Source organism: Heterodontus francisci, chromosome 23 (assembly GCF_036365525.1).
Source record: "Heterodontus francisci isolate sHetFra1 chromosome 23, sHetFra1.hap1, whole genome shotgun sequence".
NCBI classification, from domain to species: domain Eukaryota; kingdom Metazoa; phylum Chordata; class Chondrichthyes; order Heterodontiformes; family Heterodontidae; genus Heterodontus; species Heterodontus francisci.
Window position 1 is genome coordinate 23,233,155 of NC_090393.1, and position 1,025,076 is coordinate 24,258,230.

General features: G+C 42.8%; 1 protein-coding gene across 4 annotated transcripts; it reads left to right on the forward strand.

Annotated features, from left to right (window-relative positions):
* Positions 1–1,533: 1,533 nt before the first annotated feature.
* ttc28 (tetratricopeptide repeat domain 28) lies at positions 1,534–826,549 on the forward strand. 4 transcript variants are annotated; one of them, XR_010977250.1, is made up of 23 exons: positions 1,534–1,804; positions 64,883–65,167; positions 477,544–477,691; positions 479,363–479,635; positions 493,801–493,931; positions 552,768–553,275; positions 628,853–630,194; positions 635,480–636,003; positions 637,064–637,173; positions 638,659–638,788; positions 642,699–642,917; positions 655,359–655,524; positions 699,913–700,056; positions 728,151–728,295; positions 762,302–762,481; positions 764,441–765,161; positions 772,492–772,616; positions 782,330–782,561; positions 788,926–789,002; positions 804,854–804,983; positions 813,187–813,294; positions 816,595–821,404; positions 826,318–826,549. XR_010977250.1 is itself a non-coding variant. In XM_068054870.1 (22 exons), the coding sequence occupies exons 1-22, from the start codon at positions 1,775–1,777 to the stop codon at positions 818,256–818,258; spliced, it is 7,392 nt and encodes a 2,463-aa protein (XP_067910971.1). In that variant the 5' UTR covers positions 1,534–1,774; the 3' UTR covers positions 818,259–826,175. The 4 variants fall into 4 exon arrangements, 1 of the variants encoding a protein (XP_067910971.1); XR_010977251.1 differs by having other exon boundaries at positions 699,916–700,056; XM_068054870.1 differs by lacking the exon at positions 826,318–826,549 and having other exon boundaries at positions 816,595–826,175.
* The last annotated feature ends 198,527 nt before the right edge of the window (positions 826,550–1,025,076 follow it).

Consider the following 1,025,076-nt stretch of genomic DNA (forward strand, 5'->3'; position numbering starts at 1 on the left):
GCAGGGGCTCTCAGTGTCAACTTTTTACAGGGGGTCTCAGGACTGTCACTATTTGCAGGGGGTCTTGGGGTAGTGTGTCACTATATTTGCAAGGGTTCTTGGAAGTTTGTCGCTATTTGCAGGGGGTCTTGGGGAAGTATTTCATTGTTTGCAAGGGGTCTCATGGAGTGTCAATATTTGCAGGGGGTTTCGGGTGGAATGTGCCACTGTTTTGCGGTGGTTCTCGGGAGTGTGTCAACAGTTGGAAGATTGAAAGCAATTGAACATAAAATGCTTTTACTGTAAACAGTAGTACTTTGCAAAGTGGTTTTGCTTGACACCAACGATAGAGTTTCTTACTGCACCTAGCTCTGCATTCATACTACAACTTTAATGTTGAGAGGAGGCACAACTGCTTTGCACCAGTGCTCCTGATGTGTAAATTACCCTAAAAGGAATATCAGCATTCGATGTGGGTGGAGTCTCTCCTGGGGCATCCAAATGGGGGTTGGAAGAAATTAACAGGGACCTAAAAATAAGAATCTAAAAACCCATAATAAAATATTAGGGTTGTGACTCAGTATTTCTTGAATCTAGGCATCTAACTCAGTAAATTGTGGGGGTGGGGAGGGGGTGTCTGAGGAGATCTAAGATTTTGATATGACTTCAAGGTCTGGTAGAAGAGTTTAATAGGGGTGTGGATGTTGATGTGAGGCATTTGGATGGGCTGGGATATTTGATTGGGGGTTGTGGCTGTGCTTGGGAGTGGGATGGGATTAATGGGGGTGTGGGTGTTGATCTGGGGCATTTGGTTTAAGTATTTGAGGCTTGGCGCTGCACACGAGGGGGATAATGGGAGTGTGGAGATTGATGTGGGGTATTTGGCGGTTGGGGTTGTGTCTTGGGGGTTGTGGAGGTTGATTTGGGGGTTGGAATTTGGGGGGTTGGGGCTGTGTCTGGGGGTTTTAGTGGGGCAGTGGAGGTTGATGTGGGGTATTTGGGATTTGGGGTTGTGGCTGTATTGGGGAGGGGGAATTAATGGGGTTGTGGAGGTTGATGTGGGGTATTTGAGGGGTTATGGCTGTGTCTGGGGGTTTTAGTGGGGCAGTGGAGGTTGATGTGGGGTATTTGGGGTTGTGGCTGTATTGGGGAGGGGGAATTAATGGGGTTGTGGAGGTTGATGTGGGGTATTTGAGGGGTTATGGCTGTGTCTGGGGGTTTTAGTGGGGCAGTGGAGGTAGATGTGGGGTATTTGGGATTGTGGCTGTATCGGAGGGAGGGGGAATTAATGGGGCAGTGGAGGTAGATGTGGGGTATTTGATTCGGGCTTGGGGTATTTAGGGGGCTGTGGCCGTGTCTGGGAGGGATTAATGGGGGTTGTGGATGTTGTTGTGGGGTATCTGATTGGGGGTTGTGGTTGTATTTTGGGGTACTAATGGGGCTGTGCATGTGAGAGGGGTATTTGATGAAGGCGGGGTTGATTGGATTAGGATGTGTTGGCTGGGGGTCGGCTCGACAGTCTGGCAGCGCTGAGCGCTGGTAACTCGGGATCTCGCAGCCATATCCGTTAGATCGCAGCGCTCCAGAAGGAAAGGACGGATCCTTGGTGCCAAGGGGAAAAGTATGTGGAACAACATGGCGAACTTTTAATAAAGGGAGAAAGGATCAGAGAGAGAGAGAGGGGAGCGGGAGTCCGGCTCGCTGAGCCCAGCCTCAGAAGCTTTTGTCGGAGTGGATGGCGATATTCGCCTGTGCTGGGACCGGCCAGTGAGCCCGAACAGAGAACAGCAACACCATGGAAGCAGACAGCAAGAGGAGAGAGAAGGTAAGCACCCCCACAAACTCTTTCCTTAACTCATTATTGTTTTAAGGAGCTAATTCTCTCTCCCTTATTTTTCCTTTTGAATGATGATAAATGCTGACAGAGGGGCGGAGGCGATGAAATCTCAACTTTTGTCCCGACTTTTAACTTTTCAAAGTGTGGTTAATGTGCTTTTTAAAAAAAAAATCAGCTCGATTCTACATCAGTAATTTATCCATGAGATTTAAATTAAAATAAACCGCATCAACAAGGCGCATTTAATCTCCAGTTAATTTCTATATAACAGACCACGGAGAGATTTCTCTTTCAGAACCAAGTACCCCCCCCCCCCCCCCCCCCACTCTTGCTAAGAGTTGGAAGGAGTTTGGGGCCTGTGAACAGTGAGCGCAGGATTCGCCATCTAACATTCCCTAACTAATTCAAGTCCTGAAGTCATTTAGTTTTATCCCATCATGGAGCTGGTAACCCCGCTTCCTTCAGTGTGTGCGGGAACCCCGAATCCCACCAGATGTTCCAGTGAAGAAAGTTTTTTTTTAAGAGAAGGAACGTCAAGGGGCAATTTTCTAACGGTTCCTTGTTTTTGAAGGCAGGAATGTTGTGCGCTTTCAAAAGTGGGGGGAAAAAAAGAGAGGAAATGATCAAATCCGCGCATTCAAATCCACCTTCACTTCAATAACTGGCGTTATAGTTATCACTTTACACATGTAACCTCTCTGCCTCGGAGTTTGCTTTGTTTTTACAAACCAGTGACCAAAGAAGCGAGAAAAACAAGGGTGGATAATCAACCAATCCAGGGGCCTCAGTTGTACTGGTGTCTGTTTGCTGTGTGTAAAATTTATACAAACTTTTATAACCATCATCTGGTCCTCGAGATCATTCTGTTCAAATCACCATTGTGCATCTTGTTTTTTTAAAATTTGTTTTTACTTCATGTTTATTTCTTTGTGATGGGTAGTAGTGATCAGGATGTTTCATGTAGTTGACACATGATGGTGTATGATCATTTAAAGGATGTGGGCTAGTGTTGACCATGGAGTGAGAAGGTGCAGTTTCAAACCCTTGCTGTGCTCCGTTCATCATCTGAGCTGGATTGAGCAGGCAAGCATTGATATTATTGCAGGCCGTGCAGCAAGAATGGAGATCCGAGTATAGCCCAGGCTGTGCTGTACCTTAAGACTTCCATCATTGGTTCAACTCTGGAAACAGGTTACTGGCTCTCCACAGTAAATAATGTTGAGGCTGGGTAGACTGAAAAATAGGGATAGCTTAGCTGGAAGGGGGAAAATTACCAATAAAAATGATGCAGTCACCACAAGATTACAGGAAATAACTTAGCTATCATGTGTTATACATAAAAAAAACCTCCTCTTAACCAGATGTTGAGGATCTTGGAAAAATAAAACAAGCCTTTGCATCAGTTGGAATTGGTGTCTAAGCAGATGAAGCATGTAATCTGTTTAAAGGCTGCATTTATACCTTGTGCACGTTTTAAAAAAAAATATGAAGTGTTGAACTACAACTTGATTCTCAAATCCACACCTCACCATCGTATAGTTTAATTTCCACATGTAGGCAGAGCCTCATCAGGAGTCCTGTCTTTTGCTATGGTTATGTTTTAAAGCTGTGTTCCTGACCTTTCGCAGGTCAGTCATTTGACTACATTGATTGACATTGTTTCATTGCATATGGGGGTTCCTTTACACGGAGACCCACGACCGAATGTCCTTGACAATGCATATCAGTACTGATATATTTTATGAAAACCTACTTAAACTAATATAATTTAATAAAAGCAAGATTTAATGTCTTGTGATGTCCTTAATTCATCAGCTCAAGTTGCTTCCACCAACAGGGCAGACCTGTAACCACCAGTATCTCACCCTAGTATTTTACAGCTTAACATCTACTTTCCAGATACAGCCCAAGTTTGTAAACAGATTCTCAACTGCTGAATGTTTTTTCACAGTCCAAGTGTAGACAATACAAAGGTGTCATCCTCTTTCATTCCACCTATCTTGTTGGGTTTCTTCTCATGCCAACACCACTTTCAATACCTTGACTGAGAGGTTAGTGGACACAAAACCTGTTTTCTGATCTCTGTTGCTAAAAAGCTGGTGAGACCAGATTTCTGAGAGCAGGAACTTGCCACATCGGGCATTGATGATGGCAGTTGCTCTAATTACCTTGCAACCTAGTGTGGGCACACTGCATGGGGTACCACTAAACCTGAGACTGTTTAAAAACTTGTGCATATTGAAATTATGCCTAGTTGAGAATTTTATTTGTCTGCGGATATATCTCCTGTATGTATTGTATAAACATGAGAAGGGAGGCTGTATTACAGACTATCATGTAACCTGAGGGATTCAGGTGACCTTCACCCTTAGTTTATGCTGGTATTTCACTCCATTTATTAATAACACAACTGCATACTCTTTGTACCCAATTTATGTCACTTTTGTTTCATGTTTTCAATTTTCGCAGTAAACAGAATTGTGACACTTCCTGAAGGATGTTCAACTCATTTGTAATATTATTACTGCTTGCTATAGTTACATTATTTTTGGCTGAATGGGGTGATTGTGTTCCTTTTTTGTATAATAGAGAGAATATTTTATAAATGACAAACTTTCATTTGCAGTTGAGAGGTTTAAGGTTAAATTGCTGCTATCCTGCTTTAGGCATCAAAGCCAACGCGGGGGGCGGGGGGTGGGGGGAGTCCCTGAGAGTTGAAGGGCATTTGTTTAACACTTGTACCTTTCAGACAGTGGTTAGTAATTAGCTTTGATTGATGACCCTTTTTATCATTTTTATTGGAGGTGCGTGATGTCAGCAGCAGATGATCAGAAATCTGATGTCCTTGGATGTCTTTAGGATGTCACTCGCTGTAGACAGACTCTTTCCTGACGTCTTTGAGCCAAAGTTCAAATTTTGACCTTTGCTCTTTTCACAGTGATGGGGGGAGGAAAAAAAAGCTCCAGCTCTACAGTTTTTGATTTTAGAGTATTACTGAGATTTATATAGCATCTGATCACATCAAAGTACTTTGTATAATGAAGTGCTTTTGAAGTGTAGTAACTGCTGTTGTGGGCAAACACTGCAAGCATTTTGCACCATGCAAACAGCATGATTTGAATTGAGACTGTTCAAGAACTGTATGTGAAATCTGTGCAATTGGACTTTGCCACTAACGTCTTGTTGATACGTTCCAGGATTCAATTTATTCCATATGTTTGGAGTTAATTTCACAGTTAAATGGGTGAAGATGCCCTGTGTTGTAACTGTTCTGGGTGGTCTGTGATTGCCTTTCACTTTGCTGCAGTTTCTCACGTTTTTCATTTGAAGCACTTCTGGGAAGAAATCATTGGTGGGTTGGGATTTAGATGATTGTATATTTCCTTTTGCACCATTTTGTTCTGAGTTAGCACACAATGTGGCAAGTATTGCTCTTTGCTGATTATAGGGAAGTTACAGCATGCAAAATGAAATTTTCAACTGCTTTATTGGCAATCTTGCCTGTCGGACTATTAGCTGAAAAGCAAAGGAATTCCAATCTGAACACTCGAGGTTCAATTTTTACTAAACAATTTTCACATTATTTTTAATTTACACTGTAGGCATAGAGGCTGTACTTATGTGTTTTAGTGGCTGCTTCCTGTTTCTCGAGCAGCACTGTATTGATCCCTCGCTCAGCAGTTGCTTCAGTTGTAACGTTGCTACACCTCAAGGACCAGTTGTTTTTGTTGCTCTGTGTTAGCATTATTGTCGTGTTAGAAGATGTGTAACTAAGATGGAAACCAGGTGTGGCTTCTGTATGATGTTCCCTGTGATTTTCAAAGTGCGGCAAAAACACAATCTTTTGTGTGTTACAGATTTAGCCATGTGTCATTCCCAATCCAATTCATGATTGGGCTTTGAGCTTTATTAGCATGTACCTTTCTAGGAATTCTCTAAGTGCATCCCCTAACCCAACATCCATCAATTCTCTTAAATAACTGATGGGTCAGTGTGTCTATTCAGTGAGGAGCTATGGCATACAGACCAGTGCCATATGAGGTGAGTTAGTTGATGTCAGCTGGGTTGTCATAGAGGTGTAAAGCTATGCCTCGGCACCTTTGGATTAGTAAAGCAAAAATTAGCAGGAGTTCCTGATCGCTATTCCCTGCTAGAAATGCCCATGTATGGTCACAAATCACATTAGTCATAGTGTGTTTCTGCTAATTCTTATTGTCTATTTTAGCACGTGGACAGTAATCAGTGGGCAAGGTTGCAGTGGGTGCTCATGAAATTGTATCCCGATGAGGTCAGAATATTTGGGAGAGGATGGGAAGGCAGAAAATGGGCATGAAAGGGGGAAAGGAGAAACTGCAGACTTCAGCCGTTATCTCCTGCTCATGGTTTTTTTCTTACTGCTCCCTACCTCCTCCCCTAGATCTGCCAGTGACACTTCAGCTCATTCTGCTCAATCATGATCGAACTTTGTCCAGTTTCCTCCAATGCTGTCTCATTTTTACTCTACCCTATCGCCCAGCTGTCATTGTCTAAGCCTTTTCGGCCTGCATGTACCTCTGCTCTGTTGCTGCATCATTCTAGATGTTTTTGGGATTATTTCTTATTCTCCACCTGCCTGCCCCACCCCAGCCTGACCTGACCACGTCTGCCCTTCGTAGATTGTCAGAATTTGCGAAGATATATATTAGTTTTCATTTTTTTTCTTATACAGTGTGTAAGGCTTTTTCAAAGAGACTTATAACCCTGTTTTCAGTTAATTTGTCTCTCACCTGCTCTTCCTTCTTTCCTCGAGACCAAGGGCAGATCACCAAGTAGTAGAACTTCTCTAGTATTGGCACTACAACAACAACTTGAACTTCTTAGTCTCTTTTAACATAGTAAAATGTTCCAATACGCTTCACAGGAGCCTCATCAAACAAAACTTGACACCGATCCACGTAAGGGGATGTTAGCACAGATGACCAAAAGGCAATTAAGGATAGGCAACAAATGCTGGCCTTGCCAGTGAGGCTCACATCCCATGAAAGAATTAAAAAAGAGGCAGAGAGGTAGAGAGACGTAGAGGTTTAAGGAGGGAATTCTAGAGCCTACGGCCTAGCCAGCTGAAGACACAGCCGCCAATGATAGAGCAGTTAAAATTTGGGATGCACAAGAGGTCAGAATTTCGAGCAGCGCAGAGATCTCAGAGGATTATAGAGCTAGAGGAGGTTATGGAGAGAGGAAGGGGTGAAGCATGGAGGGATTTGAAAACGAGGATGTGAGTTTTAAAATCGAGTCGCCAGTAGGTATATAAGCTCTTTTGTATCAGCACTGGTGGAGTTCTGTTCCTTGCTACTACAATGCACCCACATTCCTTATAACTGCTGAAATTAGGAGCTCAGTCGAGTGCAGAACATTAGATCAGTACACTACCAGGTGCAGGTGCTATAATCACAATTGCCAGCAATATTTTTAGATCACCCTGTTTCTAAGTATCTGTACTACCTCTACTTTAACCATATGTTCATCCTGGAATTCAGATAGTCTGAACAAGATGGTTCTGAAGGTGTGATTTCATCCGAGTTGTGAATGTTAATGGTCAAGCAAGTGATGCATAAAAACATGGTAATTCTAGTCATTAGTTATTTTGAAACTAATGATTGGTGAAGCTACTGATTACTCACCAAGATATATCCCCACCGTTCTTCTCCCTTTACCACCCGCACCCTAATCCCCCAACCCTGACCACCCCTAGTCTTTTGGGACTCAAAACATTTACACTGCATTCTGAGATCTGCAGTTTGGGTCTGAAATGACCAGATGCTAGGGGAATTGACAGTTGAGTCTGCAGATCAATTCAGTCAGCGAGTGACCCTGATTGCATACCATCATTAGTGTTGCAGCGATGTTTTAGTGTGTGACTGTGCCCTTAAACACTTGTGAGGAATAAAATTAAGAAGGGTCAACAATGGAGCCAACATTTTAAATTATGTGGATGTTAGTTTTCTTCCAAAACATGTCCCAAGTGACAAGCAATTAAAGTAACACAACCGTGCAAATGATCAGCAAATCAGAGGGAGTGAGAGTGTATTGAAATAATCAGGATTTGAGTGAAAAGGAGTGTGATGCGATACTTTTTGACAGGTTCATTACAGTGAAAGGGATAGGAAAGGGAGATGGAAAGAAGCCAGGAGGAGCAGGAGTGGGGGGAGGTGGTGAAGACGGCAAGAGAGAAAAGAGGCGACGGAGGGGGAGGCTGCACCCACCCCTCATGGTTAGAAATCCTGATTTTATCCGAAAACAGTAAACGAGTTGTGGAGCTTTGAAAGCTCCAATGTTTCCATGGTAATTAAGTGGAAGGACATCCTGCAGTGCTGCGCTAATCAAAGGGTATGAACTATTAAACCTACCGAGAAAGTAATTGCTGAAATCGCCCTTGCAAAAGGACAATATTCAGCTTCAATAAAAATAATTCTAACTATTTTTGCCTGTAATGTATTAAGTATTTTGTACTGAATGTGACAAAAGCTCAAATTCTATAGAAAAATGGCAGTGAAACCCTCCTGTTATAAAATCCCAGACACCTCAAGGTTGGAGTCCTGCTTGGCTTTCCCGTCTTGTACCTCGCCAGCTGGATATTTCATTTCTGTCCTTTTCTCTTTGTCGATTATGCCTGTGCTGCTCTCTAACTGAGAGCACAGGCTTTTGGCCTACCTGAGTAAGGTTGCCACCTGTACATATTTTGGCTGGGCAATCTTTTTTTTTAATAAGTGGCTATCTAATTTTGTTTTAAATTTTAAAACTGTCAGGCAAAGTCTATTTTTGGGGTGTGTGAGCTGCGTTTCTTTGAGACACATGCAATCTCAGATGCAGGATACATTTCTTTTAGTACAGAGAATCGCAGACTCTTGAGTTTACTATGCTTGAGGTCCTTCGCACATTTGGGCGACAGTTTGTAGCAGGCAGCTTCCTACCATTTCTCCAGTAAACCTGCAATGTCACTCGAGTCCGAAACTCTTAATTACAGCTCGGTAAGGTTTATTTTTGAGAAGAGATTCTCATGTATCTTTTTATACTGAGGTTTGTTTTCAGCGTGACTGCTGCAGTTCTCTGTAATAAAGGTGCGTACCTGCTGTCTCTGACAAGACTTAAATGAATCCAATGACTTTGACGAACACAATGAGAAGCCCCAGTTATGGCTCATGATTCTGCTGTTGTTCAGGTTTGGTGATGAGCCAAGGACATGACATTGACACTAGTATTGTCACTGAACTGCCTTCTTTCAGCTAACTACCAGATTTATATTCATTGGGCTGGATATTTCAGATACCAACACCTTGCATGTGAATATCGAGTTCTTATTACAGGCTTTTAATGGCTACAAACTGTCTGTCCCTTGAAGGGTAGAAAGCAGCTGGTATTTGTTGTGCCTGGGTGGGGGTGGGTGGGATATCAGAAATCAGTGATCCATAATATAAATAAATGACTTGGTTTCAGAAACAGTGGAATCTGGTCAAATTTGCAGATGATACCAAACTGTTGGTTGTGGGGAGGTGGCCCTGGAACGACAAAATATGTAACTGAATGGAATAATAGAAGAAATTTAACATGAACAAATGTAAAGTACTACACATGAATACATATCAACTTGGAAAAGCTAAACAATGTCTCTAAAAAAGCCAACACATCCCCCAAAAAGCTGACAATTCAGAAAGAAGTAATTAAATTGAAAGCACAGTGAGGCATTGGTTTGTAACATAAGCTGTAGTATGCCCAACATTCCTTCAAAGAAACATGAATACATAAAAGATTGGGGGAAGGGGAGGGTGGTGTGGCGGTAGAGATAAAATTATTGAAGGCACAAAGTTTATTTACTTGGTGGGAAGATGTCTGACGCGCATCCACACCTTGGGTGAGGGGAGGAGGCTGGGGGGCATGCTCCCCAACAAAATGTTCTATTTTTTGCATTGGAAATGCTGCATTGAAAGTAATTTAAAGCTTTTCATTCCTTGCAACTGAATGTTTTGATCTCTTTAAATAAAAAAGGAAAAGTAAGAGTTTTCAGACCAACTAAGGCTGACGATTACTTATTGAAAAATTATTCATCAGTCACTCTTTCCTCCAACCACATCCAGTTAGCAGAAACACTTCATCCTCTCCAACCTCTCAATCACACTCTGTCCTTCTGAAAGCCCCACAGTTCATGCCTGCCTTCTCTTTTCCGCCACCCTCCCCCCCCACTCCTCAGTTCAAGTTAGCACTCTTCCTCAAGTCTCCTGTCCACACCCTGCTTCAGTCTACCCTGCACTCCTTCCACTTCCCCAGTCCGTGCAGACCCTTTTCTCTCTGTCCCCACACCTCTGCCATCTCTGTCTCTGCTTGACTCTTCCTTCCCCAGACAGCACTGGCACATTCTATCCCCAGTCTGAGTTGGTGCTCTTCTTTGGCGTCCCCAACCTAGTTTATGCTGACTCTGTTCTTCTGCCCTCCTATCTCTGTGATGCTCCAAGGCTCTCCACCCAAAGTGCACTCTGGGCTCCTACCTCAGCCCTGTTGCTACTGTAAGTGATTGGATATGTCTGTGTGTTGTGTGTTTCTGATTTTCTGAGAATTCCCACCCATGGTACATGACCACGTTCAATCACTTTGGCTTAGATCGAGACCTAGTTAGGAGCCCTACAATGTCAATGAGGTGGAAGCGAGTGGATAATTCAGAAGCAGCACTGAGGGGAGAGCGATCTAATCTATGCTGATTTAATCTGTAAGTGAGGCTACATGGACGCCCCAGAATGTTGACTGCATCAAATTTGGACAATTGGCATGTATGCATATAGGAAGAAAAATAGGTATCGTACACCCTTGAGGAATGGCATAGGAAATGTTTGGATGAAATCGAAAGATCTCTGGGTCATTGTAGATTCAACGTCCGACATGTCCAAAACCTGCCACGCATCAGTCAACAAAGCAAATAGTTCGGTACTATCGAGCCAAAACAGTAGAATGTCAGAAGAGTACATGCTTAAGCTGTATAATTCTGTGGTCAGACCACACTATTAGTCTGTTATAGGTCAGGTCACAAGGGAGGGAATTCAGAGAAGAGTGTCAAGTTGATCTCCCGTATTGGAGGTCTGAGGTAGTTAAAAAGGATCTTTTCAATTTTGAAATGAGGTAACTGAGAGGTGACTGAGCAGAGGTTTATACAATAGAAAATGGTGCAGAAAAGATAAAAGTGGGAAATTACTTCTAACTAAATTCAGTTGTGAGGATAGATTGGTGAAGCTGGAACTGTTCTTAGAGAAGATTGAGAGGGGATTTGATGTGGTATTCAAAATTGTGAGGGCCTGGACAGAGTAGGGAGAAACTGTAACCATTGGCAGAAGGGTCAAGAACCAGAGGACACAGATTTAAGGTGAATGAGAAAAGAACCAACGGCAACTAAAGAAAAAACTATTTTACGCAGTTAACGGTTAGGATCTGGAGTGCACTGCCTGAGAGTGTGGTAGAGGCAGATTCAATCATGGCTTTCAGAAGGGAATTGGATAAATATTTGAGGAGAATATTTACAGGACCATGGGATTGGCTGAGTAGATTTTACGGAGAGCCGACATGCAGATGACAGACCGAATGACCTCTTGTGCTGAAACAATTTTATGATTCTAATCTATGATTCTGTACATTATGATAGTTGGGTGAGGGGACATGATTTAAAACTAGTTAAAAGTAAATGTAGGACAGATTCGTTAAAGTTTTTTGGTATCAAATGGAATGGACTTCTTTATAGAGCAAGCTGAAGAACTGGAGTAATTTAATAAACATTGAGATGCTGCAAGGGGGGTCCTTCTGGATGGATGATCTAGATGAAGCTAATGCCTTTTCACTCTTTATCCCATGAAGTTGCAGCACCAAACCACTTGAATTTCCTTCCAATTCCTTTTTTTAAAAATAATTGTCGTCTTTATCTGCATGCAAAAAGGTTCATGATTTGAAACCATGTTCCTAACATTCAGTCATTACTCACCCCTGCCTAGTTTGGCAAATATTAGCAACCCTAAACTTCGGTGAAGAGCTAATGTGCATAGTGCAACCCGAAGACCAAGGTTGAAAAGAATAAGTGAGAAGATTAGATAAATCGGGAAGTAGTGATTTGGTAATGGTTTTTAAATTCTGTAGATTCTATGAGGCACCAAAGAAAAGCTGAGGTCCTGGGAAGCAACGAGTTTGAGCAGAAAACTAGGTGAAAAGTCTTAATTACAACACATTGAGGAGCAAGAACATGTAGGATGGTGTATTTGAAGCTTAGAAGGAACAAAAGGGGAAAGTTCAGAGCATCACTGACATATGGTTCAATGTAGGTTGCTTTGAGCTGTTTGGTTTGTGCATGGACTTCTATCCACTATAAACAGCTGCCTGATTTATCCTAGGATTATGGTGATTGTATGGAACATGCCAGCGGAAAACTAGCATTATGAGACTATTGGGGAAAAAAAATTAAAATCTGCTGTTGCTATCCGATTCGTTTGATAAATCTTGCCTTTTAAGATAGTAGGAATTTAAACTGGAGTGGCAGGATAAAGCAGCTGAAATTGCAGCATGTTATATGACGGGAGTGCAGATACAGTTGGCCCAGGCACTACAGTTTATGTTTGCAATGCTCTCACCCAGCTAAATCTAGCAAATCCTTGAACTCCGAACCAAGTTAGTCACTTGCACTGAATGCTCATTGTCTTGACAAGGCAGCTGGTTCCCTCTCCCTCAGAGCACTGAGTTAGCAATCTTTGTTCATTTTCCAATATTTCCAAAGCTTCGCAGCACTCGAAGCGGGAAGTTTCCACCACTCATGTCCTGGTTGACACCCTCCATTCCTCTCACTCTATTATTGTTGACCCCACATCATTTTTGGAGACACTTCATTCTGTTACTATATCCTGTTCTTCAGCACTCTCTCCTATAACTGCTTCATCTTGTTGCCCCGTGCCTTGACTACTTCAAAAGTCCCATTTTAAAAAAAAACGCATATTTTTGAGCGTACTTTCAGTCTTCTGCCTCCTTCCCCCTTAATTTTCCAATTTTTGCTTGAAATTCCTTTTGTAGAGTGCTCTGGAACATTGTACGGAGAAGGGATGCTTTGTACGTACATTTTACTGTTGAACTCTATGGGTTTGGTTTGGTATTCAAAGTTTGTCCAGTGTAAACAGTTGTCTACGATAGCCATGTCTGATATAAATAGAACAACTTACATAGTATTGCATAGTAATTACAGCACACTTGGCCCAACAGATCCATGCCGGTATTTATGCTCCAAGTGAGCCTCAACCACCCTTCTTCTAACCTCATCAACATTTCCTTCTATTCCTTTCTTCCTTATGCATTTATTTATCTTCCCCTAAGTGCATCTATGCTACTGAAATATTGATAAAGCAGGGAAAGACAAAGATTGTAATTGGGAGCGAAGGATTGTTTGTCAGTTGGAGAATTTTACTGTTTCCTGACCTGGAACGCAAGAGAAGTGATAGATAAATTACCCTGGTATAGGAGCAATATTCAAGTCTTGGATGGACGTAAGCTATATAAAGACTTCATGGTTGAGGGGAAATAAAGTATTTGCTATGAAAGAGAAACTGAGTTTCTTGGAAGCAGTTTTAGCAAAGGAGGAATTGTCGGATTTGAGCTCAAAGGTGAGACTGAAATCCAAAATGTCAGTGGAGGAATAAGGACTAAAGGTGGAGCTATTTTAAAGCAGCCTTCAAGAACAGGATCAGCAAAGCATATTGTGGACAGTGGCAAAGCAACAGCGTTCACCGCTGACCTCGAAGGAAATTGGTGTAGAGGTCTAGCGATCTCTGTGGTGCAGACTTCTCCTTTCCCAAAGGCAGTTTAAATCTGGCACCGAGTCGAGGGCTCTCCAGAAGTGCAGCAGTAGTGATGTCAACAAGCAGCCAATCACATTACGGTATTCTCACAGACAGCAAATCAGGAAGTTGAAAGCACTTTATCCTCCACTTTTAAATTGTATTTTTCAGATAGCGAAATAAATGATTATGATTTGGATTTAGATAGAAAGTAAAATATCAATATACCAATTTTTAAAAATTGATTTTCTTCTTATAATGGATAAATTTGACATTCCACAAATATAAAATTAGCTTTTCAAGGAGAGTGAGGGTGTTTTGCAGTAAATATGAACTGAGTCCACTGTTTTAAAAACACAGCTGCACCTCATTCAACACGGTGTAACCTTTTCAAGGGTTTTTCAAGACTAACAACATAAAAGTGGAAGTTTTCTTAAATTCACTGATTGCTTCGGGTTTGCAGACTGGGGAATCCGCAACACCAGAGGAGTGTAAAGTCACTGACGGCAACTTCTGGTCTTGCGCGTTGTGCATATGCAGACTCCAGAAGTTGCTGTCAGTTTCGTCGTCGTTCTCACTGAAAAATCTGGGCCATTCTTTCACCTGGAGCAATTGGCCCGAGAGTGAATCAATTCTTGGGTTCCATATTCCTGGCAATAAGATATTTCACATTCTTAAAAAGAAAAAGCTGGAATGAATTAACATCAATTTTAAAATGCATGTTTGTGTTTTAATTGCATTGAAGCAGTGAGTTCCTCAGTGTAGTAACGATGCCACCTGATGGCATAAGTGAGCTTGTACCATCCGATGGCTCAGATTAGCCTGCAGCAGCTAGAAAAGGTCTCATGGGAATCTTCACTTTATGCACAGAGGGTGCAGTGACATGGTGGACAACGTAATTATATTACTGTTTAATGCATGTAATGTCATGATTTTGTCTGACGTGGTAAAATTACAGCAGATTTTCCAAGATTATACTGTGTTGCCCATTTCAGAAACTGTCCCTGCTCTTTCCTGCACATGACGGCACTGCCCCTTGTAATCCAAGAATGCTCAGTTAGTGTCATTTTAGATTGTATGGGCCTGAAATTTCACACAGCTTCAGACAGGTGCACTTTGTGCTACTTCAACTTGGTTGTATGAAGAGGAGGAAGAGGTGGAGCAGGAGCACAAGGAGCAACAGTTGGGCATCAAGTGAGGAGGGCTGCTCAAAGAGGGCCGGGCCCAGCCCATAGAGTCTCAAGTGCATTTTCTGAATCTGTCTGAGGTGCGCTCAGTGAAAAGGCTGCGATTTTCCAGGTCGGCTGTTGTAGACTTCTGCAACCTCTTACAATAGGACCTACTGCCTGCTGACCCAGGTGGCCTTGCTTTTCCTGTGGCAGTCAAAGTCACCACAGCTCTCAACCTCTTTGCCTCAGAATTTTCTCATGGTCATTTCCCTCATTTTGAAGCCTGTACTTCCTAATTGCATCAAGCACGTCACCTGTACCCTTTTTGCCAGGGCCAATGACTACATCTCCTTCCCAGTAGACACCGGCAGCCAAAATGTAGGGGCTGTGGTATGCTGAAGTGGCTGGCTTCCTTCATGTGCAAGGCATCACAGACTGCACATACATGACCATCAGAGTACCAGAAAACCAGTCTGGAGCATTCATCAAGAGGAAGGGGTTTCATTCCAGTAATGTTCAGCTTGTCTGTGATCACCGCCAACAAATCATCTAGGTGTGTGCCTAGCTTCAGGACAACTTTTAGAATTAGAACATTACAGCGCAGTACAGACCCTTCGGCCCTCGATGTTGCGCCGACCTGTGCAACCATCTGACCTACACTATTCCATTTTCATCCATATGTCTATCCAATGACCACTTAAATGCCCTTAAAGTTGGCGAGTCTACTACTGTTGCAGGCAGGGCGTTCCACGCCCCTACTACTCTGAGTAAAGAAACTACCTCTGCGATCTGTCCTATATCTATCACCCCTCAACTTAAAGCTATGTCCCCTCGTGTTTGCCATCACCATCCGAGGAAAAAGACTCTCACTATCCACCCTATCTAGCCCTCTGATTATCTTATATGTCTCTATTAAGTCACCTCTCCTCCTCCTCCTCTCCAACGAAAACAACCTCAAGTCCCTCAGCCTTTCCTCGTAAGACCTTCCCTCCATACCAGGCAACATCCTAGTAAATCTCCTCTGCACCCTTTCCAAAGCTTCCACATCCTTCCTATAATGCGGTGACCAGAACTGCACGCAATACTCCAGGTGCGGTCTCACCAGAGTTTTGTACAGCTGCAGCATGACCTCGTGGCTCCGAAACTCGATTCCCCCTACTAATAAAAGCTAACACACCATATGCCTTCTTAACAGCCCTACTAACCTGGGTAGCAACCTTCAGGGATTTATGCACCTGGACATCAAGATCTCTCTGTTCATCTACACTACCAAGAATCTTCCCATTAGCCCAGTACTCTGCATTCCTGTTACTCCTCCCAAAGTGAATCACCTTGCACTTTTCTGCATTAAACTCCATTTGCCATCTCTCAGCCCAGCTCTGCAGCCTATCTATGTCCCTCTGTACCCTACAACATCCTTCGGCACTATCCACAACTCCACCGACCTCAGTGTCATCCGCAAATTTACTAACCCACCCTTCTACACCCTCTTCCAGGTCATTTATAAAAATGACAAACAGCAGTGGCCCCAAAACAGATCCTTGCGGTACCAGGATGAACATTTGCCATCAACCACCACCAACTGTCACGATGCCTTCATCCTGCGCTAGTCAATCATTGCCCTCCCCTTTTCCATTATTCCACCCATCCAGAAATTTTAGAGGATGGTTGCTCTGGGGACATGGGTTCGAATCCCACCACAGCAGAAGGTGGAATTTGAATTAAAAGCTAGTCTAATGATGGCCATTGTGAATTGTTGTAAAAACCCATCTGGTTCACTAATGTCCTTTTCGGGAAGGAAATCTGCTGTCCTTACCTGGCCTACATGTGACTCCAGACCCACAGCAATGTGGTTGACTCTTACATGCCCTCTGAAATGGCCGAGCAAGCCACTCAGTTGTATCTAACCGCTAGGAAGTCAATAAAGAATGAAACCGGACGGACCACTCGGCATCGACCTAGGCACCGGAAATGACAACGGCAAACCCAGCCCTGTCGACCCTGCAAAGTCCTCCTTACGAACATCTGGGGGCTTGTGCCAAAGTTGGGAGAGCTGTCCCACAGACTAGTCAAGCAACAGCCTGACATAGTCATACTCACGGAATCATACCTTACAATGTCCCAGACACTGCCATTATCATCCCCGGGTATGTCCTGTCCCACCAGCAGGACAGACCCAGCAGACGTGGCGGCGCACTGGTACACAGTAGGGAGGGAGTTGCCCTGGGAGTCCTCAACATCGACTCCAGATCCTATGAAGTCTCATGGCATCAGGTCAAACGTGGACAAGGAAACCTCCTGCTGATTACCACCGACCGCCCTCACTCAGCTGATGAAGCAGTACTCCTCCATGTTGAACATCACTTGGAGGAAACACTGAGGGTGGCAAGGGTGCAGAATGTACTCTGGGTGGGGGACTTCAATGTCCATCACCAAGAGTGGCTCAGTAGCACCACTACTGACTGAGCTGGCCAAGTCCTAAAGGGCATAGCTGCTACACTGGGTCTGCAGCAGGTGATGACGGAACCAACAAGAGGGAAAAACATACTTGACCTCACCAATCTGTTTGCCACAGATGCATCTGTCCACGACAGTATTGGTAGGAGTGACCCACTGCACAGTCCTTGTGGAGACGAAGCCCCGCCTTCACATTGAGGATACCCTCCATTGTGTTGTGTGGCACTACCCCTCTGCTGAATGGGATAGATTGTGAACAGATGCAAAAAAAAACAATGCAAAACTGGGCATCTGTGAGGCGTTGTGGGCCATCAGCAGCAGCAGAATTGTACTCGACCATAATCTGTAACCTCATGGCCTGGCATATTCCCCACTCTACCATTACCATCAAGCGGGGAGACCAACCCTGGTTCAATGAAACGTGCAGGAGGGCATGCCAGGAGCATCACCAGGCATACCTCAAAATGAGGCGTCAACACAGGACTATCTGCGTGCCAAACTGCGTAAGCAGCATGCAATAGACAGAGGTAAGCGATCCTATAACCAACAGATCAGATCCAAGCTCTGCAGTCCTGCCACACAAGAGGTGGTAGAGGCAGGAACCCTCACAACATTTAAGAAGTATTTAGATGTGCACTTGAAATGCCATAGCATACATAGCTACGGGCCAAGTGTTGGAAAATGGGATTAGAATAGATAGGTACTTGATGGCCGGCACGGAAACGAGGGGCCGAAAGTCCTGTTTCTGTGCTGTATGACTCTATGACATCCAATCGTGAATGGTGGTGGACAATTAAACAACTGACTGGAGGAGGTGGCTCCACAAATATCCCCATCCTTAATGATGGGGGAGCCCAGCACATCAGTGCATAAGATAAGGCTGAAACATTTGCAACAATCTTCAGCCAGAAGTGCCGAATTGATGATCCATCTCGGCCGCCTCTTGAAGTCACCAGCCTCACAGATGCCAGTCTTCAGCCAATTCGATTCATTCCGCGTGATATCAAGAAATGACTGAAGGCATTGGATGCTGCAAAGGCTATGGGCCCTGACAGCATTCCAGCAATAGTACTGAAGACTTGTGCTCCAGAACTAGCTGCGCCCCTAGCCAAGCTGTTCCAGTACAGCTACAACACTGGCATCTACCCTGCAAGGTGGAAAATTGTCCAGGTGTGTCCTGTACACAAAAAGCAGGACAAGTGCAACCAGGCCAATTACCGCCCTGTCAGTCTACTCTCAATCATCAGTAAAATGATGGAAGGTGTCATTGACAGTGCTATCAAGCAGCACTTGCTTAGCAATAACCTGCTCAGTGACGCTTCAGTTTGGGTTCTGTCAGGGCCACTCAGCTCCTGACTTTATTACAGACTTGGTTCAAACATGGACAAAAGAGTTGAACTCGAGGTGAGGTGAGAGTGACTGCCCTTAACATCAAGGCAGCATTTGACCAAGCATAGCATCAAGGAGCCCTAGCAAAACCGAAGTCAGTGGGAATTGGGTGAAAATCTTCCGCTGGTTGGAGTCATACCTAGCACAAAGGAAGATGGTTATGGTTGTTGGAGGTCAATCGTCTCAGCTCCAGGACATCACTGCAGGAGTTCCTCAGGGCAGTGTCCTCGGCCCAACCATCTTCAGCTGCTTCATCAATGACCTTCCTTCAGTCATAAGGTCAGAAGTGGGATGTTCACTGATGATTGCACAATGTTCAGCACCACTCGTGACTCCTCAGATACTGAAGCAGTCCGTGTAGAAATGCAGCAAGACTTGGGCAATATCCAGGCTTGGGCTAATAAGTGGCAAGTAACATTTGCGCCACACAAGTGCCAGGCAATGACCATCTCCAACAAGAGAGAATCTAACCATCTCCCCTTGACATTCAATGGCATAACGATTGCTGAATCCCCCAATCTCAACATCCTGGGGGTTACCATTGACCAGAAACTGAACTGGAGTAGCCATATAAATAGCGTGGCTACAAGAGCAGGTCAGAGGCTAGGAATCCTGCGGCGAGTAACTTGCCTCCCGACTCCCCAAACCCTGTCCACCATCTACAAGGCACAAGTCAGGAATGTGATGGAATACAGTCCACTTTCCTGGATGGGTGCAGCTCCAACAACACTCAAGAAGCTCAACAGCATCCAGGACAAAGCAGCCCGCTTGATTGGTATCCCGTCCACTACACTCCCTCCACCACCGATGCACAGTGGCAACAGTGTGTACCATCTACAAGATGCACTGTAGCAATGCACCAAGGCTCCTTAGACAGCACCTTCCAAACCCTCGACCTCTGCCACCTAGAAGGACAAGTGCAGCAGATGCATGGGAACACCACCACTTGCAAGTTCCCCTCCAAGTCACACACCATCCTGACTTGCAACTATATCACCATTCCTTCACTGTCGCTGGGTCAAAATCCTGGAACTCCCTTCCTAACAACACTGTGGGTGTACCTACCCCCACATGGACTGCAGTGGTTCAAGAAGGTACCTCACCACCACCTTCTCAAAGGCAATTAGGGATGGGCAATAACTGCTGGCCTAGCCAGCAACACCCACATCCCATGAATGAATAAAAAAAAAGGGCTGCCTCCTTCACACCTGGTGATACCTCTCCACAATCTCACCATGCCTGAACAGCTGAGGCATAACTAGAGCCATGGGATCACTGGATGTTCATTGAGTGCACTATAGGGCCCCTGAACAACCAGTTAGCTGCCTGGATAGGTCTAGGGGCTCGTTTCAAAAAAGCCCACAGTCATGTTGGTGTGTCGCATGTTGTGCAGCCTCTCAATACAAAGAGAACTGCATGTGGCGGAGGAACAGCGAGATGAACACTTGTCATTCACGATGAAGATGTTTGAAAGTGAGGAAGGAGCAGAAGAGAGAGGGCTTTAATAACACCTTGTCGTCAGAGATGCTGTGAATTACTTGATTGTTTGTTTATTGTTTTGGCTTACCTCATTTTCTCAAAGTTACACAATTGCACCCCTGCATTAACAATCCTTTGCCACTCTCCACTCCCTCAACCCTATAATAAAGAATATTTGAAACATTCAATAAACTATCACGTCTGTGACCTCCTGACATTGACTTATAAACTGATATGAAACCACACTGCAAAGGGTTAAGGTAGTTCTTTTAATGTCAAAAACAGTTACTACCCTGAACAAATGTTTCACCCAAGTATCAATCTTTTATCCAAGTGCCTTTCTTTAATCATGGTTTCTTAACCCTATTCCTATGAGATGCTTCTCCTAGTGGCTTCAGCATAACTGGTGGAAGGCTGGTGTTGCTCATGTGAGGATTTTTGAGCTGCTCATGGTGGGTGTCCTCCATGAACTTGGGCCTGAGAGGGCTGGGCTGCAGGCTGTCGCATTTAGGCTGGGACCGGGGTGTTTTTGGCTAGCTAATTTACCGGCGGGTGTTGGTTGAGAGGGTTACGAGGGAGCAGATGTACGGACATTGTTAGGCACGTTCGGGGGAAAGGCTTTATTAACAAATCCATTCTGTTCAGAATTCCATTTGTAATGAAAAGGCAGTTTGGCAGACTCTGTTGGAACAGGGGATAAGTAGAATCAACAAATTCTCTCAAATCTCTAAGGCTGCACTGATTGATATAATACAAGATCGGCTTGCATACTTCAAGATTCTGAGCCTGTAATTAAGGTTCTGTGTGCAAAGGCAACAGCTCTGAGCTGCTTTTTCTAATGGTAGAGGGAGGGTGTCATGTGTCTCTCCCATTGCATCACTAATTCCAGTAATTCGAATTCCAATAAGGCTGTGCCTCATCACCTCCAAGTCTCTGCTTCTGCGGATCAGTGGCGATCAGAGATGCCTTTATCAATATGGTCCACTGGTCCCCAAGGTGGAGCATGTGTTGGAGCTCAGAGTCTGGATGGCAGAAGTTTGAGCTCGATGCCAAACTCCTGGTGTGAGGCCCTAGCTGTTTCACCCATCGAGATTTCTACATGGGAGACAAAGAGCACCTGTTGGCTCAGATTAACCAAATGCTTTCTTTAGACCCAACTTGGGTATGAGGAGCAGCCCCTTTCCAGGCCTAAACACTCCTCCTTGGATTAAAGCTTTCAGTTTGTTTCTTGTTCATGATGGACTGTGCTGCGGCTTTCAGCAGAGGGTCGTGCATCACAAGCAAGTCTTTGAAACGTTTAGGAATCTGGCGTAAGCTTGACTATAATTCTAGCACTTGCCGGAAATGGAAACTTGAACCCGGACCTACTGCTCCGCTCCTTCACCCGTCTCCAATACAACTTGTTTTATGCTTGGAAATAAGACCTTATCATTAGCCATGACAAATTTAGGAATATCTGATTGGAAATGAAGCCCTTAAAAAAAAAAACCTCTCTATGGTTTAAAATCCAAAAAGAAAGTTGATATCATGTTTCCTAGACCACGTTACGAATTGACTGGTATACTGTTGTTGCTGGAGTTATTTTTTGTGAAACGGAGTTACGTCTGGCTGGTCAAAACCTTTAGGTAAAGTTAGTCCCAAAACATACTCGTCACATTCATGATTGCTTCTGGCTTTGTTCTCTGCAGGTTGCTGGCTGCTACTCTTGTTCTGCTCGATTGTCCTGTTTGAATTTTGTGGGTCTGTTTGTAGCCCTGATTCTTCTTCATTTCCCAACCCGTAGGACCCACAAAATTCAAATGGGATAAAAAAAATTTTATTCATTCGTGGGATGTGGGCATCGCTGGCTTTGCCAGCATTTATTGCCCATCCCTAATTGTGCTTCAGAAGTTCAGTGAAAATCAGTGAAGCAAGAATATAAACACATAATGCAACCCTCCTTCCACACTAAAAATTCACACAAAATTGCAAATGGGCTGAGCCATGTTGTAACTCATGGTAAAATGACCAGATGTCGTCTTGTCAGACTGAGGCCAGGTTGGACAGCTATAGATGAGCTGGAGTTTGGCAGGCAAAGTATGTGGGTGGTTTCTGATTTTTTTTTTTATCTTTACTTTTGAAAGTTTCAAGTTTTTCTGCACCAGGCTGCCAGTGCCCCCTGTAGCTAAGTGCCACTAGGCACCAAAGATCACGTGAGCACAATTAACCCTCCCAGTTCGGGCAGAAACTTGCTGTCTTTGCTGGTATCTCTCCTCTCAGTGCAGCTCCAAGTGGGGGAAATGCAAGACTTTAAACACCCAGTCTTGTCAGTGCTGCTTGAATTTATGATTTTTTCAGCCCTTCGGAGGTGGGTTTGTAGTTTGAATGAGATGTTAAGTTAAGGCTCCAGTTGTCTGTTCAGACGGCATTAAGGATACCATAGCCAAAATTTCCTCCCTCAACCAATGTAACTAGAAACAGTTGAACTTTTTGCTGCTATTAACATATTCTTGTGGAATATTAATCTGTAAAAATGGCAGCTACATTTGCTAACATAGTTGCTGTACTTAAAATAGTTCACTGTGTGAAGACATTTCTGGGAGATTGTATAAGACACCTATTGCAAATTTTGTTTTCTGTCTTCATTTTCGTGAATCTGATAGGTTGGGAACTTGGAATAGCAGAGACTTGAATGTATGTCCTTGTGCTCTGTCATGTCACACAATGGGAACAAGTCACTGATCCTTTTGGTTATAAATGGTGTATGTTGTTAAGACTGACATTTATGATCAACAGGAGTGAAACAGGTTGCAAGTCCGTTTAGATGCACAGCACTATGAGTGATGTAAATCAAAATGCACGATTCTTCCTCGTGGCATGTCTGCAGGAGGAGATGGACAGAAAAGGGAGAAATATTTTTGCATTTTTTTTTTTTTACTCAGTTTTCTCCCCTGCTGTCATAAAGGTGCTGATCCTTGCTTGAATACAGTCCCATGGGCATTACCAAACTGCCAGCACCTCATGCTGTGGCCATTCTTTGTGTATCAGCTTAGACGATGAGTGTTGTTGTTCAGCTATCCAGCAGTGGAGAGCTTTGGAATTGAGCCCAATACTGTCCTTGCTCAATGTCCACACAGCAACACTTTCCAGCTAGAGATCAGGAGCAAGAAAATCTGTCTCTTTCTCCCCTCCTTAACTGGGGGAGGATGTTGATACAATTGTAATACTGCTGTTACAACTGTTGCCCTTGCTGGTTTCTGCTGAAATGTCTTTTTACTGCTGTTAATGAAAACAGTGTATTGCAAGTACTGATTCAAGACTTGCTTATATGTATGTGTGGGCCTTCGCCTGTTTTAAGGTTGAACTGAACTACAGACCAGATGTTGTTTTGTGAGACATGAGTGGATCTTCTTCTTACTGTTGATCTCTGTCTGACTAATCTGATTTGGAGCTCTGAGCATTAAGGACAGCGCTGTCCAAAACGCACTTGTTGCACTGCAGCAATCAGACAAAGAGCTTTCTTACCAACTTTGCTGCCTGCAAGTCATTGCTCAGCTTGCCTAATTAATTAAACATTGATCCAGCATTTTTATTCAATATCGAATGCTTGGCTTCTCACTTTATCCCAGTCAGGGCTGAATACAATGGCAAAAGGCTCCGTGCGGGCCAACAGAAAGGGATAAAAGCGTGCGGGTGTGTGTGAGAAAAGTCAAGAGTGGCAGACAGTTAAACCCTGCCAAACTTGCACTCCCAGGCTCCAGTCAAGCTTTTCAGAGCGAGCTCTTGATGTTAAATTAAGCCTGAGAAAGGCAGGAGGATTTTGTTGCAGGGCCTGATTGCTGACAGTTTTCTAAGTCGATAATTATGGCTCCAAGAGATAGCAAATGGAGGCCTGGTTTGTGATTATTCTTGAAACACAAGAGGGCTTTACTTCTTCACTCAATCCCTCAAAACCTCACTCTTTCCGATTTGGACAAATACAAGATCATTAAAGTTAGGAAAAGAAACTAAGGGCAGGATTTTCCCCACTGGCTTCAGGACCCTGACATCGGGGAAATGGAGGTCAGAAGCCTGCAGTGCGTGGGCACTAGTCACCTGGCTGTGATTTTATCTGAATTGGTCAATTAATTGCCAGAGGGCGGACTTGCCGCCCAATTAAGGACCGCGGGTCGGCTCTCTATGCTGGAGGGCCAATAGGAGGCTCTCTGGCACTGAAGAAGCAGCAAGCTGCCTTTTTATGTAAGTGAGAGAGTGGGTGCCCCAAGATGGAGGCCCCTCTCTCCAAATTTTTGAACTTTAAAATAAAAAATGCCCTTAGCAGCCGGGCCACCATTGTGGGGGTTGGGGTGGATCCTCTCCACACGGTGGCCTGCGGCTACAGCTGAAGCCAGGCAGGTGGGGAGACCCTCAAAGCCTGCCTGGAGTGCTGGCCACCCAGATCTGCTGCTGGGAGGCTGCCTCCAGGCAGCTGGATTGTTCCCCGATGCCTCTGGGGGCCTGGAGTCCGAGTGGAAAATTCCAGCCTTTGACAATGAGCCTTAATAAGTGTTTAAACAGCCTTAATTGGCTACCTGTTGCTTGAGGGTGGGTAGCCCTGCTGTCACCGCTCCCCACCAAATTCCGTCTCTGGGAAAGTGGCTCGGGTGAGATGGTGCCGGGAAACTGGCATGCCAAGCGGTGGCGTGAAATTCTGCGCCTGCCCACCTATGTGCTTGCCCCCACTGGGGCCTACAGAGTTAACCCTAACAATCAGATGAGGGTTTTTATTCAGTATGCCTTGTTTCTGGTCATGAAGCCCGAGCAGGACAGAGTTATGGCATTCCACCTCTGGTTACCATAGCAACCAACTCTGTGGCTGCATTTAAAGTGCTGCAAGTGCCCTGGATGATGCATGAGCTTGATACTGAGCTCCGTGTTGATTTCTCAGACATGTCGGAATCCCTCCTTACCTGGACATCGCTGTAACGCCAAAAGTCAGAAAAAGATTTTTACAGTTTAGATCCAGAAATATAAAAATGGGGCTCATTCCTGCTATGTATCCCACAGCTGCTTCCTCAAATTAGAATCTCATTTGATTTAATCTTTTTTCCCCTCAAAATGAACTCTTAACCTCTTCTCCATCAATAGAGGCCAACCTTTCAGTCACAATTCATTCCAAAATCACTTTGCCTGGTTAGGTCCCTTCCTGTCCTCTCAAAAGGAGACATTTTATAGAGGTGCTTGTTGTTACTTCTCACCTCACTGAGCAGAATTATTCCGATTAGATTGAATGCTGTTAAATTAATTGTAGAAGAGCAGGTAATTTACACACCGGCTTGAAATTTTGGGAGTTTGGAAAGCAGAAAGTAAACGAGACATAAATGCTTGAATTACTTAGCCGGTTTGCTTGGTTTCACTAATAATTGCTGCTGTTTCCCACTGCTTTCATTTTGTTCTTTATGCTTAAATTCTGAGGCCACATGATGATTCACAAAGATTTTTCCCTGAGTGTCAACTGATGGTTTAGTCAGCAGTGATGTTCCCATTCTAATATGCAATGTTTCAAATAATGGCCTTCTCTCTTGAGAGCCGATATTGCATCTGGTTTGTGTGGAAACCATTGTCCAAAGCAAAAATGACACATGGCAAAGACTGATTAGGAAAAAAGCCATCGTTTAGGGCCCTCTTACCATTGTGCACGGAGGGGCAGGAGCCAGTATAAAATCCTTCGGGCCATACATTCAGAAAATGTTCAGCTACAAAGTAAATGTAGATGCAATCTACAAAAATGCCGAGACCTAAAGGACATAGCTGCTAGACTGAGGTGGTCAGGGAACCAACCAGAAGGTAAAACTAACTTGACCTCGTCCTTACCAATCTACCTGTTGCAGATGCACTTGTCCATGACAGTATTGGTAGGAGTGACCACCGCACAGCCCTTGTGGAGACAAAGTCCCATCTTCACACCGAGGGTACCCACCATCATATTGTGTGACACTACCACTGTGCTGGATGGAATAGATTTTGAACTAATCTAGCAACTCAAAGCTGGGCGTCCATGAGACACTGTGGGCCATCAGCAGCAGCAGAATTGTATTCAACCACAATCTGTAATTTTGTGGCTTGGCATATCCTGCATTTTACCATTACCATCAAGCCAGGAGACCAACCCTGGTTCAATGAAGAGTGTAGGAGGGCATACCAGGAGCAACACCAGGCATACCTAAAAATGTGTTATCAGTCTGGTGAAGCTACAACAGGCCTACTTGCATGCCAAACAGCGGAAGCAGCGTGAAATAGACAGGGCTAAGCGATCCCACAACCAACGGATCAGATCTAAGCTCTACAGGCCTGCCACACCCAGTCGTGAATGGTGGTGGACAATTAAACAACTGACGGAGGAGGAGGATCCACAGATATTCCCATCCTCAATCATGGGGGAGCCCAGAAGTGCAGGAAGTGTATCCATCTGCAGCTACTGACTACCCGCATTACAGAGCTAGAACTGTGGGTGGAGTCACTGTGGAGCATCCGCGATGCTGAGGACGTCGTGGATAGCACATTTAGAGAGGTGGTCACACAGCAGGTACGGCAGCACAGGCAGAAAAGGGATGGGTGACCACCAGGGGGAGTAGCGGGGGGGGAGGGGGGGGGGATGGCCTCCCAGGGGAAAGCAGCAACAGCCAGGTCCGTGGCACCAAGGATGGCTCTGCTGCACAGCAGAGGGGGAGAAAGGAGTGGAAGATCTATAGTGATAGGGGATTCTATCGTAAGGGGTACAGATAGGCGTTTCTGGGGCTGCAAACGTGACTCCAGGATGGTATGTTGCCTCCCTGGTGCTAGGGCAAGGATGTCACGGAGTGGCTGCAGGACATTCTGAAGGGGAAGGGTCAGCAGCTAGAGGTCGTGGTACACATTGGCACCAACGACATAGGTAGAAAAAGGGATGAGGTCCTGCAACAAGAATTTGGGGAGCTATGTAGCAGATTAAAAAGCAGGACCTCGAAGGTTGTAATCTCCGGATTACTCCCGGTGCCACATGCGAGTGAGTATAGAAATAGGAGGATAGAGCAGATGACTGTGTGGCTGAGGAGATGGTGCAGGAGGGAGGGCTTTAGTTTCCTGGATCACTGGGTCTGTTTCTGGCAAAGGTGGGACCTGTGCAAGTTGGACAGGTTGCACCTGAACCGGAATGAGACAAGCATCCTTGCTGGGAGATTTGCTAGTTCTGTTGTGGGGGGGGGGGAGAGGTGGTTCAACTAATTTGGCAGGGGGATGGGATACAGAGTGGAGGTACAGTAGGGGGTATTATAGAACAGAAAGTGAGTCTGCCTGGAAGGCAGAGCAAATATAGACCTGGTAAGGCACAAGGGAAAAATGCAATGTTGAATTGCATCTATTTCAATGCAAGGAGTCTTACTAGTAAGGCAGATGAATTGAGGGTGCTGATTAGCACATGGGATTATGATATTATTGCTATCAAAGAGACATGGTTGAGGGAGGGGCAGGACTGGCAGCTCAATATTCCAGGGTAGAGAATTTATTTATTTATTTAGAGATACAGCACTGAAACAGGCCCTTCGGCCCACCGAGTCTGTGCTGACTAACAACCATCCATTTATACTAATCCTACATTAATCCCATATTCCCTACCACATCCCCACCATTCGCCAAGCGGAAATTTACAGTGGCCAATTTACCTATCAACCTGCAAGTCTTTGGCTGTAGGAGGAAACCTGAGCACCCAGCGGAAACCCACGAGGTCACAGGGAGAACTTGCAAACTCCGCACAGGCAGTACCCAGAACTGAACCCGGGTCGCTCGAGCTATGAGGCTGTGGTGCTAACCGCCCAGAATCTTCAGCTACGACAGGGCAGGGGATAAAAGAGGAGGTGGCATTGCACTGTTGATCGAGGAGTCAATTACTGCAGTAAGGAGGGATGATACCTTAGAAGGCTCCTCAAATGAGGCCATTTGGGTAGAACTTAAAAACAAAAAGGGGGTAATCACTTGGCTGGATGTGTACTACAGGCCTCCAAACAGTCAGGAAGAGATAGAGGAGATATGCAGGCAAATCTCTGACAGGTGTAAAAATAATAGGGTAATAATAGTACGGGATTTCAACTTCCCCAATATTAACTGGGATAGTCTTAGTGCAAAAGGCTTAAAAGCGGCAGAATTTTTAATATGCATACAGGAGAGCTTTTTGAGCCAGTATGTAGAAAGTCCTACAAGAGAAGGGGCAGTACTGGATCTAATCCTAGGGAATGAAGCCGGTCAAGTGGTAGAAGTGTCAGTGGGGGAGCATCTCGGGGATAGTGATCATAACTCTGTAAGATTTAAGGTAGTTATGGAAAAGGATAAAGATGGACCAAAAATAAAGGTACTGAATTGGGGGAAGGCCGATTTCAATATGATAAAACAGAATCTGGCCAAAGTGGACTGGGAGCAGCTACTTGTAGGAAAGTCGACATCACATCGGTGGGAGTCATTCAAAGAGGAAATAGTGAGAGTTCAGAGCCAACATGTACCTGTTATGGTGAAGGGTAGGACTAACACGTCCAGGGAACCCTGGATGTCAAGGGATATAGAGGATTGGTTAAGGAAAAAAAGGAGGCTTCTGGCAGATTCAGAGCACTGAAAACAGCGGATGCTCTGGAGGAGTGTAGAAGGTGTAGGGGGGTACTTAAAAAAGTAATTAGGAGAGCGAAGAGGGAACATGAAAAAACACTGGCGGGCAAGATAAAGGAAAATCCCAAGGTATATTAAGTATATTAAGGGCAAGAGGATAACCAGGGAAAGAGTAGGGCCCATTACGGACCAAAGTGGCAATCTGTGTGTGGAGTTGGAGAACATAGTTGAGGTTTTAAATGATTACTTTTCATCTGTGTTCACTATGGAGAAGCACGATGTTGGTGTAGAGATCAGGGAGGGGGATTGTGATATACTTGAACATATTAGCTGTTTTAGTGGGCTTAAAAGTGGATAAATCCTCAGGCCCAGATGAGATGTATCCCGGGCTGTTATGCGAGGCAAGGGAGGAGATAGCAGGGGTTTTGATGCAACTTTTCAAATCCTCTCTGGCCACAGGAGAGGTACCAGAGGACTGGAGGACAGCGAATGTGGTACCATTATTCAAGAAGGGTAATAGGGATAAACCAGGTAATTACAGGCTGGTGAGGCTAACATCAGTGGTTGGGAAAATATTGGAAAAAATTCTGAGGGACAGGATTAATCTCCACTTGGAGAGGCAGGGATTAATCAGGGATAGTCAGCATGGCTTTGTCAAGGGGAGATCGTGTCTAACTAATTTGATTGAATTTTTCGAGGAGGTGACTAGAAGTGTCGATGAGGGTAAAGCTATTGCTGTAGTCTATGTGGATTTCAGTAAGGCTTTTGATAAGGTCCTGCATGGGAGATTGATTAAGAAGGTAAGAGCCCATGGGATCCAGGGCAATTTGGCAAATTGGATCCAAAATTGGCTTTGTGGCAGGAGGCAGAGGGTAATGGTCGAGGGCTGTTTGTGCGAGTGGAAGCCTGTGACCAGTGGTGTACCACGGGGATCGGTGCTGGTACCCTTGCTGTTTGTAGTGTACATTAATGATTTAGAAGTGAATATAGGAGGTATGATCAGTAAGTTCGCAGATGACACGGAAATTGGTGGTGTAAATAGTGAGGAGGAAAGCCTTAGATTGCAGGGAGATATAGATGGGCTGGTAAGATGGGCAAAGCAGTGGCAAATGGAATTTAATCCTGAAAAGTGTGAGGCAATGCATTTTGGGAGGACTAACAAGGCAAGGGAATACACAATGGATGGTAGGACCCTAGGAAGTACAGAAAGTCAGAAGGACCTTGGTGTACTTGCCCATAGATCATTGAAGGCAGCAGCACAGGTTGATAAAGTGGTTAGGAAGGCTTATGGGATACTTGCCTTTATTAGCCGAGGCATAGAATATAAGAGCAGGGAGGTTGTGATGGAGCTGTATAAAATGCTAGTTAGGCCAAAGCTGGAGTACAGTTCTGGTCACCACACTATAGGAAGGATGTGATTACACTGGAGAGGATGCAGAGGAGATTCACCAGGATGTTGCGTGGGCTGGAGCATTTCAGCTATGAAGAGAGACTGAAAAGGCTAGGGCTGTTTTCCTTGGAGCAGAGAAGGCTGAGGGGGGACCTGATTGAGGTGTACAAGATTATGAGGGGCATTGATAGGTTAGATAGGAGGAAACTTTTTCCCTTCGCGGAGGGGTCAATAACCAGGGGGCATAGATTTAAGGCAAGGGGCGGGAGGTTTAGGGGAGATTTGAGGAAACATTTTTTCACCCAGAGGGTGGTTGTAATCTGGAACGCGCTGCCTGAAGAGGTGGTGGAGGCAGGAACCCTCACAACATTTAAGAAGTATTTAGATGAGCACTTGAAACGCCATAGCATACAAGACTACGGGCCAAGTGCAGGAATATGGGATTAGAATAGTTGGGTGCTGTATCACTGGCACAGACACGATGGGCCAAAGGGCATGTTTCTGTGCTGCGTAACTCTATGACTCTGTCAGTGCAAAAGACAAGGCTGAAGCACTTGCATCCATCTTCAGCCAGAAGTGCTGTATGGATGATCTATCTCAGCCTCCTCCTGAGGTCCCCAGCATCACAGATGCCAGTCTTCAGCCAATCCGATTCACTCTACGTGATATCAAGAAACGGCTGAAGGCACTGCAAAGGCTCTGGGCCCTGCCAACATTCCGACAATAGTACTGAAGACATGCTCCGGAACTAGCCGCGCCCCTAGCCAAGCTGTTACAGTACAGCTACAACACTGGCATCTACCCGGCAATGTGGAAAATTGCCCAAGCAGAACAAATCCAACCCAGCCAATTTTTGCCCTATTGGTCTATTCCCGATCATCAGCAAAGTGATGGAAGTGGTTGTCGACAGTGCTATCATGCAGCACTAGCTTAATAACCTGCTCACTGATGCTCAGTTTGGGTTCCGCCAGGGCCACTCAGCTCCTGACCTCATACAGCCCTGCTCCAAACATAGACAAAAGAATTGAACTCGAGGTGAGGTGAGAGTGACTGCCCTTAACATCAAGGCTGCAATTGACTGAGTATGGTATCAAGGAGCCCTAGTAAAACTGGAGTCAATGGGAATTGCGGGAAAACTCTCCACTGGTTGGCATTATACCTAGCACAAAGGAAGATGGTTGTGGTTGTTGGAGGTCAATCATCTCAATCCGAGGACATCACTGCAGAAGTTCCTCAGGGTAGTGTCGTGGGCCTAACCATCTTCAGCTGCTTCATCAATGACCTTCCCTCCATCATAAGGTCAGAAGTGGGGATGTTTGCTGATGATTGCACAATGTTCTGCATCATTCGCGACTCTTCAGATACTGATGCAGTTATGTCCATATATAGCATGACCTGGACAACATCCAGGCTTGGCTGATAGTGGCAAGTAACATTTGCGCCACACAAGTGCCAGGTGATGACCATCTCCAACAAGAGGCAATCTAACTATCTCCCCATGACGTTTAATGGCATTACCATCACTGAATCCCCCACCATCAACATCCTGGGGGTCACCATTGACCAGAAACGTAACTGGATCAGCCACGTAAATGCTGTGGCTACAAGAGCAGGTCAGAGGCTGGAAATTCTGTGGCAAGTAACACATCTCCTGACTCTCCAATGCCTGTCCACCATCTACAAGACACAAGTCAGGAGTGTGATGGAATACTTTCCACTTACTTGGCTGAGTGCAGCTCCAACAACACTCGAGGACCGTCCAGGACAAAGCAGCCTACACGACTGGCACCCCATCCACCATCATTGGGCGGCACAATGGCGCAGTGGTTAGCACCGCAACCTCACAGCTCCAGGGACCCGGGTTCGATTCTGGGTACTGCCTGTGCGGAGTTTGCAAGTTCTCCCTGTGACCGCGTGGGTTTTCGCCGGGTGCTCCAGTTTCCTCCCACTGCCAAAGACTTGCAGGTGATAGGTAAATTGGCAGTTGTAAATTGCCTCTAGTGTAGGTAGGTAGTACGGAATATGGGATTACTGAAGGGTTAGTATAAATGGGTGGTTGTTGGTCGGCACAGACTCGGTGGGCCGAAGGGCCTGTTTCAGTGCTGTATCTCTAAATAAAAAAAAATCAATAAATAAATGTAAAAAAAATAAAAATCTTCAACATTCACTCGCTCCAGCACTGACGCACAGCAACAGCAGTGTGTACCATGTACAAGATGCACTGCAGCAACTCAGCAGGCTCCTTCAATAGCATCTTCCAAACCTGCAATCTCTACCACCTAAAAGGACAAGGGCAACAGATGCATGGGAACATCACCATCTGGAAGTTCCCCTCCAAGTCACGTGCCATCCTGACCACGCCGTTCATTCGCTGTTGCTGTGTCAAAATCCTGGAACTCTCTTCCTAACAGCACTGTGGGTGTACCTACACCCCAAGGACTGTAGTGGTTCAAGAAGGCAGTTCACCACCACCTTCTCAAGGACAATTAGGGATGGGCAATAAATGTGGCCTAGCCAGCAACGCCCACATCCCCCGAACAAATAAAACAAAAAACTGCATTGTAATTGGAGTGAGAAACCCTGGAGTACCAATTACTAGGGCTCAAAGGAAGGCGGTGGCGTAGTGGTGTTGTCACTGGACTAGTAACCCAGAGACCCAGGGTATTGCTCTGGGGACATGGGTTCAAATCCCACCACAGCAGAAGATGGAATTTGAATTCAATTAATAAATCTGGAATTAAAAAGCTAGTCTAACGATGGCCATGAAATGATTGTCGATTGTTGTAAAAACCCATCTGGTTCACTAATGTCCTTTAGGGAAGGAAATCTGCTGTCCTTACCTGATCTGGTCTACATGTGACTCCAGACCCACAGTAATGTGCTTGACTCTTCCATGCCCTCTGAAATGGCCTAGCAAGCCACTCAGTTGTATCTAACTGCTACGAAGTCAATAAAAAAAGCACTGTGGGTGTACCTACCCCACATGGACTGCAGCGGTTCAAGAAGGCAGCTCACCACCACCTTCTCAAGGGCAATTAGGGATGGGCAATAAATGCTGGCCTGGCCAGCGATGCCTACATCCCATGAATAAATTAAAAAAAAAGTAACCAAATTGATTTGGAATGCAAAATCAAAAAAATTGCTAAACAAACTGCCACACTTCCATTGTATTATAATGTGTCTTTACAAATTTTAGGAATAAAGTATATCAAACAAAAATTATTTACCCTGATTAAAAATGCTCTTGACTTTCTAGCACATTCAGACAATATATATTTAAACTTTAAAAAACTGTGAAAAGTTTGGATTTATAATGTTGACATTACGGCACTATTAATTTTAATGTTAGCGAATTTTAGCAGTGGTATAAAGAAACTGAGGACAAGAAAGTTGATGGCCAATCTGTATAATTTATTATTTAGATAACTTACAAATTGTTGTGCTGCATTTTAGTTTGAAATTACTGGTAAAAGGGAGATTCTGAAGTGATTCTTGGGCTCAGGAACACCAGTGTAGACCTTTGATTTCTGGATTTCTTTTTTCCATGTAAACTAAATTAAGAACCCCGTCACCTCGAGATAATGTCGATGACTTCAGCTGTGAATGCAAAGAATTTATTATGCATTCGGATACCAGCAATCCTGCTCTGCCACTTATACTATATCCTAATTATCCTGCTGTACATTTTGGTGAGAAGTGACATCAATATGCAAACATTTTCAACCTCACTGTTTGCTTTAACGTGACTTATGGGCGACTCTACTAAACCCTTGATGGGTTTTAACATTTCCCTCTCTCCTGCAAAATTTCTTTCTCTATCCTGAAGGCATTGACTTTTGCTGGGGTAACTTGCTGTCAAATCTGTGTAGTCCGCCCAATGTGCTGGAGGATTTTGAAGTCAATGTGACAGAGAAATGTAGGAACTGAAGATTAATGAACCTCCTGGGCCAGAGTTCAAGGAGGACATTTTGTGGAGTACTGGCTATCATCATGGAGGAACAATTGAGTGTTAGTGAGGTTCCGCAGGACTAAAGCAGGCAACTTTAGTACCCATGTTTAAGAAGGGTGACAGTCTGTGTGACAGTCTGACCCAGACATTGAAAGACCCGTCAGCTAACATCAGTAACAGGTAATGTAATGTGCTGTAAGGGACAAACTGGAGCAGCACAATTATAGCAGTTCAATACGAAGTAGCCAGCATGAATTTAGAGGAAAGTAGATCCTATCTAACAAATTTTCTCAAGTTCTTTGGGAACATTGCACGTTAGATAGACACTTAATGTGATGTAGTTTATTTGGACTTTGAAAAAACTTTTGACATAGTTCCTCCTTAATGATTTATAATCTAAATAAAAGCAAGTGTGAAACATGGAGCTGAATAAGAGGTTGCATTTTAAAAAAACAAGAGTATGGGATATTAAACGGGTTCAAGCCAAATGGTGAAGAATGAAGCTAGACACAGATCCTTTTCTTGATAGCCAGTTTATTCACAGGATGCAGCATTACATATCTCTGCATCCTGCTTTTCCCCCTGTGTCCCAACAGACTCTCTCTCTATATCTGCTCTAAGTCCTTAATTAAACAATGCCCTTCACCTGTGTGTCTTCAGCAACATAATTAACCTACCATTAACATGGAATGTACTTCTGAGAGGTGTAGGATTGGACTGGGAGGCAGTGAAGAAGCCTGGTGTAGGGATCAGCGGAGCTCCGTAGTTTCTGATGTCCATAAATTGGAATGGTGAAAGCAATTACAAGCTTGTCAAATACGCAGATAGTAATATAAATTTATTACCATCCTGAATCATCAAAGTACTGAAACATCCACATAAGAAATTCTGTTTGCCTGATACAGGATGCATACTCTGTTTCCTCCAACTGACACAACCCACTTCCCTAAACTCCGAAAAATTTTCGGGGACCATGTGTACAAAGATGCTGCAGTAGTTTAGAAAGCTGAAACTGCTCAGCTTACCAGCACAGGTCAGTGGTTAACTGGGCAACTATCTACGTTAATTGAATATTTCAAAACTGATATTGATAGATTTTTGTTAGACAAGGTTATTAAGGGTTAAAGAATTGAGGGGGGTAGATGGAGTTAAGATACAGTTCAGACATGATCTAATTCAATGGTGGAACAGGCTCGAGGGGCTGAATGGCCTACTGTTGTTCCTATGCAACTTCCAATCTGTTAGCTCATTGCTTGCAGAGTTGCTTAGAACCAAGTAAAAAGAATCTCAGTATCCTGTACCATGTCCACCTGTCAATAAATCAGGCTGGCTGGTCAATTATCAATGATATCTGGATCAGGTATCAAAAAAAGGAACAGGACTTCTCATTTTCCTTTACCATATCCTACAATAACCTGTTCCTTTTATATTTGGCTACTTTTTTCCGCTGCTTCTCATTCTGCTCAGATTTTGTATTTCTTTAAAACTGCTCCCTTCAGTGGCTTAGTAGAGGATAAATCATGCTGGTGGCTAGATAAATGGTAAATAATATCTAATATTGACATGCTAAGGGTTGTATGGGGATGGGGGAGACTTGCAACATAGTTTTACAATGGGCAGAGTAGAATTAGACTTGGAAAGGGACTCGGGGGTGATTAGTGGACTTGTTGCTTTCAGTGGGACAACATGTGGAGGTAAGTAATAAAGTGTTAGAATAGAAACAACAGATCAGTAGAATGTAAGACAACAGGAGTATAACTGAACTTTATAATGCATGGGTCAGGCCACACAGCATATGAGGGTAAGGATTCCAGTCACAATGTGTAGCAACATTATAAATGTATTTCAGCAAAATCATAAATATATTCGAAAATGACACCCATAAGATTTCACTGAAAATATCAGACACAAGGAAATAGTCACAAGCACATTTCCAGTGATATTACATCTAGCAACGGAGGGCTTCCTGCCTCAATATGCTCATTACTGAGCAGCCTGGCACACTAATGCCATCTGACTACCGAAGAGGGTGCAGAGAACAATAGGATTGATCACATGTAAATGAACTGAGTTAAGAGGGAAGATTAGAGAAGCTCAAGTTCTAGGTCTAAAGAAAATGTTGCGGAAAGAACCCTGACACAGCATAAAAACATGTCAAACAGTTAAAAGTTAGCCTGAAATATTACTTCAAAGGAAGTCGAACTAATGGGGTCAGAGGAAATAAATTTAAATTAGTAGAAAGGAAATTTAAAACTGATTCAGAAGAAGTTCTTTACTCAAAGGATGATGATAAATGTTTGGGATAATATGTTAGCCGGGGTAATGGAGACAAAGATATTAGGGAATTCAAAACACAGCTGGATTTTATTGTTACAATTTCAGTCCTCATTAAACACACTTATTTCATATAAAAAGTAAAAGAGAGTTTCCTAAGCAAGCACATGTCTCCAACGATCAGCAACTCTGAGCTACATGCATGACATGAAGGGGTAGCGTGATGTCGAACTAACAGTTAATCTCTTGCCACAGTGTTAAGTACTGGCAACTCAGGTGAGTTGCCCAACTTATGCTTCTGTTCACTCTGAAAGGTTATCAGGTCATATTATTCAGGCTAAAGGTGGTAGTGGCATTTATTTACAAGAAATGTAATTACAACGAAGCTAAACAAAACACAAATATTTATGTACATAATTAAATGTTTCAAAAACAACATAATAGAGCCTGGGATCTTAGCAGTTTAGTGCAGAATCTTTTAGCCATGAATTTGAGCGTAACATGGGCACTTGACTCCCTTGAGGCCCTCTCACTGCTCGCGGGAATTTAGTAGAATTCCTTATAATGCTTAACTACTTTTTGAATTCTTCCATGATTCCAAAGGCTAGTTTCAACACTTGAAGTTCCTTCCCACTAGGGAAGCAATCACGTTAATAATAATTTCAACTATTCAATTAGATTGGATGTCAATGGCAGTTTTCTGGCCATTGTAGTCATTTTGTTTGCTATTGAAATGCTGGCTTGTTACTTGCACCCCTGAGCTTGGCCCACTTGTCCAGAATCAGGGGGCTGAATTTTATGAGCGCACCGGTGTGCTCTGATCTTGGCGGTCCACGCGCGCAGATGCGCCTTCGCTGAGCCCCCACGATATTTCATGCGGGAGCTCACTTAAATGGAGGGGGCAGAGCGGCCACCCCCGATGACATAGAGGGGGCAGAGCGACCACCACTAATGATATAGAGGAGGCGGCAGCTCCTTCCCTGGCAACAGCTCCTTCCCTGGCGCCGGTGCCATTTTTAAAGGAAAAGATTTTAATTTTTAAAGTTATATTACTGTGCATTTTATTTTTTAAAATAAATAAAAGCTGGAGGCCCTTTTCCAACCTTCCCCCCCCCCCCCCCCACCACCCCAAAACATTTTTTTTTCGTGCCTATATCGCGGAAATAAACTTTATTCCCAACCCGAACTTGCCCCTCACCCCCCCAAACTCGTAACATTTGCCCTGCAACCCCTTCCCACCATCCCCACAGCTAATAAAAGTGTTTTTCCTGCCCCCCACCCCCTACCCGCCATGCTTTCATAATTCCTCTCCTTCCCCCTCCGACCAGTGTCACATTCCGAAGACGAGGGAGTTCTGGCTGGCGGCCGGAATATCGGTGTGGGATGGTCGCCGGGACAAGGTGAGTTCATTTGCATGGTTAAAACTTAATTTTAATTTTAAAATGAAGGCCCCGCCGCTGAGCGGTGGGTGGCCACACCGAGGCCTCGCCACCACCGGTAAAATACGGCAGGCTTTCTCGGCGTCGGAGGTCAAGTGGGCTTCTCCTGGAAGAATTTTCCAGGCCCTCCCCCACCATGACCCCCCGTGCCGGAGGGCTCATAAAATTCAGCCTAGGGTATTTATATATTTGGGTAGATGCCTAGGCCATTTGTGGTGCAGTTGAGGCACTGCATCTGTCTCAAATTGGAGGAGCAAAGAGGGGAAGGAATTCAGTGCAACCTGGTCACAGAGTAAGTGACCTTGGGAAGAGGTGAAAAACAATGGAAAAGTTTTTTTTAATAGGCAAGTTTCAATACTGCAACTGATCACTCTGCATTTGATTGTAGTTCAGACTTTTAAACCCTGGCAGAAAGAATTTAATGGCTCGAAATGTGACATGATGTGTTTACTTCATTGGTATGGTTTTATAATATGCCTACTGAAATGTGGGCAGATGTACTATGCAGCCGTTGCCAAAAATGCAGAAATTCTGACTGATAGAGAAAGAGATGGGCATCTGCCATAACCACATCCCTGCCCAAATTCCACCACAGATTGCGGTATTTAAACATTTATTTTAATGTGGAATTTCAGCCCCATGGCATATTAAAAAAAAAAATTCACTGCTCTCCTGTAGTTGGCCCGTTGAATAATCTCTTCAGTGAGTTTCCAGGCTTGTTGCATGAATGTTTTAAAAACATGAGGGATTTTCTGAAGTGATTAACTTGTGAATGCATGCAACACCATCTCTCCAGGAAACCAATGGATTAGATAGTCTCTGTAGAAATGTAGACATTCACTAGAACTTGTTTATGTCTCACATGCACTCACTCCACAGACAAACAAAGAAATCGTTTTCAGGATGCAAGTAATTGAAATCCATTGTATGTTCACAATATTTTGCCAGTGCTAGATCATGTGAAATAAACACACTAGAAGTGCTCCTGTTTGAGGCATGAATAAACTCTATTTACATCAGAACTGTGACACTATGACAGAAAAGTCAACGTATTAAGAAAGTTGAGCTTTGTTGACCAAATAGCTTTTTCTTATCCTTGAATGTTTTAAAAATGAAACTCACTGTAAATGCCAGTTAACAAAGTTTTTCTTTTGAAAAATGCGCCTCCTAATTACACTCAGTGCTGTGGGCAAAATTCTTCCCATTTGACTGCTGGCTCCAATCCATAACTAACAGAAACGCCTGGAAATGAATGTCGGGTTGTCTGACAGACCCCACCAGTTACTGTGCACATCAAAGAATTCATTGTTCCAATGACATGGTCTTAAAACAGAAACAAATATTCAGCATTAAATTATCGCAGCGTGGTAACCGAGCTCAAGATATCGCTGAATTTATATGCTCTTGAGAAAATCGGAGTCTGTGGGTGGTGGTGCATCCTATTTCAGCTGCACGGCTCATAGGAGAGCAAGTGGATTCTTCAATGTGCAAGGAATTAAGATGCAGTTATGGGATTGGATCGCTGGGCTACAGCTGTACAGCCACAACCCCTCAGCTTATGTACTCTCAAGTTGGATCTTCTGGTAAGGCACTGGCCAACTTATCAATCTGGTTGTAGCTCACTTGATGGCCCGGTTGATTAATATACTAACTAATGTTTTGGAGTGCATGAGTGTAAATGTACAAAGTGTGTTTAATAAAGTTGGTGAACAGCAGGCACAAATAGCCAGGTCGGAATATGATGTAGTGATGATAACTGAGACCATGCTGAAAAAAGCAGAGGATCGGATGCTCAATATTCCTGAGTACAAAGTATTCAGGAAAAATATGGAACGAAGGTAAAGGAGGAGGGGTAACGGGTTGGATTAAGGAAAATATTCAAGTACCAGAAAGAAAGAATGTCTTTGAGGGGTCAAAGACAGAGGGCTGGATTTTACCTTAGGCGGACGGGAATTTGCCGCCGACGTAAAAGTCGGTGGCGAACCCGCTTCTGCCTAGCTCGGGGATCCGTCCCGCATTTTACGGGTTCCCGGGCTTTAATTGTCCCGAGGCGGAACTGAGTGTTCTGATGAAGGGTCACTGACCTGAAAGATTAACTCTGCTTCTCTCTCCAGAGATGCTGCCAGACCTGCTGAGTATTTCCAGCTTTTCTTGTTTGTGTTTCAGATTTCCAGCATCTGCAGTATTTTGCTTTTATTTCAGTTAATAAAGCATCTGGGATCCTCGGGTTTATAAATAGAGGCATACAGTACAAAATCCAGGAAGTAACATTAAACCTATATAAAAAACTAGTTTGGCTACTGCATGTATATTGTGTCCAATGCTAGGCCCCACACTTTAGGAAGGACATTAAAGCTTTGGAGTGGGCACAGTAGAGATTTTCTTGAATGGTTCCATGGATGAGGGTTACAGTTACATGGAGAAGTGGGGCTTGTTCTGATTAGATTAGATTAGATTAGATTAGAGATACAGCACTGAAACAGGCCCTTCGGCCCACCGAGTCTGTGCCGAACATCAACCACCCATTTATACTAATCCTACACTAATCCCATATTCTCAACAAACATCCCCACCTGTCCCTATATTTCCCTACCACCTACCTATACTAGTGACAATTTTTTATAATGGCCAATTTACCTATCAACCTGCAAGTCTTTTGGCTTGTGGGAGGAAACCGGAGCACCCGGAGAAAACCCACGCAGACACAGGGAGAACTTGCAAACTCCACACAGGCAGTACCCGGAATCGAACTCAGGTCCCTGGAGCTGTGAGGCTGCGGTGCTAACCACTGCGCCACTGTTGGCAAGCAGGAAATTTGATAGCGGTGTTCTCGTCAAGAAAAACCCATCCGTGGCTCACTCAGGAAGTTAAGGAGAGTATTAGACTAAAAGAAGAGGCTTACAATGTTGCATCAAAAAGTAGCAAGTCTGAGGATTGGAAGTGTTTTAGAAACCAGCAAAGGGCCACCAAGAAGATGATAAGGGAAAAAATAGAATATGAGAGTAAACTAGCCAACAATATAAAAACAGATTGTAAGAGCTTTTATAAGTACATAAAAAGGAAGAGAGTAGCTAAAGTAGATGTTAGTCCCTTAGAGGCAGAGACAAGAGAAATCATCATGGGAAATGAGGAAATGGCAGAGGCATTGAACAAATATTTTGTGTCTGTCTTCACAGTAGAAGACACTAGTTCCATACCAGAAACAGGCAGTAACCTAGGGGCTAAAAAGAGTGAGGAAATTAAGGATATTGCAATCAGCTGAGAAAAAGTATTAGAGAAACTTGAAGGACTAAAATCTGACAAGTCCCTGGGATCAGATGGCCTACATCCTAGGGTTCTAAAAGAGAAAGCTGCAGAGATAGTGGATGCGCTGGCTATGATTTTCCAGAATTCCTTAGATTCAGGAATGGTCCTGTCAGATTGGAAGTTGGCAAATGTTACACTGCTTTTCAAGAAAGGAGGTAGAGAGAAAACAGGGAACCACAGGCCAGTTAGCATAATATCAGTCATTGGGAAGATGCTGGAAGCTGTTATTAAAGAAGTCTTGACATTGCACTTGGAAAAGCATAGTGTAATTAGAACAAGTCAGTATGGTTTTACTAAAGGAATATCCTGTTAGACAAATTTATTAAGAGTTTTTTGAGGATGTAACTAGTAGGGTAGATAAAGGGGAACCAGTAGATGTAGTATACATGGATTTTCAAAGGCATTTGATAAGGTGCAACAAAGAAGATTATTAGGCAAAATAAGGGCTTATGGTGGTGGGGATGATATATTAGCGTGGATAGAGGAATGATTAACAGGCAGGAAGCAAAGAGTGGGCATAAGTGAGGCATTTTCAAGTTGGCAGGCAGTCAATAGTGGGATGTCGCAAGGATCAGTGCTGGCGCCTCAGCTATTTACACGCGATATTAATGACTTGGATGAAGAGACAGAGAGTAATGTATCGAAGTTTGCTGTTGATACAAATCTCGGTGGAAAAGCCAGCTGCGGGGAGGATGTAGAGAGGCTGCAAAGAGATATAGACAGGTTAAGTGAGTGGGCAACGAGATGGCAAATGGAGTATAAATGGAGTGTGAGGTTGTTCACTTTGGTCATAAAATTAGAAAAGCAGAATATTTTTTAAAAGGTGTGAAACTGCTAGGTGCTGATGTTCAGAGAGACTTGGGAGTACTCGTACAAGGAATGCACAAAGCTAACATGCAGGTGCAGCAGGCTATTAGGAAGGCAAATGGCATGATGACCTTCACTGCAAGGGGATTGGAGTACAGGAATAAAGAAGTCTCACTAAACTGTACAGGACTTTGGTGAGACAGTTTTGGTCTCCACATTTAAGAAAGGATATACTTGCACTGGAGGCAGTGCAGCAAAGATTTATTAAATTGGTTCCTGGAAAGAGGGGGTTGACCTATGATGAGAGGCTGAGTAAATTGGGCCTACATTCTCTGCAGTTCAGAAGAATGAGAGGCGATCTAATTGAGACATGCAAGATTCTGAAAGGGCTTGATAGGGTAGAAGCTGAGAGATTGTTTTCACTGGTCGGGGAATCTAGACAGTCTCCGCGGAGATAAGGGGCCTCACTCAGGACTGAGATGAGGAAAAATTACTTCACTCAAAAGGTTGTGAATCTTTGGAATTCTCTACCCCAGAGGGTTGTGGATGCTCCATCATTGAATACATTTAAGGCTGGGATAGATAGATTTTTGGTCTCGCAGAGATTCAAGGAATATGGGGAGCGGACAGGAAAGTGGAGTTGAAGCCCAAGAACAGCCGTGATCGTATTGAATGGCGGAGCAGGCTCGATGGGCCATGTGGTCTACTTCTGTTCCTATTTCTTGTGTTCAAATGCATGTAGTGCATTTAGATGGAGTAAACAAAGAGAAACTGTTTCCAATGACTGAAGAGTTGATAACCAGAGGGCACAGACTTAAGATGACGGGCAAAAGAACCAGAGGCAATATGAGGAAAAACATTTTTTAGGCAATGAGTGGTTAGGATTTGGAATGCACTCCTTATATACCTCAGGGCTAGGGGAGAGACTGTGGGGGGAGGGTGGGGGAGCTGCGGTGCAGGGTGCAGTGGAGGGGAGAAAGCCAGGATTCGGTACTTGTGGTCATTATTTAGTGTCCCAATGTCTGTGCTTACACAATAAAAATGGCTATTGTGGACAGGTACAGGAAGTCTACTGATGCTTGTGGAACTGGAGAGGTGTCACTGTCACAGTGATCACAGTTCTTTGCCAAAGTCCTTCATTTAAGGATCATTAAGTTGTGAATGAACATCAAAGTGGGTGGCATGTTGCAAGCTGCCCTTTGCAGGCCCTTCCTCCATACTGAAAGCAGATGTCCATCATACAGCTTACAGGGAAAGTGGAAATTTGGGCTCAAGTTGTTGGGATGTTGCACATGGACTGGAACATGTACTGAAATGCATGTATTTGGTGCCTATTGCAATTGTATTGCAGTGAGGCAAGCCGCTTCTGCTGAAGCCCCACCCTTACAGCTTGTGAAGCCACCAATGGGATATGGAGTGGGTAAGTTGACTGTGTTCCTGCTAGGAACAAGTATGGATTCCATGGGCTGAATTTTCACCACGGAGACAGGAAACAGGAGCTGGGTTTGTTTTCAGCTCAGAAACTGGCCTCTGGTGGGAAACTGATAAAAGTTAAGTTTTTCACAGGGGTGATCCCTTAATTGATATGCAGACAGGTTTCCTGCCCACTTAGAGCCAGTGAAGGCAGGAAGGGAGGCAGGTCAGATAAATTGTGGGACTCGGGTAGACACCCCACGGCAACCATCATTGAGACTGCTGGCTGTCCAGAGGGAGAGATCTGTGGTTTGTGCCAAAGCCTTTCACAGCACCAGAGGGAAGTGAAATGGCACAGGGGAGCCAAGGCAGGGCTCCCAGGGCAAGGCAGCCCCCCACTTCATTGATGCTGACCTAGATCTAATGCTGGAGGCCGTTAGGGAGAGGAGGGAGGTCCTCTTCCCAGAGGGTGGCAGGTGGAGGCCCCTCATTGTGCAGCAGGGGTACTTCTCTGTTCAGCGTTGTCTGCCATCGCCTCCATCTCCTCCTCCTCTCTCACCTCCTGCTCCTACTTTTCCCCTGATGCGCTGCCTCCTTCCAGGGTCTCACCGTCCTCAAGGTCCACATATCTCTGAGGGCCATGTTATGGACAGTGCAGCAGACCACCACAATGACAGAGACCCTTGCAGGAGTATATTGGAGGGCACCACCTGACCAGTCCAAGCACCGTAATCGCATCTTCAGAAGCCCGATGGCCTTGGCAGTGGTTGTTCTAGTGAGCAGGTGGCATTGGTTGTATTGCCTCTGTCTGGGGCTCCCATACAGGAGTGAGTATCCATCTCTTCAAGGGATTTCCCTTGTCCCCAAGATGCATCCACGCACTTTGGGGGCTGGAGTGGAGATCTGAGGCAACCAGGACTGGTGAAGGATGAAGGAGTCATGGCAGCTGCCTGGAAAGCGAGCGCACACATGGAGGAAGCTTGTGTTGTGGTCACAGACCAGCTGGACTTTGAGGGAATGGAAGCCCTTCCTGGTGATGGATCTCACTAGCCAGTCACTGGGTGTCTTGATGACCTCATGGGTGTAATGAAACCTGGAAGAATCCAGCGATGGAGGTGAAACCCAATGCTCTCTGTTCTCGTGAGGCCGCATCTGTCATTAAATGAATGTGCTGTCCAGCTTTGGCAAAGAGGGTATCAGTGACCTGTAAGATGCAGTGGCGTGCAGCCGTTTTTGAGATGCCACTAAGATCCGCAGCTGATCCTTGGAAGGAGCCAGAAGCGAAAAAGTTCAAGTCCACAGTGACTTTGATGGCCACTGGCAGGGCATGGCAACCAGTGCTGAAAGGTGCGTGATCTTCAGTGACAAGGGCACAGATGTCTGTGACCTTCTGCCTGGAGAGTCGCAGTCTCCTGCGGCAGTGCTTCTTGGTCATTTCCAGGTGGCTCCATCTTTGGCAGTAGATCTGTTTTGAGGATTTGGCATCCGTGGCCTTCCTACCCCTCTTTCTTCTCATGATGCCCAGGTTTCTGCCCTTCCTGGAAAGGATGTTACCCCTCATCGCCTCTGGGCCCAAAAACTGAGAGCAGTGCCTCCATTTTGGGCAAGTTGCTGCCCAGTTGTCCTTGGCAGCCTTGCCCTGCTCTTCTGCCCCAACAATGCTAGGGGATGCCAACCACATTCAAATCCAGGGTTCTGAGTGCCCAACCTCCCTGCCACCTGCGCAGTGCCAAGGGCACCCCCTTACCAAGTGCCTCGTCCAACTTTTCCCCACTGACCCTTTTATGGGGCAGGGTTAATGCCCGATGGCTGCTATGGCTGGCTCCTCACTTTGTACCTGGCTCCACTCAGATGATCTATTTCTGAAGGCATGGGTGACCTCTCTGGGCATTAAAAATTAGAACTTGAAACCCGTTCAAGCTCTTAGTGCAGTGAAGTGTCAAGCTTGCAGCCTGAGGTGTGGCTCAGTTGGTAGCACTCTCACCTCTGAGTTATAAGTTTTTTGGGTTCAAGTCCCATTCCAGGGCTTGAGCACAAAAATCAAGGCTGATATTCCAGTGCAGTACTGAGGGAGTGCTGCACTGTCAAAGGTGCTGTCTTTTGGATGAGATGTTAAAGCGAGGCCCCATCTGCTTGCTTGGGTGGATGTAAAAGATCCCATGTTGCTGTTTTGAAGAAGAGCAAGGGAGTTATCTCTGGTGTCCTGGCCAATATTTATCCCTCAATAAACATTTTTTTTAAATCAGATTATCTGGTCATTATTAGATTGCTGTTTGTGGGGGTTTGTTGTGCACAAATTGGCTGCCCTGTTTCTTGCATTACAGCAGCGACTATATTTCAAAAAGTATGTCATTGGCTGTAAAGCACTTTAAGATGTCCCGTGGTCGTGAAAGGTGCTAAATAAATTTGTGTTTTTAACGAGCTTTTAAACTGTCTTAATTAGCACAATTGGGAAGAGAGCCCTCCCCCTGATTATTGCTGCCGCTTTGAAATTGACATTTCGCCTGGTGCCGGTAATTCAGCCCCATATTGGGCAAACAGAAATTTTATTTATGTAAATTTCTTAGTGGCTTACTTTGGAGACTGAAACTTGACTACCACACATTTGAATGACTGATCCCCACTGCCCTGCCATAATTAAAGGGGAACTGTATCATGGCTAGAATCAGCCCTTTCAAGAGTGAAGGAAGAAAGTGGACAGTGAAAATGCTTTTGTTTTTGAGAAAGAGGAGGAGCGCCCATGAAGTTAATGGCTCAGATATTCCTGGCTGATGCCAAGAGAGGATAACCAGGGGAGAAGAGAGAAATCATGCCAATGAGACGAAAGCAAATCCAAGCTTCTCTAAAGCAATGCTCGCTTTCACTATAATTTCCACAAATACTGTAATTCTTTTGCTACATTCTCATTAGACTGGAAAGTGCAACATGCTCCAAACCACCTGACTGCACAATTATATTCTTAGAACTATTTTTAAAACCAGACTGCATTTGGTGGAATACAAACCCTACCCCCCGGCCAGAGTAATCTTGCATGTTCATTCAGCGTCCCTATCGGAGCCAGTTAAGCCAAGGTTACATCAGCATGCTGAGGAGTCAATGCCGTGTAAACACGACACCTTGGCCTGTGGGTGGTAGCGAGCAGAAGATGCAAGGACATGGAGGGGAGACAGTTATAGATGGAGATAAGGACCTCCAGTGAATGGCCGGGCCTTCACAGAATCATATAAGGTTGCTACACAACATTGGTGAATCTAAGCTGTACCTTTTTTTTATTGTTTTTATATCCTTCTGATAATGGGATTTAATGTGCACAGAACTCAACTGCAGCCAAAGGTAAGATATTGTACAAGTTCAACAATACTTCCTGGTCTTTATATTCTATGCTTCTACATAAGAATCTGTTTCCTGCTTTCCTAATTGATGTATCTGTTCTGCACTCTATCTATAGCATTTTTAAACATTGTTCTCTATTTCTGCACATTTCATGGCATTTTCCCCATCACTATGAATGGCAGAAGCTAAATAATATTGGTGGAACAGCCTTACTGTAATCTTAACTTGTACAGGGAGAATACGCCTAACAAACCATGACTCTTGCCAGGTGACAAAAACATCATCTGATTTGTTGCTTGATAGGGGACTGCTTCACATCAGGACCTGGCCAGTGTTGATCCAGGGCAGGATCAGTTCAGTCTTTTATTTGTTATGTACATAGGAATTAGGAATAGGAGTAGGCCACTCGGCCCCTCGAGCCTGCTCCGCCATTCAACAAGATCATGACTGATCTGATAGTAACCTCAACTCCACATTCCCGCCTACCCCCGATAACCTTCCACCCCCTTGCTTACCAAGAAACTATACCACTGCCTTAAAAATATTCAAAGATGCTGCTTGTACCGCCTTTTGAGGAAGAGAGTTCCAAAGACTCACGACCCTCTGAGAGAAATCATTTCTCCTCATCTCTGTCTTAAATGGGTGACCCCCTTATTTTTAAACTGTGAGCCCCAGTTCTAACTTCTCCCACAAGAGGAAACATCCTTTCCACATCCACCCTGTCAAGACCCTTCAGGGATCTTTATTGAAAACATATGGAAGACATACAGGATCTAGAACCATTCCAGTGTATTTTCCATACCTACCTCCCAGTAGACTCTTCAGTCTCTCCTGCTTAGACAAGCAGATAGGGTGAATTTTACTTTCGGGTGGAAAACAGGGTGTGGTAGATGGCGTATATTATATACCCTGCCCGGTTTTTGTTTCCATTGACTATCACCTGTTTTCTGCTCTGCAGTAAAAGCAGAAATTCATCTCCCGTATTTCCAGGTGTTCTTCTCTCCCCGATGCTATTTGCTGCACATTTGTGGACTGTTTAAATAATGTCTACCATTGTAGAACAAAGAACAGTACAGCACAGGAACAGGCCATTTGGCCCTCCAAGCCTGCGCCGATCTTGATGCCTGTCTAAACTAAAACCTTCTGCACTTCCGGGGACCATATCCCTCTATTCCCATCCTATTCATGTATTTGTCAAGATGCCTCTTAAACGTCGCTATTGTACCAGCTTCCACCACCTCCCCCAGCAGCAAGTTGCAGGCACTCACCACCCTCTATGTAAAGAACTTGCCTCGCACATCCCCTCTAAACTTTGCCCCTCTCACCTTAAACCTATGCCCCCTAGTAACTGACTCTTCCACCCTGGGAAAAAGCTTCTGACTATCCACTCGGTCCATGCCACTCATAACTTTGTAAACCTCTATCATGTCGCCCCTCCACCTCCGTCGTTCCAGTGAAAACAATCCGAGTTTATCCAACCTCTCCTCATAGCTAATGCCCTCCAGACCAGGCAACATCCTGGTAAACCTCTTCTGTACCCTCTCCAAAGCCTCCACGTCCTTCTCGTAGTGTGGCGACCAGAATTGCACGCAATATTCTAAGTGTGGCCTAATTAAAGTTCTGTACAGCTGCAGCATGACTTGCCAATTTTTATATTCTTTGCCCAGACCGATGAAGGCAAGCATGCCATATGCCTTCTTGACTACCTTATCCACCTGCGTTGCCACTTTCAGTGACCTGTGGACCTGTATGCCCAGATCTCTCTGTCAATACTGCTAAGGGGTCTGCCATTTACTGTATACTTCCCACCTGTGTTAGATCTTCCAAAATGCATTACCTCACATTTGTCTGGATTAAACTCCATCTGCCATTTCTCCGCCCAAGTCTCCAACCGCTCTGTATCCTCTGACAATCCTCATCACTATCCGCAACTCCACCAACCTTTGTGTCATCCGCAAACTTACCAATCAGACCGGCTACATTTTCCTCCAAATCATTTATATATACTACAAACAGCAAATCCTAGATCCTGCACTGTATCTTATAGACTAATGACATTTAGTTTGTAGTCCTAATGTATATCCTTATTCCCTAGAATAGCTCTGCACTTGTCGACAATGAATTTCAATTGCCATTTCTCACTCCAGTTTCCCAAATTATCTTAATCCCTCTGCACCTGATCAATCTGCTTTTAATAATGTGCAACTACACCCCGCCCCAAGTCCCCACCTTGATGTCCATCTTTTGGCGTATTTTGGCAGATTGATCCCTACCCCTACTTCCAATCATTGATATAAAATGCCAATAGCAAAGGGCCCAGCACTGATCAATGGGGCATCCCATTAGTCATTTCCAGCTACTTCCAATAAGGTTGCAAGCATGACTACCCTCTGTCTCCTTTGCTGCAGCCAGTTGGCATAACTGTCCTATTCCATGCTTTTCTACTTTATGAATGAATCTCTTATGTGGTATTCTATCAGAGGTTTTCCTAAGGTCTAGGTAAACAGTGTCCCTGGTTTTCCCTTATTCCCAAACTCCAATACCTCATCAAAGAATTCTGTCAGTCAGGGTTCTCACTGTCAATTGCTCTCAATGATCCTGTTAGGAAGTGCACATGTTCATAAGCATAGATCTTTGAAGGTGGCAGGACATGTTGAGAGAGTGGTTAGCAAAGCATTTGGGATCTTGGGTTCCATAAATAGAATTATTGAGTACAAAAGCAGGGAAGATTGCGCTGAACCTTTATAAAGCTTTGGTTGGGCAACACTGGAGTATTGCGTCCAGTTCTGGTCACCACTCTTTAGCTACAAGAGCTGGGGTTGTTCTCCTTGGAGCAGAGGAGGTTGAGGGGAGATCTGATACAGGTGTACAAAATTATGACAGGTTTAGAAAAGGTGGACAAAGAAATGCTGTTCCCATTAGCTGATGGTACAAGGATGAGGGAACACAGATTTAAGGATTTAACAAGAGATACATGGGGAAATGTGAGGAAGAACATTTTTGCGCAGTGAATGGTAATGACCTGCAAGGGTGATGGAAGCAGAAATGATCAAAGATTTCAAAAGAAAGTTGAATGGGCACTTGAGGGAAATAAACTTGCAGGGCTATGGGATAGAGCAGGGGAATGGGACTGACTGAATAGCTCTACAGCGAGCCAACATGGACTTGATGGGCCGAATAGCCTCCTTCTGTGCCGTTATGACTCTATGGGCTTAATTTTATTCTCCCACCACCGTTCCCAGCGGCGGGTGAAAAAAATGGCAGCCCGCTTGTGCGGGCCACGGGTTGCCATGCCGCTGCGATCAATTGCACAGTGGCTCATCTGCATACGTTGGGTGGTCTGCCGCCACCCAATCACGTGGTGGGGGCGGGCTCTGTGATGCCAGCAATGGAGTCAGCTGCCTCTGCGCAGGAGCTGGTGCCATTTTTAAAGGGCTGCCAGACCGGCACATTTGAAACCTGTACCCCACCCCACCCCCACCATCCCACAAACACTGCAAATTGATTTTTGGCCCATACTCCCCGCCCCCCCCAATACAAAGGAAATAAATGGCTGCCCCATTCCCCCCCACCCAAAACACTTGCATTTAATATGTGACCTTCCCCCCACGACTGTGCAAAGTGCAGAGGTCACCCCTTCCCCCCTCTCCTACACTACACATGCAGATTTGACCCCCACCCCCTCACTACACTAAAAATCCTAAATTGCCCCCTTCCCCACCTTGGTGGCGCCAGCTTTCCCTGAACAGGAAAGTGAGGGGGCGTGAGTGCCAGCCGCTGCAAGCAAGATCGTGGAAAGCGGGCAAGATTGCAGTGAAAGGTCTGTTAACTTATCCATGTCCTTTATTTAAATATTTAAAGTTGGGTCCTGTCATCGAGCAGCTATGGGGGCCGCCACGGAGCCTCGCTGCCACCGGAAAGATCGGGCCCGGCAATCCTAGTGTCGGGCTCCATGGCAGGCCACTGCCAGTGCAACCTTCCGGCACCCCTCCCCCCCCCCACCACAGAGCCTGACGTCAGGAGCTGAACAAAATGCAGGCCTATGTGTGGCTGTGGGGTGAAGATGAAATCAGGCTCTGCTGTGTTGCTCTATACAGTCGGTTGACACTGAAGAATCAACACTTGTACGCGATAATGGAGGGCACCAAATGCTTGCGGAGCTGTATCCTGGTGATAATCAGTGCTTTCAGGACAGGAGAGTAGAGCAAAATGTTAAAATAAAGATGACTATTAGTAATAAGCGGAGCTGTGCTGAATCTTGGCTCACATTAGTTGGTGAGCCTAATGCACAAAATAAGTGCAGGTTTCCTTGTGCAGCTGGAAGTATTTATAGCAGATGGAATTTTCAGAATCCAGTGATGGCTCTTGCTCCTGTGCTGGAGATGAGGTTGGTGTGGAGAAAGAACCTGCTCTTTTTTCTAACACTTCTTTTGCAAAGTTGAGTAAACTAGTAAGATGGGGGATTGGGGGGCGGGGGGGGGGGGGGATTCGCAAGAAACGTAAGCAGCCTGGATGTAAACAAAACAGGGAAGGAGAGCATAGGAAAGAATAAATTAATCGAGGGCATTGAAGGCAAGCAATAAATAGTGTTATAGAACAGGAGTCTAAAAAGATGGTTAAACATAAAGTGAGAGGAAATCCTATTAAAAATGAGTTAAAATGTCTGTACAGCAATGCACACAGTGGCAGTAATAAAACAGGGGAGCTGGAGGCAATCATGTGTTGTGAGGAACCAGACATAGCATAGGAATTACTAAGACATGGCTACAGAAAAATCAAGACTTGGAATTAAACATTACAGGGGATAACATGTTTAGAAAAGTTAGAGAGGTGGATTAGCTGTAGTTATTAGGGATAACATAATGGCAGTAGAAAAAAGGAACACAGCTAGCAGCAAGTCAAAGATAGAATCCATATGGAAAGAGGTAAAAGAATATAAAGGATCAATCACACTAATAGATGTAATCCACAGCTCATCTAATAATGGAAGAGAGGTGGAGGAAGAAATATGCATACTAATTAGGGAATTGAGTAAAAATAAATCATGAGGAATGTCAATTAATCTGATATTAATTGGACAGAAGAGGTAGGTAAAGGGGATAGGGAATGGAGTTCCTACAATGTATACAGGACTCCTTTCTAACCCAATATATAAAAAGCCCAACAAAGGAAGATTTGCTATTAGATCTAGTAATTGGGAATGAACCAGAGCGGATAAGAGAAGTAAAAGTATGGGAACATCTAGGCAATAGTGACCATAATTTAATATGCTTTAAGATGATGGAGAAGGACATAACCTGGTTTTCATCATACTTAATAGATTGTAGAAAAGCTGATTTTGAGGGGCTGAGAAGAGAACTTGGGAAAATGGAATGGGCAATACTATTGGCAAAGAACAATGTAGAACAAAAATGGGAAACATTTAAAACAATGTTCAACAAACTGGAGGAAAAATGTATTCTGCTAAAAAGAAAGAACAATCTAAACACTAGCGAGACTCCATGGATGAATAAAGACGTAAGAGAACAACTGAAGGTTAGGAAAGAGGCATACATTAAGTACATAGACAGCAGAGGCGAGCATGATAAAGAATATGAAGAGATTAGGAGAGAAGTCAAAAAACAATTAGCAAGGCAAAGAGGAACTATGAAATCAAATTATCAAGGAACACAAAACAAAACAGTAAAATGTTTATCAATAAAAAAAGTAAGGCTGGGTTGGGATTAGGACCATTAAGGGATAGACAGGATAATACCACAGGTAATGATTGAGAGATGGCAGAAAGTGACAGAAGGTGGGACGTGTTGTTCCACAAGGAACAGTGCTGGGACCACTGCTGTTCACAATTTACACTAATGATTTGGACTTTGGAATCAAAAACACAATTTCTGCATTTGCGGATGAGACCAAATTTTTTTGGGGGGGGTGGTGGTGGGGAGGGGAGATAGTCATTACAGAGGAGGACTGCAACAAATTACTGGAAGACATTAATAAACTTGCAGAATGGGTAAATTATTGGCAAATGAAATTTAACACATAAATGTGAGGTAGTACATTTTGGCAGGAAGAATAAGGTAACCTATTACTTGGATGGTGGGAGTCTAGGTGGAATAGTGGAACAGAGGAATCTTGGTGTACAAATACACCAAGCACCAAAAGTTGTGCCACAGGTTAGCAAGGCCATAAAAAAGCAAACCAAGCACTAGGCTTTATTTCCAAAGGGATAGAATTGAAAAGTAGGGAAGTTATGCTAAACTTGCCTCAAACCTTGGTTAGACCACACTTAGAGTATTGAGTGCAGTTCTAGTTGCTATATTATAAAAAGGCTATAGAGGTACTGGAGAGGGTGCAGAGAAGATTTGCAAGGATGATACCAGAAATGCTTGGGTATATGTATCAGGAAAGGATGAACAGGCTGGGTCTCTTCTCTAGGGTGACCTAATAGAGATCTTTAAAATTATGAAAGGTTTTGATAGAGTGGATACTGAGAGAATGTTTCCACTTGTGGGGAAGAACATAACTAGAGGCCATCAATATAAGATAGTCACCAAGAAATCCAGTGGGAATTTCGAAGAAGCTTCTTTACCCAAAGAGTGGTGAGAATATGTAACTCGCTACCACAGGGAGTGGTTGAAGCAAATAGTATAGATGCATTTAACAGAAAGTAGGACAAGCAGTTGAGGGAGTAGGGAATAGAGGGTTATGATAGATTTGGATGAAAAAGGTGAGAGGAGGTTCAAGTGGAACATAAAAGCCGGCATGGACTGGCTGGGCCGAAAGGCCTGTTTCTGTGGCATAAATCCTATGTAATGCTATATATGTAATAACTGTATTGAGCGAAGCTTAATCCACTGCAGTTTGCGTAATCAGCCACTGAAGAAACTCCTTGGTTGATTCAGTGTTGACTGGAATTTAATGGAATGTTTTCTTTGCAATAAATGGTGTGCATGTCTTTGCTGGAGTCTCCATATCAAATTTTTGAGTGGAGTATGGAATTAAACTACTGAATGTAACATCCATACCAGACTACTCATGATAGAACCACAGTGTTATCCATAGCTTCACCATGATCGAAATAATCTAGGCTGACACTGTAGTGCAGTATTGAGGGAGTGCAGTACTGAGGGAGTGCTGCACTGTCAGAGGTGCTGCACTGTGGAGGTGCTGTCAGTTGGATAAGATGTTAAACCAAGGCCCTGTCTTCTCTCTCAGATGGACTTAAGACATCCCATTTTGCTATTCACAGAAGAGCTGGGGAGTTCTGGTCAACATTTATCCTTCAACCAACACCTGAAACATTTATTAATCATTTATTTCATTGCTGTTTGTGGGACCTTGCTTTGTGCATATTGGCTGCAGCATTCCTACATTACAACAATGACTACATCTCATCGTCATACAGTTATACAGCACAGAAACAGGCCCTTCAGCCCATCGTGTCTGTGCCGGCCATCAAGCCTATCTATTCTAATCCCATTTTCCAGCACTTGGCCCATAGCCTTGTATGCTATGGCGTTTCAAGTACTCATCTAAATACTTTTTAAATATTGTGATGGTTCCTGCCTCTACCACCTCTTCATCCAAAATAGTTCATTGGTTAGAAAGTGTTTAGGATGTCCTGGAGTCATGAAAAGGCTATATAAATGTAAATTTTTCTTCCAGTTATATTTGGCAAAGATTAGATAAGTTGTTACTTGTCCCTATTTAATTTAAAAGTCCTAGGATACAGCAATTGAAAAGTCAGTACTCTGAAAATTCAAATAAGTTCAGCAGTCAGCCACAATAGTTGGTTTCAGCAAACACTCGCTGGGAGGGACAGAAGTCAGTCAGGGTTTCTGCTTCTCGTGTAGAATTCATGTGTGAATTCAGGTAAAGACAGCCTCTGGTCAAGCAGCCTGCTGACATTCCTTTCCCTCCCCAGCTGCTCACTCAGATTGAACTTGACAGAATATAACCTCTGTGTCCTTTCTGACTGTGCGCTAGACTTCAACTCCCATCTCCTGCCCATCGTCAAGACATCTTTATCCACGTCTGTAACGTTGTCCTCCTCCATTGATACCTCAAACCACCCCCACGCCCAAACCATCACTGATCTATGAACACCTACAAGCACACTTCTCCAACACTCTGCTAGCTGGCCTGCATCCTGCATAAACTCTGCTGCCTTTATCCTAACCTATGTTAAAGCCAGCTCATCTATTGTCCCTGTTCTGGCCAACCCCCACAGTCTCCCCATCCCCCAAATGTATTGATTTTAAAATCACCATGCTTGTTTAAAAATGCCTGCATGGCCTCACCTCGCCCAGTCTTTATAACCCGCTCCTGCCTGCAGTTTGTTCCTCCAGCGCTGGTCTCTGATTTTGGGTGGTTTGTCGGAGAGAATTCCCCCTTCGTTGTCTTGACTCATGCTTGAGGGATGGCCACTTGAGTGAGATACTGGAGGACTGTTAGCTGCTGTGGCAATGTAGCCCCACAAAGAGTTAGTCCTTAAAAGGAGAATAAAATAGTAAATAAAAGCCTGACGGGTGAATGAAGTCTCACTGACAGCTGTTTGGAAAGTGTGCTGCATCATCTCATCCCTTCACTGTAGTAGTTTCCTTTATCAGTCTGAACAGAAGATGTTTCCAGATATGAATGTTGGTGTATGGATCCAATGTGACCCAGCTTGGGAGAATTCTGTAAGTGCACAGGTGGCAGGTTGTGTGTGTTGTATTTAGAGTTTTGATAATGACTTTGTCCTGAGTTCAGTAGCTCCATCTAGCCTCTTGGTCATTGTTATTTATGAAACAAGTAGATCTCCTGCAGCATTGCTGTCTGGAGTATAGTTCTGATGTTCAGCTGCAAAGATGGAGCTATATTTAACCTGGCCTGTTCCTGTATGGACACAATTCTGGATACTCCATGTGGGGGAAGTGGTTTAAATAAGTATGCCCTGAATGCAGCTGGAGGTAAATTGTTGACGGAAGTTATTGCAGATGGGAAGTTGTTTGCTGATCCATGGCACTTGCCCTTGGAGATAAGTTAAGATTGAATGTCCAAAAATCAACAGGAAAGGATTTAAAACAAAAATCTATTTTGATGCTTTAAAATGTAGCGCTGGATTTTGTGCTGATGCCGGGCCAAAAAGATGAGGGAAACCCCACTTTGGCCTTATCATGCCCCCCTGGAGCAATCCTCCAATCTTTTTCAAAGTTGCTTGAATCGGGATCCCTGTTCCTTTCAAGATGGGGATCCTGCCTCCGAACTGCTGGCCAATCAGAGGGCCAGCATCTCAGCAGTATCGGCAGCACCACCGGGAGAGGTGGCCACTGCTGGTACTGCAGAGGCCTCGGACCCAGGCCCAGTGCTGGAACCCCAGACAAGAGGTAGCTGAGGCCAGTCTGGAAGGCCCTGGCGAGGGGGAGCAGTGGTGTGGTCATTTAGTCCAGGGGGAGGGGGTCCGGGGAGTAAACTGGTTCTCAGTGGGGGTCCTCTGTGGGCCTCAAATTGCCCACGAAGGAGGACACCCGCCCCCCAAACCCTGCAGGGAGGGCACCTCGTGTTGCAAGGCATCCTCCCCGTGCAGTGGAGGCACCTTCCGCCGCTGGTAAGATCCCAGCGTCGGCAGGAAGAGGCTTTAATTGGCCATTAATAGGCCTCAATTGACCTCTGGGCAGGAAAGCCATTGTTGGTCTATCCCGCCCCCAGGGAAGATCACTTGGCGAAGGGGAGGCGACGGGCCCTGCTCCCCTCACCCATCGCAATATTCCGTCCCCCGCGCCTTAGGGGGCCACATAAAATCCCGGCCATAGTGTGTAATGTGCGATAGATGTGCTCCAGGCAGAAGTCTTAGGGCTAGATTTCGTGCAGGAGGCAGGGCTCCTGACGCTGGGCCGTAAAGGGGGGGATCCTCTGCCTTTTCCTGTCCCCTATGGAACGATCCTCTGGTCTTTTTCCTTCAAAGCTTCATGAGCCCTCCGCTCGCCCTCCCCTGCCACCCGTTGCAATTCTCCATGCCCCCCCGCCCCCGCCGCCTCAGATTGGCCCATAAAATTCAGCCCTTAGTGTGCATCGATAGACTTACTGTGTAGATCGAATGGTGTCCTACATAACAGGAGAATTCTAGCTTTGCATCATAGTTAGGGATCACATGAAATGGTGGCAAATGATGTGAATGAGGATGGCCTCATCATTCGGATCATATTAACAGAGGGAGCCTCAGGGTACTGTGAAGTTGTGGGGCTGAATTTTATGGCTTTACTTCCTCAACTCACAATTCTGATTTTGATTTTGCAGCTGGGACAGTGGGAATGAGCATTGCCTCGCTCTCTGTCTCTGTCTTCCAGCACTCGCTGCCCCCCGCACTGCCCCCACCCCAGGAGATGGCTGATTCAGCTTCGACTTCTCTCATTCCTCTCCGAGTGACGATTAACAGATTCAGGTTGTCTGCAAAAAATGACTCGAGTAAAAGGAAAAAGTTGCAAATGTTAACAAATAGCTGAAATGTTGGGACTGGTGGTTATTTAAATTCAATTCATTCATTTAAATTTAGGTGTTTGGATTAGAAGATTTTTCATTAAAGCAGATCAGAAGTTTTCGATTTAATGTTGTCCCCATTTTCTATTTCCAGGGAGGAGTAGGAACATAGGAGCAGGAGTAGGCATTTAGCCCATCGAGCCTGCCCCACCATTCAATATGATCATAGCTAGTCATCCATTTCAATGCCTTTTTCCCATACTATCCTCATATCTCCTTTATGTCATTTGTATTTAGAAATCTGTCAATCTCTACTTTAAACACACTCAATGACTGAGCTTCTATAGCCCTCTGGGGTAGAGAATTCCAAAGATTCACAACCCTTTGAGTAAATAAATTTCTCCTCATCTCTGTCCTAAGTGGCTTCCCCCTTATATTAAAATTGTGTGCCCTGGTTCTAGATTCCCCAACCAAGGGAAACATCTTACCTGCATCTACCCTGTCTATCCTTTTAAGTATTTTGTAGGTTTCAAAAGTCTAGAGAATACAGGCCCAGTTTCCCCAATCTCTCTTCATAGGACAATCCCGCCATCCCGGGAACAAGTCTGGTGAACCTTCGTTGCACTCCATCTGTGGCAATAATATCCTTCCTAAGGTAAGGGGACCAAAACTGCACACAGTACTCCAAGTGCGGTCTAACCAAGTTTCTATACAATTGAATCAAGACTTCACTACTCTTGTACTCAAATCCTCTTGCGATAAAGGCTAACATACCATTAGCCTTCCTAATTACTTGCTGCACCTGCATTTAGCTTACAGTGACTTATTGACAAGGACACCCAGGTCCCTTTGTACATCTACACTTTCTAATCTCTTAACATTTAAGAAATACTCTGCACATCTGTTCCTCCTACCAAAGTGGATAACCTCACATTTTTCTGCATTATATTCCATCTGCCATGTTCTTGCCCACTCACTAAGTCTGTCCAAATCCCCTTGAAGCTGCTTTGCATCTTCCTCACACACACACTCCCACTTAGTTTTGTGTCATCCGCAAACTTGGAAATATTACATTTGGTCCCCAAATCCAAATCATTGATATATGTTGTAAACAGCTGGGGCCCAAGCATTGATCCCTGTGGTACCCCACTAGTCACAGCCTGCCAATGTGAGAATGACCCAGTTATTCCTACTCTCTGTTTTCTGCCTGTTAACCAAATCTTAATCCATGCCAGTATATTACCTCCTATCCCACATGCTTTAATTTTGCTAACCAATCTCCTGTGGGAAACTTTATCAAAAGCCTTCTGAAAATCCACCAACTCCTCTTTATCAATTCTGTTAGTAACATCCTCAAAAAGCTCCAATGGGTTCGTCAAACACAATTTCCCATTCATAAATCCATGTTGACTATGTCCGATCAGATCATTATTATCCAAATGTCCATTTATCACATCCTTTAGAATAGATTCTAGCATTTTCCCAACGACTGATGTAAGGCTAACAGGTCTGTAATTCCCTGTTTTCTCTCTCCCTCCTTTCTTAAATAGTAGGGTGACATTTGCGACTTTCCAATCTGCAAGAACCGCTCCAGAATCTGTAGAATTTTGGAAGATGATCACCAATGCATCCACTATCTCCATAGCCACCTCTTTCAACACACTGGGATGTAGAATATCAGGTCCTGGGGACTTATCAACCTTCAACCCCATTAATTTCTCCAATACAACCTTCTTACTAATACTAATTTTCTTCAATTCCTCATTCTCCCTAATTCCGGGAGATTTCTTGTATTTTCCTCAGTGAAGACAGACACAAAGTAATCATTTAGCTTCTCTGCCATTTCTCTATTCCCCATTATAAATTCTCCTGATTCTGCCTGTAATAGACACACATTTGTCTTAGCCCAACTTTTCGTTTTTACGTATCTGTCGAAGCTTTTACAGGCCGTTATAATATTTTTTGCTAGCTTACATTCATATTCTATTCTCCCTTTCTTTATCAGTTTCTTGGTTCTCCTTTGCTGTATTCTAAAATCCTTCCAATCCTCAGGTTTGCTACTATTTCTGGAAACTTTATAGGCCTTTTCTTTTAATCTTATACAATCCTTAACTTCCTTTGTTAACCACGGTTGATTGCCTTTACTTTTGGGGTTTTTGTGCCTTGAAGGAATGTATAGTTGCTGTAAACTATGTAATATTTATTTAAAGACTATCCATTGCTTGTGTACTGTCATACCTTTTAATGTATTTTCCCAATCCACCTCAGCCAATTTTCCCCTCATACCTTCATAATTTCCTTTGTTCAAATTTAACACCCTGGCTTCAGATTGAACTACCTCACTTTTGAACACAATGTACAATTCTATCATATTATGGTCACTCATCCCTAAAGATTCTTTTACAACAAGATTATTAATTAGCCCTTTTTCATTGCATAATACTAGATCTACAATTGCCTGTTCTCTAGTCGGTTCCTCAACATACTGCATCTGTACAGAATCTGTTTACAGTGTACTCTCTCCATCTCACATATATCTGAATAATTTCACTTCAAAAACTTAGACATTTTATTGGAATTTCATCTGATTTCGCCAGTGACTTTGAGCATTAGATTCGGAGAGTTATGACATCTTGCAGATCGTTCACACTGCTGCCACTGTGCGTCGGTGGTGGAGGGAGTGAATGTTTGTGGATGGGGTGCCAGTCAAGTAGGCTGCTTTGTCCTGGATGGTGTCAAGCTTCTTGAATGTTGTTGGAGCTGCACCCATCCAGGCAAGTGGAGAGTATTCCATCACACTCCTGTCTTGTGCCTTGTAGATGGTGGACAGGCAATGGGGAGACAAGAGGTGCGTTACTCGCTGCAGCATCCCCAGCCTCTGACCTGCTCTTGTAGCCACAGCATTTATGTGGCTGATCCAGTTCAATTTCTGGTCAGTGGTAACCCCCAGGATGTTGATAGTGGTTAGCCTTAGGTCTGATACCTAAAATATTGCTCTTTGGTCCAAGAGGATGTGGTCTTCAGCTTCCTGGTAGCTGCTCACCTGCTGGCCATTCTTAATGTATGAGCCCAGGTGAAGAGTATCAACAGGCTGTTTGAGAGTCTGGGTGCACCCATTGTGAGGAACATGTGCCAGTATCAGTATACACCCTCGAGAAGGGTGTGAGGAAAATACAAATGGACTGACTGCACAGAGACTTGTATTCCTATTTTAATTTTATCTCACCTTGCCCCCACCACAGGATTCTCAAAAGCATAGCATTGTCACTAGGCATCACCTACATTCCCAACAAATTTATCTAAGAACCTTTGTCCTTTTTAAAAAATTATTTAACAGTCTAATTTCCCTATATCTGTGCAATCTTCAAGTGCTCATCCTGACATGCACCCTTTGCTCCTCCAACAATAGATTATTGCTGCACCATCAGTAGCCAGTCTTTGAGTCACTCTCCTGCTGCTGTTTGAAATTCTCTTTCGATATCTCATCATCTTGTTTTCAGTCTCACTGCCTTCAGACACTACTTTAGAAATCCTCCAACTGAATCTTCAGCCTCTTTCTCCCACCTTTTCTGTTCCTCTTTCTTCCCACTTGGTGCACTGATTCATGACTGATGTAGAAAAGTGATTTGTTGCTATAAGTTTGTTTTCAGTGCAGATGTGGTAACTGTTTGAAACGATTGATCAAACAGAATAATAGTAACAAGGACATTAGGAGCAACAAATGCAGGCTGGAAGGGTTTGAGTAATGGAGGGAGGAGCTTTAATGGCTTGTTTAAACCTTTTTTTCCTCATCCTTAATGTTCTGTGTAGTTTCTGTGCAAACAAGTTATGTTTTCATCAAGACCGTCAAGCTTGTTTGTAACATCCACAGGTAAATTAGGAAAATAAGCAGTTGTGCAAAGTGGAAATTACTAACACAAGAATACCCAGTGTTGGGAACGAGAAGTGGATCTTGGACTTATATAGATGAGCATCTCCAGAAGGAAATTCAGTCTGCTGTCCTTAAAAAAAAAAGTTGCAATGTTGAATAGGCCCTATCTAGCACAGAAGGCAAGTACATTTATGTGAGAATTAAACAGAAACTTACATTGATGGAGGTGTGAACCTGTGTGGTAGATTTTAAATTGTGCTGGGCAGTAGAGCATTAGGTCAGATATCTATAATATTGCTCTTTGGCCCAATAGGATATGATCTTCAGCTTCCTGGTAGCTACTCACCTGCTAGCCATTCTTAATGTATGAGCCCAGGTGAAGAATGTCAACAGGCTGTTTAATCACAGAGGCCATCATTAAGTCCAGTCCTGTCTAGACTTTGTAGCAGGAGCCATTGGCTACCATGATCAGGAGTGGGGAAACTTGGCTTTTCTTCCTCCCCAGCTCAGAGGTGTTTCAGCAAAATATCTTCCTCCGCTTCACGAATACAAGAAATTTGGTGGGATTGCTGTTTGCTTACATCATCTTTCATCAAGGTAACATCGCCCTGAGACCATCAGCACCATGGGTTTGATGATAGACATGCATGTATTATAGAATCATAGAATAGTACAGCGCAGAAGGAGGACATTTGATCCATCAAGTCTGTGCTGGCTCTTCGGAAGAGCAATCCAGTCAGTCCCACTCCTCCCACTCTTTCCTCATATCCTTGCAATTTTTTCCCTCTCAACTATTAATCCAATTTCCTTTTGAAACCTACTGTTGAATATGTTTCCACCACACTATCAAGCAGTCCATTCCAAACCCTAAGTACTCATTGTGTAAAAAAGATTTTTCCTAATGTCGCCTCTGCTTCTTTTGACAATCACCTTAAATCTGTGCCCTCTGGTTATCAACCCTTCAGCCACTGGAAACTTTATTTTTATCTTTATTTACACTATTTAAAGTAAACACTTTTATCATATCTGCTCTTTGCCTCCTCTGCACTAAGGAGAATAACCCTGGCTTCTCCAGGATGAATGTCATTTGTTGAATAATGTCAGGAAGAGGCATTTCCCAGTAGGAGGGTGAGGAGGCCCAGGCTGAGATCATCTACCTCCAGTGGTGTTGATGGGTTTAGGGGCAGGTGACTTTCCATCTTGACAACTGGCAGACAGTGTATGGAAACAAGAAAAGGTGTGGAGAATATTAAAGCCAGTTTTATTTAACATTTAATTTAAAATTGGCATGATTTAATGGGGGACAGTGATTTGCAAAAAAAAGAAACCCTGGAAAACCGAAGACAAACATTCTAAAAATCATTGCTCTAAGTATAATAAATCCTTAACTTTATCCAGTCCATATGTGGACACACCTACATCAGTATTACAAGGAAATGAAAGCAGTATTGCCTACTGTTAAATAGATCATTTGTAAAACATGCATAATCAGTTTCTGTCTCTGGGATGTTGCCTGCACAAAATGGTGGTTGTTTTTGTCTACATAACAATCACTGCATTTCGAAAGTGCAGTAATTGGATGAGTGCTTTGAAGTGTTTCAACACGATGTGCTATTTATGTGCGTTTAAAAAAAAAATGTTTGGAAGCGTGCTGTTTTGCAGACATGTGCATTTATGCAATTTTGCATTGTGACACTGAATTCAGTGTAAAAATGAAATAATTCTGTGCAATTACCATCAATTGTCCTCTTGATTTTCTCAAGTGGGAGGGTGAGAACAAGAGTACATCAAAGCAAAGGAATCGGCTGTATCTGAAGAGGTGAAAGGTCAATGATTATCAACACTCCAGCATGTTCCCTGTCTCAGCTTAAAGTGGGACCACCTGGTGTTGCTGGGAGTGTGGCTTTGTTGCTACGGTGTAGACATTTGGTTGCTATAGAATTTCCACAATGTGATTGGTAATGCTACACATCTTTTAAGTTAATGAGGGGAATAATTTATCTGTGTCTGGCCTTAATGTACTCTCAACTATTGAGAGGTTGTCACTGACTGTTTTAGCGATGTCTGATTTTGTGGTTTCAGAAAGCTATGAAGCCAAAATCCAATCTGATCTCCAAAAATAGCCTGTAGATTGTGATCTTGTGCCAGTTCCTTCTTTCTGAAGCTCTGTGTCACCGTGTCTGTGTCTGAAATAAATGTACAACAGTCTGTTTAATATTGGCAGAAAAAGCTGGAACTGAATAAAGGGATGTACAGTATCTTATTGTGAATAGCGAGTTTCAACAAAACAAGCTAACTTAAAAGGACATTGGTTCAAGTCTGCGGTTCCTTACAAGATCAGATCTTGGTTATTGAGAGGAGCTAGGCAGAGTCGAGGGCTGGAGGGAAAATTGGGGCAAAAAGGCAATTCGGAGCAGGTTCACACACCTCTGTGTAGTCAGCATCAGGGTGGATGGACACCAGAAAGTCATCTAACTTTTCAGTGGAACACGTGATGTCGGCTAGGAGCAACCGCAAAGAGGAGGAAAAGAAATTGTATTGCAAAACTTAGGTGTAGTGACAAGCCCTTTATTGGAGGAGGTGAGCCATGCGTGCCAGCCTGGAAAACCCAACTAAGGCTGACCAAACACTTCAAAACCTGACTACTCAAAAATGGCCCTGTAAACCTAGGCCCATGACATGAGTGACCAAGCAGTTGCACTGAGTGTGCAGTGGAACCCAAGCATGCAGAGATACCCAACAATCCAGCACGCTTGCTTCCATTTTGAATGTGGGAGTACTGCAGAGAAAGTGCTCAGAAGGGGATGTCTGTGCTCCAAGCTTGTGGTTTGTTTTCGACGGGGGTCTGACATTTTTATTTGCTGCATTTTCCAGAATTTTGAATCCTTCTCCAGTTCTGACTTTCAAGCTTAAAAATATGATCTTGGAAGAGCTGAGGTATTTTAAATAGGCACATAAATTAGAACTTAGTGGGATCCAGTTAACCTCAGATTATTATTGATGCTTAATTTTTGCATTGATTCTTAATTCTGCTCAGCTCCATGATAGGCTTTAACATGGGTTTAGATTCATAATTCACACAAATAATCATCAACATTCACCCATACCAAGTTATTGTCTGAAATCTAGAGGAATGAGATGATTACATTTGGCACTGCCTGAGGTGAAGGAGTTTAAATTCTAGGAAATTGAAGTTTGATTCAGCTGTAGATTTTTGATTAAAACCGAGATATTGGACTGAAAATGGAACGTTTACATTCCACTTTATGTTTTATTGTTCTAATATGGAATATGTCTTTTGAGCTGATTTAAAAGCCATTATTAACCGCTGCCTCCTTTGTCATAGGTGAAGGATGGCTGGAAGAAAATTTTAGCTGAGAGGCTGATAATGCGGGAGTGGTGTCTATGTGTGTAAATGTATATTTGTATAGATTCACTCCCCTAGTGGCTCAGTTGGTGAAGCTGCCACAACCAGGTGCTGTATAAACTGGTGAAGGTCCCTGGTTCGATTCCTGGTACCTGCTCAGTTAGCTGATGTTGTCTGAGCTTCACTGGTCATGGATGTGTGAGTAGGGAAAAATCAACAACAACAGCTGGCATTTATTTAGTGCCTGTTAATGTTGCAAAAGGTCCCAAAGTGCTTCATAGGAGTGTTGTCAATACAAAAATCAACCTGGTCTTGTACTTCTGATCATTGTCCTGTATCCTCTACTAGAAAACACATTCGTGGACTCTGGGTGAGGATAGGGTAGAGCTTGTTAGTAATATTCTCCCCAATCCTTCCTGTCTGTGCTCACCTATAGCCACTGGGCAAGGGACTGGAGCATGACTGTGTTGTACCTCAACAAGAGGTGACACCCTAGGAAAGGAAAGGAAACATTCTTATTTAAAAATAAAATGTTAAATTTTGTTTCATTGCAGAGTTCCGTCTTCGAAGAAAGCTTAATGCGCAGAATCTCCGGTAGCAGCAGCGGGCACACACTGAGCAAAGCAGCTTTCATTGAGAAGGTCCGAGAAAGCAACGCAGCATGTCAGAGCGGAGATTTCACTACAGGTGTCCAGCTCTACACTGAAGCCATTGCAGCTGACCCACAGAACTGTATCCTGTATAGCAACCGATCGGCTGTTCTGGTGAAACTGAACGAGTATGAGAAGGCCCTGGACGATGCAGTTAAAGCACGGCTCTTAAACCCCAAGTGGTCAAAGGTAGGACAGTTTCTTTGATTTTTGAAAAAGTTGGAGTCACCCATACCTAAGCGGACGAGCCCATTCTGTTGTTATAAGATTTTTCTTTTCAGATCCTTTTACTGATGCTGCAGCCCTGTCACTTTGTGACTGACGCCTGTTACTGTGTGACTAACCGATCCCTCTGCTACACCAAACCTGTTGATCTAAAGAACAATAAATTTTTTTGCCATATTTATATCAAGATGTTGGTGGATGACTGAATATAATTAATGTGCCATTATAAGTGTGTGTTGTGACCTTTATATGTAATTCACCACTTGTGGTGTGGAGAGAAAACTAGAGGGGCTGCAATGTTTGGTGGTGACACTTGGGACAACGTGAACGGTGGAAGCAATCAGGAAATTTGACATGTATAATGCTAAGTCACATAAATATCAGGCCAGGAGAACAAGCTACTGGTGTTCCTAATGACTGATATTCTGAAATCTGTACCTGATGGTTATCCAAGACCAATGTGACAGTTTTTAGGGAAGGGATATTGGGAAGGAACCAGGAGTTACTGTGCTTGGGATAAATACTCCCAATTGAGCAATTGAAAAATCCCTTTGAAATGAGAGACTGTTGCACATCGCTGGGTCATTGTGCTTGCGTTTGATTCATTTAAGAATGCAGGTTCAGAAATATGGAGGCTGTTGGGGAGTTTTAATACCACAGTTCATTACTAGGCATAGAGAGTGGGTTAATGCACAAGGGAAGAGGCATGCTTGTGGCCCCCATATGTTTGACTGTCCCAGAGTGGAGGTAGAATTGAGTATATATGACATATCTAACTCCTAAATTAAAAGCCCTACTTAAGTCTGCTCAGCATGTGTAAAATTCAGATTTTATCTGCATGTGCACTTAATCAATTGTTATATTTATTTTACCTCTCTGATATTTTCTGAGTGTTCATATAAACACTGTGAAAATTCTGTTCCTATAGTATATACGACCTGTGATTTTTGGCTGTCTCCACAGTTTGAAGTATGACATTTATGCACGCTGAGCACCGTGAATGTGGAGTGATCCGATGGACGATTAGGTCAGCTGCATATTTCCAGCAGCAGGGCATTGCACACAATTCAATTGAGGGAGGCTTCAACTATCAAAGTGCAAATGAGCCGTCAAGAGGTTGACAAGTGGTTTAAAATGTGTGATTGAACACACATGGGCTTATCCTAGTGTTCTGATCCGTCCACAAGGGAATTCTTTGTCTCTCAAGTCAGCATGGGATTCTGTCTCAGAACAAGGTTCATAAATACGACAAGGACACAAGTGTGCAAGGACACAAGTTGTTACTGCTTGTACTCCTTCGTGCTCTCCCCTCACCCCTCCCCGAAAAAATCAGGAAAGCATAAGTCTGATTTTCTTGGGCAGAAGTTATGTGATGCTTTGGAAAGGCTGCTTCTTGAAGTTCATGTTCAGTTCTGGTCAACAATGCACAAGAGAAACATTAAAGCCCTTTCTGGTGATGGTGCAGAGAAGGCCCACGAGGTTAATTCCGAGTGTCAGAAGACTTGAGTTAAGAGGAAAGATTACAAAAAGTTGGACTCTTCAACACTGAAAGGAGGTGACTAAAAAGAGATTTTTTGGTGGAATAGTATGTAGAGTAAAATAGATTAAACCTCAGCACTGGTGCAAATTAAAACATCACTGCAGCACAAACAGGTAAAAGGCAAGTTTAGGTCTAATGTCAGGAAGCACGTCTTCATTCAAAACAGCATAAATACTGGGAATGGTGTGGTTAGAGAATTAGAGGTAAGTGCTCTGGAATCGCAGAAGAGCCAAGTTGGAAGCTGGGATGGCGGAATTGTAGGTTTCTATTGAAGGCTGAGCTGGGTACAAGTGGCTTCCACCACCTATACTTAACTTCATGTGCCTAACTGTCGTACTCAAAATATAATATATTGACACTTTCTGAATGAAGGGTACATCTGTGAGTGCTCTGGTTATATCATTACATCAAACATATTGTCAACTTACTCTCATCATAGTTGGTTCCCTTAAAATTTTTCAGTTATAAATAAAAACAGAAAATAATAGAAATGCTCAGCAGGTCTGGCAGCATCTGCAGTGGGAGAAACAGAGTTAATGTTTCAGGTTGATGACCTTTTGTCAGAACTGGAAACATTTAGAGATGTAACAGGTTTGAAGCAAGGCAGGGAAAGGGGAGAGGGAAAAGAACAAAAGGGAAGGTCTGTGATAGAGTGGAAGGCAGGGGAGATTACGTGACAACGGGGATGATGATGGTGCAAGGCAAAAGGAGATGGTAAAGAAACAAAAGATGGGTCTAGAGTAGGTGTAAATGGGAATGGCAGTATCATTGCCAACAGCCACTGTCTGAAAAATGGGGGCAGAATTTAACTATATGTTGAGTCTGGAGGACTGTTAAATGCCTAATCAAAAGTTGAGTCACTGTTCCCCAAGCTTACATTGAGCTTTATTGTAGGAGGCTGAGGACAGAGAGTTGAGAGTACAGTACAGGATTAGAATGACAAGGCTACTGGAAGCTCGGGGTCAGACTTGCGGGCTGGACAGTGGTGTTCTGCAAAGTAATCATCCAATCAACCTTTGGTCTCTCTAATGTAGAGGAGACAACATTGTGAGCAGTGAATAGAGTATACTAAAATGAAAACAATACAAGTAAATCGCTGTTTCACCTGGAAGGAGTCTTTGGGATCTTGGAAGCTGGGAAAGGTGGAAGTAAAAGGGCAGATGTTGCATCTTCTGCACTTGCATGGGAAGTGTTATGGGTGATAGAGGAGTGGACCAGGGTGTTGCAGAGGGATCAGTCCACTCTGGATGCTGAAAGGGAATCGGCGGTGCAGCTGTGTTTGGTGGTGGTATCACACTGGAAGTGGTGGAATCGGCGGAGGATGATCTGTTCAATGTGAAGGATGGTGGGGTGGAAGATGAGGAATCCTATCGTGATTCTGGGAGGAAGGGGAAGGGATCGGAGTAGAAGTGCAAGAAATGGGATGGACAGGGTCGAGGGCCCTGTCAACCATGGTGGAAGGGAATCCTCCATTCAGCAAAAAGGAAGACACTTGGAAGCATTGGTGTGGAAGGTGGCACTGGCAAAACAGATGATACGGAAATGGAGAAATTGGAAAATGGAATAGAGTCTTTATAGGAAGTGGAGTAGGAGGAAGTGCTGCCAAGGTAGCTGTGGGAACCACTGGGCTTATAGTGGATATTGGGCAATAACCTATCCCCAGAAATAGAGACAGAGAAGTCAAGGAAGGCAAGAGTTGTAGATGAACCAAGAGTAGAAGTAGGAAGCAAAGTTGATGAAATTTTCCAGTTCAGGATGAGAGCAGGAAACAGCACCTATACAGTCATCAAGGTACTGGAACAAGACTTGAGGGAGGAGATCGGAATAGAATTGGAACAAAGAATGTTCCACATATCTCGCAAAAAGGCAGGCATGGCTAGGACCCATATTTGGAGAAAGTGATTAGAGTCAAAGGAGGAGTTGGTCAATGTGAGAACAAGCTCAGCCAAGCAGAGGAGCCTGGTGGTGGATGGGGACTGGTTGGGCCTCCATTCAAGGATGAAGCAGAGAACCTGCAGACTGTCTTGGTGGAGGACGAAGGTGTAGAGGGATTGGACATCCATGGTGAAAAAGAGATGGCTGGGGCCCGGAAACTGGAAACTGTTAAAGTGGCTAAGGGCATCAGAAGAGACGCAAATGTAGATGGGAAGAGCTTGGGCAAAGGGAGAAAAGATAGAGTCAAGAGAGGAAGCGATCAGATCAGTGGGGTAGGAACAGACTGAAACGATGGGTGTACCAGCGCAATCCTGTTTGGGGATGTTGGGAAGGAGATAGAAGCGAGCTGTGTGTGTTTGGGAAGTATGAGATTGGAGGCCGTGGAGGGAAGATCTCCAGAGGAAATGAGGTCAGCGACAGTCTTGGAAACAAGGGCTTGGTGTTCCATGGTAGGGTCATGGTCTAGGGGGAGGTAGGAGAAAGTGTCAGAGAATTGAGATTCAGTCTCTGCTAGGTAGTGGTTGGTTCACCAATCAACACCCTTGCCAGCAGGTCATCAGGTTTAATGACAATGTTATGGTTGGACCTGAGAGAACAGAGTGCTGCAAGTTCAGAGGGAAACCGGTTAGAGTGAATCAGGGGAGCAGAGAAATTGAGACAGCTGATGCAATGCCAGCAGTTTCCAATGTCGAGATCTAGAGAGAGTAAGAGGCCAGAGGGAGGAGTCCAGGTGGAGGGAGAATACTGGAGATGGGAGAAAGGGTCCACTGAGTGGGGGTTGGGGGGGGGGTGGGGAAGACCCCTGGCCAAAGAAGTGGCCTCGGGTGAAAGCGAAGGAAGAGCTCAGTGTCAAACCCAGCTTGAAATTCATTGAGGTGGGGGTGTAAGGGGATGAAGCTGAGGCCTTTGCTAAGGACAGATCATTCAGGGTCAGTGAGGGGTAAGTCAGAGGGGATAGTGAAAACATGGAATCATTGAATTGTTACAGCTTAGAAGGAGGCCATTTGACCTGTCATGTCTGCACTGGCTCTCTGAAAGAGCAGTTTACCTCGTGCCGCTCCCTGGCCTTCTCCCGCGGCCCTGCACATTCATTCTTTTCAGATAACAATCCACTTCCCTCATGAATGCCTTGATTAAACCTGCCGCCACAACACTCTCAGCAGTGCATTCCAGATCCGAACCACTCACTGCATGGAAAAGTTTTTTCTTATGTCGCTGTTGCTTCTTTTGCCAATTACCTTAAATCTGTGCCCTCTTGTTCTTGATCCCTCCACCAATGGCAGCAGTTTTTCCCTATCTACCCTGTCCAGCCCCCTCACGATTTTGAATACCTCTATCAAATCTTCTCTCAACCTTCTTTTCTCCAAGGAAAACATTCCCAACTTCTCCAATCTACCCACATAACTGAAGTTCCTCATCCCTGGAATCATTCTCGTGAACCTTTTCTGCATTCTCTCCAATGCCTTTACATCTTTCCTGAAGTGTGTGCCCAGAACTGGACACAATACTCCAGTTGAGGCCAAACCAGTATTCTGTACAAGTTTAACATAACTTCCTTGCTTTTGTACTCTGTGCCGTATTAATGAAGACGAGGATGCTGTATGTTCTATTAACCGCTCTCTCAACCTGTCCTGCCACCTTTAATGATTTATGAACATATACACCCAGGTTCCTATGCTCCTGCAGCCACTTTAGAATTGCACCCTTTATTTTATACTGTCTCTTCCCATTCTTCCTACCAAAATGAATCACTTTACACTTAACTGCATTAAATTTCATTTGCCACTTGTCTGCCCATTCCACCAACCTGTCTGTGATCTTTTAAAGTTCTACACCATCCACCTCACAGTTCACAATGTTTCCAAGTTTTGTATCATCAGCAAATTTTGAAATTGTCCCCTGCACACCAAGGTCTGGGTCATTAATATATATCAGGAACAGCAAGGGACCTAACACTGACCCTTGGAGAATTCCACTACGAACCTTTCTCCAGTCTGAAAACATCCATTAACCACTACTCTCTGTTTACTGTCACTCAGCCAATTTCATATCATGCTGCTACTGTCCCTTTTATTCAATGAACTATAACATCGCTCACAAGTCTGTTGTGTGGCACTTTATCAAATGCTTTTTGGAAGTCCATGTACACCAAATCAGCAGCATTGTCCTGATCAACCTTCTATGTTGCCTCATCCAAAAACTCCAGCGAGTTAGTCAAACACAATTTTCCCTTCACAAATTGGTGCTGGCTTTTCTTAACTAATCTACATTTGCCCAAGTGACTATTAATTTTGTCCCAAATTATCGTTTCTAGAAGCTTCCCCACCACCAAGGTTAAACTGACTGGCCTATAGTTGCTGGCTTATCTTTACACCCTTTTTTGAATGAGGGTGTAACATTTGCAATTCTCCAGTCCTCTGGCACCACCCCTGATTCTAAGGAAAACTGGAAAATTATGGCCAGTGCCTCTGCAATTTCCACTTTCTGATCCCTCAGTATCCTTGGATGCATCTCATCCTGTCCTGGTGCCTTATCAACTTTACAGCTAACCTATCCAATACCTCCTCATTTTCAATTTTGAACCCTTCAAGTGTCTGAATTCCCTTCTCTTTCACCAAGACCTGCACAGCATCTTCTTCCTTGGTAAAGACAGATGCAAAGTATTCATTTAATACCCCAGTCATGCCCCCTGCCTCCATATGTAAATCCCCTTTTCAGTCCCTAATTGGCCCACTCCTCCTTTCGCCACTCTTTTACTATTAATATACCCACAGAAAAACTTTTGGATTCCCTTTTATATTAGCTGCCAGTCTCTTTTCATACTCTCTCTTTGCTTCTCCTATTTGCTTTTTCACTTCCCATGTGAGCCTTCTGTATTCCACCTGGTTCTTGTTTGTGTTATCCACCTGACATCTGTCATAAGCACATTTTTTTCTTCTTTATCTTAATCTCTATATCTTTTGTCATCCAGGGGAGCTCTGGATTTGTTTGCCCTACCTTTCCCCTTCATGGAAATATACCTTAATTGTGCCCAAACTATCTCTTCTTTAAAGGCAGCCGTTCAGTTACCGTTTTGCCTGCCAACCTTTGATTCCAATTTATTTGGATCAGATCCATTCTTACCCTATTGAAGTTGACTTTCCCCCAGCTCATTATTCTTACTCCAGATGTTCCTTGTTCTTTTCCATAGCTAACCTAAACCTTTTGATACAATTTCACTGTCCCCTAAATGTTTCCCCACTGACACTTGATCCACTTGGCCCACCTCATTCCCAAGAACTAGGTCTAGCAATGCCTTCTTACTCATTGGACTGGAAAATATTCCTGAAGACAGTCTAGAAACTCTTGCCCCTCTCTTACCTTTACAATACTACTATCTCAGTCTATTTGGCGGCACAGTGGCGCAGTGGTTAGCACTGCAGCCTCACAGCTCCAGGGACCCGGGTTCGATTCCGGGTACTGCCTGTGTGGAGTTTGCAAGTTCTCCCTGTGTCTGCGTGGGTTTTCTCCGGGTGCTCTGGTTTCCTCCCACAAGCCAAAAGACTTGCAGGTTGATAGGTAAAATTGGCCATTATAAATTGTCACTAGTATAGGTAGGTGGTAGGGAAATATAGGGACAGGTGGGGATGTTTGGTAGGAATATGGGATTAGTGTAGGATTAGTATAAATGGGTGGTTGATGTTCGGCACAGACTCGGTGGGCCGAAGGGCCTGTTTCAGTGCTGTATCTCTAATCTAATCTAATCTATTCTCGGATAATTAAAGTCCCCCATCATAACCACTCTATAATTCTTGTATCTCTCTGTAATTTCCTTGCAAATTTGTTCCTCTACATCTTTCCCGCTGGTTAGTGGCCTATATACTACACCGAGCAAAGTAATTGCACCTTTTTTGTTCATCAGCCCCAGTTAAATAGATTCTGTCCTTGACCCTTCTGGGACATCCTCTCTGTCTAGCACTGCAATGTTCTCTTTAATCAAAACTGTCACCCCTCCCCCTTTCCTTCCCTATCTTTCTTGAACACCTTGTATCCAGGAATATTTAGTATCCAGTCCTGCCCTTCTTTCAGCCAGGTCTCCATTATCACCACAACGTCGTACTTCCACGTGGCTGTCTGTGCCTGCAGCTCAGCATCCTTATTTATCACACTCTGCGCACTCACATACATGCAAAGCAAATCTAATTTAGACTTTATTACTTTCCCTGTACTCTGACCCCACCTAATACCTTACTATTTCCTACTCTAGCACAAACTGTCTCTCCCAATTGTCTGTGAACCTTGGTGTTCCTCTCTTGAATTATCTCCTAGTTCCCAAATCCCTGCCAAGTTACTTTAAATGCTCCCCATTCGCATTAGCAAATCACCACGCAAGGAAATTTGCCCCAGCTCTGTTCAGCTGCAATCTGTTGGGCTTGTACAGGCCCCATCTTCTCCAGGATTGGTCTCAGTGTCCCAAGAATCTAAAGCCGTCCCTCCTGCACCATCTTTCCAGCCACACATTCATCTATTCTATTCTTAAGACATCTATCTGCCTTTGGCCAAGAGGAAAAACTTCTTCATGGTTAGGATCTGGAATGCACTGCCTAAGAGTGTGATGGAGGCAGGTTCAATCGAGGCATTTGAAAGGGAATTAGACTGATTCCTGAAAAGGAAGAATGTGCAGTGATATAGGGAGAAGGCAATGGAATGGCATTAGGTGAATTGCTCATTCAAAGAGCTGGTGCACAAACGATGGGCTGAATGGCCTCCTTCTGTGCTGTAACAATTCTGTGATTCCTATTTCTATACTCACTTGCATGTGGTGCCGGGAGTAATCCGGAGATTACTACTTTTGATGTCCTGCTTGTTCATTTCTTACCTAGCTCCCTGCAGGACCACATCTCTCTTTCTACCTATGTCGTTGGTACCAATGTGGACCAGTACTGCTGGCTGTTCACCCTCCCCCCTCAATGCTCTTCAGCCGTTCAGTAACAACCCTGGCCCTGGCACCAGGGAGGCAACACACCATCCTGGATTCACATCTGCTGCCGCAGAAACGCCTGTCTATTCCCCTAACTATCGCGTCTCCTATCACTATTGCTCTTCCAGTCTTCTTTGTGCCCCCCCTGTGCAGCTGAGTCAGCCCTGGTGCCATGGACTTGGCTCTGGCTATACTCCCCAGGTGAACCATCACTTTCCTCAGTATTCAGAACTGAATACCAGTTGGAGAGCGAGACACACTCAGGGGACTCCTGCACTGTCTGCCTGTTTCTTCTTGGCTGCCTGGTGGTCACCGATTCCCTCTGTCCCTGCATACACTTAAGCTGTGGGGTGACCACAACTATAAACGTGCTATCCATGAAGCTCTCAACCTCCTGAATGCACTGCAGTGATGCTAGCTGTTGCTCAAGTTCCGAAACCCAGAGCTCGAACTACTGCAACTGACGACACTTACTGCACAAATGGCTATCTAGGTCATGGGAAGTGTCCTGGAGTTCCCACATAGCATAGGATGTGCACTCCAGAGATTGAAGCAGCCCTGCCATTCCTCTACGTGTTATATAATAAACCTTGCTACTATGAATAAACCTTGATACATGGCAAGGGATGAGATAGGAAGAAGGGATGGGATCAGGAAAGAGAAACGGTAGAAGGATTGGGAGGAGCATTGATATTGAGGAGTTCTTGAACCTTGTGATCCTTGACATTTGAAAGGAAGAAAAACAGATTTTAGTTAAAATGCCAGATGAGGCGAGTGATGAAATGGAACTGCAGACCAGGACAGCTTTGAGATGGTGTGGATTGGTGCTGCTGAAGCACGGCCATGGGGTGTGCATAGTGCTGTGCTTGGCATTGAGCGTGGATCTCAGAGTGCAGTGAGTGTGACGGTTCGAAGAATATCTTGGAGATATCTCTAATTGTGAGTGGATCTGAAATGTGAAGGGTGGAATTTCATTTGGAATCTACATGGAATAGGTTGGAGCTGGGGTCTGCTCCTGAGGAATGAGATGTGGCTGTGAAGCTGAGTTTTGGTAGATATCTGCTGCAACACGAGAAGGGAAACAGCAATGAAGGTGAACAAGGTAAAAGAGACAAATCGAAACACCATCAGAGAGAAGAGAAATTCTTCAAGGTGAGCATTCCTGGATGAGAAGTGGCAGTGAATTAAACAATGATACAAAAGCATCTGGATACTGGCAATCTGAAATAAAAACAAAAAATGCTGGAAATACTCAGCAGGTCTGGCAGCATCTGTGGGGAGAGAGACAGTTAACGTTTCAGACTGATGACCTTTCGTCAGAAAAGGAAAAAGTTATTATCAGTTATATCCATTCTTAGGGAACCTGTAATATCGACTCAGGCTTGAAACCAGTAATGATCTGTGTATAATTACTTTCAGAACTTTAGATTTTATATGTGTCTAAGTGTTTCTGAACATTTAATCTCAGATTTTCTTGCAGTAATTTTATTTGGTGATTGATCTGAATCTTGCATTTAAGCAGTTTGAACAATTCTGTGAACAGGATTGTGATTTGTTCTGGACCAACACATTGCCTCCACTTATTTCATGTGGATTCCAACTGAAATTCGCTACATTTCTCTATGATCATTTAACCCGGATAAATCTTTTGCAACGTGAATTTGTGTAAATCGTTGAAAATTACAATCTTACTCCCTTTTGTGCAGTGTTTCATCTACTAATTTTTCTTCCCCTCCACAATTCCAATGCAGTTGTATTTCTGGAGACTGCTGTCTTGGTTTTCCATTTAGACATCCCATCATTGCAGTTTATATGAGGATGCCAAAGCTGCCTCCTTTTCTGCTTCAGTTCTGAGTAACCCCATCTCCAGGGTAGATTCTGTCACAGCCACAATAACCTTACCATTGTATGCTTTAATATCTCAGCATCATTGTCATTCTGGAGCAATGCTCTTGCATCAAGCATTGTGTCTGGTAGTCTCATCATCATTCTTTATTTTCATAATGTAGGACAATTTCACAAATGATACCTATGGTCAGTTTCAGCACCAACAGTACACACTGAGTTTTTAACTTTCACAAGCAAGCGTAATGCTTCATCTGTGTTTATTGCGGCTCTGCATCGGTCTATGAGCTTGATGCCATACATAACACGTTATTACCATATATTGTACTTCTGCTACAGCACAGCCCTAATGCAGCTGTGATGCATCAGGTGAATTATTTATTTGTCTTTTAGGATCAAGGAACTTTAGTCCTTGAAACAACAGTCGACGTTCCTCATGTTTCTTCCCGTGTATGAGCCCAACACTATTTCATAGATTTTTTTTTAAACACTTTCGCAGAGCCGCCACTTTTCCTAATTGATGTGGTTGTATCCAGATAATGTATTCCAGTGTATCTTTGCACACCCTTCCAGCACTGTAAATGTGGCATATACACAAATGCTGAGACTTTCATCCTGTTTAGTTTAATGTCGCTGGCAAATGTTAATTCAACATCTTCAAATGCAGATTTATCTTTATGAAGATTCAGTTTGACTTCTCTGGTAATTCCAAGTACTCAAGAAGTGACCAGAATCGAGTAAGTGGAAAGCTGTTTTAGCTGATTGGAATTTGAATATGTTGGTGTAAATGTACTGAATGAAAGACAGATGGACTTGCTTTTATATTAGCATCCTTTAACATCTCGGAAAAATCCCAAAGTACTTCACACATGCTCAATTATCTTGAAGTGCAGTGGCTGTTAGCATGAAGGAAATGTATCAACACTATGGCTGGGAAGGGGTAATCTTCAGTGCAAGGCACTATCACGTCATCTCTGGGTGGGAGAGGAGAGATCATTGAACAGTACTGTCAATGACTAGAAATCTGGTATTTCCCTCCCTCTCTGGAAGGCTGTTAGAAATTGACAAGTCTGATCTCAGAACCAGAATTATGATGCCCAGAGCGTGCACACAATGTCTTTAGATGTGGTGTTGTAGATCTGAATCCTTTAGGTCCTGGATTGAACAAGCAAATACTCACATTTTTCTAGTACCTTATCACATCACTAAAATGTCTCGAAGCACTAGTGCAGCAAATTACTTTTGGAGTGCAGTGATTGTTCTGTAGAATTGAGAACTGTCAAAGTTCTGTCAGGCTGAGCTTAAACCCAGCTCCAAGTTTCTGCTTAACCTGTTGTCTTGCCTGTGTTAAATTTCAGTTGCTGTTTGCTGCAACGCCAGGTTTCATTCAGTCTTCTGAGTGTATAAGAGCTTCAGACCAGGACTTTTCTCAGTTTATTTTCTCATTTCTCCAGGGCTTTGTAAAAGTTGCATATTAAGACATTGACACCTTCCCTTCGGACATAGTTTATCAAATACCCTTTGTTGTATTGTCTCTTTCTAGACTAATATCAGCAAAGCTGAAGGGCAGGCATGAAGGTTTGAACGCAGAACGTTCATGGAGACTTGTTGCTTCAGTCTACACGTGCTGACTGCACAAGAAAACTGAATCACATGATATTGTGTCACTTCCTATGATGACATACATATTTAGCATAAACATATATTTAACTGGTTATATTTAACATACTAACTATCACAACACCCTACAATACCACTAGATGTCTTCAGTGTGTGCTGTTAATCCTCTGCAGTACAGTGTTTGAGGCTGTGGGTATCCTCCAGTGGTAGGAACTCAGTATTGCATAGATATTTTATAATCATTCATTCCCTTCAAATCAAATGCTTCATGTCATATTTTTCTTTCTCTTCCCTCCCCACCCATGACAAATGCAAATTGATTTTAAGGGTGGCTCATGTGTTGACAGTTGAAATCTGTAATTTAAATCCTCCAACCTTATTAGGTTGAGAAGGTCCAGACCAGTCTTCGGGCAGCTGAGTTTGTCAGGGTCTTTGTCTGCCCTTGTTACATGTGAGGAGTGTGCAGGAGCTTACTCCTGATAGCTTTTATGTTTAATTTTCATACTTCTGTTTTTAAACAGCTGATCTCCCATGTTGTTGCTCACAGATAAATATGAAATGTAAAGAGTTTGGTGCTGAGGGATGAGCCATTTTTGCAAGCCTTTCTCTCCTGAAGGCATTTGTCCTTTGCACTTGTGATATGTTGAAGTATGCAATGAATATATTTTCTCTCTTTTGTCACTGTTCACTCTCCCATCTGATGACCTGACAAATTGGTGAGTTGCTTCTCTGTACCCACAATTGCCAGTATCCTGACAAGGGAGCAGAAACTCCTCGGAGCAGCTTCTCCTAGGAGAAGAGCAGTTACCATCCTCTTGGTGAGGGAGTGCTGAGCCGTGTTGGAGAGATCTAAAGGAGGCATTAATAGGATACCTTGTTATGAAAGTGCTTCTTTTAGTGTTTTTTTTTGAGGACTCGAATTTTAGAATTATGGACATTGTTACATGTTGGAAAACCACCTAATTGAACTCAGTCAAAGCAGCTGGAGTGCCCCAGTGGTGTTTGTGCCTAAATCTGATGGTTCAACTAGATTCTGCATAGGCTACAGAAAGGTTAATGCATTAACAAAGGCAGACTCCTACCCAGTTCCTCACTTGGAAGACTGTATTGACACAGTGGGCAATGCCATGTTTCTTACAAAAATAGATTTGTTAAAGGGATACTGGCAGGTTCCTTTAACACCCAGAGCTAAAGAAATATCAGCCTTTGTCACACCAGGCGGTATTTTCAGTGATGCCATTCAGGCTAAAAATGCCCCAGGCACATTTCAGAGACTAATGAACCAAGTGGTAGCCAGTGTTCCTAACTCTGTGGTTTTCCTTGATGTGCTGGTCTAGAGTGACATTTGGAAGGAGCACTTGGAACAACTAGAAGCTCTGTTTAGAAAATTACAATTGGCTTATTTAGTGATAAACCTTGCCAAAAGTGAATTTGCAAAATTGAGGGTAACCTAACCTCGGGCATATAGTAGGGCAAAGACAAGTGTTTCCAAGAACAGCAAAAGTACAAGCATCAGTGGAGTTCCCTACCCCGAAGACTAAGCGAGAAATCATGAGGTTTTTGAGGATGTATGGTTTCTACCGCAGGTTTGTACCAAATTTTAGCTCCACTGATGGACTTGCTTCAAAAAAAGAAAACCAAGGTAGTGTGGTCAGGGGAGTGCCAAGCATCTTTTGAGAGGCTGAAAGCCATTTTGATTAATGAACCAGTGTTGGCTGCCCCAAATTTCACTTAGCCCTTCAAGGTAGCAATTGATGCTAGTGATCTGGGGGATCGGTGCTGTCCTGTTACAAGATGACGAATCGGGCATAGAAAGCACAGTGGGATACTTTCCAAAAAGCTAAATTGACACAAAAAGAGATAAACAGTGGAAAAAGAAACCCTGGGCTTATTACCAGCTGTTAAGCATTTTGAAGTGTATTGCGCCACGACTACAGAGACACTGATATATACTGATCATAACCCCTGAGTGTTTGTGAAAATATTCAAAAATCAGAATGGTAGACTATTTTGATTAACTTTACTATTGCAACATTAGCACTTAAAGATTATCCACATTGCGGGGAAAAACAATATAATTGCCGATGCTTTGTCTAGAATGTTATCTGTGTGCAAAGATGGTATAAAGCGGAACTGTAGTAGTTACAGGTAGTGAATGAGAATGCGTGTGTAAATGTGTTTTAATATTTTTCATCTTCTGTTTTTTCCACACTTTGTAATAAAACACATTTAAAAATGTCATGAAAGTGCTTTTAAAAAATTTTTTTTTGAGGACTCATATTTAAAATTATGGACATTGGTTCATTTGGTAAAAGGAAAAGATTCCATGGATGTTTTTCTTTTTTACAAGGGTCACTGAGAGGTCTTCTTTGAAAACAAACCTTTACTGGATGTCATATGCCTTAAGCTCAATAAACAGAAACCTTGGTGACTTGGGGGAGATGTTTACAGAGAAGTGACATACCAGGATTTAGGGTGGTCAGGAGGTTTCGCTTTCGGGATATTGTTTTGGTTCAATTGGGGTGTGGACTGTGGTGAAAGCTGTTGGATTTGTAGTCTGCTGAAAAATGCCCAGATCCTCTTGCCCTACCTCTTTGAAAAAAACCCTTTGAATCCAGTGTGTGAGGGTTAAAACACCTGAATCCGCATTTCTCCTGAGAAGCACCTGGAAAGCCTGCCAGATTACGTATCGATGCCGCCTGAAAAGAACTGCTCCAGAAAAGATCTCAGTGACCTGTCTACCTGTACTTGGACGCCAGACTGTATGCCATTTTGGGACATGACATATCTCATCCTTTTTCTTCAAGAATTAACAAGTATTTGGCCAAAGTTGTTCTTTGGTTTCTGTTTGTAAAAACCTCTGCAGAGAATTTCTTTATTTTTTTTCTTTAACCAGTGTGTGTCAGTGTGTGCATGTTGGGTATTTAAAAAGGGAACTTTCATATTTCAATCTGTGTGTTAATGCTTTGCTTCTTTACTGGATAAGTCTTGTTTTATAATAAACTGATAATTTTTACTTTGTTCATTAACGAAACCTGGTTGGTGTATTTTATTGTGGGAATAGAGTAGAGTAGAGATGATTGACTTTCGGTAATTGGGTAAACATTTAAATATATGTTGTGACCAGTGGAGAAGTGGAACTAGAAAAGACACTCATCCCGCCTCGCTCGTAACAATCTCAATAAAGGGGTGGGAGAAACTAGAAACCTGTATGTTAAGTGAGGGTTTAGATCATTCAAGGGACATGTTGGAGCTATTAATTGGAATGTACTGAGCCATGGGAACAGGAACACGAGTAGGCCATTCAGCCCCTCAAGCCTGATGTGTCATTCAGTGAAATCATGACTGATCTGTATCCTAACTCCATCCACCCCCCAACCCCACCCCTCCATAACATAAAGGGAGGGTCATCTCTGGGTCGCTTTTAATGTATCTTCTGGTATGTGGCAGACTCAGGATGTTGCAGTTTGGGCTTTTAAACTATTCTTTTGCTGGTTGTACCAAATGAATGAACCATGTCTCTTGTGGGAATGTACATCTTAGGTTGTTAACCACAGGGCAGACAATCACCCTATTTTGCAGTAACTGCACACTGTAATTTACATAAGATCCCTATTATGTCTAGCAATTTAAATGCAGAACATTGTCTGCCAGACCAGACTTGTATAGGCTACAATTATGATGGTTTATGTACAGATTAAACAATGGAACCTCAGAACTAAGTATTACAGTAACACTGCATAGAGCAATATTGTTGAAGTCCATCATAATGTCAGTCTGCTTTGACCACTTTCTCCTTCAAAAAAACCGTTTTCTGTAGTTCTTCATGTTTCTTCAAAATACCCTTCTCCATCAAATTCAATTTTCTAGGAGTTTTCCAAAACTCTCCAGAGAAGCTAAAGGACCAGGTGATCCTCCTCCACAGCCCTCCAGCTCAGAAAGCCACATTTACTTTGAAGGTGGAACTGCTAATCAATCATAAATTGAGCCCATGTTACTAGTGTTAACACGTGACAAAGTGCAGGTTCTCCACTTGTTGCTAAGATTAATAAACAATATTACAAGAGCTATCCGCAGTAGACGGCTGAAATAAACCCTTTTAAAATACACTGATGCTAAATACCAGTGCTGAGTTTTAACTTGTCACAAGTTTGCTCAATGCCGACACCTTGCAATCGTTATTTGAATTTTAAGGACATCAGCCCTGATCTGGTTCTGCGCAGCACTGGGAACAGGGGATTGGGACCAATAACGTGTACGAAACCCATAAGTAGGTGCAGCATATCATGTTGTAAGACCACCTTAAGACGCTGTAAGTGAAGGTCACCAGAGGGAATGATGTCGCATCACGCATGACCAGAGAGTTGTGGGTGTAGCCCAACAAAATAAGATGTGTGTAGATGTGCTAGTGTAGTAGCTGTATATGTTCCAGTTAAGTTATAATAAAACCCACGTATTTGTTGCATATTACTTGGAATCCTGTGAATCTTACAATAGTGTGCATACCAAAGGAACAAGTAATATTACGTGTTCAGTAGTGGCTTATTAACTCAGCCTCCTCATTCATTGAATCATAGATTTTTTTCAATACAGAAGGAGGCCATTTGACCCATCGTGTCTGTTTAATTTTACTTCCAGTTTTCCCGTCCAATCAGTGGCAGGGGACGCGATGTAGACCCTCATGATGCAATCTCAACTCCAGTGTTTAAAAGGGAATTCCTAACATGCAACTTGAAGGATTTTGGAGTTGGGAGAACAAAAGAGAAGCAAGTGGAAGAATGGAGTCAGACGGGCAAAGGCTGCTGCTCATTTCGGTGACACCTCCCTGGAAGGGCTGCTGAGTCCATCCACACCATCAGCACCACTGTGCAGACTCTGGATGCCAACATGTCTGTCACCTTAAATAGGTTGACAGACACCTTAGCCTTAAAGGGTCACAATGGTCTGCAGCAAAGCGTTCTCTAGCAGAGTGATAGCAGGGGACTGCTGCTGGGTTATGAGAGGGTGATGGTGAAAGAGGACATGGAAGTGGGGACTTCACTCAAAATGCTTCCACTTCTCACCTACAGCCCAACTCTCAGTCAGCACCACCACTCAGTCACACCCCATATACAGCCTCACCTCCTGATGCCCGAGTCATTATCTAATGAAGTCTTAGTCAACAGAACCTTCTTGAACCTCTATTTCAAAAATTGGGAAAAGAAAATCATCCATTTTATTCTGACTTAACCATCGGTTAAAATAACTTATTTCACAACAAAATCTCTATTATTGTCACTATAGACACCCCACTCATTCCCGCACACATTCTCACTCTCTCTTTCAAACAGATAGATCTTTCTCTCTGTTTCTGTCTCTTACATAATAATGCATTGAAGAGGTGAAGATGGAAAATAAATGTTGAAGATAGCAAGTTCTCTAAGCAGCAAAAATGAATTGTTGATTTTTAGTGGTAATTTCTGGTGGGGACAGGGCAATTGAATAGATTGTCTTCTTTGGGCACTGATTCAACACAATTGCCCGTAACTCCCCATCTCCCTCCTTCCAGGAGCAAGCAAGTGAAGCCTTCAGCAGTGACGAGACACGAGAGACTCAGGTGGTTTTGAACTAACAACAATGACAGCTTATATTAATATAGCGTTTTCAACGTAATAAAACATTTCAAGGCACTTCACAAGAGTGTTATCAAGCAAATTTGACCCGAGCCACATAAGGCGATATTGGGGCAGATGACCAAAAGCTTGGTCAAAGAGGTAGGTTTTAAAGGAGAGTCTTAAAAAAAGCAGGAGAGGTCGAGAGGCAGAGAGGTTTAGGGAGAGAATTCCAGGCTGAAGGTCTGGCTACCAATGGTGGAACAATTAAAATTGGGATGCTCAAGAGGTCAGATGACCGAAGATGTCTCGGAAGGTTATAGGGCTGGGGAAGATTACAGAGATAGGGAGGGGCAAGGCTGTAGATGGATTTGAAAACAAGGAGGAGAATTTTGAAATCAAGGTGTTGCTTGGCTGATGGCAATGTAGATTAGCGAGCACGGGTGAAAGGTGAGCAGGACTTGGTGTGAGTAAGGACATGGGCAGCAGAGTTTTGGATGATCTCAAATTTACAGAGGGTAAGAATGTGGGGCCCAGCCAGGAAGATTGGAATATTCAAGTCTAAAGATAACAAAGGCATGAATGAGGGTTTCAGCAGCAGATGAGTTGAGGCAGGGGCAAAGTTGAAATGATAAAATCAAAGAGTCAGTCAGCGGGCAGCCCTCACTGAATGACAAGCACTCAAGAAAGGAAGAGCTGTGGAAAATGCAGGCGGTCTCTGCAGCCGCACTCAGGAGAGATCAGCCTCTTGGATCCAGGACTGCTGACAACTCTTGGTGGGAAGTTTACTGTGTTGCCTCTAAAGAGAAGTCTGTCACCTCAGGGCTGCAACCAAGATGAAAATGTGGCCCCGTGCAATCTCCCAAAAAAAATGCCCCTTGTTTTCTGTTTATTTTCTTCTTTTCGTATAAAATGTCTTGATTGAGAGAACACTCACTTTGATTGACTGTTCCAGCAGTGTTTGGATTTGCCAAGGTCACTGAACTGATTCATTAATCTCCAACACTCAAGTTTTTTTTTTCAGTGTCAGCACCATGAGCTTCTCCAGCTTTTTCATCTGACATGCACACTGCAGGGGGATGCAGTATTAAAAGAACATTATTTTCAGTCTCTGCTAACTGCACACAAGAATCCAATTAGATTTTTGTATTCCTCGTGGAGTCGAGCTTGGAATGCAAATTAACACATGCCTCATTTAGGAAGAAAATAAATCGGATCTTAAAATAATGTATCACTCCCATTTTCTGTCCCACACCCCTAACCCTCCCTCCATCAGGGAGAAGACCAGTTTCTGGTAGTTGTGGTTGGGGGAGGAATGTTGGCCAGGACACTAGAACTCGCTGCTTCCCTTTGAATTGTGCCATACGACCTTTAATATCCACAGGACAGGCAGAAAGGGCCTATAGTTAAGCTAAATTCGATCAGCCTTCTTCCAGCTGGATGTCTCGGAGCTATTTAGTGAATGATCAGTTTTTAAAGTTGTTTCCTTGTTGCTGATTGAGTTGAAAGGTTACTGTGGTGTATTAATGCTAATATTTTTAGGGCCTAACACACTGAGTGGCTCTTATATAAAAGCAAAATACTGCGGATGCTGGAAATCTGATGAAGGGTCACTGACCCGAAACGTTAACTCTGCTTCTCTTTCCACAGATGCTGCCAGACCTGCTGAGTGGCTCTTAGTCTGATTAACAGTCAATTATCGTGCAGCCAGCATTCTGAAGAGTGATGCTCTTCACTCTCAGGCGACTGATGTGCTTGCAACCCAAACTGCGGATTTGGTCCAAAATCGCAGTGCTGCCTATGGACAGGGAGGAGCGCTTTGACATGTCTGTGTATAGACTGACAGCTCAGGTATTGCATGAAAACCTGGCATCCACAGTAAATAAATGCCGAGCCAACAGGAACTGGTTTCCTCCTGGACCTTTCAGCTCTTGGTACCTAAATTCAATTCGAGCCTCAATTCCGACTGTACTGGTCATATGCCAACTGAACAAAATGATCCCTAATTCAGCAATATCAGCAATTGCCGCTCAGACTAGGGAGTGGGCTGTGTGGTAAGTGGAAAATACCACACTAGTACAATAGTGGACTTGAACTGGAGCGGAGACAGATTGTTTGGATAATGTACAGGGGAGTTATGTTACATTTAATCCGTGTTGTATGTGACTTAAGTGTTCTTGCTCAAGAGTTCCTCAAGAGTTCTTTCCATTGGCTTGGTGTATTTAGAGTCAGCCGTTACTCACGTGGTAGCACTCCCATCGATTGAATCGGAAGGTTGTGGGTTCAGTCCCACTCCAGGACTTGAGCACAAAAATCTGGGCTGACACTCCAGTGCAGTACTGAGAGAGTGCTGCACATTTGGATGTGGCATCTTTTGGAAGAAATGTTAAATGGAGGCCCCCTCTGATCTCTTAGGTAGATATAAAAGGTCCCATGGAACTACTACAAAGAAGGGCAGGGGAGTTATCCGCAGTGTCCTGGCCAATCTTTATCCCTCAATCAACATCACTACAGACAGATTATTTGGTCATTGTCACATTGCTGTTTGTGAGACATTGTATGCAAAAATTGGCTGCTGTGTTTTCTAAATTGTAACAGTGACTGCAGTTCAAATGTACTTCCTTGGTTGTCAAGCACTTTGAGACGTCCTGAGGTTGTGACAGTCATAGCTCCCGGTTATCTACAGTTCTAGGGTCTTAAGTCCAAAGTGTCAAGGGTTGAGAGCAGAACTGCATTGTCCCCTTCAACAGGGACACCAAGGAGCAGCTGCTTTCTCTCTGTGTCTCCCCCAAAATGTGAGTATAAGCAAAGCCAGCTTGAGATGTAGAGAGAAAGAGTGTAACATCAAGTGTGCGACAGAGAAAACAGGTACAACAGGGAAGACAGCATACGACAGAGACAGACAGGAGTTTAGTGTCGGTGAGTCCTTCTCCTTTTAAAGAGGGTATAATTTTCAAGGATTGAGAGAAGCTTAGGGTGGAATATCACCTCTGTTCAATGATGCATTATGATGATGATTTTCTACATCACAACAGTGACTAAACTTCTCAAGTACTTCATTGGCTCGAAAGGGCTTTGAGATGTCCGGTGGACATGAAAGGCACTATATAAATGCAAGTCTTTTTTTTAACTTTTATGCATCCAGCCACAGTTGGGACTGTGATCTTTGAGATTCTGCTACCCTAGGAATGATCTGTAATTTTGCTAAGTCTTATTTTCCTAAAGGTGCGGTGTACAGAATTGCTTCCACACCAAGGGTTCAACCTTTTCAAAATTAACTGGGAGAAAAATAGATGTAGGGGATGGAATTTCTTTTCTGTGAAGTATGTCTCTCTCTGTTTCTCTCTTCCCCTTGAGGGGAATTGTGAGGTATGTGAACCTGCACTTCTAATCTCCCCCAGATCCCCTGTTCATCCTTTGGGGAGAGGATCAGCATAGTCAGTATGAGGAGCTAGGCATCAAATTAAGAAGCATAACCTCAAAGGTAATAATCTCTGAATTATTGCCTGAGCCATGTGAAAATTGGAGTAGGACAAATAAGATTAGATAAATTAATGCGTGGCTGAAAGACTGGTGTGGTAGAAGTGGGTTCTGGTTCGTGGGGCACTGGCACCAGTACTGGGAAAAGTGGGGGCTGTATCGTTGTGATGGTCTACATCTGAACCATGCTGGGACCAGTGGTCTAGCGAGTTGCAGAACTAGGGAAGTAGAGAGGGTTTTAAACTAAATAGTGGGGGCAAGGGATCAAATTGGGAAGATGTGGTAAATCAAAGAGTAGAGACAAGGCAAGAGAGAAAGGTATTACTATGGGAAACAATAAACAGACCGTGACAGGAAGGGACTGTGATTACAAATCCAAGAGTAAATCAGCAGGTAAGTCTAGAGGTTTCAAAAATAATAAAATGACAAAATTAAAGGGTCTGTATCTGAATGCACATAGCATTTGAAACAAAACAGATGAACTGATAGCTCAAATAGAAATAAATATGATCTGATAGCCGTTATAGAGACATGGCTGCAGGGTGACATAGATTGGAACCTGAATATTGAATGGTACATGACATTTAGGAAGGACAGGACGCTACAAAAAGGTAGAGGCATGGCTCTGTTAATTAATGATGGTATTAGCACAATAGAGACGGATGATCTAAGTTCAGGAAACCAGGATGTAGAAGCGGTTTGGGTCGAGATAAGAAATGATACAGGCAAGAAGTCACCTGTGGGCGTGGTGTACAAGCCCCCTAACAGTAACCACCCGGTAGGATGGGATATAAAGGAAGAAATAACGGGTGCGTGTCAAAAAAAGTACAGCAATAATTAAGGGGGATTTTAATCTGCATATAGATTGAAAAAATCAGATGGGCCAAGGTAGACTAAATGAGGAGTTCATAGAATGTTTTTGGGATAGTTTCTTAGAACAGAACGTTCTGGAGCCAACCAGAGCAGGCTATCCTAGAGCTGGTATTGTGCAATGAGATCGGATTAATTGATGACCTCATAGAGAAGGCGCCCCTACATAGCAGGGATCATAATATGATTGAATTTTACTTCAGTTTGAGGGAGAGAAGAGTGGGCCTACAAGTAGTATTTTAAATTTAAATAAGGGCAATTATGAGGACATGAAAGCGGAGCTAGCAAAAGTGAATTGGCAAAATAGGTTAAGGGATAGGTCAATAGAGATGCAGTGGCAGACATTTAAGGGGATATTTCAGAATACACAGAATAGATGCATTCCAACGAGAAAGAAAAATTCCAAGGGGAGGACCCACCATCCGTGGTTAACTAAAAAGTTAAAGATAGTATCAGACTTAAAGAAAAAGCATATAATTGCGCAAAGGTGGGAGGCAGGTCAGAAGATTGGACAGAATATAAAAAGCAGCAAAGAATGACTAAAAGATTGATGAGGGAAAAATTAGAGTATGAGAGAAAGCTGGCGAGAAATATAAAGACAGATAATAGATATAGATATTTTAAAAAGAGTTAACAAAGTTAACAAACATAAGCATTGGTCCTATAGAAAGTGAGTCTAGGGAATTAACAAGGGAAAATAAGGAGATGGCAGATGAATTGAACAGGTATTTTGTATCAATCTTCACTATTGAGGATATAAGTAGCATCCCAGTATTAGCTGTAAATCAGGAAATGGAAGGGAGGGAGGAACTCAAGAAAATTACAATCACCAGGGAAGTGGTACTGAACAAATTGTTGGAGCTGCGGGCTGACAAGTCCGTGGGTCCTGTTGGACTTCATCCTAGGGTCTTAAAAGAAGTGGCTAGTGAGATAGTTGATGAGTTAGTTTCAATTTTCCAAAATTCCCTAGATTCGGGGAAGGTTACATTAGATTGGAAAATAGCCAATGTAACTCCTTTATTCAAAAAGGGAGGGAGATGGAAAGCAGGAAACTACAGCTCAGTTAGCTTAACATCTGTCTTAGGGAAAATGTTAGAAGCTATTATTAAAGACGTTATAGCAGGGCACTTAGAAAAATTCAAGGTAATCAGGCAGAGTCAACATGGTTTTGTGACAGGGAAATCATGTTTAACCTATTGTAGTTTTTTGAGGAAGTAACGTGCTGTGGATAAAGGGGAACCGATGGATGTATTGTACTTAGATTTTCGGAAGGCAATTGACAAGGTGCTACATCCAAGGTTATTGTGGAAAATAAAAGCTCATGGTGTAGGGGGTAACATCTTGGCATGGATAGAAGATTGGCTAGTTAACAGGGCATAAATGGGTCTTTCTGGTTGGCAAGATGGAAAGAATGGTGTGCCACAGGGATCAGTGCTGGGCCCACAACTTTTTACAATTTATATAAATGACTTGGATGAAGGGACTGAAGGTATGGTTGCTAAATTTGCCAATGACCTAAAGATAGGTCAGAAAGTAAGTTGTCAAGAGGAAATAAGGAGGCTACAAAGGGATGTCGACATGTTAAGTGAGTGGGAAAAAATCTGGCAAATGGAGTATAATGTGGGAAAATGTGTAATTGTTAATTTTGGCAGGAAGAATAAAAAAGAAGGATATTATCTAAATGGTGAGAGATTGTAGAACTCTAAGATGCAGAGGGATCTGGGGTCCTAGTTCATGAATTCCAAAAGGTTAGTATGCAGGTACAGCAAATAGTTAGGAAAGCTAATAGAATGTTATCCGGCATATCCCCCACTCTACCATTACCATCAAGCCAGAAGACCAACTCTGGTTCAAAGAAGAGTGCAGGAGGGCATGCCAGGAGCAGCACCAGGCATACCTCAAAATGAGGTGTCAACCTGGTGAATGCAACACAGGAGTACTTGCATACCAAACTGCGTAAGCAGCATGCAATAGTCAGAGCTAAGCGATCCCATAACCAATGGATCAGATCTAAGCTCTGCAGTCCTGCCACATCTAATCGTGAATGGTGGTGGACAATTAAACAACTAACTGGAGGAGGTGGCTCCACAAATATCCCCATCCTCAGTGATGGGGGAGCCCAACACATCAGTGTGAAAGAAAAGGCAGAAGCATTTGCAACAATCTTCAGCCAGCAGTGCCGAGTTGATGATCCATCTCGGCCTCCTCCTGAAGTCCCCAGCATCTCAGATGCCAGACTTCAGCCAATTCGATTCACTCCACGTGATATCAAGAAACGACTGAAGGCATTGGATACTGCAAAGGCTGTGGGTCCTGACAATATTCCGGCAATAGTACTGAAGACCTGTACTCCAGAACTTGCCGCGCCCCTAGCCAAGCTGTTCCAGTACAGCTACAACACTGGCATCAACCCAGCAATGTGGAAAATTGCCCAGGTATGTCCTGTACACAAAAAGCAGGACAAGTCCAACCCGGCCAATTACCGCCCCATCAGTCTACTCTCAATCATCAGTAAAGTGATGGAAGGTGTCATCAACAGTGCCAACAAGCAGCACTTGCTTAGCAATAACCTGCTCAGTGATGCTCAGTTTGGGTCCTGCCAGGGCCACTCAGCTCCTGACCTCATTACAGCCTTGGTTTAAACATGGACAAAAGAGCTGAACTCAAGAGGTGAGGTGAGAGTGACTGCCCTTGACATCAAGGCAGCATTTGACCGAGTATGGCATCAAGGAGCCCGAGCAAAATTGGAGTCAATGGGAATCGGGGAAAACTCTCTGCTGGTTGGAGTCATACCTAGCGCAAAGGAAGATGGCTGTGGTTGTTGGAGGTCAATCATCTGAGCTCCAGGACATCACTGCAGGAGTTCGTCAGGGTAGTGTCCTAGGCCCAACCATCTTCAGCTGCTTCATCAATGACCTTCCTTCAATCATAAGGTTAGAAGTGGGGATGTTCGCTGATGATTGCACAATGTTCAGCACCATTTGCAACTCCTCAAATACTGAAGGAGTCCGTGTAGAAATGCAGCAAGACCTGGACAATATCCAGGCTTGGGCTGCTAAGTGGCAAGTAACATTTGTGCCACACAAGTGCCAGGCAATGACCATCTCCAACAAGAGAGAATCTAACCATCTCCCCTTGACATTCAATGGCATTACGATTGCTGAATCCCCCACTATCAACATCCTAGGGGCTACCATTGACCAGAAACTGAACTGGAGTAGTCATATAAATAGCGTGGCTACAAGAGCAGGTCAGAGGCTAGGAATCCTGCGGCGAGTAACTCACCTCCTGACTCCCCAAAACCTGTCCACCATCTACAAGGCACAAGTCAGGAATCTGATGGAATACTCTCCACTTGCCTGGATGGGTGCAGCTCCAATAACACTCAGGAAGCTCGACACCATCCAGAACAAAGCAGCCCGCTTGATTGGCACACCATCCACAAACATTCACTCCCTCCACCACCGACACACAGTGGCAGCAGTGTGTACCATCTACAAGATGCACTGCAGCAACGCACCAAGGCTCATTCGACAGCACCTTCCAAACCCACGACCTCTACCACCTCGAAGGACAAGGGCAGCAGATGCATGGGAACATCACCACCTGAAAGTTCCCCTCCATATCACACACCATTCTGACTTGGAACTATATCGCCGTTCCTTCACTGTCGCTGGGTCAAAATCCTGGAACTCCCTTCCTAACAGCACTGTGGGTGCACCTACCTCACGTGGACTGCAGCGGTTCAAGAAGGCAGCTCACCACCAGCTTCTCAAGGGCAATTAGGGATGGACAATAAATGCTGGCATAGCCAGTGACGCCCACATCCCATGAATGAATAAAAAGAAAACATTTATTGCAAGGAGAATTGAATACAAAAGTAGGGACGTTATGCTTGAGCGATACAGGGTATTGGTGAGACCACATCTGGAGTACAGTATTGGTCTCCTTTAAGGAAGGATGTAAATGCATTGGAAGCAGTTCAGAGAAAGTTTACTAGGCTAATACCTGGGATAGGCGGGTTGTCTTATGAGGAAAGATTGGACAGGCTCAGCTTGTATCTGCTGGAGTTTAGAAGAGTAAGAGGGGACTTGATTGAAACGTATAAGATTCTGAGGGGTCTTGACAGGGTGGATGTGGAAAGGATGTTTCCCCTTGTGGGAGAATCTAGAACTAGGGGTCACTGTTTAAAAATAAGGGGTCGTCCATTTAAGACAGAGATGAGGAGAAATTCTTTCAGAGGGTCGTGAGTCTTTGGAACTCTCTTCCTCAAAAGGCAGTGGAAGCAGAGTCTCTGAATATTTTTAAGGCAAAGGTAGATAGATTCTTGATAAGCAAAGGGGTGAAAGGTTATTGGGTATAGGCGGGAATGATCTTATTGAATGGCGGAGCAGGCTCGAGTGGCCTATTCCTGCTCCTAATTCGTATGTTCGTATCAAACTCAGGAGTAGAATATGTTCACGAACTGTGGAGGAAATATTTATGAGTCCCCAATCTTCATTAGAAACTGAGCCATAATCCGCAGGAGGATGTACGCTCCAGACACAATTACATTTCTTTAAAACTTTCAGATTCTCATGGTGGCACCTCATTGTAATCTCAGCCTTTTCTTCTGTCAGCTGTGGCTCAGCTGGTAACGCTTTGCTTTTGAGTCAGAATTGTGAATAAAATGGTGGTTGACATTTCAGGGCAGTACTGAGGGAGTCCTACACTGTCAGCAGTGCTGTCTATGGGATGAGATGTTAAACTGAGGCCTCCCAGGTGGATGTAAAAGATCCCATGGCATAATTCGAAGAAGAACCAGGGAGATTTCCCCAGTGCCCTGGCCAACATGTATCCCTCATCCAACATGACTAAAAACAGATTATCTTGTCCTTTATCATATTGCTGTTTGTTGGACCTTACTATGTGCAAATTGGTTGCTGTGTTTCCTACATTGCAACAGTGACTGCACTTTAAATGTAATTCATTGGCTGCAGATGGCTTTGGGATCTCTTAAGGTCATGAAAGGTGATATATAGATGCAAGTTTTTTCTTTCCTATTTAAATCATTAATAAAGTATATGTTGACAGTCATTTATGCTGCTTTTGCCCAATTAGATTAGATTAGATTAGAGATACAGCACTGAAACAGGCCCTTCGGCCCACCGAGTCTGTGCCGACCGTCAACCACCCATTGAGACTAATCCTACACTAATCCCATATTCCCACCAAACATCCCCACCTGTCCCTATATTACCCTACCACCTACCTATACTAGTGACAATTTATAATGGCCACTTTACCTATCAACCTGCAAGTCTTTTTGGCTTGTGGGAGGAAACCGGAGCACCCGGAGAAAACCCACGCAGACTCAGGGAGAACTTGCAAACTCCACACAGGCAGTACCCAGAATTGAACCTGGGTTGCTGGAGCTGTGAGGCTGCAGTGCTAACCACTGCGCCACTGTGCCGCCCTTAATTGGTGGTACTCTTGTTACTGAGTGAGAATGTTGTGCTTTCCAGCCTATATCAGAGTTTGAGCCTGTAAAAGTAAGTTGATTGTTGAATTTATTGTGCTTTTAATAAAACATTGAGCCTGGCTCTCCAAATGTTTCACGTTCAGGTTGACAAAGTGTCTTCTAATTTCCGCATCAATATTCCTCCCTCAGCTGGAACCACAAAAGAAATACCTTTTTGTTGTTTCTGGGATCTTGCTGTGTGAAAACATTTATGCCATGTTTGTCCACAATATTGCGTCACTGTATTTCAAAGCAAATCTATTAAGTGTGGAGCAATCTGAGACGCGACTGTGAGAGATGTTCATAGAAATACAAACCTGCCCTTTCCTTCCCCTGTGTTTACAGGCTGTCTGTGGTTGGAAGGTTTTCCTGTTCTATCGGGGATCAGTGCTGTTTCTCCACATCTGCTCTGCAGCAGTATTCCTGGTGCCTCATTGCAGATTTTTGCTGCAGTTCCCTGTGTGAATAACGTGGTGGGATCACAGTGTCTTGCTGCAGCCTGGCCAGGAATCCAGCGGCGAATGTAATAGTCTCAGTGGAGTGGGAGTGGCTGTGTTATACCAAAGCTAACCTTTAAAAAGAGAACCCCTTCCCCATCTTCCCACTACCCCCGCCCCCCCCCCCCCCCCCCCCACCAACCGTCTCAAACTCACCACCACACCAGTGCAAGCGTTTCCATTTTCCACACTATCTCAATCCTGTGACCCCTGAGACTGTCTTGGCCCAAACTTACGATCAGTTTTTTGTGCTATGGACTTTCACCTGTAGCTCTGGCTCGTGTATTAGTGAGAAACCTATGGAAGGCGAGTCTTGGCAAGCTGGGCTGTGAATGAAACTGAAAGCAGATGGGGCCCTGCTGCCTGCAATATTACTGCATTCTTTAGGAACTGGCTAAGTCCAATCCATATTCATAGCCATTAGAGAGAAAGAAGCTCTGATCCAGTCAGTCTGGGATGAATTTAAAACCACATCCTGGAGGTGAAAGGACAGGACAGTGACTGACTCACTTTGTGCCCAGTTCCTGCTTCCAGTCACATTCTGTCTACTTCAGGTTTAGTTTGCTAGTTGGGTTTTTCTGGACTAGCCAATATTTGGAGTGTAAATTGAGTCCCTACAGTTCTCCCTAAATATGATGGTCATTTCCTAAAATTTCACTGTTTCTGTTTGCTGAGTGTTGTGTATTTTGTTTTTACACTGAGCCAGGATTATTAACTGTACAGCTGTCTGATCTCGGCAGTTGACATTTACTTTTTTCATTAATATTTTCCATACATTTCCCAGAGTGAACATTCCATCCTCTGCTTGTGTGTGTGTCTGTGTATGTGTGTGCGTGTATGTGTATGCGGGTGTGTCTGTCTCTGTGTGTGTCTGTGTATGTGTGTGCGTGTGTGTCTGTCTCTGTGTGTGTCTGTGTATGTGTATGCGTGTGTGTCTGTCTCTGTGTGTGTCTGTGTATGTGTGTGCGTGTGTGTCTGTCTCTGTGTGTGTCTGTGTATGTGTATGCGTGTGTGTCTGTCTCTGTGTGTGTCTGTGTATGTGTATGCGTGTGTGTCTGTCTCTGTGTGTGTGTATGTGTATGCATGTGTGTCTGTCTCTGTGTGTGTCTGTGTATGTGTGTGCGTGTATGTGTATGCGTGTGTGTCTGTTTCTGTGTGTGTCTGTGTATGTGTGTCTGTGTATGTGTGTGCGTGTGTGTCTGTCTCTGTGTGTCTGTGTATGTGTGTGCGTGTGTGTCTGTTTCTGTGTGTGTGTGTGTGTATGTGTATGCATGTGTGTCTGTCTCTGTGTGTGTCTGTGTATGTGTGTGCGTGTGTGTCTGTTTCTGTGTGTGTGTGTGTGTATGTGTATGCATGTGTGTCTGTCTCTGTGTGTATCTGTGTATGTGTATGCATGTGTGTCTGTCTCTGTGTGTGTCTGTGTATGTGTGTGCGTGTGTGTCTGTTTCTGTGTGTGTGTGTGTGTATGTGTATGCATGTGTGTCTGTCTCTGTGTGTGTCTGTGTATGTGTGTGCGTGTATGTGTATGCGTGTGTGTCTGTTTCTGTGTGTGTCTGTGTATGTGTGTCTGTGTATGTGTGTGTATGTGTGTGCGTGTGTGTCTGTGTATGTGTGTGCGTGTATGTGTATGCATGTGTGTCTGTCTCTGTGTGTGTCTGTGTATGTGTATGCGTGTGTGTCAGTCTCTGTGTGTGTCTGTGTATGTGTATGCGTGTGTGTCTGTCTCTGTGTGTGTCTGTGTATGTGTGTGCGTGTGTGTCTGTCTCTGTGGGTGTCTGTGTATGTGTGTGCGTGTATGTGTATGCATGTGTGTCTGTCTCTGTGTGTGTCTGTGTATGTGTATGCGTGTGTGTCTGTCTCTGTGTGTGTCTGTGTATGTGTATGCGTGTGTGTCTGTCTCTGTTTGTGCGTGTATGTGTATGCATGTGTGTCTGTCTCTGTGTGTGCGTGTATGTGTATGCATGTGTGTCTGTCTCTGTGTGTGTCTGTGTATGTGTATGCGTGTGTGTCTGTCTCTGTGTGTGTCTGTGTATGTGTATGCGTGTGTGTCTGTCTCTGTGTGTGTCTGTGTATGTGTGTGCGTGTGTGTCTGTCTCTGTGGGTGTCTGTGTATGTGTGTGCGTGTATGTGTATGCATGTGTGTCTGTCTCTGTGTGTGTCTGTGTATGTGTATGCGTGTGTGTCTGTCTCTGTGTGTGTATGCGTCTGTGTATGTGTATGCATGTGTGTCTGTCTCTGTGTGTGTGTGTATCTGTGTATGTGATTTTCTTCCTCTCTGTTTGCTTTTCTTATTCTTTATCTGTTTCACTCTCGAAATATACAGGGGCTTTTTCACAGACAAATGAAATGTTTGGTATTTTGTTCTCTGACTGAGGGCGTGTGTTTCATCACCACTCCCTCTGATGGCAGGAATTGTGGTAAAACGTTGTTATTCTGTCAGATAATGTCTTGTTTTCTCCTCTCCTAAAGATTCTAATTTTACTGGGGTATTATTCCATGGCTGTTTGCTGCCCTTTGTCCTATCGAGCCTGTTGTACTCAGTTTCATTTTCAGGGCTCACTCTCTGTTTGCCCAAGCGTATGTAACAGTGTTGGCGTCAGCTGCAGACTGAGTGGTCATAAGATGGTGAATCCATGGCACAACATGCAGCGTTGTTAGAGGAGGGTCCTTAACTTCAGAGGATTAAACACTCATGAAATGTCCCCTGCGATCAGGTGACTCCATCAGTTATCTTGCTCCATTGCTCAGAGATATGCTCTGCAATGCTCCAACTGTCCATTTCCCCCTCACTCCCTATTGGCTCCTTGGACACTTCTGTTTAGCTTCCCAACCTCTAATGTGGATGTGTTTTGTCAAATCCTTTTCCACTTCTTCCAGCCAGCAGACTTTTGTTCTGAGCCCCTTTTTATTCTGGAATGTCCGGGCTTAAGTGGTAGCTAGTGGATTGGGAGGGCTGATGTTGGGGCCTCACACTGACAGCCGGATTCACGCTAATTAAATTTGAGTGATTTATCTGCAGTACAGACATCACAAACATCTGTAATCCTCTTCCGTGACTATTACACTGACTTGCCAGGTTTTCTCACAGACCCATAACTGATTGAAAAATTGCCCGTCTGTCAAAAACTGTGCAAGAGTAATTTCAAGGTTCTTGTTCAGACTTGGAATTTGGTCTCTCATTTGGATTCAGACCCTCATAATTTGGGCACGTGTTAACTCTACATATAATATGGCCAGGCAGGCCTGGGCTGGACAGGACCTCGGACAAACCTCTGATTTGAATGAGAAGGACAGGTGCACTTCAATAGGAGTCAATGCTTATAACTGTATGGTTATTCTTAGAGAGACATGAGAAGCATTTCCTCCTGTGGACGTCTAAAGCCACATCCAACAGTGCATCGCTGACCCTGACTGTCAGTCTGTCTGGGGTGGCTCGCAGTCCTGTTGTGCACAGCAGATGGTCTGAACGAGGGTCAGAGGTTTTCTGCAGAACAAGAGTCATGGAAAGTTGTTTTGTGAAAGCCTGTTGGCAATAGAACAGAGTCAGAAGCCTTTGTCTCTTTGTTTCTGCTGTTGGAGAGATGAGCCCTAGTGTACGTCATTGGGCAAGACTTGACTGACAGCTGCCATCATTTTCCAGAACTGAAATTAGATTGACCCGAGTGTGATGGCTCTCTCCCTACTGTCCCTCCCCAACCCTGGTGAGGTGATGTTACTGTGTCCATGGAGATGATTTACAAAGTGGACACTAAGTGATGGTTTTAAGAAAGGCACTGAATTGAGGAGGCATGCTCGGCTAAACACTTTCTAAGGTGTGGTCTGTTAGGGTTCAGTGTTCCTGTACATGGCCAAGCCTTTAGTACACATAGCACTGGAGAATTGGGAATTCAGGAAACGTTTATATTCGTGGGTCAGACTCCCCATCCTACCTGGCCAAGAAGTCATGTTGCCGCTCAGCTTGAGGCTCCTCGGTGTGTCGTAATTTGAGCTCTGAGATCACTGCTGATCTCTCTATCCTGCCCTGGGAGAACCTGCTGCAGGAGCCCAAATGAACAAAGGTTGGACATTTGGAAACATGTTTGACTAGTCCTGAACCAGATGAGGCCTGGAGCCCACCAACTACTGTAAAAACAGAGCCTGATGTGACACCGAATAAAACGATAATTCCAGTCTGAGAACAGAGCCCTTTTCCCAAATGGCCTCACTGTCCTTCATATAAGAACATAAAGCACAGAATGAGGAAAGGAGATTTGATTAATCTAATCCAATCCTCTACAATAGAATCTCCCCACTCATTTAATCTCCAGAGTGAAGTTCTTCAAAAATACACTTTGAGTATCAAAGGCAAAACAGCAAACCATTAGATTATTCATCCATCCTTGCATGTCTTATCAATCAATCCACCCCATCCCTAACCAGGCGTACAAGAATTTAATCTCAGCCCCCCCCCCCCGGTTTTAGCTGGAAATCCCTTTGCCCTGTGTATCCTTAGGGAGTATGTGCGTGTGAGAGACTGGCGATGTACGTTATTGTTCCCTGGCTGTGAAGAATTTGTAAAAGGGCCATTCATGTTTTTCATTAAACACTTTAAACGCCTTAAATAAACTCCAGGAAAGAGAGTGTGAGAGAGGCCAGCAACAGCTTTAACAGCCTCCACTTCATACAGTGCTTCATACTCTCGGTCACCGCTGACTGGGAAATGCAGACAACTAAAAATTGTTTTAACGTGGCCTAATAACCGGAGTGCCTGGAAGTTGGATACCAGTCTCTGCTCTCGGAAAAGTGGATTCAAATTCCAGAACATCATGGAGACAGACTGGCTAGCAAGGCTCTTAAATCGTTGATGAACAACACAGTTTCATTGTTAGCTTCTCTTATTCTGTATAACATCCCCCAACTCCGCCCCATCTCATCTCATCTGCTGCTGAACACATCCTCCATGTCTTTGTTACTCCAGACTTGACCACTCTGGCTGGCTTCCTACAGTCTACCCTCCATAAACTTGAGGTCATTGAAAACTCTGCTGCTCATCTCCTTACTCACACCAATTCCCGTTCACCTATCACCCCTGTGCTCGCTGACCTACATTGGCTCCCAGTCAAGCAATGTCTTGATTTTAAAATTCTCATCCTTGTTTTCAAATCCCTCCATGGCCTCGTCCCTCCCTATCTCTATAATCTCCTCCAGCCCCACAACCGTCCAAGATATCTGTGCTCCTCTAATTCTGGCCATTTAAGCATCCCTGATTTTAGTTGCTCCACCATTGGTGGCCGTGCATTCTGCTGCCAAGGCCCAGCACTCTGGAATACCCTCCCTAAACCTCTCCTCCTCTCTTTTTAAGACATCCTTAGAACCTACCTCTTTAACCAAGCTTTTGGCCATGTGCCCTAATAGCTCCTTATGTGGCTCAGTGTCACATTTTGCTTTATAATGTAAAGTACCTTGGATGTTTTATTACATTAAAAGTGCTAACCAAATGCAAGTTGGTGTTGTTTTCAGCTGTGCCTCACTTGGGAGCATTCTCATCACTGCTTCAGGAGATTGTGAGTTCAAGTCCCATTTCAGAAACTCAGGCACAAAATTTAGGCTGACATTCCAATGTAGTACTGAGGGCGTGCTGCACTGCCGGAGGTGCTGTCCTTTGGATAAGATATTAAATTGAGGCCCTGTCTGCCCTCTCAGCTGAATGCAAATGATCGCATGGCGCTATCCTGAAGAAGAACAGGGGAGTTATTCCCGGTGTCCTGGCCAATATTTATCACACAATGTTTTACACTGCGCTTATCCTGCATTCTGTCACCATCATGTTGGGCCTCAACATCACAATTAAGAAAATAAATTCCTGTTGCTCCTGGATGTTTTTATATGGAAACGGGACTGAAAATGTAGCAAGGATTGAACAATGAGAGTCACGTTTCCTGATTTTATAATCAGTCTGTACTCAATAATCTCTACAATCAATCTGAGCTGTCAGTGCAGCTCATAACAGCTGTCATGTGATGGATATTGTAGCCCCTATTTGCTCCTCTGTGTAACAGAGCACAAGGATGGTAAAACAGGTGACCAGTTTCCCCCCATTCAGCAGGTATTACACGTGTAACATCACAATTTTCTGTCCTCTCACCTCAGGATTATGATCCCCTTCCTATAATGTGCTGGTCATTCCAAGATGTTTCTCTGATAAATCACTATGAAGGCTGGGCCCCCCCTTGTCTTCTTCTTTGACCTCCTTGTCTCGAGAGACAATGGGTAAGCACCTGGAGGTGGTCAGTGGTTTGTGACGCAGCACCTGGAGTGGCTATAAAGGCCAATTCTAGAGTGACAGACTCTTCCACAGGCGCTGCAGATAAAATTGGTTGTCGGGGCTGTTACACAGTTGGCTCTCCCCTTGCGCTTCTGTCTTTTTTCCTGCCAACTGCTAAGTCTCTTCGACTTGCCACATTTTAGCCCCGCCTTTACGGCTGCCCGCCAGCTCTGGCGATCACTGGCAACTGACTCCCACAACTTGTGATCAATGTCACAGGACTTCGTGTCGCGTTTGCAGACGTCATCATTAAAGCGGAGACATGGACGGCCGGTGGGTCTGATACCAGTGACGAGCTCGCTGTACAATGTGTCCTTGGGGATCCTGCTATCTTCCATGCGGCTCACCTGGCCAAGCCATCTCAAGCGCCGCTGGCTCAGTTGGGTGTATATGCTGGGGATGTTGGCTGCCTCGAGGATTTCTGCGTTGGAGATACGGTCCTGCCACCTGATGCCAAGGATTCTCCGGAGGCAGTGAAGATGGAATGAATTGAGCCGTCACTCTTGGCTGATGTACGTTGTCCAGGCCTCACTGCCGTAGAGCAAGGTACTGAGGACACAGGCCTGATACACTCGGACTTTTGTGTTCCGTGTCAGTGCGCTATTTTCCCACACTCTGTTGGCCAGTCTGGACATAGCAACAGACGCCTTTCCCATGTGCTTGTTGATTTCTGCATCGAGAGACAGGCTACTGGTGTTAGTTGAGCCTAGGTAGGTGAACTCTTGAACCACTTCCAGAGCGTGGTCGCCGATATTGATGGATGGAGCATTTCTGACGTCCTGTCCCATGATGTTCGTTTTCTTGAGGCTGATAGTTAGGCCAAATTCATTGCAGGCAGCCGCAAACCTGTCGATGAGTCTCTGCAGACGCTCTTCTATGTGGGATGTTAATGCAGCATCGTCAGCAAAGAGGAGTTACCTGATGAGGAACTCATCCTTGTATTTACAGCAATTGGGAAAGCACGTTATTGAATCTTGAGAACTATGTAGCTTTAATAGGTGGCTTTCACTACCACTATGAATATTGGGGCACCCGTCCTTTCATCATCTCGCATCCATAAGGAACCTGTCTAGATTGTAAAGTTGGGTGAGCTGTGAGGGGGAAGTGGGGTAAAGGGAAGGTGATATGAGAAAAAAGAAAGGCAGGAAAAAGGTGGGGGACGGGAAGGAAGTAGCCCTTGTGACAAACACAGCTTGCTGCTTTTAACCTTGTTTATGGTACATTTGGACAGTGAGTGTATATAACCCACAACTGAAAATCTTGCACCTTAGAGGTTATTTGATTTTGGCAGCTCTGGGTGTCACTGCTGGGCACTGATCTCAATGCAGAACCCAGTTAACATCAGAGTAGGCATGAATTTTGACAGGACTGTGTTTCAAATAATATCAGATATAGTGTCTGTGTGAGTGATTATCTTTGCAGCAGTCAGTCACCATTGGGTTTATTTTGCTGGCAGTAGTGTTGCTGTGGAAATTGATAGCATTTTACCATCCAATGGAGACCACCAGATAGCTGGCACAAAGCAGTTATTAACCTGTCACTGGGCTAGGATTACGCCTGCACCTTGTAACACCTACATTGTAACAGCACAACATACAAACACACAACCCACACACTGATGCAACCAAATTGGTGAAAATAAGGCATTTGTCCAATGTTCTCTCATGTTTCTATTTCCCCCTTGGGTATGTGGACATATTGGTCTCAGGCTTGTGCCATAAGCTCTGTATCTGGCTGCAGGGATGTGGATGGGAACGATCAGAAGAGGCACTCTCCCTGTGTTCCCCTCACCATCAGCCCACCTCCTCCCCATCTCCTCCTCTCTGCCTGAGTGAAGGTTCCTCCCTTCCTTTTGTTGCCTCTCAGTCCATTCGGTGAGATGGGTGACTTATCCGGTAGAGAGTTGCAGTCGGGAAGACTCCTGCTCCTTGGGATCGTCACTGCACTGTCCCACCATGCTTCCCACTGCACTGCATTTTGGTCAGTTAACACTGTTGTGACAATGGAATGTTGCGTTGGTGCTCACCCGCGCTGCATTGGTGCTCACCCGCGCTGCATTGGTGCTCACCCAAGTCGCATTGGCACTCACCCGCGCTGCGTTGGTGCTCACCCATGTTGCACGGGTGCTCAACCCCCACTGCATTGGTGCTCACCCGTGCTGCATTGGTGCTCACCCACGCTGCGTTGGTGCTCACCCGTGCTGCATTGCCCCCACCCGCGCTGCGTTGGTGCTCACCCTGTGTTGGCGCCTTTAACATCTGTTCTTGCAATGTGAGCTCTGCTGACCTGTGTTGTAGGGCCCTCTGCTGTTAGGTTTGAGAATGACTCATTGCTTCCAGGCCACTTGATGATGTGCCAGTTGAGTTTGGCTTGTTACACTTCAGATTCTTGTGGGCGAGATCAGGAGACCTACAATTAACTGTGTACAGAAAGCCATTTCAGATTGTGATACCCTTTAAAGCCCTGAGAAAATCCTAGGGATCAGCCAGTAAATCCTAGGGATTTTGCAGACGGGAAAAATAATCCAATAAATGCAGATAAAAGAAAACATCCGAGTCTGACATAAAACCTGGAAATGCACAGCAGGTTAATGAACATGAGAAAGTCAGTGTTTTGAATAGTCCTTTCATAAGAACACTTAAGTAAATGGTCTTAACCTAAATTGAGATCAATAAACCAGGCAGAGTCATCGATGTAGATACTCTGCCTACTCGGCAAAGCTCAACACTGCAGATGACTTAACTGCTGCTGTATGAGGAGATCTGTTGGTGTGATTAGTGCGCTGAATCCTGTGACTGAAGACTGCTTGGTTGATCGGCTGAGTATTTAGCTGGTGGGAGGGAGGGGGATCAGGATTACTTGATAATTTATTAGGAATTGTCTGATTTTCCCCTCCAGTCACTAACTCCCCTCCCCCACCCCATCCCCTCAGAAGTTTATGTTGCATGTTTCAAGAATTTAAAAAAAATGTATTCCTGTTCATCTAACCCACTTGAAATAATTCCCTTCCCAGGAATATGTTGATCTGAGACCTTCACTGATGTGGTGTAGGCGTCGGAGCAGATGTCTTTGCAAAAGACACCGGCAGGTTACAGAATTCACAGCAATATTGGTTAATGTGGATTTGTTCACAATTTCTACACGGATCTGTTTCCACCTAAGATGAACCTTTCCAAATATTGATTGTTTGCTCAGTTGTACATGTAAACATTCTACATTTTTAGTTGCTGCTCAGTCTGCATCGTGTTCAACCAGAGCCATTGCTAATTGAGTCTCAGGCTGAAGGGCCTACTCCTATTCCTGTAACCATGTAACATCACGATGACATCCACATTTCTGCTTCAGGTATCCCAGAGCAATATACAGGCTCTTCCGCATGGGGAAGAAGGGGTCATTAACGTGTGTGTCTCATGTGTTTCCTCCAAATAACAGGCTGAAGGGTTGAATAGTTGGAGTTCAGGCAATGATGAGCTGATTGTTTGCTTCTTAGCGCTGATTGGTACTGACCCTCAGAGAACAGCTGATTTCATATCCAGGTCTGTTCCGTTAGCTTATTTCCTGGTGTGCATCACAATTATCACGTTATTTTGTATAAATTTCTTTGTCACACTTTCTGTTCTTTGGCCCATATTTCAAATTTGTCAAGGTGGTGACTGGTCAGCATTCTAACTATGACCAGTGAGAAAAGCTGACATCAAATCAATCAAATCACTTTAAAAAAAAATTAAAACCTAAATAACCAAAATGTTTAATGTTGCATGTAAAGTTTATAACATAATAGACATAAAATATAATTCACAATAACACAACTAAGCCCTTTTGGTAAAGTTTGTCAGGCAAACTATTTTTAGTTTTCAGTCCACCGCGACAAGAGTCTGGCTGAGAGCACGGGAAATGTGGGGCATTTTTTTCACTTTATTCTGATAATTTGAGAATTACCATTAGTGGAATGATTTATTTAGCACAGTCACTTACGCAAATGTTTATGCCGAACATGAGCTGTCTTTGGAAAAAAAGGCAGTTGTGGTAGTCATTGCTGCACTGGATAAGGAAAACACTCATTTATTTTCTCTGAATACATTAAAAACATTTGCTTCACTATCTGTGGGCCGAATTCTTAGTGACTCCCTTCTAAATTCTCCCATTGAAGATGTACACCCTTCTCCCAATTACGTCCAAATATTTTTATGATCACAAACCTGGATTCTCTATCAGGCTAATCTGGACACAGGTTTTGTAACACAATGCATACATGAAAAATTGACGACATTTGCAAGAGAATGATTAAGCTTACCTACACAACTGCATTTTTTTTCAGCGTGACAGAATATTGTGTGCAGTTCTGATCTCCAAATTACCGAAGATATGTAGAAGCAAAAAAAAGATTTACAAGGATGATACCAGAACTGAGAGGGTACGACTATCAGGGAGACTAAACAGACTGGGATTTTCCCCCTAGAAAAGGGAAGTTGAGCAGTAACCTAGGAACATAGGAAATAGGAGCGGGCGTAGGCCATTTGGCCCCTCGAGCCTGCTCCTTCATTCAACTAGATCATGGCTGATCTACCACAACACCATTTTCCTGCACTATCCCTATACCCCTTGATATCTTTAATATCTCGACATCTATCGATTTCTGTCTTGAACATAATAACTGAGCCTCCACAGCCCTTTGGGGTAGAGAATTCCACCGATTCACCACCCTCCGAGTGAAGAACTTCCTCCTCATCTCAGTCCTACCTCTTATTCTGAGACTGGTCTGAGGGGGTCTTTAAAATTATGAAGGAGTTCAGTAGCGTAGATGTTGAGAAGATGTTTCCATTTGAGGAGTTCAAAACTAGGGGCCATCAATATAAGATGGTCATTAATGTCATATTTTTATATTATTATCATTTTGGGGCTAAAATTTACCTTCAATTAATTAATTTTTAAAAATCTGGAATTGAAAGCTAGTCTCAGTAATGTTGCCATGAAACTATCATCGATTGTCGTAAAAAAACAATCTGCCATCCTTACCTGGTGTGGTCTACATGTGACTCTGGACCACTGAAATGACCAAACAAGCCAGTCAGTTCAAGGGCAATTAGGGATGGACAACAAATGCTGGCGTTGCCAGCAACGGCCACATCCCATGAAAGAATGTTTAAAAGCTGACACGGCTTCCTGTTATTCTGCAATATGGCTACTGTGGAACCATTGAGAAAGCAATACAGATATAAAAATTTATGAAAGAAAGACTTGCATTTATATAGTGCCGTCCATTGTTGGTGTCTAATAAGTTTTGTTGATGGATGTTAAATACCTAGTAGTTGAAGGTAATAGGGTGAACAGGTGTTGGGTATTGATTAGTTAATCGTACTCAGATGTATATATAAAGAAGAGCCAGTTAGCACTGGCTGCAGATTGTTAGGAGTGGAGTAGTGAGCTTTGTGGCAAGCAATAAACAATCTTCACCAAAGCATCCTAGTCTTAGTGTCTTCTTCACAAACAAGCTTGGACGTTTCTCTCACATTGGTCGCAGGGAATAGTTGCCTAAAAGTGAAGGTTGGAGATTAAGATTTCAGTGTGGGGCCCAGACGTCAGTACGAAAGAAGAATCACAAACAAAATGAAAGAGGATAAAGACCCTTTTGGTAGCTATAACAGATGGCAGGAATTGTGCAATTATGGCAGAAGGATGAACCCTAGGAATAACCAAGGGGTGGTCAACAGGTGTTTCCGATATGACTCAAAGTATCACTATACGTTGCATTGACCAAACAGGAATAACAGGGTTTTTGAGATGACACATGACGTGGAAGGTTCGGTAAGCGAGGATGACGATACTGATCAATCGGAAGGAATCGTACTGGCCACGAGAAGCTTCAGTCCGGTAATGACTGTCCAAGTTGCAGATTTGTTCAATTGCGTAGTACTAGATAGTGGGTGCTCATCCACGTTATGTGGAGTGGACTGGTTACAGAATTACATGGATTCTTTAAGTAAAGAAGACTGATGTAAGTCAAAGAATTTGACAGTTCTACCTGTTTTAGGTTTGAGGATGACAACACGTTGAAATCACTAAAAAGAGTGGTAATTCTGTGTAAAATAGCAGGGGTAAACCACTTCATTAGTACAGATGTAATATCTGGTGAAATACCTTTGCTGTTAAGTAAACTGTCTATGAAGAAGGCTCAGGCGAAATTGGATATGGAACATAAGGCAGTTGTCTTTGGGAAATCTGTAGATTTGCAGTTTACACAGTTGGGGCATTCTTGTATTCCTTTAACAAGACCTAACATCTTGAAGCAGAATGTTAGAGATATTAATGGCATCTGGGGGTAAGGATTTAAAGAAGAAAAGACAAATTATTTCAAAACTATATCGACAGTTTGCACATCATAGCAAGCATCCGATCTGGCTTGTGTGCACAACCAGTTTAATTGCCCGATTAAGCTCCTGAACTGGTCTGCTTCTTCCTTGGTTGCAGAGTCTTCCTTTTTGTGAGGATCTGACCTGATTTATTGTCTCTAGGTAAGACTGTTGATTTAGGGTTACCCCCAACTTAGTCTGCCTAATATTCAATCCTATATATTTAAAAGCTCCGGAAGCCCGACTTCCAATTTTAAATTCCTGTAGAACTTTACCACAAATTTCTCAAATGCCTCAGATCCTTCCCACAAAAAATCGTCCACATGCATCAAGAAAATGCCTGCTAGTTTTTCTTCATTGTACCAATAAAACATTGGCGGATCGACCCTTTAGTTGAATACAGCCAGCTTTTAGTAGGATGGACCTAACTGAAAAATACCACACCCTGGATGCATCATTTAGTCCATAAACACTTGTTTAGCTTCCATAATTTCCCTTCTATATCTCCAGCTTCTTTTGGCGGCTTTAAAAATACTTCCCTTTGAAATTTCTCCCCTTACAAAAATGCTGCTTTGACGTCAACGGACTTACATGTCCATGAGTGTGTCACTAAAAGGGCTGGGAAAATCCTCAAACTTGTTTTTCCTGCTGTTGGGGTGAGGGAGCAGTACCTCTGGTCACCTAGTCGTTCCTCAAATCCCCGAGCTACAAGTCTGGCCTTCGCTTTATATATAGCATCGGGAATGAATTTCTCTGTACAGATCCATCTCTGGGACAAGAAAGCCCCAAGCGAGTTAACATCCGTAGCACTTAAAGCTGCCAGAAGCGCTGCACAAAGAACAGCCAGGCGCTGCGCAAATGACTACTGACGACACCTATGCAGTCATATTCAGCTGGCCTCTGACACAGGAAATATCAGAGGAATGTATGATGGCATTAAGAGAGCTTTTGGGCCAACCGTCAAGAAGATTGCCCCCCTCAAATTTAAATCAGGGGACACAATCACTGACCAACGCAAGCAAATGGACCGCTGGGTGGAACACTACCTAGAACTGTACTTCAGGGAAAATGTTGTCACTGAGACCGCCCTCAATGCAACCCTGTCTCTGCCAGTCATGGATGAGCTGGACGTACAGTCAACAAAATCGGAACTCAGTGATGCCATTGATTCTCTAGCCAGCGGAAAAGCCCGTAGAAAGGACGGCATTACCCCTGAAATCATCAAGAGTGCCAAGCCTGGTATACTTTCAGCTCTGCATGAACTGCTTTGCCCGTGCTGGGACGAGGGAGCAGTACCTCAGGACATGCGCGATGCCAATATCATCACCCTCTATAAGAACAAGAGTGACCGCGGTGACTGCAACAACTACTGTGGAATCTCCCTGCTCAGCATGGTGGGGAAAGTCTTCGCACGTGTCGCTTTAAACAGACACCAGAAGCTGGCTGAGCGTGTCTACCCTGAGGCACAGTGTGGCTTTTGAGCAGAGAGATCCACCATTGATATGCTGTTCTCCCTTCGCCAGCTACAGGAGAAATGCCGTGAACAACAGATGCCCCTCTACATTGCTTTCATTGATCTCACCAAAGCCTTTGACCTCGTCAGCAGACGTGGTCTCTTCAGACTATTAGAAATGATTGGATGCCCACCAAAGCTACTAAGTATCATCACCTCATTCCATGACAATATGAAAGGCACAATTCAGCATAGCGGTACCTGATCAGACCCCTTTCCTATCCTGAGTGGTGTGAAACAGGGCAGTGTTCTCGCACCTACACTGTTTGGGATTTTCTTCTCCCTGCTGCTCTCACATGTGTTAAAGTCTTCAGAAGAAGGAATTTTCCTCCACACAAGATCAGGGGGCAGGTTGTTCAGTCTTGCCCGTCTAAAGGCGAAGACCAAAGTACGGAAAGTCCTCATCAGGGAACTCCTCTTTGCTGATGATGCTGCTTTAACATCTCATACGAAAGAGTGTCTGCAGAGACTCATCGACAGGATTGCGGCTGCCTGCAATGAATTTGGCCTAACCATCAGCCTCAAGAAAACGAACATCATGGGATAGGACGTCAGAAATGCTCCATCTATCAATATCGGCGACCACGCTCTGGAAGTGGTTCAAGAGTTCACCTACCTAGGCTCAACTATCACCAGTAACCTGTCTCTCGATGCAGAAATCAACAAGCACATGGGAAAGGCTTCCACTGCTATGTCCAGACTGGCCAAGAGAGTGTGGGAAAATGGCGCACTGACACGGAACACAAAAGTCCAAGTGTATCAAGCCTGTGTCCTCAGTACCTTGCTCTACGGCAGCGAGGCCTGCACAACGTATGTCAGCCAAGAGCGACGTCTCAATTCATTCCATCTTCACTGCCTCTGGAGAATCCTTGGCATCAGGTGGCAGGACCGTATCTCCAACACACATGTCCTCGAGGTGGCCAACATCCCCAGCATATACACCCTACTAAGCCAGCGGCGCCTGAGATGGCTTGGCCATGTGAGCCGCATGGAAGATGGCAGGATCCCCAAGGACACATTGTACAGCAAACCCGTCACTGGTACCAGACCCACCGGCCGTCCATGTCTCCGCTTTAATGACGTCTGCAAACGCGACATGAAGTCCTGTGACATTGATCATAAGTCGTGGGAGTCAGTTGCCAGCGATCGCCAGAGCTGGCGGGCAACCATAAAGGCGGGGCTAAAGCGTGGCGAGTCAAAGAGACTTAGCAGTTGGCAGGAAAAAAGACAGAAGCGCAAGGAGAGAGCCAACTGTGTAACAGCCCCGACAACCAATTTTATCTGCAGCACCTGTGGAAGAGTCTGTCACTCTAGAATTGGCCTTTATAAACACTCCAGCCGCGGCTCCACCAACCACTGACCACCTCCAGGCACTTACCCATTGTCTCTCGAGACAAGGAGGCCAAAGAAGAAGAAGACAGATCCATCTATGGGACAATGCTGGTTGTCCTCTATCTGGCAGCTCCGTGTATATGTCAAACTCTCTCCCACTGTCAAGCTCCTTTTGCTTGGCATCCTTTATCAATTTACCATCTAACTTGTTGGTAGCCATGAGAGCTTCTCTGTAGTATTGGCTCCTACTTCCTGTGGCGCCCCTCGCCTGCTCTCTGGTCCTTGGTCTTCTTAAACCACGTCCCCAACTTGAGTTCCTATCCATTTCTGGACTACTACGGCTCAACCTGTCCCTCCTACGACTAGACTTCCTTTCATGAGTTTGTGACCTTTTCCTTGGATTATGATCATCTTCAGGCCCACTGTCTGAACTTACACTACATTTTCTGGCCTTCTACATTTTCACTTCCTTCTGCTAATCTATAGGTCTGATATCCTGTCCCTTGTCCACACACTCAGCCAATGTTTGTATTTCCCTGTGACCTTTCCTGCCCTTCATATAATGGTGGCTTCCCTCCATTCACTAGTCCCTTCTGGCATACACGTCACTCCAGTCCCAACTTTCAGCAGTTGACCTTTGGGATAAATGGCCTTATCTTGATCTTCACTATCACTTGGTCCACTCTCAGTCAGCCCATTATCTGCCACAATCTGTTGCTCACAAAGGTCCGACATACATGTATGTGAAGTACATGGTGCATCATCACCATCAGTGTCCATCATTTGTTCATATTTTGTCAATGTATAATAAGTGCCAATAAGCCGTGAGGAATGTACGTAACGGTTTGGTTGCCATGTTGCAAAATCACGGTTTTGCCATCAGTGCCTATAACTTTTCCTGGGCCTCTCTGTTCTTTCTGCCCTTCTCTTTTGTAATACACCATATCCCCAGTATTAAAATTCTTTTCTGATGGCCGGATCTGATACCTCAAAGCTCTCCAGATTTTTTCTGAAACCTCTGCCTTAATAAATGCTCTTCTCCCTGCATGCATGACATTCAAATGTTCCGCAAAAATGGAACTAATTGTAGTCCCCGCTAAAGCCGGGGGAATGATCCCACATTACCAAAGGTATTTTTGGATTCCTGCCATAAACTAATTGATATGGGCTGTCGCCCCCAACCATTTGAAGTGTGTTTTTTGCATGTACTGCCCACGCCAGAGCAGTAGTCAATTTACAGTTTGGTTGGTCTGTGAAAATGTTTCGCAGCATTTCATCGATCATGGTGTGATTTCTGACACAAATCCCATTATTAACAGAACGTTTTGCTGCCGTGTGCATTGTTACAATAGTCGTATTTTCACACATACTCCTGAACTCATCATTGACAAACTCTCCTCCATTGTCAGTTAGAAACCTAGCCGCTGCTCCCAGTCCTGTTCCTATCCACCTTTCCATTATCTTGCCCACTATTACTTTTATGTCTATACTATAAATTACCATCGACAGACTGAATCTAGTCGCCACGTCTATAAAGTGTAGAATAAGAATGTTTTTCAATTTATCCCACACCTTCAAATCCATCGCTACGGTTTCATTAAAGTCGCTTGCTCAGGGGAGATTCAATATGATCTGTGGTGTCTTCTGCAAAGCTTTAAATAATTTACTTTTACTGTGTTTTTTTAATTATGTAAATTATCAGGTGGCCAAACTGATACAAAACCACGTTGGCAAGCACCTTAATAGAGAGGAAAAAATGTATTTGACCAGTTTAGCTAATTAAAAGGAAACTGAGCTTTTGGGTCGTTTAACTATAGATAAACGGCAGTATAGAATGCTACTGTATTAATCAATCAGCAAAGTATGCCTCCCTCTCCTTTATTCGGGTAGAGTAGAAAGAGCAGTAACAATGCATAACAGCAGAGGGAGCCAGAGTCCACTCAGTTTCCAATTTAGCGCTCACTGTGTTCGTTTCTGTGAGCTTGTTTTTTTTTACTGTCAATTGGTGTTGTGTGTGGGTCGATGGAAATGGATCTCAACAAGCATTCTCACAAGGCAGTCACATCATTGGATGGCAGCAGATCATAGTTCCAATGCTCTACCAGAAATATCTGAATTTACTGGGAATAAATGAAAAGAGGAGGCATGGATGGGAGAGAGAGTGAAACCTTTTGAAGAGATAAAAGCAGAGACAGAAAGGAATAGAGAGAAGCAGAACGGGAATAGATGAAGAGAAGCAGAGAGGCACAGAGGGAAGCAGAGAGAGGGACGGAGAGAAGCAGAGTGGGAGTAGGTGAAGAAAAAGAGAGGGAGAGAGACAGATACAGAGCGGCTGGGAGTGGTAAAGAGAAACAGGAAGTAAAAGGAAGTAGAGAATATTTGTGAGTCTGACCATTAATTCCTTGTTTACATTTCCAGTTTTTTTTAAACTATGAGGCTGCAGTTATTGTGAGGCTCAAGTAAATAGGCTGACATTTTATGCCAGGGAAGTCTAGTTTTCTGAATATTTTCAACTATCTTCCGATCCCTTTTAACTGTAAAACCAGGAATTACCTATTGTGCCTCTTTCCACATGTTTCATGTACAATTTCTCTTCCTCCAAGCTTCTCCAAGCACTGTGACCACTGTTTCCAGGTGTCAGGTGTCCTCGGACCAGAGACTTCAGTTGGAAATGCAAAGTGAGGCAGAGAGAGGCATGTTGTTGTCCGTCAGATATTAAGCCCCAGCTCCCAGCTCGGGAGAGGAATGTGAAACATAGAGCTCACAACTTTATTATTGGGTGGGGATTACACAAAAGGCTGACCGCCTTGGAGGAAGAGAAAGGGGAAAAACTGCTAGGTAGAGTCCTCTGCTGTAATGAGGCATCTCTGAATACCTGTCATCTGCACTGTCACATAGCTTGTTGGCACTTAGTGCCTGGAATTGTAGGTATAGATTGGTTATCTGTGCAACTGTACGCAGCAAGAAGCAGTGCCTTCAGGACAGGAGTGAACAGAAATGAAACAGTGGCTATGTATGTGAGGGAGGAGAGTGAGGAGGAGTGGGAGTGCGTTCATGGAAGTGGGAATGAATAGGAGATTGGAGAGAGGAGCTTGGGGAGGAGTAGGAGTGTGATTATGTGAGGGTTGGCGGGGGGGGGGAGGGGAGGAATAGCAGTGTTTGAACATGGGGTGGGGTGGTGGTGGCAGTGAAGGATGTGTATTGGGAGGAGGGGAGAGTGTATGAAGGGAGGCTAGGGTCCGAGTTTTTTATTTCCTTTTTCGTTAATCTTACTTTTCCAGACACTGCGGACTGTAAATATTGGAGGATTTTATGGACGTTTGAAACGTGTCTCTTGTTTTAGTTTGTTCTTTCCACTTGCTTCACTCTTGTCCTATCCTGTGATAAAATTGTGCTTCTGTCTGTAGATTAAGACTGTCGGCTTGTTTTGGGTGGGATTGATGACTGAGCAGTATTTCATGCTGATGGTACTTTGACCCTTCCTCCCACAATGAGGTTAAAACATTGACTGCATCAAACCCACTCTTCACTTACCTTCTGAGTGATATTTGCAACATATGTTTCCTACATTACAACAGTAGCTATGCTTCAAATATGCTTCATTGGCTATGAAGTGCTCTGGAATGTCCTGAGATCATGAAAGGTGCTATGTAAATGCAAGTCTTGTTTTTTCTGACATTGCTGTCCCTTACAAAGAATGAAATCTCACATTGAATCTATTGCATTTACACTAATTGTTAACAGGTGTTCTGAAAGCACATTTACTTTCCCAAGTAATGGAAAGAGAAACTGAAGCAAAACACTGCAGATGCTGGAAATCTGAAATAAAAACAGAAAATACATGAAATACTCAGCAGTTCAGGCAGCATCAATGGAGAGAGAAACAGAGTTACTGTTTCAGGTCAATGGCCTTTCTCTGCTGATTAATTAAAAGGAGTTCCCTGGGCAGTGTGCGCTCTCTCTCTCTGGACAGTGTGTGCTCTCCCTCTCTCTCTCTCTCCCTCTCTGGACAGTATGCTCCCTCTCTCTCTCACTGGGCAGTGTGCTCCCTCTCTCTGGACAGTGTACGCTCTCTCTCTGTCTGGACAATGTGCTCTCTCTCTCTGGACAGTGTGCACTCTCCCTCTCTCTCTCTCTGGACAGTGTACGCTCTCTCTCTGTCTGGACAATGTGCTCTCTCTCTCTGGACTGTGTGCTCTCTCTCTGGACTGTGTGCTCTCTCTCTGGACTGTGCGCTCTCTCTCTGGACTGTGCGCTCTCTCTCTGGACTGTGCGCTCTCTCTCTGGACTGTGCGCTCTCTCTCTGGACTGTGCGCTCTCTCTCTGGACTGTGCGCTCTCTCTCTGGACTGTGCGCTCTCTCTCTGGACTGTGCGCTCTCTCTCTGGACTGTGCGCTCTCTCTCTGGACTGTGCGCTCTCTCTCTGGACTGTGCGCTCTCTCTCTGGACTGTGCGCTCTCTCTCTGGACTGTGCGCTCTCTCTCTGGACTGTGCGCTCTCTCTCTGGACTGTGCGCGCTCTCTCTGGACTGTGCGCGCTCTCTCTGGACTGTGCGCTCTCTCTGGACTGTGCGCTCTCTCTGGACTGTGTTCTCTGTCTGGACTGTGTGCTCTCTCTCTCTTCCTGGACTGTGTGCTCTCTCTCTCTGGACTCTGTGCTCTCTATGGACTGTATGCTCTCTCTCTCTCTCTCCCTGGACTCTGTGCTCACTCTCTTGCTGGACTGTGTTCTCTCTCTGGACTGTGTTCTCTCTCTGGACTGTGTTCTCTCTCTGGACTGTGTGCTCTCTCTCTCTCTCTTCCTGGACTGTGTGCTCTCTCTCTCTGGACTCTGTGCTCTCTATGGACTGTATGCTCTCTCTCTCTCTCTCCCTGGACTCTGTGCTCTCTCTCTTCCTGGACTGTGTGCTCTCTCTCTCTCTTCCTGGACTATGTGCATTCTCTCTCTGGACTCTGTGCTCTCTATGGACTGTATACTCTCTCTCTCTCCCTGGACTCTGTGCTCTCTCTCTTCCTGGACTGTGTGCTCTCTCTCTCTCTTCCTGGACTATGTGCTCTCTCTCTCTGGACTCTATGCTCTCTATGGACTGTATGCTCTCTCTCTCTCCCTGGACTCTGTGCTCACTCTCTTGCTGGACTGTGTGCTATCTCTGGACTGTGTGTTCTCTCTCTCTCTCCCTGGACTGTGTGCTCTCTCTGGACTGTGCGTTCTCTCTCTCCCTGGACTGTGTGTTCTCTCTCTCGCTCTCTCTCTCTGGACTGTGTGTGTTCTCTGTGTCTGGACAGTGTGCTCTCTCCGTCTCTGGACTGTGCTGTCTCTCTCTGGACAGTGTGCTTTCTCTGGACTGTGTTTTCTCTCTCTCTCTCTGGACTGTGCTCTCTCTCTCTCTTTCTGGACAGTTTGCTCTCTCTCTCTGGACTGTGCTTTCTCTGTACTGTGTGCTGTCTCTCTCTCTGGACAGTGTGCTCTCTCTCTCTCGGAACTCTGCTCTCTCTCTCTCTGGACGCTGTGCTCTCTCTGGACTATGTGCTCTCTCTCTCTCTCTCTCTCTCCCCCTGGACTGTGTGCTCTCTCTCTCTATCCCTGGACTTTGTGCTCTCTCTCTGCGACAGGTTTGCTGATGTCACGCGATCGTGCTTACAATTGAAAAGTATGACTCAGTCAGGATTCCAGGGGAAATACGAGGAAATTGAAAAGAGATAAAAATTCAAAGCGAAAAAGGATCAGATGTCACATGAACCGAAGGATGTGTTTGAAATGCTTGAGTGGACCAGCTTGCATTGATGCTCTCAGCACTGAGTACAGAACTAGATGGCACAATTTCTCAATGAACAAATGATAGATTGAAAGACTTTGTCACTTCCACCCTTTCCAAAGCACTGGCTCTAGAACATAATCCCAGCTCAAGCTGTCCACGCTGAGATGATTAATTGCTTCAAAAAAGGAGCTGGATAAATACTGAGGTGGGAATATGAGGTGTTGGGAGTAGACTGAGATAATTCTTGAGTTTTGCTCTGTCGTCTTTGGGATTCGGGATTCCTCAGGAGATCAAATGGATGGGATCAGATCCGTGTTGGTATAGTTGTATGTGCTCTGTGAAATCAGTGGATGTGATGGGCTGAATGACCTTTCCTCATACTGTATGTTCTTGTGAATCTTTCTATTTGCAAACTCCTATAAAAGTTGATTTGTGTTCAAGATTTTAGTATTTTGCTTCGTATAATTATATCTGACTCTTTCAACTTTCATGTTTTTGAAAATGTTGTTTACATTAGTGGTAGATACAATTAGTGACATCAGGGGTGCAGCCCTCCGTTTGCAGACTGATGAGGTTTCTTGTAAGTTGCTCCCTGGATATTGAGACTTCTTTCCAACAGTTGTGCAGGGACATTGAAGGAGTAAGTATAGTCGTCAGACAGTAGTGATTGTTCATGCAATGGAAGACGACAGCACTGATGTCCGTTTGCTGGGATTGCTTTAGTTTAGTGATATCTCTGCAGAGGCCTGCTTTTCACTTTATATTTAGATCACATTTGGAAATGTTTAAATTGTGGCGCTCCTGCATTTCTGCCACTCTGTTCAGTAATGCAAGCCAGGCCAATTGTTCATGCCGAGGACTCACTGCCTTTAACAGGGGAGCGCCAGTTCTAAGGAAGTACTTTGAGCAGCAGGTCAGTGTGACTGAAGGGCTTCCTCGGGAGTCCCGCCAAGAACAGCCCCAAGAGTCTGTTGGGGTTTCACTGATGGGACTGGAAGATGGGCATTTGACCACAACAACAGCTTGCATTTATATGGCAACCTTAACTTGGTAAAATGGCCCAAGGTGCTTCACAGGAATGTCATCAAACAAAATTTGACACCAAGTCACATAAGGGAATATTAGGGCAGATGATCAAAAGCTTGGTCAAAGTGGTAGTTTTTAAGGAATCTGTTGAAGGAGGAGAGAGAAGCGGAGAGGGGTGGGGAGGGATTTCCACAGCTTAGGGCCTAGGCAGCTGAAAGGACCAATGGTGGAGCGATTAAAATCGGGCATGAGCAAGAGGCCAGAATTGGAGGCACGCAGAGATCTCAGAGGATTATAGGGCTGGAGGAGGTCACAAAGATAGCGAGGGGTGAGGCCAGGGAGGGATTTGGAAACAAGCATGAGAATTTTAAAATCGAGATGTTGCTGGACCGGGAGCCAATATAGGTCAACAAGCACAGAGGTGATGGTGAATGTGACTTGGTGTGAGTTAGGATACGGGCAGCAGAGTTTTGGATGAGCTCGGGTTTACGGAGGGTGAAAGGTGGGAGACCAGTCAGGACAGTGTTGGAGCAGTCAATCCAGGCCCACTGGAGAGTTCCTCAGAGCAACAACAGGTTGACTGGGGGAGGATGGGAAAGAGGGATGAGAGATAGCAATGTTTGAACGCAAGAACACAAGAAATTGGAGCAGGAGTAGGCCACTCAGCCCTTCGACCACACTCTGCCAATCAGTGAGGTCATGGCTGATCTTCTACTTGCTGTAAATCAGAGCCCGACAGCACAAACTCCATCATAATCCCAGACAACCACATCTGCAGTAAGTGTCTGTATCTCAAGGAACTTCAGCTCAGAGTCATTGAGCTGCAGATATTGTGGAGCATCAGGAAAGGGGGAGAGTTACCTGGACACTTTGATCCCGTTGGGTTAGGTAGTGTTACAGGTCTTGTTAGTGGTTAGGTGCAGGAGGGTGTGACTGAATCAGGTAGGTAAGGGGATGCCAGGTGCAGTGCTGGAGGAGCCTCGGCCTTTGCCCTTGTCCAACAGGTACAAGGTTCCTACTGCCTGTGTGGATGAGCAAAATGACCATGGTAAAGGAACCCATTCAAGTGGGAGAAGTGAAAAGGAATGTGGTAGTGGTAAGATACAGCATAGTCAGGGAGATAAATACTGATCTCTGCAGCCATGACCAGGAGTTCCAAAGGTTGTGTTGCCTGCCCAGTGCCAGGGTTAAAGACATCTCCTCACAGCTGGAGAAGAATTTGGAGGGGGAGGATACAGTTCTTGTGGTCCATGTTGGGACCAACAACATTGAGAAGCCGAGGCAAGCGGTCCTGTTTGGAGAGTACCAGGAATCGGGAGCTAAATTAAAGAGCAGCACTTCAAAGGTTAGAATCTCTGGATTATTACCTGAACCATTTGCAAATTGGCATAGGGATAAGAAGGTTAAGGAGGTGAACATGTGGCTTCAGCAGTGGTGTGGGAAAGAGGGGTTCCATTTCAAGGGACGCTTGCATTGGTACTGGGACAGGAAGGAACTGTCCTCTGGGACGAGCTCTACCTGAACTGGGCTGGGATCAGGGTCCTCATGGAAAGGATAAACAAAATGGTCAAAGGGACTTTAAACCAGTAGGTGGGGGGTGGTTGGCGTGGGGAGCTCACAGGTGAAAAAGATACTATCGATAATAGTTCAAAAACAGAGAGGGAAGAGAGTAGAGTCACAGTCCAAAATTGCCCTTTAGGTACCAGGGGTAAGGTGAAAACTAAAAGATGTAAAGAAATTAAATGAAGGGAGAGAAATAAGAAATGTGTGAGTAAAACATTAGAGCAGAAGTATAGGTTAGGGAGTGTGGCCCAAATAAGCATTCTTTATACAAATGTATCAGGTACAAATTGTAGTATTACTGAGATGTGGATGTAAGACGTTTAGGACTGGGAATTAAATGTACCATGTTATAAGATCTACAGGAAAGATAGGGAAAATGGTAGAGGGGAGGAGTAGCCTCAGTGATTAAGGGTAAAATCACTTTAGTGGTAAGAAAGGATATAATGAGAGGTAAGCAGGCAGTGGGTAGAATAAAGAAATAGAAAGGATTGAAGACTGTATTGGGAGTTGTGTATAGGCCCCCTGGTAGCTGCTGTGCAGTTGTAGATTGTATAACTGCAGATGTAGTAAAGTCAGATTAGTTTTACTGGGGGATTTTAACTTTCATATAGATTAGCACAAGCAGGCTAGCACATGTCAGAAAGGCAGTTTTCTGAAACAATATGTCCTAGAGCCAGCAAGGGGGAAGGTCATATTAGATTTTGTAATGAGTAATGAGCCAGATATCGATAACAACCTAAATTTATCTACTAGTGATCATATTATGATCGTGTTCAATGTTGTGTTTGAAAGGGAGAAATGCAAAACAGTTACTAAGATTCTAGATTCTAGGTAAGGCTGACTTCAATACGATGAGACAGAGACTGTCCACAGTAAACTGGGTAAACCTGTTATGGGGCGGCACAGTGGCGCAGTGGTTAGCACCGCAGCCTCACAGCTCCAGCGACCCGGGTTCAATTCTGGGTACTGCCTGTGTGGAGTTTGCAAGTTCTCCCTGTGTCTGCGTGGGTTTCCTCCGGGTGCTCCGGTTTCCTCCCACATGCCAAAGACTTGCAGGTTGATAGGTTAATTGGCCATTATAAATTGCCCCTAGTATAGGTAGGTGGTAGGGAAATATAGGGACAGGTGGGGATGTGGTAGGAATATGGGATTAGTGGAGGATTAGTATAAAGGGGTGGTTGATGGTCGGCACAGACTCGGTGGGCCGAAGGGCCTGTTTCAGTGCTGTATCTCTACAGTAAACAGTACAGTTAATGGGTAAAATGACAGGAAATCAGTGGGAGGTGTTCAAAAAAGAATTTGTGATACAGAACCAGTTTATACCCCTCAGGTGCAAGTATTCTACTTGCCAAAAAAAACATCCATGAACAACTGAAGAGATAAGAGCCAACATAAAACTAAAAGTAAAAGCGTACAAAAATGCAAGAAAAAAGCACAATCCTGGTGAATGGGAAAGCTACGAAGAACAGCAGAGGGTGACAAAACAGCTATAAAAAGGGTGTATGAAAGGAAACTTGCAATGGATGTCAAAATCAACACAATTTTTACAATTGCATTAGGAAAGAGAGGGTGATCAGGAGCAGTGTGGGCCCTTGATAACTTATAACAGTGAAGATGTCAATGGAACATGGTGAAAATGCTGAACAATTACTTTGCATCAGTATTTACAGTTGAGAAAGAGGTCAGCATGCCAGAAATCTCATGGAAACTGACATTGAATCAGCAGCACCAAAATTAATGTAAACAAAATGATAATAATGAATAAAATATAAAGAGTGACAAATCCCCAAGACCAGATGGTTTCCATCCCAGGGTTTTAAAGGAAGTAGGTGAGAACATTGCAGATGCCCTAACTATAATCTTCCAAAATTCTCTTTTATTTAAGAAAGGTGACAGAGGGAAACCAGGGAAATATAAACCAGTTAGCATAATATCTGTTGTCAGGAAATTGCTAGAGCCTATAATTAAGGATAGTGTTATGACCAGATGAGAAGGGGTCTAGAGGTTCAACCATACTGGTTTAACCGCAACAAGGTTTAATTTTAAAACACTGTTTTTAGCTCCGCTCAGTGAATCTTTGTTCACTGCTCCAATTGTAAGGCAAATAAATCAGACAGGTTTCCTTATATTTAAACAAGAAAGGTGGAAGTTTATTAATCTTAAACTCTAATCCGGTTAACGACTACGAATATGTGATGCTACCACGCTACCATGCATACACAATAAACACACATGTAGATAGAGACAGAAAAAGTAGAAAAGAATAAAGGGGAAAAGTTTGAGGCAATCTCTGTTAGTTATTTACTGTCCTTTGAGTTCAGTGTGGAGTCTTTGGTTCCTGGTAAGTCCTGCTATTCATTGGGGCTCAGTTCACACTTCAACTTGTTTCGATATAGGAGTCTTTTCTCTCTTGAGGTTTACATGTCTTCCGTGGGTCCAGTGGCTTGAGAGAGAGCCAGCCAGGAGAGAGGCTTGCTTGTTCCAGCTTCATTTGCAAAACTGCCTTCTGAGTTCAAACTGACCTGTGGCTAGTTCAAAAAACCTGGACCAGCCAGTTAGTCATATGACCAGCTGGTTTAACCAGTCCTGGCTTTGTGGATTGTATCACCTTAGCAGGCGCTGGAATGCGCTTCCTTGCATCCTCAATGTCTGGTGATCATAATCCATTTGGGTTAATTGGGGCAGGGAATAGTCATTTGTCTCCACAAGCAGCGTTTCTTAGTATGCAAATGTCCTTCCAGCCCAGTGTCTGGTGATCTTCAAACAAGTCATTTCTTCACTCCAGCAACAGCTTAAAATCAATGTTCATATGACAAAACTAATATGCCTCATTTTTGGCAGGTGGGAGTCTGCATGACAATAGTGTGATGAGGACCTTGAAAATTTTCAGTTGTCCAGAGGATTTGGAAAGCCCGATGAACCTGATCAAACTTTGTGAAGAGCTGATGAAAGTTGTGGACAGCGGAATGTCTATTGATATTTATGTGGACCTCCAGAAGGCATTTGATAAAGTCCCTTAGCTAAAGTGGAAACACATGGAATTGCAGTCCCGTTATTGACCTGCTTAGGTAATTGTTTGCGTGATGAAAGGCAGAGAGTTGGAATAATGGGCAGGTGCTCTAATTGGCAGGATGTTTTCAACAAGGATCTGTGTTGGGACCTCAGCTGTTCATTTTATTTATTAATGATTTAGATGATGGGGTGGAAAGCCACGTATCCGAATTTGCTGATGACAATGATAGGCGGCATTGTAAGCAGTGTAGATGGAAGTATAAAATTACAAAGGGAAATTGATAGATTAAGTGAATGGGCAAAACTGTGGTAAATGGATTTCAGTGTAGGCAAATGTGAGGTCATCCAGTTTGGACCTAAAGAGGATAGAACAGGGTATCTCCTAAATGGAGAAAAGATAGAAACAGTGAAGGTCCAAAGAGACTTGTGGGTTCAGGTACACAGATCATTAAAATGTCATGAACAGGTACAGAAAATGATCAAAAAGGCTGATGGAATGCTGCCCTTTAGAAGGGTTGGAAGTTATGCTGCAGCTATACAAAACTCTGGTTAGACCACACGTCTAATACTGTGAGTAATTCTGAGCATCATACCTCAGGAAGAGTATATTGGCCTTGGAGAGGGTGCAGCGTAGGTTTATCAGAATGACACCTGGACTCCAAGGGTTAAATTATAAGGGGAGATTACATAAACTAGGATTGTGTTCCCTGGAATTTAGACGATTAAGGGATGATTTGATCAAAGTTTTCAAGATATTAAGGTGAACAGATAGGGTAGACAGAGAGAAACTATTTCCACTGACTGGGGAGGTTAGGACTAGTCATAGTCTAAAAATTAGAGCCAGACCTTTCAGCAGTGAAATTAGAAAACACTTCTTCACACAAAGAATGGTAAAAGTTTGGAACACTCTTCCACAAATGGGAGTTGATGCTAGATCAATTATTAATTTTAAATCTGATATTGATACATTTTTGTTATCCGAAGGTATTGAGGTATATGGGGCAAATGCGGATATATGGAGTTTGGTCGCAGATCAGCCATGATCTCCTTGAATGGTGGAACCAACTGGAGCCTCCTGTTCCTATGTGTCGTAAAACAAATTCTCTGCATTAAGTGAGGGTTAACTTTAAATTAAGTAGTGTTCCAAGCACCAATGATAATCCCTGCAGATCAACCTCAGATCTGGGTCTTAAATTTCGTGTTTGAAAAGCTCAGCTGATCCAAAGTGCTTCTCCTCCACTGTTTTGATGAATTTCTCCTTCCTATGGTGGTGAGGCAATGGCTCTGTTATATACTGAAATATTCACTACAACAGGCCAGCTTTCAGCCTGCTTTCACAATGTGCCATTTTATTTATTTCCTTTATTTGGTTCCAGACAGGTCGTATTCGCCTTCTCCAGGTTCAGCTTTGTTCATTGTTGATGCTTGATGCATGTAGAAAATCAGATGGCAATCTAAATAGGGTCTGGTCTCTGGTGGTTGGTTTTTGATGACTGACCTGTGATGATCTTGGTCCGGGTGCTCCAATGACACCCAAACCCTGGGCCAAGGTGGGGGGGGGGGGGGGTGGGGAATCCAGGGTTCCTCCTCCCGAGCATTGTCCTGTGCGATCTGCAAAGCGCATGTGTGTAAACGTTGAAGAGAACAGAGTTTTGCTTAGTCGCGATGTCTCCCCCACCCCCGTCTGTTAATGTCTTGGTGCACACATGAAAAATGGCATTTGGATTGAAGTACATTTGGATCATTCCATGGCCCCTACGTAGTGATGGAACTGCCCCCAGCAAGAGTTAGCACCTGAAAGAGAAGGGGAGGGAAAGACGGTGCAGGTGGGAATTTTACAATTGAGTGTTTTGCTTTCCAACCTTTTTATTGGGAAAGGTTTTTTGTGGCTTATAAGCAGGAAATCAGTGCATAGGTAGTGGGTCAGGTCCTGTGTGATAAGCCAGTGTGACTGAAGCTGATTGTCTGCCTGGTGCTGGCTGCATTATCACCGTGTGATCTCTCTATCCCTTAAAATCCCTTTCACCAGCTGGAAAAACACTCTCGGAACAATCACAGTGTTCCTGTTTGTGCAGGAAAGAAAAACAAGCCAAGAGGGATGACTGCCATTGGCACTTGTGTTTTCTTTCCTTCCCCTGAATAATTTAGCTGAATTTCCATCTCGGGAAGCAGTATGTGTCTCTGCTGGGGCACTTGCCAGGTTCTAAAATTCCCAAACTTCCTTTGCCAGTAAAGATCAGACTGGAGACTTCCTGACAGAATAATGAGGACTGAAATCTGAAGGTTGAACAGGAGGCATGTTCAAATGTACTCGATTGAGAGGCCTACCCAGCCCCCTCACTACACTCCTGCCAATGAGTTGACTTCCTGTCAGATAAGAGGTCACTTCCTGTTGTGGCACTGCATGCTCCTGTGAAAATCGAGGTTCCCACATAACTGATGTGAGAACCTGAATGATTGCCTGTAGTAATAGCGACATGAACTCACCCACTGCATCCCCTTCGCTTTGTTGAGAAATAAACAACCAACATATTGATAACCTTCATAATCTCTGGAGGCCGAAACCTGCTTTTCTTGTAGAAACTGCCTTCGCCCTCCATCCCCCATTTTTTTAGTGATGAAATTAAAAGTTCCATCAAATTGCCGTCGTAAAACGTTTGGAAATACAAAGGCAAAATACTGCAGTGCTGGAAATCTGAAATAAAATTAGAAAATGCTGGAATGACTCAGCAAGTCAGGCAGCATCTGTGAAGAGAGAAACCGAGTTAACATTGCAGGTTGATGAACTTTCATCAAAGTAAACATTTTTAAAAACAATAAGTATTATTGATCAGTTTGAGGGCTGGCTTCTCCGGGATCTGTGAAGGTACTAGCCTGACCTTATTGGAAATTTCAGGATTCGATGTACAAGCCTGCTTCTGACAGCTGTAGCAGAAGGGATAGAAGCTTGGCCCTGAATTGGGATGCAGCTAAACTCCAATATAATATCCCTTTAAATAAACATTAATGTACTGTGTCTTTTGATGACTAAACAGTAATGAGCTTAACATAACTCCTCTCTCTGTGCAGGGATGATGTTGGTTGAAAATATCCATTGATCTGTCTGGGTTTCTTCAGTGAAGAAACAAAGTGGCCTAAATCTTCAGGCATCACAAAGAACTTTCCTTTGGAAAAGTTTATTGTAACATCTAGCACTGATACATCACCCTCAGGACAGGAAACCCCTCACAACCTCTCCTAACAAAGACCTGATGTAACTGATGTGACAAGGTGCATTAACAGTTTTCTGTCTAGAATCATAGAATGGTTACAGCACAGAAGGAGGCCATTCGGTCTGTTGTGACCATGCTGGCTGTCTATAAGAGCAACTCGACTAGTCCCACTCACCTGCCTTTTTCCCTACAAATTTTTTCTGTTCAGATAATTATCCAATTCTCTTTTGAAGGTCTCGACTGAATCTGCCTCCACCAAACTCTTAGGCAGTACATTCCAGATCCTAACCACCCGCTGAGTAAAAAAAGGATTTTCCTCATGTCGCTTCTGGTTCATTTGCTAATCACCTTAAATCAGTGTCTTCTCGTTCTCGACTCTTCCATAAATGGGAACAGTTTCTCCCTATCTACTCTGTCCAGACCCCTCATGATTTTGAAAACCTCTATCAAATCTCCTCACAATCTTCTCTAAGGAGAACAGCCCCAGCTTTGCCAATCTAGCCACGTAACTGAAGTCTCTCATCCCTGGAAACATTCTTATAAGTCTTTTATCCACCTTCCCCAAAGCCTTCAGATCCTTTCTAAAGTGTGGTGCCCAGAATTGGAGGGGCCGAATGGCCTATTTCTGCTCCTAATTCAAATGTACTCCAGTTGAGGCTGAACCAGTGTTTTATAAAGGTTCACCATAACTTCCTTGCTTTTGTACTCTATGCCTCTATTTATAAAGCCGAGGATCCCATATGCCTTATTAACCACTTTCTCAACTTGCCCTGCCACCTTCAATGATTTGTGCACATACCTCCAAGCCCCTCTGCTCCTGCGCTCCCTTTAGAATTATATCCTTGATTTTATATTGCCTTTCCTCGTTCTTCCTACCAAAATGTATCACTTCACACCTCTCTGCATTAAATTTCATCTGCCACATGTCTCCCCATTCCACCAGCCTATGTCCTCTTGAAGTCCATCACTATCCTCACAGTTCACAATGCTCCCAAGTTTTGTGTTATCTGCAATTTTTGAAATTTTGCCCTGCACACCCAAGTCTAGGTCATTAATAAAGATCAAGAAAAGCAGTGGTCCTTTCTCCAGTCCAAAAAACAACCGTTCACCACTACTGTTTCAACTTTGCTGACAAGCCTGCTATGTGGCACTTTATCAGACGCCTTTTGGAAGCCCATGTACACCACATCAACCACATTACCCTCATCAATTCTCTCTGTTACCTGAACAAAAAACTCAATCAAATTAGTTAAACACGATTTGTCGTTAACAAATCTGTGCTGGCTTTCCTTAATTCATATAAATTTGTCCAAGTGACTGTTAATTTTGTCCAGGATTATCATTTCTAAAAGCTTTCCCACCACTGAGGTTAAACTGACTGGGCTTATCCTTACACTCTTCCTTGAACAAGGGCGTAACATTTGCAATTCTCCAGTCCTTTGGCACCATCCCTGTGTCTGGGGAGGATTGGAAGATTATGGCCAGTGCCTCTGCAATTTCTGCTCTTATTTCCCTTATTTCATCTTTCTGCCATCTGGAGGTTGTCTATCTGTTCCTCCTCATCCAGGAGATCTGCTGACCCTTATGTGACCTCTGTTTCTTTTGTGCTTCTTGAACGCCTAAATGATGGTCAGTAATGGTCTCCAAGAGCCTTGTTTGATTGCATTAAAGGGTTGGAGAGGAGCTTTCTCGAATTTTTCCTAAATGGCTGCAGTTTTTTTATTTTCTTTGTATGTGTCCCAGGTGATTGTTTAGATAAGGTGGGTAAATGCTGTCTGAATCTGGCTAGTGGACTTGAAATGCATGACTGTCTTTCCCTGACCTTTTTCGTGTTTTGTTGAACCTAGTGAATAAGAAAAGGCCATTTGGCCCATCAAGCCCACTGACCATTAGCATTACTTGCATTATTTTATCCCTTTGAATGTAACATGCCCTATGGTGGAGGAGGGGAAATGATGGTCACTGAGAGCAGAAGTGGAGAGAAATTAGGGGAGGTGACTGAATGCAAGGAGGTAAATTTGGAGGAGCTTTTTGAAGATAGAGAGAATACAAGGCAGGGATTGTGGAGTGTAGGTGGTGTGCAGACTGAACTGTCTGCCAGCTGTGGTGAGCGGAGTGAGGCAGGAATGTACTATAAGAATGAAGATTATAGGTGGGACATAGACTGGAGGAGCTCACCGAGGAGGGAAGGAGCAAGCTTAATTTACTCCATATATTTAATCGTCTGAGGGAAAAATCCTTATAAATATTCCATCCTTCCTAACAAATCCACCATTCAGTGCTGCACTCCAGAGACATTCCCCTGTCATCAGCTTAGGCACCATTACCTCCTGGGCAGTTGTTTGATCTTCTCAGACCCCACCCGCCTCCAGACCTATTCCCAACCAAATGTTAATCCAAATGTATGTTTTTTTTCCTTCTCTCTTGAATTGACCCATCATCAACAACTCTAGCTGGGAATCTGTTCCATATAACCACTGCTGCAGAGTTTCCAGTGAAAACCAGTTAAGCTCTGTGACTTGTTTGCAACTCTGCTCTCAGCCCTGGAATTGCCCCTGTCGATCTTCTCTGAACCCCTGGACAGTGCAGCTTTTGTGAATGTAGGGTGCCCAAACCAGCACCCAGAATTCCCAGTGTATTTTCACTAGTGATCTATACAAGGCTGCAATTACTTGTTTAACTAAAAGCCAAGTATCCTTGAAATGCATCCGAGTATTTGATGAGATCTGTTGAAAAAGGCTTCACTTTGACTGAATGCTGTGACTGAATGCACCTTTTGACATACAGTGACTAGCACCTGCCTTATACTTAATGTGTCTGTTAATAACAATGTGCATTTATATAGTGCCTTTAACATAGCAAAATGTCCCACGGTGCTTCACAGGAGTATTATCAAACAAAATTTGACACATACCACGTAAGGAGATATTAGGGCAGATGACCAAAAAACTTGGTCAAAGTCTTATAGGAGGAACGAGAGGTTTAGGGAGGGAATTCCAGAGTGACTAGCACCTAGTTTACACTTAATGTGCCTGTTGAAGTACAGTGACGAGTGCCTGGTTTAAACTGATGGTGATGTGCAGACAAGCTCTTCAGTGGCACTCAGTGACCACTGGTGGTATCGAATGTGCCAGTTTTTTGTTGCAAGATTGTGTGCTCGAAATTGCATTGAGTATTTTGTTGCATGATTATGATTGTGACAAATGGACGGTACCCAGGCTGGAAACACAAATGCCTCACTGTATTGCATATCAGTATGATTGTGAGGGTTGATTATGAACAGACTGGGGTTGCAATCTGACTGGATTTATTCGACATCTTCCTGCTTTGAGATCAGAGTGTGCCTTTATAGGGTTATACCAACCAAGATCAATACCTCACTTGTCGTACTGCAAGTGTGAGAATGTTTTAATTAGCTCCCAGCACTGTGAATTTACACACTAACACTTGTAGCCATCATTGATTGCTTATGATGGGTGTAGCCTCTGATTAAATTAAAAAGTGTACTGAATGCAAGTACAGGTCATTTAATAAAAATAATGGCAAAAGAATACTTTTCACAACAAGACCTGCAGAAGGAGCTGTGCTGCTGTAATGAGTATGTATTGAATGGAGAGGGAAGAAATGTTCTGTAATTGGAAGGTTAGTCCCAAGGGTCAGCCAGCCCCATATTGGATTGATAATCATGTCATCTGAACTGAGACTGGGGCGGAAGGCAGCAGAAAAGAGCTGACAGTCAACACAGTGGCTACAGATTTAGAGAGTGTGTGTGTTTGTGTCTGTGTGCGCCATGCGTGCATGCACCTGACAGAGATCGAGGCGGGTGAATGCTTGAGAGGGATGTTGTGTCAGGGTAACATCAAGACAGACATACAAATGTCTGACAGAAATGTACCAGAGATTGAGATGTGTTGGGAGAGATCAATGCACATGTGAAAATCTGCAACGTGTGTGAGAGTCCCATACATGCATCAGAGAGCAATATGTATATGTGTCAGAGTGACCCATGTACACATGCTGGAGAGCATAACACGTGCATTTCAGAATAACCTGTGTGTCAGAATGCTTGTGACCCATGATAGCGACCTGTGTATAAGAACTTAGGAAAGAAAGTACGAGTATGTGTCATGCAGAATGTATGTGAGAGAGAGAAACCAGTATGCAGCATTAAGATGGGCTCAAGACATGTTTATGCTTCTGAGAGAGACGTGTGCACATCAGAGAGCGTGGGAGAGGTATGTGAAAATCTGTCGGATGGAGAGAGAGCTGTGTGTGCATCCCTGAGAGAAACGCATATGGGTCTGAAGTGGCAAGTGCATGTATAAGAATGAGACGCGCCCATGTCTGTGTGTATATGTCCATGTGCGAGTGCATGTGAGTGTACCTGAGGGAGAGCTCGAGCTGATGTGCCTGTCAGAGGGAGAGACTTATGAAAATGTTTGTGTTTGTCTGAAACAGATAGTAAAATATTGACTGTGGAGCTAAGTTGCCCCATTTCTAACATGACCTCTTTTTGCTTTCCAAGATGATACAAGAGACTAGGAGAATTTTTGGGATGAAAGTAACTCTCACATGGAGTGGCTGGGGGATAGAACAATTCTGACTTAATTGGACATGTGAGAGATAGTTGCAATTGGATCCTCATGCGAAGTGTATCCTTTGACTCACCTTGAAGCCCATCACAAAAAATCCCCTGCTGTGTGTACAATATTTCTTGCATTTATGCAGCTCTGACCTGTTATTCTTAAAGATTGTTTGGAGAGATGGTACCAGTCTCCAAAAGTAAAATCACTAACTTAATCCAATTCAGCCTCAGTTCTGCGTTCTCCCTCCAATATCTCGTCTCCTACATGTTCCTTTTAATAAGGAGCTCCTTCAGTTTAGTTTCCAAAATCTTTCCTCTGTTGCACTGCAGCAAACGGCCAAGGAGCCCTTCCCTGAGCCATTTTACTGCTGGGTTACTGTTCACATTGTTCCAGCTCCATCGTCACTCTTGATTATTCAGTGAGCAACGAGCACTGAAGATATGACGTGTATGATTCATGATTAGGCTAATATTACATAGTAGAGTTAAGTGCGAATGATAATCAGTCTGACTTTCTACAATGTAGTCTGATTTGACTACTTTTGGATATAACCTGGAGTCTTTGGACACCCATATTATTGTGAGGTATATCGGACGGTGTTAGAGTGAGGTGAGTTTTTTATGGGAGTGTTATGGTGCGAAGTTTGTTTTTTTATTGAAAAGTGTTACAGTGAAGCATGTGGGTATAACAGTGTTATTGTGAGGGGTGTGGGGTATTTCACGGTGTGTTATATATGCTGCAGTACTGGTTGATGTCTTCAGGATAGTGGGGGATTATTGGTGTGTGTGAGGCTGTCTGGGTTTGCTCTGCACAGTTGAGCAATTGGAACACCACAAGGCCTTGTCGCTGTAAACTGGCACTCTATTGCTGTTTCTGGACAAAATAGCAGCCTTCAAAATCCAACCTCAGCTCCAGGATTATGAAGTTTGCCAGCTGTAATTCATACTTGGTTTTATAATTTACATAACGTATGATTTTGGCTTTCAATTGCAGTAAAGATGGTGTATTTCTTTCCAGGCAGGCTGTGCCCTGTAAAGATTATTGCGGTTACAGTCGTTCATAGTTCCCAAAGAAGACTCGACAGCGAACCTCAGGATTGTAACGATGCTGCACTTTAAAAGAATGTGTCTCTGGACTGCAGGAAGGAAAAAGTGAGAAGAGAGTGATAGTGCGGTGCTTGCAGTGGGTTCTGATGTCCATTGTTCATGATTGTTGAATATCTCCTAGGTGTCCTGACTCCTGAAATTCTAGTCATTTTTAATTCAAATCAATTTTTGATTGGCCAATAAGGGGGCTATAGTTATCAATGTGATCATAGACACTGCCACCTTCAATTGGGTAACAGTGGTCTTTTCTGATCCTGCACATTCTTGTGTTCCTTTAAACGTGAGAGTAAAATAACAAACAGATGGCACATTCAATTAGAATTTGAGATTCCACTTGTCCGAGTCTTCAAATGTATTTCCACCATGTGAGAGGAATGAATACCTTTCTGAACATCAATTAAGGAAGTTGGAATATGGACCACCATGTCACCCCTCTTTCTTTCCCCGAGCCCAGACCATATCATCGCCCCCTCAATAAAAGTGGTTTGGTGAATCTGACAGGCTACCATCCTTTCTTTGCCTCCTTTCCCCAAAAAGAAAATCCAGCCCAATCTTTCCCTCCTACATATTGCGGCTAACAGATAAAAATTTATGTACTAAAACAAGCAAAAATTGTTTGGCTCTGCAGTAGCGTGAAGACTACAAACATGCATCAACAAGCAGTATATCTATAAATAGATTTGTGCCTCTTTGCTGTAGAATGTCCTCCTTAATGTGGCACTGAGTCAATGAGAAACACATGAGGCAGATGGAGTTCATCAGTGCTGGGGAAAAGTAAAATGACAACAGCCCACCAGAAAGGATCAGAAAGAATAGCAGCAGCCGAAAAGAAGCCCAAATGCACCAGGATCCTCAACCTAATCCTTATCCTGCCCCACATTCTCCTGCCTGATATCGTCACCTTGACTTTATGGCAATGCAGTGTTCCATTGTGACCATGTGCCTTGCCACGCAGCAAGTCAGCAGAAATCAGAGTGCTGTGTGTGGGCTTATAGATGGAGCCAGACTACCTCTGGGAAGAATTAAGAGAGGAGGTTAAGGAGGGTGAGTCACTCCACAATGAAATACCATAAAGTTTCAGCAACTATTTCAATTGCATCAGGGAAAAGTTTTCACAGACACAATTGAGTATTTGCCTGAGTAACTCTCCCTCTGATTTGACCTCTTCTCCTGTAGTTCAGTGCCAGGTCCCATCTGACTCCCATTCCCCAATCTTGGCTTACTCAATTCCCCCTACCCTCCCCCTCCTCCTCCTCCCCAATCAGCCTTGGCCCCTGTTCAATGTCTCCCTAAAGTGGAAATCCTGCGATCATTACATTTAAGTTCTTGGGGATCATGGAGACTGGAGACCAACCACTGGCTCCACTAGTTGCCTCCAGTTTGCCAAAATGCCTTCATATCTATCAAGTGAGTAGGATTATAACATACACCTAACTAATGAGTTTAGCTTTAGGTTGTTTGTCTGAATTGTATTTTATTTGTTTTCCAATTTAAATTATTTGTTTATTTTCTGGCTTTTTACAGTCATATCTACACCTTACACCGTTCTCTGCCCAAAGGGAGGACAATCACAGAAACTGCTGCCACGTCTCTGCTAAAATTATTCTGTAATCGGTCACGAAGGAGATCTACGAGAGTGACCAGAAGTGATTTTTTGATCAACTTTAACTCTGTGCCTGGCTTCCCCATTATAGCTGTTGAGGTATTGAGGCCAAGTTTGTGGTTGCTCAGACATTGAGCCCTTCCCTTTTAGCTGCAAGCATGTTGGGTATTTTCTTTATCATTGCTAGTGCCTTCCCTGTGCCTGTTAGTCTTGAGGACTTCCCTTTATGCCTACTGATGCTTCTTCACACAAGAGGTATGGCCACTTGGCCAAGGTGTGGGAGAATTGACTCTACACATTGAACCATACTCCAATACCTTCAGGACCTATGGGCAGATAGGAACATAGGAGCAGGAGTAGGCCATTCAGCCCATTGAGCATGCTGCACCATTCAATAAGATCATGGCTGATCATCTACTTCAATGCTTTTTTCCCACACCATCCCACACTATCCTCATATTTCTTTATATCATTGGTATTTAGAAATCTGTCAATCTCTGCTTTAAATATATTCAGTGACTGAGCTTCCACAGCCCTCTGGGGTAGAGAATTCCAAAGATTCACAACCCTGAGTAAAGAGATTTCTCCTCATCTCTGTCCTGAGTGGCTTTCCCCTTATTTTAAAATTGTGTCCCTTGGTTCTAGACTCCCCAACCAGGGGAAACATCTTACCTGTATCTACCCTGTTTATCCCTTTTAAGTATTTTGTAGGTTTCAATGAGATCACCTCTCATTCTCTGAAACTCTGGAGAATGCAGGCACAGTTTCCCCAATCTCTCTTCGTAAGACAGTCACGCCATCCCGAGAACAAGTCTGGTGAACCTTTGTTGCACTCCCTCTATGGCAATAATATCTTCCTTAAGGTAAGGGGACCAAAACTGCACACTGTACTCCAGGTGTGGTCTAATCGAAGTGCTATACAATTGAAGCAAGACTTGACTACTCTTGTATCACAAATGAGAGACTCTGCTAGATCTTGTTAATATGACCCAAGAATTGCTGAAACATCTTCAGTGGAAGCAGGCAGAACCTAATGGCAATGTATGAACACAATCCTGGGACTATCACTGTCTGGGTGAGAAGTTTGTAGACAGCCAATTTGCAAATTCCCACTAACAGCAATAAGATGAACAATCAGTTAGCCTGTTTTGGTGATGGTGCTTAAGGAGTGAATGACGGCCAGGACACCAGAAGGACTCCTGCTGTTCTTTGATAGAGTGCCATGGAATCCTTTACATTTATCAGTACAGACAAGCCACTGCAGTATTGTGCTACTTCTTATGAGTGAGCCTGGGTAGCCACTTGAAGGCTGACGTTGGTGAAGGCCTGATTTTAATGCCTATGGTAGGTGAGCGTGGATGGGGGAGTGTTAAAAAATCAAATAAGGGGAAGAGGGCAGAAAATTACTGTCAGATTGGCATCTGGTATCTATAATGAAAAGGTGTGGCATCATTAAGACCAATTGAAAAGGAGACAGTTCACCGAGGAAATGACACCAATTATTTTTATGATTGAATGATCATAAAAGCTGAAATCTAACACAGCTCTGGTTCACGAGTGATTGATTAATTAACAAATCATTTAACCTCTGCTCCTGGGAGCACTGTGATTTCTGAAGCCAATATTAAACTACACAAGTAATCAATTATTTTTACTTGAATTACTGCTGCTAATTAACCCTGACAAAAGAGATCCATCTTGTTCAACAGTCACTGTATCAAATCTTCTTTTGCTTCCCTGGGCACTGGCAGGGCTCAGGGCTCCAGTACCTTGTTTAGTTCATGTGTGAAGCTCGATGGTGAAGTCTAGATTTTCCAGTTGGTGTTGGGGTTACCTTGAAGTATGGGCGGGCTATTAAATTGATTAGGTCAATACCAGGACTTGATTCTGCCCTCATCCAGCATTCACTTTATGGCAGTGATCAGGAACAGGAACCCAGGCTGATGTTTTTTTTTCTCTTTCTCTTTTTCCTTTTCACCTCCCCTGCTGCCTGGAGCACTGAGGCTCATTTGCGGTCCTCCCACTGTTGCTGCAATCTGAGATCAGCTGACTCAGCAAAAACCAGCAATCAAGCCAGAGATCTCCCTGCTTTTTATAACTCAGGCCATCAGCCATTTTCCAGTGCAATTCTTGGCACGTTGCTCATTTTTGGCTGTTCATGGCCTGGTTGAGCAGAACATCATGGAGAGCACGCTCAGATAGAAATTTAAACTAAAAAAAGGACTGAACAAGTTTGAGGCCATTTTCTTCAGCTTTTCGGCATTGCTTTGCTCGTCAGTTTGTGTAACAGAATTCAAGACTCTTTCGAAATACCAGACAGGTTCATTAAGCTGCATACAGACAGATTTCATTACAGTGCTCTGTTGAACCTGCAGTGCCCCGTCAGTGTGAAATTTAAAACAGGAAAAATGTTCAAAGTACTTAGACTGATATTTCATACAAGCAGCAGAGCATGTCTACATCAGCTCCTTTAAAGAACAAAAGGAGGAAACAAAAATTGTGATCCATTGAAACTTTTGTTTGAATAGATTCAGTCAGATAGCCTCTGACCTCTCTCTTTCTCTCACTCTGTCATGGTTTTCTGCCTTACATTATATTCATGCTGTTATAGTTCCTCGTGAACGTCCCTCTCTTGTTATTCTTACACTCCAAATGGGCCGTCGGATACTTTTGCTCCTCTTCACATTCTCACTGTGTTGAAATCTGGACTCTCCCACTGTAACCAGAATGTCAGAATTATAAAACTCCTTCCCTTGATCATCCATCCTGCTACAATATGCGGGCTTTTGAAACCAAAGTTAACACCACCTAACTCTATTTTCTGACTTATCTCATCATACTCTTTTTACCTTTGGTGATGTCCATTGCTATGGCCATACATCGAGGTTTCCCAGTGCAACATTGAACAACCTAATCACAGTAAACGACCGTAAAAAGCTGCGAAGGGGTCTAGGAGGGATAATGTTCATGGTCACCGTCACAGAGAATGTCATTTGAATTTGTTTTAGAGCCATTTCAGCGCTATGGGAAGGGCAGAAATCTAACTGGAGAGATTCCAAATGGGAGTTTCAAGAGAGATGGGCACAGATTTCGGAGCCAATAAGACAAGCAAGGCCGTTGGTGACGGGATGATAATTTGTAAGGAGAGAAGAGTCAGTGGCTTTTTGAGGGGATGTCATAAAGTCATTTACAGCATTCAGCCCATTGACCCCATCCCGGCTCTCCGCAGAGCAGTCCAGTCAGTCCCACACTCTGCTTGATCCCCGTAACCCTGCAAGTTTATTTCCTTCAAGTGCCCATCCAATTTTCTTTTGAAATCATTGATTGTCTCCCCTTCCACCACCATCATGGGCTGTGAGTTCCAGGTCATTACCACTCGCTATGTAAAAAAATTTCTTCCTCATATTCCCTCTGCATCTCTTGCCCAAAACCTTCAATCTGTGTCCCATAGTCCTTGTACCATCAATTTTTCCTTGTCTAACATATCTAAGCCTATCATAATCTTGAACACCTCTATCAAATCTCCCCTCAATCTCCTTTGCTCCAGGGAGAACAACCGCAGCCTTTCCAACCTAACCTAGTAACTAAAATCCCCCATCCCTGGAACCATTCTGGTAAATCTCCTCTGCACCCTGCTACGATCAGGTGAGCAAGGGGGTCTAGGGCTCCCTTCTTGGCCTTTTCCTGGTTTGGCCATAACAGGGTTTAACCTTTAAAACACCGTGTTTTAGCTTCCCCTCAGTGAGTCTCACTGCTCTCTAATTGTAAATGCAAAGAAATCAACCAGACAGGTTTTCTCAGATTTAAACAGGAAAGCTGTAAGTTTATTAACCATAAAATTCTAACTCACATAAAACTACTAAGAATACGCGCGCGACCACACTAGCATGCTTACGCGCTAAACATACACACAAATAGGGACAGAGGAAGAGAAAGAATTAGAAGTGGGGGGGGGGGAAGGTTTGAAGTAGTAGATGGAAATTTGGTTACTGGTTTTGGGTTTGATGTAAAGTCTTTGATTGAAGTTAAGTCTTGCAGTTCTTGTTGGGTCCCAGTGCACACTTTCAGACTTGTTTCGCTGGTCTTCTGTCTTGAGACTGAAGTTACTTCCATGGATCCCTGGAACTTTGTGTGAGAGACACAGAGAAAGAGAGAGACAGAGGTACTCTCTTCTTGCAGTTCAATTCCAGTCTCTTTCAAAACTGTTCTGTGTCAGGCATAATTCAGAAAAACCCAGGTTGGCCAGCAGGTTAGTCATATGACTAGCTCCTTGTTTGTAGCATCTCTCCTACGTGATTTGTGGATTCCTGCAAGCTTACCAGACACACTCAGTGTGTTGGGTTGGAGTGGGGTGGGGTGGGGGGGGGGGGTGGGGGTGGTTTGTTGCTGGCGAGGGGTGTGGAATGCTGGCTCAGTGACTCAATATCTCTATTGATAAAACCCATCTGGCTAATTGAATCAGGGAATACTCTCTCCATGCAACTGTCTTCTAGAATGCAAATGTGCAGCCATGTTTTCAGCCACTGTTTTGTGGTCTTTTTAAGCAAGTTTGTTCAATCTCCAGTAACAGTTCAAAAATAATGCTCCTTGTGATGAAATTAATATGTTACGTCTTTCCTAAAGTGTGGTGACCAGAACTGGATGCAGTACTTTAGTTGGGGCCGCACCAGAGCTTTATAAAGGTTCAACATAACTTTCCTGCTTTTGGACACAATTTATGAAGCCCAAGATCCCAGATGCTTTGCTAACCACTCTCTCAATATGCCCTGACACCTTCAAAGATCAATACACATGCACCCCCAGCTCTCTGTGTTCCAGTACACTCTTCAGAACTGTGCCATTAAATCTATATTGCTTCGTCCTATCCCTTCTGATTACAGCAATTTTGAAAGAGAGGATGCAGTACCTGATAAAGGAAGTAGCATTTACAATGTAGGGTAACATAGGGGCCAGGAAGGGAAGTTGGGTGGTCAGGAGTTTAGTGGGAATAGGGTTAAGGGGGCAGGCGGTATGAGATGAGCTGGGAAAGGTGTTGGGAGGAGACGTACGAGGAACTAAACAGAGTTGGCAGATTATAGCTAGGATGGCAGACTCTGGGGGGGGGGGAAGTTTGGCATTGTGAGAGAGGAGAAATAGGTGAAGTAGCAAAAGCAACTGAATGTATGATCTTTGTGACAAAAAAGGCCATGAGTTCCTCACATGTTGTGAGGTGTGAGGGTAGATAGGATGGTGACAGGGTTTTAAGGAGATGCTTCATAGTAGAAAAAAGAAATGGGGGCTTATCTTTGCTCTCAGAATGCTTTCAAAGTTGTGGACAGTTTTGGAGAGGACATTGAAGACCAGTGGAGCTTGATGTGGCCCATCAATGGATGGCTAGCATGGTGTGTGTCAGATACACTCAAATATGCGCCCCCTTGGACTTGGAGCAAAGATGACCATTCCGGGGAAAGACCTGGAATGGGAAATAATTAAAGATTAGCTGTCATAAAGTGGTAGAGATGTTTGAGAAAATTGATGGCTGCAGAGGTACCATGGTGAGAGTGGAGGCCAAAGGCTAGTCAATGGGAGCTTGAAAGTGCAGTTATAAATGATTTGGGGAGCATTTCTCCAGGGGTGGAAGTGAAACAAAGGGTTTGGAGAGTGTGGTTGATGAGGGGTACATGGATGTGGTCAGAAATGGCCTTGCCAGTGATTGAGGTCACCAAAGTCGAGGTCATGGGTGATGATAAGGTGAAGGGGATGGCCATGAATATGGGTAAGAGAGTTTATATGGAGGGAGAGGTTTACTGAGTTCAGAGGGGAGAGGGCAAGGGGAGCTGAGATGGAGATTGTTATCACCCAGGGTGAGAAGAGATGGCAGAATATTGAGGAGAAACTCTTGAGTGGGGCTGGGGGTAAAGTAGACTGTGAAGATTTTGAAGGCGAGGTGAGAGGTTGGTACACGGTGACATGAAGGAGGACAAGGTACCAGAGGAGTAGGGCTGTGACTTGGCAATATGGGTGGGATAGGTGATGGAAGGTTTAGCCAGGTGTGGAGGATTCTATAAGGGACAAGTTACTGCCTCAAGTATGCGAGGTTTCAGTCAAAGTCAGATGCCAGTGCAATCATCCACAATAAGGTCATGGATGGCAAGGGTCTTATGAATGAACAGACATTCTGGGTAGAATCCAGAGGGTTGGGATAGGATGGGAAAGAGGCTGGTTAGGTTAGGTACCAGCGAGCATGCTGGCTGGGAAAGAGAATAGGGCAGTTGGATTTGCTGCTCATAAGGAGGCAACAGTGGGTGTTTCAGTCTGCTCTTTGGAGAATGCAAAAAGGGGCACAGAGAATAGCTGTGACTTTATTCATGGGTGAATTTAAGCCTGGGACAAAGGTAGGGAGCAGTAGTGAATTAGGTAGGGATTGGGGAGGGGCAGAGAGGTAAGAGATGAAAGGTGATATGGTTGGGTGACAGGAAGGGGAAGAAAGCGAGGCAAAGAGGCTGAGAAAAAAAGAGAGAAGTAACGAGCTCAGTGTGGCAACTGAAAGATACGTGTGAATGAACACCTAAATCATGATTGTAAACAGAAGAGATGACATTGAACAGTCCCAACCTAAAGGTTGGAGCCTGTGGTGGGATGAAGTGTACTTGTGGACAGTCAGCTTGGAGCAACATGAACCCAGGCTCCGATTTAGTTCTGGAAATGGAGTGGATCCAGAAGCTATTTGAGAGTGTAAAATCAGCATACGATCGAATAGAGATTTTCCAGTTGAATCCAGTTGGGAGTGCTGAGGGGCAGTGGAGATCAAAGGTTGTCAACTGGTTTGGTGAGTGCCTGGAGATTTGATGATGTGACATTTGATCACATGGCAATTGTTCAAGTAATGTTCATGTGATACTTAAATCACATGACATTTGATCATATGACATTTGGCCACTGTTTGCAAATGTTATTGCATTTAACTTAATTGGGCAGCCAGGGTGCTGCACATGCATGAACTGTACGTGGACTATTTCTCTGAAGTCGCCAGCAGTAACTTTTAGGAGACCAATCGCCCATTCCGGTAGAGTTAGGAATCCTTGATGGATCTGGTGCACCAGCAGTGGAGGGAGGAGCAGTGGGGTTGAGATCCAAGAGCAGTGAAGGCCAGGGAAGGATGGATGGTGAATCCATAGGATTAGTGCGGAAGATGGAGCTAGATCAAGTTACACCTGCAGGGCTGCAGGGAATACAGAGCAAGAGTTTGAGGGAGCACTCCAGCAAAGGGTGATGGAAGAGTTCTGAAGAATGAGTGGAGCCTCTCGCTGGATTGATAGTGAAAAACATTGTTGCTTGTGTCTGTTAGGACTGCCTACGCTGATCTCTTAATCGAGGAGACTACAAAGGCAGGGGTGGAATTAAAAAGCAGCCATTTAGAAATACTTGCAAAACTAAAGCAAGGACAGTGTATAAATGAGAACAGATGTCTAAGAAGGAAGTTATTCTGGTGTAGAATGCAGGTTTCTTGTGGTTTGTGTCTAAGTACAGTAGCCAAAATCCAGCTTAGGTGTGCAGGTACCTTATACCTCTCTTTCAAACATTCTGCTGTCCATATTTAGGTGTATTTTGTTTCTGTTTCTGGTTTAAAAATAAGATATTACTTAGCAACCTGTGCTGCTTATTCATGTGATGCGATGCCGGTTCTTGCTTTGCAGTCCATCCCTCGCACTCACGAGCTACCCTTGAATGTAAATGCCTGCTGCACCTTACTTGCAGCCTACAATGCATCACCTCCGGCTTGTTTTTTTGTGCTGTTTAATGTGAGTTCATTCTAGGACAGGTTGTCTTAAGATGCCAATGAAAAGAAACTTGAGAAATGAATTGTTTAACCAGTCACTACTTTAAAGACTGTTTCTTCCATATATTGTCTGTCATATCCCCTCGTTATTTTATGAAGTGCTGCAGCACTCTGTACAGTGTGATCACTGATGCCAAGTCAGATGTCAGCCAAATGGTCCTGTTGTTGTAGAATAGAACCCGCTAAATATTACAGTCCTTCTTCTGACGAGTTGTGGTTACTCTGGGGTACTACACAAGTGTGATAGCTGTGAGTCACATTACAGATGTGGGAACTCTGCAGTTCATTGTAGGTGTTTGAAGAATTTGTGCTGATGTGTCTACAAATGTTTATAATTATTAAATCACAAATTTCAAATGCTACTTTTTCTTTCCTCAACACTCTACCTTTATTTGAGATAAGAACTGAAAATGCTGGAAATGCGCAGGTCAGGCAGCATCTGTGGAGAGAGAAACCGAGTTTTTACCGACCACCCTGACGTCGGGTTTTGTATTGGTGAGGTGGGGCGGAAAATGCCTCCGAAGAGGGCTGCCGCGCACCCCGACACCGGGAGGGCCCAGCCCGTGTTAGAGAAATCTCCAAGCCTGTTTGTGATGAAAACACTGAGACTAGGATGCTTTGGTGTAGATTGTTTATTGCTTGTCACAGAGCTTACTTCTGCTTTCTAAACAACACCCCCCAGCTAGTGCTGGCTGGCTCTTTATATATACACACTTGAATATAATTAACTAATTACCACCCAACACCTGTTCACTCTATTATCTTGAACTACCAGGTATTTATCATCCATTAACAGAACTTCAGACCCGAACAGATTCCCCCTTTTTTCTTTAAATTAAATACATATATGTAAGAAAAAGAAATAAAAAACAAATAATGACACATTTTTCTTTACATTATTTATCATTAACTTTCAACAACATCAGCCATTAACATGGTGTATATTCTCCTTTTAAAAGAAAAGTATTTAAAGAAAAAGCGATCTTACCGTAAAACATTTTTTTCCACGTTTTCCTAACTTATCATAACACAAGACGGCCCTCTTCGAGGACATCCAACAATTTTTTTGAACAAGCACCTCTCCTAGGAAAACAACCTGACAAAGAACAAAAGAACAAAGAAAATTACAGCACAGAAACAGGCCCTTCGGCCCTCCAAGCCTGCGCCGATCCAGATCCTCTATCTAAACATGTCGCCTATTTTCTAAGGGTCTGTATCTCTTTGCTTCCTGCCCATTCATGTATCTGTCTAGATACATCTTAAACGCTATCGTGCCCGCGTCTACCACCTCCGCTGGCAACGCGTTCCAGGCACCCACCACCCTCTGCGTAAAGAACTTTCCACGCATATCCCCCCTAAACTTTTCCCCTCTCACTTTGAACTCGTGACCCCTAGTAATTGAATCCCCCACTCTGGGAAAAAGCTTCTTGCTATCCACCCTGTCTATACCTCTCATGATTTTGTACACCTCAATCAGGACCCCCTCAACCTCCGTCTTTCTAATGAAAATAATCCTAATCTACTCAACCTCTCTTCATAGCCAGCGCCCTCCATACCAGGCAACATCCTGGTGAACCTCCTCTGCACCCTCTCCAAAGCATCTACATCCTTTTGGTAATGTGGCGACCAGACAACTAATGACTTGTGTCAGCCCATTTTATTTTGGAAATTTCTTTTCTTTCCAACGTTTCTTTTGTACTCCCGAAATCAATCCTCAATCTCTTTTCCATGACACTCTTTGTCGAATAGACATTGTCCCAGAGAGAATGGTTATCTGTATAGCATTCTATAGGAAAACTCTTCTCCGATTGCCCCTTATATAAGAGTTCCTTTAAAATACTCGATAAATACATACCCATATCTATCGCTTCTATCAGTGCAAGTGTCTCAGCAGCTAAGGTGCTTTTAACTATCCTCTTTATTTTCTTCGATTCCCATTTCTTCCCACCAAAAAGATAATGATCTCTGCTGCGCTCGAATAACCATTGGGAAGATTAGATGTGAGGCATCACTAAAAATGACTAATTTCATCTCTTCTGGGTCACCCAATGCTGGAAACTTGAGTGTACATTTATCAAAACTCAATCTCTTCAATGTCTTATTTGCTTTCAGCACTTCCCCAACAGGAGCATGTTTCAGCATGGTGCTCAATTCTAATACAGCATTGCAAACATCCGTCCTAGTTTGTGTGCACAACCAGTTCAACTGCCCAATTAAGTTCCTTAACCAGTCTACTTCTTCCTTGGTTGCAGAGCCTTCCTTTTTGTGAGGATCTGGCCCAATTTATTGGGATCCTATTAACATTCTCTAGGTAAGACTGTTGATTTAGGGTTACCCCCAATTTAGTCTGCCTAATATTCAATCCTATATATTTAAAAGTTCCGGAAGCCTGACTTCCAATTTTAAATTCCTGCAGAACTTCATCTACACAAAATTTCTCAAATGCCTCAGATCCTCCCCACAGAAAATCGTCCACATGCATCAAGAAAATGCCTGCTAGTTTTTCTTTACTGTACCAATAAAACATTGCCGGTTCCACTTTTAGTTGAATACAACCAGCTTTTAGTAGGACGCACCTAACTGAAAAATACCACACCCTGGATGCATCATTTAGCTCATAAACACACCGGTTTCGCTTCCATAATTTCCCTTCTATATCTCCAGCTTTTGGTAGTTTTAAAAATACTTCTCTTTGAAATTTCTCCTCTTGCAAAAATGCTGCTTTGACGTCAATGGACTTGCATTCCCATGAGTGTGTCGCTAAAAGGGCTAGGAAAATCCTCACACTTGCTTTTCCTGCTGTTGGGGATTCCACTCTAACTTCCTGGTTGCCTAGTCATCCCTCAAATCCCCGAGCTACAAGTCTGGCCTTTGCTTTATATATAGCATCGGGAATTAATTTCTCTGTATAGATCCATCTATGGGACAATGCTGGTTGTCCTATATCTGGCAGCTCCATGTATATGTCAAACTCTCTCCAACTGTCAAGCTCTTTTTGCTTGGCATCCTTTATCAATTTACCATCTAACTTGTTAGTAGCCACAAGAGCTTCTCTATCGTAAGGGCTCCTACTTCCTGTGGCGCCCCTCGCCTGCTCTCTGGTCCTTGGTCTAGTGAAACCATGTCCCCTACTAGAGTACCTATCCCTTTCTGGACTGCTACTATTTGACCTGTCCCTCCGACAACCAGACTTTCTTTCACAAGTTTGTGACCTTTTCCTTGGATTATGATCATCTTCAGGCCCACTGTCTGCACTTACACTACATTTTCTGGCCTTCTACATTTTCACTTCCTTCTGCTAATCTATAGGTCTGATATCCTGTCCCTTGTCCACACACTCAGCCAATGTTTGTATTTCCCTGTGACCTTTCCTGCCCTTCATATAATGGTGGCTTCCCTCCATTCACTAGTCCCTTCTGGCATACACGTCACTCCAGTCCCAACTTTCAGCAGTTGACCTTTGGGATAAATGGCCTTATCTTGATCTTCACTATCACTTGGTCCACTCTCAGTCAGCCCATTATCTGCCACAATCTGTTGCTCACAAAGGTCCGACATACATACATGTGAAGTACATGGTGCATCATCACCATCAGTGTCCATCATTTGTTCAGATTTTGTCAATGTATAATAAGTGCCAATAAGCCGTGAGGAATGTACTTAACGGTTTGGTTGCCATGTTGCAAAATCACGGTTTTTCCATCAGTGCCTATAACTTTTCCTGGGCCTCTCCGTTCTTTCTGCCCTTCTCTTTTGTAATACACCATATCCCCGGTATTAAAATTCTTTTCTGATGGCCTGATCCGATACCTGAAAACTCTCCTGAGTTTTTTCTGAAACCTCTGCCTTAATAAATGTTCTTCTCCCTGCATGCATGACATTCAAATGTTCCGCAAAAATGGAACTAATTGTAGTCCCCGCTAAAGCCGGGGGAATGATCCCACATTACCAAAGGTATTTTTGGATTCCTGCCATAAACTAATTGATATGGGCTGTAGCCCCCAACCATTTGAAGTGTGTTTTTTGCATGTACTGCCCACGCCAGAGCAGTAGTCAATTTACAATTTGGTTGGTCTGTGAAAATTTTTCGCAGCATTTTTTCAATCATGGTGTGATTTCTGACACAAATCCCATTAACAGAACATTCTGCTGCCTTGCGCATTGTTACAATATTCGTATTTTCACACATACTCCTGAACTCATCATTGGCAAACTCTCCTCCATTGTCAGTTAGAAACCTAGTCGCTGCTCCCAGTCCTGTTCCTATCCACCTTTCCATTATCTTGCCCACTATTACTTTTATGTCTATACTATAAATTACCGTTGACAGACTGAATCTAGTCGCCACGTCTATAAAGTGTAGAAGAAAAATGTTTTTTTCTTTATCCCATACCTTCAACACCATCGCCACAGTTTCATTAAAGTTCCTTGCTAATGGGTCGCGATGGCTTCCTCCTGTATTTTTTACACATATCACATTTTCCACTGATATCTTCGATGAGTTTAGTGTAGTCATTATCTGTAGTCTGCATCTTTTAACGGAATCTTCAACCTATGACAAAATGGATGTGCAAACTGTTGATGTAGTTTTGAAATAATTTGCCTTTTCTCCTTTAAATCCCTACCCCTGAATGCCATTAATAGTTCTTTAATATCCTGCTTAGAGATGTTAGGTCTTGCTTAAGGAATACAATAATGTCCTGACTGTGTAAACCACAAAGCGACAGATTTCCCAAAGACTTATCATGTTCCATATCCAATTTCATCTGAGCCTTTTTCATATGTGATTTACTTAACAGCAAAGGTATTTCACTGGATACTACATCCATACTAACAAAATGGTTCACCCCTGCTATTTTACACGGAATTACCACTTTTATTTAGTGATTTCAACATGTTGTCATCCTCAAACCTGAAACAGGTAGAACTGTCATATTCTTTGACTTTATTTCGGTCTTCCTTACTTAAAGAATCCATGTAACACCTTAACCAGTCCACTCCACATACTGTGGACATACACCCATTGTCTAGTGCTGTGCAATTGAACGAATCTGCGACTGGGACACTCATTAACAGACTGAAGCTTCTCGTGACCAGTACATTTCCTTCTGATTGATCAGTATCGTCATCCTCGCCTTCCGAACCTTCCATGTCATGTGTCATCTCAAAAACCCTGTTATTCCTTTTTGGATAATGCAACACATAGTGATACTTTGAGTCATATCGGAATCACCTGTTGACCACCCCTTGGTTACTCCTGGGGTTCATCTTTCTGCCATAATTGCCCAATTCCTGCTGTCTGTTTTAGCTACGAAAAGGGTCTTTATCCTCATTTGTTTTGTATGTGTTTCTCCTTTCACACTGATGTCTCGGCCCCATACTTGAACCGCCTCGAAATGCTGCTAGCATTGTACCTTTGGTGTCATCTTTGGTGCACCGCTAAAGAGACCATCTGCGCCATGAAAGCGGCTGTAACGGAATGTTTTCCCAAAAATTCTTTTAGGGTGTCAGACATCTGATCAAACGGAGTATCTTTTTCTTTGAATCTAACTCCGGTTACTATCAAGAGCCTATCCATGTTCGATATCCTAGCACAATCCAACAATTTGAAGGCATGTACTGATTTAGGAATTTCCAAGCAGAATCGCTGCAACCTTGCATATAGTCAGTTAAACTCCATTATATATTCTTCTATGGAAGAACCATCCATTTTATCAAAGTCCAACCACACCTCATAGGCATTCAAGTCAGCTTTCATATAAATGTTATCAATAAATTTCAAGAGTTTGTCGACACCTTCCTCATCGTCGCAATGGTGAGCCTCTAGGTCCAAGAACACTTTTCCCCGAATCGTGCCTCTGGCGGGAAGTGAAAGTGCAAGGGCCATTCCTTGTTTTGTTTTAGGTAAAGATGTAACCCATGTCCATATATCATTCTTCCATTGATCGTAAGGTTCGGCTCACAAAACAGCAGTGGAAAATCATATCCCAAAACCTTACACTTGGTTTCAGTCATCTTTCTTCAAAAAAAACCTCCAAATACAGTGTTCTCAAAAAAAAAAAGTCCAATTCTAATCTCCTGTCTGAAAACATAGAGTCATAGAGTTATACAGCACAGAAACAGGCCCTTCGGCCCATCGTGTCTGTGCCGGCCATCAAGCACCTAACTATTCTAATCCCATTTTCCAGCACAAATCTTAGTCTCCTATCTTCACTTTCAGGCAGCCATTCTCTGCTTCCAATGTTAGAGAAATCTCCAAGCCTGTTTGTGAAGAAGACACTGAGACTAGGATGCTTTGGTGGATATTGTTTATTGCTTGTCACAGAGCTTACTTCTGCTCTCCACACAATACCCCTAGCCTGTGCTGGCTGACTCTTTATATATACACAGTTGAATGCAATTAACTAATTAACACCAACACCTGTTCTTCCTATTATCTTGAACTACCAGGTATTTATCATCCATTAACAGAACATCAGACCCCAACAGCCCGATATTCCCAGCGGTGGTGAGGCCTGGTGGCAGCCCCCGCCCCTTGTCGACAGGCCCCCAATTTGAATATTTAAGTAAATTAAAATGATTGATTTAATTAAGCTCACGACGCCTCCTGATGTCCGCAGCCATCTCGGCCTAGCTGGCCATGGCATCTGCATTCGGACCCCACTCCCGGCAAGGCCGCCCCCACTGATAAACTTAGCTCCTCCGGAGGAGCTAAGTTTATCAGTGGGGGGGGGGTGCGGGGAGTGGGGTCAAATTAATGCCATGGCTGTAGGGGATGGTGGGAAGGGTTGTAGTTGAAAGTTTGTGCAGTTAAGGGGTGGAAGGTGAGGTGGTAAAGGTAAGTGTTTTGGGGGACAAGGGCAAATAATTAATTTAATTGTTATGGAGGGGTGGGAGAGGGGCAAAAGAAATGTATTATTTATTTTCATTCAATTTACCTATAAATATTTCAATTAGCCAGTAGGGTTGACAGCCCTTTAAAAATGGCGTCAGCGCCTCCGCACAGGCAGCTGATGCCATTGCTGGGGTGGACATCCCACCCCCTCCGCGTGATCGTGAGGAGAGGGGGGGCGTCCCACCCCGGGAATGCAAATGAAGCTTCGCACAGAAGATTGTGGCGGCTATCCCATATTTTCAGCTGTGAGATTATAAAATCCAGCCCTCAATGTTTCAGGTCTGTGACCTTTCATCAGAACCTTAATTTGAGTGTTAGCTTGGCTCATCGGGGGGTCAGGAGGTTGTGTTTTCAAGCCCCACACCAGGAATTGAGTTCATAACGTAAGCTGTAACTTCAGTGTAGCGTCAAGGGAGCACGCCACTTCTTCCAGTCCTTCAGAAAAGACATTAGTTTTTCATCAGTGTACATTTTGGGAACATGGTTATAACAAAAGCAAAATACTGCGGATGGTGGAAGTATGAAATAAAAATGAAAAATGGTGGAAACCCTCAGCAGGTCTGGCAACATCTGTGCAGAACCTGAGTGCTGTACCGAACCTTAGTTAGGCAACACTTAGAATATTGCGTGCAATTCTGGTCGCTACACTACCAGAAGGAGGTGGAGGCTTTGGAAAGGGTACAGAGGAGGTTTATCAGGATGTTGCCTGGTCTGGAGGGCATTAGCTATGAGGAGAGGTTGGAAAAACTCGGATTGTTTTCACTGAAACGACGGAGGTGGAGGGGCGACATGATAGAGGTTTACAAAGTTATGAGCGGCATGGACAGAGTGGATAGTCAGAAGCTTTTTCCCAGGGCGTAAGAGTCAGTTACTAGGGGACGTAGGTTTAAGGTGCGAGGGGCAAAGTTTAGAGGGGATGTGCGAGGCAAGTTTTTTACACAGAGGGTGGTGAGTGCCTGGAACCTGCTGCCGGGGGAGGTGGTGGAAGCAGATACAATAGCGACGTTTAAGAGGCATCTTGACAAATATATGAATAGGAATGGAATAGAGGGACATGGGCCCCGGAAGTGCTGAAGGTGTTAGTTTCAGCAAGCATCAAGATTGGCGCAGGCTTGGAGGGCCGAATGGCCTGTTCCTGTGCTGTACTGTTCTTTGTTCTTTGTTCCTTGTTTGAGTGAGAAACAGAGTTAACATTTCAGGTCAATGACATTTCATCAGAACTGGAATCAGAACATCATTATAACTGGTTTGTACATTGCAATTGTTACAAAATCTCAAAGACAAATTCTAAGGTGAAAAAACAAAATTGTCAGTGGTTCTGTTGATTAATCAAAACTCTCTGGGAAAATGTAATCTTTTATGAGATGCTAGAATGCACTGCCAGTTGAAGGAGCCATGATGTTGCCATGGCAGTGAAAATTTGCAATGGTAGAGGCTGAATTTCTTTACAGCTGAGCATCTTATGTTTCAAAACACTTGACAGAAGATACTTTTTCTAACTAAACAATTGGAAATTTGAGATAAAATGGTCATCTTTTAATTTTTTTTGAGGAATAACAAATTAAAGTTTCATTAGTTTTAAAGCGATTGCATTATCTTTTTGGGATGTTTTGCTGCAATGCCCAGTTATAGGAACAACTTGTTCACATACTTTCCGGACTCTGAGGTGCAGAGGGATCTGGGTGTCCCAGTGCATGAATCGTAAAAGATTGGTATGCAGGTACAGCACATTATTAGGAAAGCGAATAGAATGTTATTGTTTATCGCGAGGGGAGTTGAATACAAAAGTAGGGAGGTTATGCTTCAGCTATACAGGGCATTGGTGAGACCACATCTGGAGTACTGTGTACAGTACTGGTCTCCTTATTTAAGAAAGGATGTAAATGTGTTGGAGGCAGTACAGAGAAAGTTTACTAGACTGATACCTGGAATGGGTGGGTAGTCTTAAGAGGAAAGATTGGACAGGCTAGGCCTGTATCCGCTGGAATTTAGAAGAGTAAGAGGCGACTTGATTGAAACATATAAGATCCTGAGGGGTCTTGACAGGGTGGATGTGGAAAGGATGTTTCCCCTTGTGGGAGAATCTAGAACTAGGGGTCACTGCTTAAAAATAAGGGGTCGCCCATTTAAGACAGAAATGAGCAGAAATTTCTTCTCTCAGAGGGTCATGAGTCTTTGGAATTCTCTTCCTCAAAAGACAGTGGAAGCAGTGTCCTTGAATTTTTTAAGGCAGAGGTAGATAGATTCTTGATAACCTCCACCCCCCCCCCCCCCCCCGCCCCTTGTTTATCAGGGGCAGGTGGAAATGTGGAGTAATCAGTTCAGCCATGAACTTAATCAATGGCAAAGCAGGCTCGAGGGGCCGAATGGCCTAATCCTGCTCCTAATTCATATGTTCGTAAATAACAAAGGGCTTTCTGTAGTAAGATCCTTTTCCTCTAGCCACTTTAAAACTAATTTTGATTAATTTAACTGTGATTGTTGCCTAGTTGCATGCACTCAGCATTGCTGAGACATTATGGAGATGATGTGTGCTCCTGACTAAGTTATCTTGGGAAGATTTTAGATTAGTGGGATGTTATCCCTTTAAATGTTCCTGAATTCCAGACAATGGGACATTAATAGCCATTTACTGCCAACTGCACCTGATTTCTCTGGGGATTTATTGTATGGACTCTGTGGAGTCTATATGTCAAAAATAAACCAATAAGGAATGGAGTCTTGCTAGTTCTGCTGTACTAGTGTTATCCAAGGACTGTCAGAACTATTAAGACAGCCATGTGTTGGTGTGTAGGGACAGAATGCTGTATCGCCCATTCAAGCTGTAATGTTCTAAAAAAAAACTGTTAGGTGATAAATGGCTCTATCGTGAACTGTAACACCTTGATTTTAACCAAGGCTAATATGGGTCACACTAATCCTTCAAAGTCATGTATGAGAAATGTTCATCTATTAAGTGTACAATAGCAAGCTCTCCATAGCCATTGTTTTTCTGCACTTAGTAAAGCAGACAGGCATTTTGGCCACACACAGCGTTGGTCTGGGGCAGTTTTAGGGTTTGGCTATCTAAAATTACATCAAGTTCAAAGATGTGTTGTTACCAGGGACTTCTGTCAGACAAAGTTACCTCACAATGCTGTGACTTCTATTACTGAAAACGGCGAGAACAGTAACTCCATGGAAACACTGCCACTTCCAAATCATATGCCATCCTGATTTTGACAGCTATTGCTGTTCCTTTATTGTTGCTGGGGCAAAATCCTAGAATTTCAAACCTAACACCATCGTTGGAGCACCACAAGATCGTGCAACAGTTCAACAAGAGCCACCACCTCCTCGAGTCGATAAGGATGGACAATATTCCAAGCATGCCAGCGCTCACATTAAGAACATTTTTAAAAGGAAACACACAGAGGTTTACCCAAATTGCAACATAAACTGCTAAGGTGAGGCTGGGGGTGAGGGGAAAGGTGCCCTGTTTGGAATGTAAGGCCATTTTAATTCCAGGATCCTTCCAAACCGAAATAGAAATAAGACTTAAATTCATGCTTATTTTAAACAAATGCTGTATCTAGGAACCTTGAGCGACAAGCAGATTTACTTGATCAAGGCATATGTTAGTGACATGTTTTCTGCTGTATCTTTTGAATTTTCATCCTTAAGTCTCCACTTTCTCAAAGATTCTGAATTGTTTTGGTCCTTCCAACATATTTTCTGGAAGAGGTGGCAGACAGAATTTAACCTTTTCATTTTCTTACACATCCAATGCAGCTCTAAAGCAATAGCCATCTGTTTCACAATATGTTGCTGTTTATTGGAGCTGATGTGATGTTATTTTACTCCACCCTGCCCCCCACCTCTCCTTTCGCCTTGAATACTAGCTCGATCTTTTGCTGGTCAACATGAATCGCTGAATTGCCATGTATTGCTGAACACTGTGGTTGCTCTGATTTCTGTGGCACTTGAAGCATTCTATAGCATTTATCTGTAAATAAATCAAAGCAGCTAGCTTTGCAAACCTATTATAGGAACAATGGACTGCTTTGCAGTCTTAAAAGGGCATTCCTCAAGACTTCATCTTTAACACCTAAGAGTGCCATTTCAGAACATACCCTGGTAGTGTTCATTTACTGAACATTTTTCCCTTTCTCTGAATGTTTGAATCCCCCCTTCCCACTTCCTCCACCCCCCACCACCTCCCCACTTCCTCCACCCAACCCCCGTCACACAATTTCATCTCTCGGTCTTGGTATACTATCTGCAGCCCACATATACAATTGGTGATCTTTCCTGCACTGACACTGGTTTCTAGGAGCTGTGTAAGAGTTGCCCAGTACAGAAGAGTTTGTATTTTGTGTCCTCTGTTTTAAGTCATTGCTCCTTTAAATAATGTTGATTATTTTTTCATGACATCGTATTTCTTCAATTAATTTACAAGCATATTGATATGCATTGCCTGGTGTGATACTGAGCAAAACACACCAGGATGGGCTGAGGCTCCATCCCTATTCATTGCTGAGTTTGCTGATCTCAGTTGAGCAAGGAGTTACAATTACCTTCCTGAACTAGGGAGGGGAAGATCGTAAACCAAACAAGGTTCCTGCTTCTGATTGCTGTCCAGTGATCTCTGCTGCTATGTACACTTCTGTATATGGATATTGGGTGAAAATAGGATGGCCTGTGATGTTTCCCCAGTCTCCATATTAAAGTTCACACATGGAAAATGGTCACTTAGATGAGGTATTCGAGCTCTGCCAGCTTCTGTGGAACTGTATCCCTGCCCCAGCAACTGCGTTCAGTAAAGGAGAGAAGAGTCGATCTAAAAAAAAGTGATAGCCGATGATGCTTAAGGGAAACTAGATAAGTACATTAGTGAGAAAGGAATAGAATATATTGATGACTGCGTTTGCTGGCAATGTAACCACTAGATGGTGTGGTACTGGCACATGTGCAAATGCAGCCTCGTCCACTGAAATGTCATTATCTGCGACATCTCAGGTAGCTGCCTGTAATAAAGATGGCACTGCTTAATTTGTCATAAAAAAAATTAAACCCAAACCCCCTCAATGGCTGCGATCGCCACCTCCATCCCATCCCCAGCAGTACTCCACTACCTCCTGCCATCTTGCTTCTCCTAGTTGCTCCCTCCCGTGCCCATCTGCTCGCCGCTCACTCCCCGTCTCACCACTGCCTCCCCTCAGCCACTCGCTCCCTTCCTCACCGCTGCCTCCTCTCAGCCACTCGCTCCTGCCCTCACCACTGCCTCCTCTCAGCCACTCGCTCCCTGCCTCGCCACTGCCTCCCCTCAGCCACTCACTCCTGCCCTCACCACTGCCTCCTCTCAGCCACTCGCTGTTGCCCTCGACACTGCCTCCTCTCAGCCACTCACTCCCTGCCTCACCACTGCCTTCCCTCAGCCATTCGCTCCCTGCCTTGCCACCTCCCCCCTCTCTGCTGCTCGCTCCCCGCATTACTCTGTCACCCCTCGGCCACCCGCTTCACCCTAGGTGGTCCGTTCCCTGCTGCTTCTGTGGGCAGTGTAGCTGGGAGCGATCAGCTGAGGAGGGGAAGCGGCAAGCGAGTGGCTGTGAGGGGGAAGCGGAGAGGCGGGAAGTGAAGGTCCCAAGTGGGGTACTGTTGGGGGGAAATGGAAGCGGTGATGGCAGTCATTGAGGGAGGAGCGCACATGGCGTCCTTGCGTGGTGACATCGGTGTGCACATGCACAGATTCATGCTGGCAAACTGGCAAATGTTCACATACGCTGATGACGTTGGCGATCACTTTGCGCATGCTCTGCGTTGTCAGGAGACACTCCATATATTGATCAGGTGAACTAAGGTGAGAGGCGACTCAATGGAGCTTAAACATTGGCATAAACCTGTTGTGCCAAATGCCCTGTTTCTGTGTTGTAATATAAAGGTAAATTTATTCTCAATCCCAATAGAATTGCAGAGAATGTACAGGAAAAAAACAGGCCATTCAGCCCAACTGGTTTATACCATGTGAGTCTCATCCGACTCTAATTACCTCTCCCCACATTCCCCCATATCCCTCTGGTCCCTTTTCCCTCATGTACGCATTGAGCCTCCCCCTAATTGCATCAGTGTTATCAGCTTCAGCCACTCTGTGGCAGCGGTTCCATATTATCACCACTCTGTGCAAAGGAGTTCCTCCTAAATTCTTTATTTGATTTGTTAATAGCTATCTTACATTTATGTCCCCTTGTCCGAGACCATTTACAAGTGGAAACATTTTCTCCACAACCATCCTCTTTGAACCCCTTCATGATTTGAAAGAACCTTTATCAGGTCTCCCCTTTTCCAAAGAACCCCAGGCAGTTTAATCATTCCTGATGGTTGCATCCTCTCAATTTAAGTCACATCCTGGTAAATCTTTTCTGTGCTTTCTTCAGTGCTTCATTACCCTCTCTGTAGTAAAAACTGTCTATCATTTATGAAATTACAGCTGCCACATGTCAATCAAAATTCTCCCCCCCCCCCCCCCCCCACCTTCCAGGGGTTATTTGCTAAGTCACAAATGAAGTAAAAAGCCGATTACTTTCAACTGGTGTCGTCGGTTCCTTGCTCGAACCAGAGCTCAGTCTGATATGTCCAGTACTTAATTGTCTAGCTTCTTATATTTACTCACAGCATAGAGCAGATTCATAGATCAGATAAAGTGAGTCTAAACTGACTTTTCCAGGAATAACAAATTAAATCCGTATGTTGGATAAATGAACAGTTGGTGAAGTATGGAATAACGTCTCTAGAAATATTGAACAATATTAACAGGTGATATAATCACAAATAATAGGGTAAATTTTGGATGATTTCTGACTTTTTGATCAGTTGTGCTAGTTGGAGTGATATTTAAATAAGTTGCTCCTGACCACTCTGCACATAACAGTGAGGATCATTGGGCCAACTGTTCTTACTGTGAGTTTTTCCATCCCTGCTTTAGTGAACGTTTACACTAGTCATAATTGCCGGATTTGTTGTTGGATAACATATCTGCAACTTTATCCACCTTTATTCACAAGTTGGTTCTGAGGATTGTTGTATTACCTTAGAATCAACTTGAAATCAGAAATCTGTGATTTTTTGTTGGTTGGAACATTATCATTCTAGTTTAACTTGCTGAATAGTAAGTTAATAATTGCAGTCTTCCATGTACACTTCATATCAAGTCTGCAATACGTAGGCTTTCCATTTTGCTTTTGGGACAGGAGTTTCCCCTGGGGCTTTGGAACTCTGCCGTCATGGTCAAATGGGGGTCAGAAGCCTGCACTATGTGGGGAATAGTCACCCAGCTGTGATTTTCCCCGAATTGGCCAACTTATGGCCAGAGGGCGGGTTCACCGTCCAATTAAGGATGACAGGCAAGCCTGAAGCTTGAGGGCCAGTAGAAGGCCCTCCAGCACTGAAGAAGCAGCAGGCTGCCTTTTCAGGTAAGTAAGAGAGAGGGGGCCTCAGGATGGAGGCACTGTCTGTCTCCAACTTTTATAAATGAAAAACACTGGCCTCAGCGGCCTGGCCACTATTGTGGAGGGGGATCCCCTCCAGAGGGCAGCCTATAGGGCTGCAGCTGAGGCTAGGCAGGCAGGCAGAGGCCCCTCAGCCTGCCTGGAGCACTGGACCCGTGGCCTGCCACTGGGAGGCTGTCTCCAGGCAGCAGGCCTGTTTCCCGTGCCTCAGGGGACTTGGAGGCTGACTGGAAAATAGGCCTTTAATGAGATAATTTGTCTTGTGGGCGGCTAGCCCTGTCACCTCCACCCCATCTTGCCTTGGGGAAAATGGCCCGGGGGTGGTATGGAGCCACCGGCATGCCGGCAAGTGGTGCAAAATTATGCACCCGCCTGCCTCTGTACTCACCCCCCATCGGGGCCTAAAAATTCAACGCTTGGTGTTTGTGGATTTGTCCTGTGCTTTACCCAGTAATCTGTCCTCTGTCAAAGAAAGCTGAAAGCTGTAGCTGCACAAGTACAAGAAAGCCTGTGGAAGTCTTGTCTGTTATGGGGGCTCTAAAGGTTATGGGTCTAGTTGTTGTAGTCAAACCACAGCTACCATGGATGTCCCTTTGTCTTTCCAGTGGATGTCCAAAGCGTGAGCCCCCTACCACTGCTATGAATTGCAGGGCCACAGTTGGGTATATTTACCTTTGTGATTCTCCCCATCAATTCTACCTTCGCCCAGCTCCCTTACCCTATTTAATAACATCATAAAGTGGGAGAATGACCGTTTTGCCATGTCTTTGGAGTGGGGGTTCTACACAAAGTGGGTAATTTTAACCCACAAAGCTAGGTTGGTTTTGGTCAGGTGGGAAGTTAAAATTTCTAAAATTTCAAACCCGAACCCAATACACGCACTTCTGGTTTTAACGGAGGCGGTACAGCAGATGACCAGTCCGTTCTCAGGAGGTGGGTCAGTCATCGAAAGCATTGAAGGAGGCTGCGTGCCACCATTTTAACATGCTTTCTATTTTTAACTGATGTCTGGCTAGTTTCCTTGACCACAGGGAAACCTGGCAGGTAAAAGGTGGTGAGGAAAGCTGGATTCATAAGGTCAGTGTCTTTACAGCACTGTTTGTGAGCCAGGAGGAGCAGAAGCTTCCTGTAAACCCACCTGCAATCTGTCCGACCCACACTCCGCCTCACTTCTATGATCTCCAAACTATTATCACCCCTCCCCACCCACGATCACTGCCAGCAACCTCGCGAGCTCCCCCCACCAACCACCATCTCGCTTCCCAACAGTGTTCTAACCAGCCGTTCCCTTCCCACCACCTCTGGACCTATCTGCTGCTCCACTGTGTCCTTCTGCTGCAGGATTTTATACCTAATAGCAGCCAGAAATTTGGTTAGCTGCCAGGCAGGAAACCTGGAATAAAAATTTAAAATGGTTAAAATCTGCAGAACCCGTACTTCCAGGTTTCTCGTCGATAATACCTCGCACCCACTCAGAACATGCAAATCAGAAAGTGTCGGGACCAAAATGTCTGCTTCTAGGCTGTTTCTGCCCAGCAATATGAAAGTGTAAAACACAGGGAGTAATGATGACTTGAGTGTTATGATTAAATGTACAAGTACATGTTATAACGCTGGGATAAAAACAGAAATTGTAGGAGATACTCAGCAGGTCAGGCAGCATCTGTGGACAGACAAGCAAAGATATTATTCCAGGTCAATGACCTTTTATTAGAATTGTAAAAGTTCTGATGGAAGCTTGCGAACCTGAAATGTTAATTCTGTTTCACTGTCCACCGATGCTGCCTGACCTGCTGAGCAGTTCCAGCATTTTCTGTTTTTGTTTCAGATTTATGGCACCCGCTGTTCTTTTCCAGGAAGTCAGGCAGTGAAGGCTAGTACTGGAGCCCAATCTTTACACAAGTTATAAGCTTTTATTTACAGAGATACACATTACAAGCATGCACCACCAAATCCAACCTCCACAGTTTCTGTTCGCCCCTATAAGTAGGAGCGCAAGTGAATCCTCAGTTAATACCCACCACCTGAAAACAATTAAATACTCAATTACTATACAATTAACATCTCCAGTATTTTGCTTTAGGTATAAAATCTGGAGTTTTGTGGCAACTGTGCACAACAAGCTTGCCATCAAAATTATTTACAGGAGCAACTCACTGCATGAATTACATATTCAACAGAGACTTCCCACTGGCTCCACAAATATATGAATGCAGATGCTTTAACCTGATTTACATTAAATTAGTTGGCATTGCATCAGTTAGATTTCAACTATTTGGTTTGATTTTAGCCACATTTCCTCACCACACCTTTGAGAGGCGATAGTTGTTTTCTGACAAAGCTAGAACCCCTTTGTGAAATGTAACCAGTTTTCTTTTCAACTTGAAAGGCTAATGATTTCCTACCCTGTTGCCAAGAAATAGATGTTTGAACATAGTATGGTTTGAAGTGTTAACTTTGGCCACATAACAATGATTGTTGGTTCTTCTTGCATTGTGTTCTAAGAAGCTCATCCTTGGTCTTGATAACAGGGTAAGTGACAAGACTTAGCATCTGTACGTACCAAAGTGAGGGATGTGTTTTTTAAAGGGAAACATAACTCAGCCTGACACCCACTACTGTCGAAAAAATAAATTATCGGGGTCCAGGGTTGCTGAACATCTCCAATGGTGTTGCTGAGTATCTTGTGATAATCTTTCTAAACCTGATGACGATAAGAAATAAACAAAAGTACTCTGTTCTGCTGATGGATTACAGTTCGATGCAAGGAGCAGCCATTTGGATCACAGTGTTTGTAGAGGGCCTGAATATATAGTTGCTAATCAAAATGAGAGGTCCCAAACGCTATTGCATTGCTAATCTGAGCTAGGCCAATGGTGCGAGTGCTACAGTTGTACTCAATAGCTTGAAACTGGGAGGGAGTGGAGGTTTAGCAAAATCTGTGAGGGTTCCTGCTCCTAATAGGTTTCTAGTGACCCATGTTGGAAAGTGAACATTGGGCGAAGACAGGATCAGGGTCCGTGCGATTCTTCGCGTGATTAAACAGCCAGCTGGTATTGTATACTGTGGGCGGCACAGTGGCGCAGTGGTTAGCACCGCAGCCTCACAGCTCCAGCGACCTGTGTTCCATTCTGGGTACTGTCTGTGCGGAGTTTGCGAGTTCTCCCTGTGACCGCGTGGGTTTTTGGCGGGTGCTCCGCTTTCCTCCCACAGCCAAAGACTTGCAGGTTGATAGGTAAATTGGCCATTATAAATTGCCCCTAGTATAGGTAGGTGGTAGGGGACTTGTGGGGATGTGGTAGGAATATGGGATTAATGTAGGATTAGTATAAATGGGTGGTTTGTATAAATATTAGTAAAAATGGCTTGGCCATGTGAGCCGCATGGAAGATGGCAGGATCCCCAAGGACACATTGTACAGCGAGCTCGCCACTGGTATTAGACCTACAGGCTGTCCATGCTTTAAAGACGTCTGCAAACGCGACATGAAGTCCTGTAACATTGATCACAAGTCATGGGAGTCAGTTGCCAGCGATCGCCAGAGCTGGCAGGCAGCCATAAAGGCAGGCTAAAGTGTGGCGAGTCGAAGAGACTTAGCAGTTGGCAGGAAAAAAGACAGAAGCGCAAGGGGAGAACCAACCGTGTAACAGCCCCGACAAACACATTTTTCTGCAGCACCTGTGGAAGAGTCTGTCACTCTAGTATTGGCCTTTATAGCCACTCCAGGCGCTGCTCCACAAACCACTGACCACCTCCAGGCGCTTACCCATTGTCTCCTGAGACAAGGAGTCCAAAGAAGAAGAAGAAAAAGTATAAATGGGTGGTTGATGGTCGGCACAGACTCGGTGGGCTGAATGGCCTGTTTCAGTGCTGTATCTCTAAATAAAAAAAAAATAAAATATTAATTTTATGGCCATGTGGGTGAAATACCAGAGAGCTGCTGATGTTTGTGGAATCGTACTGCAGCAACGGTCCACGTCTTCAGGGGAGAAGGAAGAAAATTTAAAAAGTGATAAAAATAGGAAATGGTAGCCATAACCTGATAGAGCCTAGGCTGAACAAAACATTTATTTGACATACATTTAGATATTAGTCTAGTGAAGCAGAAATTATGTGGAGGACTTGGTGGGTAAGCTGAGAGTCAGCAGGTTGAGGCACAGCCTACGTTGAAATTTAGAATGTATTTCTAAACTTAGGTCCCGTTCTGTGGTAAGTATGCAGTGTTGTTGGGATTCTCACATCTTAGATCATGTTGAGGACATCATCCATATGCAAAGTGGTTTGCACATTGACCAGACCACTTCTGTTTGAATGTTGACTCTGCAATAAATGCAAAGTAGCTACTCTATTACTTCAAAAAAAGAGATGCAGATCAATAAGTTATTGAGAAAGAAACTTCCTGTCAGGAAGCTTACTAGCAAGATGCCACAGATAGGTAGGATGTGAGTTTTTTTCAGTGTGAAATTTCACATGATCTGAACTCCTAGTTTTAAGCTGATGAGTTGCTTTCCTGGAGGAAGGAAAATTTGGCACCAGGACAGTGTGAGCCATTTTCCCAGCAGCTGGTTCAACATTGGCGTTAGAAAAACTGCAGACCAGCCTGCAGTTTAGGGAACAGGAACTGACAAGGATAGGTGGACATTAGCCTTGTGCAAAAATACCAGTCACGAAGACACCAAGCACCCATTGTGTGCCTTCCTTGTAATAAGGCTGTAGTCTATTCTATTGCACTAGAGGTCAGCCACATGCACTAATCTAATTTTTTGACCTGCTGTAGCCTGCTGAGTTCACTGAAATTCAAGTAACTGAGCTTTCGAGGAGGCTACACTGGTTCACACAATGCTGTCAGTAAATCTCATACAATTAATTTTCTCCATTTGAATTGCTTACATAAACTGCCTGTACTGTTGAAATTCAATCTGGCCTGCAAACCATTTGATTTTATCTGCCAATAACAGATTGGGAAGTGCTATCTGCATAGTTTCAATTGATGGCGTGGAACAGCTGTTTTCCGATTGATTGATGCAGCTCTACCACCAGACCTTGTAGGTCTCATTGTAATTAATGGTGAAGCATGGAAGAATTGAGTTTTAACCCTTCAGCTCCTGGTTGTACAGACAGAGCTGTATTGCACTGTGTTTTTTTTCCCACTGATATTCCAGACTTGTCCACTCTTTGCAGATACTGTAATGTGAAAGAATTGTCTGAGAGATTGTACAATGTGAATCTATCAAATCTCACTCATTTTAGTTAAAAGGTGTTGCCTATTTAATGTGCTCCACGCATGAAAATAAACACTAAATTCAAAGCCTAGAAATGACCTTTGCCGATATTAACTTCTGAATGCTCACATTCATATGACATTTCATCAACTGCTACTTTAATGTAGGTAATAGTCCATTTAAAAAAAAATAGATTAAGTCTCTGCTTATTTGGCATGTAATGTTAATCATTTGAGCACTAATATCACGAATAATAATTTCTAGTCTTCTGTGCTTGAACGGGTTTGCAATTGTTCTCACTCCTTTTGATCATATAAATCTCATTCCTAACATTTGCCCTATATTGACAGCTCTGGTTTGGGGATTAAGTACGCCTGAAATCCTTCAGCTCTAATGGGATAAAATTACACTGCACGGTAGAAGCACATGAACACTTAATGCAGTTGTGTGAAATTCCTTTTCCTGCTTTTTTTTTTAACAGACATTAACCCATGAAAATAAACATCCTGTTAAATTGGTGGATAAAGGGATCCCTTTCAAATTTTGGGGTATTCATATGTTAATATCACATAATGTAACTTGATCCTGCAAGTCCTGTTTTTGAAATTTTAATTTATACACTCTTTAATTTTTTTAAATATTATAAACTACCTTAAATTATTTTTTCTCTCAGGAGTCTTGCTGTACTGACCCTCGTCTATCAAATAATCAGCATTTTTGAAGTAAATTATTTTTCAGTTGTTGATGGAGACTTGTTTGGAACAATAATTTGCTATATTATATAGATTTCTTTCATTTAGAAAGAAGGAACAGTGCTGGTAACTAGTACAGGGAAGGCATCTTCCATGCCTTTCCAGTCGAATGCTGCCATTCAATAATAGTTGTTCTGCTGCTGAAACCCTCTTCCATGCCTTTGTTACCTTTAGACTTGACTATTTCAATGTACACCTGGGCAGCCTTCCTAGTGCTACCCTCCCCAAACTCAAGGTCATTCAAAACTCTGCAGTTCATGTACTAACTCCCACTAAGTCCTGCTGAGCCATCTCTCCTGTACTCAGTGATCTACATTGGCTCCCAGTTAAGCGACGCCTTCATTTTAAAATTCTCATCCTTGTTTTTAAATGCATCCATGGCCTCACCTCTCCTCTCCCTATCTCTGTAATATCCTCCAGCCCTACAACCTCCTGAAATCTCTGTGCTCTGCTAATTCTGCCCATGTGAGCATTCCTGATTTTAATTGCTCCGCTATTGACAGCCGAGCCTTCAGCTGCCGAGGTCTTGAGCTCCTGAATTCTCTCCCTAAATCTCCCCACCTCTCTTTCCTCCTTTAAGATGCTCCTTAAAACCTATCTCTTTGACCAAGATGTTGATCATCTTGCCTAATATCTCTATATGTGGCTTGGAGTCAAATATTGTTTGATAACACTTCTGTAAAGCACCTTGGGATGCTTTATGACGTGAAAGGCGTAGTAAATGAAAGTTGTTATTGAAACTTGCCTTTTTGGGTCCTTTTTAATTCCCTTATCCTACATTATATTGGCTCTCTTACATCAATTTTCCCAACTGCTTATCTTTTCGACTGTCTCTCTTTACATTGAGTTTTCAGTTATGTGCCCCAGAACAAGAACCTAGCTATTGAATATGTCTTACTAGATTTCACTCTGGTCTTCAACAATGGTACAAATATCAAGCGAATGTATTTTTTTTACCAAAGATTCACAAAACAAAGTCATATTGTTATAGTTACAGTCACTTCTTGAATAACTAGAGTCAACTTATTGTCCAGACAGAAAACTGTCATTGCAAATGGGCCGCCTGTTATCGAAACTGATCTATGCTTCGATTGATTACAATTACTTTGGGGGATACATTTTAATCAATGGCTATTCTTTTTAAAAGTACAGAGAATGAATGAAAGAAGAAGCTATATCTATGGCCCTGCTCTTTCCTGTATAGTTGCTTAGATTATTCTGCTGTTTCCTATTTAACAACCGGCGAATGTGGGGTTTTATCCATTCCATTCCTTTCTGAAATTGCCTTGTATGTTTTGGGAGAAAAATCCAATTTAATTGAGTTGAATCCTAACAGAATCTGCCCTGAATTATTGTGAATGTAAGTCTATTGATTGCTGCTGCAGGATTACACAATCAAAGTCAATTTGATTTGGAACTATTGATGTCCATTTTCAATATAGCTCTGCCTTATTCCTTTGTCTGTTACACGCAACATAATGCTCTTTGCATTAGAAGCCCTGGGTGGAGAAATGTTTCAACTCGATCAACATCGACCTCAAGATTTCCTGATGCTATCCCGTTGCAGTAGACAGAGGTCAGAGGTCAAAGGGCAGGAGGTCACAATGTTTCGATTCTGGGTCAGAGATATATTTTCTAATAAAGAAAGCAGAATGTGGACTGCGGCAGCAGCACAGAAATGGTCCTTTAGCATGCTCAATATTACAGCTCGTAGCCCCACTGGGCCCAGTCCGAGGTCCTCAAATTAACAGGGTGACAAAAGGCAGTGGAAGCTTCAGTTGCCGGAGCAACCTTGGGGTTCAAAAGGTCTAACAGTCCAGGTCGATGAAGGCAGCGTTTCAAAAAGTTAATTATATTCTTTAAAAAGAGGGGAAAATGATTTAATAGAACTTGATTCACGGAAGAATGACCAGGCTTTAAATCACAATCCTGGTGGGAAATAAAATAACCAAGTTGAGGTAATGAAGGTCGGACAGAGCTGATAGATGTGAGAAACTCTATTTTGGTCTTATTGTGGCAGATATGAGGGAGCAGTGTCAAAAGCCTGGCAGCTACAATATTAAACAGTATTGATTATTGTCAATGTATGCAGCAGAAATTAGCTTCAATTCGGAACCTTTGACTCATTGACTGTTTTTATATTTGTCTCTTTCTTTCAATATGTTCTCAATGAAATCAGTCAGTTCCTCCTGTTCTTGGCTTTTTGGGACTCAACAATGCAATATCATAGGATTTGTTTCAGGCTTGTATAGTCCCTAACAAATTATTTAGTCTCAGAAAAGATTTACCTGAATGTAAACTGTTTCTCCCCCTCCCCTTCCCCCTTTATTCAGTTTCTCATTGGACTTTCTTGGCTCATTTCCTGAAGGTGGATGCTAAACTACAGATCCATGGCCGTTCTTAAATACCTCAGCCAAGTGACCATTTTCATATGTGAAACTAGGGGCTAAATTTTGTTCTGCCCTTGGAGGCAGGCACGGCAGTTGGGGAGGGGGGTGCAAATAAAATGGCATGGAGCTCCATTCCCGATGTCTCCTGAGCCCCCTGCCATTTGCTCAGAGCGGAGAAGGCCAAGGATGGCCTTCATACCTCCACCTCAATTTTCTGGAAGGCGAAGGGACCCAGTGCTGTGGGGAGATGCTGCCTAGTGGGGTCAGGAGGTGTCCCTCCTTTGGGGGCAATCCAGGGCCCCCTGAGGGCCTTCACAGCATCAATCACTTCCCTGCTTGCACCCACCCATGCCCCCTCCCTCCATCGGGAGGGCACCTCATCAGGTTGCCAGGGCTTGCCTCACTTACCGGTCCCGGGGTCTTCTCCAGCAGTCGCCACTCTCCTGATTGGTCGCAGGCTCTGGAGGCAGGGGCTTGTCCCTTAAAGGGATAGTGACCCTTTTTCTCTGTAGGGTATCAACTGATGTGACAGACAAAGATACACTAAAACCAAAATCTCGTATAACTTCACTTTATTAGTACTAAAATCACTTAAAGCATACAAACGCTTACAACAGTTTTATTTAGACACCAATTAAGTACAAGTCCCACTTCTTGTACAAGATACTACCCATCAACACAGAGGTGATCAGTCTCTTGTGCCGATTGATCACTGAGCCTCCAGACTCAGGGTCCTGCCAAGAATACCCTCGAGTGTTAACCCTTATATATTCTTTGAAGGTTCTTTGCTCAACCCATGACTCACATGATCTGGTTTTGCACAAATCTTCAAGCATTATCTCATCTTTGGCAAGCATTAGCCATTTAGTCACCTGGACAGAAGTCCAGACTTGTTTACAATAACCACCGTTCGTTCCCCTATATCTGTTCCTCTTTTATCTATTCTTGTTCAACACTGTAGTCTAACGGTCACATATCCCTAACCACAAGCTTTGACATGTCTGTTAGCTTACTTCAGCAAGTTCTGCGCTTATCTTTAGCTGCCATAGAGCATGCTGGGTATAAAGCGTTACTTGACCAACTTTTCAGGGCCTACAGGGATGATGTCCCTGACTGCGGGCAGTTAATTCGCTGCCCGCTGTGAAATGGCTTTGGGGATCTGACGGAAGGCCGAGGCGGGGCCTCCCTGCCTTCCAGCCCGCCACTGCGACCCCCGATGCCATAATAAAATGCAGCCCGAGATGTTGAGTATTAACTAGCTATTTAATCATTAGGGGCTTTATAGCCAAGCCCAATCCTGTCCTCAGCTGTAGTCTACACATGTGCTTTCCAGTTCGAGGTAACTGGATGTCATCAGGAGCAGGAACCCTGGATAATTGCTTTAATTTGTAGCCCAGGGCACTGAGGCTAAATATAGTACCCTCATTACTCACTACGTTAGGTTGAGATTAGCTGTCTCAGCGCCGAGCTATGGACTTTGCTGGTTCATCCCACACCAAGCAGAGCTTCTGAATAGTCAAGGATGAATTAAAAATGAAGCTTGACCCTACGATATTCTTTAACTTTAACTTGAACTCCCCTAACAGCTTTGATTCTGCTACCTTGGTAAATCAATCTACAAGTTTATCACTCTTTGAATAACATTTTTTGATGTTTGTTTTGAATTTACTTTTCATTAATTTCAATTCATGGCCTGTTCTATTAGCATTGCAGTGAGGTAAAACTCTGGGTTCACCTTAGCTATGCAATTGAAAACTTGAATATTCCTCAATGAAGCTCCCCATTAACCTTCTCCTTAGACCACAAAGCTTAAGTAACATGTAATTTTTCCTCATAGCTCACTGCCTTTACACCAGAATCATTCTTGTTATAAAGTTGTTGTTATTGCTTTTCTCTGCACCTTCCTCAATGCACAATTATTCCATGAAGCATGGCAACAAAAATTACACACACAGTATTTAAGTGTGGTTGGAATACAACAAAAACTTTCATGTATGTAGTCCCTTTAATGTTGAAAAATATCCCAGGACATTTCGTAAAAGCATAATCAAGGAAATAGACGGCAAGCTAAAGAGGAGGCATGAACAAAAGCTTGATCAGAAGTGGGTTATAAAGAGGACATTAAAGGTAGGTAGAGAGATGGAGGTATTTAGGGGGTAGGGAATTGCAGAGCCTGGGTCCCAGGTGGCTGAATGTACAGCCATCAATGGTGGGGCAAAGGAGGGTGGAAATGCCCAAGAACTCCGGGTCGGAGGAAGGGAGAGTTTGGGGTGTGGGGATGTTGCAGAGCTGAAGGTGGTTACAGAGGTAGGGCTGGGTGAGGACATGATGATGAAAATGGGTGGTTGAGATTTGTTGCAGGAGAGGATATGGGAAGCAGAGTTTTGGGTGAGCTGAAGTTTGCAGTGGGTGGAAGATGTGTGGCGGACAGGAAAACATTGGAATTTTTGAGCCTAAAAATGACACAGGCAGCAGGTGGGCTATGATGGGGTTGATTGTGGATGATATTTGGTGACCTTTGTGATGGAGGGGATATGAGGTTAGAAGCTTAGTTTGGAGTTGAAGAAGGAAACCACGGGGTTGTGCACAGTCTGGTCCAGACTGAAACAGTGGCCAGGGAGGAGATGGCATTGGTGACAAGGGTACTGCGTTTGTGGTCGGGGGTGGGGCAAAGGGGACGGCTGAAGACAATGATGGAATGATGCATTCTAAAGCCTCAACACAACCTCTGTAAAATTATACTCCCAAATATGAGTCCCAGCATTCAATTTTCTTTTTGAAATTGCTTCTTCCCGTACTTTTGATGTTGAAAATAATACGTTTACTGCTTCCTTTTGAAGTCTTCCTGTGCTAGTTCTATTCTTTCATTGTACACTTATATTGATTAATCTTTCTTCCAAATGGAATACTTTACATTTGAGAGTGTAAAAAACGTAATTTGTCATTTCATTGCCCACTGTTTTCTTAACCTTAATATTGTTAATTTACTGAGCTTAAAATATGCAACCATTTGTATAGATAAAAAACATATGAGGATGGAATTCCCTCTTCAGTGCCCCTGGTAAATCAACATGACCTAAACATAATGAAGATGAGAAAGGGGTGAAGATCTGTAACAAGAGGTCTCTGCCCCGACTGCGTTGCCCTGAGATTTTGCTGGGTCTCCCTGAAGGTCTCACTGATCCTGTACCTGTAGTAGTGTTAATGAGGTAGAAAGGAGTGTTTCTGGCTTTCTGTTTCCAGTGTATTGGGCATCTGAAGAAATCTGCAAAGGCAATGCCCGTTGACTCTGTTACTTATTAGGTTGTTACTATACAAGTATTTTTTTCAGGCTGCATCTTTGTCTGGTTCTCTTTAGCTTGCCTGGTATTGGTGCAAGGTTAACGTAGTTATCTGGATCAAACTCTTTCTTTCCCCCCGCCAACATCCCTGTTTTAATTTTAGGCCATATATTTGTACACTTTCATTCCTATGGAAGCTCTTCCATAATCTCTCATAACTGTACTTGCTGTCTCGGAAATTTACTTCCAATTCTCTGCAGCACCCTAGGCCAAGTATCTCCTTCTCGTTGATTTTAAAAATACTTAGATGTTTGTTGTAATTGGATTGTACACCAGCATTTTCTTCACCAGATAACACTTCTGGAAAATCATGACGACAGGTTCAAGCAACTATTTCCCTTCATCTTCAGTTTTTCCACTACTTTTATCTTTGCAAGATCTAATTTTCTCCCTAACTAATCTCTGACTCATATGATACTGAAAATTTTATTTTAATACTTATCATCCTTCGCTATATTCCTCTCACGCTTATTTGCATCTTTTTAATAAAACCATTTTAACATTTTCTTATACTGTTTCTGCATTTCTTCCCTTCCTTTTTGCTTCATATGTTTTTCTTTCTCATCTATATTTCAGTTTCTCTGTTCATCCCTGAATACTTATTTAACTTGCACTTATTTATCTTCAGTATATATGCCCCACATTCTAAAGTTTGCCATTTTTCCTTGCCTGAGTCCTTCTCAACAGTGGATCCCACTTAATTTCTCTTTAGTCTCCCTTCATTCCATCCATGTTTTCTTCTTGAAATTATACACTTCTTGCCTTGCTGGCCAAAATAATCTCATATTTTGATCATTTTATAGTCACTTGTCCCCATAGGTTCCAGCACATCTAAATTGTGGGAATACTTTTGAGTTGGGTTGGCCTTGTGAAAACAGCTCCTCCTCCAAAGCAATTCTACATCTGACAAATCACGACTGCTACGCAGAAGAATTATGAATGAATCACTCCATTGTTTGTATAACTAGCCATTCAGTTGTCTGCAGTTTCCACCAGGTGTGTTTTATTGTTGACTGCTCAAGAGTGACTTTGTAGATGTGGACCCTGAACATAGTTGGGATGCAATTACAAGTTGCTAGGATGGCAGACATTTTAAGCACATTTTGCCAAATGGTGGGTTTAATGACGGAAGTCATGTTGGTTATGACTTGAACATGGCTTATATTTTTCGTAGCAAAAAGGCAATTTCGAGACTTGGGGGAAGCAGAACTGAAACACAATGTGCATTCAATTTCTCGCAATTCCTTCAGGTTTAAAAAAAAAGTGATTTCCTACTTTTTGGGTTTCTCTCCCAACGTCATGATTTCCTTGGCTTTGTTTGGGGTCGGAATCTTGCCAGAATTGTGGCAGCAGCAGTGGGAAAAATCCGAAGAGGAGAGAATAATGTTTTTTTAAATTAAAGAAGCAAATAAAATTAGGTATTTTTATAGTTTTTCATAGAACAAAACAGTTGTTTGTTCATAAGACTCTGCTTTTGCAGTTAGATCAGGGAATTCAAATTTTCTGAGAGCCAAGGAGGCCTCCCAGAGTTTGCTGCCTCCCTGCAGATGGTGGGAAACTTGAATCTCTGGTTTAACCAGCTGCAAACATGAACAAGCAGCTGCTGCTGGTATTTTCTGGCAGTGAGACAACTTCAAGCAAGGCGAAGTACACCCAGCTCTTACTGGGGGCATAGGAGTGCTAATATTGATGTTTGGGAAGCTGTTGACGATGCCTGTGTAAACATATGGCTTGGCATCCATGAGCATCACTGCTGAGGTTGCCATTTGATATAAATACAGTAAGTCATAGAATCATAGAATAATACAACACAGCACACCATTCAGTCCATCAAGTCTAGACTGGCTGTTTCAAAGAAAAATCCATTTGGACCCACTGCTCCAAACTTTCCCCATTTCCATACAATTTTTTTCTCCTTCAAGTATTTATCCTATTCCCTACTGAAGACTACTATTGAATCTTTATCCACTAGGTTATCAGGTAGTGCATTTCACATCCCAACCACTTGTTGCATAAAAAAGCTCTTCCTCATGTCATCTTAAATCTGAGCCCTCTGGTTGTTGGCTGTTCAGCCATTGGAAACAGTTTCTCTTTACTTACTCAACACTTAATGATTTTAAACACCTCTATCAAATCTTCTCTTGGCCTGCTCTGCTCTAAGGAGAACAACACTAGTTTATCCAGTCTATCAAATAACTTGGAACCATTCTAGTAAATCTCTTCTGTACCCTCTCCAAAGCCTTCATGCTGTTTCTAAAGTGTGGTGCCCAGAGTTGGACACAGTACGCCAACTGGGGCCAAACTAGTACTTTATATAGGTTTAGCATAACTTCCTGGACTTTGTACTCCATGCCTCTATTTATAAAGTCCAGGATCCTATATGCTTCATTTACTTCTTTGTTAACCTGTCCTGCCACTTTCAAAGCCTTGTGCACAAGCACTCCCAGGTGTCTCTCTCCTTGCACTCCTTTTAAAATTGTATCATTTAGCATGTATTGTCTCTCCTCATTCTTCCTTCCAAAATGTATCACCTCACACTTCAAATTGAATTTCATCTGCCAAGTGTTCACCCATTCTACCAGCCTGTTTATGTCCTCTTAAAGTCTGTTACTATCTTCCCCAGTGTTTAATACACTTCCAAATTTCGTGTCATTTGCAAATTTCCAATTTATGGCCCTGTACCCCTAAGTCCAAGCTATTATCATCATTTGCAAGAGGTGGCAATCTGTTCACTTCCACTCATCCTCTCAAGCGGGAATGCAAGTGAGGCTGCTGGTGCCAAAGTTGTGTCTTCTGACATGAGGCTGTCTACGTCCAGGCTCCTTTCACTTTTGCCAACTTACTCCTAATGGGATTTGAGTTCACTACCTGTTGGTGTTCTCTGTCCACATTTATCTCTTCAAAATAAATGTTGGTATTGCCTTGACAGTGGCATAATTATTCACAGGCCACAATGTGCGGAGCAGACATATGCTCTCACTTAGGCTTCATCTGTCACTTTTGTTTCTTCCATTCTGTACAGATCAAAAATGTTTAAACATTGTTTTGAACAAAATGTAATTTTGCCTAGACGCAACAGTTAATGAATTTATTGGACTCTTCTAATGATTTTATCGACTATAGGGAATGTTGTCTGTTTGCGCACTGTCACGCAAAGTAGTTTAAGGTGGTGGGGGAAGGGGAGAGAAGAGAAACCTGTTTCATTTGCAGTATGATTTGCTGTTGTAAGACACTCCAAAGGTGGCCTGATCAGAGACTGGGTCAGAGGAATGGTGCACAGAAAGAACTCTATCACTTCTCTTGTCTGAATACAGTTTGAAAGGTTCCAGCCACAGAACTATTATCTCGCAAAAGATGGTCAGCACACGGTACCAGAAGTTTAAATCACTTTCATCAACTGTATGCACCATCATTTATATCCAGCTGCATCTAGACAACCCCAATTCATAATGTTAGGGTTCATTTCATTACAGCACAGCCTGTCCTACTCTGTTATCAGTCCCTCTGCCATAGTAACTGTTTTACAAAGTTTGCAGGACACATATGCAGTTGTGTGCATGAGACCATTCAATACTAGGTGTGAGTGAACTGAAGGGTTTGGAGAATGGAACATGTGACTTTCTAAAACACTTCCTGTTTCTCCTCCTCTCCACAATGTAGTGACTCTTGCTGGATGCAGTTCCACATGTGCTGACCCTAATCCCCACTGCCTCTGTCCAGTGACCAGCTTTTGGGTGAAGGTGAATATTAGTGAGCTAGATAATGTGACCAGACTAGTTCACCATTGTGGTCACCACAGCAGAGCCTTATTGTTTCTTCACAGAGCATCCTTGGCTCCCAGTATACCAGATGCTTTATGTGTATACAGGAAAACTCTGCACAGGGAGAACACCATCACCAGTTTAAGTCAGTCTCCTCTGTGTGCCAAGGTATCCAGTGGGCTGCAACATTAGAGTTTAGAAGAATGAGGGGTGATCTTATTGAAACATACAAAATTCTGAGGGGCTTGACAGGGTAGATGTTGAGAAGATGTTTCCACTAGTGGGGGAATCTCGAACTAGGGGACATAGTTACAGAATAAGGGGACACACATTTAAAACTGAGATGCGAAGGAATTTCTTCTGAGGGTAGTGAATGTCTGGAATTCTCTACCCCGGAGAGTTGTGGAGGCTAGATCACTGAAAGTATTTAAAGAGGAGGTAGATAGACTTTTAAAATATCGGGGAGTTGAGGGCTATGAGGAGCTGGCACGAAAGAGGAGTTGAGGTCTTGGGCAGATCAGCCATGATCTTATTGAATGACGGGGCAGACTTGAGGGGCCGAATGGCCTACTCCTGCTCCTATTTCTTATGTTCTTATGGTATGTAGGGTTGTGTTTTTCCAGCATAAATTTAACTGTGAAAAATCATGAAGCGGTACTCAGATGTGTATAAAACCATGTTACAATAGCATTATAGCTACGATATTTCTCTGCATGTTTTGCACTAAGTTTAGTTTTTGACATGACAACGTAAAACTGTTCAAACCCCAACGTGAATATTCTGTGAAGGCCCGAACAGCAACTATTGTCCTGCTGGGGTGACTGAAGTCTCTGTCAGGAATACATGTTCAAGTCTCAGTTTGGGTCTCTGTTATGTTTCAGGGTTTTGATTATCTGACCTCTGAAGAATGAGTGTAACTGACCTTAGTGTTACTATTAAATTAAGTTTAGCTTACAACGGATTAAGTCCACAGAGCAATGACATTCTGGGAATGCAAACTGAATGTAGACGAACTGGCTGGTGAAGCAGTGTAAACCACTTCACCTTGAAACAATGGAAGTTTGTTTCTGCATTCCTGTAAATATTCACAAATTATATTGGGATGGTTCCAATCATTTAAGCCAAGAGGGAGAGCTGCCAGTTAGCTGTCACCGAAGAGGGCAATAGCCAGTTTGATTGGCAGCTGAACTGATCAAACCCTGGATACTGAGAGATAAGGTGGGTCAAGGGTTAAGCCGTTGGCTTCCTGCTCTTCTTTAAAAAATAAAGACAGTCTGAGACAGTCTGTGAGATCTGTTAAGGAAGCCAGACCTAAAGATAGAAAGCTCTCCCCATAAGTGCAGGGTTGACAAGGTTCAGTTGAGGATGTATGTCTGAAAAGTTGGATTTAGTTCACTAACGGGGACAGTTTGGATGAAAGCTGATGGAGCTGAAACGTTGAGCTGGATTTTGTGGTGCTAGTGGGGCTCCCGGTGCTGGGCTGAAAAGGCAAGGAGATCCCCTGCCTCGGCCTTGTTGAGCCCACTGCGATCCTACCTTGTTCCGGAACTGAAGTGGCCAGTGCCAGGATCCCGTCCCTTTAAAGCCTGAGAAACCGCCTCCAAGAGCTGCCAGCCAATCACAGGGCCGGCAGCTCAGCAGTATCAGCAGCATCACCGGGAGTGGTGACTACTGCAGAAGCCCTGAGCCCTGGGCCCAGGCCCAGTCTTGGAACCCCGGACCTCAGATAAGTGAGGTGGGGTCGCTGGGGCCAATTTGGAAGGCCCTGGTGAGGTTGGGGGGGCTTGGGGTTGGGAGGGTGGTTGTGATGTGCGGGGAGAGGGGGGTAACAGGGAGATGCAGGTTTTGCCAGCGGAGGTCCTCCATGGGCCACCCATGACGGACAGAACCCCCACCCCCCACTCCAAGCCTACAGGGAGGGCCCTCTGCCCACCACCTCCCGTCACAATTCTAAGGGCTCTGCCGTCTCCGACACCATCTCAGGGGGGCTATAAAATCCAGCCCATTAACGCTGTTTCTTTCTTCACAGTTGCTGCCCCAGCATTTTCTTTTTTTTATCTCAGATTTCCAGCATTCGCTGCATTTTGCCTTTATTTTACAATTCTTGGTCGTTCTCTTGTACTCTGTCAAACTCGAATTCCCCACTTTCTATAGTCAAAGTGATAAATAGCTGCGACAATGACTTCAACATCCTCTTGACTTTCTTTCTAAATCTATTTGCAGAGAAAAGACACGTGCTTCTTCAGATATTTGCTTGGAACATTCAGAGGTTATATGCAGCTGGACCCAAATTATTTCACTTGTCATTATCATGCAGTCAGACTGGGTCAACAGCACACAGAGTAGCTTTAAGTGATTGGCTTCAACAACTCTGCAATATAATTCTCTCAAATTTCAAAGCCTTGATGTTTCGTGATTGGATGAAAATTCAGTCACTAGCTTCTGAAGGATTGGATACATGCTTTATCATTAGATCTCCAGGGATTGGATACAAAGACTTCCCCCTGCCCACCCCACCCCTATAGATCCCAAGGCATTTGACACATGCATCCTTGGTACGTTGTTGGTGATTGGACACATAGAAGCCCAGAGATTGGGTGTGTGCTGTCCATGAGCTGGAACTGGATACCAGCTTTGTTGATAGACCCCGAGTGATTGGGCATTAGCTTTGACAGCATTACAGAAAGAAAAAAAGACTTGCATCTATATAGCGCCTTTCATTCCCACCTGATGTCTCAAAGCACTTTACAGTCAATGAAGTACTTTTGAAGTGTAGTCACTGATGCAATGTAAGAAACAAAGCAGCCAGTTTGTGCACAGCAAGATAATGACCAGATAATCTGCTTTTTGTGATGTTGATTGAGGGAGTAAATATTGGCCAGGACACTGGGATAACTCCTCTACTCTTCTTCAAAATCGTGCCATGGTATCTTTTATGTCTACCTGAGAGAGCAGACAGTACCTCCGTTAAACATCTCATTGGAAAAACACACCTCCAACAGTGCAGCATTCCCTCAGTAGTACACTGAAGTGTCAATCTGGATTTTTGTACTCCAGCCGCAGAGTGGAATTCGACCCCACAACTTTCTGATTTAAGGCAAGGGTGCAACCAACTGAGCCACGGCTAACACTGTTAACTTGGGATTGGACTTTTGCTGTTGCATTAGGTAGCCAAATATTGGACAAATGCTCTACCAATAGGACACTTTGAATTGGAAACAGGCTATGGTAGTTAATTGCTGGGGATTGAACAAAGACTCGAGCAGTGGAACAGAAAATGGCAATCCACCTAAACAAACTAATTGTTGTTTGTCGGGAAGAAGGCATCTTCTTTCTGTAGTGCCTTGACTTTAGCCACTGGCCATTGTGAGCTCAAGTATGGTGATGGGAATGATAGTTTAAACACATGGAGGTAAGGTTTTACTGCTTTTTAAAAAGTAAAATAAAAGCACAGGCTCATTAATACGCCATTACTCACGCTGATCCAAATTCAGCTCTTCATGAGGAAAAAGTAAGATGATCCAATTCAGGGAACATGGAGCACAGATTGCGTTTGGTATATACATCAAGTAGAAAGCAAGGATATTATGGTTTCTCCTCATTTTGTAGCACCATCGATGACAGAGCCTTTAGCCATCGTGGCCCTGAACTCTAATTCCCTTCCTAAGCTTTAGCTTGCTTGCCACTCTTCCACTTTCAAAGCCTATCATTTCAACAGTGTTTTGTCACTTCCAACTCTATTCACAACCCTTGCTTACTGTCCACACCCCCTGTGGACCACTAAAATAGGCAGACAGGCCCTCACTTAAACATCCAACCCATGGATGACACTCCTCAATGTAGCACTGAAGTGTCAGCCTAAGTTATGTGATTTCTTTTTGTATTACGCTTTGGTTTTCAGCTGGAAGTTGTTTCATGATGCTCTACCTGCTACAAAAGAAGGTAGTTAAGCAGAGAGTTTACTAAACTGTATGAAACATCTATATCTTGTTTGGCTGCAAAATGCCAGATGTCAGTTTTATCATGATAATTATCAAAGTATCAGGGTTCAAAGGGCAGGAGAAAGTTATCATCTACTGCGTTCACTTGTATACAACAAATGTCACAGTAGCTGGGGTGAAAATGCCGCAAGCACAGAACAGACAAGTCTCTAGCTTTCTGTTAATGATGTTAGCGATCTATCCTTAAAATATTTGTTTGACATTTCTTTGCCCAATATTTTAGTGGATGGGTTAACCTGGTTTAAGTCTCTGTTTAAAATAACAGGCAGAGGGTCCAAACAGGTTAAGTGCTAATACAGCCTACAGTAATTTTTAGGTTATGTTTTCCCGCAGCCCAGCAGCACATGAACTGAGTTGTTTGTGGGACTAATTTAATCTGTAAGCTCCACAATGAAGTAAGACTATTCCTTCAATCAAAGAGACAAACCCAGCTTCAAATACAAAAATTTCACCACTTCAATTGCTTCTATTTCAGTACCCTGGTTGGATAGTACTAATTTTCAAGGGTGTTAGTCAGTTGTGTGTGTCTGATTAGTCTTCTACATTGGAGTATGTGGTCCTAAAGTTCTATCCATGTGGTTGGATGGCTGCTTTAACTGGAAAGAGCAAACTAGGCATGGTTATGTCTTAATCGAGCCTGAATTCCATGGATTGATTGATTTAGTTCAGTTTTTGTCATTTAAAAAAAATGTTATTTTAAGAACAGTGGGCTGAGCAGGCTGCATTAAATAAGTCAAGGCCTATCTGGGCCCTGTAAAGATGAACAGAAGGCAGAAGTCAAAGGTCTGTGAACTCTGCTCAGTGAGCAGTCAAACCTGAAGGCTTTATTTACTGTATTTACTCTCTAGGTTCCTGGCAGAATGTCACTTATAATGAAAACGTAGTGGTTGGATTTCCTCAATCTTGATCAAATACTTGTGTCCCAGTTGTGTTAGCCATTCTATATGCAAGGAAGCCTTCCGCTTATGAGTTATGTGAGAGTGAAGGCCTCAGGCTTGAAATATTTTATAACAGCCTGTGTAATGTGGGCAGTACATGATACGATTCTTTATAACATTATGGATTTTCATGGCGTAATCGGTACTGTCCTGAAATGTAAAGTATAGATTACTGTGAAATCTGTTCCTGTCTCAGAGGTAAAACCTCCATGTGAACAGAATATATTTTACAACAGAGGTTTCGAAAAAAAATTGTTTGCCTCCTTGAGTTGCTATGACATTTTAAAAGCCATGCATCTGTCAGGGGAGTAATGCGTATGATACTGTGTAGATCATTAATCCTAACAGCACTATTTCTCATTCAAACCAGTCTTTAGGAAATATTACTCATATTTGGAGGCCTACACAGGTTGAATTTTAATTAATCAGAAATCACTACGCTTTTTTTTTCTCCAGTTAATGAAATTTTAAAATAGCTTTCTTTTAGCTGAATTTGTTGCTCTTTGAGGTGAGTGCTGACTGTGCCAGGGAATGAAATAATGTTCCATTTTTGTACCCGGGTCAACCTCAGGCTAGGCTTAACCTCCCCCTCCTCCACTCCCCCACTAACTCCAGCACAGAGGATTTCCCCTGCCGTACCAGCATGACATTTCCATTCTCTCCCCTACTCCCCTCCTCCGGGCGACTCTTGATATTAAATAAGGTAAAGCTATATATTGTGCAAAGTTTTGTCCTGTGGGTTATGGTCCTTTAGGTAATAGACTAGCTATCACTCAAACAGAGTTTAAAAATCCCTGGCCTAATTACTAATAGCAGTTAAACCTCGGTGAAATGAAGTAATGGATCGCTTATTCAAATTCAATTATTGAAAGGTTTAAAATATTCAACTATGCAATTCATTTTTATTGCCAAATATTCTCATTTCCCATTCTTGATGCTTTTTCCACTGTTGGTGCCATGGGTTGATTCACTTCTCCAATTACTTGCTCAACCCATGACAATGTTCAGGAAACGGATTAATTTTGAACTAATATTTAATGTTTGGATTCCGAACTGTGTCATCTTAAATGCCAATTTATTTTTTTAAACTAAGCGACCCATACACTGCCAGAAACCTGACTGTGCTGGTAGATTAATTTATAACCACCATCAAGGAGAGGAGACTTTTTTTGCCTCTGCCTTAGCTGCATTTGAACCTAGGTGAAAGAATCAGTGCTGTCATGGCCAGTCCCTTTCATTCCATCTGTCCCTGTGTCCCAAAACCATCTAACCTGTTATTGTACATGGAAGCATTTGACTGTATTTTCGTTATTCTTCAATGGATCGGAATATGGCACAGCATGTTTATGCGATTTACCAAGAACAAGGAAAATGTCCTGACTGGCATTTATACCTTCCTGATTTTTTTTTTTATTCGGGATAAAGTCATCATTAGCAAGCCTGACATTTATTGTCCATCCCTGGTTGGCCTGGGAAGCTGGTGATGGGCTGCCTTTTTGAACCGTTGCAGCACTTTGCAACAGTTTGATACAACTAAATGGCTTGCTAGGCCACTTCAGAGGGCAGTCAAGAGTCAACTACATTGCTCTGGGACTGCAGTCACATATAGGCCAGATTGTGTAAGGACAGCAGATTTCCTTCCCTAAAGGAAGTTAGCACCATCACTAAGACTGCCTATTTCCACTTCTGTAACACCAACCGACTCTGCCCCTGCCTCAGCGCATCTGTTGCTGAGACTCTTATCCATACCTTTGTTACCTCGAGACTTGACTCTTCCTGTGCTTTGGCTGGCCTGCCATCTTCCAGCCTACATAAACTTAAGGTCATACCAAAACCCAGCTGCCCATATCCTAAGTTGCACCTAGTCCTGTTCACCCATCAGTCCAGTTCTCACTGACCTGCATTGGGTTGTGGTTAAGCAATTCCCTCAATTTTAAAATTCTCATCCTTGTATTAAAATCCCTCCATGGCTTCACCCCTCTAGCTCTGTAACCACCCCCCGGTGATGGTGGCAAAGTGGTAATGTCAGTGGGCTAGTAATCCAGAGGCCTGGGCTAATGCTCTGCGAACACAGATTCAAATCCCACCATGGCAGCTGGTGGAATTTAAATTCAATTAATTAAAATCTGGAATTGAAAGCTAGTCCCAGTAATAGTGCCATGAAGCTATCATTGATTGTTGTAAGAACCCATCTGGTTCACTAATGTCCTTTAGGGAAGGAAATCTGCCATCCTTACCTGGTCTGGCCTACATGTGACTCCAGACCCACAGCAATGTGGTTGGCTCTTAACTGCCCTCTGTAATGGCTGGCAAGCCAATTAGGTCGAGGGCAGTTAGGGATGGGCAACAAATGCTGGCCTTGCCAGCAATGCCCACATCCCAAAAAGAAAAAGAGATCCTCCAGTTCTGGCCTTTTGAACAACCCTACTTTAGTTGTTGGCAGTCGTACCTTCAGCTGCCTAGGCCTTAAGCTCTGAAATTCCCTCCTTACACCTCTCAGCCTTTCTATCTCTCTTTCCTCCTTTAAGACCCTCCATAAAACCTGCCTGCCCCAATATCATCTTATGTGGCTCTGTGACAAATTTTGTTTGATAACACTCCGGCAAACTGCTTTGGAATGTTTTGCTATGGTAAAGGTGCTATTCAAATGCAAATTGTTGTTGTAGTGAACCAATTGCATTGTTATAACAATCCAATTCATTGTCACTTTTAGTTCCATACATTTTTTAAAAATTGCATTTACATTCTTCAGTTGCCATGATGTGATTTGAACTTGTGTTCTCTTGATTATTAATACTGGTTTCAGCATTATTAGTCAAGTACGGTAACCCCTGTTTGACTCAGTCACTGACTGGATAAACTTACTGAGTCATTGGGGGACCATTGTTAGATATTGTCAGTCTAAGTACAAATCTCTCACTAAAAGGTTAAAAGACTCAATTGAACCTAGGTCTCCAGCAGCCGGAGGGACAATTAAATCTCCAATACCACTCAATTGTCTGTGTATAGGATCCGTTTTCAATCTTTCCACAAATGTACAAATGAGACATTGGTGCCAGAGAAGTTGTATGTACTGCCTGAATGGAAGGAAAGAAATATGAGCTAAAGGAGCACTGGGATCCTGCAGTGTATCATTATGTAACTGCATAGTCGGGAGAAAAAGCCAATTTGTATGTCTGTGCCAACTGCTGAAATAGTCTATGATTAAACTGGTGGAAAGGGCAGGAAGGAGCCGTAGCACAAATTGGAGTCTGAATGACCCACAAATCAATCGGTTGGAGATGTATGTTTTAGTTGTAGAGCTGAAACCTCAAAGATACTTTAAAGCAGACAGTTCTCTTGGTATCGTGGCTAGCATTCCGCCCTCAGCCAAACCTCTAAATGACAGATTATCGAGTCATCCTCTTCATTGTTGTTTGTGGAAACTTGGCGGCCACATTTGCCTGCATAATACTTAGGTAGGCAAGCAAGCAGCAAGTATTATTCAAGCTATAGAAGTGCTGGGCAGTGATAATTTCCAACAAGGAAAAACCAAACCACTTTTTCCTCACCTTCAATGCCACCACCATCACTAAATTCCTGTTATCATTATCTTGAGATCACCATTGAGTAGAAGATGAACTGGACCAGCCATGTCATCACAATGGTTACAAGAGCAGTGCAGAGAGTGGTTACTCTGTGGTTTACCTTCTGGATCTTCAAAGCTGCTCCATCATCCACAAAGTTCAAATCAGCATCTGTTTCCTTGGATGGGTGCAGTCGCAACAACACTCAAAGCTCAGCAGCATCATGGAGAGAGTAGTCTGCTTGTTCCTTAGCACTGGACTCAGTATTTACCCCCTCCAGCTTCATTGCACTATGGCTGTTGTATGGACTCCATAGGATGCACTTAAAGTCACCAAGCTTTATTTCAATTGGACCTCCATCCCTGCAACCACTACCACTGAGAAGGAGAAGAGCAGTAATGTCATACAAGCACCAACACTTCCGCGTTCCGCCCCAAGTCCCACCATCCTGACTTGGACATAGGTCGCCATTCCTTTATTTTCACTGGCTCACAATTTTGGAAGTTCCTACTTAAAAGAGAGAAATGAATGGACACACAAAGAGGGAGGTAGACACATAATGTGAGCACAAAAGATGTGTGAGAGAATGCCACAATGTAAATGCAGCCTGCAGAAATAGTTGGCCAGCGACTGGTCCCCACTTGCTCACTGCTGAGTAAACGTAAATGGGTTCCACAGGAAGGGCGTCACCACAGATTGCCACTGGTCCAGTTTGTTGGAAGTACTGTCAGTGCGTTACAACTGCGGCTTGATAAACATGTGGCTGCTTTCTGCTAAAAGTAGAAAATAAGTCTGTTGTACCAATGTGATTGTGTTAGGTGTTTATTATTATTTGGGGGAGGGAATTTGCATGCACGTACACATACACACACAGCTCAATCTGGTCAATTCCAAATTCTGCTTCAGTCTGCAGCTCATCCTCGCTGTGATGGGTTTCCTGGAGCAGAGCTCTGCCAGCAATATTTCCTACCATTACCCTGCATGGGTAATTTAAATCATATCAGAGGCTGCAGCATAAAGTAATAATCTTTTATGTCTGAAACCCTACTGGGGCCTGGATGTTGGAGCACTGTGGAGGTTAGAAATCCAAATGCATAGCTAGTCATTGCAAAATATTTAATAGGAACAGTACTTAGCACTAATACACTTTTTCAGGGAAATGGAGGCTGGGGTTGAAGTTCATAACAGTTTGATACCCCAGGGCCGTGAATATATGTTTCATGCCACAACAGCTTTAATGATTAAAAGCCTAGTTGGGCAACTCATTTTGTTCCCTGGCTGGGGAAGATAGATAAATGATAGTCTGAGCAAAACACTGGATTTGCTGTCACCGTTTTTTTTTTACTGAAGTATGATTGTGATTTTTCAAATTTGGCAACAGTATTTCATGGGTGGTAGCTTGACTGGCCGGCGATTTGAAAAAATAAATTGTGATCACTACAGCTCTCTTAAGAACACAGACATGGCATCAAATCTATTCCCTGTAGCTACCCATAACGCTAAAAGTTCATCCAGATTGGCAGGAATGCATCCTGTAAATCACCAAGAATTATTAAATCAGTAATCTTGCTTTGATAGGTCTCAGTTTTATGCAACAAATATGTCTCACTGAACTCCTCAGGACTGGATGTGAGAGGCAGCACAATGATCCCATGGAACTCCTTTGGAAATCTACACTGCATGCAATTAAGGAAACTAAATTTCATGTGGTCACCAGACAAAAGCAATAGTCAAAGCTTCATTGTGATGAAAATGCTGTTAATTGTTAAATCCATCATTGTCTAATAAGGTTTATATTTTCTGACATGATAAGTCGCGAAATAATGCCTCTTGCCATGTCACCTCCCCCATCCAGGGGTGGCATGGCTACCCTTCTAGCCACACACTGTGTTCACTTGATGATGAACAGCACTGGTATTGTGCTCTGCTTCTATCCGCTGTAGGAGAGAGATAGGAAAGTGGAAGATCGATTTGGCTGGCACTGAGCTGGAAGAAACAGATCTTGCTGGCAGAACCTCTCGGGGGTTGTTGGCTTCATTTCTCCCAGTTGTAATGCAAACACACACAGCTTGCGCTTTGCATACCTGCTCTTCACTGCCATTATCGTGAACATTTTCTTAATTGGTGTGTTCATCAAATAAAATAGAATATGCACTTGCCATAAGATTGTTATCTTCGAGCTCTCTGCAAGTCAGCTGCTTTGAAATGTCTGCATATTAATAAGACATTTTAAATAAATAATTGCAAGTAGAGGTTGTTATAAATATGATGGGATTTAAGTGTCCTTTGAGAGAGTCGGTGACTGTGTGTGTAATATTCATATGTTTGTATAAATTAATCAGCTTTCATTAGTTAGCATTGCAGTATAAATGAAGGAATGGTTCACATTTTACAGTTTAATAGCAAGCCGCAGCACTAATGCACATCTAAGAGATCAGCAGTTAACCCTTTCGGTGTTGATTCAGAATATGCCCATAGATTGGAGTGCTGTATGTTTCCACATGTTTCTTAATGAACACTTTTTGTGTCCTGTGGGCCACATTGCTACATGTTTGTGTTGGGTTCTTTGATTTGGGTTATGAATTAGTTACAAAGTTCCACTGATGACTCAGCAGGTTTATTCAGTGAGTAGCTGAGCTGTGCAACCAGGAAGTTCTGAGTTTCAGTCCCAGCATGTTATGGCTAATGTCAGTCAGGATTGACTCTTGCTGGAAAATGCATTTCTATGGCCATCAGATGAGAGCAGGATCAGGTTGACTGCAATGCCATCTGTCATTGATAGCCTGCTAACACATACTGTTAAGGGTCGCACATGAATAATGGCGAACTCAAACAAGCTGCTAATGACCATACCCCAGCAAACCTTTGACGAAGGAGGGGAAGGAATATAATTTGATACAATGATCTGAGCAATATAAGGTATTGCAGTCAGCAGGAAAGGAAGCTAGGATTATATTTTTAAATGAGAAGTAAAAAGGGCAGAGCTCATGTAATTTATAGTGAGGGCAAGTAGGGAGTGTATTTAAGACAGGGCTTTCATGTCTTCCATAAAGGGAAATGAGATCAAATTTGGAACCATAAAAAATACTTATTACTTAATGGGGGCAATAATAAAAAGCAAGTCAACAAAAATAGTAATATAGGAAAGCTACAAAATGAGATTTAGGGAGAGTATGGAAGAAAATCAGCAAAACATAAGAGCATTTAAAAAGGCTTTCTTTAGGCCCATGAGTATTAAGAGTTTAATTAATTTCGCAGCAGGGAAATGAGAAATGAAGAAGACTAGCTTGCAGTGGAAAGTGAAGGACAAATAAGCACTTCACTTCAATTTTTATAAAGGATGTGGATATTTGTGTTGTAGAACCACCAAAGATGGTTATGGAATTGTTAGTGAAGACTATTATTCAAGGAAAATTGGTACTAATGAAGTTACTCAATGTTAAGGCAGACAAATTGCTGGGACTTTCTGAGGATCTTGAGGAAGCTATGTAAGCAGTAGCGGAGGCTCTGCCTATCATTTTCCAGAATCCTGTGGAATGGAAATTTGTGCCAGAATACTGGAAGGTATCAAATCTGACTCCACCCCCACTTCAGAAAAGGAGACTGGAACAAGTCTGGCAAGGGTTATGATGAGGTAAATAGTGATAAATTGCATCCATTGGTCAGTGACACAGTAATGAGAGGACACAAATTTCAAAAAGAATTCTTTACACAGGAGGGTGGTTAGATTGTGGGATTTTCTGCAACAAACCATGTTGCAGCAGATTCCATAAATTCTTTTCAAAGGGCACTAGATATTTGCTTGAAAAAGAGAAATATTAAATAGCATTGGGAGTAAGCAGGAAAGTGAGAGTAGACTAGGTGACTCATATTGAGTACTGAGAAAAGAATTAATGTAGACTTGTTGGGCCAGCTTGTTTCTAAAGTGTAACATTCAATGATTTTTCTTTCTATATAATATATATAGTGTGTGTGTGGAAGAGAGAGAGCGAGCCAGTGGGGGTAATTGTGAACTAACCCATCCAAAGGAACCTGACAGGATCAGGTCAACTGCTGGTTTTACATCTTCAGTTTTACCCTACATTAACTTCAGTGGACCTGGTGCCATCAGCTGTGATGGTGCAAACAAAATCAGATTTCTGAAGAACTTGTCATGCTAGGCCCCCACCTGCCAAGAATGAGGCGCATTAAATTTGTCATGAACATCGGTTTTAAACTGTTACTGGAGTGAGGGGAGGACTTGTTAAACAGATCAGCCGTGACTGGAAAATACATTTGCATATTAATAGACAGTGTTTGGAAGGACAAAGCAGCAATTCCCTGACATTGAACCCATAATGGACTTTTGATCACCAGGAGTTGAAGGTGGGGGAGCTTGCATTCCAAGTTGACTGCTAAGATGGCCGAATACACTAACGGACATGGTCAAACCAGCTAGTCACATGACTAACCTGCTGGGCAACATGAGTTTTGTGAATTTGTGCAAACTATTTGGTCAAAAAGTCTGTTTGCTCCTTGACTGAGAAGATCTCTCCTTTCTGCTCCCATCTCTTTCTCACAAGCTTCTGAATCCACTGAAGACATATGAACCCCAAGAGAAAAAAGTCTCCTACAGCAAACAAGGTTTAAGAAAAGTACTGGGCCTGAATGAAAAGCAAAATCTACCGACAATCAAGGACTCTACAGTGAGCTCGAAGAACCGTAACATCAACTCTTCAGATATTGCCTCAAACTTTTCCACTTTATTTTTCTTCTGCTCTTTTCTGTCTCTAGTTGCATGTGTGTATTGCGTATCCATGCTAGCGTGGGCACGTCGTGTATCCATAGGTGTTAACCGAATTATAGTTTAACTTAAAGTTTAATAAATTTCAACTTTTCTTCTTTAAACTTGAGAAAGCCTGTTTGTGCTGGTTTCTTTGCCTTATAATTGGAAAGCAGTGAACAAGGATTCACCAAGGGGGAGTTCAAAACATGGTGTGTTTAAAATTAAACCCTGTTACAGTAAGACCAGGTGAAGGCTGAAAGGAAACCCTAGACCACGCCGTGGAAGTGGTTCAAGAGTTCACCTACCTAGGCTCAACTATCACCAGTAACCTGTCTCTAGATGCAGAAATCAACATGCGCATGGGAAAGGCTTCCACTGCTATGTCCAGACTGGCCAAGGGAGTGTGGGAAAATGGCGCACTGACACGGAACACAAAAGTCCGAGTGTGAAGGCTGAAAGGAAACCCTAGACCTCTTTCTCACCTGGTTGTAACAAACTGTATAAGCCAATGTACGTCTCCAGTGTCAGAATGTGTAATTCACTGAAGTGTATGCCGGCATGCGGCTATCCTGAAAGGACTGATGTTTGCTGATGATTGCAGTGTTCAGTACCATTCACGGTTCCTCAGATACTGAAACAGTTTTTGCCTGGATGCAGCAAGACTGCACAACATTCAGGCTTGGGCTGAGAAGTTGCAAGTAACATTCTGCCACAAAAGATCCAGGCAATGACCATCTCCGACAACAGAGAATCTAATCATCTCCCCTGGACATTCAATGGCATTACCATTGCTGAATCCCCACCATCAATATCCTGTGTGTTACTATTAACCAGAAACTGAACTGGACATGCCATATAAATACTGTGGTTCCAAAAGCAGGTTAGAGGTTGGGAATTCTGCAGCGAGTAACTCATTTCCTCACTCCCCAAAGCCTGTCCACCATCTACAAGGCACAAGTCAGGAGTGTGATGCAATGTCTCTACTTGCCTGGATGAGTGCAACTCCAACAACATTAAACAGCTCAACACCATTCAGGACAAAGCAGCCCACTTGATCGGCACCCCACCAATATTTTAAACATTCACTCCCATCACTACAAGTATGCGGTGGCAGCAGTGTGTACCATGCAAAAGATGCACTGCAGCAACTTGCCAAGACTGCTTCAACAGCACCTTTCAAACCCGTGACCTCTACCACCTAGAAGGACAAGGGCAGCAGACATGTGGCAACACCACCATTCTGATTTGGAACTATATCACCGTTTCTTCATTGTCGCTGGGTCAAAAAACTGGAACTCCCTCCCTAACAACACATTGGGTGTACCTACACCAATGGACTGCAGCGGTTCAAGAAGGCTGCTCACCACCACCTTCTCAAGGGCAATTAGGGATGGGCAACACCTTGGCAGCGACACTCACATCCCAGGAACAAATAATAAAAAAACTCCGTTCACAATCGCAGCTGATGAAATGATTCATGAAGTCTGATAATCATGCTTCTTATCAATACAGTAGTACTCTATTTGTAGGAGGATTTGAAGCTGCATTCCTTTTGTGGCAATTTTAAATTATTTTATCAACCCACAACAACTGGGGAAGAGTTAATCCAATGATATCTGATGCTGACACACAGGAATTATATTTGAGGAGTTTTCTTATTTATGGTTTCTTCATAGACATGAACGCCAAATGGCATCTATTAAATGGTGAGCCACTGAAAGAGAGACTAATCAATCAGGTAGAAGCAATAAATCTTTGTAGCTTTTGCTGTGATGCATTCAGACAGATCAGGAGTTCTTCACAGTTCAGTATTTTAACTCTTATGCATTAACTAATTTGTACAAAGTTGCTGCCTGTTCAGCAGGGTAATGATTAGTTACTTTGTAACTACTGAGTTCCTGTTCAGCAGCTAAGGGTTACTCACCCTCGTATAGTAATACTGCCGGAATAATCAAAGACTGCTGTGGAACAAAACACTTTTATTTCGTAACTTCAACACACAGCACCCCCATACATGTGAAAACAACCATTGTGGAACTGTACTTTCACTGTACAAGTCATCATTACATGCTCGTTCCTGCAGTACTGTACAGAACTTCACACTCACTATATAGCAACAACAACTGGTATTTATATAGCACCTTAAACATGGTCAAATGTCCCAAGGCATTTCACAAGTGCATTGTCAAACAAAATTTGACGCTGAGTTGCATAAGGAAACGTTAGGCCAGATGGCCAGAAGTTTGGTCAAAGAGGAATGTTTTAGAGAGTGTCTTAAAGAAGGAAAGAGAGGTAGAGGGATGGAGAGATTTAGGTTCTTGGCAGTTAAAGGCACGGCCACCAATGGTGGAGCAATTAAAATTGTGGATGCTCAAGAGGCCAGAATTAGAGGAGTGCTGATATCTCAGAGTTGTCGGGCTGGAGGAGATTTCCAAGATAGGGAAGGGGGAGACCATGAAAGCAATTGAAAATATGGATGAGAGTTCTAAAATTGTGGTGTTGCTTACTGGGGAGCCAATGTAGACCGACGGGTGATAGGTGAAGGGGACTAGGTGTGAGTTCGGATGCAGGCAGCAGAGTTTTGGATGTAGTCGCGCTTATTTAGGGTGGAAGATGGAAAGCCAGCCAGAGCATTAAAATAATCAGTTTTAGAAGTTAAAAAATGCATAGATGAGGGTTTCAGCAGCAGATAAGCTGAGGCAAGGGCGGAGTCAGTCGATGCTACAGAGGTGGAAATAGGCACTTTCAGCGATGGCACAGATAAGTGGTCGGAATCTCAACTTGGGGTCATATACGACACCAAGGTTACGAACAGTTTTGTTCAGTCTTAAGACAGTTGATAGGGAGAGGGAGGGAGTCGGTGGTGAGGGAATGGCGGGGACAGAAGACTAAGGGCCCAGTTTGGACTCTCTGTAAGTGAACGATTTTAGCTCACTCAAAGTCCAGACTCAATGGCCTTAGTCTTCCCAATATGTAATGGGTGATATTTCTGCTGGATGCTGGATAAGCGGTCTGGCAATTTAGAGATGATGACGGATCCAGAGAGGTGGTGGTGAGGTAGACCTGGGTATTGTCATGTACACTTGATACATCACAAAACGCTGCACAAATTGCTCTATCATTATTTCTTTGTAGTCAACCTGACATTGTGTTTTCAGGTGATTGTAGCTGAGGGGCAACATATAAATGAGAAATAGAAGGGGGCCAAGGGTAGATCCTTGGGGGACACCAGAGCTAATGGTATTTGTTTTGAGTTGTGGGGTTTTTGGGCAGACGACTGGCAGAGTATGCCACTAGCTGTCCATTCTGGCAAAGTGGCTAGAGTCATTGTGAGGCCTAGGGTGTCATTTAAATAAAACCAGCGAGCTGTCCATTCCAAATGGGTGTCCTGATGCAGCTTACTGGATTCACGCTGGTGCAATATTGTGTTCCTCCTGTCCCCGCAAATCTAAATTAAAACCTAACTATTTAGTGTTCTTTTGAGCTGTATCAACAACAACAACTTCCATTTATATAGTTCCTTTAATGTAGTGAAATGTCCCAATGTGCTCCACAGGAACCTTATCAAAAAAACATTTACACCACATCACATAAGATATTAGGACAGGCGACTAAGTCAAAGAGGTAGGTTTTAAGTGGCATCTTGCAAGAGGAGAGAGGTGTAGAGATTTAGGGAGCAAATTTCGGGTCAAGGCAGCTGTAAGCATGGCTGCCAATGATGGAGCAATTGAAATAGGGTATGCGCAAGAGGCCAGTAAAACTGGTTGGAGCTATCTTAAAATGGTAACCGTGATCCTATGCATGTCATGTATGTCAAATTAAAAGGGGCTTACTAACTGCAACTTTTTTATTAATTTGTGGGATGTGAGCATCGTTAACAAGGCCAGCATTTATTGCCCATCCCTAATTGCCCTTGAGAAGGTGGTGGTGAGCCGGCTTCTTGAACCGCCGCAGTCCATCTGGTGTAGGTACACCCTCAGTGTTGTTAGGGAGAGAGTTCCAGGATTTTGGCGCAGTGGCAGTGAAGGAACTGCGATATAGTTCCAAATTGGGATGGTGTGTGGCTTGGAGGGGAACTTGCAGATGGTGGTGTTCCTGTGTATCTGCTGCCGTTGTCCAGTTTGCAAGCTGCTGTCAAAGGAGCCTTGGTGCATTGGTGCAGTGCATCTTGTATATGGTACACACTGCTGCCACTATGGGCGGTGGGAGTTAATGTTTAAGGTGGTGTATGGGATGCCGATCAAGTGGGCTGCTTTGTCCTGGATGGTGTCGAGCTTCTTGAGTGTTATGGGAGTTGCACTCATCCAGGCAAGTGGAGACCATTCCATCATACTCCTGACTTGTGCCTTGTAAATGGTAGATAGGCTTTGGGGAGTCAGGAGATGAGTTACTTGCTGCAGATTCCAAGCCTCTGACCTGCTTCTGTAGCCACAGTATTTATATGGCTACTCCAGTTCAGTTTCTGGTTAATGATGACCCCAATGATGATGGTGGGGGATTCAGCGATGGTAATGCCATTGAATGTTAAGTGGAGATGGTGAGATTCTCTCTTATTGGAGATGGTCATTACCTGGCATTTGTGGGACACGAATGTTATTTGCCACCTATCAGCCAAGCCTGACTGTTTTCCAGGTCTTGCTGCATGCAGGCATAGACTGCTTCAGTATCTGAGAATTTGCAAATAGCACTGAACACTGTGCAATCATCAGCGAGCCTCAGCTGCCCAGTTGTAAGCCCATGCAAAAATGGTGGCAGGCAGACTGTCGGCATTATGTAAGTCTGCCAACCTCATTTTGAGGCTGTTACTACTCCAGTATTGTTAATTTTGGCACGTTAAGAACAGCCTGTGTCTTTTCAGCAGGATGAAAGTGAGTTCCTGATTTTGCAGCATACTTAATAAATTCTGACAGCTGACATATCCCTCATTAAAATTCAGTATTCAAAAGCTAAAAATTGTAATTATAGTTCTAATATTTTCAGTTTGAGAATTATTTTAGTGCTCATGTCAAAAATATATTTCAATAAGCAGACTGAATCTCCTTTAGACTGGAAAAATCAGATGGGCAAAGGTGATGAGGAGCCTAGATGAGGAATTCATAGAATGTTTTCGGGATAGTTTCTCAGAACAGCATGTTCTGGAGCCAACCAGAGAGCAGGCTATACTAGAGCTGGTATTGTGCAGTGAGATCGGACTAATTGATGACCTCATAGTGAAGGTGCCCCTACATAGCAGGGATCATAATATGATTGAATTTTACATTCAGTTTGAGGGAGAGAAGAATGGGTCCAAGACTAGTATTTTAAACTCAAATAAGGGCAATTATGAGGGCATGAAAGTAGAACCAGCTAAAGTGAACTGGCAAATTAGGTTAGGGAATAGGTCAATAGAGATGCAGTGGCAGACATTTAAGAGGATATTTCACAATACACAGAATAGATACATTCCAATGAAAAGAAAATTCCAAGGGGAGGAACCACCATCTGTGGTTAACTAAAAAGTTAAAGATAGTATCAAACTTAAAGAAAAAGCATATAATTGCACAAAGGTGGGTGGCAGGTCAGACTATTGGACAGAATATAAAGAACAGTAAAGAATGACTAAAAGATTGATAAGGAGGGAAAATTAGAGTATGAGAGAAAGCTAGCTAGAAATATAATACAGATGGTAAGAGTTTCTATAGATATTTAAAAAAGAAAAGAGTTAACAAAGTGAGCATTGGTCCTATAGTAAGTAAGTCTGGGGAATTACTAAGGGAAAATAAGGAGATGGCAGATGAATTGAACAGATATTTTGCATTGGTCTTCACCAGAGAGGATATAAGTAATATCCCAGAAGTAGCTGTAAGTCAGGAAATGGAAGGGAGGGAGGAACTCAACAAAGTTACAATCACCAGGGAAGTGGTACTGAACAAATTGTTGGAGCTGCGGGCTGACAATTCCCTGGGTCCTGATGGACTTCATCCTAGGGTCCTAAAAGAAGTGGCTAGTGAGATAGTTGAGGCGTTAGTTTTAATTTTCCAAAATTTCCTAGATTCAGGGAAGGTTCCATTAGTTTGGGAAATAGCGAGTGTAACTCCTTTATTCAAAAAGGGAGGGAGACAGAAAGCAGGAAACTACAGGTCAGTTAGCTTAACATCTGTCTAAGGGAAAATGTTAGAAGTTATTATTAAAGACGTTATAGCAGGGCAGTTAGAAAAATTCAAGGTAATCAGGCAGAGTCAACATGGTTTTGTGAAAGGGAAATCATATTTAACCAATTTATTGGAGTACTTTGAAAAAGTAACATGTGCCGTGGATAAAAGGGAACCTGTGGATGTACTGTACATAGATTTCCAGAAGGCATTTGATAAGGTGCCACATTCAAGGTTATTGCGGAAAATGAAAGCTCATGGTATAGTGGGTAACATATTGGCATGGATAGAAGATTGGCTAGCTAACAGGAAACAGAGAGTAGACATAAATGGGTAATTTTCTGGTTGGCAAGATGTAACGAGTGGTGTGCCGCAGAGTTCAGTGCCGGGGCCTTAAGGTTTTACAGTTTATATAACTGATTTGGATGAAGGAACCGAAGGTATGGTTGCTACATTTGCTGATGACACAAAGATAAGCAGGAAAGTAAGTTGTGAAGAGGACATAAAGAGGCTATAAAGGGATATAGATAGGTTAAGTGAGTGGGAAAAGATCTGGCAAATGGAGTATAATGTGGGCAAATGGAGTATAATGTGGGAAAATGTGAAATTGACAATTTTGGCAGGAAGAATAAAAAAGAAGCATATTATCTAAATGGTGAGAGATTGCAGAGCTCTCAGTGCTCTAGGGTGCCCTAGTGCATGAAATGCAATTTCAGCAAGTAATTAGGAAGACTAATAGAATGTTATCATTTATTGCAAGGGGAATTGAATACAAAAGTAGGGAGGTTATGCTTCAGTTATAAAGGGCGTTGGTGAGACCACATCTGGAGTATTGTGTACAGTATTGATCTCCTTATTTAAGGAAGTTTAGTTTAGTTTAGTTTAGAGATACAGCACTGAAACAGGCCCTTCGGCCCACCGAGTCTGTGCCGACCATCAACCACCCATTTTATACTAATCCTACACTAATCCCATATTCCTACCACATCCCCACCTATCCCTATATTTCCCTACCACCTACCTATACTCGGGGCAATTTATAATGGCCAATTAACCTATCAACCTGCAAGTCTTTGGCATGTGGGAGGAAACCAGAGCACCCGGAGGAAACCCACGCAGACACAGGGAGAACTTGCAAACTCCACACAGGCAGTACCCAGAATTGAACCCGGGTCGCTGGAGCTGTGAGGCTGCAGTGCTAACCACTGCGCCACTGTAAGGATGTAAATGCGTTGGAGGCAGTTCAGAGAAGGGTATTAGACTATTTCAACATTTTTTTTTAAGTAACCTATTTTATTTATTTCATTGTACTTCCCGCCGCCCTCCCCCCTCAGTGTCTTACAGTTCCTCTAACTGAAAGGACAAGATGGAGAAGTTGGCTGTACCTTATACTTCAGCTCAAAATAAATGCCCAATTGGAGTCCCAGTATAAAGTACATGATAATGCTTCTGAGTGAGTGGGTGTTACGATCTATGTAGAATGTGTGTGACTGTACATCTTAATTATCTTCATTGTAAAGTTCTCAGCTTTTGTATAGCAGCAGAGGTAGGTTTTAAAGAGGGTCTTAAAGGAGGAGAGAGTTGGACAGGTTCAAGATGGGAATTCCAGAGCTTAAGACCTAGTCGGCTAAAGGCATGGCCGCCAGTGATGGTTAAAGGAGAGGGGAATGCTTATGAAGCCAGAGTAGGAGGAATACATTCTCAGAGGGATGTAAAGCTGGAGGAGATTGGAGGTAGGGAGGGATGAGGCCAAGGAGGGATTTGAACATGATAAGAATTTTAAAACTGAGGCATTGGTGGACCAGGAGCCAATGTAGGTCAGCAAGCACAGGGGTGATGGGACTTAGCGTGGCTTAGAATACGGGCTGCAGAGTTTTGGATGAGCTGCAGTTTATGGAGAGTGGGCGGGTGGGAAGCCAAGCAACCGTTGGAATAGTTGAGTGTGAATATAGCAAAAGCATGCATGGCAGTTTCAGCAGCAGGCGGGTGGGAAGTAAAGTTGGAGATGGACAGTGATACAGAGGTTAGAAATAGGTGGTCTTTACGATGGAGAGGATAGAGGGTCAGAAGCTCAGCTTGGGGTCAAATTAGAGAGGCAAGAGGGGTGGAAAAAGATGGGGTGATCAAAGGATGGGAACATTGCAGAGAATGTCACTGGGTAGTGGGTGCACAGTTCATACAACCTTGCCTCCAGTATTAAAATACAGGCTGCACCGCAGGGATGGATGTCTCCTTGGACTGCAGTGCTATTCAGATGAGGGAAGTGAATTGGGAGGGGTCAGTCCAGTTCTCATGGGGATTCTCATGTACTGATTGGAACTAAATTTTGCAATCTGTCCTGGAACACATAAAATGTCTGGAGAATCAAAGATGTCAATTGGTTGTATGTGCTCTTGCAGTATCAGATACAGGTCCTTATACATTGACAGAGTCAGATAGAAGGAGCTGACCGTTCTGTCTGAGGCTTTCTGCATTTTATGTGCAAATATTTGATGGTATTGAGTGTTATTGGCCATCTAAAAATTGGTGATCATCTTTACATTATGCCATCAAATCCAGACAACTATTTTCTAATTGACAAAATCTGTTTGTGACTGACATTTGTTGGGACATTTCTGGATTCTGGGATTTGTCATCAACTTAACGTTGACATAGAATTAGTTGCCAGATTTTGAATTCATGTAAATAGGCATAATTTATCCAAATACGGTCGAACTGCTGCAAGTATTATGTGTACATACAAGTGTGTATTCTCTGTATACTGTCAGCTAAGTTTAATGAAATTTAGCCTATTAGCTCAATAAGACCCTCTTGTGCCAGCTTCCTCTCAGTTTATAAAAATGATGCTGAACTGGATAGTATGCTGTTGGGGGAAAAATAATGGTGTGGCTATGTTATATTGTAATAACCTTTGTGGCTGAGTGTTGCATTTTGCTCGGGTGATATCTACAGTTGGAATGGATGAATAATTAAAATCCTTAATCCAAATAATTTAACTTCCATTTTTCCTGCCATTTGTAAGCAAGCTATATTTTTCAAGTCATGTACCTCAGTGATTCTGATATTGTTACTGTTAACAAACTTTAAGCAGCTTTTAATGTAGGCACCTTCACCACTGGGGATTAATAGAGCAGCCAGGATTTTTTTTTCTGGTGCCTTTGATTAATGCTTAGCCACAGGGGGACTGATAACAGCTCGTGTCATGATATAGCCTTGCTGGTTCTGTCAGGAAATTGTAAATCTTTGAATTTGTAGATTCAGCCGCAATGCCTCCGTTTGGAAAAAAAAGCCTTGTTATTTTTAGTTTGTTTAAAAAATTAAGCTTGTGTTTAAAGGGGGCAAAGGGCTGAAAATCCCATAGGACATATGTAAGAGAAGATCCTGGGGCAACATAATGAGGCTGCTTTTCAACCCTGTCCTGTCAGCACAGTATACAGCAGTGAGAGCAGTGTGTGCATTTAAATACCCTCCGGGAGCATTTATATGGAACTTGGCGATGTCCACACACAAATACAAAATACTCCAGTTGTGGATGAGTAAGTGTCCTCACAATACTTTCCCAAGAAGCTGTTATCTTCCTACCGGCACCTCACAGGTTAGGTATGGGGAAGCTTGTCTATAATGATAAGAAGAGAATATTTTCATTTTCTTGCTGACTCAACAGATTTATTCAGTGCAGAGCCGAGTCAGCAAGGTCCCAGGCTTGATTCCTGGCTCTGTGCTGAGCTATTAATCTCATCCAAGACAATGGACTATAATTGGCCCCAGCACTGGTGGGCTAGAGAGGAGAAAATCAGCCATTGTTCCTGCCCTTGATTTCTATCCAGCAACTACTGCAGGCATATGTGCATGAAGGCAGAATCAGATTTGGTTGTAATGAACTGCTGCTCCCTGTTAGTGCTTACTGTCTAGGCTGACTCATGGAGAATAGGTACTTGAACAAGGTATTAGAGGAGATATGGTTCCCATGGGGTTGTACTCTAGCATAAGTCATCACCTTCAGGAGAGATGAGAGCATTGGTTAAGGAAATAACGGATATACATTGGCCTTGTTACAAGGCCATAAGCTGCAACACTCTAACATGTTTCACTGCAGTTACAAGGCTCCTAGTTGTAACATTCTCTCTGTTGCCACATCTGCTACTATTAGATTCCCACATCCAATTCAGCTTACTTCAGCCTCCAAAATATCACTGTCACACACCACCTCACTCGCACACTCACTGAGACCCTCATTCAAAACTTTTCCACCTCCATATTTGACTTTGCCAGTCCTTTTCTCAGTGCATCCTGAGTTCCACACTACAGCAGCTGATCCAGAACATCTTTTCCCAATATAAGCCCTGGTCAATTTCATCCCTATCCTCAACAGCCTTTGTTGGTTTCCCATCTCCTAATACAATGATTTTGAAATACTTTCCCTCATTTACATTCTATCTATTGTTTTTCTTCATACTATCTTTGTTATCTTCTCCAACTCTACCTCCACCCTTCATTCTTCTGAGTCTGGATACTGTCCTACTCCTTTGACTTTGGTTATTCTCCCCAATTCCTGCTGGGCCATCTTGCAACTTTAAAGGCACTGTATAAGTATAAAATTTTGCATAAGGCTGCCAATTGTAGAGTGATCTGTGGTACATCCTGCCCTCATTATAGGGTTCTCCGTTATAACACTTGTTTTTGCTATATTTAAATTACTAGGATCTTGGAGTACAGAGTAGAAATTCAAAATTTGCCAATGATACCAAAGTTGGAGGAGTGGCTAACAGTGAGGATGATAACAGGACATAGATAGGCTAGCAGAAAGAACAGAAAGGTGGCAGATGGAATTTAATACTGTCAAGTGTGAGGTGATGCATTTTGGCAGAAAGAATAGGGAGAGGCAATATATACTGAATGGCACAGTTCTAAATAGTGTGCAGGCACAGAGTGACCTGCGGGGTGCATGTGCATTGACCTTTGAAGGTGGCAGGACATGTGGAGAAAGTGGTTAGTAAAGCATTTGGATCTTGCATTTCATAAATAGAGGCATTGAGTACAAAAGTAGGGAAGTTATGCTGAACCTTTATAAAGCTCAGCTTAGGCCCCAACTAGATTATTGCATCCAGTTTTGGTCCCCACACTTTAGGAAGGATGTGAGGGTCCTTGAGAGGGTGCAGAGGGGATTTACCAGAATGACTGCAGGGATGGGGGATTTTAGTTACAAGGTTAGGTTGGAAAAACTGGTGTTGTTCTCCTTGGAGCAAAGGAGATTGAGGGGAGATTTAAAAGCAGTGTACAAGATTATGACAGGCTTAGATAAGTTAGAGAAGGTAAAACTGTTCCTATTAACTGATGGTACAAGGACTAGGGGACACAAATTGAAGATTGTAGGCAAGAGATGCAGGGAGAATGTGGGGAAGAATATTTTTATGCAACGAGTGGTAATGGCCTGAAACTCGCTGCCCACAATGGTGATGGAAGCAGAGACAATAATTTCAAAAGGAAATTGGATGGGCACTTGAAGGAAGTACACTTGCAGGGCCACGGGGATCGAGCGGGGAAGTGGGACTGACTGGATTGCTCCGCAGGGAGCCGGGATGGTCTCGATAGGCCAGATGGCCTCCTTCTGTGCCGTAAATGACTCTATGTTCCACCACTCTTGTTGTCAGGCTCCCAGGTGTAGCACTCACTCTCTGTTGTAAACCACCCTTATCATTATTCCCCACTGTGCATTAGTGTGACATCAATTTTAGCACGGTTGGGCTTTGCTTGCCACTTCTTGATGTTTCGTTTTATGCAATAATGTGATAATTACAGTACAATCAAGCAATTGCTCTCACACCTATCCTTCACCTTAAAATGGCAGCTAATGAGACCATTGGGAGACAACCATCCGAAGTATTTGATCCCATACAACCTCTAGTGGAGCATCCAATTGCCTGATGTTCTCCCTCCATCTTTTCTGTTGTCTTCCACCATTTTATACGGCAATAACTTGTCCTCAGTGCTATGTAATTCAAATTTCTTGGCTCCCAAGATTTCTAATAACACAGGCAAGATATGCTGACCATTTTTGATTGCTTGGCGTTTTGAGTTGCCAATGGGCACCTATCCATACATGTTCTTTTGCTGTGTGACTTAGAGAGGAGCTTAGTACTTTGAGCTATTTACTTCCACTTCTGGTTGGCTTATTTCTTGAAGCTCACAGTATGTAAAATACAGCAGTTCTCTCCCCTGTGGTATTACGTGGTTTGTGTGTGTCTCTCACTGTTACTCTTGTACATATACACTGCAAACTAGGTAAACTATATGCCCCCTATTGCAGAGGGGCTAACTTCCCTCAGCAGTACAAGCTGTATTGACAGTGAACAATTAGCATCCGCAATAAATACAGGGGTGTTAAAAAAAAACAAATCTGTTGTACCTTCTTTGGGCCTCCTTATCTCGAGAGACTGGAGGTGGTCAGTGGTTTGTGAAGCAGCGCCTGGAGTGGCTATAAAGGCCAATTCTGGAGTGACAGGCTCTTCCACAGGTGCTGCAGAGAAATTTGTTTGTCGGGGCTGTTGCACAGTTGGCTCTCCCCTTGCGCCTCTGTCTTTTTTCCTGCCAACTACTAAGTCTCTTCGACTCGCCACAATTTAGCCCTGTCTTTATGGCTGCCCGCCAGCTCTGGCGAATGCTGGCAACTGACTCCCACGACTTGTGATCAATGTCACACGATTTCATGTCGCGTTTGCAGACGTCTTTATAGCGGAGACATGGACGGCCGGTGGGTCTGATACCAGTGGCGAGCTCGCTGTACAATGTGTCTTTGGGGATCCTGCCATCTTTCATGCGGCTCACATGGCCAAGCCATCTCAAGCGCCGCTGACTCAGTAGTGTGTATAAGCTTGGGGTGTTGGCCGCTTCAAGGACTTCTGTGTTGGAGATATAGTCCTGCCACCTGATGCCAAGTATTCTCCGAAGGCAGCGAAGATGGAATGAATTGAGACGTCGCTCTTGGCTGGCATACGTTGTCCAGGCCTCGCTGCCGTAGAGCAAGGTACTGAGGACACAGGCCTGATTCACTCGGACTTTTGTGTTCCGTGTCAGTGCGCCACTTCTGTGCAAATGGCATTCCTCTTCTGTGTGATGTATGTGCAGTCCCATGTACTGCTATGCATAGAATGCAGAGAATGGCTTTGTTTGCAGACCTGCAGTGAATGAGCTTGTCACTGTTCATTTGCTGTGCTGTTTTCTTGCACCTGTAGAAAGAGAGATAATAGGACTCTAGGACTCTCGTGCAAGTCGGGGCCTCTTGTGAAATACTGTTCACAATACAATCTTGTCTATTTTCTCCCTACATTGTTTGATACCTTGTAATGTGCTGGCTCACTGCCCTGCTACAATTAGCTCCCAGTGGAGCCAGGTGCTGTGAAATGATTACTTGGCAGGGGATGAAATGAACTTATCTCGCGTCTTTGACGCACTTAGTAATTTAGTAATCATTGTATTCAGAGGAATTTTACAAGACCAAGCAGAAAAGTAACATTTTGCTAACAATAGAAGCCACAGTCACTGTTTATATATTAAAAAAGGATAACAGCCATTGGGAAATAGTCCTCACAACACCCCATCAAATAATGTGGAACTTGAGGCAAGCAGAGCTCCTAAACTTCTGTTATAGTGACATAAGGACAGCACTATTACATTTCATACAGGAAACTTCAAGGAAGTGATGTAATGTCCCAGACAGATGGGTAGCTATTGTATTAGATTTGGGTTTTCTTTTGGACATGCCCATTAAATAGTGAAAGTTTGGTTTGCAGGTGCAGCCACATCTGTGAAGCAGATTTTTGTAGGTAGCAGTAAACAGGGAGCCTCAAAGTCAGGACTCCATTTTGACCAGTGCAAACAGAATTCTTCCAGAAAATGTTAACACAAAAATTGTATGTGTTGAAAGGAATAGCACAACAAAACTCATTAGAGCACTAAAACATAAGGGGGAGTTTGAGCTGCCATGTCCGGTGCAAACCAGATTTGGGGTGGGGGCAGTTGAAATGGAGCTGGCGGCCTGCCTCAGACCCACCAAGTGAAATTTTAAATTGCAGGCACCAACGATACCTACCCATAGCTGGCGGGGTCCTTCTTTAAATATGCAAATCAGATCACAATGATGTCATCAGGACCCAGAGGGTGGTGGGGGTTTGGAAGTCATTGCCTGAAAGGGTGGCTGAGGCAGGAACTCTCAATTGCTTCAAAAGGAGTCTGGGTATGCACCTCAAGTGCCGTAATCTGCAGGGCTATGGACCAAATGCTGGAAGGTGGGATTAGAATAGGTGGATCGTTTTTCGGCCGGCACAGACACGATGGGCCAAGTGGCCTCTTTCTGTGCCTTAAACTTTCTATGATTCTATTCTATGACCCCACTGCAATTTTAAGGTCAACCTCAATGGGGAGCTGGCTGTGACTTTCCTGCCAGGCTGAAATAGACTGAAGGCTAATCATCAGGTGAGGAGGTCCATTAAAGCAAGTATATTTTCATCCTTTTTGGGACCAGGAAGCGGAAGAGTGTCCTCTAGGTGACCTTATGACCATTTTGGTTGGGAAGTCAGCCAGTGGCGTGTCAATGTTGCCTAGACATTAAAATCACCTGGGCCTCCCAGGCACTCGTTGGACCAATTTCGCTCTTGGGAGTAAAATTCTGACCATAGTGTCACAGAATTGCAGGACTTTATTTTTTTTGCTAGATCTCAGCTGTGTAGTGTGAGGAAATGCTGCATGTGGAGCTGAGGCATTTCCCAAAAGGGGGAAGGGAAAAGTTGTCAACGTAATGTTGGCAGGGCTTTAAATTAAACTCCTAGGGCAGGATTTTGCATTTTGTGTTGGGGCCCTGACGTTGGTGTCAAATGCAGGTCCTGACCCCGCACAGTGTCGTGAGCAGCAACTTGACATGGATTTTGCCTTGCTTGACCAATTAGTGGCCAGAGGGTATGCTCACCGTCTAATTATGGATAGCAGGCAGGCTCACAAAGCTGAAGGGCCAATAGGAGACCATCCAGCATGGAAGGAGCTGCAGCCTTCCATTGCAGATAAGGGAGAGAGAGGCCACCGCCATATTGAGGCGCTCTCTCAGCACCTTTAAAACTTTTGGGGGAAAAATTGCCCACAGCTACTGGGCCACCTCCACAGGACGGCCTGCAGCCACAGCTGTGGCCAGGTAGGTGACAGAGTGGGGGTCCTTAAAGGTATGTTGGAGTGTTGCTCCCCCCCCCAGTCTGCCACCAGGAGGCCACCTCCAAGCAGCTGCCTTTCTGCCAATGCTGTGGGGGGCCTGTAGGCTGACTGGGAAATTCCAGTTGACCTCTGATTAATGGTCTTAATTGGCCTTTAATTATCTGAACTAATTGCCCAGTGCTTGCAGGCGGGTAGCTGTTCCGCCTCAATTTGGCCTTCCCAAAAATGGCTTGGGGGCGGGATTGTGCCGGACCAGCACACCAGCTGTTGGGGCAAAATTACGCACCTACCCACCTCAGTTGTTACCCCCATATTGGGATGAAAATTCTGCACCTAGCCCCTGGTCAGTTGACAGCAGGGAAAAGTGGCCTGTTTTTACAGTAATAAAGCCGTTACAGTCTCCTACAAAGCAGAAAGGCTACTGATTATACATTGTAAACCTAAACATCCCAACCTGCTTGCTTTTGCCCCCATCCACCACACGAGGTTGGTAGGTAAATTGGCCATTATAAATTGCCCCTAGTATAGGTAGGTGGTAGGGAAATATAGGGACAGGTGGGGATGTGGTAGGAATATGGGATTAGTGTAGGATTAGTATAAATGGGTGGTTAATGGTCAGCACAGACTCGGTGGGCCGAAGGGCCTGTTTCAGTACTGTATCTCTAAACTAAACTGAACTATGAGATGTGAGAGTCTGCATTTCCAATGACTGCCAGTAAAGCTCTCCCTTCCTATGTTCACATTCTTTGGTAGCAGTTTCACACATACTATTGGCAAACACCATTTGTTTGCACGTAATAAATAATGCAACTATCCATTAACCTTTAAAAACCTTCTATCAAATTTTTACCATAATTGCTGAAAGAAGAGTGAAAAATGACACCTGTCACTTTTATAAACAACAAGCATTTGATTAAACAAAGCAATGGCTAACAGTGGGAGTGAGGGAAGGAGATTGGGACAGGGAACTGAAATCTTAGAATGATCAGAGAAGCCCATTTTCCTGTGCCAAAACAGCAATACATTTTTACACTCCCATTTTTTATAATTTCAAAGGATTTATTAATTGCTGGAATGCTCAAGGATAAGATCATTGATGGGGCCTTATCACAGAATATCAATTAAATGTTTGACTGAAGCCTGATTTCTAATATGGTTGCAATCTACCAATGGTCGAGAATGCTACATCGTATTTAATATCAGGCTACCTCTTAGTTCCTTACACCGGCATATGTGGGCTAGAATATTTGTTAGTATTGTAGTTAACAATAACACATGAAACAGGCATACAGACTTATTATCTGCCAGATGCATGTATCCTTAACTGGCTTAACTACAGTCACTTTCTGAATTGTTTAAAATAGCCAAATAAATCAGGGTAATATGGTTAAATGGCAGAAATTTAAAAGGGTTTGACCCCATTTTGTGTAAGTGGGAGATTTATTTACGTATATAGTTTATCCATTAGTTCTGTAAAAAGAGAGACACACACACGTGCAGAATGCTTGCTTTTTGATCTCAAAATTAAAACGAATGAGGTTTCAAATTTTAAGCTGCCACTGACCTCGCAGATTGAATGCAGCTTTTGGCAGCAAAGTTGAGAAATCTTATTAAACTCACCCTTCATATACCTTCAGGAAAAAAAATGATTAATGATTCTGTTTAAAAAAAAAAGGAGCTACTTGAAAAAAAAACTCAGCTCCAGTAGGCACACTGACTTGTTCAGTCATGGAAAAATGTAATACCAGTTGGGGTTTTTTTATGAAAAAATTGCTCAATCTGTCAGCTTGCATGACCAGAAGTATATGATAAACAGACTGACTTCACATGAGTCGGAAATAAAGCAAATAACTTTCAGCTTGTCAGGATGAAATGTGCATTTAAAGCTGCAGTCTTCTTTCAATTGGTTTTATTGATTTTACACTGTCTCAGAACTGCCATTCTTCTCTGTAACATGAGTGAGTTTTCTACATATTTTTTGCATTATAAAATCACATTTACAATCCCCTTTCTCATAATTCTGCCCAATAAAATGTTAATGGTATTAAAATACATAATACCAATGTTGAAACAAAGCAGTTTGATGCATTGGTTGAGAACATAGTTTTATACATTTTTTCCTTCTGGGTTTCTTGTTTTAGTTGTTGTAGATGTTGGAATGCCTGCATTTAGCAGTGTGAAACATCCTCTGATGGGTACCTGATATTTTGATGTTTCGTGGACGTTAAAATAAGACAAGTCCTGCATTTATACATTGCCTTATCACATCCCCTCAGCAACACCTTAAGGTGCTTCGCATCTAATAAATAACTGGAAAATACAACAACTGTTGTTGTGTAAGCAAATACAGCAGCCATTTTGTGCACAGCAAGATTCCACTAATAGAAATGAGTTGAATCACCAGATAATCAGTTTAAATGGTGTTGCATGGGAGAAGAATATCGGCCAGGGCCAAGGGATTGCTCCCTACTGCTCTTCATATAGCCATGGGATCTTTAAAGTCACCCTGAACCAACAGAACAGGCAAGTGTTACCTCAGTTTAATTTCTTAGCTGAAGGATGGTGCCAGCATCACTGCAGTACTCCCTTAGTACTGTACTGGGATGTCAGTTTTAATTATGTGTTCAAGTTCTATAGTGGGACTTGAACCCATAGCATCCTGACATTAACATGTTAAATGCAAACAGTACTCTGAGTGCATTTCATGGGGTTTAAGTTTTTTCTGTTCGCACACTGGACTGTTATAAACAGTTACATCATTTTGTGAGGCTTGTTTGTTCCTTGATATCATCTCGTGCAAATGGCAGAAAAATCTTGCAGTTTGAAGGCCAAAATATTTCTGTGGTTATGCATGGTTTGCATTTCACATTTTGGATTATTTCAGTCCAGCTGCAGGCTAGTTGGTTCCTAGATTTATTCTTACTGTCAGTCCAAGTTGGCTGACTGTGAAGAGTTGGAGTGAATTTTTCTTTCTCTTTTGTTTGTGAGTCTTGAAATGCATCCCAACTGAGCTTCCTTCTGAGCTTCTATCTCCGCCTCATTATTTTTGTAATAGTAAGGCCTTCATGGAAATCTATTGAGCTGCCCCTGTCTGTTTATTTGTGCAACACTGCCTGTAACAGTAAACCTTCACTGGATTGCCTCTGTACAGCACTGCGATCTGTTTCAAATAATCTATTAAATAAGCAACTCTCTTTAAAACTATACACAAAGGAGCCTGATGACCAGAGTGCTTCAACATGATTTGTTAGGATGTAAATAATTCTAACACGGTGCATCCCTCAGCTTGGTTTGTTATTCTCTGGAGACTCGGAAGTGATACTTTCCTTCCCTGCCTGTGGGGAAAGGTACCATTTATCACAGGGGTCATGCCACCTTTTAATGGCTGGTTGCAGAGCAGGATTGACAGAAGTAAAGGTGGCAGTCAACCCTCAAGGGTGGGGTATATTGTGAAGCACTTGATGGATCTAAAAAGGAGGGAAAATAGCAGAATTTCTTTTTAACCTCTGTATAACAAATAGAAAATAAAAATGCAGGAGAGAGAGATTGCGACTGGCACACATTTCAATGCAAAACACCATGTTTGCAGCAGGGATAAATAGTGCAGTGCAGCACTGTTTTGAAAAAGAAACATTGGTTATTCATTATTTTACATTTTGTAAAGGATTACAAAGTCGAAATAAGAGGACTGTTCATGAAACACAGCCTGATGAAAGGTTCGTGTATTCAAGCCATGATGTTACTCGCACTATCAGGGTTCAAACAGCACAGCAGAAAAGAAGCCAATACATGGTGTATTGACAAGAATCAAGCTGAGCTCGCACTAGTGCTTTGACTGGCTTTTAAAATCATTAGAATTCTCCTAGCCCCTGAACGCTTGTAGCTTTTAAATATAATCATGTTTTCTACAGAATATCATCTGTGCTAATCATTCCCTGTACTCTGTAAAACTCTAATTCTGAAATGAGAAAGGACAAAAGGGCAGTATTTACCCCGTCAGTTTTCATTAGGTGTTAACGGAAAGAAAATAAATTCTGTTGTTGTCTCCAAAGTGCTAATGCTGGTCTAATGTTCAACTCTGGTTTAAGTAATGATCTATTTCATGAAAGAGTAAATGAGTGGCAAGGCAAAGCTGTGGTTAAATATCAAAGCTGCTTGGAGACAGAGGCGATGGAAGTTGTCAGTGATTGAATCTCTGATTAAAAGCAATGACTGTGCTTAGTTTGAAATCAGATTTCATTTGCTTAGTGCCAACTATTTTTATTTTTGCTTCCACATTTCATCTCCTTCCAACTCATTCAAAGTTAAAAATCTTGTATTTACATCTCACTTTTTCCAGGCTTCTTGAACATGTCCTTCCCTTGAGTGATGTCACAAACTGGAGATAATATGAGGTTGGCTGAGATTCTATCTATGACATCATAATGTAACAGTCCATTTATTGTATTAATTAAAGATTACCATCTTAAGGGAACTATATCAGTTTTCTTATTAAAATGCTGTTAGTACATTGAGGTAAAGGTCCAGATTTTGCTGGAGCATGCCCTGATAGCTGAATTTTGTTCCCTCACTGTGGGCATTGGTGAACAACGGGCCCAATGAGATTTAAGGATTGAGAAAGAAACATGATAGAGAATTAAATGTTCTGTTCTAGAAAGCCAGATGGTGAAGGATAGAACTGGAGGCAATCTTTACACACTTTTAGAAGGTTTATTAACAAGAGATATGCATGACAACATGCACCAGTTTCAGTCTGCTCCTATTTACAGGAGCGTAAGTGAACCCCAGTTAATGCCCACCACCTGCATACAATTAAACACAATTAATATACAATTAACATGAAATGGGTTGAATTTGAATCAGTCAGGTACGGAAATAGAAATAAAGAGAGGAAAAGAAAGATTGAATTAAGAGTGAGAGAAAAAATGAGCAGAAAGGAAAAGTACGCAAAGAATGTAAAAATTTAAATTTTATAAACATGTGACACCAAACAATTACCTGTTGGAATGAGACTCCACAGTTTCAATTGCTCCCTTTCTTGGCCGGAGCAGTTGAGTGGCACTGCAGGAACACAAATCTCCTCATTAAAAAGGTACTTATGCTGTTAAATACCAGCCCTAACTTTCAGTGGGGAGTTTAATGGGCAGTTAATGCATAAATGCAGCAATTTCTTGAAAAGCACAGAGGTTGAGGGCAAGCTGTCGTTTACATGAGGCTAACTGTGCTGATTCGTAATTCATGCGGTATCTCTTCCTCACCGCAAGCTGTTGGAGGATTTACACAATAATGGCGAGCACCGTTAAACTCGCTGTTATTTTGGCAGCAACATCTGGTCCATTAAGTTTTTCAGGAGAATTTCTGTGCTCATCAAGGTGGAAGGTGCTCGTGCTGGACAGCTGAAGTCCTTTGCCTCTGTAATGTTCAGCAGAACTGGGAGAGGATCTCACTGTCAGTTGAGCTGTCTCCACCAATATCAGCTGCTGCTTACTGTTGCTGGGCGTTTCACCAGTGCAGCCTCTCCAAGCTCACTGCCTAACCCGTATGGAGTGCCAATGCCTGCGTTGGTGCTTTAGAGGGCTGGAGTGCGTGATGGTGCATCCTTGGGAGGAATGTTATGTTTCAGAGGTGTCTTCTTCAGCAGAGTCTAAGTCTAGAGGAAGGAGAAAAGGGATACCGCTGAGAGGCTGGACATTAGCAGATGATGGTATTCAGCATACGACTTTAAGTTATAAAACTTGCTAAATATGTGTTCAGGTGAATCACGGTTTACAGATAATATGAGGGCACCCTACTTGAATAAACTGCCAGTCTCACCTCCCTGAGGCTCATGCTGAACCCGGACCATTAATCTCCAGGGCTCCATGCTCCAGGGTTTGGGTGAGGGCCATATTGTCGTGTGCTTTTTCCCTGCTCTTGCCCTTGTCACTCTTTTTATGCAAGTCTTGTCCGACAGTTTAAGAGTGAGTGTTAGTGAGGAGCAGTTGAAACGGAATGTGGTGTTGTATAGGGTTTGTGCATTTAGTGCATATGTTGAGAGCTGGAGAAGAAGCAAGATGGAACAAGCATGGGAAGGTAATAAATGGAAAGCTAAGTGTATGGACTGTGAAGTGAGGACGGAGCACAGCTCTCTCGTTCTGGGATGCCATTGATTTCCGGTTGACCCATCACTCCTGTGCTTGCTGATCCACCTGGTCTGGCAATGCCTCAATTTTTAAATTCTCATCCTTGTTTTCAAATCTCTACGTGCCTCGTCCCTCCCTATCTCTGTAACTTCCTCTGTAACCTACTACCCTTAGAGATCTCTGCATTTCTCCAATTCTGGTTTCTTTTGCATCCCCCATTTTATTCGCTCCATCATTGGCTTTCAGCCGTCTAAGCCCTAAGATCTGGAATACCCTCCCTAACCCCTCTACCTCTCTCTCCTTTAAGATGCTCCTTAAAACCCACCTCTTTGACCACCCTTTGGCCACCTGTTCTTCTATCTTCTTATGTGGCTCAGGTTTCAATTTTGTTTGCTAATGCTCCTGGGTTATTTTACTACATTAAAGGTGCTATGTACATGCAAGTTGTTGTTACATATAAAAATGTCTATATATAGATATTGAGATAATGGGCTGAATTTTACCGGCCCCTCAACGCCATGGGTCGCGGCACGGGGGCTGATAAAATTTTGCGGGGAGAGCCCCGTCTCGACCCGCAACGTCGAGAAGGGCCTGCTGCATATTGCCGGTGGCAGGGGGACCTCGGTGCAGCCCCCCGCCGCCTGGCAGCGGATCCTGCATCTAAATATTCAAATGAACCTAAATTAGATGCTAATTGACTTACCTGCAGGCGGTGGACGTCCCATGGTGATTTTACTGACTCTGAACACAGCCCGCATGCCTTTGGAACCGAGGCGAGAACATGGTGAGGAGTGGGGAGGAATAACATTTTCAAGGTGGGAGGGATGGAGGAACGGGGAAGACATTTTTCATTAGCTGTGGGGATGGTGGGAAGGGGTTGAAGGGTAAAGAGTGCAAAGTTTGGGGTTTAAAGTTCGGGACTGTCAAGAATGGTTTTTGGGTGGGGTGGGGAGAGGGAAATAAATCTATTGTGTGATCATTGGCGGGGGTGGGTGGAAGTGGTGCTTTTATGTAAAATTTACTGTTTTTATTAATTAAATTCCTGGATCCTTTAAAAATTAAAATTTCTGCTCAGGGCTTAAAGCCCTTTAAAAATGGCGCCGGAGCCTGCGAAGTGACACTGGACACCGTTGCTGGGGACACGGCGGCCACCCCCTCTATGTTATCGGGGGTGGCTGCTCCGCACCCCCCCCCCCCCCCCCACCACCGTTTTAAATGAGTCCTCGCGCGTAATATTGCGGGAGCTCCTTGGTGGCACTTCTGTGTCGGAAGGCCGAGTTGAAAGTGCGCCACCGAGTAGCGTGGCGCGTGAATAAAATTCAGGCCTATGACTGTCTTGGAAAAGTTAATCTTGGAAAACTCTCATCTGGGCTGCTTTTAATAGCAATGACAAAACACACAGCTTCAAGTAACACTGAATCCTATTTTCTGGCTTCCAAGCAAGAAAGTAAAAACCCAGAAAAGAGATGAAAGTGGGTAGTTTAGATTTTTTTAGTTTTTAGTTCTTCAGCACTGAAACAGGCCCTTCGGCCCACCGAGTCTGTGCCGAACATCAGCCACCCATTTATACTAATCCTACACTAATCCCATATCCCTACCACATCCCCACCTGTCCCTATATTTCCCTACCACCTACCTATACTAGGGGCAATTTATAATGGCCAATTTACCTATCAACCTGCAAGTCTTTAGCATGCGGGAGGAAACCGGAGCACCCGGAGGAAACCCACACAGACACAGGGAGAACTTGCAAAGTCCACACAGGCAGTACCCAGAATTGAACCCGGGTCGCTGGAGCTGTGAGGCTGTGGTGCTAACCACTGCGCCACTGTGCTGCCTTTAGCTTGAAATCTCATTCCAGCCTTGTATTGTGACTGCCTGGTGGAACTGTACATTGTTATATTACAGGACATGAAGAGAATAGAAAGCAAATTTTACAAGTTTAGAAGCAATTAACTATTATCATTTTCTATTGCTTGAAATTACAGCATGGCAATGATTTGTCAATCAGTCTGATCTGATAATTCTTTGTGAAGTTCCAGCTCTTCAATGTTATCTGTTTGACTCTTTTAAAAGAAGAAAAGTGATATTTCATTCTTGACATGAAATATTCATTGAACATGGCAGTGGAGATCCATCTTTACTTAAAAGCCCTGGTGGCCAGGCTTCAGGAGGGGCTCAAAGCTTAATATCTAATTAAACATCACGTTCAGAAGATTAGGATGATACCCGGCTGACATTTATCACTGTGCAGTTGTTTTTGTGATGCTGTATGTGTTAGGGGATCACTGAAGGGGCTGTATCCAATTTGCACAACAGTAATTGTGCAGATCAGGGAAAGCAGCCCTAGGTTATAAATTAAACTCCTGTGAAATAAATTTAAATCTTTTACATAAATATCTTTTTGATTTTGTGGTTTTTACTGATGAATTCCAGGACCTTGTTCCAGTCAGTCTTTACTGATAAACTAGAATTTAATATCATCTCTTGGGTTAACAACTTATCCAAAGGATGACACCTCCATTAATGCAGCACTCCCTCATTACTGCACTGGAATGCCAGCTTAGATTATGTGCTTGAGTCCTGGAGTCGGTTTTGAACTCACAACCTTCTGACTCAGAGCCAAGAGTGTTTATAACTGAGCCACGCTCACACAAAAAAAAACAGTTTGTATTTGGAATATATATTTCTCATTCCTCTGTAGTTTTAATTATTTAGTTAAAGATGATTAAGTGCACAATTTAGCATGCAGCTGACCGTAACTCACTGGTACTGTTGCTTATAAGTTATCAGTGAGCCTGTTCTTGGGATCTAAATTGTACTCCCGCACTCTTCCTGTGTATCCTCTCTGTTTGTTGAGGCTTCCTTTTGGAGCCCAGTTGAAATATAAATCCCAGAATTATAAATAGATTTCGTGGACTCCTCAATTCGCAACAATTTATTGCAATATACTGAGTGAATGAAAGTTGCGTGTGCAAGTTCTTTCATTTCAGCGGATACGTTAATTGAGTCAGGTAGAATATCAACCAAAGTGATGGAGAATTAAGCTCCAGCAAAATTCACCATAACAACAAAAACAAGATTGAAATCTAAATATTTTTAGAATTGATCATGAAGATCTTAAAAAAATGAATTAGAAAAACAATGTATGGTCTTAAATTACACATGGATATGAGTCTAATGAGCACTTAACAAATTGGTCTCATTTTCCTTTCTAAGGTGTTAACGTTAACTCATTTAACACTGTCAAAATAGCAAAGGAAGGAATTTCATATGAATGTATTACACATTATGTAATTTCAAAGCTTGTGACGACACAGTAAAAAAGAGGGAAACGGGGGGAAATATCTACCTAAAAGTTACATTTCTATTACAAAAAACTTTTCAATACTTTCACTATTGTTCGAAATGCACATAATCTGCTGTTTAATGACAGTGCCACCATTCACAACATAAGCATCTCCCAGAAAAATGTTATTTGAAAAATTCTGTTATTGGATCAATTATTAACTTACGAAACCAATTATTTTTAGATCAGTAACCAGTTGCAGAATTGTTTTACCCAAGTTGTTGATTAGAAGATTTCCAATATGATGGAACATATTCTCTAAAGAGAAATTTTAATGCTATTTTTTAAAGCAAAATGAAATAAGTTGTTTAAATACAACAGTTAGTAAATCTTGAATAATTTCATTTCGCTTGTGAGTTTGATCTTTGCAACTCATTTCTGTTTTCTCACTCAAGTGACATTGTACAACTACAGCTGAAGATTCTCTATACCGGGACTGATTACTCACCAGTGCAATCTCACAGAATGTGGAAGCAAATCAGACGTGGATGCCAGTGGTGTTGACTGTTGTTAATGACACAGCAGTTAATGAGTAGATGAAATATCCAATAACATAATCTTTATGCAGCCATGAAATTTCATTAGATCAACCCATTGTATGGAATGTCAAAAAAAACAAACCAATTGCAACAGTTGATATTTATATAGTGTCCCTCACATAGATGAACAATTCTGAGATTTTTACAATAATAAGATGCCACCAAATTGGAAACAAGAAATATTAAGTTGGGGGATCCAAATGAACATCAAGGATTTACATTTTTAAGACTGTTTTGTAGGACTGACCAGAGATAACAAGGTGAAGTGATGTATGGAGAGTTCCAATGAGCAGGACCATAGTGACTGAAAGACTGTTTTCCGAAAGCGGATGGGGTTTGGGAGAGCGGCAGTCCACGGATTGGAGTTGGAAGAGGAGAGGCTGCGTAATAATAGGAAACATTGCTCAGATAGAATGAGATGAGAGCATGAGGAATTTGAGAAGTAAGACCTTCAAGTTCGTGTAGTGGGGATGTGGTGTAATGGGGATTAGCAAGAATAGTGGGTGTTGGGAATCAATCGAGTGCACCTCCTCTGAACTGCCTCCAATGCAACTACATCCTTTCTCAAGTAAGGGGACCAAAACTGTACGCAATACTCCAGGTGTGGTCTCACCAATGCCTTGTACAGTTGCAGCAACACTTCCCTACTTTTAAACTCTATTCCTTTAGCAATAAATGCCAAAATTCCATTTGCCTTCCTTATCACCTGCTGTACCTGCAAACTAGTTTTCTGCGATTCATGCACGTGGGCACCCAGATCCCTCGACACCGAAGCACTCTGAAGTTTCTCTCCATTTAGATAATAATTTGTCTTTCTATTCTTCCGACCAAAATGGATAACCTCACACTTATCCACGTTAAAAGCCATCTGCCAAATTTTGGCCCATTTATCTAATCTATCCATATCCATCTGTAGATTTCTTATTTCTTTATTGCGACTTACTGTCCCACCTATTTTAGTGTCATCTTCAAATTTGGCTATAGTACCTTCTATCCCTGCATCTAAGTCATTTATATAGATTGTAAATAGTTAGGGCCCGAGGACCGAACCCTGTGGCACCCTACTAGTTACATCTTGCCAACCAGAAAAAGACCCACTTATCCCGACTCTCTGTTTTCTGTTGGTTAGCCAATCCTCTATCCAAGCTAATAAATTGCCCCTAACCCCATGTGAACTTACCTTGTGTATTACCCTTTGTGCGGCACCTTATCAAATGCCTTCTGGAAGTCCAGATAAACTACATCTACAGGATCCCCATTATCCACTTTGCTTGTTACATCTTCGAAGAACACTAGCAAATTAGTGAAACACGATTTACCCTTCATAAAACCATGCTGACTCTGATGGATTGTGTTTTGACTTTCTAAATGTCCGGTTATTACTTCCTTAATAATGGATTCTAACAATTTCCTAACGACAGATGTTAAACTAACTGGTCTATAGTTTCCTACTTACTGCCTCCCTCCCTTTTTGAATGAGGGCGTTACATTAGCTTTTTTCCAATCCACTGGAACCTTTCCCTTATCCAGAGAATTTTGGAATATTATAACCAATGGATCCACTATTTCCACTGCCACTTCCTTTAAGACCCTAGGATGTAGGCCATCAGGCCCTGGGGACTTGTCTGCCTTCAATCCCAATAGTTTACTCAATACTTTTTCCCTAGTGATGATGATTGTTCTAAGTTCCTCCCTTTCTATAACCTCTGCATTACCTGGTACTATTGGGATGGTACTAGTGTCCTCCACTGTGAAAACTGAAGCAAAATACTGATTTAGTGTCTCTGCCATTTCTGTGTTCTCTTCTATTAACTCCCCAGTCTCATCCTCCAATGGACCAACATTCACTTTAGCTACTCTCTTCCCTTTTATATACTTATAGAAGCTTTTGCTATCCATTTTTATATTTTGCGCTAGTTTTCTTACATAATTTACCTTTGCTCTTTTTATTACTTTTTTAGTAACCCTTTGTTGATCTTTAAAAGTTTCCAAATCTTCCAGCCTGCCACTGGCCTTTGCAATATGGTATGCCTTAGTTTTTGTCTTTATGTTATCCTTAACTTCCTTGCTTAGCCATGGAAGAACAGCGGAGTTCTGGATTAACTGGAGATTGTGAAGGTCAGAGGATGGGACTTGAGAAATCAATTCTCAAGTAATGAACTCATGGTTTAGGGTTTCAGCAGCACAATGAGAGAGGCATGGGCTCAAGCAGTCAATGTGCCAGCAGTGGAGGAATGTCATTTTGGGAAGTTACTGAATGGGGGTGGGGGGGGGGGCGGTGAGAAGGACATCTTGGGGTCGAGCAAAACGTTTAAGTTTTACAACACTTGGTTCAGTCAGATAGCGTGGAAGGTTGATAGAGCTGGAATTGGATATGTGGGTGCTGGCAGGAACCAAAAAGGAAAACTTTGATTTTGCCAACATAGAATATAAAGAAATTGTGCCTCATTCATTCTCCATTGTACAGAATTCTAGTGAGCCAAACTATTTTCATTGTACAAGAATATAATGGACCCAAAGCACTAGTATAAAATTCCTGATGCAAGCGTAACATGTGCTCCAATTACGAGTTTTAATGCTGAGCACTGTAAATGTAGTCAGCTGCTGCTAAATGTCACAAACACATTTTCAAAGCCCTGTTAGTTATTATGTAATAAAATACATGTTTCTGAGAATTGATTTGTATTGGTTTTGTATAGATGGAGTTGCTGAATGCATAATTTAATAGATTGTAGTACAAAGAATTTTAAATAGTCTACTTTTATCTGCAATTTAAAGAACCCTGATCCCCTCAGTACTTGCAAACTAGTTATGTTATTTGTCAGGGCTAAGTCATTCTTTATTTCATTGGGGTGTTCCAATTGGTTTGAAGAGCCCAGCCCACTTTAGTGTGTATTCTGCATTGTACTTAGCAACCTGTATTCAGCCCTTCCCCAGCCAATTCATTTTGGCAGGCCATTCTGAATTTATAACAGCCTGAATTTTCATGTGAACAGATGACCAGTTCCACTGCCGCCTAACCACTCCCCCCCCAACCCCCGTTTCCTTATTCACTGGTGCAGATGCAAACCTGTTCAGAATCAACATGAATGCTTCACGTTAACATAAACTGAACAAGCTTGAAATTAAATTTTAAAATGACCTATATCTGTTGAAAAGCGAGTTAAAGAATTTTGGGATGTTTGGGCATGAGTAGGAAAGGAAATTACAGTGTTGACTTACACTGTCTGGCCTCATCCCATCTTTCCCAGGTACATGCCAAGCTAGTTCGGGGAAGTGTCAACGGGAAATGAGAGATGTAATCTGCTTTTCGTTTCTAACTTATTGGTGACATTCAACTGGAATGCAGCCAACGAAATGTGACACGTTGGCATTGTAATGCATCATTACTTACTAAGTATTAGAGCCCTGCCAGTTTACATTCCATACTTGGCATGCTTGCCTTCATTGGCCGAGGCATTGAGTACAAGAGTTGGGACGTCATGTTACAGTTGTACATAAAGTTGGTTAGGCCGTATTTGGAGTACTGTGTGCAGTTCTGGTCGCCGCACTACAGGAAAGATATGATTAAGCTACAGAGGGTGCAGAAAAGATTCACAAGGATGTTGCCAGGTTTGGAAGGCTTGAGTTATAAAGAGAGATTGGATAGGCTGGGTCTGTTTTCCCTGGCGTGAAGGAGGCTGAGAGGGGACAATTATAGAAGTATATAAAATTATGAGAGGCATAGATAGGATAGATAGCCAGAGTCTGTTTCCCATGGTAGGGGTGACTAAAACTAGAGCGTTTAAGGTGAGAGGGAGGAGGTTTAAAGGGGATCAAAGGGGTAAATTTTTCACACAAAGAATAGTGGGTATCTGGAATGAGCTGCCTGAGGAGGTGGTGGAGGCAGGAACAGTAGCAACATTTAAGAGGCATCTGGACAGATACTTGAATGAGCAAGGCATAGAGGGATATAGAATTAATGCAGGCAGGTGGGATTAGTATAGATAGGCATTATGGTCGGCATGGACGCGGTGGGCCGAAGGGCTTGTTTCTATGCTGTACGACTCTATGACTTGTAACTTTAAGGTGAACTAAACTGTCATATTATTGTAAATATAAAATGATAGACATGACATTCACAAGTTAGTCTATGTCCTTTCAAGGGTCATATTGTTTAAGTTCAGAATGTCGAAATGTGTGAAATTCGAATTCTGTCCATTCCATGTGAATGGGCAAGTCTTGCAGAAGAATTATATTCCAGCCCAGATATGAGATTTGAGGATTCTGAAGTGCATTAAGAATGCTTAAATATATTCTAAAAATGGAAAGGCAGTTTTTAAATTAGCTGTTACCGTGAGCTGATGTTCTATCCAGAAATTCCAAATTATTATTTGCATCAGGTGTAAGATGCTCCTTAAGTTGGGGTACTTAGTTATCCCAGCAGAAGGAAGTCATGTGAAGTCAACCCAGACAGGAGAGGGATAGGCATGAGCAGGGAGATAATGGAAAAGGTAAGTACATTAAACATGCAGAGTATGTTGCAGAATATGATCACTGTAAAAGGACAAGGACCTCACAGAAAACTTATGTAGTGAAATTGTGCTGAGATATTTTAAATGGGTTTATAATTCTGTTAAAATAACAAAGAAATTGCAGACGATATTCAGTATTCATATGCTCATCTCACAGAATACAATTTCACCCATTTATGTCTGGAAGAATGAATAAAGGAGATATATTGATTTGTCACGTAATAATATTTACGAAGCAATACATTTCCTGTAAACTGGTGGTACTGAAAGTCCTACATGGCCAGAACTTCAATATTCTTTCAGCCTCTGCCTTTTAAGTATTCTTCTGCCATCTGTGGTGTCCTTGAATGCCCACAAAGCACAACACCACAATGGTAAAAATAAAACATTGTAAAGAAAACTCCCAATGGCATTAGTACAATTTATGACAGGACCTCTCAAGTGAATTGACGACAGTAATCTAATCTCAAGAGGAGCTCACCTCGCGATTTACGAGATCAGAACCTCTCAGTTGGATTTAGTGAGTTGTAATTCATTGAAATGTATTCCCTGCCCCCTCTACAATCATTTTAAAATGACTTTCTTATTCCCCCCTCCCTCCTCATTTGCCTGCATAGACTGTTGATGGCAGCCTCAGAAGATGGAGGGCAGGATGGGCTGGGCATACAGACTGTTCCACTGAGTTGCATCAATATCAAACAGAAGCAGTGATGGCTGACCGTGCCAATTTGAAATCTCCCACCCACTGCCCAGCATCTAGCAGCCCAATTGGATTTTTTTATTGTAAAGAAAAATGCCCTAATCTTTTAAATGGAATTTACTGTATTTTGGAATTCAGTTATTATTCCTCTCTAATTGAATATTAGAATATATGTTCTCTTTCTAATCTGTGCTGTGTGTAAAGCATAGTTGTAAGCATAAGGGTTATTTTGTACAACAATGTGATTAACCCTAATCCTGTATTAACCTATTTGATCAAAGTGTAGCACAAAGGAAGGCTTTGTAATTAGGGCTAAGCACCTGCAGTCCTGAGATAATCCTCAGGGTATGACTGGCTTCTACACATCCTTAGATCTGGTGGATCTTTGTAAATGACAAATGTATTAGGTATTTAGGTTATCTCTGATTTGGGTCACTCTGTCATTCTTTGAAGCCAACGGCAATACAACTCCCTAATTAGTGTTAAGAGATAAGTTATTCTCTGCCCGTTGCTGTCAACTGCAGAATTTTCTAGATAAGGCTATCAGTGTTTCCTCCCATCCTCCTTTTCTTTTAAATAGAGGCTTCAGGTCGAAGCCCAGGGAACTGGCTTTCTCTGCATGAGTGAGCTTCCTAAAAAAGTAATTTCTTTTTTTTAACCAGCGACCGCGTGTCTGATCATGAAGGTATACTGATTATATGGCACAGTAAGACACAGTATATGGCATCGTAAACAATATTGTATAGCAAATAAAGCATCAAAATTTGACTCGTATACATTTCATATTCATATTTAATGCAGGCCAAATGCCCTATTTCTGTGTTGTAGATTCTGTGCAATTCAATTGATATAAGAGTCATGGCATCCTTACTACAGGATGCTAAACAAATTCACACTGACTTGTCAGCAGCACAGCTTGTCTGCTCTCAAATACTCAGCTGGTTTGCTTTAGGAGAGATTCAGTTCACCCAATTTACACCATATGGGTACAGCAGGTTTCACAGAGATACACATCAACTATACAGTAGCAGAATTCCTTGTCTGCTTTTACCTTGTGTGTAATGTATAATTTACAGATATCATTCCTATCATTGCTCTTTCTGAAAGCTCTCAACAGTGGCTTCATGTATAAAAATGAAAAATTAACTATTATTGACTGCCTTATCATCATCGCTAAACTGATGTATTCTCCACTCATTCAGTGTGCAAGCAGCTAGAATATGTTCCATGCCTGTACATAATTTGAATGTGTAATAGTTAGATTTAGATCAGGCCAGCTGAATTGCAAACATGATGTCCGATGTTGCACACTTAACCCTAGTTGAATCCCAGGTAGTTTTTTTTGCTAAAAGGAGATTTATAGAGCTTCTCCATGGAGTCCAGTCCAGTTTCTAAGCATAGCTGGGGTAACCTAAACTGAGGTGTCACCTGGTGTACCTTTTATTTACTGCTCGCCCTTTGTAAAAAAAAATGAGGCCAAAGGAGAGCAAATGGCATGTGATCTGGGGAATTCACATCTGGGAAAACATCACAATGGGTATTTGGTGTAAAATTACAGGAAATAATTTACATTTTAACATTAAACACACTATAGGTATATATTAAAAAATTATATGGATATACACTGGCTGTAGAATGTCCTTATGGAGTGTAAGTTGTTAGTTCTTGAAACACATTTTTTGATGGATCAACCCACCTGCTGACATTCTCACCACATCCCCCAATCCTTTTCTCTCGCCAGTGATCATGTTGTATTTACAGCCATTCAATGTGTCAGCATGAGCTAGGTGGAGAACAATGCATATCTGCATCAGCACAGATTATCAAGTTCAGTTCAAAAGCAAAGATGCAAATAAAAATTCATGTTTTAAAAGAACACCATTTAATCCCTGGTTCAGAAAGAGGACAGACAATTTGATATTCACTCTTATTATGTACAGTATCATTTGAACCCCTTAATTATATCAATGTTTTGCAGCCAAACTCAAATTTAGATTAGAATAAATCACCTGCTGAAGGATGCATCACAGGCACAAGAAGATATAATAAAGATTTCCAAAAGTAATGTGATCACATTACATTAAATTTACATTACAGGACTGCCCAAGACATTTTACCAACAATAGGTAAGTCCAGCTCTCAGGACCAAATGCAGATCCTGAGCCCGTAGGGGCAGGTTGCGGGACCAGAGTGGCAATGTTCACAGCGTCAGCCTGGAAATAGGCCGCCACTGGGGGCGGGCTGGCTGTCTGTGCTGCTGGCCCAATCAGAGGACCGGTAACTCTGCAGCCTCGATAGCGTCTCCCAGAGAGGTGGCCACTGCTGAGGCTGCAAGGAGAACAAGAGGGCACCTCCATCTCTTGTTTTCATAAACCACAAGGCATGGTAACAAATTTGTTAGATTCTTTGTATTAGTGTCTTTTCTTAAAGGTGGTTCATATTAATCTCTAAGAATTTAATGTAGAGGTTTTAAAATATGAGCAACTGGTAAAATTGTTTTTTGTTTTGCTGTAATTTCAAATTGTTGAATACAATGTACAGAACCACAAAGCATTTCTCATTCAAACTATTCTTGAAATACATATCATTTTTATTGTTTCAATTTTTTTTTAGTTTGGAGAACATTAAAATTGTTATTTTTTGGCATATCTTTGTAGTGCTGGCTTATTTAAAACTCTGTGTGTTGTGCATTACTTGTTTTGGTAACTGCTAAAACTTAATCAATTTAACTTCCTCAGTTGTGATTTCCTACATAGTGATAATTTGAAAATACCAAATCTAATTTGTAGTTGTTAAATCTATGATTAGAAAAGGCTAATTGAAGTATATGAAAAACTAGGAAACATTGTGTAAGGTTGGATTACAATATGATATTGTCTGGATTCCTAAAGGATACCTTAATGTGGCTGTAGACCAACAGAAAGCTGTGCAAACCATGCTGTATTGGAATGGACACATTATTATGCTGAAATGTTAATACCTGTTCCTCTTATTCACTGCAGAGCAAAGATGTGCACAACAATGGAACGTCCTTCATTTAAAGTCAAGAGTAATCAGTGGAATAATCTAGAGATTCTGCACACTTGAATGCTTGCAGTTTCAGATGGTCAATGAAAGAGATAATAGTATTAGCTGTCTAAGACTTTTGCTACCTTGCATCTCGACTGTAGCTAATATACATGATTGCTGTTAAAGTGAAAAAACCACATTTCATTCAGTTGACATGAGCTGATATTGAAATATCAATAACATGGGGGCGATCCATTTAGCTTGAAGCTCAGGAGCTTATTCCTCATTCCCAATATTGTGTTTTTATAAACAGAATTTGTAACTGATCTGGCAAGCTGTGATAACTGTATCTGGTAAGCTGGTGAGATTTTAGTTGTACTTGCCTAAGTGGATGTTGGAGCAAATCAGTGCTGCTTTTCAATGCAACTGGGCTCATAGTGGCCAGAAGAACGTACCAGTGAATGAAAATGTTATGCGAGTGTAGTGGGAACACTTTGGGTTGAACTTGCATTGCACATAGTTGAATATGAGCAATGTTAGTAATGAATGTGCTAACACATTTCTATGAAATTCCTCCGGCCACTATTTAAAAAAGGTATAAGCCCATTAATTTTAAATGGCACTAATGTGTTTATTATGATTATTGCACAGCGCAGTTTCATCCCATTTGCTTAAGAACATTTAAGCAGGACATATGTTTGGGTTAAACATTGTTTGAGGCCTTAGTAGTGGCACAGACAAAAATGCAGTAAAGGGCTAATTTTCCAAGTATGTGTGGCTATGAGCAGTCTCTTACTGCCAACACATATTAGAAAACTGTGGGCCCATTGCCCATGACTCTGCAACACGCATGGCGCCAGGCAAATTTCTTGAATGTAAAATATTTAAACTCTAAAATAACACCAGTTTCATGAAGATCAATGCTTACATTTGGAAATATAAACCTGTTATAGGAGTCTTTACCCACTCTTGTAGAACTCCATTACCCATGGCAACCTATGTCACATGACATCAGCTAGAAAAGGACAGGATGTTCGAGCTCTGGTTGAGAAATTGTTAGTGCGATGCATCATGGAAATTGTAAATTTTACCCTGCTCCTAAGGAATGACAATACCAGAATGTTTGTGAAAGTAGACACAAAATTTATAAATTTTAAGCCATGAAATAAAATATAAAAATCGAAAGTCTTTAGCATTCAGACACTTCCTTAAACGGTGACATTTACTTCCAGAAAAACTTTTCTTGTCATATTATTTCTATCATGCTAATGTAGTCCTGCTGACTTTACTTACCTCAACTGAATCCGACTTGCTTGGTCTCAAAGCTAGGTAGCACTGTTGGCTACTTCCTAGGCCCTAGGTGGCACTGTGGGCACCTGCTTGAAGTTTTCACAGTTCAGTTTTTTTATTTTTATTTTTAAATTTTTAGTATCTAAAAGCTCATCTTTAACTTTTGAATGCTCTCCTACCTAGTCCTTCTGTCTACTCGCTATTCTTGTTGCACCTGTTCCCACTACCACTGTTATTTGCCTCCCCCCTCCATTTCTGGCTGTAGCTGTGGATCTGCCCCATTTGGGACTTTCTTATCTCCTCTTGGTCCATTTCCCAGTGCTAAACTGAAAAACTAGCTGTTTGTTTTCAAAGTGCTTACTTAGCTCACAATTCTGCCAGAAATTCTGATTTCTTACTAATTTGATCTTGAATTATGGCTTCAAAGATTATGTCCGTACTGCCGTTAGATTAACTGGTCTATAGCTTGCTGATTTATCCTTATTTGCTTTGTTGGACAAGAATTTTACGTTGGCTATTTTTCAGCCCCTGGAATAATTAATTACCTTTGAAAAAAAATTGTGGCTAGACCCTTAGCTGTCTCTTCTGACCTTTTCAACACCTGAGGGTAAATGTCAACATGTGACTTATATACTAGAGCTGTTTAATTTTTTAAATTCTTTTCAGAACCAATTCCTGTTCTATAGCTATCTCCATCCTCTAGTCATAGAGTCATTATTGCACAGAAGGAGGCATATTGGCCCATTGAGTCCATGTCAACTCTCTATAGAGCAGTCCAGTCAGCCCCATTCCCCTGCTCTATCCCCATAGCTGTGCAAGTTTATTTCCCTCAAGTGCCCAGCCAATTTCCTTTCAAAATCTGATCATCTCCGCTTCCGTCATCCTCGTGGGCAGTGAGTTCCTGGTCATTACCATTCACTGCATAAAAAAGGTTCTTCCCCACATCCCCCCTGCATTTCTTGCCCAAAACCTTAAATCTATGTCCCCTAGTCCTTATAACATTAGCTAATGGGAACAGGTTTTCTTAGTCTACTTTATCTAAACCTGTCATAATCTTGTACACCTCTATCAAATCTCCTCTCAATCTCTTTTGCTCTAAGGAGAACAGCGCAGCTTCTCCAATTTAACTTTGTAACTAAAATCCCTCAACCTGGAACCATTCTTGTAAATCTCTTCTGCACCCTGTCAAAAATCCTCAAATCCTTCCTAAAGTGTGACCAGAACTGGATGTTGCACTCTAGTTGTGGCCTAACCAGAGCTTTATAATTTTACAACTTCCCTGCTTTTGTACTGAATAGCTGGAATTTTACGCCGCCCCAGCGGGTTGGATGGTGGGGGGGGGGAGGGGGGTGGCGTAAAATTGAGCGGCAGGCTCCGGGAGGCCTACCCACCTCCGCCTCTGGACAAATTTACGGTGGTCAGGTGGTGTGGGGGGGTGGGGGAGGGGGGGGGGTGGGTGGTGGGAAATGGTCCGCCTGCCCGAGGCCAATCAGGACCTTTAAACGGCCACTTAAGGGCCCTCGCCTGCCTCCACGGGTATTTTAGCCGTAGCAAGCGGGTGTGCTGGGGATGTGAAAGGCCACCCAGCGATAGCTGCCGGCCTTTCTGTGCCCCCAGGGGGGGCATGGCAGTTGAGCATAGGGTGCCCGCGCCTCCCAACCCACTCCCGGGACCCAAGACACCCCCCGCCCCCCGCCCCCAAACGACCACTCCAGCCTCACCAGGGAAGACCGATCCCACTGGTGAGGTATGCCCCTACTTACCTTCCCTCCTCGATCCATGGCGTTGGCTGGGCTGCAGTCCCAGCAGTAGCCACTACTCCCGGTGGCGCTGCTGGGACTAAGGGCTGCCGGCCCGCTGATTGGCTGGCAGCTCACTGAGGCGGGACCTCCTCCCTCAAGTGGGTGGAAGTTCCGCCTCAGGACAATTAAAGCCCAGGGACCTTCAAAATACGGGACGGATCTCCTAGGTCCCTTTGTCCCTGCACACACTCTTTAGAATTGTGCCATGAAATCTCTATTGCCTCTCTCTACATTTGGGTCATAGATTTAGAAATGTTGAGACTTATGACAGAAAGAAGAGACAGAAACAGTTAGGCATAGCTATGAAATTTTGTTATTTTCTGGTACAGTTCCCAGTGATCTATTATGTTAAGTTTACTTCCTCTGGAATTCCCTCTCGAAACATTTCCGTCTCTTTATCTTTCCCTCCTGCTTTAAGGCCCTCTATAAAACCTACCTCTTTGACCAAATAGTCTTAATATCACCTTATGGTGGCTGTGTCCATTAGTTTTTATTCATTCATGTGATGTGGGCACCACTGGTTAGGCTAGCAATTATTGCCCATCCCTAATTGCCCTTGAGAAGGTGAAGCACCTTGGGATGTTTTACTGTGTTAGAGGTGCTATGCTAGTGCAAATTATTATTGTCGATCAGAGTAAAACTCTGAATCTTACTTTGCCATCATAGTTTTCAGCTATAACCCCATATGTTGCGTATGGGTGAAAATGGAAATGAGGTTTGGTTGGCAAAGTTTTGAAAAAATGCAAAATGCCAAGTAGTCAACATATTGATTGGAGGGAGCAGATGCTTCCCTCCAGGGGAGGGAAATAATATCTGCACATCAACAGCCAGCTTCAGAGAATATAACCTACCTCTCCAATGAAAAGGAGGGGAAGATATTTCAGAGAACAGGTATCATCCTCAGCAAAGGAAATAAATGATTCTGATTGCAATACACTGGAGTGTAGAGATGACATGTGCAGGAGAGAAAGAGGTAAGTAGACAGATGGAGGCTCCCAGTGCACGTTAGGCCTCACTATAGCCTGACTGTGCTCCAGATTATAATCAATTAATTATAATTATGAAAGGAAATATTCTGCTGTGAACTTGTGCCCATTGGGAGCTGAATTAAGACTGCCCAAAATCATTTCACTTAGGAAAAATTACCAGCCATCAAAGAGAAAGGGCACTTTCATCTTATCTCCACTCGATTTCAAGCTTTGGTCCCATAGGTGAAAGGTCAGAATTCTAATAGACTGTGCCACCTAATCCCTGGCGAAAATGATTTAATTCTGAAGTCTATTCTGTGGAGAACTGAATATTAACGCTGATGGACATAGAAATAAAGAATATAATATATAAAATTCAAAAATGTCAGTGTAGTAGGCTCAAAGTTTAAAAAAAGATGACACAGAAATTCTAGATTGACACCAGTCTTCCTTGTATGTATAGGGGATGCAAAATAATGTAAATTTATCAATCGAAAGAAAATGCAAATTTTGTTTGCAATTACCTCTGACCTTTCAAAAAAAAGTCTTTGTCCTTGAATAAAAGCAATGGTGACCCTTGAAGATGAGATTTGACCTATGACCTTTGTAGAGAAGATCCAAAGTTGATGACAGGCAAAGACAATTTAGATTGAATAGTTAAATGAGAACACCATCTAGATACCTATGATCTAAGGCGTGACTAACGCTTTTGTTGTCTGAAGGTAGGTAAATCAAACAGATTTCTTGACATTTTCCACCTAAGGATTTTTCTACAAACTGAATAGAACTTAAGATGCTATCTGCAGCCAGTATCATCCATAAATATTTAATTTTTGGAATGATGGTGGAATTTTCATTTCATCACATATTGTGTTAGCATAGATTCTCTCGTGCCAGAGCATTGAATTTTTGACAGTAATAGCATTTGGAAATAGCCCTGGGAATTGAATTTAAACTCACAGAGATGGTGTATGGTAATGTGCAATTTTGAAATATTGTGTTACTATGCTCAGCAGCACATGTTGTGCTGGTCTGAGATTAAACTTACCAAACAGACTTCAAATTCCTTTCTCTTTTATTCTTTGGATTAAATGAGTTGGGTCTGAGTTCCATGAATATCACAATTTGCACTTGTTTTCAAATCATAAATTCTTGAATATACTGCCCATTTTATTCTACAATGGATTGGCCAGTTACAGAAATACAATTTCTATTTTTTTTTAAATTGCTGCATAAGAAATGACTTGTGTAGCCCATTGTCATTCCACGAAAGATACTCTTTTGAGTGAGATGAAGGGTCAAATCATGAAAACTCTCAATTTTATCCACAAAGAAAATGTCCATATATATTTTCCTATTGTGTGTTTTGAACTTGGTTATTGCTGTGTGGGAAAGTACAGCTTAGAAGATGCTTGGTCATCAGTCCCCTGTTCAGCCATGGTCTGCTAACATTCACACTTCAAGAACTCAGGTTGCAAAGTGTTCCCAACCTGTACAGCAGCCCCACCTGTAGGATACTTCTGTAAATTTGATGAATTCTCCACTGCAACAAATATTTTGAATACCTTGCAGAAGACACCGTACGGAGATGGTAGTGGTAATGTCACTGAACTAGTAATCCAGAGACCTGGGCTAATGCCCTGGGGATATGGATTCAAATCCCACCAGTATTTTAAATTCAATTAATTAAAAAAATTGAAAGCTAGTATCAGTAATGGTGCCATGAAGCTATCATCAATTGTTGTAAAAATCCATCTGGTTCACTAATGTCCTTTAGAGAAGGAAATCTGCTGTCCTTACCTGGTCTGGCCTACATGTGACTCCAGCTCCACACCAGCAATGTGGTTGGCTCATAACTGCCCTCTGAAATGGCCTAGCAAGCCATTCAGTTGTCAAGGGCAATTAGGGATGGGCAACAAATGCTGACCTTGTTAGTGATGCCCACATCCCATGAAAGAATAAAAAAAACACAACATTAAGTGGACTGTCCTTCTTTGAAGTATGAACATCTGCAAATACAAATGAGAAAAAACAGCAATTCCACTTTTCTTGCATTCCAACATCTATTGGGTTATTATTAAAATCCAGAGCTCAAAGATCTAAATCCTTAATTTACACCTTGCACTTCGTTGCCAACATTATGCTGCATTCTCTCATTAGGTGATTTTTTTTCTGTGATCATTGTCAGAGGTTGAACAAATTCAACAAATTCCATCATTAATGCAATTCATTTAGGGCTAAGAACGTTGCAGTTTTGACAATGAAACTGATCATAGGCATTCACAGTTTTAAGTCCTTGGACATTAATAAAGGATGCATTAAGCCTTGAATTTATGAAGTTTGTTGTTACTAGTTTAGATACCTGTGGTAAAATATGATATGGGCAATTTCTTTGATAATATGGATTTCATTTGGAGAACTCACTTTCTCTCTCCCTGTAGTTAATTTAACTTTGGACGGAAACTGGAACTAGATGAATTCAGGCAGTCGAAGTGCTTTCAGCTTGTAATATGACTATCACTAAAAATATTACATTGTCCCCCTGATTAACCAGTCCAAGTCCTTGCTAATTCACAGTTGTAACTACTGAAAAGCAATGAGTATGTCAAACTTTCAAGTCCTACACACTTGTGCACCTAGTATGATTGATATGCAGGATATCAATTGTGAATGTAAGTAACACACTACATTTTAATGGTAGGTTGTTTGTTTGATTGTTACAACTTAGCAAAGGTTTATATTAACAACAAGTACAATTGGCCTCCATGCCCAGGATGTGGAGGGAAAAAACTTAGCAGATTCCTGGTCCTGATAGCTATCCATTGACCCTTGCTCAAAGTGCAGTTGTACAATATCAGTTAAGGACAGGATGTTTATACCAAAGGTACTGCAAAATCTTATTTTGAACATGATTATTTTCAATGAGAAAAAAACAAGCATCCTAAATGACTATTGGGCTTTACAAATTTTCTTTTTAGTTTTCTCGCCTTAGTTTTGTTCCCTCTGGTGAAGGCAATGATTTATTCTGCATTAGGTTCTTAAGGTTTTGGCAGCATTTGATACTTCAAGCGTAAGCATAGAATATGTCAGCAAGCTTCTTTGCCCATGGAGGAATCACAACGAAGCTCAGTTCTGTTCTCTGACATCCATGCATATATGTCAGATGAAGACGATTGGATTGGGTTCCCAATGATGCTCCCAAAATCAAATATCAGCACTCACTGAATAGAGATCCGGAATGGGAACCATGACCACATTTTCACCTCCTAGCTCAAACATCAGCTTAGTTAAGTAAGGACAAACTAAGGATTATACTTGTAAGCTTATTGGATTTTATGATTCAGTATTGTAATCCACTACAGTGTGTACTTACTACCTGAACCATTGTGGATGCAGATTTTATCATTTCTGTAACTGTGTGAGACTTCCAAATTTGTAGGTTTGACAGAATGATTCCCCTTTGGACTGTGAATTGTACTATAGACCAAGTGTCAGCAAGCTAATTGACTGTGTGTCATCATAGCCAGCACATCACAACTGTTCAATGAGTGAGTGTCATTGAACTGTTTTAGTGTAGACACATCACAACCAAACTCAATCTCATCTACAACTAGATGTCAGATGAGGATCAAAACTTTCTTGGTTGCGATTGCTCCACAAACAGCAAGTTTGCCTGGATATTTTTTAAAAGAGTGCGAAGGCTGTGTGTGTTTTCATTTTTCAACATACTAGCTTTACCAGAGTTAGTTATTTTCCAGTTCATCTCATACTTGAAGCTCACCATTAACAATGTCTTTGCTTCTTGGTTACTGAAAAAATGACATCTAATTAAATAGTGTAACTCGAAAATCTTAACAGTGAAGAGCGATGTATGTACTAAACAATTGCTATCATCCTGATCTTCCAATCTGGCCTGCTATGTGCAGCCTTATGGTTGACTGGCTCTCAGAAATTGCCAAAATCAATTGGAGTTTGCTCAGTAGAATACTGCAGTCAAACCTGATTACCTACAATTTTTCAAAGGTGCACAAAGAAAATCACTAGCATTTATCTACTTGACTTCTACATGTTTGTGCAACTTTATGATTTATTTAAATTTAATAATTTTAGCTAAGACACTTCCCCTTAGTGTCCCAATGTTGGGACAGAGCTGAGTACTTAATGAAACAATCTCCATTGAAACAAATGGAGAATAAACCAAATATTGCAATCTTTCAGTGCTAATCTTACTAATTTTTAAATTCAGGCTGTTATTTCTAAAGAATTTCATGCAAACAATTCACACATTGAAACAAGTGATTTAATTTTCAAGTGATTTTACTGTCCAACTTTTCTCATTGTTAATTAGAATGCTGGTTAGATCTGAGAAACAGTGATGAACTATTAAAATAAGGAATAGAAACATCATCTGAAGGCCAAAGTTTTAGACCAGTAAGCAGTTATGTAAGTAAATGTGTTCAATTAAATGTGTTATATTGACAGAGGAAATAATGTATTAAGTGGGAGCTACAGTCCTCCCTATCACTATTTTGAAAGAAAACGAGTCTCCTCCTATTTGGCTCTCTTTTCCTGCTTCATTAGAGATCAATGGCCCTCTTAATATTGGTTGATGGAAGGCTTGCAGGAATAAGTAAAGGTGTCTTTTCAGTAGCACCAGAAGAAGCATGTTGCAAAAGCTGGAGGAGTGGTTATAGCCTTTGGGGGATATGTTGTTTTATAGTTAGACCTTGCTTTAATAATGATGCATCAAATCTGAGTTGTTTACTGCCAGCATTCCTCTGCTTCCATTCCTCTACTTCCTTCAAATCACTGCAAGAGGAAATGATGATTTCACCCAGCGTGTATGCATTTGTTAGTGGCCTGGGGTGGTTTGTACAAATGGTTATATGCTATTGTTGCTTTGAATTTTTTTCTTAGTAAAAACCAGGGTATTTTGTTTTTTCAAAAAAATTAAGATAAGGACAGAGTGTGCAATCATTTGAGGCCCTCAGTTCTGTTACAAAAACATTGAGTTGCTTCTTGGCCCCCATGCTTACCAGAATAGAATTTGTTTTGGGAGGTATCAGTTTCAATTACAAGAAAAGTATTTTTCTCTTTCCCTGTGTTTGAATGTATCATTCATGATTGCGAAGAGCAGGTGATTAGGTCCTACGTGTTTGCCTTGTTCCCAAGCCTTTGCCAATGCTGGTCTGAAGCCAGCTTCCAGGAGATACATACGAACATACGAATTAGGAGCAGGAGTAGGCACTCAGCCCCTTGAGCCTGCTCCGCCATTCAGTAAGTTCATGGCTGAACTGATTTCTCCACATTATTACCACCTACCCCCGATAACCTTTCACTCTCTTGCTTATCAAGAATCTGTCTACCTCTGCCTTAAGCATATTTAAAGACTCTGCTTCCACCGCCTTTTGAGGGAAAGAGTTCCAAAGATTCACGAGCTTCTGAGAGAAAAAGATTCTTCTCATCTCTGGCTTAAATGGGCGACCCCTTATTTTTAAACAGTGACCCCTAGTTCTATATTCGCCCACAAGGGGAAACATCCTTTCCGCATCCACCTGTCAAGATCCCTCAGGATCTTATATGTTTCAATCAAGTCACCTGTTACTTTTCTAAATTCCAGCGGATACAAGCCTAGCCTGTCCAATCCTTCCTCATAAGATAGCCCACCCATTCCAGGTATCAGTCTAGTAAACCTTCTTTGAACTGCTTCCAATGCATTTACATCCTTCCTTAAATATGGAGACCAATACTGTACACAGTACTCCAGATGTGGTCTCACCAATGCCCTGTACAGCTGAAGCATAACCTCACTACTGTTGTAATAAAAGTAAAATACTGCGGGTGCTGGAAATCTGAAATAAAAACAAGAAATGCTGGAAATACTCAGCAGGTCTGGCAGCATCTGTGGAGAGAGAAGCAGAGTTAACATTTCATGTCAGTGACCCTTCTTCAGAACAAGCAGAAATATGAAAGGGTTTAAGCAAATAAAGCAGGGGTGGGGCAAGAGATAACGAAGGAGAAGGTGTACTTAGGACAAGGTCACAGAGAATAACTGACCAGAAGGTCATGGAGCAAAGGCAAACAATATGTTAATGGTGTGTTGAAAGACAAAGCATTAGTACAGATAGGGTGTAAATGGACTGAAAACTGAACAGCCTGAACAAGCACAAAACTGAAAATGAAAACTGAACAAGCACAAACATGAAAAAAACAGTGGGTAGGTAAACTGAACAAACTAAGATAAAATAAAATAAACAAAAAAATAGTAAAAAAGAAAAAAGAAGAAATAACTAAAAATATAAGTAAAATGGGGGGCCTGTCATGCTCTGAAATTATTGAACTCAATGTTCAGTCCGGCAGGCTGTAGTGTGCCTAATCGGTAAATGAGATGCTGTTCCTCGAGCCTGCGTTGATGTTCACTGGAACACTGCAGCAATCCCAGGACAGAGATGTGAGCATGAGAGCAGGGGTGAGTGTTGAAATGGCAAGCAACCGGAAGCTCGGGGTCATGCTTTCGGATTGAGCGGAGGTATTCCGCAAAGCGGTCACCCAGTCTGTGTTTGGTCTCCCCAGTGTAGAGGAGTCCACATTGTGAGCAGTGAATACAGTATACTACATTGAAAGAAGTACAAGTAAATCGCTGCTTCACCTGAAAGGAGTGTTTGGGGCCTGGGATAGTGAGGAGAGAGGAGGGAAATGGGCAGGTATTACACCTCCTGCGATTGCAGGAGAAGGTGCCATGGGAAGGGGACGAGGTGGAGGAGTGGACCAGGGTCTCGCGGAGGGAACGATCCCTTCGGAATGCTGACAAGGGAAGGGATGGGAAGATGCGTTTGGTAGTGGCATCACGCTGGAGGTGGCGGAAGTGGCTACTTTTGTATTCAATTCCCCTCGCGATAAACAATAACATTCTATTAGCTTTCCTAATTATGTGCTACCTGCATACTAACCTTTTGCGATTCAAGCACTAGGACACCCAGGTCCCTCTGTATCTCAGAGCTCTGCAATCTCTCACCATTTAGGTAATGTGCTTCTTTGTTATTCTTCCTGCCAAAATGGACAACTTTGCATTTTCCCACATTATACTCCATCTGCCAGATTTTTGCCCACTCACACAACCTATCTATATCCCTTTGCTGCTGCCTTATGTCCTCTTCACAACCTACTTGAGATGTATGCAAATGGTTGAAGGATGGCTCTCTTTTACTGATTTTTCCATCTTTCTTTGTGATGAAGATACTGGTATCTTTCCATTGTATGTTTATGTGTATGAGATTGGGAACTTAGCATGTGAAGTATTGTGAGTGCATATTAATATTAGACTACTTCATTTTATTGCACACTAGTACACCAATATCTTCCACCAATATTATTTTAAAATAAAATTACAATGCTCCTTTAATAGTCTCATAATTCATTGCATATCAATATCAAAAAGTACACCAGCTGTTGGTATCCATTGTGATGACCACATAAAATGGGCTTAAAAAAATGATGGAAAAAAATTGCCTTGGAGTGACTTCAAAGCAATTATCTAATCCTGGAATTCAGATGACAGCTTTAAGTAACACGAGCTTAGTTTTTATGGTTGATGATGTCATCCAAACACCTTTATTAAATTATTGTATTGTAATCACTCCCAGGAATCTATTATTCTATAAGGAATTGATATTGTTGTACATATATATTGTCAGTAAAATCTATCCAGTATTATTTCAATGTAGCTGAAATGTCTTTTATTGTTTTGAATTTTGTTCCAATGCATTGTCATGCTAGGCCCCCACCTGCCAAGAATGAGGCACATTAATTTTGTCATGAACATTGATCTTAAACTGTTACTGGAGTGAGGGGAGGACTTGTTGAACAGATCAGCCGTGGCTGGAAAAGACATTTGCATATTAACAGACGGTGTTTGGAAGGACAAAGCAGCAATTCCTGACACATTCAACCCATAATGGACTTTTAATCACCAGACGTTGAAGGTGGGGGAGCTTGCATTCCAGGTTGACTGCTAAGATGGCCGAATACACAAACAGACATGGTCAAACCAGCTAGTCACATGACTAACCTGCTGGGCAATCTCTGAGTTTATCTGAATTTGTACAACCAGTTTGGGCAGAAAGCAGAATGCTTCTGGACTGAGAAGTTCTCTCTCCTGTCTGCTCCCATCTCTTTCTCATAAGCCTCTGAATCCCCTGAAGAACCCCAAGAGAGAAAAGTCTCCTACAGCGAACAAGGTTTAAGAAGAATACTGGGCCCCAATGAAAAGCAAGATCTACCTACAATCAAGGACTCTACAGTGAGCTTGAAGAACCGTAACAACAACTCTTCAGATATTGCCTCAGATTTTTCCACTTTATTTTTCTTCTCTTTTCTGTCTCTATTTGCTTGTGTGTATTGCGTATGCATGCTAGCATGGGGCGCATCGTGTATCCGTAGGTATTAACCAAATTAGAGTTTAAGTTTAATGGTCTTCAACTTTTCTTCTTTAAACCGAAGAAAGCCTGATTGTGCTGGTTTCTTTGCCTTATAATTGGAAATCAATGAACAAGGAGTCACCAAGGGGGAGCTAAAAACATGGTGTGTTTAAAATTGAACCCTGATACAGTAAGACCAGGTGAAGGCTGAAAGGAAACCCTAGACCTCTTTCTCACCTGTTGTAACAGTATTCATTTATTTAACAATGTCCTGTTGTCAAGTATTTTGTAAGAAATGTTATTCTTCATTACTATTGGCATCCACAGGCATGGCAACTACTGAGTGGGGAAAATGAAAAAAATGCCTTCCCTGCAATGCCCTGCAGCTGTGAATTATAGAAAGAAATTTTAAAAAGGCAATAAGTATGCTCCATTAATAATACAACTACAATAAAGTTCCACTTTAACTGGTCAGTGCAGAGGAATTTTGCCACGGGTAATTTTGGTACTTTTCCAAGAACTGAATTTACCTACAAAACTCCCAAAACTATTGAGATTATTTCTTTTAAAAGCTATTGGCTTTACAAATACTTTGTTACCTATTGAGCAGGATACTTTTTTAATGCAGCCAACCATTGGATAGAAGATTTATATTTAAACAAGTTTTTGGAAAAAAAAACTTTACTTCATTATGTGAAAATCGATGAAGGTATCAAGTACATGATGCCAACAACCTGAGAAAATAGTATTGTTTAGCAAAGGTATTTCATTGTTAATCAGCATTCATTTATTTGTAAATATGGCAGCACTGTGAGATTGAATATCTTATTTTCATTGGGGCACTTGAGAGACAACAGTTGTCTCATTCATACTTCTTAGAACCATGGAACCACAGAAACGTTACGGCACAGAAGGAGGCAATTCAGCCCATCATGTCTGCACGGCTGAAAAAACTAGCCGCCCAATCTAATCCCACCTTCCAGCACCTGGTTCGTAGCCTTGCAGGATACAACACTTCAGGTGCATGTCCAGGTACCTTTTAAAAGAGTTGAGAGTTGCTGCCTCCATCACCGATCAGGGCAGTGAATTCCAGACACCCACCATTCTCTGGGTCAAAAATCTTTTCCTCGTGTCCTCTCTAATCCTTCTACCAATTACCTTAAATCTGTGGCCCCTGGTAATAGAACCATAGAAAAGTTTTTATGATTAGTTCCATAACATATTTACCATCAGAAGACTAGGGCAATTATCCCTCCAGCACCATAGAAACATAGAAAATAGGAGCAGGAGTAGGGCATTCGGCCCTTCGAGCCTGCTCCGCCATTCATTATGATCATGGCTGATCATCCAACTCAGTAACCTGTTCCTGCTTTCGCCCCATACCCTTTGATCCCTTTAGACCCAAGAGCTATATCTAACTCTTTCTTGAAAACATGCAATGTTTTGGCCTCAACTGCTTTCTGTGGTAGCGAATTCCACAGGCTCACCACTCTCTGGGTGAAGAAATTTCTCCTCATCTCAGTCCTGAAAGGTTTACCCCGTATCCTGAGACTATGATCCCTGGTTCTGGACTCCCCCACCATTGGGAACATCCTTCCTGCATCTACCCTGTCAAGTCCTGTTAGAATTTTATAGGTTTCTATGAGCTCCCCCCTCACTCTTCTGAACTCCAGCGAATATAATCCTAACCGACTCAATCTCTCCTCATATGTCAGTCCCGCCATCCCAGGAATCAGTCTGGTAAACTTTCACTGCACTCCCTCTATAGCAAGAACATCCTTCCTCAGATAAGGAGACCAGAACTGCACACAATATTTCAGGTGTGGCCTCACCAAGGCCCTGCATCGTTGCAGCAAGACATCCCTGCTCCTATTCCTCTTGCAATGAAGGCCAACGTACCATTTGCCTTTTTTACTGCCTTTTGCACCTGCATGCTTACCTTCAGCGACTGGTGTACGAGAACACCCAGGTCTCGCTGCATATTCCCCTCTTTCAGTTTATAGCCATTCAGATAATAATCTGCCTTCCTGTTTTTGCTACCAAAGTGGATAACCTCACATTTATCCACATTATACTGCATCTGCCATGCATTAGCCCACTCACTCAACTTGTCCAAATCACCCTGAAGCCTCTTTGCATCCTCCTCACAACTCATCCTCCCACCCAGTTTTGTGTCACCTGCAAATTTGGAGATATTACATTTAGTTCCCTCATGTAAATTATTAATCTATATTGTGAATAGCTGGGGTCCTAGCACCGATCCCTGCAGTACCTCACCAGTCACTTTGCCTGCCATTTGAAAAAAGACCCATTTATCCCTACTCTTTGTTTCCTGTTTGCCAACCAATTTTCTATCCATCGTAATACACTACCCCCAATCCCATGTGCTTTAATTTTACATGCGAATCTCTTATGTGGGACTTTGTCGAAAGCCTTCTGAAAGTCCAAATAAACCACATCCACTGGTTCCCCCTCATCAACTCTACTAGTTACATCCTTGAAGAATTCTACTAGATTTGTCAAGCATGATTTCCCCTTCGTAAATCCATGCTGACTGCCCAATTCTACCGCTGTTCTCTAAGTGCTCTGCTATAAAATCTTTGATAATGGACCTTAGAATGTTCCCCACTACTGACGTCAGGCTGACTGATCTATAATTTCCTGCTTTCTCTCTACCTCCCTTTTTAAATAGTGGGGTTACATTAGCTACCCTCCAATCTGTAGGAACTGTTCCAGAGTCTAGAGAATCTTGGAAGATGACCACCAATGCATCCACTAACTAGGGCCACTTCCTTAAGTATTCTGGGATGCATACCATCAGGCCCTGGGGATTTATCGGCCTTCAATCCCATCAATTTCCCCAACACCATTTTTCTACTAATACTGATTTCTTTCAGTTCCTCTCTCTCACTGAGCCCTGTGTTCCGCAACATTTCTGGTATGATATTTTTTTCCTCCTTTGTGAAGACAGAACCAAAGTATGCATTTAGTTGGTCAGCCATTTCTTTGTTCCGCATAATAAATTCCCCTGTTAATGACTGTAAGGGACCTAAATTTGTCTTCACCAATCTTTTTCTCTTCACATACCGATAGAAACTTTAACAGTCAGTTTTTATTTTACCCCCAAGCTTGCTCTCGTACTCTGTTTTCCCCTTCTTAATCAATCCCTTAGTCCTCCTTTGCTGAATTCTAAACTGTTCCCAATCGTCAGGTCTGTTGTTTTTCTGGCAAATTTATATGCCTCTTCCTTGGATCTAATGCTATCTCTAATTTCCCTTGTAAGCCATGGTTTGGCTACCTTTCCCGTTTTACTTTTGCAGACAGGGATAAACAATTGTTGCAGTTCATCCATGCGCTCTTTAAATGTTCGCCATTGCCTATCCACCGTTATCCCTGTAAGTAACGTTTCCCAATCTGTCATAGCCGACTCACGCCTCATACCTTCGTAGTTTCCTTTACTAAGATTCAGGACCCTAGTCTCAGAATCAACTACGTCACTCTCCATCTTGATGAAGAATTCTATCATATTATGGTCGCTCATCCCCGAGCGGTCTCGCACCACTAGATTGTCAATTATTCCTCTCTCATTACACAATACCCAGTCTAGGATGGCCTGTTCTCTCGTTGGTTCCTCAATGTATTGGTCCAGAAAACCATCCTGTATACACTCCAAGAATTCCTCCTCTATGGTATTGTGACTAATTTGATTTGCCCAATCTATATGTAGGTAGATACCCTAGCTATCTGATTATTATTCATGGATGAGACTGGCTGGTGAGAGTTAGTTAGCTGCAGGGAGCATCACAGCCAGGCTCAAATCTATCCTGCCTCGATGCCCTATCTCACGCTTCCCTCTCCCAAACAAAAATCACTGAAATCAATTTTAGTGCTTCTATCCCAGCTCAGGGTGAGATGAGCTAATTCAGCATAAGCTAGGAATCAAACCTGGGACTTGCTTGTATGTAGCGTGGCTCAGCTACAAACGCACGGATCCATCTGGGGAAACCTACCAAGACAAGTTAATGCCACTACAAAGAATAATCTTTATATCTTGATTGCAGATCATCTTTTTTAACCTCAATTAAACTTTATATGGAAAAGACTTCTGCCAAACAGTAGTTTTCAAGCTTTTCTCTGTGTCTTAGCAATAACAATTTTTAGATTTTGATTGATAAAGAGTGTTAAAAACTAAAAAAAAACTAACGTACTCAAGTTCTGCAGTGGCACAGATGGTGGAGTGCCTTCTTTCCAACCAAACAGATGGTTTCAGGACTGAATCCCAGGCCTGTCTGTCACTGGGAGCCTTCCTGCAACTACTTGGAAGAGAGTGTCACTGTCAACAGTGATGCTGATAGATGCACCAATTCGATCCAACAAAAACACACTTACTTTGAAGTGATCACCCATTGATGGTTGCTGTGGAGAAAACTGAGCCAGACCATCCCTCCTTCCCAGCTGAAGGAAGATGCGTAACAATATCTGGCAGCATTAAATAAGTATATGTTTTATATTATCTAAAAATGGCAGTCATGGAAGCAATGAGTTTTGCCTGTGGTCAGTAACCATTGCTCCCACCTGATAACAGGGGAATAAAATCTTTTGGGCCAAAATTTCTGTCTTCCAATTTTAGCAATAAGTAATTCTTGAGTAAAATTTGGTGGACTAATATAGAAAGAACTATTTGTTAAGCACTTTTGAGGCTCACTGGTAGTGCATATAGTAGAGTTCCTTGCTTCAAATCAAACAGATGGTCTTGGGACAGACTCCCTGGATTGCCCATCACTGGAGCCTCCCTGCAGCTGCTTGGAAGTGGTGGTGGCTATTTGTCTATGTTCAGTGGTGCTTTGACCATTATGATCATCCAAAATTAGATTAATAAACATTACTGAATGTTGTTGATTTATTTCTTCAGTGGGGCTTGTTAAGGGCATTAATGGATAGCATTCTGCAAATGCAAAATTGAGGTGAAAAGTGAGCATTTTACTCCAGATCATCCCAATGATAGTGAGCAAGCTGAGGAAGATATCGAAGTATTATCACAGAGATAGTAGCAACTCATAGATCCACTTAATTGCTTCGATACAGAACATCGTGCAGATTCTAAGGGAAGAGGAGAAAAACAAAACAAAAATGAAAAGCAATGGCCTGGAGTTTCCACGAGTTTGCACTGTATTTTTTTTCAGTGCAACTCGCCCGAAATCAGTAGACCACTGCAAAGAATTGCTGAATTTTTAAGCCCATATTTACATCCAGCACAAATTGAGTTTCTGGGATCTTTTGTGCTGGTTCAGAAAAAAAGTGCAAGAAGCTGGCCCCGCCCAGAAAACTGTCCTGACCCCAGATCAAATTAATCACCTCTGAGAGTTTGCACTATATCTGCTAGTTTGCAGACCAAGACCATTGACGAGGCCCTTAAGTTCAATAATTTTTATTGGAGAAAGTACACTGATAGGCACATTTTAAAACTTTTGATTTTTCTTAATTTACTAAGTAACTGATTACTTTACACCAATATAAATAGTAAATAGTAGTTATTTAAAATTGGGTTACTCACAGGTAGTGGATTAGACACTCCAACTAAAATTGCTTTTTTTTGTGAAAACCCATTTTCAGTTGCATTAATTTTTCTTTATTTTCTCATGGGGTGTGAGCATTACTGGCAAGGCCGGCATTTATTGCCCATCCATAATTGCCCTTGAGAAGGTGATGGTGAACCGCCTTCTTGAACCACTGCAGTTGTTGTGGTGTAGGTACACCCACAGTGCTGTTAAGGAGGGAGTTCCAGGATTTTGTCCCAGCGACAGTGAAGGAATGGTGATATAGTTCCAGGTTAGGATGGTGTGTCATTTGGAGGGAGACTTGCAGATGGTGGTGTTCCCATGCATCTGCTGCCCTTGATTTTCCAGGTGGCAGAGGTCACGGGTTTGGAAGGTGCTGTCAAAGGAGCTTTGGTGAGTTGCTGCAGTGCATCTTGTGAATAGTACAGACTCCTTTCACCTTGTCTCTGTGGTGGAGGGAGTGAATGTTTAAGGCGGTGGATGGGCGGCCAGTCAAGCAGGCTGCTTTGTCCTGGATGGTGTCGAGCTTCTTGAGTGTTGTTGGACCTGCACTCATCCAGGCAAGTGGAGTGTATTCCATCACACTCCTGCTTGTGCCTTGTAGATTGTGGACAGGCTTTGGGGACTCAGGAGATGAGTTGCTCTTGTAGCCACAGTATTTATATGGCCGGTCCGGTTAAGTTTCTGGTCAATGGTAACCCCCAGGATGTTGATAGTGTTGGATTCAGTGATGGTAATGTTGTTGAATGTCAAGGGGATTTGATTAGATTCTCTCTTGTTGGAGTTGGTCATCGCCTGGCAATTGTGTGGCATGAATTATTTGCCACTTATCAGACCAGACCTGAATATTATCCAGGTCTTGCCAGGAATGTAGTTAAGGACTACTTCAGTCTCTGAGGAGTTGCGAATGGTACTGAACACTGTGCAATCATCAGCGAACATCCCCACTTCTGACATGATGGAGGGAAGGTCATTGATGAAACAGCTGAAGATGGTTGAGCCTAGGACATTGCCCTGAAGAACTCCTGCAGTGATGTCCTGAAGCTCAGATGATTGGCCTCCAACAACCACAATCATCTTCCTTTGAGCTAGATATGACTCCAACCAGTGTCGAATTTTCCCCCAATTCCCATTGCCTTCAGTTTTATTAGGGCTCCTTAATGCTACACACAGTCAAATGCTGCCTTGGTGTCAAGGGCAGTCACTCTCACCTCACCTCTGGAATTCAGCTCTTTGGTGCACGTTTAGACCAAGGCTGTAATGAGGTCTGGAACTGAGTAGCGCTGTGTTCATAAAACAGCACCAGGTTACCACTCTTATATACCAATGACTATGATTTTTTTTAAAGCAAAATTCCTCAAAAAGATTTCCTGGAATTTGCAGAATAGTGAAACTGGCAGCACTCGATCTTGTTGCTGGTTAAAACTGACAGCAACTTCTGATGTCCACACATGTGTAGTTAAAAGTGGACGTCGGAAGTTGCTGTCAGTGATACCCTGCTCCTCCACAGGGTGCTGTTGAAGTCTTTGCAAAAACAGAATCAGTGATGTGACGAGAACTTTAACTTTTTACGCACTATTTTTGATGTATAAACCAATGTGTTGAATGAGATGTGATTGCATTTTTAATGACATGCTATGTCATAATTACTGCTGAACAACCTCTCTGACCCCGAAAAAATAATTTTACATGTGTGGAGTGTCATTCCCTTAGAAGAACTTCTTAAAATCCATGATTTTTAAAATAAAGAATAATATAAAAAATTCATCCACAAACATTCACTCCCTCCATTACTGATGGACAATGGCAGCAGTGTGTATCATCTCCAAGATGCACTGCAGCAACGCACCAAGGTTCCTTCGACAGCACCTTCCAAACCCGCAACTTCAACCACCTAGAAAGACAAGGGTAGCAAATGCTTGGGAACACCACCACCTGCAAATCCCCCTCCAAGTTACACAACATCCTGACCTGGAACTATATCACTGTTCCTTCACTGCCACTGGGCCAATATCCTGGAACTCCCTTCCTAACAGCACTGTGGGTGTACCTACCCCACATGGACTGCAGCGGTTTACCATCACCTTCTCGAGGGCAATTTGGGATGGGCAATAAATGCTGGCTTAGCCATCAATGCCCACATCCCGTGAACGAATAAAAAAAAATTATTTTATTTTCAGCTTCGACCTGAATCCCATGCATACATTCAAAGCTTTATTTTGCTTTCTGTAAAATGATTAAAAAGTGAAACATAATCCATATTTTTTACTTCCTGGTTTGCGGTCGGTGAGAATTCTTCAATCTGATTGGCTGCTCAGGTTGCTTGCTGACTTCATTTTTCCTGGATGCCACAGATCCCCTACAGATGGCGCCAAATTGACTGTCATGCCAGAATAGGGGAAAATCAATGGTCCAGAGCCTATTATATCCTTGTGGGCAGCTTTTTTCAAGGTCAGCAGTAAGCATTGTCCTTTCACCACTGATTCCAAAATCCAGGACAATATATTCTCAAATGCTGCCCGATTGCACTGGTTTGGCGATATGCAAAAGCAAAACAGCTTCTCAAAACTAGTGCAATTTTGCGTGCAGTTTGCTTCTGGATTGCCAATTGCGCTTAAGGTCAAAACTCTACCCCATAAGCTAATTAGCAAATTGATAATTTTATTGTACCTTGGAGAAAAGCACAGCTAGCACTAAAATGGTTTGAATGTTCTAAACCAGGATGCCAACACAGACTATATGGGATTTATTTTCTTGGGACAGTTTGGAATGTCTTTTCCCCCCCCAACCCACCCCATAATTGTTTTTGTGTACGCTCATCAAGGTATGTTAGATCTGGGGAATTACTCATTACTCAGAGGCTAGGAATCCTGCTGTGAGTAACTCATCTACTGACTCCCCAAAGTCTGTCCACCATCTACAAGGCACAAGTCAAGAGTGTGATGGAATACACTCCACTTGCCTGGATGGCTGCATCTCCAACAACACTCAAGAAACTCGGCACCATCCAGGACAAAGCTGCCTGCTTGACTGGCACCCCATCCACAAATATTCACTCCCTCCACCACGGACGCACAGTGGCAGCAGTGTGTACCATCTACAAGATGCACTGTAGCTGTGCACAAAGGCTCCTTAGACAGCACCTTCCAAGCCTGTGACTTCTACCAACTAGAAGGACGAGGGCAGCAAATGCATGGGAGCACCATCACCTGCAAGTTCCCCTCCAAGTCACACACCATCCTGACTTGGAACTATATCACCGTTCCTTCACTGTCGTTGGGTCAAAATCCTGGAACTCCCTTCCTAATAGCACTGTGGGTGTACCTACCTCACGTGGACTGCAGCAGTTCAAGAATGCAACTCACCACCACCTTCTCAAGGGCAATTAGGGATGGCCATAAATGCTAGTTTAGCCAGCGAAGCCCACATACCACGAATGAATAAAAAAAAAATCAAGTACCTTATGTTTTCATTCTGGGTGACCCAGATTGACCCCCACGTGTAAAGCTTCTTTAGGGGGGCATAAGATTTGTTTTATTAGATTCCTGATGATGATCAGCTGGTTTGAATGCCATCAACTAGGATTCAATCCCGTAATCTTATTCCTGCAAGGGTTGGGCAGGGTGGGGAAGGAAATAAACCTCATATGCTTGTACTGATACAACACTAATTTCATACCTTTTTCCATTTTTATTTGCAAAATACCTGTTAAGTGGAAATTAGTTGGAAAACAAACCATCTGTCTGCCGAATGTGCTGTTTTCTTTTCCTGCACATAATGCCATGACTGGAGTTAAGTAGGTGCCAGGTCTAAACTATTCAACCAACAAGCAGTTTTTGCAACCAGTTGGTAATACTGTTTGGCTCTATTTTCTTAAGATTTATACAACTTTGTAGTCCTAATGGTGTGTGACATCCTGTTCAGAAATATACCGATCTGGGGAGTTTGTTACAGTAATTCCTTTGTCATAATTATATTTTGCAGCCACACGAAAACAACAATTAAAAGCACTTTGGACAGTCTGGGATATGTTTAATGATATACTTTTTTTAACAACATTTTAGAAAGGAAGATAATACCTACTGAATTCACCAAGCAAGCTACACAATACTAGCTGAACTTTCATGGCCTTAGATTAATAGTGCTGTAGCTTCTGGGTCATAAGTTTGTAGGTTAATTACAAATTCAGGCTGACACTTTAAAGCAGCATAGAATGTTTAAGGCACAGAAAGAGGCCACTTGGCCCATTGAACACTTATAGAGATTTAAACCAGCGTGGCTTAGAATGTATAATTGTAATATTATATTTATATTTAATCTTTTTGTTCACATTCAAGTTTTCATGCTTTGCAAACAGTATAAAAACAATATAAATAGAAAGACTTACATTTATATAGTGCCTTTCACAACCACAGAACATCCCAAAGTGTTTTACAACCAATGTAGTACTTTTGGAGTGTGGCCACTGTTGTAATTTAGGAAACATGGCAGCTAATGTGTGCACAGCAAGCTCCCACAAACAGCAATGTGATAATGACCAGATAATCTGTTTTTGTGATGTTCATTGAGGGTTAAAAATTGGTCAGAATACTGGGAATAATTCCCCTGCTCTTCTTCAAAATAGTACCACAATATCTTTTATGTCTATCTCGGAGGGAGGACAGAGCCTCCGTTTAATGTCTCACCCAATAGGTGGCACCTCCAACAGTGAACTGTTGAACTGGAGTGTCAGCCTTGATTTTTATGCTTGAGCCTTGGAGTGGGACTTGAACCCACAATTTTCCTGACCCAGAGTCAAGAGTGCTCCCAACGGAGCCATAACTGACACACGCATGTGTTTATTAATGTTTCTACAATTTATCTTCATTTATCCATGCTGATATTGCATGAACACTTACTGCATTTGCATCTAAATTCCACTGTTCACTATTTTAACTGAGATACTGACATGTTTTCAAATGGTGCTTGTCTGTTAAAATAACAAAAAAAATAGAAATATATTAAACATTTGTACAATTTCCAAGTCATTTGTTACAACATCTAGAAAGGAATTTTATCCAGTAATTTCTTCCAGACCTGCTATGTGCCTAGTTTGTCAGAATGAGGTAGCAATCAGGTATAGTTTCCTGTTGCTTCCACTGTAAACCCAAGAGTTTAAGTTTTAGGCAGAGTAATACTCTCAAACCTTTGCCTTAAAAACTTAAAAAAATTCCTTTGCCTTTACATATTAGCGGATTTACGGACAAAAGGATTTTGTTTAAATTCTAGGAGGCCAAAATGTACCTGGTGACATTAGAGTTGCAGCAGATGAGTTGCACCCAACCATTTCATGATGCCAAAGGAACTGAAAAGCCTCCAGAGCACCAGATTGAATTTAGTCAACACCTCCACTGTTTCTGATTTGTCACACTACTGGATGAGCAGCAATGTCCTCCAACTAAATATTGGGAAGACCTTTGTCTTTGTTCTCTACCACTAACTCTGTTCCCTAGCCAACGACTCTATCCCACTCCCTGGCTATTGTCTTGGGCTGATCCAGTTTGTTTGCAATCATTTGGTGTCGTATTTGATCCCAAGATGATCTTCCGACCACTTATCCGCCCCATTACCATCTTTTTGCACCTCTGTAACATCACCCCACTCTGCGCCTGCCTTAACTCATCTACTGATGAAACCCTCATCCATACTTTTGTTACCTCTAAACTTGGCTATTCCAATGCTCTTCTGGATGGCCTCCCATCCTCCACCACTCAAAAACCTGAGCTCATCCAAAAGTCTGCCACCCATTTCCTACCTCGCACCAGTCCTGTTCATCCATCATTCATCTGCTCGTTGACCTACATTGGCTCCCAGAGTGGCCATGCCTCAATTTTAAAATTCTCACCCTCATCTTCAAATCTCTGTATGGCCTCATACCTCCCATCTCTGTAACTTCCTTCTGCCCTACAATCTCTTGAAATCTCTGCACTCCTTTAATTCTGGCCTCTTGCACAACCACAGTTTTAATTGCTGTACCATTGGTGGCCGTGCCTTCAGCTGCCAAGGCCTTACGCTCTGGAATACCCTCCCTAAACTTCTCTGCCTTATTATCTCTCTTCCTTTAAGACTCTCCTCAAAAACATAACTCTTTGCCCAAGATTTTGGTGATCTGTCCTAATATCTCCTTATGTGGCTAAGTGTCAAAACTTTGTTTGATAACATTTCTGTGACGTTTTGCTACATTAAAGGCACTATATAAATGCAAGTTGTTATCAATATAGCGTGACAGTATGTCCGGGAGAGTTGAATTCAGGGGCAAGACCGAATTAGATTGGTCTGAGAGGTGAATGATTATTCGTTCTGGGATGTGAGCAGCACTGGCAAGGCCAGCATTTATTACCCATCCCTAATTGCCCTTGAACAGATAGTAGTGAGCTGCCTACAAATGACGCCATTTCAGAGTGGGTCTGGAATCACATGTAGGCCAGACCAGGTAAGGACAGCAGATTTCTTCCCCTGAAGGGCAGTAGTAAACCAGATGGGTTTTTAATGACAATCCGGTAGTTTATTAATAAGACTAGCATTTTATTCCAGATTTATTATTAATGGAATTTAAATTCCCCCAATTATCATGGTGGGATTTGAACTCCCATCTCCAGAGTATGGCTCTAGGTCTTGGTATTACTAATTCAGTAATGTTATCACTATGCTATCATCCCCTTATAACTTTTCTCATTTGACCAAAGACATTAGTTGGAGGGCTTTGACTTTGTAGGTAGGTTGCATTACCATGTTCAAGTCGAAGATGACAACAAAATCTAAAAAAGGTTTATCGTGCGGTTGAGTTGTTTTAAAATAATTGCTTCTGATTTTTTCTGGGAGTCTTTAGGACCAGATGACGTTGATGCACTTTATTGTTGGGCCGCTGTGCTATCCAGACTTGAGTGAACTCTTAATTTTAAGGAGTGATATTTAAACTGCAACTTGTAAGTCATCTTTGTGGTCATTTAGACCATCTCATTCCCCATGTTAGATGTATCTAAGACATGGCTTGTAAGCTCCTACTTATCGGATCTTTGAAGCCCTGACACCAATATTTCCTCCTTGCATGCTTAAGTATGCAAGTTTTTTGTGCTTTTTGCTTTGTTTTTTGTCAGCTTTCATGGCCTGGAGCAATGGTGAAGACTCTTGCCTCAGTGGATTTAGAGCAACAAGGAAGGAGCCTTTTTCCACCAATTAAGAAAAACTTGACAAATCCTCCAGGCCTATGAGGTTTAAAAAGCTTCTTCATCCCTTTGAAACTTTGGCAGGCAGACATCCATATATAAGAATGTGGAGGCAAATGCAAAAGTGATGCCAATCACAGACCTGCTAGGAAGTGAAGAGAGGTAATGTAAAGCTGTGAGACAGAAAGTAGAGAAGGCCAACAGCAAAAAGGTGAGCAAAAAGTTGGTATCCAGCCTAGTTTTGTATGGAAGTTTCAAATTTTGTGTGTAATGGGTTGCAGTTTTGTGGATCAGAGTTTGATTTTTGTCACACATACTTGTTTCATTTTTGTTCAGATATAGATGTCTGATTTGAATGTCAATGGGAAGTAGTACACATGGTATTGCCAAATCAAATCCTGTATTCTGTTTACATGTTTATGAGTCACAGTCCAATAAATGTGGAACTGTTTTATTCAAAGAGAGTGGCTGCATTGGAGATGGTGTTTAATCCTGATTCTGTCTGACTCAAAAGCACGCATGGGGATCTTCAATCCTAAATTCCAGTAGTCAGTTATCCAAGGGAAGTGATGCCATCTTTGTAGAAAACATTTTGTTACTGTACAGCAACACTGATACTCGTAAATCAAGAAATACAGACAAAATATAGAATTGTAGAGGCAGTGAACACAATGCGCAGTGTACACAATGCAGAGGGACAGATATCTGACAGCTTTATGATGGATCCAAGGATCATTCCACCAGCGCCTTGGGGTTTGTGGACACCAGTTTGAAAACCATGTACCATACAGGAGTTGCCTAGCAGCAGAAGAGGAATGGCTTGAATAATATGTTCTTATTTGTCCTCATGACAAGATATCTAGGCATTTCAAAGCCTCCTAGTAATTAAAATTAGGGCATGTTAGGAAGGTTTCATTTTTTTATTTGTTCTGACTGGGTGAATGATGTGGCAGGGCTTCATTTGTTGCCCATTCCTAGTTGTCCAGAGAAGGTGATGGATTTTCTCAGTGAACAGTGTGATGTTGGATATTGAGTCTAGTAATAGGGGCACAGATCAAGTGGACTGCTCTTGAATGTTCAAATCTATCCAGGATACAGCCAGATGAATGGTAAGTATCCCATCACACTCCTGACTTAAGCCTTGTAGCTTATGACAAGGCTTTGAAGGATTAAGAGATGACCACTTGTTGCAGAGTACCCAGTCTCTGCTCTGATCTTGTAGCCACATAGTTGATGTAACCAGTTGAGGCCTTGCCACATTATTCACACAGTGAGAACAAATAAAAAATAAGCCTTCCTAACATTCCCCAAGATGTTTATGGTGCTGTTGAAGGTCAGAGGAAGATGTGTTAGCCTTTTTCTTGTTGGAGACGGTCATTACCTGCCATTTACGTGGTATGAATGTTGTACCCCAAACTTTTATGTTGCCCAGTTCCTGATGTATGTTGGCACCAAAGGTCATCTTAATGTCTGCCACCCTCTATTGGACAAAGCTGAAGGCTTACTTTAAGTGCAAATTCAGTTATTTCCCATTTGCTTTCTAAATGAAAAGATGTTTGTCATTTTGGGGAACAAAAATCTATTAAGTCAAATACCATTTTTGCCTTTGTGCCAAATTTTGTGATATTATGAACTTTTGTAATGAAAGTGATTTTCCACTCTGTGCTAATAAACAGAATGGGAAAGGGGTAAAACTAACCCTTTTGATCTGGGCGATACACACTAAAATTTGTTATTTGATTGTTCACTAATCCTGGAGTGTGCAATAAGTTCTCTTTGATTAATGGTCACCTGATAAGTCTATGTATCCATTGGGGATATTGAATACTTTCTATTGAACTCATCCGAATTACAGGCATAAGTGATGGTGGACCATCCATCGGGTGTTTATGTTTAGAGATACAGCACTGAAACAGGCCCTTTGGCCCACCGAGTCTGTGCCGACCATCAACCACCCTTTTATACTAATCCTACACTAATCCCATATTCCTACCACATCCCCACCCGCCCCTATATGTCCCTACCAACTACCTATACTATGGGTAATTTATAATGGCCAATTCACCTACCAACCTGCAAGTCTTTTGGCTTGTGGGAGGAAACCGGAGCACCCGGAGAAAACCCACGCAGACACAGGGAGAACTTGCAAACTCCACACAGGCAGTACCCAGAATTGAACCCGGGTCGCTGGAGCTGTGAGGCTGCGGTGCTAACCACTGTGCCGCCCTAAAACATGAATGATTGAAGAAGCAATTTGCTCAGGCTGCCATTTACTGAGTAGCTTGTGATAGTAGTCTGTCTTTTGTTATAAAACTCCAAAGCACGTATGGATGATAGAGGTGGACATTCTAAAGTGACTCGTACCTGTGGCAAGGATGAAGGAAATCTTTTTTTTCAGAAGAGCTGAGCTCAACAGCTGTATTTGAAGTAGGATTTCAACAACTCTAATTTTGGATTTATAACCGTAATCATCAAGTGCTTCAGATGCCACTGAGATCAAAATCATTAATACAAAAGCAAAATACTGTGGATGCTGGAAATCTGAAATAAAAACAGAAAATGCTGGAAATACTCAGCAGGTCAGGCAGCATCTGTGGAGAGAGAAACCGTGTTAACGTTTCAGGTCTGTGACCTTTCATTAGAATGCATCAGAAAACAGTTCACTCAGTTCTGATGAAAGGTCACAGACCTGAAGCATTAGTGCTGTTTCTCTCACCAGTGGTGCTGCCAGACCTGCTGAGTATTTCCAGCATTTTCTGAGATCAAAATCATGTCTGGGTGAGTGAATTATAATCAGGGATGTGGCGTCAAAATTATGGCATGAATTGGAATTGTAAATGTTAAAGATTTACTATCACGGAGACAAAGTTACTGCAGTTGATTTTAGTTTTAGAGATACAGCACTGAAACAGGCCCTTCGGCCCACCGAGTCTGTGCCGACCATCAAACACCCATTTATACTAATCCTACACTAATTCCATATTCCTACCACATCCCCACCTGTCCCTATATATTTCCCTACCACCTACCTATACTAGTGGCAATTTACAATGGCCAATTTACCTCTCAACCTGCAAGTCTTTGGCATGTGGGAGGAAACCGGAGCAGCCGGAGAAAACCCACGCAGACACAGGAAGAACTTGCAAACTCCACACAGGCAGTACCCAGAATTGAACTTGGGTTGCTGGAGCTGTGAGGCTGCGGTGCTAACCACTGCTGTGATGCTGATATATTGATTGAAGTGTTGATATAACTGCTGTTTTAGAATAACCACTTATCCTATTCCATGGCGCTTCAACAATTGATCAAGTCCCACAACTATATGGCTTATATTCAGTAAATGAGGCCCAAATTAGACTGGGTTAAAGGATCTATTTATCTTTACATTAAATTGGAGAATTCTTGAGTTTACATCAGCTCCAAGTCATAGAATTACATGGAATTTACAACACACAAACAGGTCATTCAGCCCAAGGGACTATACTGTTGCTAATGCTCCACTATTTATTGAATGTCATCCTGCCTATATATCCTTCTATTTGTTCATCCAAATATTGATCATCAAACAATATTAAGGTAGCTGCTCAGGCCACCAAGTGTTATGTGTACTTTGTGTATGTGTGTGTTAAAGAGTTATGGGATGGCTTGCTGCAGCTTTTTCTGTAAAAATATTGCTTTACAAGCCCCTGAATTAAGCTTTTTTGCCTCTCCCACAATAATAACTACAGCTAGTAATTGTCTTGGCATGTTGCTTGTACCACTGGATTCCGTTGAGTCTCCAGCAGACCTGATTGAGGTGTACAAAATCATGAGAGGTATGGACAGGGTGGATAGCAAGAGGCTTTTTCCCAGAGTGGGGGATTCAATTACTAGAGGACACGAGTTCAAAGTGAAAGGGGAAAAGTTTAGGGGGGATATGCGTGGAAAGTTCTTTACGCAGAGGGTGGTGGGTGCCTGGAACGCGTTGCCAGCGGAGGTGGTAGATGCAGGCACGATGGCGTCTTTTAAGATGTATCTAGACAGATACATGAATGGGCAGGAAGAAAAGAGATACAGACCCTTAGAAAATAGGCGACATGTTTAGATAGAGGATCTGGATCGGCGCAGGCTTGGAGGGCCGAAGGGCCTGTTCCTGTGCTGTAATTTTCTTTGTTCTTTGTATATCTCACTCTGAGTACCTAATATTCCTGAGGAGGGGTGCGGGTGGGGGGGGGGGGTGGGGGTAGGAGGTGGGGGGGGGGGGAGAGAAGGGAAGGGAGGGGTGGGGGGTGTAAGGGAGGGGTGGTGGTGTGGGAGGGCAAGGGATGGGTGGGGGTGTAGGTGGGGAGAAGGGGCGTGGGGGGTGTAGGAGGGAGGTGTGGGGGGGGGGGTGTTGGGAGGGGATGTTGGAGGGAATGGGTGGGAGGTGTGGTGGGTGTAGGAGAGGGGTGGAGGGGAGGGGAGGTGGGAGGTGTAGGAAGGGAGGAGAGGGGTGGGGGGTGCAGGAGGGGCAACGCGTGTAAGAGTGAAGGGGGTGTGGGTCTGGAGGAGGGGAAGGTTTTAATATCACAGCGTTTGCAGACCTTTAATTCTTTTAACACGCTGAATTTCCCCCGCTCCAAGCAGACTAGCTCCCCCCCGCCCACCGCTGTCCCCTATCACTAGGGGAATGTGAAGGGACTGCTCGAACCGGGTAGAGAGGGGGCGCGCGCGGTCTGACTGGGGGGGGGGGGAGGGGCGTCACGCGCGCTGCACGCCCACCAACTGCCAGAGGAGGCTGCGCTTCTCCGGAAAAACCGCCGCCTGCAGTTGAGTTCAGTGAGCGCTGATAGTGAGGAGCTGAGCTGTGGAGCGGCAGCAAAGGAACATCCCCCTCCAGCTTCCCCACAGAAAAAGAGAAAGAGATCCATGTTGTGAACTGCAGCCACAATTATGTGTCACCCTTGGCCCTGCATTGGTTTGAGGACGAGGAGCTGCTGAAGCACCTTTTCTTTTTTCGTTTTCTCTTTCCCTGGGATCTTACTGCTTGCGGGATTGTATTTTTTCCCCTCTCTTGAAATATGCTGTTACTCTGAGAGCAGGCGAGAGGCAGCCTTGTCAGTATGTGCAGCCACTGCTGTAAATCTACACCAGGTTCCCAGCCAACCTCTTGATGCTCTCTACATTTCTGCTTTACAAATATGATGAAATGGCAGCCCCGGAAGAAGGTGAGAGAGACTTTGAGAGAGAGAAAGATAATCATATCAAATTCCAGTTTGCCAAGGCGTGTAACAGTGTCTGTCACTTTTCCCAAAGCAAGGATGCCATTGGAATGTGCTTTGCCTTTTCATTTAATGATGACATGCCACTCTTAATGATTTACAAGTCTGTGATCTGCTGCTGCAGAAAAAAAACTTTACCTTTTTGTTTTTTTCCCCGTGGTGAAAATAACCAGGTGTGCAGCATTTAAACAGCCTTGGCATCGCTGGGTTCATTGCTGTTTGCTGTGCTGTCCCATTCACATACTTAATGTGTGCAAAATCAATATTTGCAATTCCTTCTACTGCACACACACATCCAGCCAGTTGATCGTACTGTACTAATTAATTATTGTGGGATGTGATTTATGTCATATTGATATATATCGAGATGTCATGTTGAGTACGTATAAACTGTACATGCCAAAGTGACTAGAAACACATGTGGGTGGAAAAAAAACTGTGCAGTTGTGCTGAGTGTTGCCATGAGGGTTGTGTGGAAATGTTGTTTCCTGTCTCGCCAAACTACGAATGGGATTGTCGTGTTCTATTTATGTGTAGTTTCTCAAAATTTTCAACCTTTTTAACATCGTACCGTTCTCAGTTTGAAATATTGTAAATGGGTGTGACATGCAATCGGATTGTGAGTCGGGAAGGAGATTTATGTGATAATTTCGTACGATATGTTTTTTCTAAAACGAATTACCATAGAAAATCGACATTTTACAGGACGTTGGAATATCTTGCACATCAGGCTGCGGTGGCGCTTGCCTTTCCAGAAATTGATATATTGCGAGTTATGTACGGGTCCCACTGGGGGGCGTAATGAAGTTTTTAAACCAGGGTCGACAAAAGTACAGCAATCCTTTTTTACATATAAATTTTAAATAGATGTATTATTACTTAAAAGGTTTAATTACAAAGATGTGATCCATTGAAAGATATTGTGTGGGGTGGGGGGAGTGTCAGATGGCCCACATTACATATTCTGTTATTAAATTTTAGCAGTAATTTGCTCTGGATGTTAATGTTTTGGGATGGAAATCTAACAAAATTTGGCAACCATTGTTAAAACAGATGTTAGATAATCCGCAGTGTTTGATTATGGGCACAGTTTGTGTTTGTATTAGTTGTGGTGGTGGTGGGGGGTTAATTGCACAAAAGACATTTTGACTAATTCTATACATTAACAAAAGGTACCAGAAAACAAAGTTATTTCCTTCCCCAATTTGGAAGGCTTTTTCTGTGTTTGTTCATTGAACCATTGGTTTAGCAGATTGTGCCTTCAACAAATGGCACAATGTTTCTCTATGTAATTCTAGAGGATATGATAAAATTTGAACTTGTCAATTAGGGGAAATGAGTATGAATTATGGTGAGAATTGGACAGAGGGTGGAAATGTCCTTCACTCAGTATCCTAAGCATTCAGTAGATTAATAATGATTTGCTGGCCTCTTTCTTTCCATTCTTATCCCAACATTAAAATATCTTGGTAGTAAGGGTTTTATAAATTCTTGGCATGATTTGCAGCTTTCAAGCATCATAACTATGGCATATTGCCCACGGAACGCTGTTGATGCTGTTGTATTGTGTTTTTTTGAAAAAGGAAAGGTGCCCCAAAGAGTTGAGATCAGAAGGTTAAAGTGTGACATATTTAATAGAGATCAGCTGTTTAGAAAGGTCTGCTATGTTTACTATGGGGGAATTGTTCAGTGGGAAATGGCTGGATGCTCAAGTATTCAGGTTCAGACCATGTTATTGAAAAGGGCTCCTGGGAGTGAGGAGGTGCTGAGCTGAAATTTACGATGCCACATTAAAAGCGAGGCAAGAATGGCGAGCTGTGAATAGACTTCACTGCTATCAAAACAAAAGATTGATGATGCCTCTCCTTCCTGTGGAAAAGGTGCTGTAATTTAAATTTTAAAATGTACACACAATCTTTGGTTAATTTATCAATAAGTTCAGTGTCACAACACATTTTGAGCCAAAAAATAGCAACTTGCCTTGATAAAGTGTCTGTAATGTAGAAACTTTTTCCAGACACTTCACAGAGATGTAAGGAAAACAGATGCAGAACTGAAGAAAGAGAGACATAAAGATTGGTTATAGAGATGGGTTTTAAAGAGGAAAGGGAACGGGAAAGGTTGCTGGGTTTAGGAAGGGAGCTGCCTATGATGGGGTGAAAGGCGATGATGCACGAGGCCAATATCAGAGGAATGAAGAGCTTTGGGGATAGACGTTTGCAGGTTACCGAGGTAAGAAAGGATAAGGTCAATTAGGAATAGAAAGACAAATTTAAGATGGTGATTCATCTGGAACCAATGTAAGTTAGTGAAAATGGGGGTGATGGTTGAATGGGATTTGGTGCAAGACTGGCAGCAAAGTTTTTGGATGAGTTTTGTTTTACATTTTCCTACAAGTTAAACTAAAGTTTAAACTTTTGTTTGTAATAAATGCCACAGGGAGAAGATTATTAGGGTTTTATTTATCATTCTGTTTCCTTATATTGAAAACTTAATTTATTAAAAATGAACAAAAGGGTAGATTATGCAGTATTGTCACACAGCCACTAGATGTCACTAATGCAGTTATGAGCTGTATTCCCCACATGGGGGGCTGGATTTTATGCAGGAGGCAGGGATCCCAGCGCTGGGCGGACAGGCAGGGGGAACCCCGCCTTTGCATTTTTTCTGACATTCAAAGCGATCCTATGGTCTTTTGGAGTCAAAGTTGAAGGAGGCTGGCTCCTTGTCCCTTTAAACACTTAATAAGAACGGGGATCCTGCCCCCAAGAGCTGCTGGCCAATTTGCATTAATCTTCTCAGGACATCTCTAATTGCTTCATGGCCAATATATCACTTTTAAATTGCGGTCATTGTTATGAGGGTAATACAGCAGTCAGTTTGCACAAACAGGATGCACCCCAAAAAGTAAGCGAGATGAGTGACTGGTTAACTTGTATTTGTTGTTTAAGGTATTGGTTGAGGCAGGAATTTTGGCTAGGATACCATAAAACTCTCCATTTGTTAGCCTAGATTATGTGCTCAAGTGAAGAATCATTGATAACTCCATTGCTTCCAGAAACAATGTTTCTTGCTGTATTCTGGGAAGGAATTTGTGGATTTTCCCTTTTTTCCTCCTGCTGTGATCTGGGGCTGAATTTTCGAGGCCCTCTGAAGTCAGGAAGGGGGCAGGGGTGGGGCCTCTGAAAATACTGGTGCTGGCCGGCATGTGTGTTCCTGGTGCAGGCCGTTTTGGGGGAGACGAATTAGGGGCCTGGGACGGCTGCCCACCCCCACAAGGCGGGCAGACAATTAGGTTCATTAAGAGCCTTGTTAAAGATAGGTTTAGGAGTCCAATTGGGATATTCCAGTCCACCTTCAGTTTCCTGACTCAACTGCGGGGGGTGGGGGCAGATCAACTGCCTGGAGGTGGACACCCTGTGGTAGGTCTGGGTGTCAGTGCCCCTGGCAGGCATACAGACCTTCCTGCCTGCCTGGGTGGGGATGCAGTCAAAAACCACCCTGTACAGTGGCTCCCCCTTCCCCCCCTGCCACTGTGGTGGCCTGGCTGCTTTTTCTGGAGTTTTTTTTAATGAAAGTTTCTAAAAAGTGGCTGTGAGGGCATCTTCTTGTTGAGGTGTCCTCCCAGTTACTAACCTTGTACTGCAACCAGGTATTTCTCTGAAGTTGGAAGGCCTCTGATTGGCCCTCCAGCTTTGAGAGCCCGCCCGCTGCCCTTAATTGGATAGGAAACTGGTCTCCATGCCAATTAAGAGCTCACGAAAGTGAAAATCTTATCTTCAATCAGTTCACCCCAGAGGCAGGTTTCTGAGCCAAAAACAAACCCGGCTCCTGTTTCCCACCTCCGTAGCGCAAATTCAGCTGCTGACATTTCTTTGTTTTTCATCAGCACACGTGCACACAGAGTCGGTGTATGGAGTATCTGGCCAGCCACTTAATAGCATCATGTCAGAGGTGTGTTGGGATGAGTATAGGTAATCCAGGCTCCTTATTGCAGTTGAATCAGTAAATTCTTTCTTAACTACACTACAGTTTGTTCCTGTTTAATATCAGATAATAGATACCTGAGAATGAGTGAGTGACAAACTATCTTCATCAGATAGTTTATGCAGAGAATTATGGACACCTGGGAGTAATTATAAGAGAACATTGTAATTGAGGAATTTGGATGACATCATAAATTGTGAGCATAAAGCTGGGATCAGCTGAACTTCCAAAATTATCTCAGTGTTTTAATAATATATGCCTTTAACTGTGTGTACGTATTTGTGTGTGTGCGTGTTTCATTCATTCGGTCTTGGATTTGTGTTTATGTCCACAGATGGTGTTTCTGTGGTGATGACCAGTGCAGTCAATCCATGCCATTCTGTCTTGTGATGTTCACATTGGAGGATTAGTGATTAAGATAGATTGGTGCTAAACACTGGGACAGATTCTAAAGAATTTAATGTAGATAAATATTTTAATGCTCAAGATTTACCCAGTCCGCCATATTTTCCTTAGATTGTTTGCTGTGTGTCAAGTTGAGGTGCATTTGATTTAATCATTAGATAGGATACAATGTGGCAGTTTCAATTTGCATAGATCTCATGTCTCTGGCATTAAGATTGGATTTTTAACACTTAATACAATTTAAACATTGACCCAGTAGGACATGTGCTTGTTTTTAGCCTACAACACCTTTTCAGTCACTGGAGGGTCTAAATTTTATGACATAACACTGCATTGTGACTTATGGTAGTCATAGCCAACTGCAGTTTTTAAGCCTATGGTCTTAGAGTCATAGAATCGTACAGCATAGAAACAGGCCCTTCGGCCCACCCGTCCCATGCCGACCATAATACCTATCTATACTAATCCCACCTGCCTGGATTAATTCCATATCCCTCAATGCCTTGCTCATTCAAGTACCTGTCCAGATGCCTCTTAAATGTGGCTACTGTTCCTGCCTCCACCACCTCCTCAGGCAGCTCAGTCCAGATACCTACTATTCTTTGTGTGAAAAATTTACCCCTTTGATCCCCTTTAAACCTCCTCCCACTCACCTTAAATCTATGCCCTCTAGTTTTAGTCACACCTACCATGGGAAACAGACTCTAGCTATCTACCCTATCTATGCCTCTCATAATTTTATATACCTCTATCATGTCCCCTCTCAGCCTCCTTCGTTCCAGGGAAAACAGACCCAGCCTATCCAATCTCTCTTTATAACTCAAGCCCTCCAAACCAGGCAACATCCTTGTGAATCTTTTCTGCACCCTCTCTAGCTTAATCACATCTTTTCTGTAGTGTGGCAACCAGAACTGCACACAGTACTCCAAATGTGGCCTAACCAACGTTATGTACAACTGTAACATGACGTCCCAACTCTTGTATTCAATGCCTCGGCCGATGAAGACAAGCATGTCATATGCCTTCTTCACCCAGTCTACCTGTGTTGCCACTTTCAGGGAACTATGTACTTGCACCCCAAGGTCTCTGTGCTCAACAACACTCCCCAGGGCCCTGCCATTCACTGTATATGTCCTGCCCTGGTTTAACTTCCCAAAATGCATCACTTCGCACTTGTCTGCGTTAAATTTCATTTGCCAATCCCTTGCCCAATTTCCCAGCTTATCTATATCCTGTTGTAACCTTAGACAACTTTCTTCACTGTCCATTATACCACTAACTTTGGTATCATCTGCAAACTTACTAATCATGCCCCCTACATTCACATCCAAGTCACTAATATATATGACAAACAGAGGGCCCAGCACCAGTCCTTGCGGCACATCACTGTTCACCGGCCTCCAATCTGAAAAAAAGCCCTCCAGTACCACCCTCTGCCTCCTATCACCAAGCCAATTTTGTATCCAATTGGATAGCTCACCCTGGATCCCATGTGTTTGAACCTTCTAGACCAGCCTACCATGCGGGACCTTGTCAAAGGCCTTGCTAAAGTCCATGTAGACAACGTCCATCACCCTGCCCTCGTCAATCCTCTTGATCACCTCCTTGAAAAACTCAATCAAATTCGTGAGACATGATTTCCCACACACAAAGCCATGCTGACTATCCCTAATCAGACCATGCCTTTCCAAATGCATATAAATCCTGGCTCTCAAAATCCCTTCCAATAACTTTCCCACCACTGATGTAAGGCTCACCGACCTGTAGTTCCCTGGCTTATCCCTGCTGCCCTTAAATAAAGGCACAACATTAGCTATCCTCCAGTCTTCCGGTACCTCATCCATGGCTAACGATGATACAAAAATCTCTGCCAGGGCCCCAGCAATCTCCTCCCTTGCTTCCCATAGAATGCTAGGATACACCTGGCCAGGCCCTGGGGATTTATCCACTTTAATGCACTTCAAAATCTCCCAACACCTCCTCCTTTGTAATGTTGATATGCTCCAGGATATCGCTGTTCCCTCCCTTGAACTCACTAGCTTCCATGACCACCTCCACGGTAAATACAGACGAGAAATATTCATTTAAGACCTCATTTTCAGTGGCTCCACACATAGATTGCCACACTGATCCTTAAGGGGACCTACTCTCTCCCTAGCTACCCTTTTACTCTTAATATACTTATAGAATCTTTTAGGATTCTCCTTTATCTTACCTGCCAGGGAAATCTCATGGCCCCTTCTCACCTTCCTAAGTTCCTTCTTAAGTGTAGACCTACATCCGCTATACTCCTCGAGGGACTCGCTTGTTCCCAGCTGCCTATACCTGACATATGCCTCCTTCTTTGTCCTAACCAGACCCTCAATATCCCTCGTCTTCTGTGAGGATTGGTGAGGAGGTGGGCAGGAGTTGGAAGAGGGCAGGAACAACAACAAAAACCATGTAATATTTTTGCATTAAGTTTGAACCAATCCATGTATGAAAAGAACTTCAATATTGGTGAACTCTTGCAAATATAAATGTCATGAATATACAATTGCAGTAACCTATTGGAAGCTCTGTTGTACAGTGCTTTCTTAGTGGACCTTGGATCTGTGATAGACAAGTCGGGTTGAGCAACTATTTTTGGAAGTGCAAAATAGGGTTAAACTAAGCCCCATCTGCCTTCTCAGGCTTACATAAAAGATCCCTTGCCCTGACCTTCAACCAACAACACTAAAGCAGATCATTGGTCATCTTTCTTGTTGCTGTTAGTGGAACCTTGTGTGCAAATTGGCTGCTATGTTTCCTACATTATAATAGGGACTACAATTAAAATGTAATTTTTCAAGTCCATTCAAACATCCTGTGGTCAAGAAAGGAACTCTATGCAAGTTCTTTCCTCTGTGTTCTGTCCCCTCCTCTTACTGTCTTAATGTCATTCCATATTTCCTGATTAAGAAGGGGAAAGGGTGTTCTGATCTTAAACTTCCAACTGTGTAATTCTTGAGCCAGTCACTACAAAATGTCTGAAAGCATAATGAGTCATCCTTAAGATTTTATTATTTGTGGTATAAATTACTTTGAATAATGTAGAATATACAGCACCGAAACAGTCCATTCAGCCCAACCAGTCCATGCCGCTGTTATGCACCACTTGAGCCTCCTCCCATCCTTCGTCACCTAACTCTTATCAGCTTAACCCTCTCCTTCTCCCTCATACACCTACGTATACTTCCCTTAAATCCATCTGTATTATTTGCCTCTTCCTGTGGTAATGAGTTCCACATTCTCACCACTCTCTGGGTAAAGAAATCTCTTCTGAATTCCCTATTTGATTTCTTGGTGACTATCTTATGTTGATGGCCTCTAGTTTTGCTCTTTCCCACAAGCGGAAACACTCTCTGGGCAAAACTTTCCCAGGCCATTGGAGGTAAATTTGGGGGGACCGGGTAGAAAAGTCCCAGAATATTACATCAGGTCGGGATCTTGATGTCATCCTCCCCTTCTCTGGATTTCCCCAGGGTGGCATTGAAGGTGAACAGGGAACCTCCTTGGATCTGTCGGTTAAGTAAGTAAGAGCTTGTTGAGGTTGTTATCAAGCCAATTATGAGGGCCTTTAGCCCTGAATCCTGGATTTCCCAGCCATGGAACCTGTTTCCTGATCTGTACGCAACTCATCCGGGTCACTGAGGCGAGTGCACAGCAGGAAGGGATTCTTCTGTGAAACTGATAATCAGGGGAAGGTTTTGATCAATTACATTGAGGAGCTGCAGCCATGGCGATTGAGAGGCTGTTCAAAGCACTTCTTCTCTCAGAGAGTACTTTAAGTGCTTGACAGGTGATTGCCAACTTTTTGGAAAGCACTTCACCTGTCTAGCACTGCACTCACTTTCAGCTACACTGCCCTGCTGCCTCCCGAGCCCAGCAGCTTATGTAGCTCCACTCTCCACCTCTGCAGAGGGTTAGAGGCAGAGCCCACACCACTGCCAACAGCTCCAGCAGCAGCAGGAGTAACACCAGCAGCAGCACGAGCTGCCTTCTCAGCCGCGTTCTTCTCCACAGGGCAGATGGGATGGACACCAAGATCAAGCTGGAAGGAGACGAGGGATCAACCTGGTTGAATAAAGAGTGCAGGAAAGCATGCCAGGAGCAGCACCAAGCATACCTAAAAATGAGGTGTCAACCTGGTAAAGCTACAACGCAGGATTACTTGCATGCCAAACAGCAGAAGCAGCATGAAATAGAGCTAAGCGATCCCACATCCAGCGGTTCAGATCAAAGCTTTGCAGTCCAGCCACATTCAGTCGTGAGTGATGGTGGAAAATTAAACAAGTAACCAGAGGAGGAGGCTCCAGAAATATCCTCATCCTCAATGATGGAGGAGCCCAGCACATCAGTGCAAAAGAAAAGACAGAAGTATTTGCCATCATCTTCAGCCAGAAGTGCCAAGTGGATGTTCCATCTCGGCCTCCTCCTGAAGTCATCACAGATGCCAGTCTTCAGCCAATTCGATTCAAAGAGAACAAAGAACAAAGAAAATTACAGCACAGGAACAGGCCCTTCGGCCCTCCAAGCCTGCGCCAATCCAGATCCTCTATCTAAACATGTCGCCTATTTTCTAAGGGTCTGTATCTCTTTGCTTCCTGCCCATTCATGTATCTGTCTAGATACATCTTAAAAGACGCTATCGTGCCCGCGTCTACCACCTTCGCCGGCAACGCGTTCCAGGCACCCACCACCCTCTGCGTAAAGAACTTTCCACGCATATCCCCCCTAAACTTTTCCCCTCTTACTGTGAACTCGTGACCCCTAGTAATTGAATCCCCCACTCTGGGGAAAAAGCTTCTTGCTATCCACCCTGTCTATACCTCTCATGATTTTGTACACCTCAATCAGCACCCCCCTCAACCTCCGTCTTTCTAATGAAAATAATCCTAATCTGCTCAACCTCTCTTCATAGCTAGCACCCTCCATACCAGGCAACATCCTGGTGAACCTCCTCTGCACCCTCTCCAAAGCATCTACATCCTTTTGGTAATGTGGCGACCAGAACTGCACGCAGTATTCCAAATGTGGCTGAACCAAAGTCTTATACAACTGTAACATGACCTGCCAACCCTTGTACTCAATACCCTGTCCGATGAAGGAAAGCATGCCGTATGCCTTCTTGACCACTCTATTGACCTGCGTTGCCACCTTCAGGGAACAATGGACCTGAACACCCAAATCTCTCTGCACATCAATTTTCCCCAGGACTTTTCCATTTACTGTATAATTCACTCTTGAATTGGATCTTCCAAAATGCATCACCTCGCATTTGCCCTGATTGAACTCCATCTGCCATTTCTCTGCCCAACTCTCCAATCTATTTATATTCTGCTGTATTCTCTGACAGTCCCCTTCACTATCTGCTACTCCACCAATCTTAGTGTCGTCTGCAAACTTGCTAATCAGACCACCTATACTTTCCTCCAAATAGGATTCGCTCCATATGATATCAAGAAACGCCGAAGGCACTGAATACTGCAAAGGCTATGGGTCCTGACAACAACCCAGCTATACTACTGAAGACTTGTGCTGCAGAACTAGCGCATCCCTAGCCAAGCTGTTCCAGTACAGCTACGACACTGGAACCGACACAGCAGTGGGGAAAATTGCCCAAGTATGTCCTGTTCACAAAAAGTAGGAAAAATCCAATCTGGCCAATTACCGACTCATCAGTCTACTCTCGTTCATCAGCAAAGCGATGGAAGCTGTCGTTGACAGGCAGTGCTATCAAGCGCCATTTAAGCAGCAACAACATGGTCACTGCTGCTCAGCTTAGGATCAACCAGGACCACTCGGCTCATGACCTCATTACAGCCTTGGTCCAAACATGGACAAAAGAGCTGAACTTGAGAGGTGAGGTGAGAGTGATTGATCTTGATATCAAGGCAGCATTTAACGGAGTGTGGCGTCAAGGAGCCCTAGATGAAGTGAAGTCACTGGGAGTTGGGGGAAAGCTCTTCACTGGTTGCAGTCATACCTAGCACAAAGGAAAATGGTTATGGTTGTTGGAGGTCAATCATCTCAGCCTCAGGACATTGCTGCAATAGTTCCTTGGATAGTGTCCTAAGCCCAACTGTCTTCAGCTGCTTCATCAGTGACTTTCCCTCCATCATAAGATCAGAAGTGGGGATGTTCGCTGTTGATTGTATGATGTTCAGTACCATTCGCAACACCTGATACTGAAGCAGCCCATGCTGCATATGCAGCAAGACCTGAACAACATTCAGGCTTGGACTGATAATTGACAAGTTACATTCATGTCACACAAGTGCCAGGCAATGACGATCTCCAACAGGAGAGAATCTAACCATCTCTCCTTGACATTCAACGGCATTACCATTGCTGAATCTCCCAGTGTCAACATCCTGGGGGTTACCATTGACTAGAAACTTAACTGGAGCAGTCACATAAATACTGTAGCTACAAGAGCAGGTCAGAGGCTGGGAATTGTATGACGTTAGTCACCTCTGGACTCCCCAAAGCCTGTCCATCTACAAGGTACAAGTCAGAAGTGTGATGGAACACTTTCCATTTGCCTGAATGAGTGTGGCTCCGACAACACTCGAAGCTCGACACCATCCAGGACAAAGCAGCCCACTTAATCGGCACCCCATCCACCACCTTTAAACATTCACTCCCACCACCACCGATGCACAGTGATAGCAGTGTGTCCTGCAGCAACTCACCATGCCTCCTTCAATAGCACATTCCAAACCTATGACAACTTCTACCTTGAACACCATCTGCAAGTTCCCCTCCAAGCCACGCACCATCCTGACTTGGAAATATATTGCAGTTCCTTCACTGTTGCTGGATCAAAATCCTGGAACTCCCTCCCAACAGCACTGAGGTACCTGCACCAGATGGACTGCAGCGGTTCAAGAAGGAGCCTGGAGGTGAACTATTAATCGGTTTATTCTGGTAAAGAGGCAAGGTTGGGCAAGTTGCGCAGGGAGTCGGGTTCCAAACCCAAAAATGGTCCTGCTGTTGCACTGGGGACTATATTGGTAAGATTCTGCCCTCTGTGTCTCCTCCAACAAAACCTTTCATAACTTTAAAGACCTCTCTTAGGTCACCCCTCAGCCTTCTCTTTTCCAAAGAAAAAAAGACCCAGCCTATTCATCATCATCTTCTGAAAGATATAACCTCGTAGTTCTGGTTTCAACCTTGTAAATTATTTTTGCAACCTCACCAGTGCCTCTGTGTGCTTTTTATAATATGGCGACCAGAACTGTACACAGTACTGCAACTGTGTTCTAACCAAGGTTCGATACAAACTTAGCATAACTTCTCTACTTTTCAGTTGTATTCCTCTAGAAATAAACCCTAGCGCTTTGTTTGCTTTTGTTATGGATTGTTGTTCTGTGTTGCGACTTTTAGTAATTTGTGTATTTGCACTCCCAGATTCCTTTGCTTCTCTCCCCATTTAGATTCTTATTTTCCAAATAATTAGTGACTTTTTTGTATCAAAATGTAATACCTCACATTTATCTATGTTGAAATTAATTTGACAATTATGTACCCATTCTGCAAGTTTATTAATGTTCTGTTGTAATTTGTTGCAGTCCTGCTCAGTGTTGACTATCCCTCCCAATTTAGTGTCGTCTGCGAACTTTTTAAAATTCTAAAATCTAAGTTGTTAATATAAATTGTGAACAACAGTGGACCTCGTGCTGATCCTTTTTGGGCCCCTACTTCCTGCCTTCCCCTCTGAATAGCTACCTTTACCCCTGCTTTCCGTCTTGCAGCCAACTAGCTATCCATTCTTGTGGCCAGGCTTTCTGCCTGTCTGACTGAGCCAAAGTTTTTGGCTTGCATTTTTTTCTCACCTTTTTGCCTCACTTCACAGTGCTGGGATCCTGTTAAATGCCATGGTATGTTGCACTGAACATTGCCAAGTTAACATTGGTGGATAACCTGAAAATGACATAATTCCGTCCTTGCCTCATTCCAATAACTTCTGACATCCAGCAAAAGTGATGATGGCAAGTATGATAGTAGGAATGGGCGAGGATCTGGTGGAATTGGTCCCTATCCAATTCTGTGCCCTGCTGGTGTGAAACAGGCATTGCGCGGGGGTGAAAATTGTCCCTACACTCAAATTTCCTTCTCTAACCCTTCTTGTGGGGAAATGGTTTATTTCTGCTTGCTCTTCCCTGATACTGAACTGGGATTCAAAATTAACTGTGGGGACTTGCTGGTATTAACGAGTTCTCATCAAATTGTGGTGTATTGTAGTAATGTGCATCAGAAGACTGCCTTTCAAACCATTTATTTAAGCAATAGTTCTGAATTTATTGTATTATATTGGTTTGTTAGACTAGTAGTAAAGTTTGAAGGAATGGAACGGGGCAAAGTTACTTCAGAGAAGAGAATAAACCATTTTCTTCATACAGTTTATAATGTTTAGGTAGGGGAAACATTTTATTCTTCTCATTCATCTTTGTTCGCTGCTGCACAATAAAAACCAGCAGAGTTGTCTGTTGCATATGAACCAATTATGTTTTGAGTAAAGGGAACTCAACACACAGTCTGTAAGACAGAACAATGTCATATTTTTGGGGACGAATAAAGTACAGTCTTATTCCCCCTGCCCCCCCCCCCCCCCCATCTCTTGCCTTTTGTAGAAGTGGTGCTAAATGGGATGTAAAAGAATCCTTATTTGGAAGTCTAAAATAGGCCTTCACAGGTTGGGAACGTACTGATCACCAATCGCTCTATCTGGACCGTTTTGTATATTGATCGCCAGTAGTATGAGTTGAAATTGTGCTGTATTTCTATTCCATTTTTGTTTTAAAATGACTGTATAAAATGTTACATATTTGCATTGAAAGAATATTTTTAAAAATGGGAAACATTCAGTTGGAAGGTTCTGATTTTGTTAGCTGGCATCGGACAGATCCTGCTCCACATTCCCAACCACAAAATATTTGGGTAGATACCAACACTGAAGCAGAATTACAAGGTAGAAGTTTTGGTAACAAAATATTGAATTAACCCGAATGTATTTATTAATTTCCAAGGTGTCCAATGACAGGATGTTGGTAGATCCAGGTCTACTATATGCAGGTCTTTGTAAATGCTCTCTTGAGTTCATTGCCATGAAGTATATGGAACTGGCTTGTGCTGATTCCTTTTATCGTATTCACTATGAAGCACCTCTTTCTGATGTTGTGGGAAAATCGGGAACTCATTTTGTGGAGAAATCACAGGCACAAAGCAAGACTTGGTACCACCTTTTCTCCTATTAATTTCTTTACTTCAAGTCTGCGTATATTATTACCACTTACATGCTGATTCAGAGTAGTTTTGAGTAGATATCTGTAACAGTGGCAACATCATGCTGGAGTCAAGAATGCAGTAAGGTCAAGAAGCTGCTCGCACTGCTAGGGTTTGATGCTAGAGTGCAACTCCAGTGTGAAGCAGAAGTTTAAAAAGTGCTCAGGTGGTTAGGTGTCCTGGGCAGTTTATAAACAATTGTTTTTAGGAAGGTCCAGGGCACTGCCATACGCTCCTCTCCAATGGTTTTTTTTAAAAAAAGCATTAGCATAAACTATGACAGAGTCCCTGGTCCACACCTTCCATTTAACAGAGCATCTTCTGCTATTTTGGCCATCTCCAACATGATTCCACCATCAAACACATCTTTCCCTCCTCTTCCCCCCCCCCCCCCCACGAAGGGCAGATCCCTCGGTGATTCTCTGGTTCATTCTTCTATCAGCCACACAATCTATTCTCTTTTCCCCTGGCACCTTCTCTTGTAAGCACAAGAAATGCAACAACTGCCTATTTACTACTTCCCACACCACTTTTTGGGGTCCCAACCACTCCTTCCAAGTGAGACAGCAAATAGCATGTTGTAATTTCTCCAATCCAGTATAGAGTATTCGTTGCTCATGGTGCACCCTCAACTTACAACCCCTTCCGTACCCACCAGACTCTTATGCTACTGGAATCTGCTCCACTTTGAAATTTTTTCATACCATTCTACTTAATAACCCTCTTTATCTCTTGCACCGAATCTTTCACATCCCTTCTATTCCTTCAGTTTCTCTCATTATAACCTCTTTTTGACTTCTGCACAGATCTTTTCTTCTCTGTGACTTATTTGTGTTCCCCACTATAGTATTTTACAGGCTATGCTTTGTTTTTCGTGTGTGTGTGTCTGTGTCTTTCCCTTCTGTTCCTTCTTAAATGTCATTCATCTGTAAATATCTTTCATTGTTGAAGTAATGTCAAGTTATCTTGTGCCGTCTCAATGGATGCGCTCTTGAACTGCTGAGTATCTCCAGCGGTTTCTCTTTTACTTTAAAAAATATTTTGGTTAAGCAGGGCTCTGCATTTGTATGTAGCAAGCATGCACACAGCTTTCTTTCAGCAAGCTATAATAACTTAAGTTTTGCTGTTGAGGTGCGGTATAACTGCAGCCTCAATTTCTGAGGAATGGGCTTTTATTGACCCTTAGAGTACAAAAAACACCTGCAGATTTATTTTTGGGCGGCAATTTGCATTTGATAACTCTGGTGTTACTGTGATTTCAGTAGAATATAAATTGGGGACATGTGAAATTTTTGCACAGTAGTTTTTTTCCCATAATGATTCCAGTAAAATATATAGGTGGGTGGCCTCCTGTAGAAGTGACATAACCACAGCAGGGGTGTCGCTATGTAATATTCTATCACTTGAATTAAATAGGATCTTCAGTAGGTACAGTTTTACAATAGAATTAACATTCATCTATAAATTCACCCAGTAAATCTGCGATTGAAATAAATTTCCTGCATTTATTATAATTGTAGCCTCACTTCAGTGGCAGCAAACCCTCCATATAATGAATGCATATATATTGTTTGTAACAATAGAACTACATTGATCCTATAGATAGCTATAATTTAATATAATCCTGTAATTGAAGTAATTTTATAGATAGCTATCTCCTGAAAAGCGTGGAGTTTGTTTTTCAGAACTGTAGGAAATGACCCTAATATTTGCAGTGTTGTTGAATAAACCGAGTGAGTTGGCCCACGGAAACACAGCACCTGAGTGTTAGCATGAGCCATTGTCACTTGGAAATAGTTTCCATGCTGTAAATGCAGGGATGGAAATTAACCCAATATTTAATTATTACAAAAATTGATATTCAATTCTGAAAATGTCTGGCAGTTAAATGGCTGTGTGTAGTAATTCGCCACGTGCTGTTGAAGCTCTGAGAAGCGGAAATTAAGTAGGATCACTTTTTTGCTGCAGATGTTTAAAATAATGTCATAGTAAGTGGATTTCTATTATTGTATGGGAAATTGCTATGTGATACCAGTCCTGTCTAGTGCTGAAACAGCCATGCAGTTCAATTAAACCACTGCTCCTGGGCACAGTCAAACAAAGCACTTTTGTTTAGGATTCGAGTACTAAATTTTTTTCTACTTGTTTTGAGTGATGGTATCATGAGTAAAGGAGTAATGTGTTGGTATAGAGGGGCATCATTAGAGTAATAGATTCTTAATTTAGTCTTGAACATAGGTCTGAATTAAAAAGTGACAAATGCGACACCTCCCTTATGATTTCAGGACCTGGATTCAACCCATTGATGGTTTGGGAAAATTTCAGCTCCAAGATATAAATGTAACATATGTTTTAACCTCACTCATAGATTATTGTGAACATTAAATTGGTCTCTGGTTTCATATTTTCCCTGAATTCCACTTTAACCATAGTCATAGGGCTGAATTTTACAGCTAGGCCCCAGGTCCTGCCTTCCGGACTGGAAGCGGGAGCCGCTGCTGCTTGGGCGGGGATCAATCACTAAGGCACAGAGGCGAGCAGAGAGGTGGCGTGAGGTCACGCCGCGGCAATTGCTGGTGCCATATTTAAAGGGCTTCCAGCACTCAGTATCTTGGGGACTGTCAGGACGTCTGCAGAAGGAACGGAAATATACAGAGACAGTGGTGGAAGGAAGACTCCAGGTGGCTCCACGGTTCAGCAGTGCCTCCCAGCAGGCTTTCATCCAGGCTATAAGAACAAGGTGGAGGACCTCTTCCTGAGGGACGGGAGGAGGAGACCGATCTGACTTACCAAGCAAGCCTGGACGGAGATTGCAGAGGAGGTTAGCAGCGATGGGGTCACTTCCAGAACCTGGCTGCAATGCCGCAAGCACGTCAGTGACCTTATTTGTTCTGCCAAGATGAGTACTCTATACCTCTTTTCCCTTTGGGATTTGCATGTGGCAATGCAAGTGGGAGAGATGGTGGAGTGACCACCCAGTCAGTGGCAATGGGGTCAGGCAGCAGCATATCCTGTCAGAGGCATGGCTGGATCTCGGTAAGAGGTACCCATCTGTGATTGTTGACCCCAGCGAGGACCCTTGAGAGTGGCTGCATGCAGGAGGCATTCATGTGTTCCCATCCTGGACAGCTGGGCTGACCCCTGCATAGGCGCTGTGCTTGTCTTCATGGGGCAACTAAGAGTGTTCATCTTTGTGTTTGCAGGAGGTCAGCCCATAAAGTTCAGGGAGGGGCCAAGACAGTGGAGGGTTTCCATACCTGACCATCCTAACTCCCATGGAGGAGGACGCATTGGCTGCTCCATTGCAGATGATGAGACAGGAGTGCAGACACAAGAGAGTGAGTGGTTGAGTGAATAGGCACAAGTGAGCCTCTGGTACACAGGAGGCATACTACTCATGTGTCCACCACTGGACACATGGAGCTCCACATTAGGAGTAGTTGGAAGGACTTAATGGGAAGTGCATAACCCTTTCTGTCTTTTCTTTCATGCAGGTTATGTAGAAGAACAGAGCGCTGCAATGACCAGGGGACACCTCTGAGGAGGTGGAGGGGACTTCAGAGGTTGCACCGTCACATCATGCCCCCGCACCTTCCACCAGCACAGATACTTGCACATTGGTGGGTGTTCATTCACGCATTGATTCAGGATCACAGCCAGGTGAGCACAGTACAGATGCGCCTAAAGAGCCTGTGGAGGCTGTGACAGCTGAGGCCACTGACACATGAAGGACTGTGGAGGGGTCCATCAAGGCCTTGAGTGAGGCCATGTCTTTGGGCGCATGCTTGGCAATCCTCACGGAGAGCCAGATCCAGCAGACAACTCAGTGGATGCTGGAGATGCACTCAGACCAGGATGCCAAGCCTCGTCCATGAGCTCTACGCAGCAGTGGCAAGGTGAGAGGAGGACGAAGAGCCTGGAGTGGCTGGCCTCTGCATCTGGGGGTTCCTCTCGGGGTGCTTCTGGTGTGGACAGTGGCTCCTCAGCCCCTCTGCCAGTGACACCAGCGCCTCAAGTAGCCGCAATGACACGAGAGGGTCCTGCACCTGTGCAGGAGCTCCTCAGCATGTCCGGGCCCTCCAGGCCTCAGGCAGCCAGAGAACAATTGCCAATGTCATTCCAAGCTACGGGGCAGCAAGGTCAGTAGCCTGCCTCAAACCCAGCTGACGGCGCAGCGGAGCACCACATAGGATCACGCATAGATTTAAGAAGAGCACCTAGCTGCACTTGTGGTTCACTGGTAAAGAAAATGTTAAAGTATGAAGCCTCGTGTTTCTTTTTTCATTTAATAATGGTATAATGTGGCGGTGCAACATCTCCTTCCATGTCTTTGCGGGCCTCTGGGACTTCTGGTAATCACTGACTCCCTGAAGGGACTGGATTGGAGGGCCATGATGTGTGTGGTTGAAGCTTCACCCTTGCCACTCTGCAATATGCATCTGTGTGCAGGGCGATAAAATGGTAAATGAAGGAGGTGACAGCAGAGCTGCAGGAAGGAGACGTTTTATTGGTTGGATCCAACAATTAGAAGGATGTATTAGCACATCCCAAGCCTCCCTTGCGTGCATCTCATCACTCCTTGCCTCTGGTCCCTGGGGTCCTTCATGTTGCGTTGCCTGGTCAATAGCCTCTTCTACATCTTCATTGGAGGAGGAGGTGTCACGATGCACAATATCCTTGTTGTCCAACGCCTCCCTCCTCTGCTGCACCAGGTTTTGCAGAGTACAGCAGACCACGATGATGTTCTCGACCCTTGTTGAGACATACTGAAGGGCTCCACTAGATTGATCGAGGCACCTGAATCACATCTTCAGGAAACCAATGGCCTGCTTGATGGTTGCTTGAGTTGACCCATGGCAGGTGTTGTACTTCTCCTCCGCATCCGTATGTGGGTTCCTCACAGGCATTAATAGCCATTGCTTCAATGGCTAGCCCTTCTCAGCCAGTACTCATCCGTGAAGGTGCACGGGGGCAGAAAAGCTGTGGCAACTTGGACTGCCGAAGTATGTTTGCATCATGGCTGCTTCCTGGGTATCCTGCACATACCTGAGGGATCCGTATGCGAATGTTGCAAACTAGTTGGATGTTGCTGGAATGGAAGCCCTTCCTGTTGATGAAGACCGCTTGCTAGTCTGTGGGAGCCTTGATGGCTACATGTGTGCAGTTGATGACACCCCGCACGTGGGGAAATCCAGCGATGGCCCCGAACCCAATGGCGCTCTTAGCTTGACTGTTCGAATCAGGGCATTAGTCATGACCTTGATGGATTGATGAGCCACAGACTGGTAGATTCCACACATATTCCCAATGGATTCCTGGAAAGATCTGGAGGCCTAGAAGTTTAGCACCACTGGCATTGGGTGGCCAGCACCTCTCATGGGGCTCAGCTCATCCTGCGACATGGCACACAGATTTGTGAGCCTCCCTGGAGAGGTGTAGTTTTCGGCGATTTTGCCGCGGGGACATTTGAAGGTAGCTAAGCCTCTGACGGTACACCCTTTCTGGAGGCTACCCTCTTCTGCGCACAAGAGACTGGTCGTGTGCTCCTCTACACCCTTCTCCTGCGTCCCCGCCCAGGCAGGCCCTCCTGTTGGCCCTGAGAATGCTGCTCTCCTGCTGCCTGTGGCTGTATCTCCCTCCCTTTCTGCTCCTCCTCACTAGAGGTGCCAAAGTCTTAGTGACTGAGGCCCATGTCAGGTGGCCCCTCTCAATTTCCAGGGCTTCTTATCCAACTGCGCCTCCCCCCCCACCGGTTTATTGAGCACAATTCCAATGCCCAGATGGGACCCTGGCGGTACGCACCCACCCTACCTGCGATTACCAATGCCCACACTGCTCCACCCTCCCTGGCAAGCAACGCTGGCTCTCACAAGCTGAGACCAGCTTGCTTGCGGCCTCCTTCTTCTTGGCGAGGCTCTGAAGCCCCATTGTTCCCATGCACCCTTTGGAAAATCCAAAAATCCCTTAAAATTGCTGTCAGTTAGCTAATTAATTGGCTTTACTATATTTCACCACATTCAGGTCCGATGTCCTCCTGTCTTGCCAGTCAGCGTTTGCAATATCTGGTTGCGGCGTGAAGACATCGGGCTTCTTCACATCCCAATATGCTATCCACTCCCATCTTCAAACCCGTCCCCAAAGAACTCGGAAAATTCAGCCCACAGAGTTCAGTAAAGAGGAAGATAACTTCAGCTAAGTATTATCACTAATTGTTTCTGAATCACAAGATTTCTCTCTGGCAGTAGAAAATGTAAAAGTTTTAAAGAACCTGTTATCATTGTTTACTTTTCCATGCAGTGAACATGCCGGAATCCTGTTGAGCATCCTGTGTATTCGTTTACACTAGATGCTGATCAGGGTGAGTTTTCTATTTTTTCAAATAATCCTATGAGCTTTAGCAAGTTTAGTCTCAGAGGGAATGCTCAACTATTTTTTGCATAACATGTAAGCTAACAAAATAAATAATTGAAAGTAACATTTCAAATCCAGTACAGTGGATACATTCAGTGAATTGTACTGAAGAACTAATCACAATCTGATTTGATCAGTTTAGCCAAATAGCAGCTGAGTCAAACATTCTAGTTTTATGATCATTTCAGAAACATTCAATATGATGGGATAATGGGAAAGTACTGATTGAATAGGAGCTGATATATTGTTCATATATGTTAATCTTGGTTCTGTCTGAAATGCAGATAAATTCTCAACTTTTAGTAAAAAGGGTTTTGGAAATAAATAAAAGCAAAATACTGCGGATGCTGGAAATCTGAAATAAAAACAAAGTGCTGGAAATACTCAGCAGGTCTGGCAGCACCTGTGAAGTGAGAAGCAGAGTTGACGTTTCAGGTCGGTGACCTTTCATCAGAACTGGAAAAGGTTAGAAATGTAATGGTTATAAGCAAATAAAGCGGGGGTAGGGCAAAAGATAACAAAAGGGAAGGTGTTGATAGACAGAGCTGACCAGAAGATCATGGAGGAAAGGCAAAGAATGTGTTAATGGTGTTGTGAATGACAAAGCGTCAGTGCAAAGAGGGTGTTAAATGACAGAATAATGAACAGCCCTGGCCAAAAGCACAAATGTGAGAAAAACAGTGGGCAGGCACATGGTAAAAAAATGAATGATGAAACAAACTAAAATAGTCATGATGGTGCCAAATTGTTGTAAAAGTTCAACTGGCTAACTGGCTCACCAGAGGTGGTCAAAGCAAAGAAATTGTGACTCTCGTACCAAACTGCCGTTTGGAGTAGCCTGGTAGTTGTAAAACAATTTTTGACTAGGATTCGGGCAATAAACATTGCTAGCAATGCCTACATGGTGAAAACAGATGAACAACATATAACATGCAGTGGTAATTTTATGTTTGCTAAGTCATTGTATTGATTATTTTCCTTTCTAACTTTGGCAATATTGCATAGTTAATTTCAGAGAATATTTTTCATGTCAGAGAAGATCTTGCACAATGTGTTTTGAGTTGTGCAAAACTCAAATACTTAACAGGCTATTATGCAAAGAAGACAGTTTGTAGCCAGAAGAGTTGATGGATAAATAAATAACTCTTGTGAACTATGATTGCCATTGAATGGTGCTGAATATCCTGAAGGGGATTTCTGCCAGGTAGTTTGCTTACATCTGTCAGAGCTATCTAAATGTCATAGCTATCTTGTTCTCCGTGCTGTCCACCTTTATTGCATAATTGTCAAACCGTGCAATGTTGTTAACGTGCACTTTTGGATGATGAATTATTCAATTTATTTGTTTATGTTGCTGGTTGTTAAGTACTGCTTCATATGTTGCATGAGTGATGGAAATGTTACAGTTGTTCTCTAAGTGTGAGGAACCTCAAGTTACCTGTTCAGCTGACTCATTACTGGACAGTATTGTAAAAACAAAGTACCTGTACTCAGAATAAGTTACTCCACCTAGCTCTCTTGTTTTTCCACTTCTTAGGACCAGGTGAGACAGGGGTCTAGGGGTTCCCTCTCCGCCTTTGCCTGGTTTAACCGTAACAGGGTTTAATTTTAAAACACCGTGTTTTTAGCTTCCCCTCAGTGAATCCTTGTTCACTGCTTTCCAATTGCAAGGCAAAGAAATCAAATCAGACAGGTTTTCTTAGATTTAAACAAGAAAGGTGGAAGTTTATGAATCTTAAGCTCTAATTAGGTTAACGACTACGAATACACGCGCGACCACGCTAGCATGCCTACGCGATAAACACACATGCAAATAGAGACTGAATAAGTAGAAAGAATAAAGGGGAAAAGTTTGAAGCAATAGCTGGGTTGTAATTACAGTCCTTTGAGTTCAATATGGAGTCTTTGGTTGCCGGTAAGTCTTGTCATATTCGTTGGAGCCCTGTGCACACTTTAACTTGTTTCAATGTCGGAGTCTTTTCTCTCTTGAGGTTTAAACAACTTCAATGGGTCCAGAGATTTGTGAGAAAGCAAAAGCGAGCCAGCCAGGAGAGAGGCTGTCTTGTTCCAGGTTCAGTGGCAATCTGCAGTTTCTGTCTTCAAACTGTCCTGTGAGCACAATTCAAAACTCCAAGTTGGCCAGTAGGTTTGTCATGTGACTTACCTCTTATTTGGGAATAACCGCTGTGGTTTGTAGATTTCAAAGTTCTCGGGGGTGGTGGGGGGCGTTGGTGTAGTGCTGACTCTTACGACAAGATGTGGATCACCATTGCCCAGACCAATCACTGTTAATTGAATCAGTGAGCAATTCTTTTGTCTCTCCAAGCACTGTCTCTTAGTATGGAAATGTCCTCCAGCCAAATATCTGGTGATCTCTTTAAACAAGTAATTTCTTCACTCCAGCAACAAATTAAAATTAATGTTCATATGACAAAATTAATATGCCTCATTCCTGGCAGGTGGGGATCTTCATGACACGCTGAAGATCCCTAATCTCCAATGAGTCACAAATTATTTGGAAAGTAAAAATATAAGGATGAACATTTATGATCATAATTTTATTGGAAATGTTAATTTTGGGGATTTTCTTTTGGTGGAGTGGAAGGATCCAACCTAACTGCATTCTTCTCACCACACCGACCAATGAGATTTCTTACACAGATAGAAAAGTGTGCATCAGAAAAGGACAGATATATAAAAGTTGACGTAAAGTGGTAGAAAAAGCACACTCTCCCTTCAACTCTGGGAACCTAGGACAGCTGCAGGCTTGTTGAAAGAATCTCTTGTGAAGTTTGTTAGGCAGTAATTCACAGAAGAAAGCTACTCATGCTTCAACAACAATTGACAATAACACAGGGCATATGGATGGCTGGTGTGGAAAGGCATCCCTGACATTATAATAGGAATGTTATTTTGAAATCAGTTTAATAAGTTTTATTTCAATCCTATATTGTTGGTGACTGACCTGTAATGTCAATAGTTATATCCTCAGTAATAGGAATGTTAGATCTTTAAGCAATGACACAAACACTATCCAATCTCTGTTAAACATCAGATAAGATGTACTATAATTAACATTTTTTGATATTTTTGAACATATATGTTTGTATATCTATATACAATGTCTAGTGTGTATTGATAATGGGAGAAATGAATCTGTAGAACTTATAATCTGCAGTGGTGCAAGAGAATGTTTCCCAAACAATTTGAAATTAGATAGCCACTGAATTGACCTCAAGGTAATAATTATGGTCAGAATTTTACAAACCTCCCCAACCCCAACCCTGGGAACAGGCTGGAGGGTGCGGGGGGTGGGGGGTGGTTGCCATATCTATTGCTACCTGCCCCGCTGCCATTTTACCAGCGACGGCAAAGGTGGAAAACTGCCTGCCCACCCCAAGCCGATTGAGGCTCTTAAGTGGCCATTAATTGCCACTTAACGACCTCCTCTTGTCGTCACTGGTATATTACCAGCGGCGCCGGGCATTTCACCAGCTTAGGCAGCTTGCTAATAACAGGCGGCCTCCTTGAGGGCTCTGTGTGGGGCCCTCCTGATAGGGTACCTTGTGTCCCACGAAGGGCCTCCACAGTGGCACATGCTGCCCCCCGCTGGACCACCTGTCCCTGTCTTCTCGACCGCGGGGCCAGGGAGGCCTTTCGTTTTGGGCACTCCTTGGCCTCCCAGTGGCAACAATGTCCCTGCCCTCAACTAATTTTTTTTCTTTCTCTTTGGGGGTAGGATGCTGTCCTTAATAGTGACAGCAGCCCTGGCAGCGGCAACTTAATTGGCCGCGGCCGGGAAGATGCCTCTCTGGATCCTGCCGCTGGCCTAAGCAGGATTGTTTCCGGCTTTCCGCCCCGACGGCAGGTCCTCAGACATCCCGGTAAAATTCCTTCCCAACATCTGCAACCAATTACCAGCATTTAATTTGCTTCACTTGTATGCAGCCAGAAAATGCAAGTTTATTATTGATTTTCTCCTCTCCCCACAAAGGTGCTTACAAAGACTGAAAGAGCTGACATGCACAACTTTAATGCACCTTATCAAACTGGTGTCCTCAGTTCTTTAGAGACAATGAAGTACTTTTAACTGCATGTACTGCAAGTAAATATAGCAGCCATTTTAGTCAACACAGGGTCCCACAAACAGCAAGAGGGTATCAAATCACTATAAAAAAGCAAGTTTGTTCATTCTTTGCTTGGTATTATAAATGTATGTCCAGTAGAGTATGGATTTAACAGTGTAAATGCTGGAGGCCAGTTTGTAGTTGTTGGGCTTCTGGTACTTGAATTAAAAGAACAATACAAAAGGCACTTCTGGCTATCTCTCTTGCCATTAGGAACAATCCTTGTGCTAGCAAGGAATGTAGAAACAACTAACTGATAGCACTGCAATATCTGTAATACTCCAGATTTCAGCTGGAACCGAAGTGTTACAGTAAGCATCGAGCTACCATACAAATTCTTCCCTGCCTTTTGTCCCTGGTCTTAACCTTCCCAGTAGTTCTATTTATATTGTATTTCTGATATTTCTTTGTCTTGAAAGTACGGGGAAATGTATCAATAACTGCTTACAATAAAACAAAAAGGATTTCATCCACTGTGCTGGATTGAATGTACCAGCACTGAATTGTTTATTATTGGAAACCGTGCTACAGTCTGCCAGCCATGTGTCAGTGCAGTAACATGTGTAGTTGAATCAAAGATGCTCATTTTATTTTCTCCCTTTCAGTTCTGTGGTTTGCTCAGACCACCCCAGTGCTCTATTCCACTGTGTCAACTGCTTAAAAAAAAAATGACTCAAATAAGCTCCAGCTAATAAACTAGGTAATCCACTAACAAAGCAAAATTTGTGTTAAGAGCTCAGGAAAATGTATAGAATTTGTCAACTAGAATAATACTGACTGTTCATAGAAAATAAAGTTGTAGCAATCAGTACTAAATTAAAGACATAGTATGTGAGGCATTTCAGAAAGACTACTGTTGCTTTAGTGGGAGAAATTACAACTGGATTCAGTGAACCTCTGCTACTAATTAAAATTATCGGGTCATGAACTTGGAACACCAAACAAATCCATTAGCTACAGATATAATGAATCCTCAATGTTGAAAAACAGATTAATGTTAAATTATACATTTATTTTCTGCATTCATTATATGGTAAAAGGAAATTTTGACCACTAGTTTATTTTTATACTGCCTAGAAGGACATGAATGTTTTTTGGTCTGGCTTAAAGCTTATGAGACATTCCATCATACTTTCATGCAGCAGGCATTAGACCTCTCGGGGACCATCAAGATCAAGAGCTGTGTTCCAGGCATCTCTGCCCAAATTGAACTACTTGATCAGAGTGGAATACTGCATAACTGAAACACTAAGAAAAATGACACCCAGAACTGTAAATTGTAGTACAGAACAAGAAAAAAAGGAATATGGTGAATGATTGTGAAATAATGTTTTGGCTAATAAAATTTCTGTCAGTCAAGTAGAAAAATGCATGATACGGTGCGTTACATGACCAAAGTATTATTTCTCTCCCTGTTTACTCCCCAGTATTCGATTTAACTTCTTAATGCACAAGATCCTGAAGCTTTGTTTTATAGCAGAACAGCAGGTTTCTGACTTTTATGCAAGGAGGAAAAAATAGGTTTATACACCTTAATTTTTAAAATGATATTAAACTTAATTATATAATTGAGGTCGAACTTATGTAGGGCAGCTGTACTGCAGAGTAACAGTCTACAGCCAAATGGTAACTCCAGTTAAATGTATACCTAAACCATCTATTAAATCCAGTGTGCTAAACTCCTTCCAACGCATTGTTGTTCTGTAGAATTCCTGATCCAAACAAATCACATGCACAAATACATACTTTTGTACAAGGCATTGATTAGACCACACTTGGAGAACTATGTCTAGTTTAAGGCATCTCATTATAGAAAATACATTAAAGCGATAAAGAGCATAGAGTAACCAGCATAACGCCAGGGACAAGAACCTATATTTAATAAGAGACCTAAGGTAGTGGGACTATTTTCATTGGAGCAGGGAAGGTGAAGAGGAGATTTAGTATATGTTTTATAAATTCCAATGGGTTTTGACAGGTAAATGAGATACTATTTTCACTGGTTGTGGAGTCGGTGATAAAGGGTCATCAATTTTAAATTGTTACTAAGAGAATGAGGAGAGAGGTTAGAACAAATATTAAAATCCATAAATCTGTTAAGTTTAACAGTCAAAAAAAAATTGAAGAAGGGAAAAGAAAACTAAGAGTCTCTTGATATCTACTTTTCTTAATGAATATTATTGAGTTCCAATCGTCTTTATTCTTGAGGCAGTTTTAGATTTTTCCCCAAGTCAAAAATTTCTTTCGTTATCACTAAGTAATACAAGAGTTTGCACTCCTCAAATAATAACAAAATCAAATAATAGAGTACCTCCTGATGTATATATTGAGGGTCCTTTAGAGTCATACACTTAATCCTTGGGCACAATTGCTACTTGGCAGGATCATATGACCAAATCAGGCACTACCTCCCAAACATAGCCATGGTTCCTAAAATGCAACTCAGCATAGACCTCTGACAGGTATGCCTGTCTCTTCTACTCAATGTAGTCCTCCATATGATCAGACGATATAAGTCTACATTACTCCTGTGAACATCACTTACCAATCTCTGTCATGGAAGCAATGGAGGGAGGCATTAAGCTTGCCTGAATTCTCCACTACAGACATCTCGGGCAGGATTTTGGCCCCGATATGGGGATGGGAACAGAGGCGGGCAGGTGTGAAATTTTTCTGCGCTGGCCAGTGTGCTGGTTCCCCACTACGGTCCCAACTTCCAGCCATTTTCCTGTAGGCCGTATCAGGCGAGGAACGGCTACCTGCCTGCAAGCAGTTGATAACTTAAGTCAGTTAAAAGGCCAATTAAGGCCATTGATCAGAGGTCAATTGGAATTTTCCATTGTACATCTTAGTATGTTTAAACTGGTGTTGTTGACGAATACAATGACCAGCAGGCATTACATTCCATAATGTCCACTTAACTCACAAATTTATTAACGAAACTAGGAGATGCAATGCATTATTATAACTTTAAATGAGAAAATCTAGTGTGATGTTCACCATACTAGAAGATGTAAATTTTAAAGAAAATGTAAAAATAAAGTCTGAAAAGCTGTGCTCTGCCACCTTGTTGACACTCTGAGCTGGTTTAATTCTTTAGACTTATTTGTGCTCCGTGTCTTTCAGTATGTTCTGTATCCTAGACCTAAAGCAGTTGACAATGACATAGTGTAAATATAGGTTAAACGTCGTTGGTTATGCCCAACATTCCTCTCCAAATATTTTAACACACTCTTTCCTGGCAGCTGAAGCTGTTTTAAAGGACGTAGCTTGAGATAATAGTTAAGGAATAAATTAATACATTTATTCAACACCCTCAAATTATCCAGCTGAAAAGAATTGTTGGTTGTTTTTAAATGCTTTTACATTTGAAAAAAATACTGACTTTAATTTCAAAGTGCTGTAACTCCAAGCTTCAAATTCCTTTTCACTGCCACCCTTTGTTGGAGGGTGGGACAGTTCAGGCTGCTAACATCCTGACACATATCCTAAATGCTGTTCCTTTCTACACCCCCTAGGAGATGTACTTGACTGCTATGGGAAGATATCCTTTCCTTGCCAAATTTTTTCTCTCCCTGTTGCATGGTGCTCTTTCCTTGTATGCTGTACTTGGAAAGAACAAGACTGAATATCAGTCTGAATTTGGAAGTGAAACTCAAATCCTTTAGGTGTGAGTCCCAACACCTTCAGTATTGTAGCTGGAGGGCTGGAAACTGGTGTGACTTTATTACTGTTGCCACTTGTGCATTTGGATAAAGGTTTTTACAAAGGCCAGAGCTTTTAAATGGCAGTTCTAAGTATTTGATTCATATTGATTTGGTGTAGGCTGCAAAGAAGCTGCTTGTTAATGTAGTGTAGCAGTGGCTATTACTTTCTCCCTGTTCCTATAGAGCAGCAGTCCCTGGAGGCACATCCTTTGCATCCAAACATGTCAGCAAGATGCAATAAAAAATATTCTGTTGGCTTTTTGTGACTGAATGGAACTGATTTTGGAAGCCTGAGTAGCTGAAGTAACTTCTAATGAACCCTTTTCTTTCCTTACTTCTCTTTCCAAGAATGCCGAATTTACCTCAACCCCCTTTCGTGTTCCGAGCAACTGATCTTGCTTCTTATTGGAAGCAGTGACAAGGGCAGTTGTAATTAGGAATTGATAGTGTGTCAGTCTGATTTCAGCAATATTTGGCAGAATTACATAAAGAACAAGGTACTGGTCAGATTTGCTTGAATTACACATGCCATTGAGGTAGGATAAGTTTACACAGCCGTTCTGCCCATCTGTGATTTGCTTTGAACCATTTTCAGTAACTTGAAATAATGTTTTGACAGTTTTAGCTGAACAAAACTCAGCAGGTCAGTTTGATGTTACATGCCAGGAAGTAATACGTGGTCTAAGTGCCTGTCAGTACTGCATGATGGGAGGCTCAGTGCATGTCAGCACTTTATGTGAGCAGCCTCTTCCAAAAAGACATAAGTTGACCAACTTCCTTAAAGAAAAAATCACGAACCTGTCTTATCCATTATTATAATGGAATGCATTGTACTAACAATCTCTTTCAATAAATGGCCTAAGGCCAAGTTACGCAATGTTTAGTTTAAAAAAAAAGGTTCATCAGGGTATGGACAGTTTTCCAGATCTTTATTGCATTTTGATGGGGAAGACAAAGTGGTTGAATATCCTGTGACATTCACCTTCCGAGCTCATAAGAAGAATGGCAACTTGGGGTAAAGTACTGAAGAACTGATGGCACCAGTGAAACAGCAGACGAATGTGGCCATGACCTGCAGGAGAGAGGGGATAAAAGTAAGATGTAAAGCTGGTCTGCTGCTACAGGTTGTCACGTAAAACAGTTATTGCTGCTGGCTCCAATACAGTGGAACAGAAGGGGGTCCTCTTTTATTGCAAAGCCAAAGTGAAGGTCCAAGACCCATAATTAGGACACAACCAAGATTGAAAGGAATAAAGAAGATGACAAAACAAATCTGGAAGGTTTTTAAGTGATGCCCAGTCATGTTTATTAAAGTTTTCAAGAGGAAGGGAAAATTGAAATCGGTGAAATGTTCCATAGTGGTGAAATTCTGGAAAAGAATAAATTGGACCTGTAGACTATGAGTTGAATCTTGAGTTCAACAAAGTGAGCCTGTAAGAAGGTGTTTTGAAGTTGGGAAGGAATAAGAGAGAAAAGCTTGCAGGAACACTGACCATAATCACCCTGATAAAATAGATCTTGCAGTTTGACATGTGGGCTAGGTCACCAAGAGTGAACCACTCTGATGATGTTGGCTGGATTTGGGAAAGCCAAATAAGAATGCACAGTAGGCAGTCTATCAACCAGTGCGGTGATGTCTTGAACATGTTAGACAAAACCAAGCTATATGGATTGAAAAATGTTGCATGTGGGGGCAGTGCTGGCCGATATCTGAGTTTTGTGTTACTAATTCACAAGAACAATAAATTCCCTGCAGTTTTTATGCAGTCTAATTTTGGTGAGCTAGTTATAAAGACAGCTGGGGTTGATGGCTGATGGAACCTTGGAAACAGTGTATAATCAGGGACATTACCTTGGAACTTATTTTACTGTTAATGGTGCTGAAGAATGAAATATTGTTTGATTTTTGTGGCACCTACTGAAAGCACACTGCAATTGACGATACTATTACAAGTTCGTTTCAGGCTGTTTTTCCATGTTAAATGAAAGTTGTTCTTGTAGTGTAGTGCTTATCATGTGTCTGATATCCATGTACTTATTTTCAGCTCAAGGCACCATCCTGGACTCCTTGTGCAAATCGTGTTTGGGGATTTACTGGTATAGTATAGTAGTAAACCTTTTGCTACTAGGTACAACGTAACGTATATACACACATAAATATTTTTTATATGGGCCAATTCAGCAATACCAAGCTAAATGCTGCAAAGACCACTCCATAAGGCCTTAATCACATTATGATAGAACAGTAGCTGGCCTCGTTGGATGCTGGGACAGCAGCTCAGCTTACAAATATCATTATCATACATATCCTGTGCAGCTTCAGCTTTGCATGGGGGGAAAGTTGAATGGAGACACATAGCTCAAAATTAAAAGGATGTCACTTAAAAGATAAAAAATGTTGAAGCCATTATGAATGTTTTACAAAATGAATTTGAGCCAATCAGCTTTTGCAACAGCTGTACGGAGGGCAAGAAATGATGGATTAGGTTGAAAGGACACAAAACTCCATGTGAAGGCATGGAACAAGTCTGTGGGCAAATGGCTTGTTGCACATCATTTGAGGAAAGTGAGTCTGCTGCATGGGTGTGGGGTGGGTTCATCACTTTATAGTTCCAGGGCACCCTCCCAGAGGCCAACAGTGCATCTTACCTGGTAGGAGGTGGCAACAAGGCTCAATGCTGTCCATAATACCTTTAGGACTTTGGAACAAATGGAAGAGAAGATGGAACACTACCAGGTAGATAGCCTGTCAATCTGTTAAAATTTTACTGCTTGTCCATTACTCCCCCCACCCCCAAACCGTCACAGAACGTTATAATTATATCACTCCAAGATATGCATACTCATACCTAAGCATGATGCACAATCAAAATGCAAGTTACTAGTCAAACCTAGGCACACTTGCATTATGAAAAGTATTGAAAATGGTCACTTACTGTCACTTGGATGAACTTAAATTTGAGGACATGGACATTAGTGAGGCTATACTTTGGGAAATGCACCAGTGCAGTAACGTTAAGCAGCTTTATCATTGCTGTTTAGTGGAACAGGAGATGACAGTGCTTGATCCATATGTAGGTTGCACATAAGTTCAGATTGTAGCATTGTGCAAGAATGAGCCACAGACATGAAAATTGAAGGCATGGAATTATATAGCACAGAGGGAGGCCATTCAAGTCTGCCCCGGCTCTTTCGAAGATCAATTCAGTTGGTCATTCTCCCCTGCTCCCCCCAACCACCCCTCCCCAGCACTTTCCCCAAATTCCTGAAAATGTTTCTCCTTCAAGTATTTATCCAATTCCCTTTTGGAAACTACTATTGAATCTGTATCCACTACCCTATCAGGCAGTAAATTCCAAATCCTAAGTACTCGTTGCTTAAGAAAGGTTTTTCCTCATGTCACCTCTGGCTCTTTTGATCTTATATCTGTGCCCTCCGTTTATTGTCCCTTCAGCTTCTCTTACCCCATCTAAATCCTTCAAGATTTTTAAACACCTCTGTCAAATCTCCTCCTAGCCATCCCTGCTGTAAGGGAAACAACCCCAGCTTCTCCAGTCTATCCATGCAACAGTAATCCCACATCCATGGAACAACTTCTTCTTCCTCTTCCTCCTCCTCCTCCTCTCGAGAGACAATGGGTAAACGCCTGGAGGTGGTCAGTGGTTTGTGAAGCAGCGCCTGGAGTGGCTATAAAGGCCAATTCTAGAGTGACAGACTCTTCCACAGGCGCTGCAGATAAAATTGGTTGGCGGGCTGTTACACAGTTGGCTCTCGCCTTGCGCTTCTGTCTTTTTTCCTGCCAACTGCTAAGTCTCTTCGACTTGCCACACTTTAACCTCGCCTTTATGGCTGTCTGCCAGCTCTGGCAATCACTGGCAACTGACTCCCATGACTTGTGATCAATGGCACAGGACTTCATGTCACGTTTGCAGACGTCTTTAAAGCGGAGACATGGACGGCCGGTGGGTCTGATACCAGTGACGAGCTCGCTGTACAATGTGTCCTCAGTACCTTGCTCTACGGCAGCGAGGCCTGGACAATGTATGTCAGCCAAGAGCGACGTCTCAATTCATTCCATCTTCGTTGCCTCAGCATATACGCCCTACTGAGCCAGCGGCGCTTGAGATGGCTTGGCCATGTGTGCCGCATGGAAGATGGCGGAAACCATTCTAGTAAATCTCTAAAGTACCCTCTCCAAAGGCTTTACAATCTTCCTAAAATGTGGTGCCTAGAATTGGATACAATACTCCAGCTGGGGCTGAACTAGTGTTTTATACAGGTTTAGCACAACTTCCTGGATTCTTTTTTACTCCTGTGCCTTGATTTATAAAGCCCACGATCCCATATGCTTTAATAACTGCTTTGTTAACCTACCCTACCACCTTCAAAGCACCTACATGACATTCTCTCTTCTTGCACCCTTTTAAAATTGTACCATTAGCATGTATTGTCTTTCATTCTTTGTACCAAAATATATCACTTTTCAACCATCTGCCATGTGTCCACCCATTCCACAAACCTGTTCATGCCCTCTTTAGTTCTATTACTATCTTCCTCTGTGTTTATTACACTTACAAATTTCAAGTCCATTCCAAATTTTGAAATTGTACCCTGTACTCCAAGTCTAGTTCATGAATTCTTTTTTATTCATTCATGGCATGTGGACGTCACTGGCTAGGCCAGCATTTATTGCCCATCCTTAATTGCCCTTGATAAGGGTGGTGGTGAGCTGCCTTCTTGAACCGCTGCAGTCCATGTGAGGTAGGTACACCCACAGTGCTATTAGGAAGGGAGTTCCAGGATTTTGACCCAGCGACAGTGAAGGAACGGCGATATAGTTCCAAGTCAGGATGGTGTGTGACCTGAAGGGGAACTTGCAGGTGGTGGTGTTCCCATGCATTTGTTGCCCTTGTCCTTCTAGTTGGTAGAGGTCGCGTGTTTGGAAGGTGCTGTCTAAGGAGCCTTGGTGCATTGCTGAAGTGCATCTTGTAGATGGTACGCATGGCTATCACTGTGCATCAGTGGTGGAGGGAATGAATGCTTGTGGATGAGGTGCCAATCAAGCGGGCTGCTTTGTCCTGGATGGTGCTGAGTTTCTTGAGTGTTGTTGGAGCTGCAGCCATCCAAGCAAGTGGAGAGTATTCCATCACACTCCTGACTTGTGCCTTGTAGATGGTTCAATAGGCTTTGGGGAGTCAGGAGGTGAGGTACTGCGTCAAAGGGAGCTGGTTAGATTCTCTCTTGTTGGAGATGGTCATTGCCTGGCACTTGTGTGGCGTGAATATTACTTGCCATTTATCAGCCCAAGCCTGGATAATGTCCAATTCTTGCTGCATTTCTGCATGGACTGCTTCAGTATCTGAGGTGTCACGAATGGCGCTGAACATGGTGCAATCATCAGCAAACATCCCCACTTCTGACCTTATGATTGAAGGAAGGTCATTGATGAAGCAGCTGAAGATGGTTGGGCCTAGGACACTACCCTGAGGAACCCCTGCAGTGATGTCCTGGAGCTCAGATGATTGACCTCCAACAACCACAACCATCTTCCTTTGTGCTAGGTATGACTCCAACCAGCGGAGAGTTTTCCCCCTGATTCCCATTGACCTCAGTTTTGCTAGGGCTCCATGATGCCATACTCGGTCAAATGCTGCCTTGATGTCAAGGGCAGTCACTCTCACCTCACCTCTTGAGTTCAGCTCTTTTGTCCATGTTTGAACCAGGGCTGTACTGAGGTCAGGAGCTGAGTGGCCCTGGTGGAAACCAAACTGAACGTCACTGAGCAGGTTATTGCTAAACAAGTGCCACTTGATGGCACTGTTGATGACACCTTCCATCACTTTACTGATGATTGAGAGTAGACTCATAAGACGGTATTTGGCCGGGATGGACTTGTCCTGCTTTTTGTACAGGGTACAGGACCTGCTTTCCCAATTCTATGTTCCCATTGCTTGAATATCTGTTTTCTGGTACATTTGCTGCCCCAGTGTCCAATACAGCTGCATTTACCCCATTATATCCAGCAGCACCAAGTACAGTATATACTGGCGTATTATCAACAACAGAGTATAATACCATTGCAAATACATTATTGTATATATTTAATACTATCTGATCTCTTGTGACACTGCACACAGTCCTCAGAACAGTTATGATGCTAGATGCTGAGATGGGGAAGTTTTTATCATGGCCTGTCAATTTAGAGGCTAATTGCTGTTTCTGAGGGAAATGTCTCCAGATTGACAACTGCTTATAAATTTATGGCTCTGCCTCTTGAGAAGCAGCCAGGTTATGAAGCTCAGAAGAAACCAATAGGAAATTATTGACTATTGTATACATTTTATTAAAAGTTTATTTGCGTCTGATATTTGTATCATAGATACTGAGTTTTGCAACAGCTCAATGCTGCTTCTTCATTATGTGGCCCTGACAGTTCACCAGTTACTATTCCTGTGCACTGTGATGTGAAAAATCATTCAGCAGCTGCTGCTGTGGGTCATTTTCTGGACACTTTGTATTTAATTTGCTATGGATGTATGATTTTAAACCTTTCAGGATTTTTCTCTGCAGCTAATTACATGGTGGTTTGGGGACTGAATTCCTGATAGATGGAGAGAAGGGGGCTGCAGGCAGGCGGAACTGTGACACATTATGACTATCAGCCATCTGGACAGCTGTAATATGTTGTTAAGGAATCTTAAAAAGGAGTGCCTGCTGGGTCACTACAGTCATGCTGGGCAAAATAGCACATTGGTGCTATTCTACAGTTAATTCAGAGTGCATGTTAAGGTTATTGTTGTGCAAGTTAGAGAGATTTCAATTGGTTTTCTTAAGCAGGTACATGTTATTTTACTGTACAATCCTACATTCAAAAATAGCATTGGGAGAAAAATTATAATTGTAGTTTTGTACATAACAGCACTACTGTAATAGAAGCTTTATTGACATTGGTAAGCTGGTACTGTTTATAAACAGTGGCTAATATACTCATCCTTCATTGATACAAGAATAGCAACAGTTTTAGGAGTAAAGGCCTAACATACTTCTGTGCTGTGTGTGAGGCAGTGTTATTGGGGGTAAATTACTAACATAGACAAGTCACACACCATCCTGACTTGAAAATATATCGCCGTTCTTCGTCATTGGATCAAGATCCTGGATCTCCTTATCTAACAGCACTCTGAGTGTACTTACACCACACTGACTCCAGTGGTTCAAGAAGGTGGCTCACCACCATCTCCTCAAAGATAATTAGGGATAGGCAATACATGCTAGCCTTGCCAGTGACGCCCACATCCTATGAACGTATAATAAACAAAACACCTATTCTGTCCCATTAGATACACCTGGGAAGGTACAGCCTGGGTTGGATATGGGATAAAGCTTTTACACTAGTTAACTGAGCGCTCCAGAACCAAGTATAGCATAGGTTAGATACAGGATAAAGACTCTCCACAATGTTCAGTTAAGTGTCACTGATGATTTTTAGCCTATAACTCTATTTTAAAGGTGCACTAATATCTTCCCGTTGCCATTCGATCTGTAGCTGATAACTCTGCCTTTTAAATTACGTGCAACATGGCATCTGAACTCACATTTCAAAAGTTTTTTTTCCATTTCGCTTCTCAATATTGAACTATGGAGTTAAAATCTTGACTTCGTACCTTGTGGAAAATTGTGGGTGGGAGAAGAATAACTGTGTACGACTACTTGAGCATTGGTACCCTATGGGGGAGGGGGCTGTCTGATTTTTGAAACGTATATTTACTTTTCACTTTTTCTGTTAATCATCTTTCCACTTCTTTCCTTGAAAGCATTCACATGTTGCCAGGCTACAGCTTTGAGGTTGTTGACTGCCCTCCAATACCTCTCCCAAGTGGCAATTATTTGATTGTGAGCCTAGACAGTGAGGGTTTCACTGGAGGGAGTATCAAAGCTGATCTTTGGTGTCCCTTAATGTCCTAACAAGATGTCTATATACATTCACCTCATGTCTCACTCATTCAATTGTGGCAAGGAAGAAGAGGGAAAATTAACCAGGATTCATAGTTTTGGAAACTATCTAAGTTTTTCAACAGATAAAGCTTATTTTATTTTAAACTAGCAAGTGTTTCGCCCAAAACATAGAGCTGTCAATAATATGGATACCACAAACACATAAACAAAGAGTATCAGCTTGTTGATATCCATGAAGTAATGAACAACTTCCAGTCTGTTTCAAGTATTTAGAGCAAAGGAAATGGGTTATACTCTGCAAAAGAATCCAATCCTACTACAATAATAAATGATTACTGGATAAATCAGAGGGGGAAAAATAAAAATAAATTGGAGATGGATGGTGAAACACACCAAAGCGATTGTATCATAAAGAATTCAGTAAAATGTGATAGTATGAAAATTTAATATATCTACGAAAACCCTTCAGAACTATGATGTAAGACTTTGAGTTTATGATTTCTGGCTCAGTTATGAGAATTACGAGAATAATAGAATACACTCGAAATTCAGCGTCAGATACTAAACTTTATTACTTTAATTCAGAGTTAGATATCAAACTTTATTAGGTTAATTCAGATATCAAGCACACTGCTTCTACTCTACTATGGACTACTCATCACTTTTAATTAATTGTTCGAAATAAGAAGGAAGTGAAATACATACAATCACCCCCGAGTAGTCAACTTCACAATGATTGTCGTCTTCCTAGTGACTGACAAGGTCACTGTTACCTTCAGTTGCAACACCAAACTTTCTTTAGCCATTACTTTTATACCTTTAGTTTAAGGAGGGACAGGATATCATACTGACAGAGCCTTATGGTCCAATTGGCATTTGTCTGTCCAAAATGTCCAATGACCTGCTGAGTTTTTTGTTTGAACCATGGAGTTAAACCTGCCCTGACATTGTCCATATTTCTTCAACTTCCTTCAGTAAATTTCCATCATGTGAAGACCACTACAACACTTGAGGGTCATGGATTGGTTGGATAGCTTATGCAGGTCTCAACTGTTGAGTCAGCAAACTTGTAGAGAAAGATTCTTTCCACAGATGTTGCCTGACCTGCTGAGTATTTCCAGCGTTTTCTGTTTTTGTTGTAGCTAAGGATGTTTGCAGGAAGGGTCAGCAGACTGTTGAGTTCTGTGTTGTCTCACTTTTACTGGACCTTCAAGGTCTGTTTCCTCATTATTGCAGATACAGATCTCTCCTTTAACTGCAATATCTTTGTTCCTTCCTGGTTTCATTGCTTTGCCACAGCCCAGTAAGTTTAATTTTAAAAGATTGAAAACAACCTTCAGCACTGTCCACAGTTTTTCTCAGGGCATGATGGTTAGCTTGGTCAAGCCTCAGCGTTAATTCCTGTAGCAGTGCCATTACTGTTCTACAAAGATACACAAGAACACAAGAAGTAGGAGCAGGAATAGGCCATTCAGCCCCTCGTGCCTGCCCTGCCATTCAGTAAGATCATGGCTGATCTGTCCCAGGCCTCAACTCTTCTTTCGGGCCTGCTCCGCATAACCCTCAACTCCCCGATTTCAAAAATCTATCTACCTCCTCCTTAAATACAATTTGTGACCTGGCCTCCACAACTCTGAGGTAGAGAATTCCAGAGATTCACCACCCTCTGAGAGAAGAAATTCCTTCACATCTCAGTTTTAAATGTGTGCCCCCTTATTCTGTAACTATGTCCCCTAGTTCGCGACTCCCCCACCAGTGGAAATGTATTCTCAACATCTACCCTGTCAAGCCCCCTTAGCATCTTATATGTTTCAATAAGATCACCTCTCATTCCTCTAAACTCCAATGAATAGAGGTCTAACCTGTTTTGCCGTTCTTGATGAGACAACCCCTTCATCCCAGGAATCAGCCTAGTTAACCTTTTCTGAACTGCCTCCAATGCTAGTATATCCTTCCTTAAATACGTGCACCAAAACTGTACATAGTACTCCGGGTGTGGTCTCACCAACACCCTGTACAGTTGTAATACGACTTCCCTATTTTTAAACTCTAACCCCTAGCAATAAAGGCCAAAATTCCATTTGCCTTCCTAATTACCTGCTGCACCTGCATGCTAACTTTTTGTGTTTCCTGTATAAGAACACCCAGATCCCTCTGTACTGCAGTATTTTCTAGTCTTTCTCCATCTCAATAATAATCTGCCTTTATATTCTTCCTACCAAAGTGGATTACCTCACACTTTCCCACATGAACTCCATCTGCCAAGTTCTTGCCCACTCACTTAACCTATCTATATCCCTTTGCAGATTCTTTGTGTCCTCATCACAACATGCCTTCCCACCTATTTTTGTGTCGTCAGCAAATTTGGATACTCTACACTCTGCCCCTTCCTCCAAGTCATTAACATAGATAGTAAATAGTTGAGGCCCTAGGACTGATCCTTGTGGCACCCCACTAGTTACGGCTTTCCAACCTGAAAAAGACCCATTGATCCCGCCTCTCTGCCTTCTGTGTATTAGCCAGTCCTCAATCCATGCCAACACATTCCCCCAATACTCTGAGCTCCTGTTTTGTGTAATAACCTTTTATGTGGCACCTTATCGAACGCCTTCTGAAAATCCAAATACACTACATTTACCGGTTCCCCTTTATCCATTCTGCTTGTTATACCCTCAAAGAGCTCTAACAAATTTGTCAAACATGATTTCCCTTTCACAGTATGTCTTTTCGAACGTGAGTATTTTGAGTTCTCACTGACTGATGGGATCAATTTAAGGTGAAGAATTAGAGCGTGTCTCATAATTGAAGTGTACTGGCTTGAGTGTAATTTTTTTACTTATGCATATAAGTGTCACTCTTTTATGTTCCTCGTGACAAATTGAGGCATATGAGCTGGCAAGTTGATTTATCTTCCAGTCTTTTCAAGTAACTTCTTGAAAAACTTGCTTACCAGCAACCTCTTGGTTAACCAGCAAGTGGAATTTCCATCCTTTTATATAGGAGCTATTCCATCTCAGGTCAGGATATTCAGCTGTCTGACTGGTTGTAATGTTGAACCCTGTGGACGCTGTGTGAGCTGTTAAAATCTGATATTGAACAAGTACTCTTTTATCCCTGAGCAGGACAACATTTGCATTCCCTATCCTTTCAACCCAGGTGTTTTATAAATAAAATTGCTTAATTGGAGCAGCACTGTACTGTGGACATGTCTACTCCAGGGATTGGCCTGAGGCTGACAGAACTCATCAAAGATGTGACCCTTAACCAACTGATAGAAATGATCTTTTGAGCCATTATCCCTGAGGATGTGCAAACCCAGTCCCTCTAGAGATAAATGATAGTGATTGAACCTGCTGACTTGTCTCCATTGAGGCATCTAACGTCAAGTAAATGCCTATTAAGGATAATAGTGATTTCTTCCCCACAGCCCCAGACAGTTATCAGCAGTCTGGAATCGTACCTATATTTTCACACAGTTTCAGGATTTGTCTTCTCTAATATTGGTATTTGAAACACAAATATTTAAGTGCATGTATCAGAGAGCATTTAACAAAAAGGTATTAAGTGGCAAGGCTGGCTTGATTTACTACCCCAATTACCAAAGTCTATTAAAATCAACAAACTTGATTGTCAGTGACTTACAGTGTATGATATTACACGGTGACAAATTTGAATGAAAAATCAAAATACTGGTTGTGACTGCAGAGGAATTCGAATAGGTGCTTGATTACTTTCTATTTTATGGTTGAGATATTAAAAACTGCAGGTCTGTGGTCTTTCATACCACAGCTTAGTTAATCACCCATTCAACATTTCAATCAAAAGTTGAAATAACAGGAAGTTCTGTTTAGGCTGTGGCACCATGACACATGGAGTAATTTCTTACAATTCTGTGCTTATGATTTCCTGCATTGCATTAGTTTTCTAAATTATGTTGCTAAGAAAAGGCGTTGAGTGGAAGCTAGCCACCCTCCCTTCAGGGAGGGAGGCAAAATTGACAAGCAAGCCAACACAGACTACTCGCAGTTGTCCTAACTTGGTATAATTAGAGTCCCAGGAGCTGATTGCCAGTACTTTTGGCAGTAGTTCATGGGAAGAAAGAGAATGGGTGTGGGAGCAAAAGTGAGGGAAAAGTAAATTAAGACAAAATGAGCAAAGTAATCATGGTGTCGTCCATTAAGATTAAAAATTATGTACCCACATTATTTTCTGTTTTCACTGACTTAACATAATGTGTTGTTATTTCAGCCTCTTTCCTATACCAGAGCCCTATATTGTTTGGCATTAGATTTGTAGGATTGCTTTAAGAGTTCCTTCCTTCCTTTCCTTTTGACCTCCTTGTCTCGAGAGACAATGGGTAAGCTCCTAGAGGTGGTCAGTGGTTTATGGAGCAGCACCAGGAGTGGCTATAAAGGTTAATTCTAGAGTGACAGACTCTTCCATAGGCACTACAGGTAAAGTTAGTTGTCGGGGCTGTTACACAGTTGGCTCTCTCCTTACACTGCTGTCTCTTTTCCTGCCAACTGCGAGTCTCTTCGACACGCCTCTCTTCAGCCCCGCGTTTATAGTTGTCCGCCAGCTCTGGTGATCACTGGCAACTGGCTCCCATGACTTGTGGTCAGTATCGCAAGACTTCATGTTGCATTTGCAAACTTCTTTAAAGCAGAGACATGGGCAGCCGTTGGGTCTAATACCAGTGACGAGCTCACTGTACAATACGTCCTTGGGGATCCTACCATCTTCCATGTGGCTCACATGGCCAAGCCATCTCAAGCGCCACTGGCTCAGTAGGGCGTACATGTTGGGGATGTTGGCTGCCTTGAGGACTTCTGCTTTGGAGATACGGTCCTGCCACCTGATGCCAAAGATTCTCCGGAGACAGCGAAGATGGAATGCGTTGAGACGTTGCTCTTGGCTGACATATGTTGTCCAGGCCTCGCTGCCGTAGAGCAAGGTATTGAGGACACAGGCTTGAAACACTCGGACTTTTGTGTTCCGTGTCAGTGCGCCATTTTCCCACACCCTCTTGGCCAGTCTGGACATAGCAGTGGATGCCTTTCCCATGCGCTTGTTGATTTCTGCATTGAGAGACAGGTTGCTGGTGATGGTTGAGCCTAGGTAGGTGAACCCTTGAACCACTTCCAGAGTGTGGTCGCTGATATTGATGGGTGGAGCATTTCTGACGTCCTGTTCCATGATGTTTGCTTTAAGAGTGAGGCCCCTTTAAGAACTCAGTATGCTGTGAGCTAAATACCAAGATGTAGTCATGTGACTAGAAGCCGTAGACACTCTGCACTGTAACATCCTGGACAAAGGTTCTGTATATAGTTTACTCTGTATTGTATGTACTAGTTTAGCTGTTAATAAACGTTCTAGAGATCATCAAGGAACTGGAATCCACGTACCGCATTGTGTTGCTTAAGATAACACAAAGAAACTCACGATATGGTGGCAAGAAAAGATGTAAGCTTGAAGACTGTGGGTAAAACGTCAAGCAAAACTTGAAAGCAGTACAGAAAACAGAAGAGAAAATTTGAAGCAACAAGTGAAGGAATTTTAACACAAGTTCTTGAAAAGTGTGAAAGAAAGCTACATAGTTTAGAAGACTGAGAAAAGCTCCATAGAACGGAAGCGTGGCTGAAAAGCAAGCGATCGAGTAAGTCATTGTGCCGACGATAGAGCAATCCCGGTTTTTAAAAAATTACTTTCTAAAGGCTCCGTGTGAGCAAGAGAAAAAAAGGGGAAACCCTGAAAAGTGCACAAACTGAAAAAAAAAAGTCTGATAGTGGAAAAAAGCACAGAACCCCCCGAGTCTCCATTAAAACAGACAAGCTAAAAAAAATTAAACCAGTCAAGCGTGAAGCAGATAAATAAACTCTAGCAAAATAAAGCAAAGGAGAAAATCCTTGACATGCCTATTGAACAGCTGTGTAAACATACAAGCCAAGTGCTGAAAAAGGAAAAAAACAGTGAACACTATCGAGCACCTGTTACAGTCAGTCAAAGCAGCTAGCTTAAAAAAAAGAATTTCTTAAAGGGACATCACTAGATCTACAAGTAGGCAACATGGACATTGAGGTGGAAGATATGATCAAAATCGATTTTATAGCATTTTGGTTAGCACAAATGCGACCAACTGCAATCAAAAACTGCCAATCACCCACAACTGAAGACACTGTGGAGAGTCATCATAGCAGCATAGCCTGATAGAATAAAACAGGTGCCAGAAACCCTCGGATGCTTTTGGCCTTATAAAAGATGAACTCAGTATTTTGAGAGGCATAACCTTGAAAGGAAAACAAGTGATTGTGCCCAAAACTCTTCGACAGGACGTCTTGTCGCAACTTCACCAAGACCATATGGGTGTAGAGCGAACGAGACAAATAGCACAAGACGTTGTTTATTAGCCAGGAATCAACGGCGACATCGAAAGGTTAGTAAGGATGTGTGAGGCATGCCAGAGACACCAGCCGCAACAACATAAAGAACCTCTACACCCTCACAAGATTCCATCAGTCCCTTGGTCCAAAATTGCTATTGATCTATTTACATGAATGGAAACGACTTTATAGAGTCATAGAGAGATACAACACTGAAACAGGCCCTTCGGCCCACCGAGTCTGTGCTGACCAGCAACCACCCATTTATACTAATCCTACATTAATCACATATCCCTACCACATCCCCACCATTCTCCTACCACCTACCTACACTAGGGGCAATTTACAATGGCCAATTTGCCTATCAACCTGCAAGTCTTTGGCTGTGGGAGGAAACCAGCGCACCCGGCGGAAACCTACGCGGTCACAGGGAGAACTTGCAAACTCCGCGCAGGCAGTACCCAGAACCGAACCCGGGTCACTGGAGATGTGAGGCTGCGGTGCTAACCACTGCGCCACTGTGCCGCCCCTATCTTAGTCACCAATTATTTCTCCAAATTTCCAATTGTCAGACAGGTAAAAGACACTTCAAGCACAGTTGTTGCAGGCACATTGAGTGCCATATACAGTCTGTTAGGTGCACCTAAAGAAATTATTTCTGACAATGGGCCACAGTATTTGGGCAACCCTTTCAGGGATATGTGTGCCAGATGGGGCGTAAACCATGTGACATCCTCACCCCGCTACCCTAGATCTAATGGTCTTGCCGAGTGAATGGTTCACACAGTTAAATCGCTTATCCTGAAGTGGAGAACAATGAAACAAGATTTTCATGTTGCCATGTTACACCTCAGAGCTACACCTATGGATATGGGCTTACTGTCACCAGCAGAGATCGTGTTTGGTAGACAAGTGAGAACGATTCTGCCAAGCCATCATCTGGCCAAATTCTCCGAGACGCAGGAGACACTGCTCGAAAAACAAGGGAGAATGAAGATAGTGTATGACCGACATGCAGGGGTGGAAGTACCTCAACTACACGTAGGACAAAAGGTCACGGTCATACACCCCACAGTGAGAACATGGTTACCTGTTGAGGTATCCAAAGTATGCAGTGAGCCCAGGTCTTACGAGGTTACAACATCTAACAGATCAGTGTTGAGGAGAAACTGAAGCCAATTAAGAGAAATGTGTAGTACTCCAATTGTGCACAGTGGACTCGAAAGAACACACTCCGACGATGAGGGCGTGACGGAACAACAGGACAACAACCAACACATTGACAACGTGTCTGCAAGCCAAGAACGGCCAAGGGTGAAATCCACATACCCAGAAGGTTATGCAAGATCTGAAGAGTGGTCAAACCACTGAAACGATATATGGACTCTTAAGCTTGTGCACTTGTACATTTCACAATCCCTATCTTTATAGTTGTAAATTTTATAATTTCTATCCCTGCAAAACTAATTTTGATATTGTCCAATTTTATGTGTTTTTACTTCTAGCGTACAAGACTTATCTTTGGAAAGAAAGGGAATATTGTATGATCGCTTTAAGAGTGATGTCCCTTTTAATAACTCAGTATGCTAATCAGATAAATACCAGGATGTAGTAATGTGGCTAGAAATCATAATAACTCTGCACTGTAACATCCTGGACAAAGGTTCTGTATATAGTTTGCTCTGTATTGTATGTACTAGTTTAGTTGTGAATAAACCTTGTAGCAATCTTCAAGGAACTGGAATCCACGTACCTCATTGTGTTGCTTAAGATAACATAAAGGATCTCATGACAAGATTCAGTTGAGAAACTACATGGACTGAGGCAATTTGTTGTTCAAAATTATTTTTATGAGCATAACATTTCTTGACAAACTGCAGTTGTGTGTTCAAGATTCAGTGGGAATTGTTGTCTCTGAGTAACACCAGGAGTATTTCTCTTCGCAACTAGCTGATCCCCAGTTGCAAAGCTCAAGTTAAGTCTTCCTGCTCAAATTCCAAGAAAGTTTAATTATTTTCTTGAGTTTATTGTATTTTAATGTACTTATTGTGTTTTAGATCTTATTTCTGGTGCTACATTCTTACCATGGTGAGTGTCCACAATAGTGAATGAATATTTTCAAAAATTATTTTGAGCAATTTCATTGGTTCGTCCTCACTTTTTCTAATTCGGGAATTTTGAGAACTGCTCATTTTGATTGCCTCTTTTTGTATCACCCTATTAGTTTCTCAATGGAAGATTGTGACCTCCTTTCTCTATTTGATATATTGCCTACTTCTTCAATGATTTACATATGGCTATCCAATGAATAAAATGATTTTTCTCTTGACTATTACTTGCATTTGAAAGGAATATAAGGAAGACAACAGTGCTGTCAGGAATTTCAACGGTGTTATTATGGAAGGGTCTTATGGGCTATGAGATCCTAGACTTGTTTCAAAATTGATGATGTTTGTCACTAGGAGCCAGATTAATTGTTGGACTCTCAACTTCAAAACAAATAAGAAAAAAATGTGTGTTTTGAGAGTCCAGAGAAAAATAATATAGATGAATGCAGCAATGGACTTGATGTGAAATACTGTCAGTTTGATTTTTGGGAGTTACATTTACCCTCATTTCAAACCTGAACTTAAAATTTTTTTTTCCAGAATATACTTTATTCATAAAAATCTGTAAAAAAAATACATGACAACACAGTTCCAAACAGGCACCAAGTCAAAAAAATACAAACAGTGCAAAGGAGGTCAGTTTCTTTCAATACAGGAGTGAGTTGCCTCACAACCCTTCATTTCATTTTTCATGCCATATAACTTACAGCAAACGAAGATTTTCCCGATACAGTTCGAGGGGTTTTCCGTAGATCCAGCCCCTCCGTTCAGCTTGGTGGGGGGACCTTACACAGTGGTCTTTCCCCATTGAGCCTTTGCTGCGGCTGCCCCAAGCTTTAGTCTGTCCGTCAGCACGTAGTCCTGGACCTTGGAATGTGCCAGTCTGCAACATTCGGTCGTGGACAACTCTTTGCGCTGGAAGACCAGCAAGTTTTGGGCAGAACAAAGGGTGTCTTTCGCCGAATTGATAGTCCTTCTGCAGCAGTTGATGTCTATTTCTGTGTGCGTCCCTGGGAACAGCCCGTAGAGCACAGACTCCTGTGTTACAGAGCTGCTTTGGATAAAACTCAACAAAAACCACAGCATCTCTTTCCACACCTGTTTTGCAAAGACACATTCCAGAAGGAGGTGGGCAACCGTCTCTTCCCCATCACAGCCACCTCGAGGGCATTGTGCGGAGAGGGTGAGACTTTGGGTGTGCAGGAAGGATCTGACGGGGAGGGTTCTTCTCACCACCAGTCAAGCTACATCTTGGTGCTTGTTTGAAGGTTCTGGTGATGAGGCATTCTGCCAAATGACTTTGGCGGTCTGCTCGGGGAACCATCCGACAGGATCCACCATCTCCTTTTCCTGTAGGTCCTTGAGGACATTCCGTGCAGACCACTGCCTGATGGATTGGTGTTCAAAGGTGTTTATCCGCAGAAACTGACCGATCCTTTGTCCCCTTCACCATCAGGTCAGAATACCTGAAGGTGCTGGGGATATGGTTCGGAAGGACCAGGCGTGCACCAAAACCTGGGAGGAGCAAGTAGCCAGGGTACAACACAAGCTGAGCATGTGGGAGCAGCGATCTGTCTCCGCTGTGGGTAAGAACCTGGTCATCAGGTGCGAGGTGCTCACGTTGCTGTACGTGGCACAGGTCTGGCCCATACCCCACTCCTGAGCTGTGGCGGTCACCCGAGCAATTTTCCGCTTCATCTGGGGATCCAAAATGGATCGGGTGCGATGTTCAAACCTCTGGATAAGGGCAGGAAAAATGTACCCAACATCGCCCTCATCCTGAAGACTACCTTCGTGTGCGGCTGCATCAAGCTGTGTGTAGACCGCCAGTGTGCAAACTCCAAGTGTCACTACGTGCTGAGGTTCTATCCGTCCCCGGTATTGTGAAGGATGGGCTGGTCACATTGCCGCGGAACGCTCCATCCAGTTGGACTGTGCCGTACCACCTATCCTTCGTGGAGCAGTTTCTGCGGAAACCTGAACTTTAAATGCAAAAACAATCAAATTGTTTCATGCACCAAACTAAAAGGGTTAAAAGGGGAATTTTATTTCCTTATACACTTGAGTTGCTTTCTAAGTAAATCTGGTTCTGAATTGTAACTGCTTTGGGGCCAGCTTGGAAGTGTTCCCACTGCCTTTGAGGTCAATTCAGCTGTACAGTACCTGCATTAAGTTCATTTGATGTACTGTAACCAGACCTGCTTTCCCTCAGAAAGTATGCCTGAGGGAAGGAAAGAGGAAATGACATAGCTTGGTAACGGATCCCAGACCTGTTACTGAATCAAAAAGTGAACTGGAGCACTTTGTAACTGATTCCAGTGGGAATGTAGAGTTGGCCATTTACAAGTGAGCCAGTTCCAATGGAGACCAGGTCTGTAGAGTCTGCGTGCACAAACGAGTAAAATATGTACATTGCAGCAATAGTTCAATAAGCAAGCATACTTGTAAAGTAAAACATAATTAAAAGCAAATTATTACTTAAAAATTAAGTTTGGAAGCCTGAAGTATAATTCTGTTGAACAGTTTATTTGACTAAATGTAAATACCTAATTGATAGGGGCAGGAATGTCATTTTGAAGAATTTCACCGAAAGGCTCAGTTCTGGAACAGCATGTGCCACGAAGCCACTTTGATTGCTCTTGGAGAGCTGGGAAAGATTACTATCTTAATCTTTAAATGAGACACAACATGGGCAGATGGTGAAAATGTTTCATTGTGCACTAGATGTGGGAGGTGCATGCAAGGCTGCACCTATTTATTGTTCATGCCTAGCTAGCCTGAACATTTAGTGGCGAATCTTCAATCTTCTCCTTAAACTGCTGTTGTCCTTTTGATGATGGGGTGCTGAGTAGGAAATCTAGGAGTTTCGCCAGTAATGATGAATAACAGTGGTAATGTCCAAGTTTAACTTAGAGGCAAACTTGCAAGTCATGGTCTTCTCATAACATTGCTGCTCACTCAGCAGTGAGGGCCATGTGGCTGGGAGCTGGTTTTGAATCAGGTTTGGAAAGTTGCTGCACTGAATCTGTAGATTGTACATAGTGCAACAACAATGCACATGTGGAGAAGATTGATATTGAATTCAATGGTAGAGACACTCTCTCCATCCCTCAAGCTCTGTCCTGGATGGTGTCAGGTTTCTACGTGTGGCAGAAGCACCCATTCAAGGAAGGTAAAGTATTCCATCACACTCCTGCCTTGAACCTTGTAGCTGGTGGAGAAACATGAGGGGGCAGCAGGTGTGGCACGTTTTACAGCATGCCCAACCTTTGCACTGCTCTTGCAGCCATATGTTGATATGGCTAGTCTAGTTAAGATGTGATGCAGAATGCACCGTGTACAGCCATTTCATAAAGGAATTATTTTTTTGTTCAAGCTACTCTCCCACTTGGTAGAGGAAAATAACTGGCTAAGCAAATTGTTTGGAAAGCTTTTTGGTTCCCTGACCCCATTTCCCAATCTCCCTTTCTTTCCACCCACCCCCCCAAGAGCTGAGTGCTCCCCTGCCTCTCCCCCACCTAACCACCCTGACTATAAAGGGAGAAAGTCAGAGTTGGTCACAAAGCCCTTCTTCTCCATCCCATCAGCTGATGAGCAGGATTATCTGAAATCAGGGAGTAAGTGATCTGCGTGTCCTCTGGGGGATTGACGGGGGATCCTGTCGGATGGTTCCCCGAGCAGACCGCCAGAGTCATCTGGCGGAATGCCTCATCACCAGAACTTTCAAACAAGCACCAAGATGTAGCTTGGCTGGTGGTGAGAAGAGCCCTCCCCGTCAGATCCTTCCTGCACGCCCGAAGTCTCACCTCCTCCGCGCAATGCCCCCGTGGTGGGGAAGAGACGGTTGCCCACCTCCTCCTGGAATGTGCCTTTGCAAAGCAGGTGTGGAAAGAGATGCTGTGGTTTTTGTCGAGGTTCATCCCAAGCAGCTCTGTAACACAGGAGTCTGTGCTCTACGGGCTGTTCCCAGGGGCGCACACCGAGACAAACATCAACTGCTGCTGGAGGACTATCAATTCGGTGAAAGACGCCCTTTGGTCTGCCCGAAACTTGCTGGTCTTCCAGCGCTAAGAGTTGTCCACCACCGAATGTTGCAGACTGGCACATTCCAAGGTCCAGGACTACGTGCTGAGGGACGCACTAAAGCTTGGGGCAGCTGCAGCAAAGGCTCAATGGGGAAAGACCACAGTGTAAGGTCCCCCCACCAAGCTGAACTGAGGGGCCTGGATCCATGGGAAACCCCTCGAACTGTATCGGTGAAATTTTGTGTGCTGTAAATGTAAAAATGTATATGGCATGACAATGAAATGGAAGAGTTGTGAGGCAACTCATGATTGTATAGAAGGTAACTGATCACCTTTGCACTGTTTGTATTTTTTGACTTGATGCTGTTTTAAACTGTTTGGGAATGTAATTTTTACAGATTTTTATGAATAAAGTATATTTTGGGAATAAAAAAAAAAGTGATCTGCGTGCCCTCTGGGACAAGAAATTTTTGGTAAAACTTATTTATTTTTAATTTAAAAACTTTCTCTAGTGAAGTTATGGATTGCTTACAAATGCTGTTCAAACATCCTATCTTCATATCAATAAAAAAAGATTGTGAATCATTTGCCAAATTTTTCTAAACTTTGTATGTGCCTTGATCAAACACTAGGCTCCTTTACAGACTTGGTGTTTTGGAACTTATAGTATTCCAGATATAAAGATGTCTTTTCCTAAATAATGACTGTCCATTCTGTATTAGTTGAAAACTAAAGGACTGGATATGGAGGATAAGCATGCAGATTTTTGAAAGCTCGTGAATTGCTTTATTTTTCATCTCTTTCCCCTTCCCCCTTTTTGTTGCATACAGTAGCTTGCCCCTGGTTAGTTGGCAAGTTTTCCTCAGATTGTCTGATCTGCTGCCAAGAGTTTGGATTCATCCAGTGTCCCCTCTAGATGACTTATCTTTTTTCCAACCACATCAATGCAGCAATGTTTCCTGCAACATAATTTTTCGTAGACATTGATATTAACATCCAACTCACAGTTTGAAGTGTGGCAGCCTTGCATGCACCATGACTCTTGATCCTGTAAATACCTGGCCTTTATTGTTGGTGATTTATTCTTTATGTCCTTGGTTTCTTTTTAGATGTCAGAGACACACCCTGTTTTGTTTTAGCAGGAATGGAAATGTAGCCAGACTAAATTATCTTTTTAAAAAAGCACTTGTTGCTGACTTTCCACACAAGGGCAGCACTCTACAATTGATGAGCAGGCCTCGATTTCGGCAGCCAGCATTCCACATGGACCCAGACTAGAGCTTCATTAATCAGCATGCCCCCCACTCGGGGAAGCCTGCCTACGATTCATGGAGAGGGACATAGATCGGAAAATGGTCAGGACCGGCATCACTTAGACAAATGTTCAGTCTCTTAAGGATGAGCTTAACTGCTCTCCCTGCTCTCTCCACCAAATCCTCAGCCTCTTTATTTCTACCCTCTGTCACCAGTCACTGCAATCTGCACAGCCCACCTTTTTAAGGTGCTACTACAGATCTATGCTCTGTGGATTTCTCCACTCTTCCAAAATCTAGAGTTGCTTGTGTGTACAGCTCACCTATAGAATGCAAATGAGGCCTGAACAGCAAAATGGTTCAAGCCTCACTGGTGACACCAAGCAATTGCTGAGGATGAAAATCATACCCATTCAAATTTTAAGGTAGCTGAAGTAATAGTCGGTTCACAAAAACTGATCTAGAAATCATCTCAATTTAGATGTTAATGTTGCAGCGAAGCTTTGCTTCCCCAAGTAAAATTCTGAAATCTACCATCAGATTGATAGTAGATGATGCGTATCTTCCATTGCATTTATATGAATCACTGAATGGTAAACTTAGTTATGACAGCATTTTAAAGCACTGTATATATCATAAATCACTACCAGGAATTGTGTTGCGGTTTTATATCATTATAGTTTTAGGTACCCTTGCAGTTTCCTTGTTCAACTACTTGACCATAGTTCCTGTGAGTGGATTTTTATTTCCCCGCGATATAGAACCTGTGATTTTTCACTTTTTGCATGGATCAGGGGACTAGCAACTATAACATTTAGGTAATCTTCAAATGGATTAATTGTAACCGTGTGCTCAATATTACACTTAGTTTGGACTGGCAGAAAATTAAGTACAAACTGAAAGGTTTACAACCCAAAACTAATAAATTAAATTTAAAAAATCATTTGATAATGTCATGAAGCATGGGAAATAAGGCTAATTACAGAGCGCAAGGCAACTATATTTACTGTACTGACAGTATGAGCAAATTGTTCATTTTTTCATGCAGGCAATTGCCTAATCCATTAAAATTATATTTACAGCAAACATAATTGAAGGTTATGCAGTTTGCTCAGGAAAACTAATTACTACATGCAGAAAACAAGAGTCCCTTTGAAGTGGGTCAATCACAGTTTTAATGTGTGACTGACTGGGAGATGTATGAAGTCCTACAAGAATGTTTTATCTATTTCATGTTAGATTATACTTTATCATATGGATCGCTAATGTGTAGTTTAATCACACTTTCTTTAACACTTCTATGTCATACTTGTATGCAAATTTATTGTATGAAAACATTTGCAGTGCAAATTGGTTGATCAAGTTCATTTATTTCAGCTTGGTGCAAATTTATTCCAGGTGATTGCATAAAATGCAAATGTATACATTATTATTCACTAGTTAGAAAGGAGAGAATTATGTTGAACCAATCAAATCACTCAAAAAATCCAAGCCTCTAGTATTCCACTTTTGCATTAACTGAAATTTCTAATGTCCAAAATTAGGTTTTAAACTTTAAAACATATAAATATACAAAATTCACTAAACTGTACTTATCCGGACAGTTTATTTCCCTCTTTCAGTTCACAAACAGTGCTCTTATGAGCCCTTTGCCTTTTCACTGATATAGCAAATGGAACACCAATGGAGAATAATTATTCTACCCAATTTTTATTCCATACCGTAATTGCCACTGTTTACCTTCAACTCACCAAGAATTTCTGTGCGTTTGCATATGCACCATATTTCAAACACACTCTGCCTTTTGTCAGGGTCTTGTTTTTTTTTCTCTCCTCAAAAAAATTGTGTGCATCTTTAAGACTGTAAAAAGATCAGTGCACCTTTAAGAACTCTCCGGAGGCTCAATGAACCAAAGTGCATCCTGTTTGCCAAGCAACAACCACACAGAGAGAGAGAACAGAGATTCAATGTTGCAGTTTGACTTTTGAAAACTGTATGGCAAAAACTGGTTTGAGCAGAGACAGATTATTCAGCAATTGAAGGGAGAAGGAGAGCTCTCTGAGGCAATTTAAAATGAAGGGAAAAGAGCTGTGTTATTTTTCTCTCAAGAAGATTCTACAAAGTCAAGCCAAATTAATTCCCTAAGAAAAGCTTTTCTTTCTTAACAAAGTATCAGTATTGCTTTGTTTATCACTGAAGGGACAGTTTATACTACAACTGCCGAACTGAACTGATGAATTCCTATCTTTGGAAGGACCCTTTTTTCATCGGAACTTGGAAGACTGCAAGTGAACTTTGACCGTGTTGTATGAGAAGATCATTCGTCAGGAACGTAACTTATGAAGACTTGTTTATTTGTTTTATTTCTGAGAAAAAGCTGCTTATAAAATCTATATTCTTTTTAAAACCCAAGCCACTATTAATTTTTAGTATATGTATGTGAATGTGGAAGTCAGATTTTTAAATAAGAAGTAATAAGATCTTTAGGTATTGGTTTATCTTAGTGTTTAAGATTTTAGTTTTTTTAATAAGTAGTTAATTTGTTGATATCTAAAGTTACCTGGTTTGGTTCACTTCATTCGGGGGTTACTAGATTGTTCAATTTGGCTGTATTTTTTCCGATTTGGAAAGCTTAAAGAAATGTGATGCGACCTGTGGAGTGACGGGACTGAATTGACAGTGCATTGCTCCCACCGCGATCAAAATCATATAATTTGATTGGGGTCTTTGTCCTGAGCGGTTGTAACACTCTCCACTTCTGGCTCCCTTCCTGCAATGAACTTCTTTACTCTCTCAATCAGGTTCTTATCTCAAGCTCTCCACAGTGGACAAAACTGCTGCTGTCCCACTCCCAGTGCTAGGTCTCCTCCTCCAGGCGCGTATCCATTGTCTCTCGAGATAAGGAGGCCCAAAAGAAGAAGAAGAAGAAATTGAATCTTGTATTACCAAAGTAATATCACAAATAAGGATTGAAGAAAAACAAAAAGATTTTAAAAAGCTAATGTTACATGAAAATTAAATTTATTTTGAGAATTGTATTTTGTCTTTTATAAATCTGGGATTGAAATTGATATATTGCCCTGAATCATGACTAAGCTAGTTTAAGGGAGTTACTGCAGTCTGCACATGTATAGGGTACTTAAGTTCCCACCCTACATCAGTAAGATTTTCTCACCACTGTTTGTCCTGTTAGAGTCTGTCTTTTTTTGTTCCTTCCTATTCCAAAACAGTGTGTCCTGAGAGACGCAGAGGAGCAACAGCTGTCCTTTTTCTTACTTGAACTCAAAGGCAAACAATGAATTCATTCATTTTTCTTTCCTGGAAAGTTCCTTCCCACTTCATTATCAGTGTATTTATCTTTTTAGCCAATTGAACACTTGGGGAAAAATAACCTGTAAAATTGTGAAATAATTGAACTTTTAGGATATAAACCTGAAATGACTGTGATCTATTAAGTATGAAACTTGCATCTGAGGCCTCTGATATAAGTTTTAGATTTATTTGACTGATGATAATGGTTTGCATGCGTGTGAGTGAGAGAAAGAAACGGTGTGATCTGTTGGTCAGTTCACAGCCTTGCAGCACCACCCAGTAAAACACATTTCTGGCTTTACGTATTTGTCATGCAGCCTGACCAGTTGTTGGTTGCCGTTAGTAAGAGAGAGATTGAGAGAAAGGCAGACAGCAACAACTTGCATTTATATCGTGCCATTAATGTGGAAAATTGCCTCCAGTTGCTTCGTAGAGGCATAAGGAAAAATGGACATCAAACCAAGGAAAGATTAAGGATGATAACCAAAAGCTTGGCCAACGTGTGTCTTAAAGAAGTAGAAGATGGTGGAGAGGCAGAGAGGTTTAGAGAGGCAATAGGGAGTGTTGGGTCTAATAGCTGGTGGCATAGTCACCAACGGTAGAGTGAAGGGAGAACACAGGCACACCAGGTTGGAATTTGGAATCAGGAGCAGAGTTGTGGGTGGGTGTGAGGAGGTGGTGGTGAGATCACAGAAATAGCGGAAGGTGATGCCATAGTTGGATTAAACACAAGAGTGATAATTTTAAATTTGAAGTTTGTGAGGATGGGAGACAATTTAGGTCAGCGATTGTAAGGGGTAATGGACAATATGGAAATTTTATGATGACTGAAAATTGGAGGTGTTCAAATTATGACAGACAGCAGGAGGACATCTGTAGGCTAGAAGGATGGGAAGGTAGGTGGCAGATGCATTTTATTGTAGGGAGCTATGAAGAAATAGATATTGGAAGCAAAAGTGGAGGATGGAAACATGCCTTAAATGGTAAGAGTTTAAACGAAGTAGAGCAGAGAGACTTCCTTGTGCAGATACACTTGTCGCTAAAGGTGGCAATACAAGTAGATGAGGCCATAAAAAGGTAAATTAAATCCTTAGTTTTTCATCTACAAGCATTGATGACAAAAATAAGGAGACATTGTTGAACATATTTTAGTTAGGCTACAGTGGAGATGCCATGCACATTTATGGCACTCAATAATAGGAAGGATATAAAAGAAATGGAAAAGAAGTAGCTTATCAGTAGGCTTATGATGTGGTAAATAATAGCTTATATCCATTAGTGGTGAGGTCATATAAAAAGTTTACAAATTTAAAGTAATTAGAAGAATTGAAGGGGAAATTCGAAAAATTACTTTAAACAGAGGCTGGTTGGTATAATAAATAGTCTGCTATGAGTTACCAGTGTGCATAAATAAATACTTTTAAAAAGGAATCAAAAAGTTGCTTGAGAAAGAGAACAGTTGAATGAAACGGGGAGTGTGGGATTAGTCTAGGTTTCTGGAAAAAAACACTGGCCAGATTAAATGGCTGAATGGCCTGTCTTGTGCTGTAACATTTTATGATTCTTAGGCATGATTGCTTGACAAGCTTATAACACTCTCTATAAAACTATTATTCTCAGTTTTCCAATGGTAACAGTTCCTCTGTTGTGTACTTAATGTGCAACTTGTACTACAAGGGTATTACTTCTGTACAATTTAACATAAATGGTCCATTGAATAATGTTGTCCGTCTTAAGTTATTTTACTACACTTAAACTATATTTCACAGTCATATTGTAATTGGAATCTCTCCGTCCGATCACTAACTTGATTTATGCTCTTGTATCTTAAAGTCCAGCTTTCGCCACAGCTCACCAGTTGAAATGTACGAGTGATATGTGAAGCATATGTGAGGAGGAGGTTGATGGTCATTGTGTGGCATTGAAAAACACTTGGATTCATTTGTTTTATTATGAATAATCTTATATTTTATGTGTGATTCTGTTTTATGTTGTATAGACCACACAATTTCATAAATATCTCATTGCCCAGCTAAAACCATGTTTATATTTGGGCTGAATGGAGAATTCCTTGACAAAAAGCAAAAATGTTATTGGACTTAACCAGTGGAATACCTATAGGATGTTTGGATCTTACATTCACATTCTCTTGATTAGCATTGATGACTTAATCTGTAAGTGAGCCCTACCTCTCTGCAAACAAGAGGTGCCATTACACAACCAGTATTTGCTAATGTTGTGAACTCGGGGATCCAACAGGAACCTTTACATGGTATTTAGCTAACTGGATCTCTCATGGGCTCTCTTGCAGTTTGATATAGAGGGCTGGATTTTCCCTCTGGGGGCAGGAAACCGAGTTTGTGACTGTTTCTGGGTCCCAAACCCACCCCGGGGGGAAATGGTCATTCATCTGTGATTTTCATGGGGGCGGCCAATTAATGACCAGAGGGCAGATTCACCGTCCCATTAAGGACAATGTGGCGGGCTGCCAAAGCTGGAGGGCCAATCACAGTAGTCTACAGGACAAAATGGCCTCCTTTTGCACTGTAACAGTTCTGTGAAGCATCTGTCTATCTCTGCCTTAAAACATTCAATGACCCTGCCTCCACCACACTCTGGGGAAGAGGGTTCCACAGACTCATGGCCCTCAGAGAAAAAAATTCTCATCTGTGTCTTAAATGGGAGACCCTTTATTTTTAAATTGTGCCCCCTAGTTTTAGTCTCTCCCACAAGGGGAAACATCCTTTCAACATCCACTCTGTCAAGTCCCTTCAGGATCTTATATGTTTCAATAAGATCACCCCTCATCCTCTAAATTCCAATGAATGAACTGCTTCCAATGCAATTATATCCTTTCTTAAATAAGGAGACAAAAACTGTATATAATACTCTAGATGTAGCTTCACCAATGCCCTGTATAACTCTAGCAAAACTTCTCAACTTTTATATTCCATTCCCCTTGCAATACCTCTTCTTGAACAAGGGTGTCACATTTGCCAACCAATTACTTAACAGCCAACCAGAAGGAGCACTAAACTCTTGAAAATATTCTGGTATGCACTACATTATTCCTCCTAGTGAAAAAGTTTGTCATGCAGACCCCCACCTGCCAAGAATGAGGCACATTAATTGTGTCATTGATTTTAAACTGTTGCTGGAGTGAAGAAGTGACTTGTTTGAAGATCACCAGACACTAGGCTGGAAGGACATTTGCATACTAAGAGACGCTACTTGTGGAGACAATGGACTGTTCCCTGCTCCAGTTAACACAAATAGATTTTGATCACCAGGCATTGAAGGAGTCAGGGAGCACATTCCAGGCCCTGCTAAGATGATACAATCCGCAGAGCCAGGACTGGTTAAACTAGCTGATCACATGACTAACTGGCTGGTCCAGGTTTTTTGAACTAGCCACAGGACAGTTTGAATTCAGAAGGCAGTGTACAACTGAAGCTGGAACAAGGAAGCCTCTCTCTCTTTCTCGCTTTCTCCCAAGCCACCAGACTCTAGGAAGACAAGTAAACCTCAAGAAAGAAAACCTCAACATCGGAACAAGTTGAAGCGTGAACTGGGCCCCAACGAATTGCAAGACTTAACGGCAACCAAAGACTCCACATTGAACTTAAAGGACTGTAAATACCAGATATTGCCTCAAACATTTCCCCTTTATTCCTTCTACTTTTTCTGTCTGTATCTGTGTGTGTCTTTGTTGCGTATGCATGCTAGTGTGGTCGCATTGCATATTCATAGTCATTAACCGGATTAGAGTTTAAGATTAATAAACTTCTACCTTTATTGTTTAAATCTGAGGAAACCTGTCTGATTTCCTTGCCTTACAGCTGGAGCAGTGAACAAAGATTCACTAAGGGGGAGCTAAAAACAGTTTTAAAATTAAACCCTGTTACGGTTAAACCAGGCAAAGGCTGAGAGGGAACCCCTAGACCCCTTCTCACCTGGTCATAACAGGTTATTAAAGCAGAATGTGTACAGTACATTTGATTTTTTTGGATTTCTTCTCTTCTTGCCTTGCACCTTCAATGGACTGTTAAAATGATGTAATGGATGAAGCCTTAACTGCGTGTATCATGGTATTTGTTAATTGCCAATTACATTATTCAGTGGAATGTTTCCTGGAGTATGTTTTTGGTGCAGGTGGGGTGCAATTGCTTTTTTCAAATATCAATTCTGATTTTCCAATATCAATGGGCTGTATGTTGTAGGGATTGATCAGCAGGATAGCGTATGGCAGCAGTTCCTTCCTAGTCTTGCAGGTGCTTATTGAGCTGCAAAGCAAAATGAATAAAAAGATGTTCGCTTTAATTACATTAAACCTGTACAATGTTCAGTTTTATATCTGTTGCGAGGTAAGAGGGGAAGGATTATTGTATTAATTGCCTTTGTTTGTCTAGGTGTGTGATTGATGGTACTGAAGAATGCATAACTTTCTACACTTGCAGCTGTTATCTGCTGCATGCATTTATAGGTCAGGTACATTTGGTGGTTAGGTGAAGAGTAACGGTAATCATGCCTTAAGCCCCAACCATATAACAATTTCCCCTGCCTTATTGCTTCACCTGTGCGCTATTTCAGTTATGATAAATGCCAAGATTTCCAAATTAATTTTCAATTGTACAAAATTTTGTGCAGTGAAGTTTGATTCACAGGTGACTTGATTGAAACAGGCCCAGTTTGTTGCTTCCTGAAGCCCGTTAATGGCCTTTTGAGAGAGCAGATGGAGTGTACGAAGTCTCAAATAGTCAGTCCATTTGAATTTCTGTCCTTGCAATGGGAACCAAGCTTTACTCCCCTGAGTTTCTTTGCTTGGAATTATTCTCTGGAGCAGAAGTAACACTGAAAATAACTGCTGAAGAATGTCAGAATTTGATCAAAACCAGGTTTGTAAGAAGTGAAAAACAAGACTATTTCCTCCCACTGCTGTTTGTTTTTAATTAGTAATGTTGTGATATTCTGGGACAAGTAAATTGATAGTTGTAGCCATTATTTTATGTTTGTTAGGGTACTAATCTTGAGTCATGAGAACATATTTTAAAATGAATAGTATTGCCAAATTTGCATTACAGGATACACATAGCAAGTTTTTTAAAGAAACTGGATAGATATTGTTTGGCTCCTGTGGTTAGCATCTCAAGCTTTCACAAACGGAATGCTTTCATAGTGAAACAATTTTGTTCGGGAACTGATGGCTGCTGCTTCATAAATTCACAAAATAGTTTTCTTTATACACTTTTCTGTTATGTCCCAGTGCGAAAGGTATCTAGGGGTCTGTTACTATCTTCACCTAGTCTTATTATAACAGAGTTGAACTTTAAACACATTGGGCTGGATTTTACGTCGGGCGGACGGGAGCTGGCTACCGATGTAAAAGTTGGTGGCGAACCCGCTTCCGCCTAGCCTGGGGATCTGTCCTGCATTTTACGGGTTCCGAGGCGGGACTTACACCCGCTTGAGGGAGGGAGTCCAGCCTCATGGAGCTGCCGGCCAATCATCAGGCCAGCAGCTCTTAGTCCCAGCAGCGCCACCGAGAGCGGTGGCCACTTCTGGGACTGCAGCCCAGCCGAGGACATGGAGTCAGGAGTGCAGGTATGTTTGGGTTGCCTCGCCAGGGATAATCGGTCGGGCCATGGTGAGGCACAGGTGGTCATTTGGGGGGAAGAGGGGCGTCTTGGGTCCTGGGGGTGTTTGGGGAAGCCGGGGTGGCCCTCAATCGGGCACCCTGTGTCCGTTTGTCAGGGCCCACCACCGGGGCACTGAGAGGCCACCAGTTTTCACCGGGCGGCCTTTCCTGGCTCCAGGACGCCCGCTTGCCACAGGTAAAATCCCCGTGGAGGCGGGTGAAGGCCCTTAAGTGGCCATTATTTGGCCACTTAAGGGCTTTGATTGTCCTGGGGCGGGCAGCCCGTTTTTCGCCCCCCCACCCCCCCCCGCCTATATAAAGTGGGGTGGGAGCGGGTCAGAAAGGCCTCCCAGAGCCTCCCGCTCCATTTTATGCCACTCGCCCGCCACTATCCGGCACGCTGGGGTGGCATAAAATTCCGGCCACTTGTTTTGAGCTCCCCCTTTGTAAATCCTTGTTCACAGCTTTCCAATTATAAGGCAAAGAAATGAGCAGAAACAGGCTTTCTTTGTTTTAAAGAAGAAAAATGACATTTTATTGAACATTAAAACTTAAACTCTAATAGGGTTCACGCCTACGGATATATGACACGGCATGAATAGCACCAACAATCAATACACACGTGCAAATAGAGATGGAAAAGAGAAGAAAAGATAAGGTAGAACTGTTTGAGGCAATATCTTGTTACGGTGCTTCGAACTCACAGTAGTCCTTTTGTAAGTAGTCTTGCTTTTTGTTGGGGCCCAGTAGTCGTCTTAAAACTTTGTTCACGTAGGAAACCTTTCTTTGAGTTTCATGCGTTTTCACAAGATTCAGTTCTGTGGGAAAGAGATTAAGGCAGGCATGAGAGAGTTCTGCTTCAGTTCCAACCGGGAGCACACAGCGTTCTGCTTTTAAAATCTGCTTTTCCAGTTTAAAACTCCCCTAGTTGGCCAGCAGGTGGTCACGTGACCGACTGGTTTGACCAGGTCTCATCTATGTATTGGGGGGCAGGTACTGGTTCCCTTTGTTTCTACATTGTCTGGTACTATGCAAATATCTTCCTAGTCAAGGGCTTGCAATTTTTAAGTTTTTCATGTTCATGTGGCAAAATAATGTGTGCCTCAGCCTTGTCAGGTGGGGGGGTTTGCCTGACATTACACATACCTGCAGGAAGTTGTTACTGCCTCAGAACAGAGATCTAATTCTGCCACAAAGCCCTCTTAAGCATTTCTGTGGGGTACCACTCTGTTTAATGGGGCCTGATAGCTAAAAAGTACAGTTTGCAGCAGACTGCCATCCCCATTTACTTTTCATGGTTAAGAGCCCTAAAATTCATAGACCCATATTTTCTGTGATGGAAAAGCCAGTGTTCATCTTTTAGCTTATCAAATATATTACATATAAATTACATATATATCGCATAGATGATGTCAGACTATGGACTTTTCTATGTTTTGTCCTCTTATCCATTTGGTACTCTGGTGGGACTTTCCAAACTTATTTCATGTAGGAAACTTACATCAGTGGAAAGGGAAGAATTTCATCTCTCCGTCAAGAAGAACAACAACTAGCACCTTTTAAAGTAGTGAAACATTTAAAGGTGCTTCACAGGAGTGTAGTCCAACAAAAATTAACACCGCACCAAAAGAAGGCGACATTAGGACAGGTGACAAAATGGTTGGTTGTAGAGGTAGGTTTTCAGCAGTGTCTTAAAAGAGGAGAGTGGGGTTGAGAGACAGAGGTTTGGGAAGGGAATTTTAGAACTTGGAGCCTGGACGACTGAAGGCACGGCCACCAATGATGAGGCAAAGGTAGTGGGGGATGTACCAGAGGTTAGAAAAACTGAGTTCTTTGAGGGTTGGAGAGTTGGAGAAGATTGTAGAGATAGGGAGGGGTGAGACCATGGAGAGATTTAGATATGAGAATGAGAATTTAAAAATCGAGGCAGTGATGTACCAGAAGCCAGTGTAGGTCAACAAACACAGGCATGATGGGTGAATGGAAATGGGTGAACTCTGGCTGGGGTTGAATTGAGAGCTAAAATTTCCACCCTTGTAAATGCAAATGTAAAATGTCATCAATACTTTAGTTAGCTTTAGTTTACTAAATATACTATAATAGGCAGTAGCTTTTTAAAAAAAATCTGTATATCATGCAACTTGATTGTCACTGGTATTTGTTATGTTGCTATTGATTATGTAAAGAAATTATTGCAGTTTACTCTTGAATGTAATTTAGCTTTGGAGAAGGTGGTTTAAGATTTTGAATTGTGTGACGGACCAGTCTAAGGGGTGAGTAATGAAAAGCATAGCCAAGGTAAATGGAAACACTCTGGTTTAGCTGTGTTCCTGCCAGCCTTAATCACTACAATGTCAGGTTAATAGTACTGAATGACAATCATTCCTGAATCAATGTGACTTTTTTTTTATAGAACTTTGCTGAGGTGTGTCTGCCCTAGTAACAATGCCTAGAGTGTTTGTTTTGCTAAAGCTTTCTATCATTTGTACAGCAATTACCTTTGGCAAAAAAAAACAAAATAAAAAGGAGAGCTGCTCTATTACTCACACAGTCTATTTCTGGCCCTGAACTCGGGGATTACCTTGTAGGACAAGACTTTCTAAAAGCACTTAGCAAGCAGCAACTGGATGCTAAGATGTAGGAGGGGCTAGATTATGGGGAATGAAAATAGTTTTCATTGCATTAAGGTCTTTATTTATTTAGAAGGTAGGGTTAAATCTCCTAACCATAACATTTTTTTCACATTTTTGTTTTTAAAAATGGATGAATTCTTTGCTTATCTCACTCTTGAGTGTTAGTACAGGTGAATGAATAAATTTTGCAATTTAAAAAAAAACTCATTTTAAGCATCAAATCGTCTCCGTTCATGTATAACATGATTTAGATACTTTGACCCAACAATGAGCTATGCATAATTTTCATATAGTCCTGAAGTTATTTGCAAGTGACATTGATTTTTGCTGTGTTTATAAATGAAGACGGTTTGTTAAGCGATTTCTTATGCAGATGGCCTCCAGTTAACTCATGAAGGTTGTGGGGTGGGACCCACAGTTCTAGACTCCTCCTCGCATCTACCCTGTCAAGCCCCTTAAGAATTTCATATGCTTCAATGAGATCACTTTTCATTCTTCTAAATGCAAGGGAATATATAGCCTAGTCTACTCAATCACCTCATCTCAGAAATCATTCAAGTGAACCTTCATCGCACTCCCTCTAAGGCAAGTATGTTTGCCCTGGCTGGGAAGTCTGGTCATCGTCTCAGAATAAAGTACTGAGATGAGAAGAAATTTCTTCACTCAAATGGTTGTAAATCTTTGAAATTCTCTACCCCAGTGAGCTGCGGATGCTCAGTTGTCAAGTATATTCAAGACAAAGTTCAGTAGATTTTATGGGGTTACTGCAGGAAGGTGTTGAGGTAAAAGAAAGCCATGATCTTCGTGAATGACTGAGCAGGCTCAAGGGGCCGTATGACCTACTCCTGCTCCTATTTATTATGTTCTTATAGTCCTTCATGTTGTGGAATACCAAAAGATTATCCTGGCAGGACAAGATCACAAATGTGGCAGTCCTCTCAAAGGCAGAGCTCCCAAGTGTGTTGGCACTAATCAAACAGAGGTGGCTTCGGTGGATCGGGCACATCCGCAGGATGGAAGACAGTCGCATACCCAAGGCCCTTCTGTATGGTGAGGTAGTAAAGGTCAGATGACCAGTGGGGCGCCCAAAACTCCACTTCAAGGATGCTTGCAAGTGTTACATGAAGGCCCTCAATGTTGACTGTCGCACGCTGGTGAAAGAGGGAAATGGTGACACATCCTGTGGACTGGTGTGCACTACCATGATAACCAGTCGCTACAGCAGCTTGACAACAGCCGCCAACATTAAAAACAACAACTCACAGCATCACTTGGCAGCTTCACATGCAGCACTTGTGGCAGAACCTCCCTCTCAAGGATTGACCTCCACAGCCATCAACAAAAATGCATCAAGTGAAGACACCCCACTTAAATTTGCTGTGTCCATCATCTTTCATAGATGGAAGGATGCCAACCAAAATGGGATTAGAATGAAATCTAACATTTGTTCAAAGTAGTGTTGCCTCATAATGATTGCTCATTTTTGAAAGTACATTTAAAGGAAGAGATTAGACATTATAGAATGATAGGAATACTAAATGACTCATGTTGAGTTGTTCTCTTTCTACTCTGGCTTGAGCAGTGCTACTGTGCAAGAGCCTGTTGCAATCAACCTTTGAAGCTAAAATGGGTGATTGTGTGCTAATATTAGTTATAAGTACTCATCCACATTTTCTTACCCTCCACTGGTCCTCTGTGCTTTGCATTACCCTTTCATTTGTTCTCGGGCCTCTGTCATTGTCACTTGTAATTAGTCACTAGGAAGTGCATGAGTGATTTGGGTTGTCGCATGCCTGATTTTTCTTTTCACCTCTGTTTGCTTCCTGTTCGACGTAAGAGAGAAAACATTTGTTGCCAAGGTCTGCAAAGCCACCCTGCGTAAATATCTAATATCAGACTTCGCTATTAATCTTGGATAATTATTTCCTTACTCAGTCAATTGTGTGATTAAGTGTCATACCTTTTATGGTTATCATCTAGGTTATATGATTTTTCATGATCACAAATAGTTTAAGAATTGAATGACAGGCTGATGTAAGGTCTTAATGCAAAAATGTACTGAAAGTACCTAAGGATGATTTGGGATCTCTTAAGTTATGAGTTTCATTGGCTTATATTTTTACTTTTGTTCCCTTATTGAAAACTGTGAAAGTGCAAGTCCATGTTCAATGATATAGAATCATAGGAAAATTACGGCACAGAAGGAGGCCATTCAGCCCATCGTGTCTGCACTGGTTGAAAAAGGTAGTCGCCCAAACTAATCCCACCTTCCTGCATCTTGTCCATAGTCTTGCAAGTTACAGCACTTCAGGTGCATGTCCATTTACCTTTTAAAAGAGTTGAGGGTTTCTGCCTCCACCAGCATTCCTGGCAGTGAATTCCAGACACCCACCACCCTCTGGGTGAAAAAGTTTTTCCTCATGTCCCCTCTAATCCTTCTACCAATCACCTTAAATCTGTGCCTCCTGGTAATTGGCATCTCCGCTAGAGAGATGTAAATCTCCTCTCTACTCTCTCCAGAGCAATTATGTCCTTTCTGTAATGTGGTGACCAGAACTGTATGCAGTACTCCAACTGTGGCCTAAATAGCATTTTATACAGTTCCAGCATTACATCCCTGCCTTTGGATTCTATACCTCGGCCAATAAGGGAAAGTATTCCATATGCTTTCTTCACCACTCTACCTGTCCTGCCACCTTCAGGGACCTGTGGACATGCACAGCAAGATCTCTCACTTCTTCTACCCCTCTCAATATCCTCCCATTTATTGTGAATTCCCTTGCTCTGTGTGCCCTCCCCAAATGCATTACCTCACACTTCTCCAGATTGAATTCCATTTGCCACTTACCCGCCCACTCAACCAAACCATTAATATCTTTCTGGAGTCTACAGCTATCCTATTCACTATCAACTACATGGCCAATTTTTGTGTCATCTGCAAATTTCCCGATCATGCCTCCCATAGTTAAGTCTAAGTCAATATATACCACAAACAGCAAGGAACCCAACACTGAGCTGTGTGGAATGCCACTGGAAACCGCTTTCAGTTTGCAAAAACATCCGTCGACTACTACCCTTTGTTTCCTGTCACTGAGCCAATTTTGCATCCAACCTGCCACACTCCCCTGTATCCCATGGGCTTTCATTTTTCTGACCAGTCTGCCATTACGTGAGATGAATTTCTGTCACTGTTTTTTTACTGTCAGTTAATGTGATTGTATGATGGAATATATTAAGAAATGGGATCACATGCATGGTCATGACATGCATGCGTTCACTTATAGCTGCATTTTGCTGTGATCCATCCAGATTATAAATAGTGCAGCTTCGTCAATTGGAAGAATCAAAATTGTAAACTTAGGTGTGTATTACACAGAACAGTAAACATTAAAAGAATAAATTGTGGAGTGAAATAACATTTGACGAGGATTAACTATCCTCATAGTCTTCTGTGGGAAAAAATAGTATTGTAAAGTCTACTATGCAATTCCCATTGATTAACAAGTCACGCCACATATTTAGAGCCAATGGTTGTGTTTGTAATGACAGTGAAACAGTTCGTGTTCGCCATCATCACTTTGTAAAACCGACAGCAACCTCTGACGTCTGCAGATGTGCAGTTAAACGCAGAAATCCGTAAGTTGTTGTCAGTGGTACCCTGCTGGTCCACAGGGTGACCTTTTACAGTCTTCGCACATGCAGTCAGCACAGAATCAGTGATGTGATGTGAACATTGATGCTGTTCTCACTAATAATCATTGATAAAGTTAAGCCTTGTTGTATGAGGTGTAACTGAGTTTTGAAATGATATACAAAGTCATAATTACTGACTAACATCTTCTCTGGCCTGACAAACTGATTTTAGAAGTCTGGAGTGTCATTCCCTTTATTCTATAATAAAAATTTCCATAGATTTTTCAAATTTTATGTTTCAGTTTCTACATTAATACCATGCGTATGTCCCAATCTTTATTTCACTCTCTGTAAAATGATTAAAAGGCGAAAGATAATCAGTGCTTTTTACTTCCTGGCTTGATGCCTGTGAGAATTCTTCAATCTGATTGCTTAGCCAACTTGATGATTTCACTGCTTTTGAATGCTTGGAGATCCCTAAAGATGGCGCCAGAATTAAATTGATGTTGTAATAGAAGAGATTGACGCCACAGAACCTGCTTAATTTCTGTTGACTCTGTTTTGTGAGATCTTCACCACGGACTGCAAAATCTGAGCCCTTATGAAAGCTTGCACAGTGCTTGAAAGTCAGTTCTTGAAGTTGATTGCTTTGAGGATTTTCAAACCTGATTGGGTGGTAAGAACATCTGAGAATGCTTGGTAGAAATAGGCATTTAAATCTTGCCCACAGTGCCCTCAGTATATGGTTATAGCTAAACATATAAGAGGGGGGAAATTTAAATACCTTTCCTACAGCAAATACGGAGCTTTACTAAAGTAGATGCGCTTTGCTATTTGTAATTTTTTTTACTGCTTGCATTAAGAGTTTGAATTTTTTCTGATTTGGAGACTATTTACCATTACCAAGTGTCTTTCAGCAGCCATTTTTCAGCCAACTCACATGTTTGTTTAAAATCATCCTAGGGTGATGTACTGTGAGGAAAATGTATGATAAATTCCTGAAAAAGTTTGAAGAGGGGTGAATTCACATTTTATAACAACAGATTATGAATTTTTAATTACAGTTTTGAGTTTTAGTGAAGTGTTGTTGAAGGATTGTTCACGGGAAATGCAGAGCAGAAGTGTCAATGTCTGAATGCTTGTTAATAGAAACATATGTTCCATTCATTCACAGACTGTTTGCTTCAGAAGGAAAGATCCAATTTATAGAAGTCTGTCAACAACAGCAAAAAAAAAACATTTTACATCCTGTTCTTGTTTTTCTCCCCAACAATTTTGAGATGTTTGTTTAACTCTTGAGTATTTTGAAATGCTAATTCTTCACCAAATAAGCAAAGATACCCTAATACAGAGAAGTTGACTATTTTTGATTGAATTATCTCCAACAGATATTGATAGATTTGATTTTAAGCCCAGCTTAATCGGATAAATATCTTTGGATGTCTGGATCTGACAGAGAAGCTGATGGGCTCACAAAAGGAACATTTGATAAGCCACTTGTTAGGTTGTAGATTAGATTAGATTAGAGATACAGCACTGAAACAGGCCCTTCGGCCCACCGAGTCTGTGCCGAACATCAACCACCCATTTATACTAATCCTACACAAATCCCATATTCCTACCAAACATCCCCACCTGTCCCTACATTTCCCTACCACCTACCTACACTAGTGACAATTTATAATGGCCAATTTACCTATCAACCTGCAAGTCTTTTGGCTTGTGGGAGGAAACCGGAGCACCCGGAGAAAACCCACGCAGACACAGGGAGAACTTGCAAACTCCACACAGGCAGTACCTGGAATCGAACCCGGGTCCCTGGAGCTGTGAGGCTGCGGTGCTAACCACTGCGCCATTGTAGGTAAACAAAATGTAGAGTCAGGCTTGTAGAGTTGATGTGTCAATACTAGATATTTTTCAGCCATATATTGAAATAAAACTTTTATTGCCACAAGAATGTTCATTTGTTTTATTTATCAATTTACACCTATTTCTCTAAAAAGACCCACCCCTTTCCAGAGATGTTGATGAGTCACTTCCTGAGATATGGAGTTATTCCAAAAAAGAAAATTGAGACAGATGGCAAACTGATTTAATCAATTTGATTAAATGGACAAAGAGGCATTGAACTAGAAAATGTTTCCTAGCAAGCCTATTTTCAAAGACCTAAGTGCTGTACAGATGAAGGCTGTGGATATTTTGGAGCAAGGACACTGGTACTTGTGTGCTATTTTAGATGAGCTAATTACAGGTCTTAAAATGATTTTTATTGGAAGTAGAAACATAGAAAAATAGGAGCAGGAGTTGGCCATTCGGCCATTTGGGCCTGCTCCGCCATTCAAAAAAGATCATGGCTGCTCATCTAATTCAGTACCCTGTTCCCGCTTTCTCCCCATATCCCTTGCTCCCTTTGGCATTAAGAAATATTTTTATCTCCTTCTTGAATATATTTAATGACTTGGCCTCCACTGCCTTCTGCGGTGGAGAATTCCACAGGTCCACCACCCTCTGAGTGAAGAAATTTCTCCTCATCTCTGTTCTAAATGGCATACCCCATATCCTGAGACTGTGACCCCTGGTTCTGGACTCCCCAGCCATTGGGAACATCCTCCCTGCATCTAGCCTGTCTAGTCCTGTTAGAATTTTATAGGTTTCTATGAGATCCCCTCTCATTCTTCTAAACTCTAGTGAATATAGGCCTAGTCGACCCAGTCTCTCCTCATATGTCAATCCTGCTATCCCAGGAATCAGCCAAGTAAATCTTCTTTGCACTCCCTCCGTGGCAAGAACATCCTTCCTCAGATAAGGAGACCAAAACTGCGCGCACTACTCCAGATGTGGTCTCACCAAGGCCCTATATAACTTCAGTAAGACCTCCTTGCTCCTGTACTCAAATCCTCTTGCAATGAAGGCCAACATACCATTCGCCTTCCTAACTGCTTGCTGCACCTGAATGCTTGCTTTCAGCGACTGGTGTATAAGGTCACCCAGGTCTCATTGCACCTCCCCCTTTCCCAATCTTATCACCATTCAGATAATCTGCCATTCTATTTTTACAACCAAAGTAATCAGAAGGATACTGTGCCTGGCCTTATCATTATAATATCTGTAGCCAAAGTAATCTGGAAAACTTGAACCAACAAAATTGATTGACATTTTTAAAGTATGTGTTATGACTGAGGCGGAAGGAGTGCACTGTTACAGGTCACAACATATTTTAAATTTTCCCACTTATCAATATGGTCAATCATATACTCTACTTTTCCCAGAATAGAACACACTGACCAGGTTTCTTTAATGAACAACAAAATTGTCAATTTATTATAAAACATGTCTTAACTAGTAATGAAGTAAAGCATAAACATGCAAATTTAAATTTTAAAGTTCCCTTTTTACGTTAATCCCTTCACGCACATACACATTGAAAACTTAAAAGGGATTTTTATAAATTCAGAGCTCTGTTACAGAGAAAAAAAAACACTGGGGCAGATTATTTGCTCATTTTTGAATAAACAGATCAGATATGTTGTTCCAAACCTGGCATACAGTCGAACTTCTGAGCTGTGAGATAACACGTAGATAGGTCACCAGGTCACTGAGATCTTATAGAACAGTTATTTTCAGGCGGCGTTGAAAGGTAATTTAGCAGGCTTTCTTCAAAGACAGTAAATAAGACGAAGCGACACAGTGGACTTTACAGGGTCTTTTATGGAATTGTTGGAAAGTGAGCTGGGTTATAGCCTTCTCTCCTTTTTTGGGAATTCTCCAGCAGACTTGACTTTATCAACTGCTCATTCCAGAAGGTAAAACACACACTGACCCAACAACCAAAAAGCTTGTGAGTTTTCTGTCCATCTGAGGTGTTCTCTGCTGCTACTGCTGGGCTTGTCCAGTCAAGGGACGCTTGACACTTCTCTGCCCCTGTTACCAGGGTTTCTGTTCTATCTTTAACTTGAGTCATGTGACAACCAGTAACATTGTTGCCAATCCTGTTCCCTCAGTGTCCCCTTGATAGCTCTTTTTTTTAAATGGTCCAACATTTATTCAGTTTGACTATGAATTCCTTCAAAAAAAAATGTTCATAACAGAATCACTTTCACAACATATGCAAGACATATATTACAAATATATTATTTTTCCTGTAAAAGAAATAACTTTAATAAAAAAGACAAACTATATCTAACTGTACTTATAGATGTTTGAGTTATCACAGTGATCATTGCAGTCATTAATTCTATCTTTTAGACTGAAAGCAGGGTAAAAGCATCCCACCCTAAACTCCTAATGTTTAGACAAACATTTCTCACGCTGTCACTGTTACAAATACAGGTCTTCATAGATAACTTCACAGATGCAGCGGCTCCATTCACTTCCATAGCTGGTCTGTGCATCTTACTCTTGTGGAAGGTGACTTGTGAGAAAGTGGGTTGTGCCTTTTCCTTGAACAGCTGCAGTCTTGTGGTGGTGCTCCTACAACGCTGTTAGGTAGGGTATTCCAGTGTATTGATCAAGCAGTGATGAAGATGCAGCAAAATATGTCCAAGTCAGGATAGTGTGTGACTTGGGCAACTTGGAGGTGATGTTATTCCCACTGTATTGCTGCTTATATCCTCATTAGTGGTAGAGGTCCACAGGGGTATGATGTGCCATCGAAGTAACCTTTGTGAATTGCTGCAGTACATGTATTGATGCATACTGCAGCCATAATACACTAGTGATAGAGGTGGTGGATATCGGGTCTCTTGAATGGAAGCTAATCAAACTGTCTGTCCTGGATGATGTTGAGCTTCTTGAATGTTGTTGTGGCTGCACCCAGCCAAATACATGGTTATACACTACCGCAATCCTGACATGAGCCTTGTCGTTGGAGGAGAGCCATCGAAAGGCCAGGTGTTACGATCGAGGTGGGAGGAGTGCACTGTTTTTCTAGTTCCATTTCTCCACAGGTCACGACATATATTTAATTTTTTTTTTCCAGTTACAATACGGTCAATTACTCTATTTTTATCCCAGAATAAAATAGACCAACCAGGTTTCATTAATAAGCAACAAAATTATCAGTTTATTATAAAACAAGTCTTAACCAGTAATGATGCAAAGCATTAACATGCAGATCAAAATATAAAAATTCCCTTTTTACCTTAGCCCCCCACCCACATACACCGGTTAACCGAAAAATAGAGATTTACTCTTTCGAGTTCTATTACAAAAAAAAAAGAATACTTTGGCCAAATACTTGCTAATTCTTGAAGAAAAAAGGGAAGATATGGAAAGATGTCAGATGTCCGTTGTTTTGGTTTGGCTTCCCAAATGCGCATAGACGGCTGTCACTGGGATCTTCCTGGAACAGTTCTTGTCAGGCGAAGTTGAAAATCAGTTTGGGCAGGCTTTCCAGGAAAAAAGCAGAAACAGTTTTAGTCTGTTTCTTACACTTGCGTCTCAAAGAGATGGAAAACTGGCAGGCATTTCAAAGAGCTGAGACAAGCTGAGTTGGGGTTTGCTCCCTTGGCAAGTTTTCTCCAACTGTCTTTTTTTTTTAACACTGTCCGTAATACCAACTCACTGTCCAAAGTAAACCGAAAACTATGTCACAAGAGTCAAGCCTCCTGAACCCTTTAAATCTTGACCCATCACATCTTCGTAAACATCTTTCTCCAAGTCAAAAAAGACCCCTGCTGGGTACTTATCTGAAGACAGATGCCTTCTAGTAAGGGCTTGTTTTTAGCACGCCTTGATTTTTCCAATAACTGTTGTTTACAAGCTCAGTCCAAAAGACCTTCTGATGACCTTTTTTAAAAAAGCACAAAGTTCCAGCATCTGTGGAATCTTTTTTCAGTTTTAAAACACAAATCCTCATAATTTAACAAAAAAAAAGGAAGCACTCGTAACACAGGACAAAGTCACTCATTGTAGTGTACCCAGCCTCTTTTAGCTACGGTGTTGATAAGGTTGATCCAATTCAGCTTCACTGCTGACTCCCAAGATAAAGGGACATGGTGATGGTGGTGTCATTGAAGATCAAGGAAAATATCTAGGCTTTCTGTTGTTCATGATTGTCATTACCTGGCACGTACATCATGTACCTGCCTTTAGCCCAAGCCTGAATGTTAGCCAGGTCCTTCTGTAGACTGGCATGGACAGCTTGATTATTGAAGGAGTTGTGAATGTAGGCGAACACCGCAGAATAATCTACAAACACCCTCATTCCTAACATTTTGAAAGATAGAAGGTCATTAACGAAACAGCTGAAGATGACTGAGCTGAGGATGCTCCCCTGAGGAAGCTTTATGGTGATGCCCTGCGGATGCAATGGTTGGACTCCAATTCTGTGAGCTGGGAATATAATAGTGGTACCCACTTGTGACCTGAACCAGATACTCATGCAGTTTAGGCACGTACCTCTTTAATCTCTCTGAAGGCAGACCAAGTGAACCCTTGGTAAAGTGAGGTTTGATGAGAAATGTTAACTTGTTTTATGTCACAGCATATGTGACAGTTCATGACGTGTCTCAATCAATACCACTTGTCTTTGTTTAATAAAAAAAAATGAGTATGCTATGCTTCTCTACATCAGTGAGTTACTTTACTTGACTTGAAAAGAATAAATCCTTTGCTTTCTGTCCTTTCACCCAGGGTTGAAGCTCCTCTTTGGAATCCCCTGTCATTTGTTTCATCAGCCTCACTACATTGTCAGCTTTTATTTAAACTGAATATTACTTATCCGAGAGTGTTTTCTACCAACCTAACTTGACAATGACCCCATCTAAATTCAAATAAATAGAGTCGTTGCAGCAGCAATGAATGTGAATGACAATGGAATGTTAAACTACCTTAAATTTTCATCATCATGTTGGTCCCGATCGAGCATCTGCTTCTTCATCTCTATCTCCAGCCCTATTGTCCTGAATATTTAACTCCTTGAGAGCTAAGGTTAGTTAAGTGGTAGAATTTTTAACATTTATTACATCTGAGAAGGCATGATCAGAAATCCTGAAACTTGGCAGTTCTGAACGTTGACTCTGTCAAGGTTGTTCTATATGTTGTATTCATTGAGCTGTTCGTGTGATTAACTTTGTTACTTCTTTCTAGTTGGCTATTTTCTAATTTTGCTACTCGATCATCGCATTATGAAAATCCTTTCTCCCCAGAAGAAAAACATTTACCCAAACAGCTAACAATAAAGAACATTCTTCCATGATACAGGCATAGGGAATCTTGGGGTTTAAACTGAGAGGTAAACTTGTGACAATAGTGTTGCTTTAAATATTTTTGTCACTTCAGAGGTGAGTCAATTATATCATGTATTCTAAGGTATAAAATGACAGAGATTATCAACAACTACAACCTGTTTTTATGTAGTTCATTTAATGTCCCAAGGTGTATTTGCTATACACTGAGGTGGATACATCTGTGTCAGCACAAACTGCAAATTCTTAAAGCAACCTGGCTGTGTTCCCCTTCCGTACCCAACCTTCTTATTACTTATTTAATTTATTTTTTAAATCAACCCACCTCTCCAGCACCCATCCTCGCCCTAAACCCCTCTACTGGTCTCAATCATCCACCTGGATGCTTTCCCCACACTTGGGGCTGAATTTCACTGGCGCACCACAAATGGATATTTCACCCAGGGGCTTAATTAAATGGAGGGGGTGGAGCGGGTTTAAAGGGCTTCAAGCCCTTCGAAGAAATTTGATTTTCTAAAGTAATATTATGGTGCATTGTCTTAAAAGAAAACCCTTTCTCTCCCCCCCCCCCCCCCCCCCCCCCCATGTTTGTTTTTGGGCCTATATCACCAAAATTAACTTTATTCCCAACCTAAACTCTTCCCCCCCCCCGCCCCACCCCCCAAACTTTATTACATTTGCCCTTCAACCCCTTCCCAAAATCCCCACAGCCAATATAAAATGTTTTCCTTGCTCCCCTCCCGCCCTGATAATTTCACTGCTCCCCACCTGTGTCACGCCTTGGAACTCCAAATGGAGTTCTGAAGGCACGGGAGTTCTGGCCAGCGGCCGGAATATCAGCATGGGACGGCTGCCGGGACAAGTTAATTTAATTTGCATGTTCTTAACTTAATTTTAATATTAAAATAAAGGCCCTGTGGGGTGGGGGGGTGGGGCTGCACCAAGGCTTTGCCATTGCCAGTAAAATGCGGCGGGGCCTTCTCTGTGTCGGGGGTCATGGCAGGCCTCTCCAGGAAAAATCGTCCGGGTCCCACCCACCACGGCCCCCAATGCCAGAGGGCTAATAGTATTCAGTATTCAATCCTGCCAAGTACCCAGCTCCCCATCCTCTGTCTTATTGCACAAGCACTACCACGTGGAATACTATTATGTGCAAGTGTTTGTCTGATTATCTCTTCTTCTCGAAAGAGGTCTGGCCTTTGTTCAGTCTTGTTATGGTGACAAAGTTAAGATTAAGAACTCTCTACAGATTGTACCTTGCGTTCATGATCGGATATTTTATGTCACTTTGCTGCAACTTCTCGTTTAATTTTTGTTGAACCCTCATCAAGTGCCGTACTGCATATTTGTTTTAATCCACAATAGTAAATTGAATATAAGTTGTGCATGTAACCTTTGAATGCAGTAACATTACTGTAGGGTCAGTCAGGTTACTCAAAGCAAATTTTTAAAAAAATGCATTTTGGGCTTTTCTTGGGGGCTATTGTAAATTTTGGAAATTCTATTCCAAACCAATTTAAAACAAAAATAGTACCTGGAAGGCCCAAATACCACAGAAACTTTACTTGTTTTGCTGATGAAAACATAATTGGAATGTGAGTCACTGAAGTGGGACTGCTTGTGTTTTGTTCCTTTCTGCAGACAGCAGCTTAATGTATTGCTGCAGTATACAGGATAGACGGCGTAACATTCAGCTGAAGTTCAGCTGTGATTGGTGTTCAATAAAGTATTGTAAATGAAGATTGGACCTGTCTGTACTAGAACACACTTCCTACCACAGCCACAACTAGAAACATTTGTCTGTTTTTGATCTTCGAAGTTGAAAGCTGAGACATTGGTATATAAAACTTGCAAGGAATTGTTCATACCCATTGGAGGAGGTTTAAAAAGTAAGCTAATGATTTCTGTGCTTCCAGTTTAAATCTTTGTAAGACCCATGACACATGATATTCGAAACAATCATTAAAAATGCAACTTTTTGGGTGGTATTGGTTTGATGTGGTCTATATTGCTCATTGTCTGGTGAATAATGCACGGTAGGCGATTGAGACATTGAGAGGAGTGAGACATAGTAACTAAAATAGCAGGAAGGGAAAGATGAATGGAAATTTACACTATGTAACTACCTTCACTGATTCCCTGTTTATCTTCCACCACACATCCCCCTGCCCATCTTACATCTCGATTTCCCCACCCCCGTCCATCCTCCACCCTGATTTTCCCTCCCATCTGTCCTCTGTCCATGTCCCTGACCATTCTCCACCCATATTCACCTCTGATTTCACCATCCATCTTCCCCGTCCAGTTAATTAACCCCCTCCAACCCTCCCAGATCTATTAGTCCCTTCAATCTCCCAATGAGTGATTAATTTTTCCAATCCTCCCAAACCATTGAAATAATCCTCAAGCCCATAACTGTCTTACTAATTGCTTTTATTATGCCTGTGAGTTGTTTTGGCTAAGGACATCCATCATTTTGTGTCACTTATGCTGACAAGGTTGTGCTTGTCCTGTACACAAGCTCCTCTGGCTTTCTCCAGTTTTCAGAGCACCATTGTTTGAGAGTGGCTGCAGGTTTAAGTTTCAAAGCAATTAAATTCTTATATGTGCAACCAGTAAAATATGTTACTCTGTAACTATTACATACTAATATTTCAAATGTGATGGATTCTGAATGTCCTGACAACTCCTGTGGTTACTAATGAGTCAATATAACGTTACTCTCTCATTGGACATATGTAGATGCCACACAGTTGGAGACGATGAGATTGATCACTATGCACTGGGAGTTTTCAAGACTTGAGATTGATAGACTTTTCTTATGTGAGGATATTGAAATGGAGAACAAAGGCTGGTAAATGCCATTGAGGTACAAATCAGCCTCAATCTAATAGAATGGTGTAACAAATTTGAGGGGCTGAATTGCCTACTGTTTTTATGTTGCTATAATCATTATGCATGAGTACTGGGGAAGCTTCAATGCTGCAGTAACCAGTTAATAAAGTGCTGAAGAAATTGTCAAAGCATTTCACTGAGTTCTCTGTACACACTGGAGTCGATGGTCACTTGAAAAGAACAAAGCACAGAGAATATATGTAGAAGGTTCTGAAGGGACCTCTGCTTGATTAAAGTTATTTTTGATACCAGGGTTATTGTATACTCTGACTTCTGGATAGCATGGTCAACAGTTTTGACTTAGCTTCCACAATAATTTTTCAGATTGTCTCATTCTCATTTTGTCTCCCCTCAAGCACATACTCTTCTCCAAATGAAAGGCCTGCTTTTCAAGCTTATATCAATATCACTCTGAGACTGATATCTGGATATTTGCGGGAAAGTTGTGAATTATCTCCCCCTTTGCCTTGTTCTGCAAGGGAAGTTATTTTTGAGTGGCAACTTTTAGTAATCGGCTGGGATTGTGTTTGGGAGGGAGGCAAATGCACCATACCATTCCAGGTTTGACAAGTTAGTGGCCCAAGCACCCTTTGTTGCCATGCCATCTTTTATGGAGCACACACTCTTTTATTTAAAGCAGAGGTATTGAAGTCTGTGCTAAACACTGTTCGGTACAGAACAGGCTCCCTTGGCTGTTTTTTTTTTGCTGTTCTGTATACCACATGTTCTGGCATTTCATTCTTCATCAGATAAACAGAAATGATTTCCGACATACTTCTACATGTACAGTAATGGTTGGTAATTTGCTAACTGAGCCAAGAATAACAAAAAGAAAGGCAGAACTCTGCATTTGTCACTTGATTGGAAATTAAGGGGAGTCTAAGAGCTAATTGCTCTCAGTTCAGAATTGATGGACCTTCTTTAGGAAAAAGTTAAATTTGGTTCCCATTCAAATTGGGTCTTTAATGCATTGGAATGCTTGTTAACTGCTGCAAGGAATTTCAATGTGAATATCCAGTTTTAGGCTTTTTAAAAATTCTTTCACAAGATGTGGGCGTCGCTGGCTAGGCCAGCGTTTATTGCCCTTGAGAAGGTGGTTGTGAGCTGCCTTCTTGAACCACTGCAGTCCATATGGTGCAGTACTCCCACAGTGCTGTTAGGAAGGGAGTTCCAGGATTTTGACCCAGTGATGGTGAAGGAACGGCAAAATAGTTCCAAGTCAGGATGTTTGGCTTGGAGGGGAAGTTGCAGGTGGTGGTGTTCCCATGTGTCTGCTGCCCTTGTCCTTCTAGCTGGTAGAGGTCGCGGGTTTGGAAGGTGCTGTTGAAGGAGCTTTGGTGATTTGCTGCATCTTGCAGCGCATCTTGTAGATGGTACACGCTGCTGCCACTGTGCGTTGGTGGTGAAGGGAGTGAATATTTGTGGATGGGGTGCCAATCAAGCGGGCTGCTTTGCCCTGGATGATGTTGAGCTTCTTGAGTATTGTTGGAACTCCTGATGGTACCCCTTTGTTAAATGGCAAGGGGGTTCTGGAACCAAGTTTTCCTTCTTGCATTTTGGGCTAAGTGTTTGATTCTAACTCAGCTCCTCTAAAGTATTCAGTAGTCTTTATCTGTCTTGGTTCTCTCCATGCTTTCTGAATAGCATGCACAGATATTGCAGAACAGCAATATGAATAGCACTAAATCGTACTGTACATGTTACATATCGTAGAGACAGTTCATTTCTTTCAGATTGTTTACCGGAATACTAAGAATTTAACTTTCAGTAGGTTTCTTTGGAAATTCTGTGTAGCTGTACTGATACCTTGTTACTTTAAGGTAACATTGACTGTGTACAGGGAGAAATATCCCTGGAATATGTGCACCAGAAGGCAGTCATCCCATAAGTTAAGGGAATAAGGAAGCATGGGAATGGATGACCATCAGTATCTTATTCACGCTCCTCCCTTGAGGCATTGAGAATAGTGAACAGAAACATCACAGATTGCAGATGCACAATATGTTCTCTAGCAATAAATTGTCCATTAGTGCACTATTAGTGAGTTTGCTGACTTATTTAATGTACATAAATTTACTTAAGTAAACCAGCAAGAGCTCAAAAAATGTACAAAAGTTTATTGTGTACAGTTTCCAAGAGTATATTAAAATAATTCCTTCAGGCTCAAAAATGACTCCTAAAAGAGATTTTTAACTGAATTTTAACACCAAGAACAGCAATCTGTGCTTGATAACAAATATCTACTTTTTTTAGCTATCAAATGATGATTACAGGTGCTGCTATTTATTGGTCTTGCCTCTTGCAACTGCTGTCTGTCTGATAGTAGAAAATCGTATTTCTCTGTAGATGTCATAATGTACCTGAAATAAAGCTTTGAAAATTTGATCTCCAATTTATTTGCAATTTTTAAAAAATGAAATGCAGTAAAACTCTCCAATCTTCACAAAATGAGGAGACACAGCCCTTTCAATTTTCAGCTCTTGGTAATGTTCAGTTTACATGCTGGGAAATTCCATAAGCTGCACGTGCTCAGAATGAACAAATGTGGTTGGAAGCCCTTTCTAACTTTTGAGGCAAAAATATCCAGTAGAAGGCCAAACTTTTGAAACAGACTGTGGCCCTGAAGTAAATAAACTTGAATCGAGATATTAAAAGACACAAAAGACAGCTCAGTAAATTTAACCAAATTATTCAAAAATATATTTTAAAACAGTTTAAAACTTTATTATGGGCATTTGAAATTTCTGTTACTGAGATGAAAAAAAAGGCAGAATAATTTTTTTGAAAAGCATTCTGAACTATTTCATAGAATCATAGAATGGTTACAACACAGAAGGAGGCCATTTGGCCCATCCTGTCCATGCCAGCCCTCTGCAAGAGCCACTCAGCTAGTCCCACTCCCCTGACTTTTCCCTGTAGCCCTGCAAATCTTTTCTCTCCAGATAATTATCCAACTCCCTTTTGAAAGCCATGATTGAATCTGCCTCCGCCATACTGTCAGGCAGTGTGTTCCAGATCCTAACCACTTGCTGCAAAAAAAATTTCCTCATGTCACCTTTGGTGGTTCTTCCAATCACTTTAAGTTGGTGTTCTCTGGTTCTCGACCCTTCCACCAATGGGAACAATTTCTCCCTATCTACTGTGTCCAGATCCTCAAGATTTTGAACACCTCTATTAAATCTCCTCTCAACCTTCTCTAAGGAGAACAACCCTAGCTTCTGCAATCTATCCACACAACAAGTTCCTCATCCCCAGAACCATTCTTGTAAATCTTTTCTGGCTTATCAACAGACAATGACAGTGAAGGAAATCCTAGCATTTTGAGATAGGATTTTTGTATTCCAGGTGTTTAGTGATATTTCAATTTTAAATGTTGACAGAAGGATCATTACTCCAGATTGTAACTACAGGAAGTAAGATTTAAGGACAGAAAGTGAGTGCCATACACAGTATTTTTAATATAACATAGATATATAGACGCAGTTTTTAAAAGCTGCACTGCCAAAGGTTGAGTCGGAGTTGGCTTTACCTTGGTGGATCACTGCTGCCTGTGTGAACTTTATGAATAAGTTCTCAGTACTAATGGAGTAAAACCTCAATTATCAGAACCCTGTTTAATTCATTGTAACAAAGCTGGTAATTGGATGGCAACCTATGGTCATTTTGGGGAAATTATTTCTGTTAAGGTAGACTCGGTGGTTGTACCCACGGGACACAGTGGACATAATGTGCATGTGGTTCGAATCAAACGCAAGGAATCTTGCAGACTTCAGTGTCAGTAGTGAGTTCTGGATTGGAATATGTGGTAGATGCCTCCAGGCTCAACATTGATTTCAAACCATAATCACTGCTCCCATTTTTTCAGACAGCAGCCATTAATAATGATTCTGTTATTGTTATTATTTGCACCTCCTCTAGCCCCATCTTTTGTTTCTTGTCGCATTACCGTCCTCTTCTGCCTTGCATAGTCATCCCTTTTGTCATTTCATTGCTCTTGCCTTCCACCGTATCACAGACCTTGTTCTTTCCTCCCCTCACTCCTTTCCCTGCCTCTACTTGCTTAAGACCTGTTACATCTCTAACTTCCAATTCTCATGAAAGGTCATCGACCTGAAACACTAACTTTGTTTTCTCTCCACAGGTGCTGCCTTGAGTATTTCCAGCATTTTCTGTTTTTATTGCAGATTTCCAGCATCTGCAGTATTTTGCTTTTCTTGTAGTAGAATAAAGTGTCCTCTATCCTGATAAATAGTGGGGCTTCTAGAGTACACAAGCAAGGAGGTTATAGTGAACATTTATAAAACATTGGTTTGGCCTCAACTGGATTATTGTGTCCAATTCTGGGCACCACACTTTAGGAAGGGCATGAAGACATTGGAGAGGGTATGGGAAAGATTTACGAGAATGCTTCCGGCAATGAGGGACTTCAGTTATGTGGATTGATTGGAGAAGCTGGGGTTATTCTGCTTAAAGAAGAGAACGTTGACAGGAGATTTGAAAGAGGTGTTCAAAATCATGAGTCTGGGCAGAGTAGATAAGAATGTTTGATCTTAGACAATGGATGATAAGTTTAGTCCAAAGTTTCAGACAATTTGTACATCAAATCAACCAAAAGCAGTCATTCTTTTGGAATGAGACCTTTGGGAGTTGTAGCTGTAATAGTGAAAACTACTTTGGCACTCCACTTTGAGTTCCTAACAATTTTGTATTTTAGTTCGGAGGATTCAACATATGCTTGTATCAGCCTAGAGCCATTTAAATTATATATATGGTGTGCAGTCATTTCTCCGGATTCCTCTCTAGAGAGATAGGAAACCGAGTACTGAGGGCAGACAGCAATGCCTTTCTGGAAATGAGGTACTGGCTTCATCTCCTGAGGGGCTCCTGCTGAAATACTGGCAAGGTGATTTTCAGAGTCACTGGCTAACTAAATAAATTTGTGTGGAAGCTGATTCCAGAAATATCAGTTTGTAGCTGACCCCCAAGAACCCACTCAGTCAGATCTACTGCAATATATGGCCAAGCAAAGACAAGGTGTTTCTATTGTAATTGTGATACTGTGTGAGAATGTCAGAATACCATTGCTTCTATTTGGCACTTCTTATAATTTGGCTCAGGAGTAGCATAGAGAGGCCTTGAAACTGTTCATTTACTCGCACCATTTAACCAGGGAATGCAATATGAGGCCAAGGAAAGTGAAGTCGGAGTCAGCAACATTGGAAGAATAAAAATGCAGTGTTTGCTTTTGAAAAATTGTGCGATTATTTGGCTTAAAGAAAAAGCTGTAAATATTGTAAGTCTGTAAACAATCAAAGATTGCTGAAAACACAGGACAGATCAATCACTATTTGTGGTGATAAAAGATGGGATGACATTTTAGGCAGCATCTTTTTAGACCCTACCTGAAACGTCCTGCTCGTATAAAATAATTACTGAAACTAATGGAAAAACACACCATATAGGTGCTGACTAATGTCTTCCTGTTTCCAGTATTTTCTGTTTTAAAGGATTTTCTTGTAGTTACCTTGACTTCAGTTGTTGAGAATTTGTTACATTTCAACATCCTTTTTTCACATTTCTTTATTCAGAAGCAATCTTGATAGGAATTCCAATTTATAATAATTTCATTGTGAAATACTGAGGAGATACTGCAGAAATCATTTTCCTGTTATTCAGATCAGAGATTGAGTGAAACATACCATTCTGAAAAATTGGTTAAGTGAAATATTCTAGAAAATGCAGCAGAATAAAACATTCTTTTCTGTAATTCAAAACCAATTGAGTGTAGCCCCTCAATGATTTTATGTGAGAAGGGGTTATTGATTCAGGTGCTTGGAATACTTTGAAGCAGTGATTCCTTGGGGAGTTTGCATTGGAGGTCAGGGGGAATCGCTAAAATGTAAACTTGTAGGCTGGACTGATTTTACTGTTTCATTTTTCATTGGTAAGGCTCAGTCACAGTATTTGCTAAAGGTGAGAGATAAGCAACACATCATGAGAATAATAAGATAGTGTCCTCGTATCTTGACTGCAGTCAGTAGAGAGGATGCCATACATTTTCCATTGTGACATTTATAATTTATACATTTATAAAACAAAATGAAACTGTGAATTGGTTAAAACTGCTTGTATAAAAATAGTATTAAATCAAAAGGCATGTGATTTTCATTTATGCAATGGCAAACTAATTTTAATTAATATTTAACATTGCTACAAATGAACTTGCGTAAATTGAGGTCTTGGTTTGTATTTAAACACATGCATGAAAAAATGTAAAGTATGAATATGTCTGTCAGTATAAGTGTCATTGTGCCTCCGAGACAGACGGTCATGTATTCAAATCCTAGTGCAGTACAGGAGTACACAATCTAGACTTACGGAGTGCTGCATAGTCAGAGGTGTCATCTTTAGGATGTGATATTAAGCCACAGCCCCATTTACCCATTCAGTTGCATATAAGGCATTCTATGGCACTATTTAAAAAAACAGCAGGACATTTCCCTCTGCATCCTAACCAAGGCCACCAAAACAGATTAGCTGGTTGTTTATCTTACTCATTTTATGGGATCTTGTTTTGCACAATTTAGCTGCTGTGTTAGTCAATATAACCATAGTGATTTCACTTTAAGAGTAATTCATTTACCTGGGACTTAAAGGTATAATATAAATTCATGTTTTTTCTGTTAAGTTTAATGAATGTTGCTATAGTGTGTTTATGTACATGTACATGTCTTGCATTTCCAGTCAGCTTTTCTCATGATAAATTCCTATGTCCACATTTATGATCGAAACTGCTTTTAGAAACTTATACTGTAATTACATCTTCCTTTCAGCGGTGACACGTTAGTTCCTCGGTTTTGTTCCTAGTCGCTCAGGATATACTGCAGACAAACTTCAGCGTTTCAACCAACTCTTTTTTCCTCTGCTTCCTAAATTGATGCACATTTACTATTTAACTATCAAATCAAGTTTATATATCTTGTTCAAAATTTGCTGTCTGAATGCACTTCTTTTCCATAAAACTGTATATAAATGACATGGATCTTGGAATACAGAATAGCATCTCAAAATTTCTCACTGTCACCAGATTTGGAACTGTGGCAAACAGTGAGGATGATATGAACCGCCTACAACAGGACATAGATAGGCTAGCAGAATGGGCAGACAGGTGGCAGATGGAATTTAATACTGTGAGGTGATGTATTTTGGAAGAAGGAATAGGGAGACGCAGTATATACTTAATGGCACAGTTCGAAAGAGTGTGCAGGAACTGAGGGACCTGGGGGTGCATGTGCATCGATCTTTGAAGGTGGCTGGACATATTGAGAGTGGTTAGCAAAGCATATGGGATCATAAATAGAGGCATTAAGTACAAAAGCAGGGAAGTTATGCTGAACCTTTATAAAGCTCTGGTTAAGCCCCATCTGGAGTATTGCATCCAGTTCTGGTCACCACACTTTAGGAAGGATGTGAAGGTCTTTGAGAGGGTGTCGAGGAGATTTACCAGAATGGTTCCAGGGATGGGGGATTTTAGTTTTACTTTCAAGGTTAGGTTGGAAAAGCTGGGTTTGTTCTCCTTAGAACAAAGGAGATTGAGGGGAGATTTAATAGAAGTGTATATGATTATGACAGGCCTAGATAAGTTAGACAAGGAGAAACTGTTCCCATTAACTAATGGTACAAGGACTAGGGGACACAGATTGAAGGTTTTGGGTGAGAGATGCAGGGGGAATATGAGGAAGAACTGCATTAGATCTAGATTGGCATCGATGAAGTGAGGGTCTGCCATACCACCACTATGACCGACACCCTTACAGGAAGGTATTGGAGGGCACCACCCAACCAGTCCAGGTACCGGAATTGCACCTTCAGAAGCCCGATAGTCTGCACAATCAATGTCCTGCTGAGCTGGTGGCATTGGTTGTATCACTTCTTTGCCTCTGTAGAGGCTCCCGTAGAGGTGTCAGTAACCATCTCTTCATGGGATTTCCATCCATGCAATTTGAGGCTTGGAGTGCAGATCTGAGGCAGCCTGGACTGGCAGAGGATAAAGTAATCATGGTAGCTGCCAGGAAATTGAGCTTCCTGCTCCCCCCACCGAGTCATCTCACTTCCCTCTGGTGCTGTGGAAGGCTTTGGTGCAAACCACAGATCTCTCCCTCATGACAACCAGCAGTCTCTGATGGCTGCTGTGGGGTGTCTAAATGAATTTCACACTTCATCTGACCTGCTTCTGTTCCCAACCCCACTGGCTGTAAGTGGAAAGGAAACCCTTCCCCATATCAATTAAGGGCTCAACCCCTCCCCCCATGAAAATCTGAACTTTAATCAGTTTCCCACTGGTTAAGGCTTTGACCCCAAAACACAGCTGGCTCCTGTTTCCCATTTCTGTGGTGAAAATTCAGCCCTCTGATTGACCACCGAGTTCATTCAATTTACTCAAAATTCCTTCTGAAAATTTTTAATATGACACTTTTTTCTCTGAGTAATTAAAGGGAAGGGAACTGAGCCAAGGACGGAGAATGTGGAAGTGAATGGAGAATTGAGGGTGGGGAGAGTAAAGGGATTGCGCAGTTCAAGAGGAAGAAGTAGAATTATGGTGGTGGAAGGGTGGGTGGTAGGGAGCTGTTGCAATCCACAATTTCCTTGCAACCCTCACCTTGGATGTAGCCATGCAGTCATTGTTGGCTACTCTTCTCATCACACTACACCATGCTACCCTAAATTTCCCACCTGAAAGAAAAAAAGAAAATGACATTTAAGCTGAAACATTAAGAAAAAAAGATAGAAGCAGAATATGAGAGACAGAAACAGCAGCATGGTAACAGCAGAGTCGGGGAAGAGAGAGAGAGAGACCATATTCTGCTACTTACTGTGAGAGATTGACTAGTATTAAGTAAAAATAAAGATAGAATATATGACTAAAATAGTGACTGAATAATGTCAGCATCCTCAAGTCCAATTATCTCCCGCCCTCTATCCCTATTTCACCCAAAGATTACGATAAGTCTTAATTCCCCATGTGTAGCACCATGGGAGATTGATATAAATGTGTTATGTATCAGTTATGTATTAAAATTACTGGGAGGTTCATGTTACATTTCAGAATACATTGAAAACTCCATTATCAAGAAAACTCTATGGGAAAGTCCATTTTAAAAGTGTCTACATGTACCTGCAGTATCAGCTAAGTCTTTAGATGGCGCTGTGTTCGACCCTTACAATGTAATATCAGTACTGGTTTTCTGTAATTGACCAGAGTATTGAGGGCTTATCAGTTAGCAGGAAGTTCCACTGCAAAGTTGTGGCTGTGAACGATTTGTTTTTCTCCTTTGAACCCCAATTAAAATATGCCTTGGCTTTAGCCTGAGAATATAAAATTCAGTCAGGGTTCTTTGTGTCTCCTCAACTGTGTGGTTTATGAACTTTTGCTCTACCTTTCCCTTTCTTCTTGTTGCTCACTCCCAACTTCTATCTGCTTCTTCCCTCTACCCCATTTGGTCCAATTATTCCCCCAGCCCCCTAACCCTACTTGAATAATGCATTTGGTCTTGATTCCAAATGTACATACAAACATACGAACTAGGAGCAGGAGTAGGCTATTCGGCACTCAAGCCTGCTCTACCATTCTATAAGATCATGGCTGATTTGTTTGTGGACACAGCTCCACTTTACTGCCTACCCCCGATTCTCATGGACTCCCTTGTTTGTCAAGAATCTGTCTAGCTCTGCCTTAATAACATTCAGTGACCCTGCCTCCATCGTTCTCCGGGGAAGAATGTTCCACAGATTCATGGCCCTCTGAGAGAAAAAATTCTCCTCATCTCTGTCTTAAATGGGAGACCCCTTAATTTTAAACAGTGCCCCTCTAGTTTTAGTCTCTCCCACAAGGGGAAACACCACAGGATATTGACTATCTCAGGAGATGTACTGTTTTATGACAATTGGCTGTTATCAACAAAATGTGATTGAAAATGTTACAGGAACAAGGTGGGACACTTGTAGCAAAGTGTGTGTCACACGGAAGATTTGTATATCAAATGGCAAAACACTATATCTGGTAACTATACCATACTAATGCCTATATGAGTTATTTAAATGATAGAACGTTGTACTTCTAGTCAGCATTATATCTAAAATGTACAATACACAAAGAAGGCTTACATGAATTGCAGATCCATCTTATTTATGGAAGTAGCTATTCTAATCTAAAGCATATAAGATATTGAATGATAATCTGCATCTCTTTGATCTTAGCAAATGTAATGTAACCCTTCCCTTGTTGATCTCTGTAAAACTGGATGCTTCCACAGTGCTGATTTTAGGAGTAAAATTTGGCAGAGATTTGGGAGCAGGTCCCCAGGGATTGATATATGCGTGTTGAAAAGTGAAAAGAGTTGATCAACCGTATGGATTTCAGACATTGGATCTGGCCAGACTTCATGCGATTTGAATCTGATCTTTGAAAAGTTGAGCTTAAAATTCAAAATTGCCTGAATTCTGAACAGTTCAAACAGGATGAAAAAATCTGATTAGGTCTGAATTGGTTGAATAAGATTTAGAAGCAACAAGTGTGTGAGCAAAATAGAAGCAATGATGCATATAACTGTACTTAGATAAAAATGAACATAGATTGTGAAATTTGGACCTGTATGAACCTCTTAATATTTTTGAATATTTAGGTTTTAGTTTTAAAAAAAAAATGACAGTTTGATTTTTGTATAACAAAAACTGTTATGGGTCAGCGATATGCCAGATTCTATTGAAGTGATGTTTCTCTCGCTTTATTATAAAGTACCAATCTTCATGCAAAGTATTGGAAAACTGTGCCTGGATAGGAGCTAATTCTTCTAAAGCTCTCTCTGCAAAAGTTGATTTAGGTCCTGATATATGTAATAGGTTCAAAGTTTTTCCTGACATTACTGAATAAAATAAAGCAAGGGTTCCTTTTTGTGACATTGTGGCAAATGGCCAGTCGAATAGTTTGGGTCTGTGATGGCAAGTTGATCTGTCTGTATTTTACGGGAAAGCTCATCAAGTTAGTAAACAAAGAATGTGACGGACACTGGGTGGTATAATGAGTTAGTGTTATGAATTTAGGGCGACCACAAAAACCACCTTGAGTTCAGTGGCATCAGTCATTCTCTTAAGTGGCCTGAGCATTTTACTGCTTTGGAATTCAACCAACATTGCTTAATATCCATTTGCACAATAACAAAACCCAGGGATGTAACAACAGCATCCCCTTGAGATCTGGACCACATACGTGTGCCTTTTGCATATAAATTTCTTCCATGACACTGTGGGTGTACCTACAATAGCGGTTCAAGAAGGTGGCTCACCACCACCTTCTCAAGGGCAGTTAGGGATGGGCACCAAATGCTGGCCTTGCCTGCAACACTCACATCCCATGAAAGAAGAAAAAAAAGGTTTTCTGAAGGCAGACCAAGCAAACATGTAGTGAGATGAGACTTGATATAAATTGAAAAACTGCTTTATTTCCTGACAGTGAACTTGTAGAATGTGAATCAGTTTCACTCATTTTACATCAACACAAATTGTCTTAGTGCAATTGTATAAAACTAAAGAATATGCTACACTAACCCTACTTAAGGTGGGTCATCTTGCGTGACTTGAAACTCAATTTTCTTCTCTCCAATACCTTATCTTTTTCAGACCATTTTGCCGCCTGACTGGCTGCACAGAGGGTTATCTCCAAAAGCTAGAGTGTGTCTATCAGTCAGAAAATCCACTTTATTTCCTGACCTTTCATATACTGAAAAAGATCAAAAGCCTTCCAATGTAATGGGCAAAAGAGAAGGCTGAGGGGGTACATGATTGAGGTGTTCAGGATTATGAGGGGCATTGATAGGTTAGATAGGAAGAAACTTTTTCCCTTAGTGGAGGGGTCAAGAACCAGGGGGCATAGATCTAGGATAAGGGGCAGGAGGTTTAGGGGGGATTTGAGGAAACATTTTTTCACCCAGAGGGTGGTTGGAATCTGGAACGCACTGCCTGAAGAGGTGGTGGAGGCAGGAACCCTCACAACATTTAAGAAGTATTTAGATGAGCACTTGAAATGCCATAGCATACAAGGCTACGGGCCAAGTGCAGGAATATGAGATTAGAATAGTTGGGTACTGTATGGCCGGCACAGACACGATGGGCCGAAGGGCCTGTTTCTGTGCTGTATAACTCTATGACTCTAACTTTCATGTTTGGCAGATACGTAAACCGGGCAGTGGCAGATCAGCCCTCCGTTATACACCCCACCTAATTTTCCTGCCTAATTTACATCCTTGCCAAAGCTGAAATTTCGACTCAGTTGATTTTTTTTTAAATTGTCTGCAAGTTCACACTGCTGCAACATGTTGCATAATGGCAGCCGCATCATTCTTCATTGCTGGGTCAAAATCCTGGAACTCCTTACCAATCAGCATTATAGAAGTGTCTTCACCACAAAAACTGCAGCAGTTCAAGAAGGCCTACCATCACCTTCTGAAGGGCAACTAAGGAGAGACAATAAATGCCAATTTTTATCAGTAACATTGTCATCTTGAGAATTAAGTATTAAAAAAAAAACGGAGTTTGAGAACAAAAGTTAGGTGAATCTGTTTAAATGTCTCCTTTAGGCTTTAAAACCAGTTTAACTAAGACTCTTTAGAGGGCAAATCCTTTCTTGTGATTGAATTAATTTGTTGTATTTTGTTTATATAACTTTGAAATTAATATTTTTGCTTATGGTGTATTATACTTCAGGTTGAGTACATGCTGTTGGCAAGAATTTAGAGTAAAAGCTAGCATTAGACATTCTGGGCTGGATTCTATGAGCTCGCCGCCGATCATAAGTGCCGTGGCTCATTTAAATAGCTGGGGTGGTCCGCCCTCCCAATCATGTAGAGGGGGCGGGGTGTTAGTCCCTAGCAATGGTGTCAGCTGCCTGTGCGCAGGCGCTGATGCCAATTTTAAAGGGCAGTCAGACTTGCCGGAATATTTACATTTTTAAAGAGATATCTGTACCCCTCTTCCCCCCCCCACCAGCAATATATAAATAAAGTTCTAATTCCCCTTTCCACCCCCAATAACAATTACATTAACTATTTGCCCTACCTCCCCCCCACAAAAAACACCTTTAACATCTGACCTTCCTCACCACCCCCAAACTGCACAAAGTTTTAAAGTACAACCCTTCCCACCATCTCCGATGCCCATACATTTATTTGACCCTGTTCCCTCCCCATTGCACTGCTAAATTTACCACCTGCCCCCTCCCCAACAATGTCGCGTCTTGTTTCCCCATTCGGGGATCTGAAGGCGTGGGCATGCTGCTCAGGTCACCATGCTGAAGATCGCATCAGGCCCTCAAGATTGTGGGTGAGTATATGTAAGTTAATTCATTTTATTGATTTAAATATTCAAATTGTGGTCCTGTTGCCCAGCGGCCGGGGGTGGGGGGGGGGTTTGGGGGATGCCACAGAGCCTCGCCGCCGCCAGGTGAATTGGGCTGGGCCTTCGCGGCGTCGAGATCTATGGCAGGCCTCATTCGGAGCCATCTTTAGCCCCCCCTCCCCCCGCCACAAATCACAATGTCGAGGGCTGCTTAAAGTCCAGCTGCCTTAGTGATTAGAGACATGACTACATCATTAAATAAATGCGTGGCTCTGTGTTTTTTTTAACAAAGTCAGTCGCACTGAGATTAATTTGACAGTTTGTTAGTGGTAGTAAGTGTATCATTCCTAATTCTTGTCAATTTCTTTCAAAGTTCTTAAGAGTAGGATGCCTCTATTACTGCACCAGAGCTGTAGAATCTGATCAGAATAGCTTGAAGCACATTTCTAGCCACTGCCTCTTACAGAATTTTCAAATGTTTTTGTTTGTGTAAACCCCTGCCAATATTGTTATACTCCACATATTTTTAGGAGCTCTTTGTCCTAAACTCTGAATAAAGAGACAATGAAAGGAAAATAATATTACGAGTGCAGTTTTATTATTTTGGTACAAACCAATGGCGTAGTCCACAGTGAGTCAGAGGATAGATTCTGTCACTCATGTATAACTGATGTCTTGGGGTGAAGATGTAGTTGGTGCCATTGTCTACTTGTGTTGCACCATGGTTGATAGTATTGCCATATAATTCCACTGTGACAGTGACCTCTTGGGTAACAAACTTGAGTATGCTAACCTACTGCTAATAAAATTGCAAAATATTATAAATAATGAAAAGATCTTGATAAATAAGTAAATTAAAAGTTGAATTTATGATCTAGCTTAGTTGGGCTAATCCTATTAATAAAACTACTAAGCATAATTGAAGCTATGCATGCCAGATAGTAAAATATTAAAAATAGTAATGGAACTGAAGGAATTGTTTTAAATTAATTAGATGTAAGCATCTTTTGTATTATATACAGATTTACATTAATGAAAATTTGAAAAGAATGACCTTGATGTGGAGAAGTAACATGAGAGAATTGAAGCCTTAAATAGTGAAAAATTGACATTTATATGAAAAATTGTTCTGATTACAAAATGTACCTGGGGAATGGCCAAGGAAACAGCAGGGAGAGCTCTGGGGGTCTGACCTTGGGAGCTGACTTAACCAGGAACTGTTGCACCAGGTTGGGCCTAGGGAGCAGTAATCAAAATAGGGAGAAAATTGTCTATAATACAATAATATTATGATGTAAATGTGAATCCAACACTGCTCTCTTGTCAAAGATGCTGTACGTTTGGCTGCAACCTGGAGCGGAGAAGGCTCTGAACCTGTACAATAGTGAAATAGCTGTGGGAAACATTTGAAGCTCTTTCTAGTGATAGAAGTATGTAGCTGGGTAACTTCTCATATTGTGTTCGTGTTATCATGGTGGTATTGCCCAAATATGAAATGTACAACATACATTGTAAATGTAATCTATAGATACAACAATAGAAACCAGGTGCTGTTGAATAATAGATGTCTAAAGGTACAAAAACATGGAGAATACTGAACTCTTGATCATCTTTGTCCAGAGTATATGGTTTTTTTTATCATTCCAAACAGAAGAAATCTGTTTATCTTGTCCACAGACCCCTGTTTGAAAATTAGGTCTTGCAGAGATCAATTGACTACTGAACCTCTCATTACTGACGAGGAGGCAGTACTGAGCTCATAAGAAAATAAAAAAAGATACTAAAATACCATTCAAGGCTCACAAATTGTGAGAGTGTGGATAAGATTTGAAAAAGAAAATCTTAAAAAAAAAAATTGGAAAATGGCAAGGGAATGGATAAGTGGATAACCCTTTCACATAGCTGGTACAGGCGCCGTGGGTTGAATGGTCTCCTATGCTGTAAAGTTCGGAATGTTTTGTTTTTGGAAAAATAGGAGTAAATATACAAGAGCTGTTTCATCTCTTAAGAGAGCATTTAGCTATCAGGCTCAATCCTAAATTTGGGGTCGGCTAGGAGTAATAAAGCACGTAAACACAGAATATTATGATAACTGCTTCTGATGGCAGTGGCACAAAAGCCTGTGTAAACAGAAAATTATTTGCTGTGTGGTATATATAAAGGTAAACAATTTAGGAAAATTAAAAAAAATGCGTAGATGGAACTTGCTTGGCAAATGTACACTTGAAGTAATGGATGGTGAGGAAGCTGCTTTTTTTAATTCATTCATGGGATGTGGGCGTCACTGGCTATGCCAGCATTTATTGCCCATCCCTAATTGCCCTTGAGAAGGCAGCTCACCACCACCTTCTCAAGGGCGATTAGGGATGGGCAATAAATGCTTTACTGTATATGTTCTTTACTGTATAATCTGCAACAAACTGCAGTAGCTCTTATTTATTGTATTTTTTTGCTATGAGTTAATGTATTTGTAATGATGGTAAATGAGTTCTGAAAAGCTACATTTATCCAAATATAACTCTGTTAGTGTAGATCGAGATTTATTGAGTGTTGTGCTCTGGAAATTGAGTGTGAAGGTTCACCAGCACACTCTGCTCTGGAATTTGCTGCTTTTGCACTTGTATGGGCTTTTTAAAAATAAATTTTAAATTTGTTAAATGACTGTCTTTTCTGCTTCAAAATGAAATACAACTTAATACATGAAAATGTACAACAGTTTCATATGGAACGTCAGTGAAAACGAAAATGAGCAGCAATATGGGATTGTGTGCATGAACTCCCAAAAGTATGTGTGGGAAGGCACTGAGCAAAGGAGAGACAATTAAGGATTTGGCTGGGAAAAATTGGAAGGAGTTACGACAGTTTGCTTGATTCATCTTTTATTAGTTGGCTTGAGAATGCAGACATTTGTTCTCCTTAGTCAGAGAGGGGAATCAAATTAATGAAACTAGCCCCCCCACCGCCACCAACAAAAGGTAAGAATTCTATTAGTTGCAACGTGTAGTGATATTGTAAAGACATCCTCCTTTGTGTATTTCTGGTGAAATTTTAAATATATTCTTTAAAAATTAAAGGAAAGAAAGACTTGCATTTATATAATGCCTTTCACAACTTCAGGATGTCCCAGAGTACTTTACAGCCAATGAAGTTCTTTTGACGTGTAGTCACTGTTGTAATGTAGGAAACATGGCAGCCAATTTTGCACAATAAGCTCCCACAAACAGCAATGTGATGATGACCAGATAATTTTTTTTTGTGGTATAAAAACAAGAAATGCTGGAAACACTCAGCAGGTCTGGCAGCATCTGTGGAGAGAGAAGCAGAGTTAATGTTTCAGGTCAGTGACCCTTCTTCAGAACTGACAACTATTAGCAATGTATAAGCAAGTAAAGCGGGGGGTGGGGCAAGAGATAACAAAAGAGAAGGTGTAGATAGGACAAGGTCACAGAGAATAACTGACCAGAAGGTCATGGAACAAAGGCAAACGGTATGTTAATGGTGTGCTGAAAGACAACGCATTAGTATAGAGAGGGTGTGAATTGACTGTAAAGCACAAAGCACTCCCAAGCACAAACATTAAAAAAAAATTTCTGATGTTGATTGAGGTATATATATTGGCCAGGACATTGAGGATAACTCCCCTGCTCTTTGAAATAGTGCCGAAGGATCTTTTACGCCCAGCTTAGAGAGCAGATAGCGCCTCAGTTTAACATCCCATTCGAACGACAGATAAGTAACAAAATTAATTCACAATGTTGCCACACATAGCAACGAGATGAGTTCTTACCCCATGGAGATTAAACTGTATTACATATTGAGTATGCAGACACCGGAAACATCAGAGGAATGTATGATGGCATGAAGAGAGCTCTTGGGCCAACCATCAAGAAGATCACCCCCCTCAAATCTAAATCGGGGGACATAATCACTGACCAACGCAAACAGATGGACCGCTGGGTTGAGCACTACCTAGAACTGTACTCCAGGGAGAATGCTGTCACTGAGACTGCCCTCAATGCAGCCCAGCCTCTACCAGTCATGGATGAGCTGGACATACAGCCAACCAAATCGGAACTCAGTGATGCCATTGATTCCCTAGCCAGCGGAAAAGCCCCTGGGAAGGACAGCATTACCCCTGAAATAATCAAGAGTGCCAAGCCTGCTATACTCTCAGCACTACATGAACTGCTATGCCTGTGCTGGGACGAGGGAGCAGTACCCCAGGACATGCGCGATGCCAACATCATCACCCTCTATAAAAACAAAGGTGACCGCGGTGACTGCAACAACTACCGTGGAATCTCCCTGCTCAGCATAGTGGGGAAAGTCTTTGCTCGAGTCGCTCTGAACAGGCTCCAGAAGCTGGCCGAGCGCGTCTACCCTGAGGCACAGTGTGGCTTTCGTGCAGAGAGATCGACTATTGACATGCTGTTCTCCCTTCGTCAGATACAGGAGAAATGCCGTGAACAACAGATGCCCCTCTACATTGCTTTCATTGATCTCACCAAAGCCTTTGACCTCGTCAGCAGACGTGGTCTCTTCAGACTACTAGAAAAGATCGGATGTCCACCAAAGCTACTAAGTATCATCACCTCATTCCATGACAATATGAAAGGCACAATTCAACATGGTGGCTCCTCATCAGAGCCCTTTCCTATCCTGAGTGGTGTGAAACAGGGCTGTGTTCTCGCACCCACACTTTTTGGGATTTTCTTCTCCCTGCTGCTTTCACATGCGTTCAAATCCTCTGAAGAAGGAATTTTCCTCCACACAAGATCAGGGGGCAGGTTGTTCAACCTTGCCCGTCTAAGAGCGAAGTCCAAAGTACGGAAAGTCCTCATCAGAGAACTCCTCTTTGCTGACGATGCTGCTTTAACATCTCACACTGAAGAATGCCTGCAGAGTCTCATCGACAGGTTTGCGTCTGCCTGCAATGAATTTGGCCTAACCATCAGCCTCAAGAAAACTAACATCATGGGGCAGGATGTCAGAAATGCTCCATCCATCAATATTGGCGACCACGCTCTGGAAGTGGTTCAAGAGTTCACCTACCTAGGCTCAACTATCACCAGTAACCTGTCTCTAGATGCAGAAATCAACAAGCGCATGGGTAAGGCTTCCACTGCTATGTCCAGACTGGCCAAGAGAGTGTGGGAAAATGGCGCACTGACACGGAACACAAAAGTCCGAGTGTATCAGGCCTGTGTCCTCAGTACCTTGCTCTACGGCAGCGAGGCCTGGACAACGTATGCCAGCCAAGAGCGACGTCTCAATTCATTCCATCTTCGCTGCCTTCGGAGAATACTTGGCATCAGGTGGCAGGACTATATCTCCAACACAGAAGTCCTTGAAGCGGCCAACACCCCCAGCTTATACACACTACTGAGTCAGCGGCGCTTGAGATGGCTTGGCCATGTGAGCCGCATGGAAGATGGCAGGATCCCCAAAGACACATTGTACAGCGAGCTCGCCACTGGTATCAGACCCACCGGCCGTCCATGTCTCCGTTATAAAGACGTCTGCAAACGTGACATGAAATCGTGTGACATTGATCACAAGTCGTGGGAGTCAGTTGCCAGCATTCGCCAGAGCTGGCGGGCAGCCATAAAGACAGGGCTAAATTGTGGCGAGTCGAAGAGACTTAGTAGTTGGCAGGAAAAAAGACAGAGGCGCAAGGGGAGAGCCAACTGTGCAACAGCCCCAACAAACAAATTTCTCTGCAGCACCTGTGGAAGAGCCTGTCACTCCAGAATTGGCCTTTATAGCCACTCCAGGCGCTGCTTCACAAACCACTGACCACCTCCAGGCGCGTATCCATTGTCTCTCGAGATAAGGAGGCCCAAAAGAAACATATTGAGTACTCCTTGTCTCATTGTGACTTACACTCAACACATTCGCACAACCTGCCTGCTCATCGCCCCCTGTATACGCCTATACATTCACTGATAATCTTCCTGTCTGATCTCACACAAGGACTTGTGTGTTAACTACAGGAAAATTGACATTAGTCTATGTTCTACAGAAAGCCGAAGAAAATAACACAACTGCAGCTGTAAGCCTTCAATTGATGTAGAATGTGATTTTTATTTTTGTCTTGCCCTGTGGGTTAACTTTTGTTTCTAACTATACTGAGGCTATATTTGACATTTTATTTCTGCTGTGTATGCTCTTGGCCTGTTGAATTCTTATACATTTCTAATTTGTCTAGAATGTGCTTGGATGGGTTGTGATTCAGTTGCAACTTACACAGACTGGATATTTTCATTAAAGAAGCTTCTTGTATTTGTACCACAGCCCATTAGTCATTCAACTTAATTTAAATGGAAATTAAAGGAATAAACATCACTGCTGTATTATTGTGATAAATTAACCAGAATAATTTTTTAAAAAGAATTAAGTGAATGAGGTTAGACTTGTGTGCAGCTGGTGGGATGGGTGGTATAGCGTATTTAAATGCAACTTGTCTTTCAGCTCTGGGATTGAGATTGAAATGTTAACTTTGCTTGATGCCTAATATCCAGGTTATCCAGATTCTTAGTGAGTTTGGATGACCTGTCTTGTTCTCAAGTGAGCAACATTCACAGCCAAGAAAACTACCTGTAATTTGACATTTGTTTTGGACAGCAAAAGTCAAAGACCAGCAGGAGATTGAACTCTCAGTCTCTATCCTTGAGTAATGAGGTGTGTTCTGTACTAAAGCTATGTTTCATGTATATTGTGGGGGAGGAGTCTATCTAGAGCAACCTCTGCACTGCATCTAACCTCATGTGTATTTGAGGAAGGAATGCTTGTGCCAAAATACAGGACAAGGAATTTGCCTTTCCTTCAACACACTAACCCTCATCTTGATTAGCTTCCAGTTCCTCAAAATTCACCAATGGATTTTCATTATTCAACACACTGAGCAATGATGTAGAAATGACTGGAGAAATATCAGCTGAGTGATGGAGTAGAATTTCCATGCTGTGGCAAGTTGACCTGTTCTATATAATGGAAGAAAATTGGAAGTAATTTGATCCAGTGTAAGTCTGTACTTGAATCGGATGTGTGTTTTGTCTGGATGTGACTGTAGAGTGCTAAGTCATTATAGAGGGAATTCCCATGAGAATATTGTGGCTGGTGTAAGAATTCTGGGTATTTTAGTGGATTGTTTTTTATTTCAATGGTTTCATAGTTGATCCAGTAAGCAAACCTTGCCCTCTATAATCTGGAAGCAGTACTTTTTCAGTAATCATGCCATGCAGACTTGTGTCACCCCAAGCATTAGCAGTTACTCTACTTGCAATATTAAACTTAGTGTCTTACTATACTGCACTCTTTCTTCAGAAATGGTGGAATTGTACATACATATTGGAATTTGTACAGGTTGACAGAACTAATTATTTCAATTCAATTAAAGAATTAAGCACAAAAGAATACCCCCAAATTATTGAATATAAAAATACCAAGTTCAAAATTAGCTAATTAACTTTTTTGAAAGCTCTCTTTGAATAGTAATTAAGTTTCTTGATTGGTAAAATCAATCTTTGACTCTCGCTTGATGTCGGAGTTAAATTGTGATATGTTTAATATAAGCCTCATGTTTCAGAGTTCTCTTATCTGACGAAACGTCCAAAAATATTGCTGTTGAATTGAAGAACTTTGCTGTTTTTAAGTTGTTAGAGCAATACATCACAAATGTTTCTTTTCCCTGCGGGAGCATATGATATAATCTCAGGCAAACAGAAATGATTAATGATATTACACTTCAAAAATGTGAACAGCTTCCTATATTTAGTTAAACACACAGTCTGATAGAAGCTAAAATACTTTTTAGTTTATCGAGCTTCAGCCAACACAATCGAACCTCCATAATAAAAGCAAAATACTGCGGATGCTGGAAATCTGAAATAAAATCAAAGTGCTGGAAATACTCAGCAGGTCTGGCAACATCTGTGGAGAGAGAAACAGAGGGCTGCATTTTACATTTCTGCCGTCGATTTTGGGCATAAGCAATGGTGATCCGCCCACGCGGACCGCTGTCGTGAAGCTGCCATGGGGACTTATTTAAATGGCCGAGGTGGACCGCCCCCCCTGCCAGATGGCGTGGAGGGGGCAGGCGGTCCATCCTTGACAATGGCGTCAGCAGCCTTCGTGCAGGCGCTGATGGCATTTTTAAAGGGCTTCAAACCCTTCCATTTAATTTCAATTTTTAAAGCTGCAGTGCAATTAAAAAATGAAATAAATTTATCCTGACCCTCTCCCACCCCCTCCAATAACCATGGCAATAATTACCTTCCCTCTCCCACCCCCAAAACACTTAGCTGGTGTACCTGACCTTTCCCCCCACCCTTCCAAACTTCAGAAACTTTAAACTTTATCCCTTCCCACCATCCCCTAGATCAATGAAGTTATTCTAATGCACCTCCCCCACCCCCTCCTGCACTGAAAAACTTAATTGCTCCCCCCTCCCCACCACTGTTCCGCCTCAGATCCCTGGATGGGGATCCGAAGGCGCGGGAGTGCAGGCCACCACGTAGGTAATTTATTTATTCATTTGAATGATTTAACATACATAAATTTGGCTTCTGTCGCTGAGCGGTGGGGGGGGCCGCCACGAAGCCTCACCACCGCCGGCAATATCAGGCCGAGCCTTCCCGCCGTCGAGGCCCGTGGTGGTCCTCTTTCGGAGGTATTTTCCAACTCCCCCTGCCACGTTCCCTGATGTCGGTGGGGGGGTGGTGCAGGGGGGCTGTACATTGAGTCCAGAGTTAATGTTTCAGGGCTGTGACCTCTCATCACAACGTTCTGATGAAAGGTCACAGGCCTGAAATGTTGGGCTGGGTTTTACGTCGGGCTGACGAGAGCTGGCCACCAACGTAAAAGTCAGTGGCAACCCGCTTCCGCCCAGCCCGGGGATCCAACCCGCATTTTACGGGTCCCCAGGCTTTAATTGTTCCGAAGCGGGACTTCCACCCGCTTGAGGGAGGAAGTCCCGCCTCATTGAGCTACCAGCCAAGCATCGGGCCGGGAGCTCTTGGTCCCAGCACCGGCACCAGGAGCGGTGGCCACTACTGGAACTGCAGCCCAGCCGAGGACATGGAGCCAGGACTACAGGTAAGTTAGGGTTGCCTCGTCGGTGTGATCGGTCGCGTCCTGGCGAGGCAAGGGTGGTCGTGTGGGGGCAAGGGGGGGCGTCCCGGGTCTTGGAGGTGGTTGGTGGAAGCGGGGGTGGCCCTCAATTGGGCACCCTGTGCCCGTTTGTCTGCCACCCCCCCCCCCCCCCCCCACTCCCCAGTGCGTTGAGAGGCCGCCAGGTTTCACTGGGAGGCCTTTCACGACTCCCGGACACCCGCATGCCACGAGTAAAATCCCCGTGGAGGCGGACAAAGGCCCTTAAGTGGCCACTTAAGAGCCTTGATTAGCCTGGGGCAGGCGGCCCGTCCGGCTCGCTGGGGTGGCATAAAATTCTGGCCATTAACTCTGCTTCTCTCTCCACAGATGCTATCAGACCTGCTGAGTATTTCCAACACTTTCTGATTTTAATACAATGGAACCTCCATTCACTTGTTAAAAAGTTGGAACTCCTGCTGTTTCGAACAATATAGCCATTAACAATTTAAACTGCTGCTTGCAAATATTAGTGATTTTTTTTTAAATAATGCACCCTGTTTGTACTGAGGAAGATGATATGTGTGAATTTTTTTGTTTTTTTACATTGCCCCATATCACATTATTAGGCTAATAGGCAGTTTGTTTCTAAGTAATCCACCAAGACTAGTCTTGCACTGAATACTAGTGCACAGGAATAGCCGGTGGTAATTTCTGTTTTTTCCGAATTTCTCCTCAGCGCCGCCTCAATATTTAGTTTAGAAATTCATCATTTGAGGAATTTGCATTGTTACCTTGATTCCTTCTCTCAATTCTGATTTTTCTCTTTCCTGTTCTGGAGGCGAGAACCTTTTTAAATCAACTTAGTGATTAGATTACGAACACTATGTTAGTATTTTCTTGTCCCATTTGTTACTCATCCATTGCACCATATGATCTTGTTTATAAAGTAAGATTCCATACTATCTATCATGCTGCTATCTGGCAAAGGATCTTGTGAATGAATGGTAGATTTAGTTGCAGTGTCATTTGTTTCTGTAACTTTCTGGGTTTGAATCCCCTGGGGGATGATTGTATAGACGGGAAGGGTTGAAAGTTTTCTTTATCTGATGATAGACCTTAAGCTCACTTTTAAATCTGGGTTGCTTTCAAATGACAACTGTAATTCAAACAATTAGGGTGGAGTCTTTTTACCTTAGTCCCTGCCGGATCTTCAGGGCTGTTTTCGGGTCAGGGACCCAACTCACTGATTTGCACGCCCGGCCATTGCTCCTTCCTAGATGAAATTAGTTACTGTCCCAGATCCAGGCTCCCCGACCAGTTAGGGAGGGTGGGTGGGATGCCACGTCCGTTCTGTCAAAGGAAGGATTTCTAATTAAAGGACACACCAGCACTTGGATTTTTGAGGCTGCAGCAACCACAGGAAGGGAGAGGAGACCTGGAAAGGCTGCCCCCCACCACCCCCTGCGGGTTTCTCACTCTTGGTTGCAGGTCCTGCTGCAGGATCTGAGGAGCTGTAGTGATGTGAGCTCTCCCAAGGACAGGAGGAAGAGGACAACCTCTCCAACCAAGCAGGCGTGGATGGAAGTGACCGTGGAAGCTTACAGCAGAAGTGTGGTTCCTCCAACTTGGAGGCAGTGCACCAAACGGATCTAGGACCTCAGGAGAGTATGACTGGCATAACACTTTCAGGTGCTAAGCCCCACACTCTGACTTTCCCAGCATTCTCCTGCACGGCACGCCTCGGTTCAATGAAGAGTACAGGAGGGCATGCCAGGAGCAGCACCAGGCATACCTAAAAATGAGGTGTCAGCTTGGTGAAGCTACAACACAGGACTACTTGCATGCCAAACAGCGGAAGAAGCATGCGATAGACAGGGCTAAGCAATTCCACAACCAATGGACCATATCTAAGCTCTGCAGTCCTGCCACATCCAGTTGTGAATGGTGGTGGACAATCAAACAACTGACAGGAGGAGGAGGCTCCACAAACATCCCCATCCTCATTTTGATGTGGGAGCCTTGCACATCAGTGCAAAACACAAGGCTGAAGCATTTGCATCCATCTTCAGCCAGAAGTGCCAATTGGATGATCCATCTCGGCCTCCTCCCGAGGTCCCAAGCATCACAGATGCCAGTCTTCAGCCAAACAGATTCACTCCACATGATATCACGAAACAGCTGAAGGCACTGGATACTGCAAAGGCTATGGGCCCTGACAACATTCCGGCAATAGTACAGAAGATTTGTGCTCCAGAACTAGCCGTGCGCCCTAGCCAAGCTGTTCCAACACAGCTACAACATTGGTATCTACCCAGCAATGTGGAAAATTGCCCAAGTATGCCCTGTACGCGAAAAGCAGGACAAATCCAACCCGGCTAATTACCGCCCTATCAGTCTATTTCTGATCATCAACAAAGTGATGGAAGGAGTAGTTGACAGTGCTCTCAAGTGACACTTGCTCAGCAAGTGAAAGGCGGCGCAGTGGTAAGCACAGCAGCCTCACAGCTCCAGGGACCCGGGTTCGATTCTGTGTACTGCCTGTGTGGAGTTTGCAAGTTCTCCCTGTGACAGCATGGGTTTTCGCCGGGTGCTCCGGTTTCCTCCCACAGCCAAAGACTTGCAGGTGATGGGTAAATTGGCCGTTGTAAATTGCCCCTAGTGTAGGTAGGTGGTAGGGAATATGGGATTACTGGAGGGTTAGTATAAATGGGTGGTTGTTGGTCGGCACAGACTCGTTTGGCCGAAGGGCCTGTTTCAGTGCTGTATCTCTAAAATAAAATAAAAAATAAAATAACCTGTTCACTGATGCTCAGTTTGGGTTCTGTCAGGGCCACTCAGCTCCTTCCCTCATTACAGCCTTGTTGCAAACATGGGTAAAAGCTGAATTCCAGAGGTGAGGTGAGATTGACTGCTCTTGACATCAAGGCAGCATTTGATCAAGTATGGCATCAAGGAGCCCTAGCAAAACTGGAGTCCATGGGAATCAGGGAAAACTCTCCGCTGGTTGGAGTCATACCTAACGCAAAGCAAGATGGTTGCGGTTGTTGGAGTCCAAGGACATTGCTGCAGGAGTTCCTCATGGTAGTGTTCTAGGCCTAACCATCTTCAGCTGCCCCATTGACTTTCCCTCCATCATAAGATCAGATGTGGGGATGTTCGCTGATGATTGCACAATGTTCAGTACTATTCGCGATTCCTCAGATACTGAAGCGGCCCATGTCCATATGCAGCAAGACTTGGACAACATCCAGGCTTGGGCTGATATGTTGTGTGAATGTTACTTGCCACTTAAGTGCCAGGCAATGACCATCTCAAACAAGAGAAAATCTAACCATCTCTCCTTGATGATCAAAGGTATTACGATCACTGAATCCCCAGTATCAACATCCTGGGGGTTACCATTGACCAAAAACTGAACTGGACTAGCCACATAAATACTGTGGCTACAACAGCAGGTCAGAGGCTGGGAATTCTGTGGTGAGTAACTCGCCACCTGACTCCCCAAAGCCTGTCCATCATCTGCAAGGCACAAGTCAGGAGTGTGATGGAATACTCTCCACTTGTCTGGATGGGTGCATCTCTAACAACACTCAAGAAGCTCGACACTATCCAGGACAAAGCAGCCCGCTTGATTGGCACCCCATCTGCCACTTTCAACATTCCCTCTCTTCACCACCGACACACAGTGACAGCAGTGTGTACCATCTACAAGATGCACTGCAGCAACTCACTGAGGCTCCTTCGACAGGACCTTCCAAACCTGTGACCTCTACCACCTAGAAGGACAAGGGCAGAAGGTGCATGGCAACACCACCACCAGCAAGTTCCCCTCCAAATCACACACCATCCTGAATTGGAACTATATTACTATTCCTTCACCATTGCCACATCAAAAGTCTGTAACTCCGTTCCTAACAGCACTGCGGGTGTACCTACCCCACGTGGACTGCAGCGGTTCAAGAAGGCAGCTCCCCAACACCTTCTCCAGGGCAACAAGGGAAGGGCAATAAATGCTCACCTAACCAGCGATGCCCACGTCCCATGAACGAATTTTTTTAAAAATTCAACACAACTTGCAGCTCCACTCATTTCTCTCTCTCCTGGCACCTCACATCCGCATCTGAAAAGCCAACACATTCATCCTTAGCCTATTGCCGTCTCTCATCCACGCCTGACAACCACCCTCCACAAATAGTATCGTTCCCTCCTTTCCATAAAAGCTATTACAGACACTCACACCTCTCTGCTTTCTCTTCTTGCAGGAGAAGAGAGCATACAACTTGGTTAGAGGCAAAGACCTGGGTTGGTGGTGGTGCTGTTGGCAGCCCTCAAGTGACAGTCACCTTGTCAGCCATTGGCATTGCCACCTGCCCCTCTGGGAAAGAGGTCTTGTTCCAGGAGGCTACAGATGTCAGCAGCAATCTGCTGTGAGAGCGTGAGTCTTCTGAAGCACTGGTTCTCGGACATGTCAGGTGAGCTGATCCTCTGCCTGTGTTAGGAGTCTCATTTCCTTCCAGCTGAATCTTGGTGTCCATCCCATCTTCCCTGTGGAGGTATGTGGCTGAGGAGAAGGCAGCTGGTGGTGCTGCTGCTGCTGGAGCTATTGGCGATACTTTGACTCTGCTCTTGCCACTCAGCAGTGGTGGAAGGTGGAGCTGTATGCCTGCTTCCATGCTGTGTTGAAGACTGGCAGCAGGGAAGTGCAGCTAAAGGTGAGTAAAGTGCTAGATAGTTGAAGTGTCTTCCAAGATGTTGGCAATCACCTGTTAAGCATTGAAAGCACTCTTTGAGAGAACATATGCTTTGAACAGCAGCCTCTCAATGGCCATGGCTGAAGCTCTCCATTGCAACTGATCATGAGTCACTAGAAGCTAGTATGCAGGTGCAGCAAGTAATTAGGAAGGCAAATGGTACACTGACCTTCATTGTAAGGGGATTTGAGTATAGGAGTAAAGATGTCTTGCTGCAATTGTCGAAAGCCTTGGTGAGACTGCACCTGGAGTATTGTGTATAGTTTTGGTCTCCTTATCTAAGGAAGGATATACTTGCCGTAGAGGGAGTGCAATGGAGGTTCACCAGACCAATCCTGGCTGGATTGTCTTATGAGGAGAGATTGCAGAAACTGGGCCTGTATTCTCTCGATCTCCGAAGAATGAGAGGTGATCTCATTGAAACTTACTGAATTCTTCCAGGGCGTGACAGGGCAGATATGAATAGGATGTTTCCTCTGGCTGGTGAGTCTTGAACAAGAGGACACAGTCTCAGAATAAGGGGCAGGCCATTTAAGCCTGAGATGAGGAGGAATTTCTTTACTCAGAGGGTGGTGAAACTGTGGAATTCTCTACCCCAGTGGGATGTGGAAGCTCGATCATTGAGCATGATCAAGACAGAAATTGATAGATTTCTGAATACTAATGACATCAAGGGATATGGAGATAGTGGGGAAAAGTGGCGTAGAGGTAGATGATAGCCATGATCTGTTTGGATGGCGGAGCAGCCTCGATGGGCCGAATGGCTTACCCCTACTCCTGTTTTCTATGATCAAAGCCTTCTGAGCTTGTCAGTTTGACGAATCTCTTCCCACTGTGCACTCAGCTCAGTGATCCTGACAATTTGCTGACAAGTCAGGAATAGGTCCCCTGGCTGGGAAATCCAGGATTCAGGGTTAAAACAGTTCTTAATTGCTGCCTTAACCACCTCAACCACTTCCTAATTACTTACCCCAGAGATCCAAGAGCATTTCCTGCTTACCTTTAATCCCACCCCAGGGAAAGCTGGAAGAGGGCAGATGAAGCGGGATCCCAACCTGACATAGGTTTCCGAGACTTTCCCACCCCACATGCACTGGAAGCCGCCTTCACCAGGATGGGAAAATTCTGCACTTGGATTCTCATTTGAATTCAATTGCGAGGGTTTTGTCTTGGTGACGGAGGTCTCAACCACCAGCAAAAGCATCAATTGTCCACTTAAGGTCTTCAATTGTCGGGGGGGGGGGCAGGAAAGACTGTTCACAGGCCTTCCTGCCACGGATATAATTTGGATGGTGGCGGGGTTCCTCCCCACCAACATCCCGCCAGATTATATGCTCTCCCACCTCCAAACCCGACACAGGAGAGCATTAAGTTCCTCCCAATGTGTGTGACTGAACAGGGGCATCGACAGTTTTTATGATCAGTTCTGTTTGAGCTGTCTCAAACAGCATTCTTATGTGATGGATTTACTTTGAGAGAAAGCCAAATTGATGTGAGTTTATTTAGAAGGTGGAGGGCTAAATTGTGGCGAGTCGAAGAGACTTAGTAGTTGGCAGGAAAAAAGACAGAGGCGCAAGGGGAGAGCCAACTGTGCAACAGCCCCAACAAACAAATTTCTCTGCAGCACCTGTGGAAGAGCCTGTCACTCCAGAATTGGCCTTTATAGCCACTCCAGGCGCTGCTTCACAAACCACTGACCACCTCCAGGCGTGTATCCATTGTCTCTCGAGATAAGGAGGCCCAAAAGAAGGAGGGGTAATCTAATCAAGGTAATTAAAATGACAAAAGGATTCATTAGGGTAAAAACAGAGAAATTATTTCCTCTGGTGGGCAAATCCAGAATAGGGGCACAATCTTACAAATGGAGGGAGTAAATACACAAAGCACTTTTCACACAAAGGGTAGTAGAAACCTGGAAATTTTCTGGTAAAAGGCTGTGGATGTTGGGAGAATTCCAATTTCCAAGAATGAGATCAATAGAATTTTAATGGGTAAGGGTATCAAGGGATATAAAGCAAAGGCAGGAAAATGGAGTTGAGTTACCGATCAGCCCTGATATACTTGAAAGGCAAAGAAGTTTCAAGGATCTGAATGGCCTACTTCTGCTTCCAAGATACAATGGAGTGTGATTCAGTAGGTCATAGGTGAATGCGGACATTTGTTCACCTCAGTTAGTTAAGGCATTTTGTTTTCTCACACTCTTATAGAATAATTGTTTACAGCACAAAAGGGGGCCATTCAGCCCGTTGAGTCTGTTTCGGCTCTCTGCAATCCAGCTAGATCCACATCTCCCCCACCCTTTCCCTGCAGCCCTACAATTTTTTCCAATCAAGTATTTATCTAACTCCCTTTTGAAACCCATGATTGAATTTGCCTCTGCCACCCTTTCAGGCAGTACATTCCAGATCATAACTACTCATGTTGTAAAAACGTTTTTCCTCATGTTGCCTCTGGTTTTTTTCTCCAATCACCTGAAATCTGTATCCTCTGGTTCTTGACCCCTCTGCCAATGGGAACAGTTTCTCTCTATCTACTCTGTCTAGACCCCTCATAATTTTGAACACCTCAAACAAGTCTCCTCTCAACCTTGTTTGCTGTAGGAGAACAACCCCATATTCTCCAATCTATCCACGTAACTCAAGTCCCTATCCCTGGAACCATTCTTGTAAATCTTTTCTGCACCCTCTCTAAGGGCTTCACATTCTTCCTAAAATGCAGTGCCCAGAATTGGACACAATACCTTGGTTGTGGCCAAACCAACGTTTTATATAGGTTCATCATAACTTCCTTGCTTTTGTGCTCTTATGGCTCTATTTGCTTTTTTATATCCCCCTCCTTGTACTACTGAGGCTGGAGGTAACCTTTGGCCTCCAACAAAACTTTGCTTCCAATAGCACAGCCAATATTGAGAATTGACATTACGGAATGGTTCATACAAGCTTTTGTCCCATCACTGCTTGGTGCATTTTGTTGTATCACCAGTGTGCTGTTAAACAGTCTGCCAATGATTGAGGCTTGGAAAGCAAAGTCAGCCCTAGACAAATTCAAATTGATCTGAGAAGCCAAGGGAGCAAGAATAACAAGAGGTAAAGAAACAAACTCTGGTGAAATGATTGCTGTGGGCTGAGAAAGATGAAAACAGGCCTGGGAAGGAGGCAGAACAAGGTGTTACGCCAGTGTGCCTTGTTGAATGATAATTTTCTTTAATCCACTGACTGGAGATCTGAATTTATATATTTTTTTTAAAAGACATTTAAAAAAGAAAAGCTTACGATGGTCACCTAGTTTGCAACATTGTATTCGACATTGCAAAGGACTGTGAGGAGGGGGATGAAACGTCTGCTAATTCCCCAGCAAGAACCCAAGACCCAGGAAGTTTAAGGGAACTGTTTGTTCTCTTTTAGCAAGAAGAAGAAATACTGCTAACTATGTTTGAATCACTGAGTGACTGTCATGTGATGAGCTCTCCCCATCTGTGGTTTTAAGCTGGTGTTTTTTCTGCAGCAGAGGAGAAGCAACTGGACTCTGACACATGCAGACCTAAGTGGGGAGCGCTCTCTCTCTCCAGCTTGAAGGCTTTCCAATCCTGCTTGTTGCCTGACCGCCTTTGCGTACTCCGGCTACAATCAGACAACCTGATGGAGGAAATCATCCGCATCGCTGTCGCCAAGAGACTCATCGAACCAGTCAGCTAACTCTTTAAAGTAAAAGCCTTAGGACCACCGAAATCAGCTAAAAGCCAGGTGAATCACCAAACCCCACAGACTCTATACCCTGTTTTATGGACTCTTAACCAATCTACCTTTCCCCACTCTGTAACCTATTTGTGTGTGTGTAAACCTGCAGAGTGTGTGTGAGAGTGAAAGTTGACATGTTGTTTATTAGTTTTATTAGTTCGGTTTAGATACATACAATAAAGTTAACTTTTCCTTTGTTAAATTCAAGAAAACCTGTCCCATTGGCTCTTGATATGATCATAGCAAATAAATAATCAAACACCTACTGAATTGGCCAGTACATCCACTTTAAGAAAGAATTAAACCTGTTGTGGGAAAACAAGGAAGCCCTTTGACCCCTCCTCACTTGACTGTAACAAAGACTTTAAAACTATAATTTTAACAATTTTAGGTGTAATAATCACATTTTCTGTTAATCATATATGTGTATGCCTCAAGATGTAACTGGAATATCCTTGAAAATAATCACTTGCTTCCTTAGGCAAATATTCTCCCTTCACAGTAGGTCTCAATATTATCTTCTTGACCTGCATTTATATAGTGCCTTTCACGACCAATGAACTACTTTTGAAACATAGTCACTGTTATAATGTAAGAAATATGGCAGCCAATTTGCACACAGAAAGATCCCACACACAGCAATGTGATAATGACCAGATAACCTATTTTTGTGCTGTTGATTGAGAGATAAATATTGGCCAAGACACTGGGGATAAATAGTGCCCAGCACTCATCCACCTGAGAGGGCAGACAGCGCCACAGTTTAATATCTCATCTGAAAGATGGCATCTCCAGCAATGCAGCACTCACTCAGTAATGCACTAGCAGGGTTGTCCAACCTTTTCACGTGGTGGGGGGGCCACCTTACAATTTTTGTCTTACATCGGGGGCCGGTGTGACAATTTCGGAAAGATAAAGGCATTAAAAATTTATCTTTCTACCAATCAAAACAACGACAAATGTGCCTTTTGTGAAGAAGCTTTGAATGAGAAGATTAATTTATTGACTTTCTTGTCACTGTGTTGGACACCAATTTTTAGTAAGATACCTGACATTTTATTTGCTTGCACAAGTCATCAATATTTGCCCGCACACTTCTTGTGGAGATGCGGAGTATTCCTGATAGATGTCCATCTGTCAGGAGTGATCTTAATCACTCTCTCTCTCCCACTCTCTTTCTCTCTCTCTCTGTATCCCTGTGCCCCCCTCTCTGTGTTCCCCTCCCCCGTTAGTCCCCTCCCCCTCTCTGTGTTGTCCTCGCTCTCTGTTCCCCCCTCTTTCTCTTTCTGTCCCCCCTCTTTCTCTTTCTGCCCCCCCTCCTTCACTCTCTGTCCCGCCTCCTTCACTCCCTGTCCCACCTCCTTCACACTCTGTCCCACCTCCTTCACACTCTGTCCCGCCTCCTTCACACTCTGTCCCGCCTCCTTCACTCTCTGTCCCGCCTCCTTCACTCTCTGTCCCGCCTCCTTCACTCTCTGTCCCGCCTCCTTCACTCTCTGTCCCGCCTCCTTCACTCTCTGTCCCGCCTCCTTCACTCTCTGTCCCCCCTCTTTCACTCCCTGTCCCACCTCCTTCACTCCCTGTCCCACCTCCTTCACTCCCTGTCCCACCTCCTTCACTCCCTGTCCCACCTCCTTCACTCCCTGTCCCACCTCCTTCACTCCCTGTCCCCCCTCCTTCACTCCCTGTCCCCCCTCCTTCACTCCCTGTCCCCCCTCCTTCTCTCCCTGTCCCCCCCTCCTTCTCTCCCTGTCCCCCCCTCCTTCTCTCCCTGTCCCCCCCTCCTTCTCTCCCTGTCCCCCCCTCCTTCTCTCCCTGTCCCCCCCCCTCCTTCTCTCCCTGTCCCCCCCCCTCCTTCTCTCTCTGTCCCCCCTCTTTCTCTGTTTTTCCTTCACCTCTCTCTCTTTCCACTCAGCACAGCAGTTTAAGAGTACAACTGAAAACACCATCTGGGTTTGTGGTTGCTCCGTTTTTTTAAAAAACATCGCACTGTCATTTTCACAGCTGACATCGGGAACAGCGCTTTCCCAACTTTGGACAGATTGGGGGGTTTACGGCGGGCTTTTAAAAGAAAGTCAGCATCCGCTGGAAAACCCGAATCTGTCCAAAGTTGGGAAAGCGCTGTTCCTGATGTCAGTATTTGTCAGCTGTGAAAGTGACAGAGCGATGTTTTTAAAAGCCAACCTGAAAGAAGAAGGAAATGGGAAATTTCTCATCTCTGAAATACATTGGCGGGCCGCATGGAATCCTTTGGCAGACTGGATTCTGGCCCATGGGCTGTATGTTGGACAACCTTCAGTAGAGTGTCAGCCTTGATTTTTGTGTTCAAGTCCTGAAGTGGGACTTGAACTCACAGTTATCTGACACAGAGACAAGAGTGCTACAACTGAGCCACAGCTGACATTGCAGTCAGATTCTTGTTTACAATGTGAAAAATATAGAGGATGATATCATCAGTAGGTTCGCAGTTTGAGTAGTTCTGCCACTGTCTTCACACAGAAGCTTGATTTCTCATTGGTGAATGTAGCCTCCTATATAGGTCAACAAAAACCCTGCCAAGACTGTCATTATTCACCAAATTAGTGTGAGTTGCGGTAATTGCTTTAAACCAGTATTTTGCCTTTTTTCCCTTTTATAGATCACAGGGGGTTAAGGCCCAAATTTAATTACTCATAGCTGAATACAGCAAATATAATGAATTTTGAAGGACCGAATGGTTATGTATCAGGTTGTCTGCTGCAGTGATACCTTTGTTCAGCATCCACATTCAAAGGATTACAGAAACATTAATATAATGTATGTGTGTGTAGATATACATACATACATACATACATACATGTATACACAATGGGCGGGATTTCCATCCGGGGCACGATGAGTTCCTGAAACGACCTCCTCAATTTTTAAATTGGCAGCCAATTAATGGCCAGGGAGCAGGCTTGCCATCCACTTAAGGATAACAGGCGGGCTCCCGAGGCTGGGGGCACCTCTGAAGAAAAGGTCAGATTTTTAAAAATTTAAATGGCCACAGCTGCCTGGCCATGATCATAGAGGGGCGCCCCCTCCACCAGACTGCCAGAGTCCACAGCTGTGGCACAGTGGCCATGAGGGGGGCAGGTGGGGTGTCCCTGATGGGATTAATCGCAGCCCCCCCCTCCCCTTTCCTGCTGTGAGGCTGCCTTGATGCACTGGCTGTGTTTCGACCCAATGTGCAAAGCCTGCATGCTGATTGGAAATCCCAGTCACCACAGGAAAGGGGCCTGTTCCGACCCTGACCTGGTCTCTAAAACTGGCACAGGGTTGGGCTTGTGCTGCTGAACTGGCACTGTGGCCAGCAATGCAAGATTGCGGGCCAGTCTGTCTACAACGCTGAGCCTAACGCCAACTGAAAATCCCGCCCAATGTGTGAGAAGCAGAGGCCAGCGGCCACCAACCACTGACGTGAGTCTAATTCTCAAGTTTGCAGGTCAGAACACCCTCCTGGAAAATACAACTTATTCATTGTAAATTCAGTTCAATAGACAAGGGAGAAACCTGCTTGACCTTATCCTCACCAACCTACCTGTCGCAGATGCATCTGCCCATGACAGTATTGGTAGGAGTAACCATTGCACAGTCCTTATGTAGGCGAAGTTCCATCTTCATATTGAGGACACCCTCCATTGTGTTGTTTAGCACTACCACTGTGCTAAATGGGTTACAGTCATAATAGATCTAGCAACTCAAAACTCGGCATCCATGAGGCGTTACGGGCTATCAGCAGCAGCAGAATTGTGTTCCACCACAATTTGCAACCTCATGGCCTCGCATATTCCTCACTCTACCATTACCACCAAGCCAGGGGACCAATCCAAGTTCAATGAGGAGAGTAGAATAGCATGCCAGGAGCAGCACCAGGCATACCTAAACATGAGGTGCTAACCCGGTGAAGCTACAACAAGGACTACGTGCATGTTAAACAGCAGAAACAACATGCTATAGACTGAGCTAAGCGCTCCCACAATGGAAGGATCAGATAAAAGCTCTGAAATCTTCCCATATCTGGTTATGAATGATGGTGGACAATTAAGCAATAATGGAAGGAGGAGAATCCATAAACATACCATCCTCAATGATGGCAGAGCTCAGAACATAAGTGAAAAAGACAAAACTGAAGCATTTGCAAGCATCTTTAGCCAGAAGTGCTTTGTGGATGATGCATCTCGACTTTCTTCTGAGGTCCCCACTATCAATCTTCAGCCAATCCAATTCAATACCTATCTTATCAAGAAAAGGCCCGCACTGGGTACAATTAAAGCTATAAGCCCCAACAACATCCTGGCTGTAGTGCTGAAGACTTGTGCTCCACAGCTAGCCGCACCTCTAGCCAAGCAATTCCTGTTCAGCTACACCACTGACATCTACAAAACAAATGAAAAATTGCTCAGGTATGTCCTGTCCACAAAAAGCAGTACAAATCCAATCCTGCCCAATCAGCTGGGGTCGGCAACGTGTCGGACACCAGTGTCCGTGGTAAAAGATTTGGTGCCTGTGACTGGTAATTTCAGGGATGAGAAATTTCCCATTGACCTCTTCCAAACCAGTCCAACTTTTAAAAAAAAAAAATTGCAGCTGTCACTTTCACAGCTGGCAGGTGTTTGAGCAGAAACAGCGCTTCCAATTTGGACAAGTTTGGGCTATTCGGCGGGCTTTTTAAAAAAAAAAACGGAACCCGCCGGAAAAGCCTGAACTTGTCCAAATTGGAAGCGCTGTTTCTGCTCAAACACCTGTCAGTTGTGAAAGTGACAGATGTGATTTTTTTTAAACTTACCAATCACAAAACTGGTCGACTGAGAGTTCCTGTGCTCTGCAACTGTCAGAGACAGACAAGAGAGACAGACACACACAGACAGTCCGACAGACAGACAGACGGAGAGGGAGGGACCTGCACAAAGAGAGAGTGGGGGGGGGGGGTGGCAGGAGGGGGCAGAGAGAGTGGCGACAGAGACAGAGAATGGGGGCAGAGGGAGGGAGAAAGAAGGGCAGAGAGAGGTGGAAATGACACAGAAGGTGGGACAGAGAGAGGGGCAACAGAGAGAGAGAGAAGGGAGAGAGAGCGATCAAGATCACACCTGACAGATGGACATCTATCCGGAATACTCCGCATCAGTACAAGTGTGTGGGCAAACATTGACTATTTGTGCAAGTAAAAAAATGCCAGGTATCTCGCTAAATCTGTGCCCAACACAGTGAAGAGAAAGTAAGTCATAAATTAGTCTTCTCATTTGAAGCTTCTTCACAAAATGCACATTTGTTGTTTTGATTAACAGTAAGATAAAATTTTAATGCCTTTATCTTTCTGAAATTGTCTCACTGGCCCCCAATGGAAGACAAAATTGTAATGTGGCCCCCACACGAAAATGTTGGACACCCCTGCGTCAAGCCTTTAATCTTGTATTTTAAAATAACCTAGCAGCTATGTCACAGCTACCTAGCAGCTAGGTATCTCAAAGATCAGTAACTGCAGTGTGCATCATTTACTATCCAGTTTGAGGACAGATAACCTGAGTGGCCAATGTCATTTGAAAGTTTTCTGTAGCATATAATTACAGTACCTGTTAGCAAAGGTGCACTTTTAACATAATAAATTTGGCTTGGACATAAATTGGTTAGTCTGGAGTACAATCTTGCAGATAGTGACTAAACATTTTGTAACTGAATAATACATACAGTAACAACCACTCAACTTTTTGCAGAAAAGCTTTTTGTTAATTATCTTATAAGAGCTGAATCGGAATTGACAGTGATAGGTTGAGATATAGACATAAGAGAATCACTTTATTGGAAGAATTGAAGGGCACTCTTTATTTGTAATTTTTTAATCTAATTTTGTCATTAGTTTTGGTGAGCAAATGACATTTTGTCCATGAGAGATGCTGCTGTTTCTGTATTTTCGAGTACAGGACCTCATTTCACAGCCTGTCAAGATGAATAAACTAGTCTTGGCTCCCTACTATTAATCTCTCTGTCCCTTCCTGCCCACTCTGCTTTTCTGTCTTACATGACTCTTCTGAAGTACTATCTGCTTAACCCTATAAAATTCTTCTGATTTGGAGATCACTGCCCTTTTGTTGGCTGCCTTGTCTTCAGATACATATTACAAGGGTGGGGAAGTTACACAAACAGACCATTATGAGTTAAATTATCTTGTGACAACAGCAGTGTGAGAAATGGTTCATCTTCCTATTGCTGATTTTTCTACTCCCTTACCTCAATGACTACAATAACAATCCTCTCTTTGAGTTTCATGGTTTATTGGATGTATTTGCACTCCTGACACAGCGTGAATCCACAGAGGTCATCCAATAAGGCCCATCTACCACCCCATGACATGATGTAACGAGCTCCATTCTGTCAGCAAAAGTAATTCGCATTGGCATTGCATAATATTTTGCTTGCTAACTAGCTAATACAGTTGTGATGCTCTCCATTGATGTTTTTATGCTTAGTTACTTTATTTATGGGTAGAAATGTGTTTTGATGGCATCAGATTGGCTATACACTTTATATACAGCTTAATTGCCCGCATGTCCATGGCTGAGTCAATAATTTTGTCAAATGTCCGTGGTGCAACATGTCAGTGCCTATCCCTGCCCATCAGCCTGCTGTCAATCAGCAGCAAAGTGATAGCACTGTTGAAGACACCTTCTGTCAAGCAGCAATTACTCAGCAGTAACCTGCTCACTGAGGCTAAGTTTGGGTTTCACAAGGCAACATGGCTCCAGACCTCATTACAGCCTTGGTTCAAACATGGACAAAAGAGCTGAATTCCATGGGTGAGGTGAGAGTGATTGCCCTTGACATCAAGGCAGCATTTGACAGAGTGTGGCCTCAAGGAACCCTAGCAAAATTGAAGTCAATGGGAATCAAAGGGAAATCTGTCCACTGGTTGGAGTCATACCTAGCACAAAGAAAAATGCTTGTGGAAATTTTTAAAAAAAACTTAATTGTCTGAGCCTCTTCTAGCCACGGCTTCTGTCCCCTCTGACTTCTTCTTTGGCCTCCTTGTCTCGAGAGGCAATGGGTAAGCCCCTGGAGGTGGTCAGTGGTTTGTGGAGCAGCGCCTGTAGTGGCTCTAAAGGCCAATTCTAGAGTGACAGACTCTCCACAGGTGCTGCAGATAACATTGGTTGTCAGGGCAGTTGGCTCTCCTCTTGCGCTTCTGTCTTTTTTCCTGCCAACTGCTAAGTCTCTTCGACTCGCCACACTTTAGCCCCGCCTTTATGGCTGCCCGCCAGCTCTGGCGATCGCTGGCAACTGACTTATGATTAATGTCACAGGACTTTATATCGCGTTTGCAGACGTCTTTAAAGCGGAGACATGGACGGCTGGTGGGTCTGATACCAGTGGCGAGCTCGCTGTACAATGTGTCTTTGGGGATCCTGCCATCTTCCATGCGGCTCACATGGCCAAACCATCTCAAGTGCCGCTGGCTCAGTAGGGTGTATAAGCTGGGGATGTTGGCCGCCTCGATGACTTATGTGTTTGAGATACGGTCCTGCCACCTGATGCCAAGGATTCTCCGGAGGCAGCGAAGATGGAATGAATTGAGACGTCGCTGTTGACTGACATACGTTGTCCAGGCCTCGCTGCCGTAGAGCAAGGTACTGAGGACACAGGCTTGATACACTCGGACTTTTGTGTTCCGTGTCAGTGCGCCATTTTCCCACACTCTCTTGGCCAGTCTGGACATAGCAGTGGAAGCCTTTCCCATGTGCTTGTTGATTTCGGCATTGAGAGACAGGTTACTGGTGATAGTTGAGCCTAGGTAGGTGAACTCTTGAACCACTTCCAGAGCGTGGTCACCGATATTGATGGATGGAGCATTTCTGATGTCCTGTCCCATGATGTTCGTTTTCTTGAGGCTGATGGTTAGGCCAAATTCGTTGCAGATAGCCGCAAACCTGTCGATGAGACTCTGCAGACACTCTTCAGTGTGAGATGTTAATGCATCGTCAGCAAAGAGGAGTTCCCTGATGAGGACTTTCCATACTTTGGTCTTCGCTCTTAGACGGGCAAGGTTGAACAACCTGCCACCTGATCTTGTGTGGAGGAAAATTCCTTCTTCTGAAGACTTGAACGCATGTGAGAGCATCAGGGTGAAGAAGATCCCAAACAGTGTGGGTGCGAGAACACAGCCCTGTTTCACGCCACTCAGGATAGGAAAGGGGTCTGATGAGGCGCCGCTATGCTGAATTGTGCCTTTCATATTGTCATGGAATGAGGTGATGATACTTAGTAGCTTTGGTGGAGATCCGATCTTTTCTAGTAGTCTGAAGAGACTACGTCTGCTGACTAGGTCAAAGGCTTTGGTGAGATCAATGAAAGCAACGTCGAGGGGCATCTGTTGTTCGCGGCATTTCTCCTGTAGCTGACCTGGAGCTAAACCAATATGGCTTCCCCATTCAAGCCACCCAGCTAAAATGATATCATGCTAATGAGAAGAAGTGCCCTACCAATTTTGGGTGGGTGTCCTTGTGCCTGATCAGTGAAGTAGTTTAAAATTTGTACACTGAGTTCTAGTGATTTTCGGGCAGGTAAATAACCTGGGCGATTTTAACAGATTGCCTGCCCGGTTTCTGCCAGGCAGGTAGATTTGAGTCACCTGCTTTGATTCTTCAAGAGGCAACATACACAACAGCTACAAAGGAGATTCTAAGCTATAGCTCGCTCATATCCAGTACCAGGTTTCTACTGTCTCTGACTGATTTGGTTTGCAATTTGCACAACAAATTTCAACAGCATTTGTGGTTTACAGAACAAACTTTGACACAGCGTTGTCACAAATACATGAGGGTAATTTTTGACTTGGATACCTGGGAGTATTACTGGCAATTCCGATTGGCATTAATTAAACTGCCAGATTTTCAAATAAAATAGATTGATTTCTATAATAGTTAGCTAGTTGTAGCAAATGCTAGTTTTATGCCTGGAGCGCAAGTCAAAAATTACCCTCATAGACTTTCCTCTGGAACTTGGAACTCTTATTGTAAGCTAATTAGTTGGTTAGGAATTAATCAGCAGGTGACATCTTTAGCTTGCCTAATACATCTCACCATCTCGTGCTTAATTGTGCAGAGAAAAGTCTGCCTTTGATAGTATAATCTTCTGAAGGCACAGAAACATCAAGAATCATCCACAATGCAGCTACAAAAGTGCTTTAGTTTCCAGAGGGGTTAATTGTTTACAAAAAGCACTTATCTACATTCTGAAGCCTTAACTGCATTAATGTTGCAGGCATTTTCAAATTTTTGTTTTTAAAAAAAGCACAAATGTAAAATTTGCAATGTTAGATGTAGTCAAATGGAATCTGGACTATCAAGATCCCTGCTGCTGCCTCTAATCATCTTCACATGAGAGAGATGAGCATTTTGAAGCAGGCAATCATTTCCCGCAGGTTCTATTTAGCTATCTGTGAATGCACTTTCTCATCAGCCCTCTGAAGAACATACAGCAGCATGTCTGCACTTTGGAACACAATAGGACAGGCTTATCATCTTAATTGATGCTTTTAACTCCTTAATCAGCTCTACTGTGTTTATCCAAAAGCAATAATTACAGGCACAGAAGTCTAGCTTATACATTTTATTTTAAACTTTGCTTTATTGCTTTGTTCATATGCAAGACATGGAAGAACCAATTGGCAGCAGCTTTGGTGGCTGGCATTAGCACCAATGTTTGACAATCATTTAGTTCTATTAAGCAATAGTTACATTTATGGCGAGCTTGCAAATTGATAAATTCAAACAAGGGAAAAATATGAGTCATAAAGATATATCTTACAATGGCAACTTGCCTCACAGAGAAACCCGCTGTTTCAGCTAATATACCAATTATGTTGTCTTCTACGTGCCACCCCTAGGTAGACAAAATGCTTGGAGTTATTGCAGCATTGGGTTGGATTTGTTTTCTGGCTCTAGATCTGCTCTTAATTCCAGAGGCTATTAATATGTTTATCATTTTTAAAAAGTGTGTCATACTGCAATGCTATTCACTCATCCTAAACTGTCAGACCAACCATAGTCAAGCCAAGGGTATTATCTTAACTCCTAAAATACCTTCCAGATGGGGGCTCATACTGTCTAGAAACTGATCACTCCAAACTAGTGTGGGCATGCAAGCATTAGTCTGTATTATCATGAATGCTTTTCTTCTTAGTGAATAGATGTAAACCCTGCACTATACTCAGTGCAATCAATGTCACCACACAGCTCCTGACAATCTCATATCTCACAATAGTACTCAGTTTCCCTACTGCACTTATTTGCATTTATAGCATTTAATGTCCTTAAACGCATCCATCTGCGATTTATACTGCTGTCTGGCATTCTCTCACAAGATATCAGATGATCACTCAATTTGGTGAATCAACCACCAGTTAGCCATTGTGAGTCAACTGACTTCTCATCCACTTGTTGGATCCCAGCGTTTGTGAGACTGCATAATGCTCAGTTCGTTTAGAAATCTGACTTAAGAGCTTGGATTTTCATTTAAATGAAAGGCGGGAATGGAGGCGGGTGGACGATTAAGCCCGCCCCTTGGGTTGGCGTGCTGGTTTCTCGACGCGAAAACAAAACAGTGAAAGTTTATAAGACTCTGAGAAGACCAGGATGAGGAACCTGCCCGAAATGTATAAACAGTAATTAAGGTTGTTAACAAGCTTGTCAGCTTGTTAAGGGCCAGTTTGGACTTTTCTTATTAAGGCATGGGATCCATGCAGGGTCTCAACCAGGACAGGGAGGAGGAGGCGGTAACACAGCGGGGCACGAGTCAGAAAGGTGGGACAGCAGGAAAAGGCATCATTAAGGAGGGAAGAAGTTCTGCTCTTCTCTCCGACGCTTCTCCTTTGTTATCTCTTGCCCCACCCCCACCTCACTTGCATATAATCTGTGACTTTTCTAATATTTGTCAGTTCCGAAGAAGGGTCACTGACCCGAAACGTTAACTCTGCTTCTCTTTCCACAGATGCTGCCAGACCTGCTGAGTGATTCCAGCATTTCTTGTTTTTACTTCAGATTTCCAGCATCCGCAGTATTTTGCTTTTATTAAGGAGGGAAGGCTCAGAGAAGACCCTCATTTACAGGCAACCAGTTGTACAGTGTCAGGAGAGTTATCTGTAATACCTTTTCCCTCTGGACAAGGGCATCTTGTGGGCGGGGTGGGGGGGTGCGGGGTGGCGGCGGCTTTGATGGTTAGACGGGTCCTTAAGTGTACAGACTTCATGAGCTTATGAGAGGGGAGTTCAGGAAGACTCCACATACCAATTGAAAGGAGGAATGGATGTAACCGGAAATGGAATTAAGCTACTCTGAGATGTGATCGACTAGCGATGTGGAGCAGCATCTGCAGGAGCAGAGGCAGGCCCCTGGACAACAGGGGTACAGGGTGAGGAACAAGTGGCAGGAAGGTAATGAACGCGATACCCTCAGCATAGGGTCTGGCCCCAAAGGAAAAGCTACCCGGACATGTCTGTGTGTCAGTGCCGCAGTAGGCTGTGTCTGTTCAGGCAGATGGTTGCTGACGTGTGTGTCCTCATTGAGGGTCATCCGAGGATTCACATAGCTGTAAAAGTCACAGTGGCCTTGGACCTTTTTTGCAACCGGTTCCTTCCAAGGAGCAGCAGCACATCATTGCATCGTGGAGGTGATGGATGCCCTGTTTGAGAAGGCAGGGGATTGCACTGAATTCCAGATGGATAGTGGCACACTAACTCAAAGGGTAATGGGTTTGCCTCCTTTGCTGGATTCCATCAGGTGCAGGGGATCATCGATTGCACGGCATGTACCCATCAAGGAACCGACTGACCAGCCAGGGAGATTCCTTAATAGGGAGGGATTCCACTCACTAAACATTCAAGTAGTATTCGACCACCACAAGTACTTTATACAGGTGCCGCAGCTCTCATGGAGCCATCAGAAATCCCTGGATGGCTGTCAGCGGATAAAGCTTATCCCTTGAAGAGATGGCTGATGACGCCTGTGTGTAACCCTGCTACGGAGGCTGAGACACTACAACTGATGCCACCTGAGCACAAGGGTCATCACTGAGTGGGTTATCGGCCTCATGAAGATGAGGTTCAGGTGCCTTGACCAGTCAGGTTGTGCACTCCAGTACACTCCCTCAAGGGCATCACATATTATGGTGGTCTGCTACGTTCTCCATAACATAGTCCTCCAAAGAGGTGTAGAGCTTGAAGAGAGAGAAGTGCTGGAATGGCACATCTCGGAGGAAGAGGAGGAAGAAGAGAAGGTGAAAGACGAGGAGGAGGAGGCTGAAGGAGAACTGGAGAATGGTTCCCATGCTTTGTAGGGATGTCGCTGTGGTAGGCTCAGGAGGTGGATCGCTCATCAGGATGGCAGGGACGCTAGGGCTACTCTGATCAAGACACATCTGCAGTGCATTATCAGATGAGCGTATCCTTCATCTGAGTGAGAGCAAGCATCCCTTAAGAGCAAAGGTCAGCAACCTTCCAATGGCACAAGCACTGCAAGGCTCCGCTGTCTCTACCTGACACACTATTCCCCAACACACACTTTTGCTTTGCTGTAACCCTTATTTTCCATCCTCCTGTCTTTTGCCATGATGAAATGGAAACACACCAGTCTGCTTTAGTGCAACAACATGCCTAGTGCTTTATCACATAACAGTTTGATATAATTTACAACAGAAACACCCAAGTGACGCACAAAGTGACATCACCGATGTGGTGGCCTCCCCTCACAGCCACTCCTACAAGTTGCTGTCCCTGTGGCTGAAGAGGTGCTGGAGGAGGTCTGCTCGCTAGTGCCAGTCTGAGGCTGAGATGCCTGTGGAGGTCGGCCTCGTCGTGGAGAGCACCTCCAAAGACTGCTGCTCCTGCATCACTGCACAGGGAGCCTCTGTTACAGGGCATAACTCTACAGATGCTTCCTCCATCAGAGGGACCATGGAGACGGATGGAGCCCTGCGAGGCGTGACCCCTTCATTGCCATCTGTCGCCTACTCAGTCCTTTCATGGCGCCCTTGATCACTAGAGGGAACCACCAGCTGGGGGGCAGCTGGCATCCACACCATACTTTTTTGTGCATTTGCGCCACTGATCGGTCAATGCTACACACTGTGGCATCGCTGTTCCTTTTCATTCACATAAGATGTTGTAGTCTTCAGTATAACCTACTGTCCAATAGTGTTAGGGATATGCGCTATGCTTGTGGATCATCAATGCTGCTGTGCACACATCTCTCCAGTCAGGAAAACTCTATACACCCTCAGGATATCTCTTTCTTTCTTTCTTTTGCATTCTGGTGACTGCTGACCAGGAGACATGCTATCTGGATCTATCTTTGGACTCACCTTGCCAGACCTAAGCAGCTCATTGAAATGGTTTCAATATTGGACCCAGTTCCTCCTCACCACCACTCTGCTGCTGATGTCACGAGCCAATTCTAGCCATGCCGCCTTTGTCTGCCTTGTAGGCTTTCTCATGCCTCTGGCAGGGAATAGGATATTTTTCTATAATGTCATATCTTCCAGCAACACCTCAAGTAAGGAGTCTGAGAAATGGTTGGGGCGGGGTGGGGGGGTGGGGTTGGTGGTTGCTCCTCTGGCACGGGGGCCCTCCCTACACACTGCCCTCTGCTCAGCTCCTCCTTCCATCATTGAAACAAACAGCAACCACAGCAATGGCTGCTGCTCACCCTTTAAATCGGGCCCACTGCTTCCTTTGTCTGGCCTCCTTTCCACTCCTGCCTCCGCTAATTGGACGGCAAATGCGACTCTAAGCCAATTAAATGATTTTTCAATTGAAATTGCATCGTGTGTGTGTTGACGCAGGGTGAGGTCAGGACCCAGAAATGAACATGACATCTGGGTCGTGAGCCTGGAAATGAAATCCTGACCATGGTCTTGATTTCTTAATTAAATAATAGTCTGAAATAACCTCCAGAAAACATGAATTCACATTCTTTGTCAAAAGCCATTAACTTCTATCCCTCTAATCATAGTTTTCATCCATCTTTCGTTTCTATTGCCTTGCTCCCCATAACTATAGTAAAAGTTGTTCATATTGTTTGAAATGTACGCTTCTGAGGCAAGATCAAAAGCAGCAAAAATTGCTCATTTTACTATATTATAATCTGCACTGTACGTCTGATCTAGTTGTGAAAATGTAGGAAATGGCTTATTGCTAAGTAAAAATGTCAGACTCGCTATCCATATTTCTTTCACAAGCATATGATGGTTTGTTAATAATTCGAATGCCCTTCAGAATTAACTAGGTCGTTCTCTTATAACATAGGTACAGTTAAATTTAACATTGTGTACAATGTTATGGGTCTGAATCATCAGGATACTCGCTCATCAGTGCGGTAGTTAGCACACCTTTCTCTGTTAATTCGAGTGCATGTGAATGCTGCTTTTCATTTTTGCCAGCCTCCTGCTTGCACTGTCACTTGTTTTCTTCCTAATATTTGCATGCTGCATGTTATATTTGTGCCATTGCTCCATTTCTTCAACCTTGTGTCTGCACAGATTCTTTTACTCCTCCAATGCTAATTATACATTTCAACTTGATGTCATTGCTGGCTCTCCTCCACAGCTCAGTAAATTGGGCCTATAATTCTCTGGCATTTAGAAGAATGAGAGGTGATCTCACTGAAACTTAAAAGATTCTGAAGGAGCTTGACTGGATAGACACTGAAAGGTTGTTTCCACAGGCTGGAGAATCTAAAACACGGGACGATCATATAGGACTGCAATGAGAAAATTCTTTACTCAACAGGGTTGTGAATCTTTGTAATTCTGTACCCCAGAAGATGCTCGATCATTGAATATATTTAAGGCTGGGATAGACAGATGTTTGGTTTCTCAGGGAATTAAGGGATATGGGGAGCGGACGGTAAAGTGGAGTTGAACCCCAAGATTAGCTATGATCATATTGAATGGCGGGGCAGGTTTGATGGGCCATATGGTCTACTTCTGCTCCTATCTCTTATGTTCTTAGATAATTCCAACTCTTTTTCTTGAGTTGTTATATTCATATTACAAATAAGCACAAATTGATCTTCGGTATTTGGATTTAATGTTTAGTGCATCAAATGCAGCCTATCCATAGCAAATTTCTCAGAGATAGACATTGAGTCATTTTGGAGGAAACATATTTTCTGATGGGTTAGGCAGGGTAGTGGACTAATGAGGAGTAAAAGACGTCCCATGTCCCATTTTTAATTTGTAGTTTACCAAAACCCTAATCAGAATAAGAGTGATAAATAATTCAACAATGTAGCGCTATTTGGTTCTTAGACTGACGACTGTACTGTAAAAAATCAAACACTGAATTTGAGTCACCAGCCGGGTTTGCTAATGCCAGTAAATTTATGATGATGTCTCTCCTGAACTGAAGGACTGACATACCAATTTTAAAAAAAAATTAGATTAGTGTGTAATGTTTCCTCATGCCTGTTGAGGTTACCTTTAAATTGTTTAAAGAGTTGTGCAGGTCATATATTTGCCCCTACTAATTGGAAGAAGTGCAGAGGCTTTGAGAGAAGTTACATAGAATATCAACAGGCCAGATGGGGCTTTCCCAGAGCCAACTGCGTAATTCAGTAACCTTGGTTTAGCAGATAACTGGATACAAAGAGCAAAGTTCCAGGTGATGAGAATCGGGGAGGGAGAGTTTTGTGGTCAGAAGAAGTGCACAAAGCTTTGTTGCTGCCATTCTGTGTTAATATTCTGTTGCACCTGTATTCCCAAAATACTGTAAAGGAGCAGCTATTAGTAGAGCAGAGAGCCCAACCAAATCTCTGTTATTAGAGAATACGGGCTCAACATCTTGTCTACAGTTGTGCTTGGCTATGAACTTCATGGAGTCCAATGGGCAAGAGATGTGTTTTCCCTACAATTATAAGACCGCAACACTGGCTGAAAAAATAAAAGTGAAATACTGCAAATGCTGGAAATCAGGTATACAAAATTATGAGGGGCATTGATGGGATAGATGGGAAGAGACTTTTTCCCTTAGCGGAGGGGTCAATAACTAGGGGGCATAGATTTAAGGTAAGGGGCAGGAGGTTTAGAGGGGCTTTGAGGAAACAAATTTTCACCCAGAGGGTGGTTTGAATCTGGAATACACTGCTTGAAGATGTGGTAGAGGCAGGAACCCTCACAACATTTAAGAAGTATATAGATGAGCACTTGAAACGCCATAGCATACAAGGCTACGGGCCAAGTGCTGGAAAATGGGACTAGAATAGTTAGGTGCTTGATGGCCGGCACAGACACGATGGGCCGAAGGGCTTGTTTCTGTGCTGTATGACTCTAAAATAAAAACAGTAAGTGCTGGAAATACTCAGCAGGTCTGGCAGCATCTGTGGAGAGAGACACAGAGTCAGTGTTTCAGATCTGTTGAAAGGTCATTGACTTGAAACATCAACTCTCTTTCTCTCTCCACAGATGCTGCCAGACCTGTTGAGTATTTCCAGCACTTTCTGTTTTTATTATCACTAGCCAATTGTTGGCTTTGTATTGTAGCATAGCGAAGATAATGAAAGTGACAAGTAGGAAAATCAGGTTTTACTTGTGGTGGAGAATTTTAATTTCAAAACACCACTACAAAGATACACTCAGGACTTCCAGTATTTCATCCAGTGTTGGGAACAAGCTCACCTGTACTGATACAATCTTTGTTCATATTCCACTCAGTAAACATAGGTATGCCACACTCATCTACATCTTCTTCTTCTTTGGCCTCCTTGTCTCGAGAGACAATGGGTAAGCACCTGGAGATGGTCAGTGGTTTGTGGAGCAGCGCCTGGAGTGGCTATAAAGGCCAATTCTAGAGTGACAGACTCTTTCACAGATGCTGCAGAAAAATTTGTTTGTTGGGGCTGTTACACAGTTGGCTCCCCCCTTGCGCTTCTGTCTTTTTTCCTGCCAACTGCGAAGTCTCTTCGACTTGCCACACTTTAGCCCCGCCTTTATGGCTGCCCGCCAGCTCTGGCGATCGCTGGCAACTGACTCCCACGACTTGTGATCAATGTCACAGGACTTCATGTCGCGTTTGCAGACGTCTTTAAAGCGGAGATATGGACGGCCAGTGGGTCTGATACCAGTGGTGAGCTCTCTGTACAATGTGTCTTTGGAGATCCTGCCATTTTCCATGCGGCTCACATGGCCAAGCCATCTCAAGCGCCGCTGACTCAGTAGTGTGTATAAGCTGGGGATGTTGGCTGCCTCGAGGACTTCTGTGTTGGAGATATGGTCCTCCCACCTGATGCCAAGTATTCTCCGGAGGCAGCGAAGATGGAATGAATTGAGACGTCGCTCTTGGCTGACATACGTTGTCCAGGCCTCGCTGCCGTAGAGCAAGGTACTGAGGACACAGGCTTGATACACTCGGACTTTTGTGTTCCATGTCAGTGCGCCATTTTCCCACACACTCTTGGCCAGTCTGGACATAGCAGTGGAAGCCTTTCCCATGCGCTTGTTGATTTCTGCATCTAGAGACAGGTTACTGGTGATAGTTGAGCCTAGGTAGGTGAACTCCTGAACCACTTCCGGAGCGTGGTCGCTTATATTGATGAATGGAGCATTTCTGACGTCCTGTCCCATGATGTTCGTTTTCTTGAGGCTGATGATAGTTAGGTTAAGATGGTTCCTGGGCTATAAGCTCCCTAGGAAGCTCCCTTGCTGTGCAACTCTATCCATGGCCATCTGCTCCCATTCTTAGTGCTTTCTCCCCCAATCTACCCTCTTAAACTGTTTAAATTTCCCTGGCTCTTTAATCAGTTCATTTTAGCCCTAACTACAAGCTAACAGCTAGTTTGTTACCTGGGCCCACTGCCCTCCCCCAGCCATACCTGCTCTTTGTTTTCCTCATTGAGCACTAAATGGAATTGAATGTAATCCGGACGAAATTGCAAAGTACAGCTGGTGATACTTTGATCTTCGATCCTGCTGTCTACACCGTCCAGAGTGTCCGCGGCCATGGCGTGCGATAAGTCCATTGTAGAGAAGAAGGAGCAGCGGGACTCTAGGGAAATAAGACTATTACAGCGGGGAAGCCTCGAGAAAAAGGTGCCCCGAACAGGTAAAAAGCCACGAACGGCTCCTCGGCCACAACTTCTCCTCTACCAGTGTGGTGTATAAACACCAGTCGAGACTAGGTGGGCTGAATGGCCTGTTTCTGTGCTGTAAATTCTGTGCATACTCTACAAGTTTATGCACTGGCTTCGCTTGATGGTTCTAGCTGGATAAGATGAAACAGGAAGACCAGCAAACGATGACAGATCATTTGAGCTGCTTCATCCAACTCTGATCCATTATCAGAGTCCAACTGTCATTTCTGTCCATAACACCTCTCGGTAACACATGTACAGTCAGCAACAGTTTATAAACCTCTTGTTTATACTTCACTTAAAACAATGCTGTTCCTTTTCTCAGTTGCTCACCAGTTAAATGGAATATCAGATTTATGATTATATATGGCATGATCCTGGGCATGTCAAACAAATCATCTTAACCTCCAACAAACAGCAAGGGGGATGCAGTGTTTTAGTGTGTAGCTAGGGGCTAAACAAATTGCTTTATGTAACACAAAAAATCTCCTGTGCCCAATCTGTGGTGTGGTCCATCAAAATTTTGCAGTGAAGGTTTATTTAAGCAGGATGTTCTTTGTGTGCTCACACTGCTGACCTCCACTCTGCTCTCAAGTGTTCTGCTTTGTCAGGAACCAAGGGCCATAGCTAAATGTCAGTATATGTGATCACATAAACCATTTCTGAAGTCAACCACCATTACAGCAACTTGAATAGCTTTGTAAATGAGTGCTAGCAACAGAATTTAAAGAAGAAAAACTTAGCTTTTACAACTTCTACATATCAAAAATAGACATGTCACCAACCACTGAGCACTGAAGCATGAAAGGTTTGCTCAAAATAATTTGTAGTATATAGATTTTATCCTCTTATGTTCAATCATATATCTGGTAACACAGCCACAGTAAAAATGTTACACTATAATTAATCTAATTATAAAACTTGTAATTAGTTAGAAAGAGTATTCAACTTTGGCTTTTCTGATATAAAAAGCCGATGATATGTAGCTCTGACAGTTACATCGTATGCTGTTGTTAATTAACAGTATACCCGCTAGCACAAATGAGCTACCCTTTGAAAGTAATTAACTAAAGTGTTCAACTAACAAATGATTAATAACATCAACTGGATTCTGTCAGTGCATCAACAATTCCTCTTATATTTCAGAGAGCAAAATACAACACCTTGTTTATGTCATGTGAAATGTCTCTGCCAAGTAAGCCTGAGAGCAGCTTTTCCTTTTTTCTCATGTACTGCAGGACCATCCATAAAAGGGCAACAATAGAAGTGATGTTCCTTTGCTGTGTCCCTATTCAAATTACAAATTTATATCATATGAAGTTACACGTGCTGTTGATCAGGAACATCATTTTAGATTTACATTCCACTACTGATATTTCAATGTGGACAGCCAGGCACAACACTGCTGGAACCCCAACCACTAACCAGATAGAAATGGAAAAGGAACATTTTTGCTTAGCAACATGAAACTGAACCTTGATTTGCATTTCCCTTCATCTTGATTCAAAAATATGCCCCCCCCCCCCACCAACATCCCAATTGTTCAGTTATTACCCCTCTTGAAGTTCTTCGAACCACACAACGTTCACAGGCTAAAGGAAGATGTGCAAACAATTTGCTTAAAGTTCCACAAACGCTTTACCATTTCATTTTTGCAGTACTGCACGGTCATTAGTTTCTGCCAATAACAGCTGCCAATACTGCAAAAACTAAATTATTGCCTCTTAATCACTGGTTTAGTATTCAGTGATGAATTCCGAGACAAGCGACATTTCCATCAATGCAAAATCTCATCCCAGACATTCTGGCGCATCTTGTGTGCTGTTACTTTGAAGCCTTGGCAAAGGCATGCAACAAGCAAGCTCATCCTGTTGCCTGTCTATGATATATGGTACACAGATATTGTTGTAAAAACAGTAGAACTGCCTCTCCTACATTTGGAGACAAAGCAGTGGTGTATATTCTAGGTTATAAGGTTTATAACAATTTTTGAAATAATAAATGGTTTCTATCAAAACACAAAGGAAAAAAATTCCCATGCAATACATTAAACTTTAAAAGGGAATTAAATTGTTACACCAGGTTAGTGACTCATCACCTATCATAACTAATTGCAGCTGCTTCATCCTTTAAATTGCACAAGAATTGCTGAGAACTCCTTTTCACATTGGCCTGCAGTGTTCCACTGGCTACACCATATTAACCCTGGCATAGGAGTTGTTGTGGAATAACACACTTGTGCGGTAACATCATTCGGCACAGACAAGCAGTCAGTTCCTTTGTATTTCTGAAAAAAATACTGCAACTGATGAAGATCATCCTATAAATGAACAGCCCCCCAGAATGTGAATACTTGCTTTCTTTAGGCAAAGGAATTGCACCACCACCACATTGCATTTATATAGCATTAATGTAGAAAATTATCCTAACACACTTCACAGGGTGCTAAGAATGTGAAACTTGCTACCATAATGAATAGTTGAGGAGAATAGCAAAGCTGTCATTAAGGGTAAGCTGGATAAGCATGAGGCAGAAAGGAATAGGGGATAAACTGTTGGGTTTAGATAAAGAGGGGTTGGAGGAAGTGCATATGGAGCATGTATGCCAGCATAGACCAGTTGGGCTAAATAGCCTGTTTATGTGCGTATATTCTATGCGAGAGGCAGTCTCAGATATGGGGTCAGCTTCCACATGTCTGCTTAAACCTCCTGTTCTACATCCCTACCTCTCCACACCTCCACTGCCTCTGCAATGTCAGACATCCAGTCTTGAAAGTGCTTTAATTTCCTCCAGTTAAACATTATGAAGGCCAAAGCAATTGTCTTCAGCTCCTGCCACAAACCCTGTACCCTTACCACAGATGCCATTCTCCTCATGGGAATGGTAGCATAGTGGTAATGTTAGCGGACTAGTAATCCTGAGGCCTGAACTAATCCTCTGGAGATGTGAGTTCAAATCCCACCATGACAATTACTGTGATTTAAATTCAGTTAATTAGTAAAATCTGGAATTAAAAAGCTAATCTCAGTATTGGTGATCATGAAACTACTATATTATCATTAAAACCCATCTGGTTCATTAATGTCTTTTAAGGAAGGAAATCAGCTGGCCTACATGTGAATCCAGACCCACAGCAATGTGGTTGATTCTTAACTGCCCTCTGAAATGGAATGGCTGCTAGACCTGCTGAGTATTTCCAGCACTTTCTGTTTTTATTACAGATTTCCAGCATCTGCAGTATTTTGCTTTTATTTTATTGATATCTTATGTGCAAAAATGAACGTGCAGTTTTTTTATTTATTTTTAATAATAGAAGCAATCCTGTGTGAAGGTATTGAATTCTCAAAATAATTTGCTCCCAAACATACTGATGAACAGTTTAAATTTCATATACCTAAACATAAAACAGCAGAAATTTACAGGTGATCTGTCAACATCAGAAACAGAAAGGCATGTTCACATGTCTGATGATTTTGGTCTGAAAATGTTAACTTGTTTTCTCTCAGATGCTAACTGATCTTGTGTGTATTTCCAACATGTTCTGTTTTCATTTCAGACTTCCAGTATTTACAGTTTATCTGACCTTTACCAAAGAATTCACAAATGTTACTCTAAACATTCAGCAGTTATAAACATTTTATGTGGGGATGGTTTGCAAATTGCCTGTTCAGAAAACTGCATGTTTCTCAATTGCAGATATTGTTACCTAAGATTAGCCATTCTAAGTGCAAGGATGCAGTCACACATTCGTACAAATGCAGTCTGAATCCATAGGTAAGACCTGACCGGACGCCAGAGAGAAAGGGAGTGGAACTTCATGGTAAATTCATTCCAGTTGACTTCAGAGTCAGTTTGGGTCTTAGCAACCGATTTATACGCAACAACTTTAGCATCAGCATGAACCTGAAACAACTTTGCACAGATGCTAAACTTGTAGTGTGAATATACCAGAACAAGGCTTTCGGAGAAAATATGTGATACTGAACACTTCATGTTTGCTCATGCTGAAGTAGACTTTGCAGAGATGCTGAATGCCCTCTAAGACATTTTACATATGCTTGTCAGGAAGGAGGTTCTAGGAAAGTACTTCTTCACCCTCCTGTGAAATTATGGCAACCTTCTGCATTCTTCCTATTAAGTGACATTCCTGGCTGGGTAAATTATGTAGTGTGACTCTATCATCCTGCTGCCTTTTCTCTGACCTACAGTATCAGGGTTTGTGTAATAATCAAACAAGGCCTCCAACTTTCTTCTCATTTCAGAGATGGCCCTAAACCATTGCAAGTATCATTCCTTGCAAATATAGCAGCTTGTTTGCATATTTTGTCTAGAATTTAACTTCAACCCCACAACAGCTCAAACTAATGAACATTTAATTTACTGTGTCAAGATGCTCATTTGTTCTCTTGTTACACTGAAGGTTTACGGCACAGAAGGAGGCCATTCAGCTCATTGTGTCTGTGCCAGCTGAAAAAGGGGTATCCAGCTTAATCCCACATTTTTGCTAAACTATAAATTTAAGTCATTGTATAATAAAGGACCATATATCACAAGCCATGTATTCCACTGTGCAGAAAAAAAGTTAATAAAAATTATAAATCTGTCAATTTGGGTCATTTTATTTTGCAGGAGAGATTTAAAAGTTAGTGGAGATTGCAAATTGCTGTGCATTTAAAAAAAAAATGTGAAATTTCTCATAGCCAAGCTGCTGAAGACTGAAAGGTACATTTAAATGCAGGTGGAGCAAAAAATGTAGACAAAGAAATTACTTCAAACCAATGAAATATAAATTGGGTTGTGGGTTAGCTGGCACAGCACGTTCGAGTATTAATGCACTGTGCCACTGAGTGGTAAGGACCAAGATCACGAAATGAAATTCTGCTCTGTGGTCAAGGTCTTCATAATGGACTGAGTTTCAAAATCTTCACTCTACCTTGCATGTCACATATCTTCATTAACTATGGCACTCATCTCTTTTATGCCCTTAGTCCAAAGGAAATACAATGCAGTCTTACCATATAATGAAGGTGAGGTGCACTGAATGACACAGTTTTTTGAGGGGAGGAAGGGAGTTCACCCACAAAAGAAGTCAACTCCTGTTACTTGTGCTGCACTGAAACAGATGGTATTGTGTTAAGTCAGTCTGACAGAATTTGCTGCTGCTTCTTAGGCAGTCCCTCGGGAACGAGGATGACTTTCTTCCACTCCAAGATTGTGGATCCTTAGGTGATTGAATAGTCCAATTCTGGATCCGTACATTCTGCCACAGGTGGGACAAGTGGTGCTTGATGAGGCAAGTGGATGGGATGCTCGAATTTCCGAACACTCCTTCCGCTGTTTGTATTTGGTCACTACCTGGGCATGTCAACGTCGTTCGAACTGGCTGGCACCTTCTCAGATGCGTCTTCTCCATTTTGTGTGGTCTCGGGCAAGAAATTCCCATGAATCAGTGGAGATGTCACATTTTGCAGGGAGGCTTTAAGGACATCCTTGTAGCGTTTCCTTTGCCCTCCTGGTAGCCTCTTGCTGTGACGGAGCTCGGAGTAGAAAGCTTGTTTTGGGAGTCTTGTGTCAGACATGTGGACGATTTGAGTCACAATATGTTATGTGTCTGTCCAAACATTTCTGCTGTTATTGTGTGACCAAACATTTCATTTCAATGAAACCATCTAAGAGACCATCTAAGGGGCAAATCAACATAAAAACTGGTTCGAATAGCATGCAGATAAAATATTTAACATTTTATAATAAAAATATTTCCATCAGCATTAACACTGACTACAGCTTTATTGTTCTTTTGCTTGTTATTTAAACTCTGCTGCCCATATCATAATTTGCATCAAACCCTGTTCACCCATCACACCTGTGCTTGCTGTTCGACAGTAGCTCCCAGTCCAAATAAGACTAGAATTTAAAGTCCTCATCATTTTGTTAAGATCCGTCCGTGGCATTACCTCAGCCTATCTTTGTAACTTTCTCCAGCCCTCCGAGAATGCTGTATGCCTCCAATTCTCGCCTCTTGTGCATCCTCAATTTCCTTTGTCCCGCTATCGGCACTATGTCTTTAGCTGTCTAGGCTCCAAGTAATGTAATTCCCTTCCTAAATCTCTCCACCCCTCAACCTCTCTCTGCCTTTAAGACGGTCCCTAAACCTAGCTCTGCACCAATCTGCCACAGGTTGTCTTATGAGGAAAGGTTGAGCAGGTTGGGCCTATAGTCATTGGAGTTTAGAAGAATGAGAGATAATCTTATTAAAACATATAGGATTTTGAGGGGGCTTGACGGAGTAGATGCTGAGAGGATGTTTCGCCTTGTGGGGGAAAAGTAAGGGGTCTAACTTTTAAGATGAGGAGGAGGAATTTCTTCTCTGAGAATCCTTAATCTTTGGAATTCTTTTCCCCAGAGAACAGTGGTGGCTGGGTCATTGAATATATTCAAGGCTGAGTTAGACAGCTTTTTGATCTCCAAGGGAGTCAAGGGTTATGGGGGGCAGGCAAGAAAGTGGAGTTAAGGCCACAATCAAATCAGCAATGATCTGATTGAATGGTGATGCAGGGCTGAGGGGCTGAAGGGCCTACTCCTGATCTTATGTTCTTTTGGTCACTTGCCTTAAAACCTCCATATGTGACTCAGTGTCAGATTTTGTCTAATGGTGCCCCTGTGAAGCACCTTGAGCCTCGTTACTATGTTAACGGCACTATATAAATGCAAAGTCATTGCTGTTTTTATTAGTAGTAATCATGTGAGTGCAAAGCAAAGTTTAGGTGGGTGTAAGTCATATTCCCAGGTTTGGAGGTCAGAAAATCCTCTTTGAAATCAACCAATGTGTTCTGTTCAATTAACTTTATACTTTAATTTTAAAAACAAAAACTGTTTATTTTCCCAATTGCTGCTGGCTATGTATTGCATGTGGTTCATTGTGGAAATCAGCAGCATTTACTGTAAGACCATGTTTAGCAATTTAGTTGATTCAAACATATATGTCCAAATTTCTATCTGCCTCTCTCTCTACCTCTCTTGAACATATTGTTCATTCTCTGCCTCTAAACATAATTGACCATAGTGTACGCAGTTGGGCTACTCAGTGAAAATTTGAGAGAAAAATAAAATGGCTGCGCCACAGTGCTGATTTCTGATACAGCACTATAATATCAGTTACTTTCTTAGAGTCTATGCTGCTGATTTCTACAGTAATACATTTGGGAATATATGTTTCCACATATTAAACAAAGTGTCTTTTTATTAATTCACTGGATGTGGATGTTGCTGGCAAAGTCAGCATTTATTGCCATCCCTAAATGCCCTTGAGAAGGTGGTGGTGAGTCACTTACTTGAAGGGCTGCAGTCCATGTGCTGTTAGGAAGCGAGTTCCAGGCTTTTGACTCAGTGATAATGAAGGAATGGTGATATATTTACAAGTCAGGATGGTGTGTGACTTGGAGGGGATCTTGGAGGTGGTGGTTAGAGTTAGAGAGATACAGCACTGAAACAGGCCCTTCGGCCCACCGAGTCTGTGCCGACCAACAGCCACCCATTTATACTAATCCTACATTAACCCCATATTCCCTACCACATCCCCACCTTCCCCCAATTATCCTCCCACCACTAGAGGCAATTTACAACAGCCAATTTACCTATCAACCTGCAAGTCTTTGGCTGTGGGAGGAAACCGGAGCGCCTGGCGGAAAACCACACGGTCACAGGGAGAACTTGCAAACTCCGCACAGGCAGTACCCAGAACCGAACCCGGGTCGCTGGAGTTGTGAAGCATCTGCTGCCTTTGTCCTTCTAGGTCGTAGAGGCCACAGGCTTAGGCGGTGCTGTTGAAGCATTAGATTGTTGTTCTGCGGGTGGTGACCTACTGTTCTGTGTTTTCTTTGGGCACTGTTACATGCATTGCACAGTTGTGTTAATAGCCTTCTGGTAATGTGGCCAGGTTCAATTGTGAGAGCCTGTTGCGCTATTCCATGACAAGAAGCACAACACAGAGGCCTGACACTGTTCTTATACCTGATATCCAGACATGTGCAGTCATCTCGGCTGGAAAGTATATGACAGGTTAAGCAGAAATCGTATTGATTTTATGCTACTTATCAGAGAACACTGGGTGGGGGGGGTGGAATTTTATCCTGGCAGCAGGGGGCTCGACGTCCGGAGAAACCGATGCCAAGATCCCCGCATCGCCTCTTCTATGGAAGGCCCACCAAATTTAGTGCCAATCAGGCACTTAACTGGACAGCAGCGGGCCTTCCACGGGATCAAGGACCCCGATGCCATAAGTGCCGCCAATCAGAGGTTGGCAGCAGCAGCACCACCACGGAGGCTGTGGTTATTGCTGCAAGTGCATCTGCCAGGGGCCCAGGAGGGTTGCTGCACCCAGGCTTCAGGCAGATCAGGGCGGGGGTGGGTCACAGTGGGGCCCCCACCTTCCCGATGCCGGGTCCCTCGTTCATGGCACTAAGTGCCTTTTAATGAGAGGAACCCTCCCCCCGGCCCCTTGCAGAGCTGGGAAGCAGCTCATAGGGTTTTCCGTGCCGTGCCTTCCCGCCCTGGACTAACTTTTGGTGGAAGTGGGATGGTGGTGGGAACCCCCCACTGCAACCATTGTATCTAATTTTATGCTCTCCCCGCCTCCAAGCCCGCCACGGGGGGAGAACATAAAATTCCCCCCCCCCCACTGACTCCAACTGTGCAGCCTTTGCTGCAGGCCTAATTTAGATTGGGGAAACTCAGCATAAATGGCAATTTGCATTTATATAGCACTTTTAACATTTAAACATCCCAAGCTGCGTCACAGGAGTGCTATCGATGCAGAGGGATCTGGGTGTCCTAGTGCATGAATCGCAGAAGGTTAGTATGCAGGTACAGCACGTAATTAGGAAAGCTAATAGAATGTTATCATTTATCGTGAGGGGAATTGAATACAAAAGTAGGGAGGTTATGCTTTAGCTATACAGGGCATTGGTGAGACCACATCTGGAGTACTGTGTACAATACTGGTCTCCTTATTTAAGGAAGGATGTACGTGCGTTGGAGGCAGTACAGAGAAGGTTTACTTGACTAGTACCTGGAATGGGTGGGCTGTCTGACAAGGAAAGATTGGACAGGCTAGGCTTGTATCCGCTGGAATTTAGAAGAGTAAGAGGCGACTTGGTTGAAACCTATACGATCCTGAGGGGTCTTGACAGGGCGGATGTTGAAAGGATGTCTCTCTCCCCTTGTGGGAGAATCTAGAACTAGGGGGCACTTGTTAAAAATAAAGGGTCACCCATTTAAGATAGAGATGAGGAGTAATTTTTTCTCTGAGGGTCGTGAGTCTTTGGAATGCTCTTCCTCAAAAGGCGGTGGAAGCAGAGTCTTTGAATATGTTTAATGCAGAGGTCGTTAGATTCTTGATAAGCAAGGGGGTGGAAGGTTATCTGGGGTAGGTGGAAATGTGGAGTAATCAGTTCAGTCATGAACTTAATAAATGGCGGAACAGGCTCGAATGGCCGAGTGGCCTACTCCTGCTCCTAATTCATATGTTCGTATGTATGTATCGAACAAAAGTTGACACAAGTTACATAAGGAGATATTACAGCACTTGGTCAAACAGGTAGATTTTAAGGTGTCATAAAGGTGTAGAGGGAGAGAGGTTTAGGAAGGAGATTTCATAGCTTAGGGCCTAAGCAGCTGAAGGCACGGACACCTGTGGTGGACTGATTAAAATTGGAGATGTGCAAGAGGCCTAATTTGGAGCAACACTGAGTTCTTGGAGGGTTGTAAGGCTGGAGTAGGTTACATAGATAGGGAAGGGCTAGGTCATGGAAGGATTTGAAAACAAGGATGAAAATTTTAAAATCAAGGCATTGCCGGACCGGGAGTCACATGTGTAGTGCATATTTATTTATTTACTCCTTGAACCATTGGGCAAAATCATCACAAGTCCTCATCAATTAAAGAAAAACCTGAGTATGCTGCATTTGCAGTACTCCATGGTGGTGCTGCTGCTGCTGGCCCCTAATTGGCAGCAACTTTTCTCACTATTTGTTAATTCTCTTACATGCCAAGTATGTACCCAACTAACTTTTGAACTCCTTAACTGATTCTGCATCTGTCATCCACTGAAGTGGTGCATTTACATAAATGTTTGAGGAACATATTTCTAGATTTGCTGTTAACTGACAATTCTAATTTTAAGATTATGACCAATAATGATACTATGGCAGGGAGAGGATATGAGTACTTTCAATTTTACCTCTGTTTTACTGAACCTTTTTGCCAGTCTTTCTCGCTTTCTAGTTATTTTTTTAGAAAATCATTATTTATGCTTATAGATCAATAAATTTAGTAGAGAAAGGGTGGAGGCTTTATGTTGGAAGTATTTCTCTTTATTCCTCTCCCCCACAGAGAGTATTGCTTCCCTTGTTTAACAAAGGACCTCACACAGATGATTACTGCTCAGTGAATCAAAAAAAACTGCAGTGGTCTATGTGGAATCAAAAGGGGAGTACCATAATTTGTCATTGTTTATAAACTGAGGCACCACATTTGGCACACTGTCCATATCCCCATGTTCTGAGATGAAAAGAAAACCTGGGAATGCTTTAAGTATATTATAAAGCCACAATGGGCCCATTAGTGTCCGGAATAGAAGTTAGAATGGTTTCCTTAATTTGTGCTTTGCTTATTGACTTGGTTACTTGGATGAGGTTGAAGTGAAGGGTGCAGAGCAGAGGCCAGACAGTTTTAGTGTAAGGGAAGGATAATCATTGGAATAAGGCACTCCCGTGTGTTTCCAAGTGACTGAACACAGATTAATATTGGTAGAGTGCTTAACGTAGGTCATTTGCCTGCGACCTTAAATCAGGAAGCAGAGTGTGGTGTAAGGAAGATTAAGTAGAGGAAGGGTGATGATTAAAAAAAAAAACAGGTTGTGGCATTACGAACACAGGAGCAGCAAAACTGGGCAGAAGTTAACATTGAGAACATACTGATCCAACAGAGAGGGTGAAGTAATGAGCTGCTTCATCTGTTTACCCAGCTTGTGTCAACTTCAGATACCAGTAAAGTTTAATTAAGAGCAATTGCTGTCTCATTTGTTGTTTGTAATTGGTGTAAATAGGTTGTAACCCTTATGCGAACAATTGTCAACCTTCTGGCTGTTACTCTGTAGTCTTGTAAACATTTTGAATGTGGAAACATCCCAAAAATGTGTGTGTTGTTACGATCAGGTGAGGAGGGGTCACAAGGCTCCCCTGTTGTTGTCCTTCTCCTTGTTTGACTGCAACAGCGCTTATTCTTTTTAAAACAGTGGATGTGCTTACCACTTCATTGAGTGTTTTACCTTTTACCTTTGGTTCTTTTACGATCATAACGATCAGACAGGTTGTTTGGAGTTTAAACAAGAAAGAGGTGAGTTTATTGTCCTTTAAAAAAAACTAAACCCGATCTAGATAAAATAATAAAACTACACTACACTTTCACACTCAAACGCATACAAGACTTTGACAAATAGAGTACAGAATGATAAGAAATAGGCTGGTTTGGATTAGAGTCCAGATGAGTAAAAATAATATACAGTCTGTGAGGTCGGTAATTCTGTTGTCTTCCGGCTAAAGTTGCGATCTTGAAATCATTGGCTAGTAGAAGTGCACTTTGTGGCTGGCCCACCTGGTTCAGGTTTTTTTTTGGAGACAGAGTTGTAGGTGGCTTTCCTCCCCCCCCCCCCCCCCCGGTCTTTGTCTGTATCAATGGTAGTCTTGGGTATTCCACAGTCACAGACAGGTTTCAAACTTGCAATGTTATCTTGAGAGAGAAAGAGAGACACACACACACAGCCCCGCTGGGGATCTTGTCTGGTTAGCACTCAAAGCTTGTCTGCTTTAAAGTCTCAAGAGCTTGTCCTTTTGCAAAAGACTGCTAGTTTTTCCACAGATGGGGAGGCAGTCACATGATTGTCCAGTGTCCTCGTTTGCAATTTAATTAGATTTGAGTCGAGGTATTTTCAATCTCCTCCAAGTCTCTTGTTTCAATGTTCACTGCCTGGAGGTATGACTCCACTGTTAATATTCCAAGATGGCTTTGAATGTTTGCCATTAGAAGTGAAGCTGTTAGCTGATGCCAAATTCATGAAGCATTGTCCTGGATGCAACCTCGTTAGACATGCGTCTCCAATTCGACGTCCTGAAATGTGAGGTATTTCAATGTAAATTGTGGTGGACAGCTTGGCTGCCAGCTTTTTAAAAGTTAATTGTAGGATCCAGCTCCTTTTTAAAAGTTTAATGTCGGTTTCCAACTGATGAATTAAAAAACCCTCATTTGGTATCACATATTTTCTTGACAGTGTGCATGTGGATTCAAATATATTGTTAAAGAAGAAACTAACTGAAAATGCATTTTTAAAAAGAAAATTCCATGATTTTCCTGGCGGTGTAGTTCAGAATCAGCTCCCAGTCAATGGTTAGGGAAGACTGATGGTTCTTTTGCAGTGTTGATACCTGGTGTTGCAATATATCTGTAGGCTGAGAGACAGCATTGTGATAACCAAGGACTGCCTGAGACTGAAGCCAAATACCCTAGTGTAGCTAGGCCTGTGGACGTCATCAAAAACTGCTCTGGTTATTGAAAAAAAATACCCAAATATTTCACTAAATTGTTTAACAATCATATATGCAGATTAATATGCACATATGTACATCTTTGTGAGTATGTGTGCATATTTATATTCATGTATGTATGCATCCATGTGTTTGTAGTATTTGTTCATGCATATTGCATGTGTAATGTCCGAAGCATACACCTGACTGTGTTTTAAGAGCCCCAGTGGAGCAAAAGGAACATTGCTTTCAGTATGGCAGAAACTTAAAATCAAAACAATGTTACCTTGAGAAGAAAACACATTGAGGATAAACAATGAACAAGAGCTGGCAGAAAAATAACTAATAAGTAAGATTCATCAATTGGAAGAGCCTGCAAGGTACTTAGCCCCTGTCATGTTAGTAATTGCTGTTTTTTGTGTTTGTATTATGCTATACTTTGTATTTTGGGAACTGGGAGAAAGGGTGCAAAACATTTATTCACTTCAAATGGTGACCCACTGCTTCTTACTCCAAAATGGGATTTATCATAGCTTAGAATTGAAAGGGAGGGACGGAGAATGAAGAGGAGGTCTGTACTGTGTTGCACATCTCCAAGTGCTTCCTAAAAAGTACCCTGAGAATTGAAGGGGGAAGACAATGAATTGTATAGGAGGTAGGAAAGGAATGAGAGGGAGGAAGATTGTTGTGGAGATTTGAAAATTGGATTTAAAATATCAATATGAGGAACATCAGTAAGAGAAGCTAGATAGGTACATGAAAGGGAAAGGAATAGAAGCATTTGTTGATGGGGTGAGATGAAATGAGGTGGTTGGAGGCTCATGTGGAGCATAAACAGTGGCATAGACCTTTTGGGCCAAATGGCATGTACCTGTGCTGTAAAATTCTATGTAAAATCTCCATTGTGCACCCTTTTCCTCTGTTTCCAGTTTTTAGTCACCCATGTTAGCTCATTATGTTTGAATACCCAAGGCACATAAGAAACGGGATATCAGCATTTCTAGTCCGATAGTATCATCTTGTTTCATTACTGGGCTGGTGAGCTGCTCTGCTTCGTATGAATTCTTAGATTATCTTCCTCCACTTCTTCACATTGAATTTTCAAAGTCACTTATGTCTGGAAAATTAACAGTAACAAAATGCTTCTGATGAACAGATGAGGATGTTGATTAGTTGCATATCGGATGGTTAAAAAATGTACAGGAACTGTGTTCATGTTCACGTTATGCTATTATGGCTAACAAACTCTGAGCTGCCACATCTGTACTTTATCCCGCTGACCCCACATCACTGCTGATAATAATGACAACTCTAAAGAATCTTCATCACTATTTACTCTGGTACTATGTAAGGATGATGCTCCTCAGCTGAGGTCCAATGTTTCAGGTACCTTCACACCTAAGCAAGATCTATCCAGTTTTCAAAATATGCACCTAGCTTTAGATTTGTAAATTGTCTAAATAAAGAATTCTTGTCTGTTTCAATCTGATTTTTGGTTTCCTATAACATACTGCAATATCAGTTTCCCTGTATCTCTTTAATTAATTTATGCATTAAAAGATGGTAAAATTCTACCATTTGCTGTCTGGAAAAACAAGAGATAACATAGCACGAAAAGTGTTGTGTTTGGGAATGCATCCTCAACCAGAGGATTGCTGCACCGGTAACATTTAAATATGGCAGAAGCCTTCAGTAAAGCTCTTGATGGAACAAGAAATCAGATATGTTTGCCCTGAGGTAGTGGTGGTCCCTTAAGGTTAAGCTGACCTTTAGTCTGAGGCTGTATATAAATTGAGTAAACAGTGGTATGCTAGTAAGGATCTCTAAAATGAAGCATGTAGTGAATAGGCAGCAGCTAATCTCTTTCATTTAACTGTTAAAATACAGGATTTATTTGAATTTTTAAAAATTGAGGTCAAACAAGAGCAACAGTGCTCACGGATGGAGAAATTGGCTAGTTTGGTTAAGGAGCTGGAAGCACAAGAATGGCACTGCAAACCAATCAATCAGCAAATCAATCAAAAAGGATTCACCCCTTCCTCTGGATGGGATGAATTAGAATGGGTTTAGTTCACCAATTTGAAAGCTTTATGCTTCTTGGCAGATTGAAACTGGGAGAAAAATGCAAAATTATTTTTCTTTGTAAAAAAACAAATTGTGCCCAAGTGAGTGTTTTGAATACTGTTTTAAATGTACATGTGTTCAGGGGATTTATTTGGGACATTTAAGACTTTTCTACAAATTAAAAAAATGCATAATTTTAACTGCATAATTATTCAAAACTGATATTTTGATACTTATTCACAATTGAGGCTAAATTCTTCTTTGCTCCAAGTTATCAAAGATCTATCCTTTTTGAAGTGAAACGGTCCTGTCCTATATTTTGAATCTGTACAAATTTGAATTAACAAATTCAATGTGTGTTGCATAGACTTAACACATTCTTGTAATATAACCTCTGTCCACATTAACAGAGGCATTAACTTGTTTATTTTAAATGCGTAATGTCTTAAACACATTAAGTTCCATAGATAAAGACAACGGGTAATTTTACCCTTGTATCTGAGTCATGCTACAGAATGGCATTTCAATCTGCTCATCATTTGAGGCCACATAGGTTTCATAGCCAGGTTACTGGTATCTGCTGTCTTTCAAAAAAAAATGGATGTACAGACACTTACAGCTCATTCTGTAGAATGGATTGATTTTGTAATGTGCTAATCTGTGGAGCAGTAAGAAACAAATTTTAGCTCCTGATTTGCCAATCAGCAGATTCCTGGAGTTATTGAGAAGGAATACTGAGCAGAGATTAAGCACTTCATGATATGGAGATTGAAGGAAAATCTAAAGGCATGAGTCAAAGCACAGCTGCTCTTGAGTGATAAACTCAAAATGTACCTTTGTACTGATGAGTGCCTTGCATTGAATTCTGCAGGGGCATGACTGTTTCACATCCTAAAAATTCAGTTGTAATAAATGTTGAACAAAACTGGATGTATTATATTCGTTACCATGTAAAGGTTTTACAAATTTTGCGTCATGCTTGATCACAAAGGGAATTAAGGGATAATGGGGATAGTGCAAGTAAGTGGAGCTGAGGTAGAAGATCAGGCATGATCTTATTGAATGGTAGAGCAGGTGCAAGGGGCATGTCATGTTTTTATAGATAGTTTTAATTTCTTGATGACTGACAATTGCCATGAGTTAGACTTGTCCTAGCAGTTTAGGTTTTCAAATTTTCTTGAGACGCAAGTTGCTGAAAGTAAGAGCTAATAGCATCTGGACATAGGGAAACTGGACATCTGGGATCTGAGTGAAAAGGGCAAGCATCTCCTTAACTAATCCCAATCAGACTGGAGGATTGTGAAATTAACAGCACAAGGACTGAGAAGGAAGTGTAAATTAGAGGGTAAATTCAATGGTAAATTAGGTACAGAAGGAGAAATGAAGAGAGGGAAAGAAAGATTGAATTTAGAGAGGGACTCCACATTTGTAATTGTTAATTTTCAGTGTCAGTGTCAGAGGAATTGATCAGCAGTAATTAACACTGATCACATTTTTAAAGGGTACCTAGACAGAAATGGATAAGATTTATCCGGCCATGTTAGGCGCTTGAGCTCCAAGTGTAAGCGAAAGATGAGACTAACATGAGTCATAGAGTGATAATGACACAGAAGGAGGCCATTTGGCCCATCGTGTTCATGCCAGCTCTCTCTAGAGCAATCCAATCAGTCCATTCCCTGGCTGGATCCCCATAGCCCTGTAAGTTTATTTCCCTCAAGTGCCCTTCCAATTTCCTTTTGAAATCATTCCTTGTCTCCACTTCCACCACCCTCGTCGGCAGTGAGTTTCAGGTCACTACCACTGGCTGTGGAAAAAAAGTTCTTCCTCACATTCCCCCCTACATCTCCTGCCTAAAACCTTAAATCTGTGTCCCCTAGTCCTTGTACTGTCAGCTAATGGGAACAGTTTTTCTTTGTCTACCTTATCTAAACCTCCCATAATCTTGTACACCTCCATCAGATCTCCCCTCAACCTCCTTTACTCCAAGGAGGACAATCCCAGCTTCTCCAACCTAACCTTGTAGCTAATATTCCTCATCCCTGAACCATTCTGGTAAATCTCCTCTGCAGCCTATAAAGGACCCTCACATCCTTCCTAAAGTGTGGTTCCCAGAACTGGACACAATACTCCAGTTGTGGCTAAACAGAGCTTTATAAAGGTTCAGCATGACTTCCCTGTTTTAGTACTCACTACCTCTATTTATGATCTCATATGCTTTGCTAAGTACTCTCTCAATATGTCTTCCCACCTTCACATGAACCCCGAGGTCCCCCTGTTCCTGCACACTCTTTAGAACTGTACCATTTAGTCTATACTGCCGCTCCCCATCTCTTTTGTTAAAATGCATCTCCTCACATTTCTCTGTATAAATTCCATCTGCTACTTGTCTGCCCATTCTGCTAGCCTATCTATGTCCTGTTGCAGTAGATTGGTATCATCCTCACTGTTTGTTGCACCTCCAAGTTTCATATCATGGGTAAATTTTGAAATTTTACTCTGTATTCCAATATCCAAGTCATTTATGTATATCAAAAAAGCAGTGGTCCTAACACTGAAGCTTGGGGAACACCACTGTCTACCATCCTCCAGTCTGAAAAACAACTATTTACCACAACTCACTGTTTTCTGTCCTTAAGCCAATTTTTTATTCAAGCTGACACTGACCCTTCTATTCCATGAGCCTCAATTTTATTAACCAGCCTTTTATGTGGTACTTTGTCAAACGCTTTCTTAAAATCCATATAAACGACATCCATTGTTTTCTCTTCACCAGCTTTCTCTGTTACTTCATCAAAAAAAATCAATTAGATTAGCCAAGCACAATGTGTCATTTACAAATCCATGCTGGCTCTTCCTAATTAACTCAAACCTCTCCATGTGTCTGTTGATTTTTTTCCTCTGATTATTGTTTCTAAAACCTTATCCACCACAAATGTTAAACTGACCAGCCTGTAGTAACTAGGAATGTCCTTACACCCTTGAATAAGGATGTCACATTTGTCACTCTCCAATCCTATGGCACCTCCCCCATATCTAAGGATAATGGCAAGCCTTTCCGATATCTACACTTACACTCCCTTTAGCAACCTGGGATGCAAGCCATCCGAACCTGGCAACTTATCCACTCTAAGTACAGCCAGCCTTTCCAGTACGTCCTGCGTAACAATTTTCATCCCATCCATTACCTCTACCATCTCCGCTTTTACCGATATTTTATCAGCATCCATTTCCTTAGTAAACACCAATACAAAGTACTCATTAAGTATTCTAGCCTTGCCCTGCGGCTCTAAGCATTTATCACCCTCTTTGTCCCTAATAGGCCCACCTCACCTCTTACTACTCATTTACTATTTACATGCCAGTAGAAAGATTTTTGGGTTCCCTTTTATGTAAACTGTCATTCTATTCTCATATTCTGGCATTGCCAGTTCTAGTTTCCTCTTCACTTCCCCTCTCAATTTATTGTATTTAGCCTGGTTCTCGCTTGATGAATTCACCTGGCATGCATCATATACTCTCATTTTTTGTTTCATCATATTTTTTATCTCCCTCATCATCCAAGGAGCCCTGGCTCTGATTCCCTTACCTCTTGCCCTTGTTGGAATGTACCTAGCTTGTACCTGAAACATCTCCATAAAGGTCACCCATTTTCCTGTCAATCTTTGGTTCCATGAATAGACCTGTTATTGGTCTATCGCACACATGACAATCCAAGGATCACCATGTCAACCATGACTTTTTATCAACTGTATGGCATTTTATCCATAAATCCATAGCTGGTGTGCAACCACAAGAAGTTCATGCAGATATACACCAGATTTCCTGGGAACTGTCATTGATGCTTTCATACCGCAGCAGCCCAACATTCCAGACCTTTTCATTCCAGGAACTAGATTTAAGGGTTGGCTTGCAAGAAACAAGGGATGTACCCCCTTCAAACTTGGCTGATGACACCTGTGAGGAATCCCACCAATGAGGCTCCAGAGCACTACAAGGACAACCACATGGCCACCAGGTCATTAAGCAAGCCATTGACATTGAAGAAGAGCTACAGGTGCCTAGATAGAGTTGGAAGTACCTTCAGTCCTTGCTAGCAAGGGTTTCCGGAATCATAGTGGTGTACTACATCGTGCATAAGATTGCGCAGCAGAGAGGATTACCATTGCACTCAACAAGCAATATCCGATGAGAACATTGAAGGAAGGGATGAGGAGTATCAAGATGGGGCACATCCTCTGAAAGGACCCAACCTGTATTGACATTTATAATGAACCAAGGCACTATAATGGACAAGACGTGGTGCTAATCTATAAATTTTATGTGGCATTATTTAAGAAAAAAAGGGAAACCTAACATATTTTGTTGAACATCCATCTGCATACACTTGGTGCATGACAATTGCTTTAAGCTATGCTACATGGTGCATCCTATGTGCCTGCCTGCGCTGACTACTGAGATGCTTTTGATCTGCAATCTCTGGGTTTTGGAGCATGTGAGGGCCCTGCCAAAGACTGTTCCACCTGTACCTGTGCAGGGGCAGTCTCGGCCATTGTATGTTAAGGTAGCATGTTGGGTACTGGATGACTGGAGAGGAGCTGGGGGGAGAAATGGGTGAAAAGTGGGAAATATCAACAGGAGACGTTGGCAGTACTCAGCAGGTCAGCCAGCATCTATGGAGAGAGAAACAGAATTAATGTTTTTGGTCAGTGACCTTTCATTTGAACTTTCATTAGATGTATGATCCACAGGTTGTATGTGACTCAACAAATGTACTCTATTTTCATGACTTGGTTACGTCATGAAACCTCTTCCTCTACTGCATCCAAGAATGGGGCACCATGCTTCTCTGTTCACCTCCTCAGCAACTCTTAACCATGCCTTTTTGGTGACAGCAACTTGTTTCTTTTTCCCATTGATGGGGAAAGTATGTCCCTCCTGTTCCTGTCTGCAACCAGCAATAATTCAAGTGAAGCATCACTGAATCTTGATTCGGCCCTTGCTGTTCATGAATTCCTCCTAAATGCCACCTGGCTCCTCCAAGTTCCATTTCTGCATTGGCCCTTTAAATAGTGGATTTCAGATCTTGACATGTGCATGTACATCTCATCCTGCGAAACCAGAAGGAAAATTGTTATGATTCAGTCAAGTCAAAATCTGAGAATCTTACTTGCTAACTTTACCTCTGGGTTTCGTGCACGCAATCACTTCCTGTGCTCAAAACCCATGTTTGCATTAATATGCCTCCCACTGGGCTGCATTTTACAAGCTCGCCGCCGATCTTGGCGCAGGTGCCGACATCATTTTTAAAGGGCTACCAGCCTTAAATTTAATTTAAATTTTTAAAGAAACAGGAGTGTAAAAAATTAAATAAAGTTATCCTGACCCTCTCCCACCAGCCCCAATTGCCATCAAATTTATTCCTTGCCCTCCCTCCCAAAAAAAACTTAACTTGTGCTCCCGACCTTCCTCCCCCCCCAAAAAAAAGATTTCATAAACTATGAACTTTACCCCTTCCCACCATCCCCTAGACCAATCAAAAACGTTTGACCCCACTTCTCCCCCTCCCGCCCTGAAAACGTACCTGCTCCTCCCTCCTCACCAGTGTTCCGTCTCGGATCTCTAAATGGAGATCTGAAGGCGCGTGAGTGCTGACCACCGCCACCAATATGGCTTCGGGACCGATGGCAGGAATGGGTAAGTATTTAAGTGATTACTTTAAATACATTTACATGTTTAAATTTTGATGCCGCCACGAGGCCTCACCAGTGCCGGCTCTGTGGGGCTGAGCCTTCCTGGCGCCTGTGGCGGGCCTCTCCCAGAGGCATTTTCCGGGCCCACCCACCACAACCCCCGCATTGGGGGTTGGGCAAAATCCAGTCCAACTGTTTTCCAACAAATTTCCATTTTAAATTCCCTTCCACTCCAAGTGTTTTTTTTACAAAAACAAGGGAGCATGTTTTCCCTTTTCAGCCGTTTGAGTTAATGTTTTCAATTTTGTATATTTCAAAATCAAATTTACACTCTTTTGACAGATGAATTCATACAACTCGAGTCTTTTAGCATAATAAAGGTAAAGTTTCTAGTCAAAGTATCTCAATATTCCAACTGTGTAATGCAGAAAACTTGGAACTTGGGTCAAATTAACCCTTTGCTTTCTCACCTACTTGACATGAAGACTGGACATAGTTATGACTTTCCATGTGCAACATCATGGGAGATCCACAAGTAGTTGTTATTTGTTATCTTATTGTTGAAGGATTCAATTTTTAACATTATCGCTGAAAAATTGCCCAAAAACTATCTGCAATGAATTAGGAACACAATGTTCGGGGATAAGAAATCACTGTTAAGCCTATCCTGGTTAATCGTTAGATTTACATTCCTTGAAACATCTGTTATGACTGAGGCGGGAGGAGCGCACTGTTTATTCTAGTTCCATTTCTCCACAGGTCACAGCATACATTTAAATTTTACCACTTACCGATATAGTCAATCATATACTCTATTGTTCCCCAGAATAAAATGCACCAACCAGGTTTCTTTAATAAACAGCAAAATTATTAGTTTATTATTACCCAATTCTTAATCAATAATGAAGTAAAACATACACACAAATTGAAATATTAAAGCCCCTTATTTATCTTAGCCCCTCTCTCTCTCTCTCACACACACACATGCATACACACTGGTTAACTGGGAAAATAAAAGGGATTTTTGTTTATAGCTGTTACAAAGAAAACAGAAGGGAAAAAACCCACTTAGGCTGAATATGTAATCGGAAGGATGTCGTTTGTTTTGGTTAGGCATCTCAAATGCGTAAAGATGGCTGTCAATGGAATCTTCCTAGAACAGTTCTTCCCAGGCGATGTTGAAGATCAGTTTAGGTAGGCTTTCCAAAGGATGCAGCTACAGAGGCTCCAAATAGGTCTTAGAGCAGGAAGGTAGCAACAAGGTTTCAGTTCCCACACATTCGATGTGCAAGGTTTCTTTAAACATGCAGGGTTTCTTCAAATAAAGGAGGAAATTGAAATCTGACACACTGGATGCAGGATTTGTTTTCAAGAGAGAGAGCTGAGCTGTTCTTCTTCTGGCAGACAAGAAGCAACTGTCTGTTGTAACTGTTCAAACTGAAACAAAAACCTTCCAGAAGTCAAGCCTCCTGACATTTATAAATCTTGGCCTGTCACTTCTTTGTAAACATCACCCCAATTCAAAAATAACCCCTGCTGGGTGATTATCCCCAGACAGGTGCCTTCCAGTAAGACTTCTTTACTCTCCAAATCCAGGAACCTTCTGGTGACTTCTTTAAAAAAAAAAACACAAGGTCAGCAATCTCTTCAAGATTCCAGATGAATCAGTGTCCATAATTCAAATATAAGTCCTTAACACACATTTTACAAAAGAAATAGAAGCAATCTCATAACACATCACAGTAAAAAAAAAACCTGATTAAGAATTAAATTGAATCTGCCATATTTGTAATCATTGTAAAGATTTTGAAATGCTTTACTTTTATATTTTTCCACATCTTGAAAGTGTGCACATTTAACATTTTGATATTCCCTTGTGTATGAGATTTGTTAACTAATATACTAGAATAAATATTAACTGACAGAACTCTCAGTCATACTCTTTCAGTATGTTGTATTATTTCTAAAAATCTTCATAGTGTTTTTAAAAAGTAATTATACCCCTGTTGAACTGCTGTCCAGCTCCATTGAAAAGCGAGAGCTTTTTTCAGAAAGCATAGCCGTTTGCAAGATTGTAAGGATTGGTGAAAGATTAGATTCTGCTCGGTTGAGCTGTGATATTTTATGAATTTAGGCCTAAACATCCTCATACACCCTGTTTTGCAGATGTTTGCCAGATGAAAAACTGGGGTCAGAGGTTGCCATTCTTGGTGCCTCATGGGAGATATGCCTGTTTAACTCTGAAATGGAATTCATTGCGCACAGCTAACTCAAGGAATTGCAAAAGAGGCCATGTAATGTGATGAATAAAAGTTGATGTAAATCCTGACAGCTGATTTTGTTATGCAATACCAGAAGTACAGTCAGGAAATGACCAAAATTTCACACTTATGCTTTTATTAGAAGATTGGTGAGAAACAACTGTTCACTTCTGCACAAAGTGTAAAGTCTTTAAGAAATTGTAGTTATTGCCTAATTACTTCCACTACCTTCTCCATAAATATGTAAATGACTAGAGTTCTTAGAGCCTTAGCATCATTCTAATTTAAAATTCAGTTATAAAGAATCGCCATTAGTTTTGACATTCTTTTCATTATTTCTGTTGGTAACTTCTTGAATAGTTTAGTTCACTAGCAATCATTGATGATAATGAAGACTGGAGGAGTTGGAGAGCTTGACAACAAGGGATTTGTATTGGCATCCTTAGAGATTGTCTGTAACATATACTGGCTTGGAGGAACTACTGAGTTATGGAGCTGGATTGACATCAGATAGTCAGTAAAACAAGGCTTGTTTTCTTTTAGCTTGAACCACCTCCTTTGCCATCAGTGATCTTGTTAATGGTAACATTTTGAAAACAGAAACGTAAGAAAATGTATGCTTTAGTCAATGATCATTCAACTGATTTGTAACAGATTCTAAAGGTACTACTTGTTCACATCGTTCAGTTGCTTTGATGTTGAACATTGGCAGGTTTGCTGATACAAAACGATTGCGTGGTCTGAAGACATCCTCGGGGTGGCATTAACCTACAGTTCAGTTTTACCTACTTTCTTTTGGGAAATTTTTTTTATATGATCCATACGGTTTCACATCTGCAGAATATTCTTCTAATAAAAAACACGCAATGGAAATGTACTTGAATAAAAACACAATTATTTAAAATATTCAGTCAATAACCAGACTTAAGCCGTGACTTTTATATCCGTCAAACAGAAACCTCCTGTAGTGCCGCACAGAGTTTTCTTGTGAGCACAATGTGCTGTTAATGTGTGCATTGATATGACCTGTATAAGAGACCTTGTTGTACATAATATGCTGGGACAGGAAAATACAACAGTTATGTCAGGATCATGTATATTACCGGCATGTCTAATACCAATCCTTATTGCACTAAGTAGAATGTATTTTACGAGTGTGTCCATTAGCACGCTTTAGTGCATCAAATGAAGAACAAATTGGATACAATAAATATTTTCTTAAGTTAGGATTGCATATGTATTCAATTTGTATGTTATATTAAATGGAACTGGGTCTTGAGAACCATTGGTAACAGCAGCACTTTGAGTTGCTTTCAAACAGCTCCACACTGGGGTTTGCCATCCTGGGGAACCCTGGTCAATTGTAAAACACCTAAAATCTAACATAGTTTTATGTATTATCACAACAAAGTTCACCAGACCTATTGGAACAAGGCTCAGCTCTTGGTGAGCTTCCTCATATGACATAGCTGTTATAATTAGGAGCTCACCAAATACTTTTTAATCATGCTCAAGGTGAAGGCCACTTCCACAGACAAACTCAAGCCTCCTCTGAACTGAAATATAAGCTTTTGCACAGTGTAATCTGGGAGTTAATGTGCCCAGGATGAACAATAAACCTGTTTACAGATGGTATGTACACTGGAAATTTACAGAAGTCCGAGCTGATAGAAACCTGACTTACAGGTGGTGACTCGGTTCCCCTTACTGAAGTCTCCCCACCTGGTGACACATTCCTTTACTTACTGTATCCAAGCAGCTGCATCAATGATGTAGTACTTATTGCCAAATCCTACCTCAGCACCTCTAATTCTCTGATATCTTAATTTCCTTCAGTTGCCTCACAGTCTTCCATGCCTTCTCATTTAAATATTCATAGTGTACCACTCTTCTAAGTCCTTTGTGACCTTCCTTACTGAGATCTCCTCTCATCTTTGCACCAAGTGACTCCTCATTGTCAGTGATTTCAAGCTGCACTTAAACTCCCCATCCCCTTCTTAGATTTGCCTGCTTTCCTACCTTCACTTGGTCATGTCCTTCACTTAAACTCTCACATCCACACTTACAGCCTTTCCCTCAACTTTGCTATCTTTCATGAATGTTCCACTTCTGAGGTCTCAGTCACCGACAAGAATATCTCTGACCACTTTCTTATTTCCCATTAACTCTATCCTGGAGGCCGTAGTAACTCTTCAGCTTTTTCCCATTTCTCTCCCAATGTTATCTCTTCCCTAAGACCCACCTTCTATTCCCTGCACTCTACTTAATTCCTGATCCCCATACTTGCATTTCATTCCATTTTTATCTAAAAACAGTTTCATTTTCGATAAATATGAGAAACCACTCATAATGAGATTACAGCAAATGTGCTAGTTAAAAAACAATCTAACAACATAGAAGATCAGTCTGGCAAATGCAATTAATGGGTGACCCATATGAATACAACAGAATGTACATGGTACAACTCTTAACAACTTTACAATCAAAATATTAGCTTGTCAAAATACATTGTTCCTTTCAAAAAAATACTGTGACAGAAAACTAAAGAAGCCTAGTCTAGAGTTCCATTTTTTGACATTATAGAGTCAGAATTTAATTTATAGTCTATTAACTCAGCAGTACAGTAGTGCAGTGCTGGGATTTGTTTGTGTTATTGTACTATGATTTTCCACATGATGAGTTACCAACCTCAACCCTGATTATCTCAAAGTGGGGAGTTATTATCTTCCACCTAATTAGATTTGTTCAACATATAAGAGTTGATGTTTGTTTCTGGACCCTTGCTGGGAACTGACAAGTGCAGAGTTCCAGAAATGCACACTGCATCTGCTGCAGAACTTGTGCCTCTAATTTTCTTGGTCCGCACAGGGCCTTGCATCATGATTGAGAATGTAAATGGCCTGCAGTTGCACCCCTTATCTGTAGCATTATAGGTTTCTGGCTTCTATTGGAGAGGCCCAAAGGTCATTGACTTGCGGTATGCCACCATTGAACTTCAAGGTGCTCAAAAGATTCCTTGCAGACCTTCTGATCTGCAGAGGGTCTCGCCTCATGCAGTCTGACAGTTTTTTTGAGGTACCCTTCCAGTTGGAGATCCTCACAGGGGGTAGTGAGGTGGGATGACAAGAAACGTCCCCTCCCACTTCATTAACCTCTTTACTTTGGGCCTATGATCATTGCAAACACAGATTCAAATATAATTCAGTTCAGGGAAGCCTTGGAAATCCCAGGGCTATATTGAGTGGCTGCAATCTAATGTATCGGACCTCTACCCCATGTCCTCTTCACTCTATTTAGGATCTGAGTATTCCCCAGGTGCAATGAAAAGCAAAATCAGTCCTATGTTTTTTGTGTTCCCAATTTTTGTCATTAAAGGCAGTTGATGAGTGCAGTCCTGATGTTTCATCACTGCAAAAGAGAGAAAATGACATTGTGTGAAGGCAAGTTTTAGAGCAGTATGGTGATGATAGGTGCAAGTGTGAAAATATAATGTAGAAAGAATAAGTATTAGGTATAATTATATGTAAATTGTATTATAGTACTGTGTTTGACAGATTTAGTTTTGTTTAAATTTATGTCCTCACTGCAAAGCTGAATGCTTCCCTGTTGTTTACTTCTCCTTATTTGTGTTTGAATTTTGTTACAGGAGGAGTGGAATACATTTGCATTAAAATATTTTGATGATGCCTAATGAACTTTGAGCCACATCCTGAAATAAGTTCCACAAAAATATATTTTTTTATGCAAATAAAATACTACTGATGGCAGCATGTGATTCACCATTCAGTAGCCTGTGTAAAGCCTGCTTCAGGCCTTTGCTGATGCAGCTGATGCAAGGACAAGAACTGGCAGGCTTGATTTGCCATCTGTTCTTATAGTTTCTAAGGAAGAAGAAGGAAAGTTGACATCAGGAGCTTGTTGTGAAATTACTTTCTTTGTTATGGTATGTAATAAATGCTTTTCCAAAAAAGTTGAAGAATCGTCCAGATAGATTTGGTTTGACAATATCTAGCTGTTTGAAATGAAAATCAGTTACATAGTATTGATCAAAAATGATGGAGCGAACTGGTTGTCAGTGTGCTAGCAACCATGTTAGAAACATAGCTGGCTGGCCAGGTGTCAAAAAAGGTATAGTCCGCAGACCCGGTTAGACTGGGCTTAAAACACTTGAGCTAAGTTTAAAGAAGATGACAGGAAAGCTAAACAAATACTTGAAGAAGGATTATATTCAAATCCAAACTAATGTTCCTGCTTCATATGTAACCTGTGTAATTCTAAAATTGCCCTGGGAGAATTCCAGGAGCTGAATGTTTTAACTGCTAGAATATTCCAATACATGTGAAATTCATTTGGTCTTGCTGTGTGTATATTTTTACAATATAAATAGCGTATGGTTTAAAAGATGAAGATGTGATTAGGCTAGTGACCCAAGGGATTTATTAAATAATATGTGGTGGTAAATTATCCATCCTGACCTCCACACTCTCCTCACCACACCTGTCTCCTCTTCACCTTTCCCTTCTGCTCTTCACTCCTTCCTTCTATGTCCAATTACATTCCTTTCCTTCTACAATAAGTCAGAAGACATATTATAAAGCCAACAAGACAGGATTTGGACAGAAGTTTGCACAACAGGTTGTTCCAGGCTGCAATGTAGTAAGAACTTTCCAACTCTACCCATTATGCTTCCTCCCCAACACATGAAAAAAAATTAAAATCAATAAGTGGGCCACAGCATTCCATTTTAAAATGCACAAATCTGTTATATCTGGCTCTCTGTATAGCAAAATCCAGTTTAGAAGTGTCAACATCTACTTGTAGGTGGTGCACTGATAGGGCTCTGCCATGTTAAAGGCTACGTAGGCTCACATCAAAAAGAAGCTGCTGCAGCTGTATTACAGATTTGTAAGTGACTTTGCCATTCAATTCCCAGACCACTGGGTGACTGTACAGTCGTAAGTTGTCAAAGTTTTCATGCAGACTTAAGTGTGAGGAAATCTCCAAGTCCTTGGTGACTTTCTCATGTCACCCTACCACTACTGTTCCAGCTTGTTACCCCATTTCAGGCCTGTTGTTGCATGATGTATCTCAGGACGATTACATTGGTTAATCTATGGAGCAACCCCGAACATTGGCACAGTAAATAAATTTGTAGGACTACTATTATCGCCTACCCCCTTCAATGAGCTCTGCATACTACTAATCCATTCCCTGACATTAGTTATTTCTGTGGCAATAATCTCTCAAACCCTCTCTAGAGGGTTGGGCTATGAACTGAGCCTTCAGCTGCTTGTCAAATATTTTCAGGTCTTGAACTCTGCTCGATTTATGCATTCCAAATTGAGTGAAGTGACGGCGAAGAATTCGGCAAGGGCTGAAGTCTGGTGATAACACGGAGATGTTGAAATAGAAGGCCAGGAAATCGAGAGTCTTTAGCTGACTATGTTTTTGTCTTGACCAGAATCTCGCTCATGATTAACATTGTTGGCCTTTGCTCCCTGCCACCCATACATTTTTACTTGACATTGAACTTCCCCACACCCCCTGCCCCCAAATCCAAGCTGGGAAAATTGATTGGAGATGACTCTGTCAGCCCAAGAATTTGCCCGTCATGGGCCCTGCTGCTGCTCTCCTACCTGCTGCTTTTCTCCACTACCACTCTACTCAACTCTTTTACACTTCCTCCCCATTTTACTCCTTTCCTCACTCTTCTATTGTTCGCTGCTTTCCCCCTTCCCTCTTCTACCCATTTACCTCCTCTCCACTCTTTTCCACTTCCTTTCCTCTGCCAGGAGAGATTGGATGCATGGATCACAACTCAATTTGCCCCCATCCTTCATCTTTTGCCATGATATTAAGTCTTCATAAATTACTCTTCGATGCAAAAAGAAATAAGATGACTCTCTACAGATGAGCACTATAGAAACACATGTTATTGTTGAATTTGTCCATTAAAATCAATCAATAGAAGGGTCAGGTGTCGATATTAATGTCTTTCATGGGGCTGAATTTTAACAGCGCACCGCGCTCTGTGGCAGAGCATTATGAAGTTGGCAGCCTTCCGACACGGAGGTACCGCCGCAGAGCCCCCATGATATTCTGCGCGGGGACCCATTTAAATGGAGGGGGCAGAGTGGCCGCCCCCGTTAACGTAGAGGAGGCAGCCGCCGGGTTCCCAGCAACAGCATCCGGCGCCACCACGCAGTCACCGGCGCTATTTTTAAAGGGCTTCAAGCCCTTCAGGGTATGTTAACATTTTTGAAGGTGCCAGTGTGATTAAAAAAATTAACCAATGTTTAATTTAACATTGAATCCCTTCTCCCACCCCTCCCACGGAGTCCTCAACACATAAATTGACCTAATGCCCCAAAAATACAGTTTCTAAAATTCTGAACTCCCCCCCCGACCTTCAGTATCTTTGACCCTCAACCCCTTCCCACCATCGCCACAACTAATAGGAATAGTTTTCCCCTCTTCCCCCCCCCGCCCTGATAATTTTATTGCTCTCCCCTCCAATGGAGTTCCGAAGGGGTGCATGTTGCAGCCGGTTGGTCATAAAATCGGTATGGGACAGCTGGCAGCGACAGGTAAGTTCATTTGCATGTTAATGTATCTAATTTCAATATTTTAATGAAGGCCCCACTGGGGGGGGGCGCACATCAAGGCCTCGCCGCCGCCGCCAATATCAGGCAGGGCCTTCTCTGCTCATGGTGGCTCGCTCCCGGTAACATTTTATGTGCCTTCCCGCCACAACCCACGCGTCGAGGGGCTGGTAAAATTGAGACCATGGACTTTATTGTGAAAACATATGATGTAGAATTTTTTGTTGGTGATAACATGGTTGTATTACATCAGGTATTTTAGGATACAGTACTTTGTAGAATTTTCCCAAATAATCATATATCTTCCCTGTAATTTCTTTATGTTTAACTGAAACTGTTTAAAAGTTCAGTTTTTATACTAACTAAGGTCATGGAGTTAACTGGTATTACAATTTATCTATTTAGCCCTACTGGGGACTGATTTCCCATTGCAGCTTTCAACATATACGTAATGTCTACAGGAAATATTTGTCTGTTGATTTCTAACAGTGTTTCAAATTGGTATAGAGTGCTCAGCTAATTGGGACAGTGTTTTTAAGGTGAGAAGATACAGTGCATAGCAATAGAATTACCTGGGATTCTGTGTGCACAGAGGAAGCCCTGTTTCCATAGCAATCAGATCCCAGTACGAATGATTTTAATCAAGTCTCCTCCAGAAATACTGTTGAACCATCTCGATTGCAACTTTCTTAATGAGAAGAGATGAAAGGCTTGGCCCTTTATGAATTGGGAGGTGATCATTTCAGGGGGTAGATTTTCAATGTGCCATCCAAGCATAAAACTGATTGATGGGCAGCCCACCTGCATAGAAACAACTCAAATTTTATTTTCAGCGATATCGTTGTCAGTTAAAGAAATTTCAAAATAGGGGCTACAGTGCATCTCTTCAGCCCCACAGTTCCTTAAATAAATAGTTGTTTTGCAAAGTAGTGTTCCCCTATCAGATGCCAATGTCAACAACCTATGCTGTACCTGACTTGGAGTACTTGATGAGACTTTGTAGTGAGAGCTCCCTTGTCAGGTACAAGATGAATCAGATGCAAGGTACACAGCTTTCACTACATCAGTTCACAAAATACTTAGTCATTGCTTAAATCGTTTTGGATAAATAAGTATTTTAAATAGGTAAAAACAGAATATTTTATTTTTTTCACCCTTATTTCCTACAGGCATTGACTTCTTACTAGGGTATTGTTTGTTGGTTATGGTTGTCCTTTTGTACTACATCTGGGTGACAGTTACTCCTATGAGCCTTGATGATGAGCATCACTTTGTTGTCAACTGCAGAATGAAGGGAGAAAAGGGGAAAAGCTGGTCCGATTCTGTTTTCACTCGATGGCTAAATGTACACCTCCACTAGAGGTGCTGGATTGTGATCAAATACAGGAGGTCAAGAGCATTTTCCCCTCCTTTGCCCAGAGCCAAATCGTAGGGGTCCTGCCACTATCCTAGCTGAAATATTGTTACAGCACCTTATCATGTATCTCAAATATTCCAAAGCACTTCACTTGCAATAAATTACTTTGAAGTGCAATCACCACTTTTATGTAGGGAAATATATCAGACCATGCCCGCATGCAACAAAACTTGGATGAACTCGAGGCTTGGACTGATATGTAGCAAGTAGCCTTTGCACCACACAAGTGTCAGGCAACTACCATCTCCAACAAAAGGGTGTATAACACCTCCGTATGACATTTAATTGCCTTATTATCACAGAGTCCCCCTGGAGGACATCATCGACCATAAACTGAACTGGACCAGCCACATAATTGCCATGACTACTAGAACAAGTCAGAGGCTAGGTATTCTGCAGAGAGTGACTGACTTTTTGACTCCCCAGAATATCTCTCTCTATCACTTACAAGCACAAGTCAAGTATATAATGGAATACTGTCCACAAGCCTGAATATTTATTAATTAAAGTTCAGCTCCAACAACTCTCAGGAAGCTTGACAGTATCCAGAATAAAGCAGTCTGCTGATCAGCATCTCATCCACTGGCTTAAACTTCCACTTCCCCCACCATTGGTAATGTACTATCTACAGGATATACTGCAGCAACTCACCATGGCTTCTTTGTCCGCTCCTGCTAAACACGTAACCTCTACCACTTAGAAGGACAAGAGCAGCAGGTGCGTGGGAACAGCACTTCCTCTCCAAACCACATACCAGCTCGAGTTAGACATATATCACAATTCCTTCATAGTAGCTGGATCAAAATCCTGGAACTCCTCACCTAACAGCATGGTGGGAGTACCTTTACCACATGGCCTGTAACCTTTCAAGTAGAAGGGCCACCGTCATCTTCTCAAGGGCAACTAGAGATGGTTTTGCTAGTGATGCCAACATCCCGAGAACACAGAAATGAAATGAATTATAAGTTAATCTTTGAAGGATCAGTGTTGGTTAGGACACTGGGAGAATGCCCGACCTCTCTTTGAACATCCACCAAAATTTTGGAACAGGCAGATAGAGCCTCAGTTAAATGCCTCACCCAAATGACAGCACCTCTGCCTAAGTAGAAGTCCTGCATTACTGTACGGGTGTGTTAGCTAAGAGTTACTTACCACCTTTTCAGTCAATCAGTCCTAAACCTTTAATTTGTTTTGTAAATTCTTTCTCAGTCTTTCCGCAGTTGCAAATAATCTTCTATTTTCCAAACTATCTGCCATGGTTTGTAAACTATAATAGTTCCATCCATGAACTTCATTATGAATAACATTAGTAATGTTAAAATGGAACAACCAGCATGTATGTTTAAGCCTGGTTAGATGAAACTCTTGCTCGTACTAGAACATCATGGGATGTATTTGAATATTTATAGTTTGCTCACCTGGATATTACTCTGAACACATTTCACTAGTAAATTGCAGAATTTAAAACATTGGTAAAGGTCAGGAAGTTTTCATCCAAGCTGTAATCCGCCTAAGAGATGGTTTTCAGGCAATGTTCTTGAATAAGAATGCACTGGTTATAAACCAGAGTTTTTTGGGGGAAAAATTAGGTTATCACAGTAGATTGCAGGGTATTCCTGACATTGAAATGTCTGTGACTGTTTAAAAGTGGAAGCTCCTGTTCCAGCTTAACAATATCAGAAGAGGAAATCAGTCTTCTTGTCCATTGAGATTGCATTTTGGCTGTAGCTCTGAACATCAGCCTAATATTTCAATTCTTTTTTTCTCTTGGCCCCTCTCAGGCCCTTCTCTCCTGTTTCTATCCCTTTCTATCACCAAGTCGTGCTCATTTCTCCCTCGAATAATTTGCTTCCCTGCCATCTCCACTTCAATTCATTAATACCTCGTGAATAAGCGCAGATTTACCCTCAGTTCTCTTGGCAATCTCAAAGGGCCCAATTAGGCACTTATTGCTGCCTCTATGAAAAGCAATTTCACTTGTCCCATCCTCCTCTCTTGTCTAATTCCACCTAATGTGCCTGCTGGGGGGCTAACATAATTCACATCTGGGCCTGTTTCTGGCGAAGGTAGGATCTGTATAAAATGGACGGATTGCAACTGAACCTGTACAGAACCAGCAACCTTGCTGGGAGGTTTGCTAGTGCTGTTGGGGTGGGGGTGCGGCGTTTAAACTAATTTGGCAGGGGGATGGGATACAGAGTGGAAGCACAGTAGGGGGTGATGTACAATCAAATATAAATGTGAAGCTAAGTCAGTCCGGAGGTCAGAGTAAATGTAGCTCTGTTAAGGCTCAGGCAAATAATGCAAGGCTGGATTGTATCTATTTTAATGCAAGGAGTCTTACTAGTAAGGCAGATGAATTGAGGGCATTGATTAACACATGGGAATATGATATTATTGCTATTACTGAGACATGGTTGAGGGAAGGGCAGGACTGGCAGCTTAATATCCCAGGGTACAGAATCTTCAGACGTGATAGGGGAGGGGGTAAAAGAGGAGGTGGCATTGCACTGTTGATTAAAGAGACAATTACTGCAGTTAGGAGGAATGATATCTTAGAAGGTTCCTCTAATGAGGCCATATGGGTAGAACTTAAAAACAAAAAGGGGGCTATTACTTGGCTGGGAGTGTACTACAGGCCTCCAGTCAGGCAGTGGTAGAGGAGCAGATATGTAGGCAAATCTCAGAGAGGTGCAATAATAATAGGGTAATAATAGTAGGGGATGTCAACTTCCCCTATGTTAGAGGGGGGTAGTATTAGTGCAAAAAGCTTAACGGGGGCTGAATTCTTCAAGTGCATTCAGGAGAGCTTTTTGAGCCAGTACGTAGAGAGTCCTACAAAAGGAGGAGCGGTACTGAACTTAATCCTAGGGAATGAAGCCGGACAAGTGGTAGAAGTGTCAGTGGGGGAGCATTTCGGGGATAGTGACTATAACTGTGTAAGATTTAAGGTTGTTATGGAAAAGGACATAGAAGGTCCGGAAATAAGAGTACTGAATTGGGGGAAGGCAGATTTCAATATGATAAAACAGGATCTGGCCAAAGTGAACTGGGAGCAGCTTCTTATAGGAAAGTCTACATCAGACCAGTGGGAGTCATTTAGAAGGGAAATTGTGAGGGTTCAGGTGCAGCATGTTCCTGTAAATGTGAAGAGTAGGACCAACAGATCAAGGGAACCCTGGATGTCAAGGGATATAGTGGATTGGATAAGGAAAGAAAAGGAGGTGTATGGCAGATTCAGAGTGCTGAAAACAGCGGAGGCCCTAGAGGAGTATAGAAAGTGTAAGGGAGTACTTTAAAAAAAGTAATTAGGAGAGCGAAGAGGGGACATGAAAAATCAGTGGCAGACAAGATAAAGGAAAATCCTAAGGCGTTTTATAAGTATGTTAGGGGCAAGAGGATAACCAGGGAAAAAGTGGGGCCCATTAGGGATGAAAGAGGCAATCTGTGTGTGGAGCCGGAGGATATAGGTGAGGTTTTGAACGATTACTTTTCATCTGTGTTCACTATGAAGAAGGATGATGTAGGTGTAGTGATCAGGGAGAGGGATTGTGATATACTTGATCAAATTAGCATTGAAAAGGAGGAAGTATTAGCGGGCTTTAAAGTGGATAAATCCCCAGGCCCAGATGAGATGTATCCCTGGCTGTTATGTGAGGCAAGGGAGGAGATAGCAGGGGCTCTGACACATATTTTCAGATCCTTTCTGGCCACAGGAGAGGTACCAGAGGACTGGAGGGTAGTGAGTGTGGTACCATTATTCAAGAAGGGTAGCAGGGATAAACCAGGTAATTACAGGCCGGTGGGTCTAACATCAGTGGTAGGGAAATTATTGGAAAAAGTTCTGAGAGACAGGATTAATCTCCACTTGGAGAGGGAGGGATTAATCAGGGATAGTCAGCATGGCTTTGTCAGGCGGAGATCGTGTCTAAATAACTTGATTGAATTTTTCGAGGAGGTGACTAGAGGTGTAGTTGAGAGTAAAGCAGTTGATATAGTCTACATGGACTTCAGTAAGGCTTTTGATAAGGAGATTGGTTAATAAAGTAAAGGCCCATGGGAAATTGGTTAAGAAGGTAAAGGCCCATGGGATCCAGGATAATTTAGCAAATTGGATTCATAATTGGCTTAGTGGCAAGAGGCAGAGGGTGATAATCGAGGGTTGTTTCTGCAAGTGGAAGCCTGTGGCCAGTGGTGTACCGCAGGGATCGGTGCTGGGACCCTTACTGTTTGTAGTGTACATTAATGATTTAGACATGAATATAGGAGGTATGATCAGTAAGTTCGCAGATGACGTGAAAATTGGTGGTGTAAATAGTGAAGAGGAAAGCCTTAGATTACAGGACGATATAGATGGTCTGGTAAGATGGGCGGAGCAGTGGCAAATGGAGTTTAATCCTGAGAAGTGTGAGGTGATGCACTTTGGGTGGTCTAACAAGGCAATGGAATATAAAATTGATGATAGGACCCTAGGGTGTACAGAGGGTCCTTGGGGTGCTTGTCCATAGATCACTGAAGGCAGCAGCAGAGGTAGATAAGGTGGTTAGGAAGGCATATGGGATAGTTACCTTTATTAGCTGAGGCATAGAATATAAGAGCAGGGAGGTTATGATGGAGCTGTATAAAACGCTGGTTAGGCCACAGTTGGAGTACTGTGTACAGTTCTGGTTGCCACACTATAGGAAGGATGTGATTGCAATGGAGAGGGTGCAGAGGAGATTCACCAGGATGTTGCCTGGGCTGGAGCATTTCAGTTATGAAGACAGACTGGATAGGCTGGGGTTGTTTTCCTTGGAGCAGAGAAGGCTGAGGGGGACCTGATTGAGGTATACAAAATTATGAGGGGCATTGATAGGATAGATAGGAAGAAATGTTTTCCCTTAGTGGAGAGGTCAATAACTAGGGGGCATAGATTTAAGGTAAGGAGCAGAAGATTTAGAGGGGAGTTGAGGAGGAATTCTTTCAGCCAGAGGGTGGTTGGAATCTGGAACACACTGCCTGAAGGGGTGGTAGAGGCAGGAACACTCACGACATTCAAGAAATATTTAGATGAGCACTTGAAACGCCATAACATACAAGGCTAGGGGCCAAGTGCGGGGAAATGGGATTAGTTAGGATGGGTGCTTGATGGTTGGCGCAGGCGCGTTGGGCCGAAGAGCCTGTTTCTGTGCTGTAAAACTCTATGACATCCTTTCCATCTCACTCACACCGCCCACTGCTGCCCCCATGGGCACTGCTGGCCACTCAATAATCACTGCTCCTCTCTATGTTTCCCTCTTAAAGTTACCCCTCTGTTTTTTCACATCCGTCTCATCCTTTATAACATTTTTTAAAAGCTACCTCTTTGAAGCTTTTGGTCACCCTTACAATTATTTCTTTATTTGGCTTCGTGCCCAGTTTTGCCTTAGATTTTCGTGAAGGGTGGTGGGACTTTTCCCCTCTACATAAGAGAAGCTATGGAATGAAAAGTTTTATTGTCCTTCTGCTTCACCTTGGTCAACACAGGCAAGAATTATAAAATTCTACCTTAGGAGTGGAACCAAGACACGACTATCGACCATAAGCAGTACTCTAAGTTCAGTATCCAGACTGAGTATCCAGCAGTTAAGATTTGTAGCTGCCATTCTGCTATCTATTAAATATTTCTGTGTTTTAAACATTTTGAACATTCGCATTCTGATATAAGATAATTCCTGAAATATATTTCAATGTGTTATAACTGTTAACAGAACATATTTTAAAAAACACATCATTTCAGGTAGAGGTCCATAGGTCAAGTAAAACATGCTATTAAAAACAGTTTTACAGATTTCAAAAAGGCAGAGGAATGTTTTCAAAATCTGTGGTATGTTGTTGCTGGCAGTGTTTTATGGGTGATATTTTCAGCCTGTCTGCTTTTGAGGGTTCCTCCTGGAATTACACTTGAATATGTTGGTTAGTACAGCCTCTGCTTTTTTAAAAAAATGTTCTTCATCAAACTGAGGGATGTTGTCATGAGGAATAGAACATTTTTCTGTTTCTTGTACTCAGTGTCATCATCGACCCTTGGTAGGTCAGATTCTTTTGGGCCTCCTTATCTCGAGAGACAATGGATATGCGCCTGGAGGTGGTCAGTGGTTTGTGAAGCAGCGCGTGGAGTGGCTATAAAGGCCAATTCTAGAGTGACAGGCTTTTCCACAGGTGCTGCAGAGAAATTTGTTTGTCGGGGCTATTGCACAGTTGGCTCTCCCCTTGCGCCTCTGTCTTTTTTCCTGCCAACTACCAAGTCTCTTCGACTCGCCACATTTTAGCCCCGTCAGATATACAACTAATTAAATATAGTTGGATTTCTTTTATTTTGCCCCAGCAATGTGTTTTAGCCCTTGTCTCAGACAAAAAAACATCCGTACGCTTCCATTGTGTCAATTTTATTTTCCACCCCAATTATTGTGCCCTTTCTGAGTGATATTGACAATTTAGTGTCAATTTGTGTGAAATTACAGATAGTTTTGTGCTTTGGGCCTGCAACCACTGCGTTGTGGCATGAATCAGTCGATTTATTTTGACAAATTGGAATATATCACCATATAAAGTGCTGAATGCCAATGCATTTGAACCATTTTTTGTATTTCTGTAACAACAAGGGTACGTGGATACACAGTGTAGGGAAATGAAAGTGAGGACTCAGATTTTTTTTTCTTTTCATATTTTGAAGTGGTTTCTCCAGGGATTTCACATATTTGAGCTGTTTGACTCAAGTGAATACCACACATCGAGTTGCTGGACCAGTCCTCATCTGTCCCATTATTGTGTAATGGTAACTGCTTTGTCTGACATTCTAGAAACCACAGTAGAAAAATTCTTTTACGAAATGTGTGGCAAAATTGAAAATGTATTTATGATGACCACAGCACAGTCTGTTCCAAACTAATGCGGTGAGGGTCAATTGTCTCATCCCAGGTCATTCGCCATGAAGACTATTCATTTTAGGAACAGCAGATGTTTTTCCCAAGGGGGCAGGATTCAGGCCCAGTGGTGTATTACCAACCAGGGAGGAAGTCCGTGTCACAGTCCTCTCGTTGGCTGCGAAGAGAGAGAGAAAAGGACACAGGGCCCGATGCTGGAAACTAAAATGCAAGTCAGATTTACAGTTATAAATCATATAGCAAGAAAATGAGTGCCTAAAGCAAGGCAGTTGGCCTATGAAAAGGACAGGGCATGTGGTTATTATTTTGCCATATATTTTCCAAGCGAAAGTGAAATTAAATGAAGTGTCATTTGCTTTGCTTATTGCTCTGTATGTTCACTTGCTGTCTGAAATGAAGCAAGTGAATGATTTGCATCTGGCCTCGTCTTACCAAGTGTTTGTTAATCAGCCTCTGAAAGTATGGGAGAAGTACGTGTGAGGGCACATATGAAAAACATGAAATCCAGTTCCGATCACAAGGAGGTCTCATTGTTACCTCTCTAAGTTACACTATCATAATTGGAGTTGAGGTACATATCAGCCATGAAATAGCTGGATGGTGAAATAGTTCATGGGGCTGAATGGCCTATTTCTGTTCCTGCATTAGGTACTAGGACTGCTTAAGGACTGACTTGGATCACTGTACCCGAGAAACAAACCAGAAACTTGTAGTCAATGCCTGTAATACTCTCATCACAGAAGATACGGCAACTGTAGTAACTGCTGACTACATAATGTTCAATCACTTTTTAAAAAAAAGAAAGCAGTTTCTGCGGAGTTAGACAACGTGGTGGTAAGGCCCTAAGGAGAAGAGTGCTCGAATGAGTATATTTGGAACAGTTTATTTTAATAGTGACGATTTGATTTGGATAAGATCACATCATGCTATATTTATCAGATAATGAAGAAAGGTAACAGTGAAGTACAGTGCAAAAGTCTGTTTCATCAACATAACATTTTGCTCAAACTTTAAATCCATGGATTAACTCATTTGAGCATCTACCAGGAAAGACAGGAAAATGGGTATACAAGTTTTATTGCATAGTTGACTGAGGCCATCATTGGGCTTCCTCTAGCAATAGGGCAGTCTTCTGCTAGTGATGGAGTTGGAATTAAATTTGAGGTCAGGATAAAGACATGCAGGACAAAAAGATTAAAAATTATATTTTTAATGGTGTGCTCACTTAAAAAAATTACTTTAAGCTGTAGATATGTAAGGAAGACTGTGGCATTTGGGTTTTGTGATGTTTACAGTATGTGACCTTTGAGTTAATTTTCAAAGTTTTCAATTTTCACTGAGTAAAACACTCTGGAGAAATGGAGATTTCAACTTTAGTGCCATTATCCGGGTAAGAATCTTGATTCTGCAGTTTTCATACTTTGTTGGACTTGGAGCAACTTCATTTGAAAGTCAATACTTTATACATCTTAATGAAGAACAAGAATGTGGAAGTTGCATGTAAGGGGTGGTTAGAAGTATTTTGTAATAAAAAGCTCCTCATCTGAGATATTTGTCTGTGTTACCCTTGAAATTAATTACAAATTCTCTTTTTAATTAAGTGATATTTTAACTGTGCTGGTGTCCTGATATGTTCTGCGCCTTCACCACCCTCTGCATTATATGAAATCCATGTCCTATCACTCTATTGTACAGCAGTTGTTATTCCAGCACGCAGAGCCAGCCTATGTGTAATATTGTTATAGCATTACAGTACATAAACATTCAAAGGAAGCCTTGTTGGAATGAGAGTAAGTTGGAAGCAGCACACATCATCAACAATTAGCATTTATATGGCACATTTAATATAGTGAAATGTCCCAAGGGATTTTACTCAAACTGGTGTTGCAATTAGAAAAAATGTGCAGTGTAGCAAATATCCAAGGTGGTGTGGCAGCTTGTGCAGATGATTGTTAGACTTATCTTTGGAAAGGTCAAGTCCTGGGCTGTCTGGCACACGGACTGATGGAGGGAGGGGATGGAGTGATTAAAGCAGATATTTTGCACAAACTGTGTCTTTGGCTATGTGACAATGAAGTAGCATTGACAGTGCTTGTGGAGGACTCCTAATCCTCAAATACCTTTGCACCTGAATAAGGCTTTGTACAGGGAAGAAAATGCAGAGAAAATAGATTCGTTATTCAGAAGTTTTTTCAAAGCTTTTTTTACCACTGATGTAAATGGTAAAGAGTGTTTTTAATGTCTTTCATAGGAGAAATATAAACTTCCAGTTATTTAAAAAGGAATGGGGTGCTTTAGGCAGTCTTTACTTTTGCACACTTTTGAAAACTGTACTAACATACTACCATGTTGTTGAGTATTAGCTTCACACCTTTGAGTTAAGACGTGGATTCAAATCCTAGTGATTTGAGCAAATAATCTGTGCTTGCAATCCAGTACCATCCTAAGGATGTACCCTATTATTGAAAGTGCTGCCTTTTGAATGAGCCGTTAGTTACAGCCTTTTCTGCTGTTTCAGGTAAATTGCAAAGTACTCATGAAATTTGTTGTTTTTCTCTCATCCAACACTTGTTTTTATTCAGAACGTTGGCATGATTGGGCTGGCATACTGTCCTTCCACAGAAATGTAGCATATGACTTTTCAATTTTCCACACGAGTTCCTCTCTACAGCATTTGCCATTAAGTTCAGTCAGTAACAAACATACTCTTGGTTGCTCAGCCAATTTAACTAATTACATGTAGCCATCAATCACACCAGCATTACCAAATTGATGGGAGCAGACAATGAAGAGCTTGTGCTTGACTACAGATATCTCTCATTAAAAGAAAATACATTTTTCAATGAAAGCACATCATCAATAATATATATCAAATGTAAAGTCCAATTCCAGTAGTTCATATATAGTCACAAATTAGATAAAATCTGATGAAACGTTAACTGTGCTTCTCTCTCTGCCTGACCTGCTGAGTATTTCCAGCACTTTTTGTTTTTATTTCAGATAAAATGAGTGATCTCTTACTTATTAGAGTAGCAGCAGTCTTGCTATGCATAGTATTGATGGGAGCAATTACCATTTGAGTTCCATTTTTGGGATTATAATCACAGTCTTCTGTTGCTTTCTGATGTTGCGACATTGGTTTACTTACTGTTGACTGGCTAGGTAGGTCCACTTGTTACAGAACTAAATTCTCAGGTCTCTCAAAAAAGAATGGTTCTGTTTCCTTCAGGTTTTTCTGGTTCCTTCCAAATGCCTTACCAGCTTCAATTTTTGCACTGATATATCACCTTTAATATTATGAAAGATTAGGATTGTAGGATGAGCTATTCACTTGCTGTTGCATTTATGCTTGTGCCCATTTCCTTTTCACTATTAGCTGTGACAACTTCTATAAGCTTATCAAGTTTCTTGGTACTTTCATTCTGAGGCATAGCATCTCTTCTGTATCACTTATCGACTTTGGTTTCGGAAGTATTGTCTTGGTTTGTCTGCCATGGTTTTGGTTATCATTATCTGATTTGGTGTATAATTTGGGAAAATTGATATAAAGATTTACATATGAGCAATGATAGACAGAAAAGACCCACTAGTCTATCCATACAACTGCAATACCTGTGCATCACAATTTATACACTACACCCGAACCAATAACCATGTAAAAACCAGATTACAAAAAACAGGCCAATTAGGGAAGAAAAATCTGGAAAATTTCTTTCCGACCCTCTTGGGCAATCACATTAGTCCAGGATCACTCTATCATTTATGTTATACAGTCCCGATCATTTGTATGAGTTGAACTGTGGCCCAGCCAGAAATAGGTCCAGCTCTCACTTGAAGGAATTCAGTATTCATTGCACAAGTCAACAGCCTGTTCCACAGGTCCACTGTTCACTGGGAAAAGAACCACCTCTTAACAACTAACCTTGTTCCATCTTTACATAACTTGAGATTGTGACCCCTGGTCCTCCCTAACCTATTTAGTTGAAACAAACTGTCTACACAATCAAATCCCTTCATCTGATAAACCTTGATCAAATCGCCCCTAAAGCTATGCTTCTCTAAAGTGCAGAGTCCCACTTCTTTGAGCCTATCTTGGTAACTAAAACTGGGAATTAATCTTAGGCCCTCCTGTGCACCACCTCCAAAGCCTCAATATCATTCACCATGTGAGGATCCAAAACTGGATACAGTACTCTTACTGAGGTTAACCAAGCTCTTACATAAGGAAAGAACAGACTGCTTTATCTTAGTGAATTGCCCTAGCATACTAGTCGCCCCAGTTATTGCTTCTAAGCAGTGTTCATGAACCTTTAAAGATCTACATACTAGAATGACCAGTTCTCTCTTTTTTAACATGGGTTTCAGTATTTTTCTATGAAGGTGTACATATGCTCAGCATTCACCTTTCCTACATGCATAACACTGCACTTTTCTTAAGTTAAAAATCATTTACCAGTCACGAGCCCAATCCTTAGATCTGCCTGTTGTCGTCGTTTATTATTCGATATTGATACAGGCAGATTACCATCCTATTCTTTGGTGACTAATGAGACTTACCTTTACTCGTAATGGGCATCTGCTGATTGAGCAGTGGTGACAAGTTTGGAATCTTGATTTTTCAAATGAGACTTCCTGAGCTAGTGCTTACATTCCGTATCAGCAGTGTAAAGGGCCTCATAGTACGAGATGCCTTTATGGATTTTTTTTGCTATGCTTTCTTGGGCTTGATTAAGTTTTTTTAAGTTGAAAGCATTGATTCTCGCACATATTTTGGTATCATCTACAAACTTGCATATCATTCCCACAACATCTATATCTAAATCATTAATGAAAATAGTAGACAGCAAAAGCCCTAACCAATCCCTGTGGAACACCACTATTGACTGGTCTTCAGGCAGATCCATATCCATTTACAAGCACTTTCTGCCAACAGGATTTTAGAATGTTCTCCATTCAGCACAGCAGATTGCTGCTAAGCCTGAGGTCTTGATATTGTAGAGAAACATGTAATGCAATACCTTATCAAAAGCTTTTTGGAAGTTTTAGATAGACAATTACGACTAGGTTTTCCTCATCCACGATCTTGTCAATATCTTCAAAGATTACAATCAAATTATTGAGGTAGGACTTCTTATTTAAAGCTGTGTTGGGTGTCCATGATATGTCCTCCTCTGTCTAAGAAGTTTATATTGCATCCCTAATGATTCCATCAAGCATCTTTCCTATTACTGACATCAAACTACTGGACCAATTAGCTGTTCAGCTTGTTTGGATTTCTATAATTTTTTGTGTGTGAGACAGATTTTAATTAAATTCATACAGAGCAGGATTCATCTGATTATTTGTTTATAATTGAAACATGTTTATACAATCATTAAATATGAAAATAGTAAACAGCATCAGTCCGAACACCAACCCTTCTAGGACACCACTATTGACTAGTCTTCAGGCAGATCCAAATCCATCCACTTCCTGCCTACAGGTTTTCAGACTCTTCTCAATCCAGTGCAGCAGCTTGCCAGTAAATCTGGCATTCTTTTCCACTTTGCAGTGGGCAGGATTTTCCTTGTGGGCTTCAGGACCTCGCCATCAGGCGTAAATGGGGGTCAAAAGACTGCGCTATGTGAGGAGCAGTCACTCACCTGCGATTTTCCTTGAATTGGCCAATTATTGGTTAGAGGGTAGGCTCGTCATCCAATTAAGGATGGTGAGCGGGCTCTTGAAGCTGGAGGGCCAATAGGAGGCCCTCCAGCTTGGAAACAGCAGCAGGATGCCATGACAGGAAAGTAAGGGAGAGGGCATCCCAAAATAGAGGTGCCCTCTCTCCAACTTTTGAAATTTAAAATAAAAAAAAGCCTCTAAGCCCGCCTGGTGCGCTGGCCCCCAAGTTTGCTGCTGGGGAGCACCTCCAGGCAGCTGCACTGTCCCCCGCTGCCTGCGAAGACCTGACCAACAATTGGCTTTAAGTGGCTGTTAAAAAGGTGAATTGGTTACCTGCTGTTTGCGGTGGTCAGGTAGCCCTGCTGCACCCCCCCAATTCCGCATCCCCCATTCCACCTCCAAGAAAATGGCCCGGGTGGGATGGAGCCAGGGAACCGGCAATTACGCGCCTGCCCACCTCTGTGCCCGCTCCCATCGGGGCCTAAAAATCCAGCCCAATGTTTCTGGAGTTTTGGGCAGGAAGGGCACAGCAGAATAAAATGGCCAAAGCATTGATTTTATTGCTGACCAAAGAACAACAGGTGATTTGAAATCCTGGCCTGATTTAACGTATATCGAGGGTTAATGGCATTGCCCATACTGCTGAAGTAATGTTGTCAGTCACCCAGTTGCGTAGGTGCCATTTGTTGCCTCAGAGTATTGATTGCCATGCCATGTTGTGATTATTACTCTGCTGTTCAATTTAGCTCCTTCAGCCCCTTACTTTGTCACAACATAACTGCGAGCTACTAACGCATCAAATTACATACCTTATGATAGTAATGTACCACTGAATTATGTATGCCTGCTGATCATGCATTATTTCCACCTGCAGGTGGTAAACTGGGATAAAAATTTAATAAGTTTTACCAATTTGTATTTTGAACCCTTGACAGGAACTAATAAAAACTGACTGTAATCAACAGACAGTGCTTGAAAATGAAACTGGTTTGTATCTGAGGGATCCAAAAAAGCTATTTTCAGCTGCCAATGAGAATTAAGTAATAAGCAGCAAAATTGTCCTAATTGTTTCAGGGTTGAAGAAAAGTCACAGCTCAAGCTATCGGGTTGGAATTAAGAGGGCTAAAAGGGGTCATGAAATATCTTTAGTAAACAGGGTTAAGGAAAATCCCAAAGCCTTTTATTCATACATAAGGAGCAAGAGGGTAATTAGAGAAAGGATTGGCCCACTCAAGGACAAAGGAGGAAAGTTATGCGTGGAGGCAGAGAAAATGGGTGAGATTTTAAACGAGTACTTTGCATCGGTATTCACCGAGGAGAGGGACATGACGGATATTGAGGTTAGGGACAGATGTTTGATTACTCTAGGTCAAGTTGGCATAAGGAGGGAGGAAGTGTTGGGTATTCTAAAAGGCATTAAGGTGGACAAGTCCCCAGGTCCGGATGGGATCTATCCCAGGTTACTGAGGGAAGCGAGAGAAGAAATAGCTGGGGCCTTAACAGATATCTTTGCAGCATCCTTAAACACGGGTGAGGTCCCGGAGGACTGGAGAATTGCTAATGTTATCCCCTTGTTTAAGAAGGGTAGCAGGGATAATCCAGGTAATTATAGACCGGTGAGTCTGACGTCAGTGGTAGGGAAGCTGCTGGAGAAGATACTGAGGGATAGGATCTATTCCCATTTGGAAGAAAATGAGCTTATCAGTGATAGGCAACATGGTTTTGTGCAGGGAAGGTCATGTCTTACCAACTTAATAGAATTCTTTGAGGAAGTGACAAAGTTGATTGATGAGGGAAGGGCTGTAGATGTCATATACATGGACTTCAGTAAGGCGTTTGATAAGGTTCCCCATGGTAGGCTGATGGAGAAAGTGAAGTCGCATGGGGTCCAGGGTGTACTAGCTAGATGGATAAAGAACTGGCTGGGCAACAGGAGACAGAGAGTAGTAGTGGAAGGGAGTTTCTCAAAATGGAGACGTGTGACCAGTGGTGTTCCACAGGGATCCGTGCTGGGACCACTGTTGTTTGTGATATACATAAATGATTTGGAGGAAAGTATAGGTGGTCTGATTAGCAAGTTTGCAGACGACACTAAGATTGGTGGAGTAGCAGATAGTGAAGGGGACTGTCAGAGAATACAGCAGAATATAGATAGACTGGAGAGTTGGGCAGAGAAATGGCAGATGGAGTTCAATCAGGGCAAATGCGAGGTGATGCATTTTGGAAGATCCAATTCAAGAGTGAACTATACAGTAAATGGAAAAGTCCTGGGGAAAATTGATGTACAGAGAGATTTGGGTGTTCAGGTCCATTGTTCCCTGAAGGTGGCAACGCAGGTCAATAGAGTGATCAAGAAGGCATACGGCATGCTTTCCTTCATCGGACGGGGTATTGAGTACAAGAGTTGGCAGGTCATGTTACAGTTGTATAAGACTTTGGTTCGGCCACATTTGGAATACTGCGTGCAGTTCTGGTCGCCACATTACCAAAAGGATGTAGATGCTTTGGAGAGGGTGCAGAGGAGGTTCACCAGGATGTTGCCTGGTATGGAGGGCGCTAGCTATGAAGAGAGGTTGAGTAGATTAGGATTATTTTCATTAGAAAGACGGAGGTTGAGGGGGGACCTGATTGAGGTGTACAAAATCATGAGAGGTATAGACAGGCTGGATAGCAAGAAGCTTTTCCCCAGAGTGGGGTATTCAATTACTAGGGGTCACGAGTTCAAAGTGAGAGGGGAAAAGTTTAGGGGGGATATGCGTGGAAAGTTCTTTACGCAGAGGGTGGTGGGTGCCTGGAATGCGTTGCCAGCGGAGGTGGTAGACGCGGGCATGATAGCATCTTTTAAGATGTATCTAGACAGATACATGAATGGGCAGGAAGCAAGGAGATACAGACCCTCAGAAAATAGGCGACATGTTTAGATAGAGGATCTGGATCGGCGCAGGCTTGGAGGGCCGAAGGGCCTGTTCCTGTGTTGTAATTTTCTTTGTTCTTTGTTCAGGCGACAGGGGTCCCAGTGGTCGGCTCGAAGGCCTTGGCCCTCTGTCAGATACCTGTTGCTATTTCACAGCAGACAGGCAATTACTGTCTACCGTTGGCCAATTGGAGGGTTGGCAGATCTGCAGAACTGGCAGCGCCTCCGGGAGCAGTGGCCACTGCAGTACTGAGGAATGGAGGGGACCCTCGGAGAGGTAAGTGTAGTTAGGGTCTCTGGGGCCATTCAGGCAGGCCCGAGTGGTGGGGTGGGTGTTAGTGAGGGTGGGGTATCTACTGGGGGGAGGGGGGGAGAAGAGGGGGGCGAGCGGCCATTGTTGACAGGGGTTCCTCCGGGAGCCCTGGATTGCCCCCAAAGGAGGGATCCTTCCGACCCTGCTAGGAGACCACTGAGTTCTACCAGAAGGCATCTCCACAAGGCTGGCAGGCCCTTCTGCCTTCAACAAAATTGAGATGAAAGCAGGAAAAGGCCTTTAAGTGGCCAATTAATGGCCATCCTCCACCTTCCCTGCCCCAGACAAAATGGCAGGGGGCCAGGACAATGTCAGGACCAGCACCCTCTGCCATTTTGTTTGTATCCCGCCTCCAAGGGCAGAACAAAATTCTGCCCATAATTTCTGAGCAACAAAGTACATTCCGCAGTTGATTACTTCACTGATTGTCTGACTGTTGTAGTGTTTTGAAATTGCTATTGCATTGTGCATTTGTACTCTAGAGACTGCTGCAGAACACACAAGCTCGCAAAGGGAAAGTGGAAGTAAAACAATAAAGAAAAGGCCTTTGTGTTCAACATCTTGCAGCTTCTGTCTCAATCTCTGCCTCACATATCATACTAAACTTGACTCAAGTCCCAGAAGAAAATAGTGTTGAGAAATTAGATAAATAGAGAGACTTTGGTCTCCATATACACAAATCCTTAAAGGTGGCAGGGCAAGTTGATGAGGTGATTAAAAAAGCATATGGTTCACTTGGTTTATAAATAGAGGAATAGAGTATAAAAGCAGAGAAATCATGCTAGAACTTTATATAAATCACTGGTTAAACCTCAGCTGAAGAATTGTGGGCAATGCTCGGCACAACCTTGCAGGAAAGATCTTAGAAAGAGTATAGAGGAAGTTTACCAGGATGTTACGAGGGTTGAGGGACTTCAGTTATGACATTGGTTGGAAAAGTTAGGACTGGTATCTTTGGTATAAGGAAGATAAAGAAGGAACAGAATCTTTTCAAGATGATAGGTTTTGATAGACTAGGTAGAGAAAAACTATTTCTTCTGGAGAGTGGGTCAAAAACCAGAGGTCATAGATTAAAAATCATTGGCAAAAGATCTAGAGGAGAGATGAGGACAGTTTTTTTTCTCTTGAGTTGTCAGGATCTGAAATGCTGTACCTGTAAAGGTGGTAGAAGCTGATTCCATAATTAATTTTAAAAGGGAGTTAGACTGGTAATTGAAGGTGAGGAACTTAGCGTTATGGAGAAGAAGTGGGGATGTGGAACTAAGTACAACAGCTCTTTCAAAGTGACAGGCATGATGGGCTGAATGGCAGCCTCCTATGTTATAAGTTTCTATGATTCTCTGAAATTTTTGGTGGTAAACATTCTGAATTTCCATTCAGACAGGTAATTTAAATGGCAAATTGGTGTCCTAAACTGTACATTGCCATTTTAGGAAAAAACGAGGTAAAAGTGTTAATCTAGCCAAACTGAAGCTGACGGGCAAGTCTGTGTTTATATTTTGTGGCTGGAAGGAACAGGAGTGCTCCTTCTGGGCTCCGCAAAACCAATTTGAGCCGCTGCTGCTCTGACTCTCCCTGAGCGAGGACACAAACTTAAGTCCTTATGGCCTGTAAGCTAGCCAGGCCTCCCAACATTGCAGTAACCTGTAGCTGTCAGACTTCTGTTGGATGCTTGTTTTCCTACTGCAGCTTGCCGGCTGAAGTTATGTGCCACTCAGGCCTCCCTTCGGCACAATTGGTGGCCAGCACACTCTTCCGGTCAGCTGCCCAATAGCAAAAATCCACCCCAACATGCTATCTTCCCTCTAGTAGTGCAAGTTATTCCGATCCCCCTCATATCTGTCACCAGCCACAGTGACTATGTCGCACAGCATGTTATCTTGAAATGAATGGGACTAAATATTTGACACTGTGGATATAGGTAGCAGTTCACAATGCTCTCCTTTAATGTTGTCATTGTTGGGGAATTTAGTACCATTACTCAAAGACAGTTTCTCAGCAGCAGGTTTGGCACCTGAAACGTGGGAATAGGGAAATACTGAAATCCCAGTAACTATACAGTTGTGTCTCTTTATAGCATTTCTGTTCTTGTGTTAGTGTATAATGCGCTAAGAAACGATAACTGGATGATTTGCATAGTAGTCAGAGCCCTAAGATTGTGTTTCATTGTTGTGCATTTACTGTTAATACATGTGTAACATGTCGTGTCAGCTTGGTTCAGTGGTAGTGCTGTTTCCTCTAAATCAGAAGGCAACTCCAGGAGTCCCACACACTTCAGAGCAGTACAGAGCGAGTGCTGCATTTTTGGAAGAGTCATGATCCGGGTGACACCTGAATGCTTGTTTAAGAGGACGTTACAGATCCCAAGGCATACTTTTAAAAAAAACAGCATGGACTTCTCTGTGTCCTGGGAAACTCAACCAACACCTCCAAAACAAATTAACTGTCATTCATCTCGCTGCAGTTTGAGAGTCCTTATTGGCTGATGTGTTGGTCTTACAAAGCAACAGTGACGACCATCAAAAGTGAATGGCTGTGCAGTGCTTTTTTTTAGAATTAGAACATTACAGCGCAGTACAGGCCTTTCGGCCCTCGATGTTGCGCCGACCTGTGAAACCATCTGACCTACACTATTCCATTTTCATCCATATGTCTATCCAATGACCACTTAAATGCCCTTAAAGTTGGCGAATCTACTACTGCTGCAGGCAGGGTGTTCCACGCCCTTACTACTCTCTGAGTAAAGAAACTACCTCTCACATCTGTCCTATATCTATCACCCCTCAACTTGAAGCCATGTCCCCTCGTGTTTGCCATCACCATCCGAGGAAAAAGACGCTCACTATCCACCCTATCTAACCCTCTGATTATCTTATATGTCTCTATTAAGTCACCTCTCCTCCTCCTTCTCTCCAACGAAAACAACCTCAAGTCCCTCAGCCTTTCCTCGTAAGACCTTCCCTCCATACCAGGCAACATCCTAGTAAATCTCCTCTGCATCCTTTCCATAGCTTCCACATCCTTCCTATAATGCGGTGACCAGAACTGCACGCAATACTCCAGGTGCGGTCTCACCAGAGTTTTGTACAGCTGCAGCATGACCTCGTGGCTCCAAAACTCGATCCCCCTACTAATAAAAGCTAACACACCATATGCCTTCTTAACAGCCCTATTAACCTGGGTAGCAACCTTCAGGGATTTATGCACCTGGACACCAAGATCTCTCTGTTCATCTACACTACCAAGAATCTTCCCATTAGCCCAGTACTCTGCATTCCTGTTACTCCTTCCAAAGTGAATCACCTCGCACTTTTCCGCATTAAACTCCATTTGCCATCTCTCAGCCCAGCTCTGCAGCCTATCTATGTCCCTCTGTACCCTACAACATCCTTCGGCACTATCCACAACTCCACCGACCTTAGTGTCATCTGCAAATTTACTAACCCACCCTTCTACACCCTCTTCCAGGTCATTTATGAAAATGACAAACAGCAGTGGCCCCAAAACAGATCCTTGCGGTACACCACTAGTAACTAAACTCCAGGATGAACATTTGCCATCAACCACCACCCTCTGTCTTCTTTCAGCTAGCCAATTTCTGATCCAAAGCTCTAAATCACCTTCAACCCCATACTTCCGTATTTTCTGCAATAGCCTACCATGGGGAACCTTATCAAACGCCTTACTGAAATCCATATACACCACATCCACGGCTTTACCCTCATCCACCTGTTTGGTCACCTTCTCGAAAAACTCAATAAGGTTTGTGAGGCACGACCTACCCGTCACAAAACCGTGCTGATTATCTCTAATGAACTTATTCTTTTCAAGATGATTATAAATCCTGTCTCTTATAACCTTTTCCAACATTTTACCCACAACCGAAGTAAGGCTCACAGGTCTATAATTACCAGGGCTGTCTCTACTCCCCTTCTTGAACAAGGGGACAACATTTGCTATCCTCCAGTCTTCCGGCACTATTCCTGTCGACAATGACGACATAAAGATCAAGGACAAAGGCTCTGCAATCTCCTCCCTAGCTTCCCAGAGAATCCTAGGGTAAATCCCATCTGGCCCAGGGGACTTATCTATTTTCACACTTTCCAAAATTGATAACACATCCTCCTTGTGAACCTCAATCCCATCTAGCCTAGTAGCCTGAATCTCAGTATTCTCCTCAACAACATTTTCTTTCTCTACTGTAAATACTGATGCAAAATATTCATTTAACACTTCCCCTATCTCCTCTGATTCCACACACAACTTCCCACTACTATCCTTGATTGGCCCTAATCTAACTCTAGGCATTCTTTTATTCCTGATAGACCTATAGAAAGCCTTAGGGTTTTCCTTGATCCTATCCGCCAATGACTTCTCGTGTCCTCTCCTTGCTCTTCTTAGCTCTGCCTTTAGATCCTTCCTGGCTAGCTTGTAGCTCTCAAGCGCCCTAACTGAGCCTTCACGTCTCATCCTAACATAAGCCTTCTTCTTCCTCTTGACAAGCGCTTCAACTTCTTTAGTAAACCACGGCTCCCTCGCTCGACAACTTCCTCCCTGCCTGACAGGTACATACTTATCAAGGACACGCAGTAGCTGCTCCTTGAATAAGCTCCACATTTCGATTGTGCCCATCCCCTGCAGTTTCCTTCCCCATCCTACGCATCCTAAATCTTGCCTAATCGCATCATAATTTCCTTTCCCCCAGCTATAATTTTTGCCCTGCGGTATATACCTGTCCCTGCCCATCGCTAAGGTAAACCTAACCGAATTGTGATCACTATCACCAAAGTGCTCACCTACATCTAAATCTAACACCTGGCCGGGTTCATTTCCCAGTACCAAATCCAATGTGGCATCGCCCCTGGTTGGCCTGTCTACATACTGTCAGAAAACCCTCCTACACACACTGGACAAAAACTGACCCATCTAAAGTACTCGAACTATAGTATTTCCAGTCGATATTTGGAAAGTTAAAGTCCCCCATAACAACTACCCTGTTACTCTCGCCCCTGTCGAGAATCATCTTCGCTATCCTTTCCTCTACATCTCTGGAACTATTTGGAGGTCTATAAAAGACTCCCAACAGGGTAACCTCACCTCTCCTGTTTCTAACCTCGGCCCATACTACCTCAGTAGACGAGTCCTCAAACGTCCTTTCTGTCGCTGTAATACTCTCCTTGATTAACAATGCCACACCCCCCCCTCTTTTACCATCTTCTCTGTTCTTACTGAAACATCTAAATCCCGGAATCTGCAACATCCACTCCTGCCCCTGCTCTACCCATGTCTCCGAAATGGCCACTACATCGAGATCCCAGGTACCAACCCATGCTGCAAACTCACCCACCTTATTCCGGATGCTCCTGGCGTTGAAGTAGACACACTTTAAACCAGGTTCTTGCTTGCCAGTGCCCTCTTGCGTCCTTGTAACCATATCCCTGACCTCACTACTCTCAACATCCTGTACACTGGCACTACAATTTAGGTTCCCATTCCCCTGCTGAATTAGTTTAAACCCCCCTGAAGAGCACTAGCAAATCTCCCCCCCAGGATATTGGTACCCCTCTGGTTCAGGTGAAGACCATCCTGTTTGTAGAGGTCCCACCTACCCCAGAAAGAGCCCCAATTATCCAGGAAACCAAAACCCTCTCTCCTGCACCATCCCTACAGCCACGTGTTCAACTCCTCTCTCTCCCTATTCCTTGCTTCGCTATCACGTGGCACGGGCAACAACCCAGAGATAACAACTCTGTTTGTTCTCGCTCTAAGCTTCCACCCTAGCTCCCTGAATTTCTGTCTTAAATCCCCATCTCTCTTCCTACCTATGTCGTTGGTGCCTATGTGGACCACGACTTGGGACTGCTCCCCCTCCCCCTTAAGGATCCCAAAAACACGATCCGAGACATCATGAACCCTGGCACCTGGGAGGCAACATACCAACCGTGAGTCTCTCTCGTTCCCACAGAACCTCCTATCTGTTCCCCTGACTATGGAGTCCCCAATGACTAATGTTCTGCTCCTCTTCCCCCTTCCCTTCTGAGCAACAGGGACAGACTCTGTGCCAGATACCTGTACCCCATTGCTTACCCCTGGTAAGTCGTCCCCCGCAACAGTATCCAAAACGGTATACCTGTTGTTGAGGGAAACGGCCACAGGGGATCCCTGCACTGCCTGCTGGTTCCCTCTCCTTCCCCTGACGGTAACCCATCTACCTACTTCTTTTACCTGAGGTGTGACTACCTCCCCATAACTCCTCTCAATAACCTCCTCCGCCTCCCGAATGATCCGAAGTTCATCCAGCTCCAGTTCCCTAACGCGGTTCTCGAGGAGCTGGAGTTGGGTGCACTTCTCGCAGATGCAGTCAGCAGGGACACTCTTGTCGACCCTTACCTCCCACATTCTGCAGGAGGAACATACAACTGCCTTAACCTCCATTCCCACTATTCTAAGTTCCCAACAAATATACTGAAAAACCAAAAACAAAAAGTCAAAACTTGTTAGGTTAGCAATCCAACGGACAGAACTTCTTAAATAAAAAGCTTACCCTATCAACACACCAGAGTCCTTTTTTTTGGTTAGAGGAGGAGGGTGGGTGGGAGACACTACACATGTAGTGTCTCGGGTACAGCCACTACCCAAATATATACTTTTTACTTACCCAGCAGTCCCCTGGACCTCCGAAAACAAAAGGGAATTCACTTTTAAACTTACACTGAAATTTGACTTCACAGCTGTAAGCCCGCTCCCGCACCTCCGTTACTATCAAAGCTGCAGTCACCGATACTTGGGATGTCTTGATATTATGAGTGGCACTACATAATTTCAAGTTCATTCATTCTGTCTATTCACCCTTGCCTGTGATTCTCTGTGAGGAATTTGAGGAGTCCTTGAGGGGAGGTGGCAAGCCAAGCTCAAGGCTGCCCTTGTGCACTTCATAGAATCCTGTGTCACTTTGTTACTATGCTGTCTTGAAATGAATTATAGAGCTGGGAAATCACCAGAAGTAACAACGCATGTAATCATTTCACAAGTGGGTTTTTTTGATGCTGTTTTCAAGACCGTCTTTTGCAGTTTTTGTATTTCACAATAGGAAGAATAGCTACACAGCAGTTCCATCAGAAGAGCTCAACAATAGTGACGGAGGAAAGAGATTCCAAGACTGATACTGCAAAGATTTTGTGTGTTGTGTGCAATATAATGAACTGGATCAGGAGCAGCAATTAAATTATTTGAAGAAACAGACTATGGGGATTGATTTTCGCAATCTAGAAGGAGCTTCATGGTAGTTATGAATAAGGTTAAAAGACAAACTGTGTAATCAACACAGGCAGTGTGTTCAGTTATAGATAATAAATTTCTACTGTCTGTTTTATGGTTTGAGGTGATTTGATATCTTTAGTAATTGGAAAATGTACTAAGGGCCCTTTATTTTTATGGGTGTATTATGCTATACATGAGGGCTCTTGAAAGTGGACCTAATGGGGAATCATAGTGAATCTCATTTTATGAGGTATAGGTTAATACCAGAAACGGGTCTGACACCTCATATTTGCTAATGAGACCTTCAATATTTATATAGTAATTTGAAGCATTGGAGAGATCACTGTATGGCTTTTGGTACAAATTAAATCTTTCTACCTTCTCTGTCTGCTCAACTTTCTTGTGATAGGATGTTTGCGTGACAAACTGGTGGTATAGAAAGTACTGTTCTGAGGTTGGGAGTAAGGTAGTGCAGAGGGAACTTTACCTTTTCTCTGTCTATGTTGTAACTGACTTCAAAATGATTAATGCTAACACTGGGTGACAAAAGTGGGATAATGTTCCATTCCCCAGCTCTGAGATCCTTCACTGATGAATAGAGGCATTTATTTTTCTAAACCAGAGTGAAGCTGGGGTTTCTGCAGTTGACATCAAGGTTAGGGGAGAGGAAAGATTGGCTAGGATTCATGTGCTTGATTGCTACCCCCGACACCTAATAGAAGTGTATGTATGTAAATACTAGGTTAAACAGGATCGGACTTAACTATGATGGGCCTTATGGTTGAATGGCCTACAGTTAGGAGAAAATGGGAAAATTGAAAAACAAATGTACCCTTCAGAAAAACAAAATAGATGCTGAACGGCTAAGTAATTTCAAACTGAACGGTGTAAGGCTCAAATATAATACGCACGGCATGGACCATGATGTCAAATTCCTGTGCAAGAATCTCTAGTACCCTAAATGTAATTTCATGAAGGCATGAGAATCCTTTATTTTTCACTCAAATACTTCCAAAAGGCATTTTGACTGAAGTGTGGTTCACCAATTCCAAAACATTGGGACAATAGTTAAATTACAAATAGATTTATTTTGATTTTGAAGCTGACAGGAATTAATTGAATGGGATAAGAGAATGGTTAGAAACATACCAAGGAGTAACAGAATATAAAGACAGATAGCAAAAGTTTCTATAAATATATAAAACGAAAAAGAGTGGCTAAAGTAAACGTTGGTCCTTTAGAGGATGAGAAGGGGAATTTAGTTGTGGGATATGATGAAATGGCCGAGGCATTGAACAGGTATTTTGTATCGGTCTTCACAGTGGAGGACACTAATAACATGCCAGTAATTGACAAAGAGACCAACGTAGGTGAGGACCTGGAAACAATCATTATTACGGAAGAGGTAGTGTTGGGCAAGCTAAGGGAGCTAAGGATTGATAGGTCTCCTGGCCCTGATGGAATGCATCCCAGGGTATTAAAAGAGATGGCGGGAGAAATAGCAGGTGCACTGGCGGTAATTTTCCAAAATTCGCTGGACTCTGGGGTAGTCCCAGCAGATTGGAAAACAGCAGATGTGACGCCACTGTTTAAAAAGGGAGGTAGACAAAAGATGGGGAATTATAGACCGGTTAGCTTAACCTCTGTAGTGGGGAAGATGCTTGACTCTATTATCAAGGAAGAAATAGCAGGGCATCTCGATAGAAATTGTCCCGTTGGGCAGACGCAGCATGGGTTCATGAAGGGCAGGTCATGCTTGACAAATCTTTTGGAATTCTATGATGACATTACGAGCAAGGTGGACAATGGGGACCCAGTGGATGTGGTGTACCTAGATTTCCAAAAGGCCTTCGACAAGGTGCCGCACAAGAGGCTGCTGCATAAGATAAGGATGCATGGCGTTAGGGGTAAAGTATTAGCATGGATAGAGGATTGGTTGACTAACAGTAAGCAGAGAGTGGGGATAAATGAGTGCTATTCTGACTGGCAATCAGTCACTAGTGGTGTGCCTCAGGGATCGGTGTTGGGACTGCAATTATTTACAATTTATATAGATGATTTGGAGTTGGGGACCACGTGTAGGGTGTCAAAGTTTGCAGATGACACTAAGATGAGTGGCAGAGCAAAGTGTGCAGATGACTGTGAAACTTTGCAGAGGAACATAGATACATTGAGTGAGTGGGCAAAGGTCTGGCAGATGGAATACAATGTTAATAAATGTGAAGTCATTCATTTCGGTAGGAGTAACAGTAAAAAGGATTATTACTTGAATGGTAAAAAGTTGCAGCATGCTGCTATGCAGAGGGACCTGGGTGTCCTTGTGCATGAATCGCAGAAGGTTGGTCTGCAGGTACAGCAAGTAATTAGGAAGGCAAATGGAATTTTGTCCTTCATTGCTAAAGGGATTGAGTTTAAAAGCAGAGAGGTTATGTTGCAGCTGTATAAGGTACTGGTGAGGCCGCACCTGGAGTACTGTGTGCAGTTTTGGTCTCCTTATTTGAGAAAGGATGTACGGGCACTGGAGGGGGTGCAGAGGAGGTTCACTAAGTTGATTCCGGAGTTGAGGGGGTTGGCTTATGAGGAGAGACTGAGTAGATTGGGATTATATTCATTGGAATTCAGAAGAATGAGGGGGGATCTTATAGAAACATATAAAATTATGAAGTGAATAGATAAGATACAAGTAGAGAGGATGTTTCCACTGGCAGGTGAAGCTAGGACAAGAGGGCATAGCCTCAAGATTAGAGGGAGCAGATTTAGGACTGAATTGAGAAGGAACTTCTTCACCCAGAGGGTTGTTAATCTATGGAATTCTTTGCCCAGTGAAGTAGTTGACGCTACTTCAGTAAACGTTTTTAAAGCTAAGGTAGATATCTTTTTGAACAATAAAGGAACTAAGGGATACGGTGAGAGCGCGGGTAAGTGGATCTGAGTCCACGAAAAGATCAGCCATGATCTTATTGAATGGCGGAGCAGGCTCGAGGGGCCGGACGGCCTACTCCTGCTCCTAGTACTTATGATCTAGTTCCTGGCAGATTATGTATCAGAATTTCTTTTCCCAAAATACAGATTTTTTTCTGTAAGGATGAAAGGTCACAGACCAGAAACATTAACCCTGCTCCTCTCTCCACAGACGCTGCCTGACTTGCTGAGTAGTTCCAGCACTTTGTTTTTATTACAGATTTATTTCAATGTATTTATACATGGTAGAAATTGTCTAGGAGAGAACTTCAATACTGCAACGTGATCTTTGAGTTCGGATGTGTAAGCCACTGGAACTTCCCCTCTTATGGTTTGTGAAGTTATCTAAATTCTCCATTGTCGCAGGCTTATAAATTTTTCTTTGCTATCCAATATTCTATTTATAATACATATTTAAAGGTTAATATTTATTGAAGCTGCTGATCAGAAATCCTTTGTCAGAAATGTTCCAAATTTTAAAAACACATATCAGGTTAGGCTATCTTCTTCAGATCAGAATTGTGAGGGTTGATGATTAGTGACAAAAACACCCAGCCAGTAATAGCCAACAAATTGGATGTGGTGCCTTTGATAAAGAACAGCTTTGAAACTGGGAGGCACAGGGAATTTTCATTCTGCCTCTCCTAATATGGGCCCTGCAGGCTTCTGAGCTGTGTGGCCTGTCTCAGTGGAACAATAGGTGTTCAGGTTTCTTTCTGTTAAATACTGAATAAGCACTGCAGTGGCAGGTAGAGAAAGATCTCTAGAGAACAGGAGCTAAACTTCTTTAATAGAGCAACATTAAAAAAATATATAAATGTATTTTTCTCTTAGAATCAGAAAAAGCTGCTTCCTTCTTGACCTTCTCCTGACACAGTCTCACTAATTGCTTTTTTAAAGACTTGTCAGCAGGTTGACCTTCACTTGCTAGTTCTAAGATAAGTAGTATTTGATTGGCGAAGCATGAGCAGATACATGTGACTTCCTCCCTGGGGACAGTGTAACTTCAATTGACAGTTCACTGGAGAATCCATATGATGTTTTCCCCAACTGTCCCTAATTTATATTGGATCTTGTGCTTATTGTGGCATCCTAATGGTGTAGTGAATCTAACCTCAGTGTAGATTCTCCTTGTTTACACACAGCTCCATATGGCCAGTCTGTCATCAGGAATAGTATATGTACTAAGGACCTGAAACAGGAATATTGTGCATTAAGTTCATTGTCACATTCAAGATTTTGTTTCACATTTCAGCAGTCTGTGATGTGCAGAAGAAATATTTTGAAGGCATTCTTCATATAAAATGGCATTTTGTAGGTAATTCCGGTGTTTTCAAAATATGTTTATTATTTTCTAAATGTTGTTCATATAATTGGTAACAGTTACAAAATGACATCTCTACTTTTTTAATAAAGCTGCTTAGGTTATTTTATATACAATATACAGTAGTTCCCAGCCCCCACTTTGCCTTCCGCTTTTTATATTCCCCAAACCTTAACCTGCCTGATCACCATACCTATTTGCCAGATATTACCCATAATCTTGCTATGTATCTCAGCTTTCAAAAAAGATAAAAAGTAAAATTTGAGTGCATAGGTAAAGATTCATGTGTGCGAGCTATCAAGGTGCATTGGAAGAGATAATGAAGCGAATGGGAACGCAATGAAGAATAAATTGTATGAGAAATCTTAAGGAAAGGGAGATAAACAGGCCACCACAATAGTACTAAAGACTTGTGTTCCAGAACTAGCCGCACCCCTAGCCAAGCTGTTCCAGTAGAGCTACAACACTGGCATCTACCTGCAATGTCGAAAATTGCTCAGGTATGTCCTACACACAAAAACAGGACAAATCCAGCCTGACCAATTACCGCCCTATCAGTCAACTCCCAGTCTTCAACAAAGTGATGGAAGGCATCGTCGACAATGCTATCAAGTGGCACTTGCTCAGCAATAATCTGCTCACTGACGCTCAGTTTGGGTTCCACCAGGGCCATTCAGCTCCTGACCTCATTACAGCCTTGGTCTAAACATAGACAAAAGAGCTGAACTCCAGAGGTGAGGTGAGAGTGACTGCCTTTGACATCAAGGCAGCATTTGACGAGTATGGCATCAAGGAGCCCGAGCAAACCTTGAGTCAGTGGGAATCAGGGGGAAAACTATCACTGGTTGGAGTCATACCTAGCACAAAGGAAGATGGTTGTGATTGTAGGAGGTCAATCATCTCAGTCCCAGGACATCACTGCAGGAAGTCCTCAGGGCAGTGTCCTCGGCCCAACCATCCTCAGCTGCTTCATCAATGACCTTCCCTCCATCATAAGGTCAGAAGTGGGGATGTTCGCTGATGATTGCACAATGTTCCGCACCATTCGCTACTCCTCAGATACTGAAGCAGCCTATGGGTGTGTATGCAGCAAGATCTGGATGACATCCAGGCTTGGACTAATAAGTGGCAAATAACATTTGCGCCACACAATTGCCAGGCAATGACCATCTCCACCAAGAGAAAATCTAGCCATCTCCCCTTGACATCAATGGCATTACCATCGCTGAATCCCCCACTATCAACATCCTGGGTGTCACCATTGACCAGAAACTGAACTGGACCAGCCACATAAATGCTGCGGCTACAAGAGCAGGTCAGGGGCTGGGAATTCTGTGGTGAATAATTCACCTCCTGTCTCCACAATGTCTGTCCACCATCTACAAGGCACAAGTCAGGATTGTGATGGAATACTCTCCACTTGCCTGGATGGGTACAGCTCCAACAACACTCAAGAAGCTCGACCCCATCCAGGATAAAGCAGCCCGCTTGATTGGCATCCCATCCACCATCTTCAACATTCACTCCCTCCACCACCGACGCACAGTGGCAGCAGTGTGTACCATCTACAAGATGCACTCACCAAAGCTCCTTTGACAGCATCTTCCGTGCAAACCCGTGCAATCCGATAAAAGCCGAATCCGAGAAGTGTGCGCTGGTGGGAAGCACCATTTTCAGTGACGGGCCACCAGATCAGGAGTTCAGGGGAGCTATCACGGCACGGCCAAGAGGGATCATCCGTGTACAGCAACCCCCAGGCATTTGAGAAGGCCAGAAGACCTTCTTAGCTGTTTTACTTCCTCTCCTGAAGGTCTCGGGCGAGTCATTTAAAAAAAAATGTCAGCTCCATTACCGACCTAGTCATCGATCAGGAAAGCCACAAAGTAAAAAAATCTTCAGCTCCATTACCACTGACCTTTTCATCGATCGGGAGAGCCATAAAGAAAAAAAAAATCTTCAGCTTCATTACTGACCTTTTCATCGATCATGGGAGCTAAAAAGTAAAAACAATCACTAACTCTTTGTCCCCACTGCCATTACAGAGCCTTTTCGTGCCAAAATCACTCTTTGTGGGTGGTCTTAAGGAGAGTGCGCAGTCCAGGTGGCAGCTGAGCTTTTATTTTTGCGCTGAAATCACCCTTGGTGGGCGGAGTCTAAGGTAAGCAAGATAGCTCCGTTTTTATCTCACTCAAATCGGCCTTTGTGGCAGGGCCTCGAGAGCATGCGAGCCTGGAGCTGGCACCATACTCGCACTGCATTTCTTCCTCTACCGCTCAATTAGGCTGTGGCAGCCAGTGGTATTGCAGGCAGGGATTTCTTTTTAAATGGCAGGAAGTTATTTATTTTAAACAGCTGCAGTGATTTTATTTCATTCCATTTCAGCAAGGCAGTGTTTTTTTGTCGACAAAGAAAGCCTATATTGCCAGTTAAAGGGCCAGACAGTCACCACAGAACTTAACCCCTCGAGGACTGTCCAAGTTTGAATCTTTATTTCTACCACTGATACTGTTCAACACAAAATGTCAACCAAATTTCCACCCCTGAACTGGAAGGCAGTGGACCTCCTCACTGAATTTAAATTGTTCAGACAGAGAATGGAATTGTGTTTTCTCGACTTGGCCATTTCTGAGCCGGATAGACAAGCACAGGGCGGCACAGTGGCGCAGTGGTTAGCACTGCAGCCTCACAGCTCCAGGGACCCGGGTTCGATTCCGGGTACTGCCTGTGTGGAGTTTGCAAGTTCTCCCTGTGTCTGCGTGGGTTTTCTCCGGGTGCTCCGGTTTCCTCCCACAAGCCAAAAGACTTGCAGGTTGATAGGTAAATTGGCCATTATAAATTGTCACTAGTATAGGTAGGTGGTAGGGAAATATAGGGACAGGTGGGGATGTTTGGTAGGAATATGGGATTAGTGTAGGATTAGTATAAATGGGTGGTTGATGTTCGGCACAGACTCGGTGGGCCGAAGGGCCTGTTTCAGTGCTGTATCTCTAATCTAATCTAATCTAATCAATTAAAGTCAAAATTGCCATTGGAAATGAAGGCCTGAAGGTTGAATACATCCGGTCTTTTGGAGGAAGTCTTAAAGGACCTGAGTAAAATGTGGTCCACATTGGGAGTCCAGTTAAAAGTCGAGCTGAATTTCAGAATGCACCATTTCGAATTTATGTCGTTCCGGCAGCAGCCAAAGGAAGCAATAGACCAATTTGTGAGCCGATGTAGTGATAAGGGGCGTGACTGTGATTTTTCTGAGACTGAGTTCGTTGACAGGATTATGGAGCTTGTGATAGCTTGCACTCCCGTTGAAGCATTCCAAAAAGATCATCTTGACCAACCCAAAGGCTACAATTTAGACGCCTTCCTTAAAAACAGGCCTAAATTCGAAGCCATCCATGTGGGCAGGCAGAGCCTACAAGCCCTCTGCACTTCATCTATTATTGGCACCGTTGCCAGCACAACCAAATGTGGCGAGCCATGGAGGCAATGTGGCCTTATTCATTCGCCAAGAAATTGTCCAGGTTTCCGTGATACTTAAAAAGCGTGTGACAACAGAGGGCACTGGAAGCGCCAATGCAGGAAATCCAAAGCAGAACAAGCCAAGCCACAGTCGGGTGCACTTAAGTATGGCATCCCAACAGACAGAGGGAACAGTCCAAATACCAAAGGTGAAAAATACACGAGATGACCCGCCTAAAAGATTAGAAGGTGAGCGTGACCAAGACGCTGACACACAAACTGAGCACCTGTTTTATCCCGTTAACCTCACAGAGTGTATCGATACAGTGGGACTGTCAGAAGCCTTTTCTACCATCCAGATCATTTGCCCGCAAAAGCCTGGCAAACACACAGTCTGGACCAAGATTGACACAGGTGCAAGTGCCAATATTCTACTGCTCCACGTCCTGAAGAACATGTATCTATGGCAATGGCAAACTATGGCTCAACTGACCACCGCCAAGCTCACTGCATACAATAGTTCAGCGATTCTGTCCTTGGGATCCATTACGCTCAAATGCAGATATAGCAACTCACCCTGGTCACCCCAAATTTTTTGCATCGTGGACACCGCAGATCCATCTATTGCAGGCCTAGCAGCATGTAGAGATCTCACATTGGTGGCAATCCACGGCATTGACACAAATGCTCAGCCTATTAACCAAAAGGACAGGCCAATCACCTGTGTAGCTGACTTAACCTCCCTCTATCCACACAGGTTCGAAAGGATTGGCAGTTTTAAGGGCGATGCAGTTTTGCACCTACGCACCGATGCCACCCATTTGATCAATCCTCCACGCAAGTGCAACATTCATGTTCAAGCCAAGCTAAACGTTGAACTGGATATGATGGAGGAAAAACAGCACCATTCGTAAGGTAGAGCATCACACCAAGTGGTGTAGTTCCATCACATGCATGGTGAAGAAAGATGGATCCGTTCAAGTCTGTCTTGACCCAAAGAGGGGGAGTATTATCCTGGCGGCGGGGGTCCCGTTGTTGGGGGAAACCAATGCCTAGATCCACGGGTCGCTGGAAGGCCCGCTGAATTTAGTGCCAATCTGGCACTTAAGTGGACCACGGCGGGCCTTCCATAGGATTTAGGACCCCATCACTGGACATCCCACACTGGGAGAGCTGCCAGACAGTCAGAGGGCGGCAGCTGCAGTGCCACAGCGGAGGAGGTGGCTGCTGCTGGAGGTGACCAGGCCGGAGGCCAAGGAGCGTCGTTGGAGTCAGGGTGGGAGGAGTCTTGCAGGAGTCGGCGGGGAGGTGGGGTTGGCAGCAAGGGCGGGTTGTGCCTCTCAGCAGGCACCCCCTTCCTGATGCCGGGTCTTCCTGTCCCCGGAGCCGGGAAGCAGCCCACACGGTTTTTCTTCCCATGCTTCCCATGCTGCGAGAGGGCTGCCTGCCAGACGGGTAATTGTGGCTGTGGTGGGAAGAGGCCCTTAATTGGGGTTTAATTGCCCAGTTAAGGGCCTCAATTGGCATCAGGGCGGGAAGACTGTTCACAGGCAGAGACGGGATGGTGGCGGAAACCCCCCTCTGCTACCATCCCACCTGATTTTATGCACTCACCCACCTCCAAACCCGCCATGGGGGAGAGCAGAAAATTCTATCCTAGATATCTAAATGCGGTACTGAGGTGATGCCCACATAAGATCCCAACCATAGGGGAATTAAATCCCACGTTCGCAAACACTAAATTCTTTTCTAAATGGGATGCCAAAAATAGGAACTGGTCAGTTCACTCAGTGAAGTCATCCCAAGAACTCACTATGTTTCACACTCCATTCGCCAGGACCTCTTTCAGCAACATATGGACCGTATCACATGCGAGATCCCAGGATGCATCTGATAAATAATTTTCAAGTTAAAGTTGCAATAACTCATTTTCAAGTTACTGTTGTGTGGGTAAATGCAGTAGCATTTTTGTGAACATCCAGGTCTCATGAACAGCAATGAGATAAATGACTGGTTATTCTGGTGTTGGTATTGTTGATTGAGGGAGGCATATTGATCAGGATCACCGGAGAACCTCCTGCCATGGGATCTTGATATACCCCTGAAGTAATGGAACAGGCCAGCAGAGTCTTGGTTTAATGACTGTGCAGCATCCGACTTTCTCATCTGGGCACAGTTACAGTGAGGTTCTATGCCAGGAATGAAGCCTTGCAAAATCAGCCCTCTTGTGTTTATAGTTTTTTTTTTGTTTCTTATAACTCTAAGAGGAATTGTGTTTGAATTTACTAGTTGATAGCTGTAAGAGTGTATTTACATTACAACTTTAAAGTGCAATGATTTCCATTCTTCGGCGATACTAAACTGGTAGTGTAAATTCAGTGTCAGGGCTTGACTTGGCTCTGAAGCAGTGCATGGACGTGGGATATAGGATACCTAGCTGACTTTGATGTAAATGTTTAACAGCAAGGATTTTCCTGTCCTGGCTTTGTAAATATTTAAATTTCTTGCTTTTCAGAAGACCGTGCATGGATCGACCTGTTGCAGAATTTACATTCTCTTGTTACGAAAATCAGTTTTGAGGTGGTGCAGAATTCTAGGAATCCTTGTCATTACATACTGCTTTAAACAGCTCCTCCGTCACTAACACAGCATGCTTTGCTGCTATATATCTGCAACTGTGTGGACATATGGTGTTCCCAGTTTACAGTGCACACATGCAGGAGCTGAGACTGAGGCATATGCAAGTTGGACAATCGCAGGTATGAGTGAACTGTTTCTTTTCTGTCCTGCATGCACTGTCAGTATGCAGGATCTGACACTGAGACACGTGTCAGCACAGTATTATAAAGGGGTGATGATTTCCTTTTTCACCTGGTGTACAACTGCATGTATGCAAGAATGCATACAGTCATACAGGAACAATAGATTGAAATACTCAAGTGGATGTATTTATTGTACACCGTTGTATGCAAGTGCATTTACAAGATATTGGGATGAAGAAAACAGAAAAATCTGCACATGAAAGTAAACATTGTGACTCTCCCTGTCTTTGAGGCACAGAGTAAAATAAATTGTTTACTACCCTGAAGGGAACTTCGGCCCTCGTGTAATGGAAAGTTAAGTTTCCATTTAGGTTCACATCATTAACAAGTGACGTACATCTGTGCAGGCTACAATTGAATGAAAACATTGGTGTAACTAATATGGTATGAAGGAGATATTTACAGAGATGTAACACCTGTTTTAAATTACTCTAAGCTACATCCATTCATCGTGTAGCTCAAGTTTTTATCTTCACACCATGTTGCAGAGGTCTACATATTGAGCAAAGTTCCCTTTCTTGAGGTGAAACTTGGACACAGTTTCTCGTATGTTCAAAGCAGCTGGTCACTCAGTGAACTGATCCAGTGTTTGGATAGTTGGTTTGTTCATGTCTCCTCTGGCTTTTACGTCCCTGCACTTACTTCGTCCTTCTCTACCATTGCACATCTCTTTTGTCCTTTTGCTTCACCACCAGTAGCAATTCATTCATTCAGCCATTGCATTTCTGCCCCCTAGAACTCTCTCACCAAGTTCTTCTGCAATACCTCTCCCTGCTTTCAGAAACCTGTTCAAGCCCCTTCTCTTAAACAGTGTCTTCAGTTTCCCATCCTAGTCTGATCATTTCTATCCCCTTTCCCGATGCTACATATCCAGCATATTCCTTCCTTTCTTGGAAGTCAACCTTGGCTCTGTGGTAGCACTCTCATCTTTGAGTTAAAAGATTATTGATTTAAGCCCCACTCTGGAAACACATAATCTAGACTGACACTTCAGTGCAGTATAGATGGATTGCGGCATTGTCAGAGATGCAATCTTTCAGATGCGATGTTAAACTGCGGCCCCATCTGCTCTCTCAGGTTGGCGTAGTCGATGTGCAGTGCATCATTTATCCCTCAACCAACATCACAAAAGACAGATTATTTGGTTATTTATTTGATTGCTGTTTGTGGAAGCGTGCTATGTGCAATTTTGCTGCTGTGTTTCCGAATTTACAACAATGACTACGCTTCAAATGTGCTTGGCTGTCTGTAAAGTACTTTTGGATGTCCTGATGTGTTGAAAGATGCGATATAATTGCATGTCTTTCTTTCTTCATTTTTTTTTCTTATTCTAACGGGGTCTGGGATATAATGCATGCAAGGAATGCTGTATATGAAACACTTTATGTACTCAAAATATGAGCGATTGACTGATGGAACTTAATTTTTCTTGTTTCAAGCTAGAACTGGTATGATTTTGGATTTCAGATTTTGATAACCGTAATCAAACATTCAGAAATCCTAATCCATGCCTGTAATGATAATTGGCTGATTAGGAGTTTGATGTCTTGTGTAATATATTCATATCATGCTGAAAATGCCATGTTATTAATAAAGACTTGTTTTTGGTTAACACATACTGTATTGTACGTTATTTACTCAGATAAAGTACTGAACGTCTTCATAAGATTGATGTTTCCATTATATGACTGTGTCTCCATAAGAATGGGAAAGAAAGATCTTGGATTTGTGTAGGGAGTTGTATCATAGGGATGTCCCTGAATTTTTATTTCTGTTAGCTAGACAAACATTGCTGTCAATTTCTTCACAACAAAGTCTCATAAACCACAAATTAATAAATGACCATATAAGCAGTTTTGTTTTTGTACCAATATCTCAAATGGCCATGTGAGCCGCATGGAAGATGGCAGGATCCCCAAAGACACATTGTACAGCGAGCTCGCCACTGGTATCAGACCCACCGGCCGTCCATGTCTCCGCTTTAAAGATGTCTGAAAACGCGACATGAAGTCCTGTGACATTGATCATAAGCCGTGGGAGTCAGTTGCCAGCATTCGCCAGAGCTGGCGGGTAGCCATAAAGGCGGGGCTAAAGTGTGGCGAGTCGAAGAGACTTAGCAGTTGGCAGAAAAAAAGACAGAAGTGCAAGGGGAGAGCCAACTGTGTAACAGCCCCGAAAAACAAATTTTTCTGCAGCACCTGTGGGAGAGCCTGTCACTCTAGAATTGGCCTTTATAGCCACTCCAGGCGCTTACCCATTGTCTCTCGAGATAAGGAGGCCAAAGAAAGATCTCAAAAATGATGTTGGTTAGGACACTGGAAGAACTCCCTACTCCAGTTTAAATAGTGCCATATGATCTTTTACAACCAACTAAACAGGTAGATGGTGCCTCGGTTTTGCGTATCATCAGAAAGATAGCAAGCCCGGTTTTATTACTGTGCTAGTGGATCACCACCCTGCCAACACGAAACTGAAGCATCAGTCTGCAATTATGCTTAATTATGTGCTTAAGTATTGGGGCTTGAAAAACTATTTGCTAGAATTACCAGAAGATTTTACACTGCTACAGTTAAAGGTAATATTTACATTTTAAATTATATACAAAACAAAGCCAATTTGTGCAATATTTTGTAGGACCTTTAACATTTTGTCCATTTTGTGTGTTTTCCAAGCTACACTGCTGTCACTATAGTTATTCTTCTCTGCATTGAGCAAGACAAAGCATGGGTTAAGTCTTCCAATGATCTGTAGCCACAATGGCAGTAATATATTTCCACTGTTAGACCTGAACTATGTGTTATTTGGAGACTCAGTCAAACCTTTACTCAGCAACCAATAACAAGGTTATGAAGCTGGCAGTTTATGAAGGGCACAGAATGTACTCTGGGTGGGGGACTTCAAAGTCCATCACCAAGAGTGGCTCGGTAGCACCACTACTGACCGAGCTGGCCAAGTCCGAAAGGACATATCTGCTAGACTGGGTATGCGGCAGGTGGTGAAGGAACTAACAAAAGGGGAAAAAGTACCTGACCTCGTCCTCACCAATCTGCCTGCCGCAGATGCATCTGTCCATGACAGTATTGGTAGGAGTGACTACCACACAGTCCTTGTGGAGACGAAGTCCCACCTTCACATTGTGGATACCCTCCTTCGTGTTGTGTGGCACTACCACCGTGTTAAATGGCATAGATTTCAAACAGATCTAGCAATGCAAAACTGGGCATCCATGAGGCGCTGTGGGCCATCAGCAGCAGCAGAATTGTACTCAACCACAATCTGTAACCTCATGGCCCGGCATATCCCCCACTCTAACATTACCATCAAGCCAGGAGACCAACCCTGGTTCAATGAAGAGTGCAGGAGGGCATGCCAGGAGCAGCACCAGGCATACCTCAAAATGAGGTGTCAACCTGGTAAAGCTACAACACAGGACTATCTGCGTGCCAAACTGCGTAAGCAGCATGCGATAGACAGAGCTAAGCAATCCCATAACCAATGAATCAGATCTAAGCTCTGCAGTCCTGCCACATCCAACTGTGAATGGTGGTGGACAATTAAACAACTAACTGGAGGAGGTGGCTCCACAAATATCCCCATCCTCAATGATGGGGGAGCCCAGCACATCAGTGCGAAAGATAAGGCTGAAGCATTTGCAACAATCTTCAGCCCGAAGTGCCGAGTTGATGATCCATCTCAGCCGCCTCCTGAGGTCCCCAGCATCACAGATGCCAGACTTCAGCCAATTCGATCCACTCCACGTGATATCAAGAAACGACTGAAGGCATTGGATACTGCAAAGGTTATGGGCCCTGACAATATTCCGGCAATAGCACTGAAGACCTGTACTCCAGAACTTGCCGCGCCCCTAGCCAAGCTGTTCCAGTACAGCTACAACACTGGCATCTACCCTGCAATGTGGAAGATTGCTCAGGTATGTCCTGTACACAAAAAGTAGGACAAGTCCAACCCGGCCAATTACCGCCCCATCAGCCTACTCTCAATCATCAGTGAAGTGATGGAAGGTGTCGTCAACAGTGCCATCAAGCGGCACTTGCTTAGCAATAACCTGCTCAGTGACGCTCAGTTTGGGTTCCGACAGGGCCACTCAGCTCCTGACCTCTTTACAGCCTTGGTTCAAACATGGACAAAAGAGCTGAACTCAAGAGGTGAGGTGAGAGTGACTGTCCTTGACATCAAGGCAGCATTTGACCGAGTATGGCATCAAAGAGCCCGAGCAAAACTGAGGTCAATGGGAATCGGGGAAAACCCTCCGCTGGCTGGAGCCATACCTAGCACAAAGGAAGATGGTTGTGGTTGTTGGAGGTCAATCATCTGAGCTCCAGGAAATCTCTGCAGGAGTTCCTCAGGGTAGTGTCCTAGGCCCAACTATCTTCAGCTGCTTTATCAATGACCTTTCTTCAGTCATAAGGTCAGAAGTTGGGATGTTCAGCACCATTCGCAACTCCTCAGATACTGAAGCAGTCCGTGTAGAAATGCTGCAAGACCTGGACAATATCCAGGCTTGGGCTGATAAGTGACAAGTAACATTCCTGCCACACAAGTGCCAGGCAATGACCATCTCCAACAAGAGAGAATCTAATCATCTCCCCTGGACATTCAATGGCGTTACCCTCGCCGAATCCTCCACTATCGACATCCTCGGGGATACCATTGACCAGAAACTGAACTGGAGTAGCCATATAAATACCGTGGCTACAAGAGCAGGTCAGAGGCTAGGAATCCTGCGGCGAGTAACTCACCTCCTGACTCCCCAAAGCCTGTCCACCATCTACAAGGCACAAGTCAGGAGTGTGATGGAATACTCTCCACTTGCCTGGATGGGTGCAGCTGCAATAACACTCAAGAAACTCGACACCATCCAGGACAAAGCAGCTCGTTTGATTGGCAACCCATCTACAAACATTCACTCCCTCCACCGCTGACACACAGTGGCAGCAGTGTGTACCATCTACAAGATGCACTGCAGCAACGCACCAAGGCACCTTAGCACCTTCCAAACCCGCGACCTCTACCAACTAGAAGGACAAGGGCAGCAAATGCATGGGAGCACCACCACCTACAAGTTCCCCTCCAAGTCACACACCATCCTTACTTGGAACTGTATCGCCGTTCCTTCACTGTCGCTGGGTAAAAATCCTGGAACTCCCTTCCTAACAGCACTGTGGGTGTACCTACCCCACATGGACTGCAGCGGTTCAAGAAGGCAGCTCACCACCACCTTCTCGAGGGCAATTAGGGATGGGCAATAAATGCTGGCTTGGCCAGCGACGCCCACATCCCATGAATGAATTTTTAAAAAAAAGTTTGCTGCACTGTAGACTTAAATACCTTTCAGCAAAGTCTGATTGTAAAATTAGATTCCATTTGCTTTGAAAATGTACTTTAACTTTAATTGGACTGCCTATCTAAATGTCAATGACTTAAAAACACAAACTTTAACAAATCAGTTCATTCCATTCATTGATCAAAACAGAATCAATGCACATTTTAAAGTTACAGGATAAAGAAACAAAGAAAGAGCTTGCATTTAAAAAGCACCTTTCGCAGCTTCAGGTTGTTCCAATGCACATGACAGCCAATATAGTTACTGTTGTAATATAGGAAAACATAACAGTCAATTTGCACACAACAAAACCTTACAAACGCCAATGAGAAAATGACTAGATAATCTGCTTTAGTAATGTGGGTTGAGGAACAAACATTGGTCAGGATTCTCGTTGAAATCCTCTGCTGTTTTTCAAATAGTGTCATGGAATCCTCTATATTCTCCTGAGAGGATGACGATGCCTCAGTTTACATAGGATTACATAGGATATATGGTACAGAAACAGGCTTTCTGGCCCAGCAGTCCATGCTGCTGTTTATGCTGCACTTGAGGCTCCTCCCATCTTTCTTCATCTAAGCCTATCATCATAACTCTCTATTCCCTTCTCCCTCATATGATCTTCTCCGGTTTAACATTCCACCTGAAAGACAGCACCTACTCTGGACTGTAGTGATATGTCAGTCTAGATTATGTGCTCAAGTCTCTCTCGAGTGAGACTTTTCTACTGACTCGGAGATGACAGCACTACTACTTAGTTAATACTCACGCCTACGTATTTACATTAACTGTCTTGTTATCAAGCTGGTTGATATGATCAAGGTGCAGGGAGATGCAGATATTTAATTATTCATGTCATGTTCTCTCTTTTTCAAATTTCCTCCCTTCTCTCTTGAAGATTGTAACTCATGCTGCAGGTCTAGTTGCATAAATACCTGCAATGTTCAGGTACCTCTTACAAATGACTATTCCCTATATGTAAACCTTATCTATGAGTATCAGTAGACTATTCACATTATAGCCAAGCCTTTACTCTGTTTTCATCTCATGTTCTCTGTCTCTTTTATACACGTGTGCACACACGCACAGATATACAGACACATTGCAGCAATGATCGCAAGTTAGCAGTCAAAAATAGCAAGCAGGGTTGATTTTTCCTTGCCAGGCCAAAGGAACTGACACCAATTCTAGTATTAAACTGGGCTAAATCAACACAAACCAGATTGGAACCTGGGACATTCCTGTGCAGTTTGACTCAGTATCACACAGGTTACTGTGCTTAAACATTTAGCTTCAGGGCAGCCTTTTCATTTTAAGTGCCAGCTTGCCTTCGTTGGTAGCACTGTTACTCTGAGTCAGAATATTAATTTACAGTTTACATTCCCTTTGATTGGGTTTGCATTATCTCAAAACAAGAAGATGCATTGCGTTCAGCTGAGATGTTGTAATGTCTTTTCCTGGGTATCTGTCTTTGTGTTATTGATCAAAAAATGAGGAGTGTAAGAATAGCTTGGATGAACAATCTGTTTGGACTCTGCTTGGCTCCTTCCTCTTATGATGCCGTTAAGTTTAAGAACAAGGACATAGGAACAGGATTAGGCCATTTAGACCCTCAAGCATGTTCCACCGCCATTCAATGGATAGTGGCTAATGTGTGACTTAACTCAACGTATCTACCTTTGCCCCATGTCCCTTAATACCTTTCGTAAACAAAAATCTATCAATCTCAGATTTAAAATTAACAATTAATCGAGCACCAATTGTCATTTGTGGAAGAGAGTTCCAAGCTTTTGTCACCCTTTGTGTGTAGATGGGTTTCCTAATTTCTCTCCTGAAAGGTCTGGCTCTAATGTTTAGACTCTGGTTTTAGTCTGAAACTCTCCAACTAGCAGAAATAGTTTCTCTCTATCTGCCCTATCTGATCCCCTTAATATCTTGAAAATTTCAATCAAATCACCCCTTAAGCTTGTAAATTATAGGGAATATAGCTCTATCTTGTGTAATCTCACCTTGTAATTTAACCCCTGGGGTCCAGGTACATTCTAGTAAATCTACACTGCACTCCCTCTAATGCCAGTATATCCTTCCTAAGGTATGGCTCTGAACTGATGATAGCACTGGTGTGGTCCAACCAGGGCTTTGTATAGCTGTAGCATAACATCTACCCCACCTTGTACTCCAGTTCTCAAAATATAAAGGTCAACATTAGTTTCTGTACCTGTTCATGACACTTTAATGATCTGTGTACCTGGGCCCACAAGTCCTTTGGACTGCCACTGTTTCTAGCCTTTCACTATTTACAAAGGACTCTGGTCTATCCTTTTTAGGGCAAAAGTGGATGAACCCACATTTTCCAGCATTGAAATCCATTTGCCAGGGACTTCCCCATTTGCTTAATTTATTAATATCCCTTTTATGCTTCTATTTACTCTGCTTGCAATGCAGCCTATGTTTGTGTTACTGCCAAACATGGATATGAGACTTTCTATCTCATCACCTAAGTCATTAATGAATACAGTGAATAGTTGAGGCCCAACACAGATCCTTGCAGAACACCATTAGGCTCATCCTGCCAATTAGAGTACCTGTCCATTATCACTGCTCTGCCACTCAGCCAATTTCATAACTAGGTCAATAATTTGCCTCCAATTCCATGAGCTTCAACTTTAGCGAACAGTCTCTTATGAGGCACTTAATCAAATGCATTCTGGAAGTCTATATAAATAACATTCCCCTGTCCACTCTTCAAAAAAATTCATCAGGCATAATCTATCTTTTAAAAATTCATGCTGGCCCTCTCTGATCAGCAGAAAATGTTCAAGGTCTTCAGTCATGCTATACCTAATTACAGGGTCTGGTAATTTCCTGACAACAAATGTTAGGCTAACTGGCCTATAATTCCCTGGTTTCCCTCTCTTACCTTTCTTAAATAGTGGAGTAGCATATGCAATTTTCCAATCTAAAGGAACAGTTCCCGAATTGAGAGCACTTTGGAAGATTACATTTAGAGCATCTGCAAAGTTCTCAATAACTTCCTTTAAAACCTTGAGATGGAAACCATTTGGTCCTGGGGATTTGTCATTCTAGTACTATTATTTTCTCATTATTATTATGATAACATTAATTTTGGTGAGTCCCTGACCCTGATTCAATATTAGTTTTCTTGGGATGTCTGGCATGCTGGCCTCTTCCTCGTCTGTAAATACCGACACAAAGTAATTATTCAGCATGTCCATCATTTCCTTATTGAAATTGACAATATCACCTTTATCACTTTTCAAGGGCTGCACATTGCTTCTGACCATCCTCTTTCTCCTAAAATTATTGTAAAAATTTGTGCTGTTGATTCAGGATTATGTTGAGGAGGGATAAAGGTCACAAATCTCTGTCCTACTATTATATGGTGCACCAGATTAGAAATAAATTGCATTTTGAAGTTTTTAAGTTTATAGTGTTTCTATAGAATGGCTTTATTAGCAAAACTGCTGCAGTTCTAGTTCTCTTTGCAGAAGGAGGTGGTGTACTTAGTTTTCAGGACTGTTGGCGTTGAGGTTTAAAGAAAAGCAATTCTTGTATAAAAAAAACTCCACAGAAATCCTGTCTGAGTTGTAATCATGTCCTTTGCTTTCATTTTTGTCACTTTGATATTCTTGAGTGAAGTTTAAAAAAATCAATGTGTCTCGCAAACATGTATTGTCTGTATTGCAACTCTCTAACTGTAGCTGTTTGTCAAGTGCTGTTCTATTGATTGATGTATCATTAGATTTATTTGTCTGCAACGTGTATTTGATGGGTTAACAGAACTTTATAGTCAGCATCAATAGATTACTGCATGTTAATGTTCAGCAATTCCCCCTCACCCCCCAACAGTTTGCATCTGCAGCATCTAATAATGTATCGATAGTATAAATCTGCTCATATGCAGTGTCTGGCTATCCGGAGTCTGTACTTTCTGATCTGGTGCTTTTTATTTTCATATAGTCTTTGAGTTTCTGATGTCTTAATTTGGGAAAAAGGTAATTTCACAGTTGAAACTTCCTATGATAAAGCATTCCAGCATTATAGAGTGTGATGTTGCTGTTGCCTCTGGAGAGTTCTAGACGTGCAGTGCTAAGAGATTTGTTAGACAGCCAAGATCTGTGAAGAGCGATCCATTAGAATTGGGAATAATGAAAATAGTCCTGCCAGCAAACATTAAGATTGTTGACGGGAGTGAACTTTTTACAACATAATTTGTCATCCCCCATGTGGCATTCTTTCCTTTCTCCTTGTGTTCATAAAGATGAAGGATTGTGGTGCTGGAGATTTGTGACTTGATGCACAGTGACAGCAAAAAGAATTCCTGGGTTAGATATGGTGCGTCACAGTAGTAATGTTTCCTTACATTGTTTCAATTTCAACACTAATCTTACAGAAAACAAAGTTCCTCTTTGCTGTCATTATCAGTCACTGCCCTTGGATATGGTTCGTTTTCAATTTGATTCTTAGAGTTTACATGGTTGGGGTAACATAATTAATTTTGCAACAAGCAGATTGCATTGCTAGAGGAAAAAGTGTCAACTTGGCTTCATTGAAGAAAAAGTAAGAAGTGTATTTGTACACATACTGAGTGCAGCAGAGCACAAGGGGGCAACGATGAACATAGATATAAAATTGCCTAATGTTGCAATATTTTCTCATGGCACCAGTGAGTTTGTTATACAGTTTTACACACCCCGTTAATGTGGTTTTGTTTGCCCTGCCTTTGCTCATCTGTCTTATTGGAGGGATTGTCAAGAGGACCACACTTTGTAAGAATCAGTTTGTGCCTAGTCAGGTGCTTTTGGCAATAATACAAGGATGTTGTACAAACATACTCAAGCTTGATCTATTCATGCTGGGCAACATGTAACATGTTTATTCGGATTTCCAACTTTGTGTCTTTTGGTGTATTTGAAAGTATGATCAAATCAAGAAAACAGAAATTAAGAATGGTAACAAAGTTTCAAACCTGATATTTGAACAAAGAATCCCATTAAATAAATTAAACTTCAAATGACAGCTTGTGTGAGGTTTCCCTTGGAGGAGAAGCCTGAAGCTGTCTGAATTTCAGGTTACCAAGCATTAGCTAATCCCTTGAAAAATGTTGTTGTGTGTCACAAAGGCATAAAATAGTTCCCATGTTTTAGTGTGTGGAATTTAATGTCATAATGCTTTGGGAACTGATCAGAGAGCCACTCAAGAGCTGTGCGATTAGAAGTCAAACTATCAGAAGAAAATAAAACTTTTTAGCCCCTGTTATTTACAACACACCTATCACAGGAAACACGGGGATGTTCCTATCCATGATGCCACTCATAAGCCCTAAAGGAGAGAGAGAAATGATTCGAGTCTGTAGATAGATGAGAATTTTTAAAAAGTCTACCAAAGTTCCGCAGCTGAATATAAAAAAAACTCTAGTGACTGCAAGCAGTCTTGACTAATGTGTAGATGTTGCTGTTTATTAAATGTGTTGGTTTAGCTTGCATAAACTGCTATTCTCTTCAGTTAGTCTGACAGTCAATAATGTTGGATAGCTGAGTGATGTGTGGGGCTATATCTCTGGTTGACTGATGCCCTAATCTGAATTTGAGCTTGGAAGACCTAACTCGATGCAGTTGATGCTGGTTATAATTAAGAATTTGTCACTTAATCAATTCTTAGGATCATTGACCTCTCCTGCTTGATTATTGGCACCTAGTACTTATTGATTAGACCGTGTGAAGTCATTTTTTCCCCTTATTTCTGATCCATAATGGTTATTGGTCCCAATTTCTGAAGTCTAAAATACTTTAAGATTTCTGAATCATTGAGATATGATACTTTTAGTGGAGCTTTGGGCATTACAATTTGTATCCGCTTTGAGGATAAAATCACAATTTCACTGTTAATGGAAAATAACTACTTGACCCTGACACAAAAAAGTACCTAAATTAAAAGCCCAAACGGCGCCATTGTGGATCCTCACAACTTGAGTTTCTCTGTATTAAAATAAGACGTCTGAGTTCTGTTCTCACTTCAAATTTTTAGTTCTTGTGGTGTTTCCTCTTAGTATGCTATCAATACTTAATTTACATTGCAGTAATTCCCTAAATTAAAGTAGGTAGGTAGGCTGTATTGCTAATTATTGAATATAGTGTGATACGTCCAAGATGTATGTGTGCACAATAAAATTTTAGCATACCATAGACCAAAATGCATTCAGATAGAACTGAGATCTGTGGTATAGAGGAACTGAAGCAAAGAGCAAAGTGGTAATTGAGTTTGTTGATTTGGATGTGCAAAATGGCCTTTTCTGGTTTGTACATCTTGATGTTTCCATTTTTAGATTGTTAATTTTACAATATTTTTTAATTAAGTAAAATGATTATTTCTAGTTGCTATCACTAATTCTCGTCTTCAGAGTAGTTCCATAACAGTGTTTCTAAGTTGGAACCAAACTAAGAGTTTATTAAAGGCTTTAAAAATTATTCTCCCAAAGCCATGTTTCTGGGATGAACCCTAACATTTCCTGTAATGTGTAGCTGAGTAATTTCTTTTTGATCAAAGGAGTAAGTCTGGGTTCAGTTGTGTTGTTTGTAGCTTGTACTTGTTTATACAGTACTGCAAGAGACTATGACCCCTTTGCTATAGTAAATACTGTACTGGAGGCTGGAATCTAACACTGGCAAATACATGCTGTCTGCCTGTAATAAATTTTGCACTAGTTTAAAATAGTTCAGTCAAGTATGATGACAGTTCTATTGCAGCATTCAACTACCTTATTTATTTTATGTCTATAAAATAATAACTTTGCATGATGCTGTTTAAACATACAGTAGGTTCTTTGGCAAGGTGCTGGAATATGCTTGAAGATATATTAAATGGAATCATTTTGAACTTAATCCTAGGCTGGTCAACAAGAAAGGATACTGTCTTCATAGATAATAATTTATGAACCCTCACGTATGAACGTTCCTTCAGTCATACCAGTTTCATTTGTCTGGTGCAGTTTATTCACACACAACTGTACATGAAAAGGACCATTATAAGCAAGTGTTGGCAATGGGTACTATACCTCAGAGAATATAAAGTTGATTGAGTTTAGGTCTCAGACACAGCTTCCTGCTGTATGCTTACTATTATTATTTTAAATTTTAAAAATGGTCCCCCAAGCTTTTGACTTTTAAAAGGATGTGACCAGATCAAGTTCACGGCAATTTTGGTTAGTCTATTATCCATCATGTTAAAAGTTGGCATTAATCTGGCTTTATAAATGTTTATACAATGGTTGTGGGTGTGAAAAGAATGGAAATGTAACATTAAACAGTCCATTTTTTTCTCTGTCCTTTTTAGCTTCAAATACAGGGCGTGTGTTTATCACTGTTTGGATTCTAACCACGGGCGAGCACAACTCATGTTTGTACAACTGCCATTCTCTTGCTGGAGTTTCAGTTGAACTGGAGTGAACCAGATCCCAAAATTCCACTATTAATGAAAAATTAGAATATGCTTCCTTTTTCATAATTAATCTAATTAAATTATGATGTCAAATAATGGCCAGAATTTTGTCGATGCCGCAGGGGCCCCGACAACAGGCCCAGAATCCAGGAGCAACACCACCTCGGCCATTTGTGGGATCCCTAGCCACATTTCTCGGCTGACCGGCAATGAATTAGTTGCTGTCGGGGCTCCCATTCCTTTAAAGGACGGCTGTCTGCCCCCTGGGGCTGCTGGCCAATTGGAGGGCTGGCAGCTCAGCAGTCTCAGTAGCACCACGGGGAACAGTGGCCACTGCTGGGATTGTGCCTAGAAGAGAGCATGTCATGGGAGCAGGTCACCCTCCCACCCAAGTAAGAAGGGTCTGGGGGTGCTGGGCCAGTCAGGCAGGCATAGTTGGGGAGTGTGTTGCCAAGTAGGGTGGTCGTGCAGGGGCCAGAGGGAGTGGTAATTGGTTAAGATGACAAACCCTTTGGTCATTTAATCTCTCCTGTCTTCCACCCTTTCACAGAACGTCCCTTTTTTTCTTATTCCCACTCTCCCCCATTTCACCTGCTTAAAACCTATTACATTTCTAACTTTTCCCAGTTCTGATTAAAGGTCATCGACCTGAAATGTTAACTCTGTTTCTCTCTCTACAGATGCTGCCAGACCTGCTGAGTATTTCTGGCATTTTCTGTCTTTATTTCAGATTTCTAGCATCCACGGTATTTTGCTGTCACCTCTTCCTTGATCCCTTCACAGCAGTATTCTTTTCTCACATGGTAACCTTTGTAGAATCAGGAACTTCTCTCACAACTCCTTCTTCAGTTCACACTTCAACTCCTTGCATTCCATTCAACATGTTCCTATCTTTCTTGCACCTTGTTTCTTCTGAATCCCTAAATGGGCAGAAAGCAGCAACTACAATAGTACTGAAGACCTGTGCTCCAGAAATAGCTGCACCCCTAGCCAAGCTGTTCCAGTACAGCTACAACACTGGCATCTACCTGGCAATGTAGAAAATTTCCCAGGTATGTCCTGTCCACAAAAAGCAGGGCAAGTCCAACCTGGCAAATTACCATCCTATCAGTCTACTCTCAATCATCAGCAAAGGGGTCATCGACACTGCTGTCAAGTGGCACTTGCTCAGCAATAACCTGCTCACTGACACTCAGTTTGGGTTCCACCAGAGCCACTCTGCTCCTGACCTCAGTATAGCCTTGGTCCAAACATGGATAAAAGAGCTGAACTCCAGAGGTGAGGTGAGAGTGACTGTGTTTGACATTAAGGCAGCATTTGATTGAGTATGGCATCAAGGAGCCCTAGCAAAACTGCAGTCAATGGGAACTGAACCAGCCACATAAATGCTGTGGCTACAAGAGCAGGTCAGAGGTTGGGAATTCTGCAGTGAATAACTCATCTCATGCTTCCCCAATGCCTGGCCACCATCTGCAAGGCACAGTCAGGAGTGTGATGGAATACTCTGCACTTGCCTGGATGGGTGCAGCTCCAACAGCATTCCAGAAGATCGACACTATGCAGGACAAAGCAGCCCGCTTGATTGGCATCCCATCCACCACCTTCAACATTCATTCCATCCACCACCAAAGCACAGTGGCAGCAGTGCGTACCATCTACAAGATGCACTGCAGCAACTCTCCAAGTCTCCTTCAACAGCACCTTTCAAACCCACGACCTCTACTAGGAAAGGGCAGCAGATGCATGGGAACATCACCACCTGTAAGTTGTCCTCAAGTCCACACACCATCCTAACTTGGAACTATATCGGCTTTCCTTCACTGTCGCTGGGTCAAAATCCTGGAATTCCCTTCCTAAAAGTACCATTGGTATACCTACACCCCAAGGACTGCAGTGGTTTAAGAAGGCAGCTCACCGCCACCTTCTCAAGGGCAATTAGGGATGGGCAATAAATGCAAGCCGAGCCAGCAATGCCCACATCCCACAAGCGAATAAGAAAAACCTGGTTGGTGGGCAGGAGTGGATGTTCAGTTGGCCAGAGACCACCAGCTAGTACCAAAGGAATGCTTGCTGGCAAACAGGTAAGTCTTGGAGAGGGTTTTGCAGGGGTGGGGGCCATAGACAGGTGTCTTACCAGAAGGAAGGAGGGAGTACTACTGCAGCAATAAATTTAGGGGGCAAAGTTCTCCTGAGTTGTGTGCAGCAGTGCCTAGGAGATTCATTTCCCATTACGAGGCACTCGAACAATTGGGAAGGTTTGGCAACCCTGGTTCCTGGGCCCCATCGGCACTGTCTCGCCAAACTTTCTTTTCCATTGTATCATGTATCATGTATAAAAACAATTTTATAAATATCTAAATCATCATAAATAATTTTTGAAAAAGTTGCTTTGGTGAGGCACGTATAAGCAGTGCTTGCTGAGGGCCCAGGGAACCGGGGTTAGAATTATGCTGACCCTTCCTGAGTTACATGAGCATAAGGGTACGGTAGCATTGTGGTTATGTTACTGGAGTAGTAATCCAGAGGCTTGGGCTCATGGTCTGGAGGCATAAAGAGCTAGTATGAGTGACCATGAAACTACTAGATTGTTGTTTAGTAGTACAGAACTTGAGTATTGCTGAAAATAGAGACACGTTGTCGGAGCTTTTTGTCGTAGAAACATAGAAAAATAGGAGCAGGAGTAGGCCATTCGGCCCTTCGAGCCTGCTCCACCATTCAATACGATCATGGATGATCATCCAAACTCAGGACCCCGTTACCGTTTTCTCCCCGTATCCCTCGATCCCTTAGCCCTAAGAACTATATCTAACTCTTTCTTGAATATATTTAATGATTTGGCCTCAACTGCTTTCCGTGGTAGAGAATGCCACAGGTTCACCACTCTCTGGGTGAAGAAATCCCTTCTCATCTCAGTCCTAAATGGCTTAGCCCTTATCCTTAGACTGTGACCCCTGGTCCTGGACTCCCCCGCCATCGGGAACATCCTTTCTGCATCTAGTCTGTCCAGTCCTGTTAGAATTTTGTAGGTTTCTATGAGATCCCCTCTCATTCTTTTAAACTCTAGCGAATATAAGCCTAATCAACCCAATATCTCTTCATATGTCAGTCCTGCCATCCCAGGAATCAGTCTGGTGAACCTTTGCTGCACTCCCTCCATAGCAAGAATATCCTTCCTCAGATAAGGAGACCAAAACTGCACATAATACTCCAGGTGTGGTCTCACTAAGGCCTTATATAATTGCAGCAAGACATCCTTGCTCCTATACTCAAATCCTCTCGCTATGAAGGCCAACATACTATTTGCCTTTTTAACTGCCTACTGCACCTCCATGCTTACTCTCAGCGACTGGTGCACAAGGACACCCAGGTCTCGCTGCACCTCCCCCTTTCCCAATCTATCGCCGTTCAGATAATCTGCCTTTCTATTTTTGCCACCAAAGTGGATAACCTCACATTTATTCACATTATACTGCATCTGCCATGAATTTGCCCACTCACTGAACCTGTCCAAATCACACTGGAGCTTCTCTGCATCCTCCTCAAAGCTCACACTCCCACCCAGCTTTGTGGTCATCTGCAAACTTGGGCATATTACATTTAATTCCCTCATCTATATCATTAATATATATTGTGAATAGCTGGGGTCCTAGCACTGATCCCTGCGGTATCCCACCAGTCACTGCCTGCCACTCGGAAAAATACCCGTTTATTCCTACTCTTTGTTTCCTGTCTGCCAACCAGTTCTCTATCCACGTCAGTACCTTACCCCCAATCCCATGTGCTTTAATTTTGCATGCTAATCTCTTATGTGGGACCTTGTCGAAAGCCTTCTGAAAGTCCAAATTCACCACATCCACTGGTTCTCCCTTATCTATTCTACTAGTTACATCCTCAAAATATTCCAGTAGATTTGTCCAGCATGATTTTCCTTTCATAAATCCATGTTGACTTTGTCCGATCCTGTCAATGTTTTCCAAGTGCTCTGCTATTACATCTTTTATAATGGACTCTAGCATTTTCCCCACTACTGATGTCAGGTTATCTGGTCTATAATTCCCTGTTTTCTTTCTACCTTTTTTAAATGGTGGGGTTACATTAGCTAACCGTCCAATCCATTGGAACTGTTCCAGAATCTATAAAATTTTGAAAAATGACTAGCAATGCATCTACTATTTCTAGGGCCACTTCCTTAAGTACTCTGGGATGTAGATTATCAGGCCCTGGGGATTTATCGGCCTTCAATCCTGTCAATTTCTCTAACACCATTTCCCTACTAATACTGATTTCATACAGTTTCTCCTTCTCACTAGTCCCTATGTTCCCCAACATTTCTGGGAAGTAATTTGTGTCCTCCTTTGGGAAGACAGAACCAAAGTATGTATTTAATTGGTCTGCCATTTCTTTGTTCCCCATTATAAATTACCCCATTTCTGACTGTAAGGGACCCACATTTGTCTTCACTCATCTTTTTCTCTTCACATATTTATAGAAGCTTTTACAGTCAGGTTTTATGTTCTCTGCAAGCTTATTGTCGTACTCTATTTTCCCCTTCTTAAACAATCCCTTTGTCCTCCTTTACTGAATTCTAAACTGCTCCCAATCCTCAGGTTTGCTGCTTGTTCTGGCCATTTTATATTTCTCCTCCTTGGATCTAATACTATCCATAATTCCTTTTGTAAGCTACTGTTGAGACACACTTCCTGTTTTATTTTTGCGCCAGACAGGAATGAACAATTGTTGTAATTCATATCCATGCGCTCTTTAAATGCTAGCCATTGCCTATCCACTGTCAACCCTTTAAGTAACATTCCCCAATCTATCATAGCCAACTCACGCCTCATACCTTCATAGTTTCTTTTATTTAGATTCAGGACCCTAGTCTCGGAATCAACTCTCTCACTCTCCACCTTAATGAAGAGTTCTATCACGTTATGGTCGCTCTTCCCCAAGGGACCCCGCACAACAAGATTGTTAACTAATCCTTTCTCATTACACAATACCCAGTCTGGAATGGCCTGTTCTCCAGTTGGTTCCTCAACGTATTAGTCCAAAAAACCATCACGTACGCATTCCAGGAATTCCTCCTGTACAGTATTATTGCTCATTTAGTTTGCCCAATCTATATATAGATTAAAGTCACCCATAATTACAGTTGCACCCTTATTGCATGCGTCACTATTTTCCTGTTTAATGCCATCCTCTACATCACCACTGCTGTTTGGGGGTCTATATACAACCTCCACCAACATTTTCTGCCCCTTGGTGTTTCTTTACTTCACCCATATAGATTCCACATCAGGATTCTCTGAGCTAATATCCTTCCTCACTATTGTATTGATTTCCTCGAGTGGTTAAGGTCTGGAATGCACTGCCTGAGAGTGTAGCAGAGGCAGGTTCAATTGAAGCATTCAAAAGGGAATTAGACTGTTATATGAAAAGGAAGAATGTGCAGGGTTTTGGGGAGAAGTCAGGGGAATGGCACTAAGTGAATTGCTCTTTCGGAGAGCTGGTGTGGACAAGATGGGCCGAATGGCCGCCTTCTACACTGTAACAATTCTGTGATTCTGTGATTCTTCTTTTACTAACAATGCAACTCCACCTCCTTTCCCTTTTTGCCTGTCCTTCCTAAATATTGAATACCCCTGGATGTTCAGTTCCCATCCTTGGTCACCCTGCAGCCATGTCTCCGTAATCGCAACTATATCGTATCCATTTACATCTATTTGCGCAGATAATTCGCCTACCTTATGGCGAATACTCCAGTCATTGAGGCACAATGTCTTTAGGCTTGTCTTTTTAACATTCTTACTCATCTTAGCATTATTTCGCACTATGGCCCTATTTGTTTCTTGCCCTTGATTTCTATGCCTTCCACTTTTGCCTTTTTATTTCCTGTGTTTCGTTTCTATCCTTGCTTCCTCCTCCTCAGTCTCCCCGCTCAGGTTCCCATCCCCCTGCCATTCTAGTTTAAATCCTCCCCAAAAGCACTAGCAAAAGCCCCTGTGAGGACATTGGTTCTGGTCCTGCCTGAGTGTAACCCGTCCCACTTGTACAGGTCCCAATTTCCCCAGAACAGGTCCCGGTGTCCCAGGAATCTAAATCCCTCCTTCCTGCACCATTTCTCCAACCATGTATTCATCTGGTCTATTCTCCTGTTCCTATACTCACTAACACGTGGCACAGGAAGTAATCCCGAGATTACTACCTTTTGAGGTCCTGCTTTTTAATTTAGCTCCTAACTCCTTAAATTCATCTTGTAGGACCTCATCCCTTTTTTCTACCTATGTCATTGGTACCAACATGTACCACGACCACTGGCTGTTCACCCTCCCCCTTCAGAGTATCCTGCAGCCGCTCCGAGACATCCTTGACCCTAGCACCAGGGAGGCAAAATACCATCCTGGAGTCTCGTTTGCGGCCACAGAAATGCCTGTCTGTTCCTCTTACAATTGAATCTCCTATCACTATGGCTCTCCCAGTCTTCCCCCCACCCCCCAACCCCCCGCTGTGCAGCAGAGCCATTCATGGTGCCACAAACTTGACTGTTGCTGCTTTTCCCTGGGAGGCCATTCCCCCCCCCCCCAACAGTATTCAAAGTGGTATATCTGTTTGAGAGGGGGAGTCCTGCACTACCTGCCTGCACCTACTACTCTGCCTGGTGGTCACCCATGCCTTCTCTGCCTGTGCAGCCATTACTTGCGGTGTGACCACCTCGCTAAATGTGTTATCCACCACGTCCTCAGCAACGCGGATGCTCCACAGTGAATCCACCTGCAGCTCCAGCTCCGTAATGCGGGTAGCCAGTACTGCAGATGGATACACTTCCAGCACACATGGTCGTCAGGGACATTGGAAGAGTCCCTGATTTCCCACATAGCGCCGGAGGAGCATATCACGGGTGTGAGCTCTCCTGTCATGACTTACCTTTAGATTACTTAGTTACTCCCTTTAAAAAATACTAATTACAGTAGGGGCCTTGTTCTATTTCAAACTCTACCCACTACAATCTAAAGTCCTTCATAAATTACACTAATTTAAAAAAACACACTTTAGTTGTACTCACCTTATCACTTATACGGTAGGTTGCGAGGTTTTTTCCAAAAAAAGAACTTCCCCCTTTTTTAAGCTATTTAAATGCACTAACAGTTGTTACCGAACCAATCAGCTTACAGCTTTCCCGTGATGTCACTAAGTCTTTTTTTCCTCTTTTGAACCTCAGTGTGCGCCGGCACAGACAGAGACTGCCGCTGCTCCGGTCACCAGATAAGTAAGGGCCTCGAGCCCTGCTCTTTCCTTTCCAGGTCCCGCTCGGGATGCCATTCCTCCCAGGTCCGCCTGCCGCTGCTCCGGTCCTCAGGGAAGTAAGGGCGTCGAGCCCCACTCTTTCCTTTTCAGGTCCCGCTCAGGATGCGATTCAGGATGCAAGAGATAACCCCCGCTTTACTTGCTTATAACCTTTTACATTTCTAATATTTGCCAGTTCTGAAGAAGGGTCGCTGACCTGAAACGTTAACTCTGCTGCTCTCTCCACAGGTGCTGCTAGACCTGCTGAGTATTTCCAGCATTTCTTGTTTCTGTTTTAGTATAAAATTAATATTGACTGAAAACTGCACAGTTCTCAAATATAAGATCTATATATGTGATGGATTCTCAATTTCTAGAATATATCATTATCAAGCGATCCTCTGTCCAGTATATATCCAACTATCCAGTTCTCTAATTTTATCTAATATATGGTGACTGTGCAATGCTTTGTCTAATATACAGTGACAGTGTAACACACGTGACTTTTCCAGCAATGTAATAACATAATAAACTATACAATTTTTGTTACAACTATTATTATATCCCTAATCCAGTCAAGTGATGCAATTATTGGCATTCTGAAGTGCCGTAACCTGCAGGGCTATGGACCAAATGCTGAAAAGTAGGATTGGCTGGGTGGCTCTATTTTTCAGCCAGCGCAGACACGATGGACTAAGTGGCCTCTTTCTGTGTCGTAAACTTTCTATGATTCTATGACCATCAAGAACCAAAAATTAGATATGTTATTTAGAAGATGATGGAACAAGACACTCTGTACTTTGTAGCGGACCAAAGCTGCTTGTTAGGAACTAAAATTATTTATAACTATCTAATTTCAATACTTGCTTAAATACACATTCCTATTTGGTTAGAGATGGTTACATCAGGAACGGTTATGTTAGGCATTGAATTCATGAGATTTCCTGTTTAGTTTATGTTGGCATTACTTTGGAAGCAGGGTCATGGAATAGTTTCTTTGGAATTGGAGTTGCTTTGTCTGGGACATCTGTAAGGATATGAACTATGTTCCTTTTCACTTATCCATGCACATGTACCAATCAAGCGTATTTTAAAATCTTGCTGTCATTTTTTTATGCACCATATTTTTATACGTTAGTATTTCATGCACTCCTGTTATATATATTATATATATATATAGATTGTTATACATCCTAGTCGTCACATGGACTAGCTTTTAGCTTTGTACTAGTTTTGAGATTACGTAATATACTCTCTTACTTTTGTCATGGTTGAAAACATTATTCATCCTTAATAATTTCACTTATAAGACAATATCAGTTGTGCAAACCCTTTCCTGGGAACCATGTGATTTCTCCGCCCCCCACCCCTCCCCCCGAGTTCAGATTCCTGCAAATCATGTGGTTTCCTCAGTTTACAGTAATAAGCAGGACTCCTGGAAATTTTGTGGTCTCCTCAGTTTACAGTGATAACCAGGATTCCTGGAAATCACACAACCCTAATTCCTGTAAAACATGTGACCCCTTATGTTCCAGTCAAGTGAGGAGGGGGTCGAAGGGTTTCCCTCTTTTCCCTCTCCGTATTTGACCACAGCAGGTTTAATTCTTTCTTAAACTGGATGTATTGGCCAATTTAATAGGTGTTTGATTGGTTCTTGTTATGATCATACCAATTAACTAATCAGACAGGTTTTCTTGAGTTTAGCAAAGAACGAGTTTAACTTTATTGTACCTAAATCGAACTAATAAAAAATAACTACATGCTAACTTTCACTTACACATACACTAAAGGTTTACACACACACAAATAGGTTACAGAGTGGGGAAAGTTAATTTGGTTGAGCTAGAGTCCATAAAAAAGGGGTATACAGTCTGTGGCGTTTGGTGATTCAGCTGGCTTCTAGCTGAATTCAGAGGTCCTGAGGCTTTTAGTTTGAAGAGGTAGATGACTGGTTTGGCGAGTCTCTTGGAGACAATGATGCGGTGATTTCTTCCAACGGGGTTTCTGATTGTAGCCGGAGTATGCAAAGGTGATTAGTCAACAGGCAGGTTTTGAAAGCTTTCAAGCTGGAATAGAGAGAGAGAGAGAGAGGGAGGTACTCCCACTTAGGGTCTGCACATGTGCACATGTCAGAGTTGAAAGGGTTCTCCTCTGTCTGCTGCAGAAAGACATAAGCTTAAAACCACAGAAGGGGAGGGGCTTGTCACATGACAGTCACTCAGTGATTCAAAACAGCAGTAAACAGTATTTCTCTCTTGCTAAAAAGAAAAAGCTGCATTTGCTGACTACACAACCACTAGGTGGCACTGTACTGGCACTTGTGCAAATGCAGCCAGTTCCACCTAAATGTCACAGTTTGTGACGTTCAGGCAGCCGCCAGGTCTAAAGATGGCGCTGTTCAAATAATCACAGAAAGGCAACGTAAACCCATGGCAGCACACAATGGCTGGAGAGAGCGGGCAGGGTGGGGGGAAGTGGGGAGTGAGCAAGCGGGTGGGCGGGAAAGCGGGGAGCGAGAGGGTGGGGGGGGTGGAAACGAATGAGTGGGTGCGAGACGCGGGAAGCGAGTGGCCGGGGGGTGGTGGTGGGGAGCCCCCCGCTCTCTCCCCGCTTCCCCCCCCCCCCGCTCTCTCCCCGTCCCCCCCCCCCGCTCTCTCCCCGCTTCCCCGTGTTATGCGATGATGTCATCTGTGCATGCGGCAACCAGTCCTGGCAATGCAAACGCCGCGCATGCACAGAGAGCAATAGCCCGTTTGTGCATATGCGCATCTTGGCGCAGTCTGATGACGTCAGCGGCCGGCGTCGTCGTCAGGAATCACTTTGAAAAGTTTTCAAGCTGTTCCCTTAAACTTCCTGGGTCGTGGGTTCTTGCTGGGAAATGCAGCCATTTTGTCTCCCTCCTCACAGTCCTAAATTCAGTCACAGCGGAGGGTTGCTTGGTGAAGGGTGTAAACCTCCAAGAGACGGTTAAAGACTATGCCCAGTAGCCTTTGGCACACATCTTTACTGAAGAAAGTCTGGCTAGAACTAGCATCAATCTGTGTCCAAGCTCCCGTGGAGTAAAGACCATGTGTGAATTGCAAACTATCGTCTGGTTGTTAAATATAATTTTGTTATTTAATAAATCCTCTCAATTTGTTGCACCAGAACTACTGTCTGCAATTGTTTTGTCCAAGAAATCAAATAAGGTTCAGAACTGCCCAGAACCTTTACAAATCTAGTTAGGACCATGGGATCATCATTGTCAGCGTTATCAGCAGACAGGACCTTGGCCAAAAAGTGTGAAAGATGTGCCTGCATCACTGCAGTGCCCTCTTAACATTGGGTATGCATCAGTATTAGGCCAAATGAGACTTGAATCCATATGCTTTGGTCCATTAAAACACTAACCTGCTTGATCTTCTCTCTCTAAAAACAAATGAGACTGATTCATGACCAATGTCATTCCAGGCCTTTTATTATGGACAGGGATCCAAATGTTATATTTATTACGTTTTTAATGAAATTAAGATAGTTATGACTTGAATGAATGATGCTGGTTTTAATGTATGAAGGGAGATTGGAATTTTTGTTGTAGCAAAGCGAAGAATGTTTGCACCAATGAATGGAACATGGTTTATGTTTGGTTGCCAGTGATAATGTCAAATGTTCTCAGGTCAGATATAAGCCAAGTTTGATGCCAGATAAATCTCCCTTTCACTATATTTCAGTCAGAATAGCCCCACTCCCACCAGTGGGAATATTTTTATTTGCTCTTACAGGTGCCATCTCTAATACCAAGTAATTAGTTTCAAAATGCAGACAGCTTTTTGTTTTGTATTTGTATTCATTTGGAACTCCATTGAGATTGCCTCAGACCTGCCTTGCTTAGCAGTCATAAAGCTGACAGAAAGACAGAGGCAACTTTCATGCTGTTAGGTTGAACCGGATATGAACTCAAAGTCTCACAGGTGAAAAGAAATCATATTCCAAGTGTGCAGTCCATTGGAGCTCTGACAACACACTATGCAATGGTATAGGATCACATGAGTTTGTCCCCATAATCCTGCAGAAAGTGAGTTATGAACCTAAGCCATTTCCTTAAAGGGTGGTGCAGAACAGAGGCCAGATGCTTTACTACAGGAGATGAGGAAAACATTTCGATGGAAAGACCTTGTGTTGCTTTTACACTGTACTGTTATGATACCCCCAGGGAAGCTTGGGCTTTTAAAATATTACACATGTATCCAAGTATACATTTAACAAGAAGAGTATGCAGTGGTAAGTGGATTTAATAATGCTGTTATGAAAGTTCAAATGTTTGTGTTTTCTGCATTATTTTAGACATTTATTTTGTGAACAGGCTGAAAGGCTAGTCTTTGGAAAATGTCCTTATTCATTACTGTAATTGATAGTGCACATGGCATTCTGTGCTGCGTAGCACAAGATGCATTAGCCACTTTCTAGTTATTTTTTTTTAGCTCTCCTTGAAAGCTGGGAGTGAAGTAAGAGACTCTATAGTATTACTGTAATTGTCAGTGTGTATGACACATATACTTTATGGCAGAGGATATATTCATTATACTCCTAAAACTTTTGCATATTTCCTGAGCAGTTTGACTGATTTGTGGAGAGGGCATAATGGGAAGAATCGTACCAACTGTGTGGAGATGGCTTTGATGGTAGGCAATGGGGAAATTTTTGAGCATGGTGTGTTGGGTTGGCCACCCAATGCATTCCCGCCTTCGGCAAGATCAGCCGGAGGTGAGTGAGCAATGGAAGTGGCTACCCGCCTGGCAGCAGCAAGTAATCAATTAGTATCAATTATCTGGTCATTGGGGTCCCTGCCCAGATTGGGGATCTTACCGGCGGGGAATGAGCCCCATGCTGTGGGCAAAGCCTGGTAGGTCCCGAGAGGCAGCCTCCATGCAATAGGCCGGGGGGGTCAGTGAAGTATGTAAATCCATCTCAGGCAGCTTCTGACCCATTTTTGGCCCTGGCCTCTGAAAATCTTTAAAGGTGATAAGATTCCACCCAATCAGTCAGACTGCTCAGGAAACATAATACTTTATACAAGAGAATCTAGATAAACATGAGAAAGACAAAGCACAGAATTCTCATATACTATTTCCATTCCAATTGCACAGAAGTTCTGATCCCAATATTGAATTAATTTACACTGTGCATTAGGATTCAGGTTTAGTACATCACCTCACTTAATAAATATTGTCTGAGGTGTCCATGGTAATTCTCAAGGAGAAGCATACTCTAAAGTCTTTGCTTAAAAGGAAGACCTTATGGGTGAAGAAGTGTGACCTTGTCATAATGTAACACAGTGCAGAAATGGTCTTCACACCTTAATTTATTGATCTCTCCTGGGTTCTCAGTGAAGCATTTAGCTTTGCATGAAACAGATTCAGCTTAGTTTTCTCCTAAGGTATTCTTATGCCAAAAATAAAAGAGAATTAATCCTGTCTGTTGAAAATTCAAATACAGTCGATGCTTTGTTACAAGGTAACTTCAGAGAGCTGCATACCCATATGCAAATAATTCAGTTAGTATACTCTTCTTCCCACAACCTGATAATTTCTAAAACCTCAGCTGTTTTCACACAATGTACTGAGTGTGGCATGAATTATCTTCTGTTCTCCTCCCATGCCCTCCTCTGTTTTCTCTCTTGTAAAGTGATTGTGAAAGATTGTCCTGTGTTTAGAGTGAAAGTGGATCTGCCTGGGAGCTGCTCTGATTGACCAAAAGACAATTATTGCATTCGGGCATAATTGAGTGATTGCCAGATGACTGAAGTGCACTGCATGATTTCCGATTTGAGAGGCCATTTCAACATTTTTAAGATAGGTCACCAATGACGGACTGATTATAGCAGTTGCAGCATTCTTTTTCCTGAAATTTAACATTTAGCATATATTGGCATTTGGAATAGCAGACCTACAACTTTTATTGCACCTCCTGTTTCCTCCCATGTTTTCTGTTCATCTTCCATTTTTCTCCCTGAGGAGCTGCTTTTCTATTTGCTTTATTAGGTCATCTGTGTCAGAGTTAAGCTGCAGATGCATTTGCAACAGTACATTCATTTGTCAAACTTGACTCCATTTGTTAGAAGGACCTTGAAAAAATATACTAGCAATGGGCAAGCCAGGTTTCTCATACCTTATTGCTTGCTTCAGCAAGTGATGTCTTATTCTGCATTTACACTTATTGCATAGCGACAGAATTCCAGATGATAACACTGACCAGGAGAAGTGGTGCGTGGAGCTTCACTGCTGATGCTCTGTCCAGACTTTTACAAAATGTTGACGTGTAACTGCAGTAGTTCTTGTGTTCTTGGTACAAACATGGAAGTTTGGCTTATTCTCTACAACTCTGATTGTTTGGAGCAACCTCACCTGAGATCGGCATCATAATTCTGCTGCTCCGATAGTGGCTAATGGTGGCAAATGGGGTTACATTGAGAGACCACACCACAGGCTAGCAGACAATCCTGATATAATGAGGTGCTCTGTTTAGTGATCCTAGCCAGGAACGGTTAAAACTCGTTCCAGACAGGAGCAGGTGAAGATTTTTTTAACTGGCAGCCCTGAAAGTTGAAAAGTATTGATACCTGTTAGTACTTTTTAATTGCTCATGTGTTGACAGCTGCAGCAACAACAGCAATGACAACCTGCATTTATATGGCACCTTTCACATAGTTAAATGTCTCAAGGCACTTCACAGCAACATTATCAAATGAAACTTTACACTGAGCCATTTAAGATATTGGAACAGTTGGTTGGTCAAAAATGTACGTATTATGGAGTGTCTTAAATAAAGAGGAGGAAGAGAGACAAAGAGGTTTAGGGAGGGAATTTCAGAGCTTAGGACCTAGGCAACTGAAGGCATGGCTGCCAATGGTGGAACAATTAAAATCAGGGACGTGCAAGATTCAGAATTGGAAGAGCACAAAGATCTCAGAGGATTGTCGGGCTGGAGGAGGTTACAGAGATGGGGAGGTGTAAAGACATGGAGGGATTTGAAAACAAGGATGAGAATTTTAAAATGGAGGCATTGCCAGACTTGGAGCCAGTGTAGGTCATAGAGCGCAGGGGTGTTGGTGCAAGTTAGCACATGGGCAGCAGAGTTTTGGATGAGCTCAAGTTTATGGCGAGTGTAAGATGGGAGGCTATCAGGTCTAGTGGTAACAAAGGCATGGATGAGGATTTCAGTAACAGGTGAACTGAGGCAGGGGTGGAGTCAGACGATGTTACGGAGGTGGAAGTAGCCAGTCTTAGTGATGGAACAGATATGGGGTTGGAAGCTCATCTGAGGGTCAAATACAACACCAGGGTTGAAAATGGTCAGCATCAGACAGTTGCCTGGGAGAGGGCTGGAGTCGGTGGATAGAGCTTTAATAGCATATTTTCCTATTGTTATGACCGACCGCTCAAGACAGAGCCCTCAATCAAAATATGTAATTCTGATTGCGTGGGAGAAACGCACTGTTGATTCAGTCCCGTCCCTCCACAGATTGCCTAACCTATCACTTCAAACTTTCCAAATTAAAGAAAGACCCAGCCAAATTGTACCATCTATTAACCCCCGAATGAGGCGAACCAAACCAGGTGTCTTTAGATCAACAAATTAACTGTTTAATTAGAAAAACTAAATCCTTAAACACTACTAAGATATAAACATTTAAAAATAGAAAAATTAGTGTCCTTGCAGATTTACTCTCCTGCCGAAGTGGAATCTTCCGATGTGGAACAGTCCAAGGTTACTTGAAGTCCTCACAGCCGTCCGATGGGGAAAAAAATGGTTCTTCAACAGTCGGACAGTCAGTAGTTTATTTCAGAAGTTGAAGTGATGCTGTTTTTCCAGCGATGAATTTAGCAATCAACAACTTGCAGACACTTTTCAATTAATCAGTTTGGCTTTAGAATTGTTTTGAGGGGTGAAAAAATGATCAGTCTAAAATTCGCCTTTCTTCAATTTAAATGATCAGAGAACTCTGTTAGGTTCATGCTGGTCCACCTGTCTGTCTGTGTTTTAGAACAGTCAGTTTCAACTAAAAGCCAGTTCAAAAAATGTAATTGCAATAATGTATATATTTAACCTCGGTCTCCGAGTGACAGTATCCTACGACAACGAGAATGCATTCTTTGACCCACAGTCCCTGGAACTTGTTGCCTTAAAGCAGTACTGATCCTTTTCCAGTCTCAAAGGCACACCACGTACTTCCCGGAAAAGAAAAAAAAAACTACAGGATCATAACACTATAAAGGAAGTAAACCCAAAAGAGCAGATATCAGATGTGTGGCAAGTATGGACCCCATTTTAAAAAGTAGCTTGTGCACAAACATATAATTAGAAAAGGAAGTATGTTGCTTGGAGATCACAGATCTTTGCGTGAACATTGCTTTCCAGAATATTAGCAGCAGTAGGAAACAACCTTATTCTGAGAAGTATTCTTGCCCCACCTGTGATTCTACATTGCCTCCACTTCCGTATTGCAGTAATAAGGTCATTTTGTTTGAAGTTATTCAAATTAATAACAGTACCATTTTCTGACAACTGCAGAAATCTTTGCTTATATGATTTTGCATGCTTGCACGTGAGATCTCCGAATTCTCTAGCGATGTTAACAATAGGATAAAATTGTATTTTATATTACTGTAATTATTCCAATTTTCAGCAATCCATTCCAGCTTCCCTTAGCAAGAGCAGTTGTTCCCTCTAGACACTAGTTACTGCTTGAGAACGCACCTGCATTACTTGCCCTCCTTTTGTCCCCTTTTCTCTGGGGCACTAACTGCACTCTGCTTAGCACTCCTCCTCCTCTTCCTCTCCACGAGGAATCTTGCTGTGTTAAGGGAATTGCTGCTGTGCCAGGCTGCCCCTATTATTCATTTGCACCTTTTTAATAGACTTCATTCTAAAGGAGTTAGTTTCTGTATGCAATCAGCTTCAAACTTTACTTTTATTTCTAGTTTTTTATAGCAATTTTTGGGAAGGGCATTGTGTTCCAATATGGAATCCTTCGTTATTAGTAAAATATTATAAAGCTCTCTATGTTGTCACTGCATATTATTAATGATATTATGAGGCATTTCCTCCTTTATTTTCCTCTCCTTGCAGACTTTCTTCAGACTACAGAAAGCCTGCTTTTGAGAGTGCATCTAAAGCTCGTCAGTTTGCTTATAGCCTGCTGCACAATTCAATGTGGAAACTCAGCAGTGTGTCTAATAGGACAGTTCACAACATTTATATACAAAGGAGTGTACACGCTGGAATGCAATGACACAATTGTGTCTGAAGCTGCCAGTTTTAATCTTGAAGATCAAAAGAGAACACATGGAAAATAGCTTTCACTTTAGCAGATATAAACTCAGCTGTAGAGTCTAATTTGGGGGCCCTGTAGTGGATGTTTTGGAGGAGATTGTTTCTGGTTCCAGGAATGAAATCTGGCTTGTGTTGTACCTGATTGTACCAAATTGCCTCTTTATTGGGATAGAAAAGATAATTGTGAAATACTTGTTTGCTTATGAAACTGAGTATAATTAGAGTGGAAGGAAAGGTGTTCGGTCCATTAAAATTCTGTGTGATAGCAGTGAAAGAGCTTGACGAATTGGAATTGTATACAGTAGGAATTAATGAGTTGTGATTTGGAATAATGGAATATTTATGTTGTGTTTATCTGGAGTTTCCAGTTGACTAGGAATGAGCATTGCAGTTGCAGAGCCTTCAACCATCACTCCCTGATATATTATAACTCTCTTCCTAAATCCATCCTTTTATATTTCACTGTTCCCACTTTTCTCCCAATTGTTTCTTGGTGTCCGATTCCTCTTTGTAAAGTGCTTTGGAACTCTTGCTTTGTTAAACACATCATGTAAGTACAAATTGTTGTGTTTCAAAATCTTAATCTATGTAAAGGTGTGACACAGTGAGTTGGGGATATTTGTGAAGAATGGCTTGAGGTAACTTGAGACTGAGTTCTGAATCAGAATCACAATCTGATGCAGTATTTTCATGTACTTGATTTGTTCCTGATTTAATTCTGGCATCTGTAGATGTTTAGTAATAAGTAACATTTTCAGTTTGTTTTGTCTGTTCTAATGTATTGTATATCACAAGATTATTTAGATTATTAAAATGCTTTTAAAAATGATTATACCAGTCAAATAAATCCCATCATAATCTGCATGTGCAGACTTTGTAATTTGTATTATTAGCCAGTCACCATTAATAGGAATAAATGCTAAAGGGGGAAAAATTTTTTAAAAGCTTTATTGACCAGAATACACCATTTGTATGAGAAGCATAAATAATTAATTCATGACTTAATCACTAGTAAATGATTGGCCTTGTACTCATGGGAAATGGCTGTCATAATTAGATAATTTGCTTGTACGCTGACGTCCTGTGTTTAACGAAAAGGCTGCAAAAAGCTTTTAGATTGATTTGGTTTGTTGTATGACCCTGACGGTCGTAATGCAGTGAGTGAAATCCTGTCATGCTGGATTAACTTTGCACCAAGCTGTTTATATACATGTTTTCCATTCTTTCCTTTTCTCTCCAGCCATTTGTTTAAAATTTATTTTCTCCCTGTCTGTGGTAAATTGAGGATTTCTATGGTAAATTTCTGTGGAGGTCCAGACCTCCTTTATTTGGATTAAAACTTACAGAAAATGTAAAAAAAAACTGTGGGATTTACTATAGGAAATTAAATAGTGCAGTATCTCTTTCATACCACAGATGGATCTTAGATATCTGTTTGATTCACGAGCTTCTAGAGTGAAACTAGCCTTCTGACATGATACAGACCATTTGGAGTCTTAAGCACAGGCTAAGCTAAGACTTAAAATCTGGAACACAGTGCAAGTAATGCACCAGTTTTTATTTTCATACTGTCCCTTTTTGGGTCCTATCAATTCTGTAAATGACTCCTCTTTATGCTGGGTGGTTTGTTTTCGTCACCTTCCCTCAGTGCAAGCACTAGAATAGAAATTTGAGAGTTCTGTATTATTTTAGACTTAGATATTCTTTTGGCTACTGCCACTCTCCTTACAGTATGTGGGAAGTGCCGGAAGCTGCAGATGAGATGATTTACCAGTCAGTCTGAGTTTTTTGTTTGCTGCTGTTGGTAGAAGGAAAAAAATCAAACTCACTGCTTCTCTTAAAATACTGCTGAAAGTTCTCTTATTGACTTGAACCACTGGAAAAGGCATTTGGGCATTGGTTTAATGCTTCATCTGAAAGAAGGCACATTTCAGCAGTGGAGAACTCTCTTGATACAGCACTGAAGTGTCAGCCGAAATTATGTCTTGAATGGGGACTTAAAACTGCAACCTTCTGACTCAGAGGCGAGAGTGCTAGCATCTGAGTGAATCTGGTACTTAAGACGCAGAATAACCAAATTCCCAATGAGACTGGGGGAATTCAAACAGCTTGCCATGGGTTTGACTCTAGTGTCAGCTTACCTTCCTCCTTTGTGCTCTCTCCCTAGAGTGTGATATCAACAGCAATGTTTTTAAAAGTGTGAGACCATAGAAGGAGCTGTGTTATTTTGACACATTATTCTCATCACTGCATTTATTCTCCATATGGCAAGGATTGCAAATAGGTTGTCTGTGAAGTGCCATTTTTTAGAAGAATCAATTTTTAAAAGCATTTTATGTTTTCTTAAGATGTTTTTGTATTTTGTGACCATCAAATATTAACCAGTCACTACTTGATCAATGAAGTCCATCAATAATGCAGTAAATTCCCTCCACTGCCCACTTAATGCTTGGACAGGGTGTTGTAAATTATACTGATTTTTTTGTACCTCCGTTCTCTGTCTTCCTTTCTTAATTTTTGTATTCTGTCCACTTTATATTGTCGATGTGCAAGTGACCTGTTCCCATTTCAACCTAAGATGAAGGAGAGTAGCATGGTGTTGAGAGTGGGAGGGGGTGAGTTGTGCGCACTCTAAACTAATTTTATATAGATATATATAAGAAATTGTAAGTGATACTGAAAGGCTACTGGTGCCCATGGATTACATCCTAGCATGAGCCCAAGTCTTTAGCATGGAGAGCAGAAATAAATAAGAAAACCTTTTAAGACTGAGGTTGGTATAGTACACTGAGTGCTTTTTTGTAAATTGTACTCGAGTATCAGAAGCACCTTCGTAAAAAAAGAAAATTAAAAACATTTTTTATAATATTCTTAATGGAGTTTCTGATAAAGAAAAATAAAAGCATGGTGTCTTTCGTATATCTGTCTTCTGTCAATTATGTGAAAATTCCATCTCAAATTTAAGAAGAAAAATTCTAATTATCTTGTCTCGATGTCATTCTGCAATTGATTGTTTACTCTTTTATGTAAGACAGTGCTGATTATTCATCATTGCTGTTCTTTAATAGTGCAGATTTGTGTGAAGTCTAATTAACATTAAATAATGTTTTCTGCCACCAAATCCTGTGTGGTTCAGTGAAAGCACATAAAGTCCCAACATTTTAATAAATGGTTTGTAATAAACTGAATTAACAATAGGTTCATAATAAAGATTATCCAATAAAGAAGGGAATTAAATATTCATGTACATTAATTTTCAGTGTCACATTGGGTTTTGCTTATATTGTTTTCTCCATGGCTGATTTACTTATAAGGACCCTGAAAACTCTAATGAGAAACATTGTTGAGTATTAATTACAGCCATATTCCATTTAATTAGAAACTGTTCTGAAAAAATGCTATTAATATGCTTGAATATTAGTTTAGATATAGTCAAGTGCTTTGGCTGGAGATAAGTGGATTTTCATATTTAAAGATCTTGAGTTGGTGAGGGCCAGCACATGATGGAATGAAAAAAAAAATTGGCTCTGTTCTGTGGTGGAACTAAAATTAGACTGGATATGATAGTCTCAGCAGTAAGAGTGGCTGAGTCTTCAGTATATTTAATGAGTCTCTGGGCACTGTGCTGTCAAGTGCGTTTGTGTTTATAGTATGTAGGTTTCAGCATTTTGGTGCCTTTTGAAGCTTTTTAGCTCTAGTATTCTGTGAGGGGAAGAGGTGTTTGTCTTTGTACCTATGTTTCTTTGTGTGTCTTTGTTCCTACTTTGGGTGCACTTTTTGTATGTACCTATGTGCCTCTACATATGATGATATCTCTGGCTAAGAGGGAACAGATTCTAGAAGGTACCATTAACTCTGGTGCTATGTAGGAAGGTTTTGTCCTCTGGTGTCAATATACCTTGGCGGGGGTATGGGGTGGTGGGAGGCTTGGGTAAAACATCTAACATGTTATACACTGCTGCAAGGATTAAAAGCACCATGAAGGAAAAGTAACAGTGGTTTGCTTAAGTAATTCATTCGACGATTAGGCAGTATAAAGTGATAAGGGCTTCTTGTACTGGACTGACGCCAAGGCAGCAGGCTGGGGTGCTTACTCAGTTGTGCGGGGTACTTGATGTTGTATGCAATATTTCATAGTAGACAGTGCGCATCTTTTATTGGAGCAAGAGCACAAATTTCATCCATGGGAACAATTAAATATTATAAAGAAAGGGGAGAAAATTGAAGCTATTATGTAGGTTGTTCTATACGAATGCATCGCCTGACAGGAGTGTTAATTGTACGTATTCCTCTTTGTTAAATTGAGAAATAAACCACAGTAATGATCAGTGGTACTGATCTGACCCTGATCCATTGAACTTCAATTGCGCACTGTGACATTGCTAAGTAATGGCTGGTACAAGAGAATGCCTATTGGCATTCACATTTATTGTGGAGTCAAAGATTATAAACTTTTTTTCTGGAATCTGATCCATGGCCAACTGAATTGAATAAGTTGGGTTGGGTCTGATACAGTTTTAACTCACTCTGCATTGAAACAGTTATAAATATTTTAAAAACAAATTAGAGACAACTCCAGGATTGTTAGTCTGTTACTCAAGATGGTTACACTAGTACCATAACACCATCACATGACAGGTCACATTAACTCAGGTAATAGTGATGTGTTCAAACTTTAGTAAATACTTCAGAATTTTCACTTTTTGGTTTATATTGCACTAATTTTATCATTTTTAATGGATTGACAAAGCATATGACATACAAAGGGGGAAATCCTTTCCTCTGACAGTCAGAATGACTGCTGTTTTCTTGGCAGTTCTGACACAAAGAGAATTAGCTGCATATTGTATTGCATGGTAATTACTGGCAGACTTTATGCGACATTCAAAATGCTTTTATGATAGTCAATCAGGGCACCTTGTTTTTTTCTGTATTTCATACCTATTATGATAAAAAACTCCAGTCTCCATTGAAGGTGGTTAAGGAAGAATTCAACTCATGACAATAAAAGCTTTTACCAGTAATACCTAAATTATAGCGTATCTCTTATTCTAACAAAATTAACCAGATGTGTCTTGCAAGTGAGCAATGATCCCCTTCCGCCGCTCCCTGCCCCCTCAACCCCTGCTCCATTGTGTCTGGCATTGATCAGTAATTAACAGCTGATTCCACATTTCCCAGATGGATCAGTAAAACTTCCAAGAGATCTCTTTACATCTGCTCATCTATAAGATTGTTTTATGTTTTGAAAAAGATGTGATAGTGTCCTGCAGGCAGTTTGCATACAGTTGCTGTACTCTGTAGGGTATTGATAGCTAAAATAAGTAATGGTCTGGTTAATGTTATTCTTTTGGGCCTCCTTATCTCGAGAGACAATGGATACGCGCCTGGAGGTGGTCAGTGGTTTGTGAAGCAGCGCCTGGAGTGGCTATAAAGGCCAATTCTGGAGTGACATGCTCTTCCACAGGTGCTGCAGAGAAATTTGTTTGTCGGGGCTGTTACACAGTTGGCTCTCCCCTTGCGCCTCTGTCTTTTTTCCTGCCAACTACTAAGTCTCTTCGACTCGCCACAATTTAGCCCTGTCTTTATGGCTGCCCGCCAGCTCTGGCGAACGCTGGCAACTGACTCCCACGACTTGTGATCAATGTCACACGATTTCATGTCGCGTTTGCAGACGTCTTTATAACGGAGACATGGACGGCCGGTGGGTCTGATACCAGTGGCGAGCTCGCTGTACAATGTGTCTTTGGGGATCCTGCCATCTTCCATGCGGCTCACATGGCCAAGCCATCTCAAGCGCCGCTGACTCAGTAGTGTGTATAAGCTGGGGGTGTTGGCCGCTTCAAGGACTTCTGTGTTGGAGATATAGTCCTGCCACCTGATGCCAAGTATTCTCCGAAGGCAGCGAAGATGGAATGAATTGAGACGTCGCTCTTGGCTGGCATACGTTGTCCAGGCCTCGCTGCCGTAGAGCAAGGTACTGAGGACACAGTTATTAGGCAATTGTTAAGTGCAGAAACTGTACCTGAATGGGAAGTTACCCCCAGTATTCAAAATGTGAGTGAAACATGAGCCTAGAAATTATGGATCACATCTGTAGTAGGAAAGATAAACAAAAGCATTAGACCAAACAATAATTATGCTTATTCTGTCTGTCTTGATAGAATTACTACAAAATGTGTATGATCAATGGCACCAATGTACAAGTCACAGTGCTGCAATTAGAAAATATTACAACAGATATGGAGAGTTGCCTGTTTAATCAGGTTTTGTTGTCTTTCATGTGCTCGAGGCTAAGGTCCAATTTTGTTCTGTTGGGGTAGCAACATTGATATTTCCCAAGGAAGCATATTAGTGTACGCATATATAGCTGCATATTTCTTACTTTATAACTTAAAAGATACCTTACTAAATTAAATGCTACAAAGTTCTTCTGCCCTCCCAAAACCTATCTCTCCAATGTGAACTCTCCTACACATATTCGCTTCCACCCCTTCAACCTTGCCATCTCCCATGGTCTCTCTCCTCTCATGATATAGATCACAGACAAAGCCATTTCTAGCCACTTCCTTATATCGCTAACCACCTACAGTCCTGACCCCTTAGAACTCGCTCTGAAGTTACATAACCATGCTTTCAAGCTCCCAGCCTTTGGCCCTCAATTTCCCCCAATACTGAATTCGCTCATCTCCACCTTTGATGCCATGGAGTCCTGTAAAATCTTTACTCTTCCTTATTCTGGTCAATCTCCCTAGAATGACTTCCATCTTTGCTCCCACAAATGTAAGGGCTGCAGAACTGAGAACATCTGGCACATTTATCATCAGATTTGGTTGGACCACATCAAGGGCCAGCAGGTGTCACTGCCCTCAGTGCTCCAGGAGTGAAAAGATAACTCCTATTTTCTATTTTCCACTATCAACTATCTCCTTAAGCCCCTACCTTCACCCTTGCCTCCGTCCATAGGTAAATCCCCTGCTCCATTTTAACTGCCCCCTTCCACCGATATGGTGGTGTTGCAGGGTGGGGAGGGGAATGCAATTAAAATCAAGGCCTTTCCTTTGTTTTCACACTTTACAGTCTTACGCCGCTCCTATTCGATGATCCTTGAAAATAGTGACTAGTGATTTGCAATAACGGAGTGTCATCTTACTGAGGAGCAAGAGGGGATTGTTTAAAGGTTTGAAAGCTCACAGAATTTTAAGAATATTTATCTCTTCGCGGACAGTGAAAGAAAGCTTTATTTTTAAAAAATCATAACTACGATGTTTAATTTAAAATACAATCAGGATTATTAGTCTGAATTAATAATTAAGTACTTTAAGTTGTTATGAATTAAGTTGATTGAAGCACTGTGCCTGATGCTGTAGATGCTCAATCAAGCTGCCTTCCTTCTTTTGCAAGTTGCTGTACTGTACTCCTACATATCCATTGCTGTTGAGATATCAAAAACATTGAAATAACCTTATACTGTAAAAGGCACATATCTTTCTCTCTCCAGTAAATCAACAATAAGGGACAATCTTATCACAGAATCACAGAATTGTTACGGCCCATCGTGTCCGCACCAGCTCTCTGAAAGAGCAACTCTCAGTTCCATTCCCCCCACCTTCTCCCCATAACCCTGCACATTCTGGGTATTTTTCAGAATAACTATTAAACAATAAATATTTCCCTTTTCCCTCTTTAGATCACCCGATACCATGTGCAAGGCAGATAAACAGACTGCCCTTAGGTGTCTGCCAATGCAGCTTTGTTATTGGTACAAATAAAACTTACAAGAACAGTCTGGGGTGCCCCCTACTCCGATTTTGCTTTCTCTTTCCTTCCCTCTGGTGGAGAGTGGACCTGTACACTGCTTCCTGTTCCATGCTGCATGGCTGAGAATGTTGAGTTGGTACAAGCTAAACCTATTTCTCTGCGCCACCGCTCAGTCCATCAGCTGACAAATGAAACAGCTTCAGTCTCTTAAAGTGCTGCTGATCCTTTCCCCTAGTTGGTTTTGCCTCATAAACCTTGCTCTCCTCTCTACCTATCCCTCCCTCTATCTCTCCTTTCTTTCTTTCTCTTCCTCTCCCCCCTCCTATCTCCCTCCTGTATCTCCTCTCTCTGACTCCACTCTCTTTTATACTCCCTCCTCTCCCCCGTCCCCTATCCCACTCTCCACATTACCTCTCTGGCTTGTGTCAGTATTGGCTAAGTGGTAGTACTCTTGCCTCTGAGTCAGGAGGCTTTGCATTCAAGTTCCACTCCAGAGACTTAAGCACATAATCTTGACTGACGCTCCAGTGCAGTCCTGAGGAGTGCTGCAGTGCGAGAGTTGCCATCTTTCAGATGAGATATTAAAGTGAGGCTCCGTTTTGATTTTGATCTATCTTCTCTGTCAATATTTTCAGCCTTAGTTGTGTCCTACAATGTGGATCTTGACTCTTCAATTAATACTCTGCTTAGATTGAGCTGGTAAAAACGTTGCGTATTTGCAATTTTCATATTTATGTTTTTTCACAATGCAATAATATCTATTTAGATAAAGCAGTAAATGATGCCCATAGGGTTAACACAAAAGATGTATCCCTTATAACTGCACATTTATATGAATGAACTTGTTTACAAATAAATGAAGGAACTTTTCACACCAGAAGTTACTTATATACTTTATAGAAATGTGTGTTAAATGGGGAATACACACTGTAACCACTAACAAGGGAGCAACAATGTTGTATTAGAACAATATTAATAATTAAAGCTGATGGTTATGGTATACTTATCTTCTCATTTTCACTGGTCACAGTTACTGCCAAATCAGTTCATTAGCAGCCACGGTGCTGAATGTCAGTTTTCGGCTGCACTGCTAGCTAATATTATGTGCTGTTGCTACAGAGGCCAGAAAACATTGTCATATAACACAGACATTTATACTATAATTGTATTCCTGATGAGATGCTGAGATTATATTCTGCACCCAGACATCTTGTTTGAAACAATGCTCAAATGGTACAAGAGGAAGCTTAATTTTCTTTTACAGTTTTCATTGTCCCTTTTAATTACAAAATATATCACACATTTCATGCCTTAGGATGTCCTAAAGTGCTTTACAACCAAAGAAGTACTTTTAAAGTGTAGTCACTGATGTAATATAGGAAAAACAGCAGCCAATTTGCACACAGCAAGCTCTCAAACAGCAATGAAATAAATGATCAGGTCATCTATTTAGATGTTGGTTGAATGATAAATGTTGGCCAGGACACTGGGAAAACTCTCCTGCCCTTTGTCGACTTGTGCCTTAGGATCTTTTACATCCACCTGTGAGGGAAAACGGGGCTTTGGTTTTATTTCTCATCCAAAAGCAGCATCTCCAGTGGTGCATCACTCCCTCAGTACTGCACAGAATTGTCAGCCTAGATAATGTACTCTAGTCTCTCGACTGTGACTCAGAGGTGAAAGTGCTGCCACTGAGCCACAAGTGCACTATGTTATTGTCATTGAGGAGCATGAGGACAGACCAGTTTGAAAACACCTTCATTGAGGAAGTCAGGGTATTCTGTGGTCAGCCTGCCAGGAGATGGTTTTGACTAGTGTGTTAAAGGGTCTCCTTTTTTCCGAATAGAAAGATAAGTACAGATTCAGTTCATTTAACCCTCTTGACACTTCTGTGCAGTACTGAGCGAGTGCCGCACCATTGGAGATGCTGCCTTTCAGAGGAGATATAATTGCCTCTTGCATCAGTCCAGAGTACAGACAGCCTGTATAAAAGGGGGTCTGAATGGATTTAAAGAGTTGGATCCACCAGAAGGGAATACAACCTTTGGCGGTCCTTTTGGGTTTTGTTGGATTATACAGGCAGTTTGCATGTAGCGTGTGTATCTTTCAGGGTCTTCAGAAAATAAATAAGCAAAGCTTTGGTTAATATTTTTTAGAACTTGACAAAAAGAGCAGTTAAATTTGAAATGGAAAATAAACACTTAGTCCCTTGTCATCTATCTTCAGAATGTCTCAAAGTGTCACATATAATTCATGCAAAGAATATTATGCAGGTACACGTCATCTACTTTGCACACAGGAGGATCCACAAACAACAGTGAGGTGAATAACTAGTTATTTTGTTTTTGCTCTTGGTTGACAGAGTAATCTTGGTCAGAACACTAGCAAAATTCCTGCTCTTGTTTGATTGGAACGGTTGGATCTTTGACTTTCACTTACCAGAACAGCTAGATGTGGGTTTGGTTTAATGTATTATCTGAATGATAGCATGCTATTCTGATAGTCATAAAAAGAAAAAGACCTAAGTCTGAAAATCACAGACAACTTAATCCCAACATCGGTAGGGAGGAAAATACTTCACAGTCCAGTATTACTTTCTGTCAATGCTCGTCTCACAAGCACCAACAGTAGAAGGAGTAGCCCATCTGGATTTAGAAGCCACAGGGAACTTTTCTGATTGATAATCCTTTTGTGTGAGCATTTCAGCACATGTGCCAGATTACTGACACCATTATGTTAAGGAAAGCATTAACCTGTTTATTTGTATTCATTGATGAGGAAATTAATGCACTAGGATCTATCCATTGAATGAATGTAATCTATTTTGGTTTTCAGATGACATTTGATTATGTTCCATGGGTGAGACCTTTAAAGAAGATTGAGGCTGATGGAATTAATGGCACATTAGCTGTTGGATTGTAAATTAGCTTGAGCAAAGGAAGCAAAAGGTGATGATAACTGAGGAAAAAAAACTCTAGAGAGCATTATTTTGCGGATTGTAATGACTCTGTTCTTGATCTCCAGCTGCTTATGCTATTCATAACTGATATGGAGGAGAGAGCACTTCTTGTAATAATGTCATAAAATTTGATGATACAAAGCTTATAGCCAGGTAACAAATATAAGGAGGTTGAATAGTTTTCAAAAAGATTTGAACAAGTTGAGCAGATGGGGTAAGGAATAACAGATGTATTCTAATGCAGATAAATGTTAGTTCCTGCTCCACCATGCATCACCTATCAAGCATATAAAAGATGAAGGAGTACCTATTAGCAAAGGATCTGGGTGTAACTAATGGATCAGTAACTGCAAGTTTTCAGCCAATATGAAGCTCAATAATAACAAAAACAATAATTATGGAAACATTTTACAACTAACTCTACCAATAATTAACCTAATTCTCTAACACCCCTCTGACTAGGGATGTAGATATTGGTAAGCGTCTGCCTTGCTGTACTTTTTTCTTCTTCCCTTCTGTGTCTTTCTTCTTGCCTTTCTCGCTTTCTGTTCTTTAGCACTTTCTCACCTGCTTTCCTTCTGTTCTCTCAACTCCATCTCTTTTGTGTGCGTGTCTCTCTCTCTCTCTCTACCTTCTTTAGTGTTATTCCTTGCTTCATCTCTGTACTCTCCCTTCCCTCTATCCGTATCTCTATCTTTGCTCATTCCCTTGCAACTCTCTCACCTTTTGCTGTATCTCTTTCCACTCTGTTCCTTCAGTCTGTCTCTCTGAATATGCTTCTTCCTTCTGTTTCTTACCTCCCATTAGCCTCTCTCTACTCTTTTCTGTTTTTGTGCGTGTGTGTCTCTCTCTCTCTCCTTTGGCTCTCTGGTGTCTCCTCAGTCTCTTTCTTTTTCCCTTCTATCAATACCTCTCCCCTCTGTTCTGTATTTGTTTGTCATTTCACCTGCCCTTCTGTCTATCTCTCTGGCCTTACTTTATGTCCCACTCTTCCTCTTTCTCCTTTGTTCTCTTTTTCCTCCTTCCTTCTGTCTCTTTGTCCTCTTTTCCCTTTCAGCTTTTTCTTTCTCCTCTCTTACAGTAAAAAAGGAGGTGATTCGACCCAGTGTGCCTGCACTGGCTTTTTGCTAGAGCAATCCAAAATTAATCCCATTGCCCTGCTTTTTGCTCACAGCCCAGTATTAAAGACATAGTGAATGGTCTCTCCCTCAACCACTCCTGTAGCAAAGCATTCCATGCTCCAACAATGGTTCATGCTTTCTCAGTTTCAGTGAGAATGTAAGCTGATGACCCCTCTGATCACTGATATTCTAATCTGAAGAAATAATCATCATCTATTCACTCTATCAAATCTCCTTATAATTTAAAAAAGTCAACTTGATTTCCTTTTAACTTTTCCTCCTGCAATACACAAAGTCAGACCTCATGCCCAACATCTGCCTGAACACAAAATAAGATCCTTTCTATTTCTCCCTTTGCATTGCATGCTTGCAGCTGGGTGACCAACCTTTTTGTCAGTTCTGCTTGTACAATGGCCTTTTAGCCACTTGAAGGTGTGAAGGAAGTATTCGTACAAGTGTGTCATGATTGGTTGGTTTTCCATTCCTGCAAATGAAATCAGGTTTCATGAAATCCCCCTCTGGGAAATTCACACTGAACTACTACTTTGTTAGTCTTAATTTCTATTTCAAAATGGTTTTAAATCCAAATAAAAAGAAGGCAGGAATGCATAGCCCAAGTTGAAACAAGTTACTCTAATCTTGCATGAAGCAAATTTGGAGTACTAAGTGTGGATTTGCTCATTGGCTTCAAAGGGATAAGATGCATTGCAGAGCGTTTAGTGAAAAATTACCAATAATTCCTGGAATTATGGCACCAAATCATAAGGTCAGATGTGCAGAATTGAACTGGATTTCACACAAAAATTGAGGATTGGAGCGAATATGCTGAGAGGTGCGTATGCAGAATTAAGGACATATACAGAAGATAAAAGAAGCCAAATGGAGATGGGCTGGGCATGTTGCTCAAAGAAATGATCGGTGGACAAAAAGGCTAATGGAGTGGCAGCCAACAGGAAACAGAAGAAAGGGGAGACAGAGAAGAAGATGGAGAGATGACATAATATCATACCTAGGAACCACATGGGCGAGAACAGCAAGGGAGCGAGATAAATAGAAAAGGCATGAGGAGGGCTGTACCCTACAGTGGATGAACACAGCCTAAATGATGATGATGACATATGCAGATGGAAGTAGGTTACTTAGATTGTGAGCAGAGAACTTGATGGGAAAGATATAAAATTAACAAGCCTCAAATGAAACTAGACATTTCAGGCAGTATTTTTGTGTTGATTACTTTTAGAGAAAAAAATATAGAGATTGCACACTTTATACCTGTCTCTACTTCGGGCTATAATTAGTGACAGTGGAAAATATACCTTTTGAAGAATCTTTTTCCCCAAAAAAGAAATGATATTTACAGTGGACATCCAGCAAAGGCAATTAATACCTTGCCAATATAATCCTTCTAAAGAAAGCTAGATAAAAATAAGACTGGGAACAGGATTCAAGCTTGCTGTGCCAACTAAGATACTCCACAGTTCTAGTGCTAATGGAGGTGGGAAGATGACTAAAGGATAGCCAGCCAGGGTTGCTTTGGGAGGTATTTATGCAGAGGTTTCCATCAGAAGATTGAGCGTTTGGATAGAGTCCATTATGGAATAGATTATACATGGTTTGTGAAAGAGAATGGGTTGATGGCCATATAATCTTTAGTTATCCAATATGTTATGTTATTTATCTTAAGCAATTCAAAATGTTTGCATTTTCTTTTATCAATCATGCATCATCTTTCTGAGCTCTGTGTTTGTGTTTTACAAAACAAAATTGTGAATTAATTTACTCATTTTTTAAGAATGTATTGAATTCAATACTGTACACCAGCTATGGTGCTTGCCCATATATTTTATGGAAGTTGAACCATCCAGGGTTCGGTGGATGATGATTCTGTGAATACCAATGATTGTATCGTTACCTTACATTTGCCCATTCCAGTGGATTATAACAATCCCTGTGTAATCATAGCTGAGGGGAGATCTGATTGAAATGTACAAAATTTTGAGAAGCCTGAATAGAGCGGAGGTGAAGGGCCTATTTATCTTAGCAGAGAGGTCAGTGATTAGGGGGCATACATTTAAAGTGATTGGTAGAAAAATTAGAGGGGAGATGAGGAAAAACTTTTTCACCCAGAGGGTGGTGGGGATCTGGAACTCACTGCCTGAAAGGGTAGTTGAGGCAGAAACCCTCAACTCATTCAAAAGGAGTCTGGATATGCGCCTCAAGTGCCGTAATTTGCAGGGCTACGGACCAAATGCTGGAAGGTAGGATTAGAATAGGTGGATTGTTTTTCAGCCAGCACGGACACGATGGGCCAAGTGCCCTCTTTCTGTGCTTTAAACTTTCTATTTTCTATTTTTTCTATCTTCAGTCCACGAATCATATATGATCTCGGTCAAGATTTTAAAAAAGCCAAACTCAGTAACTCAAACAAAATGGCAGGCAAAATAAAAATCAAGTATGCTTGTGGGTAAAATATAAATTGAGGAGTGAACTCCAGCCCATGGACAAACATCTGTTAATTCTTAACTAATAAATGATGTGTTAATCTCCTGGGAATTGTTTTATAAATAGAGCCTCAGGAACAAAATATGGGGGGAAACTACCACTTACATTATCTCTGTCCTTCTTTGCAGGCATACTTCCGACAGGGTGTTGCTCTCCAGTATCTCGGCCGCCATGCAGATGCGCTGGCTGCATTTGCGTCTGGGCTGGCCCAAGATCCGAAAAGCTTGCAGCTGCTGGTCGGGATGGTGGAAGCCGCCATGAAGTCTCCACTGCGAGGTAAGGTCGTGCAAAATGCTGTTGAAATAATTATTAGATCACTGATCAGACAGTAGGAAGGTTGCATTTGGCTAACCCAGTGCTGTTGAATCCCCCCCATACACTTAAGTAGAAACTTCAATTTGAATTTCAGTTCCACTTTCTGCAGCTCTCTTTCCTGCTCCTGTAATTGTCATTTTTAATCCGAAGGAAGATTTGTTTATTAACTTCTTTGAATAAAATAATAAACGGGAGCTACACCATCTAAAATCAGTAATAGATTCTAGGGCTTCTGGTGCTAAAACAGTCTTTGCCACAGTGAACCGTAGGCATACACTTCTTATGCTGAATCATGGATATATACCCAATTTGGCAAGCTGTAGACAGACATATGGCTTGGTTAACCATATATAAATACCTGCAGTTAATCTATATCCCATTTGGTGAACCATTCAGGCAAACCTGCCGGGAGGACAGTTAGCTCAGTTGCCTAGATGGCTAGTGTGTGATGCAAAAAGATGCCAACAGTGCAGGTTCAATCCCTGTACTGGCTGTGGTAGTTCATGGAGGCCTGCCTCCTTGCCTTGCCCCATGCTTGTGGAGTGGTGACCCTCAAGCTATACATCACCAACTGGCTCTGTCAAATGGGAGAGATGCTTATGGTCCTTTGGGACTATGGCAGCAACAACATGTAAATCTGCCTTTGTGTTCATGTTTGCCATAAGAGAAAATTTAATTTTTTTTGTAATGCTTGACTGATAAACTAGAACAGTTTATGTACAAGATGGCATTCATGCAGTTTTTAACTTTGTTGTTGAGGAGCACGTCTTGCAACACACCAACTTATTGCTTGTGAGCAATGATAGTTTCTCCTCATTTTCCTCTACCAAAATGTGCACCTTTCCAGGATCTTCCTGTAGTGCAAAGATAGTCCTCATTTTCTTTTCTACACTGCCAATTGTCTTTTTAAACCTCTTTTCCCTGTTCTCTCCACCCTCAGCTCCGAGAACGAAGGTGAGGAACTCATAGACTTCTTTGTTACCAGGATTGAGACAATCTGTTCCGCTGCTTTCCCTGCTCAGCAAGCCAGACGGTCCCCCAGGCTCCGCCCTTTATTCTAGTTCTGATCCTGTATCATTCTTCAGTTTCACTTCTATCTCCCCTTATTTATAGCTCAATTTATCTATGAGACCAACCACTTCTTCCCTTGATCACATTCCCACAACTGCTGACCTCTGTGCTAGCTGACATAAATATTCCCTCCTCCTCAGGTACTGTCCCCTCTCATTCCAAACAGGCACCATTACCCCAATGTCAAAAACCCACCCACAACCCCCCTTTATTGTTACAAACTATCACCACATCTCCAACCTTCCTTTTCTCTCCAAAGTCCTTGAATATGTTGTTGCTGCCCAAATCCGTAACTATCTTTCCTGCAGCACCAATCTTGAAACGCTGCAATCAGGTTTGCACCCTGTTCCTCCTGGCTCCATAGCTTTGTTTTTTTTAAAAAACAGTTTTTGTTTAAACATTTCATTGGGCCTTGAGAACCAATCTGTAACTTTCATGATATGGTAGGTTACTGTGATTTGGTGGTACCAGCTAAATATTATACTGATGTAATTAATTGACCATCGGTTTGTGCATCTTTTAACTAAAACTTATTGATTGTAATGTATGGTTTGCTCATAGAATCCCTGGAACCAACCTATCAGAAGCTACAGAAAATGAAGTTGGACAAAAGCCCCTTTGTGGTTGTATCTGTCATTGGCCAGGAGCTTCTGACAGCAGGACACCATGGTGCCTCTGTAGTTGTTCTGGAGGCTGCCTTGAAAATTGGAACATGCAGCTTGAAACTTCGTGGATCAGTGTTCTCTGCCCTAAGCAGTGCTTACTGGGCATTAGGGAATACAGAGAAGAGTATTGGCTATATGCAGCAGGACTTCGATGTAGCCAAGACTTTAGGTAAACACTGCAATTGTCTTACTTATGAATTGTTTGGAATTTCTACAAGGGTTGATTGCTGTAAAACTTCAAACATAATTCAACAACACCAAAGAAAATAAATCCAGACATTCTGAAGATGTTTGGGTTATTATTCATTACATTTGGATAGAAAGATATAAAATTGTTCTTTGTTGAAGATTGAGTTCAAATTAAAAATAAAAGGAAAAGTGTTTTGCCTGCAGATGTGGAACTGTCTCCAAAGTGCCATCAAATATTGGAAATTGTACTTTTAGTGATCACATCATTGACTTACACTTACTTGTTAGGTCTTGGGGATTTATCGGGGGGCGGTGGGGTGGGAGGCTGTGTTGTCTCTGCAGGTGCATCCTATCATATCTCTAAACAGCTGTAATGTAACATAGGGATGCAACAGCACAGCTGTCCCCTTACTTAAAATTTGAAAAAGATGATAGAAAAATGGACTCAGTTGTTTTTGACTTTGCAGATCAGTCACCATAGTGATTGAGCATTTGTTTCTTTTTTCCAAATGTTAAAATCAGACACCAATTTTGCATGGTTGCCGTGGTATAGAATTGTAGACAACTGAGCCAACACTTGAAGTGGATATTTACAATCAGATAACTTGTGTCCAACTGGTAATTATGGTTCCATGTGAATACTGACAGTGTTACTATGAACAGTCTTTCTGAGGTGGGGTGTTTAGGTGCATTTAATCAGAATTTTTAGCTTTCATTTTTTATATCACCTTGTGAGGATTTTCATTCTACAGAACAGAAGTAGTTCAAATTCCATAGCTAAAACCATGTTCTTAGCTTCTCTTCAAACATTACAACTCTTTGGTCACCATATTGATAATTCCTTAGATGGAGACAGAGGTTAAACAATGGAGTCCCAGAGAGGAAAAAATCTTGTAACCAGTCCATACATTTCACTCAATGATTGAATAGTACTGCAAAAATTAAAATAAATTATTGAGTTGGTAGCATAGCGCATTGCATTGATGTAATGTGCAGTGCAATGAAATACTGGGACGTGGGTTGACAGCCACAATTCAGATTGAGCTCCTAGATGCCATTATTCTATATATAAAAGTCCAAAAGCTCCTTGATTAGATTACAGCCTGTAACTCACTGCCAGGGATCTATTATTAAGATTTCGTCTGGCAGCTCTTTCTAGCAATTTTGCAGATGCATTTGTGAAGATTTCCTCTTTTTGTGAAATTGTAACCACTACTTTTCAAACATTTCCAATTTTGCCGGCAATACTGAGCAGAGAAATCTTCAAGAACCCATTTAAAATGTTGTCACACATAGTTATCAAAGGACTTCTGAATATCAATCGTCTGAACTCCTCAATTCAATTCCAGTCCGCAATTCACTGCCAGGTATCCTATATCTAGCTATCTCTATATTATATAAAATTTTCTGTTTAGCACATATTTTGGTCACCACGCTGTGTAACTGAAAAGATTTCTGTGTCGCACATCCACTTGAGTGGTCTAAATTTTTCATTCATAAAACAGCAACAACAATATTAATCAAATATAAGGAAAGCAGGTCAAAGTCCAGATCCTACCAGTGAGGGACTACTAGGAACGTAATGAAATCAATGAATCAAGTATGAACAGTCAGCAAAATATGCCAGTAAAAGAAAGAAGGGGTAAGAATTAAATCACTTCAAATATATTTTGAAAATCCATGTGACTGCCATCGGTGAACTTATTAATGAAAATAAGACTTGAAATTTTCACAAATTTACAAAATTCTCGAGAAAATGGTTACATTTATTTATACAGTTCCCATTTATGAGTTTGAAATGCGTATAACAATATTTCGTATCAAGGCTCTGTCTCTCTTTCAGAATTCTGTGGTTTGAGGTCCTGGTACTTCCCAGAGCTGTCAATCTATCATTTAAATGAGGAAAGTCAACCAAGGAACCAATTTCAACTCCCAGAATGTCCCTCTTTGCAAGGAATCTGTGAACTGCAATTCCCAGAATAAAATTAGAGTTACCTTCCTTTTGAATTTAATAAACAGCACCAAATTTTGGAGCTGGAGAGGAGGACAAATAACACACCAAGATTTTTTTTTGAATATCATGAACAAAATTGGCTATCTAGAGAGCATTTCAGAATTTTCTGTTTATGCGCTTGGTCTCCTCTCCCTTGAGCGATAGAAAAAGACTGAGAAATTGCAGCACCACAAGCTAGGGAACCATTATTTAGACAGTGATAGTGACTGAATTTTTTTCAGTATAAAATCAGCAAAACAAACTGAAGAAAAATTAAGTGATGAATTGTATTCGAGTTGTTTGTTAGTACACGCAGTGATTTATTTGTGGAATTGTATCTAAGGGAAACAAACTCCTTTCTTTCTCTATGTACAATGGGTGAGGAAAGTATGATTTACATATTCAATTTATTTTAAGTGATCAATGATATGGGTGATCATACATATATCAGCTTGTAACTAATGTGTGTTGGTCACAGCAAGGTTGGCTCGCATTTTTCAAGAATCAATCAAAAACATTTACTGCACTGTCTGTGAGTACACTGCTCAGAAGCTGCTTTTCAAAACCTTTCAGAGGCAATATATGAACATTACAGATGGGATTTTCCACTTCACTTTCCAAAAGTGCTTTTCCATTCGTTAAAAGGAATGGGTGGAAAATCGCAGGATGAAAAGGTGCAGAAGCCGAAGATCCTGACCTATAGATTTATATATGGGTGATTTGAGATGTGCTTATCAGAGTGTCACAATTTGCATAAAACATCACAACTGAACATTCTTTTTAAAGAAAATCAGAGAAATAAAGCCAGTTGCTTCCTGTTGGTTTTCTGACATTGAAATAATTGGCCTTTCCCTGGGGAAAGAAATAAACAGCTGTCAATCTGGAAAATGTTTGAACAATAATAATAATTAGCCAGTAATTGACCTCAGGATGTGTCTATTTAAACAGTTTCTTCATCCAGAGTAGCTAACCAGTGGCCCTAAATGGAAAGGCTAGGTTAGCAGCTGAACTTTACAATTGTGCTTGTGAACAACGCCAAGTAAAATTAGTCATTCTGTATATAAACCATCTCGATTAGATTTTGATCTGTAACTCACTTCTGATGATCTATTATTCTCTGTATGTTAGGCTAGTAAAGGCATTTAAATGAAATGAAATGAGCTTTAGCAGTCTCAGAGTCCTTGTTGGAGTGGTTTAAGTGAGCACAGAAAGTTAAGCAAACACAGACTAAACACTGAAGTCTGGATTAATTGAAGTCTGCGAGAATGAATCAAATTAATATAATTAAATTGAAAAGCGATGAAAGTGCTCCTGGCAATGGTACTGTAAAACAGGAAAAAGAGATTTCACAGAAAACAGTGTTTTACTGGGATTGTGTCAATTATACTTGGATTTATTCAGAGCTCTTATTTGTTTCTTTTACTCCTTTTAGCAACAATTTGGTGCCATGAAGTGGTATACTTAGGGCCTTGAAAATGGTTGTTGCCGATTCACAAAGTGCCAGCAGATTATAACATAACTTGCAAAGGCTTCAGTAGAATCCCCATTAATTCATAATGATTTTATGGCTCCAGAAAAATTAAGGTTTGATAAGTGCTTGTGTAAGCAATGCAGAATGGTTTGAGATATTTGCAACAAGTTACATTTCTATAACACCTTTAACTTCGAAAAACATCCCAAAAGGCTTCTCAGAGGAATACATCAAAAAAAAAGAGAGAAGCAAAGAGGCTATAACTGATGACCAATTGAGACTGGAGGCAGCAAAGACATGAGTAGTAACTACTTGCCTCAGATCAGTCCTATTCTATTTTTTGATGTCAAAAAATTACATCTTAAAATAGCACAATGTAGACACCCCATGTCAATGAAGGTGGGTGCACTGGGTTGACTTAAGAGAAAAGCATAGAGCCCTTGTAGGGCAATTGTTCTTGAGCTACAGTTTTAATAAGACCTGCTTGTTCAGAAAAAGGACAAGAGCTATGCTCTTCTCATTCCACTGATCACTTTCCACCCCATCAGCCTCCGCATCGAAAGGATAATCCTCTGCCATTTCTGCACCTCAGCTTGATGCCACCACCAAACATATCTTCCCTTTCCCTCCCCTGTCAGCATTCTGAAGGGATCGTTCCCTCCACAACACCCTGGTCCACTCCTCCATCACCCCTGACACCTCTTCCCCTTCTCATGGCACCTTCCCATGCAATCACAGGAGGTGACCTGCCCTTTTACCTCCTCTCTCCTCACCATCCAAGGCCACAAACACTCCTTCCAGGTGAAGCAGCGATATACTTGTACGTTCTTCAATTTAGTATACTGTATTCGCTGCTCACAATATGGTTGCCGCTACATTGGGGAGACCAAATGCAGATTGAGTGACCACTTTGCAGAACAGCTCCACTCAGTCCACTCACGAAGAAAGCATGACCCCGAGCTTCCAGTTGCTTGCCATTTCAACATACCCCCTGCTCTCATGTCCGCATTTCTGCCTTTGGCCTGCTCCAGTGTTCCAGTGAGCATCAACGCAAGCTCGAGGAGCAGCACCTGATCTTTTGATTAGGCACTCTACACCCTTGCAGACTCAACCTTGAGTTCAACAATTTCAGAGCATGACTGGCCTTTTTTTTATATTTTTATATTTTTTTCATTGTTTTATTTATTTTTTAACCAAGTGCCTGTTTTTCATGTGGGAAGAGCTGCTCATTATTCTGCCACTAACACTCTTTCTGGACTAATGCTTTGTCTTTCACCATAAGCATTAACACACTCTTTGTCTTTGTCCCATGACAGCTTTGTTATTAAATCTCTCCTGCCCTCTTCCCTATCACACACCTTCCCTTTTGTTCTCTTCCCCACCAACCCCCTCCCCCTTCACTTGCTTAAAACCTAATTCTTTTCTAACCTTTGCCAGTTCTGATGAAAGGTCACAGACCTGAAATGTTAACTCTGCTTCTCTCTCCACCAATGCTGCTAAACCTGCTGAGGATTTCCAGCACTTCCTGTTTTTGTTACTGATCTTTTTATTTTTAATTTTTATTTTCTCCAACTCATGTTCTCTGTAAAACTTCTGCCTTGTCATCACAGTTAAGTATTGTAGTTCCATAGGAGCAGGGTGAAAAATGCATCTTGCCTGCTATGTCTTTCGCTCGCACAGAAGTTTTCCACAAGGGGCTATGTGACTTGGCTTATCATGTGCACTCTTGACATTGCAACCATACAACAGAAGAAAACATAATTTCCCACAATACATCTCTCTTTACCTACTCCCCACCCACCCCTACACACTCACGAAGAATTTCTCCATAACAGCTAGAAATCAGAAGCTCCCCAACTGAAATTTAGAATTCAGCTTACAGATACAAAAGCAAGCTTATCTAGGGTGTCAACCAAATGTCAACCGGGAAAACCTGCTGAGATGTTTTAGTATCAGTGGGTAAATGCAGTGCTTACTGCTTTATGACCCGGTATGTCAAAGAAGCAACAAGACTAAGTGCTTATCTTACCTGATATTTGTAAATACCCAAGGTAAAATACAGGAAGTGGATGTTGTAGCATCCCTTGAGTGACAGCAATCACCGAATTATCACGTTTAACAATCTGGCAGTCAGATGTGCCTAATATCAGGAACCTGAGATCTGACATTAAAAGCAATAAATTCAGTGAAATGAGGGAACAAATAAAGCAAATAATTTGACAACACTTCAGTAGAGGAAAGTGGAATACCTTTAAAGGTATAATGCTAAGTACACATGAAAACTGCATATTGTAGATTAACAGTCGTAGGCTAAAAAAGTGACCCAAAATGAGTTAACAAATTATAAATAAAATTAAGAGAAATGCAGGAAGAAAGTGGGAAAGGGTTCACCAGAATGCGCATAAAAACATGCAAAAATACATTACAAGGCTGAGCAGAGGGCAAAGAGAGACCCAGCAAAAAAGCGTAATAATGAAACAGATTTGTTCCAGTAATACAACAGTAAGATGGCTGTCAGAGAAGAAGGTAAATTAATAAAAGTTGCAACCAGTATTAAAACCGAAGATGAGGATATGATGGTTAATAGTTTGAAAGACCACTTCCTCTTAAGTATTTACAAAGGATGTTGTGAATAAGGTGCCTCCCGAAAATAGAGACAATCAAAGTAAAATCAACAATTTTAATATAAATGAGATGGAAATCAGCATCAGTTATTTTGATATAAATGTGATTGTCAATCTAAACAAGCTGGAAGGGTTCAAAAGAAGGAAATCCCCAGGGTGGATATTATTTATCCCAGAATGCTGAACAACACTAGGAAGGAGATTTGTGAGGCAGTGACAACCATTGAAGTGTGATAAAACAGGCACAGGCAACTACAGATTCAATACTTACATTCTGCTTAAATTAATGGAATTGAGTGTCCATTGTAAACATGAAGATGATTATTTGTACAATAATCTCGTAAATATAGCCAACAAGTCTGACCAACCCAAGTCAACTGTGGAAAGGCATATGATATTGTACCTAGACTTCCAAAAAGCATTTCAGACTTGAGAACAAAAATTAAGGCTGACACTCCAGTACAGTACTAAGGGAGTTCGACACTGTTGGAGGTACCGTACTTTGGATGAGACGTTAAACCCTGTCTGCCCTCTCAGGTGGACATAAAAGATCCCATGGCAATATCTTGAAGACGGGCAGGGGAGTTATCCTGTGTCCTGGCCAATATTTATCCCTCAATTCACATCACAAAAACCAATTATCCGGACGTTATCACAGTGCTGTTTATGGGAGCTTGCTGTATGCAAATTGTCTGCTGCATTTCCTACATGGCACCAGTGACCACACTTCAAAAATACTTCATTGGCTGCAAAGTGCTTTGGGATGTCCTGTGGTTGTGAAAGGTGCTATATAAATGCAAGTCTTTTTTCTTTTTTTTGGGCTATCAGTCAAAAACTAAAGCTGTGGATATTCAGGATAACCGTTGGGAATGGATAAGAAACTGGCTGAAGTGTATAAAATAATGAATACTCATTAGAAGAGTTATGTTGAGATGGTGTTGTAAAAGTACTGAAAGATGCCTCAGGCCTCAATGTTGAGACCAGTGCCATTTGTCATTTATATAAATGATCTATACACACTAACTTAAAGCAAAGTGGTCAACTTTGCTGATTTTACTAAACTGGGAGAGGCAATGGAATTGAAGGAAATTACAGAATGATTTGGATAAAATAGGTATGTGGGCAGAACAATGGTAGGTTAAATTTAATGCAGACAACTGCAGCATACCTCACATAGGAAGAAAAAGTAACCATCAGATACTCTGAAAGGCGTTGAAGTAGTTAAGAATGAAGCTGAGAGATTTGAGTCTTATTAGACTTAAACATATCCATCCAATGCAGAGCAGCAATCAACAGTGCCAATAAAATGTTGACAAAACTCAAAAAGTAACATTATAGTCAGCATTATATCCTTTCGATAAACAAATAGACCTAAGGAGCTAAATAGATCCAAGAGGAGAAAACCAACATTAAACGGATCCAATATGCATTAAATAATTACTATCCATAAATAATCAGAGTAATTAATTATTAATTTCAAATCAAACTAATCCAACATCTAATTAATACCAGACCTCTGGTGATTCTATTCTAGATATAAATTACTGCTAATTAATAAATAAAGATTAGAGATGGCAGCACAGGCAATGTGTCAGAATGGGGAAATTTGTGGACAACTAATAGTAGAAGGGAAGTGAAGGAAGAAATATGTGAGCAAATCTATGAAATGAACAAAATAAGTAACAATCATGGAAGATTTCAACTCCCACAAATAAACTGGCAAGAGGAGGTTGGGAAAGGGGAAAAGGGAATGGTTTTTTTTTAAAAAGAGTGTGTACAGGACTCCTTTCTTACCCAGTCCGAAAGAATCCCAAAAAGAGAGGAATTACTACTAGATCTATTCATGGGAAATGAAGCAGAGTAGATAAGAGAAGGAAACATAAGGGAATATCTATGCAATAGTGATCTTAACATAATAAGCTTTAAATTGATGATTGAGAAATAGATAAGTAAAACAAAGACCAAAGTAGTAGATTGGTGGAAAAAATTTTGAGGTGATGACATGGAATTTGGGAAGATAAACTGGAAAAAAAAGTCAGGGAGAGAACAGCAGTAGGAGGTATTTAAAAAGGTGATCAATAGAGTTGAAGAGAAATACATTTCACTCCAAAAACAAGATGAAAACAAGCCAATAATGAAATACCATGGATGAATAAAGAGATAATGGTAAAATTGAATTGAAAGAAAAAGGCATACAGGAAGTACATAGAGAATAAAAGAGAGGATGACAGAAGGAAATATGAAGTGGTTAGGAAAGATGTCAAAAAGAAAACAATTAAGAAAGCAAAAGGAATTACAAAATTAAATTATCGAGGAATGTAAAAAGAATGCCACAGGCACATAAATAACCAAAAAAAGGATGTGAATAGGGCCAGTAAAGGGTCACCATTTAAATTCACAGGTAATGAGAGAGAAATGACAGAAATATTGAGTAGTTGCTTTGTTTCAGTATTTACCAGGGAAACTAACAAGGAGGGTATGACATTAGAAGAAATGATCATAAAATAGATAAAGACATTTAAAATAGCAAGCGGGGAGATAAGTGTTAAACTAATCAGACTGAGAGAGGATAAAACCCCTGCTCCAGATAGATTGTATCTGCGCATGTTAACGGATGTTTGGGAGGAGATTGCAGAGATGCTATTACATGAACATTTCAGTCAAAATATTGTTTTGCATAAAATTCAAAAGGCAAAACATTTTGTGATTTTGTTGCATAACTAATGCAATACTAATAGTATTGCAATGTTTCAAATTGTTTGCTTGGATTTAATTTAATGTGCAAAAACTCGATTTGTTAAATAATTCCCACAATTCTTGAATGTTTTCGAAACAAGGCCTTGGGTCTTTGGGGCAACTGACACCAGACTTTTTTCTTGAAACCTCTTTATAGATATCGTTCTTAGGGCTAAAGGAATCAAGGGATACTGGGAGAAAGCGGGAACAGGGTACTGAGTTTGGATGATCAGCCATGATCGTATTGAATGGTGGTGCAGGCTCGAAGGGCCGAATGGCCTACTCCTGCTCCTATTTTTCTAAGTTTCTATATATGACTGACAGACAGCTAATATTATTCCTGTATTTAAAATGGAAGATAGAACAAGTCCAAGGGACTATAGATCAGTTTGCTGAAGGAACGATAATTGAATCTTTAATCAAAGATGTAATAGAAAACATCTGGAAACCAAAAATACAATAAAGAGCAGTCAGCATGGTTTTCAAAAGGGAAGGTCATACTTGATTCAACATTAATGAATTTTTTAAGGAGGTAGCAGAGAGAGTAGACAGGGTAATGCAGCAGATGTATTATATTTGGATTTCCAAAAGATCTTCGAAAAGGTATTGAACAGTAGATTCATGACTAAGGTAAGAGCATACGGAGTCAGGGGACAGATAGCAGAATTGGCTACAAAATAGAAAACAGAGAGTAGGGATTAAGGGTGGCTATTCAGACTTGCAATTGGTGGGAAGTGGTGTTCCACAGGAATCAGTGCTGGGACCACTGTTGTTCACAATTTATATTAATGATTTGGACTTTGCAATTGGAAGTGCAATTTCAAAATTTGCAGATGACATCAAATTGGGAGGTATAGTTAATACTGAGGAAGAATGCAGGAAGACATTAATAAGCTTACAGAATTAGCATGTAATTGGTAAATGAATTTCAGTATAGATAAGTGTGAGGTGTGCATTCTGGTAGGAAGAATAAAGAGGCTACATACTGCTTAGAGTCTAACTGGGTTGGAGCAAAGGGGTGGATGCACAAATCATTAAAAGTAATGACACAGGTTAATAAGGTCATTAAAAAAGGACAAGTTCATTTCTAGAGGGATAGAATTGAAAAGTTAGAAGATAAACTTGTATCAAACTTTGGTTCAATCACATTTGGAGCACTGTGCACAATTCTGATATCAATATTATAAAAAGAGGCATTGGAGAAGGTGCAAAAAAAATTCTCAAGGATGATGTCAGAATTGAGAGGATATACTTATCAAGAAAGGCTGAACAAGCTGGTGCTCTTTTCTTTAGACAAGAGAAGGTTGAGGGATGACTGATAGAAGTCTTTAAGATAATGAAAAAGTTTGATAGGGTATGCATCGAGAAAATGTTTCCACTTGTGGGGGAGTCCAAAACTAGAGGTCATAAATATAACATAGTCACTAATAAATCAAATAGGGAATTCAGCAGAAACTTCTTTACCCAAAGAGTGGTAAGAATGTGGAATGGGCTACTACGAGGTGTACTTGAGGCAAATAGCATAGGTGCTTTTAAGGAGAAGCTACATAAGTGCCTGAGAGAGAAAAGAATAGAAGGATTATATTGAAGGGGCTAGATGTGGTAGGGTGGGAGGAGGCTCATGTGGAACATAAACATTGGCATAGACTAGTTGGGCTGAATGGCAAGTTTCCTTGCTGTTCCACTCAATGTAACTTGATGTACACAGCTAAATCAGTTGAATATAAGTCACAGGTAGTCATGATCAAATTGTACAGTGCGTTTGTCAGATCATGTACTGAATACTTGCATATTAAGGCACAAGGAGATATTCAAACACTGAATGCAGTGCAGAGAAGAACCATGAGGCTAATCCCTAGTGTTGGCATTATGAGAAAAGGCTGGAGAAACCTGGGCTTGTCAGCCTGGACAGGAGCCATCTTGATAGTTGATATTCCAGCATTGCACTAAATGGTTAAAGGTATGAAAAAGGTGTGATACATTAAATTTTAAGAACAGGATGAAGGAATATAAGTTCAAACTAGTTAAGAAATTAAATTTAGGACTGATGGCAAAAAATTCTTCGTCACACAAAGATAAATACATGGAATAGACTCCCAGGTAGAGCAGAGGAGGCAGCACCCATGGAATCATTTCAGAAACAATTGGCTACTGCTTTGGAGGAAGATTGTGAGGTGCTTCTGCATGGTTGACCTTGTGAAATTTTTTGCAGTAATTTATAATGTTAAATCCATTTTGTTTGATTTTTAGAGTTGTGTTTTTTTTGTTTATTATAAAAGTTGCATAGAGTTATGAGCAAATAAGAAAATTTGCTACTAAAAACTGAAGAAATTATTTGAGCAATTTGGTCAGTTTCGTGGTACTTGCTAGTTTGTGAATGGTACCTAAGTAAAAAAATGATTTGTCACTGTTCCTTGTTGGTCCTCCTTGACTTTTGATTTGTTCACATTTAATCAATTAGCCATTTGATAAATTAATAGATAAGTACTTATTTCAACCAATCATTAATTTCTATCCTACAGACATAGGACATTTTGAGGTGTGACACCCTGAAGAGTGTCACTTCTGAGGTGTGATGCTTTTGAAACGTGTGATGGATGGCACGAGATTTCTAATTAAATAGACCTGCAGGAATCCACCGTTAATTACTTATCATAAATAGTGCTGACCCTTGAGAGTTAACAGTCTGTTCAAGTATATTGTGGACTAACTAAAACTGCATTACCTTTGGTAAATACAGGAGCATCTACTGAATTTCTAATATTCAGAGATTCAAAAATCTTATAAATTTTATTGCCTGGCTTTAATTTATCTGCATTCTCAATAGAACGTTGCAGTAATGATCTTATGGTGTGAATCTCCACCTTGCTCTTTACATTGTGTATTCAAGTTAGTGACATAATTGGTAGCTGAGTTCACTTGACAAGGGCAGCAGCATCAATTTAGCAAATTATGAATTTCTGCTCCCTCAGTGGCTTAGTGGGTGAAGGCACAGCCCAACATAACACTTAGAAATACAGATCAGAAAGTCTCTAGTCCAATTCCGAGCTCCACTTGTGCAATTAAGCAACCATGGCCAATTAATGGGGTAAGAGACAGTATGAAGCTTAAAAGAACATGCTTACACACATGCAATGAGAAGTGTAAATCCAGTAAATTGGGAGAGCTATAAAAAGCAACAGATACAAAGAAAATAATGTGGTACAAAAAGGGAATGTGAAATAAAATTCTTGAAGGGGCTATCTAAGCTAACAGTAAATGCTTTTACAAATATAGTTGAGAAGGAGAATATTGAAGGGAATGTGGGCCCACTAAAGGAGGACGCATGTGAAACTGTAATGGATAATATCAAAACAGCAGACTTGTTACATGTGTACTTTGTACCTGTTTTCACAGTAAAGGGGACAAAATGCCAGTGATACAAGAGAACCTAAAAATAAGTCAAGGAAAGGATTTAGTATAAGTAAAAAAAACCTAATGGACAAAATGAAGGGATTTAAGAGAGAAAAATCTCGAGAACCTGATGGTTGGGAGACGCAGATCTCCCCTCCCTGTGGTGACCAATAATGGACCAGGATGTGGCTACTTCACACCTTCTTTGTTTCAGAAGAACCCATTCAATTCAAAAATGTCTCTTGATGGGTTCAGGATGCGTGTAATTGACACCTCAGCTTGGAATGTGTCTTTTTGTTCTTTACAGGCAGTAAGACAGTTTGAATACACAGGGCTAAGTTTGACCTTTTCCACCTATTTTTGCAGCATGTTGTCCACTTTCTTAAAGGAAAAGTCAATTATTCCAACTCTTCAGTTTGAGTTCTGTATTTTCAATCACTGCACTTAATGTGAGTGTGACAATGAACTGGTCAAAGAGAATTGGCAAAGATTTGTGAAGAGTAGGTTATACCTGATGAATCTAGTTGAATTTTTTGAAGAGGTCACTAACATGGTGGATAGGGGAGTGTCTATGGATGTTTATATGGACTTCCAGAAGGCACTTGATAAGGTACAAAAGATTATTAGCAAAAATAAAAGCTCCTGGAATTGGAGGTAACCTTGTGACATGTATAAAGAGGCAGGCATAAAGAGACTGTACTCTAATTGGCAGGACAACCAGTGTTCCCCAGGGATCTGTACAGGGGCCTCAATTTTTCACCATTTATATCTGTGATTTGGATATAAAACGATATTCCTTTATCCAGTTTATAGATGACACCAAAATATAAGCCACAGCAATTTGTGTAGATGGGAGCAGGAAGTAACAAAGAGGCATAGACAGACTAATTGAGTGGGAAAAATTATGGCAACTGGGGCTCAATGTGGGGAGTGTGAGGCCATTCATTTAGAATCCAAGAAAGACTAATAGGAAAATATTATTAATTGCGAGAGACTATAAACTATAGAAGAGCAAAGATGTTTGGGTGTCCAGGTACACACATCACCAAAAGGTAGTTCATACATACAAAAAGTGATTAAAAAGGCATGTTCACCTTTAACTCAAGGGAGCTAGAATACAAGGGAGAGAAAGAGATGCTTCACTTGTGGAGAGTCTTGGTCAAAGGTCACCGGGAATATTGCATTTACTTTTGGATATCACACCCAAGGAAGGATACGCTGACTTTGGAAGGGGTGCAGTGCAGATTCACCAGAGTATTACTGAGGCTTATGGGTTCAATTATGAGGACAGGTTCCTTAAACCTGGCTTTTGTTCCTTATTCTCTGAAGGCCAACATGCCTTTTTAATTACTTTCTGTACGTATACCTTTTAGTGATGTGTGTACAAATCCCTTTGCTCCTGTACAGTTTTCAGTCTCTCTCAGTCAATAAAATATTCCTATTAGTCTTTCTTGGATTCAAAATGGATGGCCTCACACTCCCCACATTTTTTGCCTACCCAATTAGTATACCTATGTCCCTTTGTTACTTCCTATTGCCATCTACACAACTTAATGTGCCTTGTAATTTAGAAAGTTGAGGGATGATTTAAATGGAATCTTTTAAGATGATAATGGGATTTATATACAGTGAGACAAAATTTCCTGTGCCCACGATAGAATGTGTATGTTGGTAGTTATTAGGCAAGGACAAGAGTTGGCTCAACTGTGATATCCTCCCTGGTCAAATAGTCTGTTAACACTTGCTGTCTAAATTCATCCATTATATCTTCAGGAGGAGAGGATTGAAAATTGTGGCAAGAATTTTTTTTAAAGCATTAATTTCTGTAGTTATTTCTTTATAGTTTAGCTTAAACTAAGTTGATTGAGATGAATTATTCATCAAAAGTTGTATTGAACTAAAATGGAGTTTTCCTCTCCTTTACTCAGGTGACCATACGGGCGAGTGTCGAGCCCATGGTAATCTGGGATCGGCATTCTTCTCCAGTGGCAACTACCGAGAGGCCCTAAACAACCACCGTCTCCAGCTAGTGCTGGCCATGAAGCTAAAAGATCGTGAGGTGGGTAATTCACATAATTAATTTTATTAAGCCAGGCACAGATTCCGGTGAGTGGACATCAATAGAATGCGAAGTCAGTAGGCGATGTAATGGTCTCTCAATCAAGAAGATGCCTGTTTTGACTCTATGTCTGCACTGTTGGTCCCCTCTAACCATACAAAGTACATAATCCACTGAGTAAGATCTGATCATGCATGCTAAAGAGTCTGTTCTCCAAATGCTTGAGTCAACTTTGGGAAGGTTTCTAAAGTTTGAGAAACCTTGGCATCGAATGAAAATGGAGTTTAATAATTTACTAATAGTAGGAAAGCCTATGGGCACAAAATCATGTTTGGTGGTACCCATTGTTTGGGTACTACAAGTACCATTTAGGGTCCAAAGTGGCATCTGATGCGCAGGCGCACACCTCTGCCATGAATAGCATCAACCATCATCGTGGTGAGGGCTCTAGTATGCACACAACTAACATCCATTGGAAGTATGCAGAGCACGCAGATCATGATGTCACTTAGCATGCAGCACTGATCAGATGCCAGTGGTTTAACTTTGGAGCTCGATGCTCTAGCTAGTGCCCTCTCTTAACCTCACACAGTTGAACACATGTTAAGCAGCAGGAAGAACCCACCCACACCTGCACTATTTAATGGATCATCATCTACTTGCAGATCAGCTCCTGGTTGATTTCTTCTGGTTATTGTTATGATTCTGCAAGTTTTTAGTGCGTGCCATAGTTCTTTCACATTGCAAAAGTCTACAGGCACTGGTGTGGCAGGTGCTGATGGACTTCTGCTGACTTCAAGGCTTCTACATAAACCCAAGCATTTGCTCCCAGATACGGGTGCACTAGTAGGAATTCTCCTTGGAATACAGCATGACGGAGGGAATGAGCAGGTGCCACGCAGAGCAGGACAATCTGAGAAGAGGAGGGGCATGAAGGGCTCTCAGCACAGGCATATCCGCTCAGGGTGATCAGAGAGCAATACTCGCACCTAAACTTTAACGAGGAGCAACATGTGAGACGTCTGCACTTCAATAAGGGCATCCTCACTGAAATGTATACTTGCTACTGTCAAAACTGCAACCTCAGAGCAGGGCAAGGACTGCATTGCCAGTAGCTGTGAAGGTGATTGTGGTCATGAACTTTTATGCGTCTGGCTCCATCTAGACTGGAGTTTGATATCTGCTGTGGCAAAATGGAGGTCACTGAGGCTCTCTGTTTAAAGAGGGCTAACTACATTTCATTCTACCTTAGCAGAGACCAGCAGGCAGAGCGAGCACGTGGCTTTGCTAGGATTGCAGGCTTCCCCATGGTGCAGGGTGCCATCGACTGCACCCGCATCGCTTTGCGGGCATATGAAAACTCCATATACAAGAATTGAAAGGAATTCCACTCTCTCAGTGCCCAGCTAGTGTGAGACCAGAGGCAGTGAATCATACAGGTCAATTCCTGATATTCTAGCAGCCATTGTGATACCTTCTTTCTGTGGTGGTCCACTGTGCCAGCTGCATTTGAGCCTGCATGGCAAAGCAAAGGGTGGCTACTGACCCCAAAGGCTATCTGCTGATGACATGGCTTGTGACTCTGGTGGACAAACCACTCATACGTGGGCAGCACGCATACAATGAAAGCCATGCTGCCGCATGAAATGCGATAGATCAGACCATTGACATACTGAAACAATGCTTCCACTGCCTAGAGCGCTCTGGAAAAACCCTGCAGTACTCAGCAGAGCAGGTGTCAAGATATGTGGTGATCTGCTGCATGTTGCACAACCTTGTCATCATGAGGGGACAGCCCTTGCCACCAACTATACAGTGAACAGCTGAGGAGGAGGAAAAAGAGGAAGGAACAGTCCCTTTCTGGCCGGGCTGTCCCGTGAAAAACTCATCTGAATGTGATACCAGTAACCACATTCCCAATTCCCCATTTACCAACTTTCCCCTGCCACTGACTATCACAGTGTCCACTTGGCCACCATGCAAAAATAAAATCCAGCACAAAATAAATGATCCAAGTCAAATCTGTATCTGAAATCATACCATATTGCATACAAATGTAAGCTAACCACACTTGTGCTTTCCTTTAGTGTCTGTCTTCTGTGTGCCTTTGTCTGTCCTCGAGCTGCTACACAGTACAACCCCAGTGGCTGCAGCATGGCTGGTAGAAAGCTGCTGACTTTCAGTGGAATGGACTGCTGGTGACCTTGGAGGATGACCACGAGCAGATCGGGGCCTAGAAGGCCCTGTTTCGGATTGCACTACCTTGGCATGGGCGGCAGCAGTATGGGCAAAGGCACTTATGGGGTGGCAGAGGTGGGAGGACAAATGCTGTAATCCTAAAAGTGGATTGCAGGTCTGTTGGTGGCACCTCAGCAACCTTACTAATCTGTTGGAGGACAGATTGCTGGACTGCTGTGACACTCTGCAAGCTCCTTTGAACAATGTAATTAAGAGCCATGATGACAGCCGTCTGGGCTTGCATGGCAGAAAACGGACCTTGCATTACAGCAGCCTGAGCTCCCAATGCTGTATGCAGACATTGTGTGGCTGCTGCTTGCACTGCACTGGAAGTAGCAACATTGGCCATCAGACACTGCGTTATGGTTGGGTCCACAGAGTTGGCTACCACCTCCATCCTGGAAAGTATGGGCTCCAGGTTCAGCTCAAAGCCTCGTGCCAAGTTGGCTCTGGACTCCTCAGTGCTCCTTGACATTATCTTTCTGGCAAGCTTCCTAGTGCACTAAGCATTTTGTTGTGCCTACCCATCAGCCTTCTTCTGTAGGCTGCCCTAACTTATCTGAGTCCCCTGCAACAGAACTCATATCTGACCTTGCCCTCTGGTGAGCTGGCACCTGTGCTATCCTTGCCACCTGCCCCTGGCTGCAGTACATACATGCCTGGAGCAGCTCCTGCCTCTAATCTATCCTTGAAGATATCTGCAGTGCCAGTATCTGAGCTGGTGGCTGTATGTGTGAAATCAAGTGACTGTGCTGTGTCTTGCTCACTGTCCATGATGTTCCTCCACTGCCTGGCCAAGCTGCTCCTCTTGAATATCTGAAAGGACAAAGGCACATGGGTAAGGTTGTGATGAGAGGAGGGAGAGCAAGTAAGAAGAGATACAAGCTTACATGATCTTAAGCTTGTAAATCAGAAGAGACTGTGGGATGTAAGAAGGAGGTTTACATTTGAGGATATTGTCATCTTTGATGGTTTTAGCCCCACCAGTGACCACAGCCCCAGCAATGGCCCTTCCCATAATAGTCAGCACCATTTCCTGCATGGGAATTAGGACAGTCAGGCATGCCTGTTCCCTCCGGTTAGCTCCTGCTCCTTCTGGTTGTGTGCCACCTTCTCCTGCAAGAGAGAGGGAGGTGTGTCAGCGAGTGTTGTGCAGTCTGTTTGGCTGATGAGGCTGTCATGGTTGAATAGCTGGCAATGAGTGCAAGCTTTGAGATATCGGTGTGACGCTTGCAGCAGTGCTGTGTATGTGAAGGTGAGGTGAAGCATGTGAGTGATAGGTCTGAGGCCTGATTGCTAGGGATTGTTGGTAGGCGAGTGATGGGGATGTGGTGATTTGAGCAGTGGCGGAGGCTACTAATACAGTTGATAGGATATGGCATTTGAAAATGCATTCACTGACCTTGCTCACTCGTGTGAAGTCATTGAACTTCTGTGGCACTGCATCTCGGGGCTTGGCTCTTGGCATTGATCACCACGGCTGCCTGCTCTCACTGCCTTTTGGCTATGTGTCTGGAGGGCCTCCTGACCCTCTGCGAATACAGGAGTCTCTTTTCCACCTTCTCCACCAAGATCTCCAGTGCAGTGTCCAATCTGTCCCATGTTGTGCCATTCCTTACTGTTTCTCAGGATTCACTTCCGGGACAATTCCCAGCACCTGCTCCAACCACAATGCACCTCCCCTTTGAGCAGTGCAGGCAAGCTTTAAGTGGTGCTCGGAAGTTGTGATTTTGGACCCCCTGCTGATGCGTGTAGCCAATGAACAGTGTGGTTAGCATTGGCTGCATGCAGCAATCAATATAATAAGCAGGCAACAAAAGTTTGCATGCTGCCTGCATTTCAATCAAAGGGTGCGGGTTAATTGCATATCACAATCCTCCTGCCTGTTTTGGGGGCGGGGGGGGCAGGAGTTATTCAATTTTAATATCATTGCAGAGCAGTCTGGCTGTCTTCATAAATGTAGCTACTGATGAGCTGTTTCTATCGCCTCCAGAGAATATACACCAACATGTGGTGTGTCACAGGCCGCAATATGCTGATGTTTGTTATCGGCATTTATTTAAAAACACTACAGTAATATGTGTCTGTAGGTTGCTCCAACAGAACTAATCATGGCGTAATATATCAATGCATGAATTAAAGAAGAAGATGATAGATATTCTAATCATGTTACACCCTTTATCCTCAGGTTGTCCCAAAGAAGTGTGGTCACTGTTATGTAGGCAAATGTGGTAGCGAATTTGCACACAACAAACAGCCATGCAAGAAATAATTTGTTCAATGTTTAGAGCAAATTATTTCTCATTAAAGTGAGAAGGAACTTTCATTTCTGTAGCACCTTAGATCATCAGGACATCTCAAAGTGCTTCAGAACCATTGAACTACCTCTTGTGATGTCAGGAAATGGTTGAACTGTTTTTCACAGAATCACAGAATTGTTGCAGTGTGGAAGGAGGCCATTCGGCCCATCGTGTCCACACCGGCTCTCCGAAAGAGCAATTCACTCAGTTCCATTCCCCCACCTTCTCCTCGTAACCCTGCACATTCTTCCTTTTCATTATAACAGTCTAATTTCCTTTTGAATGCATCAATTGAACCTGCCTCCACCACAGTCTCGGGCGGTGCATCACAGACATTAACCACTCTCTGCATGTAAACGTTTTTCCTCATCTCACTTTTGCTTCTCTTTGCAAATACTTTAAATCTATGCCCTCTCATTCTCAATCCTTTCACGAGTGGGAACAGTTTCTCTCTATCTACTCTGTCCAGCCCCCTCATGATTTTGAATACCTCTATCAAATCACCTCTCAACCTTCTGTTCTCCAAGAAAAACAGTCCGAACTTCTCCAGTCTATTTTCATAATGGAAGTTCCTCATCCCTGGAACCATTCTCGTGAATCTTTTCTGTACTCTCTCCAATGCCCTCACGTCTTTCCTAAAGTGCGGCACCCAGAACTGGATGCAATACTCCAGCTGAGGCCGAACTAGTATCTTATACAAGTTCAACATAACTTCCTTGCTCTTGTACTCTGTTCCCCAGTTAATAAAGCTCAGGATACAGTATGCTTTATTAACTGCTCTCTCAACCTGTGCAGCCATCTTCAATGACTTATGCACATATACACCTAGGTCCCTCTGCTCCTGCACCCCCTTTAGAATTGTACCCTTTATTTTATATTGTCTCTCCATGTTCTTCCTACCAAAATGAATCACTTCACATTTCTCTGAATTGAACCTCATCTGCCACCTGTCTGCTCATTCCACCAACTTGTCTATGTCCTTTTGGAGTTCTACACTATCCTTCTCACAGTTCACGATGCTTCCAAGTTTCGTATCATCTGCAAGCTTTGAAATTGTGCCCTGTACACGAAGGTCTAGGTGATTAATATATATCAGGAAAGGCAGGAGTCCCAACACTGATTCCTGGGGAACTCCACTACAAACCTTCCTCCAGCCCAAATAATATCCATTAACCAACTACTCTTTGTTTCCTGTCACTCAGCCAATTCTGTAGCTATGCTGTTACTGTCCCTTTTATTCCATGAGCTAGAAGTTTGCTCACAAGTCTGTTGTGTGGCACTGTATCACAGGCCTTTTGAAAGTCCATGTACACCACATAAACAGCATTTCCCTCATCAACCCTCTCTTACCTCCTCAAAAAACTCCAGCAAGTTAGTTAAACATGATTTTCCCTTAAGAAATCCATGATGGATTAATTAACTCGTATTTGTCCATGCGACTATTAATTTTGTCCAGAATTTTTTTATTAAAGTTTCCCCACCACCAAAGTTAAACTGACTGGCCTGTAGTTGCTGGGATTATCTTTCCACCAGTTTTTGAACAAGGGTGCAACGTTTGCAATTCTCCAGTTATCTGGCACCACTCCTGAGTCTAAGGAAGACTGAAAAATTATGAGCAGTGCCTCTGTGATTTCCACCCTCACTTGCCTCACTATCCTTGGATGCATGTCATCCGGTCCTGGTCTTTTATCCATTTTAAGTATAGGCAGCCTGTCTAATATGGTTTCTTTATCAATATTAAACCCTTCTAGTGTCTGAATTACCTCCTCTTTCACCATTGCCTGAGTTGCATCTTCTTCCTTGGTAAAGACAGAATACTTGGCAAAGTATGAATTTAATCCCTCAACTATGTCCTCTGCCTCCATGTGTGAATCTCCTTTATAGTCCCTAATCGGCCCCACTCCTCCTGTTACCACCCTTTTATTATTTATATGTCTGTAGAAACCTTTGGGATTTTGTTTAATACTAGCTGCCAATCTCTTTTCATGCTTTCTTTGCTTCTCTTATTTGCTTTTTCACTTCCCCTCTGGACCTTCTATATTTAGCCTGGTTCTCAGTGCTATTTTCTACCTGGCATCTGTCATAAGCACACCTTTTCTTCTTTATCTTAATCTCTACATTTTTTGTCATCCGGGGAGCTCTGGATTTGTTTTCCCTACCATTCCCCTTCGAGGAACATACCTTAGCTGTGCCCAACCTATCTCTTCTTTGAAGGCAGCCCATTGTTCAGCTACTGGTTTTCCTGACAACCTTTGACTCCAATTTATTCCCCCCAGCTCCATTCTCACTCCATTTAATTTGGCTTTCCCCCGGTTAATTATTCTTACACTGGATTGTTTTTGCACTTAGCAAGTTCTCATAGACAGAAAATAAGATGAGTGATTAGTCAATCTTGGGTTCTTATTGGTGGTGTTGGTTGAGGGATGAATTATGAATACTGTCACACCTGAATCGGCTGGCGGTGTTTCAGTTTAACATCTCATCCAAAAGGCAGCACCTGACAAGGCATGACTCCCTCAATACTACACTGAAGTGGCAACTTGTATTATTACTCAAATCCTGGAGTGGGACTTGAATTTCCAACCTTGTGACTCAGAGGCAAGAGTGCTACCACTGACACAAGCTGATACCTGGTTTCAAAGGGTACCAGAGATTTCTCTGATGAGAAAAATGACCCATGACCCATATTTTATGGTTGTTATGATGGTGAAACTGTCAGTATCCACTGTTATTGCTCTGTAAAACTAAGAACAACTTCTTCCATTTGCACAAGCACAGTTAAGCATGGAAATCCAGAAGTTGCTGTTAGTGATTCTCCACTCTTCCACAGGGTGCACAGTTGAAGCCCTTGCAGATGAAAATCAAATGGAAGTCACTGAGTTGGTGCAAACTTCCACTTTTTATGCAACTATTTTCACTATAAACCAATTGAAAGGTTACACCTTCTTGAATGAGGTGTAATGGGATTTTTAACGTCGTACTCTCATAATTACTCCTAAACAACCTCTTTGGCCCTGAAAAATTGATTTTATATTTGTGAGTGCCAAATTTCTCTATTTCATGATATTCCCATTGTTACAACCATGTGAGAAAAGGGTCCAGGGCTTCTCTCTCAGCCTTTTCTGGGTTTGGCTGTAACAGGTTTTAACTTTTAAAGCAGTTTTTCTCAGGTTTTCTCAGATTTAAACAAGAAAGGTGTGAGTTTATTAACCTTTAAACTCTAATTCAGTTAAAACTACTAAAAATATGCAATGCAACCATGCTAGCATGCATACACGATAAACACACAGGTAAATAGAGCCAGAGGAGGAGAAAGAATTAAAAGGGAGGGAAGGTTTGAAGTGGTAGATAGAAATTCATAGACTGATTTTGAGTTGGATGTAAAGTCTTTGATTGAAGTTAAGTCTTGCAGTTCTCTTGGGGCCGAGTGCACACTTTCAAACCTGTTTCACTGGTCTTCTGTCTTGAGGCTTAAATTAATTCTGTGGATCCCTGGAACTTTGCATTAGAGAGAGAGAGAGGTGCTCTCTTCTTGAAGTTCACTTGCAGTCTCTTCCAAAACCTGTTCTGTGAGCACAATTCAATTAACTCTAGGTTGGCCAGCAGGTTAGTCATGTGACTAGCTCCCTGTTTGAAACAGCCTCTCCTGTGATACTTGTGGATTCATCCAAGCTTATCAGACACACTCATTGGGGGAGTTGTGGAATGCTGTCTCTTAGACATTCAATGACTCTCAATGTCTCTTGATCATCACTATTGACAAAACCCATCTGGCTAATTGGATCAGAGAGTACTCCCGTTGTCTCTCCATGCAGCTATCTTTTAGAATGCAAATGTGCAACCATGTTTTCAGCTACTGTTCTGTGGTCTTTTTAAACCAGTTCAATGTCCAGTAACAGTTCAAAAATAGTGTTCCATATGACAAAATTAATATGTCTCATTTTGGCAGGTGTGGTTTCTGTTACACCGTAGATTTTTAAAATAAAAACTTTTAAAAGTTTGTTTGATATTTCAGCTTCTACCTTAATCCCATTTATATGCCCCAATCTTTATTTAGCTTTCTGTAAAATTATAAAAAGTGAATGCTAAAACCTGCTTATTGCTTCCTGATTTGCTGTCTGTCTGAATTCTTCAATATGATTGGCTGCTTAGCCTGCTTGACGACTTCATTGTTGCTGGACATTAGATATCCCCTATAGCAGCTGCCAGAATGAAAATAACATTGGGAAAGATGAAATCCACACCAAATATCTTTGTGAGCAGCTTTCTTTGAGGTTAGTGGCAAGCGGCATCACTTCACCACTGACTGCAAAATCTGTGCCATTGTATTTCACGTCCTCTGGATCTTTTTAAAGCATGTGTTTGATTGACAGTTCTCTCTGAGTTAGAGACTCACATATCTTAGCTCCTTGTTCTGGACTATCTTAAAAGGAATTTATAGCAATATCTTGGAATATATTCTAAATCAAAAGTCCTTTGAAGACAATAACCATGGGGTAGGTCAGAAGCTTATTGGTAGCAAATACCCATGTGAGATATAAGAGACTGTTGTACAAATGTTAGGTTTATGTTACATGCCAGTGCAGAAGAATAACTTTTCTTGCTTTTAATATTCTCAAGAGAATAGTGAGAATGGTGGCGTGGTGTTACTGGACTAGTAATCCAGATGCTCCGGAAATATGAGTTGAAATCCCACCACGGCAACTGGTGGAATTTAAATTCAATTAATTAATAAACCTGGAATAAAAAGCTTGTCTCAGTAATTGTGACCATGAAACTATTGGATTACCATTAAAAAAAAACCCCATCTGATTCACTAATGTCCTTTAGGGAAGGAAATCTGCTGTCCTTACCCAATCTGGCCTACATGTGACTCCAGACTCATAGCAATGTGGTTGACTGACTCTGAACTGCCCTCTGAAATGGCTGAGCAAGCCACTCAGTTGTATCAAACCACTGCAGAAAAGTCAAAGAAGAATAAAACTGGACGGACCACCTGGCATCGACCTTGGCACAGGAAGCGACAAAGGCACACCCTGCCCAGTCCAACCTGCACAGTCCTCCTCAGTAAGATCTGGGGTCTTGTGCTAACACTGGAAAAGCTGCTCCACAGATGAGTCAACAACAGCCTGACATAATCATTTTCACCGAATCATACCTTACAGCCAATATCCCACACTCTTCCATCACCATCCAGAGGTAGCGGCACAGTGGTGTACAGTCAAGAAGGAGTGGCTGTGGGAGTCCTCAGCATTGACTGCCGACCCCATGAAGTCTCATGGCATCAGGTCAAACATAAGCAAGGAAACTTCCTGCTGATTACTGCCTACCACCCTCTTTCAACTGATGAATCAGTACTCCTCCATGCTGAACACCACTTAGAAGAAGCACTGAGGGTAGCAAGGTCACAGAATCTACTCTGGGTGGGGAGTCTTCAATGTCCATCACCAAGAGTGGATCGGTCGCGCCACGACTGACTGAGCTGGCCAAGTCCTGAGGACATATCTGCCAGACTGGGCCTGCGGTAGGTGGTGAGAGAACCAACAAGAGGGAAAAACCTACTTGACCTTGCCTTCACCAATCTACCTGTCGCAGATGTATCTGTCTATGATTGTATTGGTAGGAGTGACCACCACACAGTCCTTGTGATGAAAAAGTCCCGTTTACATACTGAGGATGCCCTCCATTATGTTGTGTGGCACTACCACCGTGTTAAATGGGATAGATTCACTACAGTTCTAGAAACTCAAAACGGCATCCATGAGGCGCTGTGGATATTCAGCAGCAGCAGAATTGAATTCAACTCCAATCTGTAACCTCATGGCCTAGCATATCCCCCACTCTATCATTACCATCAAGCCAGGGGACCAGTCCTGGTTCAATGAAGAGTGTGCCAGGAGCAGCACCAGACGTACCAAAAAATGAGGACCCAACTTGGTGAAGCTACAACACAATACTACATGCATGCTAAACAGCAGAAACAATATGTGATAGATAGAGGAAAACGATCCCACAACCAATGGATGAGATCAAAGCTCTGCGTCTATGAGCTCCACCCTCAATGATGGGGGTGCCCAGCACATGAGTGCAAAAGACAAGACTGAAACATTTGCAACCATCTTCAGCCTGAAATGACGAGTGGATGAACCATCTTGACGTCCTCCTGAGGTCCCTAGCAACACAGATGCCAGTCTTCAGCGAATTTGATTCACACCACATGATATCAAGTAACGGCTGAGTACAACAAAGACTAGGGCCTCTGACAACATTTCGGCTGTAGTACTGAAGTCTTGTGCTCCAGAATTAGCCATGTCCATAGCCAAGCTGTTCCAGTACAGCAACAATACTGGCATCTTCCCAATAATGTGGAAATTGCCCAGGCATGTCTTATCCACAAAAAGCAGGACACATCCAATCTGGACAATTACCACCCCATCAGTCTACTCTCAATCATCAGGAAAATGATGGAAGGTGCCGTCAACAGTGCTATCAAGCAGCACATACTCAGAAATAATCTGCTCACCAATGCTCAGTTTGGATTCCACCAGGGGCACTTGGCTCTAAACCTCATTACAGCCTTGCTCCAAACATGGACAAAAGAGCTGAATTCAAGAGGTGAGATTAGAGTGACTGCCCTTGACATCAAGGCAGCATTTGACTGAATGTGGCATCAAGGAGCCCTAGTAAAATTGAAGTCAATGGGAATCGGGGAAAAAATTCTGCACTGGTTGGAGTCGTACCTAGCACAAAGGAAGATGGTTGTGGTTGATTAAGGCCAGTCATCTCAACTCCAGGACATTGCTACAGGAGTTCCTCAGGGTAGTGTCCTAGGCCCAACCATCTTCAGCTGGTTCATCAATGACTTTCCCTCCATCATAAGTTCAGAAGTGGGGATGTTCACTGTTGCACAGCGTTTAGTACTGTTTACGATTCCTTAGATACTGAAGCAGTCCATGCCCACATACAAGAAGACCTGGACAACATTCAGGCTTGGGCTGATAAATGGCAAGTAACATTCTCACCACACACATATCAGGCAATGACCATCTCCAGCAAGAGAGAATCTAACTATCTCCCCTTGACATTCAACAGCATTACCATTGCTAAATCCCTCACTATCAACATCCTGGGGTTACCATTGACCAGGAACTTAACTGGACCAGCCATATAAATACTGTGGCTACAAGAACAGGTCGGACGCTGGGAATTCTGCGGCGAGTAACTCATCCTGATTGTCCGAAGCCTGTCCACCATCTACAAGGCACAAGTCAGAAGTGTGATGGAATACTCTCCCCTTGCCTGGATGAGTACAGCTTGACGCCATCCAGGACAAAGCCGCCCACTTGATTGGCTCCCTATTCAACACCTTAAATATTCATTCCTCTACCACTGATGCACAGTGGCAGCAGTGTGTACCATCTACAAGATGCACTGCAGCAACTTGCCAAGCCTCCTGTGACAGCACCTTCCAAACCCGTGACTTCTACCACCTAGAAGGACAAGGGCAGCAGACACATGGGAACACCAGCAATTGCAAGTTCCCCACCAAGCCACACACCATCCTAACTTGGAACTATATCACCTTTCCTTCTCTATTGCTGGGTCAGAAACCTGGAACTCCCTTTCTAACAGCACTGTGGGTGTACTGGCACCAGATAGACTGCAGTGGTTCAAGAAGGCAGCTAACCACCACCTTCTCGAGGGCAATTAGGGATGGGCAACAAATGCCTTGCCAGCGATGCTCACATCCCATGAATGAATTAAACAAGTCTGTAATTATTATGAATGCACTTGATATGTTTCCTTTATCTGTTTGATGTTCAGTAAATATTCAGTAATTCATGGCATAAGGCATGGTCTGATGGTGTTTATTCTTCTATCATCTGAACGTGAAGAAGTCACATGGTGGCATGTGCAATATGCATGTAACTGAAATGCCTCAGAAATATATTGGTAAGTAAATAAAACATTGCAGGTTGCAGTGAGCATGAACTTGGTCATGGATGGTCTGTAATGTTGAACCTAATGAAAATATCTGGTGTAAAAACTCAAAAATGTAACAACTTTTTAACTTTATCTATGGATTTTAAAATACTTCAGGAATAAATGAAAACAATAGAAAATAGCTTTCCCTTGAAAAAGACAAATCTCTTCTCAATATCCGAATTAACTTAATTAGCTGTAACCAGGGCACATTTTTTGGTTTTCAATTTCTTAAGAAAACATTGATGTTACACAAATCTGAGAGATTTATGAAGATGCATGCTACCAGAAGAGTAACAATTTCTATGTCCTGAATGTTTATCATGATAGCTCAGTGAGATGGCATGTTTCACTCATTTGGGAACCTATGGACCAGTCAGAAGTATATGTGGAGTTGTGAGGGTTCATTCTCACTAACTGCTTTGCATGATCAGAAAGTGGTTTTCATCCTCTGGTCGCCGTACATTACATTCTGGTACATTTATAATTGCTTTGCAGAATTTTCTTCGCACTTTATTTTCAGGCTGTGACTACATTTCATTGACCCCAGAGAGCTGATAGTCTCTACTGAATTCACTAACTGCAGGGAATCTGTGTGGGAGTGACCCAGGGTCATTACTTTTCTCATTTTTCCATCCCTCACCTTTGCAAACCTCCCTGCATTCAGTAAGGAGCTTAGCAAGTTAGAATCCTTGGGATGTGCACTGTCATGCTTATAAATCACTGTGCCATGATTGTGTATACCATCTGCTAAGATTATACATGGGGATTTCATTTGACATTAACATTCTTATTGCAAATGTAATTCACATCCAGGATACCTATGTTTGAGTACTACTCTTAACCAACTAGGCTTCAGGAGGTTGGTTATATCAGCTTGTGTAGGTGGGTAGGGGTGGCCTTTCTGTCTTTTGTAAGCAGCAGTGTTATGATGGGCAATAGTATCTAAATATCCTGACCCAGGAAATGGTGACTGACTTGATACAATTGGAAATAAAACGGAATAAAGTATACAGAGAATTTAGATCAGCAAAATATTTATACATATTAATACCTCAGAAAATATAAAACTTAAAAACAATAAATTTTTATACCAAAATCCTTGGTACTTTTAGGGTGAGGGTGTGAATTAGATCAACCGCAGGAAATGAAATAAGACTTCCCGGTGACATCATCTGTGCACCAGATTTCCCTGACAACACACAGGCCAATGCCAAACTATTATTGTTGGAATCTGTCCTTAGCTGCTTGCAAAGTAGGTTTATGTTGGACAACGCATAAGGATGCAAATACATATTTTGGGCTGAACCTAATACTCCCCAGTGATGAGGTAATACATTTGTAAGGTTGTTCCTGAATAGAATTCTCTTTATTTAGAGGAACATTAAATCTCACAAAGGGAGTATTTGGTTTGTATCACTTGAAACTAATTAAGACACCAGGCTCAGTTGCAATGTTATTGTAAGAAGGGGCTGGGTTATATCTCAGAACATTAGAACTGCCAGTGGAGCATTTTAGCTTAGGTCATAGCCGCTGCTTTTCAGGTCAGGAAGTGAAAAGGTTGTAGCTGCTGATGCTTACTCAGGAAATGTGGCACTTTAGGAAGATCTCAGTCATGTATACTTACAATTGTAATGGAGGGTGTGATGTATTGGTGCAGTTATTGGGTTTAACAGTAGCTGTGAATGTAACGGGGCCACTGGCCATGCAATATAGGTCAGGAATGGTATAGTTAAGATGCAGTGTTGAATACGTCATATTCCATTAACGTTATGCCTCAACTTGGAGTTCAGATAGAAGGCTTATTTCATGCTTTATTTTTGTATTCATCTTGAGAGTAAAATTGGTGAGTTAGTGATGATGGTTTCCGAAATAAACCATTCTGCCTTTGCCCAATAGGTTGCCATGAAGTTTTCTTTACTCTTTCATGGAATTTGGCATCGCTGGCTGGGCCACCGTTTGTTGTCCATCCCTAATTGCCCTTGAGAAGGTGGTGGTGAGCTGCCTTCTTGAACTGCTGCTGTCCATGTGGGGTAGGTGCACCCACAGTGCTGTTAGGAAAGGAGTTCCAGGATTTTGACCCAGCGACAGTGAAGGAACGGTGATATAGTTCCAAGTCAGTGTGTGGCTTGGTGGGGAACTTGCAGCTGGTTGTGTTCCCATGTATCTGCTGCCCTTGTCCTTCTAGGTGGTAGAGGTCACGGGTTTGGAAGGTGCTGTCTCAGTAACTTCGGTGAGTTGCTACAATGCATCTTGTAGATGGTACACACTGCTGCCACTGTGTGTGAGTGGTGGAGGAAGTGATTGTACCTCATCCACAAACAATCAAATGGGCTGCTTTGTCCTGGATGGTGTCGAGCTTCTTGAGTGTTGTTGGAGCAGCACCCATTCAGGCAAGTGGAGAGTATTCCATCACACTCCTGACTTGTGCCTTGTAGATGGTGAACAGGCTTTGGGGAGTCAGGAGGTGAGTTACTCGCCGCAGGATTCCTAGCCTCTGACCTGCTCTTGTAGCCATGGTATTTATATGGCTACTCCAGTTCAGTTTCTGGTCAATGGTAACCCCCAGGATGTTGATAATGGGGGATTTTGTGATGATAATGCCATTGAATGTCAAGGGGCGATGGTTGGATTCTCTCTTGTTGGAGATGGTCATTGCCTGGCACTTGTGTGGCGCGAATGTTACTTGCCACTTATTAGCCCAACCCTGAATGTTGTTCAGGTCTTGCTGCATTTGGACTCAGACTGCTTCACTATCTGAGGAGTCGCGAATGGTGCAAGCATCAGTGAACATCCCCACTTCTGACCTTATGAATGAAGGAAGGTCATTGATGAAGCAGCTGAAGATAGTTGGGCCAAGAACACTACCCTGAGGAAGTCCTGCAGTGATGTCCTGGGACTGTGATGACTGACCTCCCACAACCACAACCATCTGAAAACATCCAAAATGTAATCATCATACCCATGGAATTTAATAGGGCAAGATGCTATACTATCTATTGGTGTCTACAAAATGATTGCAGAGGTTCAAATCATATTTAGTTATCTCCTTGTCTGAGCAGAGCCCTTTCCTATTCCTAAAGAGAGACCATTATTCAGCTTGCATTTCATGGTACAACATAAAGACTGAGTATTCCTCACTTGCAGAGCAAAGTAGAATTGTTAACTGCAAAGTTTCAGTCCTTAATCCAGGAAAATTCATGTATTTGATTACTAGAACTTTGCACAGTAATTCAACTCATTTGTTCCTTGAGGTACAGTAACTCTACCTGGCCAATTCCTCAGATGATTTGGACTCAAATTGGAGGTGTGGTGTTAAATTTTGCAAATTATACCGTTATGACCAAGGCAAGAGGAGTTCACTGTCTTTTCTAGTTCCACATCTCCACAGGTCACATCATATATTTAAATGTTTACCCGGTTACCGATGCAGTGAATCATATGCTCTACTCTTTATTCCAGAATAAAATATACCAACCAAGTTTCTTAAATAACAAAATTATCAATTTATTATCAAACAAGTCTTATCCAGGAAAGAAGCAAAGCATTAATACACAGACTGAAATATTAAAGTTCCTTTTTTAAATAACCCCCCCTCTCCCCCGCCCCCCCCCCCCCCCCCCCACACACACACTCACATTCACTCACACTGGTTAAAGAGAAAAAAAAAGAAATTTTCTATGTAGAGCTCTTTTACAAAAAACAGTCAAAAAAATTCCTTGGCCAAATACTTGTTAATTCTTGAGGAAAACAGATGAGATATGTTGTATCTCAAAATGGCGTACAGTCTGGCATCTGAGAACACGTAGACGGGTCACTGGGATCTTTTCTCAAGTAGGTCTTTTCAGGCGGCGTCAAGGATTAATCCGGCAGGTTTTTCCAGCTTCTCAGGAGAAATGCAGCGTCAGGGGTTGTACCTCTCTCACACACTCATGATGCAGCATTTCACAGAGACAAGAGGCAGGAGGCAAGCTGGATGCTTCTCTCTTGGCAGGTTGCTCTCCAACTGCCTTCAAGCACAGTCCACACCCCAACTGAACCAAAACAATATCTCCGAAGCGAAACCCCAAACAGCAAGTTAGAACCTCCTGACCACTATAAGTCTTGACATGTCACTTTTCTGTAAACATCTCCCCCAAGAGAATGTGAAATTTGCTGCCACAAGAATGGCTGAAGCAGATAGCATTAATATTCAAGAGGATACTTGATACATGAGTGAGACATGAATAGCCAGATATGGGAATAGGATGGGAAGAGGTAACTAGAGTGGGAGTATTGTAAGATCATAGGAAATAGGAACAGGAGTAGGCCATTTAGCCCGTCGAGCCTGCTCCGCCATTCAAACAGATCATGGTTGATCATCTACCTCTACACCATTTTTCCCCACTATCCCATATCCCTTAATGTTAGTATTCAGCAATCTATCAATTTCTGTCTTGAACATACTCAATGATTAAACTTCCACAGCCTTCTGGGGTACAGCATTCCACAGATTCACCACCCTCTGAGTAAAGAAATTCTTCCTCATCTCAGTGTTAAATGGCCTGCCCCTTATTCTGAGACTGTGTCCCCTTGTTCTAGACTCACGGCTGGAGGAAACATCCTATCCACATCCACTCTTACACGCCCTGTAAGAATTTTGTAAGTTTCAATGAGATGACCTCTCTCTCATTCTTCGAAACTCGAGAATACAGACCCAGTTTCCTCAATCTCTCCTCATAAAACAATCCCGCCATCCCAGGGATTAGTCTGGTGAACCTCCGTAGTACTCCCTGCATGGCGAGTATATCCTTCCTCAGATAAGGAGACCAAAACTGTAACACTACTCCAGCTGCGGTCTCACCAAGGCTTTATACAATTGAAGCAATGCATCTTTACTCCTGTTCTCAAATCCTGTTGCAATAAAGGCCAACATTCCATTTGCCTTCTTAATTGCTTGCTGCACCTGCATACTAGCTTTTAGTGATTCATGAACAAGAACACCCAGATCTCTTTGAACATCAACACTTCCCAACCTCTCATCATTTAAGAAATACTCTGCCTTTCTGTTTTGTCGACAAAAGTGGATCACTTCAGACTTATTCACATTATATTCCATCTACCATGTTCTTGCCCATTTTTAAAAATTGGCTGTTGCGAAGAGAAGTGCTGATGGAGAGACTTGCTCTTTATTTGGCTAACTAAGGAAGTTACGGATAGTAACAAATTGAAAGAAAAGGCAGACAATACTGCAAAGATTAATGGTAGGCGAGAAGATTGGGAAAATTTTAGAAAACAGCAGAGGATGACTTAAAAAAAGGAAAAAATTAGAGTATGAGAGGAAACTCGCAAGAAATATAAAAACAGACAGTAAAAGCTTCTACAAATATATAAAAAGGAAAAGAGTAGCTAAACTAAGGGTGTTGGTCCATTAGAATATGAGATTAGAAAATTAATAATGGGAGACAAGGAAATGACAGAGACTTTGAACTAGTATTTTGTATCTGTCTTCACAGAATAGTAGAACATCACAAAGCCAAAGAGAGGTAGGAAACTTAAAACAATCACCAGCAATAGAGAAAAAGTACGAAGCAAACTTATGGGACTAAAGGCGGACAAGTCCCCTGGAACTGATTCGCCTGCATCCTATGGTCTTAAAAGTAGTGGCTGCAGAGATAGTGGATGCATTGGTTGTAATCTTTCAAAATTCCCTACATTCGGGAAAGGTCCCAGTGGATTGAAAAACTGCAAATGTAACATTTCTATTCAGGAGAGGAGGGAGACCGAAAGCAGTAAACTGTAGGCCAGTTAGCCTAACATGTCATTGGGAAAATGCTAGAATCCATTATTAAGGAAGTAGTAGCAGAACATTTAGAAAACCATAATGCAATCAAGGAGAGTCAACATGGTTTTATGGAAGTGAAATCATGTTAGACAAATTTATTAGAGTTTTTTGAGAATGTAACAAGCAGTGTGGATAAAGGAGACCCAGTAGATGTGGTGTATTTGGATTAACAAAAGGCATTCAATAGGGTGACACATAAAAGGTTACTGCACAAGTTAAGACTTCTTCCTACCTCCCTCTGGACCATGACCCCACCACTGAACATCAAGCTACTGTCCACAGGACTGTCACTGACCTCATCTCCTCTGGAGATCTTCCCTCTACAGCTTCCAACCTCATAGTCCCACAACCCCGGACAGCCCACTTCTACCTCCTTCCCAGAATCCACAAACAGGACTGTCCTGACAGACCCATTATGTCAGCCTGCTCCTGCCCCACTGAACTTATTTCTTCCTATCTTGACTCTATCTTTTCTCCCCTGGTCCAGTCTCTTTCCACCTACATCCGTGACTCTTCTGACACCCTACGTCATTTTGACAATTTCCAGTTTCCTGTCCCCCAATCGCATCCTCTTCACTACGGACGTCCAATCTCTGTACACCTCCATCCCCCACCAGGATGGTTTGAGGGCTCTCCGCTTCTTCCTTGAACAGAGGCCCAACCAGTCCCCATCCACCACCACCCTCCCCCGCCTGGCTGAACTTGTTCTCACATTGAACAACTTCTCCTTTATCTCCACTCACTTCCTTCAAGTAAAAGGTGTTGCTATGGGTACCCGCATGGGTCCTAGTTATGCCTGTCTTTTTGTGGGATATGTCGAACATGTCTTGTTCCAGTCCTACTCAGGCCCCCTCCCCCAACTCTTTTTCTGGTACATTGATGACTGTATTGGTACCGTTTCCTGCTCCCGCACCGAACTGGAAAACTTTATCAACTTTTGCTTCTAATTTCCACCATTCTCTCACCTTTACATGGTCCATCTCTGACACTTCCCTTCCCTTCCTCGACTTCTCTATCTCCATCTCCGGGGTTAGGCTGTCTACCAATATCCATTATAAGCCCACCGACTCCCACAGCTACCTCGACTATACTTCTTCACACCCTGCCTCCTGTAAGGATTCCATTCCATTCTCCCAGTTTCGCCGTCTCCGACGCATCTGCTCTGATGATGCTACCTTCCATGACAGCGCTTCTGATATGTCTTCCTTTTTCCTCAACCGAGGATTCCCCCCTGCTGTAGTTGACAGGGCCCTCAACCGTGTCTGGCCCATTTCCCGCACCTGTACCCTCACCCCTTCCCCTCCCTCCCAGAACCGTGACAGGGTTCCCCTTGTCCTCACTTTCCACCCCATCAGCCTCCATATCCAAAGGATCATCCTCCGCCATCTCCAGCGTGATGCCACTACTAAACACATCTTCCCCTCCCTTCCCCTGTCAGCATTCTGAAGGGATCATTCCCTCTGTGACACCCTAGTCCACTCCTCCATGACCCCCACCACCTCGTCCCCTTCCCATGGCGCCTTCCCCTGCAATCGCAGGAGGTGTAATACCTGCCAGTTTACCTCCTCTCGCCTCACTCTCCCAGGCCCCAAATACTCCTTTCAGGTGAAGCAACAATTTACTTGTACTTATAGAGAGAGATAGCACTGAAACAGGCCCTTCGGCCCACCGAGTCTGTGCCGACCATTAACCACCCATTTATACTAATCCTACATTGATCCCATATTTTCTACCACATCCCCACCTTCTCTCAATTCTCCTACCACCTACCTACACTAGGGGCAATTTACAATGGCCAATTTATCTATCAACCTGCAAGTCTTTGGCTGTGGGAGGAAACCGGAGCACCCAGCAGAAACCCATGCAGTCACAGGGAGAACTTGCAAACTCCGCACAGGCAGTACCCTGAATTGAACCCGGGTCGCTGGAGCTGTGAGACTGCGGCGCTAACCACTGTGACGCTGTGCTGCCCAAATAGTTGCCGGTGTGGGGGGGGGTGGTGGGGGCAGGGAATAAACTCCAGACAGGAAAATAAGGCCATGTAAACGGTTATGCTAAACCATTCGTTTAATGTGATATACTGTATTTGCTGCTCACAATGTGGTCTCCTCTACGTAGATCCAACATAGACTGGGTGACCGCTTTGCGGAACACCTCCGCTCAGTCCGAAAGCATGACCCTGAGCTTCCGGTTGCTTGCCATTTCAACACTCTCCCCTGCTCTCATGCTCACATCTCTGTCCTGGGATTGCTGCAGTGTTCCAGTGAACATCAACGCAAGCTCGAGCAACAGCATCTCATTTACCGATTAGGCACACTACAGCCTGCCGGACTGAACATTGCGTTCAATAATTTCAGAGCATGACGGGGCCCCCCCATTTTACTTTTATTTTGAGTTATTTTTTCTTTTTCTTTTTTTAATATATATTTTTTGAGTTTATTTTATTTTATTTCATCTTAGTTTGTTCAGTTTGCTTACCCGCTTTTTTTGTCATGTTTGTACTTACGGCTGTTCAATTTTCAGTCCGTTAACACCCTATCTGTACTAATGCTTTGTCCTTCAATACACTATTAACATATTGTTTGCCATTGCTCCATGACCTTCTGGTCAGCCATTCTGTGACCTTGTCCTATCTACACCTTCTCCTTTGTTATCTCTTGCCCCACCCCCGCTTTACTTGCTTATAACCTTTTACATTTCTAATATTTGCCAGTTCTGAAGAAGGGTCACTGACCTGAAATGTTAACTCTGCTTCTCTCTCCACAGAGGATGCTGTACATGCTGAGTATTTCCAGCATTTCTTGTTTTTATTTCAGATTTCCAGCATCCGCAGTATTTTGCATTCATTAAGACTTCATGGTGTTGGGGGTCGCATAGATAGAGGATTGGCTAACTAACAGGAAACAGAGAGCCTAGATAAAAGGGCCATTTTTGGGTTGACAAACTATAACTAATGGAGTGCCACAGGGATCAGTGCTGGGGCCTCAAGTATTTATGATCTATATTATTGACTTGGATGAAGGGACCGAGATCTAAATTATTGACTTGGATGAAGGGACCGAGATCTAAATTATTGACTTGGATGAAGGGACCGAGTGTAGAGTCGCCAAATTTGCTGATGATACAAAGATAGGTAGGAAAGCTGGTTGTGAAGAGGACAGAGAGTGTCTGCAAAGAGATATAGTTATAGGTATCTTAACTATAGATATAGTTAAGTGAGTGGACAAAAATTTGGCAGATGGAGTATAACGTGGAAAAATGTGAGGATGTCCAGTTTGACGGGAAGAATAGAAAAGCAGAATATTATTTACATGGAGAGAGACTGCAAAATGCTACTGTACAGAGGGATCTGGGTGTCTCCGTACATGATTCACAATAAGTTTGCATGCAGGTACTGCAAGTAATTAGGAAGGGAAATGGAATGTTGGCATTTATTGCAAGGGGGATGGAGTATAACAGTAGGGAAGTCTTGCTAAAATTGTAGAGGGCATTGGTGAGACAGTGAGACTGCACAGTTTTGATCTCCTTACTTAAGAAGGGGTATACTTGCACTGGAAGCAGTTCAGAGGATGTTCACTTGGCTGATTCCTGGGATGAAGGGGTTGTCTTATGAGGAAAGCTTGAACAGACTGGACCTATACTCGTTGGAGTTTAGAAGAATAAAAGGCGATTTTATTGAAACATTTAAGATTCTGAGGAGGCTTGACAGCATAGATGCTGAGAGGATGTTTCCCCTCATGGGGGAATCCAGAACTAGGGACCACAGTTTCTAAATGAGGGTTCTCCCTTTTAAGATGGAGATGAGGAGGAATTTCTTCTCTCAGAGGGTCATTAATCTTTGGAATTCATTTACTCAGGGGGCAGTGGAAGCTGGGTCATTGAATATATTCAAGCCTGTTAGATTTTTGATCTACAAGGGAGCCAAGTGTTATGGGGGGCGTGTAGAGAAGTGGAGTTAAGGCCGCAATCAGATCAGCCATGATATTGAATGGTGGAGCAGGCTTGAGGGGCCGAATGGCTGCCTTCTGCTCCTGTTTCTTATGACCTCATTCAAATTTTCTGCCCTCTTTTACTGAAGGTGATAAGTTATGATCAGTTTCCCTCGTGGCAAGTACCATCCAGTAATCCACCAAGTGGACGATGGGCAGGATTTTCCTGCGGGCTTCAGGACCTCGCTGTTTGGCTTAAATGGAGGTCATAAGCGTGCACTCGTAGGAAACAGTCACTCACCTGTGATTTTCCCCAAATTGGCCAATTAATGGCCAGAGGATTGGCTCGCTGCCTAATTAAGGATGGCGGGCGGGCTCTTGAAGCTGGAGGACCAACAGGAGGCCCTCCAGTTTGAAAGCAGCAGTAAGATGCCATGGCAGGTAAGTGAGGGAGAGGGTGCCCAAAATGGAGGTGCCCTCTCTCCAACTTTTTCAAGCTTACAATAAAAAAGTCCTTTGCAGCCAGGCCACCACAGTGAGTTGGGGGGGCTGGCAGGGGTGGACACGGGAATCCTCTCCACCTGCCTGCGGGGATCTGGAAGCTGACTGGAAAATCCCAGTTGGCCTCCAACAACAGGCTTTAATAGGTCCTTAAGCAGGTCAATTGGCTACTCGCTGCTTGTTGTTGGATAGCTGTGCCGCTCCCCTCCCCCCATTCCATTTATGGCAAAATGGCCTTGGGGTAGGATACAGCCGGGGAACCTGTGCACCGGCCAGCGGTGCAAAATTTTGTGCCCACCCGCCTCCGTTTCTGCCCACAGCAGGGGCTAAAAATTCAGCCCCATGTATATTAACAAATACAGTGGAGTAAATTTTGACTGGGGCAAATTTTGGGTAGCTCATGGGCTCAGTGGGAGACATTATGTATCTTGAGGGCTGAGCCTTATTTACTTAGAGCTGATGGGCTGTGGGAGGAAAACGAGTGCTCCAGGGCAGTTTGCCCACTACAGGCCGGAGAAAGTAGATCCAGGGAAAGGGAGAAGGGAGTTTGGTGCTGCAATGGCCCAGGTTAATTTTGTGGAACACTCCTCCGAGCCCCACAAAAATAAATTAAAATCTATATGCTTTGCTCTTTAACTTGGCTGGAAGCTGATACTGTGTAGAACCTGCATGGCCCACGCTCCACCCAGCACTCTCCTAAAATGGCAGTCAGACCCCGAGTTACATATTATCACAGCTTAGCAGCCACCAGCAGTCAGCCTTGATGAAGATAGGGAGTGCCACGCTGTCAGTGGGAATGGGGTGGCAAATCATTGCCCACTATTTTTAGGGCTCTGCTGCCCTGCTTCCACTGAGTGGGTGGACTCAAAATCTCTCTCAGTAGTTCCAGTATTTTTAGTAGACTATTTGGCTGTGGAGGCATCACATCTAAGTCCTGATGTTACGCTTCTCAGTTTGGCGTGAAAGGATAGTGACCCCTGGAGGGAAGTCTGGCTGATTTTACCTTCACCCTGTCCTTGTCCAGGAGCACCAATATCAAATGGCAATGTCCCTAATGCTGCCTTAACTAAGCTGGCATATTCAGCTCAGGTGGGTGATAGACCTCGGTCAACAGGCCACAGTATCACACCAAGCAATGCATTCATCTACCAGAGAAGCTCAGAACACTTCCTCATTGAAAGCATCTGATAATAAAGCTCTTTTGTAAAAGTCTATGTAAGTTTTATTTGAGGTATTGTTTCTGCTCCTGGTGTCAGTGACAAACTCTGGGAGATTTCATGTACTAGAAGATTAATGATTGTGATATGATCACTTAAAACTTAATCAGTACTTGAATCTGGGGAAATTCTGGTCTGCTTGCAGTGTACGTGACAACTGAGGAATGGGTATGAGTAAAACCAGAGAGGGGCATAGAAGAGCCCTAAATCTGTTAACCTGTCAAAGTATGGCTTGAAAAGGAATATATTTGTGTATGCAGCAGATTAGTGACCATAAATGCAAATTTGAGACTCAGACTGCACTGGGATTCATACAATCTGTGCATCTCTCGCACTTACAGTATGGTGTTAATCACTGCTGATCACAGTACTTTCCAATGTCACTCTCGTGTCGCATTGCTGACTGTGCACCACTGTAGCTCAGAACTGGAAGTCCCGGACTAGCCATTGTTTTTCCTTCTCACTCCAGCCATTAATCATATATGTTTGAAGGTCGAGTAGTGTTGCTGAAAATGTGACTTAAAAAAAGACATAGAATTTTCTCCCTTTCAAAAATTTCTCATAGTTAATAGTGCCTGCTTTTCTGTAATTCTTTCCTGTTAGAATACATTATACAGTAGTGTCTACCAGATGCTATGAATTCTGTCATCAGCAGGCTTTATTATTGGATTCAGTGCCATACTGACAGATGCTGAGGCTGGTGGGGGGTTGATGGAATAATTTCAGCATGTGTTTTTTTTTGGGGAGGGGAGAAAAGTCGCAGCAGAGAGCATGTCTCGACAGTAGTTAGCTTTATGAAAGTTTTGAATCTTTAACTCTGGTCTAAATTATGTAAATTCTTAATTGCACAGTTTTCTCTTGGCTCTAAATTAAAATGCACACCGACTACCCTCTCTGCAAGGTTTGATTTTTCTGTGCCTCCAATATTGCGTGACTGCTGTGGAGTATGACCGTTTTTTGTTGACCCAAGGGTTTTATTTCACAAGTAATTATAGTACGGTTCACAACCACAAGTCCTTATTAAGCTACAAAAATACTCAAGAATTTTTTGAAGGAGAGCAATTTACTTGTTACGACAGTTTCAAGGGATATTCTTAATTTGAAGTATGAAGTTAATGATGTGTGGTTTTATATGCTTAGGCTTTAGTGGCTTAGACATTACAGAGATTAATTTGCCCATGTTTAAGTACAGTGTACAAAATTAAACACAATGCCTTTAATATGTTGTAGAGTAGCATAGAATATATTCTGTGCTTAATCATAGTATTTCTCATGAATGTCAGCTTAAAATGTGAGGATTGGTTGTTTATGTTTTTGTTTTTGTGTTGGAGGGGTGGATAGGGGATGGGCAGAGGGAACAGGTAGGACATAGAATAGGTCTTGTGTATTTTCCAACCAGTAGTCTCTTTGAGCATTGGTAATATAAAAAGTGATATAATGATGCTGACTCTTGCTGAAGTATTGCTCCACATGCAGCAGCTGTCTGTAATACCTCATTCCAATTATGTGAGTCTGTATGGTGAATGGCAGCAGGTTATCTGTCTATGGCCCAGTTAGAACCTGTTCTCATCTGTGCACTTTCCATCTCTTCCTTAAAGCATTGACACTGAAGCATTTTTAAAATGCCAACTGCTGTCTTAGCTGAGATCAACTAAATCAGTACCAAGCAGCTATTAACCCTGGGAAACCATTACGCTGTGTGAACTTTTACTGACTGAGGCATAGTGTGAGCTTAAGCTACATCTTCAAAACTTCTCTTAACTCTCCAAAGATCAGGGAGAAGATTGAATATTATATTAAATCTGGCAGTTAACTTGTGATGCTTTTGATTCAGCCTTTCAATTAATAGATTTGTTGGGCTGGATTTTCAGCCCTCACCGAGGCCAGGATTGGAGGTAGGCAGGTGCTAAAAGTAGCGCCGCTGGCCAGCATACCAGCTCGCCGGCTCCATCCTGGCCCGGACCATTTTTGCGGAGACAGGGTGAGGTTGGGGGTGGGGGGGGGGGGCCGTTGCGGTGGCAGGGCTTTCCGTTCACATGTAGCGGGTAGCTGACATGGCTTGTTAGAAGACAAGGAGGCTGACTGGAATTTTCCAGTTGGCCTCCAAGTCCTCACAGACAGTGGGGGCCAGTTTAGATGCCTGGAGCTAGCATCCCAGCAGCAGACTGGGAGACTGTTGTGCCAGGCAGGCCTAGATTCCTGTCTCCGTGCAGGAGTAGCACAGCACTACAGTGGTGGCTTGGCTGCAAAAGCCATTTTTTAATTTAAGTTTAAAAAAGTTGGAGAGAAGATGCCTCCATTTTGAAGCACCCTTTCCCTTACTTAACCTCTATTACAGCCTGCTGCTCCTTTCAAGCTGGAAGGCGTCTGATCGGCCCTCCAGCTTCAAGAGCCTGCCTGCCATCCTTAATTGGATGGCGTGCCAATCTCCAGGCCAATTAAGGGGATGCCCCCATGAAAATTGGGGTTGGTGACTGTTTCCCCTCGGGGTGTGTCTTGGATCTGGAAATGGCCCCACACTCTGTTTCCCACCTTTTGGGGGGAAAGATCTGCCTGATAAATCTCATTAGTCCATTGATATCCTTGAACACAGGTATTTTATGGTATTAATACATAGGTTTACATTTACCTTGAGTAAATACAAGCGAGTTCATTTACAGAGATTCACCATCAGAATCCTTTTAAAGAGAGTCTGTCATGAAGAGGACCATTTTTAAATCGAGAGTCCTGCCCTCATTGCAAGAAAATGATTTTGAGTGGTACACTCAGCCTACAATAACAAATTGCACTTATTTAGTTCATTTAACAAACATTACAAGGTGCTTCACAACCTGTATGAAGAAAACAGACATTAAACCTGGAAGGCATAGCTTAGGAAGGGTGACTGATAGCTTGACTGGAGTTTTGGTGAGATTTTAAAGGCAAAGAGAAATATGGAGCAGTAGGGAGCTTTCCATGTGAGTTCAAGAATAAGACTCTGATACCAATGGAGCAAATGGAGAGGGGATAGCCAAAAGGTTAAAGTCAAAGGAACAAAGTATTCAGGAGGGGATAAAGGGATGGTTGTAGCACAAATGAAGTACATGAGAGCAGAGTACAGCTTTCTCAGCAATATTGAATCATAAAAACTTGTAGCACAGAAGGAGACCATTTGGCTGCTTGTGCCTGTGCTGGCTCTTTCAAAGAAAGTCATGCTTAGTCCCACATCCCCACTTTTTGGCCATAACCCTGTAAGTATTTCATCCTCGAGTGCCTGTCCAACTCCCTTTTAAAATTATTTATGCAATCAGCCTCCAGTACTTTTCCAGGTAGAGCTTTCTGGATTCTGGCAACTCTGAGTAAAAACAAAATTCTCCTCATCTCTCCTCTAGTTATTTTGCCAATGCATTTGAATCTATGACTTCAAGTTATTGATCCATTCACCAAAGGGAATAATTTCTCTCCATCTGCTTTATCAAAACCTCTCATCATCTTGAAAACCTTTATTAGGTCACCTCTTAACCTGCTCTGTTCCAAGGAGAAAGCCCTAACTTTTCCAACCTCTCCTTATAACAGAAGTCCCTCATCCCTGCTAACATCCTGCTAAACTTCCTGTGTATCCTTTCTAAGGGCTTTACAACCTTCTTGAAGTGTGGTGCTCAGAATTGTCCACAATACTCCAGCTCAAATCTAACCAGTGATTTATAAAGTTTTAGCGTGATCTCTTTGCTTTTATATTCTGTTCCTCTATTTATAAATTCAACCCATAGGCTTGGCCTTATCTATTTGCTCCTGCTCCACGTACCACAAATATAACTTTTTTTAAAAGGTACTCTGCCCCTGATTTAGGCAAACTCGCTTTCACTGTGCCCAAGATAATACACTAACAACTTCTGTTGTAGACTGTGTTTGCACCTAAATGTGGATTCTCTCTGTCCGACTAACACTAATTCTAGAGAGAGAGAGGCCGAGAAATTAGTTTGTTTGGGCACAAATCCAGTGGCAAATACAACCGCCACCCAAAAACTGATGAAGACCACACAAAATTAATTATTTTGCAATATCAGAACACAACTGACATGTGAAGATGCCAGTCATGCAGAGAAGCAGGGATGCTGGCATCAGAGCAATCTGAGTTCAACCAAAGTTTTAATATAGAGTCATAGGTGGCACTCCTATTCCTTCTGGCACTATATTCAGCTAAGTATTTTTTTGTTAACCTTTGTGGTGGCAGCTCCGACCACCCCTTTAAAACACTTGAGAAAACTGATTGCGAAATACTGCAGTTGGGCACCAATCAATTTCAGAAAGGGACTTGAAATAGATGGTGGCTCCCAAATTGCATAGGCAGTGGGCTTAACCACTAGTCCAGGTGAACGCCTTAACCAATATGGCATGTGATGCATACTGGCATGGCATATGCAGGTGACCGCTATATACCATATTGAACTCTTCTGCACCTGTTTTCTGCTTGAAAATGTCTGTTGCGTGATTCAGTTTCTAGGCCAAAGAGAGCGAAGCAAAGATAGCCCTATGGCCTTCTACCTTAATTCCATGTGTCAAGTATTGGCCTACCAAACTGCCAAAGTTACACTTTGAATGAAATATCAATCCCTTGATGGAACCTGTAAGTCTGTTCAACTTCCTGGATGTATTGAATGAAAACTGTTCTATCATAATGATAAGGAATACTCAGGACCAAACCTAACCTTATTGCAGGAGAATGTTAACCCACCCACCCATGTAGTAATTTTAATCTTACCAATTAGTTGCTGTTATCAATTATCTAATCAATCAGGATCGACTGCAACCAATATAGTGGGTATGTTGAGTTTAATCATAATTTAAGATGGGATATAACACACCAGTTACACAGCAAAAACATACCACCGTGACAAGTAGTGGGTACTTTAGCCAAGATGGCTGGCATGTGCGAACAGCTTTTTCTCTTTTCCTCTCAGTGCCTCACATCTTCATGACTTCTCAAATTACCCAAGAGTGTTAGCATGGATCTACTCTTAGGAGTTTCTCTCCACTGCCTACTGCACTGAGGTCTCGCAAAGACTCTTACTTTATACCTTTTTTCAGGGGTGCACCTGGATGGATTATTGACAAGGCCGTATTGCCCTATAAAGATTTACTTAATTTTGAAATACCCAATAAAACGTCGTTCTTTATCTAAACCATGGGGTGAAATCCTGCCTTTAATGTTATCCACTTTCTATTAACTTCTTGAGCCTTTGCACGTATCTTCTGCCTTTGATCAATCAGGCCTTGCATCATTCTTTCCTTATCTCATCTCAATCTCCCTGATCAGTTGCATCCTCCCCAGAAACATTCCATCTCAGCCTTCAAACTAACTCTCAGAAGTTTTGCAATTTGTATCTGTTCCATTACCATTTATTTATGCCCAAAGCTGTTTATAAGGCCTGTTAACAAGCAATTCATAGTGGCATTCAGTCCAACTGTCCTTACTTTTTATCAGTTAAACCATGGTGATTCACTAAAGTACCTCCTATTTCAACATATCAATTAACTTTTACATTCCAGCATTCATCCTAGTTAAGCAAAGTTAACTGAAAAGCCCAACACCATTTTGTGGTATGATTATTTGGTTTAAGTATCTAGCCAGTAGCTCTTCCACTATTGCACAGGCCTCATCTAACCATGGCCCCTTTTCAGGCTAGCTACGGCTGTCATCACCTAAGAATAATCATTGCACTCATTTGTTTCTAAACAAAACCTTAAGTAGTTTCCAGTAAAATGAAACTTGCACCACTAACCTATTCCTTTATCTATTTCTAGCTGATTTTCACTAAGCATATTGCTAATTTCTAACACTTCGCCCCCTCCCCCCCGCCCTACAGGACAGATGGTTTGGGGCAGGAGGGAAGGTAAATATTTTACAATTCTCCAGCCTGACCCCCCAACTTGCCTCCAACCCGCCCACTTCCAGTTTTAAGGGAGAAGCTGGCGAGCTTCCACCAGACCCAACAAACTTACCTCCATGCCACTGGACCCCAGCAATGTCCGACTTTTCCTCACCTCACGATCTTCGATTTTCCCCAATCTTTGTCATGTCCAATTTCCCCCCAACCTACACCCGCTCGTCCACCTGACCTCAGTTACCCCCCACCTCCCATTGCGATGTTGGACTTAGGTGACATCTGCTGTCTGGCTTCTTTTTTGCTGCATTTCCACCTGACAGGCAGCCAGCCTTTCATTCTGACTAGCAGTCATAGAATCGTATAGAATCATAGAGTGGTTACAGCACAGAAGGAGGCTGTTCAGACTGTCGTGTCTGTGCCAGCTCTCTACAAGAGCAACTCAGTTAGTCCTACTCCCTGTATCCCTGCAAATTTTTTCTCTTCAGATGCATAAAAATGTTCTTCCTCATGTTGCCTTTGGTTCTTTTGCCATTCACCTTAAATCGGTGTTCTCTAGTTCTCAACCCTTCCGCCAACAGGAATATTTTCTCCCTATCCACTCTGTCCAAGCCCCTCATGATTTTGGACAGCTCTAACAAATTGCCTCTCAACCTGCTCTTCTGAGAAGAACAGTCCCAACTTCTCCAGTTTATCCGTGTAAATTTATCCATTTAACTGAAGTCCCTCATCCCTGGGTCCATTCTCATAAATCTTTCCTTCACCCTCTCCAGTGCATTCACATCCTTCCTAAAGTGTGGAGTTCAGAATTGGACACGATGGGCTGAATTTTACGCCCGCCCCCCCAAAGAGCGGGAAGGTGGCGGGGGAGTGTGTAAAATAAAGTGGGTGGCTCCGGGGGCCATTCACAACCGGCTCCCGCCTCCACTGCCACTGTACACAGGGCAACAGTGGTGAAAAATGGCCCACCCACCCCAGGCCAATCAAGGCCCTTAATTGGCCACTTAAGGGCCTCTGCCTGCTGCCATGGGGATTTTACCCATAGCTAGTGTCGAGCAGCCCAGGCCTGAGAAAAGCTGCCTGACAAAAGCACGTGACTCTCTGATGGCCTGGAGGTGGGGCGGGGTGGGGTGGCTCTTGAACATGCAGCCCCGATGGCCCAACCACTCGCAACACACCCCCCCCCCCCCGCCCCCCCCAACCATCCAATAGACCACCCTTCCTTGCCTCGCCGGGGCCTGACCAATCGCCCCTGGTGAGGCCCCAAAAACTTACCTTCGTTTCGGGGCTCCCTGACGCCTTCCTTCCGATGGCTGGGTTGCAGTCTCAGCAGTGGCCACCGCTCCCAGTGGCGCTGCTAGGACAGAGAGCTGCTGGCCCGCTGATTGGCTGGCAGCTCCATTAGCAGGGACTTTCTGCCTCAGTGAGGTGGAAGTCACGCCTCAGACCAATTAAAGGCCTGGGGACCATAAAATGCAGGCCAGATCCCCAGGCCAGGTGGAGTTGGGTTCGCTGCTGACTTTTCAGTCAGTGGACAGCTCCCGTCCACCAAGGGTGAAATTCAGCCCGATATGTCAGTTGAGACCGAACGAGTGTTTTATAAAGTTCACCATAACTTCCTTGCTTTTGAACTCTATACCCCTATTTATAAATCAAGGATCCCATATGCTTTATTAACTGCTTTCTCAACCTGTCCTGCCACCTTCACCGAGGTCTCTCTGCTCCTGCACCCACTTTAGAATTGTATCCTTTATTTTATATTGCCTCTCCTCGAGCATCCTACCTAAATGTATCACTTCACACTTCTCTGCATTAAATTTCATCTGTCACGTGTCCACGCATTCCACCAGCCTTTCTGTGTCCTCTTGAAGTCTATTACTATCTTAGTCACAATTCACAATACGTCCATGTTTTGTGTTATCCACAAATTTTGAACTTGTGCCCTGCACACCCAAATCTAGGTCATTAATATAGAAAAACAGTGGTCCTAATCCTGACCCTCAGAGAACTCCACTATATACCTTCAGTGAAGCAAAAAAACCTGTTGAAAACATTTAAATGTATCCTGTGGTTAATTTCTGCAGGATGCATGGAAACCCAAAAATAAGGGACTCCTGTCGGAAAATCCTCCTCTCTTCCTGGGGCTTTTGTCGCCAAACTAACATAATATGCAAATATGCACAATTTGATGGCTGTTCTATCTGGGATCCCAAGCAAGGACACAGTCTAATTAACATTCCAAATGGCCTTAAATTTGCCAAAAATAAGTTGTATCTTTGAGTGTTAACTTTGACCCTTTGCAAACGGAATATAACTGTAGCAATATCATAACATGAATAGGTAAAATTCCCAAAATGCTATTTAAGTGCATTAGTTTCTGAGTCTGTCAGTGTTGTGCAGGTGGAAGTAAGGAACTTTTGTGATGTATCAGAGTTGCAATTTAACGCTCAGTTCAGCGTTGAATGGGTTGGCAAGATTGCAATTATTCTGGCTTAGCCTGAAAGTAGTCAGGGAGCGGGATGGAATCGACAGAAAGAGAATGCAGTTTGTGACGGGGACCACAATCAATGGCAATCTGATAGTACGTAGACAGTCAAGGAGGGGAGAAAAATGGGGGGAGATTGAACTGGCCATCATCTCCATACATATGAAAGCTGACTGTACCTGTGAATGATGATGTTGAGGGTAGCATATAGAGAGTAGCCATTTGGGGTCCTTGAGCTGACGGTACAAGGAAAGGAAAATTAGCTATTTCTGGAGTTGAAGTGATTGCTTTTGGACAGGTAGAAATTGAACCATGGAAGGTAGTCTTACATTGGAGGGACGTTGGAAGAGGAAAGCATGGTTAACCATATGAAATGCTGCAGAAAGATCAAGAAGGGATACTTCACCACAGTCGCCAAGAATGCCATAAAGTGACCTAGAACTGTTTTGCTGCTGTGAGAAGGACTGGAGGGATTTAAACAGGGAGTTTTAGGGGAGATGGACCAGCCTTGACCATTGGAGGCATTGGTCTGAATGTTCTACCTGCAAGTTACTACTTCTTACAGAATCTAGTGTGTATCATCAAGAACTAAAGCATTAATTTACTTTTTTATGTTGTGTTGCCCTTCTCTTTTTTTCTCCACTCCCCCAGTCACACCTAAGAAGATAAGAAATAGTAGCAGGAGTAGTCCATTCGGCCCTTCAAGCCTGCTCAGCAATTCAATATGATCATGGCTGATCTTCTAAGATATTGTGTTTTTGAATAAATTTTTTAAAATGGTTTTTCTTGTTATTAAGGTTGCTGACCCCTGAACTAGACAATGCCCAGTTCCTGTGCAGTCATACTCAGCATGAGTCAGAACTTACAGGAGAGATGGAGGCTGGGGTGGGGGCAGGGGGAACAATTTAGCAAATAAAGGGAAAATAGAAATGAACCTTTTAAATAATCTTCCCTGTTGGTTGTTCCGTTGTTCTGCTTCCTCCTCTTTACTCCCCTTATAGTCTCTACTCTTATACACCGACTCTCTGGCTGTAAAACCTGTGGCAGTCTATAGTTGCTTGTTTATAAGAAGTTTATTTCCTGCTCTGCAGTGTTATTTTTAGACAATTGCACTGGCCATCTACATTACCTAATGATCCACTTTGAAAAATTCTAATGCAAAATGATAACACAGGTTTTTGCTACAATTTCCTTAAAGTGCTGAAAAAGAGGAATATACTGCAGTCATAAATCACAACGAGCACACTTACACCGATGGATCAGCACGAAGAGATGGTTACAATTCTAAGAAAACCTTTTCACAGCACTTAGTCAAGCATTGTTACATGTGTCCAGTGGAGAATAATGTGCCAGGATTCATTACATTTTGTACTATCATGATCAATGCTATCTGTTAACAAATTTTACAAGAGAAAAGGGTACTCCTTATGCAGAGGTTATGTGGGTGTGTACTTAGCTATTCAAATATCAAAAAAAAATTGTACTCAACAAAATTGTCTAGGAAGATTTATATCTTCTCTTTTCAGCGACTTTAAGCAGGTGCTGTAAGGTGATGTCACTCAAGAGCATCCCTTGCAATGTGATCATCAACATCACCTGCTACCTTACTGGGTTGTTTTTTGGTTTTTTCTTTCCTTCTTTTGTGTTGCTTTACCATTCTTGAGTGGGTGGATTAAACAGTGGATAGACATATGAGTGGTGTTTGTATCAATGATGGCAGTGTCCTTCAAGTTGCTGAGCACAGCAAAAAATGCAATAGTAGAGAATAAGCCTGACACCTCTATTGGGGATAATGATTTATTTGCCTCTTGTCCTGTTCAGAAAGCCATCAAAGTCAACCACATAAGTATGGTTTTTCACTTCCTTAAGGCAGCATATCTCCTGTTTGATAAGCAAATTTTGATACATTTAATGCATGCAGACATACTACAGTGTCTCCTCTCAACACCCTTATTACCCAAGGTTGCCTTAAAGGTATGTACAGCACACTTGATGCTGGTGATGGGCTCCTCCATTCTGAGAAGAACACAGCAGAAAAGCAGAGATCTGTAGATCGTTTTCTACATCTTCCTCTGATTACGACTTCCCTGGTTACAACCCCCAAAGCATGCAAGTTACGTAAGCATAGAACTAGGCTATATGTCAGGAGGGTTTTCTTTGTGATTCTGGTATGTAGAATTGTTTATAGTTAATTCTCAATATGTAAGTGTTTTGTACAATAGTAACACTGAAGATCTGTTTTTCTGACACTAAAATGCTGTAAATGGTGGGCCACCCAATTTGTTTATTGCTACAGTTTGCTGTTCGCTTATTCCTGATCAGGCATTCATTTGGTGTGCGACAGCAGACAGAGAACACCACTTACCCCTAGTTTTATGTAAAATTCTAAACTTATGTAAAATAGGTGAGAAACAACATCAGATAGAGCCTTACTTTCATGAAGGATGCCAGTCGGCCCATCGAGTCCATGCCGAGAACTATGAGTTCTTAACTGATCTATTAAATGGTGAAAGCTTTTGCAGTATCATCCCTAAACATGGATAATGCTGAGGGAGGTGGGAGACAGAAAAATAAAGTGTTCAAGTTATCACTGAAATTAAGCATGTTATGACCAAGCAATTAAACTAACCTACACCATAACATCTAGTGTGTTTAAATTGTCTTGAGTGACATTTTTGGTCAGAGGCCTTATCTTTCTGAGAAGCCTATGGCTTGAGTTCATGGGAGTTACACGAGCTTATCACCCTACTGACGCAAGACATTGAAGAAGATAACAGAGGATGGCTCAATATGTATCTGTGCCTACAACTTCCAGAATTTAATTAACAACAGGACTGGCCATTCAAAGAGTGTGCCAGGACTTGATGTCTTAAGGAAACTTTTTAAGAGCAGTGAAAGAGAAACCAGATTGCTTTCTGCAAAAAATGTGAAAGCATAGTGAAGTATGAACTTTTCAACTTTTTGGAATTTAAGTTTCCTGGAAAAAAAGTATAGCTTACAATATTGTTACGACCAGTTGAGAAAGAGGTTTTTAGGGTTCCCTTTCAGTTTTCACCTGGTCTTACCGTAACAGGGTTTAATTTTAAACACACCGTGTTTTTAGCTCCCCCTTGGTGAATCCTTGTTCACTGCTTTCCAATTATAAGGCAAAGAAACCAGCACAAACAGGCTCTCTTAGGATTAAAGAAGAAAATTTGAAATTTATTAAACTTGAACTCTAATTCGGTTGACGCCTACAGATACACGACGCGCCCACGCTAGCATGCATACGTGATACACACATGCAAATAGAGACAGAAAAGAGCAGAAGAAAAATAAAGTGGAAAGGTTTGAGGCAATATCTGAAGAGGAGTTGTTATGGTTCTTCGAGCTCACTGTAGAGTCCTTGATTGTAGGTAGATCTTGCTTTTTGTTGGGGCCCAGTATTCTTCTTAAACCTTGTTCGCTGTAGGAGACTTTTCTCTCTTGGGGTTCATGTGTCTTCAGTGGACTCAGAGGCTTGTGCAAAAGAGATGAGAGCAGACAGGAGAGATCTTCTCAGTCCAGGAGCAAACAGACTTTTTGTCCAAAACTGTCTGTACAAGTTCAAAAAACTCAGGTTGTCAAGCAGGTTAGTCATGTGGCTAGCTGGTTTGACCATGCCCATTTGTGTATTCAGCCATTTTAGCAGTCAACCTGGAATGCGAGCTCCCCCACCTTCAACGTCTGGTGATCAAAAGTCCATTGTGGGTTGACTATGTCAGGGAATGGCTGCTTTGTTCTTCCAAAGACTGTCTGTTAATATGCAGATGTCTTTTCCAGCCACGGCTAATCTGTTTAACAAGTCCTTTCTTCACTCCAGTAACAGATTAAAATCCATGTTCATGATCAAATTAATGTGCCTTATTCTTGGCAGGTGGGGGGCTAGCATGACAATATCCAAGAAATAGTTTACAGGAAACCTTTCACATTGAATTTCGACATTGTTTAAACTTTGTCATGTTTTTAAATGCTTACAACAACTGCATTCCTTTTATTTTTTTGTCAGAATTCATAAACAGAAAAAACAAAATGATTAATATATAAACAGCAGCAATGATGGAAGGACTGTGGCAGTATTGAAGTTTGGTTGGCGCTTCTGAATTGAACTCTTCATTTAAACAGAATTGTCTGGAAACCCTTGAGCACTGTGCCACAGATATTTGGCAAAGAAGGAACACTGCAAAGTGATTAAATCTTCTATAGAAGTTTTATTTATTTATTGCCCTTTGTTACAAAAGATACATCTTAAGCAGATGGACAGTATAGGTGAACAACTGCATATTACATGCAGAGATTTATTTATTTATTTAAGTGTGGAACAAATTGATTTTTCTACCTGTAGTGAATAAGGAAAAAAACCCTGCCCATCTAGCAGGTCCAAGCAGGTTAAAATCATATTTGGGGACTCATTAGACAATGGCACCCTTTGAACACAGAGCTCCTCTGAGCGGTCCTCAAAGGACCTGTGCTCCCTATGGCACTATGGGCTGAATTTTCACTTTGGGGGTGGGGGAACAGGAATGGGGACCGTTTCTGGGTCCCGAACACACCCTGGCGGGGTAATGGTCACTGACCTAGGACTTTTACGAAGGCGTCCCCTTAATTGGCAAGGAGCCAGGTTCCCTGTGCAAGTAAGGGTGGTGGATGGGCTCTCAAAGCTGGAGGGCAAATCAGAGGCCAGTGAGAGGAGCAGCCAGCTGCAGTAAAGGATAAGTAACTGAGAGGGTGCTTCAACGTGGACCAACTTTCTTGAAAATTTAAATAAAAACCAGAAAAAGCAGCTAGGCCACCTCTGTGGGGAGGGGGAATTGAGGGGCTGGGGGCATGGTGAAGGGAGGTGGGGGAATCCCTCTACAGGGTGACCTTTGGCTGTACCCTCACCCAAGCACGTTCTCTTATTCTCCTTTCCTCCATGTGTTACCTCCTTCTCTATATGGATGACATAGCAAAGTGTGCCCACTGGGAATGCCATAGCTTCTCCAGAGTCATTTTGAGTATGTGTGGGTGGGAAGGTGGCAAGTCAAAAAATGTAGGAGTTAGGTACACTGTATCACTCTGTGCAGGTCAGGGAGGAATTATGCAAGTCTCAGTGAGCAAAGCTGAGGGAAATAGGTTGAAAAAAATTAGTCTGTAAAGCCAGAAATCATCAAGCAAAATTTGGAAACGTTTCAAATCTCTCAAACCTCACTTCCACCTAAATCAGTGACTGAGGAGCAAACTGAGCCTATTTTACATTGGTCTAACTTTTCCAGAGTGTAATCATGCGGTAAAAATAGAAAATTCCCAGGAACAGCACCGCCAGATGAATGATGCTCTTGTGTAAATGTACTCCACAGGGAGTGAGTATGGAATGCCAAAGCAGGCAACAAGGTCAGGGAAACTCGTATTAGTGACGTCATAAGCACATAAGAAATAGGAGCAGGACTAGGCAATATGGCCCCTTGAGCTTGCTCTGCAATTCAGTAAGATCATGGCTGATCTGATCTTGGCCTCAACTCCACTTTACTCCCTGTTGCCCGTAACTTTTGACTCCCTTATAGTTCAAGAATCTGTCTACCTCAGCCTTGAATCTTTTCAATGACTCATCGCCCAGAGCTCTCTGAGTAGAGATTAACGAACCTCTGAGAGAAGAAATTCCTCCTCGTCTCCATATTAAAAAGGAAACCCCTTAGTTTGAAACTTGTGCCCGCTAGTTCTAGATTCTCCCACAATGGGAAACATCCACTCTGTATCTACCCTGTCAAGCCCCCTCAAAATCTTATATATTTCAATAAGATCACCTCTCATTCTTCTAAATTCCAATGAGTGTAGGGCAATATGCTCAACATTTCCTCATAAAACAATCCATTCATCCCAGGAATCAGCCTAATGATTCTGAACTGCCCTCCTTAAATAAGGTGACCAAAACTGCACAGAGTACTCTAGAGTACTCACCAATGCCCTGCACAATCAGAGCAAGACTTCCCTACTTGCATACTTGCTGTACCTGCATGCTAACTTCTTGTGTTTCCTGTATGAGGACACCCAGATCCCTCTGTACTGCAGCATTCTGTTGTCTCTCTCCATTAAAATAATATTTTGTTTTTCTATTCCTACCAAAGTGGATAACATCACATTTTCCCACATTATATTCCCTCAGCATATTTTTTGCCCACTCACTTAACCTATCTATAATCCCTTTGCAGACTTTTTGTGTCCTCCTCACAACGTGCTTTCCCATCTATCTTTGTATCGTCAGCAAATTGACTATAATACACCCGATCCCTTTATCCAAGTCATTAAAATAGATTGTAAATAGTTGAGGCCCCAGCACTGATCCCTATGGCACCCCACTAGTTCCAGTTTGCCAGCCTGAAAATGACCCTTTTATCCCACATCTCTGTTTTCTGTTAGTTAGCCAATCCTCTATCCATGCTTGTATATTACCCCCAACACATATGAGCTCTTACTTTGTGCAGTAACCTTTTATGTGGCACCTTATCGAATGCCTTTTGGAAATCCAAATACACTACATCTATCCAATCTGCTCATTACATCCTCAAAGAACTCCAGTATTTTTGCCAAACATGATTTCCCTTTTATAAAACCATGCTTACTGTGTTTGATTATGTTATGATTTTGTAATGTCCTGCTACTACTTCCTTAATAATGGATTCTAACATTTTCCCAATGCCAGATGTTAGGCTAACTGGCCTATAGTTTCCTGCTTTCTGTCTCCCTCCTTTCTTGAATAGGGGCATTACATTTGCAGTTTTGCAATCCACTGGGACCTTCCCAGAATCTAGGGAATTTTGGAAGATTACAACCAATGGATCCAGTATCTCTAGCCATTTATTTTAAGAACCTAGGCTGGTGGCCATCAGGTCCAGGGGACTTGTCAGCCTTTAGTCCCATTAGTTTGCCTAGTAGTGATAATTGTTTTAAGTTCCTCCCTCCCTTTTATGTCCTGATTTTCTACTATTATTAGGATGCTTTGAATGTCTTTTACCGTGAGTATAGGTACAAAATAATTGTTCGGTCTTTGCCATTTTCTTGGTTCCCATTATTAATTCCCCGATCTCATCCTCTAAGGGACCAACGTTTGCTTTAGCTACTGTCTTCCTTAATTATATACTTGTAGAAAATCTTGCTGTCTGTTTTTATATTTCTTGCTAGTTTACTCTCTTTTTTAATGTGCTAGACACAAGTTTCTTGATCGCTTTTAGCTGAATAATGGTTTAGGTTGTGTGGAAGTTGGAACATTCAAGACTAATATCTCCTGTGACTTGCTGTGAGCAATATTGTGGGAAAGCTGCCATTTACTACAAAAATATCAATGGATGTAATTAATTTCCTAGACATAAATTCATCCACCCAGCATGCTGTGCCAATAGCTTACTAGTACATTTACAAGAAGATTGTTTATATTTATTTGGAATCAGTTAGAAAAGGGGAGATGGCGGTGTAATGGTGATATCACTGGACTAGTAATCCAATCCAGAGGCCCAGGTTAATGCCCTGGGGACAAGGGTTTAAATCCCACCATGGCAGCTGGTGGAATTTAAATTCAATTAATTAATAAAAAATCTGGAATTGAAAGCTAGTCTCCATCACGGTGCCATGTTGTAAAATCTCATCTGGTTTACTAATGTCCTTTAAGGAAGGAATTCTGCCATCCTTACCTGTGCTGGCCTACGTGTGACTCCAGACCTATAGCAATGTGGTTGACTCTTAACTGCCCTCTGAAATGGCCGAGCAAGTCACTCAGTTGTCAAGGGCAATTAGGGGTTGGCAACAAATGCTGGCCTTGCCAGCAATGCCCATATCCCATGAAAGAATTTTTTAAATTGTCAACCTAAAAGAAACCCCTGATTTAATTTACTTATAATAAACATTTACAGTTATTACAAGAAATTGAGCCCTGATTTAAATAAGGACTTTTAAAATATTAATATACAGTTTCTGTATTATGCCATGTTGATATTCACTTCCCTCCCCTTACCATTGTCTGTGAAGTGTTCTGCTAATAATGTAATATGTTGAATCTTGACGGTGGTTCATACATGAGTCATTCAGTGGAAAAGTTCACACAAAAATAGGGGTCTTCGTGTTATTTCTCAGTAAATCAGAAGCAGTGAGCAGAATAACCATCAGAAGAAAATCAAAAGTGATTTTAAATTGTTTCTAAACTTTATAGTTTTCAATAAATGAAAGAAATTATTTTACAATTACCCCTCTACCCCATGAATAGCCTCTGATTACCCTTGCAACAAAGCCCTTTTGCATGTTGTTTATGGGCAGCTGCATATAATATATTGGCAACAAGAAAACTGATGGTTCAGTGAAAATAATGAATGAGTCATATTGTTTGAATATAGAGCTAAGTGCTTCTTGTTGTATTGTGTTTGGTACAGAATAATGGATACCCAGGAGCGGGTTATTGGTTGGAATCTAATCAAAGATTTTGGATAATTTATATGTAGAATATTTCTGTTTCAGAATGCATGCAATAATGGTCCAAATTTTGCTGAAGCTGTGCTTCTCACAGCATGCACCATTGCTTTGATATTTTTCTGCGCCCTTTAGCTGAAAATATTTTTGCTGTGTAGCTTGCTGGAAGTGTGAGCTCGTAATGGGGCAACGAGGGTATTGGAGCATCTAGGACCTTAATGAATGATGGGATCAACGCCCTTGGCAGAATTTTACCAGCCCTCTGGCGTGGGAGGCCGGGAAAATTCTTCTGGGAGAGGCCCGCCTCGACCCCCAATGCCGAGAAGGTCCCATCACATTTTGCCGGAAGCGGCGAAGCCTTGGTGCGGCCCCCCCCACCCCCGCCACCCAGCGGTGGAACCTTCATTTGAATAATAAAATTAATTCAAATGCATGTTACTGAACTTACCTAGATCGGCCAGCCATCGCAGACTGATATTTCGGTCTGGGGGAATGTAATTTTCAGGTTTGTGGGGTGGGGGGGGAGGGGAGAAAACTGATTCCATTGGCTGACGGGATGGTGAGAAGGGGTTAAAGGGCAAAGATCATAAAGTTTGGAGGTGAAAGGTTGGGACCAGCAAAAATGATTTTTTGGTGGGGGGAGAGAGAAATAAATTTATTGTCTGATGATTGGGGGGTGTAAGAGGGTCTTTGATGTGAACTTTATTGTTTTAATTTAAATTAAGGGTAACGTTCCCTTTAAACATTCAAATGATCTGTCAGGGCTTGAAGCCCTTTAAAAATGGCACGACACCTGCACAGTGACACCAGATACTGTTGCTGGGGACGGAGCGGCCACCCCCTTTACGTCGTCGGGGGCAGTGGCTCCGTCCCCTTCATTTAAATGAGCCCCTGTGCAAAATATCATGGGATCTCAGCAGCAGCCGCTCCGTGTGGGCGGACCGCCAACTTCAAAGTGCACTGCCGCAATTTGCAACGCGCTATTAAAATTCAGGCCTCTATCTCATAACTAAGGATATTATGGATTAAGAAAGAAACAGAGGAACAACAGTGAAGGAGGGTGAATTAGAGTCAAATCAGGTGCAGGAACAGAAATAAAGAGAGGAAAAGAAAGATTGGATTAAGAGAGAGAACGAAAAGACAGAAAGGAAAAGTTATAAAAACTTTTTTAATTTTAATTTAAAATTTTGAAAATTGCTTAAGAATTTACTACATACAGGAGTGAGACTCAATAGTTTAAAATTGTTCTTTTTCTGGGCCGGCTAGGTTGATTGGCATTCCATTGTTATGGTCAAGTGAGGAGGGGTTGAAGGGCTTCCCTCTTCTCCCTCTCCTTGTTCAACTACAACAGGTTTAATTCTTTCTTAAAGTGGAGGTACTGGCCAATTCATTAGGTGTTTGTATTCTTACTTGCTATAATCATCATAAGAACCAATCGGACAGGTTTTCTTGAGTTAACAAAGAAAGAGGTAAACTTTATTGTACCTAAATCAAACTAATAAAATATTAAACACACCAACTTTCACTCTGTCTCTCACATATACAAACACACACTAGAGGGTTGCACATACACAAATAGGTTACAGAGTGGGGAAAAGTAGATTGGCTGAGTTAGAGTCCATTAAAAAATGCTATGCAGTCTGTGGAGTTTGGTGATTCGGCTGGCTTCTAGCCAAATTCAGTGGTCCTGAGGCTTTTAGTTTGAAGAGGTAGATGACTGGTTCGGTGAATCTCTTGGCGATAGCAATGTGGACGACTTCCTCCAATGGGGTTTCTGATGGTAGCCGGAATATATAAAGGTGGTCAGTCAACAAGCAGGATTTGAAAGATTTCAAGCTGGAATGGAGAGAGAGAGAGAGGGACCCCCACTTAGGGTCTACTCATGGCAGAGTCCAGTTGCTTCTCCTCTGCTACAGAAAAAACACCAGCTTAAAAATCACAGATGGGAGGGGCTTGTCACATGACAGTCACTCAGTGATTCAAACATAGCAGTTAGCAGTATTTCTCTGCTTGCTGAAAAGAACAGGTAGTTCCTTTAAACTTCCTGCGTCTTGGTTCTTGCTGGGAAATGCACAGACATTTTGTCTCCCTCCTCACAGTCCTTTGCAATGTAGGATACAGTGTAGCAAACTAGTTGATCATCTAAAGCTGTAAGCAGTCATCCTGTTTTAAATGTTCTTTTTAAATTTCTTAAAAATATATATAAATTCAGATCTCCAGTCAGTGGACCAGAGAAAATTATCATTCAACAAAACACATTGGCGTATCAGCATTATCAATTATCAGTTCAGTATTTCTGAAAATAGAGACATGTTGTTGAAGCTTTTCGTCTAGCACTCATCAGGACAATCCGCAAGAATACTGATGTAAGAGAAAACAACAACTTTATACTGTATGAAAACAGAGTCCTGATCGGTTGACAAGTGAGCTCTGGTAGAGGCGTTGCCATGGAGAATGCACCAGTTTATGGTGACTGACAGTTAAGTGCCAAGCTTTGTTTGAAATTTAAACCAGGCAGCTTGACTCTGACTGATCAAGGCATTGCCCTGAGGAATGAACCAGCGAATGGATGTCACTTATTTTGTTTAGCTGAAACAGGCGCAATGTTTATACATGTTCATTCTGTCTGCAAAGAATAAGGCCCTGTGTATTAATATACATGGTGTTCACCACTAACAGGATGCTGCTGTCAAGCCAAAAAGATGTCCTGCCTATCACACAAATGAGTAATGTGATTTATGAATTTCAATGCCAGTGTGATGCTAGGTATATAGGCCGTACGTCCCAAAGACTGGCAGATCATATCAAACAATATGTCTCTTCCGCTGTTCGCAACGGGCAAGGTACAGGCCGTACCCAACCAGCCCATGCTTGCAAAACACAGTGTCCAACATTAGATGTGATTCTGCGATTGGACAACATTTGCTAAATAATCCTCAGTGTGCTAAGAATTACGCTGACAACCAATTTAAGATTGTCAGTAGGGCTCGCAGTGTGTTGCATTTGTGTGTACTGGAAGCTACATATATTAATACACAGGGGCCTGTCTCCATTTTCAGCAATACCAAACGACTAATTTGATGGTCAGCACAGACTCGGTGGCCAAAGGGCATGTTTCAGTGCTCTATCTCTAAACTAAACTAAACTAAACTAAAGAGGTACTTAGGCCATTAAGTATGAGCCCTAACTTTCTCCAGTGAATTTAATTTGAGTATAATGTACAAATCCAGCAAGTTCTGAAAAATAGTGGGCAGGTTGAGGGTGAGCTGCCGCTTGTGTGAGGCATATGGCAGAGCAGCGTAAATGGACCAGCAAGTTCTGGCGCTTCACAACTCACGGCTTATCTTTTCATCTGAACTTGCTCGCTGATTTGCACATTAAGAACAGCTGGAGTCATGAACTCACTTTTTTTTCAGGAAAATTTGGACCAATGTTGTTGCTCTGACGTAAAGTCAATGAAAAATGTGGAGTATATTGAGGAGTGTTGCACTGAGGAGCATATCATAGAATGTTAACTGAAGCCCATAATGTATGTCAAAAAGAGTTACAGTGACGGTATGAAGTATATCAGAGAGTGTTACAGTGGAGTGTATGAGACTATGAATAAGAGGCGCAGGAAGTATTAGAAAGTGTGACACAGACAGGTTGGTGTGTACCAGATACTGTTACAGTAACAGGCCTGAGGTATATGAGACAGTTGTTGTGAGGCAGCAGTGTGATTTATATACTTATTGGTGAGGGAAACACATAATATCATAAAGAATACCATAAAGAGGGGAGAGGTGCTGAGGGTTTACAGAACAATCTTTAGTGTGTTGAGGTTAATCTTCTGGTTACAGCACCATATTTAAAGTTATAGAGGAAGTTCAGTCCTTGATAGTCACTGTTCAGTGCCAGCACATGCTGCTGTAATTAAGTGCCCAGTACCTGCCAACCCAACTAATCTGAGGTGAATCTGTTCTTCATTTTGCAACTCCTGTTCAAACCAATTGCATTTGCATTTCTGTATTTTTTTAAACTCTGTTATTGTTTCCAGGTTATACTGTTACATGAATATTTTTTTCCAACATATAAATGTAGGTTTTTTGATGAATGCCAGTAACTGAGGTGCAAAATTGGCACAGGCATCCAGTCCAATTCAGTTTTTTCAGTTCATGATTTTCTGGCTGGTTATATTTTGTGCACTGGAGTACTTGAACACTTCTGATGCTTAAAGCCTCATTAAGGGTGCAGAATGCATATAAAATGTTTAAATGGTTACCTGGCACAATTTCCTAGCTTTTGTTTCCAGATTACACATTTTTCTTTCCAAGGCAATTTTGAATGGGTGCAAGGGAAAACTCTATTGGCAACAAAGCTTTTGGAGGAAATCAAGCTTTCTCTGTTTTCTGTGCTGTCTTTATGTCAGACTATTTCAATATTTCAGATTGTTTTTTATTCATGTGTTTTCGGAATACAAATTACAAGAAGCACAAATAACATTGCAGTAATATTTTTTATAAATGCCTTGGAAAGGTAGCCCATCTCTTTGGTTCTAAGTTGACTTCAGTTTGACCTGCCTGGTGATGGAAGATTAGGAACTCAATCAATTCTCTGTGGCAGACTCAGTAATTATATGTCTGAGCCAGGCAGATACACAGTATTGTAGTAGTCTAGAGCACTGTTGATAGTTGGCTAGTGAGCGAGAGTCTTTAATGGAGCCTGAAGGAGTAGATCTGTAACTATGAGCTGGGATTCTTCCCATACAGCCCTACCTAGACAAGCAGTGAAAAACTTAATATTGTTCTGTACAGTTTTAACTTGTTAAAATCCAGAAAATGGTTTGAGTGTTCTAAACCTTAGCTGTTGCCAACCTGTGCTTGAATCATTTGACTTACGTAAGTGTGGTGTGTCCCTAATGGGAGTGACACTAAACTCCATATGAGCCAAAAAGAAACTGTTTGTGTGGATTTCTCATTTTGTGGTTTGGAGCCTAGGGATGACTTTTGGCTGACCAAAAATATATATTAGAATTGTATAGAAGAATTACATTCAAGTGTTTCTTCAAAGTCTTTGCTAGTATCTGATGGGTGCACAATATTACAAATTTTCAGTATTTATTACACTGATTTTTTGTGGATGAGCTTGTTATGGAGATGATTGGGGTGGGGTGTGCAACCTATTGATCATCAGGCTTGTAATATTCCAATAATGCAATCATGATCACATTATTATCCCGGCCTGCTGATATCCTCTTGCGTCTGTCCTGAAAGGCAGCTGACCTGTTCCAACATCCCCCCGCCCCCACCACCCCTCCGCCACTTCAGTTTTGTAGAAGGTGGAGGGGTCCACTGCCATGTGGAGACTCTACCAGTTAAAGCCTGGTGGCCTCCTAGCGGGGTTGGTGGAACCCTCCTTTGGGGCAGTCCAGGGCCCTTGGAGGACCCTCACCCACCCTCACCTAAACCACCGCCACCCCACCCTGTTGCCGGGGCCTGCCTGAATGGCCCAGGTGACCCTGACCCCACTCACCTGTCCCGGGGGCTTCTCTTTTCTTGATGCTGCAGGGCCTCCTACAATACCGGCAGCGGTCATTGCTCCTAATGGCACTGCTGGTACTGTAGAACAGCCGGCCTTCTGATTATCCGACAGCTGTAGAGGCGGGAGCTTGGCACTTAAAGGGACAATGTCCCTGATGGCAGGCAGTTAAATACCTGCCCGCCATCAGATGGCTTCACGGATCTGACGGAGGGCTGAGGTGGGGTCTCCCTCTGCCTTATGGTCCGCCTCCGGGACCCCTTTCGCCAGAGTAAAATGCAGACCTCCTTTAATTGATTTACTTTCTCCATTTTAAATTTCCTATCTTGTTAATTTCTTCATGTGTGCTCCATTGTAGCGGAAGTGAAAGGGCATGGCTGCTTATCTCTCAATCCCAATGTTTGATCGAATACGCGACGTTGTGCGTGTGGTGGCTCACCTACAGACTTTTCTTTCTGAAAAAGCAGTTTCCCTCCCCAGCCATCAAAAGGATTCCATGAATCTGTTGCAGATTTGGAGTTTGCATTCTTCCACTTTCTTTGTTTTTTAAAAATCATTTTCATATAGTCCTTTTAGGTCAAGTTGTAATACACTCATCCCCCACTACAATTTGTTTTCAGACCTCTGCCTCTCTTAACCAAACTGCTAGGAGGTTGATTCAATCTTTGCCCCATCACTGAGGTGAAAATCTGAAGAAAATGTAATCAGTGCTATCCATTTGTATCCAGTATCCCTGTCCTCTCCCTGTATCGTATAATATTCTTCTTTGTAACAGTAACTTTTATTTTTTGCTTTCCTCAATCCAAGAATGTCCTATTCTGTTTATTCCAAGCTCTCATGTGACCTGATCTCACGGAAATGTGGTAAATAGAATTTACAGCACAGAAACTAGCATTCAGCCCAACTGGTTTCTGCAGGTAATTATGCTCCACACCAGCCTCCTCCCACTCTATTTCATCTAACCTTATCAGCAAATCCTTCTATTCCTTTCACCATTATATGCTTATCTAATTTCCCCTTAAATACATCTGTGCTATTTTCCTCAACCCATGCATGTGATTGCAAGTTCTGCATTCTGAACACTTTCTGGGTAAAGATGTTTCTCCTAAATTTCTTATTAGCGACCAGCTTATATTTACGGTCCCTAGTTCTGGTTGTCTCCGCAAGTGGAAGCATTATCTCAACCTCTACCCTATCAAACCCTTTCATAATGTTAATGACTTCTATCAGGTCACACCTCTGTCTTCTCTTTTCTAGAGAAAAGAGCACCAGTCGGTACAGAAAGTTATTTACATCCTTAGTGAAAGCGTAACCACTTGGTCGGTCTTTGAGTGGTTTCCGCTGTCTTCAGGAACTTGATAACCACTAACAGCATTTACTTTGGGCTAGTATTAACAAAATAGATTCTCCAAAACTTTCATGCTTGTTAACTTAGTTTGCATTTTATCAGCAGACATATATCACGTGGCATATAACACACAACCTGCAACAATCTTTGTCACTACTTTGTCCTTGCTCATCTACATGTACCTTACTATTTTGTGAACACCATTCCTTTAAGAATGCACAGGATAAATAGGAAGTTGTCTTATTTAAGGAAATTGACCAAAAAAAATGAATGGACTTAAGAGTTTAGCCAGAGAGCAGAAATGGCTACAGTGTGCGTTTTCTCTCTACCTCCCTTCCCCAATGATCATTTATAGCACAAATGTCTTACCAATTTTTACGAAAGCTTCGTCTGTCGACAATCTTGCAATTATCTGGTCATCAAAGTTCATGCAGCCTGCTGAAAAGGCACCACATGAGATGACTCTGCATTTAATCAGATGTTGCTTACGGTTGTTTCTGGCAGCTCACCCACATTTTTGGTGGCTAACCGCAGGAGTCAAACCATGGCTTTGCAAATAATTTTATTTTGGCTGTATGTTGTGGAATAATTCTATTTTGGCTGTGTGTTTTAGAATACTGATTTGGTCAAAAACAACTAAAATATTATTTGCTTGGGTAGGGGGAGGAAATTAAAAATAGTTTATCTAGGAATTCCGAGTATCTGAAGATAATTTTGTCTGGTTGCAGTGGGGTTTATAAAATTATATTCTATGAATCAACAATTGATGCTAAGCCATATATGGAGAGTTTTTGGTTATCATGAGTCAATGTGCTGATGGCAAATTTTTGAGGAACTTTTGGTGGCAACTTAAAGGGAAAAGGAAAAGCTGGAAATGGAAGGTTTTATGTATTTCGTTGCCTAATCATTCCAATAATATTTAGAGGGATATCTAGACTTGACTGTTACAAAATATAACAGGCATACCATCATGCAAGATGTTCCATATATATATAATAGTTTGAACACTTAGGATATTCAGTAACTGACTTAAGTATCTTTGTATACAAGTCACACCAAAATATGTCACCGTACTCCTAACTGAATGGAATCTTTCTTCTTTGGCCTCCTTGTCTTGAGAGACAATGGATAAGTGCCTAGAGGTGGTCAGTGGTTTGTGAAGCAGTGCCTGGAGTGGCTATAAAGGCCAATTCTAGAGTGACAGACTCTTCCACAGGCGTTGCAGGTAAAATTGGTTGTCGGGGCTGTTACACTGTTGGCTCGCTCCTTGCGCTTCTGTCTTTTTTCCTGCCAACAGCTAAGTCTCTTCTGAATGGAATAACCCTCCCATATTGCTTTTAGTAGGTGAACACAGCAGCAATGAATATCATACTACACTTACTCCATCCATTCCAAATGTTGCCAACCAGATTCCATGCCCAACAATTTCAGGACCTGGAGAGTTGGATCTCCAGGTTCCTCTGGGCAGATGAGGCCAGAAATACACCTCAAACTTGTTTAGCTCCCAACACACAAAGGGTATCTTATGCTTCCAGACTCTACATGCTATTACTGGGTAGCCCTGCCCCAAGGAATTCTGGCCTCTGCTCCCAGCAAAATTCATAGCTAGAAATGTCAAGCAGTAAGGCCTTTCTGCTAGCTATTTTACCTGGCTAGCCTTCATAGACTATTGGAACAGACAGACAAGGTACAGGACATCCATATTGTTGTTCTAAACCCCTCAACTTGATTGGAAACCTGCACTTCCTTGAAGATTCCTTTGTGTCTTTAAGTCCTCTTCCCAAAGAGAAGCAAAGAAAGATCCCGAGCAACTGTCTCAAGTGGAATCAAAACATGGCATGACAGTGAGGTCACCAGACTAATCCAATGCCTCCATTAGGGCTAATTTGTAGACTTATATCAGCTAGCTGATTCGTTTCAGAGCCACCTCGCACCCCTCGCCTTGCATAAAAAATGCTGTTAGCTCCAGAGCCAAGCAATACTTTTCAAATTTAATTTGAGGCAACTCTTGCTCTGCAGACCCACCTCCAGCCTATGCATATGTTTACCTCTGTGCATTTGGGCCTTGGGCCAGAAATGTCCTTAATGCTGCTTCTGCTCTGCTGCTGTAACTTCATTGGAGGTGCAGTGGAATGAAGCCCTGCTGCACTTCTGGCAAGATTATGGAAAATAGCAGCTCTAAAGATATTCCTGGCCTTAGGCTACCAGGCCATCTTTGATCTCTTCCTTGTATCCACATACCTTACCCCTTCCAACTCCACTTCCTTCTGTGTCTGAAACTGGAATAAACTCTCTCCCAAGTCACTTAGAACCACACTTTGAAACTTCCAGAAAGCTATTTGACACTCTCGAGTAACACAATGATTCATGGATGCTGGCAAGATAGATAGCAAACTGTTAAGCAGGAATGATGTGTGGTTGATAAAGGGTGATACTGTGTGGGCTGAGGGCAGTGTAAAAGTCAGTTGCCAGTAAAATCCTGTAGGGAATCAATGTGGGGTCACTGGGCTGAATTTTATGCCCCCCCCGCCGAGATGGGTTCAGAGGCGGGCCCATAGAATTGCAATGGGAGGCAGGGTGGAGACCTGTCGCAATGTTGTTTTGACGGGGGTGGGATAGGCCGATGACAGCCTTCCTGCCCAGAGGCCAATTGAGGCCATTAAGTGGCCTGTTACCAGACATTTAAAAGTCTCTTCCTGCTGCCGCTGGGATTTACATAAAATGAGGCGCTCTCCCTGCGGGCTTGGAGGGGGTGGCTTCCTCCCTGGGTAATCTCTGGCCCACTGAGGGCCCCTGCTGGAAAAATCTCCACATACCTCAACACCCCCTCCCCCTAAACTAAATGCCCATCCACACCACCCCCACCCCACCCCCCCGCCCCCAACCTATGCCAGGAGTTGCCAGTTTGGCTTTGGCAATGCCGCCTCACTTTGGGTCCGGGCTCCAGCACTGGGCCTGGATCCAAGGCCATTTACAGTACCAGCAGCGGCTACTGCTCCTGGTGGCGCTGCTGATACTACAGAGCTGCTGGCCTGGTGATTGACCGGCAGCTCTTGGAGGCAGGATCCCCGTCTTTAAAAGGACGGGGATCCTGGTGCTGGGCACTTAAGTACCGGAGCGCCGTTAGATCGTGCCGGTGGGGCATCCGATAGGCCGAGGTGGGGAATCCCCGCCTTTTTGGCTTGGCATCAGGAGCCTCACGGGCGTACAAAATTCAGCCCACTGTTTGTAATTTCCATAGAAACAGTGGACAAAATATTACCCAAGGTGTCCAAATTTCTAGATGACATCAAGTTATTAGCTGTTGGCCAATGATGCTAACCAGCTTGTAGTACACCAAAAGGATCTGGACATGTTAGATCATTGGGCAGTGAAATGACAGATAGCATTCAATGCAGGCAAGTATAAAGTCATGAGATCAGGTAAAAGTGAGATTGTGGTTTATATATTCAATGACAAGGTGCTTTAGGTAACAGAGCAGCAAAGAGATCTTGGAGATTTGGTAGATAGATTATTAAAAGTGTTGATTCACTGTTTACAGGCATTGAAGAGATTCAAACTTACATCACAAATATCTTTAAAGACCATTGGAATCTGATAACATGGTTAAGATTGTGACTTGTAAAACTAAGGATGCAAATTTGAAGTTGTGTCTGGCCTTGGTGAAACGGCATCTGGGCTACTGTGTTTAGTTTTGGTTTCTGTATTACAGGTAAGATGTGGACCTATTAGAGGTAGCTCCTAGGAGAGGAACTATGAGGCTGATTTATTTATTCATTCACAGAATGTGGGCATTGCTGGCAAGCCCAACATTTATTGCCCATCCCAAGTTGATCTTCAGAATATGGTGGTGAGTTGCCACCTTGAACTGCTGCAATCTGTCTCTCAGATACTGTTTTATATGGATGCTATTCTCTTCAGGTGTTGTCCCTCTCTCCTTTAAATCTGCCATCATCACTGCTGTCCTCAAAAAAACCAACCCTTGACCCCACCATCCTAGCAAACTACCGCCCCATCTGCAATCTCCCTTTCCTCTCCAAAGCCCTTGAATGTGTGTCGCCTCCCAAATCCGAGCCCATCTTTCCCAGAACTCCATGTTTGAATCCCTGCAATCAGGTTTCCACCCCTACCGCAGTATCAAAGTCAGAAATGGCATCCTATGTAACTGTGACAAAGGTAAATTCCAGGTAAAAACCTGAAACTCTCTCCCTAACAGCACTACACCACATGGACTGCAGCAGTTCAACAAGGTGACTCACCACTACCTTCTCAAGGGCCTTCCTTCCTTGTCCTTCTTAACCTGTCTGTAGCTTTTGACACAGTTGACCACATCATCCTTCTCCAATGCCTTTCCAGTGTCGTACAGCTGGTTTCATTCTTATCTATCTAATCATAGCCAATATTTTAATTGCAATGGCTTCTCTTTCTGCTCCTGTCTGATGTTCCCCAAGAATCTATCCTTGACCCCCTCCTATTTCTCACCTACATACATCACTTGGTGACATCATCCAAAAGCACAGCTTAAGTTTTCACATGTATGCTGATGACACCCAGCTCTACCTCAACACCACCTCCCTCAACTCCTCCACGATTGCTAAATTGTCAGACTGCCTATTCAACATCCAGTACTGGATGAGCAGAAATTTTCTCTAATTAAATATTAGGACGACTGAAGCCATTGTTTTCGGTCCCTGCTCCAAACTCCGTTCCCTCGCTACTGACTCCATCCCTCTCCCTGGCAACAGTCTGAGACTAAACCAGACTGTTTGCAAATTTGGTGTCACATTTGACCCCAAGATGAGCTTCCGACCACAAATTCATGCCATCAATAAGACTGCCTATTTCCACCTCCATAATATCGTCTGACTTCGCCCCCGCCTCAGCTCGTCGGCTGCTGAGACCCTCATTCATATCTTTATTACCTCCAGACTTGACAATTCCTATGAACCCCTGGCCGGTCTCCCATATTCTGCCCTTTGTAAACTTGAGGTCATCCAAAACGCTGCTGCCCATGTCCCATCTTGCACCAAGCCCCATTCACAAACCACTCCTGTGCACCGTGACCTACATTAGTTGCTGATCAAGCAACAGCTTAATTTTAAAATTTTCAATGTTTTTACAACTCTTTCCATGGTCTTGCCCTCCCTATCTCTGTCATCTACTCCAGTCCCACAACCCTCCAAGATATCTGCGCTCATCTAATTCTGGTTTCTTGAGCATCCCCAATTTTAATCACTCTGACATTGGCAGCTGTACCTTCAGGTGCCTGGGCCCTAAGCTCTTGAATTCCATTCCTATACCTCTCCGCCTCTCTACCTCGCTTTCCTACTTTAAGACACTCCTTAAAACCTACTTCTTTGACCGAACTTTTGGTCATCTGACCTAATATTTTGTTGTGTGGCTCGGTGTCATATTTTCTTTTATATTGCTCCTGTGAAGCACCTTGGGACATTTTATTAGGTTAAAGGCGCTGTATAAATATAAGTTGTTGTTGTATTGCTACAGCTTGTAAAACCCACAAAAAGGTGGGAATCCACCACTTCCGCAACAAGCTAAGTCAGGAAGTTTCCCCAAAGCTATGGAATTCTCTCCTTAATCTTCTAAGATTCTCTAACTCTCTCCCCTCCTTTAAGATGCTCCTTAAAACCTATCTTGCTTTTGACCACCTGTCCCAATATCTTCCTTTTATTGCTCAATATCAAATTTTGTCTGATAATGCTCCTCTACAGTGCCTTTGGATGTTATATTATGTTAAAGATGCTATATAAATGCTAGTAACTTGTTGTTGCAGCAGGTAATGACAAAACATATACTACTGGCTGCAATTTTTAAAGATAAAAGCATTTATAGAGTGTCATTGGCAGAGACCTGGAAATAATGTCACTGTGCACTTGCAATCTTGACACAGAACCAAAGGCAACATTATTTTCTTATTTCTGTTATATAATATAGAAAACTTTTGTAATAGGGAATTAAGGATACAAAATGAGGAAAAAATCTTTCATTAATATCATACATTCAAGATACCACACAGCACTTTCATCTGACCCAGCTTCTTATATTAAGTGCGCAAATAGATTTTAGCTATAGTTTATTGGAAGATGAATCTAACAGGATTGGAAATTGGCTAAGACAGAAAGAAAGGACTAACTTTTATATGGCCTCATATACCTCAGGACATCCCAAAGAACTTTACAGCTAATGAAGTACTTCTGAAGTGTAGATGCTTGTAATATAGGACTCACAGCAGCCAGTTTGCACTCAGCAAGCTCCCGCACGTAAAAATGAGATGCATGACCATATAATTTTATAGTGTTGTTTGAGGAATAAGTATTGGCCAGGACATGGGAGGGAGAACTCTTCAAAATCATGCTGCGGGATCTTTTATGCCCATCTGAGAGTGCATATTGGACCTCAGTTTAATGTCTCTTCTGAAAGACATCAACAACAACAGTTTAGACTATATTCTCAAATCTCTGTAGTCGGGGTTGAACGCTCATCCTTTTGACTCAATATAAGAAGCAGAGGCTGGGTAACCAGCTCAGCTGAAATCTTTTAAACTTCGTTGGCCTGGAGGATGAGAAAAGGCTGTTTGTAGATCCAGAGCAATCATTTTGGCATCAATTAGCCCTCCAGCTGAGGAAATTTAAAGACCTGGGTTAACAGTTCACAGTTTTCAAGCTTTGTGGGAAAAGAAGGATGGAAGTGAGAAGGAGGGGGACTGACTTACACTGCATATGGACATCCCTTTTTTAATTTTACGTGGGGTAGAAGTAGCTTTTTTTTGTAGATGGGGGATTTACTTTTGTATGTATGGGAATTTGGCTTTTATGTGTACAGAGATGTGTGATTTTTTTGTGTATTGAATTTCTGCTTAATCAAGTGGCCCACTCTCTTGTTTTGATAGAAATATCCAGTTACTAACTCTGAAGAGTTGGGCATCTCTGTTTTATCTCAAGCTGAGTACATAAGAACATAAGAAATAAGAACAGGAGTAGACAATAATGCCCCTTGAGCCTGCTTTGTTATTCAATAAGATCATGGTTGTTCTTGTACCTCAGTTCCAATTTCCCACCCTATACCCATATCCCCATTTGTAGTGCATTGTTTAAGTGGGTAGCCCCTTTACATTTTTTTACGTGGCTGTGCAGATGTGGTAACTTAAAGGGACCAACTTACGCACGGTCTGTGCGGGAACCTTTGGCTTGCTATGCGGCCAAGCAGCTTAGAGGAAGCATTGCTTTGCATACCAACGTTTACTTGTCTGTCATCATTTAAAAGATATTCTGCGTTTCCATTCTTTCTACTAAAGTGGAAAATTTCACATTTCTCCACATTATACTCAATCTGCCATCCTCTTGCCTACTCAATGAACCTGCCAATGTTGTTGTCGCTCCTTTTCATAGTTTACTTTCCCACCTCGCTTTATATCATAGGCAGAGATGATCTCTGTTTAACAGTTCATCAGAGAGACAGCATCTCCAACAATGTTTACTCCCTCAGTACTGCACAAAGTGCCAGCTTAGATTATTTGTCAAAGTCCATTGTGGGGCTTGAACCCATAACATTCTGATGTAGAGGTGAAACTGCTACCAACTGAGCCAAGCTGGTACTTATACAAAGATGAAAAAAGATTGTAAGAGACCATTAAATATTTTTCTCTTTCTGAGTGGTTGAGAAAGCATGCAGTTGAGCTCTACAGACCGTGAAAAAGAACAAGGTTCAATCTCTGGTCTATGCAAAGTCAGATGGTTTCAGCTGGGACAGTGGTAAAAACACTGCAGTTGGCCAGTGTCTTTGATCTGGGAAGCAAGAAATTATTCAGGGTCCTTATTGCTATTGAGCTATTGAAAATGTTTGTGTGAACACATGCTTGCAATGTGTGTGTGAGGAAATCTGTTGAGGACAGGTTATGGTGCAGCTGTGTTGCTCCCTAAAATTTAACAGCTTGTAGATGCTCACTTTCTAAGCATGTACAAAAAGAATAGTCAATTGGTGAGGCAGAAGTCTGGTAGAACTGTATATCAGCACGAGGCATGACCTTTAGGAGAGGAGAAAGTGAGAGCGAAAAATTAGCAGAGAAAGGACTACTTTTTGAATTTTTTATAAAATTCTAAGTTGCAAGAATTCTTTTCGCTGATACTGATCTATTTTGTGGAGAGTGATTTGTATGCTGCAGTACTCACCTGGTTTCATTTAGTATGATGGATCATGTAATTAAGGGTTGAATCACTACAGCCCCCACCCCCCAGGTAATGTTCACCCTTAGCAGAAAATGTACAGTGTATTCAAGTTCCATGATGCTGTGCCAAATACAACAGGACCAATGCAAATTGAGAAAATTAGGAGCTACAGAATTCCAAATATCCCTGAGAAATGTGTTTAGATCATTCGAAATGCATATATGTCTTGTGGAATTCATCTGTACATGCTAGTTATATATTCATATTGGTTAGAATCCAACGTATTGCCATGTGGCTTGTCACATTGCATCAAATATCTCATCTACAATAACCAACAGTATGATTGTGGCACCATTAGGCTTGCCAGCACTTAAACTGCTGCTCGCTGATTCAAGTTTACTAGCTGGTCCAATTGACAGATATACCTAATTTACTCAGAAATAACCTCAGAAGTCAAAATTTCTGAAAACTACAGGTGTATCAACTCCTTACTATATAGTAAAACAATTATATCTAAACAAAAATGACAAACTTGATATAAACCTACACTGAACAGTAATGTGACTAGAATTCTAAATTGTGCTGCTATTTCTGCAGGCGTTTGGCTGTGTATTAAATATTTTAATATGATAATTGGATGGTGTTTATGCTTGAATCTATATTTTTACAGTTAATTATTAAGGATGGACCAGCAATCCTATTAATTGGGAATGATTAAGAAGTAAGAGTACTTTGCAAATTTATACAGTGGAAGTGCATGAGAATGGACTTTGTTTATTGAATTTCTATACAGTGGAGTGAATTGAAAATGGCTTGAGTCAAAGTTAAATAAGGTACAGATCGTATTTGTCTGGAGACCCCAGTGCTAAAAGAGTTTGTCTTCCATGTGACAATTGTCCTACATATTAGACTTCTTCCCGCGCTCCATGTTACATAGACTGATTCAACTAAGATTGTGGGGCTACCTTGCTATGGACATCTAGGAAGCTATGGTGTTTTGCCGGTTGTCAACAGATGGCATGTGTACAGTAGAGTTCAACTGCCAATATGATCGTTCTCCCTTCCTCATCCTTCACTAGGTGCAACAGTATTTTGAAGGTCTTAAACCTTGCAGCGCAACTTAAAATTAGTTATGTTCTGATCTTGCTGATCATCAATTGGTCAGCCACATTATCGGTGTTGAGAATCAGGCAGAAATATCCCATTATCGGGGGAACATTAAAGGATAGCTCTGGGCCCCAGAGGTATAACGCAGTACTCATCTGCCTTTGTGAATTTTCTTTTAGATCAAGGGACCCTTCAGATGGGGAGGTGGTGGTGTAGTGGTAATGTCACTGGAATAGTAACCTAGAGACCCAGTCTACTGCTCTGGCGACATGGGTTCGAATCCCACCATAGCAGATGGTGAAATTTTAATTCAATTAATCTGGGAATTCTGGGACCATGAAACCATTGTCGATTGTTGTAAAAACCCATCTGGTTCACTAATGTCCTTTAGGGAAGGAAATCTGCTGTCTTTACCTGGTCTGGCCTACATGTGACTCCAGACCCACAGCAATGTGGTGTCTCTTAAAATGACCTCGCAAGCCACTCAGTTCAAGGGAAATTAGGGATGGGCAATAAGTGCTGGTCTAGCCAGTGACTCCCACAAACAAAGAAAATATTAACATGGCCCCCAATACCCCCATCCTAATTTCCAAACGACAATCCAAAGTAAATAATTCTGTCATTGTAGAAATTATTTTTGTTTCTATATAGCAAGATAATTAATGTGCTTAAAAAGTTTTTTTTTTTTAAAAAAGAAATGATATGAAAAAGAAAGTTTATGGACACTGCTCGTGACACTCTGCTCCAAACTGCTGACTTCACAGACACTTGGGCCGGAATTATACACCCCCCCCCTGCCCACCCCCCACCCCGCCCAAAGAGCGGGATGGTGGCGGGGAGGAGAACCTTTTCCTGGGGCCGTCCTTCCTTTTCTTCTTGAAGCTGGGTTGCAGTCCCAGCAGTGTCCACTGCTCCCGTGGCGTTGCTGGGACTAAGAGCTGCTGGCCCGCTGATTGGCTGGCAGCTCCATTAGGCAGGACTTCCTGCCTCAATGAGGTGGAAGTCCCTCCTCAGACAGATTAAGGGCCTGGGGACCATAAAATGCAGACTGGATCCCCAGGCCAGGCGGAGGCGGGGTTGCCACCGACTTTGCGGTCGGTGGACAACCCCTCCGATGAGGGTAAAATTTCGGCCTTGCATCCTGCTGCAAACCTCATAGGCACTGGTGCCCAAACGACTGCCTGTGGTCACTTGCTGCCTCTACCCCTGCAATCTGACCCATGAAACCCAGATAGCTTATATTTGTACTTATATTTCTTATTGGTTTGTTCTGCTTGATTTTGAAGGATTGGAAAGGGCTGTACCTTGCACAATTGATTTATTGGTGGATTAACCCTAAATTTGAACAAGATCTGTCAATATCTGTAACTGAAGATATATACAAATTAAGGGAAACATTTATTTAGACTTTATATGTAAGGCATGAGGCTCCACAATATACTTCTAACGAACCCGCAAAGTCAAAACGTTGGATGCTTCTGCTGTAGAGTATATGGACCCCAGTTTGAAAACCCATTACTTAGATTCTCAGCTTAAGAATGTAAAGAAAAAAATGTTTCCCTCCCTTAGCAATCAGCACTGTCCATAAAGTCTCAGCAGAACCCAATAGGTGTATATTTTTAAAATAGCTATTTGGAATACATCTTGGAGTATGAACTTACCATTCATCATATTTACCCTAGACTTCCTTTCTCAATTAGCTTCAAGCCCTGCATTAAAAACTTGAGAGATTTTATAATATCATCTTAGTAAAACCATTTTTGCATTACCATATACTGACACAAGACTTGGTTGTTTCCTGATATGTATTGGTTGCTTATAGTGCGTAATAAGTTTTTTTTTGATGGACTTGCATGTTTATAAAATAACTTTATTTTCCTACATTTCAGGCAGCCTCTTCAGCATTGAGCAGTCTAGGTCATGTCTACACAGCCATCGGAGACTACCCTAATGCACTGGCCAGTCACAAACAGTGTGTCCTTCTAGCTAAACAATCCAAAGACGAACTCTCGGAAGCCAGAGAACTAGGCAATATGGGAGCTGTTTACATAGCAATGGGCGACTTTGAAAATGCAGTACAGTGCCACGAGCAGCATCTCAGAATTGCTAAGGAACTGGGAAACAAGCGAGAGGAAGCACGGGCCTACAGTAACCTTGGCAGTGCCTATCACTACAGAAGGAACTTTGACAAAGCGATGTCCTACCACAACCACGTGCTGGAGCTAGCGCAGGAACTAGGCGAGAAGGCAATTGAAATGAGAGCATATGCAGGACTGGGTCATGCAGCACGATGTATGCAGGATTTGGAGAGAGCAAAGCAGTACCATGAGCAACAGTTGAGCATAGCAGAGAACCTGAAGGACCGTGCAGCGGAGGGAAGGGCCTCCTCCAATCTTGGTAAGAAAGAACCTCTTCCAGTAGGGGATAGATATCATAGATATATTACAAGTTGCCAACAGTCAAAACTACAACTACTTTGAGGATTAGCAGAGCACACACAACCCAGATTTCTCGTGAGTTTTTAATGTGATGTGCATGTTTTATGGACCTCTGGAAATCAGAGCAATTACAGTCAAACTTCATTATAGCAAGTATTCTTATTACAGACCTTGTGTTTTAAGCATCTTTCTCCCCGATTCTGGCTGAAGATCCATTAAGTAAATAAAGGAACTTCCATAAGCTAAATTCTTACTGAGAGTAATCTGTTGCCCTCTCACTTTTATAATGGAAAGATTTGGACTCCAACTAGGCCGCCTTATCCTAGAGTTGTATAGGTCTTTGTTTTGGTTTTGCTACACTATGTTTCTTATGTGACCCTCTTACATGTTCAGTTAATTCCCCAAGAATTTAAACAGTTTTTAAATTCACAGGTTTTAGATTTTAAACTTCTGGAGGCCTCAAATGTTTCATTCTACACATCCAACAACATGCATTTTCCATAATGTGACTTGAGGGAGGAATTTGGAGGTTGGGGTTTTTTATCCATCGCAGTTAGAGGCAAAACATACAAACAAACATACAAACATACGAATTAGGAGCAGGAGTAGGCCACTCGGCCCCTTGAACCTGCTCCGCCATTCAATAAGTTCATGGCTGAACTGATTTCTCCACATTACCACCTACCCCCGATAACCTTTCACCCCCTTTCTTATTAAGAATCTATCTATCTCTGCCTTAAATATATTCAAACACCCTGCTTCCACTGCCTTTTGAGGAAGAGAGTTCCAAAGGCTCACAACCCTCAGAGAGAAAAAATTTCTCCTCATCTCTGTCTTTTAAATGGACGACCCCTTATTTTTAAACAGTGACCCCTAGTTTGAGATTCTCCCACAAGGGAGGGGAAACATCCTTTCCACGTCCACCCTGTCAAGACCCCTCAGGATCTTATATGTTTCAATCAAGTCACATGTTGAGGCAAAAAACTCTATTCGCCAGTGTGGCTGCACACGACTGAGCCTCATGCCCATCCGCAGGACGTTCCAAAGCAATTCAGCCAACAGATTACTTTTGAAGTGTAGTCAGTGTTGTACTAGAGACAAACATGGGGATTTGCATACAATAAAATCCCACAACAGCAATAAAAATAAATGACGAGATGTGTGATGCCAGTTGAGGTATAAATGTTGGCCAGGACACCAGGGTGGCTCTGCCTGTTCTCCTTCGAATAGTGTAATTGGATTATTTACATCTGTACGGGAGGTCAGACATTCAAACCTCATCCAAAAGATGACACTTCTGTAAGTGCATCACGTCTTCAGTATTGCACTTCAGTTCAAGTCTCTGTAATTGGGCTTGAACCTGAGACCTGTTGACTCAAAGGCAAATGGTACCACTGAGCCAAGGCTAATATCTAATATGAAATAAATGTGTTTGATGTGAAGGATGCAATAAATTATTTTCTGTTGGATAACATCAGGAACCATTTACAATGCATGAATTTAATATACCTACTCAAAATTATACATAGAGGAGACAGAGAAAGATGATAATGTACAACAATTCATTAACTTTTTTGAATCTATCCTACTGTGTGAAAGTGAAGGTCTTTCCTTAATCTTGAAACCTATGTACCCTTCACACTATGGTTGCACATCCATAAAGGTCCTCCATGCTGTGCTTTCAAAGTCATTTCCACAAGTATTCATATTGGCAATTTGTATTTGACCTGAAGGAATAGTAGAGAGATCACTGCCACTCTTTGGTGAAATATCACAGTATGACGTACATTAAACATTTGCAATGGAGGGCAGACTGATTTCAACCAGGTAGCTGAAAAATGTCTGTCTTCCTGTGTATTCACTGTGTCTACTAATGGTTAGGAGTTACTCATTGTTGCCCAATGACTTGGCAGGAATCATTGGCTAGAAGAAAGTCTCTGACTGGGGCATGGATACTACCTTACTGGGCCCCATATTGACCTTCCCTTTCATGGACTTTCAGAAAAGACAAGCAGAAGAATGAAACAAACTGAAGTATAAAGGATACTTAGTGAAGTATTGTTTCTACAGTTTGGTGAATTGGTAACAAGGTTGGCAGAGACTCAATATTGTCATGAGAGGAAAGATGGGGGAAATAAGAATTTGTTGCACTCACAAGGTTATTACAATATGGAATTCTTTATCATAAGTGGCTGCTGAGGCATAGGACTGAATTTTTTTTAAATTTCCAAAATATACTTTATTCATAAAAATCTGTAAAAAAAAAAATACATTACAAAACAGTTCCAAAAAGCACCAAGTCAAACAATACAAAGAGTGCAAAGGAGATCAGTTTCCTTCAATACACAACCTTTCCATTTCATTTTACATGCCATGTACATTTTACAGCAAACAAATATTTTCTGGATACAGTTCGAGGGGTTTTCCATGGATCCAGCCCCTCAGTTCACCTTGGTGGACTTACACAGTGGTCTTTCCCCATTGAGCCTTTGCCACGGCTGCCCCAAGCTTTAGTGCGTCCCTCAGCACGTAGTCCTGGACCTTGGAATGTGCCAGTCTGCAACATTCAGTCATGGAGCAACAGCAACTAGCTACAAAGAATCTTCAAATGTAGCATAGAATGGCACTAAAATGGCAAGCAGTCTACTAGGGCCAGATCATGTGTGATGTGTCAACAGGTTTCCCGTCAAACAACTTGCTTTTTTTATCTCAATATCTGACATGATTTCTAAGACTTTATTGTATTTCCCAAATTCCAGTGCAAACCAACCTCACTAAAACTATTTACAGCACACAGCACACCCACAGGCATTTCTTCTCTCTCGATCCATACTGCCCTCTGTGACAACAGGCAACATTAAAAAAAGCTCGGAGCGAGATATGGCCATTCGAGAAACAAAACTGTATGGGAAATGTTCTATGCCAAATGTACCCTACCCCACGTAAACTCCACAAATTTTACCCTGTCCTCAAAGATGAGTGGAAGCAGAAATGCAGCCGAAAAAGCAAAAAGATATGTTGCATTAGAGAATATCCCTGCCTCTAATGGTTATGAACAAAGGTACTGGAGGCGACTGAAAACATGGCTGGCTTTACTGACTCCCTAGATTTGGCTCCACACCAAGTTAGTTTGTAGCCAACTGCGTAAGAGCCCCTGACTATATGTCCTTGTTTAGTTTGGCTTCTTGTAGTAAGATGTGGCCACACATGTATACAAATATCTTATAGGGGAAGGAACCTGCCACCCTACCTGTAACTGCAGTCCCATGCAATGTGGTTGACTCTTAATGCTCTTGGACATACTAGGAATGGGCAGTAAATACTGCCTTGTCAGTTTCACCCACAGCCCAAGAGCAAATTAAAAAAACATACTTGAGTTGCAGAAGTTTGAATATAAATTGTGCTAATTATGTTAATTCCCCTAATTCCATATGTTTATTAGATACCACTGATTATATGCAAATCGACTTTACAAGCTAATCCAAAGAGCATATTACACAGGGATAGTACCATGTGGCATTGTTCTGCTGAATATTTTGGAATTAAAGTATGTGGATGTCACTCTCCTATAGAAAGGAATATCAGACAGTATGTATGTTCTCCTATACAATGGAATAAAGTGATTTTTTGAATTAAAGGAATTCAAAATCATACAGTATTTTTCAGTTGAATATTTTAATCTCCATATGGTAGGGATCCTATTTTATGCAAGAATCCAATGAAAGCTTTATTCTTTTAAAATCGATGGATCAGTATCTAAGAAATTAATTGTTCTTAGAAAGAAATCATCAACATTTAGCTGCAGGAGTATTAATGCATGTACATTTTTTCATCGATCCAGCAGGTATGTGTCCATTAACAACACTGCAGTCTGCAGAGAAAGGCAGAAACCAATCAATAAAACTACATGTAGTTACAATTGCACTTACTGAGTAAAAAAAAAATTACCTTAGATTTTCCTGTTGGGGGGGAAGAACCCCTAGTATTCCTCCATATTGTATGATGGTATTGGATAACAGTCAAAAAGCTATTAATTCTGGTTTTCTGTTCTAAAATAATAGGTCATGAACAATCCTTCATATTAAAGCATGCACTTATGATATTGTGTTACAGTCCATGGACCTATATTTTACACAGTCTTAGACTCGACTGAAGGGTTCCTAAGTTCCTCCTTATTAAAGTATCCACTGATGATTGCTTTGCATCACAATCTATAGCAGACAAAATATTTCATATTACAAATCATTTCAGCATCTAATACACACATATATATATATATATACATGCATACCTGAATAATTAGAAGATAGTGAGAACATTCTGAGAACTGCAACAGTTCAAAGAAAAGGCCCATCACCACCTTCTCTGTAACTAGAGATGAGCAATAAATGCTATCATGCCAGCATCATCCATAATCCAGAGAACAATTTAAAAAAAAATAAACGTATCACTCAGAAACATCTCAAAGCACTTCACATACAATTAATTACTTTTGGAGTTCAGTGACTGTTATAGAGGCAGATTTGGCAACCATTTTGCACACAGCAGGATCCCATTAATGATGATTAGATGCACAGCAAGTTATTCAATTTTTCTAATGTGGATTGTGGGAAGAATGGTGGCCAGGTGAATCCTCTGCTATTCTATCAATAATTCTGTGGGACCATAACAGTCAACTGAATGAGCAGAATAGACCAGGCCTTGGTTAGTGTTTCATCCAAAGGAGAGTAACTCTGACATAGCAAAGCTATCAGCAAGTGAGTACATCACACACACAAAACATGATAGCAGGAGTCAAATGTTTATAAACACCGTGTCAATCTGAAGCGGGATTGCAGTCTTGGAAATCAGCTCAGGGTATCTGTGATTTAAAAAAAAATAATTAACAGATCTCCCAATGGTGCCACTCATGATGAGCCACTGTTGGAAGGGAGAAAGGGAAGTGAACGCTTTGAGTGAAAGTATTTGAAAATCAATGAAGAGTGTTTTTGATAGTTTGCTTGGAAATAAATATGGTGATTCTTTATCCCCTGCAGGCAGATAAATTTGTTTCACTTGTAGAAGTAAATAAATCTGTGCATGCATTATGGGGAGCAGGGGTAGGATTTTCCCTGCGGGCTTCTGAACCCCACCATCAGGCTGAAATGTGGGTGAGAAGCCCACACTGCGTGCAAAACAGTCACTCATTGTGTTTTTCCCCGGAACGGCCAATTAGTGGCCATAGGGCAGGCTCATTGGACAATTAAGGACAATGGGCAGGCTCCAGAGATTGGAAGGCCAATCAGAGGCCTTCCAGCTTGAAAGCAGCAGCAGGCTGCGATGGCAGGTAAGGGATGTTGAGGGTGCTTCAAAATAGAGGCACCCTTTCAACAACTTTTTAAAATTTAAAGTAAAAAAAATGGCGTTTGCACCCACACCACTACTGTGGAGGGGAGGGGCCCCTCTATGGGGTGGCCTGTGGCTGCTGCTGCACCCAAACAGGCAGGGAGGACATCTCGGCCGGCCTGGAGCGCTGGCCCCCTGGTCTGCCACAGGGAGGCCACCTCCAGGTAGCTAAACTGGTCCCCACCGCCTGCGAGGACCTGGAGGACGACTGGAAAATCCTGGTCACCTTCCTTTAATTCGCCTTAAGTGACCGTTAACAAGCTGGGTTGGCTACCCAACACGTGGTCAGGTGGCCCAGAGTCAGATTCGTGACCTGAAATGATCCCACTGTTCTGTCAGGGACTAAGTCCATAAGATTCTGCCCTTTGAGTCTCTTCAGCTGACATTTTGCAAACTGCATACACCCAAGACTCAAACATCTCATGTAGACTCAGGTCTCCAATTGAAAACCATGTTATGGCCATTTCAGATTTATCATTTTAATCATCACAGGTATGAGAAAAACTGACACCAGACCAGTGGATGAGAGATTAGGAAGAGTGACCAAATACCTGGTTAAAAAGGTTGTGTAGGTTTTAGGGATAGGGAGATGAAGAGCAGAGGGGCTATGGCATGTTAGTTCTGGGAAATGCAACTCTTTATATTTCAGGCATCAAGCTCTCCCAGGTCAGGTATAGCACTGCCAGATGGAGATTACAGCTCCTTTGCTCTGCCTCTGTCACAATAACAGAATAGGATGCAACAGTGGACATGTTTCCATTCTATACATCTGCTAATCTCAGGTGAGTTTGCCAAATTAAGCCCTTACCCACATGTTAATAGCATTGATCCTGTCCTAAAGTTATTTCACATAGAAACTTTCCAGCCAACTAGTTGAGGAAAACCTGCGCTCACATCTCTTTTACATTTTTTTGTTATAGTTGGCTCAAAGTTGGTAGTCATAAACAGCAACAATTCACAACTGATTAAGTCATGATTATACCAAACAAAAGTGAGGAAAGCAGCTACAAAATCTAACAGTCACAATTCATCTAGAATACATAAAAGCAATTAACAAAAAATGAGTCATTCGAAAATCTATCAATAAAAGTAAGAAGAATAATCAACAAAATGACTCAAATATTTTTAGATTTTTTGACAGTCGTTTTGACATCCCAGTAAATGAATAACCTGACTTCTGAAATAATATTTTAGTAGAATAAGCACATTAAATAACTTCATAATTCACATTATTATTAAATTTACTGATAGTGTTTTTTGTGTGTTTGCATTGTATTATAAATATTTTTCTTCAGGGACTTCTCCCTACGTGGGAATCCTGAAAGTTGACTTTTCATTCTGTGCAGCTCAGTAAATTGCCTGGGATTTTTTTTTTGCCTGCTGGTCAGATTTACCTTTGCTACATGATCAGTTCTGTCGTCTAGTGGGCCTTTTTTGTGTTTTAAACTGTTTTTTTACTTTTCATTGTGTTTGTGGCAAGAGTTTTTTCTGTCTTGCAGCCAAAGAATTACTATTTCTTTTTTGATTTTCTAAATCCTTTTGTTTGCTCAAGCGTAACACTCAACCCCATGATTTGAAATTAACCTAATTGTAGTTTTGTTTGTAGCTACAGCGTGATTTGTAGTGTACCTTTTTATAATTTAACTGCTGGATTACACATTTCTGGCCTAAGCATTTACACCTGTGAAATGGAGATTCTAATTTATAGCACCAATGAGATAGGAGGAGTAAGAGAAAGGCAGGCAGGGGAAAAGACACAAATAGAAAGAAAGGAAAATAGTCTGTTTTTCCACATTCTAGTTTGATTTCTTTCTTTAAAAAGCCAGTTGGATTATGAAAGCAAACAGTGCTTCTTTGAGGACAGGAAGGGAGGATAGGTAAGGAATAGGGAAATTAGTTGCAGGTGAGGAGATCTCTGGTCTCTTGGCACCCATCCTTGTCGTTGAGTCAGAGAGAGTAGGGGGCTGCAGATGAAGGGTTAACAGTGAGGTTGACTGACAGTTGATCAAGATGGAGGAGAATACAATGGGGCAAAGAAGAGGACTTGGGCTGGTGTTGGGAATGAGAGGCTGGTAGGAAGGGGACTGCGCTGTGGAAAGGTGAGTGGGTAAGGGACACAATGGGAGTAAGGGGTAGTGGATGGGAGAGGGGATGGATCAAATTCTCTATGTAACTCCCACCCCAAAAGCAGCCTGCATCATATGTGGCTGCTTTCTCCACTATATCCACTACCTCTTACCCAAAAGTAAAGAAGTAAAAGACTGCAAGGGAGACAGAAAAAGAAGCAAAAAGTGTTTGGGGGAGGAAAGCAGCAAAAAAGAGGCAGAAAAGAAAGGGGCATAACAGAGAAACAGCAACATAAGGATATCAGGGACAGGTAATAGAGTGACCATATTTTCTCACTGTATGCAATACTGTTTCTGAGCTGCAGCCTGAAATTAACAGACACATGACAATTTGCAAAGCTTGCATATAAAAGTGTTTATTCTGACATATTATGGCAATGCCATAGGAAACCACTAGTAATTTCTGGAGCAAAAGTAGAATGTGTGGTGCACATAGTCTGTGTGTCACATACCATTTTCAGTGTCAAATTCAGTAATACTTAATTTCAAGTTAAGTTTAGGCAAATGTCTGGAAACTTACATGGAGGGTTGCCGGTGGTTTGGACTGAGTGTTCTGTGCCTTCCAGCCAGCACCCATACATCTGCAGGCAAAGGGAAGATTACGTCTGACAAAGCAGCTACAACAGACCCCTATTGCATCACTAAGATTTGTGAATGCCTGATGAGCTATTATACTGCATAGTTCTGTTGTAGATTGCCTTTAAGATAGATGTCCCTTTAAGATCTTAGTATGCTAATGAGCTAAGTACCAGGTTGCACTCATGTGACTCGAAGATCAGTGGCACTCTGCAACTACAAAACTCAGAGTCAGGTTCTGTAAATAGTTAGTTCTGTACTGTATATAAAGGTTTAGCTGTAATAAACCTGTTTGAGATCTTCAACCAACTGGACTCCACGCATCGCATTTATGTTGCATCAGACAACATAAAAGAACTTAGTATATGGTGGCAGCGGTGGTGAGAGAAAAAAAAGTCTAAGTTGAAGACCACGGGTAAAAAAGCTCTAAAAATGGCTATTCCTACAGCCACTACAGAGAAAGTAAAAAAAAAATGGGCTCAAACAGTCAAAAAAAAGAACTTACCTCAAGCTGTCGAAGACAGAGCTCAGAATGACAGACTGCAAGCAAATCGGGTGAGTCATTGTGCCGACGGTCAAGGGATACTGCTTTTAAAAAAAACAAGCTTTAAAGTGCTTCAAGAAGTGATCTTTTTTGCAAAAGCTCCCTGTAAAAAAAAAAGTGAAGACCTGACTCCCCTCTCAGGCTGATAGAGGTGGGTACCATTACAGGATGTGTCTGTTAGAAAAAGCGCAGGAAAACCCGATCACTGCAGAGCCTTAATCCACGCAGCCAATGTTTTTTTTTAAAACCCATTAAACCACTCAAGCATGAATAAGATCTTCCATTCACAAAACCACAGTAAAAAAACTCATAAAACCATTTGAGCGTAAACAACATAAACAGATCCTAGCAAAAAGAAAGCAATTGAACTTGATGTTGAGCAGCTGTGTAAACAGAACAGGCTTAAGTGTTGGAAGCAAGATAAACACACAGCACGAGCAAACACCTGCTCCTGTCAATCAAAGCAGCTAGTCTAAATAACAGACAATTTCTTAAAGGGGAAACAGTGCAGAGCCAAAGAACAAGTCTTAAAGCTAGTTTTAAGTAAAAGAACAGCAGGAAAATGGATACCAAATTTCCCAGCATGAACTGGAAAGCCTTGGATATCCAATCCGAGCTCCAACTGTTAAAACAAAGAATGCAGTTATACTTCACAGACCAAGCACTGGTAGAACCAGATAAACAGGCTGTAAAAATACTAATAGCAATTGGAAATGAGGGATTACACAGAATCAACATCTCTGGATTATCTGAAGAGGACCAGAACGATCCCGCAAAGATATGGAAAGTGCTAGAAAACCAACTCCGATTAAGACTGAATTTTAGAATTCACCACCAAGAATTGATTTCCTACAGGCAACAGCCACAGGAATCAATAGACCAGTTTGTCAGTAGATGCTGTATTAAGGGCAACGAATGTGACTTCTCAGAAACTGAGCTGTCAGACCGCGTAGTAGACTTGGTGATTGTATCCAACCCATTGAAGCATTTCAGAAAGATTTTTTGGGGAAAAAGAAAGGCCACAGCATTGATGCACTGCTAGAAGATGTCAGGAAATATGCAGCCATTGTAGCTGGATAGCAGCACTTGCTAGCACTAGGTGCAGCCAACAGTATCGGCGCGATAACCAGGTCAAAGCGAGCAAGCAAGCTGTGTGGTAACTTACAGCGATATTATCCTGCATTTTGAGACCTGTGCGGCACTTGCAGTTCAAAAGGACACTGGGCCCACCTATGCAAGAATTCCGGCTCCAAAGAAGAGGCCAGAAGTCACAGTTGGACACAAGTAAACAGACAACAAGGCAACAGCAGCAAGGAAAGTGTCAGAAATCTGCATAAATGCAAACAGTTACACAAAGTCCACAGCCAAACAGACTTCAGACATGACTCAGAGTGAATTAATTCTCAGTCAGAAGACGTTCAGGCAGTCCACATTGTGAACCTTACACATCACGTTGGTGAAGTCAAACAACTGGAAGTTTTCGCCACTATTAACATCATGTGCCCAAAGAAAGCTGGAAAACACACTCAAGGTTAAGATTGACACCAGTGCCTGTGCAAATATCCTGCCAGTCCGAATCCTGAAAGATATGTACTGGACTCATTGGAAATCAATGATACAACTGACAATCTGCATATATTGGGTCACCCATCCCTTGCAGTGGCACACTGACAATGCAATGCAGATATGGCAAGTTAGCATGGAAACCACAAACATTCTACTTGGTAGACACGAGCGGACCAGCAGTGGCAGGACTACCTGTGTAAGGACCGCAACATCATAACCATCCACGAGGTCACCAAGGTACCCATTACAGCAGAAGAGACCAAAGGGAAATCTCCAAGGATGGGAACCCGCTCGCAGACACCAGCCAGGATCAAACGGTGCAGTCTGGAAATCCAGCAACAGCACAACTATGCCGCGCTTTCACCTCTGCTATACGGAGAAGTGCCTGCACTACAACGAGCCAAAATGGACAGGTACTGCCATGAGGCCAAGAACTCATCTCCCCACAAGTGCTCGACCTTGAACCCAAAACCTTCAGACACAGAGGATGAGGAGAGGCGAAGGACACGCAATGTCCTGAAGAGGCAGGAGAGGAATGAGTTGAAGCATTGTCGGTTAGCTTTTCAAGATGAGGTGCCAGAACTTTTCAAGAATGACAAGTCCTCAAAAGTGGCCATCTTGAGAAAAACAGCAGGGTATATTAGCAGGCTGAAGGCAGACCAACAGAAACTCTATGCAGAGAGAGAGCAACCTCAGAAAAAACAGCAGCAGCTGAGATGTAATCTCTCCGAGCAAGAGTTGTCAAACCACCAAAACGATATATGGACTTTTAAGCCTTTGCATGTGTAAAGTTTGGAATATCTATCCCTGTGTAAATAATATTGATATCTAATTTTATGTATTTTTACTTTTAGCATGCAAGACTTATCTTTGGAAAGAAAGGGGATGTATGATTGCCTTTAAGAGTGATGTCCCTTTAAGATCTTAGTATGCTAATGAGCTAAGTATCAGGGTGCTTACGAACATACGGATTAAGAGCAGGAGTAGGCTACTTGACCCCTCGAGCCTGCTCCAGCATTCAACAAGATCATGGCTGATCTGATTGTAACCTCAACTCCACATTCCCGCCTACCCCCAATAACCTTTCACCCCCTTGCTTTATCAAGAATCTATCTACCTCTACCTTAAAGATATTTAAAGATTCTTCTTCCACCACCTTTTGAGGAACAGATCTCCAAAGACTCACGACCCTCAGAGAAAAAAATGTCTCCTCATCTCTTTCTTAAATGGGCGACCCTTTATTTTTAAACAGTGACCCCTAGTTCTAGATTCTCCCACAAGGAGAAACGTGCTTTCCACATCCACCCTGTCAAGACCCCTCAGGATCTTGTATCTTTCTATCAAGTCACCTCTTACTCTTCAAAACTCCAGCGGATACAAGCCTAGCCTGTCCAACCTTTTCTCATAAGGCAACCCACCCATTCCAGGTATTCGTTTAGTAAACCTTCTCTGAACTGCTTCCAATGCATTTACATCCTTAAATAAGGAGACCAATACTGTACACAGTACTCTAGATGTTGTCTTACCAGTGCCCTGTATAACTGAAGCATAACCTCCCTACTTTTATATTCAATTCCCTTCGCAATAAATGATAACATTCTATTAGCTTTTCTAATTACTTTCTGAACCTGCAAATCAACCTTTTGCACTCATGCACTGGGACATCCAGATCCCTCTGCATCTCAGAGCTCTGCAATCTCTCACCACTTAGATAATATGCTTCTTTTTTATTCTTCCTGTCAGAATGGACAATTTCACATTTTCCCACATTATACTCCATTTGCTAGATCTTTGTCCACTTGCTTAACCTATCTATATCCCTTTATGGCCTCCTTCTGTCCTCTTCACAACTTACTTTCCTACCTATCTTTGTGTCAGCAGCAAATTTAGCAACCATACCTTTGGTTCCTTCATCCAAGTCATTTATATAAATTGTAAAAAGTTGAGGCCCCAGCACTGATCCCTGTAGCACACCACTCGTTAATCCTGCCAACCAGAAAATGACTCATTTAAAGCTACTCTCTGTTTCCTGTTAGCTAGCCAATCTTCTATCCATGCCAATCTGTTACCCCCTACACCATGAGCTTTTACTTTCCGCAATAACCTTTGATATGGCACCTTATCAAATGCCTTCTGGAAATCTAAGTACAGTACATCCACTGGATCCCCTTTATCCACAGCACACGTAACTCCCTCAAAGAACTCCAGTAAATTGGTTAAACATGATTTCCCTTCCACTAAACCATGTTGACTCTGCCTGATTACCTTGAATTTTTCTAAGTGCCCTGCTATAACGCCTTTAATAATAGTTTCTAACATTTTCCCTAAGACAGATGTTAAGTTAACTGACCTGTAGTCTCCTGCTTTCTGTCTCCTTCCTTTTTTGAATAAAGGAGTTACATTCACTATTTTCCAATCCAACAAAACCTTCCCCGAATCTAGGGAATTTTGGATAATTAAAACCAAAGCATCAACTATCTCACTGGCCACTTTTAAGACCCTAGGCTGAAGTCCATCAGGACCCAGGGACTTGTCAGCCCACAGCTCCAACAATTTGTTCAGTACCACTTCCCTGGTGATTGTAATTTTCTTGAGTTCCTCCCTGCCTTCCATTTCCTGACTTACAGCTATTTCAGGGATGTTACTTGTATCCTCTATCGTGAAGACCTATGCAAAATACCTGTTCGATTCATCTGCCATCTCCTTATTTTCCCTTATTAATTCCCCAGACTCACTTTCTATAGGACCAACGCTCACTTTGTTAACTCTTTTCTTTTTTAAATATCTATAGAAACTCTTACTATCTGACTTTATATTTCTAGCCAGCTTTCTCTTGTACTCTAATTTTCCCTCCTTATTAATCTTTTAGTCATTCTTTGCTGCTTTTTATATTCTGTCCAATCTTCTGACCTGCCACCCATCTTTGTGCAATTATATGCATTTTCTTTAAGTTTGATACTTTCTTTAACTTTTTTAGTTAACCACGGATGGTGGGTCCTCCCCTTGAAATTTTTCTTTCTCGTTGGAATGTATCTATTCTGTGTATTCTGAAATATCCCCTTAAATATCTGCCTCTGCATCTCTATTGACCTATCCCTTAACCTATTTTGCCAGTTCACTTTTGCTAGCTCTGCTTTCATGCCCTCATAATTGCCCTTATTTGAGTTTAAAATACTAGTCTTAGACCCACTCCTCTCCCTCAAACTGAATGTAAAATTCATTCATATGATCACTGCTGCCTAGGGGTGCTTTCATTATGCTGTCATTAATTAATCCCCTCTCGTTGCATAATGCCAGGTCTAGTATAGCCTGCTCTCTGGTTGGCTCCAGAACGTGCTCTTCTAAGAAACTATCCTGAAAACATTCTATGAACTCCTCATCTAGGCTACCTTTGCCCATCGGATTTTTTCAGTCTGTATGTAGATTAAAATCCCCCATGATTATCACTGTACCTTTCTGACAAGCACCCATTATTTCTTCCTTTATACCCCATCCTACTGTGTGGTTACTGTTAGGGGGCCTGTACACCACTGCCACAAGTGACTTCTTGCCTTTATCATTTCTCATTTCTACCCAAACTGCTTCTACATCCTGGTTTCCTGAACTTAGGTCTTCCCTCTCCATTGTGCTAATACCATTATTAATTAACAGAGCCACCCCTTCACCTTTCCCGTCCTTCCTAAATGTCATGTACCCTTCAATATTCAGGTCTCAATCCATGTCATCCTGCAGCCATGTCTCTGTAATGGCCATCAGACCACAGAATCACAGAATTGTTACAATGTAGAAAGAGACCATTCGGCCCATCGTGCCCACACCAGCTCTCTGAAAGAGCAATTTACTCCATTCCATATCGTACTTATTTATTTCTATTTGCGCTATCAGTTCATATATTTTGTTTTGTAACTTCTAGCCTTGTCTGCTGATTTACTCTTAGCTTTGTATTTACTGTCCCTTCTTGTCTCCCATATTAATACCCTTCTCTCTTGCCTTGTCTCTACTCTTTGATTTTCCACATCTTCCCAAATTTGATCCCTTGCCCCCACTATTTAGTTTAGTCATGTGACTCGGAGATCATAGGCACTCTGCAACTGTAACACCCAGAGTAAGGGTCTGTAAATAGTTAGCTCTGTACTGTAAATACAAGTTTAGCCGTAATAAATCTGTTTGAGATCTTCAACCAACTGGACTCCACGCATCTCATTTATGTTGCATCAGACAGCATAAAATGTGCACGGCATGCCAGAGCCACTAGCCACAACAACGCAAAGAACCTGTACAGCCTCACGAGATTCCGTCAGTCCCTCGGTCCAAAATCACCACTGACCTGTTTTCCGTTAATGGAGACGACTTTATCTTAGTCATTGATTATTTTTCCAAATTTCCAATTGTCCGACTGGTAAATGACACTTCAAGTGCAGTCGTTGCAGACACATTGAGTGCCATATTCAGTGCATCTGAAGCAATCATGTCGGACAAGGGGCCACAGTATACAGGCAAACCTTTCAGGGATATGTGCACCAAATGGGGCATAAACCATTTGATGTCCTCACCACATTACCCTAGATCTAATGGTCTTGCTGAGCAAATGTTCACACAGTCAAATCACTTATTTGATTACGTGTAGGACAATGAAACAAGATTTTTGTGCTGCCATGCTCCACCTCAGAGCTGTTTTTAAGGCAGAGGTAGATAGATTCTTGATAAGCAAGGAGATGGAATGTTGTCGGGGGTAGGTGGAAATGTGCAATAATCAGTTCAGCCATGAACATATTGAATGGCGGAGCAGGCTCGAAGGGCCGAGTGGCCTAATTCATATGTTCGTATGTACACCTATGGATATGGGCCTACCAGCAGAGATCATGTTTGGCAGACAAGTGTGGACGACTCTGCCAAGCCATCATCTGTCCAAATTCTCCAAGATGCAGGAGACACTGCTCGAGAAACAGGGGAGAATGAAGATGGTGAATGACTGACATGCAGCGGTGGAACTACCTCAGCTACACATAGGACAAAAGATCAGGGTCATACACCCCACAGTGAGAACATACGCAGAGGTATCCAAAATTTGCAGTGAGCCTAGGTCCTACGAAATTACAACACCGAATGGAGCGGTGTTGAGAAGGAACTGTAGCCAAATAAGAGAAGTGTACAATACTCCAGTTGCGCACAGCGGACTCGAAAGAACGCATTCTCACTATGAGAGTGTAATGGAACAACAAGACAATAACCAACACAGTGACGACATGTCTGCAAACCCAAAACAGCCAAGAATGACATTCCCAGAAGGTTATACCATAACCAGATCTGGAAGAGTTGTCAAACCACTGAAACAATATGTGAACTATTAAGCTTCTGCAAGTATAAAGTTCATAATCTTTATACCAGTTGTTATAAAAGTGCTTCTTTTTTTGTTAAAAATATTTTTTGTGAAATTCATAGTCAAACTGAAGAAATGTTGGACCAATTTTTTTGCGAGCGTCATCAAGAGGACACTGAAAGAACTAGCTTGACAACAATGCTTAATGGTTGTCACATGACTCCATTTAAAAATAGAACAGAAACTCTGGTAACTGGGGAAGATGTGTGCAGAGAAGTGACAATCACATGCTCTTTGACAGGACAAGCCTGAGAGCAGCAGACTCTAAAGCTTTTGGTCATAGTGTCAGAGTTTACCTTCTGGAATGAGATAGAGTCAAGCCTGCTGAAGAAGTGTCACGATGGAAGAGACCAGATTCTTGCTGAATGTTTAAAGAGTCAAGACTGCAGAAGGAGAAGAGAAGACCACATCCCAGCTCAGCTTTCCAGCACCTCTCTAAAGACCCTGAGAAGTCCACTGTGTCAGCTCATCTTGTCTCCTGTCATTGAAGAAAAGCCTGCTAAATTAATTCTCAACGGCACCTGAAAAGAACTGTTCTAAAAGATCCCAGTGACCCGTCTACGTGTACTCGGAGGCTAGACTGTATGTCAGTTTTGGAACACAACATATCTCATCTGCTGTTTTCTTAAAAAATGAGCAAGTATTCAACCCAAGTGTTGTTTTGTCTGTAACAGAGCTCTGAGCAAAAATCCCTTTTATTTTTCCAGTTAACGTGTGTGTGTGTGTGTGTGTGTGTGTGTGTGTGTGTGTGTGTGTGTGTGTGTGTGTGTGTGTGTGTGTGTTTGTATGTGTGTCAAAGGTAAAAAGGGAACTGTAAAATTTCAATATACGTGTTTATGCTTTACTTCATTACTGGTTAAGACTTGTTTTACATTAAAATTATAATTTTGATGTTCATTAAAGAAACCTGGTTAGTGTATTTTATTCTGGCAAAAATAGAGTATATGATATATTGGTAAGTGGGAAAATTTACAATATATGTTGTGACCTATGGAGGTCACACAGCATTCGCCAGAGCTGGCGGGCAGCCATAAAGACGGCTAAAATGTGGCGAGTCGAAGAGACTTAGTAGTTGGCAGGAAAAAAGACAGAGGCGCAAGGGGAGAGCCAACTGTGCAACAGCCCCGACAAACAAATTTCTCTGCAGCACCTGTGGAAGAGCCTGTCACTCCAGAATTGGCCTTTATAGCCACTCCAGGCGCTGCTTCACAAACTACTGACCACCTCCAGGCGCGTATCCATTGTCTCTCGAGATAAGGAGGCCCAAAAGAAATGTTGTGACCTATGGAGAAGTGGGATTAGAATAAACAGTGCACACCTCCCGCCTTGGTCATAACATAAATAATAAATTATATAAATAATTTTGATGCTGTTTAATGTTATGTGTTTGTACTTTTAGCATATGAGACTTACCTTTGGAAAAAAGGGGGATGTTGTGTCATTGCCTTGAAGAGTGTTGTCCCTTTAAGACCTTAGTATGCTAATGAGCTAATACCAGAACACAGTCATGTGACTTGAAGCCAGAGTCACACTAACTCGAACACCTAGAGGAAGGTTCTTTAAATAATTAACTCTGTACTGTATCATAGTTTTGCTGTAATAAACTTATTTGAGATCTTCAATCAACTGGACTCCATGCATATAAATAAAAGCAAACTACTGCAGATGCTGGAAATCTAAAATAAAAACAAGAAATGCTGGAAATATTCAGCAGGTCCAACAGCATCTGTGGAGAGAGAAGCAGAGTTAACGTTTCAGGTCAGTGACCAGAACTGACAAATATTAAAAATGTAAAAGATTTTAAGCAAGTAAAGCAGGGGGGTGAGGCAAAAGATAACAAAAGAGGTGTTGATAGGACAAGGTCACAGAGAATAACTGACCAGAAGGTCATGGAGCAAAGGCAAACGGTATGTTAATGGTGTGCTGAAAGACAAAACGTTAGTACAGAGAGGGTGTGAATAGACTGTAAAGCACAAAGCACGCCAAGCACAAATATTTTTTAAAAATGTAAAAAACAGAAACAGGGGGTAGGCACAGTAGAAACAAACTACACACACTAAAAAGTCTAAAATAAAATAACCAAATAAAAAAGACCTAAAATAAAATAACCAAATAAAAAAGAAAGAAGAAAAAACACCTAAACATAAAAAGATGGGGGTGGGCCGTCATGCCCTGAAATGATTCAATTCAGTGTTCAGTCCGGCAGGCTGTAGCGTGCCTAATCGGTAAATGAGATGCTGTACCTCGAGCTTGCGTTGATAGCTGGAACACTGCAGCAATCCCAGGACAGAGATGTGAGCATGAGACCAGGGGTGTGTGTTGAAATGGCCAGCAACTGGAAGCTCGGGTCATGCTTACAGACTGAACGGAGGTGTTCCGCAAAGCAGTCGCCTAATCTGCGTTTGGTCTCCCCAGTGTAGAGGAGACCACATTGTGAACAGTGAATACAGTATACTAAATTGAAAGAAGTACAAGTAAATCGCTTCTTTACCTGAAAGGAGTATTTGGGGCCTTGGATAGTGAGGAGACAGGAGGTAAATGGGCAGGTATTACACCTCCTGCGATTGCAGGGGAAGGTGCCGTGGGAAAGGGATGAGGTGGTGGGGGTAATGGAGGAGTGGACCAGGGTGTCGCGGAGGGAACGATCCCTTCGGAATGCTGACAGGAAGGGAGGGGAAGATGTGTTTGGTAATGGCATCACGCTGAATGTAGCGGAAGTGGTGGAGGATGGTCCTTTGGATATGGAGGCTGATGGGGTGGAAAGTGAGGACACGGAGAACCCTGTCACGGTTCTGGGAGGGAGGGGAAGGGGTGAGGGTAGAGGTGCAGGAAATGGGCCAAAAACGGTTGAGGGCCCTGTCAATCACAGTGGGGGGAATCCTCGGTTGAGGAAAAAGGAAGACATATCAGAAGCACTGTTGTGGAAGGTAGCATCAACAGAGCAGATGTATTGGAGACGGAGAAACTGGGAAAATGGAATGGAGTCCTTACAGGAGGCAGGGTGTGAAGAGGTATAGTCGAGGTAGCTGTGGGAGTCGGTGGGCTTATAATGAATATTAGTGGACAGCCTATCCCCGGAGATGGAGACAGAGAAGTCGAGGAAGGGAAGGGAAGTGTTGGAGATGAACCATGTAAAGGTGAGAGAAGGGTGGAAATTAGAAGCAAAGTTGATAAAGTTGTCTAGTTCCGGGTGGGAGCAGGAAATGACATCGATACAGTCATCAATGTACCGGAAAAAGAGTTGGGGGGAGGGGACCTGAGTAGGACTGGAACAAGACATGTTCGACATATCCCACAAAAAGACAGGCATAACTAGGACCATTGCGGATACGCATAGCAACACCTTTTACTTGAAGGAAGTGAGTGAAATTGAAGGAGAAGTTGTTCAATGTGAGAACAAGTTCAGCCAGGCGGAGGAGGGTGGTGGTGGATGGGGACTGGTTGATGGGGATGGGGACTCCATGCATCTCATTTATGTTGCATCAGACGACATACAAGAACTCATTGCAAGTTCTTTAGCAGCACCCCAGCACAGCATGTAATGTTTTATGTGGTACTAAAAGAAAGAATGCCTGCCAGGGTAATTAAGAGCCCATGTTTCCTGATTGCCCACAACTGACAAGATGCCGCAAAGCATTTTTGCAGACACTATTATACTTACCTGCCAATGACTATGTGGATCTGTCTTAGCAGGGCCTGGGCAAATGCCACTATATACCATTTGCTGTAAAGATCCCTGCAACTGCATTGCACCAAAGGGTGGCAAGTACCACTAGCCAGAATATGTTTATTCTCAATAATTTGTGATTAAATGCATACTGAATTATTAATAGTTATGACATAACTACTTCTGGTATATGGAGGACTTGTTTGTACATGTTTAATAAAGGCAACAGTACCAGCTTGTATTATTATGTAATGCTAATGGATCCCAACATGCCAAAAGTTGTCTGAATGAGGTGTCCAAATATATATATCCTAGGAAAAAATGGGCTGTATAAGTAAAATGCTCCTTTCTTGTTTTGTTGAAGGTCAGAATAAAAATGAATTCCATTGAACACTTCCATCCCATTTTTAGCATTCACTCAATGTACACAGCCAGGTGTAGAAAAAAAATTAAAACAGTATGCAAGGAAGAAATGAAACCTCAGAGATGTCAATTCTTTTTTAATATTACAATGGAAGCAATAAATTAACTGTACAGTGCTGCGCAAAAGCCCCTGAGGACATGATGTATAATTTACAAGTGTGCATGCAGCTGGAACTGAGAATTTATGGGCAAACAGTGGCAGTGAACCAAAGGAGATGTGACTGGCTCCGGCAAGCAGCTACGGAATGAGCTGTTTTGTTCAGCTTCAGTGGTATCAGTGGACTATTTTCAGGTGTGTTAGATTTCAGTGGAGGAGTACCACTGCAATGATTGTCACTAAAGAGGAAAACTGGCCTGGATGTCACTTTGTTTTGTTTTTATCTTAAAGAGTGTTATTGTGTAAGAGATGAGTGAAGGTGATTTAAAAATCCCAGAGCTGTGATAAGGGGAACATGTGGCAATTGTCTTCCTTAGAGAAAAAGAACCTTTCTGTAATTTATTGGGGTTTGTCTCCAGTACAGTTAACATATATGCTAATTTTGTGTTTAGGGATAGTAATTTTGTGATTGGACATTAATTAAAGGAACTTCTGTCCACTCTGCTAAATTTACTACTGTGTATGTATTTCGAATGCACCTTAAAGCATAGATCTGATATGAAAACACCTCAACATCATCAGCAGATGTTCCAAATTGCTTGCCACCTGTGAGCCTGAGGTGTCGCCTGAAAATGTCACGTGCTGCTCAATGGCTGTCCACAGAGCAGACAGCTCTTGATGCATGACACTGACCCCAAAAGGGAGGTAAAAATTTCCACTTCTTCAGTGCAGCTTGCATCATCTCATGCAATGAGGCAAGTGACTTGGTACTCAATTCATGCTCATGAAGGATTCTGCATTTTGTGATGAATCTGTAGAATTGAAATCACCATATATATGGCAACATTTTGCCCTTTCTGATTTACCGTTTTGTTTTTCTTTACTTATGAACAGTATCTCATCCTGTGTGGCTTTCTGAAGTCCACTAATCCCCTCAAAAATGTTTTAAAGTGGGCTGACGCCTGCTTCAGTTGGTTGATTGACATAGTGAAGTTGTCACCTCTTGAGTTTGTGCTGTTTTTGCTGAAAAAAGGCCAAAGATGAGTTCATGGACATTGTTCTGCATATTGTTCTGTATTTTTTCTCAATTGTTTCTCAATTGAGCACAGACATTGCTTTCAATATGATGATGTGATGAAAATGAACAATTTTGTCACAGTTAATCTGTGATTATTATTCCATAAACCAGAAGCCCCACGATGTAGGGCTCCGTGGCGGGTTGGTGGGGGGGGGGGGGTGGCAGAAGATGGTTGCAGCAGAGGCCCGCCCAAGAGCTCTATGCCGGGAGGGCCCGGCCCAATCCTCCCAGTGGTGGCGAGGCTCCGTGGCAGCCCCTGGACGACGGGACCTGCATCTACATATTTAAATCAATAAAATAAATACATTAACATAAACTTAACTTCAACCTTCTGGGCCCGCCATGATCCACAGTGCGGCAGCCAGCACCCCTGCACCTCCAATTCCCCATCTGGGGAAGGTCAGCGTGACAGTGGTGGGAAGGGGGGAGGAATTAAGATTTCCGGTGAGGGGAGCGGTGTCAAATGTACTGAGTGTAGGGGATGGTGGGAATGGGTGAACTTTAAACTTTGTGCAGTCTTTGGGGGGGGGGGGTGGCGGGGTGGGGGGAAGGTCAGGTTTGAAAGGTAAGTACTTTGGCGGGGGAAGGACAAGTAGTTAATGTAATTGTTATTGGGGGGTGGGAATGGGGTGTTAGAAATTTATTTGATAAATTTTGCAGGGGGTGGGTTCCCTTTAAAAATTTAAATATGCCGGCAGGGCTGGTAGCCCTTTAAAAAGTGTGTCAGCACCTGCACTCAGCTTACGCCATTGCTGGGCTGGGGACAGACAGCCCACCCCTCTATGTGATTGGGGGCGGGGGTGGCAAGCCACCCCAGTGATTTAAATGAGCTGCAACACGGGAGATTGCGGCGACTCGTTGCCATTTTTTGAGCTCCAGTGGGCTCTTAAAATCCAGCTCCATTGTTTTTTTCACAAACTTTAGTGTCCTTCAAACATTGCAGTTAGCCAACTATTATGTCGACAATGACCTCATCAAAGAGGGTAAATGCTATTGTCTGTTTCGATCCACTGACAGTTCACTCATGGTGTGCATGTTGAAGGCTGTTTTCATCTCCATTGCTTCAGATGTCATTTTATACAGAGGAGCAAAGGTTGTACAACAGTGTATATATTGCCAGCTGAAGATGGAAAAGCAGTGGGTACGTTTGCATAGTCAGTTCAATCTGTTCACAAAGATAATTAGTGAATAATCTTTCTCAACTGCTACTGAGCAAGTCTGCCTTTTCTAGTCCATTGAATAGTTCTGAAATGTTCTCATTACCTCCCTCTTCTGTTTTACTTCAGGCAAGATACTTGTTACATTCTGGTTAACAATATTCTTTTCTGTGAAACTGCTCAAGCAAAACATGGCTGACACCTACAACTTCCTTAGATAGGCATTTTTATGAACATCAGAGAATTGGTACTCATATCCATATTTAGCAGTGTAAGATAATTAGCCATGATCCTCATAATCTCCAAGCATATCAGTTATAGAGATTTAGTTGACCTTCTGCATGATTGCTTCCTAAACTTCTGGACCCTATTCTTTGGGTCGGAAGAGCAAGCCATCACTTAAGAGGACATTTCTTTATTCCTTTTGTAATTCACAATAATCTGATGGGTCTTATTAGTAAAGCGGGCATTCTACAATTTATTCCCTCCATCAGTGGTCCACTTTGCATATTCCACAACTGAATTTTGAACCTTATTTCTGGCGCTTGAATGGCTATTAATGGGGCTAATGGGTGATTTAGCAGCATTATTTCAGTTTGTTTTTGATTTGCTGCTAAGTTGCATACTAGTTGTAATATATTCTAACTTTCAAGAATGAACTACGATTAACCTATGTATTCTTGCATGTGTGCTAAAACTCTCATTTAACACTCTTCGTGCGAAGAGTAATTTAACCTCCAATGTATTTTTCTTTCCCTTTCTTCACTAAAATGGATTCCAATTACATTCTGATTTCTTCCACAAAACCATCAAGTGTAATTTGCTGAGTTAGAGCTGTGTAAGTTTACCACATGGAAGACCATTTAGCTGTCTGTTCTGGCCATTTGTTAGAGCAATCCAAAATGAATCCCACTGTTCTGCGCTCTCCATAGTCCTGTATCTTCTTTTGCTTCAAATACTTCCCTTAAAAAATACAGCCGTATCTGGCTCAACCACTCCTTGTAGCAAAGAATCCAAGGCCGGAATTTAATGCCCCCCCCCACCCCACCCCTTGCAGGAGTGGGCTGGAGGTGGGGGGGCAGGGTGGTCGGTGGGGAGGGGATGCCATTCCTGTCGCCTTCCTGTCCCCGTTGCAATTTTACGAGGGGCAGCAGCGGCGAGAAACTGCCTGCCCGCGCCAGGCCAATTAAGGCACTTATGTAGCCAATTAACTGCCACTTAAGGGCCTCTCCCACCACCGCTGGTATTTTACCAGCAGGTGGCTCAGGCCCCCCCAGAGGCCACCCAGTGAAACCTGGTGGCCTCTTTGTGGGCTGAGAGGGGCCGTCCTGATCGGGCACCCTGTGCCCCATGGAGGGCCCTCCCCCATGGCCCAACTGCCCCCACTAAAATACATTCCCCCCCTCCCCCCCCCCCGTTTGCCTCACCAGGGCCCAGCCAATTGTCCCCGGTGAGGCCCCACAAACTTACCTTTTTCCTGGTGCCGGCATCCCTCTTGCTCCATTCCCTGGCTGCAGTCCCAGCAGTGGCCACCGCCCCAGTGGCGCAGCTGTTACTGATAGCTACTGGCCTGTTGATTGGCTGGCAGCTCTTGGAGGTGGGACTTCTTGCCTCAGAGGGGCGGAAGTCCCACTCGATGCCAACTAAGGACCTGGGCCACGAGAAAGCGTAACATGGCCCAGACCCGGCGGAGACGGGCTAGCCCCTGACTTTCTGGCCAGTGGGTGGGACCTCCCGCCCAATGTAAAATTCCGGCCCATGTTGCAACAACCATTTGCTTCTTACCAGCCCTCAAAAAGAAGTGTGCCCTCCGCAGTTGCGGTGTCACCAAATGCAGCCTTGCACAAATACATTTCTCCTAATCCCTCTCCTCACTCTCTCAGTGACAATTTTAAATGATGACCCATTGTTACTATTCCCCTTAGAAATTTTTTTTGTAATTTGGAAAACCTTTATTTAATCTCTTTTTCTTTTTATCTACATTTTTTCTGATTTCAAGTGTGGATTAATAATATTGTTGAGGAAATATAGATTAGGAAAGATTGTCAGGAAATCAACCAATTCAAACACTGAAATTTGAACTTGCCACATCACTCAATTTATTTTTTCAAAATTTCTCCAGCTGCCGTATTGGATTTTTGTCCTCCTGAACATGGTCCCAATATAAGTAATGTTTATAACATAAGTTGGATCAGTTGGTTGAGGGCCCTTCTGCCTTATTTACATAGCTGTGCCTGCCTGGAGCATAACTTCTTTACCTACCCCTATCCCTTTAAGGGATCGACAGGAAATGTCTGAGTAATGTAAAAGGGATTAAGAATTCATGTAATTTGTCTTTTCCTCTTGTGCTTTGCATTCATGAAGTATTTCTATGATGCAAAGGAAAGAGAAGTCAGTTTCCTTGCCCCTATTGAGCAATTCTTGACACTGCTATGCTTCAGGTCAGTAGCTCAACATATAGAGATAGGCAGGAGAAGGAATGAACATTCAGCACTGGCCCTGCCAAGTATTGCAAGTAAAGAGCAGTTGATATTTGATTAGGAACAAAGTGAAGAGAAGTTTAAAAAAAAAAGCATAGAGCTGTTGGGAAGGAAGGAGTGGGTTGAAATCAGATGTTGCAGTGGACTATAATTAAACTTTTGAGGTGAGACCGAGGTTCAAATAAAGTGAAGATGAAGAGAATGAGGGTCAATTCTGTTTTGTTGCTGATGAGGATGTTTTCCATCTGAATACAGTTCCTTGTGATCTTTACAGCATAGAACAGTTATCAAAGTCATTGTTGACAATGCCACAGGAAAAGAAAATGTATATTGTATATCTGTAGTTGTTGGAACACTTTGTCACTGAATAACTGCAATTATAATTGCACTATCCAAATCCTGAGAAACCCTGGGGGAGATTTTTGCTTCAAGTCCAAAATGGGCACAATATCGGCAGTACATGCCAGTGCCCAACCAAGGGGAAAGTCAGTTATCCTAAATCATTTTTAAGTTTGAGTCTTATTTAAAGTTTAACAACAAGCTGTAGGTGCCAAATGCGCACTCTACTGCAGCTCAATGGTCTGGTGCTGTGGAAATGTGGCCAGCTAAGGCCATTTGGGTAGTTGGGAGCGGGGGCAGGGTTGTGTGGGGTGGAGGGAGCGGGGGTTGTTGGTGAGAACAGGCCAGTACCAGGTGGTAAGGTTTTTGAGAGTTCAGGGATCGTCTCCAAGTCCAACAAAGATTTATTTTTGAAAAAGAAAAACTTAATTTTTTGGTGTGCTCCCTTGAATGATTACTGGTTAGGCCACTGTATGCCAGAAAAAACTGGGACGAGCATGCACTTTGCACACTATAGCCATTTCTCCATGAAAATTATAATCTGGATCCTACAGCTGTCATAGGACCCAATTTGCGTATTTAAATGGACCATTTTACTTGGGAATTCTGGGCACCCAATTAAAAGTCTGCCTGCAAATTGAATCAGGTGGGCAAATGGGTTTCAAAGTTGCCAACCAGATTTTCCTCTGCCAGTCGTCCTTTTATCAAATGAGAAACACACTGCTGGCAGTTGAAAATCCCCGCTCCCCCGTGGTTCACTTTTTCTGCTGGTAACAGAATATTTGTAATTTCAAAATTGTGTGTTTAAATTCCAGCAACTGAGCAAGGATCATCAAAGGGAAGTTTTTTTTTATTCATTCATGGGATGAGGGCGTCGCTGACCAGGCCAGCATTTATTGCCCATCCCTAATTGCCCTTGAGAAGGTGGTGGTGAGCTGCCTTCTTGAACCGCTGCAGTCCATGTGGGGTAGGTATACGCACGGTGCTGTGAGGGAGTTCCAGGATTTTGACCCAGCGACAGTGAAGGAACAGCAAAATAGTTTCAAGTCAGGATGGTGTGTGACTTGGAGGGCAACTTGCAGATGGTTGTGTTCCCATGCATTTGCTGCTCTTGTCCTTCTAGTTGGTAGAGTTTGCGGGTTTGGAAGGCACTGTGTAAGGAGTCTTGATGTGTTGCTGCAGTGCATCTTGTAGATGGTACACACTGCTGCCACTGTGCGTCGGTGGTGGAGGGAGTGAATGTTTGTAGATGGGGTGCCAATCGAGCGGGCTGCTTTGTCCTGGATGGTGTCAAGCTTCTTGAGTGTTGTTGCAGCTGCACCCATCCAGGCAAGTGGAGAGTATTCCATCACACTCCTGACTTGTGCCTTGTAGATGGTGGACAGACTTTGGGGAGTCAGGAAGTGAGTTACGCGCCGCAGGATTCCTAGCCTTTGACCTGCTCTTGTAGCCACAGTATTTATATGGCTACTCCAGTTCAGTTTCTGGTCAATGGTAGCCCCTAGGATGTTGATAGTGGGAGATTCAGCGATGGTATGCCATTGAATGTCAAGGGGAGATGGTTAGATTCTCTCTTGTTGAAAATGGTCATTGCCTGGCACTTGTTTTGGCGGTTTCTTTTTGCAGCGGCGACAGGGAGAGCGAGGTGGCAGCTGGGTAAGTAAGTCCCATATATTTGGGCAGCGGTTGAACCCGAGACACTACACCTGTAGTGTCTCCCACCCACCCTCCTCTAACCAAAAAAAAGGACTCGGTGGTGTGCAGATAAGGTAAGGCTTTTTCTATTTATTTTTTTTCGTGTGATTGGTAAAAACTTTTCGTTCCTTTTTCATTTATCTAAGTTAAGACTAACTTAAGCTTAAGATTGAAAATGGCAGGAGATCTCAGACCCGTGTTATGCTCCTCTTGCTCAATGTGGGAGCTCAGGGACACGGCTGATGTCCCTGACTCCTTCACGTGCGGGAACTGTGTCCAGCTGCAGCTCTTGTTAGACCGCATGACGGCTCTGGAGCTGCGGATGGACTCACTTTGGCGCATCCGCGATGCTGAGGAGGTCGTGGATAGCACGTTTAGCGAATTGGTCACACCGCAGATCAGGATTGCTGAGGGTGAAAGGGAATGGGTGACCAAAAGGCAGAGAAAGAGCAGGAAGGCAGCACAGGTGTTCCCTGCGGTCATCTCCCTCCAAAACAGGTATACCGTTTTGGATACTGTTGAGGGAGATGGCTCACCAGGGGAAGGCAGCAGTAGCCAGGTTCATGGCACCGTCGCTGGCTCTGCTGTTCGGAAGGGCGGGAAAAAGAGTGGAAGGGCTATAGTCATCGGGGATTCGATTGTAAGGGGAGTAGATAGGCGGTTCTGTGGTCGAAAACGAGACTCCCGAATGGTATGTTGCCTCCCAGGTGCACGGGTCAGGGATGTCTCCGATCGGCTGCAGAACATTCTGAAAGGGGAGGGTGAACAGCCAGTTGTCGTTGTGCACATAGGCACCAATGATATAGGTAAAAAACAGGATGAGGTCCTACAAGCAGAATTTAGGGAGTTAGGAGCCAAGATAAAAAGTAGGACCTCAGAGGTAGTAATCTCAGGATTGCTACCAGTGCCACGTGATAGTCAGAGTAGAAATGAAAGAATAGTCAGGATGAATGCGTGGCTTGAGAGATGGTGCAGGAGGGAGGGGTTCAGATTTTTGGGACATTGGGACCGGTTCTGGGGGAGGTGGGACTATTACAAATTGGATGGTCTACACCTGGGCTGGACTGGAACCAATGTCCTTGGGGGTGCTTTTGCTAACGCTGTTGGGGAGGGTTTAAACTAATGTGGCAGGGGGATGGGAACCAAATGAGGTCAGTGGACAGTAAGGAGGTAGTAACTAAAGCCTGTAAGGAACTAGATAATGAAGTCAGCGTGACTAAGGGAAAGAGTAGACAGGGAGCAGATGATGAACGCAAAGGGACTGGTGGTCTGAGGTGCATTTGTTTTAATGCAAGAAGTGTAGTAGGTAAGGCAGATGAACTTAGGGCCTGGATTAGTACCTGGGAGTATGATGTTATTGCTATTACTGAGACTTGGTTGAGGGAAGGGCATGATTGGCAACTAAATATCCCAGGATATCGATGCTTCCGGCAGGATAGAGAGGGAGGTAAAAGGGGTGGAGGAGTTGCAGTACTGGTCAAAGAGGATATCACAGCTGTACTGAAGGAGGGCACTATGGAGGACTCGAGCAGTGAGGCAATATGGGCAGAACTCAGAAATAGGAAGGGTGCGGTAACAATGTTGGGGCTGTACTACAGGCCTCCCAACAGCGAGCGTGAGATAGAGGTACAAATATGTAAACAGATTATGGAAAGATGTAGGAGCAACAGGGTGGTGGTGATAGGAGATTTTAATTTTCCCAACATTGACTGGGATTCACTTAGTGTTAGAGGTCCAGATGGAGCAGAATTTGTAAGGAGCATCCAGGAGGGTTTTCTAGAGCAGTATGTAAATATTCCAACTCGGGAAGGGGCCATACTGGACCTGGTGTTGGGGAATGAGCCCGGCCAGGTGGTTGAAGTTTCAGTAGGGGACTACTTTGGGAATAGTGATCACAATTCCGTAAGTTTTAGAATACTCATGGACAAAGACGAGAGTGGTCCCAAAGGAAGAGTGCTAAATTGGGGGAAGGCCAACTATACCAAAATTCGGCAGGAGCTGGGGAATGTAGATTGGGAGCAGCTGTTTGAAGGTAAATCCACATTTGATATGTGGGAGGCTTTTAAAGAGAGGTTGATTAGCGTGCAGGAGAGACATGTTCCTGTGAAAATGAGGGATAGAAATGGCAAGATTAGGGAACCATGGATGACAGGTGAAATTGTGAGACTAGCTAAGAGGAAAAAGGAAGCATACATAAGGTCTAGGAGGCTGAAGAAAGACGAAGCTTTGAAAGAATATCGGGAATGTAGGACCAATCTGAAACGAGGAATTAAGAGGGCTAAAAGGGGTCATGAAATATCTTTAGTAAACAGGGTTAAGGAAAATCCCAAAGCCTTTCATTCATATATAAGGAGCAAGAGGGTAACTAGAGAAAGGATTGGCCCACTCAAGGACAAAGGAGGAAAGTTATGCGTGGAGTCAGAGAAAATGGGTGAGATTCTAAACGAGTACTTTGCATCGGTATTCACCGAGGAGAGGGACATGACGGATGTTCAGGTTAGGGACAGATGTTTGATTACTCTAGGTCAAGTCGGCATAAGGAGGGAGGAAGTGTTGGGTATTCTAAAAGGCATTAAGGTGGACAAGTCCCCAGGTCTGGATGGGATCTATCCCAGGTTACTGAGGGAAGCGAGAGAGGAAATAGCTGGGGCCTTAACAGATATCTTTGCAGCATCCTTAAGCACGGGTGAGGTCCCGGAGGACTGGAGAATTGCTAATGTTGTCCCCTTGTTTAAGAAGGGTAGCAGGGCAAATCCAGGTAATTATAGACCGGTGAGCCTGACGTCAGTGGTAGGGAAGCTGCTGGAGAAGATACTGAGGGATAGGATCTTTTCCCATTTGGAAGAAAATGGGCATATCAGTGATAGGCAACATGGTTTTGTGCAGGGAAGGTCATGTCTTACCAACTTAATAGAATTCTTTGAGGAAGTGACAAAGTTGATTGATGAGGGAAGGGCTGTAGATGTCATATACATGGACTTCAGTAAGGCGTTTGATAAGGTTCCCCATGGTAGGCTGATGGAGAAAGTGAAGTCGCATGGGGTCCAGGGTGTACTAGCTAGATGGATAAAGAACTGGCTGGGCAACAGGAGACAGAGAATAGTAGTGGAAGGGAGTTTCTCAAAATGGAGACGTGTGACCAGTGGTGTTCCACAGGGATCCGTGCTGGGACCACTGTTGTTTGTGATATACATAAATGATTTGGAGGAAAGTATAGGTGGTCTGATTAGCATGTTTGCAGACGACACTAAGATTGGTGGAGTAGCAGATAGTGAAGGGGACTGTCAGAGAATACAGCAGAATATAGATAGATTGGAGAGTTGCGCAGAGAAATGGCAGATGGAGTTCAATCAGGGCAAATGCGAGGTGATGCATTTTGGAAGATCCAATTCAAGAGTGAACTATACAATAAATGGAAAAGTCCTGGGGAAAATTGATGTACAGAGAGATTTGGGTGTTCAGGTCCATTGTTCCCTGAAGGTGGCAACACAGGTCAATAGAGTGGTCAAGAAGGCATACGGCATGCTTTCCTTCATCGGACGGGGTATTGAGTACAAGAGTTGGCAGGTCATGTTACAGTTGTATAAGACTTTGGTTCGGCCACATTTGGAATACTGCGTGCAGTTCTGGTCGCCACATTACCAAAAGGATGTAAATGCTTTGGAGAGGGTGCAGAGGAGGTTCACCAGGATGTTGCCTGGTATAGAGGGCGCTAGCTATGAAGAGAGGTTGAGCAGGTTAGGATTATTTTCTTTAGAAAGACTGAGGTTGAGGGGGGACCTGATTGAGGTGTACAAAATCATGAGAGGTATAGACAGGGTGGATAGCAAGAAGCTTTTTCCCAGAGTGGGGGATTCAATTACTCGGGGTCACGAGTTCAAACTGAGAGGGGTAAAGTTTAGGGGGGATATGCGTGGAAAGTTCTTTACGCAGAGGGTGGTGGGTGCCTGGAACGCGTTGCCAGCGGAGGTGGTAGACGCGGGCACGATAGCGTCTTTTAAGATGTATCTAGACAGATACATGAATGGGCAGGAAGCAAAGAGATACAGACCCTTAGAAAATAGGCGACATGTTTAGATAGAGGATCTGGATCGGCGCGGGCTTGGAGGGCCGAAGGGCCTGTTCCTGTGCTGTAATTTTCTTTGTTCTTCTTTGTGTGGTACGAATGTTACTTGCCACTTATCAGCCCAAGCCTGGATATTGTCCAAGTCTGCTGCATTTCTACACGGACTGCTTCAGTATCTGAGAAGTCACGAATGGTGCTGAACATTGTGCAATCATCAGCGAACATTCCCACTTCTGACCTTATGATTGAAGGAAGGTCATTGATGAAGCAGCTGAAGATGATTGGGCCGAGTGATGTCCTGGAGCTCAGATAATTGACCTCCTACAACCAGAACCATCTTCCTTTGCGCTAGGTACGACTCCAACCAGCGGAGGGTTTCCCCCCTGATTCTCATTGACTTCAGTTTTGCTCGGGCTCCTTGATGCCATACTCGGTCAAATGCTGCCTTGATGTCAAGGACAGTCACTCTCACCTCACCTCTTGAGTTCAGCTCTTTTGTCCATGTTTGAACCAAGGCTGTAATGAGGTCAGGAGCTGAGCGGCCCTGGCAGAACCCAAACTGAGCATCACTGAGCAGGTTATTGCGAAGCAAGTACCACTTGATGGCACTGTTGATAACACCTTCCATCACTTTATTGGTGATTGAGAGCAGGCTGATGAGGTGGTAATTGACCGGGTTGGACTTGTCCTGCTTTTTGTGTACAGGACATACTTGGGCAATTTTCCACATTGCAGGGTAGATGCCAGTGTTGTCGCTGTACTGGAACAGCTTGGCTAGGGGCACGGCAAATTCTGGAGCACAGGTCTTCAGTACTATTGCTGGAATATTGTCAGGGCCCACAGCCTTTGCAGTATCAGTGCCTTCAGTCATTTCTTGATATCACGCGAAGTGAATCGAATTGGCTGAAGTCTGGCATCTGTGATGCTGGGAACTTCAGGAGGAGGCCGAGATGGATCATCAACTCGGCACTTCTAGCTGAAAATTGTTGCAAATGCAAGTGCATTCATGTATGATGTTCAGGACTTGAAATAAACTAACAAATTTTATTAACTGTTTCTCTTTCCTTGAAGGGATCCACTCCCCTATATTACCTTTGCACTTTGCGGAGTAAAGCGATGCCAGGAAGTGCCATACCACAGCTGCCAGCAGTATTGTATGCAGAGGATTTGCCTTGATTCTTGGCAATTGCCCATCATCTCCTGAAATAAAACTGCCAGTTATCAAAGTCCAAATAAGTAGATAGATTGGCATTAAGCCAGCAGAGCAAAGAACTCTGTTGACATAACAGCTGGTCTTTTAAAATTCCATGACATAATTTCAGTTTCAAGTTAACCCTGAAAGATCTAAATTGCAAATCAGTATGAGTGTTTGGTACATTTATGGAATGATGATAGGAGTGTTTTATTTGCCCTTGTTTTCTATTTTATTTTCCCCTGCATGAGATGTAATCAATAATATTTAGTGCACAGAACTGCACGGTACATGAAGCTTAAAGATGCAAGAGGATTACTATATGTGTGACTATGGTTGCCACCCTTTTGCCAGTCCAAGCTTTGATGGGGGCGGTACCTTTAAAATCCAGTGCAGGCATGTGTGTATTGATCTGATTGTGTTTGCGTGAAACAAGTCCTCTTTGTATATGTGAATGCAAAACTGGTGTTTACACAGCATTTGCTGTCTAATATTTTTTGATAGAATTGTTTGTTATCATTCCAGAAACAGGATTGTACAGCTTAGAACTGCATGTGTGGTCACTAAGGTTGCCAACCCTCCCTGGTGCAAAAGTAAGAGTTTTGCATCTGTGGTTTGCAACTATGTACTTCCATCCCTCTCTTTTGATTTTTTTTTTCTCGTTGAGGATCTGAAAATCATCCTGATAGTGGTCTTGTCCAATTGTATTGCACTCTGTCTGTTGCCTTTTAGATCCCTGAAGTCTGTCCCTTGCTTGATTCAGTTCTGGAACTTACTTGTTTGCTTTTCATAGGAACGGATTGAAGTTGCAAATTGGTTTTGAGCATATATCTTTGGTGGACCAGATGATCAGTTGGAGTTAGCTGCAAACCTGTTGCCTTCCAAATTATGGTTACTGCCACACATCACTCAGTATGGGGACCAAGGAGGAGAGACTGGGAGAGGCAAGTGCTGATGTCAATACTGCTGAGCAGTGGAAACGTTACTGATCTCAGTCAGGCACTTCATTCACTCTATGCCCCTGAAAATTTTAATCAACCCACATTTCAGGTTCTTTTCTTGTTATCACTTACGCAAGCCTTTGACAGTGGGCATTGAAGGTAAAAGCAGTGGATGAATTAGAAATTGGCTGGAGGGAAGAAAGCAGTGGTTCTCAGTGATGAAGTGATGTGAGGTCATGTGCTGAGTGGGTGATCAGGGATCATGGCCTTATTAATAGGGTTCCCACCCCTTCATTTTTCGGGAGTCTCCTAGAATGTAAGATGAATCGTCCGAACACTGATTCCAGCAATCTGGGAGGAAAGTAGAGTTCACTCTTTGCAATTGTAATTTGCACCTGTGCTTTGTGTCTGTGTACTTTCTTCATCTCCTCTGGCCTCCTAGCTTTCTGAACTTCTTGCACAGCAGTTGCCTATGCAAAATCACAACCAAAGATGACTGGGGACCTAACTTTTATAAAGTAAGTGAAATAACATTTGCAAACTGAGGGCAGATGTCATATGATCAAGCATCAGGTAATCAACATTATGTGATGATGATCAACCCTCCAAAAATAGCTCGAACCAGACTAGGAAACCCTAGAGGTTGTTTTCTCAGTAACTAAGTAGTCACCTTGCCAAATGACCACAGTAGAACAAAGGACATGGCAGAGAAAACATAACGGGTCCTCTATTTGGTGCATAACGGAGAAATAAGGAAGGAGATCTTATTAGTTTCTGTTACAGAAGTTTTGAAGAAGCGAATGTCAGGATAATTTTTTTTCCCAGAAGAAAAGAAAGCTTGGTCATTCACAGGAAGGTTTGTGCATTAACATGGGCTTTACGACAGTACTGAATGTACTAGCACAAAGCAAAGCTGAACTATAAAACGAGCACTGTCACGTTTAAAAGCATGGACACATTCAAGTTTTCAAGCTCGCTATAGCCATGAGGCGAAGCTTTTTTTAAACATGGGAAAAAGATTATGTCATACGCTAATGACTGCAAACTAGTGATTTCAATCAGCATATTTTTGCTAGAAAATGCAGAGTGATTTTTTAAGATCAGTGGAAGGCAACGTTACTAACAAGATAATGGTGATTGTGATGTGTTGTTCCGAGTGGTGAAAACTGGTGATTTTAGGGTACTATTAAGGGTCTCTGGTTATATTAGTGGTTATTTCTTGTTCATTCTACAGTTAGCATTACTTATGCTGCCCATTGGCCTGTAATTTCAGGGTGTGAGTGCTGCAACAGTCATAGTTTCAGTATGATACTTAGCATGTAGTCCTGGGAGCCCTGGGAGTCCTCAACATCGACTCTGGACCCCATGCAGTCTCATGGCATCAGATCAAACATGAACAAGGAAACCTCCTGCTGATTACCACCTACCGCCCTCCCACAGCTGTTGAACAGCACTTGGAGGAAGCACTGAGGGTGGCGAGGGCACAGAATGCACTCTGGGTGGGGGATTTCAATGTCCATCACCAAGTGTGGCTCGGTAGCACCACTACTGACTGAGCTGGCCGAGTTTGAAAGGACATAGCTGCTAGACTGGTTATGCGGGAGGTGGTGAGGGAACCAACAAGAGAGGAAAACATACTTGACTTCGTCGTCACCAATCGGCCTGCCGCAGATGCATCTGTCCATGACAGTATTGGTAGGAGTGACCATCGCACAGTCGTTGTGGAGACGAAGTCGCGCTTTCACATTGAGGATATCCTCCATCGTGTTGTGTGGCACTATCAACGTGCGAAATGGGATAGATTTCGAACAGATCTAGCAATGCAAAACTGGGCATCCATGAGGCGCTGTGGGCCATCAGCAGCAGCAGAATTGTACTCAACCACAATCTGTAACCTCATGGCCCGGCATATCCCCACTCTACCATTACCATAAACCCTGGAGACCAACCCTGGTTCAATGAATAGTGCAGGAGGGCATGCCAGGAGCAGCACCAGGCATACCTCAAAATGAGGTGTCAACCTGGTGAAGCTACAACACAGGTCTATCTGCGTGCCAAACTGCGTAAGCAGCATGCGATAGACAGAGCTAAGCGATCCCATAACCAACGAATCAGATCTAAGCTCTGCAGTCCTGCCACATCCAGCCATGAATGGTGGTGGACAATTAAACAACTAATTGGAGGAGGTGGCTCCACAAATATCCCCATCCTCAATGATGGGGGAGCCCAGCACATCAGTGCAAAAGTTAAGGCTGAAGCATTTGCAACAATCTTCAGCCAGAAGTGCCGAGTTGATGATCCATCTCGGCTTCTGAAGTCCCCAGCAACACAGATGCCAGACTTCAGCCAATTCGATTCACTCTGCATGATATCAAGAAATGGCTGAAGGCACTGGATACTGCAAAGGCTATGGACCCTGACAATATTCCGGCAATAGTACTGAAGACCTGTGCTCCAGAACTTGCCGTGCCCCTAGCCAAGCTGTTCCAGTACAGCTACAACACTGGCATCGATCCTGCAATGTGGAAAATTGCCCAGGTATGTCCTGTACGCAAAAAGTAGGACAAGTCCAACCCGGCCAATTACCGCCCCATCAGCCTACTCTCAGTCATCAGTAAAGTGATGGAAGGTGTCATCAACAGTGCTATCAAGCAGCACTTGCTTAGCAATAACCTGCTCAGTGACACTCAGTTTGGGTTCTGTCAGGGCCACTCAGCTCCTGACTTCATTACAGCCTTGGTTCAAACATGGACTAAAGAGCTGAACTCAAGTGGTGAGGTGAGAGTGACTGCCCTTGACATCAAGGCAGCATTTGACTGAGTATGGCATCAAGGAGCCCGAGCAAAACTGAAGTCAATGAGAATCAGGGGGAAAACCCTCTGCTGGTTGGAGTCACACCTAGCACAAAGGAAGATGGTTGTGGTTGTTGGAGGACAATCATCTGAGCTCCAGGACACCACTGAGGAGTTCCTCAGGGTAGTGTCCTCGGCGCAACCATCTTCAGCTGCTTCATCAATGACCTTCCTTCAATCATAAGGTCAGAAGTGGGAATGTTCGCTGATGATTGCACAATGTTCAGCACCATTCGTGACTCCTCAGATACTGAAGCAGTCCGTATAGAAATGCAGCAAGACCTGAACAATATTCAGGCTTGGGCTGATAAGTGGCAAGTAACATTTGCACCACACAAGTGCCAGGCAATGACCATCTCCAACAAGATAGAATCTAACCATCTACCCTTGACATTCAATGGCATTACCATCGCTGAATCCCCCACTATCAACATCCTAGGGGCCACCATTGACCAGAAACTGAACTGGAGTAGCCATATAAATACCGTGGCTACAAGAGCAGGTCAGAGGCTAGGAATCCTGTGGCGAGTAACTTACCTCCTGACTCCCCAAAGCCTGTCTACCATCTACAAGGCACAAGTCAGGAGTGTGATGGAATACTCTGCACTTGCCTGGATGGGTGCAGCTCCAACAACACTCAAGAAGCTCGACACCATCCAGGACAAAGCAGCCCGCCTGATTGGCATCCCATTCACAAACATTCACTCCCTCCACCACTGATGCACAGTGGCAGCAGTATGTACCATCTACAAGATGCACTGCAGCAATGCATCAGGGCTCCTTAGACTTCACCTTCCAACCCTGCGACCTCTACCAACTAGAAGGACAAGGGCAGCAAATGCATGGGAACACCACCACCTGCAAGTTCCCCTCCAAGTCACACACCATCCTGACTTGGAACTATATCGCCGTTCCTTCATTGTCGCTGGGTCAAAATCCCGGAACTCCCTTCCTAAGAGCTTTGTGGGTATACCTACCCCACATGGACTGCAGTGGTTCAAGAAGGCAGCTCACCACCACCTTCTCAAGGGCAATTAGGGATGGACAATAAATGCTGGCCTGGCCAGCGACGCCCTCATCCCATGAATGAATAAAAAAAAGTGAGAAACTATTTTCAGATTGAAGAATTAAAAGACTGCATTTTCTGCAATAGTCTTACTCGGACACAGTTCCGAGTGATGGTAGACCTCAGAATCTCTCCCAAGCAGTACTCTTGCATTTGAGTTGGAAGATTATGTTCAAGCTCCATTCTACTTAAGTACATAATCTGGGCTGAAATTGACCCTGCTGTGCATTACAGAGGGAGTACTGCATTGTTGAAGTTGTTGTCATTAAGATGAGAGTTTAAACAGAGGCTCCATGCATTTGTTCTGGTGCATTTACACTGCAAGTTCATCAGTGCAAAGCAATATCAATATTTACTCTGAAATGAAGGGGAGTTAACAGAGGAGGTAGTCTCACACCACTTGGCTTGACACAGCAAGCTTAATAAATCCAGTGTCAAAGCTTACCTCAAGTTAAATGTTTAGAGAAGTGATTCTCCCTTCCCTGCTGTCAATAAACATTAAAATTGACAACTTTTTGGAAAGAAACCTCTGCATCATTGTATCCAGGCGGTTACAGAGCTCTCCTCTGAACAGGAGAGTTAAAGTTCCAACCAGGCAGAAGACAGTCCATGTAAAAATGGTTCTGCCTGATGGCACCTGAATTCCAACTTAAAGATCCCATCACACTATTTATATAAGAGCAGGGAGTGCTTCCAATGTCTTGGCCACATTCCTCCCTTATCCAATCGCAAAATAACTGATTTTACTGGTCTGTCATTTTATTGCTGTTTGTGGATTGTGTTGGATGCAAAATGGCTGCTGCATTTGTCTATATAATATAGTCACTGCATAGCAAATTAATTATTTGCATTAAGTGCCATATAAATGCAAGCCTTTGTTTCTTTGTTCTTTTTGTGTGAGCAGCTTGGTGCGGGAGTGTTAGCACATTTTGTTTTCAATCATTATGGGGAACCATAGCCAAACTAACCTACACCAGTGCACACTATTTTAACTCAGTGCACTGTATAGAGAGAGACAGGACAATTGGCTAATGTTTCCATCCTGGATCCAGGCACACTGTGGATGACTGTGGATCTCCAAGGCAGACTAATTTGGCACCGACAAGGTGCCTAATCTGCCACCTTTGTAGTCTTTGTGCAGATACCACACTGTTCATTTGCCAGTAAACCACAAGGAGCAATATGTTCTGTGCTTTGCATTAGTCTATTTAGGCAATAATATCAGAAGCAAGTAACTATTTTATTTTCTATCAGCATACTGGTACACATCAAATATTTCTTACCTACATGGTAAGAAATTCTTACCTGCATTTCTTACCTACCTTTGGCTACAGTATCCTAAAACACATCAGGTTCCATATGTACCTGATAACACCCAACTTTACCTCACCGCTACCTCTCTCAACCCCTCCACAGTCTCTGAATTGTTAGACTTTTTATCCAACATCCAATACTGGAGGAGCAGAGAGTTCCTTCAAATAAACATTAGGAAGACTAAAGCCATTGCTTTCAGTCCCTGCCACAAACTCTGTTCACTAGCCACCAACTCCATCTTTCTCTCCGGCAGCTGTCTGAAGCTGAAGCAGACTGTTCATAACTTTGGTGTCATATTTGGGCTCGAGATGGTCTTCAACCATATATCCATGCCATCAGTAAGACCACCTCTGTACCCATCTGACTCCTCCCCTGCCTCAGCTCATCTGCTGCTGAAACCCTCATCCATGCCTTTGTTACCTCTAGACTTGACTATTTCAGTGCACTCCTGGCCAGCATCCCATCTTCCACCCTCCATAAACTTAAGGTCATCCAAAACTCTGCTGCCCTTATCATAACTCACATCAAGTCCTGTTCGCCCATCAAACCTACATTGACTCCCAGTTAAGCAACACCTCAATTGTAAGATTTTCATCCTTGTTTTCAAGCTCTTTCAAAGCCTTGCCCCTCCTCCAACCTAACAACCCTCCAAGAACTCTGCACTCATCCAATTCTGACCTCTTGCGCATCCCCAGTTTTAAGCAGTCCACCATTGGCAGCCATGCCTTCTGGTGTTGAGGTCCTAAGCTCTGGAATTCCCTCTATAAACATCACCGTCCCTCTACCTCCCTTTCCTCCTTTAAGGGCGGTACAGTGGCGCAGTGGTTAGCACCGCAGCCTCACAGCTCCAGGGACCCGAGTTCAATTCTGGGTACTGCCTGTGCGGAGTTTGCAAGTTCTTCCTGTGACCGCGTGGGTTTTCGCCGGGTGCTCCGGTTTCCTCCCACTGCCAAAGACTTGCAGGTGATGGGTAAATTGGCCATTGTAAATTGCCCCTAGTGTAGGTAGGTGGTAGGGAATATGGGATTACTGTAGGGTTAGTATAAATGGGTGGTTCTTGGTCGGCACAGACTCGGTGGGCCGAAGGGCCTGTTTCAGTGCTGTATCTCTGAATAAATAAATAAAAATAATTAAAACCTACCTCTGTCCTAATATCCCTTTATGTTGCTCGGTGTCAGATTTTGTTTAATAATGCTCCTGTGAAGTGCCTTGGGATGTTTTACTATCTTAAAGGTGCTATATAAATGCAAGTTGTTGGTGCAGTGCAGTCAAGGTTAAAGGAATGATGCTCTCAATTCAGTTGAATAACTTCTGGAAATACGTGTGTTCTATACACATTTTCACAGCTAATCATTGTGTGGAACATAAATTTTCAAAGATTGCTGTCAGTGTAGCTGAAAATATTTCAATAATTAGTGAAACACACTTGGAGTCTCTTCATTCAGGTTCCTCTACAGTCGGCAATTGTGTCCAACAGCTCCTTTAGAAAAAAGTTTCCAGACCCAAATCATCATCCTTTCTACAATCTTTTACACATCTATACAAGCGCACTTAAGATTACTAAACCATTGGAATATTGGCAACAGTATAATTGATTCTTTATAGCTTTTTTTTTTACTGTAACCAGTTTCTAGTAAAAGTTGGAAGCATGGTGCCCTGCAGTCCTCGCTGTGTGATTAAAAGAGAGAAACACGCTAGAGCAAGTCACTTTATTCTCCGCCCCCCCCCCCACCCCCATAAATACTATGAAGGAGCAAATTATGTAGAGGTCTCTACCTTAGAGATGTTGCCCATTTTGGCAGTAAGAAAGCAGCCTTCTATCCTGGTTGCCCTGACCAGTGAAGGTTTACCAGGTACTGTATGCAGCACATTTTATCTTTAGCTGGGAATGGTGTTTTTCCTGATCTCAATGCTGATACCAGTTGTGGAACTGCTCTGCTGTTGGTGAAAAGGCCGACTGGCAAGTAGTTTCATTGGAAGTCTTGCAGTGATGCTGAGTTTGTGAAACAATCCCTAATGCTGACCATTGCATTTCCAGTGGAGCGGCTGTCTGTTGTATTGCATAACTGGCACCCAGATTTATTAGAGGCCTGGCGTGGCATACCTTCAGAGGAATGGGAAAAATAAACACAAATACGTCTTTCCAAATAATACTGGTATTTTCTGTTTCTGTTTTAGTAATTGGTTGGGAGTTGGAGACAAATAATGATAAAGCAAATGCATTCTGGTTGGCAAGATGCGACAAGTTGTGTTCCCTGTGAATCTGTACTGGGGCCTTAACTCTTCATATATATCTATGATTTGGTTGAAGGAATAGAGAGTTATATGTCCAACTTTGCAGATTCCACTAAGTTAGAGACGAGTAAGTTGTGTAAATGGGAGTAGGAAGTTACAAAGGGATAGAGACAGAATAAGGGGCTAAGCAAAACTGTGGCAGATGGAGTTCAAGCTGGGGAAGTGAGTAATTATCCGCTTTGAATCCAAGAAAGAAAAATCGGAATATTTTCTTGATGGCGACTGTTAGGACCAAGGCGGGGAGTAATGCACTGTTATTTCAGTCCCACCACTCCACAGGTCATAGCATATTAGTAAAGTTTCCCACCTACTGGAAATTAGCCAAATTAAACACTTTATTAACCCCCAGAATAAAACACACCAAACCAGGTTTCTTTAAACAACACCAAATTAACTATTTATTAATAAACTTATTCTTAAACAGTGTTGAGGTAAATCTATGTCTGAAAAGACTTTATAACTTCCTAATCCTCCTAATGCATGCACACACACATAGATTTAAAAAACAACCGTTAACCATTTTTAAAAAATATGTTTTAAATCATAGCTGTCTCTTAGGAATAATAAAATAACTGGGTTGTAAGTCCTGGTGGGTTGTTTTCCCAGGTTGGTGAGGTGCTCCAGAGGCAAATAATCAGATGCCACTCAAAGTTTGCAGCCGAATTTGATGAACAGTTTGTAATGGATATGTGTTCAAGGCAATTTGGCTGCAGCAGGCATCACACAGATCTTTCAATAAATAGTATAGCAACATGTCTATTTGGATTTTAAATTAGCAGTCTAACAGTGGAAACTTTGCAGAGAATTCCAGAACTCCCAGAAACACAAAAGGCAACAAGAAAGTCACTCCTGAGGCAGAGACTTCTCAGAGACTGTAGTAAAAAAGGAATTTGCTACCTCCAACATTGCAAAGATTCCTTTCAAGGGGTCCTTTTCCTCTTCAGGTGAAACACAGCCTGTAGGCCAATGTAGATTTTCTGATGAGAGGGACAAATCTTCCTTCAGGGAGAGAAGCTCTTCTGGACTACCAGAACAAACCAGTTGCAGCCTGTTTTACACATAGTCAAACTGATGCAAAACAGCATGCGACCTCATCTCTCTTGCAGCTGCCTAGAGAGGAAAAAAATCACCTCTCAGTCTTAAAGGCATACAGACCTCCTTAGTTTTTAACAGAAAAAAAGACTCCATGACACCACCACCCTCAGCGAAATGAAACACCATTCTTGAATGCGTTTCATTATAAACCGAAACAGAAACAGTAAAAAAAACACTCTAAATATATTTTTACATTCATGCCCCCACTATGTGTCCGAGGTAGGTCACTCTTGCTTTTGCAAATTTGCTTTTTGCCAGATTTACCACTACGTCCACTGCTTGCAGTTCCTTTAAACAGAGTTTCCAGCTGGGTTAAGTGTCCTTTCCAAGTGTTACTGTATATTAGTACATCATCAAGATACACTACAGTTGGGAACACCAGTTACCACCTGATTCAATAATCTTTGAAAAGTTGCTGGGGCATTTTTTAGCCCAAATGGCAGCATTCAGCACTGATAAAGACCGTCTGGTGTGACAAAAGCTGATATTTCTTTAGCTCGAGGAGTCAAAGGAACTTGCCAGTATCCCTTTAACAAATCAATCTTTGTAAGAAACCTAGCACTGCCCACTCCGTCAATACAGTCTTCTAAGTGAGGAATTGGGTAGGAGTCTGCCTTCGTTACTGCATTGACTTTTCTTTAGTCTATGCAAAGTCAGGATGACCCGTCAGATTTAGGCAGTAAGACTATTGGTGAACTCCACTTGCTTTGAATGGGTTCAATTAAAAATTTTTCCAGCATGTATTGGATTTTGGCTTTTACTTGGGCCTGTTTGTCTGGACTTAAGCAGTAAGGATGTTGTTTTATAGAAATAGATTCCCTCATGTGTGGCTAAGGTTGTATATCCCAACTTATCCCTACAGATTCTTTTAAATGTTGTGAGAAGTTTGGTTAGGTCCTCACGTTGTTTTGCATCTAAGTACAAAAGCATGTTGTCCAATTTTCCTAGCCATTCTGTATTCACTAACCGGATAGTTGGAGGTTCAATCTGAAAATTGTCAAGGCCTCCTTCTGCCTCATCCTCACTATCCTTTTCCTTCTCAACAGTCCCCATTACCTGACGTACCTGTACTGGCTTATCCTCCTCCCTGCGATAATATTGCTTTATCATATTGATATTGACACAATTGATTCTTCTTCCAGCGATCAGGAGTGTCAATCAAGTAATCTACCTTACCCACTCTTTTGATCACTTTATATGGGCCACTGAACCGTGCTTTTAATGGGTCACCCTGTAACGGTAACAATATGAATACGCCATCCCCTGGTTGAAAATTATGGGTCTTCGCATTCTTTCATATCGGCTTGGGATGCTTTAATGTGTTCCTGAGCCACATTGCAAACTTTCATGAGCCTTTCCTGGAACACGGATACATAGTCCAGTATCGAAGATTCATTCTTTTGTTCCAAGAATCTGTCTTTTATAAGTTTTAGAGGACTGCTTACTTCATGTCCATAAACCAATTCAAAAGGACTACAACCTGTAGACTCATTCAGTGAATCGCTGGTGGTACATAAAAGAAAGTCTAGTCCTTTATCCCAATCATGTGGATATTCATGACAGTATGTTCGAATCACTGTTTTGAGAGTTTGGTGCAATCTCTCTAAAGCTCCCTGTGTCTGTGGGTGATATGCTGAAGATTTCAACTGTCCGATACCCAAATTGCCCATGACTTCTTGAAATATCTTAGACATGAAATTAGAACCTTGAACCGATTGAACTTCAAGTGGCAATCCATATCTTGTAAAGAATTGGGTTAACTTTCCTACTGCTACTTTAGCAGTAATTGTCCTCAAAGGAATGGCCTCTGGAAATCGAGGAGCCATATCCATAATATTGATGTCCTGCTTTTGTTTTTGGCAAAGGTCCTACACAGTCTACCAATACCCTACTAAATGGTTCCTCAATCACTGGTATGCGAATCAGCGGTGCTGGTTTTATAGGTTGCGGTTTTCCTACCATTTGGCATGTATGACATGTCCTACAAAATTGCCTCACATCCCTTGTAAGGCCTGGCCAGTAATAATGTTGACTTATACGTGATTTCGTCTTCTGAATCCCCTATTTCCTGCAAATGGAATGTTATGTGCTAACCTTAATAATTCCTGGTGATATTTAGGTGGTACCACTATCTGTTCAACAACTGTCCAGTCTTCATCCGCAGGTCAATGAGGCGGCCTCCATTTCCTCCACAAAACCCCGTCTTCAGCAGAATAGCTTTTTGGAACTCCTTTCACCTCAGCTTTTGTCAGAGCCGATGGTGCTATTCTGTATAACTCTGGATCAGCTTGCTGTGCTGCAATTATAGAAGATTTGTTAAACATCTCATCTGGATTATCTAAATCCACAAATAAGGTTTCAGATACTCGGCTATCTGTTTGTGGTGCCAATTTTACCTCTGACGATGGAACCTGTTTAGCCATTGCTCGGGTTACTACACACGCAGGAAATATTCCTGGAACGTGTTCCTGTAATTGTTCCATTTTTTAACCTTGGATAACGCGGGATATTGTAAGCCTAGTCAAAAGGAAAAAGGAAGCATTCGTAAGGGCTGGAAGGCGAGGAACAGACAAAGCCCTTGAGGAATATAAAGACAGTAGGAAGGAATTTAAGCAAGGAGTCAGGAGGGCTAAAAGGGGTCATGAAAAGTCATTGGCAAACAGGATTAAGGAAAATCCCAAGGCTTTTTATACATATATAAAGAGCAAGAGGGTAACTAGGGAAAGGGCTGGCCCACTCAAGGACAGAGGAGGGAATCTATGTGTGGAGCCAGAGGAAATGGGCGAGGTACTAAATGAATACTTTGCATCAGTATTCACCAAAGAGAAGGACTTGGTGGATGATGAGCCTAGGGAAGGGAGTGTAGATAGTCTCAGTCATGTCGTTATCAAAAAGGAGGAGGTGTTGGGTGTCGTGCAAAGCATTAAGGTAGATAGGTCCGCAGGGCCTATTGGGATCTACCCCAGAATACTGAGGGAGGCAAGGGAAGAAATTGCTGGGGCCTTGACAGAAATCTTTGCATCCTCATTGGCTACAGGTGAGGTCCCAGAGGACTGGAGAATAGCCAATGTTGTTCCTTTGTTTAAGAAGGGTAGCAAGGATAATCCAGGAAATTATAGGCCGGTGAGCCTTACGTCAGTGGTAGGGAAATTATTAGAGAGGATTCTTCGGGACAGGATTTACTCCCATTTGGAAACAAACAAACTTATTAGCGAGAGGCAGCATGGTTTTGTGAAGGGGAGGTCATGTCTCACTAACTTGATTGAGTTTTTTGAGAAAGTGACGAAGATGATTGATGAAGGAAGGGCAGTGGATGTTATCTATATGGACTTCAGTAAAGCCTTTGACAAGGTCCCTCATGGCAGACTGGTACAAAAGGTGAAGTCACACAGGATCAGAGGTGAGCTGGCAAGATGGATACAGAACTGGCTCTGTCGTAGAAGACAGAGGGTAGAAGTGGAAGGGTGCTTTTCTGAATGGAGGGATGTGACTAGTGGTGTTCCGCAGGGATCAGTGCTGGGACCTTTGCTGTTTGTAGTATATATAAATGATTTGGAGGAAAATGGAGCTGGACTGATTAGTAAGTTTGCGGACAACACAAAGGTTGGTGGAGTTGCGGATAGTGATGAGGATTGTCAGAGAATACAGCAGGATATAGATCGGTTGGAGACTTGGGCGGAGAAATGGCAGATGGAGTTTAATCCGGACAAATGTGAGGTAATGCATTTTGGAAGGTCTATTGCAGGTGGGAAGTATACAGTAAATGGCAGAACCCTTAGGAGTATTGACAGGCAGAGAGATCTGGGCATACAGGTCCACAGGTCACTGAAAGTGGCAACACAGGTGGATAAGATAGTCAAGAAGGCATACGGCATGCTTGCCTTCATCCGTCAGGGCATAGAGTATAAAAATTGGCAAGTCATGCTGCAGCTGTACAGAACTTTAGTTAGGTTACACTTAGAATATTGCGTGCAATTCTGGTCGCCACACTACCAGAAGGACGTGTAGGCTTTGGAGAGGGTACAGAAGAGATTTACCAGGATGTTGCCTGGTCTGGAGGGCATTAGCTATGAGGAGAGGTTGGATAAACTCGGATTGTTTTCACTGGAACGACGGAGGTGGAGGGGTGACATGATGGAGGTTTACAAAGTTATGAGCGGCATGGACAGAGTGGATAGTCAGAAGCTTTTTCCCAGGGTGGAAGAGTCAGTTACTAGGGGACATAGGTTTAAGGTGCGAGGGGCAATGTTTAGAGGGGATGTGCGAGGCAAGTTCTTTACACCAGAGGGTGGTGAGTGCGTGGAACTTGCTACCGGGGGAGGTGGTGGAAGCAGGTACGATAGCGACGTTTAAGAGGCATCTTGACAAATACATAAATAGGATGGGAATAGAGGGATACGGTCCCCGGAAGTGCAGAAGGTTTTAGTCTCGGCAGGCATCAAGATCGGCGCAGGCTTGGAGGGCCGAATGGCCTGTTCCTGTGCTTGACTGTTCTTTGTTCACTTGATTTCTCTGTAATTTGTCACGGAACTGTATTTTTTTTATCCTCTGTTTGAAACAGTGTGCCTTTAAGACTCTGTTAAAAACAGTGTATGTTTAAGACAGCGAGAGAAGTGTTAGATTTCTGAGGCACAGTGTGCCAGCTGGAGGTAGCAAAATTCCTTTTCTTTACTTCCAAGCCAGGAAGTCTTTGCTTCAAGATTGACTCTCTCTTGACTGTTTTTTCTGGAATTTACAGTAAAGTTTCGACTGAGAGACTGTCGGTTTTAAAATTCAAGTAGACCTATTGCTGTACTCAGCATTGAAAGAACTGTGTGATGCCTGCTGCAGCTGAAGTGTTTGAATTACTATCTATTGAAGGACTATTTCATCAAATCCATATGGAGACTTCGAGTGGCATCCGATTATTTTTGCACTTGAATACCTCACCCATCAGGAATGTAACCCACAAAGACTAACAACCCAGTTATTTATTTATTCTTAAGAAACAGCTTAATTTTTAAAACATCATTTTTTAAAAGAAACCGGTTAACTGTGATTTTTGTGTGTATGTGTGTGAATGGGGTAGTAAGGTTAAAATTAGAAGTTATAAGGTCTTTCGACATAAGTTTGTTAATAGTGTTTAAGATTTAGTTTTTTTAATAAATAGTTAATTTGTTGTTGTCCAAAGATACCTGGTTTAGTCTGCTTTATTCTGGGAGTTACTAGAGGGTTTAATTAGGCTGTTTTCCATTGGGTGGGAAAACTTTAATAATGTGCTGCGACCTGTGGAGTGATGGGACTGAATTGACAGTGCATTGCTCCTGCCTCGGTTGTAACAAATTATAGGAGTAACTAATACTTTTAATCCAGCCAAATCATTCCCTAGGAGTAGATCAATTCCCTCTACTGGCAAACTATGGACAACTCCCACAGTTACTATCCCAAATGTTAGGTCACACTCTGGGTTCATTTTACATAAAGGTACAGGTATTTGCTCCCTGCCAATTCCATTAAGTAAAACTTTAGCATTCAGGGTGCTCTTTGGTGGAAACATTATACCTTTCCCCAGCAAAAGATTTTGGGTTGCTCCTGTTTCCCTAAGTATGACGATAGGTTTTCCTGCCTCACTTAAAGGATATGGAGTTACTTTTCCCTTTGACAAGAATTCATGAGAACTTCCGGGTATCTTTTTCTTAACCTCTACACTCACTTTAGTTTTTGTGTCTGGTTTTACAGCTGCCTGGTCTGCTGTACTGTCAGTCAGGGCTCCTCTCTCTGCATTAGCTTTGTGTACCCCAACAAGACCCATGGGTTTACCTGGCAACCTCCAACATTCTGAACAAAGATGACCCATCTTGTGGCAATGATAGCACTTCGGCTTGCAGACCTCTCTTCTATCCTCAGCACCTTCCTTTCCGGCCTGGGGGAGGTGATCCTTGGGCGTTCCCAGCTGTTCCTTCTTGACCCCGGCTACTTGCCTTCCTTTCACTCTTCCACTTTCTATCCTTCTCGGATTTATGGGGAGTGACAGACAAAAGGTTTTGGCTTATTTATAAGCTCAAAATCATCAGCAATTTCTCCTGCTTGCCTAGCTTTTAAAACTTTCAGGTTATCCACTTGAGTTCTTAGTACTGAAGGGATTGAATTTTTTAACTCTTCCAAGAGAATCAATCCTCTAAGGTTCTCATGCATGGTTTCCATCTTTAATGCCCGTTTACAATGATCAAAATTAATTTGCTTCACCTGCTCAAATTCTACATATGTCTGCCCAGCCAATCTCCATAAATTCCGAAACTTCTGACGGTAAGTTTCAGGGACTAACTCATATGCAGTGAAAATAGCCTTTTCTGTCATCTCATAGTATGCAGAAGTCTCTTCAAGAAGCATGGCATAAACGTCATGAGCTCTGCCTACCATCCTGCTTTGCATAAGCAGTGTCCAGCTTTCCTTTGGCCATTTCATTTCAAAAGAAATGAAAACTGCCTCAATGTCCCTTTCCTCAAACTTAGGAAGTGCTTGTATAAATTCAAGCAGCTTTTTGCTGGGTCCTTGGCTGGATTCAGCTTCTTCCTGACCAGGATTTTCCCTGAAGTCGAGACCACCCCTTTGTCTTATTGCACCTCTCTTCAGTTAAATTCCCTCTCTTTCTCCCTTTCCTTTTTTTCAAGTTCAAGTTTTCTTATTGCTATTTCTTTTTCCTGTTCAAGTTTTATCATTTCTAACTGAATCTTAGCCAATTCCACTGCATCACTCTCTGACTTACGCTCTTCCTGTCCCTCCTCCTCCTCCTTCTTCCAATTTTAAATGTTGGACTATTACGTCAAATATCTCTGCTTTTTTAGCACCTGATTTAAACTCTAACCCCAATTTTGCTGCCAAATCTTTTAGTTTATTCTTAGTTAAAGTTGTCAAGTCACTGAGGGACACATTCTCCTTTCCCAGAAACTCTGCAGCAACTGCTAATGCCATTCTGATGATATAGCCTTTACAAGAAATCTGGTCCTTTTATTTTTCAAATTATTACTCCTCTCACAGTTAATGTAATTAGCATTGGAAACTTGACAATTGAGCCCCAATTAATATGATCCCAGACGAGCCCCCAATTAATATGTTACAACTGAGGCGGGAGTAATGCACTGTTATTTCAGTTCCACTTCTCCACAGGTCATAGCATATTAGTAAAGTTTCCCACCTACCGGAAATTAGCCAAATTAAACACTTTATTAACCCCCAGAATAAAACACACCAAACCAGGTTTTTTTAAACAACAACACATTAACTATTTATTAATAAACTAAATCTTCAACAATGTTGAGATAAATCTATGTCTGGAAAGACTTTATAACTTCTTATTTCTCCTAACCCTCATGCGCACACACTTACATTTAAAAACCAATGGTTAACCGTTTTTAAAAATCATGTTTTAAATCAGAGCTGTCTCTCAGGAATAATAAAATAACTGGGTTGTAAGTCTTGGTGGGTTGTTTTCCCAGATCAGTGAGGTGTTTCAGAGGCGAATAATCAGATGCCACTCGAAGTTTGCAGGCGAATTTGATGAACAGTTTGTAATGGATATGTGTTCAAGGCAATTCAGCTGCAGCAGGCGTCACACAGATCTTTCAATAAAGAACATAGCAACGTGTCTATTTGGATTTAAAATTAGCAGTCAAATGGTGGAAACTTTGCAGAGAATTCCAGAACTCCCAGAAACACAAAGGGTAACAGAAAGTCACTCCTGAGGCAGAGACTTCTCAGAGACTGGAAGTGAAAAAGGAATTTTCTACCTCCAACATTGCAAAGATTCCTTTCCAGGGGTCTCTTTCGACGAAATACTGCCTGTAGGCCAATGTAGATTTTCCGATGAGAGGGACAGATCTTCCTTCAGGGAGAGAAGCTCTTCTGGACTACCAGAACAAACCAGTTGCAGCCTGTTTTACGCACAGTCAAACTGATGCAATAGAGCATGTGACTTCATCTCTCTCGCAGCTGCCTCGCCAGGCTTGCAGCTTGCACTCACTGTTCCCAGAGAGAGAGGGAAAAAAACTCCTCTCAGTCTTAAAGGCATACAGACCCCCTTAGTTTTGAACAGAAAAAAAACAACACTCCCGTGATAGTGACAGTCTATAAACCATGGAAGAGCAAAGGGATTTAGGTATCCAGCTTTGCAAATCATTAAAAGTTAGTGCAAGGGTGCAAAAAGTAATTAAAAAGGCTAACGGAATATTGATCTTTATCTCAAGGGGTTAGGGTTTCAGCTTGGAGAGTCTTGGTCACATCTTGTCTGGAGTACTGTGTTCAGCTTTTGACACCACAGTTGAAGAAGAATATAATAGTCTTGAAGGGAGTAGAGCGCAGATTCATCAGAATATTACCAGAGGTTAAAAGGATAAATTCTGAGGATAGGTTGCTTAAACATGGCTTACATTTCCTTGAGTTTAAAGGTTGGGGGGTGAGGCGTTTAAAGTCAGAGCAGAATTCAATAAAGTAAATACAAGGTAACTATTTTTCGCTGGTGGGGAATCCAGAACAAACCTAAAATTAGAGCTAGCCCATTTTGGAGTGAAGTCAGGAAGAACCTTTCACACAAAGCATAATGGAAAAAGGAAGTCTCTCCCCCAAAAGGCAGCAGCTGTCAGATCAATTGTAATTTTCAAGACACAACAATAGATTTTTGTGATGAAAGGGCATTAAGTGATATGGATCAAAGACAGGTAAATGGAGATGAGGTACACATCAGCCGTGATCAAATTAAATGGTGGAACATGCTCAAGGGGCTGAATGCCCTACTTTTTTTCTGTTGTTTAAATACTCCCCCAAAAAGGTAGTTAACTAAAATTGCACCATTTGTTTAAAAACTGAGAGATTTGTCACTATTTAATCTCCCTTTGTTCACAACCAGAGGGGAGGGCCAATGGCAGACAATCCCTGTCAAGTGCCCAGAAAGACCCAATACAATGGATCTGAGGTGTTTATTGACTGGCAACCAAATTACTTACTGTTTTCGGTCTTTTGCAGTAGCATTTTTAAGCACTTTTCATCTCAGTGCTCTAAAAATACTTCTGTGAATACACTTTGCTGTAAAAACCCAACTTTAAAAGTAGTTCTTTTCCAAACAATTTCTGTGCAATAATGCTCAAAAATCCCAAAAGTGACACAATCCAGAGAATCTATCAAGTAGTTTGAGTCTTGGTTCTGACTAATAAAGTAGAGAAATTCTTCAATCAGTTGACCATATTTTTCTACAACTTTTTTCAGCATATCTTTAGGCAAGTGTCCTGATGTGGTTTTCACAGAATATTTAGTTAATTTCATAAACCCAACCTCCTTTTGTGTACAGAATTATATGTTGCAAGGTTATGAATCCTTCCTTCCCATATTAACCCACCTCCTGACCTCTTTATACAGCAATCACAAAGTTGGCAGATCACTGTGTATTATTGTACACACGTGCTCAGGCTGCTCATTCTTTCTTAGAACAGCATGATCATCTGGGGTCAGGGATTTGTATTTCCTGTTGGTGCTGGAGTTGCAAGTCCAAGTTCACCATTCATTAGTTTTTATGCATTTGAATGTATTACAGCTGAAACAATGCCAAGGTTAAAAGGACTGATAAAAAGCTTTTCTTCAGAAGAGGATGGAGTGGTATATAGTGACATGGTTGTTTTAATCTGTACTGAATCATACAATGTGGCTGTCACCTCAGAAGTTTTGCCAGAAGATTCCAGACTGTTGTGAAAACTGATGAAGGAGGAAAAGTGATGAGAACATACAGCAAAGGGAACTGACACATCCTGATGCAGGAAATTATTGGGTGGTGTTAATTGCAGTATTCCTTCACTGTGGCAACCCTGAATCTGATATTTCAATAACACTCAGGCTGCTCATTAAAAAATAATAAAGCAGTGATTTATAAAACCAGTCTGCTGCCAAATATGTGCTGTTCATTTCAGCTTTGGCAGCACAGTCTACATTTGTCGGAACTTGGGGGAGAGGAGATTCAGAAACAAAAAAAATTGTTTTTATGTTTACTGAGCGAGAACATGGCTTTTACAAGGGTACTTAATACTGGGCAGTAACAAAACTAAATATTTACATTGATTTGCAGAGGAACAGAACAGTGCAGAGTTTTAAAATGCTAAGGAAAAGCTGGATGACCTTCATGTCTAGAATGGCATGTTCCTCTTCAAGGATTATATGGTTGCTAAGAGCAACTGCAAAAATACTAAGTGATTTGAGACCAGACATCTAGAACACAGACTAGTAAGTTATTAATGAGGAAAAGAATTAAACTTTTCCTGCTCCATAACAGATTTGCAAAAGACCTCATAGTTTAATTTGCACAGGCCTGGGGACGATTATGGAGTCCCATTGCACTACCAATGGAACGTAGTACGTGCATGGCATGCTAGTCGTGTCAAGAGCTTCCACCATGTCCCCTAAAGTACGTTCATTGTCATATTTAGAATACAATCCCTTTGCATATTGACCAAGAGCAGGGAGCACCCTTAACATGTGTGAGTGGAATATCTAGCAGGACCTAGCAGCTCTTTTAGGTTTGCTGGGGGTATCTACAGAGATGTAGCCACTTAAAGGTAAATGGCTAAAAATGTTTGTTGAATATTTCCAAAAGCAGAGGGGTAAAGAAATGTCAGGTTAAAAAGCAAGCAAAGGCAAATCCAAAGTTGATGCATGAGACAGATTCTGTGAGCACCGAGTGAAGCGATGCAGTATTATCCCATTCCCTGTTTGCTAGCCAACAAATTGAACTGACTTAAAAACAGGAAATGCTGGAAATACTCAGCATGTCTGGCAGCATCTGTGGAGAGAGAAGCAGATTTAACGTTTCAGGTCAACGACCCTCCTTCAGAACTAGCAGATATTAGAAATGTGAAAGGTTTTAAGCAAGTAAAGCGGGGGTGGGGCAAGAGATAACAAAGGAGAAGGTGTAGATAGGACAAGGTCACAGAGAATAACTGACCAGAAGGTCATGGAGCAAAGGCAAACAATATGTTAATGTTGTGTTGAAAGACAAAGCATGAGTACAGATAGGGTGGTAACGGACTGTAAAATGGAACAGCCACAAGTACTAACATGAAAAAAACTGTGGGTAGGTAAACTGAACAAACTAAGATAAAACAAAAAAAAAACACAAAAAAATATTTAAAAAGAAAAAGATGACTAAAACTAAAAGTAAAATGGGGGTCTGTCATGCTCTGAAATTATTGAACTCAATGTTCAGTCTGGCAGGCTATAGTGTGCCTAATCGGTAAATGAGATGCTGTTCCTCGAGCTTGCATTGTCACTGGAATGCTGCAGCAATCCCAGGACAGGGATGTGAGCATGAGAGTAGCGGGGGGAGTGTTGAAATGGCAAGCAACCGGGAGCTCGGGGTCAAGCTTTCGGACTGAGCGGTGTTCCGCAAAGCAGTCATCCAATTTGCGTTTGGTCTCCCCAGTGTCGAGGAAACCATATTGTGAGCAGCGAATACAGTATACCACATTGAAAGAAGTACAAGTAAATCGCTACTTCACCTGAAAGGAGTGTTTGGGGCCTGGGATAGTGAGGAGAGAGGAGGTAAATGGGCAGGTATTACACCTCCTGCAATTGCAGGGGAAAGTGCCATGGGAAGGGGACGAGGTGGTGGTGGTAATGGAGGAGTGACCAGGATGTCGTGGAGGGAACGATCCCTTCAGAATGCTGACAGGGGAAGGGAGGGGAAGATGCGTTTGGCAGTGGCATCACGCTGGAGATGGCGGAGGATGATCCTTTGGATATGGAGGCTGATGGGGTGGAAAGTTAGGACAAGGGGAACCCTGTCGCGGTTCTGGGACGGAGGGGAAGGGGTGAGGGTAGAGGTGCGGGAAATGGGCCAGACACGGTTGAGGGCCCTGTCAGCCACAGTGTGGGGGAATCCTCGGTTGAGGAAAAAGGAAGACATATCAGAAGTGCTGTCATGGAAGGTAGCATCATCAGAGCAGATGTATTGGAGACGGAGAAACTGGGAGAATGGATTGGAGTCCTTACAGGAGGCAGGGTGTGAAGAAGTGTAGTCGAGGTAGCTGTGGATGTCGGTGGGCTTATAATGGATATTGGGAGACAGCCTATCCCCAGAGATGGAGACAGAGAAGTCGAGGAAGGGAAGGGAAGTGTCGGAAATAGACCGTGTAAAGGTGAGAGAAGGGTGGAAATTAGAAGCAAAGTTGATAAAGTTTCCAGTTCGGGGCGGGAGCAGGAAACGGCACCAATACAGTCATCAATGTACCGGGAAAAGAGTTGGGGGATGAGGCCTGAGTACGACTGGAACAAAGAATGCTCGACATATCCCACAAAAAGACAGGCATAAATAGGACCCATGTGGGTACCCATAGCAACACCTTTTACTTGAAGGAAGTGAGTGGAGTTGAAGGAGAAGTTGATCAATGTGAGAACAAGTTCAGCCAGGTGGAGGAGGGTGGTGGTGGGTGGGGACTGGTTGGGCCTCTGTTCAGGGAAGAAGCGGCGAGCTCTCAAACCGTCCTGGTGGGGGATGGAGGTGCAGAGAGATTGGACATCCATAGTGAAGAGGAGGTGGTTGGGGCCAGGAAACTGGAAATTGTCAAAATGATGTAGGGCGTCAGAAGAGTCATGGATGTAGGTGGGAAGAGACTGGTCCAGCGGAGAAAAGAGTCAGGATAGGACGGTTATTCTCTGTGACCTTGTCCTATCTACACCTCCTTTGTTGTCTCTTGCCCCACCCCCGCTTTACTTGCTTAAAACCTTTCACATTTCTAATATCTGCTAGTTCTGAAGAGAGGTCACTGACCTGAAATGTTAACTCTGCTTCTCTCTCCACAGATGCTGCCAGACCTGCTGAGTATTTCCAGCATTTCTTGTTTTTATTTCGAATTTCCAGCATCCGCAGTATTTTGCTTTTATTAAATTGAACTGACTGCTGCATGAGAAGGGTCACTTTTTTTGGATCTCCAGAGCGCCCTTCTCACAAAACAACAGTGAACCTGCCTGGAAAAGTTGTAATGGCCAGGTTCAATACCATGTGCAGTATCTGCAGGAGTATGGAATTTGATTTGGGGGCTGAAGAAAATGGCTTTAGTCTTACCAATGTTTCGTTGGAGAAAATTGTGGCTCATCCAAGTCTGGAAGCAACCTGACGACACAAAGGCAATGCAGGGGACAGAACAGGTGTTAGAGCTGTGCATCATCAGTGTACATGTGGCATTGTACACAATCAGGTGAGATTGGCCCTGGAAGTCCTCAATTTTGACTCAGGACCTCATAAAGTCTCATGGTTTTAGGTTAAATAAGATCAAATAAACTTCCTGGTGATCACCTATCACTCCTTCCCTCAACTGATGAATTGATACTCCTTCATGTTGAATATTACTTGGAGGAAGCTCTAAGGGAAGCAAGGGCATAGAATGTGCTCTGGCTGGTGGCCTTCTACCAAGAGTATCTCAGTACTACAACGACTGACTGAGCTGATGAAGTCCTGTAGAACATAGCTACCAGACTGGATCTGAGTCAGGTGATGAAGGAACCAACATGAGGAAGTAACCTACTTGATCTCATTGTTGCAGAGTCAGATGTCCACAATAGCATTGGTAGAACTAACCACCGCACAGACCTTGTGATCACTAAACTCCCATCTCCACTGTGAGCACATCCTCCAATGTGTAGTGTGGCATTACCACCATGCGAATTGGGACAGTTGAAGGACAGATCCAGAAACACAAAACTGGACATCCACATGACAATGTGGACCATCGGCAATAGTAGAATGTACACCGCCACAATTTGTAATCTTGGAGCTGGGCACATATAGAATAGAATAGAATAGAACATTACAGCGCAGTACAGGCCCTTCGGCCCTCGATGTTGCGCCGACCTGTGAAACCATCTGACCTACACTATTCCATTTTCATCCATATGTCTATCCAATGACCACTTAAATGCCCTTAAAGTTGGCGAGTCTACTACTGTTGCAGGCAGGGCCTTCCACGCCCCTACTACTCTCTCAGTAAAGAAACTACCTCTGACATCTGTCCTATATCTATCACCCCTCAACTTAAAGCTATGTCCCCTCGTGTTTGCCATCACCATCTGAGGAAAAAGACTCTCACTATCCACCCTATCTAACCCTCTGATTATCTTATATGTCTCTATTAAGTCACCTCTCCTCCTCCTTCTCTCTAACGAAAACAACCTCAAGTCCCTCAGCCTTTCCTCATAAGACCTTCCCTCCATATCAGGCAACATCCTAGTAAATCTCCTCTGCACCCTTTCCAAAGCTTCCACATCCTTCCTATAATGCGGTGACCAGAACTGCACGCAATACTCCAGGTGCGGCCGCACCAGAGTTTTGTACAGCTGCAGCATGACCTCGTGGCTCCGAAACTCGATCCCCCTATTAATAAAAGCTAACACACCATATGCCTTCTTAACAGCCCTATTAACCTGGGTGGCAACTTTCAGGGATTTATGTACCTGGACACCAAGATCTCTCTGCTCATCTACACTACCAAGAATCTTCCCATTAGCCCAGTACTCTGCATTCCTGTTACTCCTTCCAAAGTGAATCACCTCACACTTTTCCGCATTAAACTCCATTTGCCATCTCTCAGCCCAGCTCTGCAGCCTATCTATGTCCCTCTGTAACCTACAACATCCTTCGGCACTATCCACAACTCCACCGACCTTCGTGTCATCCGCAAATTTACTAACCCACCCTTCTACACCCTCATCCAGGTCATTTATAAAAATGACAAACAGCAGTGGCCCCAAAACAGATCCTTGTGGTACACCACTAGTAACTAAACTCCAGGATGAACATTTGCCATCAACCACCACCCTCTGTCTTCTTTCAGCTAGCCAATTTCTGATCCAAAGCACTAAATCACCTTCAATCCCATACTTCCGTATTTTCTGCAATAGCCTACCATGGGGAACCTTATCAAATGCCTTACTGAAATCCATATACACCACATCCACGGCTTTACCCTCATCCATCTGTTTGGTCACCTTCTCAAAAAACTCAATAAGGTTTGTGAGGCACGACCTACCCTTCACAAAACCGTGCTGACTATCTCTAATGAACTTATTCTTTTCAAGATGATTATAAATCCTTTCTCTTATAACCTTTTCCAACATTTTACCCACAACCGAAGTAAGGCTCACAGGTCTATAATTACCAGGGCTGTCTCTACTCCCCTTCTTGAACAAGGGGACAACATTTGCTATCCTCCAGTCTTCCGGCACTATTCCTGTCGACAATGACGACATAAAGATCAAGGTCAAAGGCTCTGCAATCTCCTCCCTGGCTTCCCAGAGAATCCTGGGATAAATCCCATCTGGCCCAGGGGACTTATCTATTTTCACACTTTCCAAAATTGCTAACATCTCCTCCTTGTGAACCTCAATCCCATCTAGCCTAGTAGTCTGTATCTCAGTATTCTCCTCGACAACATTTTCTTTCTCTACTGTAAATACTGACAAAAAATATTCATTTAACGCTTCCCCTATCTCCTCTGATTCCACACACAACTTCCCACTACTATCCTTGATTGGCCCTAATCTAACTCTGGTCATTCTTTTATTCCTGATATACCTATAGAAAACCTTAGGGTTTTCCTTGATCCTATCCGCCAATGACTTCTCGTGTCCTCTCCTCGCTCTTCTTAGCTCTCCCTTTAGATCTTTCCTGGCTAGCTTGTAACTCTCAAGCGCCCTAACTGAGCCTTCACATCTCATCCTAACATAAGCCTTCTTCTTCCTCTTGACAAGCGCTTCAACTTCTTTAGTAAACCACGGCTCCCTCGCTCGACAACTTCCTCCCTGCCTGACAGGTACATACTTATCAAGGACATGCAGTAGCTGCTCCCTGAATAAGCTCCACATTTCGATTGTGCCCATCCCCTGCAGTTTCCTTCCCCATCCTACGCATCCTAAATCTTGCCTAATCGCATCATAAATTCCTTTCCCCCAGCTATAATTCTTGCCCTGCGGTATATACCTGTCCCTGCCCATCGCTAAGGTAAACCTAACCGAATTGTGATCACTATCACCAAAGTGCTCACCTACATCTAAATCTAACACCTGGCCGGGTTCATTACCCAGTACCAAATCCAATGTGGCATCGCCCCTGGTTGGCCTGTCTACATACTGTGTCAGAAAACCCTCCTGCACACACTGGACAAAAACTGACCCATCTAAAGTACTCGAACTATAGTATTTCCAGTCAATATTTGGAAAGTTAAAGTCCCCCATAACAACTACCCTGTTACTCTCGCCCCTGTCGAGAATCATCTTCGCTATCCTTTCCTCTACATCTCTGGAACTATTCGGAGGTCTATAGAAAACTCCCAACAGGGTGACCTCTCCTCTCCTGTTTCTAACCTCGGCCCATACTACCTCAGTAGACAAGTCCTCAAACGTCCTTTCTGCCGCCGTAATACTCTCCTTGATTAACAATGCCACACCCCCCCCCCCCCTTTTACCATCTTCTCTGTTCTTACTGAAACATCTAAATCCCGGAACCTGCAACATCCATTCCTGTCCCTGCTCTACCCATGTCTCCGAAATGACCACAACATCGAGATCCCAGGTACCAACCCATGCTGCAAGCTCACCCACCTTATTCCGGATGCTCCTGGTGTTGAAGTAGACACACTTCAAACCAAGTTCTTGTTTGCCAGTGCCCTCTTGCGTCCTTGTAACCTTATCCCTGACCTCACTACTCTCAACATCCTGTACACTGGAACTACAATTTAGGTTCCCATTCCCCTGCTGAATTAGTTTAAACCCCCCCGAACAGCACTAGCAAATCTCCCCCCCAGAATATTGGTACCCCTCTGGTTCAGGTGAAGACCATCCTGTTTGTAGAGGTCCCACCTACCCCAGAAAGAGCCCCAATTATCCAGGAAACCAAAACCCTCCCTCCTACACCATTCCTGCAGCCACGTGTTCAACTCCTCTCTCTCCCTATTCCTCGTTTCGCTAGCACGTGGCACAGGCAACAACCCAGAGATAACAACTCTGTTTGTTCTCGCTCTAAGCTTCCACCCTTGCTCCCTGAATTTCTGCCTTAAATCCCCATCTCTCTTCCTACCTATGTCGTTGGTGCCTATGTGGACCACGACTTGGGGCTGCTCCCCCTCCCCCTTAAGGATCCCAAAAACACGATCCGAGACATCACGAACCCTGGCACCTGGGAGGCAACACACCAACCGTGAGTCTCTCTCGTTCCCACAGAACCTCCTATCTGTTCCCCTAACTATGGAGTCCCCAATGATTAATGCTCTGCTCCTCTTCCCCCTTCCCTTCTGAGCAACAGGGACAGACGCTGTGCCAGAGACCTGTACCCCATTGCTTACCCCTGGTAAGTCGTTCCCCCCAACAGTATCCAAAACGGTATACCTGTTGTTGAGGGAAACGGCCACAGGGGATCCCTGCAGTGCCTGCTGGTTCCCTCTCCTTCCCCTGACGGTAACCCATCTACCTACTTCTTTTACCTGAGGTGTGACTACCTCCCTATAACTCCTCTCAATAATCCCCTCCGCCTCCCGAATGATCCGAAGTTCATCCAGTTCCAGCTCCAGTTCCCTAACGCAGTTCTCGAGGAGCTGGAGTTGGGTGCACTTCCCGCAGATGTGGTCCCTGCCGTTCACAATGGGATCAGCCAGCTCCCACATCATACAGCTACAGCACATCACCTGCCCAGCCATCTCTACTTAGTTAATTACTTTATTAATTTATATAAATTTATGAGCTAAATACTTTGATTCTTCTCTGCTGTGGTCTTTTTCAAATAACCAATTAATAGATAAGTCAAAAAAGTAAAAGAAGAAAGTAAATTTTTACCAATCACATGATACAGAATATCTTATTCCTTGATCGCTATCAATTTTGGGGATCAATGTGGAGTGTAGGATGACATACTGAGAGCAGCACATGGCATACTTTAGAATTGGGTATGAACTTCATGAGGCAATCATACAGGACTACCTGCATATTAACCATCAAAAACAGCAGGCTATACACAGCTAAAAGATCACACAATCAACAGATCAGAGCAAAGATCTGGTGGGGGGGTGGGGGCGGGGAGCAGGGAGGTGTGATTTTCTCTGGATTCTTTAGGTTCTGAACAGCCTCTGAATTGTCCAAGACGGAGTCTGAAGCTGCAACGATGATTTAGCCAGCGTTTAGCACCAGATGGCAACTTGCCTAAAGGAGTTGAAGCATGCACTAGGAGGATCATTAAAGGGCTGATTGACAATTAAATTGCCTGCGAGCACTCATTAAAGAGGCTGCACATGGCATTTTGGTGCCTAGCACTTGACCTAACCTCCTCTCCTAACAGCGACAAACAGGTTGGGAGCAAATGAGTTGTTGCTGTGGATTTCCAGAGCTACTTAAAGGTAAATCATCTTTTACTGTTCACTTGCTGCTGGAAATTTGAAGAGGACTTTTGAAACACATCAGAAGACTTTCTAGGACACCTTTTCAAGACCTCAACACTCGTACTGACATTTATTCTGGAAATCTCTGAGGACTTCACCCAAAAAGAGTGAGTGCTGTGCCACTCGACCTTACTGGACAAGTTATAGGAGGCACCAGGAGAAGGGAAATGCTTGGTCAAGGCCAGATTGCTTGGGGCTCCCCCCTTAGTCTGCAGAAGGAATGAGAGGAGGACAAGATGCCAGGCAGAGCAGCTCCAGCTGCTATCGGAAGGAGGGACAGAAGGGTGAGGTGGACCCCTTCCTCACCACCCGCCCCCCGCCCCCATGGTTACAGAACATATTTCCTCCTCTGAACTGCTTCCAACAGAACCTGTAGTGCTGCGCCTGAGAGCCTGTACATGCTCGCACTCAGTCCCTGAGCCATCTTGAAATCTGCCAGTGTGTGTCAGCCTGCACAGTCAACAACTTCAGTGGAAGTAGATGCCTGGATCCCACATATTCTGCTCCATGATAATTAAGTCTAATCAACACTTGAGTGCTAAACCTGTAGGGGTCTCTGTTTTAGCACCTCCAGGCCAGTTCAAATTATGGTAATCAGCAGTTAGGACCAAAATTGTACACTAAAACCAGACTTTCAATGGGTGTATCTTATTAGCACAGCACCCATTTCGTGCCTGTTTTCACCCTTTCACAAAATAACCCCCCAGTAGTCTTACCACATCCAGTTGAGAATGGTGGTGGACAACAAGGCAACTAACTGAAGGAGGAAGTAAACTATCACGCCCTTATCCATAGTGAAGCCTAGCATGTGAGTGCACGAGACCAAACTGAATATTTGCAAGTCATCTTCAGCCTAAAGTGTTGAGTGGATGATCCTAATCTGCCTCCTTCTGAAGTCCCCACCATTCTAGATTCGAGTGTCCACCCAATTCAGTCAACTCGAATGAAAAAAAGTGGCTGAGTGCACTAGTCACAGAAATGACTTTGAATCCCGATAACTTTCTGATTGTAATGCTAAAAAGCTGTGCAGGGCTAGCCACTCCCACCATCACAGAATCCATCACTATCACAGTCTTGGGTGGAGGGGGAGTTGGGAGTCGTGGGTGGTGTTCACCAGTGACTGGAAACTGAATTGGACAAGTAACATCACCACATACTACAAAAGCAAAATACTGCGAATGCTGTAAATCTGAAATAAAGACAGAAAACACTGGAAATACTCAACAGGTCTGGCAGCATCTGTGGAGAGAGAGAAACAGAGTTAACGTTTCAGATCGATGACCTTTCATCAGAATTCTGACCTGAAATGTTAACTCTGTTTCTGTCTTCACAGATTTGTGTCTCCACAAATGCTGCCAGACCTGCTATTTCTAGTCTAGCATTTTCTGTTTTAAGCTACATCACCAGGGTAGGGCAGGGACAAGGTACTCTGTGACGAGTGGCTCATCACCAAATCCCTCAAAGTCTCTCCATTATCAACAAGACTCAGATCAGGAGTATGATGGAATACCTTCCAATTGTCTGCATGGGCGCAACTGCAGTAAAACCCATGAAAAACAATACTGGGTCAGAGTGGTGCTCCTGCCACTGGACTCAATATCCACTCCTCCATCAGTGCTACAGTGTGCCTACAGTATATACAAACTACAAGATGCAAAGGTCACTTCAACAGCATCTCAATGTCCATCACCAAGAGTGGGTCGTTAGCACCACTACTGGCTGAGTCCTAAAGGACATAGCTGCTAGACTGGGTCTGTGGCAGGTGGTGACGGAACCAACAAGAGGGAAGGACATACTTGAACTGAAAGTGGATGCATTTGTGGTCATCTTCCAAGATTCTATAGACTCTGGAATAGTTCCTACAGATTGGAGGGTAGCTAATGTAACCCCATTATTTAAAAAGGGAGGTAGAGAGAAAACGGAATCATAGATCAGTCAGCCTGGTGTCGGTAGTGGGGAAAGTTCTAGAGTTCATTATCAAAGATTTTATAGCAGAGCCCTCGGAGAACAGTGGTAGAATTGGACAGAGTCAGCATGGATTTACGAAAGGGAATTCATGCTTGACAAATCTAGTAGAATTCTTCGATGATGTAACTAGTAGAGTTGATGAGGGAGAGCCAGTGGATGTGGTTTATTTGGACTTTCAGAAGGCTTTCGACAAAGTCCCACATCAGAGATTAGCGTGTAAAATTAAAGCGCATGGGATTGTGGGTAGTGTATTGCGATGGATAGAAAATTGGTTGGCAGACAGGAAACAAAGATTAGGAATAAACGGGTCTTTTTCCAAATGGCAGGCAGTGACCCGCAGGGTACCGGAGGGACTGGTGCTAGAACCCCAGCTATTCACAATATATACTAATGATTTAGGTGAGAGAACTAAATGTAATATCTCCAAATTTGCAGATGACACAAACTGGGTGGGAGGGTGAGTTGTGAGGAGGTTGCAGAGAGGCTTCAGGGTGATTTGGACAAGTTGAGTGAGTGGGCAAATGCATGGCAGATGCAGTATAATATGGATAAATGTGAGGTTATCCACTTTGGTAGCAAAAACAGGAAGGCAGATTATTATCTGAGCGGCTCTTAACTGAGAGAGAGGAATATGCAGTGCGACCTGGGTGTTCTCGTACACCAGTCGCTGAAGGTAAGCATGCAGGTGCAACAGGCGGTAAAAAAGGTAAATGGTATGTTGGCCTTCATAGCAAGAGGATTCGAGTACAGGAGCAGGGATGTCTTGCTGCAATTATACAGGGCCTTGGTGAGGTCACACCTGGAATATTGTGTGCACTTTTGGTCTCCTTATCTGAGGAAGGATGTTCTTGCCATAGAGGGAATGCAGCGAATGGTTACCAGACTGAATCCTGGGATGGCAGGACTGACGTATGAGGAGAGATTGAGTTGGTTAGGATTATATTCGCTGGAGTTCAGAAGAGTGAGGGGGGGCATCTCATAGAAACCTATAAAATTCTAACAGGACTTGACAGGGTAGATACAGGAAGGATGATCCCGATGGTGGGGGAGTCCAGAACCAGGGGTCATAGTCTAAGGATACAGGGTAAACCTTTCAGGACTGAGATGAGGAGAAATTTCTTCACCCAGAGAGTGGTGAACCTGTGGAATTCGCTACCACAGAAAGCAGATGAGGCCAAAACATTGTATGTTTTCAAGAAAGAGTTAGATATAGCTTTTGGGGCAAAAGGGATCAAAGGATATGAGGGAAAGCGGGAACAGGTTACTGAGTTGGATGATCAGCCATGATCATAATCAATGGCGGAGTAGGCTCGAAGGGCTGAATGGCCTACTCCTGCTCCTATTTTATATGTTTCTATGTTTCTAACTCGTCATCGCCAATCTACCTGTCGCAGATGCATCTGTCCAGGACAGTCTTGGTAGGAGTGACCACCACACAGTCCTTGTAGAGACAAAGTCCCATCTTCACATTGAGGATGCCCACCATCGTGTTGTGTGGCACTACCACCATGCTAAATGAGATAGATTTCGAACAGATCTAGCAATTGTAAACTGGGCATTCATGAGGCGCTGTGGGCCATCAGCAGCAGCAGAATTGTACTCAACCACAATCTGTAACCTCACAGCCTGGGATATACCCCACTCTACCATTACCATCAAGCAGGGGGACCAACCCTGGTTCAGTGAAGAGTGCAGGAGGGCATGCCAGGGGCAGCACCAGGCATACCTAAAAATGATGTGTCAACCTGACGAAGCTACAACCCAGGACTACTTGCATGCTAAACAATGGAAGTAGCATGCGAAAGACAGGGCTAAGCCATCCTACAACCAAGGTATCAGATCTAAGCTTTGCAGTCCTGCCACATCTAGCCGTGAATGGTGGGGAACTATTAAACAACCAACAGGAGGAAGAGGCTGCACAAATATCCCCTTCCTCAATGATGGGGGAGCCCAGCACATCAGTGCAAAAGAATAGGTTGAAGCATTTGCATCCATCTTCAGCCAGAAGTGCCGAGTGGATGATCCACCCCGGCCTCCTCCTGTGGTCCCCAGCATCACAGATGCCAGTCTTCAGCCAATCAGATTCACCAATCGTGATATCGAGAAACAACTGAAGGCACTGGATACTGCAAAGGCTATGGGCCCCGACAACATTCCGGCAATAGTACTGAAGACCTGTGCTCCAGAACTTGCTGCGCCCCTGGCCAAGCTGTTCCTGTACAGCTACAACACTGGTATCTACCCGGCAATGTGGAAAATTACCCAAGTATGTCCTGTACACAGAAAGCAGGACAAATCCAACCCGGCCAATTACTGCCTTATCAGTCTACTCTCAATCATCAGCAAAGTGATGGAAGGGGTCGTCAACAATGCTATCAAGCAGCACTTGCTCAGCAATAACTTGCTCGCTGACACTCAGTTTGGCTTCTGTCGCGGCCATTCGGCTCCTGACCTCATTACAGCCTTTGTCCAAACATGGACAGAAGAGCTGAACTCCAGAGGTGAGGTGAGAGTGACTGCCTTTGACATCAAAGCAGCATTTGACCGAGTATGGCAACAAAGAGCCCTTGCAAAACCGGAGTCAATAGGAATCAGGAGAAAGCTCTCCATTGGTTGGAGTCATACCTAGCCCAAAGGAAGATGGTTGTTGAAGGTCAATCATTTCATTCCCAGGACATCACTGCTGAAGTTCCTCAGGATAGTGTCCTCGGCCACCTTCAGCTGCGTAATCAATGGCCTTTCCTCCATCATAAGGTCAAAAGTGGGGATGTCCACTGATGATTGCACAATGTTCAGCACCATTCGCAACTCCTCAGATACTGAAGCAGCCTGTGTCCGTATGCAGCAAGACCTGGACAACATTCAGGTTTGGGCTGATAAGTGGCAAGTAACATTCATGCCACACAAGTGCCAGGCAATGACCATCTGAAACAAGAGAGAATCTAACCATCTCCCCATGATGTTCAATGGCATTGTGATCGCTGAATCCCCCACGATCAACAAGCTGGGGGTTACCATTGACCAGAAACCAAACTGGAGCAGCCATATAAATACTGTGGCTACAAGAGCAGGTCAGAGACTGGGAATTCTGCGGTGAGTAACTCACCTCCAGACTCCCCAAAGCCTGTCCACCATCTACAAGGCATAAGACTGGAGTGTAATGGAATACTCTCCACTTGCCTGGATGGGTGCAGTTCCAACAACACTCAAGAAACTTGACACCATCCAGGATAAGGCAGCCTGTTGATTGGCACCCATCCACCACCTTCAACATTCACTCCCTTAACCACTGACACACAGTCGCAGCAATGTGTACCATCTACAAGATGCACTGCAGCAACTCACCAAGTCTCCTTCAACAGCACCTTCCAAACCCGCGATCTCTACTACCTAGAAGGACAAGGGCAGCAGATGCATGGGAACACCATCATCTGTAAGTTCCCCTCCAAGCCACACACCATCCTGACTTGGAACTATATCGGCATTCCTTCATTGTCGCTGGCTCAAAATCCTGGAGCTCCCTTCCTAACAGCACTGTTGGTGTATCTACACCCCAAGGACTGCAGCGTTTCAAGAAGGCAGCTCACTACCGCCTTCTCAAGGGCATTTAGGGATGGGCAATAAATGCTGGCCTAGCCAGCAACACCCACATCCCATGAATGAATAAAAAAATTATACAGATGTTGCTGTATAGTCTGAGGGCTGACTAATTTGAAGCCTTGAGTTGAAATGTGCATAAGAGGCCATATGTACCCAGCTTAGCAAGCATGTTCACCACAGCTGCACACTTTGTCGACCACCCTCGGGTGACATGACCCTGTTGGGCTATTTTTCTTCACGTATTAAAATATTTCCTCTTCTCCCATAGGTGTCTCTCAACCCACTATGCATCCTTGCCAAGACTGTCAGGCTGTGAGTGAGAAGGAGACCTACACTCAGTATATGAAATAGTTCACTACCCTATTAAGCAAATATTAGTAGTGGATTGTTAATAGGGCAGAATGGAGTAAGAGAATATTCTTTATGATCCGAAACTTGAAAGGCCCAAAGAAACATTTTTGTTGGTTCCCTTCAAAACTCATAGTCCTTGAACAGGTAGTGATTTGCCATTGTTTTTCAGAATGAGGTCATGTTTAATGTTTTTATCATAGTTTATGCTTAAGTAATTGGATATGTGAGGAAAGTTAAATTGCTGCCCAAAGAACTTGAAGAAAATTGAGCAATTTGTTTTGTTGACTGAATGGAAGTTTTAAAAACAACTTGAGCAGTTTCTGTTGGTTGATTTTGTGATGATTGGTGGCTTTGCTTATATACCCAGTGAATTAAGTTTATTTTTGACTGGTTCCTATTTGATAAATGTGATATTGGAGCTGATGAGCACAACTAAGTTTTGCCTTGCATATGGTGGCAGCTTTGAGGTGTGACACTACAGATGCAAGATCTTTACTTAATATTGACTTTCACACTCAACAAAAAAAATTAGTCAATAAATGGGGAAGCTGAGGATTATAACAAACCATCAACGTTGCTGAGATCTAAGAGCTATATAATAAGCACAGTGACCAATCCTGTGAATAAAAAAAAATGCACTCACACTCCAGTGTTATGTGAAATTCATCCCACTGTGTGATGATGTCCCACCTGACTTACTTTCTACCTCAAATAAAAACAAGAAATGCTGGAACCACTCAGCAGGTCTGGCAGCATCTGTGAAAAGAGAAGCAGAGTTAACGTTTCGGGTCAGTGACCCTTCATCGGTACTTTCTACCTCTCTGGCTGCTGTTGTAAATCAGTTTTTCCACAGTAGTGCCAAATTCTGACAGGTATTACCGAATTGAAGTGGCAAGATTATTTTCTGAATTAATGGATAAAGAATTTTTTCTTTCTATTTGTTGAATTATAGAACTCGATAGTCACAATAGTCCCATGACTCATTGTGAACCAGATTGTGTTCTTGGCCAAAATGGCCCCTGTGGGTTTTTATACTTTCAATTGTGGCCACTTGCTTCTGTAGACTTCTATATGGACACTATAGACTTGTAGTATAGTAGGGGGTGTTCATGGGTCCTTTGCATATATAGGGCTGAATTTAATGATCCACCACCGATCCCGGCAGCAGGCCTGGTAAAGGGCGCCATTCCCGTCCGTCTCATGGGCGCCTTGTCCTGCTGCAATTACACTTCAGATAACTCCAGAGCAGATGCTGGCACTATATCTAAAGGCCTGCCAGCCCTGCATTCACTCCTGCCTTGGATACATTGTCAGCTTGATGCAGCCTACAACTTTGTCCGACTGGTTTCTGTATCCCCCCCACCCTCTGAGGAGGGCAGAAGATGTCTGAGCAAAAACACAGGGTGGCCCCACGGTTCAGTGATGCCTCCCTGCAGATTCTCCTTCAGGCTGCAAGGGAAAGACAGGAGGTTCTTTTTCCCCGCAATGGCAAAAAGAGATCCCCCCCCCCCCGCCTGACCAAGCAAGCCTGGGTGGAGATTGCAGAGGAGGTTAGCAGCAATGGGGTCATCCAGCATAACTGGGTCCAGTCCAGGAAGAAGGTCAATGACCTCCTGCCAAGGTGAGTGCTCCATATCAGTCACCTTTTTGAGGATTGCATGTGCTCATGTGGGAGGTTATGCAACATAGGGAGGGTTAGCAGTGCTGTGGCATTGGCCGAATGGCTAGGGTTGTGTCTCTTCCTGACAGATGCATGGCAGTCTCTCGGCCACATGCCACTTCCTCAATAGCTCACCCCCCCCTTAACTCCCATGACAGCGAGTGTCGGATTGAGAGACATCAGATCTCCCAGTAGGGGATGAGGGGCTGAAATGAGCAAAACTGTCATGGTGATCTCTGTGCCATTCTCCCATCTCCATTCTTCCTTTTGCAGGACAAGATGGGCCATAATAGGGAATTGGCCCGGACAGGCGGAGGACTCCCAGATCTACATCCACTCACCCAGTGTGGCCACTCAGTAATGGACTGGGAGATTAGAGTCCCTACTCAAGAGAGTGAGGATTGACTGCCATTGGCAGTTACATCAATGTTGGAGACGCACATAACACTTGGTTGACATCAGGAGACCTGCACTGTCTAACCCACATCTATTTGTGTTCTCATGCAGAGTCCGCAGCCACAGGGGGACAGGTGTCCACCTCTGAGGAGGAGGACCACTCAGAGGATGCACCATCCCATGACTCTTTTACATCCTCCACTAGCGCAGATACTTTCACCCGGTGGGTATCCGCTTGGTATTAGAATCAGGGTCACAAGTTGGTGAGAGCACCACACATGCGCCCGAGCAGCTGGCTGAGGCTGAGACAGCCGTGGCCTCTTGACAGTCAGGGGACTGTGATTGGCCAGGCTTATCCTGAGCTCCAGGATGATGACGATCCTCTGGTGTCAACAGCACAGGGCATGCTGGAGTTGCAGAGAGAGCTAAGGCAACATCTGACAGAGATGCCAGAGGCAATGCACAGCCATAAGCAGATGATGGAGGAGTCCATCCATGCCTTGAGTGCTGCCATGTCTCAGGCATGTGAGCGCATGGCTTCCTCCATTGAGAGGTTGGCGACCCTCATGGAGAGCCAGATGCCACAATTGCATGCAGACCTGCATACCATCGCCTTGGCCATGAGCTCATCGCAGCAGTAGCAAGACGAGAGAAGGACAAGGCCCCTGGAGTCTTTTCCAACTCCTCATCCTTCTCTGCTGAGCAGGGAGGTTAAAGCGAGCCTTGAAAGAGAGGAGGAGAGGCTGCCAGCCACATCTGGAAGCTCCCCTCAGGGTGCTCCGAGTGTGGACAGCGGCTCCTCAGGCCCTGTGCCAGTGAGCCCAGCTCCAGCAGCCGCAATACCAGAGGAGAATCCTGTACCAGTGCGGGACATCCCAAGGCAGCCAGTGCCTTCTAGTCCTCAGGCAGCCAGAGGATGCCCGCCAAAGTCATCACAGGCCAAGAAGCAGCCTGATCAGCAGCCTGCCTCCAGCCCAGCTGCTGCTGTCGGGATCACATTGGGTAGGAGCACCCACAAACATTTTAAGAAGAGCACATTACCACACTTCGGGTCACATGGGTGTGTAACATATACATTTTGTGTTAAATTAATAAAAGATCCTTTGTTCAAATCATTAGGCTTCATTGTCTGAAAGCGATGTGCCATTATGCCTTCATTGTGAGATGTTGACCTCCCCTTCCCCCTTAGGGCTATGGCAATGTGATCACAGCCCTCATTAACATGCCAGGGTGATGAGTGCCTTGTTAACATATGGCCTCCCCTTGCCACTTATGTGCATTGCATCTGCTCACAAGACCATGACCACAAGTTGGACAGAGGTGACAGAGTTCAGGCATTCAGGTGAGCCTTTATTTCACTGTCTGTGAATGGACACCAGGAATGCTGCAAACAAGTTGTGATGAGGTTGTCTCTTGCCTCCTTCACGCATTGCTTAACCCATCTGGCCTCCTGCCTGAGGATGTGCCAATTCTGTCGGTAGGGCTGCTGATGGACCTCAGAGCCCAACCTTGATGATGGCCCATCTTCTGTTCCAGCAGTGTGAGTAAACAGACCCATCACACAGTAGCTTGTCAGCCCTATACTGACCTCACCACACCACCCCCCCCACCCCCCCACAAAACCTATACTTAGTCCCCTTGCAGAGCATCTTGTATCATCCCAGACAACCTTGTAGAGCCCCGGGACCCTGGATCCCCTTGCAGAGCCCCTGCTACCCTGGACCCTCATACCCTGGATCCTCTTGCACAGCCCCCAGTACCCCTGGTCCCCTTGCAGAGCACGCAATCCCAGAATGGTCCCCAAACTCATCTCTTCCCCTATGCAGCAATGCTCAAGGCTGCCTCCCCGTTGTGGCAATGTGTCCTCTCGCCTCAGTGCCGCCAGGTTTTACTGGTCATGAATCCAGAGGCACGTCAGTGCTGCCCGCTGTTCACAGAATCACTCATTAAATTATTTTTAATTGTATTTAATTGCATGTAAATCGCCATTTCAGCAATTTAAAATGGGTTCCCGTTGCCTTGCGGTGGCAATGCTGCTTCTGTGCTTTCCTGTCACTGACAAAATCTGGAACCGCTGTCATGACGCGGGATTTCTGGGCGGACGGCTGCATTGCGATTCTCCGTCCCCCACACCACCATACCCACCCTCAACGGCCGCACAAAATTCAGCCCATACTGATCATTGTTAAAACTAAAACTTTTAATAAAGCTATCCTCATAGTAGCCACATAAATATAATGCAGGGATCTGTGGTATAACCAGTAAATTGCACATGTGAGGAAGCCTCCTATGGGATATGCTGATCAAGGATTCCAGCACAGTTTTTTTGTCTATTTTGTGTTGCTTCTGTGAAAGTGAAGCACACTCTGCATTAGGGAATATCCATTTTTCACCGAGATTTCCTCGGTTTTCTTAAGCTCTCGATGCTGTAACATTCAGCTGTTAAACAATCTTGAGCCTGGAGAGAGATCCCATGGTTTTTTTTCTGTTTTTGAAAAAGCTCAAATTTCTTTCTGCTTTTTCGGAAAATTAAAGACCAAACAGTAAAATCAGCATGGCCAGCGGATAAAATGGACCTGAATGGCTTAGATTTCTAGCGGCTTAAAAATGGTTTGTAATGTGGTCGAAAGGCTGCTAAATTGATAGCAGCTGTCGAACGTTGACTGTATTACGGAGGCCCCATAAGCATGTGCCATCACATACCTACTGTACAATCCATATAAAAGATGGCTTTGCTGTGACTCCCCCCACTAAGGCAGAATTCAGATAACAGGCAGTAAAGATTGCAGTTATAAATCATCTGACCAGGGTCAAATTTGAAAAGACATGCCAAAATTCTGTTTTTTTTTAAATGCTGTAATTTGCCTCCTTTGGTTTAAAGCTACATTGCTGATTAGATTAATCCAGCTAGGCCTCAGTCTGAATAAATATACAGAACCAATGCAAGTCCACGAGACAACTGTGCATGCTTAAAGGCACAGTACATTTCTTCAGGGTGCTGCAGTATGTTGCCTGTGATTTCATTTTTAGTGATAGAAGATGTTCAGATTATATTCTTATCCTGAGAGTTTCTGCGTTTTGAAGCTCAGATTAGGATGCCCACTCAGCTAGTTTTAAATTGGACAGTCTGGTTTCAGGGATGGCCATTTGGATAATTTTGATAATCAAAAAACAAATACTAAATAAAATGCTATGCACTCTTGCCAGAGGCCCTGTTTTGTGAATATACAGTATGCTGTTTTTAAAAAAATACATTGCCTCTATCTATTTAGGATTGAGCAAATGGTGACAGTCCAATGCCAGATACTTGAATGAATGCTATTCACTTTTGCCTGCAGCATCCATCAGCAGCAGTCAGGGTCACTTGCTGATTTATATTCCAGTTCTTGATGCAATCTTCGATAGAGCTCCCTGCTGTATTATGCAGTTATTTACATGATGCACCACTGTGATACCTGCTTATTTAAAGGAAACTCCTACTGTGGTACATTGCTGTTATCTTTATGTTCTTTGTTCATACTATGGCATTGTCTTATAAATGTGTCAGTCTTTACTAGTGTGCACATTTGTTCCACAGTGATGAATACAGATAAAGAGTGTGACTGTCAGTATACTTGGTGAATTTATGAATTCAGAAGACTGACAACATTTTAATAGGAATTCAGTTTTAAATCCTTCTGCCCTCATGGAATGGCTGCCAAACAGCCAAGTAGCCATAACTCATTTTAACATGAATCCAATCTCCTCCAGCAACCAATCAAGGGAACCCAGGTACACTTCCAAATTTCTATTTCAACATTGACTATGTCTGGATAAACTTGATATCTAATATGTAGCAGAGCTTCCAGAGTACCCTGTACCAGAAAAAGAGTGTTTCTGTGGACTCCCAACTTTAGCTCTTCTGATAGCCTGGATGTAAGTTCATCGCTCTGTGTTAGGTTAATCCAAACATAACAGAAGATCAGAAGTTTGACCAACTGTCTATACCAAGTTAGCTGTAATCAGCTGAGGTAATGAGAGGCTCACTGCATCCAGCTTCATTGCAGCTAGGCTATAGGTGGGAAAAACCAAGCAGGATCCCCAAGCCTGATTATTATCCAGTGAATCCTGCTGGGAAAATGTGTCTGGTAGTTGGGTCAGGACATGATTTAATTCAAGTTTGTTGGCCCTCCACAGTTGAATGATCTGTTGGCATTTATTGTCTAGGCTCTATCAGGAAGAATAAGCACTTGGACAAGTTATTGGAGAGTGCATGTGAAATAGAATCTTTGAGAAGGGAACTGGAAAAAAATATCAGATGGACTGATACTACCCTTTTAAAGCTGCTGGGCCTGAGTAAATTGTGCCTACCTGTAGAACTTTTTAGTCTACTTATTCTGGTTCAGACATGAGAATTACAGGAACAATGGAATATACTCAAACTTCTGGATTAATTATCTAACTTTGTTAGAATCGCTCAAAATATATCAAAACGTGCAGTGCGAGCCTGTACTCTGCTATTGATTACTTGGCACTAACAATAAGTTGTTCAAAATATGAAGCAAGCAAAATACCTACAATCACCGGGAGCAGTCGACCTCAAGTTGGTTGCAGTTCTCTAGTGACTGACCAAGTCAATCCTCCCCTACGGTTGGAACACAAACGTTTCTTTTATCCTTTAATTCTAGGGAGGGACAAAATAGTATACTGACAGTGGCTTATAGTCCAATTAGTATTTGTTTGAGGCCAATAATACCCTATCTCATGCTGAGCACTTTGTTTGAAAAAGCCTGCCCTGACAGTGTAAGTCCTCTTTAAACTTCTTTCCATCAATTTGGGGGGAATACTTGTGGTGGTTCCTTACCCTCCAACGTTCAGCTGGACTCGGCTGCATGGCATTCTTCCAAACGAATTTGTGTCTTATCTGAAGTGGTCAAAACGCATTAATTCTCAAAGTCTGCTTACGCATTTCAAACACAGAGTTTTCAATCTCTGAACACAATGGGGGGAATTTTATGCTGGTGGCAGGGTCTGGACGTTGGGTGAAACCGACACCGAGATCCCTGCATCGCCTCTTTTCTGGAAAGCCTGCTGAATTTAGTGCCAATCACTTAAGTGAACAGCGGTGGGCCTTCCATAGGATTTAGGACCCCATCGTCGGAAGTCCTGCCCTTGGAAAGCTGCCAGCCAATCACAGGCTGGCAGCTGCAGCGCCACCATGGAGGTGGTGGCTGCTGCTGGAAGTGACCGTATCGGAGGCCGAGGAGCATTGCTGGAGCCAGGCCTCGGGTAGATCAGGGTGGAGGAATCTTGTGAGGGGTGGGGTGGGGAGGTGGGTGGCGGCAGCAAGGGCAGGGGGGTGGCCTTCAGAGGGCACCCCCCTTCCTGATGCTGGGTCCCTCATTCAGGCACTGTTATTTTAAACGAGGCCCCTCCCTCGGAGCTGGGAACAGCCCGCACAGTTTTTCCTACCGTGCTTCCCCTGCCAGGGCTGCCCGCCGCATGAGTAATTGCAGCTGTGGTGGGAAGAAGCCCTTAATTAGGGGTTAATTACCCAGTTAAGGGCATCATTTGGCGGCGGGGTGGGAAGGCCCACGGGGGAAAGCATAAAATTCCACCCAATGGCTTGGTTCAATTTGATATCATGGTCTGGGAAAACATGATTACTACGGAATACTATAGTTCAGCAAGTTTTAAGAGAAACCGAACTGCCCTCAGTGCTCAAAGCATGATGGTGATTTGGTCAAGCCTCAGCATGAGGTTAATGTCTTTTTCCTAAAGCCATTACTGTCTTACATAACTGAATCCTTCTTTTGGCAAGCACTGTTCATATTATTTACAATAACAGTCTGTCTACATGGGAAAGCCTGGTGTATAGTAATGGAAAATGTTGGAAATGTATAGTAGGCCACTCAACATCTAAAAGAAAGACAGGTTGATGTTTCTTCTATAAATCTCCATTTGAAAACCTTAACCTGTATGTTCTCTTTAAAATGGTCACTGATCTGTTGAGCATTTCAAGTATTTTCTGCTTTTTATTTTGGATTGCTTCAACTTTTCTTTTTGTCTTCAATGTGTGGTATTTAATTTGAAACTGATGTTTTGTTTTGACACCCAGATTTCTGTTTTTTTTTTACTTGGAAAGTTTTGTTTCAGTATCAGAAAAGTGTGTGCCAAAGAGAACGGAGCATCTGTGGTTTGACCATTGTGGACAGGAATTTCCTGTCCCGTACACATCCTGGACTGGGGATTTCTTGAATTCATGTTTGAGGTGATCATTACAGTAGGTTAGGGCTACTGTCCAGAGAGAGATGCTGACTGTACAGCCAGAAATTCAGCTGCATCGGGGTTTTAATTAAGCCTGACTTCCTCTTAAAAGCTGAAGGACTGCACGGTATTGCTATTGTTGCTACACTGGATGAAAGCGTAACATTTCACTCATGTCAGAATAGTATGACCCACCTGTGTTGCTTCATCGACTCCTAGAAATGTGCTATAAATGTACATGGCAACCTAGAAAACTGGTAAAGGCAGACCAACAAGTTCAAACAAAGCTGACAACTCGAGAACAGTCTTGATGTGAAAGCAAGTAGTTACATGGGCTTTATAACTTAAACTTGCGGTGGAGAAATGAAAAACATAAGTACATGAAAGCTTGAAGGGAAAGTCCAAATGTTGAAGGCATAAAATTGGCGGTCCTGGGGGATGTTTCCCTGGAGAAGCTTTGAATTTTTACATTAAAAATGATGTGGGCTGATTAATTTAATTTAAAGTGTCTTTATATTCAACAACAACAAAAAATTGCATTCATGTAGCAGCTTTAACATAGGAAAATGGTCAAAGGTGCTTCACAGGAGCATAATCAGGCAAAAATTGACTCCGTGAAAGAAGGAGGTACTGGTCGGAATGACTAAAAACTTGGACAAAAAAGTAGATTTTAGGTTTTAAGGAGAGGTTTGGAAAGGAAATTCCAAAACTTAAGCCCTAGATAACTAAAGGCACAGCCTCCAGTTGGGGGAGGCATAAGAATCCAACGTTGGAGAAATGCAGAGTGGGAGGACGGTTGTAAGGCTGGAGGAGATTACAGAGATATGGAGGGGCGAGGCTGCAAAGGAACTTGAACAGTAGTATGATAATTTTAAATTTGAGGCATTGGTGCACCAGGAACCAGTGTTGATAAGCAGTTACAGGGGTGATGATGAGTGGGACTTGGTGGGGGTTAGGGACTGGCAGCAGAATACGGATGAACTCAAGTTTTTGGGAGGTGGAAGATGAAAAGGTAGCCCGAAGAGAGCATTGGAATAATCAAGCCTGGAGGTAACAAAAGCATGGATGAAGGTTGTAGCAAGAGATGGGCTGAGCCAGAAGCAGAAACGTATGATGTTACAGAAATGGAAGTAGGCAGTCTTTGTGATGGATTGGATATGAGGTTGGAAGATCACTTTTTCACATGTATCAATGATATATAATCATGAATATGGTATCACAGTTATCTACAGTACAATTAAGTAGCCAATGGCACTGAACAGCTTTAACACCAAATAGCCTCCTTCCAACCCGCAAATGTTATGATTCCAATTGTATAAAAAGGGGGGTAGATAAATAATGTTTGCAATGGGAATTGTAAGAATTGTGAGGAAGCACAAGTGACAATCATAAATTATGAAGCAGGTGAATTGCGAAGCAGTGGATCAAAGTTTGTTCTTTGATTAGATGCTGCACTGTGTGCTGTATTTAAAAAGGATGATTAAATGTCTGGGTTGCTTGAACATCATTACCAGCTAACCAATCCTATTTGTGCTTTTGTTAATTAGGCATAATTCACCAGATGAAAGGGGATTATGAAACTGCACTGAAACTCCACAAGACTCACCTCTCCATTGCTCAGGAGCTCAGTGACTATGCTGCACAGGGAAGAGCCTATGGAAATATGGGCAATGCCTATAATGCCCTGGGTATGTATGACCAAGCAGTAAAATACCACCGTCAGGAGCTACAGATCTCCATGGAAGTAAATGACCGGGCATCACAAGCATCAACCCATGGTAATCTTGCTGTCGCCTACCAGGCTCTGGGTGCCCATGATAGGGCCTTGCAGCACTACCAAAATCATCTAAACATAGCACGAGAGCTACGGGATATACAAAGTGAGGCCCGAGCACTAAGTAACCTAGGTAACTTCCACTGTTCGAGAGGGGAGTTCATTCAGGCTGTTCCATATTATGAACAGTATTTACGCTTGTCTCCTGACCTACAAGACATGGAGGGTGAGGGAAAAGTATGTCATAACCTTGGCTATGCCCATTACTGTCTGGGAAACTACCAAGAGGCTGTGAAATATTATGAACAAGATTTAGCTCTAGCCAAGGACTTGCATGATAAACTTAGTCAGGCAAAGGCCTACTGCAACTTGGGCCTAGCATTTAAGGCGCTTGGTAACTATACTAAAGCAGAAGAATGTCAGAAATATGTTCTATCATTAGCCCAGTCCCTAAACAACGCACAAGCCAAATTTAGAGCTTTAGGCAACCTTGGTGATATTTTTGTCTGTAAGAAAGATGTGAACAGTGCTGTTAAGTTCTATGAACAGCAACTGACTTTGGCTCATCAGGTTAAAGACCGGAAGCTTGAAGCCAGTGCTTATGCAGCTCTGGGTACTGCATACAGACTAATACAGAAATACGACAAAGCATTAGGATATCATACGCAAGAACTTGAGGTTTATCAAGAACTGAGCGACTTGCTGGGAGAATGTAAAGCACATGGCCACCTTGCAGCAGTCTACATGGCCCTTGGGAAATACACAATGGCCTTCAAATGTTATGAAGAACAGTTGGATTTGGGACAAAAGCTAAAAAATCCCAATATTGAGGCACAAGTTTATGGCAACATGGGAATCACCAAAATGAACATGAATGTAATGGAAGATGCTATTGGCTACTTTGAACAGCAGCTAGCTACACTGCAGCAGTTGAGCGGCAATGATGCAGTGCTGGATAGAGGGCATGCATATGGAAATCTGGGAGACTGCTATGAGGCATTAGGAGATTACGAGGAAGCTGTAAAATATCACGAACAGTATTTATCAGTGGCTCAGAGTTTAAATCGGATGCAGGAGCAAGCCAGAGCCTATCGGGGACTTGGAAATGGGCATCGGTAAGTACTAAGCTATATACAATCTATGTCTTTACAGATGATTCAATGTGTGTGTTTGTGTATATGTCTCTCTCCCTCCCTCCCCTGCACACAGCCATAACTGTTCAATCACTGGGGAGAAAAAACACTTGAGGTCTATAAGATCTTCTAAATCACACGTAATGGCTCTAAATCCAGTATGTTTCAGACCATCTGTAGAAACAAATTATAAAAAATCAGTGAATAAGCGTCTGTGCTAATCATCTAAATGCAATAAATGTGGAGTCAGATCAAAGAAAAGCTAATAGAGTTTTATATCCTATTATACTGTAGTTAGTATATCGTATTGATATGCTTGTTGTACTGCTATTCCTCAGGCTTTAATTAAATCCTCTAAACAGCATATGCATGCCATTACAGACTGTTTTTACACTGTCAGGGGGAGGAATGGCTTTGGGTAAATGAAAATGTCAATCTTTTAAATGCTTCTGCCATCTAGAGCATGGAGGCTATTCAGCACAGCTAGATTCACCTGCTGTGGACTAGACAGGGAAAAAAATCAGGTTTCCTGCTTAATCACCCAGATTTTCTGCTGCTGATCGGCCCATGCTCGAGATTGTATGTGTGGATGTTGGATGAGGACATTATTGGGCTTGGCTGTAATATCTGTCATGATGGAATAGACTGTTAACACTGAATAGCTAGGTTCATGCATGAAGAATTGATGCTTGGAGAGCAACTGAATATCTGTTGAAACATACCCTTTAAAAGAGTTCACCCCTTCAAAATAAAAGGGAGAAAATTGAGAGGAGTGGTCCAAAGGATGCCTGTAAAACTCTTTAGTATTTGCTTAAATGTTAGAAATCGGGGGCTGAATTTTACCAGCTCCTTGATGCCATGGGTTGCGGCGGTGGGGGGGGCCAGTAGAATTCTGTGGGGAGTGGCCTGCCTCAACCTCTGACGTCGAGAAGGGCCCGCCGCATATAACCAGTGGTGGGGGGACCTCGGTACGGCCGCCCCCCCCCCCCCCCCCCACCACCACCACCACCGCCACTTGGTGGCGGGGCTTTCATCTAAATATTTAAATTAACAAAAATTAGATGCAAATGAGCTTACTTGCTGGTGGCCACCGTCCCACACTGACTTTACGGCCGCCGAACACAACTCACGCACCTTCGGGACTCCGTACTTCATCAGGGGTGGCCGCTCTGCCTCCTCTATTTAAATCAGCCCCTGTGTGTAATATTGCGCTGATAAAATTCAGCCCAGGCTTTCAGATCTCAAATAACATTGTTAGGGAATAGTTTTCCACTCAGTTACATGGCCTGTAAAAGGGATGAGAGAGAATGTGAATTACAAGGGAAGTTATTATGCAGGGAAGACCCTGCAAATGATGTCCATGAAAATATTCACAACTTTGATTGCTCCATTGTTAAGGGAAAGGTGGATACAAGAAGGTGAGCTTGGCAAAGGAAGGAAAAGATAAGTGGACAAAATTGATGTTACTTAGTGTAGTCATTTTCAATATTTTCTTTTAGGGTGACTCCATGCATCACTTCCATTCCCTTCCCTCGGCCACTGTTCAGGCTGTACCAGACAATTGGCAACCTTGGATTCTTAATCGACTCAGAGTTGAAATTCTGAAACCATATCCTCTTCATCACAAAGGTTGCCCACCTCCACCTCCGTAACATTGTCTGTCTTCACTCATGCTTCACCTTATCTGTTTCTGAAACTGTAATCAATGCTTTTGTTACTTCCAGACACAGCTATCCCAGTGCTTTCCTGGCTGGTCTCTCATCTTCACCCTTCAGAACGTGGGTTAGGATTCTGGCTGCTGTGAAGGAGAGCCAAGTTCCGTCATAGAGATGGGAGAAAACAGTCTCATTAACAGGAAGGAAGTGAGGAAGAAAGCTTAGTTATATATTCATGTTTCTGACTGGGTCAGTACTAGGATAAGCCAGTCTTTCTATAGGCATGTTTCCTGACTGGGTTGTTACTGAGGTAACCAGTCCTGTTAAAGACTCAGTCCTGACTGGGATAGTTACAGCAATAGCCAATCCATTAAAGCCTAATAATAAGAAACCAGATTCAGCAGCATTTCCACCCATGCAAGTTAATTTAAATATTTCTGACAAAAACGTTTTAGCACTTGATATTTCTGGGGGTCAGTAGGTAGACTTCTAGTAGTTGCAGATCCAAAGCAGTTGCAACCTAATCATCCTTAAACTTCACATGTGAGCATGAAGTTGGGTTATTCTACAATATGTAATTTAATTGAGAGAAAGTGGAGAAGAGTGGGAGTCCTGTCCTCCTTGTTGCACAGCACTACTCCGTAATGGGAGCATTTACTGGATAAAGATGGTCCCAGCTGGGACGCATTATTTGAAGCATTTGATTGCGCTGGTATTTTGTAATTCCTCTGAGTAATATTTCCCACCTGGGACCATTTTTACTGGGAAGTTTCTGAACAATGAAGCCAACAGGAAGAAGTAAAACAATTGGAGTTGTATTTCTGCACAGTCCAGCTGTACATTGCTCAGAGCAGGGAACAGAGTGCAGTCAATAGGATTGTACAAGCATGTGATCCATCAAATGCACTGACTTTGGGAACTAACAGTTGGAATTTATTGTTTTGAGATTTTGTACTATGCAGCCTTGTTATTATGCGACTGATTGACCTCACAGTAGTACAGTCTGTTGCTGTGTGACTCACGAATGCACCTCAGCAACAAAACTCTGACATGAGTTAGCAAACTTATCTTACAAACTGATACCATAATAGTGCAGCCCTGACACTGTGACTGATTCGCCCATAATAGTGCAGTGCTGTCTCTGTGACTAACTGGCTCACAATAGTGCAGTTCTGTCACTGCAGGACTTGCTGACTGGCCTCATGATAGTACAGTCCTGTGACTGACTGACACCACAACAGCATTTGTATCATTGTGTTACCAATTAATTGACTGATCCTATGATAGTGTAGCCCTGTCACAGTGTGACTGTCTGATAGCAGAGAATCTGATTATGAATCATTCTTGCACATCCTATTACTGCAAACCTACCTATTTATTTGTATTGGTGGCTTTAATGCAGTTTTGTAATTTAAATAAGAAATGCAAAAGCCTTCAGTCACAAATGGTTATTTCATTATTATTATTGCAATGATCATTTAATTTTGAAGAAGTTTTTATAAAAGAATGACACACATGACGTCAGTTAATGTGCTGTGAGTTACTTGAGTCACTGCTTAAGAATTAATCTTTGGTGACTGGCATTTATAAATGATTATTAAGATAAAGTGCTGAGTGAAGCAGAGCTTGAGGAAAGTATCAAGTATCCAACTGTAACTGAATAATTGTTATTAAAGGAAAAGGTCAGAATGATTCATGACCGTGCTTGCTGGTGTAGAATGATTGAATTTTATATCAAAGGGTTCGCCGTGAGCTAATCCTCAATGAAGTTCAAAGAGCAGTGATCTTCTTAGACTAAATTTACCGAACTGAAATCTGGACTAAGTTCGCTTTCATTTGTCCCAACCTTCTGATAACCTCCAGATGTATGAAACATGTTCAGGCTGAGCAGCTTCCTGTAATACTCCAGATTCTGTTTGTTCTCTTTCTTATTTTCACACATTAGGTTCAGACCATGAGCTGCATAGCAATCTTTCCACTGACCAGCAAGTAGTATTACCTATCCACACAGTACTGTGTTATAAGTGTGTTGTAGTCAGTGTCTACCTGACAGGGCTTTTTTTGGGCTGATGTTTGCTGTAGGTGTACACTTAATGAGATACATCCAAGTGACACAAAGTGTCGGTAAACCACTGAAGACATGCCACCCAGTGGTAGGATATGAATTGGGTGTCTGAGGGAGACAATGAATAGAAGTTCACTAAGTTAGCAGGAAGGGAGCACTCTTTATGGCATCATTTGTATGCCTCAGTCTGCCAGTGACCCACTGCATGCATGATGAAAATGGTGATCGAGACCATAAAAACTCTCCAACCTGCAAATCTGCTAGTGGCTACTGTCGGCTGCAGATGTCTGTAGTCATTGGATCAACTAACCTGCCAACTCTCCCAACAAGAATGCAGTGTCATGGTGTGATCCAGCAAATGGGAAATGGAAAAAAAATTCAAAGAGGGAGTCCAACTCAAAAAAAGTAGTTGTCTGCCTGTGAATTATTTAAATACACAAATACACCTCTTACTTTTCATTAACTTATGTTTCCGTTTTTTTTAATGAGCAATCACGATTCAGCTTTAACAATTATGTCAAACATAAAGAGCTATTGGGAAATTTTGAAAAACAATGGATGTTAATATAGAACAAACAGAAATCTTCAATGTACTTTCAAATGCAAATATAATGATAGAATGATCACCTGTATGCTGCTCTTGTCTGAATCATTTCATTGTTATGCAATAGTTTATTGGATTAATACATTTTTCTGAATGTGTTGGAGTTTGTCTGTGCCAAGGGCATTTTAATAGACCAAGGGGAAGGGAATTACGAATCTCACAGGCCCTGAAATAATGTCCTGTCTGCATTTTATTTATTAGATGCAATTGTACATATCCCTGTGATAAATAGAAAACCTTTCATTTCATGTTAAGTTTTACATGATGATTTCATATACCAGAAGAGCAAAATTGGAGTGCTTTTTGAATGCAATTTGTCTCGGGCACAGAGTGCCTGATTATTAAATCTATTCAACATTTGGAGGTAAATTACAGTGAATATGACAGCAGGAGTTTAAGGGTGCTGCTGATATTTCTGCAGATATGTCAAGAAATAACTTTTCAGTCGATCAGTAGGAAATTTGGTGTCTGATATATTTTACAGCTTTATGTTTTATGAGTTGTGAATGCAAAAGTACCTATCAGGACTAGCTGTAGCAAAGTTATTAGCTTATTTGCTATAAACACATATACATTTCTGCTACACAGGCATGCAGAAGATACTTTCTGCCATTATTTTCTGTATTTTTCATGTTATATGCCCTACGCGCTTTGGAAAATCTATCACATGCCCCCTATTTTTTTAACATCTCTCATGCACCCTGTGCAATTAATTCCTCCTTTATGCTCACTCTTCATTGCCAATTCCTCATTGCCATTCTCCCAGTTGCTAAAGGCATGTGATATAGAGAGAGACTGCAGAAATGGAAAGAATACTCTAAATTACAAAAAAACTATTTCAAAATCCTAGTACTGTATAAACTCTTCTATAATCCCAGATGTTGCTTGCAAGGTGTTTAGCTTTTCTATGCTCGATATAAACTGGATTTTTTTATTTGCACAGGGCAATGGGGAACTTGCAGCAAGCTCTTGTGTGCTTTGAAAAGAGACTGGTGGTAGCCCATGAACTTGGAGAATCATCCAACAAAGCCCAGGCATATGGGGAGCTTGGCAGTTTACATAGCCAGCTAGGAAACTACGAACAGGCAATTTCTTGCCTTGAGCGCCAACTAAACATTGCCCGTGAGATGAAGAATCGGATACTGGAGAGTGATGCAGCCTGTGGTCTCGGTGGTGTTTACCAACAAATGGCAGAATATGAAACTTCACTACAGTACCATCAGCTTGATTTAGAAATTGCAGAGGAAACCAATAACCCTACCTGTCAGGGTCGTGCCTATGGTAACCTGGGATTGACTTATGAATCGTTGGGAAATTATGAACGAGCTGTAATGTATCAGGAGCAGCATCTGAGTATTGCTGCCCAGATGAATGACTTGGTGGCTAAAACTATTGCATACAGCAGCTTAGGGAGAACACACCATGCCTTACAGAACTACTCGCAGGCAGTCATGTATTTACAGGAAGGTATGTGCTCCTCTGCATTGATATACTGTGGTCTTAGATGTTTTCCTTCTAGCATCTGTCTTCTTCTCGCAAGATACTAATAAACTATAATGTCTGAAGCATTTTAGCATTGCTGCCATTGAAGAAACCATACAAAACACTTTCTTATTTCAAAAAATAGTGACTCATCAAATATAGCGCAGATTAGGTCCAGTTTAGAGTACTCATCACGCTGGCCTTGAATTTCCTGGAACCTTTTAGTGTAATTATGCTGTGAGAGTGCTGTAGTGCCGATTTTGTTTGTGAGGACATTTCCATGGAAATGATTTATGCCAGTTTTATGCTGAATCAGCAGTATGCGCAACTTTCCTCAATGGTCTATGCTGTTTCTGAAATACATCCTTGGAAACGCTCTGTTCTTCATTTACATAGCTCCACAACCCCATACAAAACAGCTGTTACATGAGTTACTTGCATTTATGCCAGTAATGCATAATTCAGGCTTGTCAACTCACTGTTCGGGGCTGCCTGGCCATCTTTGACCCCACGACCTGATTCCATCTGGCATCTATCACCTCTAGGACTGTCTGCAGATGATCTTTGGCCCTCCTCTTGCCAGACATCCTTCTTCCTTCTGTAGACTCCTGTATGAAAAAGGAAATGCTTTTGAGACATTGAAAATACATTGAATTAGGGAAGTTGTTGCACCAATTACAAACTTGAGTGAGACAGCCCAAGCCTGGTTTAACAGTCAGTAGAAACTGAAGACTTTATCCAAAATGTCTGAGTAGTTTTAAAGATTTCAGTTGTGTTTTCTTCTTCAACAAGAGCCTATTTAGATTCCTTTCGTTCTCTTCATTGCATCATGCTGTAAAATTCAAGTCCATGAGTGCTGTGACAGAAATGCAAGTCTTCGATTTTCTTCCATGTATAAGTTGAATTTACTCCGGCACAGTTGTGACATCCTTTAAAATCTAAAATCTATTTTCTTTTGTAATTCCTAACGCAAGTTAATTTTTTCCACTGGAATGTGGTGAATCCCTTGGTGGTGTTTCATACGGGCTTTATCTTTGTTGTTCAGGACTGAGGCTGGCAGAGCAGCTCGGCCGCAGAGAAGACGAGGCTAAAATCAGACATCGACTGGGACTTTCGCTGTGGGTCAGTAGAAATCTCGAAGAGGCACAACACCAGGTACCTGATGCTCATTTAGATGATGCAAAGACCTTGCATCAAAGATGGGTGATGACACTTAGGTGGAGGGTCCATTCAGTCAAGTGTTATATTTTTGGAAGTTCCTGTTTACCTTTCATGTCTATCTTTTTTTACTTTAAAAAAATCTGGGTAAAATTAGATCAAAAATTAATGTCTTGCATCATGTAGGGAAAAATTTAATGCTACAAAAACTCAGCAAATATTTATGCCAACTTATTTTTGCTCAGTCATATCTCATGCTCAAGGGAATTTTAAAAAGACTTAACAAATTGTATTCTGTTTATTTAATGCCAGTATTTTTATATTTTTAATGGTGCACTGGAAATGAGACAGAGGAAAAAAGCACTACAGACTACTCAGGTGCTATCTGCATATATAACTGAAAGAGGCACACAAATCTCATAAAACACACACCAATCTTTAAAACTTCAGGAAATTGAACTCATTAATAAATCAGGTGAAAATAGAAACTCCCGAGGAATAATTCTAACAAAAACTAAGAACCTTATTCATATTCCAATAATGTCTTTTTAGATTCTAGTAAGTAGTTCCTTTGGCACAGTGCAAGGTTAAGAATAGCTCATGATATTCCCCAGTGCTTATTGTTGTGTGAAGCAATCTGAATGTGCAAATAATAACTTGGCCATTGGAAATCATTTGCAAGTGCTGCAAGCAAGTAGCAATTGTATACAGCTACACAGTGTTTACTTTATATTCAGAGAGGAGTGGAGTCAGATTCCTTTATTTTAATGGGCTACAATAACATTGCAAATGCTGATCTGATTTGATGCATTGGTGCTGCAATACACTGAGTGTGGAATGTGCATTACACTGCAAGGAACCAACATACAATTCACAGGACGTGCTGTACTCTGCATGGAATAAATGTACAGCTCACAGGATGTCCAGTACAGTGTGGAAGGAATGTGCAATTCATTGTTAATGGAATGTTGCTATTCTACACTCACTAAGTTAAGCAGAGACTTGCTATTACTGAACAGAAAAGGAAAACATAATAGTGGCCAATTACAAATTACATTTTTGCACTTCCAAATAGTCTCAGCAGTGAAAGAGGTCTTGAAAAAGTATGCCTAGATGCAATGACAACTGGAGAATTAATATTAGCATAGGAGAGGCACAAAAGAAGGAAAAAAGTAATTACATAAAATATTGGAATGTAATTGAAGTTTTTTTTGTGTCAAAATAGTGAAATATGTAACTTGTAAGCAAATATTGCCTCTATTTTATGATGCATGTACAGTAACAAACATGGTGACACTGACATAGGGCATCAGATATCTTGGCTTTGGGACTCCCAAGAGTCAATGTGTGCACTGCTGAACAAATTGGGTTCTTAATTATTTAGTGAAACAAGCTTGCTTGTCTACTCCAATGAAGGCTGTTCTGACACAGAAAACACTGCATATGAGGGATTATAAAATTTATTTTTTTTTCTCATTTCAGCTTTACAGAGCCTCTGCCTTATTTGAAAATATCCGCCATGAAGCACAGCATAGCACTGATTATAAACTTTCACTATTTGACCTTCAAACGTCCTCCTACCAAGCTTTACAGCGTGTTTTGGTCAGCCTGGGTAAGCAGAGTTCCAGAACAGGGCAATTGTCAGAGCATATCACAGCTGTGCTGAAGGAGGGCACTATGGAGGACTTGAGCAGTGAGGCAATATGGGCAGAACTCAGAAATAGGAAGGGTGCGGTAACAATGTTGGGGCTGTACTACAGGCCTCCCAACAGCGAGCGTGAGATAGAGGTACAAATATGTAAACAGATTATGGAAAGATGTAGGAGCAACAGGGTGGTGGTGATAGGAGATTTAAATTTTCCCAACATTGACTGGGATTCACTTAGTGTTAGAGGGCCAGATGGAGCAGAATTTGTAAGGAGCATCCAGGAGGGTTTTCTAGAGCAGTATGTAAATAGTCCAACTCTGGAAGAGGCCATACTGGACCTGGTGTTGGGGAATGAGCCCGGCCAGGTGGTTGACGTTTCAGTAGGGGACTACTTTGGGAATAGTGATCACAATTCCGTAAGTTTTAGAATACTCATGGACAAAGACGAGAGTGGCCCCAAAGGAAGAGTGCTAAATTGGGGGAAGGCCAACAATACCAAAATTCGGCAGGAGCTGGGGAATGTAGATTGGGAGCAGCTGTTTGAAGGTAAATCCACATTTGATATGTGGGAGGCTTTTAAAGAGAGGTTGATTAGCGTGCAGGAGAGACATGTTCCTGTGAAAATGAGGGATAGAAATGGCAAGATTAGGGAACCATGGATGACAGGTGAAATTGTGAGACTAGCTAAGAGGAAAAAGGAAGCATGCATAAGGTCTAGGAGGCTGAAGAAAGACTAAGCTTTGAAAGAATATCGGGAATGTAGGACCAATCTGAAACGAGGAATTAAGAGGGCTAAAAGGGGTCATGAAATATCTTTAGCAAACAGGGTTAAGGAAAATCCCAAAGCCTTTTATTCATATATAAGGAGCAAGAGGGTAACTAGAGAAAGGATTGGCCCACTCAAGGACAAAGGAGGAAAGTTATGCGTGGAGTCAGAGAAAATGGGTGAGATTCTAAACGAGTACTTTGCATCGGTATTCACCGAGGAGAGGGACATGACGGATGTTGAGGTTAGGCACAGATGTTTGATTACTCTAGGTCAAGTCGGCATAAGGAGGGAGGAAGTGTTGGGTATTCTAAAAGGCATTAAGGTGGACAAGTCCCCAGGTCCGGATGGGATCTATCCCAGGTTACTGAGGGAAGCGAGAGAGGAAATAGCTGGGGCCTTAACAGATATCTTTGCAGCATCCTTAAACACGGGTGAGGTCCCGGAGGACTGGAGAATTGCTAATGTTGTCCCCTTGTTTAAGAAGGGTAGCAGGGCAAATCCAGGTAATTATAGACCGGTGAGCCTGACGTCAGTGGTAGGGAAGCTGCTGGAGAAGATACTGAGGGATAGGATCTATTCCCATTTGGAAGAAAATGGGCTTATCAGTGATAGGCAACATGGTTTTGTGCAGGGAAGGTCATGTCTTACCAACTTAATAGAATTCTTTGAGGAAGTGACAAAGTTGATTGATGAGGGAAGGGCTGTAGATGTCATATACATGGACTTCAGTAAGGCGTTTGATAAGGTTCCCCATGGTAGGCTGATGGAGAAAGTGAAGTCGCATGGGGTCCAGGGTGTACTAGCTAGATGGATAAAGAACTGGCTGGGCAACAGGAGACAGAGAGTAGTAGTGGAAGGGAGTTTCTCAAAATGGAGACGTGTGACCAGTGGTGTTCCACAGGGATCCGTGCTGGGACCACTGTTGTTTGTGATATACATAAATGATTTGGAGGAAAGTATAGGTGGTCTGATTAGCAAGTTTGCAGACGACACTAAGATTGGTGGAGTAGCAGATAGTGAAGGGGACTGTCAGAGAATACAGCAGAATATAAATAGATTGGAGAGTTGGGCAGAGAAATGGCAGATGGAGTTCAATCAGGGCAAATGCGAGGTGATGCATTTTGGAAGATCCAATTCAAGAGTGAACTATACAGTAAATGGAAAAGCCCTGGGGAAAATTGATGTACAGAGAGATTTGGGTGTTCAGGTCCATTGTTCCCTGAAGATGGCAACGCAGGTCAATAGAGTGGTCAAGAAGGCATACGTCATGCTTTCCTTCATCGGACGGGGTATTGAGTACAAGGGTTGGCAGGTCATGTTACAGTTGTATAAGACTTTGGTTCGGCCACATTTGGAATACTGCGTGCAGTACTGGTCGCCACATTACCAAAAGGATGTAGATGCTTTGGAGAGGGTGCAGAGGAGGTTCACCAGGATGTTGCCTGGTATGGAGGGCGCTAGCTATGAAGAGAGGTTGAGCAGATTAGGATTATTTTCATTAGAAAGACGGAGGTTGAGGGGGGGACCTGATTGAGGTGTACAAAATCATGAGAGGTATAGACAGGGTGGATAGCAAGAAGCTTTTTCCCAGAGTGGGGGTGTTCAATTACTAGGGGTCACGAGTTCAAAGTGAGAGGGGAAAAGTTTAGGGGGGATATGCGTGGAAAGCTCTTTACGCAGAGGGTGGTGGGTGCCTGGAACGCGTTGCCAGCGGAGGTGGTAGACGCGGGCACGATAGCGTCTTTTAAGATGTATCTAGACAGATACATGAATGGGCAGGAAGCAAAGAGATACAGACCCTTGGAAAATAGGCGACATGTTTAGATAGAGGATCTGGATCGGCGCAGGCTTGGAGGGCCGAAGGGCCTGTTCCTGTGCTGTAATTTTCTTTGTTCTTTGTTCTTTGTTCATAGTCAGAAGTTAATTTTTCCGGGCAACTTTTCTGTCCACTTCATTTTCTGCTCAGGCACAATAGCAAACAGCCAGTAAGAGGGAGGGTAGTTTATCTGTGGCCTGGCCTCTGCTCTTGTCAGTTCAGTGAGGTACTCCCTAAGATTTTCTCTTTCACCCAAAGAGGAAGTGTTGATCTGCACTGTACAGTGCAGCTGAGATTGGGAGTTACGGATCAGGTGATAAATCCACATCTCACTCTGTGACACCATGATTTTGTAACTCCAGTGTAGGATTTCTGGGAATGAACACCACTAAAACAAATTATCTGGTCATTCATTTCAATATTGTTTGTGGGACCTTGGTTTGTGCAAATTGGCTGTCATCATTGCCTTTATGGAACAATGACTACAATTCAAAAAGCAATTAATTGACAGATAAGCATCTTTGGAGGCCCTGAGATTTGTGAAAGCCACTTTGTAGATGCATGATCTTTTTTCTTTAATAGTCCATCTCACTCTGATATAGCTGCTCTGAATTAATGGAAAATGTCATATTTATGCAATATAGGATTCTCCTTTGAAGTTTAAGATAAGTACAAGGAGCTTAACTGTTGTATCTAAAATGCAATTACTGACCTGGGAGGGTTTGGATTTTAAATGGAATGGTTTCTATTCCCTGGCAATATCATTATCATCTTGATGGTCACATATAGCATATGAATTCAGCAAATAATTTTTTTTTGCAGCATTTCATGTATCTGTTCATCCAAATATAAATGGATTTGCAGTTTTTAGTTTATCGTGTTGTAGTTTTGTGATAACCAAAGTTAAAACAAGTAGTAAATCAACATAAGGTGACTGTAATTTAAGATGTTAACACGGTAATATGTAATCCAGGAACCTCAAACTGAAGATATTTAATTAATAGTAAATTTAATGGCAAATATACTTTGCCCTTACAATTACTATTAATTTTGTAGAAAATATTTATGTAGATATTCATGTATATGGAACTGAGTGAATCAGGAATGGTATAGGAACTTTTTTAACAAAAATTCTTACAGAACACAGGGATAATGGCCTCATGCTATATGAAAATAAAGTTTGATCTATTTTTAAGTTAGATGAGATATATATTTTAAATAAATAAATTGCAAGTCAAGCATCCCAACCTTCATCACCCTTTTTTGTTGTTGTATGATCATCTTGTTAGGTCGTCACGATGAGGCATTGGCAGTAGCAGAGAGGGGAAGGACAAGGGCATTTGCTGATCTCTTGGTAGAAAGGCAAACTGGACAGCAAGAATCTGATCCGTTGACTCCAGTCACCATTGACCAGATTCTGGAGGCCATCAACAATCAACGTAGTCTGGTGCTGTACTATTCGCAAGCAGCTGGATACCTCTACAGCTGGTTACTCGCACCAGGAGCAGGTATGGGAACATATTGATGTCTCACAAGTGAAATGTAATCTGATTCTTGCAACTGGAGTAGCTTTTGAGTCCACTGATGTCTCTTACACAGATTCTTGGCACTGTGACATTATCTGAAACAGCGTTTGGCAAGTCATTTATGTCTTAATTTTAAATCTGTCACTGCTGACCATTAAAAGATCCAATTTGAATGGCCTCCTTCTGTGCCAAAATGATTCTAAGACTCTATGACCCTGCACGATTCAAAGAAGGGCAGGGGAGTTCTCCACTGTCCAGGCCAATACTTATCACTTAAGCAACATCACTAAAATAGAGTAACTCTCATTGCTGTTTTTGGGGCTTGGCTGCGCTCAGATTGGCTGCCTATGTTATAAGAGTGATGGCAATTCAAAAAGTACTTAATTGGTTGTAAAATTCTTTGGGATGTTGTGAGGTTATGCAAGGCCATATAGAAATGGAAGTCTTTTCGGATGACGTAATATTGGGCCCGATTTTAACTCTGTGTAAGTGAATGAGTTTGAGTGAGTTAAAACCTTGCCCAAATGTGTCAAAACATTTTCATGTAGCTATGATAGAACTGCAACAAAAATGATTGTTCTGGCTCTTTTCCCTCTCCAAACAATAAAAATATTTTTCATGGAGATATCCTTGCTTTAATTCAGTAGTAATTTGCTTATTATTATTTATGGCATGCATAAGGATAACAGAGATTTTTAAGCACTTAACTTTCAATTCACATTTACGTGTCCAATTAACCTCAGTACAGTTAAGGTGGTCCATTGAGAGGTTGCTTTCTTTGAATGAAGAAAAAATGCAGATGGAGTGCAACAACAAATGGGCCAAAGGTGATGCAATTTAAACTAGAAAGGCAATTGGATACATCAGGATTTTCCATTCACTGTTCAACTATAACATTTTAATAGACAATGCTACACTTCATAGTCAAACGCAGGAAATGAGGTCAACTAATTCTGTGATCCATTTCCTATGTGGTGATCAGCTCAGTGGACATTCTGTAACAGATACTGACTTAGTTTTAAAGAGTGATTCCATTAATACTCATTTCAAGAAAGAGTTAACCATTTATTAAAACACTTTTGAAGCAAGAGATTGCCATCAAGATCTCGTTTAAATATTTATGTGCTAAACAGGTTTTTACCATGGCAAGCAAGATAACTTTCAAAGTGCATTATTATACAGCTTCAGTGCACATTGATTGCAGCAAGCAATGAGCCCCAGATGTGGATGTGTGAGATGGTGTTAGGTGTTACATTATTGTACTTAATCAAAATGGGGTCTGTGTTGGAAAATTTGTGCCTCAGAACAGCTCTTGGAAATAATTTTCTTTTAATTCCAAAATAGTCCAGAGGCAAGAAACAGCAGGAAAGATGCCCATATTGATTTTCTTTTACAAAAATCAATAACATTTTTAATGCCTTCTCTTTTTTGAAGTGGAATTTAACTCTTTGTAAAAGTGATAAATGTTAATAATTTACTCACCAGCACTAGCAACTAATACTTAGAGTACTGTGATGTTGAATAACAGGTTTAATACTGTGCTCCAAATGTCCCAATCAGTTGGCTTCTATTTTGTAATCGGTATTCAAAGGGTTTAGTTAAAACGCAGTCAGACAGAATTTTTGTAATGCAAAGCGAAATAAGTTACCAGAAAAGACCACTGAGGACGACAGTATAAATGGGCTTAAGAGACAATTAAATGGATTTCCAGAAAGAGAAGGGATTAAGACATATGGGGGTAGAATGTGCATGGGGGTTCTTTGGATTATTATCACAATAACTTTGGCAGAAGGTGTGTTGAAACTCTGGTGAAATAGCATAAATGGCTTTTTCCACCAGTTCTGTAGGATTTCCGCCAACGTTATGATGCCACATGAGAGGACCCCTGTGGAATTCTACCCCTTACCCTTTCTACCCCGAGAAGACAGCTAGGGACAGTAAATGTCTAGCAATGGGGACAGACTTGTTCCTAAAATGTTCATAGGTATTTCTGTGTACAGGAATATGCAGTGATTGCAGATGGATATGAGTTGTCACCTTTTTTCTGATACCTACTGTACATACATTGCCCCTGGACGAGTTGAATGGGTGAATTGCTGTTTTACCCAGCATATGCTGTACATTGTGCCATATCTGTTGCATTGGAATGCAGAGGGGGTGGGTGGGGGCAGCAGAGAATGATGTGGATCACAGTGTAGCAGTGTAGACGCTGATTCAGTATAAATGTGGTTGCTGCTCCTACCCACTGGAGACTGTCGAGGTCTGAGCACTTCATTCCTGATCTAATGAGAAAATAAGTTAGGCAACATTCTGTGTAAGATGTGGAAATTAGTTCTGCTTTAAAACTTCACACTAGAAACTGTCTGCATCAGACAATGAACTGACTTATGTAAAACAACTGCACAGAGTTCAAAATTTAATTGATACATTCAAGAGAAAATTGAAGTAATTATAGCCTGTCATAATCTGATTCATTTTATGTTTGCAAAACTCAACCAAAATCAGAGTAATTCCTTAAAATTCCCTTTGCACTGAAACATGCCTCCTGTAAGTGGTTCTGTTCTCTAATATCCAATTATAGTTCTGCAGAATGTAATAGAAACCACTCTTTCTTAATGTGTATTTGCTATTTTATATGTTTTTTTCCTATGCTGTTCACCAGGCCCTTGGCCAGTGTTGGCCTGTGAATAGCCAGGTGCGTGAAAGCAGCCCTGGAGTAGGATTAGTACCTCTTCCAAATTTCCCTGGGTGAGGCTGGCATCATTGCTCAGTGGTTCCATCTGTTGGCACAATTGAAATTGCAGGTTTACCACAGTGATAGGCTGCAATGCGCAGTAGTGTCAGGTTCAAACTTCTCAATGGAAATGTATCTCCTAGGGCAGGAAAGTTGTCCCTTCTATCCAATCCCTACTATCAAGATTACTTTTCTCCTCTCTGTGATCTGCATTAAGATTCCATTCTGATTGATGAGATGAATATCTCCTCTCTTTGTCAATTGTGTCATGAAGACCCCCACCTGCCAAGATTGAGACATATTAATTTCGTCATATGAACATTAATTTTAAGCTGTTGCTGGAGTGAGGAAATGACTTGTTTAAAGAGATCACCAGACATTTGGCTGGAGGACATTTGCCTACTAAGAGCCAGTGCTTGGAGAGACAAAGCAACTACTCCCTGGTCCAGTTAACCCAAATCAATTTTGATCGTTAGACATTGAAGGCTCACATTCCAGGGTCTGCTAAGATGATAGTATCAACAAATGCAGGAGTGGTTAAACCAGCTGGTCACATGACGAACTAGCTGGCCCAGGATTTTTTTGAACTAGACACAGGACAGTTTGGAGACAGACTGCAAATTGCAACGGAACCTGGAACAAGAGAGCCTCTCTCCTGGCTGGCTCTCTCTCTCTCTCTCTTTCTCACAAACCTCCAGACCCACTGAAGTCACTTAAACCTCAAGAGAGAGAAGATTCCTACATCGAAACAAAGCATGCACTGGGCCCCAGCGAACAGCAAGACTTACCGGAAACCAAAGACTCCACATTGAACTCAAAGTTCTGTAAATAATTACCAGATATTGCCTCAAACTTTTCGCCTTTATTCCTTCTACTTTTTCTGTCTCTATCTCAGTGTCTGTTTGTTGCGTATGCATGTTAGTATGGTTGCGTTGCGTACTCATAGTCGTTAGCCGAATTAGAGTTTAAGATTAATAAACTTCCACCTTTCTTGTTTAAATCTAAGACAACCTGTCTGATTTGATTTCTTTTCCTTACAATTGGAAAGCAGTGAACAAGGATTCACTGAGGGGGAGTTAAAAATAGTGTTTTTATAAATTAAACCCTGTTACGGTTAAACCAGGCAAAGGCTGAGAGAGAACCCCTAGACTCCTTCTCACCTGGTTGTAACAATTGTAAGTATTCAATATGAAACGAGTTTGAATAGGCTCAACCCAGTGCCTCATGGATTTGGCCCATACCATGAAACTCCCCCTAGGTTTAGCACAAATTGGCCCCAAAATTCCACTTTGTTTTTAGCGCTTCAGAAAACTCAATTGCGGTGGAAACTGTTTCTGCTGGTTTCCTGCATGAAAAATAAAATACATAAATTTCCACCTCTTGAGCCCTCATGCACTTAATTAATATATATTAAAATGAGGGCCACTGGTGCTATAGCCCTGAATTTCCTATATTTACACTGACAGTGCACAGGGGGTTGGTTAGATTGAGAAATGTGAGGCACAGCTGTTTTCAGGATCAGCTGAGACTAGCTGAAGTAAGGAGTTTTTGAGCCTGATGACTGGTGAAAGTTTGAATTACTGCAGTTGGGAACAACCTTTTGGAGCAATTTATTTTTTTGGCATTGAGCCTAGACAGTCTTGAACTTGTTTCTGACTGCTTATGGGAGTGTGAGACTACCGAGAGATTTTGATATCCCCTCCTCCATTCCCCACTCACATATACAGTGAAAGCCTCTCAGGAGTAGGGATGGCATTCCTTATGGGTATATATTTGTAGGCAATTATATAGAGGAAGAGGTACATGAGAGCATGGAGAAAAGGAAGATGAGGCATATTTAAGCAGGATAAACCTCAAAAGACATTGTCTTTCTTGAATATACAACTGACAGAGGTCCTATGAAAACCTTGGGGAGGAGATGTGAATCAGAAATGTGCACTTGCCAAAAAGGCAATAGTGGAACTGCAAAAGGACGTGCAGTCACAGTAATCTAACCAAAGTGCTCTGTCTGTGACAATGAATGTGATGAGCACATTCAACTTAGTGGAACAGGGCCATTTCAGGAAAGCATGAGGGATCTGTGTCATATCGGCCAGAGCGCCATTCGTACATGTATTTATTAGGTGACTGACACTTTTTCGGACAGCTGGAGAATTCACCCATTTTAGAGAAGCAGAAATGATAAATGGCCATCCAATTTTATGGGTTTACTGGACTGCATTCATGTTGCTTTGAAAGCTCCTACATTTAAGCCCTCAACCTCCTCTGCAGAAATTACTTCCACTCCCTCAATGTCCAGATTGTGTGTGACAACTTGCAGAGAACCTTTCACATCAATGAGAAATTTGTTGGAAGTTGCCCTTACCCATTCATCCGTCAGAATTTGGCCCTCTTGAACTCTTCAGGGCGTAAAATCATGTCAAGAGATGACCTTTCTGTGACACAGCATACCCCAGCTCGGTGATGCAAGGGCAACATAGCAAAACTTACCATTGAAGTCTTATCTTTTGTTTAACAGTATACTCCTCTTGTCACCAATAACTTAAATCCTCCTTTGCTTTCACTAAAATTGTTTGCCCTGTTTTCCTTTTTGGCTATGCCTTTGCTCCTTCTTCCGCTGTCTATAACAGGTCATCCAGTGGAAGACATTATTGGAAAGGGAGACAAAATCACTCATGAGCAATCCAGTGCAACTGCCTGAGAGTTAACTCAGCTAAACACTTTCCGATTTACATGCTGCAATCTTTAGCCAGGCTTTGCTTTTCAAGGCTGCACTCTAGCATCCTAGCACAGTACTTAATATTATAAAGGATTTTTGCTAGAGCACCAGCCCAACAAATTTGGCAGATTCAGCTCTGCAGAGGTTTGGCAATGCAAATCCCAACTCATTGGCACAAATCCAGTGCAAATGCCACGTGGAACTTTGGGGCCATTAATACTAAATTGGCAATCTCACTCAAAGAAGCTACAGGATGCTGGTGTTGAAGTTGGTCCTTTCTGTACGATATGCTTTGTTGTGTCTTATTCCAAAAATCCAACCAGGCAATGGAAGTTTTGTTTCAAACATTTTATTGGGTAGCATGAACATAGATTTTCATACAAGTCCTTTCAAGTTGCAATAGTTTGAGAATTTGAATTTAGTTTTAAAAATCTGGAAGTAAAAGAGTATCAGCAAAAGTAACCATGAAGCTATCGGATTGTTGTAAAAAGTCAACTGGTTCACTAATGTCCTTTAGGCAAGGCAACTTGCTGTCCTTACACAGTCTGGCCGATATGTGACTCCAGTCCTCTCATAGAATCATAGAATAGTATAGCAAAGAAGTAGGCTGTTCCCACTGAGTCTTCATCGGGTCTTTGGAAGAACAATCCAGTCAGTCTCACTCCCCTGCTCTTTACCCATATCCTGCAATTTTTTCTCCTCCCAGTATTTGGTTGACACACAAATGCCCTCTGAAGTCGCCTAGCAAGCTACTCAGTTATATCAGATATGGGCAATAAATGCCAGCCTTACCAACAATGCCCACCTCCCAAGAATGAATTTTAAAAAATTGATGCAGTGGGGGAGTGTGCTGTTCTGGGGTTGGAGCTGGGGGACATTTTTAAGGAGGAAGAGTCTTTAGCGCCATGATTTTTTTCTGTGATTGTACTATAGTAACCTGGGAGGGCTGTGTGAAAATCTCTGTTTGTGCAAATCCATGCTACTGAATGAAATGCTTCAACCAATACTCAGTATTTTTAGCCATTAATCAACAACAGCTTAGGGTAGGATAAGGCAGAAAAGGAAAGCTTATGTCAGCCACGGAGAACTCAATATTATAGAAAGCTGAGAGAAGTATAGAAATTGAAGGGGTGAAATCAAAAAGGAGATTAGGAAAACAGAGAGAGGGCATGAAAGAATATTGGCAATAAAATCAAGGAGAACCCAAAAATGTTTTATCAATACATTGCGAGTAAGAGGATAACTAAGGAAAGAGTAGGGCCCATAAAAGAGCAAAAAGGTAACCTATGTGTGGAGGCGGAAGATGTGGATATGGTTCTTAATGAATACCGTTATGAAAGTGCTTCCATTTTAAAAAATATTTTTGAGTACTCCTGTTTAAAATTTGTGGAAATTAATTTATTTGAAAGACTGAAGAGATTCCATAGATGCTACACTTTGTTTTGTTTTTAAAAGGTCACCAGAAGGACTTAGGACTTTGTTTAAAAATAAGACCTTGCTGGTAGTCACATATCTTAAGCTAAGTGAACAGCAGGAGCCTTGATGACTATGGGAGCTGTTTACAGAGAAGTGACATGCACAGATTTATGGTGGTCAAGAGTTGGTTTCGTTCTTGGATATTGTTTTGAGTCAGTTGGGGTAAGCCTGCTAAGAGAGAAGCCATAAGCTCATCCTTTTTCCACCTCTTTGAGAAACCCTGAGAATCCAGTGTGATAGCTGAAACCCCTGATGCAGTGATTCTCCTGGAAAGCCTGCCAGTCTTCCTGACTTCTTGACGTCGCCTGAAATGGACTGCTCCAAAAAGGTCCCAGTGACAGCTGTCTACGCGTACTTGGACGCCAGAATAAAGGACCTGCTGGGACATCTCATATCTTATCCTTTTTTTCTTCAAGAATTAACAAGTATTTGGCCAAAGTATTTTTTGTCCTTTTTGTAAAGAGATCTCTGCAGAGAAAACTTCTTTATTTCTTCTTTAACCAGTCTGTGTGTGTGCATGTATGTTGGATTAATTTAGAAGGGAACTTTCATATTTCAACCTGTGTGTTAATAAGCTTTGCATCTTTATTGAATAAGTCTTGTTTTATAATAAATTAATAATTTTGTTGTTTATTAAAGAAACCTGGTTGTTGGATTTTATTCTGAAACTAAAATAGATAAAGTATGTAATTGGTTATATCGGTAACTGGATAAAACATTTAAATAAATGTTATGACCTGTGGAGAAGTGGAACTAGAGAAAGACAGTGCACTCCTCCAGCCTCGGTCATAACAATACTTTGCGTCTGTCTTCACAAAAGAAGGGGACGGTGCTGACATTGTAGTTAAGGAGGAGGAGTGTGAAGTCTTGGATGTGATAAACTTAGGGAGAGAAGAAGTATTAAGGGGATTAGCATTAAGGAGATTAAAGCGTAGAATAAAAGAGCTGGGGAGGTTATGCTGGAAATATATATAACATTAGTTTTGCCACAACTTGAGTACTATGTGCAGTTCTAGTCACCTCATTATAGAAAGGATGTAATTGCATTAGACTGGGTACAGAGGAGATTTACGGGGATGTTGCCAGGACTAGGAAATTTCAGCTATGACTAAAGATTGGATAGGCTAGAGTTGTTCTCCTTGGAATAGAGGAGGCTGAGGGGAGATTTGATTGAGATGTACAAAATTGTGAGGAGCCTGGATAGAGTGGATGGGAAGGGCCTATTTACTTTAGCAGAGAGGTCAGTGACTAGGGGGCATAGATTTAACATAATTGGTAGAAGGGTTATAGGGGAGACGAGGAAAAACCTTTTCGCCCATAGTGTGGTGGGGGTCTGGAACTCACTACCTGTAAAGGTGATCTCATTTAAAAGGTGCCTGGATGTGCACCTGAAGTGCCATAACTTGCAGGGCTATGGACGAAATGCTGTAAAGTGGGATTAGGCTGTGTGGCTATTTTTTTTTCCCAGCTGCGCAGGCACAATGGGCCAAGTGGCTTCTTCTGGTGCTGTAAACTTTCTATGATTCTAACTGTTTTTTCTGTGCCGTTTTCAATGATCAAACTTCTCAGCCACAATTAAAATTGGATTGTCCTGGTTCAAACCAAATGAAATGGCTCGTCTTATCTCAGCCAGGGATGTGGGAAAACATGAAAAATATTTCCTTTTGGTGATTTAATTTGGTACAGAGTACAGTTTCTGATTCCAAGGTTCCTTCTTTGGAAGAGATCTTGATGGTGAGGTGCCTTCTTCTGAAGGGGACTTTATAGTGAGATTGGCTCCTTTATAGGCATCTTGTTGATGAGGCCTCTGTGTAAATCAGTTGTGTGTGAAGTAATGTCAGTCATTTAGATTTTCAGAAAAAATGAGCAACCGTATGGCTACGTGTCCAAAACAAAAAGCAAGTGTAACCATTAAGTGTTCACATTTTCCCAAGTGAATCCAGGATGGTGTGTTGCCTTCCTGGTGCCAGGATCAAGGATGTCACTGAGCGGCTGCAGAGCATCCTGAAGGGGGAGGGTGAACAGCCAGCAGTTGTGGTCCACATCGGAACCAACGATATAGGTAGAAAGAGGGATGTGGTCCTGCAGTCAGAATTTAGGGAGCTAGGTAAGAAATTAGCAAGCAGGACCTCAAAAGTAGTAATCTCCAGATTACTTCCAGTGCCAGGCGCAAGTGAGTATAGAACTAGAAGGATAAGACAGATGTCTGCATGACTGGAAAGATGATGCAGGAGGGAGGGCTTTAGATTCCTGGGACATTGGGACCGGCTCTGGGGGAGGTGGGACCTGTACAGGCCGGATGGGTTGCACCTGAACCGAGCCGGGACTGAGTTCCTTGCAGGACATTTTGCTAGTGCTATTGGAGGGAAGGTTTAAACTAGTTTTGCAGGGGGATGGGGACCTGAGGGTATACTCAGTTCTGACAAAATCAGAAATGAAAATGGAAGGCAGAAAATTAATGGATGAGTCTCGAAGACAGAGGAAACAAAGGTTAGAAAATAAAAAAAAGTTTGGCAGTGCTCAAGGGTATCTATTTCAATGCAAGGAGTATAGCAAATAAAGCAGATGAGCTGAGGGCACAGATAGACACATGGCAGTATGATATCATAGGCATTACAGAAACATGGCTTAAGGAGGGACAGGAATGGCAGCTCAATGTTCCTGGTTACAGGGTTTTCAGACATGATAGGGAGGGGGATAAGAAAGGAGGGGGAGTGGCAATTTTGGTCAAGGAAACTATTACAGCTGTGAGGAGGGATGATATGTTGGAAGGTTCATCAAATGAGGTCATATGGATTGAGCTAAGGAGCAAAAAAGGGGCAATCACACCGTTGGGAGTGTACTATAGACCCCCAAACAGTCAGAGGGCGATAGAAGAACAGATATGTAGGCAAATCTCTGAGAGGTGCAAGAACAATAGTAGGGGATTTTAACTACCCCAATATTAACTGGGATAGTTTTAGTGTGAAAGGAATTGAGGGAGCAGAATTCTTGAAGTGCTTTCAGGAGAACTTTTTTGCCCAGTATGTAGCAAGCCCAACAAGAGACGGCACAGTTTTAGACTTTGTTTAAGCAAATGAAGATGGGCAGGTGGAAGGAGTGGCAGTGGGAGAGCATTTTGGTGGTATTGATCATAATTCAGTCAGTTTTAACATAATTATGAAAAAGGACAGAGATAGAACAGGAGTGCGAGTTCTCAATTGGGGCAAGGTCAATTTTACTAAACTGAGGAGTGATTTAGCAAAAGTGGACTGGAAACAGCTACTTGAAGATAAATCAGTGTCAGAACAGTGGGAGGCATTCAAAGGGGAAATTCAAGGAGTTCAGAGTGAACATGTTCCCACAAAGAAAAAGGGTGAGACGGCCAAATCTAGAGCCTCTTGGATGTTAAGGAGCCTACCGGGTAAGATAAGGCAGAAAGGAAAGCTTATGTTCAACACCAAGAACTCAATACTACAGAAAGCCGAGAGGAGTACAGAAAGTGGAGGGGTGAAATCAGAAAGGAAATTAGGAAAGCAAAGAGAGGGCATGAAAGAATATTGGCAAGCAAAATCAAGGTGAACCCAAAGATGTTTTATCAATACATTAGAAGTAAGAGGATAACTAAGGAGAGAATAGGGCCCATAAAAGACGAAAAAGGTAACCTATGTGTAGGGGCGGATGATGTTGGTATGATTCTTAATGGTTACTTTGTGTCCGTCTTCACAAAAGAGGGGGACGATGCAGATATTGTAGTTAAGGAAGAGGAGTGTGAAATACTGGATGTGATAAACATAGGGAGAGAGGAAGTATTAGTGGGATTAGCCTCCTTGAAACTTGATAAATCACCAGGGCCAGATGAAATGTACCCTAAGAAGCAAGAGAAGAAATAGCAGAAGGTCTGACCATCATTTTCCAATCCTCACTGGATACAGGTGTGGTGCCGGAGGATTGGAGAACTGCTAACGTTGTATCTCTGTTTAAAAAGGGAGTGAAGGATAGACCGAATAATTACAGGCCAGTCAGTCTGACCTCAGTAGTGGGCAAATTATTGGAATCTATTCTGAGAGACAGGATAAACTATCACTTAGAAAGGCACAGGTTAATCAAGGATAATCAGCATGAATTTGTTAAGGGAAGATCTTGTTTGACCAACTTGATTGAATTTTCTGAAGAAGTAACAAAGAAGATAGATGAGGGTAGTGCAGTTAATGTGGTCTACATGCATTTTAGCTAGGCTTTTGACAAGGTCCCACCTGGCAGACTCGTTAAAAAAAAAATCCCATGGGATCCAGGGAAATGCAGCAAGATGGATACAAAATTGGCTCAGTGGCAGGAAACAAAGTGTAATTGTTGACAGGTGTTTTAGCGACTAGAGGGCTGTTTCCAGTGGCGTTCTGCAGGACTCAGTACTGGGTCCCCTGCATTTTGTGGTATATATTAACGATTTGGACATTAATGAAGGGGCATGATCAAGAACAAAGGTTGGCCGTGTGGTAGATAGCGAGGAGGATAGCTGTAGTCTGCAGGAAGATATTGATGGTCTGGTCAGATGGGCAGAATTCAACTTGGAGAAGTGTGAGGTGATGTATTTGGGGAGGTGAAACAAGGCAAAGGAATACATAATTAATGGGAAAATACTGAGAAGTGTAGAGGAAGTAAGGGACCTTGTAGTGAATGTCCACAGATCCCTGTACGTGGCAGGACAGATCGATAAGGTGGTTGAGAAGGCATATGGAATCCTTTCCTTTACTAGACGAGGTATAGAATACAAGAGCAGGGAGGTTATGCTGGAACTGTATAACTCATTGGTCAGGCCACAACATGAGTACTGTGTGCAGTTCTGGTCACCTGATTACTGAAAGGATGTAATTGCAGGGGAGACGGTACAGAGGAAATTTACGAGGATGTTGCAAGGACTGGAAAAATACAGCTATGAGGAAAGGTGGATAGGCTGGGGTTGTTCTCCTTGGAACAGAGAAGGCTGAGGGGAGATCTGATTGAAATGTACAAAATTTTGAGGGGCCTGGATAGAGTGGAGGTGAAGGGTCTATTCACCATAGCAGAGAGGTCAGTGATGAGGGGGCATAGATTTAAAGTGATTGGTAGAAAAATTAGACGGGACATGAGGAAAAACTTTTCACCCAGAGGATGGTGGGGGTCTGGAACTCACCGCCTGAAAAGGTAGTTGAGGCAGAAACCTTCAAATCATTTAAATGCAGTCTGGATATGCACCTCAAGTGCTGTAATCTGCAGGGCTACGGACCAAATGCTCGAAGGTGGGATTCGAATAGGTGGATCGTTTTTTGGCTGGCACAGACACGATGGGCCAGTTGGCCTCTTTCTGTGCCTTAAACTTTCTATGATTTATATGATTCTGTTGGTGCATGTTCCCAAACACTTGAACTGAAGGAGTCTAAGGCTGCATGCTATTGCCAGTGTAATTAGTGATTCCAGCTTTCTGATGCCTGCAGTAATACTGCACATGTCTTCCTGTCTCTTGGTCTTCTTGCAGGAATATTAAAGTTTCACGAGTGCTATTTGGGTGATGGTCTGGCAGAAAACAGCAATGATTTTAATGAAACCAGCAGCATCAACCTACAGGCATCCACTTTCTCTACTCTCGAGCAGTATGTGACCAATGTTCGAGAAGCACTTGGCGTTGACTCCTACTATAGCAGGTAAATTTCCATTTCTTTAAAGAGTAATTATTGATTTTAATATCCTCTCTGTGTTTAAAATGTCATTCTTGTTTTGCTTCTTATGGAAACAGATTGAAGATTATAGACAGACACAACGTGCTTTATTATGGACTGAGATTGTGTTTGAGATCATTAAAATTAGTGAGTGACAGGCCTTTGCAGTTACTGCTGTAATGCATTGTAACACTGACACTTGATTCAGTCTTTATACTTTTCTGCCATATGTTATGGTTTGTTTGATTTTCTCTTTCATGAAGTATTAAATGCAGAAGCACAGTAAAAACTGAAGAGTAGAGGAGTGAAAAGAAAATCTGTTTGTTTATCCATTTCACCCTGCAGTTTAGGTCCATAAACAGTCCCCATAGCTGAACTTCCCCATTCCTCCTTCTGCATTCTTCCAGAAGCCTTACTATGCTGTGTTTGAAATATGATCCTTCCTACTAAATCAGATAAACAAAAGTCATATTTTGGTTGAATATATTAAAGGCACAGACACGATGATTTGTACTTTTCACAGAAAAACAGATGAAATTTTGAAATACAATCCCCCAAATACTGGGTAAAATTGTGGAAAATCCTTTACTCATGTAAGAAAAAAATTAATTTATTTAACCACCATGAACTAATAGGCCTAATTATAAATGGACATATTGTGGAATTTGATCCCCAAAATGCAGGTAAAAATCCCAGAATCCCATGTAACAGAAATGGAATTTGATCACTGAAAAGGAAGTCTTGTCAAAGAGTTTCTGTTAATTAATACCTCATTATAGTCCATTACAAACAAAATGGTGCAGATATCTTAATGGTTTGTATGTGTATGGTTTGGAATGTGTTTGGAAATACTTGCCATCATCCTTGTCTGTCTTAGAGCAACCCAGCCAGCCAGCCCACTTACCATGTATTTCCATTATACCTTTCTCCTTTACTGTTTAGCCCAAGATGCTCTCATTCTATCTTCTCTGAGTACTCCTTGTTTCATGAACTTGTCCACGAATCCTCAGTGCTTATATCATATCTTGTCTACCTGCCCTAAGTATATCATACTCTGTCAATTCTGGCGAGTCATACAACTAGGGCGGTAGAGAGGGCTTTAAAGAAAATTGTGCGGGCGAGGGATCAAATGAGAGAAGATATGATAAATTAAAGAGGGAGGACAAGGCAGGAGAGCAAAGTAACAATAAGGAAAATAATAATCAGAGCAAGGCAGGAAGGGACAGAATGTACAAAATTAAGAATGTCCAAGCAGCTAAGGGTAGTGGTTGCATCAATAGTAAAAAGACAGAACTAAAAGCTCTGTATTTAAATGCGCGTAGCATTCGGAACATAAGAACTAGGAGCAGGAGTAGGCAATTCAGCCCCTCGAGCCTACTCCGCCATTCAGTACGATCATGGCTGATCTCATCTTGGCCTCAACTCCACTTTCCTGCTCGTTCTCCATAACCCTTCAACCCGTTACTAATTAAAAATCTGTCTATCTCCTCCTTAAATTTACCCAATGTCCTGGCATCCACCGCACAGATTCACGACCCTTTGAGAGAAGTAATTTCTCCTCATCTTTTTTTAAAATCTGCTACCCCTTATCCTAAAACTATGACCTCTCGTTCTAGATTGCCCCACAAGAGGAAACATCTCTATGTCTACTTTGTCAATCCCTTTAATCATCTTATATACCTCAATTAGATCTCCTCTCATTCTTCTAAACTCCAGAGAGTAAAGGCCTAAACTGCTCAATCTCTCTTCATAAGACAAGCCCCCCATCTCTGGAATCAATCTAGTGAACCTCCTCTGAACTGCCTCCAATGCAACTACATCCTTTCTCAAGTAAGGGGACCAAAACTGTACGCAATACTCCAGGTGCAGTCTCACCAATGCCTTGTACAGTTGCAGCAACACTTCCCTACTTTTATACTCTCTTCCTTTAGCAATAAATGCCAAAATTCCATTTGCCTTCCTTATCACTGCTGTACCTGCAAACTAGTTTTCTGCGATTCATGCACGAGGACACCCAGATCCCTCTGCACCGAAGCACTCTGAAGTTTCTCTCCATTTAGATAATAATTTGTCTTTCTATTCTTCCGACCAAAATGGATAACCTCACACTTATCCACGTTAAACTCCATCTGCCAAATTTTGGCCCATTCACCTAATCTATCCATATCCATTTGTAAATCTCTTATTTCTTTATTGCAACTTACTGTCCCACGTATTTTAGTGTCATCTGCAAATTTGGCTGTAGTACCTTCTATCCCTCCATCCAAGTCATTAATATAGATTGTAAATAGTTGGGGCCCGAGGACCGAACCCTGTGGTACCCCACATCTTGCCAACCAGAAAAAGACCCATTTATCCCGACTCTCTGTTTTCTGTTGGTTAGCCAATCCTCTATCCAATCCAATAAATTTCCCCTAACCCCATGTGAACTTACCTTGTGTACTAATCTTTTGTGCAGCACCTTATCAAATGCCTTCTGGAAGTCCAGATAAACTACATCTATAGGATCCCCGTTATCCACTTTGCTTGTTACATCTTCGAAGAACTCTAGCAAATTAGTCAAACACAATTTACCCTTCATAAAACCATGCTGACTCTGATGGATTGCATTTTGACTTTCTAAATGTTCTGTTATTACTTCCTTAATAATGGATTCTAACAATTTCCCAACGACAGATGTTAAACTAACTGGTCTATAGTTCCCTACTTTCTGCCTCCCTCCCTTTTTGAATAAGGGCGTTACATTAGCTTTTTTCCAATCCACTGGAACCTTTCCCGTATCCAGAGAATTTTGGAATATTATAATCAATGGATCCACTATCTCCACTGCCACTTCCTTAACAAAACAAATGAATTTATACCTCATGTAGAAATTAATATGTATGATCTGATAGCCGTTACATAGACATGGCTGCAAGATGACAAAGGCTGGGACCTGAATATTCCAGGGTACATGACATTTCGGAAGGACAGGAAACTAGGAAAAGGTGGAGGGGTAGCTCTTTTAATTAAGGATGACATTAATACCGTAGAAAGAGGTGGCAGTTCTAAAAATCAAGATGCAGAATCAATTTGGGTAGAGATAAGAAATAGCAAAGGTAGGAAGTCACTTGTTGAGTAGTTTATAGGCCCCCTGACTGTAAACACACTGTAGGATGGGGTATACAGGAAGAAATAATGGGTGCTTGTGAGAAAGGTACAGCAATAATCCTGGGTGATTTTAATCTACAGATAGATTGGAAGAATCAGATTGACGAAAGTAGGCTGGACGATGAGTTCATGGAGTGTTTGCAGCACAGTTTCTTAGAGCAGCACGTTCAAGAGCCAACCAGAGAGCAAGCAACTCTAGATCTGGTAATGTGTAACGAGACAGGATTAATTAATGACCTCATAGTAAAGGCGCTCCTAGGTAGCAGTGATCACAACATTATTGAATTTCGCATTCAATTTGTTGGTGAGAAGTGTGGATCTAAGACTAGTGTTTTAAACTTAAACAAGGGTTTGAGAACAGAGCTGGCTAAAGCAAACTGCGAAATTAGGGATTAGAGATGCAGTGGCAGACATTTGAAGAGATATTTCATAGCACTCAGCAAAGATACATTCCAGTGAGAAAGAAAGACTCTGGGGAAGGACATGTCGTGGCTAACGAAGGAAGTTAAAGATCGAATAAAATGGAAAGAAAAAGCTTACAATTCAGTGAAGAGTAGTGGCAGGTCATAAGATTGGACAGAATATAAAAAACAGCAAAGAATGACAAAAAGAATAATGAGAGAGAAATTATAGTATGAGAGAAAGCTAGCTAGAAGTACAAAAATGGATAGTAAGAGTTTCTTCAGGTATTTAAAAAGGAACAGTTAGTAAAGTGTGTTGTTCCTCTAGAGAGTGAGTCTGGGGAATTAATTATGGAAAATAAGGAAATGGCAGAGGAAATGAACAGATTTTTTGCATCTGTCTTCACTGCAGAGGACACAAATAACATCCCACAAATAATTGTGAATCAAGAGTTCAAAGGGAGGAACCTGCCCACTTTAGCTGGAAAAATAGAAAAGCAACCTGTTATCTAAATGGAGAGAGATTGCAGAACTCTGAGATGCAGAGGGATTTGGTGTCCTAGTACACAAAACACAAAAAGTTAGTATGCAGGCACAGCAAGTGATTAAGAAGACAAATGCAATGTTGTAATTTTTTGCAAGGTGAATGGATTATATTCATGGAGTTATATAGAGGGTTATCTTATGAGGAAAGGTTGGACAGGTTGGGTCTGTATTCGTTGGACTTTAGAAGGATGAGAGGTGATCTTATTGAAACATAGAAGATCCTGAAGGAACTTGACAGGGTGGATGTTGAAAGGAAGAAACTGATAAAGAAAGGGAAAAGCGATTATGAATGCAAGCTGGCTAGAAACATAAAAGTGGACTGTAAAAACATTTTTAGGTATGTGAAAAGGAAACGATTAGCGAGGACGAATATGGGTCCATTGCAGGAGGAGATAGGAAAGTTTGTGGTGGAGAATGAGGAAACGGCGGAGAGACTAACAATTACTTTGTGTCTGTCTTCACGGAGGAAGACACAGAAAATCTCCCAGAAATAAAAGAGAACCAAGGGACTTGTAAAAATGAGGAACTGAAAGTAATTAGTATCAATAAAGAGGTAGTACTTGAAAAATTAATTAGATTGAAAGTTGATAAATCCCCTGGACCAGATGCGCTACATCCCACAGTATTGAAGGATGTGGCTATAGAGATAGTGGATGCATTGGTGGTTATCTTTCAAAATTCTATAGATTCTGGAAGAGTTCCTGCAAACTGGAAAGTAGTAAATGTAACCCCACTATTTAGGAAGGGTGTGAGAGAGAAAACGGAGAACTACAGACCTGTTTGCTTGACATCAGTAGTAGGGAAAATGTTAGAATCAATTATAAAGGATGAGATAACTGGACACTTGGAAAATAATGATATGATTGGGCAGTCAACATGGATTTGTGAAGGGGGTTGGAGTGTTTTGAGGATGTTACTTGTAGGATAGATAAAGGAGATCCAGTGGATGTGGTGTATTTGGATTTTCAGAAGGCTTTTGATAAGGTCCCACACAGGAAGTTAGTAAATAAAATTGGAGCACATGGGACTGGGGGGAAATATACTGCAATGGATTGAGAATTGGTTAACCAACAGAAAGCAGAGAGTAGGAATAAATGGGTCATTCTTAGGATGGTAGGCTGTTACCAGTGGGGTACTGCAAAGATCAGTGTTTGGGCCACAGCTGTTCACAATCTATATGAATGATTTAGATATGGGGACCAATGTAATATTTCTAAATTTGCTGATGACACAAAACTAAGAGGGAATATAAGTTGTGAAGAGGATGCTAGGATGCTTCAAGGGGATTTGGGCAGGTTAAGTGAATGGGCAGGAACAGATGGCAGATGGAGTATAATGTGACTAAGTCTGAAGTGATCCACTTTTGTAGACAAAACAGAAAGGCAGTGTATTTCTTAAATGATGAGAGGTTGGGAAGTGTTGATGTCCAAAGAGACCTGGGTGTCCTTGTTCATGATTCATTAAAAGCTAGTATGCAGCTGCAGCAAGCAATTAAGAAAGCAAATGGTATGTTGGCCTTCATTGTAAGGGGATTTGAGTACAGGGGTAAAGATGTATTGCTTCAATTGTATAAGGCCTTGGTGAGACTGCACCTGGAGTATTAATGTACAGTTTTGGTCTTTATCTAAGGAAGGATATACTTACCATAGAGGGAGTGCTATGGCGGTTCACCAGACTAATCCCTGGGATGGCGGGATTGTCTAATGAGGAGAGATTGAGGAAACTGGGCCTGTATTCTCGAGTTTCAAAGAATATGAGGTGATTTTGTTGAAACTTACAAAATTCTTACAGGCGTGACAAGAGATGTGAATAGGATGTTTCCTCTGGCCAGTCAGTCTAGAACAAGGGTACACAGTCTCAGAATAAGGGGAGGCCATTTAAGACTGGGATAAGGAGGAATTTCTTTACTCAAAGGGTGGTGAATCTCTGGAATTCTGTACCCCGGAGGGCTGTGGAAGCTTAATTATTGAGCATGTTCATGACAGAAATCGATAGGTTTCTGGATACTAATGACATCAAGGGATATGGAGTAGTGGGGAAAATGGCGTAGAGGTAGATGATCAGCCATGATCTGTTTGAATGGCGGAGCAGGCTCGACAGGCTGAATGGCCTACTTCTGCTCCTATTTCCTATGTTCCTATGATTCCTATAGATGTTTCCCCTTGTGGGAGAGACTAAAACTAGGGGCACAGTTTAAAAATAAGGGGTCTCCCATTTAAGACAGAGATTACGAAAAAATTTTCCCCTCAAAGGGTCGTGAGTCTGTGGGACTCTCTTCCCCGGAGAGTGGTGGATGCAAGGTAATTGAATATTTTTAAGGCAGAGATAGACAGATTCTTGACATATAAGGGGTTAACGGGGGTAGGCAGGAAAGTGGAGTTGTGTCCATAGCCATGATCTTATGGAATGGCAGAGCAGGATTGAAGGGCCGAATAGCCTACTCTTGCTGCTAGTTCATACGTTCGTACTTATGTTTGTATGCACCCATGCCTGTTGTCCAACTCCCTCCAGTTACCTGCAGGGATAGGCACCAACATGTTGTGCCACAGACATTTGACAAAATTATTGACTCAGCCATGGACATGGGGCAATAAAGCTGTATATAAAGTGTATAGCCAATCTAATGCCATCAAAACACATTTCTCCCTGTAAATAAAGTAGCTAAGCATACAAACATCAATGGAGAGCTAAACAACTGTATTAGTTAGCTAGCAAGCAAAACATTTGCTCACCAAAGCTAATGATAAAATTGGATAAACACAATTACAAATAAAGAGCGCCCTCCAATTCCTCCAATATAGCAATTCTCTTAAATTCACTTATGTCTATAACTGTCACTTACTGTCAATTCTGATTCAGCTCTTACAAGATAATTATTAACAAAAAGCTTTTCTGCAAAAGGTTGAACAGTTGTTACTGCATGTATTATTCAATTACAAAATGTTTAGTCACTATCTGTACGATTGTACTCCACACTAACCAATTTATGTCCAAGCCAAATCTGTTGCCTGTTAGCAAAGGTACATTTTTAACATAATGTAATTATATGATACAGACAACTTTCAAATGACATTGGCCACTCAGGTTACCTGCCCTCAAACTGGATAGTAAATGATGCACATTGCAGTTATTGATCTTTGACATACTTAGCTGCCAGGTAGCTGCTAGGTTACTTTAAAACTCAAGGGGCTGAATTTTATCCGCGCTCCGCGGTGGCGTGCTGTGACGTTGGTGGCCTTCCGACAGAGAAGTGCCGCTGCCGAGCCCCTGCAATATTATGCGCAGGGGCTCATTTAAATGGAGGGGGCGGAGCGGCCGCCACTGATGACATAGAGGGGATGGCCAACGCGTCCCGTGCAAAGGCGTCCAGTGCCACCGCGCAGGCGCCATTTTTAAAGGCTTCAAGCCCTTCAGGATATATTTAAATATTTAAAGATGCCAGTGTGATTTTAAAAATTACTAAACGTTTAATTTAACATTGAATCCCCTCTCCCAGCCCCCACTGAATCCACAATACATAAATTGACCTATCCCCCCAAAAAAACACTTTTCGAAATTCTGAACTTTCCCCCCCAAACTTCAGTATCTTTGACCCTCAACCCCTTCCCACAATCCCCACAACCAATAGGAATATTTTTCCTTGCTCCCCATCCCCCCCAAGCCTGATAATTTTATTCCTCCCCCCTCCCACCAGTGCCTCGCCTTGGAACTCCAATGGAGTTCCGAAGCTGCGAGAGTTGCGGCCGGTTGGCCTTAAAATCAGCGTGGTCAGCCAGCGGCAGCAGGTAAGTTCATTTGCATATTAATGTATTATTACGACCAGGTGTGAAAGGTGTCTAAGGGCTTGTTAGTATCTTCACGTGGTCTTATTGTAAAAGGGTTTAATTTTAAACACACTGTGTTTTGCGCTCCCCCTTTGTGAATCCGTGTTCACAACTTTCCAATTATAAGGCAAAGAAATGAGCACAAACAGGCTTTCTTTGGTTTAAAGAAGAAAGATGAAATTTATTAAACCTTAAACTCTAATGCGGTTAACGTCTACGGATATATGACACGCCCACGCTAACATGCACACCCGATATAAACATGCAGATAGGGACGGAAAAGAGCAGAAGAACAGATAAGTAGAAGAGTTTGAGGCAATATCTTGTTACTGTTTTTCTAGCTCGCTGTAGTCCTTGATTGAAGATATGGTCTTGCGTTTAGTTGAGGCCCTGTAGTCGTCTTAAAATCTTGTTCACGTAGGAAACCTTTCTCTCTTTGAGTTTACGTGTCTTCACAAGTTTCAGTTCCATGGGAAAGAGATGGAGGCAGGCAGACAGGAGAGGAAATGTTCTCAGTCCATGAGCGCACGGTGTTCTCGGAGTTCAAATCCTTTGTTGGGAGTTCAAATTCAAAAAAACTCCCAGGTTGCCCAGCAGGTTAGGCATTTGACTAGCTCCTTATTTGGAACAGTCTCTTCAAAATCCTTTGGAAGTTCAAATTCCCTGCAACAGCCAGTTAGTCATGTGACTAAAACCAGTCTGATCTCTTCTGTGCATTGGGGAAGTAATTACTGGGTCTCTTTTGTTCCAGCACTGCTAGTTCTATGCAAATGTCCTTCCAGGCAGGGTCTTGCAGTTTTAAATTTTAATTTTCATGTGGCGAAATCATGTGTGCCTCAGTCTTGGCAGGTGGGGGGTTTGCCTGACAGTATCTAATTTAAATACTTTAATGAAGGCCCCAACGTTTTGCGGCAGGGGTCCGCACTGAGGCCTCGCCACTGCCGTTCATATCCGGCGGGGCATTCTTGGCATCGTGGGAGCCACTTTACAAATTTTGTCTTATATTGGGGGCCAGTGAGATAATTTCAGAAAGATAAAGTCATTAAAAATTTATCTTACTATTAATCAAAACAGCAATTGTGCATTTTTGTGAAGAAGCTTTAAATGAGAAGACTTATTTATTGACTTACTTTCTCTTCAGTATGTTGGACACTGATTTAGTGAGATACCTGCCATTTTTTTGCTTGCACAAGTAGTCAGTGTTTGCCCGCACACTTCTTGTCGTGATGCGGAGCATCCCAGATAGATGTCCATCTGGCTGCAGTGATCTTGATCACGCTCTCCCTCCTCTCTCTGTGTCTGTGTGTGTGCGTATCTCTCTCTCTCTGCCTCTCTCTCTACCCCTCCCTCTCTATGTTCCCCCTCTCCATGGTTCCACACACCCACCTCACTTCCCCTCTCCCTGTCTCTCTCTCTCTCTCTCCCTCTGCCCCCTCTCTTTCTCTCTCTGCCCCCTTTTTCTTTTTCTCTGCCCCCTCTCTTTCTTTCTCTGTCATCTGTCAGTGTGAAAGCGACGGCTGCAATTTTTTAAACGTTGGACTGGTTTGGAATAAGAAGTCAATGGGAAATTTCTTATCCCTGAAATTACCAGTCACAGACACCGAAATCTTTTACCACGGACACGTTGTCTACCCCTGGTCACCTGTTCGTTCACCCACCAAGCCTTATAGCCTGCCCATCCCTAATACTTCCTGTCTTCCATGCTCAAGTTGCCTTCCTGCTCACCAATGCACCTCTGAGTCAGAAGGTTCAAGCCCCACTCCAGGGACTTGAGCACATAATCTCGGATGACACTTCAAAACAGTGTTGAGATGATTTCTGTAATCACCTCCAGCCGAGAAACAACACCCCACCCCTGCTCAACATTCCTTTAACTTCAACCTTTGCGCATACCTTCCTCCATTTGCCCTACAGTTTATGATGGTGCCTTCAGCTGCCTAAATTTTAATCTCTGAAATTTCCTTCTTAAATTCTTCTGCCTCTCTGCTTTCCTTTCCTGTCTAAGATGCTCCACTTCTGGTGCTCCTGTCTAAACTCCTTGGCTTGGTATGCATTTTTCTTATGTGTCTGTGAATTAGCTTATGACCATTTTCTACATTGAAGAGCTATATAAATGCAAATTATTGTGGTCATCATTGTCTGATGTATCTGTCACACATGGGTGTGCCAAACATGAAAAGTGTACCTGATCGGCTTAAGTGTATTTGTGATACAGAAAAGGAAGCTACTAATGTACAAGTAGTTTCTTTTTTTCAAAAAAGGATAAGAAAGAAATTATTCCCGAGATTCCTGCTGTTCTGTAGGCGCTTCATACTGGCATGCCTGGAAGTGTAAGAGCCAGTCTGCCAAAACTTCTCTAAGTTGGACTGAGCACTCTCAGATGGGAAAGGCAAATCAGCCAAAGGTTCCCAGTCCTGATTATTGTCCTGTGAAATGTGTTGAAGTACATGTGTATGGATGTTGGGTGAGGACTGGGTTGGACTTATATGTGATACTGCCAAAGTTTAATAACCTAACGACCACATGAAAAAAGTGCGAGGTATCAGAGGGTGCCTGCTACCCTTGGAATAATACCCGAGCAAATGGTAGAAACATTCACGAGAAGAGAAAGAGCAAAATTTATCGAAAGGGATCAAAATCAAAATATTGTCTGTCAATGCAATCAAATGAACAGTGAATCTTTTTTGCTTGGAATATCCTTCATTTTGATTGCACATTAGTAACAGCAACTGTGGGCAAACCAGGCACTGAACTTGTTGAAATGCTATAATTGCTTTGTTAATCGCATGCTATGCTGATGTTCCTGTGATGCTGGATGGAAAATTCAAGTATCTGTTCCTTCGTTTTTCAGTTTTCTACCACTCTCTCCTTCCTATCATGCTGTCTACTCTCCATTTACCCGTCCGAGTGGCCACTTTTTGGGCTAAATATTTGTGAAGGCCCATTTTCGGGCACAGGGGTCGCGATCTGTTCTAGACTCCCCAGCCAGGGGAAACAACCTCTCAGACCTGAATTTTGCCATAGGTTTTGAGACCCCAATGTCGAGGCGAAAAGCAGGTTCTGAGACCACGCACTTGCTGGCAGCGGGACTGGCTCGCCCATTGTACTGCAGGCGCCGTCTCTCTTGGATGCCTGCAGGCCCACTGTCCAATTAAGGATGGCAGGAGGGCTCCTGATGCTGCTGGCCAATCAGAGGGCCAAAAGTTCTGAAGCCTCAGCAGCACTGCCAGCAGTGGTGGGTGCTGCTGAGGCAGGCAGGAGATCTTGGGAGCTTGGTCAGGTAAATAAATCAAAAATTCAGGGGCCAAGGGTCAGAGGGGAAATGCCTCCAGTGAGATTGTTAGGGCTGCGGGGGCTGCTTTCACTGCCCATGGCCCCCTCTTTGGGCCATGAAACCTCTGGTTCCGATGGCCCCTAGGGCTGCTGCAGGGAGGCTGCCTCCATTAAGCTGACAGACTCCCAACGCAGGAGTGGGAGGGCTGCTCCACTGAAGGCAAAATGCTGGCAGCTCTGTAAAATGGCCGTTAATAGGGCCTATAAGCTGTCCTGATGCAACTCACTGCTAGTTTACTGGCAGCACCCCCCAACTCCCTGCCGACCTCCTGGGGACTGATAAAATTCTGTCCTCGGTGTCTACCTTGTCAAACCCCTTCAGAATATTGTATGCTGCCTTCTCATTTGCGTGATTGTAGTTTTGGCCTGAGCAGGTTGAGGAGGGTGCTGAGCAGCCTGCGCTGATGTCACATGGTGCAGCCAGCCTGCTCTTCTTAAAGGCAGTCTACCCTTCTTAAAGGGGAGCTGCACTCAGTGCTGCTCTCTGCCTGTACTGACATTAGTTGCATATAGGAGCTGCACAAATGAAGCATCAGAGAAGAGAGAGAGTTCCTAGGTTTGCAAATGAGGGGCTGGAGGCCTCGCTGTTGGAGGTTAGCAGGAGGAGAGAGGTCATGCTTCCAGGGGAGCGGAGGGAGCTGGGAAGTCCTCAAAAATTATCCTTAGAAGGGAATGGCCAGGGCAGTTGATGCCCAGAGTCTGACAACAGTGCCACAGGAAGTTCAGTGACCTCACGTGAGTTGTCAAGGTCAGTGAATGCATCTTCAAAGGACATCTCCTACCCACCGCACCACCAGCCTCTCACACTGTTGCAATGCATCACACCCCCATTAGCAATCCCTAGCAGGACTCAGATCTAATATCCAGATACTCCAACTCACCATCACACACCTTCCAATCATGTGGCAGGCACATCACCTAAACACAGTGCAACACAATCAATGATATTCTGCCCCTTTCCTTGCAGGACGAGGTGGCCCATAAACAATGCAAGCAGAGCAAACTGATATGGGGGTCGAGGATGTCTTCGTCTCCGAAGATGGTGCTTCGCATCATAGGGCCGGCTACGACAGAGCCCATGGCAGGTGGCGATCCTGAGAACACTGAGGATGACAGTATGTTCTTTCCTTATGCCATTTCTCAACTCCCAGGTCACCCTTATCCTGCTATCTGGCATGATGAGCACGCTGCTGATGGAGTAACCATGCTTTCTGACCGCAACCCCCCAACTTCCCTCGCCCCATCTTTTTCATTTTATGATTTCCTGCTCTCAGACACCCAAGAACTGTCACCTGTCCAGCCACAACAGCCCCAGAAAAAGGAGAGAGTGACACTACAACACTGATGAAGAGGTCTGTCACATGATCTGATACTCACAGCCATCAGCTCAGATATTGACACTGCACCTATCTTCGAAGCTAGTATAGAGTCCTGATCTGCACCTGTTGAGTCACCAGGCACAAGTGGGCTGCAGCCAGGCCAGGCGGAAAGGATAGTTAATGTGCTAGCTCACTCGAGAGCAAGGTCACAGACGAGTTCTGCTACAGGGAATTCAAATGAGGACTTTGATGGGACGGAGTACAGGAGAATGCTGATGAGGATGCATACCGAGGTACTGAGTGAATTTGCAGGCCTGCCAGGCAGCCTACTATCAGTGTCAAGGAGCATGGAGGAGTCTGGCTCCAACTCCAGCTTATGCTCTACCCCGTGTTTGGAGGCAGGAAGAGCATATAGTCAGGTGGGACAGTGGTCGGGGTTGGAACCCCGCCAACTTCCCGCCTCCTCCCAAATTATGTCTCGGGTGGGAATGCCTGTGAACTGCCTTCCTGCCACATTGCCAATTGAGGCTCTTAAGTGGGCAATTAATGTCCAATTAAGGGCCTCATCCTGCCCCCAGCGCCAGAATTAGCCCAGTGGCGGGCAGGCCTATCACTGCACACAGTGCACACCAAGCAAACCCGTGCGGCTTGCTTGCCAGCTTCAGAGGTTGGGGGGGGTCCCTCATTAAAAGGCACAGTGCCTGAACGAGGGACCTGGCATTGGGAAAGGGGGGGGCTGCTGAAAGCTCCTGCCCTTGCTGCTGACCCCCTTTCTCTGTGACCCTTACCCTGTGAAACCCCTCCCGCTGAGACTTAACTGGGTCCAGGTGAGTGCTCTACCGGCAGCAGTCACTGCTTCGGGAGTGACATTGCTCTTTTAAAGAGCTGCCGGCCTCTGATTGGCTGACAGCTCTCAGGAGGCAGGACGTCCGCTGCCAGGACCCTTGATCCTGGGGAAGACCTGCCACTCTCCACTTAAGTGCCTAATTGACACTTGAGCTGGCAGGCCTTCCCCAGAGGAGGCTTCCCAACAAAATCTTGGCTGGCATCGCGCAGAGCTTCCCCTCTCTGCAGCCTCTCTCCATCTCCCTGTCATGTTGCAGACCCAGAGGTACTGCAACTGCAGCCCCTTTACCTGTTGCAGACCTTTGTGTGTTCAGGTCATCTAATCCTCGGTCGTCCATGTATGGATGCAGCAACACTCCCTGCCAAATCCAGCAATTCACCACAACACCTTCAAAAGCACTCTACAGTACTTCTCCAAACTTTGCAATAGCACTTACCTGCAAGTTGGATAAATAGCCCTTTAAATGACTCTGGTGGGAGCTCCCTCTTCCAGCTGAATGTATGTTCTTTGGTGAGTGACAAGCAAATGTGTTGATTGGACTTGTGTGTCCAAGTTTGGAATTCATGCAGCAAATCAGCCAGACTGGCTGTTTGATGTCATGATCTGGCCAGTTGTGAAGCTTCCAGCGCATGCACAGCCCACCTATGTGAGTGCCCTTCCCATCATGGGGTGCCGTGCGGGCCATGCCAGAAGCGCTGCACGCCCCACTCAGAGAGACTTCAGCATCTGTAGCGCCAGTTCCAGTAGCGCTACATAGCCAAATTTCTCACCCTTTATGTCTGAACCTGGATAGTGAGTGTTTGTTTGGTATTTTACTGCGTTGGGCATCACAGCTGAGCTGTAACATGATCTTGCTCTTTTTTTAGCAGGATTCACTACATAGCAAATAAAAACAGAAAATGCTGGAAATATTCAGTAGGTCATGCAGCATCTATGGAGAAAGAAACAGAGTTAATGTTTCAGGTCGATGGCCTTTGTTTTTGCATTCACTGCGTAACAATCAGGAACCCTGGCTAAGTTTTGCCTCCCTAACTCGGGTGTGAAGACCAGATATAGTGTACCAACTACAGTTCTGGCTCAGTTCAGCTAACTCAGCACAGATAAGTAATTGAACCTTGGATTTTCTATTCTGTACAGTTTAGTGCTACACCAGGCAGTGCTTCGATTCATTAGTTGACCTGGGAAACCGATGCCAATTCATTTTTGTGAGAAAAAAGTCGTTGTGATGAATCACAAGAGGAGAAGGTTCCGACTCAAGACTGGTTGAAATCAACAACTCAGTCGAACAGGGGATTAAATCCATTTCCCACATCTCTGGCAAAGTTACAACTCTTTCCTGCTATCAACACCCAGGCCCAAAATATGAATATGAAGCTGGTAATTGTACCTCAATTAGTATTTCTGGCTGCTAAATTGAACACATAATCTGTCACTGAAAGAGTGTTTCATTTTCAAGTATGTAGCTTCCATCAGATTCCTTTTTAATTCTTGTTCTGGAATCTTTCTGCAGTAAAACATTCCTAGTTGCAGACATGCTGATATATAATAGACTGCTGAGGGAATGGGTTGTGGGTAAGGAGTGGAGAGATTGCACTGAACAGAACAGAATGAGTGTGGAATGCTGTAGTTTCATTGTTCTTCAGGTATCAATCTCTTGCCAAAGCCCCTACCAAAAGTTCAAAGAAATAAATTATGCATCCACATGTGGCTTGCCTCCCAAGCATCTTAATCTACTCATCTATTCCTATCTTGTTAGCTGTGATTGTCAGGAGACTAATAAAAAAAATTACACGGTTCTGCCATGTTTCAATTCAATTTATGCCCTGATATTTAATCTACTTTAGCAACTGACCACACGCTTAACAGAATTAGAGCACGCTACAAGGCTTTAAAGATAGAGGTTACTGGTGTCTTGGGGAGATCAAGAACTTGGTTTAAAGAATAAAGGGCAACATTGATCATATTGAAATTTCACTCCCTTTGTGCTTCTTTAAAATTTGCCCTTTTTATAATGTATCACATTGGAAGTAATGAGATAATTTCCCACTAAGCTTAATTGTATAGCCTCCAGAGTTGCAATAGGTTAGATGTGAAAAATACTTAAATATGCTGTATGCGGGTGCAGTGAAGCTGATCAGTGAAATAATGGACACTGTGCAGACTACTTGTGAGATCTTAAAACAATCTTAATTCCAAATTTAAAACTCTCTTTCACTGACACTATTGGATAAGCTTCACACAGCTACAGTGCCAGCATATGTTTTGGGGCATGTGCAGAGCACTTTCCTTCAAAGCCAACAAATAAGTAACAAGCTTCCAAAAAACCTTGTCACCTCTTTTAAATTATGGAGTGGAAGGTTGTGGCAGGCTGACTGCTAGTTAGGTGGAGATCTTATGGCTAAAGATTCACTGATTTGGGATCTAAGTGAATGGCCTTCTCAGTGAATAGGAATCTGTTGGAAGCTTCGTGCTCATGGATGGAAGTCTTATAAAGGTGATGTACTCAGTGAGGGGTCTGCTGGGGGCAAAGCACACTGAGTGGAAGGATTCAGCATTGTAAGAATTCTTTGAATGGGAATCTGATGGAAGTTAAATATTTGAAAATGTAGCACTCCGTCAAGATCAGATTATGTGTTCAAGTCCTGGAGTAGGACTTGATGGAACAACCTTTTGACTTGGGTGGGAGTGCCACCACTGAGTCCAACTGATGTAAGCTAAGGACTCATTGGGTATAGGTCTTGTAGTAGAGGAATAGGAGTAGGCTTTTCAGCTTCTTGAACCTGTACCTCCATTCCCTTATATCATGGCTGATCTGTACCTCAATTCTATTTATACATATTTGATCCATATTCTTTCATATCCTTAACAAAAATCTATTAATCTGAATCTTAAAAAAGTTAATTAAGCCATTACCCACAGTTTTTTGTGGGAGAGAGTTCCAGATTTACACTCCCCTTTGTTTGAAAAAGTGCTTCCAGATTTTGTTCCTGAATGGCCAAGCTCTATTTTTAAGATTACAGTTCTGGAAATAGTTTCTCTGTATCTATTTAGCATTTTAAACAACTCAATTAGATAATTCCTCAACCTTCTAAACTCAATGTAACACAAGCCAAATTTAACACAACCTGTCATCATAATTTAACTTTCTAAGCCTTGGTATTAATCTGGTGACTCTGTGCTGTACTCCTTCCAAGGCCAATATATCCTTCCTGAGGTTAAGTGCCCAAAATTGAGTGCATTACTCCAGAGCAATGAGCAATGCTCTGTACAAATGAAACATGGCTTCCGTTCCTTTTGAAGTCCAGCCCCCATGAGATAGAGGCCAACATTCCATTTGACCTTTATGAATACTTTTTGTACATGTGCACTAGCTTTTAATGACTTGTGTACCTGGATGCACAAATCTGTTTGTTCCTCTACAGTTCCTAGTCGTTTGCCATTAAGTGTACTGGTGAATGCTCAGGACTCAGTGTCCAATTCTGATGGAAGCTGAGTGTTCGTTGACTGGGGTCTGATAAGATCTTAGTACTCCCTAACTGGAGGGTCTGTTGGAATCAAAGTACTCCCTGAAGTGAGGGCCTGATGGAAACCAAATACTCCCTAAATGAGGGTTTAGTGGAAACTAAGTACTCCCTGAGTGAGGATCTGATGGAAGATGAGCACTCATTAAAGTTTGTAGCAAGCTAATGCAGTTCACAATCTCAAAAACAAAAAGGGAGCCAAAGCATGTTGCTTGCACAATATTTTAGGTCTTGACATGTTCTGGGATAAATGAGCAAGTTCATAGATGTAGAAATCCTTCATGCTTGAGGTATGTCCAAAATAGTCAGTGCGTATCAAGTTTAAATTACTTGAATTACAGGAATGGACAGGTTCGTAATTCATGGTCCCAGGGCAGAAGGGGGATGAAAATAGTTTGGTTCCTGAATACAGACCTAAATTATGGGGAGGCTGTGTGGGCTAGATTGCTTTTTCTTGTTCCTGCTTAATTTTTTATCAAGAATACTAGTGGATCTCTCATGATATTGCTCGTAAATCAATAACAGGAGTGATATACCTAGTAACATACAACAATTCTGCTGGTAAGGTGGAGATATGTTTAAGTGGTTAATCTTTTAAAAGCCATCAAGGTTAATTGCTGTAAACTTTGAAGTCAGTTGCTTTTGGTGAAAGGTTTGCTGATTGGCAGGCGTCTTTAAATTTTCAGCTTCAGATTAGATTCTTGACCATCTGAAATGTCTCAGATACGTGGCAAATGCAAGACTTTATATACATATTTGACTGCCTCTTGTGCATCAATATTATTATTTGCTGCTCATCTAAGTTAGTTTAATGCAATGATGCATATTGTTTTAATTTAGAGCTGCTTCCTGCCTGTGCATTAATGATTGACAGGACAGTAAGTACTTGTCACTGATTGAGTGTCAATCTACTTGAATTTGACAGCATTAGGCGGAGGGTATATTTATTAACGGCTTCGACTGAATTTCCAGCATGTTCAGTAGAGGAACAAGGGATTGTGGACTGCTTAAAAGTACAAGGTGAATAGCCCTCTGTCAGCTATGTCAGCATGGAACCTGCTGCCAATGGCAGTGTAGTCTTGCAGTCTGAATGGTTTCTCAGCTACAGCTTAACATGCAGGAAGTGTAGCTTTCTTTGAGCTGCAAAGCTTGACACTTGGCAAGGAGAAAATCATACTTTTTTCATATAAGTCAAGCTGATGAATTATAAAGTGCAGAATACACAGAGCCTTTTGGATAATCTGATAACTGGCAGCTATGTCATGTTTATTGATATGGTTCAGAAAAAATCTGCTGTACTGTAGACTTCAGACACTTAATAAATATACATGAATACTCAGCCGGAAAATGCTGTCATGCAATCTGCCAAGGTGGCAGACTCTTCCCAACTTAAATTGGAATAAATATCTGTACCTACCTTCATGTATTTCCTTTCTTTCTCACCTATGCATCTCCCCCACCAAACTGCCACCCAAGGAAGGTTTATCTAAAATGTGCTAATTGAGGGGGGAGGTTTCTTTTTGCTGAAAGGACTGTCTATACAAAAGGTTAGTACACTCACTATTATTTTATTTGCTATTTTTCTGCACTAATGATTTCAGTAATAAGAAACACCCCTGTAATCCATAGCAGTTCTATAGTAAACAACAGGGATTTCTCTTGTCACACATAGGGCTGGATTTAGAAAACCTGCTGCAGATCCTGGTGGCAGACCAGAAATGGGTGCCATCCCCACTTGTCATGTCATAGAATCGTACAGCATAGAAACAGGCCCTTCGGCCCACGTATCCATGCCGATCATAATGCCTGTCTATACTAATCCCACCTGCCTGCATTAATTCTATTTCCCTCTATGCCTTGCTCATTCAAGTACCTGTCCAGATGCCTCTTAAATGTTGCTACTGTTCCTGCTTCCACCACCTCAGGCAGCTCATTCCAGATTCTTTGTGTGAAAAATTTACCCCTTTGATCCCCTTTAAACCCCCTCCTTCTCACCTTAAATCTATGCCCTCTAGTTTTAGTCACCCCCTACCATGGGAAACAGACTCCGGCTATCTACCTTATCTATGCCTCTCATAATTTTATATATCTCTATCTTCTCCCCTCTCAGCCTCCTTCGCTCCAGGGAAAACAGACCCAGCCTATTCAATCCCTCTTTATAACTCAAGCCCTCCAAACCAGGCAACATCCTTGTGAATCTTTTCTGCACCCTCTGTAGCTTAATCACATCTTTCCTGTAGTGTGGCGACCTGAACTGCACACAGTACTCCAAATGTGGCCTAACCAACATTATGTACAACTGTAACATGACGTCCCAACTCTTGTACTCAATGCCTCGGCCGATGAAGGCAAGCATGCCATACGCCTTCTTCATCACCCTGTGTTGCCACTTTCAGGGAAGTATGTACTTGCACCCCAAGGTCTCTGTGCTCAACAACACTCCCCAGGGCCCTGCCATTCACTGTATATGTCCTGCCCTGGTTTAACTTCCCAAAATACATCACTTCACACTTGTCTGCGTTAAATTCCATTTGCCAATCCCTTGCCCACTTTCTCAGTTGATCTATATCCTGTTGTAACCTTAGACAACCTTCTTCACTGTCCATTATACCACCAATTTTGGTGTCATCTGAAAACTTACTAATCATGCCCCCTAAATTCACATCCAAGTCATTAATATATATGACAAACAACAGAGGGCCCAGCACCGATCCCTGCGGCACATCACTGGTCACTGGCCTCCAATCGGAAAAACAACCCTCCACTACCACCCTCTGCCTCCTATCACCAAGCCAATTTTGTATCCAATTGGCTAGCTCACCCTGGATCCCATGTGTTTGAACCTTCTGGACCAGCCTACCATGCGGGACCTTGTCAAAGGCCTTGCTAAAGTGATTGTAGACAACGTCCATCGCCCTGCCCTCGTCAATCCTCTTGGTCACCTCCTTGAAAAACTCAATCAAATTCGTGAGACATGATTTCCCACACACAAAGCCATGCTGACTATCCCTAATCAGACCATGCCTTTCCAAATGCATATAAATCCTGGCTCTCAGAATCCCTTCCAATAACTTTCCCACCACTGATGTAAGGCTCACTGGCCTGTAGTTCCCTGGCTTATCCCTGCTGCCCTTCTTAAATAAAGGCACAACATTAGCTATCCTCCAGTCTTCCGGTACCTCACCCGTGGCTAACGATGATACAAAAATCTCTGCCAGGGCCCCGGCAATCTCCTCCCTTGCTTCCCATAGCATCCAAGGATACACCTGGTCAGGCCCTGGGGATTTATCCACCTTAATGCGCTTCAAAACCTCCAACACCACCTCCTTTGTAATGTTGATATGCTCCAGGATATCGCTGTTCCCTTCCTTGAACTCACTAGCTTCCATGACCTTCTCCACGGTAAATACGGACGAGAAATATTCATTGAAGACCTCGCCCATTTCCCGTGGCTCCACACATAGATTGCCACACTGATCCTTAAGGGGACCTACTCTCTCCCTAGCTACCCTTTTACTCTTAATATACTTATAGAATCTTTTAGGATTCTCCTTTATCTTATCTGCCAGGAAATCTCATGGCCCCTTTTTGCCCTCCTAATTTCCTTCTTGTGTAGTCCTACATCCCCTATACTCCTCGAGGAACTCACTTGTTCCCAGCAGCCTATACCTGACATATGCCTCCTTCTTTGTCCTGACCAGACCCTCAATATCCCTCGTCAACCAAGGTTCCCTAAACTTGCCAGCCTTGCCCTTCCATCTAACAGGAACAAGCCGGCCCTGAACTCTTCCTATCTCACTTTTAAAAGCCTCCCACTTGCCAGAAATCCCTTTACCTGTAAACAGCCTCTCCCATTCAACTTTTGAGAGTTCCTGTCTGATGCCATTGAAATTAGCCTTCCCCAATTTAGGACTTCATCCTGAGGACCAGTCCTATCCTTTTCCATAACTATCTTGAAGCTAATAGAGTTATGGTCACTGGTCCCAAAGTGCTCCCCCACTGACACATCAACCACCTGCCCATCCTCATTTCCTAAGAGGAGGTCGAGGGTAGCCCCTTCTCTAGTAGGGCCATCCACATACTGCTTCAGAAAACTATCCTAGACACACTTAACAAATTCTTCCCCATCTGATCTCTTAGCATTAAGTCAATCCCAGTCAATATTAGGGAAGTTAAAATCACCTACTATTACAACTCTATAATTCCTACACCTATCTGTGATTTCCCTACGTATATGCTCCTCCACTTCCCTCTGACTATTGGGGGGCCTATAGTATAATCCCATCAAAGTGATAACCTCTTTCTTATTTCTAAGTTCTACCCATATGGCCTCGCTGGACATTCCCCCTGGGATATCCTCTCTAAGTACTGCTGTGATGTCCTTCCTAATCAATAGTGCAACTCCCCCTCCTCTCTTACCTCCACCTCTGTCACGCCGGAAGGATCGGTACCCCGGAACATTGAGCTGTCAGTCCTGCCCATTCCTCAACCACATTTCCGTAATAGCTATAATATCACAATCCCATGTACTGATCCATGCTCTGAGTTCATCTGCCTTACCTGTAAGCCTTCTTGCATTAAAGTAAATGCAGTTTAGCCTATCAGACCTCCCACGCTCCCTGTCCTGCCCCTGCCCGGCCTGCCTACTAGACTTGCTTACTTTAACCTCTACATTTGCCTCAACTAGCTCATCAGAGAGACTACTACTTTGGGTCCCACCCCCCTGCAAGACTAGTTTAAACCCTCCCGAGTAATACTAGCAAACCTCCCCGCAAGGATATTGGTCCCCTTCCAGTTCAGATGCAACCCGTCCTTCTTGTACAGGTCACCTCTGCACCAGAAGAGATCCCAATGAACCAAGTAGCTGAAGCCCTCCTGCCGACACCAGCTCTTCAGCCACGCATTCATTTGCCTTATCCTCCTATTCCTACCCTCACTAGCACGTGGCACAGGGAGTAATCCTGAGGTTACAACCCGAGAGGTCCTGCTTTTTAACCTTCTGCCTAACTCCCTATATTCACTTTGCAGGACCTCATCTCTCTTCCTGCCTATGTCGTTAGTACCCATATGGACCACGACCTCTGGCTGCTCACCCTCCCCTTTCAGAATGTCCTGCCATGTGTGCTGCCAGCCCACTGCGATCACGTGGCGGGTGACCAATTGTAATTTTAGAGGCACGGGCCTGGCCAATTACCCAATGGGGCAGGATTCAAGGTGCCGAATACGGCGTCAGATGACTCTGGAGAAACTGCTGGCGCCATATTTAAAGGCCTGCCAGCCCTGAATTTACTCCTGCCTGGTTTCAAAGAGTGACTTCCTGAGTGCCGTCTGCTGCCTTTTCTGCCTATGGCAGCAGTGTGTACCATCTACAAGATGCACTGCAGCAACGCACCAAGGCTCCTTAGACAGCACCTTCCAAACCCGCGACCTCTACCACCGCGAAGGACGAGCAGCAGATGCATGGGAGCACCACCACCTGCAAGTTCCCCTCCAAGTCACACACCATCCTGACTTGGAACTATATCGCTGTTCCTTCACTGTCACTGGGTCAAAATCCTGGAACTCCCTTCCTAACAGCACTGTGGGTGTACCTACCTCACATGGACTGCAGCAGTTCAAGAAGGCAGCTCACCACCACCTTCTCAAGGGCAATTAGGGATGGGCAATAAATGCTGGCCCAGCCAGCGACGCCCACATCCCATGACTGAATAAAAAAAAATAGGCAAGGAGCTGAACATGAACCTGCAGTAACCATGGCTGAAGGAAGACACTGGGTGCCCCCATGGATTAGCGATGCCTCCCTCGGCATTCTCCTCTTGGCTGCAAGGGAAAAGCAGGAGGTCCTGTTCCTCAACGCTGGCAAGAAGAGGTCCTCCCGCCTGAACAAGCAAGCCTGGATGGAGAGCACAGAGGAGGTCAACAGCCGTGGGGCCATTCCCTGACCATGGGTGCAGTGATGCAAGAGGGTCAATGACCTCCTTTGTTCTGCCAAGGTGACTGCTCCAGACCCCTCTCCTTATTAGAGTTTGCATGTGGATATGCGGGAGGAAGCAGAACATGTGGAGAGAGGCACCACAAAGGCACTGGCAAAAGGGGTTAAGCATCACCTCATCCTGACAGATGCATGACTGGAACTCAGCCACAGGCCACCACCTTTCACAGATCACCTCCATTAACTCTTCTGAGGACTGATGTAAGGATGAGCTATATAGGATACCCCAGTAAGAGACGAGGGGCTGCCACTAGCAGAACTGTCATGCTGATCTCTCTGGGAAGTATGACTATCTCCCTCTTTGCACTTGCAGGACAAGAGAACCCATAACAGCAGGGAGACATCCCGGACTGGCAGAGGCATCCCAGACATCAGACCTCTCTCCACGGTTGAGGAGGAGGAACTTTAACTCGTGGGGACCCAGGTTGGCCGCTCAATAGTGGATGCTAAGACTGGAGCCTCAGAGAGTGAGAATTGTCTTCTATTGACATACAGTTCACTTCTGAAGACGCCCATCACGCATGGTTGGCATGACGAAATCTGCAACACATGTTGGTGTTCTCTTATGTAGGCTTGTGGCTGCAGGAGACTCTAACAGAAAGGGGACATAATTCCACCTCTGAGGAGGATCTGGAGTCAGAGGATGCACGGTCACATGACTCACTTGCACCTTACACCAGTGCAGATACTTTCCCCTCAGTGGGTTTCCACTCGGCTTCAGAATCAGAGTCACGAGCTGGTGAGAACACTACACAAGCACCTGAGCAGCTCGCTGAGGCTGAGAGCGCCGAGACCAATGACAGTTGGAAGACTCTGGGGGCCAGGCCCATGTTGAGCCCCACACTCATGATGAGCCTCTGGTGTTGATAGCGCAGGGCATTCTGTAGTTGCAGAGAGGGGTAAGGCAACATCTGGCGGAGATGCCAGAGGCAGTGCACAGCCATAAGTAGACGATGGAGGAGTCCATCCATGCCATGAGTGCTGCCATGACTCAGGCCTGTGAGCGCATGGCTTCCTCCATTGAGAGGTTGGCAACCCTCGTGGAGAACCAGATCCCACAGATGCGCGCAGACAGGCGTACCATCACCTGGCCATGTGTTCGATGCAGCAGTGGCAAGGCGAGAGAAGCACAAAGCCCCTGGAGAAGAGGCTGACCTCCACAGCTAGGGCTCCCCTCAGGGTGCTCTGTGTGGACAGTGTCTCCTCAGCCCCTGTGCCAGTGAGCCCAGCTCCAGCAGCCACGACCCCTGAGGAGCAGGATACCCTCAGGCAGCCAGCGGACAGATGCCGTAATCATCACAGGGCAAGGGGCAGGCCTCATCAGCAGCCTGCCTCCAGTCCAGCTGCTAACGTGGGGTTACACCTTGTTGAAGCATTCATAAATGTATAAAGAAAACCACCTAGACATATTTGGGGTTTCACGGGTATTTGACGTTTGACATTTGTTTTCTCTTCTAAAGTTCTTCTGTTTTTGAAATTAACTTTCATTGTGGAAAGTTAGTATTCTATTATGTCTTAATTGTGAGCTGCTGACTTCTCCCTTCCCCCTTAGTGGCTGCCAGTGCAGGCACAGCGCTTATTTTATTAGTGTCTCCCATGGGCCATAGTGCATGGTTCAGCTGGGTGCTAGGCACAGAACACAAGTAGAAAGGAGGCGACAGACTGAATTCATTGAGGTCAGTACTTATTGATTTTACTCTGAGAGGCCATCATGGTGGTTGGAAACGGGTAGGTATGTGATTGTTTCTTGCTTCCTTGGCCTGCCCTCCAGTGTCAACATCCAGTGCTGCCTGCTCATCTTCCTCCTCCACATCTTCCTCGTCAGTGGAGGAGTGTTGTTCAATCATGTCCTCATCATGCAAGGCCTCCCCCCCTCAGCAGTGTTAGCATCTTTAGCAGTCCAAAGGCCTGCTCAATGGTCGCTCGAGTAGAGCAGTGGCAAGTGTTATACCTCTCCCCTGCTGCAGTGCGAGGGTTCCTCACAGGCGCCAGTAGTCATGTCATCAATGGGTAGCCCTTGTCCCTGAGAATCCATCCCTGAAGGCTAGCGGGGGACCAGAAAAGCTATGGCACCTAGGACTGTCGAAGTATGTAGGCATCTTGGCTGCATCCTGGGAAACGGACACACACCTGCAGGAAATGCCTTTGGTGGTCGCAGACCAACTGAACATTGATGAAATGGAAGCCCATCACAATCTATCACACCTTGCACCTGGAGGAATCCAGCGATGGCCCCAAATCCGATGGTCCTCTCAGCCTGTCTGTTAGGGTCAGTCTGGTTGCAGGCCCTCTTGAACAGGGCATTGGTCACCTCCTTGATGCAACCTGGCCACACATGTCCCTAGTGGATGCTTGGAATGATCCAGACGCGTAAAAGTGCCACGGTGAACTTCAAGGCCATGGGCATAGGGGGACCACCAAATCCCATAGGTTGCAACTGGTCCTGCAGACTGGTGCATTAGTTGGTGATGGCCTTCCTGGAGAGCCATTGCCTTCGCTGACAATGCTGCTCGGACATTTGGAGGTAGCTGAGTCAAGTCTGGTACACTCTCTGGTGCATGATCAGCCGCTGTCGCTCTCGTCATGGAGCTTCACGAGCAGGCGCAGCTGCCTCCTGGCCCTCCCATGTCATGGGGGTCCAAAAAGACAGGGTGTATGAGACCCATGCCAGATGATCAGTAGGTGTCTAAGAGCGCTGTCCTTGCAGAGATGAACCTGCCTTGGCAGCTTTCCCTTTGCTACTTTTCTCGGCGGACTCCCTAATAAGTGCCCACTCTTGCTGCTAGCCGACCCTCTTACGCAGCAATATAGGCACCCAATACTGCCACGCAAAACCAAGAACCCCCATGCAGACCAACATACGAACATACAAATTAGGAGCAGGAGTAAGCCACTCGGCCCCTTGATCACCCAAGGCCCAGTGCACCAGGTTCTGCCATCTGAGACCCAGCTCACCCAGTACTGCCATCCGAGACCCAGCTCACCCGGTACTGCCATCCGAGACCCAGCTCACCCGGTACTGCCATCCTAGAACCAGCTCACCCGGTACTGCCATCCGAGACCCAGGTCACCCATGCAGAGTGCACAGCACTGCAGTCTGACAACGCCCTCCACTTCCCCCCTCTTCCCTGCCTACCCGTCGCAGCACTGAGGCCTTGCCTTGGTGCTGCCAGCTTTCAAAGGCTGGGGATCCGAAGGCATATGAGGGCCGCCCGGTGTCCACTTACTTGTAAGCCCTTCTTTGAACCACTTTCAATTACCTGCAAATTTATTAAAACTAACTGCTGTACAATTTAAATTGCAGTCTCGTCATATCGGGTAGGCGATGCCACCTCACTGCTTTCTTTCCACTGACTAAATTCAGAATCGATGTCACAACGTCGGATTTCCAGGCGGACACGTCTGACGTTGCCGGCCACCCCCATGCCTGCCTTCCTTGTCCAAACAGCCTCACTAAATTCAGTCCATATGGTGCACAAGAGGTTAACAGCTCTGTATTGTCATCATGGATACTCTTCAAAAGAGTACACAGTGCACATTTATCAAAATGGTACTATGGTATTAAAGGATCATTTCTTCATCCTGTACTGAGATGTGTCAGTTTTCAGAATCTTTTCCCATCAGCAGCTGTATCAATAAAAGAGTGTCACGTGTGAGCCTTTATATGTTTGGCTTCTTTTTACTTCCTTTTGTAGTTCAATTCCGTGTATCTTTTCCTTTGTGATCCAGTACAAGCAGCCACTTCTTAATTCTTGAAAAATTACAGCCTTTTTGTCATGTTGGACTTTTTCTATATTTTTTCCATTGTCACGTGCAGGATAGTTACACAGGCAACATCAGCCCTCAAATGTAACATCAGCTTTCTGTTGTCCCATCCAATTGTCCATTCTTAATGTGTGAGCCCAGCTGTTCGGGCTGGAGGCCATCATAACAGAGTCCAATCTTTTTCTCATCTGATATTTATGCATGCACACTTTCCAGTAGGAACCATTACACAGTGATTAGGAGCAGAAATTATGTATCATTTTTCCCCCTCTTTAGTTCAGGGACAGTGATTGTAGTGCCCCAGCTGCTGTTGTGACTGAGATCAGTTAGGTCACTGCAGACCAGCAATCAAACCTGAGACTGTTCTGATTGGCATGGCTAGCACTATACTAACCGATGTATCATATTCAACAAGTCATTGAATGAGTATCACAATATTGATATTATTTTCCAATTAAGCTTTCCATTCTTGACAGTAAAGGTGCATATTTGCCAGCAATGCATGGATGTCTTTTTTTGTGGCATGCTGATTAGAACTGAACACGGTGCTGCAGCTGTGTTTTAACAGTATGTTTAGAAAGCTTCAGCATAACCTTTGTGAACTTGTAGGACTGGAAATTTCTTTAAGCCCATTTTTGGGCCTGAAATGTGTATCACACATGGAGCATGTGCCCCAACCAGGAGGCCCAAAATTGAACCTCAGGTTTTATGAACATTATTTGAACAAGCTGCCAGTGCCTGGCATACCTTCACAAGTTGCTGGTCATTAAGATCAATGTTGGGCCACTTGCCTCATTGGCAGTAGCCAAAGGTAAGTATCGTGGGGGAGGGGAACAGAAGGGGAGACCGATTACAGGCTGGCACTGGCCCTCAGGAATGTTATGGAGCTGGAAGGAGGACTCCTGCTCCTCATGGCTCCACATCAAGCTTAAAATAAAATTACCTTTTAAGTGACAGCCACTTGCTAGGCTGCATCCATGCCTGAAAAACCTGAGTGTGGTAGATCTGACACCTGCTGTGCTCAGAGCAGCCCAAATTCCCTGAAACAGTTATTATATCCCTTCATTAGCAAATGCTAGGGCACTCATGCCTGCTTTAGGTGGCTGTGCTGGTTGCCTGAAAAACAGCTTGGTTCAATATCAGGTTGGATGTCTTTTTGGTGTCCTTGGTGCACAGGATGATGGTCCCTGAAACTGGCCCTATGTCTACCTCACACACTAGCTATAGGAGTAAATTTTGACTTTGCTTTAATGGTCAAGAGCCTTGCCTGCCAGAAGTGTAAATTTGAACTTTGATTGCAATTTTCCAACCATTTATAATAATACCAAAAGTTTCTTAATTGGCTTTAATTGCTTCCACATCTGGATGCAAAAAATTACAAGTTTACTATTTCTCTCTGTGCTAATTCTGTTCCATTTAGTGCATACTTATATAAAATTATTATATATTAAATGTGTTCTATTTCCCAGCACTATAGGTCTTTCACATTAATGAACACAAAGTGTAATGAGAGGTATTCCAGCCTCAGTATGATTGAGTAATGCTAGCAACACTAATTTACATATTGCTCAGAAGGTTTTAACTTTCAGTGTAAGGAATACCAACACACATCTGTGTTGTACAGCTCCATGGAGCATTGCATTGAAGTGCATATGCCTCATGCTAACATGTGCCTGGCGGTTTTGTTTGGGCTCATCAAAGCATGATGCTGGGAAGTAAAACACATCTCCACTTTTTGAGCTCTCAGAATCAGTAGCAAACACTCCAAGTTGCAGCATGGTTAAATTCCTTGTACACTGTCCCATCAAGCATTCCAAAGTAGATATAGCATAGATTAGATGCAGAGCAATGCTCCTTCGATTCCATCCCAGCAATATGCCTCAGCCAGGGAGGGGCACCACCTATTGCATTAGTAACGTCTTTCCATTTCACAGAAGTCAACCTCTAACTTCTCCGAATGAAGTTTCCAATTTAGTTCTAAATTAGGAGCAATTTTGTACTGTTTTCCCATCCTGTGTATGAATAACATTGAGGGTGCCTCACATCCATTTCATGTAGGATCCTTTTCGCCATAAGAGCAGACTTATCTCAGCAGTTTTGGCTTGTTTTCAGGCCACACAGATGAAAAACCTATCTATTTTGATCTGATGCAATGAACGTGTCTGTCTTCTGTATAGCACTGACTTAAAGGCTGAATGTGCACACTGTTAGAAATGGGCTGCAGATAGAGTGATAATATAACCATCAATCATTTCTAAGGGCTGCTAGATCCTTCAGCCGTGTGTAAACTTCCTCAGGCAGATGTGGATGTTAGAGACCTTTAGAATTCAGATACAGGGGATATTACACAGGCAAAAAAGCAAATTATCAATAAATCCAAGTTATTCAGAATCTGGAAATACTCCCTGCCTAAGGAATATGTAAATTCATCCAAAACACCGAGTCCCATTGCCCTTGTGCTTGCTGACCTACATTGGTACCCAGTCCAGCAACATATTGATTTTAAAATTCTCATCCTTGTTTTTAGATCCCTCCATGGCCTTGCCCTTCCCTAGTTCTGTAATCTTTGCCAATCCTACAACCCTCTGAGATCTCTGCACCCTTCCAATTTCTGGTATCTTGTGCATCATACCTTCAGCTGCTTAGGCCCTGAGCTCTGAAATTTCCTCCCTTAACCTCTTCATCTCTCTACCTCTCTCTCCTTTAAGATGCTCTTTAAAACCTACCTTATTGTCATAATATCTTCTTGTATGGCTTAGTGTTGAATTTTGTTTGATAATTCCACCTGTGAAGGGTTTTGGGACATTTTACTATCTTAAAGGTGCTACATAACTGCAAGTTTTTGTTGATTTTGTTATAATAGATGTCAGTGCACCATAAGGTGCTTTCTGCAAGCAGATACATGCATAGAGAAACATGCATGCTCTCAGGCTTATGCGTATACAAATGCAAACTCATGCCTACATAATACATGCATGCGCACACTCACTCCCACTCCCATCCTAATGTTTAACAACTAGCACTCATTAAAATTATCATAAACTTAAATGAACTGTATCACTATGTATTTAGATAGATTTCTCTTCAATAGGGCTGTGACATGTCTGAGCTGCTGCCTCATCAGTAACAATTGGTGTTCAGTAAATATTAAGAACATAAGAAATAGAAACAGGAAGCAAGCTATACAGGCCCTCAAGCCTGCTATGCCATTCAGTAAGATAATGGCTGATCTTTGACCTCATCTCCACTTTTCCCTCCTGATCCTCATATCCATTGATTCCCTTATAGTCCAAAAATCTTCCAAAGATTCACAACCTCAGTGAAGAAATTTCTCATGTCAGTCCTAAATGGTCAACCCTTTATTCTGAAGCTATGCCTCTAATTCTGGATTCTTCAGCAAAGGGAAACAGTCTCTCGGCATCTACCCTGTCAAACCTTCTCATAATTTTACATGTTATATGTTTCAATGTGAATATTGCTGCAAAAGACAAACAAGATGATCATTGGGCCCAGCTGGGTCCTGTTATTGACTCTGAAAGTAACTGGGGATATTATTGGAGTAAGTCACTGGTATTGCTCGATTCTGAAGTACTTCCCTGCAGCTGGTCATGGCTGTTTATATTGCAGTGATTGCAGTAAAAACTGGGTTAATTTTTCAAAGGTGGATACAATTGGTTATCTGCATAAACTCTTTTGCTACTCCTTGTTCGAGTGTTTTTGGAGATCGTCACTTTGCATCCAAATGAATTACCTCTGTATAGATTGTGTCTTTTTTGGTTTGAGCATCATACATATATGGTTTAGACATATTATGACCACAGACTAATTGTGGAAACAAAAATTGTATTAGTCAAACAGTTGTAGTAACTTACACAACATCTTATGTTGAAGAAATCATACCGTGTGTTGGTAAGGGCTTTGGTCATTGACCTGATTGAATGGTAAATGTCGTGGTGGTGGGTCCAACTCATTGGTTGAGAGACAGTGTCAACAATGTCAAACTTGTTGTGAGGCATTACTGTTACAACTCCTCAGGATCTCCACATACAAGGAAAGGTCATCAGGATTGCAAAATGGGATCAGAGTTATTGCATGCAATTGTGAGGGGAGGGCTTGGTTATCAGGAAATGAGCCAATTTATCATTTTTCTCCCCTGCCCCACTGTGCTATACCTCACCTGGGCCAGCAGGTTGGACACAGAGCCCATTGTCAAGACTCTTCTGACAGTACTCTGGGGTGGCTGATAAAAGTTCACTCCACTGTTGAATTTCGTGCCTGCAGTGTGGGGTGAAAGTGACAGGTCACTACTCACCACCTTTGCAAAATAGCCAAAATTAAGAATTCAGTTATGAAGGAATTGTGGGGATCAAATGCATCCTGACATTGCTTGACAGATCACAATGAAACTCCAATGAGCTCAGCGGCTATTTTTAAAGACAAAAGTTGTTCAGTGAGAGCTGACGTGTATACTATGACTTAACCATCTCAGTTTCCTTTAACAGTATTGGCAAAGGTGATTACAGTTTAGTTTGTGTACTTTAGAGCTTGAAATTTGTTTTTTTTTATGAACCTTTTTGGTCATTTGGCCTGTTACCAATAGTAATATGAGGTGAGGTATTCCTGACCACTTGGATTTGGGCCTTCAGCCAAAAATGGCAGCCAAGGGACTCATTCGAATAGGTTTATTGTAATTTTTTTTAAACACAGTTTCATTAATTTTCATTGTTCTAAATTGAATTTTATGATACTGGTTCATGGAATTGATAAGACAGGGGTTCCATTATCCATATTTTGTCATTTTATTCTAATTTGGCTGATTTAATATGATAGGTGGAGTGGCCGTAATCACTATGATCAATAGGTTGTGACTATTCCTCTCACATTGGTTAATAACCTGGAAAAATCATTTTTTCTGTTTTTAACAAATGCATGTTTAAAGGAGTGGGATTATGTTATTTTAATTTATTGATAAAGAAGTGTGTCAGCGACCCTCATTCATCATTAATAAAACAAGTTTCAGGGCTATGAACCCTCAAGGCTCATGAAGCATTGCAGAGAAGGGCCATAAAGTTTAATCAATTTTGTCATGGAAAAGTTGTGAGGAAAGGATTGCAAACCGTGGCGCGGAGTCAACTCCCCCTTGTCCCCTTTATTCCCTATACCCACTTGATCCTGGCTGTCACGTGGGACTGAAGTCCTCTTAATTCAGGATCAGGCTGAGTGTTTGGGTATCAGGTTTCAAGAGAGCCACCCTCCAGCTTAATCCACAGCTACAGTTAATGGCTTAGTACAAAGAGGAGGAACTCAGTCCTTTCTTTAACTATCAATTTACTTTATTCACGTTGTTGTACAATGTAAGAATAAGGCTGAGGCACTTAGTTAGACAAAAGCATACAACTCCCACTGAGTTATACAGTTAATAACAAAACTAGCTAGAATTCATAAGCACACCCACTAGGTTCCTCTGACCTTTCCCTGACCTAGTCACAGAATACAAAGGATATTACCCGAAAAAGGGAGAGTTAACGCTAGCCAAGCATTCCGTTCTCTCTCTCTCTACGTCGTCGCCGCGTCGCTCACGCAGGGTCTTCCGCTTCCACGATGGTTGATCTCCGGAGTTTTCGCTGGCTCTATTCCCAAAAAGCTCTATTCTTATCCTGTTGCTTATCTCTCCAAATCTGAGCTGTGTCTTTCCGGTTGGCTTAAGCTTGCTTACCTCGTTCACAGCTTCTCTTAATTGGCCCAGGCCCAAAGACCCCGGTATCACACCGTGTCAAATAAGGCCCTTTTCCTGTGTCCTGTTCTTTGTCTTGTCCCATAAAGTAATTAGTTCAAACTGGTTTTTACCAGCACAGGCCAGTGTCCGAGCTCCAGGTTACTACAGGTCAAACAATCCCAGCAGTTTGTAACTGATTCTGTGTTTCTTACAGCCCCTGGCCAACAGGATAGATAAATGTGGTCTTGACTTTTCACCTTGAATGGAGGTGACTGAATGGACCTTATAAAGATTCAAAAGATATTCAGTGGAATCGAAAAAAGTAATCCAGAGCAGTATTTCAAATTAATCCATGGCTGCACAACAAGAGGACGTAGGTAAAAACTGATAAAAGACAATATCGGAACGAACATCAGAAAGCACTCATTGCTCAAAGAACAATTCATACCTGGATTGTCTACCAGGTAAAAGCAGTGGAGGTAAAAACTCTGGAATCATCAAAGCAAAAGTTAAATTCTGTGCTGAGAGGAGTGTAGATTTCGAAGTAAAGATGAACCAAATGGGCAGAATGACCTTCCTCAACTGCACTGATCTTTGTAAAAGCTCCACTTCTGCTCTGTGTGAGATTCAACATTAAAAAAAAGAAAGGCTTGTCTTTATTTTCTCCATTATCACATGTCTTGGAAACATGTAAAGATACGTCATATACAACAAATGCACTTTTGTAGGCAAATATAGCAGCCAGTTACACACAGCGATATTCTATGAACAGCAATGAGATCTATCGTTATCTCTTTTTGGTGGTTAAGTGCAGAACATTATTCAGGACATTAAGAGGTACCTGTTCTTCAAGTAGCACCCTTCTTGATTACTTTTTGTACCTGTCCGTGGCATTTTAATGATCTTTGTACATGGACCCCCTAAACAATATTGCACTCCATCAACATCACAAAAGGCAGATTAACTGATTATTCCTCTCATTACAGTCTGTAGGACATTATCCTGTGCACTTGACTGCTGCATTTGTTGACATAACAGTTGGCTCTCCACCACTTTCTCAAGGGCAATAAGGGATGGGCAATAAATGCTGGCCTTGCCAGCGATGCCCACATCCCATGAACGGATTTTTTAAAAGTCACTGCATTTCACAATAATTCATTGCATGTGGGATGCCATGATCAGACAGTACTTAAATATAATTCTCCATTCTTCCTTCAATTGTTGACAGCATTGTTCTTATTTTTACAAAGTAAATATTAATATCGAGCTAAGTATATGTGTTTAAATAAAATAAACTTAAAGTGACCTCCTTAAATAATCACTAATGGATTAATTTGAGATTTTTCACAGGATGCTAGTGCAGCTGTTAGGCCCCGAACGGTCACATCAAGCACCTAATGACAGTGCTGGACTGGCCACTGGAAGTTCATCTGTGAGTCAGTTTATAGAGTCCAACAGATGTAGAACTGTATAAAGTAAAATGCGTAAATAAACTACAGGCAGATAATCTCACAGATTTACTTTTTATTTTTTGTTTTTAAGGATTGACTAATGTGGGGCATCAGATGACTGTGATGTGTTGCAGCTGTGGTGAGATGCAGTTAATCTAGTAAAAAGTAGATGAATCGTATAAGCATCGTTTTTGATTTGCATTAACATATTAGATTTAGGAAAGTTTCTGTGGGAAAACACCTTTGACCGCCGGTCCATCGGGCAGTGGTCCGCACGGAATGTCCTCAAGGCCCTACGGGAAAAGGAGACAGTGGAGCCTGTCGGATGGTTCCCCGAGCAGACCGTCAAAGTCATTTGGCGGAATGCCTCATCACCAGAACTTTCAAACAAGCACCAAGACGTAGCTTGGCTGGTGGTGAGAAGGGCCCTCCCCGTCAGATCCTTCATGCACACCCGAAGTCTCGCCCCCTCCGCTCAATGCCCCCGCGGTGGCTGTGGTGGGGAAGAAACGGTCGCCCACCTCCTCCTGGAATGTGTCTTCGCAAAGCAGGTGTGGAAAGAGATGCAGTGGTTTTTGTCGAGGTTCATCTCAAGCAGCTCTGTAACACAGGAGTCTGTGCTCTACGGGCTGTTCCCAGGGACGCACACCAAGACAAACATCAACTGCTGCTGGTGGACTATCAATTCGGTGAAAGACGCCCTTTGGTCTGCCTGAAACTTGCTGGTCTTCCAGCGCAAAGAGTTGTCCACGACCGAATGTTGCGGACTGGTACATTCCAAGGTCCAGGACTACGTGCTGAGGGACGCACTAAAGCTTGGGGCAGCCGCAGCAAAGACTCAATGGGGAAAGACCACAGTGTAAGGTCCCCCCACCAAACTGAACTGAGGGGCTGGATCCATGGGAAACCCCTCGAACTGTATCGTTAATATTTTCATTTGCTGTAAATGTGAAACTGTAATTGGCATGACAATTGTGAAATGGAAGGGTTGTGAAGAAACTCATGATAGTATTGAAGGAAACTGATCTCCCTTGCAATGTTTGTATTTTTTGGTGCTGTTTGAAACTGTTTGGCAATGTAATTTTTACAAATTTTTATGAATAAAGTATATTTTGAAAATAAATTTAAAAAAAATTAGATTTAGGAAATTGGGGTTTGGGGAAGGAATCCACAATTGGATTCATTTGTTCCACACAAACATCAGTAGCACAGTTTCAATCAATGGTTGGTAATTGGAAAGTTTTCCAATCAAGTCTGGAGTCAGGCAGGGCTGTCCTCTCCACCACCCCCCCCCCCCACCCCGCCTTGTTTATGTACCGTGTCATATGGACGATGTCGCTGTCTTCTGTGCGGATCTGCTGTTGGTTCACAGGCTGATGAGTGTCTGTGACCAGCTCCAACTGGCCTTGGGAGCCAAAGTAAATTGCGGCGAGAGCGATGCCATGTTCTTTGGAAACTGGGCCAGCCGATCCTTTGTCCCGTCCACCACCATGTCAGACTACCTGAAGGTGCTGGGGATATGGTTCAGAGGGACCAGGGCATGAGCGTATAGTTATTGGGCTTGTGGAAGTGACGCTTTCTCTCCATTGTGGGTAAGAACCAGGTCATCAGGTGCGAGGCATTCTTGGTGTTGCTGTATGTGGTTTAGGTCTGGCATGGAGGTCAGCTGAAATAAAAACAAGAAATGCTGGAAATACTCAGCAGGTCCAGTTCGGAACCAGTGAAAATCCCAGGCAGCAGAGGCACTCAGGTCAAAGTCTCCCTGTACATGGGCGATGTCGCCGTCTTCTACGTGGATCTGCTGTTGGTTCACAGGCTGAAGGGTCACTGACCCAAAGAAGGGTCACTGACCCGAAACGTTAACTCTGCTTCTCTTTCCACAGATGCTGCCAGACCTGCTGAGTATTTCCAGAATTTCTTGTTTTTATTTCAGATTTCCAGCATCTGCAGTATTTTGCTTTTATTATATGGAGGTCAGCTGAGCCATCTTCCGCTTTATCTGGACATCGAAAATGGACCACATCTACAGGGACAAGATGTTCAAATCTCTAGATAAAGGGGGGAAAAATGTACCCAACGCCGCCCTAATCCTGATGGCCACCTCTGTGTGCAGCTGCATCAAGCTGTGCTTAGACCCTCAGTACACAACCGCCAAGCGTCACTACATGCTGAGGTTTTGTCTGTCCCCAGTGTTGTGACGGATGAGTCTGGCCACGTTGCTGCGGAACACTCCATTGAGTTGGACAATGTCGTATCACCTGTCTCTTGTGAAAATGTTTGTACAGAAAAACACCTTTGACCACAAAACCATTAGGCAGTGGTCCACACATAGGCCGGAATTTTACACTGCCCCAGCGGGTCGGATGGTGGCGTGGGGGGTGGGGGGGGCGTAAAATTGAGCAGCAGGCTCCGGGAGGCCTAACTGCCCTGATTCCGCCTCCGACCAAGTTTACGGAGGTCCGGCGGGGGGGGGGGTGGGGTTGAGAAGCGGCCCTCCATCCAAGGCCAATCGAGACCCTTAAGTGGCCACTTAACGGCCACTTAAGGGCCCTTGCCCGCCTCCACGGGTATTTTGCCCATGGCAAGCGGGTGTGCCGGGGATGTGAAAGGCCGTCCTGCTATAGCTGCCGGCCTTTCCGCACCCCGGGGGGTGGGGCCTGGCAATCAGGCATAGGGTGCCAGATTGAGGGCCACCCCTGCCTCCTAACCCAATGCCAGGATCCAAGACGCCCCCTTCCCCCCAAACGACCACCCTAGCCTCACCAGGGCACGACCGATTCCCCTGGTGAGGCAACCCAAACCTACTTTCAGTCCTGGCTCCTTGGTATCCTCCTCGGTCGGCTGGGCTGCAGTCCTAGCAGTGGCCACCGCTCCCGGTGGTGCTGCTGAGACTAAGAGCTGCCGGCCCGCTTATTGGCCGGCAGCTCACTGAGGCGGGACCTCCTCCCTCAAGTGGGTGGAAGTCCCGCCTCGGGCCAATTAAAGCCTGGGGATCCGTTAAATACAGGACGGATCCCCAGGCTGGGCGGAGCGGTTTCGGCACCGACATTTAGGTTGGAGTCCGGCTCCCGTCCACCCAGCGTAAAATTCCGGCCATAATGTTCTTGAGACCCTGTGGGGAAAGGAGATGGTGGATCCTGTCGGATGGTTTCCAGAGCAGACTGTCAAACGCATTTGGCAGAATGCCTCATTGTCAGAACTTTGAAACAAACACCAAGATATAACTTGACTGTTGGTGAGAAGGGCCCTCCCCTTCATGTCCTTTTTGCATGCCTGGAGTCTCACCGCTTCTGCACACTGCCCTTGAGGTGACTGCAGTGGGGAAAAGGCTGTTGCCCACATCCTTATGGAATGTGCCTTTGCAAAGCACGTTTGGCAAGGGATGCAATGGTTTTGACGCGGTTCATTCCAAGCAGCTGCGTAATGCAGGACTTAGTGCTCAATGGGTTGTTCCCAGGGATGTATACTGCGATAAACATCAACAGCTGCTGGAGGACCATCAACTTGGTGAAAGACACACTTTGGTCTGCCCAAATCCTGCTGGTCTTCCAGTGCAAAGAGCTGTTGACGACCGAGTGTTGCACATTCCAAGGTCCAGGGCAATGTGCTGATCGACGCAGTAAAGCTTGGGGCAGCCGCTGCAAAGACTCAATGGGGAAAGGCCACTGTGTAAGGCCCTCCCGCAATAGTATACTGAGAGGCTGGAAGCCATGTAAATCTCCTTGAGATGTATGCACCAGAGAATGTTTGACATGAAATATAAATGTACCTTGTAAATATAACCTGTAATTGTAAGTGTAATGAGGCACCTCATGTACTTTATTGAAAGAAACTGATCTTATGTTCTTTCTGTAATGTCAAATTTGAACTGTTATGTAATGTGACTTCACAAATTCTATGAATTAGTTATATTTTTGGGAAAAAAAGTTAGATTTAGGAACAATACAAAATTATTTATTCAGGGGAATCCCAATGCATGTAACTGGTCAGGAGCTGGAAAACATCAGATGTTTCTAAAAGGGAGATTTGTCTTAGACTAAACTGCTGACTATCCAACTTCATTTCCTGTTCCCCATGCCAGCTGATGTCATAAATGGTTTCCTCAGGTAGCATTCCCTTAGCTTCAAAACTTTCGTAATCACCACCTCCTCAAAAAACCCAGCTTTGATCGCTCAGTTATTGCAACCTATTGCCTCCTCTCAAATCTCCTTTACTGCTGCAAAGACCTTAAATGTGCTGTTGACTCCCAAAGCCATGCCATCTTTTCTGCAATTCCATGTTTGAATCCCAATCAGACGTCAAACCCGACACAGCACCAAAGGAGCCCTAACCAGAGTCACAAATGACATCCTCTCTGACTGTGACCAGGGTGCTCTATCCCTTTTCAACCTCTGCAGCCTTTGTCCTCCAATGCCTCTCCTCAGTTGTCCAATTCAATGGGACTACACTTAATTATCACAATCAGGCTATCTCCAGCAATGGCTTCTCTTTTCACCCCGGCAATGTTACTTTTGCTGTTCCCAAGGATCTATCCTTGGCCCCATCTCTTTCTCATCTTTACACGACACCTTGGTGTTAAGTTCCACATGTATTCTTGTGACACCCAGCTCTACCTCTTCATTACCTGACTCAACAGCTGTGTTGTCAGTAATACAAAAGAAAAATGCTGCAGGTGCTGGAATCTGAAATAAAAACAGAAAATGCTGGAAATATTCAGCAGGTCTGGCAGCATCTGTGGAGAGAGATCCAGAGTTAATGTTTCAGGTCTATGACCTTTCATCAGAACTCTCCACAGATACTGCCGCACCGCACCTACTGAGTATTTCCAGTATTTTCAGTATTTATTACCTCTGTTGTCAGGCTGCTTGTCCAACGTCCAAACTTGATTGACCCACAATTTCCTCTGCTAAATTGGGAAGACTGAAGCCGTCTTCTTCAGCCCTTGGCATAAAATGCACACTGATTTTACAGCTTAAAAACTAAAGACCAGTCGGAAATTTAAAAAACATATTAAAATCTGATTAAATAAAATAGAGATGTAGAGCCAGGTGATGTGTTGTACCTGCATGATGTGGGAGCTGGTGGACACCATTGTGGTTCCTAGTGACCACATCTGTAGCAAGTGTTGGCGCTTGAGGAACTCCGGCTCAGAGTTGATGAGCTGGAGTCTGAGCTTTGGATACTGCGACACATCAGGGAGGGGGAGAGTTACCTGGACGCTGTGTTTCAGGAGACAGTCACACCCCTTAGATTAACTACCTTGAATTCGGCCAGTGGTCAGGGACAGAAGGATGTGACTGTGAGTGAGGCAGGTAGAGGGATCCAGGAGGTAGTGTTGCAGGAGCCTCAGCCCTTGTCCTTGCTCAACAGGCTCGAGATTCTTGCTCTCTGTGTGGACGAGAGCAAGGACTGTAGGGAGGATGAGCAAACTGACCATAGCCATTCAAGTGGGGGGAGAAAAGAGAAATGTATTCGTATTCTGAGATAGTATAGTTAGGGGCATAGGCACTGTTCTCTGTGGCCAGGATCAAGAGTCCCGAAGGCTGTGTTGCCTACCTGGTGCCAAGGTTCAAGATATCTCATCTGGGCTGCAGAGGAACTTGGAGTGGGAGGGGAAAGATCCAGTTGCCGTGGTCCATGTAGATACCAACGATATAGGTAGAACGAGGATAGAGGGTCTGCTGAGGGAATATGAGCAGCTAGGGGCTAAATTAAAAAGCAGAACCAAAAAGGTAATAATCTCTGGATTACTACCTGAGCCACGAGCTAATTGGCACAGGGTCAATAAGATTAAAGAGGTAAATGCGTGGCTCAAAGATTGGTGTGGGAGAAATGGGTTTGAATTCATGGGGCATTAGCACCAGTACAAGGGAAGGAGGGAGCTGATCTGATGGGACAAGCTCCACCTGAATCATGCTGGGACCAGAATCCCGGCAAATCGCATAACTAGGGCTGTAGATAGGGATTTAAACTAAGTAGTGGGGGGGAGGGTTCAGTTACATGGAAAATTAGGAAGTCAAAGTTAAAGGAGAAGGTAGGAGTGCAGGTTAGTGATGAGGCTGATTGTTACCAGAAAATAAAAGGTAGGGCCAGAACGTGTAAAGGTCATATTGCACCAAGGAATTATACAAGAGTAGGGAAATTTGATAATAGAACAAATTTAAAGGCTTTGTATCTGAATGCACGATGCATTCGGAATAAAATTAATGCGTTAACAGCACAAATAGAGACGAATGGGTATGATTTAGTGGCGATTACTGAGACGTGGTTGCAGGGAAACCAGGTTTGGGAATTGAATATCCAAGGGTACTCAGTATTTCAGAAGGATAGGCAGGAAGGAAAAGGAGGTGGTGTAGCTTTGTTAGTAAAGGAAGAGATCAGTGCTGTAGTGAGAAATTATATCGGCACTGGAGATCAAGACGTATAATCAGTCTGGGTAGAAATAAGAAATAGCAATAGCAAAGTCCCTGGTGGGAGTAATCTATAGGTCCCCAAACAGTAGTTCCGCAGTGGGGCACAGTATAAACCAGGAAATACTGGGGGCTTGTAAGAAAGGTACGGCAATAATCATGAGTGATTTTAATATGCATATCGACTGGATTAATCAAATTGGCAAGGGTAGCCTCAAGGGAGAGTTCATTGAATGTATTAGAGATTGTTTTTTGGAGCAATCTGTTGTGGAACCAACCAGGGAGCAGGCTATTCTGGATTTGGTATTATGTAAAGAGGTGGGATTAATTAATGATCTCATAGTTAAGGATCCTCTAGGGAAGAGTGATCATTGAATGCTAGAATTTCAAATTCAGTTTGAGGGCGAGAAACTGGAGTCCCACATTAGCATTCTGGAGTTAAACAAAGGTCATTACCTAAGCATGAGGACAGATTTGGCCCTAGTGGACTGGGCAGGAAGACTAAAAGGTAGGACAGTTGATGACCAGTGGTAGGTGTTTAAGGAGATATTCAATTCCTCCCAACTAAAATATATTCTGGAGAGGAAGAAAGATTGTAAGAGGGGGAAAAACTCCATGGCTAAGCAAGGAAGTTAAGGATAACATAAAGACAAAAACTAAGGCACACCGTATTGCAAAGGCCAGTGGCAGGCTGGAAGATTGGAAAACTTTTAAAAATCAACAAAGGGTTGCTAAAAAAGTAATAAAAAGAGCAAAGGTAAATTATGAAAGAAAACCAGCGCAAAATATAAAAACGGATTGCAAAAGCTTCTATAATTATATAAAAGGGAAGAGAGTAGCTAAAGTGAATGTTGGTCCCTTGGAGGATGTGACTGGGGAGTTAATTGTGGGGAACCAAGAAATGGCAGAGACGCTAAATCAGTATTTTACCTCAGTTTTCACGGTGGAGGACACTAGTAATCCCAATAGTAACAAGTAATGCAGAGGTTATAGAAAGGGAGGAACTTAGAAAAATCATCATCACTAGGGAAAAAGTACTCAGCAAACTATTGGGATTGAATGCAGACAGGTAGGTCCCCAGGGCCTGATGGCCTACATCCTAGGGTCTTAAAGGAAGTGGCGGCGGAGATAGTGGATCCATTGGTTATAATATTCCAAAATTCCCTGGATGTGCGGAAGGTTCCAGTGGATTGGAAAAATGCTAATATAATGCCCTTATTCAAAAAGGGAGGGAGGCAGAAAGTAGGAAACTATAGACCAGTTAGTTTAACACCTGTCGTTGGGAAATTGTTAGAATCCATTATTAAGGAAGTAATAACAGGACATTTAGAAAGTCAGAACGCAATCCATCAGAGTCAGCATGGTTTTATGAAGGGTAAATCGTGTTTGACTAATTTTCTGGAGTTCTTTGAAGATGTAACAAGTAAAGTGGATAATGGGGATCCTGTAGTACATGTGGACTTCCAGATGGCATTTGATAAGGTGCCGGACAAAAGGTTAATACACAAGGTAAGATCACATGGGGTTAGGGGTAATTTATTAGCTCGGATAGAGGATTGGCTAACCAACAGAAAACAGAGAAATGGAATAAATGGGTCCTTTTCTGGTTGGCAAGATGTAACTTAGTGGGGTACCACAGGATTCAGTCCTCGGGCCCCAACTATTTACAATCTACATTGGATGCAGGGATAGAAGGTACTATAGCCAAATTTGCATATGACACTAAAATAGGTGGGACAGTAAGTTGCAATAAAGAAATAAGAGATTTACAAATGGATATGGATAGATTAGGTGAATGGGCCAAAATTTGGCTGATGGAGTTTAACGTGGATAAGTGTGAGGTTATCCATTTTGGTCGGAAGAATAGAAAGGCAAATTATTATCTAAATGGAGAGAAACTTCAGAGTGCTTCGGTGCAGAGGGATCTGGGTGTCCTTGTGCATGAATCGCAGAAAACTAGTATGCAAGTGCAGCAGGTAATAAGGAAGGCAAATGGAATTTTGGCATTTATTGCTAAAGGAAGAGAGTATAAAAGTAGGGAAGTGTTGCTGCAACTGCACAAGGCATTAGTGAGACCGTACCCTGCAGTATTGCGTACAGTTTTGGTCCCCTTACTTGAGGAGGGATGTAGTTGCATTGGAGGCAATTCAGAGGAGGTTCACTAGATTGATTCCAGAGATGGGGGGGTTTGTCTTATGAAGAGAGATTGAACTGTTTAGGCCTTTACTCACTAGAGTTTAGAAGAATGAGAGGAGATCTAATTGAGGTATATAAGATGATTAAGGGGATTGACAAAGTAAACCTAGAGAGGATGTTTCCTCTTGTGGGGCAATCTAGAACGAGAGGTCATAGTTTTAGGATAAGGGGTAGCAGATTTAAAACAGAGATGAGGAGAAATTACTTCTCTCAAAGGGTCGTGATTCTGTGGAATTCACTACCCCAGAGTGCAGTGGATGCCGGGACATTGGGTAAATTTAAGGAGGAGATAGACAGGTTTTTAATTAGTAACGGGTTGACGGGTTATGGAGAACGGGCAGGAAAGTGGAGTTGAGGCCGAGATGAGATCAGCCATGATCGTATTGAATGGTGGAGCAGGCTCGAGGGGCTGAATTGCCTACTCCTGCTCCTAGTTCTTATGTCCTTATGTCCTGATTTCTTCCACCTCCTTGACTGTGTCAGGCTCAACCAGACTGTCCTCTTATTAGACCATGAGCTGAATTTGCAACCCCAGATCCTCTTCATCACAAAGGCTCCCTATGTCCACATCTGAAACAGTGCCTGTCTCTGTCCTTTCCCTTTTCTGGTGCTGAAACCATTATCCAGGCTTTTGGAGAGAAGGAGGAAAATTAGAAAGAAAGTTGTAGTGGCCTGACTGGGTATTATTTGGTTCATATTTAAGCTAAACTGATAGTACTTAGTAAAACATCGTTGTTGAGCCAGTTGTGTCAAAAGTCTTTCCTTTTTGAATTTCTATGGCTGCATTCCTCGAGATGTTTGAATAAGTAAAAAAGCCAGTGTAAGCAAATGATGAACATTTTGAAAGTTTTCATTTCGAATGTTTTTATTGTGCACTGTTATCAGGGTTAACGTCTTTCAAAATGTGAACTTGATCTTTTATTAGTGTTTGTCTAACAGTTCGCTGAAATCTGTCCATGTACTGGAGAGATTGCAGCTGTTTCTGTAGTAGTTATTGGCTGACGTACACATGTAAGCACACACACACACAAACATATACCAACACACTTGCACACAGATGCAAACATAAGTAAACACAGGCAGATTTGGCATTGTTCTTGAGTCTATAGACTTCAATAAAGGAATAAAGTGTGCAAAAAAGAGGAGAGCAGTTTTGGAAGTAACAAACTGTCCCGTCTCATTCAAAATCATCACTTTATTGCAAATGTTTAACATTAAATATATCTGGAAATGCTCCTTCTAAAATTTTTGTTGTAAATGTCTTTTTAAAAAGTGTAAAGGCTGCCATTCTAATTTACTACATGCTACTGAAACAATTAATTTGCAGTAAGCAATTGAGTACATTTCTGATTGTGATGGCTTACCCCATTTACAGAAACAAGCTGTGAACTCACATGAAAGTAATGGAAATCCTTAAAGCTTCTAGTTGATAGAGAGTGCGGGAGTTTGGTCAGCTACATTTTTAAAAGAAGTATATGATTTCTTAAGATTACTATAATATTGTAAGAGTTTTAAATGAATATATGTACATTAAACAAGTGTATATGGCAGTCACTGCTGCTCTAATAATAAGTCGCTTTCACCCATCAGGGAAACAGATATGAGAGCCACAGAATGTAGTCCAGTAGTCTAAACATAAGACCTCTTTATTGTTTGTCCTTGTTATTATTTGCATTGTTTAACCTTATGGCTAAGAAGGCAGTAGTTCTGCTATTTAAAAATGCTAAATGAGCAGCTCTTGGATATGGAATTGTCATGCTCATCAGGATATCCTTCTATTCAAACATTAAGTTCACAGTAATAGGTAGGATCTATATGTTTCTGTTTTGTAAAGAATGTTTAGGAACTGGTTGTGCATTTACAGTGTTACCAGCTGATGTGATTTTGGTGTTTTTGTTCCAGTAGGATGTGTTCCAACAGTGAGACAGAGAGTGAGGCTGGAGACCTTCTTGATCAACAGTTTGAAGAGATAAACAATAAACTGACTTCCATTACTGATCCAACAGGATTCCTCAGGATGGTCAGCAGGAACAACCTCTTCAACAGGTAGGGAATTTCCAAATGCAAGGTCTTATATTGCAAATTGGATTTACCAATACAACATGCTGTATAATTCACTGAAGAGTAGTTATCCCAACTAAACCACTGCAGTAGATATCAGACTGTGACTTTGCTGACAAAATACATTAGAACGATATACTGGAGAGTGATTACTACATACTAGAAAATGATTTAGTGTGTAACTATCCTGATAAACACACCATAGGCAATACACCATAGAATAGAAATGCTTGTTGCCAATATCACATTATCATTACCATTCTATATCTGGTATTATTTCAACCATCATACTGTGAAGGTACACTGTAGATTCCAGGAATATGCCTTGCTGAATCAGGTGAGCTGACCAGAATGCCCGATTGACAAGGGGATACTTTCAGTGAGTCAAAGAGTTGCTGGAAGCCACTCATCAAGTATGTCAGAGCCTCATTACAGGTCATAGTTTAAGGCAACCTCATGAAAATTGGTCCCACACCAAAGTCAACAACCTTCTTCACTTGTTCACTCCATTAGCGCTACTTGCCCACATTAAATGGGTGCTACTTGCTCACATAAAATGGGTGCTGCTGGGCATTGCTTTTTTGGCCTTTCGAAATTTGCTTCTTAATGGTTCATCTTTTTTAATTCATTCTTGGGATGTGGATGTCACTCGCAAGGCCATGTGGTGAAAGTACACACACAATGGTGTTAGGTAGGGAGTTCTAGGATTATGACCCAATGATGATGAAGGAAAGCTATTTATGTCGAAGTCATGATGGTGTGTGAATTGGAGGGAACTTGAAAATGATGGTGTTCCTATGCACCTGTTGCCCTTGTCTTAGGTGGTGTAGGTTGCAGGTTTGGGAAGTGTTACCGAAGAAACCTCAGCAACTTCTGTAGTGCATGCTGCAGCTGGCACATACCGCAACTACAGTACACCGGTGGCAGAGAGTTTCTTAGGCTAGTGGATAAGGCGCCAATGAAGCAGACTGCTTTTTCTGGATTGTGCTGAACTTCTTGAGTGTTCTTGTAACTGCATCCATCCAGGCAGGTGGGGAGTATTTTATCACACTGCTCACTTGTTCCTTGCATTCTTGTATATTGGCCTCTTGTGCATCCTGATATTCACTTGAAGTCTAATTGAGCATCGCTAAGCAGATTATTGGTGAATGAATGTCATTTGATAGAACAGTTAATGACTCCTTTCATCGTTTTTCTAATGATTGAGAGTAGGCTAATGATTGACAGGTTTGAATTTGCCCTGTGTTTTGTGGACAGGACATACCTGGGCAATTTTCCACATTGGGTAAATGCCAGTGTTGTAACTCTAATGGAACAGCTTGGCTAGGAACACAGCTCGTTCTAGAACTCAGGTCTTTAGCATCACAACCAGGATGTTGTCAGGGTCCATAGCCTTTTTCTGTGCCAGGTGCATTCAGTTATTTCTTGATGTCACGTGCAGTGAATTGAGTTGACTCAAGACTGACATCAGAGATGGTGGGAACCTTAGGAGGAGACTGGGAAGAATCATCCACTTGGCACTTCTGTCTAAAGATAGTTGCAAATGCTTTAGCCTTTTTTTTTCCACTCACTAACTGGGCAAGACATTAGCCAGTGGGATTTTAATGAGGCCCAGGAGGTAAAATACCTCAGGTCTAATACACTTCTATTCATTATGGGCGGCACAATGGCGCAGTGGTTAGCACCGCAGCCACACAGCTCCAGCGACCCGGCATCGATTCTGGGTACGGCGGAGTTTGCAAGTTGTCCCTGTGACCGCGTGGGTTTCCGCCGGGTGCTCCGGTTTCCTCCTACAGCTAGAGACTTGCAGGTTGATAGGTAAATTGGCCATTGTAAATTGCCCCTAGTGTAGGTAGGTGGTAGGAGAATGGTGGGGACGTGGTAGGGAATATGGGATTAATACTAGGATTAGTATAAATGAGTGGTTGTTGGTCGGCACAGACTCAGTGGGCCGAAGGGCTTGTTTCAGTGCTGTATCACTATGATTATGACCCACTAATAACTGGCCTGGAGTTAAAATCAGGTCACTCCTGTAAATTGGATCTTTGGTCTCATTAGCCACAATTCCAGAATATATAAGTGGAACAGTGATTATCCTTTGGAGCTATGTCCTTGGGGGCTTCCCAACAGATTCCGGTGAAGTTGCTAATAGCACCATGCGATTTCTGAATTCACATGCATTATTGCACTGATGTCAGAGTTTCACTTTTGCAGATTTTCCAATAAACCATGTAATACGCTTCGAACATTTTTCTGTTCATATGAGCTCCCTTCTATAAGGCAGCCCCAGTGAACTAAGACTCTCTTCTTACTGCCCCTTAGGAACATCTGGGGATGGGCCTCTGCTCAACTGGTCCCTGTTCCTTTGTTTCCACTTCCAATCACAAGCTCAATTTGCTTCGCCATGTGCTATCTTCTGATTGTGGCTCGCTGAATCCTCTGAGTTGGAGATATCTAAGCTTGTTCCTGAGTGATCAGCAGTGATTTATTGATGCTCATGAGCTACATCATCTTTGAGACTTCAAAACAAAGAGAAAAAGAATCCGTGTTAGCATGAGCTCCAATGCAAAGACATGGGCTTGATTTGTAGCCCCCACCCGGCCGGGCTGGGGCCGTAAGCAGCTGGTATCCTACTAAGCTCATTAAAGGCGTCTTAACAGAGGCCAGCTGTGATTTTCCAGCCGGCCTTCAGGTTCCTCACAATGGTAGCCTAGCTGCAAAGGCTATTTTTAGATTGAAAAAATTGGAGAGAGGGCCTCCATTTTGAAGCATCCTGTCCCTCACTTAGCTGCTGCTGCTTTCAAGCAGGAAGGCCTCTGATTGGCCCAGCTTCGAGAGCCCACCCACTGACTTTAAATGGACAGTGAACCCACCCTCTGATCATTAATTGACTGCTCTGGGGAAAATCACATTGAGCAACTGTTCCCCACACACTGCTGGCTTCTGACCCCCATTTGAGCCTGATGGTGGGTTTCAGAAGCCTGCAGGGAAAATCTTGCCCATTGTGTATCATGCATTAGTTGTGCAGAATCTGTCTGGCTCTAAATAAATGAGTTTGGAAGAAAGCATGAAGATTAAGTAAAAGAAGACACTAGCTTTACTGGACAGGCATAATCTCTCTTTGGCTCATGCCTTCCAACTATTTGCAGGGCTGCATCCTCATGTTGATTGAATTGTCTCAGGTTGGGAGGCTGCCGCCGGCTCTTGCTTCCTTAGGGTGGTAGGCATCCTTTTCATTTAAAGCCATAGTGAACATATTTCTAGCACTTGGAACACCAGAGTGCCACCCCAGTATCCAGCTTATATCCTAGCTTGATGACAAACTACAGAAAGCCTAGAAGAGTACATAAAGTGGATGGGTGAAATTAAAAGGGAAATTAGGAAAGCAAGGAGTGGGCATAAAAAATACTGGCAAGTAAAATAAAAGAAAATACAAAGATGTTGTATAAGTGCATAAAGAGCAAAAGGATATCTAAGGAAAGAGTAGGGCCTAGTAGGGACCAAAAGGTAATCTATGTGTGGAGGCGGAGGATGTGGGTAAGGTTCTTAATGTAGTTGTCTTCACAAAAGAGGGGGCTAATGATGACATTGTAATTAAGGAGGAAGGATGTGAAATATTGGATGGGATAAACGTTGTAAGAGAGGAAGTATTAAAGAGTTTGACGTCTTTTAAAGTAGACAAATTACCAGACTTAGATGAAATATATCCCAGGTTGTGGAAAGAAGCAAGGAAGGAAGTTGTGGAGGCTCTGACCATCATAGTTCAATGCTCCCTGGTTACAGGAGTGGTGCCAGAGGATTGGAGGACTGGCAACATTTTACCATTGTTTAAAAAGGAAGGAAGGTATAATCCGAGTAATTATAGGCTAGTTAGCTTAACTTCGGTTGTGGGCAAATATTAGAATCAATTCTAAGGGACATTATAAACCTTCACTTAGGCATAAATTAATCAAGGAAAGTCATCATGGATTTGTTAAGGGAAGGTCATGTCTGACTAATTTGATAGAATTTTTTGAGGAGGTGACAAGTAAGGTTGGTGAGGGCAGTGCAGTGGATGTGGTCAGCATGGATTTTAGCAAGGCTTTTGACAAGGTCCCAAAAAGTAAAAACTTGGAATCCAAGGGAGAGTAGCAAATTGGTTCCAAAATTGGCTTAGTGGCAGGAAACAAAGGGTAATGGTTGAGGGGTGTTTTTGCGACTGGAAAGCTGTTACCAGTGGGGTTCCGCAGAGCTCAGTGCTTGGTCCCTTGCTTTTTGTAGTTTATATTAATAATTTAGGCTCAAATGTATGGGGCATCATAAAGAAGTTTACAAATAATACAAAAATTGGCTCTGTGGTTGACAGTGAGAAAGAAAGTTTTAGACTGCAGGAAGATATAGATGGTCTGGTCAGTTGGGCAGAAAGTAGAAAATGAAATTCAATCTGAAGAAGTGTGAGGTAATGCATTTTGGGATGTGCAACAAGGCAAGGGGATTACAATAAATGGGAGGGTACTGGGTAGTGTGGAGGATTAGAGGGACCTTGGAGCATATGTCTACAGATGCTGAAAGGTAGCAGGACAAGCCGATAAGGTGGTTAAGAAGGCATATGGCATGCTTTCCTTTATTAGCTAGGGAATAGAATATAAGAGCAGGGAGGTTATGCTAGAACTGTATATAACACTAGTTGGACCACAGCATGAGTACTGCGTACAGTTCTGGTCACCACATTATAGGAAAGATATGATTCCGCTGGAGAGGGTGCAGAGGAGATTTACTAAGATGTTGCCTGGACTGGAAAATTTTAGCTATGAGGAAAGATTGGATAGGCTGGGTTGTTTTCCTTGGAACAGAGGAAGCTGAGGGGTAACTTAATTGAGGTGTGTAAAATTATTTAATCCATTGTAAGTTCTGTAGATATTGTAAGTCTGATTCACCTTGTTATTTGCTTTCAACATATGATATCCAACTCGAATGGAAGGATTAAATGAGCTAGCTGGCTCCAGGTTTTCACTGGCAGCCTGTCAAGATTCTGGTAGCACTGGACTTCCATGTTTTCTCTGATGCCCCTGCATCTGAATGAAGTCTGATAAACGCAGTTAAACCCAGTCCAGGATTTGAGCATGTAATCTAGGCAGGTGAGCTGCATTGTCAGAGGTGCCATTTTTCAGAAGTGTCAAAACAAGGCCCTGTCTGCCTGGTCCTGTGGATGTAACAGATCCCATGGCACTATTCAAAGAAAAACAGTAAATTCTCTCAATCAACATTACCAAAAGAAGATTAACTAGTAATTCATCTTATTATCTTATGGAAATTGGCTGTCACAATGAATAACTGCACTTCAAATATAACTAATTGGTTGTGAAGATGTGTTTAGGATGTTCTGAGGATGTGGTAAGGCATTATATAAATAGTCTTTTTCCCTTTTTTCGATATTCCTCACGACCTTGCATTGTGTTTTCACGGTCATAATGACTTATGTAGAAGACCCTGCTTAGACAGCAATATTAATTTATAAACAGACACTCTGAAGAATCAAGTCCAAGGTGCTGCAGCAAAGCCTGTTAAACCTCAGGCAGGGGGTGACTGGTCTTGGGTGGCGAACATCACTAGCTCTTCCTTACCCATGCTCTTTAACTTGCCCTGTGCTTTTTCATCAATCACTCGATACCCAATGGGGTAAATGTAGCTGTGCTGGTGCTTGGGAGAGTTTTTTTTAATTCTTCCATGGGATGTGGGTGTCACTGACAAGGCCAGCATTTGTTGCCCATCCCTGATTGCCGTCGATAACTGAGTGGTTTGTTTGGCCATTTCAGAGGGCAGTTAAGAGTCACCCACATTGCTGTGGGTCTGGAGCCACATTTCGGCCAGACCAGGTAAAGACAGCAGATTTCCTTCCCTAAAGGACATGAGTGAGGCAGATGGGTTTTTACAACAATCAATGATAGTTTCATGGCACCATTACTGAGAGTAACTTCCAATTCCCGATTTTTTTTTTTAATAATTGAATTTCTTAATTAATCGAATTTAAATTCCACCATCTGCCATGATAGGATTTGAATCCTTGGCCGGAGTTTTACACCACCCAAGCGAGCCAGAGGGTGGTGGGGGGTGGTGTAAAATTGAGTAGGAGGCTCCGGGAGGCCGCCTTAACCCGCTCCCGCCTCTGCCCCACTTTAAGTGGGCCGGTGGGGGGCAGAAAACGGGCCGCTCATCCCAGGCCAATCAAGGCCCTTTACTGGCCACTTAAGGGCCTTCGCCTGCCTCCATGGGAATTTTACCCATGACAAGGGGGCGTCCGGGAGACGTGAAAGGCCGCCCAGTGAAACCTGGCAGCCTCTCAGTCCACCAGGGTGGGGAGTGGTGGGTAGCCGGACAAACAGGCACAGGGTGCCTGATTGAGGGCCGCCCCTGCTTCCTCAACCTCCCCCAGGACCCGAGACCCTCCCTTCCTCCCAAATGACCATCATTGCCTCGCCGGGGTGCCACCGATTAGTCCGGCGAGGCAACCCTAACTTACCTGGACTCCTGGCTCCATGTCCTCGGCTAGACTGCAGTCCCAGCAGTGGCCACTGCTTCCAGTGGCGCTGCTGGGACTAAGAGCTGCTGGCCCGATGATTGGCCGGCAGCTCAATGAGGCAGGACGTCTTCCCTCAAGTGGGTGGAAGTCCCGCCTCGGAACAGTTAAAGCCGGGGGACCCGTAAAATGTGGGTCGGATCCCTGGGTCAGGCGGAAGCGGGTTTGCCACTGACTTTTACGTCGGTGGCCAGCTCCAGTCCGCCTGAAGTAAAATCCAGCCCCTTGTTTCCAGGGCATTAGCTTGGCCTCTGGATTACTAGTTCAGTGACATTACCACGATGCCACTGTCTCCCTGGCTGTGAATGTGTTACAGGGTGCTGTGAGGTCTAGGCGCTGACATTAGTGTGCATTCCTTGTACTTATGAAAAGACAAATGGTAACATTTCCAAATACTTCTTTAATAAACCACATTGCAATATTTATTCTATTGTATTATACCCTCTATGATGTTACTTAAGTTCTGCTATGGCTGTGTAGGCAGTTATTCAGCAGGATAATGTTACATGACATGTGCTGTATGGTACTGTCATGAGCTCAGGTGAAGACTCTTACTTTTTATCCTCTATTATCTCAATCCTCTGTCTCCCAATAATGGTTGGGTCTGCATCCTTAAAATTAGTGACGAGTTTGGGATTCCCTTGTCAAATGTGGTCAGGCACTAGTACTGTTTGGAAACCCCACCGCGATGGCATTGCTCCTGTTGGTTAAAGGCATCCTTATTCTAAAGTAGAACAATAGTATTGATATAAAAACAAGAAAGGCTTGAAATACTCAGCAGGTCTGGCAGCATCTGTGGAGAGAGAAGCAGAGTTAACGTTTCAGGTCAGTGACCTTTCATCAGAACTGATCAGAAGGGTTTCTGACCATCCAGGGAGAAGACTCGGAGGGTGGAGTTCCAGACCGGTAAGTATAAAAATCTTACCTCGGGGATTCGCGGCCTACATCCACGGAGAAGACTCGGAGGGCGGAGTTCCAGACCGGTAAGTATAAAATCCTTACCTCGGGGATTCGCGGCCTACATCCACGGAGAACACTTGGAGGGCGGAGTTCCAGACCGGTAAGTATAAAATCCTTACCTCTGAAAAAGTGACGTCACAGGAAAGCTGTGACCTGATTGGCTGGTAGGGAATTTGTACAGAATTTGAAAATAAAACATTGATAAAAATTGATTAAAACCCTAATTAATAAGTAGAGTAACTAAACCAGAGGGAGGAGATTACTGTATTTAGATAGCATTTAATATTTATAGTAGGAATCTAGCACTAGGGACCATATAGTTAATTATAACAATTTAGTAAGGATTTAATAAGTATTTATTTTAAATTAATTTATTAATTAGTGCTAGAAATGTCAGTTAGAGGGGTAAAGTGCTTCACCTGTGAGATGTGGGAGGTCCGTGACGCTTCCAGCGTTCCGGACGACTACATCTGCAGGAAGTGTACCCAGTTGCAGCTCCTCACAGACCGCATGGATCAATTCGAGTGGCAACTGGATGCACTTAGGAGCATGCAGGTGGCAGAAAGCATCATAGACAGGAGTTTTAGAGAAGTGGTTACACCCAAGGTGCAGGCAGATAGATGGGTGACCGCTAGAAGGGGCAGGCAGTCAGTGCAGGAATCCCCTGTGGCTATCCCCCTCTCTAACAAGTGTACCGTTTTGGATACTGTTTGGGGGGATGGCCTATCAAGGGAAAACAGCAGCAGCCAGAGCAGCGGCACCACGGCTGGCACTGTTGTTCAGGGAGGGACAAAACACAGACGAGCAATAGTTATAGGGGACTCTATAGTCAGGGGCACAGATAGGCGCTTCTGTGGACGTGAAAGAGACTCCAGGATGGTATTTTGCCTCCCTGGTGCCAGGGTCAAGGATGTCTCTGAACGGACAGGGGGCATTCTGAAGGGGGAGGGTGAACAACCAGAGGTTGTGGTACACATCGGTACCAACGACATAGGCAGGAAGAGTGACGAGGTCCTGCAGGGGGAGTTTAGGGAGTTAGGTAGAAAGTTAAAAGACAGGACCTCGAGGGTTGTAATCTCAGGATTACTCCCTGTGCCACGTGCCAGTGAGGCTAGAAATAGGAAGATAGTGCAGCTAAACATGTTGCTGAACAGCTGATGTAGAAGGGAGGGTTTCAGATATCTGGACCATTGGGATCTCTTCAGGGACAGATGGGACCTGTACAAGAAGGACGGGTTGCATCTAAACTGGAGGGGCACAAATATCCTGGCTGCGAGATTTGCTAGCGGAGGGTTTAAACTAGTCTGGCAGGGGGTTGGGAACCTGAGCAGTAGGACAGCAAGTGAAATAAATGAGGGGGAACTAGTAAATAAGGCCAGTAAGACTAAAAGGAAGAGCAGGCAGGGAGATGTTGCGGACCACAGCGGGACTGGTGGTCTGAAGTGCATTTGTTTCAATGCGAGAAGTTTAACAGGTAAGGCAGATGAACTTAGAGCTTGGATTAGTACTTGGAACTGTGATGTTGTTGCTATTATAGAGACTTGGTTGAGGGAAAGTCAGGATTGGCAGCTAAATGTTCCAGGATTTAGAAGCTTCAGGCGGGATAGAGGGGGATGTAAAAGGGGTGGGGGAGTTGCATTACTGGTAAAGGAGAATATCACAGCTGTACTGCGGGCGGACACCTCGGAGGGATCATGCAGCGAGGCAATATGGGTGGAGCTCAGGAATAGGAAGGGTGCAGTCACGATGTTGGGGGTTTACTACAGGCCTCCCAACAACCAGCAGGAGGCAGAGGAGCAGATATGTAGACAGATTTTGGAAAGATGTAAAGGTAACAGGGTTGTAGTGGTGGGTGATTTTAACTTCCCCTATATTGACTGGGACTCACTTAGTGCTAGGGGCTTGGATGGGGCAGAATTTGTAAGGAGCATCCAGGAGGGCTTCTTGAAACAATATGTAGATAGTCCAACTAGGGATGGGGCCGTACTGGACCTGGTATTGGGGAATGAGCCCGGCCAGGTGGTCGAAGTTTCAGTAGGGGAGCATTTCAGGAACAGTGACCATAATTCCATAAGTTTTAAGGTACTTGTGGATAAGGATAAGAGTAGTCCTCGGGTGAAGGTGCTAAATTGGGGGAAGGCTAATTATAACAATATTAGGCAGGAATTGAAGAATTTAGATTGGGGGCGGCTGTTTGAGGGTAAATCAACATCTGACATGTGGGAGTCTTTCAAAAGTCAGTTGATTAGAATCCAGGACCAGCATGTTCCTGTGAGTAAGAAGGATAAGTTTAGCAAGTTTCGGGAACCTGGGATAACGCGGGATATTGTGAGCCTAGTCAAAAAGAAAAAGGAAGCATTCGTAAGGGCTGGAAGGCTAGGAACAGACGAATCCCTTGAGGAATATAAAGTAGGAAGGAACTTAAGCAAGGAGTCAGGAGGGCTAAAAGGGGTCATGAAAAGTCATTGGTAAACAGGATTAAGGATAATCCCAAGGCTTTTTATACATATATAAAGAGCAAGAGGGTAACTAGGGAAAGGGTGGAAATGTGTGGAGCCAGAGGAAATGGGCGATGTACTAAATGAGTACTTTGCATCAGTATTCACCAAAGAGAAGGACTTGGTGGATGATGAGCCTAGGGAAGGGAGTGTAGATAGTCTCAGTCATCTCATTATCAAAAAGGAGGAGGTGTTGGGTGTCTTGCAAAGCATTAAGGTAGATAAGTCCCCAGGGCCTGATGGGATCTACCCCAGAATACTGAGGGAGGCAAGGGAAGAAATTGCTGGGGCCTTGACAGAAATCTTTGCATCCTCATTGGCTACAGGTGAGGTCCCAGAGGACTGGAGAATAGCCAATGTTGTTCCTTTGTTTAAGAAGGGTGGTAAGGATAATCCAGGAAATTATAGGCCGGTGAGCCTTACGTCAGTGGTAGGGAAATTATTAGAGAGGATTCTTCGGGACAGGATTTACTCCCATTTGGAAACAAATGAACTTATTAGCGAGAGGCAGCATGGTTTTGTGAAGGGGAGGTCGTGTCTCACTAACTTGATTGAGTTTTTTGAGGAAGTGATGAAGATGATTGATGAAGGAAGGGCAGTGGATGTTGTCTACATGGAGTTCAGTAAAGCCTTTGACAAGGTAGACTGTTACAAAAGGTGAAGTCACACGGGATCAGAGATGAGCTGGCAAGATGGATACAGAACTGGCTCAGTCATAGAAGACAGAGGGTAGCTGTGGAAGGGTGCTTTTCTGAACGGAGGGATGTGACTAGTGGTGTTCCGCAGGGATCAGTGCTGGGACCTTTGCTGTTTGTAGTATATATAAATGATTTGGAGGAAAATGTAGCTGGTCTGATTAGTAAGTTTGCGGACGACACAAAGGTTGGTGGAGTTGCGGATAGTGATGAGGATTGTCAGAGGATACAGCAGGATATAGATCGATTGGAGACTTGGGCGGAGAAATGGCAGATGGAGTTTAATCCGGACAAATGTGAGGTAATGCATTTTGGAAGGTCTATTGCAGGTGGGAAGTATACAGTAAATGGCAGAATCCTTTGGAGTATTGACAGGCAGAGAGATCTGGGCGTACAGGTCCACAGGTCGCTGAAAGTGGCAACGCAGGTGGATAAGGTAGTCAAGAAGGCATACGGCATGCTTGCCTTCATCCGTCAGGGCATAGAGTATAAAAATTGGCAAGTCATGCTGCAGCTGTACAGAACTTTAGTTCGTCCACACTTAGAATATTGCATGCAATTCTGGTCGCCACACTACCAGAAGGACGTGAAGGCTTTGGAGAGGGTACAAAAGAGGTTTTGCAGGATGTTGCCTGGTCTGGAGGGCATTGGCTATGAGGAGAGGTTGGATAAACTCGGATTGTTTTCACTGGAACGACGGAGGTGGAGGGGCGACATGATAGAGGTTTACAAAGTTATGAGCGGCATGGACAGAGTGGATAGTCAGAAGCTTTTTCCCAGGGTGGAAGAGTCAGTTACAAGGGGATATAGGTTTAAGGTGAGAGTGGCAAAATTTAGAGGGGATGTGCGAGGCAAGTTCTTTACACAGAGGGTGGTGAGTGCCTGGAACTTGTTGCCGGGGGAGGTGGTGGAAGCAGGTACGATAGCGACGTTTAAGAGGCATCTTGACAAATACATGAATAGGATGGGAATAGAGGGATACAGTCCCCGGAAGTGCAGAAGGTTTTAGTTTAGGCAGGCATCAAGATCGGCGCAGGCTTGGAGGGCCGAATGGCCTGTTCCTGTGCTGTACTTTGTTCTTTGAAATTGATGTTGGGTCAGGATCTCAAAATCATCCTACCCTCTTCAGGGGTTTTACTGGGGTGGGATTGAAGACAAGCGGGGAACCCTCTTAGAGCTGTCGGTAAGTAATTAAGTTACTTAAAAAGCTAATTAAGAACTGTTTTAACCCTGAATCCTGGATTTCACAGCCGGGCACCTGTTTCCCAATCTGAGGTAAGTGCACAGCAGGAAGAGCTCCTCAGTAAAACTGACATGCTGGGAAGGCTTGATCAGTGAAAGTGAAAGAGCTCCAGCCATGCCCAAGTGAGGGGCTGCTGTTCAAAGCACTTCTTTTCCCAGAGAGTGCTGTCACAGTTTGACAGATGATTGCCAACTTCTTGGAAGGCAGTTCACCTATCTCGCACTTCACTCACCTTCAGCTGCACTTCCCTGCTGCCAGCCTTCTGCACAGCATGGGAGCAGCTTAGGCAGCTCCAACTTGCACCTCTGATGAAGAGCAGAGCCCACACCACTGCCAACTGCTCCAGCAGCAGCAGGAACAACACCAGCAGCAGCATCTTCTCTGACTGCCTTCTCTGGCTGCCTTCTCAGCCGCATGCCCCTTCACAGGGCAGAGGGGCTGGACACTGTGATCCAGCTGGAAGGAGGCAAGATCCCCAACACAGGGTCTGCAGGCAGAGGGTCAGTGCTCTCAACATGTCTGAGCACCAGTGCCTCAGGCGGCTCAGGCTGTCACAGCACATTGCTGCTAACATCTGCAGCCTCCTGCAACAAGACCTCCTTCCCAGTGGAGCAGGTGGGCATGGATTGGCAGTGGCCCATAATGTGCTTGTTACTTAAGGGCCACACCCCCAGATCTCTGTTTCTCGCCAGGTTTTGTGCTCTCTACTTCAAGGAGACAAAACAAAGAGGCGTGAGTGTTCATAATGGCTTGAGTGGAGAGAAGGAAAGGACAACATTTGTGGAGGGTGACTGTGAGGCATGGATGCAAGAGGACAATAGGATGAGGGTAAGTGTGAGTGTTGACTGTACAGATGGGGATGTGAGGTGTCTGCAGGGAGAGGAATGAGTGGAGCTGCAAGGTGCAGGGATAGGCACTAACATGTTGCCCCACAGACATTTGAGAAAATTATTGACTAAGCCATGGAAATGGGTTCAATTAATCTGCATATAAAGTATATAGCCAACCTAATGCCATCAAAACACAGTCCAATTTAAAACATATTTTTTCCTATTTAGTGAGATACCTGCCATTGCTTTTGCTTGCATAAGTAGTCTTGCCTTTCCAGTTCTCACATTGCTTTCCTGTGCCGTTATCCTATCTGTTCTACTCTCACCAACATTCTCCAGGGCTGATTCTGCAGGTCACACGGGCAGGGAGCAGCCGATTGACAGCTCCAGTCTTCCCAGCGAGTCCTGCCTCTCCCGCACTCTGATTTGATGGAGGTCCGCGCACAGGAAACCATTCGTACTTTTGATTGGCGGGCAGATACAAAACTTTGGTGGGCTGTAGGAACTAGCCGATGCCCCGAGGATCCCGATCATTTGTAATTACTTTTGCTTCTGACAATTATAAATATCTTGTTCCAAGCCTTTAAACTTGTGTTTTCAACAAAAGTTTAAAGGCTTGGAGCAAGACATTTAAAATTACTACGGACCTCAAAATTTTTACCATGGGCACTGGTGTCCATGTGTGGACAGGTTGCCGATCTCTGGCAAGGTGTGTTGGCCTGAGGATTGCTGTGCAGGAGAATGCTGGGAAAGTAAGAATGTGAAGCTTGGCATCTGAAAGTGTTAAACACTCACCTGTCATACACTCCTGAGATCCTGGATCCTTTTGGTGCACTGTCTCCAGGTTGAGGGGACCACACTTCTGCTGCTGACTTTCTCGGCCACTTCCATCAATGCCTGCTTGGTTGGAGAGACTGTCCTATTCCTCCTGTGCTTGGGAGAGCTCACTACATTGCAGTCCCTCAGATCCTACAGCAGGATCTTCAGGTAACAGCGAGCGATCTGGGGAGTAGCCTTTCCTTGTCTCCTCTCCATTGCTGTGGTTGCTGCAGCCTCAAAAATCCAAGTACTGGTGAGTCCTTGTAACCCATACTGTGGTCTCCTTAATTAGAAATCCTTACTTTGACAGAACGAACACGTCATCCCGCTCACCCTGTCTAATTGATCAGGCAACCCTGAGTTGGGATGCTAATGCCATGGCTCTGGGAAAGAGTCTTGGCAAAGCCCACGCCTTCATTAATCGGGTTTTCAACACACAAATGGTCCCAACGTTCTGGTAAGGAACTAGGTTGATAAAAATTCCGCCAATTGAGTCTGTAATTTGTTATCTGCCACTGGCAGAAAACTAGCCTGCTGTGGCTTTCATGGTATTCATGGTGCCAGATATGGTCTTCCCGATTGCAGCCTGGCCACTTCCCTGGACCAACAATCACCCACACTGTGCCCCACTTGATTATGGTTACAACCCTTGCAAACTCTGGCATTGCCCCCTTTCTGCAGAACTTCCTCAGCTACAGGGCTGTGGAGGCACACCCAGCTGGAATCCCAGTGGACCAACTACTTCCCATTCACAACACTTTATGTGTAAAAGTTGTGCTCAGCATCCTGTTTATTTTCCAGTACTGCTAAGAACTGTTGATGGGAGATTATAAAATGACACCCCACAACTGTGTTGTGCATGCACTATTTTCAAAACTGATGTACTGACACCAGTGTCGTTAATCATTTGTGTAAAATCCTACCGGACTAACTCCTTCCCATTCATTGGCAGTGTATGTAATTCCAGATGTCAAGGAAATTAATTGCACAATTCTAATTGCAGTTTTAAAATGTTTACAAATTTTTGTAGTCTTTAGAATCATAGAAAAATTATGGCACAGAAGGAGGCCATTCAGTCCATCGTGTCTGCACTGGCTGAAAAATCTAGCCACCCAATCTAATCCCACCTTCCAGCACCTGGTCCCTAGCCTTGCAGGTTACAGCACTTCAGGTGCAGGTCCAGGTATCTTTTAAATGAATTGAGAGTTTCTGCTTCCAACACTATTCCTGGCAGTAAATTCCAGACACCCCCATCCTCTGGGTAAAAAAGTTTTTCCTCATGTCCCCTCTAATCCTTCTACCAATCACCTTAAATCTGTGCCCCCTAGTAATTGACCTCTCCGCTAGGGGAAACAAGTCCTTCCTGTCTACTCTATCGAGACCCCTCATAATTTTGTGCACCTCAATTAAGTCACCCCTCAGCCTCCTCTGTTCCAAGGAAATCCAATCTTTTCTCATAGCTGCAACTTTCAAGCCCTGGCAACATTCTTGTAAATCTCCTCTTTACTCTCTCCAGAGCAATTATGTTCTTCCTGTAATGTGGTGACCAAAATTGTATGCAATACTCCAACTGTGGCCTAACCAGCATTTTATACAGTTCCAGCATTAAATCTCTGCTTTTGTATTCTATACCTCGGCCGATAAAGGAAAGTGTTCCATATGCCTTCTTCACCTCTCTAGCTACCTGTCCTGCCACCTTCAGGGACCAGTGGACATGCCCTCCAAGGTGTCTCACTTTTTCTACCCCTCTAAATATCCTCCCATTTATTGTGTATTCTCTCGCTTTGTTTACCCTTCCCAAATGCATTATCTCACACTTAATCTGGATTGAATTCCATTTGCCACTTTTCCACCCACTCAACCAAACCATTGTTATCATTCTGGAGTTTACAGCTATCCTCTTCACTATCACTTCACGGCCAATTTTTGTGTCATCTGCAAATTTCCCAATCATGCCTCCTACATTTAAGTCCAAATCATTAATATATACCACAAACAGCAAAGGACCCAACACTGAGCCCTGTGGAACACCACTGGAAACCGCTTTCAATTTTTTTTAGTGCTGAGTGCACTAAATAGGGCTATTCTACTGTAGCAGATTTGATCAATTTAATTTCTTTTTTTATATAGAAGAGTATTTTGTTAAAAAAATCTGTTAGTTTTGTTTAAATTGACCTGAATAAGATAAGAATAACCTGAATAGACTATATTATAGAGATTTACAAAGTAGCTGCTTTTATTTGTACTTTTACAGCTCCTAATGGAAGTAGAACATTTCCTGTGCCTCTCTGTCTGTGTTTATTAGGGTTCACCTCTGTATGGTTTAGTGTCTTTCACACTCTCAAAGTGCATTTAGATAGCAGATTAGTGACAGGTAACTTGCTGACTTGTTGACCATTTGTCAAAGCAAGACAGTTCAAAGCCTTGGTATAAATGACTGCCTAATCCAGCCACTGTCATTGTCACACTTCTAGATCCTTAAATGTTTGCATATATTTGATTTTTATTTGTGATACAAAAATTGTATGCTATTTTTAACAGGCCTAAATACTTTCTGGCAGAAGCAATTTTTTTCCGATTGTGATTGTCCTTTGCTTACAACACATGGACATTCATTATGTTCATATAGTATAATGGTTCTAATGGCAGTAGTGAGTGAGCCCTCTTCAGTTCCTTGGCGTGACCATGTGGAATTATTCAAGTTGTGGCAATGGAACTAGTAGTGTGTGTTGACCTGCTGTGTCCATGTCTGGTTGTGCATACTCGCTTTATGTGTGGGACCCACCTGAGTATTTATCTATGGTCTGTCCTCAGTTAGTCGATCTCTGTGAGAGCAGTGTTGGGGCACTGCATTTGACCACAACAATCTTGGGCGAAGGAACAAAAAATCAGCACAGTGATCTTCCACCTAATCGCTATTTAGCAACCCCTTCTGGAAAGTGTGTACATGTGGTGAGGAAAGGAATAGGTCAGTTGCAGTGACCTCTGTGATTGAATAGCTGTTCAATACTGGCTAGGCTCATGAAAAATGACCACATTGGCAAAGTACCAGAGGAAACCCGTTACTTGTGGAACGACACCCCAGTGTACAGAAAAAGAGCAAATTGGATCAGGAATGAAAATAGAAAATCTACACAAAATGGAAATAAAAAGTTTTGCAAACATTGAAAGTGGTGTAAATAGCAACGTATTAAGGGTTTGAATCTCAGTATTGTTTCTAGGGAAATCTATTCTCGAGAACACAAATGAGGCTGTTATTGCTTCCAGTTAATAAAGTGTACCATGCCCTCTCTGTGTCAGCTACGTGCCAGTTGTATTGTAAAGCAGAGAAAAAGGAGAGACATTGTTGAGTGGAATGGTCCATTTCAGCTACTTTTCATTTTGTGTTTTGCTTTCTTTGTTAGAAAAGGAAGGGTGCTCGTTTCCTTCATTCTTTGGTTGTCACTGTGACAAACGGCTGTTTGTTTTGCCATGTAAACCACGTAAATGCTTGGGCACAGAGCTGAGGCCAAAGCTCCGATCAGCTGAAAAATGGCCAAATTGAGAAACAGAACTTTGAACACTTCCACAAACGTGGAAGGAAGGAAGTGCACCTTCCACCAGTTTTCAACAGGCATTAACCTCCTTAAATGGTATGTCTAAGCTTGTATTACAGGCAGGCAATGCTATCAGGTGCAGGCTTAATGTAAATTTAAAGAAGGACTGAAGTCTTAACAAAGGAGCATTGTTTCTATTTCAGTTTGTTGGCTGCCACTCCTGACCAACACTGAAACATATGTGAATTACAGGACTGTGATTCAAGTGGTGCCCTGAGGGGCAAACATTTACCTAGTCCACAAACTTGGTGCTGCAAGAAAAACAAAACTCCTTGTTTAGTATTTGATTCAACCTTTTATTGACATCTTCTACTGTTTCATAAAGTATACAGATGATATTTCCTCATCCAGTGCAGTGAAATGCAAGTCTATTTTGTTGTGTGCGCATCTGATGGTTAGCTATCATCCTACTATGCATTGACATGTGGGTCCCTGCTTTGGTCAAGTTTACTACACGTTTTCACAAAGTAGTTATTACTTGTATATTTTCGATGGATTTTTAAAAATTATTGAGAAACCAAGGTCCACAATGCAGGAAACCATCAAAACTAAAAACAGCAAAAAGGATGAGATAATGGCAAACTTGGGTGGTAAAAGCTTTTGATTACAGCAGCAAAAGAACAATGAAGCAATTTTGAGCTCTTGGTAAAGAATGAGTCAAGTCCAGCTTCACAAAGATGCTAAGTGAAGCAACAAAGATTGACTTCAAACTCAGAAGAGTACTCCTGATCTTATGAATCAATGAGATGCTTCTATTTCCCACAGTGGTCATTGTTATGGCTTCTGTCTGATACTAACAATTTATTTGTACTTTGCTCATTCACCTTTTTCCCTCAGTACTCCTATTTTTCACCTCTTTCCCATTCTTCATTTCTCTTTTCTCTCTTTGCCCTTCTCTTTCACTTCCATCTTTGAACATCATGTTTAGTCTGTTTAATTTTGCCTCAGCTTTGGAAGACAAACTTGTATCAGTTCTCCATTCAAGGCTATGGAACTGCTGCATAACACTTCCAACACCAATAACTTTGGTAAACTCACTTTTTGATACTTGGCTGCCCTCTGCTGGAATAATTTCCCCATTCCTTTGTTGTCTCTGATGATGCTTCTTCCTAATTCTGCAGGCATCATGATTAGGGCCCTAACAAATTTACAAATTTCACGGTCAGGGCATTTTAGGAATTGTGAATTTCACGATTCACATATTTAAATTGTAAATTTCACTATGTCGCAACAAACCATATCTATTTAAAACAAAAGAAAGACAAAGGAGGTTTCTGGTTTCAAATTGCATTTATTGTATACTCAAAAACTTATTGTAAAAAGCGTCCACAGAGTTTGTTGGAATTGTCAGACAGAGCTGTGCTGGCCTTCCAAGGTGGAGGATTCTGCATTCCTAGCAGTGTGTAGCAAAAACCTTCAGTAGGTAGTCTTGTCACACATTATTTGCGCTTGGCAAGCAACCACCATTTTGCACATTACGTTGAATGAATATCCATAGCCTTGGGTGATTAAGTTTATCCAATGGTACGTTGGTGCTTGCAAAAGCAGCCACAAGTTCCATTGTAACCAAGTGACAATTTTCTGAGCTCTCTGTCAACGTCTTAAAAAGAGATTACATTGTTGCTTGTTTTATTGTGTGTTTTTTTTCCAGCAGTGCACTGTCGGATGCTCTCTTTCTGCTGCAATGGCTTTCGGACTCTAAGTGGCACTGAACCATTGTCTGCTATATGTGATCCAACGAAACGTTGCAGCTTGTACAATATAGTATACCATCATCACCCTGCAGAATTTGGCTTCCAAATTCTTTCACTCGATGTGCTGCAGTAATGGTTGAGACCATTTTTGATTTGCTCATTCTGGCATTCTCACTTGTCTGCTAACACTTGTAACTGCTACTCTCAAAACTACACTGCATCTACAAATCAGCTAATTTAGCCTTGTGTCAATCACTAGAACATGCAAAGTTTGCAACATGTCCAGCAATCAATGATTTGAGCCCTGTGTCAATCAGTAAAACGTGCAAAGCTCGCAAAATGGCCGATTTCAAGGAGGATCAGGGAGTTCACGGTTCATTACACATTTTTTGCAGCCGTGAATTTGTTAGGGTGCTAATTATAATCTTTATACACCAAGGTTTTTCTTCCCTTTCAATTTTTCCAAGGTTTTTCCTCTAAGCTCTCCTCTCCTGTAGATGGTGGCTCATACTGAGATGACCTTTTGGTACCTCATCCAAGTGGTCACTCTTCATCTGTGAATTGCAGTATGAATATCAATACAGTACTGGCTCTGGAAGGTATCAGGGCCAACCATAACCATGTCTGTACTTGATCACATAAACACACTGTATAGCCATCAAGGTTTTGAAATTCCAGTAAGCACTATCTTTAGTATATAGGTTAACATGCTTGTGTAAGATACCTATGTACACTGTTCTAATGTAATTGTTAACCTACTCAGACAGTTATGACCCCCAGGGGTTAATTCAGCTGTAAATGTATCTGCGTCTCTATCCCCTAAGCTGTTTGTATTGACCCTATTCTGCCAACTAGGGCCATATCTGTTCATCGCAGTAAAGCAGTTTCAATTGATAAATAAATAAGCAGTGCCAAATTGGATGCATTTCAAAAATTCGTTCCTAATTTATTTCTGTAAATATTTTGGCTAAGTTTTGCAAAACACACTTTTCCTTAAACCCCCTAAAGCTATCATGTGGGATTTGTTTCATTACTTTTTGTTTAGCTGACCTGATTCCAAAAAGTATTTCTCAAGCATAAACGCAATATTGTAGAACACTTCTGAGAACACAAATAAGAGCAGTACATGTAGAACTCTATTAACAATGGCGTTTCAATCGCAAACTATATTTTTAAAGACATCTCAAATGATTTCTAAACCATTCTTAAGAGGAGAATGATTTTGCAGCTCACTATTCAATTGAAGGAGTGACTGGTGTCAGATAACAAAGGCTCGCTGTTGAGTTGCCTTGCCGTGAAGGATCTATGGCCATTCAGTCAGCAAACTTGTCAGTAACTCTCTCAAGTTCTGATATATGTTTGGCTGCTGTCAGAAAAAGGGTAAATTTTGCTGACAAACTTTTTATATGTCAAGTGATATTCTATCCCTTAAATGTTTTGCACAATTGTGAATCATGTGGGCTCTGCAGTTTATTGGAAGTAACCCATCAACATTAGATTTCAAGCACAAAATGACAGAGTGAGGTTGCTCCAAGATTTACGGTCAGTGATGTCAGTACTATGGGGAGACTTGCATTTCACTACGATCATTTAACCTTTTACTTGTATAATGAGTTCTGGCAGAATGCTTTCCTTGTAGAAATTTAACATGCTTCTTGCCATTCAGCTTAGAGATTGAAACAGTCCAACCTCAAGAGAAAGAACCAGAAAATTCCTTCACTTTTTTGCTTCCTTCTTGAGTTTACATCAAAAACAGTACCATCAATCAACATGCAGCATTGCATGTAAGGAAGGTAATGTAGATCTTTAGGATACGCCAGTAGATCAGGAAATAGTAGCTTATATGCTGAAATATTATGAGTTGGAGTGGGAAGGATAGCATTTCTCTGAGCAACTGCAGGCGGGCTCAGGACAGTACTGTACACCCTGAGAGACCACGTGTGGGGTGAGAAGAATAATTTACACCCCAAGCTACTGTGTTTAGAGCTGGAAGGGCAGTGAGCGTGTAGTCCATATGCACCCTGAGGTACTTTGAGTGGGCTGGAGAATGTCGTGTATACCCTGAGGTAGTGTGAATCGTATGAGGAGAGTAGTATGCACTCTGAGGTACAGTAAATCATGTAGGAAGGATAGTGTGCTTTCTGAGGTACAGTGTATCGTGTGATGAGTAATGTACACCCTGATATATTGTGAATCAAGTGTCAAGATCAGTGTACACCCTGAAGTACTGTGGGTGGTTTGTGGACGATAATGTGCACCTGTGAGGATAGTTAATAAAGAAAACCTTTGTTCAAATAGTGAACAAAAGAATGTGATATGAATGCATTATTCATGTTGCACAGTACAATTTGAATCCAGTATTAGGAAGGGAATCAGATAAATTATAAGCTACCTTGAAAATTGTAAACATGCATTTTGTAGCGAATTTTGTTTCTTGCGTTGCCTTGCTTATGGAGCCATCTCATTGGGCTATTGATATTTATTGTCTGAAAGAGTAAGACTGATTTCACATCATTTGACACAGGTGGAAGGAGCTGTGCTTATCTTTGAGAGTGAGATGCATTAAACTTGGTAACTCATCTCAACCCAAATGGGTGAGTCTCATTGCATCAGGATGAGACTCAAAGGATCTGCATGTTCATCACAGCTCCATGTCATTTAAAGAAAGAACTTAGATTTATGAAGCACTTTTCATGACCACAGGATGTCACAACGAGCTTTATAGCCAATGAAGTATTTAAATCACATCTAGATGAGCAGTCATTCAAACAGTTCCTGATATTTTTCTCCATATAAAATCCCATATAGAAAACTGTTGAAATTATCTCAACAAGTCTAATCTAATCTAATCAGTCAACTGCTCGATCACTTCAGCACTACTGGCTATGCAATTAGTAAGAAAATTACATTTTAACTCACCAGCATTTAAAAACCACAGCATCTTTATTACATTCAATGAGTTTCCAATTTACTTCATTTTACAGAGTTATTGTCCTGGGAAAAGGAGATTTGTTGGTCATATTATTCCAATCTTGTCTTCAAATCAGTCTCAATTTTATTTGTTACTGTTTTATGTTTACTCATGGACTCAACTTTTCCTTTGGCTATCTTTCACCAATTTAAAAAAATATAATTTCAACCTGTATCAATAATAATTTTGTTTTTCTTCTCAATATTTTAACTTTACTATATAAAATGCTTTATTTTGAGGTTCTCTTAACCTTCTACCATACCTACATAGTTCACAACCCAGTGCCGACTGTAACTGCTGCCATACCCGCACAGCTTGCTGTCTAATAATGACTGCACTGGCTTCTTTAATCACAAAAGTCAGAGCCTAGTGCTGACTGTATCATTTGTTAAAGGCCCACAACTTGCTGTGCAGCAATTTATATCGACACAGTTTTTGGTCCAATGCAGGCTGTACCTGCTTCTGTACTGTCACACGTCACCACCTAGTGCAGGCTGGTTCCTCTGCTGGACCCAAAAATCTCACCACCCAGTAGAGGCTGTACTTTCAGCTGTAGCCACACAGCTTATGGCCCAGGGTGGACTGTACTCTTTGCAATACTCATTTCACCATTCACACAGTTATACCCTTTGCTGTGTCCAGAAATATGACAACCCAGTACAGGCTGGGACCTCTACTGTTCCCACCCCGGTTGCTCATCACTGCAACACAGGCAGTATAGTCTGCTACATACACTCTCCTCGCCCACCAGTGCAAGTGGGAGTCTCTTCTGTATCCACACTGATAACTAGGACTTGCTGCCTCTTCTGTTTTACCCATACTGCCACCCCTCCCAGTATAGGCTGGAGATCTCTGCTGCAAACAAAATACCTCACCTTCAAATGCAGAATGCATCTGTTGCTATACAAAAACTGCTACACTGCCCAACTTGGCTGTCTCCTTTAGCAGCCAATGCTGAATCAGTTAGTCCTGTTCGGTAACAGCCAGTCTGTTACATGAAGTTTAGTTTATGCATCTTACGCAATCAGTAAGGATATGCAGATGTAAACATATTTTTCATCTGTCCAGATCTATTGTATAGAACAAAATTTTACTGTGATTACAATTAAAAATCTATGTTTGGCCACAGAAATTCTCACATTTTGAAACTGTATTTCAACTGATACGTTAGTGATGACAGACAACCTGATTTTTTTGTTGTTCACTGCTATTTGGGGGGGTGGGTGCAGTGGGGGGAGCAGAGGGGTTCACTTCTTAATCTCCAGTGCCATCTAGTGTGAGATCGCTGATAGAACATCTAACAGCGTAAGTGTGTAACTGATTTTACAGTGTTATATCAAGGGGAGGACACTAAAGCACTGTAGATATAAAATAAGCTATGGAGCAGGAATATTCTGTTTTATTGTCAAAAGCCAATTGGAATATTCATGATATGGCAGAGCCTGGAGACGTCACAGAGCCTTCTTTTGACTGCATTTTGTACAACTGATATTTCTGTGACAAGCGCTGATAATGATCAAAATCGTATCTCAGTTGTGAAAGGGAAAAGCAGCTTTTTGAAAATGTATCAAATTTATTTAGCCAGTGAACCTGTTAATTGAATCCATTACCAATTAATGGTAAATTAGTATCAAGCAAAACTTGGAATTTCCATTGCTCATACTAAACCTGAAGGTAAGGGAGGAATGACCACACTTCCAGTCAGAGGATAATAAAAGACTTCCAGAAATCACCAGGGGGTTTTCATTAACAGAGGTTGGGAGTTTAGCTGAACTTGTATAACACTGGAGAGTTGCCACCAGCCTAGTTTGACTTCCTGCCAGACCATTATCAGCGCTTGCTGATGACATCACAAAAGTATGGCGTGCAAAAGATACAGTCTGTGATTGTTATGGGACCTGTCCATTTCATGGATGCTCCGACTCTCTTCTGATAATTTCAGCATTGTTAATATTATGTTTTACCTTGCTGAATAGTGGGCAATAAAACTGTAATTTTCTAAACATTAATTCTGTTTTTTGTGTTCATTAGAGGTGAATAGTTGTGTGGTGGATCTTATGACTGGCTATCATAATGCTGTGAACCCATTGATACAATTAAACTGAAGGTTGATTTTAGAACTTGAAAGGGTTTTAGGGATATTAGTGGAGCTGGTGTGTAACATGTCCAATAAGTCTAGAGCGCCTATTTCCACCTGCCTATCATCGGCCATCGCTGTGCTCGCTGACCAACATTGGCTCCTGGTTAAGCAACACCTAATTTTATAATTCTTATCCTTGTTTTCAAATCCCTCCATGGCCTCGACCCTCTCTACTTCTGTAACCTGCTCCAGCCCTACAAACCTACAAACCTCCAAGATATCTGCAATCCTTCAATTATGGCCTCTTGTGCATCTCCAATTTTAATCGCTGCACCTTTGGCAGCCATGCTGCCAAGGCCCTAAACTCTCAAATTCCCTTCCTAAACCTCTCTGCCTCTCTTCCTGTCTTTGCTCTTTTGTTTAAGACACTTCTTAAAACCTACCTATTTGACCAAGCTTTTGGTCATCTACCTTAATATCTCCTTATGTGGTTCGGTGCCAAATTGTGTTTGATAATGCTCTTGTGAAGCACCTTGGGATGTTTTATTATGTTAAGGGTGCTGTATAGATACAAGTTGTTGTTGACTTTTCAGCTTCAAAAAGAAGTGACCAACAGGGGATCCTTTCAATGGCACACAAGATAGTGAATAGTAAAGAAAAGATAAATCTAAACCATTAAACTATGAAAGTAGGAAAAAAATGCACAGATTCAAACTCACAAAAGGCTAGTTTTGGACTGATCTCATTCTTATCAGTGTTTGTGAAGAGAAAAGACAGGCTAAAGTCTCAAAATGTCGATGCTTTGGCAGAATGACCATGTGTCCTTTGAAGGGTCATGCATGCAGGAACTGGTAAAAGTAAACTGCATAACATGAAGGGACCTCCATGTCAGAGGCTAAAAAGGGAAAAGATTTGGAAATGATCATTGACATTGGTCTGGAGTTTGAGGCCAGCAGCAAAGCAAAGGTGCTCACCACTGACCTCAAAGTTATTCTAGCGATCTATCTGGCGAGAATTTCACCTCTATCCCTGGGGAGTGGTCCTGCAACTGATTGCAGAATTCCCAGCGTGGAGCTGGAGTGATGTCATCAGGTTGTCCAAGCGGCCAATCAGATTAACGGATTTTCACTGACACCCAATCGGGAAGCGAATGGCAGTAAAATAAAATCAGTTTAAACATTTTTTTTACGTAGAGCAAATTGAAGATTGGGACAAACCCAGTTACTATTGCCTTAACAAGGTGTATCTTTTTATGGGGATACTAACAGTGATGTGGGAGCGTGAAAGTTGAAATTCCCGCTGATTTCAATGATTGCTGGCTTGGGCAGGGGTTGGGGGGGGCGGGGTTCACGCCGCAGCTTGTGTCGGAACCCTGAGTGACAGACTGCAACTTCAGGATTTCCGTGCTAACCTGTGCATGCCCAACATCCTGAAGATGCTGTCAGTTTTAGACGAGTAACGGATGCTGAGAGTTTGACATCAACACCATGCCCCATCCCCTCAACCAGCGAAATCCTGGCCATTATGTTAAATATATCTGATTAGTGTGCTGTAGTTATCAATAAAGCAAATATGGGTTACTAGTCAAAAATAGTTAAACTGACCTTGTACAGATCAGTAGTGAGGTCAATGTGAGCAGTTTGGATACTCTGGGCAGGATTTTGCGTTTTGGGTCAGGATTCCGACATCAGGATCAAATGGAGGTCCGACCCCACACTGTGTGGGGAAATCACCTGGCAGTTATTTTTCCAGAATTGGCCAATTAGTGGCCAAAGAATGGGCTTGCTATCCAAGTAAGGATGGCAGGCAGGCTCTCAAAGCTGGAGAGCTAATAGGAGGCCCTCCAGCATGGAAGAAACTGCAGCCTTCAGATAAGATAAAGAGAGAGGGCGCCTCCATCTTGAGATGCCCTCTCTGCACATTTTAAAAGTTTTACATTTTAAAAATGGCTTCAGCAGCTGGGCCACCATTGTAGGGAACCCCTTCACAGGGCTGCTTGTGGCCACAGCTTTGGCTAGGCAAGCGAGTAGGGCCTCAAAGCCTGCCTGGAGTGCTGGCTCCCTGTTCTGCCACCAGGAGGCCACCTCCAGGCAGATGGCTGAGTTCCTGATTCCTTAGGGGGGGCGGGGCCCACAGGTTGACTGGAAAATTCCAGTCCACCTCTGACATTAGGCCTTAATAGGCCATTATCTAGCCATAATTGGCACCCCCTCCCCCTACCCCCTGCCATATGTGGGCAAAATCCTGCCCTCTGTCTCAAAAAGTATATCAATTTATTGGAAAGGCTTTGAGAAGAGTGGCTTTAGACTTTAAGGAGAGAACTTATAAATGTTTTTAACTGGACTAAAGACTGATAGGAGATAAGTTGCATGTTTTTAAACTAATTAAGGGTACAAATAAAGCTGAAGTAAGCAAGCTATTTAGCACAAAATTAGCTTAAGATTGTAGGATGCAAATAAAGAATCATAAACCATGAACAAGATTAAGGATTAGAAACTTATTTCCCTCGCACAGTGTAGTGGACAAATGGAGCAGATTCCCGATAAGGTCGTCGATTTGGAATTTGGATTCTGAAAATCTGGATTTTCATAGAGTAATTAAAGCATAGAAGGAGGCCCACTGTGTCCAGCCGGCTCTCTGCAAGAGCAACTCACCTAGTCCTATTCTCCTGCCTTTTCCCTGTAGCCATGCAAATTTTTTCTCCAGGTAATTATCCAGTTCACTTTTGAAAGCCTCAATTGAATCTGCCTCCACCACACTCTCAGACAGTGCATTCCAGATCCTAACCACTCGCTGCATAAAAATGTTTTTCCTCATGTCGCTGCTGCTTCTTTTGCCAATTACCTTAAATTGCTGTCCTCTGTTTCTGGATCCTTCTGCAATGGGAACAGTTTCTCCCTATCAACTCTGTCCTGACCCCTCATGATTTTGAAAACCTCTATCAGATCTACTCTTAATCTTCTCTTCTCCAAGGAGAATAGCCCCAGCTTCTCCAACCTATCCACATAACTGAAGTTCCTCATTCCTGGAATCATTCTCGTGAATCTTTTCTGCACCCTCTCTAAAGTGTGGTGCCCTGAACTGCATGCAATACTCCATTTGAGGCTGAACCAATGTCTTACACTGTTCTATCATAACTTCCTTGCTTTTGTACTCTATGCGCCTATTTATAAAGACCAGCATCCCATATACTTTGTTAACCACTCTCTCAACCTGCCCTGCAACCTTCAATGATTTGGGCACATGAACCTCCAGGTTCCTCTGCTCCTGCACCCCTTTTAGAATTGTATCCTTTAATTTATATTGTCTCGTCTAGTTCTTGCTACCGAAATGAATAATTTTACACTTTTCTGTATTAAATTTCATCTGCCACTTGTCTGCCCATTTACCCAGCCTATGTCCTTTTACGTTTATCACTATTCTCCTCCCTGTTCACAATACTTCCAAGTTTTATGTCATCTGCAAATTTTAAAATTGTGCCCTGTACAATTAATATATATCAAGAAAAGCAGGGGTCCCAATACTGACCCCTGGAAACCCCATTTCCAGTCCGAAAAATAATTTGTATTTTTTATGGGAGGGGATGTAGGTAGTGTTCCTCGGGTGGTAGGTGGGAAGTGAATCAAGGTGTTTGAGGGAGAGAAATCCATTATAGAATAAAGTGAAGTATTGCGTGAAGTATTGGTGGAGGGGGTTGAATGGGCTTTGGACTTCCTTATCTCTATTCCTGCATTAAAGTTCTTTTGTTGGCAGCTGTGACATTATTTATTATGTGGAGCAGGAGTTTCATGTGAGACTTCTGAGTCTGGGCAAGAAACTGAAGATGGATGCTTAAGATATTGCATAAGCATGCAAAAGGTTTCGCGTTGTTCTGGTGGTAATATTGCACTGTATTGCGGGATGTTGTGGTAAGATGTCCTCGATCAGTTTTGAATGTCAGTGAGAAAAGTGGTAGTTTTGAAATGCAAAATAATACATCTGTACTATTACATATCATCAGCAAATACATTTTCCTGTGGTATGTTTGACACAGAGTTGAGTCTGGTCAGTGTCTCCAGTAAACTTTTCGTATTACAAACATAACGTAGAAGCTGGAAATTTTGTTTTGAGCATTTTATTATTATTTTGTCCTTTCAGAAGCTGCCAAAGTATGAGCAGTCTGTTCAGCAGCAACACATCAAGCCTTCAGGATTCCACTTCCTCCTTGCCCCGTAAACAGAGCTCAATCAATAAACAACCTCTTCGTGCCCTCTATGACCTCCTCATCTCACCAATGGAAGGGGTAAGTGAATAACGAACCACGTTAAATGCATTTTTATTTTCATTTTTGAAAATTCCCATAAAAATATAATACTGTAAAAAGAAGTCAGCAAATTACTACTGGAAACGCATTTCAGTGACAAATGACCTCAGCAATATTCTTTAATTAATTATTTTGAGCTACAAATATGGGTATGGAGGAAATGCAATTGGCAGTTCTGGGAAGTGGATGATGCGCATCACGGAATAGTCGGATATATAGGTGCACACTGGGAAAAATTAGTATATACACTGGATGAGGAAAAGTAAACATATATAGTAAAGATGCACATTGAGGCATAGGGCTGGATTTTGTGCTGGAGGCGGGGGTCCCGACGCATCTGTTGTTTCATGTCAACAACTCTTCTCCCCCCCGCCCCCGTCAGAGTGATCCTCCGGTTTTTTTAAATCAGTGTTTTAGGATACGGGTTCCCCATCCCTTTTAAAGACTTTGGCTGGAATTTTACAGTGGATGGGTGGGAGCTGGACTCCGACGTGAAAGTTGGTGGTGAACCTGCTTCCGCTTAGCCCGGGGATCCGTCCCATATTTTACGGGTCTCCAGGCTTTAATTGTCCCGAGGCGGGACTTCCACCCACTTGAGGGAGGAGGTTCTGCCTCAGAGCTGCCGGCCAATCAGCAGGCCGGCAGCTCTTAGTCCCAGCAGTGCCACCGGGATCAGTGGCCACTGCTGGGACTGCAGCCCAGCCGACGCCATGGATCAAGGAGGGAAGGTAAGTAGGGGCATACCTCACCAGTGGGATCGGTCCTTCCCTGGTGAGGCTGGAGTGGTCGTTTGCGGGGAGGGGGGTGTCTTGGATCCCAGGGGTGGGTTGGGAGGCAGGGGCGGCCCTCAATTGGGTACCCTGTGCTCGACTGCCATGTACACCCCACCCCCCGCCCCCAACCCGGGGCATGGAAAGGCCAGAAGCTATCGATGGGCAGCCTTTCACATCCCCAGCACATCCACTTGCCATGGGTAAAATGCCCATGGAGGCGGGCGAGGGCCCTTAAGTGGCCGTTATGTAGCCACTTAAGGGTCTTGATTGGCCTTGGGCGGTGGGCCGTTTTCCATCCCCCCGCCCGATGCCACAAACTTGTCCGGAGGTGGAAGCGGGGCGGATAGGCCTCCCAGAGCCTGCCGCTCAATTTTATGCCACTCCCATGCCACCATCCGACCCGCTGGGGCGGCGTAAAATTCCGGCCTTTAAAGGGATGGGGATCCCGCCTCCAGGAGATGCCGGCCAGTCAGGGCAGGCAGCTCAGCCGTATCAGCAGCGCCACTGGGAGCAATGGCCACTTTCGGTACTGCAGAGGCCTCGGACCCGGACCCAGCGGAGGAATCCAGAACAAAAGTAGGTGAGGCAGGGTCACTGGGACCAGTCCAGAAGGCCCAGGTGAGGGGGGGTTGTCATTCAGTCCAGGGGGAGCGGCGTCCTGGGGGATAATGTTGTTCTGGGTGAGGGTCCAGTGTGGGCACCAAATCCTGCAGTGAGGGCGCCTCGTTTAACAGAGTGTCTTCCACACGCGGCAGAGGCACTCCCCACCACCTCTGGTAAGATCCCAGCGGCAGTGGGGAGAGGCCCTTAATTGTTTGTTAATAGGCCCGTAAAATCCCGGCCACAGTGTGTAATATAGATAATTGACATTGGTGAACAGCAGGAAATGAAGATAATATACTCTAGGGAACAGTCTGATATGAAAGGGAAAGACAAAGAGAAATATCAAAATATATAAAAGAAATCTAATGCGAAACAATAGGAAATATATAGAAAATGCATTGGGAAACCAAGGAATGTATAGATTTCATTGCAGCTTGGAGAATCCTTGAAAACGTGCCCAGTGCCATCAGGAGGGCTCTTGCTTTATATTAGAGTGTGCTATTTCTCTTTGACGTGCTTTAGGAAGTACTTTTAGAATCAGAAATGCTGAATTGCAATTCCTATGTGCCCAATTTTAACAGTCAGTAAGGTGAATCAATGAACAAGAGTCATCTGTGTGCTTAAAAGAGGGATGGGATATATGGAGGATGTGGAATAAAGAGTAGAGGGATGTTTAGGAAAGACACAGCACGAAGCAGCAGGATATATAAAGAATATGACTCTGAGGAACAGCTGGATGTATAGAAAATGTATACTGGAGAACAGCTGGATATATAGAATGTACCAACTACTTCTGAACATATGTTCTGTTACTTTCAGTGTACATCCTCTGTATTGCACATTGTTTCCCAATGTGTATCCTCTATTCTGCAATAAATGCTGCTCTCTGGTGTTTATCCTCAATATTGTAGGGCTGTGGAACCTACAGGGAATATATACTGGGATTATATAGAGGATGCACACTGTGAAACAACAGGTTATATTTAAGGTACACAATGGAGAACAGCAAGATATATAGACAAGATGGTGTCACTGGAGAATGGGATCTCAATGCCAGGACTAGAAGCTACCCTGCTTCCTGGGAGAGAATGGTGTCGACTGTGGGAGTACTGTAAGCTTGCCACTGACTTCACTCCACGTGTCTTCAATTGCAGTTTAATGTGGAAATGAGAGTTGAAATTTTACTGAAGGCTATTATTAGCTCAAATGTTAATGCACTTGTCTAAAATTGCTATGTGTGGTAGCTCAACAACGTTAACAAAGTTGATTAACAACTTCCCTGGAGTGAGCCTTTGGCTTAGTGGTAGTTCAGAATCAGTTGGTGAAGGGTTCAAGCAATATTCCAAACAGTACTGGTGAATGAGCTTCAGCTTTGATTGATATCCAGCAGGATACTCGTGTCCAGTGGATGTGTGTGCACTCTCCCTTCCCTCTTCATATGGGTTGTGGAAGTCCACTAAAAACTACCTGCCATATAGCACTAACCACTCTATCAGCTGACATATAGATGGTCATGGCCACGGAATTAGCATTCGTGTTGCAGCCTGTCAGCCGTGAATCCTTACATTATTTCACACTATAAGGGAAGAGTGTGGAGATATGAAAACAAACAACTTGACTGAATTTTGTGGTGAGTTAGTGGATAACAGTAAATATAATTCACGTCATTTAAACAATTATAACCTTTTTAATTCCTATTATTTTTATTACCAACTAGTGGTGAGTGAAAGAATTTAAACTCCTACACATTCCAAACTAAACCTGCAGAGGGTGCTAGATGTCCACATTCAAACCATTCTTTTCCATCAGTGCAATCAGAAATAACATTTTTTTGATGTTACATTTTCTGCAGCATTATATAAAAAATACAGCTGTTTTTTGACCCAAGGTTTTCTTTTCTCTCACGTCCTTTTGCAGGCATCCCATTTCCTCCATCCTTCCTCTTTCATTTTCTTAGAGGTTGGGGATGGTGTGTTAACATTTGCGGGTTCTTTATGTTTTCCCTTGTATCCCTCTGAAAGAGAGGTGGGGGGTGGGGTGAGCAAATGTGCCCAAACATAGGACTTTCCCTTTTGCAGTGGGAGTAGTGTTTGATTTTCCATCATTCAGGGGTGGGGGTGGTGAGGGGCGGGAGGGAAGGAGAGGGAGGTGCTTCTCTGTATACTATTTGTAAGTTTGCTTTTGAGTTTCTAGAACCTGATGCATTTTATCTGAGATGTGAGACTGAGAGTTTCTGTATAACCATATCACCCATAAGGGGCAGCATAAAACTGCAACACTGGTTTGCTCTGTGCTATTTTCAAAAAGATATTTTATCTCAGTGTTGTAATGTTTTGTGAATGTTGTGCAGCCAGTTTGGATGAATTTGTCTATTGAACTGTGGGATGTTCTTTCAGCATTTTGCTAATCTATAAATGTATTTTTATTCTCCATCTGAGTGCCCACATGAAAAACTTTATTGAAGAGAGAGTGAACCTGCTCCAGAAACCTGTTGGCACCACTTTATCATCAGTCGGTAGAAAGTGTTTACAAACGGCTCCCAATCTATAGTTAGTCCCCTGTCCATTTTGGTACATGGAGGAACTTAAAACTCCAACAATATGTATTGGACTAGGAACTCGCATTCTGAGGTTGAGAATAATTCAAAGATTTAATGCTGCAATGACAGGGCATCCTGTAAAAATTTACTCACTCACAAAATCTACCTGCAAGCTCTCCAAAAAATAAAGTTCATAAACGTGTACTTTAATATATTACTCGTTAGAAATGAGACATCGTTGTCATAATAATGTTCATGTGAAAGTCATATGTTTAACATTGTCAGAGTATTGAATTTACAAATATTTTCTCGATAAAGGTTCTTTGGATGCTTTGGAGTCAGTTGCTTCCCACAGCTTTTGCTATTTCAGACTAGAATACCACAATTGTACCAGTGTTACACTGCAGTCTAATGCTGTCTCCCTTCAGAGTCTGATGGATGCTACAGTATTTTGCAACTGGAGATTGTGAAACACAAGTTTTACCTACAGAACTGAGCTGTCACAGTACAGGGCAAGATTGCAATCTAGATCATTGAGGTAAATGGACAGTGTGCCAGCTGAAGACAAAAGCATTAAGTGAGGTGCTTAAGAAATCCAATACAATAACTAAGCAGAGGGAAGCAGGCCTGTAAAGGCCCATCCACCGGTTTTGACCTGCTGCCAGCTATTTTTCATTCTCTTTAGAGAAGCACTCACATTCAGTCTTTCTTAAGTCTGCTCTCTACTCTCTCCTCTCCCTTCTTGAACTTTACAAGTGCAGTCTGCAGCCTTGTACCAAATTGCATTGCTGAATAATGTACAAACAATATGGTGGGCTTTTTAAAAAAATCCTTTCAGAAACAATGCCGATATTTTTTAAATGACAGGTTGAATTTGATCGAGAGATTCAGAGGGTTACCATACTCTCCATTTACCTCCATGACCTGGATTAGAATCCAACCCTCATCTAATGTTAAAAGTTTCTCTTTGCCAGTCCTGTGAGAAATAAAATTCAAGCAATCTCAAGCCAGTCACGATATACAACTGCCCATAATGTAACAACTACTTACATTTTTACAGTGCACTCAAAGTGATAAAACATGCTAAAGCAGTTCACCAAGGTAAGCATAAACACCAAACAGTGAGGGAAGGGGAGGGAGATTTTGAAGACACATTTGAAAGAAAGGAGAGAAGTAATAAGGCAGTGAGATTCTTCGAGAGAGCTCCAGAGTGTGGACCAGAACAGCTTGAAGACATTGTGACTAAAGTGGAAATGAAAAGGGGATGCAAAGGAGGCCTGAGTCAGTAGAGAACAAGGCATTGGCACATAAGGCTAGTGAAGGTTACAGAGATAGGGTTGGGGGCAGGGGGGTGGTGCGGAGCAAGGCCATAAAGGGACTTGTAGAGGATAAGGATTTCAAATTCAGTAAATAGGAGAATGGGACCTGTTGCTAGATAGGATAAGGATGGTAATACTTAGGGCAAGTTACTTTTTATGCAGAGTGAAACTCAGTAGACCAGTGAGGGCCAATTTACATAGAAACATAGAAAATAGGAGCAGGAGTAGGCCATTCGGCCCTTCGAGCCTGCTCCACCATTCATTATTATCATGGCTGATCATTCAACTCAGTAACCTGTTCCCGCTTTTGCCCCCTATCCTTTGATCCCTTTGAACCCAAGAGCTATATCTAACTCCTTCTTGAAAGCATACATTGTTTTGTCCTCAACTGCTTTCTGTGGTAGCGAATTCCCCAGGTTCACCACTCTCTGGGTAAAGAAATTTCTCCTCATCTCAGTCCTGAATGGTTTACCCTGTATCCTATTTCTATGACCCGTAGACTATGACCCCATAGACTATGACCCCTGGTTCTGGACTCCCCCACCATCGGGAACATCCTTCCTGCATCTACCCTGAGAAGTCCCGTTAGAATTTTATAGGTTTCTATGAGATCCCTCCTCACTCTTCTGAACTCCAGCGAATATAATCCTAACCGACTCAATCTCTCCTCATACGTCAGTCCCGCCACCAGGAATCAGTCTGGTAAACCTTCGCTGCACTCCCTCTACAGCAAGAACATCCTTCCTCAGATAAGGAGACCAGTATTCCAGGTGTGTCCTCACCAAGGCCCTGTATAATTGCAGCTAGACATCCCTGCTCCTGTACTCGATTCCTCTCGCAATGAAGGCCAACATACCATTTGCCTTTTTTTACCGCCTGTTGGACCTGCATGCTTACTTTCAGCGACTGGTGTACGAGAACACCCAGGTCTCGTTGCATATTCCCCTCTCTCAGTTTATAGCCGTTCAGATAATAATCTGCCTTCCTGTTTTTGCTACCAAAGTGGATAACCTCACATTTATCCACATTATACTGCATCTGCCATGCATTTTCCCACCACTCAACTTGTCCAAATCACACTGAAGCCTCTCTGCATCCTCCTCACAACTCATCCTCCCACTCAGTTTTGTGTCATCTGCAAATTTGGAGATATTACATTTAGTTCCCTCATCTAAATCATTAATATATATTGTGAATAGCTGGGGTCCTAGCACCGATCCCACGAGTCACTGCCTGCCATTCGGAAAAAGTCCCATTTATCCTTACTCTTTGTTTCCTGTCTGCCAACCAATTTTCTATCCATTGCAATACCCTACCCCCAATCCCATGCGCTTTAATTTTACATGCTAATCTCTTATATGGGACTTTGTCGAAAGCCTTCTGAAAGTCCAAATAAACCACATCCACTGGTTCCCCCTCATCAACTCTACTAGTTACATCCTTGAAGAATTCTACGAGATTTGTCAAGCATGATTTCCCTTTCGTAAATCCATGCTGACTCTGTCCAATTCTACCACTGTTCTCTAAGTGTTCTGCTATAAAATCTTTGATGATGGACTCTAGAATTTTCCCCACTACTGACGTCAGGCTGACTGGTCTACAATTCCCTGCTTTCTCCCTACCTCCCTTTTTAAATAGTGGGATTACATTAGCTGCCTTCCAATCTGTAGGAACTGTTGCAGAGTCTAGAGAATCTTGGAAGATGACCACCAATGCATCCGCTATTTCTAGGGCCACTTTTGTAAGTACTCTGGGATGCAGACCATCAGGTCCTGGGGATTTATCAGCCTTCAATCCCATCAATTTCCCCAACACCATTTCTCTACTAATACTGATTTCCTTCAGTTCTTCTCTCTCACTAAACCCTGTGTTCCCCAACATTTCTGGCATGATATTTGTGTCCTCCTTTGTGAAGACAGAACCGAAGTATGCATTTAGTTGGTCAGCCATTTCTTTGTTCCCCACAATAAATTCCCCTGTTTCTGACTGTGAGGGACCTACATTTGTCTTCACTAATCTTTTTCTCTTCACCTACCTATAGAAACTTTTACAGTCAGTTTTTATGTTCCCATAAGCTTGCTTTCGTACTCTATTTTCCCCTTTTTAATCAATCCCTTGGTCCTCCTTTGTTGAATTCTAAACTGCTCCCAATCCTCAGGGCTGTTATTTTTTCTGGCGAATTTATAGGCCCCTTCCTTGGATCTAATGCTATCTCTAATCTCCCGTGAAAACCATGGTTTGGCTATCTTTCCCGTTTTACTTTTGTGCCAGACAGGAATAAACAATTGTTGCAGTTCATCCATGCGCACTTTGAATGTTTGCCATTGCCTTTCCACTGTCAACCCTTTAAGTATCGTTTCCCAATCCATCATAGCCAACTCTCGCCTCATGCGTTCGTAGTTTCCTTTACTAAGATTCAGGACCCTAGTCTCAGAATCAACTCTGTCACTCTCCATCTTGATGAAGAATTCTATCATAATATGGCTCATCCCCAAGGGGTCTCGCACAACTAGATTGTCAATTATTCCTCTCTCATTACACAATACTCAGTCTAGGTTGGCCTGTTCTCTAGTTGGTTCCTCAACGTATTGGTCCAGAAAACCATCCCGTATGCACTCCAAGAATTCCTCCCCTACGGTATTGTGACTAATTTGATTTGCCCAACCTATATGCAGACTAAAGTCACCCATAATTACAGATGTTTCTTTATCGCATACGTCTCTAATTTCCTGTTTAATGCCATTCCCAACATCACCACTACAGTTTGGGGGTCTATATACAACCCCCACTAATGTTTTTTGCCCCTTAGTGTTTCTCAGCTCTACCCATACAGATTCCACATTGTCAGAGCTAATATCTTTCCTCACTATTGTGTTAATTTCCTCTTTAACCAGCAATGCACCTCCACCGCCTTTCGCTTTTTGTCTGTCCTTCCTAAATACTGAATACCCCGGATGATCATTTCCCATCCCTGGTCACCTTGCAGCCATGTCTCCATAATCCCGACTATATCATAGCCGTTTACATCTATTTGCGCGATTAATTCATCCACTTTATTGTGAATGTTCCGCGCATTAAGGCACAAAGCCTTAAGGCTTGTCTTTTTAACATTACTTGGCTCCTTCCCATTATTTTTCACTGTGGCCCTGTTTGATTCTGGCCCTTGATTTCTTTGCCTATCACTTTTCTTATTCGCCTTTTGTTCCTGTTATTGTCTTGTCTTTAAATAGTTGAAGTTGAGGTGTTGATGAGCACTTCGTTACTGGGGGGAATGAAATGGGACAGAGGCAGGTGTGCAGTTCAGGTATAAATGAGTAGCCTTGGTTGTGGCTGGGGCATGGACTTTAAGGCTCAGGATGAGACAGGCAACTGAAGTTATGAACTAAGAGCAAAAGACAGTGGACGCTGGAACTCTGAAATGAGAACAGAAAGTGCCGGAAATACTCAGCAGGTCTGGCAGCATCTGCGGAAAGAGAAACAGAGTTAACATTACAGGTCTGCGAACCTTCATCAGAACTGTCTAAAGTTAGAAATGTAACAGTCTTTGAGCAACTTAGGGGGTGGGGAGGGGGGAAGTAGAACAAGAAGGAAGGACTGTTATGAAGTTATGAACTATTGGGTTCAGCTTGAATGTGCAGTGAGGGAAGGGGCTTGGATGATCATCTAGGGTGTAGAGGAGCCATACAGGATGGTTTAGGTCTTGTTGAAACAAAGTTGAATAAGTGTCTTGCTCATTGACAATGCTGGGTAAGCCTTCAAAAGCACAATATTGGCCATGATCATGCAAAATCAGTTCCACTTGTCTGGACATTGCATTTGCATGCCAAATAATCACCTTCCGAAGCAGATCCTCTTTTCACAACTTAAGGATGGCACCCGATGTCAAGGAGGACAGGGAAAACGTTTTAAGGAAACTCTGAAGGCCTCATTGAAAAGGGGGCAAATTGACATCCATGCCTGGGAAGAACTTGCCACTAACCGTGCCATACGGCGATGACTCATCCAAGAAGCTACAACACAGTTGGAAACTTATTGCATCAACTTTGCTGCGGAGAAGCGTCAAAAGCGGAAGGAGAGCAGGACCCTGGCTCGAGAACCCCCCTCCCTCAGGGAAATACTTGTCCTCTCTACGCAGTGACCTGTGGTTCCAGGATTGGCCTGCTGAGCCATCTGAGGACACACACGTCATGAACCCTGGCTATCATCATCCTCATTTCGAGGGACTGATGACAACGACGAGGACTGGTCATGGTATTAAGGTTGGTGGCAGAGAGTAGAGCACGAGGCCGTCATCAAATACATAACCCATGCCTATGTATGATGTTGCCAATGGTCAACATGTAGATGAGGATAACTCTGGACAAGGATGGAATCTCGGCTACGCCCAGTATGACATTGTGGGATCTGAAGTAGAAATATTGCAGGAGTTGACTGGCTTTGTTGGGACAGGTTGGAAAGGAATAAAGGCAGAGTAATATCAGGGAGGTGGGCCAAGAAGAAGAGACAATTAAATGGATAATCATGCCAAATGTTGTGGAGAGGCCAAGAAAGAGAAACAAATTGAAACAGTTATACGCTGAGTAAAGGCACAATTTGACATTTGTGCTGAGAAATATAAATACATTTTTTTGTATACAGTAATTGTTTACAATTTTCTAAACATCAGCAGAATGCACAGTTGGGACTTTGACTTTTTTTATCGTTTGCTCATGGGATGTGGTCATCACTGGCAAGGCCAGCATTTGTTGCCAATCCTTAATTGCCCTTGAGAAGGCGGTGGTGAGCCACCTTCCTGAACCACTGCAATATGAGTGGTGTACATACACTCACAGTGCTGTTAGGAAGGTAGTTTCATGTTTTTGACCCTGCGACAGTGAAGAAATGGCGATATAATTCCAAGTCAAGATGGTGTGTAGCTTGCAGGGGACTTTACAAGTGGTGGTGTCCTCTTGTGTCTTCTGCCCTTGTCGTTCTAGGAGGTAGAGGTCGTGGGTCTGGAAGGAGCTGTTGATGAAGGCTTGGTGAGTTGCTGCGATGCATCTCGTACATGGTACCCACTGCTGCCTCTGTGTGCCAGTGGTGGAGGGAATGAATGTTGAAGGTGGTAGATGGGGTGCCAATCAAGCAGGTGGCTTTGTCCTGGATGGTGTTGAGTTTCTCGAATGTTGGAGCTGTACCCATCCAGGCAAGTGGAACGTATTCTATCACACTTCTGACTTGTGCCTTGTAGATAGTTCACAGGCTTTGGGAGTCTGGAGGTGAGTTACTCACTGCAGAATCCCCAGCCTATTTACTGCTCTTGTAGATACAGTACTGATATGGCTGGCCAGATAAGTTTCTGGTCAATGGTAATCCCCAGGAAGTTGATAGTGGGGGATTCAGTGATGGTAATGCTGTTGAACATCAAGGGGAGACGGTTAGATTCTCTCTTGTCTCTTGTTGGAGATGGTCATTGCTTGCACTTGTGTGGCGCGAATTGATTGAATTTTTTGAGGAGATGAATAAATGTGTAGTTGAGGGTAAAGCAGTAGATGTAGTATGCATGGATTTCAGTAAGGCTTTTGATAAGGTCCCACATGGGAGATTGGTTAAGAAGGTAAGAGCTCATAGGATCCAGGGCAATTTGGCAAATTGGATCCAAAATTGGCTTAGTGGCAGGAGGCAGAGGGTAATGGTCGAGGGCAGTTTTTGCGATTGGAAACCTGTGACCAGTGGTGTACCATACAGATCAGTGCTGGGACCCTTGCTGTTTGTAGTGTACATTAATGATTTAGACGTGAATATAGGAGGTATGATCAGTAAGTTCGCAGATGACACGAAAATTAGTGGTGTTGTAAATAGTGAGGAGGAAATCCTTAGATTACAGGGAGATATAGATGGGTTGGTAAGATTGGCGGAGCAGTGGCAAATGGAACTTAATCCTGAAAAGTGTGAAGTAATGCATTTTGGGAGGACTAACAAGGCAAGGGAATACACAATGGATGGTAGGTCCCTAGGAAGTACAGAAAATCAGAGGGACCTTGGTGTACTTGTCCATAGATCACTGAAGGCAGCAGCACAGGTAGATAAGGTGGTTAGGAAGGCATATGGGATACTTGCCTTTATTAGCCGAGGCATAGAATATAAGAGCAGGGAGGTTTTGATGGAGCTATATAAAACGCTAGTTAGGCTACAACTGGAGTACTGTGTACAGTTCTGGGCACCACACTATTGGAAGGATGTGATTGCACTGGAGAGGGTGCAGAGGAGATTCACCAGGATGTTGCCTGGGCTGGAGCATTTCAGCTATGAAGAGAGATTGAAAAGGCTAGGGTTGTTTTCCTTGGAGCAGAGAAGGCTGAAGGGGGACATGATTGAGGTGTACAAGATTATGAGGGGCATTGATAGGTTAGATAGGAGGAAACTTTTTCCCTTCGCAGAGGGGTCAAGAACCAGGGGTGATAGATTTAGGGTAAGGGGCAGAAGGTTTAGTGGAGATTTGAGGAAACATTTTTTCACCCAGAGGGTGGTTGGAATCTGGAACGCACTGCCTGAAGAGGTGGTGGAGGCAGGAACCCTCACAACATTTAAGAAGTATTTAGATGAGCACTTGAAACGCCATAGCATACAGGGCTACGGGCCAAGTGCAGGAATATGGGATTAGAATAGTTGGGTGCTATATGGCCGGCACAGACACGATGGGCCGAAGGGCCTGTTTCTGTGCTGTATAACTCTATGACTCTATGAATGTTACTTGCCACATATCAGCCCAAGCCTGAATGTTGTCCAGGTCTTGCTGCATGTGGGCATGGACTGCTTCAGTATCTGAGGAGTCGCGAATGGTATTGAACACTGTGCAATCATCAGCGAACATCCCTACTTCTGTCCTTATGATGGAGAGAAGGACTCTACCCTGATGGAAATCTGCAGTGATGTCCTGGGCCGAGATGATTGGCCTCGAACAACCACAACCATCTTCCTTTGTGCTAGGTATGACTCTGAACAGTGGAGACTTTTCCCTGACACCCTGCCTCACGTTCCATTGACTTCAGTCTTACTTGGGCTGCTTAATGCCACACTTGGTCAAATGCTGCTTTTATATCCAGGGCTGTCACTCTCACCTCACCTCTTGAATTCAGCTCTTTTGTGCATGTTTGGACCAATGTTGGAATGAGGTTTGGAGCTGAGTGGTCCTGGCAGAACCCAAACTGAGCATTGGTGGGCAGGTTATTTCTGAGTAAGTGCCGCTTGATAGCACTGTCAATGCCACCTTCCATCACTTTGCTGATGATTGAGAATAGACTGATGGGGCAGTAATTGGCCTGAATAGATTTATCCTGCTTTTTGTGGACAGGGTAGACATGGGCAATTTTCCACATTGTCGGGTAGATGCCAGTGTTGTAGCTGTACTGGAACAACTTGGTTAGGGGCACGGCTAGTTCTGCAGCACAAGTCTTCAGTCCTACAACCGGGATGTCAGGGCCCATAGCCGTTGCAGTATCTAGTGCCTTCAGCCATTTCTTGATATCATGTGGAGTGATTCAAATTGGCTGAAGACTGGCATCTGTGATGCTGGGGACCTCATGACGAGGCCGAAATGGATCATCCCCTCTACACTTCTGGCTGAAGGTGGCTGCATATGTTTCAGCCTTGTCTTTTGCATAGACGTGCTGGGCTCCCCTTACTCCTTACTGGTGACAGCTTTTAAAATTCATATTCAGCTTGTTTTTGGCACATGCAAAATGGCCTGTCTTGCTATTAATCATGATCATTTATTGAATCTTTTTGACATGAAAGTCTTAAATCCAATGGGTTATCTTATTGTTTTCATAGGGAAGAGAATTAAATTACTTCATACTTCCATTCTGCTGCATGGACACTGGGTATACAAATAGCAGGTGCAGACATGCAGGGTCCCTATCTCTCAGGAATAAATCTGAAGACTTGACAATGGTTTGGTGCAAAACTTTAAAAATAACTATTAAAATAAATTCTTTGGTAAATTTTCAAATTATTTGTAAAAAGAAAGGAGTCCCAGACATCTTATCGGAGCATGAGGGAAGAGAATCATCTAAGTAATGGAATCATCCTGATGATACCGGTGAAATCTGCATGTCTACATGTTCAGACCACAACACCCAAGAAATTGGAGGTGCATTTTGAAAACTCTGAGTAAATATGAACTGAAAACCCAGATTTTTGAGAGAGGCTGAAACCTTGAAGTAATAACTTAAGCAAAGGTTTTAAAAGATACAAAAGACCAATCTATGGGGACACTTAATATGTAATTTTTGATGCTCTTATTTTGTTTATGACCTTATTTTCAACATTAAAATTACAGGTACTGAAAAAAAATGGACAACAAAATGACTTCAAAACTTATGGCCAGTTTTGTACCTACTTTCCTCACATTTTATTTCTGCATTACCTACCTCTTCACTTCTGATTTGCTGCTATTGCACTTTGAGCCAATTAACAAAATGTGACAAAAAAAAAAGCCTGGAAGGAGATATTGTAGGAAATAAGTGTTACACTTGTAGGTAATATACACTTCACTAAAGACTTCAATATATTACTAATATATCTCCCATATCGTCGATCATGATGAGCCAGAGGATTCTTCATTTTATAACCACAGGGATGATACACCACAAAACATACAATTCTTTAAGGTATGAGCGATTCAAATTCCAGTTTATGTCATATTGTATGCTGAGATATTTGCCAGTTTTTTTGGAATCAAATTTCCTGATTTTGCCCCTTATCCCATTAACATGCAGACCCCCACCTGCCAAGAATGAGGCATATTAATTTTGTCATATGAACATTGATTTTAAACTGTTGCTGGAGTGAAGAAATGACTAATTTGAAGATCACCAGACACTGGGCTGGAAGGACATTTGCATACTAAGAGACGCTGCTTGTGGAGACAAAGGACTATTCCCTGCTCCAATTAAGCCAAATGGATTTTGATCACCAGACATCGAAGGTGTAAGGAAGCACATTCCAGAGACTGCTAAGGTACAATCCACAAATCTCGCAGGAGAGACTGCTCCAAATAAGGAGCTAGTCCCATGACTAACCTGCTGGGCAACCTGGGTTTTTTTGAATTGTGCCACAGAGAAAGGAACAGAGGTTTTGTGTGCAACTGAAGCTAGAACAAGGAAGCAGCTCTCTCTCTCTCCCGCTCGCTTTCTCCCAAGCCACCGGACCCACAGAAGACACATAAACCTCAAGAGAGAAAAGACTGCTACAAGTGAACAAGTTGAAGCGTGAACTGGGCCCCAATGGATTGCAAGACTTACCGGCAACCAAAGACTCCATATTGAACTTAAAGGACTGTAACTACCAGATATTGCCTCAAACTTTTCCCTTTTATTCCTTCTACTTTTTCTGTCTCTATCTGCGTGTGTGTTTATCGTGTATGCATGCGAGTGTGGTCGTGTCGCATATTTGTAGTCGTTAACCGGATTAGAGTTTAAGATTAATAAACTTCTACCTTTCTTGTTTAAATCTAAGGAAACCTGTTTGATTTTTTTGCCTTACAGTTGGAGCAGTGAACAAGGATTCACAAGGGGGAGCTAAAAACAGGGTGTTTCTAAAATTAAACCCGGTTACGGTTAAACCACGCAGAGGCTGAGAGGGAACCCTAGACCCCTTCTCACCTGGTCGTAACACAATGAACACTGTGAATGAGTCATTTTGATGATTATTCTTTTACCTACATATATCATTTTAATCACTTTTCTAAAGCTACAATACACAGCAAGGTGGTATAACAAGATGTACCAGGCTGGAGGTAGGCATCAAGCCCTGAAATTCTTTGAGACCAAATTCTGCCACTGGAAGTGAAGCCGGGTCAGAATTCCATTCGCCAGCCTGACCTAGCAGGGATCCCATTCATGCTGCATGCTGACCAGACCCTACAAGAAGCCAGGCATATCAGAGCAGTAATTTCCCATTCTGTTAGGAGGCATACAGTCGAAGACAGAATTTTTAGAAACTTTGATTGTCCTGTTGTTACTGTCACATTAACAATTGATCAGCCTGCGGTCAATTGCGATTGGGAAACCAGCATTTAGCCCTCATCTCCACGTTTGCATTCTAGGTACATCTGCATCATGCAGATATAGCTTACATTGGCCACAGGAAAGGGTGGATAATTGGCATTTCTGGCTTGAGAAGCCATCTTCTTTCAATAATGTAAGGACAGAAGGGGAAGGCACCTTTCTAGGGCGGCACAGTGGCGCATTGGCTAGCACCGCAGCCTCACAGCTCCAGCGACCCAGGTTCGGTTCTGGGTACTGCCTGTGCGGAGTTTGCAAGTTCTCCCTGTGACTGCGTGGGTTTCCTCTGGGTGCTCTGGTTTCCTCCCACATGCCAAAGACTTGCGGGTTGATAGGTAAATTGGCCAGTGTTAAAAAAAAAAATTGCCCCTAGTGTAGGTAGGTGGTTGGAGAATTGAGGGAAGGTGGGGTATGTGAGAGGGAAAATGGGATTCATGTAGGAGTAGTATAAATGGGTGTTTGATGGTCGGTGCGGACTCATTGGGTTGAAGGGCCTGTTTTGGTGCTGTATCTCTCGATGATTCTAATTCCATCAGAAATTTTGACCCTGGTTAGAAAAGGGCAGAGACCTGGAGGAACTGGCTCCCAAGCCCCTACACTTGGTATAAATGCTGGAGCTGCCCTTTCAGGCTCTAGAATCCCAGAGACATGGTGTTTAGTAGCTTTGGGAAGGTGGAGACCATGCTGTTTAGCAGCAGCGGCAGGCAGTTCTGGGCTTTGATAATCCCAAAATATCCTGGGATTTGTCACTTGGGTGGGGGTACTGATTTTGACAGCACTGGGTTGATAGTCTGAATGCAGATCTGGATCTGATACCATTCAAGGGGGCCTCAGGTATGACAGCACTAGTTAGTTTGTGAGAGACCTCTGTACAGCTATCAAATTAAGTATATTTGATTTATGCTGGAAAATAAATAAATAGTATCCTTACATAAATAATTTCTAATTCATTCACAGGATATAGGCATGGCTAACAAGGCCAGCATTTATTGTCCATCCCTAATTCCCTTGAAAAGGTGAGGGTGAACTGCCTTCTTGAATACAACTTGAATAGCTTGCTCGGCCATTTCAGAGGGCAGTCAACCACATTGCTATGGGCCTGGTGTCACTAATAGGCCAGAGTGGGAAAGGACAGCAGATTCCCTTCTCGAAGGACATTAGTGAACCAGATGGATTTTTACAATTCCAGGTTTATTTAATGATTTAATCAATTGGATTTGAATTTATGTCTCTGGATCATGAATCTAGGCCTCTGGGTTACTAGTTCAGTAACATAACCACTATGCTCAGTACCATTCCATAATGACATGTTCAATCCACCTATTGCCTGCCGTCCACCTCGGCGCCCCATATGGAGCAACCTGCCTGAGCAATATCTACCAGCAGACATCCTTTGGATCAAGGAATGGGAAATACGGGAAGTCACTAACAAGTTCCTTGTGACAAACCCCATCTGTTGAGTGGCAGGCTTTGAACTACCACGGTGAGACTGGTCCTTGCAACACAGGTTCAGGACAATCCAAGGCCCCTGCACAGCCAACCTCCACCACTGGGGCCTCAGTACCCCTTATGCATTTGTGGAGTGACTCAAACAATGTTGTACGTTCTCGAGGAGAGTCCCCTCTACAGACTAAGTGGCAGACTAATCGCCTTAAATTCAGTAAATGAGGAGGCAGTCGCTTGGCTCCAGGGATTTGCATTCACCAAATAAACCACTATGCTACTGTAAACCTATGGGAGTACCTTGGAGGTAGAGTTTCCACTTTGGGCGCAATCAGCGAAAGGAGCACAAATTGTGCTCAAAATTGCACTCATTTTCAGAAGTGTTGCATTTTTTCAAATTTCTGCCCAAACTCATTGAAAAAGGGAAAATCTGCCATGAGCCAATGCAATAGGGCAGCATTTTAAAATGTTGAGCTGAATTTTATGCAGCCAGCAGGTGTCCTGGCGGACCCCCAGGTGCATTTTACGGTGCTCGGACAATTAACTGTCCCCATCGCTTTAAGGACGGTGATCTCACCTCCAAGAGCTGCTGGCCAATCAGAGAGCTGGAAGCTCAGCAGTCCTAGCAGCATCCCTGGGAGTGGTGGCCACTGCTGGGACTACAGGATGTCCAGGACCAGGAGCAGTGCTGGAGCCTCAGAGAGCAGGTAAGTGAAGGTGGGCTCGCCAAGGCCAGTCAGGCAGGTCCCAGTGAGAGGAGAGTTGTTGAGGGCGGGGGTTGTTGGCACAGGGGGTGGCCTTTGCCACTGAGGGCCCTCCTTGGGCTACAGATTGCTCAAGCAGGAGACCTCCCACCCCACACCCCAGCTGCCTAGTTTTACTGAGCGACCTCCCTATATGGCCATTAATTGGCCACTTAAGGGCCTCAGTTGGCCTCTGAGCGGGAAGGCCGCCCTCGGCCTTCGCCGTCACTGACTAAATAGAATGGTGTCGGGAAGATGACGGGCAGTCCACCCCCCACCTTCTCTCAAAATTTTATGGGCCCTGCCTGTTCCTAGAGGGCTGAAAAAATTCTGCCCAATTTCAGAAAAAATTTGCTTCAACAGTTTTACTTGGTTATATTTGAGTGGTAACTAGATGCACTTTGATACAGCTGAAAATGGATTTAGCATAAAAGAAATTACTGGAAATGACTTTTCAACAATATGCAGAATCAATTCCCAGTTATATTAGGGTGCAATAGTCAGTTTCTTAGCAAATTAAAAAAATTATATCCAACAACTTTTAAAATGTTCCCTTAGTTTCCTTGTGCCCTAAAGATACAGCTTAATTGTTGGAGCCTCCTGAAGGCCTGCAGACGAGCACAGTTAGTGGAAACTACCAATGTTGATTAGTTCCTCCTGGGGATGTGCTTCTAGCACCATCTTTTTAAAAACTAGTGCAAATGATCGTGCAAATTTGAAATGTGCTGAGCGTAATTTGCGCTTAAAATTCTGTGAGCTTTTTGCACTAGTTCAGCTGATTTGGGGTGAATTGTGCCAAAGAAAACCAGCACAACCAAGTGGAAACTCCAGGCTGAGAGCTGCATGTAACTAAGTATGAAGATTCCACTCGCTGTTTGTCTCTGGAATATTACAGAAACATATGGTTGCTTTAACTTTCAATTTGAAAAAAATCTGTCAGCAATTTTTGAGTAACTTAGAAACTGGATACGTGCAGAAGGGACTCACAAAGAGCATCTACTCTGAATCGCCAGTCTGTTCCAGTATTCACTTCAGAAGACGTTATTTACCTGAGATTAGAGTTGCACAATACTTTTAAATTAAAAAGTTTCATTGCAAAATTGTTTATATTGTGATCAGACATACAAAGAAAATTTATTACCTCATACATTTCAGAGTTTTTTCAGTCAACAGGAAGTCGTCAATGTTCCACTCTCATATTGCAGCTATATCAACAAATCTTATGTAAACAGTGCTGTGGTTTGGAATTTTAAATGTAAACTGTGCAGTGGACAATGTCTGTGTTTGACTGTTCCTTCTCACTCAATAGTTTGCAGATGACACAATACACAAAAACGTAGCACACAGTGAGGAGGATAATAGCAGGGTTCAGGAGGACAAAGACGGGTGAAATGGGCAGTCACATGGCAAATTTAATTTAATGCAGGGAAGTGTGAAGTGATGCATTTTGGAAGGAAGGATGAGGGGAGGCAATATAAACTAAAGGCTACAATTTTAAACAGGCTGCTGGAAAGCGAGAGACCTGGCTGGGGCTTCACACAGGCAAATCTTTGAAGATGGCAGGACAAGTTAAGAAGGCAGTTAAATCATACATAATTCTGGGCTTCATAAATAGAGGCATGGAGTGGGATGGGGGCGGTGGTGGGAGGAGATGGAACTTTAATCATAAGGATGGGTGGGTAGGGGACAGGTGGCAAAGAAAATATTTTTCACTTTCATACACAACCTCAACCTGCCCACTTCCTACGGAGACTGGGTTTCCTGGGACAATGTAAAGCTGGCAGGTAAAAAGAAGGCATTAAGGGCCGGATCCATGAGCTAAGTGCATTTTTACAGCTCTGCCTGTGGGCCAGAAGGAGCAACAGAAGTGCTTCCTCTAGGCCAAACAAGCTTACTTCTTTGCAGACCCGTGATTCTCCCCCGCGATCTCCAACTTCGCCCATGCCCCACAATCTCTGACTGCTCACCCCATCTTTTACTCCCCAACAATCAATTGACCACCACCCCCCCTCCCCCCACCACATCTACTTAGCTTACATCTGCTCTTTAGCTGCTTCCCCACCCAGCAGACAGCCAGCTTGTCAATCAGGGTGTAAAACATGCAGAAAAAAATCAAAAGTTGTCCTGCTGCTAATTTCAGTATGACGTTCAGGAAACCCATACTTCCGGGCTATCTGTCTGGAAATCCTTCAATCCCCCACCACTCTCTTCATGGCCCCAGATATTCACTGGGACCACAGAGTACAAAAAGACAAGGAAGTTATACTAAACCTTTATAAATGACTGGTTAGGCCTCAGCTGGAGTATTGTCTTCAATTCTAGTCACCATAGTTTAGGAAGGATGCCAAGGCCTTGGAGAGGGTGTAGAGGAAATTTACTGGAATGGTAAAAGGGATAAGGGTCATCAGTTATGTGGCGAGACTAGAGAATCTGGGATTATTCTCCTTATAGCAGGGAAAGGTAAGGGGTGAATTAATAGACCTTAATTAGCCTTAACTGCCCTTTAAGTAGCTTAATTGGATACCCGTTGCATGCGGCAGGTAGCCCTGCCACCCCGCCCCTGCCCCCCGCCCCCCCACCATCGCTCCTGCGTGAGAATGGCCCAGGGATGGGATGGAGCCAGGGAGCTGACACGCCAGCCAGCAGCGCTATTTTTAGTACCTGCCCACCTCTGCTCCCAGCTCAGATGGGGTTCAAAATCCTGCCCAATGAATCTAAATATTCAAGCCAGACCTTTCAGGGGTGAAATTAATAAACAATTCTACACACAAATGGTGGTAGAGGTTTGGAACTCTCTTCTGCAAATGACAATTGATGCTAAATCAATTGTTGATTTTAAATTGGAGATTGATAGATTTTTGTTAACCAAAGGTATTAAGGGATATGAGACAAAGGGGAGTATATGGAGTTAGGTTGCAGAGCAGCCATGACCTCATTGAACCGTAGAATAGGCTTGAGGGGCTAAATGGCCTCCTCCTTTTGCTATATTTCTATGATAAAAAAGTTCATAGCTTTTATTTAGAATAAATAAGGCAAATTCTGGAAATACTCAACAGGTCTGGCAGCATCTGATGAGAGAGAAACAGAGTTAATGGGCTGGATTTTTAGCCTCTGCCGGGGCCGGGAATGGAATCAGGCGGGTGCAGAATTTCACATCACTGGCCTACGTGTCGGTTTCCTGGTTCCACCTCACCCTCAGGCCATTTCCCAGAGCCGGGATGGGGGTGCGGTGGGGGATGTGCAGCAGCAAGGCTACCCACCCAGAAGTAACAGGTAGCCAATTGGCCCATTAAGGCCAACTGTCAACAGAGGCTGACTGGAATTTTACTGTTGGCCTCCAGGTTTCTGGAGGCAGTGGGGGACAGTTAGCTGCCTGGAGGCAGTCTCCTGTCAGCAGACTGGCAGGGCCCTACCTGCCTGCATGGGTGCAGCTGGAGCTTCCAGCCGTCCTGTGGATGGGTTTCCCCCTCACAATGGTGGCCTGGCTGCAAAGGCCATTTTTAATTTAAAGTTTGAAAAGGTTGGAGAGAGGCTGCCTGCATTTTGGGGTGCCCTCTCTCTCACTTACCTGCCATGGCATCCTGATGCTGCTTTCAAGCTGTAAGGCCTCTGATTGGCCCTGCAGCTTTGAGAGCCCATCCGTTACCCTTAATTGGATGGCGAGCCTGCTCTCTGGCCAGTCATTGGTCACTCCAGGGAAAATCACAATGAATGAATGTTTCCCACACTGCGCAGGCTTCTGACTCCCGTTTGAGCCTGATGGCAAGGTTCAGAAGCTGCAGGGAAAATCCTGCACAACATTTCAGGTCAATGACCTTTCATCAGAATTTAGGCCATCAACCTGAAATGTTAATTCTGTTTCTCTCACTACAGATGCTGCCAGACCTGAGTATTTCCAGCATTTTCTGTTTTTATTTTGGATTTCTAGCATCTGCAGTATTTTGCTTTTGTAGTAGCTTTTATTTAAAACTCATGAAAACTGTTCATCCAATTTCTATTCACATCATTTTCAAAAACACATAAGCTGAATTGTTGCTATACAGAAAGACACAATTTGCTTTTTCCACTGAGAAAAGCAAATGATAGGTTGTTTTAGAACTTAGAGATGAACAAAGCGTTGTGCACCATCACGATCATGTTTGAAGTGATTCCCTACAGGGGCTGTCTCTCACTCTCTCTCTCTCTCTCTCTCTGACAACCTCTGTAATTAAAAAAGAAATCCTGCACAGTAACTTTACTTCAATAAAGCTTTTTACAATGTGTACTGTAACTTTTCTTCAAATAATTTGGATAATCACATGATGCTACAGGCTGACGGCAGCTATTCCACCATTTGGGCTGTAGCAATCCTACAATGCATCCTAGAAAATTGTGCATACTGAATTTATTGCTACTGTGGTCTCTCCCTTCAACTAACATATGTAGCTGAAGCTGGTGGGAGAAGTCGCAACCTTGTAGGGAAAAAAAAAATCAAAGATATTAAAAGACGTAAAGACAATTCGATGGATAAATTTATAATGTTATTGTGCAATATTTTCATCTTTTTATATTTAAATGTTATTTTAAATGTTCAAAATGACAGCCACTTTCATATGAATACCATTTATATCATGACAGTCTAGATTTTCATACTTGCCCTGATTTCAGTATAATGAAAATCAGACAGGTTCAAGAACAGGCAGGTGATCTGCTCTGCCATGTAGCTGCACACTTGAGGGTGAAAATCTACCCCATTGCATCATGTACAGTAGTGTTTTACCCTGATGACATAAAGTAAATATTCACAGCAGAAACTTCTTTTCTAGTCAGCTAGTCTAGAATGACATAGCAAAAAAAACCTTGTCACATGACATGAAATCACATAGAAAATTGCTGAATGATAATTATGGCATTTAACAATAGTAATCGGGAATGTGGACTCTGACATTAAAATCCAAATAAGAAGGACCTAATAATATGTCAGTTGTAACAAATTATATGCTGTACAAATAAACAGCATTTGGGTGGTACATAGGTGTATTGTGTTGGAGCTACAGTTTAGTAGGATAGATTGCCAACTTTCCCAGGCGTAAAACTGTGCGGATTGGTCACCTTTATCGAAACTTCACAATTTTCAATTTCATGTGAATAAATGTGGCACAGTGTGTATTTTAGAACTCCATTCCCTAGAAGGTGACTTGCCGATCTCAGATGGGCTGTTATGAGGGACTGTGGACATTGACTGAGCACCTTCCTCACTGGGTTGGAGAAAATGTCACCACAAAAATGTTCCCACACTTGTAATGCAAATTGGTGAGAGCTGAGAGCACGTGTGCAGTATATGGATGAGGTTGTGTGGAGCAGAGAGAACTAGAAACAAAAAAAAGAGATAAAATAATTAACAATACAGACGAACAGGGTTTGCAATGTGTTCACAGCCATGATGTGCTCAGTTCAGATAATGATAATAAACCACTTGAGCTTACTTCAGTAAACCCCTGGAGTGTAATATTTTCTTGTAACACACTCCCAACAATATTTTATTCCCTGTTTATTGCTACTCATGAGCCTGACAGTAACTGGCTTGTGAGTTTGTTGTTATGCAGCTTCACTGCTTGGACTTGTTTAAAGGCGGACGCAGTCTCTAGTCACCCCAGGGTTTATGAGGCATCAGATGATGGAGTGCATCAAAGTAATGGATGGCTCTATTTGCTTAAGTGTTTAAGTGTTTTCTTTTAAATACTATTTTTAAAATGCTTGTACACTCAACTGAAATGGCTTTGATGGTAAATGATGAAGGCTTTCAAAGTTCATATGTTTAAGTTAAGGATATTTTTAAGTGACACACACTTAAGCAGGGTAGACTGTAACATATTCTTGTAAATGCTAGACAATGAAGACAAAAATTAGGTTGTATTCCTTGGCATGTCAGTAAAATTCAACTTGCAGTTTTCCAACTATATTTTAGTTTTGGAAAATAATTTTTTTTCATAAAACCCAATAATAAATATATATAATCACTGAATGAAACATTTCTGAGATCTCTGGGTCCTTAATCTCAAAAGTGTCATCTCCAGCTGTGCTATTAGTAAATGAAAACAGATGAGTCCCAGGCGTCACCTGAAGAGATGCAACCAAGCTTGAGCAATATCATGCATGAAAAGCCATGATAGAATTAACTTTTATTTTCAAGTGAGAAATTTGCAAGTTAAATTACTCTTCCTTGAGGAGACAAGGAAAGCTGCATCTTATATGAGAGCGATTAACAAAATGATGCACTAATTTGAGTCAGTCGAGCATATTGGTTTTAAATTTGCCTTTATAATTAATACAAACAGATTGAGTTGTTTGAATATAGGACATGGCTTACTTCCAATGCAAATGAGTCTGGTTGTATTAAAAATAGGAAGATGCCTGTCGCTGATATTCAGAGGACAGGCAAGTGCCTTGCCTGCCTTCTAATTTACTGGTGATTGAGACATCTGCAGGAATATTCAAATGAGGACAAATACTGAACAAGGACACCAGGCATATCAAGAACTGATTAAAGTGAAGAAAAATGAAGACAATTGATCACCAGCTGTCTGTCTTTAGGGGCACAGTGGATGGTGAGAAAGTATTCTTCCCCCTAATTGCAGAACTGTTTCAGAAAGTTTAAATGTTTTTGTGGCTCTGATACCATCAGAACTTTTTTTAATGTGTGCCAGAAGTAAACTAATTGCAAGGTCAAGTAAATCAAGAATTAGGAAGAATTTTTTATGTTTGAGGAAGTCCATTAGCTCAGGCAGTTTAGTGCTTAAAATTGCAAGAGTAAGATGGGAAGTTTGAGATGAATGGGCACATGCCTCTTGAGCCCATTTGTGTTGTTTGGATGAATTCTTAGCTCCAGTCATATAGATGCCTCTTTCTCAAACCAGCTTACCTTGGTTGAGTGGGTTCACCCAGCTCAGTTCAAGATACTCACCAGTAATTTCTGTTTCTCTACATGGTGTATATGGGATGGTATAGTTTATCATAATTAGATGGGGCAGCCACAGCCTCTCCGGGAAGTCTGTGCTGCTGTTATTCCCAGGTATTTGACTCTGTTCTCATATTCCCATTGCTTGGAGTAGTAGCTTTTGCAAGTTGGACATACTCTATGCTCTCTTGAACTCTTTCCTCCTGATCCAATGTAATATATCTGCCAATGGCTGCTACACTCTTGCTCTGAGGCAGAACACTCCTGTATTCTTTTCACTTCTGTTGTGATACCTAGAAACCATCACCTTTTGTTAAAGTTGTTATCTCTGACTTTTGTCACCTAATTTTCAAGTGGAATTTGGATGGCCAGTATCATAAAATGTCAAGATATATTTACCAGAGGGCAGGACAAGAGACAGTGGAGGCATCCACCTTGAACAGGCAGGCCTTCACTTCAATATTAATTTGTGGGCATGTCATCCTGCATGCTATTTCCCCCGTTCTGGAGTTCCGGATGAAAACTGTAAAGGATGCCTATTTGAAATAGCTGTATGAGGTTGCTGGGAGGTGATACATATGCTGGAGGTTATAAAAACTGCTAAGTGCTTCCCTTAAAAAGTAATATTACTTATGGAGGGCTGCACAGCCAAATAGTACGCTGCAGAGGCTACTGGTATTTGGAACTCACTCAAATATAATTTCGTGCTCGGGGTCTGCTTTGATGAAGTCACCATGAAGTTGTTCCTTTCAAAAGTGGCACCTACTGGTTCTTATGTAATATTCCAGACCTGCTGCTGACATGAGTACCAACGAGTTGTTGCTGCACTATGTGTGCATGTAAGAATACTCAGTGATTTGTGTGAGCATAGAACAGTGAGCAATTATAAAGGGCTGGTTTCTATAGGCCCGCCGGCAAAATAGGCGGCAGGCACAAAACATGGCAGCCTGCACACACAGGGCGCACGTTGCGGAGCCACCGCAGTTCCAAACGTGGCGGCTCATTAGCATGGCTGGGGCAGCCTTCCCCCCCAAGTGATGTGGAGGGGGCAGGCGGGCTGTCCGCAGCAATGGCGTCCGGTGCCACTGCGCAGACGCGGTGTCATTTTTAAAGGGCTGAGAACCCTAAATGACAAGTGAAACTTTTAACGAGACCAGTAATTTAAAGTCAATAAAAGTGATTTTAAAAATCTTTCCATGCCCCTACCACCCCCCCCCAATATCAATACATGTCAAACCTGCCCTTGATTATATGACCTTCCCGCCCCCCCCCCAAAGTTCAGAACCTTTGTCCTTTACCCCTTTCCATCACCCCCTTAACCAATAAGATAGGTTTGACCCCGATTCCTCCCCCCCCCCCCCCCCCACCCCGGCACTGAGAAAATTACCTCCTCCCCCCTTCCCTACAGGTGTCGCGCCTCGTTTCCCTGAACAGGGAATTGAAGGCGCAGCAGTGCCGACCGCCAGCTTGAAAATCAGTGCGGCAAATCAGGAGGCGACAGGACCTTCGTTAATTCAGGCAGGTTAATTTATTTACATATGAAAATCGTGGTCCCATCGTCGAGCAGCGGGGGGGCCGCCACGAGGCCTCTCCGCTTCCGTTGAGTTTGGGCCAGGCCCTGCCGGCTTCGGTGGCGGGCCTTATCCGGAGTGATCTTCATGCCCCTCCCTGCATCTGTTCCCAATGCCGAGGGCTCTATAAAATTCAGCCCAAGGTCTTGAGATGCCTCCGTCATGATTAACAGTCATGACTACCTTATGGTTTGGATTCAAAAGCCTCCATAACAGCAATAGAAGCATTCACACAGATGCTATTACTGTGCCTGTAGCCTGTGCAACTTGAGATCTCCACTGCAGATGCCACCAATGTTGCTCTGTGCTGAATTACAGCGTTCAGTGCAGACAATTACTGGTCCAGTTTAACAGTGCCACTTTTAAATGTGTTGTGTACTGAGGTTAAAAGTGTCTCTCACATCCTCGGGATATCTCAAAGTGCTTCACAGCTAATGAAATACTTTTATAGGCAATCATGTCCAGCAATTTGTGAATAGCAGGTCCCACAAACAGTGAGAAGAATAACCAGTTCATCTGTTTTTGGTAAATTTGGTTACAGGAGGAACTTTGGTCAGGACAGGCCCCAGAATAGTTCTTTGAATAGCGTTGTAGCATCTTTTGCATCCACCTGAACATGTAAATTGGTTCTTGGACAGTCTCATCTGAAAGACAGCACCTCTGACAATAAAAGAAAGGCTGCATTTGCTGACAACGCTACCGCTAGGTGGCGCTGCTGTGGCACATGCGCAAATGCAGCATGTGCCACTAAAACGCCACAGTCTGCGACTTTAGGCAGCTGCCAGGACTAAAGATGGCTCCGCTCAAATAATCAGACAGAGGCAACCTAATAAACACATAGCAGCACACAATGGCAGAGTGAGAGAGCGAATGAGCAGGCCGGGGCCGGGGGAGGGGGGGAAGCAGAGCGGGCCTGTGGGGAGCGGAGCGGCCGGCGAGTGGGCCAGTGACGGAGGGGAGCGGAGTGGCTAGAGACAGCAGGGGAGGGGTGGAGGAGGGAGGACGAGTGCGTTTTTCTGTGCATGCGCCATAACCTTGCAAGAGCAAAAGATGTACCAGCCGGTCCCCGCACCCGGCGACACCAAGGTCTTCGGCCGCTCGCTCTTCGCGGCTCTCTACGGCCTCTCTTTCCCAGCCCTCTCCATCCAGCCGTTCCCTCCAGCTGCAGATCCCCCAACCAGCCGCTTTCTCCCCTATTTCTCAACTCTACTTCAGGCATTGCAGCCGTCTGGTCCCTGCCTTTTGCATCCCCCTCTTCAGGCACTTCTGAATTTAAATCCCTCCCACTACACCCCCACATCCCCTCTCCCCCCACCCTCTCACTACCTCTCCCCCAACCCCCTCTACCTCTCCCCCTCCCCGACTCTACCTCCCACCCCCTACCTCCCCATCTCCCCCCATCCCCCAATCCCCTCTCCCCCCCCACCACCCCCCTCCCCTCTAACCCCCTCTTCCCCCACCCCCTCTCCCCCACTCCCCCTCTCCACTCGTCCCCCACCCCCCTCTCCGCCACCCCGCACCCCCATCCCTCCCTCTCCCCCAATCCCCCCTCCCGGCTCCACCCCCCCCTTAAGTCACAAGGATTGTTTTCTCGCTGGCATGTCTTACACGGAAAGAAATAAGGAAAGAACATCAGTGTCAGAACTTCCCTTCCTCCAATGAAATTACTGTTGAGCATGCTTTATGTTCTGCAGTAAAGGCATGTACTGATAACACTGCCAATGAATCACTTAGTACTCACCTAAGCTGTAGGAGTCAGGATGATGTTACTGCCCCTGTCTCATGATGGTTCAATGCTGCTGTCAGGGAAAGCATGAATGATGTGAAGGTGCTGGAAAAAGAAGCACATTTCTTTTGGACTATGAACATAAAGCTGGCCATTTAGCCCAGCTGTTCCCTGCTAGTGGTTATGCTACTCCTGAGCCTTACCATCCGCTCCCATTTAATCCTGCCTACTACTATCAGCATCACCTTCCATTTCTTTCGCTCTTATCTACCTTTGCCTGAAAGCAACATTGAGGATCGAGAATGGTGTGGTTACACTCCCACCTCGCCAGTTGTGCACACAGCAAGAGCATTCACATTTGTGCTACCACTGGATATGGCATGCTTGTTTCTTTTAGTGCTCAGTCTCTTCCTGCTGCACATGTACTTCCTACAGCCCCAGACAATGGAAAGGATTTTAGTGCAGTGCAGTGGACTGGAGCACATACAGTGCCCCAGACAATGGAAATGGTTTCTGAGCAACTTATAACAGGGACTGGAGCACATGAAGTGACCCAGAAAATGGAAATGTTTTCAGAGCAACTTACAACAGGGACTGGAGCACATTTACTGCCTGCACACAGTCCCAGACAATGGAAAGGGTTTTAGTGCAGTGCAGTGGACTGGAGCACATGCAGTGCTCCAGACAATGGAAATGTTTTCAGAGCAACTTACAACAGGGACTGGAGCACACGCACAATAATTGCGAGAAAATGCCCGATAAAACCTCTCCTCCTTCCACTTTAAGAAACTCGCGCCGAAGGTTGACGCATGCGTGAATACCCGTTGGCGCTGCATAAAGCGCATGCGCAGAGGCTGACCAGGCGCTTTGCCCGAAGATGCACACCTCAAGCGATAACGTCATCAGTGCATGCGCTGACCAGTGCTGGCAAACGGAATGCAGCGCAGAGAGCAGGAGACCGTCTGTGCATGTGCGCACCGCGACGCAGCCTGATGACGTCAGTGGCGGCCAGCGTTGTCAGGAATCACTTTGTAAAAGAAAATAACCTGCATTTATAAATCACCTTTCATGACATCCCAAAACACTTTCCAGTCAATTAAGTACTTTTTAAGTGTAGTCACTGTTGTAATATAGGAAATGTGCCAGGCTGTTTCACAGAATGACAGAATTGTCACAGTGCAGAAGGAGGCCATTCGGCCCATCATGTCTTAATTGGCTCTCCAAATGAGCAATTCACCTAATGCCATTCCCCTGCCTTCTCCCCGTAACACTGCACATTCTTCCTTTTCAGATAACAGTCTAATTTCCTTTTGAATGCCTCGATTGAATCTGCCTCCACCACACTCTCAGGCAGTGCATTCTGGATCCCAACCACTCGCTGCGTGAAGAAGTTTTTCCTCATGTCGCTTTTGCTTCTTTTGCCATCACTTTAAACCTGTGCCCTCTTGTTCTCAATCCATTCACGACAGCAGCAAGCAATGACAGCAAGCTCCAACAAACAGCTGTGAGCTAACTGACCAGATAATTTATTTTAGTGATGTTCGTTGAGGAATAAATATCGGCTAGGACACCAGCGAAAACTCTGCTGCTGTTCTTCGAAATAGTGCCATGGGATCTTTTACGGGCACCTAAGAGCACTGATGGGGCCTCAATTTAACATCTCATCTGAAAGACAGCACCTTCAGCATTGCAGAGCTCCCTCAATACTGCACTGGAATGTTAGCTTAGATTTTGTGCTGAAATGTGTGAGTTGGGACTTGAACCCACCATCAGAGGCAGAAGTACAACCAACTAAGCCATGGTTGTAGCAGTCACTTAAACAATGCAAAGCAGTGTCATTTTAGATGATGTGCTCAAGTCTTGGAGTGGGGTTTGAATGCACAGTCTTTTTACTCAAAGCAAAGAGTGGTACAAACTGAGCCATATTGAGGGAAGTGATTGTTCAACACAGAACCTTTGTTTTAACAACCTCCAGTTGAAAGCAAATCCACTGAGGTCTGTGCTCAGCAAAAATGATTAGTAGGCTGGATCTCCATCATTACAACAACTGCTATTGATAGAAAAAATGTCCCAAGACGCTTCACAGGCGCATTATAAAACAAAATATGACACTGAGCCACATAAAAAGATATTAGGTCAGATGACTAAAAGCTTAGTCAAAGAGGTAGGTTTTAAGGAGTGTCTTAAAGTAGGAAAGTGAGGTAGAGAGGCTGATTGTTGTGGGAAGGAATTCCAGAGCTTAGAGCCGAGGCAACTGAAGGCACGGCCACCATAGGTGGAGCGATTAAAATTAGGCTTGCTCAAGAAGTTAGAATTAGATGAGTACAAATATCTTGAAGGGTTGTGGGGCTGGAGGAGATTACAGTGATAGGAAGGGGTAAAGCCATGGAGGAATTTGAAAGCAAGGATGAGAGTTTTAAAATCAAGACATTGCTTGACTGGGAGCCAAGTGTAGGTCAGCAAGCACAGGGGTGATAGGTAAACGGGACTTGGTGCAAGTTAGGATATGAGGATCAGAGTCTTGGTTGACCTCAAGTTTACAGAGGGTAGAATGTGCGAGACCAACCAGCTGTGTGTTGGAATAGTCAAGTCTAGAGGTAATGAATGAATTACCAGATGGTTCTTCTTCAAAATCCATCACTGCTATCTCTTCACCACCAGTACCTCATCCTAACCTTTCTCCTCAACAGTCATTATCATCTTCCATGTGTGTGTGTGTGCTGGTGCTTGTAAGGGCAGGAATAAAACAAACTATTTTTAAAAACAAAAATTCTGTAAAATATTAAGAATTAACTTATGATCAGAATTGATTACAGATTTAATGGAGGCCCCTGGTTATTTATGTGTTTGATATGTGCTCATGGAGATGTTGCAAATACACGTGCCAGCCTATAAACCAATTCTAAACCCTGCATACCCATGTAATCAACTCGACTGTCCATTTTTCTGAAATTATTTTGTAAGGAAAGAAAAATTATTAAGAGGCCCAAACCAATTGCTGCTTCCTCAATATCTGAGGATAGTTAAGTGTATAATAGCTGTGGGAAGATGATAATGTTGTTTATTTAATTCTGTAATGGTTATTGAATGAAGCAGAGCATCTATCTCAGTGTGATGAAATCAAGTAATTCAAAGCTGCATGCAAATGGAAATTGCCCATATCATTTTATTTATAGGTTATAAGCATTAAAATATCATTGAAAATGTGGAACTCTGGGGACATCTAATGCGCATGGAAATCTACCAGGCACATGTCAGTGTGTTTTAGGGATTAAACGCCATTATGTTCCTGATGGCTGTTGCTGCTGGCACAGAAAGTAGACTGAAATTATACAAGCTAGTTTCTGGAAGACAGCATGCCCTCCGGTGAGGTGTTGCTGCGTGTCACCTCCATGCCTGCAAAGGGAACTGAGACTGCCCAGCGATGGTAAATTTAGCAGTGCAACATACGAGCCTGGCATCTATGGGCGGTTGGCAGAGAGAAGCCCTCCAGAATAATTGTTGGTACTTGTAAACAATATGTCAAAACGGAGAAGAGTCGTCCAAGAAGCTGGGCTCCCAGGGCACATATTTGTCAGTGCTGCTGACCCTGTGTCACAGCCTGTAATGAGCACACCAATATGATGTGTGGGTGTATTCAGAATCCTTCTTGAGGGGGGGAGAAACGAGGCAATTATTTGCCTTTTTATTGTTGCAGTAATATTCTGCTTGCGTTTTCCAGTCATTATGATAGATTAACAACAAAAAGAAATACATGATTTTTGCACATCATGAAGAAAACCGTATGCAAAATAACATCTGGTGTGATTTTTTTTTGCATTCTTCCATTCTCACAATCTGTTGATATAGTATAATAGCTGTGTGTAATAACAGTGGCTGTAAACATGTCAAACTGTCACAATTAGCCTAAATCTATGGCAGTACAGTGACCAGCTAACCAGACAAATTAAGCTTTGAAAAATTCAGATCCCTCTCTTGTGGATTGTGTTTGAAATTGTCCAAGTAATCATCTATCCTGTTACCCTTCAATTATTTGAGTGCTTCTACACCAAGGCAATCAGAAAAATAATATGTATAGAGATTTAGAAAAAGGTATGAACAATGCAAATCTGAAATAAGATAAAATATAATAGAAATTTACAGCTGGTCGGTTAAATCCAACTACTTTGTGAAAGTGAACATGAGAACATAAGAAATGGGAGCTGAAGTCGGCCATTTAGTCCTTTGAGCCTGCTCTGCTATTCAACAAGATCATGGCTGATCTCCCTCAACTACACCTTCCTGCACTATCCTCATATTCCTTAATTCCCTTAGTATCCAAAAATCTATTCACCACTGTCTTGAATATACTCAACAACTGCGCACCCACAGCTCTCTGGGGTAGGGAATTCCAAAGATTCACAACCCTTTGAGTGAAGAAATTTCTTCTCATCTCAGTCCTAAATGACCGACCCCTTATTCTGAGACTGTTCTAGATTCCCCAGTCAGAGGAAAAATGTTCTCAGCATCTACCCTATCAAACCCCTTAAGAATTTTATATGTTAATTAGATCACCTCTCATTCTTCTAAACTCTAGAGAATATAGGCCTAGTCTATTCAGTCTCTCCTCATAGGACATCCCCTCATCCCAGGAACCAGTCTAGTGAACCTTTGTTGCACTCCCTCAAGGGCAAGTATGTACTTCCTCAGGTAAGGAGACCAAAAGAGCATACAGTATATGAGGTGTGGCGTCACCAATGCCCTGTATAATTGTAGTAAGACTTCTTTACTCTTATATTCTAATCCCTTTGCAACAAAAGCTAACATACTATTTGCCTTCCTAATTGCTTGCTGTACCTGCAGGTTAACTTTCTGTGATCCATGGACAAGGACAGCCAGGTTCCTCTGAATGCAAACATTTCCCAGCCTCTCACCATTCAAAAAATGCTGCTTTTTTATTTTTCATACCAAGGTGGATAACTTCACACTTTGCCACAGTGCAATCCATCTGCCATGCTCTTGGCCACTCACCCAAACTGTCTATATCCCTCTGTAGCCTCTTTGCATCTTCCTCACAGCTTACTTTCCCACTTAACTTTATATCATCTTGGATATGTTACACTCAGACCCCTCATCTAAGTCATTAATATAAATTGTAAACAGCTGAGCCCAAGTACTGATCCTTGTGGTACCCCACTAGTTACAGCCCGCCAAACCAAAAGTGCCCCCTTTATTCCTACTCTGTTTTCTGACCATTAACCAATCCTCAATCCATGCTTATATATTACTCCCAAACCCATGAGTCCTAATTTTGTGTAATAACCTGTTGTGTGGCACCTTATCAAATGCTTTTTCAAAATCCAAATGCACGACATCCACTGGTTCACCCTTATCCATCTTACTAGTTACATCCTCAAAAAACTCTAATAGATTTGTCAAAAATGATTTCCCTTTTATAAATCCATGTTGACTCTGCTTAATCATATTATGATTTTCTAAGTGTCCTGGTATCAGATCCCTAATAATAGATTCTAGTATTTTACCTTCTACTGATAGGCTAACTGGCCTATAGTTCCCCGATTTCTCTTTTCTTCCTTTCTTAAATAACGGGGTGATGTTTGCTATCTTTCAATCCTTGGGAACTGTTCCAGAAGCTAAGGAATTCTGGAAGATCAAAAGCAATGCGTCCACAATCTTTGCAACTGCCTGTTTTAAAACCCTGGGTAACAGGTTGTCAGGTCCAGAGGATTTGTTGTTACTTAGTCCCATTAATTTCTCCAGTACTATCTCTTTACTTGTACTGACTTTCTTAAGTTCCTTATTCTTACTAGACCCTTGGTTCCCCATTATTTCCATTATGATGAGCAGATATGTACTCTGGGCCTCTTATTGTTTTCCACTTCCCCCACCTCTGATTTGCTCAATTTTACAAAGACATCTGATTAACAATACCAGAAGGCATTTTGCATTTTTACTTAAGATTCAGTGAGGAACGTAGTAACTATGAAGCTACAATTCTTGTATCTGCTGGGACTAAGCAACTCAACAACAATGATGATCAGGAGTTTTAGACCAAGCTCTCTCAGCACTGAGTTTAATCTACCTTGTTATGCCACTTCTTGGCTGCGCTGTTGGCAGAGATAGGATGGAAGGAAGGAAAAGCTCGCAGTTGTTAGCTATGATCTATTCAACCTGGAGGCATTGTGAGAGTCTGATTTCAACACTAGCTATAATAGTAGCTGTTTCACCAAAGAAATTGAAATTTTATTATATATAAATAACAATCTTTTTAAATTGAATCTTTAGGGATTAATGCATTCCAGTGGACCTGTGGGCCGACACCGTCAGCTTGTGTTAGTCCTGGAAGGGGAACTGTATCTCATTCCCTTCGCACTACTGAAAGGAAGCTCCTCTAACGAGTATCTCTACGAACGTTTCAGTATCATCGCTGTTCCCTCAATCCGGGCCCTTCAGGCAAGCCCCAGGGTAAGAACTCTTCAAGACCCTTTTACTGTGCTGCTTCTTCCTGTGCTAGAGATTTCAGTAAAGCTTGTTGTGTAAACATTTGGTAATTAGATGTGTTCTAAAGCAGCTATTTATATTCTAATTTTCCTGCCTCTGCAAGCTTGCCAACTATGTTGTCCAAAAGTCCCAGTTTTCATATATTTCTTCAAAGCCTCCATCCTGTTCAACCGAGTGATAATGCAGGACTTCATTACTGAGTGAGGCATTCTCATCCCTTCTTTTCTGCCCATCTCCTTACGTACTCATTCTCATGTACTGACTCAGTCTGGTTTTCTTTCGCTCCTTCTTCTGAAAATTACCCCTACCTGCCCTACAACCCCCTTGACATTTCCTGCTTGTATTCCTATACCATGTCTTGCACCACCCTAATGACACAGCCTGGACATCTGTATCCCTCAAATACTGAAGCAGTCCGTGTAGAAATGCAGCAAGGCCTGGACAATATCCAGGCTTGGGCTGATAAGTGGCAAGTAACATTTGCGCCACACAAGTGCCAGGCAATGATCATCTCCAACAAGAGAGAATCTTACCATCTCCCCTTGACATTCAATGGCATTACCTTCGCTGAATCCCCCACTATCAACATCCTAGGGGCTACCATTGACCAGAAACTGAACTGGAGTAGCCATATAAATACCATGGCTAAAAGAGCAGGTCAGAGGCTAGGAATCCTGCGGCGAGTAACTCACCTCCTGACTCCCCAAAGCCTGTCCACCATCTACAAGGCACAAGTCAGGAGTGAGATGGAATACTCTCCACTTGCCTGGATGGGTGCAGCTCCAACAACACTCAAGAAGCTCGACATCATCCAGAACAAAGCAGCCCACTTGATTGGCACACCATCCACAAACATTCACTCCCTCCACCACCGACGCATAGTGGCAGCAGTGTGTACCATCTACAAGATGCACTGCAGCAACGCACCAAGGTTCCTTAGACAGCACCTTCCAAACCCGCGACCTCTACCACCTCGAAGGACAAGAGCAGCAGATGCATGGGAACACCACCACCTGCCAATTCCCGTCCAAGTCACACACCATCCTGACTTGAAACTATATCGCCATTCCTTCACTGTCGCTGGGTCAAAATCCTGGAACTCCCTTCCTAACAGCACTGTGGGTGTACCTACCTCACATGGACTGCAGCAGTTCAAGAAGGAAGCTCACCACCACCTTCTCAAGGGCAATTAGGGATGGGCAATAAATGCTGGCATAGCCAGTGACACCCACATCCCAAGAATGAATATAAACAAAACCTAGAACTGGGGCTGATTGTACATTCTTACCCCCATAAACAACTGTCAGTACCTGGAGTTAGGTCCCAACCTTACAGGTTTTACCAGCCTTGTACACCTGTATCATCCCATGGACTGACCATGCCTGGACTTCTGTATTATGCTCCAGGACTGGCAATTCCTCACCTTCCAGACCTGCCTTGACCCTGAACTCCTGTGCAATCCCATAGGACTGGACAGCCAACTCTTTATTTCTGTCTCTAATTAACCTTGCCCAACCTCTTCTCTGCCTCCCAGTAGGGCTTTTACCAGGTTTCCTCTATTCCCTTTTCTCTGTCCCTTGTTTTTCACTCAACCCCAACTTATCTTCATGATTCCTATCCAACCTGCTATGTTTACTGTACTCATGTAGAAAATTAGAGACCATATTGTGGAATGAAAATATTAAGAATATTCATCCTCACTGACTCTTGTACCATTCTTATTGCCTACTCTTGGCTTCACGAGATGCATAAAACAGTTGGACAGGGGAGAACATAGATTGAAAAGAACCAGTGTGCAGAGAGAGTTTAAAACTGAGGCTCCACTGCTGCTCCTGAACATAGCTTTAAATGTTGGAGATTTTTTTCTACTTACTGCGTGAAACATTTAAACTAAATGTATACATTTGTATCTTTTTTGTATAGTCACATCTTCGAAAGTACACATCCGTGTGCAGCTCCTCTACCTCAATGGCAGCTGTGATAGGTAATCCCAAACTGCCATCAGCAGTAATGGACCGGTGGCTCTGGGGACCCATGCCTTCTGCTGAAGAGGAGGCCTACATGGTTTCAGAGCTTCTGGGCTGCCAGCCCCTGGTTAGCAGTGCTGCTACCAAGGAAAGGGTGATGAGCATGCTCAGTCAGGCAGAGTGCATCCATTTTGCAACCCACATCTCCTGGAAACTTGCTGCTTTGGTCCTCACGCCAAATAATGAAGGAAGCATCATTAGTGGAAAGAGTTCTTTGGGAAACAGCTACACGATTCCAGAGTCGCTGAGGATGCAAGATGATGCTAGTGATGTGGAGAGTATAACTGACAGCCCTCCCCTGCAAGAGTTCTTATTAACAGCAGCTGACATTCTGGAATTGCAGCTCCCTGTCAAACTAGTGGTTCTTGGCTCCTACCAAGAGTCTAACAACAAAGTAACAGCGGATGGTATTATTGGCCTGACGCGGGCTTTCCTAGCTGCTGGAGCACACTGTGTTTTGGTTTCCCTTTGGCCAGTGCCTGTGGCTGCGTCCAAGATGTTTGTGCACACCTTCTACTCCTCACTGCTCAATGGAATGAAATCCAGTGCGGCACTTGGAGAAGCCATGAAGATTGTCCAGAGCAGCAAGCAGTTTGCACATCCTTCAAACTGGGCAGGTTTGTTCAAATCCAACAGGCTGTACAACCTAAAACTGAAAAAAAACCAGCATACAATTTTTGAACATTAATATGTTCTGGGACACAGGTAGTCAAAATGACTAGCTCCATATGCAAATTTTGATTACTTTGAAGATGCTATATAAACGCAAGTTGTTGTTGAGATCACTGAATGAAAACAAGAGATGAGGTGAACAGTAAAAATAAATTGATACCATTGAACCCCAATTATGCATGCTTCTATTGCCCACATTCTCATTTTTTTTTGCAGGGAGTCAGGGAACTAGTAGACTCTGCTGTAGGGAACAGTGAGAGAAAGGAGTACAGTGATGAACTGTTAATGGACTGGAGGAGCCTCTAATGCATGGCTCTCCTTACATACTATTTCTTTTCAAATCTTTTACTGAGATTAAAAAAGTACAAGTAAGGAGAGCAATGTAAATGAGAATCCACTTCTCTTCCTGAACAGCTGATTAGTGTGCTTCTTGTCCCAGTGGAACCTTGATTATCCATCAGTGTCTATTAGCTGCCTCAAGGAGGTGGGGAGCAAATGTTCCCTCCAATATGACAGGTACTCGAGATTCCTCAGAACAGGGGAAATTGGCAGTAATACTCATCAGGACATTTTGTTGCAGAAAAATCAAATTAATTAACTAATTAATTAAGAGGGGCATGAAATGGACAAGCTGAATTGACTATCACTGTCAGTAATGATGCGTACTGTAAGGAGATGAGGGGAAGCCAGAAAGTACTTGAAAAAGGAACGGAGGTAAAATTTATTTATGAATATGAATTAGCAGCCAGTTTACACCGTGCCCAATTGTTTTTTCAGTTGATTTCAATGGTGTAGATGAGCTGCTGATTCACCATGAGCCTGTTTCAGGCAATTGCCAAAGGCCAATCAGACTCCCACTGGAATCTCATACGAAAACTAATTTGTGTGATACTGACATGAGAATAACCACGTGGACCAAGAATTTTAACTTTGGGCGCTCCCGACGATCTGGGCATAAATTGCACTAGTTTTGTAAAGCTTTTTTTCCCCTCAAATTTCCACACAAGCTCATTTGCATAACACTACTTGTAAAATCTGTCATGAACCAGCGCAATTGAGCAGCATTTTAAAATGCAATTAAAAAAAAAATTGTATTGAGAAATATTCCTTAATGTAGTTAAGAATGGCAACCTGGTACAGCTTTATTATTACAGCTTAAAATGGATTTGTTCCAAAACAGAAGGAATTTTTTAATCAGAGTGTTTCGTCCAACACCTGTGAGTTACTCAATTGTAAATAACTGAAAATGACTTTAAAAAATATATACAGAACCATTTCCTAAATAGAGCGCTGTATATTAGTAAATTTAAAAAAAATATTTAAATGCTTCTAAAATATGCCCATTCGTGTCCTACGGCCTAAAAAAAAGCTTAATTTTAAGAGCATCCTGGGGTGCAATTAATAAAAACTCTCAATGGTGATTAATTCAATCTGGGGGCGTGGCCAGTTTTGTGGGTGGGGCTAGCTTCTGGCACGATGGTTTTTAAATTAGCAGAAAAGATGGCAGAAATGTGATTTGAATGTCATTTGTACTTAAAATTCCTTGATCCTTTGCGCTGGTTTGACAGGATTGGGTGAATTGCTGTAAAAAAAAACAACGCTACCTTGTGGAAATTCCTGCCCAGGATGATCTTGAACATCTGTTAGATTCAGTTTAAAATGGAAAAATACAGCTGAGGCTTTGTGTACAATATCCAGTGAAAAAACTGGATTGGTGCAAGTTTCAGGACTGTTGAACAATTGTGGGAGTAGGACTATTCCTAAAATCTAAGTATGCGTATACGAACGTACGAATTAGGAGTAGGAGCAGGTGTAGGCCACTTGGCCCCTCGAGCCTGCTGCACCACTCAATAAGATCGCGTTTGATCTGATTGTAACTTTAAATCCACATTCCTGCCTACCCCCGATAACCTTTCACCCAATTGCTTATCAAGAATCTATCTACCTCTGCCTTAAAAATATTTAAAGACTCTGCTTCGACAGCCTTTTGAGGAAGAGAATTCCAAAGACTCACGACCCTCTGAGAGAAAAAAAATTCTCCTCGTCTCTCTCTTAAATGGGCGACCCCTTATTTTTCAATAGTGACCCCCTTAGTTCTAGATTCTCCCACAAGGGGAAACATCCTTTCCACATCCACCCTGTCAAGACCCCTCAGGATCTTATATGTTTCAATCAAGTTGCCTCTTACTCTTCTAAACTCCAGTGGATACAAGCCTAGCCTATCCAACCTTTCCTCAGAAGACAACCTGCCCATTCCAGGTATTAGTCTAGTAAACCTTCTGTGAACTGCTTCCAATGCATTTACATCCTTCCTTAAATAATGAGACCAATACTGTACACAATACTCCAGATGTGGTCTCACCAATGCCCTGTATAGCTGAAGCATAACCTCCCTACTTTTGTATTCAACTCCCCTTGCAATAAATGATAACATTCTATTAGCTTTCCTAATTACTTGCTGAACCTGCATACTAACCTTTTGCACTGGGACATCCAGATCCCTCTACGTATCAGTGCTCTGCAGTCTCTCACCATTTAGATAATATGCTTCTTTTTCATTATTCCTGCCTAAATGGACAATTTCACATTTTCCCACATTATACTCCATTTGCCAGATCTTTGCCCACTCACTCAACCTATCTATATCCCTCTGTAGCCTCCTTATGTCCTCTTCACGACTTACTTTCCTACCTATCTTTGTGTCATTAGCAAATTTAGCAACCATAACTTCGGTCCGTTCATCCAAGTCATTTATATAAATTGTAGAAAGTTGAGGTCCCAACACTGATCCCTGTGGCACACCACTCATTACATCTTGCCAACCAGAAAATGACCCATTTATGCCTACTCTGTTTCCTGTTAGCTAGCCAATCTTCTATTAATGCCAATATGTTACCCCCTACAGCATGAGCTTTTATTTTCTGCAATAAGCTTTAATGTGGCACCTTATCAAATGCCTTCTGGAAATCTAAGTACAATACATCCACCGGTTCCCCTTTATCCACAGCACATGTTAGCTCTTCAACGACCTCCAATAAATTCGTTAAACATGATTTCCTTTTCACAAAACCAGAACAAAATCAGACTGTGCCTGATTACCTTGAATTTTTCTAAGTGCCCTGCTATAATGTCTTTAACAATAGCTTCTAACATTTTCCCTAAGACATATGTAAAGCTAACTGGCCTGTGGTTTCCTGCTTTCTGTCTGCCTCCCGTCTTGAATAAAGGGTTACATTGGCTATCATCCAATCTAATGGAACCTTCCCTGAATCTAGGGAATTTTAGAAAATTAAAACCAACACATCAACTATCTCACTAGCCATTTCTTTTAGAACGCTAGGATGAAGTCCATCAGGACCCGGGGACTTGTCAGTCTACAGCTTCAACAATTTGCTCAGTACCTTTTCCCTGGTGATTGTAATTTTCTTGAGCTCTTCCCTCCCTCCCCTTCCATTTCCTGATTTACAGCTATTTCTGGGATCTTACTTGTATCTTCTACAGTGAAGACCGCTGCAAAATACCTGTTCAATTCATCGACTGTCTCCTTATTAATTTATCACATCTTCACAAATTTGATCCTTTGCCCCCACTATTTAGTTTAAAACCATCTCTACTTCCCTAGTTATGTGGCTCGCTGGAAGACCAGCCCCAGCACGATTCAGTTGTAGACCATCCCAACTGTATTGCCTCCACTTTCCCCAGTACTGGTGCCAGTGTTCCACGAACTGGAACCCACTTCTACCACACCAGTCTTTGAGTCATGCATTCAGTTCTCTATCTTATTTGCTCTTTGCCTATTTGCACGTGGCTCAGGTAATAATCCAAAGATTATTGCCTTTTGAGGTTCTGCTTAATTTGGTACCTAGCTCCTCATACTGACTGTGCAGAATCTCCTTCCTTGTCCTGCCTATGTCATTGGTACCTACATGAACCATGATGACTGGATCCTCCCCCTCCCACTGTAAGTTCCTCTCCAGCTCTGAGCAGATGTCCTGAACCCTAGCACCGGGCAGACAACACAGCCATCTGGACTCTTGCTCTTTGCTGCAGAGAACAGTGTCAGTCCCCCTCACTATACTGTCCCCTATTACCACTACATTCCTTTTTGCTCCCTCCACTTGAATGGCTTCCTGTACCAGAGTGCCATGGTCAGTTAGCTCACCCACCCTGCAGCCCCCACTCTCATCCAGACAAGCTGAAAGAACCTCAAACCTGTTGGACATTTGCAAAGGCTGAGGCTCCTGAACTCCTGCTTTCTGGGTCCCCTTACCTGCCTCAGCTGCAGCCACACTCTCCTGTCCCTGACCACTGACCAAATCAGAAGACCCTATCCTAACAGCTGTGACCGCCTCCTGGTACAGAATGTCCAGGTAACTTTCTTCCTCCCTGATGTGTCGCAGTGTATGCAGCTCAGCCTCCTGCTCAATGACTCTGAGCCATAGTTCCTTGAGCCGCAACACTTACTGCAGGCGTGTTTGCCCTAGCTTACACTGGCATCCAGGAGCTCCCACATGCTGCAGCCATGATAAATCACCTGTCCTGCCATCCTTAATGTGTTTTAATTAACTACTTAATTATTTTATTCAATTATTTATTTTTTTAAATATGTTTTATTAACCTTACCACCAGTTCCTGTACTATTTTAAACCTTAGGAATAGAATAGACCTGAAACACTTACCAGATACTCACCAAACAGCTCGCTTTTTCCCCGAACTTCAAGCATCTTGTTCAAGTTGCACTTGAAATCCTCTCCTCTCTGGCTGCTTCTCTCCGAATCTCCGTACTTTTGGCACACCTTTTAAATCCTCTCCTCTCCTGCTGCTTCTCTCTGAGTCTTTGAGCTATTGGCGCGCTTTTTTAAATCCTCTCCTTTCCTGCTGCTTGTCTTGAATTTTAAAAAAATGTTTTTGAGATGTGGGTGAGACTGGCAAAACAACATTTATAGCCCATCCCTAGTTGCTCTTCGGGTATTATACAACAATACATGTCAACCACACACATATGATCTGTGTTATATGTAGGCCAGATCACATAGGGGTAGCAAGTTCCCTTCCCTGAAGGACATTAATGAACCAGTTGGGTTTTTAATATCAATCTGCCAACCTTGCATGCTCATTTTTCTACCTGATGATAAATTACAAGATTTATTGAGCTTAATTTCACAGCTTGCCATTTCGAGATATGATCTCCCAAATTTGGGTTACTATTCCAGTGCCATAACCATTGCATTATTCTGCCATCTACTAAACTTGCAGGTGCCTTTCATCCCATAATTTATTTTAATTCATCTGTTACTCTAGACACTGATGTACAATGGCTGGTTACACTGTGACATACAGTGACTGTGTAGAAAAAGCTTGTGCCATATGAACAATTTTGCTTCTGTGACAGCCAGCGTCAGTGTGTTAGGACTTTAGATTATATGGATATATTATACAAGGATTACAGTGGTCACAATAAATACAGGAATCACAGTCATTATATTTATACAGTTATATATTCAGGGATTATAGCTACAGTATAGTATAGAAATTATGGCCACTATGTGTCTGAGTGATTATAGTCACTATGGGCTGAACCTATATCTCAAAAATGGGTGGTTTGGGGTCAGGACAGAGGTTAAAATTCAAAAAACCTGAAACAGGAACCTAGCAGGCCTCGGGGAAACCCAGCAAGTGAAAGGAGGCAAGAAGGACTGAATCCATGAGGTAAGTGCATTTACAGCTTGTGGGCCAGGAGAAGCCAAAGTGTTTCCTCCCCATCCAACAAGCTACCCTGTAAACTCTGCCCTCTCCTCCACTCCAATCTGTCTCTACCCCACACACATGCCCCCACCCCTCCATTACCATTGGACTCCCACATCTCCCCTACCCCCATGATCGGACACCCCATCATGATTGGCCTTGTACTGCAGGAGTCTGCCAATCAGGCTGGCAGTGGATAAAAAACCTGCAGAAAAAAATGTAAAGATATCCTGCAGTTAAAAACTTATACTTCCAGGTTTTCTGCCCTCAAAAAAGACCCCTCCTGCCAACACCAAACTAAAATCCAGGCTTACTTTTCAGTGATATGTCTGGTGCTACACAGACATTGCAGTCAGGATATATCAGAAAGAGATTACAGTCACTATTATACTGAGATTAAAGTGAACATGTTATCGAGAGAATATAACAGCAACTTGTTTATACATATATATAGCACCTTTAAGTTACTAAAATATCCAAAGGTATTTCACAGGAGTGTCATCAAACAAAATTTGACACCGAGCCACATAAGGAGCTATTAGGACAGGTGACCAAAAGCTGAGTGAAAGAAGCAGGTTTCAAGGAGTGCCTTAAAGCGTGGAGAGTCTTAGGCATGGAATTTCAAAGCTTGGGCAGCTGAAGGCACAGTCGCCAATGATGGAGCAATTAAAATTGGGGATGCGCAAGATGCCAGATTTGGAGGCGCAAAGCTGTCTCAGAGGGTTTTATTTCTGGTTGGAGGATGTTACAAAGATAGGGAGGGGTGAGGCCATGGAGGGATTTGAAGACAAGGATGAGAATTATAAAATCAAGGCATTGCCGGATCGGGAGTCAATGTGGGTCAGCGAGCATGCATGATGGATGAACAGGACTTGGTGTGAGTTAGGTTACAGGCAGTAGAGCTTTGAATGAGCTTAAGTTAATGGAAGGTGCAAGGTCGGAGAGCAAGAAAGCATTGGCATGGTAAAGTCTAGAGATAATAGAGGCATGGATAAGGATTTCAGCAGCAGATGAGCTGAGGCGGGGAGGATACACAGGCGATGTTATGGAGGTGAAAGCAGGTAGGCTTGATAATGGAGAGCATATGGGATCGGAAGCTCAATTTGTTCTAAAGTAGTCACTATTACATTGCGATTCCAGTCATGGTGCATTATATAGAGATTACAGTCACCATGCTTTATGTAGACATTATTACAGTAACAGTATTAATACGAAGATTACAATCATTATTTTATATAGTGATTACAGTTGGTATATAGTCACTGTAATACAGAAATTGCAGTCACTGTTCATTATAGAGATTACAGGTCACCATTATGTAGGGATTATAGTTACTATATATTATTCAGGGTTTCAGTCACAATGCAATATGCATGGCTTATAGAACTGGTTTGTATGATGCAATCATTGTACATACTGATATTTACTATTTATTTTTATTATAGTCTGGTTACAAATGTCACTTCTTATTTACTGAAAACTTTGAACATTTAATTATTCTGTTATGTAAAAGTTGTTCTCCTTTTGCAGGTTTCACATTGATTGGAAATGATGTTAAATTGAACAGCCCCTCATCTCTTATTGGTCAGGCACTGTCTGAAATCCTCCAGCACCCCGACCGTGCCCGAGATGCGCTCCGTGTTCTACTGCACTTGGTAGGTTGTACATCAGTGAAATACTTAGTCAATTGCTGTATGTGAGGAAGGGGGGAAAGGAGAGAAGAGGAAGTGGAGGTGCATCATTTTCTGTGAAATCAGATACTAATACTTCAAACTCTGAGTAATATCATTACCAAAGTGAAAATATTGACAATGTTTGGAGGTCACAAAAGATGGTTGTAGCTTAAAACTAAAAAAAAAAAGTTGTGTTTACAAACTTACATCCCACAGGCAATTAGAAAATAGCAACTGAACTTAGCCGAATCACGCTGCTTCTTCCAGCTGGTGAAGCATTAACCAAGCGTGGCCAGCAAGAGACATAGGAGTATTACATGTTCTGATACCGTTATGATAGTTTTAAGAAAAACATAAAGGCCTGTAATTACCTCAATCATAATTATGATGGTTTCTACACTTATCTTGCCAACAGGAACTAATACCCAAATGTCCTCCGAAGCTGATTTATCAATGGCAGTACATAAAAATTGGCATAAAACAAGCCAAAATGCAGGGCCATCAATGGAGCTAGTAGTTTGAATGTAAAAAATAATAAGAGAGAAATGAGAGTATGAGAGAGAGCTAGTTAGAAATATACAAACAGATAGCAGGAGTTTTTACAAGTATTTAAAAAGGAAAAGAGTAATTCAAGTGAGTATTGGTCCTCTCGAGAGTGAGTCCGGAGAATTAATGATGGGTAATAAGGAAATGGCAGAAGCATTGAACAGGTATTTTGTGTCAGTCTTCACTGTAGAAGACACATAAAACGTTCCAAAGATACTTGAAAAATTAAAGGTAAAAGGGAGAGAGGAACCTAAAACAATCACAATCACCAGGGAAAAGTACTGGGAAAATTGTTAGAGCTAAAGGCTGAAAAGTCCCCAGGACCTGATGGCCTGCATCCTAGGCTCTTAAAAGAAGTGGCTGCAGAGAAGGTAGATGCATTAGTTGTGATCTTCCAAAATTCCCTAGATTCTGGAAGGGTCCCAGCAGATTGGAAAGTAGCTAATGTAACAGCTTTATTCAAGAAAGGAGGGAGACAGAAATCAAGAAACTATCGGCCAGTTAGCCTAACATCTAGGAACATAGGAACAGGAGTAGGCCATTCAGCGCATCGAGCCTGCTCCGCCATTCAATACGATCATGGCTGATTATCCACTTCAATGCCTTTTCCCCACACTATCGCCATATCTCTTTATGACTTTGGTATTTAGAAATCTGCTAACCTCTGCTTTAAACATACTCAATGACTGAGCTTCCATAGCCCCCTTTGGATAGAGAATTCCAAAGATTCACAGCCCTATGAGTAAAGAAATTTCTCCTCATCTCTGTCCTAAGTGGCTTCCCCCTTATTTTGAAATTGTGTCCCCTGGTTCTAGACTCCCCAGCCAGGGAAAACATCTGAGCTGCATCTACCCTGTCTATCCCCTTAAGTATTTTGTGGGTTTCAATGAGATCACTTTTCATTTTTCGAAACTCTAGAGAACAGAGGCCCAGTTTCCCCAATCTCCCTTCATAGGATAGTCCCGCCATCCCGGGAACAAGTCTGGTGAACCTTCATTACACACCTTCTATGGCAATAAAATCCTTCCTAAGGTAAGGGGACCAAAACTGCACGCAGTACTGCAAGTGCGGTCTAACCAAGGTTCTATACAATTGAAGCAAGGCTTCACTACTCCTGTACTCTCATCCTCTTACTATAAAGGCTAACATACCATTAGCCTTACAATTGCTTGCTGGACCTGCATGTTAGCTTTCAGTGACTTATTGACGAGGATACCCAGGTCCCTTTGTACATCTACACTTTCTAATCTCTTATCATTTACAAAATACTCTGCACATCTGTTTCACCTACCAAAATGGTTAAATTCACATTTTTCCACATTATATTCCATCTGCCCACTGTCTGTCCAAATCCCCTTGAAGCCGCTTTGCATCTTCCTTTGTCATAGGGAAAATGCTAGAATCCATTATTAAGGAGGTTATAGCAGGACATTTAGAATATCATAATGCGATCAGGCAGAGTCAACGTGGCTTTGTGAAAGGGAGAGCATGTTTAACCAATTTATTGGAGTTCTTTGAGGAAGTAACATGTACTGTGGATAAAGGGGAACCGGTGGATGTACTGTACTTAGATTTCCAGAAGGCATTTGATAAGGTGCCACATCAAAGGTTATTGCGGAAAATAAAAGCTCATGGTGTAGGGGGTAACATATTGGCATGGATAAAAGATTGGCTAGCTAACAGGAAACAGAGTAGGCATAATGGGTCATTTTCTGGTTGGCAAGATGTAATGAGTGGTGTGCCACAGGGATCAGTGTTGGTCCTCAACTTTTTACACTTTATATAAATGACTTGGGTGAAGGGACCGAAGTTATGGTTGCTAAATTTGCTGATGACACAAAGATAGGTAGGAAAGTAAGTTGTGAAGAAGACCTAAGGAGGCTACAAAGGGATATAGATAGGTTGAGTGAGTGGGCAAAGATCTGGCAAATGGAGTATAATGTGGGAAAATGTGAAATTGTCCATTTTGGCAGGAAAAATATAAAAGATATTCTTCAATTATTTTGCAGAATAGTGGTATGTCCATTGGGAATGCCATTTCAGCAACTGAACATGTGGTGGGGGCAAAGCCTGAAAAAAAATTCAGCTGCACCAAGACACTCAGCACTTCGGTTAAGTAGAGTGCAAAACTCAGTTAGGAAAACTTTTAAACCTCACAAAGAAAATCGCAATTAAAGTCCAGCAATTTTAGTTACACAGATTCAGGCCCCACTGCACCTAAATTTTTGGGTGTAAATTTATGCCCATTCAGAACTAAATGCAGGAAAATCGCTGTCTCTGACCTTCTGCATGGGTTGAGAGTAGAGCTATGTTAATAAGTTATGGTGGATGCAACTTGGAAGAGGCACAATTGATGAAGGACCTTGGCACTTGACAGGTTCCAGTGTAAGATCAGCCTAAGTCACTTTTGTGCGAACCTCTGAAAATTACAAGGAAATTAACAGAGCACAGTGAAGCTGAGACTACGCCAGAAGAATTTTTCCCACTTAATATACATCTCCACAAAACAAACTTCTTTCTTGCACAGATTTTATGATGCATGGTGGTTTAGTATAGAATAAGCTTCTTACAATCTTTATTCCATAGTCTTGAATATTTGAGGGTTTGGGACATAAACCGTGATGTTTTGCAATGCATGATTCAGGGGACAGAATGAAGCTCTGCTAAAGACAAGTGAAAGCCTCATTTAAATGCAGCTTTCATTTGAATCAGATTCTACACTGAATTTCACAACCTTGGGTGAGGTTCTACCCATTGCTTATAAAATGGACCCATTGGGAATCCTGCCATCTCTCCTATTCAAGAATGCTTCTTAAAGCAAGATTGTTGTTTGAGTTGAGTTCATTTTGAATTGTTTATTTTATGTTTGCAATTATGTTTTGCTTCATGCTTTAGTTGCTTTTCTGGACAGGCTGCTATTTTTGGACTTTTTTTTCCCCCCAGTCATTCCCTTTGTTGTTTTTGGTAGTTGCTGACACAGGCTCCAGTAGAAAGTGATAAAGATGGGAATTTCCATGGGGTTTGCAAAGCGCTGCATGATTGTTTTAAGGAAGAGAAGTTTGACGGAGGGACAACAGATAGATACAGAGACATCAAAATAGGCACAGTGACATCTGAGGTGCTTTGTCCACACTGCTACTACCCCAGAACACATGTCTCTCCTCAAATACAGGGACAAGCTAGAGCAGATCTATCTTCACCACCTCTCTCTCAGTGAGAGAAATCTGAGTTGTCTCATTTGACTTGCAGTCAATGGGCAGAATTAAATGCAGCTGTTCAAAGCAGGAATGGTGGTGTGGGGGGACAGAGAATTGCGCCAGAATTGACCGCCCGGGAATTTGGTGATGTGATGTTGGTTCCAGATTTTGTCAGAGGCCCGAAAGCACCAAGGCAGCATTGCTGCTCCGACACAACAAGATTCCAATTTAAATTGCTGAGCAGATGATTGGAATACATTTGCATCTAATCCACCTCGATTTAATGGTGGGCTTGTGATTTTGTGGAATGCAGGTTCGGTTCACGGTTATTAAAAGCTGGCAGCACTGAGACGAGGCTTCAGCACCAAGGCGAGGCTTCAGTGCCGCTACAGGGATGCAGCCATAAGGATTCTGCATAAGGGATGATGGGAGTGAGAGGTCATTGTTGCACTGTGTTGCTGTGTGCCCGCAAGGGGAGTTGGGTTCTCAGGGTCTCTGACAGGGGGATCCGGGTCTTGGGGTCTCTTACAGGGGGTTCTGGGTCTCAGGGTCTCTGACGGGGGTGTTGGGTTCTCGGGGTCTCTGCCAGGTGTTTGGGGTCTCAGTTGCTCTGCAAGTGGGGGCTGCTTGGGTTTGGGTGGCTGTTTTGGGTGACCAAACTGTTGTGTGAGATGTTTGGTCACCCATTCTGCTGGATGAGAGGGCTGGCTATCAGCAGGGGTGGGCCCTGGGGGCCATCAGGGAGTTCAATGGGCGAAGTGTCAAAAGCTCAGTTGCCAAGGTAGGGTCATCTCTGCATCGACAATGCCTACTGGTCAACTGACATGGGTCTCATACACCCTGACGGTTTGGAGTCCCGTGGTGTGATGTAGCGTCTCCGACAGAGGGATTACCACGAGGCAGCTGGGCCTGCCTGTGAAGCTCTACAACGAGAGCAGCAGCAGCCGGCCATGCCATGAAGGGCCCACCTGCGTCAGAGAGCCGGACTCGAATCAGCTACCTCCGATTGTCCGTGGGGCATTGTCAGCGAAGGCTACGCCTCTCCAGGGAGGCCGTCACCGACTTATGCACATTGCTGCAGGATGAGTTGCGACCTATGGGATTTGTGGGTCACCCTATGCCAGTGGTCCTGAAGATCACAGTGGCACTGAACTATTATGAGTCTGGATCTTCTGAAGGATCCACCAGGAGACATCTGTGGGGTCTCCGAGCCAGCAGCCCACCGCTGCATCAAGGAGGTGAAGAATGCCCTGTTCACAAGGGCCGGCGACTATATGTGCTACCGGACCAACCCTAACAGTCAAGCTGAGAGGGCCATCGGATTCGAGGCCAAGGCCGGATTTTCCCGGATGCAAGGTGTGATAGACTTGTTACGACTGCTCGGGACAAAGCCCCCAATCAAAATATATGATTCTGATTGCGGTGTGAGCAATGCATTGTCAGTTCAGTCCCGTCGCTCCACAGGTCGCATCATATAACTTTAAGCTTTCCAAATCGAAGAAAACAGCTGCTGAATTGAAACCATCTAGTAACCCCCGAATGAAGCGAGCCAAACCAGGTATCTTCAGATATCAACAAATTAACTATTTATTAAAAAAACTAAAATCTTAAACACTACTAAGATAAACCAATATCTAAAGACCTTATAACTTCTTATTTAAAAATCTAACTCCCGCATTCGCATAGATATACTCAAACTAACAGTAGTTTGTTTTTTAATTAGCTGCCTGAAAAAATAGGAAAAACAATTAAGTCTTTGCAGATTACGCTTCCGACAAACGGTCTTCTGATCCAACACAGTCAGAGTTCACTTGCAGTCTTCCAAGGTCCAATGAGAAAATGGTCCTTCCAGAGATAGGGGTTCAGCAGTTCAGTTTGGCAGTTGTAGTATAAACTCTTCTTTTTTCCAGCGATGAACACAGTTAGTCAATAATTTGTTATTTCTTTGAGGAATTAATTGGCTCAAAGTTTTTTTTAGAAGTTTGAGAGAGAAACTACCCTGGGTTTAAATTGACTTAGAGAGAGCTCTCCTATTTCCTTCATGTGCTGGATCTGTCTGACATCAGTGTGTCTCTGCTAGCCAGTTTCAAAGTCAAAATGGATACATTGAAGCCCGCAGGGGACATCTGCCACACGAAGCGGTCTGCAGTACACATTTATATCAAACACTATGTTTACAACTTGGCAAGGAGGCAGCAGTTATGCAAAAAGCAGAACTTTCAATGGATGGTAGGGTTCTCTTGAATGCAGGGTGTCATAGATGGCATCCATGTCAGTATCAGGGCTCCTCATACCAACCCCATTGCATACCTGAACTGGAAAGATTTGCACCCAATGAATGGTCAAGTGGTATCTGACCACAAAAACATAATAATGCACATCAATGTCCAATACCTAAGAAAAGACCTCAATGCCTTCGATGTGCAGCAGTCCATGTTGCCTACATTATTTGAAGAAGAGAGATTGGATGATGTCTCTTCAAAGACTGAGGCTAACATTTGCTCCATGACTGCTGACCCCACTGAAAATAATAACAAGTGGAGCACCTAGGCCTGGAACTGGAACATCTGCTGCTGTTGCTTCTGCTACAGCTTGCACCTATAAAGAAAGTATGCCATCCCGCTTTTGTAAAGTGAAAGTGTGTGTACAAATGGACAGAGGGTGCAGTAATTCCCAATTTGGGTTTTCCGCATGATTTAAGGGCCACAGAGGAAATGTGTGAAAAACTGAGGAGTGTGTTTACTTTTGCTTTCCTCTCAATAAGCATTTAGCTTCTTTAATTGTAGCCAAGTGTAAGTGAACTAGGTGATTGTACTGACAGTCAGATTCAGCCTGCAGTAGAACCACCCTTTTCTGGTGCACCTGCTGCAACAGAATCTCTAAATCTTCAACATCAAAGAGAGCATGTGCTCATATATCTCTGCAGTGCTTCTGTGAATAATTAGTCCACTTCCCCTACCCCCACCACCACAACTTACCCTTTAATAGTGAGCTGCAGCATCTTAGGAACTGCTGCCTTGCAGGATTTTACACCAGTCTACAGCCAAGTGTATTACAGATCAAGCTCTCTGGGCAAGCATTTCATGCGCCAGTAGCCCATTCAATTGAGGTGGAGGGACTGCTGTCATAAAAGTGTAACAGCGTCTGCCCTATGCACTGACAGTGAAGATGGGCCTGCATCAGGGGCCAGCTCAACTACATTTTTGCATTTTCACAAAATTGGGGTTATAGTTTCACTGTTGATATTCTTCGTCTTTATCACATGGACCCTGCAATGGAAGGGACACCCTATTTATGTGCTAGGAGATAAGTAGAAGAGCAAAATATGACCAGCATAAATTCCCATGCACAAGTCACATCTTTACATGGGTTTTATAAACTGCAAAATGTCATTGTGATTCATACAACTTTTTGGCAGTTAGTCACTTGACATAAAAGTCATGGATGCAAACTTTACATCTGTGGAATCCATTGCACTATTATTTGTGCTGTATAAATTATGACACCATAGCCTATTTCCTATAGTTAACTGATAGGTAAACAAGTTTTAAGAAGAATCCTTCATAGAATTGTTTAAACTATAATTTAATTTATTCATTCTCGTTGAGCTCAGTGCCATGGGGCATTGAGGGGTGGGTGGCAGAAGTGTGGTGGGGGAGCAATTGCTGTATAAGATGAGCCATAAAATGTAAAGGCAGGGGACTTAAGTGCATTCTTGAAAAACTAGAGTTAAAATAGCTGCTTAGGAGCAATACAGCAATGATTAGATGACAAATAACAGATAATCTTTATTAACTGAATTATGCAAAACCTTAAACTTTATAGACATGATTCTGTTCTTTAAATCACAAGACAATAAAGTTCAGATCTTGAAGATTCTTCATCCCATCCTTCTAGAAAATCAACCCCAAAAAAATCATCATCTTCCCATTATGTTATCAAGCAGTTACTCAAATGAGTCTAGCGTTCTGGTCTCAACAATTCTACCTAATTTACCTCGACCAGGTTCCTGTGAGAGATCCCATTTCAAGAATGAAGAACTCTAGTTTGTCTAGTTTTTCCTCTAACATTAGGTATTGTCTGATACAGCACGAATCCATACAGACAGAAAAGTCCCAGATTCCATCCTTTATCTGTGCGGCAGTGAGGGTATTCTTAGTATCCCTGGCTAGGGAGAAAAGTAACAATTGGACATTCTTTACAGATGCTGGCTAATGACTCCTGCAGAAGTGCACATGTGCGGGTGGCAAGTGAGGCTCGGATTGGATTAACCCTTAATGACTCACTGCTTAGATTCACACAGATAGACCACTCATGCAGAAAGGTGTAAAGGGAAAGACTGGACAGAAAATTGGAGGGCACAGTAAACAATTAAAATACATGTAAAAATTCAATGTCCTTACTTAGAAGTTTTTTTATGGCTTTGTCACATCCTGCCTCTGTAATCTTCTCCAGACCTGTGCTCCTCCGCTGCATTCTCTGCTCATTCAATTCTAGTATACTGTGATCCGTTACCAGTGGTAAATCCTGCAGCCATCGCATCACTGCATTCTGAAATTCTTGTCTTAAACTCCTCTGCTTTGTTACCTCTCCCTCCACTTTCAAAAGCCTTCTCAAAACATGTCTTTGACCACCTCCTCTAAATAGTCTTGTCCTTCTTGCTTGGGTCACTCAAACCCGTGTAAATCACCTGGAAATGTTTCATTATATGAAAGTACAAGTATTGTTAAATTGAAGAAAATTATGTGAAACTGCAATGAGATCAAGAGGAATAATTAGAGATGACTGTTAAATCATTCTAATTATTAGCATGATTGTGACAAATGACTGTACTCTATCTAGACCTAAAACGGACATAAAATGCTTATATTTATGAAATTATATTTCATGAATGAATCAGGCATTGTAAATGGAGCAGCATGCCTTTTTTAAATAACTTTTTACAAATGGGTATAATATGTGGAATGAGTAGTTATCCTGCCGGAAAAGATGTCTCTGTTTATTTTTTTAATCGTTTTAGTTAGCTGCTGGTACAGGCCCATCACCCTGTTGAAATTGAAGTAACAATGTTGATTGTGAGCATGTTCTGCCTGCTGAGGCACCCTATCTTGCCTGGGAAAGGAGGTCAGGCAGCAGGTAGACAGAGCTGCTTAGTGCACGATGCTGAGTCCACTTACGTACAAAAGCAATTTTCTTTTTTTATTTTATTATTTCTCTCTTCTTGTGCAATGTCTTTAAGCACGTATCTTCTACAGGTAAGGAAACAGGCAATAGAGTCGCTCCCAAGCCTTGGCCAGTGCCACAGTATGATTTGTTGCTGGATATGTTGCATTACAGCACTTCTGTTACGACTCCCTCCCATCCTATATAAAGGGTGCTTGATCTGCTTATGGCAGGGATTAGGAGCTCATTGTATAGGAAGATTGCATTTGGTTATTTCTAGCAAACTTATTAAACCATTCTAAAAACAATGTATTCATAATTTCAATAGAAATAGCAATAAGAGAAACCTTGCCTTCTGCATTATGACTTATAATAGCCAAAGGGAAATCATCCTCCTATCTGGGTGTTTGTCTGTGCAGACCTATGTTCTGCTCTTGTATGCCACAGGTTAGAGCTACAGTGCCACCTTCATCCAATTATGTTTAGTTGGTATGATGGGCAGTGGGATTGTTGCTCCACATATTTTAAATTTAGAAAATAGTCCCCTATAAATTCTGCTTTGAAATTGTGCCATGCGATATTAGAGTACTAACATTTAACACGTGAGTTTCTGCTGTCTGGTATTTTAATGTATTTTAATTGACTCACTTACGATAAAAAGATGTATGCTCAGCATAATTTCAAGGCCATTATTTTTTAGTATCACATAGTCTTGGGGATTCTGACAAGAAGTAATATGGTTGGACTCATTAGAGAAATGGAAAGTCAGTTTTGATTTTATTACCTCAGGTGGAGAAGTCACTCCAGCGAATACAGAATGGCCAACGGAATTCCATGTACACCTCCCAGCACAGTGTAGAGAACAAAGTGGGTGGTGTGCCAGGTTGGCAGTCACTTCTCACCGCTGTAGGATTCAGGCTCGATCCACCGGCCAGTGGACTTCCAGCAGCTGTCTTCTTTCCAGTATCAGACCCTGGAGATCGGCTTCAGCAGTGCAGCACTACGCTCCAGTCACTTCTAGGTAAAGATGGCACTCTCCATTGGGGTTTCACCTGATGTATTAACATGTCCTTTCTCTTTTAGGACAAATCCTGCTGTGCATTTCCAGAATTTTCTGTTTCCATTTCAGATTTCCAGCATTTGTGGATACTTTTAAATTTCACTACGTAACTTGAAAAATGAAGAACAACAATTTTACAATTTGACTTGACAGACATGGTATATTTTCAAATCAGTCTAAATAGTTTAAGTTGCATAGCATTCATAACATTAAACAGTGCACGTTTAAAGGAACAGTGTTCCCATTAAACACTCCAAGGTCAGTTACAGTGTAGGTTAGATGCAGGGAAAAGCTTCCTTTACACTTCCACATCAAGCAGTCTCAGGTCATGTATAGCACAGATAAGATGCTATTGCAGTAATGTGTTATGCCCAACCCCAGTCGAGCACTCCTCCAGCCCCCTTGTTACAATTCTGTTTGCAACACTAACTATCCTTGTGATGCGGATTATGACTAATTTTGGATAGTTTTGTGCTGCTTATGTATAGTAACTAACAACTGAATTGGAATTACCCCCAAATTCATTTCATCTTAAAAATGGGAGATTTCCATCTGTCGGATTGTGCTGAATTTGAATCCCAATGCAATGGATCCAAAAACAGTAGGAGTTACCTCGCAGTGGGTTGCCAACTTGTGCTGTAATGGCTGTCACATGAAATGTGGACAGAACTGAACAATCTCTTCTGCCTTGCTTTTAATAGCAGAAAATTTATTTCTCAGTTGTAGCAGATATGAGTGATGTAACTGCATTGACTCAATTAGCAATGTCCCATCATGCAGTTTTTACACCAGTGCTTTTAAAGGGCAATAGCATACTGTGCCAATTAGGACCATCCTCCTTTGAGACACCTACAGCAGGACATCAAATTCTTTAGTACCAAAGAGAGTGACATTGCCCAAATTGTGCTATTGTGAAAATTAGTCTATTTTTCTGTCACCACCATAACCTCCTTACTTCCCTTTTTATAACAAGCTGCAGCTCTTTAAGTGTGATGCAGGCCAAGCTTTCTGGCCAAACTATTCCTGTGCCAATAGCCTATTCAGATAGGGAGGTGAGCTACCATTGCAAAATTCAGTAAGACCCTTAGCCATGCCATGGGTGTGAGGAGCCCCAAATTCTGTCAGCATCGCAAAGTTGTCCCTGAGTGTGTTGTCCTTCCTTTTTCCACCAATTTTGTCTCTTCCCTCCAACTTTTCTGAACACCTTGACTGCTTGGTAGGATGTTGTTCTACAGGTACACCCTCTGGTACCTTACCCAAGCACATATTCTTTAATTTTGAGGGCAGTCAGTAAATGTTGGCAGGGTATTAAGCCCTTCCCCATTGTTAAACAGGTGAACTTGATCCTGTCATCACCCAATGTCCACATATGTATATTTTCTAGCAGGTATTTCTTTATAGATAGCTGGAACAGGCTCATTTTCTTTCCTTCCCTTGTGCAAGTGTGCTAGGAATGCTCCGCAAATACAGTTGAAATCAAGCTAACTTAGCACAGACCAATGATTAAAGCTGGGACCCTTCTAGTCTATATACCTTAACTTCTGTACTGGTTTACTAAGCTGACCCATCAGAGGAGATTATGTGCTCGAATTTTAGTGGCTGATAGTAAGGTGCTCATAGCCGACAGATAACTTGACCAATATAGAAATAACATTGGCGTTTGTATTACTGTATCTGAATCAAATCAAAAAGAAAACACATTGTTAAGGTCTGGGGGAGTTTGCAATTGTGGAACAGCAGGCAGTGTAAAGGGATCTGGAGTCTCACTGCGGAGAATGGCTTGCAGTTGTGGCTGATCTAGTATATTGCATCTCCCAAAGTACTCTTTGATAGAATTACTTAATTTTAATTATCTTCTTTGGGCCTCCTTATCTCGAGAGACAATGGATACGCGCCTGGAGGTGGTCAGTGGTTTGTGAAGCAGCGCCTGGAGTGGCTATAAAGGCCAATTCTAGAGTGACAGGCTTTTCCACAGGTGCTGCAGAGAAATTTGTTTGTCGGGGCTGTTGCACAGTTGGCTCTCCCCTTGCGCCTCTGTCTTTTTTCCTGCCAACTACGAAGTCTCTTCGACTCGCCACATTTTAGCTCCGTCTTTATGGCTGCCCGCCAGCTCTGGCGAACGCTGGCAACTGACTCCCACGACTTGTGATCAATGTCACAGGATTTCATGTCGCGTTTGCAGACGTCTTTAAAGCGGAGACATGGACGGCCGGTGGGTCTGATACCAGTGGCGAGCTCGCTGTACAATGTGTCTTTGGGGATCCTGCCATCTTCCATGCAGCTCACATGGCCAAGCCATCTCAAGCGCCGCTGACTCAGTAGTGTGTACAAGCTGGGGATGTTGGCCGCCTCGAGGACTTCTGTGTTGGAGATACGGTCCTGCCACCTGATGCCAAGTATTCTCCGGAGGCAGCGAAGATGGAATGAATTGAGACGTCGCTCTTGGCTGACATACGTTGTCCAGGCCTCGCTGCCATAGAGCAAGGTAGTGAGGACACAGGCCTGATACACTCGGACTTTTGTGTTCCGTGTCAGTGCGCCATTTTCCCACACTCTCTTGGCCAGTCTGGACATAGCAGTGGAAGCCTTTCCCATGCGCTTGTTGATTTCTGCATCTAGAGACAGATTACTGGTGATAGTTGAGCCTAGGTAGGTGAACTCTTGAACCACTTCCAGAGCGTGGTCGCCAATATTGATGGATGGAGCATTTCTGACATCCTGCCCCATGATGTTAGTTTTCTTGAGGCTGACGGTTAGGCCAAATTCATTGCAGGCAGCCGCAAACCTGTCGATGAGACTCTGCAGGCACTCTTCAGTGTGAGATTTTAATTATAATATATTAAAATAAATCCCTTCCTTTGTGATTGTTGCTGGAGTCATTATGCTCCCAGTGGTATCATAACATTTATAAATGCATTGAACTGTTTCATACTGCGACATTCCTAACAGTCGCTTCCCTTCATTACATTTGCTTTTTAAAAATATTTTAATTTAAAAAGAAATATATTATATATATAATGCAGCTTTAAATTTGCATCAGTGGAGAATTCCTTAGAGGTCACAGTATAAGTAAAAATGAGGCGTATGTGGAGATTTCAGTCAATAATGCAGAACACAACATTATGAGTGCCTTTTGGAGAATATCTGCAAAATTTTATTGCTGTTAATATATTGCTTCCCCCCCCCCACCCCACACACATACACACACACACACACACGCACATATATTACTGTTAAAGGAATCATCCGTTTTAACCTTCTTGTACCCCAAAACTTCTTGAAAGAAATAAAGCCTTGTTTAGCCAGCTGTTGTATGTTTAGAAGTATGCCTCCTCCCTGCTGTGTGCTGTCAGTGTAACAGGACTAACAGTTATTGAGAAAGCTGGAGATCAATCTATCGCTCTTATAGCCAAATGAGACTGGAAGACTGAACTATCTCAGCCACACCCCAAGGAAGAAAGAAAGTAAACTGATGTAACAAAAAGATGGATGATAAAGCAAGTGTGCTGTTCTTAGATATGGTGCTGTTTAATATATCAGAATTATTTTTAGTATATTTATATATTCTTCTTCTTTGGCCTCCTTGTCTCAGGAGACAATGGGTAAGCGCCTGGAGGTGGTCAGTGGTTTGTGGGGCAGTGCCTGGAGTGGCTATAAAGGCCAATACTAGAGTGACAGACTCTTCCACAGGTGCTGCAGAAAAAATTGGTTGTCGGGGCTGTTACACAGTTGGCTCTCCCCTTGCGCTTCTGTCTTTTTTCCTGCCAACTGCTAAGTCTCTTCAACTCGCCATACTTTAGCCCCGTCTTTATGGCTGCCCGCCAGCTCTGGCGATCGCTGGCAACTGACTCCCACGACTTGTGATCAATGTTACAGGACTTCTTGTCGTGTTTGCAGACGTCTTTATACATTACAGTGCTTTTATTTCAGCTTGTCTTATATTCATCACCACATTATCGATTATTATTATAATTCTGTGTATTGCTGTTTCTATATTGCCCTTTTTAATCATATTTGTAAATAGTGTTGCATTCATGTATGTTGCCATGTTTATATATGTTGTCAGGCTTATTTATTTCATTGTGCTTATGCATGTTGTATTTACATATGTTACTGTTGCATTTGTCGCATTCTACCACATTTATATGTTGCTGGAGCTCTGTAGAGTTTAAGTTTAATAAATTATAACTTTTCTTCTTTAAACCTAAGAAAGCCTGTTTGTGCTGGTTTCTTTGCCTGATAATTGGAAAATGGTGAACAAGGATTCACCAAGGGGGAGCTAAAACACAGTGTGTTTAAAATTAAACACCGTTACGGTAAGACCAGGTGAAGGCTGAGCGGGACCCCTTTCTCACCTGGTAGTAAACTGTATTTATGTACTTATTGCTCTGTTTCTAATGTCAGCTGTTTATCCTATCATGTTTGTTTATATATACGTGTATCATTATTTCTGGATGCTTCCATATTTATATCTTCCATGTTCCTATGAATTGTTGTTTTATGTGTTTTGCCATGTTCCTGTGCTAATGTATGTGTTGCCATGTTTCCAAATGCTGCTATTTGTCACTGTTGATGCATTCTGCTGTATTTCTGTAAGTTGCTATATTTAAATATGTCACTATGTTTCTACATCTTTCTCAAACATATTTTGCTCTGTTACGACATGCCACAGTGTTTCTATACACTGCTGTATTGTAATAAGTTTAATGTATAGTGCGTATTTCCTGAAAGTATAATACTTGCTTCCTGTAAATCTTTCTCTGTCATTCTCTCCTGTCAACATTCTTCTGTTACACTTTTCTGACACACTTAAAATTATTGGCCGGAAGCGGGCTGGGTGGCAGACGCTGTTTTACATGGCTCAGGCAATTAATTGCTTGAGGTCATGGCTTCCAGCCCTCTAAGACAGGATGTTAGGACTTCAAAAGCTGTTGGCCAGTCAGAGGGCTGGCAGCTCTTCAGTCCCAGCAATGCCACCAGGAGTGATTGCCTCTCCTAACGTGTAAGACATTGACTGTATAATGCTCACCAATGTCAAGAGCACAGCCTTCCTCACTACCACATAGATTGACTCTCAGAATTTCTATGCAATATCTCTTACATTTACTACTTTATCTTTAGCAAACAATCCTTCCATTTCAAACAGCACTTGAAATATACCACCATAATACTACATTCTCCATTATATCATAAAGCTCTGAATTCCGTATCAACCAACACACACTCCAACTTCTGATAAGGAATGCCATGAAAGATTGCAAATAGCAGATCAGAATACAGAGATGCTAAACTTTTGTACAGATGCAAAATAATTTTCAAATGTTATTGACTTTTTGGTTGAAGTCTGAAACTAATGAGCACACTTCAATGTTTACTGTTCCTGAACAATTAAGTTATGAATGGGCTGAGGCCCTGGTTAGTTACCAAATAGACTTTATGGCCTTACAAGGGCACAGCTGCACCTTAGCAGAATAATATATTGTACATTACATGGTATAACATTCCTGTCTTTTTAAAACAACACATCATATTTTGAGCATATGTTACAATTTGCATATCATACTTTTTTATATAGGTGGCCATACTTCCATTATATGCTGATATATTTATAAATAATGCCATATTTATATATGTCATACACGACTATATATTTTCATTACTTGTGTGTGTAAACATATATGCCTATATAAGTCACTGTGCTTAAAGATTGCATTTATATATGTCGGCCATCTATAAACACAGTGACAGCTGGATATATATTAGTAAATCTCCTGTGGTGCTGCTCATGGTAAGTCAGCGACAATGTTGTTTTTAAGGACAGGAACATTATACCATGTAAAACGCAATGTATTATTCTGCTGTTAAAGTGTAGTCATGTGTCCCTTTAAGGATATAATGTCAAATGAATATTAGTTTAACACAGAATGAGTTCATTTGAATGTTAATTGCTCCTCAAGACTGGAGATTGGAACCCTGGTTTTGTTTGAAGGACAGTCAATTAAAAGCCTGAAGACATGTGACTCTGATATTTTTGTTCCTGGAGAGTTTTGTTTCTGTACACTGCAAATGAATGCCTTAATGTGACATAAAATGTTGTGACATATGAAACATGAGGTACATGAAGTACTTGCATACACAAAGTTTGAATGTTATAATGTTATATAATTGTGTGTTTATATGTGTACCTGTGTCTGTATGTATTTTGGCATTTATATTTGTTATTGTTTATATATGTCCCTGTGTTTACAGAAACCATTGTCTTTATGCAATGTATGTCACTGTATTTATATAGAATTTACAGGTAACACTTTTTTTTGTGTTAAAGGATTGCCCCATACTGCGCTACAGGCTCTCTGCAAACTTATCACAGCTTCAGAGACGGGAGAACAGCTTATTAATCGGGTGAGGACAAACTTTGACCTCTAGATTTTGCTCTTCAGCACAGAAAGTAGGTTGTGATGCTGCCCTTCATGTCATATCATTTCAACTCTCCAGGACACAGTGATGTGCTTTGAATTTGGACTTGTGGTATAGATTCTAATTATTTCCTTCTAATTAAATGCACAACATAATTAATAAGCTTTTTGGGAAGGGGCTGAAATGACAGAGATTAAATGGCGATTAGTTTGATTTATTTTCATTCTGAGAACAAATGTATTTTGCCAGAGCTTGACCTTTGATAAAATGTGTAATATATTTGTTGTCGAATAGTAAAGCAAGTAAAAATTAGAATATGATGGACATGGTGAAAAAGTTCAAGGGCTGATGAGTAACTTGGTAACTGTGATATTAGAATGCTGAATACCACCTGGGAGACTTGAGTTCAATTCCCAGTCTCAATAGCTATTGACACTCAGACCTTGCCAAAGGAAGAGGTGGGATTGTGCCACCAACCACAGCTTGATCTGATACTGGCATTATAGGGGATGGGAGGGGAGATTGTTGCTTAAAATAGTAATGGGACACCAGAACAATATGGGATAACCAAGAAATAACATTGATAACAATTGTGGTCAGTTTAAAAAAAAAATTACTCCCATGACTGAGGAGTATGTAATGTATTGGAGAAGAAGAACACAGGGAAACTAAGGAAAGATTTTTTTTGAGGTGAGGGCAAAATGGAAGAGTTCGCATGGAGCCTGGGCAAAGAGCCATGAGCTCCTGACCTCTGAACAATGTAACATTCCCCCCAAGAGGAGCAGATAGTCTGTTACAACAGAATCACTAACCAGGTAAACTGTTGAATCAATCATGTAATCTGCAGATCCTGTTTAATAGTGCACGGCCCATTATCTCAGATACTCAGACTGAGCTGGTCTCTATCGTCTACCATGAGATTGTGGATCACGTTTTTAATTTACTTAAATCTTGTACTTGATTTCACAGCCAAAGCAAAATAGCAGCAAACAGAAAAAAATTGACTCCAAATTTGCCAAAATTAACTATAAAAAGTTGCTTTTTAACATATATAAATGAAAATATATTTTTGTCTTTTTTTATTATTTCCTGCCCATTCCTTCCATTTACGCAGTAACAAATACATAATTTAAATAAATTATAACCAATTCAAAAGTCATAGGGACTGACGCCTCATTTCGCTGTCCCCTCCCAAGAGTTGTTGTTATCTGTAAAAGTTAATTGCAAGACACTTGATAAGGGTGGAAAATAGTCATATGCATATAATCCACCAGCTCCAGTGGGAATGCACAACAATGGCCAAATTGAACTGTTTCAGTTAAGTTTTAGGAGTGGGCTTTTCCTTACATTTTCTGGATGGGTCTGCTAGCAAACCACACAAATGCAGCAATATTGAACTTTTAAAGAGCTAAGTTAGTGACATTACCCCTTTTAGAGATCTGGATGAGTAATACTACCCCTTTAAGGAGCAGTATGTAATGAAACGATTCTAAAGGTGAGAGGTATTCTTGAACATTTTGCACTCTGATTAATCAAGTTCAAAAGATCTTGTTGAAACAGAAAGCCTGTAAACATCTTGTCTGCTGCAGAATCCCAAGGGACAAATGGTGACGTTAGTGTTACGATCAGGTGAGAAAGGTACCTAGGGGTCCCTCTCAGCCTTCATCTGGTCTTACCGTAACAGGGTTTAATTTTAGACACACTGTTTTTAGCTCCCCCTTGGTGAATCCTTGTTCACCGCTTTCCAATTATAAGGCAAAGAAACCTGCATAAATAGGCTTTCTTAGGTTTAAAGAAGAAAAGTTGAAATTTATTAAACTTAAACTCTAATTCGGATAATGCCTACGGATACACAACGCGCCCCATGTTAGTATGAATATGCGATACACACTTGCAAATAGAGACAGCAAAGAGCAAAAGGAAAATAAGTGGAAAGGTTTGAGGCAATATCTGAAAAGTTGTTGTTACGGTTCTTCGAGCTCACTGTAGAGTCCTTGAGTGTAGGTAGATCTTCCTTTTCGTTGAGGCCCAGTATTCTTAAACCTTGTTTGCTGTAGGAGACTTTTCTCTCTTCAGTGGATTCAGAAGCTTGTGAGACAGAAATGGGAGCAGACAGACGAGATCTTCTCAGTCCAGGAGCAAACAGCTTTCTGCCCAAACTGTTTGCATAAATTTAAAAAACTCAGGTTTCCCAGCAGGTTAGTCATGGGACTGACTGGTTTGACCATGTCCGTTTGTGTATTCAGCTATCTTAGCAGTCAACCTGGAATGCAAGTTCCCCCACCTTCAATGTCTGGTGATCAAAAGTCCATTGTGGGTTGAATGTGTCAGGGAATGGCTGCTTTGTCCTTCCAAACACTGTCTGTTAATATGCAAATGTCTTTTCCAGCCACGGCTGATCTGTTTAACAAGTCCTTTCTTCACTCCAGTAACAGTTTAGAATCAATGTTCATGACAAAATTAATGTGCCTCATTCTTGGCAGGTGGGGGCCTAGCATGACATTAGTTTAAATGTTTTTCTGTAACTGACTGGCAACAGCAGATATTTCTCAAATTCTGATTTAATCTCTTAAACAATTTGCAGCAGTTAAGTCCATATTCAATAATGTGTTTAATGAAATTGAAGCTCAAAAGATCCAGTACATACTTTATATGAGTGAAAGTATTCCATTTTTGGGATTTAATCTCTGGACAAGTAACCCAGGTTGCAGAGCAGGGCACCAGGGAGATGAAAAATTAGATAAGGTCCTTCCCCCTGATTGCTACCAGTGAGACCTGAAGGAAAGAGTGCAACTAGGTACTTCAGGTGAGGGCAGTATCAAGTTGAGCGTCAGCAACGTCCACCAAGTGCTGACTCCCTGCCATTACTTTCTATCTAAACTCACACCCTTGGAGAAGGGTATCGAAGGATGAGAGAAAAAAGTTTGAGGGAGAATAGAGTTGTGTACATCTATGGACCAACCCTTCAAGGCCATGAGCGAAGAAGAACTTCCCTTTTAGAAAGCCAGTTATAGTATAAAACACCTTAAAAGGACATTTTCTAATGAAGAGGTTCTAAAGATGAGAGGAGATCCTGAATGCTTTAAATTTGTCAAGTTTTCTAATCTCTCAGAAGCGGAAAGCCTTATAAACACTATCTGCTGCAGAATCCTGAAGAATTGGCTATCAACAAAACAACAGCAATGCTGAAGCATCTTCAGCAAAAATTAAAAATATAACTCAATAAATTATCTCATTTTAAAACCTTAAAACCTTTCTAACCTTTATAGCACAGTTGATAAGAGTGTGCAGATTTTATGTCACTCAACAAAGATTGCACAGTCAACTCATCTGGGATGTTTGTAAATTATATGTGTCTCACATAAAGTAGACTTGACAATGTCTAACCCTTAGTACAATGCCCTCTATTTCTTCATTCAAAATTTTGATTCATGCTAAATTGGTTTCAATATTTTCAGCTACTTTTCTGGAATATCTTCCTTCTTGGTACTTCATCCTAGCGGCTATATTTCAAGCATGATGGGAAATACTGGCAGGCTGCTTTAACTGGCCCTTTCCTGTTCTCCGAATCCACACATGTACATTTCCAACATTATTTGATAGTGATTAGTACTAGAATAATTTTTTGTCAGTTCTGAATTGCTTCAGTGAGCTATGAACTCTTTATAGATTCTTATAAGGAGTAGAAAGACTGTAATGCTCCTTGAATAATGGGGCTACAGGGGCACTGGGATAAGCTACTAGATGGAGTACAAGATTGTATCACAACCATGCCCTGGTGAACTTCAATAGTGCACCCAGGCAACCAAATTCTGTCCCACATTAGTTTCTGATCTCAGTGACCTTGCTGCAGGAGATTTCCTTTGAACATAGGTGATGTGGAGGTGGGCACAAACTGTCATGCATACTGAGAGAAAGGATCCTGAAGAGAATAAAAAGTTGAAATTACACAGTAAAGCAAATGGAGAAACTCAATTTAAGATTCAAAAGATTAACTAAATACTAGCAAATATGTGGTTGTGAGAATTAAACATGGAAATTATGCTGTGTAATATTGTTTGAACACTTAAGTTTTCATAAAGCAATTTGATATAATATATTAACAGGTTAATATCCTCATGAAAATGGTGGAAAAAAGAATCTGTTACAAATGTAATAAACATTCATAGGCTAATATCTCTCAACATAATTTACAGGCTTTGGTTTAATGATCTATGACAGTTCCAACAGTGTTGAAGTGCTGCTGCCTGTAATTAATGCACTAAATTAGTAGAGACACCTAGTGATAGCTAAAAGCTCCTGCATTCCTTCAACTATACAGATTTAGATTTTTTTAATAGCTTTCTGCCCTCTTCCATATCTTTTTGTTAAGTGGAGGTGGTGAGATATTCCAACATACTGTGCCAGAGTGAGGTCACATACACGTTTTTGTCATGAATCACCAAATGGAGACCAAGAGTACTCCCACAGGGAGTGAGGGGAGATCAGGTACAAGTCACCCCATGTCACATTCACACATCAAGCAGCTGACTATTGTGTAGCATATGGTGGAGCTGGAACAGGTCTGCAAGCTGCTTCATGGCTAGGGATAAAATAAAGAAATTTACTTCCCAAAAAATAATAAAACCATAGAAAACCCCCCTCCTAAAAATCTCAACCGTCTGCTTCCCTTTACTATCTCTTTTATGCAGCTGGCTTCATTACTCTCAATCAACCTAATTAAACAAATGTGTGTTTGATGCAAGTAAACGGTGTTGTGCCAGATTCCTCCTGCTTGGTACTCTTTCTGTGTATATTTATTTAAGCTTTACTGTTTGGTGACTGCTGTTTCAATTTACTGCACTTTGTATATCACCTATGCATGAATCTAAAGCTTGTTGTTTTTCTTTCTCCTAATCTCCTCTTTGAAGGCTGTAAAAAATATGGTTGGAATGGTAAGTGCATCAAACTGGATTGATCTAGTTAAAACATTGGATGTTGCAGTGAACTATGTTAGCTCTTTGATCAGTAGAGATTTCTTCCTGATAGTCTTGTTTTTGCATTGCTCCCTTCGAAATCAACATTCTTTATGCTGCTCAAATGTATTGCAGAGACCTCTGATCAGTAATGGATCTTTGTTTTCCATTTTTTTCGCTCTTCTCTCTCCTGCCACCGTTTTTAGTTACATTTATCCCTATCATTTTAAGTATTGTTATCCCAGGCTCAGTTTCAGTCAGTGAGATGACAAACAACATCTCTCTGGCCCTTCACAATGACTTTGTAACTGGTTACTAAGTGGTATATAAGAGCACATTCTACCCCTCCATGCCATTTGGGAAACACTGTTCTACTTCCAGTTACTGCATTCCTCAGCCATTCCTCAATAGCCCAGCTTGGTAGTAAATATCAGGCACTAGCTGACACTCTACAATTCCATGGTCCACAGAACTGGTGTCCCAGTGAAACAAACCCCTGAGCCCCACTCTGTGCGCTGACTTCTCTAGTTCTTCCTTCAGTGAAACACATTTCTCTGAAATAAATGTAGAAAATGCTAGAAATATGTTGGCAGCATCTGTGGAGAGAGAAACAATGTTAATGTTTCAGGTCTGAGACCTTTCATCAGAACACATTTCTCTGTTGGGGGAAAAAATAAAATGCTGGAAATGCATAGGTAATCTGTCAGCAGAGGAGATAAGTTAATGTTTCAGGTATATACTCTTTACCAATTCTGAAGAAGGATCTGAAACATTAACCCTCTTTTTTCTTTTTACAGGTTCTGGTGGACCTGTTCTGTATTTCTAGTAATGTCTATGTTTTTTTGACTCTACCTTATGCTATGTCTGCTTGATGCAGTTCTCAGAGTGAAATAAATAGTTTTTAAATCTTAAATTAACAGGCATTGCTTTTGTACTAGTTCTACCCAAGCAGTTTATTCAACACAGTAAGGATTAATGAACTTAGGATTCCACTTCCCCACAGCTTGTTTATAACATCAGAACTTGATGGGCTCTGCATCCCCAATTGTATGCAACAACAAGGTACATGAGTAAACTAGTTTATGGAGGAGAGAAGTGCTTTCTGTGAGTTACGATATTTTTCCCTTTTCTGTGTTCTCTGTGTCTCCCTGTGGCACATACCATATGTTGGCTAATGGATCAGGCAATGATGTGCTCCCTGACTCCTCCCAGCATCACTCTTGAGGTGGTTGCTTAATGATGCATGAGATTCTGCCTCTCTAGCTGTATGAGGGCAATTGATTAGCACCATGATAACATTTCTAGGTAATAAACTAGTATCACAGCACTGTATACATACAACAAAGTGTGTGTGGATATAGTTCAACCTCAGAACTGAAACTCATTTAGTAATTCATTTCAAGAGATTGTTTAAATGAGTATATCTGAAATAGGAAATAAACGGCAGAGGTTTTAATAAAACCATACAATCCTGTAGTGAGGATTTGTGAGGTTTGGAGTACTGAATTATACTATAAAAGCCAGTCTTTTAAAATGTGTTATCTTTATATTCTCTGTATTTTGTTTATGACTGAGAAATCAGTTCCCAACTGCTATAAATTTTAGTACCTCTCAATCAACTGGACAGTCCTGAACAATAATTCTGAAGTGTGATCAGGCAGGTTAACTAAGCTGTCTGCACAAGGCAGATTTGAAGAACCCAAGGGGCGGAATTTCACTTTTGTCGGACGGGAGTTGTCCACCGACTGAAAAGTCTGTGGCAATCCCACCTCCACCTAACCTGGGGATCCAGACCGATTTTCTGGTCCCCAGGCCCTTAATTGGTCTGAGGTGGGACTTCCACCTCATTGAGGCAGGAAGTCCTGCCTAATGGAGCTGCCAGCCAATCAGCAGGCTGGCAGCTCTTAGTTCCATCAGCGCCACCGGGAGTGATGGCCACTGCTGGAACTGCAACCCAGCATCAACAAGAAGAGGGAGGACGCCCCGGAAAAAAGTAAGTTTTTGTGGCCTTACCGGAGGTGATCAGTCAGTGCCCGGTGAGGTAAGGGTGGTTGTTTGGGGGGGGACAGGGGGCATGTTGGGCGTTGGGGGTAGTTGGTGCATCGGGGTGGACTTCTGTTGGGCACAGGGTGCCTGATCATGAGGCCCCCCCCCCAGGCTGTCAGAAAGCCGCCTGCTTTTGTCAGACAGTTTTTTTCAGTCCTGGGCTGCCTGACCGGGCAAGGGTAAACTCCTCGTGGCTGCGGGTAGAAGCACTTAAGTGGCTGTTAACTTATGGGTCTTGATTTGCCTGGGGCGAGTGGGCTGGTTTTCACCACGGCTGCCCTGTGTAAAATGGCAGCGGAGGTGGGAGCAGGTCAGGATTGGCCCCCCCAAGCCTTCCACTCCATTTTACACCCCCCCCCCACCCCACCAAAACCAACCTGCGCTTTGGGGGAGCATAAATGTCCGGCCCGTATCTCAAGATTTTTGGCACCCGCCAGGGCCAGGATCAGAGTCGGGCAGGTGATAAAAATAGCCTCACCGGTGGGTGTACCGGTTCCCCGACTCCATCCCGCCTCTAGGCCATTTTTGCGGGATAAAGTCAGGGAACTGGCACACCGGCCAGGATCAAGGTGGCAGCAGGGCTACCCACCCACACAAGGCGAGTAGCTGATCAGACTTTTTTTTCCCAAAATACATTTAATTCATAAAAATCTGTAAAAAAAAAAAAAAAAAAAAAAAATTACAAAACAGTTCAAAACAGCACCAAGTTGACAATACAAAGAGTGCAAAGGAGATCAGTTTCCTTCAATACAGGCGTGAGTTGCCTTACAACCCTTCCATTTTATTTTACATGCCATGTACATTTTGCAGCAAACCTATATTTTCTGGATACAGTCCGAAGGGTTTCCCATGGGTCCAGCCCCTCAGTTCACCTTGGTGGGGGGACCTTACATAGTGGTCTTTCCCCATTGAGCCTTTGCGGTGGCTGCCCCAAGCATTAGTGTGTCCCTCAGCACGTAGTCCTGGACCTTGGAATGTGCCAGTCTGTAACACTCGGTCGTGGACAACTCTTTGCGCTGGAAGGCCAGCAAGTTTTGGGCAGGCCAAAGAGCGTCTTTCACCAAATTGATGGTCCTCCAGCAGCAGTTGACGTTTGCTCGGTGTGCGTCCCTGGGACCATCCCATAGAGCACAGACTCCTGTCTGCCCTGGAGTTGGTGATTCACACTGACCAGACCTGCACTGTACCCAGCAAGACAATCTCTGATAGTCTTGTGCTACTCAGGGATACGATCGCCTATGTACGGGACAAGAGGGTGGACACCTGCCTCATCAGCCTGGACCAAGAGAAGGCTTTTGACAGGATATCGCACACCTACATGATAGACGTGCTTTCCAAAATGGGGTTTGGGGAGGGAATCTGCAATTGGATCAAACTGCTCGACACAAACATTAGTAGCGCAGTCTCAATCAATGGGTGGGAATCAGAAAGTTTCCCGATCCAATCTGGAGTCAGACAGGGCTGTCCTCTCTCCCCTGTCTTGTTTGTTTGCTGTATTGAACCCTTTGCTGAGTCTATTAGGAAGGATGTGGGCATTAGAGGGGTGACAATCCCAGGCAGTGGAGGCACTCAGGTTAAAACCTCCCTGTACATGGACGACGTCGCCGTCTTCTGCTCCGATCCGCTGTCCGTTCGCAGACTGATGAGCATCTGCGACCAGTTCGAACTGGCCTCGGGAGCCAAAGTTAACCACGGCAAGAGCAAGGCCATGTTCTTTGGGAACTGGGCTGACTGATCCTTTGTCCCCTTCACCGTCAGGTCAGACTACCTGAAGGTGCTGGGGATATGGTTCGAAAGAGCCGGGGTGTGCACCAAAACCTGGAGGGAGTGAGTAGTCAGGGTACATCATACGCTGAGCATGTGGGAGCAGTGATCTATCTCCATTGTGGGTAAGAACTTGGTCATCAGGTGCGAGGTGCTCACGTTGTTGCTGTATGTGGCGCAGGTCTAGCCCATACCCCATTCCTGCGCCGTGGTGGTCACCCGAGCCATTTTCCGCTTCATCTGGGGATCCAAAATGGACCGGATCTGGAGGGACACGATGTTCAAACCTCTGGATAAGGGTGGGAAAAATGTACCCAACGTCGCCCTCATCCTGATGACCATTTTCGGATGTGGCTGCATCAAGCTGTGCGTAGAGCCCCAGTACGCAAACACCAAGTGTCACTAAATGCTGAGGTTCTATCTGTCCCCGGTGTTGTGAAGGATGGGCCTGGTTACATTGCCGCGGAACGCTCCATCCATTTGGACTGTGTCGTACCACCGATCCTTCGTGGGAAAGTTTCTGCGGAAAAACACCTTTGACCACCAATCCATCAGGCAGTAGTCTGTACGGAATGTCCTCAAGGCCCTACGGGAAAAGGAGATGGTGGATCCTGTCGAATGGTTCCCCAAGCAGACTGCCAAAGTCATTTGGCAGAATGCCTCATCACCAGAACTTTCAAACAAGCACCAAGATGTAGCTTGGCTGGTGGTGAGAAGGGCCCTCCCCGTTAGATCCTTCCTGCACGCCCGAAGTCTCACCCTCTCCGCACAATGCCCTCGAGGTGGCTGTGGTGGGGAAGAGACGGTTGCCCACCTCCTTCTGGAATGTGTCTTTGCAAAGCAGGTTTGGAAAGAGATGCAGTGGTGTTTGTCGAGGTTCATCCCAAGCAGCTCTGTAACACAGGAGTAGCCGATCAGACTCATTAAGAGCCACGTAAGGCCATTGAAATGAGGCTGCCTGGAACTTTCCAGTCAGCCTTCAGGTTCCTGCAGGCATTGGGGGCCTGTTTAGGTGCCTGCGGGCGCTCCAGGTAGGCCTAAAGGCCCTTCCTGCCTGCCTTGGTGCCAGAGCAGCCACAGGCTGCCCTGTAGAGGTGTTCCACCCCCACAGTGGTGGCCTGGCTGCAAGATCCCATCTCTGTTTTTCACCCCTGGAGGGAAAATTCAGCCCAGTTTTGATGTCACTTAAAACAACTGCCCTGCAATTCTCTTCTCATGAACACACTCAGTCATTGGAGCCCTCTTTCACTAACACCTTTTTCTCTCACACAGGCACACAAACTTCATTCTTCCTTCTCTCACTATCAATTTTTCAGTTATCTGCCTCTCACTAACTTCACCTGTATCTCACTCTATCTTGCCCCTTTCTCATTCATTTATTTCCTTTATGCTTTTTTTTGCTGTCTCTTTTTTTCTGTTTTTTACTGTCTCATTCAACAGCTTGCCACTTTCACATCATCGCATCATACTCTGTCATCCCTTTATTGTCACCTACTGCTGTGCTTTCTTATCCTTGTTCTTACCCCTCTCTGAAGCATTTTATAAGTTTACCCCTGACAGTAGGCTGGCAATGCCTGTCAGTATTACTACCAGTAGAGGGAGCCCACGTATAATAAAGCTGAGAGTTGAGAGAGCATATTAATTTCTTCTTCCTTCTGATGAGCAATCTGCCTATTTCAGGCAAGTCACAAATATAAATGAGCAGAGCCATAACCAGTGAAGCCCTCAGGAATCGAGCCTGTATTTAATTTTTACAGAAGTTTGCAATTCCAGGAGCTCAAATCCTATTGTCATCAAAACCTTTAGAAAAATGACAATCTCATCCCATAAATTTGTGCGTGTTACCTATCTCGAGTGATGCCTTCACTGTCTTACAGATGAGGATATTTTTATGTGATCCTTTCTGATAGAGACTAAGGAATTACTTATTTCCCTTGCACCCCACCCCTGCTATATTTATGTTCCATTTTATAGTTCTGTTTGTTAAACTGCACATATTTTCAAGCTGGGAGATCTATTTTCTATACCATTCCCTTCAGCTGCACTGAACATGATGGCATTTACATTAATCCCCCTGAAATACTCGGACAATTGTACCTTTCTCCATAAAACAGCTGAAATGAATGAAATCATGATCGTGTGTGTTTATTTTTACTTCTCCCCCCGCCCCCCCCCCCCAAATGTTTCTCCTCCTCCACTGCTGAGGGAGGGCATTAACTCCTTACTGGGGTACAGTTCTATAGATGCCTTGCCCAAGTGATGATTCTTTGTCTGAGTCTAGAAAGTGAGTACTGACAGACTATTAGGGTTATCATAGAGGACCCCAATCCTACATCCAGTAACCTTGCACATAAACCTCCCAGGAAAAGTCACTGGATAATGATTAGAAGCAGAAAGTAAGTTGTGGAGAGGACATAAGCAGGCTACAAAAGAATATAGATAGATTAAGTGAGTGGCCAAAGATCTGGCAAATGGAGTATAATGTGGGAAAATGTGAAATTGTCCATTTTGGCAGCAAGAATAAAAAAGAAGCATATTATCTAAATGGTGAGAGGATGCAGAGGGATTGGGGTGGCCTGGTGCATGAATCACAAAAGGTTAGTATGCAGGTTCAGCAAGTAATTAGGAAAGCTAATAGAATGTTATCACTTATTGCAAGGGGAATTGAATACAAAAGTAGGGAGGTTATGCTTCAGCTATACACGGCATTGGTGTGACCACATCTGGAGTACTGTGTACAGTTATGGTCTCCTTATTTAAGGAAGGATGTAAATGTGTTGGAAGCAATTCAGAGAAAGTTTACTAGACTAATACCTGGAATGGGTGGATTGTCTTATGAGGAAAGGTTGGATAGGCTAGGCTTGGATTGCTGGAGTTTGAAGAGTAAGAGGCGGCTTGATTGAAACATATAAGATCCTGAGGGGTCTTGACAGGGTCGATGTGGAAAGGATGTTTCCTGTTGTGGGAGAATCTAGAACTAGGGGTCACTGTTTAAAAATAAGGGGTCACTCATTTAAGACAGAGATGAGCAGAAAATCTTTCTCTCAGAGGGTTGTGAGTCTTTGGAACTCTCTTCCTCAAAAGGCAGTGGAAGCAGAGTCTTTAAATATTTTTAAGGCAGAGATGGATAGATTCTTGATAAGCAAGGGGGTGAATGGTTATTGGGGGTAGATGGGAATTTGGAGTTGAGGTTACAATCCTATCAGCCATGATCTTGTTGAATGGCAGAGCAGGCTCGAGGGGCATAGTGGCCTACTCCTGCTCCAAATTTGTATGTTCGTATGTAAATCCTGATTTGATATTTCCCTCTTGGTCCATAAGCACAGAGGCTAATTTTAGAACCTCTAACTGCTACCAGAATGAACGGAAGTGAACCACCAGGTCTATACGAATCAGTCATACTCAGTGCTTTTACCCTATAAGATTGGGAAGGCAACTTTTAGTTTTTAAAATTAGGAAATTACTGTGTGTTTCTTACTCTGATGGTCATCTAAGATAGTGTTGCTGATTGACAAAGGCTCCGTCAGCTCCAAAAATGTAGGTGCTGAAGGCCTAATTGGGAGACCATGCTCATAGTAACAGCCCTTTCCACATTAGCAATATTAAAATGGCAGAGGTTTTGTCTTTGGCAAACACATCATCCATGAATTGGGCCACATGTCCCAATGGGCAGAATAGATTCCATAGAACTAATGGCCAAGAGTAAATAGCAACCCAGCATCCCCAAAATACTATAGCTCCGTCTCCATGCAAACTCTTATCTTCAGCATTGGTTATCACCTGCTTTCACTGGATAATTGAGATTTTGACTGAACATAGTAGAAAGTGTGAACAGTATCTAAATCACATGTCAAAATAGTAAAAGCAGTCTAGTTTGGCATTCATGTTTGCTACCAGATATTACTGACAGATTATATATATTCAAAACATGCTAAAGACGGCTAGAAGCAGAACAGTTTTGGAAAACTTTGTTGCTGTTATGTAACAGTCCAAAGGCAGTACTGTCTGAGTAAGGTGATATTAAACAATGAACACCTACTGTGTTTTACCATCTGATGCTCTGGTTTCCGCCAGGTCTCTGATTACCGTAGTACATCTGCTGTCAACCGAGCCTGCACATGCTCTTGAGTATGATGCAATCAAGGGCATCAGGGCTGTGGCCTGTTATGTAACACAGAGCAAATACAGAAGGTATATGCTCAACATTTTGAGGGTCTGGCAAGAAATGCAATTTAATGCTAGAGTTACACCATGACATATGAAAATACTTCTCAATTTGGGTTATGTAACAGCATAATTAGATCTCTAGGCAGTTTTTGACATCTTGCTTGACCATCTTCCCTTTATACACCAGGAGTGTATTTGGATATGGGTGGAGATGAGTGGTACCAGTCACATGCTCTGCCCAGTGTTCAGTTCCATTGACTTCAATAGAATTGAATACCAGGCAAGTCCTATAATGGTTGCCAAATGCAATTCCACCTGATATGCAAAAAGATCTATAATCCACTGATCAATAACTGAGTGCTCCTTTATATGCTGTTTCAGTGGCTCTAGGGCAACAGTCATGTCAGGTTTTACTGGCGGGTCAGTGACTTCTCCAATTATTAGTTAAGTGACATCAGGTCCTAATTGTGCCATAGGACCCCAGTTTAAATCTATTCCTGAAGCCCCCCACCTCCCTTTGATGAATGTCTGTCCTAAAAACAACATAGTTAAAATGGTGGCAGGCTGGAGCGTGGCAGGAATGCAGCGGGTGGTACATGACCCCATTTTAATCACATGCCTGCCCCATTCCCACTAGGTGAGTCGGCTTTGAAGATTCTAAAATCAAGTCAGTAAAACTGTGTTCCAGTTTTCATACTTGGTTAGAGGTTGGTCTGGAGCATGCTGCAGCTAATTCCATTTAGAACCAAGCTGGAGTTTTCATAAACAAAAGTTCAATAAACAACTTAATAAAAATAATCATTAGGTTCAAAACCAGTGGAACAAGGATGAGGTAAGGAGAAAATTGGGTAAGTCACAAAATAAAAAATCACTTGAATGGCATTAGATCCCTTCCCATTCTTTATCCACTGGCTTGGGATCTACCAAATGGGTATTTGGTGGTAAAAGGGATGATCATCAGATCAGGGATTGAAGTGCTACTGAAACAAAGTGAGTGATGAGGAGGGCATCTGCCTCTACACAGTAATTCAATACTTTCTACTATATTTTAATGGAGAGTCAAAAGTTTGTTCTTGCTGCCCTTTGGTTTAGGGCTGTACGGACCAGGCACCAATCTGAGTGAGTTAGCTGACATGACCACCTCAAGTCTGCTCCAATCTTACTGTTAGCATGAGATCCATCTGACTTGTTTTATTTCCTTCCTCTCTTGTGGTAAAGCAGTTGTTATTTGGGCAGCTCCTTCCATGACATGGCAGAGTTGGGAATTGGTCCTTGGGATTAGATTGGGATGCTTGCTCCATTCTGGGACCCAGTATGTTGGTCTGCCAACTCTCTGCACTAACAATTTTTCATCTTTAACTTACAATATTATCCAGTTCATGTGAACTGCTGTTCTCATAGTGCATTCTGAAGGATGCTACCAGTGAGGTTACATGATACTTCGTTTCCTCTGCTACTCACTGTTGAAAATCGAGATTCACTTTGTAACATGAGCATAGATTTTGCCTGTGTGGTGTTGGGCAGCCAGCCGCTGGAGTGATGTTGCAAGCGGGAGGCTCGGTCCTTTTCTGAGGCCCGAGCCACTTTAACGCATAGTCTATGGGCTGTTGGCAGAAAACAAGTGACCTTGGACATTCCACCAGCTCCTAGCCTGGAAATGGTAGCTCCAGGGGTGGGCAGGAAGAGAACCTGGTGTAGCAGTTGCCCTGGTTGTTCTTGTGGAGTCGAGAGAAACACTTCTGCCACTCTTGACCCAACAAAAATAAATAAAAACATGTTCTGGGCTCTTCTTTCGATGGGCTGCCAGCTGACACTGTGCGGTGCCTGTACTGCAGACGCACTGCCTAGTGTTGTCCAAAAATGCAGACTTGCATATAAGAAGGGCCCACACCCTGAATCAGGTGGGCACTCTGGCTGCAGAAGTGGGATTGTAATTCATATCCTATCAGGCAATACCGCTCTCTTTCCATCGGGCGGGAGGCTTCAAAATCTCCCCCATAGTAATAGTCTTAGTCAGGAAGACCTTTAATCCATCTATATATTGTGTTCCCTTGGTAAATTTCTAATAACCCTAAATTCCATTTGTTGTCAATAACCTTTCTGCTTCCTTCATTAAACCCATTAAGATTTCTTGTTCCACCACCCATGCCACATACTTGCCAACTTTTAAGTATTTAAAAAAAGTTCCCCTTCACTTACTAGTTTCTTTTGTTGTACATAATATATAAATAAATGCTTAAATAAAATGCTGTGCTTAAATTCTGTAAAGAGCAGAAAAGCTTACTTGGATTCAACAAAAGCAAAATACTGCAGATGCTGGAAATCTGAAATAAAAACAGAAAGTGATGAAAATACTCAGCAGGTCTGGCAGCATCTATGGAGAGGGAAACAGAGTTAATGTTTCAGGTCTGTGACTTGGATTCAATTTGCTCAGACCTTTCATCATGTTAAAAACTTCTCTCAATCTTCTCTTTTGAAGAGAGAAAAGACCCAGCACAGTTAATCTTTTATCATATGTTACTCCCTTAAATTCTGAGATCTACCATTTAGCCCTTCTCTGTACTCTTTCACTAGATGAATATCTTTTTGAAATATAGAAATGAAAACTGCATGCAGTACTCCAGAAGTGGTCTCATCTGGGCCTAATAAGGTATTGAATTGACCACTTTGTATTTATATGTTAAGCCCCTTTCTATACATTCCAACATTCTATTTGCTTTAGTAATATCCTGGGAACAGTGTGCTAAACATTTTGGTGAACTGTCCACTAAAATACCAAGATCTCTCTCCTGCTCCAATACCTCAAGTTCATTCCCATTTAGCGCATAATCCACTTAATCCTTCCCCTGTCTTGTGCAGTTTACTCTGGAATGTTATTTTTATAATCTTCTCTTATTTTTACAGCTCCACCAAGTCCTCGTTCAGCTTCAGACTGGAGAGAAAGAACAAGATTTTTCTTCCGCTCCTATTCAGGTGTCCATAAGTGTGCAGCTCTGGCGACTGCCTGGATGTCATGAGTTCCTGGCAGCATTAGGTATGATGCGGTTCATGCAAAAGAGTACTTGGTAATTAGCCATTTTATGGAGATCTGTCTAACTTATTCCCTCTGTTTCAAAACATACTCCGCTTCTTTTTCTGATTTCCTGCCAATTAAAGCCTTTGTGACCTCAACTTCACATCCATGCCAAAGTCGACTGTTCAAGCTTAATTTTTTTTGAAGTTGCTCAATTGGTAACTCACTGCCTAATGTGATACTGTTCCTGGACAGATCCCTTAGGTTCCAGGTTCAAACCCCTGCCTGTAGTGAGTGAGCTGATCTCAGCCAGGGCAGCAGTTGGGGTGCTACAGTTGGCCCCTTTGCCTTGAACTAAGGAGGAGAAAAATCAGTTTTCCAGCAACATGGCTAAGGCCAATATTGGGCTTGGCAATGATGATCCCCACAGTATAATGGCCTGCCAACACATTCTGCCACATTTTCAGGAGAGCAAAGGAGAAAATTAGAAGGGAAGACACATTAATTTAATCCATCTTGCCATGCAGTGAATAACTTCTAAAAACAATTTCATTCCTGAAATGACAACAGTACTTGCTCTAATGATAGAGCCATGTCAGACGAGTCTGGGGTTTAAAATTGAATACTTTAACTTTTTCTTTTGAAAAAGAAAATGAAATTAATTGCTTTAAATAGACATCAAAATGACACTCACTGCCTCTTTAATTCAGAGAAAAATGGGGAAGTTGAAAATTCTTTCACCATTTCAAAATTGCCTTTTAAATGAGCGAGTGACTAGCAGTCAGGCCTGGTTGATTACTCCTCTGTTCTAAATTATTAGAACCATTATGTTAAAGTGACTTTGAAAAAATTATCTTCTGTGCAGTCACCTTCCTGGGAGCAGTGCATTTATACTGTTTAATTTGCTGTGCTTTAGAATGCATTGTATTGAAATATCAGTCTGCAGAAAATCCAAATTCACAAGGAAGTTATTTGAATAGATCATTTCTAAATAAACTTATCAGATCCCAAATCACTCCTGACAGAACAGGAAATTGCTTTTGTCATCCTTCACTTTCCTTCGCTGGCATATTTTCCTCTTATCAGTGACACAAGCAAAGGCTAGTTAACCGTCTGTTTCCAGGGCAGGCTCCTGTATCTAAATTAGGACTAAATTATAGATTTCTCCCTTTGGTTTGAGCACTATGTAGGTTGTAACAGTAATAAATAAATGAAAGCTTGATGTTTTAAAGAGAAAAAAAATACAAATTTCAAGTTTGATATGGTGATGGCAGGTTATTTTCCTTATTTTGCAACCCTAGCTTAATTTACTTTTAGTAGGAGATCAATTAAAGCAATGTGGGTTAGTTTGATAATTATATGTCTTATGTCCCAAAAAAGAAAAGAAAGCCTTGCATTTATATAGTGCTTTTCATGACCACTGGATGTCTCAAAGCGCTTTACAGTCAATGAAGTACTTTTGAAGTGTAGTCACTTTGGTAATATAGGAAATACAGCAGCCAGTTTGCACACAGTAAACTCCCACAAACAGCAATGTGATAATGACCAGATAATCTGTTTTTGTGATGTTGATTGATGGATAAATATTGGCCAGAACACTGGGGATAACTCCCCTGCTCTTCTTCAAAATAGTGCCATGTGATGTTTTACATCCACCTGAGCAGGCAGATGGGTCCTCAGTTCAACATCTCAATCCAAAAGAAAGCACCCTGACAGTGCAGCACTGGAGTGTCAGCCTTGATTTTTGAGTTTAAGCCCTGGAGTGGGACCTGAACCAGGAATGTTATGATTCAGAGGTGAGGGTGCTACCCACTGAGCCACAACTGACATTTAGAGTTCTACTGTTGTTGCAGTTAATGGGCTGTTGGTGTCAGCCCTGCCTAAGGAATTTAGCAGCCAGACACTTAGCTCCTCTCGCAGCATCTGTGGAAAGAGAAGCAGAGTTAACGTTTCGGGTCAGTGACCCTTCTTCGGAACTGACCCAAAACGTTAACTCTGCTTCTCTTTCCACAGATGCTGCCAGACCTGCTGAGTGGTTCCAGCATTTCTTGTTTTTGTTTCAGATTTCCAGCATCCGCAGTATTTTGCTTTTAATTTAGGTCCTCTCCTTTTCTTTCCCTGCTAACATTGACTCTCACTATTTGTTACAAATTCAGGTCTGCTGTTGATACTTTCTTGAGTTTGATTGCAAAGTTTATCACTGCCACACAGTGCAGCCTTTTGGTAGCATACTGAGATTATGCAAGAAAATGCTTGCATGAAGCAAATGCCCCATCACTATGTTAGACTGGAGGCTTACTTTCATCACCATATTCTACCATGATCATTAATAATTTGTTTGTAAGGTGATTCTCGGCCCACAGTGTGTGATGCTGTATTATAGAGAAATTCAAGAAAAGTGAAAAATGAAAAGCCCATTCATCCTGGTAATACACTGATACTCCCATTATAGCATCCACCACCATTTTTAATATCCACATTGCTTTCAGCTCTACTATCATGTCTGGCACATTGTACATTGATCAGTCCTTGAGAAGGAAATCCTTCATAATATCCATTTTAAATTTAATCTTCACTAATTTCCATGTTGTCCTCTGATCCTGCTTTCCTGGTTCATTTTCAAATAATCTGGGTTTATCTTATCTATATTGTGTGCTATACCTGAGTTAATTCACCTTAACTGTGTTCCTTTCCAAACTGTAGTGATTGTGTTTTCCAATTCTGTCGTTAAAAGTTTAATATTGCTTCACACACTGTGCCATTCATCTCCCATTGTGATACGTTTCCCAGTAAACAAAATCCCAGCTTCAACACTTTTTGGACAAAACCCCTTTACATTTGTTTCACATTTTTGAGCCAAATCAAATAATTTCTCTTGTTTTGCCCAAGTGGGCAAATTTTATTAGAGCGCTGCACTTCACGGCAGCGGGCTTTGAAGTCGATGGCCTTCCAACACTCAGCCACCGCTGAGCCCCTGTGATATTTCTTGCGGGGGCTTATTTAAATGATGAGGTAAGGGGAGGGCCCCACTGCGCAGTCACCATTTTTAAAGGGCTTCCAGCTCTTAGATGAAATTGAAATATTTAAAGGGGTCCATTTGTTATTAAAATTTTATTACAACCTGGAGGCCCTTTCAACTCCCCCGCCCCCCCCACCAGTGTTTGTTTTAGGGCTGCCGACCCTGAATAAACCCTATTGCCATCGCAACCTTCCCCCCCCCCCAACCAACCTCATAAGATTGCCCATACCCACAGCCAATAGAAAGTGTTTTCTCTGCTTCCCCCATCCCTTCCGCCCTGAAATCTGCACGCCTCCCCCTTCCCCTCCAGTGTTTCGCCTCAGAACTCCATTTGGAGTTCCAAAGGCGCACGAGTTGCAGCCGGTGCTCGTAATATCGCCATGGGATGGCCACCCAGTCCAGGTAAATTGATTACCATTTATTTTATGCATTTTAATATTGAAATGAAGGCCCCATCACTTGGCGACAGGGGGGCCGCACCGAGGCCTCGCCACCAGCGGTAAGATGCTGCGAGGCCTTTTCGGCGTTGGGAGACACAATGGGCCCCCCTGCTTAGACCCCCAAAGTCGAGGGGCTGGTAAAATTCAGCCCACTGAGTTACTGATCTCCCTTGTGCTACTATGGGTAGCACCAAATAGAGCCTAGGCACTCGCCCACTGGACTATGGGGTCTATTTTACTTCAGTGTGTCTGTATGCTGTGGTGCTTTCTAACATACACCTGTGCAAATTGTTAGATTTTAGAAGCTGAGTTTAGCTTGGATTTTGCTGTGGATTACAACAATGTATTGAACCTTGGAGAACCTGATTTCTTCTCTTGCTCTGAATTGTATTCAGTAATCCATTAGTTAAACTTCTTACAAATAGTCTGAGAAGGAACAATTATGATTAAATTTGAATGTTCTGAGTCAGAGATAAGCAAGATGTATTGTTAACCTTTTCAAAGAATTTGCCCAGTGGGTCCCAGTAGAATCATTTTCTGCCAGCCCTGTTCCCCTGGTTACATTAACTGCGTACCACAGCCAATAGGAAGCTTCCTGCTTTTCCTCCTAACTATCTAGAATAAGTGACAGTGAAAGTGAATAGATATTTGATTGTCCTACTTGACTATTAAACAGCCGCTGCAAGTGTACCACAAGCACAAGTGCTCCCCAAAAAATCTTTAAAGAATTCAATTCAGTAAAGTGATTGGTTAAATTTTTTTTAGCAAATATCAGCAGTGAACAATAGTTTAGATGGAAGACTGCATTCTAAGAGGGATGGGTAGTGTAGTGGATTACACAGTGGTCTTTCATTTCTGAGACTTGACTTCAAATCCAAGCCAGAAAGATGAAATGGGAGTTCTCTGTCAGGTAGCTTTCCTTTGAAAATGAGTTTGGGCAGGACCTAGTGGGCCACCAGTAAATTGGCAATTTCACTGAGGGAGGCTGCAGAATAGCCTGTGGAACAATGACATTGGGTGGGGCTGAGGCACAATACTGTAAAACAGTAGATGGAGCTTTACTCTGTACCTTAGTTGCTGAACCTGACCTGGGATGCTGCCACCAGGGTCCCAAAGGTAATGTGTTCCAGTTCCCATTATTGACATCACTTGACTTTGTAATTACAAATATTGGCACACAAAAAAACTACATTCAGGCAGAAATATAATAATCTTGCATTTATTGGTTCCAAGTACAAATATTGACACCAACCATTTACTATTGGCAAACAGAGATTCTGGCTTTAAAAGAACAGACCCATTTAAACACATCTCTCCCTTACAAGAGAATAATAAATGGAGCTTTTAAATGGTATAATAATGCTGTCATTATAGAACAGTTTATCATCCAATTTACTGTGAGCAGCACCAGTGGAGGTCTGCTGGTTTCTAATAAATCCTTTTTTTTTTGCCTTTTTGTGTCATTCAAGCAAATATTGGTCAAGGTTGCCTATTTGAAGTTTCCAGGGTAGTGAATGGAATTGACAAATTGTTCACTATCGTAAATGGTTGAAATACTGGGGACAAAGGTTAAAAATTTGTAATTAGGAGAATGCAGAGAAGCCAAATGGAAGCTTTTTACTGTAAGGACAATAGAGATGCAGACTGAATTAGTAAAAGCCACTGAAGCAGACAGTATAATGCATCCAAGAAATAATTTAGATTGATTCTGGGAAGAAAAGAGATTGAGTTTTCTAAAGAAAGAAGAAAACTTGCAATTATGTAGTGTCTTTCACAACTTCAGAATGTCCCAAAGCCCTTCACAGGTAATGAAGTATTTTGAAGTGTAGTCACTGTTGTAGTGTAGAGGAACATTGAGAAACTGCAGAGGATTATATACATTGGATTACACAGGACATGCGGCACAGAAACAGGCCATTGGATCCCACCAATTCATGCCTGCATTTTTTTTATTTGTTTCATGGGATGTGAGCATCACTGGCAAGGCCAGCATTTGTTGCCCATCCCCAATTGCCCTTGAGAAGGTGGCGGTGAGATGCCTTCTCGAACCGCCGCAGTCCATCTGGTGCGGCCATGCCCTCAGTGCTGTTAGGGAGGGAATTCCAAGATTCTGATCCAATGACAGTAAAGGAACAGCAATATATTTCCAAGTCAGGATGGTGCGTGGCTTGGAGGGGAACTTGCAGATGGTGGTGTTCCCACACATCTGCTGCCCTTATTCTTCTAGGTGGAAGAGGTCATGGGTTTGGAAGATGTTGTCGAAGGAGGCGTGATGAGTTGCTGAAGTGCATCTTGTAGATGGTACACACTGCTGCCACTGTGCGTCGGTCGTGGAGGAAGTGAATGTTTAAAGTGGTGGATAGCATGCCGATCAAGTGGGCTGCTTTATCCTGGATGGTGTCAAGCTTTCTGTGTGTTGTTGGAGCTGCACTCATCCAGACAAGTGGACAGTATTCCATCCCACTCCTGACTTGTGCATTGTAGATGGTGGACAGACTTCGGGGAGTCAGGAGGTAGGTTACTCACCACAGAATTCCCAGTGTCTGACTTGCTCTTGCAGGCACAGTAATGTGATTGCTCCAGTTCAGTTTCTGGTCAATGGTAACCCCCAGGATGTTGATAGTGGGGGATTCAGCGATGGTAATGCTGTTGAATGTCAAGCGGAGATGGTTAGATTCTCTCTTGTTGGAGATAATAATTGGCTGGCACTTGTGTGACGCATATGTTACTTGCCACTTATCAGCCCAAGCCTGAATGTTGTTCAGGTCTTGCTGCATATGGACACGGACTGTTTCAGTATCTGAGGAGTTGTGAATGGTGCTGAACACTGTGAAATCATCAGCAAACAGCCCCACTTCTGACTTTATGATAGAGGGGTCATTGATGAAGCAGCTGAAGATGTTTGGGCCTAGGACACTACCCTGAGGAACTCCTGCAGTGATGTCCTGGGACTGAGATGACTGACCTCCCACAACCACAACTGTCTTGCTTTGTGCTAGGCATGACTTCAACCAGTGGTGATTTTCCCCTGATTCCCTCTCCACTTAAGCCTCCTCCCATCTTCCCTCATCTAAATCGAACAGTGTAATTTGTCAAAAGGTGAGCCATCTAAAGGGAATGGGATCATTATTGGGCGTAACAGCCTTTTCATGTTTCTAAAATGTCTTGACCCAAAAATTCTGCTAAGGTTCTCCCAATTTCTGGCCACAACTTTGGCAAGAGATGGGAGGGATCTTTCAGAAAAAGGCTGAAAATGGTCTTTTGCCAAAGTTGAGGTGAGAGACTGCAAGATTTATCTGAGTGTATGAATTGAATAATCCTTCCCCTATGATGAGGGAGAAAGATAAATATTGATCAAGCTATCACATAAAGTTATGCTCAATAAAAATTTTCATGCTGCCAGTTGATTTTATGGTGTGACAATTCTGGCACCATCAATAGTTAAAGTACGCTGAAACAGTGTGGTTTGTGATCCAGCTGTTAACAACTTTACTTGACCACCTTCTGCCTGAGTCCCCAGTGTTCTGCTTCTGTGGCCAACTGCATTCTAACCCCACTAGCCTTAATTCAACTTCTTTCACCATGTTTTCTGCTTTTCATGAATTAATTCAAGGTTTAGGCTTGACTCCCAGTCCAAATATCCTTGCCTGTCCAGTCCACTTAAACCCCAGAATACCCTCTCTTAATGCTTTCCATTTTAACCATTATATACACACAGCTTCTTTTTGCCGCTCCCTTCCTCAGTGGGTAAATAGATCAATAACAATGGTTTGAAATCTAGCAGAATGGTATTTATAAAGCACTGATTTATGTATTTTCATGGAATGTTTCTATTCCTTATTTTAATGATGTTGATGACACAAGAGGTAATGAACAGCTACATTTCACACAAACTTATTAACCAGTTAGTTACAAATAACACACAGCCAACTTTCAGTCTAAAAGAATCTTGATGCGAAATAAAGTTTCTTCTCCCTTTTTCCTCACATTCATCTGCCATACATCAACTTACTCTAATAGTAAGGAAGGAATGATTTTTTTTAAAATAAGTACTGTTTCAAAAGTTGTTGCCATCCACAAGCATACTTGCAAGAATACGACACTGAAGTTGTCAGCATCAAAATATTTGTCATCCCTCCTTCAAACAAAGTAAAAAGTCGACAATATTTCAATAAAAACTAATGGAGGAAAAAAGAGCAGATAGTCCTGAATTATCTCCTTTTAAGTCCATTGATCTGTCCATTGCAGTCCTGTGATGTCCTATAAGTTATCTATTCAATGCTATTATTATCACTATTATTAGTAGAAAATGAGCTGAAATTAAAAGTACACTGGCTTTGAACTGCAGTCTTCCACCCTTATTGAAAGGACTGAGAGCCCAGAGAAAGGAGGGGCAGAAAACTGAGGACTTCAGGTCCTGGCGAGGACCAAATTTGTCTCATTCCCATGTGCATGAAAATAAACTTTGAAAATTCCTTTAGGCTAGTGTACGTTTTTGGTGCAGTAACAATATTGCATCACAAGTGGCAAGTTGATCTCAGCCACATGTTAAGGAAAAGGTGCTTCCCAACAGAGGTACACATCCCTGGAGGCTGCAGTTACCACCTGGTCACAGAGCACCATGGGCAGGGTACGTGGAGCAGGTCAAATATTCACATTGTTAGATAAAGAGATCTGGAACAAGGGGCATCTAAAGAGATGACAGAGAAAAAAACTGCTAGACTGTGGCTCATGCTAACATTTCTTATTTCAAACTGTTGTCCAGGCTTTGATCTGTGTGAGGTGGGGCAAGAGGAAGTGGTGTTGAAGACGGGGAAGCAGGCTAACAGAAAAACCATGCACTTTGCTCTCCAGTCTCTACTTGCTCTGTTTGGTGAGTTTTGAAATGCGCTGTTGCAACCGAAATACAATGTGAGAGCCATTAAGTATCGATCCAGATCAATACCATACAAGCCAACTAAAACGGAGGTGATTGGATTCTTCAGTGCTCACTGCTGTCTAAGTAGCACTGCCCAAAAAAATTTAGTTTTGTTTTCAAAACATTTTAAGATTGCAGCCAGGAGGAGCAGGAGTGCTCTCCTGATTCTACAGTAATTGAATCACCCCCTTCCCCTATTTCTACTCCAACCCCCACCAAGGTCTCACCTGACATTGAGTTTCTTAGAATAAGTGAGCTGTCTAGGGAGGTGCAACATGCTTGTCCAAATAACATTAAGACCAAAAGCCCAATTCTGTACGTCGCGTGAATGTATGCATATGTACCATTTCAGCTCCAAACAGGCCTAAAGGAATTTCAGCCGACCCTGCTTCAGTGGACATTGGGACCTGGGGCTGCATTTTACGGACAACAGTCAACTAACTGACTGCCGCTGGGGCTGCCGTCCAATTAAGGACAGTGGCCCACCCCCAAGAGCTGGCAGCCCAATCAGAGGGCCGGCACTCAACAGCCTCAGCAGTGCCACTGGAGCGGTGGTCACTGTTGGGGCTGCACTTGGAGGACAGGACACATCGATGGATGTGCGCTGTCAGAGTAAGATAAGCGGGGTCAGTCAGACAGGCCCTGGCGAGGGGGATTGCTGAGGGCAGGCAGCGCCAATGCTGCTGGGGTGGCCATTGCCACTGGGGGGCCCCTTCATAGGCCAAAGAGTGCCCACAAAAGAGTGCCCCCCAGAGCTTGCTGGGAGGCCTCCCCACGTGGTGGCAAGGCAGCCCCTTAGGTGGTAAAATGCTAGCGGAGGCAAGAAGAGGCCTTTAATTGACCTCTTAAGTGGTTCAATTAGGCTCTGGACAGACCTGATGCTGGCAAAATTGCATGGCATCAAGCACGCCACCCAGAGTCTTCCCTTGCCATTTTGACATCCTATCCGCCTTCAAGCCTGTCCCCAAAGGCCCCATGAAATTCCACATAATGCCCATGTGTGGACATCAGTTAAGGACAGGATTGGGTTTGGCTGTGATACCTTCAATAGTCCAATAAGCTGCTGACACTCACTGTCTACGCATACACTTGAAGAATTGACACTGAAGCTATATTTTGGAGGGTGGCTGGTACTCTTACTACTATAACCCAACAAAAATTAAGCACCTTTTAGAAAGGAGGGCAGCAAGTTGAAAACTTCAATTAATGTTGCTCCACCTTGTGCATTACCACAATAAACACTTCTTATTCAATTAACTGCAATCGTGCTGATGAGTTTTATTGAACAGTATTTAGTAAGATTATCTGTTTGGGTTTCAAAAGAATCCCTGAATTAATAGTGTCAAAAAATTTTTAAAAATCATGATTCATAATTAAATTTTTTTGTTTAAGTGTCACTTGACCTTTTAACAGAGATTATCTTGCAGAAACAGTGTTAGTTTTAATGGAATTACACTCAGAAAAAATGATTCATAATTGTAATCTCCGGAAGACTGGCATGCATGGAAGGATCTTATTTATTTATTTTATATAATTATTTATAATCTGATTTCTGTAAACAACAGAAATAGGATGAGGAGAGGGCTACATAGTATATTATATTATTTGCAGGTTTGTATTGTGTACTGTTTATTCAGTTTTGTAATAGATGAGTAACCAGTCCCGAAATAAATTAAACAAGAAAGTGTCTGCGTAATTAGATGGGACGACATTGCATTTTCTGAATTATATTTGAAGTGTGTTCTTGAATATCCACCAGAAATATTATTTATTTTGTCATGTTGTTTATTAATGTGTGTGGGTGCTCCTGATGCCTGCAACCAGTTGTTCATCTGCATTATTTTGATATAAATTTATTATTGTGTTTGTTTTTTAGTTATTTTTTCCTGATTTCTTGGCATTCCCTTTCTCTCACCCAGAGTTCCAGGACATAGAGTGACCCGTCCCAGGGTCTCTCTGCTAGAGGCACAGTAAAGCAACTGCCAGTATATGTGCACCTGCTGTTAGGGTGTGCATGACAAAGGCTGAGCGAGTGACACTGCCTGTCAATTCTTTTTCCCCTTGTATTGGAAATGTTTTACCATTTTTCAGCCTGTCTGATGGTCCTCACCAGATTGAGCGATCGATATGAGGCAAACTTTAAAAAGCCAAGCTTGCTGGGCCAAATAAACGTTTTCTTTTGGGGAAATTTCCTGTCCTGCACTGAAAACACATCAGAATTTAGGGCGGTGCAGTGGTTAGCACTGCAGCCTCACAGCTTCAGCGACCCAGGTTCAGTTCTGGGTACTGCCTGTGCGGAGTTTGCAAGTTCTCCCTGTGACCACGTGTGTTTCCGCTGGGTGCTCTGGTTTCCTCCCACAGCCAAAGACTTGCAGGTTGATAGGTAAATTGGTCATTGTAAATTGCCCCTAGTGTAGGTAGGTGGTAGGAGAATGGTGGGGATGTGATAGGGAATATGGGATTAATGTCGGATTAGTATAAATGGGTGGTTGTTGGTCGGCACAGACTTGGTGGGCTGAAAGACCTGTTTCAGTGCTGTATCTCTTAAAAAAAAAAATATTTTAAACACTATGGAATGTGAGTTTATATAGGCAGCATGATAGAAGACATCCCAACAGAATCTATGCTAAAGTTTTACAATGCCATGGTCAGACCACACTTTGGATCCAACGTTATGCTCCCAGTAAAATCTCTACTGGGAATGGCTGGCTGCCAGGAAGAAGTTATCCCACAGCACTTCATGCAATTTTACGGGGTCAGAGCATTGTGCATAATTATCATAAGCTCCCAGAACAGCTTCTGGGACACACAGCAGTTTGTGCAATTGTCTTGCCCTCTCAAGCTGTTGCTACAACTCATTGATACAAGAAGTTGTTCACCTGCTGAATCAACAACAGCTTTCATTTATATAGTGCATTTTAAGTAGCAAAATGTCCCAAGTGCTTCACAGAGTTATAAGGAAAAATATGGATGCTGGGCCAAAGAAGGAGGTAGTTGAAGGTGTAACCAAAAGCCTTGGTCAAAGGACTGAGTTTTGAAAAGGGTCTTAAAGGAGGAGGAAGAGCTGAAAAGGCAGGGGAATTTAGGCAGGGAATTTCAGTTTATGGACTTAGACGGCTCTACACACATCTGGCAATGAGGGGGCTCATGGAGCGGGGTTGCACACGAGGACAGAATCAGAGGAATGGAAATACTTGTAAATGTGTGTTCCCTTGAACTTATGAATAATTCAGAATGTTTCACTCTCTATTCCAGATTCCACAGAACTGCCTAAACGACTCAGTCTCGACAGCTCTTCATCGCTAGAATCTCTCTCCTCTTCTCAATCTGTTTCCAATCCAACAGGACAGCTAAATCCACCGTTTTCTCCCACTTACGGAGATTCGGTGGCCTCAGATGCCATTTCTGTGTACAGCCTCAGTTCCATTGCCTCCTCCATGAGCTTTGCTTCTAAGACAGACATCACTGGTGAAGGAATGCTCCAAAGGGGGCGACAGGACTATGAGAGGCCCAAGAACATTTACCCACACAAGGGCTCCATGTTGCGAAGTAGATCCTCTCCGCAGACAGGCAGCACCATCAGAGATGAGGAAGAATACGATGGATTCTCCATTATTAGCAGTGAGCCATTAAGTGTCTACTCTGACTCCCTCAGTGTGTCTGCCTCACCAGACAAAGAGAGGACTACAGAAAGGGTAGAACACAGCCATAATTTTGGAGACAGGCACACATTCAAAGGTAATGCTAGTGCTTCCAGTTCTCCGGTTAAAATAACCCTCATTCCAAGTCCAAACTCGCCATTTCAGAAAGTAGAATCCAGAAATAAACTTCCGAGTTCGGACACCGGAGAATCAGATCAGTCCAGTACGGAAACAGATAGCACTGTTAAATCTCAAGAGGAGAAAGTGACTAAACTTAATCCTCAGGAACTGGCACAAAAGATTTTGGAGGAGACTCAAAGCCACTTGCTCGCTGTTGAAAAACTGTATCAAAGTAGTGGACCAGTTAGCAAAACAGGTTCTTCTGATGTTGACCAATGCATAACAGGGCATCATGGCTCTTCAGTTTTCAAATCTTCAGATACAAGTGCATTCAGTAGACCACTGAACGGCACTGGGCAGAAAAAGCAGTCTTCTCCAATAACCACAAAACCAAAACCTCCAACACGGAGCTCATCACTTCAGAAGGTGAACTCAGGAAGTAACACTCCTACCAGTGATATTACTGAGGTAGGTCAATCAGCGGGAGACTGCTGTTCTAAAGGGGGCAATAGTAGACAAACCATAGCACCATCTTCACCTGTTGCGGATTTACATCAATCTCCTGGTTCCTCAAGGGATCAATCGCCAATCAAGATCAAATATCCCAGCTCTCCTTACAGTGCTCACATTTCCAGGTCTCCAAGCTCAGGCCACCAGTCTCCAGCTGGGAGTAACCCTTCTCCTGCTCTCTCATACTCATCAGCAGGCTCAGCACGCTCAAGCCCGGCTGACATCCCAGACCTGAGCAGATTGAAAATGACTGCCATTGATGAGAAGGTCAAGGCCGTCCACAACCTCAAAACTTTTTGGACTAGTGCCACGCAGCCTTCATCCAGACCTGTGCGAGCTCTGCGATCGAACCCTGCTCTCGTGGGTTCCAAAGCTGATGCTCTAAGTTATCTGAATCTTTCACCAGCCAAACGCAGCAAGAAGGAAGGAAAGGAGGATAAACTTGAGCTTAAGGAATTTTCCAAGCTTCCGTACACAGACAAGAAAGCCCAGAACGGACGTGGTGGTTGCCAGGAGACCAGTAAACCGGCCGAAACAATGCAGCCACCAAGTAGCATTCAGAGAGAGGCGCGTCCATTGAGATTCCCATCTGGGAACGGTTATAAATTCCTGTCTCCTAGAAAATTCTTTCCCACCTCAAAGTGCTGATATGACTCAACCAGTCATCAGATTTTTCATTGCCCACGTGACCTTGTGGGACTAGCATGTATAAGCCAATTATGTTGGACATGCATCATTTGTAAACTGAACTCGTGTGTTGCGTGAACAGTACTAAAATTTTTATACTGTTTAAAGGAAAAAAAGCAAAAAAAAACTACTGTGTAAAAATGTCATATTTTTATTGAATCAAAAAATGGCATTTTGCCTCGTTTCTTAGTCATTTAATGGTTGATAACAATTTATAAATGTCAAAAATCACATTGAAATGTCAATCTACAGTCAGAAGTATTTGTTGGAAAAACAAAATAAACTAGGCTTGGCAGTTTTAGGTTGCACCTAATTTTTATTGGAAGTGATTTTTAGAAAATTAACGCTGTGTCCAGCAACTTTTTGGTGCATTTCAGTGATTATGATGTCCTATGTGCTGTCATCTTGCAGCAAGAACGGTGAGCAACTGTATTTCCCATTCAGATCAGAGAGCTTCCTCTGAAACTTCTAAACACAATCACCAACTGCTCTGTGGCTCAGCCAACAGGAGGCATAGCTGAGACTTTAAAAAAATTTGGCATAGGTGAAATCCAAATAGGAGAATATCTCACAATGGACTTCATATTAGTACCTGTAAGAATTCCTCCACCTATTGGTTATAACAGCATTCCATTAGCCTGTCCTCTGCACCTCTACTTTAACTACTCCTCCATAATTCCATCCAACCCTGCAGATTTCTGTACGTTCAATATCAGTGCATTGTATAGACCTTCTTTAATGTACTTCACTGGCTTGAGAGAATGTTCCTTGTGGTTGTTTTGTTGCTCCGAGTGAATTGGTGAGACTTCGGTTGCACAAGTATGACTGTCAGTTAAGGCTGTTGGTCAGGAGCCCGTTGGCTTGGTGATGGAACGCCTGATGCAGATGTGCTGAATTATGAATGAGGGTCATGAGCCATCTAATTTTGGACAAACAGTCCATTTTTAAAACCAGAAACACACTTCTATCTCTTATGGTTTGATGGCATTAGTCTCCAATAAATTATTATAAGCAACAAAACAAACCTTGGAATTCCACCTACAATCTTGTTTTCTTCCCTGACCTATTTTTTTTTCATTTGTGGGATGTGCCCATCTGTAACTGCCCTTGAGTGGCCTGTTAGGCCATTTCAGAAGACATTTTAAGAGTCAACCACATTGCTGTAGGTCTGGAGTCACATGTAGGCCAGACCAGGTAAAAACAGCTGAACCAGATGGATTTTTACACAATCAACAATGGTTTCATGGTCACCATTAGACTAACTTTTTTTTTTAAGTTCCAGATTTATTTATTGAATTTGAATTTCACCATCTGTCATGGTGGGATTCGAACCCATGTCCCCAGAGCATTAGCCTGGGCTCTGGAGTACTAGTCTAGTGACAGTACCACTACACAACCACCTCCCCATTCTATGTCCTTCCACCTGTTTTGGACTTGACATTAAATAGCAAATTTGCAGCTCTAGTTTTGTAACTCCGGGTTGCCTCAGTACTTGACTGCTTGGAGAAATTGCTGTCAGATTGATGGGAAATTTAGCAAATGATTGTGTCTTTGGCTCTGTGTATATATATATGTGTGTGTGTGTGTGAGAGAGAGAGACATTACATTTATCTATATCAGGGAGGGAAGAAAGGGCAGGGCTACCTAAAACTTTCAAGCCTAAAAATATTAGAGTGTCTGTTCACCGTACTCATTATGGTTGTTACGTAATATTTAAGGGAAAGAATAAGTCATAATACAATTTCCAAAGTATGCAACAAAAGTAAAAGCGTAATGGGTGTAGCAACCAGAGCGTTACTGCTGTGCTTTTTCCATGTTGTGGCAGTTTACCCGTTTCATTGTGTGTTCAATAATATTAGCAGAGCCTTTCCATGCAAATGTATCTTGTGTACTGTACACCAGGGGCAGCATTACAGTATCTTTGTCAGCTTGTCCCATCATTCCAGTATCAATCCATTATCAGCTGGTGCTTCTCCTGATAAGGATTTAACATCAGCGAGATCGATTACTGTAGGTTGTTTTGGTGGCTTGCAATGCTATTGATATTTTCTCATTTTTTTCTCTCGTTTTGATATTTGTAAAATTTGCTTGAGCCACAACTCATTTATGTTCTATGGAAGTTTTATATGGACAACCTCAATGAGCATCCGTGGTGTCCTTTTGACCCTGAGCTGAGTTTCAAACATCATACTGTATCAATCGCTAAGACTGTAAAGTTCCAGCTCCAAGATATTGCTTGGCTGTATCTGAACCTCACTCTAATCACCTCTGAAACTCACTTTCATGCTTCTGGACTCAGTTTTTCGAAATTTCTCATCAGCCTCCTGAGCTTTACCCTAAACCAACTCAAAGCCATCTAAAATGGCACCTACATCCTCTTCTGTACTAAATCTCAGTTAGCTATCGCCCTGTCATCACCGGACCGCCCCCATCCTTGAAGACATCCATTAGCTTCTCATTTCTCCCAAATCCAAAATCCTTGTCTCCAAATCCTGATATGGCACAATGCCCCCCAGCAACCTCAAACCCTTGGGCACCACACACTGCTCTTCTGACACTACATATCCCCTTCCTCTCCTCCACCATTGTAGGCTGAGTTTTAAGTCACCCTTATTGAACCATTCTGCTTTGCTGCATCTCTGTCCACCTTTAGAAGACTCCTGAAAATCTACCTCTTTGACCATGCCTTTGGTTACCTCCTGAACTGCCTCCCAACTCCTCTTTGGTGTCCATTTCTTTTCCTTTCCCCCTGCCCTTTTCTGAAGTGCCTTGGAATGTTTCATTACGTTAAAGGTGCTATCTTAAATGTGAATTACTTTTATTACTTGTATTTTTAAATAATGAAAATTAACCATAATGAATAGGATTCCTGATGCAGTTCTAAAAGTGTTTTTATATTATTGTATTATATTGCATTGATTGAACTTTCCAGTATAAATCAGCCAAGCACCCTTTTTCAGTGGCAATGGAAACCACTTGTTCCTGGGCTTCCAGATTTGCCATTGAAACTACCTCCTCTGTGGATCCAAATGGTTTTCAGGAGTCCAGCAGCAGGAAGATCATTTGAGCGTTCCTCTCCCAGGACCCAGACTGCACTGAACCAAAATGTAAATGCATCTTTTGCCTTTTGTATTTGAAAATCATATACAGTATGAAGCATTATATATGCAATCCCACCTCATGTTTTCCCTCTTCCTCTACCCATTCATACCAACACTTGTGCCCATCTCCCAGTTTCTAAGTGCATGTGTTTTTTCCCAGGCTAATTGCTCGGTTGCAATACATTGTGTGGACAGAAAACCAATTTTCAGTGTTTGCATTGTAACTGTATGTTATTGGATTTACAGTGTAGAAGGAAAAACTAGAGCAAGCATATTAATATTTCAAAGCATGTCAAACATAAGAAATAGATCATTTTGTCAGCTGCTTTTAAGTTGCAATGCAGGTTTTCACTTTTGAGTTGGAAGGATGGATGCTGGAAATCGTTGAGGTACTGCATCTTGTTCAGCTCCCATCAACTGCCCTGAAAACGTTGTTGCATTTGCCCACTTGATATGCACAATACTTCCTTTAACATTTGCCAGCTTGACTCAGTGCTAGTCTTTTTGCCTTGACATGAGAAGGTTATGTGTTCAAGGCCACTCCAGCACTTAAGCACATATGTTTGGCTCTTAGGGTTTGCTGTACTGCTGGAGCTGCCATCCAAACTGAACCCTTGTCCAAAAGCAAAATACTGCAGATGCGGGAAATCTGAAATAAAAACAGAAAATGTTGTAAATACTCAGCAGATATGGCAGCATCTGTGGAGAGAAACAGATAATAGCGTTTCAGGTTGATGAACTTTCAGCAGAACCTTTGTCTTGTTCAGGGGGATGTAAAAGATCCGAGGCAAATCCTTCTGGTATTTTGACCAACATTAAAGCCTCAGTTGTTTGTAGGACCTTGCTGTGCACAATTTGGCTGCCTCATTTACCTACATAGCAACAGTGACTTCAAAAGTAATTCATCAGCTTTGTTGGCTGATGCTGTTCCCATCTTTAATCACTCCTCCTCTGCCTTTTGCTTTTTTTGTGTGTTTAAATAAATAGAGAACTATACTTAAACAAAACACAGCATGACTAACTGTATTGGTACAGGCATGAATTGCTTGATGTTTACTGTTTTGCCAATGCATAATCCAATTACATTTTTGGAGCCTGATACAGCAATGTGGAGCCACATATATTTCGGTAGACCAAGACTGAAGCCAGACCCAGAACCCCTCTACTTAGACAGCTTGGAACTGTGGTGAAATCTAGAGCTTAATGCACTCAGGGAACCTGACACTACAGTAAGATGTGTGCACTCCATGCACTTGCAGAGCCTGGCACTGTAGTCAGGCCTGGAGCCTGTGTACTTGGCACTCCAACATGACATGGAGTTCCACATGCTGAGGAAGCCTGGAACTCCAGTTGCATCAGAACCTGTGCATGTGGGGACCCTGACACTGCAGTGAAATCATAATGCACGTTTTAAGGATAAGGTGTTTGTCTCACTGATGAGTGTTAATATTGTATCTGATAAAAGACATGGTGGCTTAATCCAAGGTTCTGTTACCCTTTTTAAAGTATTCTGTGACGTTCTCATGAAATTTTTAGTAATATGAAAGGTAGAGTGATGTATTAACATTTCCTGTCTGATAGACCATAATGGTCTTTTCTGAGCCTTGTGCGTTCCTACGTAAACCATTCACCATCACAGTGCCCTATTGCCCTATTTAAGTATATTGATTAACAAATCCTAAATTTCAGTGTTTAGCATCATTCCCGTGCATGAAAGCCAATCTCTAAGAAAGAATTTTTATGGGATGTTCACTGAATACACAGTTTTTAAAATCAATATATATTAAACCTAAATTGTAGATATATTTCATGCCATCTATGTAAACAACATTTTGTTAAACTGACATTATTTTAAAACAATGAAAATTTAGTAAAACAATTTCTTTAACTTATAGGGAAAATGTACCCCTATATAATCTTATGTAAAACGCAGAGCTAAGATAGCTCTCAGACACAGCAGCTTAGTGAAGTAGAATGAATTCTACAAATAACAGCTTGGGTTAATGTAGGAGGTTAAAGTTGGATTCATCCTGGTGATTGTTCTCTTCCTGTCAATGTTTTTGGTTCTGCTCCAGAAAATCAAGGGTCAGGTTTTGAAACCTCTCATGGATAATTTGTTTAGGTGGTGATGCATGATTCCAGCCCACTGAGCACTTTCTGCCCAGAGCTTATTTTGAAAGTAGTTAATTTTTTTCATCTCTGATCAGAGATCATTTTTTCTGTTGTAATCCTGTGCTTGAATCACTGATATAGAGTTATGATGGTGATTGAAGACAGCATTACTCAGTGCTTTTTTTTTGCTTTGATCTTTTTAAAGAGAGTTGCTGTGAGCAGAGACTATATAGGACTATATGTGCATGGAATGAATGTTTCCTCATACATGGTCTAAACCTACTGTTGCACTTTACAATTGGAGGGAAAGCAATCATTATAAACATATCTATTGAGGGTTATAGGTTGAGCCCACAGTTTTAGTTCATTGCACCCATGCTCCACACACTGTGCCATCCAGAAGCATTGTAAGTATGCTCAAGAGGGCCAGTACTCAACATTGCCCAGCATGCATCACGATTGGATAAAATTGCTACTTAAATTTGTACCTAACAGTGACAATATTCCCAGAAGTATGTATTCAAAATGATCTCAAAAATGTTTTGGAATTTATGTAATTAAAGACCAGATAAATCATAATCGCAAATGTATTAGTGACTGTTCCTTTCAAACACATCCTGAAAATCTTAGGGCTGGATTTAATGCAGGCAGCAGAGGTCCTGCAACTGGGGCTGAAAGCTGGAAGCAACCCCACTTCAGTGGGCAGCGGGCCTTGAGGTCACGTTTTGCCAGCAGCAGCCAATTAGGTGGCCAGTCAAACAGGCCCCGGCGATGGGGGAGGCTCATAGAGGGCAGGCGTGTAGTTGCTGCGGGCCAAAGAGCTCCCTGGGTCCTGTTGGGAGGTGGTCTTCCCACGTAGTAGTGCCCCCCCCCACCCCAGCAGCTGGTAAAATGCCAGCAGAGGCGGGACGAGGCCGTTAATTGGCCACAAGTGCCTCAATTGGGCTCCGGCCAGGCCGTCTGCAAACTTTCCTGCCACTGGCAATGGCATGGCAACAGGAAGATGACAGGCACGATAGGCAATGCCTTCCTGCCTCCCAGTCTGTCCTTAAACAGCTGGTAAGATTCAGCCTTTAGTGTGCATTTAAACTTGCTTTTTATAATAATGAAAAGCAATTTCAGGTGTTCAACAATTCAAAAAGTGACAGAATAACTCTCGATCACACATAAGGTTGGATATCATCTCATAACTGGTTTGAGTTTGGAATAGCTACAGTTTACCTCCAATTCAGTGTAAAGCTACATAACATAAATTTTGTATAATGTAGGAATGAAGTGGATGTTCCCACCAATTCCTTCAAGCCTTGAAAATCAATTTCCCAGGGAGTGGAGTGGTGCATTAAACCATTTACAGAGAGCTCCATTGTGACTGCACCTTTGTCTCAGTCAGACTGAGGACAGTCTGCAACATAACTCCATTGATTGGTTTCAAATCAGTAACTGCAGTGTGATTGCTGTCTTGCTCGGTGTCAATCCAGACATCGATTTGATGAGTTTTACAGGATCCTGGAAATGCTGTAAATATTTGATATGGAAGAGAGTGGAGGTGGCGGCCTAAACAAGAAAGATTATTGAAATAAGAGAAAGTACAATTCCAAGAATTAATAGAATAAATTTGAAAAATGATTCTCTGCTAAGAAGTGATGCAGGATGAAATCTATCAAACTGGCAGTCCAAATAGTGGTGACTTGAGGCCTGTTTTTGATACATTAATGGTCAGAGATCATAGCATGCATCTTTATTGAGAAAATGTGCATAGATATATAGCATTTGCAATATTAATTACAGTAACAACTTAACAATTAGCAGAGAACTTTTTTTTCATTCCAGATTAAAGGAACTGAATAGAATTGGTGATTTTCACACATGTGGGAAGGGGAGATTCAAGCTTCTGTCATGTGCCCACTATGGGCTGAATATAGAATAGAACCTCATCTCTGCTGGAAGTTGCACGCTGACCATCTTACTGGGAATGTCCCATGGCCAAACACCCCTACCCACACCCTGACCCAATCAGCAACAGTAACTGGTTCATGAGGCAAATGTTTTTTCCAAATCCAGTTTATTAACCAGGATTTCTAGCACCAGTCCAATGATAATCCACCACTGCCAAAAATAACCATTTCTCACATTTGGCAAAATAAAATGCCAGCAACTGAAATAACAACTGAAGGTGCTGGAAATACACAGCAAGTTCTTCAGCATCTCGGAGAGAAAAGATGAGTTGATGATTCAGGTGTAGACCTTTGGTCAGAATGGCTGTACAGTGGCCCAGCGTTGCAGTTTGCATTTCAGGGTTCAAGCTTCTGAGCTGGTGGGGTCAGTGGATAATTCTTGACCTAACAGCAGTGCCTCTTCAACCATTGCTGCCACACATTTGCTCAATCATTGCAATTTTTAAAGTCTTCCCTTTAACTGCAGAAAGCAATTTGCAATAATCCCAAGGGGAGGGAACCATCTCCCAATCCAGTTTGAAAGTTGGCTTCTTGATACAACCCGTAATAGAAACTCAACCAAATGAAACATATAACACAAAACAATGTACACATTTGCCACTTAGGCAATTAGATTTTTTTTTTGAGTTTCATAATTATTTCTAAGCAGAAAAAACAGGCCATTTCCTGCTAAGCAATGCTGAATAGAACTGCAATGCTAGCCATGGAGCTCTAGACTGTAGATAATTTAAAAAATGCTGTAAACTTGTAAATATATGATTTTATTTGAACAATTTGGTTGTCTAAAACCCATTCTCTTCCTTTTTATGGTTTATTTATATGTACATATCTCAGTATCTTTTTTTTTTACAGCAGATGCAGTTTAATGGGTACCTTTTGATTTGCTACACACCTGACAAACTGCCTAGGAAGAATTTTAAAAAGAACAGGAAAAAGTGATCAAGACACTTTATGCAAGGTGGACTTAACCGTGCTGACACAGCGCCCATTCTTGTAATGCAATATACAGCATAATTTATAATATGCAATTAATGTTACAGAAATAGAATTTGGAATACAAAGTTATTACTAATAAACACATTGAAACTGGCTACTCTAGACTGTATTTCATGATTGTTATTTGGAATATAGCAGTGCCACAAAAATAGCCAGAGAGAACTGTGTCTGCCTATTAGTGCAGTTGATATCAGCCCCATTTTCAGAACGGTGCAAGCAGACAGTGAAAAGTTATACTGTTGTTCCTACACTGTGTCCATGTCAGTCTGGAGCTTCTGGCAGTGTCCAGAAGTGCCCCCTCAAGGCTTTAATCTTGGAGATTAAAGTGGAATATGAGCCTGGGAGTTCCAAATATGCATGAAAGTGTGATCCTGCAGACGCACGATTACACTGACAGATGTAGAGCAGGTTTTGGAGACTGTTGTCAAGCCTGGCTTTAAATTTGTGTATTTCAGTAACAGTTTTTGCATTTCCATGCAAAACAACGTGGCCCACAATTTCTTCCAATTTCATGACCTACAGCAGTCTAGGCTAGTGGTAGGAAATAACCATGTCAAGGTAATCTCACTCCCTATACCATTTTCAAGTTTGGGAGAGGTTTGGTACACATGGCACCAAAACTCAAGAGTGGATATGCTTCATAATTGAAGCAAATGAATTATTATTGCTATGATCTGCTCAGTAACCAGAATTTTAATTTCCTGGAACTTTTTAATATTGTTGTATTCAGGCAATACTCAAGCTTGGCTTGCTTGACTTTAAAAACAAATTCTAATTATCTTCCTTCATCCTAACAAGGTGAATGCCTGTCCCTGGCATCTTGGGTTTTAAAAGCCTGACAGCCACTTTGTTATCTTCCTGTATTCACAGCCACAGGAAAGGACCAATGCCAGACAACCCTGCCTAAAGCCCAGGACTAAAGATTTCTCAACTTCATGGGCGTATGATGTTTATCGATTAATGAGACAGATTGACAAATTGCTTATTGGTCTTGGAGAAAACAGATTCAATGCCAGAGTCATTAGAATTTTAACCACATTTTGATACAGTGCTTTATTCCCCACAAATGTGTGAATACACTACTTTAAAAGCTCAACATTTAATTGTAGTTTAGTTCCAAATCTTTTATGTGTGAAAAATGTTCAAAAAATTCCAAAGCATGATAGACTGATTTGGGGCAATTGGAAAGGTTCAATGTTTCCGTGGATGAGAATGCAACATCACTATTACTAATGCTTAGTTTACAGTTCATGCCGAGAATTGTATACACAACAATTTACACACTCTGCTTGTCCCCTATCTAGACAATTATCCACATGTATAATAACCAAGGATTTCTCCTAAAGAAATGTTCAACAAACTGACACAATCTCTTTAGATAGACTATCGGTCTTGTTAACCATGTATGCCTCTTCAATATCTCCACTGTTGCTGCCAAACATGGCAAAAGATAAACAATTAATACTCCTCCTGCATGTTTATATATATTAGAGATTTTGTACCTCTGTTATCTTTTAAAAGGTTCTAGTGGTTGTTCTATCTGAGCAATTATAGAACACAGCAAACAGTAGAAACCTACCATGCAGAAATCCTTTCCCCTGATTTCCAAGGACAGCTCTGCCTTTGTGTTTATGACTCAGCAAAACAACATCATTGGAAAGGTGGAAAACAACAAAATTGTTAAATTACAGAAAGAATGGGGAAAATAATGGATTTCCATTTATAACAGTCAATAATCCACACTACTGCATATGGTTTTCATCTATGCTCTCTTCTCCACTCCTCCCCGGGACATATGTCATTTACTTAAGCCAAAGAATTTAGGTAGAAGTTGGCAAGATGCAAAGCTAAGGGACTGTCAAGTGTGAGTAGGTGTATTGGAGTTTAACCAGCTTGTACTGCACAATTTATCAGTACAAGTACTGCGAAGCATGTGTTGCTTGTACAGCCAGGGTAATCCTACCCCATTCAGTTATCAGCTTTCAGAGTTACCTGAAGCTTGAACTGAAGGATCCCAGTGGCTGATATATCTGTCCACCTCCCAGGAGGCACCAATCATGAGCATGAGATTGGAAACTTCTTACATAAGTACCCAGTCACTCTTCCCAATGCTCCTGATCTTCTAAGGAGACCTAGTTAGGGACAAATGACAGCCTTCCTGTTTATGCTTCATTTGCCTGGGGTGAGGTGTGATCTGACACGAACCAACAACTACTGATACTAGAATATTTGGAATTAAATTGTTATAATGATGTTGGTTATACACTCTCCTGAGTTCCGACCAGCTTCTCCTAACTTCTTTAATTTCAATATAGCTAATCGTGAGGTGGCCTTATGTGGCTCACCGTCAAATTTCATTTGATTATGCTCCTTTGAAGTGCTTTAGGACATTTTACTATGTTAGTGCCGCTAAATAAATGTATGTTGTTGTTGAAGTGATGCATTTTGGCAGGAGGAATAAGGAGATCACCTACTTGGAAAATAAGAGTCTAAATGGGGTAGAGACACAAGGGGAACAGGGGTACAGATACACTAATCATTAACGATAGCAACACAGGCTAACAAAGGCCTAAAAATACAAACACAGCTCTGGGATTCATTCCTAGAGGAACAGAATTGAAAACTGGAGAATATATGTCAAATTTGTATAGAACCTTAGACATACTTGTGCTCTGTTCTGGCTTTCACATTACAAAAAGGGTTCAGAAGCATTGGGGGCAAGTGCAATATAGATGTAGAAGGCTGAACCAGATCTGAAAGTGTACAACTATTAGGAAAGACTGAACAGGCTAGGGCTCTGTTCTCTAGAAAAAAGATTGAGAGGTGACCTGATTTTGATGATTATTGATAGGGAATATTAGAGATGTTTTCACTTGTGGGGCCATAGATACAAGATAGAGAAAGGAATGGAATGATACGTCAATAGGTTGAGTCTAAGTAAGTAGAGTGGGAGGAGGTTTGTATGGGGGCATAATCACTTACATAGACTATTTGGGACGCATGGCCTTTTTCTGTACTGCAAATTCGACGCAATTCATTCTCCTACTAACCTGTCACTCAAATACAAGGATGTTGCTTCATGTTAATCAATCAAACGACAGGTGGGAATGGGATGGGGTGGAGGGAGTCATGATTTGCTGCAGATAAGATCCATGTGGTGGTGATTTCAGCCCGTTGTGTGCAGGTATTCTGTGTATGTTGGAGCTTTTGCTGCAACGGTGCTTATGAAGAAATAGTGAGTGGAGCCGAACTGGCGGCTTCAACCAGCGGAGTGTGCTTGCGCTGTTCTTTCCCTCTTTGGCACAGTTGTCAGTGTATTAGTTTCACTCCTGCTTGAGAGACCCAGTGGAGGGGGTGGGTTGGGTGGTAGTGTTACCTTGTACTGGAGAAGCCCGTTTCCTGTAGGTGGCAGACCAATTAAAAGGAATTTAATATCCAGCACCCTCCTGCTTTCCTTTACGCGAAACGAGCTCCGAATTAAAGCACAACCGACAATTCCTGCAACCAGACTGCAAATGCATTCGATGTCAGTGATGTGACTTTTTCTGTGGATTATCATGTATAACCTGCTCAATGAAGCTGGTCGTAGTTAACAGCTTAATTTCCTCAGCGCTGATAATGTGTGGAATTGAAACTTGCCCCCTCTCTAGTGCTTTTGCTGTTTAGGTGTAAATAGGTCGCTCACTGTGTTGATGTTGACGTCACTCAGTCCTGGCACCCGGTGCTGTAGCTGTTGTTGAAGTCGCTCTCTTGATATTGTGCAGTTGGTTCTAAAAGTCATCCTTATTATCGTGCCACCCTTGCATTTGTAAAATAAGAAATGTGTTGGTATTTATTGGTGACTTGTGATGAGCTATTTATCTGTACCTAGCAGAAGTGGCTCTCCCGTGGCTGCTGCTGGTGGATTATCCTCTAGTTTCAATGGTCCGACTCCAGAACTTGAGCTCAAAAATCAAGGCTGACACTCCAGTGCAGTACTGAGGGAGTGCTGCACTGTTGGAGCTGCTGTCCTTCAAGTCAGACTTCAAACCCCATCTGCTTTTTCAGGTGGACGTAAAAGAGCCCATGGCACTATTTCAGAGAAGAATAGGGGAATTATCCCAGCTCATCATATCCCTATTTAAATACAATTTCTGTTACAACCCAGTGAGAAAGAGGTCTAGGGTTCCCTTTCAGCCTTCACCTGGCCTTACCGTAACAGGGTTTAATTTTAAACACACCGTGTTTTTAGCACCCCCTTGGTGAATCCTTGTTCACTGCTTTCCAATTATAATGCAAAGTAACCAGCACAAACAGGCTTTCTTAGGTTTAAAGAAGAAAAGTTGAAATTTATTGAACTTGAACTTAATGGGAGGCACAGTGGCGCAGTGGTTAGCACCACAGCCTCACAGCTCCAGGGACCCGGGTTCGATTCTGGGTACTGCCTGTGTGGAGTTTGCAAGTTCTCCCTGTGTCTGCGTGGGTTTTTGCCGGATGCTCCGGTTTCCTCCCACATCCAAAGACTTGCAGGTGATAGGTAAATTGGCCGTTGTAAATTGCCCCTAGTGTAGGGAGGTGATAGGGAATATGGGATTACTGTAGGGTTAGTATAAATGGGTGGTTGTTGGTCGGCACAGACTCGGTGGGTCGAAGGGCCTGTTTCAGTGCTGTATCTCTAAATAAAAAAAAATTAAACTCTAATTCAGTTGACGCCTACAGATACACGACGCGCCCACACTAGCATGCATACATGATACACACATGCAAATAGAGACAGAAAAGAGCAGAAGAAAAATAAAGTGGAAAAATTTGAGGCAATATCTGAAGAGATTTTGTTATGGTTCATGTTCACTGTAGAGTCCTTGATTGTAGGTAGCTCTTGCTTTTTGTTGGAGCCCAGTATTCTTCTTAAATCCTCTTTTCTGTAGGAGACTTTTCTCTCTTGAGGTTCATGTGTCTTCAGTGGATTCAGAGGCTTGTGAGAATGAGATGGGAGCAGACAGGAGAGATCTTCTCAGTCCAGGAGCAAACAGTCTTTCTGAGTTCAAACTCTCTGTGGCCAGTTCAAAAGAAAACCCTGGAACATCCAGTTAGTCATGTGACCAGTCAGTCTAACCAGTGGACTGTATCCTCCTTAGCAGGCCCTGGAATGCGCTTCCTCACCTTTGATGTCTGTTAGTATGTAAATGTTTTTTTCCAGCCACGGCTAATCTGTTTAACAAGTCATTTCCTCACTCCAACAACAGTTAAAAATCAATGTTTATGACAAAATTGATGTGTCTCATTGTTGGCAGGTGGGGGCCTAGCATGACAAATTAATTAATAAAATCTGGAATTAAAAGCTAGTCTCAGTTTCATGGCACCATTACTATCACTGATTGTCATAAAATCCTATCTGGTTCGCTAATATCCTTTAGGGGAGGAAATCCGCTTTCCTTACCTGGTCTGGCCTTCATGTGACTCCAGACGCACAGCAATTTGGTTGACGCTGAAATGGCCTAACAGGCCACTCAGGTGTCAAGGGCAATTAGAGAACGGATGGGCAATAAATGCTGGCCTAGCTAGCGATGCCTGGATCCCATGAACGAATAAGGAAAAAAGTGCCTTGGGATATCCTGTGGTCATGAAAAGCACTATATAAATATAAGTCTTTTGTTTTGTGGACCATCTCCACAGGGTTTAATTGTGCTGGTTTCATCATGGATGTGATGAATACAATGCAGGTGTAGCAGCTGCATTTTCTGCGAGGTTTACAAATACAGTACAAAGTTGCCTTTAAGTTACAAGGGAACATGTGGAAATGCACTTACAGAAGTTGTTAGAATGAGAGTGCCTGATCAGCGCATCAGGATGTCCCAAATTGCGTTATAGCCAATATCATAAGAAATAGGAGCAGGAGTAGGCCATTCAGCCCCTCGAGCCTGCTCCATCATTCAATAAGATCTTTTTTTATTCTTTCATGGGATGTGGGCGTCACTGGCAAGGCCAGCATTTGTTGTCCATTCCTAATTGCCCTTGACAATTGGGTGGCTTGCTAGGAGAGGGTAGTTAAGAGTCAACCACATTGCTAAATTTCCAACACTAATATAATGCCCTATACAATGTGCACACAAATTATGATAATGAGTACACAGAATGACTTGTATGATGAGCTGGGATGAGTTCCATGTTGACTAATAAATGTCTTCTGGATAGAAAATGCAGAGCAGCTGTTCTAGATTTTATGTGGGTATGTCTTCCTGGATTAAGATGGTACCTGAGTATTGCTTACGCAAAAATATATGATGCCATATCTTGGGTGCTACTGGCAGTGTTGGACAAGAGCTATACTATTACAACGGTTCCCTCTCGTCTGGAAGATGTCCTTTTGTGAATAATAGAAATGCTCTGCAAGACATCATGTGCCCCAAAATATATGAGCACACTGTCAACATTCTAAATATATAATCTGTGAGGTCTATATATTGACTGTCTGCTTTTAGAGTCGAATGCATTCTGTAGAGGAGTTACATGTGTTTGTTGAGAGAACACTGGGTATCCAGGATGCATTTCAGTGTGGGGTGGATCCTGTCAAAGGCTGCTTGATCCTGGTCCAGTGTGTCACAAAATTCAACCCTTTGGATTATCAATTAATATGGGATGGCTCTAATCTGATGGACCTTACATTTTATCCGACTGCTAAACTGACAACTTTGTTACAACTGGAACTCTTATATACTGCAAACCAATGGAATCATTTATTTTGGATTTGTATAATATGAAGCTTGGTGAGTGCTATATTTCTCAAATGGAGAAAAGATCTGTAGTTTCTATTAGAAGGCTTCATTTTGAATTTATCTGGAGTAGATTAATGGGTTTGTGGATTTGTGAATTGTATTGGTTAATTTTGCAAATTGCTTGTGTTTTCTCACTGCCACAGTCTTGGGAAGTGAATTCATGTGTACCCAAATGGAGAGAAGTAGTTCTTCAGGTATAGGGACCTTGTAAAATGTGTCTCATCCTTTCGTCCCACTGTCACCGCCCCCCCCCCCCCCCCTCCCCACTGCCCACCCCACTTCACCCCAGCCTTCTGTTCTAGATATTATTAATCTAAATTAAATTTGTCAGTAAAATGAGATCTTTGCTGCCAGTTGCCTATTCCAGGGATTTCTCATGTTGCTGCCAGGTTGTAGAATTTGGTTCCTCCTTCACTGTCATCTACCTCCTCCTTTTCACAGCATCTATACTCTTTATGTGGCAGCTGTATACATGACGAGCGATTTCAATTTTCCACATGCATCGCTAACTGTGGACAATAATTCATTTTTGTTTCAGTTTTCAGCATTGTTATGAAATGTGTTGCTGAACTAGATGTGTTATAGCTTAGGTGCTTCATTTTCTATTTATTTAGCAGAATGTTTCCTGGGTGACAGAGGACCTGAGCATTATGCAGCAGAGATGGTTTGTGAGCGGTGTGTCTGAAATAGACTTATTGCTTCCCTCATATGGAATAAACAATGATATTAGGAATTTGCTTTCTTTGTGTTCAGTTTTGGTAGGGATTGCTTTTGTGGCATGTGGTAATATTGGGCTGGATTTATTGGCCTCCAAGATGAATTGTGTTACCCAGGTGAAATGGGACATTTGTCAATTTTTGGCACAAGGAGAACGTTAAGCATGCACAAATTAGCTATCACGCGGGTTAAGGTAAATCCTTGTTCTAATTTGCAAATCTCTCCACCACCTCACCTCATCCTATTCCTGCAACCGCCATCAGTTTGTATCCAACAGTGTGAAGCCTCTTAGTCCCTGTGATCTTCTTGCCTACCGCATTCTTCCCATTGTTCTTAAATTGATGGCACAGCTTTCAGCCATCTTGGCCCCACTGTCTCGAGCTTACACCCTAAAATGTTTTCCCTGCTGCTTCCCTTCTTGATTTGTTTTTTAAAACCCTGCCTTTTTGTTTGTGCCTTTGGCCAGCTATTCTAAATGCTTGGTCTGTGCCTCTCGCGTGAAGTGGCTTGGGGTATTTTATTGCATTTAAGGGCACTTTGAAACTTGTTGAAAGTCAACTCATCCAGCTATAGAATCTCACAGAGCAGCTATATTGTTCAGCCCTGTAGTTACAGTATAGATTCCATCCAGACAGAACCTTGTTCCGACTCCTTGGCTCTAAATTGACTTTTCTGTCCACAAAGAAATTCTGCACATGTTTGCTGAATGTACATGCACAAAGCTTTGCTCCAGTCTTGTTTGTGGGTAGATCACCCATAGCTCAATTAAGCTGCACAAAGGTTTTACATGGCCACATTTATGGTTTGTGATGCATTCCTGCATTGTCAACGCAAAGAGGTGGGAGATGATCTCCAGCAAGCCCACACAGTACCAAATAAATTTAATTCACTTTCACAATTTCCCAGAGTGGTATTTGAATTCCAGTACCATAATGTGATATAATTGTGTTATTGTAGCAACTGCTGTGCTCTGGGACTGGGTTCTGCAGTATAAGGGTCTGAAAGGGTTTATTTAAGAGAATGTAAAGAATACCTCCCACCATGATGATGTCAGAGATCATGTGAGAGAGACTCAAGTACAGATACAGTGAGGCAGTTGAATGAGTCACAAAGGAGGTGTAGGGTGTAAATAGTTGTTATGAAATAAAGATTACTGTTTAATTACTACAGAATAAGAATTTCTCTGGCTAAATTAAAAGTTGCTTTGTGAGATTCTATTGCTGGATGATCTGGCTTCCAACAAGTTTCAAACTGCCCTTAAATGCAATAAAATGGTAGCATACAGAACCAACATTTAACAGATTCCCTGGGCAGTAACATTGCAAACAAAGCATTTATTGTATGCAAATTATTGAATTCAATAAAAACTTGCACTCTCCAGATGGACATGCTTCACCTTTACGTGTCAAGAAACCTTTACTGTTTTATCACTGAAGTCCTGCAACTCCTCTGCTCTGGCCGTTGAACAGGAAATGCAAACAATGACCTTTGCTTTTTTCTTGCAGCAGCTAGTGTGAACAACATCTTACTACCTCTTCAGTTAACATCTAACTAATTTGGGTAGCTCATTACTGTTGTTTGATATTAGGCAACTTATAGTCCTTTTTAGGTTTAACCTTGTCTGTTGACGCTATTCACTTTGTTATTTAAACAGGGAGTTTGCAGAGAAGGAAGAGTTTCAGTTGCCTATTTTAAATTAATCAGTAGGTGTGAGAGTGAGTTCCCCCAGAGTCACTAAGAGAAAGGCAACTGCAGAATTGTCCCCTCAAACTAAGGAGGCACCACTAATATAACTAAATGTGCAATCTAATGAAACTAAAATGAACTCGTAACTTAAATCTTATTATTAATGTTAATAACGCATCATGCCTTATGGTGCTCACTGATTGTAGAAGGTCCCAAATGTATCGGTGAATACAGCAAAAATAGTGGTGTCGGTTCAATGGGCCGAATGGCATACTGTTGTCCTGAGCACTCTCCTATTTTAATAGTGATGACAATGGGCCGCCTTTTAAACCATTGCTCCAGTGAAGTTAGCAGCATATAAAACCCAAGTAATCGAACTAATTAAAGCTTTTGCTCAAGTGGACAGACAGTCCCAAATGTCACGGTCCTGTGTTATTTTTTTCTCTCCTCGGAAATATTGCGGTGTGCCTTTAAGGGTGCAAAGAGATCAATGCATCTTTAAGAACTCTGCAGAGACAATGAGCCAAAGTGCATTCCGGTTGCCAGGCAACAGCCATACAGAGAGAGAGAACAGAGATTCAATGTTGCAATTTTGACTTTTAAAATTTAGCTGAACAGCAGTCAGTTGAGAGACAGACTGTTCCAGCAAGTGAAGGAAGGACAGCTCTCTGAGACTATTTAAACTGAAGGAAGAGAAGCTGATTTATTTTCTCTTTCAAAATTCTACAAAGCTTCAAGCCAAATTAATTATTGAGATCTGCTGTGTTCATCGCTGGGAAAAAAAGAGTTTAATACTACAACAGCTGAACTGTTGAACCCCTGTCTCTGGAAGGACCCTTTTCTCATCAGACCTTGGAAGACTGCAAGTGAACTTTGACTGTGTTGTATTGGAGGACCGTTCGTCAGGAACATAATCTGCAAAGACTATTTTTTTCTATTTTTTCGGTCAGCTATTTTATAACTGAGAATATGTATGCGAATGCGGGTGTTAGATTTTTAAATACTAAGTTGTAAGGTCTTTAGATATTGGTTTATCTTAGTGTTTAAGAATGTAGTTTTTTTAATAAATAGTTAATTTATTGATATCTAAAGATACCTGGTTTGGTTTGCTTCATTCGGGGATTATGTGATTGTTCAATTATGTGATTGTTCAATTTGGCATTGTCTCTCGAGACAAGGAGGCCAAAGAAGAAGACAATTTGGCTGCTTTTTTTTCCAATTTGGAAAGCTTAAAGAAATATTATGTGACCTGTGGAGTGATGGGGCTGAATTGACAGTGTGTTGCTCCCACCGCAATAAGAATCATATATTTTGATTGGGGGCTTTGTCCTGAGTGCTCGTAACATATATTTGAATTGGGGGCCTCATCTGAGATCGAATCATATTTAATTTAGCAGCTTGCGTCTGGGATCAGAATCAGAGTAATTTGGAGAGCTCGCATTTGGGATCATATTAATTGCTTGTCTCTGGGATAAGATACAAATTCTGGTCTTGTGTCTGGCATCATATTAATTGCTGTCACATGTGGGATCATATCAATTGGAAACTCGACTGTTGGGATCCAAATCTAATGCCAATTACAAAAAATAAAAGGAACGAGGATTCTTGTATAATATGGTACAGATTATACCATTGTAATGGCATTAGTGGTTGCAGCAGAGTTTTGGGGATAGCGGAATGTTTCCCTTAGTGATTTGATAACTTTAACGAAGAATAAACTAAAAGAATTGGTGACAAAATTGGGGTTAGAATTGAAATTAGGTGCCAAAAAAGCAGAGATAATTAACATAACAGCCCAATACCTGGAATTAGAAGAACATGAAGGGGAATACGAGGAGCAAGAAGGCAGTAGGTCAGAGAGTGATGCAGTGGTGTTGGCTAGGATTCAGTTGGAAACAAAAAACTTGAGGCTGAAAAAGAATTAAGAAAAATTTAACTTTTGAGAGAAAGTGAAAAAGAAGAGAGGGAATTTAGGCTAAAAGAGATGGAACTACAACAAAGGGTTAGTCTTGAATCCATTGAAAATTTAGGTCAGGAAGAATCTGAATTTAGCTCAGGACCCAGCGAAAAGCTATTTAAATTTATTCAAGCTCTTCCTAAATTCAAGGAAAGGGACGTAGAGGCATTTTTCATATCTTTTGAAAAAGTAGTCAAGCAGATGAAATGGCGGAAGGAAAGTTGGACACTGCTGATACAAAGCAGGTTGGTAGGCAGAGCTCATGAAGCTTATGCCATGCTTCCTGAAGAAGCTTCTGCAGATTATGAGATGGCAAAAAAGGTTATTTTCAGTGCGTATGAGTTAGTCCTGAAGCTTACCGTCAGAAGTTTTGGAACTTACAGAGATTGGCTGGGCAGACGTATGTAGAATTTGAGAGGGTGAAGCAAATTAATTCTGACTGTTGGATATGGACATTAAAGATAGAAACCACGTTTGAAAACCTTTGGGAGTTGATTCTCTTAGAAAAGTTTTAAAACTCCATTCCTTCGGTAGCGAGAACTCATGTAGATAACCTGAAAGTTTTGAAAGCTAGGCAAGCAGCGGAAATTGCTGATGATTTTGAGCTTGTGAATAAGCCAACCTCTTTTGTCCATCAGCCCCATAAACCCGAGAAGGATAGAAAGTGGGAGAGTGAAAGGAAGGCAAGCAGCAAGAAGAAACAGCTGGGAATGCCCCAGGATCGCCTTCTCAGGTCAGAAAGGAAGGTGCTGAGGGTAGAAGTGAGGTTCACAAGCCAAAGTGTTATCACTGCAACAAAACGGGTCATCTTCATTCAGAATGCTGGAAATTGCGAGGTAAACCCATAGGACCTGTTGGGGTACGCAAAGCTAGTGTAGAGGAAAAGATTCTGACAGAGTATAGCAGACCAGGCTATAGCTTTAATGACAGCTGTAAAACCAGATACTAAAATTAAAAGGAGTATAGAGGTTAAGAATAAAATACCCAAACGTTATAATGAATTTTTGTCAAAGGGGAGAGTAACTCCATATCCTGTAAGTGAGGCAGGAAAACCTATCATTATACTCAGGAATACGGGAGCAACCTAAACACTCTTGCTGGGGCAGGATATAAGGTTTCCACCAGAGAGCATTTTGAACACTAAAGTTTTAGTTAATGGAATTGGCAGGGAGTATATACCCTTTGTATAAAGTACGCCGAGAGAGTGACTGTAGGAGTTGTCCACAGTTTGTCAGTAGAGGGAATTTATCTATTTCTAGGAAATGATTTGGCTGGATCAAAAGTATCAGTTTCTCCTATAATTACAGAGGAACCAAGTGAAATTAAGGAAATGGAGCAATTACAGGAACAAGTTCCGGGAATATTTCCTGTGTGTGTAGTCACCCGAGCAATGGCTAAACAGGTGGTAAAAGTGACATGAGAAACAGATAGCCAAGTATCTAAAATCTTATTTGGGGATTTAGATAATCCAAATTAGATGCTAACAGATCGTCTATCATTGCAGCATAGCAAACTGATCCAGAGATATACCAAATGGCACAGATGGCTCTGACCCAAGCTTGAGGCGAAAGGGGTTCCAAAAGGCTGAATGAAGATGACCCGTTTTGTGGCAATGATAACACTTTGGCTTGTGAACCTCACTTCTACCCTCAGCACCTTCCTTTCTGACCTGAGAAGGCGATCCTGGGGCATTCCCAGCTGTTTCTTCTTGCTGCTTGCCTTCCTTTTATGGCAAACAGGGTTTTGAGGAGGAAATGGAAACAGCCTTATAGATCTGTCGACGAAGACTCGACAGTTGTTGAACAGATAGTGATCCCACCTAAATATCGCCAGGGATTATTAAGGTTAGCACACGGCATTCCTTTTGCAGGACATAGGGGAATTCGAAAGACCAAATCACACATAAGTCAACATTATTACTGGCCTGGTCTTACAAAGGATGTGAGACAATTTTATAGGACATGCCATACATATCAAATGGTGGGAAAACCACAACCTACCATAAAATGGCACTGTTGATTCCCATACCAGTGATTGAGGAACCATTTAGCAGGGTATTAGTAGACTGCATAGGACCCTTGGCAGAAACAAAAGCGGGACATCAATACATACTTACTATCATGGATGTGGCTACTCAATTTCCAGAGGCTATTCCTTTGAGGACAATTACTGCTGGAATAGTAGTAGAAAAGTTAATCCAATTCTTTACGAGATATGGGTTACCACCTGAAGTTCAATCAGATCAAGGTTTTAATTTCATGTCTAAGATATTTCAAGAAGTCATGGACCATTTGAGGATTAGACAGTTGAAATCTTCAGCATCTCACCCACAGTCACAGGGAGCTTTAGAGAGATTTCACCAAACTCTCAAAACAGTGATTAGAATATATCATGAATATCCACATGACTGGGATAAAGGAATAGACTTTCTTTTATTTGCCACCAGAGACTCACCAAATGAGTCTACAGCCTTCAGTCCTTTCGAATTGGTTTACGGACAGAAAGTAAGAGGTCCTCTCAAACTTATAAAAGACAGATTCTTGGAACAAAATAATGAATCTTCGATACTGGACTATGTATCTGTGTTTGGGAAGGGCTCACGAAAGCTTGTGGTGTGGGTCAGGAACACCTTAAAGCATCCCGAGACAATATGAAAAAATGGGCAGACAAGAATGCAAAAGTCCGCGATTTTCAACCAGGGGCTGAAGTATTAATGTTACCGTTACAGGGAGAACCATTAAAAGCACGGTTCAGTGGCCCATATAGAGTGATCAAAAGGTAAGATAGATTGCTTGATTGGCACCCTTGATTGCCAGAAGAAGAACCAGTTGTGTCACATCAATATGCTGAAGCAATATTATCGCAGGGAGGAGGATAAGCCAGTACAGGTATGTCAGGTAATTGGGACTGTTCAGAAGGAAAAGGATAGTGAGGATGAGGCAGAAGCTGGCCTAGGAAATTCTCAGATTGAACCTCCAACTATCAACTTAGTGAATACAGAATGGCTGGCAAAATTAGACCACATGCTTTTTCACTTGGAGGCAAAACAACGTGAAGACCTAACCAGGCTTTTCACAATGTTTAAAAGAGTTTGTAGGGATAAGCCAGGATGTACAATCTTAGCCACACATGATGTGGATATAGGGGGAACTGTTCCTTTAAAACACCATCTTTACCGCTTGAGTCCAGACAAACAGGCCCAAGTGAAAGCAGAGATTCAGTACATACTGGAAAACAATTTGATTGAACCTAGTCAAAGTAGTTGGAGTTCGTCAATAGTTCTAGTACCTAAACCTGAGGGGTCAACCCGATTTTGTATAGATTATAGAAAAGTCAATGCAGTAACAAAGGCAGACTCGTACCCAATTCTGTGTTTAGAAGACTGTATCGACAGAGTCGGCAGTGCTCTGTTTCTTGCCAAGATCAACATCTTAAAGTGATATCGGCAAGTTCCTTTGACTTCTCGAGCCAAAGTGATATCAGCTTTTGTAACGCCTGACGGTCTTTATTAGTGCTGGGTGATGACATTCAGGCTAAAAAATGCCCCAGCCACTTTTCAAAGATTAATGGATCAGGTGGTAGCCATTGTTCCCAACTGTGTAGTATATCTCGATGATGTACTAATATACAGTAACATTTCGCAAGAACACTTAAACCAGCTAAAAATTCTGTTTGAAAAGTTACAACCGGGGACTTGGTAATAAATTTGGAAAAAAGTGAATTTGGAAAGGCAAGAGAAACCTGCCTAGGACACATAGTGGGGCAAGGACAGGTATTGCCAAAAACAGCAAAGGTACAAGCCTTAATGGAGTTCCCTATCCCTAAATCTAAATGAGAAATAATGAGGTTTTTAGGGGTGTGCGGTTTTTACTGGAAATTTGTACGAAACTTTAGTACTGTGGCTGCTCCGTTAACCGATTTGCTGCAAAAAAGAAAAACAAAGCGGTATGGTCAGATGAATGCCAGGCAGCTTTTGAAAAGCTAAAGGCAATCTTAGCTAATGAACCAGTGTTGTCTGCTCCAAATTTTGCTAAATCCTTTAAATTAGCGATGGATGCTCGCGACCTGGGGGTTGGTGCAGTCCTATTGCAAGATGACGAATCGGGCATAGAGAAGCCAGTAGGGTACTTTTCCAGAAAACTCAATTGTCATCAGAAAAAATATTCCACTGTGGAAAAAGCAACATTGGGACTTTTACTGACTCTCAAACATTTTGAGGTATATGTCTGCCAGGACTATAAAGAAATATTACTATATACTCACCATAACCCATTAACGTTTGTGGAAAAGTTTAAAAACCATAATGCTAGAATCTTTAGATGGAGTCTGTTGTTACAGCCTTATCATCTAAGAGTTGTACATATTTCGGGGGAAAATAATGTTATCGCTGACGCTTTGTCACGGATTTAGCCATATTAACTTATATAGATGGCGATGGTATGAAGAAAATGCTGTAAATTATTAGTAGAGCGAATTGTGCATAAATGCAGGAGGGGGGGGAAATGTTAGTGTTTTTTCAATTTCTATTTTTTGCATTGTAATGAAAAGCATTTCGGGAATGGCGTTTCATTTCACCAGGGGCAGAGGTGTCACGGTCCTGTCTTTTTTTTTCCTCGGAAATATTGCGGTGCACCTTTCAGCGTGTAAAGAGATCAATGCATCTTTAAGAACTCTGCGGAGACAGTGAGCCAAAGTGCATTCTGGTTACCAGGCATACAGAGAAAACAGAGATTCAATGTTGCAATTTTGACTTTTAAAATTTAGCTGAACAGCAGTCAGTTGGGAGACAGACTGTTCCAACAAGTGAAGGAAGAAGGAGAGCTCTCTGAGACAATTTAAACTGAAGGAAGAGAAGCTGATTTATTTTCTCTCTCAAAATTCCACAAACCTCAAGCCAAATTAATGATTGCGATCTACTGTGTTCATCGCTGGGATAAAAGGAGAGTTTAGTACTACAACAGCCGAACTGTTGAACCCCTATCTCTGGAAGGACCTTTTTCTCATCAGACCTTGGAAGACTGCAAGTGAACTTTGACTGTGTTGTATTGGAGGACTGTTCGTCAGGAACGTAATCTGCAAAGGCTATTTTTTTCTATTTTTTCAGTCAGCTATTTTAAAACTGAGAATATGTATGTGAATGCGAGAGTTAGATTTTTAACTATGAAGTTATAAGTTCTTTAGATATTGGCTTATCTCAGTAGTGATAAGAATTTAGTTTTTTTTAATAAATTGTTAATTTGTTGAGATCTAAGGTACCTGCTTTGGTTCACTTCATTCGGGGGTAACTAGATTGTTCAATTTGGCTGCTTTCTTTTCTGATTTGGAAAGCTTAAAGAAATATGATGCAACTTGTGGAGTGATGGGACTGAATTGACAGTGTGTTGCCCCCACTGTGATCAGAATCATATATTTTGATTGGGGGCTTGGTTCTGAGCGGTCGTAACACAAACCAGATGCATAATGCATTTGGTAATAAAGTGAGTGGAAAATTATAATGGAGTAGAGGCGGAGTAGACAAGTGCTATGGGGCCAATTGAAAAATCTGAAATATGCATTTGGAGTGGAAGTTAGGTTTGTCCTCTCTAATTTATAGTGGTAGTGTGAGAAGTGCATGGTTTGGAGAGGGTGGGCGAGATGAGGTTTAAAGCAAAGAAAGACATATTTTTTAAATGCAAAATTCCAGTCTGTACCTTTCTTTTAAAAAGCTGATTCAGTAATATAATCATATCCGCCAAATATTCAGGTTTACTGGAACAAGGATTAGATGTTAGGAAAAGTTTCCTATGTTGTACTGATCAGACAACCTAACCTTGTTTCTTTCAACATGTTTATGTGAATGAGAAGTTTCCTTGAAAACCAGGAAATGTCAGCTCTTGATGTTGTACATACACCTGTCCCTTCAGAGTATCCCTGTTGCATGATCGTATTTTTCTTAATTGGCATATGTCCTTGAATGTCTCATTATTACATCCTCCAATCTATCTAGGATTGCTAGCGATTTTACTTTTGCTCTATATTAAATGAAGTAAATGTGTGATGGATAAACCCAGGCACTGTAGCGTTGAATTGTCAGAATCCACTCCTCTTTTTGTAGTTGAACTTGTAGTTTTAATCAAATCTTTTAAATCTTGTATAATACAAGATAGATGGAACAAAGCTTTGAAGCTGGTCCATTGTGCGAACGGGTCAGAAAATGAATCTCCGCCCCTGACTCTCTTTAGTTGCACTAACCCATGGTTCCCTTTGATCCCATTTTGTATACATCTTTCCCAAAGCATCATATCAGCATAGGAAACAATGCTGAATTTTAAAGTTGCACTGCCCCAGCCATCAGTGAAAGCATACTTGGAGAGGGAAACCCTTTCAAAATCTGTTTGGCCATGAACACCAATTGTGCCACTGTTATTTTACAAAGTGGATATTTAAAGTCTGTTTGCCCCACCGCCCATGCTCTATTTCACATATATACAGGCTTCTGTATGAAGCTTGCAATCAGGTAATCTGATCAAAGTGGTTCCTATTTCTAGAGCTCTGTTTCCTTCCTTCAGTAAAGTGATCCACCCTGAAGTTAAATGTTGTTGGGGTTGCTGGCTTTGGTAGCAGATTATAGTACAAGTGGTTGATAATGACGAAAGGTCACTGACCTGAAACGTTAACTCTGCTTCTCTCTCCACAGATGCTGCCAGATCTGCTGAGTATTTCCAGCACTTTCTGTTTTTATTTATGGTTGATAATGGGAATTGTTCTATTCACAGTTCTAAAATGAGATGCCATACTAAGTAAATCAAAAATGTTACCATTATTGCAGTTACTCTTCATCAGTTTAAAGGATATGAAATACTGTAAGTCTTCTCACTCCTCTATCACCCTGACCCCTCGTCCCCTTCCCATGGCACCTTCCCATGCAATTGCAAGATGTGTAATACCTGCCCTTTTACCTCCTCTCGCCCCACCATCCAACGCCCAAACAATCCTTCCATGTGAAGCAGCGATTTATTTGTACTTCTTTCAATTTAGTGTACTGTATTTACTGCTCACAATGTGATCTCCTCTACATTGGGGAGACCAAACGCAGATTAGGTGACCGCATTGCGGAACACCTCTGCTCAGTCCGCAAGCATGACCCCAAGCTTCCGGTTGCTTGCTATTATAATTCGCTACCTTATTCTCTCACCCACATTTCTGTCCACGGCCTGCTGCAGTGCTCCAGTGAAGCTCAACGCATGCTCGAGGAACAACATCTCATCTTATGATTAGGCACTTTACAGCCTTCTGGACTCACCAATGAGTTCAACAATTTCAGACAAAGAAACCCATTTTGATTGTTTTTTTTTAACCATATGCCAGTCTTAAACTTGTTTTTTATGTTTTTGCTTTCAGACAGAGCTGTTCATTATTCTGCCATTAGCACTCTCTCTGGACAAATACTTTGTCTTTTACTACAACTATTAGCACTCCTTTTGCCTTTTGTTCCATGACATCATTGTCATTTAATCTCTCCCACCATCTGCCCTATCAGACCTTTCCTTTTGTTCTTCTTCCCCCCTCCCCTCTTTCACCCCTTTCACTTGCTCAAAACCTATTACATTTCTAACCTTTGCCAGTTCTGATGAAAGGTCACACACCTGAAACGTTAACTCTGCTTCTCTCTCCACAGATGCTGCCAGACCTGCTGAGTATTTCCAGCATTTCTTGTTTTTATTTCAGATTTCCAGCATCTGCAGTATTTTGCTTTTATTACAGATTTAAAGTGATTGGCAAAAGAACCAACGGGGACATGAGGAAAAACCTTTTTCGCACCGAGTGGTTAGGATCTGGAATGCGTTACCCTAGAGTATGGTGGAGGTAGTTATAATTTTGGCTTTCAAAAGGGGAATTGATAAGCACCCAAAGTGAAAAAATATTGCAGGGCTATGAGGAAAAGGTGGGGGAGTGGAACTAGCTGAATTGCTCTTGGAGACAGCTGGCACAGACACAACAGGCTGAATGGCCTCCTTCTGTGCTGTAACCATTCATGATTCCATGAACTACCCCTTCTCTTGGTGAACTTGGTATTGGATGAAAGAGTTCTCCTGAATGCATTTTATGAATTCTGTACCCTCTATACCTTTTATGCTGTTTCTATTCCAGTTAATATTTGAAATCCCCTTCTGTTGTGCCCTACTGTGTTTGCACTTCTCAGAAATATGCCTGCATATTTGCTCTTCTATCTCATCTTGACTGTTTTGGGGTCTATATTACACGCCCAGCAGTGTGATTGTCCCCTTTTAGTTCTTCAGTTCAACCCATATGGCCTTATTTGATGATCCTTCTACCATATCATCCCTCCTCACAGGTCTAATTGTCTCTTTAACTAATATTGTGAGCCCGCCTTCCATTTTATCCCCTTTCTATCACATCTGAAAACCCTGTAAGCAGGAATGTTGAGCTGCTGTTAAGCTATGTTTCAGTAATAGCTATGATATCATACTGTCTAGTGTCTACTTGTGTTCTCAGCTCATCTGCCTAATTCATTCAACTCTTTGTATTGAAGTATATACCATTAATCACTACCAAACCTCTGTTGTCTATTTTCTAGCCACTTCTGTCTTCCATTCTCACTTACAAATTTTCTGCCTTCTATTTCCAGTTTTGCTTCTTTTCCTTCTGAATCTATGCTCAGGTTCCCATCCCCCTCCAAGCTGGTTTAAATCTTCCCCAACAGCATTAGCAAACCCCCCTGTGATGCTATTGGTCCCAACCTTGTTGAGTTACAACCCCGTTGGCTTGACAGGTTCCATCTCCCTCCAGAACTGGTCCCAATACCCCAGGAATCTAAAGCCCTACTTCCTGCACCATCTCTCCAGCCTTACATTCATCTGCAATACCCTCCTATTTCTGTATTATTTCAGCACATGGCACTGGGAGTAATATGGAGACATTTTGAGGTCCTGCTTATTAACTTTTTTCCTATTTCCCTGAAATCTGCCTGCAGGATGTCATTCGCCCTTCTCCCTATGTCATTGGTACCAATATGGACCACGACCTCTGGCTGTTCACCCTCCTCTCAGAATGTTCTGCAGCCACTCAATGACCCTGGCACCAGGGAGGCAACATACCATCCTGGAGTCAGTAACCATGGAAACTACAACTGTAGCTTTAGCTTGTTTATTTAACAGACTGTTGATAAAAGTCGTCGCCAATGTAGGCATCTTCTTTTGAGGTTGTGTTAAAGTGTGTGATCACACTTTGCTCCCTGCGCGATTTATTCAATGAGGAAATGATTGCACATTTAAAAATGAGATTCTGCCATGACCGAAACTGTTGAAGCTGTTTTGGATTCTATCCAAGATAAAAAGTCATGCAAAAGGTTGGTGTTCGACTGAACTATCAGTAAGCCCTCAAATGTTCATAATGAGCACATCAGCTCCTGTAGACATCTGTGTGTGTTTAATGTATAATTTATGTGTAATCTGACTACTGGTGGGACTGAAAGTTCCTGTGAGAATATATCCATTTAAACAGTGGATGAATTTCAGTTTGTTTGATCATGATAAGGATGTTGGTGCTAGAATTGGTGGGGAACTTCGATTTGACAATCTTGTTCTCCTCCTGATGTTGGGTTTCGTGGTGGGTGTGCCAGAAGATTGGAGTGGCAGCGGCCACCAAGGAACCTGACGCTGGGATTGCTGGTTCCGATCTTCCTGGGGGCGGCGAAGCTCTGTGGCCGCACCTCCAATTCTCCGCAATGAGACCCTATTTAAATATGGGAAGTACCTCTTTGCATCCATTTGAATGTAATTCACCGCGATCTTACCATCCATTCCCAATCTTGAGCTTGATGTGCGGCACTCACGCGCCTTCACTTTCCCATCCATGAGAAGCTGGCGCCACCTTTGTGGGGCAGGGGTCAACTCTGCATTATTTTATGGATGCAGGGGAAGGGGGCAATGCTGCCAGCACCTCCTCCTGCCGTCCCATCACGTGATTGAGGTGGGGGTGGCTGCCATCATTATAGTAAGTGGCTGCCCATCAGGTAATCGCAGTGGTGTGGCCACGTGCGGGATGGCCACCATGTTCCGTGCCCACCACCGACTAGAAAATCCAGCCCCTAATGTTCAGGTTAGATGGAGGGGTAAAGCTCCCTGCCCTGACTGCAGCAGAATATCTTGAGCACAAACCCACAATGCGGCACACCCTACCACCCCAGTATAACATTTCTCTTCCACACTAGTTGATGTGTGGACTCCAGCATCTTTGTGCTGACTTTCAATGCAGTATGAATAGTTTGTTGCTGTGGAGCCACATCAATCAGACGCTGGACTGAAACTGTTCAACGTCATTTCATACACAATTTATAGTGCTTTGCAGATCCTAAAAGTAACTTTGTAAATTCCCAGGGCAGTTTCACTGCAAGACAAGGAAAAAGTGGTTGTCAAAAACTATGGCTACCACCAAGGCAACTGTCTCAAGCCCTCCTCCTGCTTCCTGTGGCAGTAATTTACACCAAGGTATTGTTATGACCAGGTGAGACAGGGGCCTAGGGCTCCCCTCTCAGCCATTTTCTGCTTTGGCCGTAACAGGGTTTAATTTTTAAAACACCATGTTTTTAGTTTCCCCTCAGTGACTCCTTTCTCACTGCTCTCTAATTGTGATTGCAAAGAAATCAACCAGACAAGTTTTCTCAGGTTTAAACAAGAAAGGTGTAAGTTTATTAACCTTAAAATTCTAACTCAGTTAAAACTACTAAAAATACATGATGCGACCACACTAGCATGCATACGCGATAAACACACACGCAAATAGAGACAGAGGAAGAGAAAGAATTAAGGGAAAAGATTTGAAGTAGGGCGGCACAGTGGCGCAGTGGTTAGCACCGCAGCCTCACAGCTCCAGCGACCCGGGTTCGATTCTGGGTACTGCCTGTGTGGAGTTTGCAAGTTCTCCCTGTGTCTGCGTGGGTTTCCTCCGGGTGCTCCGGTTTCCTCCCACATGCCAAAGACTTGCAGGTAGATTGGTAAATTGGCCATTAGCAATTGTCCCTAGTATAGGTAGGTGGTAGGGAAATATCGGGACAGGTGGGGATGTGGTAGGAATATGGAATTAGTGTAGGATTAGTATAAATGGGTGGTTGATGGTCGGCACAGACTCGGTGGGCCGAAGGGCCTGTTTCAGTGCTGTATCTCTAAACTAAACTAAACTAAACTAACAGATGGAGTTCAGTTACTGATTTTGGGTTGGATGTAAAGTCTTTGATGGAAGTTAAGTCTTGCAGTTCTCGTTGGGGCCCAGTGTACACTTTCAAACTTGTTCAGCTGGTACCAGAAGGCTGCAGGAGTCTCCTGTCTTGAGGCTTGAGTTACTTCCATGGGTCCCTGGAACTTTGTGTGTGTGAGAGAGAGAGGGAGTGCTGTCTTCTTGCAGTTCAGTTGCAGTCTCTTCCAAAAACTGTTCATAATTCAATTAACTGCAGGATGGCCAGCAGGTTAGTCATGGGACTAGCTCCCTGTTTGAACTAGCCTCTCCTGTGAGGTTTGTGGATTCCTCCAAGCTTACCAGACACTCTCATTTGGTGTGGGGGGAGGGTGTGGAATGCTGACTCTTACACAGTCAATGACTCTCACTGTCTTTTGATTATCACTATTGAGAAAACCCATCTGGCTAATTGAATCTGGGATACTCCCATTGTCTCTCCATGCCACCGTCTTTTAGAATGCAAATGTGCAGCCATGTTTCAGCCACTGTTCTGTGGTCATTTTAAACAAGTTATTTCAATGTCCAGTAAACTTATAAATATTAATGTTCCATATGACAAAATTAATATGTCTCATTTTGACACGTGTGGTTTCTGTCACAGTATTTTTACATTACTGTTACAACTCTGGAGAGTTTAAGCAGAGCTCAAGACCTGTGAACCGCACTGCACTGTTACTAGGGGTCTTGCATGCCTCTGGTATACTGAGAGCCAATAAAAAGTGATACATAATTTCTCCTGTTTTAACCTTTCTTCGCGGTAAGCAAAAACCTGCTGTCATCTAGGGAGGTGATGGTATAGTGGTAATGTCACTGGACCAGTAACCCAGAGACCAAGGCTACTGCTCTGGGGACATGGGTTCAAATCCCGCCATGGCAGATATTGAAATATGAATTCAATTAATCTGGGAATTACAAAGCTAGTCTAATGGTGACCATGAAACCGTTGTCAATTGTTGTAAAAACTCATCTGGTTCACTAATGTCCTTCAGGGAAGAAAGTCTGTTGCCCTTACCTGGCCTACATGTGACTCCAGACCCACATCAATGTGGTTGACTCTTAAAATGCCCTCTGAAATGGCCTAGCAAGTCACTTAGTTCAAGGGCAATTAGGGATGAGCAACATGTGTTGGCCTAGCCAGTGACACCCACGTCCCACAAATTAAAAAAAGGTACACTGAGCTTCATTAGTACGCTGTAGGAGGTCAAGGAAAGAGAGGTCAGAGTGAGTGGCACAGAGAATGAACAAGTGACTGGAAGCTCAGGGTCACGCTTGCTGACTGAACTGACGTGTTCTGCAAAGTGACCCCCAATCTGTGTTTGGCCTCCCAAATGCAGAGGCTGCATCGTGAGCAATGAATACAGTATACTAAAACTGAAGGAAATACAAGTAAATCACTGTTTTACTGCAATGCCACACACGTTTTGCTGATGACATGTTCTTGATATAAAATTTCCTTTGTTGCTACAGTGTCTTCTCTGTAGTTGAAAGTCTGAGGAAAACATTTCTAAACACTTCATGTACAATGAATGCAATAAGCAAATGTGACATTGCAGTAAAACAGTCAGCCTAGATTGTGTTTTTCTTACTGAGGCTTGAAGCCATCTTCCGATTCAAAGGTGAAAGTGCTGCAAGCTTACACTAACGGTGGTTCATTTATAAATTGTATTGATATTTCATAGATACTGAGGTTATGCTAGTGGATGTAATAAGAGATATTAATTGAGATCAAATTCTTAGTGATGGACTGGGTGATGCTGTGGAGGATGCAAGCTTTTACCCATGAGTCTCCATTTAGAGGAGTTGACTTAAGTTGTGCCACAAGAATTTGCTTCCTAGTAGAGAGGTGTGAGTGTGCTGGGAGGGCCGCGAGCACTCTGAGATGTTGCGATTTCTCTGAGAGGACCGCAACTGCTCTGTGAGGGCCACGAGTGCTCTGGAAGGGCAGTGAGTGAGTTGAGCCAGGGGTTTCTCCAGAGAATGATGTAAAATGGCTGAGGCAAATGATTTGGCATTGCAGAAGCATTCAGCAAACTCTTCTGCATTTAACTGTATGCAATTCTAATTGCTGATTGTACTCTAATTTTATAAAACATGAACCAGAGGCTGTGGAAATGGCATAACACATCAGTTGCCCTAGTGACGAGCTGATTCACAATTGGAGCTGGGCTTTGAGCAGCACTGGCTGAAACGGGAGAGCCTGTCAGCGTTATTTTTCTTGTCGACAGAAATAGAAGAAGGGGCTGGAAAATGAGAGATATATAAAATGTACTATTACCTCTTCAAAAATCAGACCCACCGGCCGTCCATGTCTCCGTTATAAAGACGTCTGCAAACGCGACATGAAATCGTGTGACATTGATCACAAGTCGTGGGAGTCAGTTGCCAGCATTCGCCAGAGCTGGCGGGCAGCCATAAAGACAGGGCTAAATTGTGGCGAGTCGAAGAGACTTAGTAGTTGGCAGGAAAAAAGACAGAGGCGCAAGGGGAGAGCCAACTGTGCAACAGCCCCAACAAACAAATTTCTCTGCAGCACCTGTGGAAGAGCCTGTCACTCCAGAATTGGCCTTTATAGCCACTCCAGGCGCTGCTTCACAAACCACTGACCACCTCCAGGCGCGTATCCATTGTCTCTCGGGATAAGGAGGCCCAAAAGAGGAAAGACTATTACCTCTTCAAAAATAGTGATTGCTTCAGCTTTGTTCTGATTGATCAGTTTATTGTGAAGGCTGATTTTTATGGACTCAACAAATGAGGTGTCGCAGAGCGAGTATTGGGGTAGGAAAGAAGAGAGGCCAGGTGGAAGGGCTGTGGTAAAATCCAGTGGAGTAATGTGTTTCTCACATATGCCTGCACATATCCAGCTAATATTGTACGGGAAGTTGAGCAAAAGTTTGCTGCGCTGTGTTTTCTTTTAATCTGCACAAGCTGTTTCATCTGCCGCCTGATCAACATGAATATCTGGTGTATGTTTACAACTAGATATCATCACATCAGCTTTTATTCCTTATTTCAGTAGAGCAGGAGAAATGGAACAAGGATGCTGCTTGTGACTGAGGGAATATAAAATTTCACTTTTGGAAAGCGTTGGGAAAATAAATTAATGACGTTTATTAGTTGAGCTTAATTGGCTTCCCAGCTGTTGTCTGCATGGTGAAACAATTAGCTTTTGTTGTTGGTGTTTATTTTTGAAACAGTTCTTAGTGAATTTAATTAATGCTGATTTGTGTGATGCGCCAAAACGCTCTTGCCAACAGAAACTGGATTTTTATATTTGGATCCTGTACCCCATTCAATATAAGCTGCAGAGGATTTGGGGGGTGGGGGGGCAGGGGGCAGCTTTGAAAAATATTTTGAAGGTGACAAACTAAAAAGCTTGTGCATGGCCCAACATTAGTGAATGATTGAAAATATATTAATGAAGGTGAATGTCTGGGGTTATTTAAATCTAGAAACTTTTCTCTTGTTACTTGCTTCTCTTTAACTGCAGAGTTCTGTGCAAATGGCACACTTTGGCCAGGATTTTATCCAGGTGATGGGGGTCTCGGCCACCGATTGAAACCGGTTAAGCGAGAGCCCCGTGTTGCCTCCTCTGGGGAAGGCCCGCCACATTACGTGCCAACTAGGTACTTAAGCGGACTGTGGTGAGCCTTCCCGGTGATTAAGGACCTGGCAATGGAAGTCCCACCAACTGAGGGCTTCTGACGGCTCTTCAACTGAGTAGCGTCACTGCAGAGGTGGTAGCTCCTGCTGGTAATGGACCCACCAGAGGCGCAGGTGAGTCAGGGCAGGAGGGGTTTCATGGAGTGGGAGTTGTGGGGGAGGTGGGTGTAGTGGGGTCGGCAACAAGGGCAGGGGGGTGGTTTTCAGCGCCCCCCCCTCCCCCCTTTCTGATTTTGGGTCCCTTGATCAGGCACTAAGTGCCTTTTAATGAGAATCCCCCCACTCCCCCACCCACCAGAGCTAGCAAGAACCTACATGGGTTTGCTTGGCATGCTCCCATTGTGGAAACAGGCCCGCCCACCGCTGGGCTAATACCGGCGGCGGCAGGATGAGGCCCTAAATTGGGCATTAATTGCCCGCTTAAGGGCCTTAAATGGCAGTGGGGTGGGAAGGCCGTTCAGTGTCCCCCTCCCCCGCCACGAATCCACCCAATTATATGCTCTCCCCGCCTCCAAAGTTACCTCAGGGGAGAGCATAAAACTCACCCCTTGACTATGCACAATATTTTCACATAGAATGCAGGATTTTGGACAGAAAAACTATCACACCTTGCTGCTCTTTGTTCAGAGTAATTTGCCAAAGTACAAAGGAGGTAATCTCACTTTGGGATGATTTCTGGTCATTGTTTACAACAACTCATTTTGATTTTGTCATTTAAAACCAGTAGATAGCTGTTTATTTAGACAGGTTTGGATTGCTTAAAGATGCAACTATCATGATCTGTCAAACCTGCACTTTGCATTCTGCTGAATAGTCTGCTTTGAAGGAACATAGGAGCAGGAGTAGGCCATTCAGCCCATCGAACCTGCCCCGTCATTCAATACGATCATGGCTGATCATCCACTTCAATGCCTTTTCCCCACACTATCCTCTTATATCCCCTTATGTCATTGGTATTTAGAAATCTGTCAATCTCTGCTTTAAACATACTCAGCCCTCTGGGGTAGAGAATTCCAAAGATTCACAGCCCTCTGAGTAAAGAAATTTCTCCTCATCTCTGTCCTAAGTTGCTTCCCCCTTATTTTGAAATTGTGTCCCCTGGTTCTCAACTCCCCAACCAGGAGAAACATCTTAGCTGTCTATCCTTTTAGGTATTTTGTAGGTTTAAATTAGATCACCTGTCATTCTTCAAAATTCCAGAGAATACAGGCCCAGTTTCCCCAATCTCTCTTCATAGGGCATTCCCGCCATCCCGGGAACAAGTCTGGTGAACCTTTGTTGCACTCCCTCTATGGCAATAATATCCTTCCTAAGGTAAAGGGACCAAAACTGCACACAGTACTCCAGGTGTGGTCTAACCAAGGTTCGATACAATTGAAGCACGACTTCACTAATCCTGTACACAAATCCTCTTGCAATAAAGGCTAACATACCATTAGCCTTCTTAATTGCTTGCCGCACCTGCATGTTAGCTTTCAGTGACTTATTGACAAGGACCCTCAGGTCCCTTTGTACATCTATACCTTCTAATCTCTTACTATTTCAGAAATACCCTGTACATCTATTCCTCCTACCAAAGTGGATAACCTCACATTTTTCCACATTATATTCCATCTACCACGTTCTTGCCCACTCACTAAGTCTGTCCAAATCCCCTTGAAGCCGCTTTGCATCTTCCTCACAACACACATTCCCACCCAGTTTTGTGTCATCCGCGAACTTGGAAACATTACATTTGGTCCCCACATCCAAATCATTTATATATATTGTGAACAGCTGGGGCTCAAGCACTGATCCCACTAGTTACAGCCTGCCAATGCAAGAATGACCCGTTTATTCCTACTCTCTGCTTTCTGCCTGTTAACCAATCCTTAATCCATGCTAGTTTAGTATCTCCTATCCCATGTGTTTTAATTTTGCTAACCAATCTCCTGTGGGGTCTTTATCAAAAGTCTTCTGAAAATCCAAGTATACTACGTCCACCGACTCCCCTTTATCAATTGTGTTAGTAATATCCTCAAAAAACTCCAACAGTTCGTCAAACATGATTCCCATTCATAATTCCATGTTGACTATGCCCAATTAGATCATTATTATCCAAGTGTCCATCTATCACATCCTTTAGAATAGATTTTAGCATTTTCCCAATGACTGATGTCAGACTAAGAGGTCTGTAATTCCCTATTTTCTCTCTCCCTCCCTTCTTAAATAGTGGGGTGATATTTGCTACCTTCCAATCATAGAGCCATACAGCACAGAAATAGGCCTTCGGCCCATTGTGTCTGTGCCGGCCATCAAGCACCTACCTATTCTAATCCCATTTTCCAGCACTTGGCCCATAGCCTTGTATGCCATGGCATTTCAAGTGCTCATCTGAATACTTCTTAAATGTTGTGATGGTTCCTGCCTCTACCACCTCTTCAGGCAGTGTGTTCCAGATTCCAAACACCCTCTGGATGAAAGATTTTTCCTCAAATCCCCTCTAAACCTTCTGCCCCTTACCTTAAATCTATGCCCCCTGGTTATTGACCCCTCCGCAAAGGGAAAAAGTTTCTTCTCTAATCTATCAATGCCCTTCATAATTTTGTACACCTCAATCATGTCCCCCCTCAGCCTTCTCTGCTCTAAGGAAAACAACCCTAGCCTTTTCAGTTTCTCTTCATAGCTGAAACGCTCCAGTCTGGGCAACATCCTGGTGAATCTCCTCTGCACCCTCTCCAGTGCAACCACATCCTTCCTATAGTGTGGTGCCTAGAACTGTACACAGTACTCCAGCTGTGGCCTAACTAGCATTTTATACAGCTCCATCATAACCTCCCTGCCCTTATATTCTGTGCCTCAGCTAATAAAGGCAAGTATCCCATATGTACTTCCTAGGGTCCTACCATCCATTGTCTATTCCCTTGTCCTGTTAGTCCTCCCAAAATGCGCCACCTCACACTTCTCAGGATTAAATTCCATTTGCCACTGCTCCGCCCATCTTACCAGTCCATCCATATCGTCCTGTAATCTAAGGCTTTCCTCCTCACTATTTACGACACCACCAATTTTCATGTCATCTGCGAACTTACTGATCAGACCTCCTATATTCACGTCTAAATCATTAATGTACACTACAAACAGCAAGGGTCCAGCAGCGATCCCTGTGGTACACCACTGTTCACAGGATTCCACTCACAAAAACAACCTTCAACCATTACCCTCTGCCTCCTGCCACTAAGCCAATTTTGGATTCAATTTGCCAAATTGCCCTGGATCCCATGGGCTCTTACCTTCTTAACCAATCTCCCATGCGGGAACTTATCAAAAGCCTTACTGAAGTCCATGTAATGCTACATCAATTGCTTTACCCTCATCTACACATCTAGTTACTGCCTTGAAAAATTCAGTCAAGTTAGTTAGACACTATCTCCCCCTGACAAAGCCACACTGACCATCCCTGACCAATCCCTGCCCCCCCCCAAGTGGAGACCAACCCCGTCCCTCAGAATTTCCTCCAACAGTTTCCCCACCACCGACGCCAGCCCACCGACCTGCAATCACCCAGTTCATCCCCGCCACCCCCTACCCCACCCCCCGAACAATGGCACCACACTTGCTGTCCTCCAATCCTCCGGAACCTCTCCCGCGGCCAGAGAGGACATGAAAACCCATGTCAGAGCCCCCACCATCTCCTCCCCCCGCCCCACCCAACAGCCCCCGTCATCTCCTCCCCCGCCCCACCCAACAGCCCCCGTCATCTCCTCCCCCGCCCCACACAACAGCCCGGGACACGTCCCATCCGGGCCCGGAGATGCATCCACCTCCAAAACATCCAATACTTCCTCCCTTTCAATGCCAATATGTTCAAGTATATCAAATTTGATTGAATTTTTCGAGGAGGTGACTAGATGTGTAGATGAGGGTAAAGAAGTTGATGTAGTCTACATGGACTTTAGTAAGGCTTTTGATATTGTCCTGCATGGGAGATTGGTCAAGCAGGTAAGAGCCCATGGGATCCAGGGCAGTTTGGCAAATTGAATCCAAAATTGGCTTAGTGGAAGGAGACAGAGGGTGATGGTGGAGGGTTGTTTTTGTGAATGGAGGCCAAGATGATCACCAATGCATCCACTATCTCCATAGCTACCTCTTTCAACACTCTGGGTGCAGAATATCAGGTCCTGGGGACTTATCAACCTTCAGCTCCTTAATTTCTCCAATGCAACCTTCTGACTAATAGTAATTTCTTTCAATTCCTCATTCTGCCTAATCCCTTGAATCTCTAATTCTGGGAGATTTATTGTATCTTCCTCAGTGTAGACTGACACAAAGTAATCATTTAGCTTCCCTGCCATTTCTCTATTCCCCATTAAGAATTCTCCTGACTCTGCCTATAATGGACCCACCTTTGTCTTAGCCAAACATTTCCTTTTTACATACCTACAGAAGCTTTTACCATCTGTTTTTATATTTTTTGCTAGCTTACATTCATATTATGTTCTCTCTTTCTTTATCAGTTTCTTCATCCTCCTTTGCTGTATTCTAAAATCCTCCCAATCCTCAGGTTTACTACTATTTCTGGCAACTTTATAGGCCTTTTCTTTTAATCTTGTACAATCCTTAACTTCCTTTGTTATCCACGGTTCACTTAGGTTTCATACCATTTTCTATAAATCATGTACCAAAAAAAAAGTTTGTGTATTTTCTAATGGATGAATTCTAGAAACATTAAATTGTAGATTGGGCTGCTCTTGATTCCTTTTGCTCTCCGTTCCATGTTTTCTGTCTGCATGGATTACAGAGAGGAAAAATTATTGAAGATTTAAGACAATCTGATAATGGATATGGTGATGGGGCGGGAAAGTGCATGTAAGGTAGAAGATGAACCATGATTAGACTGAATGAAGCAGCAGGCTCGAGGGACTGAATGGACTACGCCTGCTCCTACTGCTTATGCACAAGAGTGGATGGGAGAAACAGGAGTATACTTTGTGGTGACAGTTTCAAACTTTATTACTTGTTCTCAGGACTGCAAGAGTTGCCCTCAGTCACATTCAGAAGAACAAGTAGTGTTCGTGGGGAAGTATGTAAAATTTCCTGTTTGTATGATACTATAGCTCTGTGATTGTATGCCATTGCTGAATAGAATTTCTAGAATCTGAGTACAGCTACTGTAAGTTGCATATATGATGTATGTTATCTTTGGCCTCCTTATCTCGAGAGACAATGGGTAAGCGCCTGGAGGTGGTCAGTGATGTGTGGAGCAGCGCCTGGAGTGGCTATAAAGGCCAATTCTAGAGTGACAGGCTCTTCCACAGGTGCTGCAGAAAAATTTGTTTGTCGGGGCTGTTACACAGTTGGCTCTCCCCTTGTGCCTCTGTCTTTTTTCCTGCCAACTACTAAGTCTCTTCGACTCGCCACACTTTAGCCCCGCCTTTATGGCTGCCCGCCAGCTCTGGCGAACGCTGGCAACTGACTCCCACGACTTGTGATCAATGTCTCAGGATTTCATGTCGCGTTTGCAGACGTCTTTAAAGCGGAGACATGGACGGCCGGTGGATCTGATACCAGTGGCGAGCTCGCTGTACAATGTGTCTTTGGGGATCCTGCCATCTTCCATGCGGCTCACATGGCCAAGCCATCTCAAGCGCCGCTGACTCAGTAGTGTGTACAAGCTGGGGATGTTGGCCGCCTCGAGGACTTCTGTGTTGGAGATACGGTCCTGCCACCTGATGCCAAGTATTCTCCGGAGGCAGCGATGATGGAATGAATTGAGACGTCGCTCTTGGCTGACATACGTTGTCCAGGCCTCACTGCCATAGAGCAAGGTACTGAGGACACAGGCTTGATACACTCGGACTTTTGTGTTCCGTGTCAGTGCGCCATTTTCCCACACTCTGTTGGCCAGTCTGGACATAGCAGTGGAAGCCTTTCCCATGCGCTTGTTGATTTCTGCATCTAGAGACAGGTTACTGGTGATAGTTGAGCCTAGGTAGGTGAACTCTTGAACCACTTCCAGAGCGTGGTCACCAATATTGATGGATGGAGCATTTCTGACGTCCTGCCCCATGATGTTCGTTTTCTTTAGGCTGATGGTTAGGCCAAATTCATTGCAGGCAGCCGCAAACCTGTCGATGAGACTCTGCAGGCACTCTTCAGTGTGAGATGTTAATGCAGCATCGTCAGCAAAGAGGAGTTCCCTGATGAGGACTTTCCGTACTTTGGACTTGGCTCTTAGACGGGCAAGGTTGAACAACCTGCCCCCTGATTTTGTGTGGAGGAAAATTCCTTCTTCAGAGGACTTGAACGCATGTGAAAGCAGCAGGGAGAAGAAAATCCCAAAACGTGTGGGTGCGAGAACACAGCCCTGTTTCACGCCACACAGGATAGGAAAGGGCTCTGATGAGGAGCCACCATGTTGAATTGTGCCTTTCATATTGTCATGGAATGAGGTGATGATACTTAGTAGCTTTGGTGGGCATTCAATCTTTTCTAGTAGTCTGAAGAGACCACGTCTGCTGACGAGGTCAAAGGCTTTGGTGAGATCAATGAAAGCAATGTAGAGGGGCATCTGTTGTTCACGGCATTTCTCCTGTACCTGATGAAGGGAGAACAGCATGTCAACGGTCGATCTCTCTGCACGAAAGCCACACTGTGCCTCAGGGTAGACGCGCTCGGCCAGCTTCTGGAGCCTGTTTAGAGCGACTCGAGCAAAGACTTTCCCCACTATGCTGAGCAGGGAGATTCCACGGTAGTTGTTGCAGTCACCGCGGTCACCTTTGTTTCTATAGAGGGTGATGATATTGGCATCGCGCATGTCCTGGGGTACTGCTCCCTCGTCCCAGCACAGGCATAGCAGTTCATGTAGTGCTGGGGGTATAGCAGGCTTGGCACTCTTGATTATTTCAGGGGTATGCTGTCCTTCCCAGGGGCTTTTCCGCTGGCTAGAGAATCAATGGCATCACTGAGTTCTGATTTGGTTGGCTGTATGTCCAGCTCATCCATGACTGGTAGAGGCTGGGCTGCATTGAAGGCAGTCTCAGTGACAACATTCTCCCTGGAGTACAGTTCTTGGTCGTGCTCAACCCAGCGGTCCATTTGTTTGCGTTGGTCAGTGATTATGTCCCTGATTTAGATTTGAGGGGGGCGGTCTTCTTGATGGTTGGCCCAAGAGCTCTCTTAATGCCATCATACATTCCTCTGATGTTTCCGGTGTCTGAGGCCAGCTGAATATGACTGCATAGGTGTTGCCAGTAGTCATTTGCGCAGCGCCTGGCTGTTCTTTGTGCAGTGCTTCTGGCTGCTTTAAGTGCTGCGGATGTTAACTCGCTGGGGGCTTTCTTGTAGTTCAACAGTGCAATGCGCTTAGCGGCTCTTCATTATGAGATTGAAACCAGTCTGCATTTCTCTTCGCACTTTTGCCGTAGGTGGTCAAAGCTGACTCATAGATGGCGTCTCTGATGTGGGCCCACTTGGTCTCAGCATCCCCTGTGGGTGTGTTTTGAAGGGCTGTTACAAGTGAATTTAGAAATTTTTGTAACAGCTGTGGGTGAGAAATTCTGCTCGTGTTGATGCGCGGGTGGCCCTTCTGCTTGGAATGATGCAACTTCTTTGGTCTGAGTCTAACCTTGCTGCACACCAGGGAGTGGTCGGTGTCGCAGTCCGCACTGTAGAAGCTGCGTGTGATTTGAACACTGTTTAAGGCAGCTCGCCTTGTGACAATGAGGTCTAGCTGGTGCCAACGACACGATCTTGGGTGCCTCCATGAAACCTGGTGACAGGGTTTAGTGTGAAAGAACGAGTTGGTGATGCAGAGGTTATGATAGGTACACAACTCAAGCAGTCTCTGCCCGTTCTCATTCATCCTTCCAACGCCATAGCGCCCAAGGCAGGAGGGCCATGAGTCATGGTCGGCCCCAACCCTGGCATTAAAGTCCCCCAGCAGAAATAGGTGTTTGGTGTTGGGGATGTTGCTAATGATGTTATGGAGTTCCTCGTAGAACTGATCTTTAGCTTCAGGTGGGGAGCAGAGTGTATGTACAGTTTACAATAGTTTAATAGAATACTTCGAGTGAGAGTTCAGATTCTATTGGGACTTGTTTAAAGGAAAGGTTCTTTTAGGTACAAGTTTTATTACTAACAACAGTGATTTGCTCCACCTATGTAATAGGTCAGATACAATGCAGCCCACTATGTACAAACTTCGGTTATGATCCCCATGGAGATTGTCATGCAGGCCCCCACCTGCCAAGAATGAGGCATATTAATTTTGTCATATGAACATTGATTGTCAACTGTTGCTGGAGTGAAGAAAGGACTTGTTAAAGAAAATCACCAGACACTTGGTTGGAAGGACATTTGCATACTAACAGACAGTGCTTGTGGAGATAAAGGGCTATTCCCTGGTCCATTTAACCCACAATGGATTTTGATCACCAGACATTGAAGCTGTAAGAAAAAGCATTCCAGAGACTGCTAAGGTGAGAAAATCCACAAAAGCCAAGACTGGTTAAACCAGCTGGTCACATGACTAACTGGCTGGTCCAGGGTTCTTTGAATTCGCCACAGAGAGTTTGAACTCAGAGAGACTGTTTGCTCCTGGAGTGAGAAGACCTCTCCCGTCTGCTGCCATTTCTTTCTCAGGGAACTCCAAATCCACTGAAGGCGTGAATCTCAAGAGATAAAAATCTTCTCCATTGAACAAGATTTAAGAATACTGGGCCCCAACGAAAAGCAAAACCTACCTACAATCAAAGACTCTACAGCGAGCTCCAAGAATAGTAACCAAAACCATCTTCATATATTGCCTCAAACTTTTCCACTTTATTTCTTCTGCTCTTTTCTGTCTCTATCTGCATGTGTGTATCCCGTATGCATGCTAGCATGGATGTGTCACGTATCCATAGGCGTTACCCAAATTAGAGTTGAAGTTTAATAAAGTTCAACTTTCTTCTTTAAACCTTGAAATCAAAGGGCAACCTGAGTTTTTTTAATTTGTGCAAACAGTTTGGGCAGAAATGTCTGTTTGCTCCTGGACTGAGAAGATCACTCTCCTGTGTGCTCCTATCTCTCTCACAAGCCACACATGAACCCCAGGAGAGAAAAGTCTCCTACAGCAAACAAGGTTTAAGAAGAATACTGGGCCCCAATGAAAAGCAAGATCTACCTACAATCAAGGACTGTACAGTGAACTCGAAGAACTGTAACAACAACTCTTCAGATATTGCCTCAAACCTTTCCACTTTATTTTTCATCTGCTCTTTTCTGTCTCTATTTGCATGTGTGTATCATGTATGCATGTTAGCGTGGGGCATGAGTTGTATCCGTAGGTGTTAACTGAATTAGAGTTTAAGTTTAATAAATTACAACTTTTCTTCTTTAAACCTGAGAAAGCTTGTTTGTGCTGGTTTCTTTGCCTTATAATTGGAAAGCAGTGAACAAGGATTCGCCAAGCAGGAGCTAAAAACAAGGTGTGTTTAAAATTAAACCCAGTTAAGGAAAGACCAGGTGAAGGCTGAGAGGGACCCTTAGACCCCTTTCTCACCTGATCTTACAAGATCAACAAACAAAGAAAAACGGAATGTATTGAATGCTTCAAATAAAAACCAAATGGATAAGATTTCACTTTTATAACTTTTACTTCCACAATCAAACCAAAATCAACATAAATTAAACATGAAATTAATCATGGTCTATATTGTTGAATTCTGTCAAGTGCACTATTCAACATGGTTCACAGATTACACGCTAATTATCAGATGCAACAAGATAGGTCTGACGGATTTACTGGGCAGTCCTCTCAGCAAAGATGGCACTGCACAACCATAAAGTCCCACAAAACTGTAAACCTCTTCAGGTAGATTTCCAACTCCCGTCCTCCAAGATGCCGATAGCAATGTATTGGTTACTCATCGATAGTGAGCATTGCAGTCTTCCCTTCAACGTTTCCGTCTTGTTGCCTCTTGAATGACCTCAACCGTACTCGTGACAGTCTTGATGTTGTGGTTCCACCAGTGACTCTTTAAGTCACAGAAAACAGCTGCCATCACTTGTATTTGCCAATGGCCAGATCCCAGAATCAGGTTCCAGAAACAGCAGCTTGGCTTCAAAATAGTTTGCTGCCTGATTCAGCTCTGCAGTCTCTGAAATTTGTGCTTGAGTAGCTCTAGTCACATGCCTCTGGTCAAATGACTCTGTTCATTTTATCTGGTTCCAACCTGTTCTGTTTCTGCAGAACCTTAAAGTTTTTAGTTTTATTTTCAAGCTGGAGTCTGTCTCCAAAAAAAAACAAGCTTTGAAACCAGAGTCAGTGCACTTAACAGATTTCAACAAGTCATTGGTTCAAAAAACTGTCTGTACTTGCTCCTCCAGTGGTCCCACACCACAGACTCCATCATACTTCCAAGAAGGACCCTGAATACCTCATTTCAGAGTTAGTCTGATTTTGATTAAGGCCACTTAGGTTTTAATAAATGCTGGCTATTTGAGGAGCTCAACGCATTGAGTGTTCAACTCTGATCAGCTGTATGCTTCTATAATGATGGTGTTTGTGAAATCAACTGCAGTGCTCACCTTCTATGGGGGAGCCGGTGGTGTAGTAGTAATGTCACTGGACTAGTAATCCAGGGGCCCAGGCTAATGCCATGGGGGTATGGGTTCAAATCCACCAGCTTGTGAAATTTAATAAATTCAATTAATAATACAAATCTGGAATTGAAAACTAACATCGATTGTCATAAAAACCCATCTGGTTCACTAATGTCCTTTAGGGAAGGAAATCTGCCATCCTTACCTGGTCTGGCCGACATATGACTCTAGACCCACAATGTGGTTGACTCTTAACTGCCCTCTGAAATGTTGTCAAAGGCAATTAGGGGTGGGCAACAAATGCTGGCCTTGCCAGTGATGCCCACATCCCACGAAAGAATAGAAAAACCCCTCTCCCACCCACTGCAGGGGTTAAAATTGGAGCATTAGTGTGTGGAGTTCTGGAATTCTACAACCTTTCAGTAGATGTAATCTGATATATCTAGCTAAAAGAATGCAAGCAGAATAGAAGTTGAATAATCATGTGAAATCATGTTCGGAGTAGTGGTTTGTGGAAAACAAATAGGTTAGTGTTACTCAGACCCCTCCATTAAACCACAGCTTCCCATGTTGTATTCTCTAGTAGGTTCATGTTTGGAGCTTTCACTGTTTCCTGGTTTAATTAAGCACATTCCCTGCTGACCCATATGTTTCGTCTGTTACAACTGAAGTGGGAGGAGTGCACTGTTTTTTCTAGTTCCACTTCTCCACAGGTATATTTAAATATTTACCTAGTTACCAATGTAGTCAATCATATAAATGGGTGGTTGTTGGTCAGCACAGACTCGTTGGGCTGAAGGGCCTGTTTCAGTGCCATATCTATAAATAAATATACTCTACTTTTTACCCCAGAATAAAATATACCAACAAAATTTCTTTAATATACAACAAAATTATCAGGTTATTATAAAACAAGACTTAACCAGTAACAAAGCAAAGCATTAACACACAGATTGGAATATGAAAATTCCCTTTTTACCTTAACCCCTTTCTCACACGCGCACACACACACACACACACACAGGTTAACTGAAAAATAAAGAGAATTTCTCTTTATGGTTCTGTTACAAAAAGAAGACTATCAAAGAATACTCTGGCCAAATGCTTGCTAATTCCTCAAGAAAAAAAAGAGATGTGGAAAGATGTCAGTCGTCCCTTTATTCTGATGTCCCAAATACATGCAGGCAGCTGTCACTAGGATCTTTCTGGAAGAGTTCTTTTCAGGTGACGTTGAAGATCAGTTTGGCAGGCTTTCCAGGAGAAATGCAGCAACAATTTCTCTATTTCTTACATTTGATTCTCAAAGAGATGGAAAAGGCTGAGCTGGGGTTTTGTCCTTGGCAGTTGATTTTTAAACTCCTTTCAAAACACTGTTCACACCCCAACTGACTGTCCAAAGCAAAACTAAAATCAATGTCCCAAGAGTCAAGCCTCCTGACCCCTACAAATCTTGATCTATCACTAAACATCTTCCCCTGGTCAAAAATGCACCCGCTGGGTACTTACCTGAAGACAGGTGACTTCCAGTAAGGGTTACTTCTCAACCAAGTCCAAAAGACCTTCCGATGACCTCTTTTCTTTTTTTAAAAAAAGGTCCAGCATCTATGGAATCCTTTTAAAACCAAAGTCCTAAAAAAAGAACAAAAGATGGAAGCACTTTCGTTACAATCAAGTTGGGCAGCAACATTCTGTGATGGGAGCAAGTAAAAATGACAATGGTGGAGGTGAAGGAATCCCGTACAATTAAATTTACCTGATGAGTTTGAGAAGGGCAATACACATTTTCAAATCAACTTAACTGTTAAGTTTGACCTGCCAGAGAAATGTATCCATTTTATAGAATGATACCACACAGAATGAGGCCATTCAGTCCATTTAAAACTGTCCAGCAATTTCTGGATGCCACTGATATGGATATAGGTATTGAAGCTTTCCAATTGGATGACAAGGCATTTCCATATCACCTGATGCATATCAGGGAGATTACTTAGCCCATCCATTTCTCATCCATTCAGGTGAATAAAGAACTATTTCCCTTCCCCACTCTAACTTCTCCTTCACACTCCACCCCCCTCAAAAAAAATCAACACTAAATATGCCATTGGTGCAGACTGGACCACTTTTTGTTTTGCAATGTTTTCATGGGGCAGATAGGAAAAATATGACTATTTTCTCTGAGAGGTTGGTGATAGGCGTTATCAGTTTTAAATGATCAGATCGAGGAGAGGAGTTAGGAGAAATATCTTTCTTCTGAGGATTGTTCAAACATTTGCTCCAGGGAGTGGTTGTGGCAGAATATAAATTGGACATATATTTGAAACAAAAAGCTGTTTGCGACCTCAGGAAGCCCCAAAAGCGCTTTACAGTCAATGAAGTATTTTGTGAAATGTATTTGCTGTTGTACTGTAGAAAATGTAGCAGCAAATTTGCGCATAGCAAGCTCCCACAAAGAGCAATGTGATAATGACCAGTTTAGTAGTTGATAACCTGTGTTTAGACTATAGGGGCTTAGTTGCTTAAATTAATTTAAGTGTGTTTTGTGCTATAATTTTGGCTTTTAAGTGATCAGGTTTTCCTGTTTTTGTTTTAAGTATTTACCGTTCTGAATTGAATTGTGAAAAATAAACCTGAAGCCCGATTGCTGTGGTGCTTGAGCAATTCTTCCATTGACTCGAAGACAAACCTACATAGAACAGGATTAGGCAATTCAGCCCCCTGAGCTGTTCCAATAGGCTATGGTTGATCCAGATCTCTACTCAATTTCCTGCCTTTTTTTCATATCCCTTAAAGCCCATACATAGCAAAACTTTATCAATCTAGGTCTTGAAGTTTTCAGTTGACCAGCATCTACACAGCCTTTTGGAGGAGTATATTACAGGTTTCCACTTGCCCTAGTGTGAAGAAGTGCTTCCTGACTTCACTCCTAAATGACCTAGCACTAATTTTATGATAAAAGCGAAATACTGCAGATGCTGGAAATCTGAAATAAAAGCAAGAAATGTTGGAACCACTCAGCCGGTCTGGCAGCATCTGTGGAGAGAGAAGCAGAGTTAATGTTTCAGGTCAGTGACCCTTCTTTTATTTTATGATGCCTCTTTGTTTTGATTCCTTCACCAGAAGAAATAGTTCTCTGTATCTACTGTATCAAATCTTTTTTATTACCATGTTAAATACCTTAATTCACCAGTTGACATTTTAACTGCAGGAAATACTCTAGATGGGATACAGTATGCATACTGTATGCAGTATTCCAAATATGGCCTGATTAGGGCTTTGTGCAATTGAAGCATCACTTCAGTTTTTGTATTGTAGCCTCTTTGTGGTACAGGCCACCATTCCATTAGCCTTTGTGATAACTTTCTGTACCTGTGCACTAGTCTTTAGTGACTTCAGTACATGCTCGCCCAAGTTCCTTTCCTCCTCCACAGCTCCTAGTCTCTCACCATTAGAAGATATTTCATTCTTGGATCAGTGGATGATCTCACACTTACCCACATTGGACTCAAATTGATTTCAAACAGTTTTGTTCACTCACATAGTCTGTCCCTGTCCCTTTGTAACTTCCTGTTCCCATTCACACAACTTCCTGTGTCTCCCAGCTTGGTGTTATCTGCAACTTTGGATACGCGACTCTCTATTCCTTCATCCAAATAATTAATGTATATGTTGATAAACTGTGGCCCCAGTACAGATCCCTGGAGAACACCACTTGTCACATCCAACCAATCTCTGCTGATTTCTGCTGCCCAGTGGGAGTGAAAGAAGCATAAGGTCCATTTAAAACATTGAGAATTATGCAACTTGAGTAGAATGCAAATCCATTTTAAATGGACACCTTGGTGGACTGCCCTTGACGCATCTAAGTCTGGAAATGTCCAAGTGAACAGTGTTGCCTTCAGGATTTGAATTTGATTGGGGAGGCACTATGGCTGTCGGTGGAGAATTTTTTTCTTGTATTCTATTTGCTAATGTATTTTTTTTAAAGGTGCAAATATATAAATGGAAAAATCTCAGTAGCCATTGAATGGAAACGCTAATCTGAGATTTTGTAAACTCATATATTGGATGGAAAAATATTTGACAAATGAGGTAGATAACTGGGAGATTGAGACTAGAACAACTGTTTAAAAATACCAGAAATAGTCGGGTGCCTGATGAGCTAGCACATTGTTGTCTCAGTTCAGGTTTAGCCTGGACTGACGTATGTTTGCAGTAGGAGGTTTTCTGCTGAGACTGGCTGGAACACCATACTTTACTCCGGTCAGCTTTCTTTTATTCTTTCATGGGATGTGGGCATTGCGGGCAAGGCCAGCATTTGTTGCCCATCCCTACTTGCCTTTGACAACTGAATGGCTTGCTAGGCCATTTCAAAGGGCAGTTAAGAGTCAACTACATTACTGTGAGTCTAGAGTCACATGTAGGCCAGACCAGGTAAGGATGGCAGATTTCCTTCCCTAAAGGACATTAGTGAACCAAATGGGTTTTTATGACAATCGATGATAGTTTCATGGCACCATTACTGAGACTCGTATTCAATTCCAGGCATTTATTAATTAATTGACTTTAAATTCCACCAGCTGCCATGGTGGGATTTGAACCAGTGTCCCCAGGCATTAGCCTGGGCCTCTGGATTACTAGTTCAGTTACATTACCACTACACCACCATCTCCCAGGTTTAGAAATGACAAGTGCCCTACTCTCCAGTGCTGACTTGGATCAAGTTGAGCACAAAATTCAATGGGACAGTGAACAATTTCTGCTACTTCAAGTGAAAAGTCTTGCCTGTTTCATGTGCAGTGGCCTTTGAGACTGTTATACCCTTTGATTTGCTGTGAGGTGTTTTCTGCTTATTGGAATTATTGAATTGAGTTTTGCACCTTTTTCTTAAAAAAACTGCCAATATTACAAGTAGTTTTTTGGGTTTGAAATTTACAACATGCTTTTTTATGCGTGCTTGCAGTTGAATTAACTAACTCCATTTAATTCCTTGAAAATGTAAATGTATTAACATTTCTGCAGCTACTAATTAGCTGTGTGCATTATAGCCAGCTGTTTAGTTTTAGTTTAGTTTAGTTTAGTTTAGAGATACAGCACTGAAACAGGCCCTTCGGCCCACCGAGTCTGTGCCGACCATCAACCACCCATTTATACTAATCCTGCACTAATTCCATATTCCTATCACATCCCCACCTGTCCCTATATTCCCCTACCACCTACCTATACTAGGGGCAATTGCTAATGGCCAATTTACCTATCAACCTGCAAGTCTTTGGCATGTGGGAGGAAACCGGAGCACCCGGAGGAAACCCACGCAGACACAGGGAGAACTTGCAAACTCCACACAGGCAGTACCCGGAATTGAACCCGAGTCGCTGGAGCTGTGAGGCTGCGATGCTAACCACTGCGCCACTGTGCCGCCCCAGTAGGAACATAGGAACAGGAGTAGGTCCTTTAGCCTCTCAAGCCTGTTCTGCGATTCATTGAGATAGAAATACATGACACAGAAGGATCATGGCTGATCTGCAATCAAACTCCATGTTACCTGCCTTTGCCCCAAATCTGCTAATACCTTTGGATAACTAAAATCTATCAATCTCAGTTTTAAAATTAACAATTCATCAATAATCATTTGCAGAAGAGAGTTCCAAACTTCTACCACCCTTGTGTGTAGAAGTGTTTCCTAATTTCACTTGGGAAAGGTCTGGCTCTAATTTTTTGACACTGCCCCCAGATCTAGATTTCCCAACCAGTGGAAATAGTTTGTCTTCATCCATCCTATCTGTTCCCCTTAACATCTTGAAAACTTCCATCAAATCACCCATTAACTTTCTAAATTCCAGTGAATACAACCCACTTTGTGTAATCTCTCCTTGTAATTTCCCAGTATCATTCTGATAAATCTACGCTGCACTCCCTCCAAGACCAATATATCCTTCCTAAGATGGGGTGCCCAGAACTGATCACAGTACTTATTTTGACAGTAGCCACATACTCCAGCAGGATCTGATTGGTCAACCACTTTTTAGTTGAGTCCTAATATTCCTTTAATTCTTACTGCTGCATTCCTTCCTATTCATTGCATCATTAAAGCTGCAGTGTCTGAGTGGGCAGATGCAATTTGTATTCAGGCGTAACTCTTGTCCTTTGCTTGGAGGTACTAAGGAATGCTCTAGGGTTATTGTTCCATCTGCTGCTTCCTTCCACCCCGAGAAAGAATTGACTGGCCTTTGCTTGGCACTTTAGTCTGCTGGAGATTAGCAACTTGTCATGGGGATATTGAGGACATAAAACCTTTACTAGCTGTACAGCTGAAGCTCATCTGGCACTGATGTGAAGTCCGTCCTTTGATTTATTAGATTCAAAGTATAGGTGTCACCTTATTTGAATATGATATAAATATAGTTATGACTGATGATAAAAGAATAGAAAGATATGCTGCAGGCAAAATTTGAAAAGTTAACTTCTGATTTAAAAATCTTCTCTATGACTATGCTTTAATGGTGTTTACCCCAATGCAATTTTTAGTTGGCAGTGGCAAAATAAAGTTGCAACAGTGAATTGTCTCTCATTGTTAATAGGATTGGGGTTGCTTGTCCAAAACCAGTTCATGTTAAAGCTTTCAGGGCCTTGCATGTTTTTAATGCCCTGTATTTGCCGTGTGGTACTAGAGAACCATGGACCTCTCTGACTTCATTCTTGCAATCAACTGATTGTGGGCCTTGGAATTATCTGGTACCTGGAAGACATCCATGTGCTCTGGGCTTTGTTATAAAACAATTAAGGCAGAAAACTAGTTATTGAACACTGTTGTAATGGGTTAGAAGCATTGATCTCAGTTTAAGCAGCTGAGAATGATGTGAAGGGCAATGGAATCACTCAGTATATAGTTGCCCCAGTTATGAATTATGAAACATTTGTAGCCCCAGTGGTGGGTCTTATTGTTTTAAAACTATTTGAATTTGGTTGCAGGTGTTATTCCTGTTTATAATGTTGTAATTTGGCAAAGTGTTCTAGTGAGCTAACTTCTATTTACATTTTACTATGTTTTACTCATAACTTTTGCTGGTTGTGTTGTATATTGACAATAAAACTGTTCCAGATAAATGGGATTCATTGCTGCTTGAAGGACATCAAATTTTTCTATGTTTGATTGTACTTGTGCTTATTTTTTACTGTAGCAATGACATCAATAACATCCTCACTAGGTTAGAAATAACCAATATCTTGCAATTGTTTGCACCCACTGTTGCGTAAGGAAGTTCACTTAGGCTCTCTACTCAATGACAGATAGCTACAATTCATTCACTCATGCCAGAGACAAGCAGGTGGAGTGAGCACACGGTGTCGCTAGAATCGCAGGCAATGCAGTGTGCAATTGACTGTAGTCACATTGATTTGCGGGCGCCACATGTGAACTCTGCCATATACCAGAACCGATTCCATTCCCTCATGTCCAGCTGATGTGCAGCTAAAGGTAGGGAATCATACAGATCAATGCCCGGTATCCTGGCAGCAGTCATGATGCCTTTATTCTCTGGCAGTTCACTGTACTATTTGCATTTGAGCCACCAGGGCAAACCAAAGGGTGGTTATCCGCTGATGATATGGCTCACGACTCCAGTGTGCAGCCCATGCACAGTGCGCTGCATGTGTACCATGAAAGTCATGCTGCCATATGAAATGTGATAGAGCAGATCATTGGTGCACTGAAACAAAGCTTCTGCTGCCTGGACCACTCTGGAGGAGCCTTGCAGCACTCAGCAGAGCAGGTGTCAAGGTCAATGATGTTCTGCTGATGCTGCACAGCCTCACCATCATGAGGTGATAGCCTTGCCACCAGGTATACAGCGAGTAGCATGAAGGAAGAGGAGGAAGAGGTGGCATCCTAGACATCCCTTTTCTGCCCAGGCTGTCCATGAAGAACACATCTGAGTGCAGTAGCCACAGTAACCACAACCCCAAGTCGCCACTCATCAACACTCCCACACCTTACATTCCCTCTGTCACTGACCAATGTGGTGTCTGCTTGGCCACAATACAAAAATAAAAGCCACCACAAAATAAACATTTCAAACCAAATTTATAAATGACATCATGCCATTGTGCATAGAAACTTCAAGTAATCCCTCTTGTGCATTCCCTTAGTGTCTGTGTTCTAGGCCATGGTGAAGCAGTTTCATGAAAATCAATATGGACAAGTAAAGCAACACAGAGACCCCTCGAAGCCCTTCATATCTTCAGTGGCATGAAGCAGGGATGTGTGCTGGCCCTGACCTTATTCACCATCTTTTTCAGCATGATGCTGCAGCAGGCAACGGAAGACCTTAAGGAGGGAGTTTACGTACGCCTCCGGACTGAGGGAGGTCTTTTCAACCTCAGGTGTCTTCAGGCTCACACAATGACACAAGAAAAACTTATCCATGAACTTCTTTTCACCAGTAACTGCTCTCCTGGCCCACAATCAATAAGACCTGCAAGGTATAACAACACATTTTTCCGAGAAGGCACAACTGTTTGGACTAAAAATCCGTTTAAAGAAAACTGAAGTCCTGCATCAGCCTGCACCCCAAGAAGAATATAAACCACCAAGCATTGTCATCAAGGGAACCAAGCTGAATGCCATCAGCAATTTACTTAGTTGGGGAGTGTCATCTCGTTTGATGGCACCATAGACAAGGAGGTGGACAATAGGCTCTCAGAAACAAACAGTACATTTGGCAGACTCTACAAATGAGCGTGGAGCAACCGCAGCCTCAGAGTACAGACTAAACTCAAAGTGTACAAAGCCATAGTCCTCACCACCCTTCTGTATGGCACAGAGTCATGTATGCCTTCGAGAGCACTTCCATCAGCGCTGCCTCCACAGCATCCTCAAGATCCACTTGCAGGACCACATCACAAACATTGAATTCCTGCAAAAAGCCAACATCACCAGCATCGAGGCCATCCTCCTGCAAAGCCAACTGCATTGGGTGGGTCACATTGCCCGAATGGATGACAGTCGTCTGCCCAAGACCATGTTTTATGGAGAGCTGACCATGGATAAAAGGAACAGAGGAGCCCCATGCAAGACTCCCTGAAGAAGTCCCTCTCTGTGTGCCACATCGACCATCGCCAGTGGGAAGCTGATGCCATGATTGTGATACCTGGAGATGCTACATCAGGAGGGCTACAGACACCTTTGAGACTGAGCGAAGAACCAGCATGAAAGAGAAAAGGAGGAGAAGGATAGATCCAATTGCCCCCAGCAGCGACTACACCTTCACTTGTACCTGCTGTGGGAGAATTTGCCATTCACTGATAGGTCTGACCAGTGGGCCTGCAACCGATGAGTGCAACCGATGAGTACATCCTTCCCAAAATCTTTGTCTGCAAAGAAATGCCAAGACAGGTCTTCTGTGTGCCTTTGCCTGCCCTAGTGCTCCTACGCAGTGCTGCCCCAGTGGCTGCACCATGGATGCTGCAAGCTGCTGTTTTTCAATGGAGGAGACTACAGATGACCTTGGAAGATGACTTAGTTGGGCCCAGAAGGCCCAACTGCAGACCGCACTATCTCAGCATGGGTGGCAGCACTCTGGCTGGCTGGCTAACAGACAACAGCAACAACTGGCAAAGTGGCATGGGTGAGAGGGTGAATGCTGTTATCCTGAGAGGACAACAGATTCATGCTCCACTGTCACTTCCCCAAGATGGTGCCTCAGCAATCCTACTAATCTGTTGGAGGACAGATTGCTGGACTGTTGCAACATCCTGCAAACCCTACTGCACACTAATTTACAGCAATGATGGCAGCGGTCTGAGGTTGATGACAGCAAGTTAGCCTTGCATGACAGCAGTCTGCGCTTCCACTGCAGTATTCAGACGTTGGGTGGTTCCTGCTTGTACTGCAATGGAAACTGTGACATCAGCCATCAGACGATGCATTGTGGTGGGGTCCACAAGTCTGTGCCACATCTCAATTTTAAGGAAGACATTTTTGTCAAATGCTCATTGTGCATTAAAAATAATAAAGAGCTATAGTGGAGTACAAGAATCACTAAAAAGTTAAGTCACAGCACTGTCAGATATTGTACAAGACAAGCTGGGGTTAAATTGGACAGCCTCCGCGCCTGTTCAAGGTAATGAAAGCAGCATGCCAACTTTGGACTGCCTGCGCATTTTAATGATTTCTGCATGCAGCCTGCGCTAACTATGCTGTTCTTTGGCTGCAACAGCAGGGGGCCCAAAATCGTAACTTGCGAGCACCACTTAAAGCTGGCACCTCTTAAAGGGGAAGGTGCATTGTGGTTGGAGCAGGTGCTGGGAGTCATGCAGATTTTTATGAATAAAGTATATTTTGGAAATAATTTTTTTTTTCAGCTGAAGGAGGAAGGAAGCAAGCAGAGGGCAGTTGCCATGAAGAAACCACAACTAACAAATTTAAAAACTTGCTACATTCTGGATCTTAATGGAAAAGGGTTGTTCCCTTGACAGTTTATTGGTAAAAGCATTGGTCAGTGTGTAACAAACTAAACATGTCCCACATTCAATGTCTGGTCTGTGCTGATTAGCTGATCCAGGCTAGAGTAGTTGTATATTACATTCGTGGAAGGGAAAGTTAGCCAAGGTTCTCACTTGTGATCACTATTCAGTGGCCTCTGCTGGAAACTGTATGTGATGTGGATGTTTAAAGAATCATAGAATGTTACAACATAGAAACAAACCATTAACCCAGTAATTCTGCTGTTGTCTTTCTCTGAGTCACCCAGTCTAATTTGACTTGCGTGCTCATACCCCTATCTAATGCCCTTTTACATGAATTTATAAACACTGCTTTTACTGCGTGAGGACAAAATGAAGGACTGGCAATAATGCCACCACAGCTGACTGCCTGCTCGCAATCATCAACTGTCTCATGCTTGAAAAGTCACTTGTTGAACTAGCCTCAGCAAAGGAGAAGATTGGCAAGGGAGGGTGCAATGAGGTTTTCACAATGGGGGTTCAGGTGACTTGAATAATGAAACTGGACTCTTTGTCATCAGAGCCCTAATATTGATTAGTTCTTGTAAAGATATATATAGTCTTAAGTTTTCTGTTTTACAGCATCACTATTAGGGTTTGTATCTTGTGTTTTAGGTGTGCAAGTGGAACCCAGACACAAGAGTTTGTATGTGGTACATACTGACATCGCAGACAGAAGACAAGTAGAACTTTTAGCGAGTACATTTCAGTTTACAAAAGCCTGCTAGCTCAGTTCCTTGGTCTCACTGCAGCTTAAGGTATTGGGGTGGGGTAGATGTAGATATGAAGTAAATGTATCATTCACTTAGCGATGGATTTATAATAATTAAGGACAATGAAAAGAAACTAACTCCAGTTTCATTGGCAAGTGACAAGAAGTTGAACTGTATTAATATCTTAATGTTTCTGCCCCAGAATGTTCATAGAATCATAGAAATCTCAACACAGGCCTACCCACCTCTTATCATGCAGTATTCCTTCAGCGATGCACTGAAGTGTCAGCCGAGATTATGTGCTAATTTCTGAAGTGGGTTGTAAACCTACGACTTTCTGATTTGGGTAACAGTGCTACCACAAAATTCCATTTACTCTCTTCCCCATCTGCTTTTGAAGGGCCTTTTAGAGCTACTTTTTATTTAGAAACTAGCTTTTACATAGAGCAGTCATAAATGAATAAAGTACTAATCGAAAACATTGCTGTCCTGCCCTTGTGATCTCTTCTCCATTATGCTGTCTCTTTGAACAATTTTTGGCACTTCCAGGGTGCCTTTCAGATAGTAAAAGAACCCAAGAAATGGTTGAAGGCTGTGGTATGGAGGAGCAAATACATAGAAGCAAATACTCAGAGCAGAGGCTGTGAACTAGGGCACAAGGCTGGAGGAGATTGCAAAAGTGGGCCTTGAAGGAGTTTATGGATTTAGAAATGGACAGGGAGCCAGTGAAGGCCAACAATAATGTAGAGGATAAATAAGTAGGATTTAATGAGATATGATACAGGAAGCAGAGCCCTGGATGAGTTGGAACTTATACAGGGTGGAGCTCAAAATGCTAACTGTGGAAAACATTGAGGTTGGAAGTGATGCAGGAATGGATGGTAGAGGAGAAACCAAGTGGGTGATAGAAGATGAATTAGATCTGGGCTTTGAAGCTCAACAAGGTTCGAACAGGAAACCAAGGCTATCTGGTTTAGCCTTACCAAGGAGGCAGGCAGGAGGATGCAATTGGGACAAGGGTAGCCATTTTCGGGAAAAAATATTAGATTGCTCCAGGAGATGCTAACTTATCCACAACTTGATGTCAAAGGCAGTCAGACAGCATAGGAACATAAGAAATAGGAGCAGGAGTAGGCCATATGGCCCCTTGAGCCAGCTCCACTGTTCAATAAGATCATGGCTAAACTTCTACATCAACTGCACTTTCCTGCCCTATCCCTGTATCCCGTGATTCCTTTAGTGCCCAAGAACCTATCACTCTCAGTCTTGAATATATTTAACAACTGAGTGTCCACAGCTCTCTGAGGTAGAGAATTCCATAGATTCACAACCTTCTGAGAGAAGTCTCTTCTCTTCTCAGTCCTTAATGGCCAACACCTTATCCTGAGACTATGCCTCCAGAGTTCTAGATTCTTTAGCTAGGGAAATCAGGGGTAAAACTCTTCGCTTGTTGGAGTCATACCTAGCACAAAGGAAGATGGTTGTGGTTGTTGGAGATCAATCATCTCAGTCCCTGGACATCACTGCAGGAATTCCTCAGGGTAGTGTCCTAGGCCCAACCATCTTCAGCTGCTTCATCAATGACCTTCCCTCCATCATAAGGTCAGAAGTGGGGATGTTCGCTGTTGATTGCACAATGTTCAGCACCATTTGCAACTCTTCAGATCCTGAAGCAGTCCGTGTCCATATGCAGCTAGACCTGGACAGCATCCAGGCTTGGGCTGATAAGTGGCAAGTGCCACACAAGTGCCAGGCAATGACCTTCTCAAACAAGGGAGAATCCAACCATCTCCCCTTGACATTCAATGGCATCACCATTGCTGAATCCCCCACTCTCAACATCCTGGAGGAGTCTGGGGGGGGGGGGAGGCGGGGGGGCGGGGGTTACCATTGACCAGAAACTGAACTTGAGTAGCCACATATGTACTGTGGCTACAAAAGCAGGTCAGAGGCTGGGAATTCTGCAGCTAGTAACTCACCTCCGCACTCCCCAAAACCTGTCCACCATCTACAAGGCACAAGACAGGAGTGTGATGGAATACTCTCCAATTGCCTGGATGAGTGCAAGTCCAACAAAACTCAAGAAGTTCAACACCATCCAGGACAAAGCAGCCTGCTTGATTGGCACCCCATCCATCACCTTCAATATTCACTCCTTCCACCCCCGACACACAGTGGCAGCAGTGTGTACCATGTACAAGATGCACTGCAGCAATGCACCAAGGCTCCTTAGACAGCACCTTCCAAACCCGTGACCTCTACCACCTCGAAGGACAAGAGCAGCAGATGCATGGGAACACCACCACTCGCAAGTTCCCCTCCAAGCCACACACCATCCTGACTTGGAACTATATCGCCATTCCTTCACTGTCGCTGGATCAAAATCCTGGAACTCTCTTCCTAACAGCATTGTGGGTGTACCTACCCCACGTGAACTGCAGCGATTCAAGTAGGCGGCTCACCACCACCTTCTCAAGGGCAATTAGGGATGGGCAATAAATGCTGGCCTAGCCAGTGACGCCCACATCCCATGAAAGAATTTTTAAAAAGCCAGGGGAAACAGCCTCTCAACATCCAGCCTGTCAAGCCTGCTAAGAATTTTATACTTTTCAATGAGATCACCTCTAATTCTTCTAAACTCCAGAGAATATTGGCCTAATCTACTCGATTTCTCTGCATGGGACAATCCTCTTATCCCAGGGATCAATCTAGCAGAACAGCAGTTATAGTTTTGAGGAATAGCTGGGCTTTGGCATGCATTTTGACTAATATTATTGTTAAACTTCAGAAATTCACAGTAGGCAGAGATTAGCTGGCAGACCCAGCCATTGACAACAGCTAAAGTGAAACAAAGCAGAGGACTATGTTTTAATATTGATTTGATTGTGATCTCGGACCTGCAGTGGGCACTTTTTGTTCAACAGTCTAGTTGGCGTTCACTGAAATCAAGTGATTCCTGTTACTCACCCCACTGCCCCACCCAATCGTAAACTTGTCCTTTTTTGGCATGTTCAGTTTTGTGCGCTTGATTTTGTTCGTTCGATTACGCTTTGTCTGACTTGTACTTTTCAAGGCTAATTCCTTTTGGCTTAAAATGTGTTGCCATGTTGCCATCTCCTGGCAAGGTTTTATAATATGAAGCAGTCGGATTCTTTTTATTTATACCTTTGAATGCTAATGTATGTTTGTTTTACTTCTAAAGATGGCTCTTCATGTTTGTTTCTGGCAGGGGTGGGGGGTCGTGGTGGGGGCGGTTGTCAGGCTCTGTGCTTAACTTAACCAAGCACAATTTTTAATTTATTTCTGTACAGGACCATGACAGAAGTCACAGATTGCTTGGTGGGGGCAGTGGGGGTGGGGGGTAAAAAAGAAAGACTTGCATTTATATAGTGCTTTTCATGACCACAGGATGTCCTAAAGTACTTCACAACCAATAGAATACTATTGAATTGTGGTCATTGTAATGTAGGGCATACAGCAGCTAATTTGTGCACAACGGGTTCCCACTAACAGCAATGTGATAATGACCAGATGTTGTTTGAAGGAGAAATAATGACCATAATTCTCTGCTTTTCTTCAAAATAGTGCCATGGGATTTTCTAAGCCCACCTGAGAGGGCAGATGGGGGCCTCGGTTTAACGTATCATTCGAGAGAGGGACTCTGACAGTGCAGCACCTTCTCAGTACTGCGCTGGTGTGTCAGCCTTGATTTTTGTGCCCAAGTCCTCGAGTGGGACTTGAACCCACAACCTTCTAACTCAGGTTGATGGTGCTACATGGTTGAGACACAATGAGATCAGACCTGGGCCTGGTCATGTTCATGTGCAACTTGGAAGTAGTAACGAGGATCTTGAAATCATGCAGCAAACCCGAGCTTGTCAAGAGCAGGAATGATGGGAATGCCGGAGAGAATAGGCAGCCATGTTCTTGTTAAATTGCAGCTTGTGGAAGAGGAGGCCAGGCAAGAGGATACTGGAGACGTTGAGTTTGAAGGTGATCAGTGTCTGGATCAGGGTTTTTGCAGTCGTGAAATAGTTGTGATAAAGATGGGTATCATTAAAAATGGGACAAAATAGTCTCTAATAATGAAACAAGTGTGAGGAAGGATGCTGAACTTGGGTGTTGAACAGTGTGCCAAGGTTTTGCTTCTCTGTACTTGGCTTGAGGCAACGACTGGGAGGTTGGAGTTGAGGCCAGAAGCATGTAGGTGCTCATGGTCACCGGAGAGGGTCTTGCCAACATGAAATGAGAGGAAATTTTGGCTCAACCAGGTCTTGATGTCAACACGGTGCTGGAGAGGTATTTCTGGTATACATGCAGAAGTCGAGCTCCCATTTGTGGCTGATGATGCAGTAGAATGCTGAACAAAACACCAGAGTTAAACATTTGAGACCCGATTTTAACTGTCCAAGTCAATGGGTTTTCAGTGAGTTAAAATCTCACCCGGTGATGCTAAAATTCTGGTGCTCTGATCAAACCAGTGCTGTGTGCTGTGTCCAGTTTGGTCACAAGGAAAACATTTGAATCCTGGAGGAGAGTAAACTGATGCTGAATGTGAGGATTGAGTTATGAGGAATGACTGGAGCAACTTAGGCTTCTTGGTCTGGAAAGAAGGCAACTAAGGGTGAACCTTGTAGAAGATAGTAAATAGGGTAGAAGTGATCAATCTGGAGCTCTGTCAAGTTAAATTGATACTCGGGCAAGGACACACTGGTTCAAACTGGCAAGGGAGATTTGGGACTGATGAGCTCTTCAGTCAACTGGACAGATGAGCTCGGATAGGATGATAGTTGGTCTTCCTTACTTGTGAATCTTGAGTGTAGGATTTGGACCTGTAAATATAACGCTTCATCAACCAGGGTGCTGTTGCAATTGCTTTCAGATCAGTTGCTAAGTAAGTGAAAGTTTTCACCAGAACCATTAATTACCATATGCTATGGAGTTCCAAACTGACTAGTTGTAATTGATGCCTTCTTTCTGCACATCCCTGTTCTTCTCTCTGTGCTTATCAATCAGCATACTTATATGCCTGATTGTCCTGAAATTGAGCAAATCTCGACATTTTCTTCACTTACAGCACTAATTGTTACTGAGTATCTGCCCCCTCACTGGGCTCTTCTGTCTACTATGCTATCTACTTGCAGATTATCCTTGAGCAAATTATGCTTTGTGCCATGAAGGTTAAACTGGTTTACCATCAATCAGCTGGAAGAAGCAGATTTGAATCTTGCGCTTGGCATACAACAGGTGTCATGACAAAAGAACGACATATTGGAAAGTTTTCATCCAAACCAAGAAACTGGTCGAGTGAATGATTTAATTGCTGCTCTTTTCTCTTCCCTAACTCAGAAGGGTTGCACAATGTGGTGAGATTTTAACCAGTTTATTCTCCAGCAACAAGGAAACCACAAGAGGTTGGAGTCTGTATACGAGCAGATGCTGAAGCTAATGGAAATAGAGTAAAAGACTCTTTAGAGTTCGATAAGGTTCACGTTTCAAGTACAAGGAAGACTTGATTATTCTGGCTTCTTTAATTTAACTTTGCTGCCTTGCTGAGTCTTCCACCTGTGTTAGTGAAATGACTGACAATCCAGCTGGCATGGAAGATTTCACGCTACCCTCCTCACCTTGTGGTAATAATTTGTTACAATCAGTTGTCATTATGTTTTCTAAAGTAAAATTCTGCCTCATCCCACCTGACTCCTTGATCAGTCTGAAGTATCCTGATCTAACTTTGGTAAGCTCTGTAAATCTACTGTTAGGAATAGATTGGTGCAGTGACTTTGGAAATCATTTCACTTTGTTCAGGTAAGCTTTGCTTGCATTTCCTACCATGTTGTCTTGCAATTAAGTGGAAGCTTTACTGGATCAATCCTTTAGGTGTTTGTGGTCAGTCTTCTGGATTCAGTTTCTCCTTTGACTAATTTAGTGTTGATGTTAGATTACAATTCATGTATTGGAAATCTACACAAAGAAGGGCAGTATTGTGCAAGTTCACAGCAAATTTTGCATCGAAGAGCTCAAGTGTGTTACAAGAAGGTGTTTAGAAAAAAGCATTGCTGACTTACTGCTGTGTGAATCGCATACTGGTGAATCCTCTTCAATTCTGACAGACTTTTAACAGCACCAGGTGCTATTTCACCCCTTTCCACAATGCCCAAATCTGCTGTCAGATTCTAATTTGTGTGCTTTTGGAACTCAATTGCTGATTGAGCATAAACTTATTAAAAATCTCAATGTGTTGCTCATTTCTTCAGAATGAGGGGAAGGGAGAATACCTGGAATTAAATGTTTCTTTTTCCAAGGAGGCAACTTTCCAATATTGTGCTTTGCTAATGACACCTGTTGGAATTCAGGTTCAGCATTCAAATGTTCCAATGCTAATGATACCTTAAATTTTTTTTGTGTAGCACCTCACATCTAGACACCATGTACAAGTGAATGTGGGCACGTACAGTAGTTCTAAAACTTTTAAAGAGGGTATTTTATCTGGAGATATGTGCATGTTTATGAAGTTGCGGTAGCCTTTCATTAGAATCTGGCAGTACAGCAGGCTATTTTGACATGAGGGGAAGCACCAGCTGCCATTTGCCTGAAGGTTTTAGGTTGATATTCCAGCTGCTACTTTATGTTGTGAAGGAATATGCACAAATTAGCAAAAACATTAAACTTGCCCCTCAAGGTGGATTATAATAGCACTGCTGATTGGAAGTTCTCAACAGACTGAGAGTGGTCTTCAGTATGAATCCATCTAAATATGGGTTTGCTTTCTCGAATGCTTGTGCACGGAAGCCAATTGTCAGAAGTATACAGTTGGAAGTTTGGGATAGATGGGGAAGGAGCTGGAGAAGGAAGGAGAGGAAAACACATGGTATAGAAGACTACCATTCACCTGGAGATTATTTTTAGGACAGTGCTTTTCAAACTCAGGCTTTCCCACTCCCCAGTATTGATGCACTCCAGGAACCCACCCATAACTTCTGAGGTATTGTCATCTGTTCAAATGAGAAGAGACTTATTATTGCCGAATAGTCTTTATAATGCTAACAGCAATATAAGTAAGACATGCATAAGTCTAGAAAGTATAGAAAGACACCAAGATTTGACTGGAGGACACCTGGGATTCTTTCTTGGGTCTCAGATTGAAAATCTGTAGTTTCAGAAATGGAGAAAGTTATTTCAGATTTTGGAAAAATTGCATTCTAAATGAAAATTGAGCGATTTAGTTCTTAAAATAGCATCTTGGCTTCTTTTGTTGCTCTAGTGAAAGTTCCTCAGTATTTTGAGTGATCTTTGGAATTTTTAGGCCTCAGCCCTCCAGAACCGAACCATAAGAAAGATATAAAATCTGACCTTCAATTAAAATTTGGTCCAACAGAAAAGTTTGAAGTGGAGTTATAATGAAAATGTCTGGATATCTGGGCAAACTCTTTAGGTGAACTTGCCCGTTGGTGACAAATCCTGTGAGTTCTTAGCCATTGAGCTACTTGCAAACTAGCAACACAGGATATGCATACACATTTAACTGCCACTCTGATGGGTCCAAATGCCCTTTATAACAGCTTGCGTTTATACTGTGCCTTTAATGTAGTAAAATTTCCCAAGGCCCTTCACAGGAGCATTATCAAACAAAAGGTGACACCAAGTCACATGAAATATTAGTACAGGTGACCAAAAGCTTGGCCAAAAAGATAAGTTTTAAGAAGGGTCTTAAAGGGGGAGAGGGAGAGTGGTTTAGGGAGAGAATTTTGGAACTTAGGGCCTTGGCAGCTGAGGGAACAGTTGGCAATGGTGGAGTGATGAAAAGTCAGATGCTGATCTGATTCTTGTTTAGTATGGACTGTACCTTCAAGCTCAAAAAAAGGTGGTCCTTGTCGTGTATTGAGCTGGCTGAATATTTTGTATATTGTGTACTGCCTCTCTGCTACTCCATCTGTTGGGAGGTGTAAATAAAAAGTTCCACAATGGCTGCCTTGAGTAAGACTCATGTTAGATTTACTCAGTGAATACACAACAGTCCTGATCTAATGATATTTAATGATTTGCAACCTGACAGTTAATCTGCAAGACTGAATTTTGGGGCACCTCTGCATTAATTTTGCCAAGGAGGGAGGACAGTCAAACCCACAACACTTCTACCAGCTAATTTTCAGTAGAAGCTTATTGTGCAATGCTTGATGCAGGGCTGAAAAGGAGGTGGACAGTAGGAACGTGACATGGGGTGCGAAAGGTGAGCGGGTGAGCGCATGATTGTGGGAGAAAATGGAGACTGTCATTGTGAAAGCAGAGGTGCTGGCTGAACTAACATAGGTGACTATAAGCTGGTCTCTATATAAATATTGTATCACTCTCATAATTAAAGGAGGCATAAAAGAATTATTTGACATGGTGATGTATAACCAGCCTACCCAACACCAGAAGCTACTAAGCCATCCATCTCCACTGACTTCTGAGATTATGCTGTTCGCTGTGGGTATGCTCTATTAAAATGCATCTGCAGTCTTTGTAGTGTGTGTAAAGTTTTAGCCTGAGGCATTGTAATTATATGCCTCATGCGAATAAATTATGCAATACATAAAATAATTGGGTACCGCCAGCATTTAGGGGGAATGTATTTTTCATTTGGAATTTGCAAGAAGCACTCACTCTTTTTTCCTCTAAGTATGGATGGTTGTGTGAATTCTTAGATTTGTCCATTGCCTGTGGTCTAGGGTTGTAATTGCAGCATATTTGGATTTTGTTGGCTTTCCCTGCTAAGACCATTGTATTACATGTTCTAACAAGAACTTTTTAGGGCAAACTAATTGGTGCAGTGGGTTAGTGCACTGTCTTTTCAACTGACTTGTAATTCAGAGCAGACCGATGTGAAAGAAGTAATGCCTTTGTTACCTTTTGTAAATGAAACATCTCTGGTGAGATCAACCTGATTCTCAGTGGTGTGAAGTCTACAGAATGAAATTGCCCGTAAGTTCCTTCTTTCTCATTTAGGCCACAAGAATGAAAAGTACAGAAGATGGGAAGATTCACATTGCAATAGATGTTCTTTTGAGGTTCAGTGCTCTTGCCAGCAATGGCTCACTTGATAGCATTCTTGCTTTTGAGTTCAAATTGCACTCCAGAAACTTGAGCACAACTTCCAGGCTGACACTTTAGTGCTACTCTGAGGGAACGCTGCACAGTCTTTCAGATGAGATGTTAAACCAAGGCCCTGTTTGCCCTCTCACATAGATGTAAATGATCTCAATCCACTATTTCAAACAAGAGCATTACAGTTCTCCCTAGTGTCCTGGCCAATGATTATCCTTCAACCAGCATCACTAAAAAGAAATAGATTATCTCGTCATTATCATATTGCTGTTTGTGGGAACATGCTGTACACAAATTGGTTTCGTGTTTTTTCCATATTACAACAGTGACAACAAAAGTAGTTCATTGGCTGTAAATCGCCTTGGGACGCCTGAAGTGAAAGGCACTATATAAATGCAAGCTATTTTTTCTTTTTGAACAGCATCTGATCCAAATTATCTGGTCATTGATTCATTTGTTTTGATGCATAAATTAGCTGCTACATTTCTTTGCAAAGGTAACTGTAATTCAAAAATAATGCATTGGTTATAAAGCACCTTGCGATGTCTTGAGGATGTGATAAGGCGCGATGTAAACTTGTGTGTTCTGGGAGTTCTTGGTGTTTCTGAGGAAAAGCTGACATGAGGGCTTGCTGTGATACTAGATGGCAAAGAAAAAGAGTTTGTGTTTTGCCAGCAATGGCAATGTGCACCTGCCTAATGATAAAGGGATAATTGTTCAATTCTAAATCCCTCCCTTATATTTTAAGAGTGCAAGATTTTATAAATGCATTCTTCTGTTAAATAACGTACACTTTTTTTTTGTTGTGCAATCAAAGTAAATGCCATGGCCTATAGTGCACCAATAAGGTTGAAAAGACAAAGAATAGACAAGATATATCGAAAAGTCATGATTAGGTCATTAAAAATGTGTAATTGTAGGAAGAAGAAAAAACTGAGGGGAGATGAGTTCCATACGTACAATGCCCTTGGAAACCATGGGTTATAATAGACTTATGTCAACATTGAGGAAGGAGGAAAAGTTATAGAGTCATTAGAGTCAAGTGTGTAGGATCACTTATTTAGATCCTAAAAACAAGAGAGAAAACTGCTTGCTGTACAAATAACATACATGAAAGGCTATGAAAGGAAAAGTTGGATGTTGATGTGGGAGAGATGAGAAAGGGATTGCCAGAGTTTTTGCTCAGGAGCATGAGGTAAGCTAGAGGAAGCTCCCCAGATATTGGAGCAATATTCAAGCCTTTGACTACAGTGAATCAATCCTATTTAAATTGATTTTTAAGATTATTCCTTGATGCACTGGAAGAGGCCATTAATATAATTGTTTTCTCGATGAGATTGACAAAAAAAATTCCACTCTACTTCTTTTCCCCTTTTTTAATTGTTCTATTGCAAAAATTGTCTGGAGGTAATTTGAATAGTGCTGGTTCTTAATAATTGCAAGGGTGGTTAGAGCACTGTTCATTTTAGAAATGTTTACATCAATGTAATTTTGCTAAGGGCACTAAACTCATGATTTTGAGCCAACTAATAAGCATCAAAAATACCATTACATTTACACAAATCTTACTGTGCTTCAGTTTTACATTAAGGACACAAACGCAACTCTAAGTTGAGTGTATTACAAATAGACATTGATATGACATACTTTTATTTGAATGTCTTAGGAGAGCAAATAAAACAGGAGACAAAACTGATGAGATAAACCACATCCACAGGAGTGTACATTGATTTTACTATTTAAATAAAGGCCCACCCTGGTCTGTGGCAGGTGGTGGGGGGAGGGGCCGCACCGAGGCCTTGCCACCAGTAAAATGCGGCGGGGCCTTCTCGCCATCGGGGGTTGTGGCAGGCTGCTCCCACAAGTATTTTATGGGGCCCCCCCACCACGACCCCCGACATCGAGGGGCTGGTAAAATGTAGCCCATATAGTCATTATGGCACAGAAGAGGCCATTCATCCCATCAGGTCCATGACGGCTATCTGTAGAGCAATCCATTCATTCCCATTCCCTGCTCTATACCCGTAGCCCTGCAAATTTATTTTCTTCAAGTGCCCAACCAATTTCCTTATGTTCTCCCCTGGAACATTGGCCATTTGAGGGTTGTGAGAACAGGACCTGGTGTGGGAGATGATTTTCAGCCATGCGGACACAGTGGCCAGTCCATTGGAGTTGATTTTGCAGGAGTTTAGCCTGAATGCTTGTGGTTCTGGCTCAAGAAAGACACTAGCTTTTGATCGACGGCCCTCCCTTGAATCCGGAGGATGTGGCAGAGGCATTTTTAAAAAATTCATTCATGGGGTGTGGACATCGCTGGCTAGGACAGCATTTATTGCCCATCCTAATTGCCCTTGCGAAAGTCGTGGTGAGCCACCTTCTTGAACCACTACAGTCCATGTGGGGTAGGTACACCCACAATGCTGTTAGGAAGGGAGTTCTAGGATTTTGACCCAACGACAGTGAAGGAACGGCGATATAGTTCCAAATCAGGATGGTGTGTGGCTTGGAGGGGAACTTGGAGGTGGTGGTGTTCCCATGCATCTGCTGCCCTTGTCCTTCGAGGTAGTAGAGGTCGCGGGTTTGGAAGGTGCTGTCTAAGGAGCCATGGTGCATTGCTGCAGTGCACCTTGTAGATGGTACACACTATTGCCACTTTGCGTCGGTGGTGGAAGGAGTAAATGTTTGTGGATGGGGTGCCAATCAGGTGGGCTGCTTTGTCTTGGATGATGTCGAACTTCTTGAGTGTTGTTGGAGCTGCACCCATCCAGTCAAGTGGAAAGTATTCCATCACACTCCTGAATTGTGCCTTGTAGATCATGGACAGGCTTTGAGGAGTCAGGAGGTGCATTACTCACTGCAGAATTCATAGCCTCTGACCTTCTCTTGTCACCATGGTATTTATATGGCTACTCCAGTTCAGTTTCTGGTGAATGGTAACCTCCAGTGGGGGATTCAGCAATCATAATGCTATTGAATGTCAAGGGGAGATGGCTAGATTCTCTCTTGTTTGGAAGAATTGCTGATGGAATTTCTCTTGTGCTGTTATGTGTCACTGATACACAGTCAAGTTCTCATTGCAGTACAGGAGCATGGTGTCGACAATTGTAATTTGTAGAAGGCTGAACTGGCGCAGCTGATCTGGTGCTGGATCTCCTCGTCAATGGTGGCCTTTAGAGAGAGGTGGCTGCCAAGGTATGAGAAGTGCCCAACATATTCCAGAGTCTCTCCTCCAACATATATGTGAGGTGGAATATTTGGCTGACCAGGTGTGGGTTGATTTATGAGTTTTGTTTTGGCGACATCCAAGGACAGGCCGAGTTTCTCGTATACAGAATTGAAGAGATTGAGAGTAGCTTACAAATCTGGTGCAGAGTGGGTTGACAATTCAGTGTGATATTTAAAGAGTTCTACACTACCAAAGGTTCATGTTTCAGCTGAGACATTAAGGCAACTCTCTGTCTAAACTCTGAGATGTCCTGACCGACGTTTAATCCTCAACCAACATCACAAACATGATTCTGTTCTGATGAAATATCACTGACCTAAAACGTTAACTCTGCTTCTCTCTCCACAGATGCTGCCAGACCTGCTGAGTACTTGCAGCATTTTTTGTTTTTATTTCAGATTTCCAGCATTTGCAGTATTTTGCTTTTATCACAAAAATGATTTTCAGTCAAAGAATTTTTGCTGTTTGGAGGAACCTGCTTTGTGCAAATTGGCAGCTGCATTTCCTTACATTCCAGCAGTGACTACATTTCAAAAATACTTCATTGGTTGTGAAGTGCTTTGAATCATCCTGAAGGCATGAAATGTGCAATATAAATGCATGTTCTGGGGGATGTAATCTTAAAATAAGAGCCACTTCATTTATGAGTGAAAGTTTTTCACAGAAAGGCTAGTAGAAAACTAGAAATCTCTGCCCCCAAAAAGGCTGTGGATGCTGGATAAATTGAAATGTGCTCGACTGAGATTGATAATCTTGCTAGATAAGGGCATCAATGTTTCAAAAGCAAAGAGGGGTAAATGGAGTTTTGAGGTACAGATCAGCGATGATCTAATTGAATAGCAGCACATGCTTGAAGGGCTGAATGGCCTCTTTCTATTCCTATGTATCTCTCTCTAGGAGGTGCACATTTATTTATGTGCTCCAGTTTAAAAAAAAATCATACCTGTCAGCTGTTCCACTACTCTATAAGATGCTCAGATGGGCATTGGGGCAGCAACTGGTATTAAGAATAGTGAGGAATGACATCCACATCAAATCTGACTGAAACAATTTTTCAGTCCAACAGAGCTACTGACTAACCCAAAAGTAAAAATAAATATTGTGAGAACTCCCTATAAAACTGTGCCTGACTTTATAATATCCAATACTTGTGCATTAAGTGAGCAGTTTAACTTACCCAGTTCAAATAATGTAGGTGGGGTGGTATCTTTCAGTTAAACAGACTTGGCCACTCCCAACAGGAATCTGAAGCAATCTAGCTTGTCCCTGGTTTGTTTGTGTGCCATCTAATGGCTGATGGGTACCTTCCTGCTCCTTGTCTTCATTAGTGACTGATGCATGGCCTGGGGGGAGGGGGCAGTACACATAACAGGGCAAATGTCTACGTATAAAAGAGTGCTGCAGTAGAGGTGGGAGCAGCTGTGCATGATGCAAGCAAAGTAATGACTGTGTTAATACACGTCTCTGTTCTAGTGCATTAACATTTGGCTACTTTTAGCTATTTACGAGTGGGCACAACTCTGACGCACATCAGGGACCTTTTAGCTGTGAAGATTTGAAGTGGATGCTAGACTGAGGAATCAAGAGTCTTTCAGAATAAGTATATTTTTGCCTATGGGTTTAAGTCTATCATGCACAGTATTGGGGCCTGCAGCTTGTGACTCAGTCATTCGACACCTAAGGAGGAGTACTGGATTTAAAAATAAACAGGCAAAACAAACTAGTCAATATTAAGTTGTTTTGTTCCTCTGTGTTTTTTCTCCCTTTTTTAAGACTTTTCCATGCTGTGTACTATGAAAGTGGCCCACTTACAGTTGATTTTATAAGCAGAGTGCCTGTCTAGGACGTAGGCAGTTCTGATTTTCTACCACTGGTGCATTTTCTCAGTTATTTCTACCTATCATATTTATAAATGTGCATATGACTTGCAAATAGCACATTTTTCTGCTTTTGTTACAGCCTTGCTTCATATTTTCACCAACTCTACCTTGGCCTCCAGTCACTTGCAGAAAATCTGCATGCAGTGGAATAAATTTGCCGATCACAATCAACTGCGAAAAGTTTGTGGTGCAAATTTTGGAATAAGTTTGTCTGTGGAGCTTGAGCACTAGAGATTATGGTTGCACCTAGCATGTTTAGTCTGCCACACTACAATTCATATGTCTCTATTCAGATACCACATGTACATATACAACTTTATTCCCATTTGTGGGTATATCTTCTTATTCATAAAACAGGAATAAACTAGAACTGAACAGTAAAGAGCATGCAAATAAAATGCAACGAAAGATAAACTTCCAATGAACGACTGAAGACGTAATGAAACTACAAATCAAATATGAGTAGCTAATAAATTAATACAAGCTGAACCAATCAAATACCTTTTGAAATCATTTCACTGTTCTCTTGCTTTGCCCATTAAATTGAGCGTCTATGACAGGAAGGAAAGATTGTAACAATATTTGCAATGCCTGTGAGGATGAGTTCATGCAAGCTCTTGCACCCATTAATGTGGGGTGAGGAAACTAATGTCAGCAGGGAACTAGTCATAGCCAATTAGTTGAATACAAAAGCAATGGAACACCTGGATATTGAGATATATATTCCATGGTTTTGTACATGGTAAGTTGGATGATACAAGGGCAGGAACTTTATACCACGTAATGTAGAAGGCTGTGTTTGCTGACAACGCAACCACGAGGTGGTGCAATACTTGCACGTATGCAAATGCAGCCTCAGGCACTGAAACGTCACTGTCTGTGATGTTTTTGGCAGCTGTCAGTGGTAAAGATAGCACTGCTCAATTTATCATAAAAACAAAAGCAAATTAAACCCAAATGCCCACAGCAGCTGCAATCGCCACCTCCATCCCACCTCAACAGTACCCCGCTCCCTGCTGCCATCGCGCTTCTCTTTGCTGCTGCCTCCTGCGCCCATCTGCTCGCCGCTTGCTCCACACCTTGCTGCCTCGCCACTTCGCCACTTCTCCCCCCTTGGCCACTCATTCCCCGCTTCACCAACCCCCCCCCCCCCCCCAACCTTTGGGCCACTTGCTCCTGGCCTTGCAGCTTCATCCTATCTTCTCTGCCTCTGCTCCCCACACCTTCCCTTTTCTGCTCCCCACTCTGTCCCACTCGCAGTCTCCCTCCCCTCCCCATCCTGTCACTCTTTCTCTCCCCCGCTTCCCCCATGTGGGGTAGAAGGGCAGTAATTGCAGGAGGGAGCAGAGACAGAGCAGAGGGGAGGAAGCTGCGAAGCCGGGAGCAAGTGGCCCACAGGTAGTTGGTGGGGGGGAGGTGAAGCCGGGAGCGAGCGGCCGAGGTGGGGAACAAGAGGCGAGGTGGGGAATGAGTGGCCCCAGATAGGTGGGATGGGGGGTGCGAAGCAGGGAGCAAGCGGCCAAGGGAGGAGAAGTGGCAAGCCGGGGAGCAGACATTGCAGTACATGAGGACGTTTTTGCGTACATGTGCAAATTAGTCCTGACAAGCCGGGTGCTGAAGTAGGCTGTGCATGTGCAGCACCATACTGACAGCAAGGGTCCGTTCTACACATGTACGAAGCTGGGAGCACTCTGATGACGTTGGCACTGGGCTGCATTGTCAGGAGTCACTTTGAATGTAGAATGCTGTACTCTGCTAAATTGAAGTTGTGTTCTATTGCATTGTTGGGTTTATACTAGTCGCATTGTAGGGCATTCTAGAGAACATCTTAAACTGCAGTAAAGGGTAACTAACAATTCTTTATTATTTACAGTTACTATATACACTCGCCCCAAGTCACCTAAGCTAGCAACCTTCGTGCTGCTATATCACCTTCTTCTCAAGCCTATCATGTGACTGTTACATCATTGCTCGTGCAGTGGGAGGGGTCTCTCACTGTCTTCAGTATTAACCCTTTGCATCCTTATACTACATCTCCCCCCAAGTCTTTATCCAACATTTTTCCAAACATATATACATTTATGACTTCTCTACTATTCTCTCTCCCCCAAGACTCTGACTTTACCGATTCAGTCTCATCGGAGTTTTGACAGCTCTCCCTGATCTGTTTGTAATCTGTCTGGGACAACCAGTAGTCTTCGTCGGAAGTCTGGGTTGCTGACTTGGTTTTTCGTTTCTATGGGTTGTAATCTTTCGTTAAGTTTGGGTTTGTTCATCTTTATTTGGATCTTGCAGATGGATTACTGACTGTTGTTTTTGCGGAATGGGAATGATATTCCTCCAATTCCTTCGTATGTTCCCTTCATTCGTTCATATAACAGACAATCGCTGATAGTCTTCATGTTTATGGATTACTGTACCTTCTTGTTCCAGGTCACGTATCCAAACCTTTTGACAATTGTTTAATTTGGGTAAGCTTCTCGCTCGAAATCTCCTATTGTAATTCTGGGTTTGTTTCCTTCTGGAGTTTTCTCTTCCTGGAACTTTCTCATAGTCTTGAGTCTTCAATCCAAACATTAATTGTTGATGCAATACTGGAAGCTGTGTTCTTAACTTCCTTCCTATTAGTAATTCTGCTGGTGTTAATAAGGAATTGTTTACCTTTGTTTGTTTGAGTTCGGCTACCTTTTCAATCAACTGAAGTTCCAAGCATGCATTCCTGCTCTGTAAAGGAAATTCTTGATAGTGTAAGATGTGTAAGGTCTCCACCAGTTGCCTGCCTTTATGCTGAAGAGTTGCTTGGAGTTTGTCTTTTACTCGCAGTTGCGTCCCGCCTGGACCATGCTACTGTATACCTGTCAGTTGCTGGTAATGTCTCTTCACCCAAGGCTGTTGTTCAGACAATACCGTGACCCTAGACCCTGTGTCAAGCTTAAAATTTATGAGATGTCCATTCACATAGATGTCTGCTGTCCATAAATCTTGGTCTGGATTACTGATTTCTCCCACCAATTCTCCTGGTTCTTTCTCTTGTGGGTATTACTGTACATGATTCACTGCTGTTTGCGTGAAGCTCTTCGGCTTTGTACCTTTAAGTGAAGAAATTTTGCTGTGGCACATCTTCCCATAATTTCCAGTTTTTCCAAACTTAAAACACTCAGCTTTACTTGCTGGGCAGTGCTCTCGTCTGTGGGTCTTCTTGGTTTCACAACCTTGGCAAAGTTTTCCTATTTCATGTGCCTTCTGACCTGGATGTCTTTTCTGTCACTCAAAGTGTTTCCCTGGCTTTGGCTTAACCAGTAGGACGAGCATTGGACTCCTTCTCATCCACGGCTTGTCTTCAGCTCGAAGGATGTCCCTATTCTGTTTGAGAACTTCAGCCTGTCTTACAATTTGAATGGCCTTTTCCAGTGTAAGGTCTTCCTTGGATTACAACAGATCTGACAAGGATTCATCCGCTATGCCGACGACTATCCTGTCTCTGATTAGTTCTGCCTTTAATTTGCCATATTTGCAACCTCTGCCAATCTATACAGGTCATTGATATAGGAGTTTACAGATTTGCCAATCATCTGCGCCTGCTTATTAAATTTGGCTCTTTTCAAGATCTTATTGGTATAGAAATTAAAATATTTATCAAAGACTTAGAGTACCTCTTTGAATTTATCGGTAGCCTCATTGATCCCTTGTCGGACAATTACGTCATCCACAGTCGCTCCTATGAAATACAGGAGGGTATTCACTTGTTCCATGTTAGATTTTGTATGGAGTTGTGAAGCGATTCTAAACCTTAGAAACCTTTTTCTCCACAATACCCAGTTTTGAATTTGATTGAGTCCCTCTTGATTTTGGAAGATCTCTGGCATTCCCAATTTTGGATCCTTATTGCTTTATTTATTAGACTTTTTTTTTAGAGTGTTCACTTTTAGAAATTTTTTTTCCAGGCTTGGGTGCTTTAATGGAGTGTCCCAGCTGTTCTCAAGAGTTTCCTACTGTTTTAATAGGCTTTTTATTCGGGTTTTCCCCTTTCTTTGAGAACTTCAGTTTTTTTTTCAGGCTTGCTTACCTTAATGGAGTGTCCCTGCTGTGATTGGGGGTTTCCTGCGCTTTTCAACAGTTCATGTACTTCTTGGGGATTTCCCGCTCTTCACCCTTGTGTTCAGTCCAAGTGAAGGATTGGGTTTTTCCCCGTTGTTTTTTCTCTTGGAGCATGATGCAAATTACTTTAAGCTTTTCAAAGGGCTCTTAACTCACCCAATCGCTGGATTCTATTTGCAGGTGACCACGCTTTTGCTCTGTGGTGCAGCCTGTATTTCAGTGCTTTGACTCACCACAGCTGGGGAGCTCCACACAGCCTCTTCTGTAGGTAAGTAGTTTTATTACTGTTCTGGGCCAATATCTCTCTTTAAATTTCTCTGATGTTCCCTTGTGTTTATTCTTAAGGTAAGGAGATATTCAAATTCTCCTGGTCACTTTCACCATCGCCACCATCTTGCATTGTAGGGTTTGTATTACTAGCATTGTAATGCATTCTAGAGAAAGTCTTGGACTCCGGTAAAGGTTAACTAACAATTCTATTATTTACAGTTACTATATACACTCTCCGCAAGCCATCTAAGCTAGCATTCTTCGTGCTGCTATACCTCCTTCTCAAGCCTATCTCATATTACAGTTACATCATCACTTGTACAGTGGGAGGGGTCTCTCTCACTGTCTTCGGTATTAACCCTTTACATCCTTATACTACATGTCCCTTTTAAGGCCACAAAGCCGAATTGTTAAAAACAATTAGAAAAACAGTAAGAGAGTTCTTGGTGAGGAATGTTTGCAAATTGGAAGCTTTTTTCAAATTTCAGGTTGAAGAGACCCAGACCTTTTTTAAAGTGTGCTTGCTAAGATCCATTGGGGGTAGGCATTCCGACTCCTATGTCAAGGTGACGAAAATTCCTGGAGGAGTTCCTATGTACACTGGCTGAAGAGTCTTGTACGAGGGGGTAACAGTCTCAGAATAAGGGGTTAGCCATTTAGCACTGAAATTAGGACAAATTTCTACACTCAAAGGGTTGTGAATCATTAGAATTCCCTAGCCCCAGGGAACTGTGGATGCTCAGTCATTGAGCATATTCAAGACAGAGATCGATAGATTTTTGGATACTAAGGGAATCGAGGGAAATGGAGATAAGTGTGGGAAGGTCAAGTTGAGGTAGAAAATCAGCCCTAATCTTATTGAGTAGTAAAGCAGGCTTGGAGGGCTGAATGACCTACTCCTGCTCTCGTTTCTTATGTTCTGTAGATGATTAGGTTGCTTGCACTCTGTTTTTCAAGCGTCAACCAAAATTTGCATAAATCTATTCATGTAAATCTTACATTTTCCATGTGTAAATTTCCTGTCAGTTACTTGGGATGTCACACCTCCTAATTGGCTCATATTTTAAGCTTATCAGAGAAGCAAATCATCTCAGATGATGGAAACATGAATCGAAAGTCAGTAAAATGACCCAAAAAAGCTACAAATGTGGAAATTCATGATGCATGGAAGCAACAAATTCAGGGTGAGGAGTGAGGTAACTGTATAAAAAAAGGTGCTGTGGCGAAGGATGGAATGATCAGCCATGCCACAGAGAGAATAAACATCAAGGATGAATAGTGCACCATGGTTATAGTAAGAAAGTATGGCTTTAACCAGGGCAGTATTGGGGATACACATTGATTAGAAACCAGACTGAAGCAAGTTTGAACTGGGAAAGTGGAAAGTTAGGACTGAGTAATGAGATTGCATTCAAAGACCTCATCAAGGAATGGGAAGTTAGAGATGGGGTGGTAGTTGGAGAGGGTGGAGGACAGGCTATTTAGGAAGGGGGATGATAATGGCAGTTTTGAGGGCAGACAACTCTTTGTGAGGAAAGAGAATATTTATTGCCAAGAAAAGCAGTTTATATGGTCAGGAGTTGAGTGGCAATTGGGGGAATCATGTGGAGGAAATTAGCCTGAAAAGGGATGGGAGGAGCTTCAGAGTGATTTTTGGAATTAGGTGAGAGTTTGTGTGGAGAGTGCTATGGGCCACTTGGTATTTTAAATCTTGGGGTCAACACTTTGCATTAGAGGTGAGGATGGACATCTACTGCATTTTTATCCAGTCATTATTTCAAAATAAAACTTTTCAAATTTGTCAATCATAACTTGCCTTTAGAAAATCCATGCGAGCTGTCCTTGATGACCAGAATTTTTTTCCAATTAAACTTTAGAAAGACCAAGGCCATTATTTTTGGCCCATGCCATAAAATCCATTCCTAGTCATTGATTCTACCTCTTTCTCTCCCCACTGTATCAGGTTGAATCAAACTGTTCACAACCTTTGACCTAAGATGAGCTTCCAATCCCATATCCTCTCAATTACTAAGACTGTCTACTTCCACTTCTGTAATATTGCCCCCCTCTGCCACCACCTCAGCCTATCTGCTGCTGACACTCAACAATGCTTTTGTTAGCTTCAGACTCGAATATTCCAATGTTGCTAACTTCCACCCTCCATAAACATGAGCTCTTCCAAAGCTCTGATGTCTGTATCCTAACTTGCACCAAGTCCCATTCACCCATTACCCCACATTGGCTACAATGGATTGTTTTGGTTGTCTCAAATTTCACTGGAATAATTTAATTGCTCGTATAGAAAGACTTCCATGAGGAGTAACTCCAGGTGGGAGGTAGGCATCACGATAACCAAACCATAAAACTTGTAATCTTTCAAATTGCTGTAAATCAGGAACCCAAGTGGAGTTGGATTTGGATTTTCAAATCTGAAGTTGAGCATTCTCTGCTACTTGTTTTATTGTAGAGCATTTGTTACTGAACTGATAGCTGAGGCCTGGGAGCAGTGCAATGTAGTCATCCTGCTGAATTTGCTTGATGGAATACATGCATTGCTGGCTGCTGCAGAGCTGTTTAATATTGTCCATGCTGCTTGCTTTCCAGGCTGAAAGAAAACCGGGTGGAGCTAACAGGGCCGCAACCAGATTTGAAACTGTGCTTCACTGTAAATAGTGGCCAAAACATCTGAGTAAACAAGACAAGTCTGTTAAGTTGAGAAAATGGTGGGGAGCTTGGACCATTAACTGGTCTTCTTCCTGCCCACTACAGATTAGAATCATAGGTCATCTATAGCTAAAGGTTGATGGAAAATAATTTAAGTATCGGCAAAGGATAGCAAGATGGATGACAATATTTGCTGATAATAGGTTATGTACATTTTAAAAATGTATGTTGCATTGGACAAATTGAATCAGAATGTGGAACCTGCCATATTCATAAATTGATTATGGAATGTGAAAAAATGAGGCACAAGAAAATACGTATGTCTGTTTCATCGATATTGCAGATTTCACTGCCTAATGTATACGGTTTGTCATACAGCTTTCAAGATTCTGCATGGTATTGTGTAGTGGTCCTGTAACTGAGCTCAGCTGCTTTTCTGCTCTGGGTTACTGAGAGCACACAGTGCATTAGCCTCTGAGCACTTGCTGGCTGAGGAGTTGGAAATGTTGCAGCTGTCTCCTCTGCCACAGCTCCAAGAGGGATAATGAGATGGGATGTCTGCAGCTGGTGGCAGGCACGATGAACCGTGAGCCGCAGGCAGCCAGCACCCAGAACCCTGGGTCTACTCAGAGAAAAAGTGTTAATGAAGCCACCAGGCTGCCTTATTCTGTGTTGCTGCTCATTCGCAGTAATAATTGGGAGCTTGGGTGCATCTCTGTTTACTGCACCTGTCAAGCTTCAATAAGTATTATGTCCTTGGCTGGTTGTACGACACTAGTTTCCAGGTGAATGTTTGTCAATAACTATTTGTGAACCACAGTGCCTAAGAAGTGGCTATTGCAGGCTACTTCTCCTAATTTCACTCATTCCTTTGCTTTTTGTTTTATTTCTTCCCTTTCCCTTTGCATTATACAGGTTTATATAACTGATGCAGACCCAGAATGATTTAAGTTGGTGAAGACTGGCAGAGGCTGTTTGGGGCCAGACTGAAAGGTACTGTGATGCAACTTTAGTTGACAAGAATTCAGACAGCTCTTGTTGGGTGGTGGGAGTTGGGGGTGGGGGGGATGGGCAGTGGAGGCAGGGTGGGAGTGGACACGGGTCAACAGCCTAAGGAATTTGTATGTTGGTAACGCAGATTTCATTTTCTAGCCAAGACGTAGGGAGATTTTTTTGACTGTTTAATACACGTGGCCAATGGGCGGTGTTGCTAATGGATGCAATAAATGCTTTCCTGTTTTGTATCAGAGCTTCTGGACATTAACGGTTCCTTCAAGCTGAAATTTGATCTGGCATAAGAATTGAAAATGTCAACATTGCCCTTCTGTGAACTGTGCACCAAAAAACAATGATTTGTTTGTCTGGGGCCCTGTGCTGCTTATGGTGAGGGGAAGGGCCATCTGCACCAAGGCGTCTCCAGAGCTGCTGTCAGCTGGTCATCAGAAGACATGAGTAACCCAGGGATGAGCATGTTTTTTTTTCCCATAGTAACATAGCTGAAATTGGAGGTTCATTATTCAGGTCATTCATACACCAAGGAGGGTCTTGGCAGTGTTCAATTTTGGAATGGAACATTTAGGAGACCTTTAAGATATTTTTGATGTCACCGAGGAGTTTTGATCATGTGATGCCTGCTCTTGAATAGCAGATCCCTCCCAAAATTAAGTAGAAACTATCAGTATTCCAGTTGTACTTCGGTTTTTCAAAGGTCTTCAGGTCCATTCTCCTTCAGTTTATTTTCTTGTATTTGGTGTAGATTCCAGCTCCTTAAATAGACATGTTTTAAAGATATTTGCCATTGGTAACTTTGACTGCTTCAATGGGTGCTAATTCTGTGGGTTAACATGGCCTCTGCAGACACCAAACAGAGCATCAAAATGTTCCTTGGCATTTTTAGTTATTTGTGATGCCTCAGCTGCCTTGTCATGACTTGATGCCTAACTTGTTTGGTGTTCACCAGCACCAAGTAAAACTGATTCCAGTACATGGTAGTAATCCTTTCCAGAGAAGTTCAAGGAGCATTCAAGATCAGAAACCTTATATTGCTATGTGTGAATAAGAGAATTATGGAGTAGTTGAAGTGTCTGCTCTAGAGTAAGCTCTGATCCACATGTTATGTACTGCTGACTTATGTTTAGTAGCTTGCCAGCTGCAACAAGGACTAAGCAGCAACATGAACCTGGAAACCAGTTAACACCATCCTCTCGCTAGTCTTAGCTCTTGTTTCAGAACCATTGGAATACTGTTCACTATGGTATTATGTTGCTGCTGAATTCAAAGTGGCTGACTGACACCATTTCCCTAGTACCAGGAGAGACTGGCCTTATTCAAGCTATAAGGGCTGAGTCAGACTTAAAAAGTACTTGACTGCCTTGGAAACCATTCTGGTTCCTGAGATGATTCAGTTGCTGAGACTTCTGAGGAGGACTGTTCTATCTTTTTAGACGAGCTCCTGCATGATCTTTCCTTGAGGACATCCAATCCCTTCATTGTGTGGGTCAGAGCTTGGATATAGTAGCTGCTGATACAAAGGTCCACATGTGGAACCTTTGGTTCTGAATCTAGCAAATTTGCCTTAATTGGCCCTTGCAGATTTACTTTTGTCCCTTTCAGCTGTGACCAAAGAAATCCGCCTGTTGTGCAAGACTATGTCATGTTAACTGCTGTTGGAGAATCTGTTATAGACCCATTGAATGATGGCTATGGTCTATAAACCAAGGAATCTGTCCCATTGTTATGCTTCACTTTGTACTGTGATTTTACCTCAGAAGCTTTAGCAAAGGCTTTTCAGCACACAGGACTACTTTTTCCTATATCTGCTAGGCATCTCAGTAGGGCACTATTAAGTGCAAGTCAAAGAAACCAGGGAAATCAAAATGATGTGTGTGAAATACCAATTAAGTTTACCGTCACCACTGTAAATTGCACCTTCGCACTTGAGTGTGGCACAGACTGAGTACTTGTGGGTTCCTGAGTTAATAACTGGGAATATTAACTCTTACAGTTCTTTTCCTACACTAATTGTTAAGTTTGAATCAGTATGATTGATGCTGAGAATATAGCACAATGGTTTCTCACATTTTGGGGCTCCATTTTGATCCCTTGGTTGAACTTGTTGTTAATGTCTAAATGCTCTGTTAGTTAAAACTTTGCTCAGTATTAGATTTTTGCCACTAGATGTTGCTAAACTTGATGCAATGATGTAGTTATAAAGAACACTGAGGGCATCTTGTGACTGTTGTAAAGTATTGCACAAATACTTTTCTCCCCTCAGAGTAAGTGGTAGACAAAACACGTACTGGTAAAAGAATGAGAATCCTCTATGGTCACAAGAGGCATAATTTTATTCTTAAGTAATATATGTAACCAGTGCCTTGAAACTGAGCTAGGAGAATATTCTAAACTAGTGCTAAAGGTTTTTTTTGAAAAGAAAATAGGGAAAATCTCATTAAATCCAAGTTGTCAAACCCTTTTTATAGATCAGTCTCACCTACTCCTTACCTCTTCGTATTCAATCCTTTTTCTCTTCATAAATGCAGCTAAATGCCCTGAAACTTGTATATACTGTTCATTTCAATGCAATTTCTTATTGTGTAACTTATTGTGTATTTGCGATGTTGAACATGGACCACACTGTGAGCCTAGATATAGTTGTCTCCAACTGCACTCCTTTATGCCATCTAATATGTGATATTTGAACACTTTGGCCTCATGGTGTACCAGTGCTAGAAAAGTAGTCCTGTGGGGCAAAGAACTGAGAAATATATTTAATTGTTTAACATGAACTTGAACTTAACTTCTGGAATTTTGATGATTTAACTTTTTTCAAACAAATGGATATATGGCTACACTCTTGTTTAAAATAGTTAATACAATATCTTGTGGTGAAATATCTGGTCCTGAAAAGAATAAAATGCTACAAAAGTAAGTCTAGTTGGTTATCAAGTGCAGCTTCAGCTCCTTTGGGATCATGGGAATGTATTTGTGGCATGTAACTGAGCTGAATAATCTATGTCATAATGTTTGGTATCCTGCAGCTTTTGTCCTTTTGAAGTTGGAGAGAAATTTCAATTTTGTTGCATGTTTTACCTGTAACAGTCACATCTGTCAAGATCAAATAGGTTCTTGAGGGTCTGCTGGTGCAATTAGATGTGGTGTATTGGGAAAAGTGAACTGTGCTAAAAGGGCTTCATCGTTTCATACTTTGTTCTTACCTGACACTCCTCTAGAGATCACAATAGTGAATTAATATAACATCTATGGTGGCTAGGCATGTATATGCAAACGGTTTAGTTTGGAAGAGCGAGAAAAAGAGAATAAACTGCAGTGCTGTACATTTAAGAGGAGTCTCCAGCAACTTTGTGGGGGGGGGCTTTGAGTAGTTTAAGGAAGTCTACATAGAGCCTAGAAGGCATTTCTAGGCTCAGTGGTAGCATTCCTGCCTCAATCAGAAGGTTGTGGGCTCAAGCCCCATTCCCAGGACTTGAGCACATAATCTAGGCTGGCACTCAAGTGTAGTAGCGAGGGGGTGCTGCACTGTCCAAGGAGCCATCTTGTATAAGGCATTAAACTGAAGCCCTGTCTGCCCTCTCAGATGGACGTAAAAGATCCTACTGTTCAATAGAAGAGCAAAGGAGTTATCCCAGTGTCCTAGCCAGTATTTATCCCTCAACCAATACCCAAAAATCAGATTATCTGGTCAATTATTTCATTGCTGTTTGTAGGAGCTTTCTGTGTGCATACTAGCTGCCATGTTTCCTACATTACAACAGTTATTATACTTAAAAAGTACTTCATTGGCTGTAAAATGCTTTGGGACATATCCTGAGGTTATGAAAGGCACTATATAAATACAAGTCAGTCTGACTTTCTTTTCCTAAAAGTTCAGCGAGCTTTCTCTGAATTTGAAGCTTCAGTTGGAGGTGGATGTACCTAATGGTTTGAACAGCTGGCATTTCCTTCATATTCAGAATGAATGGTAGGAGAGGATGAGCATAACATATATTTACAGGAGAGCCAGTACAGACACGATGGGCTGAATGGCCTCCTTTTGCGCTGCAATAATTCTGTGAATCTGTGAAACCTTGTTTGTGCAAAGTATTGTTTTTCAATTTATTTCCCATTGCCATGATTTATGATGTTTCCCTTTATCCCTTGGAGTCAGCTAACGTGCATAAGAGCAGCACATAGGTGGACTTGTCTTATTCACCTTACTTCCTCGTCTTCCCTTGTTTTCTTCCTCTCCTGTCTCAAAAAATAGAGAATGCCAGGTATCCAGTCTCTGCTTCCTATTAACAGACCCATGCCCTACTCCTCTGTGCACTGGTGTCTTGAACAATCGTGTGCTCTCTTTGACTCCCTCCTACCCAGCTCTGTCCCCATGCCCACAATGCTGTTTTTAAAGTTTGTCACCAACTGCTGCTGCACTGTGTTACAAGTACATTTGGGAATGAATTCTTATTGTCTGGCATCTCTGAAGTTGAAATCTGATAGGTGTCATATTTGTGTTCCTAGCTGAAGCAAAACCAAAAAAAAATCTGTCATAGAAAAACTTCCTTGCCTGTTAAACTCTAATTTTGCCTAATCCTGCCAGCTGGAACTTCACTGTTAGCAGATAAAGCTTCCAAGTCCAAAAATGACATTGCCTTAGTCTTCGAGTTGTGGTTCCAATGTGGCTTTCAACATCTTACAAGACACCGAGACACTTTTTTAAATAGGTAGAGATATTTTAAATTGCTGAAATATTCATTCACTGAATGAAAATGTCAGAACATTAATGTTTTGAAGCAAAGGTTTTTTGAAGCCCATTTCTTTTTCTTTCTGTTGTAGATAAATTTACTGCGCCTTGGCAGAAATTTTTTCTATCAAAACTTCAAACAGTGTCCTTGTGAAATGAAGTGTTTGAGGCCTGGCAGTTATCCAAACTGAACATTTTTAATGTTTAATTAATCTTGCCTTCTGCAGTTGAGGGAGTGAGCAAGTGGTATATTAATGCCAGAATTATAGAGAGGTATTGTAGGCTGATATAGGGGATTAAATGCAAAATATTTTTCGGTAAACTTGCAAAATGCAGGTGTTGAACTAAATACCTTTGCTATGAAAATCTGTCTGCCTGAAGTTTGTATAGCTGTAAAATTCAGTTTCCTCATTCAATACGATGTCTGATGATGTCTGTGCAACCAGTGCAACAATATTTTACAAGATTTCACTTCTCAGACATTTCAGTGGGAAACTTCTAAAAATTATGAAACATTTTATTTTACTCAAAGGTGTTTTTTTTTAATCAGACTCCACCTCTGAAACTGTGAGCTAGTCAGAGGAATTAATCCATTTTTAATTCTCGAATTTTTTTATATATATATTCTACAACACACTGAAATGTTCTGCACACTGGATTATGTTACTATTCGATAGGTCTTGAAGGCACTCTGATGAAAACACATTAGCGTGCTAAAGTCCAGTTCCATGGATGCTGCTAGTTTTCAAATACTTTGGCAAATGTTCATCCTTCACATAGCCGAGAAAGTACGTATTTTCAGATTATGCAGTGTGTCTGTGTATGCCCATGTATATATATTGTACGTCTGCATATGCATCAATAATAAGCCTTGTGACTGCATGCATTTCCTGTTGTCACACTTAGATCCAGCATCACGATTTTTGCACATCTGTCATACTTTCTGAATGCCAGTTTTTTAACTATACTAAGCTAAACTATCTTTGCTTAACTTGGCTTTCAGTACTCACACTTGAGGCAATGTTGTTACTATTACAAATTTACCTCTCACTTTAATACTTCTAGGTGGCATTGGAGGAAGGTTACATTTTCAGTTTGCTTTCTGCTTTTCTGGACCTATTGTCTCACTCTCCAACTTGCTTTCCTTTCCAAATCTGCCACTATCAGTGACCACCTACACCATACCTAACCATTGAGCACTTACAATGGGTATTTAAGGATTTTGGGATTCAAACATAAGTCCAAAACTGCCACAAGTATGTAATCATTCCTGCTTGAAATGGGTCTCTGTGTGTTTCTTTTCTCTATCAGTCTGTTTAAAAAGTGCACTGGAAGTTTATGTGGATTAGGTTTTTCAAATTCCTCCTTGAAGGTTAATTCAAATAATCTTGGAAAAACAACCAAATAGGTAGTGTTGGAATCTGAAGAGCCAATCAGCAGTGCGAAGGCAAAAGTGTAACATTCCAGGAAGTAATTGTGGCACACACAGGAAATGTACAAGGCTCTTGATGTATAGTAGAAACTGGATGATCACCTGTCTTGTTGCTGATGGAAAATCTGAGGAAGCAATGTTTCATCAGGAAGTGATATGGTGATGATGTGGTGGTGATGGGGAGTGAGAGAATTAATTAATTGGCTGTGCTGCTATCCCTGAAGCTAATTTGATCTATTCAGTGGCCATTCATTCAATTAATTTATGGCTGGCTCACTATTCCCGAAGGCCAATTTTCATTTGTTCACGGTATATTTAATTAATTGGCTGGCCCGTTCTTCCCTTTCCTTCCCATCTCTTTCTTCTTCCCTGCTCCTCCAAAGCCCCAGTCTGTGTATTGAAGGCAGATTTCGTTATCTACTGAATTTCCAGCTGGAACACACTCCCCCTGAAGCCTAATCTGAAATTATTTAGGTAGCTTCATTTAATTACTGCGTCTCTTTCCCTCCCATCCCACTCAGAAGCCTGAGTACATTTATTTGCATTGTGTTTATTTACCTAATTACCAGTGAGCCTGCTGACACTAAAACCCGGTTGCATCTTAAGACCACGTTTGTCCAGAAATTAAATGTTAAATTAATAAAACATGAAATTCCAAAATGCCTTATTTCTAATGACCGGAGAGCTGATTCCAGTACTAGCTGGGAATTGTAGTTTGAGGCACAATAGTGCCAACTAATGATGGAAAGAATGTAAAAAGAAAAGAAAGACTTGCATTTATATCGCGCCTTTCCTGCTCCCAAAGTACTTTACAGCAATGAAGTACTTTTGAAAAGTAGTCATTGCTGTAATGCAGAAAACATGGCAGCCAATTTGTACACAGCAAGCTCCCACAAACAGCAATATGACAATGACAGACAATCTGTTTTGTAGTGATGTTGATTGAGGGATAAATATTGGCCAGGACACTGGGGAGAACTGCCTTACTCTTCTTCAAAATATTGCTGCATAATCTTTTACGTTTACCTGCAAGAGCAAACAGAGTTTCAGTTTAAAGTCTCACCCGAAAGACGGCACCTCTGAAAGTTCAGTACTCCTTTCGTACTGTCCAGAACACAGCCTAGATTTTTGTATTGAAGCCACTGGAGTGTGACTTGAACCCACAACCTTCTGAGGCAGCGGCATGAGTGCTACCAACTGAGCCGCAGCTGATGTTTATAAAGTTGTCTATAAGACTGCATTTATGACACAAATTCTGTCCAGAATAGAGATGATTGACCGGGGGAATTACCCAATCAGGCTTGGAAGCTGTGCTGCTATAAGTAACTGGGATTGATTTTATGAACGTAATTTGTCTTGTGTCACTATCCTCCACTCCTGCATTTTGCTGGAGAAGTAGTCCTGCAATACCCAGGAGACTCTTTTTGCTGCAGTTTTGGTCATATTTTTTATATTCCTTCATAGGATGTGAGCGTCACTGGCTAGGCCAGCATATATTGCCCATCCCTAATTGCCCTGGAGAAGCTGATGTGAGCTGCCTTCTTGAACTGCTGCAGTCCATGTGCTGTTAGGAAGAGAGTTCCAGAATTTTGACCCAGCGACAGTGAAGGAACAATGATATAGTTCCAAGTCAGAATTGTGTGTGACGTGGAGGGAAACGTGCAGGTGGTGGTGTTCCCATGCATCTGCTGCCCTTGTCCTTCTAGGTGGTAGAGGTCTTGGATTTGGAAGGTGTTATCAAAGGAGCCTTGGTGAGTTGCTGCGGTGCATCTTGTAGATGGTACACATTGCTGCCACTGTGCATCAGTGGTGAAGGGAGTGAATGTTGAAGGTGGTGGATGGGGTGTCAGTCAAGCGGGCTGCTTTGTCCTGGATGGTGTCGAGCTTTTTGAGTGTTTTGGAACTGCACCCATCCAGGCAAGTGGAGAGTATTCCATCACACTCCTGACTTATGCTTTGTAGATGGGGGACAGGTTTTAGGGAGTCAGGAGGTTAGTTACTCATCGCATAATACCCAGCCTCTGACCTGCTCTTGTAGCTACGGTATTTATGTGGCTACTCCAGTTCAGTTTCTGGTCAATGGCAACCGCTCCCCCCCAGGATGTTGATAGTGGGGGATTCAGCGATGGTAGTGCCATTGAATGCCAAGGGGAGATGGTTAGATTCTCTCTTGTTGGAGAGGGTTATTGCCTGGCACATCTGGACATGGGCTGCTTCAGTATCTGAGGAGTTGCGAATGGTGCTGAACATTGTACAATTATCAGCGAACATCCCCGCATCTGAATTTATGATGGAGGGAAGGTCATTGATGAAGCAGCTGAAGATGGATGGGCCTAGGACACTACCCTGAGGAACCCCTGCAGTGATGTCCTGGATCTGAGATGATTGACCTCCAACAACCACAACCATCTTCCTTTGTGCTAGGTATAACTCCAACCAGCGGAGAGTTTTCCCCCTGATTCCCATCGACTTCAGTTTTTCTAGGACTCTTTGATGCCATACTCGGTCAAATGCTGCCCTGATGTCAAGGGCACTCACTCTCACCTCACCTCGTTCGGATACTCTGTGGCTGCATTAAATTAAAACCACAAGTCCTGCCCCACTTCCAACTCATTGTCTGACACAGTAGTGTCAATATTCACTCTGTAAATAATAACTGCTAGTTTAGTACTTGTAGTTATATCTGCAGTTAGTACTCAGGTATAGTAAGCTTGACCAAGGTGTGAGGTGTGAAAAACCAGTAATAGTGTGTGTTGCCATAAGACTTTTAAAATATATATTATAGATATATATTCATGTTTGTGTCTGCGTGTAAGTAATTTTAAACCTTAGTGCTTAACTTGGGAGCAGGGGGATACAATAATTAATTGAATGTGCGTTTAAGATGTTGAGTCAGTTGCTAAGATCATGGGTAAGCTAAACTAGATGAATCACACTTCGTAATGCAACTTAATTTTAAAAATTGCTCCCAATAACCTAGTTTTACAAATCCTTGACAGTGACAAGCATTGAGTTTCATTAGGCTGGGGGGTTCCATACATCTGGGTATTATCTCAGTCCCCCTCAGGGATGGGAACTGTTACAGTGAGCACCACACCCTGACATGCCTTCTCTGCCAGCACAGACCTGCTCTGACAGCTAGCTGGCTGTGTGAGATGACACTTGCTTGACCTATAGTTTGCTAAATGATTGTGATGGGTGTAACAGGCATCCTTATGTGAGGATTATAGTACTGCAACAATGGCTAGGCACTTTTACAGTCAGGCACTTAGGTTGAAGTTAGTAAGGTTATATTTCTAGCTGTGCAGACTGATTCCTTATGGTTATGTCATTTTTGTGAAATTTTTCAACACCTATCAATGAGGGCTATGGTTTTGGTTCAGCACTGTTTTCCTTCAGCAGCCTGACAGTCTCCACTCATTCCTTATGATCTGAAATCTGTTGCTTTGCTTTCTGCTCTTGCCTTTTGCCTCTGCATAGCCTCTGGGCATTAACACAGTTATCCCAACTTGTGTTACTGCCACTGGGTTGAGAAGCCTGTTACTATGGTCCTGCGCCTCACCAAGTGGACAAAATATCACCCACAGACCAGAAATTTGATTTTCCAAAACTTATCTGAATTAATTTATGAAATTGTTTAGGGTTATAAAATACAGCAAGCGAGACTTCTACAGAGCAAAACAACTAGAATCTATAATGTATCAGAGCTCGCACCAGCCCTTATCCAGTAGTTGGGATAGTCTCTTGGAATTGAAACATGGCCCAGGAAGCCAGCACAGTGAATAGTAACAGTCCAACCATTTCGTACCCCTTGGCTAATGTGTCTCACGCTTTATCTCCCAAGTGGGAAGTTTTGTCTAAAATGTGTCTGCATGCTTTTCAGAATCCAATAACGAATTTGCAGATGTTCCCTGCTTTTATCTATTAGATTTTTTTTGCAAAAAGAAAGCAGGCAGATTTTAAAGCTATTACCAAAGAAAAATACTATGAAATCCTACTTTATTAGATTAGGAGATGCCACAGTTACTTTCACAATGGTTTTACACACAAATACATCCAGTTCTGAAGTTTCTCTCAGTTAGTTTGAAATACTGAGTCAAAGCCAGTTGCTCTTTAACAACCCCCTTTTAATTCACACAGTGACCTTCCTTTGGAAGAATACTCTTGTGTCTTTTTTAGGAACGCGAGCAATTCATTCTTGTATCTCCTCTCGCCCACCCCAAAACTCACAAATAATTGTTCAGGGCAAGCTATGAACCTGATTGTGGGGAGGGGGATGTGGTTAGGCAAAATGAGATGAAAAAACACATGTAATACTGGAAATTGGTTTTAGTGCAAAATTTGGGCTTATGTATCTTTTTTCAGAAAGGAACTGTTCAAAGAATGAGCACAATTTGAAGCCTTGCCTTGACCAGACAACCCCCCGCAAAAAGTAAGATTGTAGCTGGTATTAATTTCAAGGATTTGATATGTATCCAATTTAACTTTATTTAGCAATAATCACAATGCTCCGAATTGTTCAGGAACCATTTGCTGACACCGTGCACTCACCCACCAGGTACCAGGTATGCTTAGCAAATGTTCGAGCACCGGAAGAGAACATATTAAAGGCCTGCAATAAAAGAGCAGATGATTTTCATAATTAAACCCTCTAGCCCCAATACCATTCTGGTGAATCTGTGGTCATCTGCTTCAAAGCCAATGTATCCTTCCTGAAACTGAATGCTGCATTTCTGTGGTAGCTTTAAGGGTGAAACGCACTTCCAGATTGATGTACTGGAGATTTATGTCTTGGCATCTATTTTAGAAACTGCAGTTTTGCTACGTGGCATCTCTAGGTCATTTAACAAAACCTTAATATAGGATTCTGAACCAGAAGAGTTATTCGTTCATTATAATCTGTTCTAAAAGAAGTCTGTACAGCACTGTCCCCTGGTTTTGGAACTCAAATGAGCATGCTAGAATGTGTACACATTGAATAAGCAAACTCCCTGGGCTGGATTTTCAAAGGGTCACGGGGTCGGGAACTGGATCAGACACTAATTGAAAATCATGGTCCCAGAGGTTGTCTCCAAAACCCGACACCTCAAGGACTGTCCGCTATTTTCAATGTGAGGGCGGTTGGGAGCTTGAAGGGAGGAAACAGGGAAGTCCCTTGCCTCCAATTAAGAGCCAATCAACCTCCTTTCTGAACTTGCCAAGGGGCTGGGGCATTTGGGAAGGCAATTCTCAATTCTGATATTGGTGATCCTGACCAGCCTGGTGCACGTTAGTACATGGCAGTCAGGTTTGCCACACTGTCAAATAAACTTTATTAGAAAGTGTGATGGAAATAAATTTGAGGGGCTAGCTGGTGCCGAATTGAGTGCTGTATCTCCACTTGACCTCCATGGCCACTTTCCATCCTTGTTATTGTCCTGGCCCTTTCATGAGCTGCCCGCACTCCATGGCAAGGCAGCGGCAGCCCCAAGGCAGGTGGCTCCAGCCTCCTGGAGGTGCTTGGCACCTCTAATTGGAGGCTGAGCTTGCCTCCTGTCCAATTAGTGCATTTGCATTCCAAAATCGCATTGCGAGAGGACACTGCTGAAGCACAGGGTCAGGACTCTGAAGTGCTCCGGCCATCAGGTTCCCAACCCTGGAACGAAAATCCAGCCCACTATATCTGACAGGATGTTATCTGTAGCTAACATGTGGTTAACATCCAGGTGTTCAAATTGCTAGGCTGCAGGAACAGATCTTGACTTCAGTGGAAATTAACATTGGAGATGTAAATCAGAATACCCACTCTCTAACACCTGTTCTACAAAGTCAAGATGAACCTCGCAATAAAAACAAGAGATGCTGGAAATACTCAGCAGGTCTGGCAGCATCTGTGGAGACAGAAGCAGAGTTAATGTTTCAGGTCAGTGCTTCTCTCTCCACAGATGCTGCCAGACCTGCTGAATATTTTCAGCATTTCTTGTTTTTAGTTCAGATTTCCAGCATCTGCAGTATTTTGCTTTTATTATGAACCTCGCAATGTTTGTGGGTCTTAGATAGGCATGCATGGTCTCTTTCAAAAGTCATCAGATGTGCTGGATTTGATCTGTAATCTTTATGTTGGTAATCTGCTTTATTTCACAGCACAGGGATGTACAGAGTGACAGGTTTGATTAGATTCACTTAACTCAATCAGTACAACTTGCCTTCATAGAATACAAAACAAGGGGAGGCGGTGGCGTAGTGGTATTGTCACTGGACGAGTAACTCAGACACCCGGGTATTGCTTTGGGGATATGAATTCGAATCCCACCACAGCAGAAAGTGGAATTTGAGTTTGATTATTAAATCTGGAATTAAAAAGCTAGTCTAATGATGGACAAGAAACGATTGTTGTATAAACCCATCTGGTTCACTAATGCCCTTTAGGGAAATAAAGCTGTTGTCCTGACCTGGTTTGGCTTACATGTGACTCCAGACTCCAGGTTTACTCTGAAGCAGCTGAACAAGCCACTTAGTTGTATCTAACTGCTACAAAGTCAATAACGAATGAAACTGGACGGACCACCCGGCATCGACCTAGGCACTGGAAACACAGCCCTGTCGACACTGCAAATTCCTCCTTACTATCATCTGGGGCTTGTGCCAAAGTTGGGGGAGCTGTCCCACAGAGTAGTCAAGCAACAGCCTGATTGAATCATACCTTACAGAGACCGCCATCACAGTGGCGGCACAATGGTATACAGTCAGGAGGGAGTTGCACTGGGAGTCCTCAACATCAACAGCTCTAGATCTCATGGCATCAACTCAAGGAAAGGAAATGGCAAGGAAACCATCTACTGCCCTCCCTCAGCTGATGAATCAGTACTCCTCCATGTTGAACATCACTGGGAGGAAGCACTGAGGGTGGCAAGGGCGCAGAATGTACTCTGGGTGGGGAACTTCAATGTCCATCACCAAGAGTGGCTTGGTAGCACCACAACTGGCCGAGTCCTAAAGGACATAGCTGCCAGACTGGGTTTGTGGCAGGTGGTGAGGGAAAAACATACTTGACCTCGTCCTCACCAATCTGCCTGTCGCAGATGCATCTGTCCATGACAGTATTGGTAAGAGTTGCCACTGCACAGTCCCTGTGGAGACGAAGTCCTGCCTTCATGTTGAGGATACCCTCCATCGTGTTGTGTGGCCCTACCACTGTGTTAAATGGGATAGATTTTGAACAGATCTAGCAATGCAAAACTGGGCATCCATGAGGTGCTGTGGGGCACCAGCAGAATTGTACTCAACCACAATCTGTAACCTCATGCCCTGGCATATCCCCCACTCTACCGTTACCATCAAGCTGGGAGAACAACCCTGATTCAATGAAGAGTGCAGGAGGGCATGCCAGGAGCAGCACCAGGCATATCTCAAAATGAGGTGTCGACCTGGTGAAGCTACATCCCAGGACTACTAGCATGCCAAACTGCGTAAGCAGCATGCGATAGACAGAGCTAAGCGATCCCATAATCAATGCATCAGATCTAGGTCCTGCCACATCCAGCCGTGAATGGTGGTGAACAATTAAACAACTAACTGGAGGAGGTGGCTCCACAAATATCCTCATACGAAAGATAAGGCAGAAGCATTTGCAACAATCTTCAGCCAGAAGTGCCGAGTTGATGATCCATCTCGGCCTCTTCCTGAAGTCCCCAGCATCACAGATGCCAGACTTCAGCCAATTCGATTCACTCCGCGTGATATCAAGAAACGACTGAAGGCACTGGATACTGCAAAGGCCATGGGCCCTGACAATATTACGGCAATAGTACTGAAGACCTGTGCTCCAGAACTTGCCGTGCCCCTAGTCAAGCTGTTCTAGTACAGCTACAACACTGACATCTATCTGGCAATGTGGAAAATTGCCCAGCTATGTCTTGTACACAAGAAGCAGGACAAGTCCAACCTGGCCATTTACTGTCCCATCAGTCTACTTTCAATCGTCGGTAAAGTGATGGAAGGTGTCATCGACAGTGCTATCAAGCAGCACTTGCTTATCAATAACCTGCTCAGTGACGCTGAGCTTGGGTTCCACCAGGGCCGTTCAGCTCCTGACTCATTACAGCTTTGGTTCAAACATGGACAAAAGAGCTGAACTCAAGAGGTGAGGTGAATTTGACTGCCCTTGACATCAAGGTAGCATTTGACCGAGTATGGCATCAAGGAGCCCTAGCAAAACTGAAGTCAATAGGAATCAGGGGGAAAACTCTCTGCTGGTTGGAGTCATACCTAGCACAAAGGAAGATGGTTGTGGTTGTTGGAGGTCAATCATCTCAGATCCAGGACATCACTGCAGGAGTTCCTCAGGGTAGTGTCCTTGGCCCAACCATCTTCAGCTACTTCATCAATGACTTTCCTTCAATCATAAGGTCAGAAATGGGGATGTTCGCTGATGATTGCACAATGTTCAGCACCACGCGCGACTTCTCAGATACTGAAGCAGTCTGTGTAGAAATGCAGCAAGACCTGGACAATATCCAGGCTTGGGTTGATAAGTGGCAAGTAACATTTGGCCACACAAGTGTCAGGCAAAGACCATCTCAAATAAGAGAGAATCTAACCATCTCCCCTTGACATTCAATGGCATAACCATTACTGAATCCCCCACTATCAACATCCTGGGGTGGGTTACCATTGATCAGAAACTGAACTGGAGTAGCCATATAAATACCATGGCTACAAGAGCAGGTCAGATGCTAGGATCCTGCGGTAACTTGCCTCCTGACTCCCCAAAGTCTATACACCATCTACAAGGCACAAGTCAGGAGTGTGATGGAATACTGTCCACTTGACTGGATGGGTGCCACTCCAACAACGCTCAAGAAGCTCGACACCATCCAGAGCAAAGCTGCCCGCTTGATTGCTACGCCATCCACAAACATTCACACCCTCCACCACCCACGCACAGTGACAGCAGTGTGTACCATCTACAAGATGCACTGCAGCAATGCACCAAGGCTTCTTAGACAGCACCTTCCAACCCCGTGACCTCTACCAACTAGAAGGACAAGGGCAGCAGATGCATGGGAACATCACCAACTGCATGTTCCCCTCCAAGCCACACACCATCCTGACTTGGAACTATATCGCTGTTCCTTCACGGTCGCTGCAATCCTGGAACTTCCTTCCTAACAGCACTGTGGGTATACCTACGCCACATGGACTGCAGCGGTTCCAGAAGGCAGCTCACCATCACCTTCTCAAGGGCAATTAGGAATGGGCAATAAATGCTGGCCTAGCCAGCGATGCCCATATCCCATGAATGAATAAAAAAAAATGAATATGCTACATCTCCCCACATCAGTGTGTGGTCTTGCTTTAAATTTTTGATCCTGGTGCAAAATTGGTGTTGGAGCTTTAAGTTTGAAGATTAGACAGCCTAACTCTGTGGGCGTGTTTTTTTATATTTAATTTACTGCCGGAAAGGTCGATAAAACTATCAAACAATTGGAGTGAGTGTCCATTGATTGTTGAGGTAAACTCGCAAATTTTTTGTTGCTTCCCTGTAGGCCATAAATAATATGAAAACCTAGGTCATGAGCCTTTGAACCTTTATCATCATCGGATCATAGGTTGATACAGCACAGAAGAAAGCTATTCAGTCCATCATGTTCATGGCAGCTCTTTGAAAGAGCTAGCCAATTAATCCCACTCCCTTCATTGGTAGCTTTTTTTAAAAATGTATTTGAATATACTGCTTTAAAAACCCAACATTTAAAAGTGACTTTCCTCCCCAAAAATCCTATGGGGTAAAATAGTCAAAATTCCTGAAATTCCGCTCAAGCTTCTGGCCAAGTCCATGGTGCAGAACACCATCAAGCTACGTCAAGAAATTAGAGAAGAGGCGGGCAAAAATAATGATAAGGTGGCTAAAACGTTGTAGAAAGTAGGAGATAGAAAAGACTGACTGATGTTGAGTTGCATTGTTTTGAGTTTGTCAGAAAGAGGACAATATTGTAATGAGCCTTGATTTCCAGACAGTGGTGCTATCAGGAGGGGGATGTGTAAAAGAAGATGGTATCAGCAGGCTAGAATTTCCTGGATTGCATTTGTGCAGAAAGTAGGCTGAAATATACACTGGTTTCTGCATGATCTTGCGGGAAGTTAGGCCCAAATTTCCTGTGGAGCTCGTATACCTACGATAGAAAGTAAGGGAAGCCCCATCAATTGAGGAAATATTATCAGGCTGCTGTCTGGCACCTCGTTCATAGAGCCTGTTACCTTGCTGCTCTTCTTGTGTTATTATACAGAACAGGAACCGTCTCATTGGGAAGGCCATTGCAGCTGCTTAGCCCTTCTGAATGTCTGGTTAGTGGGGGTGGGGGGAGGGGAGGGGAGGATCACGGTGGAATCGAAAAATATTTTGATGCACTGAGACAGACAGCACTTCGGTTAATTGTAGTCCAGGCCTCAGTCAAATTTTATTTAGACAAAATACATTGCTATCAATCTCCAGAAAGCTTAATTACAACAATATCAGGATGACTTCAGCTGCGCCTAAATCTTTGGGCATAAATCTATAGCAGCACGTTGTTTGCATAAAAGCAGGAAACTCGTGCAAGCTGGTTTATGCATGGAGTTTGGAGCAACAGGAAATTTTAGCAAATGTATCTTGAAAGCGGTGCAAATGATCAAGGAAATTTGCACAGAGCAGTGTTCCAGTGTAAGACTGGCAGTAATAGGTTACGCAAAATTTCCTCTGAGAAAAATAAAGATAGAAATATGCTCTCATGCTGTTGGTTTTTTGAATCTTTGCAGGAAACTGACAGGCAACATGTTAAATAGTAGCCTGTTTAAATTTTGGGAAGAAGAACTGAATCACTTTTAAACTTTGCAGTTTGAGAGTAATAGTGAAAAGTATAAAGTTAATCCACATTCTGATCTTGCAGGCATGGGCAGAGTGAGAACAGGAAAGGGAACAGGGAGGAATGGTACAAAGAACACCTGGACAGAATATAACATGGTAAGGCTGGAGATGGAGTGTCTTGTTAGTACAACAGACTGTCTTTTTATTACTCTTTTATCATTGTCAAAACGTCCATTCCCTTGCTCGGGGCTTATTTTCATATTATTCTAAGCAACTTGATTCCTGCAGTAAAATCAAAACATGAACAATTTCTTTGAATTCCAGGTGAAAGTGAGAGGCATAAACAATCTGATTACTAAGTGGAGGTCTAACCCTCTTAGGGGTACATTGCCCTCCGTCTGGGGCACAAAACTGAAAAGTGCGCTTGTATTGAAAACTGAGATCGATTTCAGTTTGGGAATATTGAATCACTGCAAGGGATGTGTCTGGACCTCCATCATACCTGTAATCTTTATCATTTGTGATATAATTATCTTGAAACTACTGCAAAGGAAACTGCCTTAACAACCCACCCACATCTTATCCTGTGTGGATCTAGTGTAGTTACAGAGGATTTAATTTGTTGCTACATAAGGCCTTCCCTTGTATGTCTGAATAGCTCTATGTTAGTACAAGGCCATTAAATCCATCAGAGGGTCACTCAAACAGATCTGTACTATGTATTTGTTGACTCTGTTGCTATCACAACACTTAAAAAAAAAGAGAAAGGCTTGCATTTATATAGCACCTTTCAGGACCTCAGAACATCCCAAAGCACTTTACAGCCAATTAAATAGTTTTGAAATGTGGTAACTGTTGTAATGTAGGAAACGCGGCAGCCAATTTGCACACAGCAAGGCCCTACAAACAGCAAAGTGATAATGACCAGATAATCTTTTTGGTGATATTGATCGAGGCAAATGTTGTCTAGAACACCCAGGAATAACTCCCCTGGTCGTCTTCGAAATAGTGCCATGGGAATTTTTATGTTCACCTAAAAGGGCATACAAGGCCTTGGTTTAATGTCTCATCTGAAAGACAGCACAGCACTTCCTCAGTAAAGCACTGGTGTGTTAGCGTAGATGCTTATGTTCAAGTCCTGGAGTTCGACTTTGAACCTACAAACATCTGACTCTGATGCAAGAGTGCAACCAACTGATACCATCACAGCTATTTCTTTCATCCATTTCCATGTTTTAGGACTTGGCACTTTTTAGGGATTTGATTCTACTTTGAATCTGGAGTAAATAGCATCCCAGGCTGGTGTTGGAGCATTATTGCCACAATGAAAGAAATATGCTGGTGGCAATTCTATTGCCAAGCGTGTCTGCTGACACTGTTAGGCTAAGTAGTAGTACTCTTTCCTCGGAGGCAGAAACTTGTGGGTTTGAGACCCATTCCAGAACTGGAACACAATTTAGGCTGACACTTTATTGCAATACTGAGGGAGTGCTGCACTGTCTGAGGGGTTGTCTTTCAGATGAAACATGAAACTGAGGCCCTGTTTGCCATCTCAGATGGCGTAAAAGATCGCATGGCATTATTTTGGAGCAGGAGAGTTGTCCCTGGTGTCTTAGTCGATATTTGTCCCTCAATCAAGATCACAGAACAGATTATCTTGTCATTTGCTGTTTGTGGGACCTTGCTGTGCACAACTTGACTGCTGTGTTTCCTCCATTACAACAGTGACTGCAGTTCAGAAGTATTTCATTGGTTGTTAAACACTGTGGGCCGTCCTAAGGTTGTGAAAAGCACTATATAAATGCAAGTTCTTTCTTTTATATGTGCGGTCTTGCTGCATGCTAATTAGCTGCTATGTTTGCATACCCAACAGTAGCGATTACACTTCAAAAGTTATTCATAGACTGTGAAGCATTTTGGGACCACCTGTGGATGTGAACAGTTTTTCAGAGATGAGAAAATGTTTAGCACCTACTTTGGCAGCCAGTTTTAGCTTGAGAGTTCATTGTTGCTACCAATATCACTGGATTATTGATGGGCACTGGATTAACAGTCAACCAGTGGAGGTAATGGGTGTCTCAGTTAAGATCACTTGATTTGTTCTTGTTTTAAAAATATCTTGGTATTGTGATAAACCTGCTCATTGACCCTGTGTGAGCTGAATTATTCCCATAGGATAATTAAGTATTGCTGCTTTATTAAAGCCTGGAGCAATGGGAACTGTTTGTTGTATTTTGCGGTGTCTTTCCCAGGGTCTCTTGTTGGCTTAATGCCAGATAAGGTGTAGATGTGAGACTGCACTCAGGACAGGGTGTCATGTGGACTGTGTACAAAGTACTTTCCATGTCTGGAATTTGTGTTGGTTTACTGCTTTGGAGTACTCACTCAGACAAGTCATTGTGATACAGCCAGCGTGTGCTTTTCACCAACGTGTTGAGCTGCACTGAAAGGATTGATCAAATGGATTGTTGGAAGTTATGTACTTTTACTTGCAAGTTGTACATTCTCAGGTGATAGGTCAATAAACCGTATAAGCTATAGCACCACGATTAACCTGTCATCATTTGCAACTCCTGCTTTGGACTTCATTCACGGTTGTAACAAATGAATTTTGAGCCACTCATGTTTTTATTTTGCCCTGGTTTCATTGGTTCCTGTGTAGTCTCCCAGCAGAGTGTGGACGGAGCGGGGGTGGGTGGGGTGGGGGAGGGGTGCGGTGGTTGCAGATCTGGTATCCTGTCCCAGGACTGGACCGATGTTGAACATTAGCTAAAAGAGGCTTAGTTGCTTTTATGAATTTTACCAGCCCTTTGGAGACGGGAGGGCTGGTAATATGGGAGGATGAAAGCATCAGGAGGGGAGCTTGACATCTTCTTGATGCCATAGCATATTACTGGCAGGACAGCCAATTGAAGGTCCCCCACACCTCTCCCCCCACCCCAATGGCCAGGGCCTGCCTGCCTGGCCCGGCTTGCTGCAAAAAAACTTACCCAGTCTCGAGGGTGCCTTTGCATGGAGGCACCCTCTTCCTTGTCCTGTAGCCTCAGCGGTGGCCACCGCTAGCAGTGGCACGGCTAAGCTGCCAGCCCTCTGATTGAGCTGGCAGCTCTGGGGGGGCCGGCCACCATCCTCAATTGGATGGCAGTCCCGGCGCTGGCTTGTTATTTGGCTGCCGCTGGTGCGATGCCACCCCAGGGTCCTACTGCCCGCTGGCACGAAGCCTGCTCCTGCTTTTTCCCCCAGCAGCGGGACCTCATCAATGTTGGAAAAATGCAGCCCATAGTGTCTTATCATATCTCTCAAACATCTAGGTGTTTTAAGCTCAGTGAATCGTTCCTTAAGTACAGTGGCTGTCACATTTGTAAACCCTGCAGCACTTTTGTGAACAGCAGAATCTCACAAACAACAGTGAGATAAAAGACCAATTAATCCGTTCGTGAGTAGTGCACATGGGTGATCTGTGGGAATCATCTTTCCTATTATTTTAGTGTGTGGATAAATGCCGAGGGGTTGTTTAACCTCCTCAATAGCATGATCAAGATGGGGAATGTTGGTCATGAATTTGCAGCCGTTCATGATCTATCACGTTTGTAAATTATGTTGCACCAACCTTTTTTTCAGTTTCAGTGGGAATACACTTACATTGCTAAATATTTTTCATAAATACCAACAAAAATGTAAACTGTGACAACATGCTTAGCAAAGTGTATCAAATGACTTCTTTCTTGTTCCTGAAATATGCTGGAGTGCATAAGAAGGACAGGCAACTGAGAATGCTTGGCTGCCACTTAGTTTAAAAGGACAAGTTATACCGGAATTCTTCATATTCAAATTACTGCCAATATTTGTCGGGTCGGAAAATGGCCATGGAGCTGTGTTTGAGAGACAGCTTTAGGGTGAATTGTATTTTTCTATCATCTTAAAGTGCAGCCCCCGGGAATTTTTGATGCTTTGTTATAGAGGTGACAATTCAGTCGGTTTTCCTTTTGCACTGATTCTGTCAAGACTCTGTTTTATGTAAAAACTGACTCTTTCATTGCCACACTATCAGTGTCATTTTAGTGTTTTTTGCTTCTTAATGAGCCCATTCTGAAGGAGGTGAATTAATACGCACCCAATTGAAATGGCTCAATTTCAAAGGCCCACTGATAATTCCGTATTTAGGCACATTAACTGCAATGATACTGAACCACACAGACTTGGGAAGGGGTGGGAGGTGGTGAGTTGGGGTGCAGAATGTTTGATCCTTAGTCGTAGATTTGTGGTCTCAGATCAGTGGACTTTACCCTGGAGATGGTTTGCGACTCCAGGCGAACAGGAAGATTACAATACCTAGCATGCATGACTCACCCAATGATAATTTATAACTGGGCTCAAGCCATGCCAAAGTTAATTCTAGCAATATAAATTGTGCTGTCATTCTCGGCTCCCACCTGTCAAGAATGAGGCACATGAATTTTGTCATGAACATTGATTTTAAACTGTTACTGGAGTAAAGAAAGGACTTGTTAAACAGATCAGCGTGGTTGGGAATACATTTGCATATTAACAGAAGTGTTTGGAAGGGCAAAGCAGCCATTCCCTGACACATTCAACCCACAATGGACTTTTGATCACCAGGCATTGAAGGCGGGGAACTCGCATTCCAGATTGACTGCTAAAATGGCTGAATACACAAATGGACATGGTCAAACAAGCTAGTCACATGACTAACCTGCTGGGCAACCTGAGTTTTTTTAATTTGTGCAAACAGTTTGGGCAGAAATGTCTATTTGCTCCTGGACTGAGAAGATCACTCTCCTGTCTGCTCCTATCTCTCTCACAAGCCACACATGAACCCCAGGAGAGAAAAGTCTCTGACAGTAAACAAGGATTAAGAAGAATACTGGGCCCCAATGAAAAGCAAGATCTACCTACAATCAAGGACTGTACAGTGAACTCGAAGAACTGTAACAACAACTCTTCAGATATTGCCTCAAACCTTTCCACTTTATTTTTCATCTGCTCTTTTCTGTCTCTATTTGCATGTGTGTATCATGTATGCATGTTAGCGTGGGGCATGAGTTGTATCCGTAGGTGTTAACTGAATTAGAGTTTAAGTTTAATAAATTACAACTTTTCTTCTTTAAACCTGAGAACGCTTGTTTGTGCTGGTTTCTTTGCCTTATAATTGGAAAGCAGTGAACAAGGATTCACCAAGGGGGAGCTAAAAACAAGGTGTGTTTAAAATTAAACCCTGTTACAGCAAGGCCAGGTGAAGGCTGAAAGGGAACCCTAGACCCCTTTCTCACCTGGTCGTAACAATGTGTAAGAAAATCTGGGTATGAGGAGGGGAGAAGAAACCCATTTGTTTAACCCATTCACTGGCAATATTTAAGCCTTTGCAATGTTGGAGAATTTGAATGAAGCATAATAAGATGTAAAATGTTCATGCTGTACCCATTTGGACTGTAAAGAATACCAATATTTTTCTGCAGAGCGCATTTTGAGGGATTTGGTGGAACAACTGTTGCTTACAGGTCTGCCGTGATGTTTGAAGAAGTTGTAATAATTTATGGTATGTGTATATATGAAAAAATAACTATTCTCAAATGGCTTTCACATTTACCAAGTATTATTCATTTATCTATAATAAATTAAAAATGTAGACTGGTCTCAATTCTAAATTTACTGCAGCTGTAGTGGTGTGGCCAATGTAACATTACGTGACAAAACAAATTAAATAAAAGGAGACTTTTAAACTAGGGATGTGGTGGACTGCAGCCAGTGTGGGTCACCAAGAACAATTGCAATGGGTAAGTGGAACTTGGTGCAGAAAACAATAAGGGCCACAGTGCTTTAGATGAACTGAATTTTACAGAGGGTGGAGGATTAGAAGCGAGCCAGGAGAGCATTGAAGGAGTGGAAGCCAGTGATAACAAAGGCATGGATGAGGGCTTTAACTGGAGATGGGCAGAGGAAGGAGTGGAGGTGAGAGATGCTAGAAGTGGTCTTTGTGATGGAAGGGATATGGGGTCAGAAGCTCAACTCAGGGTTAAGTATGACACAGTCTGATTCAGTGCAAGAGAATGACCAGCGAGGGGGCTGGAATTGGGGGTAGCAAGGCTACAGAGTTTGTGATGGGAGCCAAACATAACAGCTTTCATCTTCTCAAAGTTTACAGAAAGGAATTTGTCATTTATCCAAGGCTGGGTAATGGATGAACAATCTGACAAGAGGACAGCAGTGGAGGTTTTGAGAGAGGTTGCGGAGAGGTAGAACTGGGGGTTGTTAACATATATATGGAAAATGACCCCCATATATGGATGATGACAATGTTGTCAAAGGGTGGTATTTAGGTGAGGAAGTGGAGGTTTACAAGGATAGGTCCATGGAGGATTCCAGAAGCAGCAGGGCTTGCAGACAGGCCCATTTTGTTTCTCTGGCAGAGGCAGAAACCTGGTTGGAATTTTCGGGAAAGATGGATTTGGGAAGTAACAACATGCTCAAGGGCTTAGCGAGGAAAGGGAGATTGGAGATGGGGACAAGATAATTTGCAAGGACAGAGGGTCATATTTTATTTTGAGAATGATCCTTGAGTCATGGGTGGTTTTGGCAGAGGAGAGTGAGACCTGATTAGGACTCATGTGGTCCAGCCAAATCTGGTAATGGCTGGCCATACCAGATGTGTGCTGTACATGTTCAGGGCTGCATCCTTTAGATTTGTGGGGCAAGAGAGAGATCATACTGGGAGTACGACTGGGAAGGGAGAGAGTAAAGGTTTTACTGGGGACAAGAGCATCAAAGGTGGAGGTGAGTTGAGTGGTCAAACAACTTGACAGTTGCATAAGTATCATGGTGAGCGGTGGGTCAAAGGTTAGGCAGTTGGGGGTTTGAAAGTGCAGAATTTGCAAGTGAACTGGGGGACAGTTTTTACCCCAGAAATAGACACACAAGGAGTGGGGTTTGGGGGTGGGTGGGTGGGTGGTGGGGTGGTGATAGGGAGATCTTGGTGGATGGTGAGGAATACACTTAAGTGGTTGGAGATGACTTTGCGAGTGACTATTGGAGTAAAGATGCCACAGGGGTTGGCAAGGCTGAATGGCTGTCTGTGAATATGAGTAGGGGAGTTTGTAAGGAGGGTGAGGGTTAAGTAGGGTAGTGAATTAACAGGAGATTGAAATCACCAAAGAAAAGGAGTCACTCTGTGCAGAGGCTGAGGAAGGATATCTTGGGGAGAAACTGGTGGTGCGACTTAGGTAGAGGGGCAGTAGGCAATGACAATTTTCAAGAAATGCTGACAGTGTTAAACAAGGTGAAGGTGCTCAGAGGAGGAGAAGGTAAAGGCCTACTCGGGTGGGCAAATGAAACCCAATCCGAGCCCAACAGAACCATATCCGACCCGGCCCGAGTCCTTTCATTTTTTCCCACGCCCAACCTGATCCGACCCGACCAGCCGTTAACCTACCTTCCGTTTTTCACTTTGTTACTTATCTGCACAAGCTTAAAAAAACTGTAACTAAACAACCTTTCTCGTCCAAAAAGTACATTAACATTGGAGCCACTTACCGGAGGTGGTGATAGAGTGTGTCCGACCCGACCCGACCCGACCCGACCCGAGTCCGAATGCCGGATCCGGAAGTACGACCTGAACCCGACACACGTCATCGGGTCCCGTCGGGTTCGGGTCGGGTAGCCATGCTCTAGGAGAAGGTACCAGAGGAGAATGGAGAGAGATAAAGGTGTGGCTTAGTGATGAAGGTCACACCACCAATGCAGCAGTTTGGGCAGGGCAGTTGGTGGAATGTATAGCCAATAGCATTGTGCATGGTCAGGGTCTTGTTTGTGAGTGAATTATATGTTCTGAAGGGAAGTGCAGAGAATTCCAGATTCCTTGTACCAGATGGATTAAAAGTTGTTACATTTGTTACCGCAATGTTAGGATAAACGTCACAGTTTCTAATTAACCAACTGTCAGTCCATACGTGTTCAATTTCACACTATCAACAACTTCACCAAGTATAAACGCACGCTACAAATTCAACAGAAATTATCCTTTTTGTTTAAAGTGAGTCATACTTGGTCCTCAGTTCTGCAGTGAGTCTTTCCCCTCTGCCTGCTGTTTAAAACTCATGAAAGCAGCCAGAATGCATTTATTGGCCAATCTGTTTTTGCCTAGATCAAAATTTGTTGAAATATGAAAAATAATTGGTGAAGATGAAATTGAAAATCTGAAATATAGATGGAAAATACTGAAAATTTCTGCCAGTATCAGAAAAAGGATATGTTAATATTTTGATAGAGACCCATTGTCATCACTGATATGTTATCACTCTTTCAACAAAAAAAGTTAGTTGAGAGACATAGGAACATAGGAAAGGGAGTAGACCATTTAGCCCCTCAAGCCTGTTCTGCTATTCAATGATTATTGTTGATCTGTGACCTAACTCCATATATCTGCATTTGCCCCATATCCCTTAATACCTTTGGTTAACAAAATTCTATCAATTTATCATATTTAAAATTAACAATTGATGGAGCATAAGTTGCCATTTGCAGAAGAGAATTCCAAATTTCCACCACCCTTTGTATGTAGAAGTGTTTCCCAATTTCAGTCCTGAAAGGTCTGGCTCAAATCTTTACACTATGTCCCCTTGTCCTAGACTCCCCAACCAGCAGAAATAATTTCTTTCAGATAGAACCTATCTGATCCCCTTAATATCTTGAAAATGTTGATCAAATCACCCCTTAACCTTCTAAATTCCAGGGAATATAACCCTAGTTTATGTAATCTCTCCTCATATTTTAACCCTCAGAGTCCAGTAAACCTACGTTACACTGCCTCCAATTCCAGTATATTCTTCCGAAGGTGTGGTGCCCAGAACTGCTCACAGTACTCCAGGTGTGGCCTAACTAGAGATTCGAGACGATGTCATTCATTTGTAGAAATGCTTGCTTTTTAATACAGAATTTGATGTGTGCGTAAACTGATTTTGCTTTTTGGGTACTTGAGTTATTTTTGATTTAACGTAAGGAAGTTATTGAAGTGAATTGAATTGGAATCAAATGGGTGGCTGGTTGTGCTGTAGCAGAAAATTGATATCAGAAGTGCAAATCTACTGGCCCACCTACCTTATGCATTCAGTCACCCAGAAAGGAGAGCCACAGGAGATGGATATGGGCTGATGAGGAAGGAAATATTGCAGTATGCGTGACGACCAGGACCTGTTAGTTTTTCATGTTTTAATCCAACACACAAAACTCCTCTGAACAGTTTCCGGCAGACAAATTGGAAATAGATTACACCCGTTAATGTCCACTGTTTAACATTTACTAATTTGTAGTTTTCAAGGGTTTAAACTGCTTTTCATTTCTTTGTTAGCATTGTTGTCATGTGTAGTGAATTATTTCACTGCTGAGATTTGCCACAAGGAGTACCTCTGCGTAGGATTTGCTGCATTGTGTGGGTTTACCCAAACAGAAGATAGTACTTTCAGATGTCCTGAGAGCAACTGATCTAAAGGCTTTTCTAGAGCCTTGGAAACTATTAAAATGACAGCTGAGAATCAGATTGACAGTCAGTTTATGGTGCTGTTTCTGACAATACTTGGGGCAACTGGAACTCGGAGCAACCGAAGGAAAGCAGAGTGGGGGGAAATGGAAACAGATGATCCAACCGCAAGAGATGTGCCAAGCAACAGACTAGTAGAGACACAAGTGGCAAAACAATGAGTTTGCTTCTAATTTTGTAGAATATTAAGATTGAGAGAGATAGAAATTTGTCTCAGGTATCGGGTCAGCCACATATTCTACGCAGCTCCTGATATTTCAGTTCTATTGCACACTATGGAATTTATATCGGGTGCTGCCTATAATGGGCGGTCAATCTGGTTCCACCCATTTTGTGCCAGCGCCTGAGATGAATTTCTACCCCAGAGTCCTTACTGTAGGCACGAGAAACATTCCTTCAGGGTAAACATAGTGGGAAGAGGTAAAAGTATCTTCCCCATCTTGATTCTCTACTTTGAAGTCCAGAGTTATGCAGACGGAATAAAATAAAATACACAAAAATAAATTGAGTTTGATGTGCAAGACTCAATACTGGTGCTCTGGGAATTTAGTGAAATCGTTCAAACTGAAAGAGTTTTTTGAAAAATGCAGCATATTGCAAGGGTCGGGTGTTAAAATTATGGCTGAAAATACTAAGGATCTTTCAGTTGCTGGAATCTAGTCTGTGAAGTTGCCCAAAGGCAAAATACTGTGGATGCTGGAAATCTGAAATAAAAACTGAAACTGCTGGAAATACTCAGCAGGTCAGGCAGCATCTGAAAGATCATCGACCTGAAAATTTAACACTGTTTTGCTCTCCACAGATGCTGCCTGACCTGTTGAGTATTTCCAACAGTTTTTGTGAAGTTGCATCTTTTGCTTTAATAATTTGATGCATTTCCAACTTGACGATTCCACAAATTTAGTTAGGTTCTCTCTTGACCTACTGAATTCTAAGTTTTTTTTTCTGGTGCTGATATTTCGACATTAGTCCACTTTTTAAAAATTTTGTTTTTTTTAATGAACAGAAGGAACTGGCCATTGATCCTGAAAGTCCTCGGATGTGAGCTCACAAACTGGTGACCATATAATTAAAATGGTTGAACTTGCAGAATGAAGTAGAAGACTTCATTCACAAGGTATTGCTTAACTTTGAGAACATAAATTCCTAAACTATGCAATTAATCAAGAGCTGCCCTGACTACAGTGTCAGCTGTTTGGCTCAGTTGGTAGCACTCTTGCCTCTGAGTCCAAAGGTTATAGATTCAAGTTCCACTCCAGGAACTTGAGCTCAAAAGTCAAAGCTGCTGTGGCTCAGTTACAAGCACTCTCATCTGTGTTAAAAAGTTGTGGGTTTAGGTCTTACTTCAAAGACTTTGGGAAGGGGAGGGATTGATGGTTGATACATACAAAGATACAAACTATGAGCAGGAGTAGGACATTCAGCCCCGCGAGACTGCTCCGCCATTCTATACGATCATGGCTGATCTGTTTGTGGACTCAATTCCCTCTGACCTGAGTCAGTCCATGTTCGACTGAAAGGCTTCTCCATGACTTTGTCATCTCCAGAATTGTCTATTTCAGTGCTGTCTTCGGCGACCTCCCATTCTCTAAACTTCAGCTCATCCAAAATTCTGCTGCCTCTATCCTAGCCCACTGCAAGGCCAGAATTTTCTCTGAAGGCCCAAGGTCCCGACATCGGGAATGAAAGCGGGTGCTGTTGCTATGCGGGCAGGGACTGTGAACCAAACTTTCGTATTCCATTGGAGTGGCCAATGAACTGCCAGCAGGTGGGGAGCCGTCCACTGAGACAGCACTGGCAGTGCGATGTCACGCCACAAGAGGCACTGGTGTCATATTTAAAGAGCAGCCAGCAGTAAGTTTTTTTTATTCATTTGTGGGATGTGGGTGTCGCTGACTAGGCCAGCATTTGTTGCCTATCCCTAATTGCCCGTGAACTGAGTGGCCTGCTAGGCCATTTCAGAGGGCATTTTAAGAGTCAACCACATTGTTGTGGGCCTGGAGTCACATGTAGGCCAGACCAGGTAAGGACGGCAGATTTCCTTCCCTCAAGGACATTGCTACGGGCCAAGTGCTGGAAAATAGGATTAGAATAGTTAGGTGCTTGATGGTCGGCACAGACACAATGGGCCAAAGGGCCTGTTTCTGTGCTGTATAACTCTATGACTTTATGACATTATTGAACCAGATGAGTTTTACAACAATCGACAATGGTTTCATGGTCATCATTAGACACTCTTTTAATTCCAGATTTACTAATTAAATTCCAATTTCACTATCTGCTGTGGTGGAATTCAAACCCATATCCCTAGAGCATTAGCCTGGGCTCTGGATTACAAGTCCAGTGACATTACCGCTATGCCACCTCCTCCCCAGAGAGAGCAGGGAGGGAGGCCTGGAAACCGAGGCATGTACTGTGATGTCGGAAGGATGATCCAGGGTGGCCCTGTGGTTTATTGATGTCTCCCAGCAGATGCTCCTCCAGGGTCCTTGGACAAGGAGGGAGGTCCTGTTCCCCTGGGATGGGAGCAGGAGACTGGCCCGGCAGACGAGGCAAGCCTGGATGGAGATTGTTGAGGAGGGTCAGCAGTCGTGGGGTAGTCCCTTGTATGTGGCTACAGTGCCATAAGAGGGTTGTATGCCAATGTGTTTGTTGAATGATAATTTTCTTTGGTCCACTGCTGGGATGTGACTTTATATTTTTTGAAGTAATTTAAAAATAACAGTTTTAAAAAGGATAAGCTGCCAGCAAAGTCATCCTTTCAGCTTAAGTTGATCATCTAGTTTGCAGCACTGTATCCTACATTGCAAAGGACTGTGAGGACAGAGACGAAATGTCTGCATTTCCCAGCAAGAACCAAGACCCAGAACGTTTAAAGGAACTACCTGTTCTCTCAGCAAGAAAAAATACTGCTAAATGCTATGTTTGAATCAATGAGTGACTGTCATGTGACAAGCCCATCCCCATCTATGGTTTTAAGTTGGTGTTTTATCTGTAGCAGAGGAGAAGCAACTGGACTCTGAGATGAGCAGACCTGAAGTGGGGAGGTCCCTCTCTCTTTCCATCCCAGCTTGTAAGCTTTCAAATACCGCTTGTTGACCTTTGCATGCTCCGGCTACAATCAGAAACCCCGTTGGAGGAAATCATCTGCATTGCTGTCTCCAAGAGACTCACCAAACTACTCATTTACCTCTTCAAACTGAAAGTCTCAGGACCACTGAATTCAGCTAGAAGCCAGCCAAATCACCAAACTTCACAGACTGTATACCTTTTTTATGGACTCTAACTCAACCAATCTACCTTTCCCCATTCTGTAACCTATTTCTGTGTGTGTAACCCTCTCGTGTGTGTGTGTGAGAGTAAAGTTGGCATGTTGTTTTATTATTTTATTAGTTCAGTTTAAGTACAATAAAGTTAACCTCTTTCTTTGTTAACTCAAGAAAACCTGTCTGGTTGGTTTTTGTTATGATCATAGCAAGTAAGTAATCAAACACCTACTGAATTGGCCACTCCATTCACTTTAAGAAAGAATTAAACCTGTTGTGGTCTAACAAGGAGAGGGAAAAGAGGGAAGACCTTCGACCCCTCCTCACTTGACCGTAACAGGGTCAATGGCCTCAGGCGTTCCAACAAGGTGAGTGCAGCACACAATGTTAACCTTACAGTCTTCTATGTGACTAAGGATGAATGTGAAATTGGTAGAAAGGCCATGCCCACTCAGTCACTGGCAGTGCCAAGGTGGCAGCATTTGCTGTCACAGGCATGTCAGCCTCTATGTGGAGGGCACCAGTCAGTCAGAGTTAACTTCTACACTGCCGCTACTGAGTGGCAACATGCAGGAGGCATTACTGTGCAGCCATGATGGACCGTGTGGCTGCCACCAGCATTGGCAGTGTGCGTGCCTTTGATGGGCAACTAACAATGGACATTTATGTGCTTGCAGGGGAAGAAAGTGCACATCGCCGGGGGAGAACCAAGACAGGTGGCGGCGATGGCCCATACACTCCTAATGCCGATTTAGGAAGAGACCTGGAGCTGAAAGTCCTGGAGGCGGGCCGGTCCACAAATAATGGTGAGAACGGAATAGTGCCCCAAGAGAGTGAGTGGCCGAATAGATGGACACAAGAGTCACTCTGGTGAACAAAAAGCCTAGTGCTCGTGTCCACTATCGGTCACATGAAACTCCAGTGTAGGAGTAATCTGAAGGATGGGATGGAGTGCACATTACCCTCTAATCACTCCTCTCTCTCTCACAGGTCAACGACAAGAGCAGCCAGCTGCTGCGATCGAGGGACAGCCATCCACCTGTGAGGATGAGGAGGGGACCTCAGACGATGCATTATCACATCGTTCCCCAGCACCCTCCACCAGCGCAGATACTCTCATGTTGGTGGGTAGACCTGCACAAGTAGCTATGGGATCACAACCTGGTGAACACACCACAGAGGCATCCGAGTGGCTGACCGAGGCTGTGACAGCCAAGGCCACTCACACTCGGAGTACTGTGGGAGGCCAAAATGATGCTGAACTTCAAGCTGATGACATGCCTCTGGAGCTGTTAACAAGGCAGCCGATGCTGGACCTGCGACATGAGGTTCATGAGCATCAGGTGGAGCTTCCAGAGTATGCGCACCCATGTGCGAACATTGGAGGTGTCCATCCAAGCCATGAGTGCAACCATGCCCCGACATGTGGGCGCATGGCTTCCTCCATTGAAAGATTGGCAGCCCTCATGGAGAGCCATATCCAGTGTGCCACATGCTGGAGATGCATGCGGACCTGCATGCCATCGCCACCTCCATGAGCTCTGTGGAACAATGGCCGGGCAAGAGGGGGCATGAGGTGCCTGGAATCACCGCCAGGCTCTCAAACTCCTCAGGTGAGCAGGACTGAAATGTGCAATGCAGCCTCCCAAATTTAGCTATCTCCCTTATGCTTCCTGAAAGCAATACTTGGCTGCTCCAATTTCAACTATGTTGCTAGATAATGGCTAACAGAAACACTCAGTGAAGATTCTACGTTCAGAGGCAGTTCAGTAAAACTTCCCATAGCTAAACACAAACTCTAAAACAAGATAACAACAATTTACATTTATATAGTGCCTTTGACATAGAAAAACATCCCAAGGCACTTTACTGGCACATAATTGGACAAAAATGAACACGAGACAAAGGAGAGGGTAATTGGGTGGATCAGCTTAGTCAAAAAGGTGGGGTTTAAAGAGAGCAAAGAAGAAGAGGGAAGTGAAGAGTTGGAGGGATTTAGGGATGTAATTCCAGAGTGCAGACTGAGACTGCTGAAGGCATGGAAGTGAATGGTAGGGCAAAGCAATGAGAGGATACATAGGACAAATGCCTCAGGTTTGCAAGGATCCAGAGCGCAACCATTTAGGTTATCTGTGCATCGCCTCTCAGCAAGGCTATATTGGCCTTGAATGGGGTGCAATGGAGATTCATCAGATTGATAGAGGATGAAAAGGGTTAAATTATGAGGACAGGTTGCATAGACTAGGCTTGCATTCCCTGAATATAGAAAATTAAGGGGTGATCTAATTGAGATGTTTAAGATGATTAAAGGAGTTGGTACGGTAGAGAAACTATTTCCTCTGATGGGAAGCCCAGAACAAGGGGGCATAATTATAAAATTAGATCAGGCCATTCAGGGGTGATGTCAGGAAGCACTTCTTCTCACAGAAGGTAGTGGAAATCTGGAGCTCTGTCCTCAGAAAAGGTGTTGATTCTAGGTCAATTGAGAATTTCAAAACTGGGATCAGCCATGATCCATATGAATGGTAGAAAAGGTGCGAGATGCTGAATGGTGTACCCCTGTTCCTATACAACTTCTAATGGACAAAAGTCTCTAATTGGTGTTTAAAATTGCAATGTTAAGGGAGCTGGCATGGAAAATGGAGGTCCTGGAGATTTGTCTATCTTAATTTGCATTATTTTGTCCAGTATTATTTTTGAAAATTCTGTTAAATCCACCACGTTGGCACCCACCCCGAGTTAGGTTCCCTTCTAGGGCTGGTGTTGTGTTCTCTTTCTCAACTGTAGAAAGGGATACAAAGTTTTCATTTAACTGGTCTGTCATTTCCTTATTGCCAATTATAGATTCATCTGCATCTGTTATTTAGTGGACTCACATTCCTCTTCACCTCTCTTTGTCTTAATATATTTATAAAAGCTTTTGCTGTTAAGCTTGATACTCTGTGCAAATTACTTCTCATGTTTCCTTTTTTGCACCAATTTTTTCTTGCATCCCTTTTTATAGCTCTGCCAGTTTGCTGGATTTCCACTTTTCCTCAGTTGCACAAGGCTTTTGTTTTAACTTGATACTGTCTCTTACTCAATCGTTGACCAGAGTTGCTTAACTACACATGTGGAACTTTTGCTTTTTAGGAGTATGTGCGGGTTTTGTATTGTTCCAAATACTTTGAATACTTCCCATTGTTTGTAGGTTTACCCATCAATAGTTCAGCACAGTTTACTGTATTCAATTCACTTTTCATCTCTTCAAAATTTGCCTTACTTAAATTTAGAACCTTGGTTTAGAACCTCCCTTTCTCCTCTCTAACCTAATGTCAAATCCAATCATATTATAGTCTTGATTCCCAAGATGTTCCTTTACTGTCAGATAGTAAAGTAAATCTGGTTTGTTACTCATTGTTAAATATAATGTGCCTTGTTTCCTTGGTGGTTCTACACAGGAACATAAGAATAAAAACAGGACTTTTGGTCCCTGCAGCCTGCTTTGTCATTCGGTTAGACCATGGTTGATCTGTGTAATGTGTTATTTATTCAACTTTGTTCAGCTCTGTGCTGTTTCCCCTTTAAGAAATTTCCTGTTATTTAGACTAGCTGCTTTGACGGAGAGGAGCAGGAGTTTGATAGTGTTCTGTGGTTATCTTGCTTGCTGTACTTAAGCTTGACTGTTTACACAGCTGTTCAATAGGCAGTTCAATTTTTTTTGCTACTGTTTGTTTATGTTCTTCACATTTGAGTGGTTTAATGGGTTAAACTTTGCATGAATGGAGACTCTGCAGTGATTGGGGTTTTCCTGCGCTTTTTGCTATCGGATGCCTCCTGTAATGGCACTACCACGATCAGTGTGAGAGAGGAATTGGGTTTTCCTCGTTCTCTCCCATGGAGCCTTTGGAAAAAAAATGTTAAGCACTTTAAAGCCTGTATTTTTTAAACTAGGATTCCTCAACTGTCGGCACAATGACTAACCCGAATGCAGGAGTTTACTTGCAGCCTGTCGTTCTGTGCTCTGTCTTCTACAGCTGAAGGTAGGTTCTATTTTCTTTCCACTTTTGGGCCAGTATTTCTTTTGAAATTTCTCTCTTATGGCTGTAGGAAGGGTCATTTTCAAAGCTGTTTTAGCTGTGGTCTTCAAGCTTAGAACTTGTGTTTTCACCACAGCTGCAACCATGTAATGAGATTTTTATGTTGTCTGATGCAACATAAATGAGATGTGTGGAGTCCAGTTTGCTGAAGTTCTCAAACAGGTTTATTAACAGCTAAACTATTATGTACAGTACAGAGGAAACTATTTACAGAACCTTCCTCTAGGTGTTAAAGTTGCAGATTGACTCTGGCTTCGAGTCACATGACTACATCCTGGTACTTAACTCATTAGCATACTGAGATCTTAAAGGGATATCACTCTTAAGGCAATCATACAACAATCTGTACGTACCTACCTTTACCTACCTTTGATCCATATCCCTGGATACCCTTACCTAATAACAATCTCTTAATCTCAGTCTTCAAAATTCTAATTGACTCAGTGTCCACAACCTTTTGGGGGAGAGAGTTCCAGATTTCCACTACCATTAGTGTGAAATTAGTGCTTCCTGATTTCACTCCTGAAAGGTCAAGCTCTAACTTTAAGATTGTTCTAGAAATATGTCCTGAAAACTTTCTAGAAATTCATTGTCTTTATTATTTGAATAGCAAAGTAGTTCCGTTTCTCCCAGTCTGCGAAAATTAAAAGTTCCTGTTATAACCGCATTGTTGTTACTACATGCTTCTTGATTTTCATGTTAATGCATGCCTCCCCTGACTACAGCACAGCTACCAAGAAAAAAAAGAGGTCTGTAGACAACTCAACCACAACTTCTATTTATATAGCATTTATATGACTCCTACCAGAGTCTTGGATTCTTTGTTGTTCCTCAATTCTACCCATCATGTGTTCATGGCTTGATCACACTTAGTTGAAAGCCTTTCTTTCTATGGCTGCAATTGTGTCTTTGATCAATTTTGCTACTCATTCTTTCTGAATTTTCCTGTCCTTTCTAAAGATCCTAAACCTTGGAATATTCAGCTCCCAATTATGTAGCTCCCCACCTTGTAGCCAGGTCTCTTATAGCTACTACATGAAACCCTTTAAGCTGATTTTTATTGTGCTTCCACCTCACATGTTTTGTTTCTTATGCCACGTGCATTTGTGCATAGAACTCTTAACTGGGTAACTATCCCCATTCTGCCTGTGTGTCGTGCTGGTCTTTTTCTCACACTTGTTAACCTATTGTGGAAGTTACCCACCTACATTCCCCAACTAGTTTAAATATATCCCACTACCCTACTTACCCTTCCCACTAGGACATGACTGCTTCTGTAGTGTAGGTGACAGTCATGCCATCTGTACAGCCTTCCCTGGCCCCAGAAGTTGTCCCGGTGTCTACATTTTCTCCAGCATGTTTTTCTTCAGAACTTCCTATATTTATGCTGAAATGCAGCGTGATTAAATAAGGGGAGAAAAGTTACAAATTGGATCTTGTTTAACTTCAGTTTAAAGGAATACTGATTGAAGCGTAACATTTCTTGGCAAACTCCATTATGCATTTATCAAGATTGGAATGCAGTAAATGTTAACATGTAGTGTGGGGGCTTTTACGTTTTTCAGGGTAAATGCTGTGTTTTTAATTATGTCTGACACATTCTGCCTATTCTGTTTGACCTTTTAGATGTTTCTGTAACTTTGATCACTTAAAAAAAAATTTTTGTTTGAAAAGTTTTGCGCTGTTTCTAAACATTTCCGAAAATCCGCGACTCCTTTTTTGGGTGTTTGTGGATTAATGGATTACAACCAGTGCTGACTGTATAGTGAGTCTAACTACAATAGAATCATAGAACAGATATTATGGAATGAAGGAAAATAACGGGGTGGTGAGGGAGGGTGGTGAGAAAGAAGAGGAGGGCATAACGTGGTGTAACACGCACCAACAATGCAGTTGGATCACACAGTATATGTTTGACCTTTGGTGGCTTAGGTCCCTGATGTTTTGAGTCCTTCATTGGCAGCATTGTTTGGCTGAGCCAGGATAAATTTGTTCCTGCTAGTTCAGAAGATAAAGCTTCACACGCTTAAATTGAGTATTCATTTCACATTTTTGATACTAGCTGAAGAGGTGGTGGCGTAGTGGCAATGTCACTGAACTAGAGGCCCAGGCTAATTCCCTGGGGATACAGGTTCAAATTCCACTACAGCTGCTGGTGGAACTTAAATTCAATTAATTAATGAATTCAATTAATGAATAACAATCTGGAATTGTACCTAGTCTCAGTAATGGTGCCATGAAACTATCATCGATTATTTTAAAACCCATCTGGTTCAACCAATGTCCTTTAGGGAAGGAAATCTGCCGTCCTTGCCTGGTCTGACCTACATGTGGCTCCAGACCCGCAGCAGTGTGGTTGACGCGTAACTGCCCTCAGAAATGGCCTAGCAAGTCACTCAGTTGTCAAACAAGGATGGGCAACAAATGCTGGCCTTGCCAGTGATTTCCAATCCAATGAAAAGAATAAAGAAAAAGAATGATAAAAACTTGAAATGGTGGATCCATAGCCTGTGTTAGTCAGTAAGCCCCAATAGATGTGCAACAATACAATAAGATGGGAGGAGAAATGGAGTTGGATCACAGGAACACTCAGTTGTAAAACTGTGCAAATGACCGATGCAGTTGGAACAGCCTCGAATTAATGTAGGTTAATATTCCTTATGTCTCTACCTGGTGCAGAAACAGGTTGGATTGGTTGGGTTGTGGTTCAGTAGACTGCAGTATCAAATAAATAGTATTCTTTGGAGAAGTGATGTTATGTTGTACTCTCCTAAACTTCTCTTTTGAAAATGGTACAACCCTCTCAAACTTTTAAATGTCTGTCTGATATTCCACCTGTAAAGTGGATGAGTGTGGGATCAGAAGTTGCACACAAAAGACTGTCTCATATCACCAAAACATCCACTGGATTTTGTGAAAGCCTTCAAGCAATTTGAATATTATAAATGCTTGCGAGTGCTGAAACCCTCCCTATACAATCAAGATTTTGTTTCTTGAGGGCTGGGAATGGAAGAGCTGGTCCCGTTCAAATGTACAGTGATTTTTTTTACATCTGTTTTGCACATTAAAAAATGTCACAAAATAGTGAAAATTGCTGCAATCTAGCTTTAAGATTCACAAACAAAATTACACAAATCAGCTGGTTAAAGTACCTTAAAATGCAACTTTTGACATCCTTTTAATGTATTGTTCTGTGATGTGTACATGTGTAATATATGTGTTACCAGTCTATAGTTGAACAGTTGTTTTGATTTGGGCCATGTGTTTTTTTTTTAAACTGTAAGCTGTATTTACACCCTGTTTCTGGTATGGTGTACTCAACTGTTTTTATTCATGTTTTTGTTCATTGCTATTCTCAAGCTCATGGCAGCTTGAATGTGCGTTTATAATTTGTGATCTAAGATTCTTTTTCGATCTCACTAAGACATTTTCAGCTAAAGCTCAATTGGTTTCCCAATTACCTCATTGTTGGCACTTTAAAGAACTTCTGACTAGTATTGCCATTATGAACATTAGTTATAGATGGCTTGTGTACCGCAATGTAGTAAAGGTGGATTTGAATTGGAATTTTCTATTTGACGAATTACATACCTCGATCATCAGAGATGGTGCAGAGATCATTGGCAGAGGTCTGGGCACTAGCTTGCTTACTGGACTCTTTGCCAGGAAACTAAGCATAATATCAGGAGAGTGGATAGTAAATAAACTGTCAACAGAAGCAACCAAAAGTGGGCACCATAAAGGATATCTTCAAATTAATGCCTGAAAGTGAATTACTGAACGTAGCTACATACTGACTCTGCCATTTTTATCAAGCAATAAATTTTTGGTTGAAATGGATTTTTTGGGTCCCCAGCTTGAAGCACATGTTCCCTTTGAAAGTGAAATGATTTTGCTCAAAAACTTGGCACAAGAACATGAAAGACGATGACATTTGAGAAGTACTGAAACAATGTCGAGCTGAAAAATAAGAAACTTGACTCTAGTGTTACCGCATTGTATATGGGATCAGATATTGCAATACAAGAGGCCATTTAGTCTGTTCTTGTGCCACATCAGAGCTATCAAGTCCATTTCGTTGCTCTTTCCCTGCACCTTTAAATATGTTTCTTTAAGTGCTTTTTAAATTCCTCATGTGAATACAACTGTAGCTTTTTAAGTCTCTACTAACTATAATTTCTTACAGCAATATCACTCTAGTAAACTTACAATGCACGTTTTCCATGGATTCTGTGAACTAATTTGTGCGTGTTCTGATTTGGCATTGACCATAGAATAATAGAATTTTAGGACACAGAAGGCCTCTCGGTTCATCATGCCTGCTCTTCCTCTTTACTATCGATTGAGTCCCGTACCCTTTGAAATAATTGTTTTTCAAATATTTATCAATTTCCCTTTTAAAAATGATTACAGATTCTGCTTTCGCCACTGTCTCTGGTAGGACATTTGTCTATTAAGAACCCTCTTTGTTTAAAAAATATATCTCCTAATCTCTCCCTCCATTCTTTTGGTGATCTCTAGTTACCAACTGGCTGGCCAATGGAAATAGTTTTTCCCTATTTTCTTTATCAAAACCTTGTTATTTTGCACAGCTGTATCTGATCTGCTATTAGTCTTCTCTGCACTCATTATGAAAACAACATTTGCTCTAGTCTTTCTTAATAACTAAAACCTCTTATTCCTGGTATTATCTTAGTAAATCTCATCTGAATTCTCTCCATGGCATTGATATCTTTTCTAAAGTAGGGTGCTCAAAACTGGATACCATTTAGTAACTCCAGCTTAGCATTAACTCGTTGCTTTTATACTCTATGCCCCATTCATAAAATCCAGGATCTCATATGTATTTATTTTAATCAACTCGCCCTTCCACTTTTAATTTTTTTTGCCTCTGTGTCTCTGCTCAGCTGATGGATATTTTTGGACAGGGAAGATGTAAACTGTTGTGATCCCAAGGGTAACACGTGAGGAACTATGATGGAGAAAATGAGTTATAAATGTTTTTTTCTCCCCCCAACCAAGAAATAACCCCCTTTTTGCTAATCACAATGGAAATAATTTGCCTGTTCTTCTTCCTTTCCAGTTTCTGGGATCCTGTTTTAGAATTTGTTGAGATGTCTGGGGTTGTGGTATATTTTTTCTTCTCTATGGGTGTACATCTCTCTTCATATTGTTGCAATGAGCTTTTGTGCACCAAGTGGAGACTAGGCAATTTCTCAGTTCTCGTCCCCCACAAAGGAAAAGGCTGTTGTCCATTTACTATTGGGAAAGTGATGGCAAAATGCAGAGATCTTCTAGACATATCTGTACGTGAGGTTACAAGGGCAGGTGCAGTCGGTCTGCTTCTGATGCAAACCCTTGCTTACAAAAAAAATTCTTCCTATACGAATTTTTGTATTCTGATTTTCAATTGAGCATTCCAAGACAAAAATGGAACAAGACACAAAATGATCCCTATAAAAAAATCCACAAAAGAATTCTGCAGCTCATGCTTGAACTTCCTCAAAGTCCAGTAAGTGCTTGAAAAAAACAGGGAAAAATAATTTGGAGAATCATGAACAGCCTCACTTAAACATAGCTTTTATTGAGCTACATAAATGATGGAGCTAATTGCACTAAAAGATGGCCAGAAGGTTGAGCATTGTGTTGCTCATGTGGGAGTCTGGCAGATATGAATCGCTGCCTGCCCTGTCTTTGCCAATTGCACTGGCCAAAAAAAACCTACATAGTAAATGGAAACTATTAAATCATTCTCAAGATGGTCAGCAGAAAACTTAAAATTATGTTTTCCTGAATGAGTGAATGGGAATGCTGCTGTTCCAGAAGTCTCCCTTGCTATTGTTTTGCCTGTCCCTTATGGTGTATATTTTGGAAGACATCTACTGCCTTTGCTTGACCTCACTCTACAAGTCAATGTGCAATTGTTCAGCGTGGCAGGTTTCCTTCAAGTACTGTGCAGTATTGTCAGCGTAATGTGGTTTTTGGGTCAATGTGCATCATTCCATGCCTTTCATGGACCATAAGATGTTCTACTCCATCAATGTCCAGATGATCAGTGACGAACAACACAGAATCAAGCATGTCCTAATCCCGCTTACACTAAGGCAATCTTCGGTGTAAGCAGCTTAAATGAGTGCTACAGCATGGGTATGTATGGTGACTAGGGAAAGAACTCAGCAAAGTTGGCTGAGAGCTTGGCATGAGCTAGCACTAAATGTGCCCACACATGGGTCATCTACTGGTGTATCTGGAACTGTAGGGTAGTTTTGCTGTAAAAGATTCCTTAAGATCCGTGTATTTTTCCTCATCTGTTCCCATCTGTAAGTAGTATATAGAATACTGATACTGGCAAATACCTCCTGCCACACTGCTTTCCTTTAGATTTTGAGGGCAGAGAAGAGTGCCCATAAGTGCTAAAGAGGACCACCCTCCTCCTGCCCAACTCATGTAACAGCACCTCAACTTTGTCATCCATCAAATAGGGGAATTTGTTCTTGGGCCATCATCAATCACCAAGACTCTTTTTTCTTGTCTACATCAATTTGTGGTCATCCGGGGCTGTGTCAGATCCATTTTGCCACCAGTATTATTTTGTTGGGTAGCAATAACTCCATAGTACCTTTTTTTTCCTTTTAACTGTTCACCTTCCCTTCAATTGGCAGCTGCATCCTATTAAGAACTGCAGCTACACTAGATTCTCCTCTTCTTCCCCCTACCAATTGAGTGAGTAGATTTCTGGCTAGAGGCCAAATGAGGCAGGGAGACTGCATTGGGTAAATAAAAACAGAAAGTGCTGGCGAAACTCAGCAGGTCTGGCATCATCTCTGGAGAGAGAAGCAGAGTTAACATTTCAGGTCAGTGACCTTTCATCAGAACTGGCAAAAGTTAGAAATGTAATAGATTTTAAACAAGTAAAGTGGGGGTGGAGCAGAAAGAGAACAAAAGGGAAGATGTGTGATAGGACAGGGGGCTGGAGAGATTAACTGGCAAGGTCATGTGTCAAAGGCAAAGAGAGTGTGCTAATGGTGTGTTGAAAGACAAAGCATTAGCTCAGAGGGAGTGTTAATGACAGAATATTGAGCAGCCCTAGCCAAAAGCACAAACATGTTAAAAACAGTAGGCAGGCACATGGTAAAAAAAATGGAACAATTTAAAATAAAAATAAAAAAAGGGCCAATCATGCTCTGAAATTATTGGACTCAATGTTCAGTCCGGTAGGCTGTAGCGTGCCTAATCGATGAATAAGTTGCTGTTCCTCCAGCTTGCATTGGTGTTCACTGGAACACTGCAGCAGGCCCAGGACAGAGATATGGGCATGAGAGCGGGGTGGGGGGGAGGTATGTTGAAATGGCAAGTGACCAGCAGCTTGGGGTCCTATTTTTGGATTGAGCAGCGATGTTTTTTTTTAGCTTTTAGAGATACAGCACTGAAACAGGCCCTTCGGCCCACCGAGTCTGTGCCGACCATCAACCACCCATTTATACTAATCCTACACTAATTCCATATTCCTACCACATCCCCACCTGTCCCTATATTTCCCTACCACCTACCTATACTAGGGGCAATTGCTAATGGCCAATTTACCTATCAACCTGCAAGTCTTTGGCATGTGGGAGGAAACCGGAGCACCCGGAGAAAACCCACGCAAACACAGGGAGAACTTGCAAGCTCCACACAGGCAGTACCCAGAATTGAACCCGGGTCACTGGAGCTGTGAGGCTGCGGTGCTAACCACTGCACCACTGTGCCGCCCATTCCGCAAAGCGGTCACCCAATTTGCGTTTGGTCTCCCCATTGAAGTGGAGACCACATTGTGAGCAGCGAATACAGTATACTAAATTGAAAGAAGTACAAGTAAATCGCTACTTCACTTGAAAAGAGTATTTGGGGCCTTGAATAGTGAGGAGAGAAGAGGTAAAAGGGCAAGTATTACACCTCATGCGATTGCATGGGAAGGTGCTGTGGAAGGGGACGAGGTGTCGGGGGCAATGGAGGAGTAGACCAGGGTGTCATGGAAGGAACGATCCCTTCAGAATGCTGACAGGGGAGGGGAGGGAAAGATGCGTTTGGTGGTGGCATCATGCTTAATGTGGCGAAAATGGCAGAGGATGATCCTTCGGATGTGTAGGCTGGTGGGGTGGAAAGTGAGGACAAGGGCAACCCTATCACGGTTCTGGAAGGGAGGGGAGGGGTTGGGTCAGACATGGTTGAGGGCCCTGTCAACAACAGAGCGGAGGAATCCTCGGTTGAGGATAAAGGAAGACATATCAGAAGCACTGTTGTGGAAGGTTGCATCATCAGGGCAGATGCATTGGAGATAGAGAAATTGGGAGAATGGAATGGAGTCCGTACAGGAAGCAGGGTGTGAGGAAGTGTATTCAAGGTAGCTGTGGGAATTGGTGGGCTTTTAATGAACATTAGTGGGCAGTCTATCCCCAGAGATGAAGGCAGAGAAGTCGAGGAAGGGAAAGGAAGTGTTGGAGATAGACCATGTAAAGAGAGAAGGGTGGAAATTTCTGCCACCCCGGACAGCCTGCTTCTACCTCCTTCCTAAAATCCACAAATAGGATTGTCCTGAGAGACCCATTGTTCCAGCCTGTTGCTGACCCACTGAACTTATTTCTTCCTATTTTGACTCTACCATTACTCCCTTGGTCCTTTCTCTTCCCACCTACACCCGTGACTCTTCTGATGCCCTACGTCATTTTGACAATTTCCAGTTTCCTGGCCCTAACAGCCTCCTCTTCACCATGGACACCCAATCTCGCTACACCTCCAACCCCCACCAGGACGTTCTGAGGTCTCTCCACTTCTTCCTTGAACAGAGACCCAACCAGTTCCCATCCACTGCCACCCTCCTCCGCCTGGCTGACCTTGTTCTCGCATTGAACAACTTCTCCTTCAACTCCACTCACTTCCTTCAAATGAAAGATGTTGCTGTGGGTAACCACATGGGTCCTAGTTTTGCCTGTCTTTTTGTGGGGTATGTCGAACATTCTTTGTTCCAGTCCTACTCATGCCTCCTCCTCCTGTAGTGGTGCCGTTTCCTGCTCCCGTCCCGAACTTGAAAACTTTATCAACTTTGCTTCCAATTTCCACCTTCTCTCACCATTACATGGTCCATCTCTGACATTTCCCTTCCCTTCTCTGTCTCCATCTCTGGGGATAGACTGTCCACTAACATTCATTATAAGCCCACTGACTTCCGCAGCTACCTCAAAAACACTTCTTCACACCCTGCTTACTGTAAGGACTCCATTCCATTCTCCTAATTTCTCCGTCTCCAACATCTGCTCGGATGATGCAACCTTCCACCACAGCACTTCTGATATGTCTTCCTTTTTCCTCAACCGAGGACTCCACCACACTGTCGTTGACAGGGCCCTCAACCGTGTCGACCCATTTCCCATACTTCTGCCCTCATCCCTTCCCCTCCCTCCCAGAACCACGACAGGGTTCCCCTTGTCCTCATATTCCACCCCACCAGCCTACACATCCAAAGGATCATCCTCTGCCATTTCTGCTACCTCCAGCGTGATGCCACCACCAAACGCATCTTCCCCTCCCCTCCCCTGTCAGCATTCCGAAAGGATCATTCCTTCTGCGACACCTTGGTCCCCTCCTCCATTATCCCTGACACCTCATCCCCTTCCCACGGCACCTTCCCTTGTAATCACAGGAGATGTAATACCTGCCCTTTTACTTCCTCTCTCTCCACTATCCAAGGCACCAAACACTCCTTCCAGGTGAAGCAGTGATTTACTTGTACTTCTTTCAATTTAGTATACTGTATTCACTGCTCACAATGCAGTCTCCTCTACACTGTGGAGACCAAACACAAATTGGGTGACCGCTTTGCAGAACACCTCCGCTCAGTCCAAAAACAGGACACCGAGCTTCCAGTCACTTGCCATTTCAACACACTTCCCCCCTGCTTTCATGCCCACATCTCTGTCCTGGGCCTGCTGCAGTGTTCCAATGAACATCAATGCAAGCTGGAGGAACAGCACCTCATTAATCGATTAGGCATGCTACAGACAACTGGACTGAACATTAAGTTTAATAATTTCAGAGCATGATCAGCCCTTTTTTATTTTATTTTATTTTATTTTGTTCCATCTTTTCTTTTACCATGTGCCTGCCTCCTGTAGTTTTGCTTTTGGCTAGGGCTGCTCATCATTCTGTCATTAACACTCCCTCTGAGCTAATGCTTTGTCTTTCATCACACCATTCGCACACTCTCTTTGCCTTTGCCCCATGACCTTGCCAGTTAATCTCTCTGGCTGTCTGTCCTATCACACATCTTCCCTTTTGTTCTCTTTCTGCTCCACCCCCACTTTACTTGTTTAAAATCTATTACATTTCTAAACCTTTGCCAGTTCTGATGAAAGGTCACTGACCTGAAACATTAACTTTGCTTCTCTCTCCAGAGATGCTGCCAGACCTGCTGAGTTTCTCCAATACTTACTGTTTTTATTTCAGATTTCCAGCATCTGCAGTTTTTTGCTTTTATTAGACTGTATTGAGTACCTAGCTTGTCCAACCTAAGCACATCCAGTAGCAACCATTTCTGGCACATACAACAGCACTTCAGCTTTGTCATCTATCAAATAGGGGACTCTGTTCTTGAGCTATCATCAGTTATCAAGACCAAGCCAACAGCCTATGTGTAGGGACAGGAGAGTCTACACTTAGATTATTGACTTGAAGACAAACTTGTTACTTTTTGTTTTGGAGATGGGCTGTAAAGGAGGAAAAAGAGTATCTGTTGCTAACCTAGCCAAGATGAGCAATTTGCCACCAGCAGTTATTTCAATGCAATATACAATTGCCTTTAACTAGTGGTTAAACCCATCCAAAATTTTTTGGGTTCAGGTTTTGAGGCGCTGGATGAAGAGAACTTGTGTAACAAGGTACTCAGTGACCCAGAATATGTGGAAATTCCAAATATCCATGTAAATTCCAGAAAAATCCCTATCAATCCATATTTAATGTTATATATAACTCTGATTATGCAATGAGAATACAATCCAATGTCAATTTCAAATCTTAATTATGAATAATTGCAATTAGGAAATCACCTGACACTGCTTTTAATTCATCATAAATACATTTGTATTTTTAAACTTGTTGAATTCTATTCATAGTTTGAATAGTTACTGTATATAATGTGGACTAATTTCATTTGTAAAAAATTGATCTTGAATAAATTACTATCTATTGTTATTATTCCATTCGCTAGATTATGCAAGTGTTCTGAAGACGCAACTGGAACCAGAGATGGAGGGGTGGGGGGTTACTATTTCTCCCAACTTGTTCATTCTGCTTAACCAAGTTTTAGATTATGCCAATTGCAGACACACTTTGTTTCTTGCAGAGATATGCCTGCAAGCACAGCGTAGGTGAATTGTGCTTGGCAGCAAGTCAATCCCCTGTTTAGTTCCATCTGACTAGCTGCAGAGTGTCTGATATTTCCAAATGAGTGCTACATTCTCCGGCAACGCAGCTGCACCTCATGATAAAATCTGTCTGGTGTAACTTCCTTGGTAATGGGACTTGTAAAACAGAAGGAATCCTGGCCATAAATAAACTGAAATTAAGATGCATAAAATTCTCTGGTCTTGACTAATTCTAAAACTTGGGAACACAGAATCTATCATCAGGATTCTTATGCAATCTCTGTTATGGACATATAAAAATGGCGGGCAGGAAAAATCCAGCTGGTGCATAAAGCTTGCCCCACAAATATGGCGACTCTAGCTTCATGACTGGGCACTTTTTAATTCCCCCTCATCACCCACACCCCTGCCGCAGCCACATAATCACCTGGGAGAGGCAAAAAAACCACTGCCAAAAAGCAGCTAAGTACCAGTCCAGCTCTGTTTTGAAATTTTGTTACGAGTTCGTACACTTGGCTCAAGCCTCACATTGCTACTCTCTGAGAAGAACTGCCACCATCTAGCCTATACCTACCTTTGTGTAATTTAACGGCATTGTAATTGTAAAAGTTCGTACAAATATTTGCACATTCTGATTTGGGATGTATATTGTCTGGCAATTGTTTCCCAAGCAAATTCATACATTCTGCTGGGAACTGAGCATTCCTGCACCATTTTGCACCAAATATCTGTGTTTGCAGGTAAAAGTCAGCAGATATGTGAATTCCCCAAACAGGTCACCCTGTAAACCTGTGGGCTAGTTGTAGTGATTCTGCTCCCTTCCAACTCTACCTCTCAGCTGCTCTGAGCTCTCAACAATGCTTTGCATGGGGATTGATGGTAACTGGAAACAAAAGATAGCAAGTAGAAGTGATGTTGAGTGAAAGTGGCCCATCTGCCTGCAATAAATTATGAAATAGATGTTGGCATCTGAGACGGAGAGGCTGGAAACATGATTTTTTTTTAGCTTTGCAAGCCTAGGATTTCCTCCATAGAGTGTGCAGCAATGTTGAATCCCAAGCAAAGCAGCCCGTAAGATCTGGAAGGGGGTGAGTAGAATCTAAAAGAAGCCTGCTGAGTAAGAAGGCAATCAGTAGTAGAAATTTTGCTGAACTGGTTTGGGAGTTGCTGACAAAGTTAAATTGACCACTCATCACTTGGAGTTAGGAGAAAGGTTAGGAATTATTTTAGGTAGTGTCAAAGTGCAGAATGTGTTACCACATTGAGTGATCTTTTAAGGGAAGAGTAGACAAACATATTGAAGCAAGTGATGAAACAGGGCTCTGGGGTGAGCAGTGAAATTTGTTTCTTATTGCTCCAGTGAAGAGCCAGAGCCAGCGCAAGCAAATGCACTGAATGGTCTGCTTCTGTGCTGCAAACTTCTGATTCCTATAGCATATATTGCAGGTGATGGTCATCCCACAGCTAGATGGCAATAATGAGGCAGGTAAAAGGAAACGGGAGACCATCCGCCAGTGAGGGTGGACTGCAAAATTAGCTCACTTCAATGAGATGAAAGCGTACCTGGACCATATTAACTGGAAGGAAAATGTGGTAGATGGCACAGCACGTTAAACAGTGGAGAATGTAAAAAAAAAGATGGAGAAGGTGCAGGTTAAATGCAGTCTGCTTACAGTAAAGGAAGTAGTTCAAAGGGAGTGTTTCCTTTCAGAGGATGGAGAAAAACATGAGGTTTAAAAAAGAAAGTCATGATAAATGTATGAATAATACAGAGGAAAGGCATGAGGAGTATAAAATAAGCAACAAGGGAGGCTGATTGCTTTTATAAACCTAAAGGGGCAGTCAAAAAAAGGAGTGAAAGCACTTGGGAATACATGAGGATATCTTGTTTTTGAGAGTGAGGGAATAGCAGAGTTGTTGAAATATTTTGCATCCGTTTTTCAGAGGATGATGAATACTGTAGAATACAGGAGAAGGATGTGCAAGAGTCACTGGAGATAAGTATTTTTAGCCTCATTAACTTTCTTAATACAGTGTCCTTGAACAGAGATATCACAGATGGAATGCATCCCAGAATACTGAAGGAGGTTGGGGAAGACATAGCGAAGGCACTGAACTAATTTTCAAAAAAGGACGGAGACAAATGTTGCACTTCTGTTTAAAAAAAGAGGAAAAGGATGAGCCAGGAAATTATAGACCAGTTAGTCCTGTCTCAGTTGTGGATATATTTCTAAGGCTGAATTTTCAGGGCCCCCGAAGGTGGGAATGGAGGCAGGAGGTGATGCCCAAAAATACGGGCACTGGGTGGTTTGTCAATTTCAAGGTGCCGATCCCAGTGCCGGCAATAATCACCAGGCCAGGGAGAGGGCAGGACAGGAATCCCACTCTCCTCCCAATTGAGGCCAAGTTATTTAAAAGCTCATTAACAGCTTGTGAAAGTTTGAGATTCAATTTTTTTTAAAGGGACGGTCAGGTTACCCATGCCTTCAGACACTGATCATCTGAAGGGAGGCGGGTACAGAGTGGGGAACCAGCCATGGCTGCCTCAGGGCATCACCCTGGCCTCATAAGAGGGTCATTGGGGTAAAGAGGGACATAGAACTTGGTAATGGAGTGCCTTTGGTGCTGCACAGGTGGCAAGGAGAGTGGGCACTCAGCGCCAGGGCTTTGAACAGGGTTGGCACCCCTGGCATTATGAGGGGCAGAAGAGCTGGGGACAAGGCTGCCAAGGACAATTGGGTGGCTACCTGCCCAGAGGGAAGGCTCCAGCTGGCAATGAGGCCACGACTGTCAGATTTTGGACACGGTGGTGATGAGGGGCAGCACTCTCCGCAGGAAGGGCAGAGCCCCGAGCATCAGGAGGGCATGGGAGAGGAAAGGGGCAGGAAGACAATAGAGGCCAAACCTGCAACACAGGATCTACTGCTGAAGACGGAGCTTCTTGGAGATGACTGAGAAACAGTGCCGCAGGAGACGGCGACACTCCAGGAAGATGGTCACAGACATCTGTGCCCTCATTGCCAAAAACCTTGCACCTCGCAGCACTGATTGCTGTGACCTGCCATGGCTGTCAAAGTAACTGTGGCTGTGAACTTCTTCACTTCTGGCAACTTCCAAGAATCAGCTGTGGACCTTCGTGGCATCTCAAAAAAGGTTGGACACCACTGCATCTCGCTGGTCACTGATACCCTCTTTGCTAGAGCTGGACAGCATATTCTTTTCACGACAGACACGGCCTCACAGGAACAGAGGGCATTGGGTTTTGCCTCCATTGTTGGATTCACTCAGGTGCAGGGCATCATCGATTGCACCCATGTGGCCATCAAGTCACCCAGTGACCAGCCAGTCAGATTCATCAACAGGAAGGGCTTCCACTCCCTCAAAGTCCAGCTGGTCTGCAACCACAACAAGAGCTTCCTCTATGTATGAGCTCACTTTCCAGGCAGCTGCCATGGCTCCTTCATCCTCCGCCAGTCCAGGCTGCCTTGGATCTTCACTCCAACCCCCAAAAGTGAGTGGATGCATCCTGGGTGACAAGGGAGAGCCCATGAAGAGATGGATACTGTCCCTTCTGCACAGGTTCCACACAGAGGCAAAGAGGTGATACAACCAATACCACCTGCTCACTGGAACAACCACTGAGCAGTCCATCGAGCTTCTGAAGATGCGATCTGGTGCCTTGAACAGTTGGGCGTTCCAATACCCTCCAATACCCTCCTGCAAGGGTCTCAGTCATTATGGTGGTCTACTGCACTCTCTGTAACATGGCCCTCTGGAGAGGAGTGGAACTGGTAGGAGACAGCTCATTTGGTGAAGAACAGGAGGTAAGAAAGGAGGAGAAAGAGGAGGCGGTCAGCATTGATGAAGTGAGGGGCTGCCCTGCCCCGGGTGCCAAACCTGCAGCTCCCCTGTAACATCTCGCTTCCCTCTGGTGCAGTGGAAGACTTTGGCATAAACCGCAGATCTCTCCCTCAGGACAACCAGCAGCCAGGAAAGCTGCTGTTGGGGTCTAAATGAGTCCGAAACTTCATCTGACCCATCTCTGTTCCCACCCCCACAGTCCCCATATCAATTAAGGGCTTCTCCAAATGAAAAAATGAACTTTAATCAGTTCCCCCCACCCCCCAGAGGCAGATTTCTGGCCAAAAAAACAGACCTGGCTCCTGTTTCCCACCTCTGTGTTGAAAATTTAGCCCCATGAGTCTATAATACAGGATGAAATTAGTGAGCAGAAAGAAAGGCATGGGCTGATCAGTCAGACACACTGAATTTGCATAGGATAGCTTGTGTTTGATTAGCTTCATTTTTTTCAGGAAGTTACTGTGTTTTGTATATTACATATGCAGGGGTAAATGGATGTATTTTGGAATGGTTGGATGTGGGTACTGTTGTGCCCCAGGGTCTGTTAGGACATTTCTTTTTGTTTTTCATTTATATAAATGATTTGGACATATTGTTTGTTTGCCACACCCTAATCTGGTATCAGCAAACTGAATACAGCAGATTGCAGCAGGGCATTGGTTAGTGAAGTGGATGCAGATGCAGTATAGAGAAATGTAAAGTAATATATTTTGGGGCAAAAGAACAGTGGAAGTATAAAGCAACCATATTTTTTTTTAAATGAAGGAACATAGATCTTTGCAACTTAGATCTTTAAAGGTAGCAATGCATGTAGAAAAGGCCATGAAAACAGTAAGTAGAATTTTGGGTTTTATACCTAAAATGTAGAATTTGAAAAAGGAAATAATGGATGTGAATTTGTACAAGACATTATAAGAACTCAAGGACACAAGAAATAGGAGCAGAAGTAAACCATATGGCCCATTGAGCCTGCTCTGCCATTCAATACGATCATGGCTGATCTTAGGATTCAACTCCACTTTCCTGTCCGCTCACCATATCCCTTGATTCCCTGAAAGACCAGAAATCTATCTATCCCAAACTTAAATTTATTCAACCACAATTCTCTGAGGTAGAGAATTCCAAAGATTCACAACCCTTTGTGAATAGTAATTTCTCCTCATCCCAGTCCTGAATGATCGGCCCCTTATCCTGAGATTGTGTCCCTGTGTTCTAGATTCCCTGACCAGTGGGAACAATCTCTCAGCTTCTACCCTATCAAGCCCTTTCAGAATCTTGTATGTCTCAATTAGATCGCCTCTCATTCTTCTAAACTCCAGAGAATATAGGCCCAATTTACTCAGCCTCTCATCATCGGACAACCCTCTCATTCCAGGGACCAATTTAGTAAATCTTCGCTGCACTGCCTCCAGTGCAAGTATATCCTTTCTTAAATGTGGAGACCAAAACTGCACACAGTATTACAGGTGCAGTCTCACCAAAGCCCTGTACAATCTTAGTAAGAATTCTTCATTCCTGCACCCCAATCTCCCAACATGCCATTTGCCTTCCTAATAACCTACTGCACCTGCATGTTAACTTTGTGTGTTCCTTGTACGAGTACCCCCAAGTCTCTCTGAACATCAACACTTACCAGTTTCACACCTTTTAAAAATATTCTTCCACATTGTGCCACAGTTGGAATATTTTTTGCAATTCTGGCAATCCCATTACAGGAAGGATATTAAAACCATGGAAGGGGGTACATTGAAGATTCGCTAGTGACAACAGAATGTGAGCTACGGTTGTGAAGAAAAATTCACAATTAGAGCTTTTTTCTCTGGAATAGAAAAGGTTAAGGCGGGGAGGAGGGGGGGAGTCTGAGCTTTCGAAAAGGATAGGTTTTGAGAGGGTAAGAAATGAAAAATTGTTTCTGCTGCTTGAAAATGGGTGTCATTCAGGTTGGGTGCAGCAGCACTTCTGGTACTGGGGAAAGTTGTGGGTTGGTGCTTGAGATGGGTGGTTAATGGTCGGCACAGACTCGGTGGGCCGAAGGGCCTGTTTCAGTGCTGTATCTCTAAATCAAAAAAAAAATCAAAATGGGCATCTCATGCTGCCTGACTTTGACTGTTTCCAGAGTTTTCTGGCTTTCCACCGTCTTCTGTATTTTACATTTTGGGAAGTTAAAATAACTTTTTCTTCTTCTTAGAACATGGAATGGTTTACCACAAATGGCAGTTGAGTCACCGGTAACTTTTTAACATTGAACTAAATAAGTATTTGAAAAAGTAAAAAAGATCCTAAGGAGGTGTTGGGAAAATGGAATTAGATAGCACTAATTGAATAGCTGCACTAGCACAGAAGTGATCCTGCTGTGTTGTGAATTCTACAATGTGTGCCTTTTCACTGGAGGTACGAGGAAAGGTTCTTCTGAATTCGAAACCAAAAGCCTTGATATTTACTCAGGGCCATGAAGAGAGTTGGGGTGGAGGCGGGTGGATTTCTGGATGGGAAATCCAGATATGGTGGCTTCCTGGAAGTCCTGTGAAATTAACAACACAATGCCTTTTAAATTTTTTCAGAAGGTTTCCTGCTTGACAGCCAGCTGGGTGGGAAATCTGCCGAGGAGTGCTTGGCCCCAGCTATTTACAATCTATACCAATGATTTGGATGTGGGGACAAAATGTGATATTTCCAAGTTTGCTGATGGCACAAAACTAGCTGGGAATGTGAGTTGCGAGGAGGATGCAAAGAGGCTTCAAGGGGATTTAGACAGACTAAGTGATGGGTAAGAATATGAATATAATGTGGGAAAATGTGAAGTGATCCACTTTGGTAGGAAAAACAGAAATGCAGAGTATTTCTTAAATGGTGCAAGATTGGGAAGTGTTCATGTCCAAAGGGACCTGGGTGTCCTTGTTAATAAGTCACTGAAAGCAAACATGCAGGTGCAGCAAGCAATTAGGAAGGCAAATGGTATGTTGGTCTTTATTGCAAGAGGATTTGAGTATAGGAGTAAAGAAGTCTTGCTGTAATTGCATAGAGCCCTGGTGAGACCACAACTGGAGTATTGTGTACAATTTTGGTCTCCTTACCTAAGGAAGGATATACTTGATGTAGAGAGAGTGCAATGAAGGTTCACTAGACTGATTCCTGGGATGGCGGGATTGTTCTATGAGGCGAGATTGAGGAGGCGGGGCCTGTATTCTCTAGCGTTTAGAAGAATGAGAGCTGATCTCATTGAAACTCACCAAATTCTTATAGGGCTCGACAGGAAGGATGTTTCCCCTGGTAGGGGTGTCTGGCAGAGCAGGCTCGAGCGGCTGAATGGCCTACCACTGCTCCTATGTCCTATGTTCCTATGAGTGGATGCGAGGCAGGTAGATCACGGGGTGGAGCTGACTGTGAAGGGGGAGGGGTTGGAGATTGTGGGTGGGGGAAGCCGGTGATTGAGGGGATGGAGGAGTTCAAGATTGCAGAAGAGAGTTATAGATGGGTGGTGAGCAGTCTGAGATTGTGGTGGATTTGGGGAAGTCAGAGAAAGTGGGGTCCAATTTGTAAAGAGGTAAGTTTGTTTGGCCTGGAGGAAACATTCCTGCGTCTCTTGGCTCACAAGCAGTGCTGTAAATGCACTTACCCTTCCTGCCTCCTTTTACCCATTGTATTTCCTTGGCGCCCGGAAACCTGACCTTCATTCGTTAAAAATAAAAATCCAGTTAAAACTGGCACGCGCAGGCTCCTTAAAGCTTCTTTGACCGACCCACCTCTTGACAGCAGATTGGATTGCCCACCCCCATTTCCCACCACTCCCCCAAAACCTGCCTCTGTTAGAACTCGAAGTGGCAGGTTGGAAGTGGGTTGGAGTCAGATTTGGGTCTTTAGAATTCTTTACTTCCCACTTGCCCTCAACAAACCCATCCTTGGGTTTGAAATTCCCCCGAAGTTTCTTTATGACATTAACAACAATAGAAATAACACATTTTAGCCAGTGTACCAGTAAATATCCACAATAGCCTACAATTTCCTTGCAAGGCATAAGGGAGAATCCCTTCAATTGTTGCCATAGGCATCTCAAACAAATAAGGTTATGCCTTAAACTCAACTCAGGCCAAGCCTGCACCCCATTACACTTTGAACACACCTGTATGTGGTAAGCCTATATTTTGAGTTGTTGTGATGTTTGGGGCTATCAGCATTTCACAATGCTGCTAGTCTACTTTTGCTAGTTGTTTTTGCGGTTGGTATGTATGTATGTTTCCTTCTAAAGTTGGTTTGTGACAGCACAGCCTATTTCACTTCACTGACTGCATTGGGTTAATCAAGGGCTGTTAGCAAATTTTACATCTTTGTGGCAGCTTGAGAATTTTCTGCAATCACATTGCGAAAAAAATACAAAGAACAATTTGGAATCACATACATGATATTCTTAGATAATAAAAACAAGAAATGCTGGAACCACTCAGCAGGTCTGGCAGCATCTGTGAAAAGAGAAGCAGAGTTAACGTTTCGGGTCAGTGACCCTTCTTCGGAACTGACAAATATTAGAAAAGTCACAGGTTATAAGCAAGTGAGGTTGGGGTGGGGCAAGAGATAACAAAGGAGGTCTAGATTGGACCAGGCCACATAGCTGACCAAAAGGTCACGGAGCAAAGGCAAACAATATGTTAATGGTGTGTTGAAAGACAAAGCATTAGTACAGATTAGGTGTTAAAACACTGAATATTGAACATCAGCAAGTGCAAACCTAAAAAAAAACAGTGGGTAAGCAAACTGAACAAACTAAGATGAAATGAAATAAATGCAAAAAAAAGATTGTAAAAAATGTAAAAAAGAATGTAAAAAAAAAGGAAGAAAAAATAACTAAAAATGAAAGTAAAATGGGGGGCTGTCATGCTCTGAAATTATTGAACTCAATGTTCAGTCCGGCAGGCTGTAGTGTGCCTGATTGGTAGATGAGATGCTGTTCCTCGAGCTTGCATTGATGTTCACTGGAACACGGCAGCAATCCCAGGACAGAGATGTGAGCATGAGAGCAGGGGAGAGTGTTGAAATGGCAAGCCACCGGAAGCTCAGGGTCCAGCTTGCGGACTGAGTGGAGATGTTCCGCAAAGCGGTCACCCAGTCTGCGCTTGGTCTCCCCAATGTAGAGGAGACCACACTGTGAGCAGCGAATACAGTATACTACATTGAAAGAAGTACAAGTAAATCGCTGCTTCACCTGAAAGGAGTGTTTGGGGCCTGGGATAGTGAGGAGAGAGGAGGTAAATGGGCAGGTATTACACCTCCTGCGATTGCAGGGGAAGGTGCCATGGGACGGGGACGAGGTTGTGGGGGTAATGGAGGAGTGGACCAGGGTGTTGCGGAGGGAACGATCCCTTCGGAATGCTGACAGGGGAAGGGAGGGGAAGATGCGACTGGTCGTGGCATCACGCTGGAGGTGGCGGAAATGGCAGAGGATGATCCTTTGGATATGGAGGCTGATGGGGTGAAAAGTGAGGGCAAGGGGAACCCTGTCATGGTTCTGGAAGGGAGGGGAAGGGGTGAGGGTTGAGGTGCGGGGAATGGGCCGGACACGGTTGAGGGCCCTGTCAACCACAGTGGGGGGAAATCCTCGGTTGAGAAAAAAGGTCATATCAGAAGCACCGTCATGGAAGGTAGCATCATCAGAGCAGATGCGTTGGAGATGGAGAAACTGGGAGAATGGAATAGAGTGCTTACAGGAGGTAGGGTGTGAAGAAGTGTAGTCGAGGTAGCTGTGGGAGTCGGTGGGCTTATAATGGATATTAGTAGACAACCTATCCCCAGAGATGGAGACAGAGAAGTCGAGGAAGGGAAGGGAAGTGTCAGAGATGGACCATGTAAAGGTGAGAGAAGGGTGGAAATTGGAAGCAACGTTGATAAAGTTTTCCAGTTCGGGGCGGGAGCAGGAAACGGCACAGATACAGTCATCAATGTACCAGAAAAAGAGTTGGGGGAGGGGGCCTGAGTAGGACTGTAACAAAGAATGCTCGACATATCCCACAAAAAGACAGGAATAACTAGGACCCATGCGGGTACCCATAGCGACACCTTTTATTTGAAGGAAGTGCATGGAGTTGAAGGAGAGCCAGGCGGAGGAGGGTGGTGGTGGATGGGGACTGGTTGGGCCTCTGTTCAAGGAAGAAGCGGAGAGCCCTCAAACCGTCCTGGTGAGGGAATGGAGATGTAGAGCGATTGGACGTCCAGAGTGAAGCGGAGGCGGTTGGGACCAGGAAACTGGAAATTGTCAAAATGACGTAGGGTGTCAGAAGAGTCACGGATGTAGGTGGGAAGAGACTGGACCAGCGGAGAAAATATAGAGTCTAGATAGGAAGAAATAAGTTCAGTGGGGCAGGAGCAGGCTGACACAATGGGTCTGCCGGGACAGTCCCGTTTGTGGATTTTGGGAAGGAGGTAGAAGCGGGCTGTCCGGGGTTGTGGGACTATGAGGTTGGAAGCTGTAGAGGGAAGATCTCCAGAGGAGATGAGGTCAGTGACTGTCCTTTGGATGGTGGCTTGATGTTTGGTGGTGAGGCCATGGTCCAGAGGGAGGTAGGAAGAAGTATCCGTGAGTTGGCATTGAGCTTCTGCAAGGTAGAGGTCGGTACGCCATACGACAACAGCACCACCCTTGTCTGCAGGTTTGATGACCATGTCGGGGTTAGACCTGAGAGAACGGAGTGCCTCAAGTTCAGAGGGGGACAGGTTAGAGTGAGTGATATTCTTAGGCTAGTTTTGAGGGCAGATAAGATATTGGAATGACTTGATACCACTCAGTCCCCAGTTGTGTGTCATTCTTGGAAAGGGCAAATGTCTAAGCAGTCGAAAAATGATCTGGATAACTTAAAATCTGAATGAATGGCGATAATGTCTACTGGTACATGCTTTTCATGTGCTAAATGGGAGAGAAATTGAATGTTTCGGTCTGATTTGTTGCTTGTTTCATTTCAGCTGGTCTCGCCTTAGTAAGGCAGGCATCAATTATATTGATGCACTGAAAAGGTTTCACTTAAGTTTAATACGTACTTTGTCTTGCAACCTATAAAATTCAAACTGCGACAGCGGTCAGTTTCAACTGAAACCATAAATGTTGGTACGATTTGGTTTTAAGTTTGGAGTGAAATAGCCTAAGATTCACAGCATTGCTTTACTATTGCAACTGACTGTAGTCCGTCATTTGTGTGATATGCTGGCTGAAACCTGCTGCGACTCTGGATTTCCTTGAGTTGTATCACCGCCCAATATCACACATAAGAGTTTAATAAAAGAAATTCATATTAAGAAAAGGTTAAAAAATTTGGACTGTTTTCTTTTGCAGAGATTTTGAGATGATCTGATCTGCATTTTCAAGATTGTATATTATTGGAATTGACTGATCCAGGCAGACTGTTCACTGGGTGATGGCCTCAATTTCCAGTCAATGCCAGTGATAATATTCGGTCATTTTGAAGATGGGAAGCCATGTAGAATGTGTTCACCCAAAGGGTAATAGTTGTGGAATAATTTACTGAGAAAGACCATTGAAGAAGACACTATAACTGAACATTAGAAAATGAGAAGACGGGTAGGTTTTCATCAATCTCTGAAAAGGGTCTAATTGCTTTTCTTCCTAAAATGGTTTTGTAATGATTGTAATATAGCTGTCGTGAAGGAGTCAGCATTCCACAAGTCCACAAGTGTTGCTTGTAGAAGATGTCTGGCTGTGGAATGGGAAAATCAGAAGTCTTGGGAAGTTGAGAATGCATTCTTTTTGAAAGTTTATACACAATAAACTGTTTGATGTTTATGATCCCGAAACCTATGAACCTCTGCCTTCAATTTTGATGCCCATTTTAACTGGATTCTGTTGAATTGAACAAGTTGTGGTTAATGTAGGATGAGTCCTGTGCTACTTGCATTTTCTGTTAAACACATGACTATCCTTCCAGTGGAATGTTCAGTGCAAGATGTCCCCTACTGATCTATTTTAAATTCCACCTATTGGGATGTTGGGTTTTGATTCAGCATTTTGAACATTTGAGGTTGATAATTGGCCCCCTTGATGCTGTAAAGGATTAAATTTAAAATACATCAGTAGGGGACAGATTGTGACATTTATAATTTTCCTAGCTGAATTGGACAAACTTGACACAATTTATTCACAACTCTTTGTGAAACATAGGTTAAAAGCAAACAGCAAATTTCATTCTACTGGAAGAAGCCGATGTTTCTTTGCTTCATGCTGTAGTTATTTAATGAAAGTGAAGTGTGAGGAGTGAGGTAATAACCAACAAAAGCATATCTGACATTACTATTCAGCTTGAAGCTGGCTGACTGCCCACCCACCCACCTGCTGTCTCAGATAAAGCGGAAATGGACGGGTTGGAGGTGGGTTTGGGTTGGGAAAAAGATTTTCCAGACTTTATCCCCAATTGGACCCAAACCTACTCATTTGTTTCGGTTAAAATTCAGCCTCTTGACTATGGAAATTGGGAAGTTGTAGTGAATCTGTATGCGGTTATTTATTTTTTTCTCTGCACTCGCTCCTATCAACTGCATTATAGACCATGGAACAGAACTGAAAAGATCTAAAAATTATGATATCAAGTAGTTTAAAAAAAATATTTCTTCATGTGATTGTGTCCAAGGTAGAACAGCATTGGGTTTGTCACTCAGGTGGCATTTTGTGGGCTAGATTCTGTTCCCAGTCCCATGTCAGGTTCCGTGGCATGGGTGTGGAGGCGAGGAGGCCGAAGATTCGCAGCAACAGTGGCGCCACGCAACTCGACGCTGGGATTGTCGGGCCCGATCTTCCCGGCGGTGTGGGTCTCCGTGGTGGCCCCTGCGCCGCTCTGTCATGTGACCTGACTTAGCCTCTTTAAATGATGCATTTGCATGAATTAAGATATAAACCGCAGCGATCTTGCCTTCAGTTCCCGATCCTCAGCGTGACGTGCGGCACTCACGCGCCTTCACTTTCCCGTCCAGGGAAAGATGGCACCACCGAGGTGGGAAAGGGATGAACTCTGCTCTCTGATGGGTGTGGGGGTGGTGGGGAAGGGGTGAACTCTGCGTTATGATGTATTGTCTGCAGGGCTGGCAGCCTTTTAAAAATGGCACCTGCACCTGCTACTTCAATAGGTGTTGCCGTGAACGGCGTTGCTCAAGGCTGCCCCCGCCACATGATTGGGGGGTGTGCAGCCTCCATGAATATGTAAAGTGGCCGCCCACCACGTAGTCGTGTCAGCGTGGGGGACGGCTGCCATGTCCTGCGCCTGCTGCCACTTACGGCGGTGGGAATACAAAATCCAGCCGTGTGTGTGTGTGTGTGTGTGTGTGTGTTGCGTATGAATGTCTGCAGGGGAATTGAGATTTTCCATCATGCATCTGGTCGGTATAAAGATATTTTTATGCTGTCACAAGTGGAACTGTACTCAAGCAAAGATCCTTGATCTACAAGTGCTGCTGTCCCCTTTTTATTTTACCAATGTACAGCTGGTCTCTTTTGGAGGTCTAATTGAAAAGACACTGGTGTTTTCCAAGAGTCACTATTGGAATCCATTAACATTTGAGACCTGGAGGCACAGAGTTTACCTTTTACTCTGTTGCACTACTTACCAGCTGTAAAGGATTTTTTGTTGTTGAAAAAAACGCATTTTGGAAGGGTTGATGTGTGTTATTAGTATTTGTAAAGGGAATACTGTTCCTTTCACAGCTGAGTCAAGTGCAATACTGCACCAATGACAGGTTAGTAAAACTATTAAATCCAAATGATTGTGTCCCTCACTAAAGAGAATGAAGAAATGAGAAAAGTAAACTGATAAAGTAATCAGCTCTTTATCGTTTTGGTGATGTTCCTTGTTAAAGCTGAGGGTTAAAATCATTTGAATTCTATGCTTATTTGTTCTTTTTGGACCTGGTCTTTTAAAACAGTAGACTTGAAATGAAACAGTTTTTAAAAATCTATTATAGATATAATACCCTGGCACATCATCAATGTCCCAAAGCTCTTAGTGAATTTTGGGGTGCAGTGACTGTTATGTTTTTTTAAAAGACCATCAAAACATGTCCAGCTCTCTCCATAAACAGCGAGATAATGTGTATTGATGCATCTTCTTTGCTACTCTGCATTCCTGACTCAACATTAGCCCTTATCGTATTGTTTGGTGAAGTTGGGAGATGTTAAAGTAGGATTTGAGTTGAGATAGATGTGTGCTGCCAGAAGGTTCTGGCTCCAGATGTTTAAGATGATGGCAAAGGAAAGCTGCCAAGTCACAGCTGCATCAAAGCTTCCTGAGCCAAATGCAAGGATGCATGTGCTATGATCAGGTGAGAGGTCGAAAGGCTCCCCTCTTGTCCCTCTCCTTGTTTGACCCAACAGGGTTTATTCCCCAATAACAAGACAATCCACAAAGCCAGAATTGGGTAAACCAGTCGGTCACGTGACTACTCTGCTGGCCAACTTGGGGAGTTTTAAATTGTAGAGACAGTTTTTGAACAGGCAGAAAGCAGAATGCTCCTGGACTGAAAAGACCTCTCCTGGTTGGCTCACCACAGCCTCTCCTGTTTGCTCCCATCTCTTTCTCACGGAACTCCAAAACCCACTGAAGACACATGAAACCCAAGAGAGAAAAGTCTTCTACAGTGAACAAGGTTTAAGAAGAATACTGGGCCCCAAAGAAAATCAAGATCTACCTACAATCAAGGACTCTACAGTGAGCTCAAAGAACTGTAACAAAAACTCTTCAGATATTGCCTCACATTTATCCACTTAATTTTTCTTCTGCCCTTTTCTGTACCTATCTGCATGTGTGTATTGCGTATGCATGCTAGCATGGGCGCATTGTGTATACGTAGGCGTTAACTGGATTAGAGTTTAAGTTTAATAAAATTTCACTTTTCTTCTTTAAACCTAAGAAAACCTGTTTGTGCTGGTTTCTTTGCCTTATAATTGGAAAGCGGTGAACAAAGATTCACCAAGGGGGAGCTAAAAACACAGTGTGTTTAAAATTTAAACCCTGTTACGGTAAGACCAGGTGAAGGCTGAAAGGGAACCCTAGACCTCTTTCTCACTGGGTCGTAACACAGTAATGTAGGTGCCTTTCTGCCCCGGGGTCTCTGCCTGTATCAATGATAGACTTGGATGTTCCGCAGTCGCAGACGGGGTTCGTAACTTGCAGCATTACCTGGAGAGGGAGAAAGAGCCACAGCCTCACTGGGGTCCTGCACTGATTAGCTCTCAAAGCTTGTCTCCTGTGTGTAACAGAAACCCCAAGTTCTCCAGAGATTGTCCCATGATTCTCTCAGTGTATTCTATTTTTTCACTTCAATGAGATCCAAGTCTAAGAATCCCAATCTCTCTCAGGTCTTATTGTTTCAATGTTTACCCCCTGGAGGTTCGTCTCCACTAGTGTGAATGCTCCAAGATGGCTTTGAATATCTTGCTAACAAGGGCGATACCAGATAATGCACTCAACTGTTCAAGCCATTGTTCTGGATGAGAGCTATTTAGACAGGCGTCCCCATGTCGATGCCTTGGAATGTGAGGTATTTCAATGCAAATTGTGGTGCCGATCTTAGTTGCCAGTTTTTTCAAAGTTCAATATAGGATTCCAGCTTTCCTTTTTAAAAGTTCAATGTAGGTTTCCAACCGATGAATTAAAATCGTCAATCAGCATAGCACGTTTTTCATGACAGCATGCCACAAGTGTTTCTGCATGATCTTTTAGTCTTTTACTGATACACCATTCATACAAACTCAAAATCCTTTGCAGGCTTACCATTTGGGCCATACTGCAGCAAGGCACAAATACAAGCTGCAACGTTATGTTAAAATCTTATGTTTCATAAAGACACCCCTCGGACATAACCTCACTGCACAATGCAAACTCATGTACTGTGTGCATGATAGAACTTGTGTGCTGCTGTAGGTGGTGTCCGAATTTGCAACATCCCAATATTATTACTCTGGTTGCAGGACAACACCTTGCGTAACAGAAGACCTGAAATGGAGGACAGCCGAGAAAATTCAAGCCCCCGGATTACTTTTGAGGAGGCCATGCTGCACATCACTGGCTATTTTTGTTTATTTTTGTTAATTAAACATATTTAGGGAAATGGGGGAAGGGTAGGTATATGGAGTTAGGTCACAGATCAGCCATGATCTCATTGGATGGCAGAAGAGGCTTAAGGGACTAAATGACCTACTCCTGCTCCTCTGCGATGACCGCAGAAAGGGTCAAGTCAGAACTCTTCCTCAAACTCTGGGCTTTCCTCCGGCTTTGTCCAATTTGTCCTAATATCGTCTATGTGGCTTGGTGTCAAACTTTTGTCTGATAATCGCTGCAGTGAAGCACCTTGGGATGTTTTACTGTGTTAAAGGTGCTATATACATGCAAGTTATTGTTGTATAGTCTTCTCATCTCTCACTCTCAACAATGGGCATTGCCTTAGCTCATACTATGCATTACAATGTAACCCCTATTTGAAGTTATCTCTTGCTTCCAGCAGTATAATGCATTCCTTTATTGTTTTTATAGGCCTGGACAAACAGCTCACCAGTGTCTCACAGTATTCTGTGTCATTCTCACAAATTGTCTTCAGGACTAACACAGCTACACTTAACCTGAAGGTTGTAGGAAGTGAGCTTAGGCAATAGCATCTGGTGAGTCAGTATACGAGTGAAGAGCAGGAATTACTGGGCAGAGATCCAACTCAGTTCTTTCCTCAGCTACAGCACCCAATAATTTGGAAATCACTGAACTTACATAGAAAAAAAAATTCTAAGTAATATCATCCACAGAAGTCACTTGAGCATGTCTGAAATGCCCTTCAATATCAGGCAAGGAGTCCGGAAGAGTACAGCAGCTAGGTTGAGCAACAAAGCAGCACAGTGTATCATGGAGGGCTGAATTTTATAAACCCGTCAACGAAATCGGCAGTGGGTGAAAAAAAATAATGCCCCCCCCCACCCCCCCAAAGCCAAAAAGCCACCATGATTCCAAGCACGTTGGCTCATTTAAGTAGCTAGGGTAGGCCTCCACCTGATTAAGTGGAGGGGTCAGACTGTCCTTCTCTGACAATGGCGTAATTAAATATTTAAAGAAAAATTAATTGAAATAAAATAAATACATCATTTTTGCCCCTTTCCCACCTCCCCAATAACAAATAAATTAATTATTTTCCCTTCCCCCTCCCAAAAATGCTTACCTTTACCATCTGACCTTTGTCCCCCACCAACTGTACAAACTTTAAACTATAACCCTTCCCACCATCCTCTACACCTATGACATTTATTTGATCCCATTCCTGCCCCTCCCCCGCACTGAGAAACTTACCTCCTCCCCGTTCCCACCAGTGTTGCGCTTCATTTCCCTGGGCGGGGCTCTGAAGGCAGGAGAGTGCCGGCCGCTGGGCCGAAATTTGCAGTGGGACATCCGGAGACGAGGTAAGTTTATTTAAATTAATTATTTTAATCGATTTAAATATTCAAATTATAGTCCCATCGCCCAGTGGCGGGGAGGCCACCAGAGTGCCTTGCCACCTCCGGGAGGATCGGGCCGTCTCTGCCGGCGTTGATGTCTCTGGTGGGCCTCATCTGGGGCCGTCTTCAGGACCCCCATGCCACGGATCCTGATGTCGAGGGCTCCATAAAATCCAGTCCGGAGTGTGTGTTGATTCCAGGGGCATAGGATACTAAGGGCAGCTGGAATATCACAGGACACTTGTTCTGAGAAAAGCATTTGTGTATTTTTTTTTATTTGTTTCATGGGATGTGGGCATCGCTGGCCAGGCCAGCATTTGTTGCCCATCCCTAATTGCCCTTGAGAAGGTGGTGGTGAACTGCCTTCTTGAACCACTGCAGTCCATCTGGTATAGGTACACCCACAGTGCTGTTAGGGAGGGAGCTCCAGGATTTTGTTCCAATGACAGTGAAGGAACAGCGATATATTTCCAAGTCAGGATGGTGGCTTGAAGGGACCTTAAAGGTGGTGGTGTTCCCACATGTCTGCTACCCTTGTTCTTCGAGGTGGAAGAGGTCGCGGGTTTGGAGGGTGCTGTCGAAGGAGGTGTGATGAGTTACTGCAGTGCATCTTGTATATGGTACACACTGCTGCCACTGTGCATCAGTGGTGGAGAGAGTGAATGTTTAAGGTGGTGGATGGGGTGCCGATCAAGCGAACTGCTTTTTCCGCCGTATGGTGCAACAGGAAATGTGGTAGCACAGATACAAAGATGGCTGATAGTCAGGAAATGAGGTTAAATGGGTGTTGGTCAGACTTAATTGGCTGGAAGTGGTGTATCCCAGGAATCAATACTTGATTTATTTGTTCTTGATATTTAGCAATTATCTGGGAAGCACCATCTCAAAATTTGTTGATAACACAAAAGCAAGGAGTTTCGCAAACAGCGAGGGTAAAAGATTGTAGAACATAGATTAGTGGAATGGGAGACAGGTGCTGGATGTAATTTAATGTCCATAAGTGTGAGGTAATAAATTTTTAAAAACACAGAATGGAACTTACACAATTTAAAGATGCTGAAGGATGTGGATGAACAGAGACCTAGGGGTTCAAACGCATAATTCCTAGAGAGAGAAATTGGAAATAGATAAAGTCATAGAAGAGGCCAAAAACATCTTGGACTTTGTAAATCAGGGCATAGAGTAGAAGGATAAAGAAGTAGTGATAAAATTGTACTCGGCAGTGGTTAGTGCACAGTTAGATACGAGCTATTTTATTGCTACCGTCTTAAAGGATTTGGAGCAAAAACTGATTAAAGTTCAGCTTGGTTTGATTGATGGAACACTTGATTTTGAGACAGAAGGTAGTGAGTTCCAAAATCCCACTCCAAAACCTCAGTACATAATCCAGGCTGAAGCTAAGTGCAGTACCAAGAGATGGCTATTTTTTATTTAGAGATACAGCACTGAAACAGGCCCTTCGGCCCACCGAGTCTGTGCCGCCCATCAACCACCCATTTATACTAATCCTACACTAATCCCATATTCCTACCACATCCCCACCTGTCCCTATATTTCCCTACCACCTACCTATACTAGGGGCAATTTATAATGGCCAATTTACCTACCAACCTGCAAGTCTTTTGGCTGTGGGAGGAAACCGGAGCACCCGGAGAAAACCCACGCAGACACAGGGAGAACTTGCAAACTCCACACAGGCAGTACCCAGAATTGAACCCGGGTCGCTGGAGCTGTGAGGCTACGGTGCTAACCACTGCGCCACTGTGCCGCCCATTCTATTGCTGGAATGGCAACCATTGCCTCCAATTTCATTAATGACCGGATAAGTGCGCTGCTTTTTCCTGTTTACAGACAGTGGTTAAAAAAAAATCCTGCCTTTTCTGCTCTGCATACTGGAGCTGGTCTCTGAATTTTATGATGTCTCTCAAATTTGGCATGTTCCTTTTCAGTTTGGAGAATCGTGAAGATGGCTTCTTTCTTGATGTAAAATAATGCTTCCTCTTATGGCCGTCTTCATTGCCCACTCCTTCAACAGGGAGAGAACTTCTCAGGGAAGTACTTTCTGATATAAAGTACTTATTCCCACCACTTCTCCGGCCCCTGCCTCACCCCCACCCAAACTCTATCGGAACAAGTTTGCGTATTACTTATGTTTCAGCAAATGGAACTGATTGCCTTCAATCTTTTCCATGAAAAGAGTTACTGAAATCTCCAGAGAAGAATTCTTAATTTTTTTCTTTGAAATGAGTGCAAGATCTCAGCCTTTTTCAACTTCTGTTTATAGTTGGAGCTTTAGCTCTGTGGTCATAGTGGGGTTCCAAACTCTCTTCTCACTTTCACAATCCATTGCACATTGATCAACTGCTGGAATACCAGAGATACCCCTGATAAGTGCATTGGTTTCTGCTTAGGGGCATATATGTTGGCAATATTACATTTATTTCCAGTTTTATCCATTGCTCTCACTATTCTAACTACTCCACCTGTTTTGGATGCAACGCTGGATGTTGAGATTTTTTCCCGAATGTATTCAATCACTGTGCTGTATCTGTTGGAATTTAAAGCTCTCCCCATACCCAGCTCATCTCTCCCTGAGCTTCCTGCTCCTCAGGATCATTTGAGTAAGAGCTACGTCCCATATCTCTGTAGTAAAGTATGACAGAGCTCTTTGCTCTTTTGACCAGTCCATTGATTTCCTTGCATATTGCAGGATAATATTCTAATGTTTTTAACCTGCATTGCACCACATTACTTCCCTGGTAATTGAAGCATTTTTGTAAATCGAAATATTCTGTGTGGAAGAAATAATCTTTAATGGTTTTATTTGACTGCTGATCATGTTATTTAATTGAATTGAATTGGATTGCATCTCTATGCACACCATGCTTCTGGATTTGTATCCCATTAACCCTCCTTCCTCAGGGGAGTAAAATTGCAAATGAATAAACCCATCAGAATAAAACTCTGGATTTTAAGTGCATAAATCTCAGTGCATATGCAGATTTTAAAATAAAATAAATGCATTTTAATAGGGCAGTTTTACACAAAGGAGCCATGGGTCTGGTAAGTGCCTCCAACCATCTATGACCTTGTGCCTCATGTGATCCTCATGATCTGGAAGCTATGGGAGTACCTGGTAAAATGTTAGATTTTATCTGTACTCCAATCTTAAGATCCATGTTAAGTCATATAGGAATCTAATTTAAACCTGTCTATCTCAGAACAGATGTGAAGCAAGATTGTCCACTGTAGTCTTTTCTATTCAATGTTTTCAGTAACGTTGTGTTGGATGACACAGTAAGGGATTGCCTTGGCACGTCTGCCTTAACTCCATGGTAGGACTCTTACCTCTTAGTCAGAATTGGTGGGTTCAAGCTGCACTCCAAAGACTTGAGCATATAATCCAGGATGGCACTTTAGTGCAGTACTGAGGGAGTGCTGCACTGTCAGAGGTGCCATCTTTTGAATGAGAGTCTGTCTGCCCTCACAGGTGGGAAAAAAGATCCCATGACACTATTCGAAGAAGGGCAGGGGAGTTCCCTCGGTGTCCTGGCCAATATTTATCCTTCAAACAATATGAAAACAAATTATCTGTTCATGAACCACATTGCTGTTTGTGGGACTGTGCTGTGTGCAAATTGGCTGCTGAATTGCTTTCCATTACAACATTGACTACACTTTCAAAGTAGTTATTGGCTGTAAAATACTTTGGGCTGTCCTGAGGTCGTGAAAGGTGTTATATGAATGTAAATCCTTCCCTCTGAGCATTTCTGCAAGAACTGCAGCAAGAATTTTGCAGACATTATTGTGTTATTGGCAGGCTTACCTGGGAATCTAGTTCACTCTACCCATCATCTTTAATAATGGGCTAATCTGTGGGATATCATCATGGCTTTCCCTAAATGCAGTATTAAAGTTTTGCATGCTTGGGAGGATCCCAAAATTTTTGATTAGAGAATATAAGGTCTTTTTTCTCCCAGTTGCTTATATCAGTTTGGGGAGCGGGTTGGAGGTGGTGAGGAGGTGGGTAGTGGTGTCCTACTGGATGCCAACAGCCTGAGAAGGGATGAAGGTTTTGATTATCTTTGGTAACAGAAATGTCCGAATGTAGGTTAATATGTACAAGATGTGCCCAAACAGTTCTCCTTCATGGCTCAGTACATCTAGGCATCCTGTAGCTTCTGTGAGTCTTGAAATGGAGTGCTTCTATTTCCTGCCAAATTCTGATCTAGGGTTTGTCGGTTTCTGGCAGTAGCCTCATTAATAAATGTTAATCGGGTCCTATAATTCCATGGGGACCCAATAATATTTTAATCTGCACCTAAGTGGGGCACCTGCAACGGCAATCCCTCCCAGTAAAGCTCTTGGGAAACCCATGAGGTCACTGAAGAAAATTAGAAAATATTCCTGAGGGGGGCCAAGAGGAGAAGGAGTGTTCCTTTGGATTCCACAAGCTATGTATAGGTTTCTGCTGCCCTAGGCTCCCCCCCCCCCCCCCCCCCCCACTCCACAGCCACAAGACCTTTGTGCACCCCCTAACAACTTGCCTTCTCTTGGTGCCGGCCACCCAGCTGCTGCTTTCCCCCCAAAATAGGAGAGCAGTGGATCAGTGGCATTCATAAGGAGCCCAACCATTAAAATCTGACTCAAACGTCCAGACGGGATTGCAGTTCACTCCAGCAGGGTGTTAAAATGGGCCGTTCTGTGCATCTATTTCTCAGTCGCTTGATTTGGAGATTTTTAAACACGGTGAAGGATGACTATGCATGCCTGACACTAAAGAGAACAAAATTATTTTTCAAGTGCAGTGATGCTTTTGTAAGAGAAAATAGTAGTTACTCTGTGCCCATGATGCCCCAAAAATAGATATGTTTTTGTGGTGCCTTTGGTGGAGGGAGGAATGTTACCCAGAACATCAGGGAAACTCATTTATCTATGTATTCAAGTCCTGGTGTGAGACTTCAAGCTTCTAACCACAAGCACCACCAACTGAACCAAGAAGATACAGGCTTATTGTTGAAACTTGATGACCATTAAATGTATAAATATTTCTCCCCATCCGAGATCCAAGTTAGAATTATGAGCATTCAGTAGAACACATGCTTGTTTTAAGCAAAAACCCAGTTAGAATGAAGTTCACAAGTTGAGCATTATTAAATGAATATCCAATGTAGCTTTTTATCTTTTTTTAATCTATTCATTAGCCTTGTCAACCTCCCTTGTACCCTGGTTATCTCACTGCTGCAAGGCTATTTCAAAGATGCCTCAAACTATCTTCTATTTCTGTATAACATCAGTGGTACAGGCCACACTCCTGCACACAGATTTAAAGCCTTCATTCTATAACATATCAGCACATGAAACTGTTCCTTTATAAAATACTGTGAACCCACTTGCCTCGAAGGCAGCTAACTAATAAATTAGACTGTAAGGAGGGTCCTTTCAAGCAGCTGACTTACAAGGTTGGCATGATGGGTTTCAGCGCACATCGATTTTCTTTGGCTAGAGGCAATATTTGCGAATAAAGACTTGCAGCAGGTTTGGGATTACTAATCAGTGTGTTCAACATGTTGTACCACACTGTATTTTCTCTCAGTCTGTGACTGAGTTAAAACAGCCAACCAGGGTACAAGGGAGGTTGGCAAGGCTAATGAATAGATTTAAAAAAGATAAAAAGCTACATTGGATATTCATTTAATAATACTCAACTTGTGAACTTCATTCTAACTGGGTTTTTGCTTAAAACAAGCATGTGTTCTATGGGGAGAAATATTTATACATTTAATGGTCAGTGCTCTTCTTATGCTGCTAGGTTGGCTGTTTTAACTTGGTCAATTGCTGATAATTCCTAAAGTGATTGTCACGATTGTTGATTGTGCAGTGAGATTATAATTGGCGGAGTGTGGGAGCTGATATGCAGGACACTTGAGCTAATGCCTGCATGCAAATGCAAGTTCAAATCAGTTGACTTATTAGAGGTTCAACATTGTACCGTGGGTGTGGCCTCGATTTTAAAAGTGGGGGTTGGATATGGTATGCGTGAGCTCCAAGGCAGTGTCCTTAAGGGCATGGAGCCCTGCCTGATTGGAACAGTCGGGCCTGATTACCATAACTTTCATTGGCGTACCATGTGAGTCCAAAACTACCTGGCAGGAGCAGAAGATCGCAGGTAGGCTATGGCTGGAGACACACGAAATTGGCCTCCACAATTAGGTAAGTGGTAAAGGTGATTGGGGAAGGGGTGAAGCCTAGGGTAAGGGAGGTCCAAGGCATCTGTAATGAGAAGCTTTTTATGTTGTCTGATGCAATAGTAATGAGATGCGTGGAATTCAGTTGATTGAAGATCTCAAAACAGATTTATTAAACAGCTGACTATTTACAGGACTTGCCTCTTGATGGTGCAGTACCAGCCACTGGCTTGTGGTCACACGACTGCATCCTGGCACGTAGCTCAAAGAAATTAAAGGGACATCACTCTTAAATCACACAACATTCCCCTTCTTTCCAAAGATAATCCCGTGTGCTAAAAGCAAAAATACACAAAATTAGATAGCATCAAAATTATTTACACATGAATAGAGATTGTGAAATTTACAAATATAGAGGCTTATGAGTCCATATGTCATTTTGGTGGTTTGACAACACTTCCAGATCTTGTTATGGTATAATCTTTTGGGAATGTGGATCTCACCCTTGGCTGTCCTGGGTTTGCAGGCAAGTTGTTGATGTGTTGGTTGCCGTCTTGTTGATCTGTCACACCCCCACTATCAGAGCGTGCTCCCTCGAGTCTGACATGCACAACTGGAGTACCGCACACCTCTCTCAGTTGGCTTCGATTCCTTCTCAACACCGCTTTGCTAGACGTTGTAATCTCATTGGACCTAGGTTCGCTGCACACTCTGGACATCTCTGCAGGCAACCATCTTTTCATTGTGGGGAGTATGACCCTGACCTTTTGTCCTACATGTAGTTGAGGTAGTTCCACCCCTACGTGTTGGTCATGCACCATCTTCGTTCTCCCCTGTTTTTCGAGCAGTGTCTCCTGCACCACAGAGAATTTGGATAGATGATAGCTTGGCAGAGTCGTTAGCACTTGTTTGTCAAACATGATCTTTGCTGGTGACGGTAATCCCATATCCATAGGTGTAGCTCTGAGGCGGAGTATGGCAACATGAAGATCTTGTTTTGTGGTCCTACACTTTAGGATAGGTGCTTTGACTGTGTGGACCATTCGCTCGGTGAGACTGTTAGACCTAGGGCCATGTGGTGAGGACGTCACATGGTTTATGCCCCATTTGGCACACATATCCCTGAAAGGTTTGCCTGTATACTGTGGCCCATTGTCAGAAATGATTTCTTCAGGTGCACTGAATAGACTGAATAAAGCACAGAGACATCACTCTTAAAAGCAATCACACAACAGCATCTACGTGAGGCTTGGAGAAGCACTCCTGGTGCTGTTCCACAAAGAAACCTAAAATAACATTTTATAATTTACCTCCTGAGTGCCTTCTGGCCCATGATCCCTCCTCCCAGCAGATCTGGCATGATGGGGAAGCTGTCACTGCTCCCCTATTCAGGCTTTCAACTAAGATTGATGTCATCAGGATGCGAACTGTATATTTAAAGTAGGGCCTGCTTCCTTTCTGTGGGAGTCTCACTTATCTGCTTAAAAGAGCAGCTTAACTTCGAGACAAGGCAGAGGCAACAGTATTGGAAGGAGTAAGTTGCTGCCCCATTTTAACTGCACCCATTACCTGTTTTCCACCAAGTTCAGGGAGTTGACATCGAGGCCTATGTGTGGCTCATTTCTAACACTTTTACACATGCAGAAGGCAGACATACAAACCTCATTCAGCTGCATTTCATAGTGTAAGAAAAAATAATCCAGCATGGCTAGCATTTTAGATCCATGGCAATGTGGGTCTGAGAGTCTGCCTTCAGGTTAAGGATTCCTGTTGCAGTAAACACTGGGAGCCAGATCCGCATGGTTACTCACTAGGTCTCTGTCTTTACCAGTGGATTCAGCATGGCTACAGTGATCAGCACCCGATCTGAATGCAAAAGATAAAACAGAGAGGCTCAGAGGTTGTGCTTGGGACGTTTTATTACATTCGGTGCTATATAAATATATGTTGTTATTGTTGTTCTGAAACAAGAGCCCAGAGAGATTTAGGCATACATTTCACAAATTAAAGGTAGTGACACAGGTTAATAAGGCCATTTAAAAAAAATCAAAACACTGGGGTTCATTTATAGAGGGATAGAACTGAAAATCAGCGAAGTTATATGTAAAACTTGTATTGAATTTAGCTTAGACCACACTTGAGTTACTGTGCACAGTTCTGGACTCTATATTTTAAAAGCATATGGAAGCATAGAAGAAGGTGCAAAACAAGTTACAAGGATGATACTAGGGCTGAGGTTATACCTATCATGAAAGACTGAACAGCCTAGTGCTGTTTTCTCCAGAAAGGAGAAGGCTAAGGGATGACCTGATTGAGGTCTTTTAAGAATATGAAAAGGTTTGATAGGGTAAACGTAGAGAAGATCTTTCCACTTGTGGGGAAGTCCAAAACTAGGGACCATAAATATAAGATAGTCACTAATAAATCCAATTGGAAATTCGGGAAAAACTTTACCCCTTTTTCGGATGAGATGGTAAACCAAGGTCCCATCTGCTTTCTCAGAAGGGCATAAAAGTTCCCATGGTACTATTTCGAAGAAGAGCAGGGGAGTTTTCCCCAGTGTCCTGGCCAATAATTTTCCCTCCGTTATCATCACAGAGATAGATTATCTGCTTATTATCACATTGCTGTTTGTGGGAGCTTGCTGTGTGCAAATTGGCTGCCATGTTTCCTACATTACAACAGGACTACACTTCAAAAGTAATTCATCGGCTGTAAAGCACTTTGGACCTTCCTGAAGTTGTGAAAAACACTGTATAAATGCAAGTCTTTCTTCCTTTTTACAGAGTGGTTAGAATTTGTAACCCTCTACCACAAGGAGTAGTTAAGGTGAATAGCATAGTTGTGTTTAAGGGCAAGCTAGATAAGCACAGAAGGAGAAAGGAATAGAAGGATGTGCTGATAGGGTTAGACAAAGTAGGGTAGGAGGAGGCTTATGTGGAACATAAACATGGCATAGACCGGTTGGACTGAATGGCCTGTTTCTGTGCTGTACATCTGCATAATTCTCTGTAGATTTTCTGATCATGCATGTGATGGCTTGCTCCAGGTGTCAGAAAAGTCTGTGATTGGAAACTCACCTGTTGGGGAATGGAATATTGTGTGTTGTTGCAAGACTTAATATCTTACATCAACTTAAAGGGGTAGATGCTGTGTTGCTGCAACATCAGAAATGTATTTTTGTAATACAATATGGCCTATGCGCCAAGGATGAGTTCACAGACACGGAGTGAAACACTTGCATCTCATTACAAATTTAATGCTACATACTCAAAACAACAGCAAGATTACAAAGGGTGCTTTGCTGCAGAAGATACACACAGTACACTTGGTTAAGCTCGACCCTCCAGATGTCTCCTTTCTTCATCTTTCAATCTCACATTACAATTTTGACTATTTTGTATCTTTCTAAATGCATCATTTCATATGATCTTGATGAATTTTGTACCAGTTTTCACCATTTATTTCGATCTGATGTCCATGGTCTCAAGACTAACAGGGTTAGGATTAGCAACGCATAGAATGTATATGGTTAGTTGTAGATGACAAGGTACATTATAAGAATGGTGAGAGACAGCTTTATTCTGAACCACTCCTACTTAACCTGGCCTGCAGGTGTTTGGTAGAAGAATGTAGGGAAGCTTCACTTTTGTTGGGTACAGTAGTTAGTGGTAGTGCTACTGAACAAGCAATCTATGGGTTCATAAGTTTGTAAGTCCATAATCCTACCAGGACAAATGATGACATTTCAATAAATTTGGTAATTGGGGAAAAACTTTACAGGAAAGAGGATGAATTGTTGCTTTTTCTCAAAAAAAGTGGCCCACCGCCACCACCACCTCAGGACAGACAGCAGGAATGTGACCTTGCCACTGTTGCTACATCTTGAGAATCATTAAAAAATAAAATCTAACCTGTGCTACCCCTGATGTGGGAACGCTTCTTGGAGGAGCTTTACTCTGCTTTTAACCTGTATGTTAGCTGATTTGGGAGTGCTTAAGGCTGACACTGGATTAACAAAGGTGAAAAATAGTTCCATTCTCCAGCATGGATATCCCAAACTTCAACAATAAAAAAAAAATCACCAGATAAACTACATAATAAATCATGTGTATTCCAAAAAAAAACACTAGCCAGCTGCTCTGCCACAATAACTGCCAGTGGGGGAAAAAGCCCTGTGATGACAGAGATTATGTTATCAACTATGATTCAGCTAGTTATCTTCCATCCAGCTTTTCGTAAGTAGAGCCATATTTTGCCTTTTTTTAAAAAAAAATCTTCTGCAGCACATCCCTCCTTGAGTTTGAACGTAACATTGGTATAATGCATTGTGACACTTGCTGCTAATCGCAGCCAGTGGCGTATCTTGCTCTCAGCATAACAGGACATGCTTCAGAAAGTGGAACAGGAAGAATGACTTGCAGTGTTTGTTAACCCAGCTTCTAAACAAAAGCCTGGCCTGTGGGCATCGGTTTGTAGGCTGGGCTCACAGTTCAGAGAATACTGATCACACAACCTCCTGTTTGGAAAGGTTCTCACGGAATGTCTCCCCTGTTTAAGGAGACAGAATTTCTTTCCAGAGGTTGTGTTTTGTAGCTATTGTCTTCTCCTTGTTGAACTTTTTTTTAAGGGTTTTCCTCCTAAGAAAAATGCAGAATTAAATGAATAATGAGATTAATACTTACAATAACCATATTATTACATGGATAGATTGGAGAAGCTGGGGTTGTTCTCCTTAGAGAAGAGAAGGTTGAGGGGAAATTTGATAGAGGTGTTCAAAATCATGAGGGGTCTAGATAGAGAGAAACTGTTCCTACTGAGGGAAAATTGAGAACCAGAGGACACAGATTTAAAGCGATTGGCAAAAGATCCAAAGGCAAGATGAGGAAAAACATTTTACTCAGCAAGTGGTTACGATCTGGACTGCACTGCCAGAAAGGGTGGTGGAGGTAGATTCAATCTCAACTTTCAAAGGGAATTGGATAAACACTTGAAGCAAAAACATTTGCAGGGCTATGGGGAAAGGGTGGGGTGTGGGACCAGCTGGATTGCTCTTGCAGAGAGCCGGCACGGGCTCAACGGGCCAAATGGCCTCCTTCTGTGCTGTAACCATTCTATGATTCTGTTCTATATGAATAGAACAAGAAACTAAAATTGCAGCAAAAAATGAAGGCCAGTGGTTACCACAGAAAAATGGATAGATTTGTGAAAAACAATCTACAGCATACCAGTTTCTGTGTAATCCTGTGTAATAACATGGAATTTGATTTGTTAGCTGCAGTTCTGCAATCTTAGCAATATCAAGGCTGTACACACGTGATGTGGCCATTGCCTGTGCTGCTAGCATAGGGCCAGGCTGCACCAAATGTTATGATGGGATTTCCTCTCCCTTATGTGAGTGGGCTACTGCCATGTGGAATAAAAGTACTGCAGGTGTCAAAGAAAGGGAGGACTTTCAACAGTGTGTCCAGGACTGCTTTCTAGATCAGTATTTTTTAGGAAATAGGTGATGCTAGATATAGTTACAAACATATGAACATACAAACATAAGAGCATACGAATTAGGAGCAGAAGTAGGCCATTCGGCCCCTCGAGTCTGCTCCCCCCTCGAGCCTGCTCCACCATTCAATAAGATCATGGCTGATCTGTTTTAGTCTCGAATTCCACACTTCCATCAACCCCCGGTAACCTTTGATTCCCTTGCCTGACAAGAATCTATCTATCTCTGCCTTAAAAATATTCAGTGTCCCTGCCTCCACCACCTTCTGAGGCAGGGAGTTCCAAAGTCACACATCCCTCTAAGAAATAATTTCTCCACATCTCGGAAATTCTCGGAAATCAAGTGGGCACATAAGTAATGTAAGTGTAGACGAACATCTCATTAACAGCATCCATAACATGATAAGGTTTGATATAAACATTGAAAAGGAGAACAAGGGTACAAGTATCTGACTGGAAAATAAAGCCAGTTTAAATGAGATAGGTTGCAAACCAGCCCAGATAAACTGGAAAGAATAATTGGAAAATAAGATAGGGCAAAGATGTGATAGGTTGTAACATCCTATGATTCTGCTAAAGTAGCTGAGGGATCTTGTCCTGTAGCACATTTGACGAGGGAGGAGCAACGTAGTAGCACTTAAAGGGTTACAGTTCAGCATTAAAAGTAAATTCTAGTCTTGGCAGCAATGTGGATTTCCTGGATAATGGCCACTGACCTGCATAATGTTGCTTCTGTGTTAAGATACCACTCGAACAATAATTGAATGCTGATCATTTACGCCTGTGAAGGGTTAACACAAACAACCTGCATATCGAACATGTCCAATTCTTTGCACTCAGGTGAACCTTACCATGCAAAGAACACAGTGATACCTGTCCAGGTGATGGTCCTTTTCCCGAGGAAAGGTGCTGAATTTGTTGTTGTTTGCAAGCATAGCCTTTGTCAGTTGCTTAGTGGGTTTTCACTGCAGACTACTTGATGTGGAAAACAACTTCGGAGTTGGACTTGGAAAGGTTTAGTAGCCTGAAAGCTTCATGCTGTGGTAAATTTCACTTTTATAGGAAGAGTTTTGCCGATCCAGATGTTGCCAGCAGTAGCCCTGAAAATGGGGAATAGCCTTGTATAATATAGGCAGGGCTACTGGTTTAGATTTTTTCATAGGACAACGGGAAAGAATCATACATTGCAATCCCTGAAACACTGGCAAAAATTCTGGAATCCCAATAAAAACAGAATTTGAATTATTGAATCATCATAAACCAATGGCTCTGAAAATAATCTTTGTACAATATATTAAAAGTCAGGAATGTGATGGAAAACTCTCCACTTGCCTGGATGAGTACAAGCTTGACACCATCCAGGACAAAGCAGTCCGCTTGATCGGCACACCATCCACCAACTTCAACATTCACTCCTTCCACCACTGACGCACAATGGCAGCAATGTTTACCATATACAAGATGCACTGCAGCAACTCAACAAGGCTTCTTTGACGTCACCTTCCAAACCCGTGACCTCTACCACCTAGAAGGGCGAGGACAGCAGGCACATGGGAGCACCACCACCTGCAATTTCCCCTCCAAATCATCCCGACTTGGAACGCTATCGTACCGTTGCTTCACTGTTGCTGGATCAAAATTCTGGAACTCTCTCCCAAACAGTATTGTGGGTGTAGCCACTCCAGATGGACAGCAGCAGTCCAAGAAGGTGGTTCACCACCACCACCTACTCAAGGGCAATTAGGGATAGGCAACAAATGCTGGCCTTGCCAGTGATGCCCACATCCTATGAAAGAAAAATCTTGTTCATGGTGCACACTTCTTGCAATGCTTGCTGTAATACTTTCTTGTCACCCTTTTGATGACAGTAAAACATTAGCAAATCAAACTGAAGATATTGGAAATTTACAAATCAAAAGCAAGGAAAGTGTTTCGAAAGCGATCACTAAGAACTGCTGAGGACTCATAAAAACAGCCAGCAACTGAAGGTCCAGTTGGAATAAGCTATGGAAAAAAGGAAAGGAGATGGAGAACTGATGAAATGGCTGAAAATAAAATACCAGCCACACCTGTGGAACATGACCAGGTGCAGTTAGGGTTTCGCTCCAGATTTTCTAATCGCAAGTTTTAGCTCCTCATTCTCCCACAGACGATCTGTTTCTTTTGTGTATGAAAGTGTCTTGAAAAGCACTCTTTTAACCATGAAATTCAGCTAATCTTTCACATTGAAATTATCATTACATTTTCATTCGGCTTAGGAAAGTTGAAGGTAGTGGAGAAAAAGGTAGAAACAAGAGAGAAAAATCAAAGGAGAGCTTTATTCATGTAATTATGAAATGTGAATTTTAATATTTGCTTATTGTCTCAAATTTATTTTTGAGGGTGTTTTTCTTAAAAGGCAAACAAATTACATTTTGAAAGTTTTTCAGTTAAGTGAGCAGACATGACCTGTGCTTGTTTATTCTTTGGCCTTTGACTTTAAGAAACAAATAGCCACACTTGCATTATTCAATTGTAAACATTGTAATTATTTACTGCTCTGTTAACCATAGCATACATAGAGTTAGTAACTACAGCATTTAAGCATTTCACATTAAAACTAGCTCGGACTGGACTCGCAGGCCACAACAATGGTGGACTGGGTTTACCTGGGTCAGTCCAGCCAGCCCGGTGCAGGTTCTTCCTGGGCCTTCCTCTGTCTCATTGCTGCCAGGTCCTGTCCCAAATAGGGGAAGATTCCACCCCCTCTGTACTCCTGTACTCTGCTTTCCAGTGCTCCATGTACAGGATCCTCTACAATATTACAAGGTGCCAGCCTCTGTCATTGTTGCCAAGCACTGGTCTTCTTCCGGACCTTGGCATCCCCTGGGCAGCAATATTCTATTGTCTGTTACTCTCCCCCCAACCCCTCCCCTAACTTCCCATTGCTGACAGACCTGGACCCACTTGGAATGCTTTCACTCCCAGGGATCTCCTTCTCCAATGCTTCCAGACTCAGGGTCCTTTCTGTCCAATACTCCCCTATTCACACACTGCATACTATCAGGCTAAGGTCTCCCTCCTCAATGCCACCAAAACTCACACCTTTTGGTACATATAGACCCAAGAACCTTCCCCCTCCAACTCCGTGGCACCCCAGACTCCTGCAACCTTTCTATTGCTGCGCAGAGCCACCCCATCCTTTTCAGTGCTACCAGAATTAAAATGCTAACTTAACAGAGGAGCTCAAAATCGCACAAAGTCAAAATGACCCCCTATTAATTGAGGATGGACATTGTTTGTCATGTAGTCATTCTTTATTTTAGTGGCTTCTTCTGTAATATACATTCTCTGGAGGGTTGCTCCTCTTCAGGAAGGAGTTTGGCAGGACAGGATTTAAGCCTATCCCTCCGCACCCACCCCAACCCTGAACTGTTCTCTTGTGTTGGGGCTCATTACATATATGCAATGGATTTCAGGAAGGATTCTCGATGTCAAGAGATAGCCTGCCAGTGTGAGCAAGGGGAAATGCCTGTGTAGACCTGAAGAGGCGGTGAAGAACCTTAGAGATAGGAGCAAACTGAGAATTGCTCTGCAGTCCTTGGGACCAGCTGAAGCGAGAAGGTGCTTTCCGGCCGCTGGGGGACCTCTGAATCTTTTCTGCCATTTCACAAGGCTTCCTGTCATTTTCTACATGGTGGCCTCAGGAAGCGAAGGTAAGTGATTGAAGGAAAATTTGCTAGGAACCTGGGCCCCACAACCTACCGCTATCTGCATGCAACAGGTGAGAAAGGAACGGCTATTGACAGCTCCTGGCAGGGGAGGAAAATCCAGGTCGGGCTGGTGAGGTGGCAGTAGGCCTCACTGCCTGACTTTTCTTACTTTTTGTGTTGTGATCCTGCCCAAAGTTGTGTGTGCAAATGAAATAGAAATCCCCCATCTATGCCAACTGCCCCACAATTCGATAGAGCGTGTTTGCTCTGATGATTGTTGCCTCACTTTACCACATCAAAAGGAGCAAAGTGGCATTGGTTGATTGATTATAATAACAAGGCATTGAAATGACTGCATTACCACTGAATATGCGCTCCAAGCTGATTTATGACTGTGAAATGCAGTGCAGTGTGATCTACTGTATTTCAATCAGACCTGCTGTGTTGCTAAGTATGGGGATGTAAGTTTTCAACCACTTTTCATAAAGTGATGCAGATGAGGTGAGCCCAGAATATTACTTCACGATTATTCAGGCCAGTAGACAAGACAACATAATTTTAAATGAGTAAAGACTAAATTTAAAATGCATATTGGAAATAAATTCTTTACTGGAAGCGCGTAAATCATTTGGAATGATTTAACGGGTAAGGGTATTTAATATGCACTCGGGTGTTAAGTTGGGTGAGTCATAGGGAAAGCTAGAAAGTCAATTGGCCTTTCTCATCCTTAATTATTTTTTCATGTAACTCCACCTGCCATGGGAGAGGCACTGAGCATGTCAGGAATTTCTTCACTCAGATAAAGGGAAAACTGGGACAACAGTCATCCCTCACCCCTTTCCTGGACCCTATCCTCCTGCATTTCCACGTGACCATATTTTAGAGCAATGTGGACAGAGACTGGGAAGAGAGTCACTTGCTCTCCTCTCAGCCAGAGCTGGTCAAGGACTGTGAAGATGCAGCTAAGGAAAGTGGGGGATATAATGATGGAATAATTAAGTGGAGGTGTGAGGCTGGAGTGGGGTCTCTCTCTGTTGGGATGAGGCGGAGGCTCAGCACAGTTTCATCCTCAATACATCACCAAAATCAAATGAAATCAAATCCTGGTGACAGAAGGGTCGGGAAAAATTACAATTCTATTCCATTGTGTGCCCTTCTGCCTAAGTGCCTGGCAGGTGCTCTATTCACCAGCCATGTTCTGTGGATCTTGTGACAGGAGACAGAACCAGGAGGAAGGGCACTGTATTTCCCTTGCTTGTACCCACCCCTCTTTCTCCACCTCCATTAATAATGGAGTGAGCTGTACCAAATAGACCTCAAATTTTCCTGAGCAGCATTTTCATACTCATTAAAAAAAAATTCATGTTCAAATGGTGACACATTTGATGTTTGTTGAACCAATATTTAATTGGTGGAGACTGGAGGACATGCTTTTAAGTGAAATATGTTTAGGGCAGTCTTAAGCAAGTTCCATTTGAGCACAAGTCTACAGCACAAAATTGGATTTAATTTGGCACTAGATTGTTAACTTCAATCCAGGGACACAAGGAAAGTGGTGCAGGAGGTGGAGTAGGGGGAACTCTTCTGATCCTGTGGTTATTTTTTTTTTATTCATTCATGGGATGTGGGTGTCACTGGCAATGGCAGCATTTATTGCCCATCCCAAATGCACTTTGTTTGAGCAAAGTAGAAGAAGCTTTTCACTGCAACCCATATAATACATGACATGAGAATGCTTGAGATGTAGACGGAGTTTTACTCTGCATTTAACCTGTTCTGACTCAGATCTGGGAGGGCTTGAATTTGTCCAACTGACCTTTGTTTTTCTAACCAGCTATTAATTTTAAATGAAGCTTCTATATATTCAATATAATGGACTTGACTGAAAGACCTCTTGTATATAGAGGCAGCTTAATGTAAGTCTTCACAATATATGAATGAATGAGTCTTGAACTGACAGTGAAATCTAGAATTTCCAATATGGTTTTAGTTAGGCCCAAGTTAGACGGACTCAAATGCAAGTGTGCTATTTGTATTGCTTCAGGTACAATGCTAAATGGGTATTGGGAACAGATGTGCTAGGAGTGGAAAATTGTTTGCAAGTGAGATTTAGTGTGATAATCAGAAAAGAGGGACAAAAATGCTGAATCCCTATGGAAAGGCTCAAGCTGCAAGACAACCAATTAGGAGCCTTTGCCTAGGCTGAAGGAAGAGACGGCTCAAAATATAGGCAAGTGACAGAACAACTCAACACCTTACCTCGTGCTGAAGCGGTGGTGCTACATATGTGATTCTGAGGAAGGTGATTCTATGTCACTCCATGACACCTTCTGCATGGGTTCGTGAAGTTTCAGGCACAGTTAATCATTAGTGTCATAGGTAATGGCAGCCCTGTGCTGTATGTTAGCTGCTGGTGACCTTGCAGCAAATGCAGCTGTCTCCCTGCTGACCCAGACCTGAGAAGACAGGTTATCAGGTAGGCATGTCAACTGCAGAATAGTGGGCTGGTTGGTGACTCTTGGTCACCCTGCATACCTTCTTTCATACAGTGTAACTGAAAGCATGGAATATTGTGATTGGGGTTCTTCTAAGAAAGTAGCCAACATTATAGTTAGTCAGGCATTTACAGAGACAGAACAGACTAAATGCAGAGTAAAACTCCCTCTACATGTCAAGCATTCCCATGTCATGTCTTATGTGTGTGTTGTAGTGAAAAGCTCCTTCTACTTTGCTCAAAAAAAAGTGCAGTAACCCCAGGATCTGAAGAGTTTCCCCTACTGCACTCTTTGTATCAGCCAACATTATAGTTAGTCAGGCATTTAATCCTGCCATCAGTCTGCTGTCCCAGCTTCCTTTGAAAAAGGGAGCCTTCATGTGCATTAATTGTCTGCCAGAACAAAGTCTAGTCACCTCTGTCTGCAGATTTGGGTGTAATTGGTGTGCATAAAGCATCTCTGTTGCAAACATCTGCCTGCTCTTCCCCTATTGGTCATCTACTTCAATCCATCAGAAAGGGGACTCCCATTCGAAAACACAATGGTGCCAATAAGGGTACTGCGGCTAAACAATAAATAATATCAACAACTGGTACAAGGAACCGGAAGAATGATGCCAGAATACGAAAACCCCTTCACCAGTGCCTTTTGCCCCATATTGGAAGCTCCAGGAGCCGTTAGGAAAGGGTGGAAGCTTGACGGATCTAGATCATACTCCAAATTCCTCTTCCCTGCCCTTCCCTCACATGGCCTACATTATTTTTAAGTATATAGATCTGAGGAAATTCGGGGTTTAGCTCTCTAGTAAGTCCAATTACTGAGGTTTTGGTGTAAAAGGAAAAATATGAGTTACTTCAATTCTGGTGTTTTGGTTCTGACTTTAAAAAAACTCTCGTACACTCCATGGAATAGTCTGCTTATTCATTAATTGCAGGCGTACCCTGCTAGATTGATTCTCTCAATGAAAAGTAATACATTATTTATATCAATTTTGTAGTTTTAAGTATGCAAGAAACATGTAAGGAATTGGAAGATAGATTATTTGATGTACTTAATTTTGATTTTGTAGAGAGTGTGCCCACTTTCTGATAGTCTCCTTATTTGATAATTGTAGTGTTTTTGACCGCACTCTGAGCTTGAGGTGGTAACACTAGGTGAGTCACAGAGGACAGATGAAGAGCAGGATATGGTGGTGGGAGAGCGGTGAACAGGATCTGTTTGGCCACATGGCTGCTATCAATAACTCCTTGCACTTTGGGAAATGCAGCTACATTGGGCAGCTGCATCATGATTCTATTGCTATTCGGGGAGAATGAGATGAAACTGCTGGACATCCTGACTGATGCATCTATTTGGTATATGTGTATGGGAAAGAGATTGAGTGATACTGAAGATAACCCCTTGCTATCCTGAAAGGAGGTGGAAATGGAAAAGATGAGGGCAGGACATTGGGGCCGAGCGACTGATTCACATCCAACTCGTTTCACAGGAGCCCCTTTCAAAAAGGACTATTTCCTTTGTGACAACTTGGCCCTCTCTTCAGTCAGCCCCCAGCATTCCCACCCTCTTTCCACAACACTTTCCCATACAGGAGCAGGAGATACAACACTTGCCCTTTTACCTTCTCCCTTCCCACCATCCAGGGCCACATTTACTACTTCCAGCAATTAACTTGTACCTCTTTCAATTTAGTATACTGTATTTGCTGCTCATGATACAGTCTCCTGTACACTGGGGAGACCAAATACAGATTGCAAGAGTGCTTTGGGGAACACCTCCATTCAGTCTGCAAGCATGACCCTGAGCTTCTGGTTGCTTGCCAATTGAATTATCCATCCCACTCCCACTTTGACCGCTCCATCCTCCACCTCCTACACTGTTCCAATGAAGCTCAATATAAGCTTGAAGAACAGCACCTCATCTTTTGATTAGGCACTTTACAGCCTTCCCGCTTAACAATGACTTCAATAATTTCAGATCATGACCACTGCTCCCATTTTTCTACAAAAACTGCTGGTAATGGTTCTACTTTTCCCATTTACATCTTCTGTAAACCCATCTTCTGTTTCTTTACTTCTCCCATTACCATCCTCTTTTGCCTTGCACCAGAATTTGGGGCTTAGTTCTTAGTAAGTCCGATGGCTGAGGTTTTGGTGTAAAAGGAAAAATACGAGTTAATATTTTCTTCAGCTTTGGTATTTTAATTCTGACTTTAAAAACCCTCCATGGAACAGTCCCTTTTGTCATTTAATTTCTTGTTTCCAACCTATTACAGACCTTCCTTTTTGTTCTTTCCTCCCCTTCCCCTTTTCCTGCCTCTGCGCTTGCTTAAAACCTGCTACATCTCTAACTTTTTCCAGTTCCGCCGAAAGGTCATCGAACTAAAACATTTATTTTTTTTTATTTAGAGATACAGCACTGAAACAGGCCCTTCGGCCCACCGAGTCTGTGCCGCCCATCAACCACCCATTTATACTAATCCTACACTAATCCCATATTCCTACCACATGCCCACCTATCCCTATATTCCCCTACCACCTACCTATACTAGGGGCAATTTATAATGGCCAATTTACCTATCAACCTGCGAGTCTTTTGCTGGTGGGAGGAAACCGGAGCACCCGGCGAAAACCCACGCAGACACAGGGAGAACTTGCAAACTCCACACAGGCAGTACCCAGAATTGAACCCGGGTCGCTGGAGCTGTGAGGCTGCGGTGCTAACCACTGCGCCACTGTGCCGCCCTATCTCTCTCTCCATAGATGCTGCTTGACCTCTTGAGTATTTCCAGCATTTTCTGCTTTTATTTAAGATGAGAGCAGTCATGAAATTGGCTGTCATTAGCAGTGCCAACGCTGTGATGCAGACTGATCAGCTTTTAAACCTGCTGCCAGTTAACCAGGAGTCTGTGGACCCAGTTGTCCTTGGGCATTTCAGGTAGGTGTGCCAATTCTGCAGTTGTGGTTGATGGCAGAATGATAGATACAAGCATTCCAACTCCAATTCCTGCTGATCTACTTGAATTCTGGCTGAACTCACCTACATGTCTTCCTTCAGCTTGAATCACAATCAAGGAAGTAATATTGGCCAGAACTTCTTTTGTAGCTATTCCCTCTCCACTGCCATAACTCTGCTGGAAATGCAGCAATGTGTATAAATGGGGTTTATGCCACACCTCTGAAGGAATTATGGCATTGGAGTGGAAGTAGCTCTTCGGAAATTCCTGACTATTGTATTTGGGAGTCTTTAAAGTCAAGTCTCATCATTAAATCTAACTTTAGGTGTCAGCCTAAAGTGGTACCACTCTTGAATCTGAGCCAGTGGACTGTGGGTTTAAGCCCCCACTCTAGAGACTTGAGCACATAATCTAGATTGGTGCAGGGAGTGCTGCACTGTTGGAGGTGCCGATTTTTGGGTGGAATGTTAAACTGAGGCCAGTCTACACACACAAAGGATCCCCTGACGTTATTTGAAGAAGAGTAAGGGACTTTTTCCGGCATCCTGGCCAACATTTATCACTCAACCAGCACCAAAGAAACAGATGATCTGGTCATTTATTTCATTGTTGTTTTGTGGGAGCTTGCTCTGCGCATATTGGCACCTGCATTTCCTGTATTACAGCAGTGACTACACTTCAAAAGTATCATTGGCTGTAAAGTGCCTTGGGATGTACTGATGATGTGAAAGGCCCTGTATAAATGCGTTGTTTCTAAATCAAACTTTACATTAGTGGCCATGCGGCAATTTACAGCTTGCATTTAATTGTCTTGTTGCTATCAGCACTGCTGTGAATATTTGTCTTGTTAGAGCACCTTTAAATGCCTCCTTTTAAGGATCTTACTGTTTTGAAGTCTAATAAATGTTTCATTTACAGTTAGCTTTTTAGCCATTTTGGAAATATTTGGCTCTTTTGACTTCAGAATTAATATTCTCTCTCTGTTCTGATCCCGATAACTTATACAATCCAAAAAAACAAGAAAAGCACTATTAAAAAAATGGGGTAAAAGAAGTGTCAGGCCCTTTAAGAGCTTCATTGTTCATGGAGCTTCCCATTATGTCCACTCCAGTTCAGTACATATTGATCCTGTAGGATATGGATGGGAAATCACACCATGGCTTTATTAACGTTAATTGAAATGATTAGTTATATTTAAATTAATCTCTTGTACATGTAGTGTGGAAATACTTTAGGCTAGCCCAGAAGGCCAGCCAGATTTCTTGCCTTCTTTCCTGGAATCTGCATACATGTTTTGTGCTGGTGGGACCAATCATGGAGGCAGAAAAATATGCCTCTTAATGGTAGGAGAGAGTTGGTGGAAGGTTCAGTTCATGATTTTAAGAAGAACATACAACATGATGTTCAAAGAGATCCCAGGCTGCACATTAGATCAGCCGGGAGCTTTTTAAACACACTGGTGCCAGTAACACAGCAACAACTGTGATGTTGGAGTGGTATGAAACTATCTCTCACCAAAGTAAGTTTCAGGTGATTTTGCACCTGAATTACAATGTACCGTTTGTCTCTGTGAAACTGAAACCACCTTCCATTGATGTAAAGTGTAATTGTCCTTTCCTGTAGCTACACTGAGTTTGTCCAGTTACCCATGATTAATCACTAATCTTGCCGACAACACCTCACTATTCACTAACTGTTATCACTTCAATCAATCTGCCTTGTCTAGAGATGCAGGGAAGTGTTCTGCTTTGTGTGGTTAATTATTGTTACTTCAGTTCAGTGAAATATTGGGTGGAATTTTGTGTTGCTCAGTTGCTGGCTTTTGATTGGAACAATGTTTTTGAAAAATTGCATCCTATGATACAAGTTCTAATATTACAAGATGTTAGACAAAAAGAAGGGTTTGTTGGTTGTAAACAGTGAAGTACTGTTGAGAGTGCTCCTGATGGGCCAGTTGCCAAATTCACCACTGAATTATAGAACCCATGGGTGACAAAATGGTCCTTGTTATACCCAATTTCCAGGCAGAAAACGGAGGCACAAAGGACCAGTTTCAGGGTGCAATGTCTGGCACCCGATCTGCAGCTGCGTTATAGTCCACGGCCATATTGATATAGGTATCCTTGCTGGGTGTGCTGGTGACTGCCTGAGAGAGGTGTTTGGTCCCTTGAATATGTTATTGAGGGGCCTGACACCTGCTTAAGGAGATTTCTAGCAGATGTGTTGCCACTGAGTGGAGCAGGTGCTGGGCCTGCTCCTCGCAGAAGTTTGGTTTTTAGTGCGGCCCAAGTTGAGAACAAGATTCCATCCTCCGGCTTCTGGCGTGCACTGAGAATGCACCTCCTAAAAAATGGGCCTGGACCGATTTCTCGCCGCACGTGTCATTTGGAAAGTAGTGGCACACTTTGAAAAGCAGTGCTGTCAGGTGTACGCCATAAACAAGAAAAAGGAAGACTCATTTGGAACCCCAACTTGCCAGTGTTGATTCCAGAATGCTATACATCACAGTGTCATGTGGCATATATACATATGATATGGCATAGATGAATATGCGATCCTATTTCTGTCACTGTCTTCACTGTGGGAGGGGAATAAAGAAATGTCTTTTGTTTTCAATAAGGTTAGTTTGCCAAAGCAGAATACTACATGTTCACTCTCCGAAGAGTGGAGGAACACCCCAGAAATACACTGTCATGCTAGGCCCCCACCTGCCAAGAATGAGGCACATCAATTTTGTCATGAACGTTGATTATTAACTGTTGTTGGAGCGAGGAAATGACTTGTTAAACAGATCAGCCGTGGCTGGAACAAAACATTTACATACTAACAGACATTGAAGGTGAGGAAGTGCATTTCAGGGCCTGCTAAGGAGGATACTGGTTAGGCCAGGACTAGTTAGACCAGCTGGTCACATGACTAACTGGCTGTTCCAGGGTTTTCTTTTGAACTAGCCACAGAGAGTTTGAACTCAGAAAGACTGTTTGCTCCTGGACTGAAAAGATCTCTCCTGTCTGCTCCCATTTCTTTCTCACAAGCCTCTGAATCCAGTGAAGCCACATGAACCCCAAGAGAGAAAAGTCTCCTACAGCGAACAAGGTTTAAGAAGAATACTGGGCCCCAACAGAAAACAAGATTTGCCTACAATCAATGACTCTACAGTGAGCTCAAAGAACCGTAATAACAACTCTTCAGATATTGCATCAAACTTTTCCACTTTATTTTTCTTCTGCTCTTTTCTGTCTCTGTTTGCATGTGTATCACATATGCATGCTAGCGTAGGCACGTCGTGTATCCCTAGGTGTTAACCGAATTAGAGCTTAAGTTTAAGTCTAATAAAGTTCAACCTGCTTTTCTTTAAACCTAAGAAAACCTGTTTGTGCTGGTTTCTTTGCCTTAAAATTGGAAAGCAGTGAACAAGGATTCACCAAAGGGGAGCTAAAAACACAGTGTGTTTAAAATTAAACCCTGTTATGGTAAGACCTGGTGAATGCTGAAAGGGAACCCTAAAACTCTTTCTCACCAGGTGATACATGACCCTGTCATCCAGTCACTAAGTGACACCAATGGCAGTCATCGCACTTGGGGAGGACCTACCACCCAGTACACTTTCTTTTAAACTCTATGCTTAGATTTGGATTAAACGTGATTGGAAGGCCACAATTACACCCTCTCATGCTGCTGTTGGTTGGTCTATAGGAAAGGAGATAAAATTGCTTACACAAGCAAATAAAGCATCGGTTACTTGCTTTACATATTTATGGACTGCTGATTGGCTTACATTGCTGATTCCACCAATGGAAGCCCGAAACAATGGATTATGAAAGATGATGAAAGAGATAGAGAGTAAGATGAAGCAGAAAAGGGTTGCATATGACAGATCTCTGGTGCATAATACAAGTTAGAACCAGGCGGAATATGGAAGGAGCAATGAAAAAAGGAATAAGAAAATCAAAGAAAGAGTATGAGAAAAGATTGGCAGCTAACATAAAAGAGAATCCAAAAATCTTCTATTGGCATATAAATAATAGGGTGGTAAAAGGAGGGTGGGGCTGATTAGGTATCAAAAATGGGATTTAATCATGGAATCCGAGGGCATAGCTGAGGTACTAAATGAGTACTTTGCATCTGACTTTACCAGGGAAGAAGATGCTGCCAAAGTCGTGGTGAAAGAGGAGGTAGTTGAGATACCAGACGGGCTAAAAATTGATAATGAGGAGGTATTAGTAAGGCTGACTGTACTTAAAGTTGATAAGTCACCAGTTCTGAATCAGATGCATCCAAAGATACTGAGGGTATGAAACTGCAGAGACACTGGCCATAATCTTCCAATCCTCCTTAGATACAATTGTGGTGCCAGAGGATTGGAGAATTGAAAATGTTACATGATTGTTCAAAAAAGGGTGTAAGGATAAGCCCAACATCTACAGGTCAGTCAGTTTAACCTCAGTGGTGGGAAAGCTTTTAAAAAGATAATCCAGGACAAGATTAACAGTCACATGGACAAATATGGATTAAGGAAAGATAGTATGAATTTGTTAAGGGCAAATCATGTTTAACCAACTTGATTGAGTTTTGGATGAGGTAACAGGATTGATGAGGGTAATGCAATTGAAGTGGAGCACATGGACTTCCAAAAGGTATTTGATAAAGTGCCACATAACAGGCTTGGCAGCAAAGTTAAAGCCCATAGAATAAAAGGGACAGTGGCAGCAAGATACGAAGTTGGCTGAGTGACAGGAAACAAAGAGTAGTGGTGAACTGTTGTTCTTCGGACTAGAGTAGGGTTGTCCAACCTTTTCGTATGGGGGGGGGGAGGGGGTCACATTACAATTTTTGTCTTACATGGAGGGCCGGTAAGACAATTTTGTAAAGATAAAGGCATGAAAAATTTTCTTACTATTAAGCAAAACAACAACAAAGGTGCTTTTTGTGAAGAAGCTTTAAATGCGAAGATTAATTTATTGACTTACTTTCTGGTCATTATATTCAACATTAATTTAGTGAGATACCTGGCATTTTTTTGCTTGCACAAGTAGTTGATGTTTGTCTGCACACTTGTCGTGATGTAGAGTATTCAGAATCAATGTCATTCTGTTAGGAGTGATCTTGATCACTCTCTCTCCCTCTCTCTGAACCCCCTTTCCCTCTCTCTGTTCCCCCCTTTTTCTCACTCTCTGTCTCTGTTCCCCCTTTCTGTCTGTCTGTCTGTCCCTCCTTTTTCTCACTCTCTCTGTGTTCCCCCTTTCTCTCGCTCTGTCCCCCCTTTCTCTCTCTCTCTCTGACAGCAGCAGAGGGTGAGAACACTTAGCAGATGGTTGAATGGGTTTTTTTAAAATCTCAAGTCAGTTTCACAGCTGACAGATCCTGACATTGGGAACAGCAGTTTCTGAACATCGGACAGACTCGGGGTTTTCTGGCGGACTTTTAAAAAACTCCGAATCTGCCCGAGATTCAGAAGCGACTGTCCCTGATGTTAGGATATGTCAGCTGTGAAACTGACTTGCGATCTTTTTTAAAAGCTAGTCTGACAAAGGGAAATTTCCCACCTGCAGTCACGGACCCCTCGCGAGGTCGAGAAACGGCCCTGGTAGAGTTTACAGCCGTGGGCCAGATCCTGGCTTACGGGCCATATGTTGGACAACTCTGGACTAGAAGAAGGTTATATATTGGGGTTCCCCAGGATTCAGTGTGAGCACTCCTGCTTTTCTTGATCTAAATTAATGACTTGGACTTGGTTATGCAGCACACAATTTCAAAATTTGCAGATGACACAAAATCTGGAAGTTTTGTGAACTGTGAGGAGGATGGTGATAGACTTCAAAAAGACATAGACAGACTGGTGGAATGGGCAGACACATGGCAGATGAAATTTAACGCTGAGAAGTTTTATTTTAATTAGTTTTTTCTGGGATATGGACATCACTGGCTCGACCTGTATTTATTGCCCATCCCTTATTGCCCTTGAGAAGGTGGTGGTGAGCTGCCTCTTGAACCGCTGCAGTCCTTGGGGTGTAGGTACACCAACATTGCTGTTAGGAAGGGAGTTCCAGGATTTTGACCCAGCAACAGTGAAGGAACGGCGATATAGTTCCAAATTAGGATGGTGAGTGGCTTGGAGGGGAACTTGCAGGTGGTAGTGTTCCCATGCATCTTCTGCCCTTGTCCTTCTAGGTGGTAGATGTCATGGGTTTGGAGGGTGCTGTCGAAGGAACCTTGGCGAGTTGCTTGTAGATGGTACACACTGGTGCCACTGTGCATCAGTGGTGGAGGCAGTGAATGTTGAAAGTGGTGGATGGGGTGCCAGTCAAGCAGGTTGCTTTGTCACTTTGTCCTGGATGGTGTTGAGCTTCTTGAGTGTTGTTGGAGCTGCACCCATCCAGGCAAGTGGAGGGTATTCCATCACATTCCTGAAATGTGGCTTGTAGATGGTGAACAGACATTGGGGAGACAGGAGGTGAGTTACTCGCTGCAGAATTCCTCTGACCTGCTCTTGTAACCATGGCATTTATGTGGCTGGTCCACTTCAGTTTCTGGTCAATGGTGACCCCCCCCAGGATGTTGATAGTGGGGTATTCAGTGATGGTAATGCCATTGAATGTTAAGGGGAGATGGTTAGATTCTCTCTTGTTTGAGATGGTCATTGCCTGGCACTTGTGTTCCTTGTCACTTATCAGCCCAAGCCTGGATGTTGCTCAGGTCTTGCTGCATATGGACATGGGCTGTTTCAGTCTGAGGAGTCGTGAATAGTACTGAATGTTGTGCAATCATCAGCGAACATCCCCACTTCAGACTTCATGATGGAGGGAAGGTCATTGATGGGTTGGGCCGAGGACACTACCCTGAGGAACTCCTGCAGTGATGTTCTAGGACTCAGATGATTGACCTCCAACAACCTGTGAGGCGGCACAGTGGCGCAGTGGTTAGCACCGCAGCCTCACAGCTCCAGCGACCCGCGTGCAATTCTGGGTACTGCCTGTGTGGAGTTTGCAAGTTCTCCCTGTGTCTGCGTGGGTTTCCTCCGCGTGCTCCGTTTTCCTCCCACAGCCAAAAGACTTGCAGGTTGATAGGTAAATTGGCCATTATAAATTGCCCCTTGTATAGGTAGGTGGTAGGGGAATATAGGGACAGGTGAGGATGTGGTAGGAATATGGGCTTAGTGTAGGATTAGTATAAATGGGTGGTTAATGGTCGGCACAGACTCGGTGGGCCGAAGGGCCTGTTTCAGTGCTGTATCTCTAAATCTAAATCTAAATCAAAACTACAACCATCTTCCTTTGTGCTTGGTATGACGCCAACCATTATAGAGTTTCCCCCCGATTTCCATTGACCTCAGTTTTGCTAGGGTTCCTTGATGGCATACTCAGCCAAATGTTACCTTGATGTCAAGGGCAGTCACTCTCACCTCACCTCTTGAAGTCAACTCTTTTGTCCATGTTTGGACCAAGACTGTAATGAGGTCAGGAGCTGAGTGGCCCTGGCAGAACCCAAACTGAGCGTCAGTGAGCAGGTTATTGCTGAGCAAGTGCCGCTTGATAGCACTGCCGACAACCCCTTCCAACACTTTGCTGATGATCGGGAGTAGACTGATGGGGCGGTAATTGGCCGGTTTGGATTTGTCCTGCTTTTTGTGCACAGGATATACCTGGGCAGTTTTCCAAATTGCCGGGTAGATGCCAGTGTTGTAGCGAAGTGTGAAGTGATATATTTTGAGAGGAAAAACAAGGAGAGGCAATATAAAATAAAGGGTACAATTCTAAAGGGAGTGCAGGAGCAGACGGACCTGGGGGTATATGTGCACAAATCATTTGAAGGTGGCAGGGCAGGTTGAAAAAGCAGTTAATAAGGTGTGCGGGATCCTGGGCTTTATAAATAGAGGCATAGAGTTCAAAAATAAGAAAGTTATTGTGAACCATTCTAAAACACTGGTTCAGCCTCAACTGGAGTATTTTACCTAATTCTGGGCACCGCACATTAGGAAGAATATGAAGTTATTAGAGCGAGTGCAAAAAAAGATTTGTGAGAATAGTTTTAGGGATGGGAGTCTTCAGTTAGGTGGCTAGAGTGGAGAAGCTGGGGCTGTTCACCTTAAAGAAGACAAGATTGAGGGGAAATTTGATAGGGGTGTTCAAAATCAAGAGGGGTGTGGGCAGAGTAGATAGGGAGAAACTGTTTCCATTGACGAAGGGTTGAGAATCAGCGGGCACCAATTTAAGGTGAATGGCACAAGAACCAAAGGTTAGGATCTGGAATGCACTGCCTGAGAGTGTGGTGGAGGAAGATTCAATTGGACCTTTCGTAAGGGAATTGGATAATTATCTGAAGAGAAAAATTTGCAGGGTTACCAGGAAAAGGTGGGGGAGTGGGACTAGCCGAGTTGCTCTTGCAGAGAACCGGCACTGACATGACCGGCCAAACAGCCTCCTCCTGTGCTGTAACCATTCTATTATAATCAATGTGATAACCATCAGCTAGACCATACAGAGCAGGAAGCTCCCAGGTTCTCTCCCTGGTCTTGGCCACATTAGTTAAGGTATTGAGTTGTTGAGTTGTATGGGGCAGGAAGGTCCAGAGTTCAGTTTCTTTTCTGTGCTGACTTAGTTTATTCCAGTCAGAGCAGTAGTAGATGAAACCAAAAATAAAGGAATATAAAAAAAACCTTTGAGCTACTTTGGAATTTTCACCTCCCTAAAAGTTTGTCTGATGAGATTACTTTTTAGGAACGTTATCAGTGGTTGCAATTAAAGAGGAGAAGTCAAAGTTTGAAACGCATCTGTCAAATTTAGCAAATAAATAATGTTGCAATGTGGTGTGGTCACATGTTGTGCTCCTGGTCCTGCCACAAGGATACGGAAACATTTCACCGAATCACTCGCTCACAATGCAGTGACAAGGAAATACGCTTAGACATCAATCAACCAAAAATAACAAGGTCTCTAATCTCACTGAATGCATTGTGCACTTCCTCTAGTAGAATGAGTCTGCACCAACTTTATAAATAGCATTGCACCACAGTTAAAAGCTATGGTGTGCCTTTCTCTTAGCTGATTATTAAAGCAAGCATGCACTGCAGAGTTTCAAGACACAAAATTCCATCTCCTCAGCAATGCTAATCAATGCTGTATACATATAAAGTGACCAGTAAATCTACAGCTGCAGATTATATTATACGGATATTTGGGGTATCCTTGATGGTGCAGCCAGTACAGCACCTGCCTCCCAAAGTTGCATAAGGTTTGAAACCTATTGGTCATTCTCGTCACATGAACTGTCTTCTTGTTTATTGGGTGGGAGATAGAAATGTCTTTTATTTTCAATAAGATTTGTTTGCCAAAGCATAACACGACCTGCTCACTCTCCAAAGAGTGGACGGACATCCCTGAAATACACTATTTATGTTATTGCAAAATATAACCCTGTCATCCAGCCACTGAGTGGCACTGATGGCAGTCATAGCACTTGGGGAGGACACACACTTTCTTCAAAACGTTAAGCTTAGATTTGGGTGTAAATTGACTGGAAGGCACATAATTACATGGCCCTCTCATGCTACTGGAGGTTGGTTCATAGGAAAGGAGTTAAAATTGCTTGCTTGAGCAAATAAAGCACCGGTTCTTACTTTGCGTATCTGCTGATTGGCTTATGTTGCTGATTCCACCAACTGAAGCCTGAAACAATTCTGAATCACAAAAGGTAAAGGTGATTGTGACCTTGACGGCCAATGAAGGCTTTAGGTCTGGTTGGAATGTGAAGCATATTTCTGTCATTGTATGCTTTGTAAATTGCAGCCACCACAGGCACTTTTTAAAAATGGAGATGCTTGTGCCTCCAGCTATAGATTGTGGTGACAGGCTACACTTTGGTACAGAGTGCTTCCGGTGCAGGCTAACTTGCCTGACATCTCTGCTTTAGCTGTTGGGCTGAATTTTATAAGCCCCCTGACATCGGCAGGGTGGCCCGGAAAATACTTCCGGGAGAGGCCCACCATGGCCTCGATGCCAGGAAGGTGCTGCCCCCTTTTACCAGCAGCAGCGACAAGGCTTCAGGGTGGCACCACCCCCCGCCCCCTCCCCAGTACCCGCCACTTGGTGAAAAAAAACCACATTAGCATATAGCGGCCAGAAGTCCTGCACCTTCGGATATTTGTTCGGAGGTCTGAGGCGGAAGACTGGGGGGGAAGGGGGAGGAATGAAGGTTTCAGGGTGGGGGGAGGGGGGGGAAATGACAAAAACGAATGCTATTGGTTGAGTGGATCATGGGAAGGGGTTAAATGTCAAAGTACAGAATGTTTGGGCGGTGGGGGGGTTGCGGGGGGGGTACAGGTGTTCAGGGTCGGGAATTTATTTTTTTGGGGAGAGGAAAAATAATTAACTGTTTCTTCATTGGGGGGGGGGGGGTGTGGGAAAGGGGATTGCAGGTGTGAACAAATATATTTTTCAATTTTTAAACAAACCTGTGCCTTTAACCATGGAAATGAAACTGAAGGGCCTGAAGCCCGTTAAAAATGGCACCAGTGCCTGCGCGGTGGCGCCAGACACCGTTGCTTGGGATGGAACGCCCACCCCATCTACATCATCGGGGGCGGGTGTTCCGCCCCCTCCATATAAATGAGCCACCGTGTGAAATATCGTAGCAGCTCAGTGGCACACAAGTCGCGCGTGCACCGCACCTTTTTTCATGCTAAAATTCAGCCCGTTGTCGTTCATCGCTATAACATACAGAGCCAGAGGGAGTTCTGTGTAAAGAAAACATTGTGGGACTATTGGAAAAGTTCGGGGGGGGATGAAAAGACCATAAGACAATGGTCATAAAGGCTCCCGAAAACCTCTGTGAAAACAGTGAAACAAAGAAAAACTATGCAGAAATGGTCAATGCAACGAATCTTCTTTATTTGTCTCTTTTTGAGATACAGCTCTGTGCCAACTCATTCCTTTACAACCCTGGATGCTCACTTTATACAGGATGGGTTAATGGAATGCACACATGAACATCAGGAAGTTGTGTGCATTTCAAAAAAACATCATTGCAACTTAAATTTAAACAATACAAAGATGCTCCTGCCTGGAAAAAATTGAGCTTTTTTACTCCTTTGCCCTCCATTAAACTCGTCATCAGAAATAGACGTGCTGTGCAAAATGGGTAGGGATGGAGCACGACCCATTTCCACCCCATCTTTTGAACAGTAACACGCACTTAATAACTGAAGATCACCCCTTACTGATTGGAAAATCTATCCTTGTGTGTCCTGAGTCTTTAGTCACTGCAGGCTATGACATACTCCAGTGTCTCAACAAATTGGCCACATTTCATAGGTCAACAGGCTGTTCAACTGAATGCTGATGCTCCCCTTATTCACAATCCACACACCCACTCTTTCCAGCTCTGGATAACAACCTGGAGCATAAATCTTGGCTGATTTTTCCTCTCCTTAGCTTAAGATCATTGAGGCCAAATTGTGATACTCAAAGCCCAGCCAAGATCAGCGAACTGAATACACATCAGAAATAAAACCTGGGAACTTCTGAGCTGGATGCTTTGTGCTATGCTGTACATACTGGAGTCCTAAAACACGATTTGCATTCCATCTGTCTCAGTTAGATTCAGTGGTCCATACTATTTCCTAACACACTATAAAAAGAACTCAAGTAACTCTTAGCTCTCAGAATTCATTTTTCCAGGAGCTGTTAACAGGATCAGGCTGAAAAGAGAATCTACGGAGGGCACACTTAACACTGAGTTAACCTATTACCACATCTAACTCCCAGTCCTTCCACTTCTCTCTCAGTGTGAACTGGTCCGTTCCTGACCCACTCACCAGCAATTCAAATGAAAACTATTTAAATATCAGATGCCCTCCCTGGGAGGCTTCTAAATACAATCCCAGTTGCATCCCACCCTGAGCAATGAAAGATGTAATTAGGGTCAGTTTGTCAGTGAGACACAGATTGCCATTTTCATTTTAATGCCAATTACTGCTGACCTATCAATTATGCTTTTGTAGGATTTAGAAATGTCAACCACACAAACCACTAATCCATCCAAGGCAATACTGTACACACGGCCATCTTACCAGAGCTGCAGGATTGCAGTAAAAACATGATTTTATGAAGGTCACAAAGGCAGAGTTTTATTAATGTTTTAGCTGCTGCACTGTTATTGCATGTGGGCAGAAGTTCAATAAATCTATGCTCCTTTACAAGCAGTGCTCAAAGGCTGCAGGATCTTTGTCCAAATCAATTGACATTTTTGTTTGTCCTTTCCTTTAATAAAATATTTCTTCCTTACCAATTTTCTTCCTGAAGGTGCTGCATGTTGCTGCATACAGGCACCAGCTGCCCTCCAGGACTTTCTTCACCCATTCTTCAAGTATGAGCCTAGACCAGAGGTGCCAAACAAACAGGGTAATCAGGCCCATGGTGCCCTGCACATAGCATTTAACATTTGTCCCGAAATGGAACACGAATATCATTGGGCACTACTTCTTATTGCCAGCATGGAGATGTGAGGCAAGGCTGGAAGAGGGTGACTCCATGGCAGGAAATTGGCACTCGGGTTTGGGGAAGGTTGTCAGGAGCAGTTGACACCCACCAACAACAGCAACTTACATTTATATCAGCAGTCGAAAGATTGAGGCTTGGGACAGGTAGAGAGGGTATAACTGACTGATGAGGGTGCAGCAGTTCTGATGAAAGGTCACAGACCTGAAACGTTAACTCTGCTTCTCTCTCACAGATGCTGCCAGACCTGCTGAGTATTTCCAGCACTTTTTGTGTTGTGTGTAGCTGACTGCACTGGGAGTTGGGGAAGGGTTTGCTGGGAGACTGGATTTGGGGAATGGGGCTCAGGAGAGAATGGGAGACTGGCATATAGGGGTCAGGAGATGGCTTGGTGTGTGGGTGGGGGGTGGTTCAAAGACTGGGAAATGGTGACTTGGGGAGAGGATGAATCTAGGGATATTTGAGATCAGGATTGTGGGAAAGAGGCAGACTGTAAAAAGTGGATCGAAAGATTGGGGCTTAAGTGGATGGAAAGACTCAGACGGATGACTGAGGGTCAGGGAGGGGGAGGAATGGTCTTTGGTGAGATGGGGCCTAGCATCTCTTGCAGAGCAGGGAGCAGCAGCAACGTGGTGAGTGGGAGCAGTGATGACAAAGAAGCAGCCAGTGAACAGCTGAATGTAACTTGGGGACCCTACTGTAGGCAAACAGTGAAAGATTGTTTCCACTGGTTGGCAAGTAGGGAACAAAGGGATGGAGACAGAGGCTTCTCACTGGACTCATGGAGCATCACAAGCTCCAGTACATGGAGAAGGGCTGAGTATGGATGGAAGTGGCCCATAGAAGTGCTGTGGAGCTGAGAGGTGTATTCCTGTTCTTCCACATTCCACAGATGGGAAGTAAAAAAAACACTTCCCCTACTATTTCTTCAGCAGTCTCCAGTGATCCCTTTAAGGACTGCTGTTTAGGCCACTGTAGAACTGGAAAAACTAGTTGGAGCTTGTACGTCACATGTTCCACCTAGTTTTTCATGTATTTTGCAGAAGGGTCCTGAAACAGCCCAAGTCCCTTCTTTGCATATTTAAACTGACCCAATTCTGATTTCAGACGTCCACCATAGATACCTAAAAATGGTGAGGGCCAATAATGGCGGCAACCCTGCCAGTGGCACAGATTAGGTGCAAGACCTTGCGTCCAGAAATTGGTAAACGTTGCGCTCATTTTACACCCAGAAAATGGGCAAAACACATATTAGTAATTATCTCCAGATGACTTTTTCTGAATGTGGCCCACACCAAGTACTGGGTTGTCATTATCAGGCCCAACATGCAAATTGAGTTTGACACCACGGGATTACAATGGCTTTTAAACATTTACCCTCCCCCCACCATCACGGTCAATTACAATACTGGACACCAGGAATGGAGCACAAATAATGGGAAATATGTTGAATTGCATCATACTATCATTTATCTTAAATCTTAAATAGTAGAATCACTTTCCAGTGGAAAATTCTGAAAGTAACACAGTTGATGACGAACTGGTGGAACAGGTCCCCACCCAAATTTTCTCCTCTGCTGACCTGGTTCATTGGTTGATGGCTACAATTGAAGAAGAAAGTCTTGTTTGCAAGTGGCTACCTGTTCCAGATTTTCTATGTGAGAAGCAAGCATCAACTTGAATTTTTCCTAGGACTGCATGAGTATGCACTGGTTGTGCATCTTTGATGGGGCATCCATGCAGGTATTGAAGTTTGACTCTGGACTACCATCTCCAGTCAAGCAAGGTTTACTGCTATCCTCTGGGGAGAGTGCCCTGGAAGGCTAAATGGAGTGATCCTGCTCACACCCACCTTGTGCAACAGCACATCCAGGCATCAAGCATAGGCTGGGTGAAATGCCATTCCATTTGTGGGATCTTGTGTGCGAAATGGGTCTTGCAAATGCTTACTAGACTACAATGAATGTGAAGTATTTTGAGATGTTTTTAAGAGCTGTGATAAGGTTTGTGATTCTGGGGACAAGTTTTCCTCTCTCCAGTGTGCAGCAAATCCTTTTTTAGTTTAGTTTAGTTTAGAGATACAGCACTGAAACAGGCCCTTCGGCCCACCGAGTCTGTGCGGACCATCAACCACCCATTTATACTAATCCTACACTAATCCCATATTCCTACCACATCCCCACCTGTCCCTATATTTCCCTACCACCTACCTATACTAGGGGCAATTTGTAATGGCCAATTAACCTATCAACTAGCAAGTCTTTGGCATGTGGGAGGAAACCGGAGCACCCGGAGGAAACCCACACAGACACAGGGAGAACTTGCAAACTCCACACAGGCAGTACCCAGAATTGAACCCGGATCGCTGGAGCTGTGAGGCTGCGGTGCTAACCACTGCGCCACTGTGCCGCCTTTTACCAGCACGTTCTTTATAAAAAGGTTTGTCATGTTGTTACAAGTAGTTCACAGACACAATCTACCCACAGGTTGTTTGCGACCCTGTTTGGATTATGGTGCAAAACACACCACACCTTTTTTGATGAATTGCTGTTCACCTCAAGGATACAAAAATAAGAGTCTCTGGTCAGTGCAAGTTTTTGCTGGAGCTGCTCTGTGGCTTCTGGACTATGCCTACAACTCTCTATTAATTTGTAACCCGGCTCATGTACCACTTGGCCCATCTTGCCTTCAGATAAGATTACATCATTCCAAGTTGCTCATAGCTCAAGACACCACCTGTCAGCTTCAGAGCTCCCAGACTGTGGTGGGAGACATAAATGAGATGTGAGTGCTTGTCTTCACAAGTACTGTTGGAGCAAGCACTGATTAATTTGATGCATTTTACTTAAGGAAAATGAAACCACTGACCTCCCCACTCCACCTCCCCCACCCCCACCCCACACACACTTTCTGACTGATGTCTTATTACAATTTGAGAGGCCATGCAGAAATGAGCTTCCCTATTAAAGTACATAAGAATCACATCTCTAACAAATCGATAAAAAGCCTGAACAGTGCGAAAAACATGAGTCAATTCTAAAATTTCCTGGTTCCTCTCCTTTAATGCCATTTGTCTCACAATTCTAGGGAACCTGAGCTAAGGGATCATTTTCTGCGGGAGACTTCAAATTGACTGCTTGAAATAAAAGGATGCTAATTTTAGGCTCTGTTTGGAAAAAAAATGTGAATTTAGAAATCACTCTGTGAGATACAAGTATACGAACCTTTAACCCATTTGTATGGCATTATTTTAAGAGGGTTGTTGTTCATTTAAGATAAACTGATTTAAAGCAGTGGGCAAAGTAATTTATGTAAACATATTCAGCACCTGGTAATTTCCAGACAAATATTCCTAATTCCTAGTATTCTGAAAATTAATTGGAGAATAAGACTTAGTTTTGACTCTTCAATTTGGTGAAGGAATTTCCTGCAGTCTGGTAACTCAGAGCTTAGCTGGCATATTCAACTGTCGCTGTTTCTCCAGACAGCTCAAGGAGAACTTCTTAAAAAGGTGCTAGCAGATATCCCATAATTAGCAGCTTTTCCAACAGAATTCTTTTCTCCAATCAAAAGGTTGTATGTGGGCGAAAACAATCTGCATGTCCCAATCAGAAAACCTGGATATATTTTTAAGTTCCAGAATTTAATTTTTATATTTAACAGCAAGTCTGTTCATTTCTACAATGTGCAATGACTTTCTGGGCATAAGTCCATGGTTAACCTGACAAATAGTTGTTATTTGGGCCAATTATTAAAGTGTAATATTTCCTGTGCTTCAAATAGATTTAATGAGCCATCGTATATGTAATGCACAGTGGAGCTCATTTTCATATTGGTTATGCCCTGTGTGAAAATAGGAGAGAGACCCACAACACTGCTTTTGAACATTACATGGACTTGAGATGGGACTGGCAATGGGTGCAGGAATCATAACATTGCAATGATCTGGAAGTGACATTATTATGACTTCTGCATCTTTTCCCAGCTGTTACACTGCTTTCCTAATCTTGTTCACATAAATTTGGCTGTTGACAGCTGTTTGGTGACATCTTAACATAAAAAGTTAGTTAAAGGGCAGGCACAAGCTTACAGCTGCAATTTAAATTTAGCTTCTTCAGTTGTGGGTGAGTTTTTTTGCATGCTATTTCACTTTCCGTAGAACTGTATGAGATTTTACGGCCTTTGTAAAGTTGCCCAGGATGCACACCTAACACAGGCTCACTGGTTGTGGGACCCCAAATTGCAAAATTCAGGGACAAATAGGCAGATCTTGCACCGTGCCTGCTCTGCCCAGCTGTGCTAGGTCTTCAGTGACATATCCAGTGGTCTTTAACGGGACCGTTTGAGGCTGTACAAAAAATGACCCAAAAATGTGTTTCTTTTTTATTATTGTGCTCCCAGGAGAAGCTGGAGTGCTCATCCTGGATCATTAAAAATACTCCGGTCTGCTGTCATCATGTTGCAGGCACTCTCACGCCACCCCCCCCCCCCCCCCCACACCCCCCCATCCCCAACCTGGCAACTAGTTCCACATGAGAGCCAGCTGATTTCCCATTCTCTCCGTCTGGTGAGCTGCTGTGGTGGACTTGGTTGGCACCAGCAGTATTTAAATTAGACCCAAAGCAGAATTTGGCTCTGGCCTCAGTCTGACACAGATTCTGCTGACTTTGCGCCCATTTTGGATGCAACTTGAATTCCGCCCTGCCCCGTCCCACCAGGTGTCCCTATGAGAATACAGTTTTATTTGCGTTACTTCAATTAAGAAGATGAAGAAAATTTGAGGGAAGCCAGGTTATATTACAGAAAGAGAGCTCCTACTTGCCATTAGTCTGCCAACTACATGTATCAGCAGTGGTTGTGATTAACCAGCATCCGTTCATTGTGATGCAGGCAGCACGCTAAATTCGTGGTGTTCATTGGCTGCACACAACTGCACAGGGGCCCAATATTGCGAGTAACGAGCCTTACTTAAAGGCAGCCTGTACCTCTTAAAGGGGAAGGTGCATTGTGGCTACGAGAAATGCTGGGATTCATTTGATAACTGAATACGTACTCTGAAGAATGATTAAATATGCATCAAGGTCAGTGCAGGCTTGGAGGGCAGAATGGCCTGTTCCTGTGCTGTACTGTTCTTTGTTCTTTTTTTGTTCATCAGGGTTTTCTGATAATACACTGGAGGTCTTGGTGCAAGACATGGAGAGAAGGAGAGTATCCACAGTGGAGCAGGAGGCCCTCCAGTTATATACTCAGGAAACAATGGGAAGAAATGGGCGGCACAGTGGCGCAGTGGTTAGCCCCGTAGCCTCACAGCTCCAGCGACCTGGGTTCGGTTCTGGGTACTGCCTGTGCAGAGTTTGCAAGTTCTCCCTGTGACCGCGTGGGTTTCCACCGGGTGCTCCAGTTTCCTCCTACAGCCAAAGACTTGCAGGTTGATAGGTAAATTGGCCATTGTAAATTGCCCCTAGTGTAGGTAGGTGGTAGAAGAATGATGGGGATGTGGTAGGGAATATGGGATTGATGTAGGATTAGTATAAATGGGTGGTTGTTGGTCGGCACAGACTCGGTGGGCCAAAGGACCTGGTTCAGTGTTGTATGACTCTATGAGTAAATAGTGGCAGAGGTCAATGCTAGGAGTGTAGCTCCAAGAGAATGGATACAGTGCAAAAAGAAGTTTAAAGATCTGACATGGTTTTTCAAGGTGAGCAAGTCTATCTTCAAATGGCATATCCTACAAACTGCACCACTAGCTTCATCTACTGCTCAATTCATTACACTCCCATCTACCACCTACTGACAATGTCTATCACTTAGCACTCAACCCTTAAATTCAAATGTTTTACCTCACCCTCACACACTTTGCAAGCCTCAACACACAGCTGACATGCAATGGCAGCTATTCAACCTTGCCAGCCATAGGCAATACTGTTCTTGCCCATTTTGAGGCTGCAGTTCTGGCTGCAGCAGTTGGCAGATTTCAGCCACAACCTTTTTTTTTGTAAGCAAAGATGTCTCATGCATTGGCTGTTGCTGAAGTTGAACTAAGAGAATTGCTCCCCGGAGACCCTCGGTGATTATGGCCTCCTGCTGAGAGCCCTTCTCCCCATCCTCCTCCTCCCTCTTCGAGTAACGTGTCCTGCTCTGTGTGGCTTCTCTTCATTCTCTGAACTCTCATGAGCGTTCGCATGCTCATGCATAATTTCCAGAGGAAACCCTACCAAGTCCCAACCTTACCCAACCTGGAATCAACTTCTTTCAGCACAAGATTTTAAATGACCAAAAAACTACAACGCTAGCCTAACCGCTCCCTGTAGAATATTCAAACCTGAGCCAAGTATAGAAAAGCTCAAAAAACACATATTTGCCCCAGCAGACAGAAGAAATAATCCAGCAGCTAACCTGTAAAGAGCTCATTATCCTTTTAAATAGCACTGATTGGGGTGGGATGGGGGTGAGTCCTTCATTTCATTTAATGTCATGTTCAGTTTTTTTTATTCATTCATGGGATGTGGGCATCGCTGGATATGTCAGCATTTATTGCCCATCCCTAATTGCCCTTGAGAAGGTGTTGGTGAGCTGCCTTCTTGAACTGCTGCAGTCTATGTGAGGTAGGTACACCCACAGTGCTCTTAGGAAGGGAGTTCCAGGATTTTGACCCAGCGACAGTGATGGAACGACGATATAGTTCCAAGTCAGGATAGCATGTGACTTGGAGGGGAACTTGCAGGTGGTGGTGTTCCCATGCCTTTGCTGCCCTTGTCCTTCTAGTTGGTAGAGATCGCGGGTTTGGAAGGTGCTGTCTAAAGAGTCTTGGTGTGTTGCTGCAGTGCATCTTGTAGTTGGTAGACACTGCTGCCACTGTGGTGGAGGGAGTAAATGTTGTGGATGGGGTGCCAATCAAGTGGGCTGCTTTGCCCTGGATGGTGTCGAGCTTCTTGAGTGTTGTTAGAGCTGCACCCATCCAGGCAAGCGGAGAGTATTCCATCACACTCCTGACTTGTGGCTTGTAGATGGTGGATAGGCTTTGGGGAGTCAGGAGGTGAGTTACTCATCACAGGATTCCTAGCTGCTGACCTGCTATTGTAGCCTCTGTATTTATATGGCTACTCCAGTTCAGTTTCTGGTCAATGGTAACCCACCCCAGGATGTTGATAGTGGGGGATTCAGCGATGGTGATGCCATTGAATGTCAAGGGGAGACGGTTAGATTCTCTCTTGTTGGAGATGGTCATTGCCTGGCACTTGTGTGTCGCGCATGTTACTTGCACGTATCAGCCTAAGCCTGGATATTGTCCAGGTCTTGCTGCGTTTCTACACAGACTGCTTCAGTATCTGAGGAGTCGTGAATGGTGCTGAACATTGTGCAATCATCAGCGAACATCCTCACTTCTGACCTTATGATTGAAGGAAGTTCATTGGGGAAGCAGCTGAAGATGGTTGGGCCTAGGACGCTACCCTGAGGAACTCCTGCAGTGAAATCCTGGATCGGAGATGATTGACCTCCAACAACACAGTGGCAGCACAGTGGCGCAGTGGTTAGCACCGCAGCCTCACAGCTCCAGCGACCCGGGTTCGATTCTGGGTACTACCTGTGCGGAGTTTGCAAGTTCTCCCTGTGACTGCGTGGGTTTTCGCCGGGTGCTCCGGTTTCTTCCCACAGCCAAAGACTTGCAGATTGATAGGTAAATTGGCCATTATAAATTGTACCTAGTATAGGTAGGTGGTAGGGGAATTGAGGGAAGGTGGGGATAGGGTAGGAATATGGGATTAATGTAGGATTAGTATAAATGGGTGGTTGATGGTCGGCACAGACTCGGTGGGCCGAAGGGCCTGTTTCAGTGCTGTATCTCTAAATAAATAAATAAAAAACCAAAACCATCTTCCTTTGTGCTAGGTATGACTCCAGCAGAGAGATTTCCCCCTGATTCCCATTGACCTCAGTTTTGCTCGGGTTCCTTGATGCTTTCTCGGTCAAATGCTGCCTTGATGTCAAGGGCAGTCACTCTCACCTCACCTCTTGAGTTCAGCTCTTTTGTCCATGTTTGAACCAAGGCTGTAATAAGATCAGGAGCTGAGTGGCCCTGGCGGAACCCAAACTGAGCGTCACTGAGCAGGTTATTGCTAAGCAAGTGCCGCTTGATAGCACTGTCGATGACACCTTTCATCATTTTACTGATGATTGAGAGTAGACTGATGGGGCGGTAATTGGCCAGGTTGGACTTGTCCTGCTTTTTGTGTATAGGACATAGCTGGGCAATTTTCCACATTGCCGGGTAGACTGTCAGTGTTGTAGCTGTAATGGAACAACTTGGCTCGGGGCGCGGCAAGTTCTGGAGCACAGGTCTTCAGTACTATTGCCGGAACATTGTCCGGGCCCATAGCTTTTGCAGTATCCAGTGCCTTCAGTCGTTTCTTGATATCACACGGAGTGAATCGAATTGGCTGAAGTCTGGCATCTGTGATGCTGGGGACTTCAGGAGGAGGCCGAGATGGATCATCAACTCGGCACTTCTGACTGAAGATTGTTGCAGATGCTTCTGCCTTATCTGTCGAACTGATGTGCTGGGCTCCCCCATCATTGAGGATGGGGATATTTGTGGAGCCACCTCCTCCAGTTAGTTGTTTAATTGTCCACCACCATTCATGGCTGGATGTGGCAGGTTAGATCTGATCCGTTGGTTATGGGATCGCTTAGCTCTGTCTATCGCATGCTGCTTACACAGTTTGGCACGCAAGCTTAAGACAGGGTCTGGACTGTGGAATTTGAAAATGGCAGTCCTGGCAACAAATCATCATTGCACACTGATTGATGTCATAATCTTGTTGCTTTACATGCTGCTGGCAATCGTTAGGCACCTGCACACAAACTCCTTTACCATAATGACGCCCTGCGCACTTCCCATCGGAAGTGTGCGTGTGCATCTCAGACCCAAATTATGAGTCTTTTATGGTCGTGTAGCTTCTAAAAAAAGGTGCTACATGGCCCAATCTAGTCTCCTAGGTGTTGCCCAAGGAACACTTGCTGATTTGCAGCAAACCCCATGGCAGCAATGGCATTTTTGAAGTTCCCATCAGTGATGCTTTCCATTGATCATTCAATATATCTAGGAAGGAGCTGACAGTGCAGCTCAATGATATTCATGAGAGATGCCAAGACTGCCATTAGGGTTCCTTCCATTGGGTCTCCCATGCTGTCATGCAGTCCAAGGTGGACCGCATGGTATCTGGAATTGTCCACACCAACTGTAATATGATGAAAGCAGGTTGGTACACTCCCCATTGACTCCAACAATCTTTCATGTTCAGAAAGCATCCTATTTTTAAAAGCTGGGCTCCAGAGATCAGAATCCTGTCCTCATCAGCCGTGGATGGAAGCAATCTCACCCTCCAGCCAGCTGCTTCGTGTGCATCTTGTGCCACCTCCACCTGCTCCTGCTCATTTGTGCTCTGTGTTTCACCAAGTGCACTGTTCACAAGCTCATAATTGCTGTTCTAGCCTGAAAAAAGACATGCTTCATATTGCTGCACAGCATAGTTGAGCGAGTCATACAAATGCATGCTGGAAGATTCTCCGTATTGCACACAGTCAGACTCCGGTATTTTGGGAATTGCAGGCACAGATGTAGTTGTTACCTCTCTTCGGCTGACAGAGTAATAGCTCTCAGAACAATATCAACTTAAGCCCGTGGTTTGTCAGAAGGTTGAGTTCTCTGAGTATTTACGTTAACAAACATACTGAAACATAAAAGACAATTTCATAGGTAAAAGTAATCTCGTTATTGTTAAATAGTTTTTATTATATTCCAACCTTATTTTTAACATTTTTTCCTATGCTTAGCTTGCCAGGCTAAAAGGTATTGTGGAAAATGTTTTCAAAAAATGTTTTGCATGACGATACATCAAATTTTTAAACTGAGCTTTTGGGATTAAACCATTTTAAGTCCATTTCTCCATAAGACTTGTTTTAGGAAGGGTATTTTAGGGAGATTTCTGTGATTTCATCACACTGCATGGGGATGAGATATGATGTCTGATCGGTCTAAGTTGAGTTGTTCCTCACGTCTGGCAACACCGAGGTTGGCAGTTGGAGAGAGGAAAGAATTTTGAAAGAAGTTGTAAAAGATTTGCTTTGAGATAGTGAAGTAAATGTTTTGAATAACCAGATCGCTGTTTCAAGAAATGTAGATTGCATTTATAAACAACTCCTGGCAGAACTCTGCAGACATGAGTTCAAATCCCAACACGGCAGCAGGGAATTTAAATTCAGTTAATTAAGCAAGCCTGGAATAAAATGCTAGTATCAGTAATGGTGACCATGAAACTACTGGATTGTTGTAAATTGTCTGGTTCACTATTGTCCTTTAGGGAAGGAAATCTGCCATCCTTACCCAGTCTGGCCTATATGTAACTCCAGACCCACAGCAATGTGGTTAACTCTTAATTGCCCTCTGAAATGACCTCGTAAGCCACTGAGCTGTATCAAAACTGCTACAAGAAAACTATAATAAGAATAAAAGCAGACGAACCACTCAATGTTGACCTAGACATCGGCATTGGATTCGGACACAACAAAGGCACACTTAGCCCATCCGACCCTGCAAAGTCCTCCTCACTAACATCTGGGGATGAGTGGCAAAATTGGGAGAGCTGTCCCACAGATCAGACAAGCAACAGCCTGACATACTCACGTTCACAGAATCATATCTTTCAGTTAATGTCCTAGACTCCTCCATCATCATCTCTGTCCCACTGGCAGGACGAACCCACCAGAGATGATGGAACAGTGGTAAACAGTCAGGAGGGAGTGGTCCTGGAGTCCTCAACATAGACTCTGGACCCCATGAAGTCTCAGGGCATCGGATCAAACATGGGCAAGGAAACCTCATGCTGAATACCAGTTATTGCCTTCCCTCAACTGATGAATCAGTACTCCTCCATGTTGAACACCACTTGGAAGAAGTACTGAGGGTAGTAAGGGCACAGAATTTACTCTGGGTGGGACACATTAATGCCCATCACCAAAGTGGCTTGGTAGCATCACTATCGACTGAGCTGGGCGAGTCCTGAAGGACATATCTGCAGAGGGTGGTGAGAGAACCAACAAAAGGAAAAAAATCGACTTGACCTTGTCTTCAGCAATCCATTTGTCGACGATGCATCTGTCTATGATATTATTGGTTGGAGTAATAAAAGCACAGTCTTTGTGGAGATGATGTCTTGTCTTCACACTGAGGACACCCTCCAATGTGTTGTGTAGCGCTACCACTGTTCTAAATGGGCTGGACTGGTCCACAAGCTCAAAATTGTGCATCCATGAGGCGCTGTGGGCCATCAGCAGCAGCAAAATTGTATTCGACCACAATCTGTAACCTCATGGCCCAGCATATCCCTCACTCTACCATTACCATTAAGCTAAGACACCAATTCCAGAATTAGAATTTTTTAGAATTAGAATTAGAATTAGAACATTACAGCGCAGTACAGGCCCTTCGGCCCTCGATGTTGCGCCGACCTGTGAAACCATCTGACCTACACTATTCCATTTTCATCCATATGTCTATCCAATGACCACTTAAATGCCCTTAAAGTTGGCGAGTCTACTACTGTTGCAGGCAGGGCGTTCCACGCCCCTACTACTCTCTGAGTAAAGAAACTACCTCTGACATCTGTCCTATATCTATCACCCCTCAACTTAAAGCTATGTCCCCTCGTGTTTGCCATCACCATCCGAGGAAAAAGACTCTCACTATCCACCCTATCTAACCCTCTGATTATCTTATATGTCTCTATTAAGTCACCTCTCCTCCTCCTTCTCTCCAACGAAAACAACCTCAAGTCCCTCAGCCTTTCCTCGTAAGACCTTCCCTCCATACCAGGCAACATCCTAGTAAATCTCCTCTGCACCCTTTCCATAGCTTCCACATCCTTCCTATAATGCGGTGACCAGAACTGCACGCAATACTCCAGGTGCGGTCTCACCAGAGTTTTGTACAGCTGCAGCATGACCTCGTGGCTCCGAAACTCGATCCCCCTACTAATAAAAGCTAACACACCATATGCCTTCTTAACAGCCCTATTAACCTGGGTAGCAACTTTCAGGGATTTATGTACCTGGACACCAAGATCTCTCTGTTCATCTACACTACCAAGAATCTTCCCATTAGCCCAGTACTCTGCATTCCTGTTACTCCTTCCAAAGTGAATCACCTCACACTTTTCCGCATTAAACTCCATTTGCCATCTCTCAGCCCAGCTCTGCAGCCTATCTATGTCCCTCTGTACCCTACAACATCCTTCGGCACTATCCACAACTCCACCGACCTTCGTGTCATCCGCAAATTTACTAACCCACCCTTCTACACCCTCTTCCAGGTCATTTATAAAAATGACAAACAGCGGTGGCCCCAAAACAGATCCTTGCGGTACACCACTAGTAACTAAACTCCAGGATGAACATTTGCCATCAACCACCACCCTCTGTCTTCTTTCAGCTAGCCAATTTCTGATCCAAAGCTCTAAATCACCTTCAACCCCATACTTCCGTATTTTCTGCAATAGCCTACTGTGGGGAACCTTATCAAACGCCTTACTGAAATCCATATACACCACATCCACTGCTTTACCCTCATCCACTTGTTTGGTCACCTTCTCGAAAAACTCAATAAGGTTTGTGAGGCACGACCTACCCTTCACAAAACCGTGCTGACTATTGCTAATGAACTTATTCTTTTCAAGATGATTATAAATCCTATCTCTTATAACCTTTTCCAACATTTTACCCACAACCGAAGTAAGGCTCACAGGTCTATAATTACCAGGGCTGTCTCTACTCCCCTTCTTGAACAAGGGGACAACATTTGCTATCCTCCAGGCTTCCGGCACTATTCCTGTCGACAATGACGACATAAAGATCAAGGACAAAGGCTCTGCAATCTCCTCCCTGGTTTCCCAGAGAATCCTAGGATAAATCCCATTTGGCCCAGGGGACTTATCTATTTTCACACTTTCCAAAATTGCTAACACCTCCTCCTTGTGAACCTCAATCCCATCTAGCCTAGTAGTCTGAATCTCAGTATTCTCCTCGACAACATTTTCTTTCTCTACTGTAAATACTGACGAAAAATATTCATTTAACGCTTCCCCTATCTCCTCTGATTCCACACACAACTTCCCACTACTATCCTTGATTGGCCCTAATCTAACTCTAGTCATTCTTTTATTCCTGATATACCTATAGAAAGCCTTAGGGTTTTCCTTGATCCTATCCGCCAATTACTTCTCGTGTCCTCTCTTGCTCTTCTTAGCTCTCCCTTTAGATCCTTCCTGGCTAGCTTGTAACTCTCAAGCGCCCTAACTGAGCCTTCACGTCTCATCCTAACATAAGCCTTCTTCTTCCTTTTGACAAGCGCTTCAACTTGTTTAGTAAACCACGGCTCCCTCGCTCGACAACTTCCTCCCTGCCTGACAGGTACATACTTATCAAGGACACGCAGTAGCTGCTCCTTGAATAAGCTAGTTCCATGAGGAGTGTAGAAGAGCAACACCAAACATACCTAAAAATGAGGTGCCAGCCTGGTGAAGCCACACCACAGGACTACATGAATTCTAAACAGCGAAAGCAGCATGCAATAGAGTTAAGCGATCCCACAACCAATGAATCAGACCATAGCTCTGCAGTCCTGCCACATCCAGTCATGAATGGTGGTGGACAATTAAATAACTAGTGGGAGGAAGAGGCTCCATGAATCTGTCCATCCTCAATAATGGCAGAGCCTGACATGTGAGTGCAAAAGACAAGGTTGAAGTTTTTGCAACTATCTCCAGCCAGAAGTGCCGAGTGGATGATCCATATCAGCCTCCTCCTGAGGTCCCCACCATCATAGAATCCAGTCTTCGGCCAATTCAATTCACTGCACGTGATATCAAGAAACAGCTGAGTGCTGTGGATCCTGACAACGTTCTGGCTGCAGTGCTGAAGACTTGCGCTCCAGAACTGGTGGTGCCTCTACAAAGCTGTTCCAGTACAGCTGCAACACTAACATCAATGTGGAAAATTGCCCATGTGTGTCCTGTCCACAAAAAGTAGGAGGAATCCAATTCGGCCAATTACCGCCCCATTAGCCTACTCTTAATCATTAACAAAGTGATGGCAGGGGCCATTGGTAGTGACATCAAACAGCCTTATTCACTAAAAGCCAGCTCACCAATGCTCAGTTTGGATTTGCCAGGACCACGCAACTCCAGACCTCATTACAGCCTTATCCAAACATGGACAAAAAAGCTGAATTCCAGAGACGAGGTGAGAGTGTTCAGTTCCATTCACAACTCCTCAGATAATGAAACAGTCTGTGTCCACATATAACAAGACCTGGACAAGCAGGCTTTGGCTGATAAGCAGCAAGTAACAGTCACATCACACAAGTGCCAGGTAATGAATATCTCCAACAAGAGAAAGTCTAAACATCTCCCCTTGACATTCAACAGCATTGCCATCACTGAATCCCCACCTTCAACATCCTGGAGGTTACCATTGACCAGAAACTGAACTGGACCAGCCATTAAGCACTGTGACCACAAGAGCACGTCGGAGGCTGGGAATTTTGTGGCAAGTAACTCACCTCCTGACTCCCCAAAGCCTGTCCACTATCTACAAGGCACAAGTCAGGAGTGTGAGGGAATACTCTCCACTTGCCTGGATGTTGCAACTCCAACAACAGCCAAGAAACTCAACACCATCCAGGACAAAGCAACCCACGTGATTGGCACTCCATCTACCACTTTCAACATTCACTCCCTCCACTATGGGTGCACCATAGCAGCAGTGTGTACCATCTACAAGATAAAAATCACCAAGGCTCCTTCGACAGCACCTTCCAAACCCGTGACCTGAAGGACAAGGACAGCGGACTTATGGGAATACCACCACTTCCAAATCCCCCTCCAAGTCTTACACCAACCTGACTTGGAAATATAACGGCATTCCTTCACTGTTGCTGAGTCAAAATCCAGGAACTTGCTCCCTTAACAGTACTTTGAGAGTACCTTCCCCACATGGACTGCAGTGATTTAAAAAGGCAGCTCATCATCACCTTCTCGAGGGCAATTATGGAGGGCAATAAATGCTGGCCTTGCCAGCAACACTCACATCCAGTGAATGAATAAAGGGTTATGTTTTTATGTCAGAGATTACCTTTAAGAAGTGCAGGCTAGCTGTGCATTGTGCTAGCCACAAACATACCTGGGCCCCCTGCCGAGCGTGCAGCCAGTCAGCAGCGCATTTTACACTGGGCTGCATGCTGCAATCATTCGGAAGTTCATGCTTTACATTGTTCTCATGTGGGTGCGAGGCTATGGAAATGGAGAAAGATGGCACATTCCCAGTGAAAGAGCTTGGAAAAAAGCTTGTAAGCTGAACAGAGTCAGTGAATCGAGCACTTTTTGATTGGTTCCAGGAAAATAAATAATTTGTCCCACACAGCAGAGTGAGGACAACGCTGGCTATGGCCATCAAGATCACCGTGGCCCTAAATTTCTATGCCAGCAGTTCCATCCAGGTGGGAGCAGACAACATTAGCAATATCTCAGTTCGCCATCGATCGCTGCAACAGGGAGGTGAAGGAGACCATGTACAGAAGGAGTGGCCACTTCCTTGTTTTCTCAATGTCCAGAGAGAAGCAGGAGGAGCAAGCATGTGGCTTTGCCAATCTGACGGGATTCCCATTGGTGCAGGGTGCAATTGAATGCATGCATGGGGCTCTGTGGGCCCCACGTGTTAACGGGGAGATGTTCCATAATCGCAAGGCTTACCAGTCCATGAACATCCAGTTGGTGTGCGACCATGACCAGAAGCTCCTCTCGGTGAATTGCTGCTATCCTGGCAGCAGCCACGATGCATTCATCCTGCGCAAGTCAGCCGTACCCACCATCTGTAACTCACCACGAAGAACCAGAGGCTGGCTGCTGGGTGACAAGGGATACTCGCTCTACACCTGGCTTATAACTCCCATCTTTCACTCAACTACACGAGGACATGTTCTACTGTGAGAGCCATGCAGCCACCAAGAACGTGATTGAGTGAATCATCAGCGCTGTGAATCATCAGCAATCTGAATCAATCGTTCCACTCTCTGGACCGCTCAGGAGGAGCCCTCCAGTAATCACCAGAGGGTGTCTCCACGTTCCTGGTGGTGTGCTGCATCCACCACAACTCTTCTATCATGAAGCCACCAGGTCTACAGAGGTCACCAGGGGAAGAGAAAGGAAGGAAGCATCCAGGAGCCTTTTGCTCTGGACGGGCTGTCCACGAGCAGATACACAGATGCCAGTTCACCTGAAATGTCACCTGCTCCCATTCTCTTCTCAGGGTGTGGCTTGAGGGCCTTCTGGCCCTCTGTGAAAACAAGGCATCCCTCCTCCTTTTCACCTCCATCACTAAGGACTCCAACACCATATCCAAAAACCTGGCAGCCCTCTCTCTGACTTGTTACTCCATTTGCTGTCCTGTACCTTCTGTCTAAGCCTTCCTGAGGGTGTTGCAGCAGCTGCTGTAGCCTGAGTGCACCTCCCCTTTAAGAGGGGCAGGCTGCCTTTAAGAAGTGCAGGCTAGCGAGGCAGCGTGCTTGCCATAAACACACCTGGGCCCCCTGCCGAGCGTGCAGCCAGTCAGCAGCACGTCTCGTGCTGGGCTGCATGCTGCAATCATGTTGACGAGCAGACGGCAGGAAATTTGAATCGTGCCTGCCTCAATGGGACCGGGTGTGCGGTGATCATGCATCCTGATCTAGGCCTAATCCAACTTTTCCCGCCGGGAACTTTTCTCTCACATTCTTGCTCATCAATTTGCATACTGAACCTGCATCAGATTACAAAGTTATAGTGAGTAAAATGTGAGAACATGTAGGGGAATTCTTTAAAAATCTCTAAAGCCCCAGTAATTCATTACTAAATTGCACCTCCCATACATCAGAGTCTGTGCTCTACGGGCTGTTCCCAGGGACGCACACTGAGCAAACATCAACTGCTGCTGGAGGACTATCAACTCGGTGAAAGACGCCCTTTGGTCTGCCCGAAACATGCTGGTCTTCCAGTGCAAAGAGTTGTCCATGACTGAATGTTGCAGACTGGCACATTCCAAGGTCCAGGACTACGTGCTGAGGGACGCACTAAAGCTTGGGCAGCCGCGGCAAAGGCTCAATGGGGAAAGACCCCCCACCAAGGTGAACTGAGGGGCTGGACCAATGAAAAACCCCTCAACTGTATCCAGAAAGTATTTGGTTTGCTGTAAAATGTACATAGCATGTAAAATGAAATGGAAGGGTTGTGAGGCAACTCACTCCTGTATTGAAGGAAACTGATCTCCTTTGCACTCCTTGCATTTTTTGACTTTGTGCTTTTTGGAACTGTTTTGTAATGTATTTTTTACAGTTTTTTTATGAATAAAGTATATTTTGGAAATAAAAAAAATAGAAAGGGAAAGGAAAAGAGTTTTTTATTTTACTCATGAAACAAAAAGAGTGAAAATGTGTTTTGGACTCATTACTTTGCACCTGCAAGTCTTGTCTGGTTAAGGACCTGATGCACAGGTCATAGATGGCAAGATGGTTATGCAATTTGCTCCTCCTAACAAGGACAATGAAGCGGACAATAGGCTCTCAGAAGCAAACGAGTGTGGAGCAAACACAGCCACAGAGCACAGACAAAACTCAAAGTGTACAAAGCCGTAGTCCTCACCACCCTTCTGTATGGCGCCGAGTCATGGGTCCTATACCGTTGCCATGTACGCCTTCTAGAGCGCTTCCATCAGCGCTGCCTCCGCAGCATCCTCAGATCCGCTGGCAGGACCGCATCTCAAACATTGAAGTCCTGGAAACAGCCAACATCGCCAGCACTAAAGGCCATCCTCCTGCAAAGCCAACTGCGTTGGGCGGGTCATGTTGCCGGATGGACGACAGTCACCTGCCCAAGATCGTGTTGTATGGAGATCTGACCACGGGTAAAAGGAACAGAGGGGCCCATGCAAACGTTTCAAGGACTCCCTGAAGAAGTCCCTGTCTGTGCGCCACATCAACCATCGCCAGTGGGAAGTGCAGGCCATAGATCGTGATACCTGGAGATGCTACATCAGGAGGGCTACAGACACCTTTGAGACTGAGCGAAGAATCAGCATGAAAGAGAAAAGGAGGAGAAGAATAGATCCAATTACTCCCAGCACGACTACACCTTCACTTGTACCTGCTGTGGGAGAATCTGCCTGTCACGGATAGGCCTGACTAGCCACCAGCGGGCCTGCAACCGATGAGTACAACCTTCCTAAAATCTTTGTCCATGAAGAAATGCCAACAGAAGAGAACCCTCGAGTGTTCGCTCATGTGGGGTTATGGTATCACCAGCGCTGCAGTATCTCCTCCAAATAACCATTCATCAGGTGTGATAATGGATGGTGAGTATTGCATCATGACCGAACCTGTCATCATTTTGGAGTCTTTTGTAGCACCCTACTGCTGTCCCAACTAAAACCAGCTAACTTTATAATAATAAATGATTGAATCTGGGACCTCCCTGATCTGCATTATCCAAGTAACACACTGAACCAACTGAGCAATCAGGTGAGAGAATGACTTTGAGTCCACTTCTTCTCAACCTGGCAATACTCATTGTCCATGATCACAATTGAAGAATTACTGTTATATCCTATGGTCTGTTAGAATGATACAGTGCAGAAGGGGGCCATTTGGCCCATCATGACTGTTCCAGCTCGTTGGAAAGCTATTCAATTAGTCTCACTCCCCTGGTCTTAGAGCCCTGCAATGTTTTTCTCAATTATTCATCCAATTCTCTTTTGAAAGTTATTGCTGAATCTGCTTCCACCACCCTTTCAGTCAGTGCATTCCAGATCACCACAACTTGCTACGTAATTTAAAAAATGTCCTCCTGTCACCTCTGGTTCTTTTGTCAATCACCTTAAATCTGTGTCCTCTGGTTACCAACCTTTCTGCCACTGGAAACTGCTTCTCCTTACTTGATCAAAACCCTTCACGATTTTGAACATTTCTATCAAATCTTCCCTTAATCTTCTCTGCTCAAAGGAGATCAGCCCCAGTTTCTCTAGTCTCTCCATGTAACGGAAGTCTTTCATCCTTGGTAGCATTCTCATAAATCTCCTCTGCACCGTCTTGAAGATCTTGACATCCTTCCTAAAGTGTGGTGCTTAGGATTGGCTACAGGTAGGGCCTAATCAGTGTTTTATAAAGGTTTAGCATAACTTCCTTGCTTTTGTACACCATGCCTCTATTTATAAGGCCAAGGATCCTGTATGCCATTTTTAACAGCCTTTGCTTACCGTTGTCATTCACTGAAAAATCTGGCATTGGGTAATAAACAAAATTACTTTCTGTTTTCATGGCTTGGTACTAACATATAATGATTCCAATTCAATATAACACCCTGAACTGTCAAATCTTCATCTTATCATGGTATGAGCCCCATCACTAACCACAGAAAATCCTTCCTACCTCAGTGAGACAGTCAGGAGAGTGCTGACGAGGTTAGTTGGAATTAGATCAGACTCTTTAATATGATATTTACACAGTTTAGATTATGCAAAAGTGCTGCAGGTGTCACTGGCTCTTGTTTTACCTTCAACCAATTTGGTTGAAAATCCATTAAAGAGGGCAGAACACCCTCCTGGAACAAGGCAGAAGAGGGTGAGCAGTGCAGGCAAAATCATGTCTTGTAAATGTAAAATATATGGTCCCAATCACAGGAATTCTGATGTAATTGTATGGACTTCTTTCTTGTTCAGTTGGTTAAAGGCTTTGTTCTATATAACTATACAGAATGGCTATTTATTTAACAGTGAGAGTTATTTGCTGTGCAGTTATGTGGAATTGCTGTTTATTCACCTAGGACAGGTTTACTCACTATGCAACTGTAGAATTCTGGTTTATTCAACTAGACAAAGCTTTACTAACTACGTCACTATGCAGTGTTCCAGTTTATTAGCTGGGTAAGGGTTACTCACTGAGTCACAGTGTTGAGTTCTGGTTGATTCAGCAAGTTAAGGGTTACACATTGTAAAACCGAACTAGGTTTTTTCTTCAGGATAAGTCTATTCACTGTGGAACTGTACTGATTTCCTATTTATTAACCAAAGCAAATTTGTGTGTAAGTTTAACTCAATTGGTAGCAATTTTCACTGGAAAATTCCTTTGGGCTTCTACCGATTGGCTGCTGTAACTCCAGTGGAATGTGAGCAGACCTCCATTTTCACAGTTTATGCTGGGTTTTGGTCGATCTTTGCTGAAGAACAGACTGTAATTTGTTCAGTTAAAAATATGACAGACAATTATTTTTGAGTTTTGAGTGTCAGTTAAGAAAATCCAAAAAAGCTATGACAAGTGGTGAAAAGGTATATAAATGACAGGATCTGTTTTACAAGCTGCGTTCAACTAAGATAATTAAATTGGAATCTTCACAGGAAAAGATAATAGGCTGGATTTTCAAATGATCCCGACTCTGTGCTTCAGCTGCGTTGCTCTCACGATGCTATTTTTAAATGTAAGTGCCCTAATTGGGCAGGAGGTGAGCTCAGCGCCCAATTAGTGGTGCAGAGTCTCTCCAGGAGGCGGGTGCTGCCTGACTGACATCAGCGGTAAAAGCAGGTGACAGCCATGTTGGGGGCTGCTGCTGCCTTGCTGAAGAGAGCATCAATGAGGATGAAAGGGGTCAAACGGGAAAAATGAAGGTCCAGCACTAGCACCGGTACAAGAAGGTCCATTAAATTAACAGTTCGAAGACAAGGAAAGATAAACTTTATTTGGCCCCACGGTGAACCCAACAGCTGTGCACGACCGTACATCAGACTGTTCAGGTTCACTGAAATAATGTTTAAAAATTCCATTCTGCACTGGACTGGCTCCTTAAGGTGCTTAAGGGGATGTTAATTGGCAGTGAGTGGGTTACCCTTTCCCTCCCCCCACCAGCCCTTTGAAAATTACAAACTGTCCTGTAGGCATCGGAATCCCAAGACGACCTCTGGGAATGCAATTTTGAAATCGTGTCCGCACCGGATCCCGACTCCAACGCCCTCTGAAAATCCGGCCCAATGTGTCTGATTACAAGAAAGGAAAGGACTAGGTATACACAAAAGGTATTTATAGAAAAACACTTTAGCATTAGATAGTGACTCTCATTGAAGAGTTAGATAATAGGCTTTCTACTGCAACATATAATTGTAATATATCATTATTGGATTATTTGCTTATTAATTATTTTAACAAATTTGCTTAATAATGTAAACTTAAAACAAAGCCTCATGTGACACTCTACCATTTTCAAAGACTGGAGAGACGCCTATGGAGGTATAGGCTATGTTCCAGTAGCTTTAAAATAATGAATTACCAGAGTTTGCTGTTCATTATCACTTATGATGGCTTAGCTAGATCTCAAGACTAGAATATGCATAATTGGATGCATGAAGAGTTGAGATTTGCCCATGAGCAAGATCGAAGATATGAGAGCCAAAGTAATTTAGAATAAGAATGGGAACGTGCAAAAGTGCCAACCTGCTTTTATACTGGCTGGAACTCCACAATTAGAAAATTCTGAATAAACAGATGATTCTCTATTTTCCACAGTTCTCTAGAAACTATCCAGCATACCTCAGAATTGAGGGGAGACCTTTGGTTCCTCTTTTTGGGCTGTATTTGAATCCACCCATCAGTTAAAATCTATTATAAATAAAATAAAGTGCTGGAAATACTCAACATCTGTGGAGACAGAAGCAGAGTTAACGTTTTAGGTCTGTGACCTTTCATCAGAATGGGTTCTGATGATTGAATATTTTGAGGAAATAACAAGGAGGATTGATGAGGGTAATGCAGTGGATGTGGTTTACATGGATTTTAGTAAGGCATTTGACAAGATCCCGCATGGCTGATCAGACTGATCAGTAAAATGAAAGCCCATGGGATACAGGGGAATATGGCAGGTTGGATCCAAAATTGGCTCAGTGACAGGAAACAAAGGGTAGTAGTCGACAGATGTTTTTGCGAATGGAAAGTGGTTTCCATTGGCGGTCCACAGGGCTCAGTGTTGGGTCCCTTGCTGTTTGTGGTATATATTAATGATTTGGACTTAAATGTGGGAGGCATGATTAGTAAATTTGCTGATGACACAAAAATTGGCCGTGTAGTTGATAGTGTGGAGGTAGCTGTAGACACTAGAATGATATCAATTGTTTGGTTGAGTGGGCAGAAGAGTGGCAAATGGAATTCAATGCAGAGAAGTGTGAGGTAATACATTTGGGGAGGGCAAGCAAAATGAGGGAATACACAATAAACGGGAGGATATTGAGAGGTGTAGAAGAAGTAAGAGACCTTGGAGTGCATGTCCACAGGTCCCTGAAGGTGGCAGGACAGGTAGATAGAGTGGTGAAGAAGGCATATGGAATGCTTTTCTTTATTAGCTGAGGTATAGAATACAAAAGCAGACATGTAATGCTGGAACTGTATAAAATGCTGGTTAGGCCACAGCTGTAGTACTGCGTACAGTTCGGGTCACCACATTACAGGAAGGACATAATTGCTCTGGAGAGAATACAAAGGAGATTTACAAGAATGTTGCCAGGGCTTGAAAGTTGCAGCTCTGAGGAAAGATTGGATCGGCTAGGGTGGTTTGCCTTAGAACAGAGGAGGCTGAGGGGTGACTTAATTGAGGTGTACAAAATTATGAGGGGCCTAGATAGAGTAGACGGGAAGGACCTGTTTCCCCTAGCGGAGAGGTCAATTACCAGGGGCACAGATTTAAGGTGATTAGTGGAAGGATTACTGGGGACATGAGGAAAAACATTTTCACCCAGAGGGTGGTGGGTGTCTGGAATTCACTGCCAGGAACGGTGGTGGAGGCAGAAACCCTCAACTCATTTAAAAGGTACCCGGACCTGCACCTGAAATGCTGTACCCTGCAAGGCTATGGACCAGGTGCAGGAAGGTGGGATTAGATTGGGCGGCTAGTTTTTTCAGTCAGTGCAAACACGATGGGCTGAATGGCCTCCTTCTGTGCCATAATTTTTCTATGGTTCTGTGGTTCTATGGAAAGGTCACAGACAGACCTGAAACGTTAACTCTGTTTCTCGCTCCACAGATGCTGCTTGACCTGCTGAGTATTTCCAGCACTTTCTGCGTTTATTTCAGATTTCCAGCATCTACAGTATTTTGCTTTCATTTTAGTGAAAATCTATGATTCCACTTTCCTGGCTGTCTCCAGGTTCATGATAACTTATCTCTGTAAATGGCTGGTTTTTACCATGTCCAAAACTGGATTGGGTTCTGATGTTTTATTGCTGAAAGTTCTTTGAAAACCTTAAATAATGGGCCGACCTTTCCACTTTTTTAATGGCGTACAGACTGTGATAGCAGTTGGGCCAACCATTAAACACCCAACCTAAACTTTCTTTCCATTGACCAAAACTAGACAGGCTGTATCATGGGCAACTGATTCACTAGCATCTGTTTTATGCCTGAGCAAAGTTAAAAGTTCTTCCCAATGTGTCTATATCATTAGAAGTGGAAAATTATGGAGCTATATTTTAAAACTGCATTGTGTGGTATCTAATGTTCATTTAGGTATTATGGACAGTCATTCAGAAATCTTACTGTCTGGGCCATAATCAATGGATAGCCATAACTATCCCATAATCAGATGTGCTCTACTCACGATAAGGCATTGGCAAAGTTGTTATCACACCAACACTGTCCTGTGGAGCTATTAGATGCGTCATCATGTTTGAAATTCCTCCTGCAGGATTTCCAGTCAAATCATGAGGAGAGAAAGTGTACAGTATAAAGGCAACTATAGATAAGAGGGGAAAGTCAAAGGTTAGCAAGATTAAGTAAACAGGGGACAGAAGGTGGTGGGCAAGGAGGTCAGAGATTTGTTCACATCAACGTTTTGGCGGACAGCACTGGTAGAGCCTGGTAATGATGGAGGGCACAGGTTGGGGTCAGATCAGAAAATCACAAGTGGACTGCTAAGATGGAGAATTCGATATGAAATGCAAAGTTGCATCTAGTGGATATGCACAGTAAACCATCTGCTTCATTTAGCCTTATAAAACAGACTGTGATACCTACAGACAAAGCAATTGCCAAAATTGTTTTCTCCGTTATTGGTGCTTTAACATCTATACCTAAGGCATGTTCATTAAATAACATTTAAATCATTTAACATTTTGAATTCCAGCTCTTTGTTCATATCTTCAGGGATTTTTTTTAAGTTAACAAAGGAGGTTTTGTTGTTAGCCAAGGTCTCAGCCATGCATTTTAAATGAGGTGGAAACCTGATCCCATGAGGTCGCCTCTCATGCACATGAACTGTCTGCAATGCACGTTAAAAGAACAGTTTTGTCCAGAGCTGGGCCAGCGATCACATGATACTTAAACAGCATTCATTATAAATGACAGAGCAGAGTTAATGGGAATCCATTACCATGTATAAAGAGGCTGCTAGCTTTTTATTAGGAGTTGATATGTCAGAACTGTATAGTTTAATTTTTAAATATAAGAAAACAGAGAACTAAGAATTCCCTTGATGGTTCAGTTGTTCAAAGCAATGAAAAATTGACCTATATAGTCCGGAAGGGTTCCAGGTTCAACTGACTATCTGGCTAAGCTAACAGATCTCAGTCAGGACAACAGTAGGGGCTATGATTGGCCTCAGTGTCCCTTGGTTATGGAACTGAAAAAAATAATCCAAAGGTCTTGCTCCTGATTGTGACATGCCAGGATTTTTATGTCAGTTCTTCATGCACTTATTTTTAAGAAATTGAAATGAAAGATGTACTTTTTCACCCATATTCAATGTGGAGGACCACAGATGATACTTTGTCTACAGAAATGCATCAAGTGGCTTTATTGAGAAACCGATTAAGTCAAAGTTGTTCTGGTAGCTGGAACAGTTTATTTGAGATGTTAATATATGCAGATTGACAGACAATGGAGTAGAGCAACTCTATTCATTTGAATACTGAACCATTAGGGTTATCCATTATAGAGGCAAAATTCCAACTAGGGGCTTTGTATATTTAAGATGGCAAATATCCAGATATTAATACCTCACCTCGCAACATTTAAGATTTGTTAAACTCCCAGCTTGTTTGTTTACTTGAGAACAAATGGCTGAAACATAAAGACATCCATTGTCACAAGTCAGAGATCAGGCTTTAGTTCTGGTAAAGATATTGAACTACATGGGTAAGCTAGAATTCATGTCACCTATGTACAACATCTCATCCTGAAAGTATACAAAGAGATTAACCCCCAAATCCTGTAAGAACCCACATTTTACAAATTGACTGTTAACCCCTTGTGGTCTAATTCTAGTTTCATTGCTTTTTTAAGTATGGTGATATTTAACATCTTGCAATGTATTTTTGCTTTAATTTAACCAGTAAATAAATCTGACTAAGTGGTTTCATCTTGAATGCACTGGCATGATGATATTTTCTGTCTTTAAAAAGGATGGGAGAACTCGGTGGACATCCCATGCTTTAACTAGTGAGCAATTAGGAGTTACATTTCTGTTCCTTGGTACTATGAAAATAGCCAACTAACCATGAACACAGGGTGAAAGTGTTGGGGGATAACCTGAACTGTAATTCTGATTATCCTGTGACTCTTGATGGATATTCAATTCAGGTGAGGGCAGGGTCGGTTGTGATGCATCTCATGATGGATTTCCTGCTGACACTTGTTGCCCAGGCTCACAAATGAAGAACAACCACTTAGGCAAAGTACTGGAGGTGGCTGTCACCCATGGAATTGCAATCTAGTATAGATCTTGACTTTCAGGAATAGAGGGGGAAAAAACAAGTAAGAAGATTGTAGAAAACCAGAAAAGGATGGAATAACTTGGAGATCTAGTATTCTGGCTGAATCTTGCTACCTTATATGACTTTTTAGTTATAACATGCTGATTACAATATAAGGTGACAAGTGTAAGCACCTAACACTGAGCAATATCCCATTCAAAGCTACATCCGAGCTTACTGCCTCCATTCATCGCACAATGGCCTCAAACCACTTTTATCATAATGTAAACCCAGCTGATCTCTGATAAAGATATTGGTGTGTCACTCATGGATGTGACAGAACGCTGAACAGTACTGTCAGTGAAAACACTTTATTTAGCATCAGAATAGTTTAAATACATCATGATGTCAAATCAAAATGATGCATGCTCGTAATTGGATGGCGACATTTGCGCAAGCAGGACATAGCTTGAAACTAAATGGAAGGAGACAAAGAAGCTGGTGATACAAAGCATGATTGATAAAGCAGTTGCATGGCGTAAGTTTGGGCACAGCATTTACTCGCCTGTAGCCTTTCACAAAATATTATGTTGAAAATACTGGGGAAGATGACATAGTAGAGTTACTAATCAGAATTTTCTATAATTCTTTGGAAACAGGAACTGTACAGATTGAAGAGTTGCAAATAAAACACCTCAGTTTAAGAAAGGAGAAAGGTCTTTGTCTCAAGCATTTTTTGGATGCTTTTTAAATTTTAAAATGGACATTCCAATGGGGATTCCACTGGTTTGTGCTATTTGGAGGGTGAAGAAGAATGAAATGAAATGAAAAATTTAAGGCAGATCAGAAGTGGATAGCCTGCATATACCTTATCAAACAAGCAGGGGTATACCTACTTTGAAGGCCAGGAGAACCTGCCTTTCAAGCTCTGTTTCACCAGTGAAATGGTAATAGAGGTGTGTCAAAATCTGATTTTCAGTCAATCTCCATCACAAAGATGACACTTCCAATTGTGGTTATGGCCACCACAGCCCTGAACTTCTATGCAGATGGTTCATTCCAACCACCAGCAATGTCAGTCAGTTTGCACTTCACAGATGTACCAAGCAGGTGACTAATACTTTAATTTTCTTTCACCATGGGCAGGCAGTAGAAGAATGAGAGGGCTGTACAATTTTCAGAGGATAGCCTGATTCTCCGAAGTCCTTGGCCTAATTAGTGAAATTATGTGGGTTTCTCAGTCAGCAATCATTTTAAGACAATGCACAGTGATCGGATTATTAGAATGAGAAGACAGACTGGTTGGTTTCTAGGAGATCAAGACCACCAACCTCAGCCCTGTATATTGACACTATTGAGATAGTAATAACCAGCAACTTAGTGAAGATATAATGAGGCTCGTGCAGGCACCAGGATCAATAACAAATATGCTTCAGAGGCCTGAACAGATTGGAAGCACATTACAATACAGTCTGGCTAGGGTCTCCAGATCATCATATTCTTTTGCGTGCTCAGCAACTTTGTCATCCAAGGAAGCATAAGAATGGATCAGGTGGAGGAGGAAAGTATGTCTTCCAGCTGTCAAACAATGTAAGATACAGATGATGCTTTCTTCCACCTCCAAAACATTGTCCTGCCTCAACTCTGCTGCTGAAACCTTTATTCCTTTCCTACCTCTATACTTGATTATTACAGTATTCTGCTGGCCGGCCTCACATCTTCCACCCTACATAAATTTGGACTCATTCAAATCTCTGCTGCCTGCGTCCTACGTCACACCAAGTGGTTCTTCAGCTACCGGGTTCCAGCCCCTCCTCTGCTGTCACCACCTCCCTCATCCAGTCATGCTTTATGTAGTACTCACCTCAAGCTGGTGGCCTCCCAGGGGGGAGGTACCTGTGTGGTGCTTTCCATGAGTGGATTGAGTGTACTGAGCATGGTGTGGTGCTGGCTTCATGGTTGCCATTGGGGTTTGGGACGGATGTTCAGAAACACCTATAGGTACAGTAAAAATATTAGAATAAAATCTATTATTCAGGTACATGCCTCTGTTTAGGAGCCCAGAATTTAATAGGTAGGAATGATGCATGCACCCTTTCATTCTTCTGCTCAGCATTTTGATTTGGTGACATTTTCTGGTTTGGGATAATACTTCACGTGACTCTCTCTCTCTCTCTCTCTGTCTCTCTCCAGCATCTGCAGTATTTTGCTTTTGTCTACGTGTGAACCCGTTGCTCTATAAGGTGCACTTAATTCTTGTTTTCTTTGATTCCTATTGAGTACGCTGGATTTATTGGTTTATGTTGGTATCGTCAGGTCATCAGTTGGGGGCACTACATTTGGTCTGAGTGACGGTGAGCTAAGGAGGGGAACTACCATCTTTCCCTTAATTGTTATCTGTTAACATCTGATTGAAGCTGAGGAGAGGATCAGTCTTGCTATGATACCTTGATGATCAACCAGGCTGCCGATATCCACTGTCAAGGCTCATTTGGGTAAGGTACTAGAAGATTAACAGCAACCATGGAAGAAAATTCCGAGCAGCCATCTGCAACTTGAGAGCAGGGGGAGAAAAAAAAGAGAGGCAGGAATTAATCCCATGCGAGTTTCTAATGAATTTGGATTTGAGTCTTAGGGCTCAAGGGATTAAAACCCATCACAGTGAATCTGCTCTATATTTGTCTACTCTTATGTTTAGCAATTACGCACTTAGACCAAAATTCTGTTTGAAATTAAAAAAAACAGGCCTAACTTTGAGGTCAATTGAACAGGACCATTGATTTACAGTAACCTGGTTATTCAAATTCCACTTTTTATTATGCAAGATGTTGCAATTTTAACCAGTGTTTTTGCTGATTTGAATATGACCATTTACCCATGAAAGTCATAATTCAGTGGACTTGCTCATGAGTAATCTGGATGCTGACTGGCTGGAGCATTGAATGACATCTGCTCAGAGAGGCGGAATGACGTCAGACACCTGGCACTACATGAGACTTACTCAAAGCTCTGGCTCATGTCTTGAATTCCTTGAGCTGTTGGGATTTTGTTTTACTGTTTGTTGATTTCTGAGGAACCATTCTGGGTGACTTCAGTTTATTGCTATTTTCCCAGTTGTTCTTTCCAAGAAAAGAAGTGAACAGCGGTGAAACTGTATTAAACTCACTGTCTATGACTTGCCAAGCATTCTGCAGTAATATAAGGTGTGGGGTTGATGCTGCCACTTCTCTGTGATGAATGTGAGAGACAACACACTCACGAGGATGGCAGCGTGAGTGATGTGTGCAGTTCCCTTTCGCAAGGACAGTAGTGATTCAATGTCACCACTGCAAACTGTTTTTAAAATTTGTCTGTTGTTTTGCTTTGTTTTTTTAAAAAATACAGGCAGAGGGACATTGTGGATAGGACAAGGTGTGATCTGGGTGCTGGGGGTGGGGTAGCTGGATAGTAATTTATTCCATATTACTGGAATCTGAGAATTCAGGAGTGTAGCTCACTGAAGGGAGCCTAAAAATCATAACTTATTATAATTTAATAATAGCATACTGAGTTACTTACCTTTCTGTTGAGACTGTGACTTTCTCTTGTCACCTGGAACTAAGGAAGAGCAGAAATATGACTCTGTATGAGGGTAGCAGGACAGACTGACCAGGTGGTGAAGAAGGCATATGGAATCCTTTCCTTTATTAGCCGAGGCATAGAATAGAAGAGCAGGAAGGTTATGCTGGAACTGTATAAATTATTAGTTAGGCCACAACTTGAGTACTGTGTGCAGTTCTGGTCACCTCGTTACAGAAAGGATGTAATTGCACTGGGGAGGGTACAGAGGAGATTTACGAGGGTGTTGCCAGGACTGGAAAACTGCTGCCTTGAGGAAAGATTGGATAGGCTGGGGTTGTTCTCCTTGGAACAGAAGAGGCTGAGGGGAGATTTGATTGAGATACACAGAATTGTGAAGGGCCTGGATAGAGGGGATGGGAAGGGCCTATTTACCTTAGCAGTGGGGTCAGTGATGAGGGGGCATAGAGTTAAAGTGATTGTTAGAAGGATTAGAGGGGAGATGAGGAAAAATCTTTTCACCCAGAGGATGATAGGGTTCTCATACTCACTGCCTGAAAGGGTGGTAGAGGCAGAAGCCCTCATCTCATTTAAGAGGCGCCTGGATGTGCACCTCAAGTGCCGTAACCTGCAGGGCTATGGACCAAATGCTGGAAAGTGGAATTAGACTGGGTGGCTCTTTTTTTTTCAGCCAGTGCAGCCACAATGGACCAAGTGGCCTCTTTCTGTGCCGTAAACTTTCTATGATTCTATGGCTTTCTCTGATTCTAAATGTTTTGCCCATGTCTTCACTAATAACTGTGAGGTTATCCAATGAGTTGCTGAGCCACACAGGCCCAGAAGATTCTAGGTTTCATTCTCACTCAATCCTGTGTTAGCTCACCTCAGCCAGGAGAGATGTTGGGGTGCAAGAATTGTCCTCAGTGACCTTTGGCTAGGGAGGGAGAAAAGAAAAGCAGCCAGGATTCCTATCCCTAGTTACTATTCCATGACTTCAGCTGGAGAGAACAGCGGTGTACCCCATTGTTGAATAGCCTCTTGGAAAATATTGGTAAGGAATTGGAGGACCATTCACCATATATGGAACTTTATCCCAGCAACAGATAGCTCCTTTACTTGTGGATGGAAGAACATTCTCTGCAGTGTGTGTATTTGTGTGAAATAGATCACATCTGTAATGTGGAGAAAAGTGAGAAATTACTGCACAGGGAAACAAGGTGCAGAATCCCACACTTAGCTACCCACCAGAGCTGCTTTTCAGTGGCATGTAAACCATTCTATGCGCCCCTTTGCAACATGTTACATTCCACATATGATGGATCATTAAACACTGCCTATGCTGTACTGCATGGATAAGAGTAGTTTCCAATTGAAACTCCCCAAATAATTACAAATGAAGAAGGCCATTCATCCATTGATAGACATCATGCTTCCCATCCAGTTGTTGCTTAGCTGGTTTCAGGTTTGTCTCCACTTTTCCATATGGCATTTATTCCACAAGTTGATCTATCTGTGTGAGGAGGAATTTTCTGATACCAATCCTAAAATGACTTTTTGCTAGTTTGAATCTATATCCCCTAGTTCTCCTGTTGTTTAATTTAAAATAAGCTTCTGGGTTAACTTTCTATACACACTTAACAATCCAAAAATAACTCCCAGATGGCTCCTTTCCAGATTGAAAAGCCTAGGTTTTTCCAGTCTTTCCTCAAAACTCAATGCCCTGACACTAGGAATCAGTCTCATGACTTCTCAGCACTGCCTCTGGTGCTGTAATGTGTCTCTTATTCTTTGATGACTACAACTTGATGCTGTATAAGGTTTGATTATCACTTGCTCTGACTTATATTCCACTGCGTTGATGATGTAGTTCAAAATCCTATTGGTTTTGTCGGTTGCTTCTCTGCTTTGATTGGACATGTTTAGCATTGAGTGCTAAGTCTCCTAACTCTCTTTCAGATTCATCCTTAGCTAATTTAACACCATTCGTGGAGTTTATTTTGTGTATTTTAATCTGCCGTTGTTCTGCCCATTTGCATATCTTGTCCAACTCATTCTAAAGTTTCTGAGCTGCCACTTCTGATTTCATTGTCCCCTCCTAGGTTTCTATCGTCTGCAAATCTGACCACTTCCCATTGAGTTTCTGAATCCAGGTCACCAAGCATTGATGTACCCCGTTAAGTACTTACCAACTTCACTCTGACATCATGCACTCTATGTTTTTCTATTCTTTAGCCAGTTTCTTATCAATTCCCAGAGATAACCTTGAATCCCTAGAGCTTTGAGTTAATAATTATTAGCCTTTCCTGTGGCACTTTTGTCAAAAGCTAGGTTGTCCCTTCCTCAGTAGGAGAGGTTGGTTGGCAGGATCTTCCTTCTGCTAAATCCATGCTGGCAGCTCTTGGCTAGGTTATTGCTGTACAAATAACCTTTAAATATACTTCGAATATGGAAGTAATTGCTGTGTAATAGCCGATGCTGTTTTGTCATGGGTTTTGTGAATTTAGGCACCACATTAACCTGTTTACAATCTACTGGTCTCCCCGACCTCGGCTCGTGTTCATTGATAGTATCATCATGATTGTCAGTGCCTCACACCGAGGTACTTGGCACTCGGGGATAAATGCGATCTATCCCTGGAGAATTGATTATTTTAAGCCCATTTAGCCAGATTTGTTAACCAAATAGTGATATATCGGTGTGGGCCCTGCTGAAGGGGGAAAAGCTCTTTTTTAAAGAACCAGGCACCGACAGGTCAGTGCACCAGGAAGTTGAGCGATGATTAATATTCCCTGCCCAGCAAGAGGGCAATGTCCCTTTAAAAGATCCCTCGGTGCGCGCCTGTCCGCCCAAAAAACTAAGCAAAGCTGCCGGAGCTCCCAGAATGACTCCTTCAACTCGTAAAATTAAAGATGATGGAACATCACCTTCGGGCCATCCTGCGTTTTTTTTTTCTCGCTTTCACAAATTTTCATGGAATAACAGTGTTTGCACACATTGCGTCCACACTCTTTCTCCGGATTGTTCCAAGCAACACCACAAGATGGCAATGTCCACGTGTGCAAACCTTCACATCCTTGTCCAAACCACAAAGAAGTAGCTTTTTGTATGTGTGTGAGAGAGGGGGGGGGGGGGGGGGGGGAGGAGAGAGAGGGGGTGAGAGAGGTGGGTGGGGAGAGAGGGGATGAGGGGGGTAGAGAGAGGGGGAGAGAGAGAAGGGTGAGAGAGAGGGGATGAGAGAGAGGTGGGGGAGAGAAAGAGAGAGAAAACGGCGTCTGGACTCAAAAACGGAGATATATATTATGTTCTAA

Coding starts and splice junctions, on each gene's coding strand:
- ttc28 (XM_068054870.1), top strand. CDS start 1,775: ATGGAAGCAGACAGCAAGAGGAGAGAGAAG. Junction 700,057..728,150: donor AGGAACAACCTCTTCAACAG/GTAGGGAATTTC, acceptor TTGTCCTTTCAG/AAGCTGCCAAAGTATGAGCA. Junction 772,617..782,329: donor TCCGTGTTCTACTGCACTTG/GTAGGTTGTACA, acceptor TTATTACCTCAG/GTGGAGAAGTCACTCCAGCG.